This window comes from Pristis pectinata, chromosome 5 (genome assembly GCF_009764475.1).
Source record: "Pristis pectinata isolate sPriPec2 chromosome 5, sPriPec2.1.pri, whole genome shotgun sequence".
NCBI lineage: Eukaryota > Metazoa > Chordata > Chondrichthyes > Rhinopristiformes > Pristidae > Pristis > Pristis pectinata.
In genome coordinates, this window is record NC_067409.1 from 37819158 (window position 1) to 38712783 (window position 893626).

Below are 893626 nucleotides of genomic sequence, written 5' to 3' on the forward strand. Positions count from 1 at the left end.
CTTGGACCCCAAAAATCTGTTCCTCCACACTGCTAAGAATCCTGTCATTAACCATGTACTCTTCCTTCAAGTTCATTCTTCCAAAGTGTATCACTTCACACTTTTCTGGGTTGAATTCCATCTGCCACGTCTCAGCCCAGCTCTGCATCCCGTCTAAATCCCATTGCAACCTACTACAACCTTCTTCGCTATCAACCTGTTTAAATGACTACTGCCCCCGTGGCATTGACTTCAGTCATCATGAAGTGCTTCGAGAGGTTAGTCTTGTAACACATCAAATCTATTCTCCCTCCCTTACTGGACCCCCTTCAGTTTGCATACCGCCCCAATCGGTCAACCGAAGATGCAACGTCCTTTGCCCTCCACCTGGCTCTGTCTCACCTGGATAAAAAGGACACATGTTAGGATGCTCTTCATAGACTTCAGCTCTGCCTTTAATACTATCATCCCACAGAACCTCATAAGGAAGCTACACCTACTGGGCCTTAGCACCTCCACCTGCAATTGGATTCTGGACTTCCTCTCTGAAAGGCCACAGTCAGTTCGGTTTGGAAATACCATCTCAAATATCACCAGGCTGAGCACTGGAGCCCCCCAGGGCTGCGTGCTCAGTCCACTGCTGTTCATGCTGCTGACCCCTGACTTTTCTACCAACTCAAGCTCCAACCATATCATCAAGTTTGCTGATGATACAACAGTGGTGGGCCTCCTCAGTAGGAACGATGAAACAACTTAGAAAGGAGGTGGCGAGGCTGGCGGATCGGTGCTCAGTCAACCATCCCTCCTTGAACGTGGACAAAACAAGGGAGATGATTGTAGATTTTAGAAAGGCCCAGGCTGATCACTTACCCCTGTGCATCAATGGCATCATTGTACAGAGAGTCAGCTGTTATAAGTTCTTGAGAATACATATAGCAGACGACCTGTTCTGGTCAACCAACATCTCTTCCCTCGCCAAGAAGGCACAGCAGTGTCTCCACTTTTTACAGCGGCTGAAGAGAGCAAACCTGCCCTCCCCCACACTCACTACATTCTATAGGGGTACCATTGAGAGTGTCCTGACTGGCTGCATCTCTGCCTGGTATGGCAACTGTAACATCTCTGACCATAAGTCTTTGCAGAGAATTGCGAGTACAGCGAGAAAGATCATTGGAGTACCTCTTCCCTCCATCCTGGATATTTACAACACACGATGCACACGCAAGGTCTATAGAGTCATAGACGACCCTTCTCATCCCTTCCATTACCTATTTGTCCCACTGCCGTCTGGCAAGTGGTACCGGAGCATCCGGGCCAGAACTACAAGATTGTACAACAGTATTTTCCCCCAGTCTGTCAGGATCCTGAATACCCTGGAGGCAGTTTCAGACAAATGCCACATCAAAAGCCTTGGTTTGCGCAATGGTGTATAAGAACTTTGGCTGCTGCTCAACATGTTTATACAATTCGTACAACACTGAGTTTTGTACTTTTCTTTGTCCAGCTGGGTTTTGCACTAACTCTGCACTAAATTTGTATATACCATTTTTTGCACTATTTGTACTTGCACAATTTTTTTTGTCTGTGTTTATTGTATGTCTTCTGTTTTATGTATGTCCTCTGTTGTGTGAGTCTGGGGGAAACAACATTTCGTTCCGCCATGTGTTTTTATAGCATAGATGAATGACAACAAAGTAACTTGAACTTGAACTACACCGCCAACCTTCGCGTCATCTGCAAACTTACTAACCCATCCTTCCACTTCCTCATCCAAATCATTTATAAAAATCACAAAGAGCAAGGGTCCCAGAACAGATCCCTGCGGAACACCACTAGTCATCGACCTCCAGGTCGAAAACTCCCCTTCTACAACCACCCTCTGCCTTCTGTGGGCAAGCCAGTTTCGAATCCACACAGCCAATTTTCCATGGATCCCATACCTCATGACTTTCTGAATGAGCCTACCATGGGGAACTTAGTCAAACGCCTTACTAAAATCCATATATACCACATCCACCGCACTACGTTCATCAATTTGTCTCGTCACTTCCTCAAAAAACTCTATTAGGCTCATGAGGCACGACCTGCCTTCACAAAGTCATGTTGACTATCCTTATTAAGACTATGCTTCTCCAAATCTCATAAATCTTGTTTCTGAGAATCCTCTCCCTGGTGAACACTGAAGCAAAATATTCATTTAGGACCTCCCCTACCTCCTTCGCCTCCAGACACATTATTCCCCCATTATCCCTGAGTGGTCCTATCCTCACCCTGGTCATCCTCTTGTACCTCACATACGTGTGGAATGCCTTAAGGATTTCCTTCACCCTACTTGCCAGGGCCTTCTCATGCCCCCTTCTAAGTCCCTTCTTAAGCTCCTTCCTGGCTACCTTATAACCCTATCTGATTTTTCTTTCCTAAACCTTAAATAGGCTTTCTTCTTCCTCTTGACTAAACCTTCCACCTCTCTTGTTGACCATGGTTCCTTCACCCTACCATCCTTTCCTTTTCTCAGCAGGACAAACTTATCTATAACCCCATGTAAGTGGTCCCTAAACAATCTCCACATTTCTGCAGTGCATTTACCAGAGAACATCTGTTCCCAGTTTACGGTCCCAAGTTCCTGTCTAATACCATTGTAATTTGCCCTCCCCCAATTAAATACTTTCCCATAATATCTGCTCCTACCTTTGTCCATGGCTATGCTAAAGCTCCGGGAGTTGTGGTCACTATCCCTGAAATGCTCGCCCACTGAGAGGTCTTTCACCTGACCAGGTTCATTGCCTAATACCGGATCCAGCATGGCCTCTCCTCTAGTCGGCCTGTCTACATACTGTGTCAGGAATCCTTCTGTACGCACCTAACAAATTCTGCCCCATCTAAACCTTTTGCACTAAGGAGGTGCCAATCAATATTAGGGAAGTTGAAATCACCCATGACAACAACCTTGTTATTTTTGCACCTTTCCAAAATCTGCCTACTTATCTGCTTCCCAGTGTCCCATTGACTATTTGGGGGCCTATAGAATGTTCCCAATAGAATGATCGCTCCCTTCCTGTTTCTGACTTCCACCCACGCCGACTCAACAGGTGATCCTTCTACGACGTCCTCCTTTCCTACAGCTGTGATACTATCCCTGATTAGCAATGCCACCTCCCTCACCCCTTCTACGCCTTGGAACCTCAAGCAGCCACTCCTACCCTTGCGACAGCTTAGTCTCTATAATGGCCACAATGTCGTCATTCCATGTACTGATCCATGCTCTAAGTTCATCACCCTTATCGTTAACACTTCTTGCATTAAGACAAGCACATTTCAACCCACCTAACTGATTGCATTTATGCCCCGTCCCTGCCTATCCTTCCTCACCTTCTCTGTACACATTGCTTCTACTTCTACACCAAATGATCCATTTTCTAATCTAACCCTCCAGTTCCCATCCCCCGCCAACCTAGTTTAAACCCTCCCCAACAGCTCTAGCAAACTTGCCTGCCAGGACATCGGTCCCTCTCCAGTTCAGGTGTAACCCGTCCCTTCTGTACAGGTCATACCTACCCAGAAGGGATCCCAATGATCCACAAATCTGAACCCCTGCCCCCTGCACCAACTCTTCAGCCACTCATTAGTCTTCTGTATCTTCCTATTCTTTCCCTCCCTGGCATCTGGCACAGGCAGCAATCCAAAGATTACTACGATTGAAGTCCTGCTTTTTAGATTCCTTCCTAACTCCCAATACTCGCTCTTTAGGACCTCATCCCTTATCTTACCTATGTCGTTGGCGCCAATGTGCACCATGACTTCTGGTTCCTCCCCCTCCCCCTTAAGAATGCTGTGCGCTTGATCTGAGATGTCCCTGACCCTGGCACCTGGGAGGCGACATACCATTTGGGAGACTCATTCTTGTCCACAGAATCTCCTGTTTGTCCCCCCCACCAACGAATCCCCCATCACTATTGCACTCCTCTTCCCCCCACTTCCCTTCTGAGCCACAGAACCAGACACCACGCCAAAGACCTGGCTGCTGTGGCTCTCCACCGGTGATTCATTCCCCCCAACAGCATCCAAAATGATATACTTGTTATCCAGGGAAATGGTCACTTGGGTATCCTGTACCAACTGCCTATTCCTTTTCCCTCCCCTAATGGTCACCCAACTACCTACATCCCACACCCTAGATGTAACTGCCTCCTAGTAAATTCTATCTATCATCTCCTCAGCTTCCTGAATGATCAGGAGTTCATCCAGCTGTAGCTCCAGCTCCCTAATGCCGTCTGTAAGGAGCCGCAGCTGGATACATTTCCTGCAGGTGTAGTCATCAGGGACACTGGAGGTCTCCCTGATTTCCTGCATCCTACAGGAGGAGCATACTTCTGCCCTGACAGCCACTCCCACTATTCTATACAAAGAAAATTACAAATAACAGAGGAAGAAAGAGAACCTACCGGAAGCCTCTGCTCACCTCCTCTGCCTCTTCACACTGAAGCCTCTTTAGCCAAAGCCCCCACTCCCCACTCTAACAGTGTCCATTCACACAATGGCCGCTCTGCTTGCCCCAAACTTCTTTTTATTGGCAGCTGCTGCCTGATTATCCAATTAGCTAATCAACAGGCCTATCAACTCACCACAGCAACAAGAACAACAACAACGGGCCTACTTTTTCAAACTGCTTCCCACGCTCATTCTTGCTCTCGCTCTAGTTCTCGTGGTACCACGGCAATGGGACTTCCTGCTCCCGTGCTCAAACTACTCATCACAGCAACTTCTTCACATTTCTTCTCTGCTGTTTGAAAACCTTATCAATTTGTGGCACGACCATTTTGTTCATAAAGAAAATCACCTTTTCTTCTCTCCCACAAATACCAGTTGCTTATCTACCAGAGATTATTGATGCTCACAGTTTTCCTGCTCTTTCATTTTTCGTGGTTCTTAATGGCTGTTTACTTTGTCCTCAGCTGACACTTTTAATGATTGCTTCCTGTTGATCTTTAATCTTGCCCTCAACTTATCCACTTTTTACTCAATTGAGCTGGAGTCATTTCCTCAGGCTTTACAAGGTTGGACAGTAAGCAACTTGCAATTTGAACTGAATGACAACATTGGGCTTGACTGTGTTCCTATCAGAACCCTGCCACTCTTTATGACATAAGGTCATTCGTATGAAGAATGGCTGCTTATGCAAGAGACCGATCCCTTGTCACCAAAGGGATTCGTATAAGTTTCAGAAAGCAAAAGAGGAAGAGTATAATAAAGAGATGTAAATAAATTTTTAATAAAAATGTAAAATGCTGCAAACACTCAAGTCAGGCAGCATTTAGTGTTACCAACATTTTCTGTTTTTAAGTCAGATTTTTAGCATCTACATTTATTTATTTTTCATTTACTGCTGAGATTTTAGACTGCTTGCTTTCAAATAGCTTAACAGCTTCTTGACGTCTGTAACGTCACACAGGGAAAATACAATGGGTAATAGGAGGACATAAATACTAAAGCAGAATACTACAGATCTGGAAATTTAAAATCAAAGCAGGGAGGTCTGATGAAGGGTTATTTACCTGAAATGTTAACTCTGTTTCTCTCTCCACAGATGTGGCTGACTTGCTAATCACTTCCAGCATTGCCTATATCATGTAAGAGACATCCTAGACTGGGACAAAGATATATGGTGTATGATGGAATTTTTCCCTCCATATGAAAGCATTTGACTGGAATCCTATATTGGCCAGAGTGAGCTTCTCTCCCCCGAAAGAGCATTGTGGACCAAGTAGGCTTTTACAACAATCCAATAGTTTTGTGGTCATCATTCCTAACAGCTAGGTTGGTTTAAACTTCCAGGTTATTAAATGAATTTAAATCCCAAAGATACCTAGATGGGGTTTGAACTCAAGTCACTGGATTCTTAGTTTCTGAATTACTGACTCAATAGCTGAGCTACCAGCACCATATTCCAGGCTTGTTGCTTTAATGAACTGGGACAACCTATTGGAATCTGGTAAAAGATAAAAAAGCCAGCTTAGAGATGTCAACAATCATTTCCGAATTGGCTTAAATTCACATTATTTCAACACTATTTCAAACCTGTTGTTGGATTCCCATCCAAGCATTCTCAGTGTGCTGAAATCAAGATTGCTTTTCTAATTAATTCTTTTTGAGAGCTTCAGGATTCTGGAGCTCCCTCATTTTTCATTCAATCTGCAATCTAAAGCTTTACGTCAAGACAGGGCAGCAATTCATGATAGCTTTGTGATTCACTGTCAGCTTGACTCACCGGTGATACAACTCATCTCTGAAACAGAAGTTCGCAGATTTGAGCCACACCACAGGACATCATAATAAAACCTAGGCTGACATTTTGGTGCAGTGCTGAGGGAACACTGCTTTGCTGGATGTGCTGTCCATCAGATGAAACCTGTCCATCTGTTCAATTCCCAAGACACCGTGTGAAGAATAGCAGATGTCTTGGGCAACGTTTATTCTTCAGCCAATTCTATAATTTAAAAAAAATTGAATTAACAGCCAGTCATTTCATTGCCACCTAGCTGCCAACATTACATCAGTATATTTTGGAAGTAATTCTTTGGCCGTGAGGTGCATTGTGACATTTTCAGGGCCTGTAAGGTACGGGCTTAATACATTATTTTAATCAATCAAAATGGAGCACTGCAGAATGATGCTTCTCAATTTATAAACTGAACTTTCATCATTAGGTATGACTTGAAAAACAATTACACTTGGATTTCTCAGATGTGGTTCCTGAAATTTCACAAGAACGATTTCACTTGTAATTGAGGTGGAGACTGACAGAAGTAAAGGAAATTACTGGTTTGTAGCATTTTGCTGGGCTCTCATTGGCTCTTACTCGAGCTGAACATAATCCAGCAAAATTTCAGTAAAATGATCATTCTAAAATGAACGAGTGAAAAATATGTAGATACAAGGGAGAACAGGAGGGATTGGGTTTGTGATGCCAACGTCATGCCTCCTGCTAAATTACATGATTGATGTGTGCAGCCAGATTTAAGTGTGACGTTCATTGGATGGACACATCAGCAGGGGGCTATTCTGACAAATAGCAGTTCAAGCCAGCTGTACTGCTTCACACCAACTTCTATCTCGTAAAGGGGAGGTGGCAGCAGCAGTTGGTCAAAATTGTTGCAAAAGTCATCATGACCTTGGAAATAATAACACAAGATAGGAAACAATGCAAAGGCAGTAGGATCTGAGAAGACAATAGTGTTGTTGTACTTAATTTTCCTTCTCAAATCCTTCCTGTCCCTTATCCCTTACTCTCTTCTGCTTTCTGCAGTAAAGACAGTGTAAGCATGTATCTCTTACATTTCTTCCCTCCCTGCTTTCAGCCACTGCCAGCGAGGTCCTGACTCTGCTCTGAGGTCATAGCTTTGCGAGTAATAGTAGAGTACAGATTTTGGTAAGGAGACCTCACACCTTGTTGTTCATTGAGGCTCTAGTCAAGAATTGCTTCCTGAACTCCTTGGACAGATATAGCCTGCATCTGAGAACCCTTCTTCCTACACCTCACCATTTGATTTCTTTTGGCTTGTTTCATCTTACTCTGTGTGTCCTCTGCTCCCACCCATGCTGCATTTCAAGATAAATGCTTGCCAACACCCTTCTGCCTGGGAGTAACTGGTTTGTGAATGAAGCCTTGAAATCAGAACAAACTCCTGCTGTACCTGATGAAGTATTTCCCAGAACCTTCAACAACTTACAAGAATTCGAGCCAGCATCAAACTTTTCAGTAACAGCCAGGAGAAGCCCATCAGCAACCACCCAGTAAATAGTTCCAGGTAGAGCTGGTAAGAGTCCTTCCTACTAATGAGCCATGTTCAGCCATGTATGAATGGCCATTCTGTGTCCTGTTGAGCTCCAAATTTGCAATACTGCACCAACTCAGCATTGTACTTTAACAGTGAATAATTTGCCTTCCTGACAATGACTCTATTTCAAATATACAATTAGGGTGTTTCCAAACCGGAAACCATGGATGAACCAGGAGATCCACTCTCTACCGAAGTCTAGGACTACAGCATTCAAATCAGGTGACCCTCAACAAGAAATCAAGATATGACCTCCGTAAAGCTGTCAGAGATACCAATAGACAATATCAGCCCAAAATCGAGTCCCAGACCTGCCGTCAGTTGTGGCAGGGCTCACATGCTATATATAACGGGCTACAAAACAAAGTCAGGCAGCATTGCCAACAACAGCGCATCCCTTCCTGATGAGCTTAATGCATTCTATGTACGTTTTAAACAGAAGGGTATTGGTATGTCACCACCCACCCAGACAGCCTCCAATGCACCTGAACCCATGGTCACCATTACGGACGTAAGATAAGTCTTCCAGAGAGTGAACCTGCAGAAAGCATCTGGCTCAGATGGTGTCCCTGGCCTTGTCCTCAGATCCTGTGCAGATCAGCTGGCGGGGGTATTTGCAGACATTTTTAACCTCTCCTTGCTTCAGTCTGAGGTTCCCACCTGCTTTAAGAAGGCCGCTATCATCCCGGTACCTAAGAAAAACAAGGTAACATGCCTTAATGATTACTGTCTGGTGGCTCTAACATCCGCCATCATGAAGTGCTTCAAGATGCTAGCCATGGCACGCATTAATTTCAGCTCCCCAGGAAACCTCAACCCACTGCAATTTGCCTACCGCCAAAGCAGGTCTGCAGCAGACACCATCTCCCTGGCCCTACACTCATCTCTGGAGCATCTGGATAGTAATCACACCTACATTAAACTACTGTTTATTGATGAGCTCCACCTTCAATACTATAATTCCAAGCAAACTCATCACAAAACTCTGAGACCTGGGACTCAACACCTCCCCCTGCAACTGGGTCCTTGACTTCCTGACCAACAGACCGCAATCAGTAAGGATAGGCAGCAACACCTCTGCCATGGTTATTCTCAATACTGGTGCCCCACAAGGCTGTGTCCTCAGCTCTCTACTCCCTATACACTCATGACTGTGTGGCCAGATTCTGCTCTAATTCCATCTACAAGTTTGCAGATGATAGTAGGCCATATCTCAAATAACAATGAGTTGGAGTACAGGAAGGAGATAGAGAGCTTAGTGACATGGTGTCATGACAACAACCTTTCCCTCAATGTCAGCAAAACAGAAGAGCTGGTCATTGACTACAGGAAGGGGGGGGCAGTGCACATGCACCTATCTACATCAATGGTGCTGAGGTCAAGAGGGTTGAGAATTTCAAGTTCCTAGGAGTGAACATCACCAATAGCCTGTTCTGGTCCTACCATGTAGATGCTATGGCCAAGAAAGCTCACCAGTGCCTCTACTTCCTCAGGAGACTAATGAAATTTGGCATGTCCCCTTTGACACTCACCAACTTTTATCAATACATCATAGAAAGCATCCTATCTGGATGCATCAAGGCTTGGTATGGCAACTTCTCTGCCTGAGACTGCTAGAAACTGCAGATAGTTGTAGACACAGCTCAGCACATCACGGAAACCAGCCTCCCCTCTATGGACTCTGTCTATACTTCTCGCTGCCTCGGTGAAGCAGTCAGCATAACCAAAGACCCCACTTACCCAGGACATCCTCTCTTCTCTCCTCTCCCATTAGGCAGAAGATACAAAAGCCTGAAAGCATGTACCACCAGGCTCAAGGACAGCTTCTATCCTGCTGTTATAAGACTATTGAACGGTTCCCTAGTACAATGAGATGGACTCTTGACCTCACAATCTACCTTGTTATGACCTTGCACCTTATTGTCTACCTGCACTGCACTTGCTCTGTAGCTGTGACACATTACTCTAAATTCTGTTATTGTTTTTCCCCTGTACTACCTCAAAGCACTGCGTAATGAATTGATCTCTATGAATGATATTCAAGACAAGTTTTTCACTGTACCTCAGTACAATAATAAAACAATTCCAATTCCAATTATTGCATGAAGCACTTTGAGACATTGTGATGTAATGTTATTGATCGTGATGCGTTAGTTGGTGTTCTCTATGAGAGTATATATTGCAGTATATGAAGGCAAATACATTGGCAATAAAACCTAGAGCTGCTGTTATCATTTGTGCAGGATGTATTAATGGCATCACAATCCATTGAACAGTTCCATCAGTTCAGTATCTATCAGACAACTTCACATGACTGATCTTCATTTCCCTTCTCCCCATTCGTGCCTGGAGTTCTGCTAATCTGATTATCGTGTAGATCTTAACTCAGGTAGGAGGTGTTAAACAGGGGTCAATTGATTTTGCCAGAACCCCAATGCTGTTATTATGTCAGGTGGCAGCCGATAAAGGGCTATCTGGTGATATCCATAGCTGGTTCCCTAACTCCATCCATTGCTATAACTGTGTTGGTCAAAAATTTCTGTACCCTCTAAATCTTCTGCTTTGTTTTAACACTAGATACTCCCTTAAAGTGCTGTCGCAAACCACTGATGGCCATGATCCCTGTCCTCCCACATACCAGGCTGTCTGCAAGCAGTGGGATTAGTGCTCACAGTATGTGTGTTCAAGTTAAATCAGATGTAACCACTAAAACCAGTGAATTTCCCACTGCCATAGTCTGCTGGCGGTAGCAGGCATTCCACCTATTGCCTTTCCAAACATTCCGCGCACCAAAATTACCTCACCCTCCAACCACTTCCCTCTCCATTTGTTAAATCAAGTGCATATTGTGGTACAACTTTACGTAAAAATACTTCCAACTCTTTTGCAAATTTGGAACTCTTGGGTCTGTTTGTGAAGTCTGTCTTCATATTGTGATTTTCTCTGACATGGAGTAAAATATTATTTGGGCTGTGGCTTTAAATCTCTTATTAAAGTTGCAGGTCTTAAAACACATTGCCATGGAGACAGTGATGTGGGATAGACTAGATACCATAGAAAAGTGATTAATAACAGTGAGATCTGTAATGCTGTTTCTGTTTACTCTTTTTATCTGTGTGTTATCCAGCAAGTGAATTCTACAGAAACATTTCATCTTCCTAAGCATTCTACCCAGACATCAGTAACAGGATTCTGAAGAGCAGTCTAGTATATCTGTGCTTAGGTTTCAAGGTCTGACCCGCAGTGATTAATGTGCAGCCAGAGTGACCATGGCAGTCAAAGATTTTTAAATATCTTTGACCTTGACCTTCCTGGAGACAGAAGAAACTGCAGTCCACCACTCAGGCCCTGCTGAGATTTTCCCAAGCTGAACAATTTATTCCTAGCCCTGTTTTTAATTGATCTTTTGAATCATTAGTGAATTAGAGAAACTAAATGGCACTTAAAAAGATAAATGCTGGTGTTGTGTTTCCAGCCATGGAAACAATCCATCACAATGTAAAATTAGCAGCAAGTAAACCAAAGGGCACAATCACAATCAAATTGTGAAAAGTAATCACCTGAAGTCCTGCATAACTTCAGACATGGCATGATGGGGTTATGGGAGGTGTTATTTCAATGGGTATATATTAGGTGGTGGGGACGAGATATACAGGATGAGTAGGGAAAGGGTCCACAAATTTCAGTGCTGAAGTATCCTGCTAAGTGGGATTAATTTACTTCTCATTGGCTGGTTACCCACTCCAAATGTAGAGAGAGATCATGTGACATCATCTGTCTTCTGAGAGTTAAATGGCTGAAAGCAGTCTCCTTACCTAAGAAAGGATATGGTTGCCACTGAGGAAGTACAGCAAAGGCTTATCAGTTTGATGCCTGGAGTGCCAGGATTGTTGTGTGAGAAGAGTTTGAGTAGACTCTGCCTGTAATCACTCGAGTTTAAAAGAATTAGAGAAAATCTCATTGAAGTATACAAAATGCGAAGCTGTAGAGGCAGGTACACTTACAGTGTTTAAAAGACATTTGGACAGATACATGATAGTAAAGGCTGAGAGGGATATGGGCCAAATGTAGACAAATGGGAGTAGCTCAGATAGACATCTTGGTCAGCATAGACAAGTTGGGCTGAAGGGCCTGTTTCCGTGCTGTATAACTATAATTTCTATGATGTTTCTAATTCTGACAAGGCTCCACACCTGGATGCAGGAAGAATGTTTCCATGGCTGAGAGGTGAAGACCTAGAACTGGTAATTGCAATCTTAGGATACACGGTAGGACATTTAGGACATACAGATGAGGAGAAATTTCTTCACTCAGAGGTGGTGAACCCATGCAATCTTCTCATTTCTCAAGTTGCTGAATATATTTAGGAATGAGGCAAATAGATTTCTAGACACAAAAGAAAATGAGATATGAGAAACGAGCAGGAATATGATATTAAGTTGGAGGATCAGCCATGATCCCATCGAATGATGGAGCAGGCTTGAAAGGCTGAATGATATACCACTGCTCCTATTCTTCCATGTTACTATGTCAGTGTCCTATGTCTTCCGCAGTGGGTGAGGGGATGGGGAAATCAGAGGGCTCTCCTTGTGGAAGTGAGAAATTAACTTGCTCACTTTTAACTGTTTCTTCCCACCCTACCCTTGCCTCATCTGCCCAGGCATGGTTTCCATGTCAATGTGAGTAAAAACAACTCTCACTTTACATCACATTGAATAATCCGAAATCCAATTGTTCAGCTTTAGATTCTGCGACACTTAATACTAACCCAGATACAATAAACATTAAGTGCTATGACTTTGACCCCTAATCTATAAAAGCAAATTATCCTATTCATCTTCTTGGAGTATTATCTTGTGTGTCTGTTTGAATTGCTTTGATGGTGTTTGCACTGAAGAAATGAAACAAAATCAATACCATCACCTTAACCTTTCACTCCAGAGTTGCAACTGTCCAGTCAGGTTTTGTATAGAGTCCAACACACAGTTCCGAAATAAATGGATGAGAGGTGTATGACCTTTGTTAAACAAAATTTCAATTTGTGCAATTGAACCTGAACCCCCAGTCACTGACTCACCTCAGCATTTTTTGAACAAGTGGCATTCCCTGCGAAGCTGAGTATAATAAAAAATCAATCACTTATTTTGAAGTTTTGCCGTATAGAAAGCATTGATGTGGAAAATGATAAAATCTACTTTTTACGGCAATTGGAAAATGTATTTTCTATTCCATATAAAGCTAAGCTCCTGTCTATTCATTCTTCAAAATCACGTTTAAGGCTAAGTGAACCAAGTAATTGCAGAAGTCAAAAGAGACATCGGGTGGAACTTTCCTGTGGTGAGTAAACCAATGTTGCATATTGTAGCAACAGTTGGAGAGCATGGTGGATGGGTGGATTTTGTTTATTTCTTCTGCGTGATAGCAACTAGCATTAGAAAATAGGCTGTGATAATCCTGACCCACAACCCACTTTCTCTACAGCTCAGAGTCAGTACTTGAGAAGCTAAAGCCAATGGAATCATAGCTTCTCACTGGATCCCTCAAACCTGTTCTCAGCAGTACCTCCTAACAAGAAGAGTATCATCGATTAACTCCCCCTCTCTAAAATAAAACCCAACATTCACTGTACAGGTTGTTAGATTGCCTCTTTTATTGGCACCAGTCTAAGAAGGATTGACCAACATAGGATGCCAAGTGTATTTCATTCATGTTTAAATGTGTAAATTCAATCTCAATTACTGAAATGAGGTTCAGATCTACCCATGCATCCTGGGCAAACTACAATCCAGTGCTGCTTCATTACTTTGAACTAGGTTAAACTAAATCTCATTCTTGCATGTAAAGTCGCATTGCTAGATAGTTTTCTTTGACTTTATTTTAGAAGTGAAATAAAGTCTTTAAAATTATCATTGTGATTAAAGTCACAGAGTAAACCTTGGGAATTTTTGAGTGATTTGACTGAATTTCCACTGTGATTTCAATTGAAAAATAAGTGAAACATTTGGCAAAAATGTACAAAAAGCTATTTTTAGCCATTAATGCTGATTATTCTTGGGATTCTGACAAAGGCACAATGGGCAATCAGCAGCATCTTAGCTAAAACTCCAGACAATAATAACTATCCCACTCATGAGGCAAAGCACAAATCTGCACTGGCTCACATGCAGACACATTTCTCATATCATTTTATACAGCAGGGTTGAATCTTATCTCATTGCCAGATAATGGTAAGATCCCAGTACCAGATATATTGTTAGATTCGTGTGAGTTAATAGGTCAAATTGCTTTGGTCTTGAATAAATATTCAAACTGCTTTATTGGTATTGGCATTGGTTTATTATTGTCACTTGTACCGAGGTACAACTTCTCTTGCATATTGTTTGTACAGATCAATTCATTACACAGTGCATTGAGATAGTACGGGGTAAAAACAATAATAGAATACGGAGTAAACTGTCCCAGGGACAGAGGAAGTGCAGTGCAGGTAGACAATAAGGTGCAAGGTCCTAACTACGTAGATTATGAGGTCAAGAGTCCATCTCATTGTATAAGGGAACTGTTCAATAGTCTTATACCAGTGGGACAGAAGCTGTCCTACTCTTATAAGATTTTAATTCAAAGGCATCTATTGTTCAATTAAATTGAATTGTTCATTGATACAAATTTTTTAAAAATAAAAAAACAGCAGTTTCACTTTTAATAACAGATAATATGAATTATTAATTTGAATGGGGGTTTGATGACACTGTGGTAATATTACTGGACCAGCACCCTGAGATCTGGACTCTTGATCCAGGGATGTGAATTCAGACCTTACTACAACATTTGGTGGACAAAATTTCAAGTAATGGCGCCAGAAGTGTGGCGACATTTGCAGGCTGCCCCCAGCAGATTCTACACAAAAGATGCATTTCACTGTGTACATGTTTCAATGTACATGTGACTAATAAAGATTTCTTATCTTATGTGGAATAAAATGTGATGTAAAAGCAACATAACAGCCTACCGAGGAGGCACGAAGAAGGTCCCCACCTTAGTAATGGTGGAACACAGGAGATGAGTGCCAAAGAGAAGGCTGAAACATTTATAACTGACCAGATATGCCAGGAAAACAATCAGCCTTGGCTTTCTCCCGAGTTCCCTGTCATCTGAGAAATCATTCCATGTGATTGTTTGATTTAATACTATGGAATCTGACAGCGTTCTGACTTCAATGCCAAATAATTGCACCTCAGAACTAGCCACACTACTGAGCTGTCCCAGTACAGTTGCAACACAGGTGTCAATTTGGAAAATTGCCCAGATAAGTCAGATCCACAGGAAGTAAGAGCAATCCAACCCAACTAACTGTTGTCCCAATATTCCATGCTCAATTATCAGCAAAGTAGTGGAGGAGATGGCTGATAGTGCTATCAAGCCACACTTACCAACTAATACGAAAAAAAGAGAATTCTGGCAAAACTCATCAAGCCAAGCAGCAGCTGTAGTGAGTGAAATAGAGTTGGCATTTCAGGCTGATGACCTTTTATCTCAGCTCTAATTCTCTCTCCACACATGCTGCTTGAACTGCTGAGTTTTTCCAGCAATCTTCATTTTTACTTCTTTTTCACCAATAATTTGCTCAATGAATGATCCTCAATGATTGATTCCCCATGCCAATTTTTCCTCCGTATATCCTGTTTAGTGCATTTTTCTGCTTAACTAATAAATATAGATATTGTCCTGAAACACAGGCTTCACGTTTTTTATGACATCTACCTCAATTCTTTAATGAATGTCCCTCATTTTGCAGGATGAGATAGTGCATAAAAAAAAGGTTATGTGGTAATTGTCAAGAACAGAAGATTACTCAGGGTGCTGATAATATAGTGGAATTGTACAAATCTAGTTATACTTAACAAAACTCTGAGCCTGTGTAACTTAAAGATGGAACACAATAATCATGCTATTAGATTGCCGTGGTAACTAGAAGGGAAGGAACACTGACCACATAGACAAGAATGTGGGGCCAACATTTCATCAAGAGATTGCATTAGCATTCTGAGATTGCACTTCAATAAATTTTGAAGGCCAGGTAACATCTGCTAACACATTCATGCCAAGATTAAGAATTGAATACCTGTTAAGTTTTACCATAATATGCAATTGTTAGCAATGTAAATAATGTTCATGTCCTTGAATGCCCTTGAGTATTACTTCAGATGGAATCATGTGTAGGAATGTAGATCCATTTTGAGAGAATCCCATGTTAAGAAGCTCTCTCCTGCATGTTTGTAATAAGACTTGACTCCAAGTAGTAATGTTGCCACAACAAAGCCCAGCCAAGCTGCATCATCTTTCCATCTTTGAGGAGTAAGAATTGGAAATCAGGCCAATTCTATACATGAGGCCAATCCACAGTATCAGTTCTTAGCCTGTATAGCAAGCGAAAATTCAACCTCAGTAACTTCAACCATTTGCTAAAAACCTTCCTGACCCAAACCATGCAGCTGAAAAGATTTGACATTTCTGATAAAACTTCTCATGAACCACAATAAGGTAAAAGTTCTCTGTTTAAAAAGAAGTTTGAACTCAAAGGTACTTGGGAGGCAACTCTGAATGCCCAATTTTCAGAACAATTTATTGAAATTGTTAAAGCCAAATGGAAAGGAAAAAGATGTAGAATGTGCTATTAAACCATCGCCACATCATTTACTCCTCAATTACAGCTTTATGTGCCCAAGCATTGATCCACTGAAATTGTACATAGAATTGTGCAGAATGGCAGAGATGCAGTTCTTTGAATGGCTACCCTTTCTCTGTATCATTGCAGCTTACAGACTGATCTGCACAGGGCAGTAAAGGTATGAAAAGTGAAGCCTCGACTTCAGTAACCCCTCTTACTGCCTTTATCAGAGACCTCACAATAACCCAATGTAACTGCACTGTGTAATGAATTGATCTGTACGATTGGTATGCAAGACAAGTTTTTCACTGTATCTCGGTACAAGTGACAAAAATAAACCAATACCAATACCAACAGCAGTCTCATGCTGGTGAAAGAACTTGTAAAACATAAACAGAATAATTGACTTTTCCTCACTCGTGTTAGAGATGTTGATTATATGATATGTTTCTGCATGAATGCCATGCAAAGCAGATTAGTGTTAGAGGCTTAAGTTTTATATATACGCACATGGAACAATGAGAGGCAGGAAAAAAATGATTCTGTAGCTGAAGGAGAAAGAAAATGAGAAACAAGAGTACAATGTACCTTGTAATTATGATGTCCAGTTCACGATTGACGTGGAAAAAACATTTCCTCTGCCCTTAGGTTTTTGTAGCAAAGTTTAAACACAGAATAAAAGAAGAATATTTCTAATATGTTGTTACAAATAGCAAAGAGGAGATATATTTCAACATGAAATTAAGTTGCACATTGTCTAAACTCCAATTAAGAAAATTATTACAGGTGAATCTATCTTGAAGAAGGTTCACATTGTTGTTAAATTTGAAGTGGATTAATATTTAATGCCTCCTGGGGTTTATATGGATACCCACTTCTACATTCCAAAAATATAATTCTTGTTGTAAGTCAGCCAGCTGGTGGACTTGATCAAATGTCACTGTGTGGTGTGATGTTCATTTGGCATATTTTAATTATTTTGATCTTTGAAAATTAAGAGTTTAGATGACAGTTCCTTCTATACCAGGGCATCACCCTGCACAATTTATATTTTATTTAAAGAGGCAATGCTGATAATTTACATGTATAGATTTTTAAAAATCCAAAGGGTAAAACTGCATATGTACAAGGACATTCCAGAACTTGCAAACCCGAGGGACCAATATATGCTTTATGAGAAACTTAGCTGGAGTTTTATTTTTTTAATCTTAATTTGAAATGGCAACTGGTCACCTACGTTGAGCAAAAAGGACCTGGAGGCAGAAGTAATGGAAATGTTTTATTTAACACTTTTTTCCAATCATAAATGATTGAAAATGCTGGAATTGCATAGTAGGTCAATCAAAATGTGAAAAACAGATATAATGATGGTCATGATATTTTAGATGCAATGGTAATAAACTTTTGAGACTCAGAGGAATCTGTAAAGGAAAAAGTTGCAGAATATCTGCTTACTCAAAATGTAAATTACCAGGAGTTGTTGTGTTGAGGCAGAAGGGGAAAGCTCCTTTTCTGCTTTTCTGTAGACTTAGTAACATTAATTTTCTTCAAACAGCCATTTTAATGACAACACCTGGGCTTGTTAGAGTTTTGTGAATTGTTTTATTGATCAGAGGGTATTGGACATACTGTCTCAGTAACTAAGAGGTAAATTTTAGTTAAAAGCAGAATATGAGTAACCCCTGTGGTTATGTCACAGTAGAATGGTTAAATGAGTAAAGATAGTGTGAAAAATGGGTGCTTGGTCTGTTCTTAATTTCAAACAGAGACCATTGCAGAGTGTTATCACTTATACATATCAGGCAATAGAAGCTCAACACACGTGTAGTTTATCCAAGGGCTTTTCACAGACTGTTTCTTCACCCAATGTTGCAGCCATGGGAGCAGTTAGTCATCTGTCATAATCCTTAAATGGGTGACAGCCTTAAAGTAATAATTACTGTTTACAACCACATGGAAAATTTAGGAGAAACAAAGGACTGCAGATGCTGGAATCTAGATGAAAAACACCATGATGCTGGAGGAACTCAACAGAAGTCAGTCCTGAAGAAGGGTCCTGACCTGAAACGTTGACCACCTGCTTTTCTCCACGGATGCTGCCTGGCCTGCTGAGTTCTCCAGCATCATAGTATTTTTCACCTGGGACAGTTAGGAAATGTGTTGCTTGGGAAATAATGTAGTAAAATACATACGCCATTGAAAGCATTTGAACTTAGATGACATGAAAAGTTTCAGAAAGGAAGTTGAAGGAATAATGGTGAAAGCTGGTATTACGTGTGTTTTAAAATCTAGAGGCAAGAGCTTCAGGTTTTTGATAAGAATACGAGGTGCCTTTCAGGCACCAGGTGAAATACAGTTATACATTCTTTTCCTGACATAAAATTAAAAACTATGCCACGGAAAAGGTTTTCATGAAACAAAATGGGAAACCAAAATTAAGCTAAATTTGTGATACTTTACCTAAGCCACAACAATGAAGAGATTGTAACTAGTGCTGGTAAGAACGATCAGAAGAATTTGTTTGGATACTACATAGAATATAGAACATTACAGCACAATACAGGCCCTTCAGCCCATGATGTCATGCCGACATTTTATCCTGCTCAAAGATCTATCTAACCCTTCCCTCCCACATAGCCTCCATTTTTCTATCATTCATGTGCCTATTTAAGAGTCTCTTAAATGTCCCTAATGTATCTGTTTCCACCACCTCTGCCAGCAGTGCATTTCATGCACCCACCACTTTCTGTGTAAAAAACTTACCTATGACATCCCCCCTACACCTTCCTCCAATCACCTTAAAATTATGCCCCCTCGTGTGAGCCATTTTCACCCTGGGAAAAAGTCTCTGACTGTCCACTTGATCTATGCCTCTTATCATCTTGTACACCTCTATCAGGTCACTTCTCATTCTCCTTTGCTCCAAAGAGAAAAGCACTAGCAAACTCAGCCTATCCTCATAGGACATGTGCTCCAATCCAGACAGCATCCTGGTAAATTTCCTCTGCACCTCTCTAAAGCTTCCACATCCTTCCTATAATGAGGCGACCAGAACTGAACACAATACACCAAGTGTGGTCTAATCAGATTTTATAGAGCTGCAACGTTACCTCATGACTCTTGAACTCAATACCCTGACTAATGAAGGCCAACACACCATATGCCTTCTTAACAACCCTATCAACCTGCGTGGCAACCTTAAGGGATCTATGGATGTGGACCCCAAGATCCCTCTGTTCCTCCACACTGCTAAGAATCCTGCCATTAACCTTGTATTCTGCCTTCAAATTCGATCTTCCAAAGTGTATCACTTCACACTTTTCTGGGTTGAACTCCATCTGCCACTTCTCAGCCCAGCTCTGAATACAATCAATGTCCTGTTGTAACCTACAGCAACCTTCTACACTATCCGCAACACCAGCAACCTTTGTGTCGACTGCAAACTTACTAACCCACCCTTCCACATCCTTATCCAAGTCATTTATAAAAATTACAAATAGCAGGGGTCCCAAAACAGATCCCTGTGGAATACCACTGGTCACCGACCTACAGGCAGAATACGCTCCATCTACAACCACCCTATGTCTTCTATGGGCGAGCTAATTCTGAATCCACACAGCCAAGTTTCCCTGGATCCCATGCCTCCTGACTTTCTGAATGAGCCTTCCATGAGGAACCTTATAAAATGCCTTACTAAAATCCATGTACACCACATCCACTGCTCTACCTTCATCAATGTGCTTTGTCGCATCCTCAAAGAATTCAATCAGGCTCGTGAGGCATGACCTGTCCCTCAGAAAGCCATGCTGACTGTCCCTAATCAGCCTATGCTTCTCTAAATGCCCATAAATCCTGTCTCTAAGAATCTTCTCCAGTAATTTGCCCACCACTGAAGTAAGACTCACTGGCCTGTAATTCCCAGTGTTATCCCTACTCCCTTTCTTGGACAAAGGAACAACATTTGCCACCCTCCAATCATCTGGCACTACTCCTGTGGCCAGTGAGGATGCAAAGATCATCGCCAAAGGCACAGCAATCTCTTCCCTCGCTTCCTGTAATAACCTTGGATATATCCCATCCGGCCCCGGTGACTTATGCATCTTAATGTTTTTCAAAAGTTCCAGCACATCCTCTTTCCTCACATCGACATGCCCTGGTGTATCAGCCTGTTGTACACCATCCTCACAAACGGACATCATACTAACCAGTATACTAACAAACACTAAACTAGCACTAAATTGACACTACACTAATTCTCAAGAAATTCTGGTTATAGAACAAGAAAGCCTGAGGGTTTCATGATAACTGCTAGAATGAAAACAGACTTTTGTTGGAGAAACAGCTAGAATTTCCAGGTATATTTAATTTATGAGACTGTCAGCCATATCAAACTATTGAGAAGGCAAATGGTTCTGAGATTACCATAACAATACAAATAGGATGGATACTTGGTATCAGATATTGATAACTGGGGAAAAATTATTATAAAGCAAGGCAGATGATATTACAAAGTACAGTCCATGGAAAGAAAGGAAAGAATTATTACTGAGGAAACCAACAGTTCCTCATTTGTTTCAGATTGTGTTACCACTTTAAAATAAGTAGATTGCAACAGTTTGGTTGTTAAATAATATTCTGATTTTGTTTCTTTTGAATAATGCCTTTGTATTATTTTGGATGATATACTGTCAAAGGAAAATATTTCAAGCTCATATGCAGGCACGGTAGTGTAGTGGTTAGCGTAATGCCATTACAGTTCCAGCGACCTGGGTTCAATTCCAGCCGCTGTCCGTAAGGAGTTTGTACGTTCTCCCCATGTCTGCATAGGTTTCCTCCCACATACCAAAGATGTCCGGGTTAGGAAGTTGTAGGCATGCTATGTTGGTGCCAGAAGTGAGGCGACTCTTGCGGGCTGCCCCCAGAACACTCTACGCAAAAGATGTATTTCACTGTGTGTTTCGATGTATGTGTGACTAATAAAAATATCTTATCTCATCCAATTCTGAAGAAATTTGAAATGCAAAATCTTTTTCATTCTCCAAAGATGCTGCCTGACCTGTGAGTATCTCCACCTCTACATCTTAATGGAGTAAGTTTGAATGGTAAAGACATTTAGTGCACGTCTATAATTCATTCAGCAGCTTCCAGGACACACCAGCTTCTCATGCAAAATGGAGCTTGGCTTCAAAGGCCTCAAGCGATTCAAGAAGTTGTTACGTCTTCTCTGCTTAAATAAATCAAACTTCCTGCAGTAAACCAGGGCTTTTATTTTACACTTTTAAGGTTGAAGTTTGTGTTCCTGAAATGTCTTTGTCTTGCCAGCCATGTAGCAATAACAATATATAGTGCATTCAAGGTAGCAAGAGCTGCACAAGCTGCTTCATAGGAACATTATCAATAAAGATTAGTATTGAACCCTTTAAGGAGTTATTAGGGCAGATGGCCAAATGTTTGTGCAAAGAGATGGGTTTTAAAGAGCTTGAAGGAGGAAAGTGATGGTAATATGGCGAGATATGGAGGGAACTCCATCGTTTACAGCTTCAACAGCTGGAAGTGCAGTCACCAGTAAGGTAACAACTAAGTTCGGGGAAGGACAAGATTTAGAGGAACATTAATATTTCTGAACATTGAACGGCTGGGAAATATTATAGAGATAGGGTGGGGAAATACCTTGGATGGATTGGAATTTTAACACCAAGGCATTGCTTAACTGGGAATCCAAGGCGTTGCTTAACAGTTGACCTGTACGATCAGTATGCAAGACACGTTTTTCACTGTACCTCAGTACAAGTGACAATAGTAAACCAATACCAATAGCAATACCAATATGGAGACACTGAGTGATACGTGAATGGGACATGGGAAGCAGGGCTTTGGACTGCATTGAAGTGCGTGAATGTTCAGTCCACCGGTTGGGAATTTCAGCAGTTGATGACCTGAGGCAGCTGTTGAGTAGGGTGAAGTTTTGGAGTTGGAAATGGGTGGACATAGTAAAATGTGCTTGACTCAGGAACAAAAATTATACCAAGGCTGAAATTTCAGACAAGAAACATTGAAAGGGACAGAGTCAGTGGCTCAGGGATGGAGTTATGTGATCAAAGACAATGGCTTAGTTTTCCCAGTATTTAATTGGAGGAAATTACTGTTCATCCAAAATTGGATGTTACACAGTCTGTAAAGTCAGAGGCAGATGAGAAGTCAAGGAAGTAGCAGTGAGGTTAAGCTAGGTACTGTATGCGTACAAGTGGTAAGTAACAGTGAGTGTTTGAATATGGTCAAAGATAAGATAAGATATCTTTATTAGTTACATGCACATCGAAACACACAGTGAAATGCATCTTTTGCGTAAAGTGTTCTGAGGGCAGCCTGCAAGTGTTGCCATGCTTCCTGTGCCAACATAGCATGCCCACAACTTCCTAACCCATATGTCTTTGGAATGTGGGAGGAAACCGGAGCACCCGGAGGAAACCCACGCAGACACAGGGAGAACGTACAAACTCCTTGCAGACAGTGGCCGGAATTGAATCCGGTGGCATGCAGATAAGGAAAAGGAGGGAGTCAAAGATAGATCCTGGGAAAATACCACAAGGAAAGGTATAGGTATAGGAGGAAAAGACAGGCGTAGTGACTCTTGAGTTATGAATGTGCAGATAAGAATACAACCAGGTGATTGTGGTCCCGGTGCCAGTTGGGAGATATTCAAAGAGAATCCTGTGGTCAATCATGTCAATGCCTGCAGAAAGGGAAAGGAGGGATATACAGACTTTGTCCCTTTCACATCAGATGTCAGTGGTAGCTTTGATCAGAGCTGATTTGATGTTGTGGCAATGAGTAACAATCTGCAGTGGGGGCCACATCATCTCAGGTTGCGCTTCGTGAAAACAGCAGCACAAAAGTTCTTCAAGCGGAGGACTGAGGAAAATCGTGATATGGGGAATACCTGTTACCTCTATTGATTGGCTAGGTGCTGCATGTCCTGAGCCAGGTACCCAAATGCACTCCAGAATGAAACTCTTCCCCTTTTTCCTTCTGGTAAAAGAATCAGTGATGAGGAGTCATCAAGATAAATTTGTTCTTAAGTGAGTGAGATTAGGAGCAAATTGATAAAGCCTCAACTCATACAGACGTCAATTGTGTATTTGTGTGTAGATGTGGACATTAACTTATGTTTGGATACTTTGTTTAAAGAAAAGTGTCACAGAATGTATTTTAGTCATTTTCATTTGCCTCTTTTGAATATTGGGCTTTATGTATTCTGTGTGTGTGCGAGAATTTGCTCCTTGGCCAGTGACATAAAGTGATGATATTAGAAGTGGCTATTTCTCCTTCTCATTTAGTCGATATGTTCAATCACCAGGAGACACTTTCCCATGAGGCCTTAATGAGAAATTAACAAACTCAGATATCTTGCCAAAGGTGAAGTGTGTATGAGTGAGTGAGGCGATAGGGCGACTGTCTAGTTCTATCTCTTAATGGGTAATGGCGTTTTAACTTGACAATGTCATATTGGGATAACTTTATGACTTCACCTGCAAGCAGTCTTGCACATTTGTTGATGTTTACTCTTATGCCATGGCAATAAAGTACAACTAAAATATCTACAGATACACTTAGGTGTGTCTAAGTTTTAATCCATAGAACAAAATTATCAATTATGTTTAAGTGAAAAACACATAAAATGTAGCAAAAAGACATAGTTCATTTACCTCGGATAAAAGGCATGTAACATAATTGAGTAAATTTGTGTAAGTGGCAACTAGGTGAAGAGAATTCTTTTTTATGATTTTTGAACAGCTAAAGCTTACAGATTTCTAAAGAGATAAATCAGTGTCAATCTATTCATGCTTAAATGTTATGTGATGATTTTTTTAGTGCCTCTGATAGAGGGTCAAAATTAAATTTTGCGTGATGTGTTACAGCCCATTAAAAGGTGTAACTTTGTTGCAGTGATAACATTGGAAGGGTGAAAATTAAGGAGATATTTTCGTTCTGGATTACAAATGATTGCAAACAGTGCTGCTTCTGACAAACAGTCTGAATAATATCTGTCTTTATGCATGGAGAATGCTGCTGGTAATTGGGGAAGAACACAGAATAACTTATTGACTAGTTTCAATGATATCTCTCCGCAAAATATTCCGATTTTACTCACTTGATTGGCATGTAATTTGCTGGTTGCTTTAGTAGATATGGAAATTACTATTTTTACTCTGACAGTGTCTGCATTATCTAACCATATGCATTACATTTCTTGAGTGTATATGAACTGAAATTTGTTGTTAAATTAAGCTGATGTTCAACTTTACAGACCAGAACTTGCCACCAGCTATGAGCTGCTTGGCTTAGTAAATCCTTAGTACATCTTCCAGCATGAATTTGCACTCTGAAACTAAGTTGTGTGGTAGGATCCTGAGGGATGTCATACTGTCAGGTGAGGGGCTAGAGTGGGATCTGCAATGAAACTGAAAAGAATTCTGAAACATTCAGAAACTTTTCAAAATCAATAAACCAATTAAAATTCTTTGAAAACATTTACACATTTTTGAAATAAACTATAATAATAATACAAAAACATTTATGGGTAATTTAAAATATAAAAATATTTAACTAGACTTGATTAATTCAAAAATTGTAAATTACTTCAGTCCCTTGCACTGTTCTTCTCTATTGAAATGAAATGACTCTCTGTTTCTGGGCCAGGTCTAATGGGTCTTGCAGGTTTGGAGGGCTAATTTCTCAGTACCAGGGAACTCCCATAGGTTTCTGCTTTGCCACTGGACTCCACAAGGAGTCAAAAATCAGAGTGCAATCAGGGACTCGGCTGGTGTGTGGTGGGGGAGTTCCTGAAAATCCAGATGTAGGTTTTCCAAGAAATTGTCAACATTTTCCAACAAGTTATGGCCTATAGTTGAAGATATATCACATATCTAGAAACCGAATGTGAAATTCTTTCTTATATTCTTATTCATAATCCTTATGGCAAACACCAGTCCTTTCCCAATTATATGCACACATCCTCTATTATGTTTAGGCATTCCTATTCAATTTTCCACTGTATTTGTTCCTCTTGTTTCTTTTGTTCTGACAGTGGAAAACCTTGAGGGGGTGCGGTCATCTTAAATCATTATTCTCTGTGTTCTAATCTTATCAGTCAATGCAAGTTTAGTTATTTTTCTCTGTGGATGAGGAACAATACAGCTATTTATATTGACTCCCCTGATACGATTAGCCAATTTCACAAGTCAGGAATCAAACCTGGCATTATTTGTTCCTCGATAAGTCTATGCCACACCATGAGGCATATTCCATTCAGAGCCATCAGGTTCTGGAAAACAAATGAAAGTCTATTTTAAAACTAGTTAATAAAAGGTGCAATCAGGGTTGCTCCACTGGCTCCTTTGATGCTCTTCCATCTGAAGCTGCCTCAATTTTATAAATGACAGTTACAGCAAACTAAAAGTAGCTAATTAAATCTGTAGATGGTGCAGTAAACAGGCAATTATTTTCATAGAAATAAATAGAAGAATTAGGTAAAAACTCACCTAAGATTCTTCAATGAACAACTTACTGTTACTATAACTCTTTATAGCTAAACTATGATTTTTGACCAGCATTACCTAGGCAAACACAATGTGGTGCACTGGCATTTTCTTAATATTCTTTTATGAATTGGGATTATTCTCATTTAGCTCATTCAGCTAAGCATCCTTCACATTTCAGTGCAGTCCTTTAGATTTCTGCCCATCCGTGGGAAAGATGATTGAATTATTATCTTAAGACTTATTTCCTGATTGATGTTTTTTTATGCAGGGAGGGGGAAGTGGTGATGAATGGAACATGAAAAACTATCCATTAAAACTGGTGGAATAGTGATTATCTCATGAGGATGGGAATCCACAGATGGGTGTCTAATATTACAATGGAATGTGAGTTCAAAGTCCACCACAACCACTTGAGAATTTGAATTCTATTTATCAGTAAAAGTAAGCTGACGAAGCATTATCCATCTGAAAGGTTAGATCTGCTTCACTCTTCACTGATGCTTTCTGACCTGCTGAGTACCTTATACATTTTCTGTTTTTATTTCAAATTATCAGCATCTGCAGTGTTTTGCTTTTGGATTATCAGTAAAGGTAAATACGAAGCAATTCTCCAATAAAGCAACTAATTCACGAATAAGAAAGATAAAAAATAGTTTGGTCCATACGTGGCTCCAGTCGCATACCAATATTGTTAATTCTTAACTGGTCTCTGAACTAGTCAAGGGTGTTAATCAGTTGAAGCAAATTGACAGAATGGAAAACAATATTTGAAACGACTGGAGCAGGTAGTTATGTTGTAGGTATCAAATCAGGACTTGACAAAGACATCAAAATATTTCTCAATTACATCTCTAGTTCCAATTTGGAAACTTGCCCACAGACATTAGAATCACGCCAATCAGTCAGAGTTCACTATTACTGCCCTTGGGAACATGCAGCTAAACTGGGCGACAAACTCAGCAGCAGAGGTGACTCATGTTAGAGTCATAGAACATAGAACAGTACAGCACAGTATAGGCCCTTCAGCCCACAATGTTGTGCCGACCTATATAAACCTACTCCATGATCAATCTAACCCTTCCCTCCTACATAGCCCACAACCCTCCATTTTTCGTACAACCATGTGCCTACCTAAGAATCTTTTAAATGTTCCTATTATATCAGCCTCTACCACCATCCCCGGCAGTGCATTCCAGGCACCCACCACTCTCTGTGTAAAAAACAACCTACCTCTGACATGTCCCCTAAACTTTCCTCCTCTCACCTTAAATGGATGTCCTCTGGTATTGGCCATTGCTGCCCTGGCTGTCCACTCTATCTATGCCACTCATAATCTTATACACCTCTGCCAAGTTGCCTCTCATCCTTCATTGTTCTAAAGAGAAAAGACCTAGCTTGCTCAACCTTTCCTCATAAGACATGTTCTCTAATCCAGGCAGCATTCCGGTAAATCTCTTCTGCAACCTCTCTAAAGCTTCCACATCCTTCCTATAATGAGATGATCAGAAGTGAACACAATACTCTAAGTGTGGTCTAACCAGAGTTTTACAGAGCTGCAGCATTACCTCGTGGCTCTTGAGCTCATTCTCCCGACTAATGAAGGTGAGCACACCATACACCTTCATAACCCTATCAACTTGCATGGCAACTTTGAAGGATCTATGGTCTTGAACCCAAGATCCCTCTGTTCCTCCACACAGTTAAGAATCCTGCCATTAACCTTATACTTCACCTTCAAGTGTATCACTTCACACTTTTCTGGATTGAACTCCATCTGCCATTTGTCCACCCAACTCTGCAACCTGTCTATATCCCGTTGTAACCTATAACAACCTTCTACACTATCCACACCACCTCTAGAGTCCATGATGTTTATAATAGCTCAATAAAAATTACCCTCTCCTCACAATACTATACTGGCTTTACTTGAATATTTCTCTGAACTCTGCACAACTAACCATGCCACTGTAGTGTAATATCAAATAAAACTCTCTTGCCCTTTTATTTGAGAATAGTGGTAAAATTGTAATTGTAAGGCATGGTGGCAAACTAGAGTAAGTAAGTCAAAGGTTATAAGAATTGTGTAGCTAATACGTAAACAGTAATAAGGATCTTTGGTTTTGTAACAACCTGAGGAGAAGCTGCTGAGTTGAGATGATGCGGAAATAACTCTTAAGCTAAAGTTGCCTCAAAGGTGCAGTAACTGTTAATGCAATCAGTTGTCTTTTATTGACAAAGTTTAGAAACCAGACTGAGCCAGATCAAATCTGTGTGGTCACTTGGCTGTTGGAGACAAGGGAGAACAATTCTTCATGACACGAAGTAGTTGCAGAAGAATGGTATCGGAATGGGTCTGAGTGTAGTCTCAGAAAAGTAGAATCAATTGAACAGAGTCTGAGACAGTGGCTTTTCTATCTGTTAATCTTTTAAGGTAGTCAACAAGAAGTCATATCGTTAAAAAAGGCAAGTATCTATGTGAGGGATATTAGTACAAACAATGTATGAGCTATCATGAAGTCCTGACCTGGGTTTTTAGATAACAGGTCACGCACAGCGTTAAGTATCAATGGCATTTTTGATCACCAGAGAGAGTGAAACCAAATGGACCATACATGGACATAGATTGAGTGGCCTTTTTCTGAGGACTGAGGGATAAAGCTAAGCAAATGTAAGAAAGATTCACACAGGCTTACAGATCCAGTGGGCAAGGGAACAAATGGAAGGCAGTATCACTTGTCTCCAGGTGGCTCCAGAGGTCAAGGGCTGTGGACTATTCATCAGTTATTGGCTGTTGTTGATTTTGTACACAAACGTTATCGCTTCCTGCTCATTTTGTCTTGCACAAGAACTGTTATAGCCTTACAGCTACAAGTTTTCTTGCTCTTGAGAAGAGTAGGCCTCATCCACCCCACCTGACAAACTTTCTGAACTGCCTCTGTCAGAGGCTGCCTGAGATGCTTGCCTTCTATCCGCTGCTTGCCATGTTAATGAGACCTGGTCCTCAAGGTGGGACAGGACTCCCATGAGCATTATTGGCTGGCCAACCAGTCAACCAAAAACTCCACAGAGAGAAAATCTTCCCCTACTTTCCCTAGTTCCTCTGTTTAAGGATTCAGTGATGAAGAGTCATCAATATGAGTTTATCACTAAGTGAGTAAGATTAGGAAAACATTGACAAAATATTGGCAAACCTCAAATCATTCAGTATATCCCTGGGTAATCCCAAACTTCCAATAAATATATCTGCCTGCTTGATGGTTATTTTGTTCAGTTTTCTTTGTTCATACAGAAATCTGTAATTGTGAAGCACACTCTCAGGAATGCAAAGTTAATGTTCATTGGCAATAAAACCAGGAGTGAAGCTCAATGAAGGAGGATCTGTAAAGGTTTCTTAGCTGAGCTTCAAAAACAAGATCAATGTAAGAAAGTTAGTAAATACCCAAAGAGCTAACTCATCCTGTGAACAAACTCAGCAACTGTAACATGAATTCTCCATCAGCTTTAGAATTATCATTCATGTCTGTGTGTTTATCTTTTTTGATCATTACAATGACATTTGCAAAACTAACATGCTTTTGGTTACAACCTTAGTTCTCTCCAAGGAGATGAGGTCTCCAAGTTTCTTTCTGTATCAGCAGTAATTAACAAACACTGAATGGCCTATTGCTTTAATGAATCTCTATGTTCCCACATCACCATTCCAAGCATCATAAAATTAATACATTAAGAAACAAGTAGAACAAGCCTTTGGGTCTATTATCTCATCTCCAATGATATTGCTCATGGGAAGTCGGCTTTGGCGTTTTGGAACTAGTTTCTGAACATATACAGAACCCAAAAGAAAGTGCAAGAAAACATAGTCAATGGTCCCCTTGTAAGCACCCCACCTCACCGTTTCCAGAATTGCCTGTAAATCTGTTATGAGGATCCTAAATATGATGCCCTCCTCCTATAAATGTAAATCTTTCTGTTCTCCATTATCATGCTGAAATTACTATAACAATGAATAAACCTGCTTTGTGCTGAGGATTAAACTGACAACGAGAGGAAAAATGCTTAAGGATCAATATTGCCACTGTGTCATTCTTTGATATGTTTTGATTCATGCTGTTTATGTCACATGGCAAAAAAAAATCATCCCTGTTTAAAAATCATACTCAGCTTACAAAAAAGAAGCACAAACGACCTACTTTAAGAAAGTACCAGATCTGAAAGCTTGATGGAACATTATGTGGGAGTACAACCTGAACACACCACACTGTAGCTCTGACCCTTGAATATTCTGCTCCAGAATGCACCTCTGTCTTATAATCCTGCAGCCATCAGACAAAAATTATAGGTGTGCAACTTAATGCCATCATATGGATGGCAACAGAGACCTTTAAGTCCATCAGCTGAGTAGTTACACTGGCACTGGGCTGCATTGCCCTGACAGCCATTTGCCACGATTCCAGCATCCTCTGCAAGGTGGAAAGGTCATAGGCAACACCAACCTCCCATGCACAAAGTCTGAGCAGAACCATTACTAAAGTGTTTAAAATCACTCCACGCGTTCTGGGAAACAGAAGCCAATATACAATCCATGGGCACAAAGCCACTTTCCAGATGGAAGGAACTGTGGGTCACAGGGAGCAAATGCCACATCACTGACCCCATGGTAGAGGTCACAGTCTTCAACCTCTCTTGAAGACAGTGGACAATCCTCTACTGTACCCACACAGGCCATGGAAAATATGGCATTCTACTCCGCAATGGAAAATGACCAATGACCCAATTTGCAATTATAGCCATGAGTCTTAAAGCATAGAGAACAACACATTGATTACCAACTGAGTTCTGTTGCAAGAGGCAACTTATTTCTCCATGTGGCACCTCAGGAAGCCATTGAGTGGATTGACAGACTAAATGTCTGAATTGGATATATCTGGTCATACAAAAGAAGAAGACTCTCAGAAAGAGAAAAATCTAGATGACTCTTTCCAGGTTGCCTACATATACTTGCTGACGAGTTTGTCACTTTTCTGCCTTTGTCTCTAGATCCAGCGAGACTGACATGGAGTGAATATTAAACTCCTTCCTTTGCCTTAGGTTTAGCTTCAAGACAGTTTCAACTATTATCAGCTACCACAAGGAGATTTACAGCAGCCACCATCATAGGAATGGCACAGATTCTACATTGATTTTACACCCTCCACTAAAAATCTGTTGCACTTCAGATGCATCATACAAATTTGAGGTACACAAGTGAATCTTTAATTTCCATAACCTCAAATTCATGAGCTGACAACTATTAGAAGAAATTGTAGTTTTAAACAGCAGCCCATGAGATGCAAATTGGTTTTGCTAGTGCCACATAACTGGTAATTCCTGTTATTATCTCAATTATCAGAGACCACGAACAGCATACTTTAAAATTAGATTGGCTTCCTTTACCAAGTTGCTGACACTCTGCTGAGCCCGCTGGGTATGTTTTGAGACGATGATATAGTGATAAATATAAATTACATTTTCTTCCATGCTGTTGCACAGCAAGGCTGATTAAAGATTCTCGTGAACTTTCATCCCATTACTCGTCTCCAATTTATGTTTTCAAATCCATCGTACTGCTAATTTAGGTGCTTTCTGAGGACATTATTATTACAGAGATGCAGGGGAAACAGGGCAGGTACATAACAAACCTCAAATGCCCAGTTTCCTAATGCATCTGATGTGAAAATGATGGCCTTTCTCAGTAAAGCTTGCTTTTGACAGGGACAGTCAGTGGCACAGTTCGGTTCCAGCAAGCCAGGTTTAATCCTGAACTCCAGTGCTGTGTGCTTGGAGTTCGAACGTTCTTCCCGTGACCACATGGGTTTCCCACAGGTGGTCTAGTTTCCTGACACATCGCAAAGACTTGCAGGTTAATTGACCACTGTAGGTAGCCCTTGCTTTATCTGTGCTGTATGATAACATGCTTCTTTCACTTGTCTCTATTCAGCCATAACTTTTCTTTATTGGCCAAGAGACAGAATACAAGAACAATGTGGTTATGCTAGAATGATACAAAACACCAGTTACACCATAGCTGCAATACTGTGTACAGTTCTGGTCTCCACACTAGAGACATAGAGTCATAGAGTTGTACAATATGGCAACAGGCCCTTTGGTCAAACAAGTCCATGTTGATTTTGCCTATCTATACTCCTGCCATTTGCCCCCGCTAATTCCGTATTCTCCTTGTCTATTTAAGTGCCTGTCCAAATGTCTCTTAGAAGTAGTGATTGTATCTGACTCCACTATTTCCTCTGGCAGCGAGTTCCAGATCTACAGGAAGGATCTCATTGCATGAGGGAGGGTGCAGAGAATTACATGTTGGCAAGGTTAGAATATTACAACCTGCCAACCTATTCTGAGGGAAGCGTGGCTAAATTGGGGTTGTATGCTTTGAAATAGCAGAGATTAAGGAAGTATTTAATTGAGGTGCATAAGAACAATCTAAACAGAGGGTACAATAAGTAGCTATTTCTGTTAGCAGAGAGTTCAGTAACTAGGAGCTATAGAGTTGGTCAGTAACTAGGGGCCTGGAAAAATGATGGAACTAGAAGCACTCATCACATTAACAAAGTACCTGGATGAGTGTTGAAGATCCACCTCCCAGCTATGGATCAAGAACTGAGAGGCGGGATTAACTAGAAGTTCATTTTTGGCTGGGGTGGACATGATGGGCCAAATGGCTTCCTTCTACATTGTAAATTTCTGTGATTCAATGGAGAAGCTGTAAAGTGCAGTTCTGTAATATATGGTTGCTCATTCAAGTTCATGGTGATAAGTTAGGATGCTGGATCAAGACTCCATCAAGGAACTTCCACTGCAATGTACTATATATTGTGAATGTGAGTATGGCTGAATGTCAGAAACTGAGAAGGGAGCCAAAATATAACGAGACCTAGAAGACAATAACCACACATCTCCAGGCTGGTCTTCCTATAAGGATTGACAGCTTAAAGTTTTTGGGTTCTCCAGAAATCACACACATGCTGGGCTTCATTGTGTGTTCCCTTGTCCAACAAGTAGAGAACTGGAGTTGAAATGCGGAAGTTTAAAGATCAGTGATAGATGTTGATGTGACTTGTGTCTGGTTGCTGGAAAAGAAATCTCAAACCAGGTATTTCAGATGATTTTTTGAGTGCCTTACTGTATGTATCAGGACCAAAAGGACACCATTTATAAACTGATTCTTCCTTTACCAGGACCTATCCATTGGTGTTAAATACTGCCTCTGTTTAATCCTTTAGCCTCTGCTTCATATAAAATAAAAGTCCTTTAAGCAACTGTAGCAATGTTTTAAATCTTATTACCTATGCATGGAAACTTCCACAGGCTGTTGGCTGCACAGGCAGACATTCAGCGTGAATATAAAATTAGAAGCAAAATATGAAGCTCTGAATCAGCTAGGGGCAAATAATGATAGCTCTCCTGCAGCCCATCAGTTCTGCTGTCTATACACCTCCATCAAGAAGCTTTCCTCTACGTAATCAGTAACCAAGGTGTTCCAGCAATCATTTCATTTCAGCTGCAGGCCACACTGAGGGATGAATTGTGCTGGTTGCTATGTGTATCAAAGTCATAAATGCATTCCTTTCAAATCTATTTACGTGTCACTTCAATATTAATAAGAACAATTCTCTCTCCCCAACAATCTTGACTCAATAGCACTTTAAGGCAAATTCTCTCAATGATGTCATTAGCACAGTGCTAACCAAAAAGTCAGTAGAAATTCATGGAAAAGTACGTAACTGTTCATCTTAATACCTGTCAATCAATAGTACATAATTCAGAAATGGTGGGACACCATTGATTCTTTTCCTTTTACAACATAAAAGCATAAGAAACAGAAGCAGGAGCAGACCATTTGGCCTCTTGCACCTGCTCTTCCATTCAGTAAGATCATTGCTGATCTTCTAGCTCAGCACCAGTTTCCTGAACTGACCCCACATCTCTTGATACCCTTAATATGCAAATATCTATTAATTTCTGTCATAAACATATTTAGCAATCGAGTCTCCAAAGCCTTGTTAGATAGATAATTCCAAAGATTCACTGTCCTCTGTATTGAGAAATTTCTTCTCATCTCATCTCAGCCTATATGGTTGGCCACTAATTTTGAGACTGACCCCATGGATTCTAGACGTCCTATCCAGAGTAAACAACAACTCTGTATCTACCCTGTCAAACCAATGAAGAAATATATATGCTTCAAAGAGTTCACCGCTAAGCATTAGTTAGTCCAGAAAGATCAGAAAGTAACAATAGAATGTTGCAAGGATCAGTTGCTGGGCCTTATTTATATACTATCTTTATCAATGATGTTAATGAGGAAAGCAAATGGGCTGTATCTGACTTTGCTGATAACACTGTAAGGTATGAAAACCAGCTGTGAGGAGAAAACATAGAAACTATAAGGGACCAGTTTAAAAATGGGCAAGAAACTAACCGATACTGGTAGGAGATTTTGCAAAACTATCCAACTTGGTTTGAAGAAAAAGAATCAAAGTAGCTTTCAGAAATTGACAGACTGATGAACATTGGGATGTGGATGTCCACAATAATGAATCACAAAATGTTAATGTGCAGTACAGCAAGCAATTAGGAAGGCAAATAGTATATCAGAATGCATTATGTGAATTGAAAGACTTGCCATAATTGTGCTGGACATTGATGAGAACACCCCTGGAGTACAATGTACTCTCCCCATACAACTTCATAACTGTGTTTCCTTAGATTTAAGACTCTTTTTTTCAGAACTAACTATGTCACTTCCAAAGTTTGCTGTGAAACTCTATCATGTTTTGATTGCACTTGCCAAAGGAGATTGCTCTTAGATTATGAATTAAACCTATTGCCTTACAAAATGCAAAATCTAAAATAACATGTCCTCGTTGGTTTATTGTCATATTGTTTTAGAAGCTCTCTTCATTGCACGCCATGAACTTATCCTCCATCTTTGCCATTTAGTCCCATTTGGAAGGTGCAAATGAAAATTATCCCTCCATATCCTTCTCAGCTGCTCTGCTACATTTGATTTAATCAATGATGCCATCATGATTTATCACTTTATCTCCATTGTCCAGCTCTGGCATCTCTTGTCTCAATCTGAATACAACCAATAGGTCTTCATTTAAAGCTTCACTTTCCGTATGTGATCACTTCTTCTTTCCCATCAATATTTCATTCCTCAAAGCCAATATTCTCAAACACATATTCAGCATCGATATATATTCTGACGACAACCAGCTCTGTAACTCTGTCATTTTTCTTAATTCTATGGCCATTTTCATATTAACTATTGTCTACCAAACATCAAACCATAACTTTATCAGCACATCAGAAAGGCAAGGCCATAGTTTTCAATCTTCACCATGAGCTTGTCTCTTGTTCCAGTGACTCTGAACTTTTTGATCACTTGCTTAGGCTGAACTGGACCTTAATGATTTGTCCAACCCAGAGCTAAAATTGAAGCCCACAAGTCAACACTGCCATGTCTGAACTATTCAAAATTGTTTTGCCCTGTTCTTGTGTTAACTCTTGTTTAAATTTGATTCAATTATTCTAGTGTCCTACTTTCAGGTCTTCGTTTTTCAAACTCCACAAACTCCGACTCATCTAAAATGCAACAACCTACACATTTCACACTAGGTCCCATTCACCCACCTATCCCATCATTGGTAACCTACCCTGAATCCTTGTTCCCTCAGTGCATGGTATTTAAGAATATAACTTCAACCTGACCTGCTCATGGGAAACTAAAATCAAAGAAAGTTAATATAGGGTGGACGTAAAATGGATTATGGGTTTTATCCTCATGATATGGAATAAAAATACTTTCCAAATCTGTGTGTTCATCTTCAGATCTCAGCCTTACATTCCATTTGGGTTCATTCTTTGTCTCTGATATTTCCTGAAATCCTTTCCCTTTATCAGTACTGGTGGTGGGACTTAAAAACACCGTTGTTTTGTTTTAAATGTGTATGTTCCTGTTCCTTGTTCATCTTTTTACTTGCTTTTTTTACCATAGGAACAAGAGAAGGCCATTCAGTTCCTCAGGCTTTTCAGTTTCAAAATTCTGAACTTCAGTTTATGCTACAATTGCTGAATAACCTTACATAATGAAAATGCATTGATCTTAGAATAAGTATTTCAGTTTCCCAGCATCTGGAAAAAGAGTCCTTGATTTTTACTCCCCTTCTTGCTTTTACCATCAAATGATTACATTTAAGTCTACTTTTCAGACTTTAGCCCCTTGTTCTGAATTCCCTATAGGAGAAATAGTTCTCCATTATCAATTGTCTTAATTAATTAGATCACCTAGAGGTGTATAAAATTATGAGGGGCATAGATAGGGTCAATGCACATAGTCTTCTTCCCAGGGTTGGAGAATAAAGAACTAGAGGGCATAGGTTTAAGGTGAGGGGGGTAGACTTAATAGGAACCTGAGGGGCAACTTTTTTTTGCCAAGAGGGTGGTAATATAGGGAATGCCAAAGTAAGTGGTTGAGGCAGGCACATTAACAATATTTAAAAGATATTCGGACAGGTACATGGATAGGAAAGGTTTAGAGGGATATGGGCCAAATGCTGGCAAATGGGACGAGTTTAGATGGAAATCTTGGTGGGCATGGACCAGATGGACTGAAGGGCAGTTTCCATGCTGTATGACTATGACTCTTGACCTTGTAAACTCAAGGCAAGTTAAAACTGTGTGAACTTCATAAGTCCTGCCCTTATTTGCTCTCCTTTGCAACATCTTCAATTATGATTTCAGTTCACCTGCCATCAGCTCATCTCCATCTATCTCTCTCTTTTTCTCTTTCTCTCTCTGTTCATGGCTCATAGCCCATCTTTCTATCGATTTCTATTTATAAAATGTGTTTTCTTAATATTAACTAAAGAAAATGCAGTCACCATTTTTATTGCTTTCATAATTTATGTTTCAGAAATATTTCACAAATTTCCTCAGATCATGGACTGGTGAAGAATACTTGCAGTATCATGTGCTCACTACAGTTGCAAATGTACTGAAAGTCCTGGAGAGCTAAACAGTTCCAAATGTTTGAGTGGATATACCACAGTGTCAAGGCCAGGCTCATCCTTTATGATTATGGCCACTTCAGTTTATTATTGTGTTCTCCAGAATGAAGATTTCCCTTTCCTTCTGTTTTTATATTTTTCATTCTTTACTACTGAGGATGTTGTCTGTTTAGAGGTTTTGTTCTTTATCTTCTATGAACTTCCTATTTGCAACAGACAGCAATTTACTTTCAAAATCACATTTCCTGGTGCAAGTTCTGCCAGCTGCTTTGTCATGAAAATTAATTGAAAAACTCAGCCTCATCTTAAAATTTCAGAGACATTGCTAATATAGATAAAGCTTAATTCAAAACTTTATGTAGCTTGGGGAAGTCCAGAAAGCTGCAAATTACTAAACATATTAAAGTTTGCCAAAATCAACATTAATCTCAGATTACTACCTCCACTTTTGAGTACCTTGCAGTTAAGAGACTTCTGATAGTATCGCTCATCTAAAATCACCGTTAAAGATCTAATGAATTCAAGCACTAGAGAATCCACAATAAATTGAAGGGAATTCATAGCGTGACAGGATGGGGACTCAATTCAATAAAAATTCATCACCTTTGCTTCCATTTATCATCATGCTCTCTGTATCTGACTCTTTCTTTCTTTCACACCTCGATCATCATCTCTGGGTAAAAGTTAATTTCCGATACCATGTGCTGGAGGAAGGTTCTACTGTGGCCTCCAAATATATGGTGAAGAAACATTTGCCAACCCACAGAGAAAGGGAGAAAGTTTGGAACTAATGGGCTATTCTAGTAGAGAGCAGGCATGGACAAATGGCCTCCTTCTGTGCTGTTACTGTTCTATGATTCTATATGCCCACCAGCTCCCTCAGCTATCTTGACTACATCTTTTTCCACCTTATTTCGTGTAAGGACTTTATTCCATTCTCCCAGTTTCTCTGTCTCTATTGTATCTGCACAGATGATGAGAATTTCCACACCAGTGTCTTTAAGATATCTTCCTTTCTCCTTAAACTTGCCTTCCCCTCTACCATATTGGTGAACCCATAATGAGACAGCCAAGATTTTTGGTTCATTGCAAGTAACTTTTTGTCAATTCTTGACTGCTGCAGGGTTGATCTACAGGATGAAGGTGATTTGGCTGTCCTTTTTGACAACATCCATCAAGCCAAAATCTGCCAGGAATCTGTGTGCTGCTTTGAACATTTAACAGCACTACCTTGCCTTATGTAGTATCTTTGACATAGAAAAATATACCCCAAAGCACGTTCACAAAGGTTTATTCTGACAAGAATAGATGCTATACTACATATCATAGAACATAGAAACAGTAACTGGCCCTTCAGCCCATGATATCTGCACCAAATACGATGCCAAATTAAACTAATTCTCTTCTGCCTGTGTATGGTCCATATCCCTCCATTCCCTGTATATTCATGCGTCTATCTAACAGCCTCTTAAATGCTACCATCGTATCTGCTTCCACTACTCCTCCCAGAAGCCTGTTCCAGGCACCTAACACTCTGTGTAAAAATATTGCCCCATGCATCTCTTTTAAACTTACCCCCTCTCACTTTAAATGCATGTCCTCTAGTACTTGACATTTCTACCCTGGGAAAAAGATTCTGACTGTCTGCTCTATCTATATCTTTCATAATCTTATAAACTTCTTTCAGGTCTCCCCTCAGCCTCCCACACTCCAGAGAAAATAACCCAAGTTTGTCCAACCTCTCCTAACTCATACTCTCTAACCCAGGCAATGTCCTAGTAAACCCCTTAAGCACGCTTTCCAAAGCCTCCACAGCCTTCCTGTAATGGGGCAACCAGAATTGCACACAATACTCCAAGTGCGGCCTAACCAAAGTTTTATATAGGTGCAACATGACTTCCTGACTCTTATACTCAATGCCCCAACCAACGAAGGCAAGCATGCCATATGCCTTCTTTACCATCCTGTCTACTTGGGATGCATTAAGAGGAGAGTTATGGACAAGAAATAAGGGTTTGGGAAGGGAATTGCAGAGTTTAGGCCATAAATAGCTGAGGTGGGATGCAAGAAAGGATTGATGTACAAGAAGCGAATCAGAGAAATGTAAAAGACAGGAGGAAGGGAGTAGAATTTACAGTGGATTATACACATATGGATGTGTGGTAATGGGGGAATGAGTATTTTAAACTGGGAGCACTTGGAGGCCTGAGAACAATATCGGTCAGAGAGATTGTGGGATACGATAAGGATCGCAAAGAGTGGCTGAAGTGTGGAGGATGTGAAGCAGCTCAAAGAACATTAGAATGGTCAAAAATCTGGAAGACAAATAAACATTAGCCATTTTTTTCTTTCTATAAAGGTTGAAAGCACTTTCTGCTAATCTTTACTCCTAGAGACATTTTGTCAAAGTGAAAAAGCCTAAAATATCAGGCCCGTGTGCTCAGTGATTCCAGTGCATTTTTCAACATCCAACTGCTCTTGCTAATATATTGATCTGTCGTAAGAAGCAATAATCTGGGTGATATAATAGCTTCACAAAATGACAGTGAGATCACCTTAAGCCCTGGAAGAGGAGATTCATGTACCAGAGGAATATTTAGCAAGCTGTCTAGGAAGTGTAAGTTAAAATGACATTACACGTACTCCTTCATAGTTAAATGAGTACCAGCAGAATAATTACCCAATAGGAAAATAATTACGTTGTCTCTACTGGTTTACAAAATGTATGCTAAATATTGTTGATTTGTATCTCCATTTAAACTGATACATTTTCCAAACACATTCTTGTTCTCAAAATGGCCAGCTGTTGCGTTCACAATCACAGCCTGTTGCTGAGTTATTGAGGAGGGGAACTAACTAGGACTGTTACTAGCACTAACAAGTCACAGGTGACCCACGTAACATTACATTTCATCTTTTAAATAAAAAGTTCAAAAGAAATGCATTTTTTATCGTGCTGTTTCAAGACCCAGGGAGTCCCTAAGCCCTTTACAGCTGAAATGGAGCCTCTGTCATAACAGGAAACATGGAAGTCATTTGTGCCCAGAAAGCTTCCACAAATAGCAATGTGATAATGACTGAGTGATTTAGTTTAGTGCTGTTGATTGAAGATTAAATAATGGTCAGCAGGCCAAGGATAATTCCCCTGCCCTGCTCCATCATATGCCATGAACCTTTTATCAGCATAATGAAAGTGAAAATGTAACAGAAGCAGAAATATAAGTTAAAAAATAAGATCTTGCATCTTTAAAATTCTTTTATCACCACCCAGGAGGCTTTGGTATAACGTCTCGTCACTGTACAGGTGTGTCAGTGTACAGTTTTGTGTTCAGGCCTTTGGAGTGAACTTGAACCAATAACCTTTTGACTCAGGAGACAAGGTCTCACACTCAATGTCAGCAAGACCAAGGAATTGATTGTGGTCTTCAAGAAGGGAAAGTTGGGAGAACACACACTGGTCCTCATTGAGGGGTCAGTGGTGGAAGGGGTGAGCAGCTTCAAGTTCCTGGGTGTCAACATCTCAGAGGATCTATTCTGAGCCCAACACTTTGATACAATCATGAGGAAGGCACACCTGTGGCTCTACTTCATTAGGAGTTAGAGGAGATTTGGTATGTCACAAAAGACTCTTGCAAATTTCTACAGATGTACAGTGGTGAGCATTCTGACTGGTTGCATCACCACCTGGTATGGAGGCTCCACCGAGCAAGATCGAAAGAGGCTGCAGAGGGATGTAGACTCAACCAGCTCAAAAATGGGCACAACCCTCCTCACTATCGAGGACATCTTCAAGAGACAGTGCCTCAAGAAGGCGGCATCTAATATTAAGGACCCTCACCAGCTGGGACATGCCCTCTTCTTGTTACTACCATCAGGGAGAAGGTACAGGAGCCTGAAGACCCACACTCAATGTTTTAGGAACAGCTTCTTTCCCTCTGCCATCAGATTTCTGAATGGTCCAAGAACACTACCTCATTATTCCTCTCTTTATTTTTTGGTAAGTTATAGTAATTTTTATGCCTTGCACTGTACTGCTGCCATAAAACAGCAAATTTCACAACATATGTCAGTGATAATAAACCTGATTCTGCTTCTGATTCTGAAGGTGAACAAATTGAGTCACATCTGACACTGTAAATGCACAGCATATGGGGAATAGAGGAAGAACTTGCTCTATACTGGCTGATAAGCTCAACAGTGATTTGTAATGCAACCATTTGTGAAGAGTAAAAGTTTTTGAATAGCATAACATAAGGAATCCCAGTGATATATGTTGTACAAAAGATGATATGGGGAAGCTAGGTAAGTACATAAGGGAAAAAGTAAAGGGAGGATATGCTGATATGATTAGATGAAGCGGAGTGACTGGAAACTAAGGTGGAGTATAAACACTGAAACAAGCATAGAAGCTGTGTAGCAGGTGGGAAGAAAAATGTAGTGGATCAATCAAGCAAGTCCAGTGGGAAGAGCAGACAGAGGCAGGTTTGGGATGGTGGCAGGCTGAACTGCGTTTTAATGCAAGGAGCCTCACATGTAAGTCAGATGAGCTCAGAGTATGGATCAGCACTTGGAATTATGATATTATTACAATCATAGGAACACGGTTGAGGGAAGGACCAGCAGCTTAATGTTCTGGGGTTTAGCAGATGTAGATGTGAGAGAGGGGAATGACAAAGAGGAGGGAGAGTTACATTTATTATTAGGAAGAACATAATGGCAGTACTGAGAGAGGATATCCTGGAGGGATTATCTAATGAGGTCATATGGGTAGAATTTAGGAATAAGAGAGGGGTGATTACTTTGCTGGGGTTACACTGTAGGCCTCCCAGTAGCCACTGGGAATTAGAGGAACAGATATGTAAGCAAATTGCAGGAAGGTGTAAGAGCTGTCGGGTTATAGTACTGGGTGATTTTTACCTTTCACAATGTTGACTGGGATTGCATTAGTGCAAAGGATTTAGATGAGACGGGATTTGTTAAATGTGTCCAAGAAAGTTTCTGCAATAACAGATGCAGAGAATCCCACTAGAGGTTCAAATTTATCTTGGGAAATGAAACTGGGCAGGTGATGGAAGTGTCGGTGGGGGAACACTTTTGGGAACCGTGACCATAATCCTGTAAGTTTCAAGGTAGTTATGGAGAGGGATAAGGTTGGTCCTCAAGTTAAGGTACTGAATTGGGTGAAGGCCCAATTTACCAAGGAGAAGGACATGGAACATAGTGAGTTCAAGGAGGGTTATGTGGATAATCTGGAACAGGTCAGTTTAGGAAAGAGGAGGTGGCAGGTTTCATGGAATGCATAAGGGTTGATAAATCCTCAGTGCTGAATGAGATCTATTCCAGGTTGCTATGGGAAGAAAGGAAGGAGAACACTGGGCCCAGTCAGAGATTTTTGCATCTTCATTAGCCACAGGTGGGGTACCAGAAGACCAGAGGACACCTGATGTTGTTCCTCTATGTAAGAGCAGCAGGGATAAGCCAGGTAGCCACAGGTCAGTGGGCCTTACGTCAGCAGTAGAGAAATTATTGGAGAAAATCCTAAGGGCTAGGAATTTTATGTATATTTGAAAAGGCAGGGGCTGATCAGGAATAACATGATTTTGCACAGGGGAAATCCTGCCTCACTGATTTGCTTGAGTTTTTTGAAAAGGTAACTAAGTAGTTTAATGTCAGCAGGCTGGTAGACATTGTCTATATGGACTTTAGTAAGGCAATTGACAAGATCCTGCAAGGTAGGCTGGTTCAGAAGGCTAATGCACATGGGATCCAAGGTGAGCTAGCTAATTGGATCCAAAACTGGCTTGGTGATAGGAGGTGGAGGTTAATGGTAGAAGGATTCTTTTCTGATTGGAAATCTGTGACTGGTGGTGTATCATAGGGATTGGTGCTGAGATGCTTGTTGTTTGTGATATTAACAGCTTAGATATGCTTGTACGAAGTGTGATTAGTGAATTTATGGATAACATGAAAGTTGGTGGTGTGCATAGCGAGGAAGGTTGGCTAAGGTCCAGCAGTATATAGATCAGTTGGAAAGCTGGATGGAATGTTGGCAGATGGAATTTAATCCCAACAAGTGCAAGGTAATGCAATTTTGGAAGCCAGATAGCAGTAGGACATATACAGTGAATGACAGAGCACTGAAGAATGTTGATGAACAGAGGGACCTTGGGGTTCACAAGTCCATAGTTTGCTGAAAGTAGCAACACAGGTAGATAAGGTGGTGAAAAAGGGCAAATGGCATAATTGCCTTCCTATGTCAGAGCACAGAATATTGATAATTGGTTTATTATTGTCACATGCTATCCAGACAGATCATTTCATGCATAACTGATTGCAGACTTCGGGAAGGGGAAGTCGGGAGAAAATGCACCGGTCCTCATTGAGGGGTCAGCGTGGAAAGGGTGAGCAGCTTTAAGTTCCTTGGTGTCAACACCTCCGAGGATCTGTCCTGGGCCCAACACATTGTTGCAATCACAAAGAAGGCACACCAGCCATTCTACATTGTCAGGATTTTGAGGAGATCTGTTATGTCACCAAAGACACTTGCAAATTTCCATAGATGTACGGTGGAGAGCATTCTGACTGGTTACATCACAGCCTGGTATGTAGGCTTCAATGCACAGGATCGTAAGAGGCTACAGAGGGTTGTAGAAGCAGCCAGCTCCATCACAGACACAACTCTCTCCACCATTGAGGGCATCTCAAACAGGTGGTGCATCAAGAAGGTGGCATCCATCTCTAGGGACCCTCACCATCTGGGACATGACCTCTACTCGTTACTACCTTCAGGGAGGAGGTACAGGAGTCTGAAGACCCACACTCTATGATTCAGAAACAGCTTCTTCCCATCCGCTATCGGATTTCTGAATGGTCCATGAACCCATAAACACTACCTCATTATTCCTTTTCTTTTGCACTATTTATTTTGTAATTTATAGTAATTTTATGTCTTTGCACTGTACTGCTGCTGCAAAACAACAAATTTCATGTTATAAGACTGATAATAAATCTGACTCTGATTCTGATTCATCAAAGTAATACAAAAGAAAAACCATAACAGAATATAGTGCTACAGTTGCAGAGAAAGTGCAGTGCAGGTAGACAATAAAATGCAAGGGCTTTGACAGGTAGATCGAGAGATCAAGAGTTCATCTTTATCATACAAACAGTTCTGTTCAAGAGTCTTAAGACAGTGGGATGAAAGCTGTCCTTGAATCTAGTGGTATGTGTTCTCAAACTTTTGTATCTTCTGCCCAATTGAAGGGGGGAGGAGAGAGAATGACCGGGGTGGGAGGGGTCCTTTTCAAAGCACTGGTTAGACCTCACTTGAAGTTCTGATCACTGAACTGTCAGAAGGATGTGATTGTGCTGGAGAGAGTCCAAAGAAGATTCACCAGAACGTTGCCTGGATTGAAGGATTTTAGTTATAGGGAAAAATAGGATAGGCTGGGCTTGTTTTCCCTGGAGCAAAGGAGGCCGAGCTGTGACCTGATGGAGGTGTATAAAATTATAAGAGGCATAGTTAGGGTAGATAGTCAAAATCTATTTCCCATGATATGGGTATTAAAAACAAGAGGACTTTGGTTTAAGGTGAGAGGAAGGAGTTTTAAAGAGGATTTGAATGAAACGTTTCTTTACACAGAGAGTGGTTGATATCTGGAACTCACTGCTAGAGGAGATGGAATCAATTACAATCACTATGTTTAAGAGACATCTAGACAGTTATCTGAATAGGCAAGACTTAGAAGGATGCAGGCAACTGAGATTAGTGTAGGTGGGCAAAAAGATCTACATGGATGTGATGGACCAAAGGGCCCATTTTTGCACTGGACTCTGCTTATTGGGTCAAAAGGCCATTTTGTGTGTCATACTCCTCCTATAGTTTTAAATCTGCTAACAATGATGTATGCATATTTCTGCTGGGCCTCTGCTGTAATTCTCTGTAACCAGCACAGCAGATTATCAGAGATTTACTGTAACAGGCATACACTCCGCCATCCAGGATGTTTATGTGCTGACTGCCCTGTGTTGTGTAGGAAGAAGACATAAAGGTAATCCTTAATCCTTAAAAAGGCAAGGAGCTCGTGCCTACAAGTAAAGAACGTTGGTGGAGAAAAGTTAATGAAATAAAAGGATTTATATTATATTGAAGCTAAGTGCTTCTAATTTACCTGTGATTTCCAGTAGTTGTGGGAATTACATGTAGTGATACTACATTTTTTGTAAGTTTTTAGTTTCTTATGTTATAACATAAACCAAGAGATTTATTGCCTGCAAAGTTGTGAAGAACTATACATCAGGTTAATTCCGTCAGCCAGTTTTTTTTAAGATTCTGGCATTATAAATGATCTGTTCAGATGTCTATAGAAGCAGCCTGTGGTGACTTGCTTCATTGCATCCCAGAGTACTTTCACAGATTTAACCAGCAGATTGGAGAATATTTGAAGCTTGGTAATGAGCAAATATCTCTAAATTCAGTCCATTTGGTTGGTGGAGTAAGTTGCTGATTTAGTCCATCAAATTAATCATAGAATCATAGATTTATCAAGCAGATAAGGAGCCCATTTGTGACCTTGGAAGAAATATCCAATTAAGTTCTCTTCTCTCTTCTTTTCCGATGGTCTGGTAAAGTTTTGTTTTTCAAGTATTTATCCAGTTTAATGGTTTTAGTGGATGCAGTATTCCACATTCTACTGGTGAATTTACAACCAGCTGCACATCAAAACTTCATCTTGGTAACTAGCTGTGTGTAATTGGCAGTGTTGGCCATGTCACATGTGTGCAAAGTAATTATGTATTCGACTTCACATCAGTACTCCTTTGTTGCTATGACACATGGGAGAGAACTAATTTAGTTCTCTTTTATGCTTGTTTTTAAAGTAGGATAGCAAAATGCTCATTGACTGCATCTTTACCGATATACATCAAGGAGTTTGAGTAGAAACAAACCATTCAAAACAATAAATGACACATTAATACATAGCTGAATGAATATTAAAATATTTAATCTAAGATTAGGTTAATACAGCAGAGAATTTTCATTTTTAGATTCAATGATATTTTATGTGATTGTGTTTGACCAACTGCCTATAGAAGTAAATCTCTGAAAAGAGGTTGCACCAAAATGTAATGAACTTGCTTATTTATATCTAACTTTGTTCCCTCCTCACAGGAAGGTGGAGACATAAAAGATGATTAATAATCATGGTCAGATGTGCAGCACAACATAAAAGTCTGGCCCTGGTCAGTAGCTGTCACCCACATGTGCATGCTTTACATCATTAAACTAACAAGGCTAGCTGATTTTTAGTTTCTTAAATAAGAAAATGGATCTGGAAATTATAAGATAACATTTCTTTATTAGTCACATGTACGTCGAAACACACAGTGAAATACATCATTTGCATAGAGTGTTCTGGGGGCAGCCTGCAAGTGTCACCACGCTTCTGGCGCCAATATAGCATGCCCACAACTTCCTAACCCATATGTCTTTGGAATGTGGGAGGAAACCTGAGCACCCAGAGGAAACCCACGCAGACAAGGGGAGAACATACAAACTCCTTACCAACAGTGGCCAGAATTGAACCCGGGTTGCTGGCGCTGTAATAGCGTTGCGCTAACCGTTACACAACCGTGCCTGACCCAAGCTTATGTGCAGACTTCCACTACAGTTAAATTCCATCCCCCTAAGAATTCTTCACCCTGTCCTGCATTAAATTAAATGGACTGCAAGAACAGCTGTCCCATTGAAGTCAGTAGATCTAAAACTATTTCAAACAAGTGATTTTTATTTTTAATATTTAATATTTTTCTGTTATTTTCTTTCAATAGATCCCAAGTCTTTTTGAACGTTTGTGAATGTCAAGGAAGCAATTAATTCCAGTCCTGATACAGGGCTTCGATTTGAAACATCATCAATTATTTTCTCCCCACAGGCGCTGCTCAACCAGCTAACTTCCTCCAGCAGATTGTTTGTTGCAATTAATTCCAGTCACAGCTTTAACAGCTGGATGAGCCTGAGGGTGAAACCTCACTGGCTGTCAAAGCTGTACTGTGAGTGCAGCTGAGAGCCCCTGCACTCTGCTGTACTGAGCTGAGCCTCTCCACTGACAGTTGGCCATCCAGCAGAAGACTATGTGAGAACCAGGTAAAATAAACCAGAAACACGTTTTCTAAAGAGTGAGTGATTGCAGAGCTCTGAGATGCAGGGGGATCTGGGTGCCTGAGTGCATGATTTGTAAAAGGCTAATATGCAGGGACGGTAATGTGGGGAAATAATGGGATGAGGGTAAATGGATGCCTAGTGGTCAGCACGGACTCAGTGGGCCAAAGGGCCTGTTTCTGCGCTGTATTAGTTTATGTTTCTACGAACAAGAAACCAACAGAAGGTTCTTCCTTCTGGTCTAAGACCCTTTGTCAGAACTGGGTAGGAGAGAAAACAACTTTGTTTTAAAGCCGCAGGGAGGGACTTATAGGACAGAGGCAATATCTTTGATATGATGAATCCTGGGCTGCCCCTGAGGATGAGCTGTAAATGAGGCCATCTGGGGTTCATGAGAAAATGGGGGTATTTGGGGAGGGAGACCATGTTCATCAAAGCTATGACAGGAGGGCAATTAGAGAGTGAGAACACAGACAAAGGAATGTAAGATTATTCATCATTCAACCGTGATATTGGCTCAGTGTTTCTTTGTCCCCTAGCACAGTCTTAACTGCTGTGTATGAACGTCCTGCAGCCCTAACTCAATACTAACTTGTTATCTCTCCTTCAGTTCTGATGAAGGGTTAGTCTGAAATATTAACTGTTTTCCCTTCTACAGACATTGCCCGACCTGCTGAGTGATTTCAGATTTCCAGCACTTGTTTTTGATTTCCAAAATGTTTTGATTTATTGTTAGAGGAATTGAAGATAAAAATATGGAGGCTATGCTTCATTGGTTAGACCACGTCTAGTATACTGTCTTCATTAGTGGTCTCCTTATTTAATGTTAAAGCATTGGAAGCAGCTCAGAGAAGACTTGCTAAACTAATATTGGAATGGGTGAGTTGCATTATAAAGAAATATTGGACAGACTCTGCCTGCTGGAATTTAAAAGTTGAAAGGTGACTTGACCTAAGATACAGAGGAGTCTTGACAGAATGGATATGAAAAGGATGTTTCCTCTTGTGGGGGAATCTAGAAGTAGGGAGTCACGGTTTAATAAATGAGACAGATGTGGCAATTATTTTAATTTTCAATGAGGGGTAAGTTTTTGGAACTCTCATCTCCAAAGGGCGGCAAAAGCCAAATCTTTGAACACTTTTAAGGCAGAGGTAGATGCAAAATGAACTATCATTAATGTTTATTAATGTTGATTAATGTTGATGTTAATCATTAATGTTGACGTTAATGCTTCATATTTTGAAATATTCATGTAAGGACATTTTAATTCACATTCAGTAAAGTTAGCTTTTAAGGCCAGCTACTTTGTTAAGTTGCATGTTATTGAGTAGTACATCATTAAAGCCTAACAACACCTCATTCATGGAGTTGTACAGCACAGAAACAGGCCCTTCAGCCCACCTCGCCCATGCCGACCTTTTTGCCCATCTACACTAATCTCATTCGCCCCCAGTAGGTATGTATCCTTCTATTGCCCTAATTGCTTATCTAAATTTGTCTTAAAGGTAGTAATTGTATCTGATTCCTCTACCTTCTCTGGCAGCATGTTTCAGATATCAGCCACTCTCTGTGTAACAAACTTACCCTCAGGTCCCTTCTAAATCTCCTACCTCTCACCTTAAACTTATACCCTCTTGCTTCTGATACTATTACCATGGCGAAAAGATTTTGACTATTTACACTATCTATGCCTCTAATAATCTAATATACTTCTATCATTTCATCCCTCAGCCTCCTTTGCTCCAAGGATAACAAGCCCAGCCTATCCAATCTGTCCCCATAACTAAAATCCTCCAAATCAGGCAACATCCTGTATTCCTCCAGCACTGGATATGGATGTCATTGGTGATGCCTGCATTTATTGCCCATTCCTATTCACCCCAGACAAGGGTGGCACATTTCCTTCCCCAAGTGAGAATACAGAAGAATCTGGTTCTTAATACTGACACCAACATTTTATCCCAGATGGATTTGATTATGTAATGCTAAATTCCCTGACTACTACTCGTACGGAGGGATTTGAACTCATTGCCTCAGGATCAGTGGCTCAAACTTCTGGATACTTCTCAAGCAGTCAAGGCTTTGTAACAATTTTAAAATGATTTGGGTACTCAAATAAAGTATAGAGACATTTAAAAAAGTGTTATACTTATTAAAATAATTAAAAAGCATAACTCTTTGCTGCATATTTAAGGAATATGTAATTGAACATATCAAAATGCCAAGAAATAGATAAAAAGATCTGAATTAAGTAAAATTAGTAAATAAATGAACTTACCCTTCCATTTTCCTTCCTTTCCTTTGTGACTGGGAAGTCCCGTTCAGTTGAATAGGGTCTCTGATCCGACTCCGCATCTGGCTGATGTGGGATGAAGGAAGACAAGTCCCCAGCATTCTGTTGGGGAATCCCAGCATGACTGGGCCCTGTAACTGAACCCCACACTGGTTCTGTCACTCAGCAGCCCTTGGGAATTTGCTGCATCTGCTAAGTCTGTGACTTACTGACGTAAGAACTTCTGAATTAGGAACAGAATTTGGTCATTCGCTCCCTTGACCCTGCTTCTCCATTCAATAAGAGCTGATCTGATTGTAACCTCAACTCTTTTCCCTCCCATTCCCTGCAACTCTTCAACCCTTTCTTTATCTGGGTGTGGCTGAATCAGAGAGGACCAGTTCTGAACCATTAGCCACAGCAAGTACAATTCATCTCCATGGAGGTGGCGAAGAGAAATATAATGCTCAGTTTGTGAGTATTGAATTCTTGATGTGCTATACTAGATTCAGTGCTCCCCCCATATTATCCAGTTCTGTTCTTAGAGGGTTAATAGAAATCGTCATGAATGAATGGACTTTATCACTTACATTATGCAACACATGTTTGAGTTCTTCCAGGCTTAACATGAACCATGAATCTGCATATATGAAACGTGTTGTATCCTGTTTATATCTCTCTTCCTATGATATGATAAACAGGAAACCTATTTATCAGTGGAAAAATGTATCATCTGAGTTCAATCTAGTTTAACAAATTTAGTTTGACCGCTGTCGTCCTTTGGTGACTTTGTTTTCCACCTCCTCCTCCCATGTGTGATGGTGCAATTATTCCTTTCCGTAAATTAGACTCCAGCCATAAATATCATTGTTTTAATATTACACAGAAAAAAATGAATTCTCTTTGCTTTGTCGTCTAATCAGATCTTGACTCCTCAGTCTTTTGATACGTGCAATCATAGTTGAAAATCGGATTAGTATTATGACAGGCTGAGGGTTTTTGAAGCCTGCAGTGCTTTTCAACATCTCGCGTGTGGTTAAGTTTGTCTGTAGGCCTATAATTATTACTTACATCAAAAAGACAAGGTTGAAATTTACCATTGGTGGCTTAGTGACAAAAAAAAATAAAATGATACTGGATAGATAGAAGGAAGCCATGCAGCCATCTTGGTAGTGCCGGCAGTTTGAAAGAGCTATCTTGTCTACCCCAAACCCTCCAAATCCAGCAATTTTTTTTTTGTCTTTTCACATCCCAATTTTCTACTGAAAGCTAATATTAAATCTGCTTCCACTACTGCTTCAGATGTTGGTTTTCAAATTAAAACAAGTCACTGCAATTCCTCATCTTGCCATTTCACTTCATCTTGGCGCCACCTTGTCGCTGACCTGCCCATGCTGGAAACAGTGTTTATTCTACCAAATCCCTTCAATATCCTATAATATCACTATTATCAACTTGTCCCCGACCTTTCTTCCCTCGAAGGAGAATCACCACAGGTTCGCCCATCTCACCAAGTAACTCCAGTCTTTCATCCCTCCAAATGTTCTCTGTACCCATTCTAAGATCTCGATGCCCTTCCTAAATTATGGCCCACAGAGTTTGCTACAAAAGCCAGTTGGGTTATAATCAGTTGACATAACTTCCTTACTTTTATACTCTGTACCCACCTGCATTCATGTGGCTATCTAAGAGTCTCTTAAATGTTCCTAATGTATCTGCCCCCATAACCTCTGCCGGCAGTGCGTTCCATGCACCCACCACTCTCTGTGTAAAAAAAACTTACCTCTGACATCCCCCTTATAACTTCCTCCAATCACTTTAAAATTATGCCCCCTCGTATTAGCCATTTTCGTCCTGGGAAAAAGTCTCTGACTGTCCACTCGATCTATGCCTCCCCACATTACGAATGCTTGACTTATGGACAGCCCCTACACACGAATGAGCATTTGGGAGACCAGTGGAACAGATTTGTCGGCTGCTGCGGGGCTGCAGGTATCCTCTGCTGGCTGGGAACGGGGTATCTCCCCATACTTTCTCTTCCTGTTAACTTTAAATTGCACTTTGTGTAATTGCACTTCACGCAGCTTCTCTTGTTACAATCATGGCATGCAAGTCTTCGTATGGGGCAATGTTCTTGCCACATATATGCCTTCATGTTCACATCACTCCCTCCCAAGGAGAGATTCACCCAGTTTTGCCCACCATCCACACTCACCCAACCACACGCTTCCTGCGACCACACTTTCCTTTAGTGGCTCTGTGGCTCCAACAGACCTTGAAGCGTGGATTGCAGAGCTGCCACATGAAGCAGAGCAGAACACGAGCAGCAATTTGGCCTCAGGTGCTGGTTGCTGAGATAAGATAAGAAAAGAAAAAAGAAAAGAAAAGATAAGATATCCTTATTAGTCACATGTACATCGAAACACACAGTGAAATGCATCTTGATGGTCAAAGATGCTTAAAAAGCAGTTCATATATATGTGAATAATAGAAAACAAAAATCAACAAAAAATAAATTTATTTAAAAATGCCGTTAATAATCAAACATTAATTAAACCCGTAGAGTAAAATCATGAAGAAGCATGAATAATCCACTGACCTCACTTATCTTTTTAGTTAAGGTTGGTGACCCTTTTCAAATGATGGTTGATGTAAAACTGAATGCCTCCACTCAGGAGCTTTGGGCTATGCCACTGGAAGCAGTGCTGAGTCTAACGATGAACCAGGAGCTCAGATGGAGTGGCATCTACCTCTAGGTTGTCTATGATTTCTGCCTTGGTAATATAATCCAAACTTAAAAGCAATAATGCAGAATGGTTCAATGGAAAGTATGGTCCACTTTGATTTGAACAAGAGATTGTGAACTGTAGAGTTCAGAATCTATTTTTGTCACAAAAGCACTTTCCGGAGTCAGTTGTCAAACATTTTTTGAAAGCCTTGCTTCAGAAGACCTATCTTCTGTAACAAAATTTTCAATAGTTTAGATTAATAGGCAGGATGCTGTGATAGTTTGCCAGATTAAATTACCTCATGTTAACATTCTCTTTTGGTATTATACAGCCCACTATTCCTCCGCATCTTTAGTCACACTAGCAGGTTGCCCTAATGAAACATCAAAACTGAATCTAGTTCAAATTTACCAAATGTACTTAATATAATCAAAAGAAAGAATTTTTATTTCTGATCAACAGAGACCCAGATATCTTTAAACCAACTAAAGTGTAAGGCTTCATTGCACGCTGGAACCACAGGGAAAATATCTCATTTTAAGTTATTATCAGACTTAAAATCACAATAAGGAATTTGCTGAAGTCAGTAGAGTCATTGCAGTTAAGTTTCATTTACTTTCATGTTAATATAATGGATCGAAATGTTTTCACAGAGATGTGTGATTAAAACTAATCATATGTAACGTACAAACTCAAATCAAAAATTTATCACACCTCTCTCTCCAAGCTTGTGCAGACCACAGTTGATCTGTTTTGGGTTTTAAGAATGAACATATTTCGTGTCATCCATTGCAGCTCTCGTTCCATTAATTCAATGCAGCAGTGCATCAAAAGCACAAGGTTCCATTAAACCAAATCCTTCAATGTGGAAAGATATTCATTCATCATAGCAATGCTCTCTGATGTTTAGCCCTTAACCTCCTTCTTGAATCAATGCTGCCGATTCATTTAAATTAAACAGCAGGTATATAGCATGTAGGCCTCAATAATAGGGAGTTTGTTTGCATAGGCAGGATCCTGGCCAGACAGCTAATGATGGAAGAAAAATCAATATGAATTCCTGTGAGAAATGAATGTGTTCGGCTTTTTCTTTTCTCCTTAACTAAAAAACCATTAGTTCAAGACAGTCTGTGACATGCTACTTAATGTCATTGAACAGGCAAGCTTTCTCTACCTCATTTCCTGAGCATTAGCCCCAGGTCAATGCATTTTATTTTCAGATCAGCTGCACCCTAATCTATAAACATTCTCCTGCACAGCAGAATTCCTTCACACAGCCCAGTAGTATTGGTAAACCCAATATTATTGAAATATTTGTAACTCATTGTGAATATTTTGGTGCTTCTCAGCGGGTATTTGATTTACACAGAGCCTTTAAGGGTAAAAAAAACTTTGGAATAGAATTTAATTCACCTCAACTTCAATTCAGGACCTGCTTGAGTCATGTGGGGCTTATACCCAGGTAGCTTTTAATGAAGTCACAATACCACCCTACTAGCGCACAATTTCAATTGTTTTGCTTTGAGATGAGCTGTCATTAGTGGCAGAAACAGCATGTAGGGAAATGGAAAGAATGCAAAACTGAATCATTTCAAACTTCATGCAATATTTATGATATTGAGGCTGAGGTTAACTCATAAATTGAGGTTTATATATAGATTTATATGAATTAAAGTGCACAGCTGGCAAACTGTATAATAATTGTTTCCATGTTTTGCTGACTTTTTAGTATTCCTCTCATTTTTACATTAATTTATAAAATAATAATCATTCTTAAAATTCAGGTTCAACAAAGACTGGTGGCCTTTAACTCCATAAGATTCCATATGCCTTAAATTGATGAGGAATAAAGCTTGAATTTGCCATTTTATTTTACAGCATGTGCCCATTTTATTAAGGATGCATTCATATTAAACGTTAAATGCACATTTGGATAAAACAAGATAAATGATTTCCAGACATAGCGGAAAAGATAGTTTGTTCTCATAGTTGGCTGGGAATTGGTCAAAGTAACACATTTTCCCTTTGCTCTGTCCATCAAGGTGAGGGATGACAATGCGGAAAATGGAACTTCCCTGTTTCTTACAGCATATTGTCACAACCCAAAGTTAGACAGATACAGATCTCTGTCCATTCAACAGAAACTTCTTGCGTTTATATGAAGTCTTTAATGTTAAAATGTCCCAAGGTGCTCACATTGACAGAATTAAACAACAAATAACACCTGGCCAAGGAAGAGAGAAAAGATTGCCAGGAAACATGCCGTAACTCCACACTTGTGAAACACCCACTGCTACACCAAAGCAACATCATTTCCCCTTCCCTCAGCAATCATTCAGAGGACTCTATATAATATTAGGCAGCAATGACAACTGCATGGACAGCCCAGTGTTCAATCTGTTATTAGAGTCATATAGTAATACAGCATGGAAACAGCCCTTTGGCTCAACTTGTTAATGCTAACCATGGTGCCCACCAAGCTAGTCCCCTTTGCCCACTTTTGGCTCATATCCTTCTAAACCCTTCATATTCATGTACTTATCTTAATGATATTGAAATGTTGTTATGTACCTGCTTCAACCACTTTCTCTGGCAGCTCATTCCATATACGCATTACCCTCTGTGTGAAGAAATTGCCCCTCAGATCCTTTTTAAATCTTTCACCTCTCACCTTAAACCTATGATCTCTAGTTTGGGAAAAAGACTGTGTGTGTTTACCCTTTCTATTTCCTTCATGATTTTATACACCTCTATAAAGTAACCCCTACATTCCAAGGAATAAATTCCTAGCCTGCCAACTCAGGCCCTCAAGTCCTGGCAGCATCTTCATAAATCCTCTCTGTACTCTTTCCATTTTAATTATGTCTTTCCTATAACAGGGTGACCAAAACTGTACACAATACTCCAAGTGTGGTCTCAGCAATGTCTTGTACAACTGCAACATAACATCCCGACTCCGAAACTCAGTGCTCTGACTGATGAAAACCAGCACGCCAAATGCCTTCTTGACCACCCTGTCTGCCTGTGAAGCCTCTTTCAGTGAACTATGTACTTGTACTCCAAGGTTTGTATGTTCTCTGGAGCTAATCTCCAATCTAAGGCCTGAACAAGGGAGCAGTGGTGTCAAACCTGCCAGGTGTAGGAGCTGGGCAAAAAAAAGCCATGAAAAGCATCTTTAATATTTTGCATAAATCAGGCTTCCTTGCTCTCAAACAACTTGCGTCCCTCTTTGTGCATTTACATCATGCTGGGGACCAGCCCCTTGGATTCCTAACAACAGCATCCAGTGGCTCGACTTTCAGATCCAGGTTTCCCAACAGCTTCAGTTGTTGAGTGGCATACTAATGAGGTGTGGACACAAAAATCTGCCCTTCCACTGCTCCCGGATGGTACTGCTGTTCATTTTGCCTGCATGGGATTTTAAACGCAGTCTGCTGATCCTGGAAGTGACAAGGTACTGTAGCTTGCAGTTTGACTGAAGTGAAAGCAAAGACTCAGAGATGACAATAAATAATTATGATGATGAAGTACATTAGAGGTTTGACCTCTGGTTTAGTTCAGGCGTGGATAAGCATGCATGTTCACAGCATCAGCTCCCAGATCCACTGCACTTGCCAAAGAACAGAAAGGAACACATGCTTATCAGGTCTCTTGACAACATGCCAGGTTCTGGCTTCAAAAGGACTTTTTATACATGGTGAATGACATATTAAAGTCATAGAGCGATAGAGTTATACAGCACGGAAACAGGCCCTTCAGCCCAACTGGTCCATGCCAACCAAGATGCCACATCCAAGCTAGTTCCATTTGCCAGTGTTTGGCCCATAACCTTCTAAACTTCTCCAATCCATGTACCTGTCCAACTGTCTTTTAAAAATTGTTATTATTCCTGCCGCAACCACTTCCTCTGGCAGCTCACTCCACATACAACCATCCTTTGTGTAAAAAAGTTGCCCCTCAAGTTCCTATTAAATCTTTCCCTTCTCACCTTAAATTTATGCCCTCTAGTTCTTGATTCCCCAACTCTGGGAAAAATATTGAGTGCATTCACCCTATCTGTGCCCCTCATGATTTTATACACTTCTATAAGATCACCTCTCAGTCTCCTGCGTTCCAAACAATAAAGTCCTAGACTGTCCAACCTCTCCCTATAACTCAGTCCCTCAAGTCCTGGCAACATCCTTGTAAATCTTTTCTGCACTCTCTCCAGTTTAATAACATCTTTCCTATAGCAGGGCAAATAACACTGAACACAAAACTCCCAGTGCAACCTCATCAGCATCTTCTACAATCGCACCATGACCTCCTAACGTTTATACTCAATGCCCTGACTTATGAAGGCCAGTGTGCCAAAAGCCTTCTTCACCACCCTATCTCCCTGTGACTCCACTTTCAGGGAACCATGTATTTGTACTCCAAGGTCCCTCTGTTCTACAACAGAGCCCTGCCATTCACTGCAAAATTCCCACATGGATTTGACTTTCCAAAATGCAACACCTCACACTTATACATATTATTAACTGTTCTGCTCACTATCCCTTTAATTACTAAATTGCTCCATAGATATCTGAACAGATATTAAAATTCAATACTATAAATACTTTTAGCTGATCAATATACCTTGCAATAATCTCATATTTAAATATTTTAAGCAAATTTGAATGAAATACTAAAGTAAATCTGCATAAAATTGTGACAATTTAAGGTTGTTTTAAATATTCTTTTTCATTGAAGTTGCAATATTCCTGATGCAGATCTGTCCTGATTTACCAAAATAATATGGATATCTGGAGTTCAATCATAGAACATAGAACAGTACTGTACAGGAACAGGCCCTTCGGCCCACTATGTCTGTGCTGACCATAATGCTAATCTAACAAATTCCATCTGCCTGCACCTGGTCTGCATCCCTCTCTTTCCTGCCTGTTTATATGCCTGTCCAAGTGCATCTTAAATGTTACTATTGTATTTGCTTTTATCCCCTCCCTGGCAGCTCATTCCAGACACCTACCACTTTGCATAAAAGATTTGCCTTGCACATCTCCTTTAAACTATCCCCCTCTCACCTTAAACCAATGCGATGTACCATTTGATATCTCCACCCTGGGAAAGAGACTATTTATCCCATTTATGCCTCTCATAATTTTACATGCTTCTATCAGGTCACCCTACAGACTCCGAAGCTCCAGAGAAAACAACCCATGTTTGTCCAACCTCTCCTTATAGCTAATATACTCCAATCCAGGCAACATCCTGGTGAAACTCTTTTGCGTCCTTTCCAAAGCTTCCACATCCTTCCTTTAGTTTGGCGAGCAGGACTGCAAACAGTATCCCAAATGTGGTCTAACCAAATCTTTATACAGCTGGCAAATTTTATGCTCAGTGTCCTGCCCGATCAAGTCAAACATGCCATATGCCTTCTTTATCACCCTATCCACATATCTTGCCACCTCAGGGAGCTATGGACTTACCTCTGTACGTCAATGTTCTGAAGGGTCCTGCCATTCACTACATACTTTCCTCTTACATTTGACCTCCCAAAATACATCACCTCACACTTGTCCAGATTAAAATCCATCTGTTATTTTTCTGCCCAAATTTCTAACTGATTGATATCCTGCTGTATCCTTTGACAGCCTTCCATAACTCCACCAATTTCTGCAAACTTATTAATCAGACCACCTATATTTTCATCCAAATCAATTATATATATCACAAACAACAAAGGTCCCAGCACTCACCCTTGTGGAACACCATTGGCCATAGGCCGCCAGTTTGTAACTGACATACAAAACTCACTGTGGATCCCATATGACTTAATATTCCAGATCAGCCTAGCATGAGGGACTTTGTCAATGCTTTAGTAAAGTCCATGTGGCCAACATCTACTTCCTTACTCTCATCAATAACCTTCATCACCTCCTCAGAAAACTCAATCAAATTTGTGAGACAGATCCTCCCCTGCACAAAACTGTGCTGACTATCCCTAATAAGTCCATGCTTTTCCAAATGCGTTAATCCTGTCCCTAATCTTCTCCAAAGATTTCCCTACCAGTGATATAAGGCTTACAGGATTACCCCCAAGAAGGCATATGCAGTGTTGGCTTTCATTATTGAGTTCAAGAGCCGCAAGGTGATGTTGCAGCTCTATAGAACTCTAGTCAGACCACACTTGGAGTATTGTGGCAGGCACAGTAGCATAGTGGTTAGCATAATGCTTTACAGCGCCAGCGACCCGGGTTTAAATCCGGCCACTGTCTGTAAGGAGTTTGTACATTCTCCCCGTGTCTGCATGGGTTTCCTCCGGGTGCTCTGGTTTCCTCCCACATTCCAAAGACCTACAGGTTAGGAAGTTATGGGCATGCTATGTTGGTGCCAGAAGCGTGGCGACACTTGCGGGCTGCCCCCCAAAATCACTACACAAAAGATGTATTTCACTGTGTGCTTCGATGTACATGTGACTAATAAAGAACTTATCTTCTGTTCAGTTCTGGTCGCCTCATTATAGGAAGGATGTGGAAGCTTTAGAGAGGGTGCAGAGGAGATTTACCAGGATGTTGGCTAGATTGGAGAGCATGTCTTATGAGGACAGGTTGAGCAAGCTAGGATGTTTTTGGAGAGAAGGAGGATGAGAAATGACTTGATAGAGGTGTACAAGATGATAAGAGGCATAGATCGAGTGGACGGTCCGAGACCTTTTCCCAGTGTGACAATGGCTAACACAAGGGGACATAATTTTAAGGTGATTGGAGGAATGTATCAGGGGGATGTCAGGGGTAAGTTTTTTACACAGAGACTGGTGGGTGCATGCAATGCACTGCCTGCAGAGTTTGTAGGGGCAGATACATTAGGGACATTTAAGAGGCTCTTTGATAGACACATGAATGATAGAAAAATAGGGGGCTATGTGGGAGGGAAGGGTTAGATAGATCTTAAAGCAGGATAAAATGTTGGCAGAACATTGTGGGCCGAAGGGCCTGTACTGTGCTATAGTGTTCTATATTAGTATTTCCCTTCTTAACAAAGGAACAACTTTGGGAATTCCCTAGTCTTCTAGACCTTGCCCAAGGCTAAAGAGAAAATCAAGGCCCAAGCAATATTCTCCCTTGCATTCGTCAGTGTCCTGGGATAGATTCTATCAGACCTAGGGGACTTATCCACTTTAAAGTTTTTCAGGAGATCTACGACTTTCTCCTTCCTAATAGCAAAATGTCCTGGAATATCAACATATCCTTCTCAGATCTCACCATCATCCATGTCCCTCTTGTTGGTGAATACCAATGCAAAGTACCCATTAAGGACCTCACCCACTTCCTCTGGCTCCATGCACAAATTCCCTCCTTTGTCCTTGAGTGATCCTACCCTCTCCCTAGCTATCCTTTTGCCCCTAATAGAGGCCTATAGTATAACCCATCATAGTGAACATAGAACATAGAACAGTACAGCACAGGAAAAGGCCCTTCGGCCCACAATGTTGTACTGAAGCAATTACATTAGTAATAAAATGCCCAACTAAACTATTCCGTTCTGCCTACTCAATATCCATATCCTTCCATTTCCCTCATATTCATGCGCCTATCTAAGAGCTTCTTGAATGCCTGTATCGTATTTGCCTCCACCACCACCCCAGACAGCGCATTCCAGGCACCCACCCCTCTCTGTGTTAAAAAAAACTTGCCCCGCACATGTCCTTTGAACTTACCCCCTATCACCTTAAATGCATACGCCTTGGTGTTAGACATTTCAACCCTGGGAAAAAGATACTGGCTGTCTACTCCATCTATGCTTCTCATAATTTTATAAATTTCTGTCAGATCTCCCCTCAGACTCCGCCGCACCAGAGAGAACAACCCAAGTTTGTCCAACCTATCCCCATTGCACGTGCCGTCTAATCCAGGCAGCATCTTGGTAAACCTCTTCTGCACCCTCTTCAAAGCCTCAACATGGGGCAACCAGAACTGAGTGCAATACTCCAGAAGTGGCCTAATTAAAGTTTTATAAAGCTGCAACATAACTTCATGACTCTTGAACTCAGTGCCTCAACTAATGAAGGCAAGCATGCCGTATGCCTTCTTTACCGTCCTATCAACCTGTGTTGCCACTTTCAGGGAGCTATGAACTTGGACCCTAAGATCCCTCTGCTCATCCACACTGTTAAGGGTCTTGCCATAATCAGGGTACTGCCTCTTTGTATTTGATCTCCCAATGTGCAACACTTCACATTTGGCCGTATTGAACTCCATCTGCCACTTCTCCGCCCATATCTGTAACTGATCGATGTTCCACTGTATTGTGATTGCATCTTTCTTATTCCTGAGCTCTACACATATTGCCTCACTGGATGAGCCCTCCAGGATGTCCTCTCTAAGGGCGTCTGTGAAATTCTTCCTAATGTAACTCCCCCACCTCTTTTACATCACTGTCTATCACATCTGAAACATCTAAAACCTGGAATGTTGAGCTGCCAGTCCTGCCCCTCTCTCAATCAACTGTCATTGTAGCTCCATGTGCTAGTCCAGGCTCTAAGCTCGCCTGCCTTACCAATTATACTCCTTGCGTTAAAATAAATACGCTTCAGACTGTCAGTCCTGTCATGTTCATTAACCTGGCCCCTGCCTGTCCTTTCTTCTAGCCTTACTTGACCTAAGCTCTACCTTCCTTGAATCTCTCCGCCGGCTGACCTACTGTTCTGGTTCCCACCACACTAGTTTAAACCCTCTCAAATAGCATAAGCAAACCTCCTTGCGAGGATATTGGCTCCCCTCCAGTTCAGGTGAAACCTGCCCTTCTTGTACAGGCCCACCTGCCCTGGAAGAGAGCCCAATGATCCATGTAGCCGAAGCCTCCTTCCTGTACCAGTTCCCACCCATGCACTTAACTGTATTATCTTCCTATTTCTTCCCTCACCAGCACGTGGCATGGGGTGTAATCCTGAGAATACATCCCTGCTTTGTAATTTTCTACCTAATTCTCTTTGCAGGACGTTGTCTCTCTTACTGCCTATGTCATTAGTACCAATATGGACCGTGACCTCTGGCTGCTCACCTCCCCTTTCATAATATCCTGTGCCTGCTTAGAGACATTCTTGACCCTGGTACCTGCGAAGCAACACACCATCCTGGAGTCTTGCCCTCGGCCACAGAAATGCCTCTCTGTGCCCCTGACTCAAGAGCCTCCTATCATGATTGCTTCCCTACTCTTTGAACCTCCCCTGCTGTACAGTAGAGCAAGTCACGGTGCCACTGATCTGGCTACTGCTGTTGCCTTCCCTTGAGAGGTCATGCCCCCAACAGTATCAAAAGCAGTATACATGTTGGAATTATACTGTGGCTGAGCCTTAGAACAAATATTCTTTCTAAAATAACCAAGATATCAATACATTTGGTACACTGTCTGACTTGTCTTAACAAGCTACTTGCATGGATTCCTTTGGAGATTTGACTTACTTAACTAGCAGCCTTACAGTACAACCAGAAAGTCGCATTTCTGGGTCAAATGTCATTTTCTAGGTCATCTCACACTCTGTCTTTCAGCCCGTGAAGGCAATGTCATATGAAATGAATATATTCAAAGATCAACCAGGACCTTAAGTTTTCCCCTGTCTGTCATGCCATGCTGTCACTGCTGCTAACAAAAAGATGTTTCACTGAAGGACATATATAAGGTCATGATTAATGTAATAACTACACCGGATGCTATTTGGTGGCATTGCAGGCCTTAAGGCAAGCACAGTAGTGTCAAGAGAAAAGGTCGGAAGACAGCATGCTTTGCATGCAGACCACTGTTTAAAATGTTAAATTCAGTTGGAGGCACTAATGATTTCAAACAAGCAGATTAAAGAAAAAGATCGGGAAGAAATCCACATCATCTCATATCATTGTGCATGATCCATATTTGGCCCAGTTACCCATTAGCTGATGTGGTAACCACGACTCATGGATCATTGAGACGAACGTGGAAAAAATGCATTAATTACTCTTTTTCACCATACATCAGGTTTTCTGATAATATTTTTATTTTTTTGTTAATCTTTAATCACTGATTGGCAATGTCATTATCCATTTGTTGTTGGTAACAGATCAATAAACTGAATTTAATAATAATAGATATTTGTCCTGGATATCCCAGATTTGTCACAAAACCAGTTTAATATTTAAACATAACAGAATTAATTTCTAAAAAAAATCTGATGGCTCAGTTAATGAAAGAAATGCAGAGTATTGTCATTGAAATGGACAAGTTCGGCTCCTGGTAAATATTGAGTTAATCAATTTTAACTGAAGCAAGTAATGGGACAATTGGTATTAGTATCTCTGAACTATATGGCAGAAAATGGCCAGAAGTCCTGTTCATCGTTCCATTGAATAATAGATAAGGGCAGGACTGAGCTTGACTTTGACAGTGTCCCACATCAAATCGGTTGATGATATTCCCCAGCTTTATATTAAGAATGATTACTTTATTCAGCTGCTGTTGCCTTTAGAGTCACAGAGTTATATAGCATGGAAGTGGGCCCTTTGGCCCAACTCATCCGCGCTGACCAAGATGTCTGTCTGAGCTAGTCCCATTTGCCTGTGTTTTCCCATATCCTTCAAAGCCTTTTCGATCCATGTACCTATCCAAACCTCTTTTAAACATTGTAATTGTCCCCATCTCTACAGCTTCCTCTGGCAGCTTGTTTCATATAACCATCATCCTCTGTATGAAAAAGTTGCCCCTCAGGTCTCCTTTAAATCTTTCCCCTCTCACCTTCTAGTTTTAAACTCCCCTACCTTGGGAAAAAGACGGTGACCATCCACCTTATCTATGCCCCTTATGATTTTGTAAACCTCTATAAGGTCACCCCTCAGCTTCCTACATTCCAGGGGAAAAAGGTCCCAGCCTATCCAGCCTCTCCATACAACACAAGCCATCCCGTCCTGGTAACAACATCGTGAATATTTTCTGCAATTTTCCAGCTTAATGACATCTTTCCTATAGCTGGCCAATCAGAACTGTACACAACAGAGTGCGGTCTCACCAACGACTTGTATGGTTGTCAGATGACATTGCATTAGACGTTCAGGAGAAAGAGGGAAAGAAGAAAATAAATTTGTTTTGGGAGTTGTACTGTAATGCTTCAGATAAAACACGTACCCAGGTATTAATCTGTCAGGGGGCTCTCTCCATAATGTGGTCTTTTCCTATGCGTCACATTGAACCATTTACCACAGAAGAGCTTATCTGCTGATTGGGATATAATTGCTACCAAAAGTCAACAGGGTTTGTGGGTTCTACATGATTGAATCTTTTGTAACAGTACATCAGTGAATGCATACACCTGCAGCTTAAATATTCTACTCTGCTGGCAATGTCTATTAAAATACTTTTTATTCTTCCTCATAATGTCAGGCTTGAAACTGCTCTGACAACCTATGATTTACTCAATAGTCTCTTTATAAAATAAAAGTAGCTACAGTAATGTCCACTCATTGATCTATGAAATGTGCTTTATGGTGTATGCTGCCTTTTCATATTTTTTATTTCAGATTTTCCTAAATATAGGAGCCCATTTGACCTATCAGGTCTATGCCAACTAAAAAAAAAATCAATGTTTTATTTCTGTTGAAAATAAAACCTCAATGTTGTTTTCATGTGCTATAAAAAGTTTACATTGCAAGCAAAATTTATCAGAATTACACAAATTTAAGTAAACATTACATCTTTTCTCTGGTCAGTTCTGCCACAATTTATTTCCAATTTCTGCAATAGCACAATCATTATTTTTCAGGACAGTGTATTATACAGACACTTGTATGTAAATCCTAACAAATTTCAAGACAAATATACAATACATTGAATAAAAAGATAATATACCTGGTTGGGAGAGTATAGTACAGAATTTTACCTCTAAAGTATAGTGCTTTACTGTATTGAATTTATTTACATTAAGAACTATGTTATATACATTATCATTCATTGATAGAACAAAATTTATTATGGAAAAATATTATTGCATTATACAGTACAATAATTCCATTTTACATGGAAAAAAACTAAACAACAGCACTGGATATGGAGTATCCAGTGCAATTCTATCCACATACACTGTACTCTGCATTATTTTACACAAAATACAAATGCTTTAAAGAAAATATTTTCAGGTTAACCTAAAGCCTAAAGAACTATTAACAGCATAATTACAACGTAGTACATTCAAGTTAACTAAAAGACAGTACATCTGAAAAACGGGCGGAAAGTGTAATAAAAATACATATTTTAATTTTGAAGGGCCTGAAGGATTTAAAATAAAGAAAATGGATCGCTGGCCCCAGTGTTCTAACAAACAATGTTCTCTCCTAAGGGCAAATTTGAGGAGAACATCTGGAAAACACCATGACACTTTCACTTAGTTATTGTTAGCACAAAGGCAGATGGAACCTATGACACAGAAATCTATTGCAATGCACAGGGCATTGAGTCTCATCATCTAATAACTTTATTCATAGAAAGCTAAACTTCAACAGGAACCCACATAGGATACTTTAGATCAGGAAGATCAAACAAAAATGTTGAAATAAAGACATCTATAGCATAACCTTTTTAGCAGTTCAACGCACACAAGTCTGCCACCATGAATGAACATCCAAACATTTTAATTGTTGTATTTTTCTGTTCAATTGTCTGTCTCAGGTGCTCGGACCAGAGCGATGTTGCAGGTCATGCCCTGGGAACAACGGATGGAGCAAAGGGTGGAGGTGAATAGCAGAGGCGGCAGCTGCTGCTGCGGCTGGGTGAGGGGCAAACAGTGTCGGACAGAGAGTGGCGTGTGGCAGTGGGTGGAGTGCCAGGTGGGCTGGGTGGATGGTTGCAGCCGGGATGAAGTGCAGTGGATGGCTGGCCAGGAAGGCAGCAGGGTGAGCGGGAAAAATCGCTTGAGTGATTGGTGAGAAAGTGAAGGGCGCAACATGTGGCTGGGTGATGTGGTGAAGCTGAGCCATTGCTTGGTGGTGGGCATTAGGGTGGAGAGCAGCTGTGAGTGAGGCAGCAGCATGGTGCTGGAGCAGAGTGTGGTGAACAGTGGTAACAGAAGAAGCAGCAGAAACAGAAGGCTGCTGAAGGGAAACTGGTTGAAATGCTGGCACCGGAGTGAAAGTAACTGCTGCTGCGGATGGTGGGAAAGTCTTGACTTGTTTGGCGAAGAGCTGCTGCTGGATATGCTGTTGTGCCTGTAACTGTAATTTACTGTATTTTTCCATTTCTTCAGGTAAGAAGATTATAGGTTGACTTGCCAGAGGGGGGGAGATTGATTTAGAACATTCCTTGAATTGAGGGTCCACTTCATCAACACTCTGTGAGTTAGTGCCATAATAATCAAACATAATCTCCCCCAGTGGAACTGAATTTATATCACTAGAATTGTAAAATGTCATTCGGGAATTCTTCTCTTTGACTGCTGTTGAACCATCAGTAAAAACATCTGCGGTGGAAGAAACAACATTGGACATTTCTTCAGGGACTGGAGTTAAATTTTCTTCAGCAGCCTGCACTTGGTATATCGTAAGGCCAATCTTTTCTTCCTCGGCAGTTTCTGATGCATTACACATTGAACTTTGATCAATGTCCACTTTATTCTCATGCGCCTCTTTGAACTGAAGGTTCTCTTCATGGGATCCAGTAGATTGCGCTTCATTCCCATTCCATTTCAAGTGTTCAGGCTCATCCGCTTTGCTAACATCATCTTTCTTTGCATCTACTTTTTTTGTCGCCGTTAACTTCCCAATTAAAGACCATAACGTCACATTATCCATTGAAGGAGGAAGCCTGGGACCAAAGTAACCTTCTGGAGAATCCTTCAACTTCAGGCCCATTGTACTTGATGCTGATTCTGTGGTGTTTGTTTTTACGTCATTGTCCTTACATTGCCCATTTTCCAAAATGTGCTTTGCCATACGGGATTTTTTTTTATCTTGAATGAGTTTCTTCAGTGGGAGAATGGAACAATCTATGTTCATATTTTTCTGGAATAAACTAGGGGAGATGGGGCTGTAATTCTGTGAACCTCTTTTTATTTCTTGATGATCACTGTTGCAAAGTGATGACTTTATATGATAAACTCTGCCCTTTGAGAAAGACCTGTGCCTTGATAGCTTCTCACCGGACATTTCTTGCCTGCAGTTGTCTATATTTCTGGAGCACGACCTTCTCGAACTGGAACCCCTGCTGCTTTCTTGTCTATTCCTACTATGCCTTGACCTACTCCTATATCTGCTTCTGCTCCTACTATGGAGTTGTCTACTCCTGGACTTCCTGCTCCTGCTGTGCAATCGGCCTGACGTGCTCGTCTGCATCCTACTTTGGGCGCTGCCTCGATTTCTGCTGTGACTGCCACTTTTTTTCCTATGGTAATGATTATCATCAGAAGATAATGACGAATTTGATGAATAGCTGTGCTTTTTCTTTTTATGTCTGGAATGACACTTGTAGTGTGACCTACGATGTCTTTTTGAACAATACTGAGACCGGCTTCTGCTGCTATAAGCACTGGATCTATCAGAATAATTTCTGCTTCTGTGACTAGTTCTACTGTGGTCACTTGAAGTATCAGAAGATGACCTAAACGATGAACCTTGTGAAGATGAATAGCTTCTGGATTTTCGACAAGCACTTCTATTACTCTGTGAATCATCTTCATAACTACAGTGAGAAAATGATTTACGACACTTTCTGTGGTGCTCCTCAGTGCTATCACTGTCATTGGTGTTGGAGTTTAGGCTGTCATGTCTGGATTTGTGTGCCTTTCGATCTTCACATGGTCCTTGGGAAATATTCAAAGGGCTACCACTTGACACTTTCTGCTTTTTGTTGATTAAATCAACAGGAGGAACTGATTGCTTATTGATAATGCTACTGCTGACTTGTTCCAGTTCCTCACTAGCACTGAGATGTACACCCTCTAATGGTCGTTTTGGAATGAGTTTGGAAGTCTTTCCTTCTTTTAAACTTTCTTCAGTATCCTGTGATCCGGGCTCTGTGACTTTCCATGCTCGTTCATCCTCTTTTCTCAGTTTTTTCTTTCTCTTCCTCACATGACCAGGGTCTGATCTCTGCTTAGATTTTTTGCTGCATCGGTTGTGATTCTTTCTTTTCTTTGATTTGTGTGATACCACCGACTTTCCTGTGTTTGGATCCTGCTCTTTTTCTATACTTCCATTTTGTTCTGTAGCTGTGCTTGACCTATTATCTCCTTCAATGGTAACAGCTGTATTTTGTTGACAATCCTTATTGTTTTTCCCTACTGTGGTACCACTCTGTCTGTTTTTATTTCGAGACAATTTAAAATCAAAATACAAAGGATTGCAGCTGTATGATAGGGACGGTTCTGTCTGTGTGAAGAGTAAAAGCTCAGACGGCCACTGAAGTCTAGTTGATTCATCTCTACTTAGCACTGGGAGAAAGGGTTCATTTATAAGATGCGACCTATTTAGTGGTTCGACCTTGCTCAATTTTCCTTTAGCAGGCAATATGGACTCAGTCTGTTTTTCACTCAACCCTAATGGTTCTTCACCTTTCATCTTGCAAACATCCTGATCCAGTGCTTTCCCGTCCTCTTGTGAGTTGGTCTGCTGCTGAGCAGGAGAATTCAATTGTGCTGCTCCCACTGTCTTGGCATCTCTGATCTCATGTTTTTCATTCCCAATTTCTGGGACAATGGAACATTTTACATCAGAGCCATCAGTCTGAGACTCATTAACGTTATCATTTTGAGTGACCACTTTACCCATGTCTGCTTTCTCTGACGGTTTCATGAGAAACAAGCAAGGAAAATTTGTGTTGGTTTTGCAATGTGTAGGACTATAGCAATAATATTCTTTCTCTGCTTCATCCTTATTTTCCTTCAACATAAGAGCCTTCAGCTTCTTAACCCTTGCAAAGGGATTGCTCCCAGTGCTACTGAAAATCTGGGACTGTTTGGTTTGTTCATTATTTTCAGTGTCTGCAGTGCTACCTATCCCTGCACCTACCTCTGAGATCTCTGCCTCAGCTGTTGTTTTCACTTTATGGCTCGGTGGCTCTTGTTCGTACTGCTTCTCTTCAACAGTGTCATTGAAAACTGAAGCAGATGACTCCAACTTCAGTGGAGCTTTTTTGGAAAAAGAAAAGGAGACACTACCCTTCTGAATGGGGATGCATGGGCTGTTTTTCTTTGTGAAGAGCCCAAAGGGCTTTAAGCCTAACTGCCCTTGTATCTGTGATGTAGGGTCACCATGGACATACTGATTACCACATGGGGGACACTGCAGGTTATTTCCCTGAGTTCTTTTCAGGACCTCTTCTTTTATGGAGGAGGCTCGGGTATTGTTCTTCCTTCCGCTATCTCTGCCTTTGGCAATGGATCCACCAGCAGCTGCTTTCACATGATTGTCAATGGCTACTGTTGCTGGTTTGAACATGGGACCACTTCCTGGAGCACTGTATGAAAACCAAACAAAATACACATGCTGAGCACCTTGTGATAACAAGGGAGATCATAATACAAAATGTAACATCCTTTTAAATCTCATTATTGAGATAGCTAATTAAATAATTACTAGCGATTTCAATATCTTTGGTTATTCTGGTAATAATTATGAAGGAATTTAGCTGGATGATTGTTGATTCAAGTCTTATCATGATGCAATGCAAGACACTCATTGGATAGAGCTAAGCTAGTAAATATTATTTTGTAGTACCGCACCAAGCAGAGCTGTGTTTGGTATATGACTGCATCTTAAGAATAACCTAGTGTGACAGAAATACTTGACTGATAGACCAGCTGCAACCTTCACAGAATGAAACAGCAGTATTTTATTGCTTCAAGTTTTCACACCATGTATATCGGGCTCAACTATAGTAGTCCCACAGTGACTGAGCTTTACTTTGGCATAATAATGAAGACACAAGAGATTCTGCAGATGCTGGAATCTGTAACAACACACACAAAATGCTGGAGGAACTCAGCAGGTCAGGAGCATCTATGGAGGGAGACAAACAGTTGACATTTCAGGTCGGGACCCTTCATCAGGACTGGAAAGGAAGAGGGCAGAAGCCAGAATAAGAAAGTGAGTGGAGGGGGAGGAGCACAGGCTGGCAGGTGATAGGTGAGTGGGAGAAGATAGGTAGGGGAGGGAGGATGAAAGGATGTGATGTAAGAAGCTGAGGCATGATAGGTAGAAGAGGCAAAGGGCTGAAGAAGGAGGAATCTGGTGGGAGAGGACAGTAGACCATGGAATAAAGAGAAGGAAGTACCATGGAATAAAGGGATGCTGCCTGACCTGCTGAGTTACTCCAGCATTTTGTGTGTATTGGGCATAATAATGTTGCTTTAACTAATTAGCTTTATCAGTAAAGGAATTATCATTCACAAGAACTCAAGAAAATAGCAGCAGGAGTATCCACCTGCCTGAAGCCTGCCCCACCATTCAATATGATTATGGTTGATCTGCCTCTGGTCTCATCTCATCTCCTCCACAGCTCTCAATTCCCTGATCTTTCAAAAACTTATCTACTTCCACTTTAAATACCTTCAATGATCTAGCCTCCATAATCCTCTGGAATAGGGAATTCAAGAGATTCACCACACACTGTGAGAAGAAATTTCTACATACCACAATTTTAAATAACCATCTCCTTTTCTTGTTTCTATGTCCCCACTTTCAAGAGACTCTCACTAGTGGAAACATCTCAATGTCTACTCTGTCATGCCTCTTTAGGCTCTTATCTGTTTCAATAAGATCGCCCTTCATTCAAAAGCCCACCTTCCTCCAAAAGTTGATATGACATTATTGAGCTTAAATCCGGGAGCATTCCATTGATTAACCATTGCCCAATGACTGTAAATTGGCTAGATTATTGTTGTTTCATTTCAGGGAATTCTGCACATTACTTGATGTCTGCATAAAGGAATCAAACGTGGAAGAAAACTATCTCCTTTGTGATGAATGTCGATTGGAAAAACAGATTTACAGAAGTGAAATACCAGTCAATTAGTAGGCATCAGCTATTCAGATAGTAAAATGAACAAGAAATAACTGCTGTAAGAACTTTTCACTTTACTATTCTGAAAAGATATTCAATGCATAATTATTAGCTTTAAGGTATCTTATGTAAGGAATGTAAAGGTTGTACAATATTGCACAGTTACCATTTTTATCATCATAAAAGGCAATAAGACTGCAAAGATATTTAGTGCACAATCTATATTGGCTCAAAGTCAATGCAATATTCATTCCTTTCTGCTGTAATTATCACTCAATTACTCTTATATTTTTTTTACTAATATCCTGGAAGCTGATATTAACTCTGAAATTATCCATTACCTTGAAAGTGCTGATCTAATATATGATTGCTGGTATCATTTGCAGCATATCCATTCTATGGTGATCCCAGTGCCTACTTTATCCATCTCTTCAACTTTGCTCATGAACACTTTGGTAAACCATGTGTTTTGTACCATCTCCAAAGTCCTGCTCTGTTGACTCAACCTAACAACTTGCTTCTTAATTTTTTAAAAGTGCAGTAATTAGTTGTTGTTTTTTGATAGAATAGCTAAAATAGTCTTTATACATATCTTGGGACTATGAAATTTGGAAAAATAAGTAATAAAGAGTGTAATATTGGTTTACATATTCATCGCTCAAATATTAAAGTAGACTGACCATTTTGACTGTTTCCGCAGCTCTGCAAGCTCGTGAAGACGTTTGAGGGCCTTTTCCTGTTTCTTTTCATCTTTCCTTGATCTTGAAGCTACGTTTCGAGCAAATTCTCTTTGCTTTAGTTCTTTCAGTCTCTGTTACAAAAATGCAGAAGGTTCTATGATCACTTGGTGTTACTTTGGAAAATAGGTTCACTTAAGGCCTGCCATATGAACTGAGCACTTTCAATTAGCAAAGTCAAAAATAATTTGTTCCTGCCTTGAAAGTGTATCCCTTGGCACAAGTTAAAAAATAATATAAAAAAGTCAACATGAAGATTTCTGACATACAGAGGTCATTAAATCAATGCAAATCTTCCTTTATGGCTAGCATTGTTTAAACTGCAAGTGGAGACGTTATAAATCACCCAAAACGATGATTAAAGCTAAAGATCTACAAATATATTTGGAGTGCAATGGTCAGCTATCTTGTTTAGATTTAATACCACATGACGTACAATACAAAGCATAGAAAAGCAAATGATCGAATCTTGTGCCCAAGCATAAAGCAGGCAGAAATCTGGAACAGTACAGCTCTGGTCTTTGTCCCAATCATGTGCAAAAGGTTTTACTTCACCTGTCAAATCTGAAAAATGGTAGAGCAATTTGCTGCAAGGTTTTTTTTCACTATGTGTCACATGCTGCATTTCAGCTGCCACTGCATGTTGTTCATCTGCAAACGTATTTGTGCAAAAGGCAAAAAAGACCGAATTTCTACCTGTCAAGGAAAGAATATAATGCTTTTTTGGCACTGCAGAAAGCAGGCAGTGGAGAGCAAATGCCATTTCACTATTTACAGTCCACATGACAACCAAACAAGGCAAAAAAAACAGCACTAAAAACAGAACACCAAACTGCCCATAGCACATTTACACTAATGATGCAGGCACCAGAGAAATGATAGACATAAAGTAGTGCAGCTATTTACACTAGTATAAAGAAACTCACTCTGGTGAACTGTGCCACTGTACAGCGCAGTATTTTGTTTTCAACACATCAGCTGAAAATGTCACACCGCAAAGCAGTGAGAGAACAAGAGAACACACAGAAAGCATTACAAGGCAGGCAAATTATATTTTTATCCAGGGTTTTAAAATCAATGTATCTACACAACAAAATTTTCAGCTTATTGGTGTTTATTAATGCTATTCATGATAGTACAGGAGAACTGGGACTGAATAATTGATTGTGATAATCTCTTTCAAGGAATGTACAAGGAAATTCTCCCATCAACAAGCCCTGACAATGAAACCTTGGCACGACCAATCACAGAAAAATATCCTTTGCAATGCCAAATATCCCTTCTTTCTTCTAGATTCAAAAGGCTTGGCCAAGTTAATCAGTTTACCATATTTAGACAATCAAAAAGATTAGCAAACAACAAAAATCAGTGCTAATACTCAATTAAGTAATTCTTTCTGTTCTAAAATGTTATTCTAAAGATAGTTTGTCCTCAAAACAACAGAGCCTTCCTTGTCTGCAATTCCAAGATAATACACAGATTGTGGAATCATCCAGCATTATCTACGCAGCAAGTTCAAGAGAGCTGTGTAGTATTTGAATATTTGAACTAATTTGTTATGTTGTTGGTTGAAGGGTGTGTCAGTCCCTTCCTCAGACTGACAGATCTGAGGCTCAGGATCAAGTTGGAAAACAAAATACAGGATAAGTGGGATTGTGTTTTATTCAACTTGAACAGATCTGCTGCTTAGCAGCCATCTGGCAGTCGCTAAAGAGCAGCAGCCAGAAGTCCCCAGAAAGGGGGCTTGAATAATCGCTGTAGATCTCATCAAAGTTTCACTCTTATTTCTACCACTGTTTTGTGATGCAAGATTCTTCCAGAAGGTTGGCCTGTGCCAAGGATGGAAACAAGCTGTGCTAATACCTTAAGCAGCCTAAAAGTAGTCAAGGAGGCTTTGAAAGATACTTTGGGAATAGAACCATAGAACCATAGAACAATACAGCACAATACAAGCCCTTCGGCCCACCATGTTGTGCTGCCCTTCAAACCACACCTAAGACTATCTAACCCCTTCCTCCCACATATCCCTCTATCTTAAATTCTTTCATATGCTTATCTAACAATCTCTTGAACTTGTCCAATGTATCAGCCTCCACCACCACCCCAGGCAGCACATTCCATGCACCAACCACTCTCTGGGTGAAAAACCTCCCTCTGACATCTCCCTTGAACTTCCCACCCATTACATTAAAGCCATGTCCTCTTGTTTTGAGCATTGGTGCCCTGGGAAAGAGGCGCTGGCTGTCCACTCTATCTATTCCTCTCAATATCTTGTATACCTCTATCATGTCTCCCCTCATCCTCCTTCTCTCCAATGAGAACAGCCCTAGCTCCTTTAGTCTCTCCTCATAATCCATACTCTCTAATCCAGGCAGCATCCTGGTAAATCTCCTCTGCACCCTTTCCAATGCCTCCACATCCTTCTTATAATGAGGCGACCAGAACTGGACACATTACTCCAAGTGTGGCCTAACCAGAGTTTTGTAAAGCTGCATCATCACTTCACTGCTCTTAAACCCGATCCTTCGATTTATGAAAGCTAACATCCCATAAACTTTCTTAACTACCCTATCCACCTGTGAGACAACTTTCAGTGATCTGTGGATATGAACCCCCAGATCTCTCTGCTCCTTCACACTGCCCAGAATCCTGCGATTTACCTTGTACTCCGCCTTAGAGTTTTTCCTTCCAAAGTGTACCACCTCACACTTCTCCGGATTGAACTCCATCAGCCTAGCTCTGCATCCTATCAATATCCCTCTGTAAGCTTCGACAGCCCTCCACACCATCCACAACACCACCGATCTTTGTTTCATCTGCAAACTTGCTAACCCAGCCTTCCACCCCCTCATCCAAGTCGTTAATAAATATCACAAAAAGTAGAGGTCCCATAACCAATCCCTGTGGGACACCACTAGTCACAGCCCTCTAATCCGAATGCACTCCCTCCACCACAACCCTCTGCTTTCCACAGGGAAGCCAATTCTGAATCCACATGGCCAAGCCTCCCTGGATCCCTTGCCCTCAGACCTTCTGAAGAAGCCTACCATGCGGAACCTTGTCAAACGCCTTACTAAAATCCATGCAGACCACATCCACTGCACTACCCTCATCAATCTTCCTGGTCACTTCCTCAAAGAACCTTATCAGGCTTGTGAGGCAAGATCTTCCCTTCACAAAGCCATGCTGGCTGTCCCTAATCAGTCCATGATTCTCTAAATGCTCATAGATCCTATCTCTTAGAATCCTTTCTAACAGCTTACCCACCACAGACGTAAGGCTCACCGGCCTGTAATTCCCTGGACTATCCCTACTACCTTTTTTGAAAAAGGGGACAACATTTGCCACCCTCCAATCCTCTGACCATCCCCGTGGACAACGAGGACTCAAAGATCCTAACTGACGATTCAGCAATCTCCTTCCTTGCCTCACGAAGCAGCCTGGGGAATATTCTGTCAGGCCCCAGGGACTTATCTGTCCTAATATTTTCTAACAACTCCAATGCATCCTCTCTCTTAATATCTACATACTCTAGAACATTACCCTCACCAACACTGTCCTCAGCATCATCAAGACTCCTCTCCTTGGTGAATACTGAAGAGAAGTATTCATTAAGAACCTCACCCACTTCCACAGCTTCCAGGCACATCCTCCCATCTTTGTCTTTAATCGGACCTACCTTTACCCTAGCCATCCTTCTGCTCTTTACGTACAAGAAAAAAGTCTTGGGATTCTCCTTAACCCTACTCTGCAAAGCCTTTTCATGTCCCCTTCTCGCTTTCCTCAGCCCTTTCTTAAGTTCCCTCCTTGCTACTCTATATTCCTCACGAGCACTGTCTGATCCTTGCTGCTTACACCTTATGTATGCTGCCTTCTTCTTCCTAACTAGTTGTTCTACCTCTCTCGTCACCCACGGTTCCTTCACCCTACCATTCCTTCTCTGCCTCACCGAGACAATGCTTGTCTAAAAATTGTAAATTGGTCCAGACATTTCCATGCACAATATGTTTAGGCCAGACATTATTTGGATGTCGGATGCCCACCTATTGACACACTCACTGATCATGCACCCCATGTTTCCTCCCTTATTGGTATAAATTAGAGCTTTTCAGTGCAACCTACAACCTTCATGAAGCAGTCACAACTCATTAGGGACTGTGCTACTTTGCTGCATCTGTTGATGTTGGGGTACTGACTGAGCAACTTCTCAACTGACTGCAGGATGCTCAAACGCCTCCCAAAGTTTAAAGTGTCTGTGATTTTGATACACACTGAAAGACATCTTTTTTCACCATTCAGCTGCTGTCTTACACATCCAAAGGGTGGCTCCATGATGACAAGGCAGGCCGCACTCTATTAACAGCCTTTCTCGGTGAGGCACGTCTGGGTGTGCAGTGATGCCAACAGCTGTCACACCAGGGTCGCTTATCTCTGCAGTATCATCCATGTTATTAGTACTAAATTATTTTAAACATTAGTATTGTCTTGTGACTGTAACACAGGGAAATCAAATGATACATTAAATTATAACATTTCAGTAAAGCAAAACACCCAAATCCCTTTCTCGTTTCACATTTCTGTATAGGGTCCGATGACCTAGCGCTATGTCAAAGTATGCTTTCTGTGGCTGCAGCCTGGTTACTCAAAGGCAGCTTCTTTTCCCTTTGAGTCTGAACTTGTTCTTAATGATCCACAGAAGCTCTGGAGTTAGATGGGCTGGCTTTTGACTGCTGCCCAAAACCAGCTGAACGAATGGTCTGGAATGGCTGACTAAGAGAAGTGGGTGAACGTACTACCTGCAAGGGGAGATGACCTGGTGCCCTTATGATGGGGACGTGAGTAAACAGAACCTGTACACCAGGATGATCCCTCAGAAGAATGGTAGACCATGGTGCAGTAACCTACTAACACTCAGATAGCACTACCCTAGGTTCAATGTACAGCACCAAAAAGAACCCAACTGACTGACCCTGAATTACAGGTATCTGGGCCCTGAAGTGTTTACTCTTCTCCACAGTCAACTCTGCCTATTCCAGCAGGACTGCTCACAATCAATGAAAAGGGGCACGTCTCTCCTCCTGCAGAAGGGAGCCAAAATCCCACAAGCCATATCTCTACATCAGTCAGGGCATTGAGTATCAAAGTTGGGAAGGCAGCGTGCAGTTGTACAAGAAGCCAGCGAGGCCGCACTTGGAGTATTGTGTTCAGTTTTGGTTGTCCTGCTGTAGGAAAGATGTTATTAAGCTGGAAAGAGTCTAGAAAAGATTTACACAGATGTTGCCATGTTTTGAGGGACTGAGTTATAGGGAGAGGTTGGACAGGCTAGAACTTTATTCCTTGGAGCACAGGAGACTGAGAGGTGATCTTATAGAGTTGTAAGGGGCATAGATAGGGTGAATACGCTCACTCTTTTTTCCAGGGCTGGGGAATCAAGAACCACAGGGCTGAGGTTTAAGGTGAGAGGGGAAAGATTTGAAAGGAACTTGAGAGGCAACTTTTTTACACAAAGGGTGGCGTGTATGTGGAATGAGCTGCCAGAGGAAGAGGTTGAGGAAAATACAATAACAACTTATAAAAGACAGTTGGACAGAATCAGAATCATGTTTATTGTCATTGACATATGTTGTGAAATTTGTTGTTTTGCGGCAGCAGTACAGTGCAAGACATAAACATGACTATAAGTTACAAAACTAAATAGTGCAGAAGAAGAATAATGAGGTGGTGTTCATGGGTTCATGGACCATTCAGAAATATGATGGTGGAGGGGAAGAAGCTGTTCCTGAAACGTTAACTGTGGGTCTTCAGGCTCCTGTACCTCCTCCCCGATGGTAGTAACATGAAGAGGGCATGTCCCAGGTGGTGAGGGTCCTTAATGATGGATGCCGCCTTCTTGAGGCACTACCCCTTGAAGATGTCCTCAATGGTGTAGAGGGTTGTGTCCGTGATGGAGCTGGCTGAGTCTACAACCCTCTGCAGCCTCTTGCAATCCTGCACATTGGAGCCTCCTTACCAGGTGGTGATGCAACCAGTCAGAATGCTCGCTACAGTACATCTGTAGAAATTTGCAAGAGACTTTGGTGACATACCAAACCTCATCAAATTCCTAATGAAGTAGAGCCGCTGGCGTGCCTTCCTCATGATTGCATCAATGTGTTGGGCCCAGGATAGATCCTCTGAGATGTTGATGCCCAGGAACTTGAAGCTGCTCATCCTTTCCACTGCTGACACTTCAATGAAAACTGTTGTGTGTTCTCCTGCCTTCCCCTTCCTGAAGTCCACAATCAATTCCTTGGTCTTGCTGACGTTGAGTGTGAGGTTGTTGTTGTGACACCACTCAACCAGCTGATCTATCTCACTCCTGTATGCCTCCTCATCACCATCTGAGATTCTGCCAACAACAGTGGTGTCATCGGCGAATTTATAGATTGTGTTTGAGCTGTGCCTAGCCACACAGTCATGAGTGTAGAGGGAGTAGAGCAGTGGGCTAAGGACGCATTGTTGAGGTGCGCCTGTGTTGATTGTCAATGAGGGGGAGATGTTACTATCGATCTGCACTGACTGTGGTCGAGGATCTAGTTGCAGAGGAAGGTAGAGAGGCCCAGGTTTTGAAGCTTATTGATGAGTACTGATCGTGACAGCTACATGGATTGGAAAGGTTTCAAAGGTTTTGGGAGGCAAATGGGACTATCCTAGATGGGCATCTTGGTCAGCGTGGACTAGTTGGGCCGAAGGGCCTCTTTCCATGCTGTATGACTCTATGATTCTTTGTCTCTGTGACTCTGCTCCTGCATATGTGATGTGTTCAAGTATTGCGTCACTCTGTTCATGCACTAACACATTTTGCTGATGTGCAGCATCTCTTTGTTCGAGCACAAATGAGCTGCTGATGTGTAGAATCTTTTTACTTCTGGACAACAGTGACCTGTTCATGGGTTGCATCTCTTGTCTACTGAGAGCAGAAATCTGCTTGTGAGTGGCACTTGGTAACATATCCTGTTCTTGCAGAGCTTCGAGAGCTGTTCCTATGTGACAGGAGTCAAGACACCTAGTTGGATCGTGGTGGGACTGCATAGAAGCATTAAGCTGAATTGTGGTCTCAGTCTGTGCCTCTGTAGTGGCTGTCACCTGCACCAGTAGGTGACATGCTATGGGATTGCCAATGAGGCCTTGTTCTGACTCCATACAAATTTCTACAAGATCATGGAGATGGACTCTGCTGTCATCTCTTTGATTCAGCTGATAGGGCCAACAGCACACCAACCATCTCCTCGTGCAACTGCATCAGCCTCATCATGAAAGCATCCCAGTTGGTGCCCTCTTCGGAGTTCTCTGGGATAGTACATACGCATGGACCTCTCCTCTGGTGAATCCCTCTGCCTGGTGCCACACTGCAGCCCACTCGTATTTGAAAAGCAAAACACTCCAGGTGCTGGAAATGTTAAATAAAAACAGCACACTGTAAACTGTAAGCAATGAAACCTAGTGATCCCTTTCTGTCAGAGTAGACAGAGACCAGGTCCTTTAATGTTGGTCACTTGAATCGGTTACAACAGCACAACAATCACATTGAAAGAGGAAATGGTATGTAATATGGGCACCTGAGGATTAGTTGAAGGTGATAGTGTAATATAATCTAAGGATTGTGTTGATGACAATCGCAAAAGGTTTGGCCTTTGTTTTTGAAATTTACAGCATTATCTAAGTGATGAAATTTGATGACAGCAATACAATTCATCTAGCTATCTTTTTTTATGAAATATTCTTAGGGTATATCATAATGCAGCTGTATATATTTCACAGCACCTTTTTCAACCAATGCATTAATGGTGATATTCTCTAATGGAATATTGCTTCAGCAAAGATTTAAAGTTCCACTCCATATCATGTTACTTTATTCCACGATTATTCATCTTCTTTAGAAGGCATACAGATACATTACTTTATTAAATTTTGACTTCAAAGAATTTTTAGCTGAAATGTACAATTCAGTCCCTTGAAGCCTTTTGACTTTAATAAGACTATTTATGACATTCTCTTCAACCTGAGGTGATATATTTTCCATTCATGTTTAAAGCATGAAGGAATGGCTAACTCACCCCAAGCAAGCCTCCTTGAAAAATCATTGGCATCCACAAATCCCCCAAGCAGTATGTTGTTTTGTGGAGGATAGTGTAACATAAATTCTCATTCATTCATCCAAAATAATTAAACTCATGGGAGGCATTAAAAGACTACATGAACACAGTGAGTTGCATTATAATAATGGTATAAAACAGGTACTGTTTTAAAACTTCTCAAGGAATGCACAAAAGGAAGATTAGAAATCATACACCATCTATCATGACCTCAGGATGTGCCAAAGAGCTTTAGAGTCAATTACTCTACCTTTGACTCTGTTATCTATTATGACATGAGAAATACAGCAGCCAATTTGCACACAACAAATTCCCACACATAGAAAGTGATAATCTGTCTCATAGGTGTTGGTTGAAAGATAAATGTCAGCCAACATACAGGGGATGACTTCACTGCTCTCCTTCATATTAATGCCATGAGGTGCTTATCCAATTGAGAGAGCAAAAAAATGTGATTTAACATCCCACTCAAAGGACAACAGCTCCACAGTGCATCACTCAGCATCTTCAATTCTCAAAGGTGGGGCTTGAACCCACAATCTTTCAACTTCAAGATAAGAGCGATAACCATATGAATCAGAGATGATACATAGGAAAGAAAACAATCAGTTCTCCAGTTGTTGAGTAGGTAAATGCACCATTCGGCATTGAGAGAGGAAGATAAAGAGCTAGGCTATTTTGGTACAACATACAACTTGGAGTGTAAGCAACCTTCTAAGGTATCTGGAGCTTGAAAGCCAGGCTGGTAGAGCTGTGGAAAAGGATATAGGGGTTGCTGCTTGCATTCAATATACATCCCTGGAGATACATCTGCGAGATCTAGTAAGCATTTTAGGAAAGTGAACATACCGCAGTTAATGCATTGAGCAAGATTTGGGCTCAGTTTTGATGTTTTGCACCATTCAGTCTATCCACATTCACTGACAAAGATCAGTTGGGGAAAGTACAGTTGGACTGCTGATACCAGTATAACACTAACATTACTCACCAGCTTTGGGAAGGAAAAAGAGGGGAAGTTTTACAATTCAGTAGGGAAGATATACAATTAAGAGTATCGTTGGAGTTTGGCCTACATTTCTTAGAAACTACATTACAAGAGACCACTTAGTCAGTGATAGAATGCAATAATCTACACTGATACATGCAACCTGGTGCTGACAGGAACGGAGAAAGGAAGTGTGGGGAATGGATGGGGGGTGGGGGGGTGGGGAGGTGGGTGGCGTTGGTAGTGGAGCCATCGATGTTGCCTTAAAGTACCAGGGTTGCAGACTGAATCCTTTCCTCAATAATGACACGATGCTACAATACGATAGCAAGAAATCTGATAAAAAAACATTCAACACAGGGCAATATAATGATAGCTGGAATTGCAATACTTGCATAGCAGAGGTTAGAAGGTGAGAGTGGTGAAGCAATCAGATGCAAGATCACAGAATACTGTGTAATAAACCAGCAAGATGGTTTTCTATGAGACTGTCTCCACCTTGAGATGTATTCTTTGAGTATTCATGCCTCAGGACAGTATATTAGACTGTAATCTGTTAAGGCTGGAATTTCTGTATAGATATATAATTGTGTCCATTCCCCTGAATATAAAACCTTTCAGCATATTAATATTCCTGAAAGGATATGATAACCTTTAGGCAATGAAAATCAATAAAACAGTAATTCAAAAGAACGTGAGGATAAAATGTATACAGCAACAACTTCATCCAGCTGCAATTGTTCTGTTAGAGCAATTTCTTCTCATAGAATAGTCTTAAGACATAAGGACAAATTTTAACCTTGTCAGCTTGGCAGAAACAGGTCTGGTCAGGCTAAGACTGCTTCTGGGCACTGCCAGCACCTTTCACGTCTCACCATTCATGACCCCTCATGCCTCACTAACAGATCAAAGGTGAGCTCTGGATTTTAACTCAAAATTGTGGTTAACTCACTTAGACCCAGATTAAAAAGTGCTGGGTCTGAAGATTGTTTGTTATCTGTAAGGAAAATTTCTCTCTTCCGGATCAATACTCACATTTAATGCCTTACAATCCTTTAGTAAGCTTTCTCTGCTGGTGTCGGTCTCACTTCTTTGTTCTGTGGGAGAGGCAGCCAAAGCCTCAACAACCAGCACTTGGACCTCACATGAGACAACGGGATGTGGGCAAGGTTTTGAATAGAACATAGAACAGTACAGCACGGGAGCAGGCTCTTTGGCCTGTCTGCGCTGACCATGATGCCAATCCAAACTAATCCAATCTGCCTGCAATGTGGTCTATGTCCCTCCACTCCCAGTACGTTCATGTGTCTGTCTAAATGCCTCTTAAATGTTACTATTATGTCTGTTTCCACCCTGGCAGCTTGTTCCAGGCACCTACCACTCTCTGTGTAAAAAACTTGCCTTGTAAATCTCCTTTAAATTTTCCCCCTCTTACCTTAAAGCTATGCCGTCTAGTATTTGACCACTTCCACCCTGGGAAAAAAGAGTCTACCTACCCTACCTATGCTGCTCATAATTTTATGTACTTTGATCAGGTTGCCACTCAGCCTCTGACACTCCAAAGAAAACAATCTAAATTTGTCCAACCTCTCCTTATAGTTAATACTCTCTAATCCAGGCAGCATCCTGGTGAACCTCTCCTGCACCCTGTCCAACGCCTCCACATCCTTCTTGTAATGCAGTGAGCAGAACTGCACACAAATGTGGCCTAACCAAAGTTTTATTCTCATCAGTATTCACCAAGGAGAACGATGTGAAGGATAGTAACTTCTGGGAGGGATATTTTGATAACCTGAAGCACATCAGTATTAAGAAGGTGGAACACATAAGGACGACTAAACCCCTAGGACTGAATGAGATCTATCTGTGAATGCTATATGGAACAAGAGAAGAAAGTTCGGTCTCCTCAAAAGCTTTCAGACAATCCATGTGAACTATTCTGTCCCAGCAAAGGTGTTTGAGTATTCAGAGGTGTCTTGTCAGTTACAGTGAGCTCCCACAGTAAATATGTAATTCAATAGAACCATTTGTCAGACATAAAATATTGAAGTCAACAATGTTATTGTAGCTATTGAAACAGTATTGAATCACCTGCTGTTACCTTTGTTCTCAAGAGTGTAAAAACTTGATGTACTTTGAGTACGAGGAGATTCTCCAAGAGAATGCCTGCTTGTCGTGATGAATAAGCACCTTTTCTATCTACCAGCTTCCAGTCTCCAGTGACTTAGTCACAGTCACAACAGCTGAGGGCTTGTCTGAGGTACATCCGCGACTCATTACATGGCCAGTGACCTCAGCAGCCTGGGGTGGGGTGGGGAGGGTGAGTATTTTTAGGTATAGTACCCCTTCCTTAGGTCTGTTCAGGCTAACGACCATGGGATTGCGAAGTATCAAAGAACATGGCTGAAAGCTGAAGAGTGTAGCAGTTAACATAATGCTATTACAGCGCCGGCAACCACTCGGCTTCAGTTCCGGTAAGGAGTTTGTACATTCTCCCCGTGTCTGCATGGGTTCCCTCCAGGTGCTCCAGTTTCTTCCCACATTCCAAAGACGTACGGGTTAGGAAGTGGTGGGTGTGCTATGTCGGTGCCGGAAGTGTGGCGACACTTGCGGGCTGCCCCCAGAACACTCTACGCAAAAGATGCATTTCACTGTGTGTTTCGATGTACATGTGACTAATAAAGATATCTTGTATCTCTTTTGTGTCTTGTATAAAAGTGTGGTTTGTGTGCATGTATGTATGTGTGTGTATATGTGTGTATGTTTGCATTAGGGACCAGCTATCAGGCTGGGTGGTTTGCTGAGACAGGGCCATCAGTTGTGAAAAGTAGTTACTGACTGTTTGAGATACCAGAAGGTTGTGTGTATACCCGTTTGGAAGACCTCTCAGGCCCTGGTTGGAGATGGTGTCCTAAAAAGGTGGGAAGATGTGAGAGTCACCCACCCAAACAGGCAGAAACCACAGCCATGCCCTCTCTGTCTAATCTGACTGACGACCAGATCATTGTCAGCACCCAGGTCAGACAATCAGCTGGTGGCAGCCCCTATTGCCAGTACTGGTCACACACAAATGTACACAAGATCTGTAATAGGGGGCTGGCGACGCAATATGTCAGTGGACACAGGGGCATCAGTATCGATAGCTAACCTACCCTTGCCAATGACTGGAGAGGCTATTTATATTACTGGTGCAGGGGGGGAAAACAATGAGAGCGGAGAGAAGTGAGCCTCAGGTACTCAAGATAGAGGGAGCGCAGCTTCTGGTGGATTTCTGGATTTGCCCAAGCAACGAAGGTGCTGTCCAGGGGTAGATCATGCTTAAGGCAGGTGCTATCATAGACTCAAGGAAGGAACAGATTACATGGACAAGTCAGAATCAACAAGCACGTACAATCCACAGGGCAGACAACATGGTCCACAGAACCACAGCAGGCCCAGTCAGGGACCGAAGCCAGGAAGGGGTGCATGGATTATGTCAGGAGTTCCCAGGGATATGTGCCAAGCACAAACGATATGTGTTAGAAGTGGTGTGGCTGTGTGCAGAAGTAGCAGTGAATAAAGTAAAAACACACCAGAAAGGGGAAAGTAAGGAACAGCAAGGGAAAGATTAGGCAGATCTCAGGGCAAAAAGAACAGCAGAAGAACAGGAGATGACTAAAACTGTTGGTGTAGAGAAAGAAACTACCGAAGCCTCTTTAGAAGGAGATGTGAAGAACCTTTGTAGCCAACTTAAAATGTTGAGGGACTGACCAAAACAGCAGCATCACATTACTGATCAGGAAGAGCCAGAGGGAGAGAAGGTAATCCTCCCGCAGCCAGGTGACCAGGTCTTGGTGAGGGAGCTGCCTGAAGAGGCAGGGGTTGCTCCCAGGCAGATAGGACCACAGGTGGTGCTACTGACAAATGACACCTGTGTCTGTGTGGAGGCCCGACGAGGCAGCTAGTGGAAACACTGGACTGAAGTTAAATGCTGTGACTCACTTTCTTCTCACATGCAGACCAAGGGACCAAGTCCACCCACCAACAATCTCATTACAGGGAATTTATGATGAACATCCATCTCCTGCTTCACATCTGATCACTCCTGATAGAAGCAAGCCGATGGATGCAAGGGAATGGGACTGCAGAAGACACGGAGAGCACGTGCCAGCAAACTGCTACAAAATCGCTTAAGTATAACGGTAATTGTATTCTGTAATAAAGGCTGGTTCTGGAAGTTAGATGTTTAGTGGGATAGATTGGAATAGAACAGTATTGGGAAGACAAGGGAAGGGATCTGAGTTATGCCAAAGACACCAAGTTCCACAAATTTGAAGGCCAGAGAGAGAGAGAGAGAGAGAGAGAGAGAGAGAGAGAGAGAGAGAGAGGGAGGGAGAGAGTGAGAGAGAGAGAGAGAGAGAGAGAGAGAGAGAGAGAGAGAGACACACACACACAGAATGTCAGAAGGCAGTAACTCCAGCCTGGAAGAGAGTGAACTCTACATCTGCTGGGCCCTTTCAATGGTGGGGCCAGCTTGTGAAAGGACAGACCAGGAAGGGGTGCTATTGGGGTGAGATCCCTACAGCCATTCAAATATACACTACCCCAAGCCCTCCTGTAGAAGGATCAAAGTGACCTACCAAGATACTTCTGATTATTCTGACCCAGACAATCCTCTGTCACGACATGAACTGTTGCCTGTGAACCTGAGACAAATTAAGTCACCCATCCTGTGTCCCCTGCACACACATAACTACTGACAGCTGTGTCTGACAGTTTCAAAGTTTAACAGAGACCAAATGGGTGAAGATAAGGATGTGATGTATACCACAACGGGCCAGCAGGAGAGGAGGTAGAAAGTGTTATGAATGACAAAACCAGCACCTTTAAAAACTGATTGAAATCATCAAGAGGGTAAATGTATCCAAGAAGAGAATGTGATCAAATGCTTGGAACAACATTTTATTGCCATCACTGATAAATTTTTGCAGACAGCCAGTTAGGGATGATAGACAGTGTAGATGCAGGTCCACATGGGGACATGGTAGCCTATAATCTACCTATAATGTAATAAGGGAGGGGATCCTTAATTAAGGGCATTTTTGCTAGCCCCTTAAATTTTGGCATCCCTGGGACAGATTTCGGTCCAGGAACAAGGTATGTTAGGGATTCAGGAGTTATGGGATTATGTGGATATTGCATTAATTCAAATGAGAACCAGTCTTCAGGAAAAACTGTTTTAATGTAAATTGTAAGCAGTAATCAGTTTGAAATTAAAAGGCCAGCTTTGTAAACAAACAGTGCTCTCTACAGTGAACTGGCTACGCAAGAAATGTGGTTTGCAAACTCACACCACTGTGAGCATTTCTTGAATGCATCAGCCAAACATAAAACAACGGGGCTCTTTTAATTGGCTTGCATCAAACCAGGCATCAGACACCAGCTAAATTATTTTGCATCTCTGTGGCTGAGATTAGGGAAGCTTCCAGACCAGACTCACTTAGCACAAATAACATGGTCATAGGCATATTTCCTGTCCATCAATAATTGCTATCTTTGTGTACTCAGAGAGTCAGCCCTCACAACACTAATTTTTGGTATCTGGGTACTGTGTCCTCAGAAGCTTTTAGGCCATCCATATAAATTACTTTGTCCCAGAAAAGGTGTTTGAATATTCATTGCTGTCTTCTCAGTTACAGCGTGCTCCCATTGTAAATATGTAATTCAATGGAGCCATTTATCAGACAACAAACATTGAAGTAAAACAATGTAATTGCAATTATTGAAATTGTATTGAATCACCTGCTGTTATCTTTATTCTTGAGTATAAAAACTTCATGTACTTTGAGTTCAGGGAGATTATACTGAGAGGGTTTCATGTACATTGAAACACACAGTGAAATGCATCTTTTGCGTAGTGTTCTGGGGGGCAGCCCACAAGTGTCGCCATGCTTCCAGCGCCAACATAGCACGCCCACAGCTTCCTAACCTGTACATCTTTGGAATGTGGAAGGAAACCGGAGCACCCGGAGGAAACCCACACAGTCATGGGGAGAATGTACAAACTCCTTACAGACCGTGGCTGGAACTGAACCTGGGTCGCTGGGGCTGTAAATGCTTGCTTGTTGTGACGAATAATTTCCCTGTGACTTAGTCACAGTCACAACAGAGAAATTATTGGATAAAGTTCCAAGGGTCAGATTTATGTGCACTTGGAAAGGCGGAAGCTGATTAGGAATGGTCAACTTGGCTTTGTGTAGAGGAAATTCTGTCTCACTAATTTGATTGAGGAGGTAACAAAGAGATTGATGAAGGCAGGATGGTAAATGTTGTCTATATGGACTTTAGTGAGGCATTTGACAAGGACCTGCATGGTAGGCTGAACCAAAAGGTTAAGGCGCATGGGATCCAAGGCAACTTGGCTAATTGGATCCAAAATTGGCTTGGTGATAGGAGGCAGACGGTAGTGGTGGCAGGATGTTTTTCAGATTGGAAGTCTGTGACTGGTGATGTACTGCAGAGATCAGTCCTTCGACCTTAGCTGCTTGTGATGTATATTGATGACTTGGATGAGACTTGTAGAAGGGATGATTAGCATGTTTGCAGATGACACAGAGATCGTTGGTATTGTGGATAGCAAGGAAGTTTGTCTGAGGATACAGCAGGTGAAAAGTTGGACAGATCATTGGCAGATGGACTTTAATCTTAACAAATGTGAGGTGATACAAAGTGAGGTCAAATAGGGCTGAGACATACACAATAAATGGGATGAACAAAGAGCACCAGGAGTTCAAGTCCACTGTTCCCTTAAAGTGGCAACTCAGGTGGATAGGGCAATGAAGAAGGCATATGGCATAAATGCCTTCACAGGTTGTGGCTTAGAATATAAGAGTTGGGATATTATGTTGCAACCTTACAAAGCGCTGGTTAGGCTGCACTTGGAGTATTGTGTGCAGTTCTGGTATCCACACTATAGGAAGGATGTGATTGTGCGGGAGAGAGTGCAGAGGAAATTGACCAGGATGTTCCCTAGATTGGAGGACTTCAGTTATAAGGAGAAATTGGACAGGTTGGACTTGTTTCCCCTGGAACGTAAGGAGGCTGAGAGGTGACTTGATAGAGATATATAACACAGTAAGATGTATAGATAGATGACATAGTCAAAATCTTTTTTCCTATTGTATAGGTATCAAAAACAAGAGGGCATGGGTTTAAGTTAAGAGGAAGGTGCTTTAAAGTGGTTAGGAAAAGATTTTTACACAGAGAGTGGTTGATGTCTGGAACGTGTTGCCAGAGGAGGTGATGGAATAAGATACAATTACTATGATTAAGAGGCATTTAGACAGACAATTAAGTTGGCAAGGCATAGAAAGACACAATGGGATTAGTGCAGATGGGCAAAAAAGTCGGCATGGGCATGATGGGCTGAAGGGCCTGTTTCTGTCCTGTGTAACTATGACACTTTGAGAGGTGAGAGGGTTAGCATGTAGGCGGCAGGATTCCTCATATCGGCTCTGTGGGCCAACAGGCAGGTTATTGGACCTCTCTGAGTCAGGTTGATTGGAAGGCCATTAGGGTCCTCTGTAGTCTCTTGTAGCAGGATTAAAGGGCACGCCACCGCAGGGTCTTCTAATGGCCGGGCCACACCATAGCAGGTGCCTATGCTTTCTTTCAAACTGCTACAGTGAGAGCAATTCTCATCTCCCTGTCCACACTTTCATTAAGCAGGTGTCTCATGTCCTTCTTGCTATCACCTCAGCATTCAACTCGACTCAACGCAACACTTGGCTTTGCAGCAGTGACTGGCTTCTCTCATATGCAATGCATGGTTGACTGTGGAGGATCATCAGGGCTATGGAACATGAGCAAGCAACATTCATTAGTGCAAAAAGATACCACCTTATCAATGAACAGTTTGTGTTTAATCACTATAGTATCATTATGGAGGTATGCATTTGGTACGCAGGCAACTACTACAAGAGCTACCTGGGGGAGTGGTTTTATACCATTCTTTTAAACTCTGCCACCCTTCTGCTATGTAGCCATGTAAAGAATGCCACAAAATATGTGTTAGGGAGGGGACAGAGCTATCAGGTGATGACATGCCTATGCAGGCACACCATGGTTGAAAAGCACAGGTACAATAGAAAGCAGAGCTCACAGGCACGCACGCACGCACGCACGCACACACACACACACACTGAGGCTTATGACAGGAAGGGTCATATGTTGATTTAGATGCCTGGTTAAAACTGCTGGTCCTCTGGCATTTCCTACCTGAAAAAAACATAACTTACATAACATCAAAAAATAATAGGGATGCATTGGTTTCATTGTGTAATGAGGAACAAAGGGAGTATGAGACCATCTTCCTGAAATTCAGATAAATATAACCTATCAGCCCTTGTAGGAATTGAAAGTCAGAGCCATGAAAATACTAGTACACTCGAGATACAAAAACTGAGCAACTCACCCAGAAATTCATCCTGTCACGAGCACTAAACATGCAAAATAGTAGAACTGCATGCCGTGCTCTGAAATTTGCTTCCTTTGAAGCCGATACTATATTGCATGTTTACTGTGAGCATCTGAGGACAAATTTCTCTCTCATTAGGAGTCCCCAAAATGATGAGAATTGAGAAAACCAGATAAAAAGAGCAGCAATGCCAACATATAGGCTCATTTCACATCCTGATACTTGTAGCTACAGGTCTGGGAATATGTGGAAAAGCTCCATAGGAAGATATGCAGAATCCTTGCAAAAACGGAGCAACTACCGTATATGCTTCTCCCTTGGTTATGTTGGAGGAACTGGAAAACCTCTCTGAATTTCACCATTATTTTCTCTGTCCTTCTGTAACCAAAGTGACAGTTGTCCTGTTATCAGAATGCTAGAACCAGTAAAAACTGAATGGAATTATCAAGGATAGAAGAGCTACATAATACTTCAAGGGCAGTAAAATGCTGTTCAGCCAAACTTGTCTTTGTCTCTGTATAAATCGGTAAATTGGTTTATTATTATCACCTGAACCGAGGTACAGCAAAGAAGTTTGTCTTGCATGCTATCCATACAGATCATTTCATTACATCAGTACATCGAGGTAGTACAAGGGAAAATAATAACAGAATGCAGAATGCAGTGTTACAGTTACAGAAAAAGCACAGTGCAGGCAGACAATAAGGTGCAAGGCCATGACGAAGTAGATTGTGAGGTCAAGAACACATCTTATCATACAAGAGGTTCGTTCAATAGTCTTATAACAGTGGGATAGAAGCTGTCCTTGAGCTTGGTGGTAGGTGCTTTCAGGCTTTTGTATTTTCTGCCTGTGGGAAGGGGGAGAAGAGAGAATGTTTGAGGTGGGAGGGGTCTTTGATTAAGTTGGCTGCTTTTATCGAGGCAGCAAGAAGTATAGACAGAGTCCATGGAGGGGAGGCTGGTTTTTGTGATGTGTTGAACTGTGTCCACAACTTTCTGCAGTTTCTTGCAGACTCATGCAGAGCATATGCTACATAAGCCAACACACACTTTATCTCAACAGCGTATCTTTCTACTTCTTTTTCACCACTTGCTGTCACTTAAGCGGATCTATGCCATTCACCTCAACTACACTAGTTCCACGTTCGAAGCACGGGACATATAAAGAAAACAAATTAGGCTGTGTATAAAAGGCCTATAGTAATTAACTGTAACCTCAGCAGTAAAGGTAATTTTAATTGCTGAAATGACGCCATATATTCTGTTATAAGCTTAATACAAAATAAAGTTTACAATTGGTGAATTGAAAGTGGTAATTTAGTCAATTATGAGCAGTAAATCCAACTTAATTAACAAGTCATATTTTGATTTTGAAATTGTACACATCACCAACAGTTGTTGCAAAGCACAGAATGCATTTAGTATCATCCTTTGTATCTAATTGTATTTCCCATGTAAAACTACAGTTGTTCAATCCAACATTTGCAACAATCCTACTTAGATTGCACTGTAGTGTTTATGGACAGATTAATGAACAGAGCACTTAAAGGATAAGTGCTGTACATAGCAGAAATTTCAATAATTACTGAGAATAGCGTGAATGTCTGTGAAGTGTCAACGTACTCTTGGCTTTTGATGTTTATAAAACTGGATAAGAGAACAAGGACAAATTGGTAATTAAAATGAGCTGCTAGTCAAATAACCATATAAATTTCAGAGTGGGTAAACATTTTTTTATAATTCATGTGTAAAATTAGGCATTGTTGACTTTAGTGTATCACTTTGTATAATAATAAAAAAATGAAAATAAAGAACAGATTTCTCTAAAATCTTTCAAATGAATGGAATTATCTATTAATCTAGTAAAGTACAAAGAAATAAGGCCATTTAAATATTGCAATTTTAACTTTTCATATTGCTTTCATTTACAGAATTCACAATGAACCTTGGGAACTTCAGCAACTTGAAGTACATTATGCAGGCTTGTGTTCTAAATTTAGTAACACATCAGCAACTTCTAAACAGTTGCTGTCTCCTGTGGTAGTCAGAAGCCTTGATGGAGCTCTGAAGCATTATAATCTCAGTAGGGAGGAAGCATGTTTGTTCCTACCCAGTGTAATGGACAGATTATCTCAAGAACTAGCCTCAGCTCCCAATATGTTGTCCAATCCTGCTTTGCAATACACGTGAATGATGCATGTTTTACGTTTTCAGTTTTCCATATGGGGGTGTGATGAAAAAAAACCTCTCCACTGAGGCCATTAATATCACTATATCAATAGATTTTGGAACTTATATAGATTTTATCCAGAGATGGGTTAAAGCCTTACAGTTTCTTTCAGTGTAGATTGATGGTATGTTGGTGTAGAATTAAAGATGTCTAAGTAATGACTGTTCGGGTACTTTTTCATAGTTCTTCTGTCCAAGGAATTCATGTTTGAATTTGATATCCTGCATCAATAAGATGCACCAACCGTGACATCCGCATGGTAGCAACTGAGGAATGTTCATTCTGTAGAGCATACAGTACAAAGGAGTGGGGATTACTTGCGACGGTTCTTGGCATGATATTTTTGGGCATAGCTTGATGAGTGACACAGGACTTTTGTCTACTACCCCTACAAATTCACCTCATAATTATAAACAAAAGAAGCTATGTTCCCAGACTCCTATCTTTAGAGAGTCCAAGCATTTGATCTATCTTTATGCCTCTCACTTACTTGCATTGTTACCTATATTGGTGGTGTTCTGTGACTGCTTGTGTTATAAGGTAAAGGTTTTGCAGTGGAAGACCGATCTACTGGATATACCTGTGTCTGGTGGAGATTAGAAATACTGTAAAATGCTGATAATTCTTTGGTGTAGTGGAATTTGGCCAACTGCTTTATGTCGTACAGTTTTGAATCGGTAGCTTGCCACCCTTCGCTGGTTCCCTTATCATCTTCTCCACCACCACTGCTTTCAATTCTGACATGGATAATGGTTGACCTGTGCAAAACCTTCCTCTTATAACATGAGCCGTGCAGGCCGTGCAGAAAATCTGATAGGGCATGGCAGAGCACATCTTGATTGACAAGAGGTTTAGTTCAGGATTGTACTCCTAAGCACATCTCGTGGAAATGAAGGTTGCAAAATGTTTTGGATCAAAATTAATCCTGAGAAGACATCCAATGAGTCAGGCCTTCTCCACTGATGACTGTGAAGCCATTATCAAAGATCCCCACCATCCAGGCCATGCCATCTACTCACAGCTACCATCGGGCAGGAGGTTCAGAAGCCTGAAGCCCCACACTACCAGGTTCAAGAACAGCTACTTCCCTTCAACCATTTGGTTCTTGAACCAACTGACACAACCCTAATCACTGCAGTTTAGCAACACTGTGACCACTTTGATCACTTTGCACTAAAATGTACTTTTGTTTTAATTGTGCTCTTGTCAAAATTGTGTATAATTTATGTTTTTCTTGCGAATGCTGCTTATATGATGCTATGTGCCTGTGATGCTGCTTCAGTTAAGTTTTTCATTGCACGTGTGCTTACATGTACTTGTGCAGATGACAATAAACTCGACTTTGACTTTGTAAGATGACTATTGAAGTCTCTAATATACATTGTCCTGTGTTTGGTTTAAGAAAGGGTTGGTTAGGCTAGAATTCAGTTTGTTTATGTTGACAACTGTGAGCATTGCAAGACTGAGGAATGTTGTGGTTGTGCGTCTGTCTTCTGCTGACAATTCAATGCACTTGGTCATCTTGTTTCTCACACTGATGGCCATTCTGTATTACAAATTAGCAAACTTGACGCAAGTTCGTATCCATTGATCTTGTATCAGTAAGCTTGGACATAGTTTGGAGTTTGGGGTTTCTTCTAGTGCAAGGGCATTGATGATGATTGTGAGCATTTCACACTGGGAATCAGAACTTGTCCTTGATAGGCTGTCAACATTATTTTTTTTAGATCTGTGTCCTGGGGCATATTCTTCATGTTCTAGAGCACTGAAAAGGCCTTTTTGATGGCTTTGGGATTTGGTCTGTTGACGAAGAGGTCATTTCTTGATGTTTGGTGGTGGAAGTTGGAAAGAAGGTAATAGATTTCATACATCCCACTCTTTTGATTGGAGTACCATGACTTGTACCATCAAGCCTGATCATCAAGAAGACCACTTGGTAAACAGAGCAACTTTTGAAACCCTGTAACACTATCCTTTCAATATTTCCTTCCAGCTTTCTTTGTTTTTCAGAAATATTTGCAATGCTATTTTAATATCAAAAGAAAATATTGATACCAGAGTCTCTAGTCTAACATTTAATCCATCATTACCTAATGAATAGAAACAGACTCAGAAATGAACTTCATGTGATCCCACTACCACTTCCAACCGCCGGAGAGATTGCACTTAACTTGTTTACTCTGTACGCTATATTCTAATTACTCGTCCATATCCAAACTGCTCTATGTTCTCCAGTGGTGTCCTGCAGAGTACCTTGTCAAAGGTGTTTGAAAAAATCGATGTTCTATGCACAGCTGCATTTCTCCTTCTCTGCCAGATTCACAACCTCCTCAGGTAATTCTAATAAACTCTATCATGCCTGATCCTCATTTCCAGAAACCCCGTTGCTTGCTTTTAATTATTTTCTCCACATCTAGATATTTAGTAATTTGATCTTTAATTAAACATTTAAAAATTTCCCTACCACTGATGCTAAGCTAAATGATCTGTAATTACCCAGGTTGGCTCTATCTCTTTTTAAAAAAAAAATTGATAATGTTTTGAACAGACTCTGGTCCTCCAGCACACATGTGCAGTGAATAGAATTCTGACCCAAATTGTAGAAATTGTGATCAATAACGCATATTCTTAGCATGTAACCATAACAAAGATATTTTGGAACAGAAGCTAGCAATTTCAATGGCTAGTGGACAGGACCTGCCAGCCATTGCTGTGGTTGAATCAAGTGCAGCATCATCCTCTAAATCACACATGGCTACTACTGTTAACCAGCAGAGAGGCAACTCATTTGCTCCCTCCATAAGCAAAATAATTAGAAGTCACAAATTAAAGATTAGAAGCCACTTGCAACATATCGGTACTAAATGGAAACAACATGGGAAAAGACATTAACATCATTTACACACAGCAAGAAGAATACTAATAAATTGGTTGCACTCTACTTGAACTTTCTCTGCAGAATTTCCATTTGTGGAAAAAGAGGAAGCAGTAGAATGACAATGGCTATTGATAATGGTCAAAGAAGTACAAAAGGTAGAACTGCAGAAATGCTTGAAGCAGGTTTCCTGCTGTTACATTGAGAAGATAGCACCAGGACAATAATCAGAGAGTTTAGCCCCAAGATTTAGCCTGCTGTTTCTTTCTTCAATTCGCTCATCCTACATAAAGTTTAAAAACAGCTTAATTCACCAAAACTATATCAAAGCTTAGCTACATACAACAACTACACAAAAGGGCCTGATGAAGATAGTTGTTGAGGGAGGGACCTTGATATTCAATTTAAGTACAAATATCCAATAGGATTTTTTAAAATTTGGGTCTGATTAGCAGATTTATTAATTTCAAGTCAGAAGGTTTAGTTGCTTTTCTGGAAGTACTTATTGGCAAGTCCTTTTGAAGTCAGAGAGTAACAACGGCATTAACAATAGCAGAAATTGTCACAGCAAGAAAAAAAGAGAGAAAGTTGAGGCAAATGTAGAGGTTAAAGCAAATTAATCCAGAAGGCAGACCAGGCAGGGGCAGGGCAGGGAGCAGGGAAGGTCATTTACTTTCATGCAAGACACTTCACCAGTAAGGCAGATGAACTCAGATGGATCAGCACATGGGATTGTGGTATTATAGCTATTATGGAAACATAGTTGAGGGATGGGCAGGACTGGCAACTCAATGTTCCGGGATATTGATGCTTCTGGTGTGTTAGAGATGAAGGTAAGAGAGGAAGGGGAGTTGCACTATTGATTAGGGAGAACATCACGGCAGTACCCAGAGAGGATATCCTGGGGGGAATGTCCAGCAAGGCCATATAGGAAGAACTTAGAAATAAAAATGAAGCGATGACTTTGATAGGATTGTACTACAGGCTCCCTAATAGTCAGCAGAAGTTAGCAGAGTGAAAATGCAGAGATATCTCAAGGCAGGTCTCAAGAAGGTGGCATCCATCACTAAGGATCCTTACCATCAGGGACATGCCCTCTTCTTGTTACTACCATCGGGGAGGAGGTAAAGGAGCCTGAAGACCCACACTCAACGATTCAGAAACAGCTTCTTCCCCTCCGCCATCAGATTTCAGAATGGTCCATGAACCCATGAACACCATCTTATTATTCCTTTTTTTGCACTATTTGTTTATTTTTGTAATTTATAGTAATTTTATGCTTTTGCACTGTACTGCTGCCACAAAACAGCAAATTCTGTGCCATGTATCAGTAACAGTAACTCTGATTCTGATCACAGGTAGATGTAGGAATAATAGGATTGGAATAGTAGGTGATTTTAACTTTCCTAATATTGACTGGCACCGTCTTAGTTCTAAGGGATTAGATGGGGTGGAATTTGTCAGTGGGGGAGCACTTTGGGACCAGTGATCATAATTCTATTAGCGTCAAGATAGGTATGGACTAAGTTAAAGTCATTTTGATGGCAACAGACAGACAATTCACAAAAGTTGATTGGGAGAGGCTGTTTGCAGGTAAAGGGACATCTGGCAAATGGGAGGCTTTTAAAAGTGAGATAAGAAGGGTTCAGGGTCAGCATGTTCCAGTCAGAGTGGGGGGAAGGCTGGCAAGATTAGAGAACCTTGGTTTACGAGGGAGGGTCTGGTCAGGAAAAAAGAGGGATGTGTCAGGTATAGGCAGCTGGGATCAAGAAAATCCTTGTGGAGTATAAGGGATGTGGAAGTACACATAACAACGAAATTAGGAGGACAAAAAGGGCCATGAGATATCCCTGGTAGAGAATCCTAAAAAATGTACATTAAGATTAAAATGGTAACTAGAGAGAGAATAGGTCCCCTTAAATCTCAGTGTGTTAATCTATGCATAGAGCCACTGGAAATGGACGGGTTTTACCTGGATACTTCTCATCTGTATTTACTGTGGAGAAGGACATGGCAGCTATTGAGATCAGGGGAGGGAACAGTGACATCCTGAAGCATATTAACATTACAAAGGAGGAGGTGTAGGAGGCCAGGATTTATTTGCATTTGGAAAGGCAAGGACTAATAAGGGATACTCAGCATGGTTTTATCCATGGAAGATCATGTGGCACAATTTGATTGAGTTTTTTGAAGAGTTGACCAAGAGCATTGACAAGGGCAGGGTGGTGGATGCCTTTACATGGACATTTCCAAGGCCTTTAACAAGGTCCCATATGGCAGACTGGTCTGGAAGGTTACTGTACATGGAATCCAGGGTGAGAAAGCAAATTGGATACAAAATTGGTTTGGTGGTAGGGGGCAGAGTGCAGTAGTGGACACTGCTTTTCAGATTGGAGACCATTAATCAGTGATGTGCCACAGAAATTGGTGCTGGCTGCTTTATTGTTTGTGATATACATTAATGATTTGGAAAGGAATGTAGGTGGCATGATTAGTAAGTTTGCAAATGATACCAAAACTGGTGCTATAGAGGACAGTGAAGAAGGTTGTCTAAGGTTACAACAGAACCTAGATCAACTGGGAAAGTGGGCAAGGGAACGCTTACAGACAAGTGTGAAATGATGCATTTTGGGAAGTTAAACCAGGCCAGGACATACACAGAAAATGGCATGACCCTGGGGAGTGTTGTTGAACAGCAAGGCCTTGGCATACAAAAACACAGTTCCCTGAAAGTGGCAACACAGGTGGAAAGAGTGGAGAAAAAGGCATACACTATGCTTGCTTTTATTGGCCAAGGCATTAAATATTGGAATTGGGATGTCATGTTACCATTTTACAAATTATTGGTCAAGCTGCACTTGGAGTATTGTGTGCAGTTCTGGTTGCCACGCTAGAGGAAGGATGTAATTAAGCTAGAGAGGGTGCAGAAAAGATTCATAATGATGTTGCCCGGACTCGAGGGCTTGAGCTATAAGGAGAGCTTGGATAGGGTGGGACTATTTTTCTGGGAGCGAAGGGGTAACCTTATGAATGTTTATAAAATTATGAGGGGCATAGATAGGGCAGATATTCAGTCTTTTTCCCATGGTAGGGGAGTCTAAAACTAGAGGGCATAGATTTAAGGTGAGAGGGGAAAGATTTAAAGGGGATCTGCGGGGTAAGTTTTCCACATAGAGCGTGGTGGGTATATAGAAAGAGCTGCTAAAGGAGGTGGTAGAGGCAGATACAATTACAGGTCAAACTGCTCTTCCACTGTCTTTTATTTCTTTGTTTTTACAACCATTTTCTTCCTTGAGATATGGTGTGCATGTGACTGCTAATTGTGGGATGTCATTGTTGTAAGGGTTCAATACTGCGCCCTTTTAAGTCAAGCTGGTCAAAAGATCTTCCTGAGTCAATTGGGCTTAGTGTAAAGCATGGAAACAAGCCCTTCAGACCAACTTGTCCATGCCCACCAAGATGCCGAACAAGACTAACCTGCATTTGGCTCATTTCCCACTAAACTTTCCCTGTCTCCTCGTATTCCAGTAAGTAATCAACAGAATGTTTCGATGGGTAGAGAAGTGGAAGATGGAACTTAATCAGTAGAAGGCTGAGGTAAAGTACTTGGGAGGCAAGCAAGGCAAGAGAATAGATAATATATGATAGGAGACTGAGAGATGTACAAGACCATGATGTGTGAGATCTTGGAGTGCACATCCACAGATTCCTGAAGCTTATGCAACAAGATACGAAGAAGTAATGTTGAATACTTTTTTATTAAATAGAGTAATGTAACATGAATAAGAAGGTAGTTAAGTGACAGAAAGAAGACAGTAATACCAAATGAATTTTATATATGAACTGAAGGAATGCAAACAGTGGTAGTTCCTAAGGATCTGTTAAGGCTCTCAATCTCATTAATATATATCCACAGAATGGCCAAAACTTCAAAGTTGACAGATAATAGCGAACATGTTAAATCCTGCATTTTTGATTTTCTTCTGAATTCCACTAACAAATTACTGTATTTTTATTAGTGCAATCAGTTTTGTGCACCCGGTTTTTCAGTTCATCATTTTGTACAATTACTTTGCTTGTGCTTCTCAAAATATGATTAACCTAAGTAATTTAGTTATACAGGAAACAAAAATACATCCAGAATCTTTGCTAAATTATGGATTACCGTTAGCCCATTTTAACTCATTTTAATTTTCTCTTTCGTTTATCCTGATAGATAGGGTGAGGTTTCTGAAGGGAATCTCTCAAATTGACATCAATGAGAAGAAATTTTTGTAATGTGGAGAGCCAAATGAACCTGGGTCTCTTTCCATTGGAGCAAACCTGCCAAAGAAGACATCTGGTGGAGGTCAAAACCTAAAGGAGATTTCCATAAGGCAAATAGAAATAAACCATTTTCACTGATCAATGAATCTGTAACTGGGTGGCATCAATTTAAGATCAGAAGGGGGAGAACGATTGGAAATTTTTTATACATCTAGTGTGATTTGTTAGAAATGAAATGCCCATCTGCAGCACTGATAGAAACAGAATCCATCAGAATTTTGAAATAAGGTAAATATCTGAAAGAGATAAAAATTGAAAAGTTATGGGAAATGGGTAGTGAATAAAACTAAGGACACAGTTCTTTCAACATGATCACAGCAGATTAAAGAATCTCTATGTTGTAAAATGCAAGAGTTGTGAAATTTCGCTTTGTGGAGCACATTGTTCAGAAGCTATGGGCGCAAAGTTGCTTTTAATTTGCAATGTGGTGCATGCAGGCACATTTACAGCATCTTATGTCAGAGTCACTGACGCATTTTGAGGGCGTTTAGAGGGAATTTGAGGATGTTTGGAGTCAGGATCTCACTGACTGAAAGAGTGGCAGAGACAGTGAACTTAAAAAGTTAAACACCTGGAACTGGGAATGGGATTAGTCTCAGAGTGATTTTACATTGAGCTGGCAAGGGCACCATGAGGAGAAAGTGGGTCTTTTATGCTTTTAACATTTTCTTGCATAAGTAATTTTTTTTGCAATTATTGCATTGAATTCCTATTACATCAAATAGCTCAGATTGGCTGGGGATATAAAGTATACCTCAATACCTTTTTATGAATGTGGTTATAAGAATATATTTATTATTTCTATTGATTTACTGGGATCATCTACTTTTACCACATTCTGTTTTGTGCATTCAGGATCTGATTTTAAATACTGTTTTAACATTCCCGGAATGGAAACTTACATACAGTTCATAGCTTTAGCATTTTGGGTGACTATTCTTTCATCCTAACCTGGTTATTAAAGGTTATTAACCTGAAATGTTAACTATGTTTTCCCCTCTCGTGAATACAGTGCCTCACCTGCTTGGAGGAGGCAATCGTGAGTTGAAGAGCCATTGAGGCACAAACCACCTTTTAAGCAGAAGCAACGTGAACTGTGCAAGGAATGCTCCTTACCAATGTTTCATTATGATTGCAACATTGCCTTTTTATTAATCAACAGTATATACATTTTAACTGCATGTACAGCTCTATAAAGGTTTTTCAGGCAGAAGTAATAAGCGTCATCTATGCAGGATATGAGGAGAGGCCCCCGTTGCCTCCGAAGGACATTGTCATGAAGCCCCATCTGCTTCACCAGCCTCATAGATTCATCTACATTACTAATACTAGCTTTTTATTTCAAATTTATTTAATTACTTGAATTTGAATTCCTAAATTGATGGTTCTGGTCTGGATTTTAGTCCAGTAACCTAACCACTATGTTACTGTGCCTGTTGTGATGTCTAATAATGATTATGTATCCAGAGTGCTTTAAAGATAGCCATCTGTCAACAGCAATGTGCAACTAGAAAACATGCCGTACCAAGTCACAAATTATCACAGTAAGGTTACAGTATGTATATTTAGGCCCATCGAGTCAGTACTGTGTCTATTTAAGACCCTGCAAGGTCTTTCCTTTTGGATACTTAATTACTCCCTTCAAAATGCTGCAACTGAATCGGCCTCCACTATTACTCACGGCAACACATTTCAGGATTCACTTCTGGTTCTTTCGACAGCCACCTTCACATTGTGGTTTCAAAATAAGGTTGTGTGAGGGTTTGGATTGAATGGGCATGTTTCCCAATAAGATTTTGTGGCTTTGCTTTCATTTTTTAATCTTGAACCATCTACCAAGTACTGCTGGGTATTGTCACTTTGTGGGTGTCTTCCCACACTTTTGAGCTTGAATCCTAAGGATACCGTACACAATACTATAAGACCATAAGGTATAGGAACAGAATTAGGCCAATAGGCCCATTGAGTCTGGCCGCCATTCAATCATGGCTTATTTTTTTTACCCCATTCCCCCCATACCCCTTAACCCCTTTACCAATCAAGAACCTATCAATCTCTCCCTTAAATACACCAATGACTTGGCCTCCATGGCCGTCTGTGGCAACGAATTCCACAGGTTCACCACCCTCTGGTTGAAAAAAAAAATCCTCCTCATCTCAGTTTTAAAGGGATGCCCCATTATTCTGAGGCTGTGCCCTCAGATCCTAGATTCTCTAACTAATGGAAACGTCTTCTAGTATGTTGTACTGAAGCTGTTGTACTGAAACTGTTATACTGAAAACCGGTTGCCACCTTCAACCAAGCATGGTGGACAGCCACCTTGTATGAAGTGTTCTTGGAGTGCCAGGAACAGGGTATCAGCACATTTGATCAGTTATTAAAGAATGCATCTGGTGCTGTGCCTCTTCATATCCTGTTTGCTTTCCCTTACAATTAGGTTCTCACTTCTTCCCCTAATTAGTCCTTAAGGATACTGATAAATATTGTTGCCTTTTATAAATGCTTAAAATGCAACTGGTTGCATTCTGTTACATTTTCTCTTCAAGAACCATTAGTTTGCTGGACACAAGGTTCACTCCCAGCATTTGGGCCAACATATGCAAGGACCTTTGTTCAATTATTTAAATAAACTAACCTCCCAAAATCAAATAAAGTTAGCTTGTTGGTGAAAACGTACGCTTTGTGCCTTTTGAGCCATCTGAAGCTAAAATAAATTTAAATATATGTCAATCTTATTGAAGGCTGTTCTTTGGATAGGGAATGCTGCACTGGGCCTGCTCCTGAGAGAAAACACAAACAAAGTACTCTGGCTGTTACCGCTCAGTATCAGTGCCTGCTGCATTTGATTATTGATATTCATCATGACTTCTGTTCCAGCAAAGCAAAAGCTTCTCAAAAACAAGTAAAAAAGCTGTTGTTGCAGGAGCTGAACAAAGGGAAGGGTTAGACTTCTCGAGTTCTTCTCAGTTGTATAACTCTCCAGGTAAAGGGCACCCCGTAGGGAAATGGGGAAGTGATTTTGATTGAGAGGCTCTGAAGGATGACCAGAATAGTATTAGCAGTAACATGAGAGCAGAAGACCTCCTCCACCACCCTAGAATCAGGATTCAGAAAATGATGAAGACTGGGGGATGAGGAGGAAACTGAGTATCCTCATGTATGTACATTCTCTCAAAATGAATCTGACTCATCAAGTTAGTAATGCAAGTGCCTTCCTTAAACAATCACCGAGCAAGACCATGGGATATTTTCCAACAGAAGGAGGCCATTCAGCCCATTATGTTTGTGCTGCACTAGGTCCATAGACCTACAGGTTGTTATTCAAGTCAACATCCAAATACTGTTAAAATGTGATGCAACAAACAAAATGCTGGAGGAACTCAGCAGGTTAGGCAGCATCTGTGGAGGGAAACAGACAGTTGATGTTTCCAGTCGAGACCCTTCATCTGGACTGAAAGATAAAGGGGAGATAGCCTATATAAAGAGGTGAGGGGAAGGGGTGGAGCAAGAGCTGACAAGTGATAGGTAGATCCAGGTGAGGAAGGGTAATAGACAGATTGAGGAGGGAAGAATGGAAATAGCGATAGAGGCTGGGAGGTGACAGGTGGAGGCAGCAAACGGCTGCAGTAGATGGAGTCTGACAGGAAAGGAAGGTGAAGCATGAAACCAAATAAGGGAGGTGGGGTGGGCAGATGGGAACAGTAGAGGGAGGGGACCCAGTGAGAGGAGTGTGTGGGTCATGGGCAGGTGGAGTGGGTGGGAGGAAGGGAGAGAAGGAGAAAGAAGGAGGGTGATGGGGGGGCTGGATGAGGAACTGGGTAGACCAGAAGGAGAGAGAAAAGGGACAGAGGGGGAGCAGTTTACCTGAAACTGATTAATGAGATACAGGGAAAGATAAAGCAAGGAAAGGTTGTTTATGACGTGCTGGGTTGTAAACCAACGAGAACAGGCTGACAACAAAGGAATTAGAGAGGAAGTGAAAACTAAAATAAGAGTGGCAAAGGGAGCATCTGTCTTCACCGGAGGAGAAAAATTTGTGGGGGCACTTACTTATAATCTTTCCGTGCTCGTTGAGGTGGTAGTGTGTGATAGTGCCAGAGGACTGAGCCAAACAGTACTCCCATGTTCAAAGAAGGGAATAGAGATAAGACTCAGCAACCACAGGCCAGTCAGGTTAACCTTAGTAGTGGGGAAGTTTTTAGAAACATTGATCCATGACAGGATTAATAGTCACTTGGAAAAAAATGAATTAATTAAGGTAGTCAGCATGGATTTGTTAAGGCAAATTAAGTTTGACAATTTTTTTGATGAGGTAATAGTTAAAGTCAGGGAGAGTGATGCAGTTAATGTGGTGACATGGACTTTCATAGCCAGAGAAGATTTCCTTCTCATGCTTCCTTTAAAAACATGAGATCTCTTACATTTGAGCCTGGTGACTTATCCATTTTCAAAGGCGATAAAATATATAATAACCCAGCGACTCGGGTTCAATTCCGGCCACTGTCTGTGAGGAGTTTGTACGTTCTCCCTGTGCCTGTGTGGGTTTCCTCCAGGTGCTCCGGTTTCCTCCCACGTTCCAACAACGTACAGGTTAGGAAGTTGTGGACATGCTATGTTGGCGCCAGAAGTGTGGCAACACTTGAGAACTGCTCCCAGAACCTTCTACGCAAAAGACACATTTCACTGTGTGTTTTGATGTACATGTGACTAATAAAGATATCTTATCCAGGGAGCAATTTCTCCTGTTTGGGTGATGGTAAAACATGAACAGATTTTAAAATGTCAAGACTTCTGAAATCTTCTGTAGTACTTGACCTCTGATTTTTACTTCTGTCCGTAAGAGAAGAAGATGAAACAAATGACTGTTGTAGAGAAAATCAGACTTCAGAATCCGTCTTTTTATTTGCTAATTACACCAAGGAATGGAAGTAGTCCTGAAATGTGCATTTCCCTGTAAGACCTTGATGTTTAATTATTTTCATTCTTAGTACTTGCAGGGAATTAAGGAATTAATTAACCCTCATTATTTTTTATATAAAAATCATAAATGATGTTTGATTGGGGATTTCACTCAACTCACATTTGTAGGTTCCAATGGATCATGCTGCCATGGTTGGGTTGGGCCAAATGACCCATTCTATATCATATGTTCTTTGTAATCCTACTGGCCCAATCCTAACAGCTTCTCTTGAATAAAGATTTTGAACAAATTTAAATAAACTCCAGTTAAACATTGTTTCATGCTCATATCTTTCACTTTCCTGCTGAGTATGAGAAAGGCTTACAATTGACACATTAGGACATTCTCAAGGTCTTAACACTAGCTCAGTACTTGCAGCTTTCCAGTGAGAAACTGAGATTTTATTTGTTAATATGTCTTTCTACCTACAATGACTGATATGAATCTTACAGATTTGGATTTATGTAGCCATATGTATGTTTGCATGAGGGATATTCACCACCTCTGATATAATTTAATGAAAAACCACAACTGAATTTGCGGTAGTACCACTCACAATAGTTTAACCAGTAATTTTAAAAAATGATATGAGTCTATCTACACATGATTTATTTATGCACAATAGAGCAAAAGAGCAATGACAGTAAGATCCAGTGCTTCTAGTTAGCTGAGAAGAACTGAACATTTTAAAATCTTGAGAGGAGATTGTACCTAGGTCACTGCTGTCTCCTGTAAACATAGTGACTACTGTATTGTTGCTTTCACAAAATCTGTATAATTATTCTTGTTATTCTTACCTTCAAGAGTTCATTGACTTGAAGCTGTTAGTCAGTCACACTCTATGTGAGTTAATAAATGACTAAATGGTTTACTTATAAATTAGAAGCAACGCATACTAAAAGATTTTGGTCTTGATATTGTGTTTACACTGATGTGAACCAATCAGTGCTACCTACCATCAATACACACTGAACTAGATCACAACTGAAGCCTAGGCATTAACAATGAAATGCAGAAGTTCACGGCTGCTCTCATTGATATGTCACCTCTTCATGAGTTTGCTATTAAAGTCTTCACAAATTTCTGCTACTGTAATCCAATCAATGTGAACTTTTTGATGTGCTCTCTATAATAACCTTTGAAAAAGTTAACTATTGTTGATTGAGGTATAACAAAGAGGTTAGCAGTGTACTTATCAATAATTACTCCTGAACAACCTCTCTGGTTCTGAAAAAGTAATTTTATATTTGTGGGATTTCAATTATTTTTTATCATGGTAAAAACCACTGTGATTTTATTTTTTTTTAAATAGATAATAAATTTTGCTTTATCTAAAGTTATAAAAAACAAGAACAATAAAACCTGCACATTATTTCTTGGTTTGCTGTCTTTAAGAATACCACAATCTGACTGAGTATTCAGCCAGCTTGATGACATCACTGTTGCTGTGCAGCAGAGGTTGCCTATAGCAGATTTCAGAATGTAATTAACATCAGGAAGAGTGAAATTCATGCAATGGGTAATTGCTAGATTTTCGAAACAAGGTTTCTTTGTGGCTAGCAGCAGTGCTGTCACTTTGCTACTGCAAGACCTGAGTCTTTGAATCTTGAAAACTCATGTACTAAATATGGTGAACTATACGTTTATAACATTTGCAATCTCCATTCAAATACTCATTAAAATACAATGTGACAGTCAGGTAAACGTATGTAGGTCTTGACTATGGCTGCATGGACTCTGGGTGACAATCTCTGGTGCCTTAATTAAGGAGACAGAAATCTTAGCCTTGTCTTTGTAGTACATTACCTAACTCATCGAGCGGAGGGAAGTGTGGGTTGTCCATGAGAGGGATGATGATGATACAAATGTACACAAGGTAGAAATACAATTCCACTCAAAAACACTCCCACTTCCCATCTGCTTCACTCCCCTCATTGCTAGTGCCTGCTTCTGCTCAGGTGTAGGTAGGGTGCTATTTGGTAGGGATCTCATGGGTTATAAAGACTTGATTTTTGAACAAGAGAACAGACAAGCATGTCTCTACTACTGCTCAAGTCATAAGGGTTACACCATGTGCGTGCAATAGCAAAAAAGAGTAAAGTTTTGTAGTAACTAAAAGATCTGTATCAATATGTTCCATTTCCAGCCTTTTCAGAAACAATAATCATTTTTACTTTACAGCACTTTCCCATGTTCCTTACCCTTGTTTGTTGGATGACAATTCATCTCTTTCGTTGTTGGTTGATGGTAGAAGACGTGTATCGATGGGCTAGCTGGTTGGCAGCAGGACTAAGTTTTGTCATTAGAATTTGGTCAGGGGAAGATACAGGTTGACAGTGACTACTGAATATATTTGTAGCATCATTCCGGTGGTGGAAGCTAAATAATTCTACAGTCACAAGGGATCCTGAGGAGTAATGTGAGTGGCTGGTGCTGCAATGGAATCACCAACTAATTTTTTACTTCCGTTTGGATATGGCGACACAATTCCTCGTTCTTCTTCTCTGCTGCACAATGTGGTGCAGAGTGCGATATGCCATTCTTTTCTCAAAACCTGGCTGATGAGAGCTGAAGGATATCACCTTCAGCATAAAGATCAACTGTTTATTTGATGGTCATATGGTTTCCATTATGCTGATTCTGAGCCTCCTTGATGTCATCAATCAAGTTTAGGAGGGTTTTATTCTCTGTCAGCAACAAACAACCTGCTGGAGGAACTCAGCGGGGCGAGCAGCATCTGTGGGGGGCATGGGGGAGGTGGGGGGAAGGAACTGTCAATGTTTCGGGTTGAAACCCTGCATCAGGACACAAAAGCTCAACCCACTGTGTTTCTCCAGTAGATTGTCTGTTGCTCCAGATTCCAGCATCTGCAGTCTCGTGTCTCCATTTTATTCTTTATCTCCCTATTAGTCGACCTTTTGCCTGTCTGCAGGTCCAAAGCTGTTAGGAATTCAGATATCTGCAAGGTGAAAGGATCAAAGCAGCATTGTGGAAATTTGAATGTCTGCATCAGATCTGTGGTTGCACACCAGATGCATAATGGTGGGCTGGAACACTTAGTAGTTTAAAAACATTCTCTGCTGATCTGTGGTCCACAGATTATATGTGCAGTAGTTGACATTCTGTTCAGGTACGCAGACAGTTGGCCCTTTCTCTTCCGATGAAGACCGACATGGGTGAAGTCAACATAATTACTGAGCTGGAAATCAACCTACACATTAGTGGCCTAATCCTTTAATTAATTTGGAGTCCTTCAGTACAAATCCAGCAGAGCTTTGGAAGGGTCTGAAGGTAAAAGAGTTGAGGATGGTGAGCACTTTCACAGCCATTGGTAATATGTGCCACCAAGTCCAGTTGAGGGCAGGTCTTCTAACAGAGGGCACAGGTTTAAGGTGAGCAAGAGGTTTAGAGGGGATGTGAGGAAGAACTATTTCGCCAGAGGTGCAGCTGGAATCTGGAATGCACTTCCTGAGAAGGGGCTGGAGACAGGTACTCTCACAATATTTAAGAAGCACCTGGATGAGCACTTGAATAGCTAAGGCATAGTAGGCCATGGATCAAGTGCTGGTAATATTCTGCATTCTGTTCCTGCTTTTCCCTTGAACTACCTCGATGTATTGATGCAGTGAAATGATCTGTATGGATGGCATGCAAAACAATGTTTTTCTCTGTACCTTGTTACAGGTGAAAATAATAAACCAATTACCAATTAAAAATGGGATTAGTACAGACAGGTACTTGATGGTTGGCATGGACATGGTGGACCAAAAGGCCTGTCTTGTGACTCTATGGCTCTATATACTTTCTACCCAGTGGTGGGTACAAAGTACCTCTGACCACAGTATTTTTGTAAAGTTTGGATGATTTTTAATAATCCCTGAGATCATGTTCTCACCTTATTTTCAGGGGCAAGTTTCAGCAAACCTGTGGCTTTGCCATTACACTTGAAATCACTCTGATATTTCAAAGCAATCCAGCTATTAGCATATTTAAATTGTTAATCTGCCTCTCCTGAGGGATTCAGGCACAAATAAATGAACATAATGGATTAACTCAATATAGAAATTAGTGGGGTTGATGGCAGCTTCCTCACGTGCATGACCCTCCCATCATATCCAAGGTTATTCTGAGTTAAGATTAAAAATTCAATGGTGGATAAACAGGAAACTGTTCAAAACTAGTTTATTTATAAATGTATTCTTGGAAGGTACGTGATGTGCCAGATCATATTATCCATCTAAATAAGGGCTTAGTTGCCCATCATCTGATATCCTGGTGATTATTTTTATAATTGGATGGCTTGGTGGACCAAGTCTGAGGGCGCTAGGAGTCAATATTTTAGGACAGGGCCGGACTCGGGCATAAGCCAGACAAAAATAAACTAATTTGATTTCTTTTTCCCAACATATTTCAGAGGCAATTTTTCTGGCCTCAACCAATAAATTAACTTACTTATTAACTTCAATTTCACAACTTATCATGGTATGATCGCATGCTTTGATCTCATGACCTTCACATCACTATTTCAATACCATAAGACCTACGCCATTTATTTTGTAAGATACTATTTTTTTCTATTGGAAACACGAGTTGGGCAATAATATAGACTAAGAAAGTTCATAGGTATACAATGAACTATGATTTGATTTTCATATGCAACAATGTTTGGATTGGAGTCTATTAGTTATAAGGAGAGGTTGGACAAACTTGGACTGGTTTCTCCGGATGGTCAGAGGCTGAGAGGGCAACCTGATAGAAGTATAAACAATTGTGAGAAGCAGAGATAGAGTAAACAGTCAGACTCCTTTTCCCTAGGTGGAAATGTCAAATACCAGAGGGCACAGGTTTAAGGTGAGAGGGGGAAAATTTAAAGGAGATCTGTGAGGCAAGTTTTTTACACAAAGAGTGGTAGGTGTCTGGAATGTGTTGCCAGGGGAGGTGGCAGAAGCAGATACGATAGCAATGTCTAAGAGGAACTAAAACAGACAGATGAACAGGCATGGAATTGAGGGAACGGACCATGTGTTGGCAGATAGGATTAACTTAATTTGGCATTGTGGTCGGCGCAGACAGGGTGGGCCAAACTGCCTGTTCCTGTTTTATGTTTCTATGCTAATGTGGTTGATTCTAATCATAAATTACAGCAATAGTACAAATGAGGAATTGGTGGACTAGCCTCTACCTTTCAGTTCTATTGACTTCATTATATGTAAATAATTGGCAGCCATTCTGATATCTTGCATTCTTGTCAAATGTTAAGGCAATCCTTTTCATGTTTTTAAGAAAGTTTAGCAAATGACTTAGTGATTGCAAATTAGAGTAAGACCTTAAATAGGTTGAATTTGCAAGGTATGTCTTTGGTGCTATTGTATTTAGCACCTGTTTTGTTGAAATAATACAATGGCTTCGTGATATACTATTACATAATTAAAATTTTAATAACTGGAATTGCTAGAAGAGCAAAACCCCTTATTTTTCTTAGTTCTGTGCTATTTCCACTCTGGAATCCATGCATTCCTGAATGAAAATGCAGCATTTATTTAAATTTGCATAGTTTTCATTTTGGAAAGCCTTGATTCCAAAATGTCAAGATAAACAATCATATGACATGTTCAGCACTTGCCATTTATGTAATTTCTGCAATCACTGCATACAGAAAATTGCAAGACAAACTTTCAATAAAGCATACCAGGCTTTTGGCAAAACTTTTTCTGGAAAAATAACATGCGAAAAAATTAAGTATTTGTATAGAATGTAATCGCTCTGTTTAGGTGTTGCATTTCATCTTAAAAATGCCTGTTTCAAAGCTGATGACAACGGATCAACAGAGACAAGTCAATATGCAGTATCCTTCTATGTCCTTTAAATTCTCCATAGGCCAGTACCGACCATATGCCCATCCAAAAACGCTGCATCCAGTTTACAGGTAATACCTCAATATTCCAGTTTAGTGTTGCATACCATTTGAGCTCTTCTAGCCCCCTGCACTAATTTAAAAAAACTACTGAGTTGTAGCACATTTAAAGAATGCATTAAAAACCCCATATTTATTTTTAACTCCTGGTCAATATTTTAGTGGTATGTCTTTGTCATAGATATTATGATCTCTCTCCTTCTGAACTCTAATCCTCTGGGTTTACAAATTCAGAAGTGCTGGAAGATTAGAAAAAAGGGAAAAAGAATCAATGAAAACTTAATGAATAATTAAATACATGGAATAAAGTGTACCCCAGGAAACCAAGAACTGACATCAAGATTCAAGAAACAGATATGCATATTGATTCTGTACTATTTTGGGCATATTTTGTAACTGGGGAGGTATCACAGTAGTGTTAAATGGAAAATTCTCTGATAGTAAATGCTTTTTTGAGCTGCTCAACAATGAGTAGCAGTCTGAGAGGCACAGGGCAATCCAGAACTAATCTCAAAGACCCACACTCTTCATACACTATTGGGCTGGATTGTACTTGATCTGAGCCATGCCCTCTCACCCACAACCCCACAGCCAATGTGAGCCCTACAGCTGTTTTAGCCTTTGACAGCCACCTAGCTGGGAACAAACTTGAGGTCTCCATTTCGTGATTTGCAAACTGACGTCTGGATGACGTAGCCTGTGGTCGTGCCCCCATGGCTGCCCTGATCTCCTTGTCAGCATCCACTGTCAAAAGTCTGTTTCTCTGCATTTAAATATCTCTGTTAATGTCCCTTTATCACCATTCTTTGCATCAGTGCTTCTTGGAGCATATTTATTACTATTGTTATCAGCTGGACTAATCTATAACGTGTCGATACATTTCTCTCTGAAAATGTAATCTGTCCGAGAAAAATGGATGCTTTTAATGCCTCTGAGCTTGAACATATTATCCTATCAGCATCCAGTCTAACCCACATCACTGATTGTTAAGAATTTACATTTTTATAGTGCCTTGCATAACCTCCAGAGCATATTAAAATATTTCACATCCAGTAAGGTAACTTTTTTAAACTAAAGTCCTGGTTGTAATGGAGAATATTTGACTGTCCCTTTTTTCCAATTTTATATATAGGAATAATTTTAGACTTTCTTCCAGTTTCACTGTATAAATTAGTTTTCGGAATAGCTTAGTAGGAGCAATAGTTTTAGGTTAATTGCATGATGTAAATTACTTCTCAGTGGATGTAGATAGCAAAATAATCAAAGGAGAGTAGATGGACATGTGAGAGAGAATATGTTGCAGAGTTACAGGGCAGTTGGATTGATGGGATTACTTTGCTGGGAACTGGTATGGATTTGATGGGCCGAATGGCCCCCTTCATTGTTGTAATAAGTAAATCATTATGATCCTTTTTCAGTTCTCACGTTTTGTCTTTCTTGTATTCCTTTTTCAGCTTTAAGTATGACCACTTTGGACTTACACCAATTCTTATGAGTTGGAAATAGGTTGTTTAAGATCTGCAGGTAACTTTGAAAGAGGTGGCATGTTGTTATTTCCTTGCACGTTAAGACAGAATTTAAAATAATTCACCTTGAAGGACACTGATGTTTCTATGCACCTTAGAATCTGAATGACAATGCAACAGTATATAGGCAAAATTCTGAAATGGGGTTTGGTAAAATAAAATCCCAAGTAGATGTGCCCTTACAAGTATCTATTGACTTGAAAGGTTTAAAGAATGTATGAAGCAAGCAATATCTATCCACCATGGGAATCTGAAAGATTCTGAGTACACTATAATCTACAAGCATTCAATGATTAAACTAACTGAAGATTTGAAAAACCACTAGCTCAATGACTGTAAGTCCTCCCTTGATAACAAAAAAAAATCACAGGTAAAATACAAAGATCTACATTCACGTTTCATAGATTTATTGTTAAATGTAGTGTGTGGTTAAATTCCATGGTTTAGTTAAACACTGTAAGAATTAGTTCTGAAGTGCAAATACAATATTACTTTTCAACTGTGGCAGATAGATACTTATAAATAATATAACCATTGCTTCTCTGACTCTTCTGACAATTACCTTGGATCTGTATATCTTGTTTACTGACCATTCTGTTAGTGATATTTTTCCCTTCATTTACTCTACCAAAACTCCAGTCTTAAAATTCACTTAATTTTTTAGCATTTGGGTACAAGAGTTGGGATGTTATGTTGCAGTTGTACAAAACGTTGGTTAGGCTATACTTGTAGTATTGTGTTAGTTCTGGTTGCCACACTGTAGTAAAGATGTGATTAAGCCAGAGAGGGTGCAGAAAAGCTTCACAAGGATGTTGCCTCCATTGAAAAGTTTGAGTTATAAGATGAGATTGGATAGGCTGGGCCTGTTTTCCTTGGAGCAAAGGAGGCTGTGAAGTGACTAGGTACAGGAATATAAAATTATGAGAAGCATAGGGTAGATAGCCAGAGTCTGTTTTTCATGATAGGGGTGTCTAAAACTAGAGTGCATAGATTTAAGGTGAGAGGGAGAAGGCTTCACGAGGATCTGAGGAGTAAATTTTTCCATGCACAGAGTAGTTGGTGTCTGGAATGAGCTTCTAGAGGAGGTGGTGGAGGTAGGAACAGGGCTAAAATTTAAGAGGCATCTGGGGAGGTACTTGAGTGGGCAAGGAATAGAGGGATATGGATTTAATGTAGGCAAGTGGGATTGGTATAGATAGGCATGATGGTTGGCTTAGAAGCAGAAGGCCAAAGGGCCTGTTTCTATGCTGTATCACTCTATGGCTCTATGACTGGATTGCAGTGTTGAATGAATCATGTAACACAACTGGGTGCTTTGTAGTGCTCCCTGCCCTCAGTAAAACATTTAATCATATGGTTCTCTGCCCAAAGCATGCAAATGTGGCATCAATCCTTGTGCAATGCACAACCAAGACCTCCCATATGAAGCTGACTTACATAAATGCAATTACCATACTGTGGGCCAGGCCTTATTCCTACCATTTAAGTCTGAATGGTAGAAACAAGGCCTGGCCCTGTGCAATGTAATGGAATCACCAATTACTCCCAGGCTTGTTGGGATGTTGATTGGAGCAGGGCTCGTTGGAATCAGCAATGCAGAGTTTTAGAGCTACAATGATTTTCAAATATTTTGATCACCTGAGGTGAAGCAATCTACTTGTTGCCACCTAGAAAAAACAAAGCAGGATTATTTTATCCCATGTTTTCAGTGACAAATAAATTTCTAGGTTGTGTTTTCTATCTGCAGTTAGAATTGTGACGACATGGCAATAGGATGTTATTTCAGTGCTATTTCTGTGCAACTAATTCTAGCTTAGAACTTGCTCACATAAATTATAAACCCATAAGAACATTCTGAGTCATTCTTTGACCTGATAGAACACTGATAATTTTGAAGTAAAGTATTGAATATTTTTAATGTCTTGCAGATTGACGTGTCTTGGTAACTTAATGAAAAGCAAAAAGTAATCCACTGTTCAAGAACTGCTTAAGGAATAAGGAGCCAAGATAGTTCTATACAACATCACAAATACTACAGTATTAAAATAATATTCAGTTTTAATACATATCAATATCCCATAGCAAATGTATTATACTGTATTCCTATTAACTACTCTGAATGTTGATCTCTATTATTTCAAATGTATTGAAGATTGATTTACAACCTCACCATATCACTGCAATTTTTGGATTAGCAAGGATAGAGTCTGGCCATTTATCTGCTTCCACTAACCGTATGATTGTCTTTGTTACATTAATGGCCAAACGATCCATTTTGCTTAAATGGAAGGATCTAATACCCTCTACTACTTTTCAATGGTTCTCTCAAACTATATCATGTTTAAACTTGGAAAAAATTAGGAATGGTACTGTTGATCCTTTGCTTAAATTTGAAGATATTTGGAGTCCATTTATTCAATATTTTCACATGATATAGATCCCCTTTCAATAACTTTCCAACTTAGAGGAACGGAGTTGACGACATAAAATTGCTCTGTTTCTACTGAGAAATTTTAGTCCAGTCTTTTATTTTTGTTTGTTTTTTTTTTAATTTTTCTGTCTGGCTTAGTTTGGTTTGATATATTGTTTATAATTTTTCTTATTGATTTGGGGATTTTTTTTCTCTTTCTTTTTTTATATAATAAATCTTTTTCTTTCCTTTCTTTTATATTATATTCATTTACTAAGAGATTATTGGATCTACAGATTTTTTATATTTTATTCTTCTTTATGATCATCTATGCCATAATTGTTCTCCTGATCTCTTTGTATTACATGTACAAACATTGACGTTATATATTAATCTGTATTAATTTGAAAACTAATAAAAAGATTGAAAAAGAAAGAAAGAATGTTGATCTGGATAATGATTCATCAAAAGCTGCATTGTTGCTGGTGATCTAAATGCTGGAAGAAAATCCACTGAAACAATACTTCTTACATCAAGATTTGTCCTAATTTGTCCCTGAGACAGAAAACATAGATGTCTAGGAAAACTTAGGTGAAAAGTATAGTATATATGATCACAGTCTGCTTCTTTAGTTAGAGGTGAAGTACTTCCACTTGACAGCTAGTATAAGCAACGGCCTGGAAATTCTTGACAGATTTTGAATGTTCCTAATAATAGAATCTGAGGGATACATCAGAGAAAATCTTGGTGCCAGAAAGGCTAGTTCAGTGAAATTTCTTCCAGCACTTACATCATCATCAACAATACTTACCTGCAGCCAAATTTGCAGTGACAATTTCATCCATGAAGCCAGTTCCTGTGTGAAGGGCACCCTGCTTGGCCTTCTGATCATAACTAGCATCATGAAGCAGGTGTGGTGAAGCCCTGCACACAGAAGTGCTCTGACAACCAGTTAAGTTGTACCCCAAGGCTTAACCAGCTGTTAAACAATATGAATGTTTGTGAATGTCTTCAAAAAACATTGAAAAATCATTAAAGATTGAAAACAGTTAAATTACCAGAAAATAATTAAATACATTTAACATAACTCAATTCGTTCAAAGAAATGTAGACTGGCTGCGCACATTCCTCACCATTGAAATAAAAGGAGTCGTTGAAAATGCTGAAACTGCACCAGGTTCACTGGGCAGATTCTCCAGCAAAACTGCTGAGAAATTACTGGGAATTGGCACTCTGCTGCTGGGGTGCTGTGCAATCATGAAATTGGCTTGAGCGCCTCTTGGGAAGCTCAGGATTTGTGCCTTCCTGCATGCTTGTGGAGAAATCCCAAGCTTCCTCATCATTACAGAAAGAAATACCAGCACTTCTGTCCTGAGTAACAGCCTTTTTGTTTGAAAATCTGGGCTACTATATTCTCCCTTATCCTTAAAATTCATTTTTTATATTAATTCAGTGATTTCATATTTGCGACCAATTCAAACTAAAATATGTTTTGTCACATTCTAAGTTACGAATAGCAATGAACAGCTTTAGCAAAGCACAACATGCATACAATTTACTCTTTCTGTTTAGATCAAAGTTAGATTTGAGTGTAGACTTCTGCTTTTGGGTATCAATCAAAATATCCAGTAAACAACAGAAAATTGAATGTTAATAGAGAAATATTTTTGTAAATCATGGCATTATCTCTAAAGTTACAGTTTATGACATGAAAACATTTAAATGTTAGTAAATTAATGTTCATCAGATGCCATGGTGCAACAGTGATTTTAATAGCTTTTACACCTTTAGAAAACCTGTCTAAATATGGTCTGTCCTTCATTGTCAAAGAAAGCTGAAGAAAACCTTGTATAACCTTCTAAGCCCGCAATACGAAGAGACAGAGTCTTTGTTGTGAAGTGTTTTGGGACACTCCAAGGCAATGAATGGTGCTATTTTAATGCAAGAATCTCTCACCCACTGATTTGACTGCCACTCCTGACCCTAGGTCTTCTCTTCTTTTCTGGCAGTCCCTTGGAACTGAGGATAACTAAATAATTTGTTGCAAGTCTAGAAAATGGTCTTAAACCTGGTTTAAGGAAGTTATTGGGAAAAAAATTCTGACAGACAGGATTAATGGTCACTTGGAAAGGCAGGGAATAATCAGAGATAGCCAACATGACTTTGTCAAGGGCAGATGTTGACTGACCAACATGACTGACTTTTTTGAGGAGGGAGCAAAACGTAATGATGAAGGCAGAGCAGTAGATGTAGTTTACATGGACTTCAGTAAGGCCTTTGGCAAGGTCCCATATGGGAGACTGGTAAATAAGGCTAGGGCCCATGGGATTCAAGGTCTGTTAGCAAATTGGATCCAAAGTGGTGTTTCACACGGACTGATGCTGGGACCACTGCTGTTTGTTATATACATGAATGATGCATATTATGGGCCAAATGCAGGCAAGTGGGATTAGTATGGATAGGCATCTTGATCGGCACGGACAAGTTGGGCCAAAGGGCCTGTTTCTGTGCTGTATTACTGCATGAATCGATGACTCTATGACTCTGAACTTTGACTTTTAAAGACAGTGCAAAATGCATTGAAATTGAATACAATCCTGGTTTCTGGCCAAAGCTGTCAAAGTTACCACTGTGGATTTTTAGAGCCCGTGACTGTGAATTGGCATGCACCCCGATAGAAAATGGTTCGACAATGATTGTCGAAGTAATCTGCATTAAAAATATTTTCTGTTTGTCAGCTAATAGTGCATTGTTACAAAATGCAATATAAGTAACTGGTTATATGTGATCAGATAAATGTCCTGCTTGACATTCACTTCCATTGTCTACAATGGAACAGGACATCAGGTGATGCACATAGCAGCAGCAATGCTTTGCCATACACTGTGCCATCACATCTGGCTGATTTCTGGCCCATGGTACCAAAGGAAGCAGTGAAAATGATGAACGCGCACCTTTAGTTTGTGCTATAAAAATCATTTCTCTGTCACTACAGTAATTGGCACAAGCACAAATATTGTTCACTTCTTTCTCATGCACAAGTTGAAAGCTGTGGTCTAATTTTCCTTATCCAAATGCAAATGAAAGAAAGACCTGATCACCTGTGCAAATGAGATTGAATTGTATGTATCCACATTGTCTGTTTTTCTCCCAAATCCGCTGGGCTAATGAGAACTTGATGCACTGGCATAGTCTCAATAGATGTTTTTTAATCACAGCAAGCTACAGATTTAGAAGAGCATAGGCAATGGAAACAGGAGGAGGTCACACTGCCCCTCAAGTCTGCTCTACCACTTAATAAAATCACGGCTGGTTCATGCCTTAATTCCATTCCATTGGTTTCTGCCCTGAATATGCACAATAATGGACCTCTGAGCTCTGGGACAGGGGATCTAAGAATCACATCTTGCTGTGCGAAGATATTTCTTCTCCTCCCAGTGCTAAATGTGTGACCCCTTTATTCTCAGCCTCAGTCCCATGATTCCAGACATTAAAGCCAGAGGGAACAGCCTCTCATCACCACTCTGCCGATTACTTTACCTATGATTTTGCCATGCCATGCACAAATATTGTTGGTGGAATAGGCAGGGGACAGGGATGCCTAATGGTCGGAATTCCTACTGGGACATGGCATCTACTTGCAAGATGGGAGGCTGTGGCATTTTGTCACCGGAATACTGAAGTCCAGGCCATAGAACACGAACATTAAAAAAGGGCATTTAAAAAATATTCTCATGTGAAGGGGTTGAGAAGGCACCCTGCCAGCCCTGACACTTAAAGCAGACAGAAGGCTTCCTGGCCACAAGGCACAATAGGAGTCTAATATTGGTAGTTATGTTTGCCAGAATCAATGATAAAGGTAATCACCAGGATTGAACTTTGATGAATTTCAGAGCCTATGTTCTTATAATGAATACCATTTTCATAAAAGTGTTGTTCCATTCCTTATTCAGCGTCAAGTACACTCAGATTAGATATTGTGCAGCCAGCCGCAGATTAAAGCTCAACTCTACTCTAGTCGACAATAAGATGCACTAAATTGATAGCGTAAATCCAGACTCGGGGGCCCAGCCTGACTATAAAGTGAACAAGTTGTGACTCCCTCGAGGAGATACTCTCATAGAGCTTGGTTTAATACTGCATGGGAGTGTAAATCTGGTGCAGTGTCAAAACTATCATACAAATCAGTGATGGAAATCCCTTGCAACACTATTGTGCTTGACTTAAATGCCTAGAGAGCAGGATGCAGTCATGCAGATATTCTTGGGTTTGAGGCTAATATATTAGCATAAATCGAGGATTGTTTAAGGGACAGAAGACAGAGTAGAGGTAAATAGATCATTTTCAAGTTGGCAACATCTAACTATTGGGCTCCTTCAGGGATCAGTGCTGAATCCTCAGCTATTTACAGTGTATTAATGATTTGTCTGATGTGGCTGTGTTTTCTGACAACACAAAATGGGGAAAGTAAGTTTTGAAGACATCAAAGGGTTTACAAATTAAGTGCATGGGCAAAAAGTGAGAAATATAGAGTGATGTGGGGAAATGTGAGGTTAGTCACTTCAAAGGGTAGAACAGAGAAGCAGAGTGATATTTAAATAGTGTGAGGCAATTAAATGATGTTCAGAGATATCTGTGTGTCCTTGCACATGAAATAGGTTAGCATCCATGTACAGCGAGAAACTTAAGAAGGCAAATGGAGTGTTGGTCTTTACTGCGAAGGTAGTGAAGTACAAAAGTTGTAAAGTCTTGCTGAAGCTGCACAACCACTCAGGGCTTTGGTGAGACCAGCCCCAGTATCTTGCATACGGTTTTGTTCCCCTTATTTAAAGAAGGATATATTTGTGTTGGAGGCAGTGCAGCAAAGGTTCCCTGGATAGATTCCTGGGATGAGGGTATTATCCTATGAGGATAATATCCTATGAGGCCTACACACCCTGGAATTTAGGAGAGTTAGAGATGATCTCATTGAAACACATAATATTCTGAGAGGGTTTGACAGGGTGGGTATTTTGAAGACATTTGCTCCAGTAGGGCATGTAGCCATACCTGTGGCAATTGTACAATTAATTGCAACAAAGTTAAAGGGAATGAGGCAGCTGCACAGTAAAGCAGTTCTGTGGTCCACACACAGAGAAATTGACCAAGCAATACATGCCAGCATGCATGAGGAGTCAAAAGCTCTATAAGGAGCTACTAAACATCAAGCTGCAAAAGGGAAGAGATGCAGGGAGGATTGACATGTATTTGCTGATGTTTAATCACCCATTCTTTAAACTCTTTTGGCTGTTCTCAAGATTCTGAAATTTAGTGTAAGGTAACAGCCTTGTCCCTAACGTCTGGATTCATTCCCAACATCTTTGGAAACGCCCAGATCATTTTTGGGATGAAACCCATTAATCAGCTCTTAAAACTATAGACAAATGCAGAGCTTTTCTCATCATTTGATGACTGATGTGGTGTCCCACTGCATGATTCACAAACGCCTGATATTCAGGTACAGCAACTAATCAGGAGAGCTTACAGAATATTATTAGCTACTGCCAGGGGAATTGAATACAAAAGGAGGGAGATTATACTTCAGTTATTAGGACATTGGTAAAACCACATCTGGAGGACAGTAGTAGTCTCCTTATTTAAGGTGAAGTGGGGAAGTAGCACAATTGATTGTACAGAGAGATATGCAGAATTATCCAATGTATTTTCCCACCAGAAACATAATCTACTTGTAGATTTGTAATCTATTGAAATTGTATCAAGGCAAATGTGCAGCAAACAATTAAGATGGCAAATATCATGTTGGCCTTCATAGTAAGACGATCTGACCACCTGATCAAGGATGTCTTGCAGCAATAAGGCCTTAGTGAGAGAACACCTGCAGTATTATGTGCAGTTTTTGGTCTCTTTACCTATGAAAGGGTACACTTGCCATTGAGGGAATGCAACAAAGGTCCACTGGACTTATTCCTGGCATTGCCATACAAGAAGAAATTAGATTGACTGGGTTTGTAACCATGCGTTAAAATGTAACTAATGGAAACGTACAAAATCCCGACAGGGCTATTCAGACTGAATGAAGGGAGAATATTTCCCTTTGCTGAGGACATCCAGAGAGAGTGGTCACAGTCTCAGGTTATGGGGCAAGAGTACTGGGGACTCAGCCCAATACATCATGGGCACACCCCTCCCCACCAACAGTAGTATCTCCATGAGGTGCTACCTCAAGAAGGCAACATCTGTCATCAAAGATCCTCTCAATCTGGGCCATGCCATCTTCTCGCAACTACAATTGGGCAGGAGGTACAGAAGCCTGAAGTCTCACACCACCAGAAACAAGAACAGCTACTTCCCTTCAACCATTCGGTCTTGAACTAATCAGCACAACCCTAATCATTACCTAAGTATAGCAACACTAAGACCACTTTCACTGCACTGTACTTTTTTTTGTTCCAATTGTGTTCTTTCTAGTATAATTTTGTACAATGTATGTTTAATTTATGTTGTGTATCTGATGCTATGTGCCTGTGATGCTGCCGGAATAAGTTTTTCATTGCACCTATGCTTTAATGTACTTATGCATATGATATTAAACTTGACTTTGACTTTGAAATGAGGAGAAATTTCTTCACACAGAGGGTGGTGATCCTGAGGAATTCCCTATCACAGAGGACTGTGCAGACCAAGTTGGTGAATTTATTTAAGAACAAGATGGATAGATTACTAGATGGCCATTTAAAATGAAGATGAGGAGGAAATTCTTCTCTCAGAGGATTGTGATTCATTGGAGTTCTCTGCCCCAGAGTGCTGTGGAGGCAGAGTCACTGAAAATATTCATTGTGGATATTGACAGATATTTGAATTATGAGGGAGTCGAGGAGTATGTGGAGGGAGCAGGAATATGTACTGAAATTGATGATTAGCCTTGATCATATTCAATGGTGGAGCAGGCTCAATGTTCCGAATGGCATACTCTCACTGTTACTTTCAATGTAAGGCTGAGGCATAATTCAAGAGAGAAAAAGAGGAAGTTGTTTGAATTCCTGAAAGGCCAAAGAGGGAGGTAATGAAGACTCTAGTTGAAGATCAGAGGGGCAGCTAGAGAGACAGGTGGTAGCATTTGGCCTGAAAGGACTGACCAGTTACACTGTCACTGTGACCATGGAAGGGTGACCTGCTCAGTCATCAGCAGACATTTGTGGGTTGACCACTGAGGCAAAAGTTGCAGTTGAGAAGTGGTGACATGGTCAGTCGCCCACCTTTTTGCGGGCTGTGGGTTTGTGAGGAGGGTGTGGTGAAAGGTGCAGGGGTCCTTATCACGTTTCATCCCCAGCAGCTGCGTAACAGAGGATTCTCTGATCTACGGGCTGTTCCTGGGGACGCACACAGAGACGGACATCAACTGCTGCTGGAAGGTCATCAACTCGGTGAAAGACGCCCTTTGGTTTGCCCGAAAATTGTTGGTCTCCCAGCACTGCGAGATGTCCGTAGGGGAATGCTGCCGACTGGCACATTCCAGGCTGCAGGAGTACGTGCTGAGGGACGCACTGAAGCTGGGTGCAGCCAGCGCGAGGGCTCGGTGGGGAAGGACGACAGTTTAGGGTTCTTCTGCCACAGGAGAGGGGGGGGGGTGGGGTCTGGGGAGGAAGCCCCTCAAATGTTGTAATTATGGGATTGGGGTATCACCCCAGGGAGCCACATGTGTTTTTTTATATATAAAAAGGTAACACTAAGAATGGAGCTGTACACAAATGTAAAAGGTTGAACTGTTTTATTATTGTATATAGTTTCTTTTATTATGAATAAAGTTTATTTTGTTAAAAATAAAAAAAATGACCAGAGTTTGTACCTCATCAAATTGTTGGCATTTTGACCCCGAGAAAGCCAAGAGTACACAGGGTTAAACTTGTAACTTAGAAACAGAGAGGATAGTGTTACCCATTACATTAAAGCTACTGTAAACTCTTAAACTCACTGAAAGATAGATCACCATAGAATCAGATGGTAGTTCTGTTCTGGCCCATATTAAACATAGGAAGACGTGGGAGAAACACTTGTCCTGAAGGCAACCTAGAATTAGGGGGCTGTAAAACATCCTAAGGTAGATCTCTTGTGCTGCTGGAGTTCTGGTAAGTTCCATTTACAATTACTATTACAGGACACAGGAGCTCAAAGCAAGTGTCTTTACTCTAGCATTAACAGCAAGGAATTCACTACATGTACAGGCACAACAGTAAGTCACACCACTTGCTACTGCCCTACCTGGAAGGTTCACACTTAGCTGGTGTGGATTTTTAGCAGTAACTTGCTGAACAAGTGCCAATATGCTAACCATTCCAGTCATAAAGAGCATTGCACAGCAGAACCTAAACAAGACCTGACCAACAGAATGCTGTGATAGTTAAACTGATCCTCGGGCTTAATCTGCTGTTAAACATGTCAAACACATTCAATGTTAACATGAAAAATATTTTAAAAATATTAAAAATTAATCACAGTATTTAAACATTGAGCCAGATTGGGCTGGACTAGGCCTGCTTCCTGGAATCGCCACCCACCTGAATTCCCACCTGACTTGGGCTAGATTTGGAAAGTGTTGGCCCCCTTTGCCCTGTTCAGTTGGGTGACATGATCTGAACAATAACCAGGCTGTGGTGGGTGCAGTGCAGAGGTCCCACCTCTGAAAGGCTTTGGCAGACAGCAAGGCTGGGAATGGAGCATTGCCTTGTGTCAAAGCTACCTTGGATTTTTAAATGCCTTTAATATTCTGTGACTGTTAAATACTTACCATTGAAGTAAACAACCAACATTTAAAAGCATTTAAAAGTAAACAAAGTTAACTAAAACACATAAGAGCACAGGAATAATTGAATACATTTTAATTAAAATTTAAAGTATTAAAAAAAAATGTTGATTAGAATCCTCCTGAAATCCAATATCGTGTTAGATCTTGCACCAGGTCAAAATTCCCAACCCTGACACAAATTTGGAATTCCAGGACTTCTTCAGGTTCCTTTTAATCTACACGTGGCAATGTTCATCCTCAGTCATCCTCGAACAGAGAATCATCCACATTGGTGGGTCCGGGTCACCCAAAGACCAGACCAGGTAAGGATGGCAGATTTCCTTCTTTGAAGATCAGATGTGAACCATCTGGGATTTTACAGCACTCTAATGGTTTCATGGTTACAATAAACTAGTTTTTCTTAAAAAAAAGTACTTTGTTAATAACTTGAATTTAAATTCTTCCTGTGCCATGGTGGGATTTGAACTCATTTCCCTGGATCAATGGTCCAGAACTCTGGCCACTGGTCCAGATACTTAGCCACTCCACCATGTCCAAAAGGTTAATAGCCTGTAGTTCCCATCATTACCAATAGCCACATCCACCAAGATCAGCCTATTTAAAACAGCTATTACAGAAAATTCAAAACAGTTTAAGCACCAGAAGACGCTGTAAAAAATTAATCACATTTATAACTCACAGGGTTTGACAGGGCGCCAGTTCAGCTGAGAGATTCCCTAGTATAAATGCGTGGGAATTGCCAGAAGTTTGTGCTCCATGTGAAGTCCAATGTTGAAGCCCAAAAAGCAAATAGCCTCCAAGTACCTATCAATAAATTTAGGACGTCTACACAGAACTTCGAATTGTTTTTGGGCTGTCAACATTGACTACTTTTCTTACTTTTCACATGCAGACTAATTAATTGATTAATGAATTGATTATATTTATTATGTAGTTTTCAGAGATTGAAAGAGTCACAGTATGATGGCCAAGTTGCTAAACTGGATCAAAATTTGTTTGCAATAAACAGCAGCAGAAACCAAGATCTAACAGTTCACTGGGAGTTACTTAGAGACAACAACTGATCTCCTGCCTAAATATACCCAATATTTAATTCTTATCTGCAATCTACGTGGCTGCAATTAAAATATATTCAACTGTGGTAATGATCTGGCAGCTGCAAATTAAGCCGATATTTTTCTGTTTAATTAATACCTTCTTTATACCTCTCTTGACACAAGCAAACTTCCACTGAATGCAAAAAAATTGAAGTCTACTTAAATGAACAAACTGCCACCAACCTGTTTGTGAGCATGGTCGTAAGAATTTATGTGATTATCAAATTCCTGATGCTTGTGATACTGCTTGTCACATAGTTCACAGTAGAAATTGGCTTTCAGATCCTCAAGAGCTTTTGCTATGGCCTTTTCCTTTCCAGCATCCTGCAGAGATAAAATTAGTACGTTATCATGTCGTACTCAACTGAGATGTTAGTGAGCAGAGACAATGTACACCTTAGCAAAGTATGGTTTCCATGACAACTGTTCTCAAATGCATTAAATTGGAGAGAAAAGTCAAAAAAGAAATTGGTGTCTATCATCACCTTTCACCCTGGGGAGCTTTTCAATGGAGCAAATAGATGAGAGGCTGAAATCATTGCAAAGTAGAATAACACCATATCCTATGGTTCAATATTTCTGAATAGATCTGTGCACAAACAGAAAACTGTATGATAATTCCATGCTCAAGAAAAAGTCAGAAAATTTGGCTGAAAGTAGGAACTTCTGGTCATGAATAAAATTGTTCCTGGTGAATATTGTTTCCTATTGCTTTCCTACTTTGCTATTATTGCAAGCAGTCTAAAATAAAAAGAGACACAATAGACTGCAGATGCTGGTAACTGGAGCCAAAAATAAGAAACTACTGTGGAACTCAGTGGGTAGGCAGCATCTGTGGAGACAGAGGAATAGTCGATGTTTCTGACCAAGACCCTTATCAGTCCTGATGCAGGGTCTTGACCCAAAAAGTTGACTATCTCTCCGTCTCCACAGATGCTACCTGATCCACTGAGTTCCTCCAGTAGTTTTCTTTTGTTCCAGTCTTAAATAAAGCTCTATTGGAAGGTTAGATTAAGTTTGTTATTATGCTGGGAATTTTGGCAGATTGAAAGTACGGTTAATAATGTAGTTGCTATAATTTTTCCCTCATTTACTCTGTTATCTTTATGGAGCATCTATTTGTCTCTACTGAGAAGCAGTCGATCAATATTACTGTATGTTTTCTGATACAATCAAATTTGGGGTGTGGTAGATTTCAGGACTCACAGGTTAGCAAAGCTGGCAAATTGTGGCAGAGGGAATCTGATACAGGGAATTGTGAAGTACTACATTTTGGGGAATAAGAACGCTGACTATAAGTATTGTTTAAGATATCAAGACCTGTTAATCCATTTGGGTGGTCAGCAATTATATGAAAAGTTGCTGCAAAAAAAATATAGACAGTATTTTATTAATGATGCCCACTATATGGTGGTGACTTTCTTCCATAACGCAACACAACCAAAATGGGCAAGAACATAATAAAAATATTAGAAATGCTAAGCTGAGTATGTCAATATGTCACTGTAAGAATGACAGCTACTTTAGATAGCTACCTGGGTTACCATCCTTTAAATAAAGAGCACATCTTTGTATCATGGAAATTGCTATTTTTTTTAGAAGGGTAGGACATACATGGAGAACCTTCAAATTACAGACTCAGAAGATCCAATTCAGTTTAGGGCAATTCTGCTAGATTCTGCCCATTTGTCAAGATGGCTTGTGATTGTGAGAAAATGGGCACTACTTTGGCCTGTCTCTTTCATTCTGTTATCATTTTGGAATCTACCTGGAGAAATCCCAACGTCTCTTACAATATTTAGCAGTGGCGTAGTGGCATTGACCATATGGCCAGTGGTAAATCCACAAAAACATAAGAAATAGGACCAGGAGTAGACCATATGATCCTATAAGCTTACTTGTCCACTCAAAAACAACATGAGTGGACTAATCTTTCACATTCTCTCCATTTTCTTGCCTGGGTGCCTCATAACCTTTGATTCCCCCCAGTCCCAAAATTATTTAATGACTCTAGATCCACTGGATTAGAGAATTCTAAAGATTCACAATCCTCATGTAATGTAACTGTGAAGGGTTTTAGCTAGGTTGAAGTCTATGGAGCTTTGGGCACCTTGTTATGAGGCACAAGTAAAATAAATGTAACAGGGGCAGCGTAAATTCATTAGGATGTTACCAGCCACGAGGGATTACTGTTGTGAAGGGAGCTAGAGAGGGTGAAATTGTTCTTTTTGGTAAGGCAAAGCAATTCATTGTGAATCAACTGCTCATTTAATGATTAGTGAATGCATTAGAAAAGTAAATTGTGCACTGCAAAGGCTAATTTTACCTGAAGAACTTTTCTTCAGAGTTGAGGAGGTTAAGGTTAACTTCACAGTTTCCTCAAAATAAATACAGGTGGTGATAGTTTTGTGATTTTTCTACTTTTGTTGTTCTACAGTTTTTTGACCGATATCCAAGGTCATTATCATGGATGAGCCTCAATTTCTCATGTGTTCAGAATATCTCTTTTACCATGAGGTGTAGGGGAACTGGGAATAATGAAAAGGAAAACCTTTTCTCTTAAATACTTTCAGCCACTTATCTTTTTCCTATCCCTTCATATAATCTGAGATGATTAACAGCCTAGCTACTGTGAAACTGCAAAAAGTAGAACCAGCCAGCATAGCCTTATGATAAGAGAACTGAGATAAGGAGACATTTCTTTGCAATTTTATTCTTTGGAATTCTCTCCCCCGAGAACTGTGGACGTGGGTTGAGCTCTTAAAGGCTAAGTTTAATAGAGTGTTGGACATTAAGGCAATCAGGAAATATGAGGATTGGACATATAAGTGGATGAGGTAATTAGATCGCTGAGCTGGATGGAAAAGATGTGAGGCCTGCTCCTGCTTTTATTTCCCTTGTTCTATGATCTTCCATATCTCTAATGAGTTAATAGCTGACTATCAGACTCACTTTAAGTTTAAAATGTGGATATTTAATGTGAATATTTAAATTTAAAGCATATATTAAAAGGAATAAATAAATCAAAATCATACAGGAACATACAGCTGTAAGGCCATGATCTAAATCCTTGTGCATACACTCAATACTAAAATGACTAAAGGATAGTTTTTGAAAGCAGAGTAGCACTGCATCTGGCCAACGAGATCTGTGTGAGGTTTCATGATCAAGCTTTATTCTAAATACATCAGGGAATTACTGTGATCAAAAGAGTTTTGACAGGCAGCTTGGTAATCAAGAAGAAAGACATGCAGAAGTAGAAGCCTAAGGGAGTGGGGAGGTAAGCAAGGATAGTGGGCCATGGAAGGACCATGGAGCCTTCTTATTACTTTGCTGACTGGCCTGCAGTGCCATATTAAGGACTGCCAGTTTAGCCAGCCAAAGTTGTTCCACTGGGAGATCTGAATGGGGTAGGGTAGGGAGGAAAACTGCTGAATCTTCTGCGTTGCTGGAGGCAGCACCCTGGGTAGGAACCCTGGTTATGGGAAACACCCATTCACCTCTGAGAGAGTTGAGAACACAAACGCATGGGAAATATTTATTATCGGAACAAAAGGAAAACCTTTAACAGAAATGTAACTCAATTTCATGATTGACTATTACGCTTCTGTATTTGAAAAAGATTAATTTCTGTAAGAGGTTAAATTTCTTTAAAAATAACGTATAGATTCATTGCCTTAATTATCTGATTTTACTGTTTTTTTAAAACTGCAGCCTGGAAATGCTTCTAATTCATTTTCTGGGAATTTATGGAAAAAAAGCAACTCAATTAACCAAAAATTGTAACTATTCTCATTAAGTGTGCACATGCACGTACACACAACTTCTACAGCTGTCAAACATTGCATTTATAGTTATTCTATTTTTAAGTCGCATTTGTGAGATTAAAACTGAAGCTCATCTGTTTGAAAACGTTAAAGGAAACAGTGATCAAAGAACTGAACACAGGAGAGGTTTGTACAAAGAGCTGAATTTGAGCCCCCATACAGTAATGACTTATTCATTGCTATATATTAATAATTCCTCCCAATTTATGATTTATGAAATACCATCAGCTCCAGCTACTTAATTGTAGAATTACCAAAATTAATACAGGCACTCACAATACTAAGGAAGCAGGTTACAAAATTAATGAACCTCACTCTCATTGTAAGTGAATAATTAACAAAATGCACAGATAATTCCATTATGAAAAGTGATAATACAGCATTGAAGGAGGAGTGCAATGGAGACCATGGTTTCACTGAGACAACAATGTAAGCAGCTGATCACTATTTGAAGCTGCTTTATAATCCCTCCCAGGGCATCAATTAATTCTCTGAACTCATTGTTGTCAACAAACTTGCTGTAGGTCTTGAAATGAACAAGATGTGTGGAGTTATTTGTTTCCAAATAAAATGACCCTGCTTCTCTGATCTCCAGAATTCCTTTTTGCCTCCACTATATGCTAAGGCCAATAACTTTGTGTTCTTTAAATCCAGGGTTTCATCTCCTACTTATTTCCAACTTTCCTTTTATTACACCCGATAAAGTTTATTAATTTTTAATAGAGTTGGCATCAACCTAGATATTTTGAATGAGTTTAGGTGTTGGGTTGGCAAATGAAGCTCCCTAAGAGCACTGTTAAAGCCCCAGACACAGAAGCAGCGCAATGGCACAGCCAGTAGGGTTGTTGCCTCACAGAACCAGCAACCTGGGTTCAATCTTTACCTCCAGTGCTGTGTCTGCGTGGAGTCTTCATGTTCTGATGCTCTGGATTCCTTCCACATCCCAAGGATGTGTGGGTTAATAGGATAATTAGCCACTGTAAATTGCTGCTTGTTGCTGTTCATCACTCATTCTTGAGGAAGACTGTGACATCAAGGCTATAATGTTGCAATGTGTACAGAGATAGTTGATTATACCAATTTGGGCTTGAAAGTTCCTTTCCCACACGTGACGGAAGTGTAGGGGTGCTGTAAATTGTCCCGAATGTAGTGATTGGTAGAATCTGGGGGTAGTTGGTGGGAATATGAACGGTATAAAATATGACTTGTGTAGGATGTGTTAATGGGTGCTTGATTGCCAGTGCAAAGTCAGTGGGCCAAGAGGTCTGTTTCCACACTGTATGACTCTATAATCTTGGGAACTGATTTTGACTACTGAATGGCTGGTTGCTGGATTTACCTGGTGGGACATCTTGTCTCCACTCAAAATAGAACATCAAAATGCAACTCACTAGAACCTGCATAAAATTTCTGAATATTCTCTTAAGATTGAGAGGTGATCAGATTGAGGTGCTTCATATTTTAAAAGGTTTGACAGGGTAATAAATAAACTATTAATATTGACAAGTGAATCGCAGATGAAGAGATGTGGTTTTGTGGGATGTGATTACCTGTGCAGTTTAGTGGAAAAATTGGAAGGAAGGACCATGACAAAATGGATCATAGAAATGTGGAATTTTCTCCTCCATCATAGTGTGGTTGCTGAGATAATTGCAGCTTGCAAGATTAAGTTCAATGGATTTTTGAAATTAAAAAGAAAATTATGGAAATACTCAACAGATTAGGGAGCATCTGTTGAAAAAGAGACACAAAGTTCCTGTTTCAGGTTGATGATTTTTCAGTTCCAATGAATTATTTGTCTCTGTAGATGCTGCCAGATCTGTTGAGTATTTTTTTCCAGAATGTTGCTTTTTATTTCAGATTTCCAGTATCTGCAATCTTTTGTCTTGGATCAACAGACATTTGGTAATAGCGGTGTCAAGGAATATGGAGCTTCAGATAGGGATATTAGTGTTGGGAGTGCCAAGTACCATTAGACACAGCACATGATGTTTCCACTTGTATTTCAACGTGTGCTTGTGCTGTGGACAAATTCTAATTGGACAATAGAGTCCTGTGGAGCTGAAACCCCAGAAAAACTGCAGATTCTGGAAATTTGAATTTAAAAGCAGAAAATGCTATACTCAAAGAAGCTGGAAGAACCCAGCAGGTCAGGCAGCATCTATGGAGAGAAACAGACAGTTGACGTTTCAGGTCGAGACTCTTCATCAGGACTGGAGATATAGAGGGGGGATAGCCAGTGTAAAAACGTCTGTGTGGTGGTGGTGGGGGGGGGGTGGGAGGCAGCAAGGGGTGGAGCAAGAGCTGTTGGGTGATGGGTGAGTGGTGGGTGATAGGCAGACGACGGAGGGAGGAGAGTAGGAATGATGGAACAGCTGGGTGGTGACAGTCGGAAGTGACAAAGGGCTGCAGGAGATGGAATCTGATAGGACAGGACAGTGGACCATGGAATAAAGGGAAGGAGGTGGGGGAGGGGAAGGAGATGGTAGAACAGTGGGATAAGGAGAGGAAAAAGGGGGAAGGGACAAAGGGGAGTGGTTACAGAAAGTTAGAGAATTTGATGTTCATTCTGTCATGAAGAAGACTACCAAGGCAGAATATGAGGTGTTGTTCCTCTAAGCTGCGTCTAGCCTCGACTTGGCAGCTGAGGAGGCTGTGGGCAGACATGGCGGTGTGGGAATGGGAAGTGGAATTAAAATGGCTGGCCACCGGGAGATCCTGGTTGCTACGTCGGACAGAGCGAAGGTGCTCAACAAAGCGATCCCTGAATCTGTGTTGGGTCTCACCGATGTAGAGGAGGCTGCAGCGGGAGCACCTGGTGCAGTAAATGACACTGATGGATTCACATGTGAAGGACTGCCTCACCTGGAAGGTCATGGTGTGGTTGTACAAGACGCTGGTGAGACCATACTTGGAATATTTTGTTCAATTTTGGTTGTCCTGCTATAAGAAAGATGCTATTAAACTGGAAAGAGTGCAGAAAAGATTTACAAGGATGCTGCCAGGACTTGAGGGACTGAATTATAAGGAGAGATTGGACAGGCTAGGACTTTATTTCTTGGAGCATAGGAGACTGAGGTAAAATCATGAGGGGCATAGTGAATGTACTCAGACTTTTTCCCAAGGTTGTGGAGTCAAGAACTAAAGGGCACAGGTTTAAGGTGAGAGGGGAAAGATTTAATAGGAACTTGAGGGGCAACTTTTTTATACAAAGAGTGGTATGTATGTGGAATGAGCTGCCAGAGGAAGTGGTTGAGGGAGGTACAATAACAACTTTTAAAAGACAGTTGGGCAGGTACATGGATGGAAAGGTTTAGAAGGTTATGGGCCATACACTCGCAAATGGTACTAGCTTGGATGGGCATCTTGGTCAGCATGGGCCAGTTGGGCCAAAGAACCTGCATCTGTCCTGTATAACTCTGTAACTCCATTTATGTGAATTGATACAATTCGGTCTATTTGCTAACAAGTCAAGACAATTAGACCAGCAAGCTTAGACTTATATTGTTGATTGACAGCACTATCAAACAGAAAACCAACTCTGGAGAGGTTTTTACACATTTACACGTGGAGTGTTACTGCAACACAATGAATAGCAGGCATAGCTACCCATCATTGTAGAAAGTTACAAAAACAGGCCAAATATTATAAGGAAGGCTGACTGACAACTCAAACTGGATGGAAAAAATATTTTTAGCATTGACACTTCAAAGTCATGCCTTGATATACTGTTGTAAAGGTAGAGAAAATGGTACTACTGGCATAACTGGATACAGTGAGCACATTCACGCCTAACCAGATATAAAGCAGTCTATTGCAAGACCAGACCAAGCCTGCATGCATTAAAGAATCAAGTTGAGATGGAATTGGGTAACCAGAACAAAATGATGTGCTTATAAAACCACCCTGAGCAAGTGGGTCATGCCATCTCTGATTGCACTTAAGGGACATGAAATAGTGCAGCTATGTGGTGACTACAAACTAACACTAAATCAATCAAGACATTCACAGAGTCAGCAGGATCAAAGATATTTATAGAACTGGACCTCTACCATGCTTGTGCATGATGAATGACCGTAGTATTTGACCATTGACAAAGAACTTTACTCAAACACAAGCTTACTCAACGAAGTCAAGATTTTTCAGGCCATGATGAGTAAGAGCTTTGCAAGTGTAACCAAGGTCATCTGTTGATAGTCATGAGCACAGAAGAAAGTTTTCGTACCTTGGAAGAAATGATAAGATTATATGAACAGAATTTGAAGCTGAAGTAATGTGAGTGTGCACTTTCACACTAAGAAATTGTGCACTTTGGTGTGAACCACTAATGCGCCAAAACCAGGAAGTTTAGTAGAGCCATTGTCATTTTTAGATAAGGTGCAGTATCATGCACAACTCCTTCCAGATCTTACACGCATGCTCAGATAAAGGATGTAAAGTGGATGTGGAGCAAGCAGCAATGAAGTGCATTCAATGAGTTAGCAAGTGGAATTCTCCTTCAGATACAACATATAAATTGAAGTTGGCACAGAATTTTTTCCTGCTTAATCATATTCTTGGGATGTGGTGTAACCAGTATTTATTGCCTATCCCTAATTGTCCTGAGAAGGTGGTGGTGAGGTGCCTCCTTGAAGCACTGTCTTCCTTCTAGTGGAGGTACACCTACACTGTTGTTGGGGAGAGAGCTCCAGAAATTAGCCTAGCGACAATGGAGGAGGAGCGATATAGGTGTGCAACTTGGAGGGGAACCTGCAAGTGCTGGTGTTGCCATGAGTCTGCTGCCCTTGTCCTTCTTGGTACTAGAGCTTGTAAATTTTGGGGATTCTGTTGGAGTAACCTACATAAGTAAATACAATGCATTTTAAGTATACACTGGAGCCAAATAAATATTGGGGTGGCGCATGGGCTGTTTGACGTGGATAATGGTGAATTTCTTGAGAGTCAAACTGCATTCCTTCAGGCAAGTGGAGAAAATTCTGTCACGCTCCTAAATTGTGCCTCATAGATATTGGAAAGGTCTTGGAATGTCAGGAGGTTGGCCTTTGGCCACAGAATATCCGGTCTCTGACCTTATCTTGTAGCCATGGTATCTATGTCCATGGTCCAGTTGAGGTTCTGGTCAACAATGATACCCAGGACATTGATGGTGCATGACTCTGGGAAGGTAATACCATTGTATATCAAGGATAGGTGGTTAAACCTTTCTTGTTGGAGACAGTCATTGCCTGGCATTATTGTAGCATGAATGTTACTTACTCGTTATCAGCCCATGCTGAAATGTTGATTAGGTATTGCTGCATGTAGCATGGAGTACTTCATTTGCTGTGGAGTTACGAATGGAATTCAACATTGTGTAATCAGCCAATGTCCCCACTTCTGGCCTTACAGAGGAAGGAAGGTCATCAACGAAGCAGTTGAAATGGTTAAGACTAGGATATTGCCTAGGACACTGCCTTAAGGAACTCCTATGCAATGTCCTGAGGCTAGGTTGATTAACCTCCAGTAACCTCAGCCATTTTCCTTTTTGCAAGGTTTGACTCCATCTATTGGAGTGTTCTCACGTTGATGTCCATTGACTTCAGTTCATTCAAGGCCCCTTGATGCTACACTTGGTCAAAAACTGCCTTGATGTTAACAGCAGTCATTCACACCTCCGGTGTACTATAACATGCACATGTAGATTTCAATTCATTGGTATATTGGTTTATTATTACCGAGGTACAGTGAAAAACTTGTCTTGCATACCGTCTATACAGATCAATTCACTCCAACAGTGCATTGAGGTAGTACAAGGTAGAAACAATAACAGAGTGCAAAGTGATATAGCACAGAGAAAGTGCAGTCGGGTAGACAGGAAGGTGCAAGGTCACAACGAGGTAGATTGTAGCTCAAGAGTCCATCTTATCGTACAAGGGATGCATCGTTATGCTGTAGATGTGGTAATAAGCCAGGTGATGGGTGACGGACAAGAGAAAGCCATCGCTTCCACTTTTTGCTTTCTAATAGAGTGAGCAAAATTATGCACAGATCATGAAGAAGCGCTTGGAAAGTGCTAAGAATCAAGAAATTCCATCAGTTTTAATTTGGAAGATCCTATACAGTTAAAGAACCTCTCAAGGGCCAAATATTGCAGGGATATTCAAAACTCAACATGGAACAACACTTGACTGATTTCTTGTAGAGGTTCAGAACAACTCTACACACAACCACAGGGTAAACACCTGAAGAATTCCAGCTGAAAACAAGAACATGCATCAGCCTTGCTTCACCAAATTTGATGTTGAGAGTTGAACAGGAGCAATTAAGTTACAACAATCACTCTGATGCTAATCTGAAAGAATGCATTCTCAAGCAAAACAAGCATGCATTTACCCAAACTAGCAAATAAGTTGACAGAAAAGGGATCTATGACCCTCTATATAGGATTGCAGAACCAAGAGATACTTGGTTGGAATTGGCGGAAAAACCTGAATGTTCACAGAAATCAAATGATCTCTGCTAGTGATAGACCAAGTCTGGATGGTGAACCAGGTCATAAAGATGCATCAGAGTTGGGCCTAGTGCAGACTTCACGATGTGCAATACCAAATACATACAAGTCTGACAGTCACGCAGAACACTCCACTGAGTCCTGAACCAAACAATTCAAAAATGGATTCAATGCAAAAACCTGTAAAGAGATCAGAAAGGTTCCAAAAATAAGATACTGGTCTAGATCTATAATAATTATTCATTAAATGTGCTTACAGATAAGTTACTGCTTAAAAAAAATGGGAAGCAGTATATTGTATCTTTAAGCATGGAAGTTGCTGTTTTCTCTGTATTCAAGGATGTGTTTATATTGTGATTCTGATTAGTCAGTAGTAGAGTCATGTGGACTGCCCACTTCTCAACAATGCAACAGTTTTACCAGCAGTTCTGTTTGCAGCAACAATTTAGAGACTCAACATGTGAGTCTTCTGAAGAATGCCGGCTTATAATACACCTCCACCTTTTTGAGCATATAAATGCTGTGCCTCAGTACATTCAAGAAGATGTTACAGGCAGGAAATGTTGGCTTTCCCAGAAATCTTCCAATACTGAGCATCGATATAAAAAGCTTCAAAGGTTGAATGTCAACATGCCAATGAGGTAACTGAGTCAAAATGGGGTGGGTGTTCAAATTATTCCTCTGCAGTTCCTCCTGACTCCACGAAGTTATGAGGCTGTTTGATGCTTTTCCTACTTGATCACTGGAAGTACAGAATACTAAATATCAAGGGAAATTCACAGGCTCTGTGCTCCTTTCTTTCCTGCTTAAGAATCTATCAGACTCACCTGGTGATTGGTGGAATCGGAAAATACTTGGGGCATGTAGCAAGATATCTCAGTGACAACCATCACAGGAAATCATTGCCATGGTTGTGGTAGGTGTTCTCTATTAGTGTACTCCAATAGAAAAAATTCAACAGCAAGCTGATCAAGAAAAATCTTTTGCCAAATGCACAATTAGATCATGTCGCACATATTGTAAACCACTGGTGTAGCTCCTGATTTAAAATCTTCTGCTTTAAATATGTTTATCTTTTTCCTGTTTTCTCTGTACATTGATAATAAATGAATTATACATTGTGGCTCAGCCAGACTTTCCCCTGTGAAATGCACAAGTGAATAGGTCACACAAAAAATGAAAAAGCATATGTCAAAACACATCCTCATGGAATTACAGGCAAACATTTCCCTCGCTGACAATGGAGAAAGATTCCAGACAAATCAGCACCAGCAAAATCATGTCAAATATCACTGGGCAACACAAGCAATGCTGAAGAATATCCTTCCGACTGCTGACTTTAATTCTGAGGTTGGAAGGGTAATTTGTGACAGGTTATGCCCCTTTTCAGCTGTTTGAATTGAACATGAAGTACACTAAAGCAGATGCTATTTCCATTTTTTAAATTTCAGTTTGGAATTATTACCTTACAATGCAGCACATTCTTATCACAAAAACATCTCGATTCAGCCACTACCTCAGTTGCATGAACCTCTGTTAGTTATATTGTGCTGTGATTTCATGATTTGTGCCTTTTATCTCTATGCTTATTACTGTATTACTGTCTGTACCATGATGAAATGTTCCTCATTTGAAAATATATGAAGAAAATAAGGAATGGAGACTGGATTGAAGTTGGTGTGTGGCCCATGAATAATTATTCTGATGGTGAGGTACCAGAGGAGTTCCAGGTGCGGGTGAAACCGTACATCAGCAAGCAGTCCCCATGAGGAGAGAAATAGAAATGCAAAGAGTCACAATAAAATAAGAAAAAACTAAACAAGACAAATGATCCATATGGTCTCATTGGCCGTTTTGAATCATCTGAGTGGTCTAGATAGCAATTTTCTGGGCTTCTATTTCTTTCGTGGTAGTTACATAGTGGTGTGATGTAGGAAGTGCCTAGTTATAACACTCCAGGGACCATAGATATGGGACAGTGTTGATGTATCTGCAGGTCCTTTCTTGTCTGCTATTTATTTGTATCTGTATTTTCCTATTAAGCCACAGATGCAATGCAAGTGGTAAGCTACTGCAGGGCTGTAGGATAGTAGGTTGTGAGTTTGCAAGTACAGATTTCCAGATCCTAGTATTACTTCTACTTCTCATCCCTTTCCGCCTTCCTCAGGGACCACTCCTTCTGTGACTCCCTAGTCCACTCTTCCCTCCCCACCCACCCCTCCCTGACCCCTGGCACTTTTCTCTGCAACAAATGTTGCTGGAGGTGCAACATTTGTTCTTACACCTTCTCCCTCACCACCATCCGGGGGACCTAAACTGCCCTTCTAGGTGAAGCAAAGATTCACATTGCACCTCCTCCAACCTTGTCTACTGCATTCGATGCTCCCGATGTGGTCTCCTCTGCATTGGTGAGACCAAGCGCAGACTAAGCAACCGATTTGCGGAGCACCTGCATTCTGTCCACAATGGCCATGCTGAGCTCCCGGTTGCATGCCATTTCAATTCCCCTTCCCATTCCCACTTGTCCATCCTCAGCCTCCTCTACTGCCAGGGTGAGGCCCGATACAAGAGGAAAAAACACCTCATCTTCTGTCTGGGTAGTCTACAACCCAATGGTAAGAATATTGAATTTCCCAATTTCAGGTAACTCTCAAATCCATTGTGTTCCCCTCCTCTCTTTCTCTCTCCAGATCCTTCTCTGGTTCCCCCTATTTTTGTTCCCTTTCCCATTCCCCCTCCAGCCCCTCCATCACCCATTTTCATCCCCCTTCCCCTCCTGGTTTTATCAACCTACTACTCACACATTTCACCCACCAGCTCTCCCCCACCCTTCCCCCACCTGGTTCTGGTTCCATCTGTCTTTCACCTCTCCCCCAATGGTTGCCTCCATCCATCATCCGTCTCTGTCTTCCAACTTCACCCCTCTCCCTCCGCTACCTGGCTCAATCTGCCCATCATCCTTCACCAACCCCTTCGCGCCCCCCCCCAACACCCCCCCTGCCTCACTACTCCTCTCTACACTTTATACTGGTTCTCTCTCTATTCCACTCAACAATTCAACAATTCCTTTCCTCCCACAGATGCTGCTCGACCCGCTGAGTTCCTCCAACAGATTGTTTGTTGCTCCAGATGTTCTGCCTGTTAGTTTATGCTCCCAGTTTTACCATTGGATGCAAGCATTTGCTCTTGAACCCTGAAAGTGGGTCGAATAAGTCAGATTTTCTACACCGGTGAAAATTTAAAGTAAATTATTTTTAAAATTGAGGCAGGAAGAACAATAAACACCAGTGCAACAATCTGCCATCAAGGTTCAGTTTCTTACCAAAATTCTCTTTATGATATTATGTGAACAGCTTGACTGAAGTACCAGCATACAACTGTCTGCCACCTTTACTTTAATCTCTCTCTGCTTATTATGTCCATACAAAATCCTTACAACTCTTCCTCTGCTTTTCTTTGTCTCAGCTTCACAACCATTTCTCTCTGGTTTTGCTATAAAATTCATCACATGAAACTTGATTATCCACATTGAGCACTCTTTGTGCTTTTTCTCTTACATGCTTCAGATAAATTTGATACTCTCAAATCAGAGGACAATTGAATGATTCCCTGCTCTGGTCTAATTGCTACACCACACAACTTCTTACTGAGCCCATGTTAATTCCTTCTGCTCCCCATTTTTCTCCTCCCCCTCCCGAATTTGTTGCCCATGTTGTGGTGGATAGGGTGCCACAGATACTAACCACCTTTTTGATACCTCACCCCAAATGACCAAGATACACATCTGTGTAAATAGTGAGCATTGAAAAGCTATTGACTGCTAGATTTTAGAAATCTCCTCTATTCTTCCCATACACTGTCTACATCGGCAATCTTTTCATAAAGGTTCATTAGATAATAAATCAAAGTAGGGAGCAGGGTTGGGCTTTTATTCGCTTGTCCAATCTAAAGGTACAATGACTTGACAGTGCCAATAACTCGTCTCAATTATTGAAATTAGGTCAGTCTCACATCTCACTGCAGCAGCCCATATACATTTCTACCCCATTAAATCAGAAACCTTTCAAAGGGATGATACTGCCTGGTGCTTTCATTACATGACATGAATGTGTACAGTCTGTGCACATATTAATGCATTTGCTGGATGTTAAAATTAACACAATACTTTTGTTTCTTAGCAACACGACTTGCATTCCATGAAAACATTTCCACTGCTGTTCCAGGTTGAAAGATGATTTTATGTGAATACTTTTATACCTGTGACCCTTAACAAAATAGTACCCAAACAAGTCAATGCCAGCATCCTTAGAACCTGTTCTTATGGCACCATAGAAGTGTTTCTCACATGCATTCTCATATTTGTCAATTAATGGATAGCAATTTCATTTCTCAAAGTCACTACTAAAGTAAATTAGGATAAATGAATTCTCCATGATAATTAATCAGGAGAAGACAAAGCATGCAATTAGAAAATTCCATTCAGCCTATCAAAGAAAGGCTTTCCATGGGCAAGTATAAGACAAATTCTTTGCACTTTGTCAAATTCATCAAACTCACAACATTACATAAATATTCCCTGATCTCAGCACTGAGCAAACCTCCAAAATACTTATTCACTATCATGTGTGTAATTCAATCTTTTCTTGCCCACTCCTCCCATCAGCCCAGAGCAGAATGACTCGTCACATATTGTAGTTAGTGCAGCATTCAGCCATCTGAGCTATATCTATTTCAAATGATCTTTGCAAAATATATGCTTGCTTTTTGTAAAAAGCCACATGCTTACAGTATACAAGAGCCTGAGGGTTCTTGACAGGGTCGGTGTGGAGAGGATGGTTCCTCTGGTAGGAGAATCTGGAACTGGGGAGCACTGTCTCAGAATAAGGGCCCTTCCATTTAAGACAGAGGAAAGGTGATTTCTTTTCTCTCTGTCAGAGGGTTGCCTGTCTTTTAAGTCATCTTCCTTAAAAGGTGGTGAAAGTGGAATCTTTGGGCAATTTCTTGCTAAGCAAAGCCGTGACAGGCTACTGCAGTGAAATGAATGGTCAGCTCCTGCTTTGTATGTTTTATGGATGTTTCAAAGTGTGCACATGGAGGTGGCAGGAGGTGAGAGGAAGGGATTCCATTAGTGGTTCGGAAGATGGTGGTGAACTTGATGGAGTTTGTGGCTTTCATGGCTGAGGTTCTTCCTGTGAACTGCTCCTGTGTGTCTGATTATTGACGCTGGAAGAAAATGTCACAGAGTCACATAGAGACATAGTACAGAAACAGGCTCTTCAGCCCACCGAGTCCGTGCTAACCATCAACCACCCATTCACACTAGTCCTACATTAAACATTTTTTTTCATTCCACTCCCCCCCCCCCCACAACCTCATCATCTCCTCCTAGACTCCACCACTCACTTACACACTAGGGGTAATTTACACTGGCCTAGTAACCTACCAACCTGCACATCTATGGAATGTGGGAGGAAACTGGAGCACCTGGAAGAAACCCATGCAGTAAGGGAGAAAGTGCAAACTCCCGAGGTTAGGATTGAACCCAGGTCTCTGGCACTGTGTGATGGTATCTTTACCAGCTGTGCCACTGTGTGGATAGAAACCTGCACAGTTTTCTTCTTTTTCATCCAATAAAACTCTTTAAAGGAAAGCATGGCAACTTCCAGCAGTGAATACATCCAATGCTCCATATTAGGATTATCGTCCCTGTAGATCACTATCGCCTTCTCGGTATAACAGAACACCTTCAGATAGTTTTTTTTCAGTAAGCTGTTTCGGTGCTGGTGGTGCTGTGTCTCCTTCTTCTTCTTCTTTTGAACTTCGTTGCTCAAGTTGTAACAGATTCTTGTTTGTGAGCTCTTCACGGTGATTCCAATAACTCCTTTGCATTACCCTGGTCTACTTCATCAAACCCAGCCTCATTTACCAACTTGACAATGTCTCCTTGGAGATTTCTCAAATTCCTAAACCCATGGGAGTTGTGCACGCACTCTGGCCATAATTTCCTCCATACACCATTCATTGTTATGTCAACCCAAGAAACACCAATGTAGTCTCCGGCTATCTTGATATTATATCTTTTCCTGAAAGGTGTATTCATCATTCCACTCGACTCTGAAATAATGTCCTATTTAGGTACTGCAGGTAGGGTGCCTTAAACATGGAGATAGCACCTTACTTCATTGGTTCTAACAGTAAAGTGATATTAGGGAGCAAAAACATCAGGCATGTCCTTGACGTTAACTGGATATCCAGGAGCATTGTCTATGATGAGCCATATTCTGTTGTCCAGGTTATACACAATGTTATACAATGCAGAGGAACAAAAGCGAGGTGAGATAATCTTGGAAGAATAGCTCTGTCACCCAGGCTTTTTTGTTAAATCACCACACCACAGGAAGATGGGCCTTTACATATCTCTTCAGTGCCCAAGGGTTCTCCAAGTGGTAGACTGAGAGAGTACGAAGTTTACAGTCACCCTCCACGTTGCCTCCAAGAAGAATGAGGCAATCTTTGTCTTCCTTGGAGACTGGCACAACTTCCTCATCTCTTGAGATGAACAGGCATGAGGGCATCCTTGTCCAAAACAGACCCATATAGTCCATATTAAGAGCTTAAGATTCTCTTAATCACCCACTTTGAGAACTTGTCGGCACTGAAGACATATGCACAAGGCCCATCATCCAGTGGCGTGGTGAGCTAACAAAAAAGGCCAGAGTGACGGAATTGTTCTTCCAAGATTATATAACATCATTTCTCTCCTCCTTCCTTGTATGATATTGTGCAAGGAATTACCTGGACAACAGAGCCACTTTTCTCAATGATTTTTTTTAGTTCCTTAGAGAAATGTTCTGCTGCCATGATATCTGCACTTGCTGCCTCCTTTATTTTCCTGTCTCATCATCAAATTCAGGGAACATGCCATTGATTCTGATCTTTTAATCACACTCTCACCATTCTCTCCATTATAAAATCTTTGCCCTTTTTCTCAATTTCTCCGCCTCCGCCGCATCTGCTCCCATGATGAGGCTTTCCACTCCAGGACATCCGAGCTGTCCAACTTCTTTTCTAACCGGGGCTTACCCCCGACTGTGGTCGAGAGAGCTCACACCCATATTTCTGCCATTTCCTGCACCTCTGCTCTCACCCCCACCCCTCCCAGACCCAATAGGGATAGGGTCCCCTTTGGCCTCACACTGCATGCCATCAGCCTATGTATCCAACACATCATTCTCCACCACTTCTGCCATCTCCAATGGGACCCCACTACCAAGCATACCTTCCCCTCCCCACACCTTTCTGCCTTTTACGGGGACCGCTCTCTTCGCAACTCCCCAGTTCACTCCTCCCCTCCCACCCCAGGAACTTTCCGCTGCCCCCGCTATAGGTGCAACACCTGCCCCTACACTACCTCCATCACCTCTATCCAGGAACCCAAACAGTCCTTTCAGGTGAGACGGAGATTCACCTGCACCTCACTTAATATCATCAACTGCATTCGGGACTCCAAGTGTGGCCTCCTCTACATTGGTGAGACCAAACACAGACAAGGGGACAGTTTCACAGAACATCTGCGCTCTGTCCGTAACTGATTTGCATCTCCCTTTTCCAGTCACTTCAACTCCCCCTCCCACTTCATCACAGATATGTCAGTCCTCGGCCCCCTCCAGGCCAGGAGAATTCCAAGTGCAAATTGGAGGAACAGCACCTCATTTTCCATCTTGGAACCTTGCAGCCTAATGGCATGAACATTGAATTCTCCCACTTTAAGTAATCCCCACACCCACCCCCAACCATGCCTCTTCTTTTCTTCCCTTTCCTAGCCTATCTCTTTTTTTTCTACCCTCCCCCTTTTTTTTCCTTTCTCTCCTTACCTTTGACTCATCCCCAGTGGATCTGCTCTCCCCTCCTCCCTCACACCTGCCCATCACTATCTCTTACCTGCATCTACCTATCACCACCTTGTGCCCACACCGCCTCCTCTATTTTGTCCACCTATCACTGCTCTGCTTTTCCCTCCTATATATTGGGCTTCCCCTTTTCCCATCTTCAGTCCCGAAGAAGGGTCCTGAACTGAAACATTGACCGCCTGCTTTTCTCCATGGATGCTGCCTCGCTTGCTGAGTTCCTCCAGCATCATAGTGTTTTTCATCTAAAATCTTTGCCCTTTGTAACATGCAATACACTTCCAGGGATAGTATTTTGGGCACTGATTTTCTCTTTGTGTGTATTGTTTAGAATTGTTTGCACCATTGATGCTGGAAGTTATAATGAATGGCTGATGTCCACCACTTCTTCACTTCTATTAATTACATCCAACACAGTTAATGCTTATAATTTGCCACAATTTCTTAGAGGCAGTTCAATTTACAGAACTGCTGGGATGTTTTGAAGCCATTTTGAAAGATGCAAAGAATAAATGTGATGAATCTCAATAACAAAGCAGAGCAATGTGAACTGGATAATCTCAATGAAGACAAAATGGCATGGGTGGAAGTACAAAATACATTATGGGCTGAGGTTAGTGTAATTTTCATTATAATGATAAAAGCTACGTAAATTAAGGATACACACCCTAAAGAGTCAATGGTGCATGGGGAAAATTTGTAAATCTAACATTTATAAACTGAGGAATTCTTGTATCTAATTTTGTCTAATACTAGAGGGCATGCGTTTAAGGTGAGAAGGGGGAAGTTGAACAGAGATATGCGGGGCAAGTATTTTACATAGGGAGTGGTGGGTGCCTGGAATGTACTGCCAGGTGTGGTAGTGGAGATAAATATGATAGAGACATTTAAGAGGCTCTTAGAAAGGCACATGGATGTGCAAGGAATCAAAGGATATGGCAGAAGGGATTAGTTTAGCTAGGAGTTTAATTACTAGTTTAATTAATTTGGCACAAAATTGTGGGCTGAAGGGTCTGTTCCTGTGCTGTACTCTTCTATGATCTATGTTCTTGTCCTATAAATAGTGTTTCTCATCTCTTGTCTATCCTGCAAACTCCCTGTGGGTGTTAAGTCTATTCAATGTTAAGTCTATTCTACAATGGGATGATCAGACAATTTTGTTTAACCCAAAGGCACTCCTTTCAGAGCAGCAATGTACCACGTAAAATACTGAAATTGCACTTTAGACTATGTACCTGTCTGTGGATGGGCCTATCAACATATAGCCTCAAACAAAAGGGCAAGACAGTGACATCTGAGTTATTATTTCTTTACAAGATGTTTTTGACATCTGGAGAGACTGAAAGTCACTTATACAAACCTTTCACGGGCAGTTCAATGGCATTTGAACTGTAATACAGCTTCATAAGCAAGAGAAATAGGAAGATGGATGCGGAGGAAAAATATAAAAAATATGCAAACTAGGAAGGCAGTTCAGAGTATTAAATGGGAGTGGAAATACCAGAATTATGGCTTTTGAGTGCTTCTTTGGTTGAACTGCTGGACAGTAGCTGGCACACATCCTGTTCCATTCTATGGGACAGCATCTGTTTACATACGTGTGACTGGTACATTTACAAAGCCGGCTTGAGGCCACCAGTAGGAATGCTGAAGTGACACCACTCTACCCTGACAGGGGAGAGTAATCTTGGAAAGGACCAAAGAAGAATTATTTACATCTCGTGCTCCACAAAAATCTATTTGAGAACTAAACACTATTTGGCAGCAGTGTAGCGGTTAGCGTAACGCTATTACAGTGCCGGTGACCCGAGTTCAATTCCAGCCGTTGTCTGTAAGGAGTTTGTACGTTCTCCCTGTGTCTGCGTGGGTTTCCTCCGGGTGCTCCGGTTTCCTCCCACACTCCAAAGACATATGGGTTAGGAAGTTGTGGGCATGCTATATTGGCGCCAGAAGAGTGGCAACACTTGTGGGCTGCCTCCAGCACATTCTCAGTAATGCAAAAAAAGACACATTTCACAGTGTGTTTCGATGTACATGTGACTAATAAATAAATATCTCTACACGGCACTCCAGAAAACATTGTTAACTCTATACTGGCGGAACTGGGGAATGATCCATTTTCCTGTCCACTCCACCTTCTATACTGAACTGCTGTCTCAGTTTGCATATTCCTTATATTTTTCCTCTGCATCCATCTTCCTACTTCTCTTGTTTATGACACCCCATTACCTTTCAGAACATAATTGAACTGCCCATGAAAGGTTTGTAGATGTGACTTTCATTCTCACCAGATGTCAAAAACATCTTGTAGAGAAGTGATAATGAGCACTGTGCAATTAAAGTTCTGCTGATCGCAAAAATACAAGGTCAAATATTTATATTTAGATTGTAGAATATCAGCATTTGAGTGTTGCACTGCTTTGTTTAAGTTATATGTATTAAAAGAAACAACACATTTCAAGCTATATCAGATTTTAAGATTTATGCATCTCCTATAGCATGCATCTTGTAAAACTAGGCATGCATATCAAATTAACCTAAATTAGTTATTATCTCATGTATTTTAATTTAGTTAATTTACATAAAATCAGTTTCAGCTTAGAAGCATGAAGTTCCATGCTTTGAGCCATTAATTGCATTTCCCTTATTACACAGACAGTAATTCTCATTTTTCCCCTGGTAGCTGCATGGTCTATTTCACGCCTTTCACTACATCTTCAGCTAGGAGACTAAGGCCAGTGATCCCAAATAACTTTTCGAGTGAAAATAATAATACAGTAATGGCTTTTGTCAGAAAGCGGCAATTGGTGTGCCAGACCCACATAATTTTTTGAGTAAAAGCAGCACCATTCAGAACCTGCAAAGCTCATTAGAGCATATGTTACACTTCAACACCATTTCACTGATCTGACTACTTGGCCATGTAGGAGGTGTCAATGAGTGTTGCACAATTGCTGGAAACATAACAAACACTAAATACTGAATACAGGTACTTTATTCTCAGTCGGATATCAGTGCAGATCATTGAATAATAGTGTTTCTGATCTTCTGATTTCTTTTGAATGAGGATGACCATAATGTTGGCAATCCTGGAATATTTTGAACTTAGCAAAACCTGTCTTTGAAGTCATTTAAATTCAGGGGATCTAGCCTGCAGCCTACTGAAGAATCCTGCTGCAATGGAAGAGTGTTGGAGGAGTGCTGATGAGCCACGGAAAAATAGCTGATACTTTTATCAATGTTCTTCCTTTTTCAGGAACTGGTTTGCTGTAGTTCTACGCACGTTATTTTACGTGTGAAAGGAATGATTCATTAAACGATGGACGCTCTGGTCTCAGTGACTACCCCTGTATCCACTTAAGTACTAATTTCCCTCCCCCCCCCCCACTAAAGACTTATTTCTCTTTGTCCATGCATCTGCTCATATGTGAGCATGAAGGGTGTGGAAAGTAGCAGAATATGTTACCAAGCATTTCTTTGTTTCTGCCCATCTCCTCATTCACACCTGTCAATCAGTCAGCGTGAATATAGGTCTTTAAAATTCAGAATTGAGAATTAGGATTAGGAAGCCTGTCCTTGTCAAATCACATAGATGCCACAGCCAAGAAAGCTCACCAGCACTTCTATTCCTCAGGAGGCTAAAGAAATTTGGTTTGTCCCTTTTGACTCTCACCAACTTTTACCGATGCACCATGGAAAGCATCCTATCTGGATGTATCACAGCTTGGTACGGCAACTGCTCTGCCCAGAACCGCAAGAAGCTGCAGAGAGTTGTGGACACAGCCCAGCGCATTACGGACACCAGCCTCCCCTCCTTGGACTCTGTCATTACCTCTCGTTGTCTTGGTGAAGCAGCCAGCATAATCAAAGACCCCACCCACCCAGGTCATTCTCTCTTCTCTCCTCTTCCATCGGGTAGAAGATACAAGGCACGTACCACCAGATTTAAGGACAGCTTCTACCCCACTGTGATAAGACTATTGAACGGTTCCCTTATACAATGAGATGACCTCACGATCTACCTTGTTGTGACTTTGCACCTTATTGCACTGCACTTTGTCTGTAGCTGTGACACTTTACTCTGTACTGTTATTGTTCTTACCCATACTACATCAATGCACTCTGTACTAACTCAATGTAAGTGCACTGTGTAATGAATTGACCTGTACGATCGGTTTGTAAGACAAGCTTTTCACTGTACCTTGGTACAAGTGACAATAATAAACCAATACCAATACCAAAAAGAAGATGCAGAGCTACTGAGAAGCTTATGCTCCCAAGAACCACATAATCATCATTCCATTAGTTTTATTTTGGTTACCTCAACTAATTTTTAATTAGCACTCAAGCTCATCCCAGGTGTCCTTGGTTCCAGAGCAGTCACCATATTTTGATTAGTCTCTCATTAGTTGTGACGGTTAGTTCCACTGCCACAGGAAGTTTGTAGGAGGTGAGGTAAATTGGTTTATTATTGTCACATGTACCGACATACTGTGAAAAACTTGTCTTGCATACTGTTCGTAACAGTGCATTGAGGTAGTACACGGTAAAACAATAACAAACTGCAGAATAAAGTGTTACAGTTACAAAGTGCAGTGCAGCTAGACAATAAGGTGCAAGGTTATAACGAGGTAGATTGTGACGTCAAGAGTCTTTCTAGGGAACCGTTCAAAAGCCTTATAACAGTGGGATAGAAGCTGTCCTTGAGCCTAGTGGTACATGCTTTCAGGCTTTTGTATTTTTTGCCCGATGTGAGGGAGGAGAAGCGAGAATGTCCGAGGTGGGTGGGGTCTTTGACTGTGCTGGCTGCTTTGCCGAGGCAGCGAGAAGTGTAGACAGAGTCCATGGAGGGGAGGCTGGTTTCTGTGATGTGCTGAACTGTGTCCACAACTCTCTGCAGTATCTTGCCGTTACGGGCACAGCAATTACCATACCAAGCCGTGATGCATCTGGATAGGATATTTTCTGTGGTGCATTGATAAAAATTGGTGAGGGTCAAAGGGGACATGCCAAATTTCTTTAGCTTCCTGAGAATGTAGAGGCGCTGATGAGCTTTCTTGGCCATGGCGTCAACGTGGTTGGACCAGGACAGGCTATTGGTGTTGTTCACTCCTAGGAACTTGAAGCTCTTAACCCTCTTGATCTCAGCACCGTTGATGTAAACAGGAGCATGTGCACCGTCTCCCTTCCTGAAGTCAATGACCAGCTCTTTTGTTTTGCTGACATTGAGGGAAAGGTTGTTGAGGGAAAGGTACAATACTGCGGCAAGAAAGATTGAGAACATTGTAGGGGCAATGACACAACCTTGTATCGAAGACTCGGAACACTGCTGAGTTTAAGTAGTGGAGATGGAAGCAAAATCATGACCCAAGTAAAGGGAAGAAGCAATTCATATTAGATGATAAAGTTTGTGTGTTAACACCACCTGGAAAAAGCTATTTTTAAAAATGGAATGTTATAGAGTCATAGAGGCAGACAGCACAGTAACTGGCTCTTCAGTCCACCAGTTCACGTTGACCATCAAATCCTAGCTATACTATTCCCATTCACTTGTGCTTGGTCCACATGATGTCTTGATGATTCAAGTGCTTGACCAGATGCTTCTTAAGTGTTGTGAAAGTACCTTCCTCCACCACATTCTCAGGCAGTGCATTTCATCTCTGGGTGAAAAAATTCTTCCTTGGATCCCCTCTTACTCCTCAAATCCATGCCCTCTAGTCTTAGACACCTCTGCTATGGATAAAATTTCTTACTATCTACCCTATCTATGCCTCTCATAATCTGCATACCATTATCAGGTCCCTCCTCATCCTCTTCTGCTGCAAGGAAACAAACCCAACCTATCCAGTCTCTCCTCGTAACTGAAACGATCCATCCAGTGTAACATCATGGTGAATCTCTTCGGCACCCTCTCCAGTGCAATCATGTACTTCCTCTGGTGTTGCCCCTGTAACTGTGCACAATACTCCAGCTGTGGCCTAACCTACATTGGAGGGACAGTTAAGATATGCTGTACAAAGAGATATTGCCTGAAAATAGAAGATAAAGTTTTAAGCATACACATAAATCACCTACTTCCAGCAGGAGTATCAAAGAGTTATGTGATTACGAGTGTACTCCAGAGGTTGATCAAGTAGGCACTGTGAGAGAAAAGATGCAAAATTCTACTGAATTGAATCAAGAGGTTTACTCAAGTCAAGCTGTGGATAAAATGCCAGTTCCTTTAAGAAGATCAACGTGATTAGAAAACCACGTAGACACTATGGCCAAGAAAGCACACCAGTACCTCTACTTCCTCAGAAGGCTAAGGAAGTTTGCCATGTCCTCGTTGACCCTCACCAATTGTTATAGATGCACCAAAGAAAGCTTGGTGGTAGGCACCATGGTATGGCCACTGCTCTGCCCAAGACTGCAAGAAATTGCTAAGAGTTGTTGACACATCTCAGTCCGTCACGAAAACCAGACTCCCCTCCATGGATTCTGGCTACACTTTGCGCTGACTTGATAAAGGAGTCAGTCAAAGACCCCTCTAAACCCCTCTGATAATCAAAGACCCCTCCCACTCTGGACAGTCTCTTTTCTCCTCCCTCCCACGAGGTAGAAGATACAAAAGCTTGAAAATATGCACCACCAGGCTCAAGGACAGCTTCTATCCACTGTTATAAGACAGTTGAACAGATTTCTTCCATTATAAAGATGAACTCTTGACCTCATAATCTACTTCATCATGGCCCTTGCACCTTATTGTCTACTTGCACTGCACTTTCTCTGTAACTGTAAATGTAACACTACGTTCTGCATTCTGTTATTGCCTTTCTCTTGTACTACCTCAATGTATTTACAGTATGTTTTGAAATGATCTGTATGGATGGCATGTAAAACAATGTTCTTCACTGTATCTCGGTACATGTGACAATAATAACCAATTACCAATTAACTAAACCTGGAATTATACACACACACACACACACACACACACACACACACACACACACACACACACACACACATATATACATATGAATCACTCTCTTTTTCAAAAGTTGAAAACAGTATAGTGTATGTAAATGCACAACGTATATATATGCACATGTGCATGTGTACAGTGTAGTTAGACAATAGAATAAACCACTTGTACATGCTCTTGCAGTTCTCTGTAAATCTCCACTTTGCTCAGGTTCAAAGTAAGGAAGGTGTACATGCACATACATTCACAACCCATGAACCTTAGCCAGCTAGTGTGTTTCCAAAGCACAACCTCTCACCTGATGGAAATGGGGAGGATCTTTCTGCCATCGATAGACCCATGTCTACGTCTGCCAGGGTTCATCAATGGGTGACCAGACTGCTTGCTTGAGTCAGAGGGTGGGCACTTTGAATAGGCAAATTGGGACTTTGAATATACAGCCTTGAGTCAATTTTATTTTTTGTCTCTCCTCGGGGAGCATTTATTGCCCACACCTAATTGTTCTTGAACTAAGTTTCTTGGCAGGCCATTCAGAGGACAGTTAAGAGCCAAGCACGTTGCCATGGGGTTGAAGTCACATCTAGCCCATTCAGGGTAAGCATGGTAGGTTTTCCTTCTGAAGGATGTTAGTGAATTAGATGGCTTATTGGACAGTCTGGTAGCTTTGTGGTTACAATTACTGGCAACAGCATTTTAAGTTTTGATGAAAGGTCTTCCACAAACATTAAATGACCTGTTAAATCTTTCTAAATGTTTTTCAACTTTCTACAGATGATTTTTTTCTTGTTTTGTAATCCAGAATGTACAAATGCAGTCCAGCAAATTCCATCTATAGTCAAATCTTTGGAAAAGCGAGGGGTATTATCTGCTTTTGAAATTGGGCTATTCATTGTGTAATAATTTTGTTCATTTTAACAGTAAAGACTCAAATGGAAATGCTTCTAAGTTTTCCAGTGGGAACATTTATAGGATCTACTTGGTCATTTCAATAAAAAAAAACACCAATCAGGACTCAGCTGCAATAATCATTTCAGAACTCTCCGGTGGATAAATGTGATTCAGTCAGTTAAATAGCAGCCAAAGGCATTAATTCAGCTCAAGAGAGCAGAAAACTAAGCAGAGTAGCAAATCTGTACAGCCCAATTCACTGATACAACTATTGCTGAATTCTGAAAGGGTGACTTATAGATTTAAGTATTAGTACCATAAAGACTATTGGTTTTGTTCAAAGCTCATGGGGAAAAAGAACTGACTAAAAGGTAGGAAACAATTGGTATGTATTGGAGTGACTTTGGTTGTGAGGATTAGTACAGAGTAGGGTGGACCAAGGATGAATGGTGCAACCTCACTGGCTTTGCATTAATCACTTCAATGCAGAAACCCAATGCAAGATGAACAAACTTGTAAATTATACTAACCAGAAAATTTCAGTGAATTGGAGGAGACAGCTCAAAATATAGATTACATCAATGTTTGAAAAGATGGAATTCGGGAGAATGATGGCAGAAGAAATTTAATACAAATAAATGTGAAATGCTGCACACTGGAAGGAAAAGTATAAACTCGGTGAATTAGCTGTGAATAAAACTGAGCTTGGCTGGCACTGATACATCTCATCAATCGATTAAAAAGTAGAGGATTGGCCAAACCAACTGCATATGAGTCAGAAGAAGTCATGATCAAACTGTCCAATGCTCTGTTCAGTGTACACTTTGATTTTTGTGTCTGATTCCAGTCACTGACTCAGGAAGGAACATTCTAGTATTGAAGTACAAGCAACAATTTCTAGAAATACATGGAAGGTCCGACAGCCTCGGTGGGGAGGGGTGGGGGGGTGTGGAGGGGAGAGAGAGAGAGAGAGAGAGAGAGAGAGGGAGAGGGAGAGGGAGAGAGAGAGAGAGAGAGAGAGAGAATGTTTCAGTACCAATGAAGAAAGATGATCAACCTGAAGCATTCATGACATTTCTTTTTCTCCAGATACTACCTATTTCTACCTATGTGGTTTCTTGCTTTGTAGGTGTTGGAGATTTGACTAATAAATTGCTCATCCTATCTGAAAGGACAAGAAAAAAATAGATGGGAACATCCTGGGATCCATATACATTCCATAACAAGACTGAAAAAGACATAGGTAGAAAATTAAACTCAATACCAAATTCTATAACCTCAGGAAAATTGATCTCCCTCTCTCTCCCTCTCCCTCTCTCTCTGTATAGAACTGTAGTGATTCAGTTTTTTTCTCCCCATTAGCACAACCCGATCTGCTGGCATTTCCTGCAACTCTGAATATTGTAACTTTGCATTCTCATTCTCTAAAAGCCCTCATTTCATTGCCTTTATGCTTCTTTGTTCATGTTCTTTCTCTGAGTGCCCCCATTAACTGCCCTCATTTCATTGCCTTTATGCTTCTTTGTTCATGTTCTTTCTCTGAGTGCCTCCATTAACCTTTCAGTTGGATGACCTCATTTACAGCTTATCTCTATGGCAACCCTGCCCTCAATGCCCTCAACTAATCAGCGATTGTCCTATCCATCCCACCTCCACCCTCACTACAACTTTCTTTCTTCTCCCCCCTCCCATCGGGCAGAAGATACAAAAGCCTGAAAGTGCGTACCACCAGGCTCAAGGACAGCTTCTATCCCGCTGTGATAAGAATATTGAACGGTCCCCTTGTATGATAGGCGTGACTCTTGACCTCACAATCTACCTCATTATGACCTTGCAATTTACTGTCTGCCTGCACTGCACTTTCTCTGTAACACTTTATTCTGCATGTTGTTATTGTTTTTCCTTGTACTACCTCAATGCACTGATGTGATGAAATGATCCATATGAATGGCATGCAAAACGAAGTGTTTCACTGTACCTTGGTACATGTGACAATAATAAACCAATTTACCAACTTTATGCCAATTTGTTTTCTGTCCTTGCCAGTTCTGACAAAGGTTCTTCAACCTGAAACATTAGCTTAGTTTCTCTTCCCACAGCCCAACCTGCTGAACGTTTTTACTTCAGATTTCGAGCAATTGCTGTTGTTTGATTTTCATTAGGCAAAAATTTGCTCTATTAAACTGTGAGTGGAGAACAGAGGGTCAGAGGTTTAAATGAGAAAGAAGCAAACTGTGGAAAGTATTTGCTTGAAGCACTTCTTCACATAAAGAATGAACAAGGCATGGAGGGCCTCCCAAGAAGAGAAGTAGAATGTTTATTTAGGCATAATTAACTTTTAATGTTGCAGTGAGATGACTTTAGGGCCTTGCTGAGATGGGTAAAATTCCCTTCCTTATTCATCATTATCTTGAGAAACTAATATTAACCTTTGAGAACAACTGACCTCTAAAATCATAAACAAAGAATGAACTTCAAGTTTTGAAATGATATATGTTCTCTGCTTAAGCAATTTGCATTGAAATTTCAAATTTCCCACGAGGAAAAGATGAAATTCACAGCTAAGCAGTTCGCTAATACATTTAAGGTCTACAAGTGGGAATTGAAATGTTTCTTAAAATAATACTGCTCATCGTTTTAAAGTACTCTGAAGCCTGGTGCTGCTCTGCTGTTTAAAGTACTCATTAATGGTTAACAATTCCCAGGTAATTGGCAGAGTGCTGACAGTTGCTACAGATCTGATGAAGTGTTATTGTATTTGGCAGGATGCTAGTTGTACCTGGTCCCCAGTGCAGCACTCCCCAGCAACTTCCTCCCATCACCAGCAACACCACACCAAACAACAGAACAACTGCCACAGAATCAGGTTTGCATAGATTTCTCAAGTGAAGAGCTGTTCTATCACTAAATTAGAGATCCAGCTGAGGGTGGGTGAACTAAATGCCATCCTGCCACATTCCCAGCTGGAAACTCATTAACAATGCTTTCAGTAGCAAAATGAGATAATGTTTAAAGGTGGCTTTTAACCACCACCACCACCATTCCATCTCTATGTTTTTGAGTGAGAAATAAGAAATATCATGGAATGGTAAAAGCAGACATTTTAACCACATTTAATCATAGCTTACCAAAGCATATTCACACATCAATCACTCCTTTTAGAAACAAAAATTCCCCATCTCTGTCCTACAATGACATTTTATTGTTTTGGACCTATGCACCCTGGTTCTATCTCTGCAACTTAATCTGCAGTAACTGTTGTATTGTACAATGACACTGTACCAAAGGAGGTCATTGGCCCAATGTGCTGATGCCAGCTCTTTGAAACAATCCCATAAGCCCCATTTCCTTGCTCTTTCATCAAAGCTCTAAAAAACATTCACTCATTTCCCTTTTGAAAGCAACTACTAACCAACTCCCCTTCATCCCTTCAGGCAGTGCCTTCCAGATCATAACTCATTACATAATTTTCAATTCTGGCACCATTACAATAAAACAAAAACAGAAAGTTATTACCTGACGCAGTATCCAGAAGTTGGGTTAGAATCTTCTGCGAATTACATCTTATTTTATAGGACATCAGATATAATTTAAATTCCACAAATTCCAGCTAACAGAAAAGTAAATGTTAGCACAGCCTGCCCTCAGTCTACTATTGATAAATCCCGAACAACTGTTGGTAATTCAAGAGCAAAAAGGCACGAAGATTGTTACGCACTGCACTAACTGTCACATTGGTGATTTTGTCTATCTTCAATAGTTTCCTTTCTTTGAAAAATCTTATTTATTTTGCAAGTAAATGCATAACAGTCAATGGAACCAATTTACAGAAAGTAGATACAGATGGCTTGTAATGCCAGGCACAGCGGTGGCACTGACAAAAGCTCAGATAATGTTTTTAAAATCAGTTTACAACAATAATTCTGCATTTGTGTTACAATCAGGCAATAAATCATTTTAAAACACCATGGGTTATATTACAGCATTTTATAAGATAATTCTCATATTCCGTGAAAATCTATTTTCAAATAGATAATAAATGCATTTCTGAATGTGTGAATTACCATTAGAAAAGCTGTTTGTTCATTCCCCAGGGCTTAAATGTAATCTGCAGGGACCATCCAATAAGAGCACATGTGGAAAGAATACATGACAGGACAGACCAGATGGAAACTAATCTAATAAAGCTGCATCAACAGCAAACACAAAGACTACAAAATTAGGCCTTGTGGTGTCTTCTTTTATCAGTGCTATGCATCACAGTTCACTTCCAATTTTGTTTGAGTACACATTTTTGGCGCAGCCTGCACTACTTGGCAAATCGGTTTGTGCAATAGAGATGATGTTGTGTGTGTATGCCAGAGGTATGCAGATTAACCAGCTGGTGATATCTATCCTTGTGCAATGGTGACTTGACACCTGCCCTGCCAAACTGGCTGGCAGAAATCCAGCTAACACCATGCATCAACTATGGGAAGTGTATTCTTTAGCAAATGGAAGCTCATCTTTGCACAGATACTATTTAGAGGGACCCTTAATGGGCTAAAAGCTTGTTGGAGATTTATGGAAGTAGAATTTGTTGGAGGATTATCCCACCAGATTCCATATTCTACTCAGGGCTCAAACAACAGGAGTGGAGAACAAGAGTTGTGTTGTTTCTGGAAATTGATCGGATACAATAATTGGAGTCCTCAGCACAAAGATTTAGATCTAATTTTGGTTTACAAATGGCAAACCTTAACTGTGCGACTTTAATTTATAAATACAACATGGGTCACGAGTCCTTTGCCAGCTAGTTAGTTCTGGCAGAACTGGCAATGCCAAGGGATTTTTTTATTACTCACGCACAGGAATGTGGGCATTCTCAGTGAGATAAGCATTTGTTACCCATCCTTCAGCGTCCTTGAGAAAGTGGTGGGAAACTATGTTCTTGAATTGGTGGGATCCCTGTGGCGAAGAAGTAAAGGTGCTCTCCCAGTGCTGATGGAGTGGGAATTCTAGTAATGTAGACCCAACAACAATGAAGGATTGGTGATACCGATCTAGGTCAGGACGGCGTGTGTCTTTGAGAGGAACTTGAAGATGATGGCGTTCCCATGTGCCTGCTACCTTTGTTCTGCTAGATGGGAGAGTCACAGAATTTGAAGATACTATCAATAATTCCGTTATGAGAGCTGCAATGTGTTTTATAGATGATACACACCACTGTGCCATTGTGTACAAGCAGTGATGGGAGTGAAAATTAGGGTGGAGGATTTGATGCAAATCAAGTAAGCAGTTATGTACTTAATAGTGTCGAGCTTCTTAAGTATTGTTGGAGCTGTACACATCTAGTAATTAATCATTACGCTACTGACTTGTGCCTCATAGATCGTGGAAAAGCTTTGGGAGTTAAACGATAAGTCGCTTGCCTCGGGATGCCCAGCCACTGAGTTGCTCTTGTAGTCATGGCATTTGAGTTTCTGGTCATTGCTGATTCCTCTCAAGGTGTTGTTGTGGGGCACTTGGCAATGGAATGCCACTGAATGTTCAATAGAAAAGGTTAAATAGAAAAGGTTAACCTCAATGTTACATACACTCATCACTTAGCATTTGTTTAACAATGATGCTACTTTCACTTATCAGCCCACGTCTAAATATCGCCAGGCCTTGATGCTTCCAGGAACTGATTGATAAGAGGAGTTGTGAATGGAAATGAATATTGTCAAAGTCAAAGTCGAGTTTATTGTCATATGCACAAGTACATGTATGCACAGGTGCATGAAAAGCTTATTTGCAACAGCATCATAGGCACATAGCATCATATAAGCAGCATTCACAAGGAAAACATAAATTAATCATAAGTTATGCACAATTTTTGCAAGAAAAAAATACAATTAGAACGAAAAGAAACAAAGTCCATTTTAGTGCAAAGTGATCGGAGTGGTCATAGTGTTGCTAAACTGTAGTGGTGATTAGGGTTTTGCCGGTTTGTTCAAGAACCGAATGGTTGAAGGGAAGTAGCTCTTCTTGAACTTGGTGGTGTGGGACTTTAGACTTCAGGTCATCTGATACATTAACGGTCAGGAATTTAAAGCTTTTTGGAAGAATTATCAGTGAACATACCTAAGTTTGACCTGGTGACAGAGGAAAGGAGCTAAAGATGTCTGTGCACAGTCCTGAGGAACCCTGGAGTAAGATCCAGGGGGTGGGACTGGGATGATTGACCTCCAACAGCCAAAACCATCTTTCTTTGTGTCTTGTAGGCCTCTAACTAGTTCTCTTTGATTTCCAATGATTTAATCTGGCACCTTGATGCCACATAGCTAAATCCTGCCTTGAAGTCAAGAGGAGTCACTTTTACCTCATAGAGTCATACAGCACAGAAACAGGCCCTTTGGCCCAACTGGTCCGTGCTGACCAAGATGCCCATCTAAGCTAGTCCCATTGTCCTCATTTGGCCCTTATCCATTTAAACCTTTCCTATCCATGTACCTTTCCAAGTGTCTTTTAAATGTTGTCAATGTAGCTGCCTGAACCACTTCCTCTGACAGCGCATTCCATATACGGACCACCCTTTGGGTGAAAAAGTTGCCCTTCAGGTTCCTGTTAAATCTCTCCCCTCTCACCTTAAACCTATAATTTAGATCATCAATTAGATCTTATCCATGTTTGGCTGTGGTGAACTCTGGGATTAAGTGGTACTAGCAGAACCCATTGAGTATTGGTGAGCAAATTATTAGTGAGCAAACGGTACTCAGCAGTACTGTTGTTGACTCCTGTCAGTTGGTGACAACTGGAAGTAGACTGATAGAGTGACAGGGGAGCATCCGTGGAGAAAAGCAGGTGGTCAATGTTTCAGGTCAGGACCCTTCTTCAGGACTGAAGATAGGAAAAGGGGAAGCCCAGTATATAGGAGGGAAAAGCAGAGCAGTGATAGGTGACAAAAGAGGGGAGGCGGGGTGGGCACAAGGTGGTGATAGATGGATGCAGGTAAGTGATAGTGATAGGCAGGTGCGGGGGAGGAGGGGAGAGCCTCATCATGGGACCAGATGCAGCAGAGGTGGAGAAATTGAGAAAAAGGGAGGGTGGGAGGAGCTGTAATCAAGGTAGCTGTGGGCGTCAGTGAGTTTGTAGAAGATGTCGGTGGATAAGGAATCTCCTGAGATGGAGATGGAAAGATTGAGGAAGAAGAGAGAGGTGTCAGAGATAGTCCAAGTACTGGACACTATCCAGCACTAGACTAATGGGGCCAGTGCAACAATGGGTCAACTGGATAGGGAAGGTTATCGATCTGAAATGGTATTAATTTTTCTTTCCACAGATGCTGCTTGACCTGTTGTGTATTTCAAGCATTTACCAATATTATACCTGCCTGCATTTCACTTTCTCTGTAACTGTAACACTTTATTCTGCATTCAGTTATTGTTTTTCCCTTGTACTCCCTCAATGCACTAATGTGATGAAATGATCTGTATGGATGGCATGCAAAACAAAGTTTTTCACTGTACCTTGGTACATGTGGCAATAACAAACCAATTACCAATTATCAATTTATAGTATTGGGGTTTTGCAAACCAGTAAAGTTCCCATCACAACCATCATCCCAATATACATTCTTACTGCTCAACACCAGGACAGTAAAAACTCAAAGTTTGCTTAAATGTTGCTCAGTATGTTTCCGAGATAAAAGAACAGTTATGAAATGATCTCAAAAACTGCTGAAACTAAACTTCAGCAAATGGTGTTATTATAATGGTGCTGTGGAACTGTACAAGGAGGTATACTTCTACTGAATCAGTGAAAATCTTGATAGAAGATATTTGTAAGTTGTCCACCAAAGGAAATATCAAATCATTACAATTTTCTAACAAAATCAAATATAATGGACATTTATATGCATATTCTTAAAGTTAATAGTTCTTTTTATAATGTCATGCCAGCCAAAAGGTAAAGCTTTTCTCAGACCAATCAGCAGGTGACACATTGGCGCAACCAGTACAGTTGCTGCCTCACAACTCCTGCGACCCAGGTTCAATTCTGACCTCCAGCGCTGTCACTGGCTGATAGGCTAACTGGCCACAGTAAATTACCCTTGGTGTGTAGATGAGTGGTAGAGTTTTGGCAGTGGAAGGGTGGGGGGGGGGGTGGGGAGGAGGAATTTGGTGGAATTGTGGGGAGAATAAAATGGATTAGGTTAGGATTAGTGTAAAATAGGTGAATGGTCGTCAGTGTGGACTCGGTGTGCTGAAGGGCCTGTTTCATGCTGTATCTCTCTATGACTGTGACTTTATGACTCACTCACACCCACCACCACCTCATACCACCATACCTCCCCCCCACCCCCACCCCTGACAGTGTATTGGCCTTTGAGGATGTTATCTCAATGTGCAATGAACTTTCACATGTGTCATTGACACTTAGCTGCATCTCTCCATCTTGTTTGATGTGTTTTTTGCATCTGTCCCTCCAGACTGTTTGGTCAGTATCCAGCTTCTGACAAGCTGGAACCTTCCAATAGTCAACATTGTTGGGAATGTCATTGACTTTGGCCTTTGCTGTGATTTAGCCTGCACTGCATCCAAATCCTTCTTCCTCCATGATCATTCTGCACCATCCCCAGATGTAGCACTATGTTTTGAGCCAGAAATTACTTGCACACCCCATTTCCTTTCCATCACTTCAATGATACATTTGCTGCCACAACTCTTACCTACATAAAGACATACAAATTTGGGGCAGGAGAAGGCTATTCAGCCTCTCAGGCCTACTCTGCTATTTAATAATTTCACAGAAAATCTGACTCTAACCTGTACTTGGCATTCCTCCATTCTGATCCTGGTACACTTTCACCCCGTTGCTTACCAAGAAGCTATTTACCTCTGCCTTAATAATATGCAAAGCCTCTATTTCCACCGTTTTTTGAGACAGTTCCAAAGACTCACAACCCTTAGAGAGAAAAACATCATATTATCTGCCTTAAGTAACCAACCCTTTATTTAAAAACAGTGACTCCTCACTCTAGATTCTCCGATAAGAGGAAACATCCTCTAAAATCCACCCTGTCAAGATCCCTCAGGATCTAAAACATTTCAATTAAATCCCCTCAAACTGTTCTAAACTCCTCCAGATACAAGTCTAGCTTGTCCAATCTTTCTGCATAAAATAATCCACCCATTCCAGGTATTATTCCAGTCTAACAACCTATCTCCAAACTGCTTCTAATGTAGTAACATGCTTACTGAAATTAGGAGACCAATAATGCACACAGTACTTCAGATGTGGTCTCACCAATGCCCTACATAACTGAAGCTTAACCCCACCCCCCCACCCCCCGATTTGTATTTGATTAACCAATCAATAAACAATAATATACTTTTGCCTTTCTAATTACTTAATGTACCCACTTCCTTGCCTTCTGTGAATCGTATGTTAGAACACGTAGATCCCTCTGTATTACAGAGTTCCGCAATCTCTCACTGTTTACTGAATACGTTTCTTTATTTCACATTTCCCTATGTTATACTCCACTCAATTAACCTGTCCATATCCATTTGTTGCCTCCTTATGTCCACTTCACAATTTACTTTATGTGTCATCAGCAAATTTAGCTGCCAAACCTTCAGTGCCTTCATCCAAATCATTTACAATGTAAAATGTTGAGGCTCCAGCATGAGTCCTTGTGGCAGGCTACTCATTACATCTTGCCAACCACAGAAAGACTCATTTATGCCTGTTCTTTGTTTCCTGTTATCCAGCCAATCTTTGATCCACACCAATGTTACCTCCCACAGAGGAACTTTTATTTTCCACAATAATTTTTGATGTGTCACCTTATCCAATGCCTAGGGAAACCCACAGGCCTTTTACTGATGAAACCCTCTCATGTATCTTACACAGTTCCAAAGTTTTTCTTGCCTGCAATATGCCATCATCAATCAACATTATCTTCTTTGACCATATTGGCTGATTAATCCTTGTCCTTGATTTTAGGTTCTCTTATGGTTCCTTTCCTACTTTATGATTTTCCTCTACTCCTATATTCCATGCTCCTCCACCCCTTTTCTTTTGTCCATCCCACTTTCCATTGTCTCACCATTAGTGGCAGAACACTCACCAGCCTCTGCCCACCTCCAATTCTCTCTCTAGTGTCTTCTCCTTTATCAACCTTCTTGAAACCCATCTCCTGATTTATGCCTTTGGCCATGCCAGCTAACCTCTCCCTTTGGAATTCAGTAGCTGCTTTCTTCACCTCGATTTGTTATTATTATAATTATACTCTATTTTTAATTTCAAAAATTATGCAAAATCAAAACACCACAAATGCAAAATGGCCGAGCAAGTTTGCAGCCTGTTGTACTGTTCCTGATTTTCTTTCTTTGATTTCACAACCAATTCACTATGAATCCGTATAACCGGTGAGGTCTAATATTACCCTAAATTATTCTTGCCTTCTTAAAAAGGTCAATTAGCAATTCAGTATTTTGTTACATAAAATGACAAAGGATGTACAGCACAAATCCCTTTGCTCCTCAGTACTTTCTGGAATTCTACCATACATGGTGCATACCCAAATCCTTATGTGCTTCATCTCATATTTTTCGGGATTACATTCCATCTGTCATTGCTTTGCCCATTTTACCAACTTATCAATATCATTCTGCAGGCAAAGACTATCTTCCTTACTATCAACAACACCACCAATTTCCATGTCATTTGCTAACTTATCAATCATACCTCCTACATTCACAGCTGGGCCATTAAGGTATCCTACATTTTTCTATCCTTATCCCGTCCGGTCAAATATAACTCCAGACCCACCATTGTGGTTGACTCTTAAAAACCCTCTAAAATGGTCTAGATAGTTCAAGGGCAGGGATTTGTCCATCAACCAACATTACTTCAACAGGTTATCTGGTCATTTTCATGCTGCTGCTTGCGGGATCCTTATTCGTACAAACTGACTGTCATTCTTTCTTGCATTGTAACAATGACCCTGTTCAAAAATGTTTTTGGGATGTGGAATAAACCAGAAAACTCCAAGCTTTTTTCTACTTATTATTGGATGCTCAAATGCCAGCGGGCACAAATGCCTTGCAGGACCACACTTTGCTGAAGTTCTTCGCTGACAGGAAATTAGTGCTACCGAGGTTCAATGCTACTTAATCAATTTTTTTCTATATATCATCAGTGAGCAGCATCTTAAATTAACACTGATCTAGTTATCACTCACAGCAGAATTTTGGAATATTTACCCATTAAATAACTTTACAAATAAAGATAGGGGCCCTAGTATATAATGCTCAACATATTCAAAGCCAATTTGTCTCCATGTAAGATATTTCTAACCAAATTATGCTTTCCAGTAATGTTATGCAGTCATAATTTGCCTTCTTATTAGTTTGTGCTATCTTGTTATCTTTTAGTAGATTATGTAATAATAACTTGTGTTTTGCAAAATTTAATGAATGAGTTGTTAAATAGCAGTTGTACACCATTTCACTGACATAGTGCCTGAGATTTCTGAATCTACTAGGGTTAGTTAGAATGAGCAGCCAAGCAAGACCTGACTGAAATAAAACCTTCTCTTTGAGTATGCATGATTCTGTTTAATTAGTGTATCAAAGGTGAGGTTTTTGTTCATTTACCTGTGTAATGCACAAATCCCTGAAGGGATGGCAAAGCACAGATTCCATGAATCAGGTTTCACTAACTGGACTTCGGATATTCTTAAGAAGTTTAACAAAGAGACTTGAGTCAATTTCAGTCAGGGGTAATATTGAAATTCTGTGCAATTGACATGAGATGGCTGACTACGTGAATTCGGGAACAAAGCCTGGAAAAGCTCTTCCATGAGTTGAGCAAAACAAAAGGGAGCACAACAAGGCATCTTTTTCTCGACAACAGCACAAAAAATAGATTTGGCCACTGAAGCTTTCAGTCAAGCTGTGGGTCTTTCATAATGGCCAATGCCCAGCACAGCTGGAGTTTGAAGATGAGTGGAGGAGCTTTACCTTTGAATCATAGAGTCATCCAGGTTTTTAGCTCACCATCAAACATCTATTAGATTTTTCCTATACAAATCCTGTTTTATTCCCCCCACATTCCTCATCAACTTCAGTTTCTATCACTCACCTGCATGTTAGGGCCAAACTTATAGTGGGTAATTAACATACTTATGCACACCTCTTTGAGATCTAGAAGAAAACTGAACATCCAGAGGAAATCATTCGCTCAAAGGGAGAGCATGCAAACTCCACACAGTCAGAACCCAAGGTCAGGACTGAACACAGATCACTGAAGCTGTGAAGCTGTAGCTCTGCTAGCTGCACCACTGTGCTGCTGATGGAGAACACACATGATTTGCAGGGTTACTTCCTTCTAATGCTCCTTTGCTAACGGGAAACAATCTGATTATCGTCTCCTGTCCTCTCTCTGCTGATGAATCAGTACTTCTCCATGTTGAGTGAGGCTTGGAATAATTAATGAAAGTAGCAAGCGCATAGAGTGTACTCTGAGCAGGGGATCTTTATTATCAATTATCAAGGGTAGCTTGATCGCAGCACCACTGACCAAGCTGGCTGACTTCTGAACAATATTGGTAAATTGGTGTATTATTGTCACATGTACCGAGGTACAGCGGAAAACTTTGATTTCGCATGTTATCCATACAGATCATGTCATTACACAGTACATTGAGGTAGTACAAGATAACACAATAACAGAATGCAGAATAAAGTGTTACATTTACAGAAAAAGTGCAGTGCAGGCATACAATAAGGTGCAAAGCCATAATGAAGTAGATTGTGAGGTCAAGAGTCAATCTTATCGTACAAGGGGACCTATCAGCAGCAAGTAGCAAGCAAACCAACATGAAAGTGAAAACTACTCAACCTGATCCTCACCAAGCAACCTGGTGCAGGTGACTGCATTAGTAGAAGTGACCACCAGATAACTTGTGTGGAAACAAAGCCCTGACTTCACACTGAGGATCAGACATTACACTCATGCTAAACAGCAGCTCAAAACTCGACATCCATGAGGAATTGTGGATCAGCAACAGCTGCAGAAATGTACACCAACACAATCTGCAATCTCAGGCCGAGCATATCCCTCACTCTGTCATTATGATCGTACTGATGGATCTGTGCTGGTTCAATGAGGAGTGCAGAAGGGCATGCTGGGAGCAGTATCAGGTGTACTTAAAAATGAGATGCCAACCTAGTGAACTTGTTACACATGACTGCACCACTAGTGAAACAGCAAAAGCAGCTTGCAGGGGCAGAGCTAAATAGAGTCATAGAGTTATACAGCATGGAAACAGGCCTTTCAGCCCAACTGGTCCATGCCGACCAAAATGCCCATCCAAGCTAGACCCATTTGCCAGTGTTTGGCCCATAACCTTCTAAACCTTTCCAATCCATGTACCTGTACAACTGTCTTTTAAAATTTGTTACTGTAGATAATTCCACAACCCATGGATTGGTTCAAAGTTCTAGAGTCTTGACACATAAATTGCAAATGATGGTGGAGATTTAAACAGCTAAAGTGAGGAAAAGACTCAAGAACATCCTCATGCTCAACATTGACAGGTGACAGCATGTAAGAGCTAAAGACAAGAGTGAAGGATTTGCAACCATGTTCAGTCTGAGTGCCCAGTGTATGATTTATCTCAGATTCCTCCTGCGAAGCAATCACAGAAGCCAGACTCCTGCCATTTCAATTCACTCTACATGAATTGCTGGATTCCGCAAAGCCGAGACCGGCATTCCAAAAGTAACTGCACCTCCAGCCAAGCTGTTCCAACATTTGCAACACTGGCATCTACCTAATGATGTGGAAAATTGCCCAGGTATGTCCTCATCAGCAAAGTGATGGAAAGTGTTGTTGACAGTGTTACCAAGCAGCACTTACTCACCAATTACCAACTCGCTGATGCCCAGTTCAGATTTCATCAGGGCCACTCAGGTCCAGCCCTCATCACAGCTTTAGTCTAAGGATGAACTAAAGAGCTGAATTCCAGAGGTGAGATGAGTGTGAGCCATTGACATCAGGGAAGCATGTGAGCAAGTATGGTAGCAAAGAGTCTTTATAAAATTGAAATCAGTGAGCATCCAAAGTTAAACACTTCACTGGCTGCAGCGATGGTTTGCACAAAGGAAGATAATTGTTCAAGGTTAACCATCTCAGGCCCAGGATATTCTAGCAGGACTCCTTCAGTGCTGCATGAAAGGCCCAACCATCTTCAGCTGCTTCATCAGTGACCTTCCCTCTATTATAAGATCAGAAGTGGGGATATTCACTGATGAGTGCACAATGTTCAACTCCCCAGCAATTGAAGTGTTCCGTGCCCGCATTCAGCAAGACCTAGGCAACATTCGACATGGGCTAATAAGTAGCAAGTAACGCTCGTACCCCAAAAGTGCCAGATAATGAGCATCTGGAACAAGATAGAGTCTCACCGCATACCTTTGACATTCAATGGCATTACTATCACTGAGACCCCACCACCACTAAGCAAGATGCTAAGCAAGATGGCGTCAGAGCGTGGCGACTCGTTGCAAGCTGCTCTCTACAGATTTACTCATTACTCTTACTATAATCGTTCTACACTTTTAAATTTAAATTCTATGTCACTTACTATTACTACATCAATGCACCCTGTTGCCTAACCCAATGTAACTGCACTGTGTAATGAATTGACCTGTACGATCGGTATGCAAGACAAGTTTTTCACTGTACGTCGGTACAAGTGACAATAATAAACCTATACCAATACCAATCAACATTCTGGTAGTCACCATTGACCAGAAACTCAACTAGACCAGCCAAATTAACACTGTGGCTAGAAGAGCAAGTCAGAGGCTTGCCACCCCCAAGGCACAAATCAGGAGTGTGAAAGCATACTCTCTATTTGTCTGGATGACTGCAGCTCCAATAACACTTAGGAAGCTTGATACCATCCAGGACAAAACAGCCCACTGGACTGGCACTTCATCCACCATCCAAAACACTCAATGCCTCTACCATCGATCCTTGTGTGCTCACCTAGGTGACTCTGGCAGCACCTCCCAAACCCACAAATTCTCCCATCAAGAAAGAAACAGGTAGCAGGCGTACGGAAATACCACCTGCAGGTTCCCTTCCAGGCCACACATCCCGTAATTGGACATATATCACCAATCCTTGTCATTGGGTCTAAATTCTGGAACGCCTCACCCATCAGCATTGTGGGGGAAGCTTCACCAGTAGCACTCCAGTAATTTAAGAAAAGGGCTCACAAACACCTTCTCAAGAGCAAGTAAGGATTGGCAATCAAAGTTGGCCTTGCTGGTGACATCCACATGACAAAAAAAAAGAATTAAAATATTTTTCCTGCTTGGCCACTTTCTCACTGAAGTGGTGGTTGGTTTTGAATATTTCACTTGGATTTGGTCATAAGTACTTGAAATAAATGACGATGATGATGCAAAGACATCATCTAATCAATTTCTTATTGATTTGCAGTGCTGAAGCTGACCTGGGAAACTGTGAAAGCAGTGTTAAATGGGAGAAAACACACTTCAGGGCATTTTCATGAGACTGCCTGGCAATGGTCAGACAGATGGCAGTGAGAGTTGGAAAATGGTGTTGAGGCCAAGATTGGACCAGTCATAATCTTATTCTATTAAGGAGCATGCTCATGTTGCTGAATGGACAACTCCTGATTTTGATGTTCTTATGCGAAGGTTTATTGTTTATCCCTAATTGTCTGAACTAAGGAGACAGTTAAGAGTCAACTCTTTGTTGTAGCTGGATTAACACAAGGGCCAGACCAGGTAAAGAGGTAGATTTCCTTCCCTTCTTTAGTAAACCAGTTGTATTTTTAGTTACAATCTAGTCGTTTCATAATTACTTTGCTAAAAACAGCTTTTATTTTACGTTCTGGACTTGTATTTAAATTATTTGAATTTAAGTTTCCCATCTGCTTTGGTGGGATTCTAATTCAAATCCAGAACTGTGGCTGCCGATCCAGTACCTTAACTATTATGCTGCCATCCCCATAATGTTTCCAACTGTGGCAGGCCAGCACTGGTTAGCGTAGAAGGTACAGGTCAGCAAAACATCCTTTGGCATTTGTCACCCCAACCCCCAAGGTCTTTTGGAACCTGGGAGAACTCCAAACAGCACCATACTTTTGCAAAATCAAAGGCACATCCAGAAGAAATCAACCAACAATTAAAACTATTTACTGCTGGTTAAGGTGGCGGGAGGGTGTCTTTCTGATGCTGAACATATATTGTACCATGTGAGGTCAACAGAGGAATTAGCTGGAGGACTGAGCTCCCAAATGGCTGCACTAGCATCAGATTGGCATTACATATCGACTGACCTCAATATCTGTCATTTGCTCTAAGAATCTTATATGTTTGAGGAAGATCACCACTCAATCTTCTAAATTCCAATGAATACAGACCAATTTGGATGTTTATTACATGTATGTACTAACAATCTAACAAATGATCTCATTAGGTGCTACTTGAGACCATAAGAAGTGCAGACATCATTTTGGTACAAAGTAACATCCATGGTGAGAAAATATGGGCTACAGAACAGAATCTTATGCCGGTAAAAGACTGCAACCCATCTCTGTAGAACTATTAGAAAGTAATGGATCCAGAAATTGATTGCTATCAAACCACTCAGTTTCTACTGGAATAACATAAAATTCTCGGACTTGTATGTCATGTGCTACCTCAACTACATACTTTGGTTAAATGGATGCCTTCATGTTCAGAAAATAATCTGTAAATATGCTTTTATATCTCATTTGATATCATCACAGAATATGGTGAACCAAATGATTTTCATTGGCACTTTGTTCCTCACTAGAGCTTGGTGTGCAGCATGCAGATACATCCTGTCACTTAATTAATAACATGAATGAGGTAATAGTGTGGTAGGTGGAAGGACAGGAGAGCAGAGACTGACCCAAGACATCTTTGAAACTGGCCTTCATTTGCATTGACAAGACTTGAAGTTCTCCACACATTGCAGAAACTGGGTGAAAATGCACTGCCTGCACACTGCATGTTCTCTGGTATATAAACACAGCTCATATCTCCACCACCCCCTGTTCATTAAATCTGAAAAAGTTAACATTAACTTATCCAGAAATAGATACATACTAGTGTTTGAATTTGTCACTGCAAGTGCTGGTGGAAGACTGCATGTAAACTAAAACCAGCTGTTTATCAGTTAATAACTTCTTGTATTCGAGGTGAATCTGAATAAGCAGAGAAACATCAGACAGGCATCAGAAAAGGGTGAGTAAGCTTGGACAGATAAACTTGGCCAGGTAGAAGGTAGAACATCATGCCCAATCTGCTGTGCATCACTTTCTCTTGTTTTTTTTCTGGCTCTTGTATCCTATATTTGAATCAATTGCTGACCTCCACCTCCACTCAAGGTGAGATTGGAATGCATATTCTAATTTCAGATGTGGCTGATTTTAAACGTCTTTCCTCAATGCTGCTTCTAGATCCACGGAGACTACTTTGTACATTAATATAACAACATAGGTTTGTTGCAACTGGTCAGTATTACAGATCAATGATCTTTCATAAGAACGTTTCACCTAAACACGTGTATCTGTACATTGCCTGGGCTATGTACTACTGGGCTAACAATTACACTGAGATGACAGGTAAAGAAAATCACCCACAGGTAAGAAACATTTATACCCCAATATCATTCATAGAATTTTTAGGCTTTTTGGGGCTGGGGTAGGGGTAAAGAGTAACATGGAAAGAGAGAATGGTGAAACCTGTCACAACCAGCTATAGCTGCTGAGAAGCAAACAGGAAAGAAATAAATCACAAAATGTAAACCTTCAGCAATTCTTTAGGATTCCACAGGAATAATCTCCTCACAATAGTTTATTTGAAAATACAAGTGTTTTATAAAACACTCACATGATTAACTAAACTGTTGTGAGGAGATTATTCGACACTATAGCATGTAAAATATCAGTTGTGATGGTAGTCTCACATCCAAAGTTAGAAGGTTTTGGAATTGACCCATTCCAGAGACATTTTGGCTAGCACACCAGTGCAGTACTGAAGGAATGCTGGTCAATTAGAGGTGCCTTATCTCAGATGTGATACTAAAGGGGCATTTCACAGGATAGAAAAGATTCTTTGACTCTATTTGAAGAAGAACAGGGTCATTCTCCCTGGCCAATGTTCATCCCACAGTCGACATCACTAAAAACTGAAATTATTCAGCCATGATTGATTGATCAAAGATTAATAGATTTTTGGATTCTAAGAGAATTAAGGTTATGGGGTTAGCAAAGGAATGTGCTTCTGAGGTAGGAGATCAGCCATTATCTTATTGAATGGTATAGCAAACATAAAGGACTGAATGGTCTACTCCTGCTTCTATTTCTTGCATTCTGCTTGTGGGCACTTGCTTTGTAGAAATTGGCTGTCACTCTTAATATCATTTTGAAACTATGACACTTCTTCAGAAATGCTTCTTTAGCAGAAAAATGTTTTGCTACTTACTGAGATTGTGAAAAGTACCATATAAGTGCATATCTTTTTATATGGGTTCTACATTAGTGTGGAAACCATAAATAATGAATTTTATCAACAATGCTGTAGCCATCAGAGCAAACAACAGGAGATTAGGTATTTCTGCAAATCCACTTCATAACATTATAAAATTAATCAAAATCTATACCAAAATTCCCATTGAAAGATAATGCATGTACCTAACTATGTCACATACATTAAAAATTACTGTCCATGGTGTGCTGTTAAATATTTGTCTCCGTGGTAACACCTCCTTACCTTTAAAAAATAAAATAGAACAGTGAAATAACAATGCACATGCCACTATGTTTCAGTTCTCATGTGGTTTGAACAATTCTTCAAAAGTTCTGATCTTGGAACTACATTTATATTTCAAAATGAATTATTAATTATGGTAATTTTTTGGGTTATACCCAAATAATAAAACAATCCATTCAGCACCTTCTACAGAAAGAAAGGAATTAATTTTGAGAGCTAACATGAATTGACAGAACATCAGCTGAAATGGTAGTGACATGTTAAAGTGCATTTTCTGACAATTTGAAGTAAAATCGAATATTCCAGGTTGCAAGCAGCCAAGATCCTCATTAATTTCCATGAGTTTCTCATAATCTTCATACATCATTAGCTCAAAGCGCCTGGGGTAGTTTGCCTTACTCAAATGCCCAGTGAAGGTTTTGAGGCCAGTTGGGATTCTTAGCTGAGAAACACAGTATACAACTTCCTCAGCTGTTTTTGCTTACACCTCTAGATTATAAAATATTGACTAGAAAGATCCACATGGAAGAACAGGCTTAAGCATTGAATTGCTTCATTGACACATTTGGTGTACCTTGCATTCTGTCTGCATCAAAGAGCATGACATGATGTTTGTAACTGTGTGTGATATGTTGGACATACAGCAAAGTAACAACAAACTAAAATAATAACCTAGAAATTTCTGCTTAAATTGAGTACAATTCTAATAAAGTTGTAGGTGGACATGACTTTTGAGCAAGCCTCACTGTGCACTGCCCAATGTGTACATAAGGTACTAGTTAAAGCTTCTATCCCGCTGTTATAAGACTATTGAACGGTTCGCTAGTACGATAAAATGGACTCTTGACCTCACAATCTACCTCGTTATGACCTTGCATCTTATTGTTCACCTGCAGTGCAGATTCTCTGTAGATGTGACACCTTATTCTGCATTCTGTATTGTTTTACCTTGTACTACCTCAGTGCACTGTGTAATGAATTGATCTGTATGAATGGTATGCAAGACAAGTTTTTCATTGTACCTTAGTACATGTGATAATAATAAACCAATACCATTTCTAATTCCAATTCAGACACTTATCCATAAAAAACAGTTAAGTTGCGAAATAAATAATCATTTCTTCCCTTTTTATCCTTTATTATCTTTTTTTGTTAATGTAATATATTTTTATGCAACTTCCTTATTAAAAAAATAGCTTAAATCTGTCTGGTACAAGAAGGCAATGTTGTCTATGACCTTTGAGAATAACCTGCGGTGCCACTGAGGTCTGATGAACATGCATCTCTCTTTTCCATTTAAAATCTCCAAGTGAGATATTGAATCAAAACCAGAAGATGCTGGAAACACTCAGCAGATCAGGTAGTACCTGTGGAAAGAGAAACTGGCTTAATGTTTTCAACTCTATTTCCCCTTCCACAGATGTGGCCTTTACCTGCTGAGTGTTGCAGGTTTCCACGATCTGCAGGTTTGCTTATACTTTCATTTACTGAGATATTGAAACCCAAAGCAAACAAAGTACCCAGTTCATAGAATTCAAATACACCCCTAAAGCAGATCAGATGGTAGGCTATTGGTGTCTGCTATCCTCACTGAGCTACTGCTCATATAAAGCTCTGGACTTGTGATGTAATAGAATGATATACAATGGAAATAAATCCAGACAGCAAGCCATCAGAATAAGGAACAAGGAACAATCCAGCTGGTTTCTCCAAACTGTGCACTGACACGCACTGCACTTGTAGACCATCTTCCACACCGCAGTGCACAGGCCCCAAAACAGTGAGGCTAACGAGTCCCATCCGAAAGACAGTGCCCTTGACAATGTCATGTTTCTTTGATGCTGGAGCATAATAGATCAAAGTAATTGTAGAGAACTTCTCTTTGACTGCTTTGGGCCACTAAAAACTAGTGCAGAAGACTATCCTATCTTCTGGAAATACAGGAGATGGCAGGTGCTGTAATCTGGGGCAAAACACAAACTGCTGGAGGAACTCAGCGGGTCAGGTAGCATCTGTGGAGGGAAAGGGATAGTTGACGTTTTGGGTCGACACTTTGCATCAGGACTTCCTCTAGGACAGTCTCCAATTCATCTTATGGGATATCTACCTTGTTTTACATGATATCTATGTTTGAGCAAGATCCTCTCTTCCCTAAGACAGGAATATTCCAGTTTTCTTTTGATGGAATACTGCAAAGCAATGTTCATTGCACAAACTGGCAAACTGTTCCAGAGGTCCGCTATATAATTGGGAAAAAATGCAACCTATTCTGCCCTACCTTCTAAAAGTGATCCCTGTCCTCTCTAAACTGCTCAGTTGACCTAAACCAGATTACCACCAGACTGCTGCACTCATTCACATCCAGCTCTGTGGCCCTAGTTACACTCAGTTAGCTAAATTGGGCAACCCATGACTTTCCTAAACTCAGCTCCAGACTCCCAAAGCAGACTTTACTCCAAGCTCTGTCTTGGGAAGACATTCTCATGTGGAAAGAGGATTCAAGGAAGTGCTTGAGCCTCCTTGAAGAAACGCGACTTCCCTGCTGGCTCCTGGGAAGCTCTGTGATGGAAGGAACGAACCACCTCATAAACTATCTACTTACCTGCCCCATAAGCCTCCCTATGCCCACCTGTGGAAGGGTCTACAGTTCTCACATTGACTTCATGAGCCACCAATAAACCCAGAAAACCAGAGTGGAAGCAAGTCATCCTTGATCCTGACAGTCTGCCTAAGAAGAAGCAGAACCCATGTTAAACAAGATAGCCTCAAGATAAAATCATAAATATGAAGGAGGATTACTTTGCATTTTTATCAGTGAAAAAAAACTCTGGTAGAATAATGAATGTAAATAAATATTTCCAGCTCTGATAAGTGTTTTATTGAATAATATGAATAAAAAGTATTCAACCAAATATACATAATCTGTCAAATATTTTTATCCAGGAAGAAATACCGACATAACTGAAGGTACTGTTATATTTGCTCGATACTTTGGAGGGACTATCCTGGAGGAAAGTTTGCTATTTCACTCAGGCAGAAATGCACAGTGACCTATTTTTCCAAGTTTTAAAAAATTATTGCTTTTCTTAGTCAATTGAATTCTACTAATACTCATTGAATATATTTGTGTTTGTAATACTTTGAAAGAGTTAATCTACTTTTCAATCATGGAAGCTATTTAAAATGTATTGCTTTAATAAAAAGGGTGATAAAGGATAGATTACGAAAAGGAGGACAAAAACTATTATTTATTTAGCCACTTAATAACAGTTTTTTATGGTTTCTACAAGGGATCATGCTGGGGAGTGAACAACAGAAACATACTAGTTATTATAAAAGACTAAGATTTCTTATATCATGACAATGACATGAAAGGTTTTCCTAGGAGATTGATATGTTTAAAATGAACCATGCAATCCAATTATTTGGGCAAATAAATGATTCCAATAACTGCTGAAAAGCAAAAAAACTGCAGAAATTATAAACCAGAAATAAAGCAGATAAAAACAAGACAGTTGTGGAAGTCTGCAGGTTCGTAATGGAAGACTCCCACAGACTCCTCCCACCCTGCTTCCTGTGAGGACTCCATTCCATTCTCCCGGTTTCTCCAGCCCTGGCATGTCTGTTCTGGTGATGAGACTTTCCACACTCATGCACTGACCAGAAACTCAACTGAACCAATCACATAATGCTGTGGCTACAGGAGTAGGTAAGAGGCTGAGTATTTTTTGGCAGGTGACTCAACTCTTGACATGCCAAGGCCTTTTCACTAATAAGTCTGGACTATGATGGATTACTTTCCACATGTTTTGCAACACCAACAATTCTCAAGAAGCTCAGGACAAAGTAGTCTGTTTGACTGATACTCCATCAACCATCCGAAACATTCATTCCCTCCGCTACCAGTGCACAGTGTATACAATGCGTATCATTCTTAAAATGCACTGCAGTTACTTGCCCAGGCCATTCCAACACCACCTCCCAAACCTGTGACCTCTAATGCCAAGAAGGAGAAGGACAGCAGGCATCTGGGATCACCATCATCTCTAAGTACCCCTCCAAGTTGCATACCATCCTGTTTTGGAAATATGTTGCTGGTCAAAACATTGGAACTCACTGTCCAAAAGTAAAATAGTTGGCACAGACTTGGTGGGCTGAGGGCCTGTTTCTGTGTTGCATCTCTCCACGACTCTATGACTTCACCAGAAGGAATGCAGTGTTTCTAAAACACAATTAAGGATGGACAATAATGCTGTCCTTGCCGTACTTGCCTAGATTCTGAAAACAAATTTAAAAAAATGATGCCTGACCTGCAGAGTTACTCCAGCACTTTTTGTCATAATTATTGTAAAACTTTGAGAATCTGCAATCCCATTGTTTGGAAATTAAACTCATTGGCCCTGTTACTATGCTCCTTTTAAGTTCACCAGACTCCCTTCCCATGCCCCTTCTAAACTCACCAGAGCCCTGTTCCAACACTCCCTTTAAACTCACCCAGGACCTCTTCCCATGCTCCTTTTAAAATTACCAGTGTTGTTCCTACACTCTGCTTAACTTCACCAGTGCCTCATTCCCATGGTCCCTTTAACCTGTGTTTGATGAACTCAAATTCACTACTCAAATTAAAGGTTTTATTTGTATAGTATCCTTGGTGATATGAAAGGGTTTGACCAAAGTCATCTGTCACAGAGAAAGTTGTGTAATGAAATCATCATCACTGACAGCCCAAGAGGACTGGAAAATTTCTGGTGAGACATCAGATGTTTCACTCCAATCCATACTCTGGTACTCCTAATTTTTTATTTGATAATGAATCAGACAGTTGATTAATGATATTGCAAAATGCTTGTTGCATCCCACTTATCCTCACACCCATATTGTTATTTAAACACCTGGGCTCATTCATTCTCTATTATACTTATGTTCCCTTATTCCATTAAGCTTAGCCTTTCTGAAGTTATTTACCTGACCACATATTAAACTGTATTATTCAGTACTCACTGCTCCATGCATTCTATAACTTCTTCCATATTTTCTGGTGCATTACTAAATGTCAGTTCAATTCTAGCACTGTCTTTTCTGGCATCCTTAACATAGTCTGACAAGGAGCTGTTGTTTATTATATCCTCCAACTCTGTTCTTGTGCATTATATATTCTACCTCTGTCTTTAAACCACATGGGTTTTCCCTGCTTAAAATTGGTTGATTGAAGTCTCTCAATAAAATAACTTTTCTCTTCACACTTCCCTCATAACTTTTCAAAGAGCAAGTTTTCCTTATTGTGCTGAGCTTGCAGTCTATAGAAATTCCTTCGTGTAAGCATAGAATTTTCAGAAACATCTAACCTGCGTATTTGTTTAAAGTTTTCTACTACCCAGAGGATCTACTATTTTCATCTCTGTTTTTCTTGACACATGAAACTGTACCCTATATTTTGTTCAATTGGCCTTTTTGAAAGCATTTTAAACCTCTAACCATTACATTGATGCCCATCATTAAACTCAGCCATCATCATTGCTCAAATCTGTTTTAAATCTACATAAAAGCAGATCCACAGAAATGTTGTCTGGGTTGTGCTAAGCATTCATAAATGAAATCTAATGATTGGAATATCAATGCTATACAGTTATATCAGGAGAATGACTGATATATACAGATTCACCAATGAAATCCCACACAAAAATATTCTTATTAAACATGACTCAATAACTAAGAGTCACTAAGCAGGGCATTCGGATAAACAAAGCTGTACTTTACCATATTTCATTATAAGATGCATTAAAATGTACAAATTACATCTGCTTATTTCAGTTGAAAGGGGTACCTGCTAATGTCCTTTGCCTGGTTTGCCTCAGGAGGACATGGCATGTACTGGTTGCTGAAATAATTAGATGATTTATTGTAGTTCACTTTCAGATTCAGCAAGTACTGTAAAACTGATCACTGTGGAATGACCATGTTGCACATGCCACCATATTATGAACATACAAGTATGACTAGACAGGAGCTTGGATAGGTCACTTCGCCTTTCAAGTCTGCTCCACCATTTAGCATCATCGATCTTCTGACTGCAACCTGAAGTCATCAATCTATTGCTGCCTTAAAAATATTCGAAGACTTTTTCCATCGCTCTTTGAGGAAGAGGATCCCAACTTAAACGAGAATCAGGAGGGCTAAAATGGGCCATGAAATAGGGTTAAGGAAAATCCCAGGGCATTTCAGACAGACATTAAAAACAACAGAGGGTTAGGAGCACTGAAGGTCAAAGGAGGGGATTTATATCAGAGGAAGAGGGCAAGGTACTAAACGAGTACCTGGTATTGGTATTCACCAAGGAGAAGGGCATGGGGAATAGTGAGATCAGGGAGGGGTACGCTGTTTTATTAGGGCATGTTGAATCAAGAAGGAGGAGGTGCTTGGTCTCTTAAAGAACAAAATGGTGGATATATCCCTGGGGCCTGATGGAATCTATCACAGGTTATTGAGTGAGCCAAAGCAAAGAGATTAGAGAAACAAAGGACAGCAGATGCTGGAATCTAGATGAAAAACACAATGATGCTGGAGGAACTCAGCAGGCCAGGCAGCATCCATGGAGAAAAGCAGGTGGTCAACGTTTTGGGTCAGGACCCTTCTTCAGGACTGAAGGTAGGAAAAAGGGAAGCCCAATATATAGGAGGGAAAAGCAGAGCAGTGATAGGTAGACAAAAGAGGGGAGGTGGGGTGGGCACAAGGTGGCGATATGTAGATGCAGGTAAGAGACAGTGATAGGGAGGTGCGGGGGAGGAGGGGAGAGCAGATTCACCAGGGGATGGGTCAAAGGTAAGGAGGAAAAAAAGGAGGGTAGAAAAAAGATAGATCAGCTGCAGAAGGGAAGAGGCATGGTTGGGGTGGGTGTGGGGATTGCTTAAAGTGGGAGAATTCAATGTTCACGCTGTTAGGCTGCAAGGTTCCAAGACGGAAAATGAAGTGCTGTTCCTCTGACCATTCTGCCTGATACTACAATCACCAATAGTTGGCAGGCTGCCCAGAGTCCTTGATTTATGCCCATGGACTAATTAATTATCTCCATCTTCTGAGAGTAATCACATGTCCTGTTTGCACCATGAGGCATCTGTGATATGTCCTTTACCCAGTGACTAGCCAGCCAAACATCCCAGTATATATTACATAACATGCCCACATAACAGGAGGAACATTTCAAAATTAGCTCAATGGATATGTAGTCTATGTGTTAATCTGAACTTTCCCTTTTCACATAACCGTCCCTTGCAACATTGGAAAGGAAGCAAAGGAACACTTGCATTCATATGTCACCTTCACCTTCTATAACTGCAGGAAATTACTTCACACTTTTTACTAATTAAGTACCTTTTGTACGTAGAGAGTGCAGCAGCCAATCTGTGCATAGCAAAATCCCATAAACAATAATTGTATTCTATCGGTGTTGATTATGGACAAATGCTGGCCTAGGCACCAAGGAGAACTATCCATCTTTGAAATAGTATGGTAGGATCTTTAACACCCATCTGATGGAGCAAACAGGGCCCAGATTTAATATCTCATCCAAAGGACAACCTGTTGCCTGCCACTCCATGTGCAATGACATAGACGATGAGCTGGTATTTTTAAAAATTTAATAGACATGTGCTAGTTTAGAGCCTGAACTTTTCTGGTAAGCACCAGGGGTTTTGAATGGAACCATTGGCATTAACCCATTTAGATCGCAGTCTCTGCAACTTTCACATATACACAGCTGTAAGCTTACCAATAGTTGGCACAGTATGTCTCAATGAACTCTGTCCTTAGCCTCCCCTTTGAGTCTAGTATTGCTCCATGTTGCAAAGATTCCTGAGCATTTATACTGTGGAATTGGCTGTTGGCCTCAAGTCAGACCTGGGCGTGTAAGCTACAGGAAAGAATGGAGGGGAGTGGGCAAATTCCTTTTGTTAATAAAAGTGTTTAGATTTATTTAATATTTTTATTATTTAACTGTTTGCATACTATTAGTTTTATTCATTCTTTTAATTTTAAAAGATTATGATAGCATTCAATGACCTTGAACTATTCATTTTTAGTAGTTTTTAAATGTCTCTGAAATTGTTGTGGCAGCTTTGCCAGTTAGCAAAGCCGAGCATGGGGCTTTGCTTTCTGCCAAAGCTCTCAGGGGACTTATGGCAAATCCATTGCATCATTCAATATCCAATTAATGCTCAGGACCTCGCTGGACTCTGGGATACCTCCAGCTGGAAAGATATACCTTCTGCATCCAGGCCATGTGTATCTGAGAGTGCTGTGACCACGGGCAGCAGGCTTGTGCCAGCAACACCTGGACTTACCTTTGCAATTTGTGAAAGAACAAAATCATGTTTTATTCTGCAATTGATTAAAAGCAGTCCCAGTATCAGATTCAAATAACCAAAATATCCCAGATTGTTGCTCAAACATCTAACTATATGTTGCAGCCAACAACAGCCATTTCTCATAGCAAAACCCTTCTGAATGTTTGGCAGATTACCTCTATCCTTCACCCAACACACAGCTACTGTATCTGGCTTAATTTTACAGTCAGTTGATAATCTGTGTTGAATTTGGCTTCGTAAGCCACATTACTTAATTGCACAGCAGGGCACCATTATTTCTGAAAAGTAATCTTTGTGAAGTGCATAATTTTAATGTAATCATTGGACACTGAATGAGTACGATGCAAAATTGCTCTTAAAATACATGAATAAGACCTCAAACCCAATGCTAACTTGAAATCTGTATCATCTGGAAAGTGTTGCAAATTAAACATCAAAATATTAAAAATAAACTTGCAACTTTGTATTATACAGGATTTTGTTCATTTATTTCATTTCATGTTTTGTGATTAAAGCTGTATTAGCTGTTAAAGAATCTGAGAAATTAACCTCCACATAAATCATTGGAACAGTTACCTATGCATGCATTGCATCTCTGCTATATTTTCAAAGATTTTTAACAAAAGATACACATTTGCACAGATGCTTGATGAGCTACTGGGTTTGACAAGAGCTGAAAAGCCTAATTTCTTCCAGTACTTTGGTTCTTTTGTGGAAATCAACTACAAACAATTAGGACGACATTTATAAATCTATTGTAGCAAATTTCCTGACACAATGCAGTAACCTCTGGTATATAATTTCATAATAATTTTGCCATACCTGTATCATCTGTTTGAGAATCTCAAGGTCTAGATTTCACAAGCAGTGCTTTGCAATTGTTTCTGAAGGATAATATTGATCATAAAAACAGTTGCTTGAACCACTGTCAACTGCATTTGTTATGTGGATTAAGTCAGGGAAGATTAGTGCAATGCTACTGCTTTATTTCTCTCATAAGTAATGGGATATCTTCTGTAATATACCTTTTCCAAGGACGATAATTGATCAGCAAAACAATAATTTTAAAATGGTCTCTAAGGTTTACAGAAATAAACACCTATGGTATTTATCAGGAAGACGGTAAGAATATCTCATTGCTCAATCAGAATAATGACAAGTGGGCCATGGTTCTAATAAAGCTCAACTAATCAAACAACAGACAAAGATTAAAAAGAATTAATACTGACAAGTAAAATCCATTAGACTGCAGCCTAATGTTAAAGTAATCAAAGGATTATGATTTACCTTGTAGATTAACAGCTGTCATTGTCTTTTCTCAAAAGGATACTTGATAACAGAATAAACTCAATATTTTATTACAGAGACCTAAATATCTCTAATTATTACAATAATGGATACAATTTTGCTCAGAAAATCATAGGCATAAACTAGATTTGAGTGCTACAAACATTTATTAGTGTTTAACTGAAAATCTTGAATTCATTTGAGCATCAATTGAATGTTATTGAATTTATTTTAAACTGTAATTGTTTTTCGCCAAAATAAATAAGGCAATTAATTGCCTTAAAATTATAACTGCTGCTCAAGTCAGCCCACTTTTGATATGAGTAAGCTAAGAATCAAAATTTAAATTCTTTCTAAGATGATAATTAGCATTAACTGGTTGCATAATGATAGGGTATGTTGTCCCATGTTATGAATTTGATCAAAATAAAAGTCTAAATGACTAATTGTAGCTCCTTTCACCTAATGGCAGATGTTAAGGTGGCAGAAGAGTTCTCACCACATTCCAGTATATTCCCAGCAGCTGAACTTAGAACAGGAAAGCTGCTTGCCCCAAACAAACCAATACCTTTTGACCAGTTTACAGGCCCAGGAGTACACTGCTACAACATTGGAAAGTTTGTAAGAAGGCTTCATTTCCTCAAGGGACCAATGGAAGATTCTGTAGCCTCATCAGCCAGTTTAGAAACTACAGAAGTGGAGTAGAAGCAAGTCTTCATCAATCCTGAGGGACTACCTAAGAAGAAAACATTTGTTGTCATCCTAGTTTGTCCCTCATTATTTAACTCAAGTTTCCTTTTTACTAATCAAGTGTTCTGCAACATAGGCTGTTCAGCTCATATGATGCTCTGCTTGGCTACACACAGGAGCATATTATATCCAGGAGAAATTTTGTGCTCTTAGCCTATTGAAGGAGTAACAAAGAAGGTCTGTTCATTAAATGGAACAGCTTCTCTCTCTGGCTTCTTTGGCTGACTGTTGCTCCCACTTCACTAGCTTCCACTGTGGCAGAGACCATAGTTCTAGGCTCTCCTTGCAGTTACGGAAATATATCATTAAGTAAATGTTCACTTGAAAAATGTCCTGTTTGAGACCCCCTGTGTTGGGATCAACACTCACAGTTAGACCTGGAGCTGTTTCCATTCTATTCCAGCTAAAGAGGAGCAGCCAGACTGTTATTTTCTCCACTTTGCTGCAACACTCATCTGTGTAAAATTGGCAGCACAGTAGCAGTTTTGAGCTGGACACAGTGCAACGCCTTTTCATGAAAGATGTTTATGAATATGCAAAAAGAGGAAGCTTACATGTTGGGATGGATTTGAGATCACATCCCAGATTTGCCACGATTGTACCTCGATAGTAGTGCTCTCCCGGGTGAGTGGGACAAGCCATCTTGGAAGCAATTAATATTGCTAATGTAGGGCAACTTTGGGAAATGATGCAGAGTCTGTTCTTCATATCCACAGTTTAAAATGTATTTTGAGGTTCTGGGTATTCCATCACAGTTTATCCTATAAAACCAAACTTGTATCTTTGAAGTGTTTCCTCATTTTTGCTGTCTTTACTTACCACTCTCATAACTCATAATGCCATCACACCAAATATTTCTCCTACCTGTATAATGCAAGGCAAACAATAAGGCCAACTACATAGTCATGTTGATGTCACTAAGACCAACATGTTTTCCAAACCCCAATCCTCTCATGTGACTTGAAAGTGTGTATTGTATTTGCTTCTTCAAAAAAGCCTATTCAGCTTAAGTTGCACTGCAGTACAAAGTCTCTTAAGTCCTGTGAAGAAAAGAATCCTGCTTCTTGTTTGTTTGTATTTATTGATATTCACCGTTCACAACTAACACAGGATTTTGTAAATACTCCAGAGCAATCACTTGCTTCTGGAAACATTTAGTACAAAAAAGAACTTCCTCCTTCTGATTTTTTTCATGAGCATATAGACTGAGGTGAATCCCAGAGGAGGCAAGTTAATATGGATGGCTGGAGTGTAAAAAGAACATTCCTTTATGTAAAAAGAAGTGTTAATGATTGGCTAGAAAGATGACTTCCAAAATTTAATAATATCTGGAAGCTAACGTTGGACATCAGATATTGCAATAAATATTAAGCAGATTCAATATATGTACAATTATATAACGAGCAGCTACAGCATGCATTAAAGGATAATATAAGGGATATTTTTGCCAGGTTTTTTAGTCTTACATTAACTAATCAGAACCCTTCAATAACTCAATATTAAATGGAACATCTGTCTCCCTGCTGAGAGAGCTATGATGAACTAATTCCTCATGCAATTAATATGACAGAAATAATAAACATTTACAATAGCACCATCAAGAAAAAAACAAGTTCTAAAATTCAGGATGTGAGTAAGGGGAACTTAGTGTCCCCTTCTTGTTCCTATTCCAGCTAATATCTTGGTGGAGAAGACCTACTTTTCACGCGACAAAGTGCCTCCCTGTTTCAGATACGCAAACTAGGATCCCAGCAGCCCACATGTAATCTTAGGAATCAGCTGGATGGGCCACAAACTGTGCATGTTCTGCACATTTTTGCTGGCAGTCTAAATGAACAGGGGCTCAGAGGGTGAGCTTTTATTAATGTTTGCGAGGCTGATCGGAGCAGAGAATTTCACCTCATAGAAAACAACCAGGGATACTGGTGCACTGGATGCCTCTGCTTTCTGAGATCCAATTCCCAGTTCCCCTAGTCGCCTCAAATTGATGGATCAGAATTGCTGCAAGCGACAAGCTGCCTGCACTCACATGCTTACCTATATGGTAAGTATACACTTAATTGAAGGTCCATCAGTGACAACTTGCTGCTACATTCTGGTTGATTCCTCAGTGTGCAATGTAATGCTACCTCATGGAGTGGCTAGAACAAATACTGCCCACAAAACAGTTGAAAAAAAATTGACAGCCAACTAAGGCATGCCACCAGCTTACCAGCAGTCAAAACGGTAAATAAGAACATAAGAAATAGGAGAGGCAGTTGGCCAACCAGCCCCTCAAGCCTGCACTGCTGTTCAAAAATATTATCACTGATCCAACCTTGGCCTCAACACCATTTGCCTCCTCTATCCTCATACCCTTTAACACCTTTGTCATCCAAATATCTGATAATTCCCATCTTGAATAAATTCATTGATTCTGCCTCCATAATCCTGTAGAGAATTCCAGAGTCATGACCCTTTGAAAGAAAACATTCCTCCTCATCTCCATGTCAAGAGGACAGCTGTGTCAATCCCCTCAGAACCCTGTTTCAAAAAGACAACATTTATTGTTTTTCTAAACTCCAACTCTCTTCATATAGATCTCTTCATCACTGCCAATGCAACACTGACCATCTGAATTTTTCCACCCTCCTCCTGTGCACAGTATTCCAGGTATGGCCTCTCCAACACCTTGTACAACTGTAACAAAACCTCCCTACTCTTAAACACCAACCTTTTGCACTAAAGGCCAACATGTTGTTTGCCTCCTTAGCTACTTGTTGGACCTGCCAGTTAATTTTTTGCAATTCATGCACTGGAACACCTAGATCCCTCTGAACTTGCAGTATCCCTCCATTTAAATAATAATCTGTTATTTGATTCCTCATATTGGAGATAATAACCTCACATTAAAGTCCATTTGCCATGTTTTTGCCCAATCACTCAATCTATCCATATCCTGTTACAGAATCGCAATGTCCTCATCACAACAAGCCCTTCCACCTATTTTTGTATCATTGGCAAGCTTAGAAACCTTACATTTTGTTCTCTCCTCCATATCATTAAGGTAAACAACTGAGGGCCAAGAATTGATCCCTGGCATACTCCACAAGTTACATCCCTCCATTTATTGCAACTGTATGTTTTCTATGTGACAGCCAGTTTCCCAGTCATGCTAACATAATTCCTCCAGTACCCTAAAGGCTCTTAAGTTATGCACCAGCCTCTTATGTAGCAGCTTGTCAAGTGCCTTTTGGAAATCTAAATATACCCCATTTATAGGTTCCCCTCTATCAACTCTCCCAATCACATCTTCAAACATTTCGAGTAAATTTATCAAATATGATTTACCACGTTGACTAGATTTGATGATATTTAGCTTTCCTAAATGATTAGTTATTTCCTCTGTGATTATTGAATCTGGCATCTTGCAATAAAAGATGGTTAACTAACTGGCTTATAGTTCCCCGCCTTCTGTATTCCACTCTTTTCGAACAAGGGTCCATTTGCTGTTTTCCAATCTTCTGGTACCCTCCATGAATTTAGCTAGTTCTAAAAATTTTCAACCAATGGGTGCGCTATTTCTGCATCCACTTTCTTTAAAACCCTTGGGTGCAGGCCATCGGGTCCTTAAAATTTCTCTGCCATTAGCCCTGTGAGTTTCTCTCATAGTTTGTAATTTGGATTTTAAACTGTGATTTCTTTGTTTCCTGTTATTAATTTACCAGCCTTGTTCTCTGGAGCTCCCACACCAAACTTATCTGCCTTCTCCTATTTATATATTCAAAGAAACCCTTACTGTCTGTTTTGATGTTACAAACAAGTTTTCTCTCAAAATTAATTTTCTCCCTTCTTATGAGCTTTCAGTCTTTTGTTGCTGGATCCTAAGAACTCTGTAAGTCTTATAAGTACGAGAGAACATGGCTTTAGGGTGAAAGGGGAAAGCTTTAGGGGGAACATTAGGATGAACTTCTTCACTCAAAGAGTGGTGGGAGTGTGGAATGGGCTGCCATCTGATGTAGTAAATGCGGGCTCACTCTTAAGTTTTAAGAATAAATTGGATAGAAACATGGACAGGAGAGGTCTGGAGGGTTATGGACTGGGTGCAGGTAAATGGTACTAGCGGAATGAAGTTTCAGCACAAACTAGAAGGGCTGAATGGCCTGTTTTCTGTGCTGTAGTGTTCTATGGTTCTCTGGCCTACCATTAGTTCTTGCCACTATGTATGCCCTAATTTTCAATTTAACATTATATTTGACCTCCTTTATTAACCACAGATTGTGCCTCATTCTTGTGTAATCTCTCTTCCTAATTGAGATAAATTTCTGCTGAGTGTTATGGACCAGCTGATTGAATATCTGCCACTGTTCATCCACTGAGCTGTCTCTTAGCTTATTTCTCCAGTCCGTCTTGGACAACTCCACCTCCGTACCATTATAATTTTCCTTATTTAAGTTGAAGACATTGGCTATGGTCCTATCATGTTCATCCTCAAACTGCATTTGGAATTCTATCACATTGTGGTCACTCCCTCCTAAGTGATCTTTAACTAACCACAAGATCTTTTATTAATCCTTCCTTATTTCTCATGACCAAATTTAAAACAGCCTGTTCCTGAGTAGGTTCTATAACATACTGTTCCAAAAAGCAATCTCTGTTACCCTGCATAAATTCTTCTTCCATGATATCCTTGCCAGTTTGGATTGTCTATTCAATATGTAGATTAAAATCTCCCATGACAATTGCAGTTCCCTTCAAACATGCCCTAGATATTTCCTCATTTATGCTCCACCCTAATGAGAGGTCACATTTTGGGGCCAAAAGACTAATCTCACCTGTGTCTTCTTTCCCCCACTATTCATGTTTTCAACTCAAACCAATTCTACACTACTATCCACTGCCTCCATATTATGACTCAACGCTGCTCTGATACCTTCCTTGATTAATAAGTCTACTCCGTCTCCTTTCCCTTTTGGCCTGCTTTTTTGGAACATAATACAATCTGGAACACTGAGCATCAAGTCTTGGTCACCCTGCAATCTAGTGTCTGTAATAGCTATTAGATCATATTCATATGTTTCTATCTGTGCTGTCAACTCATCTATCTTATTGCAAAAATCTAAAACTAGAGGACATAGGTTTAAGGGGAGAGGGGAAAGATTTAAAGGGGTCTTGAGAAGCAAGTTTTTCACATGGAGGGTGGTGAGCATATGGAATGAGCTGCCAGAGGAAGTGGTGCAGGCAGGTACAATTACAATGTTTAAAAGATATTTGGACAGGTACGTGGATAGGAAAGGTTTAGAGGGATATGGGCTAAATGCAGGGAAATGGGACTAGCTCAGGTAGGCATCTTGGTTGGCATGGACGAGTCGGGTCAAAGGGCCTGTTTCTGTGCTATATGATACTGTGACTATGACTCTAAATGCTAGTTGCCTTGAAATAAAGACAATTAAGCTTTGAATAATTACAGTTTTTACTAACTCTGGTTTGCTCTGTGCTACATACTTTAGTTTACATTTTCTGCCTAAGCCTGTCCCACTTTGGTTGTCAATTTCCCTGTCACTATCCTGTGCCACCATTCTTTCAATTTCTCTTCATTTATTAAACATCACGTTCTTGGAGCCCTGAGTCCTACTATGTAGTTAAAGCCCTGTCTACAATCCAATTTATGTAATTCGCCAGGACACTGGTCCCAGCACTGTTTAGGTGAAGCCAATCCCAATGGAACAGCTTTGTCCTCCAGTACTGGTGCCAGGGTCCCAAGAATCAGAACCAATGTTTACCACACCATGCTTTAAGCCACACATTTACCTCTCTAATCCTATTTACTCTTTGCCAATTTGCATGTGGCTCAGGTAGTAATCAAGAAATTATCACCCTTGTGATTCTGCTTTGCAATTTTGCACTAAACTCCTCTTAATCCCTCCTTGGAACCTCTTTCCTAGTCCTACCTATATCTTATCTCTAATACTTCCTCAAATCTCCCTCTGGATCATGACTCCATCGCTGAACATCAGGTCACCATCCCCAGACAGCCAGTGACCACATTTCCATGGGAACTCTCCCTCCGCAGCCTTAAGCCTTATTGTCTCTCAACCCTGCACTGCTCAATTCTGTCTCCTGCCCAAGATCCACATACAGGGCTGTCCAGGCAGACACATTGTTTCAGCCTGCTCTTGTCCACCAAACTTATCTCTTCCTATCTTGACTCCATCCTTTCTCATCTGTTCCATTCCCGACCCACTTACATCTGTGACACTTCTGATGCCCTCTGCCACTTTGCCAGTTACAACTCCCTTGTCCTAACTGACTCATCTTACCATGGATGCACAATTGCGCTGCACCTCCACCCCATGTGGTCATGGTCCAGAATGAGGTTTGGGGAGGTGTTAGAGAATTGACATTTGTCCTCACTGAGTTGGAGGTCAGTTCACCAAATTACAGCAGCACCACCCATATTTTCATTTAAAAAAACCTCCCAATCCTCTGGTCTGGAATATGGCTCTACTGAGAGTAATGAAATATCTCCTTAAATACCTGTCATAGCAGATCTACCAACTTACCTGTCAATCTTTTTTCCCAGTACACTTTAGCCAACTCTGTCTTCATACCATTCTAATTGCCTTTACTTCAACTTAGGATACTAGTTTCAGATCCAGGTTTCTCATCCTGAAACTGAATGTTAAATTTTGCCATGCTATGATTGTTCTTTCCCAGAGGATCATTAATTAATCCTGTCTCATTACATTATATCAGATCTAAAAGACCCCACTCCCTGGTTGGTTTTTCAACATATTGCTCTAAGAAATTAGCTCAAATACACTCTATGAATTTGTCCTCAAAGCTACGCTTGCTGATTACATGACAATTGAATGAATGCTTCTGAATGTTCCTGCTACATTCAAAAGCTATTACAATGCAAACATTTAAATTGCTTTATAGTTATTAAAAATAAACAAAGCACTTAAATACAATTAAAAATCTTTTAACCAAGAAATTCATTGGCATGTAATTATATTACACCTACCAAGGTTCTTTGCTAACATTCCGCTGAAATAAATTAACTCACTGTTTGTGGATCAGGTCGAATCTGGTTAAGCAAGCAGAGTCCCCAGTTTAAGTGCTGTGGAATCACTGCAAGTCTGTTTTCCACTGCTAGGCTCCAACAATGGAGCAGTCAATGAATTGCTGAAGGGAAGCAGCCAGTAAGTTTGAGCTGTCCACGTTTGTTGGGAATCCCAAGCTCGGTGGCACTTATGCTGCCAGCAGTCCCGCACAGACCCATTGGCTTTCCCAGTATATGTGGAATGTAAAGAAATGAAGGATTATGGAGATCAGGCACAAATGTTGATCTGAGGCCAACGATCTTCTGATAGTATTTCTGGGCAGCAGGTCTACATTCTCTTTCAGCTAGTTAACTCAAAGCTGTAATTGAAAAGCAAAACACTGCAGATGCTGGGAACTGAAATAAAAGCAGATAATTCTGGAGATATTTCCAGCATTTTTTCTTGTTATGACTGAAAACTGAGAAACTAGAGTGAGAATAATATAGTGACTCAGCACAGGGAGGGGGTATTTTCCTCATCCTGCCTGTGGCAGCTCAATGAAAGAGTTATCCAAAATTTTGATCCAACTGGACAGACTACGTGCTATGCAAGCTCTGTCAAGTTTTAAGTGGTTGTACAGCCAAAAAGGACCAAAATAAAATAGTACTGGGCTGTAGTAAAATTGACCAGGCCAACCACATCCCAGTGACAAACAGAACGGCTTTAAAGGACCAACTGTCCTCCCTGATGTTGCCTTCTTCCCCATGTTTCTTTAAACTTTTTCTTCCCTCAGCCTTGTTCCTTTTCTCCCTCTTTTCCTGTGTTTGATGAACCCTTCTTCTCCAATCCCCTTTCCCCATTTTTCTGCTCTGCTGCTCTGGAAATGCTAAGTGCTGATAACAACCAGTTTTACCTTGTCAATATATATTTGTGTGTGTGTGTGTGTGTGTGTGTGTGTGCGCGCGTGTGTGTGTTTGTGTGTGTGTGTGTGTGTGTACGTGTGCACGCACGCATGTGTGTGTATGTGAAAGAGGGAGAGAGTTATTAAATATGAAACTGTCAATATGAAAGAGGCCCTTAATGTAGCTTTACACTTCTCACCTTGACAGATCTGCTCAAATCATGAAACTTCTTGTGACATTGCTCCTTGGTACTTGGATCATCCTTGAGGCCAGACAACTCTCCAGACAGATGTTGTACGTATGTGGGTGGCGATCTGGATGACTGGTGGGTTAGAAAAGCTCATGGAAAGAATGCAAGGAACCACTGGCATTGAGAAACAAACAAACCCATCACTGCAAAAAGTCTTAGCCAAGAAAATATTTCTGGTTATTTGCCAAAGTGACAAATGACAAACTCAAAATGTTCTTTATGGAACTCAGATTGCTATTGTTAGTTTGAGAACAAACCGCAGTGTAAAGCAGTTAGAGTTGAGACTTCAGAAAACTGAGAGTTTCGATTCCAATCAGCTGGAACAGTGCCTCCTCTATCAGCATAGAAGACAGCCTTTCACTATCCAGGTGTCAATGCACCTCCATCCAAAAACAACCACCAGGACTGAAACTATTCTGTCAAACAGTCATGGACTCCACAGAGCAGTTCAACACTGGGAGCACCCATTTCCACAGCAACATTCAAGAAGCAGCTACAATTCAAATCTGTTTACCACTTGTAATTATAACCCATGAGCATTGAAATAAGTTCATTTCCAGGATCCGTCCACCACCTGAAAATTTTTCAGCCAATGGACTGTAAATTTTTTACCTGATGGATTGTCATGTATTTTTCAATATGAAGCAAAACCCTGCATTATCTTAGATTCCCCAAAGGGCATAAATGCTGCCTTTCTTAAAATAGAGCAAAGAGTAACTTTTTAACAAGGCAAAATTCAAGTGCCCAGACACTGAATTGGGCCTGCTTCATTGTATTGAACAGTGGAAGGCCATGAAGTGCTTTGGGAGAGGGCAAACTGGTGGGAAATTCAATGTTTCAAGCAGTTAGTGGCAGTAAGTGCTGCAATGGGAAATGGGGACTTGCTGGTTGTGGGGAATTGATAATTGGAGGTGATCAGGAGTCAGTGGTGGAGTTAATGGTTCTAGTGGGGAGGGTTAGTTGGCAGAGTATACTGCAGGGGATATGGAAAGGACTATGTACTTGGTGGGGAGGTGGTTTGGGTCACTACTAGTGGTAGTGATGGAGTGGGGAGCTCAAGGGTGAGCCAGTCTGAGGCAGGTTCCCAGGTTCAGACTCCATAATTGTGAAATTCCCTTGCAGGTCCCTTTTAAGTAGCACTGAAACATGCCTCATAAATGCTGTGAAGACTTTGTACTAAATGAGTGACCTGTTGATGAGGTCACGCTTGAGTGCATAAAAATTATGGGAGCATGTAAAAGCGTACACCGCTTGTCATTACATGTGTCCAGGCTCCTCCATGCATCTGTATGTCAGATGCAAAGAAAACTTGCAAAGAAAATCACACACTTGGTGTTGTCCCGCTATTATTTATTTTTCATTAAAATTGAATCACGTGGCATAGAGAAATATGGGGCTATACAATGTGATTTCGAAGCAAGTAATCCCATGAGGCTGAATCCAGGCAATTCACTGTCTCTCCCAACAATAATGCACATTCATATCCTTACATGTATGCAACTAAGCCATGAATCTGTTTATAAAGAAGGCATACGATATCATAGCATGTCAAGGCACAGTAACATAATGGTTGAGTGACTGAACTAGCTGCCAGAATTACCATAGATCCAGAGACATGAGCTGAAATCCCAGCATAGCAGCTGGGGAATTTAAGTTCAAATAATTACATGAATTTAGAATTAATGATGATATTCCTAAAAATCCATCCCAAACCAGCCTATAGTAACTGCAGACTGACAAATATACCTCTTCATTCAGGACAATAAATGCAGGCACTGCCATCAACTTCCATGTCTCATGAACAATGCACACAAAAAAATGAAGCCATGGAACTGGCTTTGCATTGCTTTCCAACACTGGGTCCAAATTTGCAGAACTACTGTTCAATGAATGAGGTTAAGATTTTATACTTTTATTTAAAAGGGAAAAGTAAAATCATAGCAATCTGAAAATATTTGCATAATATAATATTTTCAATGCAAAACTGCCTTTATATTATGTCCATAAATAGGTACACTGCAATACAATTTGCATTTATTTAATGCCTTGCATGTAACAAATCTCATACTTCTAATGACAAGGAAGGAGGCCATTTGGCACATTGGGTCCATGCTGGCTCCCAGCAGCACAAACCCATTACTCCTCTCCTTACTTCCCTGTATTATTAACTTATTCCCTCTCACACGGTCTTCCACATCCTTGTGATTCTTTTTGCAGTAGCCAATTGACCAGCTAGAATAACTATCCTCTTTCCTGGAGGAAATGCACGAAGAGAAGCCGCAAACTCTACATTAACAATAGGATTGAAACCAAGTCACAGAACTGTGAGGCAACAGTACTAACTGTTGTGCCACCATGCTCTCCTATTGTCTCAAGATGTTTCACAATAATGCTACCAAGCAAATCTTGATAAGGATATTCTAGGGCAAATGGCCAAAGTCTTGGTCAAATGGGTAGGTTTAAAAGTGTGTCTTAAATGTGAAAAGAGAAGGAGAGGCAGAAAATATTATGATGGGAGCTCCATAGTTTAGAACCTTGAAAGCTAAAGACGTGACCATCAATCATGGAAGAATTAAAATCAGGGACACCAGAAATGAAGCATTGCAGAAAGGGATGCATAGCTGAAGGAGTCCTTTCCTTTCAGAGATTTGACAACAAAGATGAGGATTTTAAAACTGAGGCACTGCTTAATTGGGGAAGCACTATGGGTCAGCAAAGGGATGATAAATGATAGGACCTAATCCAAGGTCGGAAATGAGCAGAAAGGTTTTAATGATATATTTAGAGACAAAATAAGTCACAGAGTCATAGAGAAGTACAGCTGGGAAACAGGCTCTTCGGCCCACCGATTTCATGCTGGCTATCACTAATCCTATATTAATCCCATTATTTTATTCTCCCCACATTCTCAATAACTCCCCCCCCAAATTTTATGACTCATATGCACACTAGGGGCAATATACAGTATTCAATTAACCTTCCAACCCTTATGTCTTTGGGCTGTGGGAGGAAACGAGAGCAGCTGGAGGAAACCCACGCAGTCACAGGGAGAATGTGCAAACTCCACACAGCCAACATTTTGGAGAACAAAATTTACACTTTGGAGACATCAGATGGATCAGTCAGAAGTGGGAAGAGAACCCTTTGCAGATGATTTCTCTTTCCACATCTAGATAGATAAGAGTGGAACTGCAATCCCATCCCATTGTACACTGGTGAAGAGGTGTTGCGAGAGTGGGTAAAAATGTCTACTACAGATGATTCTCTGCCAATGACTAATCGGAGGGAGTAAACTTGTTACTTCAAGAAGACATTTACACTAAATGAAATGAAATTCTCTGTCTTGTTGATAGAATCTAAAACATTGAATTGTCTTATTGAACTTTTACCTTGTAATAAAAATAATTAGTACATGAAGGTTTAAGTATTTACATGCACAATGGATTCACTCTTTAAGCACAGATGGAAAATCCTGTCGTCACATTTGCCAGCAATATTCAAGAATTAAAGTAATTAAATTAAAAGATGGGCTACTCCAAATGAACAATTTTCATTTCTGTAGACTGGATTATTTGACTATCTTAGAATAATTTTTCACATTCCTTTTCTTCCTTTGCCAGTCATTTGCCTGATCATCCTGATAATCTTTCTCAATGCTGGCTGTGCTGTTCTCTGTAACCATTTTCAAGGTTGCCCTATGATTGACCTGGAGGAAGCTCAATTCAGCTGAGGACTGGTGCCCTAACAAAACCTCACGTCCACCAGGTTCTGTGCCTCGTGAAATAGACAAAGGATGATGAAAGCTATCTTTAGCTGGGCTGCCAGATTGCACTAAAGAGTCCTCTGGGACTGAAAAGTATAGTTTTTAGCAGGTCGTGCATTTTCACATTTTTATGGACGCTCAACCATTAATCAACTGAAAGGATTTGTTTAGATAGGTTTAAGGTGCAAGTTCCTTATAGGTTTTTTGTCCTGGATAGTAAGAGTATTAATTGTCTTCTGCTCCATTAAAGTGGAAGCCCGTACTTCAGTTTTGTATAAAACATGCAGATAATCCAACATAAATTCCATTTTAAAAATAGAACAGCTTCAAAATACGCAATTCCAGCTGATCGTTTAAAATTCATTATGAAGTCAAATAGTTTGCACTGGATCTGGGTAAACAGCCTAAGCAAAGTCCCATCTGTACAGCATATACATTAGATTACATCTGACGCATGCAGTGCTTAAGGGATAAGAGGCTGTGAAAGTACTGAAAAAAAAATTCAATTCAGTTGCTCTATGTAAACCGGATATTGCACTTATTTCAGGAAAGGTATTTATTAAAAGCTTTAGTTATATGGAAAAAAATCTCCTTTTGTTGGACAATATCCTGAAGCATATAACATCAGCATTTCAGATGAGGTAGAGTTTTGATATAACAGGATCCAAGAACCCCTTTTAATCTTATACCAAGGCCTAAATTTTAACTTTGCCATTTCTTTATCCTCTGTACTCGAGTTACATTGTTGCCCTGGTTCCAATGGACATCTTCAATGTTCAGAGACCATTTCTGGACAATAATATTCACATTAATCTTTTCACTAGGAACTGACACCATTTTTTTTTCTCATGTGCCACTTCCTTCCCCGCTTTTAAGAACAACTTTAGCTTTATCTTCAATTGTATTTTTGGTTCTTCTCTGTCCTTTTTATCTTGTTAATGTTTCCTTCTCCTCTCTCACAAGGGATCCAATGTCTTAAAACAGAGGGCAAATAGTGTGAGAAATCTTCCTTCACATGAAAGAAATCTCTCTTCACACGAAGAGCCCTAAAGAAAAGCAGGTTGTAAAAATGATCTAAACCTTTCTGCCTAGATACTGGATTTCATCTTTTTTTGCTGTGCTAACTGTGCACTGTTTTGCCAGGTGTCTCCAAAGAAAATCCTACAATTGGGACATCCTTGCTTTAAAAAATCATTCTCATGATTTTCTCCATTTGAGTCATGTTATAAGTAGACGCAGGTGATTAAAAGATCTACCATCTGGGTAGAGATTAGGAATAGGAAAAGGAAAAATAATCACTGGTGGGAGTTGTCTATAGGGCACTAAATAATAACATTACAGTAGCACAGGCAATAAACCAAGAAATATCTGATGCATGTAAGAATAGAACGGCAGTTGTCATGGGGGATGTTAACTTCCACACAGATTGGGCGAAACAAGTCGGTCAAGGAGAACTTGAGGATTTCATAGAATGCATCCGTGATAGCTTTCGAAAACAGCATGTTACTGAAACTACAAGGGAACATGCCATCGTAGATCTGGTCCTGTGCAATAAGACAGGTAAAATTAACAATCTTGTAGTTAGGAATCCTCTTGGAAAGGGTGATCACAGTATGATTGAATTTCACGTGCATATGGAGGGTGAAATAGTTTGACTTAAAACCAGTGTATTATGCCTAAACAAGGGAGACTAACATGGGATGAGGGAGGAGCTGGCTTGCATAGCATGGAAACATAGGCTACATGGTGGGACAGTTGAGGAACACTGGAAGACTTTCAAAGAGGTTTTTCACGGTGCTCAACAAAAGTATATTCCAGTTAAAGGCAAGGACAGTAAGGGTGGGGAGAGCCAGCCTTGGATAACTAAGGAAATAAAAGAAGGCATCAAGCTAAAAGCTTATGCATACAAAGTCGCCAAGTGTAGTGAGGAACTGGAAAATTGGGAAAACTTTAAAAAGCAACAAAGAACCACTTGGCAAACAATAAAGAAAGTTAAGATAGATTATGAAAGTAAACTAGCACAAAATATAAAAACAGATAGTAAAAGTTTTATAATTATCTGAAGTGGAAAAGGGTGGCTAAAGTGATTGTAGGTCCTTTGGAAGATGAGAAGGGGGAATTAATATTGGGTAATGCAGAAATGGCCAAGGCTTTGAAAGACTATTTTGTGTCAGACTTCACGGTGGAGGACACGTCTAACATGCCAAAGAGAGATGTTATAGATGTGATGGGAGGTGAGGACCTTGATACAATTGCTATTCCTAAAGAGGTAGTGCTGAGCAAACTAGTGGGCCTAAAGGTAGACAAGTTTCCTAGTCCTGATGGAATGGATCCCAGTGTACTGAAAGAAGTGGCAGAAGTTAAAGAGTAGAGCCATTTGTGATAATTTACCAAAATTCTCTGGACTCTGGGCAGATCTCGGCAGATTGGGAGACAGTGAATGTCATGCCACTGTTTAAAAGAGGATGCAGGAAGAAGGCAGGTAACTATAGGCTGGTTAGTTTAACGCCTATAGTTGGGAACATGCTTGAAGCTATCATTAAGGAAGAAATAGCGAGATATCTGGATAGAAATGGTTCCATCAGGCAGATGCAGCATGGATTCAGGAAAGGCAGGTCCTGTTTGACAAACTTACTGGAGTTCTTTGAGGATATAACAAGCGTAGTGGATAGAGGGGAACAGATGGATGTTGTATACTTGGATTTCCAGAACGCATTCGATAAGGTGCCGTATAAAAGACCTATCCTTAAGACAAGGACACATGGCATTGGGGATAATGTACTGACATGGATAGAGGATTGGTTAACCAATAGAAGGCAGAGAGTTGGGATGAATGGGTGTTTCTCTGATTGGCAATCAGTGGTGAGTGGAGTGCCGCAGGGGTAGGTGCTGGGCCCGCAACTATTCATAATATATATTAACGATTTGGAAGAGAGGACAGAGTATAGCATATCTAAGTTTGCTGATGACACTAAATAGAGTGGAAAAGCAAATTGTGCAGAGGATATAGATAAGTTAAGTGAGTGCTCAAGGGTCTGGCAGATGGAGTACAATGTTGGTAAATGTGAGGTCATCCACATTGGAAAGAAAAATAGAAGATCAGATTATTATTTAAATAGTGAAAGATTGCAACATGCTGTTGTGCAGAGGAACTTGGCAGTGCTGGTGCATGAATCACAAAAGGTTGGCTTGCAGGTACAACAGGTTATCAAGAGGCAAGTGGAATGTTGGCCTTCATTGCTAGAGGGATTGAATTTAAGAGTAGGAGGCCATGCTGCAACTGTACAGGGTACTGGTGAGGACACACCTGGAGTACTGCGTGCAGTTCTGGTCTCCTTACTTGAGAAAAGATGTACTGGCTTTGGAGACAGTGCAGAGGAGGTTCACCAGGTTGATTCCAGAGATGAAGCGTTTGGCCTATGAGGAGAAATTGAGTTGCCTGGGACCATACTCGCTGGAATTCAGAAGAATGAGAGGGGATCTTACAAAAACAAATAGAATTTTGAAAGGGATAATTAAGGTAGAGGCAGGAAAGTTGTTTCCACTGGTGAGACAAGAACTAGGGGACATATCCTCAAGATTCGGGGAATAGATTTAAGATGGAGATGAGGAGAAACTGCTTTTCCTAGAGAATAGTGAATCTGTGGAATTCTCTGCCCAGGGAAGCAGTAGAGGCTACCTCATTAAATATATTTAAGACACAGTTAGATAGATTCTTGCATAGTAGGGGAATTGAGGGTTATGGGGAAAAGGCAGGCAGGTGGATCTGAGTCCACGGCCAGAGCAGTCATGATCTTATTGAATGGTGGAGCAGGCTCGACAGGTCAGATGGCCTATTCCTGCTCCTATTTCTTATGTTCTTAAAAGGTAGCTTCTGCAATGTTCATGCATGGAGTAACTGGGAGTGCTATTACAGCGTTCTCTCCATGGGAGCCATGGAGATGAGGAATATGGAGATAGGAGTATTGTGGTGAATTATGGAGATCTGTGAAAAACTGGGGCAGAGATAATGGCTCTCATACTTCTTGCTGGAGATTCCCCATGGAGGTCCAAGTACCTGGGCATTGTCTGGCTCCAGCAACGTTGGGGCCAAAGATAGGGATGTTGGTGACATGTTGGGTTCAGAGGAGATTTACGAGGATGATTCCCGGAATGGAAGAGCTTACGTATGATGAGCGTTTGTCGGCTCTTGGACTGTACTCACTGGAGTACAGAAGAATGAGAGGGGACCTCATAGAGACATTTAAAATGTTGAAAGGACTGGACAGAGTAGATGTGGTCAAGCTGTTTCCCTTGGTGGGTGAGTCCAGGACCAGAGGGCACAATCTTAGAATTAGAGGGTACAGGTTTAAAACAGAGACAAGGAGAAATTTCTTTAGCCAGAGGGTGGTGAATTTGTGGACTTCCTTGCCACGTACAGCAGTGGAGGTCAGATCATTGGAGGCGTTTAAGGAAGAGAGAGATAGATATCTAAATAGTCAGGGTATCAAGGGATATGGGGATAAGGCCGGAAATTGGGGTTAGGTTTTTTCTTTATTTTCTTTGCCCCCCCCCAACAATTTCTCATTTCTTTTTCTTTTTTCCTTTTCTTTGGAGCAGACTCGATGGGCCGAGTGGCCTACTTCCACATCCTTGTCTTGTGATCTTGTGATGAGGACATCTATATATTGAAGCATTGATCTGTGCTGCTGACAAGGAGATTTTCAATACTTAAAAAAGCCTGATGGGGATTTATCAACGTCCTGTGCGTTCAGTGCGATGTGTTCCACAGTTCACTGAGAATGAGGATTGCTGGTCATGATTTTTGATTCAGTTTCTGTCAGCAAGCTATCATTAGGTGCTGGGCATGTTGATGGTGTCATCATGAGTGTGAAATGCAATGGATAATTGATATCCAGGTTGGAGTGAAGTGAGAAACAAGTGTCCAGTCCAATTTACAGATGGACAAGAATTCAACACAAAATGGGAGCAAATACTTCAAAACAAGTGTCGTGCTTTTTTTCCCCATGATTTACAGATAAAAAAGCAGGTGCAAATAGATCCAATTTCCAAGGATTAGTATTAAATCAAAAAAAGAATCATATATCAATACCTGCACAAATTATTATTTTTTTCTAGTTTACCAAGCTTGCTCAACTGACATGCCTTAGAAAATGTTGGAAACACTCAGCAGGTCAGGTAGTGTTTGTGAAAAGACAAACAGAAGGGACTCGCACCAAAATGTCAACTGCTTATTTTCCTCCATAGATGCTGCCTGACCCACTGAGTTTCTCCGGTGTTTTGTGTGTTGCTCCAGATTCCAGAACCTGCAGTCTCTTTGTTGCAATTCCGAGACCTTTTGTCAGAACTGGGAAAGAGAGAAGAAAGCAAGTTAGCTTTTGGTATCGAGACGGAAGGGGAGGGATACCTCTGATTGGATGAGTCCAAAATGGTTACTAGAGACGGTTACAAGCGCATTATACTTCCTTGTCTGTGTAATGTGTCGTTGATACATGTGGGACATGCTCAGCAAGCCAAAATGATGACAGGCAGAAATGGACAGTTCTGTTACGGACAGAAAGAAAGAGCGAGTTACCTAAAGTTGGCGAATTCAATATTGAGTTCAGAAGGCGACAATGTTCTCAAACAGAGGTGATGTGCTGTTTGTCAAGTTTGCTTTGTACCTCATTGTAACAGTGCAAGAGGCCACATAGAGAAGTCAGAGCAGGAGTAGGATGGTGAGTTAAAGTGGCAAGTAATTGAGAGCACAGGGTTACTTTTAGTATTACTTTTTTGTACTTTTCCATTAACTTTTGATAATTTTAGATTAAGTGCTTATTCAGAATCCTTCTTTCTAAAATGGCAGAGATGGTTAATCTTTTGCTGTATGTGTGCGAATGTGTAACAGAAGTTGTCTGGAAAAGTACCAGGACTGAAGGACTTGCTTCATAAAATGGAGAAATTAGTGAAGCTGGGGTTCGTCTCTTCGAGGAAGAGAATATGAAGGAGACATGTATTGGAATCTTCAGAAATACGAGATGCTTTGATGTTAAGTAGGGAAAAACCATTTCCACTTGCAGGATGGTCATTAACCAGAAGACGGAAAATAGTTGGCAAACAGTCCAAAGTGGAGTTCAGAAGAGATTTTTATTGCATAGTAAATTGTTATGATCTGAAATGAACTATCTGAAAGGGTGGAGGAAACAGAGTTGAAAGTAGTCTTTGAAAGAGAATTGAATAACTCCCTGGAGTAGAAAAGATTCCATTCAATTGTGAAGGGCAAGCATGTGGGGCTGACCGCATATCTGCTTTGAAGAGTTGGCACAGATATGATGTGACAAATGGCCTTATCCTTTATTATAGGATTCACTGATAAACGCGCAGTTCTAAATATGCAATTCTTGATAATATGGTATTGTTAGCAGCAACAAGGTAATTGTAGTCAAATATAAACAGCTATGATGATCCTTCTCCAGCCATGAATGAGCACTTAACTTGCCTAACCATTGGCAGGTTATTCACACAGCTGTGGCATGCACAATATTTGTGAATTGTAATTATAAAAAAAGTGAGAAGAGCACAATATAGAAACTAGATCCTGCATTTTTCATATAACGTATGCAAGGCAGCACTTGATCAGGTATCCAGTCGTCACCAAAATATTTTAAGGAGGTCAACGAGATTTGTCCTTACAGGAGTGAATTTTTTTTAACAAACTCAAAGAGCCTCATAGAAGGTCAGAAAAAAAACGTAAATCTCTTCTAAATTTTAGTATGATGTAGCAGAATGAGACAAATATGGACATGAAAAAACACAGTAATTCTAATCTAAAGTAATCTAATGTAATCTAACAGTCAACTTGGCTTTAAGAAGGGGAAATTGCGTCCGACAAATTTATTAGAGTTGTTTGAGGAAATCTTAACCAGAGTGGATGGAGCAGAACCAGTGGATTTGTATTTGGACTTCCAGAAGGTGAAATAAGTTTAAGTCACAAGACAAGAGTCCATGGTGTTGGGGGTAATATATTGGCAGGGATAGCGGATTGATTAATAGTCTGGAAGCAGCAAGTTGGGATATGGAGGTCATTTTCAAGAGGCAACCTGTGACCAGTGGAGTATGACAGGAATTAGCGCTGGGACAACTGTTTAGAATGTACAGAATCATAGAATCCTACAGCACAGAAATGGGCCCTTGACCAGTGGTATACCACAGGGATCAGTGCTGGGCCCTCTGTTCTTTGTCACATATTTTAATGATTTGGATGAGAATGTAGATGGCATGATTAGAATGTTTCCAGATGATACTAAAATTGGCAGTATCTTGGTAATTGGTATATTATTGTCACAGGTACTGAGATACAGTGAAGAAGGTTGTCTATGGTTACAACAGGATCTAGATCAACTTGAAAAGTGGGCAAGGGAATGGCAGGTGGAATTTGACTCAGTCAAGTGTGAAGTGATGCATTTTGGGAAGTTAAACCAGGGCAGGACATACACAGTATATGGCAGGGCCCTGGGGAGTGTTGTTGAACAGCGAGACCTTGGGGTGGAAGAACATAGTTCCCTGAAAGTGGCAACGCAGGTGGGCAGAGTGGTGGAGAAGGCGTATGACATGCTTGCCTTCATTGGCTGAGGCACTGAGTACAAGAGTTGGGATGCCATGTTAGTTGTACATAATGTTGGTTAGGTCATACTTGGAGTAATGTGTGCAGTTCTGAGCACCACACTACAGAAAAGACGTGATTAACCTGCAGAGGATGCAGAAAAGATTCACAAGGATGTTGCCTGGATTTGAGGGCTTGATTTATTAGGAGAGATTGTCTGTGTCTGTTTTCCCTGGAGCAAAGAAGGCTAAGAGGTGACATGATAGAGGAATATAAAATTATGAGAGGCATAGATAGCACAGATAGCCAGAGTCCATATCTCATAGTAGAGATGTCTAAAGTTAGTGGGCATCGGTTTAAGGTGAAAGGGAGGAGGTTTAAAGGAGATCTGAGGGATAAATTTTTCACACAACGAGAACTTGGTGTCTGGAATGAGCTGCCAGAGGAAGTGGTAGAGGCAGGATTAGTAAAAACATTTAAGAGGCATCTGGAAAGTACTTGAATAAGCAAGGTATAGAGGGATATGGAATTAATGCAGGCAAGTGGGATTACTATAGACAGGCATGATGGGCTGAAGGGGCTGCTTCTATGCCATACAACTCTATGACTATAAATGCAGACACAAAATATTTGTTTGATTTCCCTACCATTTCCTTATTTCCCCATATAATTTGTCCTTTCTCAGTCTGTAAGGGACCTACATTAACTAGCAATCTTTTCCTTTTTAACATAAGTACAGAAGCTCTTACAATGTTTTTTTTTGTTTCTTGCTAAACTCCTCTCATATACCACTTTCCTCTTCCTCAATAATGCATTAGTTCTTTTTGATGAATCCTGAAACTTTCCCAATCCTCGGGGTTACTGCCTTTATGGTAATGTTATTTGCCTTTTCCTATGATCTAAAATTACTTATAACTTCTCCCCTGAGCAAAGCTGGAATACTTTTCCTGTTGGTCATTTTGTCTTAAATGCAGTTAAATCACTTATGAAGTTTGGATTAATTGTTTAAAAGTTAGCCATTGCTCGTTTGCCATTACTTGCTTCATGTTATTTTCCAATCTACCAAAGCCAACTCATGCTTCATGCCTTTGTAGTTTCCTTTTTTCAGATTTAAGACCCTGGTTCAGATTGAACTAATTCGCTTTCAATTGTTATGCAAAATTCTATCATTTTATGAACACCGTTCCCTAAAGGCCTCTTAAATACCAGATAACAATTAATTTTGCTCATTTGCAATACGAGATGTTCCTTCATTGTCTCCTCAACATACTGATCCAGAAAACTATCCTTATACACTTCATGAATTCATCCTCCACACTATTACTGCTAATTTGATTTGCCCAATCTATATACAGATTAAAGTTCCCCATAATTATTGTATCATCCTTGTTACATGTACTTCTAATTTCCCGACTAATACTATGCCCTAATTACCACTACTGTTTGGTGGCCTATATACAACTCCCACCAATGTTTCTGCCCCTTAGCTGTACTCAGACTGATTCTACTTTATTTTCTGAGATAAGATCCTTCATCTGTACGGTCTTTATTTCCAGCCGTTATTATCAGGCAACCCTGCTTCATTTTCCAGTTTGCCAAAGTCTTTTAAAATATTTAATTTCCAACCCTTAGTCACTTTGCAATCGCATCTCTGTAATCATATTTACTGACTTCCATTTATGTCTTGGCTCTTCAAATACATATCCAAATACTTGTCTTTATTGTGAAGAGGGTTTCTTCCACTACCATCTTCTCACACATTGAACTGCAGACCACACTCTGGGTTAAAGAAATTCTCTTCTTCATCTTGTCATTAATTTTTCTATCAATAACTTTAAATCTAACTTTTCAGTCCTGCAGTAATGAAAATAGGTACTTCCTATTTATTTTATCTAGGTCCCTCATAACTTTAAATACCACAATTACGTCTCCCCTCAAACTTGTTCTAAAGCAACTAATTCCAGCCTATCCAACCTTTTCCCACAGCTAAAATGTTCTAGTTCTGGCAAACAATCTCATAAATCTTCTCTGCAACCTCTCCTGTTCAATCACAGCTTTCCTATAATGTGACCAGAAGTGTATTCACTACTCAAGCTGTGGCCCAATTAAATCTGCACACAGTTCCAGCATAACCTCCCTGCTCTTACACCCTATATGACAATGAATAAAGGGATAAAACATCTTGTATGGCTTTTTTAACAATCTTATCAATCCATCTTGCTATCTATGGACATACACTCCAAGGTCCTACTGTTCCTCCTCACCACTCATTATCCTCCCATTCAGTGTGTAATCCCTTTCCTTGTTACAACTCCTCAAACACTGTACCACACATTTCTCTGGATTAAGGTCCATTTGCCACTTTTATGTCCAAAACACCGGTCCATCTCCAGTTTCCTGCAGTCTAGAGCTTGCTTCCTTCCTTGCTGTTATCACATGATGAATTTTTGTATCATCTACAAACTTTCTGATCATGTCCTCTACATTAGGTCTAAATGACCAACACATACCATCCAAAGCAAGGGACCAAGTACTGAGCCTGGTGGAACTAGAATGGAACAGCTGTCCAGTGACAAAAATACTTGCCAACCATTACTCTTTTCCACCGCCCCTCCTCACTATAACATACCCCCTCCTGAAATTGCAGCACTCATTGGTATTGGTATTGGTTTATTATTGTCACTTGTACCGAGGTACAGTGAAAAGCTTGTCTTACAAACTGATCGTACAGGTCAATTCATTATACAGTGCAGTTACATTGAGCTAGTACAGAGTGCATTGAAGTGGTACAGGTGAAAGCAATAACAGCACAGAGTTAAGTGTCACAGCTACAGAGAAAGTGCAGTGCAATAAGGTGCAAGGTCACAACAAGATAGATCATGAGGTCATAGTCCATCTTATTGTATAAGGGAACTGTTCAATAGTCTTATCACAGTGGGGTCCTCACTAAGGACCAATTCCAACCTCGTCAACAAAGCTTCTAACAAGGTTGGTGCTGTTGTTGACCTTTACTTCTCAATGGCTGAATCTTCCAAAGGGGATTAGAGAATGAAGGGGTGATCTTATTGAAACATGTAAGATCCATAGGGGGCATGACAAGGTAGATGTTGAGACATTTCCACAAGTGGGAGAACCTTGAATGAGGAGACATGTTACAAGATTAGGGGGCAGTCATTTAAAACTTGAGGTGTGTAGGATCCTGTTCTCACAGAGGGTGGTACATCTCTGGAATTCTTTACCCTGCAGGGTTGTGTAGGCTAGATTACTGGGGTTACTTAAAGAAGAAGTGGATGCATTTTTGAAAGATCAGAGAAATGAAGGCTATTGGGAACACTCATAGAAGAGGACTGTGGTAGACCAGCCATGAATGACAGAATGACAGGGAAGGCTTGAGGGGCCGAGTGGCCTACTCCACTCCTATTACGATCTAATGTTCTCTGAGTCACAAAGTCAGATAACACCTTCACACAGTTGTTTCCTTCAGTTTGGTTAAAAGTAAAATTTGCTTTCCTTTAATTTAGAACCTTTATTTATGTCCCTTTCTGTAACTATGACAGTCTAAATTATGATGACAACTACAAAACTGCTCTCCCACTGATACTCCTTCCACCTATCCAGCTCATTCTTTGAAATGACAGGCTACCTCCAGGAAAGAACAGGTTCAGTTTTTACAGATGTCTTTTTTTTCTAAAATGTCGGAAAATACACAAAAATCACTTGATATGGTCACCATACCTCCCCATTATTGTAATGAACAGCATCAAAAAGAACAAGATTGATAAGAAAGAACAATTGTTGAAAGTGGAGAGAGGGGAAATAGTTCTGCTGTTCACAGGAACAAGTCTATGTATGTACGTAGGGCGTTTAAATTTAATAATATTATAGGAGCTTGCATGCCTTGAGCACCAATCAGTTCTTGACTTTTCATTAGTTTCTATTTTAGGTGCTTCACTTCCTTTTGCACCTACCAAGTTAAGTAAACATACGACTAACCCAATTGTTAAACATACAGTACGAATATGGTTTCAATTTTGTACATTTTTTGGATTGAATACATTTAATTTGTCAAGTCCCATTCAATCTAATTTTTTATTTCATCCATCCAGAGTTGACTCAGCTTTTTCCATATGGAAAAGGAAGGGAATAGTATGTTTTCGGGATCTATTCATTGATAACTGTTTTTCATCTTTTGAACAATTGTCTAATAAATATAATTTGCCTAGATCACACTTTTTTCAATATTTGCAGATTAGAAATTTTTTTAAAACTACTATACCCTCTTTTCTGACACCTTACAAAATTGAAACTATGGAAAAAATTTTAAGGTCTTAATCCTTATCAGAAGGGCTTGATGGCAATAATTTATGATTTAATTATGAAAATACGTCTAGAATCATTAGACAAAATTAAGAATGAATGGGAAAGTGAACTCCATATATCTATACCTATAGAGACTTGGAAGGAAGTTCTTCATTTAGTCAATACATCTTCAATGTGTGCCAGACACTCGTTGATACAGTTTAAGGTAGTCCACAGGACCCATATGTCCAAAGATAAGTTAGTTCGTTTTTGTAACCATATAAATCCTATATGTGATAGATGTAAATCGAATGTGGCTTCTTTGACACATATGTTTTGGTCCTGTCCTCTTCTGGAAAAATATTGGAGAGACATTTTTAACATTACTTCAAACGTATTGAAGATTGATTTACAACCTCACCCTATCACTGCAATTTTTGGATTACCAAGGATAGAATCTGGCCATTTATCTGCTTCCGCTAACCATATGCTTGCTTTTGTTACATTAATGGCCAAACGATCCATTTTGCTTAAATGGAAGGATCCAATACCCCCTACTACTTTTCAATGGTTTTCTCAAACTATATCATGTTTAAACTTGGAAAAAATTAGGAGTGGTACTGTTGATCCTTCCCTTAAATTTGAAGATATTTGGAGTCCATTTATTCAATATTTTCACGTGATGCAGATCCCCTTTCAATAACTTTCCAACTTGGAGGAACGGACTTGACGACATAATATTGCTCTGTTTCTACTGAGAAATTTTAGCCCAGTTTTTTTTTCTTTTTTTTTGTTGTTTGTTTTTTTTAGAAGTTTTTTTTGTTTAGTTTATATTGCTTATAATTTTTTTTATTGATTTGGGTTTTTTTAAAATTTATATAATAAATCTTTTTCTTTCCTTTCTTTTATATTATATTCATTTACTAAGAGATCGTTGGATCTACAGATTTTTTTATATTTTATTGTTCTTTATGATTATCTATGCTATGATTGTTATCCTGATCTCTTTGTATTACATGTATAAATATTGATGCTATATATCAATCTGTATTAATTTGAAAACAAATAAAAAGATTGAAAAAGAAAAAAGGAGCTTGCTCGTATGAATGAGTGTCCTTAAGTTGGGTGTTCATAACCTGGGGACCGTCTGTATATCCAGAACTACCTTAGATTTTGTTGGGGATAAACATATTGGCTACAAAAGTTCTGCTGCATACAGTTTAAGAATTCTGTATTTTTTATGTTGATTGCATCTCAGTTAATATTAGGTAATTGAAATCTCCTCCTAATACTACCCTACAGTATTTTCACTTGTCAGAAATTTGCCTTAAAATGTTCATTTTTATTTGCCTAGCACTATTTGGAGGTCTATGGCACGTTCCCAGCATTGTAAGCGTTATCCCTTTTTTTTGTTCTTTAGTTCACCCCATAAAGCCTTATTTGACCAAAAAGTGAAATAGTACAGATTATTTTTGGAAATCTGAAATAAAAAAAAACGTAAAAAGCTGAGAATATTTAGCAGGTTAAGTAACATCTGTGTAGCGAGAGACAGAATTAACATTTCAGGTCAATGATCTTTTATCAAAAGTGAGAAAAGTTAGAAATCCAATCTTTATGAAATGAGCTTTTTTTTCCCTTCTTGTATCCCTCCTCGTAGCTGTAATTACTTCTTTAACCAACACTGCTATCTGCTTTCATTTTTATTCCTTTCCAAGGCAAAAGAGAATATATGGAAGGAATGAATGTCTTTTGCTCAAATTAACCTGTCTCAATACACACTTATGCTGAATGACAAAGATCACGATTGATCATGTGATGAGAACCAACTCAAATGCATATGAACAGCCCCACACCAACAGGAAGCAAGGGTGGGCAGCAAGACACAAGCTTGAGCAGCAGTACCCTCCCAGGATTTGGCTGTTGTAAAGGGAGGGCCATCCTATCTTCATGTGCCTTTCAAAGAATAGGATCATCCATCTACCTCATAGGAGGCTGACCTACAAGTTGCACCAGGACAAGGAGAAAGAAAGGCACCAGTCATCCAAGGGAAGTATGATGTCAGGAAAGATGAGATGGGCTTCTGACCATTTTGGAGATTCTTGTATTAAAAAAATAAACTTATGCTAATCATGAAACCGAGTCCCCAAACAAGAAATTATGCACCTGTAGCGGCCCAGACCCGCAGGACTCAAACCGCCATCGGCGGCCGCGGGCGCATGCGCGGGAGCGCGACGCAGACTAACCACAGGGCAGGCCTTCTGGCGGGGACCGCACGTCACTTCCGCCGGAGAGGCTCTCGGTTACTTTAGCGAGCACGCGCGCTTTGTTTGATTCAGTAAAGTGTGCTCCAGTCCAGCCTCCGTGTTTCTGCGTTTTCTTTCCTGCCACGCGCTACGTTCGGCTACATTTGGTGACCCCGACGCTCCCAGTTGGCATCTGGGACCCGCGAGGTGAATCCCAACGACTCGCACAACGCAGTCTCGCTCAAGCTCCCGACTTTCTGGGCCGCTCAGCCCCATGTTTGGTTCGAGCAGGCTGAGGCCCAGTTCAGCATCAGAGGCATTACAGCCAACGCCACACGGTACTACTACGTGCTCCGTGCGATCGACCAGGACATGGCAGCGCAGATCATCGACTTCCTGCACCATCCACCTACGGAGGACAGGTACATTAAAATCAAGGCACTCCTCCTCCACACTTTCAGACTCTCCCGCCGCCAACGAGCTGCGCGGCTCCTGTGCATAGACGGCCTGGGCGACCGCAAGCCATCCAAGCTGATGGACGACATGCTGGCGCTCATGGATGGCCATAAACCCTGCCTCCTTTTCGAGCAGCTGTTCCTCGAGCAACTGCCAGAGGACATTCGCCTCCTCCTCGCGGGTGAAGATTTCAGCGACCTGCGCAGCCTCGTGGCCAGGGCGGACATTTTGTGGCAGAGTAAGCAGCGGGGAGCGGCTTCCATCTGCCTAACCACGACCGCGCAGCCTAAGGCCAAGACCCCACAACCGAAACCGCCGAGACCCACGGGGGACAAAGACGAGGGTTCGGACCAATGGTGTTTTTACCATCAGAGGTGGGGGTCAAACGCACGCTGCTGCCGTCCACCGTGTGCCTTCCTGGGAAACACTGGGGCCGGCCGTCACTCGTGGCTTCGACAGCTGGCCATCGCGACAGCCTCCTGTTCCTCTGGGACCAGCACTCCGGGCGACGTTTCCTGGTGGACACCGGGGCCGAGATCAGCGTCCTTCCCCCCTCGAACATGGACACCCGTACCGCGGCCCCAGGCCCCGACCTCACCGCCGCGAACGGCATCACCATCCGGATGTACGGCTCATGTACCATCCCGCTGTGTTTCGGCCCCAGCTGTTTTACCTGGACCTTCACGGTAGCAGCGGTGTCACGGCCATTACTAGGGGCGGATTTCCTACGGGCCAACCGCCTTCTGGTCGACCTGAAAGGCCGGTGTTTCATCCATGCCGAGACTTTCCAAACCTTCCAGCTCGGGGAAGCCCAGTTCCCAGCCCTTCACCTGGACTCTGTCACGCTCTCGGGTGACGAGTTCGCCAGGGTGCTGGCGGATTTCCCCTCCATCATCACCCCACAGTTCTCCACTACTGGCCCCAAACACGGCGTGCAGCACCACATTCCCATGCAAGGACCACTGCTGCATGCCTGGGCCCGTAGGCTGCCACCCGACAAGCTCCGCCTCGCCAAGGAGGAATTCCAGAAAATGGAGGATCATCTGCCACTCGGGCAGTCCTTGGGCATCGCTGCTGCACATGGTGCCCAAGTCCGCAGGAGGTTGGAGGCCCTGCAGAGACTACAGGAGACTTAATGACGCCACAACCGCCGACAGATATCCAGTGCCCCACATCCAGGACTTCACGGCCAACCTCCATGGGGCGCCCATCTTTTCAAAAATTGACCTGGTCTGAGGTTATCATCAGATCCCTGTGCACCCCGACGATGTGCCCTAAACAGCCCTCATCACCCCTTTCCGGCTGTTTGAATTCCTAAGGATGCCCTTCCGCCTCAAGAACACTGCTCAGACTTTCCAGAGGCTAATGGACTCGGTTGGGCGAGGCCCGGATTTCGTCTTCATCTACCTAGATGACATTCTGGTGGCCAGCAAGTCACGCAAGGAGCACGTGGCACATTTGCGCCAGCTCTGCCAATGCCTGAGCGACCACGGACTGGCAAGCAACCCGGCGAAGTGCCAGTTTCGGCTGCCGGAAATCGACTTCTTGGGCCACAGGGTCAACCAGCATGGAGCCGACCCTCTGCCGGACAAGGTTCAGGCCATCCACCAGTTTCCCAAACCCAGCACGGTCAAGGGCCTGCAAGAGTTTGTGGGGTTGGTGAATTTCTACCACCAGTTCGTGCCGGCGGCGGTGCGCAACATGAGACCCCTGTTCGGTCTGATGGCCAGCAAGGCCAAGGAGGTGGAATGGGACACCGAGTCCACAGAAGCCTTCGAGCAGACCAAAGAGGCGTTGGCGAAGGCGGCCCTCCTAGTACACCCGAGAGTCGATGTACCCACGGCACTCACAGTCGACGCTTCCGACACGGCGGTCGGCGGAGTCCTGGAGCAGCTCATCGAGGGCCAGTGGCAACCACTTGCCTCTTTCAGCCGACACCTGCGACCGCCGGAGGTGAACTACAGTGCTTTCGACAGGGAGTTGCTAGCGCTCTACCTAGCCATACGGCACTTCTGGTATTTCCTCGAAGGAAGGGATTTCACCGCATATACGGACCACAAGCCCCTCACCTTCGCCCTCGCAAAGGTATTGGACCCATGGCCGGCTCGGCAGCAGAGGCACCTCTCATTTATCTCGGAGTTTACCACCAACATCCGCCACATCGCTGGGAAGAACAACGTGGTCACTGACACGCTGTCTTGTCCCCACATCCACTCAGTGACCACTTCAGCCCCAGGGGTCGACTACACGGCGCTGGCACAGGCACAACAAACGGACACCGAGATCCCGGCCTATCGCACCGCCGTTTCGGGACTCCGGCTGGAGGACGTCCCCGTTGGCCCTACAGCGGTTCAGCTCCTTTGCGACACGTCGACTGGTAGACCTCAGCCCGTGGTACCAACAGCATGGAGGTGGCGGGTGTTCGACACGCTGCACAATCTGGCGCACCCGTCCGTTCGGGCGTCCATCAAATTGATCTCAGACAAATTCGTCTGGCACGGTCTGCGCAAGCAGGTCGGACACTGGGCCAGGACCTGCGTACACTGCCGGACTGCCAAAGTCCAGCGGCACGTGAAGGCTCCCCTCCAACGGTCCCAACTGATGCTCGGCAGGTTTCAGCACATCCAAGTGGACATCGTCGGCCCCCTGCCCGTCTCCCGGGGTGCCAGGTATATCTTCACCATGGTCGGCAGGTTCACCAGATGGCCAGAGGCCGTGCCGCTAGTGGACACATCCATGGAGTCCTGCGCCAGGACGCTCATTGCAAACTGGATCGCCAGGTTCAGACTTCCAGCGGACATCAGCTCCGACAGAGGGGCACAGTTCAGGTCAGGGTTGTGGACAGCATTGGCACAGCTCCTGGGCACCCGGTTACACCACCCCACGGCGTACCACCCACAGGCCAACGGTTTGGTCGAGTATTTCCACCAGCACCTCAAGTCAGCCCTGATGGCGCTCCTCGGAGGGCCCAACTGGGCAGATGAACTTCCCTGGGTTCTACTGGGCATTCGCACAGCCCCCAAGGAGGACCTGGGCACCTCCTCGGCGGAGTTGGTTTACGGCACCCGCCTGACGGTCCTGGGCGAGTTCGTGCCGGAGGCCCAAGGTCCAGCAGGGATGCTGGCGGAAGTGCTGACGAAGCTGCGGGACAAGGTGGGGAGCCTGGCACCGGTTCCAACCTCCAGACATGGCACTACACCGACTTTTGTTCCTAGGGATCTCAGGGACTGTGAGTACATTTTCATTTGCAGGGGCATGCACAAGTCCACTCTGCAGAGGCCGTACGAAGGACCCTTCAAGGTGATCCGGCACAATGGATCTATGTGTGTCGTGGAGGTGGGGGGCCGCGAGGAGACCTTCACAGTGGACCGCCTCAAACCGGCGCATTTGGACATCGGACAGCCCGTGAAGGTGCCCTCACCGCGCCAGCGGGGCAGGCCACTCAAGAGGGACACACAGACTGGGGGTCCCATGCCCCCGATGGGCGATTCTAGGGGGGGTGGTGTAACGGCCCAGACCCGCAGGACTCGAACCGCCATTGGCGGCCGCCGGTGCATGCGCGGGAGCGCGACGCAGACTAACCGCGGGGCGGGCCTTCCGGTGGGGACCGCACGTCACATCCGCCGGAGAGGCTCTCGGTTACTTTAGCGAGCGCGCACGCTTTGTTTGATTCAGTAAAGTGTGCTCCAGTCCAGCCTCCGTGTTTCTGCGCTTTCTTTTCTGCCACGCGCCACGTACGGCTACACACCCAAGTCATACTGTCATCTTCAATCAGGTTAGTTGGAAGCACCAAAGAGGTAAGTGACTGGCAATTGCCCCAAAAATTTCAGACCCATAGTTTTCATTCACTTCCTTTTAATATTTGCCATTATGATTTTGGAGAGTTAAGAATCCTTAAACCAGAACTATAAGCATATTCATGTAGAAAACGTCTTATAAAAATTGCCACCATTTTATCCAGAGTGATAAAGAAATAATATCATTTGGATTGTGGCCTTCACAACTTCAAACTGTCCAAAATGCTTTAGAGCCTGTGAAATGCTTCTGAAATGAAATGATGTCACTATCAGAAATCCAAAAGCCAATTTGTTAACAGCAAGCTCAGATAAATTACAATGTGACAATCTCCATGAAAGTGGATTAATGGCTGAAATCCACTTCCTATCTGCAGCACAAAACAAGCTATATAATAGAGTGCATGTTGTACTCTGCCTCTGAAATTCATTTAATGTTGGCAGAAAAGTACAACATGCTGGCACTACTATACACCATCTTTAGTGCTGCTGATCAGGGATGAATTTATAAGCAAATCTCAATTTTAATGCTATTAATTGAGGGATAAAAATTGGTCATAACAGCACCAACTCTTCATATTCAAAACAGCACCATGGGATCTTTGTTACTGCCTGAAAAGCAGATAGAGTCTCATAATTAGCAATAAAAACAAAAAAAAAACTCATCTTTGGCTTGAGGTTATCTCAGTGCTTTTAACATTGGCCATTTACCACAATTTGTAGAAGAAGTGTAATCCATAATATTGTACCACACACTATGTCCACTATGTGCTTATTTTTAAACGTTGAGTACAACCACAAATCTGATTACATCAGACTGTAACCTTGTGATTGACCTTCCCAATATCACTGAAAACTTCAAAGCCTCCCTAATTCACAAAACAAAACAAAAGTGTCTTTATCACCAAAATATCATGTTAAAAATTACCATCATTTAAATTACTGTTTTATAATTAACAAAGGTAAGATCTTCTAAGATTTACTAAGTGAAGGATCAGACCTGGACTTCATTTACAATTGACAGTAAATATTAGATAAATGTCTGTACACTTTAGGTACAGCAGGGGAATAGTTCTTATTATTTTGATATTGGTATTGATCCATCATCTTATGTAAATCACTCAAGCCATTATGAATAGTTTGCTGTCCCTGCATCTTATTTGGTTTACTTGGAAATTCAATAAGGAAGCCATCCACATGAGTAAGTTGGTATCAGTTACTGATTTGTGTAGGGGAAGCTGCTTATGGGTGATGTTAGTAATGATTACACTGTCGATATGTAATGAAACTTGAAAACAATGACTGAGGAGACATGCTGTGAGTGTGCAAGCATGCAGTGCCAACCTGGGATACCCCAAGGATGGCTCAGGTGTCAGTGATACAGTTGTTATCGAGTTGTTATCGTGAAACAAAAATGCAAATGAAGTTATCCTTTGCATATATGAAAATAAGTCCCATATTTTAGTTTGCCTCAGTGTACCTTTCTAATCGATCAAAATGCTTGAGTTAAATAATACTGGAAAAAGTGTCACATTATATGAAAACAATATTCTGTGCAAATTTTTATTTCTACTTTTGATGTAAGCTACCTAATACAGTTATAATTTTTGTTTGGCCTAATCACAGCTTAAAGACGTGACCAGGTAGTATCAGAGTAGAAGTATTAGATTACTGGACTCGGTGGCCACATTCACAAAACTACAGGGAATATTTAAAATATTGAGTGCTGAGAAAACAAACTGAGACTAAATGGTGCATGGATCCATGACTAACTTTCTCCTAGGGTAGATAAATTCTGTCTGAGGAAACATGTTGTTCAAAGCCATGTACTCTTAAATGGATGGCTAACTTCTGGTTTTACAGATCAATATATCTAGAATGTGCTCTATATACTTTTACTGCCAACTTCTGCACTTTACCAATAGCTTTTCCACAATCAGCAAACAAGTGTTGTTGAGGACTCGGAGTTTCTGCTGTAAATACAGAAACTATTATTGACATCAATCAATGTAAATTCTTCTGCACCTTTATCAAAATAGAGCAGAAATGTGTGCTTCACAGCTAGGTTTCTTAAGCATTTACAGTATATGAAAATAAGAGGACAAGAAGTCCCCAGAGCTTTGTAGCTCTGCTGAAGCACATCCTCTTCTGGGAGAAAAGTCCATGACTGTGCTACTGTAATAAAACTTGACAGAGTAAGTGATTAGCTTAGTAGTGAAGCTGAGAATCACTAACCTCAGCATTCAGGACTCCAGAAGTGCTGATGAAGGGTGCACAAGTGGAGCATAAACCTGTGCTTTCTCTTTACAGATTTTGGATGATCTGCTTTGCATTTCCAGTAATTTCTGATTTATTCCATAATTTGCAGATTCTTGTCATTTTCCTCTACATTATTTTGGTGCATTATTGCACTCGTGCAACTATGTATGCAGTAGATGTTCAGAATATTCTCAATATGAAAACAGAGATGAAGATGAAAGAATTCATCTTAAATATTATCTTGTGATTGATTTCATATTAGCCAGTCACAAAGCAAGCCTCAGATATCATTTAAAAAGAAAGGCAAAGGCTACATCAGAAACATTTTCCTATTTTCCCTACAATTAACAATCTGCCATAAAAGAGTGTCTTTAGAGCAACAAAACATTTTTCTTCTCCTTGCAAAATCCATTTTAAAGGGTAAGTCTTTAATACAAACAGATCCTCATGACTGGGGCTGTAAGGACAATAGATTTAAATATTATTTTTACATGTATATTATTCCTCCATCTAAACTTCAAGGTCCAACAATGACAATTATTTTCTTACTGATGGCAATGAAACAGTAGAAAAAACAGAATATTTACCCCATCCCTACCCAGTAGAACCTCAGTATTACAAATAAGTTAACACCCAAAAACTGGTGGGTTTGGTCAAATGGAAAGTGAAAATGTTAAATATCTGAAACAGGCCCAACCAACCATGAACCCAGACAGTCTGATTTTATTGGAGACAGGATGAGGGGTAGGCAGCTGAAGCAGATCAATCTTGAAACGTTTTAAGGCAGCCATGTGGTTTAATTTAACAGGTTTCTGATCTTTAACCCATTTTGGTCTGATTTGTTGGGCTTCAGGAATCCCAGCAAGTAAGAGGAGGCATGGTTGGATCCATCTGGGAAATCATATAAATAAAAGTTTAGAGAACTGGTTGTGGCCTGGGTGAGGCAAGATTGCTTCCTCCAGTTCCATAAATCTCATATATGTGTAATCACATATCCCACCTAAACAATCTCTACCCAACATCCACCCACCCCATAAAAATCATGAATCATCCATCATTGATCCCCATTCTTTGATATCCTCCAGCTACCTAATGTGCTTTCCCACTCAGACCTGTCATTGAATATCCATAACATCCCTACCTCCCAAACTCAGTGATTTTTGGCTATTTAATCCTCCTCCTACCCCCTCACCCAGAACTCCCACTATGATATTAGAGGTGTACAAGATGATAAGAGGCATAGATCGAGTGGACAGTCAGAGACTTTTTCCCAGGGCGACAATGGCTAACACGAGGGGGCATAATTTTAAGATGATTGGAGGAAGATATAAGGGGGATGTCAGGGGTAAGTTTTTTACACAGAGAGTGGTGGGTGCGTGGAATGCACTGCCAGCAGAGGTTGTGGGGGCAGATACATTAAGGACATTTAAGAGACTCTTGGGTAGACATATGAATGACAGAGAAATGGGGGGCTATGTGGAAGGGAAGGGTTAGATAGATCTTAGAGCAGGATAAAATGTCAGCACAACATTGTGAGCCAAAGGGCCTGTACTGTGCTGTAATGTTCTGTGTTGTATGATATCTGCCTCCCTTCTCTAGTGGGTTGTTAATCCTGTTAAGCAGGTTGGCTTCCAAGCAAGGATACTAATATCCATTGATACACCAAGGCATTTGGGGATATATCTTTCCTCTGATGCTGAAACCCTATCCCAGTAATTATTTTAGAGTGCAATGGATTGTTTATGTTGGATCGTAAAACGCCGTGCTTGATAACTGCAAAACAAAAGAAGTTCATATATATTTTCCAGGCATGATGGCAAAATTTGTAGCAGCAATATTAAAATAATCATCAAATTAAATGATGTTAAACTGAGGAGGAGCAGCAGCCAATGGAGACCATGTGGACATAGATAATCAAAGTGAAGAGAAGGTGCATCCAGAAAAGAAATAAAAAAAGCAGAATGAATTGTCAGTGTCCAAAGGGCAATTTTTTTATGCATTTTCTTGTGTGAAATGTTCATCATTCATCTAACCTTTCACACGCCCACATGGAAGGAACCTAATCAAATGCTGACAAATTACTGAGCTATAGGATCCTTTCTTCATGTGGTGACAACCTCATTTCAATGCCTGACTCTCAGTGACTTAGTCTGAAGATACCTCTGAGATCCCAACTTTACTTGAAGGGAGAACATAAAATTTTAATCATAACAGCATGACAAATATGCTACACGACCTAAACTACTCAATCGCATTATCACATAGATTGAAGAGCCACAGGTTCACAAGATTAACCTTATCTACTCTATTTGGAAACAAATTTCTGAAAAATAGAAAGAAATACACAGAATCAGGAATAAAGTAAAATCTTTCTATATATTTGTAGTTCTATAAAATGCAGTGTAAGGACAATATATTTAGTCCAAAATAATGAAAACTGTCACATAATTGATAACATACATATTTTGTGGATCCATTTTTATGAGATTTTACCATAACATCTAATTTCTTACTGTATGCATAAAATAATTACTGGTGTATTCTTTGTCACATATACCTGTGGCAGGAAACTAAATTTATGAAGAGTCAGTCTCACAAGTAAATTTAAGAGTGTGTGAAAATAATATGCAGTTTTACTGCAACAGTAATATCGAGAAAGTGATGATTAATGTCTTGAAAAGATGTCAGGGAGAAATAAAATGGCTTGTAACAATTTCTATTATGTTCTGGGAGTTTCTCTGACTGCCATACCAATGATTACATCCTTTCAAGTAAATCGCATCTCACCCAGTAAAAAATAAGGTGGGTGTCTGTAAAAAAGTTGTCTCCTGGGGGAAAAATATAAGTAGGAAATGAAAAGGTGAGGCAGTTAGCCATGTTACCTGGGACAGGTTCCATTTGACCCAAACATGATCTCTGACCAGAGTTGCTGGTGTGATGGCTTATACCATCAGATTTGCAGCCTTCCCCATCCTCTCCACACAGTGATATATGCATCAAAAGAAACTCAGGAATGTGGTCTTCATCGTTATAAGGTATGTGCAGCTTCGAAGAATGAGGGGTGACCTTACTGAGACATATAAAATCCTGAGGGGGAACGACAGGGTAAATATTGAGATGTTTTCATTGGTAGGAGAGTACTGATGATGGGGGGACATAGTTACAAGATAAGGGTGTGGTTATTTAAAATTGAGGGTATGTAAGAATTTATTTTTGTAGGGAGTGGTGAATCTCTGGCATTCTCTACCCCAGAGGATTGTGGAGTCTCGATCATTAGAAGTACTTAAGGTGAAGGTACCATTTTTTCAAACATTGAGGAATTGAGGGCTATGGCAATCTAGCACAGAAGAGGAGTTGAGGCCAGCATAGAACAGCCATGATCATATTGAATGGTGGGGCAGGATTTGGGGGCCTGGTGGCTGCTCCTGCTCCTATCTTTTTGTGTTCTTGTGAATCAGCTTATGCACAAGATCCTACAAACAGTAAGACAGAAAAATGGCCAGTTAATTTGTTTTTTAAGTTGGGGAGAAAAGATGGCAGCAAACTCACTACTCTTGAAATAGTGCTGCAGAATTTATCACAGGCATCTGAATCGCACAGACAAGCAGACAGATTCGGGTTTCATGTCTTCTCCTAAAGATGGTCCTAGTATTAGTACAAAGTGTGCACTATGCAGAGGAGTAGAAAAATGTGAAATATGTTGCTCAGACCATACTCTAGGGTGCTTCTGTTTCCTTTTCTGATTCCCTGCCACTCTCTCATTACCTACGCTAGGCCTATGGTTGGTGCTTGTTATTCCCTGAACTTGGTTAGTATTTTTATGTGGTTGTTGGGCAAGCATTATGAACAGGGGCATCAGGGGCAAGGTTTGGTTTCCCAGGAGCCGACCATGCTCAATTTCTTGACCGAGAGATGGGAATTGATTTGCATGATCCAATGCAAATAGGCATAGACGAGTTTCACAATGATGACACCAAAACTTCTCAGTGCCCTCAGCTACGGAGTTACCAATAAAAGCAAATAATATATCAGTCTTTTATCTCACCTGAAATTGCTGACTGTTCTTCAAGCATCCCTGCAGACAAGTGGATGCCCAATTCACACAGATGAAATTTAAAAAATATTTGGTACCTGCTGTTAGGTTTGAGAAATCCCATCAACTTCTAAATAGGGCAACTTCTGTGGTAATTGAAATGAAATGAAACTTTTTGCTATTTCTTAACCTGTGCCGAAGTGTGAGGGACAACATGCAGGAAAGAAAATGGGATGATGCTTTAGGTATGACATGACGGAAGGTGTCCAATTTTATAATATGATAAGTGAATTCACTTTAGCCCTGCTGGTGGTGAGCCAGACGATGAATTGCTTTATAATGACATCGGTAAGCTACATTAGGATGTAGGTGTGCATGTCTTAAAGGCTAAAAGTTGTGATTGTTCTGCATTCTTGAAATGAATTGGTTGTTTCATTCACAGGACAAGTGGCAGATGAGAACCTCCAGTTTGCTTGATTGACAGGTCAATTAAGTACTTGGAGACAGTGTGGAATTCATATGACTTGGAGAAATGGAGCTGTACTTCACCATGATTTAAAAGTGTTTTGCACGGTTAAGCAAGAAAGCTAAATCGACAAGGTTAAATTATCTTCCCTGTAAGGACTGTTATTTGAAAAGCTGAAACTTTCCTTTCACATATATTGTTTGGGGCTGCTCAGTGTCTTTCAGTTTGTTTTTTTTGTTATTTGCCCATGGTCTTGAAAGCAAGGATAAGTCTTGTAGAAGGAATGACTGATAGAGTAAATTTCCCAAGGCTCGAATAAATTTGCCTAGTACATTGTCTAGATTGTAGTTCAAAGGCTTATTGTTAAGACTGACTCAGAGGATTAGAAATTAATTCAAAGTTTTCAGCACTGTGCAACTGATTTCCAGGTGGATTCTACCATTTCTGGGCCAAAACTGACTTGACACTTCCAGTAGCTAATTACCCTTGTCCTCCTCACACCATCTTTGGATCAATCATGCAATAGGATAATGTCATTTTCAATGCAATATGCCCAGAGGCCTGACCTACCTGCTCAAGCCTCAATTTCTGACCACACTGCCCCAGGTCCTGATCTCTGGCCACCCACCTGGTCTTGATCCCTGCTACATCCACCCCCACTCTCCGAAAATAATTGGGCCCCCAATAGTGAGGCATGTGAAGGAAAGTGTAGATCAGCCATACAGTTGTGCCCAAAGCTTCAGGTCTTGAGCACTACTGAACTTTATACCAGCAGTGCCAGCAGCAATACAGCTGATGGCATGCCGTGGAACAACCAGCCAGCATGCTTTTAATGGTACCAAAGAATTTTTAAGTCAAGATCATTATAAAAAACTGATTATAGGAAGTATGTGACACATCAAGCAAATTGTATAAGATGTGCAAGATAGATATCCTCTGGTGTTGCTCAGATTGGTCACAATTTTCCTGCCCTTCAGCTGCAATGAGATCGCACTTACTGTGAATTTCACCCTGAGTTCCGCCTGTTTTCAAATAGGCCATGTATTTGGGTTCTATTATATACTCGGGATCTTACTGCCATTTTGTAAAGTAGAGTGTGACAGCTTCTTAAAATTAGAGAACACAAGATGATCAGAACTAACCCCACCGCCAACACCCCGCCAGCCTTTAGAACTTGGGAAGCTGATCTGAGAAAAAGAAAATGGGCCATTTTGGCCCACCTCTCCCATGCTGACTGTGATTCCTATCTACACTAATCCCATTTAGCCGCAATAGGCCCACATCCTCCTACTCCTTTTGTATCCAAGTATCTGTCCAAATGCCTTTTAAACATTGTAATTGTCTCTGCCTCCACTATCTTCTCTGACAACTTGTTCCAAGTATTCACCATCCTCTGCATGAAAAACGTAACCCCTCAGATCTCCTTTAAATTTGTCCCCTCTCATCTTAAACCTGCGCCCTCGAGTTCTAGTCTCCCTGCCCTGGGAAAAAGATTTTGACTATCTCTACTACCTATGCTCCTCATAACTTTGTACACCTCTATAAGGTCACCCCTATGTTCCAGTGAGATTAGATGCAGTCTATCCAACCTCTCCTTATAACAACTGCCTTCCATCCCAGGCAACAACCTGGTGAATCTCTTCTGCACTCTCTCTGTTGCTACCACATTCTTCCTGTGGTGCAGTGACCAGAACGGTACACAATACTTTAAATGCAGTCTAACCAGTGTTTTGCACAGCTGCAACATAACATCCCAATTCTTACACTCTATATTATATTTTCTAGTTTTTTTTTATTCATTTAAGTGATGTGAGCTTCACAGGCTGAGCCAGCATTTAATTCCCATCCCTAAAGGCCCTTGAGAAGGTAGTGATGAGCTGTCTTCTCGAACCACTGCAGTCATTGAGGTGTGTGTACACCCACAATGCTGTTTGGGAGGAAGTTCCAGGATTTTGACCTAGCGACAGTGTAGGAACAAGTCAGGATGGTGTGTGGCTTGGAGAACAACTTCCAGGTGGTGGTGTTCCCATGCTTTTGCTGCCCTTGTCCTTCTAGTTGGTAGAGGTTGTGGGTTTGGAAGGAGTCTTGGTGACCTGCTGCAGTGCATCCTGTAGTACAAACTGCTGCTACTGTGTGTTGGTGGTGGAGCGAGTGAAAGGTTGTGGATGGGGTGCCTATCGAGCAGGCTGCTAATTCTTGTATGGTGTTGAGCTTCTTGAGTGTTGTTGAAGCTGCACTCATCCAGGCACATGGAGAGTAGTCCATCATACTCCTTACTTGAGCCTTGTGTATGGTGGACAGGATTTGGGGAGATAGGAGGTGAGTTACTTGCCACAGGATTCCTAGCCTCTGACCTGCTCTTATAGCGACATTGTGTAAATGGATACTCCAGCTCAGTTTCTGGTCAATGGTATTGATAGTGGGGGATTCAATGAAGGAAAACACTGAGGTTCAAAGTCAGTGCAATATATTCAGCCAAAGAGTACCTGAAGAGACTTCAATCTTGCATTAAGCTCACTGCCATATATTAATGTGGTTGGAGTAGCGCAGGGATGATGCTGGCCCCGTCTACTCTCCACTGTGCTCATGTAAGGTCTGGTCTTTGACAGGAGCTGGAGCTCCTAACCACTTGTTACTTATTAAGACACAGAGGAGGCCATTCAGCTCATTTGGTCCATGCCAGGTCCCAGCGGAGAATCCCATCAGTCCCATTCCCCCTCTCCTTATTTCTCCACAGCCCAGCATCTTACCAAATCCCTATTGATCATTTTGTACTTTCCTGCACCAAACTCTGGGATAGGGAAGGAATTGGGAGCCCCTGGGAGTGGGTGGGAGAGGGGGGGAGTCATCCAAGTGGCCATGGAGAGAATGTGTAAACTCCACACCCAATGTCAGCAGTGGTACCTGCTGTGTCACCATACTGACCTTTTTTTTCTTTTTTTATAACCAGTTCCCTTTTGAATCTTTCTCCACACCACCCCCTATCAGGGATTCCAAGTTCTATCCATTTGCTGCATGGTTAAAAAAAATTGTCCTGTTACCTATGGCTTTTTATCAATTATCTTTGTACTCTGTCCTCTGCTTCTTGAGATCTCACCTCAGGGAAAAGTTTTTAACTGCTCTGATTGATTTGAATGATTGCATTCGAAATAGAGATGAATAGAGTTCTGGATATTAAAGGAATTGAGCCATTTAGGGACAGGACAAAAAATGACGTCTGAGGTAAAAAATCAGTTGTGATCTTGTTGAATGGTGCAGCAGGGTCAAGGGGCCAAATGGCCTACTCTTACTCCTATTCCTTATGTTCGTATAATGCTTCATGATTCATCCAGATCATGTCTGATCTTCTACCTCAGCACCATTTTCCAGCATGTCCCCATATCCCTTGATTCCCTCGATTCTCAGAAATCTATCAACCTGTTTTGAATGAACACAATAACTAAGTTTTCACAACCTTCTGGGGTAGAGAATTCTGATGTGAATGAAGAAGTTTCTCCTGAACATTCTGCCGCCTGTGTTCCGAGACTCCTCAGTCAGGGGACACATCCTCCTTGCATTCTAGCCTGTCAAGTCCTTTAAGAATTTTGCAAGCTTCGATGAGATCTCCTCTCATTCATCTAAACAACCCCTGTACACTAAATTTCTCCTCATACAGCAAACCTGCCATCCCTAGAACCAGTCTGGCAAATCTTTGCTGCGCCCTGTCTCTGGAAAGTACATTCTTACAGTACAGCAATTTCAAATAGTGATAGAATATAGAACACTGAACAGCGCAGCACAGGAACAGACCCTTTGGCCCATGATGTCTGTGCCAACCATGATGCCAATTTAAATTGCACATCTGTCTGTCTCCAGTCTTCTTGGACCTCGCCTGTGGCTAAAAAGGATACAAAAATCGTGGACAAGGCCTCAGCAATCTCCTCCCTTGCCTCCCTCAGTATCCTAGCATAGATCCCATCAGAGACACAAGGGACTGCAGATGCTGAAATCTGGAGCAACAAACAATCTACTGGAGGAATGAGTCAGCCTACTGGAGCGAGATAAGTCACCTGGTTGAATGGTACTGCAACAACAACCTCTCGCTCAACATCAGTAAAATTAAAGAGCTGATTGTCGACTTCAGGAAGGGGAAGGAGGGTGAATCTGCACCAGTCTACATTGGGGGATTGGCAGTGGAGAGAGCCAGCAGCTTTAAATTCCTGGGCGTTAACATATCAGAAGACGTTAACATAACATATCTGGGCCCAGCACAGAGATGCAATCACAAGGAAGCTGCACTCTCATCTTTACTTTCTTAGAAGGTTAAGGAGGTTTGGCTTGTCACCGAACACTCTAACAAACTTCCACGGATGTACTGTTGAAAGTATCCTGACTGGTTGCATCATGGTCTGGTACGGCAATTCGAATGTGCAGGAATGTAAGAAACTGCAGAGAGTAGTGGACTCAGCCCAATGCATTACAGGCACATCCCTCCTCACCATTGGTAGTATCTACAGGAGGCGCTGCCTCAAGAAGGCAACACCCACCATCAAATATCCCCACCATCCAAGCCATGCCATCTTCTCGCAGCTACCATTGGGCAGGAACTACAGAAGTCTTAAGTCCCACACCACCAGGTTCAAGAACAGCTACTTCCCTTTATCCATTCGACTCTTGAACCAACCAGCACAAACCTAATCATTACAGTCAAGCAATACTATGACCACTTCGATGACTTTGCACTAAAGTTGACTTTTTTTTTGTTCTAATTGTGTTCTTTCTTGTAAAATTGTGTATAGTTTATGTTTAATTTACATATTTCTTTGAATGCTGCTTATATGATGCCATATGCCTTTGATACTGCTGCAAGTCTTTCATTGCACCAGTGCATACATGTACATGTGCAGATGACAATAAATTCGACCTTGACTTTTGACTTTATTTAGGACTTACCCACTTCCTCAGGCTCCTTGCATAGATTCCTCTTTTGTCTTTGAGTGGGCCCAGGCATTCATTAGCTATCAGTTTACTTATTCCTACTTGCCAAGGACATTTCATGGCCCCTTTTAGTCCGCCTAATTCCTTGATTAAGTTCTTTCCTGCTTCATTTATATTCCTCAAGGGCCTTGTCCAATTTCAGCTTCTTAAACCCTACATATGCTTCCTTTTTCTTTTTGAGTACACTTACAATATCTCTTGTAGTCCAACGTTCCAGAATCTTGCCATTCTTATCTTTTATCCTCACCGAAACATGCTGACCAGCTGGGCTGATAGGACTCCCACATGTCATATGTGGATGTACCCCCAAGCAGCCACTCCAAATCCACTTTCTCCAGTTCCTGTCTAATATTGTTGTAATTAGCCTTCCCCCAGTTTAGCACTTTCACTTGAGGACCAGCCTTATTCTTATCCATAACTTTCTTCATACTTACAGAATTATGATCACTCTTCCCAAAATGCTTCCCCGCTGAAACTTTGATTACCAGGCCAGTACAAGGTCTAGTATGGCCCCTTCCCTAGATGGACTATCTACATATTGTTTCGAGTAACCTTCCTGGATGCACTTACAAATTCTGCCCCAGCTAAGCCCATCACACTAAAGAAGTCCCAATCAATATTGGGGAAGTTAAAATCACCCACTACCCTGTTGTTCTTAGATTTTTCTATGATCTGCCTGCATATCTGTTCCTCTAACGTACCATATGTCCTCCTAATTGCTTGCTGCGCCTGCATTTGGCCTTCAGGGACTTGTGTGCAGGCACACCTAAGTCTCCTCTTTACTCACAGTCCCAGCTAGTTATCATCAGCAAGCTTGAAATTAAGACATTTTTTATTCTCCTAACCAAATCACTGATATAGATCTTGAATAGCTGAGGCCAAAGGACTGATCCCTGCAGCACCCCGCAAGTCTCAGCCTGCCAACCAGAGAAGGATCCGTCTATCCCACTCTTTGCCTTCTGTGCAATAACCTACTCTCAATCCACGTCAGCACATTATCCCTAACTCCATGTGCTCTAACTTAATTAATCAACCTCCAATGTTAGACCTTACTGAAAGCCAAACACACTGTCTACAGTTTCTGCCATATCTATTCATCTGGTCACATCTTCAAACAACTGAAACGTGTTAAAAATGATCTTCCCTTCATGAATCTGTGTTGATTCTGGTCATCTCTGGAATCCATTTGGTTGAACTCCTTTCACCTTCTCAAAAACCTTCACATCTTTCCTGAAGTGTGAAGTCCAGAACTGGATACAATATTCTAGTTATGACTAAAACCAGTGTTTTATAAAGGTTCACCATGGCCTCCTTGCTCTTGCACTCCATGCATTTATTTACAAAGGTCAGGATCCCAATCTACTTGTGTACCAGTTTCTCAAGTTGCCCTGCCACTCTCAGCAACCTGCATGTGTTCTCCAGATCTCTCCATTCCTCTTTAGTGTCCTTTAATTTATTTTGCCTTGTCATGCTTCTTACCAACCAAAATATAACACTTTATCTTTCTCTGCACTGCATCCAGAACAGGAAGAAACTTCATGAATATGTACCATTTAGGAGTCAAGGAATTGCATTTAGAGTAAGATACCCTCACAGTCCATCATTAGCTCCTGCTTCTGTCCACTAATCATGGCTGATCAAGATCATGAGTGATACCTAGTGAGATCTTCAGCTACTCTCAGAACAAGCTGGGATCAAATGAGGTGCTTGAGAAGTATAAGAAATGCAAGAGAACACTTAAGAGAGAAATCAGGAGGGCTAAAAGAGGACATGAGGTTACTCTGGCAGACAACGTAAAAGAGAATCCAAAGGGTTTCTATAGCTATATTAAGAGCAAAAGGATAGCAAGGGACAAAATTGGTCCTCTTGAACATCAGCGTAGTCATCTACTGTATGCGTGGAGCCGAAAGTGATGGGGGAGATTTTAAATGGATTTTTTTGCATCTGTGTTTACTCGGGAGACAGACACGGTCTACAGAAATGAGGAAAAAGAGTAGTGAGGTCATGGACCGTATCTGGATTACGGAAGAGGAGGTGCTTGCTGCCTTGAGGCGAACTAGGGTGGATAAATCCTCAGGGCCTGAGGAGGTGTCCCCTCAGACCTTGTGCGAGGCTAGTGCAGAAATTGCAGGGGCCCTGGCAGAGATATTTAAAACATCTTTAGCCATGGATGAGGTGCTAGAGGACTGGAGGATAGCTAATGTTGTTCTGTTGTTTAAGAAAGACTCTACGAATAAGCCGGGAAATTATAGGCTGGTGAGCCTGATGTCAGTCATGGGTAAATTATTGGAAGGTATTCTGAGGGATAGACAGGGCCTGATTAGGGATAGTCAACATGGCTTTGCGCATGGCAGGTCATGTCTAACCAATCTAACAGAGATTTTTGAGGAGGTTACCAGGAAGGTTGATGCAGGGAAGGTGGTGGATGTTGTCTACATGGACCTCAGCAAGGTCTTTGACAAAGTCGCGCATGAGAGGCTGCTCTAGAAGGTTAATTCACTTGGCATTCAGGATGAAGTAGTCAATTGGATTCAACGTTGGCTTAGCAGGAGAAGCCAGAGAGTGGTAGTAGATGGTTGTCTCTCTGATTGGAGGCCTGTGACTAGTGGTGTGCCGCAGGGATCAGTGCTGGGTCCGTTGTTGTTTATCATCTATATTAAAGATTTAGATGATAATGTGATAAAACGGATCAGCAAATTTGCAGATGACACCAAGACTGGGGGCATATTGGACAGTGAGGAAGGCTATCAAAGCTTGCAAAATGATCTGGACCAACTGGGAAAATAGGCTGAAAAATGGCAGATGAAATTTAATGCAGACAAGCATGAGGTGTTGCACTCAGGCAACACCTCAGGCCAGCCTCCAATTGGAGGCAAAACCAGGGTAAGACTTACACAGTGAATGGTGGGGCACTGAGGTGTGTGGTAGAACAAAGGGACCTGGGAATACAGATCCATAATTCCTTGAAAGTGGCATCGCAGGTAGATAGGGTCGTAAAGAGAGGTTTTGGCACATTGGCCTTCATAAATAAGGGCCTTGAGTACAGGAGTTGGGATGTTTTGCTGAAGTTGTATAAGGCATTGGTGAGGCCAAATTTAGAGTATTGCGTGCAGTTCTGGTTACCTACCTACAGGAAAGATATCAATAAGCTTGAAAGAGTGCAGAGAAAATTTATGCGGATGTTGCCAGGACTTGAGGACCTGAGTCACAGGGATAGGTTGAATAGGTTAGGACTTTACTCCCTGGAGCACAGGAGAATTAGGGGAGATCTTATAGAAGTATACAAAATTATGAGGGGTATAGATAGGGTAAATGCATGCAGGCTTTTTCCCCTCACGTTGGGGTGAGACTAGAACTAGAGGTCATAAGTTTAGGGTGAAAGGTGAAATATTTAAGGGGAATCTGAGGGGGAACTATTTCACTCAGAAGGTGGTGCGAGTGTGGAATGAGCTGCCAGCAGAAGTAGTGGATGCGGGTTCAATTGTAATATTTAAGAGAAGTTTGGATAGGTAAATGGGTGAGAGAGGTATGGAGAGCTATGGTCCAAGTGCAGGTTGATGGGACCAGGCAGAAAACCAGGCCAGCATGGACTAGATGGGCCGAAGAGCCTGTTTCTGTGCTGTAGTGCTCTATGACTCTAAACTGAATAGATCGTTCAGAGAGATTTGTCTTGCAATATCTTGTGGACTTCTTTACATTGTAAGGTATCTGAGAGTTCTTATAGTAACTTCCTATGATGCCTGGTCCAAAGTGTTGCTTCTCTCTGTGCTGTACTAGCACCGCACATCCCTATTAAACATCTGCTGAAAACCCATCAGAAGTCCCTAAGACATTCAATTTTCACCACCAGACTGGTGAGTTCCTGGCAGGAAATACATTTGTATTGGCAACTTTAGGAAATAAACTTGATAAATGAACCAATTTCCTTCATGGAAGCATCACGTTCATTGCACTCAGTGTCCATCTGCTCATCTTACAAACACACATACACAAACACATACAGTGGCATGCAAAAGTTTGGGCACCCATGGTCAAAATTTCCGTTACTGTGAATAGCTAAGTGAGTAAAAGCTGACCTGATTTCCAAAAGGCATACAGTTAAAGATGACACATTTCTTTAATATTTTAAGCAAGATTACTTTTTTATTTCCATCTTTTACAGTTTCAAAATAACAAAAAAGGAAAAGGGCCCGAAGCAAAAGTTTGGGCACCCTGCATGGTCAGTACTTAGTAACACCCCCTTTGGCAAATATCACAGCTTGTAAATGCTTTCTGTAGCCAGCTAAGAGTATTTCAATTCTTGTTTGGGGGATTTTCGCCCATTCTTCCTTGCAAAAGGCTTCTAGTTCTGTGAGATTTTTGGGCCGTCTTGCATGCACTGCTCTTTTGAGGTCTATCCACAAATTTTCGATGATGTTTAGGTCGGGGGACTGTGAGGGTCATGGCAAAACCTTCAGCTTGTGCCTCTTGAGGTAGTCCATTGTGGATTTTGAGGTGTGGTTAGGATCATTATCCTGTTGTAGAAGCCATCCTCTTTTTATCTTCAGCTTTTTTGCAGATGGTGTGATGTTTGCTTCTAGAATTTGCTGGTATTTAATTGAATTCATTCTTCCCTCTACCAGTGAAATGTTCCCCGTGCCACTGGCTGCAACACAAGCCCAAAGCATGATCGATCCACCCCTTGCTTAACAGTTGCATGCAAGACGGCCCAAGAATCTCACAGAATTAGAAGTCTTTTGCAAGGAAGAATGGGCGAAAATCCCCCAAACAAGAATTGAAAGACTCTTAGCTGGCTACAGAAAGCGTTTACAAGCTGTGATACTTGCCAAAGGGGGTGTTACTAAGTACTGACCATGCAGGGTGCCTAAACTTTTGCTTCGGGTCCTTTTCCTTTTTTGTTATTTTGAAACTGTAAAAGATGAAAATAAAAAAATAATCTTGTTTAAAATATTAAAGAAATGTGTCATCTTTAACTTTATGCCTTTTGGAAATCAGGTCATCTTTTACTCACTTAGTTATTCACAGTAATGGAAATTTTGACCAGGGGGTGCCCAAACTTTTGCATGCCACTGTATACACAATGCTATCCTGTGTATGGTATATTGTTCTGAAGCTGAGGAAGAGCTGCATCCATTTGAAGTGACTAAGTCCTAAATTAGGAAAATATACGACTGTCAATTAAATGAAGCATTCCTATGACTGAAGGCAAAAGGACATTACCTGTAATGTTTCTCCCAGATCAATAAGGGGGTACTCCCATGGGGAGTAGCACTCACTCGAAATTCATGTTAAAATAAAACACAGATGCACAGCCAGTGATTTTCTGTCCATTGATTTCAATAGTAGGAGAGTGACGTGATGCTCAACTACAATATTCCCCAACAAGTACCTCCTGTGAGTGGAGGAGTACCAAACCCCAGTGAATTGTTTTGCAATGCAATTGCTAGAGGAAAGCAGAACCGAGAGCTGTGGGAGATTAAAACTGTAGTAGGTGTGAATTCAACAGTGTGGTGAGCCAACAGCAATCCCCGCAGCAGCTGTCAGCAACTTTGGGTTTAATCTGCAAGTAACTCTAATAGCATTATATAAAATAGTAGGTGTCTGTTCAGATATTCATCTGAAATTCAATCTTGGGAGCATGGGTGATTTTACTAACATTTTATCTTCAATTCTACAGATTATATCACCAGAAACAACATCCATGCTGTCATTCCCATCTCACTTACTGAATTTGAAACTAATTATATGCATTTGTTACAAAATACTGCTGGGATTATTCATAGGTTAAAAATGGAAGACTTTAATATCTATTTCAGCTTTTTCTCAAGTCAATGGAAATCAATTTAAAAGCAGAGTTCAGCAATGCATCCATTACAATACCGGGTGTTTAGCATATGCAACAGAGGATGAATTTCTAGTCATTCATCTTTCGGTAAGTCAGGAAAACCCCAATGTAACATCAGTAGTGCTGCCTCCTGCACGCCACATTAAATCATGTCTCCATTTGTCCTCTCGGGTGGACGTATATGACCCCATGACATTACTTACAGAATATTTTGGGGAGTCCTTCTGGTGTTGTGGCCAATGGTTAAGCCTTAATCAACGGCAGCAAAGCAGATAAAATGGCCATTTATCTCACGACTGTCTGTGAGATTTTCCTATGTGTGAAACTGGGTGCCTATTTTCCCATATAGCAATAGTGATTGCACTTCAATGCAGATCGTAGCATTTAACAGTATTGAAGGTGTGAAAGGCACCATAAGCAGGATATGTGAGCACTTTCCTACCATGAAAGCCTATAGTTTTATAATCTAAGGATCATTGTTGTGAAGTTCCTGATATAGGGACTGCAGCTTTCATATAATGTTTTTTCAAACTTTTTATTAATTTTCAAATTAGTACAAAATAATATATATAACATTAGTAATTATACATATGGTGTAGAGAGATTAGGATAGTAATCATAACAGTTAATATATATAATCACGAGGAGTTAACAGAAGTAATCTAGACCTCCCTTTCTCTTATTAAGTGAACAAATACAAAAGGAAAGATTGAAAAGAAATGAAATTTAATTATATGAAAGAAGAACCCCCGAATCAAAAAAAATATTGATAATAAACCAAAAAAAACCCAAAAACTTAAAAAAAAACTGGACTGATATTTCTTCAATTAAGAAGAACAAAAAACCATTATTATGTCATCAACTCCGCTCCTCTGTAATCAAAGGTTATTGAAAGGGATCTGAGAAAGGTCTGCTTATATCGTATGGAAATATTGAATAAATGGACTCCAAACTTCCTCAAATTTAAGCGAAGGATCAACAGTACCAGTCCTAATTTTTTCTAAGTTTAAACATGTTATAGTTTGAGAGAACCACTGAAAAGTGGTGGGAGGTATTGGATCCTTCCATTTGAACAAAATGGATCGCTTGGCCATTAATGTGACAAAGGCGATCATGCGACAAGCAGAAGCAGATAAATGGCGAGATTCTATCATTGGTAACCCAAAAATTGCAGTAATAGGATGAGGTTGTAAATCAATGTTCAATGCAGATGAAATAATGTTAAAAATGTCTTTCCAATATTTTTCCAAAAGGGGACAGGACCAAAACATATGTGTCAGGGAAGCCACCTTCAAATTACATCTGTCACATATAGGATTTATATGATGATAAAAATGGGCTAACTTGTCCTTGGACATATGGGTCCTGTGAACCACCTTAAACTGTATCAAACAGTGTCTGGCACACATAGAAGATGTATTAACTAATTGAAAAATTTTCTGCCATGTCTCTGTAGGTAAAAGTATCTGGAGTTTTCTTTCCCATTCATTCTTAATTTTATCAAGTTCTTCTGAACATATTTTCATATTCTGATCATAAATTATTGCAATCAGGCCCTTCTGATAAGGATTAAAACCTACATTTTTTTCTGTAATTTCAATTTTATATGGTGTCGGAAAAGAAGGTAAAGTAACTTTTAAAAAATTTCTAATCTGTAAATATCGAGAAAAATATGATCTAGGCAGATTGTGTTTATTAGACAACTGTTCAAAAGATAAAAAAGTTATCAATGAATAAATCTCGAAAACATGTTATTCCCTTCATTCTCCATAAGGAAAAGGCTGAGTCAATTCTAGATGGTTGAAAGAAAAAAATTAGATTGAATAGGACTTGATAAATTAAATTTATTCAATCCAAAAAATTTACAAAATTGAAACCATATCCGTATTGTATGTTTAGCTATTGGATTAGTCACTTGTTTACTCAATTTAGTAAGTGCAAAAGGGAATGAAGCTCCTAAAATAGAAACTAATGAAAATCCTTGCACTGATTCACACTCAAGGTGTACCCAACAGGGACAATGAATTGCATCTAAATCTTGTGCCCAGAAAATTAAGTATCTAATATTAATTGCCCAATAGTAAAATCTAAAATTAGGCAAAGCCATACCACCATCCTTTTTTAATCTTTGTAAACATTTCTTACTTAACCTTGGGTTTTTATTCTGCCATATATATGAAAGAATTTTGGAATCAATAGTGTCGAAAAAGGATTTCAAAATAAAAGATGGAATCGCCTGAAATAGATACAAAAATTTTGGTAAAATATTCATCTTAACTGCATTAATTCAGCCAATCAATGATAAAGAGAATCATATACATGCTAACTAGCTGGACAAGCTATCTTATGATTCTACATTTACAAGACAGTGAGTGGTGCTGTGTTTGTTGCAAAAATGACACTATTTTCGCCTGTTTACATTTTAAAGGTAAATTAAGCAAGGCTGCCTTATTCTTACTTGCACACAAATACTGCAGGTTTGGAGATTCAGGTAATTTAGTTCTTCTCGATTATTTCGGTTAGTCTCAATAGAGCCAAAACAATAAAAAATTGGGTGATATTTTAGTTTCTGTACACTGTGATCTGAATTTGAACCAAAGATTTTATTTTTGGAGTTGGAGAAGGCTGCAGAGATGAAGTCAATGAAGCCATGAAGGAATTTTATGTTGGATGTGTTAGGGGACCAGGAACCTCTGTAGTAAGGGCAGGATGAGGAGACATAATATCAAACCTTTCTCATTTCTAGGTTAAAAACATGAAACTCTTCACCTAATGGCATCATGGGAATATTTATACCACAAGGTCTGCAGTGGCTGAAAAAGATGGCTCACGAGTACCATTTGAAGAACAACTGAAGATATGTGACAGATGCTGGCCTTGCCAGCAATGCCATCATCTAAGGTTTGAATAAATGTATGAATTAAGGAACGTTTACAGGCAGCTGTTACTGGCATGAAATGAGTTTAACCCGATCAGAGAATCATGGGAAGGTTCAGAACAGTGTGAGTCCAATTGGCCCATTGAGCCATATTCCCCATACCTCTCCTCTATATTCATAGTCTTGCAAAAGTTAATCTATCATGTTAATAGCTAATTCCCTATTGAACACCATAGCTGAATCTGCCTTCACTGCGACCCTTGGCACTGCATTTCAGACTCTATCCACTCACAGCATAAAATAGTTTTACTTCAGTTCACTTTTGATCCTTTTACCAATCACCTTCATTCAGTGTCCTCTGGATCTTGACCCATCTACCAAAGAGACCAGTTCATGTATTCAACTGAAATAATTCCAATTGAGTATCTGTTAATGGAATAAAGGAATGATTTAAAGGATATATCTGTGTCATACATTTTTCATACATTGGCTTAAGAATGGATGGAACATTTAGCTGACCTCAAGGTTCAAGTTAAGGTACCAAAATGCTCACAGTTATGCTAAACCTTGAACTTGCTTGGTTTGTGTCTGATATTTGATCACTGCTGGGAAGTTATTGTTTTGATTTTAATGGAACTGCTCTTTGTTGCATTTGAAATAACAGCTAAAAAATGTACTTCTTTGTTCTGACTAAAATGAAAATATGGTTACTATTTCTTCACATAATGTTTCCTGCATTTCCGACACAAATGCGATAAAGCAGTCTTTACACAAGATTCTGAAACACACCTAAACACTCATTATTCCCTATACTGGAAACTTTGCAAATATTTTTTCACAGTTAGTATGGATCATGACATCAATAAATGTCCAATCCCTGCAGAGCTAATGTCTGTTGATGACTCCCAGCAGCTCTGCTACAATTCATCTTCCATAAACTCTGTCAGCATACAATAGCAAACTAACCCCTTGGGTGATCAATCAGCCAAGATTTAACATGTGTGCGAGGGTAAAATACAGCACTGGTCAGGCAGCCAATCATCTTATCTATGCACAATCAAGGATTTAAGTAATTGATGATCTTGTTTGCAGTAAGTGCAATGCAGTTATCAGTGACAAAAAGGGCTTAACTTGGAGCGAAGGTTTGAACATTGGAGACTGATTACGCTTTCAAGTGCTGTGGAGATCGTAAAGTGATAAGGTCAAAAGCACGGCAGATTTTGTTTGTATACAATGTTGAAGAAGCACTGACTTCCAGAGAAAGTACACCCCAAACTTCTGATTTAAGAAGTGAACAAGCAAGAAGAACAATATCCCAAGCCAAATCAAGTAACAATGCATTTCCACTTATTTAGTATATTCAAACAAATGAAAGAAACAGTTTTTTTTGTCAACATGTATAATTTCATGGTTACCATCACTGAGACTAATTTTTAAAATCTATATTAATTACCTGAATTTAAATTCCCCAGCTACCATGGTGAGATTCAAAGTCATATCTCTGCATCAAAGATCCAGACTTCTGGCTGCTTGTCTAATAAGTAAAGGATAATACTACCATGCTCCTGAGGAATTAGCTATTTACTTTAAGTCAGCATAGTTAACTTCATCTCATAACTTTCCAAACTGACAGCAACTGCCCAATAGTGCACGGTCTTGAAGCAGCCAGTGTTCTTGGTTTATAATGACATGCAATGGAATTCAGTTTGTGAGGTGATTATTGAAGGTTTGTCAAGCTGAGGAAGTACATATAAGTTTATAGATGTTGAGACATTTATCCTAACCACACAGTCCAACTAGCCTACCTTTAACTCTCCACAGTCTGCTTTACCTTTCATAGGATCATAGAGAAACACAGCACAGAAACAGGCCCTTTGGCACAGCTCATTCATGCCGACAAGGTGCCCATCTAAGCTAGTCCCATTTCCCCGTTTGGACCATATGAGCAGGCACTGGAGTGTAGTGGTTAGCATAACGCTATTACAGCGCCAGTGACCCGGGTTCAATTCCGGCCACCGTCTGTAAGGAGTCTGCATGGGTTTCCTCCGTGTGCTCTGGTTTCCTCCCACATTCCAAAGATGTACAGGTTAGGAAATTGTGGGCATGCTATGTTGGCGCCGGAAGCGTGGCGACACTTGTGGGCTGCCCCCAGAACACTCTACGCAAAAGATGCATTTCACTGTGTGTTTCAATGTACATGTGACTAATAAAGATATCTTGTACGGCAATGTAATTTAAAGAAGATATCCCTCTGAACCCTTCCTATCCATGTACCTGTCTAAGTGTCTTTTCAGTATTGTTATTTTACCTGCCTCAACCACTTCCTCTGGCAGCTTATTCCATATACGCACTGCCCTCTGCATGAACAAGTAGCCTTTCAGGTCCCTTTTAAATCTTTCTCCTCTCACCTTAAACCTGTGCCCTCTAGTTCTTGATTCTCCAATCCTGGGAAAAAGATTGTGCGATTTGACCCTATCTATGCCCCTTGTGATCTTATACACCTCTGTAAGATCAGGCCTCGTTCTCCCACACTCCAATGAAAAAAGTCCCAACCTGCTCAACTCTCTACATAACTCAGTCCCTCGAGTCCTGGCCACATCCTCATAAATTGCCTCTGCCCTCTGTCCAGCTTATTGGCATCTTTCCTATGGTAGGGTGACCAAAACTGCACACAATACACTGTGTGATCTCACCAACATCTTGGGCAACTGCAACTTAATACCCCAATTCCGATACTCAATGTTGAAGGCCAGCATGGCAAACACCTTCTTCACCACTCTGTCTACCTGCGATGCCACTTTCAGGGAACCATGTTCTTGCACACCTAGGTCCCTCTGTTCTACAATACTCTCCAGGGCCCTACCATTTACTGTGAAAGTCCTACTCTGAGTTGTCTTCCCAAAATGCAGCACCTCGCACTTATCCGAATTAAACTCTGTTTCACATTCCTTGGCCCATTTACCCAGGTGATCAAGGTCCCTCTGTAAATCCTGATGGCCACCTATTTTAGTGTCACCTGCAAACTTACTAACCATGCCTTTTGTGCATTTTCATCCAAATCAAAGATATGGATGACAAGTAGCAATGGGCCTAGCACCGGCCCCTGGGGAATGCCATTAGTCACAGGCCTCCAGTCCACCATCACCCACTGCTTCTTACCATCAAGCCAATTGTGTATCCATTTAGCTAGCTCTCAATCCCATGAGATCTAACCTTCCAGCCGAGCCTTCCATGCTGGACCTTGTCAAAGGCCTTTCTAAAGTTCATATAGACAACATTCACCACATTGCCCTCATCAATCTTATTGGGTACCTCTTCAAAAAACTCTAACAGATTTGTGAGACATAATTTCCCATGCACAAAACCGTGCTAGCTATCCCTAATTAGTCATTGTCTATCCAAATGCTGGTAGATCCTATCCCTCAGAATCCCCTCCAGTAACACTGTTGTCAGGATCACCAGCCTGTTATTCCCTGGTTTGTCTTTGCTGCTTTTCTTAAATAACGGTACAACATTAGCCACTCTAGGTTCTTCCAGAACTTCACCTGTGGCTAACGATGATGCAAATATTTCTGCATGGGGCTCCGCAATTTCTTTCCTTGCTTCCCACAAGGTCCGAGGATGCACTTGGTCATGCCCTGAGGACATAGCCACCTTTCATGCAGGCTAATAGTCCTCATCATTTTTAGTTTGCCTTTGCTAACATCCCTTCATCTATCCATCCATCCAACTTCTTTTCATATTTTGACTTGATTTCCGTTTCAACCACTAATTCAAGAAGCAAAGTTCATAGTCTGACAACTTTCTGTGTAAAGAAGTTTCACATACAGCCTGTATTATATAGTTTTAATTTAATTTTGTATATAAACCACTTATTCTTGACATCTCAACGACTGGCAAAAGTCTATTTATCTTCTCTCACTCTTTCGTCTTTTTACACACTTTCATATTTCTTGCAATCTATATTGTTCAAGTGAAGTGACCAAATTTATCCAGTCTTTTTTATTTGCATTTACTCATTCCAGGCAGAAATCTAATGGATGTTCATTGTATCTTTTCCAAATATCCTTCCAATAGAGTGAGGTCCTATTGAAGTTTGTTTTTATTTTGGCTTGCCATTACCCCTTGATTTTTATACCTTTACCCTCTTTGAGATAAAAACTCCAATTTCCTTAAAATAAAGACACAAGTGCTGTAACTCTAGGTGAAGAAATATTGGTGGAGTGAGGAATACTGTTAATGTTTTGGGTCTAAAGCCTTCCATCAGAATAAGAAGAACTGTAACAAGTGTAACATGTACTAAGTAAGCACAGGGTTCAGGTGGCAAGCTGGTAGAGGAGGAACACCATAGAACCATAGAACAATACAGCACAATACAGGCCCTTCGGCCCACCATGTTGTGCCGCCCTTCAAACCACACCTAAGACTATCTAACCTCTTCCTCCCACATATCCCTCTATCTTAAATTCCTCCACATGCTTATCCAGCAATCTCTTGAACTTGACCAACATATCAGCCTCCACCACCACCCCAGGCAGAGCATTCCATGCACCAACCACTCTCTGGGTGAAAAACCTCCCTCTGACATCACCCTTGAACTTCCCACCCATTACCTTAAAGCCATGTCCTCTTGTTTTGAGCATTGGTGCCCTGGGAAAGAGGTGCTGGCTGTCCACTCTATCTATTCCTCTTAATATCTTGTATACCTCTATCATGTCTCCCCTCATCCTCCTTCTCTCCAATGAGTAAAGCCCTAGCTCCTTTAGTCTCTCCTCATAATCCATACTCTCTAATCCAGGCAGCATCCTGCTAAATCTCCTCTGCACCCTTTCCAACACCTCCACATCCTTCCTATAATGAGGCGACCAGAACTGGACACGGTACTCTAAGTGTGGTCTAACCAGAGTTTTGTAAAGCTGCATCATTACTTTGCGGCTCTTAAACTCAATCCCATGATTTATGAAAGCTGACATCCCATAAGCTTTCTTAACTACCCTATCTACCTGTGAGGCAACTTTCAGGGATCTGTGGATATGAACCCCCAGATCCCTCTGCTCCTCTACACTGCCCAGAATCCTGCCATTTACTTTGTACTCCACCTTGGAGTTTGTCCTTCCAAAGTGTACCACCTCACACTTCTCCGGATTGAACTCCATCTGCCACTTGTCAGCCCAGCTCTGCATCCTATCAATATCCCTCTGTAAGCTTCGACAGCCCTCCACACTATCCACAACACCACCGACCTTTGTGTCATCTGCAAACTTACTAACCCATCCTTCCACCCCCTCATCTAAGTCATTAATAAATATCACAAAAAGTAGAGGCCCCAGAACCAATCCCTGTGGGACACCACTAGTCACAGCCCTCCAATCCGAATGCACTGCCTCCACCACAACCCTCTGCTTTCTACAGGCAAGCCAATTCTGAATCCACACTGCCGAGCCCCCCTGGATCCCTTGGCCTCTGACCTTCTAAAGAAGCCCACCATGCGGAACCTTATCAAACGCCTTACTAAAATCCATGCAGACCACATCCACTGCACTACCCTCATCAATCTGCCTGGTCACCTCCTCAAAGAACCCTATCAGGCTTGTGAGGCAAGATCTTCCCTTCACAAATCCATGCTGGCTGTCCCTAATCAGTCCATGACTCTCTAAATGCTCATAGATCCTATCTCTTATAATCCTTCCTAACAGCTTGCCCACCACAGACGTAAGGCTCACTGGTCTGTAATTCCCTGGACTATCCCTACTACCTTTTTTCAAAAAGGGGACAACATTCGCCACCCTCCAATCCTCCGGTACCATCCCCGTGGACGACGAGGACTCAAAGATCCTAACCAACGGTTCAGCAATCTCCTTCCTTGCCTCACGAAGCAGCCTGGGGAATATTCTGTCAGGCCCCGGGGACTTATCTGTCCTAATATTTTCTAACAACTCGAAAACATCATCTCTCTTAATATCTACATACTCTAGAACATTACCCTTACCAACACTGTCCTCAGCATCATCAAGACCCCTCTCCTTGGTGAATACTGAAGAGAAGTATTCACTGAGAACCTCACCCACTTCCACAGCTTCCAGGCACATCTTCCCACCTGTGTCTTTAATCAGACCTACCTTTATTCTAGTCATCCTTCTGCTCTTCACGTACGAGAAAAAAGCCTTGGGATTCTCCTTAACCCTACTCGCCAAAGCCTTTTCATGTCCCCTTCTCGCTCTCCTCAGCCCTTTCTTAAGTTCCTTCCTTGCTACTCTATATTCCTCATGAGCCCGGTCTGATCCTTGCTGCTTACACCTTATGTATGCTGCCTTCTTCTTCCTAACTAGTTGTTCCACCTCTCTCGTCAGCCACAGTTCCTTCACCCTACCATTCCCCCTCTGCCTTACCGGGACAAATTTATCCCTAACATCCTGCAAAAGATCCCTGAACATCGACCACATCTCCATAGTACATTTCCCTTCAAAAATGTCATCCCAATTTACATTCCCAATTTCTCGCCTTATAGCCTCATAATTCACCTTTCCCCAATTAAATATCTTCCCGTCCTCTTTGCTCCTATCCCTGTTCATGACAATTCTAAAGCTTATGGAGCAATGGTCACTGTCCCCCAAATGCTCACCCACCGATAGATCTGTCACCTGTCCTGATTCATTACCCAAAACTAGATCTAATATGGCATTCCCCTCTAGTTGGCCTGTCAACATACTGCGTCAGGAATCCATCCTGGACACACTTAACAAACTCTGCCCCGTCTAAACCTTTGGCACTAAGTAGGTGCCAATCAATATTTGGATAGTTGAAGTCTCCCATTATAATAACCCTGTTATTTTCACATCTTTCCAAAAACTGCCTCCCAATCTGCTCCTCAGTATCCCTACGTTAGTGGGGGGCCTATAGAATACTCCCAGGAGGGTAACTGCTCCTTTCTTATTCCTAACTTCCGCCCATATTGACTCTAGAGAGGATCCTTCTATGTTATCTACCCTTTCTGCAGCTGTAACAGTGTTCCTGATCAGTATTACCACCCCTCCACCTCTTCCCCCCCCATCCCTTTTAAAACACTGAAAACCAGGAATATTCAATATCCATTCCTGCCCTGATGTCAGCCATGTCTCTGTAATAGCCACAATATCGTAGTCCCATGTACTTATCCAGGCTCTCAGTTCATCTCCCTTATTCTTGATGCTTCTTGCATTTAAGTAAATGCACTTTAGCCCATCTGCCTTACTACTTTTATAGCCTGTACTCTGCTTCTCCTTCCTCAAAGCCTCTCTACCTGTCAGATCTGACTTTTCCTCATCCCTTTCTTCCTCTGACCTACTCCTCCAGTTCCCTTCCCCCTTGCAATCTAGGTTCAGGTTCAAACCCTCCTGAACCACCCAAGCAAACCTGGCTGCAAGGATATTGGCCCCCTCAGGTTCGGGTGTAACCCGTCCTCTCTGTACAGGTCCCACCTTCCCCAGAAGAGATCCCAATGATCCAAAAATCTAAAACCCTCCCTTCTGCACCAACTTCTCAGCTACGCATTTATTTGCCATCTCCTCCTATTCCTACCTTCACTATCACGTGGCACTGGCAGCAATCCCAAGATTGCTACCCTTGAGGTCCTGTGCTTCAGCCTTCTGCCTAGCTCGCTAAACTCACTTTTCAGGACCTCATCCCTCTTCCTACCTATGTCGTTAGTACTAACATGAATCACGACTTCTGGCTGTTCTCCCTCCTGCTCTCGAATCCTGTGGACCCGAGCAGTGACATCCCGGACCCTGGCACCTGGGAGGCAACATACCATCTGGGATTCATGCTCACTGCCACAGAACCTCCTATCTGTTTCCCTGACTATCGAGTCCCCTAACACTACAGCCCTCCTCTTCCCCTCCCTTCCTTTCTGAGCAGCAGGACCGGCCCCAGCGCCATAGACCTGGCTACTGCTGCTCGGCCCCAGCAGGTCATCTCCCTCAACAGCTTCCAAAGTGGAAAACCTGTTATTGAGGGGAACAGCCTCCGGGGTCCTCTGCTCTATCTGCCTGTTCGTTTTCTTTTTCCTTTTCTCTCCCCTGACAGTCACTCTGTCAGACAGGGGGGATGACCGTCTCCTGATGTACAGTATCACAATAAACACAATAAAGGGAAGGTCTGTAAAAGGTTCACACGGGAGATTAACTGACAAAAGAAAGAGACACAGATGTAATTCAGATGATTCTTCAAGCCTGCTACTCTCGATCAGTAAGATCATCTTTGAATTTTTACATGTACTCCACTCACTACTCATATCACCAAATCCACTGATTCCCTGAAATCTATTATCTCAATCTTAAATGTATTCATCACCTGAGCATCCACAGCCCTCCAGATTAGTAATTCACAACTCTCTGAGTGAAGAGATTTCTTCTAATCTCAGTCCTCACTACCCTCTCTGGCAACAAAACATATTCATGCTTTTTCCTTCAAATGAATACCTAACTTCTCCATTTAGTCTTGGGTGAACCAATGGAGTTTTTACGGTGGATATTTGTTGAGAATTGTGAATTATTATCCAGTACAATATCTTTCAGCTCACTCACCCTTCTTATCTCAGTAATTAGCTGTATTTAAACCTGAGATCATCGTCTCTAAGTCTGAGTCAAACTTGCAAGTATGATTGCTTTTCATTTTATGATCACAGAAGTTCCTGTAGTAAATATAAAATTTCTTAGTTGGTTCCTTGACATATTTCCCGAGAAAATAGTCTCAAATGCATTCTAAGAATTTACCATCTCATGGGACATGGTAAGAAGCAATGCTGGAAGTGGAAATGACTTGGATGAGGATGTGGAAGGGTAGGTTAGTAAGTTTGCTGACAATACAAAGGTTGGTGGTGTTGTGGATAGTGTAGAAGGTTGGTGTAGATTACAACAGGATATTGATAGAATGCAGAGCTGGGCTGAGGAGTGGCAGATGGAGTTCAATCTAGATAAGTGTGAAGTGATACACTTCGGGAGATCGAATTCAAAGGCAGAATACAAGTTTAATGGCAGTTCTCTTAGCAGTGTGGAGGAACAGAAGGGGTCCATGTCCATAGATCCCTCAAGGTTGCCACGCAGGTTGATAGGGTTGTTAAGAAAGTGTATGGAGTGTTGGCCTTCATTAGTCGGGGCATTGATGTTGCAGCTCTATAGAACTCTGGTCAGACCACACTTGGAGTATTGTGTTCAGTTCTGGTCACCTCATTATAGAAAGGATGTGGAAGCTTTAGAGAGGGTGCAGAGCAGATTTACCAGGATGTTGCCTGGATTGGAGAGCATATCTTATGAGGATAGGTTAAGTGAGCGAGGGCTTTTCTCTTTGGAGAGAAGGAGGATGAGAGGTGACTTGATATAGGTGTACAAGATGATAAGAGGCATAGATCGAGTGGACAGTCAGAGACTTTTTCTCAGGGTGACAATGGCTAACACGAGGGGACATAATTTTAAGGTGATTGGAGGAAGGTATAAAGGGGATGTCAGGGTTAAGTTTTTTTACACAGAGAGTGGTGGGTGTGTGGAACGCACTGCCGGCTGAGGTTGTGGGGGCAGATACATTAGGGACATTTAGGATACTCTTAGATAGACACATGAATGATAGAAAAATAGGGGGCTATGTGGGAGGGAAGGGTTAAATAGATCTTAGAGCAAGATAAAATGTCGGCACAACATTGTGGGCCGAAGGGCCTGTACTGTGCTGTGGTGTTCTATGTTCTATGGTGTAAATATTAATAGAAGAATTATTATTCACAATTACTGCTCAGAAAGATAGGACCAGTTACTAGGATCTGAGATCATTGAGCTCAATTTTGAACTAAGTGCATAATTAAAAGATGAGTTGGTGTTCATTGAGTTTCTGCTGAGTACTGTAAGATGCCAAATTCAAAATGGCCAGAGAGAGAGAGAGTTGCAGAATTAAAACAGCTGGTGACCTGTGGTTCAGGGTCATGTTTGCAGATTGAACAGAGATCTTTTGCAAAGGGGTCATTGATCTGTTTGACTTCTGTATTGTAAAGCAGACTGTATACTGAAATGCAAAAACTAAATTGACAGAAGTAAGTTATTGTTTCACCCAAAAGGGATTCTTTGCACAGCGGGGAAGAAGAGATAAAAGGACAGGTGCTACTCTTTCTGTTGTCTTAGGGGAAGGTGCTTGTAATGTGTTTTTTTTGGCAGACTTTACACAGTGCTAAGCCTGCAGGTAAACTCTAACCACAATGATATCCACAGGAAACAGGAGTTTCAAAATAACGGTATGTGCTTTATTCTAACCTAACTGCAAGGTACATTAGTGCCTGGAGCTTACATCATATGATGATGCCATTACTTTCTATAACTACAAGACTTATTTGCATATTATACTTTATACACTACAGTACTGTGGGGTGGGACTGGATATTAGGGGTGATTGACAAGATGTTGTGAAGTCAAATATCCAGAAGGTTAAAAAAGCAGATGGGAAGAAATGTTTTTGCCATCACCACACAAGAAGTACTTGAAATTAGGGTGGAAGGTGAGGATTAGGGGCACCTTTTTGCGATTCTGGGACAGAGGAGAAGGAATGTGAGGAAATTTGCAATAAATGAGACAAAACGATTTAGAGCCTATCAATCATAATTCTAGGGAACCCTCCAATGCGATAAAAATAAATCAGAAACAGAGATTTGGGAGGTACAACAGTTGCACTGGAGAAACTGGAAAAATGGAATAAAAATGGGTCATCCATATGTCCACTTCTACTGTCGTGATGTTCAATCCAACACTATGGAAACAGGGTGCCCACTCCTGTAACCCTAGTTATGATGGGACATCTTGTGTATTTGTGCATAATCCACATGATACTCTGAAGATAATTCATGGTTAATGCGCACATCTGTGGAAGTGACCCATAAACGAGGCTGCTTATGTAAAGCACCACGTGTGCACAATAATCAATCACTGGTAGCCTTGGCACTGTTCCCCTGTGCAGCACCATTTTAACACAAGGTTCTACATTAGGTTCAGTACTAGTCCATTTAATTGATCCTGGAATCCATTTCCTTTATTTGTAATAGTCTTATTTTATGACACCATATATCAAGCTATATTATCCTCTCTGTAAAATATTTCTCCTGACTATCCGTCTTTGTAAAACTCTCTATATCACTGATTCACCTATGGTATATAGCTCAACTGAATCAGCATAAGCAGCATTTGTGTGATGGGCCGAATGGCTTTCTAGCATGCTTTAAATGTTAAGATTCTGTGAATAGTTTGGTTGAATGAACTTTGCTAGAACCCATCATAAGCTCAAAACAAATCAAAATTTGCTATTTTATGAGAAGGACAAGCACAACTGCTTAAATCTCTAACCAGAACTCATGATCTAAAAATACATACATTATAATTGGTAGAAATGTCAGACCTAATCACTGGATAATCACCCAAATCCAAAGAATGGATTAGTTCTGAACTCCAAATTATCTAGGGGGTGAGCTGCATGCAATTTCTAACTTCACCAGTTATTTTGATGATTGTATGTTAGAGGGAACTTGAACATGAAGCAATCACCCCAGTTGTCATAACTATTAATTTGTTTGAACAATTCTTTAAACAGTATGTCGCCCATTTTGAAATATAACCCAACGCTTCAATTCCCCCCATTTCTTAAGAATCAAATTTGCGTCTAGGAATATTAATTGCCTCTGAAAATTTTCAGCTAGCTATCCATTATTTCAGGGGTATCCCCAGTGACATGAATTTTCTCTGTAGCCTTTGCAAGAGAAATGATGGACAGGGGATGAGGCTTCCTAAAGCCAGGAGTTCCCATTCATGATCCACAGCTGTGGTGACTGGTGTACTGAGTGAGTGGAGGGGGTGCACTTTCCATTGGTGTGTGTACTGGCAATGGCATTGGAGTCTAAGACTAGCCAAATGAAAGAGAAGCATTATGACCCCTAATTTCATATTTTAACTTTTCAAAACCAGTCCCTTGGAAGACTGAAGAGATAATGGTCCTGGCCATTGGCCACACCCACTCACTTGTGCTGCATCATAATCATTCATGTTCAGGAAAGAACATGGTTCCTGCCTGACTAATGCAAATTAGGTTTCCTCTCACTGACCACAAAAGTTCAATCAGATACCCCGAGGCTTGATCCTAGCCTGAAGAATTGTGATGAATTGGTCCTCAATATTTTTCTTTTTGAAAGAAAATTCAATTTATATTTGAATCATTGAAGTTTCCTATTCAAGTTGCAAACCATAATGAAAATCTGCAGACTGTGCAAGTTATAATAAGGTCATCTATCACAAGCTGTAGCAGATTAATGCTGTAGTGATTCAGTTTTCATTGAAAGTGAATTCATAAAATACAACAGGACACATATAATTAGCAGAAAGTAGGAATCATTTTGTAGTTTTATCGGTTCAGTGACCCATACAAATAAAGACAGGAGAACTATAAGATCATTGCTGAAATAATACTAGATGGTGTCATATTTCGGGTCACTACATTTCACCCTGGAGACTAGTTGAGCGATAGTTAAAGGTTCACTGCAAGAATGAGCTTTTTGACTACTGATTACAACAGATGAATGCAAAATGAGCTTGACTTTTAAAATCCCATGTTCTGAGTTAACCAAATGTAACAGTGTGTGAATGTAACATTGTCTAACTCTAATTCACAGTGACCATCTCAGCTGAGTTTTTAATTAGCAAGCATAGAAAACACAGCTAACATGAACAAAGATGGGGAGGTATTTTCATTCTGCATTCCTTCTGGAGAGGGGTTGTGGGGGGGCAGCAGGGGGGGAAGACAGTGGGTTAGGTTGTTCTGGCTGCTTGCCCGAAGTCACTGCTGAGAGATCTGAACGATCAGCATGATTGAACCTCATCCGAATGCGACTAATATGCTATCCAAAGACTTCTAGCTCCGATGGACAGCTCAGCAGTTTTGTGATGGGACTTAAAGAATGCTTTCAACACATAAAGCAAAGTGTTAGATTTATCCCTGGTAACTCTTGGGAGAATTCAGCAGTTGGGACTTTGTCATGGAGGTGTTTGGGGGGGGTTGTGGGAATCAGGTCTGTCAAAATCAAGAGCCCTGCCGTTCAGTGACACAGCAGCAGTTCTAATGGCGCAAATGCACATGGAAAGAGGTTCCCTTCCCATGCCAAGGTGCAAAGGTGCCTAGACAAACACAAGAGCTGGCAGGTATTGTCTGAAGCATTGTACAGTCCCAGAAGAAATTTAATGATCTTACAGGAACACCATAGATAGAAATAATGACTTCATGTCCCTCAGCTACCTACTACTGCTTTCTCACACGATGTTTTGCTCCGTGGCTGATTGTTTCCACATTTCACATTCGAATCACCTCCTTGCAACAGTTCCCTTTCTTTGTTCATTCATGGGACGAAGACATTGCTGGCTAGACCAGCACACTTTGCCTTTCCCTATTTGCTCCTAAACTAACAAGGCAGTTACAAGTCAACCAGGTACAGGCCAGATGGAGCAAGAATGGCAGATTTCATTCCCTGAGAAACATTGGTGAACCAGGTGAGTTTTTACAACAATCAGAATCAGATTTATTATCACTGACTTAGATGACGTGAAATGTGTTGTTTAGCAGAAGCAGTACAGTGCAAAGACATAAAATGACTATAGATTACAAAAATTAATAGTGCAAAAAAAAGGAATAACGAGGTAATAATGGGTTCATGGACCGTTCAGAAATCTGATGGCGGAGGGGAAGAAGCTGTTTCTGAATCATTCATTGAGTGTGGGTCTTCAGGCTCCTGTATTTCCTCCCCGATGGTAGTAATGTGAAGAGGGCATGTACCAGATGGTGAGGGTCCTTAATGATGGATGCCGCCTTCTTGAGGCACCAGCTCTTGAAGATGTCCTCAATGGTGGGGAGAGTTGTGCCCATGATGGAGCTGGCTGACTCTACAAGCCTTTGCAGTCTCTTTCAATCCTGTGCATTGAAGCCCCCATACCAGGCAGTGATGCAACCAGTCAGAATGCTCTCCATCATGCATCTATAGATTGTATATATAATTTGTAAGAGTATTTGATGACATACTAAATCTCCTCAAACTCCTAACAAAGTAGAGCCACTGGCGTGCCTTCTTCGTGATTACAATTCAATAGTTTCATGGTTACCACTACTGAAACTAGCTTTTCTTTAAAAATAGTCTGGATTTATTTAATTATTTGAGTTTATTCACCAATAGGATCACTGATCCAGAACTGTGACTACAATGGAGGCACAAGAGCTTGCTTATGCTATAATCTGGAGCAAAAAACAAATTGCTGGAGGAACTTAGTGGGTCGAGCATCTTCTGTGGAGGTGGTCAATATTTTTGGTTGAAATCCTGCATCAGAGCGTAGAGGGGAGATGGCCAGTATAAAGAGGTGAGAGGGAGGGGTGCCAGTCACATCTTCCCCTCCCCACCCCTTTCTGCTTTCCGCGGGGACCATCCTCTCCATGACTCCTTGGTTTGCTCAGCCCATTTTCATACCACAGTGGCCTATTCAAAGCTATCTGCTTCTCCCAATCAGCAGGCACATTACGGGTAGCAGTTTCCTTTACAGGCTTAACCCCCTACAATGGCTACACACACTAAAGCAAACACTTGTTTTTGCACGAAAAGCTGGTGCACAATATCAACAATATTATCAGGGTGTCTGCAGCCAGTCAGAGGAGCAATGAAGATGGCAATGCCACGCTCAACAACTTTCCATCTGTTAAGGCAACTGCACATAGAGGCAGCACAGTTCGTAAATTGTGTCCAGCACTGCCACTTACACAGAATCAACCCCACCTCTCTTAGGCCAAACCTAGCTCCTTATCTAGACCCATTTATAAGCAAGAGATGCATTTTTGGGTGGAGTATATTTTGGTCCATTTAACCTGTGTGTACTTTTTCCTAACCTTTTCTTTAATAATTTTTCTTAACCTTTTTTTAATACTTTGTAGGATAATTTTGAATGTGTCCCCTCTTGTTACTACATCAGTGTGCGGACTTGATGTTTCAACTATAATTAGCACTTCATTCTGTTACAACTACTATGTGGCTTCATTGCATAACTTCCTCAACCATGATATAAGAATACATGAACACACAAGAAAATAGAAGCAGGAGTCGACCACCAGGCCCCTCAACCCTGTCCCACCATTCAATAGAATCATGGCTGACCTTTGCTGGCCTCTTCTGCGCCAGTTCCCCGTAACCCTCAATTCCTTGAGATTTCAAATATTTATCTATCTGCATCTTAAGTATATCTAATGATCTGGCCTCCACCACCCTCAGGGGTAGAGAATTCCAGAGATTCACTGCTCTCTGAGAGAAGAAATTTCTACACACTTCAGTTTTCAATGACCAGCCCATTATTTTGTAGCTATGTCGCCAAGTTCACGATCTCACACTAGCGAAAATATAAAGCATTTTGCGAATCTAGAAGCTGTGGGCTGCCCCCAGAACACTCTACGCAAAAGATGCATTTCACTGTGTGTTTCGATGTACATGTGACTAATAAAGATATCTTATCTTATTTAACAAATTCATTAACTTGTCTCTATGTACCTATTTATAATGACACAGATGGAGGCTATCGGGTCCATGCCAGTTCCTAATATAGCAAACCCATCAGTCCCCTTCCCCTTATTTCCCTGTATCGTCTGCAACTTATTTTCATTCACATCCCCATTAATCTCTTGATATTTTTTGTCATTTTCGTAAATCGAGGGGGAATTTACAGTTGCCCGTTAACGTACCAGATGTCTTTGAGATGTAGGAATGAACTAGAGCACAGCAGTAACCAAGTTAAGGGGAAAAAGTACAAACTCTACATTGGCAACTCCCGAGGTCAGGATCAAACCTGACTACCTGGAGCTGTGAGATAGCATGATAGCAAAATGTGGCATGATGGAGCACTAACTGCTGCACCATCATGCCACATTTTGGTGGCTTCTTTCAAAAAGTTAGTATCGTATTGAAAACTTTAACTATGATATTTCTAAAAGTACTGTACATGCTGCCCAACCTCAAAGGTCTCAATCTTAACTGTCCCTTATGAAAACCCGCACAGTTTTCTTATCTTTCACTTGAACACATGGCTTTACATGAACACATAGGTACATGTCTTCCTTGCTTGCAGGAGCACAGGACACTATGAGGAGGCACAAAACCAGAGGAGGACTTCTAGCCACCACTGCTGTGAAACTGAAGGCTTTGGAAATCAGTGGAGCCTTGTTAGACTTGAACTTTAGGGTTGGGAAATTGGCAATCTCTCTGCTTCCCGGCCCTCCCACACACAGTGTTTGCAGAAACGCTGCAGTTGTTCACCTCAAGCATGAGTGCATTGATGTTACAGGTCACAGCAATGATATCATTCTGCAAAGATGGGCTGCCCAATTGCTTGATGCATCAAAGGTGGCAATCACACAAGCTCCTATGGCAGGAGGTACAGAAGCCTGAAATCCCACACCACCAGGTTCAAGAACAACTACTTCCCTTCAACCATTCGGTTCTTGAACCAACTGACAAAACCCTAATCACCACGACAGTTTAGCAACATTATGAACACTCTGATCAGTTTGCATTAAAATGGACTTCTTTTTTTGTTTTGTGCTTTTTTCGCGTAAAAATTGTGTTTATGTTTTTCTTGTGAATGCTACCTTTATGATGCTATGTGCCTGTGATGCTGCTGCAATTAAGTTTTTCATTGCACCTGTGCGTACACATACTTGTGCATATGACAATAAACTCGACTTTGACTTTGAAAACTGGAGGCCATCTCGCAAAGGCTGACAGATGCACTAGCCTTTGTTTTAACGTGCCACACCAATCTGCAATGTTCTCTCTATCACAATGAGGTGCTACTGAGCCATAACAAAAAGGTAGCAGCCCACTTGCCCCCACAACTCTCTTAGTAATGACATACTCCAGCATCCAATACTGACTTCGCATTTGTGAATATCTTTGAGAAGGTCTCAGACTGCAAAACTAAGTGTTGTCCTTGACCAATAGAATTTCAAGTCACTTCAAGGATCTGAAAGACAGCTTTTAGCTCTGCTTGAGAAACAGGGATTGCACCATATTAAAAATTTGTGATTGTTCATGGAGATCCACATTGATATCTTGGACACTATTATATTGTTAGGTTCCATTTCTTCATTTGATGCATCTAAACACTTCATGCTTTGCGCTTATATCTTCCTCCTCCTTTGCTATGGAATCTTCTCAAGAGGCAATGCCCTCTGTTTGTTGCTCCTCCTGCAGGTGCAAACTTTGCTACTGTTTATTATTGCTTGCAGTGCATCTTGAGCAGGAGTAGACCACCTGGCCCATCAACCCTGCACAGCCATTCAATATGATTCAGGTTTTGCATTTGATTTGATGCAAAAAATTGGTTTAATGTATCTGCCATTTCCTTGTTTCCTGATGTTAATTCTCTATCCTCATTCTCTGGAAATGCCACACTAACCTTAGCTATTATCTTTGTTTTGATATTTTCTCTCAAAATGAACTTTCTTCTTTCTTATGAGCTTTTTATTTATTTGCAGCTGGTTCCTGAAAAATTCTCAATCCTCACTAATCCTTGCTACTTTGTATGCCCTACTTTTCAATTTGACATTATCCTTGACCTCCACTGTTAATCACGGTTGGTTCGTCTTTCTCATGGAATCCCTCTTTCTAAATTTCTGCTAAGCATTATGAAATAGCGGTTTAAATGTCTGCCACTGCTCATCTACTGACCTATCTCTTAGCTTATTTATCCAGTACATTTCAGATAATCTCAGCTTCATACTACTGCAATTGCCCTTATTTAAGTTAAGGATACTGATTTTGGATTTGGGGTGTTCACCCTCAAACTGCAACTGGAATTCTACTATTCTGAAAAGCCGAGCTGTTGCTTCCTTCCAGATCTGCTGTAGTACCTTTAGCATGCTGATATGTCTGATGCTGATATGACACTGACTGTTGTCCTATTGTGTTGTAAGGTTCAGGAATTCCGGGAAAGCTACAGCCTTGACATTAAGCACAAAAATTTAGGTCAGTCTCACTCCAGTTGAGGGATTAGCATGTTGATTGCAAACCTGCCTCTCAGGAAGTCAATAGAATGGAATCCTAACAAGCTGTATGTTTCACTGGTTATAACCTCATCCCCACCCCTGCTCAATTCCATCCACTCCTCCATGTTTAAATTCCTCCAAAAAGTACACAAGATGCAAAATAAAAAATAACAAAAAAGCTTACAGAATTACATTGACTATTTTTCCTCAAATCTCTTTGCTTCTGAGTAAGTTCCTGTGCAATCACTGTTTGTCCACTTTGCATTTTCTGCAATGCAACCTGGATGAGTGTCAGTATTCTTCCTTTGGTGTGACACTTTACAGATCTGCAAAGACATGGATGTACCATTTGATGAATATTTTGGAGTTTAATATTTCATTATTTTGGGTGTTAATTTGCTTTTCAATTGTACTAAATAAACAACTATCACTTGGTGGAATATACTGTGAATGATCTTATTTTTAATGCATTGTAAATGGTATCTGGTCAAAGCATTATAGTACAAAAATAAAGAAAGCTGAATGTTAATGGATCAGGTGAATTATCTTTGTTTCCTGAATGACTGATGGTTTTCTTATAACCACAAAAATTAAATGAAGAACCAGGCATCCAATACCAGGCAATGTCAAAATGTTCCGTCATGCATTTTTTAAGTCCGATCTGGAGTCAGCTGCCAAGCTGTCTCTTGCACTTTCTTCCTCATTTCTGATATTACAAGCAGCCAATTTTCCTGTAAGATGCAGCTTTGCATTCCCTCCGTCAGTGTCGTATCCATAAAGCCCACCAGGTTGGCCAAGACTGAAATATTGCTTTTCTGTCAGCATCTGCCATTCAAACTGATGAAAAATTCTATAATCGTCACAGCTATTACAGCTCATCAAAGAGCTATACAGACTAAGTCAATTTTCACACTCATCAAATTACAGAAAGGGAAAAAACTTATTGCAGCATAGATATGTAGCCAAAATGACTACAGTACTTTCACTGGCGTCTCAGGAACAGAAGTTCACCATAGAACCATAGAACAATATGGCACAATACAGGCCCTTCGGCCCACCATGTTGTGCCGCCCTTCAAACCACACCTATGACTATCTAACCCCTTCCTCCCACATATTCCTCTAACTTAAATTCCTCCATATGCTTATCTAACAATCTCTTGAACTTGTCCAATGTATCAGCCTCCACCACCACCCCAGGCAGCGCATTCCATGCACCAACCACTCTCTGGGTGAAAAACCTCCCTCTGACATCACCCTTGAACTTCCCACCCAATACCTTAAAGCCACGTCCCCTTGTTTTGAGCATTGGCGCCCTGGGAAAGAGGTGCTGGCTGTCCACTCTATCTATTCCTCTCAATATCTTGTATACCTCTATCATGTCTCCCCTCATCCTCCTTCTCTCCAATGAGAACAGCCCTAGCTCCTTTAATCTCTCCCCATAATCCATACTCTCCAATCCAGGCAGCATCCTGGTAAATCTCCTCTGCACTTTACGTTACTTTTCTTCCACCCTGGTCTCAAACGACATTCTTGTTTTGCATATTTATAAATGACATACTCAAGATATTTGCCCTCTGTGACACAAACTGATTTGATGAGCAAGTAGTAATAAAAATGAAGGTTGCTTTAATATGCTTCCAATCTGATCAAATATCAAAGGTTATTTCTTCAAAAGAATGGTGAAAATTTAGAGGGGTCAAAATTCCAAAGGGCAACTAGGATGGTTCTGAGTGAACTGTGGGCTGCGTACCTTCCAGGTCTTTGTTGTTAATCTAGCTAGGATCCACAGGGTCAAGGGTTTTATCTCCCTACTTCCATGTCAAAGGCAGACATTTTTGCCACTGTAGCTCAGTTCAGCCTTTCCCTGGAAGTTGGATAAAGCTGATTGGAGGCTGAAGGTTGTGCAAACGCTCTTAGTCCTTGACCGACAACAGCTCCGCCAGACTTTCTGAAAATACCCGTCAGAAGTGTGAGGAAGTTCTGGTCCTCAAACCGACTTATAGAATCTCCAACATGAGGGTTCAGGCCACACTCCTGTCTGATTTATGGTGGGACAATCCCATACAGACCCCTCCAGTATAGTTCTCAGATTGGAATCAAAATAGCCTAGTTATTTAACTGATAGAATGCTTCCTGAGACAATCTCACTATCAAAACAAACATTTTTTTCAGATATTCTTTGAGAAATAATAGAAAATTAAATAAAAATGATCGCTATAACGTCTTAGTACAGCGATTAATTTAAGCTACCTAACCCCATGGCACAGACATTGGCATTTCACAGTTCACAAACATGATAATTAACTGTAGTAAAATTAATCAAAGGTAATTTTCCTAATTATCACTTGAATGTTCACACCAATTCCACGTTTTATAAAGCATTATGAAAGTATACGAATTGAGTGTGAGATTTTCAATGTGAACATGGTTATTGTCTATTTATCGTCTCTTGAAAACAAGTCTGCTAATTTTATCTTGTGGACCTGAAGGTGATAGGGATATTTCCATCCTGAGACTATTTTATTTAATTGCAGATTTTCCTGGATGGATGCATCCTGATTATCTGATTAACAAAGACATGAATCTATCAGTGATACATGCACAAGTTACAGTGTGGAATCACCCACACTCATCATCTTGTCACTCATAGAATCATTGAACATTGAATAGTACAGCACAGGAACAGGCCCTTCAGTCCATGATATTGTGTCGAACGAATTAAGCTAGTAATTAAATGCCCAACTAAACTAATCCCTTCTGCCTACACAATGTCCATATCCCTCATTCTCTGCACATTCATTCGCCTATCTAAGAGCCTCTTGAACACCTCTATCATATTTTCCTCCACCACCACCCCTGGCAGCGCATTCCAGGCACCCACCACTCTGTGTAAAAAAACTTGCCCTGCACATGTCCTTTGAATTTACCCCCTCTTACCTTAAACGCATGCCCTCTAGTATCAGACACTTTGACCCTGCGAGAAAGATACCAGATGTCTACTCTATCTATGCCTCTCATAATCTTACAAACCTCTATCAGATTTCCCCTCAGCCTCCAGGGAAAATAACTCAAGTTTGTCCAACATCTCCTTACAGCACATGCCCTCTGATCCAGGCAGCATCCTGATGAACCTCTTCTGCACCCTTTCCAAAGCCTCCACATCCTTTCCATAATGGGGCGACCAGAACTGAATGCAATGCTCCAGATGTGGCCTAACTAGAGTTTTATAAAGCTGCAACATAACTTCCTGACTCTTGAACTCAATGCCTCGACTAATAAAGGCAAACATGCCATATGCCTTCTTTACCACTCTATCAACTTGTGCAGCCACTCTCAGGGAACTATGGACTTGGACCCCAAGATCCCTCTGTACATCAACACTGTTAGGGGTCCAGCCATTAACTGTGTACTGTTCCTTTACACTTGATCTCTCAAAGAGCAACATGTCACATTTGGCCGGATTAACCTCCAGCTGGCATTTCTCCGCCCATATCTGCAATCATAGAGCAATATAGCACAGAAATAGGCCCAACTCGTCCATGCCGACCAAGATGCCCCATCCTATTTGCCCGCATTTGGACCATACTCTTATATACCTTTCCTATACATGTACCTGTCCAAATGTCTTTTAAACTTTGTTATTGTACCTGCCTCAACCACTTTCTCTGGCAGCTCGTCCATATATACACCAGTCCTCATGTGAAAAAGTTGCCCCTTGGGTTCCTATTAAATCTCTCTCCTCTCACCTTAAAATTATGCCCTTTAGTTTTTGATCTTCCCTTTCCCTGAGAAAAAGACTGTGCATTCCCCCTATCTATTCCCCTGGCCAAAGTGTAGTGGACTCAATGATGTGCTACCTGGTGACCTCATCCTGTGCTCACTGCCAGGTGAGCTTCAACAGTGTGTATTCATGTCAACCAGGGTCTTCCCCAGGGTCAGCTCCAGTTGAGCAGTCGTACATCAATTAGGGTGCATAAACCTCTGTGGTGATCAGCCTGGGAATGTGCCTGGCAACAAGGTCAAAGCAGTAAAGTTTCTTGAAGCTGACCATCTCAGTCACCATCAGGCATGTGGTTCAATGATGAACCATATATAGTAGCTGGAAATGTGGTTATTGTGGTGGATATCAAGTCTCCATTGAGGACACCAAGAGTCAGATTCACCCACTGGTCAATATTCCCATAAACTTTTTTTACTGCATCATCTTGCCAGGGGCGTCTAATAGCTGTGTTACTTTTCGGGGGAAGAAGCAGCACTAATAGCATAACTACATACGCAAGAATATAATCATTCTGTAGTGAACAGCCAATTAGTTTTAAAAGATTTTAGGAATATAGTGCAATCCGATGTAAATTACTACAATATTTCCTGATTATTAATTGTACAGCATTTGTGAATGAAAATTGCAATGAAGTTGTACAAAATGTAAATCAGTTTAACGAAGGCTTTTGTAGTCCTTTTATCGTGATGCAAGTTCAAACTAAACAGATCCAGAGTCTTGTTATATTCATTTGTAACCTACATTATGTAAATATAGGTTACAAATGAATATAATTTAAATTAAAATAGCTATGAGCTTACTCAGCTTACTTCGGGAATTTGACCTAGTTTCACTATATTTCAGTATTGTATCCATCAATTTACATTATCCACAGCACACACGCAGACACACATATATACACACAAAATATCCACACCGCACACATACACAACATGCATGCACGAGCGTACATACACGTGTATAAATACGCACACATACATGCACAGAATAGGAATTATATTTTCGAAGGTGCTGAAGTACTGTGTATTCCAGGGGATTTTATGTGTTCGTCACCATTTTCATGTAGTAAATCTAGGGATCATCAAAAAACACCTGTATCTGTCTCCTGATAATCAATGTAGGTTTAATGTGTTCGCACAAGCAGTCAGTTCAAACACTATTTGTACACCCACAATTCAGGAAGAAGAAACAAAAATATCATATTATGTTGAAAAGAGATTTGCACAGCTTTTGCACCCATCTACCTTCCACTCATTGTCAATTCTTCTTTACCATAACAGTGAAGAGTGATTTTCTTCTGCCATTAAAGGAGATGCGTGGTATTATAACTGTGTGTTGCTGGGAAACTGGCATTTGAAAACTGAAATCTCTGAGGTGAATGACGTTTATTTTTCTTTTAGAATGTGTTTTTCAAGCACAAATGCCTGGCTCCCAAATGAGTGTCTATTCTGGAGAAGTGAAGACATGTTGAATGAAACTGAATGCAGAAAAATAATAAATCTACGAAATAAAAAGATGAGAATGAATTATTTACAAGTAGTCAGCGCTGCATGGAAACAATTCAACTATGTTGGTTGGCCTGATCTAAAGTGCTGAGGGAAAGTATGTAAAAACATCTCCATAGGTATCTTTGATATTTTTGCAGGCAGACCATTATTAATTGCATTTTAACCACAATGGTCCCAATACATTTGCTGCATTAGTTAAAAGAGCATCAGAATGAAAGGTAGTAGGGGTACTTCCTACACTCTGCTTAAAGAGTCATAGAGAGATACATTCTGGCCCTTCGGCCCACCATCTGTACTGACCATCAACCTCCCATTTACACTAATCCCACATTAATCCCGTTATTTTTTATTCTCCCCACATTCTCAACGGGAAGTGAAATGGGTGGGTTGTAAAACAGACCACAGGTTTCTTGGTTTCTTCCCAGGCACTTTAGCTTAAAAGTTACTCAAGCATTTGAACCAATTTGAAAACTTAGCTTAACTATTTTACTCCGTTTCCCCAATAGAAAGTAAGGTTTACAGAGGATTTGCACAGCCATATACGGTCTTCTTAACCATATAGAAGAAAACATTGGATTTTCCATTGTGAATACTACTTACACAGCTGAAGAGAAATACTGGATTCAATTCTGAGGATTTGGGTGATTCTTTTCATCGGTGAAGTTACTGCTAGTGGATTTATCATGAAAAATATTGTTAGACCTGATGTTCTCTCACCGATGACAGCACACATTTTCCTCAGTGCCACTGGTGAAATCTATCGATATCCTGGTCAGGTGTAGGGTGGCAGGTGAAAGGTAAAAATCAGCTGAACTACTCAAGACAGCCATTTTCAGATGAATGATTATATCTCAACTGACTGGAGCAGGGATAAATAAGGGTTTGATAGTGCTGGGAAATGTGGAAATAAGTCAAGGCATTAGGCTGTAGTTCTTTAACAGAGTTACTGCATGGCCATTTCATTTCTGAGATTCTGAACCAATTAGTGTGAATCGGCGTGATTTTTTTAATATTCATTTTTGAGATGGGGCCTTTGCCAGAGCTCAGCAGTTGTAGTCTATCCCTAACCGCCTTGAATTGAGTGGCTCACAAGCTATTTTTAAGGAGTGTGTAAGAGTCAACCACATTGGTGGGGCAGGTGTGACATATAGTTCACACCTGGTAAGGATTACTGCCTCTGAAGGACTTTAAGTGTGCTTTTATAACTATTGGTAGTCTAAAATTCCAGATTATTAACTGAATTTAAGCCCCAGCTGCTGTGGTGAGATTTTGAACTGGTCTCTGGATTACTAGTCCACAATTTTGGATTTCTAGTCCAGTGAATCAGCCACCGCACCACCATTCTCTCTGTATGAATTCAATTCAACTGCATCATTTAAAGGGACATTCTAAATGCTCAATTTGATGGATTTTGGACTTGGGCAAGAAATTGGCAGAATAGAGTCCATACATTCAAAGGCTGCACCTTGTCATGAAGGGGCCTCCTTGGATGCGACGCTGTCGATGCAAGACCTAGAAGAATATACTGTTCCATACCCTGGTCCCTTACAGCCTCCAAGGCAGAAACCTACTATTCAACAGGCACAATTATGAATTCAAACTCAAATGTGAGTTAATGACCTCAGCAATGCAGAAAAAATGTAAAATACAATTGTCCTGTTTTGTATTATCATCCCAACCACCCCCGCCCCCCCCCCATTCTGCCTTCTTAAGCTGCTTGGGGATCTTCAGCCAACACAGGCATAGTTCATGTTTTGCAGATTGCTTGTGACTCCTAAAATCATGCATGAAGTGCAAAGGACTTTGAAAAGTGCTACAGACACAGACAAAGCCCATCTACAAAGCAAGAATCCAAAGGCAAAATGCCGCAGGTGCTGGAAATCTAAAATGAAAACAAAAAACAGGTTCTGGTACAAGGTCATTGTGTTGTTAACAGTGAGGAGGAGAAAGAATGATATCGATCAGTTCGTAAGTGGGGCAGGGCCATGGCAGATAGGATTTCATCTTGATAAGAGTGACATGATGCACTTTGGGAGGACTAATAAGGGTAGGATTTACACACTGAATGGTAGGGCCTTAGGGAGTATTGAAGAACAGAGGGACAATTGTGTACTAATCCAACGATCCCTGAAGTTGGCAGTACAGGTAGATAATATAGTGAAGCAGGCATACAAGATCGAACATAGAACATAGAAGTACAGCACAGGAACAGGTCCTTCGGCCCATGATGTTGCGCTGAGCTAATTAAACTAGCAATTAAATGCCTAATTAAATGAATCCCTTCTGCCTACACAATGTCCATATCTCGCCATCTTCTGCATATTCATGTGTCTATATAGGAGCCTCTTAAATGCCTCTATCGTATTTGCCTCCACTACCCTCCCTGGCAGTGCATTCCAGGCACCTACCACTCTCGGTGTAAAAAAACTTGCCCTCATACATCTCCTTTGAACTTACCTCCCCCTTCACCCCACCTTAAATGCATGCCCTCTAGTATTAGACACTTCAACCCTGGGAAAAAGATCCATCTGTCTACTCTACCTATGCCTCTCATAATCTTATAAACTTCCATCAGGTCTCCCCTCAGTCTCTGCCACTCCCAAGTTTGTCCAGCCTCTCCTCATTAAAAAAAGCCTTCTAATCCAGGCAACATGCTGGTAAACCTCTTCTGCATCCTCTCCAAATCCTCCACATGCTTCCTTTAATGGGGCGACCAGAATTGAATGCAATACTCCAGATAAAGGCAAAGATACTTACCTTCGTCAGCTGGGGCAGGGAATGAAAGAGCAGGGAGGTTATGGTACGACTTTCTAAAACATTGGTTATGTATGGAATGGAGAGCTGCATACAGTTCGAGTTGCCACACGACAGGGAGGATGTGGCTGCACTGCAGTAGGGAGGGTGCAAAGGAAATTCACCTGGATGTTTTTGGTATGAGGAGAGACTGGATAGCCTAGGTTTCTTTTCCATGGAGGAGCCTGAAGGGGGACTTGTTAGAGGTACACAAAATTATGAGGGGCACTGACAAAATAGATAGCAGGAAGCTATTCCCTATAACAGAAGTTTAGGGTAAAAGACAAGAGCTTTAGAGGGGATCTATGGAAGATCTCCTTCAGCCATTGGGCAGTTAATATCTAGAACACACTGCCTGAGTGAGTGCTGGTGGTAAGTATTCCCACATTTAAGAAGTATCTAGATAAACATTTCAATCTCCAAAGCACAGACAGCTATAGACCAAATGCTGGTAAACAGAATTAGTATAAATGGATACTTGATAGTCAGCATGGATGTGGTGGGCTGAAGGGCCTGTTTACATGTTGCATGATTCTATTGATTTATCAACCAGAAACAATAATTCTGCTTCCCTCTCTACAAATGCTGCCTGAACCGCCGAGCATTTCCTGCAATTTTTTGATATTATTTCAATGCACCTTCTTGCTGATCTTAGCACAAACTAAGTTCACAGAGACCTTAAAGTGGTGGTTCTCACCTGCTTATCTGCAGTGAAAGGAAATGTAAAGAGGTATCTGTTAATAGGATTTTAGGCAAGAGACACAGATGATCTTGAAGCATCTACTTTCTATCATTGGCTGCTCCAGGCACACTGAAAAAAGAGAAGTTAAATGGAAGAAATCCAGCCCTTCCTCCTTTCATACCCACATTAATGCAGTAAGACTCTGATATATATGCCCTTATTACTGAAGCGATGCGCTTGATTAAAAATACAATTTTCCATGCTGACAACTTTAGATTACAAGTAATGGCTAGTTCCCATGAAGATGCATTCAATGAAATGGGTCAAATATATATCTCCATTTGGGAAGACAAGTCTAAAATGCAAATGGCAAAGTTCCTGTTATATGTAACAAGAAACAAAGGATGCAAAATCGATTTAGAACAGCAAGGTTTATTTTCTGGGTTGAGAAATGATAGTAATCCCTCTGTTCACTGCCACTGGAAAATCTCTTTAGTTTGTTACTGACAATAGGCTGTCAACACACTTAATCTTAGCTTTATGCTGAGATAAGCATGATAGCTTTGAAATTCTAGAAATACTCAGCAGTTCAGGCAGCATTTGTGAAGAGATTAACAGAGGTAATGTGTTGGGTCGATGAACTTTCACTGGAAACTTGCTTTTCTTTTTATATGTGTAGCACCAATAGTGTTTTGCTTTTGGATCTTGTCTTGAAGATAGTTTGCTGCATGTCTGCAGGAAAACTCAAAGTCCTTTGCACTTGATGGATTATTTTGGGACCCCTAATGTGATGGATGGCATCATACCTGCAGATAATGGATCAAACTTATATACACAGAAGAACTCCCAGAGGGATGAGTTGATAGATTAGTCTGGTACTGCTAAAGACAACTGATCTCTTTAGGCCAATGTCATTCTTAATTCATTTTTGGTAAAGAGAGGCCCGCAATTGAAGAGAACCTGTTGGAAATCCCCAGAATATAGAGAGATACAGCACAGGAAAAGGCCCTTTCGTCAACCAAGTCAGCGCCGACTATCTGACACCCGTTTTCATTAATCCCAAACTGGTTCCATCTTTTGTTCACCTCTCCCCCAGTGGTTCCCATTCTCACCTCCTGTACTTATCCGAATCCAGCACTGGTAGCAGTTTGTCTTCCTGCGTACCTCCCTCCAGCAGCCGTCTCGTGTCTTCACACTCCCCTCCCCCAACCTTGCTCCATCTGTTTATTTTTCCTTCTCTCTGTCTTTGTCTGCCTCCATCTATCATTCACCTGCTACAGTCTTCCAGTCTTCCAACTCCACCCCTGCTCACCTCCCCTACCTGGCACCACCTGCCTGTCATCTTACACCCCTCCTCAGTCCACCAATTACCTTGGACTCCTGTTTCACTATTCGCCTTCTCCTCTTTATACTGGCCACCTTGCCTCTCCACTCTCAGTCCTGATGCAGGGTTTCGCCCCGAAACGTCAACAATTTCTTTCCTCCCACAGATGCTGCCTGACCTGCTGAGTTCCTCCAGCAGATTGTTTGTTGTTCCAGATTCCAGCACCTGAAGTCTCTTGTGTCTACATTAATCCTATATTTGTCCTGTTTTTTATTCTCCCTATTCTCCTACAAGATATCTGATGGAACTCCAATTATTCTCCCCATTTTCATCAATTTTCTCCAGATTCTGCCTCTCACTTACAGATTTGGGCAATTTATAGTGGTGAACTAACCTACCAACTCGTACGCCTTTGGCATCTGGGTGGAAACCTGAGCACCTGTGGGAAACTCACACAGTCATAACAAGGACGTACAAACTCATGCAGACAGCACTAAAGGTCAGGATTGAAGCTGGGTCTCTGGTGCTGCAAGACAATAGCAATCATTATGCTACTTGCCTTTACATGTCTCTTGCAAGTAATAGTAACACCCCTGTCTGAACTTTACAAGGAAATCCTTTGGTATGATCTCCTTATACCTTGACTCTATCTTGTCCCCAGTCCAGATGAAGAGTCTTGACCTGAAACATTGACTGTCCATTTCCCTCCACAGATATTGCCTGACCTGCAGCAGTTTGTTCTTTGGTCCAGATTCCAGCATCTGCAGTCTTTGTCTCTGAAGTCTCGGCTAGTCTGGATCAGACAAGACCCAACATTCATTGAATATGAAGCTCAAAATGGGTAAAAGTCATCTCATGGCTGGGGTCCAGGATAGGGAAGCAGCTTAAACACCTGAAGAATAAGGACAATAGCAGGCAAGTACTACATTTCTAGCCACTTGGATTAGAGATGTGATTTGATTGATACCTATATCCATCCGTATCATCCAATTTAGGCAACTTTCTCTGTAGATGCAGAGCTAGAGATTATCACCAGATCAAATTCCAGTGTAACCAACCAGGTAACTTAAGTGATGCAGCTTAGATTTAAGAGCTCAAAATGTTTCATATTGGTTACAAGGAGTCCTAGAGATATAAAGAACATAGGACATAGAACAAACAGCACAGGAACAAGCCCATTGGCCCATGATGTCTATGCCGAGCATGACGCCAAATTAAACTAATCCCTTCTGTCTGTACATGATCATATCCCTCCATTCCTTATCTATGCTTCTCATAATTTTGTAAACTTCTATCAGGTCTCCCCTCAGCCTCCAACACTCCAGGGAGAACAATCCAAGTTTGTCCAACCTCTCCTTCTAGCTAATACCCTCTAATCTAGGCAGCATCCTGGTAAACCTCTTCTGAACTTCTTAATGCCTCTACATCTCTCCTGTAATGAGGCAACCAAGAATGCACACGAGTAACATGACTTAATCGATCCTCTGGGAGAATAGCTGGAGCTGAGGTCACCTGAATAGTGTGAGATGGAAGTTATGATTCTTCTACCTACTTCTTATTTGCTTCCTCTGAAAAAATAGATAAGATATGATAAGATACCTTTATTAGTCACATGTACATTGAAACACATAGTGAAATACATCTTTTGTGTAGAGTGTTCTGGGGGCAGCCCACAAGTGTCACCATGCTTCCAGTGCCGACATAGCATGCCCACTATTTCCTAATCTGTAATTCTTTGGAATGTGGGAGGAAACTGGAGCACCCGGAGGAAACCCATGCAGATACGGGGAGAACGTACAAATTCCTCACAGACAGTGGCCGGAATTGAACCCGGGTCGCTGGCGCTGTAAAGCATTACGCCATCTGCTACACTACCATGTATAGGGCAAAAAATACAGAGGCTAAAAGGTAAATCTATAGGTCTCCATGTAGAAGGCTCATTGTAGTTAGCTGCTTTAATCTCCAGAAACATGAACCGGTTTCTAAATGTGGTAGTTGTTTGATAGATGTTTGCACTGGTTTGACATTTATGAAAATTCTCTTGCAGAAGAAATCAAATGTTCTTTAAGTTTAAAAACAAATTTCAATGTAGCTTAACTTCTAGGAGGAAATACTTTGACAGCAGTACAAGAGTTATAATTTTTATACTGCAGACTGACACAATAGCTTTGTTCTGCTGGCTGTAGCCACTGTTTAGAACTGCTGATGCTGAGCCCTTGACACTGAAGGAAATGCTGAACCTAAGGAACTCACTGTGATTCTGGGGCTTACTGACAGAGTGGGGGGCTGAATCCGTCTATTCACTTACCATTGGAATGCAGTGGTACATTGCTATTCAGATCCTGTGCCAAATCAGACAAGTTCCAAAACCCCATTGATTCCAAAGGGGATTCTAGACTTGCAGTTTTGAAGGCAAAGACATTTATAAAGAAAACTTCTATCATTAATGACTTTAATTTTTTTGTTTCTAAATAATTTTATTTTCTTGCTTCTTAAAATGTTTTTATTTTTAAAATTATTTATTTACACTCTAATATGCCTCTTGCTCCATTTTAACTGTCCCAATGCCCAGTTCCTGCTGAAGTTCCTGAGTGCAAACAGTGCCTCTGGAGAAAGATGCTGAGTAAAGTCTTATTACTATTGCTTGAGCAGAGGGAAAATTAGAAGTCATGTTTTTCCAGGAACACACATATTGCTCAGCCTCTCATTCACTGAAAGGCTGAATGGAGGGATCTGACAGAATTGATTTTTTTAATTCACTGTGAGGAAATCGCACTGTTCAGAGCAAGCATGGTCACCTTAGCATGGGTGACATAGAACATAGAACACAGGACAGTACAGCAGAGGAACAGGCTTTTCGGCCTACCATGTCTGTGCCGACCATGACGCCAAATAAAACTAATCCCATCTGCCTGCTCATGGTCTACAGTATATCCCCTTCATCCCCTGCCTGTTCATGTGCCTGTCTAAATGCCTCTGACATGTTTCAGGCAACTGCCACTCTCTGTGTAAATAAACATAGCTTGCAAATCTCCTTTAGACTTTCCCCCTCTCACCTTAAATCTATGCCCTCAAGTATTTAACATTTCCACCGTGGGAAAAAACTCTGAGTATCTACCCTATCTATGCCTCTCATAACTTTATATACTTCTATCAGGTCGTCCCTCAGCCTCCAGAGAAAACAATCCCTGTTTGTCCAACCTTTCCTTATATTTTATACTCACTAATCCAGGCAACATCCTAGTGAACCTCTTCTGCACCCTCTCCAAAGCCTCCACATCCTTCCTGTAATGTGGCAACCAGAACTGCACACAATACTCCAAATGTGGCCTAACCGAAGTTTTACACAACTGCAACATAACTTCCCAACTTTTGTACTCAACACCCCAACCAATAAAGGCAAGTATGCTGTACACTTTCTTTACCATTATATCTATTTGTGTTGCTATGGACTAGCACCCTAAGATCCCACTGTATATCATGCTCCATTTGACCTCCTGAAGTGCAACACCTCACAATTGGACAGATTAAACTCCATATGCCATTTCTCTGTCTATATTTCCAACTGGTCTATATCCTTCAGAATCCTTTGACAACCCTTCTCACTATCCAAAACTGTGCCAATTTTTGTGTTGTTCGCAAACATGCTAATCAGCCCACCTACACCTTCCTCCAAATCATTTCTATCTCACAGACAACAGAAGTCCCACCACTGATCCTTGGGTTCAATGAGATCTTATAGCTTATAGATGACCGGGGCAAGGGAGAAAAAAAGAGAACAAATACCATGCTATTTTCTGAAAGAGCGGTAAGAAGTTTAAGAGATGCAAAATGTTAAAGGAAAATAAATGTAAGATGACTTCTTACAACTAAGAAGTCTTTGTTAGATCGTAATGCACTTCATAATTTCAGAGATATTATAGGGATAGTATATTTAATTATATCAGTTAGATGTATTTGCAATTTATTGCAATAAAAATAATTGTGACCCAAACAATTGCAATGTTTAAGAGGCATTTAGACAGACACATGAACAGGCAGAGAATGGAGGGATATGGACCATGTACAGGCAGATAGGATTAGTTTAATTTGGCATCATGGTTGGCACAGACATCATGGGCAGAAGAGCCTGTTCCTCTGGTGTACTGTTCGATGTTCGACACTATTACTACCCGAAAAATTTAAAGACCTGAATGTTTTCATGACACCATAAAAATCTTAATTAACACTTTTATTTCAAACTTTCAAAGTTTTAAGGAAGCAGTTTACAGTTCAAAATTAATAACAGTGAAAAACAGTTGCTGAATAAACAGCTTTTGAATTTTATCATGTCCTGTCGCAGTTCTATCTTAAGAGAGCGCTTCCTAGAGGGACAATGTACTGATTAGATTTGATAAAATTACAATAATCAGCAGATTATAACTTTAAAAAATCCTGCAATTCAACATTTTCTTCGCAAATTATATTTGAACTTTGGTTCCAATAATCCTTTCCATATTCTTAAATTTCAAATAATTATCCTGAATTGTAGATCATCATTGCAGTTAATGATTTCAAAGTCTGACAAGGGTTACAAACTGACCACTTCTGGGAAATTGTGAAACTAACTTGTATAATATTCGAACAGCCTTAAATAGAAAGACTGCAATTTATGCAGCACCTTTTGCAAGTTGCGCTCACAGTATTATTGAATTGTTGAGGAACAAGAGGAAGCCTTCAGCCCCATTAAGTCTATGAGAACCAATCATTTAAGTCCCATTCAGGATATCTCAATGTACTTTACAACTAGTGCTTTTGAAGAATGTTCACTGTTGTAATGTTGGGATTGTGGTAAATTATTTACACACAGAAAACTCCCACAATGATCTGAAAATCTGTGTATTTGGGTGATGTTGAGAGGAATAAATGCTGGTCAGGACACCAGGAATAATGCCCTTGATGTTCTTTAAAATTGTTCTAATGGGATCTTTCTCTTCCACCTGAAAATAAGACATGGCCTTGGTTTAACACCTCAGCCAAAAGACATCGCACTCACTCATTTCTGCATTGTCACATCAGTCTAGATTTTTGTATTTATATTTCTTAAGTGGAATTTAAACACAGACTCTTTACTCAGAGTTGAGAGTGCTGCCAAGTAAGTCAAGGCTGACACAAATGAAAAAACATTATTCATTGCATGTAAGTGAAATTGGAGTTTCAAGAGGCAGACTTTATTTTAATAATTTATTCTGTTGCGATATCTACAGTTCTATAATGGTCTTTTTTCACACCACTCTTCGAAAAATTGGTTTTACTTACCAAGGTAATGTATAATAAACCTGCATTAATACTCTTAAATATTAAAAACTGCAATGACTGCATATGTCAAGTGTCACCATGTGTGGTAATGCTTTTCAGCATTCTGACAAGGTATAAACTTTGCTTCTGTTTGGTATAGCTGAATGAAGCTGAATAGCTTAAGAAAGCCACACAATAAATGAGATTCAAAGATTTAAGGCTTAGCTCCAATACACAGTAAAGTACACAGATGGCTCTTAGTACTGCGATTACTGTACTCTTAGTTTCTTAGTGAAATGCAGTGCAAACTTGAAATCTTCAATGGATAAATGTGGAACCATTAGTAAAAAATAGATACACAATAGGTGCTTTATGAGCAGGTATTAGTAGAAGGTGTTTTCGGATGAATTGTACCTCTCCACATCAAGTACCTTACTTTTCTGTTCCTTTAAAACAACACAATTAGGAAATATTTTCTTGATCTATTCCCTGCTTCCAAATTGTATCACTCTGCATTTTTCAATAATGAAGTGTATCTGCCATCCTTTTACTTTATCCGATAGTCTTTCACAACCCTCTCATTTAGTACTATCAGCAAATTTCAATATTGTTTCCACTAGTCAGGTCACTGAAAGTAGATAAAAATGGCATCAACGTGGATTGCTGCAGAACTCTGCTCATACACCTATCCATCTTAAGACACTGCTGATAGGGTGAGTGGCGGGAAACACAGAAGAGAAATAATAGGAGAATCCACTAACTGGCAGGATATGACCACTGGTATCCTACATGATTCCTGAAGGGAATTCCAACTACTCACTATTTCTTAACAATTAAAATAATGGAACAGAAATCCAGATATCCAAGTTTGCTGATAATACAAAAGATAGGTGACACTGTAAGCAGCGTGCAGAGGAACTTTAAATTAGAAAGAGATATTAATAGGCAAATGGACATAACCGACACTTGCATTGCAACATAGGCAAATGTAAGGTCCACTTTAGACCATTAAGGATAGAATAGAATGCCTTTTAGATGGTAAAGCAGTGGAAGCAAGGGAAAGACAAGGGAATTTATGTACACAAATCATTATAACCTCATAGATAGATAAAGAAAATAATCAAAAGTGGAAAGCTGACTTTTATATCTGGAGGACCTGATTACAATGAGATAGAAGAGGCTACAGCCATACAAATCATTTTAACCTCAGTTTGAACCATATCTGGAGGGTCATCAACAGTTCTCAACACCACAGCTTTTGGAACTGTGAGAGCTTCCTTGGGGAGTCCAGCACAGTTACCATTTTCTGATTCCAAAGATTAAATTACAAAGAGAAATTACAAAAATTAGGGTTGTTTTCTCTGGAATTTAGAATATTATGGGATAATTCCATGAAAGTGTCCGAAAGGTTAAGGGCAAACCATAGGATAGACGGAGAGAAACTGCTTCTGCTGGTTGAGGAGTTTAGGATCAGGGAGCATAGTCTAAAAATTAGAGACAGGACTTTTAGGAGTGAAGTGAGTGGATACTTTATGTGCCTGGTGAATTGTTAGTTTGAGATTGGTAAGATTTTGTTAACTGCAGAAATTAAGGTATACGGTGCAGTGGCAGGTATATTAAGTTCGGTCACAGATCACACTGTATGGCAGAATAGGGTTGAGGGACTATATTCTTCTGCTTTGTAGTTTTATCCTTTGTTTTCTCTCCTTAATCTTACTTGACAAGGATATTTCATGGCCCCTTTTTGTCCTAATTTCTTTGTTAAATTCTTGCCTCCCCTCCCCCCACCTGGCTCCATCTGCCCATCATCCCCCTCCACACCTGGTTCCACCTGTCACCTACCAGCCCCTGCCCCATCCTCTCTCTCACCTCTTTATACTGGCTATCTTCCCTCTACAGTCTCAGTCCTGATGCAGGGTCTCAACCCAAAACATCAATCAGCCCTCTTCCTCCACAGATGTTGCCTGACAAGCTGAGTTCCTCCAGCAGTTTACTTTTTGCTCCACGTTCCAACATCTGCAGTCTCTTGTGTGTATATCCCTGTGAAGCCTCTTTTTGTCTCCTCACAGCTCATCTGCACAAGCTTTTTATTATAACCGAAGTCAATCATATATGCAGATAAGAATATGCAAATTAAGAGTAGGAGAAGCCTACTTAGCCCCTCAAGCTTGCTTCATCATTTAATAAAAACACAGCTGATCTGATATAGATGGTAAATAAATGATGGCCAAGCACCAAGCCTTCTTCTACTTCACTAATTACAGCCTGCCATTCAAATAGAGGACCTATTTGTTTCCCTTTGGTAAACTATTACTCAATCCATGCTTATGCATTATACCAATATTATCAACAATAATTTTGTATAAAAGCTGCATATGTGGCATTGCATTGAATGACATTTGAAAATCCAAATATTGTAGAATATTGGTTCTTCTATATCCAACCTGTTGCACCTTCAAAAAGTTCTATTAAATTTGTCAAAATTGATTTCTCTCCTGTAGAGTCATGTTGGCTCAGTCTAAATAAGGTGTGGTTTTTCAAGTGCCCTGAATCTAATAACAGATTCCAGCATTTTTCCTGCTACTGAAGTCAGGCTAAGTGATACAGGCATAAGTAAAGCCACTGTCACTCAAAACTGACACATCTAGACTACTGGTGAAATGACACAGAACCTGTGAGAAGGAGTGGGTAAAATTGGCCTAACACAGTGTCAGTGTTAGTGGCAACAGCTTTTGCGTCAGAGCCACCAAAAATTCAAGAATCTCCTTTAGTCAAGCAGCATGAGTAACATCATTTCTTTCTACCGCTGAGGAAGTGCTTAACTAAACTTATTCAGAAACTGTCACATGGATTCATAGTTAGGCTTGTTTCCAGAGCAGCCAATCTTCTAGCTTGAAAAACACGATGATGCTGGAGGAACTCAGCAGGCCAGGCAGCATCTGTGGAGGAAAGCAGGCCGTCAACGCTTCAGGTCAGGACCCTTCCTCAGGACTGAAGATAGGAAAAGGGGAAGCTCAATATATAGGAGGGAAAAGCAGAGCAGTGATAGGTGGACAATAGAGGGGAGGTGGGGTGGGCACAAGGTGGTAATAGGTAGATGCAGGTAAGAGATAGTGATAGGCCATTGCGGGGGAGGAGGGGAGAGCAGACCCACCAGGGGATGGGTCAAAAGTAAGGAGAGAGAGAAAAAAAGAGGCTAGGAAAGGGAAGAAGAGAAGTATGGTGGTGGGGGGAGGGTGGTTTGTGAGGAAGGGCAGTTGGTGATTACCTAAAGTGGGAGAACTCAATATTCATGCCATTAGGCTGCAAGGTTCCAAGACAGAAAATAAGGTGCTGTTCCTCCAGTTTGCGCTTGGAATTCTCCTGACAGTGGAGGAGGCCGAGGACTGTCATATCAGTAATAGTGTGGGAGGGGGAGTTGAAGTGACTGACAACAGGAAGATGCAGGTCGCTGTTACGGACAGAGCGCAAGTGTTCCACAAAACAGTCAGCTAGTCTTCATTCTTACCTTTGACCCATTCCCCGGTGGATCTGCTCTCCGCTCCTCCCCCGCACCTGCCTATCACTATCTCTTAACTGCATCTATCTATCACCACCCTGTGCCCACCCCGTCTCCCCTCTTTTGTCCACCTATCACTGCTCTGCTTTTCCCTCCTATATATCGGGCTTCCCCTTTTCCTATTTTCAGTCCTGAGATGCTGCCTGGCCTGCTGATTTCCTCCAGTATCATAGTGTTTTTCATCTAGATTCCAGCATCTGCAGTCCTTTGTTTCTCCAATCTACTAGCCTGCCTTTTCCTCTGAAAGAAGCAAGTGCAGTGAATCACCTTAAAACAGAACAATTGTGATTGTTGTTTTAGGGGGAAAATGTGAGCATCACATCTGGTGTTACTTTAGTTACTGAGTATATGGAGACAAAGTGAGAATAAATTGGTGGTAGCGGAGAATACATTATTTGTGAAACTACATTGTGTTTCTTGGCCATGCAAGGAAGATATACTGCTGAATCACCCCCACCCATTGACTTAATCATCACCTGAAAGAATTGAATAGTATTTGTGAAGCCTAAGTCGAAGCTAAAAGTATCCTGACTCTCCTTCACCACCTCTGATCTTCTGTAAAATACCCCCAAATATCTAGTGAATAATAGGATGAGATATTGTTGAGAGTGGAGGTAGAAGAGCAGATCTTTCATGAACATTACACCAACACTGGTAGGGAAAGAAACACCATGACCACCCAATCTAAAGTTAGAAATATTTCTACAGGTGGAAAAATCTGGCACCAAAGTAAAATTCACGTGCTATCAATGGCAATTACCTCTACCAGAAGGAAGCAACTTGTTCCATTGAAGTGTTTCCTTTAATCTCGACAAAGAGACTGAATAAGCACTCATAATTAGAAGCAGCAAAATTTTGCAAACTGACTATATAATACAAAACAATTCACAAAATAACAGTTTCCCTGGATCCACCAAAAATGCCAGTGGTTGGCGATGAATAGCTGGAACATTTAAATCACAAAATATCAACCAAGTTCCCAAGTTCCCAAATTGTGCACTTCCTTACAGATTTTAAGGATTGATCTCCTGGACACTCTTCTCGGCAGGTAAATTGTTTTGCCAGAACACCTGGTAAAAGCTGCAACCACCAGGAGAGGTGCAGTTTGTTCATTTCTGGTTCTTTCCTGGCCTTGCTGTTCCTCCCATATCATTTGTTCTTAGGCAGGTCCAATCAAAACAATTGAGCTGTTTTGGCCACACAAGGTATTGTGGACACAGCACCACCAGTGCACCACTCTGATTTTGCTGTTCTGAACATAGAACAGTACATAGAACAGTAAAGGCCCTTTGGCCCACAATGTTGTGCTGACATTTTATCCTGCTCAAAGATCTATCTAACCCTTCCCTCCCACGTAGCTCCCCATTTCTCTATCATTCATGTCTCTATCTAAGAGTCTCTTAAATGTCCCTAATGTACCTGCCCCCACAACTTCTGCAGGCAGTGCATTCCACGCACCCGCCACTCTCTGTGTAAAAAACTTACCCCTGACATCCCCTTTATACCTTCCTCCAATCACCTTAAAAATACGTCCCCTCATGTTAGCCATTGTCGCCCTGGGAGAAAGTGTCTATCTACTCGACCTATGCCTCTTATCATCTTGTACACTTCTACCAAGTCACCTCTCATCCTCCTCCTCGCCAAAGAGAAAAGCCCTAGCTCACTCAACCTATCCCTATAAGACATGCTCTCCAATCCAGGCTGCATCCTGGTAAATCTCCTCTGCACCCTCTCTGAAGCTTCCACATCCTTCCTATAAGGAGGCGACAAGAACTGAACACAATACTCCAAGTGTGGTCTGACCAGAGTTCTATAGAGCTGCAATATCACCTCGCGGCTCTTGAACTCAGTACCCCGACTAATGAAGGCCAATACTCCATACACCTTCTTAACAACCCTATCGACCTGCGCGGCAACCTTGAGGGATCTATGGACGTGGACCCCAAGATCCCTCTGTTCCTCCACACTGCTAAGAGTCCTGCCATTAACCTTGTATTCTGCCTTCGAATTCGATCTACCGAAGTATATCACTTCACACTTTTCAGGATTGAACTCCATCTGCCACTTCTCAGCCCAGGTCTGCATTCTATCAATATCCTGTTGTAACCTACAGCAACCTTCTACACTATCCACAACACTACCAACCTTTGTATCACCAGCAAACTTACTAACCCATTGATGATCAGAGGGCCCATGTTTACATTTTCAGGAGTTGGCAATTCTGTCCAGATAGGCTAGGAAGAAAAGCAGCAGTCTCCAGAATGATTTAAGCTTCATCCCAAAACCCAGCAGGTCTCTGCTAGGTTCTCCCTTTTTCATTTATCCAAAAACCCAACTACAATACTTTCATTTCCAATGAGGAGTTGTACCCTATCCATGGTGGCTATGGGTGCTAAGTGACCAGTGTATCTCTGGCATTCTGTTTTGTTCCAAAATCATACTTGAGTGCAGACTGCTATCGAAATGATAGTAAAAATGTTAGTAAAAAAGAAAAAAAATACTTGATCTGCAGCATGAGTTGTGATAGGGTTTACCAAAATATAGACCACACATCCTAGCCAAACACATCCATACCAGTATATTTTTTGAAAGTTTTCTTTTAAAACATGTTTACAGCTCCCACTACTATTATAACATGTTTAAACTAGTTTACACAGTGTATCTGAATAATTTATTAATTGCTATATTTTACATAGTTATCACAGAATAGATTGATCATATGTTTGTATGCTCAATATTATTATATCACACTTCCTTTTAATAAGAAAAACATAACGAAGTGTGCCTGTATTCCTAGTAAATGCAGGATAAAGGCAAAGCATCTAAATAGGACATGGTGAGCATTCCTGCTAATCCTGATTCCTTTTCTGTTTGATGTCAGGGTGCCCAGAAGCAGCAGGCCTCAGGCTCTGCCTCAAACCTTTTATTGATTGAATGGGACAGCCAGTCAACACACAGAACCCAAAGGTATGGCCATATCCAAACAACTGATGGTGCAGTCACTTAGTTGGAGGGCAATCAGAGGAAGTGAGTGTAACAGCTGTTGTAGGTTCTGCAAGCCTTTCAGGGACAACTGGGACAACTCCTCCATGTCCAGGCATAATGAGACCCTGATTTTCTTTGATCTCCATGCATGTGCCGCTGGCAAAGCCAGCAATTAATGCCGTTGAGACAGTAGTGGTGAGCTGCCTTCATGAATTGCTGCAGTGTGTGTGGTGAAGCTACTCCAATGATGTGAGTTCAGGACTGTGCCCAGTGACAGTCAAGGCTCGATGGTACATTTGCAAGCCAGGGTGTTGTGTGGCTCAGAAGAGAATCAGCAGGTGGTGGATTTCAGGCGCCCCTGTCTTTCTGGATGGTATAGGTTGAGGGTTTGGGAGATGCTGATGAAGCAAACTTAGTGAGTAGTTCTAGAATACTTTGTAGATGGTACACACTGCAGTTACACTGCATCAATGAACTTTCGGAGAGGTACTGTGCTGTGGAAGATCTCAAGTTTTTTGAGTGCTGTTGGAGCAGCACTCATCCAGGTGAATGGTAAGCTTCTATCATCCTTCTGACTTATATCTTCAAGATGGCGGAAAGGCTTTTGGGGAGTCAGGAGGTGAGTATCTTGCTGTGGAATACTTAGCCTCAGACCTGTTCCACAGTACTTATGTGGTTAATCCAGTTGAGTTTAAAGTCGATGGTGAACTTCAACACTGCTGAATGTCAATGGCAGTTGGTTAGATTCTCTGAGAAAGTCATTATCTGGTACTTGTGCAATGCAAACGTGACTGACCATTTTGCAGCCCAAGCCTGAATGCTGTCCAGCTCTTGCTGCATGCAGCTGTGGACAGCTTCAGTTTCTGAGGAGTTGCAAATGGAATTAAACATTATACGACCATTAGAATATACCCATGTTTTGACCCTAAGGTAAAGGGAAAACCACTGACAAACATGCCAAATATGTTTGGGCCTAGTACACTGTCCTGATAAACTCCTGAAGCAATATAATGGAACTGATATCACTGCCCACCAAAACCACAACCATTTTCCATTGAGATAGGACTGGCTCCAGTCAGTGAACGGATATTTCTTTCAATTCTATTGATTTTATTTTACCAGGGCTCCCTAAGGTCACACTGAATCAAATGCAGTCTGATGTCACTTCACCTCACCTCAAGAATTCAGGTCTTTTGCCCATTTTTGTAACAGCTTCTACAGCCAGGTGGTCCTGGTGAAACCCAAACTGAACACGGCGACCAAGTTATTGGTGAATAAAGGACTTACTATCACTTTCCGAGTCACCTTTCATCACCTTGCTATTGTTTGAGGGTGCACCAAGGTGCAGTATTTGGCCAGATTGTTGAACAGTATGGTGCTATGTTCCATATTTACAGAAGGTGCCATCGTTGTAGTCAGCATTACAGCTGAGTTGTTGTCCAGATCCATAGCCTTCACTATAACCAATGCTTGCAGTTATATCTTGATGTCATGTTCAGTGAAACAAATCAACTTCAGAGATGACTGTGACCTCAGGGGGAAGTCAAGATTGTCATTGCTTGGCACATCAGATTAAAGATTAGGAATCAAAGTAACATTCAACTCCAATATGCTCATCGCTGAAATTTTGAGTAGGCTAGTTGCTGAGATAGATAAAATCAGAGAAAACGAGTGAGAAAAAAATGGAGTACATTGAATTGATCAAGACTATCAATTTTACTTAGAACTTAGAATGCGATCTTGCTGAAATACAGCTACAAAAATACAAAAATTCAACTCCAGCTCAAACTGGATGGCTTGAATGCAAGATATAACTCTTCCTCTGGTGATTAAAAAGCACTAATTTCTTTTCAAAGCAAACTGGTTGTTCGACGTCTGGCGATCTGTGAAGAGCACAATCAGCATCGCAGGATGCCCGACGGCAGAGATGATGCAGAAAATCCACTCGGGCCATTTTTGGATTGAAGTGTGTGTGCACTAAGCCAAAGATGTTAATACTATTCCTGGCATGAATGCTGAAATCAAAGATGACATCTCAGCATGTGGTATTTGTAATATCTATTACAAATCACAGACCATACAATCTTTGATGTCACATGATGCCCCTGACAGGCTGGTCCAAACTGGAATATGAGCACTGTCTTGAGAAATCCGTCTTCTGCATAAACTGAAACTGGATTAAAACTGTCAGCCTTGACAGTCACAGCAGGTCTCACGGATGGTGGAAGTCATGAGAAATCAAAGTCTGGATCCACTCCATATCAAAGAGAAGGAGCAAAATCATCATCTGGCTGGATATCCATTACATTGAAACAATGTGTTTGGTAAAATATAGTTCAAAGTAGACCAAATACTGGGCTCAAAAAGTAATTTCAAAACAGGACGGCAATGGGACTAAAATCACACATGGAAGAGACTTGGCCTCTTCTGCACCCCCTCCCAGGATCTCTGCATCCTTCCTGTGGTGTGGCGGCCAGAACGGCACACAGTGCTCCGAATGTGGCCTAACTAAAGTTTTATACACTGGTGGAAAGAGTGGTGGAAACAGAGTCGCTGATAGCATGTATGATGTGTTTAGACAAGCATTGGAATCTTAAGCACAGAAGGTTACAGGCCCTGGAAGTTGGGATTAATCCGACTATCAGTTGGTGCAGACATGGTGGGCTGAATGGCCTCTTTCCATGCCGTGAGACTATGACTTGTATTTCAAATTAAAAACAGAAAATGCTAGAAATACTCAGCAAGTTAAGCCGCCTCTGTCATAAAGAGAAACAGTTAACATTTCAGGTCTGAGATTTCATCAGAACCAGTATTTCATTTGTTCCACATCTTTTCCAAAGTTAGGTTCATCCTCTTTAACATATTTTAAAGGAAGCCTTTGCTGCAGTGAAGTAAAGTCTGATTTCTATCCAGTGAGCAGTGGCTTGTAGTTTTGAAGGTTTCTGTCCTTGTTCATGTTGTTACTGTAGCTGCTGCAAAGATTTAGCTTGATGCTGCAAACTGCTGCTGTGTTGCTGATGCTTCCAGCCAACTTCTGTAAGTTGTAGTTGCAGACTGTCCAAAATTCATGACCTGCTGGAACGCCAGTCTCCTGATAGGCATGCTACCTACAGAGGATGTTTCACTGAATAATTACACAGAGAAATATCTGAGAGGGATGTGAGTTATCAAGGGACTGGTCGTTAACAATGATTGTGATCTGTCACAGCTGACAGAATTAAATATAACTATGGTATTGAGACAAATCCTTTGGGCCCACTGTAACACTCCACCCCGCAAAATAGTATACATGATATACTCACAGCAAGCAGTTGCGGCTGTAATAGAATAGTAACCAGTTTCCACAGCATTTTTCTTCCTTTTTGGGGAAGTTCTGGAAATCATGTATCTCTGTAGAGGATACAGCCTTCCCTTGGGGGAAAACTCAAAACTCGTCCTCTTTATCGACAGTCACTTCTGAAGTATACCTTTTCATTCATTCAAAGGATGTGGGCTTCGCAGGCTGAGCCAGCACTGAATTGTCCATCCCCAAAAGCCCTTGAGAAGGTAGTGGTAAGCCGTCTTCTTGAGCAGTCCTTGCTGCAGTCCTTGAGGTGTGGTTATCCTCACAATGTTATTCAGGAGGGAGTTCCAGGATTATGACCCAGTGACGGTGAAGCAACAGCGTTATATTTCCAAGTCAGGATGGTGTGTGGCTTGGTGGTGATGTTCCCATGCTTTTGCTGTCTTTGTCCTTCTACCTGGTAGAGGTTGTGGGTTTGGAAAGTGCTGTCTAAGGACTCTTGGTGAGTTGCTGCAGTGCATCCTGTGGAAGGTACAAATTGCCGCTATGGTGTGTCGGTGACTGAGTGAATGGTTGTGGAATACCAAAGTGATACTTTGTAATTTGAAATGGGCTTCTGGTGAGGCACTGGGACTGACTATCAGCAAATTTTAGAGAGAACTGAATATGTACATAGAGAAATAGTTGAGCGGGATAAGCGTTATGGGATTGGTCATTAACAGTGACTGTGATTCTGTCCATACAATATTCCTGCCATTGGTGTGGTACTGAAATCTAATGACTTTATCTGTTTTACTCACCATCACAGCAGACAGAAAAAAATGAGAAAGGTTAGAAGAACTCAGAATGATCAAAGAACACTTCCAAACACTGTTTCTCACCTTACCAACAATTGCAGAAAATTTAAAGCACAAGATCATGTGCTAATCTCAGTAAAAGAATTACATCCAAATGACAGTGGTAATTGTCAGTGATTAATCAAAAATTTGATTATTCAGAATTTTATTTCTAAGTAGCCAGAATTAACTGATGGTTGACATACTGCACAACTCTGTCCTGATTGATTTCCCCAATTAATCACAAATTATGTGTGTTGGATCCACCACTGGTTTCACACTTGCTGTCAATTTCAATGTCTCCCACGCTCTGTCAGTATTTGGTCATCCTGTTGTTTTCAAATGCAGCAATAAACACATGGATCATTTCCTCATAGGTTAGTCATCTGTTAAGCATTTTCTTAATGATGTTATGCAATAACATAGTGTAGCAGCTGCCTTCAGTTCCAGAAAAATATAACTAGAGAACAACTGAGCAAAACCATGCTGGCTGTGCCCAGTGGTTCCAGTGGAATTGTTGAGGTTCAGACATTCCCATGCGGGTAAATCCAGTCAGACATGGCATCAGAGAACCAATTCAATTGAAAGTGGATTCTTTGACCTGGAGAATGGGAAAGATAAGTGATCTTTTTAAATTGTTTTATTTTAACAATATTTTTACTTCGGTTTGTTTCATGTTTTTAACTAGTTTATTTCTCTGGTTTTAATAATTTTAGTTTTTTAATAATTATTTTCTTCTCAATTATTTATAAAATCTTTGATTGTTTTTCAATGTTTCCAGATATCAGATAAGTTCAAAAGGATTCACAGACTTTAACCACAGGTTTGCCTCCTGTCAAAGCCCATCAGAGATTTCAGCGGGTGGGCGTGGAATAAGGGGGGGGTTGGGGAGTAGTGATCAGAGCAAGAGGACTCACCAGATCCTCCTGGATACCACCCAGATGCAAAGGTTCACTGAAACTGGCCATCCACCTCTGGTCCAGGTCAGCACAGGAGGGCAGGGACTGTGGGTGGTGATTCTGGGCAATGGGCCTTGTTCAGGTAGGTTTGCCTATTGGTTTCAAAGCTCCACAAATTGTGGTTCTGGCAGCTGTAGTGGATATCCTCCAACAACTACACTGCATTATTTGTCCCTCTCCCCAACCCCCACAGAGATCAGTTGTCTTATTCCCCCTCCCTCCCACCCAACAAACCACTTCCCACCCACCTTCATCCCTGCTCTTCTTGTTAGTGATCAAAATGATGACGGACTACCCTTTGTAGGGATCCAGATTACAATCCAGAACTTGATCTCCAGGTGAACCTAGTTCATCACTTGGCACTCACACTCACCTACTATCACCCGGTGAACTGGCCACTGTGATCCACCAGGCAAGAGACCTGTGATGTAGGAAGTTCTAGTATATGGAAACTTGCTTTCACTAGCCATGCTGGTGATGTTGTTTGGAATGGATAGAAACACTTCTCCTTTCAGCACTGGTATCTAGATACAGTTTAATTTGTCACATCCAGGTTTCTGGAAAAATGATGTAAGTTTTGGCCACAATATGAAGAAGAATTTGTGTCAATTTCATTTGTGCTTTCTACACAACATTTATGGAAGATAAGAACACGTCATCCTACCTTGGCTGATCCAACTGAGTCATTAATTCTCTCCGTGCATTGTCTTTGAGGATCTGGATGTTGCTAATGGCATTTACATTGATGTACACCTCCTTTAATTTTGATTCGGGTTGTTCTTGTAGGCCATCTCATTGCTAGAGAGAAGCAGCATGATCTAATGCCTCCTGTATTTCTTATTGACGCTAACTTTCTTTTTAAGCCAATCAGCTGTTCTTCCTCTTGGGCTAACCCATGATGAGTGCCCTTTTAAATTGATGAAGGACTTTAGATATAGTAGCTGCACACAGCTTCCACCTTACCACCCATCAGCAGGTAACATCATAAAGTCATCGAGACGTGCAGCACGGAGGCAGTCCCTTTGGCCCACCGAGTCCACAGCAATCATCAACTATCCATTGACACAAATTCTACATTAAGTTCATTGTTTTATTCTCCTCATTTCATCCTAAGCATTTAACTGAAATTGAAACAATACTGCTCGGTGGTCACGTATTCTTCTCTCACTGATCCACCTTTGGCCTGCTTTAGGCACAGTTGATTAATTCCAGGCTTATCTGTTTTAATACTTTTCTTTAAATATACAGTTTTTACTGTTTACACTTCTGCCACATTAATAGGTGTGTACATACATATCATGTTCACATGCATTGGTTTATTTTCTGTCTTATACCTGGCAGCAATGTAACTCTGAAATCCCTTGTTCTATATCAGCTTTAATGCTGGATATTGATCCCTTTCTTGAAGATACATCTTTTCATAAATTCACCACAAACATCTTTGGTTGTAGACCATAAGCTTTCAAACCAGATGCTTTATGTTATTATTTCCTTTTTTGGGTAGCATTAGTACAGCCATTCCCTGATTTATGCAGGGGGTGGGTTCTTGGAAAATGTGTCATTAAGCAACATTTTGAAAGTTGAAAAGAGAGCAAGATGTATTATGTGTATTTTTAATTGTGTATTCCATGAGTGAAGAGTGGCCTTTGATTTGTGAATTGAAGATAGGAACCCAACACAGTCAATGGTGTTGCAGCAAATATCTGTTAACAAAATGTTGGTAAGTGGAGGAATACTTTTATCAGTCACTGCTGAATGATGGTATTATCTCCTCTAAGTTAGAACTTCATGGAAAATGAAAAGTTGGATTTCACCCATTTTTGCTCTAATGCCAAATCACAGGACACCAAAACAATCATGAAATTGGAACATCTTCACTTAAAGAAATCACGGTTGTGGCTTTCTCTCATTTACAGGAGTGAGGAAAAATGGATAAGGAATGGAAGTAACTGAGAGGAAGTGGGAAGTTGAAGGCCAAGAACTGAAGGTGGATGGTGAGAAGAAACTGGAGCTGGAAATATTAAATGATAGCATTCAGAAGGGAATGGATCATATCTGAAAGGAAAGAATTTGTGGGGCTATGAGGAAAGTGTGGGTCAGATTGACCAGCTGGGTTTATTTACATAGAGCCAGTATGGACTTGTCAGTTCAAATAGCCTTCTTCCATGCTGTAACCATTCTTGATTCTTTTTTTCTATGATTTCACTAAATGACAGTTCAGTCTCTTAGAACTGAATTGCTTCCTACTGTAGCTATATTCTTTCATACTGTACAAAGAGACTAAGCTGCTTCAGGTGAGACATCAGGTCCTTTTACAGCATTGATTTCTTTCTTAAGACCATTTGTTTGCTCTCTCAGTCAACCATTTCCATCATATAGCTCCAAACAGAAAATCACAAGTACCTGCAGGATTCTTCAACAATCAAATGTTTAATCAGTGTCTCAATTCTTCAACTGACTACATCATTCTCATATGTTTCAATTTCTCCTGCCTGACAAAAATGCCGATGCTGAAATTTCCCGTGTTTTCTTTTCATTAGTAGCCATTTCACAATAAATATATTCCAGCAATTGACAGCTTGATTCTTGATCACAGTAATGGATTCTCTCTTCTCTGCAATTGCTAGCACTCAGTTCTACACTGAGTTTTCAGTGGGAATCTTCAATTGTTTGGGCATAAGCATTCCTTGGATATTTACTTCTCCTCTTGAATGTTGACAATTCTCTGAAATTCTCTTAGAGATAGAAAGCCAAACAGCAAAGAAATAGGCCCTTTGGCCAACAATCAAGCAGCCATCTTTACCGATCCCGTTTACTAGCATATGGTCTATAGCCTTCTGTACCTCGGCAATTCAAGTGCCTGTGCAGATACTTCTTACATGTTAAGAGAGTACCTACTCCACCACTCAGTGCACTCCAGATTCCAACCACCCTCTGAATGAAAATGCTCTTCCTCAGATCCCTTCTAAACTTTTTACTCCTTTCCCTAAACCTATTTCCTCCAGTTTTAATACCTCTGCTGTGAAGAAAGATTCCCTACTATCTACCTTGTCTACGCTCCTCATAATTTTGCATATCTGTATCAGGTCCTCTCTCAGCCTCCTTTGCCCAAAGGAAAACAATCCCAGACTTTCCTAATAATTAAAAACCTCATCTCAAGCAACATTCTGGTGAATCTCCTCTGGATGCTCTCAAGTGCGATCATGTTCTTCCTTGAGCACGGTGACCTGAACTGTACATAGTACTCCAGCAGTGGCTAACCAATGTTATATAAAGCTATATCATAATGTCCCTGCTCTTATATTCCATGCCATTGCTAATGAAGGGAAGTCTGCCTTCTTCACAACCTTCTCTGCCTGTGATGCTACCTTCTGGGATCCTTGGATGTATACAATGGTCCCTCTGTTTCTCAATACTGCCTAAGACCCTGCTGTTCCCCACGTATGTCATTACCTTATTGTCCTCCCAAAGTGCATCACCTCTCACTAATCAGGATTGAATTCTGTCTGTGACTCTTTGCCCATTCTACCAACTGATCAATATCATCCAGCAGCCTACAGTACTCTTCCTCATTATCAACAACACTATCGATTTTCGTGTTATCTGCAAACTTACCAGTCATACTTCCTACTTTCATATCAAATCATTAATATAACAAAGAGACAGTGGCAAACTAAGTTCATCTATAGACAAAAGTTGGAAAAGCTTTTGCTTCCTTCTTATTTTATTTCAATGAGTTTTGCAGCTTGAAGCACCAAAGGTAATCACAACATAACCTACTGAGCACAGGATAGACAGGTTTGAGTGGGTCACCCATTTTAAACTTACTTGATTTTACCCTCCAGTGAAGTCAATGAGAGTAAAATGGGGTGGGCTGTAAAACAGGTGGCCAACTCAAACTGGTGCCAGCTTAGGTAATGAATATCCAATTCAGTGTGGAAATTGTACATACTTAATAACAGTCAGCAGAGAATTTATTAGCTGTTAGACAATGCTTAATGATATACGAGTATATTGAAGCTGACTCTGTTGAAGTCAATCATTTAATGAATGCAGCTGGATGCTGATTTTTGTTTTCCCGTCTCAGAATTCTCCACTCATACTCAGAGCTGAGAGTATCTTTTACTCCTGACTTGCTCTCTGCCTCCTACTTCCTTGCACTGGTCACGCAGAATCTGCCGAGGGTTAGAACTGTTCCTTTCTTCCCCCATGGTATGGTACACCAGCGCTTTTCACCACTTCTTTAGTTAGAATATTCTTTCTTGATTTAGGAATCAATGAACAGTTGTCAGTTCTGTCCACAGCTGTGAACACGGCTCAAAACCAAAAATATGTGGATACAATATAGGTAGAACTCCAAATCATTCATATCATTACAGTCACCTAGATATCACTTATTCCCCATATCAGAAATTTTGGATAAGTATGCCTCTATTAGGGGATGCCTGGAGCACATCAGTAGGAGTCTGGTGGCACAAGCTAGACTGCATTAACATTAGCACTGTGCACCATTGGCACTTGTCCAATTGCACAGGATCATTAAATGTGATCTATGCCTGGAAGGTAAATCACTGGTGACAATTTCCTTGCAATGCATTCCCTCAGCAACTTGTTAATCTTTACTTCCAGATTTTCAAAAGGTTGAGCTAATCAGTCTCCACCTGGATTCAGATTGACTGTCACAAGCTTTCCATCTGAGAAAAATTTTCAAAACTTGTCTTATGATGAATCTATTAGACACAAACACATATTTTTCATGCTTTAAGAATAAATTAATACTTTTTCAACGTTTTAAAAATACCCACAATAATAAGATCACTAGGCACTAGGACATATTATTCAATGATTAACTATTGACAATGAGTAAACCATGACAAGACAGGTGTCAACAAATAAACGAGTACTGAGTGAGTTCATAGAGCTCCAGTAAAACAATGACTAGGTTGCATGAACCCAGGCATGAGCAAAGGCCACTTCACTCAGTCCCTGGAGAATCTGAGGATAAAGCAATCAGGACACCACAGCATGATTAACTTTATCCTGAGAGTAAATGCCATGCAGTCTAACGTTGTCCTTTCTCCTGTTGGGAAATTAGCAGAGTGAGGGATTAAATCTCTAGCTTTCCATTCCACTGCACTGATTGTTATTGCTCTAATACTTTATCAACTGCATGCTTATCAAGCAAAGGATGAGAGTACTAGCAACAGAGCCAAGAATAAATCATATCCTGATTTAGACTTGATCTACAACAACATCAATGTGACGTAGGTGGATTCTATTGCTTCAGATAGAATATTGAATATCAGTTATATTCAATATATTTTATATATGGGCTTAAGTTTTAAGGAGACATTGGATATGCTGAAACTGTTTACACTGCAGTGAAGGAGACTGAGGGGTGACCTTATAGACATTTATAAAATTATGAGAGGCAGAGATAGGGTTAACTGACACAATTTTTTTCTCAGGATAGGGGAGTCTAGAGTGAATAGATTTAAGGTGAGAGGGGAACCATTTAAAGAGGATCTGAGGGCCAGGTTTTTCACACAAAGGGTGGTGGGTATATCAGAGCTGCCAGTGGAAATAGTAGAGACAGGTACAATTACAAGGTCTAAAAGGCATTTGCACAGGTACATGGTTTGGAAAGGTTTAGAGGGATATGGGCCAAACACAGGCAAAAGGGATTAAGGTAGAGAGGCATCTTAGTCTCTTTGGACAAGTTGGGCTGAAGGGCCTGTTTCCACTCTGCACAACTCCATGAATGTAGTCTGTGCTGAAATGTATATTGTGTTACTGCTTTCACAGTCTTTCATGTTGCAGTTGAGTTTTCTTTTATTACATGTGTATGATTCTTTTCTGAGTGAACAGCCAAGCCCAAATGCTTCACTGCCTTGCTGACCCTTGATTTAACATAGTCGATGCAGTAATTTAATACAATCTAATAAATATCCTGCTTCCATGAGACAATGTAAAGCAGGCACAGGTTCAAGCTCAGTTCCATTCAATAAATACAAAGGCAATTAGGTTTTCTGTTTAACATGCTGCTCCAATCATTCTTCTTGTGCTCATTTTTAGAAGATTTTGTTCTGATGAAAAAGTGCTTGCCTGCCATTATTTTTATTTCAAAAAGAAAAGCCAAAGAAAACATGTACTTCATGATTATCATCAGCCTGCAACTTGTCCCACATTTAGTCACCAGACTGAGGAAAGACAGCAAATGCTTTCGTCGAAGCAATTTACATTATGGTATTAGTCTGTAATACAGAAACAAGGGTTAGAGATCAGACATTTTGCTGAACATTTTTATTTATCCCGACAATTGGATGGCAGTTTTCATAAGCAAATCAAGTGTGCTATGAATTTTCTTCATTCTGTGCAAAATACAGGTTAGCATGCCCATATTTACATTTTAATCCTTGATCACAGTAAATTACTCACTTGAAAAACTTTGAGATTTTCTGCATTTTTTTTCCATCAACTCAGAAGTCAAAAATGAAACTTGTGGCCAAGCTAAAGGCTACAAGTTAAAAACTGTTCAAATTTATATAATCTGCAGAAGCAGAAACACAGTAAAACAGAGCAAAAACAATGACCACAATAACCAAAGCCAGCAAATTCATAACTGAAAACGTTTCTGTTTTTTAAACTTCATTTTTTTCAATGTCTGAGCATCATTGCCAAGGCCAGCATTTATTGCCCACCCTTGCCCTTGAGGTGAGTGGCTTGTTAGGGCATTTCAGAAGGCATCTAAGAGTCAACCACATTGGTAGGTCTGGAGTTACTTGGAGGCCAGACCAGGTTAGGATGGCGGATCTCCAGTGGTAAATCATATGGGCTTTTGCAATAATCAGGTAGTTTTGTGGTCATCATTACTAATGAATAATTGTTTTCTTTTAAAATTCCAGATGATTAATCAAATTTAAACTCCACAAGCCTAGGTGGGATTTGAATTTAGGGCCTGGATTGTTAATCCACACCTCTGGAGTCCAGTAATTTAACAACTGCACTATCTAATCTGGCAGCACCTTGAGTTGGGCTTCTGTAATGCTGACAGTATGATTTGATACACCAAGTGCACCGCTGGTAAACATCAAAGACTGAGAACACCCTTAAGAGCTGTGCTTGGTTTACTTTTTCTCTTGGAAGCAGGATATTTATTAGATTTTCTCCCATTGTTGCATAGATAATGTTAAATTCATGGGTTAGCAAGGCAGCAAAGGACTTGAGCCAGGCTGTTCACTCTGAATATAATTATGCACATGTTCTCTCAATGTTATTTAAAAATCTCTGATAATGATCATGGGAGGAATTATTCTCAAATTCCTACTCATAAGTCTTCATTAGACAATGAGGAGTACTATATACACTGAGAAAGGAAATAAATTGCCTCTCCGTGATACAAGAGGAGAGTGAAGGGATGGATTTTTGATAGGGATCCTTGATGTGGGATCACTAGACTCCTGCTATTATCCGCCCTGGCATAATATTTTGTGACAGAAATAAACAGTACTTAAATATACAAACTGTCTATGACCTACTTAGAACCCTGATGCAATGCTAGCTTTTCCTTTAGTGGATTGCTTGCTCCTGTGTTTCATCCAATAGGAAGAAATGTTGGCTAGCAGAATGAAAGGGCTGCTATAGTCTGTTCAGAACTCCCCACCTGCACCTTCATTATGAATGTCTTTTTGGGCTCCAGAGCCTGATGTCAGTCTTTGGATGGCCTCCACATTACAGATGTCCTTTTCCACATGAAGATTCATTTTTAGTTTAGCTCCATGGCTGTAATCCCACATGAAACAGATCCCTCCACTGCTCCATCCCTGCTGGAACTACTTCAATTCCTTCACTGACTGAACCCAAAACTCTCAATGTACAAATGCTGTTCCCTGATTTGCACATTTATACTTCCAAAATAAACTATTTATAACTGCAAATTAAGAAAATACCTTGTAAGATTTTTGATGACAGTTTGGAGATATGAGGGTATTATAATGTCACTGGTGATCCCATGTATATAGTACACCACCTGCAGTACCTGACTAGCTTAATGCTATAATGCCAATAAATTAGATGGAAAGAATAATTCAGGAAATAAACCTTACTCATCTTAATGGCCATACCAGATAACACAGAACTGTTATTTTCAATCTTAAGAATTTCAGTGCTTTGAATTTTAGGTTTTTAACAGCTTCACCTTATTTTAACTTGTATGATTTGATAAGCCAAATATACAGTGAGAATCAAAGACTGAGAAACTCCTCAAAAGCTTCTCCCATTTTGTTGGCATTAAAAGCAAAAGAACTGTACTTGAAGCCCAGTTTGAGCTCCAAGAAATTTCCCATCCTTTATCTAAGACTCTCAGCATTGTTTTGTATCTGTACCACGAGCTCTATTGTTGGCTTTAATGGTGAAGTAAATTTGTCATTTTATATTTTGACAGTGAGATTTCAAAAAATATTTACAACTTACTTTTATTTTCCTCAGTTAAGTGCAAACAAACACAATCAGTATTTCATTTCAATCATAAGGAGGGACTGGAAATATTGAGAATACCAAGAGTCATTCTTTCAAAATCTGACCACACTCGATCAATGAGAAATTAGAAGGCCAATATTCAATTCGATCGTGGCTGTTCCTTGGTGTTATGAACGTCCTTGGTGGCCCAATATTATGCCAATGGCCCTGCCAATGCCAGGGAATGGCTGAGAACTGCATGATCTTGAAATGAATGGCAGCAGTCCAGGCTTACTGACTGATGCTGTAGGTCTTCCTGAGAGAGCAAAGCAGGTTTGTTTTACAAGGAACCCTGGGGTAGTTCTTCACTAACCCCAGTAATCTGTTCAAGGACAGATTACTGGACTGCAGTAACTCACTAAAGATCCCCTTGCACACTGTAATCTAACACCATGTTGGCCATAGTCTGAGCTTGCTTGGCAGTAAATTGACATTGTTTAACAGGTGACAATGAACACAAGTTTTATGGCAAGCTTATGAATGATCTAAACATTTAGATGTGCATATCCTTCAGCCTATTTCTCCAGCTTGCCCATCCAAATCTCCATTTGAATCATCTGAGGCAGAAACATTATCAAAGCTCTCCCTCTTGTGAACTTACATCTCCTGATTTATAAGCTTTAGGTTGTGTAAGCTTGTACCTCTTACTCACCCTACCACCACCTAATTGAGAGTGTTGGTAGATGACTGAAGGGGATGTGGTGTTTTGAGGTAGCTGTGCAGTTGGTGGGATTATGGCATTTGAAGATGTATCCTATAACCTTGATTACTTGTGTGAGTTCACTAGACTCCTTGCAGCATTGCATTCCGACTTCAGAGGTTGATGTGGTATTGGCCTCCAAAGCAATCTGATCTTTGCATCCTGCTCTAGAGGACATGTCTCCAAATTTCCATCTCCTCCTATACAGCATCTGAAAAAGCTGGAGCTCCCACTCATGACTCTTGTGTCATTCTTCAGTTTCCTAGAATAGATTCAAATGTAAAACTATTTCCCCCATCAGTTCCAGCCAAAGTGCTCCCATGTTATGATAACTACTATTGCCAGTCATTCATGGCATTGGCCAGCTATTGTTGAGCTCAGCCAAAGTCAAGATGGTTGGCATTTACTGGATACTCCAATAGTGAGGCTGAAGAGACAAATGCAAAATTAGTGCGCTACCACATTACTCAGAATCAGCACATCCTGATTGGGGGTCCCATTTATAGGAGCTGTCCAATATAACTCTCCAAATATCTACCTTCATTTCAAAGAGAACCAGCAAGTTTTCCAATTTATTTTCTCCATTATTCAATGCTTATAAAAAGATCAACACAATGAAAAATAAATCACTATCTTTCTTGTGGTAAGTATAAATAATATCTTACTAATCATGAGGAAAAGTTAAAAGGTGAAATTCAGCTTTCATTTTGGAGGTGGAGGTGGAGGTGGAGTTCGGTGGATTGTTTCTCTATGATAAAGCGTCAGCTTTCGGTTAAACTAATCCATTTATGAAAAGGTTCATGTTCCATTTCATGGAAAATTGCTTAATTTCAGATCAAATTTGCACAGCCAGAAATTAACCACCTGATCACCAATTATGTTTTGCAAATGCAGTTGTCTTGAACAAAATGGTTCAATCATATGGAGCACAAATTGTGATTTGCTCAATTTGTGGTGTCATTTTGCAAGAGTACTCCATGTGGAACTAATAATCCTTGCTCCATAGCTCAGTCTGCGGTTTGTTAACAGCTTGAGAAATGATAAAGGAGTCTGATAAACTCTTGCTATTTCTGCTTAATATCATATTGAACAACCATTTAAGTATTGTGTGATGTAAGCACTCCGAAACTGCATTTGGAAATAAAAAGGAAAATATAATCCATTTTGACTCTGCATAAAGACCAGCACCAAGTTCCTTCAGACATATTCACTTCTGCCTTTCTCATATAATGATTAGGTGCATTTACACTGCAGAACCACACAAACCCTGGGAAAAAAGTGGTATAAATAGGCCAAAATAATTTCAAGCCCACAAGGTGTTTAGGGTGCAGTTTACCCAATGTTTCTATTAATGCACATATTGTGTCAGTCAAATGTGGGCATCTGAAAGCAATCTGCAGGGTCATTTCACATGATTGAGTTGATAGCATTTGAAGTATAGCTCCAGCCTGTTGCCAATCTGTATTTTAAATTGTGTCTTGGAACTTCTGTGAACTCAAAAAATGTCTTCTGATATCGGTCTAATATTAGATCATACAGAAGTTCTGTCACAGCCCCCCAAATAATTTTAAGGGATTTGTGCAGTGTCCACTGTTGCTGATCAGGCTGGGTTTGGTCAGCTGAGAGCAGGATGCAATCTGTATATACCAGTTTCAGTTAATAGTTATTGCCTTTAGAAGTATTTAAAGTAACTTGTGCCCGACCTGACAGCACATGATGCTAACCATAAAAGGAAAACAATCATAGACCACTGGCTTGGCAAATCTTATATTGATTGAAAAAATAAAATGATAATTGCTTAAAACAAACTGATCCAGTCCTGAGCAAAATATACAATGCTACTGTTGCGTAAATGGGTCAGCAAGATCTAATTACCAAGACATTCCTTTGTTCTACCTTGAAAATATCCAATATCTACTTCTATCTTAGATCTCTTGGCTGTGATATGCAGTATGTACCAAAAGTAAAAGGAAATAGTGCTCAATAGTTTAGCTGTAGTTCTGTTGAAAAGAACCTTGTGGAAGATATTTCTCATTTGGATTATACTGTGTATAAATTGTTTCTGTGTACACTCTGGGCCCACGGGTAGACAAAAGGTTGTGATTCATTGGCCAGATCATACCATAACATAAATTAGTCATAACCCACATGAGCATAATAATCAATCAGGCACCACATTTAAATAAGAAAGGTAATGAATAAAGATTTATGAGAATGCTGTGAAATTTAGCACATCAAGAACCATTAAAGATTTCAATAAAAATGTAAGCTAAACCTCTATGATAAAGAATAAAAGAATTGGCAGCTGGCAGTTGTCTTTGAAATATATATACAAGCTTATTTGCATCCAATAAAAAGCTACCTTCCAATTTAAATTATTGTTTATAACAGGCTTTTAAACAAACATGTAGTGATGCAGCTTTTCTTCAAACTTATAAATATATGTATGCCCAGTGAGAATTTTTTTTCTCTCCGCCTACAACACATTACTTAGCCTCTCTAAGGTCGAAGGCACCATTGACAATTCAGCAGGTGACAATGTCACCAGTAAGTCTGTTCTCAGAATGAACTCTCATTTGGAATTATCATTAGTGTAATGTCAGGATACTTGCTCAGATATTTTAAGTGCAACATTGTAAAGCCTTCATTATCTGCCATAAGCAATGGATCTGTACCGAATTGTAACAAATTTTAAGAATTCCTAAATTTTGGTTTTACACTCATGTAAGACTCATCTGTGAGTTAGAAGGTTGTGGTTACAAGTCCTTCTCCAAAATTTGAGGACATAGGCTATGTTTACAATTCATGTATCATCAAACAGTCAAAGAATGGCAGAGGAGGCCATGTAGCCCATCAGGTTTAAGCCAGTTCTGATTGTAGCAATCACTTGAGTCCCATTCCCCTTGAATATTACTCAATCTCAAATTCCTATCAATTCTCCTGTGAAAGCCCAGATTTATTTTGTTTGCAGTATCCCTAGAGCCAGCAAGTTCTAGATCATCTTGGGTGGAGCAGTTAACTGTTTACCCTCTCAAGTGGACATGAGAGGTCCAATGGCACAATGCAGATATCCTGCTGGCCTGGCTAATACTTACCCCTCAACCAACATCACAAAAACAGATGATCTGGTCATTATCTTCTTGCTGTTTCTGGAACCTTACTGTGCACAAATTAATAGTTATAATTTGCTCTATTATAATAGTGATCATATAGTTTACAGCAGTAAAGGACTTTGGGACATCCTTGGTTCTTGAAAGATGTTTTATGAATAAATGGAAGCTCTTTATACACTGAATAAAGACCCTGCATACTAGCTGGGAAATCGTATTGTGCTCAGATTTCCAAACATTTCAAAGCACCTTAGATTTAATGAAGTAATTTCTGAAGTATGGCCACTGTTGTAAAATAGATAAATGCAGCAGTCAATTTGTACACAACAGGGTTTCAGAAGCAGGCATGCAAGTTTGTATTAATCCATATAATATCATATTGGGGCGTCCGGAAAGTCAGGGCAATGAGGTAGGGGCAGCAGAAAATGAGGCAAATGGCAGACAGTGGTGGCCTGTAGCTTCAATCCAGTGAAATACTTTTTAAATATCCCTTCTTTTTCTGGTTACCTCCAGCAGTTCCTTTACGGGAGTGCTCTACATGATTAGGCTGCACGAAGTCCCGGTAATCTTAATGCTGCAGGCACCAGTTGGATCCTGGAACAGGCATTAAGCTCCTTGCCAATGGATTCAGGGGGCTGAATGCCAGTTTCTGGCAGCCATCAGTAAAACCAGTCCAATACCTGAACTAATATGTGGAACTGTAGGCCAATGTTTATTTCTTGGACTATTAACCAGAGATAATAGTTCAAATCCCACCATAACAGCTGGACAATTTAAATTCATTTAATAAAGTAAACATACAATAGTAATAAATCTGGATTAAAAATCTAGTGCCAGTAATGATGACCATCAACCTATCAGATTGTTGGTAAAGGCAATATTTGTCCTTGCCCGGCCTGTGTGACTCCAAACCCACAGCAACAGTTTACAACAGCCCTCTAAAACCAAGTCACAAGTCAATCACATCAAAGAAAATCAAGAATAAGTACGAGTCTAGTCAGTGATGCCCATATCCCATGAATAGCATCAACAAATGGTACTAAACATATTCCTGATGACCAGTGAATCCAAACGATAGTTGATTTTATTTATATTCTATAAGAGATAAAAGTGAGGTAGTTTTCAGAAATAATTAAAACAAAAATTTGTTGTGTAACTCTGCTGGTGCTCCTGGGATGTGTTTCATATAACCGCCAATCAAATGCCAATTAACTTAATATTGAGTGCACTGTAATGGGAAAATGAAATGGAGATTAAATATTTCTTTATTGCAAGATTCATATTTAGTTATCCATTCTGATAGAGAACAAGTCATTTCTTTTTATTAACAAAACCCTCAGCAGATAATAAGTAAGAGCAATGAGCAAAGAAATTGAGCAGTGGAATTAAGAGTCTTCCTTGGGAAGCCCAGAAATGACAGCTCCCTTCACAGATGGTGATTACGCTGCTAACTGTATGACTTTCTGAGTCTTCGTGTACCGCAGGAAAATATCAAATCTACACAACAATGAATAACAGCAATTCCTGCAGGAATTGTACCATCCTTCTTGCCTATTGTCAAGTTTGCTTCATTAACGATACAGACCTCTTTGCACCTATTTGGTTACATTGGTAACTCACATTGCACTTCATCGAAGGAAGTCAGAATTCTGTACTTGAAATGCAAACACAGAGCTTGACTCACTGGTCTCAAAATGCTGGTGAAATGCTTCAAGGCAGGACAAAGGCAACAAGCCCTATTCAAAATTCAGGTGTCTCATTGAATTGGCCTTAAAGCTAAATGTTCCAACATTCAGATTTGCATTACTTTACTGTGAAGGAACATCAGGTGAGAAACAATTCTGGTCTTATTGAGCAAAGGTGAACTGCACAAACTCTCCTCACCTGCCATCACTTTTCACCAATGCAAACATATTGGGCAAATAGTATTACATATTTTTAATTGTGTTTTATGAGATTTGGGATCTCACATTTTAAAATTTGCTCTTTAACAAATGTTGATGCTGACAAATATTAGAGATAGCATCCAGCAAAAACATAAATGTCTCTGAAATTCTAGATCCCTTTTCAATCATTGCAAATGCAGCAAGATGTGACTTTCATCTACTGACATAAAGTGGCACTGGCCTAGTTGCATAGTCATTGGTGAGATGCTTTGAATAATGCTGAGCAGCAGCAGGTTAGAAAGAGATAACAGAAGAGTTGGTTCAGTGTGTGTTGTCTGATTGAGGTAAGGGAAATAGAATTCACAAACCTAGACTTAGGGAAGGATTATGCAGCAAAGGAGGTAAATGCACTAAAATATAAGCAGACTTCTTCACAAGGGGCAATTTCCTCTGAACCGGAATAAATGGTGGAATATGAAGAGCAGTTATTTTCTCAAATGGGGAGGTGGAAGTTCTTTTTCATCAGAAAAATGCTAAAGGATGTCTTTCAAAGAATAAAAAATAAAAATGCTGGAACTACTCAGCAAGCCAGGCAACATCAGTGGAAAGAGAAACAATTCATGTTTATGTTCTGGGCCACTTCATCAGAAAAGTGAATTTTCAGTTGCAGAGAAGATGGGGAGGGACAAGTAGAACAAAGGGAATATCTCTAATGAAGTGAGACCAAATGAGTTAATGTGGCAGTTAAGTAGTAGTTGAGATCATATTGAGCTTCCTTGTTTGTGTTGCTAATAGTAAATGCCCAGCAGACCAGACATGAAAATCGTCCTTCCTTCTTTCATTGTGCAACTTGTGCTTGCCTCTTAAATTCTTACATCCATGTCCTTTCTGTCTGTGTGGCTTCTGCTTCCATCCATTATTTAACTCCTGAATGAATGTGACAAGATCTAGACCTCCACAGCCAATTCAGGGAATGCATTCTTCTGGCAGGAGGAGATAGTCCATAATGCTGGGAACCATCAGTCTGGATACCTGAACTCAAAGGCATATCTTAAGGATGAAGCATTCCCCGATGCCAGAGGTAACTTTGGCCAGACTCCCAAGGATACAGAAATGTTTGGAATAGGGGAGACACATGGTGGAAACAGCAGGGTGAGAAATTTCCTTGTGGTCATTTTGTAGAAATAATATCTTTCTAACTTGATTTATCTAAGTAATTAGGAAACCTGCTAAGGTAGTAAATTCTCTTCAAAAACTGTCCCATTTTAATTGATGACGTCTACCTGTTATGTCGCAATTGAAGAAACAGTATTATTTATATATACATTTAGCAGGTTTTTCTAACTCTTGCAATTTTGGTGACATTCAACTACATTACTTGTTCTCCTTTTGCAATTAATAGCTCAGAGACAATTATTCAATTGAGAAAGCTCTCCTTTGAGGAATTAAAATGTAGAAAACAAAGAGATGCAGCTCTGGAGGTGGAATTACAGTTTTGGAGAATGGTATGATCTCACACATGAGATCATTCAGCCAGAATTGGCAGTCCATTCACCAGCCAAACATTCGTTCCCTTCACCACTCACTTCAGAGTGAACCACTTGCAAAATGATCGGCTAATATTTACCAAGATTATTCTGACAGTATCTTCCAGTAGGACAAACAGGTTCATGAGAATATTACCACTTACAAGTTCATCTCCAAATCACATGTCTTGACTTGGAAATATATTGCTGTTCCTTCATTATTATAAGAGATAAATCCTGGTACTCCTTACAGAACAACATTGCACCAGAAGGACTGCAAAAGTTCAAGATTGTGGCTCATCATTACCATCTCAAGACAAATAGGAATGAGCAATCAATGCTGGCATTATCAGCAACATTCACATCCCATAAATCAATAAAAGACTAACAAGTATGGAACCAGAACAGGAAAGCAAATTCAATCTAAAATTTAAAAAAATGGAGAATACTGGAAATACTCAGCAGGTTAGATAGTAGCTGTTGAGAGAGAAAAATAGAGTTTAAGTTTCAGGTTGATTACATGTTATCTCCATTGGGATCCTGGTCAATACTCATCTCCTGAGCAATATCATTAAACGTACAGATTACAATGCCATTAACAAAATGCTGTTTGTGGGAGCTTGCCATGTGCAATTTGGCTGCTGTGCTTTTTACCCTTTAACTGTAATTCCTTTTCACAAGTTCTCATTTGGCTGACACTTGGAGTACTGGGTTTAGAGCTCTACAATGTTCTATGGAACATCCAAAGATCAAGTGAACTCCATATAAATACACATCTTTCTTTCACAATTTTATGGTTACTGAACATTCAGAGAATCAAAATCTTATTTAATTTAAGTAATGATGGGGCTTTACATTTGGATTATCCATAGCCATAAATAAACCCTGGACAAGCCCAGAGTTCGGTATAAGCTGATAACTCTCTTTCATCTACTTGTGACTGCTGGTGAACTGTTTAAAGTGAGGTGCTCTGGAAAGTGGTTTCTTGGAATGATCCTAAAGCATAAACAGTCAGAATCTTGATACATTTTCCTCAAGCTGTGAGAGCTGCCTGTGCTCCTGACCTTATGTAAAGATCTGCATGCTATAACAAACAAGAGGTATTCAAAGTTTCTTGCTTGAGAGGATCGTAGTTGGATCTCTTGCAATGATGATCAGGCTGGAAGGATGCGCCAGAATGATATGGCTCTCTTGCAATGCTGCTCACTAAGTTTGCTTCCCAAAGTTGGGATGCTCTCAGGGTCAACTACTACTGCATGTAGCAGTACTAGTTGTAAATATTCATGAGCAAATGAGCCAGATTTAACATTCTGAATAAGGCCACATTGGAGAAAATTCTTTTTGTCTGTTCCAAATATTACTTAATCCCTTCCACACCCTTTCCCTTATTGCTCAAGCCAAAAGTAAGATGCTAGACTATCCTAAAAGATTACTATTTTTAAACACACACTTGCTGAATCACAAGCTCTTTTATCTGTTTAACAAGCTTCAGCATTTGGCAAGATCTCTCTTCTTTTGATATATTTAGAAATGAAATAATATTTCCTCTGCAGTACCCTTCATGTTTTGCAATGACAGACACAAATCCTTGTGCACTACACTTATACTATATATAGAAGGAATTATGTGAATAAATTAGAGGAAACTGTAACAGTAACACATACTTAGAAAATCTTCCATAATCTTCTAGCTCTTCCAGCTGCCAAGGTTTTGCCACAAAGAAAAGAAAGGACTGAATTATATTTCAAGTGGAGAATAATCTGAGAATTAAATAATCTTATAACTCATTTTAAGAATATAACATCCCATGAATCAGTTTGTATTTTTCTACTCTTAGCATGCCTAAGAAGTTAAAGCTGCTATCCTTAAAATGAGCAGAAGAGCACTCATACATCCTGAACCTCAAGTGATGGTTTAATTCCTTGATGAAACCTACGACAAGGCCCAAAACATATTAAACATTTGTATTAATTAAGTTAAAAGGAAATGCATTCAAGCCATGCAGGATTACATGCCAACCTGATTTTGACGCAGGAGTGTAAGTAATCCACTGGGCTATAGTTCTAAAAGAATTATGTATAGTTTGTAAAAATGCTCTCTTCTCTCCTCTATCAGGCAGAAGGTACATACCACCAGGCTCAAGGATAGCTTCCATCCCACGGTGATAAGACTATTGAATGGTTCCCTTATAGAATGAGATGGACTCTTGACCTCACAATCTACCTTGTTTGACCTTGCACCTTATTGTCTACCTGCAATGCACTTCCCTGCAGCTGTGACACTTTACTCTGTATTCTTTTATTGTTTTTACCCTGTACTACCTCAACACACTATGTAATGAATTGATCTGTACGAACGGTATGCTAGACAAGTTTTTCACTGTACCCCGGTACAAGTGCAATAATAAACCAATACCAATACCAACTGAATGGATAAACTGACAAATCACAGGTGCACTGGAGTCCAGTAGGAAAGATCAGGTCCAATGCTTTTACAAGTACCCCTGTTAAGTATCAAAAATTGTCTAGCTCTTTACTTCATAGGCACATGATCCCACTTACTGAGAGATTTCTGTGAATTTGCAGAGTAGAAAATAGCTTTCACAGAAACACGACATTTACCTGCTGTCTTATAATCTTCATTTCAAAAGCAAAGTAGCAGTAGGAGCCATTCCATTATCAAGTCAACAACAAAATATTCCCTTTCCTTTTAATATGGAAATTAAATATTTCTAAATTTAGTGAAAATGCTCAACATGGCTGATAAAAAATAAACATTTGATTTTGGATACCAATAAAAAGAAATGACAGAATTGGGTCCTCAGGACAGCAATTTGTTCCAGTCCAAATTACACCTCTGTCAATACTGTTGTACTGTAAAATTGATTTAGCCTTACTGACCCAGACAAAATATTCAAGAGTCCCTTTTAAAGTGCATGGGAATCATGGTGGGCTATTAACCTGGGCCCATTGAGTGGATGCAGATAAAATGGTAATTAAGTGGTGCCCACTCATTTCCATAATTGTAGCATCCAACCAGCACTAACCCATGCTGTGAATCAGCTGCTCTGTTCAGCTGGGAGTCAGCGTCGTGAGTGCCTTCCAAAGCAGCTTAAAATCATCCTGAAACCCTTAAAGAGAGAGGTGGGCGCACTGTTGCTGGAGGAGAGCCTAGCCATGCAGTAACTTAAAATGGAACCTGACCTGGGAAACAGCGGAGATTGGCACCAGATTATAGAACACAAGTTCCAGTGATTCTGACTACTGTACTGGAGGCCTTCACAGAAGAGGTGGAAAGTGGGAGAGATCCACAGAGAAACAGGAGGCTTTTGGAAAGAGTGGAACAGTTATCAATGCCAGGAGTGAAGTTCTGACAGGCTGGGTGCCTTGCTGCAAATTACCCCCATTCGATTGGTCAAGGTCAATACCTTCAGAGTTGTACCCATCCAACTGCTTCAGATACTGTTAAATTCAGCAAACCCACCAACCCATCCCAATTACCCATCTACCAACAATGCTCGTGAAGACACAGAAGTCAATAATTTTATTGGTGCTTGCAAAAGCCTATAAAACAGATGCAGCAAGTCCAATAGTGCACAAGGTCCAATGTCATGCACATTACTGAATAGGTCTTTCCAGCAAACAGGCTTGTTGTTTTCACTCCACAAAGGAAACCAGCTAGATCTAGGTTTGGGGTTAGACCCAGGACAAAGAGAAGCAAGGATGGTGGGGGACAAATCGGGATTGTGTATTGGACCTGCACGAAGAGGGGTTGGGGAGAGTGTAGGCTGCCATGAATTGGTGGTGGGAATATGTTCGTTGGTTGGGAATAAACCTCAGTAAGTCAGTCATTGGTTGGATCATGGGATGGGAGTCAGCAGGGAGGAAAGGATCATTGGTTGGCGATCAGGGGGTTTTAAGGTTAAGAGATTAGGCGATGGGATGTGAGGGTGGTGTGCTTGGAAGGTGCAAGTCATGACCATGGAGGTGGGGTCTGGGGAGCGAGTGGGCGTGTCTGAAGAAAAGTCAGGTGGGTAAATAAGTAAATTACTTAAAGGAGAGCTACCTAAGTGGAGTTCCCAGCACTTCCCTTGGACCTATTCAGGGAGGTCACCAATAAATCAGACTAAAGCAGCCTTTGCATGAGCAGCATCCTGGGGCAAAAAAATCTTAAAATATAGGAATCAGTGACCAGGTTTATTGTATGTCACTGGAAGCTGCATGTCTGGGATTGCTCCATATGCTAAGTATCAGATGCACAGAGGATTCAGGAATGAACTCACATGAGGTCCTCCATTTCCATTTTATTTTTCATTGAAATTGGTTCATGAAGTGGATAAAAATGTACTGGATGAGATGCATTTTCTGGGGTGACAGTCAAAGCTGCCATGCAATGCCAGTTAGCTGTCTTGCAGCAGAGACCACTGTCCTGTCCCAGGCTCAGAGCATTACTTTTCCTTCCTTTGCTACTCTACCACTGCCCTTGATGATGTTCATCAGCAGCTAGTGAAGACTGCTGCTGTCCATTCCAAGATGGTGCAGCTCACAACCCTACACTTCCAGAACTTTATTCATATCATAACAGCATAAAAATAGGAACAGGTTTCAGCCATTTTTCCCTATGAGCCTGTTCTGCCATCCAATAACCTGAAGAAATCAACCAAGATATATAATTATTACTTTAAATATTACTGGTTTGGGTCCTCCCCGCTGCTGAATACTTGATCAGCATGTAAGGTAAATAAAACGCTGCAACCCAGAATGGCAGTATTGGGGTCAAATCAATGTTGCACATCATTACAGTGATTGATGAAATAATCTTACTCTGCATACTTCTGACTGTGCTCATTGTACTTATGTTAACACCTGGACTAATCTTGGAGATCTAAAGGTATTCATAAGCACCAAAGTACAGTAAAACTCCATTAATCTGGCATACTAAAGACTTTGCTGGTGCCAGACTATTGGAAGTTACTCCTACAGAGATAAAATGGAAAGTTGGGCATAGCATTGGCAGACGGAATTTCATCCTAACCAGTGCAAGATGATACATTTTGGGAAGTCAAATCAGGCTAGGATGTATACAGTAAATGGTAGGACACTGAGGAAGTTGATGAACAGATGGACCTTGGGGCTCAAGTTCATAGCTCCCTGAAAGTGGCAACACATGCAGTTAGGGTGGTGAAGAAGGCATATGGCATGCTTGCCTTCACATAGAATATATAAGTTGGGACGTTATGTTGCAACTTTATAAAACACTGGTTAGACTGCACTTGGAGCATCGTGTGCAATTCTGGTCACCGCACTATAGGAAGGATGTAGCTGTGATGGAGAGAGTGCAGAGATTCACCAGGATGTTGCCTGTAATGGAGCATTTCGGTTACAAGGAGACACTGGATGGGCTGGGTTTGCTTTCCTTGCAGCAGAGCAATTTGAGAGGGGACCTGATAGAGTTATGCAAAAAGTATAAGGGCCATAGATAGGGTATATAGTAGGAAACCTTTCTCCATCGCAGAGGTACCTAAAACTAGAGGGCATAAGTTTAGGGTAAGTGGTAAGAGGTTTGGAGGGGATCTGAGGAAGAATTTTTCACACAGAGGCTGTTGGAATCTAGAACACACAGCCTGAATAATCTCACAACTTTTATTAAGTGTCAAGACAAGCATGCAAATTGCCAACAAATAGAAGGCTATGGGCCAAGTGCTGGTAAATTAGATTAGTAAACCTGAAACCCTGTACCACCAGGCTCAAGGGCAGCTTCTATCTCGCTGTTATAAGACTATTGAATGGTCTCCTAGGACGATAAAATGGACTCTTGACCTCACAATCTACCTCGTTATGGCCTTGCACCTTATCGTCTGCCTGCATTGCACTTTCTCTGTAACTGCAACACGATATTCTGCATTCTATTATTGTTTTCCCCTGTATTACCTCAATGCACCGTTGTAGTGAGATGATCTGTATGAACAGCATGCAAAACAAAGTTTTTCACTGTTTCTTGGTACATGTGACAAAAATAAACCAATTTACCAATTAGTATATATGTAGGTACTTGATGGCTGGCAGGAACACGGTGGACCGAAGGCCTGATTCTGTGCTGTGTGACTCTGACACCCTACATGATAGCTATCCTCATCTGCATTGACTGAAAATTACCGTTGAAACATAGTACCTTTACTGGAAGAGTTATAAAACAGAGAAATACAGCTCACACTTGGGTAAGATCACCACATGCAGAGATATTCCGAACTGCTGTGTATGCCTTATCTGACTTGCTGCTTGCTCCACCTCTTGCCTTTATCCATTTAATTTGAAATGCCATTGTTATCTTTTTCTTCAGAAGTCCATCAATATGGAGGCTGATTTGGTTCCACTCCAGATCTGTGGAATGTGAGACCCAGAGATTCTGCCACAAGTGCAGCAAGGGGTGCTTGATGAGGAGGATTGGATACAGGTGGGTGTAAGATGGTCCACTCCTTCTGCCGTTTAGGCTGGGCTTCTGTGTACTTCATAGCTGTACTTTTAAGCAAACCAGCTTAGAAAACGTGTGGTCACTCCAGTATTTATAAAAGTCTAATGAAAACAGCCATCTGGGAACAAGTTGCTAAGAATTATGCGGCTGCCTCAGAATTCAACAGCAAATGCTGCTTTCTAGAACATCACCTATCTGGAGCACATGCCATATGGATAAACTATCTATCTTCATCCTTGCCCCACACATTATCTCAACTGCAAGATACTAACCCTACCATCGCTGCCCAACTCCAGCACAAACCTTTGACCCTTATATTGCTCTTATTGAAAATATTGCTGCCAATACCCCTACCCCTTACAGACTGTATGTACAGCTGGTCTCAATCACTAGCTCACTCTCCAATCCAACATCTCCGTCAAGTGTCGGTCTCCTGTTCTTGACCCCTCGCCTCCAACACCTTGTGCCAATCTCCCATTTCCAATTACCCACTCTAACTGTAAATGCTATGCTATCGTTGCCAAATTTATCCTTGTGACATCTGTAGCTCGATGCTTTTCTGCAACTATGACAGAGAAAGCCAAATTTAATCATTGAGGGTTACTGCCTCCTCCTTACCATTACCCGGACTTCCATCTGCTGGAACTGCTGCTGGCTACCTTTCCCTAACAAGTTCCTTGTTAATGCCATGTAAAACATAATCCAGCTTTATGAGATTTCCCTGTGATCCATCCACATCCTGGGAGTGAACATCACCAATAGCCTGTCCTGGTTAAAAATCGTAGATGCCATGGCCAAGAAAGCTCACCAGTGCCTCTACTTCCTCAGGAGGCTAAAGGAATTCAGTATGTCCCCTTTGACTCTCACCAATTTTTACCGATGCACCATAGAAAGCATCATATCTGGATGTATCACGGCTTGGTACGGCTACTGCTGTGCCCAGGACCGCAAGAAGCTGCAGAGAGTTGTGGACACAGCCCAGCACGTCACAGAAACCAGCCTCCTCTCCTTGGACTCTGTCTTTACCTCTCGCTACCTTGGCGAAGCAGCCAGCATAATCAAAGATCCCACCCACCCGGGCCATTCTCTCTTGCTCCTCTTCCATCAGGTCGAAGATACAGGAGCCTGAGGGCACGTACCACCAGGCTTAAGGACAGCTTCTATCCCACTGTGATAAGACTATTTAACGGTTCTCTTATACGATGAGATAGACTCTGACCTCATGATCTACCTTGTTGTGACCTTGCACCTTATTGCACTGCACTTTCTCTGTAGCTGTGACACTTTATTCTGGACTGTTATTGTTTTTACCTGTACTACATCAATGCACTCTGTACCAACTCAATGTAACTGCACTATGTAATGAATTGACCTGTACGACTGGTACGCAAGACGAGTTTTTCACTTTACCTCGGTGCAAGTGACAATAATAAACCAATACCAATACATCTTGTTGGCCCCCAGTAATCCCAGAAAGAAGGCAGGATATCCTCTTAGCATCAGGATGTAGGGGGACAACCTGGGAACAATTTCTGGGTGTAGTGGCTTTTTCCCTCAATGTCAGCATTCCCACCAAGAACTCCCCAACATACTGCTGCCACCCCCACCCCCATCTCTACATTCTTGATAAAATTCAACCCAGAAAATAACAAGCATACAGTGACAGAAAAGCTCCAGTTCTGACAAAAGATGGTCAACCTGAAACTTTAACCCTTTCACTCTCCACAGACGCTGCCTGACCTGCTGAATATTTCCAGCGTTATCTGTTTTTATTTCAGATTTATTATGAGATGGTATGCTTACTGCAATATATTGTAATTTTAGCAATTGCCTTTAAAGTGCACTTTGCCCTTGAAATAACTACAATTCCCAGCTCTGTGTGGGAAAGCTGTTTATAATTAGCTTCTCTGCATCTATAAAGTTACTCATGGCATTAAACTCTTCAAAATACACATGTAGGAAGTGTTTTAAACAACTTAGTCAGCACCAGTGCTTCTGAAAGGCATTGGTTTGCAGGGCTACAACATGTGGACCCCTATTGTCCTGCAGAATATTTTAAATGGCCGTTCTTAAAATTGCCAGGTTTAGTAATGCGATCAGTTCAGTTCCATTTCATCTGTTGTATAACCAAGCATTCAACTGATTTGGTGTAGTCACACAAAATGTACAGCTTTAATGACAGTTCTCTAAAATCCTAAACCCTTTCTCCAATGGTCTCACCCAGAACCCTGCCCCAATGGTGTCAGGTCCAGGAATCTCCTCCAGTGGAGTGAGGCCTTGCTCTCTCCTCCAATATATCAGGCTCAGGATTTGGCATCAGCTGTCGAAAGCACATTCACTCCAATTCAGGCCTTCTTTTCACTTCCTTTCCTGGTACATCAATGATCTTATTCGTGCTGCTTCACATTCCTGGACAGAATTCAAAGGTTTTGTCATCTTTGCTACGAATTTCTACCCTGATCTATCTCTGATTCTTCCCTTCCCTTCCCTTCCCTCTCTTGATTTTCTTACCTCCATTCCAGGAAATATCCATTACAAGCCCAGAGATTGCCTTGACCACACCTCCTTGCAGCCTGCCTCTTGTAACCCAATATTTCCAGACTTTAATTCTACATCCCATTCTCACTCTGCTCTCTCTGCCTTCAACCTCTTACCCTGTTCCAATGAAGCCCAAATTAAGCCCAAGGAACAGCATCATTTGGTTGATACGTTAGAACCCTCAGGACTCAACACTAAATTTAACAATTTCAGATAACGAGCCTTTCCAATTTGTGTCAGAACTGGCCAGTTCTGATGTAAGATTATCAACCATAGTAATAACTCAGTTCTTCTGTCTCTACAGAGGCTGCCTGATCTGCTCAATATTTCAAACATTCTTTGATTTCAGTTTTCCAACAAATGCATATTTTGTATCTCAAACATGCAGCACTGTTTTGTGTTTCTCTCTTTCCTGACTGCTTTTTTCCTCCTATTTATACCTCCTGCAGACAGATCAGCTGGTATAAACAAAATTTCACTACCCTCCCTCAGCAGACACCATCACCACGTGCATCATTCAATCTCTCTTAGCCTCCACTCAATCACAGATATTCCAATTATTTTCTCCATCCCTACCTCACCTCTACAACTTAAAGCTTCCTAGATTTCAGACTTTTCTTAGTTCTGATGCAAGGTCATCGATGTAAATTGTTAACTATGTCTCAGTCGACCAGCCGACGCACCCTCGTGGATCACCCTGCAGGGAGGCAGCTCCTCTGTCGGTGTCTTCCTGATTTGCCGATGCCGGGGTCAGTGGGCTGTGAAGCTCCTCATCTCTTGATGAAGCGCCCGTTGGTTCACCTGCTTGAATGGTTGCTTTGTGGGCAGGGGACACTTCTGTGGCTTCGCCGGGTCCTCCATCGGATGCCCAGCGTACGTGATCCAAATGTCACCTGACAATTCGTCCGTCTGGCAGTTCAAGTTCTGTAACTTGACCATTACAGTGCCAGATGATGGCTGGTTGTCAGTTTTCTTCATGCGTGAGTCAAGTGTAGACTTCGTCATCGGCACTAAACGTTCACAGCCTAGTGTGGGTATCATTGTTTTGTTTCATGGCCTCTTGTTTGCTGCAAGCTCGTTCCTGGATGGCTGGCTGCAGGAGTTCGAATCTGGTGCGTAAAGTGCAGATGGGAACTCCGCCAGGACCCTGACGAACTTGTTGGTCGACATGGTGACAGGGTCGAGGTGTGGGGCCGGTAGCTTGGCCTCACACAACGAGAATGTTTGGAAGGTCCTGGCATGTACCAAACGCTTAGTCCGCAGGTCAACCAGCAGACTGTTAGCACGAAGGAAGTCTGTCCTGAGGAGTGGTTGCGCAACGGCGCCAGGGTGAATTTCCAGGTAAAGTTGCTCGTGACGAACTGGAGCTGCACCGAATGGGTGCCAAAGGTCCGGATGGCGCTGCTGTTGGTGGCTCTGAGGGCGGGTCCTGGTGTGCAGTTGCGAGTCTTGTGGCTGTTGGGAGGCATGACGCTGACCTCGGCCCCGTTATCTACCAGGAAACAACGGCTGGAACACCTGTCCCACACATGCAAGAGGCTATCCGGGTGGCCAGCCGCCGTAGCCATCAGCGGTGGCTGGCCCTGGCGTTTCCCGGAAACTTGCATGGTGGCCGGCACCTGCGGGCATCTGCGCCCCACCGCTGGTGGTAGAAACACCATTGGTCGGTCGGTGTCTCAGACCTGGTGGCGGGTGGGGTGCTGGGCCGCGGGTATGTGGCGTGGCAATGCACTCGACGGACACCCCGCTCTCCTTCTTCACCCGCCAAAGGACATCAGCACAGGCAGCCACCTTCCGGGGGTCGCTGAAGTCGGCATTCACCAGGAGCAGGTGGATGTTGTGGGGTAACTGCTCCAGAAAGGCCTGCTCGAACATCAGGCAGGGTTTGTGGCCATCTGCCAGGACCAACATCTCGTTCATGAGCACAGAGGGGGGTCTGTCACCCAACCCATCGAGGTGGAGGAGGCGGGAGGCCCATTCACGTCAGGAAAGGCCGTAAGTCTCAAGAAGGAGGGTCTTGAACTTATCATACTTCTCCACCTCCGGGGGCGCCTGGATGAAGTCCTCGACCTGGGCTGCGGTGTCTTGGTCGAGGGCGCTCACCACGTAGTAGTACTTGGTGTCGTCTCTGGTGATCTGGCGAATCTGGAACTGGGCCTCGGCCTGGTCAAAGCAGACACGTGGCCGGAGGGTCCAAAAGGTGGGCAGTTTAAGGGCTACTGCCTGTACCTCTTGTTGTGCAGACATCGTGGGTCCAAAAACGTTTGGGCCCATCAGGGTCACCAATGTAGCGGCTAGCTACACTACTATAGAATAAAGACACGGAGTCTGTTGCTTGGAGTCAGAAGTCGATTGATCGACAGGGGCGTGGTGCGCCTTTTAATACCGAAACTCTTCCAGCGCTTCAGTTCCCACGCTGATGTCACGTGCAGGTCACCTGACCTTCCCGCGCATGGGCTTTCCTAGCCCAACGATGGAGAAGAAAGAGGGCCCCGCGCCATTTTGGGTCGGGGCCTCCGACGACGCTCACAATCTCGGAAGCCAGTTAGATACCGGTAAGGTGCATCGCCACAGTACTTGCATTCCTGCATAGCCAGAGTTCATCTTGTGAGGAAATCACCTACGTGCTCTTCGGGGGTCTACTGCAGCTGTGAGAAAAGGCATTGTCCTGCATCCCCCAAACATCACCTAAAGCCTCAAACATGCTGGTCAATTCAGATTTGTTCTGTAAGTACAGAGCATCTAAGTATTTCTGCACAAGTTGTCCCAAGTCCATGCCAAGCAGCTTGAGTTTCATTGCTTCCTCTAGTTCCGCCGTTGGTGTTAAAATTGGTAGAATTTTGATGTAGTCCTGGAAGTTTTTCTTCCATTGCAGGTTTCCAATGTTGGTTTTGCCATAGTTGTGGCCCAAAATGGATTGGGTGCTTGAAGTAGGGAGGCCATTCTTTTTTTGATTCTCGCCGCCAATTGTTACGTATGCACGGAGCGAGAACGACAACGGTGCAGTAGAATAAACATTTTTACTGAGTCATGCTAACCATGGTTAACAGGAAGCAACTTACAGAGCGAGAGCAACGAGAAGGCTGACAGAGACAAAAGCGTGCGAGTCCCTAAAGTCCTGCACAAAAGAAACGTCCGCACGTAGGAGAGCGCTATTGACCTGCCGAGCGATCGATTGACAGGCGTGCACATTTGTACTTGCCGCATTCTCAATACGGTTCAAAAGGGATAAATTTCAGAGGCAGAGTAGAATGTGCTGATGCAACTTTATGGTATGTTGACTGGAGAAGAATTTCCAGACAGACATTTCTCCAACTGAAAGTGGAGATAAGGAAGAATTCTAAAAGGAGGTGGAAGAATAGAGAGTGCATACAGCAACATACACTGAGTGCAGAAATCCAGGATATGCTTGATGAAGGGTCTCGGCCTGAAACGTCGACTGTTTATTTCCCTCCATAGATGCTGCCTGACCTGTTCAGTTCCTCCAGCATTTGTTGTGTGTTGCTTCAGATTTCCAGCATCTGCAGTCTTTCTTGTGTCTTCATATGCTTAACTGTAATAAGAATCTGTCACATCAAAAGGATGGATAGTAATACTTCAGCAGAAAAATAATATATTGGCCTTGAGGTTCCATTCCGCAACCCAATGTTTCTGTGCACTCTGGTTTTCCAATAAAATTCACACGGTTCAGATACTTAATGTACTGATGATGCACTTCCTTACGTTAATTGTTGTCTCCTTTGCACACGATTTCCTTGTGTACAGAGGTTGAGGCAAGGACAGTGATCTGAAAGAGCACAAACTGTAGGTTTTGGTAACATTTGCTCAAAATTGTTCTGCTCATATCTGGCCTATGAAAGGGCGGGGCATCACACACCAAAACCTACGTCCACAGAGACCCATTTTCACCAGGCTTTTCAGCTGAAGTATAATTTCCAGCCAATTGGGAATTTGTTAGTATAATGTTCCTGAACTTTGAAAATACTATGTCCTTTGATTTACCATGAGCAGTGCCGAAGGCAGTTCGCTAGGATATAAGAAAGGTTTATTGGGTATGCACTTCTTGTCTGTCAAGCTTCAGGTTTCATTCTCTAACTTCTTCCACATATTGAAATACAAGTATAAAGGGTCACAGGAAACTGTTTAGCATGCAGCACATACCAAAGTCAGAGGACTGAATTTTCAACTTAACGCCCAGGCATTAAACTGGCTTTGCAGATCAGCCATCTGGTGTAGTACTCAGGCGATTTTTCATTTTCATTGACTTTGATGCAAAAAAGAATAAACAAGACGAAGGTTCTGGCCTGTAGCTTGAATCCCAATTAAATTGTAAATGTTTACAACAGCAATTAGGCTTTGCAGCATTAAAACAATGCATTAAAACAATTTCATTGCATGATCTCCTGCTTATAAAATGCAGCATATATTCTGATATAAAATAAAAAAACCTCATGAGATCCAAATTGCATATGTATACTATATATAAGTATGCTGACATCCATCAACCATTGCACATGCAGGAAAAAATAATTAGAATACATAATAAATCACAGTTTGTACTCAGAATGTTATAACTTTGAACATGCTTCAATGGAGTAGAATCTGAAGAGATGAAAATGTTTGAACAGTAAATTAATTAAAAAACCCTTTGACACAATCTCGTCAACATTTCACTTTTCAAGCACTGAATAAAACATGTTGAGGCTCACAGGCACACCACACATTTTGGTGCAGAAATATTCATATAATACTCAAAGGGCCAATGAAAAATTGAGTAATGTGGTGGTTCTCCTGGAGCTGTGAGGCCAGCCTACTTATGACACTTGGCATTCACAGCAGGATAATTTCACGCAGAAATCGTTTCCTTCATTTTTAAGTTGTTAAATTCCACTATCAGTTAGTCATGGCAAGTTTGAAATTATGCCAGTGAAGGGGGAATATAGGGGCTTATTTTTCCCTTCTGCAGTAATTATCCAACCGTATTTTTTTATTTATTCATTTTTCACAATGTAAGCATCACTGACAAAGCCAACATTTATAGTTCAATTCTCACTGCCCCTGACTTGCTACACCACTTCAAAAGTGATTTAAGAGCCACATTGCTGTGGGTCTGGAGTCACACATAGGCTGGACCAGCTAAGGACAGTAAATTTCCTCCTGTAAAGGATATGAGTGAATCATAGAACAGTACAGCATAGGAACAGGCCTTTCAGCCCACGATATCTGTGCAGAACATCATGCCAAATTAAACTACTCCCTTCTGCCTGCACACGATCCACATCCCTCTATTCCCTGCATTTTCATGTGCCTATCCAAAAGGCACTTAAACACCACCATCTTATCTGTTTCCACTACCACCTCTGGCAGCATATTCCAGGCACCTACCACTCTCCGTGTAAAAAATCTGCCCCGCATATCTCCTTTAAACTTTCCCCCCCTCACCTTAAAGCTATGCCCTCTAGTATTTGACATTTCCACGCTGGGGAAAAGCTTCTGACTGTCTTTGACTGTCTACCCTATCTATGCCTCTCATAATTTTATAAACCTATCAGGTCTCCCCTCAGTCTGACACTCTAGAGAAAACAATCCAAGCTTTTCATACCTCTAATACCCTCTAAAAATAGGCAACATCCTGGCAAATCTCTTCTGCACCTTTCCCAAAGCCTCCAAATCCTTCCTGTAATGTGGTGAACAGAACTGCATGCAATACGCCAAGTGAAAGATACTTGGACAGGTACATGGATAGGGAAGGTTTAGAGGGATATGAGCGAAACACGGGCAAATGGGACCAGCTTAGATGGGAATCTTGGCTGGCATGGACCTGTTGGGCTGAAGGGCCTGTTTCCATTCTGTATGACTCTAAGTTCGGCCTAACCAAAGTTTTATACAGCTGCAATGTGACTTCCTGACTTTCATACTTAATGCCTCGACCAATGAAGGCAAACATGCCATATGCCTTCTCTACACTCTATCTACTTAGGTTGCCAAATAGGTTTTACAACAATAAGGTGCTTTCATTGTCATTATTACTAATTATTTTTGAAATTCCACATTATTTGCTGAATTTAAGTCCAGGCCTCTGTATTACGACTCTGTGACCATCATCATACCCTCACACACAATCGCACAACTAATCCCAGCAGTGAGAGGTCCAAGGTGCCTTGATAGCCGGATGTAACCAGGTTGAAGCTCTGAGGACTCCATGGCAAGTTGTTGATTAGCTGGTTCCTGCACAAAGCTGACTGAAATGGGCCCACGAGGGTGGGTGGGGGAAATTATAAGGGTTGTGGATTGGAGGGGCAGGATGTAGCCATGCAGGCATTGGCAGCACACTGGAGTGGAGTGTTTAAAATGAAATAGAAGGGTAATTCTGATCTGTTCTGGCGTAGCACTCAGGGGTCCATTTGACCACTGTTTACATTGCTTTGTGTAAGGGTGCTGTGAGTTACTAAAATAGACACTGGGATCCCATAGGGGGATTGGACACTGATTTAAATAAGATTACAAGCCAACCATTTCAAGCTCCATGTGTGCATTGAGTCTGGCACCCAGCGGGAGAGGCTATTTTCAAGTTTTGTTTGCCTGCTGCTGAATTTTGCAGTGTAAACAGACAGTAATCATATGAAAATCATGGATCCAGGCCAACCAACAGAAATGCATGTGAATTTGTGTCGACCATGAAATGAATTCCAAGTTGATTCTTGCTTATTCTAGCACCCATTTGAAATGCTTGAATTCATCCCAATGTTCTATTTTTGAGGATGGAAGTCAGGTTTTGATGGTCATGGTTTTTAAGGCTATATACTTACTGCATTAAAAAGAAAATTGCTTATTATTTTACATCTTTGTTAAATGATTAACTTAAGATAGGTTAAATACTTGTCTAACTTAAAATAAACATTTAGCAATCAGTACAAGTATCCCATGGTATGAATCAAGCTGAAATTTTCTTAGTCAATATTTGATACTTTTTGAATCTAGCATCAAGATAAGCATGCTGTATTAAAAGCATCTTTAATTTGCATTATTAACTTGCACTCAATCATTCTTGGCAGCTGTTTGTAGTTCATGTTTCACTGCCAAATATCAGTACGTTAAGAATGCAGACCTTGAAGATCAACATACAAATATGCGAATTAGGAGCAGGAGTAGGCCATTTGGCCCCTCAAACCTTCTATACCATTTAATAAGGTTAAACAGTCTACCTACAATTTTATTAATTGTGGACAGTCATCTTAAACCAGCTCAGGCAGAAACACGAGAGGAGATTCTGTAAGGAACTTTAATGCTATCACAGAGTTTTAGGACGTTACTATTTAAGGAATGTTTCTTCAGGAGCAAACCAGTTCAGACTTGAGAACCATATGCTGCATGTTGCCATGTTTTAAAGCTTGCACATCCAAAAGGCTTTTGAAGACAACAACAGCATTCATAATAATCTCATAAACATTGCACTAGTTCCACCATTAAAAGCTTCTAAGGCTGATCTGATTGTTACCTCAACTCTACATTCCATGTGCACAGGGTAAAAAATTTGCTGCATCTCCAAGAATCTATGCAATGGGGAGGTGGCCCAAGCCAAAAGACTAGTAGGGTGTCCAGAGCTCCAATTTAAGGATGTAAAAGGGTTGTGAAAGTTTTAAAAATTGATTATGACAAGTGGGAAACTGTATTGATGATAGAAATGAAGTGGGACATTGGTTATGAGTGGGATGTGCTACCATGGTGATAGATATTTTCAACAGCTCCATAAAAGACCCTGGCACCTTTTGCAGAACTATAGATCATCCACATGAAAAGTCAATGATGCTTCTAATTCTGGTATTTGTGGCAGACTTTATCTTTCCAGAATTGGCTTATTTAGTCATCTACAGAAATACCTCAACAAAGTTTAAAAGCTGCATGTCCATCATCTCGAGTAGATGTATGGATACCAGCAACCACTTGCACTGATACATGACATGAGAGGTTGTTTTTAGTTTCTTCTGGGCAAATTAAACAATTCCCAAAGCAAAACCATCTGACTTCCTTGGCTGATCCTGTGCAATGTGTATAATGATTATCTAATATACTGTATGTACTTTTGTGGGCTCTGCTATAAATCTTCTTGTTTATTACGTTTCATTATGTCTCTCAGTTGGCATTAATTAAACATTCCATTCCAACAAGCTGACACTCGTCCCAAAATGACACTTCCATAACACAAATGTGACAATGACAACAGCCACAAAATGTTCTTTTAAACTAACTAATTGTTCTTAAAGTGTTGCAGTGAGCTGTTTTCCTATTAATGGAAATATTTTGATTGAATCTTTGCATCCCAGCATTTTAATATCTGAACAATATTTCTCGGCAAAAAATGTTCAAGTTGTAGTATTGTTATGCTGTCATAAACTCACATCTGTGGTGTTATTTAGTGATTTCAATTTTATTTTCAAAATAGCAATTCTACACATATTTTTAAGCAAATCATCTGACAGCCAAAGGCATATTACTTGTATATGTTGGATTTAATCTTTGGATTGGCAGTAGTGAGGTGAATTGAGCAGCAGGAAATAGATTTGGGCTATTTTAATTAGTAGGCCTCATTAACATACTGTTGTTACAGGTTAGATTAGGTAAGGGCATTAGGTTCTGGTCTTGTTTGTGGGACATTAGTTCCACTCCCTGGCAGGAACAAGAGATAAGGAGGCTGCCTTATATGTTTCAAGTGGACAAGCAGTCACTCTTGTCAATCTTCACAATCATCGGTGGTTTTTATTCCAGATTTTACAGAATGAATTTAACTGGAATATGGGAATGGAAAAGTGAACTGTTCTATTCCACTTTTTTATTTATCTTGCGCAAAGCAGATCCTGAAATTTCTTTTTTTTTTGTATACCGAGTGAATTTTGGAATTAACACAGCAAAAAAAGGCAGTTGTTTTCCTTACATTGTTGTCACAAAATCCAATGCAAGCTCACGTTAACAGGTCTCAGGTCTTAATTTTGAATTTATCATGTAACTACCCACTACTTTCTCTCCACAGATGTGCCTGGACATTTCAATGTGTTAGTTTTTTTTTATTCTCTTTTGTCTATAACTGCCAGATTTTAAAATAAATGCAGCTTGGAAATTTTGGTTTGCACGCTATCACAGACTATTCTCTCCACCTTTCTCCTTCTCTGCAGCTTAAAACATGCCTGTTTTCCTACTTTTCCAGTCTTGACTGAAAATGTTGACTGTTTCTCTTTCCACAGATGCTGCCTGACTGTTCAGTGCTTTAGGCATTTTCCGTTTCTTATGATAGGAGATGCCTTAATGGATGAGCTTGTGTTATTGAACAAAAACTAAGGAACAAACGAAACATTATTAATAAATGCCATAGAACATAGAAAAACTACAGCACAATTCAGGCCCTTCGGCCCACAAAGCTGTGCTGAACATGTCCCTACCCTAGAAGTTACTAGGCTTACCCAGAGCCCTCTATTTTACTCAGCTCCATATACCTATCTAACAGTCTCTTGAAAGACCCTATCATATCCACCTCCACCACCGTTTCCGGCAGCCCATTTCACGCACTTGCCACTCTCTGAGTAAAAAACTTACCCCTGACATCTCGTCTATATCTACTCCCCAGCACCTTAAACCTATGTCCTCTTGTGGCCACCAATTCAGCCCTGGGGAAAAGCCTCTGACTATCTACCCTATCAATACCTCTCATCATCTTATACACCTCAATCAGGTCCCCCCCATCCTCTGTCTCTCCAAGGAGAAAAGGCTGAGTTCCCTCAACCTGCTTTCATAAGGCATTCTCCGCATTGCAGGCAGCATCCTTGTAAATCTCCTCTGCACCCTCTCTATGGCTTCCACATCTTTCCTGTAGTGAGGCGACCAGAACTGAGCACAATACTCCAAGTGGGGTCTGACCAGGGATCTATATAGCTGCAACAATACCTCACGGCTCCTAAATTCGATTCCCCAATTGATGAAGGACAATACACCATATGCCTTCTTAACCACAGAGTCAACCTGTGCAGCCGCTTCAAGCGTCCTATGGACTCGGACCCCAAGATCCCTCTGATGTCAATTCTGTCAGAATTAACAGGAGCTTTATAATCACTTAGGGAAATAAGGAGGCACTTCTTACTTCAGAGAGTAGTTAGAATGTGGCACTGACTACTACAGAAGATATTTGAGATAATTAGCTTAGACACTTTCAAAAGGAAGCCACGATCGTACACCAGAAAAAAAATTATATGCTGAAGGCTGAGATGTGAAGAGACTTGAAGTGCTACAAACTAGCTGGGTTTGAATAGCCTACATTTGTGCTGGAATTCCTTTTGATTCTGTGTAGTTACTTCAATCAATTACTGGCAAAACAAAAGCAATCTTTGAAATTTTATTTTGAAACTAACGTTTTTAGCTTCGGGAAGAGTCCATCCTAATAAATCTAAGCTGAATTAATGTTCTATATAATATGTAAATACAAACTTCTGTAATAACACTTGCAGTCTGAAAATGTCATTAATATGCATCACCATTGAATGTGATTGTATTTTTGAAAAATGATTAACCTGAAGTATTAACTCTGTTTCTCCTTCCACAGATGATACCTGATATGGCGAGTATTACCAACATCAATTTCAGATCTCCAGCATTCACAGCACACTGCTTTTGTATTTAGCTGGAAGAAGATTTGAGCATTTCGAGATTACAGGTTTAGATATCCACCAATGGATCAGGACCCAAATGAAAGTGGGTTAATCTTAAGGTCTTCCTCTCACAATTGTTCAAGTAAATCATTTCCTGCTGATCACAGCTATGCAGGTCCTTTCACACAGTTGAAGTGGCAGTCGTGGAGTAACTTACCCTTTAGTTCAATGATTACTTACTGAACTAGGCACTGTAGAAAATAATAATGCCCTGATTTCATTGGTTTTCCCTGCATAATCCAAACTGATTTACACTCAATTCAATTTATTCACCACTTTAAATATAACTGAAGTATATATTCACTTTGATTTTTTAAGTTGTGGATAGTAATGGTGCTTTAGATTTCATTCACAACCTTCTGTGTTTTAAATGGATTCTGGCATGGGTTGGGGAGGATAGCTGAAGTATTAGATGCAGTTGAAGACTTCAGCTTCTTGCTTCATCTATTAGATTTAGAATAAAATTGGATTGGAAATGGGAAAGGGGTCACTTTAGATGAATCCTGAGATGATTTCTGTCTAATCAAATCAAATATACAACTGTAACTGTGAAAGTAGAGCCTTCAATTACCATAAAACAATTACATTTTTAAAAAATTAAAATGTCCTTTATTGCTTAAAAATGACTACCATTTACTTACAGATTTTTAGTAAATAGATTTTCATTTCACAGAGCTGCACACACAGTAAGTTGAGATCGATATCACAACTCCCTGTGATGCCATAAATACTGATAAAAACGTGTGTACCGGTCAGAGAAATGAATTCCACTACATTCACTTACTTAACAGCTGACAGTGACTTAAATGATCAAGAATTCAGAAAGCAATATATTTGTCATTCTTTTGCCTTTTCACAATCACCAATTCTGCATTTCAGTATCTGGCAAGTGAGCAAAGGAAGACGCTGCAATACATTTGAATAGTAAGTAATGTAAAACTGAATAAATTCATTGCATCAATATTTCATTTTTACAAGATAAAATAGAGTTATAACCTCATAAATTCACATTCTAGCATGTTGACATTTAATTCTCCAACCATACATGTATGGAATAATAAATTCATGTCAACAATTCCTTGACATGAGGTACAGCAATGCCTTGTACAAAGCACTCGTTTTCATAGCATCTTCTCTAAACATGAAGAACTCATTTGTTAATTTAAAGGCAACATTGAATTTTGTTGTTAACAGCAAATGTCTATCATTTAAATTATGGCATTTATCCAGGTTCCAAAAATAAATTTAATTCATCTGAGACCTCTTTTATCTTTTACAGAAATAAGGGGTTGATCCATTGGATTGCCATATTTAGCAAGTGTAATCAATCATTAAGTACTTCTACTTGTTATGTCAATGCCAACATTCAGACATGCATACTACAGAATCTATGACTACCAATTATATTCACCAGCTCAATATATGAATCACTTACTACAACATTTGCATTACTTCAAAAGTAACTTGAGCAGATGGGATAAACATTCGTTCCCATGGCAGATAAATTTCCTTTTGCTTCTCACCTTTTCACAACTCCTGAAGGTGGCAACCATATGTTGACAACAAGTGATAGATGACCCAAACACCACAGCTAACAGTCCACTTATGCATGCCTGGACTTCTAATGCTGGCAGGCTACTTGGCTTTATGTTTGCCTTTATACTATTTCACCTCAGCATCCTGAATTGCCATTACCTTTGTTCCCATCCTAAGCTCCTTAAGCCAGGAATGCTGACACCATTTGTGCCACTCATGCCACTGTTTCAGTTGTGATCTCTTAGTTCTGATCTCTTAGTTCTGACCAATGTTCATACTTTGAACAGCTGAGCATCTGTTTGGAACACATTGATACTCTAGTTAATCAGTTGCTAGACTGCTTCTTTTGGTTTGTTGTTGATAACATGATCATTCTGGTGGGCCCTAATTTCAGTCATTTCGGCAAAAATGACACATTGCACAAAAAGCTACTTGAAATGGAGTAAGATTGAAAGATGCCAATGGTGTGGGATTACAGGGGAATCTAATGGATAAATGCCAGAATTTAAATGATAGAGTTAAGTATGATAAGTTACTCTAACAGACATCGGATAAGTTGATCAGTTGACAATCTCCAGAGTTAATGTAAACTCCATGTCAGACTTTTGGATAAATTTTGTGAAGCAAGTTGCAAGTGTAGTCCTTCTCTCAACAAGAACATATCATTGGATATCAAGTTGACACATACTTGCAGCAGAGTGTTGCCAAATTTGGCCTCTTGGTCAAATCACTACTACAGGCCCTGATTACTTTAAGCATCTTATCTCTAGTTTTGAATTCAGTATATTATTTCTTTCACTGGGAGATAATGTGATCAGGATTGCTGATATACTATAAAGAACTGTGAAAGCATAATAAAGCTGGGAACAATAGCAAGGTCAGGTTGATTAATCACACTTTCCAGGAGCAAGGATTCAGAAGCAGACTCCCTGACCCAGGTCACTGCTTTAAGTGAGATTACATCAGTCTTCCTTTGCAGATAATAACATGGAGTATTGCTGCAGACAGCAAATCAGCAACAAAATCTGAGAAATTGGATTAGACACAAAATTTTAGCAGTTTTTTTTCTGCGTGCCACTAGTGCAAAGGAGAGGATTTTAAACATATTTGGAGATGTTTGCTCCTCTTTCCGGTTAAAAGTCTGCCCATGGGGTAACAGAACGGGGCACTCCTTGTCACTCTTCACTTTAATGCCAAAGCTGTTTCCACATTGTATAATGTGTATAGCACCTATTAATTATTTATTGACAAAGAGTGGATCAACAGGGCGTGATTTAAAAGACAAGATTTCTTTAATAATCAAATGTACATAGAAACACACAGTGAAATGCATCTTTGCGCAGAATGTTCTGGGGGCAGCCCACAAGTGTCGCCACGCTTCCGGCGCCAATATAGCATGCCCACAACTTCCTAACCCATATGTCTTTGGAATGTGGGAGGAAACTGGAGCACCCGGAGGAAACCCACGCAGACACGGGGAGAACATATAAACTCCCTACAGACAGCAGCTGGAATTGAACCCGGGTCGCTGGCGTTGTTATTGCTTTACGCTAACCGCTACACTACCATGCCTGCCTTATAATCTTTGTAATGAACTCATAGTCCAAACAAGGGTACCTCAGACTGAAAGGAGTGAACTGCAATTCACAGATGCCATGATCCATGATTCAATGGCTGCCACTGATCATAAGGGATAGGGGCCACCTGCTGCCAAGGGGCATGAATTCTTCTTCTTGTAGAGAATGGTGAATCTCTGGAACTGTCTACCCTGGAGTTTCATGGAGGCTAAACCATTGGGGGTATCTAAAGAGGAAGTAGATACAGTTTTGAAAGATCAGTTAATTGAGGGCTATGGGAAACTGGCACAGAAGAGGAGCATTTTAGCATCTTATCTTTAGTTTTGAATTCAGTAGATTATTTCTTTCACTGGGAGATAATGTGATCAGGATTGCTGATACACTATAAAGAAATGTGAAAGCATAATAAAGCTGGGAACAATAGCAAGATCAGGTTGATTAATCACACTTTTCAGGAGCAAGGATTCAGAAACAGACTTGCTTTGTACATTAACGATTTGGATGATGGAGTAAATGGTTTTGTGGCTAAGTTTGCAGACGACACCAAGATAGGTAGAGGAGTAAGGAGTATTGAAGAGACAGGAAGGTTGCAGAGAGACCTAGATAGTTTAGGAGAATGGGCAAGGAAATGGCAGATGAGATTCAATGTTGAGAAATGTGCCGTTGTACAGTTTGGAAAAAGAAATAAACGGGCCGATTACTATCTAGAAGGGGAGAAAATTCAAAGTACAGAAGTACAAAGGGACTTGGGGGTACTCGTGCAGGATACCCTAAAGGTTAACCACCAGGTCAGATCGGCGGTAAGGAAAGCGAATGCTATGTTGGCATTCATTTCGAGAGGTATAGTGTATAAAAGTAGTGAAGTCTTGATGAGGCTCTATGGGGCACTAGTGAGGCCTCATTTGGAATACTGTGTGCAGTTTTGGGCCCCATTTCTTAGGAAAGATGTGCTGATGTTGGAAAGGGTTCAGAGGAGATTTACGAGGATGATTCCTGGAATGAAAGAGCTTACATATGATGAGCATTTGTCGGCTCTTGGACTGTACTCACTGGAGTACAGAAGAATGAGAGGGGACCTCATAGAAACATTTAGAATGTTGAAAGGACTGGACAGAGTAGATGTGGCTAAGCTGTTTCCCTTGGTGAGTGAGTCCAGGACCAGAGGGCACAATCTTAGAATTAGAGGGTACAGGTTTAAAACAGAGATGAGGAGAAATTTCTTTAGCCAGAGGGTGGTGAAATTATGGAATTCTTTGCCACGTATAGCAGTGGAGGCCCGATCATTGGAGGCGTTTAAGGAGGAGATAGATAGGTATCTAATTAGTCAAGGTATCAAGGGATATGGGGATAAGGCCGGAAATTGGGGCTAGAAAGGAATCTTTTTTTTTCATTTCTCATTTCTTTTTTCTTTTTTGTTTTCTCCTTCTTTTCTCTTTTTCTTTTCCTTAGCTCATGGAGCAGACTCAATGGGCCGAACGGCCTACTTCTGCTCCCTTGTCTTGTGATCTTGTGAGCCAAGACCTTGAGTAGATCAGCCATCATCATATTGAATGGTGGCTTAGGCTTGGTGGGTTTGAATGACCTACTCCTGCTGCTATTTTCTGATATTCTAATGAATGGCCCTCCCAGGCTCCTTGAGCCCACTAAATATGGGGAAAATCTAATTTTTGGCATATGTTCTGAAATCATTTGTGTACTGATTACCTTCCATGAATGAGAGGAGTGCAAACAAATAACAAATTAAGTAATTTCCATGTTGTGTTTTTAAGTCATCAATGTGTGCAGCACCTTGAGGGGGAGAATGACAATAGTGCTCAAGTGAGGACCTTACATAGTCATAGAGTCATACAGCACAGAAACAGGCCCTTTGACCTGCCATGTCCATGCTGACCTTGTTGCCCATCTACCCAAATCCCACTTGCACAGAGTAGGACTGTATCCTTGTATGCCTTACCTATTTAAACACCTGTATTTGATTCCACCTCTGGCAATGAGTTCCAGATATCAACCACTCTCTCTCTGTAAAAAACTTACCTCTCAGATCCCCTTTAAAACTCCTTCCTCTCACATTAAACCTATATGTTCTTGTTTTTGATACTCCTATCGCGGGAAAAAAATATTTTGATTACCTACCCCATCTATGCCCTTCTCATAATCTTAAATACCTCTATCAGGTCACCTCTCAGTTTCCTTCGCTCTAGGTTAAACAAACCCTGCCTATCCAATATTCCCCCCCATGACTAAAGTTTTCCAATCCAGGCAACATCCCAGCAAATCTCCTCTGCACTCTCTCCAGAACAATCATATCCTATAAAGTAAGAATTTGGTGAGGGTTGGAATGCAGAGGAGAGGAGGAAGTAACGTCTAAGATATATAGATGGTTTTGAGAGCCCCAGCCTCAGCAGAGTAGATACAATAGATTGAGTTGGGAACAGAAGGAACACCATGAGGGCAAATAGTTCTAAAGTAGAACTTAGAGAGTTAATCTTAAAAGCACAGGAAAACAAATTCTAACCAGCATAAAGCCCATCCTTCCCTGCACAGCAGTATAGGTCAACTCTATTTCAGCACTTGTGCACCCAACCATGATGCAGTATCTGATGGCCAACCTCTCAGCGGACACTGCAGCACAGGTGAAAGATGCTCAATGTCTGAGTGCTGCAGTGAGCACTCAGACATTTGCCATAAAAGCTCATACTGCTGTTATCATGGGTCTGGACACCAGCATTCAAGGGGACTCTGAAGACATCAGAGCATTCCAACAATCCATCCTCTGTCAGATTAGTAGAGTTATTGAGGCTCTGCCCTAGCGGGGCAGCAGTGCTTCCTGCAGCATGGATCTGTCGCCCTGTCTCAGAATGACTGCATTCATGATTTCAAATACTGCCACTCTACCTGAGCCTTGCAGCTGTCAGCCAGACAGTCCAGTCTGCTGAGGCTCATGGTGAGGTACTGCAGTCCAGAACCAAGCCTTCTGAGCTCAAAGACAATTTCTGACGATGGACCTTGGACTTTCACTTCCCACTGATGCGGCCTGACCTGCTGAGTATTTCCAGCATTTTTTGATTTTTATTTAGATTTCCAGCATCTGTAGTTTTTTTGATTTTATCGAGATCAAAGCTTCTTGAGAGTCATTCTTCAGAGTTATCTACAGCCTCCTCAACTGCAAGACAGTACCCTTAGATCACAAATGCAATAGTCATGAGGGAACACTTTAATAGAAGTGCTACGACAGAGAAAGGAATCTGCAAGATGGGCACAAAGGGAGTGTCTTCTTCTGTTGTTTCAAGAGTTTTTTGTTAGACGAATGAATACTGGATGTATGCAATTTGGAAATGTTGAAATGGCATTGGATTTTATTCTATCATTGTGTTCAAATGGACGCTTTGATGATCAGCAGCAGAAGTCAGGTATGGTGGGAGGATAAAAATCGTACAGTGCTGTGCAGTGGGTCAGAAGCAGTTCTGGGTGAGGATTCCTCGCAACAATGTTCGATCAGGCACCATAGCCAAGGATTGAAGGAACAGCCCTGCCACACTTTGTCCTCACAAGTGCCTTTCACTTATTATCTCCTGACAGTCAAAGCAAGGGGATGATGGAGGGGAATCATAGAGCTGAGCAGTAAGTGAAGATATGGATGGGATCAGAGAGGTCATGAGGATCACAGCAGAGCTGGGAGAGATGGGACGCTGCTGTGGGTTGTTCTGAGAGGAAAAAGGGAATGAGAATTGTGGGCAGTTAGAGAGATGATCTAGGGGGTGTTGGTGGGGGTGTGGTGGGGGTTGAGCTGAGAGGGGATCTGGATGTTGGGAATAATCAGGGTTGGGGGCTGATAGCCAATCAACTGTGAGGTGGGAGATGGATAGAGCACAAAGAATAATCACTTAAAGGAGGACTACTTGGAAGAAGATTGATATCTCAAGATTCCCCAGCGGTGGACTAGCTGGGGTTAGGCCCCCTTTAATGTTTAAGCTGACCTCAACTCTCCAGATACGGACTGCTTTGTGTCACCTACACCATTCACTGCTTTTGTATGCACAGAAAGACCGAGAAATTGAGGGCTATGGAGAAGTGGCTCAGAAGAGGAGTTGAGGCCAGCATAGATCAGTCATGAACATATTGAATGGTGGGGCAGGCTTGAGGGGCAGAGTGGCCTATTCCTACTCCTGTTTTTGTGTGTTCTTGTCCAACTCCAGAGGCCTTCTTGCATCTGCACAACATACTCAAAGAGAACCAAGAACAAATTTCGAGACGTGCATGGCTGATCATATTTTTGATGAAATTCAATTGCGTAATGTGCAATAGAAAACTATATGGTAACATTTCTTGGACCAGGCATGTTGAGGAATTGGACTGTGTGAGATCATTTTGATCATGCTGCTTCCTGAAATCAGTCTTTGGGGCATGCCAGAATGAGCTAATTATTGGCAATTTTCATTGTAAAGTTTGAGCAAATCATGGTAACATTTTAAAAGGAATTTGAAACAGCGTCACAAGGAAATTCAGAGCTGAAAACCCTTTGCCAGAACTGGACAAGAAAGAAAACAAGTTAGTTTTATGTTGCAGAGAAGGTGGTGGAGGGATGGAAGGAACAAAGGGAATATCTCTGAAGGAGGAGAAGAGAAACCGCTGCCTGTGTAAAAGGCAATAGAGATAGAGACGGAAATCTCGTCAGAGAGAGAGAAGCCAAATTTCAAAGTTAGCATTCTTACAAGTGACTGCAAATTCAACAGTAAATGGAAATCAAAAGAAATGCAGATCTTGAAAATCTGAAATAAAAACAGGAAATGCTTGAAAAACTCATGAAATCAGGCACTATATATAAAATAAGTGATGCATTGGAAACTGGAGTCAATTTTGGTGGTGTTCAAATCAAATAAATCCAGTTGAAAGTTGTAGCAAATTGTAAACGCAAATACAGGAATATAGAGGTGCATTTGGAGATATCAGAGGGAGGTTTTTTTTACCCAGAGAGCGGTTGGGGCATGGAATGCACTGCCTGGTGTGGTGGTGGAGGCAGGTACATTGGTCAAATTCAAGAGATTGTTAGATAAGCATATGGAGGAATTTAAAATAGAGGGATATGTGGGAGGAAGGGATTAGATAGTCTTAGGCGAGGTTTAAAGGTCGGCACAACATTGTGGGCCGAAGGGCCTGCATTGTGCGATACTGTTCTATGATTCTATGATTCTATGAAAAGTTGACACGTACAGTTTTTATTAGTTGATAATTTTGTAAAAATGCAGGATTGAATAAACTAACACATTCTGAATATAATCAGTTACCAGGGGCTTCTCAGCCAGAATACAAGAACAAAGGGCATAAAATCAGGAAAGGTCATCAGGTCAGGCAACATCTGAAGAGAGGGGAATAGTTAGATTTGATGAAAGGTTACCAACATGAAACACTGTCTGTCTTAGCACAATTGCCATGTTATTTCAGATTTACATCATCAGCAGTTTGGGCTTTTTGATACAAGAATACGGCAAAGAACAATAGCACTTTCCATCTCTACCATGGCGCTAATTATTATCTGCATTACATTCTTCATACTATTCGAATTGTGAGCCAAATTAATACAGCTATGGGTGATTTGACAAACAGTTTCTTAATTAACAGCAAAGTAAAATTCCATTATGGGGAGAGCAATTGCATTGTATGAAGTGCTGCTTCTGTGCAGTGCACACCAGTACATAGGAACATGCCAATTAGGAGCAGGAGTACGTCACTTTGTCCCTCAAGCCTGCTCTGCCATTAAATAAGATCTTGGCTGAGCTAATTATAACCTCAGCTCTACATTCTTGCCTACCGCCTCGCTTATTAAGAATCTATTTCACTCTGCCGTAAAAATATTCAAACACTGCTTCTCTGGTCTCCAAGGGAAAGAATTCCAGAGACCAAAATTCCAATGACTCCCAACTCTCCAAGGGGAAGAAAAATCACATCTCACATTGGTTTTACATACCTTCAAGCAGTGGCCCTTAGTTCTAGATTCCCCCACAGGAAAAAACATAAAAACACCCACACCATATTGAGACTTCTTCAGGATCTTATTTGGATCAATCAAGTCCCCTCTTGTTCTTTAAAACACCACTGGAGTTTAAAGTCTAACCTATCCAAACTTTCCTCATAAGACAGCCCATCCTTTCAAGCTAACGCTCCAGTAAACTACATCCAGTGCAATGGCGCAAGATTGGGAAGAACTGATGTTCAAAGGGACCTTGGTGTACTTGGACACAAGTTGTTAAAGGCCAACATGTAGGTGCAGCAAGCAATTCAAAGGGCAAATTGTATGACAGCATTTATTACAAAGGGATTTGAATACGGGACAAAGGAATTCTTGTTGCAATTACTTAAGGCCTTGGTGAGACTACACCTGAGTACTTGTACAGTTTTGGTCTTCTTACCTAAGAAAGGATTGTACTTGCCATAGAGGGAGTGCAGTGAATCTTCACAAGACTGCTTCCAGAGGTGATCAGTTTGCCATATTTGGAGAAATTAAGGACAATGGGGCTGGATTCTCCAGAATTTAGAAGAATAAAAGGAGAAACATACAAAAATTTTAACTGGTTTGACAAGGTACATGTGGAAAGATGTTTCTCTTAGTTGAGGAGTCCAGGACTGAGGGCGCAGTATCAATAAAAGGGGTAAGCCATTTAGGACTGAGATGAGGAGAAATGTTTTCACCTAAACTGTGATGAATCTTTGGAATTTTCCACCCTGGCTGGTTGTGTGGGCTCAGTTGTTGTGTTCTTCCAAAGTGCAAATCAATGGATTTCGAGACATTGATTAGAATTAAGAATTATGGGGATAATGCTCTAAAATGGAACTGAGGTAGAAGATGAGGTATGATCTAAATGAAGCAGGTACAAGGGGCCAGGTGCCTACTCCTGCTCCTATTTTTATGTTCTCAGTTACATCCTACTGGGGACCTAATGTGGGTAAGCAGGATTAGTGTACATAGGTACAATGATGGCATGGACATAGAGCATACATCATGGAAATAGGCCCTTTGGCCAAACTCATCCATGCTGACCAAAGGGCCTACCTGAGTTAGTCTAACTTCCTTGCATTTGGCCCATATTCCTCTGAACTTTTCATCTCCATGTAGCTGTCTATATGTCTTTTAAGCATTGTAATTATACTTGCCACCACCACTTCCGCTGGGAACTCGTTCTATCTACCCACCACCCCTGTGTGGGAAAAACTTGCCCTTCAGGTCCTCTTTAAATCTTTACCCTCTTACCTTAAACCTATGCCCTCTATTCCGAGAAAAAAAGATTGTGACCATTCACGTCATCTATGCCCTTCATGATTCTATAAACCTGTATAAGTTTATAAGGCACAGTAGTGTAGCGGTTAGCGTAATGCTCTTACAGCGCCAGCGACCCAGGTTCAATTCCAGCCACTGTAAGGAGTTTGTACGTTCTTCCCACGTTTGCTGGGTTTCCCCTGGGTGCTCTGGTTTCCTCCCACATTCCAAAAAAGACATACGGGCTAGGAAGTTGTGGGCATGCTATGTTGGCGCCGGAAGCGTGGTGACACTTGCCGGCTGCCCCCAGAACACTACGCAAAAAGATGCATTTCACTATGTGTTTCAATGTACATGTGACTAATAAAGATATCTTATCTATCTTAAGGCCACCCTTCAGCCTCCTATGTTCCAGGGAAAACAGCCCCAGCCTATTCAGTCTCTCCTTATAACTCAAGCCCTCCAATCCCAACAACATGATGGGCTTAAGGGCAACTCTAGGTCTCTAACCTTCTTTAAATAATGAGACCAGTGCTGTAAACAGTACTCCAGATGTGATCTCACCAACACCCATATAACTAAAGCATAATTCCATTTGTGTTCAGTTCTTCCCCCAGTAAAGGTCATTGTGTGGCTCAGCTCTCCCATTTATAGAGGAGAAATGCTTACACATCTAATTAGAAGTTGTTCAACCCTGAGCACCTTCAAGGAACCAAACAAAATTCTACTCCTGTAGTTAATGAGCAGGAAAACTGCTTCATTCATATTTCATTGATTATCTGAAGACATTCGAAGCAAAACTTAGCGAACTGTGTGCTGCTGCTAGGAAGGCATAGCAAGCATTCTTTTTAACAAGTACATGGGCCTAACTAATCTTTGACCTCCAATGAGCTTCATTCTAACAACATTAACCAAGTTTGTTGTTAATAAAGCCAAGAGTAACTTGTAACTTGCAGGACATAAAAGTTGGTGAAATGGAAAGTATTTTAAATGAAAAGGTATAATGTGGTTTTCCTACACCTAGAATAAAAAATGCCTCTTCATGTTAGACACGCTAACATGGAACCAATACATAACTGTCACCAATGCATACACCCCAACCCTGGAAACTTCATGATGCCGAGCAGGACTTCTGCTCTGACCTTGAAACAATCATGGTCTGCATACTAAAGTGAGGTAAACTGATCCTCCTGAGTGAATTCAACACCGGGGTGGGAATGGACTAAACCCAGCAAGCTGTGATGGCCAAGGAACAAGTAGAGAAAGCCAACTCCAATGGGATCTTCCTCTTGAAAAAAAATGTTTGGGGCATGGCAGCAACACTAAAGCCATAAGACACTGATGACTACTGGATTGACCACTGCCTTCATCAACCCGGACCCAAAACAACAGCATCGACAGAAGTGTTGTCACAAGAAAGATCAATGTGGAAGCTCTGAAGGTCCCCACAAGGGTAGCTCTTTTCAGACTAAGCCTCACTGACAACCTGTCAATTGCCAGTCTACAGGAGCTGCAGAGGATCCACAGCTTATGGGCTGCCCTGAAGTCTGCCATTACTGGCACTTGTGAAAAAATTCTTTGCTCCTCCACCAGGGACTGTTTGATGAGAATGACCAGGATATCGAGGAGCTAATTAACCATAGAACCATACAGCACGAAACAGGCCCTTCGGCCCACCATGTTGTGCCGTCCATCAAACCACCCTCACACTATCAAAACCTTTCCTCCCGGATATCCCTCTATCTCACATTCCTCCATGTGCCTATCCAACAAACTCTTGAACCTGTCCAATGTATCTGCCTCCACCACCACCCCAGGTAGTGCATTCCATGCACCAACCACTCTCTGGGTGAAAAACCTCCCCCTGACATCTCCTCTGAACCTCCCACCCATAACCTTAAAGCCATGCCCTCTCGTCTTGAGCATTGGTGCCCTGGGAATGAGGCGCTGGCTATCTACTCTATCTATTCCTCTCAATATTTTATACACCTCTATCATGTTTCCTCTCATCCTCCTCCTTTCCAGTGAATAAAGCCCTAGCACCTTAAGCCCCTCCTCATATTCCATACGCTCTAATCCAGGCAGCATCCTGGTAAATCTCCTCTGCACCCTCTCCAATGCCTCCACATCCTTCCTATAATGCGGCGACCAAAACTGAACAAAGTACTCTAAGTGTGGTCTAACTAGAGTTTTGTAAAGCTGCATCATCACTTCATGGCTCTTAAACTCAATCCCACGATTTATGAAAGCTAACATCCCATAGGCCTTCTTAACTCTATCCACAGGCTCTATCCACCTGTGAGGCAACTTTCAGTGAACTGTGAATATGAACCCCCAGATCCCTCTGCTCCTCTACACTGCCAAGTACCTCGCCATTTACGCTGTACTCTGCCCTGGAGTTTGTCCTTCCAAAGTGTACCACCTCACACTTCTCCGGATTGAACTCCATCTGCCACTTGTCAGCCCAGCTCTGCATCCTATCAATATCCCTCTGTAAGTTCCGACAGCCCTCCACACTATCCACAACACCGCCGATCTTAGTGTCGTCCGCAAACTTACTAACCCAGCCTTCCACCCCCTCATCTAAGTCATCTATAAATATCACAAAAAGTAGAGGTCCCAGAACCGATCCCTGCGGGACACCACTAGTCACTGCCCTCCAATCCGAGGGCACTCCTTCCACCACAACCCTCTGCTTTCTACAGGCAAGCCAATTCCTAATCCACACAGCCAAGCTTCCCTGGATCCCTTGGCCTCTGACCTTCTGAAGAAGCCTACCATGAGGTACCTTATCAAACGCCTTACTAAAATCCATATAGACCACATCCACCGCACTACCCTCATCAACCTTCCTCATCACCTCCTCAAAGAACTCTATCAGGCTTGTGAGGCAAGATCTTCCCTTCACAAATCCATGCTGGCTGTCCCTAATCAGTCCATTATTCTCCAGGTGTTCATAGATCCTATCCCTTAGAATCCTTTCTAACAGCTTACCCACCACAGACGTAAGGCTCACTGGTCTGTAATTCCCTGGACTATCCCTACTACCTTTTTTGAACAAGGGGCCAACATTCGCCACCCTCCAATCCTCTGGCACCATCCCCGTGGACAACAAGGACTCAAAGATCCTTACCAGCAGTTCAGCAATCTCCTCCCTCACCTCTCGAAGCAGCCTGGGGAAAATCCCGTCAGGCCCCGTTGATTTATCTGTCTTGATATTATTTAACAACTTCAACACATCCTCTCTCTTGATATCTACAACCTCGAGAACATTACCCTTACCTGCACTCCCTTCCGCGTCATCAAGACCCCTCTCCTTGGTGAATACCAAAGAGAAGTATTCATTGAGAACTTCTCCCACTTCCGTCGCCTCCAGGCACATTCTCCCACGTTTGTCTTTAATCGGACCTACCTTTACCCTAGCCATCCTCCTACCCTTCACTTAGGTGAAAAAGGCCTTGAGATTTTCCTTAACCTTACTAGCCAATGCCTTTTCATGTCCCCTTCTAGTTCTCCTCAGCCCTTTCTAAAGTTCCTTCCTCGCTACTCTATATTCCTCACGGGCCCTGTCTGAACTTTGCTGCTTATACCTTATGTATGCTACCTTCTTCTCCCTAACTAGTCGTTCAACCTCTCTCGTCACCCACGGTTCCTTCACCTTGCCATTCCTTCTCTGCCTCACCGGGACATATTTATCCCTAACATCCTGCATAAGGTCCCTGAACATCGACCACATCTCCATGGTACATTTCCCTTCAAAAAGGACATCCCACTTTACACTCAGTTCTCTCCTTATAGCCTCATAGTTCGCCCTTCCCCAATTAAACACCTTCTTGTCCTCTCTGCACCTGTCCCTGTCCATGACAATTTTAAAGGTTATGGGGCAATGGTCACTGTCCCCCAAATACTCACCCACCAATAGATCCTTCACCTGTCCCGGTTCATTTCCTAAAACTAGATCTAGCATGGCATTCCCTCTAGTTGGCCTGTCAACATACTGCGTCAGGAATCCCTCCTGGACACATTTAACAAATTCTGTCCCATCTAAACCTTTGGCACTAAGCAGGTTCCAATCTATATTTGGGAAGTTGAAGTCTCCCATTATAACAACCCTGTTATTTCTGCTTCTCTCCAAACACTGCCTGCCAATCTGCTCCTCTATATCTCTACCGCTACTGGAGGGCCTATAGAATACTTCTAGTAGAGTAACTGCTCCTTTCTTGTTCCTTACTTCCACCCACAGGGACTCTAGAGATGATCCTTCTACAACATCCATCCTTTCCACAGCCGTAACAGTGTCCCTGACCAGTATCGCCACCCCTCCTCCTCTTCTCCCCCCTTCCCTATCCCTCTTAAAACACCGAAAACCAGGAATATTCAATATCCACTCCTGCCCTGACGTCAGCCACGTCTCAGTAATAGCCACAATATCATAGTCCCCCATACTTATCCAAACCCTCAGTTCATCTCCCTTATTCCTGACACTTCTTGCATTTAAGTAAACACACTTCAGTCCATCTACCTTACGACTTTTATAGCCTGTATTCTGCTTCTCCTTCCCCAAAGCCTCTCTACCTGTTTGATCTAACTTTTCCCCATCCCCTTCTTCCTCTGACCTACTCCTCCAGTTCCCTTCCCCCTCACAAACTAGTTTAAACCCTCCCGAACCACCCTAGCAAATCTAGCCGCAAGGATATTGGCCCCCTTCTGGTTCGGGTGTAATCCGTCCTCTCTGTACAGGTCCCACCTTCCCGAGAAAAGATCCCAATTATCCAGAAATCTAAAACCCTCCCTCCTGCACCAACTTCTCAGCCACGCATTTATCTGCCACCTCCTCCTATTCCTGCCTTCACTATCTCGTGGCACCGGCAGCAATCCCGAGATAATATGTTAATCTCATATGTTCCTGGAAGCAAGGGAAAAGAAACAGCTCTACAAGTATCTGAAGGCAAAGTTCTATCACACAACCTATGACCTAAATACGGGATAGTGGTTGGAGGGAGTGCAGGAGATCAGCAACTCAATGACAGCTATAACATGTGTGGTTCTTCAGTACTGTGAACGCCATCTATGCTCCAAACACTCAAGGCACTTCCCCACTCAGAGCCAAGAATGGGGATAAACTCATCAGGGACCGAGAGGCAGTTGGAAGGGAAACTTCCAAGACCTCCTCATCTGAGATTATGCTTTTGTCGTGAGTGCCCCCTTCACATCTACCTATGGAAATTCATCTCCATTTTACAGAACAGTAACCAACAGATCTGCAACAGAACCAATCTCAGTGAAGACTGGTATCAAACTAGGCCATGTCGTTGCTCACTCTTCTCAATCCTTTAAGCCACATTTCCAACAAACATCCCACTGGAGTAGAACTAATCTTCGTAGCTAATGGGAAACTATTCAACCGATGAGGGAGTCTCTTGAGAAATGTGGAGGATGTGGGCGCGAACTTAAGAAAGAAATTAGGAGGGCAAAAATATGTTGGGCAAGTAAGATTAAGGAGGATCCAAGGACATTCTGTAAGTACATTAGAACCAAAGGGTAGCCAGAGAATGAGTGGGTCCCCTTGGGGACAAAAGAGGTAATTTATGTGTGGAGCCAGGCAACGTGGGTGATGTCCTAAATGAATACTTTCCATCTGTATTCAGCAAGGAGAGGGACATGGAAGACAGTGAGTTCAGGGAAGGGTAGGTGGATAATGTAGAGAAGGTCAGTGTTAAGGTTTTAGATGTCATGGGACACATAAAGGTTGATAAATCATCAGGGCCAGATGAGATCTATCCCAGATTGCTATGGGAAGCATGGGAGGAGACAACTGGGACCCCGAAAAAGATTTTTGCATCTTTGTTAGCCACAGGTCAGGTGCCAGAAGACTGGATGATAGCTAATACTGTCCCTTTTTTTAAGAAGGGCAGCAGGGATACGGCAGGTACTTATTGGACAGTGGTAGGGAAATTATTGGAAAAAATCCAAAGAAATAGGATTTATGTATTATTTGGAAAGGCAGGAGTTGTTCAGGGATGGTCAGCATGACAGTGCAGGGGATATCAGGTCTCACTAATTTTATTGCATTTTTTGAGGAGGTAACTTGGAAGATTGATGAAGGCTGGACAGGATGCATTGTCCATAAGGACTTTAGTAAGACATTGGACAAGGTTCCACATGGTATGCTGGTTCAGAAGGTTAAAGCACATGGAATCCAAGTTAAGTTAGCTAATTGGGTCCAAAATTGGCTTGGAGATTGGAGGCAGAGGGTAGTGATGGCTGTATTCTTTAATGATTGGAAGTCTATGACCAGTAATGTACTACAGGGTTTAGTGCTGGGACCCTTGTTGTTTGTGATGTATGTTAATGGCTTGGATGTGAAGTATGATTAGTAAGTTTGCAGATGACACCTACGTTAGTGGTGTTTTGGAGAATGAGGAAGGTTGTCTCAGTATACAGTTAAGATGTAAAGTTGGACAGAGCATTGGAAGATGGAATTTAAAATTGACAAGTGCAGGGTGGTGCGTTTTGGGAAATCAAATAGGGGTAGGACATTTACAGTAAACAGTAAGGCCCTAAGGAATGGTGATGAAGAGAAGGACAAAGTTCTAGTCCAAAGTTCCCTGAAAGAGGCAACACAGAAAGATAGGGTGGTGAAGAAGGCATGCTTGCCTTCATTGGTTAGGGCACAGAATATAAAAGTTGGGACATTATGTTGCAACTTTACAATATGTTTACAAAACATAAAGTTTTGAGTATTGTGTGCAGTTCTGGTTGCCACATGATGGGAAACATGGTTACGCTGGAAAGAGTGTTGATATCTGGAACTCGCTGCCAGAGGAAATTGTGGATTCAGATACAATCACAGGGTTGAAGAGACATTTAGACAAGCACTGGAATAGGCAAGGTATAGAATGAAACGCACCTTTTGCAAGCAAATGAGATTAGTTTAGGTGGGCAAAAAGGCCTGCAGTTGGAATATCAGATGACATTTGGACTCCAAGATGACATTTGGACTCCACACTGCAAGAAGGTAACATAGATGGTATATAACTGTCTCATATTGACAGGAATGAAGACTTAGAATTAGAACACAGAACAGTACAGCACAGGAACAGGCTCTTTGTCCCACTGTGTCTGTGCTGACCATGATGCCAAATTAAACTAATCCCATTTGTAAGTACATGGCCCGATTCCCCCGTTCCTTCTCCAAGTCATGCACCATCCCGACTTGGAAATATGTCACTGGTCCTTTATCGCTGCTGGCTCTAAGTTTTGGAACTCCCTACCCAATAGCACTATGGGATACATTTAAGGAGGTGTTTCACCACCACCTTCTCAAAGGCGATTAGGATTAGGTAATAAACACTGGCTTTGCTGGCAACCCTCAGATTCCAAAAATGAATATAAATAAACCTTTCTCTAAGTCAAGGTATAACTAATATTTTTAATTTTCAACCGCCTCAGATTTATGAACATTGAATTCTATCTGTCCAATTTTTTGGTCATTCTTTCATTTTATCATTACCAATTTCAAACTGTCACTTTAGAACCTTGGTCCTGCAGATTATTTATTCTATCTCCTATCTTATTACTGATAGCAATTTGTATGGCCAATAGAAAATTGAAAATTCTGGCTGTTTTATGCCCCATTTGACAGGAAACAACACAGGCAGCCCATCTAATTCCATCAGTTTCTCAATGCGTCTACAGGATCTCCTCTTAACCTTTGCTTTCAGTCATATACAATATGCTGCTATTTATGAAGTTTGCATGCAGTGATAACACTTTTGCCAGACAAAGTGAAAATGCTTGGGTCATTACCTTGTCAGTCAGGCTTGGTGACCACATCCCTATAAGTGACTGAGATTGATTTTAATGCATAATTTATTTGTAACTATCTTTCATTCACTGTATTGAAGGAATCACCCTACCTCTACCAGGGGATGCTGATGCAGTTTGTTTCTTTTGCTCTTCAAACATACTTTGTTCCCTCAGTAAATTGAGTTTGTCTGTTGTACAATAAACTGCGTGCTCTAAGTCATACATCCCATCTCACTCCGATTCATTGGCTGCTGCAGTGTTGTTAATAAAGTCTATGATTTAGGAAAGAGTAAAAGCTTTTGACATTTTTCACGGCTTTATGTGTTTGTACTTTCAGAAGATAATACAATTCTTAGTTATAACCTGTTTGCAATCCATATAACAGAAGCAAAGGATAGCCTGACTGGAGATGCCTTACAAACATTCCAACCACGACCTTGAGCCTTGAGGCCATGATCTTAACTAGTTTTTTTTCTCATTCTCAGTTGTAACAAGAGCTTTGCAGCAATTTTTGCTTTTATTTCAGATTTCCACCATCTGCAGTAGTTTGCTTTTCACAACACCAAGCTTCTTTGTTCCCAATTGATTAGCCACAGCTCGGTGATCCATCCTTTCAATTTTTTCCACCCCAAATGCTTGTTTAGATGCATTGTGTGTCTGAATGGGAAGTTATCCTGCCTCAAAATCGGGACTCTGGCAGCATTTGGGAGAACCACTGGTACCTGTTGAGTAACTATATACTGCAGGTTTATTTGATGGATATTTATTTTGGGCCAGCAGTTAAATCATGAGATTGGGGGTGCAGAGAAAGGGGAGATTGGATCTCAGGAGAATGAGGGGAGATCTGATAGAGGTATACAACATTATGAGGGTTATAGATAGGGTGAATGCATGCAAGCTTTTTCCCCTAAGGTTGGGTGAGACCAGAACTAGAGGATATAGGTTTAGGGTGAAAGGTGAAATATATAAGAGGAACCTGAGGGGAACTTCTTCACTCAGAGGGTGGTGCAAGTGTGGAACTGCCAATGGAAGTGGTAGATGCGGGTTCAATTGTAGCATTTAAGAGAGGTTTGGATAGGTACATTGACGGGAGGGGTTTGGAGAGATATGGTCCAGGTGCAGGCAAACGGGACTAGGCAGAAGATCAGGTCAACATGAACTAGATAGGCCAAAGGGCCTATTTCTGTGCTGTAGTACTCTATAACTGAGGGTGGAGATGAAAGATAACCAGTATAAAGAGAAGAGGGGAAGTGGTGAGACAGGGGCCAGTAGATGATTGGTGGACTGAGGAAGGGTGAAGGATCAGTCCAATTCCTTTCCCCCAACAAATGCTGCTCAACCTGCTGAATTCCCCCAGCAGATTGTTTGTTGCTCCAGCATCTGCAGTATCATATCTCCAACAGAGTGAATCTACCCTTTGGTCTTAAGCACCTGTGTGCTTAATTCTATAAAATGGCCAAGTGAGCAAATTGTGTAATACTCAAAAGCGAAATAATAAATGTTCTAATATCCCCGACGATTATCATTTTATCTTTAATCTTTTATTTTTGCTGGAATTATTTACCTACATAACTGCAGGAGCTGCATGTCCTGAGCTAACCCTTCAACTGTTCTAAATTAATTCTTTGATTTGAACAGTTCACACTCTTAATAAAATACTCATTCAGTTATAGATTTGAATAATGCTCATCCAAATTCAAACATAATTGCCAGCCTTTAGGCAGCAATAGCGTTTGGCAGAGCAGCAAAGGTCACCAGCACAACAAGAGACCTACACCCATCTGTGCCTCTATTTGCAAGGAGTAAGAATTATTGCAACAGCTTTTCAGCAGAGTTTGGGTAATGGAATTATGAAAAACTGCTTGGATTCATATAGTAATGTATCAAAGCTCTGCGGAAAGTGATTCTATGTTTGGATTTGTGCCTCTGCTTTGAGGTTTATCTGTGTAAATTATTAATATGATGCTGGTGTTCCTTCAGTGAATCGGGAATAAATCATCACGAAGCAAAAAAGATTTACAATGTCTCTTTGTGCCATTTGTTGTTGTCAGATGGGCTCAGTTGATGGGACTTTTGGACGCAAGTCAGAAGGTTGTGGGTTTGGGACCATTCCAGGTCTTCAACACCTAATCTGGGGTTTCAGTCCATGTAGATACTGAGGGAATGTGGGATATGATGTAAAGCTGTAGAACTGTCTGTTCAAGTGGATGTTAGAGATCCCTCTGACACTCCAAAGAGGAACAGCATTGGGTTCTCTTAGCCTCCTGATCAATTTTTAACTCACAAGCAATATTACAAAAAATTAAGTTTAACTGCTCAATCATAATGATTTGTTGAAGTTCTTGCCATGCACAATGTGTTCTTTAATGCTTGTCTACAGGAGGTGCTGTACCTCATTACCAAGAAGCTCACTGTGCTAGACAATACATGGAAAATAGAATTACTGCAGAAATATAGACTAATATATTTCTCAGGTCGCAGTGGTGAAAATTAAATACATAGTGCTAAATGCATAATTTCTATCTTCATACTGATCTTGGACCTAGCGTGCAAAATTACAAAGCTTACTGTTGCCTTAAAGCTGGGAACGTAGCTTGGATCATTCTGAACTAAGCACTGGTTGATGATAGCAACTTGGGTGCCTTACCTGTACAGCTCTCTATACCTGCCTTCCAAAGCAAAACATTGAGACAAATAGCATCACATTGAACCGTCAATTGAAAGCTAAAGGACCATCAAAATAAACCTTCATACAAGACATGGACTTATTCCATTGAAAGCTCTTTCCTCTCAGTTGTCAATAAGTTACTCGTCTATGACATTGGTGACAAAGGCATTGAGAATGACAGATGGCTAATCGTACCACAAACTCACAGGAATTCACTAGCAAGCACTAAGTCTTCCTGTGCAACATTAAATCTTTTTCCTCATCAGGCTGTTTGTTAGTAATGATTTGAGGGAGAAATGGCAAAGATGATCGTTAAAGTTATCAGGGAACACTTTGATCTCCTTGTAACGTAATTAACAAAATGGCTCCTAAAAGTGTTATTTCTTTCTCAAGTTGAGGAATGCCTAATTGCACTAATTGCATTGTTAAATTATACAACTGTCCCAACGCTCTGCAAGAAAATCAGCATCCCTTCCACATGCTTGAATTTTTGAGCACATTGCTGTTTGAACTTTTGGATATGAGTTCTTCTCTACCTAGTCTGCAGGTAGCATTTTCTGGTAAATTGGTTCATTCCACTTCTTGAGATTTATTCCCTCCTCAGCTGCTACAAAGGTCTCCTTTTCTCATGTAGCGCAAGAGTTCCATCAGTGCACTGTTCAAGATCATTGATCTCCCATGACAATGCTTGTGGAAAGCAATTAAATGAAATGTATGAAAAGCAAAAAAAAACTGCAGTTGCTGGAAATCTGAAATTGAAACAGAAATTGCTGGAAATACTCCTCAACTGAAATGTTTCCTTTTCCACAGATGCTGCCTGACCTGATGAGTATTTCTAGCATTTTGATAAATGAAATGCTTATTTTTCTTTATCTAATTGTGTCAGTCTGTTTATGCTGTAGACTTCTTCCCTTGTTTCTTTCTATTTGTCTTCATTCTTCTCTTTGAAAATCTTCATTTTGGTTGAGAACTCTCTATTTATAGGCCAGTCAAAGCATTTCTAGAACATAGGGATATCCATGGGCTATGTTGTACCATTCACTGAGATCCTGCCTAATCTGTCACTTAACTCCACATATCTGCTTTTTCACAGCTTCCCTTTATGGCTTTTAATTAAAAAAAAACCCAATCAATCTCAGATTTAAAGTTGCAACCAACTTAGCGACAATTTCCATTTGCAGAAGAGAATTCCAAACTTCCCACAATCTTTCTCTATGAATTTCAGAGTTAGGGAATAGGTTTTCCAAACTTTGCCTTGCTAGTGGTGATGCTTGTCCAGGGGTAGTATAGAGAAGAAACTCAACATAAGTTGAATCTAATTTTGAGCACTTAAAGGAATAGTTGGCAATAGGTAGCCCATATCTGTCTCACCCACTCAATGCCCTCCTTTGGTTTCAGCTATTGCCTTGGCTTTTCAATACTCACATGAATTAAGTTCTGTCCTTTCTCACTGCTGCCTGTGCTATATCTACCTCCTCAACACAATAAAAACAATCCATCACCTAATCTGTATTGATAAGTGAATGAGAAATAGAGACATATTTTCAGTTGGAAAATGGAATATGACAAATCAAAAGAAATCATTGTACCCTGTCTCGCAGGAGATACTATTATTAGGACACTAATATGAATTGTGCTTTTGATTAAATATTTCAGGGAAGTATTCTTGCATTACTGATTTACAAAAATAAAGTATAATTTTGAAAAAGGTTCCCAGTATTATTCAAGGACATGAGATTAGAAGAAATTTTCTCAAGGGGTAATAACACTTCTAAGCCAAGCAAGCAGCAAAGTTCATCAGATTGTTGTGATTTACAATGCTCTTACACACAGAATATAGAACAGTACAGCACAGGAACAGGTCCTTCGGCCCTCAATGTCATCACCAACCTTGATGCCAATCTAAACTAATCCCATCTGCCTGCACAAGGTCCGTATCCCTCTGTTCCCTGCCTGTTCAAGTGTCTGTCTAACTGTTTCCTAGTTATATTAATGTCCAATGTTCTTGTCATGTGCAGAATTCCCCTAAGATCTGGAACATCTTCACTTTCACTTGAACAAGAACTGACTTAATAAAATCCAAGAAACATATATTTCTGTTGTGATGCACTGCTGGAATAACTTGCCTGATTCTCAAGGGCAATTGGGTAACTGCACAAATAGAATATGACAAACCACCCACTGTTTATTTCTGAAAGGTGTGCATCCCAACTGCATGTTTCAAGAGGAAATTACTCCCCAATGCATAAAACCTTCATCACGTGATTTTTAAGAACACACATAAAAGTATCTTAGCTTCCTTGCTTTCAAAGGTTAGTTACCATAATGCTCTGTTTATTTACAGATCTTTGAAACTGGGAGCTACTGTCAATCTCTTGATGACACATTCTGTCTGCTTTAAGATTTTATGATCAAAAAAGCTGTTCTGTCCCTCTTATCAGATGTACCAAAACTAAAATGCATAATAATATGAAGGTATCAGGACTGGATTTTATACAGATAATCAACTTGAACAGAAATAACTGAATATTTTGGGGAATCAGTTTTGCATTACTCTTTTCTAGCTGTCCTTGAATAAAGAATAATTTTGAAAAAAAGTTTTCAGTGTAAAGAATTCATTCAACAATCCAAGATGTCAGTGAACTGGCTACTTGTTATGCATAAACTGATTTGAGAATTTCTCGACTTCTATAATGTTTAATAACTCACTCAATGAACACCTAACAAAACTGCAATATCCTATGCATAACACTGCTTAAAGGAGTTACCTGTGGGCTTTCTGTCAGTATTAATAGAATGATCTGTTTTGTAAGATTACTTGGATCCTCACTGGAGAGGTTGGTAATATGGTAATGCTGTACCTGCTCTATAGAAGAGATGTTTACAACAAACAATTTTTTTGTAGATTAAATCTATAAACTTATTTTCAAAATTCACATTCCAATAAAATGGAGAGAACATCTTGGTACACATACCCAAATTTTCAGAATCCATCTGAGCATAATTGGTGCTACAAATGATAAATATGACAAACTTCCTCAAAGGGGCAGTGGTGGAAGGAGATAACAATCATTTAAAGTCCAATAAATTGAACCTCAGTGGCAGAAAGCTTTCAGAAACAATACAGCAAAACTCTAATATTCTAGCAGCCTTGGGACTTTGGTAATGCTGGACTTGCAGATTTTCTGGACTTCTTGGAAGTTACTCCTGTTATTACCCAAATATACTTCTATTTAACTTTTTAGTTTATATGTTACACACTGGTATAATTTTTCCAGTAAATCTGATGAGTTTAATGGAGCAGGAAATAGATAGTTCTATTCACAAATTTGCCCAAGTCCCTTATCCCTGGGTTCTGGACCCCAACACGGGTTTTGGTCACGTAGCTGATCCAAAGTCCAGAGCCCAGCCCTGGCCCCTCACCAGACCCGTCTCTAGCTGTACACCCTGCTTGCAGTCCTGAACCCCTGGCTCACATTCTGGTTCAATGAGTGAGCCAGAAGCCAAACCATCAGGATTTCCAACCACTCTGATGCTGGATTATTAGAATTTTACTGCAATTAGGAAAAAATCAATACGCTTCTGGAAATGCTTGAGTTAATAGTGTCAGCCCAAATTTGTTATAGGCTGATTTTTTTTGATACTGTATCAGAGGTTGTTGACAAAGGGAATGCAAAAGTAGAGACACAAGAGATTCTGCAGATGCTGGAATCTGGAGCAACACACACAAAAAGTGCTGAAGGAACACAGCAGGTCAGGCAGCATCTATGGAGGGAAATAAACAGTCGACGTTTCGGGTCGAGACCCTTCATCAGGACTGGAAAGGAACAGGACAGAAGCCAGAATAAGAAGGTCAGGGGAGGGGAGCGGCCCCCACTTCCCTTTCCCCTTTCCCCACCCTCATGACCTGCCCATCTATTCCCCACCTCTTTCCCTTCATTCCATGGTCCACTGCCCTCTCCTACTGGATTCCTTCTTCTTTAGCCCTTTGCCTCTTCTACCTATCACCTCTCAGCTTCTTACTTCTCCCCCCTCCCCACCCACCTACCTTCTCCCTCTCACCTGGACTCACCTATCACCTGGACTCACCTGCATGTGCTCCTCCCCCTCCTCTGACCTTCTTATTCTGGCTTCTGCCCTCTTCCTTTCCAGTCCTGATGAAGGGTCTCAACACGAAATGTCGACTGTTTATTTCCCTCCATAGATGCAGCCTGACCTGCTGAGTTCCTCCAGCACTTTTTGTGTGGAATGCAGAAGTAGATGCCTTGGCATGGGCTTTCAGAGCACTGGCCAGCAAAACTAAGGTACACTGAATAAAGAGGTCACTGGCAGCATGGATAAATATATTGGCACAAGAAGTGGAAAGGAGATCTTATTGAAACATTAAAAAATTCTTAAAGACTTTTGTAGGCTGGATACCGGGAAGATGTTTCCCCTGACTAAGGAAGGCACAGCTTCAGAATAAGGGGTAAGCTGCCCAGGAACCTTTGACATTCTCTAACTCTGAGGGCTGAGAGGCCCAGTTTTATTCATTAAGGAAACAGATTGATTGATTCCTGGGTAATAAGAGAATCAAGGGATTTGGGAATAGTTCCAGAAAATGGCGCTGAGATAGATTAGCTATTATCTTGATGAATGGTGGAGCAGGCACAAAAGGTCTACTCCTGCTCCAACTTCTTACATTCTTAAATTCCAAAATGGAAAGTTATGAAAAATTCATCTCGTCACTTTGCAACATTCTGGAATGAACACTGAATTTTCCGACTTCCGGTAAAATCCTCTCTCGTTGTTTCCCACTATCATACTTATGTTCCTTTCTCATCTCGTTTCCATAAAATGCCTCTTTAATGATTAGTTCTCATCACCTGCTCTGTCTTAACCAATCTTCATATAGTCTTTTATCTGACTCTTCACTCTTACATCCAGCTCTGTTTTCAAAACTGTAACCACTCTACTCGTCCCCCAGCTATAAGGAAGAGTCCATTACTTTTTGTTTTCTTTTCACAGATGCTGCTTGACAGGTTGAGTTCTTCCAGAACTTTTGGAAGATTGGTTGGAGTCCCAGAATCATAGATTTAAAGTAATAGGCAAAAAGGCACAAGGTGCATCAAAGGAAAACCTTTAATTTTGATATAAAGTGATTATGATCTGGAACCTTCTGTCTATATGAAAGTGGGGGAAGAGGAATCAATCAAAGCTTGGGAATTGGAAAGGCACATGAGGAAAACTATTTTGCAGGGCAAAGGGGAAGAAGAGAACAAGACTGAATAGGTTGCTCCACAAAGAACTAGTACAGAGGATGGGCCAAATGGTCTCCTACTATGCCATTACAATGTTAGGATTCTACGATTCTAGTGTGTTTTAGGGGCGAATACTATACTATTATCTGTATTGAAGCTGGTTGGTTTTGATGGGAATTCAAATGGACCTTGCTCTACACCATCAAAACAAGAGTGAACATGGATGGTGTACAGCAAGGACACTGCGTTGCAATGAATCTGCTTCCACAACCTGAGTTATTGGAAATACGGAAGAGTTTGGTGAATAGTAATGTTCATTGTAATTTTGATTTTAAAAATCTGATTGTGTTTAATAGTTCTTATTCCATAGATTTATTTTCCACTACTTGTCTTGCGGTTGAATAATACACTTAGATAGGTGACTTTCTATGTGGTTCAGATCGTCAGGAAAGTTGTTGCCTGGAAACAGCCATAATAAAGAGAAACTTATTAAATATGTATATACTAGAAACTTAAATAACACATATAAAACATATAAATTTTGATTCAATTATTCCAGTGGGATTAAGAACGATCAGCAATTTGATGCATTTCAATTAGCTAGTTCTCATTTGCATTTATTGCTCACTTCAAACATAATTATGTATATTCATGTTTAACCTTCTGGTGTGTGAAATGAAATAAAGCAGTTCTCAGAGTCATAGCCGTTGTCATAAAATAAACCACTACAATATAAATTGTATCAACATATTTATCCATTCAGATTAGGGCCCACTCAGAAATGCTGAAAATAATGATGAAGGATAGCAGTGGAATTCAAAACAACTGAGCTAACACAGATGAAATAAACAGGCAGATTGTCGAAGACATTTAAGACAGGGCAGTATAAGGAAACAGATTTTAGGACAAAGAAAGAATGAGGAAAGGCAATACAACCTGAATGATATAACAATAGAAGAGATGAAGGAACAGAGATGTAAACTGAAAAATGCTGGAATTACTCAACAGGTCAGGCAGCATCTATGGAGAGAGAAACAGAGTTGAGAAATCAGATTGATGATCTTTCACCAGAATTGAGAAATATTACTAAATAGAGAGATCCTTGAGGAAGAATGCAAGGAACCTTTAATGCTTCAGGACATGGTGAAAAACATATTCAAAAAGTACAGAAGAACCATAGGGTTGTAAAAAGAGGCAGAGGCCTAGAAATTCCTCAGTGCATAAATTCTGCATTAAAACAGCACTTTAGGGGAGTGATATTCCAACATGCTCAGAATGCAATGTGCCATGTACTTTGGAATAGACTTTGTATGTGCTTGCCCTAAAGTTGCTCCTTTCTTCCACCACCTCCTGCCATTAGAAGAGTTTTTAAAGCAGTTGCTCCCAATATCAATCTAGGGTAGTGATCATGGTGGTAGGGATCTGCTGGAAAAGCAGAACTTACTTTTAAAATGGATGAACTTGGGACTGTTCCGGATGGAAGAAGTGGTATCTTTTTTGTTGGATTCTTCAAGAAGGGATGGGCTCCTTAAGTAATACAGAAACATTTCCACACTAAGTAAATAGGAACTGTTTATAGTGGCAGAGTAGTCAGTGACCAAAGCAAAAGGAGCTGAGCTGGCACGAGGAAAGACGATAGTGGAAGTGTTCTGCAGTGTTGATGTACTGCCTGACAGGATAGAGAAACAGATTCACCAAAAACTTGCAAAGGAGAAATGGATAAGTAATAGGTGTTTAAGGATGCGATTGCACTAGAGAGAGTGCAGAGGAAATTCACCAGGATGTTGCCTGGATTGGAGGATTTTAGTCATGGGGAGAGATTAGATAGGTTATGCTTGGTTTCCTGGAGCGAAGGAGGCTGAAGGGTGACCTGATAGAAGTATATGAGATTATGAGAGGCACAGATTGAGTTGATAGTCAAAATCTTTTTTCCCATGGTAGGGGTAACTAGGTATGGCGTAGAAGGATACGGTCCTGATCCAGACAAATGGGATTAGTGTAGAATGGGCAAAAAGGTTGGCATGGATAGAGTGGGCTGAAGGGCCCGTTTCTCTGCTGTACAGCTCTATGACTAATGGACATGGATAATTTTATGGGACAATCAGGAAAAGTACGGGGAGTGGGTCTAATTACTTCAAAGAACCACCACAGCTACTTTGCACTGAATGCTTTCTTCTCTGCTGTATAATTCTATGATTTCATGATGTGAGAGTACTTGTTGTCTCTATTCCATTACAGGCTTCTCTGAGTTACATGCTGCATCCATTGCCAGAAAAACAAGGTGCTCCTGAGCCTCCACCTGCTGCATTCTTGAGAAAACCAATTCATTTGCACAAAAACGACTGAGTAATTACACACCTTCCACTTCCATTTTTACAATTGGTTTATTGATTTCCTCCACAACAAATATGTGGGAAACTATCTCCTCTTGTTACATGCATTGTACATTAATGAAAGAAGTTAATGTTTAACCGTCCATACAAGCAAAAGTACAAAACAGAAATATAAATTGAAAAGGGATAAAAACAATTACCACAAAATTAGTTTGGTTGCCTGGGTACAATGTTCATTTCAATATGGCAGCTAGTGCACATTTATAGAGCTAATTGCTCCATATTGGCATGAGTATCATTGTGCGTGATACCATGACATAAGCCCGCCAAGCAGGCTGAACATGACTTCAATCATCATACAATATTGATCTGATAACTGTACTGCTAAATTGAAGCTAAGTGCTCCAGCTAACACTCTCTCCTGTGTCAATGAACTGCCTGACAGGGTAGAAGCAGATTCAGTAACAACTTGCAAAAGAGAAATGCATAATTTTGTGTTCAATAGTAAGAGTGACACCCTCCCCTCCACCTAAACCCCACCAGCACTCTGTAAAAAGATCATCAACTACATATCGATTGATTTCTCCTGGTTGTGCTGTGATTGTGCAAAGGTCTGATGCTTTTGAGATCTTGTTAAGGGAATCGTGTGTCAAGTTCTAAAAGACTTTGCCTTTACTTCCAGCTTCTGCACAATCCAGTTGCTCTCTGGCTTGGGTGCAACTGTTGGCTTTCACCTTGAAGTATAGCATGGCCTGGAGAATGAGGTGACTGGAAGGTGGGAAAGGAGTGAGAGAGCTCAGAAGGAGCCCCTTCCCACCTAGAAGGGCTCAAGGATGCTCACTTTTATCTTCCCAGTTTGGAGAAAGTTTTTGCTCATTTAGTTCCTAGTGATGGACAAGTAATTGAGTAATTTAGAGACAGCGGAGGGGCAGCAAGGGGTAGTAGTCAAGAGAGTTGGTGATGAGGTATGACTGGATGTCATCAGCGTACGTGAGGAAACTGATGGCATTTATTAGAAGGGAAACATGAAGGTGAGAAAGATGAGGGGGTGAAGGGTTAGATCCTTAAAGAAAAGCAACAACATGGCCTAGGAAGGGAAGTCAAGGTTGTTGATTATCTTGATGTTACTGGATAGATGTGAGTGGACTCAATCAGCCGGATAATGGTAGAAAGGCACTGGAAGAGGATGATGTGATCAACCACATCAAAGCTTGAGACAAAATAGATCAGGTTAACTCAGTCATAATCACATTGGATATCACAGGAGATAAAGGCCATTTACTAGTGTGAACCCTAACTGGAGGAATTCAGACAAGCATTTCCTGGTAAGTTGAGCATGACTTTAGAAGGCTACAGCACATTCACTGACTATGGAGAGAAAAGGAACGTAGATATAGGATGGCAATATGCAGGTCAAGGAGTGTATATTTTAGGGTGATGATGGCAAAAGTGAAGGAAAGAGCAAATAACTGAGGAGAATGAACTGTTTGCTATCAGCTAAAGTAGCAGCCAAGTAAGCAAGCTGAATGGTTGGCAGTTTAGTGGGAATACGATTCAGGGAGCAGGAGGGGGTTTTCATGGAACGAGATGAGTTTCGAATGGCATGAGCAGAGATAGGAGGGAAACTAAAGAAGATTTGAGTTTGGGGCTGCAGCACATCATGATCCCCTCATCTTATTTTGGTGTCTCACCAATTTACCCAGATTCACGCATCCAGAGCCTTACAATTTCTGAAAATATTTCCCAAACAATGAATTAAATAAAAAGAAATTGCACAATCTTGGATAGATCCCCCAGGCCATATAAAAAGTAACTTGGATATGAACATTGCCCTGTCACGCTGATTTTAAGTACTGAAAGGTAAGAGAACCTTATTTGATTTCTATGGTTGCAATATTGCAAGCGAGCACATATGATTAACCAAAATACACTGCCTGTACATGCATGTTTTCCTCTCAGTGTGCTTATGTGCTTTATTAGCTAGAATCTACTGCTTTCTCTAAATCATTCATCTCTTTAAGGCATTGATCAGTGATGGACTCACTTCCTTAAAAGCTTAAGCTTATTTGGTATTGAACCTATTACCAATCGGTTTCTTGCCCCAAGCTGGGGTGTAGCAGTTCCGAAGAGATACTATCAGTCAGTATTGAATAATGTTGCCAAAATAGCTACAACCCTGCTTCCTTCCAAGAAATAAATTGCTTGTTTGTATCACTGAATTATATCAAATAGCAAAAGTTTCAACAGAAAAAGACATTATCTTGCTAAACCATAATTTTTTTGATAATTGAACAAATATTTCTCTTTCTGCTAAAAGACTGACAGCATTTTAACAAAAGTGGTGCATAGCTTAGGGAAACCTACATAATTAAATAAATCCAGCAGCAGTAACTTATGAGTTGTCAGAATCAAATGGAGAATAAGAAGATAGTTTTACTGTGTCATTTTCAATGTTAGAGGGCAGATGAGGAATCAACAATGTAAGTAAATTAAAATGCCATTCAGCGTTAAGACCTTGCAGCTCTGCAAAAACAAAAATCAGCTGGCATGCATGTAACTGCATTGTCCAAACCAGGCACACCCAGGTTCAATTCCTAATTGTTCAGAAATTAACAAAATAATTCAATTGGGGAATGCTAGCTAGGATGCTGCAATTTATCCTGATGTCAGAAGTGTTTACTTCGACCACAAGACAATTTTCTTTTACATGCAGAATCAAAGATGGCTCTCCCTTACTGGTTAAGTGCATTAGGTTTTTTTCTGAGTGTCTTACACATAAAGACCAGGATCAGCCATAAGTGTGAAACACCTGATCCTGGCCAGGACAGAAATAGAAGCAGAGAAACATAGAGCTTTATGGCACAGAAAACAATTTGGATGATTATTCCAATATCAGAAATTTGATAGATGAATTCAAAATTAATCCCATTGGTCTGTTTTCTATTGATCTTAACCTACAACAATGTTTATCTGTGCTTAGCTTAAATGTTACAGACTGAATGATGAGGTCTTTTACCCAGCAAAAGCAGATCGGTAGCTCCCCCAAAGTATAGATGGAAATATATACCAACACGTTCCTAATGTTTCAGTAGCAGTGACATTATGTTTTCTTTTTAAATGTCAATAAATTTAGTGTATAAATCTTTCCTTAGTTCAGATTTGCAACATTCGTATTTCCTTTTTTATCATCGCATTAGTTAAACCTGGTTTGTTTGCTGCCAGTGAAGCTCCCTTACAATCCTTACAGCAATTCCAATCTTTAACAGACAAAATGTTACAGATATATGGGGAGGTAAGAATCCTTTGATTGAAATGAATACTTCACAAAGTGGAAAATTACCCAGGAATATCCCATTAACAAATGTGTCTAGTGGATAGAAATGGGATTTTATTCCATCCATTTATCTAATGACAGGTGTTCACCTCAGGTAAAAGATCAGCCATGATTTTACAGAATGGTGGAGCAAGCATGAGGGTCCAAGTACCCTTCACCTGCTTCTATTTCTTATGTTTTTCCTTCATTTTATCCTTAAGGACTACTAAATGAGGTATGTTCCAAAGCCAGGATCTTCATACCAACAATTTAATACAAGCTTTAACTTTCTTGATAAGAGCCTTGGGACTCCAGGAAGTTGGCGGGCTCTGATCATCGAAGTCATTGATTTTCTGGTTATAGGGATGGCCACACCCACAACCAAAGTAAATCAAAATAGAACTAGAAGAAATGGGAATACATAGTACACAGCATTCTGACCAAACACAATCAGCCCTCTTGCTCTTGGACATGAGATCTTTGCCTTCCAAGGCTACAGTCTGCATTTCGTGTTTGCCCTAACTCACACTAAGAACTATACACCTACAAACTATCAAATGAGTGCCTTGACTCAAATTGGCTCTCAGCCTGCAGTTTCTTCATTTTAAAATTAGCATCTTTGTTTTCAAATTTCTCCATGGCATCAATGTTCCCTATTTCAGTGGTCTTCTCCATCCCTAAAATCTGCCAAAATTTATGCTCTCTGAACTCTTGCTTTGTACATTCCACAATTGTTACTTCAGTTAGTACAAGCTCTAAAATGCCTCTCTGAACAGTCTTCTCCATTGTTCTCTCTGCCTGTAGGTTGCTCCATATAACCCATTCTTTGAGTGGCCTTTTGATCTTTACCTCCTGGGTGGTAAACGGGCCAAAAGGATCACCCATTATAGAATTGGCGCATTTTAATTAAAAAAAGCCAACAAAATGAAAATTGGAGGGATTCTTTAATTATCGATCTCTTCCACCAGATTACACTTAAATACTAGAGATAAGAATCTTCCTTAAGCATTCTACAGTGCAGACCCAGTGAAGATTTGTTTTCAAACACAGGCCCTAAATGTTGACTGTGCAACAATTCAAAACAAGCCACAAGTGAATCAGCAAATTCTTTACATCAGTCCCAATTTCACCTCTTGTGTAATTAAAAATGGGCAGCAATGTAAAATAAAATCAAACATTATTCCAGGAGCTTTATTCCTGTTTACCATCCTGATACTGTAATCATTCAGGGTCAAAATTTTCAAAAGGCAATTCAGCTACTGACAACACTTAAACAATACTAGGGACATTCCGATGTCTTCAGAGACTGACAGTGAGTAATTACTAGAATCTGTTGGAATGTTTCTTACAAATGTAATGGAAGCAACAAGCAGAACATGGTGCTTGGGTTCCCCTATTTGATGAGGGGAACAGCGGGTCTGTTCTGTCAGATTAAGCAAACACCCTGTACCAGGTGCAGAGGATTACTTCACATTCTTCATCATGTATATTGTACTCACCTGCGCTGTGTAGGGTCTTCCTATTACAAGTGAGCTTGAGGGGCACACAATCCCATCTGCGACTGAGCTGCCCTAAGATAAGACCATTCCTTGATGAGAAATGGTCATTTGGGAGATACAAAAGATTATTAAACGTAACAGTCAATTTGGCAGGATGTTACACTTCTGGCCTTTCTCCAGCCAGTGTGTTTGTGAGAGACAGGAAAATTGATGGCTTATCTATCTGCTGCAGCCACAACTTTATGCTTCTGATGGGAAAGGAGCCAGTTTAATGGGACTAAAGATGCTCTGGCAATTCTATGGTAACCAGCTCATTCTGCAAAAAAACTAATCTGTTTGAAAATATGTTGACTGAAATTACTTCTGGCAATAATTTTATTGGAAAGTTAAGTACAAAACAGGAAATTTACTTTAATAATCCAAGAATATTCGCAGCAAAATGATGAATAATAAGAATTAGATCTCCTAATGAAGCTGAATGTCAACTGGTATAGGAAGCTTTTGAAAGTGAAGTGATAAGAATTAGAGTAAGACAACCGAGAAACTATTTCTACTGTTTTCATAGACTGTTTTATGTAATCCGTCAAGAACAAGCACACATGCATCTTAACAGCAGGAGGAAGAAAACAAGGTCACACAGGGACATGAACACCGTGATATTTTATGAATCCATGATTTTCTATTAAAAGTTTGAAGGAAAATCTATACACTTGACTGAAGTCGCACTGGATATATAATGACCCAAATAAACTCCATTGAGTATAATTTCTCTATGTTTTTAACCCTTTAAAATAATTATATTGTTCAACTTTCGACAGTAACTTATTGTAAAACTACACTTCTCAACTAAATAAATTAAAATAACCCTAGTTAGCACGGTGGGAAAATTAGATAATGCATGTTAGGCACAGACTTTTCATTCACCCAATGAAATGCAATTATATTGAACAAACAGGATAATCTTCTATACATATTGGATCAAGATCTTCCTGTGCACAAGGTTACCACTTTAATGAACTACTGATCAAGCTATTCTGGTAGTAACGTGGCTGCAGGCATACATGAAGACTGCTACAACATATGCTCAGTCTAATAGGTCAATAGATAACAGGCCAGAGAACCCCAGGGGAAATTTATAAGTGGAGGTAATTCAGACAGAGAACATGGAAGACTGCAGCTAAGGGGAGTAATGCTCCATTTGTAATCCTTCTGTTGCATAATGTAAGCAAAACAGAAAAATAGCAATGAGCCAAGGATGCTGATGAATCAAGAAAACATACACAATATTCCAATCTAAACTAAAAACAATACTCTTGCAAAGAGAGATTATCCTTTCTTATCATCTAATAGGAAAATCACCTCATTTTTTGGCGAACTGCAAAATGAGGAAGATAATATTTTCATCAAGAAAATATAAATTAAAATATGAATTCTACTCATAATCACAAAAACATGAAACTTGCCTCATGCAATGGTTGATAGACTCACCTTCCAATGATAACCTACCCCTTGTCCATTATCTCTAGTCTCAGAATACCTGGAGAAATACTTCTAAAATGCTTTTTTTTCTTGTTCTGCCACAAGTACTCAAAAAACAATGGAGTATATTTTTCTTTATGTCTAGTTCAAACTATTCTAGACCACAGATCACACCAGTGGCCAGCTACAGCAGAGGAAGTTTCCAACCCAATCAGGTAGAAGTTTTGTATAAGTTTTATATATAAGTTTTGCATATGATTAGAATGTAACAGTCTCATTCTCTTTCCATTGAAGCCTTTTCTCTTTATTTTAGAAACTTCTACTGCAGTGTATGAAAGTGAAAGGAACATTGGAGGGAGGAATGCCTAGAATCCTTTGCCTTGTTGCTTTTTGACAATAGCTGGTAGGCCTCCGCTATGGCTGGTGGAATCTCACAGGTCTTCAGCAGTGGTCCTACAGTGCTATATTTTGCCAAGTGGGGCACAGGTAATCACTGTGGATGTGGACAGACTCTGAAAATAATCATCAAGTTTGAGCACAGGCATAGCATACACAGCCTGTGGTACCTCTCCCAGCAGCTGAAAGGGAGCTGCTCTCGGGTCTGAGAACAAATGAGTGTAGAGTTTCCTGGAGCAACACCTTTAAACTAATAAAAAACAGCTTTTTCACTTTACCATCCGTAGCTGATACTGCAAGGAGCAGCACTGTAATTGGCAGCTGCTGAATGAGGTTGAGAAGCCAATCAGCCCTCATGGCTGGAGGGAGAGTAAAAAAAATACTGCAGTCAACAAAATGCACTGAATCTTCAGATATTAAAAATCTATGTTCTCTGTTGTCTGCTTCTGGAACAAGATCAAGGCTCTTTTATATCTTTCAGTGAAATGCAAAATTAATTTCACTGAAGTAGATGGAGATTGTGCTATCAAACAGTTTTTGCTCCTGAGAAATATTTGTACTGAAGGCAACAATATCACTTCCCGCATAACATCAATAATGCATTTTGTTAACTAAAATCTAAGATTTCATAAATGTTTTGCAATAGCTATCGAATTGGCCAGCTGCATAAATAAAGTGATTAAAGAGCATGTCAGAGGCTGGCTATTTGGCAGTGAGTGATTCCTGTCCTGACTGCCAAGAGAATGCAACTCCATCAATATTGAAGGATCACTGTATCATCCAGTTCTAAGTTGATAGGAGTGCTATCCACCATGTTAAGCACTCATTTTCTCCAGGACGAGTGCACCATTAAACTTTCCAATCTACAAAATGCACTACAGCAACTCTTCAAGACATCCACAACAGCACCTTCTAAACCTGTGCATTCTATTGCCTGGAGGTTTATATAGCAGTGGACATTTGGGAACATCACTGTCCGTGAGTCCCGCTGAGTCATGCACCATCTCTATCTTGAAAATAAATCAGTCTTGCACTGTACCAGAGTCGCAGCCCTGGAACATTCTGCCCAACAGCTCCATGAAAACACAATTAACACATGAACTGCATTGGTTTTACATTATGGTTCACTGTCACCTTCTTCAGAACAAGTAGGAGTAGGTGATAGGGTGAGCCAAATGTACATGATGTAAAGAGTGGTTGCCATGCATTGGGGATATCACAATTGGACTTTAGTTTGGATACTGTGCTATAGTTGTGTGTACATTATATTTTTAAATTTTTTTAAGGTTTGCATTTTGCACCTTTGCTAATTAGAATTTTCCAAATTTGGAATGCTGCTAATTTGTTACTTACCAAATTCATTAAACAAGAAGTTCTTATATTTGTTTATGAATTTAGAAGAAAATTAGAAGAAATTATTGGCATTATTTTTAAAATCCGTTAAAACTTTTCATTTGGATTTTACAGCATTTATTTTATGCAACAGTCAATAATGTTGATATGTCATTCTTGCACTGATCCAATCAGCAAACACATTTGGGTGCCTTCCAGTCACTATGTGTCAATTCAAGGATTCTACCACAAGGACTGAAGGTCATACTGCCCACTCCATCACTCTGGAAATAATGGGTTGTTTCACCTAGGCTTTAGCTGAGAGATAATACAGTCAAATGGCAAGCATTCCTTCTGCCAATCTCTCCCATTTTATTCTACATCCAATCAAAAGTCACCTGAAATAGAATTAATCCTAACCATCAAAATTAATAGCTCTGATCAACACAGATATTTAGGCTCTGGTTAAGAAAAAAGAGGGAGGCAAACACTGCGCATAAGCAATTGGGAACTAGTGAATCTCTTGATGACTGCAAGAAGTGTAGGAGTGCACTTAAGAGGGAAGTTAGGAGGGCAAAAAGAGGATGTGAGAAGGATCTGGCAGACAAGGTGAGGCAACATCCCAAGAGATTCTATCGGTATATTAAGAGTAGAAGGATGGCGAGGGAGAGAATAGGTCCCCTTAAAGATCAGCATGGCTATCTGTGTGTGGAACCAAAGGAAATGGGTCAGATTTTCAATGAATATTTCTTTTATGAGTGTTATAAGTTCTATTATATCACTGTGGAGAAAATGATGGAAGCTAAGGAAATGGGGGAAATGAGTGGTGTTGTCTTGGACACATACAAATTAGCAGGGAGGAGGTATTGGAGGCCTTAAAGTGCCTTAAGGTGGATAAGTCCCCAGGGCCTGATCTAGTGCATTCTCGGAACTTGTGGGAAGCAAGAGAAGAAATCGCGGAGGTCCATGCAGAGATTTTTGCTTCATCTCTGGCCACAGGTGAGATTCCGGAGGACTGGAGAGTGGCTAATGTGGTACCATTGTTTAAAAAAGGTCGTAAAAACAAGCCAGGAAACTGCAGGCCTGTGAGTCTGACATCAGTGGTGGGTAAGTTGCTGGAGGGGATTCTGATGGACAGGATCTACCAACATTTGGAGAGACAGGGTCTGATTCAAGACAGTCATCATGGCTATGTGCGTGGGAAGTCTGACAAATATCTGACAAATCTCTTGGAGTTCTTAAAAGTGGTAACCAAGAGGGTAGATGAGGTAGGGCAATGGATGTTGTCCATATAGATCTTAGCAAGATTCCCCATGGTAGGGTAATCTGGAAGGTTACATCAGACATCCAGGGGGAGAGAGTGGATGAGATTCATAATTGGCTCAGTGGTAGGAAGCAAAGGGATGATGGTCGAGGGTTGTTTCTCAGACTGGAGGCCTGTGTCTAGTGGTGTGCCACAGGGGTCAGTGCTGGGAATTTGTTGTTTGTAATTACTACAAACAATTTGGATGTGAATGTACGAGGCATGGTTAGTAAGTCTGTGGATGATACTAAAATGGTGGTGTTGTAGATAGTGTGGAAGATTATGAAAGTTTGCAGGGGGATCTTGATCAGCTAGGTGTACGGGCTGAGTATTGGCAAATGGCTTTCAATCCAGATAAATGTGAGTTATTGCATTTTGGGAGATTAAACCAAGGTAGGACTTATACAGTGAATGGTAGGGCTCTGGGGAGTGTCATAGAACAGAGGGACCTAGGAGTGCCAATGCATAGTTCACTGAAAGCAATGTCACAGGTAGATAGGGTGGTGAAGAAGGTGTTTGGCACGCTGGCCTTCCTCAGTCAGGGCAGTGAGTATAGAAGTTGGGAAGTTACGTTGCAGTTATATAAGACATTGGTGAGGCAGCCCTTGGAGTATTGTGTACAGTTTTGGTGACCCTGTTATAGGAAAGAAGTTATTAAATTTGAAAGACCGCAAAAAAGATTTATCAGGATGTTGCCTGGACTTGGGGGCCTGAGTTACAAGAAGCGGTTGCATAGACTAGGACTTTATTCCCCGGAACATAGGAGATTGAGGGGTGTCCTGATAGAGGTATATAAGATCATGAGGGGCATAGGCATGGTGAAAGCATATAGTGTTTTTCCCAGGGAGGGAGTGCTAAAAACAAGAGGGCATAGCTTTAAGATCAGAGGCAAGAGATTTAAAAGGGACACCAGGGGCAGCTTCTTCATGCAAAGGTTCGTGCGTACTTGGAATGAGCTGCCAGAAATAGTGGTTGAGACAGGGACATTAGCAACATTTAAAAGCCATCTAGATAAGTATATGGATAGGAGAGGTTTAGAGGGCTATGGGCCAAACATGGGCAGACGGGACTAGCTCGCTGGGCAACACAGTGAGCATGGACAAGTTGGGCTGAAGGGCCTGTTTCCATGCTGTTCGACTCTATGATATACTGGTTGTGATTCTGCAAAATCAAATAGAACAAGGGCATCATGAACTTACAGCAAAAATTTGGTTATTCAACAGCAACATTTGGCTGGCTCAATAAATAGTTAACCAATCTGTATGAATTCACATAAACCCACTCAATTTTCTTTCAGTTTTATAACTGAAGCCTTACTTCTAATTTTCCAGTGTAATCCCTCATTAATTCTAACTAATTTTAACTGGCTTTTCACCCTTCCCGAAAATGAATGAATTAAATGGATAAAATTTATCAACTCTTTTATAATCTTGGAACAGGATTGTCCTAACACGAATTCTAAAGGGAATAAGGGTAACTGCCTTAATAATTACCTTCTCTCTATATTTTTTCATTTATTCATTTTCCAGAATGTAGGCGTTGGGACAGTTAAATTCCCATCCCCAACTGCTCTTGAGAGGGTGGTGGTGAATTACCTTCCTGAACCATTTTACTTTGTCTGGTCGAGATACTCCCACAGTGCTTTTGTGTAGGAAGCTCCAAGATTCAGAGTGGGTGTTAGGTCAGGTGTGGGTATGAAAATGTGCCGCACGATCTCAGCATGGTGGGGAGATAGCTCTCATTACAATCCGCAGAGCGACTGGCTGAGGAGCAGCAGCAGGGCGAAGCAGCGGAGAAAGACGAAGACCATTTCTGCTCCAACTATTGGTGAAAAATTCATCAGAGGGCAACACTCTACCAAGTCTCCATTTACCAATAGTACCACACCCTACATTTCCTGTGTCACTGACGTGCGCTTGCCCATCATCCAAAAATATTAAAACTATCACAAATGAAGATCAGACCGTACTGCATCCGAAAGTCAAGTAATTGCTATTGTGCATTTTCTTGGTGCCAGGTTTCCTTGTGGTTTGTGTGCCTGTTTGTTCATATGCTGTGCTACCCCAGTGATTGCAGGCTTCTAACATGCAGTGGTGGATCTTATGGATACACATGGAGGATGATCTCAAGCAGCTCTGGGTCAAGACAGCTGTGAACGTATTCAACTCATGTTGTGTGACAGTGGTCAGGGCTAGCTGGCAGACAGGGAGTAGCAAGGACCCTGGTGGATTGACAGAGGTTGGAGGATAAAAGTGGCTTTCCTGAGAGAGAACATCCAGTTCCTGCTTCATGAAGCAGTCACCATCAATTCCTACCCAATACATCCGGCACTCCCTGGGATGGTGCCTTATCCATCTTGGTTATCTTTTGATGTAGCCCCATTGCAAAATCTCACAGAGCAGGTTGGAGGTCTGATATTCCATGACGTGTGATTCACCCCTTGACTAACTAAAGCCATTTTACCATCGAAAGACACAAATCAGATGATGAAGTATTTTCCACCTGCTCCAGAAATACTTAATAAGCTTGACATCATCCAGGACAAAGAGGAACACTTGACTGGCACAACATCCACCACTTTAAACATCCACACCCTTCATAAGCAGTGCTCCATGGCTGCAATGTGTATTATCTATTAGTAACACTGTAGCAATTCACCAAGTGATCTCTGACATCATATCCCGATCATATCATCCTGCTATCTGGAAGGATGAGGGCAGCTGACATTTGGGAAAAACAACATCTTTAGGCTGCCCAGCAAGTCACATAACTATCATTCTTTAAATATATTGTTCCATCTCCTACAGTGTCAACATATTAAAATTCTCTAATAAACCTCTCTGCGGAAAATACTTCACTAAACAATCTAGAGCAATTCAAGAAGAGGTCTCACCACCAGCAACTCAAGGGGAATTAGGAATGTGCAATGAAGAATTAAATATTGGTATTACCAGCATGACTTGCATCTTCTGAATGAATAACAAAAGACAGTGTAATCCATAACCATGAGGATTACACTGCAAAGCAGCAATCTGATCTCCCACTCCAGCACTCAGTTGAGTTCTTACTTGTGTTGCATCAGAAGCTATGACATCACAGCCCATTTCATTATCCACAATCATGTGAGCAGAGTAGATCACCACTTCACTAATGCACAATGCTCTCTACCAAACTCCTCCAAGCTCTTTCAAGTGTATTAGAGGCATTATGGTTTATATTCCAGATTATTGAGCATTTCATTGTGCATACCTATCAGTAACCTGTCCTAGCAAAGTCTAATCTGGGTCTCCTGCAGTAGAACCCAATTCTCTATTGCTGTTCTGCCTGTAAACTATGTGACCAGTATAGTAAAACTCCGAAAATCTGGCACCCTTGGGACTTCTGTGGTACCAGGGAGGCAGATTTTGCAGATCATTGGATATTACTCATGTTTATATGCCAACACTTTTAATTTACTTATTTTCGATATTAGTCTAATAGATTTCCCAGTGAACCTGGTCAGTTTAAAGGAAGCATGGTAAATGGAGCCTTGGGGAGTTTAAAGGGAGCACAGCAACTGGGGCCCTGGAGAGCTTACAGGGAGCTTGGGAAGCAGGGCCCAGTGCTATTAAAGGGAGAGTGGGAAATAGTGGCCCAGAAAATTTAAAGTCGGAGCAGGAACCAGGACCCTACAGAGCTTAAAGGAGACACAAGAGATTCTGCAGATGCTGGAATCTGGAGCAACACACACGAAATGCTGGAGGAACTCAGCAGGTGAGGCAGCATCTATGGAGGGAAATACAGTCGACATTTCGGGTCGAGACCTTTCATGTGTCCTGATGAAGGGTCTCGGCCCAAAATGTTGACTGTTTATTTCCCTTCATAGATGCTGCCTCACCTGCTGAGTTCCTCTGGCATTTTCTGAGAGTTTAAGGGAAGTGCAGGAACAATGGGACAGCATATTGTCAAAGTTTTACTGTATCTTTGCACATGCCTTGTGCTTTCCTCTAAATTAAGACCAGTATAAAATTGTGATGATATGTACTTAAGTGTCTTAGCATTATAAAATCATACAGCATGGAAACAAGCCCTTTGGTCCACTACATTAGTGTAGGATTGGTGCAAAAAGGTGCTGACCATCAAACGCCCATTTGCATTACCTACACAAACCCCATTTCATTCCCCCGCAGTCCCAACAACTCTCATCAGATTCTACTACTCACCTTACAGACCAAGGGCTATATATAGTGGCCAAATAACCTACCATTCCACCTACTTTTGGCATATGGAAGGAAACTGGAGCAACTGGAAGAACCCATGAGGTCACGGGGAGATTGCGCAAACTCTGCACTGACAGCACGGAAGGTCAGGATTGTACCCAGGTCACTGGAACTGTGAGGCAGCAGCTCTGCTCGCCGCACAAATGCACCATCCTCCCAGTTCTCACTCAGAAGTGTATGTTGTTACTACTTCTGTAGTTCACACAATTTGTGTTCAGTTATAAGTCACACAAAGCTATTATGGGATCAAAACAGTTTTGCTCAGCTTCACACTTCAAATCAACAATGGTGTAGTTACAAGAACATTTAAAGAATGATATTTGCAACTTCCATTATTTAGTAGTAAAATACAAAAGTATTTTCTCCAAGTGCTTGGGACAGATGTATCGCTTTCCTTTCAATTTTCTTCCTTCTTATTATGGCACAGAAGGAAACCATTCTTCTTCTCCTGGCTTCTGCTTGGAACACCAGAAGCCACATGTTTTGCGCCCATGCCCATTCTTTCTGCACTAGTTATTTCTCATGAATATCAGCAGTTTATTTCACAGACACCAGGAACTTCAGAAAGGGGACAGAAATATGCAGTTAATAAACTTGAGGGGCACTATACTCAAGACACGGCACAACATAATTTCTGGACAATGCAGACTATGGTTGGCAGTGCTGAAAAGCATTGAAGATGAGCATCATCCACCACCATGTCTCTGATTCGTTTGATTGACAGTTCACCATCCAAGAGGCTGCTGACAAGAAGGATAGTCAACATGCTATTGATTATTTATTGATTTGACTTGAACTAAAATTTGGCCAAAGCTCCAGCAAAGACCAAAAAGGTAAGCAGAACAAAGAGCAGCAAAAAGAAAGCATATGACACAATGAAGAACTAGACTGATGCAGAAGTTCAGAGGGGAAGTAAAAAAAATAACAGAAGGTTCCTGTACAAAGGAAAGATGAGCTGGTTGAGCCTGTGAGAGGCGACCATATTGAATCATTTAGGATTGTGAGAGGGATTGATAGGGTGAGGGGAGTCTCTGGATGTGAGCAGAGCGCAGGAAAGTGGTGTTGGGGACAAGAATGAATCTGCCATAATCTTACTGAATGGTGGAGAAGGGAGCGGGAACTTTAGGCCTAACTAACAGTTCATGTGCTGCTTTTCCTCCTGTGTAAGATTATTTATTGTAATTGCATTTGTAGTCTATATTTCAATTATGTAATCTGGCTGTTGCCTTTCTCTACTTGTTGAAGTGATCAGTGCTGATCATTCTATTGGCCCTCCAGTGTGTAATGCAGCTGTGTAAGAATACAAGTCCTCAGCTTGAGATATTCACTGCATTTTTTGGCTCATCACTCTCATCCCTCCCCCAACCTAGCACAGGTCAGAATCTTATCCGGAACCCTCGTGGTATTTTCAGATGACACTGGCCCACTGCTGTGGGGAGAGGTTTCAACTAATTTGGTTGAGAATTGGACTCAGGAAGGTAGCAGTGAAATGGAGAAAAAGGTTCAAAAAGAATTATGAGGAAGAAATAGCACCAGGACAAGAAATAGGACAGGACCGGGCTAAAAGAAAGCACAACACGGTGTAAGAAAGAGTTACAGTGCATTTATGTAAACACAAAAGTGTATTTAACAAGGTTACTGATCTGCAGGTGTAACTACCTGCAAGGTCATTGCAATAACAGAGACCCTGCTAAACAAAGGACATGTAAGGGGTTCTGAAAGTTTCTTGACAGAATGTATTTAGGAAAGATAGGGAAGGGAATGGGGGGTGGGCAGCATTGTTGATTAAGAATATTGCCGTGCTGGCGAGACAGAATGCTCTGGAATGAATAAACACAGAATCCATCTGTTCACAATTACAAAACAATAGAGGTGTGATTACATTACCGGGACTAGTCTACAGTCAGGTAGTGGAGGAAATATTGCAGAGTGAACATGCAAAGAAACTGCCGAGATGTGCAGAAACCATAGTGTGGGGTTAATAACTACCTTATTTGGACTAGTATAGCAATGGCATGGTGGGAAAGAGGAGGGGAGTTTCTTAAGTGTGACCAGGACAGCTTTTTTGATCAGTACGGACTCAGTTCTGAGAAATAAGCCAGACTAAATGGAGCAAGTATCAATGGGGAAAGACTAGGAAATAACAATCATAACATCAAGTTCAGAACTGATGTGGAAAAGGATACAGATAATTCCAACATTCTCCCCGTGTCTGCGTGGGTTTCCTCCGGGCGCTCCGGTTTCCTCCCACATTCCAAAAAAAGACGTATGGTTTAGGAAGTTGTGGGCATGCTATGTTGGCACCAGAAGCGTGGCAACACTTGCGGGCTGCCCCCAGAACACTCTACGTAAAACGACGTATTTCACTGTGTGTTTCGATGTACATGTGACTAATAAAGATATCTTATCTTACTGTATCTAAAAAAAAAGTAAATTGGGGCACAAGAGACTGCAGATGCTGGACTCTGGAGCAAAAAACAAGCTGCTGCAGGAACTCAGCAGGTAAGGCAGCATCTCTGGAGGCAAAGGAATAGGCGATATTTCGGGTCAAGACCCTGCATCAGGACTGAGAGTAGAGAGGTGAATAGCCAGTTATAAAGAGATGAGTGGTTGGAGTAAGGCGGAAGTCGGCAAGCGATAGGTGGATCCAGATGAGGATGGGTTGACGGCCAGGTGGAGCCAGGTGGCGGATGGGGAGGGGGGCGGGAGAGACAGAAGCTGGAAGGTGATCAAGTGGGAGGCAACGAAGGGCTGGGGATAATGGAATCTAATAAGAAAGGAAGGTGATGAGTGGAACCAAATAACAGTGGGGTGGTGGGCAGATGGGAACAGAAGGGGGAAGGGATAAGGGATCAAGTGGGAGGTATGTGTGGGTGATTAGCAGATGGAACGAGGTGAGGGAGTGAAAGAAGCTGGGTAACAGGGGCTGGGGTGGGGGTTGGAAAGACGCACGTGTATGAGAGAAACAGGGAGGGGAAGGAGAGAGAAAGGGGATGAGGGTTACCTGAAATTGAAGAATTCAATGGTCATGCCATTGGGCTGTAGACTACCCAGGCAGAATATGAGGTGTTGTTCCTCCAGTTTGCTTTTGGCTTTACCCTGGCAGTGGTGGAGGGTGGGGGGAATCAAGTTGGTGTGGAAATGGGGAGGGGAGTTAAAATGGCTTGCAACTGGGGGCTCAAGAAGGCCGTTGCGGACAGAGCACAGGTTCCTGGAAAAGTGGTCCAAAGTTAAATAATCAATTGCAAAAGGGCCATTTTCAACAGGATGAAAACAAATTTGCCCCTTCTAAATTAGAAGCAAAGCCCGACATTCAAAACTGTATTTGGTCATTGGGAGACCTTTAAGATGTAGCTGATTAAGCTACCATCAAGGGATAGCCCACGACAGTGAGGGGCAGGGAAATTAAAGCTAATGTTTCATGAATGACCAAAAAAGATAAAGAATAAAATAGAGCTGGGAAAAAAGAGCATATGACAAATGTCAGGTTGTTAATGTAACAGAGATCCAGAGCTGATAATAGATGGTTCAGTGAGAGAAAATCAAAAGGGAAATAAGAGGGGCATGAGAAAAGACTGGCAGGAAACATAAACGGGAATCCAAAAATTTTCCATAGGCATGTGAACAAGGAAAGGGGTATAAGAAAAGAGCATTTTTCTTGTTTTTATTGCTTGAGGAGATGTAGGGCTTATCAGAAATGATAAAGGAAATTTATTCATTCAGACAGTACATAGAACACTACACCACAGTACAGGCCCTTCGGCCCACAATGTTGTGCCGGCATTTTATCCTGCTCTAAGATCTACCTAACACCTCCCTCCCACATAGCACCCCATTTCTCTATCATTCATGTGTCTATCTAAGAGTCTCTTAAATGCCCCACAAGGCTGCGTCCTCAGCCCTCTACTCTACTCCCTATACACTCACGACTGTGTGGTCAGATTCTCTTCTAATTCCATCTACAAGTTTGCAGATGATACCACCGTTGTAGGCCGTATCTCAAACAGTGATGAGTCGGAGTACAGGAAGGAGATAGAGAGCTTAGTGGAATGGTGTCGTGACAACAACCTTTCCCTCAATGTCAACAAAAGAGCTGGTCATTGACTTCAGGAAAGGGGGTGGTGTACATGCACCTGTCCACATTAATGGTGCTGAGGTCGAGAGGGTTAACAGCTTCAAGTTCCTGGGAGTGAACATCACCAACAGCCTGTCCTGGTCAAATCATGTAGATGCCATGGCCAAGAAAGCTCACCAGTGCCTCTACTTCCTCAGGAGGCTAAAGAAATTTGGTTTGTCCCTTTTGACTCTCACCAGCTTTTATCAATGCACCATAGAAAGCATCCTATCTGGATGTATCAGGGTTTGGTACGGCAACTGCTCTGCCCAGGACCGCAAGAAGCTGCAGAGAGCTGTGGACACAGCCCAGCACATCATGGACACCAGCCTCCACTCCTTGGACTCTGTCTTTACCTCTCATTGTCTTGGTGAAGCAGCCAGCATAATCAAAGACCCCATCCACCTGGGACATTCTCTCCTCTTCCATCGGGTAGAAGATACAGGAGCCTGAGGGCACGTACCACCAGACTTAAGGACAGCTTCTACCCCACTGTGATAAGACTATTGAACGGTTCCCTTATACAATGAGATGGAATATGACCTCACGATCTATCTTGTTGTGACATTGCACCTTAATGCACTGCACTTTCTCTGTAGCTGTGACACTTTGTACTGTTATTGTTTTTACCTGTACTACTTCAATGCGCTCTGTACTAACTCAATGTAACTGCACTGTGTAATGAATTGACCTGTATGATCGGTTTGTAAGACAAGCTTTTCACTGTACCTCGGTCAAGTGACAATAATAAACCAATACCAATACCAATGTCGCTAACGTATCTGCCCCCACAACCTCTGCCAGCAGTGTGTTCCACGCACCCACCACTCTTTGTGTAAAAAACTTATCCCTGACATCCCCCTTATATCTTCCTCCAATCACCTTAAAATTATGTCCCCTCATGTTAGCCATTGTCGCCCGAGGAAAAGGTCTCTGTCCACTCGTTCTATGCCTCTTATCATCTTGTACACCTCTATCAAGTCACTTCTCATCCTCCTTCTCTCCAAAGAGAAAAGCCCTAACTCGCTCAACCTATCCTCATAAGACACGCTCTCCAAACCAGGCAGCATCCTGGCCAGTAGGCATGGCTGAAGTATTAAATCAGTACATCAGGTCCTCACAAAGGATGTCATAGATTTGTGCAGCACAGAAATGGGCTCTTTGGCCATCCAGTCCATGCCAACCTTTTTACACTGGGTACGTATCCTTCTGTGCCTTGCCTATTTACATGCCTGTATAAATATCTCTTAAAAGCAGTGAATATATCTGATTCCACCACCTCCTCTGGCAGAGAGTTCCAGGTATCAAGCGCTCTGTGCAAAAAACTTTCCTCTCAAATACTCTTTAAAACTTGAAGACATGAGAGACTGCAGATGCTGAAACCTGGAGCAAAAAAAAAACAAACTGCTGAGCAACTCAGCAGGTCAAGTAGCACCGAGTATTGGAGGCAAAGGGATAGTTGATGCTTCAGGTTGAGACCCTGTATCAGGACTGATAGCATAGAGGGGACATAACTAGTATAGGGAGGTGAGAGGGAGGGATGAAGCAGGGGCTAGTAGGTAGTAGGTGGAACCAGGTGATGTAGGGTATGATGGGCTGATGGAGCCAGGTGGGTGAGGGGGACAGAGAGTTTAGGGACAGGAGACTGGTGGGTGATAGTTGGAAACAGATAAGGAAAAAGAAAACAATGGGCAGATGGACCCGGGTGAGAGGATTCTCTTGAAACAACCAATAACATTCTGTTAGCTTTTCTAATTGTTGTACTTGCCTACTGGACATCTGCAAATTATGCACTTGGGAAGCCAGATCGCTCTGCATATCAGGGCTTTGCAATCTCTCTCTATGTATATATTACAGATAATTTCACATTTTCCCACATAATGCTTCCTTTGCCAATCTTTGCCCACTTACTCAACCTATCCTATATCACCCGGTAGTCTCTTTATGTCTTCGTCACCATTTACTTTCCCATCTCGATTAGTGCCATTTACTTTCCCATTTACTTTCACCGTTTACTTTCCCACCTAGATTGGTGCCATCAGCAAGTTTAGCAAGTATATTTTCAGTGCCTTTTGGGATCACAGAATTGTACAGCACAGTAATGGCCCCTTTCAGCCCACCTCGTCCATGCTGATCGTGATGCCCATCTACATTAATCCAATTTGCCTGCATTAGGCCTGTATCCCTCTGCACCTTTCCTATCCAAGTACCTGGTCAAACACCTTTTAAACAGTGTCATAGTATCTGCCTCTACCATCTCCTCTGGCAGCTCGGTCCAGATATTCACCAGCCTCTGTGTGAAAATCTTTCCCTTTAGATCTCCTTTAAATTTCTCTTCTCTCACCTTAAACCAGGGCTCTCGAGTTCTGGACTCCCCTGCCATGGGAAAAAGGTTTTAACTATCTATCCTAAATATGTCCTTCATAATTTTATAACTCTTTATATGGTTATCCTTCAGCCTCCTATGATCCAGTGAGAATAAACCCAGTCTATCCAATCTCTCCTTGTAACTCCAATCCCTCCATTCCACGCAACATCCTGGTGATTCTCTTTTGCACTCTCTCTATTGCTACCACATCCTGTAGTTTGACAAGCAGAACTGTACACAATACTCTAAGTGTGGTATAATGAATGTTTTGTACAGCTGCAACATGATGTCACAACTCTTGGCCTATGAATACAAGGATACCAAATGCCTTCTACACTATTACCCTTTCCAACTATGTCATCACTTTCAGGGAGGTATGGACTTGTACCTCTCGGATCTCTCTATACATCAATGCTCCTAAGATCCCAACCGTTTACTCAATATGCCCTACCAGTATTTGACTTCCCAAAGTACATTACCTCACATTTGTCTGAATTAAATACCATCTGCCACTGCTCTGCCCAACTTTTCAGTTTATCTAAGTCCTGCTGTATCCGTAAACAACCTCATTCACTGTCTATGACTCCACACATTTTTGTGTCATCTGCAAACCTACGAATGATATCACCTACATTCTCATTCAAGTCATTCATGCCTACATTAAGACCACTAATCTTCTTTCCATGCTAACATGTTACATCAAACACCATGAGCTTTTATTTTCCTCAATAATTTTATAGTACAGCATTTTATCAAATGCCTTCTCCAAATCTAAGTACAGTATATCACCACTTCCAATGTATCCACTGCGCTTGTTCTTTTTTCAAATAACTCCAATAAATTGGTCAAATGTGATGTCCCTTTCATTGAACCATGTTGATTTTGACTGAATATTGAGAATTTTTCCAGTTTGCCTATTGTAACAGATACTAAGCTAACTGGCCTGTAGTTTTTTGCTTTCTGCCTCCCTCACTTTTTGAATAGCTGGTGGTGCTATAGAGAACTGGCATCTGCAGACTGTAATGCTGAAGTTGGAAAAGCACTGGAGGTTAGATGTCCAAACATATGAATGCAGCCCGCACATATAAGAATGTGGCTCAGTTAATTGACAGCTCCAAGAGGTGGATATACAGTCCCTGAGGAAAGATGCAATGCTCCCCTCTGGTTTTCTGTCTTTCTTCGGTTCATGCATCAGACTGAGGTTGCTAGTGATTTCTTGCACAGCTGGTGCTAGTGTAGCATCTCTGAAGATCTAACTTACTTCTGAGTTACCTCTGCCCCTTAAAATAACACTCCTTTACTTTTTGTATATCATTAAGGTGTCTTAAAATCTCTGCCCTAAACCATTTGTATATGGGTGTCTGATGCAGATATATCCATACTTGTATATAAATAGGACTATGTGATTTTTAGTCTCCAAGAAAAAACATGTAAACTATAAGTTTTTATTGCAAAGTGGTAACTGAGAGACAATCTTTTTAGTGCTCCCTGATCATCTGGACAAATTGCCAGTCTTGCTTTTCACGCTGACTACCTCTAGCTAAGTTATGACAGATTGGTTTCTGTGTTTGATCTGAAAAGCAAAGGATAAATTATAGAGTGCCATGTCTATTAGATCAAGAAATCAAGTTCTTCTCCTATAAAAAGTAATTGTGTCTATTGATGGTATATTTTTAGATCCTGGGCTAAAGAATTAAAAGAGCATTGTGTCAACTGAATAACCTTGGTCTCCACCCTATCACCAACTTCTCCTCTGTTCTTTCTACCCTCCCACTCTTTGCAAATTAAAATATACTTGTTTTCTCACTCCCCCAGTTCCAATGAAGGGCCACTGACCAAAAACATAAACCATGTTGGTCTTTCCACAAAATGTTGTTTCACAAGATGAATAGTTACACCAATCTCTGTTTTTATTTCAGGATTAAAACAGAATTCAGTATGCAGTTTCTGCTGTGCACTCGTTGGTAGTCTTACTCTCCACACTGCGAAAGAAGAGGACAAAGGAAGCTTCCTTTAGTCAATACTGATGAATGAAAGGAGTTAACACCTAAAGCAAGCTAGAAGTTTCCAAATGTAAGATGATTGTCTGAAATATGGAAGGCTGGTTTACACTGACAAGATAGAAAACAACCTTTACCTCACAGAATCTTGACGTGCAATTGCCATTAACTTACCCAGAAATGCTTCAAACTACTTAATACATATGAGATAAATAATTACCAGCTAAGACTTTCAGAAAAGCATCAAGAAATAAACTGCCTTGCATGATGATACTGCCTCTTCCTTCTTTAAGTATGAAATGGTGAGAAAATTTTATGAGATTTTAAAATTAGCTTTTCAGAAAGCATCATTTTATGAAAATAGCAGTTTATTAATAATTCAATTCTCATTCAACATGTATCACACAGAGGTTCTGGTATGCAATATATTATAATAATTTAATTGTAATTAAACTTCATAATATTAAACTTCATAATATCTAAATTGAAAGCTGAATAATGAGATTTTCTACAGATATGATATAATAAATCTTACAATTTTCTAAGCAGATGTATGTATGTAAACCTTACACGTTTGCTAATAAAAGGAATCCTGAATTCAGTATTCCGAAAATATCACTTTGAGGGTAAAGTGGGATACATGGCAGTATCAACAGCAGAGAGCATGATTGAGTCACTTTCATTAATTCCTTAAGCTCCAGATTGTGCCAGGAGCTGGTGTTGGATCTATTAATTAAAATGACTGTAGCTGCACCTGTCCATTTATCACTGAATGGTCCACACAGGATGGGTGGGTGGATGGGAAGGAGTGGTAATAATTTCTAATTGGATGTTCAATCTACCGTGTGGAGTAGAAATTGCAATAGTGTCAAACAGATTTGTTGCTGCAGAGCCCTGTGTTTGAGGATCTGCTACATCCTTCAGACTCTGCCAGTTAGGAGTGTTATATTCAATAATTCACAGCAACAATTATCACGCCTCTGAAAAATTCTCACCAGGAAATGCAACAGGATTTTTTTTTTCTGTGACTTAGTGAGGTAGTATCTAGTTTTCTAACTAACCTTTGCAATCTGTCTGCTGTGATAATACAAATAGAATTCAGTTTCCCACAAAAGCCTAAGTTCAGGAACTCAACTCCTTACAGCAAGTTTCTGTACCAACTGGAATTAAAACTGTTTTGGTAAACAATTATTGTGGTTATTTGCACATTTATCAGAAATATGTAACAATACTAAAAACATAGTGATCCTCTTAAGTCTGTAGGACAGGGATCAGAAACAACAATCAGCACTCTGGAAGCAATCAGCTCTCTGGAAAACACATATTAATCACAAAATGTTATTTTTTGAGGGAATTATATTTTACCATTGTTTCCCTTTAAAAAATGAATGTGTTTGTTCATTATGAGAGATCAATTCTATATGAAAGGGCATGTCTCCACTTGGCACCACTTATCAGCATCAGATAGGTTTTGATAACTGAATCGCATGGGAGAATGTGAAGCATCTCGCCGGTGAGAAGCTAATAATTGGGCCAGATAGCACTAGGCCCAGACTGGCACCTGAAATCGGTGAAGATCAAAAAGGCTGCAGATGCAGGACACCTGAAATAAAAACAGAAAATTCTGAAAAAATTCAGAGGATCAGAAAGCATCTATGGATAGAGGAAAGGTTTCAGTTCAGAAACCCTTTATCAGAAATTAGTTTCTGACATGAAAAATTAAGTCTATTTCTCAGCCTGACCTTAAGTGGTACCCACTGCCAAAGTTCTCAAGGATTTCAACAGTTGTTAAATGTCTCTGCCATTCAGAGACATTTAGAAATTGCTAAAATTGAAGTAAGCAAGTGGAAAAAAAAGTTTGAAACGTTTTGAATATGAAAGTAACTGCAAAGGCAAAACTAATGAAAACACCTTAAAGTAAAGGAAGGCAATCTAAACAAATACTTACCTTTCCCTTTGCCTTCTATTCCATAGTCTTAGAATTCCTACTGAAATCAATCAGGTCTCAGTTGCTAGGCCTAGTCTAGTTTGGCATAAGTTTGGAATGGTTATTTCCAGCATAATGCTGGGGAATCTCAGCATTACTGGGGTCTACCTTCCACATGGAGCCCAGTGACAGACAGCATTGTATCAGTCAATACAGTCTATCATTCAAGAGGTCCTGGAGTGCTGCATTTTCAAAGTTTCAATGGCTGAAAGTTGGCAGTTCCAACTGAATCACAGATTCATAGAATTGAACAACATAGAAACAAGCTTTTCGGCTCACCACGTCCATGCCGACCTGTTTGCACACCTACGCTAATCCCACTTTCCCGCATTAGGGCCATATCCTTCTATGCCTTGCCTATTTAAGTACCTGTCTAAATGTCTCTTAAACATAGTGATTGTATCTGATTCCACCACCTCCTCTGGCAGCAAGTTCCAGATATGTGTGTAAAAAACTTTCATTACAACTGCCAACTCCTGTCAACTAGATTTGCCCCACTGATTCAGGCCAAAACACCAAAAAAAATGGTTTGCTTTTTTAGAATTTTAAAGAAGCACACTAGCCATATCTTGCTTGTGCAAGAGAAAAGCAATTCATCCCACTTTCCTGCTCTTTCTCCAAAGCCATGCAAGATTTTCCTTTGCAAGAATATATTAAATTCTCTTGTGAAAGCTAGCATCAAATCTGCTTCACTCTCCTTCTAGGCCGTGTCATCTGGGTCGCTGCATATCATTCTTTAAATATTAAATCTCATTTCCCTCAGATTCTTCTTTAAATAATGTCACAACATCATGCTCAGCAAAAACTGGTAAGAGCAAATTATTTTTTTTACATGTTAGAATGATCAAAGCTGAACAGTCTGTCAATAAAATTAGATCTATAGATTCATTTCTGCTTTTTATTGAACAAGCCAATTAGTGTATTTTTTACAGGTTATGGGCCTATCTGCCATCATGTTCCAAGTAAACAAAGAATATTTTAAAGGACAGAAAGGACAGAGTGCAATAACGTTCTACGACAATTGTATGTAAACAATCAATTTTCAACAACTTTCTTTGGTCGTCAAAGATACCCAACTCAGCTTCCCTGTCAGTTTGAAAGATCCTTTCCAATTAATACAGAAGCTGTAACCGCCTGGATAGGCCATTTATCAAGGTCTAATTTTGCTGCATACCCATAAACATTCTGATAAAAGTGTTGAAAATTGATTGCTTATATACAATAGACTTAGACCATCACTGCATTCCCTCCTTTTTCCCTTCCCTCCTATAAAATATTCTTTGTTTTCTTGGGAACAAATGACAACTAGGAATGGCCCATAAACCAAACCAAACAAAAACACTGATTGGTTTGCTCAACAGTAGACAGGAATTAATCTAATTTATTGAATTGTACTGATAGATTGTGTCGTTCCTTGCACAGGAGCACCTGTTGCTTCTAATAGCCTCTCTGACTGTAGCAACAACATTCAATAAGTATTCTTATCTTATCAACCATTAGCAGGTGAAATAATTCAATCAAGTAACAAGTGGCCTCTTATCTCTTATAGACTGCTGCAATCTAAAATCCTCATTCAATTTTAAAAATGTTACTGTGTGAGTTCTTAAAAGTGCCAACTATCAATGTGCCTGGTTGTAAACGGTTTATTATAGAATTTAGAGCTTAGGTATTATTTGATGAAGATAAAGCCAATGCCATGAAAAATTGTTATTCTACCCCTTTTTACATAATCATTGTAAAACCACTTACACTTGCACAATATTTTTTCTGTCTTAGAAACTGCTTCTTCAATTGACAATGCTGATTGTCAATAATCTGCTGGCATTGTCCTGCTCACGTACACTCAGAATGAATTCGAGAGTACTCAATCTTACTTATGTTAATGGACTCAGAAACACCAGATGAAAGCCTTATCCGTTCAATGACATTTTCAGGAATCTTCCTGTTTTGACCACATTTGCCTTATGTATCTAACAACACTGGCAATCAAACGACACACTGAAAAGGGCATTCCAAAGCTGCATGCAATTTGGAAGAGTTTCAAATTCTTCCTCTGAAGGCAAAACATACTGAAAATAATTGCACCAAAAATGACTAAAATTTATTAAATCTTGTTTAAATTTGCATTTTTAGTCAGTATCTGTAGTGCTATGATTGCAAAGTTTAATGTAGCCCACATTTTGCAGTAAAAAAACCTTTCACTGGCAGTACAGAAGACCCACATTCAATGTTTTAGGAACAGCTTCTTCTCCTCCGCCATCAGATTTCTGAACAGTCCATGAACTCACAAGCAGTACCTCATTATTCCACCTTTGCACTATTTACTTATTTTTGTAACTTATAGTAATTTTTATGTCTTTATGTTCTGCACTGTACTGCTGCGCAAAACAACAAATTTCACGACATATGTCAGTGATAATAAACTTGATTCTGATTCTGTAAATCAGAGTGTAACTGTAATCCAACACTACAACAGAGAATCACAAATTTAAAGTAGCCCACATGACAGTGGACCTATACTTTGTGCCAGTAAGATAAAAGGCCATCAACCTGAAACATTAATTCTGTTTCTCTCTCCACAGATTCTGCCTGACCCGCTGTGCAATTCCTGTATTTTCTGTCTTCATTTCAGATTTCGATCATCTGTTATGTTATAGTAGACAGTCAGCGCCTCCTTCCCAGGGCACCAATGCTCAAGACGAGAGTGCATGGCTTTAAGGTTATGGGTGGGAGGTTCAGGGGAGATGTCAGGGGGAGGTTTTTCACCCAGAGAGTGGTTGGTGCATGGAGTGCACTGCCTGGGGTGGTGGTGGAGGCAGATACATTGGACAGGTTCAAGAGTTTGTTGGATAGGCATATGGAGGAATGTCAGATAGAGGGATATGCGGGAGGAAAGGGTTAGATAGTGTGAGGGTGGTTTGATGGATGGCACAACATAGTGGGCCGAAGGGCCTGTTTTGTGCTGTACGGTTCTATGGTTCTATGGAAAAGTTGTGTCTTTTGTCTCAATAAAACCACACCCTCATTGCTCTAGCCTTGATCCCTCCCAAAAGTTCATGACCCACAAGCAACTTTGATTCTCTCCCCCTTTCCCCACCCAACAGACTCTGATTCTCCAATATCCCAGTACCCTAATTCTCTGACCCCAAGCCCCAATCCAAGACTGCAAGCCCCAATCCATCAATACGGCACCCCTCCCCCTGCCCCAGGTACCTCACAGGCCCTGATCCTTTAACCCCACTAAACAATCTAACAAACCCAAGGGTTGATTCTATGGTGCAACAGCAACCTTAATCACCGGTCTGTGCCCCCATTACCAGCCACAGTCACACCCTCCAGTTCCCTATCCACAGCCCTAATCCCATTCTTAGATCGTGAATAGCAACACCATCCAGATACAGTCCATACCCCATCTCCAGTCTCTTATCCATTTCTCTGATCTAATCCACCAGGCTCTAACCACACTCCCCAGGCCCAAGTTAACCCTGGGATCTCAATCCAACACCATCAGCATGGTCTGGTACAGCAATTCGAATATACCAACCGTGTAGGAAAAAAGTGGGATGAGGTCCTACAAGTTGAATTTAGGGAGCTAGGAGATAAATTAAAGAGTAGGACCTCAAAGGTAGTAATCTCAGGATTGCTATCTGTGCCACGTGCTAGTCAGAGTAGGAATAGCAGAATAGTTAGGAGCAGTGGTGTAGGAGGGAGGGTTTCAGATTCCTGGGGCATTGGGACCAGTTCTGGGAGAGGTGGAACAAGTACAGACTGGACAATCTACACCTGGGCAGGACTGGGATCAATGTCCAAGGGGAACTGTTAGCTAGTGCTGTTGGGGAGGGTTTAAACATGTGGCAGGGGGATAGGAATCCATGCAGAAAGACAGAGGGAAGCAATGCAGAGACCAAAGCAGAAGTGAGAAAAGAGGAAAGAGTGGAGTATAGAAAAGCCAATTTACTAGATTCTAAAAGGACATTAAGGGCACCTTATCTGAATGCCTGTGGTATTCGAAACAAGGTCAGTGAACTTGGCACAAATCAGTACAAAAGGGTAAAAAAATCACTGGTGGGAGTTGTCTATAGGCCACCTAATGATAACATTACAGTGGCACATGCAATAAACCAAGAAATAACTGATGCATTTAAGAATGGAAAGGCAGTTGTCATGGGGACCCTTAACTTGCATATAGATTGGTCGAATCAAATTGGTCAACACAGTCTTGAGGAGGACTTCATAGAATGCAATCCGTGATAGCTTTCTTGAACAGCATGTTACTGAAGCTGCAAGGGAATGTGTTATCTTTGATCTGGTCCTGTGCAATGAGACAGGTAAAATTAACGATCTCGTAGTCAGGGAACCTCTTGGAAAGAGTGATCATAGTATGATTGAATTTCTCATGCAAATGGAGGGTGAAATAGTGTAATCTAAAACCAGTGTATTATGCCTAAACAAGGGAGACTACAACAGGATGAGGGAGGAGCTGGCTAGTGTAGCCCTGGAAACACAGACTATAAGGTGGGACAGTTGAGGAACAGTGGAAGACTTTCAAAGAGATTTTTCACGGTGCTCAACAAAAGTATTTTCCAGTTAAAAGCAAGGACAGTAAGGATGGGGAGTGCTAAACCTGGGTAACTAAGGAAATAAAGGCAGACATCAAACTTAAAGCTCATGCATACAAAGTTACCAAGACTAGTGGGAAACTGGAAGACTGGGAAAACTTTAAAAAGCAACACAGAACGACTAAGCAAGCAATAAAGAAAGGGAAGATAGATTATGAAAATAAACTGGCACAAAATATAAAAACAGATAGTAAAAGATTTTATAATTATATAAAGAGAAAAGGGTGGCTAAAGTGAACATAGGTTCCTTGGAAGATGAGAAGGTGGAATTAATATTGCGTAATGTGGAAATGGGCAAAGCTTTGAACGACCATTTTGTGTCAGTCTTCACGGTGGAGACTGCCAAAGAGAGATGTTATAGATGCGATGGGAGGTGAGGACGTCGATACAATCTCTATCACTAAAGAGGTAGTGCTGAGCAAACTAGTGGCCTAAAGTAGACAAATCCCCTGGTCCTGATGGAATTCTCTCTTCTCCCCCCTCCCATCAGGCAGAAGATACAAAAGCCTGAAAGCACGTACCACCAGGCTCATGAGCAGCTTCTATCCCACTGTTATAAGACTATTGAATTGTCCCCTAGTCCAATAAAATGGACTCTTGACCTCACAATTTACCTCGTTATGACCTTGCACCTTATTGTCTACCTGCATTGCACTTACTCTGTAAATGTAACTCTTTTTTCTGCATTCTGTTATTGTTTTTACTTTGTACTACCTTAATACACTGTTGTAATGAATTGATCTCTATAAATGGTATGCAAGACAAGTTTTTCACTGTACCTCAGTACATGCGATAATAATAAACCAATTTACCAATTTACCTCAGTATAGCAACACTATGACCACTTTAACCACATTGCACTACAATGGACTTTTTTTTATTGTTCTGTGTTCTTTTCTCTTGTAAAAATTGTGTATAATTTATGTATAACTTGTGAATGTTGTGTATCTGATGCTATGTGCCTTTGAGGCTGCTGCAAGTAAGTTTTTCATTACACATGACAATAAACTCGACTTTGACTTCGAACTACCAAGTCTCTTTCCCTACTGATCCCTCATGGTTGATCCTGTTCTGGCCATGGACTTCCCACCTATTTTCTTTACCAAGTTTTGCAATGCTAATGGGTGAGGGAAAGAATGTGGGGGCCATACAGTCGTGACCAGTACTTTAGGTCTCTGGTGTTACCAAATGTTTGCGTGCCAAACCAAAGTCCAAAGTAGTAATTAGTACATCACATAACAACAGATTAATGCATTCTTGTGGCCAATGTACAATTTCTAGACCTGAGTTTCTTGTTTATCATCATGAGCAGGATGAGGATATACATGTGCATTGTCTTAACTTCATTTAGTGGCAAAGCGCATACACCATTTCCTCATACTGATCCACTCTACAAAGTGGACTATACTATTGTAAAACACGTTAGAACATAGAACAGTTGAGCACAGGAAAAGGCCCTTCAACCACCAAGTCTGTGCCAACCATGATGCCAATCTAACTAATCCTATATGCCTGCACATAGTCCATATCCCTCTATTCCCTGCCTGTTCACGTGTTTTTCTCAAAGCCTCCTAAACACTGCTATTGTATCTGCCTCTACCACCCGCCCTGTCAGCGCATTCCAAGCACCTATACTCTCTGTGCAAAAAACTTGCCTCTTAAATCTCTTATAAGCTTTCCCCCTCTTTCTTTAAAGCTATGTCCTCTAGTATTTGACATTTCCACGCTGGGAAAAAAGACTCCGACTATCGACTCTGTCTATGCCTCTCATAATTTTAGTAACTTCCATTAGGTCATCCCTCAGCCTGTGACGCTCCTGAGAAGCCAATTCAAGTTTGTCCAGATTCTCCTTATAGCTAATACATTCCAATCCAGGCAACATCCTGGTGAACCTCTTCTGTACCCTCCCCAAAGTCGCCACATCCTTCCGTTTATGTGGCAACCAGAACTGCACACAGTACTCCAAATTTGGCCTAACCAAAGCTTTACACAGCTGAAACGTGACTTGCAAGCTTTTATACCCAATGCCCCAACCAATGAAGGCAAGCATGCCATGCGCCTTCTTTACCATTCTATCCACTTGTGTTACCACTTTCAGGGAGCTATGGAATTGCAACCCTATATCCTTCCGTACATCAATGCTCTTCAGGGTCCTGCCATTTACTCTGTACTTTTCTCTTGCATTTGACCTCCCAAAATGCATCACCTCACATTTGTCTGGATTAAACTCCATCTGCCACTTCTCTGCCCATATTTCCAAATGTATGTTGTGCTTGGTGCCTTTGCATCTGGGGTGAATGAAATTACGAAGCTATTATTAAAGATGTTAAGTAAAGGACACTTGGAAAAAATCAAGATGTCTTATGAAAGGGGAATTAACCTGAACCAATTTATTGTAGTTCTCTGAAGAAGTAAAATGTGAAAGGGAAAGCAGTAGATCAATGATACTTAGATTTCCAGAAAGCGTACAATAAGGTGCCGCATCACAGGTTATTGCAGAAAATAAAACCACATGGTGTAGGAGACATCATAATAACATGATTGTCCAGCTAACAGGAAACAGATTTGGGTCGTTTCCTGCTTGTCAAGATATAATGCATAGTGTGCCACTTGAATTAATTTCAGGGCCTCAACTTTTTTCCATTTATATAAATGGTAGCCTACCCACTGCTATCCCTGTAAATTGAAAAATTCAATGTCTGTGGTTAGTTAATGGGAAGCAAATGTAAAAATGTTGGCTCTGATCAATATTGTATCAGTCATCTGTTTGATATATCCGTGAATAGCAATGGATCAGTACGAGACGCCTACCCACTGCTAGCCCAGATGGAGGTAACAAGTTTAAAATTAAGGGCACTGGTGATATTGACTATGCCAACACTGTCACAGTGTTGGATGCTAACTGCTTGTCTCCTTGTGATGGATGGCATAGTTTTACAACCTACTACCAGATTTGATGAAATGGTATCAACCTGAAATGTTAACTCTGTTTCTCCCTCCACAGATACTGCCTGACCTGCTGGGTATTTCCAACATTTTCTGTTTTATTCCTACAACCATCTTCTTTCTCCCTTATGGATTTGCAGAAGATATTCTGCTGTTATTGCTGCTGAATTATATTTAAACCTTGAATATGATTGTTGGCATAATACCTAATGCAAGTAGCTTAGCTATGCTGCAATTTTATCTCAACTGTATGTTTTCCACTATTCTTTCTGTTTACTTGTTAATACCTTGTACCATGGACTGGTAAGAGATACAGAATGATGCAGGAAAACAAATGGTGCAATTTCAACAGACCCCTTCCTGACCGGCAGTAACCTTTGCTGATTGTGAATGTTCATTTTAAATGGGAAAGTTTTGAATTATCAGGAACAACAGAAAAAAATGGGAAGATTGCAGACTGCCCTATTATGTCTTAATCTGAATACATCCTGACTGCTGACTAGAGTATGAGAGAAAGACTGCTGACTGATAACCAGGCCAGAAAGCTTGCCAACAATTCAAAGCCAACAAGTTCCATGATTTTCTAACTCAGGCTGCTGAGCGATTGCCAGGAAGGACACCCTCACCAGCAGAGATCCCTAGTCTCATGAGAAACTCAAAGCTGGGATGGTGAAACCAAGTCCAAGAGGGCCTGACTCAATTAGTAATGGCAGCAGACAACTGCAGGATATGGCACACTGAATGTGCAATTGTGAACTTCCACAGTGTCTATGACCAGCTGAGTTACAATGACTGATTGACTCTATTACTGCAGGTCAGTCTCATTATTTTAGTGGAGACACAAAAGACTGCAGATGCTAGAATCTGGAGCAACACACAAAATGCTGGAGAAACTCAGCAGGTCAGGCAGCACCTATGGAGGGAAATGGACAGTTGATGTTTTGGGTCAAAACCCTTTATTTGGACCGGATGAAGGACCTCAAATTGAAACATTGACTGTCCATTTCCCTCCATTGATGCTGCTTGATCCACTGAGTTCTTCCAATGTCTTGTGTGTGGTTCATTATTTTAGTATTGGCCATTATGGTTCTCAACTGACTTGACTCATTCACAGTGATTGTTTTACATTAATGTTTTACCTCAATTTTTCCTGAAAAAGACCTTATTCTGTGAGGCAGAAAAACTTTCTCAGCAACAGCTGGTAGAATTGTTTGAGTCTAACATTGAAAAGTACTTACAATCAAAGGGTTAAATGTCCTAGGACACATCTGATTCCAAAGCACCATTCTGGTAAGCACAGCAATTGCAATATATGTTCAGACAACACCCATATAAGTACGCTTGTTTCTCCATTCAGTATTATTTGTGAAAAGAATGATTGATTTACTGTGGTTTATTTTAAATAAAGCTGTACCATCTTCACGAAACTGCTTTGCAGATCTTTTTCATAAGTGCACAATGTCACAACATAAATATTCAATGAGATATATGAAGTTATCAAATAATTCATCAACCCCATTTTTCATTAAAGCAAATATCTTTAACTTAACTCAGTGATATAGCTGCAGTGCAATACTCCTCTAGAAGTCAAAATATTCCTGTATTAATCAATGTTTGCCCATTCCTCTACCATATCATGGTAGTATATAGGAACTGTTCAATTAACTAAGGAGAATGTAGGTGCTATTTATGGTTTCAGATTACATTTGGAAATCAAGCTCATCCTTGCAATCTAACCTCACATTAACAATTTATTAGCATTCATGTTACTTGCAGAGATCATGCTTAATTATGAGATACTAGAGCAATTGTATGCCATGACACATCTTTAAAATGAGTTCGTTGAACTGCTGCTGTCAAAGCCAAGCTATAAAATAGCAATTGTGAAAATGGATTTCGAGAAAATGGATTTCATGAAATGTTCAGTTATTGCTGTATTGTGAAAAGCATATGAAGGGCATTTCAAAAATAAGTCATTGAACATATTACATTCATCAAGTCATATGAAAAGTATTAAACATCTCACTGTCCTAGTATGAAAATGGCTGACATTTATTTACTTGTTTAAAAACAGCATAAATCATCCCAAAGTTTGCCACAATATTGCTTGCATGATGCATCACACAACTTTTTTCTCAAACAAAAATTGGTACATACATTGTTATAAAGAAAGTATTCCATTCAGAAATTCTTAACTTAACACTATCCTCATAATAATGTGAAGAAGGAAATTAAATACATTGAGGAGAACCAGAAATAAGTACCAATAAGAGAGCAAGAATATTCTATAAACATAAGGAATACAACTAATAAGCTATTAAATGAAAGTGATTGAGAAACATACGTCAAAGGTCTTGTAACCAAAGGGGTATGTCTAAATGATGTGTAACAGGCTGAAACATGCACAGGCTTTGATCACTATAAGCTTCCCTCAAACCATTGAAAATCATAGTAAAAGATTATGTGCAGGGATTGTGTTTTATCTTTCAAACAGCTTGCATTTTTATTAAAGAATTCTTGATGCAAAGCAATACCAAGGTAGGCAGAAAAGTTATAATATTAAATTAAAAGCATTGTAAACCAGCAGCATTTTTGTACATAATTCAAAGGGTACAGCTATAATGTAAATAGAAGCCGGAAGTAGTATTAATAAGAATATGATTTTTTTTGTAAATTGATTTGAAAATTAAATTTTGAATCTTAAAGAAGGAAATTAATACAATACTGCAAGAATATTGCAATAAAAACAAATATAAGTTAGGAATTTCAGTGCTGTAAAATGTAAAAAATGGTGCACTTAACCATTGGCTGATCTGTTCAATGAATTATTATTGAAAGCAATTCTTAAAAAAATTAGAGACGCCACATAATAACATATCACACCTGTTGTATTCTATTTTTTTCCTTAGAAACTGTAAAGGTCCTGTTCCATGCAGAAAATGAAATAGTGAGCATGAAATTCTTCCATAAAATCAATGGACATCCATCAGGAGAGATAATCAACAATCCATTCAATTGCAATGATACTGGATTTTCAAGGCAGCCCAAATTCCTCTGGCAATTATTGGAAAGTTAATTGTAGTCTTTGTATTGTTTTAGTGTCCTGATGCTAACTGTTCTCATGTTTACCACATATTTTCTACTTGTACTGTCAGAATGTTTACATCACAATATAACATTGAAAATGAAAGAATAATTCACTATCACTGATTATTTTAGAATATTCCATCTCCCTTGATATGAATACAATGATGAGAAATATCTGGTCACTTTAGGGTAGAAACAATTTAATTACAAACTCTCAAGACACTAGCCATCTTATAAGATATAAGATATTTATTTATTAGTCATATATACATCGAAACACACAGTGAAATGCGTCCTTTTGCGTTACTGAGAATGTGCTGGGGGCAGGCCGCAAGTGTCGCCACCATTCCGGCGCCAACATAGCATGCCCACAGATCCTAACCTGTACGTCTTTGGAATGTGGGAGGAAACCGGAGCAATTAGCCCTGGCTAATATGAATGTTATGGAATTTTACAGGAACGGGAGCAAGAGCAGGAAGCAGTTTGGAGAGCAAGCCTCGTTGCTTAGCTAATTGGGCAGTAGCAGCCAATAAAAAGAAGGTAAGCTCAAGCGGAGTGGCCATTGTGTGAGTTGCTCAGTGTAAGAGTGGGACCTTGAGGCTTTGGCTGAAGAGGCGGAGTAAGTGAGTGCAGGCTAAGGTGAAGTTCAGGTAAGATCTTTTTTTCTTCTTATTGCACAGTTTAGTGCATTGGGAATGGCAGGCAGGGCAGTAGTTTGCTCCTCTTGCAGGATGTTGGAAATCAGAGAGACCTCCAGTGTCTCTGATGACTACACCTGCAAGAAGTGCATCTGGCTACAGCTCCTTTTCCCCAGGGCGGCAATGGACAATACTAGAGGACATCCGTTTAGGGTCAGAGGAGGAATGTTCAGGGGAGATGTCAGAGGTAGGTTCTTTACACAGAAAGTGGTGTGTGCCTGGAATGCACTGCCAGGGGCCGTTGTAGAGGCTGATACAATAGGGACATTTAAAAGGCTAGGCACGAGGAAGTAAGAAAAATGGAGGGTTATGGGCTGTGCAGGAGGGAAGGGTTAGATTGATCATGGAGGAGGTGTTCATATAGTTCGGCAAAACATCGTGGGCTGAATGGCCCGTACTGTGCTGTACTGTTCTATGAATCCTATAATGATAAAGCATAGACAGAAGCTTATTGAACTATCATGTCTATACCAGCTCCATGGTACTGTTATTTGACTATCCTGCTCTTCCATCCTTTCTCTATAACCTATTATTTCCACCACTGTCAAGTATTTATTCAATTCTTTAATGAACGTTACTGCTGCATTTGTGCCACAAGCATGCCAACTTATGCATAAAATGCTTCTCCTGGTCCTTCTACCAATCAATTTAAATCTGAAACCTCTGATTACCAATCCTTTTGTCATTGGAAATAGCATCTCTTTATTTACCCTATCAAACAATTCACGATTACTTCAATTAAATCTTCTTTCAACTTTCTCTGCTCCACACATCAATGACTCAGCAGACAGCATGCTGCTGAAGTCAGCAGATTGTTGCTGAACAAACACTCAGGTACAGCACTCAGGGGGAGCTGACTGGCAGAAGTGCCACCTTTTCAATCAGATGTCAAACCAAGACTCCAAACGCTTTCTCACGTGGAAGAAAAGGAAACTGGAAACATGTTCAAAGGCGAGTCAGGGAATTACTGCCTGGTTGGTATTTATCCTCCAGACACCCTACTAAAACAAAGTGGGTGGTAATGATCATATTATTGTTTGTGGGAACATGCTGTTACATTCATCTGCTATTGATCCCCCCACATTCACAGTTCCTCTATTTCCTCCTTGAGGTGGTCACCATCCTCTTCAATGTTTACTACGTTTCAGAGTTTCATGATGTCTTCAAGATTTGAAATTATGTCCTGTAGCCCCAACCTGAGGTTGTTAATATAGATCAGGAAGAGATTTTAAGAAGCATTAAATGTATTATACAATTTGGATCCACTGAATGTATCCTCTTGTGAGAATGCTGGGAATTGTAGCCTAACCTGCTCATCTACTGAAGTTAATTAGGGGCAGGCTGTTCGATCGCCATTCTCCACAAATCAGAGGGTTTGTAGATTGGTTTGTGGATTTAGAATTATGTGGCAGGTTGTATTAGCCATCCCTCCTTTTGGAGCAATTCTCCAAACATTCTTGGTCCAAAAGGAATAATATACATGTTCTTTCCTCCTGAAAGTTGATCTGCACAGTCCTTGTTATATTTACATGATAATTCTTATTTCCAGCTCCCAAATTCATCCCTGGCTCCCAAATAATTTACAACCCAATAGTTTTGACAGGAGAAAAGGTTAAAATCAGCTCTGGTGAAGTCAAAAGCAGCTTTTTGAATAGCAAAGTTCAAGGGAGTAGAGAGGAGGGAAAACATTGATAGGATGTGTAAAATGTCTAATGCTGGGTTAAACATCTTGAGTGGTGTTACTACAGAGTGGAGGTCAGAGAAGATTAAACCAATGCATAAAACAACAGCCCATACTTTTAACTCCAAGCAAGCATATAAATTGCTAGTATTAGAGTGAGTATATGCAATACCACATTAGAAACTGTTAAGAAAGTATTGATTGAAATAAAACAAGAGAGAAGAAATGCATATCCTTCATATAAATGAGCCTTCATCAACATAGGTTCTTTAACAATGAAACCATTATCTTATATTAGGGCTGTCAATTTTAGGAGATTTTTGAGTAGAATCTTACTGCATCACTCAATACATGGGTCACTTCAGATAACATCCCCAGTATCACCCACATTCACCACTATGAAGTTTAGTATTCTTAGAGTCATAGAGTCATGGAGCAATACAGCATGGATACAGGCCCTTCGGCCCAGCCAGTCCATGCTGACCACAGTGCCCACCTAATGAGTCCCAATTTCCTGCATTCGGCCCATATCCCTCCAAGCCCTGCCCTTCCGTGTACCTATCCAAATACTTCTTAAGTGATACTTTTGTACCTGCCTCAACCACTTCGTCTGGCAGCTCATTCCATATACTCACCACCCTCTGCATGAAAAAGTTGCCCCTCAGGTCCCTTTTAAATCTTTCCCCTCTCACCCTAAACTTATGCCACTGAGTTTTGGACTCTCCTACCCTGGGGAAAAGACTGTTACCATCTACCTTATCTATGCTTCTCACAATTTTAAACACCTCTATAAGGTCGCCTCTTATTCTCCTCTGTTCCAAAGAGTGATGACCCAGCCTGGCCATCCTCTCCCTATAACTAAGGCCTTCTAGTCCTGGCAACATCCTCATAAATCTTCTCTGCACTCTTTCCAGTTTAACTATTTCTTTTCCATAATAGGGTGACCAAAATTGCACACAGTACTCCAAGTCTGGCCTCACCAACGACTTTTACAACTGCAACATAATGTCCCAACTCCTATACTCAATGCCCTGACTGATGAAGGCCAGTGTGCTAAATGCATTTTTCACCACCGTCTACCTGTGATGCTGCTTTCAACAAACTATGCACTTATACTCCTTGGTTCCTCTGTTCCATTAAACCCTCTCATGCCCTACCATTCATAGTATAAGTGCTATGCTGGTTTGACTTTCCTTAATGCATCACTTCACATATATCTGTACTGAAATCCATTTAGCATTTCTCGGCCCACTTCCCTAACTGATCAAGATCTCCCTGTCATCTACAATAACCTTCTTCACTATCAACAACACCTCCTAATTTTGCGTCATCTGCAAACTTACAGATCGAGCCTTGTACATTTATTTAAATAACGAATAACAAGAGTCCCAACACCGACCCCTGCAGCACACCACTAGTCACTGGCCATTCTGAGAAATAACCTTCAACCACCACCCTCTGCTTCCTACCTCCAAGCTAAGTTTGAATCCACCGAACTAGCTCTTCCTAGATTTCATGGGACTTAATCTTCCAGACCAACCTGCCATGTGGAATCTCGTCGGAGGCCCTGCTAAAGTCCAAATAGACAACATCCAGTGCCCTACCCTCATCTACTCTTTTGGTTACCTCTTCAAAAAACTAAAAAATTCATCAAGCATGACTTTCCATGCACGTAGCCATGCTGACTCCGAATCAAACCTAATCTTCACCTCTCACAAGTGCTAGCTTCCAGAGATATGCCAATTCTTTCTAGCATGTATGCCAAAGAATGAGAGGTAACAACTTCCAATGTCGGGTCCATATTCACCACATTCACAACAACATTTGCCTTACATGAATGAAAGGAAGTTTCTCCCTTCACATGGTCTGTGAAAACACTTGAAAAGGCTGGGAATCCATGCATCCTGAGTTAAGGCTGGAGACTGACACGACTGGCCAAAGATTTCTGGTGTTAGTGTTGCTTTTACAGCCCCTTGTTTTTCACAACTGCATTCAAATACAGAATATTTTGAAGTATGTGACACTATTATTGGTCAATGTTTTTGCAGGACAGGCCAAGGATGCCAAACCTTGCAACATAGCTCTCTGCTCCAACAGCTGTACATATTTTCATGTTTACCTGAGGCTACCCTGTACAGAAGTGGGCGAAAGTCAACCTATACCACTTTTGTGCAACTTGCAACAGCCAGTACAAAATTATGTAAGCCTAATTAACTCAATTCCAGTTTTGGACTAAAATTTTAATGTAATAGTTCTGCAATTCCATAATAGAATCAGAGCCCTGTAAGAAAAATCTCTTGGCTAATAGCTTATGAAAAACTGATTGTAAAAAAAGAGAAAAACAGCAAGTGTACCTGAATAGCAACCAGTGTGTACTAAGATCAATTGCAGTGATGTCGACTGAGATCTTGGAGATAAAATAGACTGACCAATTTTCCACATTGTCTGGTGGATGCTGATGCTGTCAAGGACAAAAGTCTTTGATACTTTCAAGGTCATCACTGTGAATTGGACCAAGAAATAAATCGTGATCTGTTTTGGTAGGAACCTTGAGAAAAATAGGATGGTTGATCTCCATTCTGGTTGAAAGTGCTTGTAAACACTTCAACTTTTTCTCATTTTGATTTCCACTATAGTTAAGGATGAAGATGTTTGTGAGTCCTCTGACTGATGCCTCTTGACAAATTATCTTTCACAATTCTCAACTGAGCTAGAGCTACAGAGGTTTGCTGTTGATTGTGAGACAGCTTACCTCTGTTGATAGCCTTATGCTTTTGGTGATCAGCAGATGTAGAAATTTCAGTGGTATGTTCACCTTATGTCAAGGTATGGCTTGTGCCACTTTCTTTAAAATTCATTTCTGGGATGTGGATGCCAGTGACAATGCCAACATTTATTGGCTATCCCTGACTAATCTTGAGAAGGTGCTGGTGAGTCATTATCTTCAACTGCTGCAGTCATTCATGTAATGGGTAGGCTACTGATCAACAGTTCTGTGATGTAGTCAGAGTTGTACATCACACAAACAGATCCTTTGCCCCATCATGTCCATGCTGACAGTAATCACACTTGCCCACATGAGGTCTGTATCTTCCTCTGTATTGTCTATTTGGATGCTTGTCTAAATATCTCCTAAACATTGTGAATGTATCTGACAGTGAGTTCCAGATATTAACTATTCTCTATGTAAAGAACTTGCCCCTCAAAACTGTTTACATTCCTTTCTCTCACCCTAAACCTATGCCCTCTTGTTTTTGATACCCTCACTGTGAGAAAAAGATTCTGGAATATCTCTCTCCTATCTATATCTCATATAATTTTATATACTTCTATTAGGTCACCTTTCAGCCTCATTTATTCCAGGGGGAAACAAGCCCAACCTAACCAATCTCTGCTTATAACTGAAGTCCTCAAATCCAGGTAAAAATCCTGGTCAATTTCCTCTGCACTCTCTCCCGCACAATCACATCCTTCCTACAGTGTGGTGACCAGAACTGCACACAATACTCAAAGTATGGTCTAATCAGCGTTTTTAAAGTTGCAACTTTTATATTCTATGCCCTGACCTGCAATTTGCCTTCTTCGCCACCCTATCAACCTGTGTGGCCACTTTCAGGGAACTATGGACTTGAACCCCAAGGTCCCTCTGTCCATCAACATTCTTTAGTGACCTACCACCTGCAGTATATGTCCTACTCCTATTTGACTTTCCAAAATGCATCACCTTACGCTTGTCAGGATTAAATTCAATCTGCCAGCACTCCATCCAACCTTCTATATCCTGCTGTAGCCTTCGACAACCCTTCTTGCTACCTTCAATACCACCAATATTTGTGTCATCTGCAACTTACTTATCATTGCTCCTACATTCATTTCCAAGTTGTTAATATTTATCACAAACAGCAAGAATCCCTGAAATGATCACCGTGCTATGAACCACAAATGTCCAATCAAAAAAGCATCTTTCCACTACCACCCTCTGCCTCCAACCAGCAAGCCAGTTTTGGATTTGTTGGCCAGCTCACCTTGGATCCTATGTGCCTTAGCCTTCTTGACCAGCCTACCATGCAGGACCTTGTAAAATGCCTTATTAAAATCCATATAGACAACATCTACCATCCTGTCTTCATCAATCTCCTTTGTTACCTTCTCAAAAAACTCCTCAATCAAATTAGTGAGACACAATTTCTCCCACACAAAACCATGCTGACTATCCCTATCCAAACCCTGTCTTTCCAAATGTACATAAAACCTATCCCTTAAGGTTTTCTCCAACAATTTCCCTATCACAGATATAAGACTCACTGGCTTGTAATTACCTGGTTTAGGAATAACATTACCTATCGGAACAACATTACCTATCCTCCAGTCTTCTGGCACCTGACCTGTGGCTAATGAAGATGTAAAAATCTACTTCAGGACACCAGCTATCTCTTCCCTTGCTTCCCATAGAAACCTGGGATAGATCTCATCGGGCCCTGGGGATTTATCAACCCTTATACATCCTATGAAATCTTACACTCCAATTCTTAATACTGACCTGGCCCAGATTTTCTACGTACCCATCCCTGAACCTAGTACTTTTCATGTCCTTTTCCTTGCTGAATACAGATGAGAAGTATTCATTTAGGACTTCACCCACAATGCCTGGCACCACACATAGATTACCCCTTTGTTCCCAAAGGGGACATACCCTTTCGCTAACTATCCTCTTGCTCCAGATATACTTAAACAATGTCTTGGGATTCTCCTTAATCTTACTTGCCAAGGATATTTCATGACCCTTTTTTTCCTCCTAACTTCTTTAATTTCTCTCCTACACACTCTAGTTTCCTCAAGAAACTCCCTTTATTTCAACTGCCTTAACCTGCCAATATGCTTCTGCTAATGAAACTTTCAATATCCTTTATCATCCAAGGTCCCCTAATCTATCCATCTCTGGTTTTCACCTTTACCAGAACATGCTGGCCCTGAACTCTTCCTACCTCTCTTTTAAAAGACTCCCACCTGTCAGCTGTCATTTTACCCAGAAACATCTGCTCCATATCTACTTTTTCCATGTCTTCTCTTAGCCTGTTGAAATCAGCCTCCCCCTAGTTCAAGACCTTATCTTGAGGACCAACCTTCTCCCTTTCCATAACTATCTTGTTCTAACTTACAGAATTATGGTCACTATGTCCAAATTGTTCCTCCACCAACATTCCACCACTAGTTTCGTTTCTTATGATAAGACTGAGTATACCCCCATTTCTAGTACGACTCTTTACATATTGTCTGAAAAAAACTTTCTTGGACACACTTAACAAATTCTGCCTCATCTAAGCCCCAGCACAAAAACTATCCCACTTAATACTGGGGAAGTCTGAATCCTCCATTCCTATAACTATTGATTGTTTACCTTTCTGTGATTTGCTTACATATCTCTTCCTCCAATTCCTGCTGATTATCGGGAGGCCTACAGTATAACCCCAGCAAAGTGATCGCCCCTCTCTTATTCCTAAATTCTACCCATATAGCTACCCATGGCAATAATTCGACCCATACAAGTTTTACCTATACTTTCCAACGTACACCAATCCTAAGACTTTAGTGAATATATATTTTCATAGTTAACTGGACTATGATTACCTCCTGTCCTGATACAATATCTGAGCAATTGTCTGCAGGTCTGTCAAATATTCCTACTACTTTTGAACTGTGATGGTTGCTCACAACTCAAAGGAAGTAGTAGACATTGAAACTCTATTACATACAGTATAATTAACTAATATCACTATTAAGTAGACCAAGTAAGAATGGCAAGTTCTCATTCCTGAAGGACATTATTGCAAGTTACTTTTCTGGTACTAATTTATTCAAATAAATTCCCACTGTTTGCTAAAGTGGACTTTGATCTCATGACTTTTGGGTTCCTAGCCTGACAATATTGTACTCAATAAATATACTTCTTTAAACTAATGTATATTAGTTACACTAAAAATATTACATGGCACACTGTAAATTCTAAGAAGGTTGGCTATTGTTCTGCAAATGTTGTCCTTTATAGGGAAAAAATATTTATTAGTGTGCACTTTTAGACTGTATCTAGACCAAGCTGTTCTAGTCTTTGTGCTATCAGTTATTGCAAAAACCTGCATAAGAATCATGCACATCTCCCTCTATCAATTATTCAGCTAACCAAGAATATGTTCTGCAGAGCAGATCAAACAAAGAGTTCCACAGATGTTGTACACCTATTTTAAAAGTTTAAATGATCCTTCATCAAAAGTTGCATTGTGTTTTTCTTTGTGGAACAGGAGTAAAGGTCAATTATGAAATTGCAGGGAATTTTTCACGAAAGCATGATATTTTACAGCAGCAAATCAAGCTCTTTGGCTCATCAAGTCTGAATGGGTGTTTCTATCACATGATCTACTTTATCGAAGCTTAAGTTCCTGATCACTGCACATATGACAGTCACGGAGCATAGAAACAGACCCTTCGGCCCATCATCAATGTTAATCAACAAGCACGATTTACCTATTAATCCTACATCTCTTCAATCCCTGATAACCATCCCCTGTCTTGTGGCACTTTCCCAAGCAACTGCACAAGGTGCAATATCTCCCCTTTCAACTCTCCCTTCCCACCATCCAGGGACCCAGACTTTTCAGGGGAAGAAGTGATTCACTTGCACTTCTTCTAATCTAGTGTACTGCATATGGTGCTCAAAATGTGGTTTTCTCGACACTGGAGAATCCAAATGCAGACTAAATGATCACATTGTGGAGCACCCTGCACTCAATCTGTGTGAGTGATGCTGAGCTTCCAGCTATCTGCCACTTTTGTTCACCATCTCACTCAGACCTCTCTGTGGCCTCCTGCACTCTTATGAAGCCCAAAACAAGTTTAAGAAACAACACCCCATCTTCCATCTGGGCACATTATAGTTTGTAGGAATCATTGTTAAATCCTCCAACTTTAGATAACTCAGTCTTTCTTTCTGTTTGTATCAGAACTGGCTGTGTCTGGCTGCTGTCATTTTGCTGCAGTATTTTACTTCTTTTTTGATTTTTTGTACAGTCTGGCTTTTTGGGCATGTCCCAATGCTTTTTCATTAGCAACACTTTACACAGACAGAGGAGTTAATCTGATCTGAACTGCCCCTTGACTGCCACATTAGATCACCTAGTCCCATTTTATCTGAGATATTCCTTTATTCCACCTACCCCCCCTCCCCGCATTGGCTTCTGATGAAGGGTGCTGGAGCTGAAACATCAACCGTTTCTTACCAGAGAAGCCAGTTGACCTGCTGAGTGTTTCAAGTACTTTTTGTTTTATTTCAGATTTCCAGTATCTGCAGGGTTTGTTTTTAAATTTTTCCACCCCTAAACCTGTTTTATTCTCCCCACATTCCCATTAAGTCTCCCAGATTCTATCACTCACCTCACACTAGGGGAATCTACAGTGTACAGTCTATACATCTTTGGAATGTGAGAGAAAACTGTAGCACCTGGAGGAAAACTACACCTGCACAGGAAGAACATGTAAACTCCACACAGACAGCACCCAGGATTGAACCCAGGTAACTGGAGTTCTAGAAGGCAGCTCCACTGGCTGTGCCACTATGCCACCCACATCTGATAATGCTTTTCTGTGCAGACAAGTACAGTTTCAACATAGATTTGCAGCACAAATCCAATACTCCAAACTCTGTACACTGAATTTTCCTCTCCAAATTCTGTCTTAATTATCTTTGCAACTATTTGACATCTGTTTTTCCTATTATCATTTTGCTAAACTCTGTAAAGAGTTTATTACCTATATTACTATAATCCTTCATTATCTTGGCCTCCAACATATCATCCTTTATCCCTTATCATCTTCAATAAAATAACAGTCTCCTCTGCCGGAATGTCTCATCCTTGATAATGTCTTAATGTTAAAGCAACGTTTTATATATAAACCATGAGGAAGAAGGTATAAATCCAATTTATATTAAGACAAGAACCTTAAGATTCTTAGGCACTGAGAGACAAATATCCCATTCAGTGGGAGCAGACTGGCCTATGTTATCTCCCCAATTCAATAACATTATTTTAGTTTGTTACCTTACTGGACAATGAGCAGTGATGCTACAAATGGTGAATGCATCTATTCCTAACACTCAAATATAGCCAAATCAAGATTTGGAATGTGGTCTTACCAAAAGGATAAACGTGATAAAATTCTTTTCTTGCTGCTCTTCATACTAAAAGCTCCAGGGTAGGAATTTGACCCTTTGAGTTACTTAATGTGAAGACCCGATGTGCTTTTTTCATTATGTGTCATCCTCTTGTGTAGTCACCATGACACATCATCAATGCAATCAGTGTGCCGATCATACTGAATTTGTGTAGATATGAAACCACATGTGATAAGATGCCTGCTGATTGGAATCATATATAGCACAATCATCTTAATCACAGGACATCTCTGCAGGAGTTCCCTAGGGCAGTGTCCCAGGCCCAACCATCTTCAGTTGCTTCATCAATGACCTTCTTCCAATTATAAGGTCAGAAGTAGGAATGTTTGCTGATGATTGTATAATGTTCAGCACCATTTGTGACTCCTCAGGTAATGAAACAGTCCACATCCAAATGCAGCAAGACCTGGACAGCATCCAGGCCTGATAGGTGGCAAGTAACATTTACACCATGCAAGTGGCTGGCAATGATAATATCCAATAAGAAAAAGTCCAGCTATCACCTCCTGAATTTCAATGGCATTACCATCACTGAATTCCCCATTAGCAATTTCCAGGAGTTACCATTGACCAGAAACTGGACTGGAATAACCATATACACAATGTGGCTACAAGAGCAGGTCAGTGGCTAGGAATCCTGTGGCAAATAACTCACTTCCCAACTCCCCTCCTAACTCCCCAAAGCCTGTCCACCATCTACAAGGCTCAAGTCAGGAGTGTGATCGAATACTCTCCATGTGCCTGGATGAGTGCAGCTTCAACGACACTCAAGAAGCTTGACACCATACCGGACATAGCAGCCTGCATGATAGGCAACCCATTCACAACCATTCACTCACTCCACCACTGATGCACAGTAGGTGGTTTGTACCATCTACAGGATGTACTGCAGCAACTCACTAAGACTCCTTAGACAGCACCTTCCAATCAGCTTTAAGGACAAGGGCAGCAATAGCATGGGAAAACCGCCACCTGGAAGTTGTTTTCCAAGCCACACACCACCCTGACTTGGAAATATATTGATGTTTGGCCAGATTCTGCTCTAACTCCATCTACAAGTTTGCAGATGATACCACCGTTGTAGGCTGTGTCTCAAACAGTGATGAGACAGAGTACAGGAAGGAGATAGAGAGCTTAGTGGAATGGTGTCATGACAACAACCTTTCCCTCAATGTCAACAAAACAAAAGAGCTGGTCATTGACTTCAGGAAAGGGGGCGATGTACATACACCTGTCTACATCAATGGTGCTGAGGTCAAGAGGGTTGAGAGCTTCAAGTTCCTGGGAGTGAACATCACCAACAGCCTGTCCTGGTCAAATCATGTAGATGCCACGGCCAAGAAAGCTCACCAGCGCCTCTACTTCCTCAGGAGGCTAAAGAAATTTGGTTTGTCCCTTTTGACTCTCACCAGCTTTTACCGATGCACCATAGAAAGCATCCTATCTGGATGTATCACAGCTTAGTATGGCAACTGCTCTGCCCAAGACCACAAGAAGCTGCAGAGAGTTGTGGACACAGCCCAGCACATCATGGACACCAGCCTCCACTCCTTGGACTCTGTCTTTACCTCTCGTTGTCTTGGTGAAGCAGCCAGCATAATCAAAGACCCCATCCACCAGGGACATTCTCTCCTCTTCCATCGGGTAGAAGATACAGGAGCCTGAGGGCACGTACCACCAGACTTAAGGACAGCTTCTACCCCACTGTGATAAGACTATTGAACGGTTCCCTTATACAATGAGATGGACTATGACCTCACGATCTATCTTGTTGTGACATTGCACCTTAATGCACTGCACTTTCTCTGTAGCTGTGACACTTTGTACTGTTATTGTTTTTACCTGTACTACTTCAATGTGCTCTGTACTAACTCAATGTAACTGCACTGTGTAATGAATTGACCTGTATGATCAGTTTGTAAGACAAGCTTTTCACTGTACCTCGGTACAAGTGACAATAATAAACCAATACCAATACCAATGTTTCTTCATCGTCACTGGGTCAAACTCCTGGAATTCCCTCCCTCACAGCATTGTAGGTATACCACACCTCAAAGAGTTCAAAGATGGACTCTTTACCTCACAATCTACCTCATTATGATCTTGCACCTTATTGTCTACCTGCACTGCACTTTCTCTGTAACTGTTACACTTCATTCTGCATTCTGTTATTGTTTTACCTTGTACTACTTTGATGCATTGTGTAATCTGTATGAACAGTATGCAAGACAAGTTTTTCACTGTACTTCAGTACATGTTACAATAATAAACCAATTCCAAATTCCAATTCCAGAAGGCAGCTCACCACTACCTTCTCTAGGGCAATTAAATGCTGGCTAAGGCTACGAAGCTTACATCCCTTGAATGAATAATAAAAAATTACAAATCCAGATGCTGGAAATATATGAGCCATGGATTGTAGAAAAAGAATAATTTTGACAAAGAATTCAATCTGAAACATCAACTAATATTTTCCCTTTACAGATCCTGACAGAGCTATTGTGCATTTCCAGCATTTACTGGTTTTATAACAGACATACTATTTTGTTTCTGCAAATAACCTGCTATTTTTGACAACACCTACAACATGAAAATGTTTCCAAAAGATTATAATTAAACTTTAATTCTGTAATCAACAAATTTTGAAGAGCTGCAGTTTTCATACACATACTGAGAGGTTCCCAAATAATAGTTCCTTAATTGTATTTTTAGCAAATGAACTGAAAAAAACACACATTCTAAAGATGGAGACACAGACTGAGTTCATCCAGCAGATTGCTTGTTGTTCCACATTCTAAAGATGTTGCTCTTTCTTGGAATGCATCTAGGTTTAACATGTGAAGCTGGATATGAGGATCTAAACCTGGATAAAGCTTGTAAACCCATCCGGATGTAAACCTGGATTGACGACTGGCCCAATGGAGATGAAGATTTTTTTGTGACCGTCCAGTGAGAATATTATGAGCCCTAGTTTCATTCTTCTTCTGGAATTTCATTGATCTTTGAAAACTATGAGGATGAGGAATAATCAGCTTTCTTTTCTCCAGATTGCACAGAGTTATACAACACAGAAACAGCTCCTTCACCCCAACTCGTCCATGCCGACCAAGATGTCTATCCGAGCTGGTCTCATTTCCCTGCGTTTGGCCCATATCCCTTTAAACCTTTCCTATCCATGTACCTATTTAAATGTCTTTTAAACACTGTAATTGTACCCGCCTCTACAGCTTCCTCTGGCAGCTCGTCCCATATATCCACTACACTCTATGTGGGAAAAATTTCTCCTCAGTGCCCTTTTAAATCTTTCACCTTAAATCTATGTCCTCTGGTTTTAGACTCCTCTACCCTGGGAAGAAGATTGTGACTGTTCACCTTATCTATGACCATCATGATTTTATAAACCTCTATAAGGTCACCCATCAGCCTGCAAAGCTCCAGGGAAAAAAAGTCCTACCCTAACCAGCACCTCCTTATAATCTAAACCCTCCAGACCCCGTAACATCCACATGAATCTTTTCTGCACCCTTTCCAGATGAGAAGCACCATGGGATTAATGATGGGTTCAAACCTATCTCTGGCATCCTGACATGCAACGGCCTCTGATTCTACAATAATTCTGAATTACTGTAAATTCTGAATAGAGTAGTAATCTCCAATTTAGTATACTTCAAGATGTAAGGGATCTCAGTCCACTTTTAATCTGACCTTTCTTCCTGACTGTCCTAAAGCTCCTTTCCATTATAATGATCTGCTTAAAAAGCCTAAGGCTATTATGAGGTCAGTTAGGGTTGGAAGTCTAAGTGCAAACTAAGCAAGAGTGACTTTGTCAGCCATCAATTCTAAAACCAAATGGGTCATTTTTTTTCAGCAGATTGTTCAATAAGCTATAGATCAAGTGATAAAAAAAACAAGTAGATCTTCTTCAGGTGTCTTGTGTTGCATGGTACCTCAATTCTTGCAGTTAACACTGGCTCAATGAATAAGACGCAAAATTCTTATTACATTGTGTCATGAATAACTAAGAATGCAATTCTCTTCTGAATAGAAAACCAGGCTTCTATTGTGCATAGCATTGGCACTTTAAATTGTTTCTCTGTGGAATTCTCGGAACTGTTGGAATGGAGACATGTAATAAAAATGGGATTCGTTTAGGACTGATGTGGATCAATGTTTCACGTGGACGCAGTGGGCCGAGAGGCCTGTTTCTGTACCGTATGACTCCATGGCTCTAAGAGGTTGCGAAACTCTTCCAAGAATGAAAAAGCACAAGAAACAGGAGCAGAAATAGGCCATATGACCTTCAAGCACATTCCACCATTCACTAAAGTCACAGCTGATCTGACCTTTGCGTCAATTCCACTACTTGCCCATTCACCATCACCCTCGACTCCCCTTTGGATGATAATTCTTTCTTGGCCTTTTATATAATGAGTGAGCAGAGAATTCCAAAGATTCATGACCCTCTGAGAGATTAAGTTCTCCTTCTTAACATTATGCAACTGCTTTTGTAATAAAATTAGTACTTTTGTAATAAGTAATCAAAAGAGAATGAAAGAAAAGTTTTGAGACTGATGATAGGTCATAGGCAACATTAATTCTCCTTCACTCTCTGCATCTGCTACTTGAGCTGCTAAGAATTTCTAGTATTTTCAAAATTTTTAATGTCTTTATGATAGCAGTGGCCAGGAGATTAATCTTTTATTTCCTGGAGACTTTTGGAACATTGAGAAACTTATCTTTTCACCTTTTACTGACTCTTTGTGAACATCCACCAGCCCTTTTGTCACCTCCATTGTACTGAGCCATTTTCCTAGATAAGTCATCATCCACACATGGTCAGTTCTTGGCAGGATTACAACTGCCACAAGGAGGAATACAGAAGAAGTAACGCTAAAGAAGTTGACGAACACCACAGAAAGCAGGAGCAGCAGTTCGATGGGTCTCTATAGAGGCTATGACGTGCAAAAGTCAGGTTTGAGGGAGAGAAGACAAGGTCCATTTTCTCCATTTGTGGATATTCTACAATTTTAATTCCACAGGACTGGATTACTGCCACCATTCATCAGTCATTTCTGTGCAATGGCATAAATAGGGGCAGACAGAAGAGAGGCAAGTTGTGAGGCCTTGACCCCATGCATATATTTCATGTCCCTCTGGGAAAAGAAATTTTTCTTCTTCTGCATCTTCAATGGGTATTTCCTTGTTGTGAAACCATGCCTTCTCATTCCAGCTCCCCCACAGGGGGAAGCATCCTTTAATCATCTGCCTTGTTGAGGCCCCTCAGATCACCCAACAGAAACTCTGCTTGGCTTAGAAATTTACCTATAGGTCTGACTGTACATCACTGCTTCAATTTTGTTATGGTCAGCAGAAAAAACATTTAGTCATGAGTGAATAAATGCTAATTTATCTGCCTCCATTTAAAGAAACATTCAATGCTAAGAAAATACTACAAATAAAGGAAAAGAATATTTCTGCTTAATACATAGTTCATCTCAGGTTAAACCATTTAAAACATTACATTAATATACCTTTTAAAATTAAACGAAATCACCTCAAGCAGGCTACCGGCAAGGATGGTTCTCACAGCAGTGGGTTGTGCCACAGAGTAATAAGACATAGATTTGCTGAGTTTTAAAGTGCAGGACTAAAGGGCAAAAGACTATTGGCACAATATCAATCATGTATCTGCTGTTAGCACACTTTTTCATTAATCTTGTCAGCCAAAGAAACTTACAAGGGAAAAAGGGAGAAGTTTAAATAGAACTTTCCACAAATTGTAATGATTGCCTGGAATAGTCTCTCTGGAGAAGAGGTGCAGGCAAATAACCTTTGCCATTTAAAGAAGGAACTGAATAAATATCTGGCAGAGAAAGCCAAGGATATAGACAAGAAGGGCACAGTAAATAAATTTGATGCTATGCTTTCAGGGGATGGGGATGATCAAAGCCTCAGCTGAATTAAGTTCCATATGCTCCCAAATTGACTGGAAGTCCATCAGAATCAGAAGTACTTTTCCTAAGATGTGCATCCAATGGCCTGAGGAGCAGCTATGTAAAGATGCCATTGCTTTACACCGGGACCACCACAAGTACCCACCACAAGTACCCACCACACACTCGTGTGATATCTGCCAGTCTCTGTCTCAGAGAGCCACAGGTATGTTGAGCAGCTGGCTGAATGAGGAAAGGGTAGCTTAGGAATCATGGACTAGTACAGGGGAATATCTCGAAATTTTCCCCTCTTGCTCACTTCCTCAACCCCCTTTCCCCTCTTTCCTTTTTCATCTGCTCACATTGATCTCCTGGTTCTTAAAATTTAACATTCAATGGGTTATGCTGCAAAATCACGAACAAAAATACTCAGCCTTTATAAGTACATTTAAGTTTGGTAGATCAATTGATCAGATGCAATTTGGTCAAAAAATCATGCAACCAAATCTCCTAGAATTGCCCCAAATAGAATTGATTGGCAATGACGTTCCCTGAACTTTTCAAGTTCACAACTGCAACAATCCTGTCCTGTGTATTCCAAATGAAATACACTTTATCTTAATCAGAAAAACACAAGTCTGTATCAGTGGTAAAAATGTATGCAGAGCTCTGGTCAAACCTCATCCTGAAGTGTTTAGTTCTATTTGCTAATCTATAATGGTATTGTTTACTAGAGCCAATTTATAGAACGTTTTCCAATTGCAAACTTCTAAGTAATGAAAGAGGTTGCCTTCTCAGCTTGGAAAGGAGCCATCTGAGAGATGATCTGACAGAGAAAAAGAATATTGTAAATGCAATGTTAAAGTTTAATCCATTATACTATTTTAAATTAAACTGCAACTGTAGGACAAGGGAATACAGAAGCAAAGTAATGAAAAGTGGTCTAGGGAGCCTATTTGCAAAGAATGCGTGAGCAACCTTTCTGATGAAAGGGCATTGACTTGAAATGTTAATTCTGTTTCTTTCTCCACAGATGCTGCTTAATATTTTGAATGTTTCTGACATTTTCTCTTTTTATTTCAGATCTCTAGCATCCACGGTTTTTTGCCTTTCAATCAACTTACAGATTGCTCTTTCATGCAAAGTGATGGAACTGAAAACCAGGGAATCATTTAAAGTAAAATTAGCTGCAGGAATGGTCAAAGTAGAGGGTGGTAAATTGGAATAAATGAGTTATGATGGACTAAATGTCTCATCTCATTTGTAAGCAACTGGCGATCCTATAATATAAAATTTCAGAAAACACATCCCTGTTAAGTGTGTTGAAGTGTTTTTGTGTTGAAGTTTTTCAACTTGACAGGCTCTTTAGTCTGCTGAATTTGAAGGGGATAATTTAATTCTCGCATAATTTCAGCATTTCAAGCACACTTCACGTGAGTAGAGTTTTGAATCTATTCAGCTGCAAGATTGGGTGCACAGTTGAATAATTTAGTCAGACAAAAATAAATCTGGTTTACGCATGGAATATATATTTACATTCATGTGCTACTGAATTGTTTTATTTTAATCTTGCACTAAAAAAAAATTGTATTTTACAAATGTGTGGTCCAAACATTTGAAACATCTTTGACTCTAATATTTATCTCAAGGCAATCTAAACTACCCGGACATGAATTACATGAAGTTTATGAATTGGTCCATTTGGTCTTTGTGGAGTTTTTCAGAACTGTTTCACTCTTAATGTTGTTATAATTGCAGAGGAAATCTGTTTCAGATACATAAAGGACTAGAAGAAATGTTTTGATCCCCAACAGATGGTCATGGAAATGTACTTCTGCTAACCTGAATGGGTGCTAGATATGTGTTGTTATTAATATTCATTGTAATATTTTTCCTCCACACACATGTAGTGCCTGTGGGTTTCTTTTGTTCTGCTGCAAGCATCAGCAAATAAGTAGAGGGAGAACTATAGCAAAACATCCTTTATTCAAGGAAGCAACTCTCAGCAGAGCAGCAAAGTACAACAATCTTACAGAACGATAGCATGTGATAGAAATTCAATCAATAATGAATTCACTAAATTATTTGTTCTCCACCTTCATTGAACTATTCACTTCAAACTGTACTTTATATCTCTGAAATATCCATTCCAGGCATCAGTAATTCCAGTAGATCTCTTCTCCACATAGGGCTCATGGATATCTGGTCTTACATCCTGTTGTGCAATTGTTGCTTCTATTTAATTGTCTTCATGTCTTTGAATACACTGTAATACATATTTTGGATCACCATTTTGTTCATGTCAACAATATTTACTAAACCATCCCCATAAGTTCTTCAGGCCAGTGTTTTAGGCTCAAACATCTGCAGCTGCTTCATCAATGACCTTCCTTCAATATAAGGTCAGAAGTGGGAATGTTCACTGGTGACTGCGCAATATTCAATTCTCAGCAGATGAAGCAGCCTGTGCCTACATGTAGGCAACATTCAGGCAATAACTGCCCAGTACATTTGCATCACAGAAGTGCCTGTCAATGACCATCTCTAGCAAGCGAGTGTCTAACCACCAACCTTTGACATTCAACAGCATTATCATGTCCAAGTCCCCCATCATCACTATCCTGGGGGCACTCAACTGGACCTGTCTCAAAGTCTGTGGCTACAAGTGCAGGTCAGGTATCCTATGGTGAATAACTCACCTTCTGACATGCCAAGGCCTTTCCACCACTCACAAGGAACAAGTCAGGAATGTGATAGAATACTCTCCACTTGCCTGGATGAGTGCAGTGGCAGTTACTCACAATAAGCTTGACACAATCTGGGACAAAGTGATCCACTTAATTGGCACATCCACCGTTCTAAATATTCATTCCTTCCACCAATGGCAGAGTGGCTGTAGAATATAGCCATCACAAAGTGCGCTGGAGTTACCTGCTCAAGCTACTCTGACAGCATCGCTCAAAACCTGTGACATCCACCACCAAGGCTACCACCTTTAGGTTCCCTTTCAAGAAGCATACCATTCTGATTTGGAAATGTATCGTTGGACATTCATTGTCACTCGGTGTAAATCCTGGAGCACCCTACCCAGCAGCATTGTAGAAGTACCATCACTAGAAAGATCGCAGTAGTTCAAGAAGGCAGCTCCATATCACCTACTAAAGACCAATTAGTTGTGGGCAAGAAATGTTGGGCCTTGCAAGTGATGCCCAGATTTCAAAAGTGAATAAAGCTAAACTTAAGTCTCAAAACAGTGTCTACAATTCTTATCTCATCACATTACTGGATACCATGAAATCAAGTATAAGATTTTCTACCTCAGTTGCTTCTTAAAGTTCTCTATGGTTGTGCCTCTGTTTTCTCACCATCTAGCATTCTCCAGCACGATTATTCTCAACACTGGTGCCCCACAAAGCTGCGTCCTCAGCCCCCTACTCTATTCCCTATATACTCATGACTGTGTGGCCAGATTCTGCTCTAACTCCATCTACAAGTTTGCAGATGATACCACCATAGCGGGCCGTATCTCAAATAACGATGAGTTGGAGTGCAGGAATGAGATAGGGAGCTTAGTGACATGGTGTCAGGACAACAACCTTTCCCTCAATGTCAGCAAAACAAAAGAGCTAGTCATTAACTTCAGGAAGGGAGCAGCGCACATACACCTGTCAACATCAATGGTGCTGAGGTCGAGAGGGTTGAGAGCTTCAAGTTCCTAGGAGTGAACATCACCAATAGCCTGTCCTGGTACAACCACGTAGATGCCACGGCCAAGAAAGCTCACCAATGCTTCTACTTCCTCAGGAGGCTAAAGAAATTTGCCATGATCCCCTTGATACTCACTAACTTTTATCGATGCACCACAGAAAGCATCCTATCTGGATGCATCACAGCTTTATATGGCAACTGCTCTCCCCGGGACTACAAGAAACTGCAGAGAGTCATGGACACAGCTCAGCACATCACAGAAACCAGTCTCCCCTCCTTGGACTCTGTCTACACTTCTCGCTACCTCAGTAAAGCAACCAGCAAAATCAAAGACCCCACCCACCCAGGACATTCCCTCTTGTCACCTCTCCCATCAGGCAGAAGATACAAAAGTCTGAAAACACATATCACCAAGCTCAAGGACAGCTTCTATCCCGCTGTTATAAGACTACTGAATTGTTCCCTTGTATGATTAAAATGAATCTTGACCTCACAATCTACCTTGTTATGATCTTGCACCTTATTGTCTACCTGCACTGCACCTTCTCTGTAGCTGTGACACTTTACTCTGTGTTCTGTATTGTTCTACTGTGTACTGCCTGTATCATGGAGGGCCGGGGCTGTCACGTGACAGCGCTGCCCAGCACCTGGTCGAAAGATACACCACTGTCAATCAAGGCCTAGCTCCACCCCACCCATCAGTGCACACCTGACGATTGGCCCCTTCAAGCACCTTTGTACCTGGCCTCAGGTCATTGGTCTCCGGTGATTGATTAGTTCTTGCTGGCACTGGGGCATTGGCCCTTTCGAACTACCTGGGCTGGGCCACCCCCAGCCCTCCAGCAATATAAAGAGTGCCCCATGTGCCAGTTCCGCCTCTTTGTTGCCCCAGAGGAATCGTGAAACAACGCTGGAGAGACCGCTGGTAAGCTGTGCACTTCGACAGGGTTAGAAGCATCTTAAGTTAGGATTCCCGGTGGTGTGGAGCCATGCCTGCACTGAGTCAAGGGATGGTGGGTAGTGTATTGCTTTTCCTTGATTGTTTGTACCCACTTCGTTTTGTGTTTGTGTGTGTGTGTGTGTGTGTGTGTGTGTGTGTGTGTATTTTATCCTTGGTGCGATTTTCCCATGCTCGCTATCACCGGTGTGTGTGTGTCGCCCTGTTACCTTTTCCCATGTTTACCTTTGTAAATAAATCATTTAACTCTAAGGCTGTGTTCAGAGTCCTTGTCCTTCGAGACCTCGAACTTGTCTCACAACACTACCTCAATGCACTGTGTAATGAATTGATCTGTATGAACGGTATGCAAGACAGGTTTTTCACTGTCCCTCAGTACAAGTAACAATGATAAACCAATTCCAATTCCAAAGAGCAACCTCCCAAATTTAAAGTTAATGACATGTCTGTGGGTTTCTGTTGTATTTAAGCAAGAATAGACAAACAGGCAGATTTGGAGCTACAAACAAACTTCATAGATTAAAGGCAGTGGTCTAAATCAAATAGCTTCGTTGGGTCCAGAGTCATGTGATACAAAACATTACATTAGGCCACCCCTACATGCATATTTTTATACATAGATTCTCTGTGCCATCCAGATGAAAGGTCTTGACCCAAAATGTCGACTGTCCATTTCCCTTCACAGATGCTGCCTGACCCACTATGTTCCTTGATTTTGCTCCAGGACGCCAGCTGTGGTCTAACCATTCTTTTACCAAGTTCTACCATAAGCTCCTTGCTCTTACATTCTATGCTTTGATAAATGATGGCAAGTATTCCTATGCTTTCTTCGCCAGTAACTCTGATTTGGTGCGACTGAATTGGCTTAAATTTTTAGAACTCTGAGAAAAAGAAGCAGATATTTCGGGGGAAATGGGAATAGTATAGAAAAAAAAACAAAAATAGCCAAAGAACAGTTGACAGATCTAGCCATGCTGTTGTTTTCAGTGCAGTGGAATCCAATATAGATCGGTTAGAGACAAAATGGCAGCAACAATGTTTTTGTCAAGTTGAATGCAGCACCAAAAGTTTGACTGGGTACTTCCAGTGATGTTTCACTTTTGTGCCAATCATGTGATTAGCATACTTTGATGTCATCATTGCATGTCTGGCATTCTTTTTGGAAACTCATGCCAAAAATTGAATCATGTGGATCTGGAAGCATAAATAAATCAATGATTTACTGTATCCCAGAGCAGTACTCTGTCTTATGTTTTATTAATACTACTCTGAAAAGGACTTGAGAATATTTAATAATTGATACTACTCTGGAAGGGAAGTCCCACTACGTACCTTTATATTGAGGCTTGGCTTCACATGGAAGAAATGCCACCCTGCGACTCCCAATCCCCTGAACAATCCCTGACCTATGATCACTACAAAACCCTTGTCCCACTTACCTTAGAAATATAAGAACGTAAGAAAACAGAAGTAGGAGTAGGCCACTAAACTCCTCGCCTGCCCCGCCATTCAGTATGAATATTGTTGATTTGCCCCAAGCCTCATCTTCCTATATGTGTCAGTTCCTGTCAACCCTCAATTCCCTGGTCTGCAGAAATGTATCTACTTATTCTTTAAATACCCTCAGAGATCTAGGTTCTGCAAATGGTCCGAAGTAGAGAATTCCAGAGATTTACCAGTCTTGCAAGATGATCCTACGCACCTCAGTTTTAAATAACGACCCCCTTATCTTTTAACTACACACCTCATCATTAGTGTAAACGTCTCAGCATCTACCCTGGCTTGCTCCTTCAGAACCTTATGTGCTTTAATGTCACCCCTCATTCTTCTAAACTCCAAAGAATATATATAGATCTAACTTCTTTAGCCACGCACGACAGGACAACCTTCTCAACCAGGAATTAGCCCTAATCAGCTCTACAAGCTGTGCCACCTTAAATGAATTGAATTGATGGAGGAATGGCTTCTATGATGGAGGAAATCTCAGGAAGAAGGCACATGAATCATCCATTTTAAATCTACAATTTCTAAACAATTAAAAGTAGTCTGCAAAACTTGGAGAAAATTAAACGACACATCCGCCGACTGAATTGAGATTTGCATCTGGGGATTAGGCGTCCTTCGCTGTAAGGAGGAGAGTGATGAAGTAAGAGATGTGAAAAGATGGAGGCAGAAGAAATCAACAGAATTCCTGGTGTTACAGGCATCTCCACCAAAGAATTAACACGACAAGAGGGAAGATCAATCCATGAGATTCTTTACTTAAGGCCGGTTCTTTCTGTCATTTCTGGGGAAAGACGGCTGCTTTCTTTCCATTCTCTCTCAACAATGCTCTGTAGTTCACTGAGTGACTTGCCTTTACCTCTGTTAGTTTTATCCCAGGTGGGTGTCACAGAATCATAGAGTTATACATCACAGAAACAGGCCCTTTGGCACAACTCGTCCATGCCAACCAAGATGCCTTCCTGAACTAGTTCCATTTGTCTGCATCCAGCAAATATCCAGCTAAACCTTTCCCATCCATGAATGTGTCCAAATGTCTTTTAAATGTTGTAATTAAAAACCTACCTTTACCACTTCCTCTGGCAGCTCTCTTCACATGCCAGGACTAGAGAAAAACCTGCCCCTCAGGTCCCCTTTAAATCTTTCCCTTCTCACCTTAAACCTATGCCCTCTAGTTTTAGACTTCCCTACTCTGAGAAAAAGACTGTGACAATCCACCTTATTTTATAAACCTCTTTAAGGTCACCCCACAGCCTCCTTCACTCCAGGGAAAACAGTCCCAGCATATCCAGTCTCTCGTATTAACTCAAACCCTCCAGTCCCAATAACAGCCTTGTAAATCTTTTCTGCACTCTCACTAGCTTAATCACATCCTTTCTGTAGTATGGTAACGAGAACTGCGCACAATATTCCAGGTGCGGTCTCATCAACGTCTCATACAGCTGTAACATGACTTCTCAACTCTTGTACTCGATGCCTCACCTAACGAAAGCAAGCATTCCATATGTCTTCTTCACCACCCTGTCTAAATGTGTCACCATTTTCAAGGAACTATGTATGAGTATCCCTTGATCTCTCTGTTCTACAACACTCCCAGGGCACTGTGAATGTCCTGCCCTGGTTTAACTTCCCAAAATATATCACTTTACACTTGTCTGAGTTAAATTCCATCTGCCATTCCTTTGCCCACTTTTCCAACTGGTCCAGATCCTGTTGTAACCTTAGTCAACCTTCTTTACTGTTCACTGCACCACCAATTTTACCCACAAACTTACTGTGCATTTCCCTGTAGCTGTGACACTTTACTCTGCATTCTGTTATTGTTTTTACCCTGTACTACCTCAATGCACCGTGTAATGAATTGATCTGTATGAACGGTATACAAGTTTTTCACTGTACCTCGGTAAAAGTGACAATAATAAACCAATACCAATACTAATCATACCACCTACATTCTTATCCAAATTGTTAATATTTATGGCAAACAACAGGGTACCCAGCACCAATCCCTGCGGCACACCACTGGTCACAGGCCTCCAATCTCATAGACAACCCCACACAACTACCCTCTTTCTCCTTCCACCAAGCCAATTGTGTATCCAACTGGCTAGCTCACCCTGGATCCCATGTAATCTAACCTTTCAGACCAGGATCCCAGGCAGGATCTTGTCAAAGGCCTCGCTAAAGTCCATGCAGTCGACATCTACTGCCCTGCCGTTGTCAATCCTCTTGGTCACTTCTCCAAAACACTCAATCAAATTCATGGGACACTATTTCCCATGCACAAAGCTATTTGTGGTGCAGGTGTATTTAGGTTAATGAATAAAGCAAGTGAAAGAAGTCTCCCTCTGAAGAAGCTGGCTCCTTCTCAGATGTGTTTTCTGGAATAAATTTGACAATTAGGCTGGCACAAAGGAAGATACTTTAACTTGCCAGCTTTAAGATGTGCTTGTGCAATTGCAGGAGATTAGTCAAGCCATCTGAATATCAGAAAGGTCAATGAAAATTTGAAACTCATTGTGCTCTCTATATTACACCCTTTTACAGTGTTAATACAAGAGCCCAGAATACTTTCTTATAAAGCTGGACTGAGAAATTGCATGTGCTGTCTCATCTAGGCAGTATTGGGAAGTCAGCCGTAACTGCTGTTTGGAGCTTAGTTGTACGATGGCCAATTGAGTGTGAGATTCAGCTGGTATCTTCAAGAGCCACTGTCCCTGACGTGACACATTCCTCCAAAGCTTACCAAACAGAAATGTTGTTAATCAGAATATGGTCAAAAAATAATAGTAAAGTTATAATCAACATTGTGCAATTTGATAAATTATTTCAAGTTGGCCCTAAATATGTAAAAGTGCAAACTTGTCTCACTTTAACATTTGCAGAAGAATCTAATATTCCATTTTATTCCATTTTCAACTAACAAGACAATTCATTCCTATAAAGTAAAAATATATAAATTCTGTGAAATGCAATTGCTACAACTTTCACAGTTGGACATAACAATCTTATTTTCTAGTTTATGAAGATTATATACATTCACACAAAACATAAAAATATAAGAAATAGGAGCAGAAGCCCTCAAATCTGCTCTGTCATTCAACAAAATCATGATTGATCTTCTCCTTCAACACAACTTTCCTGACTTATACCTGTATCCCTTGATACTAAACAAACCTGGGAACAATAGATCAGCAAGCCCAACATCAGTGGTAGGTGAGTTACAAGAGGGGATTCTAAGGGATAAGATATACATGCATTTGGAAAGACTGGAGTTGATTCAGGATAGTCAGCACGGCTTTGTGCATGGGAGATCATGTCTCATGAATTTGAGATTTTTGAAGAAGTAACCAAAAAAGGTTGATGAGGCTGGGGCAGTAGACGTAGTCTATATGGACTTCAAGGTGGCACAGTAGCATAGCGGTTAGCGTAATGCTATTACAGTGCCAGAAATCAGGGTTCAATTCCTGCTGCTGTCTGTAAGAAGTTTGTATGTTTTCCCCGTGACTGCATGGGTTTCCTACAGGTGCTCTGGTTTCCTCCCGCATTCTAAAGACATACGGGTTAGTAGGTTAACATGGGTGTAATTGGGCAGCGCAGGCCCGTTGGACCAGAAGGGTCTGATACCGTGCTGTATAAATAAAGTTTAAAGTAAGGCCTTTGATAAGGTTCTGCATGGTAGGCTGCTATGGAAAGTTAGATCTCACAGGATCCAGGGAGAGCTGGCTAATTGGATACACAATCGGCTTGATGGTAGGAAGCAGAGGGTGATGGTGTGGAAGGTTGTTTATCTGACTGGAGACCCATGACTGGTGGTGTTCCCCAGAGGTCAGTGCTAGGCCCATTGCTATTTGTCATCTATGTCAATGATTTGGATGAAAATGTACAAGTCATGGTTAGTAAGTTTGCAGATGACACTAAGATAGGTGGTGTTGTTGGCAGTGAAGATGGTTATCAGGATTTACAGAGGGATCTTGATCAGCTGGGTAAGTGGGCCGAGCAAAGAGAATGGTAGTTTAATTCGGATAAGTGTGAGGTGTTGCATTTTGGGAAGACAAATGGGAAAGGACTTTCACAGTGAACGCTAGTGTTGTAGAACACAGGGACCCAGGAATACAAGTACATGGTTCCCCGAAAGTGGCGTCGCAGGTAGACAGGATGGCGAAGAAGACTTTTGGCACACTGGCCTTCATTCAGGGCACCGAGTATAGACGTCGGGATGTTACGTTGCAGTTGTACAAGACGTTGGTGAGGGCGCATTTGGAATATTCTGTTCGGTTTTTGTCACTCTGCTAGAGGAAAGATGCCATTAATTTGGAAGGAGTGCAGTGGAGATTTACGAGGATGTTGCTGGGACTTGAAAGACTGAGTTATGGAGAGAGGTTAAGCAGGTTGGGACTTTATTCACAGGAGCGTAGGAGAATGAGGGGTGATTTTATAGAGGTGTATAAAATCATGAGGGGCATAGATAAGGTCAATGCACACAGGTTTTTTTCCCAGGGTTGGGGAATCAAGAACTAGAGGGTATAGATTTAAGGTCAGAGGGGAGAAATTTAATAGGAACCTGAGGGGTAACCTTTTCACCCAGAGGGCAGTCAGTATGTGGAATGAGCTGCTAGAGGAAGTAGTTGAGGAAGGTACATTAACAACATTTAAAAGGTATTTGGACAGGTACATGGATAGGTAGGGTTTGGAGGGATATGGGCCAGGCGCAGGGAAATGGGACTGGCTCAGATGGGAATCTTGGTCGGCATGGACCAGTTGGGCCGAAGGGCCTGCCTTTATGCTGTATGACTCTCTGACTCTATATCCAGAAATCTATCAATCTATTTTGAGTGCAATCAATAACTGGCCCTCCACAGCCCACTGCAATAGAGAATTCCAAAGTGATAGAAGATTGCGCTGGTGAGGGTACAGAGGACATTCAGCAGGATGCTGCCTGGATTGGATTGTTTCAGTAATGGGAAGGACTGGATACGCAGGGTCTTTTCCCTGGAGCAGTTTGGTGAATATTTGTTGCACTCCCTCTAAAACAACTATATCCTTTTTCAGGTAAGGATACAATATATATACACAATAGTCCAGGTGCAATCCTACCTAGGCCCTATGTAATTGTAGTAAATATCTATACTCTTGCAATTTAAATTCTTTTCTAATAAAGGCCAAAACCATTTATCTTCTTCACCACCTGCTGCACCTGTATGCAGTGACTAACATATAGGACAATCAGACCTCTTTGAACATCAACATTTCCCAATCTTTCACAATTTAAATAAAGATCAGTATTTCTGTCTTTATTTGTGGATAACCTCACATTTGTGAACATTGTACTCCAACAGCCATGTCGTTGCCCATAAAGTTGTTTATATTTTCTTGAAGCCTCTTTGCATCCTCATTACCACTCAAATTCCCAATGTTTACTAACCAACAATCAATTCATAAAAACATCCATTTTATTCATAACTTATGAATACTGTTTTCTCTTTAGATATATAATTTTCAAATAATTAATATGAATATTGTTTCAAAATGAAATTACTCAAATTATTTATTTAAAGGGTAATTGCATTTGATAATAAAGTTATTAAACAATTCTAATGTAACTGAAACACCACAAGAGTGATCCATGTACATAACTTCATCGTAAATGATAGTTCAGTTATCATCTACTCACTGTTATATTAATGCTTAATACATTGCAGAGCAACAGTAAAGACTGAAACTCATGATGCACTTCAAGCCTAAGGCCTTAAAAGCAACTAGTAGAGATAGTTGATGTGCTGGTTTTAATTTTCCAAAATTCCCTAGATTTCCAGAAGATTCTGTTTGCTTGGAAAGTAGCAAATGTAACTCCTTATTCAAAAAGGGAGGCACAAAGCAGAAGATTACAGGTCAGTGAGTTTGACACTGTTAGGAGCTAGTATTAAAGACATTGTGTCTAAGTGCTTAGAAAAATTGAAGATAATTAGGCAACATTAACATTGTTTGATGAAATGGAAATTAAGTTTGACAAATTTATTGGAATTCTCTGAAGAACTAACAAATGCTGTGGATGAAGGGGAACCAGTGGATGTACAATACTTAGATTTCCAGAAGGCATTTGATAGGCTGCCACATTAAAGGTTATTGCAGAAAAGTGGTGTAGGAGATAACATATTGACATGGATGGAAGATTGGCTAGCTAACAGACAACATGACAGTAGGCATCAATGGATCCTTGGTACATTAGTAACACTGCACTTCAATATGGAATTTATGATCACCCAACATGGGTGTAATTTCTTCCTTGTACCGCAAGCCAATACATCTCTTTTTGTTTTTGATTGGTAAAGAAAAAGAATTGCCTACTGGAGTGCATCTTGCACTTTAACAGTAATGCATCCATATAATCCAATCTGTAGCTATTTATTATCTGTGCATTTTCTTCCCTTTCACCTCAAATTAGATGATGTTCAAGACCTTACAATTATCGCAGTGTGCAATCAGGAACACAACAGCACTTAAATTCCAGTTTTGTACACAGTAAAAGATTATCTGTAGTATGTTTAAGTAGCGAGTAATTAGTATTTTTCTAATATGTCACTCTCAAGAGAATAACGGCAGTTCCTTGCCATTCATCACAGAGGATGCCAGAAGCAGCAAGGACACTAAATTTTAAATCCAACCATTTTAAATATTAACTTCTATTTGACATGCTCGGGCTATTTAAATTGGCTTTAGCAAAGTATGATAATGAACACTCATTAATATCACAAAACAATATCATCTACATGATTATTTTTGATGTCAAAGCTAGAACAACTGTAATGTGTTGTTACTATTTCTGTACATGTATATTTTGAACCAGTACAAGATTAAAACTTTGCAAGGTAATTGCATGCATTTACCTCCACGACCACACAAATTTATATATTATATAACTTTACCAAAAACCATAAACATTAAACACCAGGGACCACTGTGCAAACTTTGTGTTAGGTATGTAATTTCTGAAACGTGTAGCACATGTTGCTCAGTTGGTGGCATGCATTTGAGTCAGAATGTTCTGAGGATTGTGAGTTCAAGACTTTCCAGAGACCCAAGCACAAAACATATCAGTACAGTATTGAGGTAGTGTCTTTTGGATGAGGCCTAATTTGCATTTTCAAGTAGAAATGGAAGTTTCCATGGCAATATTCCAAAGAAGGGCAGGGGCAATTTCCTGGCCAATAGGCAATTCCTAAAACTACAACACCAAAACTGATGACTTAATCTGGGGGAAATCAGAAACCGTGAATATGCTTCAAAAATACTCGATGGCCTATCAAATGTTCTGTGGTCAAGCACTGAGAAAGGGTTACATCCAGTCCGAAGCAGACATGGGGTGATGATGTTAAAAAAATATACCCCCTTTATATCAGCTGCCTATTGAGATGAATATAGTTTGAGAGCAAAATTCTTCTTCAATCAAGGAAATGCTTCTTACATGTGCTCAGCATTTAATTTGTTATTTTCATTTGACTCAATCAATAGTATCAAGTGAGAAAGCAAATAAACCGGACTGTTGTGTGATGGCTAATGCAGAGCTCTTGAATTACAGCTTCAACATGGTCCACACAAAGGCTGCAGGCTAAAATTAGACAAATCATTGCAATCTCATTATGTAGTGAAGTCTTGTTTCTTATCTAATAATACCAGCTTTCAATCACCATAGGTCTTTAATAAAAGCTGTAATAACAATACATTGTTTCCTGATATAATTACAAAGCCTGCATCAGAGCAGTCAGTATCAGTAATTTGGAAAAGTAACTGCAAGTTTAAATTTCTGGTCACGTTATTGGATCACAGAATAGTTCCTTTTTCAAAGAGTGACGTTGGCCTTTGGAGACAACAAAGTATTAGTTCTCATGTTTTGTAATCTTAATTGCTTTGACTTGTCATATTTTCTCCAGCTAGATGCATGGATTTATAACTTTCTATTCACTACTGTGATACGTGATGTACATGGTAGTGAACTGAACCAGACTAATAAATGTTACAGGATTTTATCAGACAAAAAAAAACATTGGTTTAGATACTTGCAGGATAAATTGGATAGCACTGGAAAACGTGCATTGGGATCTCAATGCACCTGTTTGAGCTAGTCTAGTATGTGCAAAAATTGTGTGCTCTTGCCTCATTATCAAAATTTCAGCATTGAGACAGCACTAACCATACTGTTCTTTGCTTTAGTACATATCCAATGGGTCCAATTTCATGAAAAGCTAGCACCAGATGAAACAAGATTGTGCTGCTTGAAGCCAGAGCTCCAACTCCTAAAGGGGACATACTTTTCCTTCATCAATCATTAACTAATGTAGACATTGAACAGCATCTATTAAATTACATTTAAGTACGTCAGCCAAACAATTGCATCAGGAGCAGTGGAATATATTCCTATGATAACCTCTTCATATCTGTGGATCACACATTGAATTTTTCTGTCTTCCATTATCATCACTGCCTTCAGCTAATAGAAGGTTGGATCAAACCATGGCAGGACACCCTGATGTTTCATGATTAGGTCTGCACGCCATGGTAATGAAGATAAAAGAGAGGACCTCTACCCACAGGAGCCAAGGTTGATCATCAAGTGGCATTGAATGAGATCACAACGACATGTAAAAGACAGCCACTAGTGGTTTATACAAAGATCATGTATGTATGTCTTTTTGTCTTGATGTGTGTACAAATATGGTTTGAAATTGTTTAGTTTGACTTTTAATTGAATCACGTTGTCTGTGGCTGGCAACTCCAAAGGACTAGCATTCAGACATACAGTATGTACTGAAGTAAGCTCTTGACTTAAGGAAACCTGTTGCATTGCTGGGATTGAGTCACAGAGGCCATCACTGCTTGTTGTGATTGGACTGCACATGAATGGCAATTCTCAGCCTGCAGACTGACGAAGGCAGGTAACTTTTAAAAAATATATCTTCACCTACTGTGTGTTTTATTGATCCGCACATGATTCATATGTTTTAATGAAGTTTATTTTTGAAATTTTAAAATTTGAAATATTTTAATTATTCAAATTTATTTTAATAGGTGTTATGTGTTTCTGAATATCACAGATATTTAAAAGTTGTTAAATTCCTTGATAGCTTTAACTCAAGGTAAAGCTCTGCCCCCACATTTGGCTTTGGTCAAAGCTTGTCAGGGTCAGGGTCTCAGCAATAACACACTTGAGTCCAAAATGCTGCAGATGCTTTATAAACCTCAAATAAAAACAGAAAATACTTTTAACACTCTGCAGATTTTGTGAGATCAACTGAGTGTTTCCAGCATTTTCAATTTTTATTTCAGACTTCCAGCATCTTCCATTTTTTATTTTCCTTTGCTAAACCTCATTGGACATGTCCTGAATCCAGAGGCCCAGCATGACTGCACTTATACACTTTTTCAAGCATAATCATGGGGAGAACACCGAGGGTTGATTCCATCAGCAGTCCCAGTCCAGGGAGGTTCCACTCCATTGTCCTAACTGTAAGAATGAATATGGTGTCACGAACCAGCAACAAAAGAAACACACTGAGCATGATTCAGTGTTAAAAACTATTTTATTAATCACTACTTATGATAATACGTAAAATAAAAGTAAAAATGTTAGTATGTTAGAATTCAAAAATGTTAAACCTCGAACGTTAACCCCAAAACTAAACTCTTCATGTGTGTGTGGGTGGCAAAGTCCAAAACTCCCAGTGCGCCTGTTATCCGGCTGCTCGGAGGCTGAGGCTGCAGGATCGCTTGAGGTCAGGAGTTCTGGGCTGCTGCGGACTATGCCGATCGGGCATCCACATTAAGTTCAGTATCCATATGGTGCTTCCAGGGGAACTCGGAACCACCAGGTGCAATAAAGAGGGGTGAACCGGCCCAGGTCGGAAACATGAGCAAGGGCTTCTTCAACAACCACCGTTGTCTGAAGATAAGACGTAGACGTAGAGCAACATAGAGAGAGTAAATACGAAATTCAAATGTTCCACGATGGAACCCAAACGACACTTCAGTGTTTACTCGGTAGTGACCTCCTCACCCCGAAAAGCATCCGAATCGTGGTCGTCCACACACAAATACCTGTTTCCTTCTACAGGTCAGCAACAAAGTGAACTCCACCGGATTACTTCCAACTTCCATACATGGATTTCTGTGGCAAACACAGTTATTGTTTCTCATCCATCGATAGAGAACACTAGCAAGCTGGTGTCTCTCTCCCTTCTCTCTCTCTTCTTCCTTCTTCTTCTTCTAACTTCTTCAACAACGTCATTACGTCCTTTATCTTCTATTGACGTAAGCACACCCCACACACACATACACACACACTCTCTATCTTAAAGGGACTTTCACTGAGTCTGTAACAATGGTCATACAGCAACTAAGGTTGATCAGCAGCATGGCCTGAAGTGACCATGAGGCAAATAAATTTAGGGCTATTGTCATCCTCCTCATGACAGACAAAGTAGTCTATCCATGGTACAGCAGCTGTAGTTATTGCTGCAGTTGTAGCAGATCTCTTTCAGCACTTTCCTAGAAAAGTGGAGTCTCCAGATGCATTTCTCTTTATATAGGTGCATGTAGAACATCTGCTCCTGTGGAGTCTGGTTAGATGTGCTTCCTGTAGCACCAAAACAAATGCACTTAGCAGCCCAACTTCTCAGACACATTTTTGTTTTATTATTACATTTACTGAGCCGCAACAAGAAAATTGACATGCGACCCACAGCACAAATCAAATTCACCCAACTTTCTGTCCATTTTTCAGTTACGTGCTGTGAAAAGAAATAGTTTGGTTTCATGAATTTTCTGTAGCTGTAACAAAACAAAACATGATTCATGAACAAAATGAGAGCCTAAAATACTGCCATGCTGGCATTGTGTCTAAAAGTAAAAATAATTAATTCTCTTAAGAAAGCAACGTGGCATCTGGCAACAATGCAGATTTATTGGTTTTGCGTTGGCCTGAGGTCAACAGAATTTGATGTAAAAATTCTCATTATCCTCTTTAATAATGAGAAAATGATCTATAAATAGGTAGCAACTCCATTACAAAGCCTTTGTTTAAGAAAACTAAAATTACTTCAAATCAGGATTACTCACTAATTCTTTGTCAGAAACATAATTCCAATCTATTGAAAAGCAAAAATTGTAGATACTAGAAATCTAATGGAAATCCCAGTCTGTCTGTCTGTCTCTCATTCACTCTATTTAATATCCTGGCTCCAGCAGCAGCCCTGGACAAGTGGGCTGCATGTGAGCCCCGGGCAGCATAATGAAAATCACTGACCTGATGCCCGTAATTCAGAAGTGAAATCTAAACCGTAAGTAATGGTCATTGGTTCAAAATTAAAAAGGCTTCAAGCAAGATTTAAGATTGAATTTTTGCCCAACAAAATAGTGAAAATGGAACAGGTTTCCAGTTAAGATGGCTTATGCTGTGTGGAACCTGACTACCCATCCTGAGCCCTATGTTGTGTGTCAGGATTGGATCAGAAAGGGTTATGTCAGGTTCTGCCATGCCACCCTAGCTCAGTACTTTATCCAGGCCAGGATGGTTTAACTTACCATTACCGCATGTGTACTCTGTTCTTGATGAACAGCTATATATGTGCAGCATAGCAAATCATTTTTTTCTGTTCTTCCGCATTTTCCTTTGGGTCAAGTCAGGTCAAGTGTGGGAAAAACTATGAGTATTCAGGCGTGGGTTGGGTTCAGATTGGACATGTTTAGGTCAGGTTTGGGTTGTGATTTAATTCCGTACATGAGCAGCCTCTTTAATGCTGCATGGATTAACTGCATTAATTTTTGTTAAAAATATACAAATGGTGAGCTGAGAGAGGGATTGAGGGTTATAAAGATTACAGATCCAGATCAGTGAATTTTGTACACTCTGCTTTAAACATGGAGGACAATTGGTCAAAAAACAGGTGTAATTTGAATGTAATTATTGTAAAGTTTTACGTGATTACTTTTGGTAAACAGGAAGGAACGTATTTAAACATTTTTGGGGGGTTATAGACATACTGTAAGAGCAAGTCATGGTCTGTGGAATGAATGGCCTAACAGGACAGATAGGATTTGTTGAAATCTTATTTTCTTAAATAGTACAAAGAAACCCTTAGCTTGCGGTGAGGGTTAGAGATTCACAAAATCATCCACAAATGCTGGAAAATCAGACATGCTGTGCACAAATTTTCATCCATTGAAATGAGATTGTCAAGAATTCTTATACCCTGCAGCACTTAAGGGTGAAGTGCATTTTCTGTGGTCAATGGGAAAGGCATCTTTCAAGTGTCGTGGACATACCCTGGGGCAAAGATTTCTGATTTAACCACCGAGGTACTGATGAAACAAGTTCATGAGAGGAGGGGGCCCCTCATTTGGTTGGCACAGGGTAACATGGAAGGGTGTTGAAAGGGCATGCCAAGTGAAGCCACTGTGATTCAATGAGAGAAGTGGGACATCAAGCTTGGTTGTGGTATGCAGCAAAATTCAGGTGTCACCAGGAACAGCCTTTCTCCACTTAATGCAGAGACAGGTACGAAACAAATTCACCTCTGCCCTTGTTAATCATTTGTTTTGCTGGTTCTTCTATTCGCTTGTATGTCAGCAAGGAAGCACCTTTCTGCTGTTCTCCCCTTTCCAAACCTGCTCCTGGACTACTTTTTAATTGTAGCCATACTTGCTTCTTCTCCTTGTACTCCTTCCATAATAACAAGTTGAATTGCACATGGCAACTAATGGAAGGCCTTTCCCAGATCTATCTTTAGCTAGTTCCACCATCTTTGCAGGAGAAGCTTGCAAGATGACTGGCACAGGAGGAAGTCCTATCATTCAAAGTTATAGAAAAAAGCCACAAAGCTCACAATCACTAACGGTAACAACAAAAGAAAAGGACTGGCACTAGAGAAGGGTTTCCTGCCACCTTCACTATGCCTACACTGTAACTGCAACACGCACTCTTACTACTCAAACTGAGGAGCTGGAGTTATATTACAGTCTCGGAATTGCTTGCCACTGAAACAACATTGCTTTTATTTGCTTGTGTAATTGGCTCTTGCTAAGTAATTTCAGCAGGTAGGAAACCATGTTGAACTAACCCACTGATGGGTCTGGAGTCACACATAGGTCAGACCAAGCCAAAGACTACAGATTTCCCCACGTCACTTATCACCTCAGATCTGCTCCTCTGATGACTGATGCTTCAATCATTAGAAAGAATTTTAAATCATTGATGAGATTAAACACTTCTATCAGATCTTCTGATAGCCTTCTCTGCTTCATGGAAAACAAGACAAGCATTGAACAGAAATAATTCCAGTAAAGTTCTTCCTAATCCTCTCAAATACTTTCACATCCTTCCTAAAGTCTGAATTGGACACTATACATTTGGCAGTATCAAACTTGTACTTATATAGATTTAACACAACTTCCCACCTATTGTGCACTAAACCTTCATTTGTTTATTTATTGATGCTTCATCAACTGCTTCTCTAACTAATACTGTTACACTCAAAGATCTGTACACAATCACTCCCAATCTCTTGCAATTCCCTTTAAAATTATACACTTGGCATGATTTCTCTCTTTATTCTCTCTAATGTGTAGAAGAACATAAGAGACAGGAGCAGGAGGAGACCAATCAGCCTTTGGAGCGAGTTCCACTATTCAGGAAGTTCATTGCTGATCTAATCTTGGCTTCTCTCTCACTCTCTCTTCTTCCCCCTTGACTCCTTAGTAGTTCAAATATCTGTCAATCTTCATCTTGGACAATACAATGACGTTGTAGACAATGCAGCTGCCTCCGTGGTGGGTAAGTTAATGGATGGGATTCTGAGGGACAGGATCTATCAATATTTGGGCAGACAAGGTTTAATTAGCAACCCAAGTTCAACTCTCACCTCCAAAGCTGCCTGTGTAACTTTTGCATGTTCAACCTGTTTCGCTGGGGTGCTCCAGTTTACTCCCATATCCCAAAAAGGTGCTGGTTGTTAAGTTAATTGATTACTATACATTTTCTATAGTGTAAGTGGCTGGTGGGAGAAACAGGGGATGTTAACAAGCATCATTGTGAGAATATGTGCAGAGAGATTGCAGAATAATAGAGTAGTATTTGTGGGAGATTTTAACTTCCCTAATATTGACTGGGCAATAGTGCAAAAGGCTTGGATCGATTGGAATTTATTAAATGTGTCCAAGAAAGTTCCCTTAATATATAGAGGGCCCTACTAGAGAAGACGTAACACTAGACCTCCTCTCAGGGAACGAGGTGGGGCAAGTGACTGAAGTGTCAGTCGGGGAGCACTTTGGGTCCAGTGACCATAATTCTAGTTGGTTTAAAATAGTTATGGAGAAAAATAGGACAGGTCCACAGTTTAAGGTCCTAAACTGGGGCAGCCAACTTTGGAAGTATTAGGTGGGATCTTGCAGAAGTCCATTGAGACTATTTGCTAGTGGGAGGCTTTTAGAAGTGTGATATCAAGAGTCCAGGGGCAGCATATTCCTGCTCAGGTGAAGGGAAAGGCTGGCAAGTTTAGGGAACCCTGGTTGACGAGAGATATTGAGGCTCGGGTCAGGAAAAAGGAGGCATTCATTAGGTCTAGACGATCAGGATAAAGCAAATCCCATGATGCTGCTGCAAGTAAGTTTTGCATTGCACTTGTGCATATGACAATAAACTCGACTTTGGCTTTGAAGTTCAGGAGTCCACTTAAGAGGGAAGGCAAAAAGAGGATATGAGAGAGATCTGGCAGGCAGGGTTAGGGCAAGTCCCAGAAAATTCTATAGGTATATTAAGAGTAAAAGGGTGGCTGGGGGAGAATAGGTCCACTTAAAGATCAGCATGGCTGTCTAAGTGTGGAGCCACGGGAGATGGGTGAGATTTTTAATGAATATTTCTCATCATTTTTTACTGTAGAGAAAATGATGGATGCTAATGAAATGAGAGAAATGTGTGATGATATCTTGGACCACATGAATTAGCAGGGAGGAAGTACTGGAGGCCTTAAAGCACATTAAGGTGGATAAATCCCCAGGGCCTGACTGAGTGTGGGGAAGAAATTGTGGAGGTCCTTGCAGAGATATTTGCTTCATCTTTAGCCACAGGTGAAGTTGGAAGACTGGAAGGCAGCTAATGTTGTACCATTATTTAAGAAGGGCAGCAAAGACAAGCCAGGGAATCACAGACTGGTGAGTCTGACATCGGTGGTGGGTAAGTTACTGGAGGACATCTTGGGTATCATTTGGATAGCAAGGTCTAATTAGGGATAGTCAGCATGGCTTTGTGCATGGGAAATTGTGTCTGACAAATCTTAGTTTTTCGAAGAGGTAACCAAAAGGATAGATGAGGGTGGGATAGTGGACGTTGTCTATACGGACTTTAGAAAGGTCTTCGACAAGGTCCCAAATAGTCATAGAGTTATACAGCACAGAAACAGGCCCTTTGGCCCAGCTGGTCCATGCTAACCAAGATGCCCTGTCCAAGCTAGTACCATCAGCCAGCATTTGGCCCATAACCTTCTAAATCTTTCCAATCCATGTACCTGTCCAACTGTCTTTTAAAAGTTGTTATTATATCTACCTCAACTACTTCCTTTGGCAGCTCACTTCATATAGATACCACCCTTTGTGTAAAAAGTTGCCCCTCAAGTTCCTGTTAAATCTTTCCCCTCTCACCTTAAACCTATGCCCTTTACTTTTTGATTCCCCACCTCTGGAAAAGAGACAGTGCATTCACCCTATCTATGCCCCTCATGATGTTATACACCTCTGTAAGATCACCTCTCAGACTCCTATGCTCTAAGGAATCAAGCCCAAGCCTGTCCAACCTTGCCCTATAACTCAGTCCCTCAAGTCTTGGCAGCATCCTTGTAAATCTTTTCTGCACTATTTCCAGTTTAATAACATCCTTCCAATAGCAGGGCAACCAAATCTGAACACAATACTCCAAGTGCGGCCTCACCAGCGTCCTGTACAACCTCACCATGATCTCCCAATTTTTATACACTGTGCCCTGACCTATGAAGACCAGTATGCTAAATTCCTCCTTCACCACCCTGTCTACCTGTGACTACACTTTCAGTGAACCATGTACTTATACTCCAAGGTACAGAATGCAAGTCTAGTCTGGGAAGGTTAGATCTCATGGGATCCAGGAGAGATAGCTAATTGGATTCATAATTGGCTCGATAACAGGAAGCACAGAGTTATAGTCGAAGGTTGTTTCTCGGACTGTAGGTCTGTCACTCTTGGTGTGCCACTGGGGTCGGTGCTGGGACCTTTGTTTTTATTATTTATAGAAATGATGTGGATGTGAATGTACAAGGCATGGTCCAGAAGTTTCCAGACAAAACTAAAATAGGTGGTATTGTAGACAGTAAAGAAGGTGATCAAAAATTACAGGGGAATTTTGATTCGCTAGGTAAGTGGATTGAGGATTTCAATTCAGATAAGTGCAAAGTGTTGCATTTTGAGAAGTTAAACCAGGGAAGGACTTATACAGTGAGTGGTCGGGCCCTGGAGAGTGTGTAGAACAGAGGGACCTAGGAGTACAAATACATAGTTCCCTCAAAGTGGCCTCACTGGTAGACAGGGTGGTGAAGAAGGTGTTTGGCACGTTGACCTTCATCAGTCAAAGCACTGAGTATAGGAGTTAAGACATTGTTGCAAGACGTTGGTGAGACCACAATTGCAGTATTGTGTACAATTTTGGTTGCTCTGTTATAGGAAAGACATAATTAAACTGGAAAAAGTACAGATAAGTTTATTAGGATGCATAACTTGAGCGTCTGACTAATAGGGAGAGGTTGAGCAGGCTAGGACTTTATTCCTTGAAACATAGGATATTGAGGGGTGATCTTACAGAGGTGTATAGAATCATGAAGGGCATAAATAGGACAATATGCACAGTCCCTTTCCCAAGGTGGGGAATCATGAACTAGAAGGCATCGGTTTAAGCTGAGTGGGGAGAGATTTAATAGGAATCTAAGGGGCAACTTCTTCACGCAGCGGGTGGTGTGTATGTGGAATGAGCTGCCAGAGTAAGTGGTTGACACTGGTACAATAATAACATTCAAAAGATAGAACATAGAACATAGAACAATTACAGCACAATTCAGGCCCTTCGGCCCACAAAGCTGTGCCGAACATGTCCCTACCCTAGAAATTACTAGGCTTACCTAGTTTGGATAAGTACAGGGATCGGAGGGGTTTAGAGGGAGATGGGCGATATGTGGACAAATGGGACTGATTTGGTGGGTACTATGGTCAGCATGGACAAGTTGGGCTGAAGGGCCTGTTTCCACACTGTATTTATGACTCTATGAATAGATTGCAGGGAGATAAGTGAGAGAATAGGATTGATGGCAAAGACTTGATGTGTCAAATAGCCTTCACCATATCATAAGAAATATAAAATATATTCAATGACTCCACCATCTGAGGTCTGTGGTGCAGAGAATTCCAAACAGTCACAACCCTCTAACGGAAGAATTTCTCTTCACCTCCATCTGAAATGAAATTATACCCACTAATTCTAGATATTCTCCGTGAAGAGAAACACCTTCTCAGCATCCACCCAGTGAACCAACCCGTCTCTGAATCTTACATGCTTCAACAAGATTACCTGTCATTGTTCTGAAGTCTAATTCATTTAAGCATGGTAGTGTAGCAGTTAGCGTAACACTATTACAGTGCCAGTGACCCCGGTTCAATTCCGGCCGCTGTCTGTAAGGAGTTTGTATGTTCTCCCCGTGTCTGCGTGGGTTTCCTCCGGGTGCTCCGATTTCCTCCCACATTCTAAAGATATATGGATTAGGAAATTGTGGGCATGCTATGTTGGCGCCGGAAGCATGACGACACTTGCGGGCTGTCCCCAGAACATTCTACACAAAGATGCATTTCACTGTGTGTTTCGATGTACATGTGACGAATAAAGAAATCTTCAAAAATCTTAAAAACCTGGTTGACCTTTATTCATATACCAACCCCTTCAATCCAGCAATCACACTAGTGAAACTTCTCTGCATCGCCTCCAAAGCAAGCATTATCCCTTAAATATGGAAACCAGAATGGTAAGCAGTACTCCTGTTGTGGTCTTGCCAATGTCTATAAACTTGCAACAAAACATTTTGTAGACTTACTCCATTCAAATAATGATTTGCTTTTTCATTCTTCCTTCCAAAAAGGATGAACTTACATTTTCCCACATTATACTCCATCTGCCAATTTCTTACCCACTTATTTAACCTACCATATCACTTTGCAGGCAAGTTCTGTCCTTGTCACAAATGCGAACCTAACTATCTTTGTATCATCAGCTAACTTGGCTAAATATAACTCAGTCCCTTCATTCAAGTCATTAATATAGATTAGTTGAGGCTCCAGCTATGATCCCTGTGGCACTCCACTAGTCATTGACTGCCATAATGAAAAAGATCAATTTATCCTGACTCTCGAGTTTTCTGTTGGCCACTCCCCTATCCATGTGCTCATATCTTGTGCAGTAACCTTTCACACTTTATCAAATGCCTTCTAGCTAACCAGATAAAGTAAATTTACTGGTTTCCCTTTATTTTCACAGAACACTAGCAAACTTGTCACACGCGATTTCCCTTTTACATACACACGTTGGCTCAGCTTGATTATCTTATAGCTTTCTAAATGTCCTCTATTACTTCCTTAGTAATAGATTCCAGCATTAACCCAATGACAGATGAGAGGCTGACAAGTGAATAGTTTTCTGCTTTCTGTCTCCCTCCTTCCTTGAATACTTTTGCAGTTTTCCAGTCTTCTGGAATGTACAACGAATATGTCCACTATCCGTACAGCAACCACCTTTTAACAACCAGGATGCAGACCATAAGTTTTGTTGGTCCATAAATTTTACAGGCATTGGTAAGATCACTTGTTGATCCATGAATTCTTTTGCCACTTTTTTTCTAGAAATTGTTTGTTTCCTTCCTCTCTATAGCTCCTTGATTACTTATTGGTATTAGGATGTTTATCTATCATGAAGACCAAGTCAAAATAATTACTTAGAATCTTTGCTATTTCTTTATTTTCCATTATTAATTACCCATTCTCATCTTCTGAGGGACCAACTTTACTTTAGCTATTCTCTTACAGTCTGTTTTTGTATCTCATACTAGTTTACTCCCCTACTCTATCTTCTCACTCTAAGGATTTCCCAGTTCTCTGAACTTTGCAACATGTTATGCTTTTTCTTTCCATTTCATCTTTAACTTCCTTTGTTGGAAGCATCCTTCTCTTTGTGCCTTTCTTTCTCCCTAGAATATCCTTTTTCAGAAATTTAAGAAATACTTCTTTAAATGTCTGCCTTGACAATCTACTGTCTGACCCTTTGATCAATTTTAGCCAACTGTAATCATACCATTGTAATTGCCTTTATTTAAGTTTAGGACACATGCATATCACCCTCAAACTGAATTTTAAATTCTACCATGCTATGATCACTAGGGAATCCATATTTCTCATTTTATGTTTCCTTAAGTTGAATTTAATCTACCATGTGTCCACCCATTCCATCTCTCTGACAAAGTTATTATCTTTCTCAATATTTACTGCACTTCCAAGTTTCATACCATCAACAGACTTCAAAACTGTGTTCTGTACCCTTAAGCTTAATTCAACAAGATGCACTTCAAAAATTGCAGTGGTCCAAATACAAAACTTTGATGACCTCCGCTCTTCCCTCCCCAGTCCAAAGATATCTATGTCTTTTACACTTTATCTAAATTTGTGTCCTTGGAGGTACTGCCTCTTTTATTCCAGGGGCTTCAATTCTGCCAAAAAGCCTGACATTCCTTCATCGGATGCCTATGACGTCCACATACACATCAACTAAAGTGCTTCTATCCACTGCCTCTGCTGCCTCATCAAAAAATTCAATAAAGAAAATCAAACACAATTTGGCCTTAACAAATTGTGCTGTCTCTCCTTTATTAATTCACAAAATTGAATAAAATCCCCATTTCTTCATAAAATCCCTTACATGTACTCAAATCTGCAAATTAGTGCAGTAACCTCTGTTACATGATGATACTTGACTATCAGATAAATCTTTAATATAACACAGGAGACAGTTTTATATGCATGACCAACTTTATGCGTTATTTTAAAAATGGGGAATACTCAGATAGTTTAATTTAGTTATCTGGACGAATGCAGCTCCAACATTCAAGTCGCTTGATACCTACGATCCAGAACAAAGCAAGCTGCTTGATTTCACCACCTCCTCCATTCTAAACATATACGTACTCCACCACCAAGGCACCTTACCAGCTGTGTGTACCATCAGTGAAAGGTATCTTGGCTACTCTAACTCTCCTAAACCAAAACCTTTATAGGCAGCAAGGACAATGTCAGGAACATAGGAAATTACCAGCTGTAAATTCCCCTTCAAATTATACAACATCCAAACTTGGAGGAGAATCTAAAGGTGGTGATGTCCCATCCTTCTCATGGAGCCCTTTTTTTTCTCCCTGGAATATACTTTTTCCTTGAAGCTGTGTTTAAATCCTCAAATTCTCCACTCAACAGCATTATGAGAATACCTTCACCAGAGGACTCAAGACGATGGTTCATCACCACCTTCTGCAGAATAATTGAATAATTAGGGATAGGTGACAAATCACAGCTTGCCAGCAATGCCTGTCCTGTAAATGAACAATAGAGTCATAGAGCTATACAGCACAGAAAAAAGGCCCTTTGGCCCATCTCATCCATGTCAACCAAGTTGCCAAACTGAGCTGGTCCCATTTGCCTGCACTTTGCCCATATCCCTCTAAACCTTTCCTATCCACATACCTGTCCAAATGTCTTTCAAATGTTGTAATTGTACCCACTTCTATCACTTCCTCCGGCGACTCTTTTCATATCCAGACCACCCTCTATGTGACAAAGTTGCCCCTCAGGTCACTTTTAAATCTTTCCCCTCTCACTTTAAACCTATGCCCTCTAGTTTTGGACTCCCTTACCCTGGGGAAATGACTGTAGTTATGCATCTTATCTTTGCCCCTGATTTTATATACCTGTATAAGGTCACCCCTCAGTCTCCTACACTCCAGGGAAAAAAGTCTTAGGACATCCAGTCTTTCACTCTAACTTAAACCCTCCAGTTCCAGTAACATCCTCGTAAATCTTGGCACATTAGTGTAGCGGTTAGCATAATGCTGTACAGCGCCAGTGACCCAGGTTCAAATCTGGGCCACTGTCTGTAAGGAGTTTGTATGTTCTCCCCGTGTCTGCGTTGGTTTCCTCCAAGTGGTCTGGTTTCCTCCCACATTCCAAAGACCCTCAGATTAGGAAGTTGTGGGCATGCTATGTTGGCGCTGGAAACGTGGCGACACTTGCGGGCTGCCCAAAGAACACTCTATGCAAAAAGATGCATTTCACTGTGTGTTTCGATGTATATGTGACTAATAAAGATATCTTATCTTAGTTTAATGACATCCTTCCTACAGCAGGGTGACCAGAACTGTACGCAGTACTCTAAATATGGCCTTACCTATGTCTTTTACAGCTTTAACATGATGCCCCAATTCCTGTACTCAATATCCTGACCAATGAAGGCAAGAGTGTCAAATGCCTTCTTCACCATGCTGTCTACCTGTGTCATCACTTTCAAGGATCTATGTACCTGCACCCCTTGGTCTCTCTGTCCTCTGACACTCCCTAGGGCCCCACCATTTTCTGTCCTGCCCTAGTTTGTCTTACCAAAATACAACTCTTTGCATTTATCTGAATTAAACTCCTGCCATTCCTCAGCCCACTGGCACAGTTGATCAAGATCCCATTGTAACCTTAGACAACCTTCTTCACTGTTCACTATAGCACCAATTTTACTGTCATCCACCAATGTATTTTGCTTACAGGGTGAATGAAACTGTTGGGCTGAATTTTCAGTATAAAATGAAGTTTGCTAGAAGTAACAATTTAAATAAAATATAATTTGAAACATGTCAGTAGCAAGGAAATGCTACACAAATGAATGAATTAACTGTGTTGCCAATTATAACAGAAAAGCAAGATTTATTTTTTATGTCAGCTTTTTATGTCAGTTTTTTTATAGCTCAATGACTAACAGAGTACAAAAATTCCCAATATCCCTATAAATTTAATTCAATCATCATTATTCTATTTCACAATCAAGGCGCTTCTGTTTTTTTCGTATTTCCTGATATTTCCTTATCATCAGTTTATATATATTTTTAAGTAATACTAAAGATCATGAATGCAGATCTACTTTTCATTTTCTGTAATTCAGGGAGAAACTTGTATTTCTTTAACCTTATTTGAATAAATATACCTAGAATTTCCAGGGATATTGTATCTCTTGTGTGTTCAAGCTTTGCATTCTACAAGTCATTCTCCATTAATCGTCAAATCCCAAGGCTAAATATTATCCAGTTGATGCTATTACTGGGAAAGAAAGACGACTATAGTTAATTAAAAAGGTAATTGAGAATTGACAATTCAGCATTGACTATTTTAATAACAGCCAGTGCTCAACTGGAAAGTAAACCAAGATGATACTTCTGCTCCTAGGTGTTGCCTCAGGGTCAGGAATGATTTCCATTCCATTTTTGTGGGTTCTACATCGATGAGGCCAATGTAGGATCCACAGACCCTCCCACAGGTAGGGTCGGAGATGACTGACAGGGTCGGTGCATTGAGTGGGTGGTTCTGCAATCCCAACAATTTTCCACTCGGCTTTCCATCATAGAGACTTCAGATGCTCAGTGTCTTCCCGGATGCACCTGCTCCCTTATGAGCACACAGTTCAGGAACTTCCACAAGTCATTGAAGGGATTCCATTTTTCAAGGACAATATCCCTAAAGCATTCTCTCTCCTCTCTTATTAATCACTTGTCATGACAGAGCTCAAAGTAGAGTGCCTGTTTCAAGAGCATGACCTTGGGTGGGTCAACAATGTAGCTCACCCCTCAGAGCCAGCTGAGTGGGATCACAGCCTTGTTGCTGGGGATGTTCACTTTTCCTGCAAATGAATTTGGAAGATTTTGCAGAGACAGCATTAGTGGGATGAAGAATTAAAGTGGCTCCATCCCTCTCCTGCTCTGACTGATCTGTCTCTGGCCACCTGCACTGTTACAAAGAGAAAAACTTGAGGAACATCACCTTCTCTTCTGTCTGGACATATTGCAGCCTTCCACACTCAATATCAAATTCTCCAACTTTAGGTAACTTGTTCTTTCTGTCTGTAACAGAACTGGACAGTTCCCCTTCACCGTCCACACGTGATTCTGGCTCAGTTTTTCTCTCTCCATTTGTATTAGCGGTTCTGCTGGGCATGTCCCTCAGCCCTGCTATTAACAATACATAACATCAGTGTAATCATTCCCAAACTACTCCATTAACTCATTTCACCTGGCTTCACACAATCACAAATATTCACTCTGTCCTATCCATCCCTCCAACCACTTTCTCTGAAAATTATCTTTTTTATCTTTCTTGCACAGTCCTGGTAGAGGGTCTTGGGCCTGAAACGCTAATTTTGTTTCTCTTTCCACAGCTGATGCCTGATCTGCTGAACGTTTCCAGCATTCCATGTTTTTATTTCAAATTTCCTGCCGACCCCATCTTTGGACAAGCCAGGAAATGTCTACAGAAATATTCCCCAAGTTTAATGGAGACAACATAAAAGCAATTGCTATGAGAAGTGCAATTTATTAGACATTATTACGAGGGTAGTAATATAACTGATCCTTTTGCATCCATCCAATCACTGTCCAGCCAAATCTCACTGCAGCACCATGTTGAAGTTTGCAAAATTTACAATGTGACTTCTAACATGAATTCTCAATATCAAGCCACAAGAAGTTTTGATTCTTTTTATTTCTCTTAATAGTGCTCTTATTGCGTTACCTCACACTTCAGTCAGGTATTTTACAAAAGAACCATTAGAGTATGTAATAAAAATATAATTATTGTCCTAAAAGATGGAATCTATAATAACAAGGCATAGTTCTTTAAGGCCATAAGATCTATTTCCAAAGATTAATTAATGGATAATTGTTCCTCTAAATCAACAGCTGGTTTGTAAATCTGCTTCCTCGCAAGGTCAGAAAAAAACTAGCATGAAAAATATGCCATTTCACTTTCTTTTTATGTTCACTTTCTTTTTATGTTCACTTTATATGCATTCCACTTATTTGATTTTTGTGTATAGATTTTTCTTAACTTTATTCTTACAATTTAATAGCTGCGGTATCGTTAGAAGTGGGAGATAGGGAAACACCAGCTCTGAGATGTTGCCAGTGAAAGGGATCTAAGTGCCTTAGCAACCTACACACTACTGTGCTCTACCACTCATCCTTCTGATGATGTGATCAGTACCCATCAATGTATAAACATATATTACAAAAAAATTCCATAAAAAGTGATTTCATTTTGGTATTCAGAGCAAGGCTTTCTAAATGTGTTCGCTCTGTAAAATTATACAAAATGAAAATTATGGTAAAAATACCTATTCCATCCACTGGATTTCATTTTGTAGTTTGTCAAAATCCATATGCACTTCACTCAATTATGTAAAATATATATACTGGCACTGTAGAATTTTAAGTATAGAATTGCACAGTTTCTGGATGTAAAGTACAAATTTCTCCCTGATAGTTTTAATCTTTCATAAATATTGCAAAATAGTTACATGGTCGTGGACTAATTCTACATGACATTAAACACTGTGCATAAGAGTTTTCAGGTTGAATAATCATGGCGCTTTAAGGTAAGCCACGCTAGAGGTGGAACCTTTAAAGTTTTATGAAGCCATTTCAATGTTTTTAATTCGGAAACACAAAAGGCAGTGATGTGTAAATGTACAAGCAGCAAACTCAGTACATGGCCAATGACCTTGTGTCATGATGTCAGAACAATAATCTAGCCCTTAATCCCAGCAAGACAAAAGAGCTGGTTGTTGACCTAAGGAAGCGGGAGGGTGAACACAACCCTGTCTTCATCAACAGAGCTGCTGTAGAGATGGTTGACAGCTTCAAGTTTCTAGGCATCCATGTCACCAGCAACCTCACCCGGTCCCTCCATACTGATGTGGTGATAAAGAAAGCATATCAGCGTATGGACTTTCTTAGGTGCCTGAGAAGATTCTGCTCGTCCATAAGGATTCTGTTGAATTTCTACAGATGCACTATAGAAAGTATCCTGACGGGTTGCATCTCAGACTGGTACGGCAACTGCTCTGCTCTGGACTGACTGAACCTGCAAAGAGCGGTAAACACTGCCCAGTCCATCACAGGCTCATCACTTCCTTACATCCAATCTATCTTCGTGGTGCATTGCTTCAGGAAGGCCAATAGTATATAAGTTCCTTGCCACCATGGCCATTCCCTTTTCTCTCTTCTACCTTCCGGGAGAAAATACAGTAGCTTGAAAGCCCGCATGACCAGACACAAGAACAGCTTCTTCCCCACTGCTATCAGACTTCTGAACCAATCATCTCATTTGCATCCCCTTCCCTGTGATGCTGCCATGTTCTCGGACTCCTAATTCTACCTCTCTCAGTTATTCTGTCATTGTCACTTCAGCATTTCTTTTTGCATTACTTCAGATTGCATTAGTATATTTGCACCATTCTGCTGTGTTGCACTCTTTGCTGTATTTATTGTTGTATTCATTATTATCATGTATACTGTTTACTCTGTGAGCTTCATGCGAGCAAGGAATTTCATTGCACCCTGGTGTATATGACAATAAACTAATCTGAATCTGATCTAATGAAAAACCGGGAACAGACCGTCTCTTGGCAAGTGATAAATTATTTTTGATAAAGGAGTCTACAGCTATAATTCTCTACTGCTTGAAGTATAACTCAGTTGACCTGTGACAGACTTCAAGTGTCTACTTTGGGAGAGATAATGCTCGAATTTAATGGCCACATTCCTTCTACATTCACAAGTTACAAACAAATCTGAACTTTGGATACCTTCCATCTCACTCCCTTCTCCAAGCATTTGGTGCAATTGGTTGAGCAGAATGGATCTCCACCTGTATCCCATTTTTATCAACAGGAATTTGATAAATGCTATATCTGTCAGATGTCCCCTCAGGAACTGTGTGCTGCTAGGAAAGAAAAAGGAGCTTTGGATACGACCTTGGGGAACTCAATATTGCCTTACACTTGTAAAACCCTTTCGGATAAAATATCCCAGGCATCTCACAGGAGCATTTCACAAAAGAAATTGATAGCTTGTCAAATATAGAGATACTGGGAATCATCAAGATATGCTTTAAGGAGTGTTATTTAGAGAGATAAACAGGAGAACAGTTTAGGGGTGGTGGAATTTAGGAATTCAGGACCAATCGAATGCATAGTCACCAAATGCAAGAAGATAAAAATCATGAGATAACTGCTGGAATGAGATTCAAAGTCATTGCTATTTTCTTGGGATACATGACTTGTTCAAACAGAGGAGAATCAATGGAGTAGGATGATATGTTTGATCATACTCAAAGCCACTAGAGCTTAAGAAGGATTTCTGCATTACATGTACTATAACAGAGAAAGTCATTTGTGACCTTAGGGTGGTAACTGTTTTGTGAGCATTATGGAAATTATACACAAGGTTTGTGGAGGGGAACCTTTGGAAAAGATAGAACTGAATTGAAAGACAGCAGCACATTCAAAGAAAAGAAGTTAGAAATTATGTGGTAGTTGGAAAGGATGAACAGGGCAAAGGAAAGATTATACTTCCATGTAATTGACACTAATGGTTAAATTTGATGACCCCAATTCTGTTGAAGCACAGAGTACTCAAGTTGAATCTGCAATTAAAATGCCAGGGAAGGGAGGGGAAAAAAACTGAGTTGGGAAGTATATGGCAAGTAGGTAGGCAGTCCTCTAACAAACCAGTAATTCTACTGAATTTTTCATCACCTAATCACTGTTTAACCCACCTGAATGAGGAGCGTTTGATGGCTCTGGGACTGTACTCATTGGAGTTCAGAAGGATGAGGGGGGATTGAAAAGCTTGGATAGAGTGGACGTGGAGAGGATGTTTTCAGTAGTGGGAGAATCTAGGAGCAGAGGGCACAGCCTCAGAACAGAAGGATGTCCCTTTAGAACACAGATGAGGAGTAATTTCCTTAGCCAGAGGGTGATGAATCTGTGGAATTCATTGCCACATATGGCTGTGGAGGCTAAGTCATTGGGTATATTTAAAGCGGAGGTTGATAGGTTCTTGATTAGAAAGAGCATCAAAGATTATGGGGAGAAGGCAGGAGAATGGGATTGAGAGGGAAAAACAAATCAGTCATGATCGAATGGCAGAGCAGACTCGATGGGCCAAATGGCCAGAGTACTCTCTACTCCTATGTCTTATGAATAAAACCAGATAATACTTTAAATGAGAGGAGAAATACATGATTCTAAAAACCTACTTTTCAAATTTGTAATCAACAATAAAGTTTGATGTAACTGTTTCCAGCAAAGCTATTTGTCATGTTGACAGGACATAAACATGATGTCATTCATGCATGTTACCTAAACTCATCATGGATGTTTTCCCTTAAGGCTTTGTCTGTATCTTCTATTTCTCATTTATTATTCAAAATAAAACCATTCATGACTCTGCTTAAATATATTTCAGCAAAATATATTGGTTAACAACTATTTTCTAGCAATCTAAAAAAGCAATCTAAAAAAAACTATTCTCTAGCAATCTAAAAGAGTGGCACAGTAGCATAGCAGTTAGCACGACGCTATTACAGTGCCAGCGATCGGGGTTCAATTCCCGTCGCTGTCTGTAAGGAGTTTGTATGTTCTCCCGTGTCTGCGTGGGTTTCCTCCGGGTGCTCCGGTTTCCTCCCATATTGCAAAGACGTACGGGTAGGTTAATTTGGGTTTAAAATGGGTGGCGTGGACTCGTTGGGCCGGAAGGGCCTGTTACCACGCTGTAAATAAAATTTTAAAATTTTAAATTTAAAAAAAACACCTAATCTGCTTACCACAGAAACAAAACCAATCTATTTTCCTTTTCAATGTAAAAGTTGCTGTCATACCTCTATTGTTAAATGTTGTTCCATTTTTAGAGTTGCTTTAAATTTATTGCATGTTCAATGGATTCCAAGTTGTTTTGATGTTAGATAGAATTACAGATGCAACATCTGTCACTGCACAAACATGCTGTCTGGTTAATGGGACAAGGCCACAGCTTACTGAAAAGCTCAGCTGCTGTGTCCTTAGTCCAAACAAATCGAAAACTGCTGAGTATCTGAAATACTCTTCAATTACAATTTTTAATAAAGTTGGGAAGTTAATTAAAAAAAAATGTGCCATATATTCTGATGTACAAGTTACAGTACCGCATATGCCCAAAGGTCCATTAAGTTTCAGAGAGAAACTTACTGGATGCAATCAGTAAGATTTACATTGAAAGATCAACTGCAAAATGTATTTCCTATAAAATAGTAAATACACATTTTATAATGTTCTGAGTTGAATTACTACTTTAACTATTTCATTGTTAACAATTTTTCTTTTAAAGCCTTAGATTGGTTAAAATATGGTCTAAAGTAGTCTGAATTCAAAACTATAAGCAAGGATTACTTCAGCCTTAAAACTTATTTATGGACTTCCCACTGTTAAATCATACAAAGCATTATGTAAATGCAAGACTTCCATTAAATATTAATATCAAATTAGATAAGAAATGAATCTCTCAGAATTGACCTTAGGCATATTAGTGAGTAGACATTTAATATTTCCTTCAAAATATTGTTGCTCGCTACTTTAACAGTGACATTATTATATTTCAGTGAAACTGGGCAAAAGTTTATGTATATGTTAAACTTATGTATGCAAATATCTCAACAGATCAGTTTTAAGTTTTGAACATACTATTTTGAACCATGTTTAACCAAAAGAGCACTGAGTGAAAATGGAATTCAAATTTAAGATATAAAACGATGTGTGACACTTATGTACAACAAGTAAGCAGGATATAAATTACACAGTAACATTAAGACCATAAGATATAGGAGCAGTATTAGGACCTTCAGTTAGGACTGAATCTGCTCCACTATTCAATCATGGCTGATTTTTTTTTCTTAACCCCATTCTCCTGCCTTCTCCCGTAATTCTTAACCCCCTTACCAATCAAAAACCTATCATTTTCTGCCTTAACTACACCCAATTACTTGGCCTCCACAGCCCTCTGTGGCAATGAATTCCACAGATTTACCATCCTCTGGCTGAAAAAAGTCCCCTATCTCAGTTCTAAAGGGACATCCTCGGATCCTAGACTCTCCTAATAATAGAAACATCCTCTCCACGTCCACTCTATCCAGGCCTTTCAGTATTCAGGAGGTTTCAATGACATCCACCCCATTCTTCTGAACTCCATCCTGTACAGGCCCAGAGCCAAGAAATGCTCTTCATACATTAAGTCTTCCATTCCTGGGAACATTCTTGTGAACATCCTCTGGACACTCTCCAGGACCAGCAGATCTTTCCATAGATACGGAGCTCAAATCAAGAGACTGTTTGCCATTTTGATGATTTATCTCAAAACGATATATTGCAAACTCTGTAAATGGGTTACTCAAAAAAAACTATCATGTTTTCAAGCTTTAAAACTACACCCACGCAAGAACAAGTAAAAGTTTCCCTTAAGTAAATGGCTTTTCAAGTTTAAAGATCTCCTGTGGAGAGTGTAGGGATAAAATCAGCAGTATGCATTGCTAACTGAATGAAAAGAACTGATGATAAATACTCATCAGTATCTGAGTGAAAACTGCAAGAAATTTCCAGAATGAGAACCTGCATTTGAATTTCAGTATTGAATGAAACTAAAACTAATTTATGAGAAAGTTTTCTGTCCAATTTCCTTCCTAAGACCCACACTTGGACATGGTTCCACCATGCCAGCCCAAAATGGCACCCAGTGAAAACTTCCATGTAGAAAATTAGGTGGCAAGTGTCATTAGGTTTTTATTCACAGCGTAGCATTAAAGCTGAGCCACTACCTCTCTGCAACCTGAGATCAATCAACCATCCCTGTCCAAGAAACGACTGTAGTAATTTCTGGTCTGCATGTGTAACATTTATCAAATTAAAATTTAAGTTTACCTCATTTCTCAGATTCTTGGCAGTATACCAGACATAGCCCCTTACCAGGAAGGATAGCTCTATCTCCCAGATTAGAAGGGGTAGATAAAATACAATTGATACAAAATACACGGATGGAGACTAGGTAAAGAAAATGGTGTGTGCACCCACCTCTCTTCAGATGATATACAGCAAAGAAAACTAGAAATATGGGAGAATTGGAGTACTGTTGAAAAATAATGTTTTGTTTTAAGAGAGAGAGAATCTGCATACTATACAGTTATGTACGTGGTGTATTTGCATTAAGCTTATAAACGTACTACTGCAACAAATTTCAGCTCACTAAAACCACCATAGGGGAACAAATTCCTTTCATTTACAAGAAGGTATCTGAATCTTGGAATCACATTCCTTTTACTGACTGTGCCTACAGGAGTAAGCCTTGCTGCACAGCTGACACCACCAACATCACCCACCCTCCCATCCAACTCCGAGCAATATATTGCAGTTACTAGCTGCTCTAATGAACTTAACATCATATGGTCATAGTGGATATTATATTAATACATCCTGTTACTAATTTAGATAGGCTAAAACACATCAATAATCAGCAATCACATTAGGTTTGTAATAAAAAAAAGACAGCTAGATTGTTTAAGCAATAAACATCTGTGCCAGATGATTAGCTAAACAATAAAAACAGAAGTACTAGAAATACTCAGCTGGTTAGACAGCATTTGTGGAGACAGAAAATAAAGTTAATGTTTCTAGCAGAGCCAATGTTTTCCAATTCTGACAAAGGATCACGGTCTCCAAATGACAGGGCACCTAAAAACTGCTTGCCACTATCCCCTGGTGCAGCCTTCCATCAGTGCTTCAGTATGGCCCAGCGCAGAAAAGGGGCTATCTCAGCGCCAACAGCTGTGTGGACTCACAGCTTTGACAGCTGGAGACGTCCCATACCCGTACACATGGGCTGTTAAATATCGGTGAAGATCTTTAACATTCACAAATATTCAGTAAAATTGTGACACAAAATAAAATAAATGGAGTAAGGAAAATTTTAAATACTAGTTTTTAAATATAAAAGAAATTTAAGTATTGCCACAATTTAAAAAAAGTAATTAAAACTAACTGAAATTAATAATAAAAAACTAGTCAGCTTTCTCCTGTGGGTGATCTCTTGCATTAATATGAGTGGTAACAGATGTGCCTGGGCCAAGTTTAGCCTTGCACAGGCTCAGTGCATAGAATTCCCATCCTAAGAGCTGGAAAGCTTGAGGAAGGTTGTGCTAACCCAATATGTTCTCTAAAGCAATACAGGAACAATCACAGCTGCCAGTGACTTCGGCCAACCTCAGCACTGGAAACTGGGACCTCCGTGGGGTTATCCGGGTCAGTCTCGGCATTAGCACTGATGCAGTCATAGAAGATTCCCCTCATTAACTGTGTTTCTCCCTCCACAGATGATGCCTGATGAGAAGTATTTTCTGTTTTGATTTCAGATTTCCAATATCTGCATTATTTTATTTTCCTCTGATGGTCAGACAGTAGAAAACTATTAAAATATATGTAAATAATTAAACACGTTCTTTAAAAGATAAATAAAAGTAATAACATATAAATAAGTAAGAACATTAAACTAATGCAAAATATTTTTTATAAAGGAACTTACCTTCTGTTTTGCCATCTAATCTGGAGCTCTACAATTTCCACTAAAATCAATGGAGTCTGAAGAGGATCCCAGAGCAGCATAAAATGCTGGGGAATTTCTGCAACTGGTTGGATGTATGAACTGACAGATTCCATATGCTGAATCTTTCAGTAAATCAGGGTCTTCCATGTCTAATAGCATTTGTGCAGAAATCCCAGACTAAGTTAGTCAACAAGATTCAGCCCTTATAACTTGCAACAATGCTCAAATTTTATTCTTTGTCCATGGTGACAAATTTATCAAATGAAAAGTATACAATTTAGATTTTATGGTGATTGAAAAAATGACAAATAAAAGTACTCAATCTTTCCATGATACCAAATCTGCTCTACAATTTCCATTTCTTTTTCAATTATTAAGAAAATATAAATATTTTTGAAACTTCTGAAGCAGATTTGCTCAAATTAAAGAAAACTTTATGTTAAAAGGATGTCAGAGAGCTTCAGATAGAGATGGGAAGCCTTTGTAGACCAGTTGACTTGCATTTTCATCTTTTTAATGATACACAACTCCGTGGGTCAATACTGAAAGTATATTTCTAAGTGACTGCAACAAGAAACTGTTAGAAATATACAGAAGACAAATGCATGTTAATGGCTCAAAACGATCCAAGTCACGATATGCTGAGGGAAACATGGTTCTATACAAATATTTACAAAGACTATAAAGCAGTTAATTTATTTGCAATAATCCGGAAGTATAGACTTTTAACAAACACAAAGTATATTTGGCAATACCCAACATTTCTCTTCCGAAGGAATTATGCTGCTGCATAAAACGTCGCACCATTGTTGCAACAGAATACAATTTGGCAATGAGAAACATTTGAATGAATGAATGAATGAATCAGTTGCCATATAACTCTTAGTAAGCTACCTCTGAATTCAATAGAGTTGGATCTGTTCTCATGAGTGTCAAATGCGTTTTTATTTAAATTCCCATCTACCGCCCGTATTCAGAATTACCTTACAGTGAAATTACGGGTTAAAAAGTCAAAAAAAAAACAGAATTTGTGGTGTTGAGGCTTTTGCATGCAAACGGTGATGAGTCTCCCACATGCACAGAGAATACCTGAAGGGGTAAATTCCAATCAATGTCAGTCAAACGCCTTTCCCATGACAGAATTGTTATAATGTGAACTACCTGCCCAGTGTGCTCTTGCAACTTCTGACATTTGCATCGCAGGTATGTTATTAGCAAAAAAATATTGTCAAGGAATCTAGAGTAGGTTCAAAGCGCAACAAGATCTCTCAGCTTTCTGCTGATGGTTGTTGTAGCCTTTCATTTCTATTGGAAACTGCTAGCATGACAATCTGATGATAAAATTGGTGTTTTAACTCAAGGGTCTAAACAAGGACAATTGTGCACCTGCAAAACAGGCTGCATCATTAAAGAACAATTGTATTTGTAAAATGAAAACGCAGTAAACACAAACGATGCTTGAAATAATTGTTCGGCAAAAGTAACTTTAACGTTCAGCCACGATCTGCTCCTATATATAGACAGGCAGCGCGCCAGCATTCTAATTCACTAACTGTTTCACGAGTTTCTGGATTCCGAAACCCCATTTCCTTGCTTCAACCATACATAATATGATAGATATGTATAAACTCACACTTATTGCACACGCCTTCAATAGTAATGCACAACCGAAAACAACATGATTTTAAAAATCAGCTTCAATTTGTAAGCCAAAATATCGATGGCCACATATTTCCAGAAGGTACAATGGACGCAACTGTAACAATGTAAAAAAGTTTATTACATGTAATTAAATGGAAAGAAAAGATGCATGGAATTTACCAGTGCTTCATTCCCATTCTTGCACAGGGGACCTCTAAAAACTCCTTTAATGCTTCTAAAATGCCCATTGCTGAGATGTGTTGAGCTGATCACAAGGTAATAGCACGCCATACGGTAATGAGTCTCCCATATGCACTGAGATTTGACATAAGCAGAGGGAAATCAACAGCCGCACAGGAAAGTGAGAAGAGGAGCCCTATCATGCAACACCTAGGCACTGTTTTACTTCACCATCGGCAGGCAGAGGCATACAGTCAGCCAATGCATCGGCTCCGACAATTAAATGACGAGGCTGCAAATCCATGCACTTCCCGAAACGCAGACCATGTGAAAATGCTAATCCTCCGTCTCGGGTAAGACAGGAAAATCCACACTATCTGACAGATGCAGCAGATCGCCACTGCTCCAACAGTCAAATGGACAAAAGACCGTGCTGTGCGCCGTCCGTGATAACGAAGTCCCCTTTACGCACTGCTACCAGCCTCCGATACCACTGCTTCAGTTAAACTGCAGACTGCCCTCAAAACCCAGGTATGACAGCCACAAATGGATCGCTAACCCAGCAACTGCCACACAAGACACACAGGAACAGGGGGTGGGTGTTTGGGGGGTGGGGTGGGGGGGAGACTGTTAGATTTCCACAGATGACAACTTCCAATCAGCAGCACGTTTAACCTAAACTGACTGCAACCACATTAAGAACTCTTCCAGTTATTTTTTTTTATTTTCCCCCCTCAGTCTTTTAGTTTCCTCGTATTTAGCCAGTCTTCTCTTTCGTTTCCTCCGGCTGAATTTGCTTGCTTATTCTCTGCATACTTTCCCTTTGATAACCTTTCTTTTCCCTTTCTGGCTCAACATCAAGCTGCAGCAAGAGCAGCAGCAGCCCTCCCCGCCACCCCCCTCCCTACCCCCAGCTGACTGTGGGAATGATCAATCCGGTTCCAAATAGGGTATAAAGAGGAGGAAACAGAGAAGAATCACTTTATCGTCTTACTGCCATCCTCTTCAGTAACATGCATTTAGCTGAATTGTTTCATTTGCTGTAAACAGTGCCACCAGGGAGCAGGCTGGACCAAGGCAGCCCCGGACGGTGGAGTGTCGGAGGGAAGAGAAACCTCAGTTATTTTGTTTGGAAACGTAATTAGCGAAATGCCAACTAAACAGCAGCACATTATAAGCAGACTGGCCAACAAAGCTCCTATTGTTTACACAGCTAAAATGTCATGTTCACTATGAAATCTATGATGCTTTACCACCGAATAACAGTGTACACAGGGAATCCTTTGACGGAATGAAAGAACTCTACAATGTACAAGTCATTGTTCTGTCAAACTCTTTTCAGGCTTATGATGCTAATCACTCTCCACCCTGGCAAACTACTGTATGTGAATTGAATTCTTGCAGGACTAATTATTTACATGCATAGTAACACTATTCTAGTGCACAAATTATTAGAAACATTTAAGTTATAGATATGGAAAAGTATAGACTGAAACAGGGATATATTCATCGATTAAGGAGACTCTCCTGCCCATTATATAATTTGCCATTTGGTAAGTGCCTTTTATCAAAATAAAGACCCTCCCACACCTTAGGTAAGTGATTTATTTTGGAGACACAGGAGACTGCAGATGCTGGAATCTGGAGCAAGCTTACATCAAGTAGTTGGATATAGATTTCTTACTTTGCTAAGATATTTTGTCTAGTATAATGAATGGGTTGCCCAGGGAATGGCCAATATAAATGCATAATGTTGCTTTTTAATTTGAATTATTTGCACAATTAGTACAGTGTGCAAAGATAAAAGTTTAAAATTGTTTCTCTACAACAATTTAGTTATACCTTATTTATATGTGAAGAGAGTTCCCTCCTCAAAGAACATTCTGCACCAATAATAAAACTAAACATCTTGTAACAGGTCATTAATCACAAAACTCAACAGTCATCATCATACTAATAGTCTTCATAAGTATCTTAAAAATGCTGATCTGTATTCTATTACAGATTCACCCACAAGAGGGAACAATTTCACAAAACTGGCAATTTCTTAGAGAGATCTATTTGAAGCAAAAAGTGGTGAAGCTCAAAATGTGAGGCTACAATTAGGAGTAACAATAGACCAGGAGTTGGAGGAGAAAATCAATAACATATTTTACAGCCATGACATCACAGCAACAAAAGACTACAAATTTCCTTCTATTCTTTTTGTTTTCTTTGACTGAAACCATGCAAGTCAGCATTGGAATATTTCACAGTCAACAAAATTATTTTAAAAATCTCCATCTGTTAGTTTAACTTGACGGCCTAAAACAATGAGATCTGGTCTACGATTGGCATAAAACACTGGAGATTTTCAACTTATTACAATCAACAAACTTAATACTTAATTTCCTCCAAATAGATCTTAAACCAGAACAAAATGATTTCTCCCACCCTCCCAGCAGTGCTATGAAATAGAATAGTTTTCTCAAAGAATCAGGCAAAACCACAGCATGTTATTTCTACATATGGAGACAGGTAGGAAACAAATTCAATGGCAGATAACTTCAAACAGTTCTCATTGGTGCACTTGCCCAATTCTGGTGACATGCAAAAATCAATACATAAAGATTGTGTAAAGAAGTTCAATCGAGTGTCCTAGTTTGCTGCTTTCTAAACCAGAAGATATGTCATTATTTTCCCTACTCACTTCTCCCAAACTCTGCAAAATGGCTGCTCAAGCAGCTTATTACATGATAATTATTAAACATGTTAAAATTATTCTTCTAAGTGAGATACCTACACATAAATTCACCAAAATCTGATTGAAGAAATAAATGCACATATCTAAAAAGGATGATTGGAACCATAGCAACATTTTATTTTGTTACTGTTTTACTCCTTCTACTATATTACTTTTCTCCCTCTCAGTTCTTCTCTTCCAAAGAAGTTGGTTCCCTGCTGAATTATAATTCCATTCCGCCAGTGGTTACCTTACTCCATTGGTGATTGTTAACACGTGTTAAGTGGGCAATTCATACACAGGTTATATCACGGGTGAGGAGATCCTTCATTCATTTATCTTTTTGTATGGTCCACCGGATAATGATCCTAATCCTGGTCCGTGAATCCCTCTCTAGTCCAGAGGGAACAGGCAAGATTTTACACCTTTATAGCAGATCAACTGACAGCAAATAAATCAGAGAGTTGCAAAATTTCAAAACAGTGCTTCCAAGTAAAATAATTGCTTCATTCTTTAATTACATTGTTTTTACTCATCAAATTAAAAATTGAGTGTCACAATCCCTTTCTTCCATATAAAATCTCCAATGTTCCTAAAGGGCACCATTATATAAGTCACTTATTGTTTGAATACATAAATAATGTTTATACAAGCATGGACAAGATTTCTGTTTGCAAGTACACACAACAGAAAATCAATACCGGAATCAGGAAAGGAAAATTAATTCAACATTCAATGATCAAAAAAGATATCCATTGTGAATTAACCTATTTTTATAGAAAATCAGGTCACAGGTCAGCACATGAAACTTGAGAGAATGAAAGCTAAGGCATGAACAGACCAAGAACAAACATATAGCTTACAAGAATTAGCAAATAGAATGAAAAATAACTTCAGTCCTTCACAACACCTGTAATTCTAAACATGTTCCCTCTCTCCTGTTGCATCATCTATTTGCTTCTAAAATTCTGCCAAAATTTTAATCTCCACCAATCTGCCTGGAAAATGGGTCTACATGACAATTATTCTTCATATGTAGAAGTACCTAAATTTAGTCCTGTATTTTGCTAATTTGTACTGATGCTTCGTTGTCCTGCAATAACATCATGAAGTAATAACCTGGATTTATCTCTAGTAAATTGTTTATTACCTTCCACATTGCCATGAGATCCCCTACTTATTTCTTGCCTCTTTTTCAAGATGAATATCTTAAAGTTTTCAGTTGTTCTTTATGACTCAGTTCCTTGATGTAAGGATCAGTCTTTTTTACTTCGACCACTGCGAATGGTCTCAAAACCTCTCTTACAGTATGTCTAGGTGAGAATGGTCTAGTCAGACTTTAACTTTCACACCTCATTTTAGTAAAATTAATGGGCAGGCCTATTGACTGGAAAATGCACAGGCTGTCCATTCCACTGTAATTTCCATCAAGCATCCCTATGCCTTTTAAAATGGAAATCTACCTTTTAAAGTCACATTTCCTGGAGTTAGGAACCTCAATTATTCTTCCAAAAGAAAGATCAATGGAAAAATGAATCACAAGGCTCTTCCCAGGGTATTTGAGGCCTTCTGCAGGTGTTGTATGTAGATGATGAAAAGGATCCACAGGGCCACTATATAAATGTGCATATGTGACTGCTGCCAGCAGCTTCACTCCAAGTTCCTGGCTTCAGTGAAGGAGAGATTCAAGAGAAGCAAAACTAATTATGGCAGTGCATCTCTTCATCTCTACATCACATCAGCTCTCAAAACTGCTTTCAACATTTTTCCACCGCCATCAATGGTTCCTCCACTCCATCACATCTTTCAGTATCAAATCATAAGGGCACACTGAAACAACTCTTTTGCCTTCCAGCCTTTCCAGAAAAGAAAGACTAACCTCTTCTTTGCTCTTTTCATACCATACCAGCACCAGTGCCCTGCTGCATCCTAGCAATTATATAACCACCAACTCCCCCGACACTCTACCCTCAACTCACATTATTCACACTTGGCTCTTCATCCAGCTGCTCCAATCCTCATTCCCTTTTTAACTATATAAACTATATAAATCTGCACTTATCTTTCCACAACTTTCCCCTCCTTTTTGGATGGACAAAAGCTTAATGCTGAGAAGAGAGCCAAGACCAGAGAAATAGTACTGAACTCCACTGTCCTCGCCCAGACAAGATTTCCCATGACAGTTGTGTGTATATTCCTTGTAAACCTTCTATCACCTCAGCAAATATTCAGCAAACTTCACAAATTCAAATTGTATTTTCAAGATAGTGACTTGCTACTATCTAATCCCAATTATGATACCAATTCTTGTCAATTCTCATTCCTCTAGGTCCTTTCCAAGAGCTCTATAGAAAAAGTTAGTTTACTTGAGAAAGGACAATCAAACACTCCATGAAGTCCAATGATGGTCTCATCCCGAAACATCAACTGTCCATTTCCCTCCACAGATGCTGCTGACCCGTTGAGTTCTTATAGCAGTTTGTTTTTTGCTCCAGATTCCAGCATCTGTAGTCTCTTGTGACTCCACGAATCCCAACCAGCAACCCAGACACTGAAATGCCATGTGGATTGTAGTCTGCATGGTGAAATACAAAGTCTAAACAGGGGCAACTGCCAATAATACATTGGAGAGTGCCATTTACTCCATCTCTGCTGAGTGGAACAAAGATGAAGACTTCAGAACAATCCATCAAAAAAAAACCTGCTTACTTCTTTCAAGCAGTTATTTCAGATATATCACAAAGCCAGCCAAGGAGTTTCAGCACAATAGCTGGAAGTATTGAAGAGTCTATTTCCAGTCTGACTGATGTGTTGCAGAGAACCAACAGTCTGAAACCTATTGAGAAAACTGTGGCTATTTCCAAAGACACTGAATCCATTGAAGCAGCAATTCCACCAGTCTTTACAGCTTTGTTGGAAGGCTCAAACAATAACCACACAGGTTCTGTGCTCCTCCTTGCAACTAAGAGTGTTGTCCTTGAACAGACTGGTGAACTGAAGGTTTTTGAACTTTCTAGCGATCACATCTTCTATAATCTGCAGAGCAGTTCAGATTCAATTCATAGCCAGCTTCATGGATATGAATTATTACAAATAGGTCCTTCCTCAGCATGCCAGTGCATTTGTTTCTGTACCACCCCTTCTCTGTTATCCATTATGGACTTAGCAAGTGATCTGCATGCAATGTCACCGTAGCGACTAGACATTTGCAAGCCCATGCATCTGGAGGTCACTGAGCCGCGACTACTTCAATCTTCAGAACCTGAGCAATGACAACTTTGCTAAGGTCACCAGGAGAGTACCACAAGAAGAAGAAAATATTAAGAAAGGCCCACAGATGAGAAATAAATGGAAGGCAATTATCGTCTTGGATTTAAACTCACCATCTGAATTGTATTTGGCAATTTAATCAGCTGTGTGTTTTAAAACAAGTATAGTTATTGCTCCAGTGTAGAGATATACAATATAACACATAATCATACACACATAAACAGGAATTTCATCCTTCTCCAGCAGCTATCCTGGTACTTTGGTGGAAGGTTTGTATATTAGAATTATGGTTGAGTATATTGACATGTGGCTGGATATGTTGTACTGACATGGATGATCAGAGTCTGACTGGATAATAATGTGTCACCTGGTATTGACAGGAATGTGTGTGCAGTCAATAATGCCCTGGGCATGAGAGAAATCAGAGGAACATTGGAATAGGAGTAAGCTATTAAGCCTCTTCAGCCTGTTCCACCAATCAATACGATCATGATCTGAGTCCTAACTCTATATACCAATCTTTGCTCCATATCCCTAATACCTTTGACTGACAAAAATCTATATATTTCAGACATAAAATTAAAAACTCATCAAGTATTAATTGCCATTTATGGAAGAGATTTCCAAACTTCTACCACACTTTGCATGTAGAAATAGTTCTTCACTTCTGAAAAGCAAGAACCTAGTATTTGGATTGTAAGCACCATATACAAGTGTAAATCCCTGAGCTCTCTCCAGGAGATGGCAAAGGTCCACGGCGAGTTAGATTTACTGCTTAATTCTGCCTAAAGCAGCACAATGCTGACCTGTTTTATGAAAATATACCCAGTAGGCTGGGAAGTGGGAGTTACATCCCTTTTGAAGGATCTTGTGGCAAGAAAAGACCGTGGTGACATTGAACACCGCTGGTACAGTATAGTTCCCTGGCCCAACTACTCCTGCTACAAGAAGGTGCTCTGATCCACTATAACCTTTTGAAGCAGCATTAACTCCTGATGTGCCATTCTTCGGGAAGCTCCAATGAAGTGAAGCTGGAAATTGATAATTTGCAATTTGCACCCTGTGTGCTCAGTGTGACTTCCTATAAGAACACACTTCCAGCCTCAACCGTTGGCTTCCTATAGGTCCAACTGGTTCTACTTACCAAGGCTGTTGCTATTGCTTCTCTTCCTTCCACACATACTTCAACCAAATGTAAGTTAGCAGTATTAATATCCTTGATAAGCCGGTATAGTTTACTTTAAGCAGGTAGGTCAGGAAGCTGAAAGTTCTTCTGACAGGGCTTCAGTCATCTCACAGTACAATGGTTTGAAATCCTAATTGCATCATAATACCCCAATTTTCATTCCCCCCAAAAGATGCACCAACTAACTTAAAGAACTGCATGATTAGAAGGGTAGTTGTGAAAATGGAAGAATTCTACTGCAATTTCACCACTGGATGGGCATGGTTAAAATCAGCTCTACAACTTACAATTGCTGGAAAATTAATGCATGCAGTGAGACCTTATCATGGTTGTCAGAGTTCCAGTTATGATAAAGTGTTAGAATATATGCACAGCTTGATAGCATGAACACAAGGGTTTGAACAGAGACTTGAACAGATTGGACAAAAATCTGCCAAGGGCTGAAATGAGCAGACTTCTCAAGAGAGGAAAAATTGTCTGAGAAAGATAGGTGTTATGAGGCACTTTTCACGGTCAATGAAATTTATCTAAGGTTCAGTCACAGTTGTATGGTAGACACCACCATGACATAAACAGTAGTAAGTAAAATACTAAATACTCTGTTTTCCTTATAGTAATGATGGTTAGGTTATTAATGTTGGTCAGGACACTGGGAGAACACTTTTTCTAAGAACATAAGAAGTAAATCATTTGGCCCCTGAAGCCTGCTCTGCCATGCAACAGGAGTATGGCTGATCTTCCTCAAAACCATTTTCCTGCAGTACTTCCATACCCTTTACTCCTTTAATATCCAGAAATCTATCAACCTCTGTTTTGAATGCTATCACATACTAAGCTTCCTCTGTCCATTAGGGTAGAAAAATTCAAAGATTCACCATCCTCTGCATGCAGAAATTTCTTTTACCTCAGTCCTAGTTGACCTAACACTTATTCTGAGACTGTGACCCCTATTTAGAGATCCCTCAGCCAAGGACAATATCCTCCCTGTATCCACTCTGTCGAGCCTCTAAGAATTTTGCATGTTTCAATGAGGTTCAATGAGATCTCTCATTCTTTTCTTGAAAGAATAAAGACCCAACCTACACAATCATTCCTCATATAATAGACCCACGATGCCAAGAACCAGTCTGATGAATCTTCACTTTGATTTGCAGCAGGGATCTATTCCATCCATCCTGATGTTGCAGGTAGGAGCTTCATTTTGAATACTTTGGATCATTTGGAAGTGCCAGCACTTCCAAACATGCAGTATTGATATGTTGTTCTAGATTGTATCTCAAGACTCTGGAGTAGGCTTGAACTGTAGAAATTCCATCTCATGAGCTGAAAGTTTGAATACTGACCTAGAATGAAGGATATATAAATGAAGCTCAGTTTCAAACCCTAAACTAAACACTATGGTCTTTCCCACAACTAAATTTCTCTGATTTTCTTATTTCTTGTTCCAGTGCAATGGCAGTGGCTTTTTGGTGAACTCCATGGTTTTTGATTAATCTGATTGTTTTGATTTAGTAAGCTGTGATTCTTGTTTTGGGTCTCTAATATGCTGTAGTAATTTCAGAGTCAAGATCATGTGGGTTAGTGATGAATATGTGGTCCATTGTGGCCCAAGAAAGTACTCCAAATTCAAATAAAATGATCATCTGATATTGACAACTGTACATTGGTTTATTGATGTAATAGAGTACATCCTTAGAAAATATATAAACCTTTGAACAACTACTGATAAAATAACTCTTATTTGCCCACTGAGGACTGCCTCTTCAAGTGTAGCAATGATAAAGGTACCAGAAATGGTCAACACTATAAAATTCTACTCAAAACTTAAATTTGTCATGCCCAACAAGTCAAACCTCTAACCTTGTTATTCCTATGAAACTACAACTAGTCTGTGAATAGGACCATGTTATGCGAAGATGTATCCTAACTTGTTAGGTCAAAGCAGTTCAGTACTATATAATAAATAGGATGGAAACAGAAATGTCATATTTAAGGCTTATCATTTGAGGTCCTAAGTAAAAGATATAGCTCAATTTAGATCCTAACACTATGACAATGATTAGATTCTATTAAATTAGAATAAACTGCAGATATTAAGCTATAGCAGTTTAAATAAAGAATTATTTTGTGTATTTCCAGTATGTGTGAAAGTTGGTGAATTGAAGATGTTAATGACTGGCTGGCTGGAGTGAAAACAAAATATATTGATATACAAGAGAGTTCAGAAATTTAGAATAGACAGAAAAGGTAGTGATAGACCATAGATTTTAAGGATGCTAAGGAAATAAATGAAGTTGGTTGAGTGGGAATAGAAAGCTACTTATTAGTCTACTATGGTTACCAATCAGTTATATGAAAAGAAATGCAAGGTACTGTACAGAAGGACATAAGACAAAAGAAAATAGGAGTAGGAGTAGGAAACTTGGCCCACCATTCAATATGATCACAGCTGATCTGCTCCAAGCCTCATCTCCCCTTCTGTGAAAGTTCCCCATAACTCACAATTCCATGATCTTTAAAAAAAAACATTCCAGAAAAACATTGAGTTTCTCTGCATCAACCAGTCCAATCACTGGCAGGAAATAGGTCTGACGGGGGGCATATTTTGATCTAGCCTCCAAAACCTCCAGGGTAGAGAATTCCAAAGTTTTAACACCCTTAGTGAAAAGTTCCAACACACTTCAGTTTCAAGTGACAGCCCTCTAATCTTATAACTATGTCCCCTCGATTTTCTCACTGGTGGAAACAGCTCAACATCTACCCTGTCATGCACTGTAAGGACCTTATACTGTTCAATAAAATAACCTCTCATTCTTCTAAACTTCAAAGAATATAGATCCAATTTCTTCAGTTCCTTGTGATAGGCTGTTCTATAAATTAGACCAGTGAATCTCATTTGGACTGCCTCCTCTGTCAATATATCCTTTCTTAGAAAAAGGGGACAAAAGTTGTGCACAGTACTCTAGGTGTGGTCTCACCAACACCTTGCACAATTGTAAGAATATTTCTATTTTTCTAAACTCTGAAGTTTTTGCATTAAGACCAACATGCCACTTACCTTCCAAACCACTTGTCGCACTTGTCTCTTAACTTTTAGCGATTCATATACAAAAACACCCAGATCCCTCTGTAGTAAAACTCTGATAATCCGTGATGCTCAAGACTTTTCTGGTATTGGAGTGGCAGATTTTATGGACCGTTGTATACTATTTCTATTATTATATTATTATTAATTATTTAATTCAATTTTTTTTCGATGATACAGTATTATCATAAATTTTCCAGTGAACAGTTAAGTTTAAAGAATGTACGGGATCTGAGGTCTTGGTGAGTGGAAATGCAGCACAGAAAAACTTTGAGCTCGATGTTGAACCATCAGCATTTCCAAACAGCTGGAGAGAGGATTCTTGGAGCTTCACTGTAACAAAGATTCACAAGGAAGGCTTGAGTTATAAGGAGAGACAGGATATGCTGGGACTGTTTTCATTGTAGTGAAGGAGGCTGAGGGGTGACCTTAGAGAGGTTTTTAAAATCATGAGGGGCATAGGAGGAGATTGGTCACAGACTTTTTCCCAGTTTTGGGGGGTCTAAAATTAAAGGGGCTTAGGTTTAATGTTGGAGAGGAAGAATTTAAAGGGGACCTGATGGACAGGTTTTTCACACAGAGTATGACAGGTATATGAAACAAGCTGTCAGAGGAAGTAGTAGAGGCGAGTACAATTATAAAGCTTAAAAATATTCGGACAGATACAAGGATAGAAAAGGTTCAGAAGGATATGGGCCAAACACAGCTAATGGGACTAGCTCAGGTAGGCACCTTGGTAAGCATGGACGAGTTGGGCCAAAGAGCCTGTTTCTGTGCTATGTAACTCTATTACTCTATGATTAGGGCTATACTGTAAATCAACCCTGTACAAAATGGAAGACAATCTGCTATGTAAAGATATGTGTATGTGACAACAGGAAAGTTATTTAAGTGGACAATTTATATCAATCAAATAAAGATTTATGGAAACACTGGAATCAGGATTGATGATCATAATGTGTGACAACTCTACTGTCTTCTGCATAAGGCAGGCCATGAAAGGTGTAGTAAGTATTCAATACTGACCTAAACAAAACACAGAAAATTGAAGGCACCGTGTTTTTTTGGGGGATGGGCAATGACTAGCGAATGATTAAGTTCAACAGGACCAAAGACGAAGAGACAATCATATAATTTTAAGAGGATTCATTCAAAAACATCAGCAAACACATCAATTTAATTCCAGCAAGTTGTTCATCAAATGGTAGACGACAAATGGAAAATCTTTTCAGTGAACTATAGTATACATTGTCTAGGTTCCCATATGTATTATGTTTAAACTATCCATCAATCTGTATAGCTAAGATTCTCCACTGCTTTTAAAATCTTCCCATTTAGTCCATATACCTTGTACTTATTCCACCTCCCAAAATTTACCACCTCAGATTTTCCATTTTATGTTTAACCTATTATACCTTATCCACATTCTGTATGTGCCATTCTGAAATTACTTGGCATTTTTTTGTTTGGGAGCACAGTTACATAAATATTGGTGTCTGCAATTTTTGACCCCCATACTGAAATGCATGTTTCATTTCTATACCTTTAGAACAACAATTCTGACACTGGCCCCTGAGAATATCCCTATTTGTATCACTTTATTAACCACTAATGCCGTTTTTCCATCCTCTATTCAAATTTCTCACCATGCTGCCATATTTGAGTTCTGTAATTTCATCAAAAAGCTTTCATTGTGAAGTTTTATCAAATGCTGAAAATCTATTCATGCAGAAACCACAAAATGGACTCTATTATCTTGAAATAACTTTTACATTTTTTAAACATAAAAGCCCTTTAATATATCCTTGTTTCTGCTCTAAATTAACTCTAAGTATGTGTTTAATTCATTTCTGGTCTTTAAATGCACACCCATTTTTTTTCTAATTTGGAACTTCCCAGCACATTTGTGACAGGAGAGTGGAGAAAGAGAGGAGGCATAATGGATCTCTGTTGCTACTTCACTTTTGCTACACATGGGAACTAATTATATCCCAGGCACAACAAAGAAGTAAATCTAGGCCCTATCTGGAGATGCTGACAACCTGACACTGAATCCAAGAGAAGCAATATACTCTGGAGGAGACGGTATCATTTCACTTCAGAGTCAGTTTGAACCTTGATCATTGAACAGACCATTGGAATGCTTAAGACATGCCTGAGTTTCTTCAATATATTTGCTGAGACTCTGTTATAGTCTTGCCTGAGTGTCAAGGATAGCGGCCAGGTGTAAAACTCTGTAACGTTTTGTAAAAGAGGGCTGTTCATTCATGACAAAGAATAGGGAGCTGATGTAATTCAAAGTGGGCTAGCTGGTAATCATCAACATCAGGAGCAAACAAAGGTGCTTGTAGAACACTGCTTCAATGGTCAGAAATAACTGCAACTGCTTCTCCCAGGAACTACCCCTTCTCCCTGCTAAGACATGTTGTCCAGTCGGCTATGTCTTCAACCTCCACTACGTTTGTTTTTAAATGGGCAAAGCCAGTATTTATTACACAGCCCTAACTGCACTTCAGAAGCTAGTTTTGGGCCACCTTCTTGAACAATTGCAGTCATTCTGGTGAAGGTACTCCCACAATGTTGTCATGTACATTATTCTAGGAGTTAGGCACAGCAGTGTTAAACACAAATATATTTCCAAGTCAGAAAGGGGCCCACTAATGTAGACATTCCTATGCACCTGTTGCACTCGGCCATCTTGGTGGTAGAGGTTGTGGGTTTGGAAATTCTGTCGCATTTGGCTGAGCCTGCATTGCACTTTGTGATTGGTACACATTACTGTCATGGTATGCTACAGATGGAGGGAACGAATATTTATTTTGGTGGACTGTATACCCCAAATAAGCAATCTGGATAGTGCTGAGCTTCTTCAGCATTCATTCACATCATGCTCCTGGACATATGCCATACATATGGTGAAATGGCCTTCAGGTGGCAAGAAGCGAGTTACTCACTGCAGGATGTCCAGCCTCTACCTGCTCTTGTCAGCAAGGTATTTGTATGGCTGGTCCACTGAGTGTCTGGTCAATCATGGACCCCAAGGAAGTTGATGGGTGGGAACTCAATTATGGTGATATCAGTAGTATGTGGTTAGACATACTCTTGTGTGGTACAAATGATACTCGCCACTTATCTGTCCACAACAGAATTTCATCTCAGTCTTCCTGCATATGGGCATAGACTGAAACATTTTCTGAGGAGTTGAACATGAATGGGCAGAACAGCGGTGCTGCAGATAGTACTGCTGGCCACCTTGTCGTGGTGGAGAAGCTTGTGTGATCCTGAGATCCCGAGAGCGATGCCGTCTGGAGCTATGCTCCTGGTAGGGTCACCCATGGCGGTAAGGTCGATGGTGAGGTCCCTGACAAAGAACAATCCAACCAAGACCTCAACAGTGGAACAGGCGGATGAAGTTACTTCGAACTCAACGGCTGTGAAGGCAGATGAAGACTGCAACAAATCCATCAGCTGCAATCGTCGTGGTTTCCGTGCCATTGGAATCAGTTGGTTGATTTGTGAAGTATCATGTGCTTTTTGTAGTGCAACATCAAGTACATGTTAAACAAATACACGCACAGGCGTCTTCACTCTGTGGGCTACTTCTAGCCAAGATTGGATTCATAAGCCACATGAGAGCCTATAAATAGATCAACGCAACGAAGACCATCATCCTCGACCTCGAGGGATAGCCACGACGACGGCGACTGCTGTCTCATAGCTCACAGCTCCAATGACCTGAGTTCATTCCTGAACCTCTAGTGTCGTCTGTGTGGAATTTACACCTTCTGCCCATGATGGTGTGGGCTTCCCCTGGATCCTCCGGTTTCCTTCCACATCCCAAAGTCATGTAGTGTGTCAGGTGAATTTGTTCTGCAAATTGTCCCAGTATAGGTGGCTGCAAGGAGAATCAGGTGTGTGTGTGTGTGTGTGTGTGTGTGTGTGTGTGTGTGGGGGGGGGGGGGGGGGGGGGATGAAAGAGAATAGGTTACAGGGAATTAAGTGAGGGAATGACATTAATGGGATTTCAGAGAGCCAGCAGAGCCTTGATGAGCTGAATGGTCTCCTTCTGTGATATTAGAAAATGTCAAACATAATATGAGAACTAAATACTAGTGCAATCATCAGAGAATTACCCTATTTCCAACTTTATGATGAAAAAAAAAGGTCATTATTGAAGTAGTTGATGATGATAGCGCCTAGGACACTGCCTTAACAAAGACCTTCATTGATATCCTAGTCTCTTTGATACCGTACATTGTCAAATGAACTGCCCTTGACATCAGACTTGATGTCAAGGGCAGTTACTCCCGCCTCCCCTCTGGAATTCAGCTCATTGATCTACATGTGTCATGACTGGATGAGGTCACAAACCAAGTGGTCTTGGCAATACTCAAGTGAGGCATTACCACTCAAGTTAATGGAGAGGCAGTGCCACTTACTAGTACTGTCCACAACACCTTTTACCACTTTGCTGATGACAGAGAACAGACCAATGGGACAGTTACCAGCCCAATTGGATATGTTATGTTGTTTGTGAACAGGACATAATTTTCTAGATGTCTGTGGTGCAGCTATACTGGAACAGCACAGGACTAACATCACAGCAACTCCCAAGGAATACATCTAGTTTCAACCTGTAATAGGTAAAAGCATCTAAAAAAGTGCCGCATCAAAGGTTATTGTGGAAAATAAGAGCTCTGAGCGTAGGAGGTAACATTATGACATGGATAGAAGATTGGCTCGCTAACAGGAAACAGAGTGTAAGCATAACTGGGCCTTTCTCTGGTTTGCAAGGTATAGTAAGTGCTGGGCCCTTAATGATTTGAATGAGTATACAGGTGGCATGATTGGTATGTTTGCAGATGACACCAAGATTGGTGATATAGTGGACAGTGAAGAAGGTCGTCTACGGTTGCAATAGGACCTAGATCAACTATTTACAATTTATGTAAATGACTTGGATGAAGAGAGCAAAAGTCTGTTTGCTATACTTGCTGATGATACAGAAAGTAAAGTAAGTTATGAAGAGGACATCAGGAGACTACAAAGGAATACAGACAGGTTAAATGAATAGGTAAAGATCTGGCAAATGGAATATTATGTGAAAAAATGTGAAATTGGATGTTTGGCAAGAAAAATAAAAGAAAATACCTGAATGGAGAGAAGTTGCAGAGCTCTGAGATGCAGAGATCTGCATGGTCCAGTGCATGATTCACCAAAAGGTTCTATGTAAGTACAGCAAGTAATCAGGAAAGCTAGGAGATTATTATTGTTTATTGAGAGGGGGACTGAATACAAATTAGGGAAGTTATGCTTCATTTTCAAAAGCCAATGATGAGACTACATCAAGAGTATTGTATACAGTGAAGTTTCCGTTATTTATGGAAGGGAGTAAATCTGTTGGAAGTAATTCAGAAAGTTTACTACACAGATACCTGGAATAGGAGGATTGTCTTATGAAGAAATGTCGCACAGCTAGGCGTGTGTCTTCTAGAGTTCTAAAGTATTTTGATTGAAATATACAAGATCCCCCACACTTTTGACAGTATGGATATGGAGAGGATGTTTCCTTCTTGTGGTCAGTGTTAAAAATAAGGGTCACCCACTTAAGACACAAATGAGGTGAAATGTTCTCTCTTAGAAAGTCTTTCAAATTCTCCCATATAGATTACAGAGCAATCTTTGAATATTTTTAAGGCAAGGGTAGTTAAATTCTTAATAAGTAAAGAGGTGAAACAGTACTGGGGCCAGAGCTGAAGTTACAAACAGATCAAACTTGACCTTATTGAATGGTAGAGCCGGCTTGAGGGGCTGATTGGCTTAGTCCTGCTCCTGGTTCATATGCACATAAATTTTGAAACACTTTAGCATCTGGATTTTCACTCCATCCCTGAACAAGTTTACTTTTACAAGTATGTATCCATTACCCTCTTGATAGATTCTATTGGATTTGCTTTTGCTAACTTTTCAAGACCTACATTCCAGGTCATAACTCACCATATTGAAAATGTATTTTCTCTACCATGCACCTCCAACCCTTTACAACAGCTCCCCTACACATACCTACACTGATCTTTTTTTGCTAATTATCTGAAATCTTTGTCCTTTGACTATTGAGAATCAGACTCTCCTTCTACCTGCAAGATGGGTTTATGCCCATGTGCGATGCTTGTGTTTTGAAGGTTGTCAGTAATGGCTTGGATGATGCACTGTGTTTCGGGCCCAAAGCCGAGAGGCTCAAATGGTTTTCTTCCTTCTACTCAGCCTCCCAGTGCAGTGTTTCATCAAAAGGAGATCAGGAAGATCGATCAGATTGCAGTGACACAGAAATCTTCAATGTCTCCTGCAACAAAAGATGACAAAGCGACAGCTGCTCCTTGCCTCTCAGTTTTTATTTCTCCAGCTCCCTCCACCACAGACTTCCCTGGCATAAGAGCCAAGGAGACAACCTTTCAGCTTTGATAAATGTTTTTCTCTCTATTTAGCTGCAGGGTACACTTTGTGTCTGGTACTGAAATAACCAGTGTGGTAACATATAAATAAACCTTGTAAGGTGCGCTTTAAACTGACACTGACATACAAACTACGTGTACACTGCATTATAATGGATCTGCACATGGAAAGATGTCAGCTGTGAACAAATGTCTTCCAAAAACACTTTTGCAGTCCAGTTTCATAAAACAAAAGATAATAATGCATGGAAAAGAATGGGTAAAATTCATTTACATTATATCTTTCACATCTCAGAATATCCCGATATTGTAGAAGTGTAATCACTGTTGTTTAATGGGTAAAAGCTGCAGATAATTTGTGGACTATAATGTTCACTAAACAGCAATGAAATAAAAAGAACATCTTATCTCTGACACCTTTGGTTGAGGACTAAATGTGGATAAGGAACTACTCTGATTGCCTGCAAAGAATGCCATGGATCTTCCTTTTCTAGAAATCAGATGTTTGGGGGTCTTGATGGGTTGATTTATGAATTAATTGAAAGACAACATCCTCTCAACTCAGTAGTGATGTGTCAGTCTAGATTTTGTGCTTAGTATACACGTGGGCTTGGATTCACAACTTCCTAGCTCAGAGGATACTACTACTGTTCAGCAACATAAAGGAAAGAATCAATACAAGTGGAGAAAGCCCCAACCTTGCTGATACTCCTACCTGCATCTGATAGCCAACACAATGGAATATGTCCACACTTCTTCTCTCTGCCATTTCCACGACTGGTAGCTAGTTTAGTGGCCCTTGTATATGTAAATAGAAACTATCATTCTTGCGTGAATGAACAAGAGATTGCAATCCTAAGTGTCAGCACCAAGAGCAGCACTGAAGAGAATTGGGAGCAGCAGTGTGGTGGAAGAGGTGAGCTCTGCAGTCAGCAACTGGTCAACAGAAAATGTTACCAACACCTTTAAAAGCAGAATATATTAATTTAAGATTTCAATTAACCTTATTTGTTATGTTATGCATTCACCTCGGAATACAGGAATATGCTGTGTACACATGCACACACACACGCACGCACACACACATACGTGTGTATATATATATATATATATATATATATATATATATAAAATGTTATATAATGTTAGTATCAATGCCACTGCTTTGGTCATTAAGTTTCACCTCATCAGCCAATGAGTTGAAAGAATATTGTGTCATAAAATCAATCCCACTGATTTACAGCAATGTATAATTGATAGGAAAAATTAGCTAATCATCTCCATGCAAAAAAACTGCAGGAAAAACTCAGTGGGTCAGGCAGCATCTGTGGAGGCAGTGAGATAGTCAAGATTTTGGGTTAAAAGCCTGCATCAGGGTCTCAAACATCTCCATTCTGGACAGGGCATAGGATGTTGAATACTGTCGTACAAAAGAGCAATTATTAAAAAAAAATTATGTTCTGGACTAATAATGCTGACACTCCATGGAACAGCTATGAGAATGTAGGATGAGTATTTAACAGTGCAGAACTCTGGCAGTTAGAGAATAAAGACGTGTTAACTTAATTCATTCATAGGAACTGTTAACACATTTTTCATTTACAAAAGTGACAACTGAAGCTGCTAAAGGGTGCATTGTATGCTGTTAAGGACCAGAGCACAATGATAGAGCTCAGTCATGAAGTAAAAATTCATTTGGAGCCAGCAGGTCTTAATGAATTATGCCTCAGTTTATACATTTTGGGGCAGATTTGATAGACCAGCTGGGCTTTCCCTGGCTACTATGATCATATGGACTTTCTACACCCAGCATTGATGAGATCCAAATTTGAGCATCTCTATCTGGCAGAAAAATAGCAACTTCAAAATAGCATTGGGTTACCCTTTGCCCCATGTAAGCAGTGAGGCCTCTTTTGGCATGCAACTTAGTGATCTATAATAATTTGCAATTTTCAGGTACAGATATTGCTGACAATTGAGGAAATATTTTTCACATTTTTTTCCTTAGTTTTGGTTCAAATCAGTTAAAACGTAGGAAGTTACTGACCCCAATTTGGAACTGATTGACCCCAATTTTATTTTACATTAACAAGGCTTTTACCCATCAGTTGAAGCAAGCTGTGATGGTGTCAAAAATCAGGAGGTTAACAATACGAAAGAACACTTTCTTCAGAGTGGTTGTAAGCATGTTTTAGAGGAAGATTGGTGGAGATGGTGGTAGATAAATCTGATAGGTCCTGAAAACACACACAGGGATTACGATGCACAATTAAATTTGATTGCAATGCAAGCAGTGCTCCAACTGCAGAGCTACATGCTGCATCCTCATCTGAGTGATTTCAGCATCCATCTAGAGTTAACTGTATTGTTCATTAGCTGGAAAACAATATTATGGTTGGCTAGCTCCAGTTAGAGCTAGGCTGTATCACATAAAGCTAGCCTGCACATCTTAGAGGGATAGGTGTTAACAGGACTTCAGGATGTCATAATTCATCCAAACACAAAGCTTACTGCAAATAGTTGACCTTCGACTCTTCATGGTCTAAATTCGATAATGCTGATTAGTAGAAGAAAAATTATGGCTCTATTGGAATTTTCCGACAGAGGCTCGTGAAATGCACAAAATTCATCCTGTTGGCTTTTGGAATATACTGTACTTTAAAATGCTTGCTTCAGTCTGTTGCTCCAAAGCAACAGGCCCCTTCAAATCTTTGCCAGGCTGGATATCACAGGTGTTGAGAAAGACCTTCTGCTCTCAAATGCCTTCTGGTTTCTCTTCTCTTCACAACATCAACATCGCTGTCACCAGTGGGAAGAGGTGCAGGGGAAGGCAACTTGAGCTGCTTAGCTTCCAGGACCTGGCAGCAATGCTGGAAGGCTTAATGATCTCAGCAGAGTTATCAAGTTGCGATATCTAGCTCCCACTTCAGTTAGTCTCTTCATAATTGCACTGTCCGCAGCACCATTACTCATAACAAACATCCTACTCATTTCATTTCACTCTTCTGCAATCACTGCACCACAGTTAACCACTACGTTCTTCTATCACTCCCTCTCCCTCTCCCTCAACCCATACTGCATCACACCTTATTCTAACATATAAAACCTCCACTACTCCACTCTCTAGTCAGCCCTGCTACCAACACATTAGCTGAAGATTGTACAGAACAGAGGTGAACAAATGCTGCTTGGAAGATCCATAGGCTCCATTCTCTTCTGTTCCACTTAAGAATGACATAGATAACATCACAGTAATGGCCATTTCTCCCTTATCACATATCTCACAAGGCTGGGAACAAGATAGTGGCACCCACCATGATAGAGCCCCTGCTGCGAGGTCTGGCAACTCCACAGCAACTCAGCTGCAGCCTCTGGAAAATTAGACTGCTGCCAGATTTGTTCCAAGAGTCAAAGTTGACAGGTTTCCAAAATGTTACTCCATTCCTTTACTCTGAATTTGTACTAAGCAGCTGTAGTGCTAAGACACAGTCACAGAGAGCATCCTTGGGTCCATGGGCAAGGCACCTGCTGTTTTGTCTCAATGACAGTTTGCCTTTGGTCTCTACCATCGGCTCACCGCGCCACCCCCCCCCCCCCCCCAATTCATGCCAGTGCCATACCCGGCAATCAGACTGCCCAGGCCCAGCATAATTCAGAGTGTTCTCAGTGGAAGCTCAGCAACCATCCACCCATCAAGCAGCAGCTATACACAAAACACCTCTCTGAAGCACCAACTGAGTAAACAAGCATAAAAGGTAAGCATTACGAGGTCAAGATAAGACAAGATATCTGTATTTGTCATATGTACATCAAAACACACAGTGAAATGCATCTTTTGCATAGAGTGTTCTGGGGGCAGCCCGCAAGTGTTGCCAAGCTTCCGGCGCCAACATAGCATGCCCACAACTTCCTAACCCGTACATCTTCTGGAATATGGGAGGAAACCGAAGCACCCGGAGGAAACCCATGCAGACACTGGGAGAACGTACAAACTCCTTACAGGCAGCGGCTGGAATTGAACCCAGGTCGCTGGCGCTGTAATAGTGTTAAGCTAACCTCTACAATACCTTGCCTTATTAACAAATGAACTGTTACACAAATGTGTATTGAGTTTCCGGAGTTATGTTTTCTCTTTTATTTTTGATCCTTGCATCAATTCTTTCCAGTCAAGGCCTATGCCATTTGAAATTGCCTACATATAGCAGCAAGGCAATGATCGTGACGATGTTGATTATAAGATGCATTGGGGAGAGGAAGAACAGTTCACTAGACATGGCTATGGGTGTTTGGAAACAAAAAAACAACCATTCTGGGATCTTTCAAAATTACTTGAATTTAGAGCATAGCATCAAATAATTTAAACTGATGCATGCAGGATATCATGGTGCCATTTTGTTTTTTTTCATGCTTCCACTAACAAAACAATCCCATTGAATCCATGAGTGCAAAAATCAGTCTATTTGCAAAATGATCTCTGATTTTCAAATTCAAGAACCCACTTTGAAAATAAACCAGCTCTGTATGGGGATGTGTAGGAGTGGTGAAGGAGTATTTTTGTAGAGGTTCACCTATTTGTTCTCTTGTAACTTCCGTGGAAGAGCAGCAGAAATCTCCTACCAATGTTAGGTAAAGAGAGAATGACAGAGAGAATACCCATGGAAATCAATTCTCTGAATGGCAGGTTTAAGTGTTGAGTTTCTGTACAAAATCATGCAGCTTTGCAATCTACATGTGAGTGGAGTGCTTTCCAAGCACCATGGAAACTGGTTGTTATTTTACTGAGGGTATCGGGGCAGAAGGACTGGCTCAAACTGGGTGGAACCTAGATCTGCTGCACTTCCTTACCTCTTCAAATTCTAACATGTTATTTTGCAATGGAAAGGGCACCTCCACTGAATCCTGATACACTGTTCTGTAATTCCAAGTTGCTCTAGGGATTGTGCCCAATTTGTCCCATAGTTCACAGGCAGAATGAGAGCACAAGGAGCTAGTGAAGGTAAGAAGAAAAATAACAAGCATTGGGCCCCAGACATTACTGAGTGAGTACTGCATAATGTTGCAATAAGCAATGTTTTACCCATGATTAAGGACTTACAGAATAATGGCGACAAGTCAGTAATTGGCAGAGTGGAGTCCAGTTTCTGATCAGTAATTGTACAGAGAGTTGACTTGGCAGGGGTGTGGGGTTGGCAGTGAGCAGTCAAGGAACATGATCAGACCTAGTTAGAGCTGGGGAGACAATAATCAGGTAATTGACTGAACGAGTTGGAGGGTGGTGATTGCAGCTTACATCGAGGGGCTTAGGAGTGCAGGATGAGGCCGATCAGAAGGCTGGGGGGATAAATAGTGGATGGGATAAAAGATAAAAATGTGGTTGAAAAACAATGCTGTGATGGCCAAGTTGTCTCAGGAGTGTTGGGTGATGCCCACACCTGGGACAAGTTATTCCAGGAGAGTTGAGTGATGCCCCTACCCAGGACAGGTTGTTCCAAGAGAGTTCAGTGATGCCCACACCTGGGGCAAGTTGTTCCAGGAGAGTTCAGTGACGCCCACACCTGGGGCAAGTCATTCCAGGAGAGCTCAGTGATGCCCACACCTGGGGCAAGTCATTCTAGGAGAGTTCAGTGACGCCCACACCTGGGGCAAGTCGTTCCAGGAGAGTTCAGTGATGCCCACACCTGGGGCAAGTCATTCCAGGAGAGTTCAGTGATGCCCATACCCAGGACAGGTTGTTCCAGGAGAGTTCAATGTTGCCTACACCAGGGACAAGTTGTTGCTATTTCTGCTGCAATGCTCCGAAAGAAGCATTACATGGGAAATGATGTAATTCCATATGTATCAGTCATGGAAGTGCAACTCATGACCTAAAGTACCCGTTGCATTTCCAAAATGATGCAAAACAATCCTCATTGTGTTTCATCCTACTGTACATCAATTTTCCTGTAGCAATGATATAAACAGCAGAACCCAATATAATTTCTAGGTAGTAGTGTTCGCTTAGCTTTCCAATTGCCTTGACATTCATATTATTTTTTGTAATGCTAACAAAATGAAAATTTCTTCAAAGTTATAGCTTTAAAGTAATGAGATTAATAAATGTCATCTGGAAAAGGTAATCAAAACTCAAGAGACTTGCTGACCTTTCTGTTAATTTAAGAAATAATAGGCAAGCTTGGGATGAAGTATTCGTACAGGGTAAATGGCACAAACAATTAACTGAAGGAAGCAAAATGGATTTATGCATTGGTACATGTGGCAAAAATATAAAACTTCATAAACTCTGCCATTCCCTAACAGAATATTCAGCAATTAATTTCCTCTGAGATATTTTAAATGCACTTACGATTGACAAGTTCACAAGCAATACCACTGAATAAATTATTTGCTCGCATTGATATACTTTCTAAAATAATCTGCAGACCAAAATAATCTTGCTGTGTAGTAAGATAAAAGGTATCAATGAAGTTAATAAACATTGGTAGAAGTACTGTTAAGGACAGTAAAGAAGGTCAGGGAAGGGTCATTTGTGTTAGATTCTTTACTCTAAACCAGAACAATTCACTTAAGGAGACACAAGAGAATTCAGATGCTGCAATCTGGAGCAACACGCAAAGTGCTGGAGGAACTCAGCGGGACAGTAAACGTTTATGGAGGGAAATGGCCAGTTGACATTTCGGGTCGAAACCCTTCATCTGGACTGAAAGACAGAGGGGAGGTAGGCAGTACAAAAAGGTGGGGGAAAAAGGTGGAGCAAGTGCTGGCAGGTCATAGGTGGGTCCAAGTGAAGGGGTGATAGGCAGATGAGGGAGGGAGAAGAGTGGGAAATGATGTCAGAAGCTGGAAGGTGATAGGTGGATGTGACAAAGGGCTGAAGGTGATGGAATCTGATGGGAGAGGACAGTGAAGCATGGAATAAGGGGAGGGAGGTGGAGAGGGGAACCAGTGGGAGGAGTATGTGGCTGATGGGCAGATGGAGAGGGTGAGAGGGGGAAAGAGATCGGGTGATAGGGGCCAGGTGCATCAGGACGAGAGAGAAAAGAGAAAAGGGAAAAAGGGACAGAGGGGGAGTGGTTACCAGAAGTTTGAGAATTCGATGTTCATGCTGCCAGGTTGGAGACTGCCCAGGCGGAATATGAGGCGCTGTTCCTCTAATTTGGATTTAGTCTCAACCTGGCAGTGGAGGAGGCCGTGAACAGACATATCAGTGTAGAAACAGGAAGTGGAATTAAAATGGCTGGCCACCGAGAGATGCTGGCTGGCACGGCAGATGGAGCAAAGGTGGTGCTCGGCGAAGCGATCCCCCAATCTATGTCCGGTCTCCCCGATGTAGATGACAGGAGCACCAGATGCAATAAATAACACTGCAGGATTCACATGTGAAGAGCTGCCTCACCGGGACCGGCTGTTTAGGGCCCTAGATGGTGGTGAAGGAGAAGGTGTAGGGGAAGGTGTAGCACTTTTTGTGGTTACATGGGGGATTGCCTGGGAGGGAGGGGGATGAGCAGAAGGGGGAGTCACAGAGAGAATGATACCTGTGGAAAGCAGAGAGGGGAGGGGAGGGGAAATTGAAAATGTGCCTGGTGGCGGGATCCCGTTGTAGATGGTGGAAGTTGCAAAGAATGACATGTTGGAGGCGTAGGCTGGTGAGGTGGAAGGCGAGGACTAGGGGAACTCTATCCCTGTTCTGCCGGTTGGGGGGTGGGGGGGGGGGGAATGGGGCATCAGTTAATATACTGCAGCAGTTAAAATATGGAGCATTCCTGCAATGCAACTTAATGCAGCTGTTCTGTCTGAGGTCCAAATGAGCAAACTAAAACTGTTCAACATTTCTGTACATTTGAAATTTTCTATCAGAATATTTTGAACATGCAAACAAAAATAACTTATACCTGTATTAAAAAAGTTATTCTTGATGAACGTTCATTCACACACAATGGAAAAAAGCAACAAAAACAGAACCACATATTCATTTAAGATGGATAACGGACAACAGCAAAATAAAAAAAATAATCAGGCATGGCAGAAAGATTTTGTGCACTGCTTTATTTGTGCATCTGAAGCACATGAATGCCAGGTCCAACCACAACAAAGAAAGCTAAAACTGGAGTGTTGAGGTGTCATTTTAAAGAGAACTCGCCTAAACAACTCCACCCCCTTGATGTTGAAACAATTAATATCCTGGAAGATAGCCCTATATATGTTTTATTTGGTATTTGCTGTTACCATCCTCGCCCACCCCACCTTGCTCCCCCCACACATTGCCACCATCCTCAGAACCCTGATTGTGACTCAAACCACCAGTACTTTGCAACTCTGGCCAGATTCTGCTCTAACTCCATCTACAAGTTTGCAGGTGATACCACCGTTGTAGGCCGTATCTCAAACAATGATGAGTTGGGGTACAGGAAGGAGATAGAGAGCTTAGTGGCATGGTGTCATGACAACAACCTTTCCCTCAATGTCAACAAAACAAGAGAGCTGGTCATTGACTTCAGGAAAGGGGGCAGTGTACATGCTCCTGTCTACATCAACGGTGCTGAGGTCGAGAGGGTTGAGAGCTTCAAGTTCCTGGGAGTGAACATCACCAATAGTCTGTCCTGGTCAAACCACGTAGATGCCATGGCCGAGCAAGCTTACCAGCGCCTCTACTTCTCAGGAGGCTGAAGAAATTCGGTATGTCCCCTTTGACACTCACCAACTTTTATCAATGCACCACAGAAAGCATCCTATCTCGATGCATCACGGCTTGGTACGGCAACTGCTGTGCCCAGGACCGCAAGAAACTGCATAGAGTTGTGGACACAGCCCAGCGCGTCACTGAAACCAGCCTCACCTCCTTGGACTCTGTCTTTACCTTTTGCTGTCTTGGTGAAGCAGCCAGCATAATCAAAGACCCCACCCACCGGGGACATTCTCTCTTCTCTCCTCTTCCATCAGATAGAAGATACAGGAGCCTGAGGACACGTACCACCAGACTTAAGGACAGCTTCTACCCCACTGTAATAAGACTATTGAACAGTTCCCTTATACAATGAGATGGACTCTGACCTCACGATCTACCTTGTTGTAACCTTGCACCTTATTGTCTACCTGCACTGCACTTTCTCTGTAGCTGTGACACTTTACTCTGTACTGTTATTGTTCTTACCTGTACTCCCTCAATGCACTCTGTACTAACCCAATGTAACTGCACTGTGTAATGAATTAATCTGTACGATCGGTATGCAAGACAAGTTTTTCACTGTACCTCGGTACAAGTGACAATAATAAACCAATAACAATACCACTTTGACTCATTGCCAACTCTAGGCCTGGCTAGATACGTGTATTACCTTGGCTGTCCCTATACACTGATATTTGTTCCCTCTGTGTTATTCAGGCCTAACCCTTTTCAAATACTCGCAGGTTGATTTCTGTGTCAACCACCTTCACAGCCCCTTCCCTCAGTCTGCAGCCTAATTTCTCCCTCTAGGTCTGCTGACATCTTTTGAAGGGTTTTAGCATACAAGAGTGATTCTATTGCACACAATGCTTGGGTGTCCCACTTAGCACCACTTGTGTTAGTTCTGCAGAACTGCAAGGCCTAAAACTTAATATTCACTCTGCAATTAGCAGCTATAGATAATTTTTTTTTAGAATGCAGAACATCTATCTCATTTTACTTTACAGCATTTAAACTTCCCTATTTACACAACCATCATATTTGCTTATATAACTTTGAAAAAGATTATCAGTAATCAACGTGGAAAGGAAAGAAAGAATTGCATTAATGGAAAACCAATAAAAATTTTGGTCAGAGCCTCTTTGAAGGCAAGAAAGGATGCAGAAGCCACTGAGGGTGAACAGTGGGAAAAAGATGGACAGAAATCCCATCGGAGAGTGGAGGAGAACTTCTTCAATGCAGGCATACCTGGAAAACAAATAAAACTGCAGATGCTGGAATCTCAGTTTTGATAAGGGATCTTCGACTCGAAACGTTAACTGATTTCTACTTCCACAGATGCTGCTTCACTGGCTGAGCTCTTCCACCAATTGTTTAGCTTTAAGAATTATATCAATATGGCAACTTACAGGAATATTTTGTTACTGAACGTACTATTTATTACACCTCCTAAAATAATTCATTCCTAATTTTGAGATCATGTTTGTACCCGAGAATGTTCCCTTAAATATTTTATGAACTTTCACCCTGAAGCACTGCAACTTATTGGGCAAGGGATCAAGCAGAAATGATCAAGTGCACAATACTGGCAAAGAAACTATAGATCAAAGCAACAGCAGTATTCAGAAGCTGGAGGTGGGCCGAGCAATAATAAATGAAAGAGGAGGTGCGATATTCCCATATACATTGGCTTTGCGTACTGTGGGGCAGGAACTCACAACTTTTACCACAATGTGATTAGGTAAAGCATTCACACATTCACTTTCAAATTCCATCTTAAATCAATGTCAGTGCACAAGAGTTTTGCTGATGCTACAAAGAATCATATTTTAATGAATGAACACGATGACGTTGAATTCACAAGATCCAGAGCCAAACTCTTTTAACAAGAGAAGCAAAAGCATAAACGTAGTTTCTTTTCCCCCAATGCCAAGTTCATGTTTAAGGTCTATGAAAGTGGATGCTGCTTAGGCACAGAGAGAATCTCAGCTAAGACGCCCTTGCTGTCAAATAGCCTGCTGGTACAGTCAAATCAGGAATCAAAGTGACCTGACCAATTGGTTCCAAAATTCGCTTGGTTATTGGAGACATAAGACATAGCTGCAAGAATGATTAATGGTGTACCACAGGTATTGGTGCAGGGTTGAAGTGCCCATTTCTGTGCTACATAAATCTAAAATTTAAAATTTTATTTACAGCGTGATAACAGGCCCTTCCGGCCCAACGAGTCTGTGCCGCCCATTTTAAACCCCAAATTAACCTTCTTTAGAATGTGGGAGGAAACCGGAGCACCCGGCGGAAACCCACGCAGACACGGGAGAATGTACAAACTCCTTACAGACAGCGACGGGAATCGAAACCCGATCGCTGGCGCTGTAATAGCGTCGCGCTAACCACTACGCTACCGTGCTATGATTCAATTACTCTGAATTACATCCAAAACCAAGTACTTGAGTAAAGTTCTAGAGAATGTTTGCGCTTCAGTAAAGGGAAGCAGAATGTTTTCAGATTCTGAGAGTAAATGATAATGTAGTAGTTAAATGCTGACAGGAAAAGAGAAGCTGAGAATAAAATTAACCTATCAAGCAGGATTTCCAATTAGAGAGATTCTTTCCTTCACAGAGGTATAAAGAATCCACTGAGAAATAAAGACTCCATGAGAAAATTGATCCATCTGTGGCTAACTCAAGAAGTTAAGGACGGGATTAGATTGAAAGGAAAGGCTTAAAAAGTTGCCGAGGAGGATTTTAGGAACAGCCGAAGATGAGTCAACTAAAGGGAGAAATAAAATGAGAGAAAACTAACAAAAAAAATTAAAACAGCTGAATAACTTTCATAAATGCTTAAGAAAAGACCAGAAGTAAACATCGGTCCCTTTGAAGCAGAGAATGAACAATTAATAATGGAGAACAAGAAATGTCAGATCCAGTTAATAAATATTATGTATTTTCCTTCATAGTTGAAGGCATGAAAGGAAGACCAAAAATAGTAGGAAATCAAGAAATGAAAAGGAATTTAAAACAAATCATCTCACACAAAGTGTACTAGGTAAATTAATAGAACTAAGGGCTGACAAATCCCTCGACCTGTATACTGTGATTCCAAAAGAAGCAAAAGTTGCATTGGTTCTAATTTTCCAAAATTGCCCAGATTCAAGAAATATCTCAGCAGTCTGGAAAACAACAAATGTAAATTTGCTGTTCAAGAGAGGGGGAGAATGGCAAGGGAGGAAAAGGTAGATACTGAGCAGATAACATCAATTGTCATGAAAAAACTGGAATACACTCTTAAGGAAACGATACCAGAGCATTCAGAAAAGCATAACACAAGTATTGCTGACACTGTTCTATGAATGGGAAGTATTGTTTAACAATTTTCTTAGTACTCTTTGAGAATATAACCAACAGGATAGATAAAAGAGTGTCATTGGATGCAGCTTTATTTGGATCTGAAAAAGGAATTCAATAGTTGGCACAGGAAAGGCTCGAGAGCCTGAGTGCAACACATTACAGTGGATTGGTTAACAGATAATATACAAAGCATAAGATAAACAAACAGACCCTTTTTAAGTTGACAAATTGTTAATAATGGGGTGCTTCAGGGATCAATACTGGGCCTCAGTTATTTATAACATATAAGTAAATAGGTTGAAGAGATTAGGTGTAATGTATCCAAGTTTGCCGATGATAAATAAATATGTTGCTGTTCATACAGATCTAAATGTTCTTGTATAAGAAACAAATTAAGCTAGGATCTAAGTAGGACTGCGTTATAAGGAGAGGCTGGGCAGGCTAGGATTTTATTCCTTGCAATGTAGGAGATTGAGGAGTGACTTTATAGAGGTGTATAAAATCATGAGGGGCATAGATCCTTTTCCCAGGGAAGGGGAACTAAAAACTAGAGGGCATACGTTTAAGTTACGAGGTGAAATATTTAAAAGGAAGCCAAGGGGCAACTTGTTCACGCAGAGGGCGGTGCATATAAGTGATGAGCTGTCAAAGCAAGTGGTTGAGGCAGGTTCAATAACAACACTTAAAAGACATTTGGAAAGGTATGTGGATAGGAGGAGTTTAGAGGGATATGGGTCAACCGCAGGCAAATGGGTCTAGCACCATAGTTGGCATGGACAAGCTGAGCAGAAGAGCCTGTTTCCATGCTGTATTACTCTATGCTTCTAGGTAATTAGAAAGTAAAATGGAAGTTGGTCTTTATTACAAAAGGAATGGGGTATAAAAGTAGAGAAGCCTTGCTACAACTGACCACGACATTGATGAAACCACACCTGGAGTATTGCATACAATTTTAATCTCCTCATTTAAGGAATGATATGCTTCCCACAGATGAAGTGCAGTGAAGGCACATTAGATTGATTTCAAGAGTATTCAGGCTATCCTGTGGGGAAAGATTATGCCAAATGGGCTTTTGCTGTCTGGAGTTTAGGAGAAAGACAGGTGATCCCTCTGAGAGGGATTCATGCGGTGACTGTTGTTGGAATGGTAACACTAGTTTGGGAGTCTAGGACCCCAGACACTGTCTCAGGGTATAGGATTGGCCTCTTAAGTCTTTAATGGCAGACCCGTTAATGAGGAGGAATTTCTTCTCTCAGAAAATCATGAAATCTTAGAATTCTTTATCCTAGACAGCTGTGAATGCTGAGTCATTGAGTATATTCAAAGCTGAGGTCAATTTATTTTTGTACTACTTGTAAAGCTAGGACTAAAGGGATCAGAGAGGAAAGTGGAGGGGAGATCAGATCAGCTATGGTCTTAAAGAATATTGGACTAGGCTTGAGGAACCATAACAGAATCACAGAATGATTACAGCACAAAAAGAGATGAATTGAGTCCAAAACAGCCCAAAAAGCAACAATCCAGCTGATCTCACTTCCGCACCCTCTCTCCGTTGCCCTGCAAACGTGTCCCTTTCAGATACTTAGCTCTGTTTTGAACACTGCCATTGAATCTGTTAGTTCTGGTAGTGCATTCCAGACCCTAAGTATTCAGTATTGGTTTATTATTGGCACATGTATCAAAATGCAGTGAAAAGTTTTTGATTATTCCACATTGAGGTAGTAAAAAGGAAAACAGAATGCAGAATAAAGTGTTACAGTTACAGAGAAAGTGCAGTGCAGGTAGGCAAATAAAGCCACAACAAGGTAGATTGGGAGATCAAGAGTTCATCTTTTAGCATATGAGAGGTCTATTCAAGAATTCGATAACAGCGGGATATGTACTCTCTATGTAAAGAGGTCTCTCATCCTATCAATTTTTTTTTGCTTGTCACCATATCATGCCCTCTAGTCTTTGACCCCCCTGCCATTAAGAACAGTTTCTCCTTATTTACTGTGTCTGCACTTTAAATGCTTTTAAATACCTGTCAGATCGCCCCACAAGTTTTTACATTTAAATAGCATGCACTTCACTGCAAATATCAACTTTGCACACCTGAAAAGTACTGTTGATTTACACACTTCAGCAGAAAGTTCTCCTGATATATGTAATATTGAGGCAGAAATTGCTGAAAACAAAATGCCATGTGTAGGATGCATACCATTACAAATGTGCAAATTGGCCAGCAACTTGTGACAAGGAAGCGATATCCTGTAAATTACAGAATGTCACAAGTTGCTGTTCAATTTGCAGAGCTCCACCATTTTTCTTGATAACAGCATCAACTCAATGTTTACCAGGCCCAGCATTCAAAATGTTCCAATAAGTAGTCAACGCATGTATCTTGGTAGAATGCTGCCCAAAACTCAGCTTCACAAAATCTATATATAGTATGTTGCAAAGTTGTATTTCATAAAATCATCCTTAAATATGCACAACACATTTGTGGGACTGAATCAAATAAATATATTACATAGTTTTAATGACCATAGAAGTTAGCTGACAGGGCTATTTTTCAGTCTCAATTACAATGATCATAAAGTTTCTTCTTCCTTTAGACCACATTTTGACTATTAACGTAATGCTTAATGTAAATGGCCTAGCTCTGAATTACCAATGGAAAAGAAAAATATATAGAAAAAATTTCATGGCAAGTGACAGCACTGTGTCAACCAATTTATTATTTCCCTGGAAATGAGATTGAAGAGCACCATGCTTTGTGTGTCAAGGACTTAGAGCAAGTTACACAACATTTTACTTCTGGATCCTCCTTATCTCTGACACTCTAAGCAGTGACGTACAATGAACTGGTTATCATTCTCAGAACTCTCGAAGCCTGCTTCAGCCATACTCAGCCTGAGCATATCACAGCCTATGGAATCCAGCACATGGAACACATCTCAGCTGGGCCCACATTAAGTAATACATTCACCAGCCCTCCCCAGGTTCCTCACCACTCATACCCACTCCACTCCACCACCCCAGTAGTGACCTACCCCACCACCTCCCCCCTTCCACCCTGCCCCAACAGGCTGCCAGTTCAGGATAATGACCTGACTTCTCAGACTTCTCAATGCCAATTTATGGCAACTAACTTTTTCCCCCCGCCAGCTCCTCTACCAACTACTTAGCTTGATCACTCTTCTGTCCCTGCTCTTTCTGCTTCTTACCAGTCTTGACCCAATGCCTTTTCTGCTGAAACTAGCCTGACCCAACTTTCAATTTCCACCCAACCCCTGCCTCTCCAATCCCAGCCTGACCCCTGCCTTTCCAATCCCAGCCTGACCCCTGCCTTTCCAATCCCAGCCTGACACCTACCCTTCCTATCCTGGCCCAACCAGAATTCCAATTTTAGCTTGTGTCTACCCTTCCGATCTGAGCCCAACTGCATTGGTGGATTGTTGTGAAACAAATGTGACCTGTCGTATAAGACAAACCATGTTTGGGTGGTTAATGGTCGACACAGACCCACTGGGCCAAAGGGTCTCTTTCCATGTTATACCTCTCTATGACTCTATGACCTGTTCACTAGTGCACAATACTTTGGGCCCTGTGTCCTCCTGGTTTTCTAGTGACACCTCCTCCAGCAAAATGTATGTTGCTCTGCCCCACACCACAGTTTAAAGTGGCACCTTGAAATGATTTTCAAGTGGAACTGGAAATACTACATCTAACAAAATTGATCTTGCATTGTGAACGATGATTAGAGTGAAAACAGAAATGTTAAATTAACAGAAATTTATCTCGCACTATGTTCTCTGCATGGATTTCCCAATCAAGCTTCCTATTGAAGATGAAGTTCAAAAGTGATGATCTGCTCCTGTTTACATGCATGGATGAACAATTACATTTTTTGCAGGCCTGAGTGGTGTTAGATGATTGAGAAGATCTCCAAGATACTAAAGGATCCGATCTCTCTTCAAGCCAGCAGCCTTAACTTCACTCATCTTTTGATGGAACTAATAACCAAATGGCCAAGTTTTGAAGTTTCATCTTCAGCCACTATCACATTTCTTTCACAATGATCAAGTTACAAGGCACAAGAAATAAATGTCTAAATAGCCTGCAGCAAGCTTGGAGTGTTATGCCAGAAATCTGAGCTGAGTAATTACAGCACTGACATTTTCTTGAATTGAAATGTCCACAAAAAAAGTACAAATGCCATTTGTTTTTCTTAACTAATAAAAAGATGTTGATGAAAAAGTGTCAACTTGAGAAGCTATATTTAATCAGTATATGAGGCAGGAGATCAAGCTGTTATTAACCACTGGTACCATAGAAATAGGCCTGATTTTTGTAGAAGCCCTCAAGGAAGCATATCATTGTTTTCAAAATTTACAGAAGATGTGCAAATAAAGCCTGAAATTCATCCATGAAAACAAGTGATCAAAATTGCTTAGCTAATTTGGCCTGTATTGTTAGATTCAACTGGACAGCTTGTTGACTTTATAATGCATTGCTCACTAAGCATTATCAAATACTGAAGTACTATACACCAATAGTAGCCAACCATCTAGGACAAAAGGAAAACTGATCCGATCACGACCAGTCAACTTTGTCAGCTGATCATATACTGGACCTGAGAGCAGCTTAAGGCACTTCTGCACCTCAACTCAATCCAAGTCAGCGTTGAAGAAGAAACTCTCCTGAAGTTGGAGGAGAATAACACATTTAAAATGACGGTCATCACAATGTGGGTAAATTTTACCATCCCAGATAGGTAACTTCAAAGATAAGTTCTCAAAATAAGACACATGTTTGTGAACATAGAACACTACAGCACAAGAACAGGCCCTTCGGCCTACAATGTTGTGCTGAACCAATTACATTAGTAATAAAATGCCCAACTAAACTAATCCCTTCTGCCTACACAACGTCTATATCCTACCATTTCCCTCACATTCATGTGCCTATCTAAGATCTTCTTGAACGTTCGTATTGTATTTGCCTCCACCACCACCCCAGGCAGTGCATTCCAGGCACCCACCCCTCTCTGTGTAAAAAAAAACTTGTCCCGCACATCTCCTTTGAACGTACCCCCTATCACCTTAAATGCATGACCTCTGGTATTGGACACTTCAACCCTTGGAAAAAGATACTGGCTGTCTACTCTATCTATGCTTCTCATGATCTTATAAACCTCTATCAGATCTCCCCTCCACCTCCGCTGCACCAGAGAGAACAACCCAAGTTTGTCCAACCTATTCTCACTGCACATGCCCTCTAATCCAGGCAGCATCTTGGTAAACCTCTTCTGCACCCTCTCCAAAGCCTCAACATCCTTCCTATAAAGGGGTGACCAGACTGAATGCAATACTTCAGATGCGGCCTAATTAAAGTTTTATAAAGTTGCAACATAACTTCCTGACTCTGGAACTCAATGCCTCAACTAATGAAGGCAAGCATGCCATATGCCTTCTTTACCGCCCTATCAACCTGTGTAGCCACTTTCATGGAGCTATGAACTTGAACCCCAAAATCCCTCTGCTCATCAACACTGTTAAGGGTCTTGCCATTAACAGTGTACTGTCTCTTTGCATTTGATCTCCCAATGTGCAACATTTCACATTTGGCCAGATTGAACTCCATCTGCCATTTCTCCGCCCATATCTGCAAATGATCTATGTCCCACTGTATCCTTTGCCAGTCTTCTATGCTATCCACAACACCACCAATCTTCGTGTCATCTGCAAACTTACTCACCCACCTATGTATATTTTCATCCAGGTCATTTATATACATCACAAACAGCAGAGGTCCCAGTACAGATCCCTGAGGAACACCACTAGTCACAGACCTCCAGCTAGAATGTCCCATCGACCATTACCCTGTCTTCTACAGGCAAGCCAGTTCTGAATCCAAACAGCCAATTCGCCATGGATCCCATGCATCTTAATCTTCTGGGTGAGCCTCCCATGAGGGACCTTGTCAAACACCTTACTAAAATATATGTAGACAACATCCACAGCTCTACCTTCATCAATCACCCTCGTCACCTCATCAAAAATCTCAATCAACTTCGTAAGGCACGACTTGCCCTGCACAAAGCCATGCTGACTGTCCCTAATTAAGTTATGGTTTTCCAAATGCTCATAAATCCTATCCCTAAGAATCCTCTCCAGTAACTTCCCTACCACCGACATGAGACTCACCGGTCTATAGTTACCAGGACTATCCGTTTCCCTTCTTGAACAATGGAACAACATTAGCTACTTGCCAGTCCTCCGGGACCTCACCTGTGGCTACAGAAGACACAAAGATTTTGGTCAAGGCCCCAGCAATCTCATCTCTTGCTTCTCTCAATAACCTGGGGTATATCCCATCAGGCCCTGGGGACTTATCCACCTTAATACTCTTTAAGAGACCCAACACTACCTCCTCCTTTATCTTGAAATGCCCTTGCATATTAGCATGCTCCACACTGATCTCCCCATCCTCCACGTCCTTCTCCTTGGTAAATACTGATGCAAAGTACTCATTAAGGACCTCACCAACATCTTCCACTTTCAAGCACATTCCCACCTTTATCCTTGAGTGGTCCTACCCTCTCCCTAGTTATCCTCTTGATATTTGAAATTGTGGGAATCAATTTCATAATCAGTCATAATCAGGAAAAATTCAAAGAAAATTTGAAAATAATCATTACAGTCTTGGCTTTCCGTTTTCTACTCTCTCAACAGGAAAAGTCCTGATAGTCTCCAGGAGATCTGTTTGAAGAACAATTGACTTAACACTAGTTTCTGGAGTCTTTCTGGAGGCTTGCTCACTCGCAAACTGTCAATCCCAGCTCTGATTGTCCAATATACTTCAGGAACCTAAAGCAGTTATCCATAGAATTTCTAGTGCACCCATTAGTGTGGTCTATTGGCTCAGGGGCACAGCACAAATACCCAGCCTCAAACTTTCATTGTGACCAAGGCCTGTGGTGGGATGTGAGCAAGGTCAGGAGTTATTCAGGAAGGGAATAGGGGATCAGAGGCCAGGACAGGGTGGATGAGAGTATGAGTGGGGAATTAGGTCAAAACAATTGGGGATGTATTGGGATTGGCAGGTGGGGTTGTAGGGTAAATTATTTAGAGCTCCCTCAGTACAACTCTGTGATTTTAAGACCAGGATGTCTTGAGAGCTCCCTTGACAATGTATTTCTACTTTAGTTATAATGCTCCAAAAGGAGTGTTGCATGGGCAATGACATGATCATGTGTGTCTTTAAATGGAAGTCACATTGGAGTTGTAGGATGTGCGCAGTCGAATTTTCTGAATGATGCAAGATAATCTAGAAACTCATTGCCTTTCTTCACTCCGAAAATGCTCAATTTTAAATTGCATAATATTAAAAAAACTCTGAAATGGAACTAACTTACCAGGCTTTACACTCAATTCTGCTAAGTTACTTTTATCTTCTTCAGTGATCCATGGCCGATAAATACATCACTAGTACAAAGCAAACTCCCAGTCTGAACATTTAAAAATACAATTTTGGTTTAGTAGGCCTGCTGCAGTATAAATAAAACATCACACTGTTCACTTTGGGCAACTATCATCAGAAAATGCAAAATACAACTTCTTTACATATAAATGGGAGGAGAGGGAGAAGAACAATGATAAAGCAAATTAACAAATAAAGTTGACCTGAGGTGCTCTCTTCCATATCTGATTCTGCAGTGATAAGTCTAGAGATTGATGCAGATTTCAAGCCTTTCCACTGTATATGTCCAGGGCTGGACTGGTAGGATTGTCCACTACACAGTTCTCATGAGGACAAAATTCTACCTTCACTCTGAAGACGCTGCCATTATTTTATGTACCATCAGGAAAAGATGGATTCAGAAAGGATCTACCAGCTCAGAGATGAGTATACATAAGATGCTGTGGCCCATGAGGAGAACAGAGTAATATTCCACCACAATTTGTAAGGTCATGAACCAGCATAACTAAGATCTGCTCAGCTATAAAATTAAAACCCGACTTGCAGCTGATCTAACTATGGCCAATGCGAACCTAATCTGAGCCTGACGACTTACAATGTTTTTGATACCTGATTCAAACTGAACCCAGCACCTGTCCTGTTGAGTTCAGATTACATAACCTGGCATTCAGTGAGCCCATTTGTTAAGAAACAGAAACAGCTTCTTGGGCTTCCTAGCTATTTGCAGGCAATGAGCTCTTTCACATCCCATAATATTAAGCTTTAGTTCATCTATTTAAAAAGAACAGGCCTGGCCCAGTCCTACCTGAGCCTGAGGTCTTATACTTACTTTGTTAACCAACCTTCGTTCAACATAAACTGTCAGGTTCCATCAGGTTCAAGTTGGTTCGTCAGGCTCGAATTTCACCCTTACTCTACCATTATCATCAAGGCAAGGGATGAACATTTGTTCAATATAGAGGGCAGAAGAGCATGCAAGGGCAGAATTGTTGTATATATCACCAGGATATCAGTCTGCTGAAGTGCTAAGGAATCTCACATCTAACAGATTAAATCAATACTCTGCAGTCTGGCCACATTTAGTTGTAAATGGTGTGAGACAATTAAACTGTTCATGGAAGGGGGTTGGCACAAACACTCCTGCCAACAATGGCAGAGCCCACCATGTGAGCTCAAAGGCAAAACAAGAAGCATTTGCAACCACCTTCAGCCAGAATTAATAAGTGGAAGCTCGATCTCAGCATCCTTCTAAGGACTCCATCAAAGATCCCAGTCTTCAGCCCATTCAGTTCACTCCACGTGATCCAAAGAAATGGCTGAGATTGTGTGATCCAACCAGCTCCACTTTAACTACAATGCAGTTTTCTAACCAGCAACACAGAAAATTATACTTGTATGGACTCTTCAGAAAAAACAAGATCAAAACCAATCAGACTAATGTGTGTCTTTCCATCTTTCCCACTCATCAAAAAGTGATGGAAGATGTCATTGATAATATTATCAAGCTGTACATAAAAATAACCCGCTCACAAATGCACAGTTTGGGTTTTACCAGGATTACACGACTCCAGATTTACTTCCAGACTTGGTTAAAGCCATGATCTTATTGCATGACAGAGAAAAGAATAGGAACCAAATTCTGCTCCCGCTTTCTAAGGTTCATAGATTCTTGGACTAAAAATGCACAAAAGATCAAAATTCCAGACATAAGATGAGAAAGTCTAGCCTTGACATCCAGGTAGCACGTGGCCAAGTGTGGTATCGAGGAGCCTCAGCAAAACTTCAGGAAAAAGAACAAAGGGGGAATCTTTCCCTTGGTTGTTGTCATGCCTAGCACAAAGGAAGATGATGGTTTTGATTGCTGAAGGTCAACTATTTCAACCACAGAGAACACTGCAGGGGTTTCTCAGGCTCAACCATCTCCAGTTGTTTTATCAATGCCCATCCCTCATCCTAAAGAGCATGTGATGATATGAATGGGAGCAGGAAAAGACCACTCAAGCCTACTCTGCCATTTAATAAGATCATGGCTATATAATGATCAATTCCATTTGTGACTCATCAGATAATAATTTAGAGCAAGGCTGCATGCAGGAAAACTATCTATGGCAAGTAGCATTCGATACACACAAGAAGGGAAGAGGCTAACTACCTACCATTGGCATTCAACAGCATTACTTTCATTAAGTCCTCCACCATGAACCTCTTGAGGGTCATCATTGACCAGAATATAAACTCAATCTTTTGCCTAGACAAATTCACCCCCAGTAAGACTCAGTTCAGGACAAAGTTCAGGACCAGTTGAATAGGCATCCAACCCTCTATATTAAATATGCACTGAGGGCTACAGTGTGTACCATCTCAAAAAATAATACTGTATTCAAAGGGGCAACAAAGTGTGTTGATGAAGGTAGTGTGGCTAATGTGGTCTATGTAGACTTCAGTAAGGCTTTTGACAAGGTGCACCATAGAGACTGGTGCAAAAAGTTAGAGCTCATGGGATCCAAGGCTAGCTGGCATATTGGATCCAAAATTGATCTGGTAGTAGGAGGCAGAAGGTGAATGGAAGCCTGCAGCCAGTGATGTGCTACAGGGATCAGTGTTGGGATCCTTATCATTTGTTTTAAACATTAACAATTTGAATATGCAGGTGAAACAAATGGTGGTTTTGTTGATAGTGAGGAGGGTAATCTTCGATTACAGAAGGATATTGAATTTGTAAAAAGGGCAGAGAAATGGCAGATTAAATTTAATGCTGTTAAGTATGAGGTGATGCACTTGGGAAGATTAATATGGCTATCACCAGCAATTCACGTCAACATTGTATTGATTCTACTCTTTATATTTTCCATTTACTATAGCATAAGAGAAAAAACATTCCATATATCAGCTGGCCAGCTGATACTACAACAGAAAATTAATATATAAAAGTTCCAAATTCTGCTTTCAGAGAAATGAATTAGCAGCCAAGAAGTGAATTAGCAGCAAATGTAACCAAGTCAAAACATGGTAAGAACAGGACTAAGTAAGTGTGGCGACATAGCTACTAAAAGGGGGGTAGCAAGTAGAGACCATTGCAGCAGAATCCATAAAACAGTCAATTTCAGATCTTCAAAACTGCTGTGTTGCTGTATGATGTGTGTCTTACTGTGAGGACAGCAGACAGTCCATGTGACATATTAATGGATAAGTAATTATGTGTAATAATTTACCAAATTATCATGTAAGTAGCACTCAGTGTAGTAACACAAATTATTTTTAAAAATAAGCTTACTTATTCCATTTTAACAACTGTGACTGATATAATGGTCAGACTCAGACTCTCATCATGGGATGACCTACGCTTGATGTGGCTAGTTGTTCCAAGGATCACCTGCAATGTTCAAAAACCTAGTCAAGTCAGTACATGGAGCCCAAAAATGAAGCCTACATTGCTGGGGTTCTGCAGCAGTTTAAGATGGGGCAGAACCAGCTTGGGATTGGAGCCCCAGTTCATCTGAATGGGGATTCCCTGCCTGAAGATAAAGAAGTTAAATGTAAATTACTTACATTTAGTTATTTTGTTTTGAAGTTTCTTGTTAATTTGAGTTTTTTTTTGTTTTATATGTAATGTTTAAATCATTGTTTTAAAAATTATATACTGCAGTCTTAGTTCTAAAATGTCTCTGACATTTGATTTTGGTCAAAGGTTCTTAGAGCACTTAGGAAATGGTGTCACAGCACCATACCACAAGATTATTCACCACTGAGGCACTCAGGACATCTCCCGATTGCAGAAGGTCTACCTGATTAGCTCTTTGCATCTATTAAGTGCAAGTGGGCAGCATGTTCCGGTGACAGGCCAGTCCAAACCAATTCAGTTTAATGAGAAGTTTAATGAACTGTCTGAACAGTACCTTTTGTTTTTTATAGATTACCGTATACCTTGATCAACTTTTAGAATTTACTGTGGATGAAAGAAGAGAGAAATATCAGTTGTTAAGATATTATTGTCAAAGACATGTATTTTGTTAAGTAACATGCAGCAGAGCACTGTTTGGACAGGTAACCCAAAAAGATGTCAATGCCCCAAAGATTCATAGCAGTCTGCTAAAGTTCCCTGTGATTAACACACAGAAATAGACCAAATACTTTTCCAAATATATCTGTAATACAAAATCTGATGATAATATCAGGCTAGTGGGGATAAGACTGCAAATAGTAACTACAAGACAAAATACAAAAACCAGTGCAAAGGAATACAAGATTTCAGATGGAGTGACAATATATTGCAAAGCACCTTAATTATTGAATAACACACAGAATTGATTACCTATCCTTTGCTTGTTTTATGTGATATTAGCTTTTCCTTGTAATAATTAACTATAAAAAAGACATATAATAATTCTTAATATACTCTCACATTTAATGGCACAGTTAATATGCAAATATACCAACTATAGTCCCTTAGAACTAGTCCAAAATCCATTCCTGTTGCAAATTCTGCTGTGTGCCAATAGCAGTATTACAGATCCATCTGCCAGTTCATGGTGTCTATGGGCACATTATCTTTCTCATAAATCTCTCTGTTTGACAGCAATAACAGTATTCAGGGAGTCTTATGAACAACTAGCAGAAGGGATCATGTTTAACATGCTTTTAATGCAATGTTTCATCATCTGATCAAAATCCCTCTGGTCTCTTACTTATAATAATCTCTTCCCTGCCCTTAAAACATATAACATCTGAGATCACATTTATGAACGAACTATGGGTGGTTAAAGAATAAAGTCCACAATTTGCATTCTCATTTTATAATATTTAAACCTTCTCACTGTAGCAACCATTTTGGTTAATGTCATTAGTTGTATGTTACACCAAAGCTACCTGTAGAGCTCTTTCACAATATAGAAAATGTGCAGTCATTATGTGACAGATATTTATTGGTATTACATAAAGGCCATGAGGCATAATTGGTCAGTCCCGGTGTTTATAGTTCACACAAGCTTTCTCCCATCTTTCTTCACTTAATTTCATAACTGCTAATGCTCTCGCCCTCATCTGTTTTATCTCTCTTTCCCTTAAGTGCATCTCATTTAAGATCCTCCTTGTGACAGCGAGCTTCACAATCTAACCACCCTTTCTGTAAAGAAGCTTTTCTCATTTTCCTATTGGACAATAGAGACTATTTTATATTTATCTTTACATTTATATACATATGGTCCCTGCTCTAGTCTCTACTTAAGTGAAAATATCTATGCCTATCCTTATAAATCAATTCAAAAAACATCGGTAGTACATTAAATACTGTAATCCATTATTGGGATGTGCCAATAGAGTTATTGGAATATCATAATAATGTGAGGCAGGTTCTATTTGGGTTTAGGTTATTTGGGCAAATAGTATTTTTGATGAAGGAATCATTGCATGAGGTACTGTGTAGATTTTGGAAAAACATTTTTGAAATAAGAGGTTATTATTCAAAAGTCAGGCACAGGTTTGGGTGTATGGATTGATAATTGGTTATCAGACAGAAAACAGAGAGTAAGAATAAACAGGTCTGGTAGTTCCTGGTTTAACGAGGAAGTTTTTTTTTGGAATTATCATTGTTTTCTATTTTACTTCCCAATAAGCCAATAAAATTGCTGCTTGGATTTGGAATAATTTTAATATGATAACACTAACTCAGGTATGATATTATGGCTATTTTGGTGAGGGGGAGGAATAAAGAGTAAGCAATCAAAATATGGACAAACTGGGAACATTTGATCTATGCTGCAAATACATTATGGGAATAATGCATTGGACAGTAATGTTCTTCCAAGGCTCATGAATGACTTCAAATTATAATTACTGTGTGATATTGAATGAGAGGAAATGATTGAGGGCATAAGTAAATGAATGGCAAACTGCAGCTTTCTGTCTAATATACTATGATTCCTTTTCTTTGTATTATGATGCTTTGCATGAGATGTATTTTTAGACTTGGCCAATGTGCTAATTAATGGTCTTGTTAGAAAAGGATTCAAATAAGATTGTGTAAGACTGGAATGTGCTATGTTTGTATGTGAATATATAAATGACTTAGTAAATCTACACAGGCTGCATCAATTAAACAAAAAAAAATAAACAGTGGTCATCTGTAGCACAGACAGCAAAGTTATTTACAGGAGAATTTAACACACAGGAAATGTGAATGCAATGGTGTCACCCTTTAGTCTGGAAATAGTACAAAATAGCAGCTCTAAAGCAGGCAAGTAATCTAGGCAGTCAACAGGTGGAGTATGTGAATTATTCAGTCTACATGGAAGGTATGGAAATGTTCTTTCTGGTGAAGAAGTCTGTTGTATTGATAGAGATTGGCCTACTTATCTGGCAGCCTCATAGAAAGCCCCTCTCAGAAGTGATGCAAAAATTGGATCATTATTTCAGCCCTGTCATTTGAGAGAGTTGAGGCCTATAAATTCAGCACAAGGAATCAGAGAACAGGAGAATAGTCATTGATTATACCACAACATTGAAAGAGGCGTACATTGAGTATTTTTAAACCATGTCCTGCAGGACAAATTTTAGTATAGCTGAAATGACAAACAGATCCACTCTAAGTTGTTTGGCACTAGGTGCCTCACTTTTGATCTATCTGCATGACTGCAATGAAATTGGCAGGAAGAAAATGGCAAAGTATTCCATCTCCCCAGGCATAAATATGACAGTAGGCTGTAGTCAAAAGGCAGCAAAGAAAGTTCCATTCCAGAAACAGAGTCAGCTCCATGTGGGTTTAGATGACACAAAATCTTGCTGCAGATGTAAAAGCTTCCATTCACCAAGCATCTCTTCCTTTAAGGAGACAAAGTACTATACATCCCAAAAGAAAGAGCATAGAACAACAGTATGCAAACCCAAACTGAGTCAACAACACAGACAAATGCAACCAATGCAACACCTGCATATAAAGAGAAATTCTCTTAACAAGAGAGGGAGTCAGCACGACATCCAAGCTGAGGCAAATAATGCAGAATTTGATTTGAACACCACCTACAACATGAATGGCAATGGTGGGAAACAACAGAATTTTAAAGTCACACTGTAATCAACAATCAATGGGTGAAGTGCAGACTGAAGCAGCAGCAGATTGCTTTGTCGTGGATGGAGAACGATCTACAGCATTCAGTCACCTACCTTTAGCAAAAAGCGGTCAGTCCCAAGTCCTACTCAGGTGCATCATTAATGACTTTTTCTCCATTAATTAGGGGGGGACTGTGGAACACTCTCTGAAAACTCAGCTTCCACAGAAATTTGTCTTTATTTCATATTTTTAAAAGAATGTACATGAGTTATGGAAGCAGAGTCACTGATAACATTTAAGAAGTTACTAGATGAGCATTTGAATCGCTGAGGCATAGAAGGCTATGAGTCAAGTGCTGGAAGATGGGATTAATTGCAGATGGGTCCTCAATGGTCAGCATAGACATGGTGGGCCAAATGGCCTGCTTCCATGCTGTATGACTCTATGACTCTAATTTTGGAAGCATAAGTGGTGGTAATTTTCTCAGCAGTCAGAAGAAAACCTCTGGGTCTGTCTAGTTTCATATGTTTAGTCTTTCTTGATTGCATTCTTTCCACTGAATGCGAGGATCAACTAACATCAAATGAAAATGATATAATTGCTAAAAAGCGTAAGTAAAAAATAGTTTCCTGCCACTCTTTATAAATGATGATGCTAAAATATAAAGGAAATCTTTACAAGCTATATAATTTACATAACCATTATAAACTGTATAAGCTAAATTACCTAGAAACAAGTCATGTACTGGAGATAGAAAATGTACCTGGGAGTCAGGACTATCAATACATTTGAGCAGGGAGTGAATAAAATTTCTGCTATAAACATTGTTAACAACAGGATAAACTTCTACATTAAAGTGATATACTGTGCATACTAAAAATCTAAATAATAAATATTAAAAGGACGTTAATGAAGGCTAAATCTCATTAAATAGGAACAGGAACTTTAACCAACATTACCTGTCAGACAACAGCAGCTGGTAACCAAGGACAAATCTTAGATTAAATCTGAGGTATTAGCAGAACAGGCTGGTACCATCTTGAGATAAAACATCATGAAATTTATGTCCATGATTAAATAACACCATTAAACTTTGAAACAACCATGGATGTAGACATGCCTTTAAAGACCAAATACTGAAATGTGCAAATGACTAATGTGGAGGAAATGTAATCCCAAAGAACATAAAAACAAATTAATAACTGGCTTTCATACCACCACAAATGGAAGAATTCTAAAGACTTTGAGTAATTGTCAGTTTGGCCAAACAGACACATGTATACTCAAAGACAAATCTAGTTGGTTTGCTCTGTGTTCACCCTGTATGTTTCTTTAAAGATATTCTCTGCAAGAACTTGTTTATTTCCGTCAAGGTGGAATCAGGTCCATAAACTCCGCTTGTAACACTGAATAAGGGAGGTGTTGAAGGTCATACATAGTTCCTAAAATACAACAAGAATCTAGGGATATGAGAATAATGTTAGAAGTAAGTGTTGAGATAGAAAAAATAGCCTTGTGTGGGGCAGGTCTGAGGGCTCCTCCTCCTTCAAATCCTTATGTTCTGAATACTTAGTCTTACAGTCAAAGAGTCGTACAGCATGGAAAAAGGCCCTTCAGCCCATACGTGTCCATGCCAACCAAGATGTATACTCAAGCTAATCCCATTTCCCAGCACTTGACCCATATCCCTCTAAACTCTTGCCATCCATAAACCTGCCCACATACTTCTTAAATGTATGTAACATACCTGCCCCAACCACTTCCTCTGGCAGCTGGTTCCATATATCTACCGCCCGCTGTGTAAAAAAATTGCCCCTCAGGTTCTTATTAAACCTTAAAACTATGTCCTCCAGTTTTCGATTCTCCAACCCTGGAGAAAAAAGACTGCTCACCCTATCTGTACCCCTCATGATCTTATATACCTCTGTGAGATCACCCCTCCTACGCTCCAAGGAGTAAAGGCCCAGCCTATCTAACCTCTCCCTATAACTCAGTCCCTTGAGTCCTGGCAACATCCTTGTAAATCTTTTTTTGCACTCTTTCCAGTTTAATCACATCCTTCCTATAACAGGGTGACCAAAACTGAGCGTGATACTCTAAGTGTGGCCTCATCAACATCTTGTACAATCGCAACATAAAACCTCCCAACTGCTATGACTGATGAAGGCCAACATGCCAAAAGCCTTCTTCACCACCCTGTCTACCAATGACTCCATATTAATGGAACTAGGCACCTGTACTCCAAAGTCCCTCTGTTCTACAATACCCAAGGCCCTACCGTTCAATCTAAAAGTCCTACCTTGATTTGTCCTTTGCACTTATCTGAATTAAATTCCATCTGCCATTCCTCAGCCCACCTACCTAGCCAATCAAGATCCCCCTGCAATTCTTGATACTCCTTTTCACCATCTACAACACCACCTACTTTAGTGTTATCTGCTAACTTACTAACTACTCCTCGTATATTCTTATCCAAATTGTTAATATAGATGACAAATAACAATGGGCCCAGCACCAACCCCTGGGGCACACCACTAGTCACAGACCTCCAGTCTGAGAAACATCCTTCCACCATCATCCTGCTTCCTTCCATCCAGCTAATTTTGCTCTCCTTGGATGCCATGCGATCTAACCCTCCAGAGCATCCTGCCATGTGGAACCTTATCAAAAGCCTAAACTGAAATCCATATATACTGTCTACCACCCTCCCCTCACCAACCTTCCTCGTCAGTTCATCAAAAAACTCAATAAAATTTGTAAAACAAAACCTTCCACGCACAAAGCCATGCGGGCCACCCCTAATCAACCCCTCCCCTTCCAGATGTAAGTATATCTGATCCCTCATAATGCTTTCCAGCAACTTACCTACCACAGATGTTAGGCTAACAGGTCTATAATTACCAGGTCTATACTTACAGCCCTTCTTAAATAAAGGCAGAACATTTGCTATCCTCTCGTTTTCCGGCATCTAGCCAGAGGATAGCGATGTTGCAAATATCTCAGCAAGGGCTCCCACAATTTCTTCTCTAGCTTCCCATAGTGTTCTTGGATATATCTTGTCCGGACCTGGAGATTTGTCTACCTTCATAATTCTTAACACATGCAACACCTCTTCTACTGTAATATGGACTCCTCCCAAAACATCTCCACTAACTTTGCCAGGTTCCCAAGTCTTCACATCTTTCTCCATGGTAAAAAGGGAGGAGAAAAAATCATTGAGAGATCTGCCCATCTCCAGCAGCTGCACACATAGATTTCTGTCTTAGTCTTTGAAGGACCCTATTTTCTCCCTAGTCACTCTTTTCCCCTTAATGTACTTAAAAAAATCTTAGTATTCTTCTTAATTTTCTCTACCAAAGCCATCTCATGCACCCTCTTGGCCCTCCTAATTTCCTTTTTGAGTATATTCCGGTATCTTCTATATATCTCCAGTGATTCACTTGATCCCAGCTGCCTGTATCTGACCCAAGCCGCCTCCTTTTCCTCGACCAGAGTTACAATATCTCTTGATGTCCAGGTTTCCCAACTCCCAGCAGCTTTGCCTTTTACTTTAACAGGAACGTGGCTTCACATAATCTTTGAGATTGCCAACCAGCCATCCTCTCCATCTTTCGTTTCTATGTCTCTGTGCTGCACATCTTCCCTGCACAATCCTTCTCTTAACACTTCAGCTCTCTCATATCTGCGTCTATGTAATTCCCCTCCAAGAAAGGGGTCCACAATAGAAAGACCACACTGCAGAAGATTTTACAATTCTACAAGCATCCTCCTTCATATTTTACTGCCTATGACTGTGATAACTGGAATGAGTGCCGAACAGAAAGAGATAAAATATCAGGAGGGAAATAACTTGGCATTGGGGCTCAAGTACAGTCACCAGCAGAGCAGCAATAACACCAATGCCATGAGGGTATAACTCTCACAATGATATGAGCAGCTGCCTTACAGCCGCAATCCTCAGCAGGACAGCATCATTCAAGTGAAAAATAGCCTGAAGGACCGTCACATGGTACACATCTATTTACCGAACTTCCTTGAGGAGGTACAACATCCAGTGCAACTTTGTCTTAATATGTAAAACCCAGCTGATAATAACTGTAATCACAAAAAAAACACAAGGTACTTTTCACAAGTAGTTATAGAGTCAGAGTCGTGTTTGTGAGCAGTTTGCTACTACTACTGCTGGAGACAGGGATGCAATCCATCAGCAACCGGCCATCCTCCAAAAGCAAAGCAATGCTGCATATGAACAGTTCGCTGTTCTGCACAAACAGAAGGGTACTGCGTGCCAGAAGATTGCTCACATGAGCAGAGAAAAGTCACGCATGACATTATTGAAATTTAACTGGAAAAGCAATGGGGATGCTTGCAACCTTCCTTCATATGCAGGAGCAAAAACAAGTACCATCCACTCACACACATCTTTATTGTGAGCAGATGTGTCTCTGAGAAGTGGAGTGAGAACAGCGGGGATCAGATACCTGGGGACTGACTTAGGCTCAGCAATGAGCCTGTATGTTGATACAGTGGTAGAGTGGTCTGACTGCCATCCGACTGCCGCGTCATTGTCTATCCTGTTCCTGAGAGAGAGCCTTGTGGACAGGTTCAGGACAATGATGTCCCTCCTCAAGTGGGCACAGAGTCACCTGGCACAGTGACCTCAGCCAGCATGCCCATCTCTGCCCTTCGGCTGATAATCCCAAACTGCTCCCTCAGATGACTGTGGGTAGCTATGTAAAGCTGGACCCAATAGGGCAAGAGCTTCCTGTGGGTCTTCATGGCCATCTGTTTACATTCCAGCTGATAAGGAGCAGACTTCCAGAAGGCAGACTGTAGCCACACAAGACAGACTGCAATGTGATGCCAGGAATTGTAAACCCACGCATAGGGTTGTGAATTGTGAGGGTCACAGCGACGTTTATTATAAAAAGATGTTGTCTATTTATTTTCCAATTTAAATGCATGATTTTGTTAAAAATTTCTGTTAAAGCATAAAGACAGGTACAATATATGGATAGGGAGGGTTTAGAAGGATGTGGGCCAAACGCAGGCAAATGGGAGTAGCTCGGGTGGGCAACTTGGTCAGCGTGGATGAGTTGGGCCAAAAGGCCTGTTTCCGTGCTTTATAACTCTACGATTGCTGCGAAGAGAGGCACCTCACACCTCTATCCACCCTGTACAAAGACAAAATAATAGTTGGACTTCAAAGAAGTGGCATCCAGGCCTTCAAGTTAATGCTGCACCACAAATATCTACAAGGTTTTGCAATGCTGAAGAACACAGTAGGGTCATTATCACTGGAGCACAAATCTGGCAGGTTTCACATCCTGCCTGCTCTCCCAGCGTCTGCAGCTCTGTGGTGCCTTTCGACATGGTTAACTCCTAATTGGTGAGGCACAACCCTCTACGGACACCCCCTTCAGTGGGTGATGTCTCACTCCCATTCCTGGCAACTCTTGCCTAAACGGACAAGATAAAGGATATTGACAGACATCATGTCTTTCATTTTAATGCTTCACTATGAGTGCTGATTCCTGTGCTGTAATGTGAATATCCGGAATAAGCTGCCAGAGAAGGTGGTGGAGGCAAATACTTTTTTAGTGTTTAAAAGGTGTTTGGACAGGCACCTGGATAGGACAGGCAGAGGGGGATATGGGCCTTATGTGGGCAAATGAGATTAGCATAGATAAGCATCGTGGTTGGCATGGACAAGGTGGGCCAAAAGGGCCCATTTTTGTGCTGTACGTTTCTAGGATTCTATGATTCAATAATGTCTTGAAATTGTACTTTCAATGTACAGTCCAAAATGTATATGAAAATGATGAACAGCAGTTACTCCAGGTTCTATAATCCTTGAAAAATAGCAGATCCCACCTTTTGCCAGGTCTCCTGCAACATTGCAAACACTATCCTTGCTAATTGTAATCTCCTTGCCAACAGTGTGGCACAATTGAGGAAGCTGCTGAAGATGCATAGATGGAAGGGGGAGAAATATGGGGGAGAAGGCCACCTGAGGTAGAACCTGCATGGAAAATATTCACGTAGCATTCCAGCAAACTTCATTGTTCAGTTTCTACTAGTGGGAGAGTCACAGATATGATGACATGGCTACAAAATAAGAAGCCAGTCATTTAAAACTGACGTATGTAAAAACTCCTTCTCTCAGAGGGCAGTGAATCTCTGGAATTCTCTGCCCATGAAACTGGTGGAGGTCAGATCATTAGATATGTTTAAGAGAGTTGAGGCCAGCTTAGATCAGCCATGATCATATTGAACGGCGGGGCAGGCTTGAGGGGCCGAGTGACCTACTCCTTCTCCTATTTTTTTTGCGTTCTTGTATTATACTGAAATTCCACTAAAATGTAGCCTACTATTTCAAAGTAAACCTTTCTGGCCTTGATTGACGCCCAATGACTTGAGTTACCCTATGATAAACAAATGGACAAAAGAATGAAGCTGACTAACCACAAATAAACAATGAAATAGGAGCTGGGCCCAGGAGCGTGCTGCATTGACCATCATCAACCACCAGGTTAATTTTCAAAGTAACCTGGTAGTTTCATGGCCATTATTGTTGGCATAATTCATTTAATTGCTTAAATTTAAATATCAGTAATTAAGCTATCACAGTGGATTCAAACTCATCTCCAGATCGTAATTCAGGTCTCCGAATACCAGCTGGGCAATTCAACTACTGTATACCATATTACAATGTGTGCTGTCCCACAATAAAATGGACTCTTGACCTTTCACCTTATTGTCTGCCTGCCCTGCACTTTATCTGTAACTGTAACATTTTATGCTGTATTGTTATTGTTTTACCTTGTACTACCTCAATGCACTGTTATAATGCATTGATCAGTATGAACTGTAGACAAGTTTTTCACTGTACCTTGGTACATGCGACAATAATAAACCAATTTACCAATTTGCTCCTGTTTTTACCCCTTCATTGTTTTGGCTGCAATCCCTTCTCCTGTAATCATGTCACTCCTCCCCAAACTTCCTTTGCCTCTTCCCTGTGATATTTATCTCTGACTGGAGAAAAGGGACCAGACCAGACTTTTACTTAACCAGTTTTTGGTATAGTACTGTGCCAATTAAGAAAAAACTTCCTAAAAAGCGAAATTTGATTTCAGCAACTGTAATTTCAGCAATCCACAAATTATCTACCAGGAGATTAACAGACTATTTTTTAACAACCTGCCAGTCCAGTGATTCATCAAGTTTACTGCAATTTGTAACCAGGCCTTTCCCAGAATAATTCTTTAATGCCCTAGCAATTCTCCATAATTGGTTGTGCTTCAAGGCAGTTAAAAATATACAATTCACTTACTTTGTTTTGATTTACAACTTTAAACAGGATTGCACTCTCACAATCCAGCTTTCTACTTTGTGAGTCACTAAAGCAAAATGCAACTGTCCTTTGCCAAGGGTCTGCAGCCTGACCCCATTTAACAGGCACTTCCAAGAAGGATGGATGAATAGTTCACTGTAATGTTGGTCATTCCAGCTGAGCTAAAGGAAGATAGGGCAAAAAGAATTAGACAACATAAGAGAATTACAGTAAAACATACTTTCCTTACAAAACTGCAATCTTTCAGTACATTAATCTCCTAATGAAAGTTTTCTACAAACTCACTCTATGTGAAATTTTCACGTACATGACTTGTTTTTTTATAACTCTCAGAATCAACACAAGTTTAACAACTCAGATCAAAATACTGCTTCCATTTTGCTGACAGCAGACCCTGATTGTCAACCATGCTGTTGCTATTCATTACTCCAATGGAATCGTGTTTAATTTCTTACTCATTCGATCACCATCCTAATCATCAACTATTTCTTCATCTCTTATTTCTGGCCCTCTGTACTTGCTGAAAACCTGATAAATCTCGAATATTTTACAGGTCCAAAGAAAAATCTCCCCACATATACTGCTTGACCCATTGATTATTTCAATACAATTTGCTTTTCTTGCTGTTTCAGATTTCCAGGTCTTGCAGTATATTGTACATATTGACACTACTGAAATATCTTGCAACAATTGCACATTATTTAAATGCAGACTTCAGAGGTTTACATTGGGAAAATGAAAATGTACCATTGGAAAGTTTTTCAAGTTCTGTCTTTTATAAATTGCTATGAAGAGAAAACAATGGAATTGGAAATGCAATTGGTTTATTATTATCACATGTACAAGGTACAGTGAAAAACTTGTCTTGCATACCATTCATAGAGATCAATTCATTGAGGTAGCACAAGGTAAAACAATACAAAATGCAGAGTGAAATGTAACAGCTACAGAGAAAGGGCAGCGCAGGTAGACAATGAGGTGCAAGGTCAAAACGAGGTAAATTGTGAGGTCAAGAGTCCACCTTATCGTACTAGGGAACCGTTCAATAGTCTTATAACAGCGGTACAGAAGCTGCCCTTGAGGCTGTTGGTACTTGCTTTCAAACTTTTATATCTTCTCCCCTCTCCCATCGGGCAGAAGAGAGAATGACCGGGGTGAGTGGGGTCTTTGGTTATGCTGGCTGCTTTACCAAGGCAGTGAGAAGTATAGACAGAGTCCATGGAGGGGAGGCTGGTTTCCGTGATGTGCTGAGCAGTGTCATGGTGACACTTGCGGGCTGCCCACAGAACACTCTATGCAAAAGATGCATTTCACTGTGTGTTTCAATGTACATGTGACTAATAAAGATATCTTATCTTATCTTTAATGCTCTTAAAAATGCAGCACAGAAACTAGGGGATAACATTCCCTCACCTGCAATAATGAAGATGAATGAGTCTAAAAAAGGAAAACAAATTACTATCAAGATATTTAAAATTGTTATCAAACCAAACCAGTCATACAGAATGGTACAATAACTAAGATTACACTGCCTCTTAAGGCAGACAATCTAGTTACCTCGCTTGCCTACCCTTTCCCAATACTGCACCTTTCCCCCATTCAAATTTTTAGCCAGTTTCCTTTTGAATGGTATTATTGAAATATTTCTACAACCGTAAACGGCCTGTGCATTTGTTCATTTGAAATCCTAACCATTAGCATGTACTAAAGGTTTTCCTTGTGCATTAGAGTTAAGGTCAGAGTTCTCTCTGTCACCAATCATTTTAAATCTGTGCCCTCTGTTTAGCAACCTTACAGCCATTGGAAACAGTCAAAATATTCAGAACTTTAAAAATCTTTCAAATCTCTACTTAGTTTTCTCAATTTTTTCCAGTCCATTCTTCTCCATGTAACTATATTCGCTCAACTGCAGAACCACGAGGGTAAATCTATGCTTTCTCCAAAGCTTTCATGTTGCTCTGGTGTGGGACTCAAGATTGAACACAATGCTCTAGTTGGGTCTGAATTTGTGTTTTATATAGGCTTAGGCAACTTTCTGTTTTTTATACTCTGTGCCGCTATTTATAAATCCCAAGGTTAATTATGCTTTATTAACTACTTTTGAAGTTGTGTTACATTTTTAAAGATTGTGCATAAACATCCCCAGTTCTCTTTCAGCTTGTAAAGACTTTAAAATTTGCTTTAGCCTATAAACACCATTATAACAGCATACAGAGTAACACAATGGGCATGCCATTTAGGTTGCAGACCTCTGATGTAATATTGGGTAGCACTGAAGACCCAGGACTGTGGCATGATGCAAAATTTGGTGCACATTTTCTGTGTTGCCTGGTACAGAAAACTGTTTCAGAAGTGCTGAGGGGAACGTGCTGGATGGTAGAACCCTGAAGCCAACAGAAGTTACGAAGGGTGATCTGTTGAATGCAGAGGCTGCTGGAGTGGAATGTGAGGACCAGAGGTTCTTGTTCTGTCTAGGAGGAGAGGTGGTGAGAGCACAGGTGTGGGAAATAGATGAGATGTGGTCAAGGTCTCTGTCTACAATGGTAGAGGGGAGGTCAGGGTTCAGGAAGAAGGAAGACATTTCAGAGGCACCTGTGTGTAATATTTTATCGTTAGAATAAATGCAATAGCGACAGAAGAACTGAGAGGATGAAATGGAATCCTTACATGAGGTAGGATGGGAGGAAGTATAATCAAGGTTGCTGTAGGTGTCTGTGGGCTTGTAGTGGATGTTATCCACTACAAGCCCACAGTAAGGTAGATGGCAATTGTGATGGCTGGAGAGAAGGTGGGTGAGTGCTGATCAGAAGTCGAGGAGGGCCTCAACGGTAGAGAGGACAAGGGTCCTGTGGTGCTCATGGGCTAGGTGAAGATAGGAGTGAGGTTCTGGTTGAGTAGCTGGAGCCTCGTGGCTGAGGGACTGGTGCTGTGGAAGACAGCTGATCAGAGGTCGGGAAGGGAATTGGTATCTCAGGGAGCAGGGTGTGAGCTAAAGGTTCTTGACCAGTGGCCCGAATGGATATGAACAAAGGTGTGATTGGGTGTTCGTGGGGTGGGGCGGTGTGATCAAAAGTTGCCTCTGTAGAAGGTCACGCAAAGGTACCTCATATCAGAGTCCCTTCCAGCATATTGTTAACACACACTCAGAGGTCGAGCTCCAAATGATCAACAATTTGATCATGAGCCATGCAAGAGGATGGTCTTACACTCAACATCTGCAAGACAAGGTCACAGGCACTCACATGGGCCCAAGCTATGCCTGTCTCCTTATGGGATTTGTTAAATAGTTTCTGTTTCAGACCTACTCGGGCCCACTCCAATACGTTGATGACTGCATTGGTGCTGCTTCCTGCACTCATTCCAAACTCAAAAATTTCATCACTTTTGCAGTCAATTTTTATTCTGCTCTCATCTTCACAAGGTCCATCTCTGATTCTTCCTTTTCCTTTCTGAATACCTCTATTTCCATCTTTGAGGATAGGCTAACTGCCAACATCCACTACAAGCCCACAGACGCCCACAGCAACCTTGATTATACTTCCTCCCATCCTGCCTCATGGAAGGATTCCATTTCATTCTCAGTTCTTCTGTCGCCATTGCATTTGTTCTAACGATAAAACATTGCACACAGGTGCCTCTGAAATGTCTTCCTTCTTCCTGAACCCTGACCTCCCCTCTACCATTGTGGACGGAGACCTTGACCACATCTCATCTATTTCCCACACCTGTGCTCTCACCACCTCTCCTCCTAGACAGAACGAGAACCTCTGGTCCTCACATTCCACTCCAGCAGCCTCTGCATTCAACAGATCACCCTTCGTAACTTCTGTTGGCTTCAGGGTTCTACCATCCAGCACGTTCCCCTCCCCTTTCGGCAATCTAAAGGGATCACTCCTTTCATGACGCCCTGGTCCACTCTTCCATCCCCACCTACTACTTCCCATCATACGGCACTTTCTCATGCAACACAGGAGTTGCAATACCTGTCCTTTCACCTCTTCACTTCCTACCATCCAGGGACCCAAACAGTCTCTCCAGGTAAGGCAGTGATTCACCTGTACTTCTTCCAATCCAGTGTACTGCATTTAATGTTCACAATGTGGCCTCTTCTACATTGGAGAAACCAAATGCAGATGCGGTGATCACTTTTTTTTTGTTGAGCACCCGTACTCAGTCTGCAGGAGTGACCCTGAGTTTCCGGTTGCCTGCTGCTTTAACTCACCATCCCACTCTGAACTCTCTCTCTTCGGCCTCCTCCACTGTTACAATGAGGCCTAACATAAGCTTGAGGAACAACACCTCATTTTCCATCTGGATATGTTGCAGCCTGCAGGACTCGATACTGAATTTTCCAACTTCAGATAACTTGCTCTTCTTTCTGTTTGTTTCAGGACTGACCGCTTGTGCTTGCCATTCCTCTCCCTCTCTTTTCTCTTTCATGTATATACTCTGGTCTGTTTAGCACCTCCCAGTAGGCCAGACTATAAAACATCACTTGACTTCACAACATTAGCAACACATTACACAGCCAAAAGAATGTAACTGTCGGTTCAATGGTTACTAAATTTCTCCCTATTACAGACATTCACTCTGTTTGACTCTTTGCCCCCCCCACCCCCACCCCATCTTCTCTGCTTTATGGACTAAATTGCTTTCTCTCTACCTCAGTTCTGATGAAGGGTCTCCAACCTGAAATATCTACTGTGTCTCTGTCCAGAGATACTGCATGATCTGATTTTTTTTTACTATTTTCTATTTTTATTTCAAAATATCACCAATACTGTCCCATATAAGGTTCTTCAAATCTGGTGGAAGATGAGGGAAACAATGTCAGTGTTGAGCTCTGAGACACTAATAATACTCAGTTGGCTCCATTAGCACATGACGTTTGCACGCTTGACACCAGGCTCCTGAAACAGACTCTCTTTTCCAAGGTCTATCACAGGTAGAGTTTACCAAGTAGACAGGGAAAGGATTCATTGATGTTCTTCACATCTCCTTTACAACATGAAATATCACAAATGACTCCTGGGAATCTTCGGCTAACGGCTGGTCACTCAAAATGGAAAGGAGTACTCAGGGTGCCATTGAGAACCACAGGTCCATACACGTGGACCACATGGAAGCCCTTCATAAACAGAACATACCACCTCACAAACTGACTGCCCCACTGCTCCATCTGTGGCAGAGTCTGCTGCTCCCTATTGGTCAGTTCAGAACCCACAGCACTGGAATGTAAGCAAGTTATCCTCGAACTCGGAGGATTGCCTAAAACGAAAGATAGAACATTACAGTTCCCTTTTTCCTGGTCCCAAATGGCTCATGTTCAGTCTAAGTATTCAAATCCTCCATAATCCATATCACACTAGTATGGTGTTAGTGTCTGAGGGTCTTTCACTTCATCCTTGAACAGAGGGCTAACCAGTCTCGTCACCACCATTCTCCTTTGCCTGGTTGAATTTGTTTGTACATTGAACAACTTAGTATAGATAGGATAGATAGTGAGAAAACTTTCCCCATGGCAGAGATGTCTAAAACCAAAGGGCATAGGTTTACAGTGAGAAGTAAAAGGTTTAAAGGAAAATTGACCAAGAATTTTTTCACCAGGGGGTGATTACAATCTGGAATAGCCTGCCTGAGAAGGTGTTAGAGGCAGGTACTTTCACAACATTTAAGAGACATCTGGAAGAGAACTGGAAATGTTTAACTATTCTTTTAATCCTCTCTCCACTGATATGGTTGTTTCAATTTGTTTCTTGTTCATCTTTTTTGGTTCCAACTGCCAATTTCACAGCAATTGCTACCTGGACAAGTTTGGTCTGCACCCTACCACGGGTACCTCACACTTCTCTTCATTTCCTCCTCCTCAGTGCAACTTGACACACTTGCTTTCTTATGTTTCCAGTTCTGGTGAAAGGTCAATAACTTAAAATATTGACTATTTTTCTCTCCCCACTGATGCTACTTGATCTGTTAAGTGCTTCCAGCACTTTCTGTTTTTGTTTTGGATTTCCAGCATCTGCAGCTTTTTGCTCCAGTTAATAAAACCCAGTTTTTCCAAGACTGATCATCAACCATCCATTACCAGTTGTTCCTGCAGCAAACTGATTCAATTTCCTGTATAAAAGGAAGTTTGGACATGCAATGGCGTCATTGAAATAAGGCTGAAACATAACCAGATACATCCAGTTGAATTTCCTGTGCAATGTTAAACACAACAAGAAAATGTTGCTGCTGTCATTTTGTCACTGATCCATACAGAATCCCACTGAAAGCAACAGCTTGATAGGATCCAATGTCTCTCCACATTCTTCCTATCAGAATGCATTACCACATAATTTGTATGGAGTGATTTTGTCTCTCCCATGATTCTACCCACTTCCCAGGATATCTTTTGTTTTACCTTTCTCACTGTTCACTATGATTCTGAGTTTCATACCATTTGCAAATTTCAAACTTAATTTCAACCCTCAAGTTCAATATGCATGTTCAAAATTACCAATGACCCTAGTACTTAGCGCTGAAGAGCCCCACTCAATCCAATGTAAAAAAAAAGCCATTCACCACAAACCACTGTTTTCTAACCCTTAGGCATTTAATAACCATTCTGTTCCTTGCTCTGAAACCTGATTGTACTACTAAATCCTATTAAATGGTATTTTATCAAATACCTTTTGAAAGTCCATCTACAAAACAATTTTTGGAAAAGGGAATCTAATTCATTCTTAAACTGAGTATATAACTGAGTGAAGACTTCAAATTCATTTTAATAGATCAATACCCAATAAGAAAAAAGCTAATTTCCCATTATAAAGTGAAATAATTTCTGTCCTGCATTACTTTGCCTTCAAAAAATGATTGACAACTTGCATATGAAAGAAACAACACATGATAAACTTAATGGACAAAATGTCCCTCGATGGTGGACTTATCATTGTGACCTACACTGGAATTCTACCTGTTTATCAAAGACGAAACCAGTTTCCTTCAGTGCAACTTCACTAAATCTTCACAACAGCCTCTTTTTTTTTAACATCCTTTACAAAGTGGCTCTGAAATAAAGCAACAAAGTCAAGGTAGCCATTTTGTTTTGGACTACTGCAGACCGTTTTGGACCATCATGATCTCTGGTGTTGATGGCTTGTTTGAAAGCAACATATGCTACTTTGAGGACCATTTAGCAGAAATAATATTGATATATCAAGCAAACATGGAAGAACCTATGTCTGGCCCTGAATCATAGCCAACCACTGCACTGGAGGAGAAGGAGCACAGGATTTAAATAACTCAGAATACTGAGAATCAGTGCAGGATGTTGGAAGGGACACCATTCACTAAAAATGTTGTACTCATTCTTAGTGAAATATACTTTTTGTCAGTGATGGAATACATGGAAAGTTTCATATGTCAATAAAGCTGAACCTGTATTAGTTAAGAGTACTCACATCATCTATTCTCACAGATGTCTAGCAATGGGACTATTCTAGTGGCAGCTCCAGAGATTGGAAAACCACAATGGTCCAGAAACAAAATGGCTGCCTTGGCCTTTCTCAGCAGCCCTGGATTTTCCTTAACATCAGAGGCAATCTCTCGAGAATGCTAATATCACAATTCTGTTCACATGGGGAAGGGATGATATGAGATCCAGGAGGACTGTGTACAGTGTCCATGTGATCAGGCACTTCTGTGGTGGTCCTCCTGAGGAACAAGGAGAAACCTATGAGAGATGCCATTAGCTCCTGGGGCCTTGCTATAACTTTAAACATAAACAAAAAGTCAACAAATTCTAAAAAGAAGGAAATAAAGTTTTTTTTTCATTCCTGGTTATGAAAAGAAACTTTACAAGAAGACTTAGCTGTAACTTTTTCTCCTTGGGGCTTTCAGCTCAGAGCATTGCCAGCTCAGCCACTGTAGGTCTTTTATCTCTTCCACAGAAGTGGTGGCCATGAATGACAGAGGAGGGAAGTAAATCATTGCACTGAGCTATGGTTTCTCATCATCATTGACATGTTGTGGTGTATGCTGTTGAAATGTGACGCAAGGAGAGCCACAGAATTGTGTGGAACACCTTTTTGTAGAAAATTCAACAGTAGGTGATCAGTCCTATTTATGCAGTAAGTCTGCAGAAAGCATTTGAAGCAAAATACAGCAGATGCTGTAAATCTGAAATAAAAACAGGGAAGGTAGCATCTGTGGAGAAAGAAACATTTCAGGTTAATCACCCTTCATGAAAGGTCACTGACAAGAAACATTGATTTGTTTCTCTTTTCACAGATGTTTCCTGACCTGCCATGCACTTTCAGCTTTGCTAGGCATGTGGATTTTTTTGTGCGTGCTGCTTAGGATTGAAACGAGGTCCAAAACTGATCAAAGGACACAACTAGGGAACAGCAGCTACATTTGATCATTGTATCGTGCATATAATACATATACACACACAAGGAGAATGTCTTTGAGTCCGTTGCTGTGACATTGGATCACATCCACACTGTGTCAGCCACAAACAGGAAAGCATGTACTAAAAGAAAGCAGCAGGCCCACTTGAAAGTGCTTAAAAGGGATAAACCTTAACTGCACCTTCGTTTAGCACTTAGCTAACAGAAAATGGGTTGAGCTCAGATGGACCAGATTTTTGATCCATCTCACATCTCACAGAGCCCATTCCCACTGTCAGTCTCAGCACTGTTCACACTCGTCTGTTCAAAGCCCTCAACAGTAGTTCCAGTTCAGAACTACTGCTTTAAGGATTCCATGCATGACACAGGTTGGTCTGTGGTTATGGCACATCTCACAAAATTATACACAGTAAATGTATACTACCACACGAGAATCCAAATGTCATTAATTCAGCATGCATGATGTGCATATGTGGAAATCAATCCCCCAAGTCACTACTAAGAAGTTGGTGAGACCACCAACATTCTAGAATGTATTTTCATGCATTATTTAACTTGTAGGCCACAGATTTCTGAAAAGGAATCTAGCACATGAAGTATTTGCAAAAATTTGCACTAGCTGACAGTAATAGAAATGGATGCATCTAGCTCCAATGGCCTTGTGAAAAGTATTACAATGAAAAAAGCTTTGGTAGGGTTGAACTAGCAAAATATACATGCCACCACAACACGATATTAAGCAAGCTACTGCCAGTGAAACATTACCTATTTGACCCTCCTCCCAAAAGTCCTCTTTGAAGAAGTAAGAGTTATCGTTGATCTACAAATGCCTTTTGCTGATTACCATCTCCTGGAAAAAAGTCTAAAAAATTAGTAGCTGCAAACTCAAGCATTTACCGTACTCACAGCTTTTAAAATTTGTAGTCACTTTGTAATATTACTCTGTATTTGAAAATAGAACTGAATGCATTTTGCTGTAGTGTAACTTCCATAGTAACTCTTACATTGCATCTAAAATATCAAGTTGTGGCCATGAAAATTAAACTGATAAAATTTGTCATTTGTCACAAAGTCCAAAAATCAATGAATACAAAGAAGAGAAATATTCATGATATGCAAATTTTTCAATTTTATAACATTCTCTAACACATCAGAGTTTCACCTCAAATGTCAGTCCAAGGAAAATGGAGTAACGGAATATTCCAGCCTTCAGTAGGTTGGGGGAAGGAGGTGGCTGTAGTTTTATGGACTCCACTTGGTAGGACTTGGATGACAGTTTTCACGTAAATTGACGCACCTAACTTGCCAGCCATTCTCTACTCAAGAACCATCTTCACCAAATTAGATGGTGACAATGTTCTGGTGTTTTTAGCAGAAGCCTACTTGCAAAATAGAGGTAGGAGTCATTTGCCATTTAAGGACCCAGACATAATTTTCTGAGACCTAAGATGGACGGTTGACTGAGATACAGTCTGTTCAGAAAATGTGCCTTCTGTGAAGCCAGGAGAACTGTGAATACTCTTCCTCCCCCTGCAGAAACTTTCCCACCTACTGTTGACCCACCTATGTCTCTTCAAAGTTCAACCCCCAGATACAGGATTGTCTCCTCCCCCACTTGATGTCCAAACATCAGACTCAGGTCAGATCTAGATCTGAGGTGGAGACAGCACACCATGAAAGTTGAACTTATCTGCTGACAGAGCAATGGCTTGGTTCTAGCAATTCATTGACAGTGTGCAGATTAGACCCATCTATAAAAATGGCTGCACAATCCACATGCAACCTAAATGTAAAAGTGCTAGTCAACAACCCAAGTTTTCAACAGAAGTTCCAATTTAGACCAAAAGTCACTATGAATTATTTAAACTTTTTCTATCCTTCAAAAATATACAAGTACATTGCTCTTTAATCTTTTTCTATAATACTCTCTCCTTCAAAAGTACAAACTATCCATAAAAATGCAATTCCAAACACCAAGACATCAGCAAAACATACATCAGGCTGCTGTTTATCGATTACAGCTCAGCATTCAACACCATCATCCCCTCAGTACTAATCAACAAGATTTGAAATCTAGGCCTCTGTACCTACCTCTGCAACTGGATCCTTGACTTCCTTATTGGGAGACCACAGTCAGTGCAGATCGGTAGTAACATCTCCTCACTGACAATCAACACAGGCACACCTCAAGGATGCGTGCTTAGCCCACTGCTTTACACTCTCTACACTCATGACTGTGTGGCTAGCCACAGCTCAAATGCCATCTATAAATTTGCCAATGACACCACTGTTGCTGGTAGAATCTCTGATGGCGATGAGGAGGCGTACAGGAGTGAGATAGATTGGTTGGTTGAGTGTTGTCGCAACAACAACCTCACACTCAACATCAGCAAGACCAAGGAATTGATTGTGGACTTCAGGAAGGGGAGGTCGGGAGAATACACACCAGTATTCTTTAAGGGGTCAGCAGTGGAAAGGGTGAGCAGCTTCAAGTTCCTGGGCATCAACATCCCGGAGGATCTATCTTGGACTCAACACGTTGCTGCAATTACGAAGAAGGCATGCCAGCGGCTCTAATTCATTAGGAGTTTGAGGAGATTTGGTATGTCACCAAAGACTCTTGCAAATTTCTAAAGATGTACAGAGAGAGAGCATTCTGACTGGTTGCATCACTGCCTGGTATGGAGGCTCCAATGTGCAGAATCGCATGGGGCTACAGAGAGTTGTAGACTCAGCCAGCTCCATCACGGGCACAACCCTCCCCACCATTGAGGACATCTTCAAGAAGGCGCAATCCATCATTAAGGACCCTCACCACCTGGGACATGCCCTCTTCACGTTGCTACCATCGGGGAGGAGGTACAGGAGCCTGAAGACCCACACTCAATGATTTAGGAACAGCTTCTTCCTCTCCACCATCAGAATTCTGAACGGTCCATGAACCCATGAACACTACCTCGTTATTCCTCTTTTGCACTATTTATTTATTTTTGTAACTTACAGTAATTTTTATGTCTTTATGTCTTGTACTGTACTGCTGCCGCAAAACAACAAATTTCACAACATATGTCAGTGATAATAAACCTGATTCTGATTCTGAGATATCGGTTCCACATATTTTCAAGTGTTTCTACAATTTACAGATTAAGATTTTGTCTCTTTAGATGATAATTGTAAATACAAAAAGAGAAACAAAGAGATGTACAAAGAGACACAAGAGAGACTGCAGGTACTGGAAATCTAAAGCAACATACAAAATGCACACAACACACAGCAGGTCAGGCAGCATCAATGGAAGGAAATAGACAATCGACATTTCGGGTCAAGACTTCAGGACTGGAAAGAAAAAGGGGAGATAGCAGTATAAAAAGGTGAGGGGATGGGGAGAGGATGGAGCAAGAGCTGGTGGGTGATAGGTCAGGTCAGAGGGAGAAGATAGGCAGGTGGAGTGGGGGGGAGGAGCGGGAATGATGTAAGAAGCTGGGAGGTGATAGGTGGAAGTGACAGTGGGCTGAAGAAGATGGAATCTGATAAGAGAGGACAGTGGACCATGGAATAAAGGGAAGGAGGTGAGGAGGGGAACTGGATGGAGGAATGTGTGGGTAAATGTGTGGATATACAAAGAGTTTATCTTGAATAAAATAGTACTTTTATCTGATGTAATTCCAATCAACTGGCAAGAATTATGCATGACCTGCAAATAAAGCTAGGTATATTTTATATTCATGGAAAGAATAATATAAATAATTATTTTAGTGATTATTTCCATTCTTTTAACATGTTTTTTAAGCAACATACACATTGATAAGAATAGTGCACGAGATCAACTTTACAAACTTGCATCTTTTGGATTAAATTAAGTTGTCAATGGACTCCATTGGGAATTATTAGTTATTAAGTAAATAGTAAAGATGACCTTTTCAAGTGTACAAGAAATGATTAATATAAAATGCACAATATTGTAAATGGACAATCAGAAATGGGTGAAACCTACTGCTGCTATTGAATAAAAGATTCATTGTTTGGGGTCAGTAATTAATGTAATTTTACCATTCTATAGTAACGTGGAATGGTGGTGCGGTGGTCAATTTAGTGAACTCTTAATATACAGGTCTGAACCAACGGTGATATAAAAATTGATCTCAGGTTACTAATGTCCTTCATAGAAGGAAATCTCCTTACCCAGTGCAGTCTACCTGTGACTGCAGGCCCACAAGGATGTGTTGTCTATTAAATGCCTTCTGAAATGGGCATGCAAGACAACTAGTTGTACCAAAGCCACTGCAATGAAGCAGAAGAAGAATAAAACTGGGCACAACACCTGGCATTAACCTCACCACCAGGATGTGATGGCACCTGGCATTAACCCCATCACCAGCACCATAAGTTGCTCCTAGCCCAGATGATTTTGCAAAGTCCTTCTCATGAACCTTTAGGGACTTGTATCTAAACCGGGGAACCCATTTCACATATCAGTTAAGCAACAGTCTATTTAAATCATAGTCACAGAAACATACCTTACAGCTAATGTCCCCGACTCAGTGCCACCCATACTACCTGCCATGGGAGTTCACGGCAGTCTACATCCCACCTCAGATAGACGTGAAGCCTGCACTCATGAACTACACTCTGTGGTCAACAGCCTTCAAGCAGAATACCCTGAGGCCCTCTTCATCATTGCAGGTGACTTCAACCAGGCCAAGTTCAAGAGTGTGTTGCCAAAATACCACCAGCATGTCTCCTAGCCCACCAGGGGCCCAAACACCCTTGACCATTGCTATACAACCATCAAAGATGCCTACAGAGTCACCCCCCGCCCTCACTTTGGTAAGTCAGATCACCAGGCTGTGGTCCTTCTCCCTGCTTACAAACAGAAGCTGAAATGTGAGGATCCAGTACAGAAAGACAGACAGTGCTAGTCTGAGGAAACAGATGAGCTTCTGCGTGACTGCTCTGAGTCAGTGGACTGGTCCATGTTCAAAGACTCAGCTGCCAGCCTTGATGAGTATGTCACCACCATCACAGACTTTATCAGCAAATGTGTTGAGGACTGTGTTCCAAAGAGGACAATCTGGGTGTTCCCAAACCGGAAACCATGGATGAACCGGGAGATCCACTCTCTACTGAAGTCTAGGACTAGAGCATTCAAATCAGGTGACCCTAACCTTTACAAGAAATCGAGATATGACATCTGTAAAGCTATCAGAGATGCCAAGAGACAAGATCGGTCCAAAATCGAGTCCCAGACCAGCCTTCAATTGTGGCAGTGTTTACATGCTATAACGGGCTACAAAACGAAGTTGGGTAGCATCATCGACAAGAGCGCATCCCTTCCCGATGAGCTTAATGCATTTTATGCACGTTTTGAAGAGACAGAGATTGGTATGTCACCACCCACCCCGACAGCCTCCAATGAATCTGAACCCATGGTCACTGTTGAGGACGTCAGATCAGTCTTCCGGAGAGTGAACCTGCGGAAAGTATCTGGCTCAGATGGTATCCCTGGCCGTGTCCTCAGATCCTGTGCACATCAGTGGGCGGGGGTATTTGCAGACATTTTTAACCTCTCCAATCTGAGGTTCCCACCTGCTTTAAGAAGATCACTATCATCCCGGTACCTAAGAAAAACAAGGTAACGTGCCTTAATGACTACCGACCGGTGGCTCTGACATCCACCATCAAGATGTGATTTGAGAGGCTAGTCATGGCACGCATTAAGTGCAGCCTCCCAAAAAACCTTGACACACTGCAATTCGCCTACCTTCAAAACAGGTCTACGGCAGATGCCATCTCCCTGACTCTACACTCATCACTGGAACATTTAGACAGTAAAGACGTAATTAGACTATTGTTTACTGACTACAGCTCCACTTCAATACTATAATTCCAAGCAAATTCATCACCAAAATCCGAGACCTGGGACTCAACACCTCCCTCTGTAACTGGATCCTTGACTTCCTGACCAACAGACCGCAATCAGTGAGGATAGGCAGCAACACCTCCAGCACAATTATTCTCAACACTGGTGCCCCACAAGGCTGCGTCCTCAGCCCCCTAATCTACTCCCTATATACTCATGACTGCATGGCCAGATTCTGCTCTAATGCCATCTACAAGTTTGTAGATGATAGCACCCTAGTAGGCCGTATCTCAAATAACGATGAGTTGGAGTACAGGAAAGTGATAGAGAGCTTAATGACATGATGTCCTGACAACAATGTCAGTGAAGCAAAAGAGCTGGTCATTGACTTCAGGAAGGGGGGGCAGTGCACATGCACCTGTCTACATCAATGATACTGAAGTCCAGAGGGTTGAAAGCTTCAAGTTCCTGGGAGTGAACATCACCAATAGCCTATACTGGTCCAACCACGTAGATGCCATGGCCAAGAAATCTCAACAGTGCCTCTACTTGCTCAGGAGGCTAAAGAAATTCGGCATGTCCCCGTTGACACTCACCAACTTTTATCAATGCACCATCGAAAGCATCTTATCTGGATGCATCACGGCTTGGTATGGCAACTGCTCTGCCCAGGACCGCAAGAAACTGCAGAGAGTTGTGGACACAGCTCAGCACATCATGGAAACCAGCCTCCTCTCCATGGACTCTGTCTATACTTTTCGCTGCCTCGGTAAAGCAGCCAGCATAATCAAAGACCCACCCCATCTCAGACATTCTCTCTTCTCCCCTCTCCCATCAGGCAGAAGATACAAAAGTCTGAAAGCATGTACTGCCAGGCTCAAGGACACCTTCTATGCCATTGTTATAAGACTATTGAACAGTTCCTTACTACGGTAAAATGGACTCTTGACCTCACAACCTACCTCGTTACGACTTTGCACCTTATTGTCTACCTGCACTGCACTTTCTCTGTAACACTTTATTCTGCATTCTGTTATTGTTTTACCTTGTCCTACCTCAATGCACTCTGTAATGAATTGATCTGTATGAATATTATGCAAGACAAGTTTTTCACTGTAGCTCGGTACAAGTGACAATAATAAACCAATTCCAATTACCTCCAACACAATCTTAAAGTGATAGAAATTTACAGCACAGACTGAGGCTATCATCAGCCCATCATGTCCATGCTTAGGTTAATTCCACATTCCACCTATTGGCCCATAACTTTGTAAGTTATGACTCTTCAAGTGTTCATCCAAGTACTTTTTAAATAATGGTTGCTGCCTCCACCAGCCCTTCAGGCAGTGAGTTCCAGACTCCCACTACTCATTAAATTGAAAAGAATTTCTTTAACACCCCTCTAATCCTTTAAGTAATTAACTAAAATCCTTCCCCCTAAGGGAAATAAGTCCTTCCTCAATTAAATCGCTCTTCATTTCCAAAGAAAATAATGCCTGCCTATCTACTTTCCACATAACTATAATTCTCCAGCCCTGGCAACGTCCTCTTAAATCAACTCTGTATCCACTCTAGTGAACTTGCATCTTTTCTGTGCTGTGGTCGCCAGAACTATACACTGTTCTGTAATTGGTTGCCTCACTAATACTTCATACAGTTCCAGTGTGGCCTCCCTATTCTTGTATTCTATGCCTCCGTCAATGAAAACAAGTCTCTCATTTGCTCCAAGGTAACAGAGGGGCCATCTACACACTTATTAATATCCTACCATTTATCATACATCCTCTTGCTTTGTCTGACCTCCCAAGTGCATTAACTCTCACCTCCAGAATGAACCCCATTTGCTTATTTTAAGAAACTACGATACATTTCATCTAACCCTGATGAGTTAACCACTTTCAAAGACCTCAGACTTCTTAATATGTCTTCTCTCTATATTTAATATTTCTGAAGCCTTCCACTTTCACTCCTTAAAGCCAATGCCCATACCATCCTCTTCTTCCATAAAGACAGATGAAAAGCAGTCAATCAAAACTTCTGTCATGTTTTGACTCCGCAATTATGCTACCCTGAGCACAATATCCAAGTGTGTCCTATCCCAATAGCAGTGCAGATCACAAGAGGTGACGGTATAAGTGATATATAAATGGGAGAGAATGGACCTGGGAGTCCTCAACATTGACTCTGGACCCCGTGAAGTCTTATAGCATCAGGGGAGAAGCAGAAAAGGAAGCCACTGACTGATTACTGCCTGCCCCACCTGATGAATCAGTGCTCCTCTCTGTTGAACAATACTGGTAAGAAGCAACGTGAGTATCAAGACATAAAATGTACTCTGGACAGGGGATTTCAATGTTCATCACCAAAATGGTTCAGCTGCTTGACCAAGTTAGCCAAATCCTATAGGATGTAGTTATCAGACTTGGTCTGCAGCAGATGATGAGTGAACTAACACAAGCAGTAAACCTACTTGGTTTCTTTCCCAACAATTCACCCATTGCAGATGCATCTGTCCGTGACATTATTAGGGATAGTGAGCACTGCAGAGCTCTTATGGAAAGGAATTTCCAACCTCACACTGAGACACCCTCCATCATATTGTGTGGCATTACCATACTGCTGAATGGGACAGGTTCAAAACAGATCTGGTAATTCTGAACTGGACATCCATGAAATTAAGTCATTGAGTAGTACAGCACAGAAACAGCCCTTTGGCCCACTTCATCCATACTGACCAATGTTACGAGTCTTTAGCAGAAACACAGCTGTTTTCCATATAATCTACCACCTTGAGCCTGGAATATCCTTTGTAATACTGTTATGACCAAACTTGCTAGTTAAGCAAAGCTTAAGCTGTAACAGGCAAACCAAGAAAAGAAATGCCAGCCCAGTGAAACTGCACCACAAGGCTACATCCATGCTCAACATCAAAAGTAGCAGGTAATGGCCAGAGCTTAGCAATCCAACAAATTAGATGAAAGCTCTGCAGTCCTGACCCATCCAGCCATGAGCAGTAGTGTAGAATTTAACAGCTAGTGAGAGGAGGTGGCTCCAAGAACATTTCCATCTCAATAATTGCAAAGACCAGCATGTGAATGCTAAAGGTAAGGCTGAAACATTTGCAACCTTCTTCAGCCTGAAGTGATGAACGAATGTTCCATCTTGTCTATTTCCTGAAGCTTCACCATTATAGAAGCCAGTCTTCAGCCAATGTGATTTACTCCACGTTATATCAACAAATGGCTAAGGATATAGTAAAGGATACAGCAAAGCTTATAGAACCAGATAACATCCCACCTGTACTGCTAGAGCTCTAGACTCAAGAACTAGCCACACTCCCACCCAAACTGCTCCAGTGTATTAACAATCCTGTCATCTACCCAACAATGCGGAATATTGCCCAGGTATATCCTGTCCGATGAATCCAAATCATTAGAGAAAGTGTTATCTAAAGTGCAATCAAGCAGTACTCACTCAATAAGAGCTATTCACCCAAATTCAGTTTGGATTTTCAAAGAACCGCTAGGGTCCAAACAAGGAGCACAGAACTACCCCAGAAGTGAGATGAGAATGGCTGCCCTTGATATTAAGACAACATTTGACTGAGTGTGGCACAAGGAGCATTGGTAAGACTGAAGTCAAATGAAGTTAAGGGGAAAACTCCCCACTGGCTGGTGTCACACCTCACAGTAAGGGAGAAAATGGTAATCTTTGGAAGTTAATCAGTTCAGCCCTAAGTCAGTGCTGCAGAATTTCTTCAAGCTATGTTCAGGACCTAACTATCTTTAGCTGCTTCATTAATGACTTTCCTTCAGTCATAAGGTCAGAGGTCACAATGTTTGCAGATGATTGCACAAAGTTCAATTCCATTTGAAGCAAGTCAGAAAATGAAAGCGTCCATGTCTGCTGCAGACTTTGAAAACATTCAGGCATGAGCTGATATGTGGCAAATAAAATTCATGCCAAACACTGCCAGGCATCACACAGAAACAGGCCATCCAATCCATACTAGAATTCTCCTGTCTATCCTCATCTAGACCTATCAATCAACCTTCTATTTATTTCTGAGTTTGTTCAGCGTCCTTTTAAATATATGCATATCACCATCCACTTCAATCACTCCTGCTGGCAGAATTCCGCATGTTCCCCACAAGTGGAAACATTCTCTGTATCAAAGCCTTTCACATTGATAAAATCTTCAATAAAGTTGTCCCTCCGTCACTTTTCCTCGGTAAAAGAGACATAGTCTGTGCATCCTTTCCTTTATATTTCTGGTACCATTCCTGTATGTTTCCTCTGCACCCTCTCCAGTGCCTCCATCTTTTTGTATAAAATGGTGATCAAAACTGTACATAGATTCGCTATTTGATTCCTGGGATGAAGGGTCAATAGATGCAGAAAGGTTCAGTAGCCAGGTCTGTACTCGTTAAAGCACTGAAGAATGAGAAGTTGATCTTATTAAAATATATAAGATTCTGTTGGGAAATGACAGGGTAGATGCTGAGAGGATGCTTCTACAAGTAAGATTATCATGAACTAGGGGGCATAGTTTCAGAATAAGTGGTCGCCCATTTCAGCTGGAGAAGAGAAGGAATTTCTTCTTTCGGGGTCCTAAGACTTTGGAATCTTCTACCTCAGAGAGCTTAGGAGGCAGGGTCTTTTAAAGTATCCAAGGTGGAGAATGACAGACATTTAAATTACAAGGAAGTCAAAGGGTATCTGCAGAGTCAGAAAGTGACATTGAAGCCAAGATTGGATCCCCCATTATCTAAGCAAGTGGTTTTGCAGGCTTGAGAAGCCTGCTCCTTCCTCTGTTTCTTATGTTCTGGTGTCAAGGTTTGACGGAAATTTAACATAACTTCCCTATATTTCATGGCTACACTGTCCTATGTCACTACTTTTACTGATTGGTGTACTTGCACTTTGCGATCTCACCTCGTGGTTCCTCTAGCCCATTGAGACTCATAACTTCCAAGTGACCTCCTTATCATCTCCCAAAATGTATAAACTTACATTTACCTATTCTACACTTCCTATTTACCCACTCTCCAAGTTCATTGATATACTCTCCACTTGCCTTGTTGCTCAAGAACCATGGTCAAGAATCTTAGCATCATCCAGGACAAAGTAGTCAGCTTGATTGTCACACCACACGTCACACACTGGCTTCTTCTGGGTGCATTGTGTGCCATCAATAAATTGTACTAGAGTCACTCACAAAGGCTACTCATGCAGTGTCTACCAAATCTATAGCTTGTAGCAGGCAAGAGAAAAAAGTCAGTAGATGCATGGAAGCATCGATAACTGCAGGTTCCCCTTATACACTGAAACTCCTCGCTTTACACAATAGGAGTATGTTCACCAGAAGAGTGATAGTGGTTCAAGATGGCAAGTTGCCACCACCATTCTTTTGGATGAATGATAAATGGCAGCCTTCCAGCAATACCCACATCTCATTACTAAAGTATAAAATATTTACAAACTCTTTTAAAATCACAGTAAAGTGCTTTCATAATTTAAAAGATTTTGCAAATGGCAACCACTGCAAATAAATTCAACTTAAACCCTCTTGCCCAAACTGTGGATTTGGCTGTTATCCAATGCTCTATGCTTGGCCCTGGTAATTTTTTTTTTCAATTTTCTTTGATTTATTAACTTTGCAGAAAAAGTATACACGGTGAATAACAATTTTGAACACTACACAATCTGGAACAGAAATTCTGGAGGCCAAGTTCCAATTAGTAAACAGACATGGTTCATTTCTAAATTCCTTATCCTAAATTTCAAACTTCTCCACGTCCTTGCCCCCCTGTAGCCTCTTCCATTTGTGCAATCCTTAAAATACCCTTCTTCTGGCCTCTTGCGCATCCTGACATTTTTAAATGCTTTTACACAGGCAGATGTGTCTCAAGATGCCTGGGTTCTGAGTTGGTTCCCTCCTTAAATCTCTCTGGTATTCTGTGTTCCTTTAAGAATCTGCTTAAACCTTCTTCTTGAACAAAACTTTTGACTATCTGCCTCAATTTCTCTGTATGTGTCTCAGTGTCGAACTCTGCTTGATAATGCTCTTGTGAGGCTTCTTGGGGCATTTTATTACTTTGAAGATGCTACCTCCAGTTGCTCCGGTTTCCTCCCACATTCCAAAGACGTACAGGTTAGGAGTTGTGGGCATGCTATGTCGGCGCTGGAAGAGTGGCGACACTTGCGGGCTGCCCCCAGCACATTCTCAGTAATGCAAAAAGATACATTTCACTGTGTTTTTCGATATACATGTGACTAATAAATAAATGTCTACCTAATCGATCCAATAAAGGTGCTTTCGTGGTTATTTTCACTTGCATTTTTTGATTGGGTAAAAGTTGCACCTAATCCATCCACTTCTTGAGCTGGGAGAATTCACAAACGATCTTGAAAATTCTGCCCTTAGTATTCTTGTTAGAGGATAATAAATTCTTACCAACTGGAAGCCATGGGATATTTTTTCTAGTTATGCATTCTCTCCCTCATGGACATCAAAATATTTCCAGCAATTATTTCGTGAGCAGGGGCTGCCCAGGATGCAGAAGACCTGACAGGGAAATGAGAATTTACACAAATTCTCCCATAAATTTTTAAAGAATTTTTCAAGATAGGAAACTTAGTTACAGAAAGGCAAACATATTCAGGAGTTATGCAATAGGGCTATCAGCTAGTTAATTCAAAAGAAAACCAGTCTTCAAAAGAAAACTGTTTACATGTAACCTCCCCACAGTAATCAAACAGACACCATTGTCTGTTAAGAACACAGGTGCCAGTTCACTGTGGGAGGCCACTTAGGAGATTTGATTTGGAAACTTACAAGGCAATTTCTTCAATTGACACTTGTAAAATACTTTATCAAAAAACATAACATCCACTGAAACTTTAAAGGCCATCGAAATCTTGAAGCTCAAATCCATAGCTCCCTGAAAGTGGCTATGCAAGTAGATAAAGAAGGCATACGGCATGCTTGCCTTCAATGACCAGGGCACTGAGTATAAGAATAAAGAAATCACGTTGCAGTTATATAAAATGAGAAATGCGGCAATGCTAAAGGAGATTTATGAGGATGTTACCAGGGTCGGATTGGCTGGGAAAGTGAAGTGTGATTTAACGAAGGTGTACAGGGAGCTGATACAGAGTCTCGACCCAATCATTGACTATCTCTCTGTGTTCTCCACTGATTCCTCCAGCAGTTTGTTTTTTGCTGCGTAAAATTATGAGATGTCTGGACAGGAGAACACTAACAATCTATTTCATTAGGCAGAGCACTCAATAGATAGGGAGAACAGACTTAAGGTTATTGAAAGTAGCATTAGAGGGCATAGAGGAAATAAATGTCCCACTCAAGGAGTGCTGTGGTCTGGAATTCACTACCCAAGAAAGGATTATCACATTTAAACTGTATTTGTTATACCATACCCTACAGAACCACAGTCTGAGAGTTAGGAAGTAGGATTAGAATAATTGGTTTTAGTTGGCAAGACCATAATTCTGCATTGATCTACGTTGTAAATTTCTATAAAGTTCCATTGGCATGAAACTCAACTTCCATGTACCCTTCTCTGCTGGTCAATAGTGCTCTTCCATGTTGAACATTACTTAAAAGAAAGAAAGCATAGAAATCTTCTTGATGGAGGACCTCAGAGTCCACTAACGTAAGTTTCGTCAACACCAGCACTGATCAAGCTGGCCTTTAAGGGTATAGTTGCAAAACTGAGTCTGCGGCAAGCATTCAGAAAACAAAAATATTCTACTATCAGCCTGGCCTTCACCCAGTCCCAGACCACAATAGTACTAACAAAGGTCCCAAACCTATGGTTAAGGAACGTAAGGGCAAAGCTATGTCAAGGTGTGGAGGATCAGAAAACAGCGAGATTGCACAATTCAACAGAATCTTCTACAATTATTTTGCTGTAACCTTTTGGAAGTGTCTAATGCATAAAAAAACAAATGGTTTAGATGAAAAAAATGAAAGGTGTGTAGTCAATCGTATTTTTGTTGTACAATGTTATCTTTCACTACATTGCTCAAAATGGTAATTTCTTTCCATTCTCAAACACAAGAAGGGAAAATTGCTCTACATGCTAATCTCAACTCCACCAGATAAAGGAAAACAGATTTGCTGCTCATTTTCATCCCATTCCAAGGCAATAAAGAGGCATTGGGGAGTATAAATATCAGAAGATGGGTCCCTCATTTCTAAGTTTAAAGGCCCATTCTTTTGCCATGAGAGGGCATTGGTCATGAACCCTGTTCAACAGATTTCCTCTGTGCCTTCACTTTCAGTAGGAATTAATTATAAGGTATAGGGCAGGAGCTAAGGTGTCTGGGAACAATTGAAAGCAGAACTGAAAATTATTGCATTTCTGAAAATCTTAAAGACATGTTGCAGTTTAAAGGTCCTTCTGGGGGAAATGCAGCCTTAACATAATATTACAAAGTAGTCTTGAAAAGTTATTATTGTCAGGAGATCTATCACATGTATATTCTCATTAAAATTACATAACATAAGCCCACAATTTAATTTAAGAATTATTCCCAACTCAGAATCCACATACTATCCACACAATTACTTGGACGGATGTTGTGCATGAAAGAACATTAAAGAAACATCAACTTCAATTTCACTACAATACATCTTAATATACAGAGGGATAACACAGTTACTGTTGTGAGGTGCCCAGATACTGCATGTGTTAATGAAAGTTTCATAAGTATCTGCAAAGACAAGGTTCTAACAGAAAGCAAACCATCATTAACAGAGAAAAAAATCTGCTACAATCCAAGAATAACTGCCATTTGCAAAAAGAGCTGTCGAGCTACATGGTAATAACTTGCCAGGAAATAATGAAGCGGATTGTTAAATTACTATTGAAGGTTCATTGTTCACTTCCTCCTGGCCCTCATATCTGTCATGGATAATGTAAGCACTGATGACTTTGCCATGGAGATGAAAATAATAAGAGACAGATGAATTTATCCCAAAATTCCATTGTTTCTGTGATTCCTCCTCTTTATAGTCTCACTGAAAGAACACAGCAGCAACAAAAAATCTTATATTTTTATAGAGTCCTTCACAGAGCAAAACTTCACACAAATGTCACCAAATGTTGGCAACTATCCACCAAAGCAAATATTTTGGCAGACAATGCAAGGTTTGGCAGAAGGGATAGATTTTAAAGAATCTCTTGAAAGAAGATAGGAAGGTAGAGAGGCAGAGAGTTTTAGGGAGGGAATTCCAGAAATTGAAATCTCAGCAGTTGAAAGCACACATGGCAATGGAAGGAAGATTCAATTTATGAGTCTAAAATTGGAAATGGGTGTACACTTCAGAAAGTTATAGGGCCGGAGAAATAGTAAAGGGAAAGTCCTTGGAGGAATATGAAAATAAGGGTGAGATATTTAAAATTGAGCATTTCTTAACCAAGAACCAATGTAAGTCAGCAGGCATAGCCAAGAAGAGTGAAAAGTCAGTTGGACACAGGAAGCAGAGTTTTGGATGACCTCAAGGCCACAAGGGGCAGAATAAAGACGGCCATCCAGTTGAGTGACCGAATAGTCTAGTCCAGAAATAACAAAGGTTTGCATAAAAGTTTCAGTAGCACATGGGCTAAGGCAGGAGCATAGCCTGACGGTGTCATTAAGGTGGCAATAGATGGTCCTGGTGATAGCATGGATATGTGGTCAGAGGCACAACTTACTTGCAAACAGTCTGATGTAGTTTGAGACAGATTCAGAGACAGGGATGAAGTTGGTAAACAGGGAACAAAGTTCCAGATGCAAACCAGGAACAATGGTTTTGGTCTTCCTATTACTTAACCAGGGGAAATTTATGTTCATCCAGTACTCTGGTCTGACAGTTTAGTGAGAGTGAAGGGATCCAGAACGCAGTGGCAAGGTGGAGCTGCAATAGCCAATTTTCAGGCAGCAAGGTCCTATAAACTGCAATGAGATTAATAGCTATTTCATTTATTTTTAATGTGCTGACTGAGAGATGAACATTGGCCAAGACACCTGTCCCCATCTTCAGATAAAACCATGGTATCTTTTCTACTCAGGTAAAGAAAGGGCATCAGTCAAGGTACATATGCAGTGATACATAGAATATAAAACATAGAACAGTACAGCACAGGAACAGGCCCTTGGCACAAAATGTCTGTGCCGAACACGATACCAAATTAAACTAAATCTCTTCTGCCCACACATGATCCCTGCATACTCAGGTACATATCTATCCAAAAGCCCCTTGAACGTCACTATCATATCTGCTTCCACTAGCATCCCTAGCAGCCCATTCCAGGCACCTACCACTCTCTGTGTAAAAAAGTTGCCCCACATATCTCCCTTAAACTTTCCCCCTCTCACCTTAAATACATCTCCTCTAGTATTTGACATTTTGACCCTGGGAAAAAAGACTCTATCTACCCTATCTATGCCTCTCATAATTCTATAAACTTCTATCAGGTCTAGACATCCTCTACCAGGTAAAGACATTCATCTCCAGCATCAGCACTGCATACAATACCTAGTAGCAACAGAGCTTTGAATATTTTCCAAAATTCATTCAATTGACTTCAAAACTGGACCAGAGGAGCGAAAGGAATAAATGAAGACAAAGAAAGCTTAAGGTATAAACATAAGTCTGCCAAGTTAACAAAGCAATCCAATACACGGCTCCAAGTATTCCTATTTGTCAAGTCCTGAAGCAAAGCTGGTCCTGTTTGACACTAAGTAGCCCGCTCTGCTACTCAAATACACCATTCGCAATGGTTCAACGTTATATCAAGTCTTAAGGACACACGGTCAAGTTATAGTCTGCATGACTTGAATCAAAGGTGCAGCTGCCATAGATTTATATCTGGCTCTCCACTTACTCCATAAAGAGAGTTCTCCACCATTATTTCCAGTTTGTATTCCACAGCCTGTTGATACGGATGGTGACAATTTGATGGATGTGGACAAACAGGTACTGTGGTTGTTAGTCATCTCTGGCAAACCGTGTTTCATACCATGGCACCGTGACTGAGTTGCTTCCAAGAGTACATCCAGCATTATGATTAAGTCAAGCACTCACAGATCTTAGTTGTGTTATTAAGACTGTGTTCCATCACCCCATGGGAATAGAAGTTCCTGCTATAATAATCATCTGCCAAAGTGAGCTATGTTCAACTCTGCCCAAGGTGAGACAATGCCAAAACCAGTTGGTAAGACCAGGGAACATCTCCTGTGGGATGACCTGCCAACTACTCCTCTATGAGTCCAACAATTGTTCTTACAAATATTTGATCAAGGTAAACCTCCAGTGGGATTACAATGGCATCATTAATGCTAATGACACAACCACAATGCTGTGTTCTGATTGGTTCATCAGTTATGCCCAGACTGTAATACAACTAATTAATTCTAAGGACATTCAACGTGATATGAAAAAGAAAATACACTGTCAAACAAAATGAAAATAACAGCTTTAATTAATGTTGTATCTTCAACTTAGAGAAATATCCCAAGATACCGAAAAAAAAACAATGTTGATAGTATCCACAGGAAACCTTTTCACTGTTTGGAATCATACCTCACACAAAGGAAAATGGCTACATCTGCTGAAGTTCAATTACCTCAGCCTCAGAACACTGTTGCAAGAGTTCATTAGCCCAACCGTCTTTGACTGCTTCATCAATGGTTTTCTCTTCCATCATAAAGTTAGAAGTGGGAATATTTATTGACACTTGTACAATGTTCAGTTCTGTTGGCATATTCTTAGATAATGAAATAGTCTGTGCCTATATGCAGAAAGGCATGGACAACCTTCAACCCTGAGCTGATAAGTGGCAAGTAATATTCATTTCACTCAAGAACCAGAAAATAACCACCCCAGCAAGATGATTACTGCAGCTGTTTGACCTGCAGTGCAAATCCACTTCCTGTGGAAGTAAAACAGAAGAAGCCCATCATCATCTCCTTGACATTCGACTGCATTGTTTACCATCATCATCCTGGAGCATACCATTGATCAGGAAATTAAAACTAGACGAGCCACATAAGCATTGCAGATTTAAGATCAAAGGCGGGGTATCCCACAGCAAGTGATTCATGCCCTGGCTCTCCAAAACTTTTGCATAATCCACAAGGCACAAATCAGGAGTGTGATAGAACACTTCCCAGTTCTCTGTATGACTGCAGCTCCAACAACACAAAGAATGACCATATTTGGTTCAAAGCAGAAGCTCTCAGAGTTTTATCAAGGGTATTCAGGGATGGAGAGTAAATGTTTGCTTGTGCCATCCACATCCCAGGTGAGTTTCAAGGGAGCTCAGGAAACAGGGCAACAGTGAATTTAAAAGAACCATGGAACCAAAGCCACAGTGAGGTTAAAGGGAGTGCAGGAACAGAGGCCCCAATTAGTTTAAAGCAACTACAGGAAATGTGGTCCCTGTGAGTTTAAAGTGAGCAAAGAAACCAGAACCCCAATGAATTAAGGCAGTATGGGAACTGGGGCCCAGTGAGTTTTAAGGGAGTGCAGGAGCTAGGGACCCAATGTGTTAAAGGAAGCACAGAAATAGGGCTATGACATGTAAAAGGGAGCACAGAACCAAGGGCCCAGTATGTTAAAGGGAGAGCGGCAATCAGCACTGAGTAAATCAGGTGCCAAATCATCGGGATTTCCAAACAATGGATTATGCATTGTTGAAATTTTACTATCGCCAGTCCTTTATTGTCACAGGAACAAAATCTTGGCATTCTCTGGGGTTGAGGATGGCTTGATACCACTATAGTTTTGTGAGTTCTTCAGTGGCCAATGAAACCAATGTGGGACCTGCAGACCCTGCTACAGGTAAAATAGGAGGTGCTTGACAGAGGGGGCAAGTGGTTAGTAGAGAAGGTGATACATTCCTATCATTTACACAGGGAGTCAGCATGCCCCCTACAAAGAGACTTGAGTTTGTCATAATGCTCCATCTTCACTTTAAGCTGTTACAAGCCTGGGACTGCACAAGTTAGTGAGAATGTTATCTTTTTTCATGGAGACATTGAGGACATCCTTGATGCAATTCCTCCATCCTCCTATTAATCTCTTGTCATGAGAGAGTTTGGAATAGAGTGCCTTGTTTTAGGTTTCCAATGCTGGGCTTGTGCTTGCACATATTTAGAGGACAAGCTCCATGTCATTGCCAACTTATTCACTGAAGCATGAGAGAACAAGCAGTATACTAAACGTCATTAAAACAAAGGTTCTCTACCAACCTGCCTCTAGGGTACAACACTGTCCCCTGATGAGACCCTGGGAAACATGGACTGGAGCCATCTCTCAGCAATGGCAGACACTGATGATGAAATTCACCACCATCCCCAGTACAGCAGCATATCTAGTTGCCTGAGGAATAGAGTTGTTTGAAGATCAAAATTTAAAAGCCAGCACAAAGCTCATGGATTACTGGGTAGCAGTGATCTCTGCCCTCCAAGACAAGATTATCTACAGCAGACAGCTCAGTGCACTAGAGAGATACCACCTAGACTGTTTCTGCAAAATCTTCCAAGTTTACAGGAATGATAAGCAAACCTATGATCAGAGGTTGTGAACCGTAACCCCAAAATTAGATAGCCATCCAGATGTTTCGATCAACTAGTTGCAGCTTTCAGTTTGATTCCAGTTACTTCAATTGCCAACTCTAAAACCAAAAGAACTGGAGTGGAAACAAGTTATCTTCAATGCTGAAGGACCACCTAGGAAAAGGGTTTTGTAGCCTACTTTGGCCATCAACATCTTTTTCCACTGAGGGTCACATGAATGAAAACATTACGATAAGAATGTTGAAAGTAGGTACGAAGGGAATGCACAAAGTATTTAGTTAATGACCATACTACTTTGTTATGGAGTGCATGTATAAAATTGTTTTGCAGTTCACTTGCCTGGTTGTGGTTTTCATGATTTGTACTTAAGCAGACATTAAGATTAAAAGAGGGAATGTAACAGAAAGAGGTCTGAATTTCTCTTTTTTCATTATCGCTTATGAGAGGTTGGCTTTCCTAGGAGGCCACCATCTACAGATTATCCTTCATTGAAGAAAGTAATCATTAGGTCAGGAAGGACAATAAATGATGGCCTTGTCAGCAATGCCCATATTCAGCAAATGTGTAAATAAAACCCAAAAGTCATTAATGATCCCTTTCAATAGTTTCTACACACTATTCAGACATGCTTCCCTGTGAGTGGTCCACACTGTGATAATTGCACTTTAGCAGATCATTGTGGCAGAACATGAATGGCGCAATGTCTGATGTGGTGTGTTATATTATAAGCAAAGTGCACATAATTGCACAGATCGCAAACCATGAACAAAATTGCATTCAAATGGGGACACTCAGTGCATGAAGGAAATATGCTACATGAAAAAATTTCTAGGCTACAATCCCTAACAGCAGCACAGAATAATTTCTGCCAGGAGCAGGGAATATTTTAACAGTGTTTTGCTCCAAGTGCCCTGACAATTGCTGGTAGTTTGAGGAGTGTTCGCATCTACCATCATGAAAGCAAGCTTTTTTTTTAACTAGTTGACACATATCCTCCAAAGACTTCACCTGTAATACTCGGTAATGATCTGTGAAATTATTCTGGAGTTATTTTGCTTTCAGCATTCACAAATAGATGGGATAGAAAGGATTACTGTGACATCCTCCTTTACCATACAGAAAATGGAAAAAGGTTCATCAGCACTCTTTATTACATTACTATTCATAGACAAATTGCATTAGATGAATTTATAAAACCAATTATACTGAAGTGAATCCTTATCGTTTTTTCTTCTTATTGTTTCGGGTAATGACATCCCACTACCCACACAGCAACTGAGCATGTTATTAACTGTCAAATTCTAAAGATCTTTAATTAGGTAAAATGATGCAAAATTATAATTAATGGTCCTTTTTATGGAAAGTAAATCAATTCTTTTTGAATTCCTCACCTTTCCATTTCATTGTAGCATTAAATGTTTTCACTGAAAGGAAATGTTTCATTCCCTGAAGTGTTGATCCTTCTCATTTTGTCAAATTTGATATTCCTAGTAAAGCTTTTTCCCTTAAGGACATCTTTAAACTAATTACATTTGCAAATAGGGAAATGTAGCAAGAAAGTACCATAAACCCCAAAGGGCATATAAAACAAATTAATGCTTCCAACAACATATTAATACAGTTAATTCACATCCTTTTTATGGAAACATTTGCATAAAAAGAACTTTTTTCTTAGACAGTAATTTATTCTCCCTGGTCAGAGAAAAACTGACAGTTCATACAAACGTTTTCAGTGTTGATCCCAGCAAGAAAGTAAGAAAAGCAACATAAAACTAAATGATGGGACAAGTCCTAATGCCAAGTAAACTTGAAAATATCACAAAAGGAAAACAAATACATTGAGCACAAAAATGTTTCATTAAATTTATTAAGGTATTTGTTTAAAAACATTAAACTTTTGTCCTTCAGTGGACTAAAACATTTTTCAAAGGAAAAAAGTTCTGCATTACCTTATTTACTGCTTCAGTAAATCTGCTGAATAGGAAAAATATAAGCAAGTAAATAACAAAGTCTAGCTACCTCATCTAACTACCTGTACCATGCACTCTCTGTAGCCTTCAACAAATGTTTTCCATCCATTCAAGACATGACCTAACTTACATATTTGTCTCATTTTTCCCATCTTTTAAGACAATAAAACAAAGAGAATTGGAGATGACCCTCCACAAAGCTCACAACCAACAAAGGAAGAAGGAAAGGCAATGAACTTCATAGAATCTTGGCATGTCCAGCCATCAAAGATATGGGCCTCCCAGCTGTCTAATGTTGTGCCAGCTGTTCAATATCAGATCAATGATGGCCCATACAGATCACTCACTTGATATCAACCAGGAATGAAAATGGTCAAGTGCATAACATCATCAGACATTCTTACCTTGATAACACTCATTCACTTCTTCAAGCAACCGACAGGAGGCGGTCTGGCTGGTCAGTGCTGCCACCATTGACTCTGAAGAGGGCTCTCCCTCTGAGGTTACATCATCTCCAGACTTCTGTAGGCTGAGCATCAGCTCAGAAATTCACACTTTGGTGAGAGCACTAAGGTTTTCACCTGGTGACTCACACATCACAAGTGAACAAGCACAGATGGTAGAGACAGAGATGGCACCGAAGCTTCTGCTTCAGAAGATGTAGGATACTCTAAGTTCTGCTCAGCAAGATGCAGATCCTGTGACTCAAAGCCCATGGACAAGTAGGATAATTCTGAAGCCGCAGTACAGCAGTGACAGGGTGATGTACTGGCAGGTGTCCCAACTACATTGTGTGCAAGTTTGAAGAGATTGGAGAAGTCTGACTCAACCATGAGTCCCATAATGTTTTGATCCTTTAAGATTCTGGCTTTCTCAATGAAGGTTGGCAATCCGTGTGAAATGCAGTAATCACACAAGTTCACAATGGCATTAATTGAGAGACTAAACTCTATTAATGCCACATTAAATTGGATGATTGACATCATTGCCTTCGCTGTTCAGTATCCTGAAAATGTAGGTAGACTGATTCATAACTTTCAAAACGACACAAAAATTGGTGGAGTTGTGGGATAGTGAGGAAGGTTGTCAAAGGATTCAGCAGGATACAGACCAGTTGAAAATGTGGGCAGAGAAATGGCGGATGATGTTTATTCCAGACAAGTGGGAGGTATTGCACTTTGGAAGGTCAAATGTTAGAGGAAAGTATACAGTAAATGTCAGGACCCTTCAGAAAATTTATGTGCAGAGACATCTTCGCTATTCCTCTAGTCAAGGTGTTCCATACGTTGAACAAAAGAAATGGTTGTGATCATTGCAGGTCAATCATACAAGCTTCAGGACATCACTACAGAATTCCTAAGTCCAAATATCTTTAGCTGCTTTATCAATGATCTTCCTTCCACCATAATAGAACATAGAACAGTACAGCACAGGAACAGGCCCTTCGGCCCATGATGTTGTACCTACCTAATTAAACTATTCATTAAATGCCTAACTAAACTAGTCCCTTCTGCATATCCTTCCATTTTCTGCATATTCATGTGCCTATCTAGGAGCCTCTTAAACACCTCTATCGTATTTGCCTCAACTACCACCCCTGGCAGCACATTCCAGGCACCCACCTCTCTCTTTGCAAAAAAAATTTCCCCTCATATCTCCTCTGAACTTACCCCCCTCACCTTAAATACATGCCCCCTACTATTGGGCATTACGACAGTGGGAGAAAGATGCCAGCTGTATATCTATACCTCTCCGAATCTCATAAAACTCTGTCAGGTCTCCCCTCAGCCTCCACTGCTCCAGAGAAAATAACCAAGTTTGTTCAACATCTCCTGATAGCACATGCCCTTTAATCCAGGCAGCAACGTGATAAACCCCTCCTGCATTCTCCCCAAAGCCTCCACATCCTTCCCATAATGTGAAAATTAGAAATGTTTACTGATAATTGCACAAGGTAGTCCATAGCTACATGCAGCAAGAGCGAGATAACATTCAGCCATGATAAACAGCAAGTAACATTCATGCCACAAAAGTGCTAAGCAATGACCGTCCACAACAAGAGGGAGTCTACCTATCCACTCTTGACATTCAATGGCATTAGCACTGTTGAGTCCTTCATCATCAACATCCTGGAGATCACCATTGATCAGAACCTCATTTAGACCAGCCACATAAACACTGTATATACAAGGGCAGGTCAAAGGCTAGATAACCTGTGGTGAGTGACATGCTTTGTGACATCTCAAAGCCTTTCTTCCATTTAAAAGACAAATGTCAGGAGTTTGATGAAATACCCTCCATTTGCCTGGATTAATGAAGCTGCAAAACATTCAAGAAGGTCAAAATCTTCCAGTCTGCTTTATTAGTACTCTGCCCAGAACTGTGAATATTCATGCCCTCCACCACCAACACAATCAGTACTATGTGTATCATCTGAAAAATGCACTGCAGTTACTTGTCCTGCCACTCCAAAAGCACATCCCAAACCTCCTCCATGAATGCCATTCCTCCTCCTTCTGCTTGTCTTCCCCTCCTCCTAATTCTCCTTCTCCTCTTCCTCTGAATCATTAAGAAGACCCTGCTCTCTGTTTTTTATTTCTCCTACAGGCATAAATCTTGTGGATGTGGATGTGGATGTGGATGCAAAACACCAAAGCCCACAGTTAAATCCCTCTACTTGAGCAATTAAGATACCGAAAATAACAAATCTCCTTTCTGAGGGGCTAGCACACATATAGCCTTTCGTATCACAGATAAATGCAGAAATCAGTGAGTTGCAGCCAGCCTCCTGAAGACACATACTTCTCTGGGACTTCACCTTCCACTGCACACCACCCCCACCAAACACATGCTCACCTCTATTAAGATTCTTAAGGTGACCAAAATTTTGGGCAGAGATGGATTTTCCTGAGGACTATAAGTGAAGAATTTAAGGGAGATCATTCCAAAAACTGGCTCATTGGCAGCTGATGAAAAAGATAGGAAAGAATACAGAGTTGAATGCACAAAGGTCCCGGTGGCTACTACAAGTCTATTGAAAGAAAAAGAGAGCTTTCTCTGTGTCATGCAAATATTTATAAATAAACAAATATACAACCAAAAGATGTATTAAATTTTTTTATTAAATTAAATTTTATTTACAGCGTGGTAACAGGCCCTTTCAGCCCAATGAGTCCACGCCGCCCATTTTAAACCCCAAATTAACCTACCCGTACGTCTTTAGAATGTGGGATGAAACCGCAGCACCCGGAGGAAACCCACGCAGACACGGGAGAACATACAAACTCCTTACAGACAGCGACGGAAATCAAACCCCAATCGCTGGCGCTGTAATAGCGTCACGCTTTATTTCATAGCTGTATTGTGGGAATAAGTGTGCCACGCTTCATACTTTAAACAGTGACTGAAAAGCACTTTGGGGAATCAAGAAAATCTGATATTATATATGTCTGTGCTTCTTTCTATTTAATTTATATTCCTACATTTATCCCACTACTTCCTTTGAGTTAATTAATGCAACCATCAATTATTTAGATCAGAATTTATTCTAATTTGTGAAAAACATACATGTTGCTTCTTTTATGCACTATATTTTTAATGTTTCTTCCAGCACTTCAAACATGGTTTCAGTTAAACAGCCTATTTACATTATCATTATACATGCTTTTCAGTACATTGTTTTAGTCAGTACTGTAATTCACTTATTACATTTTATTTGCAAATAGAAAAAGATTCAAAGTAATCAGAGTTCAATTTCCAGTAGCTTAACCAGATTACAAAAATAATCAAACAAATTGTCAATTAACTAATATTCAATCAGTGACAATGTTGGTTTGATTATTTTTGTAATCTGATGAACTTTTACCATATACTGTATTTCCTTACCACATAAAAGATGCTATTCTGCCCACTATGTCAGCTCACAGAGCAATCCCATTCCCCCACTAGTTTTCTTTGCAATCTATGCTCCCACATTTCCATCAACTCCCCCCAAATTCAACCACTCACCTCCACACTAGGTGAAATTTACAGCGGCCAATTAACCTACCGACCTGCGTGTCTATAGGATGCGGAAGGAAACCAGAGTAACCTGAGGAAAGGGAGAACGAGCAAAACCAGACAAACAGCACCAGAGATCAAGAATGAAGCCGTGTCTCTGGAGTAGTGAGGCAGCAGCTCCACTTGCTGCACCACTGTGCCAGCATTGATTCCTTTTTTTAATTTTGCTCCAATAGATCAACTCCTACAGCATTAATAGAAAAGTTCAAACCTCATTATTGAGTAATGATGACAAGGAGTCAATGAAAGGTTAGTAACGCTAGTTGGCGACTGTACACCAGTTTTTTAGGCTCAGTGCACATTCAGTGCTCTGGATGAAATAAAACTGATAAAAATAATTCTATTGTGAAAATACAGAACCAGATTTCATTTCCTCATTATACAAGTAATTATCAGAAACAAATTAGAATCTTCCAGACCAAGTCTGTGGGTACATAGCTAAACCAGTCATTCAAAAAATCACTAAGATTTATTTGTCAATATTGTGAACTAAAAATTAACATCAATAGCCAGTTAGTGACTATTCTTTCTTCAAATTATCATATACAAATTCAATTCCATAAATCCTTGTGACCAAACACAAACAAAACAATAGCCTAAATATTACAATTGACGCATTACTATAGGTAAAGCCGAGAACATGCAAAAGATGATAACCTTCCTTTTTCAGTCTGCCTTAATGTGTGCAATCATTGAACATTTCAACACAATGTTTGTTTGCCAAATTAGGTTTAGAACAGGATCAAGAAGCAAGCAGTAGACATTCAAATTGTTACCTTGGACTTTTGTTTCTGTTGCTTAGATTGTTTCCTTTCTATTACTGTGGTTTGTTCTGCTGCGTCATTTGCATAATCCACCTAAAAGACCAATAGAGAGATTTAGGTAATTACACTAGATGTGACTTTCAAGCTTCCAACAGTCAGGAAGCATTAGTGCATTTACATTTTTATTTTCAGTGTTAAAGTGTTAGGTACTAATTTGATAGATACAAACTGATTGAAGTCTACAGCCAAAGCCATATAACTGTATCCAATTCTGGCTCCCCACTCTTGGTAGCAGAAAAAGGTCTTGGGAGGAAAGAATTTCAGCTTCAAGCTTTAAATGAAGGTAGTTCTCCTCACAGCAAAGATGGAGAGGAGGTTTGATGGAAGGTTTGATAAGGTAAATAGGGGGAAGCGAATTCCATTAGCAGATAGTTCAAGGAACAGAGAACACAGATTTAAAAATGTGTTTAAAAGAATACAAGGGCAATGTGATGAAAGCAAAATTATATAATGATCTGGAATTTACTGTTTGTTAATATGGTGGACTCGGAGTCAAATAAAGCTTTTGAAAGGAAAACATGGGCACTTGAGGGAAGATAACTTGCAGGGCCATGGAGAAAAAAAACATGCAATGGGACTAGCTGGATTGCTCTACTCAAAGCCAGCACTGACTGTATGGGCTATGAGGTCTCCTTCTGTGCTGCAATCATACTATGAATCTGTGTACATACATATACTTGACTGTTTTATAATGCTTGGGAAGACAAATCAAGATGCCAGATATTGTTTCACAAAGTGGTGTTCAATTTAACCACATTTTTCATTTTAAAGCCATTAACCTTATAAAGTATAATTCAATCTGTTTCTTGTAGAATCTTTTGAAATATATTCAGATTTAGATAGCAACATAAAGTTACTATTGCTTTTAATAACAAAAAAACATGGTGAATAAAATGGCCTAAATAAATGTAATGTAAGGAATAAGAAAAGTCAAGCCATGTAACCTGTTTGTTGATGATCCAAAGTATCCATTTAATTCAGATACAGTTTAATCGAATGTTATTAACAGCTTCCCATGCCCATGTTATAAACATGCACTATAGTGATAGAAATTGCTGCTGAATTTATAAAATATTTTTTACTTACTAAGTACATTATTTCTTCCTCAATATAAATAAAGACTTGGACTGATATTTACACTATCACTACAACATACATAACCAAAACATATCAAACTAAATATGAATATTACAAAATAATAATAGTTCTGGACATTTTAAGATCCTATTAATACCATCATTGCACTCAAAGGCATGTTGATAAATTATCCACTTCAGGATTGATTCATAATGGTCATCATTATCATAACAAAAAATGGCTCTTGGGTGGGCTAATGCTCCAAGCATGCATTGTAATAATGTCAAAATGATAATGATGATGTATGGCCTCTTAGGATCTCATCATTAGTTCAAAATCGTTATTTTTCAGTTATTAACCCAAGTGCCACATCACATATTGCTTAGTGCCATTGCTGATTAGTTTAAACCTAACAATTAAGTAGAAAGGTGATATCTGGACTATTTGTATCTCCTTTTAACAATTAAACATATAATGGACCAACAAAGTGGCATAATGAATTCTCTCCCTAAACATGCAGTCACAAATTTCTGACTGCAGCTCTTCCAGTGGTGATGCAATTGTTTCTCTTTGTCAATGCCAACAGTAAATTCAACATTGTTGTTAGACAGGGAAAAGAGACTCACGCTGGTTGACTTCACATGGAAAACTCCAAACAACTGCTACAGATATCAAGATAGCTAAAGATAGTTCCCACTGTCAGACAATGCTGCAAAATTCAGCAGAAGAATATACCTCATTATGTATAATCTAAACTAGATGCCAGGAAGTACACCTAAAAGTAAAAACAATTAAATGCCGCGTCCAGGAGCAAACATCATAGATTCACAGAATCACAGTTGTACAGCACAGAGACAGGCCCTTTGGCCCACCATACCCATGATAATCTTTTTGCCCATCTACACTAATCCCATTTGCCCACATCTTTCCATGCCTTGTCTATTGAAGAGCCTGTCTAAATGCCCCATAAACAATAATTTTATCTGATTCCACCACCACCTCTGGCAGCACATTCCAGATATCCCGTTGGAAAAGCTGCAGAGATTTACCAGGATGCTGCCTCGCTTAGAGAGTATGCATTATGAGGAGAGACTAAGGGAGCTAGGGCTTACTCTTTGGAGAGAAGGAGGATGAGAGGAGACATGATAGAGGTGTACAAAATATTAAGAGGAATAGATAGAGTGGACAGCCAGCGCCTCTTTCCCAGGGCACCAATGCTCAATACGAGAGGGCATGGCTTTAGAGTGGGAAGTTCAAGGGAGATATCAGAGGAAGGTTTTTTACCCAGAGAGTGGTTAGGGCATGGAAAACGCTGCCTGGGGCGTTGGTGGAGGCAGGTACATAGGTCAAATTCAAGAGGTTACTAGATAGGCATATGGAGGAATTTAAAATAGAGGGATAGGTGGGAGGAGGAAGGGGTTAGTTAGTCTTAGGCGAGGTTTTAAGGTCGGCACAACATTGTTGGCCGAAGGGCCTGTATTGTACCGTACTGTTCTACGTTCGATGTTCAACCACTTTCTGTGTAAATAAACTTACCCCTTATATCCCCTTTAAAACTCTGACCTCTCACCTTAAACCTGCACCCTCTTGTTTTTGATACGCATACCATGGGAATAAGTTTTTGACTATGTACCCTCTCCATTCTTCTTTTTCTTTTTCAATCTTTTTATTAATTTTCAAATTAATACAGAATAACACATATAACATCGGTAATTATACATATAATACAAAGAGATCGGGAGGACAATCATGACATATATAGTCATAAAGAATAAAAAAAGATATATTCTAAGCCCCACGGTTTCTTAGTAAACGAACATATTACAAAAAAAATCAAAACAAGAAAGGAAAAGATTTATTATATAAAAAAACCCAAATTGAAAAAAAATTCTAAGTAATAAAACGAAACAAACTAAAAATCAATTTCAGAAAAAAAAACTGGACTGACATTTCTCGATAAACAAAGAGCATTATTATGTCGTCAACTCCACTCCTCTAAATTCAAAGATTATTGAAAAGGGATCTATATCATATGAAAATATTGAATGAATGGACTCCAAACTTCCTCAAATTTAAGCGAAGAATCCACAGTGCCACTCTAATTTTTTCAAAGTTTAAATATGATATAGTTTGAGAAAACCATTGAAAAGTAGTGGGAGGTACTGGATCCTTCCATTTAAACAAAATGGATCGCTTGGCCATTAATGTAACAAAGGCAATCATATGACAAGCAGCAGCAGATAAGTGGCCAGATTCCATCATTGGTAGCCCAAAAATTGCAGTGATTGGGTGAGGTTGTAAATCAGTATTCAATACGGTTGAAATAATATTAAAAATGTCTTTCCAATATTTTTCCAAAAGAGGACAGGACCAAAACATATGTGTCAGGGAAGCCACCTCCAAATTACATCTATCACATATAGGATTTATATGGTGATAAAAACGGGCTAACTTGTCCTTCGACATATGGGTCCTGTGAACCACCTTAAATTGTATCAAAGAGTGCCTGGCACACATTGAAGATGTACTAACTAATTGAAGGATTTTCTTCCATGTCTCTGTGGGTAAAAGTATCTGGAGTTCTCTTTCCCATTCATTCTTAATTTTATCAAGTGTCTCTGGATGTATTTTCATAATTAGATCATAAATTATTGCTATCAAGCCCTTCTGATAGGGATTAAAACCTAAAATTTTTTCCGTAATTTCAATTTTATATGGAGTCGGAAAAGAAGGCATAGTAACTTTTAAAAATATTCTAATCCGTAAGTATCAAAAAAAGTGTGATCTAGGCAAATTGTATTTATTAGACAACTGTTCGAAAGATAAAAAAGTTATCAATGAATAAATCACGGAAACATGTTATTCCCTTCATTTTCCACAAAGAAAAAGCTGAGTCAATTTTGGATGGTTGAAATAAAAAATTAGATTGAATGGGGCTTGATAAGTTAAATTTATTCAATCCAAAGAATTTACAGAATTGAAACCATATTCGTATAGTATGTTTAACTATTGGGTTAGTCATATGTTTACTCAATTTAGTGAGTGCAAAAGGGAGTGGGGCTCCTAAAATAGAAACTAATAAAAATCCTTGAACTGATTCATACTCAAGGTATACCCATTTGGGACATTGAATTACATCTAAATCTTGTGCCCAAAAAATTAAGTATCTGATATTAATTGCCCAGTAATACAATATAAGGTTAGGCAAAGCCATGCCGCCATCCTTTTTCAAATTTTGTAAATATTTCTTACTTAACCTTGGGTTTTTATTCTGCCATATATATGAAAGAATTTTTGAATCAATAGTGTCAAAAAAGGATTTCAGGATGAAAGTTGGAATCGCCTGTAATAGATATAAAAATTTTGGTAAAATATTCATCTTAACCGCATTAATTCAGCTTATCAATGATAGAGATAATGGGGACCATTTCGTAAATAATTGTTTAATGTGATCAATTAAAGGTAGCAAGTTAACTTTAAACAGGTCCTTATGCTTCTTGGTAATTTTAACACCCAAATACATAAAATGGTCTGTTACTAATCTAAATGGTAATTGCCTATAAATTAGGGTTTGCATATTTAATGGAAAGAGTTCACTCTTATTAAGATTTAATCTATAACCAGAAAAAACATTAAATTGAGCAAGCAGTGATAATACTGCAGGGATGGATTCCTCCGGGTTAGAAATATAAAGTAACAAGTCATCTGCATATAGAGATACCTTATGAATCCCCTGTCCACAAGTGATACCAAATATGTTAAAAGAATCCCGAAGGGCAATTGCCAAGGGTTCCAAAGCAATATCAAATAATAAAGGACTTAGAGGGCAACCCTGTCTAGTACCTCGAAAAAACCTGAACAGAGGGGATCTCTGATTATTAGTAAGTATTGAAGCCATATGTGTGTGATAATTTGATCACAGATATAAAATTGAGACTAAAATTAAATTTCTCAAGTGTATTAAATAAATATTCCCATTCGACTCTGTCAAACGCCTTTTCAGCATATAATTAGATAACACATTCTGGAATTTTAGATGAGGGGGTATATATAATATTCATTAACCTCCTAATGTTAAAATGCAAGTAATGATTCTGGGTAAATCCTGTCTGGTCATCAGAGATAATTCGTGGAAGAACCTTTTCCAATCTAGAGGCCAATATTTTGGAACCCACATTTAATAAAGAAATGGGTCTATAAGATGCACATTCAGTGGGATCTTTATCTTTTTTAAGAATTAAAGAGATAGTAGCTTCATAAAAGGATTGTGGTAGTTTACCCACTGATAGGCCATCTCTAAAAATGTTTCCTAACTAGGGAGAAAGGAGATCAGAAAAGGATTTTAAAAATTTGACTGTATACCCATCAGGACCGGGTGTTTTACCCGAATTCATTGAAAAAATTGCTTTCTTTATTTCTTCCTCCGAAATGGGTGCATCTAATATTGAACATTCATTACATGATAATTTCGGAATCTTCAGGTCCCTTAAAAATCCCACTATTAATGTAGAATTTTCAGGGAATTCTGATTGGTATAAAGAAGTATAAAATTCTTGAAAAGAGTTTTAATTTGTTCATGGTCCACTGTGTAGTTGCCATCTAATTTACAAATTTTAATAATCTGACGTTTAGTTGAAGCAGCTTTCAGTTGATTGGCAAGCAATCTACCAGATTTGTCACCATGTATATAAAACTGACTTCTGGTTTTAAGTAATTGATTTTCAATTGGAGATGTTAACAATAAACTATGTTGTAATTGAAGTTCTGTTCTCTTTTTATAGAGCTCCAAATTGGGAGCAGCAGAATATTTTTTATCGATTTCTTTAATCTTATCAGCCAATATACGTAGTTCATTAGTAGTTCGTTTTTTCAGTCCAGCAGAATATGAAATAATTTGACCGCGGATGTATGCTTTGAAAGCATCCCATATTATCCCACTGGAAATTTCTTCAGTAAAATTAGTTAAAAAGAAAAATGAAATCTGTTCTTTAATAAATTGGACAAAGTCTGAATCTTGCAATAGAGAAAGATTGAATCGCCATTGTCTGACGCCAGAGGTTACACCTGCTAAATTAATTGATAATTTCAACGGCACATGATCAGAAATGGCAATTGCATCATATTTACAGTCAATAATAAATGGAGCTAATCTAGCATCGGTAAAAAAAATAATCAATCCTCCAGTAATTATGATAAACCTGAGAGAAAAATGAAAATTCTTTATCATATGGGTGTAGAAATCTCCAAATGTCTAAAATTCTGGAATCGACTAAAAAGGTATTAATAAAAACAGCGGATTTGGTTGGAAGTGCAGGATTCGACACAGATCTATCCATTGGAGGGTTTAAACAGTAGTTGAAATCTCCACCCATAATCAAAGTATATTTGTTTAAATTAGGAAAAGGTGCAAATAAATGTTTTAAAAATTCAGGATGGTCAACATTAGGTGCATAGACATTAACCATAACAACATTTTTTATTATGAAGTAAGCCAGTAATTAATAAAAATCTACTATTCGGGTCTGAAATTATCTCATGATGAACAAATGAAACTGAGGAGTCTATGAAAATAGAGATTCCTTTCACCTTTGCTTGTGAATTAGAGTGGAACGGTTGACCCCTCCAAAATCTAAAAAAGCGTTGATTATCCTCTCCCCTCATATGCGTCTCCTGCACAAAAATAATCTGAGCATTCAGTCTATGAAAAACCTTAAAGACCTTGTTGCGCTTAATTGGATTATTTAAACCGTTGGTATTCCAGGAAACAAAATTAATCATCTTATCCATTTTAATAGACTAAAAACATATGGTATGTAAAGGGTTAACCTTACTGTACAGGAGGCTCATTAACAGGAAGAGAAAAAAGAGTTCAAAGAGGAGCCGGATGTGACGAGAATTCAGACATATTTGTAGTTCATTGGTCCAGAGGAAAAAAACTAACCTAAAAACACCCCCACCCCCAGCTACAAAAGCCCAAAAACTGGCCAACAGGCAGCGAGAAAGCTATCTACTAATCTGAATACCCCCAACTCTATAGGTGACAAAACTCCAATATTGAAAAGAATGTAAACCACCTTTTAATCAAAACAAATTATCGAGAAACCCAGAACAAATTTACCGAACTATAAGCAAACTTGTTAAAAAAAACATTTAAACAAAAGCAAAGGATATTAACAATCCACATGTTAAAAAATACAGTTTTATAATTATTTCAAAGAAAAAAAATGATCAATCACTTTGTCAAGTTCTTGATTATTATTAAAACAGAGCATTAAAAAAATTGAACTAAAATAGATAATAGAAAAAGAGCAATCATTAAGTATGATAGGTGTCCATGTTCCAAAACCAAGCAGGAGAACGTTAACCAAAGAGAAAAAAAATCTCCAAAGTTAGGAAGAGTCAAATCTGAAATTAATTATTACTTAATAGACCAAATAAGCATTAAATCAAGGAAGAACGCATTTCTTAACCCTCTAAAACTGAAGGCTAGTCCATGAGAAAATCTTCGGCATCCTTGACAGAGTTAAACCATTTACGAGATTTATCGGGTAATGTAATTCTCAGCCGTGCTGGAAATAATAATGCTGGATGGTAATTGCTTTGATAAAGATGCGACATAACCGGTTTGTAACTCAGTCTCTCTTTCATAACTTCTGGAGTATAATCTTCAACCAAACAAAACTTCCACTGTTTATATTGAATCATTCCACGACGACGAGCAATTCGAATTAAATTTTCTTTCATACTCACATAATGAAATCTCAATATTACTGGCTGTGGTTTTTACTCTGGCGGAGGCTTCGGTCTTATTGCTCGATGAGCACAATCAAGAATAGGCTGAGCAGAAAACACTTCAGAGCCAAACACATCGACCAGAAGTTTAGAAAAGAATTCAATGGGGTTGCCAGTTTCAGCATTCTCTGGAAATCTGATGATTCTTACATTCGCTCTCCTACTGCAGCTCTCTAAATCAATAATCCTCTGTTTTTGCTGTTCCAGCTTTTGTTTGATCGTAATAAAATCTTTTTCAAGTGAGTTCAATCTGGAATCTCTCTTTTTATCAGCTTGATCCAGCTCAGCAATTAATTGCTGCTGTTTAGCGTTTTCCTGAATGAGTGCATTTTGTCTGTCTTCAATGTGCTTTAAAAGTGTTTCCAAATCGGCAAATCTTCGATCCAGCTTTTTATTCAGTTCAGAAATAGCTTCCAAAGTAGGTTGAGAGTCTCCATTATTCTTGCCATTAGCTCCATCTTGAGATCTGGTATTCATTTCGACAGTTAAGAATCAAAATTAACCTTGTAACAGTATTATAAGAGTCTTATTATAAGGTGTTACATGAAAGTTAGATGGAGCAGAGCCAATATATGTCTCACTCCATGAAGCGCCACGAATAGACCTATCCATGCTTCGCATAACCTTATATATTTATATTAGGTCACCTCTCAGCTTCCTTTGCTCCAGGAAAGACAAGCCCAGCCTTTCCAGTCTTTCCCCATAACTAATGCCCTCCAATCCAAGTAACATTCTGGTAAATCTGCTCTGCACTATCTCCAGTGTAACCACATCTTCCTTATGGTGTGGTGACCAGAACTGCGCACAATACTCCATATTATGACAGGAAGCCAGAAAAAATATCATTTTACACCAGGAAAAGAATGCAGCATCTGGCCATAAATCCAAGATTACTATGCTAAGAAGAGGTCACAGCAACTACAGAATGGAAGAAAGATGTAAAAACAAGCTATAATCCAACTATTTAGCCTTGAGAAACTATGAGGTTAATAGAGTCTGAAATGGAGGGGTGGGGGAGATGTAACATGTTTAAAATTTTTCAGATTATTCAAAGTGCACTGGAGTCAGAGGGAGAATGCAGCATAAATGACTCAGGATAATGCTGAAACAGCACAGATTAATCAAGTTAATGCCAAAACAAAAGGCAACTGCAAGTAGGAGAGATATGAGATAAAAGTGGAATTATTCAGCCACCCTTTATGGAACTCACTTGACTTTCATTCCATTGGTCAAGATTTTGTAGTCAATGACAAGGAGAAAGTGTGCACTGCTGATCAGGAAAAAAGGCAACTGGGATTTTGTGGGCTCTGTGGCATTCAGCAAATGACATCTCAAGCAGGGTGAGCAATCTATCTGACTGAAGAATCACCACAGACCACAAACTAGAAAGTAAAATGCCTGAATATTTTTTTATTTTGCTTTGCAGAAAATGGAACAAGTGTGACACCTGCATAGAGTCAAGAGAGAAGATGAAATTAAAATAAGCAAACTTTAAGGAAAAATTTACAGCTAAAAATATTTTAAGCAATGATTTTATAGAAATGTTAAAAACCATGGATTTTTGATGGCAGAAAGAGAAAGCCTACTGTCTAGAAATGCATCCCCAGATGATTGCTCTAAATACGTTATATAGCCAATAGAATGAATTTCTGAAGTGCTGCACAGTGCACTGAAGTGAATAAATGATGTTCACCATGCAAAAATGGCAAGAAAAATACAGAAAGAAGCTCAACCACTGTAAGTGGCTTTTTTCAATCTTATAAAAGCCTTTATGTCAGTTGAGAGTCTGTGGAGAATCCTTCTCAAATTTGGCTGGTATCAGAAATTTGTCTCCATTCTACACCTACTACATGTTGAAATGCAACACATGATTCTAACCACACATCCAATCCCACTGCAGACTGGTGTCAAGTAAAGCTGTGTCTTCACTGCAATACCCCTTTCACAATCATATTTCTAGTCACAATATTGCACCTCACCTCCAACAAGCCTCCCACTGGAATGGAGCTAAGCTACAGAGCAAACGGGAAATTGTTAAACTTACATTGCCTCCAATCTAGAACCAAGCATAGGCATCAAGCTACAGTACACAGACAATACTTGTGTATATGCGCATTCAGAGGTCAAGCTCCAAGTCATCATCAACTCATCCACTGAAACAAACAAAAGAATGGCTTTACTAAATATCTGGAAAACAAGTACCCTCTATTATCCTGTCCCTGCTGAACAATACAACACCATGACAATAAATATCCACAATGAGATGCTAGAAAACATGGATCAATTTCCACATCTATGAGTCATCCCTCAGTGAAGGAAGAATTTGGTGATGAAATTTGCTACCACCTCCACTGACATAACCATCTGAAGAAAACAGTGTTCAGAGATCAAAATCCTAAATACAGCACTAAACTCATAGGCTACAGGTTAGCAATGATTTCTGCCCTCCAGAGCCATGAACTACCTATATCAGATGCCTCAAAGAACTGGAGTGATGCCATCAGTAGCAAGATAAGCAAACCAATATCACCATCATCTCCGAGGCCAGCATTTCCAACATCAAGGATCGAATTATTCTCAGCCAGTTCACATGCACATCACCAGAGTCCTGAGGTAGTCACTCCACTCCAAGCACTACCACTCATCAGGGGAATGGATCTTCAACTGCTGGAAGATGTTCTCAAAGCTCTCTTGAAAACACTGTAACATTCTCAGCAACTCATGGGAAACACTGGTCCATGCTCACCCAAAATAGAAAAAGGGTATTCAGGATGGCACTTCGGAGGGAACACACAAAGGCCCAGGAAGGATGGCAGACAGAGAACATCACCTCTCAATGTACCCATGAATGTGATCAAGCACCTCCTGCCCCACCTGCAGGTCACACATTGACCTTATCAGTCACCTCAGAATCCCATTGCACAGGAGTGGAAGCAAGTCATCCTTGAAGCACTACTTAAGAAAAATATATAACATTCATCACAACTGGGCAGGGACGACTTTCTACGAATATTTCCTCATAAAAGATGTTATAGTTGCATCTAGCTTTGCTGCCATAGACTATGTAATGGCACTTTCCTACAGACATTATCAAATAAAGTGCAACAAAGCCTGCAAAATGGTTTGTGGTAATGCAATGGGTGGAGCTTCCCTGGCTGATGATCAGTCAGACGATTTCTTTCATGCAATAACAGTAATTTGAATACTTCTGATGAATCAACTAACATAGAACAAAGGAGCTGGCAGAGTCTATTCTTACAATAGTTACTTGTCAAAATGATATCTAGAAATATTTACAGGCAATGTTGCAGGTAGGGGTAATAAGAAGCAAAGGATATCAAGATCTATCTGCTATCCCTTGAGAAACCTTTCTCTAAGGAATGCCAGTTGTGAAACCAAACATGAGCATGGACACATACATTCGATCATGGCTGATTTATTTTTCCCCCTCAACCCCATTCTCCTGCCTTCTCCCCGTAACCTTTGACCACCTTACTAATCAAGAACTTATCAACCTCTGCTTTAAATACACCCAATGACTTGGCCTCCACAGCCGTCTGTGGCAATGGATTCCACAGATTCACCACCCTCTGGCAAAAGAAATTCCTCCTCATCCCTGTTCTAAAGGGACGTCCTTCTATTCTGAGGCTGTGCCCTCTGGTCCTAATCTCTCCCACAACTGGAAACATCCTCTCCATGTCCACTCTATTCAGGCCTTTCAAAGGCTTGAACAGTGCATCAGAGAAACTGAACTTCATTGAAAGAATCTTCTGCATTTCCACATTTAACTATGCAATTGGAACACTTGAAATTTCTGTCAAGTTGACAAATTAATGATAGTGAATATTGACGGTTCCATTGGTACAACAAAAGCAGTTTTCACACCAATGTCAGTGAAAATAGTTAGGAAGAACCAGGTAAATGAAACATATCATCCATAAGCTCTTAGGAAGCTAAAAAAAAATCTCCAGTGGGGCATAAAAGGCCTCGGAACAGCATTTTCTTTGTAACCCATCATGTGGCAACACCGGATGACCTGTTATTTTAACACTTATCTCATTCATTGTTGACAGTATAAACATACGAGTATCATTAATCATCAGAACAGTGCTTTATTCTAATTAAATTGCTCTGAATGCCCTTGCTAGATTTCAATAAAAACTAACAATGGGTTCGACCATACTAAGTTTAGCCTTGAGTAGTGAATCAGATTTAGCCAACAGACAAGCAGAGGGTGAACATTTATCTAATGGCAATCAGTATGCAATCAAGACCAATGTAGTGTTTAAAACGGACAAATAAAAAAGACATGAATGTTCTAGATTTAATCAAAGCTGACTTTAGCAGAATGAGTCAAATATTGTCTATGGATAAGATCACAGAAGGCAGAGAGAGAGACGTTCAAAAGGAGTTAAGTATATAGTCAAAACTCCAGCATGGACAACTCAAGAGATTTATTTCAAGAGATGAAATTAAAGGACTCTTCAAAAATCCCAAAACTAGCACAGATCCTAACAACTCGGACAAACATACAAATAACAAAATAAGTAAACAAAGCACATATCCTCAGAAAATTAACACGTGGTTTTCTCCCAAATCATGTGTGTTTGCGTGTTAACAGGAGAATATTTTGTACTTTATTCAGGACTGGCATTTTTTAGCAAATACTAAAGATTGAATTACCTTGCATAAACTATTTTAGTGCATAAAAGATCTGCTGAAATATATTGGTCTTATGTTACTCAATTAGGTAGTGTTGAAAATTGGCCAAGTTCTTTTAATAAATTAGGCCAAGAAATTTGCAAATAAATAGGTTGTGGATGAGTTGAAGGATTAATTTGGAAACATTCATTTTAGAAGTGTTGATTGCAGAAGGATTAGAATTTAGACAAAATATACTGGAACACAATAACATTACATTTTTGATGAAAACAGATATTCAATTGAAAAGACATCAAAATAATGTTTGAATCTAATATTCAAAATCAAATTTAAATTCAGAAACAATATTTTGTATAAGTTGTTTCCTATACCAAAACAATTACTTCCACTCAACACAAATAAAATACAGCCACAGCTAACACTAATGACAAAATGAAAGAAAGCTTGCTTAATGTAAAGCCCAAGGACCTGATGACCTACGTCCCAGAGTTTCGAAATAGACGGCAGTGGAGTTAGTCTATGTTCTGGTTATTATCTTCCAAAATCCTACAAATTCTGGAATAGACCCTGCAGATTGGAGGGTAGCAAATAGGGAACTACTGACCTATCAGGCTGACAACAAAAGTAGAGAAAATGTTGGAATCTTTTATAAAGGATGTGATATCAAGACACTCATTAAATAATATGACTGAACAGAGTCAACATGGATTAATAAAAGGGTGAACATGTTCAACCAATGGAGTTCTTTGGAGATCATTTAGAAGAGTAGATAAGGAGGATCCAATGGAAGTGGTACTTGTGGATTTTCAGATTCTTGATAAGATCCCACACAGGAGATTATTGAACAAGGTTAGAGCACATGGAATTGGGAGCAATAAGCTAGCATGACTGAGAACTAGTTAATGGAAAATAAAGTAGCAATAAACAGGTCCTTCATGGGGGGCAAGATCTGTCTAGCTGGGTGAGGTAGAGATCAGTGGTTCAGCCCCAACTATTCACAATCAACAATTTGGCTGAGGGGACCATTTATAACATTTCCAATTCTGCTGCTAACTGAAACTAAGAGGGAATGTGAATCATGATGACAATGCAATGAGACTTTAAAAGATATTGACAAGCTAAGTGAGTGAGCACAACTGGCAGGTAGAGTACAATGTGGAAATGGGTGAGGTTATCCACTTTGAAGAAAAAACAGAACTGTTTTAATTGTTAATAAATTGGGAAATGTCAATGTTCAAAGGGAGCTTGGGTGCAGCACACAATTAAAAAGGCAAATGGCAGGTTGGCCTTTATTGTTAGAAGATTTGGGTATATGAGTGTAAGTCTCTTCACACAATTATACACAGTGGAGTATTGTGTACCATTTTGTTCTTCCTAGGTAGAAAAAGGATATATTTGCCATAGAGCGAGTGAAGTGAAGATTCACCAGGCTGGTTCCTGGGATGGCAGACCTGTCACATGAAAACAGATTGAGTAGACTATGTCTCTATTCTCTAACGTTCAGTGGTAAACTCATGAAAATGTTCAGATTTCTTAGAAGGATGGGATGGGCGGGGTAAATTGGGGATGGGAGAGGAGGACAACTCCCCCGGCTAAGGATTTGAGAAATAAGTGCCATACTCTAAAAGCAATTGGTAGACCATTTAGGATTGAAATGAGGAGAAACATCTTCACTCACAAACAGTGAATCTTTGGTATTCTCTACCCTAGGGGTAGAGAATCAGAGATCAATAGATTTCTGAATATTAAAAGAATGAAAGGATGTGTGAAAAGGGCAGGCAAATGCTCTTGAGGTAGCAGATCAGCCATGATCTTGCCAAATAGCAGGGGCTGAATGCCTACTTCTTGTTCTTCCAAATGTCAAAAGAAAGTTTTGGTTGCCCTCACTTTTTACCCCAACTCCCTACAGCTCTGGCCCTAATCCAACTGTACCCATAATTGAAGCTCCATCTGGCCCCCGACTGGACCCCATACCATGTCCCCAACTCAAACTTAGAGGCCCAATATCAGTCTCCTCTTTCCCACGATCCTCTGGACCTAAATTTTGCTCTGGATTCATCTAAAACGTCCATTTGTACAAACTGCAATTGTGCAGAACATGATGTTAAGTGTAAGGAAAAGGGCCTGGGGCCTTGGACACTGCTAACTGTTGCTCTAGTTATTCATTGACTATAACTATCATAGGCATACTCTACAACCACCCTTTCACTTTGCCTCCCTTTGAGGCAATAAAATTCCAGGCCCCAATTTCAGTATTTTTCCCTCAGATACTGCCTTATGTTTCCTTCATATTTTCCTCATGCAAATATGCAAGGAACATAAGGCAGTATCTGAGGAATTTAATATTTCCATGTCGTAATCTAGAAGGCCATTTTGCCCTTTGAGTCTATGCCAGCCATCATCAGCTCCTTTTATCCTGTAACCTGCCCTCTCTCACACGTCAAAAATTTCTACCCTGATTCTTCTACTACCTATCTTCACTAAAAATAATTTACAGTAACCGATTAACCCCTCAATCAGCAAATCTTAGGAAGGTGATCATAGGAAGAACATGCAAACTCCACATACTCCACTCCACAAACTCCACCAGAGGTCAGGACTGAGTCTGGATAACCAGAACAAAGAGGCACCCATATCATCTGCGGCACCTTTTGATTTCTAATGAAAGAGAAATCCAAAGAAAATGGGCTATAAGAGATTTAGCTGTCAATTTCCACGGTCTGGGCTGACAATCATTTGTAGGTTTGCCAGAACAAGCATTTGTAAGTTTCTCATTCAGATCATAGCGTTGAAAAACAACATAAATTAAATTCAGGAAGAGAAAAGGACTGTGGAGAAATGTGCAAGAAAAAAGAGGAAACTTAACCAGAAATAAGCCAATTTTAATAAAATTAAAGGAAACTAACCCAAATAATTCTGAAACAAAATCTGTTAAGTAAATGGGTGCAATGCAAAATAACAAGAATTATTTAAGCGGGTGCTGTCTAGGACAAAGACATTGTCCATAAAAAGTTCAGTTAGTTTTGGAAACGCTGGAATTTTAGTTGAGTTGAGAAATTAAAACGAAATTGAGACTTTAAAAAAAGGCATTTGATAAATCCAGGGTTGTTACAAAAATTGTAAAATAATATATGGGAAAAGAAATAAGAGATAACGGAATAACCAAGGGTGGGCATGAAGAAAGACTTGAAAAGGGGAGCAATAACATATTTCAAGAGAATCAGCACAGAAGCAATAGATATTGGTGCCCATCCCCAGTTGTCACTGCAAATTTGTTGACCATACAAACTTCAATCAGATCAGAATTAAGGGAACACCTATGAGCATTATCCTGGAATAATTACCATGAAATCTGTTTCATAAAAATCGCACAGGACCATGATATTTAAACATGTGGGAATAAATGTCGGAAAACAATGCAGAATCATCTTAATAAAATAAGTAGTATTTATTGATATTTAACTGAAAACTATTTAATACGGTAATAAAAGTTCATGTTACGGTTAAAATAAATATAAATACATTTACTATTGAGGACAAGTTATTGCCTCCACATATTTGAAAATGGATAGATGAAAAGGATTTTATTTGTCACTAACAATCAGTTGTATCACTCTAAATATGCTCAACTAGTTCATAGATTACTAAACTGGATGGCCTCAAAATTCAACTGCAGGGCAGATGTCTTTAATGGAGTATGGGATTGAATTAGCATGTAACATTGATTGTAGATTACTAGAGACATTTACAATGCCAAAATTAGTTCTCACCTAGGTAAACATCGGATAATAAGCCAAACTGAATTTTTACAAGACAATCATATCTGACTAACCCAATTGAATTCTTTGATAAATTAAAAGAGAGCCTTGAAGCTAGAGCAGAAAATGTATATATGTATTTCAAGAGTACTCTATTTAAGTATCTCATATACTTACTCAGAAACAGAAGCAAGTGGTAATAAACATCAGTGGTAAACTGAGAACATGATTGTCTAAGAGATTGTAGACAGAGAATAGTGGTGGATGGATATTTTTCTGAATGGAGAGAATTACTCATTGAGGTCCCCAAGAGTAGGAATTAGGATCAATGCTTTTTTTTGTTATATTTAAATGATCTGAAACAAAGGGAGTACAATTTCAAAGTCTATGACCAATACAAAATTTAGCTATATATGATTCTTCTAATGATTTCCTCTTCTTTAACAACCTCCAGCTTTCTTGCCATAACCATCTCTTTTCAACCATGGATATCCAATTCCTCTACATCTCCATCTGCATCAGAATAGCCTGAGGTCCTTCATTTCTTCCTTGATGAGGAGAAAACAACAGTTCCCATCTACCACCATTGTGTATATGGTTGAAACCAGATCGCATGTGAATAACTTCCTCCTTTATACTCATTTCATCAAAGTAAATGGAATCCTAATGAATCTTAAGTGTGCCTGGTATTTGTCATGGGATTTGTAGAATATTCTTTATTCCAGCTCTACTCACACTTACTCATCAATTCTCCCAGTATACCAATAATTGCATTGTTGCTGCCTCTTTATCCTTGCACCTCCTTTAAAATTGCTCCACTGAGTTTGCATTGCCTCTCATCCTACATGTTACCAGAAATATCCTGCTTTCTGTTCAGATAAAATTGGGATGTTAAAGACAAACTTACATCTTATCACTCTGAGTCAGTTCATTGGTGTGTTGCAGCCCCCCCAGACTAGTAAAGTGATACTTAAAAATAATAAACTGTGATTTAAAGCACTGGTCATCAAATAACTAACACAAGTAAGTAACCATGGCTTTTAAACACATCACAGGCACATTTTCCATGACATCTCTATTTCACATAAGTGTCAAATGTAAGAAAATAGTTTGAAAAGCTCCAGTAAATGGTCTAAAAGGGAATTATTGCCACTCTGGTAGAGGAAAATGAATGAAGGAGCTTTATGGCATTTTGTCTTGAGACACATGAAAAAAACATATGACAATTGGCAAAACAGCATTCCAGTCACTAGCTCCACATTATGCTATAAATGACAATACATTGAGGAGGAAATATTTGCCATAAAACATAAAAGAACAACACACTTGCAGAATATCAGAATAGATGAATGTATTGATTATGAACAATTTCAACTAGATAAACAATATACTGAACATGAAAAAATTATGGTCATATAAAAATAAAACTTTGTTCTGGAATATTTAATTCCAAAGATATACTGTTTATTTTCACTACAAATTTGACATTTTTATTTTATTAATTTGCTAATACTACATAATGGATATTACATAAAATAGGAAATATCTTTAAAATAGTAATTATACAACATACCTGCACCTCCATTCTCCCTATACCCATTGTGTCATGCCTAAGGATAACTGGGATAGGCTGATCTCTCCCTGTGAAATAAAATAAAAATTGCAAGTCCAAGAGGAACTGGAGTTATTTGCTTCCATTAGGCAGAAAGTATTTAGATAGCAATGGAAAAATATGTAAAATGTAGCATACTGTTCTGTCCATTATTGCATTTACATTTTAAATGTGTGTGATTTACGTAGCTTCATTCCAACATCATATCAAAAGACCACCGTGTTTCATTCCAACATCATATCAAAAGACCACTTCCCATATCAGGAATCAGGGATGTATTTTAATTCATGAACTGGAACCTAAGCCAACTGAATGTATAATAATCAAATCTTGGTCAAAATAAGTAATGATTATTAAACTAAAGGATTGCTGACATTCTACTCTTATCTCTATTAACATAAATTAAACACATTTTCAATGCTTTTACTTCTAAATTAAAAATCAAATGTTTGATTTTCTTGGAGAAAGGTTCCATTCACTTTCTCCTTAGTCCTTCTCTTGCAGCGGTGATGTGTCTAGGTTGGAAAATGAAAAGTTGTATGAAATAATTGGACAGCATAAAAGTCCAATAACAGATAGGTTAGCAGAAAGGACACCATTACAGTCAACAACCAAGAATTGCAATGCTTAGTTTTCCAAGTGGACAATTTATCACTTCTTAGGTACCTAATAAGTCAGCTTTTATTTCCTCTGCTATCAATTGCATAAGATACTTTAGTACTTACTATCACTTGAAGAATTTACCATCTTCTGGAACAACTGTATAAAAATGTCAAACAAACAAATCAAATAAAAAGACAAATAGTCCAGCACTCCAAAGCCGGTAGCAAACACATTTTGAAGTTTTGGAGCAAATCAAAGATCAGAGTAAACTGAAATAATAGCTGCTACTGCTGCCTCACAGCTCCTAGGATTCAGATTTGACCCTGACCTTAAGTGCTCTCTGTGTCCAGTTTGCATGTTCTCCCTAGGAACACATGAGTTTACCCCAGGTGTTCTGACTTCCTCCCAGGTCTGACAGATGAGCTGGTAGGTTAATTAGCCACTGAAAATTACCCCTTAGTGTGGGTAGATGGCAAAAGAATCAAAGAGGAGTTGATGGACATGTGAGAGAAAACATGTTACAAAAGAAAAAAAAGAGGGCATATGGGGTTAATGGAATTGCTCTGTTGTCAGCCAGCAGGGACTCAATGGGCTAAGTGGTCTCCTTCTGTGTCATAATAAGAAAGTAAGTAATAAAAGCATCTGCTGCATGACTGCAGTGTGTATTCAGAATTTTCTGTTTGCATTTCTTATTTCCATTGTTGGAAATATTTTGCCTTTGTTTGAGCACTAGAGCAGTTGAGTTGGGAGATCACAAAGGTATGCAGTTGACTTTCAATGAAGCCTGGAAGAGACACATAAAGGTATATGTAAGCTGTTGTTTTATTAAAACAAATATCGTTGCATTTAGTTACCATCTTTCACATCCCTTTCAGGGGATCCCAAACATTTTTTTACAGCCAATGGAAAACCTTTAAAGTGGAATAAATATTGTGTTGTAGAAATCATAGAATCATTTTGTGGGCAGCAACTCTCTAAAAACAGGAATACAATAATGACTAGATTATCTGTTCCAAAATGTTGATTGAGGAATATAAATTGGTCAAAGCGCTGGAGATAAATTTCTTTCAAAATAATTGTTTGGGATCAAGTTTCACATGAACTTGAGAGCAAACAAAGCCTTTGCTTTCAACTTATCTGAAAGACAAGAGCCTTGACAACGTAGCACTCCCTCACTGTGGCACTGGAGTACTGATGTAAATTTTTGAACCCAAGTTTCTGGAATAAAAATCAAAACTACAGCTTTCTGACTCAGAGACAAAAGTCCTGGTAACTAAATTACAGACTAGGGCTGAACAAGACTTTGAAGTTGTGAATAATCTGGTTTAGGTCAAAACAGCCTTACATGCAATACTTCCTTTTCTGAGTATTAGTTCCTACGATGGCTTCCCAACAACTCCGCAGTCATCAAGATTCTCGCCTCCAGAACACTACTGGTCAGGTATTTGAGCATTTAAATGTTGTTTATCAGAATACCAAAACATGCAAAATGGATTATGCTAGTAGATCTGTTTACTGCTGTCATATGATGAAATGATTAAATGGTCTTTTATTTTATTAAATAACTATCCTCTAGCACTTACCAGCCAACAGAGTAGAAATAGTTATTTGTGATGAGGAAAAGTAGAATTTTAAGCTCATAATATGAGTTTACAGGAGTGACCATTTCATAAACATCTGGAAACATGATCTGAAACATCATTCTAGGAAACATGGAAACATAGGAGCTCCCCCATTCAACACTTCGGTACTCTGTACCCACCATCTCCCCATATCTCTTGATCCATTTCGCTTTAATATATCTACCTCCTTCTTGATCAAACCACCTTTTGTGGTAGAGAATGAACAGGTTCACCTCTGAATGAAAAAAATTCTTCTGATCTCAGTTCTAAATAGGATGCATTGCATCCTGAGTCTTTGAACCCTAGTTCTGGACTCTCCAGCCATCAGGAATAATCTTCCTGTAGTTAGTCTGTCTAGTCTTGTTAGAATTTTATAGGTTTCTATCAGATCCCCCTCACTCTTCTATACTCCATTGAATATAGACCTAACCAACCCAATCTTTCCTCAGATGCAAGCCCAGCCATCTCAGGAATCAGTCTAGTAAAAGTTTGTTGCATTCTCTCTATGGCAAGAACATTCTTCCTCAGATTGGGAGAACAAAATTGCACACAAAACTCCGGATGGGGACACACCTGGGCCCTATAAAACTACATCAAAACATCTGTTCCTGAACTCAAATACATTTGCAATAAAGGCTTGCTAATTGCTTGCTGCACCTGAACACTTGCTGTCAGTGACTGGCATACAGGACACCCAGGTCGTATTGCACCTTCTCTTTTCCCAATCTATCACATTTCAGGTAATAATAATCTACCTTTCTGTTTTTGGAATCAAAGTTGATAACATGACATTTATCCATTTAAGTTGCACCTGCTGTCCTGCTGTGCATTTGCCCACTCAGATAACTAGTCTAGATTACTTTGGAGTCTCTTTGCATGCTCTTCACAGCTCACATTCCTACCAAAACCCCATCCCTTCCCTCAATCCTCCCCCAGCCTGGTGTCATCTACAAACATGGAAATGTTACATTTAGTTCCCTGCACCATTTCATTGTAAATAGCTGAGGTCTAAGCACTGATCCCTGCAGCACACCACTCGCCTCTGCCTATCAACTGGAAAAGATCCATTGATTTATGAAGTTCTGAGAGGCATAGATTGGGTAGATAGTCAGAGTCTTTTTTCCCAGGATAGACATGTCAAATATTAAAGGACATAACTTTAAAGTGAGGTGGGGTAAGTTTTTTTTTACAGAGAGTGCTAGGTGTCTGGAACACACTGCCAGGGGTTGCGGTGGAAGCAGAAACGACAGTGGCACTTAAGAAGTATCTAGACAGGGACATGAGCGTGCAGGCATATGGATCGTGTGCAGGAGGATAAGTTTAGTTTAATTTGGCCCAGATAATGTGGGCCAAAGGGCCAGTTCCTGTGCTGTACTGCTCTATGTTCTATGTTCCATGTATGTTCCTGCTCTCTGTTTTGTGCCTGTCAACCAATTCTCAGTCCATGCCAATATATTAATCCAAATCCCCTTTCACACTAACATTATCAAAAGCCTTCTGAAAGTTCAAATTCACCACATCCACTTGTTCTCTCTTAACTATTCTACAAGTTACATCTTCAAAAAACTCAAATAGAGTTTTAAGCATGATTTCCCTTTCATAAACCCGCGTTGATTTTGTCCAATCCTGTTGATGTGTTCCAAGTGTTCTGCTATTGCATCTTTTATAAGATATATCTTTATGAGTCACATGTACATCGAAACACACAGTGAAATATATTATTCTGCGTAGAGTGTTCTGGGGGCAGCCCGCAAGTGTCGCCACACTTCTGGCGCCAACATTGTGTGCCCACAACTTCCTAACCCGTACGTCTTTGGAATGTGGGAGGAAACCGGAGCCCCGGAGGAAACCCACGCAGACACAGGGAGAACGTACAAACTCCTTACTGACAGTGGCCGGAATCTAACCCAGGTCGCTGGCGCTGTAATAGCATTACGCTAACCACTACACTACCGTGGATTTCCCCAATATTGATGTTAGGCTGTAATTCCTTATTTTTTTCTCTTCTTCATTTTTAAATAGTGGGGTTACACTTGCCAGCCTCCAATTGGAATAAATATCTCCAGAGTCTAAATAGTTTTGGAAGATGACCACCCATATATCTGCTACTTCTGGGGATACTTCTGGGATGCAGACAATCAGGCCCCAGGGATCTGTCAGCCTTTTGCCCAATTAATTTCCCCAGAACTATTTCTTTACTAATACTGATTAAATTAAATTAAATTTTATTTACAGCGTGGTAACAGGCCCTTTTGGCCCAACGAGTCCGCGCCGCCCATTTTAAACCCAAATTAACCTATCCGTACGTCTTTAGAATGTGGGAGGAAACCCGAACACCTGGAGGAAACCCACGCAGACACAGGAGAACGTACAAACTCCTTACAGACAGCAACGGGAATCGAACCCTGATCGCTGGCACTGTAATAGCATCGCACTAACCACTACGCTACCGTGCCGACCCTCAATGCTTTTCAGTTCTTCCTTCTCCCTAAACCCTTGGTGCCTTAACATATCTAGAAAGTTATCTGTGCTCCCTTTTGTGAAGACGGAACCAAAATATGTGTTTGGGGAGGGAGAAGGAAGTGGTGTTTGGGCTGGGGGTGTGATATGGGATCAGAGGTAGGTGGGGGGTATGGCAAGATCGGCGACAGGGAAGAGTGAGGTTCCCCCCCGCGCAGCGTCGGGGGCCTGGAGGCGGACAAGTTTCCAATCCTTCATGAAAGCCAGGAGCATGAAGAACCCCTGGTTTGGGGAGTGGATCCAGTGGAGGACCAAGAAGAATTAGGGACCATGGCACATTTGGAAAAGTGAGGCCTGGAGCTGTGGGAGAGAGAGAAAGGGACAGAAGGTACCGATGTATGGCCAAGATGATGGAGCGTAGGATATGGAGGGAAAACCAAAGAGAGACGTGGTGGGTAGAATGTACATAACTGGGATTCTGGCTGGGATTGCACTGGGAAGCCTGAAAACGGAGCTGGAAGCCACCCGGGAGAAGATGGCAACGAAGGCAATTGCTGAGGAAGGACACGTGGCTGCAGTAGCGAGTTTTAGTAAGAACTTGGTCGAAGAACAGAAAAGCAGCAGAAACTACAGAAGGGAAGCAGTGAGAGAGGGACTCACAGAACTCCCATCAAAGAGAAGGTGAAAGCTTCTTCAAAGTGGGCAGACCTTGAAGAGACTTCACAGGAGATGCTTGTGTTCAATTCCAATTTTTAAAAAAATCTTATAACTTAACAAATTCACTAAAAAAAACCTTTGCATGATGTTAACAACATCAATTTAGTGTCACTATACCTTGAAATAGCAGCTTGGAACAATTCTCAAGTAGAAAGTGAAGTAATCAGAAAACGTGGCCATAGGTTTTAGGAAGCCTTTTGAAAGTGTGATGGCAGAAGGGAATGCAGTCAGAGGGTCAAGCAAGGTAGAGTAGTTTAGATAAGAAGTCCGAAAATGGAAGACACACGAGTGAAATTTTGCTGACAATGATATGTCATACCAGCAGATCAGAGCTGGATGATCATAGGATGCATTCAGAAATGGAGACATTCTTGATATGAAAGCAAATAACATGGGAAATGTGTACATAGAATTTGAAGTTGATGTGAGTAACCAATTGAAACAAGTGAGGATCAGACAATTAACCCCAGAATTTCACAGTATGGTTTTGTCTGGCTATCTCATCAATGTACAATTGGATGGTTCCCCAAAGCAGCTTTTACATACAAACATTTTCTCAGAGCTTGAAAACAAGGACAAAGTGAACAAATACAAGTCCTTTCTCCACACTGAATTTTCCTTCCTTATAAAGTGACAAAGGCCATCGGCTTTTTCATGTCAGCTTTCCAAGTAAGGCATTTTACATGGTGCATTTACCACTATAAAATTATGTACAGCAGTCATAAGCAAGAACTTTGCACGTGTAAAGAGACAAGTTTTACCTTCATCCTTAAAATTAAACTTTCTTTATGGGCAAATGCAAAGGCACTAATCAACCTGATCTCATCCCCTGCAGAAGTAACTGATCTCAGTTTAACAGCAGTTGCAGGAATAATATCAGTCTGAGAGTAGGACAGAGGAAAACTGGTCAGCCTTCACAGTCGTGAACACAATCAAGTCATTCCTTCTAGAAAAGTTGTTGCCAAGTGAAGACAGGATGCCATGCCGTCATTTGAAAAGGCCTGCTGATACTTAGTGCTTAGGCTCACACAAAATGGATGACCACTTCAGTGAGATACCAAAAGAATCCTTGAAACAGTACATCAGCCAGCAGTGGTGTCTTAGAAGAGAGAAGAAAGCTGATTTATTTTAAAAATAGGACTTTCATATTTAACAGTTTAGGAAACTTACGCTACACTTATGCGGTGTTATTGGGCCAGCTGCAATCTTCACCATGTCAAAAGTCCTATAACGATTGCCAAGATTTTTGTGAATACACGAGTTGACAAGCCAAATTTCCAGAACAATTATAGCTTCTTGGCATCATCTATTGAAAACATTTCCCTTGAATAGAAAATAATTCTAATGCAAAGCCACCTGAAAGTCAAATACTAGATGCTTTGGGGTACTGCCTTGCTTAATTTTTCAGGACACAGATGGAAAGTGAAGCATCTGTTGCTCATAGTTTTAGAAATGTCACATAAACTGAAGAACACATTCCATTAGATATCCCATATAGAGCAGTCTTATTGTCCACTGGTGGTGATCTTAATGCTTCAACGTTACGTCAGGCTAATCTTAAGATACAGTAGATAATACGATCATTGTACACTAGTGGCTTTGCTAGCATGCTGTAAATAGATAGTGAGTTCTTTGGATTGAGAATAAAAATTGAGAAGTAAAAAGTTCCAAAACAGAATTACATTGAATTTTGTTTTTTGAAAAGAGGCTATAAATACTGTCAACCTTCTAATTTCATGGGATTCCATCAGTGATAATTTTCACTCTATACTCAGGTATTTCTTTTATGCTCAGTAGTAAATACCACTTCTATAAGTATAATATCAATCCCTATGAATTGACAGATGCTGTTAATTTCAGAAGAGCTGGTACTGTTGTACTGTTGGAGAGATCCACATCATTTCCTTTAACGTACTGGACAATTCCTGACATCAGAATCAAATGGCAAATGGGTTAGGCAATAAACTGCAGAATAAACTTATGATAAAAAGCAACAAGAAAGAACTACTTCTTTAAAAAAAAATACATTCTTATCAGGGATGTGGGGAACACTATTATTTCCTATCCTTAACTACATTTGAAAGAAAGGTGATCAGACACCTTCTTGAACAACTGGAGACCTACTGATGAAGGCATTTCCTATTTCCTTCTGCATAAGAAGCCCCACAGTTTGACTGAGTGGTAAAGAAGGTTTGGTGATATATTTCCAAAACATGATGGTATGTATTCTGAAAGGGAGTTTGGAAAGTTCTCCACTCTCCTCCTGATAGGTAGTTGAGGTTGGGGTTTTGGGAAGAGCTGTGAGAGAAACCTTGGTGAGTGACTGCTGTGTATTTAGAGGAAGGTACACATTGCAGTGATTGGTGTGGGAGTGAAAGCTTAAGCTAGTATATGCAATACCGTCCAGTGTTAGAGATGCATCCATCCAGGTAAGTAGAGAGTATTCCATCCCATCCTTGACATATCTCCTGAATCAGGAGGATTGCTTAAATCAGGTGAATCAGGAGGTAAATCACTCACAGACTCCAACCTGATCTGGTAGCAAGAGTATATATGTGACTGGTCTTGATATAATTCTGGCCTATGGTAACCCCTGGAATGTGGATGGTGTGAAGTTCATTAACAGTAATTATACTGAAAGTCATGTGGAAGTGGTTATGCTCTTATTAGTTGGAGATGGCCATGCTTTAACATTTATAATGCATAAACATTTCTTGCACTTATCAACTCAGTAACAATAGTAACAACTATTTTTTAAAACAACATGTGTGATACAAAAACATCCAAAGGGCTTCATTGGTGGGTTTTCATAGAAGACACTGAGCCATGCAAGGAGATATTTAAACTGATAACCAAAAGATTAAACAAAAACAGAAAGGGAAACCCACACCCAGCAGATGACTGCAGCCCCACAGCAGCTGGCAAATCCATCCCCATCCATCCCTCCAGTATCCCAAATCACATGTAAGGGGTGTCCATGAGCCATGTGTTTGTAACCTGGGGAAGACCTGTAGCAAGTTCTGTACTGCCTCCAAAGCAAGTAATTCCTCCTTTTAAAAAAATTGATAATTTTACACAGTACTCCAGGTGTGTTCCCAACAACCCCCTGTACATTTATAGCATGGTCTCTGTACTTCAGTGCATCCTTGCAATTGCATTATAGTCCAACATTCAACATCTAAGTACTTTGCTGCAGAGGCACCAGCAGAGGGCTGAATTCTCAAACAGATCCTAGGTAGAGCAGTGATGTCGGTTGTGCATCTCTCGAGATATAATGCTATAATGATCCCATTTAGTGCTGATTCCACCTGCCCTCTTGTTCCCGTGAATGCATCCTGAGCATTTAGAGAGGTACCATTATGTTTGTGGGAAGCTCCAAGATCATGGGCAGCAATGTTGGTGGGGAGTTCCAAGGGCATTTATTATTCCTTTCAAGATCACCTAAGATGTCTTATTACTACTATTAACCAATAGAGGTCATGGTTTGTTATCAAGTGCACTCTCACTTAGCAATTGTTAATTGTTCCAGGATTAGTAGCTATCAGGACAACTAGATCAGCTCAAGCCCTGTGCCAACAGTGAAATGAGCTATTTGTGCCAGGTGTCTAAAGGCCAGCTCATGAATATCACATTGCATGCTTCCTGTACAGTTTAAACTAGAAATAGGGAGAGCATTTAATGGAGCTTCTGCTAAAAATTAAAATTTACCTCGATGTTTAACATGTTGGACACAGGGCAAATTTCTCGCTTGCTGGGCTGGAGTTCCTGGTAAGTGTCAAGTGAAAGATCTGGGTAGATTACTGCTTCTTGTTGCCCCATTTACTTCTTCGAAATTATTTAATATAATGTGATTGCATATCTTCATTGGGCCTCTCAGACCAATTTGATACATTGGGTTATTCATCCTAATGAAGGAAATGGAGGAATATGATTGTGACACAGCATCTGTGGATCAACTGTGGAAGATACTATTTGAAATCTGAAATACCTCATTGCCATACATACAGTCTGTAAACCAGAGAGCGTGAGATTCCCCGATGAACAACACTGGGAAGAAATCAATGAGGAAAATATTGTGCATGATATAATTTACTTCATGTTGCATTGCATTAATCTTCAGGTATGGGTGGGGCCAGTTATGTACAAGGGCCCCTAGCACCACCATCATTCAAGGTACCACACACAATAAAATGGGCCTAATTCACAGAAACATAAATGAAGATCTTTCCTCCACCATTGTGAACAGGTGGAGGAAATCAGGTAGGGCACAAACACAGTGGGGAAGGGGTGGCCATTTGATATCACAGCACATGCCTAGCAGCCTCCTTGCAAATGCATGTTTAGCAATTGGGTTTTAGATTAAATTCCTGATGCACAAAAATATTGCATTATGTATAAGAATTTCTAGCCCACGCTATAACTAATTTGGAGTTTGTGACCTGAGTAACAAAAAGGCATGACTCCTTGAACTGACCCCATCCATCAACCTTCATTGGATATAAGGTTTTTGGAAAAGGTAAAAACTTAGGCATGTCATTAATCCTCAACATTGAAACATTACTCCTCTTCCTCTCTCTACATATGCTTTAAAAGGGAGATGCCAGATAGATTTCAATGAAGCCAAACTGTCCAGACAATACTGAAAGAACGTGTGGGTAGGAAAGCACACTTTATGGCATTAATGGTTGCATTGAGGTAACAGTGCATTCATAAAATCAATTCTCTGATGTACACAAGCTAATGAGTTTTCTTGCTAATCCTAAATTACAAATCCAATGTTCCTTTCAGATGCTTTGGTATAAAGCAATATTTACTCCTGATGCTGTGCCCTGCAGTATTTTCCAGAGGAAATTGAAACACTGGAACAAAATGGTAAGAAAAACGATTTGTGGTAAGTTTACTAACTTGAAGAGATTCAAGTAATAATATAAATGCAATATTCAAAGCTCAGACTTCTAAAGTAATATAGACTAATTCACCTTCACAGCTGCAATATAAGAAATCATCAGCTCTTTTTTGCAAAGTAATTACAATTTATTGAGAATATTATTATGCCTCACTTAGCATGTTTACTATGTGTGATTTACTGGATTATTTTTTGAGTTCATTCATAATACCTATTTCGCCAAAGATACATCAGCCTGCAGATACAAATATCTTCAATATTAAACAAAGCACAAGGACTAATCTTTGGATCTGTATGGTGAAGCCCACTGCAATCTCCTACATTAAGTCTTCTGCCTTATTTCCATGAAGCAAAGAAACCGACAGATTGCTGATGAAGCAGGACTGAAAATGGTGTCACAGCTGACAATGCAGCAACTATCAGAAAAGTAAATAGGAAGGGTGAACAGATCAGGTAGCTTTGACTGGTTAGGGACCAGGGATGGCAGAACCTGGGGTCAAAGTCCAAGTTGAGTTTATTGTCATATGCACAAGTACATGCATCACAGGCACATAGCATCAGATATACAACATTCAGAAGAAAAACATAAATTATACAAGAAAGAACACAATTAGAACAAAAAAAACGAAGTCCATTGAAGTGCAAAGTGATCATAGTGTTGCTATACTGAGGTTGTGATTATGGTTGTGCAAATTGGTTCAAGAACTGAATAGTTGAAGGAAAGGAGCTGTTCTTCAACTTGGTGGTATGGGACTTCAGGCTTCTGTACCTCCTGCCTGATGATAGCTGTGAGAAGATGGCACGGCCCGGATGGTGGGGATCTTTGGTGATACATGTTGCTTTCTTGAGGCAGTGCCTCGTACAGATACTACCGATGGTGGAACTGCTGGCACCAACCCTGCTCATTCTAGCTTCACATCTGGATAAGTACATCTAGTCTATCTAGTTGCTGGTATACTAAGTAAAGATGCCAGCAATGTCAATGCAAACCAATTTTGCAGTGGGTGTCTCAAGCAGGCATTGGATATGCAAAGATCTGAATTCCGGTTTCACCCATGGGCATTGCACAGTGATACTTTAGCCTTGACCAGTCTGATGAGCATCACACTTTCAGATCATAATGAGCATGAGCTCCTTACCCATCACATTGAAGGTTTGTGAAAGCATTAAGCACCATTTGTTCAGCTGAATTTACATTGAGTGACAAATCATAGCGAAGACTCGTGTTCATTTTAATTATCATTTGGAAATTTGTCAATTAATGTTATCAGAGTTTCTAATCAAACAAGCATTTCAAAACATTCCAAATACTTCTGAAATGGATATTAATTGTATTATACATTTGATTCAAACATATTGATGGAGGTAAGTGACAGTTAACTTTGAAAGATCAGTCACCTACTTGATCTAGAGAAGTGAACTTAAAAAATAGTTAGGATGCTTCAATATTTTAAGCTTCTGAAGCTGATTTCTGACTTGTGAAGTCTGTTCTTCATTGCAATAAGGAACACAAATCAAATTTTTGGTAATGCCTTCTCCAGCCCTTACAAAAATTTGATTATCAAATTATCATTATGGTAGCCAGCCAAAAGGGAGAAAGATTCATTAAAGCGACATAAAATCTTTAACAACCTTGGAACATTTCAAGGCAAGCTACAGCTAAGGGGAAACTTTTTGAAATATGTTCACTCTATAATACAGGAAAAACAGCAGTCAATTTATGAACTACATTTCTATGGTCTCTCAAACAACAACATGATAAGGACCCAATCATCTGTTGTGTTTGTCATTTAAATCAAGGAATAAATATTGGTCACAGCACAGTGGAAAACTCCCTTACTTTTCATCAAAATAATGCCATGGGATCATTCCTTTCCCCTGCAGGCCCTAGTTAACATCCCATTCATAAGACTGCAGTGCAGCATATCCTCAGTCATGCACAGGAGAGTCCATATATATTTGGTGCAAACCTCTACCACTGGATGAAACCCCCAACTTTCTGACTCAGAGACAACAGTTCTACCTTAAACCAAAGCTGTAAAAGGGAAGCCATTCTACGGGTAGAAAGTGAGAAAGAAGTTGCTATAGCGTGGTAAGAATTGGTCAAAATAAAGCCCTTTGGTTTACTAATCACCTATTCCTTGCACTAATTTATAACTATCTGTCCAGAAATTGGATTCCACATTTTTTTTTGGTACACAGAAGCATTAGTGCGAAGGCCAAAGGAGGCCTCCCAAAAAGATCACATGGGTAAAAATTGGTTTCCACCTCAAAAGAAATATTGTATTGACCTATGTGGGTGTAATTTTAATGCAGCTTCATCAACTTCGCTGATAACACTTAAAAAAGATCAAAACAGTACACCATGAAGGTCAATCACTCATGTATTAATCCAATTTACTTCTAAAAGTCCTGCTTGACTCTTTATCTATTATCTCTATGGGCAGTGAGCTCCAGATTACAACTGCCCTTTATTGCTCACAACATTGCCATGTCTTTCACCCAGTCCATTGAATCTATTCACTAATCACATAACCAATTGATAATGGGAACAGCTTCTTTCTATTTATCCTCTCTCAATCTGTCATGGTCTTGCATTGCTCAATCAAATTCCCTCTCAATCTTCTTTGCTCCAAGGAGAAGAATTCCAGTTTCTCCACTCCAACCAGCTGAAAGTTATCTTCTATGGAGCCACTCTAAAAGAACACCTGTGGAAGTCCTTTGTGCAGAAGAGCAAAATTACTGGACACTCTGGACAGAAAGTTCAAAAAAACGAGTATTGCAGAATATTTGGAGGATGACAGAATCAGCCAGAATTATGCCACTATGTCAGTTGCTGAAATATAATTTAAGTTTCAATGACTTATTCATAAGAAGTATTGATCTCATGTGGAGAAAGTATCCAGATGTTTGTTATTATGATGATGAAGAAATAGAAGCCATCAATCTGCATCTGAAACACATTGTCGAAAATTTCCCTTGACATGTACTACACCCTGGAGAATGTGAAATTCAGTGCAGCTCATCTACTGCTGAAACCTTCATCCATAACTCTGTTACCTCAAAATACGACTATTCCAATACATTCCTGGTTGATTTCCTTTGTTATATTCTCTATTAACTTCAAATCATACAACATTCTGCTGCCCATGTACTAAAATGCACCATTCTGATCACTAATTACCCCTAGCTTACACTGCTAACCGACAATGCCTCAAAGGTTTTAATTTCTCAGCTGCACTTCCAAATCCATCCACGGTCTCAGCCTCACTGGATTATAACTCTCAAGGATGTATTTTCCTTCAATCCTGGACATGAGCATCTCTGATTTTCATCGTGCCATCCTTGGCTGCCATGCCTTAACTGGCAAGGTATAGAATTCCTTCCCTAGACACTCACCACCTCTCCTCCTTTATAACACTCCATAGAGTTTCTTTAAATGGACCTCCTACTTCCTTGTGCAGCTTGGTGTCAAATGTTCTTTGATAATACATTTGTGAAGAACCTCAGGACATCATCTTACATTAAAGGTGCTACCAGTTGTTGCTGTGATAGCCAAGGAAATTCTGGTGATGAAAGATCAGCTTCAAAGGACATCGATGATCTTTGAGTGTGCCTTCTATAAGTAAGTGAGGTGCTGCTTGAATACCACATTTCCAAAAGGCCTCTAATACTTGGACATCAATTATAATCCTACCTGCAAGACAGATATCAGTATATTATAAAGATCTTTGCAAAACATTATCTATGGTTTAGATAGGTAAATAAAAATAAGTTTTTCCATTACCAGATAGTTCAAGTACCAGGGAACACAGATTAAAAATTTGGGTGAAAGATACAAGAGAGGAGCTGACGACGAGAATAGCTACAACCATTACTAGTAATGGTGGTGGAAATGGATTCAACAAGCACTTTCAGAAGGAATTGGATAGGCATTTGAGAAAGAATGTTTCTCACAACTATGGGGAAAGAGTGGGGAAATGACAGAGATAGGATTGGAGACACAAGAGACTGCAGACGCTGGAATTAGGATAGCTGGAGAGATAGGATTGCTCCATATGGAACCAACATAGAATAGAAGGGCCAAATGGTCTCTTTTTGTGCCGCAACAATTATATGAATCTATGATCAGGTGCACCAGAAGCACTGAGTAGCAAATTCATCAGGTTTTGGTAAACAACAGGCAGTTGTTCAGTGAGCTTTTGGATAGTATCCAATAGACCCAAGATGTTAGTCAATATGTTTCATCCAGAATTACAGTCATAAAGTCATTCAGGATAGAAACAGGTCCTTCAGCTCACCAAGTCTACAATGATCATCAAATGCCCATTTCATTAATCCCATTTATTCTCCTTACATTCCTATCAACTCCCCTGGATTCTATCATTCACCTACACACTAGGGGCAATTTTACAGCAACTCACACCTCTTTGAAATGTCAGAGGAAATGGGACTACCCAGAGAAAACTCGTGAGGTAACAGGAAAAATGTATGAGCTCCACACAGACAACGACAGAGGTCACCTTGAACCCAGATCACTGAAGATCTGAAGCAGCAGCTCCACGAGCTGTGCCGTTGTGCCACCCATTTTAAGTCATTTGTGGCAGTTCTGTTTTTTCAGTCTACAAACACAATTGTATTATGACTCTTTCCACAGTTGCTATCTGTCCTGTTGAGTGTTTTCTGCGTTTTGTGTTTACTTCTGTTTTGTCTTATCTTATCTTAACAATGATATTATGGAAATGTATTAATATTCAACTTTATACTATTGCAATTTAGTAATTAAAAATTGATATAACCAAATTGGATAGTCCTCAAAATTGGGTCCACAGCCTGTAAATGTGCAATTAATCCACTTAGCAGCAATGCATCAGCTAGTGCTGCCTTCCCATTTGCATGATTACTACGTGCAGCTAGCACTTCATCGCACTCTTCACTGGCATACAGTCTCAGCGGAGGCCCTAATTTCATAAACTGCTGTCACCAATTAAAGTTAGTCAGCATGAGTTTAAGCCAGCCTGTGCCTTTTTTAAAATTTATTTACAGGCACCACTAGCATCTATCACCCATTCCTCATTGCCTTCGAGAAGATAATGGCAACTCTCATTCTTGAACTGCTGTCATCAGTATGGTGAAGTTCTCCCATGGTGCTCCTGGGTAAGGTGTTCTACTATTAAGACTAAGTGATGATTAAAAAATGGTGTCACTGAGTGCTCCAAAACAGCACAATGGCACTGTAGGTAGTTCAGCTGTCTCACAGTTCCAGAGACCTGTATTTGATCTTTTCCTCTTGTGCTGTCTGTGTGAAGTTTGCATGCTCTCTCTATGATAGAGTAGGTTTCTTCAGTGTACCTTGGCTTCCTCCCAGAGACCAAGATGTGCTGCTTTTTAGGTTAATTGTAAATTATCCCCAGTTTAGGTGGGTGGGAGGTGGCTTTGTTAATTGTTAATGGGCAATGTGAGGAACAGTAAGTGGCAGGGAAATATGTCAGGGAATGGGATTGCTCAGAGAACCAGTTTAGAACAACCTCCTCTATGTTTTTTAACTTCCTCCAACCTTAAGGTTTATTTCAATCCTGTACATGTGGTGAACAAAGTGATAGTAGCAATGTGAGCATAAAATCTGTTCGTTATGAAAGTGTTCCTATCTTCCCCAAAAAGATTCAAAGCTGAAAGCACATTTCCCAAATCCCTGCAGATGTACAAACACTCCCACTGAGCAGAGCATTGCCAGTGTAGGCACAATGGCACAGCTAGTACAGCTACCTCATTGCTCCAGCACCCTGGGTTCAATCCTGACCTCTGGTGATGCTTGTGTGGAGTTTGCACTTTCTCAGTTACTGTGTGGGTTTCCTCCTACTTTTCAAAGGCTCTCAGATCAGTAGTTTAATTGGCCACTGCAAATTTCCCCTGGTATGTCAGAGTGTGTGTGTGTGTGGGGGGGGGGGGGGGTGTGGAGGGGAGGTGGAAGGAAGGGGGAAATGGGAACTGATAGGAAAATAGGTTACAGAGAAAATTAGTGGGCACTGTGAGCCAGAATAAACTAATTGGGTGAAAATGACCTCATTCTATGTCATAAGAAAAGTGTCAAGGCTCTCTAATCAGAATCTTAATGTTTATTTATGGTGTGGTAATCCACTGCAGTGCCTCAAAGGATATGTAGTCTCCACATGTTGCAGTCTATTCAGGAAGGTTTCGTTATGCTTTACTTTCACGGAGGAATTGAAAAAATGACTGCGATATCAACGATGAATTGCACTGAGATATGAGGCAAATATTCATGCTGTAACACTGAAATGAATTTTCTTACAAGTGGTAATCAGAAATGTTATTGAAAGCTTACATTGAACAGATTTTTCACTTCCAATTTTAAGAACATCTAAGAATAAGGCAAATGTTGATACAATCAATCAATCGACTGTTCTGGAACTTAATATCAGAATAAAATTATTTTGAATTACCTCCTGTATCACTTCAAAGAAGATTGTGAAGCATAAAGAAAAGCAACGGAATCTTTTAAGAAAGAAAGTATTACCAAGTTTTTTGCTTAATCTTCCTCTCATAATTATTTTTTCTTATATGACCCAAAACTGTTACCATTTCATTCTCCTAACCTCACAGTGCTTCGGACTTCCTCAGATCATTTACTCATTCAGTGCAGAATTAAACTGCACATTTAAACCTACCTCTAATGATTAAGATTAGTTTTTTTTTCCAACACCTCCCCCTCACTAATTAATATTAGCAGAGAATCTCACAGGTTTAAAAAGACAAGCATGCACATAATTAGCAAAGAAGAATAGGAAGCAGAGAACAGATAATTTTTTCCATATATATGCTATGGGCATGGCTGGAAAAGCCAACATTCATTGCAGATGGTAATGTTCCCATGCACTTGCTATCTTTGTCCTTCTGAATGATAGAAGTTGCAGAATTGAGCATTGCTATCAAAGAAGTTTTAGGAAGTTGCTGGAATGCAGTTTAATGCAGACACAATACGGCAGTGACAGAGAACTGAATGTTTAAGTAGTGTTTGTGTGGTATATGGGGAGGGGCTCTGCAGTGGATGGTGTTGAGCTTCATGAGTGTTGTTTAATGCGCTTACTCAGACAATATAGTGCATTAAATAATACTTTTTACTTGTGCCTTTTACTGATGGAAAGGCTCTGGTGAATCAGGGATGGTCCATTTACCACACAATTCCTTGTTGTTGCAGACTCATTATTTATGCAGTTATTCCAATTAAATTTCAGGTTAATGTACGAGCTGCAAACAGAACTGAGCAGTGCAGTTATTAGCGAGCATCCATGTTTCTGTGTTCATGATGAATAGGAAGTCATTGATAAAGCAGTTTAAGATGATTTGACCAAGGAAAATGCCTGAGAAATGAATCTGCAGGAATATCCTGAGACAAAGATGGTTGTCCTCCAATGACCACAACTCTTCCTTTGTGTTAGGTATAACTCCAGCCAGTGCAGTTTTCCATTTTATTCGTACTGGCTTCAAAATTACAAGGGCTCCTTAAAACCACATTCTGACAAAGGCTACCTTGCTACTCGGGACAGTCCATCTCAACTCTTCGATTTAGTCAGTTCCTTCGTCTGGACATAGACCACAGCTGTAATGGTATCTGGAACTACATAATCCTGGTGGAACCCAAACTGTGCACTGATAAGCAGCTTCTGTGTGGTTGTTTCATGAATGATCTCTTCCATTTAATGGTGATGAATGAGAATAGACTAAATTAGGTTTGTTCTGCTTATGTGCACAGGAAATACCAGTGTTGGAGCTACATTGGGACAAATTGGTTAAAGGCACTGCTCTTATCAGAGCACATCTCCAACACCACAGCTGGGAGTTTGTCAGTGGCCATAGACTTTAGACCTAACTATACAGGGTGCTCAGCCATTTGTTGAAATAAAGTGAAGTGAACTGAATTGTCAGTAAACTACCTTCTGTGATGATGGGAACCTCTGGAGAAGGAGAAGATGGTTCTTCCACCACCAACATTGATTGGAGGGAAGAGTAATAAAAAAAAATCAATGAAGGGGAGGAAAACAAACCTTTTAGGTATCAAAAACTAACGCAAAGTAAGAAAAGCAATCCACTCATTTGAAATCTATACATTTTCAAACACACGATTACTGAGCAATATGAGCAAAGTGGAGAGGACAGGAAACTTGAATACTTTCAATTGTTATGGCAGATGGCACAACCAAGACAAGAAGGTGTCAGCTTTGCTGCAATAGTTCCATTTTTGCTTCAGGGTCAGAAGCAAAACCCACAGCTTGGTCACATAATACAGGATGATATGATTCCTCTTCACAGATGCTGTCAGATCTTCTGTACATCTCCCACATTTTCTGTTTTTAACTACTGCTGTATATTTGTTATAAGTTGTTTTTATCAGGCAGAAATGAAATCTTCTACCTATATTCTTCCACTTCTTTACACCTTTTCTCCTGGGAAGAACCCAGGCCAAGATAACTAGCAAAAGTGCTTCATTTATGAATGATAATTCTCATTTATTATTAATGTGAACACAATTTGAGATTGTCTACCTATGTTTGCAAGATGCACGCCAGTGTGAATCCCTCTGTGCTATCACTGAGCAACTTGTGACATGTAACTGTGAATTTGAGCTTTATAGTCCTTGGAGAGTTTTAGCCAGAAAGTTTTGTACAGAAACAGACCTATCTATTTAAAACAGTAAAAGCATCCATTTATAAAATTCTGCCGGGCTAACTGAACATGGAAACAGAAACACATCCAGGATTATTGATGTAATGTACATTACCTGTTTGAAGATTTTAGGGATGCATCTCCAATGTGAGGTCTTGACTTACTTTGTGGAAAATGGGAAGCATTCTGAGCTTATAAAAGTTACAAGTTATAAAAATTTAGCCATGAAAATCCTGAACATATTGCAAGGAAAAGAAATTGGAAATGCAGAGATTGTTGAATTTTCAAATCTATGGTCTAAGTAGGAATTGACATCACAATCAATGACTTGGGAGATAGAGTTGTCTTATGAAGAAGGACCAAATCACACGGCTTTTTATCCACAGGAGCTTTAAAGAATAAGAGATCTCAACAAAATTCAAAAATACCATGACATGTTTGATAGAGAAGTAGTTCAGGGATGATTGTCCCTGCATAATGACTCTAGATCAAGGGGAAGTTTTCTCAGGATAAGTGGTTGTTCATTTAGGACTGAGATGAGGAGAAAGCATTTCAGTCAGTTATAAACCTTTGCCATTCTCAACTGTAGAAAACTGTGTGTGTTCAGTAATAAGATAATTGGGTCACTAAGGAAACAGAATCAAAATCGTAGAACATAGAATATTCATAACAAAGGAGACCAATTAGCCTACTGGCTGTGCCATTGGAAAGAGCCTCCCACCCTAATGGCACCTTCTAGCACAAGATCCATAACTCTGCTGGTCACAGCTCTTCAAGTACACATGCAGGCACTTTATAAGTGCAATGAGGGATTCTACCTCTCTCAACTTTCAGGCAGTAAGTGCAAAATCCCTACCATTCTCAAGGTGAAAAACACTTGTTCCTCATTTACTCTCTAATTCTGCTACTGATCTTTGTTAACCATGGGTGAGGTGCCGGAAGACTGTAGAATGGCTAATATTATGCCTTCATTTAAGGAGGGCTGCAAGAATAAGCCAGGAAACTACAGGCCGTTGAACCTTACATCAGTGGTAGGAAAGTTACTGGAGGGGTTTCTGAGAGACAGGATTTATTTGCATTTGGAAAGGCAAGGACTGATCAGGGACAGTCAGCATGGCTTTATGCATGGGAAATCATATCTCACAAATCTGAGGGTTTTATTTTGAAGAGGTGGCCAAGAGGATTGATAAGGGCAGGGTGGTGGATGATGTCTACGTGGATTTTAGCAAGGCCTTTGACAAGGCCCTGCATGGTAAGCTTAGAACATATGGGACCCAGGGTGAGCTTGCTAATTGGATACAAAATTAACTTGATGGTAAGAGGCAGAGGGTGGTAGTGGAGGACTGCTTTTCAGATTGGAGACCTGTGACCAGTGGTGTGCCACAGGGTGCTCGATCCCTGTTGTTTGTCATGTATATTAATGAGTTGGATGAGAATTTAGGTGGCATAATTAGTAAGTCTGCAGATGACACTAAAATTGGTGGTAAAATGAATGGTGAAGAAGGTTATATAAGATTACAACAGGATCTAGATCAACTGGGAAAATGGGCAAAGTAATGGCGGATGGAATTTAACTAAGATAAGTGCAAACTGTACCATTTTGGGAAGTTAAACCAGGGCAGGACATACACAGTGAATGGCAGGGCCCTGGAGAAATGTTGTTGAACAGAGAGACTTAGGAATACATAGTTCCCCGAAAGAGGTGACACAGGTGGACAGGGTGGTGAAGAAACCACATAGCATATTTGCCTTCATCAGCAATGGCACTGAGGACCAGAGTCGGAAAGTAATGTTACAGTTGTACAGAATGTTCGTTATACGCACTGTGTGCAGTTCTGGTCGACGTGCCAGAGGAAGGATGTGATTAAGCCAGAGAGGGTACAGAAAAGATTCACAAGGATATTGTGTGGACTGGAGGGCTTGAGTTATAAAGAGACTGGATAGAGTCGTCGAGTAATACAGCATGGATACAGGCCTTTCAGCCCAACTAGTCCATGACAACCATGTTGCCCACCCAACTAGTCCCAATTCCCTCCGTTCAGCCCACATCCCTCCAAGCCTCGCTCCTCCATGTACCTATCCAAGTGCTTCTTGTTACTATTGTACCTGCCTCAAGCATTTCGACTGGCAGTTCATTCCATATACTCATCATGAATTGTGCTGTAGTTTTTCTATGTTCTATCCTCTGCGTATAAAAGTTGTCCCTCAGGTCCCTTTTAAATCTTTTCCCTCACGCTAAACCTATGCCCTTTAGTTTTAGACTCCCCTACCCTGGGGAAAAGACTATTACCATCCACCTTATCTATGCATCTCATAATTTTAAACTCCTCATTCTCCCACGTTCCAAGGAATAAAGACCTAGCCTGGCCAATCCCTCCCTATAACTCAGGCCTTCTATTCCTGGCAACATCTTCGTAAATCTTCTCTGCACTCTTTCTAGTTTAACAACGTCTTCTCTATAGTAGGGTGACCAAAACTGCACACATTACTCTCAGTATAGCCTCACCAATGACTCTTGTACAACTGCAACATAATGTCCCAAATCCTAAACTAAATGCCCTGACTGATGAAGGCCAGCGTGCTAAACGCCTTTTTCACCACCCTGTCTACCTGTGACACCGCTTTCAACGAACTGGGCAGAATCAGTATCAGAATCAGGTTTATTATCACTGACATATGTCGTGAAATTTGTTGTTTTGTGGTAGCAGTACAGTGCAAGACATAGAAATTACAATAAGTTACAAAAATAAATAGTGCAAAAGAGGAATAACGAGGTAGTATTCATGGGTTCATGGACCATTCAGAAATCTGATGGAGGAGTGGAAGAAGCTGTTCCTGAAACATTGAGTGTGGATCTTCGGGCTCCTGAACCTCCTCCTGTATCTTGATGATAGAGATATGCCCTCTATGTCCCAGATGGTGAGGGTCCTTAATGATGGATTCAACCTTCTTGAGGCACTGTCTCTTGAAGATGTCCTCGAAGGCAGGGAGGGTTGTGCTCATGTTGGAGCTGGCTGAATCTACAACCCTCTGCAGCTTCTTTTGATCCTGCACATTGGAGCCTCCATACTAGGCAGTGATGCAACCAGTCAGAATGCTCTCCTCTGTACCTCTGTAGAAATTTGCAAGAGTCTTTGGTGACATACCAAATCTCCTTCAACTCCTAATGAAGTAGAGCTGTTAGCACGCCTTCTTCATGATTGCATCAATGTGCTGGGCCCACGAGAGATCCTCTGAGATGTTGACATGCAGGAACTTGAAGCTGCTCGCCATTTCCACCGCTGACCCTTCAATGAGGACTGGTGTGTGTTCTCCCGACTTCCCCTTCTTGAAGTCCACAATCAATTCCTTGGTCTTGCTGACATTGAGTGCAAGCTTGTTGTTGTGACACCACTCATCCAGCAGATCTATCTCACTCCTGTACGCCTCCTCATCGCCATCAGAGATTCTACCAACAACAGTGGTGTCATCGGCAAATTTATAGATGGCGTTTGAGCTGAGCCTAGCCATACAGTTATGTGTAGAGAGTGGACGAAGCACACATCCTTGAGATGCACCCCCTTGCACCTTATTGTCTACCTGCAATGCACTTCTGTGTAGCTGTGACACTTTACTCTGTATTCCGTTATTGTTTTTACCCTGTACTACCCTCAGTGCACTGTACTACCTCAATGCACTGTGTAATGAATTGATCTGTACAAACAGTATGCAAGACAAGTTTGTCACCAAAACCAACACCAAAACCACCCGTGTTGATTGTCAGCGAGGAGGAGGTGTTACTACCAATCTGCACTGACTGTGGTCTCCCAATAAGGAAGTTGAGGATCCAGTCACAGATGGAGTTACAAAGGCTCAGGTTTTGAAGCTTGTTGATTAGTACTGAGGGGATGATGGTGTTGAACGCTGAGCTGTAACTGATAAATAACAGCCTGACACATGTTTTGCTGTTGTCTAGGTGCTCCAAAGCCAAGTGGAGAGCCAGTGAGATTGTGCTCGCTGTAGACCTGTTGTGGCAGTAGGCAAATTGGTATATTACTGTCACTTGTACCGAGGTACAGTGAAAAATTTGTCTTGCAAACCGATCGTACAGGTCAATTCATTACACAGTGCACTTACATTGAGTTAGTACAGAGTGCATTGATGTAGTACAGGTAAAAACAATAACAGTACAGAGTAAAGTGTCACAGCTACAGAGAAAGTGCAGTGCAATAAGGTGCAAGATCACAACAAGGTAGATCATGAAGTCATAGTCCATCTCATTATATAAGGGAACCGTTCAATAGTCTTATTACAGTGGGGTAGAAGCTGTCCTTAAGTCTGGTGGTACGTACCCTCAGGCTCCTGTATCTTCGACCTGATGGAAGAGGAGAGAAGAGAGACTGTCCTGGGTGGGTGGGGTTTTTGATTATGCTGGCTGCTTCACCGAGGCAGCAAGAGGTATAGGCAGAGTCCATGGAGGGGAGGCTGGTTTCCATGATGCGCTGGGCTGTGTCCACAACTCTCTGCAGTTTCTTGTGGTCCTGGCACCAGGTCCAGGTCCTTGGTCATGGTTAATTCTAGCTATGACCAACTTCTCAAAGCACTTCCTCACAGTCGATGTGAGTGCTACCGGGTGACAGTTGTGAGGCAGCTCACCCTGCTCTTCTTGGGCACTGGTATGATTGATGCCCTTTTGAAGCAGGTGGGAACCTCCGACTGCAGCAGTGAGAGGTTGAAGATGTCCTTGAACACTCCAGCCAGTTGGTCAGCTCAGGTTTTCAGCACCTGACGCCTTGCGAGCGTTCACCCCTGTAAACTAGGATAATCCTCTTCATTATCAAAAACACCTCCTAATTTCATGTCATCCGCAAACTTACTGATCAAGCCTTGTGCATTGGCATCCAAATCATTTATATAAATAACGAATAACAAGGGTCCCAACACTGATCCCTGCAGCGCATCACTAGTCAGTGGCCTCCATTCTGAGAAACAACCTTCAACCACCACCCTCTGCTTCCTACCTCTGAACCAATTTTGAATCCACCTAACTAGCTCTCCCTAGATTCCTTGGGACCTAACCTTCCAGACCAGCCTGCCATGTGGGACCTTGTCAAAGGCCTTGCTAAAGTCCAAATAGACAACATCCACTGCCCTACCCTTATCTACCTTTTTGGTTACCTCTTCAAAAAACCCTAAAAGGTTCATCAAGCATGACTTTCCACGCACAAAGCCATGCTGACTCCTCCTAATCAGACTCTGTTTATCCAAATGCTGGTAGATACTGTCTCTCAGAATTCCTACCAGTAACTTCCCCACTACTGATGTCAGGCTGACCAGCCTGTAGTTCCCTGGCTTGTCCTTGCTGCTCTTCTTAACAACGAAACAACATTACCCACCTTCCAGTCTTCAGGAATTTCACCAGTGGCTAACGATGAAGCAAATATCTCCGCAAGGGCCTCTGCAATGTCTTCTCTAGTCTCCCTCAAAGTCCAAGGATGCACTCAGTCAGGCCCTGGGAATTTATCCACCTTAATGAGCTGCAAGGCTGCAAATATCTCCTCCCTGGTAATATGAATGTTCTCTAAAACATCACCATTTGTTTCCGTTATCTCTTGAGCAACGACGATTTTCTCCTAAGTAAACTCCAAGGAGAAATATTCATTAAAAATCCCACCCATCTCCTGTGGTTTGAGATATAGGCAGTCCTGGATAGGCTGGGATTGTTATCCCTGGAGCAAATGAGGCTGAGGGGTGACCTTATAGAGGTTTATAAATTTATGAGAGGCATAGATAGTCACAATCTTTTTCCCAGGGGAGATCAGTCTGAAACCAGAGGGCATAGATTTAAGGTGAGAATGGTAAGATTTAAAGGCAATGAGGAGTAAGTTTTTCACACAAAGGGTGTGGGCTTATGGAATGAGCTGCCAGATGAAGTGGTAGAAGCACGTACAAATATAAAGAAGCAGGTACAAATCATGTACCTGTCATTTGGACAGGTACATGGATAAGAAAGGGTTAGAGGGATATGGGCCAAATGCAGGCAAATGGCACTAGCTTAGATAAGCATCTTGATAGGCATGGAGAAATTGGGCCGAAGGGCATGTTTCCGTGCTGCATAACTCTAATCACTTTAGATCTACATTCTCTGGATTTTGACATCTCTGCTAACGCAAATAGGTCCTTCCTACAATAAAACTCCAATACTCCACCATCCAATTTTTCAGAAATTCTGAAGGTTCAGCATCTGGTTCACTAGGGCACCACTGCCTCTAAGCTCTTTGGGGTCACTGTAACATTTATTACACTACTGTGTAACACCTAAAAAAAAGTGAATTACAACGGTGCTAACTGGAATATCATTCAATGATCCAGAAACTCTGCCAGTCCTGAGTGTGCCAGATTAAAAGTGTTTTACTGTATTTAACACGATATTAATCTCTCAAACTAATACATCTTAATAAAATCTCCCTGCATTTACCTGGCCCTCCTGATATATCTGCTACTTTTTAAAGATCAATGAATGTATATTCCAAGGCCCAGTTGCCAGACCATTCTACATCCTCCCGTTGATTGTGTGTTCTTTCTGCAGTACCATCCTTTCCTCCTCACTGTTAGCCATAAGGACAATTTTTGTACCAGCTGTAACCATCTTTTTCATAATCACATCTAGGTCTAAATCATTAGCCACATAATACAAAAGGGTTCTGAGTACTGAGCCCTGTGGAACACCCCTTCTTGTCATAAAAACACATCAACCATTGCCCATTGCATCCTGCCAATTTTGCATTCAATTTGCCACTCTCCCTTGGCTCCATTGAGCTGTCATTTCTTTTAGGACCTTGCTTAAATCCACGTGGAGTATATCAGATATATGATCCTCAAAATGAATTTTTTGTGAAGATACCAAAGAAGGTCAATCAACATAGAAAGACCTTTCCTTACTGAATTAATGCTGACTGTTCTTGATTAAACTGTGCCTTTCTGGAAAAAGCTTTAAGCTGCCCTTAGAAATAATTCCAATAACCAACCCACCACCAAAGTTAAACTAACTGAGCTCTAATTACTCAGTTTATCCTTCCACCCTTTTTAAACAACAGTATGACTTTAACAGTCAGACAATCCTCTGACATTACTTCTACAGGCACAAGTGTAGAAAAATGATGGTCAGAACTCCTCCAAGTTCATCTCTTGTTCCTTTTAGCAGCTTGGGATATACTTGATCTGGGTCTGGCAAGTCATCTATTTTCAAAAAGATGCCAAACTCTGTATTACTTCCTTGTTTATGTTTGAAATTATGCAACTTGGATCTAAGAATGGTTCAATGGCTGAATGTTCTACTCATACTCCTATTCTTAATGATCTATGATAGTCTGTTGCCAGAAGTAACTCAAGATGCTGCTCTGTCCCAGGCAAGTGGTACTATGGTTCTCTGTAATAACAGCATTGAATTTCTTGGATGAGATAACTTTCTGTCACTCTTGGAGACAAATAAAAGAAAGGTTCTTGGAAGCTATTTTGAGTGCATGTTACTGGCAGCCTTGAGAAATATAAGTATTGATGTGGAAATCAGCAAAATATTTTGCATTTATTGTTGAAATTCTTAGATCTCTCTCCCTTTGATAACCACACCTAGAAAGGACCCTTCCTCAACTTATTATGTTTAACAATCACCTGACCATTTCTCCAAGAAGTAATGATGTGTTCTGTAATTTTCCTGGTATTTGGTGAATGCAAATATTAATGAATCACTGCATAATCTCCTCCGCTGTTCACAATGCTTTCTTCTACACTGCCCTCCTTCCCTTTTTGACACAATCTACATGTTCCAGAGATGGAGATATACTTTATTTTTTTCAACTTCTGGCAATGCATCAACCATTCCTAACGAAATTAAAAACTGTACAGAAGACAACTTTGATTCTCAATATCCTTGCCAGGTCACACTTTCCCTTGAGATCTGAAAATCTGCAATTTCACTTCCCAAATATCTGCTCAATGATAATAAAAGCAGCTATAATAGTTCAGTAATTTTTCTGTTTGTAGCTGATTTTACAGCTACATTGTGAAGGACATCATTGATTATCTTGTTATATTTTTCGGACTATTAATTCAGGCTTTACAGAATTGAAGTGATACCAATCATCATGCAAACTTCTGGGTATTTCAGCATCCTTCTGTACTTAAGTGCTGCACATTTTCACTCCAATGGGCAGCACTTAATATTAACAGGATTAAATCTCAGTTGCCATATCTATTTTACCAAAGTCATTCAGTAATTTATGAGCTGCAAGTCATGATTTCACTTTTTCATGCTTTGGCATCATCTGCAAATTTGTACAATCACACTGAGTTTTTGCTTGTAGCTCAATATTGTAGGTACAAAACAATCGTAATATCAGAGAGTCACTTGCTACTTCCTTGGGCTGTCATTTCCCCAAAGGAAATTGGTCAGTTAAAACCATAATGACCATTATTTACTACATTTTTATGGTACACATAATCTTCAAGTTATTTGCTAATCAATTTAATTATTTTACATGGAACTATAATTAAAGTAATGGGTTGTCTTGTCCCCAGTTTTGGATATCTGAATGATACAAGCCCACTTCCTAATTATAGCCAGAATCTAGTGACACATTGATATCAAAAGCCAGTGCATAACAATCTCACCTCTGGTCTTCTGGGATAAGTACAATCTATCAGAATCAGGTTTATTATCACTGACTTATATGATGTGAAATTTGTCTTTTTGTGGCAGCAGTACAGTGCAAAGACATAAAAATTACTATAAATTACAAAATAAGTAAATAGTGCAAAAGAAAAAGGAATAGGAGGCACTGTTCGTGGACCATTCAGAAATCTGATGATGGAGGGGAACAAGCTGTTCCTAAATCATTGAGTGTGGGTCTTCTGGTTCCTGTACCTCCTCCCTGATAGTTGTAACGAGAAGAAGGCTTGTCCTGGCCCGTGATGGAGCTGGCTGAGTCTACAACCCTCTGCAGCCTCTTGAGATCCTATGCATTGGAGCCTCCATACCAGGCCATGATGCAACCAGTCAGAATGCTCTCCACCGTACATCTATAGAAATTTGCAAGAGTCTTTGGCGACATACCAAATCTCCTCAAACTCTAACCGAAGTGGAGCCGTTGGCTTACTTTCTTCATGATTGCATCAATGTATTGGGCCCAGGATAGATCCTCCAAGATGAAGATGCCCAGGAACTTGAAGCTGCTCACCCTTTCCACTGCTGACCCCTCAGTGAGGACTGGTGTGGGTTCTCCTGACTTCCCCTTCCTGAAGTCCACAATCAATTTGGTGGTCTCGCTGACGCTGAGTGCGAGGTTGTTGTTGCGACACCACTCAACAGCCAATATATCTCACTCCTATACACCTCCTCATTGCCACTTGAGATTTTACCAACAACAGTGGTGTCATCTGCAAATTTATAGATGGTGTTTGAGTTGTGCTTAGCCACACAGTCATGAGTTTAGAGAGAGTAGAGGAGTAAGCTAACCATCCATCCCTGAGGTGCACTTGTGTTGATTGTCAGCAAGGATCTATCCTGAAGATATCTTTGTTGCAATCCATTTATCATATCTAGGATTTCCATCTTATTTATATGGATATAATTACGTTTTCCTGAGTTCACTCTGATTGGGGAGGACACAATGTTTCTGCTTTCCTCTTGTGCATTATTGATGAAAGTAATTATTGTTAATTGCTTTGTGCTATTCTTCAGTTTGAGTTTGTTTGCAGCTTTCAAGGGTCAATACTTCCCTGACAACCTTCTTAGAAGGACTTGAGATACAGCAGGAGTAGGCCAATCAGTTCTTCAAAAAGACCCATGAAATCTTCTGCACCAGAAGATCTCCCATCCACAGCCTCTAATCTTGCAGTGCCCCAACACCGCACTGCCTGCTTCTATCTCTTATTCAAGATCCACAAACAGGACTATCCTCATAGGCCCATTGTTTCTGTCTGCTCTTGCCCCACTGAACATATTTCCTTGTACTTCGACTCTATTCTATCACCCCTTGTCCAGTCCCCTCCCACCTACAGTGAGGACACCTCATATGCCCTCCACCATTTTGACAACTTCCAATTCCCTGGTCCCCCCGCTTCATCTTCACCACAGAGATCCAGTCTTTATTCACCTTCAACCCCCAACAGGAAAATCTTAGGGTCCTCCACTTCCTTCTGGATTAAAGATCCAACTAGCTCCCCTTTACTAACACTCTTATCCGCCTGGCAGAACTTTTTTCCTCTCACTTTCTAGAAATCAAGGTATAGCCATTGGCACTTGCATAAGCCTGAGGTACACTTGTCAGTCCTTGTTCCAAACCTACGCTGGTACCCCTCCCCAACTCTTCGCTACATTGATGACTGTATTAGTGCTGCCTTCCACACTCATGCAGAACTCGTCAATTTTATCAACTTTGCCACTAACTTCCACCCCACCCACAAATTCACTTGGACTATATCTGGTACCTCTCCCCTGTTTCGGGATCACTCTGTCTCCATCTGTCCCAAGTCCTTGACAAACTATTTACTGACATTTACTCCAAACCCACCTCCTCCTACCCAGTCTCTTGTAAGGACACCATCTCTTTTTCTCAGTTTCTCCATCTCCACTGCATCTATTCTGAAGATGAGGCTTTCCCTTCCAGGACATCTGAAATGTCCTCCCTTTTCAGGAAATGTGGCTTCCCCTCTACTGTGGTACAGTGAGCTCTCACTCACATTTCCTCCTTTTCCCAGACTTTCTGCCCTCACCGCCATCAACCCCTCACCCCCACCTTACACCGAGACAGAAATAGCGTTCCCTTGGTCCTCACCTTTCACCGTACCAGCCTTCACATCCAGCACATCATCCTTTGTCATTTCTGGCAGCTGTAATGGGTTCCCACCACCAGTCACAACTTCTCCTGTCCACCCCATTCCTCTTTCTGCAGGTACCAGCCTCTCCGTGACTCCCACCCACTCCTTCCTGTCCCCTGGCACTTTCCCACGCAACAACAGGAGGTGCAACATCTGTCTGTACATCTCCTCCCTCACAACCATCCAGGGGACCCAAACAGCCCTCCCAGGTCAGACAAGGGTTCACATGCATCTCCTCCAACCTCATCCACTGCATTTGGTGTGGCCTCTACATCAGTGAGTCCATGTAGTCTTGGCGACTGTTTTGCAGACATCTGTATTCTGTCCTCAATGGTCATCCCAACCTCCCGGTTGCATGACATTTCATCTCCCCTTCCCATGCCCACACCAACCTGTCTGCCCCAGCCTTCTCGAACTGCCGGAGTGAGGTCAAATGCAAACTAGAAGAACAGCAGCTCACATTCTGCCTGGGTAGTCTACAACTCGATGGTACAAATACTAATATCTCTAATTTCAGGAAACTGCACCCCCTATGCTTCTCTCTCTCTCCCCCCCCCTAGTGGTTTCATTCCCCCCACCCCCCATCCTCACCCAGTTTCATTCTCCTTCCCCAACTGCTTCCATCTGCCCATCATCCCTCCCTTGTCTGGTTCCACTTATCACTTTTCTTTCCTGTCAGATTCCAGTGTCTGCCACCTCTGGTGTTTCCAATTATCACCTTCAGCCTGTCTCTACCTCAAACCTCGCCTCCTCCTGCTAGCTCCATCTACCCACATTTTTTCTCTCTCCTTATCTGTCTCTACCTATCTACCTACCTTCACCTCCCCCACCTGTCCTTATCCATCCATCGTCTCCCCTCTCACCTGACCCTACCCATCACCTGCCAGCCTCTACCTCACCTCTCCCTCTCACTTCTTTATTCTGGCTCTCTCCCCCCTACGTTCTCACACCTGATGTAATGTCTTGACCCGAAACGTTGACTGTCCCTTTCCCTCCATTCCTTCAGTCACAAGGTCAGAAGCAGAGATGTTCATTGATGGCTGCACAATGTTCAGCACCATTTGCAACTCCTCAGATAATGAAGCAATCGACAACAAAATGCAGCAAAATCCAGACAATATCCAGGCCTTGGCTGGGAGGTGGCAAGTAACATTTGTGCCACACAAGTGCCTGGCAATGACAATATCCAACAAGAGAAATCCAGTTATCACCTTCTGACATTCTATGGCATTATCATCACTGAAGCTCCCACTATCAATATCCTGGGGGTTACCATTGACCAGATACTGAACTGGAGTAGCCATATACACAATGTGGCTACAAGAGCAGGTCAGAAGCTAGGAATCCTGCAGCGAGTAACTCACTACCTAACCCCAAGACCTTGTCCACCACCTGCAAGGCTCAAGTCAAGGATGCGATGGAACGCTCTCCACATGCCTGTTGAAGCTGCACTCCACATGAGTGCAGCTTCAACACTCAAGAAGCTCAACACTATACAGGAATTAGGCACCCCATCCACAACCATTCATTCACTCCACCACCAATGCACAGTAGCAACAATTTGTACCATCTACAGGATGTATTGCAGCAACTCACCAAGACTCCTTTGACAACACCTTCCAAATTCACAACCTCTACCATCTAGAATAACAAGGGCAGCAAAAGCATGGGAACACCATCTCCTGAAAGTTGCCCTCCAAGCCACAAACCATCCTTGGAAATATATTGTCGTTCCTTCACTGTCACTGGGTTAAGATCCTGGAACAAACACTCTAACAGTGGGCATACCCACATCTCAAGGACTGCAATGGTTCAAGAAGGCAGCTCACCACCACCTTCTCAAGGGCAACTTGAAATGAGCAATTCAGTGCTGGTTCAGCTTGCAAAGACCATATTGCTAGAATATAAAAAGAAAAGATGCTGCTCAATCTTCTGAGTTCCTCCAGCAGCTTGTTTTTTGCCCCAGTTTCTATATCTGTAACTGAGATAGTTTGCAAGTATTTGAGTAGAGGTTCTCCATTTCAAAGGGATTCCACAAATATGTAAAATCTATCCACTACACAGGTGTACTTTTTAACTAACTGATCTAAATATGATTTGGTCATAAGGACATATTTCAGTTAAATGTGGTATAGTCCCCTTCAGAGAATCATTAGCAATCTGTGTGGGATGAGAGTAATAAATGATACGTTTCTTACAAGCCCTTTTCTTTTTGATCCTCGTATTACAATTGCTTAGAGATCTGTAATCTTGACAAAAGGATTTTTTTGTGGAGCACCAGGTTTGTTAAGCTCCCTTGGGAAATAAATGGTGTCTCAAGTCCTTGAGCATTATGTGTGAGAAATAAACTTTACAAACTTCGGCTTGTGTGGAAATGCTTAAGAGTGATGCTGAAGAGTTTTAAACAAGAAAAACATAGAGTGTAAAGCAAAACGAAAATTAGCTTAGGAAACTAAAACTTTTGTTAAAATGTTGTATCCTTCAATAGTCTTCAGAACATAGCTCCATCAAGCAAATTTTTATGCACATTTTGTTTTTATTCCAGATTTCTAGTATCCATAGCATTTTGTTTTTAAGATATTTATTAGTCACACATACATCAAAAACACACAGTGAAATGTGTCTTTTTGCCTTACAGAGAATGTGCTGGGGGCAGCCTGCAAGTATCACCACTCTTCCAGCGCCCACATAGCATACCCACAGCTCCTAAACTGTACAATTTTGAAATGTGGGAGGAATCCAGAGCACCCAGAGGAAACACACGCAGACACAGAGAGAATGTACAAACTCCTTACAGACAGCAGCAGAATTGAACCCGGGTCACTGGTGCTGTAATAGCGTTACACTAACCACTACACCATCGGTGCCGCCTGCACTGAATCATGGCAAAAGTGTGCCTGAGAATCGTTAGCAATCTGTGTGGGGGTATGTTAGATTAAAAAAAGATAGCAATGAAATTCAGCTTTATGGCAGCCATTGTTTGGTGCTGATTTAGCTCGAAATTTATACACAAGGTACTAAGCGCACCCTGTACTGGTCACCACTGAGATTGGACACATGTCTCTGGTTTTCAAACTTTTCACCTTCCTAATGCATATTACTATATCATTTTACTCTAAAAGAATTCACCTCCTTATCCCTTGGTCACAGAATAGATGGCAGTGTGACCACATAGATTTATGAAGACTGTAGACTTCCTCATGGTGTACGTGCCATTGACTGCATTCAGTATGTTAAGAGTGCCACGCCTGCATAATGACTCCGAGACCTAGGACTCAACACCTCCCTCTGTAACTGGATCCTTGACTTTCTAACAAACAGACCGCAATCATTGAGGATAGGCAGCAATATCTCCAACACGATTATTCTCAACATTGGTGCCCCACAAGGCTGCGTCCTCAGCCCTCTACTCTACTCCCTATACACTCGTGACTGTGTGGCCAGATTCTGCTCTAACTCCATGTACAAGTTTGTAGATGATACCACTGTTGTAGGCCGTATCTCAAACAGCGATGAGTCGGACTACAGGAAGGAGATAGAGAGCTTAGTGGAATGGTGTCATGACAACAACCTTTCCCTCAATGTCAACAAAATGAAAGAGCTGGTCATTGACTTCAGGAAAGGGGGCGGTGTACATGCACCTGTCTACATCAATGGTGCTGAGGTCAAGAGGGATGAGAGCTTCAAGTTCCTGGGAGTGAACATCACCAACAGCCTATCCCAGTCAAATCACGTAGATGCCACGGCCAAGAAAGCTCACCAGCGCCTCTACTTCCTCAGGAGGCTAAAGAAATTTGGTTTGTCCCCTTTGACTCTCACCAACTTTTACCGATGCACCATAGAAAGCATCCTATCTGGATGTATCACGGCTTGGTACGGCAACTGCTCCGCCCAGGACCGCAAGAAGCTGCAGAGAGTTGTGGACACAGCCCAGCACATCACAGACACCAGCCTCCTCTCCTTGGACTCTGTCTTTACCTCTCGTCGTCTTGGTGTGGAAGCCAGCATAATCAAAGACCCCACCCACCCAGGACATTCTCTCTTCTCTCCTCTTCCATCAGGTAGAAGATACAGGAGCCTGGGGGCACGTACCACCAGATTTAAGGACAGTTTCTACCCCGCTGTGATAAGACTATTGAACGGTTCCCTTATATAATAAGATGGACTATGACCTCATGATCTACCTTGTTGTGACCTTGCACCTTATTGCATTGCACTTTCTCTGTAGCTGTGACACTTTACTCTGTACTGTTATTGTTTTTACCTGTACTACCTCAATGCACTCTGTACTAACTCAATGTAACTGCACTGTGTAATGAATTGACCTGTACGATCGGTTTGTAAGACAAGCTTTTCACTGTACCTCGGTAAAAGTGACAATAATAAACCAATACCAACATCTTGCAACTGAAAGGCATTTCACTTCCTCAATGCACAGCTATTCTCCAACCATTCCAAGTGGATCATAATGGCCATTGTGAAATAGCTGAGGAGGATCCACAATACTTCTATTCTCCAACCATTCACTTTGCCCTCTAAATTTGACCTACCATGCCACAGCAAAGCATGGCTATTTGGAAACAAGGTTATCCTCTCACCACCTGATACTTGGTCCCAGCCTAGATATATACACAGAAACAAAACATGCCTGAAGGAGAACAATGGCCCTACATGCAACCTGTTTGAGCACACCAATGCTTATGCTCCTCTACTGTTCTAGAAATACTATACAGTGCACTGCTAAGCAGATGCCATCTGACCATCTACATTCTACAACATGGCAATAATATGGTTATCTGCTGCTGTAGAACTGGTGGTAGGAGAGCATGATGAAAAATAGGAGAAGAAATAAGACTGAGGAAGAGTAGGAACAGAAAGGGAAGAGGCAATTTAAAAAGCTTTATGAAAAGCAAACAGCTACACACACTTCAAATCTGAACAGAAACGCTGGAAACACTCAACAGATTGGGCAGCATCTGCGGAGAGACAAAGTTTTTCAATTCTGATGAAAGGTCATCAACCTGAAATGTTAACTGTGCTCCTCTGTTCACATATGCTGCCTGCTCTGCTTAGTATTTCCAGTATTTTCTGTTTTTATTTTGGAAACCTCTTTACTAGCCAAGGAGTCACAGATTCTATTTTCAATGAACACAATCCCAATTCCACAACAGCTTCCATCTTAGCTCTCCTCTGCTGAAGATGATCACAATCTCTACTAGACGACAAACAAGATTAAAAAACAAAATCAACATCATCAACCATATTTATCCAACCATAACAGAAACCATAAAACCATCAATTAATCACCCTTGTACATACCCTGACTATGTTCAGTTTGTTTTTGACTGTTGTAATACACCAATGCAATGACATCCTAGTGGCTGTAGCATGGTTGGAGTAAGGTTGATAACATCCAATCGAATTGACTGCAGATGACCTTGGAAGGGCCAAGTAGCTCCATACCCAGAAGACCCAGCTACAGTGTATCATCTCAGAACAGACAGCAGCAATCTGGGCTGGTTGACTGTCAGACAACAGCAAGTGCATTGACAGAACAGTTGGGGTGGGTGGACAAATGCTGTCCCCCTCAGAGAGGACTGAAAGCTACACTGGAGTAGCAGCTCAGCAATCCATATGAGCTTTGGAGGAGAGAGGTTGAGATAAGGCTTATGAAAGATAGTTATAAACCCTGATTTAGTAGAGACCATCAGTGAATGATGGTTATTTGGTGTAATGAAGAGAGTTAGACAGGTGTTGCGATTGTTAGGCTATGGCATTCATTAACTTTGACTTTAATATGAGATCTATGAACTTCTTGCACAGTTCATCCAGGTCCTGCGGCTGTCTCATCTCTGATAGAGAGGTACAGTATATAAAATTGTGAGATGCATAAACAAAATAGATAGTAAGAATCCTTTTCCCAAGGTGCGAGTATCTATGACAAGAAGGCATAGATTTAAAGTGAGAGGGAGGAGGTTTCAAGGGCATCAGAAGGGAACATTTTTCCACACAAAGAGTGGTTAATATCTGGAACATGCTCCTAGGGGAGATTTTTTAAAAATCTAAATTGAGTAATGTGTACCAAAGTCTCTCACACTGATTCATTTCCATTGAAGTTAACGGTGAAACACTCTCTATGCTGGATCCAACCTGCCACGGGACAATTATGTGAATTCCCCACCAGTGATGGTGGATAATCAAAAAAGATGACTGCAACTTCAGAACCTGTGTTCGTCATAATCTCTCTTTTTCCAGCAATGTCCATAATGCCAAGAATCAAAGAGGCTACACTCCTGTACCTATTGGCCCTATTGAAGTAATTACGAAGGTGGTTATACCTTTTAAAAAGACAAAGTGGAAATCACCTCAAGAATCACTTCCCTAGTCTGCCACTGACACAATGTTGTATCATTCAAGAGGGTGATTACAGAAGCAAAATTCTGCAGATGCTGAAAATCTGTAATTAAAACAAAAAATGCTTGATGAAAAAAAACAAAATGGAAGATGTTAGTTCCAATGAAATGTCTTTGACATGAAATGCTAACTAAATCTTTCTCTATAGGTGCTGCCTGATTTGCTGTGTGCTCCCAGCATTCTCTCTTTTTATTCTCTTTTGAAAAGGTATAGACTAACTTTGATGAGTACAAGTTATTTTTAAGTTGAGTTAGCCACTAACAATATCCAGACTCCTACCAAGGTATCCAGGCTTCCAATAACTGATGATAACTGCTGGCTGTACACTGGAATAATTTAAACCAGCAGGTAGCCCAATGTTTGTATGCAATCAAGGAACACAGATTAATGGTCATAATACTCCCTCCCCTTGTTTATGGGGCTATCTAATTTATACCCCTGTATGAAAGTGTCTCATACAACTGAATATAGGTTAAGTTCTGCATCTCCTTCATTCAACTCTCTGAGCTAACCATTGCCTTTGGGAATTTATCTCCTGCAGGGCCTCCATGAGGAAAAATGAACAGGCACATCACACTACCACTATTATGAGACCATGCCTAAGCTATTTTACATGGAACTCCAAGACTGATCCAGGCATCTGCAGCCTGCCTTTGAAATGACAAAACTAGGTTCTAGAATGACCCTGGGGACAGGCAGTACCCAGGAGGAGGTTTTATTTTATTTTTAGTTCAGTAGAATGCTCAGCAGTCATTCTCTCCTCTGAGATTCTCCGGGAGGGAACGGATGGATGTGGATGGATCAAGTGAGGTAGCAGTAGTAACCAGACAAAAATCCACCTTTATGTCTTTCCACCTATTTCAGTTCATTGAAACGAATGTAGAAATAATATTGGAACAAAATCACATGTTGTTCACATCTCACTGAGAACTAAAATCCCGCATTGCACTTCATTCAGCCATCAATCATTAGCAAAACAAAGACCTTATACAATCAGCAGCATTTCCTTGAGTCCGATGAAAAGTATGACCATTAGTTTTACCAGGGACCTAAGCAACCAAGAATATTGCAGTCAGAGTGGCAGCATGCTTCTCAACTTGCATTCTTTTCATTTTTCATACTGCCTTACCTGAATGGAAATTGCACACTGTTACCATCTGACCCACTGACTACATCAGAAGACCATAATAACTCCATATTAGGCAGACACAACAGAAAATGCCTTTAACACTGCATTTGGACATCAGTGCTCCATCACCTACACAGTCTCAACTAATAATTTTAACCCTACTTGGTGTTCTCAAGTCCTCAGAGACTTTGTTCCAGAAGCTGGGTTTCATATCTGTTTGTTGTGCTAAACCAATGACGGCCCATCATTTCCCTGCGTAAAATTGGGAAATTGGCCAATCACCAAAACCAACCACTCTTGAAAGAAGTGTCAAAACACAAATTGTAGAAATCCACTGCAACTGCCAAGTCTTTGCTGAAGTGAGCATGGGGAAGTCAGAAGGCCTCAAAGGACTTTTCCCTACAGAAGCTGCGGACCAGCTCAAGAAGTTGCAATGGAGTTGAGAGGAAACAATGTGATCTGTGATGTACAAGTCCTCACCAGGTTACGAATGCCCGACATTTACAGCCTGTACATATAAACAAGCATTTGGGAGAGTGGCGGGATGGATTTGCTGGCTGCTGAGGGGCTGCAGGCATCTTCTGCGACCTGTGAATTCTGTTTGAGGCCACATTTCCAATTTGGGAACTGTCCAGTTTATGAACAGTTCACGGGAGCGGAACCCTCTGTAACCAAGGGAGGACCTGTACGTGGCCATTTCCCATATGATTCACTGTCCTGAAGGAGTCAGGAAATAGTTAAACTAAGATCATGGTATTATGCGCTGCAGTGCATAAAGATAAAATTGAACAAACAATGAAGGAGCAATGAAAAATAGTTTCACAGGTGGAATTGATCTAGCAGATATTTCAAAGAAGAGTGACATCAGAATGGAGACCCTTTAATCCACATCTCATGATTTCATCCTATGTGCTCCTGTTTACGTTGTGACTATTCAAAGATCATATGTTGCAATTTTGAACTCAGGGTTATGTCAGTAAGGGCAGAAGTGGGTGTTGCACAAATTATGACATCATTAGGAAAATGTCATACCCACTACTGTGAATAGTGCATGGAAATATCCAGTCTAATTTCCTGAAGGGAATGAGCAAGGATGCCAATCAATCCAATTTCTAGACCTAAGTGTCCAAATTCTTTCCATCACTGAATTGCTCAATACGTCAAAGTGCTTTTACATAGAGATGACACACATGGATCACATGCATGATTCATTTCCTCGACCAACAGATGAATTCCAAAAGTTAATCTGCTATTCAGATCACTACATGTATTTAAGACAAGCACTGGTGGCAGAAGATAATGCAAAATATAAGTCCCAGTGAACATATTGTACAGCTGTCAGGAGTTCTTGTGAGCACTGTGAAAGCTGGATGGTTATTTTTGAATCTGTAGTGTCATGTTCTTATTCTGCTTTGGCACATTGTGAGAGAAGGCATCAACTGCATCTTCTTTGTGAATTTTGTGCTAAGTGAAGAGGCAAAAATGATACTAGGAAATCAAAAACTTCCATTTCAATCACCAAGTGCTCTCAGATCAAGTATAAGATCTGCATAGTAGAGGCTCCTCTTTTTTCCCCCAAATTCACAAACGCATTCTGTAACAGTGCAATATTTTTCAATATCCCACAGGTGCCAACAGAGCCTGCTTCAATGAGTTTTCCAGTTACAGTAAAACTCCAGTACTCTGGCATCCAACCTGTAAATCCAGATGTATAGCATCTGGCTCACTCATTAGTACAGAATGTGAGCTGAGGGTCCAGAGTATAACCAGGGTGAGTGCCCAGAGCCAAGTTCCAAAGTGCTTTCATATTTCCTGCTCCCTTAAATTCACCATGTTAATTATATTGTAACATGTAAAAATGTGAAATAATAATGTAGACGCAAGAGACTGCAGATGCTGGAATCTGGAGCAACAAACAATCTGCTGGAAGAACTCAGTGGGTCAAACACCATCTATGGGAAGAAAGGAATTGTCCTTTATAATAATGTGTTTGGGTATTAATAGCAGTAACATCCAATGATCTGGAAAATCTGCTAGTCCAAGCACCACCAAAGTCCCAAAGGTGCTGGATTATCAGAGTTTTATTGTAGATGGTAAATTAAAGGAGTTTTGAACTGATGTCAGCCTTCTGGGAATTCACATAAGAATGCCCAAAATTAGTTCATAAAAGACTCCTTGAGAAAACAAATGAGCCTTTCACATCATCAATCTAATCCATAGTTAATTTCAGATCACAAAGCAGTAAAGATTTTCTAATCTAACATACCACCAGTAGCATTCAATTGATTATACATGCAAAACTATCACTGAATTTACAGTAATATACACAGTTATTAGTCCACCTACATTTGCATCCAAATATATATATATATATATAGATGTATATATATCTATCTATCAAAAAACAGAGGTCCCAGCATTGATCCCTGCAGAACACCACTGGTAACAGACATCCAGTCAGAAAAACACTCCTCTACCACTACCCTCCATCCTCTATAACCAAGCCAATTTTGGATGCCATTGAATTAATCATTTCACGAGATCACAAGACAAGGGAGCAGAAGTAGGCCATTCGGCCCATTGAGTCTGCTCCAAAGAAAAGGGGAAAAAGAAAAAGGAATGAGAAATTTGGGGGGGGGGGGGGGGGGGGGGAGAAACAAAAAAAAAATTCTAACCCTAATTTCCAGCCTTATCCCCATATCCCTTGATACCTCAACTATTTAGATAACTATCTATCTCTTCCTTAAACGCCTCCAATGATCTGGCCTCCGCTGCTGTATGTGGCAAGGAATTCCACAAATTCACCACCCTCTGGCTAAAGAAATTTCTCCTCGTCTCTGTTTTAAACCTGTACCCTTTAATTCTAAGATTGTGCCCACTGGTCCTGGACTCACCCACCAAGGGAAACAGCTTGACTACATCTACTTTGTCCAGTCCTTTCAACATTTTAAATGTCTCTATGAGGTCCCCTCTCATTCTTCTGTACTCCAGTGAGTACAGTCCAAGAGCCGACAAACGCTCATCATACGTAAGCCCTTTCATTCCAGGAATCATCCGCGTAAATCTCCTCTGAACCCTCTCCAACATCAGCACATCTTTCCTAAGATATGGGGCCCAATACTGTGCACAGTATTCCAAATGAGGCTTCACCAGTGCCCCGTAGAGCCTCATCATCACTTCCTTACTTTTATACAATATACCTCTCGACATGAGTGCCAACATAGCATTCACTTTCGTTACCACCGATCCGATCTGGTGGTTAACCTTTAAGGTATCCTGCACGAGTACCCCCAAGTCCCTTTGTACTTCTGTACTTTGAATTTTCTCTCCTTCTAGATAATAATCTGCCTATTTATTTCTGTTTCCAAAGTGTACAAATGCACATTTCTCAACATTGAATCTCATCTGCCATTTCCTTGCCCATTCTCCTAAACTATCTAGGTCTCTCTGCTACCTTCCTGCCTCCTCAATACTCTCTACTCCTCCACCTATCGTGGTGTCATCCCCAAACTTAGCCACAAAACCATTTACTCCATCATCCAAATCGTTAACGTACAAGGTAAAAAGAAGCGGCCCCAACACCGACCCCTGCAGAACAGCACTAGTAACCGGTAGCCAACCAGAACAAGATCTTTTTATTCCCACCCTTTGCTTCCTGCCAACCAGCCAATGCTCCACCCATTCTGTTATCCTACCTGTAATTCCATGACCTCTCATCTTATTAATCAGTCTCTTATGCAGCATCTTGTCGAAGGCTTTTTGAAAGTCTAAATACACAACATCTACCGCCTCTCCCTTATCCACTCTACCTGTGATTTCTTCAAAAGACTCCAATAGGTTGGTCAGACAGGATCTTCCCTTCATAAAACCATGTTGGCTAGGACCTATCTTGCCTTGCACCTCTAAGTATTCCATAACCTTATCCTTGAGGATCGATTCCAATAACTTTCCCACCACTGACGTCAGACTAATAGGTCTGTAATTTCCTTTATGCTGCCTCCCACCTTTCTTATACAGCGGAACTACATTTGCAACCCTCCAGTCCTCCGGAACTATGCCGGAGTCTATCGATTCCTAGAAAATTATCACCAATGCCTCCGCTATCTCAAAAGCCACCTCCTTCAGAACCCGGGGCTGTACCTCATCCAGTCTGGGAGACTTATCAGTCTTTAGCCCATTTAGTTTTCCTAGCACCTTCTCCCAACTCACCATGGATCCCATTGAATTAATTATATGGATCATCCTACCATGAGGGATCTTGTCAAATGCTTTACTAAAGTCCATGTAGACAACATCCGCTGCCCTACCCTCACAATCATCCTCATCATCTCCTCAAAACAACACATCAAATTTGTGTCAGGACCTCCCCCGCACAAAGCCATGCTGACTGTCCCAAAAAAAGTTCATGTTTTTCCAAATGCAAGTAAATTCCATCCCTAAGAATCTTCGCCAATAATTTCCAAAGTCAAAGTCAAGTTTATAGTCAGATGCACAAGTACATGTATGCACAGGTGCAATGAAAAATTTATTTGCACCAGCATCACGGGCACATACCATCAGATAAGTAGCATTCACAAGAAAAACATAAATTAAACATAAAATATACACAATTTTCTTTACAAGAAAGAACACAATTAGAACTAAACAAAAACAAAGTCCATTTTAGTGCAAAGTGACCAAAGTGGACATAGTGTTGCTAAACTGTACTGACTGGGGTTATGCAGGTTGGTTCATGAACCGAATAGTTGAAGTAGCTGTTATTGAACCTTGTGGTCTGAGACTTCAGGCTTCTGTACCTCCTGCCCAATGCTAGCTGTGAGAAGCCTGAATGGCCTGCATGGCGGGGATCTTTGATGATAGATGTTGCATTCTTGAGGCAGCGCCTCATGTAGATACTACCATTGGTGGGGAAGGATGTGCCCGTGATATATTGGGCTGAGTCCACTACTCTCTGCAGCTTCTTACATTCCTGTGCATCCGAATTGCCGTACCAGACCTTGATGCAAATAGTCAGGATACTTTCAACAATACATCTGTAGAAGTTAGAGTATTTGGTGACAAGCTGAACCTCCTTCACCTTCTAATAAAGACGCCGGCGCGCCTTTCTTGTGACTGCATCTTTGTGCTGGGCCCAGGACAGGTCATCCAATATGTTAACGCCCAGGAATTTAAAGCTGCTGACTCTCTCCGCTGCCGATTCCCCAACATAGACTGGTGCATGTTTGCCCTGCTTCTCCTTCCCGAAGTCTTTTAGTTTTACTGATGTTGAGCGAGAGGTTGTTGTTGCAGAACCACTCAACCAGGTGACCTATCTCGTTCCTGTACACTGACTCATCACCCCATGATTCATCTAGCAACAGTGGCGTCTTCAGCAAATTTGTATATAGCCTTAGAGCTGTGCTCAGCCACACAATGTGCTTCCCTATCACTGATGTAAGGCTCACAGCCCTATAATTTCCTGAATTATCCCATTGCCCCTCTTAAACAAAGGAACAACATTGGCTATTCTCCAGTCTTCTGGGACCTCGCCCATGGCTAAAATGGATACAAAGTCTCAGTCAAGACCACAGCCATCTCCTTTCTTGCTTCCCTCAGTATCCTGTGAAAGATTCCATCAGGCCTTGGAGACTTATCCACCTTATATTTTTCAAGAAACACAACCTCCTCCTTCTTAATATCAATATGCCCTAGAATATCAATATACCCCTCCCTGATCTTACCATCATCCATGTCCTTCTCCTTGGTGAATATCGATGCAAAGTACTCATTTAGGACATTGATTACTTCAGAATCTACACCAAAAATATGAATTAAATTTGACATAATAAAGTTCTAGTTGGTTTTCACAGTTCAACTGCCTTGTAAACAGGGTCATTTAATGCACTCAATTTGAAGTTCCCAAAAGGGAAACAAGAGTCAGTTTAATTTGACTCTATTTCCTAGCAACTGTGGATCAGTTGGTAGCACATTCACCTGTTATTCAGATGTCAGTTTCAAGTCCCATTCCCAAGGCTAACACAGAATCTAGGCTGCCTCACTATTGGAATTCTGAAGGATTGCCCAAGTTGCTGTCTTTTGAACAAGGTTAAACCAAGATTACGTATGCTCTTTCAAGATGGTACAACTTCAGACAACATCAAGACCATCATATCAGTGTCCTGGCTAATGACTATACATCATCTGACAGATTATCTGGTCATCATCACAGAATTCCTTGTGGAAATGTGCCATGTGTAATTGACTGCCATATTTCCTACAATAAAATTACTTTCATAAACAGTACAACGCTATGGAATATGCTAAGGTCAAGAAAAGTGCATTAGAAATTCAACTATTTCTTTCTTTCCCTCTCTGTCAGTTAATTTGTTCCTTTCTTGTGATTAGAACCATTGGTCCTGTTGTTCGAGAAGGCCCCAGATACCCCATCATCATTATCAATTTGTATTACCCGCAATTTGAATTGCAAAATTAGTTGGAGCAGAAGAGGAAGGTGAAGAGTGTCAGCCTACAAAGAAGGTTTTAAAAGTGATAAAATTTTAAACATTGTTTTCAGATCAAATGATCGATTTGGTATTTATTACAGAGATATAGTATTTTCACTGGGCTGCTACTGACATCTCAGGGATTTGTGTTCAAGCATTTGTCACTACTTCAGAAAAGATACAGCAAGGAGAAGATAGTGGATAGAATAAAAGCAGCATGGAGAATTTTTGTACAAAGATTCCAAAGTCATTCAATTCTTCTTCGCTGTCGCTATCAAGTACATGGCACATTCTCAACCATGCTCTAGGCTTCCTCATGATCAGTGAACAGAACATAGAACACAGAATAGTACAGCACAGTAATGGGCCCTCCAGCCCACAATGTCTGTGCCAACCATGATGCCAAATTAAACTAAACCCATCTGTCTGCATGTGATCCATATCCCTCCATTCCCTGCCTGTTCTGTGCCTGTCAAATGCCTCTGAAACACCACTATCGTATCTGCTTCTACCATCACCCCTGGCAACTTGTTCCAGTCACCTACTCTCTGTGTAAAAAAACCTACCCTACAGATCTTTAAACTTTCCCCCATCACTTTAAAGCTATATCCTCGAGTATTTGACATTTCTACCCCGGTAAAAGACTGTGAATATCTACCCTATCTATGCCTCTTATAATTTTATAAACATATAAGGTCTCCCACAGCCTCCAACGCTCCAAAGAAAACAATCCAAGTTTGTCCAACCTCTCCTTATAGCTAATACTCTCTAATCCAGGCAGCATCCTGGTGAACATCATCCATAATGTTGCCCACTGGTTAAGCCTCTTTATGCCCTTTTGCAGACCCTGTGTCTTTCTCACAACTTATTTTCCCAGTCATCTTTGCATCTGCCTAACCATGCTACTTTTTAACTGCTCCATTTTCACTTCCTTCATAGTGGATTGCAGTTTATAGCGAAAGACAGATTCTAGGCTAACTGGCCTGCTCTTCCCTTTCCCCTGTGCTATCTCTCTCCCTTCCTTTTGAACATTTGCAACTTTCCAATCCACTGCGATTCTGCCAGAGTCTAGAGAATTTCAGGAGAGCAAAACCAATGCATCCATCATCTCTATGCTACTTCCTTTAGAATTCTATGATGCAGGCCTTCAGCATCTAAGGAGCATGACAGACTTTATTCCCATTAGCTTGCTTAATATTCATTTTCTAGTAAAAATGACAGTTCCTCTCTCTCCTTTGCCTCCTGACTTTATATTATTTCTGGTATATGGTATCCATTATGAAGACAGACGAAAGAATATTTAGTGTCTGCTTTCTCCTTGTCCCTCCCTCTCAGCTTCTAAAGAGCCAACATGTTCTTTCGATATTTTCTCCTTCTTTTAAGAACCTCTACAAGTTCTTAATATCTGATTTTATATCCCATGCTAGTTCGCTCTCATATTCTATTTTTCTCCTCTTCAGCATACTTTTTAGTAAGCCTTGCTGGTTTCTAAAATTCTCCTCATCCTGAAATCTACCATTGGTTTTTTGCAGGATCATAAACCTTTTTCAATGTAGTATCATTCTCATCTTCTTAAGTTAGCAACATGGATCCCATTTCCTTTGTATCCTTACTTCACAATGGTGAGTATTTTTGATGATAATTATTAAATACTTGTTAAACCTTTTTACTATCATTGCCTTTGACCCAATTTCCCAATCCACGTCAGCCAACTCTCCAGTGTAGATTATGTCAGTGGGCACAGTGGTGTTGAGTGAATGTGACTTGACTCTCATTAGGATAAGGACAGCTAAGTTCTGGAGTATCTCAAAATTACTGAGCATGGAGTACTAATTTGATCAAACTAAAACATGGATGAGGTTTTCAGCAACTGATAGGCTGGGATGAAGCTGCAAAAGCAATAATATGAAGAAAGTAGGTAGACTTAGAGAAGATAAAAGATTATAAGCTCATCTTAAAGTCAACCAGTATGCCGAGATTCCAGTTCTGCCTTAAACAATCACTGAGAAAGATAGAACATAGAACATTACAGCACAGTACAGGCCCTTCGTCCCACGATGTTGTGCCAACATTTTATCCTGCTCGAAGATCTATCTAACCCTTCCCTCCCACATAGCCCTCCATTTTTCTATCATTCATGTGGCTAACTACAAGCCTCTTAAATGTCCCTTATGAATCTGCGTCCAGCACCTCTGCCAGCAGTGCGTTCCATGCACCCACCACTCTCTGTGTAAAAAAACTTAGCTCTGATATCCCCTACACCTTCCTTCAATCAAAATTATGCCCCTCGTGTTAGCCATTTTCAGCCTGGGAAAAAGTCTCTGACTGTCCACTCGCTGTATGCCTCTTACCATCTTGTACACCTCTATCAAGTCCCCTCTCATCCTCCTTCGCTCCAAAGAGAAAAACCCTAGCTCACTCAACCTATCCTCATAAGACATGCTCTCCAATCCAGGCAGCATCCTGGTAAATCTCCTCTGCACCCTCTCTAAAGCTTCCACATCCTTCCTATAATGAGGTGACCAGAACTGAACACAATATTCTAAGTATGGTCTAACCAGAGTTCTATAGACCGGCCCTTGAACTCAATACCTCGACTAATGAAGGCCAACACACCATATGCCTTCTTAACAATCCTATCAACCTGCGCAACAACTTTGAGGGATCTATGGACGTGGACCCTAAGATCCCTCTGTTCCTCCACACTACTAAGAGTCCTGCCATTAACTTTGTATTCTTTCTTCAAATTCGATCTTCCAAAGTGTATCACTTCATACTTTTCCGGGTTGAACTCCATCTGCCACTTCTCAGCCTACCTCTACATCCTATCAATGTCCTGTTGTAACCTACAGCAACCTTCTACACTATCCACAACACCACTAACCTTTGTGTCATTTGCAAACTTACCAACCCACCCTTCCACATCCTCATCCAAGTCATATATAAAAACCACAAAGAGCAGGGGTCTCAGAACAGATCCCTGCGGAACACCACTGGTCAGCGACCTCCAGTCAGAATATGCTCTGTCTACAACCACCCTCTGTCTTCCATGGGCAAGCCAATTCTGAATCCACACTGCCAAGTTTCCCTGGATCCCATGCCTCCTGACTTTCTGAATGAGCCTTCCATGAGGAACCTTTTCAAACACCTTACTAAAGTCCGTGTACACCACATCCACTGCTCTACCTTCATCAACGTGCTTTGTCGTATCCTCAAAGAATTCAATCAGGTGCGTGAGGCACAACCTGCCCCTCACAAAGCCATGCTGACTGTCTCTAATCAGCCAATGCTTCTCCAAATGCAAATAAATCCTGTCTCTAGGAACTCTCTCCATTAATTTCCCCACCACTGAAGTAAGACTCACTGGACTGTAATTCCCAGGGTTATCCCTCCTCCCTTTCTTGAACAAAGGAACAACATTTACCACCCTCCAATCATCTGGCACTACTCCTGTGGCCAGTGAGGATGCAAAGGTCATTGCCAAAGGTGCAGCAATCTCTTCCCTCACATCCCTTAATAATCTTGGATATAACCCATCTGGCACCGGTGACTTATCTATCCTAATGTTTTTCAAAAGTTCCAGCACATCCTCTTTCCTCACATCGACATGCCCTGGTGTATCAGCCTGTTGTACACCAACCTCACAAACGTCAAGGTCTCTCTCACTTACTGAAGCAAAGTATTCATTAAGGACCTCCCCTACCTCTTCCAACTCCAGGCACCTGTTTCCTCTTTTATCCCTGATCGGTCCTACCCTCACTCTAGTCATCCTTCTATTCTTCACATACCTGTAAAATGCTTTGGGGTTTTCCTTAATCCTACTCGCCAAAGCCTTCTCATGCCCCCTTCTAGCTCTCCTAAGTCCATTCTTAAGCTTCCTCTTGGCTGCCTTGTAACTCTCCAGAGCCCTATCTGATCTTTGCTTTCTAAACCCTAAGTAAGCGTCTTTCTTCCTCTTGACAAGATATTCTACGTCTCTTGTCAACCATGGTTCCTTTACTCCACCATCCTTACCCTGCCTCAATGGGACAAACTTATCTAGAACCCCCATGCAGTATTCCCTGAACAACCTCGACATTTCCATTGTGCACTTCCCCAAGAACATCTGCTCCCAATTTACGCTCCCAAGTTCCTACCTAATAGCATAATTCCCCCCATCCCCCAATTAAATACTTTCCCATATTGTCTGCTCCTATCCCTCTCCAAGGCTATGGTAAAGGTCAAGGAGTTATGGTCACTGTCTCCAAAATGCTCTCCTACCGAGATCTGAAACTTGATCAGGCTCATTGCCTAGTACCAGGTCCAGCATGGCCTCTCCTCTGGTCGGCCCATCCACATGCTGTGTCAGGAATCCTTCCTGGACACACCTAACAAATTCTGCCCCATCTATCCCCTTTACACTAAGGAGGTGCCAATCAATATTAGGGAAGTTGAAATCAAATCACCCATGATAACAACCCTGTTATTTTTGCACTTTTCCAAAATCTGCCTCCCAATCTTCTCCTCAGTGTCTCTGCTGCTATCGGTTGGGGGGGGGGGGGGGGGGGGGGGGTGGGGGGAGTGTGTGTAGGATACTCCCAATAGAGTGATCGCTCCCTTCCTGTTTCTGACTTCCACCCACACTGACTCAGTAGACAATCCCTCCAGGACGTCCGCCCTTTCCACAGCTGTGATACTGCCCCTGATCAGCAAAGACACTCCCCCACCTCTTTTACCTCCGTCCCTGTCCCTTTTGAAACATCTAAACCCTGGAATATCCAGTAGCCATTCCTGACCTTATAACAGCCAAGTCTCTGTAATGGCCACAACGTCATAGTTCCATGTACTTATCCATGCTCCAGTTAATCACCTTTGTTTCTGATATTTCGCGCATTAAAGTAGACACACTTCAGCCCATCCAATGACTGCAGTGTTGCCCTTTCAACTGCCTATCATTCCTCACAGTCTTTCTGCACACTGCATCTACTTGTACACTAAATGCACCAGTCTCTGATCTTTCACGCGGGTTCCCATCCCCCTGCCAAACTAGTTTAAACTCTCCCTATGGTGGTGAGAGCGTGAAGCTTTCTGTGTATTAAGGGAGAGAAAAGTCTTTAAATTCATCTGTATGCAAGTATTTTCCAGTAGAGACATTGACAGTGGATTTTGTAAAATGCAACATTAGTGAATGCCTTTACCATAGATCATGTAAAGGCCAATCCACGCACCCATTAAGGTTTGAGCATAAACAGTCACAATAGTGTGAAAAATGAAAAGGAACATTACCAGTCTGTTGACTTGCTTACCCTCATTACTTCATTGAATATTTGCAAACACTAGCCCTCAGTTGTGTGTATGGAAAGGACACTAATCAGTCCCACTGACAGCTTCCTTCACATAGCATGTGAGATACTTTGTCACACCATGTTCTTTCCTCCATTTGCTCAATTTCCATCTGCAGTAATCAAGAGTGCTACAGAATTGTGGGCAATTCTTTTCCACCTCCTTCTAAAATCTTGCTTTCTTCAGAAGCCACAGTCCATTCCACCCAGAATCAGCCCAGAGAGACAGAGGAGCAGCAGGTCCCTCACAGGTATGGGCTAACTGATTAAAAAAGCTCGTGTGTTCCGTCTGTTTTCGCGGGCTTTTTTTTCTTGCAGAATTAAGAAGGGCCAATAAAAAGGAGGTTGTGTAAAGCAGAGCAGCCATTGTCGGAGTGGTCCAAGTCAGAGTAGTAAGGCTTTGGCTCAACAGGCTTCGGCGAGAACAGGCTAGAGACAAGGTAAGTGGGTAACTTGACTTCTTTTCCCTTGTTACATTCTTTGTAGAATTAGATGGCATGTCTGCAGGGTTAGTGCTTTGTTCAGGGTATCAGATGTAGGAATCCTGGGAGACTTCCAGCCTCCCCAATGGCCACATCTGCGCCAGGTGCACCGAGATGCAGCTCCTTAGAGACCACATTAGGGAACTGGAGCTGCAGCTTGATGACCTACGGCTTGTCATGGAAAGTGAGGAGATGATACACAGGAGCTGCAGGGAGGTAGTCATCCCTAGGCTACAGAAGTCAGATAACTGGGTGACTGTCAGGAGAGGGAAGGAAAATGCCCAGATAGTGGAGATCACCCCTGTGGCTGTGCCCCTCAGCAATGAGTATATCGTTTTGGATGTCGTTGAGGGGGATGACCTGACAGAGGACGGCCACGGTGACCGGATCTCTGGTGCTGAGCCTGGCTCTGTTGCACAGAAGGGAAGGAGGTAGTCATAGGGGATTACATGGTGAGGGGAACGGACAGGAGATTTTGTGGGCCTGATAGAGACACCCGCATGGTGTGTTGCCTCCCCGGTGCCAGGGTACGGGATGTCTTGGATCGGGTCCAGAGTATTCTGAAGGGAGAGGGCGAGCAGCCAGAAGTCTTGGTACATGTTGGTACCAATGACATAGGTAGATATAGGGAGGAGGTCCTGAAGAGAGAATACAGGGAGTTAGGAAGGAAGCTGAGAAGCAGGACCTCCAGGGTAGTAATCTCAGGATTGCTGCCTGTGCCACGTGCTAGCAAGGGCAAGAATAGCAGGATCAGGCAGATGAATGCGTGGCTGAGAGACTGGTGCAGGGGGCAGGGCTTCAGATTCTTGGATCATTGGGATCTCTTCTGGGGTAAGTATGACCTGTACAAAAAGGACAGGTTACACCTGAACCTGAAGGGGACCAATATCCTAGCGGGCAGGTTTAATAGAGCTGTTAGGGAGGGTTTAAACTAATTTGGCAGGGGGATGGGAACCAGAGTGATAGGGCTGAGGAAGGGGAAAACAGTAATAAATCACAGATAGCATGCAGTAAAGAGGACAGGAAGGACAGGCAGGTGATGGGGCAAATTTGCAACCAGTGGGATGAGTTGCGGTGCAATAAAGCAAAAGGTACCAAATACTGAACTTAAAGTGTTATACTTAAATGCACGCAGAATAAGAAATAAGGTGGATGATCTTGAAATACAGCTACAGATTGGCAGGTATGATGTTGTGGCCATCACTGAGACATGGCTAAAGGATGGATGTCTTTGGGAGCTGAACATCCAAGGATACACGGTGTATCGGAAGGATAAGCAGGTAGGCAGAGGGGGTGGCGTGGCTTTGCTGGTAAGAAATAATATTAAATCATTAGAAAGAGGTGACATAGGATCGGAAGGTGTAGAATCTTTATGAGTTGAGTTAAGAAATCACAAGGGTAAAAGGACCGTGACGGCAGTTACAGTATATACAGGCCTCCAAACAGCTGCCGTGATGTGGACTACAAATTACGACAGGAAATAGAAAAGGCTTGTCAGAAGGGCAATGTTATGATAATCGTGGGGGATTTTAACATGCAAGTGAATTGGGAAAATCAGGTTGGTACTAGATCTCAAGAGAGAGAATTTGTAGAATGTCTACAAGATGGCTTTTTAGAACAGCTTGTTGTTGAGCCCACTAGGGGATCAGCTGTACTGGATTGGGTATTGTGTAATGAACCAGAGATGATTAGAGAGCTTAAGGTGAAGTAACCCTTCGGAGGCAGTGATCACTACGTGATTGAGTTCACTTTGAAATTTGAGAAGGAGAAGCCGAAATCCGATGTGTCGATATTTCAGGGGAGTAAAGGAAATTACAGTGGCATGAGAGAGGAACTGGCCAAAGTTGACTGGAAAGGGACACTAGCGGGAAGGACGGCAGAGCAGAAATGGCTGGAGTTTCTGCAAAAAGTGAGGAAAGTGCAAGACAGATATATTCCAAAAAAGAAGAAATTTTCGAATGGAAAAAGGACACAACTGTGGCTGACAAGAGAAGTCGAAGCCAAAGTAAAAGCAAAGGAGAGGGCATAAAAGAGGGAAGTAAAAATTAGTGGGAAGATAAAGGATTGGGAAGCTTTTAAAAACTTACAAAAGGCAACTAAGAAGGTCATTAGGAAGGAAAAAATGAACTATGAAAGGAAGCTAGCAAATAATATCAAAGAGGATACTAAAAGCTTTTTCAAGTATATAAAGAGTAAAAGACAGGTGAGACTAGATATAGGACTGATAGAAAACGACGCTGGAGAAATTGTAATGGGAGACAAGGAGATGGCAGAGGAACTGAATGGGTATTTTGCATCAGTCTTCACTGAGGAAAACATCAGCAGTATACCGGACACTCAAGGATGCCAGGGAAGAGAAGTGTGTGCAGTCACAATTACAACAGAGAAGGTACTCAGGAAGCTGAATGGTCTAAGGGTAGATAAATCTCCCAGACCAGATGGAATGCACCCTCATATTCTGAAGGAATTAGCTGTAGAGATTGCAGAGGCTTTAGTAATGATCTTTCAAGAATCAATAGATTCTGGCATGGTTCTGGAGGACTGGAAAATTGCAAATGTCACTCCGCTATTTAAGAAGAGGCAGCAAAAAGGAAATTATAGACCTGTTAGCCTGACATCAGTGGTTGGGAAGTTGTTGGAGTCGATTGTCAAGGTTACGGAGTACCTGGAGGCACATGACAAGATAGGCCGAACTCAGCATGGTTTCCTTAAAAGAAAATCATGCCTGACAAACCTATTGCAATTTTTTGAGGAAATTACAAGCAGGCTAGACAAAGGAGATGCAGTGGATGTTGTGTGTTTGGATTTTCAGAAGGCCTTTGACAAAGTGCGGCACATGAGGCTGCTAAACAAAACAAGAGCCCATGGAATTACAGGAAAGTTACGAGCATGGATAGAGCATTGGCCAGTGGCAAGAAACAGAGAGTGCGAATAAAGGGATCCCATTCTGGTTGGCTGCCGGTTACCAGTGGTGTTCTGCAGAGGTCCGTGTTGGGGCTGCTTCTTTTTACATTGTATATCAACGATTTGGATTATGGAATAAATGGCTTTGTGACTAAGTTTGCTGACGATACAAAGATAGGTGGAGGGGTGGGTAATGTTGAGGAAATGGAGAGTCTGCCGAGAGACTTGGATAGACTAGGAGAATGGGCAAAGAAGTGGCAAATGAAATACAATGTTGGAAAGTGTATGGTCATGCACTTTGGTAGAAATAGAGGGCAGACTATTATTTAAATGGGGAGAAAATTCAAAATTCAGAGACGCAAAGGGTCTTGGGAGTCCTCATGCAGGATACCCTAAAAGTTAATCTCCAGGCAGAGTTGGTGGTGAAGAAGGCGAATGCAATGTTGGCATTCATTTCTAGAGGAACAGAATATAAGAGCAGGGATGTGATGTTGAGGCTCTATGAGGCATTGGTAAGACCTCACTTGGAGTACTGTGTGCAGTTTTGGGCTCCTTATTTAAGAAAGGATATGCTGACGTTGAAGAGGGTTCAGAGAAGATTCACTAGAATGATTCCAGGAATGAGAGGCTTAACATATGAGGAACATTTGACGGCTCTTGGGCTGTACTCTTCGGAGTTCAGAAGAATGAGGGGGGACCTCATAGAAACATTTCGAATGTTAAAAGGCCTGGACAGAGTAGATGTGGCAAAGTTGTTTCCCATGGTAGGGGAGTCTAGTACAAGAGGGCACAACTTCAGGATTGAAGGGTGCCCATTCAGAACAGAGATGTGGAGAAATTCCTTTAGCCAGAGAGTGGTGAATCTGTGGAATTTGTTGCCGTGGGTGGCTGTGGAGGCAAAGTCATTGGGTGTATTTAAGGCAGAGGCTGATAGGTATCTGAGTAGCCAGGGCATCAAAGGTTATGGTGAGAAGGTGGGGGAGTGGGGCTAAATGGGAGAATGGATCAGCTCATGATAGAATGGTGGAGCAGACTCGATGGGCCGAATGGCTGACTTCTGCTCCTTTGTCTTATGGTCTTAAGATGCCAAAACTCATGACTCATCTGCTACAGCTAAATGATAGCTTTAGTACATCAAATAGTTAAATACTTGCAATCTGCTCCTTCAGTTTGTTGTGGTGCATCTTTGGCTCGTCTTCTAAATGCTGTAAGTGCAGCAAGTCCATTTACACAAGAGTTGTAATCACCTGCATCAATAAATACTAAATGAGAAAATCATAAGATGCAAATTCAGTTCAACAGCTTAGCATCAAGGTAAATTGTCCGTTTTTTTTAAAGCCTGCATTAATGCAAAATGTTTGTCATTGTTGTGTTACAAAAAAAAGTGTTTATGACCACAGGAAAAAAATTTAGACCTGGGTAAAGAATCTATGTTGACAAGTGAAACAGATAATACATGAATACTACAGATATGTTTTTATTTTAATTGTTTCATTTATGTGATAGGGGAATCTATGGCAAGGCCAGTACTTAATACCAAAAGGAATTCAAAAAACTGCAGGTGCTGGAAATCTGAAACACTAACAGAAATGCTGGAAACACTGATCATGCCAGGCAGCATCTGTGGAAGGAGAATCAATTAACACTCTAGGCCTAGGCCCTTTGTCAGAACTGGGAAAAAGAGAAAATGTGTTAGTTTGGCACATTAAGCATCCTTGCCTGTGTAATGTGCTTGAAATGGTGAGGCTGTGGGACACAGAATAAGAAATCTGATGACAGAGAGAAATGGCGGCTTCTAATACAGCAGGAGGGAAAGAATGAATCATCTAAAGTTGGAGAATTCGATATTAAGTATGGTAGACTGCACAGACCCAGACAGAAGATGAGGTGTTGCTCCTCAAGTTTGCAATGGGCCTCAATGTAACACTGCAGGGGGCCACAGACAGAAAAGGTCAGACTAGGAGTGGGATGATGAATTAAAGTGACAGGCAACTGGAAGCTCAGGGTCACTCCTACAGACCGAGCGCAAATGCTCTGCAAAGCAATCAACCAATTTGCATTTGGATTCTCCAGTGTGGAGGTGAGCACATTGTGAACACTAAATGCAGTACACTAGATTAGAGCCTCAGGAAAACAGCTAACATAATCAAAGACTCCTCCCATCCCAGTCATTTTCTCTTCTCCCCTTCCCGTCTGGCAGAAGATACAAAAGTGTGAGGGCATGAACCACCAGACTCAAGGGCAGTTTCCGTCCTACTGTTATCAGATCCTTGAATGAACCTCTCATACGCTAAAAGATGAACACTTGAACTTGGTTCCCCAATCTACCTCATCATAGACTTTGCACTTTATTTGTCTACCTGCACTGCACTTTCTCTGTAACTGTAGCACTATATTCCGCAATCGGTTTTCTTTTTACTACCTCGATGTACTTATGTATGGTATGATCTGTCTGGATGGCATGCAAAACAAAAGCTTTTCACTGTATCTTGGTACATGTGACAATAATAAACTAATACCTAGAAGAACTGCAAGTGATTCACTGGTTTACCTGGAATAAATGGGTCCTTAGGGTGGCTAAAAGGCAAAAGGTGAAAATACAGGTGTTACATCTCCTGCGGAAATACCATAAGATGGAGAATGGTTGGTGGGGATGGAAGAGCAGACCAAGGAGTCGTGCAGAAAGCAATCCCAGCCAAAAAGGGTATGGGAAGGGAATATGCATCCAGTTGTGGAATCTTGTTGGAGCTACCAGAAATCGCAAAGAATTATCCATTAAGTGCAGAGGTTGTTAGGGTGGTGAGTAAGCACCAGGGGAACTCTGTTTTTGCTACGTTCAGGAGGAGACAGGATAAGGGCAGAGATATGGTCAAGCTTGCTATGGGATTTTGTGGGCTTGTAATACATGCCTGTGGCTAACCTATCTCCAGGGATGAAAATAGAGAGATTCAGAAAGGGAGAAGAGGAGTTGTCAGAGATGACCCATGTGAAGATGAGAGCAGAGTGGAAATTGATGGCAAAAGCAATTAAATTTTTGAGTTCCGCATGAGTGCAGAAAGAAGCACCAGTATAGTCTTTGATGTACTGAAGAGAAAGTTGGAGGAAGGGATGGAGGAGGACTGGAATGACTGTTCCACCTATGCAACAAATAGTCAGGTGTAGCTGGAGTCTTCCAAGTGCCCAAAGTTATACCTTTGATCTGGACAAAGTGAACAGAGTTGAAGGAGAAGTTGTTCAATGTCTGCCCAGACATTCTTGCTTGTGGATCTTGAGAAGGTAAAAGTGTGGGGTTGGAGCCCTACCAGTTTGGAAGCTGTGGAGGGAAGATCTCCCAAAGAAGTGCGGGAGACAATGACCTGATGTTCAATAGTGGGGTCGTGGTCCAGAGGAAGGTATGAGGATGTATCAAAGAGCTGATGTCTGGCCTTTCTGCAGGTTTGATGATAATGTCAGGATTGGTTCTGAGTGAGTAGAGTGGTGCAAGTTCAGAAGGAGGTAAGTTAGAGTGAGTGAAAGGAGTGGAAATATCAAGCTGATCCATGTCGCATGAGTAGTAAGCATTTAATAGATTAGGAGAAGGTAAGAGAACATAGGGAGAGGTCCTGGTGGATTGGGAATCTGGAGATAGGAGAAAGGTCCACAGTAAGGGATGAAGATTCCTGGCCAAAGCAATAGGCCAAGAGGTGGCAGAAGAAGAGTTCAATTTCATGTCAGGCTCAGAATTCATTAAGTTGGAGACATAGGGGACAAAACTGAGATCTCTTCTGAGAACTGATCGTTCAGGATCAGAGAGGAGAAGACCAGAAGGAATAGTGAAAACATAGCGAGGGTTGAACTGTGGGGAGAGACGAGGTCAGAGAAAAGTGAACAGATGAAAGGAAAGGGGAGGTACTGGAATCCAACAACTGTTGAAATATGTGATCTTTGAGGTCAGAAAGGAAGAAGAAAAGTCACCTATTGCAGCACCAAATGCGATGGAGAATAAAATGAAACTGTGGACCATGACAGATTTGAGATAGAGTAGTCAGGTGTTGTTGCAGAATTTAACGTTCATCCCTAACAAGTCGTGATGAACCCCAGGATGTTGATATTAGTGGAGGGGAGAGAACGAAGAAAGGGCTGGAATTCAGCAATGCTATTAAATGTCAGGCAAACATGGTTAAATTCCTCTTGATGGAGCTGGTCATTACCAGGCTTTTGTATAGCACAAATGTTATTAGTATTCATGCATGTCTTGGTCTTGCTGCATGCAGGCACACACTGCTTCATTTTCTGAGGAACTGTGAATAAAATTGAATATTGTACAATGATCAGCAGAATTCCTGGCTTCTGACCACTGATAGGAAGAAGGTCATGCATAAAGCAGCTGAAAATCATTGGGCCTTGCGCATGCCCTGGAGTAATAAAACCAAATCAGGACCTTAAAGCAAAAGTCCAATGTTTTCTACATAATCATGATTTGGTGAAGCAAAGCAGAGGTTCCAAGCATGATACCCAACTTGACTAGATACAATTTTCAAATGATTAGACACCAAAAACTTTGTTTACAAGCTTGGAGAGGAAAAAACAAGGGAAAGCTCAGTCTGTCTGAAAGTATGAATGGTAACATGGTTAACTAAAATTTGGAGTCTACTTCTCACTAGTGCCTATAAAGAATGTTTCCAGGGTATCCAGGTTCATAAACATTGGCTAGAAATTCTTCGGCACAGAGCAACAATTCTCTGCCCTCCACAATTTTATTTAAACCTGAACACCAATCACTAATAGCATTTGGCATCACCATGTGTGCATTGTGTGCTTGAGGAATTTATAGCATGATCTGTGTATATGAGGCACTCAGACACATTGGCTGCTGGGCACATAGCAGTGGCAATAACCAGCTCTCAAAGCATGAGTGGCACCATCATTGCAATACCCTAAGGAGAAAATACACATTAGTGAGCATCAAACACAGCTACAGGCCTGCTCCAATATTAAACTCCATCTCCCTAACTAATCCACTGTTGGGAATTAAGGCAGGGTGGCAACCTCTGGAATCTTCATTGATGGCCCCAATGTCATCCACTTCCCTTTGAATCATTCATCTTTATTGATCCCTGCTCAGATGCAAACCACCAAAGGCACAATGTCCTACAGGTCATCAAAGATACATGGTGACTGCCCACATCACTCACCAACCACTGGAGAGCAAATCTGCCCCCAATATTGATCGATTACTGTTTATGGTGGGAGAATGTTCAGCGAAGTGTGTGCTCCTCTCATGTCATCCAAACTACCCTTCATGGTTTTTGAATGACTATGGCATGTTATTTGTGGCAAAATATTGCTCCCCTGTGCCCAAGCATGAAATGGGGATGGGCACTGGGCTGCACTGCTTATGTACTTTTACATTCATTTCTAACCACGAGAGTCACTTATCCCCACAGACATGGTCTGTGTTCCTAGTTGGCCATCTGGTGGCTAAAAAAGAAAATTGTTCCCAGAATGTCTGCAGTTTTTTTTATACCCTCAGAAGTAAAGAGCTTTAAAATTCTCAGGTGCATACAAAGTTGGATTTCTGTGCTCAAAATGAAATATTAATAGCATTTTAATCCTGCTTAGTTGACTGAAGCAGAGCTATTAAAATAGCCCATGACACTTAGTCATGCTACCCTTTCTTACCACAGCTTGCAACTTCAAACTGCTCTTCTGAGCAGGCAGGAAAAACTCAACCTCCCATGTGAATGCTGCTACATCTCAATCCAGGTGAGACTTCAATTAAAAAATAATAAATTCTATAGCTACTAAGAGAAAAGATAAGTAATGTTATTTTAAATGTATAATATCAGTCTCCTGATTGAATATCAGTCTTTATTAGTGACTACTATAAATAAAGTTTAAAAAATTCTGGGTTATTGTATCAGAAAAACACTATTGAAAGGCAGGAAAAACAAAGATTAGAAAACAAATAGAAAAGAAATGAATATGGTGTGCTTAATCGTATTTATCTAAATTCAAGGTGTATAGTGAATAAGGCAGATGAGGTCACTGGTAGGTACATGGAAGTATGATGTTACAGCTATTACAGAAACATTTCTTAAAAAGGGGCAGGACTGGAAGATTAACATTCCTGGTATTCAGACTAGATAGAGAGGAGATGAAAAAGATTTGGGACAGCAATATTGCTTAAAGATACAATAATAACTGTGACAATGAATGATATGTTAGAAGGATCATTAAATGATGCCTTATGGGTTGAACTGAAGAACAAAATCAGAGCAATGGCATTGTTGGAAGTGTGCTGCGGACCTCCAGATAGTTTAAGGAAGATAGAACAGCAAATTTGCAGGCAAACCTCTGAGAACTGCAAAAACCCTGCATCAGGACTGATGCAACTACACTAGAGGGTGCAAATGAGATTTACAAGTACGTTGCAAGGAAAACTGTAGCTATGAGAAAACATTCCCTGAAAGTGGCACCCCAGTTAGACAAGGTGTTGAAGAAGGCTTTTGGCATGCTGGCCTTCATCAGTCAGGGCACTGAGTAATTGGTAAATTATTGTCACATGTAGGAGCCTGGAATGCACTGCAAGGGGTGGTGGTAGAAGCAGAGGAGCATTTAAGAGACTCTTAGATATGCACATGAACATGCAGAGAAGGGAGGGATATGGTCAATGTGCAGGGAAGAGGGATTAGATTAATTAGGAGTCATTGGTTTAATTAGTTCGGCATAACATTGTGGGTTTAAGGGCCTGTCCTGTGCTGTACCATTCTATGTATCGGGTTGCAGTTGCACAAGGTGTTGGTGAGGCCGCATTTGGAATATTGTGTTCAGTTTTGATCACCCTGCTATAGAAAAGATGTCATTTAACTGGAGAAAGTGCAGAAAAGATTTACGAGGATGTTGCCAGGACTTGAGGGACTGAGTTATAGAGAGAGGTTGAGCAGGCTAGCACTTTATTCGTTGGAGCATAGAAGAATGAGAAGTGATCTTATAGAGGTGTATAAGATTATAACGGGCATAGACAGAGTGAATGCACACAGTCTTTTTCCCCCCAAGGTTGGGGAATCAAGAACTAGGGGACATAGGGTTAGAGTGAGAGGAGAAAGATTTAACAGAGACCTGAGGGGCAACCTTTTCACCCAGAGGTTGATCCGTATATGGAACGAGCTGCCAGAGGAAGTGGTTGAGGCAGGTACATTAACATCATTTAAAAGACACTTGGACAGGCACATGGATAGGGAAGGTTTAGATGGATATGGCTAAATGGGACTAGCTTAGATGGAAATCTTGTTCGACATAGTCCAGTTGGGCCAAAGGGCAATGTTTCAGTGCCATATGACTCTATGACACTATGACTCTATTGGATAGGCTGCGGTTGTTCTCCTTGGAACAAAGATGAATGGCAGAACATTAACTGAAATGGATAAAATTAGGAGGGAACAAGAATAATAGCAAATCTCTATTTCCCTTAGCAGAGAGGTCAAAACCATGAACATAGATCTAAATTAACTGGCAGAAGGATCAGAGGGGAGATATAGGGAAAGAAAAAATCACATAGAAGGTCTGCAATTCAGTCAGTGAAAGGGTGATAGAGGCAGAAACCTTTATCTCATTTAAAGAGTTCTTAGATGTGTACTTAAAGAGTTGTGACTTGTGAGTCTGTTGACCTACTGCCGGAGGGTGTGATTAGACTGGAGAGCTCGTTTTCAATCATCACAGATGTACTTGGGTGAATGGACTCTATTTTAAATGTTCTATGATTCTATGAAAATACTTTCTGCTGATTTCTCACATTAAAATGTAGCACTAATGAGTATATTGTTATTCTACCAGCCATTGACTCATGAATTAAAACTACGCAAATGCCATGAATTATTTTCTCAATGAATAAGGGATAAAATATTTCCCAGTATTGGACCTTGCAGTGCAGAATAATGGAGTTTCACATTCTGAATGGTATTGGAACTGGTTCAGTGATCTGATGAATTCTAACATGACAAGCTCCAAATAATCTATGCATTTACAATGAAAGAAAAAATAAACTTGCAGCATTAATTTATACAAATATCCGCTTGCTTTCCAGAGGCAGTTGTACAAAAGGCAAGATTTAGTTTGTATAATTAGAAACACTTGGCAATGCTAACATTTTCCTATATGCACAAGGAATAAACAAATTGCCTCAAATCCAAAAACAATGAACTGCAGATGCTGGAAATGTGAAATACTAACAGACAAGGCTGGAAATGGTCAACCAGACAGGCAGTATCAATTGAGAGAAAAAAAGAGTTAACATTTCAGGTGAACAAGTTTTCACCAGAACTAGGAAAAATCAGAAAACAAGCAAGTTTCAGTTACAGAGAAAGGGGAGGTGTGACGAGAATAAGGGAATGTCTGTGATAGAATGGAGCCCATGAAAGAGAGAATGATGCGCATGATGTTAGTGCTGGTCAAGAGAGAGTGGTGAAGAGGTACAAATTGCAGAGCAGATGTAATTAGAAAGAAATGAATGAGGATAGAGTGGAAAGGAAAGATAAATTGTGCAGGAAATATGAGATATAAAACACTGCAATTGCTGGAAATCCGAATTAAACAACGGTGCCGGTAATACTCGGAAATCAGACAGCAGCTGTGAAAGAGAAAAAGTGAGTTGACATTATGGACATGACCTTTCATCAGAACTGTCCAGTCTGACACACGTTAGAAAGACAGATGTTCTGAAATTGTTGAATGCAATGATGAGTCCGAACGACTGTAACGTGCCTGGTCTGAACAATAGAATCAAAGAATCAGAGAAACATGCAGTACAGAAATGGGCCCTTATGGCCTATCTTATTCATGTTGACTGTGATACTTCTCTACGGTAATCCCATTTGCTCATGAGGCCCATATCCCTCTACACCTTTCCTATCCAAGCATCTTTCCAAATGCATTTTAAACATTGTAATAGTATCTCTCTCCACTACCTCCTCTCACAGCTCATTCCAAATATTCACCAGCCTCTTTGATACCAAGGAATTGAGGGTTATGAGAAACTGACACAGGAGAGGAGTTGAGGCCAGTATATATCAGCCATGATCACATTGAATAGCGGGGCAGGCTTGCGGCCTACCCCAATCCCATTTTCTTGTGAAAGCTACCTCATCTAAAGACTAAATTCAAAACTGAGACCTGAAGGCTGCAATATGCCTAGATGTGATGCTCTTCCTCAAGCTTATATTGGACCTTATCGGAACAATACAGGAAGCCAAAGACAGAGACGGCAGAGTGGGAGTGGGAACATGACAAATTAACAACAACCTCAAACAAAGCTATAACTTATAAAGGTGATGAGACTTTTCAAAGACTCATTCCGAAATCAAAATGATGCATTCAAAATACAGAGTTCACCTTTACTGTCCTAAGAAGAATTAGGGAACTGTCATAACATCAGCCAACAGAAATTTCACAACAAGAAGTTTTGCATATGGCGAACAAAACTCATTAATTTTACGGAGTTTATGAAGCAATATTACCATTAGTAGAGCAATTTATCAAATGTGTTACTAAATCAGTTTTATATTTCGGCCTCAATCTTGGGAAATACCATAAAATTCCATTTCACTACTTGCTGAGATTTTTATTACAAATAAATCTTACTCAGTTCACCCACAGAGAACTCTTCTGTTCTTATTGACTTTTTTGTCAATTTTGCGGGAGATTTTCTTAATGGTCTGAGTTATTCACTCAATACAGTTTAAAAAAAGTGTGAAAGTTAGGATGTAAGCTGGAAAAAAATTTTGTTTGGAGTAAGCTGAAATTTCTGAACAAAGTAGAAAAGGCGAGTAAAAGGGAGTGACAAAAGGATCTTTGAGACAAAGAAGGTGAGATAGACTGAACAAGAATGATGCTAAGGGAAAAACAGTTTTAAATGAATAGAATATGATATTTGTTCTTGATCAGGCAGAAATTTTGATCATTTTTTTCTCAGCCCAGTCTCAACTTTTGATCAGTATACAGTAAATTTGGGTTATAATAAAATCAAATGAATACAAGTATGAGGGAGAAATAACAGAAAAAGAGAGGACGGCAGGGCAAGCAAAAGTAAAGTGATAATATTTTGCATTTCATTTTCCTGGTGTTCATTCTATAACTCAAAAATGTGGCTTATTTTTAAATTGCATCACAGGATGCAGGCTGAAAATGCAATAGGAGAACCTAGCTCAGGTACCAAAGATCCCACACAAGTGTGAGAAATCTTAAGAGTTAAATGTCATAATACATAAACATCGGTTTATCATCATATTAATGAGATGAGTGAAATCACACCTTAGAACATAAAAATAAATTATGGATTGAACATAAGAAATAGTAGGAGAAAGCCATATTGTCCTTTGAGCCTGTCCACTATTCATCACGATCATGACACAGCACCATTTTCCAGCGCTGTCCCTATATCCCTTGATTCCCTTAATCCCCAAAAACCGTTCAATCTCTGTAATGAATGAACATGACAGAGATTTTACAGCCATCCAGGGTAGAGAATTTCAATGATTTGGCACCACCTGAGTGAAAAAATTTCCCTCATCTTAGTTCTAATTATCATACTTATTCTCAATCTGTGCCCCTTGGTCCTAGACTCCTCAGTTAAGGAAACATCTTCCCTGCACCTAGCCTGTCAAACACTAAGAATTTTATGTTCTGATAAGATCTCTTATTATTCTAAACTCTGGAGATTACAGTCTCAGTTTACTCAATATGTCCCTGGAACAAGGTTAGCAGATCTTTGCTGCATTCCCTCTATGGCAAGTACAACCTTTCTCAGGTAAGGACACCAAAACTGCATGCTTTACTCCAGGTGCTGTCTCTCACCAAGGCCAATACTTCCTTACTCCTATAATCAAATGCTGTTTTAACACAGATTACCATTTTTCTTCGTAATCACCTGCTGCACTTGCAAGTTGACCTTCAGTGACTTGTGAACAAGTGTTCGCAGATAAATTGAACATCAACACTAACCAATCTCTCACCATTTAACAAATAATCTGCTTTTCTGTTTTATGCATCTAAGTGGATAACCTAACTTTTTTTCCACATTATATTTCATCATCTGTGTTCTCGCCCACTCACTCGGCTTGTCCATATCCCCATGAAAACTATTTACATCCTCCTCTGTACTCACAATCCCCTCTAGTTTAGTATTGTTAGCAAACTTGGAATTACGACAATTGTTCCCCTTAGCCAATTCATTGATATAGACTGTGAATAGCTGGGCCCCAAACTGTGATTCCTTTGGTAACCCAGTAGTGACAGCCTGCCACTTTCTACCTGATAACCATTCATGCCAGTACATTACCCTGAATTCCATGTACTTTAATACTTCTTGTGTGGGACTTTATCAAAAGCCTTCCAGAAATTCAAATATATTATATCCAATGGTACCCTCTTATCTTTTCCACCAGTCACATCCTCGAAGACTACAGCAAATTAGTCCAACAGGATTTCCCTGCATAAATCTCTATTAACTCAGTTCAATCCTATCATTCTTTACCAACCCCCCCACCACCCCCCGGGAGTTTCCTGTACACAGCACGTTTCACTCAGGTTAAATAAGGCAGTTAATCGGTTAGTTGCAGGTTGTCAACATGCTTTCATTTTTAGTGCACTTAACTCACCAGAGGCTCCCCACCCCATATCTAATCTAACTCAGAAAACATTCCACTTTAATACTGAATCCAAGTCTGGAGTTCAGTAACCTAGTTCACATTTCCACTGTGATACCATGCATATAAAACTAACATTTGCCAACAGATTCTGCCTGTTTCAAAGGAGAGCATTCTGGAGCTTAAAAATGATAACAATGGTTGGATGGATCTTATGTGAAATTAGAGTCGATGGTCACACTCTAGTTTCTCTTTCATATTACACTGTCCACAATTCAAATACATTTCCAATTCACTCAAAAACCACAGGAACAAGTTGGATAGGAAATGGAGATATTACTAATTAACAGAGAGGACAACTTCCAAGACTGGAGTCAGGTAGAGCATGAAGAATTTTATTTTGTGCTCAGCTGATACCACACATCCCTACTGTCTGGCTGCTCTGCACTTTCTCCATAACTGTAACATTTTATTCTGCATTGTGTTATTGTTTTCGTTTGTACTACCTCAATGCATTGTCATAATGAAATGATCTGTATGGATGGCATGCAAAACAAAGTTTTTCACTGTACCTTGGTACATGTGACAATAATAAACCAATTTACCTATATATCAATTTAATTAATGCTAAAATCAGAAAAGCATGCCACAAAAATATTCAGTCACCAGCAACAATAACACTGACTTAGTTAGTTCAACGATATCTAGTATATGTTTAAATATCATGAATCACAAATAAGCTAGCAATATTACATATTTATAACACACCTATTAAAAATTGTGACAATGTTCCTGAGTCATGGATAAACTTTTAAATCAGAACTATTATCAACACAGATGTTTCTTCTTGTTGCCTCTCCATAACCCGAAGTACTTCCCACAATTTCTGCTGTCTCCTATAACTGCTCCATATTTTCCCAACAACCCCTTTCTTCAACTTCCTTCTGCCTCCTTTACTTCCTCAACCCCCATTAGCTCTCACTTCCCCTCCTCCACTACCTCTTTAGTCTCTCCTCCTCTTTCTTTTGCCTTCCCCTCTCTTTTCTTGCTTTCATCCGAGTATATGTCACCCAAAATCTGCACTTTGAATTCTTCCTGTATGCAAGGTCATAGGAAAATAACTAGTAATCTTCTATTCTTTTTGTACAGATAAATGTGATCAAACAAGTGAAAGAGAGCAGAGGTTGTTTTTCCTAACTGACCAACTAGGAATGAAGAGGCCTCTAGTGTACAGCAGTAATATTATCATTCAGCTTCAAATCTCAAAACACAGAAACATGACATTTCTGAAACTGTTAGAACATAAACACATACCCTGCAGAGTTTCTCCAAGGCTGTTACCATGCTTCCATCCATGATTCTGCAGCAAATCACATCCAATGAGATCCTGTGAAACAGAATAGAGATTTTTTTTTGCTCCTAGCAGTGGAACATTTTCACACCTTGTGAACAGTTGCAATGTGAAAAGTGAGATTCCAATGGCAAACTGGCAAAAATGCCTTGAAAATAACTCAGCCAACTGTGCCAAGTTTCCCAACATACCTTCAATTTAACCATCTGAAAACCACACTCCCATGCTAGAAAAGACTGAATTATTTAGTGCAAGCTAGATAATTGAAAAATATATTTAGATTAGCAGTGAGGGGTATCAAGGCACAAGTGTCCTGATTATGCTAAATGGCACTCAGCTTCTTAAGGTTGTAATGTAGCCCAAATTTGCATTCTTGTAACATGACATACACGTGTATAGAGCAAATCATATTCTCTTGCATCTGAAATAAATTAAGACATTTTGTAATGAACTGATTCATTCCACAAAGCTGGTCAAAATTTCTTCCAAGCCATTCACACAATAGACATGGAATTTTTGTGCAAAATCAAAGAAAATAGATTTTGTTGTTGGATTTCTAACAAACCAGCTGCTACGTCACACCTTAGCCTGAGGGTTCATCCTCAAGTCCTTTGCAAGTTTGAGGCTCATTCTGAGGCAGGAGAATGGGAGAACTAAAAATCCACAGGAAAGTAGACTTGTCCTGGGTGGGGAGATGACTTTATTAGCTGAGCTGAGGTAATGCAGCAGGCTACTTGTACTGTTATACCCAGTGAGCCATAATAGCACAAAAGGAAGCCATTCAGCCATCGAGTTCTGTTGGCTCTCTATAGAGCAATCCAGCCAGTCCCATTCCCACTTCTGTCCCAGACAGCCTGCAAATTTATTTCCTTCCTGCTTATGCAACTTCCACCACTTTCATATGGTGCATACACTTTGATGGTGGTAGAACATATATTTCAGCTTCAGAATTTTTTCATTTCAAGAACTACTGCTCATTGCCATATAGAGTTCCTCTTTATATCTCCCCTGTATCTCTTTCAAAAAAAAACCTTAAACCCCCTATTCCTTGTACCATCAGCATATTTATTTGATTTTTGAGAGCTGGGCAAGTTCAGCATTTATTGCCCATCCCTAATTGCCCTTGAATGGAGTGAGTTGCTAGGCTATTTGGGTTAAGAAGGCATATGGCGTGTTGGCCTTCATTAGTCAGGGGACTGACTTAAAGAGCCGCGAGGTAATGTTGCAGCTCTGTAGAACCCTGGTTAGACCACACTTAGAATATTGTGTTCAGTTCTGGTCGCTTCACTATAGGAAGGATGTGGAAGCTTTAGAAAGGATGCAGACGAGATTTACCAGGATGCTACCTGGATTGGAGAGCATGTCTTTTGAGGATAGGTTGAGCGAGCTAGGACTTTTCTCTTTGGAGCAAAGGAGGATGAGAAGTGACCTGATAGAGGTGTACAAGAGGCATAGATTGAGTGGACAACCAGAGACTTTTTCCCAGAGCAGAAATGGCTAACACAAAGGGGCATAATTTTAAGGTGATTGGAGGAAAGTACAGGGGGGGATATCAGAGGTAAGTTTTTTTTTTTTACACAGAGAGTGGTGAGTGCGTGGAATGTGCTATCAGGGGTGCTGGTAGAGGCAGATACATTAAGGGCATTTAAGAGACAGTTAGGCACATGGATGATAGAAAAATGGAGGGGTATGTGGGAGGGAATGGTTAGACTGATCTTAGAGTAGGCTAAAAGGTCAGCACAGCATCATGGACCAAAGGGCCTGTACTCTGCTATAATGTTCTAAAACTTCTAAAACTTCCAAATTTCACAGAGCATTATAAGGATCAACCACATAAGTGGGCCTGGAATCACATAAAGGGCAGAGCAGGTAAGGATGACAGATTTCCTCCCATTCAGAACATTATGGAACCAGATTGATTTCAAAAACAATCTAGTAGTTTTGTTGGTTTAATTACCACTGACTAGCTTTATTTTAATGCCAGATTATTAACCAAATTTAAATTCCACAGTTGTCCTAGTGAGATTTGGTGAGATGGTGAAATGTCATGACCAGAACTGAGCATTCTAATTCTGGCCTAACCAGAGCTTTAAAAGTTCAGCATAACTTCTATTTATAAATCCCTCTATTTATTGTCCAAGATCCCACATGCTTTTGAAAAGCAAAAAAACTGCTGATGCTAAAAATCTGAAATAAAAACAGAAAATGCTTTGCAAGTCAGGCAGCATCTGTGGAAAGAGAAACTCATTGAATTAATGACCTTTTAGCTAAACTATTCAAACGTTAGAAAACAAGCATGTTTTAAGTGGCAGGGAAGTGGAAAAACATGGATAGTACAAAGGGAATGTCTGATAGGGTGGAGGCCAAAAGAGTCTGAATGATGCAAATGATGGTAGTACCAACTTGAGAGTGGGTGGTGAAGGCTTGTTAATTTGATGAAATGTATATAGGAGATGAAAAACAGAAGGAAAACAAAACATTGTTGGAACTCTGAGATACAGAACACTGCAGCTATGGGAAATCTGAAATAAAAGAGAATGCTGTAAATATTCAGCAGGTCAGGCAACATCTGTGGAGAGAGATGTAACCCCCAGCCAATTTAAGTTAAACCCTCCTTGATACACCAGTGCACCTCCCAAACTGATCCCAATGCCCGGAAAATCTGAACTCTTTCCTCCTGCACCATGATTTAAGCGATGCACTGGTCCCCTTAACCATGGAGTCTCCTATAATATCACCATAAGTTCACATTGCTGTTCACCTTTCTGCAGTCCTCACCCATTGGTGTCAAGTGGAGACTGAACTCCTTCTCAGTGGCAACAGCTCTCACCGACATTCATCAAGGGAGACACAAGAGACTGCATGGAATCAGGAGCAAAGAACGAGCTGCTGGAGGAACTCAGCAGGTCAGGCAGCATCTGTAGAGGGAAATGGACAGTCAACATTTCAAGTCAAGACGGTTCATCTGGACCCAGATGAAGGGTCTCGACCAGAAACGTCGACTGTCCATTTCCCCCTCCAGATGCTGCCCAACCCGCTGAGTTCCTCAAGCAACACATTTCTTGAAAAAAGTTTTCAAAAATCTATATATGTTTTGAGCATATGTCATCTATTTTTCATCCTGACAAAATGGATGAAATTTTCTCTATGAATATAAACAGCACCACTGAAAGGAAAATTTACATAACAACTGAATAACAGGCTTTCCAAACTTTGGCAAGTATATTTGCCACCTACATGGTATCAAGACATAATTAAAACCTGATTATTTTTTTAGAACTGCTTTTTACTGCATTTATTTTATACACAGTACTACAAATGCAAGTAAATATAACCTAAAAATAAACCAAATCTATCTTAACTCTGATTTAGACTAACTACCAACATGTACTAAAAGATTAAAGAGATATGTCAAAAGCTTAAAAATAAACAAATAAGACATCTATAAAGTTAAATAGTAAAGTTCAGCACCTTTCACTTATAACAGCAGACCACAGAACAAGTCAAGGAGGAAGGAACCATTAACGCACAGGCATACCCAGGTACTGCTACTAACTAAAGGTTATGCATTTATCACAATCTTTTTTTTATGGCCAGTTGTCCTAAATTAACAGCTTTTCACATGGTGATAAATGGAGAGGTTTACAAGAAAAGATTCGAAACGCTGAGGCACAACCTGATTATGTGTATTCATCTTATTGAACATAATTAAGATAATCTCATCAAGTAAGGAAATGTTAAAAAGTAGTTCCATAATAATTAGGCTTTGAAAGTAGTCCTGTAAAAATTAAAATTTAAATGCAGCACAATGTAAGAGCAGTAAAAAATTGTGTAGTTTATATTTTGAAGAAATACCTGCTATTGCAATTTATAACCACAAATCATTAACAGCATAGATGTAAGACATAATTGTTCCTCACTTGTGCAACCAAGCACCAAGAGGATAAATAAAAAATAGGAATATACAATAAAATCATGCACCATGCTCACGTGTGCCCATTGTTTAAACATGTGCAACATTTGCAATGAGAAAAGAGCAGAAAACTCTTGAAGCTGGTTTATATAAACTACACAATACTAATAACTGTGTTAATGACACAAGCAGATATCAAGGAGTAAAGCCTCCTGTTGCCTCTTGACTGGATTCCATTTGTCCCAAAGGTTAGAGTTTTCTTTAATGAAACAACTATTCAAGTGTATTAGATGATATCTTTTTCCAAATAATCTACAAGGAGACACTGCATAACCCTGGTGTTATATACCAAAAATGAAATTAACACAAGAAAGTGCTGGTTAATAGAGGTAGGACTTAAGGATTGGCATGGATATGATGGGCCAAAGGACCTGCTTCTGCATTATATGACTGACTCTATGTTCTTATGGGGGTGAAGAATTCCACAGATTCACCACATTCTGCTAGAAGAAATTCATACACACCTCACTTTTAAGTGACTGCCTCCTTATCTTGTAACTATGTTCCCATGTTCAATACTCCCCCATTAGTGCAAACATCGCATCTAACTTGTCATACCCTCTCAGGATCTTACATCTTTCAATAAGATCTATGGGGATCTGGCACATGGGAAGAGTTGAGGCCTGGGGTAGGTCGGCTATGATCATATTGAATGGCAGGGCAGACTTGAGGGTCCAGGTGACCTACTCCTGCTCTTATTTTCTCATATCCTTGTACGTTCACACCTTGAACTTCTAAACTACAAGAAATACACTTTTAGCCATTTGTGATAAGACAACTCTTTCATCCCAGGAATGAACCTAGTAAATCTCTTCTGAACTGCCTCCAATGCCAGTATATCCTTCCTTAAATAAAGGGAGCAAAACTGCACAAGCACTCCAAGTGCAGCTTCAATAAGACACTGTACACCTGTAACAATACACATATGAAGTAACAAAATTTCATTAAATAATTCATCATTAATTATTTCTGATTAATTTCATTACTTATTTCTGATTTACTTTGGTGCATTTGTTTCTCCTAGATTTCAAATATATTTTACACATACCTTATCAGATACTTACCACTTCATGTATTGAAACTGGCAAGGAAATTCCCACCTGCACCCTGCCCCCCACTCTTCCCAAAGTATCTATGAAGCAATTACTTACTCACTTGCTTTGCTGTCAAAACAGGCATAAACTTCAGTGAACTTCTCGATTTTTTAGATTTCCAATTCTCCTGAGTGCTTAAACGTTATGAACTAAACCATGAATTAAAGTAAAGGCATTTGAGAATGAAAATTGAATAAGACCAAAGTAGGAAATGCTGATTTGCAATAATAGCTACAGGAATATATTCAACTTTGACAAGTGCCGGGGGAAGAAGGACAAGACAAGTTCAGGGGAGCAAGGACAAGCACAACTTCTACTCCACTGAAAATTATCTATGCACAAACAAACTGTACCAATGTGTTGGAGGCCAAATGTCCAGATTTTGCATTTGTAATAAATGCAAAACTGTCAACGTTCACTGTTGTTATACTGTGAAACTTGCAATAACATCTGGAGCAGGCATGTGCACAGTTAAACACAGACATACGATAGTGTCAATGAGTCCTGCTTCTCTCCAGCCTTCTCCATCACGATCTTGAGACGTTAGAGATCTGACAAGCACTTCAAGTATTAACTGCTCATTCTAACTGCAAAATATCCTGAAAAAGATAATTTTTCTGCATGAGGTTTGGCTTACTGCTTAGCAACCTGGGGCTCTGAAAAAAAAAAATGTGAATTGTTCATTTTCTCCAGTAAATATTTCAAAATAGAACAGACTTCACAATTTTAATAGATTTATTTTCAATAGCTTTATGGTACTTCAGTTTGGAACAATCTCTTCCCTATTCCAAACTCTATTTTGGACTCAGTAAAATTACAAATTGGGCTTTTCAATTCCTGATTTGTTGTCTGTGAAAATTCTTCAGTTGTGCCTGGCTGCTTATTGTTGTTGGATCCCAGGGATCCCCTAGAACTGTCCACCTGACAGCAAGGTGAAGGGAAAATCCACATCAATGTATCCACTGTCAGAGCAATATGGGGCAATGCAACAAGATAAGAGTCATAGAGCCAAATAGCATGGAAACAGGCCATTCAGCCCAGCTCATCCACGCCAACCAGTGGGCACCCATCTATATTAATCCCATCTCCCAGTACTTGGTCCTTAGCCTTCTATGCCTAGACAATTCAAGTGTTTATCTAGACACTTCTTAAATGCTATCAGCGACCCAGCTTCAACCACTCTCTCAGGCAGTGCATTCCAGATACTTACCACTCTCTGAATGAAGGTCTTCCTCATATCTCCTCTAAATCTCTTCCCTTGTTGGATTCGACTGTGTTAAATAGTTTTTTAACACGTATAGTGTTTAATACACCTCAAGTGGCTACACAAGGAATGGCCACTTTCTAGCTTATTGGTTCGTCCATCAGGTGAACATGTGTTTTCTCATTGGCTGGTTTTGCCACAGGTATCTAATAGGTTTTCTGACTGGACTATTGTTAGCTAAGGAGTACCTCTTATCTCAGGTATAAAAGGTGTTATTTTTTGTTAATCACTCTCTCGCTCTCTCTCCCCCCCCACCCCGGCCCTAGCTCATTTTTAGTTCCTTTGAGTTCCTTTGTCCCGGCTCACCTCCTAGTAGTAAAGCTAGTGCCATGTGCTCTGTGACTGTTTCTTTGTTTTAAACTTCTCCAATAAAACTCTGTGAAGCACCAAGTTGTTTTCAACTCATTCTTGGACTCCTGAAAGAACCTGCGGATTCGAAAGTAACAGGATCTGACACCCCTTACCCTAAATCTGTGTCCTCTAGTTTTATCTACCTCTGATAATGGGAAAAGTTTCCTGCAGTCGACTCTATCTGTACCCTCATAATTTTACATACTTCAATTATGAACCCTTTTAACCTCCACCACTCCAGAGAGATCACTATCTAGCTTCTCCAGTCTCTCCCCATAACTGAACTACACCATCCCAGGCAACATCCTGGTGAATCTCCTCTTCACTCTCTCTAACACAATCACATCCTTCCTATAGCATAGTGACCAGAACTGCACACAGTACTCCAGCTGAGGTCTGACCAAGGTTTTATAAAGTTGAAGCATAACCTCCCTACTTTTGATGGCTCAACTAATGAAGGCCAGTATCCCATATGCCTTCTTAGTCTTCAAGGATATATGGACTCGTACTCCAAAGTCCCTCTGTTGCTCAATATGCCCTAAGACCCAATCGTTCATGGTATATGCCCTAAGCCTCATTATTACTCCCAAAATGCATCACCTCACATTTGTCTGGACTAAACTGCATGTGCCATTTTTCAGCCCATTTCACCAACAAAACAATATCTCTCTACAGCCTAAGACTACCTTCCACACCATCAACAACTCCATAGTCTTCATGTCCTTTTGTGTCAACTTTTGAATTGAACAAGATATGGATTTGAATGTGGATGAAGGTTTCAGAGAGGGAAAACAGAGTATATCTCAGGCCCAAGGAAGCAGCCAACATTACTTGGAAATGAGCCAGGCCAAGTGCAGTTGGCTTGCTTTCAACCATTACCAGATGGAATATTCTCCAACTTAGTCATTTCTGATGTCAGTATCTTCAAATATGTAAATAATACTGAGATATTACGGCAAAATCCACATTTAAAGTTTCAGCATTTAAAGTATATTAACTGAAAATAGCTATGTACATTAAAATGTGATATAACTTACATTATGGGACAGAATAGCTAACAAATTATAAGCACAAAATGTCAATGAAGATAGGTCACCAAGGAAACACTGAAAAGGCATTCCTCACCTCCAGCTGACTGAGGACTTTAATGAGTTAAGTTGAAGTAACATGGCTTTGTACATCATCAACTGTTATACATGCTTAGATAAGAGTATGTAATAGCAGAGATTAGATAGAATGTGGGATGTTTATATCTATGATGATAGCAGCATAAAAAATAACTAAAAGTTGGCAAATTAGTTAAGGGCAATGGAATGCTGCTGGACACCAAGGAATAAACCTTGTAAATCAGATTAGGCTTTCAGTTGCCTTTTCCAACCTTTACATCAGATGTAGGCCAAGAGATAAAATATATCTCATGCCATAGATTCATGGATGGATCAGGTTGTAAGAATACTGGTGAATCCAGGAAAGTCTGGACTTTGGACATTAAACAGCAAGCAAAGGCAATTAGGAAACAACCCAGCAAGCTTGGCTAAATTGGAGAGGATTTATGTTACAGACATTTTTATTTTTAATGAAGTATTGACTATTGCTGACACTAACAGGATTACACAATGAATCAGACATTTTTAAGTAGCAATATGCTATCCAGAAACCTTGGCAACCCAGCTCCTGATTAATCCAGGCACCTTAAAAAAGATTTCAAATTGCCTATTGTCTTCTTTATCACACTATGTAGTTACATATACTCTGTTCTCCCTATTATTCTGTGGAATTAGTATTATTTGATTTATTCACTGGAATAAATCAAACATGAATTAAGGGCAAAGTTTAGTCACCAGTTTGGCACTCCAAAGAGTCACATGAACTGAACGGTAGATTGCCACCATGAGGACTCCAGATATCTAGCACTGAAATTTAGATTTGGCTGATTGGTACCAAATATTTGAGTATAATAATGGAATGGAAGCGTTTCGATTTGCAATATAGAGGGAATTTTCATTTGGGAACTTTCAGCAGAATACAAGTTCCATCATTTGGTTAGTTAATGGTCCTCTGATTTCACAGGAAAGAAAGAGCATCAGTTACCTTTGATGCAGCAGGGTTACTAGCTAAAATGCCATAGGTCACCTGTATTCACCTGGAGTGATCAAGATGGACATTAGTTTAATTCAGTGGCAGCCAGGTGAAAATACGGTCCAGTCTTCAGCATAAAGTTTTAGCCACTTGGGGAAGTCACTACTGAGTCTGATTAATTTCAGATATTGTTTTGGGAGCCTGGGTTAATCAAATAATACTACATGTGAAGTAAAATGGATACTTATTAGCCAGTTGAATGTGCTTCTTTTCAGCTACAACCTATGGACATCTATTCCTGTGGGTGATTAGTTAGAAAATAACTTCTCCCAGAAAATAACAAAGCCTATAAGTCTTAGGCATTGTTGTTTGTAACTAAACTTTGGCGCGCACCTTTCCATAAGTTAACTAATTCAAATCAGATGATGATTTCCTAGTCTGTTCCTATGTGCACAGCAAATAGTACCTACATTTACTCTTGAAATTCTACACTGCATGGCTGCATAAAATCAACCATGACACTTCGAACAAGCCACCAGTATTTCGACTGCCTACTCAGTAATTATTGGCTCTTGTTCTGCCTTAGAGAGTGGATAGTTTAAAATTCATTTATGCTTGAAAACATACACTAAAATGATGCGGCACAGAAATCCACATCATTTGGTCACAGTGTCATTATCATGTGATTTTCATCTGCTTTCTAGTAGAAATAAGTTGCCCACTTAGGAGGTCCAATCACATATTAAGTGGGAATAATTTCAGGACCAAAACAAGCCCTGTCATACAATTTGGTATTAATTAATATCATACCTGCACTTCTTAAAATGGGCATGATCGCATAACAGAATCATTCCTGGAAGACCCAGTCAGGTTTGTGAGAACTGAAAAATAAAGCAAGATAGTTAAAGGGAGCACTCCATTTCACTGACATAAACCTTCAGGTGGAAAGGGTTGAATGCAGAGAATAATCCTCTTCTCATTAAGGTGAAGAGTAAGGACAGCAAGTCCAGAGAACTCTGGATGTCAAGGAATATGATAGAGAGAAAAAACATGGGCAAATGGGACTAGTTGACATGGGACTAGCTTAGATGGGCATCTTGGTCGGTATGGACCGGTTGAGCCAAACTGTCTGTTTCCATGCTGTATGACTCTATGACTCTAAAAGATAAGATTTCTTTAATCGTCACATGTACATCGAAACACATAGTGAAATGCAGTTTCTGTGTAGAGTGTTCTGGGAGCAGCCCACATGTGTCGCCATGCTTTAAGTGCCAATATCACATGGCCACAACTTTCGAACCCGTACGTCTTTGGTATGTAGCGTATGGTAGGTATAGAGCACTGAAAACAGGGGAGGCCCTTCAAAAGTATAGAGAGAATGCTTAAAAAAGAAATTAGGAGACAAAGAGGGGCCATGAACTATCGTTGACAGATGAAGATAAGATTAAGGAAAATCCCAAGGCATTTTATATTAAGAGCAAGTGAGTAACCAGGCAAGGTGTAGAGCCCATTAGGGACCAAGGGGGCAATCAGTGTGTGAAGCCAGAGGAAATGGGCAAAGTCTTAAATAAATACCTTTTATCTGTATTCAGTAAGGAGAGCAGTGTAGTTGGAGATTTCAGTTGGGACAGTGAAATTCCATATCATGTTAAGATCAAAAAGAAGAAGGTATTAGATGTCTTAGCAGGCATAAAGGTGGATAAATCTCCAGTGCCTGATGAGATGTATTCCACGCTGCTATGGAAAGCAAAAGTGAAGATAGCTGGGGCACTAAGAGATTTTAAATCTTCATTAGCTACAGGTGAGATGCCAGATGGCTAGAAGAGAGCAAACTTATCAACAATAAACTTTTTCCTCTTGGCAGAGTTATGTAAGACCAGAGGGCATAGATTTAAGCTGAGGTGTAAAAGGTTTAGAGGGGATCTGAGGAAGATTTTTGGCACCCAGAGAGTGGTTGCAATCAAGAATGCACTGCCTGAGAAGGGGGTGGAGGCAGGTACTCTCACAACAGTTAGGAAGCATCTGGACAAGCACTTGAAGCAGCAAGTCATACTACGGTATGAACCAAGTGCTAGCACATGGGATCAGTACCAACAGGTACTTGGTGGTTGGCAAGGACTCGGTGGGCTGAAGCATCTTTTTCTGTGCTATCCAACTCTGATTGTATGACACCATGACAAGTTCAATTCAGAAGGGGAAGACAGGAACCCATCAAGTACCAAAGTGAAGTGCCAACAGGAAAAAGTGGCTAAAGAAATCACTGACCGTAATGACACCATTGGACCAGGTCCCAATGCTGCACTTCACTTACGTTTTCAAGGTTAGCAAAACCAAAAAATCCTATATGCTCACATTTGAACTATTACACTGGCAATGGTTAGCACTTAAAGAAATAATGCACAACTTGCAAAAAATATATATTCCTTTATGGCACAAAGACATGAAAGAAAAAGTAATCCATTTATGGTTAACCAGAGAAATTAAAGATGGTATTACATCAAAAGAAGAGGCTTATAAAGTTGCCAGAAATAGCAGCAATCCTGAGGACTGGGTGTATTTTGGAACTCAACACAGGATGACCAAGAAATTGATAAAGGCGGGCAAGATATGCTACAAGTACAACTGGCAAGATACATAAAAACAGACTGCGAGAACTTATAGAGGAAAAAAATAGCGGGGTGAAATGTGGACCCCTTTTGACGAGACAGCAGAGGATTTATAATGGTTTATAATGAGGATACATAATAATTTATAATTAGTTCTAATTAACCTAATGCCTTGTGTCCGTCTTGAAAGAAGACATACAAAACCTGTGGATATATTAGAGAATCAAGAGAATGAGAACTGAAAGAATTGGGTATTAGTCAAAATATAGCTATGGAGAAGGTGACGAGCTTACAGGTTGATAAATACCAAAGATCTGATGGTCTACATCTCAGAGTTTTCACAGAGGTCATAGTTATGAAAGAAAAATCAAGTTTCACTGGTTTTCCCTCATCTATACTCCTTGTTGCATCCTCAAAGAACTCCAGCAAAACAGTCAATGTGGCAGATTTGGATTTCTGGAATGAATAAACAGATCCTTCAGGTTTACAGGCTGTGACTGGTGGAATGCCGCAGGGATCAGTGCTAGGAACATTTTTGAATGCAATTCTTTTCCTATACTCTTCCTTCAGTCATCTCATTTCCTTTTAAATTTCCTTTCTGAGCAATCTAGAATCTGCCTGGTTGTCACCTATGCTAACAGCCTGGCATCAGTCTCATGTTAAAATCAAACAAACTATACATGCTGGAAAACTAAAATAAAAACAGAAAATGCCGCAAATACTCAGCATGTCAGGTCGCATCTACGGGAAGAGAAACTGACTTAACTTTTCGGGTCGAAATTGGGAAGGTGACAAAAGAAGCTTGCCCTTCCCTATAGCTTAACAAGTTTCTTTTACCTCCTCCCTAGTTCTGACAAAGGCTCTTCAAACTGAAACCTTGACTCTGTTTCTCTTCCCACAGATGCAGCCTGATCTGCTGAGTATTTCCACCATTTACTGTTTCTATCATCTGTCTTTTGTTCTGTTTTTCTGCTCTGTTTTACTGTATCTTTTTACTCGTCCAGGGAGCTCCACCCTAGCTTCCCTACTCTTCCTCCTCACAGAAATAGATCTATACTGCACCTGAAGCATCTCCATTTTAAAGGTTACCATTGTTCAATGCCTGGCAAGCCTTGATTAAAATTTATCTGGGCCAGATCTGTTCTCATCCTATCAAATGTGGCCCTTTGCCAATTGATTCTATTTACCTTGGAGTGCTCTATGATTTTCCACAGCAAATCTCAACTTTATGATCACTGCTTCCAAAATGCTCTGACAGTAATACGTTCTGCACTTGGCCAGGTTCACTTTCCAAGCAATGCTGGCTGGCTCTTTAAGCCTGAGATGTACTGCGTTTTCCCTCTCTAAAACCCTCATCCACATCCAAATCCATATCTTGTTCAATTCAAAAGTGTCATTTTTTCCATCTCAGCCTCAAGTTCAATCCAACAAAAATTCAAACATCCCTGCCTTTTCTGGAGTCCTTGGCCTAGAAATTTCAGGAGGGAGGTGCTGGACACTGAAGGGGCAGGAAACTATTCCCAATGTATCTGGAAAGGCCATTGAAGGACAGTGCCTGGAAGGGGCATGTTCTTTGTCCATGGGGGCCAAAAAGATCCTCTGGGGCCTGGAGACAGACTGATAGCCAAAGAGGACCTTGTAAGTTTATGAGTGCAGTTACTGAAAGTCTGGGCTTTGAGGAAGCTTGCAATGCAGGCAAAGTCCCATGCCCACACTTACTTTAGTCCACAGGATCAAATAAATTAGATGAGGTCTCCTTTCTTTCAGGTGGTGTGTGAATGACTTCCCTCATGCCACAGAGCTACAAACTGTGAAATATCACAGAAATCAGCAGTAGCAGCCTGGAATTATCCCAAAAGTGGGAAGCTGAGAATAACCATGCCCTTGACCTGTAAATTATCCATTTTTCAAGAACCTTCATTTAGTTTTCACTTAAAAAAATTCTTGGGTAATACTTCATAATTATTACATGATCTACCGTGGCTACACAGCATGTTTACATACTTGCTGTTTGCAAGGGTTCAGAGATGGACATGTTGCTCTGTGCAGCCTTTTGAAAAATTCATGAAATAGGAGTTGATGTCTCACTCATAGGAGGGGAAGCAGTGGAATAGGTCTGTAACCGTCTCCATCCCCCTGCTCCAGTTTCCACTCTGGAACACCTCCTTTGGCTTCCTTAGGTGAGAAAAACAATATCTTTCAACCCTCTCCAATGCTCCTAATTAAGCTCAAACAAGCAAGAGCTCTGATGAGACACCTACATTTGCAGCAACGAAAGCCATACATGACTGAATGCTCATGAAATTTCACTCCAAGAGTCCCACATTAATGCAATGAACTTAGCTTCAAAAGACTCCCCAACAAATCTGTGAGTTTTTGATGATCCTTCTATACAGCACAAGTATAGACCAGCTTTCCTGTGCAAGGTCTACACAGACTGCTAAGTACACAAATATGAATCAATTTCAGTCAATTGGACAATATGTATAGTTTAATATTATGTCTGCATGATCTATGTGCTTTGCACACGTGCACATTATATACACACAAAGAAGTGTGCAATTATGTGGTATAAGAATTCAATTGAATTTACACGATAATTCAATTGCAAACTGCAAAAAGACACATACTTTGTGTTTGAGTTCCTAGTTCAATGTCTCAGAGGTGTCATCAACTGGGAATACACTGTGTATCCTGGGCTCCAATCAACCTGCAACAACAATGTTGTCGGCTCAACAATGTAGAGATGGTTGGTTGACAAAAATAAATGAGTCACAGAAAGTTTCCACAAAGCAAGCATTGACATATATAATTACATATGGTTGGCACGACACGTAAGGAACACATTAATTGAATGGGACTAGTTTGTAAAATGGAAGAGTTCCTATACTAGAGCCTTCCATGCAGTGCAAGGAGAATCAACAGGCCCACTGCCCTGTCTTCAATGGAAATCCAAGGAGCTCCCTCACCACTGGCTGGAGACATGCCCAGATGAAAGGTAGGTGGATCTGATTGCTGTGTAGAAATTAGTGCTGAAGAAGTTGCTAAAGGCAGTGTCCTAGCCCCAACCATCAGCTACCCCAAAATACTTCCTATCACATCAGACATAGCATGAATCAATGATACTTCCAATATTCTAATTCCATTCACAACCCTTCATATAATGTACCTATCCAACTCTGGCACAAAAATGGACAACAATCAGGCTTGTGCTGCCTAATGGAAAGTTACATTGTGCTGCAGAAGTGCCAGAAGGGATCATATGCTGCAACCAAAAAATATTAACAAGTTATTTTTGATGCTGGTGTAGAAATCTAAATATATGCTATCTCTCAAAATACTCATTAAAATTATGAGGATTATTGAAAGCTTATTGATCAGCCATTCCTAGGATGACAGGAGGTCTGAAGGTTAAAAGTGGTCAGTACATTCCAGAACTCACAAATTCGGCAAATACATAAGATGCCTGTACTCATTTTTTTAAAAAGAGACAAATTCCAATAGCAGATAAATGACAAAGATGGAAGTTAATGTGTGCAAAATTGTAGAACAAGCTACGATTAAGAATTAGAAAGAAAGGAAGGATTTGCATTTATATATGATTCACATTTTGGGAAAAAGGGAAGCATATATATAAGCTTTAGAAAGCTGAAATTGAACAAAGCCATTGAGGAATATAAAGGAAGAGGAGAAAACTTAAACAGGGAATCAGGAGGGCTAAAAGGAGCCATGAAATGTCTTTGCAGAGTAGGATTAAAGAAAATCCAAAGGCATTTTTACACACATTAAAAACAAGAGGGTAACTGGGGAGAGGGTAGGACCACTCAAGGACAAAGGAGAGAATTTATGCCTGGAACCAGAGGAACTGGGCAAAGTAGTAACTGAGTATTTAGCATCCATATTCACCAAGGAGAAGGAAATGGAGGATAACAAACTCCAAGACCTAGGACTCAGCACTTCCCTCTGTAACTAGATCCTTGACTTTCTAACAAACAGACCGCAATTAGTGAGGATAGGCAGCAATACCTCCAGCACGATTATTCTCAACACTGGTGCCCCACAAGGCTGTATCCTCAACCCTCTACCCTACTCCCTATACACTCATGACTGTGTGGCCAGATTCTGCTCTAATTCCATCTACAATTTTGCAGATGATACCACCGTTGTAGGCCGTATCTCAAACAGCAATGAGTCAGAGTACAGAAAGGAGATAGAGAGCTTAGTGGAATGGTGTTGTGACAACAACCTTTCCCTCAATGTCAACAAAAGAGCTGGTCATTGACTTCAGGAAAGGGAGCGGTGTACATGCACCTGTCTACATCAATAGTGATGAGGTCGAGAGGGTTGAGAGCTTCAAGTTCCTGGGAGTGAACATCACCAACAGCCTGTCCTGGTCAAATCACGTAGATGCCACGGCCAAGAAAGCTCACCAGCACCCCTACTTCCTCAGGAGGCTAAAGAAATTTGGTTTGTCCCCTTTGACTCTCACCAACTTTTACCGATGCACCATAGAAAGCATCCTATCTGAATGTATTACGGCTTGCTACAGCAACTGCTCTGCCCAGGACCACAAGAAACTGCAGAGAGATGTGGACACAGCCCAGCGCATCACAGACACCAGCCTCCCTTCCTTGTACTCTGTCTTTACCTCTCGTTGTCTTGGTGAAGCAGCCAGCATATTCAAAGACCCCACTCACCCGGGACATTGTCTCTTCTCTCCTCTTCCATCGGGTAGAAGATACAGGAGCCTGAGGGCACGTACCACCAGACTTAAAGACAGCTTCTACCCCACTGTGATAAGACTATTGAATGGTTCCCTTATACAATGAGATGGACTATGACCTCACGATCTACCTGACCTTGCACCCTATTGCACTGCACTTTCTCTGTAACTGTGACACTTTACTCTGTACTGTTATTGTTTTTACCTGTACTACATCAATGCACTCTGTACTAACTCAATGTAACTACACTGTGTAATGAATCGGTTTGTAAGACAAGCTTTTCACTCTACCTCGGTACAAGTGACAATAATAAACCAATACCAAATAGCGAGAATGGGGAAGGGTATACTGATATTCTAAGGCCTGTTGATATCAAGGAGGTGGTGGTGTTGGGGTTCTTTAAGAACATTAAGGTGGATAAACTCCCAGGGCCTGATGGGATCTATCCCAGATTATTGAGAGAGGTAAGTGAACAGATTGCTGGAGCTTTGACAGAGATCTTTGTACCCTCTTTAATCATAGATAAGGTCCCAGAGGACTGGAGAATAGCTAATGTTGTTCCCCTGTTTAAGAAGAGCAATAGAGACAATTGAGTAAATTATAGGCCAGTCAGCCTAACATCATTTGGTAGGGAAATTAGGGAAGATTCTTGGGGACAGGATCTCTAACATCTGGAAAAGCACAGACTTATTAAGGTTAGTCAGCATAGCTTTGTACAGGGGAGGTCATGTCTTACAAACTTGATTGAGTTTTTTTGAGCGAATGACAAGGATGATTGATGAGGGTAGGGCAGTGGATGCTGTCCACATTGACTTCAGTAAAGCTTTCAACAAGGTCCCTCATGGTAGGCTGATCCAGAAGATTAAGGCACATAGAATCCATGGTAACTTGGTAGTTTGGATTCAAATTTGGCTTCGCCATAGAAGACAGAGTAGTGGTGTAGGGGTGTTATTCTGACTGGAGGCCTGTGACCAGTGGTGTTCTGCAAGGACCTCTGTTGTTTGATATTGATTTGGATGAAAATATAGGTGGGCCATATGGTACGTTTGCAGATGGCACATAAATTAGCAGAGTTGCGGATAGTGAGGAAGTTTGTCAAAGGATTCAACAGGATATAGAGCAGTTGGAAATGTGGGCAGAGAAATGGCAGATGGAGTTTAATCTGCACAAGCGTGAGATGTTGCAGTTTGGGAGTCAAATGCAAGAGAAAGGTATACAGTCAATGGCAGGACCCGTAGGAGCACTGATGTACAGAGGGATCTTGGGGTTCAAGTCTATAGTTCCCTGAAAGCATAATTGGTGAAGAAAGCATAATGACCTGACTGATAAAGGCAGGGATGCCATGAGTATAAAGGTCAAGAAGTCATGTTGAAGCTGTATAAAACTTTGGTTAGGCCTCATTTGGAGTATTTTGTGCAATTCAAGATGTGAAAGCTTTGGAAAGGGAGCAAAAGAGGTTCACCAGGATGTTGTCTCAATTAGAGAGCATGAGGTATAAGGAGACATTGGACAAACTAGGAGGTATAAGAGGCTGTAGGTGCTGCAATCCGGAACAACAAGCAAGATACTGGAGGAGCTCAGCAGGTCAGGAAGCATCTGTGGAGGGAGACAGACTTGGATTGTTTTCTCTGGAGTGGCGGCCGAAGGGCGACCTGATAGAAGCAGATCAAATTATGAAAGGCACAGATAGGGTAAATAGTCAGAATCTCGTCTCCCGCCCCCCCCCCCCCCCCGAGTGGATATGTCAAATACTAGAGGGCAAAGATTTAAGGTGAGGGGGGGAAAGTTTAAAGAAGATTTGCAGGGAAAATTTAAAGAAGATTTGCGAGGCAAGTTTTTTTTTGAAACAGAGAGCTTGGGGAAGCATCACCTCCTCTGATGGCTCTCAACATGGAAATAGCAGCTCGAATCTGCAAGGCCAGTCAGTCGCATGGTTGCACGCGCTCTCATGTGATGAGCCACAGAAAAAAAGCAGTTGTATTCACTGGCCTTTTGTATGGGTGCAAGACTTGGATGGGAAACAGGAAACACAGAGTGTTTCCACATGAAATCTCTGTGGTCACTCATGGGCATCAAATGGCAGGACAAGGTGACAAACTAGCAAGTTTGGACAGGGCCAGCCTAGTCAACATTCAGGCCATGATCCTGACGGCACCATTTGGCTGGACAAGCCATGTAATCTGTTTGGACAGCTCCCATATGCCATGCCAGATCCATCATGGAGCTCTTGCCCAGGGCTACCAAAACCAGGGATATCCAAGAGAGCTGCAAGTGAGCTGAAGTCTTGTGCCAGGACAGAACAGGCTGGTGTGCTTTGACAAAAGGGACTGTGTCAACTCTGAAGGCAGCCATGACCAAGAGCCAGAGAACACAGGAAGGCCTCAACATCTGTACCTGCCACAGCGTCATTCCTCACCCCACTATCCCTGAGTGTGAGCCTCCAAGACCGGTCTTTCTAGTTGCACTCAGGCTCACCAACAAAGACTGCACAAATCGCATCATTGAACTCAGTGGTCAATCAACAAGGATAGGTGCCTGGAACGCACTGCAGGGGAGGTGGTGGAAGCAGATACGATAGTAATGTTTATAAGGCATTTAGACAGAAACATGAGTGGGCAGGGAACAGAGGGATACGGGTCACATGCAGGCAGATTAGATTTAGTTTAACTTAACATCATGGTGGGCACAGACATCATGGGCCGAAGGGCCGATTCCTGTGCTGTACCGTTCTAAATTCTATATAAACCGGAGTCCAAGAAGGTAGGGAGAGAGATACAACATATTAAAAGTGATATCAACTGGGAAGCTTAACTACACCATAAGCAGCACAGGCTGAGTCCTGCTGTGGTTTCAGGATAGATACAAGTAAGTTCAAGAGAATTACAGATAGTATACTGGTACTTGACACCTTCTATTTTCAATTAAGTAGAGTTTATCAGTGATTTTTTTTGTTTGTATTACTGCTAGTTAAGGAAAAGACATTAAGTTTACCTATATTAGTCATCAGAACAAATTCAGTGAAATATCATTGAACATTGGTGGAATAAGTGGAGGAAACGCTTTGACAGCCAGCAAAGGCTTCACAGGCTAAATTATCTTTTCTATATCATAACATGAATCAACATTCAAATCATCTTGTTTCCTCTCTGTAAATTGTGCCTCTGCCTTTCATTTCACCTTTTCCCAACTTCAGCTTCCTTCCTCCCTTGGCCTTGTGTGCCCGGCTATTTCTTTAAACTACGTGAATATAGCTGCTACCAACAGAAAAGATGCTCAGGACAGGAGATTCAATTATTTCAATATAAGATTTGTACAGAGTCTGAGTGTGCCGGAGAACTTAAAGATTTGTACAAGTCTCAAGATTAAGTCTCGTATGGTCATTACATCAAATGTACAAACCTATCTGAATGAACAGAACTTTTATGGTGCAAAACCACCTAGAAAAAATAATTAACTATAAGAGGTACCCAAGGTAAATGCAATGTTATTTGCACATGTCACATGGCTGGAATGTCATGTGATCAACCTGTCCTTCCTGGAATGACCCCAACTGGAGTTTGACGACTTGATATTCAGAGGATGTCTAGCCTATGTTGTTTGCGCAAGTCGTTGACAGAGTTCATTCTATTTTTTGTTGTTTAAGGATAATTGTAAATTTCACTGAGATATTTTGCCTTCTCCCTTAGAAAATAACAGCCTGGAAGCTAAATGAATTTCTCTAAGTTCAGAAGCAGAGCCTCAACCTGGGTATCCTCCATTAACGGCAGAAATATATGTTAAGCTTTTTTTTTCGCTGATTCATCAACTGCCACAATTGGAATGCAGAAAATGTACAAATATTGATGTTAATGTGAAAAAAATACATGCACACATGCGATGCATTCTCATTTGAAAACAAAAGCCCAGTTTAACATCAACAAAGATGTTCCTGATGCCACAAAGGTTTCTGCGGTGTTCGCCGATTCATCATTTAAAATCAACGCTAGTTTCTCTCATTGTTGTAAAAGGCCGAGCATGCAACCTACCTCGCAATGCGGAGAGGACGGGAGGGGGTAGGTGTGGGATATTTTGGTTAACGTGACTGCGACCGGAGCCGACGTACTTGGGGATGCAGCGGGATGGCGGCGCGGTCCAATTAGCGCCCGGGGATCTCCTGTCAATCGCTGCACACCTGGAGCAGGCGCATGCCGCCGGGTCGCTCCGGGCTCCGGCCGCAGGACAGCGGGCTCGGATGGACAGGGGGCTCGGATGCGCCGGGGACCGGGGGGGGTGGTGACCGTCGCACTGGGACATTGCTCCGTGTGCTACTCCTACCTGTGAACCGCACTCCTCGTTGGATGTAACGAAGCCGTCAGCCATCTTCCGCCAGCCGGCGCCCGAGCCAGGACCAGCTGGGTTGGGTGGCGGGAGATGGAGAACCAGGGTCTCCAACACGTGCTCTTCCCCCTGCGTGCAAACACGGCGGCAATTCAAGCAGAGCCCGCTGCTCGTTTCTGGCTGTACCCCCACCCCTTCCTCAGATTTTCTTTATAAATCATAAATTGCCTGACCTGACCAGCATTTCTGTTTTTTATTTGCTTTTTTACAATGACTGATATCTACAAAGTCTATGGTGGTGAGTGTGATGTGCGTTAAGCCTCAATAAATGACCTGTCGTCAGGCCTTCACTGCCCTAACTAATAATGATTTCGTGTTGGATCAACATTGCAAGTGTAACCACTGGGCTGTAAGGGCTGCATTTTGATAAGTAGTTGGAAGGTCAGCCACTGATGATAGATTTTTCCATGATGATAACCATTCCAAGTTGCTCCATGATGGGGATTATCAGCCATTGCTAGCATTCAGGCAATTCCTTGAGCATTGAACTATCTGATTGGTGCCCCAAATTCTCAACATATGCATAGATGATACTTTTGAAGACAAATCCAGCTTCAAATCTCAGTTTTTTCCTCTTGTTGAATTTATGGAAGATGGGACAAAATGTTCTTCCTTTGGAGTAAAAAAAATGTTATTTGCAGGTTGCAGAGGACCGGGACTGGATAGCACTTAATGCCATTCCAAATTTCCCCAAGGAAGATGATGAGCTACTTTCTTGGTACACATCAGTTTACGTAGTGACACTACACCCACTGCTGCTCTGTAGAAAGATCCAGGATTTTGACCTAGCGATGTAAAAAGAATGATGATAAATGTTCACAGCATGTTTTTGTGTACCTTGGATTGGAACCTTGATGTTGCAGTATGCGTGCTGCCCCAATCAGCTAAGTGCTGGCTTTGTATAAAGGGCAGTTGCTATGACCTCATGCCTAGACCAAGGCTGTAATGAAATCCAGAACCTAGTGGGCCCCATCAGAACCCAAGTTAAGCATTGGTGATCTCATACATGACTTTTAATGATAACTTCTAACACTTAACTAATGATTGAGAAAGACTGGGTAGTGGTACTAATGATCCACCTTTAACCCATATGCAGAACTATCTTTGCCTTTGCTAATCTTGGTGCTCCTTCCATGTGGAAATCAATTGATGGAGGGAACTGAGTGATAATTAGCAGGGACTTTCATTGTCAGTGCTTGAGTTGCTGCCACAGGATGATGCAGTTCAGAGTCAATGATGAGGATTCAAAGGGCCATTCATCACCAGCCTTGTATCCCTACTCTGCCAGTCATATTGGATTTATCCTTGCAAAATGGTCTCACGCTATGGCCGAGAAGGCCATGATCAGATAGATTGAGAGATGCCTCTACTTCCTCAGAAGACTAAAGAAATTCAGCATGTTCCCAAAGACTCACAAATTTTTACAGATACACCATAGAAAACATCCTAACCAAGTGCATCACAGCTTGGTATGGCAACTGCTCTACCCAAGACAGCAAGAATTTGCAGAGAGTTGTAAACACAGCCCAATCCATCACACAAATCAGCCTCCCCTCCATTGATTTTGTCTACACTTCCCACTCCCCCAGGAAAGCAGCCAACATAATCAAGGACCACTTCCCCCCCCCCCCCCCAATCTGGCAGAAGATACAAAAGCTTGATAACATGCACCACCAGACTCAAGGACAGCTTCTATTCCACTGTTATCAGACTCTTGAATGGATTTATATGCTAAAGATGAACTCTTAATCTCTCAATCTATCTCATCATGGGTTTTGCACTTTATTTGTAACTGTAACACTATATTCTGCATTCTTTTTTCTTTCTTGTACTACCTTGATGCACTTATGTATGGAATGATCTGTCTGTGTGACATGCAAAAAAAAGCTTTTCACTGTATCTTGATACATGTGACAATAATAAACTAATGGCTAATTATTACCAATTACCAATTTAAGGGCAACCTAAAGATATTCTGGGGATTTAGCAGATACTGCAAAGAAAAGGAAATTGTATAAAAGGGGCTCAGCACACTCAAAGGCAGGAAAAAGAAGGAGGCATGTGTCATGCACAGGCAGCTGGGATCAAGTGAATCTCTTGAGGAGTGTAAGGAATGTACAAATACACTTAAGAGGGAAATCAGGAGGGCAAAAAGAGGATACGAGTTAGTTTTGGCAGATAAGGTATAGAAGTATCCTAAAAGATTGTATAAGTATCTAAAGAGCAAAAGGGTAACTAGGGAGAAAATAAGGCTCCTTAAGGATCACTGTGGATCTATGTGTGGAGCCACAGAAGTTGGACAAGGTCTTAAATGAATATTTCTCATATGTATTTACCGTGGAGAAGGTCATAGAAGCTAGGGAATTCAGAGAAGAGGGTAGTGATATCTTGAAACATATCCACACTACAAAGGTGGAGGTACTGGTGGTCTTAAAGCACATAAAGTTGGATAAATCCCCAGGGCCTGACCAAGGATATTGAGGGAAGTTAGGGATATTTGGCAGAGATATTTGTATCATTGTTAGCCATGGGTGAGGTACCAGAAGACTGGAGGGTGGCTAACGTCGTGCCTTTATTTAAGAAGGTCTGCAAGGACAAGCCAGGGAACTACAAGCCGGTGATCCTAACATCAGTGGCAGAAAAGTTACGGGAGGGGATTCTGAGAGAAAGGTCTATCTGAATTTGGAAAGGCAAGGACTGATTAGGGATAGTTAGCGTGGCTTTGGGCGTGAGAAATCATATCTCACGAACTTGATTGAGTCTTTTCAAAGGCAGAGTAGTAGCCATTGTCTGCATGGACTTTAGCAAGGCCATTGACAAAGTCCAGCATGGTGGACTGGTCCGGTAGCTGAGATCACATGGGATCCAGGGTGAGCTAGGCAATTGGATACAAAATTGGCTTGGTGGTAGGATTGTTCTACAGTCTGGAGGCCTGTGACCAGCGGTGTGCAGCAGGGATTGCTGATGGGTCCACTGTTATTCATCATCTATATTAATGATTTGGATGAGAATATAGTTGGCATGGTTAGTAAGTTTGTGGATGATACCAAAATTGGTGATATAGTGGACACTGAAGAACATTACCTAAGTTCACAACACAATCGAGGTCAACTAGGAAAGTGGGCCAAGAAATGGCAGATGGAAAATAACTCAGACAAGTGTGAAATGTTGCATTTCGGTAAGTTAAACCAGGGCAGGACTGACACAATAAATGGCAGAGCCCTGGAGAGTGTTGTAGAATAGAAAGACCTAGAGGTACAAGTGCATAGTTACCTGAAAGTAGTGACAGAGGTGAACAGCATGGTGAAGAAGGCATTTGGAATGCTTTCCTTCATCAGTCGGGGCATTGAGTACAAGAGTTGGGACATCATGTTACAACTGTACAAGATGTTGGTGAGACCACACTGTGTGCAGTGTGTACTGTGTGCAGTTCTGGTTGCCTAGCTATAGGAAGGATGTCATTAAGTTGGAAAGAGTGTAGAAAAGGTTCACAAGGATGATACCAGGACTGGAAAGTTTGAGTTACAAGGAGAAACTGAATAGGCTTTGACTCTTTTACCTGGAGCAGAGGAGGCTGAGGGGTGACCTTACAGAGGTTTATTACATGGTGCATCCCTATTTGGGTTACTACCGAGGAGTCTAGAATATCGATCTTCCTAAACAACATTACATAGGAGATAAGAGAATAGGAGCAGGAACAGGCCCCTCGACAAAAAACAAACTGCAGGAAGAACTCAGCGGGTCAAGCAGCATCTGCATCTACTTCCTCTTTAAGTGTCTTCAGTGATCTAGCTTCCATAACCCTCCGCAGTAGAGAATTCCAGAGATTCACCACTACCTACTTGTTAGCTCTGTTTCGCATTCCATAGGTAGTGCCTGACTCGCTGGGATTTCTAGCATTCTCTGTTTTCATTTCAGATTTTCAGCGTCTGGAGTATTTTGCTTTTCATTTCCTTGTTTTTTAATCTCAGTTTTAGTTATTGATCACTCCAGTCCTCCCATTCCAATTGGCCTCTGCTCCCTGTCAACAACCTCAATGTCCCTCAGATCCCTCCCTACCCATCAATGATACATCTTGTTCCCCAATCTGCTATTGAAACACCTGATTACTTCCACAAGTTTCTCTTGGGTTTTCTTCCAACTTCCTCCTTGCTTCCCGATCACCTCCCCACCCACTTGCTTCCTCCCAATCTGCTCTTCATCACTAACCCTATAATCTCCACTCTCCACAGTGGCAGGTGATTACAGAAGAATCAGAATCAGATTTATTATCACTGACTTATATGACGTTAAATCTGTTGTTTTGCGGCAGCAACACAGTGCAAAGACATAAAAAATACTATAAATTACAAAAGTAAATAAGTAGTGTAAAAACTAAAGGAATTATGAAGTAGTGTTCATGGGTTCATGGACCATTCAGAAATCTGGTGGCAGAGGGGAAGAAGCCGTTTCTGAATCACTGATTGTGGGTCTTCAGGCTCCTGTACCTCCTCCTCGATGGTAGTAATGAGAAGAGGGCATGTCCTGGATGGTGAGGGTCCTTAGTGATGAATACTGCCTTCTTGAGTCACTGCCTCTTGAAGACGTCCTCAATGGCAGGGAGGGTTGTGCCCTTGATGGGGCTGGCTGAGTCTATAACCCTCTGAAACCTCTTCCAATCCTGTGCAATGCAGCCTCCATAGCAGGCCGTGATGCAACCAGTCAGAATGCTCTCTAGTGTACGTTTATAGAAATTTGGTGCGTGTAGTGACATATCGAATCTCCTCAAACAAAGCAGAGCCACTGGCATGCCTGCTTTGTGATTATATCAGTGTGTTGGACCCAGGATAGATCCTCTGAGATGTTGATGCCTAGAAGAGAGCTTTGCTGCTTAATGTGTGTGTGCAAGACCTATTCCACTGAGCTTTAACCATCATGTATGTCGAGTAACAGAGTCTTGGGCCTCTGCATTAAACTACCACAGGCACCCCACATAATATTAGTTCAATGTGTGAGAGAGCACATTGTAGTATTTCTCAGCAAGAGATGTTTGACAGATTGTAACAGAACAGTATGAGAGATAAAATGCTTTAGTCTGACAAAGCAGAAGGAAGGAGAATGATTAGAGCAGTGAATTGGTTCAGTATATGTAGTATATAATATGTCAATTAGTTTCATTAAGCATATTTTTCAATGAATTACTGACAATGTAAAGAATACTAAATGCATCCAACATTGAAAATTATTGAACTGAGGTAGTACGGTGATCCTCAATTTTTTATACCCTCAATCTCCAGCTATTTAATAGATTAGTCAAAATTACATGTCCTCCAGCAGAGTATCATCAGTCTGTGTTTTTTATTGATAGCTAACTTTCTGTGGCTGCAAATAGAGATGATTGTCATTTCGATTATCCAGCACTGTCACAGAGTAATGAAAGCACTGGAGAATGGTATACAATGCAATAGATTGAAGACAAACAATACAAAGAAAATAACCTACTGCCAATGTTGATCTGCATTTATCTTGACATATTGCATTTTTTTAACAGCAGGTGGCATTGCAGCAACATGTTATAGTTCCTGCAGGAAATTCTTGGTTAAGGTATTTCCAAAACTATTGATCTAACATACATCTGCTCAGCTTATTTTTTAATAGAATTTATTGTTAATTCCTTTAAGTGCTGCATTTTAAGTAACTTTAAGAAATCTTGGTTCTATATTTCTATAAGTTTAAATTGTTTCCCATCATATATATTTTTTACTTGAATTCTTGGCATTCTTAATGGATAAAGCTTTCCATAAGCTACTTCTCAGTAACTTAATTAAATTCCACCCATTTATGTTCAGAAAGACTGTGGGAGTGTAATAGTCTGTGCGAGTGCTGCAAAATAACTATGGTGAATTGGCAGGCCATTTTGCAGCCAATCCAATTTTCTATGAGTAGGTGGAACAGCTGGATTATGTTATTTAACATTTCGAGCATCCACTTCGTATTTCTTTGGCTTTTGATTGACTGTCAGACTTCCCCTTTTATTTCAGGTAGCATAGGGATTCTACACTGTGGTAGCAAAATGATCTTTGTATCTCATGGGACTAATAACTCTTTCTACTCATTATGTTCAAGTAAGCTCATTTCACAAAAGGGCAGTGGACACCTTCGTTGCTAAACGTAAGAAACCAACAACACTTATCATATCCGTTTTCTTAAAAGACCAAAAATAAAGAACTTTCCTAACTTTATAAACTTATGCTTTCAAAAAAATGGCAGCTAAATGGAAGATTATGGATCAGAAGCATAATATTTTGCAAGGGGCTGTTAGCCTCTGGACTCTACACCCACAAAATTGAATACAGAGGTTACTCACATTTCTTCACATATGATTTACAATACTGCCTCTTTTTTAAAGCAGTCATCATAGAGGTTATTAGCATGCGTTGCTATTTAGAAGGAAAATAGATCCAAAGGTTTCACCGCCATTATTCTTCTGCATAACCTAAATTGTTTATGTGTCACTGGAGAGCAAGAAAAGGAAAATTAGTTCTTTTACTAAAGACCTTTTACTCATCCACGAATTGCAGGTATCACTGGTTAGGCCAGCTTTTATTCCCCCATCACTAGTCATGGTGGGCCACCTTCTTGAACTTGTGCAATCCAAGTGGTGAAGGTACTTCTAAAAGGGTTTAGGTAGGTAGTTTTAGGATTTTAACCAAGCACCAATGAGGAACAGCAATAATTTTCCAAGTTAGAATGAGCTGTTACTTGGCAGTGAGCTTACATTCCATATATCTACTGCATTTTCCTTACTGAGTGGTAGAGATTGCTGCTTTGGGAGGGATTGTCAAAAAGGTCTTGGCAGTGTGCTGGTAGTGGACAGAGTGCTAAGATCCATAATAAGCTGCTGATCAAGTGATCAAACTTTTTGGATATTATTGGAGCCTACCCTTATCTAGGTAGGTGTTGCCATTCCCTCACAATCCTGATTTGTGCTTCTTAAATGGTGGAAAGGCTCTGTGGAATCAGGAATAATTTATTACAGGACAGCCAGCCTTTGATTTATCATTGAAGTCAAGATACTTATGTGGCTGGTCTCCAAAGTTTCAAATAGTCAGTGCCCTTGAATGTAAAGTTAAGGAACTTGGACTCACATTCTTGAAAAATGGCTATCATCCAACATTAGCATAACACAAATATTATTTGCACTTCAAAACTTCAAGCCTGAATATTGTCCAAGCCTTGCTGCATGTGGGTACAGGCAGCTTCATTACCTAAAGAGTTGCAAAGAAACTGAACTCTATGGAGTTATTGACAAACAACTGCATCTCTGACTTTTTTGGTGGACAGAAAATCATTGGCGAACCAGACAAAGATGAGCTACAACCCTGAAGAACCTCTACAGTGATATCTTGGGGCTAAGATGACTGATTTTCCAAAGGTTATTATAGAAAATAATAGCTTGTTGTGTAGGAGATAACATATCGCTGTGGATAAAAGTTTAGGAATAAATGGGTCTTTTTCTGTTTGGCAGGATGTACTGAGGGGTGTTCCATAGGGGTCAATTCTGGGACCATAACTTTTTATAATTTGTATAAATGACTAAGATGAAGAGACCAAATTTACTCATGAGACAAAGATAATGTAATTTGTAAAGAGGAAATAAGGAGGCTGCAAAGGAATATATAGATGGATTAAGCAAGTGGTCAAAGATCTGACACTTGAGTATGGACTATAATGAGAGAAAATGTAAAATTGTCCATTTTGGCAGGAAAAATAATACAGAAAATTTATTTAAATAGCGAGAAATTGCAGAGCTCTGAAATAATCCTGGTACATGATTCACAAAAGGCTAGTACAGCAAGTAATTTGAAAAGTTAACAGAACATTATTGTTTATTGTGAGGGGAATAAACTATAAAAGTAGAGAGGTTAAGCTTCAGCTATAAGGGGTATTGGTGAGTACTGAGCGCAATGTAGATCTCTTTAATTAAGACTATAAATGCAATGGAAGCAGTTCAGAGAAGATTTACTAGACTGATATCCGGAATGGGTGGGTTGCCTTATTAAGAAAAGCTGGACAGGCTAGGCTTGTATTTCCTGGAGTTTAGAAGAGTGTGAGGAGATTTGATTGATTCATATAAGATCTTGAAGGATCTTGACATGGTGGATGTGAGGAGGATTTTTTGAGACAAACTAGAACCTGGGTCACCGTTCAAAATTAGGAGCCAACCATTGAAGAGATGAGACATATTTTATCTCTCTGAGGATTGTGAGTCTTTTGAACTTTCTTCCTCAAAAGACAGTGGAATATTTTTGAAGCAGAGGTAGATGGGTTCTCGATAAGCAAGGGAGTGACACCTTAATCCTCTACTCTAGCCTCTCTGTCCTCAGCCCCGTGCACCAAGTGAATATTGATGAAAACTCAATGAACCCATCTCATCCTCTGATGTACATTTCTGGACTCAACACCAAGTTCAATAATTTCAGATAATGAGCATTTCCAGTATTTTGATTCCAGATTTCCACCATTCTTCCCAAATTCCTTTGATAGTTTCAAATAATTGTTCTGCAGTTTCACCTTCTCTTACCTTGAGCTTGCACTGCTTTTTTTTCATTTAGTATGTCCCATTTTGTTTTCTCCTCTTCTCCTCCTCTCTGTATCTTAAATCATGTACTTTTCTAATTTCTGATGATCACCAGCTTGTAAATTTAATTCTGTTTCTCTCTCCACAGGTGCTACCTAACTCGATGTGAATTTCCAGCATTCAAAACCGGTGTATATTTACAGTGGTTTCTTTTTTTTAACCAAAGTATATTACTTCACACTTACTTGCATCGAATTTCAAATACTGCCTTCAGCTCATTTCCCCAAATTATTTATTTATATTCACTTTTAAATATCTAAGTGTTAGCATGGCCACCATTTATTGTCCATCAATAATTGCCCTTGAGAAAGTGATGGTAAGCCACATTTTGAACTGTTAGAATAGTTCTGGTGATTATACTCCCTCAGTGCTGCTGGATGGGGAATTCCAGGATTTTGAACCAGTGACAATGAAGGACCAGCCATATATTCCTTTCTTCCTCATCTAGCATGGTCTTAAATACAAGTCATCACAAGTGCTCTGTAAGTGAGTCCATATTCTCCAGAATTCATTACTGAATTTATTTGTACCATTTGGGAAGTAAAAGTAAACAGTACAGGCTCTGCCTGGCAATTTCCAATCCTCTTTGAGTACAGGCATGTTGCCAGAAGTCTGCCAATGTGGTGCTGTTGTTTTTAAGAGAACATGATGGAACTGTCAGCATAAACTATTGAAAACAATTTTGGAGAGACAGCATAAAACAGTATTTAGAGAAGTGCAGGTTAATCAGCTAACATGAATTTGACTAGGGAAGATCACATCTGACAAAATCCCTTGATTTTTCTGTAAATAATTTGGACTTGAATTAAGAAGTTTGATTACAACACCAAAGTTAGAAGTATGGTTACAAGTATTGAATGATGTTGTAGGATGGAGGAAGGTATCAATTGATGCTATTATTGATGATGTCAATGGATTGGCTTGGTTAGTACAAAAGCACGAAGTGGAGCTCAATCCTGAAAACAGTGAGATAATGCACTTGGGGGAGGGAGGGTAAACAAGCCAAGGGAATACACAATAAATTATAAGATGCTAGTAAGTATAGAGAAACAGAAATAACTTGAGCTGCATGGATGTAAATCTGTTCATAAAATAATAGGCAGATGGATAAAATTATTAGACTCTCTTGATATTTTTTTTGCCAAGAAACAAAATAGAAGATCGGGTGGGGGGGCCACGCTAGAATCTCATAAAACACTGGTTACGCTGTAGCTAAAATACCATGTACAGTTCTGTATGTCACTACAAGTAGGATATCATAGCATGAGAGAGGGTCCAGAGGTTATTGCCAGGGCTCAAGAAATAAGTGATGATGGTTGGCTGAATATATTGGGGGATGTTTCCTTTGGAACAAAGGCGACCAAGACAAGATTAGGGTGACATAGCTAGTGCATGAGAGCTCCAGAGACCCATGTTCTGTCCTGACTTTGGGTACTCTCCTTGTGGAATTCATATGTTCTCTGTGTGACATTTGCCACCTTCCAATCTGTGGGAAGCATTCTAGAATACATGGAAATTTAGAAAACTATGTTTCTTCCAGGTACTCCGGTTTGCTCCCACATCCCAAAAACATGCTGCTTGGCTACTGTAACTTGCTCCATAGTGTAGGTTAGTGGCAAAAAGAATCAAAGGGGAGTTGATGGGCAATTGTCAGAGAGAATAAGTTCAGGGGTACAAGGAAATAAGGAAGGAGAAATGGAACTAATAGGATTGATACCCTAGGAATCTGAAACAAACCTGAAAGACTGAACAGGCACTTTCTGTGTTGTTGTAAGTAATTAATTGAGGTGTACTTAATTATCAAAAGCACAGCCATATTGAACAGTAATGGTCTACTCCCCTTGGCAGAGACATTGATGACATGGAGACATACATTTTAGTCAATTGGCAGAAAGGTTAGAAAAGAATTAAGGATTTCTTGTTCACTTAAAGAATGGTGGTAGTCTGGCATTCACTGCAAAGAACATTGGAAGAGGCAGAAACCTTCATAATAATTAAAGTGTTCCTGTATGAGCATTTGAAGAGCTATAACCCACAAGGCTACAGACTGAGAGCTGGGATATTGGAATGACCTAAATAGCTATGGGTCATAGAGAGCTACATGAAAACATGGTCTTTTGCCCAACGAGTCTGCGCCAACCATCAACCACGCATTTACACTAATACTACATTAATCGCATTTTTTTATTGTCCCCACATTCCCATCAACCCTCCTCAGATTATACCCCTAGACTACACATTAGAAGCAATTTAAGTGGGCAATTAACATACCAATCTGCACTTCTTTGGGATGTGGGAGGAAACCAGAGCACTATATGTCCCAATTGTTAGTGCAGAGAGGGGTAATGTGTGCTCTTGGGAGGGTAGAAACTGATGAAGATAGTGACTGTGGGCTGGACTGGGAAGAGATAGAGGAGAAAACCTATAGAATGCTGAGAGAGAGAGAACAAAAGGGGAGTCCCACCTCCATTCTAGGAGGAACCCAGACTTGATTCCTTAGCACTCATGGAATCTATTTCCGTCCCCATGAATCTCCTAGATACAAGCTGTAGAAATGGCCTGTACAACCCCAGCATCACATACAGCACCCCACAATTGGCAGAAATAGCTGAACAAATTCCTGCATTTGAGCCCACTTCCCACCTAGGCATCTTTCTCGATAGTACCCACCAGGGTACTACATGGACTGGATGGTGTGGTGGAAGTTAAGTTAATGTTCATGCGTTTGAGCCCCGCGGTACATTTCACTTTGCCCAATTCCCAAAAAGTAGGGGCAAGGGACTCAGTGGAAATGAAGGGAGCAATCTTGACCATAATTGGTCATAACAGAGGGGTCCCTGTGGACGGCTTAAATAAATGCAGGCAAAGGAAGGGGGAACATCTGACAGCATTTGCCAGACAACTCTGGATGCAGTTTACCTGAGTGTTTGAACAGTTAGACTAGACCAGGCTAAATAAACAGGTTCAGACAAACTGGACAAGGACGTCAATGTTGCATGTCACTGAGAATGGGGCAAGGGTGTCTGAGAATTTTGACCCTTCTGACAAATAAGAGTGATCTGAAGGCTAGCTCCTAACCCCAGTAGAGCAGGGTTTTTAAGTATACGAATGATACTTACTTGCAGTTTTCTGGGCAATACAACACTTCTATATCATTGGACTAAACCCATGAACCATTGTTACAAAACACACCCCCATACAACTCTGAGTGCATGAGCTTATTAAGGACGGTACAATTAGCCAGAACCGAATAGCCTGATGGACCCTTAAGCTCCAGGGGAGGGACATCACATTGAAATGTACCAAAAGGTCGCAGACTATCTTAGCTACAGTGGTGACACACATCGGTGTTAGGTAATGGCTACAAACAACCTTAAAGGACCATTCATCTCAAAAATGAAAGGGGAAGAATCCAAGAAAGGAACAGAACAGCCCCTGAAAGGTTTTGTGGATGGATCATCAATGGTGGAGGGTGGGAACAGGAAAACAGGGTGTGAAAACTATGGTGAGGACCTTGGAGGTGAGCCCCTGGTGGAATTGGCTTTAAAATTACCCAATAAACTGGGTGCCCAGGCTACCAAACTAGCAGCCGTGCCTTACGTGGTGAGCCATCTGGATAGGTTTCCCCACAGGCAGACGTACATTCTGACAATATTATGTCTGCAATAGCTTAACAGATATCCTGCCACTTTGGGAGAAGAGAGGTTGATGGGAAGGCACTCCCATCAACACTCCTGATAAAATTCATATTTCAGGCCACCCAAGGACAGGAATATGGTGTCATAAAGGTTAAAGCAAGTCACAGAACTTCCCCAGCTGGGAACATTAGAGCAGATGAAATAAAAAAACGGGGTTCCTGAGACTGGGAGCCATGGCAGCCCCCAATCCCCAAACCAATAGATGCCTTCACTGTAACCCAGGGTCGAAGATACAGGAGCCTGAGGGCACGTACCACCAGACTTAAGGACAGCTTCTACCCCACTGTGATAAGACTATTGAACGGTTCCCTTATACAATGAGATGGACTCTGACCTCACGATCTACCTTGTTGTGACCTTGCACCTTATTGCACTGCACTTTCTCTGTTGCTGTGACACTTTGCTCTGTACTGTTATTGTTCTTACCTGTACGACATCAATGCACCCTGTACTAACTCAATGTAAGTGCACTGTGTAATGAATTGACCTGTACAATCGGTTTGTAAGACAAGCTTTTCACTGTACCTCGGTACAAGTGACAATAATAAACCAATACCAATAGATACATTTTGGATAACAAAAGAGTGGATAGTTTGGATGATGCTGAAATTAAAATTAAAATTGTCAGCATTTTTTATCAGAAACATTGTAAGAGCTTGACAATAATCGTTCCATAAAAACAGTAAGAATTTCAAAAAATCAAATATTTTCAAATGATGCACAGGAGTAAAGTATCAGGAGGATCATAATTTATATGAAAAAGACTGATTTGTTGATAAGAAAACAAAATGCAGAGGTGAGGCATCCATGAGAATCCCTGGGTAATTTTTAATTTTCGATAATGGAAGGTCAAATGACAAATATTTCAATTAAAATATAAATTCAGTAAAACTGTTGATGGAAAACTTGATCAATTTTTTACAGGAGTATTCTGGTCAAAGAATTGCAGAGAAATTCCAGTTAAAGTAAATGGGGTTAAGACAATGAATACCGAATTATGTAAAGATTGTGTAATTCAGAAACTGAAAAGATGGACTTCATATAATCTCAATGAATTGAAGAACCCAACATTGCTTCAGTTTATGTTTCTCAGGTTGTAGATGTTAAGACTACTGAACAAATAATTCCCAGGTACAGTGTGAACCAAGTAACCATAGATTAGTTAGCCTGCAGTGGAAGTAAAGCTTCACATCATTTTGCTTTGGGAGGCAATAAATACCACAGGCTTTGTAGATATAGACACCATTGTTTTAGAAGCCATTAGTCACGCTCTAAAAGCTTGTTGGAATTCTTTAATGAGCTAAGTAAGATATCGAATAGGGGTAAGTTAAGTTCATTTTTATTTAAAAGTATTGTCAATCATTTTTTCAAGAGGTTTATAGGAAACATAAAACTTTGTAATTTGTAATATATTGTCTGCATAGATTGAAAACTGATAGTGCCATTAGACAAAAAATAAAAATTACCTCACCTGCACAATGTAAAGAGAGGCATAGAACACTAGTATTTAAGTCATTTGTAAATGATATAGAGTAACGTATGTATAATAATGCTATATACAATTTGATGATTACAAAGATATATGAGAAGCTTTTAAATCAAAAAGTTGTCTATCTTTAAAACTGTTTAATTGTATAGACTGAGTTATCCCAGGTGGATTTGAATGTGAGTAATTGTAGGGCAAAAAAAGACTTACCATCAATGTATATAATATGAACGTATAAATAGCCCTTTTAACTCTTGAGTCTTTTACTCCACTTAATTCTATCTTGGTTGATATGTATCTCATCATCTTTTTTCTGTTAAACTCAGAAACCAAAACAAAATCTATTGATACTTTTTTAAAAATTTTGAATTCTTAATGTTAAAGTAGTATTCAGAAAGTTCCAGTTGAAGGGGACAATTCCAGATTCAAGAGAATTTTGGAAGTTTACAATAAACATCCACAATTTATTTCTGGTACCTCTTTTAATCCTCTGGGATGCTAGCCATCAGATTCTTGGGATTTGTCAGGAAAGCTCACTATTTTTTCCATTACCATATTTTAATATGATAAACTGTAACACATTTCTCCTCTTAATATATTTTTATTTTACTTTGCATCCCTGACAATTTATTCCCTTCCTCCATTGTGAATTATTTACTCATTTTCTTACTTTCAACTTTATTACCATCAGTGTCTTTTCAAGTAATCTGCATTCACTTTGTCCACACTATTTCTCTTAATGTACTTGCAATAGTTTTTGGCATGATCTTTTATATCCTTAAGATGTTTTTACTCAGATTTCCAGTTTGGAATTCCTTTTCGCATCCTTTTGCTGTCCGTTATATCTTTCTCGGTCCAAGGACACTTAGATTTTCAAAAGCAGCAGATACAGAAATCTGTGACATTCTGCAGACAGCTCCAGCCATGTACTCATTACTGGATTGTTTGCAAGTGGAGGTAAAGGTCATCATCAGTCCAAACCTGTCAGGCCACAGATCATTACCTCGATATGCCTTGTCTTCTAATTTGCTGCACTGTCAAATTGGAATGTCAGGGATGACTTCTAAATGAGTGGGGAGTTGATCTTCTTCATGTTGAGTATAGAGAAACAGGAAATGCAGGCACATGGTCTTGCTCAGATTTGGGCTTCTGAAAAGTTAAGGGTTAAAGTAGACTGTTCACAAGGGGTGTTCCAGACTTTCCAGGTGAACCAGAGATTTTTAAAAATCTTTATGTGAATGTTGGAATATTTAGAAAGTCGTTAAAGTAAAGGATGACTTGCTTCCATTCCAGTTCTGTGTTCTAAGATGGCTGCTGAGCCCAATGTGGGGATCCACAGGTGAAACTGGATGGTGCAAATCGGTGAGTCATACGAGAGAGAGTGCTCTCCTTCTGCTCTTTTCACTGGGCTGCCATGTGCTCCTGACTACGAGAATCAAGATTCTCAGTGCTATCCTGGATGCCACTCCATTTTGAGTGGTCTCTGTGATAAGACTATTGAACAGTTCCGTTATACAATGAGATGGACTATGGCCTCACGACCTACCTTGTTGTGACCTTGCACCTTATTGCACTGCACTTTCTCTGTAGCTGTGACACTTTACTCTGCATTGTTATTGTTTTTAACTGTACTATATCAATGCACTCTGTACTAACCCAATGTAACTGCACTGTGTAATGAATTGACCTGTACGATCAGTATGCAAGACAAGTTTTTCACTGTACCTCAGTACAAGTGACAATAATAAACCAATACCAATACCAGCGATTCCTGGAGGTCGGCGGGGTAGTCACACCTTTTCAAGGAAGGTTTGAAGAAGTACTTGAGTAGTTTCCTCTGTCCTTCTGGCAAATCTTTCGCCATGTTGGAACATGCCATAGGTTGCCTGCCATTGGAACCGACTGAGTGCAATTAGAGGATGTTGGCCTGGAAGGAAATGCTGACATTGGTTCAATTATCCTGCCAGTGAAATTGGAAGATTTTGCAGAGACATGAATGGCTTCAAGTAATTGGTAGGAGGATTAGAGGGAAATTTAATATATCCAGAGAAGGCTAGAGGTCTGAAATTCACTGCCTGAAAGTGATAGAGGCAGAAATCCACATCACACTTAAAAAGTACTTGAATATGTATTTGAAGGGCCTTAACCTGCAAGGCTATGGACCTGGTGCTGACAGGGTAATCCTTATTGACTGGCTTGGGTACAATTAGCCCTATGTTCTCCTCCTGTGTTATAACATTTCAACAACATAACACTGACCATTGTCACCATTTTCTCTGACCCTTTCTCTAACATTCCCTCACACCAACCCTCCCCCACCCAACACACACAAACTGACCCTTTCACCGTGCTGAAAAACTCTGATTGGATGGGCTTGGTTTCCAAGTGGGGTGGCATCTTACACCTTCAGATGTTTATGGTAAAGTGCATGTGTCATTCAGAATAGACAGAGATGTTCTAAGGACAAACAATATTCTTGAGATGGTGGAGTGAAATAGAATTTGCTGGCCACATTCAGCAGGTCAGGCAGCCCCTGTAGAGAGAGAGAGAGAGAGGGAGTGTTAACATTCCCAGCCTTTCATCAGTTCTGGAAAAAATTAGAAATAAAACAAATTTTAGTTGAAGAGAAAAGCTGGGGGGGGGGGGACAGTGGAGACAACTAATGGGGAGGCCTTTGGTAAGTGGACACGGAGAGATTGGCTGACACTGGAGATGGTGGTGCCAGCTGAAACGGAATGGTAAAGGTTAGTGAATAACAGAAACTATGACCAGAGGAGGTGTTAATGGATGAATGGAATCTCAAATACTGGAAGATGATAAATCAGGAAATTATAGCAGCATGTTACAAAGGTAGTACAGTAATTATTAGGGAATTTAATCTACATATTGTCTATATCTATATGTAGAATAAAGTCCCCCATGATTATTACTAAATAAGATTAAACAGAAACCACTGACCTGCAAACCAGTTGTCAGTGGTGGTGAAGATACTCAAGTCTATAATGAAGGATGTAACAACAGAACACCTTGAAAGAAAATAATTAGATTGAGCAGAGTCAGCACAGATTTATGAGAATGAAATCATGTTTAACTAACTTACAAAAGATCTTCGAAAATGTTTAGTCACAGAAGAGATGAGGCAGAGCCAGTGGATTTGGTGTATTAGGATTTTCTGAAGGCTTTCATTGAGGATGCTGGTCAACCAGACTAGAGCAAAATCAAATTCAAGTTTATTGTCATATGCACAAGTACATGTATGCACACGTGCGATGAAAAACTTACTTGCAGCAGCATCACAGGCTCATAACATCAGATAAGCAGCAGTCAAGAAAAATTAAATTAAACATTAAATATACATGACTTTTACAAGAAAGAACACAATTGGAACAAAAAAACAATAAGTCCATTGTAGTGCAAAGTGATCATAGTGTTTATAGTGTTGCTGTACTGAGGTAGTGATTAGGTTTGCGCCGGTAGGTTCAAGAAGCAAATGGTTGAAGAGAAGAAGCTGTTTTTGAACCTGATGGTGTGGGACTTCAGGCTTCTGTATCTTCTGCCTGAAGGTAGCTGTGAGAAGAACATCCTTACCGCATCCATCACAGGATAATACACCGAGATAGACTGAGAATCGGTTATTGGACAGAAAGCAAAGAGTGGGAACAAATGGATCTCCCTCAGGCTGAGGAGATGAAATGTCGGATTTCCAAGTTTGTGGATGATACAAAACTAGGTGGGACTGTGAGTAGGGAGGAGGATGCAAAGAGGACTCTGGAGAATATAGACAAGTTCAATGACTGGACATGAACATAGAAATTGCACTATAATGTTGAAAAAATGTGAAATTATCTATTTTGGGCACAAAACAGAAAAGCAGTGTATTTCTACATAGTGAGAGCATGGCTAATGTTGATGTTCAAAGAGACCTGGGTGTTCCACTGAAAGCCATTATGCAGGAGTAGCAAGTGACTAAGAAAGCAAAATTGAATGTTGGCATTTATTATGAGATCGTAAAATGTATTACCACAATCTATAGGGCCTTTTTTGTGACTGCACCATGCACATTATGTACAGTTTTGATCTCCTTACTCAAAACATAATATACTTGTGAGAGAGGAGTGCAAGGAACACTTATTAGACTAGTTCCTCTGATAGTCAGTTTGCCATTTGAGGCCTGTATTCGCTTAATTTTAAATGAATGAGAAGAGACCTCATAGAAACTTTGAAAATACTTTTCACTGGGCCCAACAGACTGGACGCAGGGAGAATGTTTGCCCAAGGTGAGGAGTCTAGGACCAGGGTTAACAATCTCAGAATAAATGGTAGGCCATTTAGGACTGAGAAAAGGAGAACATTCCTTAGCAGCAAATGAATCCTCGTGCAGAAGAAACTGAAAAAAAACCTGTTTCATTTGAGCCTGAGGTTGCATTCAAAAGGACTATAATAAGTGAATGAGAGCAAGGAAGCCATTATCAAGACCAGAAGACCTGAGGATGTCTTCAAACTTCATTCTTTCCGAGGTATGGTTCAATAATACACTAGGATTTTGCTGGATTTCACAAAGATTTAAACTCAGTCTGAGAAGAACTTCAATTAAATTGGACACACGTTTTAGACTCTGTTTCTCATGTAACATGTGGGTGAGATCACACTTGGAGTATTGTGCTCAGTTCTTGTCACCCAGCTATAGGAAGGATGTCATTAAGCTGGAAAGGGTGCAGAAAGGATTCATGAGGATGTTACCAGGGCAGGAGGGCTTGAGCTATAAGGAGAGACTGGAAAGACTGCGGCTTTTTTTCCTGGAGCTTAGGAAGCTGAGAGTGACCTTATAAAGAGGATAGATAAGGTGGATGGTTACAGTATTTTTCCCAGGGTAGTGTAGTTTAAAATTAAAGGACATAGACTTAAGGTGAGGGAGAAGGGTTTAAAAGGGACCTGAGAGACAACTTTTTTCACACAGAGGGTGGTGAATATATGGTACAAGCTGCCAGAGGAAGCTGTAGAGGTGAGTACAATTACAATGTTTAAAAGGCATATGGACAGGTGCATGGATAGGATAATGTTAAGAGGGATACGGGCCAAATGCAGGTAAATGGAACCAACTTAGATTGACATCTTGGTCACACGGACAAGTTGGGCTGAAGGGCCTGTTTCCGTGCTATATAATACTATAGACAAGGAAGCCACAGGAACATATTCATTACATTATTGAATGGCCGAGCCAGCTTAAGGAGCTGTATATACTATTCCTTTTTTCACTCCCTGTTCTCATGTCATAAGATATGCATTTGCTTTTCATAAATCATTTTAATCTTGTCAATTTCCAGTAACACCAATTCAATTCAACTTGCCTGTAGACTTTCCCAATTTAATCAATTACTAGGTGGGATTGTAGTTGGGTGTTTCAGCACTGGATAGCACTGCAGTGCTTGTTTCATTCACCACCTCACTTTTCATTTGGCATGAAACATGGAGGTCTCAGCAAGACCAGGCTGCTTGCAAAATCAAATTCATTGAGTGTGGAAGAGATTCTCCTGTTCCAGTAGATCTACCACTGCATACCAGACTTTGGACTCTCACCCCACTTCTATCAAAGTGACAGTCTTTTAATATCAAGTACAGCCAATCTCTGTATGAAAGTCCTCAACCAGCTACAGTGCTGCCAAAGAAAAGGGCTTTCTCTAGTGTAGAAGAACCCATTTCTCCTAGGCATCAATTTCTTTTTAAAAGAAAAAAACTTTGAAATTAGTTGGCAGCATTGATAGTCTGTTGCTTTAACTTTGGTGAAGATCAGCGGTACCCCATTGGAACTGGCAGCAGTATGATGCTGTTGAGCCCAATACTTGAGCTCATTACTCAGAAAGCCACGTGAGCTACATTAGCCTCCACAAATAAGTCTCAGCAGTGTAGTCCAGCTCTAGCAAGCAGCCTGGACCCATGAAGAATAAAGATAACTATTTTATTAAGCAAATTACTACCTGCCATTAAAAATCAATAAAAATACTGCAGTTGCTGGAAATCTGAAAGAAAAACAAAAATGCTGTAAATACTCAGCTGATTTGGCAGCATCTGTGGAAAGAGAAACAGAGTTAACATTTCAGATCAAAAATCCTTCATCAAAACTGGAAAAGTGAGTAGAACAAGTTAGTTTTAAATTGCAGAAGGAGTGAGGGAGGGGTAGGTGAGGCAAAGGGAATATCTCTAATAGGTTGGATCCAGGGTTGCCATGGTGATATGTGGTTTATAAACCAACTGGTTGATGGATTAATGAGGGCAGTTTGGGAGAGGGGAAACAAGTAAAAGGTATATGCAAAATCTGTGAAAAGCAGGTCACAGCTGTTCCAGAGAACTGAATTCAAAATTAGAACAGTGGAAAAATCTGATCACCCTCTCTACAATTTAAAACTAACTTCCTGTCTCACTTTTCCAGTCTGATAGAGAGCCTTATACCTGAAACATTAACTCTGTTTCTCTTCCCACAGATGCTGTCTGTCCTGCTGAGTGTTTTCAGTGCTTTCTATTTTTAATTACTATCTTTCATTCCTCAGTGGCTGCTCAGAGAAATGCTAATTTAAAGGGAGCTTTTGAAACCTCTCCTCCCATCCTCTGGGTGCTCCAGTTTCCTCCCACATTCCAAAGACGTATGGGTTAGGAAGTTGTGGGCATGCTATGTTGGCGCCAGAAGTGTGGTGACACTTGCAGGTTGCCCCCAGAACACTCTACGAAAAAAGATGCATTTCACTGTGTGTTTCGATGTACATGTGACTAATAAAGATATTTTACCTTGTCTTATCTCATGGATTAGCAATAGCTTGAGGAGAAAATGAGCTAACTCCTCCACTTCTGTTCATATCAGTTTAAGCATTTGGCTAAAATATTCCCTTTGAGGTGCCTCTACCCATTCTCCCTAAGGCCCTGAAATATCACCAATTAATCCCATAAATTCTAAGAGCAGTCACTGTCATTGGCCATCAGTACTGCATCTATAAAGATAAATACCTGTAGAGTTTTGGAAAAAGGTCTATTTTTCCACCTGATACAGTCACCTATGTTTTTTCAACTTTAAGTAAACAGGCACACATTATATATACCCATAAAAAATTACAATAAATGCTGCTCATTTGTAATTTCCACAGAATGATGGCCAGAGTTAAGGAATTCAATTCCCAAGACTTTAGCAAAAAAAACACACTGAAATTCATTTAATATAAATGCAATTTTATTTATTTTCAGTCACCTGTAAATCAGTAACAATAATGTTATCCCCTCCTTTACACTATCCTTTCTACATAGGAACAGAATATCTGACGCATATTAAAGGTATGGTACAGCTCACCATCAAGTAATGCAATGAATTTGAAATTAAAGTTCACGAGCCCGAAAGTTGTAAATAAGATTTGAAAAATGGTGTGGCTTTGTTCCTGTTTTCATTATAAAGCAGTCAAAAACTTAAATGATTTTCAAATTACATGTGCTGCTATCAGTTAGAATGGCTCGTAGCTTTCCTCTTGGTATCGTACACTCTTCACTAGCACATTACACATCCTGCTTTGAGTTGGCAGTGCACTCTGTGTTTGCAGAAAGTGGATGAGGACACTAGCAGAGTCATATTACATAATTCTGTGGTATACATTTACGAGAAAGAACAGTTAACATCAGCATAACAACTAGTGGGATTTCCCCACAATCCTTGAGAAATCTGAATGTGATTAGCAATGAAGTAAGCAGACAGTTGGGAAGAAAACAAACAAATTGCCAGTCAGAATTACGCAACCAGCTATTTAAAGACGAAAAGGAATGAAAAATCTGCCAGATGATCGAGCAGAAAAGACAAAGGTTCAAGTTTCTAACTAGTTGTTGACTATTGGATTTTATTTTGTGGTGAATTGGACTATTCAGATAGAAAAGGTAACCAAACACATTATATAAATGCTTTTATTTCAACTTTCTATAATGCCATTTTTTGTATATTAGTAATTAACGCTATAGTCATGGAATAGTAGAAGTAGCAAGTGTAACTTGCAAGTTCAGTTTTCGTAGTCAATCTTCTTGTTTCCCTATGAATTCCTAAGTTGTTAATTAATTTTACGATAGCCTGTGAGTATTTGTTCAAGTGAATATCCGTCACATTTGAACAAAGATGGGGGAAGGGTGCAATATTAAATACTTTCATCAGAATAGAACAGGACAATAATCATACAGACATTACAGAGAAGTACTTGCCATTCTCTTCCATGCCGTCTCTGGCAGCTTTGCTGTAGATATCAGTGCTGCCTATCTAAAGAAAGCAGAATCCCATTAATATATGTAGATCAGAATCATTTGTACACACGTAGTATTTTGACTGGAAAACACTGTGCTGAACTTAGCAACGTTAAGAAAGTTTTATTTAAACCAATTTTATGTTGGAATCTGTTTGCAATGCATGTGGCTGGAATTATTCACATATTTCTGCTTTATTCTGTGCCAAGAAGCTCACCAAGACTGCAATATTTTACACAGGACTAAGTGTATTGCAGACTGGGGCCCCTTGGCTGTTACATTCCACCAACCCATTTCCTTGCTCATGTGCTCTCCAATATATCATGTGTAAAACAGAGGGAAAAAATGCATTTAGGTGCCATTTTTCACAACCTCAAAGTATTTACAACCAATAAAATGTGTAGCTAAATGTAAAAAGTACAGCAGCAAGTTGTGCCCAATTACAGTGGTATAAAATGGAATAAATAAACGAACATAGGATCTGCATTAAGTCTTTATTAAGTGATCTTCTAGGGCAATCCCTTGTTTCTGTTCTAGTTCTGTGGGTTCTGTGGGATCTAATGAGGTCAATATAAGATCTGCAGATTTCGCCACAGATAGGACAGGAGGTATTTTGTGGGGGGTGGAGGCAGGTTGATGGGTAGTACGTGAGGTCATGCACTCCTTCCATGGTTTTTGCTGGACTTCTGCTTGCTCCCGACAAAGAAGTGCAAGGGTTCTCAATGCCATCCCAAATGCTCCTCCATTTTTAAATGATCCAGAGGCAAGAATCCTCATGAGGTTACATTTTTAAAGTAATCATTGATAACATCTTTCAAGCATTTCCTCTATCCTCTTTGTAATCCCTTTGCATGGCAGAATTCAGAGTAAAGTGTAAGCAATGTGGTTACATTTTAGAGACAGTTGAATAAATACGAGTTTTCATTCTGGGAATATTGACCTGGGAGGGGTATTTGAGGGGTACATATTGGTCAGGGCATTATTCTTCAATGTGGTGCCATAAGATCTTTCATATAAATGTGGTTTTGGTTTAACACCTCAGCTGAAGACAACCTATCTGACAGTGCAACACTCCATTGGTACTGCACTTCAGTAGCAGCCTCAATTATGTGCTCAAGTCTCTGGAGTGTACCTTGATTTCACAACTTCCTGATCACTACCAATAAATGAAGGTTCCTAACACTCTAACTTATTACTTACATCACCAACCTCTTTGTTAATGGTAAGGAAGGTTAAAGCTAGTGAAAGTGCACAATTAGAAAAGTGTTCTGCTTCCTCTTCAACTCTGCAAGGCCTGAGTCACGAGATTGATATGAGAGGCAGGATCAGCATAGTATGGAATGTTGACCAACCTGGCTAAATGTAAAGGAGGAGGATCAGAGCTGGAAATAATGTGGCAGGCATGTTCTTGAACTTATGTTTAAGCCTCAGTATTGCCATACCTCATGGAGCTGCCTTCTCCAGTTATGCTGTGGGTAAGGGCATGGCTAGAAAGTATCACTTGCTTTGCTTCAAACCCCCACCTCACCCCAGATCCTAGTCTTCCCTTGTACAGTGTGTTTGTAATGATTGCAATCAGGAGGATGGTCGATGAAATGAACCCTTTGCGCTGAAGGTTTCCCTGTGTGGATTGAGTTGTAAAATGTTTAGAGTACGAATGGTAGGAGGCAGAGAGATGGCAGCCCTCTACCAACCCACAACATCCAAAATCCAGGGCTCTGATTCACCCCTCCCCCTGCCTTAGCACAAACACAATGGTGCCTTTGGATGCTGATCCCCAATCTCAGCCTTTTAAAGTGAGTACCAGCTGGCACAATACCATGCAGAGAATGCATATTGCCCAGTTGACCGTGCCCTTCTAGCGCACCCATTAACATTACAAATGTTGGGACATCATGTTTTTTTGCTCGGAAATGCCTTGAGATGTCCTGAGGTTGTGAAAAACTCATAAATGAAGACAGTACTGTATATAAGCTCAAATTGAACAATGATAGGGACCTTTCCAATGCAGTAAAACTCCATTAATCCAACAAGTCCGGACTTTGGTGGTGCCAGGCTGTCACACTTTCCGGATTATTGGATGTTATTTCTATTAATGCCTCAACACACTTTTAATTCACTTTTTTTTCCAGATGTTTTACAATATTACAACATTTTCCATGGACCAAATGCTGAACCATCTTGATCCCTAAGTAATTAAATTGTGGATTATCAGAGTCTTACTGTAATTAGATGATCAAATCTTCATTGAAACTTCTGAAGCTCTGTAGACTTTGGGTATTACCAGCTCTCATTTGTTGATTTTTGCCCCTTTCTCCTCAGTAGTCTTTCTCACTTAACCATCCCTGATTCCATCCCTTTGTCCCTTGCTCATGGGCCAATTTGGATGGCAGGCTATCCTGTTCTTAGTGCAGAAAAACTAGGGAAACCATTACTTCCAGGAACCTACAGGAATCTGGTCACTCCTGGCTGACTTTGGCAGGATGTCACATGGGAAAGTGGAATGTCAGAAGGCAGAAGACAAAAGTTGGGAACTGAAGGAAGAGAACAAAGAGAAGAATAAGGAAGTTCTCACAATCGGAGGAAGGATGGAATGCTGGGGCAAGAAAAGGTGTACATTTTCATTGTGTTGCCCAAGAAGCAGTAATTCCCGGAGTAACAGGTTAAAATCAAAACACTTGAGCTCTTTCAAGCCAGAAAGTTTCTTGGATGATTTTAACTGCTTGTCTGGTGGAAAAAGCTGACATTATCCATAATAGTTTGTACTTAGAAAACTGATGGTGTGCGACACTGGTGCGGAGGTTAATAGTTGGAGTCCATCTTGTTCGTTTCATTGGTAGAGGTTGCAGATTTGGAAGGTGGTGTTGAAGATGCTTTGGCAAGTTGTTTCTGTGCATTTTAAAGAAGGTACACATTGTCTCTATGGAGACAGATAGTATGCCAAGTTAACAGGCTCCTTTGACCTGAATGGACCCATGTTTTTGAATGCTGTTGTGGCAGCAGTCTGGTCGATGGAGAGGATTTCATCACACTCCAGGGTAATGCTCATGGATGGCAAGTGTCTCTGTGGGTAACAAGTGGAAAGTCACTCAGTGCCAGATATCATGGCTTGTTTTGCTGGACACAGTATTTTCTTCTTTGGTCATTGTTAATCTGCAGGATATTATTAATATGAATATTAGTTAGTGATAATAATGCCTATAATATCAAGGGTGATGGTTAGGCACCATTTTATTCAAGATTGTTATTACTTGATTTTATGATATTACTCAACTTATTATACTCATGGAATTAAAATTACTTTTGATGATCTCCTTTTCCAAACTGGGGTAAAGGAAGGGATATACATAGAGTAACACCATAGAAGAAGGAAGGTAAATGTTATGTTATAGCATTTATGACATGATATAAACACACTGGATCTATGTAGATTTGCAGTAGAAATTGCTACTTTCCCCCTTCCCCAGCCTGTAACTTCGGCACTAAATAACCTTTGTAAATCAGCTACAAAAAATGTAAAAATAACTTAATTTATGTTTTGAGATTATTCAATATTTATGACTTTTCTGTATTTTTTTTCCAGATGGAGATTTCAGAAATAGCTGCAGATGGTGAAAATGACCATAAGCAGGAGGCGATTTGCATTTTTGGCACTGGGGACTTTGGCCGATCTTTGGGTATGAGGCTGCTCATGTCAGGGTACCCAGTGATATATGGCAGTCGAAACCCACAGAATTCTACCCTGATACCAAGTGGAGCTCAAGTCCATACCCACGCTGATGCCCTGAAAAAATCCAAAATCATTTTCCTTGCCGTTCACAGGGAGAACTATGATTTCCTCCCAGCTCTGTCCAATTTACTAGATGGAAAAATACTGGTGGATGTGAGCAACAACCTTAAAATGAATCAATACCCTGAGTCCAATGCACAGTATCTGTCTCAGCTGGTCCCCGAAGCTATTGTGGTGAAGGGGTTTAACACAGTTTCAGCCTGGGCCCTTCAGTCAGGCAGCCTGGATGCCAACAGTCAGGTAAGCTCACACATGGCTACTGTGAAGAGATCTTTCTTGGTGAGGAACAACTAAAATTATTGTCTGCCTGAATCAGCTAACTGTTTTTTCAGAACAATCTCATTTAATTATGCTGAATGTATTGAACATCCATAATTTCACCAGCTATATAAAAACAATTGCATTTTGTTTCAGGTCTTTGTCTGTGGTGATGACAATAAATCCAAACAGCAGGTGATGGATGTTGCCAGGAGGCTAGGCCTCACTCCTTTAGACCGGGGATCCCTTCTAGCAGCTAAAGAATTGGAGAACTACCCGCTACAGCTCTTCCCAATGTGGAGACTACCACTCATTATAGCATCTGTTCTCACAGTGTTCTTCTTCTTTTACACTGTGGTGATTGATGTAATCCATCCGTTCGTAACAAAAAATAGTGATGTTTCCTACAAGCTTGCAATTTCAGTTCCTAATCGCATCTTCCCAAATGTCTCTCTCATTCTGCTTAGCCTGGTTTACCTGCCAGGTGTGATTGCTGCATTTATTCAGCTGTACAGAGGGACCAAGTATAGGAGATTCCCTGACTGGCTTGACAAGTGGATGCTGTGTCGAAAGCAACTCGGGCTTGTGGCACTTGCCTATGCTTTTCTCCATGTTCTCTACACCTACATCATACCAACCAGATTCTCGGTGAGGTGGCGTTGGATGCACTCTATGATTGAAGAGGTAATAACAATTTCAATGTGTAGGATTTCTATATCAATGCTGCAAGGCTTTTTCAACAGTAAATAAAATGTTTAGGATAAAAACAAACAAAAAAGTTGGAAACAGCAGCATCTGTGAAAAGGGAAGCAGAGTTAACAATTCAGGTTGACGACTTTTCATCAGAATTCAGTTTCACTCTCCACGGATGCTGCCTGATCTGCTGAGTGCTTCCAGCATCTTTTATTTTGTTTCAGATTTCCAACATCTCTAATTTGTTGAATTTCAAAATGTTTAGCACGTCCAGCTAGCATGATAAAATGCAAACCATTTTCTTTTAGTTAGGCTTCATTTTGAATGGTTTCTGGTGTTGATCAACTTTTATGATAGGAGATGAGTTACCCTGGAAAAGGATCAGCACTGGATTGTATCGAGATTAAACACCCGTAGTTAACTCAATAGCACTTTACTCCAGAAAGTATAGCACATAGAAAAGTACAGCACAGCAACAGGCCCTTCACTCAACTATGTCTGCACCAACCATTAAACTAATCCCATCTGCCAGCACATGATCCGTATTCCTCTATTCCCTGCCTGTTCATGTGTCTGTCTAAATGTATCTTAAACGTTGCTATTTTATCTGCTTCTCCCACCTCCCCTGACAGTGCATTAAAGGCATTTACCACTCTCTGTGTAAAAATCTTGTTTTGCAAATCTCCTTTTAACTTTCCCCCTCTCACCTTAAAATTATACCCTCTAGTGTTTGACATTTCCACCCTGGGGAAAAAAACTACAGGCTGCCCCTGGGTTAAGAATGCCTGATTTATGGACGATCCCTACATATGAATGAGCTCCCATAATATTGTTAAATTCAAAAGTCCAAAGTATGTACATAAGTTTAGAACATAGAACACTACAGCACAGTACAGGCCCTTTGGCCCAAAATCTTGTGCCAACATTTTATCCTACTCTAAGCTCTATCTAACCCTTCCCTCCCACATAGCTCCCCATTTCTCCACCATTCATGTGTCCATCTAAGAGTCTCTGAAATGTCCCTAATGTATCTGCCCCCACAAACTCTGCAGGCAGTGCGTTCCACACACCCACCATTCTCTGTATAAAAAAACTTACCCCTGACATCCCCCTTATACCTTCCTCCAATCACCTTAAAATTATGTCCCCTCGTGTTAACCATTGTCGCCCTGGGAAAAAGTCTCTGACTGTCCACTCGATCTTGTTCCTACGAACAGCAGAACTAGATTCCTCTCTTTCTCCACTTTTAGTAATTTTGCTTTCTTATCAGCTTTATGTGCTTTTGATTCCATTCATTACAACATTGTTGAGGTATGGTTACCATATTGAGTAATTTTGTGTATTTTCCGACTTACAGACAAAATCGACTTATAGTTGTCTGTCAAAACAGAACCTGTTCACTATCTGGGGATGGTATGTATCTACCTTATCTATGCCTCTTATGATTTTATCTACTTCTATCAGATCACGTCTCAGACTCCAGTGTTCCACTGAAAACAACACAAGTTCGTCCAACCTCTCCTTATAGCTAATACACTCCAATCCAAGCAACATCTTAGTGAATCTCTCCTGCATGATCTCCAAATCCTCCACATCCTTCCTATTGTGTGATGACCAGAACTGCACTCAATACTCCAAATGTGGCTGAATCAAAGTTTCATACAGCTACAACATGACCTGCCAACTTTTATGCTCAATGCCCCAACCAATGAAGGCAACCATATCATATTCAAAATAACCTTTTTTACCAACCTATCCACTTGTCTACCACTTTTAGGGAGCTATGGACTTGTACCCCAAGATCCTTTTGCATCAATGCTCCTCAGCATCCTGCCATTTACTCTCTACTTTCCTCTTGCAACATTGGTCCTAGCGCTGGTCTTTGCAGAACACCACTGGTCATAGACCTCTCGTCAGAAAACACAAACTGTGATTGAATCTTGTATTGGGTTTTGCAGATAGGCTGTATTTTCACTTTTATTCAAATAGTGATGGCATTACTAGCAATGCCAACAATTATTGCCCATCCCTCTGAGTACATACTACGGTCATGATGCAGTCACGATGGAGGCAGTAAATATCCAAAGTGGTGGATGGGGTGCTACTCAATTGAGCTACTTTGTCCTGGATGGTGAGAGTTATAGGAGCTGCATTCACCCAGGCAATTGATAAATATTGCATCATGCTCTAGATACATGGCTTGTAAATAGTGAAATGACATTGCAAAATCAGGAAGTGATACCTGACCTCTGATCCAGTCTGTATTTGGGTGACTGGTCAAATTATGTTGCTGGTCAACAAGAGACTTGATGATCACTTTCTCCTGACTCCCACAATGTCAATGATGGGAGATAAGGTTATATTAATTTTGTTGACTGTCAAGAGAAGGGGATATTTGTTGATGAAAATTGTAAAACTGTAGATGTTGGAAATCTGAAATAAAAAAAACAGAACTTTCTAGAAACACTCAGCAGGTGGGCAACATCTGTGGAGAGAGAAAAACAGTTAATGTTTCAGGTTGAAGATCCTTCTTCAGCTGGGAAACAGAAAATAAGTTACTTTTAAATTGCAGAAAGGGTGGAGCAGGGATGAGTAGGACAAAGAGAATAGTTCTGCTAAGGCCAGGGTTGCTTTGGGAATAATTGTGTAATCGAAGTCATCTGGTGGGTTGATTAACGAGGACCAGTTGGAGAGTAAGAATGTGAACAAAGGGACAAGAAAGCTGTGAAGTGAGGGCAGAGAGAGAGTGAGGGGGGGGCACAAACAAAGGAAGGTGAAAGCTGTGAGATGTAGAGCTGTAGGAAATGCCCAGTGTTAAGCCTTGCTACTGAAAAGAGAAAAACTGAGCCAATATTATCGATTCTTGACCTTACAGGGGAACTAGCCAGTCATGATACAGACAGACAAAGTGAGTTACCTGAAGGCCAAGCAGCATCCGTGGAGAAAAGCAGGTGGTCAACGTTTCAGGTCAGGACCCTTCTTCAGGACTGAAGATGTCCTGAAGTAGGGACCTGACCCAAAACATTGACCAGTCCTGAAGTAAGGTCCTGACCGTTGACCACCTGCTTTTCTCCACAGATGCTGCCTGGCCTGCTGAGTTCCTCCCGCATCATCGTGTTTATCATCTAGATTCCAACATCTGCAGTCCTTTGTTTCTCCTGTGAGTTGTGGAATTCAATATTGAGCTTGGAAGGCTGCAACAGAGGTATTTGAGTTAGCCAGGTTGGAGATATGCAAATAGATCATGTAGGGATAAAACTAGGTTAGATATCAGGAAATACCTCTCTTCAGAATCAGGGCATTATTATAAGGAAAACATGCCTCCTCACTTGACTGATGAGAATACCGAAAATATAGCCAGTGCTTTAAATTGACTGTACACATCTCAGGCAATACAGCATCTCCTCGGAAACAGTGTGTGCAAAAATATCTCAAAGCGATATCACTCCTTTAAATTTGTTAATTATTTGTTACTTTTTTAAAATAAGCTTGTTAATTTCATACACATTCAAATTAATACTAAGCATCAATGTTCAGTTCTCAGCAACTGAAATTTGTTCAGAGAGAAGTCAGGAAGCAAAGGGCAGCAGAAATCTGGAATTTTATCTCCCAAAATACAGTGGGTGCAAGGACAACTCAGACTCTAAAGACAGATATTGATAGTTTTTTGTTAGATAAAATGACATGGATTTAAACTGGTAAATGGAGGTGAGGTTCAAATCCGTCGCAATCTAATTGAATGCAGGCTTGAGAGATTGAATGGCTATTTGTATTTCGTAGTCTCATTAAAGATAATACAGTCTTCACTCCATTACTTTGCTATTGTCCTGCAGTCAAAGAAGAATAAAACGATGGAGTTAAACAAGGTGATCGCTTGGCGTGTTGACCTGTACTTCGCATTAGGAATGCTGGGATTTAGTCTTTACGTTCTGCTAGGCATCACTTCTCTTCCATCTGTCAGCAATGCTGTAAATTGGAGAGAGTTCCGATTTGTGCAGGTATCACTTACTGTGTATATCCATTGAACCAGTAACTTTGATCTACACGATGAGATAAAGATATTGAATTATTAATATTGACAACATGGTAATCTCAGTATGTTCTAGCGGATTATGCTCACTCATCTGTTGCAGATATACTTTGCAAGTTATCCCCTATACGGGATTCACTTGAATTCCATACAGCTAAATGTTCATGTTCATCCTTAAGATTAATAAAGAGATAAAACACTAATAACAGAATCACAAGAACACAAATTATTAAGTTTTATATTGAAAATAAGTTACTTGGGTCTTTTATTTGGTGATGAATTCATCAAGTTAGCTGAGAACTTAAATGTGTGACAGCAATTGCTGTTATATGTTGGAAAAAAATCAGTAGAAATATGAAGTAATTTTATGACATATAATTATTGTTGTTTTGAAAATAGACTGAATGATTTCCCTGTTGCCTTCCAGTCCAAGTTGGGCCATGTGACCCTCCTGCTGTGTACTGCACATGCTGCAGTGTTTGGCTGGGACAGATTTCTACAATCAAAATGGTATAGATGGGGGATTCCACAAGCATACATGGTGGGCATGGTCATCCCCTGCATTGTACTGGTTCTAAAACTGATTCTCATCACCCCATGTGTAGACAGAATGGTCGTCAGGATCAGGCAGGGTTGGGAGAGGAAACCAAAAACCAAACAAGCTGTAGTGTAGGTTAACAAAGCATGACATTAAAGCAGATTTGGAACCGGCTTTCCTCTGTTTCATAACAAGAAAATACTCAGTGAAACAGAAGGCAAATGGGCAGAGATGATGCCCTGTTTTTGTCACTTGACTATGGAATTCTATGATTTCCCTTGAGGGGACTAGAGCGCCTTCCTCTGAAGCAGCATATATATTAAAGTGGCATATTTTCCTTCTACTATGCTTATTTAGAGGCTACAAAAGAAGGAATTTAAGCTTAATACCCATTGCCCCCTGATTAAGCAATTTAAGCAGGGCTTGCATAACAATTACCACAACTACTTCTTTTCTTGGCTAGCATGACCACGAAGGGATGGCAAATGACTTGTGTTATTTTCTTTTTTGGACAGCATGTAGTCATTTCTTCCAAAACTAGCAGCTACTGATATTACTTTGACCTCCCCACTTGCACATACCAGGCCTTGCTCAGGTGCCTCATGCCGGAGGAATGCCTGGCTGACTGAAATGCCCTGAACTAAGACAGAATAAATCACCTGAGAGATGTTCCAACTGATTAGTACAGAAGCTGGGAACAGGAGGCTTTGTTCTCCTTATTTGCCTTCTTGGCAGTTTTCCCATGCACATTATTTGTTTATAAGAGGTGAAGGAGAGGTGTATGAATCTGTGACCTGGTTCAAATTCAGTACAAGGTGAGGGACTAAAGACTCCATTGTTGTTGGATGTAAAATTCCCATATCAAATGAATTAAGACACAGCCAAAAGCCAGCTTCTATTCCCACATTTAAAACGTTTCTGGACTCCAAAAAGGTATTGTGAGAAACATCCTCAAAAACATAAATATCAGAATGCCTTTCATTACTGTATAAGCAGTAGACAAGGGCCCATATCATTTCAGGGGGAGATATGTTGGTAGTTAGGTTTATCCATGTGGGAATGGAAAAGTGTTGTAGTGGTACCATCAGAGATGTTTGTCTGAAGTAGTGGGGAGGCGAATTTTCTGATCAGTGTGGAGTATGATTTTCTTGGCGTCTAACTGGATTCTACAACATCAGGGGCAAGAAATTGGATTTCATTCTTTTTTCATGGGCTGGACATTCATCCAGTCAGAGGCCCTGCTAAAAATCAGGATATCAACAAAAAACATGTTGATTATATTTGCACCCAGAAGCATGCACTAAAATGGGACCATGCAATTCCCAAATGGAACTATATGAAAAGGTCCCAGAGTTGCCAAGCTGATTACTGGGGAGCTTGTTGGGTCTTACCAGAACAAACCCCATGTCAGCCACAGAACAGCTGCACACAAGGCCATCAAGGAAGATAAGGGAAAAGATGGTCTGGGGTGGTAATCAGCAAATTTCTCAGTGGGACCACCTCCCACGTGATGGTCTGTCCTGATATGAGTGGCTCCCATGCTATTGTGAGATGAGGATAAAAATGAGAGAGAGTTGTGATCTATCTATAGTGGCCATCTTGATCTTCCGGATGCATGCCATTTCAGTTCCCCTTCCCATTCCCACACTGACCAGTCTGTCCACAGCCTTCTCCACTGCCGGGGTGAGGCCAATTGCAAACTAAAAGAATAACACCTCGTATTCCACTTGGGTAGTCTACAGCCTAATGGTATGAACGGTGAATTTTTCAATTTCATGTAACCCACACCCCCCGTGTTCCTTTCCCACTCTCACCTGTCCACCCTTGTTCTCTTTCCCTTTGTCCATCTTTTCTAATCATTCCTCCCCCACTCGTTACCAAGACTCGTTACCCTGCCCTGGTTCCATCTGCCCGTTACTCACACACCTATCCACCTGGGTTCTTCTCCCTTGGTTCAACCTTCCTGAACCCTCTCCCTCCCCTACCTGGTTCCATCTGCTCATAATCCCTCCTTTATCTGTTTCCACCTATCACTTACCAGCCTCTTCCTGAACCCTCTCCCTCCCCCACCCGGCTCCATCCCATCATCCTCCCCCTCCCCCCTCCCCATGTGGTTCCACCTATCACCTACCAGCACTCCTCTATCTCACTTCTATACACTGGCCATCTTCCCTCTACACTCTCAGTCCTGATGCAGGGCCTCGACCTGAAACGTCGACCATCCCTTTGCCACTTCAGATGCTCCTTGACCCACTGAGTTATTGCAGTGGTTTACTTTTTGTTCTAGAGAGTACAGCATGCACCTTTGCAGGGTATAGTATAAAAATGCTACAGTTAGTGACAAGGTTTCAATTTGTTTGAAAAAATCCTTTTTTTCCCACGTGGGCATGTAACTTTTTTCAAAAAAGGTCCTCTCAATAAATTGAAAAAGAATAGAAGTCAAATAATTTTGGATTAAGAACTCTGGTCTTTTCTACACAGTCCACTCACTGGATCTTAATCCTTACTTCTGTCAACACAAAGCTTTGCATAGTGAAAGCGTAGACAAGGAATGTAGATACATGCCTCACAATTCACTATTATTTGTCAGTAGGGCATAGGGCATTTAGAAAGGAGAGCATACAGATTTCCAATACAGACCACGGATGCTAGAAGTCTGCATACCTTCTATTGAATTGTAGATGTTTGATAATATAATAAAAACAAAAGTAAAAAAAAGTTTTAATCATAGCAAAAACAAAAATAAAGATGACTTTTTCAATAATTTGTAATTGTGTGCAATAATGATTGAATCTTCTGAACATGCATTACAGAAACACAAAGATCTGGGGATTCACATATGCAAACAGGGCAAGCTACTAACAAGTTAAAAATGTTTATGCAGTCCTGGGTTTTATAAATAGAGGCATGGAGTACAAAAGTAAGAAAGTTGTGCTAGATCATTGTAAATCACTGGTTAGCTTTCAACTGAAGAACTGCATCCAATACTAGGATGTCAAGACCTTAAAGAGGGGGCAGGGGAGATTTACTAGAATGATACCAGCGATGAGAGACTTAATTTATGGAAGGGAGGCCAGGGAGGCTGAGACTATATTCCTTAGAGCAGGGAAGATAAAGTAGGTTAATAGAAATATTCAAATCTATGAATAGCAAGCTCTTTCCACTGGCAGGAGCATTACTAAGCAGAGGGCAGGGATTTAAGATAATTGACAAAAGGACCCAAGGGGAGATGGGATTATTTTTACCTAACATTAAGATCTGGAATGCACATTCTCCAAGTGAAATGGAAGTAGATTCAGTCATAAGTTTCAAAACAGAAATGGACATATACATGAAAAGGAAAAGATTGCAGGTGTAGGGAAAAGCTATGGAAATAGGATAAATTGGATTAAAACAGAAAATGCTGAGAAAAGAAACAGTAGGTCAGGCAACATCTGTGGAAAAATAGTTGAAGACATTTCTTCATAACTGGGATAGAAAAAAAAACAAGCTGATCTTAAATTGTAGAGAGAGTGGGGGAGGATAGGATAAACTGGTTGCCATGGAGATAAACTTTAAACAATGTTGTTTGGCTGATGGGTTAACAGGGGCAGCTAGAGAGAAAGGATCAGAACAAATGAACATAAAAGGATAGCACAGTAATACAGCTGGTAGAACAGCTGCCTCACAACTCCAGTGATCGGAGTTCAATCCTGATCTTGCTGTTTGTGTGGAGTGTGCAAGTTCTCCCTATAACCACATGGGTTTCCTCCAACATTCCTCCAACTCCAACATGTACTTTGGTAGGTTAATTGGCCACTATAAATTGCCCCTAGTGTGTAGGAGAGAGGTAGAATTTTGGGATGTTGATGGGAAAGTGGAGAAAATAAAATGAGATCAGTGTAAGGTTAGTGTAGACAGATAGCATGGGCTCAATGGGCTGAAGGGCCAGTGTCCATGCTGTTGTTAGGGATTATTCTGAAGTTATGAAATTAGGAATAGCAGATATTAATTAAAATGAGAACCAGTCTTCAGGAAATAAAATCTGTTCACAATTTAACTTCTACTGATCCTTTAAGGCTATTGAAACCAATCACTGGATGTGGGACATTCTGAGTCTGTACCATTGAAACTGTGCAGGAGAAGACAATAGATGAATGTTCATGTTAATTGAAAACTTTAGGATGAGATCAGGGAAGGAGTTCAAGTGGCCATCTCCTGCATTAACACAAAGGCATATCCCTGCCACTTAATGTGCAGTTCAGGACAGGTCTGTTTTGGTTACTTAATATTTTGGCTAGTTTTATATTCAGAGAGCCATCCCTCCTCACCATAACAAAAGAGGTATATTTTGGGTGTCTGGAGTTTGTGCTCAGAAGTTTTCGGACCAGCTGCCAGAATTTAAATATTCAAAGGGGTTCTGCTAAATGGGATGTGCTACCATTATAAATCTGTAATTTTGCAAGGTTATCTGTCTACATTTAAAATGTTAAAGTTAAGTAGGTAATTATAGTCACTGAAACTGTAGTTAATCGTTTATTATTGCCCTTGTACTCAAAAAGTATAAAGCAGCTATATAGGGCCCTGGGCAGACCCCACTTGGAGTACTGTGCTCAGTTCTGGTCGCCTCACTGCAGGAAGGATATGGAAGCCATAGAAAGGGTGCAGAGGAGATTTACTAGGATGCTGCCTGGAATGCGGAGCATGCCTTATGAAAGTAGGTTGAGGGAACTCGGTCTTTTCTCTTTGGAGCGACGGAGGATGAGGGGGGACCTGACAGAGGTATATAAGATGATGAGAGGTATTGATCGGGTAGATAGTCAGATGCTTTTCCCCAGGGCTGAAATGGTGGCCACAAGAGGACATAGGTTTAAGGTGCAGAGGAGATGTCAGGGGTAAGTTTTTACTCAGAGAGTGGTGAGTGTGTGGAATGGGCCGGTGGCAACGGTGGTGGAGGCGGATACGATAGGGTCTTTTAAGAGACTGTTGGATAGGAACATGGAGCTGAGGAAAATAGAGGGCTATGGGTAAGCCTAGTAATTTCTAGGGTAGGGACATGTTCAGCACAGCTTTGTGCGCCAAAGGGCCTGAATTGTGCTGTAGTTTTTCTACGTTTCTATGCTTCATTGTGTCAGGAGAGGAGAACTAGACTAACTCCAGAAAATCTTCTGTGTTGAATAAAGACTTTTATATCACCAGTTTCAGTGTCTCTCCAGTGACTCAGTCAGTCACAGCATTTGTATGACTCAAAACTGTGAAAATGGAGCAGTTATTGAGAGAGAACACAGAGGATGTAGATATATGAAATGCAGAGCTGTAGGACATGTCCGGAAGACCAGGTGGTGCTAATGGAGAGAGAAAAACTGACCCAATGTCACAAATTGACTGGGCAGTTCTGATACAGAGAAAATGAAATAGATCAGAGGTGGGAGTGGGATGGAAAATTAAAGTGACAAGCAATAGGAAGCTCAGAATCACCCTTGCAGACTGAATGCAGGTCCTCCATAAAGCGATCATCCAGTCTGTTTTTGGTTTCTCCAATGTAGAGGAGACCACATTATGAGCAGTGAATGCAGTACATTAAATTAGAATAAGTGCAAGTGAATTGTTGCATCACCTGGAAGAATTGTTTGGGTCTCTGGATGGTGGGAAGGCAAGAATTTGCAAGGGAAAGTGTTGTAAGAAAGAGAATAGTTGGTGAAGACAGAAGAGGGGACCAACGAATAGTCTCTACAAAATGCTGAAAGGGGAGGGGAAGTTATACCTGGTGGTGGAATCTCATTGAAGGCGGCAGAAATTATGAAGGATGGTCCATTGAATGTGAAGGCTGATGGGGTTGAAGGTGAGGACTATGGATATCCATCCTTGCTCTGTCTAGGAAGGTAGTAGGGTGGTAGCAGGTGGGAGGTGGGAGGTGAGAAATTGGATGGTGAAGGAAAAGATACAGAAAATAGATGAGTGGCAGTCAAGGGCTCTGTTAACTTTGGCAGAGGGGAATCCAAGGTTCAGGAGGACATCTCAGAGGCATCTGTGTGGAAAGTCTCATTATTGGAACAAATATGACAGAGGCGAAGGAACTGGGAGAATGGAATGGAGTCCTTCCAGGAGGCACAGTGGGAGGAAGTATAGTCAAGTTAATTGTGGAAGTCTGTGAGCTTGTAATGGATGTCTGTTACTGGCCTATCTCATGAGATGGAGGCAGAGAAGTCCAGAAAGGGAAGGCAAGAATCTTAGCTGGACCATATATCCCTCCTCTACTCTCTCTGCAGCTTAAAACCAATTTATTTTCTCTTTTTCCCAGTTCTGATGACAGGTCTTTGATCTAAAACATTAACCCTTTTGCCACAGATGTTGACACTCCTGCTGAGCATTTCTGTTTCTTTTTCTGATTTTATTAGAGTTCGGCATCTGCAGTTGTTTAATTTTCTGGACAAACCACTTTCAAATGAGCCAACGTTAGAATAAATGACTTCCATAGTGCTTTGTAATTATATGGAATGGTGAAGGAATTTAAACTTTAAAACTTTAATTCATAACTCATTGAAATTAAAAATGATTAGGTTCTCAATGATATCTCAATAACATCTAAAATTTAGGTCAAGGCTTTTACAAAGTTTCTCATTGATTTTTTGTTTTACATACACGTCCTGTGTATTTTTATAAGCTGTGTATTTTCTCATCATGCATTTAAAATTAATTTCAATAAAATGTGCATAGGAGATTAGCAGGCAAACAGAGAAAAAGATTCAAAGACGTGTCCTAAACTTGTTTTAAACATTGAACATCCCCACCAACTCCTGTGAGTCTTTGGCACAGGAACACTGAGGAGAACGTACTGAGAATCTTGAGTCCATGCACTGAGAGGACACAGGTGCCCTGCATAAACAGCAGAGGGGCACCACACCTCACAAATCACCAAACCACCCAAGCACCCAGCCACAATCTGCTCCATTTGTAGGAGAGTCTGTGGTTCCCATATTGGCCACATTAGCCATCTCAGAACACACAAAGCTGGAATGGAAGTAGGTCACCCTTGATCCCAAGGGACTGTCTAAGAAGAAGTTACTGATGTCTAGTTAAGTCGAGTTTATTGTCATGTGCACAAGTACAGTTGCTTGCTTGCAAACTTGCTTGCAGCAGCATCACAGGCATGTAGCACATGTCACATGTTGCAGCCTAAAAGGAGTTCATGATATGAATGCTGAAGGTAACAGTGACCCCGAAGCCTCAGTCAGAGCTATGGATGCCCTGGCGCAAGACTGGTGTGTCTCGCATAAGTCAATGACTTCCTCCCCAAACAGGGTGGGCCATGTGTAGAGCTATTGCAGGAGAAGTCCTCTCTGAAAATCCGCCATGGGTTTGCCTCCTGCACAATGCCCTCCTCTCCTTCCCTGTTCTGAAAGCTGCTCCAGCTTCTGCTGGCTGCCTTGACATCTGTTCCTGTTTCTTTGCTATTCTCTTGTCCGCTGTAGCCTGAAGGCAGCCTAAGAGATCACCCTACAGCTAAACCATCTGCAAATCAGCTGATTAATATTCATGATTAGAAATTTCTTTCTCTGCTTGGACCAAGTGGAATTTCCAGAGTGAGAACAAACTCAAAACAAAATTCCAGGAGGTGACCAACAGCCAAAAATGATAAACCATCTATCAATTCATGATCCCTTTAAATTGTTCCCGACAGGGATCTTCTTGCCTCAGGCATCACTTCAAAGAATTTTTTTTGAAAAATGAAAATAATAAATTAAAAAATAACAATGTTAAAATATGAAAAATAATATAAACTACATAAGTAAAATAATAAAAATAAAGATAATAAATCCTATTAAATAAAATAAACAATATAAAGACATATATTGCATAAAATAAATAATACAAATAAAATAGAAAAATAATATTCTGTCCAGAAAGTAATCCCACATGCATTCTTGATGAAATGAGGTGAGTGAAATACTTCTAACTGGAAATGTGGGTGTATTGAGCTGGCAGAATCTCTTCTGTTCCTCCTGACCTTGAGTACATTAAAGGCACCTTACACTGGGATTCAGCCATTCATGCCTTGCCTTGTCTCCTAAACTTGGGAGCCCAAAAAAGTGTGGTTAAAGTAGAATCATTGTTAAAGTAAAAGGCACAAAGCCTCATTAAGGTATTAAAATGACCAATTCATCTCCTGAGAATGGATTTGTCACCTGCCCCCTTGTCATCTCTTAAAACTGGACATATTCAATGCACCCACACCTGAGATCAGACTGGCAGCCCTGTACATCAAAGCAGCATTTAATCGAGAGTGACATCAAGGAGCTCTGGTAGAACTGAAGCCAACGGCCATCAAGGGGAAAGCATTTGTAGGGTTGGAATCATAATTCACACAAAGAAAGGTGATTGCAGTTGTTGGAGTTTGATTATCCCCCTCTCAGGACTCCACAGCAGGAGCTCCTCAGGGCAGGGCATCTTCAACTGCTTCATCAATGACCAGTTTTCCATCATAATGTCAGAAGCGGAAACGTTCACTGATGATTGCACAACATTCAATTCCATTCACAGCTCCTTCACCAAATGAAGCAACTATTGCCTGCATGCAGCAAGTCTTAGAGAACATTCAGGCATGGCCTGAAATGTGACAAGTAACATCTATGCCATAAAATATGCCAGGCAAAGATCATCTCTTGATATTCAACACATTATCACAACCTAGAGCCCCACCAACAACATCCTGGCAGTCACCATTAACCAAAAACTCAACTGGACCAGCCACATAAATTGTGACTATGAGAGCAGGTCAAAGATCAGGTTTCCTGTGAAAAGTGACTCACCTCCTGATATGCCAAAATATTTTCCACCATCTACAAGGCACATATCTGGAGTGTGATGGAATCCTCTCAACTTGCCTACATGAGTACAGTTCCAACAATGCTCAAGAAGCACAACACCATCTGAACAAATTAACCCACTAATTGGTACTCCATCTATCACCTGAAACATTCATTCCCTTCACAATAGCTGTTTTGTGTACCATCACAAAATTCACTGTGGTTACTCGACAGACTACTATGGCAGCACCTCCCAAACTTTCAACCTGCATCACCAAGAAGGACAAGGCAGCAGGCTCATGGGAACACCTCCACCTGCAGTTTCCCCTCCAATTTGCACACTATCCTGACTTGGAACTAAATCACCAGCTCTTCATAATAGTTGGGTCTAAATCCTGGAACTCCCTCCTCGACATGGGAGTACCTTCACCAGAAGGACTGCAGTGTTTCAGAAAGACAGCTCACCACCACTTTCTCAAGGGCAATTAGGGATTGCCACCATTGCCTAAATACCAAAATATGAATAAAAAGATTGGCTCCTGTTTCAGAACTTGACTTCCCCCATTTACCACATGATCAGATCTATCAATGTTCAAATGATCCCTTTTCTTTCTCCTCCCATATGAAATACTTTTTAAACATGAGGAGGTTTTATGCCTCCAGCACTCTACTCAGGCTGTCCATTCAAGAATCTCACCACACTCCAGCTGAATAAAAATCTTTAACTTCCCTTTATTTTTTTTAACCTGTTACCTTAAATTTATGCCTTCCTATTACTAAACTTCTTGCCAAAGGAAATAGATTTTTTTAATTTTATCTGGGTTTCCTATAACTTTATATACCTCAATTAAACCTGCCCTCAGCCTTTTCCATTCTAAAGAAACCTACTTTAAACAAATCAATTCTTCCTTATCTCCTTCTTTATCCTTAACAGCATCCTTGTGAATCTCTGTTGTTCCCTCTCTGGTGTGATCACATTCTACCAGTGGCGTGGGAACCAGAAAACAGTACTCTAGATATGGTCTCACCAATCTTTTTTGTAATTTTAGATAATTTCCCATTGTTAAATTCTATACTTCATACAATAATTAAAAAACTCCCATTGGCTTTCTTAACTGTCTTATCTTTGTACTGCTGCTTCAGGGATGTTACAAGACATCTTTGTCGGGAAATCGGATTTCATCTTTATTTAGTAGCTGCCATGTCAAACACTCAATCAGTTGATCTTCCGTAAAAAATTGTGAAATTAGGAAAATTTACTTTTTAAAAATTGTTAGGGTAGTTTTCAGGGAATAGAGGGATACTGATCATGTGTTGACAGATAGGTTTCGTTAGATTGGCATCATGGTCGGCATAGACATGGTGGGCTGAAGGGCCCCTTCCTGTGCTATACTGTTCTATGTCCTATGTTCACCCTGCTTGCTGCATTAAAGCAGAATGTGCGTGATTCCCAACAGTAGCTGCCTGCAGATTGCAGATGCTGCATCATTGCAGCTAGGAAATGTTGGATGGTGGTCAAGATCTTAAAAGGAGCAATCTCCGTGGCAACCAGAGCAGCTGTATAAAAGGGTCATGTTGAGATGGGGAGTAACGCTGAAGGTGGAGTGTCGAGGAGGAGGGGGAAGCACATGAGATCAATGTGAGTGGCTTCAACCAATTCCTGCCATAATTGTCAGTGCAGGATGAGAGCTATGTGAGTGGCCCAAGCCACAATGAGCCGCTGTCTCATCGATCTACAGAGATTTGCAATATATATCTCTGCTGTGCATAGTTGCAATAAGTACTATGAGATCCACTAATAGTATTGAAGTATGGAAGATTAAAAAGTCAAGCAGGCAGATATACACAGCAATACAGAGATGTCCCAGTGAAGATCTGTTAACTCATGTCTGCATGCTGACTGGCTGTGGGGATTTCTCCTTATTTTAGTGGATGTTATAGACTAAAGTAGTAGGATATTATTGCTCTAAGGTATTGCAAAAATGGGTGTCGCACACATTGATGACATTAGATGTATAACTGATGCTGGAGCAAGGTCAGATGTGATGAGGTGAATTGCACTCAGAAGTGTGACACCAAAAAAAAGGTCACTGATGCATTAAAATGTGTGTAAGATGGTATTTATGCACAAATTATACTTAAGAAATGGTCAAATTTCTAGATAGTGCTCCCTCTATTCCTCCATACTTCCATTTTACTATTTATTGTGTATACTCTTGCCTACTCTTCTTTCTACTTGACCAATCAACTGATTCTTACATCTGTCTTCAGTTTCCTTCCATGCTTTCAATCACAGAGCCATATTTTGCGTCAGTTCTAGATATACAAATTAGCTTACGGATTTATTAGAAAAATGATACTCACAGACAAGAAACATACTGACACATGATGAAACTTCACATTAGAGTTGTTGGGCTCAGTGCCAAGAAAATCAATCCTGTGTCATGTTAAATCTGTATTTATATCATGCAAGGCATGGATATGATGGGCAAATAGCCTCCTTCTGTACAATTAATTGTTATAACTCCATAAGGGAACCTTTAACTTCTGATCTAATTTTACCATCTTTTCCTGAGTAGTGTTGGCAACAGACTTTGACTTTTAAATATAAAATGGAATCTTTAACAAAAATTAATTTCCTCAATGCAGCCTTTTTCTGAATACGTTCCTCACATGTTAATGCACATCCAATTTACATTCAAGGACCATTTAAAGAGTATTTTTATTTCGTTCTTGCAGGTTGTGAATTAACTGGAATTGAAAGCCTTACTGAACATTGCACAGCATTTCCATATGAAAAAGGCCACATTTCATCACCCACCAGAAAGTATTTGTGATTGGTTTACTCTTTCCATAGAACCATACAGCACAAAACAGGCCCTTCGGCCCACCATGTTGTGCCGTCCATCAAACCACCCTCACACTATCTAACCCTTTCCTCCCACATATCCCTCTATCTCACATTCCTCCATATGTCTATCCAACAAACTCTTGAACCTGTCCAATGTATCTGCCTCCACCACCACCCCAGGCAGTGCATTCCATGCACCAACCACTCTCTGGGTGAAAAACCTCCCCCTGACATCTCCCCTGAACCTCCCACCCATAACCTTAAAGCCATGCCCTCTTGTCTTGAGCATTGGTGCCCTGGGAAGGAGGCACTGACTGTCTACTCTATCTATTCCTCTCAATATTTTATATATCTCAATCATGTCTCCTCTCATCCTCCTCCTTTCCAGTGAATAAAGCCCTAGCACCTTAAGTCTCTCCTCATATTCCATACGCTCTAATCCAAGCAGCATCCTGCTAAATCTCCTCTGCACCCTCTCCAACGCCTCCACATCCTTCCTATAATGCGGCGACCAGAACTGAACATAGTACTCTAAGTGTGGTCTAACTAGAGTTTTGTAAAGCTGCATCATCACTTCGCAGCTCTTAAACTCAATCTCAGGATTTATGAAAGCTAACATCCCATAGGCCTTCTTAACTGCTCTATCCACCTGTGAGGCAACTTTCAGTGAACTGTGAATATGAACCTCCAGATCCCTCTGCTCCTCTATACTGCCAAGTACCTTGCCACTTACCCTGTACTCTGCCCTGGAGTTTGTCCTTCCAAAGTGTACCACCTCACACTTCTCCGGATTGAACTCCATCTGCATCCTATCAATATCCCTCTGTAAGCTCCGACAGCCCTCCACACTATCCACAACACCGCTGATCTTAGTGTCGTCCGCAAACTTACTAAACCAGCCTTCCACCCCCTCATCTAAGTCATCTATAAATATCACAAATTTCAGTCATGAATCCACCAAGTTTTAAAATTTGAGGTAACTATCTTGTTTTGCCTCACTGAATCTTGCTTAATCTTGGCAAAAAATAACCAATGATGACTACTGCACCACAAAGACAGACGAGTCCTTTCAACACTGCAACCAAAATCCCAGGCAGTAATTTTCTGGTCTCAAGAAATGATTTATGAATAATAGTAATCAACATAGAAGGGGTCAGAAAAAAAAAGAAAAATAAGGACTTCACATATGACTTACCTTTGCACAATGACAAGATAAAATAGTTATTTTGCAAGTAACAATAATCCCACAATAGTAAATGAACTACAAGTTAATTCATTTTTATGATGTTTATTGGTTTCTGTGTGGCCTGGGAATGCTGGCTTAAAAACAAGCAACCAGCTTGTTCTTAGGTCCTAATTCTGCCCTATCTGTGGATAAAACAAATCGATAAAGTAGTAGGACAGAAACATAGGGGAAAAAAAAATAAGGACACCGAGAACAACAAAAAAAGAGGAACTTCGGAATTGGGAAATCTGGCAGTCAGCCATCAGTGCAGGCAATGGTGATGTGAACAAAATACACTCAAATAATAGCTCAACTAGTTTGCCTTTTGATGACCTACTAAATTGGATATAAGGGAAATATCCCTTTTCAGTGCATCTCCAAGTGAAGTTAAGAGTGGTGCATTAATCCATTACAGAAATGATGAAAGATTTCAGGAAATCTCATTAGTTGGAATGTCCATTAAATATAAGATAAAATTAGCCAGCACCAGTTAGAATTTAGCTTTAGATTGCAAATACTGATTCAAGAAAATCAGTAAAGTGACAGTCTTTATTCATTTTTAACTTTTATTCAAATTCATTGAGAAAAATGTTGGCAGAAGTTTAAACACTAAATGAACCTCACTCGCCTTGGAGTTATTGGACAGTAATAACTAACTTGTAGAACAATTTTTATTTCACAGAGAAGCAAATTAGACTAATATTTAAAATGAATAGCAGACAAACCATGTAGAAACGTTTGGCCTGATGAATGTGACATTTTCCAGGGGTAGTACACAAACAAGCTGAAATAGCATGTGGTTATGTTTGTGGGAGAGTTCTAGTTCTGGCAGAGGTAAAGAGGTGGGACAAAAGCAACGCTGACTTCCGAGGCTGGATCATTTTCTTTAAATAGTGGGTCAGTTTGGAAAATAAACTCCAGCTGACCGTATTCACACTCAAGTTAAAAACTGTTCTTTGTGCTGCCTCTATTTTCAGTCAGCCAGGATAAATAAGAAGGTAAGGGCATGTGATTTAGCTTATATTATCAGAGTCTCTTGAACAATTATTTGTACATTCTATAACTTCTTCTTTTAAAGTTTTATGAGCCTTTTGTTTTACCTACTGGAACAGCAATTAGAAAGCCAGAGGCTTTCTGACAGCAGTTCCAGCAGGTAAAACAAACTTTTTTAAAGTTTCAGTAGATACTATATCCCAAAGAAATTAAATATTATATAATACAGAATGTGCAAGAACATATTTCCAGAATGTTAGCATGTCATCAGTTACCATTCATCTCTGATCCTGGACCAAATAGTTCATGGAGTTTTAATGCAGATTTCAACTAATTTGTGTGCAATGGCAGGAGGGCTCTGTGACCTTTCCTCATAGTCCTCTTACAATGGCTGCACCCAGCATGTAGTCCTGGACCTTTGACCATACTAGATTACAGCACTCAGTCATAGACTGTCTTACTTCGGAATATCATTGAACAGAGCAGACCAGAGGGCATCATTCACTGCACTGATAGTTTCCCAACTGCAGTTGATATTTGTATCAGTGTGTGTCCCTGGGAACAGTCCATACAGCACAGAGTCCTGTGTTATGCAGCTGTTAAGGACAGACCTCGACAAGTACATCTGCATCACTTCCCAGACCTTTCTGGCAAAAAAAACTCTCCAAGGAGATGGACAATTGTTTCATTTGCATTACAGCCATAATGAGGGCAGTGTGCTGTGTGGTCAATATTCTAACTGTATATGAAAGAACTGATGAAGAGGGCCTTTCTGACCAAAAGTCAAGTAAGATCTTGCTGCTTATTTGAAATAGATAAAATAAGATCACCCTTTATCTGTGTTCTTATTTTTCTTGCACCCTGTCATTAACACTGAAGCACCTTTAAGTTTAGTGCTGAAACGTGATTAGGAAACAACATGCATTCTTTTTTTTCTGTCAGTCTGATCTTCCTTTTCTATCATTCTTCTGTCCATTTCTAAAATACTGTGATTTGATTCCGATTTTTTAAGCTCTATTATGTTAAGCAGATGAATTCACTTTTCTCAGGTTCCTAGTGAGAAAAAGCACTCATTGAGACATGGGTCAGAATATCAAAAAAGGCAAAGAACCATAGAATTATAATGGCAAAGGGAGATCATTTGGCTGTCTGATACTATGGCGTCTCCTTGAAAAGCAATCAATTCACTTCTGTACCCATCCTCTCCTTCCCTGGGACTCTGTAAATTGTCTCTCATCAAGCACAGAAATAATTTCTCTTACAAGCAGTGATTTCCAGATCATCATCATGAATATTTTTTCCTCAAATCACTCTTGCACTTTTTGACTTTTAATTTAAATCTGTATCCTCTGGCCCTTCAGTCACAATGTAATGGGAACAGCTTCTCTTTGCTTACCCTTTGTAAATTTATCTTGATTTTCATCACGTCTATGAAATCTCCTCAACCTTATTTGCTACATAGAGAACAACTCCAGTTTTTGTCTAACATTTTGTCTAAAATCCATCTTCCCGGGAACCATACTTGTAAATCTTCTTAACAGCTCTTCCAGGACCTAAAATCCTAACTGAATGTGGTGACCAGAAATGAACACAATGTTCCAGATGTTTTATCAATGACTCTTTGCTTCTCCATTATGAAGCCCAGGATCCCATATGCTTTACTAATTGCTCCCTCGAACTTTTCTCTCATTTTCAAATTAGCCAAAGTCTCTCTGATCATGTACAACATTTCGAAATGTATCATTTAGCCCATGTCACCTTTCACTGTTCCCTCTACTAAAATGTGTAATTCTACACTCCTCTCTCTAAATGTCATACGTTGCTTGTCTATTCATTCTGCCAGTCTAGCTACAACCTCTTGCTATTACTATTCACCTCACTGTTTACCAAGCCTACAAAATAAGCATCATCGAAAAACTGCAAAATGTTGCTGCTGTCATCCAAGCACTTGTTGGGAAGAGCACAACTGCCTACCATCTTCCAGTTATCATGCTTTCTGTCCTTGAGCCAATGATTTTTATCTATACTGCCATTGACCCCTCTATTGCAGTTTGCAATCCAAATTTTCTTTGCATGGAATGTTGTCAAATGCTTTCTGGAGATTCATATAACTGACGTCTTCTGCATTGCCTTCTCTGTTAGCTCATCAAAATAATCGATCAGGTTGTCAAGCACAACTTGCCTTTTACAAATCCAAGCCGACTCTTCTTTATAAGAAACTTATTCAAGTGCATGAGATTTAATTTTTTTTAAAAATGCAGTTACTGGAAATCTGGAACAAAAACAGAAAACCAGAAACATTCAACAGGTCAGACAGTCTTTGTGGAGAGAAAAAGTGTTAACATTTCAGGTCAAAGACCCTTTGTCAGAATTGGGAAAGAGAGAAAACTGTGTACCCGTTAGTTTTCTTTTTGATTTTTTTTTCTAAATGTTTACCCACAACCAAAGTGTCATTTCAAAGCATGATTTTTAATTTTTTTTTTGAAACAATGGTCACATTTACCATTTACTAGTATGCTGATACTTCTCCTGTATCTAGTGAGGATTAATAGATTACATCATGTCTTGCCATGACCCTTGACCACCACAATTTACACTAAAGATACTGGTGGCATTCTCTTCCTTGGTTAAGACTATACAAAGTACTCCAGCATTCCAGCCCTGACCCCCATTTCTTTGCACATATCCTCTTAGTCCCAAATCAGCTCTCACATTACTCACTTATTCATGAGACTCGAGAAAATTTTTGGCTCCCTTTGAGATTACCATACTCTCCTCATACCTTCTCTTTACCCATCTTATTTTCCTTTAGACCTCTCCTAGCAGCTGACCATATTCAGCATTCAACAATCAAAGGAAGGTTGTCAAATAATACAAAAGAAAATGGATCAGTTGCAAAGTAAGGCAGAGAAATGGCAGACAGAGTTTAATCTGGACAATTGTGAAGTGTTGCACTTTGGGAGGTCAAATGCAAGAGGAAGTATACAATAAATGGCAGGACCCTAAATGTACAGAGGGATCTGGGGGTGCAATTCCATACCTCCCTGAAAGTGGCAACACAAGTGGATAGAGTAGTAAAGAAGGTGCATGGCATGCTTGCCTTCATTGGACGGGGCATTAGGTATAAAGATTGGCAAGTTATGTTGCAGCTATGTAAAACTTTGGTTAGGCCACATTTGGAATACTGTGTGTAGTTCTGGTTATCACACTTTCAGAAAGATGTGGAGGCTTTGGAGAGGGTGCAGAAGAGGTTCACTAAGATGGTGCCTGGATTGAAGTGTATTAGCTATAAGGAAACGTTGGAAAAACTTGGATTGTTTTCTCTGGAGCACCGGAGGCTAAGGGGCAACCTGATAGAAGTATATAAAATTATGAGAGCCATTGATAGGGTAGATAGGGAATGCCTCAGTCTCCCAGGGTGAAAATGTCAAATACTAGAGGGCATAGCTTAAGGTGAGAGGGGAAAAGTTTAAAGATTTGCAAGGCAATTTTTTTTGCACAGAGAGTGGTAGGTAGCTGGAACATGCTGCTGGGGAAGTAGTTGAAACAGATATGATAGCAACTTTTAAGAGGCATTTAGACAGACACGTAAACAGTCAGGGAATGGAGCAAGCAGATGGGATTAGTTTGATTTTATATCATGGTCAAAGCAGACATCGTGGACCAAAGGGCCTGTTCCTGTGCTAAACTTTTCTATGTATTGTTCACACTTGAATCATACACTTGCATCATTAACACCTTTTTTGTTGTGTCATATTTTCTATCTGCCTTATCATTTTGGGAGCTCTGGATAAGGTTTGCCTACCTTTTCCCCTGGGATATACCTAGCCTGTACTTCAAACAGTCTCACCTGCCGATTCAAGGCACTTGAACCTTCACCTGCTGATAAAGGTTCCTCTTTATTCTGGTCAGATCCCTTCTCATCTCATTGAAGTTAGTCCTCCTCCAATTAAGAAGCTCTACTTTAGATTGTAGAGAAACAAAGGACTGCAGATGCTGAAGATGAAAAACACTATGATGCTGGAGGAACTCTGCAGGCCAGGCAGCATCCTTGGAGAAAAGCAGGCAGTCAACGTTTCGGGTCAGGACCCTTCTTCCTGTGGATTTTGGGGAGGAGATAGAGATGGGCAGTCCTAGGTTGCGGGACTATCATGTTGGTAGCTGTGGGGGGAGATCTCCCAAGGTGAAGAGGTCAGTGATGATAAGGGAGATAATATCCTGGTGGTCCTCGGTGGGGTCATGGTTCAGGGCTAAGTAGGAGGAAGTGTCCAAGAGTTGCCGTTGTCCCTTTGATTGTTCCTTGCTCTTCTCCATTACAGACCTAAATGTCATGATCTGATGCACGCTATTCCTCATGTGTTCTCTCAGGGGCACCTGTCCATTCTATTCCCGAGAACTAAATCCAGCAATAGCTCTTTCCTTGTTGGATCGAAAACAGATTGATGAAGGAAGTTCTCTTGAGCATCTTTCAGAGGATCACAACTGGGATTCGTTCCCAAGACAGTGAGGTGGTTAGTGAGCTGTCAGGCTGGAGCGCCAAATGCAGGAGATGACAAGGAGAATCCCAAAGCTGTCTCAAGAGCCAGGAGATTATGAACTCCACTCTGGAGGCTGTGTGCACTTCATTGCTGGGTATTGGTGACGGTCCCATCACACAGTGCTGACTGTTTCAGGTGACTGCTGCCACTGAAGCACCGATCCAGGCCACACAAAGCCTGCCTTCTGTGGAGTCTCAGCATGATCTGGCTGGAGGCCGGCTCTCTGGCACCAGGTAGCAGCTTGATGTCCTCATTGAGCAGAGAGCTGGCATTCCTGATCAGATTGCTGCTTTCAGTGAACACAGGGCTGCAACCCACGAGCAGCTTGCCGTTGGACAGGAGCAAAGGGATGGAGCCAATGAGCAGCTCGCTGTTATCTCCTCCAAGGAGAGAGATGACATCTGTCAGCAGGTCGCTCTCGTACGCACGCTGAAAGAAACCGCACGTGAGCAGGTTGATCTTCTGCAGATGCACTCACTCCTTCCACCCACACCCCACTTCATTGTGAGCAGACTCCTGCTCGGATTATGCAGAGCTGAAATCAAGAAGAGTGAAGAGAGCAGAGACCAGACACTTGCGACTCAGGGGTTAGTCAGCTGCCTCAGTGCCAGCCCTAGGGCTGGGGCAGGAGATAGAGCTGCTGCCTTACAGTTCCAGTGACCCAGGTTCGATCCTGATCTCCGATGCTGCTTGTATAGGATTTGAATGTTCTCCCTGTGATTGTGTGGGTTTCCCTGGGAGCTCAGGTTTCCTCCCATGTCCCAGTCACATGCTGGTTGGTGGGTGGGTTAATTGGCTACAATAGATTACCCCTATTGAAGTAGGTTGTAGGAAATTCAGGGCGGAGGTGATGGGCATATGAAAGAAAAATAAATAGGAGAAAGAGATTGCTTTGAGAGTCACCTAAACTCAAGGGTTGAATGGCCTTCTTCTGTGTCATAAAGAAGTACACAAATCTGCAAAACTGGGTGATTCCCAGCAGATCATTGTATTATTATCTACTTTGTCCCCTAATGAGCCTTTCTGGATGTAAGTTCACCTGCATGCCACAGCTAAACCTCCCAGACTGCACTTCGATTGGCCCGGAGCAGCAGTGTGAAGCTGGCTCATCCAGGGCAAGAGCTTCTCATGCAATCTAGGACACCTGTGTGGACTCAAAGGGAAAGGGAGCAGATTCCTGTGGGCAAACAGCAGCCATACAGGAGATACAGCAATGTAGAACTAAGACATTGAAACCCATGTAAAGGAAGTGAAAGAAGAAAGGCAACAGAATGTGCAATCTTGGTGTAAAATGTTTTGATGTTTTTGTGATTGGATTTCTTTTCTTTTCAGATAATACTCGACACAGTATAAATGTTGATACTTATCGAGCAAAGAATGTCTTTCATTGTGTAGAGACACCAGTGTGACAGTTGCTGTTGTGATTGCAAATTGCTGATGTGCCTCAGCCAATGGATTGATGCCAATGGTTTCACCACGGAGGTGCTCATTGGATGAGTATCTCAGCAGTAAAATGATGAAAAAAGCAACTTTTTAATATAAGCATGCCCTGCAAAACTTTGGAAGGTGCTTGAAATGTGTGGTAATAAAATATGCACCTACTTACCTAGTTGTATTCTGAATGTGTGTGCATGCATACGTGCGGGCACGCGTGTGTGTGTGTGTGTGTGTGTGTGTGTGTGTGTGTGTGTTCAGTGAAGGCTGTAAGTTGCACCCATAAGCTCTGAGTTATATCAGTAAAGGAGGGGGCACTTGTAGTGTAACTTTTGACATCAGTAGTTGTATGACTGACACTGGAAAAATGTCAGACACAAAGGTAAATTGTGCCTGGAAATGACTGGGCCAATTTCCCTGTGGGTCCAATTTCCCTGAGAAATGATCTCTGGTGAGATCCAACCTGGGTTAAATTACACCTATATGTGAAACGTGCAGAAAAATTAGGGGCCAATGGATCTAATTTCCAGGCTTTCATTGGTTGTAAAAACTTTGGGACATTCTAAAAGTGATGCAAAGGGCACTACATAAAAGTTCCCTTTCATTTCCTATAAAATAAGAAGTGTTTGCTTACATTTCATGCACATGGGAGCGGGAAAGAATTCACCAGTATTTATGTATCAAAATGGATTTGCAGGCTACTTGCAAAAAAAAAGGCATCTGCCAGAACCAGAATGTGCACACTTTGTAGGAAAATACATCTCTTATTAAAGCAGAATGCTTTAAGCCTTAAGCCTTTAAACCTTAAGGTCTTTGTACCCTGCATGGTTGAATTAAACATTCAATAACATGACAGATGCCCTCCCCCCCACCCAGTGATACTTAAAGGGATCATTCACTTGATTCGGATTGATTACAGGTTGATTTCTACTGACCTTTGGGAGGATTCCACAAAGGATTTGGTGCCTTGCAAATTTTATTATAGTTTTCAAAATTTGCAGGAAGTGAGTGCCAGCTGGTGAAGGCCCACATCTTGACACGAGGGCTTCTGCAGAAACTAGTTGTACTCAGACGTGGATATATTTGTAGGCCTTGGGGTGCCTCATAACTGAGAGAATAATCAGAGGGGTTGCAGACCATAACAGGTTACTGAAAGAGGAGGAGAGAAAATGAGACTGCTATGACCTCCAGGAGTTTTGAACACTGGTATCCATGGCTATGGTATGGCAACACAGCAACAAGACAAGCTTGTACAAGCATCTCATATATCATCAGGGATTTTGAAATGAAGAGAAATGGGGTGTGAGAAGCAGGGTTAGGTATAAGGTTACTGTCAGCTTCTGTGGTCCTGTTGTTGGGCATGGACTAAATAATGGCCATTCCATTGATGGTGAGTATCGTCTTGTTCATGGGGGTAAGGTAATCCCTAACACCCTGTGTTTAGGCACCACCCTGTCCTGCAGGAGAGAAGAAAATCCATTAGTAAATCTTGTGAGACATGGGAGCAGTGCTTGCAGCAATGCTAACTGGGTTAGGATACAAGCTTCAGAATACTTATCTTCTGCATAGGTTTCTCCAGTGCTCTGTATTCTTCCTAGAGGTGTACTGGCATGTTAATTAACAACAGCAAATTATCCCCAGTATAGGAAGGCAGCAAAAGAATCTAAGATGACTTGATGGTTATGTGAGAGAGATTGTCACAGTGTTACAGGGAAATAAGGGGAGGAATGGGACAGATGAGCCAAATGTGGTCCTCCTGGTCATTATAAGTAAGGATGTTACTGCCCATCATATTCCAGCTGAGAAAATGTATTATAAATATTATTGAAAAACAACTTTGGAAAACTTCATACCAAGAATAGAAGTACAAAATAAAACTACAGAATTGATGCTTGGCATAATTGAGAAAGTTGTCAGATATAAAATTTCTTCTATGTTTTTCAGAGATGGATGTGAATTCATCAAACATGATCCCACTTCACCAGACAACCAGTAGAAAAAGGTTGGACCATAAGCGGGAGGCGATTTGCATTTTTGGTACTGGGGACTTTGGCCGATCTTTGGGTATGAGGCTGCTCAAGTCAGGTTACCAAGTGGTATTTGGTAGTCGAAACCCACAGAATTCTACCCTGCTACCAAGTGGAGCTCAAGTCTGTACCCACGCTGATGCCCTGAAAGAATCCGAGATCATTTTCCTGGCGGTGCACAGGGAGAATTATGATTTCCTCTCAGCTCTGTCCAATTTACTGGATGGAAAAGTGCTGGTGGATGTGAGCAACAACCTCAAAATGAATCAATACCCAGAATCCAATGCACAGTATCTGTCTCAGCTGGTCCCCAAAGCTATTGTGGTGAAGGGGTTTAACACAGTTTCAGCCTGGGCCCTTCAGTCAGGCAGCCTGGATGCCAACAGTCAGGTAAGCTCACACACGTCTACTTATTATGTGAAGAAAATTGTCCACTTATTTCAACTGACTATATTTTAAAAATAAATTTCACCAGTGGTGCTAATTATGTTGAAGTGTAGCATCCATAGTTTCAGCGGAAGTAAAAACAATTGCACTTTGTTTCAGGTCTTTGTCTGTGGTGATGACAATAAATCCAAACAGCAGGTGATGGATGTTGCCAGGAGTCTAGGCCTCACTCCTTTAGACCAGGGATCCCTTCTAGCAGCTGAAGAATTGGAGAACTACCCACTACAGCTCTTTCCAATGTGGAGGCTACCATTTATTATAACAGCTGGTCTCACAGTGTTCTTCTTCTTGTATTGTGTGGTGATTAAAGTGATCCATCCTTATGTAGAAAAGAATGAGGATAATTCCTATCTGTTGATGGTTTCCATACCCAATAAGATTTTTCCAATTGTCTCCCTCATTTTGCTTGGGTTGGTTTACCTGCCAGGAGTGATTGCTGCATTCCTCCAACTCTACAGAGGGACAAAGTATAAAAGATTCCCTGACTGGCTAGACAAGTGGATGCTGTGCCGAAAACAACTCGGACTTGTGGCATTTGTCTATGGCTTCCTTCACGTATTCTATTCATTGATCATACCACTTAGGTACTCAACTTATTGGAGAAACATTAAATATATCACAGCACAGGTAAGGTTGTTCCTTTACTGTACTTCAGTGCTGTTTTGAATATCATTCTGTCAGGGTGGTGTGGTAAGTTGAACCTGAATGTGCAAAACTGTGGTGTAGGTTTTGCATCACTCAAATTGCTGTGGGGCATTAGAATATGAAGGCCAATGACCCAGAGAGAAAACTTGAGTCTGAAATAGCTCCCTTACAGACCTCCTAAATCAAGAGACCTATAGTTGGGAATGACGATAAAAGAAGAAATAGAATGGGGACAAGATGGGGATAACAGGTCTTATGACTTATTATATATTTTATCACTTGCTTTGAGTTCATTTACAGTCATCACTTTCCTGCCCTGTGATAGCTTGATGAGGTTTGCAAGGATTCAACAGAGCCTCTGATAAACAAGTTTCTCCTTGTTTCTCCAGGCATTTCTCCATTGAGTTTCTCCAACACAAACAATATCCTCTCCTTTTTTAAAGCAAAGGGTAACAAAGAACACATTCCAAGGAGTTTGAAGACTATGGTGGCCATGATTGCATCCCTATTGCTTATTTATTTGATGGAGGAGAAGCTAATGATTCATTGAGAATCTTGATGTAATTGGAGAGAATTTGGAAATTTTAAGATGGGTCTCTGTGTCTTAACATATTGGTAAATGTTGGTGCTGATCCTAAACTTGATTCTGTCCTCATGGGATTTTGACATATAAGCATACAGGGATTAGACTTCCATTACTGAATAGTTGGTGAAGAAAGAGCAATGATAAATGTTTCACTTGCTCCTATTCATGGTTTTCTATCCATTGAAACATCTTGTTGACCATTGCTATTCCTTACCAGAGCAGAAACCACTAATCCTTTTTACATGGTGTTATGAAGAATGACCCATACACTAAAGACTCTGAGAGCCCCGATGAACTGTCCTTCAAGTTGCATCAAACTTATGCAGCCATCTAAAATGAAAATGTAAAATCTTTGGGGGCTTTGGCATGAGAAGCAAGAAGTCCTGAGAAAGGAGAAGAGCAGTAAACATCAGTCTTTAGTTAGAGAAAGAAGGAAGCAATTTATTGGTTCAGTCACCTGCAGTGAGATTGAGTTAACACTTCAAGTTAATGATCTTTCATCAAAAGTTGCTAGGGATGAGCGGCTTTCAAGCAGATACAAAACCTTGGAAACATTGGGATGGGTGCGTATTGGAGTAGTGTGGGTAAAGTTAAGATACAATAGATACAATGTAAAATCAGATGATAAGAAAAAGGACACCCCTAAGGAAGAATGTACTTGTGGTAAAGGGAGTGCAGTGAAAGTTCGCTTTATTGATTCCTGGGATTAATTTTTCATCTAACAGGGGTATCTCTAAAACCAGAGGAGTCATAGTCAAAACAATTGGTCAATCATTCAGGAATGAAATGAGAAATGCTGAATCTTTGAAACTGTCCATCCAAGTGAGGCTAGGTTGTTGTGTATATTCAAGACAGAGTTCAACAGATTTTTCGGTATTAGAGGAATCAAGGGACATTGTGTTAAACAGGAAAGTGCTGCTGAGGTAATGGATCAATTTGTAATGTTCTAGGTGATTTCAGTGAATTAAGGGAAATGTAAGTGCTCCACTCAGCTGCCACGGGGGCCTCCATTTATGGCAGGAGAAGATGAATGGCCTAATGCTGACCTTATCAGTACCACCTGCATTTGAATTTATCAAATAATTAACCCGGCATCAATTTGCAGTCCCTCAGTTTCACTTTTGTGAACAAAGTTCATCAGAAGCTTCTAATAATTTCCTACACCACAGCCAACTCTTATGATGGTGATTGTAATTCATTCTCAATTATTCGCACCCTTAATGTACTGAGTGAGGCAAAATGAAAAGGTAGCTGCCTGAAAAGGTCCCTTTTGAACTTGCAAGGGCTGAGGTAACACTCATCCCAGTGAAGGTGCAATTTCTGGATTGCTACCTTTTGACTGCCTGCCTCTGGTCTTGCCTGCAACAGCACACTCAGGAAAAACTGTATTCCAAGGCACAGTTCAGACATGTACTTGCTTGTCCAAATACAGACTGAATCCCAATCCACTTCTGGGAACATTGTGAATATGCTTTATCAGCCTGATCTTCAAATCATCTCCAAAGGCTTGTGTAACCTTACAATTTCCTTCTGCGAGTTGTTGCCATAATAAACTCTTGAATAAACAAGCTTGGAAATTCTAAAGAAAAATTCGTAAAAGTTACAAGTAGTCCTTCATTATTCAATCAGCTCAAACATATTTGCAGAAACCATCTCAGATCCAGATGCCAAGGACTTCTATTGTGAGTCATAGTCTTCCTCATCGTGGGTCAATGTGATTTTCTTCCAGATCCCCAAGTACTCAGTGCTTTAAAATTCTTATAATTCATGAACAACTCCCCCAAATGTGGCTGGTGCTGAGGGCTGGTAAGGTGCTGAGAATGGGCCAAGGTTTTGGATCTGGATGAAGGTGACTGAGTAGATGGCTACATCCTTATGTTCTTATGATCAAGAATAGCCTTTGTAATCCATTGGTAACATGTGACCTTGTGATCTGAACGACTTTGCTATCAAGGACTGCTCATGCCACTATTTTGATGCTATTTTAGATTAATGCAGAAATTGACTGAGTAGCTTGTGTGCTGCAGTGAATGGTAGCACAAGACATTGAAGACTCTTTCATCAAGAGTTTTCAGTGCATTTTCTTTTTTATGTTGCACTTATTGAAAACAGATGGGTTGAAATTTTCCTATAGAATTGGGCAAAAAGAGCTATAATGAACTGGCAGTGTGATCTACAACCAGTCTGATGTTATTTTGTATTTTGCACAAATACCAAGACCAATTCCACTTCCCATGAGTGCACCTGTTGTCCATCAGGTTCCCGACATCTTCTGCGTTATTGTTTTTGAATCCTTTATTCACTGTGCATTGTTCTCTGCCTGGCTTTTGCTCCATTGTTAATCTCAGACACAATGGCAACACAACTGAATGTGTTTCATGATTTCACAAAAACTGAAAAATTCGCTAGAGCTGCTGTTATTTTCATTTTTCTCGTAATGATGCCTGTTATTCTTTCAATATGTTCTTTGTTTCTTAGATATAAAAATGTCATTTTTTTCAATTTTTGAGTTTGTGATATATTAAAGATTACATGTGTCACTGCGTTTCTACTGTTTGGCTACTGCAAATCAAGGAAGAGATTGGCAGAAATTCCATTTTTACACAGTTTATTCATACTATGGCATGATCACCATTCATCTGTGATCAGGCCAATGGAAATAAAAATAAAGAAAGCGGTAAAATGCACAGTATCACTATGTGTTTCACTATGAAACAACATCACAATCTATCCTACACAATGCTCTGTATTGAGCTTGAGAGGTCCAAACCCGTCGAACCTCTCCCTATAACTCAGTCCCTCAAGTCCTGGCAACATCCTTGTAAATCTTTTCTGCACTCTCTCCAGTTTAATAACATCTTTCCTATAGCAGGCTGACCAAAACTAAACATAATACTCCAAGTATGGCCTGACCATGACCTCCCAACTTTTATACTCATTGTCATAATTTATGAAGGCCAGCATGCCTAAAGCCTTCTTCACCACCCTGTCTACCTATGACTCCACTTTCAGGAAAACCACGTACTTGTAGTCCAAGGTCCCTCTGTTCTACAACATTCCCCAGGGCCCTGTCATTCACTGTGAAAGTCCTACCTGGATTTGACTTTCCAAACTGCAACATCTCGCACTTATCTGAATTAAACTCCATTTGCCATTCCTCGGCCCACTTACTCAGCTGATTAAGATCCCCCTGTAATTTTTGATAACCTTCTTCATTGACCACTAGACCACTTATTTTAGTGTCATCTGCAAACTTACTAACCATGCCTTGTACATTCTTATCCAAATCGTTGATATAGATGACAAACAACAACGGGCCCACCACTGATCCCTGAGGCACACCACTAGTCACGGGCCTCCACCATCACCCACTGTTTCCCACCATTAAGCCAATTGTGTAACCAATTAGCCAGCTCTCCTTGGATTCCATGCGATCTAACCTTCCAGAGCAGTCTACCATGTGGAACCTTATCTAAGGCCTTACTGAAGACCATATAAACCATGCCTACTGCACTGCCCTCATTGACTTTCTTGGTCACATCATCAAAAAACTCAGTCAAGCTCATAAGACATGATCTCGCATGTATAAAGCCATGCTAACTACCTCTAATCAGCCCCCATCTTTCCAGATGTTGTGAAGGTGGACATAATTATGAAAAATGCTCATTTTGTCCTGTAACTAGGTGAGCAAAAGTACGCTAAATGATTCTTGCATTCTTGTGAATTGAAAGCAGTATTTAATCATTACAAACTTATCCAAGCATTATGATCTAAGAAGAGTCTTTAAAATCCAGCCTGTTTGAAGTGAATTTGTTTCCATCTGAGGGTAAGGTGTCAAACTCTCAAGCTGCTATGTTGGGATATAACAGTTTATATCTTGATTACTACCCAGTTGAAAAAGAATTCAACCTCGGAGATGGAGGTGGTCTGGAGCTGGAAAAGTGATGCATTTTATGCATCTGGAATCTTGGGCTTTTCAGTCTTCTGTTTGCTCGGAATAACCTCCCTTCCATCTGTGAGCAACGTAATGAACTGGAGAGAATTCAGATTTGTTCAGGTACTTTGTTAGTTATTACAGAGGTTTATTAATTTCCATCTTAATGAATTAGCTAATAGCTAGACAAAGAGCAGAGCATAAATAGAAAATTGCCATTGGTGGGAAATTACCTTTATTTATCAGAACTATCATTTTAATCAGATGTATCTGCCTCACAGCTCCAGTGACCCAGGCTTGATCCCGACAACCAGTAATGACTGTGTGAAGTTTGCACATTCTCCATGTAACCATGTAGGTCTCCCTGGTGCTCCAGATTCCTCCCACATCCAAAAAAAAGTGGAAATGTGCTCCACTCCAAAACAATGCATTGGTTAATAGGATAATTGGCCACTGTAAATCATCACTGACTCATTGTAGGTAGGTGGTAAGAGAATCAAGGGCACGTTAATGGGCATCTGAGAGGCAATAGGCTAAAGGGGAATACATGGGAATTAGGATTGATGGGATTGCTCTGGGAGGAGATGTAGACTTGATGGGCTGAACAGCCTTCAATGTCATAAAGAAATATGAGAAATTGAGAAAGCATTGAATTAGACATTCTCTTCTTCAGTAGTTATTGAGTTAGATAAAGATTTCAGGTGTAAAATGAGCAGGATTTATCAGACAAAATTAGCAAGAGGCTAACAATCAAAAGTGAGTAAACAAATTGCAGTGTGTATCTGCCAGAATCTAAATAGAGTCAGAGAGATATAGCACAGAAACAGGGCCTTCAGCCCATTGAATCTGCACCAACCATCAGCCATCTATTTACACTAATCCCATTTTTTTCTCCCCACATTCACATCAACTCCCTGCAACTCATCCACACACTAGGGGCAATTTAGAGTGGTCAATTAACCTCCCAACCTGTACATATTTGGGATGTGGGAGGAAACCAGGGCATCCAGAGGACACCCACACAGTCACAGGGAGAACATGCAAACTCCACACAGACAGGACCCAAGGTCAGGATAGAACCTGGGTCTCAGGTGCTGTGAGGCAGTGGCTCTACAAGCTGTGCACTGCACTGGCCCTAAATGAATGTTGGATCAATGTAGTGAAGTTAACTGTGGCATATTCTGGCCCTATAGCTCATCCACTAAAAGTCATGCCAGAGGACATCATGATGTTTAAGAAAGTAAAAGCCAAAAATAAATCAGGAACTACTGTCTTGGTGTTGGTAGGTTTAGGTCATGAAAGTGTGTATTATATGTGAAATGAAAGCTGAGGTGTAGAGCTCCATAATTTTGACAACCAGAGGATAGAAGAATGAGGCCTGATTGAACGTAGAACAGTACAGCGCAGAACAGGCACTTCCAACCATGATGCCAAATAATAAGGATGGCACATTTAGAGGGTAAAGGGATCAAGAAAGAAGCTCAGAGAAGAAATGGCAACAGTTGTGTAAATTATAAACTGGAGGAGTCTCTACCAGTCCCAGAAGGAATCTTTTGCTCCGCCTTGCCCTAGATCTCACCATCTTATCCAACCACGTACCTTGTGCCCCACCAAACCCCATACTTACAACCTGAAGAATTAACAGTGCCAAAGATCTTTCCCTTGGTCTCCAGTGGGAGTCACCTGCACCTCTGTTGTAAGGGCCTGGCAGCTATCTCCAGCTGACATCCAGGGAAGATGGCCAATTATTAATGAGGTTAATGAGCCTTCCTTCTCCAACTCCTAGATGGACTACACTCCTGCCTTGAATTTAGAATTGATCCTCAGAAGCCAAATTATAAACTTCATAATCTGAATTCCGAATTGTTAATCCTGTCAGTGCTAGACGTCTTTGCAAGTCAATGTTTGTCATCTCATTGTAATTTAGAAAGAAGCACTTGGTAAAAAGAATTTTCTTTTGCCATAAAAGGCTTTCTGTATTTGAATTTATTTATGTTTATTACTAATGAGAAGCATACATGATCTTAATATGGTGTTATACCTTAAATATGAATCAGTAATCCTGTCTAAAGTATTTCTTCTTCTTCTTCCAGTCAAAGCTGGGTCATGTCACGCTGTTGCTATGCACGGTGCATACTGCTTTACTGGGGTGGAATAAATTTCTCATACTCTCACTCTATAAATGGGGACTTCCACCTGCATACCTCCTGTCCATGGTGATCCCATGCATTGTGTTGGCTCTAAAACTAATTCTCATAACTCCATGCGTAGACAGAATGGTCACCAGGATCCGCCAAGGTTGGGAAAGAAAAGGAAAAGGCTCAAGCGATCTCAATATTTGACCCAAATATTGCACCAGAATGAGATGTTTTGTAATACATGATGTCTTTTTTTTTGGAATGAATTTTCAAACGGTGGAATCAGATACTTCTAAACTCTTGGAATAATGGCATTTATAATGTTACATTGTTTGGATATGTGAATCTTTGATCTGTTTTAGTTTCCTGCAGTTGGCCTGGCCCGTGTTCCATGTCCTCTTTCTCACAAATGTACCTCTGTCCATTCTGGAAATCAAACTTCACTGACCCAGGTGAACCAGAATGATGGTAGGCCCTTAAGTAACATAATGGAGTGATGTAGCCAGGCCAGAAAAAACCTGGTCATTCCCTCACCACCACTCTGCCCCCAGCAGCTTTGTTAGCTGTCAAGGTTTTTTCAGGAATACTGATAGTCTCTGATATTCAGAAATGTTTATCAATGATTAAAAATAAAATAAATTATTTTAAAACACTTTCAAAGAATTTTTAAAAATTGCGAAAACACAAATGATTTTAAAAAAAAGTAAGTTACCTTATACTTCCTTTTTTTCCTTGCAGCCCTAAAAATCTCTATTCAAATGAAAGGTGTCATTGATCCAGCAATAGATCCTGGTGCAGGGTCCGTGTGCAGATTCCTCCGAGTTAATGCTGGGGAATCCCAGCAAGATTTCACCATGCTGCTGGACTCTATTGGGATTCAGGGAGACCAGTGTTAGACTGGAGCTGGGGAATGACCGTCAGATTCCTCAGTACACAAGTCTCACAACCCAGTGGCACTTACTGAGAAATGCTAGAAATTCTACACAGAACTGTCAGCATAACCTAGCAATATCTGGGACAAGGTCACAGCTGGTCATCCGCCGGGCTCCTGAAATCTGAGAAACACACCCACGTTTACATATTGCAATTCCTGACCCACCTCTCAAGAGCAAGTTACCCCCTAAGACTCATCAAAGCAAAGGTGTGTTTTCTCTGTTTTTCTCCAAAAGACACTTAAACAGGTACTTGGATAGGAATGGTTTTGAGGGATAAGGGCCATGTTAAGACAAATGGGACCAGCTTAGATAGGCACCTTGAATGGCATGGACGAGTTGGGCCAAAGGGCCTGTTTCTATTTTGTATAACTCTATGATTGTATGCCTCTATGACCAATCACCAGAATTTATTTTTTTTAAGTCACGTCTTTATTAGTGACATGTACATCGAAACACACATTGAATCAGCCCTATCCTTCAATCCTGTGAGCTCCCAATCTCCTATAATTCCTTTGTCAGTTCTATCCACAACCCGGATTGTGTCCTCCACTGCAGCATTCCAGCTGGGAGACAGAGAATGAATTTCAAAGAAGATCCAAACTACTTTGTGATTTCACTGGTAAACTGGTTGGGAATTCTCAGTATGAGTCTTCACCACTCATCTCAGAGGTTTGAGCAGTTGGAGGTTAGGTTTCCATTTTATGTGTAAATACAATACCACCACACCTCTCCCATCCTTTCCATGGGGTTAAAATAACCTCCCCCCACCCACTTTTGTCCCTGTTGTGTGTATTTGAGTTAACAATCAATAAATGCATCATTTTCATAGTTTAGTATAAGTGGCATTTTAAATAATAAAATAACTAATTCTTGTATCGACACTGCTCTTAATATGGTGAAGCAACTCCGAATGGATGATTTGGTTACAGCTTAGAATAGACAATGACAACTCTGTCACTGAATTTAATATCCAATAGAACAGATGATGTTCATTAAACCACAGACCAACTTTGCCATCTGACATTTTGGTGGTTGCATGATCTTTTGTAATTTACATGTTGCCTCATCATAGGGACCAATCTTCATCTGTTATGCTATGACATGTTTAATAAGGGACTAATCTGCTCTTGTTAGCTTTATGCTACTGGGATAAGTTAAAATGATTGCCCAAGTGGTCACTGCAGTCAATCATAGACTTTCTTAAACCTACAAAAGGCTACAAAGCCATTCTGATACCAGAACATTTGGTATTTGCTGTGTATGAGCAAATGTCAGCACAAACTGGTAAAATTAGTGGCACTTAAGAGAGCCAATGGCTGTGGCGAGAGGTCATATTGCTCCACACAGCCGTCCTCCAAAGCACTTCTACCCATTTCACCTGCTCGTAGTATTAAATTTCAAATACCAATTCTTCTAGTTGAGAGATCAGTTGTACTGCAATGTCTGGATCATCAGGAAGAATACTTTTTTAAGCATTCTTTAAAAAAAATGCATACTCTGTCAAATACAATATTAACATTCTCTACACCTGAAGATAATAAGGTATATTTATTGGCAATATCAAAGTTCTAATGTAGTATGAAAATTATTTAGCATCATCTCTAGTCCTCTTGCATTCATGATTTGCCACAGACATTCCATTAGAAGTCTCAATGGAACTCTATTCTCCACAGTTCAATGCAGTGCATTTAAGAGTGGACTGAATGGCAGATAATGGCTACAGGTCTACAGTAAGCATCACCCACAGATTTGAACTCCACATTATAGAGAAGAATAGAATAAGGTTGCTGTAACATGTATGAACTTGTGTATTATTGCATTGAATACAGATAAAATGAACAATATGCATTTACAATAAAGCTTGTCACTTATAATTCTACACTGAAAATGTTATATAGATGATAAAAAAAACAAAGACCATTAAATTTTCTTTCTAACATTTTGGTAGTTATATGATTTGTTCATAATTGTGTTGTTGCTTTATCATAGAAACCATTCTCCAAAACAGTTAGTCTGTCACAGGCTCAGACATCAGGCACGGTTCTCAGGAGATGGGGAGTTTAGAGAACTTATTGTGTTCATATATTTTTCTTAATCTATAGGGTTTATGAATAGTCATTTTCCTTTTGTAAAATTTGCATTAGTCCCCTTAAGTATATCTACTCCATTAATATGTTAAACAGTATAATTTCCTTCAAAAATCTGCTTTTCTAAATGAGCCTTGTTTAATGACTCATGATCTTGGCACTTACACAAGATAGGTAGTTCTGCTTTCACAACAGTGTATCTGTACCTGACTTGAGAACCTGGGATTGGTGGGTGTGTCATCATAACAGATAATTCTCAAGTTTTAGAAATATCACCATGAAGATCAAGGATGCATAATATCACACATCACCCCAAAATTTGCCCAGCAGTTATCTCTTGAAAGGGGAGGGGGGGGTGAAAACAGGGTGAGTAAAATCTTAAGGGAGCCAGGCTATAATCCCACCCTGGAGGTGCCGTTTGCTATTTCTTATCGGTTTTGTGCTTCCATTGAATCACATAGCACCTGAAAAACATATACAATGCAATTCATTCTCAAAGTGCTGTCTTCTAACCTTAGGTTTTACACCTGTGAGGGTTAGTGATGTGAGCCCTCTCAGTTAAACCAGTGTCTGCCTTCTCACCCAGATGCCTTCATGGGACTTCAGCACCTATGGTTCATTCAAATCTTTGTGAAGTTTGCCAACATTTCAAATGATTCCAGAGATATTACACCAGGTATGGATCAGAATGGAATGAAAATATTTTGACCTTGGAAATTGCACTATTTATAAAGAGAATCATTGTCTTAAGCCTCCACTACCTTCACCACCAGTTCAGCATGGTTGCATTATGTGCAACCTACTAGTCACAGCAGCAACTTACTAAACTTCTTTAGCACTGCCTCCTAAAACCACAACCACCATTATCTAGGACAGGGTAGCAGGCCCTTATAAACATCACTGCCTCTGATTTTCCCTTCTTCAGACACCATCCTTATTTGTACATCTATTGCTGTCACTGGGGGAGTGACCACCAAAGGACACCTTAGCCTCAAAATAGACACCTCAGACGACTGTCTGGGAGCCAGATAAAGCCAAGTTTACTTTAAATTATCCAAAAGTGCACATTAATCCTTTGGTTAAGACCAATCTAAGTGTGAAAGTCTTTATACTGTCTTCATCTTCATCTACAAAATACAACTCTTTGCATGCAGTAACATGAGAGGCATTGAACATCATTTGATGCTACTGCACATGCCCAGCATACATTCAAAAGAAGGTATCTAAGGATGTTCACCCAACATACTTGATAACCAATTGTGCTTAACAGTTGTGTTTTTGTTAAAGTCAATAGCATGGTGCAACAACAGTCGTGCTTCATGATATATTTTCTAGGCCATTAGATATTATTAATGTTACCATATTCAAAAAGTAGGTTAAAACATTTTTGAGAATGTTATATAAACGCCATTGCTTAGTTGCTGTATGTCTAATTAATTGACACTGGCTCGATCATATCAAAATCTTGGAATCTAACCCAACAACATGATGAGAGAACATTAACCACATGGACTGTGCCTAAGTCTCACCACCAATTTCTGTGAAGATTAACAAAAAATGCTGGTTTTACCAAAAGCCCCCAAATTCCAAGAATGATTTTATAAAAATTATTGAATTGATTTAGGGTCAATAGAGACCAGCTGATTTCTTGGATACCACCAACCACTCAAAGACCCAGAAATTTGATCGCAGTGCACATCTTTTACATGTGCTATGCAATTCATGGAGTCATAGAGTCATGCTGCACATAAATAAAGACCTTTAGTCCACCAGGTCTATGCTGTCCATCAAATACTATCTATACCAATCCCATTTATCAGCACTTGGTCTGTCATCTTCTATGTTATTAATTCAAGTGTTTGTTGAGATACTTCTTAAATGTTGCGAGAGTACCTGCCTCAGCCACCCACTCAGATGGTGTGTTCCACATGTCAAACACCCTCTAGGTGAAAAAGTTCTTCCTCGGATCCCCTCTAAATTTCTTTACTTCTTACCCTAAACTTACATCTTCTAGTTTTAGATACCTCTGCTATGGAGAAGAGTTTCCAACTATCTACCCTTTATGTTCCCCTCTATGTACTGTTATCACCCCCCACATGGCCTCCTCTGCTCCTAGGAAAACAAACCCAGCCCAATTTGATGGAACCATAAAAGCAGTAGCAAAAGCCGGTTAGTACTTCTGTGCAGTGTATTGTTTTTTCTTCATGCACACTGTACATATATGCACAAAGGCAATGGTGTTGTCAATTGGCTTGCAAAACACATCTCATGTTGCTCCAACAATATTGTGGCACATTTATCCACGACCAGGGAAATGGTATTAAACAGGAGGATAAAGATGTCCTCAAGAGCAAGTTAAAGGGATAGTCCTTACCTGAGCCACTTGTGGGAAATCCACCACTGATGATAGCCACGGAATCTTCTCCAATGGATCAGATGTCTCTAAATGCTTTTGTTTCTTTTAGGGAAATTCATATAGTTCCAATGCCTTTTCTGAGGGTTAATCTCCAATACTACAATGGCCAAGCATTCATTAGTGAAGCAAAGAGCCCACTCCCATATTTGGTCCCCTATTTCCAGTCTGGCCAGCCAATCAGCTACACTACTTGAAGTAGTAATTCCCAATGCAAACCAGTGCTCCAAGGCCTCCCACTAGTGGTACTAGATCATGCAGTTAACATTTCTTGGCTCATGAAATTATATGTGATCATTACATGAAAGTATGCTGAAGGACTGCAACTCATGCACGACTCCTTGCTCATTGAACTGTAAGAAAATCACTTCCCTGTGGTCCCAGGAAGATCTAGCTCCATTTTAGCACGTCTTTCAATGTGATTTCCCATTTCTATCCAGAAGTGCATGAGATTATCATATTCTGACTGCATATTGACACTTAAAGAAATATTTTGGTTTGGGTGCTCAAGGTAATTAAGAAAATGATGTTAGTGAATCAGAGAGCAGGTGCTGCACAAATTCCTCTTCCATCATTGGTGTTTCACTTCAGTTCACTGATGAAGTGGATGGAATCAGATTGGTGAGGGAAAAGCTGCTCATTAAAAGCTTGTTAACTAATTTGGAAGACTTATTAAAAAGCCATTACAAGGGGACACTGATGTCTTGCATTTCAATAAGATTTCCCTCATCAGTTGATACTCTTGCTGCAAACCAGCTACTAGAGACACAGCAGAAATAGCTACAAAAGGCTTTTCTTTACTGTTTTCATTTATCATTTACATGTTGCAGGGAGAGAGGGAGAGAGTGAGAGGGTGAGTAGAAGATACTCTCCCCATTAGATGTTGACAAGGAGAAAAATGAACAAAATGATTTGGATTTTTCTGATATTGTTAGTAAAAAGTTAATGCTAAATGTCTTGTCTATTTGATACAGTCAGCATCTGACTAGAATCATAAAATGGTTACAGCACAGAAAGAAGCCATTTGAACCATCATGTCTGCACTTTACCAGAGCAACTGACTAGTTCTACCCTCTGGCCCTTTCTCCATAGCCTTGCAAATTTATCTTAATTGTATGTTTATCAACTTCCCTCTTGAAGGCCACAATGGAACCTGCCTCCACTGCATCTGCAGGCAGTGCATTCCAGATTCCAAACACATATGACATCTTTTCATTTTAAATGCAGGGCACAAAATCAGCAAGAATCCCATTTCTGACTACCGCTAAAATGGCCAAATGGGTAACAGTTGACTCAGAGGTGGAGTATGTGGTGCATACATGAGTGAATGTGAGTGAGTGAGAGAGAGAGAGAGACCAAGCTGCACTTGCACATACAGCAACATCTGGAGATCTAGCACTGGCCAAAGCTCTGCAATTGTCAGGGTTGGTGGAGATAATGCTGGCACAGATAAAGGACAGAAGACCAAGGCCCTTTGGCACACAGCTAACACCCAGAGAAAGGATGTAGAGGTAGTTGGAGAGAGGTGACCCTGCAGTTAGTGCCATCTCTGCAATTGCCTGAATAGATATTCAATGCCATGTGAAGCTACAAAGAGAATTCGAGACACAATTGTCCATACACATGGGGAGATGCTGCTGATACAATTCAGGACAGTATAGTGCAAAAGAGCACAAAACTTACAAGAGATCCCCACCACTTCCCTCAGAAGCATGTCCAATCTTACCACTCTGCTGTCTGCAAACAGTTCCTGCAGTTTTGATAAACTACCCACTCCGACAGAATGTTCATAAGTTTATTGTAATGTCTTCCAAATGCATTGACCAACAGCAGGTATTTATCCAAAGTGGTTGAGGTTTATTTACAAAATAGCATACTTACTGTTTATGCATTGTGACCTCAAGACGTGCTGGTAGGTTGAATGTCTGTGCAATTGTTAATTACCTTGCTTGAGGACCAGCTACACCACATGACTCTGTTGCCCAGGAGGATAACAGTATAAACGCGCGCGCGCGCATGCGCATGCACACGCACACACACACACACACACAGATAAAGGGAAGACAGTATGTCCAACACTTGAAGATGTACTAAGTTATAACTGCAAACATCTGGGTCCAAAGAAAACAAGAACTAATAAGTAAAGGTGGAAGTTTTGATCTTGACCAGTTGATGGGCCTAGGTAGCAAACCCACAGAACAACCCACTCTATGTGATATTTGTAACTGAGGTTGCAGAAAGCAGGGTTCAGCAGATCAGAAATTCCTGTATTAGGGTGTTGGTGCTGGAGGAGCTGGAAGAGGAACGACAGAAGGAGAATACCAGATAAGTTCATGACCAACTATCAATAGGATAGGGTAGTGAAACCAGCTCAAGGACAATAGCTAATAAATATGAGTGAAATTCTAGGTTGTCAAAAGAAACCTGAGAAAACAGAAGCTAAACCTTCAATAATTTACTTGGAAAACACAATACAGGGAAAATTACAAGGACTTCCAAAACTTTATTAGATAGTGTTGACAAGCACTTTTAACATTCTCTGGCGTTTGTACAAAGAGTGTGGTTTTCTGACATTTATGCAAACGCGCAGGGCTGGATCAGACAGTTGGGCACCTATACCATCTCCAAGCCCACAGTAAATTTTTGTGATCGCATGACTTCGAACAGACTGTTGTCTTCATCGCCTCACCCCTTCTGCAAGGCACAATGGGCCACAAGCATTACTAAGCCGCAGCTGGTGGGAACTAAGTCCTGTTCAGGGACAAGACTGAAGGGGGGAGTCCGTCAGTTGGTCACTGTCCATGCTGTCAGATGGCTTTTCACTGTAGCTCACGACGAGGAGCAGTTGAAAAATATAAATAATTAAACTTTATTAAAAATAACATTTAAAAATGATAACAAATATTTAAAACTTGTCAAAACTGTTGTTAATGAGTATGAAAAGGTATAAAACCAACAGGATAGTTGTAGCGGGTGATTTTAATTTCCTCAATATTGACTGGGACTCCCTTAATACTAAGAATTAGATGGGGGCAGGTGCATCTGGGAGGGCTTCCTGAAACGATATGTAGATAGTCCAACTGGGGAAGGGGCTGTACTAGGCCTTATACTGGGGAAAGATCCTGGCCAGGTTATTGAAGTTTCAGTAGAAGAGCATTTTGAGAAAATGGCTTGGTAATACAAGACCAAGGGTAGTGGTGGAGGGGTGTTATTCTGACTAGAGGTCTGTGACCAGTGGTGTTCCCCAATGATCAGTGTTGGGACCTCTGTTGTTTGTGCTATGACTTGGAGGAAAATATAGGTGGTCTGATTGATAAGTTTGCAGGCGACACAGAAATTGGTGGAGTTGTGGATAGAGAGAAAGATGTCAAAAAATACCAACAGGATATAGATCAGTTGTAAAGTTGAGTAGAGAAATGGCAGATAGATGTGAATCTGGACAAGTGTGAGGTGGTGCATTTTGGGAGGTTAAATGCCAGAAGAAAGAATGCAGTAAATGGCAGGACCCATAGGAGCATTGATGTACAGAGGGAACTTGGGGTTCCCAAAAGTTGCAACTCAAGTGGATAGGGTGGTAAAAAAGCATATGGCAGACTTGCCTTCATCAGTTGAGGCACTGAGTATAAAAGTTAGCAAGTCTTGTTGCAATTGTATAAAACTTTGGTTCAGCCACATTTAGAGTATTGGGTGCAGTTCTGGTCACCGCATTACAGGAAGGATGTGGAGGCTTTGGAGAGGGTGCAGAAGAGCTTCACCAGGATGTTGCCTGGATTGGAGAGTATTAGCTATAAGGAGAGGTTGGACAAACTTGGATTGTTTTCTCTGGAGCGTTGGAGGCTGAGGGACAATCAAAATGATATGATTCACAGGGTAGATATTCAGAGTCTTTTTCCCAGGATGCAAATGCCAAGTACTAGAGGGCATATGTTTAAGGTGAGAGGGGAAAAGTTTAACAGAGATTTGCCAGGCAAGATTTTTTTACACAAAGATTGATAGGTGCCTGGAACATGCTGCTAGGGGATGCGGTGGAAGCAAACACGACAACAATGTTTAAGAGGCATTTAGTCAGGCAAATGAACAGGGAGGGAATAGGGGGATACAGACCATATGCAGGCAGATGGGATTAGTTAGGTTGGCAGCATAGTTGGTGCAGACGGTGAGCTAAAGGGCCTGTTCCTTTGTTTTACTGTTATATGTTTGTTCTATATTGTTCTATTTGAATGAAGAATGATCTCTTGCACTGGTCATTTGCTACCAAATAGCTCTTATATCATCTGTAAAGAGGGATGATTCTGCCCTTTTGAAGGGAAAAGTTATCGCTAAGGTAAATTTTGAAATGATCCGGTTGATCTAATGAATAAAGATAAACTCAGCATTTTTACTATGAATTTTTTGGAATCATATCTATAACATATATGTTATAACTATATATGTTTTATATATATATGATAATTTTAAAATAAAATCATCATTGAAATATACAGCCCCTTTACACAGGGGCCACGGTGTATAATTAAAAATTGGTTCCCTCTCATCCAACACTCATTAGTGCCAAATGATCCAATTACACTCCTGGAAATATTTATTGAAAATTCTATAAGAGAAGCTGATTTCCACCATTGAATAATATCCATAATCATTGCAAATTTCATAGGAATTTTAACTCTCCCTATTTCACCAGGAGGGACTGGGATATCTGTTGAAATGTTCTGTTGCCACAAAGTCCCAAGTTTAAGACCACTGGCTTTGGAAGAGGGGGGGGGTTCCACTGGCAGAAGGCAGAGTCCTTGACAACAGAGACATCTCATGAAGTACAGGAAACCACAAAGCAATTTAACCTGCTGCAGATAAAGGAGACTGTGGTGGTTATGTTATCAGGCAAAGCAGATAGGAAACCAGTGAAGCAACTAAAGCATAGTGAAAACAAAATACTGAAGGAACAGGAGGATCCTTCATCTTTATCCTGCCCCATGAGCTGGTTGCTGCTTAATGCCCAAGATGGATGAGCAGCTGACTACATAAAGCCCAGCTGTTGGAACAGGATCTGGGTCAAGCATAAATTTAGACATTAATATTTACTTATGGAACTAAGAGATAAGTTTAAAAAAGACATTGAAAAATGTGTAAAACCAAAAGTGGGCAGTTGTGGACGACACATAGTTGGCAGCACATTTATCAGACAGTGATGAGTTAAGGAAATAAGGTAATTCTATGAAATGCAACACTTCTGCCCGAAAATGCCATACTGATTAATAAAGGCAGGAGCATCATGCCATGTCTTATTACAATCTTTTCTTTGTGGCAAACTCAGCACAGCTCATTACATATGGCAAAGATCTCACAATGAATATCTGTCCTGCTGGCAGATCTTCTCTCATACACTACTGACTAAATTTTGCTGGTGAGCCAATACTATTGAAGACACCTTTCTTTTTGCAGTTAAGGAGTGGTCAAGGAATTTGGATATATATATATATATGTAAACACAAAGGAGAAATGGGTGGAGCAGGATAATAGCCTGATACTCAATCCCACAATACTGAATTTTAATTTTCATTACTTTATAATACTCTGCAATTTATTCATTCCAAATATTTTGAATATATTTCCAAAAGACTTCAAGAAAGCATTTTAGTTAGCTAAGCAATTTGGAACTTGATGTTTACTCTTTTATCACAAAGATCAGGAGATCTTAGAACCAAATTATATGTCTATTGACTGGAAATGAATGTGAACTTCTAAAACCCACGATCCAAGCCTTCGTTTAGCTTTCAGTACTGCGAAGAACTTATGCAGCGGGGATTGTTAGTGGAAAGCAAAAGTGCTACAAATGCCAGAAGCCAGAAACAACAAAAGAAATTGAAAAGGTCAATAAACACAAATGATAATGGTGTTTCTGTCTCCATAGATGCTGCCTGACATGCTGAATATTTCTAGCCTTTTCTGTTTTTGTAGAAAAATTGGAAATAGTAGGAATTGTTTACCTTGCGGCTGAAAAATACTTGCGCAATAGTGAAATATTGTCCTATCTGTTCTCTCCAGAGATGTGGACTCATGTTTCCAGTATTTTCCCTTTTTATCTTGTGTTTGCTTTTCACAAGGCAGTGATACACATTTCAGTTTTTCATTGTATTCTTATTGTTATCCCAATCAATTTTGATGTTGGGAAACTGGAAGATCAGCACCTATTCAGTCCTATTATTGGCAACATGCTGTTGCCAGTATAATAGGAACATGATTCTCCCTGCCTGCCAATGTCATGGAATAAAATCCACAAAAAAAATTGTGTGTACTTTTACTGGCAAGAGCACCAATCACCAATGATAGTTTGGGTTTTTTAGCCAGGACCACTTCACTCCAGACTTCAAGAAATGGACCAAAGAACTGGGTTCCAGAGGTGAAGTCAGAATGTCTACACAAGGAAGCACCTGACTGGGTGCAGTATTAAGCAGCTCTGGCAAAACTGAAGACATGGACATCAGTGGAAAAACACCCCAGAAGTTGGAGTCATGCCTCACACAAAGGAAGTTGGTTGTTATTGAGGATCAATTGTTCCAACTGCAAGAAATCACTAGACAAATGGCAAGTAACCTTCTCACCAATAAAGAGCAAGGCAATGACTGTCTGCAACAAAAAAAGAGTCTGACCACCTACTCTTCACATTCAGTGATGGTAGCGTCACTGAGTCCCACACTATCAACAAGCCAGGTGTCACCATTAATTAGAAACTTAACTGGGCAAGCCGTACAGATACTGTGGCTATAAGAGCAGGTTAGACCTTGGATATCCTGCAGCAAGTGACTCCTCCTGACACGCCAAAGTCTTTTCACCATTTATTAGGTACAAATCAGGAACATGATGGAATACTGTCCACTTGCCTGGATGAAAGCAGTTCCAAAAGTTTGATACCATCCAAGACAAATTCATCCACCTAATTAGTATACCATCCACTGCACTAAATATTCGTACTCTCCACAGTGCCTTCTGTGTTTATCAGTGATAAAATTCACAGCAGTTGCTTGCCTGGACTATTCCAACAGTACCTTGTAAATCCATGATCTCTACCACCAAGAAGGACATGGACAACAGGTGCATGGGGACACAAACATCTGCAGATCCACTTTAAAAAAGCATACCATCCTGTCAGAAATGCATCACTGATCCTTCAACGTCACTGGGTCTAAATCCTGGAACTCTCTCCCCTACAGCACTGGGAGTACTTTCACCAGAAGAACAATTTGCACCTTTTTCCAGAAGAACACTTACTCACTTTTCAGGTTCTTTGTTACATTTCTTTCAGAATTTCTTAAAATCTTCCTTTGGCACTGTATTCATCCTTCTTATGTCCTTAGGATCAATATGGACTCTTTTTTTTTGTTTATCTGGCAGTCGTTTAGTCCTTCTTGGCTTGTGCTCTATTGAGCTGAAAGGTGAGTACATTCCGAAAAGTGCTATCCATTGAAAAACTCAGTCTCTGCATGGGCTGAAGTGACATCAATTGTTGCTCAAGGTCAAGCTCCAAACCCAGGAGCTCAAACACCTCCAACTGAAAACACACCATGTATCAGGACATGGAGAGGATCCCAAGTACCCACATGGCAAAAGATTTGCTTTTTTGCTGGTCAATAGTGTCTTGCCAAGTCTTTATTTATTAGAATACCGTACTTAGCAGAAATAAACAAAGTTTAAAAGGAATGCAGTTACCTGCCTATTCTAACCTGTTCCTTCCCTTCTGCTAACCTCAGCCAATCGATCAACCACTTGCTTTTCCAATAGCCCTACATTTTTTTTTTGCTTCTGCTATTTGTCCAGTTTCTTTATGAAAGTCACAAATGAATCTGCATTTGCCATACATTCAGGCATTCAATCCAAATCACAATTACTTATCTTGCAGTTGAAAATCAAAGAACTGCAAGTGCTGGAAATCAACAATAAAAACAGAAAATGGTGGAAATACTTAGACAAGAAGCATCTGCAGAAAGAGAGACAGATTAATGTGTCAGGTCAAAGCCCCTTCATCAGGACTAGAACACTGACATAACAAGTTAGTTTAACGTTGCATAGATGGTGGGAGGAAGGGGATGGGCGGGGATGGGGGGTGGTGGAGAGCACAGGATAGATAGGACAAAGTGAATAGTTAGACAGAGTCCAGGGTTGCCATAGTGAAAAACCTGTTTATGAAGCCGGCTGATTGATATATTAATGATGTAAGAGAAACATTAAATAAAAGGACACATGAAGGTTGTGAAATTCACATCATGCTGTTGCAGTGAACTAAAACCTAAATGGAGAATGTTCATGACATCAGGCAGTGTCTGGGGAGAGGGAAAAATTGAGTCAATATTACACATGGATAACCTTACAGCAGAAATGTCCCATTCCGATACAGACCTCGAAAGTGTGTTACCTAAATTGTTGAACTTGATATTAAGTCCTAAAGGCTGCAACATGCCCAGATAGAAGATGAGGTGCTGTTCCTCAAGCTTACATTGGGCTTCGTTGAAACAGCACAGGAGGCCACGGACCCAAAGGGCAGAGTGAGAGTGGGATGGAGAATTAAAGTGATAGGCAGCGGGAAGATCAGGATCGCCTGTGTAGACTGAACACAGGTGTTCTGCAAAGTGGTTACCCACCCTGAGTTTAGTTCCTCCATTGTAGTGGAGACCACACTGTGAATGCAGTACACTGACTTGGAAGAAGCGCTAGTGAATTGCTGCTTCATTGGAAAGGACAGTTTGGATTCCTGGGTTGTACGAAGGGATGAGGTAAAAGTTGCGTCTCCTGCAGTTGCATGGGAAAGTGCCAGGAGAAGGAAGCATCTGGTGGAGATGGAAGACTGGACCAGGGAGTCACAAGGAGAATGGTCCCTTCAGAATGCTGACACAGGAGAGAGGGGATGGACCATCGCCTTATGATTAAATGTCAATAAAGTAGACACAGTGAAGAAAACTAAAGAAACTCACTAAAGAAAACTCAGGTTTTCTCTCTTCATGGACACTGCCTGATCTGTTTGCCATTTCCAACATCCTCCTTTTGGTTCCAGTTCTCTGTTCCAACCTTTTCACAGATTTTACATGTCTCTCTGTTTGATTTTTCTCTCTCTCTCTCTAACTTCCCTCATTAATCTATCAACCTAAAGACTATATAAACAGTATCTCACCATGGCAACCCTGGACTCACTTAATCAGAGATATTACTTTTGTCCTGTTGTTCCCTCCCTTACCCTCCCTGCAACTTAAAACTAACTTGTTTTTTCTTATTCCAGTTTTGATGAAGGGTCTTCAACCTGAAACATTAACTCTGTTTCTCTTTACATAAATGCTGCTTCTCCTGCTGTTTCTAGCATTTTCTGTACTTTTATTTACCATTAAAAGAGATTTCCTTCACTTTACTCCTGGACGTTTCACCAATCATTTTAAATAGTCCTTGCCAATGAGAACAACTCTCAACCTGTATTTATCTCTCAACCTTCACTGTTGTCAGAAGAACAGCTTTAGTTTCTTTAGTCACTGAAGTCGCTCATCTCTGGAACCATTCAAGTAAATCTGTTTTGCACATTCTCAAAGACCTTCACATACTTACACACAATGCAGGGATAGAGGTCAGAGTTGGATGCCAATTGTGGCCTGACCAATTTTTATAAAGGTTCAATAGGACCTTCTTGTTGTGTGCTCCATGCTTTTATTTGAGAAGCGCTGGATCAATATCCCTCATTAACCACTTTTTCAACCTGCCCTGTCACTTACATAGATTGATGCAAATATACAACAGTTTAGAACTGCACCATTTAAACTATTGAGCCTTTCCTTTCTTCCCAAAATGTATCATGATTCACATTTCAGTTTGTGAATTTTATATATATGTCAAGTACTTCGTTGAGAGTGTAAACACAGAGGGAACAGAGAACCTGAAACTGTATTTTCTACTGTATGATTTCTGCTTTATAAATTACAAGCTGTAAAATTAAGGAATGGCAGAGCAGTCCAGCTGAGTGGAATGTGCATCCTGTGCCATGTGGGTAGACGCTCCCAGCAAGCTAGACAACAACAAGGACAGGAATTGTCTCCAGATGTAGCAGCTGGAACTCCCGGTTTTGGAGCTGGAGCAGAGGCTGGAGTCACCCTGAAGCATCTGTGAGGCAGAGGACTTTATGAATAGTACATTTGGAGGGGCTGGTCACACTGCAGCATAAGTGTGTGATGAAATGAGTGGCCATTATGTAGACTGGGGCGGGCAGGCCGATAATACAGGTGGTTCCCCCCGAGTCCATCTCTCTCACACAAACACTTTTTCCCTTCTGGATTCTGGTGTGACTGATGGCTTCTCAAGGGAGTGTAGTCAGAGCCAGAATCATGGCACCAAGAGTCATACAGCATGGAAACAGGCCCTTCATCCCAAATGGTCCATGCTGACCAAGATTCCCGTCTAAGCTAGTCCCATTCACCCATGTTTGGCCCATATCCCTCTAAACCTTTCCTATTCACTACCTGTCCCGTGCCTTTTAAATGTTGTTAATGTACCTGCCTCAACCACTTCCTCTGGCAGCTCATTCCATATATAGACCACTCTCTGGGAGAAAAAGTTGCCCCTCAGGTTCCTATTAAATCCCTAAAGCATGGAAACAGGGTATTTGGTCCACCACATACATGCCAACCAATGGGCACCCATCTGTATTTATCCCATCTTCTAGCACTTGGCCCATAGCCTTCAATCCCTGGGTAATGCAAGCACTCATCTAGGCACTTCCTAAATGCTGTCAGCGATTATGCTTTGACCATTCTATCCGGCAGTGCACTCAAGATCCTCATCATTCCCTGGGTGAAAAAAATCCCCCTCAGATGTGTGGCCCAACTGTACAGAAGGGAGGAAGAAAAGTGAAAAAGCAATAGTGATGGGGTATTCAATAGGGGATGGACAGCTGTTTCTGTGGTTGCAACTGTGACTCCAGGATGTTACATTGCCTCACTGGTGCCAGGGTCACTTGAAGCAGGAGGGCAAATAGCCAGTGGTTATATCAGTATCAGTGATATAGATAGAAAGAGGAATGAGGTCCTGCAAGCAGTTTACAAAATTAGGAAAGAGTTTAAAAAGCAGGAACTCAAAGGCAGTAAGCTCCGAACACTACTACTGCTATGTGTTGGTGAGAGCAGAAATAGGAAGATAAAGCAGATGCCTGTGTGGTAGGAGAGATAGAGTAAGAAAGAAGGCTCTAGATTCCTGAGGAATTGGGACTACTTAATGGGGAGATGAGACCTCTACAAGCCAGATGGATTGCACAGAGATGGGACAAATATCCTCACTGGGGAGTTTGCTCGTGCTGTTGGGAAGGGGTTAACCTAGTTTGGCAGAGGAGTGGGAAACTGAAATTATTAATTCAAGAGAATATTATCGTGCTGGAGAGAGAGGGTGGTGCAGAGGAACAAAAACAGAATCTATTTAGTTCAAGTTAGGAAACTGAAAAGGGAGCATTGCACTGCTGGGTGAAAGAGGAACAAAAACAGAATCTATTTAGTTCAAGTTAGGAAACTGAAAAGGGAGCATTGCACTGCTGGGTGAATTCTACAAGGCACCAACAAATATTAGTTTGCAAATGACATGAAACTTGGCTCAATTGTTAACTGCAGAGATGATAGTGATAGATTGCAACAGGATGTAAACATACTGGTGGAATGAGCAGACACATGGCAGATGAAGTTTAACACAGAGACATGTTAAATGGTGCATTTTGGTAGGAAAGGTGAGAAGAAGCAATAAAGAATAAAGGAAACCATTCTAACGGAGGTGCAGGAGTCAAGGGACCTGAGGATATGGGTGTACAAATCATTGAAGGTGGCAAGGTAGTTTGAAAAATTGGTTAATAAGACGTACACAATTCTGGGCTTTATCAAAAGGGGCAGAGTATAAAAGCAGGGAAGCCTTGCTGAATCTTTACAATACACTGGTCTGGCCTCAACTGGAGTATTCTGTTCATTTCTGGTCACCACATTATAGGAAGGATGTGAAGGCATTAGAAAGGTTCAGAAGAGATTTATGAGAATGGTTCCTGGGAAGAGGGACTGCAGTTATAAACATAGAATAGAGAAGCTTGAACTGTTTTCTTTGGAGAAGAGAAGGCTGGGGGGGCATTTGATAGAAGCAAGTAAAATTTTGAGGGGTCTGGACAGATAGTGGGAGACCATTGGAGGGTTTGGAGTGTTTGATGGACAGGCATAAAATAAAAAGGGAGAGAGTTAAGAGTGACATTGCAGAGTGTGCTTGGAATTTGGAATGCACTACCTGCAGGTGTGGTGGAGACAGATTCCACTGTATCCTTCAAGAAGGAAGTGGATAAGTATATCGCAGAGAAAAATTTGGAAGGCTGGAGAGAAAGGGCCATTGGGTGGAACTAGGGAGTTGCTCTGATAGAGAGCTGGCACTGAGAATATGGACTGAATGGGTTTCTTCAATGCTGTAACTATTCTATTCCATGATTACTGTGCAATAAGCTATTTTTTTCTGTAAGCTGTCAATGATCCAGCTCTTACAAAGGGAAATATTGCCTGCTATGAGCACTTCTTGCCACATCCATGGCCTGCTGAGTAACACTCCTTGTTTCCACCAAAAGTACATGATTGTGAAATAGCTCTTCAGTGAAAGCTTAAGTGTACAAAGTTCCTCCTCGTGGTTTATGAAGGTGGAATGTCAGTATTTTTATTTGCAATTAATGTGTATGAAACTCGGTTAGGTTCCATCCAGTGCAGACAATCTTCTCTGACTGATCACCACAAAAATGAAAATGAGAATACATTTCATATAATTCAGTGTCATCGTTTACATGATGCTGTTACAAAGTTTTGATCTGTATATTCTCTCTTTTTCCATTGCAAATATGTAGAGCATGGGTTGTTCCAGCAGCCCAATTCAATCATGCAGACAAAGTCCTTATTTTCATAGCCTGGCATTCTGACAATTATAAATGAAAAAGCAGAAGATTGAATATTATAAATTCATTAGCAACAACATGATGCCAAAAATATATCTCCAAACACAATGATCTTTTTGTTGACACCTGCCCTCTAAAAGCTAGCTATTGTGTGAGACAACCGCACTACCCACTGTGCCACTGAGCCACCCATTGTGCTCTTCTGAAGGCTGTAATGTGCCAGACTTGAATTGCCGCTATTCCAGATTACTTTGAGCTTCATAGGAACAACATAGGCCAAAGATAGAGAGGTCAAGAGTGGATGTTGGACCAAGAATTATGTATTATTACACCACATAACATGATCTAGCTGGAAACATCTGCACTGAATATAGAACATTACAGCACAGTACAGGCCCTTTGGCCCACGATGTTGTGCCAACATTTTATCCTGCTCTAATATCTATCTAACCCTTCCCTCCCACATAGCTCTCCATTTCTCTATCATTCATATGGTACATCCTTTGCCCTGGTCTTTGTCTTTTTTCCAGATACCTATTATGTACTTCCAGAATTATTTTTCGACTTTAGGTTCTGATTAGTTTTGGCATGAAAGATATTATGGCCTCTCTAAGCATTCATTTTTTCTGCTTGCCACACCATGAATTAGCTTGTGATTTGAACTCACACAAGCTGCGTCTTACAAAGAACGAGGCATCAGGAAAAGTAAAATAATTCTGGCTCCACCAATCCAAGTTTTGAGCCAGAAAATTTTGAGGGAAATTCCCAAGAAAATAGAGATAGTAAAATAGGAAAATTAAACCGAGTGACATGAACTTGGAAAAAGTTCATCACAAGATTGCTTTGTCCAATGCTTTAACAGGCTTTGGGTTAACATCCCCATTAAAAAGGCTTTTCCTATGGACACATAAAATCATTTACTTTAGTTTCTTTTAGTTAGAAGTATACTGAGAAAACAACTTTACTGAGAAAATGCAAAGCATCATAAGCTCCACGAATAACATACTTTCCTTAATAACTTGGAAGAATTGTTACAAAAGTACCATTTGTCCTTTTGTTTTATGTATAATAGGTGTTAAAAAGAAGGCATTTCTAAAATAAATAACATGCAATTACCTCAAATTTTGATAGCAGAATACCATGAAAAACTGAAAGGAGGTAGTTTAAAAAAATTGCCTTCCTGAACCAGTTGCTTCATTGTAAAAGTGCATTTCAGGGCAAGGCTGAGTGCAGCTGATTCCAGTTAGATTGTATTATGTAGTATACATGTTGACCAGAGAGCAGTCTGTATAAATTAATGAGGCATCCTCAGTTCAGAGTTCATAAATCTGGCATAATTCATTAAACTCCAGAGAAACAGCTTCATTTTTTCACTTCATCGTTTGTATCTTATCTATGCATAATTTTATTCTCTTTTTATCATTACGTTATCCTGATACTATTTGCTTTGCATTTCATCCAAGTGGATTGCCAGAATTGCACAGTGTGCACAGATGGAGTAAAGATTACACATCCTAGCTCTCCAGTGTTCTCAGGCATTCATCACTTCCCGTACCCTTTGTAACTGTAGGTAAGTATGTACTCTGTGTCTAGCATTATTTCTTAATACTTACACTAATTAGAATAACTTGACTTCACTTGAATAGTATAATTCCACAGATCTATTTGATCAAATATCTGATGTTGTTGCAATAAACAATCTGCTGGGGCAACTCAGCGGGTCAAGCAAAGTCAGTGTGGGGAAGGGAATTGTCGACAGTTTGGGTTGAGACCCTGCATCGGGACTAAGAGTGGAGAGGTGAGATAGCCAGAGCTGATTGACAGACAGACAGACGGGAGCAAGAGGTGATTGGTGGACCAAGGGAGGTGAAGGATGACGGGCAGATCAAGCCAGGGTAGACAAGGGAGAGGGGTGGAATTGGGAGACAGGGGCAGGTGGATGATAGATGGAGGCAGTCAAAAAAAAGAGACAGGTGGAGACAGGAGGAGGGGAGGGGACGGTGAAGGTGGAGATAGCTAGGAGGGTGATAAGTGGGTACACAAATTCTACCAACGCTGGAATCTGATAACTAAGGAAGGTGATAATGGGAACCATCAAGGGAGAGGTGAAAGGCAGATGGAACCAGAACTAGATGGGGGAGAGGGGGGAGAACTGGTGGGTGAAATATGTGCCTACAAGGTTAAGGAGGGAGGAGGGGGGAGGGGATGAAATTGGGTGATTAGGGGCTGGGGGAATATGGGAAAGGGGACAAAAGTGGGGGGACCCAAGGAGGACTGGAAGGAGAGGGTCTACTGTCAATATTCCAGATAGTGGGAAGGAGCAAATTTGCAGATCACAGAAAGAACTGCAAAATAATCAGGGCAAGGAAGTGTTTCAATGGTAAAGAGGCTGAACTTGAGCTCCAGTTAAACAATGCTTTGTAGGACACTTGGCCTCTTGACTGCTATCACCTTTAGATTTCTCTCACCCATCAGCCTTAATAATCTTGAAGAGACTGGACCCTTTCAAGCAAATATCTGGTATACAGGAACAATGGTTCCATGTTTAAGTCATGATTGCCTCACCAAAGAGGAATATCAGCTGATTCTTTGACATGTTTCACTTTACCTGTACAGAGTTTAAAAGACTTTTTGTCTTCTTTAACAGGATACACTCTGAAAATAGTTGGCAAATGGTTATAGCCCAGACCTTGAATTATGTGTTGCTACTTATTGTTAAAACTATGACTTACATGGAGAACCTTAGATAACCTTTCCTCATTTTACAGGATTATGTTGCGAGATCTGTTAAAATAACTTTCTGATGTTACGTGGTACACATCACTCAGACACAAGTGTTCACCTAATGTGCCTAACCCTGTTTTAGAAAAAGTTCACCCAATGCACATAGAAGGTAAGTGAACAAGTCACATGATCAAAGAGGACGTTCATTACATTAGAGGTTCACATATGATCAACATCATCGCCTCAAGAAAATTAGCCAAAGAACCAGAGGAGAGAAGGGAAAAACTTCCTTTGCATCTGATTTCTTACTTAGGAGCTGTGGTAGAAGCAGAATTAATAATTAATAGCTTTCAAAATCAAATTAATATTTCGAGGGGAGAATAATTACCGGACTATGGGGAAAGCACAAGTGTGTGAGACCAACAGGACAGGTCACTTAAAGTAACATGAAAGGTCAATGGCCATATTGTATGCTGTATTATTCCCTAATTTCAGTAACCTAGGTCTCTGTCTCTGTATGCTGGAAGCAAGGCTTCCTGTTCTTGTGAGCGTTCATATCTCCATTAATCAAAGGCACCTTTAAATGAGAAGTCGGCATATTTGGTAATTGTGATGGGGTAAGGAACTCACACTGTATTTTGAAACATAACTATCAATTATAGTCCTAAAACTTTCCTTTCAGTGTGTGTTTGGAGTGAATGCCATTCCCATTTTCACAGAAATGGCATACTAATGGAATTCAGTATTGGGATCAAAGAAGTTATGGTCCTAAATGATGAAGAAGTGAAAAACAGAAGTTTCTTTATATATAATACATGTTACTGGGGAATTGTGTCTTTTCCACTTTGACCTCCATCTCTATTCCATACTTATTCCACGTCTGGCTATTTAGTTGCTTCATCTCTCCTCTTATACCCTTTTACACCCAATGCTGAATACTCCAAACACACATATAAAGGAAGGGTTTCCATGCTGTTGCATCCCAGGAGAAGCCTGTCTCCCTCGAAGCAAAGGTAAAGAAAAAATAGGATTCTCACTGCATGTCATTGCTTTTCCAATAATGTACTAGAAGTAAGGCTAATGAGACTAGACCCCACTGGGCCTCCACCTGTAGTGTGTACAGGAACACTGCTGAGCTGCTAACAAGTCATGTAGGACACACCTGGCCTCCTGGAGGAAAGCTCACTAGGTACCCTTGCACTGAGTCACATGATTAAAACACTGTGGTGCAGGCTGGCCATAGATCATATCCAAGAGAACATAGATGATAGAACAGTACAGCACAGGAACAGGCCCTTCGGCCCACAATGTTGTGCCAAACTAATTAAACTAGTAATTAAATGCCTAACTAAATTAATCCCTTCTGCCTACACAATGTCCTTATCCTTCCATTTTCTGCACATTCATGTGCCTATCTAAGAGCCTCTTAAATGCCTCTGTCATACCTGCCTCCACTATCACCCCTGACAGCGCATTCTCAGTGTAAAAAAACTTGCCCCACACATCTTTGAACTTGCCCCCTCTCACCCTAAATGCATGCCCGCTAGTATTAGACATTTTGACCCTGGGGAAAAGATAATGGCTATTTACTCTATCTATGCCTCTCATAATCTTATAAACATCTATCAGGTCTCCCTTCAGCCTCTGCCACTCCAGAGGAAACAACCCAAGTTTGTTCAACCTCTCCTTATAGCACCTGCCCTCTAATCCAGGCAGCACCCTGGTAAACCTCTTCTGCACCCTCTCCAAAGCCTTCGCATCCTTCCTACAATGGGGTGACCAGAAGGAGCTGTGGCATTTCTGAAGCAGCGCAAATGAAGGAAAATAGGCTTATTTATTAAATTTTAAAACACTACAAGATAGCTGAGAGTCACTTGGGCCTTTCACCTGGTGGTCTCCATCAACATGCAGAAGGCCAGAGTCTTGGAGACCGAACCTGCACCCAGAGAAGCTGCATTCAGATTACTTCCTCCTTACATCATCAAAAGTTGGCAGCACTGCCACCCTACCCTTCATATTTCCCTTTTTCAAGAATCTTACCATGGAATCTGAAGAGTTGTGTACTTCTAATTCTCTCACCTTTCACTGTGACAGAGAGGAGCAGAGGGTGAGCCATCAAAAGAACGCTCTTGGACGTGTTGTGCACCCTTTGTGCAGGGCATATAATTCAGTTGGGATCTTAACTTTATCACTAGTATAAAAGAATGAATCTCATTTATCCAAAAGCAAAATAATCCAAATGCTGGAAATTTGAATTAAAAACAGAAATGCTGGGACTACTCAGTATGTCAGGCAGCCTTTAGGGACAAAAGAATAGATTTAATGCTTCAAGTCAATGATCATTCATCAAATCAGTGGTAATGAAGAGACATTGACCTGATACGTTATCTCTGTTTCACTCTATGCAGGTTCTTTCTGACCTACTGAGCACTGCCAGCATCCGTTTTAAAAGAAAGTCGAAGTCAGAAAGTGAGAGGACATGATTAAGCTAGAGAGGATGCAGAAAAGATGCACAAGGATGTGGCCTGGACTGGAGAGCTTGAGTTCTCAGGAGAGATTGGATAGGCTTTCCTTGGAGTGAAGGAGACTGACATGATAGAGTTTTATAAAATTATGAGAGGCAGAGACAGGATAGATAGCCAGTGTCTGTTTCCCATGGTAGGGGTATCTAAAACTAGAGGGCATAAGTTCAAGGTGACAGGGAGAAGATTTTAAAGGAGATTTGCAAGGTAAACTTTTCACACAAAGAGTAGTAGTTATCTGGAATGAGCTGCCAGAGGAGGACGCGGAGGCAGGAACAGTAACAACATTTAAGTGACATCTGGACAGGTACCTGAATGACTAGGGCATGGAAGGATATGGAATTAATACAGGTAATTGGGATTAATATAGATAGACATGATGGTTGGCATTGACATGGTGAGCTGAAGGGCCTGTTCCTATGTTGAATAAAATTGTTTCTTGTGCCTTGAGAAATCCTGTAACTTCAGCCAATTAATTATTATTTTCTTACCATATTAACAATTGCAACAAGTTGATGCTGTTGGGATGATGTAATGAAAAGGAAACCACATTGGTGTAATTTTAACTGAAGTACTCAACTTCCCATCATGAATTTGACCAGAGATCTTATATAGCATTAATTTGAGAATTTTGGAAAAGCAAATGGCAAAGAGTTGAAAGCATCACATTTGAATTATTGTTTAGATATACTTGAACTTTACAGTTTACCCCTGAGTGTAGCATATCCATTGGATATCCAGGATATACATTTCACCATTTGAACATTTTGTTCTTGTAATTTACAATGGGACTGGAGCCATGAGAATCACAAGTTGTACAATGATGGGGTGAATGACCATGGAGTTACTTCAGGCCTGAACTAACCCATCAGAAGTCTGGGACAAGGGAGAAAAACATCTAATGCTTGAATATCTCTACCTGGTGACCTCTGATTTGAGACAAGAATCAGGATTGGGCACGCAATGGAGCCACACATTTACCCAGATGCAAAATAAATATAAGTTGCTTCCTAACATTTGGTCACATTGAACGATGCCCAAGAGCTGATCACCCAGCCACTGCTTAGGCCAATGTACTGCATATAATTCAAATGACTAAAATGTGTCAGAAAGAAAGAACATCATAATAATGCAAACAGTTGTTAATTAGAGATCATTTAGAATATTTCATTAAATCCACAGTCTGATGAAGATTAAACTAAGACAGCAGGAACTTAATTTAACTGGAATCTTTAATTTCTTCAGTGCTGAGAAACATCCTCCACTTACTTGTGCTAAATGTGAAGTACAGAAACACAGACACAGATCAGGCAACTTAAGCATCATGTCCGTGCCAGGGCTTTTCCTGATATGATTCATCTCGCCCAATCGCACCGTCCTGTTTATTTCCCACACTCCTTCATCTACCATTTTTTAAATGGACACTCTATTCCCCTTTTAAACTCATTTATTGGCTACTTTAGCAGCAATTTGTGACAAAGAATTCAACATTCTGATGAACATATTTTTAGAGTATAAACATTGAAGCTAGATTGAACACAAAGATCAGAGCAGGTGTAGTCCACCTATACTCCACCATTTAATATGATCATTTCAGAAGGCTGTGAAAGTTTAACATAGTTTTCATTCAAAACAGAGCTCGATGGATGTTTGGGCATTAATGGAATCAAGGAATATGGGGATGGTGCTGAAAAATGGCACTTAGATAGAAGATCAATAGAAAAGACTCAAGGGCTCAGTGGCCTCATCCTTTCCTTATGTTCTTACATTTTCAGGCAGAAACATAGACACAGAGCAGACCTGCCTATTCTTGTCCATTGAGTCATGTATGCAAGTCACTTGGTCACTCCACTGTCAAATCCCAAGTGAGGAGAAGGGGCAGGAACATCAAGCTCAGGGAATTTCACTTCCCACATTAATATAAAAATTTGCAGAAATGATGGTGATCTAATTTCCCATTATTTGACTTTTTATAGAAGGGATATATTATAAGGCTTCAATTCTTTTTGCGTAGAATGTTCTGCAGGCAGCTCGCAAGTGTCGCCGTGCTTCTGGTGCCAACATAACATGGCCACAACTTCCTAACCCGTCCGTCTTTGGAATGTGGGAGGAAACCGGAGCACCCGGAGGAAACCCACTACTGTAGAAAAGGACACAATTTATTATTCCTGCCTTTACTTTTAACTCATAAGTTTCAGTTAAGAACTCTTTCTCAATTATGAGGTTACAATTATATTGCTACTTGATTTTTGGTTCAAAGTGATTTTTTTGTCAGTTTCATCATATTTGGAATCAGGGCAATCTGACCAAGTGCATTAAAACAGTGAAATTTCTTCTAGGGTGCTACTAACAGAGTTTACTCTGAGTGGAGTATAATCACAATCCAATGAGAAGCTGAGCCCACAGATGGACTTCATGTACATCCAATAAAATCATTCTGAGTCTACTGAAGTTCAAGGAACCACATTGCTGCTGGCCAGACATTGCCACCTTTGAAGACATAGCCTTTGTGATGTCTGACCAAAAGACAGAAATCAAGGCCCAGAGTACGATGCTGTTTTTCTTGGCTCTGAGTGAAGAACCTCTTGGTTTCAAGTCCTCAGCCAGTAAAGGAGCAAATTAGGGGCTGGACTGCCCAAAACTAAGCCTTTCTCATTGTTCCCTAGACCCAGTCCTGGTGGAACTGCCGACGGATTTCAGCAGTTCAGTAATCCTTCTCCTTCTTAATCAGTCCAACAGGATTGAGGCTGTCTTGCTTCCACTCTGGTTTTGTGCGTCCTGAGCTGACTGATGAGGGCATTTTGGTATTTGCGGACTTTGACACAGGTGGAAAACAGGTGATTAAGGGAGTGGTTCTTTTGGCATTTCAGGAGATCCTCATAAAGTCATAGATTCATGTACAGCAGGGGAACAGGCTTCTTGGCCCAACAGGTCCATGCCAATCAAGATGCCTCTCTAAGCTAAACCCATTTGCCTGCATTTGGCCCACATCCCTCTAAACCATTCCTAACACTGTACCTGTCCAAGTATCTTTTAAATGTTATAATTTTGTTTTCTCCCCATTCCCAATTTCTTTTTCCCTTTTCCTAGGAGCAGACTCGATGGGCCGAATGGCCTGCTTCTGCTCCCTTGTCTTGTGATCTTGTGACCTTGTGATGTCCACCACTTCCTCTGGCAGCTCGTTCCATATACCCACTACCCTCTGTGTGAAAAATTTGTCCCTCCGATCCCTTTTAAATCTTTCCACTCTCACCTTAAACCTATGTCCTCTAGTTTCAGACTTCCCTACCCTGGGAGAAAGACTGTTATCATTTTTGCCTCTTGAAACTTTACATACCTCAATCAGGTTGCTTCTCACACTCCTTTGCTCCAGTGAAAACAGTCCCAGCCTATCCAGTCTCTGCTTTCAACTCAAGCCCTCTAGTCCAGGCAGCAATCTTGTAAATCTTTCCTGCACTCTCTCTAGCTTAATCACAGCCTTCCCATAGAGTGGCAACCAGAATTGCACATAATACTCCAAGTGTTGTCTCACTAATGTTTTGTATAACTGTAACATAATGTCCCAACTCTTGTACTCAATGCCACGGCTGATGAAAGCAAGCATGCCATATGCCTTTTTCACCACCCTGTGTCGCTACTTTCAGGGAATAATGTACCCGTACCCAAGGTCTCTTTGTTCAACAACACTCCCTGGGGCCCCGTCATTCACTCTGTATGTCCTGCTCTGGTTTAACTTCCAAAAATGCATCATTTCGCACTTGTCTGAGTTAAATTCCATCTGCCATTCCTCCACCCACACCCCCAGTTGATCAATATCCTGCTGTAACGTTAGAAAACCTTCTTCACTCTCCATGATACCACACCTTCCATCAGTTACGTTGCACTTCTATGTTCTCCTGTTGATTGGGCTCAAGGTTGTCATTGCCAATCCAAATGCTCCTTCTCAGTTTTTAATTGTTAAGGCCTAAGAATTCCCATGAGTCAGTAAGGATGTCAAAATTTATCAAGAAACCTTTGAGAAGATCCTCAGCTCTTTTCTTCTGTCCTCCTAGTAATTACTTGCTGTGAAGGAGCTTGGAGTAACGTGCCTGTTTCAGGTGTCTGATGTCGGCCATGTGAACAAGGTGGCCCACTCAATGGAGTTGACCAATTAAGATCCATGCTGCTGGAGGTGTTGTCCTGGGACAGGACACTGTTGTTGGGTCACTTGTTCTTCGAGTGGATTTTGAGGATTTTGCAGAGACAACTTTGGTGCCGCTTTCCAGTGCTTTGTGGTGCCTGGTAGGGCTCTCTGCTGCCTGGTTAGACCATGAGCTTTATGCTAGGTCTGAGGCCTTGATCTTTATGGTAGAATCAAACCCCTGCAATTCCATGCCTGAATAGAACCATACTCTGCTATGTGACAGTGCTGTACTCCAACAGAGCCATGCTCCAACAGGCTTTTGGAGTGGATAAGAAGTAAAACATTTATTCAGATATACTTAGAACATAAAACAGTACAGCACAGGAACAGGCCCTTTGACCTATGATGTCTGTGCTGAACACGATGCCAAATTAAGTTAAATCTCTTCTGCCTGTATATGATTCGTAACCCTCCATTCCCTGAATATTCACATATCTATCTGAAAGCCTATAAACACCACTATCGTATCTCCTTCCACCACTACCCCTGGCAGCCCGTTCCAGGCATCTACCTCTCTCTGCAAAAAAACTCAGATATCTCCTTTGAACTTTCCCCCTTCACCTTAAATGCATGTCCTCTGGTATTTGACATTTCCACCCTGGGGAAAAGATTCTGACTGTCTACCCTATCTATCATCTCATAATTTTAAAGTCCTCTATCAGGTCTCCCCTCAGCCTCCAACACTCCAGGGAGAACAACCCAAGTTTGTCCAACTTTTCCTCATAGCTCATGCCCTCTAATCCAGGCAGCATCCTGGCAAACCTCTTCTGCACCCTTTCCACAGTCTCCATATTCTTTCTACAATGGGGCAACAAAAATTGCACAAGTCCAAGTGCGGCCTAACCAAAGTTTTATATAGTTTCAACATGACTTTCTTACTCTTATACTCAATGCCCCGACCAATGAAGGCAGGTATGCCAAACAACTTCGTTACCACCTTATCTACTTGTTGGCCACTTCCAGGGAACTATGGATTTGGACCCCAAGGTCCCCCTGCACATCTATGATGTTAAGGGTTCTGCCATTAATTGGAAACTTTCCCCTTACATTTGACCTCCCAAAGTGCAGCGCCTCACACTTGTCCAGATTAAACTCCAAATGCCATTTCTTTGCCCATATCTGTAACTGTCTCCTTTGACACTTTCTTCACCATCTACAACTCCAGCAATATTTATGTTGTCTCCAAACTAACTAACCCACCCATCTACATTTTCATCCAAATCATTGATACTGTATATATCACAAACAACACAGGCCCCAGCACTGATCCCTGCAGGATACCTCCAGCCAGAATAACCCCCTTCCACAACTACCCTCTGTCTTGCCCTCTGGGCAAGCCATTCTGAATCCAAACTGCCAGATCACTGTGGATCCCATGCTTCTTAATCTTAATGTAGAAGGTATGGATTGGTAGCATAGTGGAGTTGTTTTACTGGAGTTAAGTTTCCATGGCCTAGGTGAGAAGAAATAGGCCAAAGACTATTCCTGTTCATTTCTTATGAATGGACAAGAAAACACCATTGAGGTGTGGCATTCCTAGTGAGCAAACAGCCTCTCAAACAGTTGCCAATATAGCGAGCTAATAGTTAAACTCCTAGCAAGATGAGATGAAAAGTCCTGGGAGAAAGGCTTCATATCTGAGAAAAAGTGTTTCAGTCTGTTTTCCTTGATCACAGACTTTCCTCTGACCCGTGAGGTTGCATTTAATTTTTAGCCCATAATCCCAGCTGTAATAAAGCTGCTTTATGCTCTGTGGGAGACTGCATCAAACCTTTTCATCGTGGTGATGTAGTGATTCATACTGATGCTGTCAAGGAAGACTGTAGTGGGAAATACGCACCTACTCAAGGGCTGGGAAATTCTACAGAGACACTGATGTCCATGGATCAGACAATCTGGGCCAGTGAAGGTGATAAAATTGGAGGTGGTCAGAATCAGAATCAGAATCAGATTTATTATAACTGACATATGCCGTGAAATTTGTTATTTTGTGGCAGCAGTACAGTGTAAGGCATAAAGACATAAAAATTACTATAAGTTACAAAAACAAATAAATAGTGCAAAAGAGGAATAATGAGGTTCATGGGTTCATGGACCATTCAGAAATCTGATGATGGATGGGAAGAAGCTGTTCCTGAAACGTTGAGTCTGGGTCTTCAGACCTCCTCCCTGATGGTAGTAACATGAAGAGGGCATGTCCTGGGTGGTGAGGGTCCTTAATGATGGATGCCGCCTTCTTGAGGCACCGCCTCTTGAAGATGCCCTTGATGGCAGGGAGGGTTGTGTCTGTGATGGAGCTGGCTGAGTCTACAACACTCTGCAGCCTCTTTTAATCCTGTGCATTGGATCCTCCATACCAGGCGGTGATGCAACATCAGAATGCTCTCCACTGTACATTTGTAGAAATTTGCAAGTCTTTGGTGACATACCAAATCACCTCAAACTCCTAATGAAGTAGAACCGCTGGCACATAACGTGGCGCATGTCTTGGTATAACATTAACCCAAGACCCTGCTCAAGTGCAAACTGGATCTATTTTTTGAAGAAAAGCAGGGACATTCTGAGTGTTACTGACTGGGGATGAATTTGCAGGCTCTGCTTTATACACTGGGGCCCAGAAGACTGGGGCCCAGAAGACCCACAGGATAAAACAGAATAATTAGTCTTGCTCTTAACTGCTGTGGGACTTTCATGTACAAATTCCTCCACCCCAAGCCGTAACTAATTATATGGTTTAAAATAATCTATTTAACCCATAGTTCTGAGATTTACCCTTTTTTGCTTATCATAACAAATTCATGGGTGTTGTTTATCAGGCTAGTTTGCTGAATACTGTTATTATCTGACTTTCCTTATCTTGTTGCTTATTCACAATGAAAGGCACAGACAAAATTACATACAAGCTGACAAGGAAAATCTAAATGGGAGCTAAACTGGATAACCACCCAAAACAGGCATTGGGATTGGGGAAATAAACAGAAAATATTGGAATCAGGCAGCATCTGTGGAAAGAGAAATAAAGTTAATGTGTGTTTCAGGTTGAAAGCCATCATCAGAATATCAAACATGTGGATTTTTAGGATGGGAATGGGATGGCTAGGCTGAAAGGAACATCTCTGATAGGGTGAGGTCAGGGTTTCCCATTGTGATTCTGATGTTTATGGAGGTTAAAAGATTAATGAGAGAGGTCAGCAAGACAGAAAACAAAGAAATTAACATGTGAAAGTTGTGAAATGTGGGTCAGGGTTGTTGCTGAAAGCTGAAACTAAAAGAACAATACTGAAAATGCCCAGCCAATCAGGTAGTGTGTGTGGAGAGGGAAATAACAGAAAGTAATTACTCTCTCAGTAACAGAGAAAAGGAAGGTGCTTCCCACCTTCCCCATTATATGTCACCCAAAGTTTACCTGTTTTCCCAATCTGTCCAGTCCTGATGAAAGGCCAAAGTTTCTCTCTCTACAGATGCTGGATGACCTGCTAAGTGTTTTTTTACAGAAGAAAGCCACAAGATTCAAAAGGTGTTAGTACTTATGCTCCATGTGAGATTCCTCCCATCCTGGTTCATCTAAATCTGTCAGGATTTCCTTCTATTCCTTTCTCCCTCGTATTTAGCTTCCCCTTAAATGTAGCAATGGTGTATAGTTCATGTACGAGCAAGTTCCACATTTAATGAATCTTCCATTTCCCCAGCCTGCACTGCAGAGACTCTGAGGATAGAATCAGCTTTATCCCTCTGCTTCTTAAAATGCCACACATTTTTCTGTTTAACTGCAAACGGAATTAAAGTATTACACAAAAATGAGGGCAGCATTTATGACACAAACATATCACAGAATTTTGGTCAACTAATCTCCAGAGTTCTCACTTCATTTCACCTGAAATCTGCACTCTACCTTGTGGCCCTGTCTGTAAGATGATGACATTTTAAGCATAGTCTGGTGTTATCTAGCAACAAACTGTTTCAGAAATTCCAGACAGTAAACAGAGAGTCTGGAGCACAGCCACAGTAATATAATTTTCCGTTCAACAATGTGCAGCTGGTTAGAAGCAGATTCAGGGTTCTTCTTTGAAGAAATAAAGACTTACATTTATATAGCTCACTTCATATCACTTTCAGGACACCTCAAAATACTTTACAGCCAGCAATGCACTTTTAAATATGTTAATTTTACTTTGCTTAATCTCATGTGACTGCAACATATATCACATATTTTGTCTTTGTGTGTCATGTTTAGACTTCATTTCTCTCTGCAGATGTTCTGCTTTTCCACTGCTTTCTCTGTCACACTTTAGTTTTCCAATTTATCGCACAGAACAGGGAGTCACTTCTGTTCTAGACTTTGCTGGACGAGACAGCATTGAGATATTGATGTTGCCAACCAATGATTGGCTGGTGTTGAGATCTGAATCAACTCCAGCTGTGCTTAATCCAACTACACTTTCCACAAACATAGTACCTGCTCAAACAAAAAGAAATGTTCCTGCTTGCCACTGTAATCCTTGCCCTCAGTGCTGCTTGCCACTCTTGCTGTATTATCATTGCCATTGGTACCTGGATACAGTTGTCACTGTCCATCTGGCTATGCCTTTGCTTCACCCCTGGTCTATTCCAGAACGCCCCCCTCCCCCACAGCACATAAGAAGGTGCTTAGAAAAAGTTAGTGCAGCCCTAAGATCACCACAGCAACAGTTTCTCAGGGCTTAGTGCAGAGCATCAGCTCAAATGGCTTCACTTATTTCATTCATGACCTGCCCTTGTAAAATGTACTGCTGTGGTTGAAGAAAGCTTGCAACCAATTTCTGAAGTCAGGGATGGGCTAACCACCAACTTCCACATCCTGTCGATGAACAAACTGTGTTATTAGTTCCTGTGGTTGCTCTACAACAATCACACAGTGTTCGGCTCCTCCAAAAAAATGACACAACCCATGTTGATCAAGACTCGGGCAACATTCAAGTCAACAACCACCAGAGTTTATGTTTGCACTTTTAATGAGGCATTGCAGAAATGCAGTCAGATGGAAATAGATGTCAAGTTAAAGAACAAAGCAGGAAGGGAAAACAATAGCTTTCTCCAAGAAATGAACTTTTAAGGAGGGCCTTAAGGAAGGAGCTGGAGATGGAGAAGCAGAGTGATTCAAGCAGACTGAGGCACAGTATGAGGTCAGGATGACTGAAAGCAGAACCACTAATAGAGAGGTGAAGAGAAGAAGTGAAGGAAAGGAGAGCAGAAATTACATAATACATACCTCTGATAGCACTGGGAGGAACACAGTTGGAATGTATTGGATTCTGCTCCTCGTATTACTTGTGTTAGTGTATTGCATTTCCTAATAATTCTTCGGGGCAAAATGAAATTTCCCTCATCTTTCCCCTTGTCCTTACGTGGTGGTTTCAGTTTTATACCTCCTGGTTACTAATTTGACCAGCAAGAGGAAGTAGTTACTTTGGCTGACCAAATGTTTTGCGATTTTGAACATCTTTACCAATGTCCACTGATCCAGCTTTGCAACAATTTACCTCCTCCAGCCTCAAAACTCCCAGTTGATGGCCTCCTGCTTTTCTGATGCCCAACAAGTCTTCATAGTTGAGTATTACAAAACTAACAAGTTTGAGAATTTAGGGGGCAAAATACATCCTGTGATTCAAAAAGTTTGAGAAATGCAGAGGAAGAAAAAAATTGAGAACTTAATTTGAAGAAATCGTACAAGTTCAGTGGAGAAAGTAGGAAATAAGTGGCTGCTTAATGTTTTCTTATCCTTTCAGACTTATATGGATATGGAATGAAACATCTATTGTTAGCTGGATGGTTTTATTTGAAAATGGCTCAGATGACAATGTAATTATTATGAAACTTGGACAATAAACAAATCTGCCATTGCTACCTGGCAGATTTTATATCTACACAAACAGTTTGAATTATTGAACAATGCTCCTTTCATACTGAGTAATGGGTCGATTTAACCAGTCTCACCTGATACAGCACCTTTATTCTTTTATTTACACTAATTCGTTGTCAGGATTGCGATAACGTTGCCATCTTCCTCCTCCTACTTATTCAAATATTTTTGACCTAATTCCCATGTCTTGCAAGTTCCTTCTTGTGAGACTGCACATCCCAAAGTAAACTTCCACATCAGTGAAGGAATGGAAAGTTCATGTATTTGTTTTCAGGACATGGTAACTCTAGAGAAATGATTTATATTCCCCATTGCTCATTGACCTGGATGCTTTAATAATCAGGCACATATTATGGAGTCACAGAGGCTCGACCCAGTAGAATCTATTCCCCAAAGGAGATCCCAACAAATGCATCGATTGACAAAATGAAATTTACTTAAGAAAATGTCCAACATTAACAGATGGAAATTGATATTTTAAAAAAAGGGTGAACTGCCTCAACCACTATTGCCCGGTAGCACTCACACCTACTCTGATGAAGACAACAGCAAAACATATGTCAGGCTGCTGTTTATCGATTACAGCTCGGTATTCAATACCATCATCCCCTCATTACTAATCAACAAGCTTCAAAACCTGGGCCTCTGTACTTCCCTCTGCATCTGGATCCTCGAATTCCTTATCAGGAGACCACAGTCAGTGCAGATCGGTAACAACATCTCCTCCTTGCTGACAATCAATACAGGTGCACCTCAAGAATGCATGCTTAGCCTACTGCTCTACACTCTCTACACTCTCTACACTCATGGCTGTGCAGCTAAGCACAGTTCAAACACTATCTCTAACTTCGCAGACGACACCACTGTTGTTGATAAAATCTCAGATGGCGACGAGGAGGCACACAGGAGGGAGATACTTCAGCTGGTTGAGTGGTGTCGCAACAACCACCTGGCAGTCAATGTCAGCAAGACCAAGGAATTGATTGTAAACTTCAAGAGGGAAAGTCGGGAGAACACACACCAGACCTCACTGAGGTGTCAGTGGAGAAAAGGTGAGCAGCTTCAAGTTCCTGGTCGTCAACATCTCGGAGGATCTATCCTGGGCCCAATCACAAAGAAGACACCCCAGTGGCTCTACTTCATTGGGAGTTTGAGGAGGTTTGGTACGTCGCCAAAGACTCTTGCAAATTTCTATAGATGTATGGTGGAGAGCATTCTGTCTGGTTGCATCACCACCTGGTATGGAGGCTCCAATGTGCAGGATCAAAAGAGGCTGAAGAGGGTTGTAGACTCAGCCAGCTCTATCATGGGCACAACCCTCCCTACTATCAAGGACATCTTCAAGTGGCAGTGCTTCAAGAAGGCGCATCCATCACTTAAGGACCCTCACCACCCGGGACATGCCCTCTTCACATTACTACCATCGGAGAGGAGGTACAGGAGCTTGAAGACCCACATTCAATGTTTCAGGAACAGCTTCTTCCCCTCCGCCATCAAATTTCTGAATGGTCCATGAACCCATGAACACTACTTCATTATTCCTTTTTTTTGCAATATTTATTATTTTGTAACTTAGAGTAATTTTATGTTTTATCACTGTACTGCTGCTGTAAAATAACAAATTTCACGATATATAAATCTGTGATAATAAACTTGATTCTGATTCTGATGTGGTGAAGTCCACATCGAGATCCCCAAATGCAGTAGATGAGGAGATTTTATAACTAGTGGCCAAGAAGCTGGATAAATTTTACAAAGCATCTTAAAGAAGGAAAGGAAGAAAGTAGAGTGTTTAAGAAGGGTATATTGAACTGAAGTACAGCCACTAATGGTAGGTTAGAGGAAGTGAGGATACAGAAGAATCTAGGGCAGAAATAAAGCAGAACTTTTGGAGGCACAAGAGACTGCAGATGTTGGAATCTAGAGCAACAAACAAGATGATGGAGGAACTAAGCGGGTCAGGCAGCAGTTGTGGAGGGAAATAGATGGTTGACATTTCTGGTCGAGTCCCTTTGTCTGAACTGAAAGATAGAGCGGAGACAGCAAGCATAAAGAGGGGAGAGGAAGGGGCGGAGCAAGAGTTGGCGAGCGATAGGCAGATCCGGATGAGGAGGGCTGATAGGGAGATGGAGGAGGGAAGAGTGGAAATAGCAACTGGAAGGTTACTGGCGGAGGCAGCAAAGGGCTGCAGAAGATGGAATCTGACAGGAAAGGAAGGTGGAGCATGAAACCAAATAAGGGAGGTGGGGTGGGCAGATGGGAACAGTAGAGGGAGGGGACCCAGTGAGAGGAGTGTGTGGGTCATGGGCAGGTGGTGTGGGTGCAAGAGGGGAAAGAAACAGGGTGATGGGAGGCTGGGGTGGGTGTGAAAGGAACTGGGTAAGTCAGGAGGAGAGGGAAAAGGAACAGAAAGGGAGCAGCTGACTTGAAGTTGGAGAATTCAATGTTCATGCCATCAGGGCTGGAGGAGTTTTTTGAAAACAGGGAAAGGAGAAACCTTGAGCAGATTTCAATAAGAAGAAGGAAGGAAGCCAATTTCGATTAGGGTGTGGGTGATGAATGAGTGAGACTTGTAACTAAGGTTGTGAGACTTGTAACTAAGGTTATAAGCAACAGCGTTTTGGATGAGCTCAATTTTCAGGAGAGCCGAATGTGAAAAAGCAGCCAGAAGATCATTGGAATATTAGGTCTGGATGTAACAAAAGCATGGATGAGGATTTCAGCACCACTTGGTTGAAACAAGGATGAAGAAAGAAAACATTATATAGTTGGAAGTAGCAGTATTGTTGATACAGAAACTCTCTTTAGATAAGGTGTTGAGAATGGAATTGTTGATGTGGAACGGAGTGTATGGGGAAATGATCAAAGATAAAAGTCTTTACAATGGAAGAAATGGCAGTTAATCTAAAACCAGATGTGAGACTAATAACAAAAAGGAAACAATGAAAGGTAGAGCTGGATATTGTCAACATTATTTGGACTTGATGTTACATTTCATATCACATCACTAAGGAGCGGGATGTAGAATCAGATACAAATCTTTTGAAGACTTGAGAGGTAACAGCATAAGAGCAGAAAGAAACCAGAGCAGGAATTTTTCTGACTGCAACTGGCTAGACAAGGGTGGAATTAGGAAATGGCAGCTTCTCTCAACCAGATTGCGGAAAAGGAACATTGGAAAAGGACAGTATGGTCAACCATATTAAAAGTTACAGGCAGCTGAAAAAAGATAAGGAGATATTGTGCACGAAATTTCCAGTCACAGAGTCTATAATTCATAAATTTGGAAGTACCAAAGAGAAATTGTGCAGAAGATGGAATTCTGAAATGAAAACAGATATGCTTAGCAATTCAGCAGAATCTGTGGAAAAAGAAACAGAGTTAAAGTTTCAGGTGGATGATGTTTTATCTGGTAACTTTGATTGAGGATGTTTCGAAGTTGTAATAATGATAGAAACAGAATGGACTGATTCATGCTTTGAATTGTGGGGATTGGCTTAGGAGATGACATCCAAGGACTTTAGAGAAGAAAGAGAGTTTGGAGATGTGGTGGTAATTTGCAACATCAGATGACCCAAAACTGGATTGTGAGGAAGGGAGAGTCTTTGCCAATGTGAAATGGAAGGAAACTGTACCTAAGGACATGATTTATTTATGATATTGGGGATCAAGAGGAAAGTTGAGTAGTCAGTAGTATGGCAAGGCCATCACGAGGTAGATTGTGAGGTCAAGAGTCCTTCTTATTGTACTAAGGGAGCATTCAATAGTCTTATAACAGCGATTATCCAGTAATCCATTTGTATCATTCTAATGTCATAAAAATATATAAAGCTTGAAATCCTGGAAACCTGCTATTGGTTAACAATACAATTTCTATATCTTTTGGACTTAAGGATATGTGAACAGAGTGGGAGAGAGGTCGTAACTATTGGCAAAGGCATGATTGATGGAATTGAGTGAATGGATGAACATATTGATAAGAGTGGGGGTGCTTAGTGAAAGAAGAGCCAAAGGGCAGAGTGTTGGGTGTGTGAAAGCCATTGTAAATTTCTTAGGGAAAATTTCTTCCCAGGGTTGAAGGGTGATGTGCAAGTGGTGAAGGAAACAAGCAAATGACCAGACATGGCTTTGGTTAAGAGTGGACAGGAAAGTGAACCAGCCTATTTTTATAAAACCATCCAACAGTTTTGAACCCATTGCTTTCACTGCCATATTTTATGAATTGAGTTTTCAATAATTGCTATGGTGGCATTCGAATTCATAGCCTCTGGATTCTGGGTTATTAGTCCAATCAAATCATTAAACTAACATAACCTAAATTTAATTATTCTCAAGTGAAGAAAATGTATCCATATTTTTGCACATAACAAGATGTATTAGATTGTGGCCAAAATTCATTCTCCCATACAGATTTTTCATCCTCGTTGGGTCATCAGAGACAGCTGTTCTCCCTTGAGGTTGAGTTGGCTGCACGTCCATCAGCAAGTACAAACTCTCACTGCTTGAGGCCCAAAGGAAGCTCATTATAACACCTAGAGGCTTCTGCTAAATATATGGAATGACATAAGAGCTTTGCCTGCATCTAGTTTGCTTTTACCACAGATTATGAACAATTAAACTAATGTAGGTTGGTCTGAATCATTTTAATTTTTCAAAGCTTTACCTAAACTTCCAATAAAATAAAGCTCTTCATTCACCTTAATGAAAATGTTGACAAATAGCTGGAAGAAGTTCAGTGAAAAAATATCTTGCAGTTTCAGGTTAGAAAGTTTCTTAGGTAATGAAAGGACATTGTAGTATATTGGACAATGTATAACCTTGTTAAACGATAAACTATATTCTCCCATCCTAACCATTTGCCTTGCTATGAACCCTATCGTACCCTCAAGGCCTGGTGATGCTGTTTGGTACATAACTGGGCTAATCCACCTTTAACCGCCTGTTATGAGAGCTAACTATAGACAATTAATGGTAGAAGCCTAGGAAGTACTGAGGAACTGAGGTTGTACCTGTCCAAGGATCCCTGAAGGCAACAGCACAAGTGGATAAGGTGATAAAGTTGGCATACTTGTACATGGAAGTGGGCGTATGGAAGGCCAATTTCATTAAAATAAGACAGGACCTGGCAAAGGTTGACTGGGAGCATCTACTTGCAGGTAAGTCTACATCTGCACAGTGGGAACCATTCAAGGAAAAATAGTGTGAGTTCAGGGCTAACATGGAGTGAAGGAGGTTAAGAGGAGACATGACTGATATATATAAAATTATGAGGGGTATAGATAGGGTGGGCTGCAGGAAACCTAGAGGATATAGATTTAATAGACATGAGAGAATGCAGATGCTGGAATCTGGAGCAAAAAACAATCTCAGCGGGTTGAGTCCTGATGCAGGGTTTTGACTCGAAATGTCGACTATTCCTTTCCTCCCACAGATGCTTCTTGACCCGCTAAATTCCTCCAGTAGATTTTTTGCTGCTTGATGTAGATTTAGAGTAAGGGGAAAGAGATTTAGAGGGGATTTGAAGGAGACCTTTTTCAACCAAGGAGTGGTGAGTACCTGCAATGCACTGCTGGAGAGAGTGTTGGAAGTAGACTCACTGACAGCATTTAAGAAGTGTACAGACAAGGACTTAAGTCACCTAAACATTGAGCGTATGGACCAAGTGCTGTAAGATAGGATTAATACTGATGGATGCCCATTGGTTGGCGTGGATATGGTGGGCTGAATGGCCTGTTTCCATGCAGTATGATTCTATTAGCCATGGCATGGAATATAGGAGCAAGGAGATTCTGGTGTCATAATATAGAAATTAGTTAGGCCACAGTTGGACTACTGTGTGCAGTTCTGGTGATCACACTGAAGGAAGGATAGAGCAAAAAAAAGCTGCATGTGTGACCCATCAGAAAGTTCAGTCAGTGGGTCTGAAATGGATGGTCTGACCGTTGGTCTTGAAGTCCTAAGCAAGCACTTTGAGAAAACATTGGAATGTGGCATCTAACATCTTCAGAATGATATCTCATGCAGTCTAGGGATTCCAGTTGACATCATCAGGACAGCCTTCCAGTAATCTGGAGACAGAGTATAAGTGGCTTGCCTATAACGTTGCCTAAAAATACTGTCAGGCAGTTCTTTCAACATTTCTGGCTAACTCTGTTCACACTGGTAGCAGGTTATAGGGCTAGCTTATCCATGCACCCACAATCACAAAACATCCTGGTAAAGTGCACCCTGCGCTGTGAGACGGCATAAAACTAAGGCCACTTAGGCAGCCAAGTACTTCCCAATCCCTTGGGTAGATTAAAATCACAATGAGATAAGGGGTCAGGGTCTGAAGTTAATTTTTTTTTGGCTTTTTTGTTTAAGTGATGTTCAGAAATCAGTGTACAATAGAAGACCAGGTAACTTCACTGCCTCCTCACTGAATATTCTTGAGCACACCTTTTCTGTAGACTCTGAGAAAAAGGTGTGTTTGAATAGTCTTCTTTATTTTGCTTTATCCTCTATGCATTCCTTTTATTGCTATTCCTGTTCTGCCTCTGTTATAAGGACATGGAAATGTTATAATGGACCTCCATAATTAGAGCCCCTTAACCCCAACAGGGAAGCAAAAGATTGCCTTCTATGTGTAGAATGATTCTAGATGTACAACTGAGAAAATAATTTAGGGACACGAGACTGCAGAAGCTGGATTCTGGAGCAACAAACAACCTGCTGGAGAAACTCAGCAGGTCATCAAAACTCATGTTACAGATAACGTCAAAATAACCTCAACCATCTACTGGCTTGACAAGTTCCATTTGTAACTTACCCTTCACTTAACATAAAATGGATGAAAGTCATGCACAGATAGCAAAATTTCTAGGTCAGCAACTTTTGCCCCTATTATCATTTCTTTTGCTTATAGTACCATTTGGAGCAGGAGCATCTTCTTCCAGAAGCCAACTACAATACATTAGTATTAGCTTAAAATGAGTGTAACTCTGGTGCCTCAAAGTACATCTAAAGGTTAAGGTTTCTGTGCTGGAGTTACACACATTTTTCCTCCGCACCCGTATTTCCACTCTTTTCCCTCACTGCCAAATATCAGTCCTTCCAAAAACAACCGGACCTTCAGGCCTTCTGATTATAGCTATGAGGATTATATCATAAAGATACATCTTTTTTTTAATAATACACAAGAGCATTTATGATGCCAGCACTAGGACTTTGCTTCTGATGGGCACAGCCATGACATTCGTAACATTTTCTGCAGTCAGAACCCACATAATTGAAGTATTTCAGTCCAAGTGCATGTTTATAGTGCACTGTGCACACACCAGTTTTGCTGATCATGTGAAAATGTAATATAACAATTTAAAAACCATCTCCAGGAAGGCGTGGTGAATGTTGAAGCTCAGTGGTGCAGTTGCATTAAGTGAAAGACAGCTATGCTGGCATTATGATTGGATTCTGTAAGCTTGGCTGAGATGGAGGACAAAAACATCCAGCATTTCATTCTTAGTTACTATCCTGCAATTCTTGCTGAAAGCATGAACTAGCATAAAGGTAAGGAAAGGGTTGAAAAATCTGCAGTGACCTCCAAATGGTTAATTAATCTGCTGGGAGCCAGTTAAGTACAGACACTAGTCTCCATCTGTATATTAATAAAGAATATGTGTTGCAATGCAATTTCACATCACTGCTTCAGCAGTGACACCATCACCCACCAGGAGTCCAAGCCTTCTGAAGTGAAGAGAAAGGTGAAAGAACTGCAGGGAAAATGAAAGTAAATTATTTTCTGAAATAGCGAGATAGAAGTTGCATTTACAGTGATTACGAACCAGCAGCACTGGAGTGCACCTTTGCGTGGATTTTGCGACTTATCTTTTGCGACTCCATTGGAAGGACCACATAAATGCTGAGCTAGATGATGTATCAGACTCTAAAAGGGCACTGCTGGGGGCTTCGCGTGTTTTCATTCCACTGCAGTTGGAGCGTGCTCTTGTGTGTACATCTAACGTAAGCACATGTGTGGTATAGAGGCACCAATTAATTCCAGGAGGCCTGGGCATCAACCAGCACCAAGAGTCTGAAGTCCATTTTTTTTTCAGCATGGATGTGAAGGCCGACTCCAATTCACACTCTAGAACCAATGATGGTACAGTGTCTGATAGAAGACTTCTCAGCTTATGTTGTAAAACATGCAGAGGCCACCTGACACCTGTGAACTATTGGACTTAGGGGTGTCAATGAGTCCACAGAATATGAAACTCCTGTCCTCTCAGCATAACAGCGGTCATTCTTCCATCACTGCCAGTGCATCAGTGCTCACTCAGTTTCCTGTCAGCAGATGCAGCTCGACCTACTGAATTCCACCAGCAGATTGTTTCTTGCTCCAGACTCCAGCATCTGCAGTCTCTTGCATCTCTTGTCAGATATTATTGCTACAGTGGCATCTTCAACATGGTGAATGATCATTTGTAGCAACTGAAATTGTATTGAATCACCTGCTGTTATCTTTGTTCTTAGGAGTATAAAAACTTGATGTATGTTTGCATCTATCAGCTTCCAGTCTCCCATGACTTAGTCAAAGTCACATCACATGAGCGTTCATTACATTTTCACGATCGAACTTCAGGGCAATTGACACTTAATGGTAACATCAGATAGATTTTGAATGGTGAGAGACTGGGCAATGTTGATGTTCAAAGGGGACTGATGTGTCCATGTGCACAAGTCACTGAAAGCCAACATGTAGATACAAGAAGTGGCAAGGAAGGCAAATGGTATGTCGGTTTTATTTTGAGAGAATTTGAGTGTTAGAATAATGATGCCCCACTGCAATTATTTAGATCCTTGGTTAAACCACACCTAGTATTGTGTACCACTTTTGTCTTCTTACCTTAAAAGGGATAGATTTGCTATAGAGGGAGTGTATTGACCAGTGAACTGAACCTTGCTGGTAAAAGGCAAATTTCAGCTCAACAATTTCTGCTGAGCATACCTGCTGGGTATTTCCAGTATTTTATGCTTTATGTTAGTAATGAAGTGGATGTACAAAAGAAAACGTTGACAGATAATGTGTTATGTTTAATAAGCAGAAAAAAATGGACTGTTTGCCAGTTGACACAACTGCATGCCCTCCTCTTGCTTGTCACATTGAGCCTAATTAGTGCAAATCAAAAGTTTACAGTAGCCATTGAATATATCAGAATGCTTACTTAACCTTTTTTAACATCCAAACAAAGAACAATGCTGATTATGATTTGGAAATCATTAAATAAGTGTAGGTCATCTGAGGTTCATGTGAATGTACTGCAACTGTTTCCTGTCAAAACTCCATGAAGAGCTTTATGTCTGCAGCTAAGAAACAGCAGTACAAACCTTGGAACACAATATGTTTCCTGATGTTTACGCAACTTAATTCAGTATTTCATAATTTCTGTGGAGGAAGACAAAAGAATTTTCATCTTGAAATTCTGTGGGGAATATGTCAGAAAAGCTAAATCCGAAACAAAATCTCTTTTCCTTATGTACTCATCATCCTTTCCTTTCCCTTTTTCAGCAGCAAATTTAGCATGAAAGCAGAAAAACCTTGGCACAACGAGCCTCCTCAATATTTTGTTGACCGTGGATGCTTGATCTTTAAATCCCCATTGTCTATTTTCTCTCCATATTTTTAATTATTATTTTCATGTCAAGTTGCTTGTATACTTTCTCATGAATTTCTTTAACTGATTATAACATTTTTAAACATGCAAAATTCATGAGGGGCTTGACAGTGTGGATGCAGAGTTTGCATTTAGCCTGGCTGGAGTGTCTAGAGCCAGTCTTAAAATGAGGGTCGGCCATTCAGCACAGAGGTGAGAAGAAATTTCTTCATCCAGACGGTAGTAAGTCTTTGGAATTCTCTACCCCAGAAGATGCCATTAACCTCGAAAAAGTGCAAAGGAGATTTACGAGGATGTTGCTGAGATTGAAGGGACTGAGTTATGGAGGGAGGTTGAGTAGGTTGGGACTTTATTCGTGAGACAGCAGGAGAATGAGGAGTGACATTATAGAGGAGAATAAAATCCTGAGGGGCAAGGTTGGGTGAATGCGCACAGTCTTTTTCCATGGGTTGGGGAATCGAGAACAAGAAGACATAGGTTTAAGGTGAGAAGGAATAGATTTAATAGGAATCTGAGGGGCAAATTTTCCACACAGAGGGCGCTCTGTGTATGGAATGAGCTGCCAGGGGAAGTGATTGAGGCAGGTACATTAACAACATTTAAAAAGCACTTGGACAGGTACATGGATAGGAAGGGTTTAGAGGGATATGGGTTAAACACAGGCAAATGGGACTATTTTAGATGGGAGTCTTGGTCGGCATGTACCAGTTGGGCCAAAGGGCCAGCTTCCGTACTATATGACTCTATGACTCAATGGCTGTGGAGGCTCAGTCACTGAATATATTCAAGTCAGCAATAGATAGATTCTTAGGTATTAGGGGAATCAAGGGGCATGGGGTGCAGAAAAGGGGCACTGAGGTAAAAGGCACTACTCCTGCTTCTGTTTCCTATGTTCATATTTCCCATACTCCCAATTTGTTTGTGACAGCAGACATTTCCTAAGCACTCATTTTTGCTTCAGATAACAACTTCTTAACTTATCCCAGTTAAAGGTGAGTTACTTTTGCCAAAGATAAACATTCCAAAGTGCTTCACAGAACTATAATAATATAAAATTGCATGCCAAGACATAAGAGGTGATGCTGATAAAAGCTTTATCAAAACATTGTCTTCTTATGAAAAGTCTTATGGGATGAGACAAAGATAGAGGTTTGGAGGTGACAACACATTCAAGAGCTTTGAGGTATTTTATTACCTGGTGTGGCATCGAGGATCCCTGGCTTCCAGTTCTCAAACCCTGGATCCTCCAGGTTAAAATTCCCTTCATTGTGCACATTCTTCTCCCTCTGTGTGGAACATTACAAATAGTTGCAGGGGACTGACTGTGGAGCCACCTGGTGTTCATGTTTAGACTCAAGAATTGTTGTGATCTATTCACTTTATATTAATTGATGAGTGGCATCTAGTGGTCATTTAATGCAAAAAAAATTCAATTCAATTTAAACCATCTAAACTTTATTATTTATTCATTTTGCATAATGTGGGCACATTATAGCATTTATTGCCAATCACTACTTGTTCTTGGTGGTGGTGGTGAGCCACCTTCCTGAATCATTGCCGTTCTTCTGGTGAAGATACTCCCACAGTGTTGTTGAGTAGGGAGATCCAGAATTTAGCCCCAGTGATAATGAAGAAATGCTGATATAATTTCCAAGATTGTGTGACTTTGGTGTAGAACCAGGAGGTGATGGTATGCCTGTGTGCCTAGTGCCCTTGTTCTTCCAGTTATTAAAAGTCATTGCAACAAACAGTCTGCTGGAGGAACTCAATGGGTGGAGTAGCATCCACGGGAGGAAAACAATTGTCAACATTTCAGGTCGAAACCCTGCAGTCTCTTGTGTCTCCATTAAAAATCATAGGTTTGTAAAGTGCTGTAGGAGTAGCCCAGGTAAATAACCACAGTGCAATTTGTACTCACTGCAGTGCCAATCAAGAAGGAAGTTAATATTTGGGGTGTTGGTGGCTGCCAATCTGCTTTATGTTGGATTTCATTGAACTTTAAGCATATGGTTGGACACTCATTCATTCGGCAAATCAAGAATATTTCATCACGCCATATGCCTACAAATGGTGGAAAGCTTTTGGTGTGTGAAGAGGTGAATCATTGGCCACAGGATGCACAGCTCCCGATCTGCCTTATAGCAACAGCATTTACGAAGCTTATCCAGTTAAGTTTCTGGTCAATATTGATGCTGATGGTGGATGATGTTGTAATAGTAATGTCATTGAATGTTAAATGCATCTGAATAGGTTCTCTTTCGATAGAGGTGAGCATTTCTTGAATGGTGTTTAGGTCTTGGTGTGTGGAACATGAACTAAATCATCTGCTGAGGTCACAAGCATTCACAACCAGATAAAGAAAGATTGTAGAAATTGTTGATTACAGTCTGTTGATTGTAGGGTCACTTGGCCATGTCTATCACATGCAGTTTTTGCTGTCTAGCATGCAGGTAGGAGACACAAGAGACTGCAGATGTTGGAGTCTGGATCAACAAACAAAATGATGGAGGAACCTCAGTGGACCAGGCAGCATCTGTGGAGGGACTGTCAACATTTTGAATTGAGACCCCTCATCTGGACTGAAAGATAGAGGGGAGAGCCAGCATAAAGAGGGGAAGGAGGGGAAGGGGCAGAGCAAGGGCTGACAAGCGATAGGTGGATCCAGGTGAGGAGGTGATAGGCAGATGGAGGAGGTAAGAGGGGAAATAGAGACAGAGGCTGGGAGGTGATAGGGGGCTGGGGTGAGTGTAGGGGGAACTGGGTAGATCAGAAGGAGAGAGAAAAGGGACAGAAGGGAAGTTGAGGGTGAACAGTTTACCTGAACCCCCTACAACTCAATCACCCACAGGATGGCCTGAGGGCCTTTCATAAATTGTCCCACTCTCAGCGTAAGTCAAGTTGAGAGATATCAGGCAGAAACTAAATACACCAGAACTCAGCTGTACTTACAACATTCCAAAAGTATTTAGGGTGTAATCGCTCTCTGTGCCAAATTTGCCTGCTAAGGCTGGATGGATTAGGGAATTTGCAACACACAGATCCTTTACCAATCTGCATATTTAACAAGGACAAATTTCCACTCCATTTTGATTCCATTTGCAGGAGGATTAGTAAAAACAAACATTGACACTGGGAAAAAAAATCCAGGGGGAAAAGGGGAATTATTTTCTGGCAACAAGTTGTTACAATCTTAAATGCATTTCAAGAAAACTTATTGGAAGTGGATTCAACAGCAGCTTTCAAAAATCATTTGGACATGCAACTTAAATTTCTTGGGTTATGGGGAAAGAGGAGGGGAGAGCTCTTTGGCCAGCTGTTTTAATGAACTGGCAAAGATATGATTGTCCAAATTGGTTCCTTCTGCGTTGTTTTGTTTCTTAAGATCCAATAAAACAGTCCACTTCAATATTGTGCATTCTGTTTCTGCAATTGCTGCATTATCGGTTTCATGTCTGAGCATGGATATAATTTTTTTATTAACCAGAGAAATAATTTTATCAAGATGAAGAGTGCTTTAAAAATATTAAATAAAAAGGGTATTTTAACAAATCTTGTCAGACTTTAAATTTTATTGTACATTATATTTATTTGATATGTAAGAAATGGATATTGAGGAAAATTCATGTAGATTATTTTAATATATTTCAAGGCATGATAAGATAAGATTAAAAGCACCATACTCGCTTATAAGCATTGAATAAATTGCCATGGTGGGACTAAAAGCTCAAAAATTTAAAATGTTTTATATAATTGCTTTACTTTTTTCATCAAACACCTCTACAGTAGTTGCTTTCATCACCTGCTTAGGTAACACTTAAATTCTAACCTCACTCTTCTATGTGAATAATTGTACAGACCTCCTAGGATTTCCTTCCTTCAAGGTAACCGCTTGCTTGTTTCTCTTGTGCTATATTCTCTCTCAGAAGCACATAGCTAAAAGATGCAACTGTTGCTATCAACTGGAACAAATTTTTTAAAAATCAAAAGAACAAAGCAAAAGTTTAAATGCGAAGTTTAACTTGCTATACTTTGCACCCCCATTTTTCACATCAAAACTGTGCTATCACTATCCAAGTATCACTTAATTTCTTTCTGCTCATGATACAATCTGCCAGATGACTTTAGCGTTTTCTCAGCTGACTTCAGAGATGTTGGTTCTGACAGAAATATAATTTAAAATTCATGACAATTTAAGATGGAAATATTTATTTATACTATCCTGCAAAATAAGAATTGGTATGCTCATTGTCAGAATTTTAGGTTTCTTTATCCCACCACCTGATTGAAATGTTCACTAAAAGCACTTTGAAATGAGTTCCACTTCCTGAGCACCCTGTTTATCCTTGAACATGCACAGGCAAACTGGTCTGAAAAGATAAAATAGCCAAATTTTCCATGAGCTTTATGCTCTGGGAGTTACTGTCATCCAACCCTCTAAACCTTCCAAAGAAGTGCAGTGCCTTCTACATAACTTCAGGATGTGTGTAACCAAGGCAAGCAAGTGTATGGGCTAAAATGGAATTGCCAACAGTTCAGAAGAGAATTGTAAGTAAGGTGCTCTTTGCAGGTCAGTTCATTTCTGATTCTGCGCCTCTGCATTTCAGTGCAAAAGTCAGGGATGCTGGCATATGTTTTGTGACCCTGTGCACTTGATTGGGTTTGCTGATCTCAATAGAAAAGATAAATGCAGGTTAATGTTGGAGTCATAAAGTCATACAGTCAAAAAGTACAGAGGCAGGCCCTTCGGCCCATCACAGCTCAGCTAACTGTTTTGTTCATCTACACTAATCCCAGTTCCAGATATCAACCACTCTCTATGTAAAAAAAACTTTCCACTCAAATCCCCTTAAAAACTCCTTCCTTTCATCCTAAATCTATGCCCCTTCATTTGTGATACCCCTACCATGGAAAAAGATTCTGACTCTACCCTGTCTACACCTCTTAAAATGTTCTATATCTCTATCAGGTCCTTCACTCCAGGGAAACAAACACATCCTATCCAACCTTTCCTATAACTAAAGTCCTCCAATACGGGCAATGCCCTGGCGAAGCCTTTCTGCACTGCCATCCAACGCATCCCCCACATCCTTTCTACAGTGTGGCAGCCGGCACTGCACACAATACTCCAAGTGCAGTCTAACTAGCATTTTGTGAAGTTGCAACAGAAAGTCCCAACTTTTATATTCAATGCTCCAACCTATGAGGGCAACCATGTTATACGTCTTCTTCTCCATCCTTTCTACATTGGTAATTGATAATTGGTTTATTATTGTCACTTGTACTGAGATACAGTGAAAAGCTTCTGTTTGCATGCCATCCAGACAGATCATTCCATACATAAGTTCGTCAAGGTAGTATAAAAGGAAGAAAAACAGAATGTAGAATATAGTGCTACAGTTACAGAGACAGTGCAGTGCAGGTGGACAAATGAAGTGCAAGGGCCATGAAGAGGTAGATTGAGAGATCAAGAGTTTATCCTTAGCGTATAAGAGGTCCATTCAAGAGTCTGATAACAGCAGGATAGAAGCTGTCCTTGAGTCTGCTGGTATGTGTTCTCAAGTGTTTGTATCTTCTGCCCGATGAGAGGGGGAGAAGAGAGAACGTTTAGGATCTTTGATTATGTTGGCTGCTTTCCCGAGGCAATGAGAAGTGCAGACGGAGACAATGGAGAGGAGGCTGGTTTGCGTGATGGATTGCTACTTTCAGGGATCTATGAAATCCAATCCCAAAGTTCCTCTGTTCATCAACATTCCTTAGCACCATACCATTTACTGTGTATATCCTACCCCAATTTGACTTCCCAAAATGTATCACCTCACATTTATTGGGATTAACTTCCATCTGTCAATGAACTGCCAACTTTCCATTTGATCTATATCGTGCTGTAACCTTAGGCAACCTTCCTCACTATCCACAGCACCACCAACTTCTGTGCAGTCCACAAACATACTAATTATACCACCTATGCAAGTGGTGGATATATATCACAAACAATAAAGGTCTCAGCACCAACCCTCTGTGGTACGCCATTGGTCAGACTTCCAATCAGAAAAGCATCCTTCCATTTCTACCCTCAGCTTCCTCTCACCAAGCTGATTTTGGATCTAATTGGCCAGCTTGCTTTTGATCCCATGTGCCTTAACCTTCTGGACCAGCCTACCATGCAGGACCTTGTCAAATGCCTTAATAGTGTATTTCTTTTATTTTACTTCATTCTAATGCGTTTAATTGAATTACACCACTTAAATGTGTTTTCAAATGCACATTAGTTTTATTATTTTTGAAAATTTGTAATTTCTTTAATTGGTTAAATTTAATTCAATGATTTTTAGAAATTATTGAAAAGGCATTTTACAGCACTGCATTAGCTAGCAGAAGGCCATCAGCACAGATTTGAGGGGGGAGGGGGTGGTGGGTGGGAGTAGAAGAGCTTGGGATCTGCCACCTGGTGCTGCTCACAGGCTGCTCTGGCTCTCAGTGAGCTCACAGCTCAATTAGATCTGTGGAACTACAAAAGCGAAGTGTGGCTGCAGGGATCAGCAAATGATGAATATGAGGCTTGGGCATGATTAGGCTGTAATCAACCAGACTGAAGAAAAATGAATAAAAGAAGCAGACTCAAAACCAGGATGCGCTCGATGGTTTAGTTAATTCATGGTTAGGTTATGAAACAGGTGGGTGGCAGGGCTGGTGAGGTAAAGGCTGCAAAACCTTTGACAATTGGCTGACCAGCTCGCCTTTGGCTCAACTGCCAGGGGAGGTGGTGGAAGTAGATACAGTAACAACATTTAAGAGGCATTTAGACAGGAACATGAACAGGCAGGGAATGGAGGGGTATAGACCACGTGCAGGTAGATGGGATTAGTTTACATTGGCATCATGGTCAACACAGACACTGCAGGCCTAATGGCCTGTTCCTGTGTTGTACTGTCCCATGTTCTAACTATCTGTCAAAAGCATTAAAAATCAAAAACTAAAAACTAATGAAGCCTCTAAAAATACCTTTATATTTAAAAAAAATAAAAATAACTTAGAAATAGCTGCTCTGCCATTCAGTAAGATCATGGCTGATCTAATCATTGGCCTCAGCTCCATTTCCCTGCTTGATTCCCCTTGGCCCTTGATTGACCCAAAAATCTGTCAAAAACAATTAAAAATATTTAAACAACCTCAATCATTTATATAATGAAAAGACTTAACATAGTTCCTCAAAGCTATTCCACTCCGTTGAATTTTATGTGGATGCGGATCCTACATCAGATCCAGTCTGATACCAGTTGTTCTGGAGAGTCCGACAGTGGAGTGATGCCCTACCACAGGTGAGCAGCTGTCAGGAAGTTTGGGGGTTTTACATTCCAACAGGTATGTGTGGTGATCACCAACTTGCTGTCAATTCCATGTGAAAATGAACACCTGAAGCGCAGTGCAAGGTAATGGGTGGCTTGTGAAGATACTCATATTCCAGCGGGCATTGAACTTGAACCTACAGCCAGAAGCAGAATTTTCAAAGTATGAAGGAGAGAGCAGCTTGTCTATTACCTTCACTACCTTTCTTAGTCAAAAGGTCTGTTCTCCATCACTGATAATCAGTTCCAGGGCTGAGGGGTAGCTTTCAGTGCCAGTGGCACTTCCCTCCACAAGGCATTCAGGGCAGATTTTCTTCCAGCGATACTGAACATCCTTTTGCACTCTTAGAGTCTTTCTTTCAAGAATATCGGAAAATTGCTGTCACCTTTTGGGATCCGTCTCCTGGGAAGGATTGAAGATGAGTTTTAATATGTTTTAGAGTATAAATTATTCAAATCTAATTTTTTAAAAAATCAGGAGGCTGAGAGGGGAGATATTAAAATGCTAATACATGGGCTTTGATTTAATTTCTCCATAATTTAAAATAATAAGCCACTCGCTAATTGAAAAGACATTACATTGTTTGTAATGTATAATTATTTGAGATTTGCAATATTGCCAAGTGTTGGGGGAGTGAGGTAAACCATACCAATTTTAGAGTTGAGCATTGATTGGTAAAGACTGTCGATAAATGTGGGTCTGGCTAATTGAGTAGTGAATGAATCTGGCAGGGCAGTTAGTATGATTAAAATTTAAAAATAAACTCACTGACCTTAACAACTTGTCTGACATCATTAAACTTCCTCCTGTACCACATCCATGTTCTTGCAGCAAAACTCCTGGCGTTCACATTCACAACTGCTAGCTTCCACGGTTTCCTGTGCAGCAGAGTGAAGGGATTTCTGCATTATTATCCCATCCAGAAGGCACTTGATGAGGTATCACTTCAAGGTTTTGTGCACAAAATAAGAGTGCATGGGGTAGGGGTAATATATTGGCATGGAGAAGGGAATGACTAACTAGGTATCTAAAACTAGATTTAGGGTAAAGGGGAAGAAGCTTTGAGAGGATCTCAGGAAGAGTGCTTTCACCCATATTCAGGGATTCATCCTTGGATCTGAATGAAAATACCACAGCCGTCACCGACTTCATCAATACCTGCGTGGATGAGTGTGTACCGTCGAGAATGTATCAAGTTTTCCCAAACCAGGAGCCCTGGGTGAACCAAGAGATATGCAGAACGCTGAGGGCTAGATCTGTAGCATTCAAGGCTGGCGATCCAGAATCCTACAAGGAGTTCAGGTATGACCTATGGAAGGCAATCGGGAGAGCAAAGAGGGAATTCCATGTGAAATTAGAGACAAAATCGGATGCACAACAGCTGTGACAGGGTTTGCATGCCACTGCTTCCTATAAGGTGAAACCTAACAGCATAAATGGCAGTGATTCTTCACTCCCCAATGAGCTCAACGCCTTTTATGCATGGTTTGAAAGGCAGAATAACACAACGCCTGTGCGAATCCCTACAGCAATCCGCAACCCTGTGGTCTCTGGCTCGGAGGCCGATAACAGAACATCCTTCAAGAGAGTGAACCCTCGCAAGGTATCAGGCCCCGACAGTGAACCTGGCAGGGTACTGAAAACCTGTGCCGACCAACTGGCTGGAGTGTTCAAGGACATCTTCAACCTCTCACTGCTGCAGTCGGAGTTCCCACCTGCTTATAAAGGGCAGCAATCATATTGATGCCCAAGAATAGCAGGGTGAGCTGCCTCAATGACTATTGCCCGGTAGCACTCACATCTACTGTAATGAAGTGCTTTGACGGGTTGGTTATGGCTAGAATGAACTCCTCCTAAGCAAGAACCAGACTCGCTGCAATTAGCCTGCTGCTGCAACATGTCTACCGCGGACATAATCTCACTGGCTCTCCACTCCGCTTTGAAACACCTAGACAACAGCAAAACATGTGTCAGGCTGCTGTTTATCAATTACAGCTCGGCATTCAATACCATCATCCCCTTAGTATTAATCACCAAGCCTCTAAACCTGGGTCTCTGTACCTCCCTCTGTAACTGGATCCTTGACTTCCTTATTGGGAGACCACAGTCAGTGCGAAATCTGGAATGCACTGAGTGTTGTAGTTCAAAGGGATATTGGGTATTATAGAATATATGGAGAATAAAGGCTGCACACACATGTCCACTCATAATCTGCTCTGTACCCAAGATGGCTAGATAACTAGGGATTATGGGAGAAACGTGAAAGGTAATTGAGAATGTTCTTCCGGGTAACTAATGTTCTGTCGATAACTAAGGGCTATTCGTATATGGTGATGTCTTTCGATCTGGTGAGATCTTACGTCTTGTCCGCCAGGCAGGATGCGGCAATCTAATTATACCTTGGGCGGCCATTTGGTTCTGTTTATTCGGCCATTTGGTTCTGTTTTTTTATTTCTGCTATTTGTGCTTGGATGCTTGAAGTTACGTACTCTTGCACTATAAAGGGGGGCCGTGAGCTGTGTTCGGGGGCGATTAGTGACTAGCTCTCTGACCATCACAGCCTTTGTTTGCAAATAAAGGTTTAACTTCTTGAAGAATCTTCTGCGTCTCCTGGTCATTCTCCATGCTCGGTAATCCACGACAGTATGGGTTATAAGGTTCATGGTGCTTGAAACATAATGAGTTAGCATACAGGTACAGGGAGTAATTAATCACATGGAATGTTAGTCTTTATTTTAAAAGGTGTGTAACATGATGGTAGGGAAACTTTGATGAAACTTTACAGGGCACTACTGAGACTGTACCTCAAGTATTGTGTGTAGTTTGGTTTAGCCTCCACATTTAAGGAAGAATGTGTTAACGAGGGTCTTTCTGCACACAGCACCACCCCCACACCCACACATGATATTTTCTTTTTTTGAGTAGAATGATCAACCAGACTCACAAGGCCCCTTGCAGTAGCACATAGCACATAGCACATAGCACATAGCACATAGCACATAGCACATAGCACATAGCACATAGCACATAGCACATAGCACATAGCACATAGCACATAGCACATAGCACATCCTCTGGAACACTAGGGCAGCCATAATGGAGTAAACATCATTCCTTGGTGGCTGACAGAGTGCTGGTGGTGTATGTGCCTTTAAGTACTGACTGATGAGGTCTCAGCTGCATTGCTAAGTACTGGCAGCTGAGAGAAATTCAATTAGAGCTTTTGGGTAACACCCACTGTTTCTAAAACACTATATGGAATTAAACATGGGAGTGCAAAATTCTTCTTAAAGTGGCACTGTCAAACATTGTGATGTTTTTAGATCCTTTTAAAATAGCGCAAGGAAGACATGCAGAAGTGTTGTAACGTGAAAAAAAGATTTTAAACAATTTTCTAGGCCTGAGTCAGAGAATCAGATATCTGGAAGGTTGCAGTCAACTATTGATTCCTCTTTGAGGCTACAGGTTACCTTGCATCAGAGCTTAGGGATCTGGTGGCAGCTATCTCTTCTCCAGGTACAGCCCACTGCATCAGGTATTCTTCAGCAATCTCTCAACCAGGCTTGAGTTGGTTTAGATCAGACGCAACAAGTTATTTCCAAAAATAACAGCAATAGGCAGCTTTAGAAGTATACATTTACAAAAAGCTCTTTTTATTTAGACAGTTGCAGAAGAAATAATAATGAAATTTGCTGATGATAAAAATGAAGAGGATGAATGGTCACTGAACGACACAGCACAGGAGGTGCTATTCATTACATTACATTTCCCTGGGTTCTCTAAAATATTAATCCAATTCTCTTCCTTATTGTTAATCAATATTCTCCATTTTAAATAAATATTCCATTGCCTTTGAAAATTATTATTATGTACTTTCACACAGTGCATTCTAGACTAAAATCCGCTTCTCTTCATCTCCCTGATAGGGATAGAGATTTGTTTAGAAGCTTGGAGGCAGAGAGTACAGTCAATGAGCAAATACTCAGATTGGGGCTCCCTAGTGATATCTGTATTCTTGTCTCAAATTTTCACTGTATTTATCAATGACCTAGGAGAAATTGAGAGCTGCATACCCAAGTCTGTTAATGACCCTAAACTTGCATGGCACTGCAAAGTATTGTTATGGGAACAGAAAATTGTATTGGAACATTAATAAATTAAGTGACTCAGCAAAGCTATGACAAATGCAGATCAACATGAGAAAATGTGAATTCTTCCATTCAGGACCTACAAAGAATAGATCAACAAATTTAATGACAAGAAATGAGGAACAAGGAAGGAACAGGGCCAGAGTCCATGAACAAAAATCACTAATAACAAAAATGATTTAAAAGACTAATGGAATGTTCTTCTATATCACAGGGCTGGAATACAAACCTGTGGAAGTTTTGCTCCGATTGTATAAATCTCTGATTCGACTGCATCTGAAGTATACATTCAGTTTCCAGCATCATGCTGGAGGATAAATTGGTCTTGGAGTGAGTGCAGCACAGATTCACCAGAAGAAGATCAGATTTAAATGAATTAAATTTTTTAAATGTTGCATAGATTGGGGTTTTATTGCTTTGAGTATAGAGGCAGTTATCTACTTGAGATTTTTAAGATGAGTAAGGATGTTGATAGGATAGACAGGACATAAAAGAATAGAGGCAGGAGTAGCCCTTCCTACATGCTGCACCATTAAATAAAATCATGGAAGAACTGTAGTAAAAAATCCAAAGCTGCTTCACAGGAGTGTTAGCAAAAGGAATTGGCACCAGACTCCATAGGAGCTATTAGGCTAAACCATGTATTGGTATGAGGTAACTTTTAAGTAGCATCAAGAAGGAATAATTGACAGAGGTTTCAGAAAAGAATTTCAGATTTTAGGATGTAGGCAACTGAAAGCACAGAACTAGGCATCTAGCTACCCACATATCCTCCCTTAAATTGATTGTTAAAACCCATTTTCATGACCAAACATTTGGTCATGCCTCCTTATATCTCTTTGCTTTGTTCAACATGCATTTTTTTGATTCCATCTCTATGATCTGTTCTCAACTGCATTTCCATGATGAAGCAGAATCTAAATACGTTTATTTTATGTTAGACTTCCATGGTGTCAAAAGTCACATTGCTGTTAAAAGTGTACTTTTCAGCTTCTTAAAACTGGCCAAGTTTAGAATTTGCTATTTGTATTTGGAAAGTTGCCATCATGATTAATTAAATTCCAGCACCAGGAGATTGACTGGGATATTCTTTGATAGTCATGTACAAACTAATCTACGTAACAAGGAAAATCTGATTGATTGCTTCAAATTAATTGGCATACTTCCAGGTTGCTAACTGCTCAAGAAAGGATGGAAAAAAATGTTATAAATTGGGCTTTCTTAACTTGAGCCATAGTTATTCACTATATTCCTGGATTTGCATCTATTTGAAACAAATCACAAATACCCTGAGAGGTACATCCACATTTTGCAAGGGCATGGTCTGTTGGGAACAGTTTAGAAAATTTAAACAAATTTAGACTTTGCAATAAGTACATATTTAGTTTACAAGGTGTTGGCCAGACCGCATTTGGAATATTGTGAGCAATTGTGGGCCCCGTATCTAAGGAAAAATCTGCTGGCACAGAGGAGTTCACAAGAATGATCCAAGAAATGAAAGACTTAATGTACGAGGAGAGTTTGATGTCTCTGGGCCTGTACTGGAGCACAGAAGGATGATGGGGGATCTCATTGTTACCTACCGAATACTGAAAGGCCTGGATAGAGTGGACGTGGAAAGTATGTCTCCATTAGTAGGAAAGCCTATGATCCGAGGGCACAGCCTCAGAATAAAGAGATGTCCCTTCAAAACTGAGAGAATGAGGAATTTCTTCAGTCAAAGGGTGGTGAATCTGTGGAATTCGTTGTCACAGAGGGCTGTGGAGGTCAATACTGGGTGTACTTAAGGCAGAGATTGATTAGTTTTTGATTGGTAAAGGGGTTAAGGGTTATGGGGAGAAGGCAGGAGAATGACCTTGAAAAAAATCAGTCATGATTGAATAGTGGAACAGACTCGATGGGCCGAATGACCTAACTCTGTTCCTATATCTAATGGCCTTATGGTCTTAATTAAAAAAAAGAGTAACTTTGTAGACCATAACTTACAGAAAGATTACACATCTGTCACTTGTCTGAATCCAATTACCCACCCTCTTCCTTCTGTGCCAAGGAATGTCGTCATACAGCTTGTCTCTTTTCATTGTTTTCCTCTTCAACGATATTTCCTTGCCCTTTATCCTATTTCTCTATTTACATTAATTTAGCCTATTCCCTTCCTTTTGTTATCCATTCTACCCTCCTTACTAGGAAGGATGTGATTAAGCTAGAGAGTGTGCAAAAAAGATTCATAAGGATGTTATTTCCGCACCATCACGGACCTCATCACCTCCGGAGATCTCCCATCTGCAGCCTCCAACCTCGTTGTTCCCCAATTCCACACTGCCCACCCAAGATTCACAAACCAAACTGCCCCAGTAGGCCCATTATTACTGCCTGCTCCTGCCCTACCGAACTCGTATCCTCATATCTTGACTCCATCTTGTCCCCCGGGTTCAGTCCCTTCCCACCTACATCCATTACACCTCACATGCTCTCCACCACTTCAACAACTTCCAGTTCCCTGGGCCCAACTGCTTCATTTCCATCATGGGCATCCAGTCCCTGTACATTGCTATCCCCCATCAAGAAGGCCGCAGGGCTCTCTATTTCTTTCTGGACAACAGACCCAACCAGTTCCCCTCCACCACCTCCTTCCTCCGTCTGGCAGAACTGGTACTCACCCTCAACAGCTTCTCTTTTGGCTCCTCCCACTTCTCCAGACCAAAGATGTAGCCATGGGCACTTTCATGGACCCCAGTTATGCCTGCCTTTTCATTGGCTACATGGAGTAATCCATGTTCCAAACCTACACCAGCAACACTATCCAACTCCTCCTCTGCTACATTGACAACTGCATTGGGGCTGCTTCCTGCATCTATGCAGAGCTCGTCAAATTCACCAACTTTGCCACCAACTTCCACCCTGCTCTCAAATTCACTTGGTGCACCTCCGACACCTCTCTCCCCTTTCTTGACCTCTCTGTCTCCATCTCAGGAGACAGATAATCCACCAACATCTTCTGCAAACCCACCGAACCCCACAGTTACATCGATTACACCTCTTCCCATCCTGTCGCCTGCAAGGACGCAATTCCCTTTTCTCAGTTTCTCTGTCTCTGCCGCATCTGTTCTTGTGATAAGGCTTTCCACTCCAGGACATCTGAGGTGTCCCCCTTTTTCAGAAAATGGGGTTTCCCCTCCACTGCTATCGATGCAACCCTCACCCGCATCTCTTCGATTTCCCACACATCTGCCCTCACCCCATTCCCACCCCCCCCAGATGTAATAGGGATAGAGATCCCCTAGTCCTCACCTACCACCCCATGAGCCTACGCATCCAACATACCATTCTCCACAACTTCCGCCATCTCCAACGGGATCCCACCACTATGCACAGCTTCCCCTCCCCTCTTCCTCTCCACTTTCAGCAAGGATCGCTCTCTCCATGACTCCCTTGTCCACTCGTTCCTCCCCACTAATTCCCCTCCAGGCACTTATCCCTGCAACCCTGCTAAGTGTTACACCTTCCCCTTCCTCCCTCACCATCATTCAGAGCCCTAAACAGTCCTTCCAGGTGAGGCAGTCCTTCACACGTGAATCCATTGGTGTCATTTATTGCATCCAGTACTCCTGGTGCGGCCTCCTCTACTTCAGTGAGACCCTACACAGACTGAGGGATCGCTTCGTCGAGCACCTTCACTCCGTCCGACGTAACAGCCGGGATCTCCTGATGGACAGCCATTTTAATTCCACTTCACGTTCCCACACCAACATGTCTGTCCACGGCCTCCTGTACTGCCAAGTTGAGGCCAGATGCAGATCAGAGGAACAGCATCTTATATTCCGCCTTGGTATTCTCCAAACTGATGGGTGAACATCGATTTTTCTAACTTCCTGTAACCACTCCCCGTCCCTTATTTTCCCTTATCCCACTGGTCCCCATCACCCCTTCTCCTTACCATCCCCGCCCTCTTGATCTGCCCATCACCCACACATTCCTCCATCCTGTTCCCCTCCTCACCTCCTTCCCTTTATTCCATGGTCCACTGTCTTCTCTTATCAGATTCTATCTTCTTCAGCCTTTTGTCACTTCCACCTATCACCTCTGAGCTTCTTACATCATTCCCACTCTCCCCCTCCCTCACCTGGATTCACCGATCACCAGCCAGCTCTTGCTCCATCCCTTCTCCCCACCCTTTTATACTGGTTGTCTCCCCTCTTTCTTTCCAGTCCTGATGAAGGGTCTCGACCTGAAATGTCGATTGTCCATTTCCCTCCATAGATTCTGCCTGACCCGTTGAGTTCCTCCAGCTTTTTGTGTGTTGCTCCAGATTTCCAGCATCTGCAGTCTCTTGTGTCTTCATAAGGATGTTGCCTGGATTGGAGGGAGGGAGAAGGTTTAAAGGGGATCTAAGGGCCCGACCAAGTGCATCCTCAGATTTTGTGGGAAGCTAGAGAAGAAATTGCAAGGCCCTTGGAGAGATATTTGCTTCATCGTTAGCCACTGTTGAAGTTCTCAAAGATTGGAAGGTGGCTAATGTTGTTCTGTTGTTTAAGAAGGGTAGCAAGGACAAGCCAGGGAACTACAGGCTGGTCAGCCTGACATCAGTAGTGGGGAAGTTACTGGAGGGAATTCTGAGAGACAGGATCTACCAGCATTTGGATAGACAGAGTCCGATTAGGAGGAGTCAGCATAGCTTTGTGCGTGGAAAGTCATGCTTGATGAAACTTTTAGGGTTTTTTGAAGAGGTAACCAAAAAGGTAGATGAGGGTAGGGCAGTGAATGTTGTCTATTTGGACTTTAGCAAGGCCTTTGACAAGGTCCCACATGGCAGGCTGGTCTGGAAGGTTAGGTCCCAAGGAATCTAGGGAGAGATAGTTAGGTGGATTCAAAATTGACTCGAAGGTAGGAAGCAGATGGTGGTGATTGAAGATTGTTTCTCGGAATGGAGGCTACTGACTAGTGGTGTGCTGCAGGGATCAGTGTTGGGACCCTTGTTATTTGTTATTTATATAAATGATTTGGATGCGAATGCACAGGGCTTGATCAGTAAGTTTGCGGATGACATGAAATTAGGAGGTGTTGTTGATAGTGAAGATTATCGTAGATTACAGGGGGATCTTGATAAATTAGGAAAGTGAGCCAAGGAGTGGCAAATGGATTTCCATATAGATAAGTGTGAGGTGATGCATTTTGGAAAGTCAAACCAGTGTAGGACTTATACTATGAATGGTAGGGCACTAGGGAGTGTAATGGAACAGAGGGACCTAGGAGTACAAGTACATAGTTTGTTGAAAGTGGCGTCACAGGTAGGCAGAGTGATGAAAAATGCATTTAGCATGCTGGCCTTCGTCAGTCAAGGCATTGAGTATAGGAGTTGGGACATTATGTTGCAGTTGTATAAGTCGTTGGTGAGGCCGCACTTGGCCGTACCATGTACAGTTTTGGTCACCCTGTTATAGGGAAGATGTGGTTAATCTGGAAAGAGTGCAGAGAAGATTTATGAGGATATTGCTAGGACTAGAAGGACTGAGTTATAAGGAGAGGTTGGCCAGGCTAGGGCTTTATTCATTGGAACATAGGAGAATGAGAGGCAACCTTATAGAAATGTTTAAAATTATGAGAGGCATAGATAAGGTGGATGGTAATGGTCTTTTGCCCAGGGTGGTGGAGTCCAAAACTAGGGGGCATAGATTTAGGGTGAGAGGGGAAAGATTTAAAAGGGACCTGAGGGGCAACTTTTTCATGAAGAGGGCGGTGAGTATACAGAACAAGCTGCTAGAGGAAATATAATAGTATCAGTTAAGAAGCAATTGGATAGGTACATGGAGGGGCGGGTCTTAGATGGATATGGGCCGAATGCAGGAAATTGGGTTTAACTGGGTGGGTACCGTGGTAGGCATGGACTTATTGGGGCGAAGGACCTGTATCCATGCTGTATTGCTCTATGACTCCATGTCTCTAAAATGTAGTTGGTATCTGGAATGAGCTGCCAGAGGAGGAAGGAGCAGTAACAACATCTAAGAAGCATCTTTGGCAGAATAAAAACCCAAGGTTAAGTAAGAAATATTTACAAAAACTAAAAAAGGATGGTGGTTTGGCCTTGCCTAACTTTAGATTATATTATTGGGCAATTAATATCAGATATTTAATTTTTTGGATACCAGATTTTGATGTAATTCAATGCCCCAAATGGGTATGCCTTGAGCACCAATCAGTTCTTGAATTTTCATTAGTTTCTATTTTAGGTGCTTCACTCCCTTTTGCACTTACCAAATTAAGTAAACATACAACTAACCCAGTTGTTAAACATACAGTACGAATATGGTTCCAATTTTGTAAATTTTTTGGATTGAATAAATTTAATTTGTCAAGTCCCATTCAATCTAATTTTTTATTTCATCCATCCAGAGTTGACTCAGCTTTTTCCATATGGAAAAGGAAGGGAATAGTATGTTTTCGGGATCTATTCATTGATAACTGTTTTTCATCTTTTGAACAATAATCTAATAAATATAATTTGCCTAGATCACACTTTTTTCGATATTTGCAGATTAGAAATTTTTTTAAAACTACTATACCTTCTTTTCCAACACCTTACAAAATTGAAACTACGGAAAAAATTTTAGGTCTTAATCCTTATCAGAAGGGCTTGATGGCAATAATTTATGATTTAATTATGAAAATACGTCTAGAATCATTAGATAAAATTAAGAATGAATGGGAAAGTGAACTCCATATATCTATACCTATAGAGACTTGGAAGGAAATTCTTCATTTAGTTAATACATCTTCAATGTGTGCCAGACACTCGTTGATACAGTTTAAGGTAGTCCACAGGACCCATATGTCCAAAGATAAGTTAGTTCATTTTTATAACTATATAAATCCTATATGTGATAGATGTAAATCGAATGTGGCTTCTGTGACACATATGTTTTGGTCCTGTCCTCTTCTGGAAAAATATTGGAAAGACATTTTTCACATTATTTCAAACGTATTGAAGATTGATTTACAACCTTACCCTATCACTGCAATTTTTGGATTACCAAGGATAGAGTCTGGCCATTTATCTCCTTCCACTAACCATATGATTGCTTTTGTTACATTAATGGCCAAACACTCTATTTTGCTTAAATGGAAGTATCCAATACCCCCTACTACTTTTCAATGGTTTTCTCAAACTATATCATGTTTAAACTTGGAAAAAATTAGGAGTGGTACTGTTGATCCTTCGCTTAAATTTGAAGATATTTGGAGTCCATTTATTCAATATTTTCACATGATGTAGATCCCCTTTCAATAACTTTCCAACTTGGAGGAACAGAGTTGACGACATAATATTGCTCTGTTTCTACTGAGAAATTTTAGCCCAGTTTTTCTTTGTTGTTTGTTTTTTTTTGAAATTTTTCTTTTTTGTTTAGTTTAGTTTATACTGTTTACAACTCTTCTTATTGATTTGTTTTTTTAATTTATATAATAAATCTTTTTCTTTCCTTTCTTTTATCTTATATTCATTTACTAAGAGATCGTTGGATCTACAGATTTTTTTTATATTTTATTGTTCTTTATGATTATCTATGCCATGATTGTTATCCTGATCTCTTTATATTACATGTATAAATATTGATGCTATATATCAATCTGTATTAATTTTAAAACTAATAAAAAGATTGAAAAAGAAAGAAGCATCTGGAATAGGTACTTGAATGAACAGGACATAGATATGGAATTAATTCAGGCAAGTGGGTTTAGTGTAGATTGGCGGGATGGTCAGTATAGATGCAGTGGGTCAAAGGGCCTGTTTCTATGCTATACAGCTCTAAGACACTTCCATCCTCACCTTCTTTATTTCCACTCTTGCTATTATACTAAGTCTGATGGCTCATTCCTCATCTACATACATTCCACCATATCAGTATAGGCTTTTATTGACATGTACTAGAGATACAAACTCTTGCTCTCAAAGAGTTACCTCCTCCAACATACAGAGGCACCATTCACATCCAACGATGCTGGCAGTACATGCCTCCTTATGCTGTGGCAATGGAAGTAGTGGGAACTGTGATCAGAGTGATGACTAGTTGTACTGGTTTGTGTCAGTTTCCTCATCTCAATAAAGATCAGCTCTTCTTCAAAAACCCTAATCAAATGTAGAGTAAACATCCCCAGTAACTATGGTTCACTCTGTCACCTTGTATTGTTCTAAAGGATAACTGTACCTTTAAGAACTAAATGACCAATGTGGCATGACCTTTGATATATTCTTGTACCAGACTCTGACATTCATTGAAAGTTATTGCCTTCAATAAAGGATGTTCTGTTAATAACTTGACCTTTGTTTATTTGCCTTTGTAAACTGCAACACAAAAGAGCCCACAGGCATTATACTGGTGACAAGAATGAAATGTTTCTATTTCAGGAACTAACAGGATAGTGATTTAGTATGAAGAAGAGAGAAAATGGAGTTCAGTGACAACAGCAGACAATAGATGTGGCAGAACTGCTGGTGAATGTGAGTAATACTAGTGGACTAAACCACTTGCCATGTAAATGCAATAAGTAGAAATGTTCCTGAGGGTGAATGATAGTGCTTGAGGAAGGATAGGGAACAGAGAAATGCGGCTATAAACAAGAGGAGGAAGGTGACATTGTTTCAATACCAGGGCCAGAGATATATGAAAAAGTAATGAGTCTAAATGAACCAGAGATAAGATCTCATATGAGGACATGGTGAGAACCCGGAAGGGATATTATAGTCAGCATTATCAAGGATATCCAAGAATTGCAAGTTTGGTACATAGAACAAAGAACCAGAAAGAAAGATTGGTGACTATGTGGTTAGGCATTAGACACTGGCAAAAATATGCAATTTACAGACCTTTATAGCTTAAGTGCTGAGGTATTACTTATTGTGCTGATTGGTGACTGAGAGATTTCAGGAAGAACTATTTGGAATGCTGAACTCAGCATTCAAGGAAGCAAACACAATAGCCCAATGTGAGGTAGCTCAATCAAAGCACAACTCTCAGGTCAAGTCCACAGAAATAGTAATGGTAATGTGCTCTTTTTCATTGTGGCCAAGTCAAATGGATGCTTAAGTGGATTCAGCAGAAAACTGGTAGGTCATGAGTACAACAGGCTAGAAAGCTGCAAGTTGTGTGGGTGCAAAAGGTGGGAGACTTACCAGCAGTTACTAGGCCTCAGAATGCCCATTCAAGTCATCAGGAGATGGGGCATATTGTATGACAGTGCAGGTCCCCAAAAAAAGTAACTACTGGTAAAGATGGAGGCCCCACTTTGCCTCAGATGCAAGAAGTTAAGGGTCTTACTGGGGTACTGGGGTTCCCACATGCTTCAAGAAGACCACTATCATCCTAGTGCTAAAGAAAAACAAGGTAACATGCCTTACTGACTACCGCCCGGTGGCTCTGACACCCATCATCATGAAGTACTTTGAGCAGCTGCTCATGGCACACATCAACTCCAGCCTCCCAGACAACCTGAATCCACTGCAATTCAACTACTGCTGAAGTAGGTCCATGGCAGATGCCATCTCCCTGGCCCTATATGCACCTCTGGAATATCTGGATAACTAAGCCATCTGCATCAGACTCCCATATATTGACTACAGCTCTGCCTTCACTACCATTCCAAACAAACTCATCTCCAAATTCCTAGACCTGGGACTCAGCATCCCCCTCTGCAACTGGATCCTTGACTTCCTGACCAACAGACTGCAATCAGTAAGGATAGACAGCAACACCTCTGACATGATTTTCCTCAATACTGGTACCCTGCAAGGCTGCGTCCTCAGCCCCTTACATTACTCCTCATATACTCACGACTGTATGGCCAGATTCTGCTCTGACTCATAGAACATAGAACATTTCAGCACAGTACAGGCCCTTCAGCCCACAATGTTGTACCGACTTTTTAACCTTCTATAAAATCAATCTAATAATTTCCTCCCACATACCTTTCCATTTTTCTATCATCCATGTGCCTATCTAAGAGTCTCTTAATGTATCTGCCTCCACCAGCACCCCTGGCAGTGCATTCCACGCACCCACCACTCTCTGTGTAAAAAAACTTACCTCTGATAACCCCCTTGTACTTTCCTCCAATCATCTTAAGATTATGCCCCTCGTGTAAGCCATTGCCGCCCTGGGAAAAAGTCTCTGGCTGTCCACTCGATCTATGCCTCTTATCATCTTGTACACATTGATCAGGTCACCTCTCATCCTCCTTCACTCCAAAGAGAAAAGCTCTAGCTCACTCAACCTATCCTCATAAGACATGCTCTCCAATCCAGGTAGCATCCTGGTAAATCTCACCTGCACCCTGTCTAAAGCTTCCACATCCTTCCTACAATGAGGTGTCCAGAACTGAACACAATATTCTAAATGTGGTCTAACCAGGGTTTTATAGAGGTGCAAACACTACCTCGCGGCTCTTGAACTCAGTGCCCCAACTAATGAAGGCCAACACTCCATGTACCTTCTTAACAACCCTATCAACTTGCACAGCAACTTTGAGTTATCTATGGACTTGGATCCCAAGATCTTTCTGTTCCTCCATTTACAAGTTTGCAGTTGACACTGCCGTAGAGGGCCAGATCTCAAACAATGATGAGCTGGAGTACAGGAAGGAGATAGAGAGCCTAGTGGCATGGTGTCAAAACAACGTCTCCCTCAATGCCAGCAAAACAAAAGAGCAGGTCATCGACTTCAGGAAGCAGGGCGGAGTACATGGCCCTGTTTGTAACAATGGTGCTGAGGTGGAGATAGCTGAGAGCTTCAAGCTCCCGGTGTAAATATCACCATTAGCCTGTCCTGGTCCAGCCACATAGATGCTAAGGCCAAGAAAGAACACCAGCAGCTCTACTTCCTCAGAAGCTTAAGGAAATTCGGCAAGTCCCCAATGACCCTCTCCAATTTTTACAGATGCATCATCCTCCCTCCTTCTATCAGACAGAAAATACAAAAGCTTGAGATCATGTACAACCAGGCTCAAGGGCAGCTTCTATCCTGCTGTTACAAGACTCTTGAACAGACCTCTGATAAAATCAAGATGAACTCTTGATCTCTCAATCTACCTTGTCAAGGCCCTTGTACTTTATTAGTCTACCTGCACTGCACTTTCTCTGTAACTGTAACACTATATTCTGCATACTGTAACTTTTGTACTACCTCAATGTACTAATGTATGGAATGATCTGTCTTGATGGCATGCAAATAAAAGATTTTCACTGTATCTCGGTACATGTGACATTAATAAACCAATTACTGTAGACATGATAGAATTGGATAATTAGGATGTGGAAATGGGAATGATTAATGGCATCTATGGTAGATCTAAGGACGGTGACAAGTAGATTAACTACCTTATTGATTGAGGAATTAAATATAAGTATGCTCTGGCAAGTCAGCCTATTATGTATCATGGCATGTCTCTGTTTTTATGGAAGTGATAAGAGGATATTTAGAAAGTAGTAGCAGATTAACATGGATTTTTGAGAGGCAAATCATGTTGGACAAATGTGTTAGAGGTTTTAGAGCTTATATGTTGCTAAATAGGTAAGGGAAAGCAATGGATAAGGTGCCACACTGGAGGTCTGTAAGCCAAATTAGGGAATACTGGATAGTGAGTAATATTAGTTTATTGGTTTATTATTGTCACTTGTATCAAGGTACAGTGAAAAACTTGTCTTGCAAACCGATTGTACAGGTCACTTCATTACACAGTGCAGTTACATTGAGTAAGTGCAGAGTGCATTGATGTAGTACAGGTAAAAACAATAACAGTACAGAGTAAAGTGTCACAGCTACAGAGAAAGTGCAGTGCAATAAGGTGCAAGGTCAGAACAAGGTAGATCGTGAGGTCATAGTCCATTCATTGTATAAGGGAACCATTCAATAGTCTTATCACAGTGGGGTAGAAGCTGTCCTTAAATCTGGTGGTACGTGACCTCAGGCTCCTGTATATTCTACCCGATGGAAGAGGAGAGAAAAGAGAATGTCCTGGGTGGGAGGGGTCTTTGATTATGCTGGCTGCTTCACCAAGACAACGAGAGTATACTGGCATGGACTGTGGAGAATCATGATTGGTTAATGGACAGGAAACAGAGCAATACATGGGTCATTCTGGGTTGGCTGTGACCAGTGGGGTGCCACAGGGGTCCATGCTGGGTCCCCAGTTGTTCATAATCTGTACCAATGACTTGCATGGGGGGGAACAAGTCTAACATAATCTGACTTGCCAATGCTACAGAGCTGGGTGGCATTTGTAGTGAGGAGGGTGTAAATATACGTTGGGGAGGAGTTGGAAAAGACTCAGTGAATGGATAAGGCCATGGCACATAACGCATAAAGAGAAGAAATATGTCATACACCAGAAAAGCAGAGTATTTATATAGTGAAAGATTGAAATGTGTTGACCTTCAGAGGGACCCAAGTATCTTTGTGCATGAATCACTGAAAGTCAATGTGCAGGTACAGCAAACAATTAGGAAGGGTAATATAATATTGGCCTTTATTATAAGACAAAGTACTCTAGGGGTGGCACAGCGCCACAGCTAGTAGAGCTGCTGCCTCAAAGCTCCAGTGACCCAACTTCAATACTGACTTCTGGTGCTGGCTGTTTGGAGTTTCTATGTTCTCCCTGTGGCCATGTGGGTTTCCTCCAGGTGCTGTTTTTCCTCCCACATCCCAAAGACTTGCAGTTTGGTAGGTTAATTAGCCCCTGTAAATTGCCCCTAGTGTGTAGGTGAGTGGTGAAATCTGAGAGGAAGTTGATGGGAATGTGGAAAATAATAAAATGGGAGCAGTGTATATGGGTACGATGGTCAGTTGAGGACCAGATGGGCTAAAGTGTCTGTTTCTGACATGTATGACTCTACTGAGATTAGATAGGGACCTAGTGATTTCACACTTGAAATATTGTGTACAGGTCTGCTCTTGCTATGCAAGGATACCCTGTGATCGGGCGTAACAAGTTTCACCAGATTGATTCCTGGGATGAGTGAATTATTCTATGAAAGGCCTATATTCTCCAGTTTAGAATATACAACATTTTTAAGAGGGGAGGAGTCAAGAGGGACTGCATTGACTTGGTTTAATTATCATCACTTCAATCTTTACCAGTGGATTTTCAAGACAGAGAGATCTAGGCATGTGTTACATAACGGTATAGGGAGAAATTGAATAATAGTATTACATAGGTTTTATGTGCTGATCAGGCACAATCCAACCGAATGGTAAAACTGACAAGAGGGAGTGAATGGCCTGCAACTTTTCCCGAGATTAGGCAGTGGAACTATTGGGCTGATAAACAGGAACCTCAGCATGTACTGAGGAGGAAACTGTCACAGTTTAATTAAAACTCAGAAGGCCAGTGCTTAAAACCAAAACAAAAAGAGAAACATGTGGTAATACTCAGTAGAACAGCCAACCCTTCGGGCTTTTAGCTTTCATCAGAGCAGATGCAGATTGTATACTGGATGAAATAAATATGAATGTATCTGTTCTCCCCACAGTAAACTGCCTGGCTTGCTGTTGTTACCACTTTGATTAAACTTCACTTGTTCCAACGCTAGCTGCCTAACGAAATAAAAAGACCGTATAATAATAAGCCAAGCACACATTTAAAAAACCCCTATTTATCATTATAAATAACACAGCAGCTTTTAACTAGGAGCAACTGGAGCGTGAGCCACGCCCGTCGGCAACACGGCAGAACACAGAGACATAGTGGGACTCATCCACCGTCCGCCGGGGTGGCAATAGAGAATGAAGGCAGAAAAGAAAGACATATCGACATCAAATTACTATTCTCATAAAGTCTTTAAATTTTGAGCAAACTATTTTAAAAAATTAAAAGATGAAATTTAATTTAAATATGCGTGCATCGCTGTTGCTGGAGTCTATGGGCTCTGCTATCCTCCCCTGGAGGTAGCGAGGGAGTCTGAGGCGCAGCTTCCGTGTGGGGAACCCTGGGTTGAAGTGAGCGGACAGTGGCAGCAATGGCTTATCCTGGATACGGGGCGGTAGGTACTGGCGCCGCGAAGCAGGACGCGCCCGTGGGGGTAGTGTGCTTGGAAGCTAACGGTGTCCTTGTGCAAAACACGGAGTTTCTGGAAAACGACCCGTTTCTGTGCTGAATGACTTTCACAAAGGCTTTTTTTTAAAATGCAAAGAGTTGGAGGGGGCGGGAAGGAGGAAGAAGCAATTTTCATTACAGCTGGCGCATCTAGTTTTGTGTTTTTCGGTTGGATTTATAGGTCGGTTTGAATCTATTTAAGCACTTCTACACTCCGAAGTTACTGCATTGGATTCAGTGATGTAAATGTTCTCATTTTTCGGGATGCTAGTGCTCTTGACAAGGCCAGCATTTGTTGTCCATCCCTAATTGCCCTTGAGAGGGTAGGGACAATGCCTGCAAGGCAGTTTTAGAAGGATGTGGAGTCATACGTGAGCCAGATTGGGTAAGTATGGCAGATTTCTTCTCTGGAGGTATTAACTGAATTTAAATTCCACAGCTGCTGAGGTGAGACTTGAGAAAGTACATTGTGGATTGTAAGTCCAAAAACCTAACCATTGCACCACCACTGTCCTGTGTTGTTGAGTAAGGACAAATGGACCTAAAATGTTTGAGAGCTTGTGTGTGTGTGTGTTCTTAAGCAGTCCTTCATGGTTGATGATGACCTACTTCTGCTCCAGTTCTGAGCTGGCTGATGAGGCCAGTGTGGAACCTATAGCTTCTGCCACAAGTGGAGCAGGAAGTGTTTGATGGTGTGGGTGGATGGGTAGTTTGGGAGGTGCTACGTTGTTTATGCTGGGCTTCTGCATGCTCTTGACATAGGGTCTCGAGGTTCTTGGTACCATCTTAAATGCTGCTTCTTCACTTTGAGCAGAGGTGGGCCAGGTTTTCCCATAAGTCAGTGGGGGTATTACTCTTTGTCTAGTAGGCCTTGAGAGTATCCTTTAGCCATCTGGTAATCTCTTGCTGTGACAGAACTTGGAGCAGTGCGTCTGGTTTGGGTGCCTGATGTTTAAAATAGTGGAGCTGGGAGTGAGCTTCATTTCCACACGAGCAATTTAATTGATGCTGTAGGCTCCCCTTCAATGCTCTGTCCACCACAGCACCTCGCCCTTTGTGGGACTTGTGGCTGAACCTTTGTGCTGCCCAACCTGAAATTTTGTGGCACCAGGAGCTCTTTTCATTCCTTTACCGAATGGGGGAAAAAGAACATTCACAGTTGTCTCATGATTTGATCTTGTCCCCCTTCCTCCAATACAACTGTGAAATGATTTGACAGGCTTTATTTTCAGCATTGTATCTGAGGGGCCATTTTACACATTGTTCTCCCTTGAGTTCTTTTAATTATCAATCCTAATTTCCTACATGTGGTTTGAAGCAGGAACTTTTTAACACCCTGTCATACAGGTTTGAAGGAGTATCTTGAATCAAACACTTTTATCCTACTTGGTAACCTGTGAATTGATGAGTAACCTGAAGCATAGTTGTGTAATTTGATTGTAGGTTATCCTTTAGGGTTATTTCCGGAATACTCTGAAATAGTTCCTATAGATTGGCAAATGTAATCTTACTGTTTTAAGAATAAAAAGTGGAATGAAAAAATGGGGATTTACAGATCAGTTAGCCTAACATTAGTAGAATGGCAGAGTCTCTTATGTAAAAAAAAATCAAATAACAGAATACTTGGAAAACATTAACAAGATTGGGCAAGTCAGCATGGGGTTATGTAAAGGAAATCATGCTTAACCAATCCATTGGAGTTGTTGTGAGTATGTAACTAGTAGAAGGGCTAAGGGAGAAACAGAAGATGTGTGTATTTTGACTTTTAGAAAGCACTTGATAAAGTTCCACAAGAGTTAGGTTGCAAAGGTAAAGTACAGGGGATTAGCAGTAATATACTGGCATGGATCAAAAATTGGTTTATTGGCAGGAAACATCCAGTAGGAATAGAAGGATGTTTTTCTAGGTGATAGGCCGTGGCTAATGTTTTGCTGCAGGGAACAGTTCTTGGACATCAGCTGTTCACAATGTATATCAGTGATTTAGATGAGGGAACTAAATGTAAAATCTTCAAGTTTGCAGATGAGACAAAGCTGGATGGGGTGGTGTGAAATATGAGCCATAAGGAGGATGCACACTGTCATTTAGACAACCGAAACAGAAAATGCTAGAAAAACTCAGATCAGATGGCATCTGTGGGAAGATAAACAGTCAACGTTTAGGGTATGTGACCCTTTTGTCAGAGTTGAGTGAGTGGGCAAATGCATGGCAGATGCAGTTTAACGTGGATAAATACAAGATTTTCTACTTTGGTTTTTTTTAAACAGAAAGGCATTATTATCTGGATGATGATAGATTGAATGAAACCCTGAATGGAGTTTTGTGTGTAATTTTGGTCTCCTTATCTGAGGAAGGATGTCCTTTCCATGGAGGATGGTCAGCAAAAGTTTTTTTGGTTTAGGATGCAATATAATGAGACTTTTCAAAATCCACTGAGGATAACACTTTCTTTCTAAACAAAAGAAAAGGAATTGGCAGGGACCTCCCTGAGTAATGCTGTATTGGTTGATGTTTATTAGGTAATCAGACAGAAAATACTGAAGTTTACCACCAGCTTCATGATTTAACCTGGTGGTCATGCAAAGCTTATGAATTTGCAGGTGTGGGTCCTCTGTCACTTTTCTTGGAAATGAATATTACAGTATGTTAATTTAGCATTGCCTCCCCAGTGTTCATGATCAACAAAATCTTGCAAACATCAGTCCTCATTTTTCTCTCTAATTATCTTGGGATAAATGCTGTTATTTCCAGTGTATTTCCACTTCATTTATGTCAAAATTAGCAGTTCTTTGAATGCAGAGGACCTATTTCTGTTTTCCTCTAGTGAATCGATGAAGGAATGTTTATGCTCAGCTTCTGCCGATTCACATCCTTTAAGGTATATTGACTGCTTTCTTACTGCCCTGGTAAAAGCAAAACTGTCTTGCTCTTGTATTAAGTGCCTGCAACTTTTTTTATTTCTTGGTTTCTTTTTATCTCATGATCAACTGTTGCAGAGTGATTCTGTATGGTTTTTGTGTCTCTCAAATGCCAGATTGTATGATAAATAATATTTTTGCTTGCTTTTCTTATTTTGCTTTGTGGTAGCTTTTGATTGCTGCTCAGGTTTGTAAGTTTTGAGATTCTGAAAATGAGTGTTTTTAAATAAAATCATAATAAACAGGTTTTTGCTTGTAAATGTTGACCAGGTTGTAATTTCTGAATCTGATCAGTACTTGTAATGTCCCTGAGGACATGACAGCACTCAAGGAGGTACAGAGAAGATTTATAAGGATGTCTTGGAGCTGCAAAAGTTTTAGGCAATATTGGCTATGCTGGGGTTACTTTCTTTGGAGTAGGGCTAAGGAGTGATTTAATCCAGTTATATAAGAAAGGCCTTTCTTGTGCATAGCAAAAATCAAACTGCTGAAGGAACTCATCTCTAGAGGCAAAGGGATGGTCAATGTTTCGGCTCAAGACCCTGCATCAGTCCAGGCTGTGAATAAGGAAGTGTCTGCACATTTCCCTCGGCAAGGAATCCAGTAACTTGGAGAATAGTTTTAAGTGAGGAAGAGTGTGTTTGAAAGGTGGTGAAGGCAGAAAACTTTGCCACATTTTAAAAAACCTGCATTGGCACTTGATGTGCCTTAATTTACAAGGATTAAGATCTGGAAAGTGGGATTAATTTTTCTCAGCTGGCATGAACACAGTAGGCCAAATGGTCTCCTTGTGTGCTGTAAATTCCTTTAATTGTATTCTGAGTAGGTTGCATTATTTATATTAAGAAAACCTGCACACTTATTTATTATCTAACACAGTCAGAAATACTGAACTATAAGTAGCATTGTTGACTGACTTTGGTGCTTGGTTGATGCTGTTCCAAGTTTGAACAGCTGATTGTACGCTAGAGACAGACAATACAAAGTCTCTTCTCGTCAGGAGAATGGCCCTGATACAGTGGGTGGTCTCTTTTCTGTTGTACACTGTTTGATAGTGATTCCCAAATTAGCTTTCAAATATATGGAGAGCAGGAAGTTCACAGTTCATTGTAGAAAGCTTTACCTTGCAGCATCTAAGTAGATAGCTCCAGTTATCTGTCAGTGAACATTACACACAATGCCCCATCACCCTCTGGTTAGCAAATGTTTCCCCAGCACAGTTGAATGTGTTACGAACCAGCAACAAAAGAAATACACAGAGTCATGTATCGGTGTTTAAAAAAAACTACTTCATTATTAACTACTTATAATAAGAAAAATAAAAGTTAAAATGTTGGAGTGTTAGAAGTAAAAATGTTAAATCTTAAACATTAACCCCAAAAACTAAACTCATAGTGTATGTGTGCGGCAAATTCCCAAACTCCAAGTCCAGGAATAATTCTCAAAGTTCAGTTCAACAAGCCATAAGGTGAAAAGTGAGCAAAGGCTTCTTCAACAACCACCGTTGACTGAAGGTAAGACGTAGATGTAGAGAGAGAGAAAATAGAGATTACGAAATCCAAATGTTCCACGATAGAACCCATACGACACCTCAGTGTCTACTCAGCAGTGACTACTCCACCGCATCTGCCTCACCCCGAAAGGCACTCGAATCGTGGCCGTCAACACAAATACCTGCTTCCTTCTACAGGTCAGCAACAAAATGAACTCCACTGCTTTGTTCCGAAGTATCTGCCACCCCGAAAAGCATCCGAGATGTGGCCGCCCACACAAATACCTGTTTCCCTCCACAGGTTAACGGCAAAGTGGACTCCCGGATTACTCCAAAAGTCCATACGTGGATTGTAGTGACAGGCACAGTTACTGTTTTTCATCCATTGATAGAGACTAGCAAACTGGTGTCTCTCTCTCTTTCTCTTCTCTCTCTCCAACTAACTCTGACTGACTGCCTCAAAGACGTCGTTACGTCCTTTATCTTCTGTTGTCGTCAGCACGCCACACACGTGCTGACGACAGATACTTCGGAACAAAGCAGTGGCGTTCACTTTGTTGCTGACCTGTAGGAGGAAGCAAGTATTTGTGTGGATGGCCACGATTCGCGTGCCTTTTGGGGTGAGGCAGATGTGGTGGAGTAGTCAGTGCTGACTAGACACTGAGGTGTCGTATGGGTTCCATCGTGGAACATTTGGATTTTGTAATCTCTATTTTCTCTCTCTCTACATCTACGTCTTACCTTCAGTCAACGGTGGTTGTTGAAGAAGCCTTTGCTCATGTTTCACCTTACGGCTTGTTGAACTGAACTTTGAGTATTATTCCTGGACTTGGAGTTTGGGAATTTGCCACACACACACACACACACACACACACACTATGAGTTTAGTTTTTGGGGTTAATGTTTAAGATTTAACATTTTTACTTCTAACACTCTAACATTTTTACTTTTAGTTTTCTTATTATCATAAATAGTTATTAATAAAGTAGTTTTTTTAACACTGATACATGACTCGGTGTAATTTCTTTTGTTGCTGGTTCGTAACAAAATTGGGGGCTCATCCGGGATCGTTCCCAAGATTGACAAGGGTGGTCTTTGATTTGGCTTACCTACCATCTGATGTATGACAAGTTCGACAAAACATCACCACATCTTTTCTCAAACCAGGCCAATAGAATTGTTTAAAAATCTTCCTTACAGTTTTATTCACACCAAAATGACCACCTAAAGGCATACTATGGGCCAGGTTTAAAATCTCATTCCTATAAACTTTAGGAACCACAACTTGATGAATAACTTCCCATTCCTCATTAGCAGGGACATAAGGAAGTCTCCATTTCGTAATTACTCTCCATTTTCTCTCTACATCTCCACTTTGTTTCAAGGTTCTCCAAGATGTTTTGGTTTTTTTAGTTTTGATGGAATAATATTTGGTCTAAATTGGCCTTACCCAATATCAACATCAGATATCTTAGGAGCAACATTCACATCATCCACCATGGCCACAACTGACCTTCTCTCATAATAAGGTTTAAGAATGTTTACGTGACAGAGTTGTGTTTTCTTGTGTCTATCAGGTGTTTTGATTACATATGTCAAATCAGTTACTCGGGATTCAATAATATATGGTCTGGTAAAACGAGCTCGTAATGGGTTGTTTGGATTAGGGAAAAATGCCAACACCTTTTGCCCCACTGCAAATGTCCTTGGCCGAGCATGTTTATCAAAACATGCCTTCATTCTCATCTGACTGGTTTTCAAATTCTCTCTCGCTAGCTGACAGACTCTCTCCAACCGAGTTTTAAATTTTTGGACGTAGTCCAACAAACTCAAATGCACTTCCTCATTAACCCATTGTTCTCTTAACAATTCTAAAGGTCCTCTGACCCGATGTCCTAATACAAGTTCAAACGGACTAAATCCTAATGACTTCTGTACTGATTCTCTCACTGCAAACAAAAGTAAATGAACACCTTCATCCCTCCACGTAATGGCCAGCTATCAGTCTCTGAATATCTGCCTTTCTCATAAATCACATTACTGCCTCAAGATGTAGCTCTGCAGCAATTTTCACCAAATCAGGCTTCCTCATCCCCTGCAATCCTCCAGGGGTGGGTTTTTTCAAAAACGTATCCATTGTCCTGCCTCGGCCTCAAACTTCAACCGAGTTTGTTCTCGTTCAGCCTCTATCTTTGCCAGCTGCACCTGGGCCTCAGAAATCGCTGGTTCACTTCCAGGAAACTGTTTGAACACCTCCTCCTCAAACACCTTACAGTTAGTAATGTGTTAATAACTATCATTCTACACAATTACAAATATAAAATGCCCCACTAATACAACTGCAATAATTAATCAGTTGTAACAGTACATAAATTGATAATCTTAGTCTAGTGATCCTTGAATTAATTATGTTGATTTTAGCATTCTATGTATAATCTGTAGTCTCTAAAGTTTTGTTGTCATCTGATCTTTTTTCACCTTTATTACTTTTTCACTGTTCTTCTGAAAGCATTGTTTCTGTACTGAGGTTGAAGTTTCAATGGGCTGTTGAGAGGGATGGAAGTTGAATAGAGCCCTGAGCTGCACCTCTGTAATGGTCAGATGGGCACATGAGGATTTTATGAACTAATTCTCTTTGGTTTAGGATTGTCAAAGGATTTTAAATCCCAGATATTTTTGCTGAATTGGCACAGACAGGGATCAAATGTGGGACCTTGCTGATCTGCATTACTGGCCAATTCTGCTGTGTCATGATTTCCTTCTATCATACAATTGTCAGATTTTCTGCCGATGTGGAGCAAGTCAAAACTAGATTAATTGTTATAAACTAGGTTAATTGAAGTGAACAGCATAACATTTGTACTATCGAGGCGTGTGCATGAGGCTGCCTGAAGATACGCAAATTAAAATGGCTTTGTTCTGAGATCCATCTAGAAACACTTTTCATGTTTATTATGAGTTTTATAATGGTGCAAAAAAATCTTAGCCATATTCACTGGTAATATTTTTGCAAACTAAATAACTGGCATGGTGGCATTTATCTGATTTTCAAAAATACTTCGCCAGATAAGAACAAGGTGATAAAAGGGAACTAAATTATGAGTCAAAGGGGTGAATTTGGATGGTAGTGTGTCTTCCACACTGTTCTCTCGTCTCTGGAAACTAGGTTTTAGTGAAGTCTTGACTGACCTATTGAAAGTCTTCTCTTTTGAGGTTTAAAGATTCTGTGAGGGGGAACATCATTGCCTTATTTTTCATTGGACAGAAACCCCCAGCACTAAATTGTACAAAATTTGTTATTAAACTGTTACTCTAGTCCGGATAGATGGGGAACAAACTGGGACTTGTTACAATGCAGTATTTGTTGCTCCTCTGAGATGAGGAGGGAATTGAAGAAAAAAAATCACACCTGGTCTGAAAGCACTTAATTGTGACAACTGGGTGCATGGAGGAGGGGGGGGGCGGTGTCCGTTGCATGAATGCCTGGAGGCTTCGTCACATGACCTGGTCCAAATGTATCCTGTTCTGTCAAATAATGTCCAACCCCTCTTTCCCCGCGCCCCCCCCCCCACCCCACCCCCAGTTTCCAGTACTTTTGCTACCAAGACCAAGTATTCAAAGAAAAGACTGGCGAGGGCAAAAGAAAAGGAGAAAAGAAGAGGCTTCAGATCATTTTTCTCCCTGGTTGCTGACATCAGTGTCCTGGGAGTTGACATTCAATCTCTGAAGACAGTCATGAGGGGTTGGCAACTTTGCCCACGAGGAAAGTTGGTCTTTTCCAATGTTTGTTTATCACCTAGACAATCGAGCTTTTTAAAGCAAAATTTAAGGTTTTACAAGATGCGTGAGTTTTTGGGAGTTCCTTGAGGCTGAAACCATGTGTAATCTGAGTTTAGGAAAGTCTGCATTGGTTTTGAGTCTCTAATTGTTCATTGTTATTTTTTGAAAACATCGTGAGCCTTCTATATTTTGCATTTTGAAGACGTCTCAGAATGTGTTTTCATATGGTTTAGTATGCCATAATGAAAGCCTGCTTGAAAATAGACACAAAAATTCTAAAACTGTGATCCTCAAACAGAAGGGAATAATTAGCCACTTCAGTGAACAGTTACACCCTTGTACAACCCAGCTGTTTAATTTTTACTGTGTGTTCCAACAAAATTGTTTTCAAAGTATAATATTTATTTAAACTTTAAATAATGGTAGAGATTTATTACAAGAGGGTGACTAGATGAAAAATATCCTGGAATATGTAGATTAGATCAATTTTTAAATACTTAAAATTTAACATTTGAACAGTGTTTCCCATTATTTCCAATAGGTTTCCATCTGTATTGTGCCAAATCTGACCACTTAAATGCTCCAGATGCACAAAAAATTAACCTGAGTTGGCAGGAATTGGAAATATTGGACTGGGTAGATTTTCGATTTTTAGATCATGCCTTATTTTACACCCCTTTGAAATGGGTTTAACCAATTTCACATCGGATCCTTCTAGGCAGGTCCTTGAGATGAAAGACCAGATTCTAACATGCTGGATCACCCAACATCCAACCACTGGTGTTTGTTTTCTGAAATAAGATTCCAGCCTCAGTGTGATCCTATTTTCAGCAGAACAAGCAGACCCCTGGCCAATCTGTTCTGCAAGTTAAATGCAGAGAAGAGCAAAATCGCACTGTGTAAAACCAACATTGTGTCTGATCTTGTTAGTTTCCCATTTGGTGGATTACTATAGCATTTACCCCAAATGTGTCCAATGCAAGGTCACATTCCATTGAGTAAGTCTACTTTTGTATTTAATTTTGTTATTTTCCCTGGTCTTTCTGGCAATCTAAAAATGTCATCAGTGCCCTTCCCCCAACCAGCCCTGAAATTGGGGCACATTTCTGGACATTCTGGAACAAGGACTCTTCTGAGACTGGAGAGTGAAGGCAGACTGAAATGTGCTGCCAAAGTCTTAATGGCGTATGAACTGTCCTAGCCAAATCTAGTCATGCCTTAGAAGTATCAAACATCTAGAAAGATAACCTAATAAACCTGGTTATTTTGTCTCCCTTGGTCTGGGAATCACCAGAAAAATTATTTGTGCCAACCTAGGAGTAACCTGTGGAACAAATTGACCAGGGGTCTGTTTATTCTGTTGAATATATGATCACATTGAGGCTGGAATCTTACTTCAGAAAACAAACACTGCTGGGTGGATGTTTGGTGATCCAGCATATTAGAACCTGGTCCTTCAGCTGCTGCCTGGAAGGATCCTATGTGAAATTGGTTTAACCCATTTCAAACACTTCCTGCTGAACAAAATCCATTGCATAAGAATAGCCCTGCTGGACCTTCTGTGCTTTTCCTGTCCATCGCCTGTTGTTTAGATCATGAGTTTTCTATTGACCGTCAGATGGCTCTGTCAAACAAAACAATTGTTACTGTTGGATATGCAGTTTCATGATTAGTGATCTGGTCATGAGGCGGTTAGCTGTGGAGGGAAAAAGATTGGAGGTTCCAGACACTTGGAGTCTCACATTTTGTACCTCCTGCTGTATCATGGGGAATTCTTAGAGGCTAATGATCAGGTGTAATGTTAGTTTTATTGATAGGCGTAGAAAGTAACAATAGGAGACTTGAGGGGGAGGAGAATAACTATAAGATACCCCTTTTATTTATAAAAGTAGTCTGAAATGTGATTTTTTTTTTTTGCTCGCAGTAGAGATATTGGGGTTTAAAAATATTAACCATAAGATATAGGAGCAGAGTTGGGCCATTCAGCCCATCGAGTCTACTCTGCCTTTCAATCATGGTTGTCTTTTTTTTAACCCCATTCTCCTACCTTCTCCCCGTGACCCTTAAATTATAAGATTGGTGTGTGCCCAGCAAGCAAAAATCATTGTGTACGTATTGTGCCAGTTGTACGAATTACTATAGCTTTATTAAATTGTTTTGGTTAAGGTTCTCCTCATTAAAAATGAGTAGAGATCTTTGCTCATAACTAAGTTCATCCTGCATTTGATTTCTCCTTCTTTAAGTTAATAGATTCTTTTTCACAATTGAGATGAGATACGATACCTTTATTAGTCACATGTACATCGAATCACACAGTGAAATGCATCTTTTGCGTAGAGTGTTCTGGGGGTAGCCCGCAAGAGTTGCCACACTTCTGGCACCAACATAGCATGCCCACAACTTCCTAACCTGTATGTCTTTGGAATGTGGGAGGAAACCCATGCAGACATGGGGAGAACGTACAAAATCCTTACAGACAGCAGCAGGAATTGAACCCGGGTCGCTGGCGCTGTAATAGCATTGCACTAATCACTACACTACCATCCCTGCCCTATGTTAGGGCTTGTTCTCCGATGCAGGGGCCTGGTTTAGACAACAGTTGAGCAGTAGTATTTTCTGACCTATCCAGGGACTGACTGGAGGTATGAAGGCATAAAGTTGGTGAGGGCAGCAGGGTTGGTTTTGTGTATTCCAATTGGTCCTGGAAATGCTCAGTCATTCCTACTTGAAGCACTCAGAATAATATTTTACATCATTACTCATATTTAACATGAATTAATTTGGTTTTATGTTGGCTAATCTGTTGTGACTTTGCTCTTGCTTTTCCCTTTAGCAATTTCCTCAGTACGGTGGTGCACCAGGAGGTCCTGGTGGTGCAGGATTTCCAGGGGCTGGCGGTCCAGGGTATCCAGGGGCTCCTGGAGCTGGAGGTTACGGAGGATTCCCAGGCCAACAGCAGGATCCACTCTATGGATACTTTGCTGCAGTGGCTGGTCAGGTCAGTTGCACTTTGCCTGATGATGCTTCTGTGAAGTGCATTGCTTAGTAAAGGAGATTGTATAAATGGAAGTTCTACGTTCACCCACATTTTTGGGATTAAGATTTGTAAGCTTGCAAAAGCATCCACATACAGTGAAAACAATTAACTTCACATCTTTTTAAATGTTGGTGATCTACATGTTTTTAATAAAGCAGTCTGATTCCTGTGCCTTTGGTATTGGTTTATTACTGTCACTCGTACCAAGGTACAGTGAAAAACTTGTCTTGCATACCGATAGTACAGGTCAATTCATTACACAGTGCTGTTATATTGAGTTAGTATAGAGTGCATTGAGGTAGTGTAGTGTAGGTAAAAACAATAACAGTACAGAGTAAAGTGTCACAGCTACAGAGAAAGTGCAGTGCAATAAGGTGCAAGGTCACAACAAGGTAGATTGTGAGGTCAGAGTCCATCTCATTGTATAAGGGAACCGTTCAATAGTCTTATCACAGTGGGGTAGAAGCTGTCCTTAAATCTGGTGGTACGTGCCTTGTATCTTCTACCCGATGGAAGAGGAGAGAAGAGAGAATGACCTGGCTGGGTGGGGTCTTTGATTATGCTGGCTGCTTCACCAAGACAATGAGAGGTAAAGACAGAGTCCAAGGAGGGGAGGCTGGTGTCCGTGATGCGCTGGGCTGTGTCCACCACTCTCTGCGGTTTCTTGCGGTCCTGGGCAGAGCAGTTGCTGTACCAAGCCGTGATACATCCAGATAGGATGCTTTCTATGGTGCATCGGTAAAAGTTGGTGAGAGTCAAAGGGGACAAACCAAATTTCTTTAGCCTCCTTAGGAAGTAGAGGCGCTGGTGAGCTTTCTTGGCTGTGGCATCTATGTGATTTGACCAGGACAGGCTGTTGGTGATGTTCACTCCCAGGAACTTGAAGCTCTCAACATTCTCGACCTCAGCACCATTGATGTAGACAGGTGCATGTACACCGCCCCCTTTCCTGAAGTCAATGACCAGCTCTTTTGATTTGTTGACGTTGAGGGAAAGGTTGTTGTCATGACACCATTCCACTAAGCTCTCTATCTCCTTCCTGTACTCCGACTCATCGCTGTTTGAGATACGGCCTACAACAGTGGTATCATCTGCAAACTTGTAGATGGAGTTAGAGCAGAATCTGGCCACACAGTCATGAGTGTATAGAGAGTAGAGTAGAGGGCTGAGGACGCAACCTTATGGGGCACCAGTGTTGAGAATAATCGTGCTGGAGATATTGCTGCCTATCCTCACTGATTGTGGTCTGTTGGTTGGAAAGTCAAGGATCCAGTTACAGAGGGAGGTGTTGAGTCCAAGGTCTCGGAGTTTGGTGACAAGCTTGCTTGGGATTATTGTATTGAAGGCAGAGCTGTAGTCAATAAACAATAGTCTAACGTAGGTGTCTTTACTATCCATTTCATGAATTGATTAAATTAGAATCATTGGAAATGTAGAGCATGGAGGGAGGGTGTTTTTGCCAGCACATTGTTGTTGTACTGGCCAAAATAAAAGCCTTTTAGGAAAAAATAAAAGCTATTTAGGAAAATCTCACTTTATTGATTTCTGTCTGTAGCCCCACAGAATACAGCACATCAAGTTCAAGTACTTTTTGAACCTGAGGGTTCCTTCCCATAGCAAGCAGCATTTCAGACTGTTAACTACCATTGTGTTAAAATATCTTTTTCTAGTTAATCTATGCCTTCTAGTTAATGACCTCTGACTGGAAATGAATCATTCCTGTTCATCTTGTCTAAACCTTCCCTAATTTTGTGCATCTCTATTAAATCTCCCCTCTTTCACCTTTGTTGCTTAGTAACCGAGTCTTGCCTAGCCAATTTCTCTTTAGCCAAAATTCTCTGGGCCTCAGCTTTGTAAATCTTCTCTTCACACTCTGCAGAGGTGTTGCATTCCTCCTGTGTTGCGTTGTGTTGCCTTGAACAGTTAACAGGTATGTTGTGGCCTAACTAGTGCTTTATACAGCTCCAGTATGACCCTTGCTCTTGTATTCTGTACCTCTGCCAATTAAGACACGTACCCCATCTGCTGCTTTAACTACAGTTTTGCTATCTTCAAAAATCTGAGGACATGTATTTTAAGATCTTGTGGTCTCTCAACATTTGTCAGTGCCTTGCATCTTTTTGGATTGGACTCTATTTGCCACTTTGCCAACTTGAGCATTGAATCTTACTGATAAGTGCCTTACCAGTGCTAAATTAGAAGGCATATTTGTGTGGATTGGAGCAGGAAGTTGCATCACCCCAGGAGAGAGATTAAAAATTAGTGATGTGTGAAAGGTCTGATTTGGAGGACTGGAGGGTTCTTAGATTTGTAGGTTGGAAGACATAACAAAGATAGGAAAGAGGAGGATATAGAGGGATTTCAAAACAAAAATGAGAATTTTAAAACTGGGCTGTGTTTGCAGTGGGATGCATTGTGGTCAGTGATGGATGAACATGATATGGTGAAATGTATTGATGCTGATTTTACGATGAACTCAAGTTTAAGAAGTTTGCAGAGTCCAGATAATTAGGCAGGCTTTGGAATAGCTGAGTCTAGAGGTAGAATGGAAGAATAACAACTGTGGTCATCTCCATCCTTGTTAATTTTACAGAGGTAGAAAGAGGCAGTATGGAAATCTCAGCCCCATTTTAGATAGGAAACCCTGGTTGTGAACTGATTGGATAGGACTTGTGTGGGGAGAGGGATGAAGAAAATGGGGTACAGATGTATCTGATGGCTAGGGAAAGGAATTGACTGGGACTAAAGACATATTTCATTGAGTATCAGAGGCTGAGGGGGAGAGGTTTATAAAGTTATGAGAGACATAGATGGGGTAGATGAGCAGAATCTTTTTTCCCAGGGTAGAAATGTCGAATACTAGACCGCTTTAAGTTGAGAAGGGGAAAGTTTAAAGAGGATATGAGGGAACGCGTTGCCAGGGGTGGTATTAGAACTACATACGATAGTGGCGGTCAAGAGTCTTTTAGATAGGAACGTGAATATCTGGGGAATGGAGGGATATGGATCATGTGCAGGAGGGATTAGTTTAATTTAGCATCGTGTTTGGTACAGGCATCATGGGCCAAAGGGCCTGTTCCTGTGTTGTACTGTTCTGTGTTCTATTCTTTGTAATGTTTAATTGGCGGAAATTTGATACTGAATGTCTGGCAGGAAGCTTCTGGATTTTTATTTACGGTGTGGTAACAGGCCCTTCCAGCCCAATGAGTCCGCGCCGCCCATTTTAAACCCAAATTAACCTACCCATACGTCTTTGCAATGTGGGAGGAAACCAGAGCACCCAGAGGAAACCCACGCAGACACGGGAGAACGTACAAGCTCCATACAGACAGCAACGGGAATCAAACCCCGATCGCTGGCACTGTAATAGCGTCGCGTTAACTGCTATGCTACCGTGCTGCCCCAAATTCCGAAATGAAGTTTTAGCCCTCTGGTTAAAAGTACAGGAAGCCTGACACAGATCTTGCATCATCACATATCTTCTCCACAGATTTGTGCCTGCAAGTCTGTTTCTTCCTTTGCTGTCTCTTGTGGTCAGTGCAATGTTGATTTCTGTATGGTGGTTTATGGTGAAATTGACCCAGCAGTCAAAAGTCATTTTGGTAGTAAACACAATTTCTATCCTTTTTATGTTTTATTGGTTTTCGGATATACTTGCTCAACCTGTGACTGCATTATCAATTCGGGTTCATTGGACCACACCCTCTACTGCAGTGTTTCTTCTTCTTTGGGTCTTCTCTTGGAGCAATAATTTTCTCTTGTATAGAGATTAAATTCAGTTTGTGTGCTCTACTGATTTGTCACCCTTCTGACAAGTACTTTCTGGTAATCTGAACCTAACAGCAAGTCCTGGGGCCTTGCACTTGCATCATTTTAGCAACCTGACTTGTTTGTTGCTTTTATTTTTTTTCAGGATGGTCATATAGATGCTGAAGAACTTCAGAGATGTCTTACTCAATCCGGAATCAGTGGCACCTACAAACGTGAGTTGTAAATGTTTATGAAGTACACTGATGAGATTAGTACTGTACTTAAAATCTGTGTTTGGTGTAATTATAAGCATATAATTATAAAGTTGGTAAGAAAAATACATTGGATGCATTGTTGGCGGTGTTTTTCTGTGGAACTGAATGGGTGCTATGTTGTATTTAGCCCTGTTCCTTGCCAGCTGTGGCTCAATGGTCTAGTCAGAAAGCTGTGGTTTCAAATCACACTTGAACAATCTTAGCTAAAATTCCAGTGCGCTACTGAGGAAGTTCTGTTCTATCTTTGGTATAAGGCATTAAACAGAGATGTGTGCGCTTTTGTAGAATTGTAATGCATTCACCTTTCAAAGGAAGATCTTTTTGCAAACAGGCTAATAAGTTTTTATATAGTTCATAGTTGGGTGGCCAACTTTCCAGGGAACTCAAGTCTAATGTGCCATCTTAATTGGTGACAACTCACTCACCTGAGACGGGAAGAGTTGCAGAATTTGAACATCTAATTGGGGTGACTTTAAATTTTAGACATCCCTTTTCTAAAGGATAACATGCACCTCTTTTCACTGCAACTCAGGAGAGGATCAAGTGGCCATTAATTTCAATGCCATTTGCAGAATCTTGCTGAAAGCAAAATATCTTCTGCAATTGCATCATTTTATGTACAGGATTACTTTTTTGTTCAGTGACTGAAACGAAGTATTTGGAAATAAGGCAGTACGTGTGATACACCATATTGTATGTTTTGGAAATTCCATGCAGCTCATTGTTAGTTTCCAGTTTTTATGCATCTGGTGCTGGTTTAATACTTGTATCTTTTTACTTTTATCTTGTATCCTTTTCGCTAATGTTGCTGCTTTTCTAAAAAAAATTTGTTATTTCTATTATGTGGAATAAACTCGGCATGCAGTGGTTTAACCAGGTTACGCCCTTTGTACATTTTGAGGTTCACTATAAGAACATATTTACTGACCATCTTTAATTTCCCTTGGAAAAGGTGTTGAGGCACCACCTTGAACCACTGGATTCCATGCGAGGAATAAGTGAGCAATTCCAGATTTTGTACTGTGGGCAATGAAGGACTGCCAATATATTTCCAAGTTAAGGTGGTTTATAGCTTGAAAAGGAACTTGCAGATGGTGATGTCTTCATACAGTTGTTGCTCTTTTTTTTGTTCTATTTATTTATGGGACATGGGGGACCCTGGCAAAGCCAATATTTATTGTCCATAGTAGGGACGTGCTAGGAAGACTTGGTGAGTTGCTATAGTACATAATAAGCACTGGAGATGGAGGAAGTGAGTGAAAGATGTGTGGCTGGTGGAGGTCAATGGGTTGCTTGGTCCCAGATATTGTTGAGCTCTTTCAGTTTTGTTGAAAGTATACTCCACTGGGGAAGTGGACAATGTACTGTCACATTCCGAGCTCATCTTTGTAGTTGATGGAATGACTTTGGGGAGTCGGAAGATGACTGACTTGCCACAGAATGCTCAGCTTCTGACTTGTTCTTGTCAGGCGTGGTGTTTACGTGGCTGGTACAGCTAAGTCACTAGTCAGTGCTGACTCCCAGGATATTGGTGGAGGGGAATTCAACCAAAAGCACTGGTTTTGAATGTCATAGGAAGTGATTACCTGGCACTTGCGTGGCACAAATGTTGTTTGCCATCTAGAAGTGCCATTAGTGGTCCAAGTCTCTGCTGCATGTGGGTATGGGCTGCTTCATTATTTGAGGAGGCATGAATCTGCTTCTGACCTGTTGATGGCGAAAAGGTCATTGAACATGGTTAGCAGTCCTGAGGAACTCCTATGCCAATGCTTCAGGGCTGAGATGATTAATCTTTAACAACCACAACCATCTCCTTTTGTGTTAAATATGAATCCAAGATGTGGAGAGTGTTCACTTTGATTCCCATTGACTCTGATTTCTTGATGTCTTGTGCGAGAAAGGCTGCCTTGATATTAAGGGTACTTGCTCTCTCCTTGCCTTTTGGAATTTAGCTCATTTTCCTTTGTTTGCACCAAGGCTATGATGAGGTGTGGAGTTGAGTGTTACTGTGAGAACTCAAACTGAGCATCATTGGGGATGTTATTGGTAAGTCTTGCTTGATACCATCATCAACAGCACCTTCCACTCATTTGAAAATAAATACAAGTTGGTAATTGGCACAATCGGTTCTGTCCTACATTTTGCAGGCAGAAGCTCATTGGGCAATTGCTGTTGGAAGATCCTAGTTTTGTAGTTAGAACAATTTGGCTAGTGATATGGTTACTTCTGGAGCACAAGTCTTTCAGCATTACAGCCAGGATGTTGTCTCGCCCCATGGTGTTTGTTGTAAACAGTGCAAAAAGTCTTGTAGCATGCAAAGTGAATAGATTGGCTCGGGTATAGACTCTGTGATGATGGCATCTCTGAATCAGGCTAAGAGATAATGTTCCTTGAGCTCTTCCGATTGATGGTTGCAAATACTTGTCCTATACACCTCTGCTCTGGGCTCTACCATCAACATGAATGGACATATTGGTGTAGCCTCCATCTCCTCTGATATTATGAATGGCTGTGACTTGCAGTGGTTTAGCCAGGTTTAACCCTTTGTGACTGGTTTAATCACATCATCATGATAAAATCCAATCAGATTTCCATTCAGAAAGTGTGGTGTTGAATTGTTCTACTATGTTTATATTTAACCACCAACTCTTCTGTTGAAACATTCCCCAAATCAATTTCTTCCTTGTGACTGTGCTATGAGTAATGTGAGTTCTTTTATTTTGTCCCCAGTAAGTATACTTGATGAATTTAGAACATGTATTACTCCCCAGTGGCCCGGTCAACATTTATCACTAAAACAGATTTTCAGATCATTATCAGGTTGGTGTTTGTGAGAGTTTGCTGGGCGCATATTGACTGCGGCCATTGACAAATTTCTACTTTGAATATGAAGTATGAGAAACGTACAACATAGAAGAAGGCCATTTGGCATCCATCAACCACTCACAGGCTTTCAGAGCTAGCCCATCATTCCATTCTCATTCGTGTTTCCCTGTAACCTATTCTCCCTCCTGTGCCATCAACTTGCCACACTGTCCCCTACCTACACTGGGAGTAATTTACAGTGGACAATTAACCTACTAACTGGTGGGTCTTTGGGATGTAGGAGGAAAGTCGCATACTGAGGGAGAACCCACACAGTCACAAGGAGGGAGTGTCAACTCCACATAGCACTGGAGGTCAGGATTGAACCTGGGTTCTGGAGCTGTGAGGCAAATGCTGCTTTGACTGTTCCACGCATTGGGACACCTCCAGTTTGTTAAATCCATTCTATAAATGCAAACCTTTCTCTTTAAATAAAGTTTGGACAATCCTAGATTAGAGGATACTGCAGTAGAGTCATGTACACAGAAATGGGCTCCTTTGGCTCAACATGTCCACACTGACCATTACTTATAGAACATAGAACATCACAGCACTGGACAGGCTATTCAGCCCATGATGTTGTGCTGATCTTGATGCCAATTTGTACTAAATGTTCAACTTCTGTTTATCCATTTCATTCCATTCCTTTCATTATTCATCTGTCTATCTAAAAGCCTCAAACTCCATCAAACTGCCTGATTCCACTTCTACCCCGGTAACCCATTCCAGATACCTACCACTCTCTGCATCTTTTTTAAAAAAAAAACTTGCCCCTCATATTGCCTTTAAACCCTCCCCCCCACCAAAACCTTAAAAACGGGTCCTCTGGTGTTTGACACTTCTACCCTGGGGAACAGATTCTGACTGTCCACCTTGCATATGCTCTCATTTTAAAAGCCCCTGATGCTCTAAGGAGAACAACCCTAGTTTGTCCAACTTGTCCTTATAGCTCATACCCCCTAATCCAGGCAGAATCCTGGTAAACCTCTTCCGTACCTTTTCCACAATCTCCACATACTTCCCATAATGGGGTGACCAGAACTCCACACAATACTCCAAGTGTGGTGTGACTAATGTTTTATATAGCTGCAGTATGACTTTCTCACCCTTATACTTAACACCCCTACCGATGAAATCAAGCATTCCATACGCCTTCTTTACCACCTTATCCACTTGCTTAGCCATTTTCAGTGACCTATAAACCTGGACCCCAAGATCCCTCTGTACCTCAATGCTATTAAAGAGCCTACCATTAACTGTATATATTCTCCTTTCATTTGACCTCCCAAAGTGCAACACCTCACACTTGCCCAGATTAAACTCCATCTGCCACTTCTCTGCCCATATCTGTAACTAGTCTATATCCCACTATATTCTTTGGTGCTTTTACACGGTCCACAACTCCTCCAATCTTGGTGTCATTCGCAAGCTTGCTGATCCACCTATCTACATTTTCATCCAAATCATTGATAGCTATCACAAACAAGAGGTCCCAGCACCGATCCTTGCGGAACACCACTGGTCACGGACCTCCAGCCAGAATAATAGCCTTCCACCCCTACTCTGTCTTCTGTGGGCAAGCCAGTTCCGAATCCGAACTTGCAATTTACCCTGAATCCCCTGCATCTTTATCTTTTGAATTAACCTACCATGAGGGACCTTGTCAAATGAATTACTAAAGTCCATGTAGATAACATCCACTGCATTGCCCTCATCATGCACCTTTGTCACCTCCTCAAACTCATTCAAGTTTGTAAGGCATGACTTGCTATACTCTATTATCTGTACTAGTCCCATTTACCTGCATTTGGTTTGTAGGTAAAGAAGCACCTAGATACGCACTTGGCAATTCTGGTGCTCACCTAGGTGCTGCTTACATGTGATGCGAGTACCTGCCTCCTCCACTTTTTCAGGCATTGCGTTCCAAATTCCATCCACTATCTATGGGCAGAAAAAAATCTCCTTTGGATCCCTCTTAAATCATCTACCTCTCACCTTTATACCTATGCCCTCTTCTTTTAGACATCTGTGCTAAGGAGAAAGATTCTTGCTATCTACCGTAGATATTCCCCTCGTATTTTGTCAATGTTTCAGGTTTAAGCCCTACGTCGGGCCTAAGAGTAGAGAAGGAAGATAACCGGTATAAAGGGGGGGGGGGGGGGGGGGTGGTGATACAAGGGTCAGCAGATGATTGATTGAGCCAGGTAGGGGAGAGGGAAGGGTGGAGTTGGGAGACAGGCAGGTGGATGCTAGATGGAGGCAGACAAAAAAAAGAGCAGATGGAGTGAGGTGGGGGGAGGATGAAGGTGGAGACAGCCAGGAGAGTGATAAACAGGAACACAAAGGCTGCCAGTGTCCAAGCTACCAACATGCTGGTGATTCTCCTCTGCACCCTCTCAGGTGCAATCACTTCCTTCCTATAGTGAGATGACCTGATCTGCACACAGTACTCCAGGTGTGACCTAACCAGGGTTTTATGAAGGGAGAATGTGATGTCCCTGCTCTAGCATCCTATGCCATGGCTGATGAAGGCAGGCATTTCATTTGCCACCTTTACTATCCCACCTGCCTGTGCTGCCACTTTTAGGGATCTATTGACTTGTAGCCCAAGATCCTTCTGTTCTTCAACATTCGCCAGGCCCTACCGTTTGCCGTCTATGTCCTATCTTTATTCGATCTTCCAAAATATATCACTTCACACTCGTTGGGATTAAACTCCATCTTCCATTGCTCCAACCAACTTTCCAGCTGATCAGTGTCATGCTGCAGCCTAAGACAATCTTCCTCGCTTTCTACAACACTACAAATGGCCAGTGTGTATGGGGAAAGAATTTTAAAAAAAACTGGTTAATATGTCTGATCAGTAATTCTGTACAGAAAGTTAAATAATCTTTATTGCAGAAGGTATATTTAAAAGGTATGAATTTTATCTGCTGGTGTAACCTATACTTTTGTTCTACAGCATTCAGCATGGAGACCTGCAAGCTAATGATTTCCATGTTAGATGTATCCTTTCATTGCAGTAGTTTTATTATTGTTAGAGTGATACTGCTCTTAAATGTGAACATGTGATTGATCATTTGATGTCATCACCAAAGAAAAGATTTTGCAATGCAAAATTGCCTCTATGTATATGAAAAGAATTGATTGCTGAAATAACATTTTCCACACTTTGCTAAATTCTCTGAAGATTTTGACTGTTGACTTTGATATTATTGGCATTAATGCACCAGGCTGTCTTAAACAATGGCTCAAATATAGAAAGAAAGAAGGAGAAATGAAATGTTAAAGCCTCATTGTGTTGTATAGTTCGCCTAATGATCTCTGAAAATTCACCAATGTATCACTGCACTTGGCTTGCATGGACAACTCTTGGTTGCAAATATCGATAGCACTTGTTCAGATCATCGTGATTAAAATATGGCAAAACTAAAATATCAGTTTTTTAATAAAAAATGTAAGTGTAGTTGGGAAACTTGTACGTAATTATTTTAGTGAAATATTTTTGAAATTCTGAATTGTAAGAAATTCTGTGCTGTATCTGGAGCAGAGAGTGAGGCAACAGAACTTTCACAAATAATCCTTGTGTCTGGAATTAAATTCATTGTAATAACTGATGAGGACTTGTGGTACATTGTAGTGTTGATTTTAACTGAGTTCTGTGATCTTCAGAGTAAAAATGACAGTAGTAGAGTATTAAATATACATTGTAAAATGATAGAATGGATTGCCTACCTTATAATGAAGATGTTTGATGGACTACACTAGGAATGTCTGTTTTTCTGAGGAAAATGTTGAAAGTGGCACTTTATGCCAGTTGTAAGGTTAATGTTCAGTCTGTAGATTTGTTTTAAAAGACCAAGAATCTAAATCAAATGTACCTCTTTTCCACACTCCACTTTCAGTTCTGTGCAAGACACGTGTGGACCCATATTCTTCATCACTTAACAAAAATCAAAAAACAAAATTGCAGATGCTGGAAATCAAATAAAAATAGAAAATGCTAGAAAAACTCAAAGGTCAGGCAGCATCTTTGGTTCTGGGATCCTTCAGTGGTCAGTGATTCAATTGCACTTCTTCCAAGCATGTCTACTACATTCGGTCTTCACGATGTGGTCCCTTCTACATTGGAGAAAACATATGGAGATTGAGTGATTGCTTTGCAGAGCACCTGCACTCAGTTTACAAGACTGAACTTCCAGTTGCCTACCACTTTAATTCACCATCTCACTCCCACTCCCACTCCCTCTCCCACTCTGACCTTTCTGTCTCTTGCCTCCTGCACTGTTAACAGCAAATCCCAATGCAAGCTTGATGAATAGCTTTGTGTTCCTGGGCACATTGCAGCCTGCTAGACTCTATTGCATTCTCCAGCTTTAGATAACTCGCTCTTTCCTTCTGCTTATATGAAAATCGGCCACTTTTGCCTGCTTTCCCTTTTCCCTTTATCATTTGTATAGTCAAGTCCCAGTTGGCCAGATTATACAACGCTACCAACACATTATACAAGAAAGGAGCTTAATCTGAATTTAACTGCCCCTTAGCCACATTACTTTACCCTATTGGAGAAATTCCCTTTGGTACATCCTTCGCTCAAGACCACCTCTGCTATCTAGACTAACTTGATTTGTCTCTCTCAGTTCTGATGAATGATCCCGGATCTCAAATGTTGACTGTTTCTCTTTCCACAAGTGCTACCTGGCCTGCTGAGTTTTTCCAGCATTTTCTGTTTTTTTTATCCTTTATCAGCTGTTGAGCATTAGATATAAAATTGTCTGTATATTTTCAGGAGAGTGGGTGGCAAGCAGGGAGACTTAAAAGAATAAAGAAAATACAATTAAAGTTGCCACTATTGAAGTAAATCTCCTGTTACAGTTTGAATGGATCGATTTATTCTACTGGCATTAATGAGATACTTGAAACCTGCTAGTAGCTAAATCTAAGTAGTCTTTAAGGTTGTGACTTTTGACACAGGGTGTGAAAAGTCAAAGGTACTTGCAGGCTCCATTGGCATGTTAATAAGCAATCCCTCTGTGCCAACTAAATATCAGTTGTTGTGGATTTAAAATCCTGAAGTTCTGTTACAACTTTTTTTGTGTAAAAAGCAGATTGAAATAAATGGAAAGAAAAGTGATCTTGAAAGTAGGCTAAATTTTTAAAACTCTGTTTATTTGAGTGTTACTTAAACTCACAACAGGAGTTCATATTGTTGCTGTTTTTATAGTTCAATGTTGGACTCCAAGATGGCCCTTGGTGAAATCTGTATGAACTAAAGGAATCTAGATCATTGTCATTCCAGCAACATAATTGCCCTTGAGATGCTGGAATGAAGTTTTGGCAAATATGCAATAATTAAGCAAGTAGAAACTTGCTTTTAGGGGGAAAAAAATCCTTTGATGACGTGAGGAATCCACTGCAGCAGTCTAAAACTATTCTCCCTGAAGTAGCTGAATATTTTCAAAAGTAGCCTAATTTTAAGACGTTATTGATGTTATTAACACATTGGAGAGAGAGTCCATGCCAACCTCTAAACTTGGTTGAAAGAAGGTAGGAAACTTTGGAGATGTGGAATCTTCAAAATTTAGTGGAAATTGTTATTATTTACTTGTTTTTCAGGAATTCATCGGTTAAAAAATTGAGGATTGATGTTAATAATTTCAAAAAAATGACAATGGATTTAGCTTCAAAAATGGTTGTAATAAAGAACTGATCTCTCAACTTTTTTTTAGGAAGTAAAACTATATAAAGGGCTGTGATCATATTGATTTAAAGATTCTTTTTATTATATAGGATTTAAGGATATTTGTGGAGGTGGGTGGGTACATTCCACATGAAGGGGGGGGGGGTGGTTTGCCATGTAAACTGAAATCCAGTGGCTTCATTTTGATGTACAGAAATAAATAGTGGAAGTACAGCAAGATGCAAACATCATGAATTACAGAATCATATGGATCTTTCTCAGTCCCAGAGTCACTTATCCTACTGAGGCACTGGTGACTTTGTGTAGAGCAATCCAGTTTATTCCACTTTGTTCCCCAATACCAAAAGTGTTCTAAATTTTGTGGGAAGATTTCACTTTAAGCTTAATTGGGGGAAGTATTTGATATATCTGCAAGGCAGTAACACGTTGAGATAGTTAATTTTGCTAATCACCTGAAAAAGAGCCGCCTGGTGCTGCAACAACTCGTGTTGCTGCCTCACAGCTATAGGGACCCAGATTCCATCCTAACCTCAGGTGCTACCTGTGTGGAGTTTGCACATTCTCCACATGACCGCGAATGTTTCTGCTGGATGCTGTGGTTTCCTCCCACATCCAAAAGATGCTGGTCAGCTAATGGGCTACCATGAGCTACTACTCGGTGTAAGTGGCAAAAATATCAAAGGGGCGGAGGAGAATAAGTTGCAGAGCTACGGGGAAATAAGGAGAGGGGCAATTTAACTGATGGCATTGCTCTGCTGGGAGTCAGTGTAGACTTGATGGACTTAATGGCCTCCTTCTGTAACCAACCAACTTTGATTTAAACACACAATGTGAAAGTATTTGGAAGTCAAATGTAATCTTGTATTCTCTGTCTGACCTGATCGTATTTTGACCAGGATTGGATTGTTAGAGTTGGGTCCTGTTCAGTTCTTCACACACATGGCTGCTTTCACAGACTGCTGTCTTCGCCTGTCTTGCAGACTGCATTTCAATTTACTACTTGAAACCATATTCATTGACTTGTACCATATTGCAGTAGAATGTTTACTTCAGAATTTGTATAGTTAAAAATAATTGCTGTCGGATTATTTTGTCCCTTAATGTAAATTCCCAGCGAGATATGTCCGGCACTATGGGTTTTGGAGAGTTCAAAGAGCTGTGGACAGTGCTGAGTAGCTGGCGGCAGAACTTTGCTTCTTTTGACAGGGACAGGAGTGGAACAGTGGAGCCTCAGGAGCTACAGCAAGCTATTACTGCCATGGGTAAGTTATTGCTTTGATAATTTATTAATTGCTCCACTAACTTCCACGTACTGCCACAATTGTTTCGATGTACAAAAAAAGCTAAAATATCCTTGGCCCCTCAATTTATGATTGTCTGATAAAGAACCAAGCCTCTGCATGATAGGTGATCTTAAGTACAGTATACCACATGTGGCAGCAATTAGCTGAGTGGGGGAGGAGAAAATTTGGGGGTATTGACCTTGTTACTTTTTTTAATGATGAGTCTGCAGTACACTATGCAATTTTGGTCAACTGATTATAGGAACCCATCGGCATCACTAATGTACTTCAGGAAAAGAAATCTGCTGTCCTAGCCTGGACTTGCCTACACTGTTTTGTTCCCTTTATTTAGAAAAGGATATATAAGCATTGGAGGCAGTTCAAAAGGCTAATTCCTGGGATGAGAGGGTTTGTTTTTAATTTTTACCAACGAGCAGCACACTGGTGCAGCTGGTAGAGCCGCTGGCTCTCAGTGCCAAAGACCAGGGTTCAATCCTGACCTTGGGTGTTGTCTGCGTGGACTTTGCATGTTCTCTCTGTGACCATGCATGTTTTTTCCGGGTACTCTAGTTTCCTCCCTCGTCCCAAAGATGTGTGGGTTCGTAGGTCAATTGGCCACTGTGAATTGCCCCCAGTGGGTGTAGGTGAGTGGTAGAATATTGGGGCAAGTTAATAACAAATTGGAGACAATGTATTTTTTAAGAAAGTTATTAATGTAGGATTAGCTTAGTGGTTGATGGCCAGTGTGGACTCTATGATGTCTACTTAATGAAACATAAATGCTTGGGGAGGGTTCTCTGAAATCTTTCTGATTCTATTACTGGGTAGAAAAAGCAGGGTAAGATCCTAATTTTAAAATTACTGTTGCATTGCAATTGCCAGCCACAGATGCATATCATGGAATGGTAAAAATGATATGGCTGTGCACACGTTGACTAAGGCTTGCGATTTGTAAGTAGTCAGTTTTACATTGTGATCTGTCTAGTAATCAAGTCAAAAGCTGCCAGAGTACATTTCACTTTTTTTCTTTCACCTTCGGTGTTCCAACCTCAAAATGAAGTTGAATTGTCCAGCTCTTGTAAACTGTTAGTGCAAACAGTGCTGCCTCATGCACTTTTACCCACTGCGATATGTAAATAATGAGTAACATTTTAAAGATTTTTTTTCCTTTCATTGCATTAACTAGGGTACAGATTATCTCCGCAAGGTTTGAACGGTATAATCAAGAGATATAGCACCCATGGGAAGATTTCATTTGATGACTATGTGGCCTGTTGTGTGAGACTCAGGGCTTTGACTGGTATGCTTCTCCTCCTTTTGTTAATTTTAGCGCATTGTAGAGCACACTGAATAACTTTAGAGGTATCAATCTCCCTAATAAAACCTCTGTATATTGGTTAATTGTTTTGTACAAGTGTTTTTGAATTGCTTTTGATTATATACAATGGAACAGAAACCACACAAAGATTTCCTTTTTTGTTCTCCAGCACTGATGTAATATTGCTCAGAAAGTTTAACCCAGTACCTGTAGTTTTCAGAGGATTTTCTTTAACTCTGTTCCCTGTTTATGGGAGTTGCTAGAAAAGCAGGTATTTAATGCCCTCCCTGGATTTCTTGAGAATATTTAATTTTCTGTAAAATGGAATGATCTTTGGATTGAACACTCCTTGTTGCAAACCATTGCATTCTCCATTGCCTACTTTGTAAACTCCTGAACAATTGACTGTGATGTTTGCTTTGTACTGAAGTAGGGTAAATCATGGTTTGTATTTCAGTGAATTACTGAAAGATTAGATTATACTTCTGTGCACCCATTAAGGCTCCATTAGTTAATGTTTGAATGTTAACCGTGATTGTGTTATGTCTTTTTAAGAAAAATCTTGTCTAGAATAATTCTGCAATTTTTAATTGATTAACATAAAATTAAAAATAGCAAATATATTTTTATTATAATTTTCTACAAACCTGATTTGAACTTTGGTCATAATGCCTTCTGTAGCCAAAAGGTAAAGCAGAGATTAGATTGTGCTGCCATGCTTTCTTAATAACTCCTTTCTTATTTTAGGCAAAAAAAAGAAATACTCTAAATTGTAAAATTACTATTTTATAACTTTTATTTGATTTTAAAGGAAATTTAAAAGATTACTATCTTAATTTTTTCCTCTGCCTAGTTTCTCACCAGTGATCTGTGTGATTGGAGCTGAAAGGTGGACAAAAGGCTTAGGAGCATGGAATGGTTTTTGATATTGTTATACCATTTGTTTTCTAAATGATTACTTGTTGCAGTCTCTGTCACAATATGAAATTCTATTAATCTTTTGGAGTAATTAATAGCTCCTTGATGTACTACAACACACAAACTGCAGGTGGGGGAGAGTGGGAATGATGTAAGAAGCCTGGAGGTGATAGGTGGAAGTGACATTGATTTCTTGAACTTCTGGTAACCACCCTCCTTTTTTTTCCTCCATTCCCCCCTTTTTTTTTGTTTTCCCTTATCCCACTAGCCCCATCACCCCTTCTTTCCCCTCTTCCACCCCTTGTCTCCCACACCTTCCTCCCTGGTTCCCCTCCTTCAGTTGTTTGTCACTTCCACCTATCACCTCCCAGCTTCTTGCATCATTACTGCTCTCCCCCTCCCCCACCTGCCTATCACCTCCCCCCCACCTGCATTCACCTATTTCCTGCTAGCTCTTGCTTCCCCCACCCACACCCCAATCCTTTTACACTGGATATCTACCTTCTTTCTTTCCAGTCCTGATGAAGGTTCTTGACCCAAAACATCAACTGTTCATTTCCCCCCCATAGATGCTGCCTGACATGCTGAGTTCCTCCAGCATTTTGTGTGTTCCTCCAGATTTCTAGCATCTGCAGTCTCTCTTGTCTCCTTGAGATATGCTACATGTTTCTAAATTTTAGTTTGTTGAACCTTCATTTTTTTTTTCTTTCTTGTACTGATTTTTGGAAAAGCCTTTTTAAGAAATGTATATACAAATGCTTTAATTCTCCATTTAATAAGATCAATTTGCAGGATTAATTGGCCCTCTTGTACTTGCCTACATTATTGATTGTCTTTACCCAGTAATGAATTTCTGATGGAGAAAAAGTCAAGTAAGCACCATTAATTATCATGTGCTTTAAATAACATGTTGAGAAACTTTGCTCAGGTTAAGAGGTGGCCATGCAAAGGACATGGATTCAGAAGAGAGCCCTGTTAATAATATTATTTATAAACAATGTTTGGGACCACATTTGTAGTGTTAGTATGTGTATATAGTGGCATAAACACAGTTTCATTGTGCATTTTGCAAATCTCCTGATTTTTTTTTTATTTGTTATTGTTAATTTTAATCTCCACTTTACATCTTTTCATCATCAGATGCCTTCAGAAGAAGAGATGCTTCTCAGCAAGGAGTTGTTAATTTTGCCTACGATGATGTGAGTGAAAATTTAATCTTTTGCATTAATTTTACCAGCTGAATCCATATGATGAAAACAGCGGGGAAGCAGAACTTGACTTTTAAACTACAGTGCTTGAGACATACCAGTGTCATTTTTCAGCAAAATAGCCAAGCACCCTCTGTGCAATGCATCTTTGAGGACACTTATCTCCTCAAATACGAATACTCATACTAATCACTACAAATGGAATCTATTGGGCACAATTTTCTGGGGTCCAGCAAGGAGAAGCAGGGACAACAAAGGGTTTTCAACAGTTGGGGCCATTTAAAAATTATTTAGATTTGAAAAATCTTACTATTAATTTTTTTTAAAAATGAATTAAAAAATCAAAATGTTAACATTTTAAACCATTAAAATAAAGCTGCAAGTAAAACACTTGCTCTTCTATTAGGGTCGGCAAGCTTATTCAAATCACTGGGTATATGCCAGCTCTCTCTGCTAAAGCTAAAGTCCAAAAACAAAGTATCAAGAGCCTCTTATTAGAGTTGCTTCTCTGCTACTGGAGTTGACAATCAGGTGTACTAGCATCTGACCTTCAACACTTCTCAGATTTCCAATTTTGAACAAATGTGTGCTCGTCAGAGATATCCTCAGGCATAAATGGCTGATTGTAGACAATTTCCTAGAACAGGCAGCCATTAGTCAGCAAGATTTGGCTCAATAACCAATTTAGTGTTGGTTAATTCCGTATAGATTTGCCACATTTTCTGATTAGTTGTCTTTATTGTGAAAATATCATTAAGGGGAAGTAACCGAGCTTCTGTTCAGCTGAATTTTCAATCACTTAAGGTCGCAAAGCCACTTCCCAAATGTGAGATGGACAGAAAATTCACCAGTGTGTAGATCTTCATGTGCCTGTGATGCCTCTCCAGTTAAGTTTTTTATTGTACATGTGCATACATGTATTTGTGCATATGACAATAAACTCAACTTTGACTTTGAAACTACAATCCCAATCCCTGTTTCATCAAGCATCCTTTGCTATTAATTCCTATCTATCTAATAAAAACAACTGGATTATTGTAAAAACTGAATTTCTGAATTTGCTCACTTGGGGAGCTGAATGTTGGGAGGCTCTGATAGGCATGTTTGTGACTGACTACCCCCCTGTTACCCCCACTACCACGTACATACAGATGTAAATGAAATCAAAATAAATGGAAGATGTAATCCATTTTCACATGTAAATATTATATTTAAACAAATATTTACTTCATTTATGATAAGTTTGGAGGATTTTATGAATGTATCAAAGGTCTAGAATTGACATGGTTTCCCACTGCAATAAACCAGTGTATGTTAGTATGATAACTGATCTTAAACAAATTCCTATGTTAATCAGAGATATCTGTTCGTTACCTTAAAAAGAAACCCAAATCAAACTAAATGAGAGGCTGTGATTTGCAATTTGTTGTAAATTCCATTTTAAATAAAAACTCAAAATGAAGCTTCTCTTACAGCTTAAAGTTTCTTTCACTTGGTATAATCTTCACAGAAAAAAATCAAGTTTTATCCCCTATCCATTGTACTATGTGATCTCTTTTGGGGTAATGGTAGTTAATGGAAATTGGCTAGTTTTTCTGCTCCTGCTTGCTAACCAGCAACCTTTCCTGGAGTTGTGTATTGAACTGGACTTTTGTCCCCCCAAGTGATCAAATAGGTACCCAACACCCAGGCTTAAATTGTCACTTGTATGAGATACCTGAAGGCAGCACAAAAAGAAGACGGCATCTTTGGGAGAGGGATAAATTTGTTGTTTAATGGCAAATATGAGTTCAATGTTTTGTAAATATTTCACATTTTATTTTCCAGTTCATTATGTGCACGATGTGTATTTAACTGAACCAGGACTGCAAAGAAAACCAAGCTTCACAAAAGAACCTGACCTCCACTTCTTGAGTGCCCAGTCTAATAGGCAGTCACAATGTTATGCAATGTTATACAGAATATATAGAGAAGTGCATGAAAATGGAATGTATGTGTTGGCTAATTATATAATGCTGCACCAGGTAACTGTTGTGAAATTAGTTATAACATTTTAATTATGGACATTGATTTTTTTTTTACTCAACTCTTCCAAATAATGCTTGATTGATAAACATTTTGCAAGCTTATAAAACTATTAAAAATGAAGATAATCAAATTAAAACACTTCAATTGCACAAACCTTTGTGTTGTATGTGTTTTATATTAGTTCAAGCAGGGATAATTAAAACAATTCAACAAGCAACAAAAGGAAATCCCACTTGGATCTTCATTCTTCGGAGTTTAGAACATACAAGTTCCTGCAAGGGCTTGACAGGGTAGATGTTGAGATGATTCTGAATGAGAGGACATAGTTGCAAGATAAATGGGTTGTTCCCACAGACTGGTAAATCTGGAACTCTCTACCCCAGGAGGTTGTGGACGTTAAATCACTGGAAGTATCTAAAGAGTAGATTATTTTGGAAAGATCTTGGAAAGTGAAGGGCATGAGAAACTGGTGTAGGAGTCGAGGCCAGGAGCAGAATATATTTGAAGGGCAGGATTCCATTCTCCTACTCGTCTTGTGTTTTTTTGCTAATACGTATGTCAATGTTTAAGTAAGAGTATACTTTGAGTGGTCTTTACTCTGCACATACTGTACTTTGAAGTGTGCTTGGCTCTGTGGTAATGAGTTTGGATATGAGTCAGAAAGTTGTGGATTTGACCCCATCTTGCAGGCTGCAGCATGGAGGCTGACACTACTGTGTAACACTCAGGGATGCTGCATCCTTGGGCATTGTCTTTCAAATAAAATTTAAATCAACGCATTAATGAAGAAGTTAGTATCATCCAAATAGTATCATCTGCACAAACCAGAAAAGTTTGGTGATGCTATCACAGCAAATTAGTTCACTGACTAAGCTGGGGTTCTAGTTTGCAGTCGGCTGAGATATAGAACACAGAACAGTACAGGCCCTTCGGCCCACGATGTTGTGCCGACCTATATAAACCTACTCCACAATCAATGTAATCCTTCCCTCCTCCACAGCCCATGACCCTCCATTTTTCTTGCATCCATATGCCTACATATCTAAGAGTCTCTTAAATGTCCCTATTGTATCAGCCTCTACCACCACCCCTGGCAGTGCATTCCGGGCACCCACCACTCAGTTTTTTTTTCAAAACAACCTCTGACATCTTCCCTAAACTTTCCTCCACTCACTTTAGACTGATGTCCTCTGGTATTGGCCATTGCTGCCCTGGCAAAAAGGTGCTGGCAAAAAAGGAAAAGGGCTAAGGTGGGTTTTCATCATCTTGTAGATTAAATCTATAGACAACAGGAGAAAGTAAATAAAAGAAGCATTTAGATCTGTTTTCAAATGGCAGCTCCCTTTTGAGATGGCTGTTTTTGCATCTAACCACATGAAACAACTGCATTGTGCATTGTCTACACCGCTCACTCTCAACCAACTTCTGCAGGTGGCCTGAGAAAGCTGTTAGGCATCTTATTGCCTTACCAGTATGTCAAGGAAGGAAGCTGAGAAGGCTGCTTATTAAGAACATCTGTGCCAATTCCCCACGGCCCTCAATTCCTTGTTCTCTTAAAAGATTTATCTTCCCTCCTCTTTAAATACCATCAATGATCTGATTTCCACAACCCGCTGGTTCTCTTAATGGCTTGTTATTTCTTCCTTGATTATAGATTCCAGCATCTTTCCAACAACAAATTTTAAGCTAACAGGTCTTTAGTTACCTGCCTTTTTGTCTTTCTCAGTTCTTGAACAAGGGAGTAACTTTGCAGTTTTCCAATCTACTAGTAATCTCCTGCAACTCGGTGAGTTTTGAAAAACTTCAACCAATGGTTCCACTATCTCTGCAGCCACTTTCTCTAAAACCCTTGGAAGCATGCCATGGGTTCCTGATGACTTGTCTGCCCTTAGTCCCATTACCTTGCCCCTTGTGATAGGGATTGCGATAAGTTCTTCCCATGCTATTTGAAACTAGCCCATCCGATGCCTTTGGGATATTTGCATGATTCTCCACTGTGAAGACTGATGCAAAGCATTGATTTAATTTAGCTGCTGTTTCCTATTATTAACTTCCAAGTCTCACTCTAATGATACATTGGTATAAGAAATAATGATTATATAAACTTAAGATGTCCATTTTATTACTTGTAAAAATGAATGCAGTACTGTTCCAGACGCTGGTTTAGGTAGATGTAAACAATCCCATAAGGACAATATTTGAAGATCAAGGCTATTCTCTTTGTCCACGCTCTGACATATTCCCACAATCACTGGCATGTATAGAGTCATGCAGCACAGATAACAGGCCCTTTGGCCCAACTGGTCCATGCTGACGAAGATTCCTATCTAAATTGGCCCTATTTGCCCGTGTCTGGCCCCCATTGCTATAAACCTTTCCTATCAATGTACCTGTCCAAGTGCCCTTTAAATGTTGTTAATGTACCTGCCTCAGCCACTTCCTCTGGCAGCTCATTCCATATACAGACCATCCTCTGGGTGGAAAAAGTTGTCCCTCAGGTTCCTATTAAATCTCTCCCTTCTTACCTTAAACCTATGCCTTCTAGTTCTTGATTCCCCAACCATGGGGACAAAGACTGTGTGCATTCACCCTATCTATGCCCCTCATGATTTTATACACCTCCACTCCCAACCTGCTCAACCTCTCTCCATAACTCAGTCCCTCAAGTCCCTGAGACGTATATATAAAGCTGTTCTAATCAACTTTTTCACAAATGACTGTGATTTAAAAGAAATGAATCTGGTTTAATTGCTTGGGATAATCCTAAAAACAAAATGTAATTTGCATATTCAAGACTCCAACTTGTTTAATTTTGATTCCATGCTCATCCAACATTTTGCAAACAAAAGTGATATCTGGAGGAGGAGCAGGAAAGTTAGAGGAATTCTTACACTTTTCTCTTGTGTACATCCAAACACCCTAACCAGCTCCTGTGACTGTCCTCCCTTACTGGCTCCCAGTCTTTGCTACCTCTACTCCTCCTAGCTTTCTGCTTTGTATCCCATTCAGCTGGTGACAAGGCCATCTAGCCCCCATCTGGCTCTGGTTCCATCTGCCTTGCAATTCTCCCCTAATGGTTCCCATTATCACCTTCCTTACTTATTAGATTCCAGCACTTGATGTTCCTGCTTATCACCCTCCAGCAGCTGGAGTCTTCTTCACCCTCCCCTCCCTTTACCTGGCTCCATCTATCATCCACCTGTCTCTGTCTCCCACCACCACCCCTCTTCCTCCCCTAATTGGCTCAATCTGTCTGTCATCCTTCACACTGGTACCCTCCCCTTGCCTTTCACCTTTGGTCCCTGCCTTACTGCTCCCCCTCTCCTTATACTGGCCATCTCCCCTCTTAACCCCGATGTAGGGGTTCAACTTGAAACATCGACAATTCCTTTCCCCCCACTGAAGCTGCTTGACCCACTGAGTTCCTCCAGCAGATTCTTTTGTGTTGCTCCAAATTCCAGCATCTGTAGTCTCTTGTGTCTCCATCTAGCCTACCTATTTCTACTGTGCCTTTTGGATACTCTTTTTTAAACAGAAAATACTGAAAACACCCAGGAGATCAACAGCATTTGTGGAGGGAGAAACAGTTAATCTTTGACGTCGATAACCTTTCATCAGAACTCAAATCCAATGAAAAATTCTGCATCTTAATTTGACCATATTAATTTTACCACTCCACCAACCTACCCCCACCTGAAGGGTTGCTGTGAGGATGGGTTGTTAATGGGGTATTCAGAGGGTGACGAAGAAATTGGATGTGTTGCAAATAAAGCTCACAATATGCTAATTTAATGAAGAAACAAAACAGCTGGTATCACAAATGGACGATTTACAATGTACATAAACAAAATGAGTTATTGGAAGTTGGAGAATTTGTTCTAGTCAAGAAACATGCAACATGCCAAGGTGGAAGATGAAAATACAACTCAACTTGCATTTGGCCTTGTGATAGTAGTGCTGGAGGCCAAAGACAGAAAGATTGGAGTGAAATGGTGAATTAAAGTGGAAGGCACTGGATGCTCAGGATCACCCCTGAGGTCTGAACACAGTTGCTCTATTCCAGTGCTGAGTAGACTATGAGATTGCAAGAAGTGCAAGTGAATTGTTGCTTTACCTGGAAAGACTGCTTGGATCTTTGGATAGTGGGAAAGGGAAGAGGCCAAAGGTTAAATGCTGCAGTGCATGGCAAAGTGCCATGGATAGTGAGTGGTTGGTGGGGACAGAAGAGCAGACCAATGCTGGGAGGGAATGTGGGTAGAATAAAATGGGAATGATGTAGGATTAGTGTAAATGGGTGCTTGATGGTTGGTGCGGGCTTGGTGCACCAAAGGACACGGATCCATGCCCTATGAGTCTGTGGTGATGGAAATGTCGTTGGAGCTGGCAGAAATTGTGAAGATGATCCATTGAATGCAGAAGCTGATGGGATGGAAGATGGGGAGCAGGGGGACTCCAACCTTACTCTGTCCAGGTAGAGTGGGGTAAGAGTATAGGCACAGGAAAGAAACAAGATACAGTGAAGAGTTCTGTCCACCATGGCAATGCGAACCACAGTTCAGAAAGAAGGCGCAGGCGCGGCGCGGGCAGCTTAAAAAGGAGAGAAAAAAAAACTTTGGAGGACTCGGGCTTCGGTTCAGAGGACTTCGGAGCAGCTAAGTGTTTTCTCTGTTTATCACTTTTATTCGGGTTTTTGGGTGTAAGGGTTGGTTTTTGTTAGGGTTTTTAGTGTAAGGTTTAGATTTCTTAATAAGTTTTTTAAGTAGTCGAGTGGGGGCTGGACTGCGCAGGTGCGGCGCGGGCAGCTTAAAAAGGAAACAGTCTATAGAGCGGGCAGCGTGGGAGTGGGCAGCGGAGTGAGAGGCAGCAGAGTGTTCTGGGCTTTAGCTCAAGGGGCTTCGGCGTGAAGGGGCTAGGAGGGTAAGTAGCTGGTAAGTAGGTAAAGGCAAGGTTTACCTTTTGTTCATTATAGATTTGTAGGTGGGAATACCTAGGGAAAAAAGAAAGGTAGTCAGATGGAGGACATGGTGGTGTGCTGCAGCTGTTTGATGTGGGAACTCGTGGACCTTGCTGTGGTCCAAGATGGCCACATCTGCAGTAAGTGCTTGAGGCTGGACGAACTTCAGCTCAGAGTTGATGAGCTGGAGTCGCAGCTACAAACACTGCGCAGCATAAGGGAGGGAGAGAGTTATGTAGACACGGTGCATCAGGTGACAGTCACCCCCCTTAGGGTAGGTACATCTGAGGTTTAGGAGGCAGATAGAATGGTGACTGTCAGGGGAGGGAAGAGGAAGAAGAAGTCAGGCAGGCAGACAGGACAGAGAACCCCGGAGGCTGTTCCCCTCAGTAACAAGTTTTCTGCCTTGGAAGCTGTTGAGGGGGATGACCTGCAGGGGCCTAGCTGCAGTTACCAGGTCTCTGGCACTGGGACTGGTACTGCTGCTCAGAAGGGAAGGGTGGGAAAGAGACATGCGGTAGTGATAGGGGACTCGATAGTCAGGGAAACAGACAGGAGGTTCTGTGGCAGTGACCATGAATCCCGGATGGTATGTTGCCTCCCAGGTGCCAGGGTCCGGGATGTCACTGATCGGGTCCACAGAATCCCTGAGTGCGAGGGAGAGCAGCCAGAAGTTGTGGTCCATATTGGCACCAATGACATAGGTAGGAAGGGGGATGAGGTCCTGAAGAGTGAGTTCAGGGAGCTAGGCAGAAAATTGAGGAACAGGACCTCAAGGGTAGCAATCTCGGGATTGCTGCCAGTGCCATGTGATAGTGAAGGTAGGAATAGGAGGAGCAGATAAATGCGTGGCTGAGAAGCTGGTGCAGGAGGGAGGGTTTTAGATTTCTGGATCATTGGGATCTCTTCTCGGGAAGGTAGGACCTGTACAGAGAGGACGGGTTACACCCGAACCAGAAGGGGGCCAATATCCTTGTGGCGAGATTTTCTAGGGTGGTTCGGGAGGGTTTAAACTAGTTTGTGAGGGGGAAGGGAACCGGAGGAGTAGGTCAGAGGAAGAAGGGAATGGGGAAAAGTTAGATCAAACAGGTAGAGAGGCTTTGGGGAAGGAGAAGCAGAATACAGGCTATAAAAGTAGTAAGGTAGATGGACTGAAGTGTGTTTACTTAAATGCAAGAAGTGTCAGGAATACGGGAGATAAACTGAGGGCTTGGATAAGTATGGGGGACTATGATGTCGTGGCTATTACTGAGACGTGGCTGACGTCAGGGCAGGAGTGGATATTGAATATTCCTGGTTTTTGGTATTTTAAGAGGGATAGGGAAGGGGGGAGAAGAGGGGGAGGGGTGGCGATACTGGTCAGGGACACTGTTACGGCTGTGGAAAAGGTGGATGTTGTAGAAGGATCATCTCTAGAGTCTGAATGGGTGGAATTAAGGAACAAGAAAGGAGCAGTTACTCTACTAGGAGTATTCTATAGGCCCCCTGGTAGCAGTAGAGATATAGAGGAGCAGATTGGCAGGCAGTGTTTGGAGAGAAGCAGAAATAACAGGGTTGTTATAATGGGAGACTTCAACTTCCCAAATATAGACTGGAACCTGCTTAGTGCCAAAGGTTTAGATGGGACGGAATTTGTTAAGTGTGTCCAGGAGGGATTCCTGACGCAGTATGTTGACAGGCCGACTAGAGGGAATGCCATGTTAGATCTAGTTTTAGGAAATGAACCGGGACAGGTGAAGGATCTATTGGTGGGTGAGCATTTGGGGGACAGTGACCATTGCTCAATAACCTTTAAAATTGTCATGGACAGGGACAGGTTCAGAGAGGACAAGAGGTTTTTCAATTGGGGAAGGGCTAACTACGAGGCTATAAGGAGAGAACTTGGGAGTGTAAATTGGGATGTCCTTTTTGAAGGAAAATGTACCATGGAGATGTGGTCGATGTTCAAGGATCTTATGCAGGATGTTAGGGATAAATATGTCCCGGTGAGGCAGAGAAGGAATGGCAGGGTGAAGGAACCGTGGGTGACGAGAGAGGTGGAACAACTTGTTAGGGAGAAGAAGGTAACATACGTGAGGTATAAGCAGCAAGGTTCAGACAGGGCCCATGAGGAAAATAGGGTAGCGAGGAAGGAACTTAAGAAAGGGCTGAGGAGAGCTAGAAGGGGACATGAAAAGGCTTTGGCTAGTAGGGTTAAGGAAAATCCCAAGGCCTTTTTCAAGTACGTGAAGGGTAGGAGGATGGCTAGGGTGAAGGTAGGTCCGATTAAGGACAAAGGTGGGAGAATTTGCCTGGAGGCGGCGGAAGTGGGAGAAGTTCTCAATGAGTACTTCTCTTCGGTATTCACCAGGGAGAGGGGTCTTGATGATGCGGAGGGGAGTGCTGGTAGGGGTAATGTTCTTGAGGTTGTTGATATCAAGAGAGAGGACGTGTTGAAGTTGTTAAATAATATTAAGACAGATAAATCTCTGGGGCCTGACGGGATTTACCCCAGGCTGCTTCGAGAGGCTAGGGAGGAGATTGCTGAACCGCTGCGTAAGGATCTTTGAGTCTCGTTGTCTACGGGGGTGGTGCTGGAGGATTGGAGGGTTGCGCCATGTTGTCCCCTTGTTAAAAAAAGGTAATAGGGATAGGCCAGGGAATTATAGACCGGTGAGTCTCACGTCTGTGGTGGGTAAAGCTGTTAGAAAGGATTCTAAGGGATAGGATTTATGAACACCTTGAGAATCATGGACGATTAGGGACAGCCAGCATGGCTTTGTGAAGGGAAGATCTTGCCTCACAAGACTGATAGAGTTCTTTGAGGGGTGACCAGGAAGATTGATGAGGGCAGTGCGGTGGATGTGGTTTACATGGATTTAGTAAGGCATTTGATAAGGTTCCTCATGGTAGGCTTCTTCAGAAGGTCAGAGGCCAAGGGATCCAAGGAAGCTTGGCTGTGTGGATTAGGAATTGGCTTGCATGTAGAAAGCAGAGGGTTGTGGTGGAAGGAGTGCCCTCGGATTGGAAGGCAGTGACTAGTGGTGTCCCGCAGGGATCGCTTCTGGGACCTCTACTTTTGTGATATTTATAGATGACTTAGATGAGGGGGTGGAGGCTGGGGTTAGTAAGTTTGCAGACGACACTAAGATAGGCGGTGTTGTGGATAGTGTGGAGGGCTGTCAGAGCTTACAGAGGGATATTGATAGGATGCAGAGCTGGGCTGACAAGTGGCAGATGGCGTTCAATCCTGGAGAAGTGTGAGGTGGTACACTTTGGAAGGACAAACTCCAGGGCATTGAAAGTTTGCCTCACAGGTGGAAAGAGCAGGTTAAGAAGGCCAATGGGATGTTGGCTTTCATAAATCGCAGGATTGAGTTTAAGAGCCGCGAGGTGATGATGCAGCTTTACAAAAACTCTAGTTAGGCCACACTTAGAGTACTGTGTTCAGTTCTGGTCGCCTCATTATAGGAAGGATGTGGAGGCATTGGAGAGGGTGCAGAGATTTACCAGGATGCTGCCTGGATTGGAGAGTATTGAATATGAGGAGAGGCTTAAGGTGCTAGGGCTTATTCACTGGAAAGGAGGAGGATGAGAGGAGACATGATAGAGGTATATAAAATATTGAGAGGAATAGATAGACAGTCAGCGCCTCCTTTCCCAGGGCACCAATGCTCAAGACGAGAGGTCATGGCTTTAAGGTTATGGGTGGGAGGTTCAGGGGAGATGTCAGAGGGAGGTTTTTCACCCAGAGAGTGGTTGGTGCATGGAATGCACTGCCTGGGGTGGTGGTGGTGGAGGCAGATACATTGAAACAGGTTCAAGAGCTTGTGGATAGGCATATGGAGAATGTGAGATAGAGGGATTGCGGGAGGAAGGGGTTAGGTAGTGTGAGGGTGGTCTGATGGACGGCACAACATGGTGGGCCGAAGGGCCTGTTTTGTGCTGTATGGTTCTATGGTCCTATGGTCTCAGAGGCCATATTATCATTAAGATCCTAACAATGCCAGGGCTCCTATTTGGTGAAGCTGTAGGGAATTTCAGGATGTAATCTGAGCAATGAGAGAGGAACAGCTGTTAGTTTTTGTGTGGTGATGGATGTTGACTTACTACTGGCTGTTTGCTTAGCTGCATGGGAAGCAAATTTTAAACTAATGAAAACCAAAGCATAAAAGTGAAAGAAATAGTACTGAACTTCAACCATTTGATCAAAGGTTTCATTTGTTGTGCTCAATGGAAGGAGATTCCCTTCCCTGTGGCCGAGCTATTATTATTATTATTATTATTATTACCACCACCACCACCACCACCACGACGTATTGACCTACCCCTCCCAACTCCTCTGGTGGAAAAAAACACGGCTCTGTAAGGGCTCAGAGGGCAGTGGAGCAAGTGCTGTCACGAAATATGCTGCAACACTGAGCTGCAACAGAAAGTTCATTGAGAAGTCATGAATCAACCCAAAAAGAATTAAGCAGGTAAGTTTAATCCTGCTAAATATCTTGCACTAGCAGAAAAAATGTAAATGTCAATTTTATTAGAAATAAAAACACAAAATGGTGAACTATGCAGGTTCAGGCAGTGTTTTTGTAGAAGCACTTTAATATTTCAACCTAATGATCTTTCATCAGAAAATTAGAGATAAAAGACTGGAATGGCTGATTACTGGAAATCATTAAATTCATTGTTGAGCCTTGGGGACTGCAAGGTGTTTAGTTGGAAGATGAGATGCCATTCCTCAAACTTACAGTGGGCTTTGTTGGAGTGTAGGAGGCCAGTGACAGGTCAGAGTTCCAGCACCTGCAGTATTTTGCTTTTGCACAGTATTTTGGCTGGTGAGTGATAAGTTAGATGCATGAAATTTGGTGCAGTCTAGGTCTACCTATTTCATCCTTCTTTGAGATAAAAGGTGGGTGGGGACAGGGAGTACACATCTGCTTAAGTTAGGCACATGAGGGTGGGTAGGTGGGAGTTGGAGGTAAGCAAAGAACTGAGTGAAAGAAAAATACTACTATAATGGATCTCACTTTTGCTATTTTTCTGACACGTCTATTATAATGTAACTATAATATTATAATTATAGTATTGTATTTATATAGTTATATAAAGTATTATAATGATCAAACAATACTGAATTTTTGAACTTACTGAGAAATACCTTGAATTCTCAGCCACTCATCAACCTTTGAAACTCACGAGTGCAGTTGGATGAATTTCTGTGGCCGAGATGCTTCAAAGCTTAAATCTTTTCCCACGCTGCATTTTTCCCTTACATTTTAAAAGTCTACTTGTCCATTAATTAACCATTTATGTTAGATTTCAGTTTTGCATGAGGCTACTAAATCTTGTATTCTGTAGTGTGGATTCAAGTTATTACCAGTCTGCAGAAAAATGTTTTCTTCAACTTCTTTGAATTAAAACAACTTAAAAGAATGTATGTGCACTTTTCTTAATTGTATCTGAAGAATTACACAAGTTACTGCATTAACCAGTTAAAGGAAGAACCTAAAGCTTGGTCAACCTTATTAAGGTTGTAACAGACTCAACACATGGATATTAAATCACAAGCTTCTATGATGTAATAGTCATAAAGATCGACAAACAAAATTCTGCAGTAAGCATTCTATGTTCCAGATCTGATTTAACAGTTACATTTGCAGTATCAGAAATAATATTCAGAGATAATCCAAGAAATGAATCCTTGGAAAGCAAGTATGGCCAATCATCACCAAATTTTCACGAGGTCTTAAGGTATTTGTGAAGAAGAAAAATGGATAAAAGGAAAATTCTCTTGAGTCACTCCTACTCACAAACTAGGAGATTTCTTCACAAACAAGTTAAGGTGGGTCTCTTACCAATCTTACTGAAGGAAACAAGTGGTGCAGTTGTTTTATCAACACTGGTGATACACAGAGAACCCTTTCTATCTGAACAGGAACTTCATTCTCCAAAGTTTCGAGATGACAACATTAAAACTAACAATCTTCCAGAAGAAATAGTGCCTGCAAATTCTTCACTGATATGCTCAGCTCATGCTGAAAGCCATGCAACACAGATGCTTCCTGGAATAAGAACTTATGGACATTTAGAATGGTTCCATTATGAATTACCAGTGCCACTCTATCCCTCTTTCTGGGATGTTCTTACAAACAAAGAAGTTTCTAGGTCTCCAGAACTGAGTTCTCCAGGGAGTGAAATGAATACCGAAGGAAAGAATAATAGCTCAGTTCCTCCAGCTTTAGCAATTTCCACCCCATACAACTGTACAAACATTTCTCATCAAACAAAAACAACATCATCTCCATTCCTCATAAATGACTACAAGTGTGTGAATTTTGAACCACTTCTGACACCATATTGGAAACAGGAGATCTTCATTCCACGTCCACTCAAAGAAGCAAAATACAAAATTCAATGGATTGTGCAGTACAAAAAGATTATAAAATAACTGACTAAATTGTGAGGAGGTCTGGAAAATGTAAAAATATGGATACAAAGTAAATGAATATTTATTTAAAATTTCCAAAAACCGTTAAGAATTACATAAAATTTACAAGAAGCCAGAAATAATAGGCTCCACAACTCAGTGACTCTCCAGTCCATATTCAGTGCATTTGATTTGCATGAGATTATACATAATTTCAATATGAATTTAATATTGACAGTATTAGGAAAACAGTAGAGTTTCTTGTAGCTTGTCTCTTTTTTGTTCACTTGTAGGAATTTGCTTTATGCTTAGGCACAAAGGTGAAATTAGGAGGAACAGGTCCCAATAGCATTTCACTAATGAGAAAATAGAATAAAAAGTCTGAGAATAAATATGTTTATATTAAATTCATGCTTTTAAACACAAAATTACGATTTCTGCTATAAAATGTATGAAGAGCCAAATGGAATTAAAGGCAGTTGCATATGATATTACACTTCAGGGAGAAAACTTAATAAAATCCCATTGCTGAGAGTCAAGCAATCAACATGTGCTACATTAGTAATTGTTAAAATTTGGATTGCAACCTAAAGTAATCCAGGAAAGATTTTTAATTACGTATCAAAAGGACTTAAACAGTTATCTTATGATTAAAACTTCTTTTAAAATGTCTTCAACATTCAAAGAGCATATGATTTTACCTTATTTTGATCCAGTCACACACATTTTGGCTAGCCATTAGAGTTTCCAAATAGTCTCTACCCAAATAATAAGGAGGTCTTTCGTTGATTTTCTGAGGTATATGTTCCAGAAGACCTACTGGAATATACCTGAAGCAAACAAGAATGCAATGTCAGTATTTTCATTGATGTTTGACATATCTCATTTAAAGGGAAATTCAGTGTGGATTTAAAAAATTTGTTTTACCTGCATAAGAATGACAGCCACTCCAAGAGAAACCTTCTACACTTCTCCACTCCTTGTGTATCTGATCCCCAGTGTTCTAGCCCATAATTGCTATAATCCTGGAGAATTTCAAATCTTTCTTTTGAGGAAATATCCCAGTGTCGTTGCTCTTTGATCTCAGTGAATATCCACGGTTTAATCAGTGCCCCTCTGAAATTAAACAAATTCAAGTGTGAGTTTTCAAGAACTTGGTTCTTCTGTATTTCACAGAAAGTCACCAATGCAGAAGGTGACTCAGAACAGTAGATGATTTATCTCCCTTCCAACCACTATACAAACTGTCAGCTATGCACAAATGTATTAGGAAAATGTTGATGCAGAAACAATAAACCTAAAAATAATGCTTTCATAATCTATGTTAGAGAATATCAAACTGTCATGTACAAAAGTGGCACTTTGTTCAAAGCATTTCAGCTTCCTTTTGCATTTCTTTGAAAAACTTAAAATTCAGCCCAAAATATTGGTTTGGGGTTGAATTTTACAAAAAAGTTTTAGATATTTGTTTTCAAATTAGTAAACTGAACTGATGAATAAAATGATTTTCAGCCGGTTGTATTACAATTTAAGTGTCTTCAATGATTTTTTAAGTATATAGAATAGTTAACTGAATATGAATCAAGTTTCATGGTATCTGTAACTGTCTAAAATTACACGAGGCTTTGTTGATGACTGAATATATTCTGCTGTGCTCAGAATTGAAATTAATAAATTACAAATCCTCATTAATTCCATTATAAGTTCTTTTTAATTACATATTTATCATTTCTTTCTGCCTCTATTCTTATCTTCAAAAACATGAACATTTGTATATAAAAATTTTAAAAATGCACATCATTTAGTTGAAAGATCATAAAATCAATTCCAAACAGAACCTTTTAGGTGAATATCACTCTGCAATGGATTCTAGCAATACCTGACATCAAGGCAAATGAGCCAACTTGACTTGCATTCAATCCACTTCCTTAACATTCACTCCTTGCTACTGTCACACCAAAGCTATAATATGTACCATCTATAAAATTCTCTGCAAAAAATTTTTAAGGCTTTTTTTTGATGGTATCTCCAAACCAGTGACCACCACTATATGGATATACAAGGGCCACAGGCACATAGAGGAAAACCTGCTGATGGTAGTGTTCCTAAGTCATATACTACCTGACTAGGAACTAAATTGCCATTCCTATTGTTATTTGAACTAAATATTGAAACTCTCTATTCAACTTTTACTGGAAGAATTGCAGCTACCGCAAGATGGCAGCTCACTATCACATCCTCAAAGGAAATTTGGAAGGGCAATAAATGCAGAGTTACCAGTGATGTCCACACTCCGTAAAATCTAACTAAGCAAATCATGAGCAATAATCACATCTCATCAACTGATATGAAATTAGACAACAGTTGTCATGTGCCTACCAACACAGATGCAAATATATCTGCATCAGAATTATTCCTATTCTCACTTTTCTCACTCCATGTCCAGTGAACCACATAATTCAATACCTCAGAAGTTCATTTCAAGTATCTATCTTGTGCAACTTGTCCAATCCATATGTATCTAGCATAAAATACCCCTCCCCTATCCACAATGAAACAAATGGAAGCAAACTCACTTAAGGTTTAAGTCTTGACATCAAGCTTTGTTGATATCACCCACAACTGCCAGATTGAGACTCATCCTAACATAGAACATCTTGAATAGTGAATTGTTGGATTTATGGGCTATTACTAAGAATCACCATTGGCATTTTTCTGATTGCTTCTGCAATCTACTTCAATTACCAGAACCAAATTCTCCCAGATTCCTGGTCCAGAAAGAAAATGAGATGTGAACAGTAGCTCAATTCACCGTGGCTGGGGTTGGCAGCAGCTAGGGCACAGCTCATGATTTGCACACACACACCCCCCCCCCCCCACCCCGCCAGTAGGACTGTTTGATTGGCCAAAGCAACGTTGTCATTAGGACCAGAAGCTGTTGGGGAAACGCTTGCTCTTTATGCAAGCAGAGGCAGGGCTGGTTAAATTGGATTGTGCCTGTCCTATTACTGAGGCTGGTAGTAGCCTATGTGACAGACTCAAATTGACCTGCATCAACAGACCACTCTGATTGACTCTGTGTTCTGTTGCATGGCAATCACAGCCTTTAAAGGCTCATCAGCAGTTGCTGCAGCAATCTTTCTGGGGATGGGGAGTCTTAAGAGTTTGGGGAGAGGTGCAGAAAGCATGTAAGAATCTGTAACCAAGAAATCCTCATTCATGAAATTTCAAATGATATTCGCTTTGCATTTCATTATGGGAGGTTCACCAAAACACACTGCTGCTTCATAATGTTAGGAATCTTTTAAGTTCATTCCAAGTCTCCAAATAAACTAAATCAGGTTGCAAGGACCTTTGTGAGAATTGTACTGACAGAGATTTCTTAATCCTAACTGCACAAAATGAACAGACCAAACTTCAGCAATGCAGACATGAGCAACATGGTGCAATGGTAGTATTTGGGAAAGAGGAAAAGACAATTCTGAATTTTAGTTGAAATTGAGTGAACATCCGTATTACTTACACACCTTGCAATCATAATTCCTGAGACAGCAGTTGTTGTTCTAGCTCTGTTGGCATCGTCAAATGACAAAATATCACCATTTCCTGTGAAAGATAAAGACTTCAGTTATATACAACCTCAGAAGTCAACTCAGAGTTAACTCCAGCCTCAGAAGTAACCTGGATCTCTTTCAATTTGACTATCACCAAAATAGGTCAATAGCAGATACCGGCTCTCCACTTTGTTCTGGATCATCTGGACAACAATAATGCATACGTCAGGCTGCTGTTCATCAACTACAGCTCAGCATTCAACACCATCATCCCCTCCAAATTTATCATCAAACTTCAAGATCTGGGCTTACTTTGCATCTGGATCTTTGACTTCCTCATTGGCAGACCTCAGTCAGTATGGATCGGTAACAACATCTCCTCCTCAATGACCATCAACACATGTGTACTTCAAGGCTGCATGCTTAGCCCCCTGCTCTACTCTCTTTACATCCACAGCTTTGGAGCTAAGCACAGCTCCAATACCAACTAAAAATTTGACAAGAAAACCATTGTTGTTGGCCAGATCATGGGTGGTGATGAGTTAGCATACAGGAGTGAGACAGAACATCTGGTTGAATGGTGTTGCAATAACCACCTCACGCTCAGTGTCAACAAAACTAAGGAGCTAATTGTTAACGTCAGAAAGGGGAAGTCGCGAGACCACCTACCAGTTCTCTTTAGAGGGTTAGAGGTAGAGAGAGTAAGCAGCTTCAAATTCCTGGACGTTAACATCTCGGGTGACCCATCCTGGGCCCAAGCACACGGTGCAATCATGAAGAAGTCTACTTTCTTAGAAGCTTAAGGAGATTTGGCATGTCACCAAGCATTCTAACAAACTTTTACAGGTGCACTGTTGAAAGTATCCTGACTAGCTGCATCATGGCCCAGTGTGAAAATTTCACTGCACAGGAACGCGAGAGACTGGAGAGAGTAGTGGACACAGCCCAGTCAATCACATCCCTCCCTACCATCGACAGCACCTACAGGAGGCGCTGCCTCAAAAAGGCAGCATCCATCAGCCGCATCTATCATCAAGGATCCGCACCGTCCGGATCACGCCCTCTTCTCATTGCTACCATCAGGCAGAGGTACAGAAGGCTGAAGCTCACACCAGGTTCAGGAACAACTACTTTCCTACAACCATCAGGTTTTTGAATTGACCTGCACAACCCTAATCCTACCTCAGCAATGGAACAATACGGACCACCTCTTGCACTGCCTTGTCTCTGATTGTGCCTTTTTTTTTGCACTAATGTCTTTTTTTCCCTCCCTCTTCACTGTCTTGTATAATTTATATTCTGTGTGTTGTCCGTACCTACGTGCCTGTGATGCTGCTGCAAGTTTTTCATTGTAGCTGTACCTCACCGTACTTGTGCACATGACAATAACTCGACTTGACTCGACTACAGGGCATAGGTGAAGGACAGCAAATTTAATTCCTAATTGCTTTTTTTTACAAGGGTAGTATAGTGGTCAATGAGTGATAGGGCATTCGGGAGTATTGAGTATCTGGAAGTACAAATCCAAGGATCCATGAAGGCAGCAGGACAGGTGAATAAAATGACAAAGAATGTATATGGGACACTAGCCTTCATTAGCCAGGACATGGAATACAAGAGCAGGGATGTTATGGCACAACTATATAAAATGTTGGTTAGGCCACAGCTGGAGTACTGTGTGCAGTTCTGGTCTCTGCAATATACAAAGGACATGATTGCACTGGAGAGGATGCACAGGATATTCTCCAAGATGCTGCCTGGGATGGGAAGAGACCGTACTAGGGGGCCTAGGTTTAAGGTGAGAGGGGAAAAAGTTAAGAGACGCGAGGGTCAACTTTGGTAGTGGGTATATGGAATGAGCAGCCAGAAGAAGCGGTTGAGGTGGGTACAATTACAACATTTAAAAAACATTTAGACAGGTACATGGATATGAAAGGTTTAGAGCAATATGGGCCAAACACAGGCAAATGGAACTGACTCAGGTAGTCAACCTGGTGGGCATGAATGAGTTGGGCCAAAGGGCCCGTTTTCCTGTTGTATAACTCTATTACAAGATGCGGATTAGCCATTTGACTATAGGCACGTCTATACCATCAACAGAATTAAACAACAGAATAAAGCCTTAGAATAGGATAGGAAGGTCATAGGATGATAGAGGTGGTGGTTATTTCATCCACAGTGTCAGTTAAGAAGTGGACCAACCACAATGGTAAGAGAACATCAGAAGCTGCCACATGTAGATCCTGCCAGCATTTTGAAGGTGGCGGCTCCAGGAACACAAGAACTCCAGGACATATCATGACAGTGCTGAAGGGTACTAATGATATTGTACATCATATTATATCATATCCTTGTATCCAGAGTTTGATCCCTACCATAACTGTAATTGCAAATATGGGAGGTTACTCCTCTGATTTACTTAAACCACTTATGTTCCTTTCACAAATCAGGAGCTAGGTTACAGGATCAGCCATAACTTTATTGACTGCAGAGCAAGCTTAAGAAGCTGTAGAGCTTACTCTTGCTTCTAGTTCTTAAGAGTCTCTGAACTATTCTTATCTATGTATTCTGGTAATAGCTACCATAAACTACACAGCAGTAATAAATAAAATTGAACAATACATACCAAAGACTTGCATTGGTTTAGCTAACTGAGCACAGTAATCAATGTAATCCCAATCTGCCAATTTACTGTATCGTTGCTCTCTGGATCGACCATGGAGCTAAGAAACACAATTAGGAATCATTAAAAGAAAATGTCACTATCATATTCTAGTAATAGCAAAAATGCTTAAATATTGAAAGGAGAAGTTCATAGCTTATTTTAAATCAGTTTTATACTGATGACAATAATTATTATAGCTTATTCTACAAAGAAGTTCATTTTCCTTTTCATTAGTCATCAATTTTGACCATGCATTTGCGATCATCTTTAATGAAGCAAGACACCCTAAATAATTTCACAGTATTTTGAAGCAAAATCTGATGAAACACATAGGTCATCAACCCCAATGTCTTCTAAAAGGTAGGTTGGTACAGAGCTTCTTAAATGAAGAAAGAGGTTTTGGGAGGGGAAATTTAAGAGCTTAGAACCTTGTCAGGTGATGATACAGATACTAAGGCTGAAGTCTTTACACTTGGGTATAACCAAGAGATCAAAACAAGAGAAATAAAGATTTTTGGGTGTCTTCCCAGAGAGGAAATTGCTAATTAAAGGGAGGGAACAAAGCTGCAAATGACGGGATAGAGGGGCAGGGACAAGAGGGAAATGAAAAAAATAGAATGAGAACTTTAAACCTGGGGTGCTGGCTAACCAGGAGTCAATGCGCATCGTGGATGAGCAAGTGGAATTTAGTACAAGAATCAGAATGCGGGAAGAACTCAGCAAGTCATCAGCATCTGAGGAGGCAAGGTGTAAATCGATGTTTTGGGTTGAGAACTGCATCAGGAGCAGGGCGAAAGAGAGGCTGAACCAGATGAAACCAGTGGAAGTTAGTATGAGTTAAGAGATGGATGACAGAGTTTTGCATGATCTCAACTTTGAGGAAAGCCAGCCAAGAAATAGTCAATTCTATTAACGATAAAAGGCACAAATGAGGATTTCAGCAGTAGATGAGCAGGGACAGTGCCAAGCAATTTAATAAATGGTGAAAAAAAAGGCATCTTTTTGACCTCATAGATATGCAATTCAAAAATTTATCAGGGTTGTGAAAACCCTGGTTCAATTTCAAACAGATGCTATGAAAAAGTATAAAGTCAATGACTAGGAAATAGTGTTTCTGGTGGACAGTAAAGACAATGGATCAATATTTAGTTAGAGGAAATTTTGATTCATCTGAAATTGGATGCCAGACATGCATTCTGTCAATTAAAGGTCAGTGTAGAGATGAAGAAGTGGATGTGAGGTAGGGCTAGGTCAGTACCTACATGGAAAGATTCTGTGCGTTTCCAAATGATATTTTGAGGAGCAGATGCAAAATGGAAATACAAGGGCCCAAAAAGAAAGTTAGCCAGACGAAGAGAAGATATTGGATAATCAGACAGCCCCATCCAGATGGATGACAGTGGAAGGCTGTTGGAGAATGGTCTGGCTAATTACATCAGAGTCTATCAAGAAGTCCAAGGGAATGAGGAGGGTCAGATGAACTTTGTCCTGGTGACATGGCATATTATTTGTGATTTTGATCAGAGCTATTTTGCTTCTGTGCAAGGGGCAGAGAACGGTTTAGATAGATGAGGGATAGGGTCATAAGGTCTGGGGGCTACAAAGGACCGGAGAAGAGAAGTTGGAAGTGGAACAGTCATTTATAAGAATGCAAAAGTAAAGAGTTCTGTTTTAAAGAAAGGAGAGGGCTGATAATAGTAGATTTGAAAGAACGTCGTACCCAAAGAGATAACTTTTAACATCAGAAAGCATGGAGGCTAGGCAGCGCAACTGAGTGGTCAGTTGTTAAGTGGGAATATGGTCAAAAGAATAGGAGGTGGATCTCAGGACAAGGATTCGGAGAAATCATCCCATCTCACATAGTTGTATTCATGCAGATGTTTTACTGATCTATAAACTACAAGGTTATCCTAGCTTCCAGGAACTAATTAAACGGCTCCCTTTTCCTGCAGGGAAACAGCAGGCAACATTCCATATTAGAAAAATGAAACAATTCCACTGCATCCTAGCTCTCATGACGTAGCATGATCAAGCTTGGCCTATAAACAAATTGTTTTATTGTAACTGTGGCCCTCAATAGGATATCAGGAACTGCTCGTTGAAGGCCTGAAATATACCTTTAGTATTTATTAATTAAACGTTAAAGCAACAAACTTATAGACTCAAATTGTTCTTTAACTAGAGTGCAAAATTGAGATGTTACAACTTGTGCACTTAATCTTCATTTTTATTTTGCAAAAGTACCAAATATATTAGGTCAAAATAAACAAGCAAAGGAATAGAATGCTTGTTGGTACTTACTGTAACCATGGGAAGCCCACAGTCCCTAAGGCCAGGTATTATTTTATGGGCAATATTGACCTTTTCATGTATACCAGTCCTTAATTTTGCTGTCACTGGAACATCCAATACCTACAATAGGATATGGAACAAACAGTTTCAGTTACATCTGACAAAGCAATGAACAGATTTGTTATTAGTGAACTGAGTGTCCACTGAAGTTACTTACAGAATTCATTCCTTTTACAATCTGTTCCAATTTGGTCACACGGTACATTAGACCACAACCTGCACCCTGGAAAGAGAAGTACGATTTGGGAAGCATTTTACAAAGGGAAATACACCCAGTGAGTCACATGCTTATTCATATTTTCTAACACATGGTCCTGTATCATAATGAGCAGGCTAGATTGCACAACCAACTGGAAATACTGAACTAAAACTCCACAATACTTACAAAGAGTAAAATACACACTAAAAGCATTAGATTTCTCAATAAAAGGTTTATGAAATTGTTCTAAGAAAAATTTACATCTTCAATGTACAGAATTAAAATTTTTTGGGGTTTGCATTGAGTATAGCCATATGGCTTCACCAGATCTACATTTTTTTAATATAAGACATCATAACAGAATATATTTAACATAATATATTCCTCACACAAAACATCTCTAAACTTTACAAACAGGGCATCAAAATTTCCTACCTTCTGATACACCAAATCTATTGGGCAGCCAACATTGATGTCAACAAAATCAACATCAATGCTCTGGTTCAAAAGCTCGGCACATTTTGTCATGGTGTCTGGAAAAGCTCCCTCTAGCTGCAGCAAGGAAATAATTAATTTTAACTGCAAGCAATGATATATCACAAATACTAATTGTATTGAAAGTCCATCACAGGATACAATATATTGCTTATATTTCCTTGTGTATAGCCTACTGTTCACATTCACTTACTTGCTCTGGATTTATGAGCATTCTGGAACCAACCTGAACAGGCACGATGGTGCAGTGGTTAGCATAACGCTACTACAGTGCTAGCGACCCAGATTCAATTCCGGCTGCTGTCTGTAAGGAGTTTGTACGTTCTCCCTGTGTCTGCGTGGGTTTCCTCCGGGTGCTCTGGTTTCCTCCCACATTTCAAAGACATACAGGTTAGGAAGTTGTGGGCATGCTAATGTTGGCGCCAGAAGCATGGCAACACTTGCGGGCTGCCCCAGAACACTCTATGCAAAAGATGTATTTCACTGTGTGTTTCAATGTATGTGTGACTAATAAAGATCTTATCTTATCTAACAGCCTTGAAACACAAATCAGATGTGTGCAGGCCAGAACAAGGCCCAAGCATGAAATTCCTCTGGAAACTAATGACAAGTGGCAAAGTAAAGCCCCAATTTCCTTCTCCCTTCTATGCTAGCTCAGCCAAAAATCAAAGCTATCCAGACTTTACAAACCTTCAGAATATCCGACACCTATAAACATGTAAAATCTACCAAACAGTTTAAATATAAAAAGATTAAGATTTCATAAATTGTTTTAAAAAAATAAATGACTAAGTTACGTAATTCAGAACACTACAGTCAACACAGATAATTAAAAACATGCAGACACAAGAGACTGCAGATGCTGGAATCTGAAGCAAAAATCAAACTGCTGGAGGAACTCAGCGGGTCGGGCAGCATCCGTAGAGGGAAACCAACAGTCAACATTTCGGGTCAAGACTCTTTATCTGGACACAGATGATTGAAAACATGCAATTTATTTTAACTCTTTCCTGCAGCTCTACAAACACCTATTAAATGAATGGGATTATGGATCCTGCAGTCAATCTAATCCGTTACCAGATCCAAAAGCCAATTTTCCAGCAAAAGCACTGTGGAACTTCAGCAAACTCTTCTTCCCATGCCAAAACTAATAATGAAGCAACTAGCCAGCAATATTGGGACTTCTGCATTCATGAGGACCTCACATGCTGGGATTTACAAGAAAAATCCTACATTGCTTCCTAAAAAATATTTGCAACTTCCCAGAGACAAATGATGGCTTTCTGGAAAATAAAGCATCATCTGTTGAGACCAGCTGGGGGCATTTTTTATTATTCGGATCTGGGAAGCTGGTTGAAGCACCTCCTTTGCCAACTGTTCAGAGATTAAAATGTTGATTTTCATCTTGATGTTTTCCTAATAGAAAGACCAGGATAAATGTCACATATAGATGCTGTTTCACAAACTTGGATATCTGTACGTGCAAACTGGTAACACACCATACCATTAATACACACCTATTTCTAAAAGTTTTCCCGATCATGGATGGTGTAAGTGCTAAAACAGTTTATTTGCTGTGCTGAAGTTTCCTGTAAAGCTTGAGTACCTAGTTGTAGGGCCACAGCCTTTATCATAGTTACAAATGATTCAAAGATTCAGATGGCGAAGCCCTGTTTAAACATCTTTTAAGATTCATCAAAGTAACTTTTGACATCACAGACCTGAACTCCAAAGAAGTCTTCTGTGTGGTGACGTTTCAACAGTGCCCATTCTGAAGACTGACCTTGCAAAAGGTTTGTACACATTGCCATCTCCCCACAAGTGATGTCAGCTCCAAATCTTTTACAGATTCGACGGAAAGGAAGATTTCCACACTGTGATGAAAAGAATGAGTTGCACGTGAAAAGCAGCTTTCATAATGTTGGAATGTCTCAATGCACTTACAAGTTGCTTTTGAAATGTGTACTGTAGAATATAGCATACAACAGAGGATGACACTTGAGGAGCTGGAAATGTATATTCCTGTTACTGAACACAACTCTAAATTAGATTGATCTAGGGACTAGTACTTCAAAAGTATTCCTTTATTAATATTGCCTTTAAACTATAGGTATTATATTCCTCCTTTGGTTAGGAAAGCAGGCAGTTTGACTTATGGGTCCTATGACAATTCTCAATGTCACTCTGAGCAGTTCACAGGAGGCAGGTTAATGAGGTTTTTTCCCCCCATCAGCTTAAGTTTTTACTAGACTAGTTGTCTGCCACTAAAGGTCACAAATAATAAAATTTCTTCAGTGTTAGAGATTTTCCATTTCTGTCATCAAAAGAGCATGAAAATATCTGAATTCTAGATTCTCAACTCGTGTTTACTTTGATACTTTGGCTGACCATGGAGAAATCTTGCTTTATCACACTGCATGATTCCACAAATAACAACAGTCCATTTCATCCAATTATAATCTCCGTCCATTCCTGTTTAGTTCCTCATATTAGTGATGGGCAAGGTCTGACAAACATGCCCACATCCAAGTCTGAACTTTAGAGACATTTAACCAGAAACACGTGTTGAATTAAGTCCTTTTGTCTTTGTTAGCATCATTGAACATTACTCACCGTTGTCAGTGGTGCAAGATACAGCTTATCTCTGAAGTTCAGCTGAAAAATAAAATGTAAATATTTATTTCAAACACACTAAAGATAATTGAAAAGTAATATAACACAAAATATTATCATGGAAACTATTAGATGGAAACTTAAACCAGCATCTGCAAAATTATCACACTATTGTGAAAATTATTTTCATTAATATTCAAGAATTATTTGTTTTACAAAAACTTATTTATGGGGTGCATGTTGTTTACAATGATTGGCTTTCCTTAATGAATGCATAAAAGGATAAATTAATTAACTACCAGCCTTCCCCTATATACAAGTGCTATATAGAAAAATGAATACATTATTTTACTTGAAATTAAAAGCCTCTTGGAATTTGTTTTTCCCAAATGAGAAAACAAGGGAAAATATAGAAGATGAAACTGGTCCTTAATTTGAATACTGTCCCTGTACACATACTCTTCCTTAAAATTCTTTATACTCTATTTCACATTCACGGTCCCTCTCGTTTTCCCCTGATTATCCTATACTTCACTCCCCAGTGACCTTCACCAGCTACAGAGGTTCCACTAATGAGCTCCTCAGAAGTCTATTCTTTTAACAGGAATTTCTTTCGCAATTTAATTCTCCCTCATTTTATGCTTTTGCTGTCCAGTGCCCAATACCTCCAAAACAGAAAATGCTAACTGATGCACTTCCCTAACATATTCACTGATCTGTGCTATATCAAAGCCTCTCTCTCATGCTAATACAGTTGACATAATTGTTAAAGATTTCCAAACTGCACCTTAACAAAGTGTGCATATATACATGCACATCGCAGAAAGTCAGGTTACTTATTACTTGATGCCCTTTGTGGAACAAAGTTTATGGATTTGGATATAAAGTGCAATTTGGATATGGATGTTTCCCCACAATGCCTGCAAATATCATTGAGGGAGAACACACTGTGGATGGGAATCAGAAGGAACCAAGGATTCCATCTTAGATGATGGTGTCAGGAAGCAGACAGAATGGGAGACAAAGCTACTGTGTTGGAATGTCAAACTATAATAGAGTAGAATCAGAGCTAAATTCCAGACCGGCAAAACCACCCTGTGTGTAAAAGATATTTCAACCGCTAGAAAAATCAAAACTGTGATACCAAGAAACATTCGTTCCAAGGCAAGGTAAATGTTGGCTATTCTCCTTTCTCCAAATCAAAACTGATAAAGCTGACTTACTTGTTTCTTCTCACAGGATCGAAGCTTTATGATATCTTCATCAGTCATAACACCTAATCTTTTTGCAGAGGATATTTGTTTGTTCTCATCAACAGAAATGGGAATAGCTACATCTATCCCTGAACTAGGAGTCATCTTTTCTTCCAATTTGTTTCCTGGAGAGGCAAAAGTATTCAGCGACTCGGCAATTACATTATCATTTGGTGCTACACAAACACAGTTTTCTTCCATGGCTGCACTTGAGGCACTAACAGCTGACTCCATCTCCACTGTCATATCTGTAATAACCTTGGTGGAAACAGGTTTCTCTTCTGAATTATGTTGTTTTCCTGATTCATTTGTAGTTTCTTCTTCTGAATTATCTTGTTTTCTTCTTTCATTTTTTATGCTCAACTTTTTCAAATATTGCTCAGATTTGGGAAAAGAAAACTTTTTCTTACGAAGGATATGCTGCAGTTCTTTGCTGAGGGTATTTTTCACCATCACTTTTGTCTCCCACATTTTCTTAAGATCCTCATTAATAAGGTTCTTGTTATCTGGCCCAATATGAGATTGTGCAAATCGACAGGAAATGCCATATTGACAGCTTCCATATGTGTCATACAAGTAACAATGGTCTCCAAGATCAGCAGGCTTAGATGCCAAATACTTTGACACATCATGCAAAAATCTACACTTTTCACCATAGTAACATTCTCCTGGAGGTTCCTGGGGGGAAAAAAAAACAAAATGGCAATGCATGTTAAACACCTTTTTTAACAACATAACAATCAGAAAAGAGAAATAGAAAAATATTAAAAGCCAATCCGGCAATCTCAGGAAATGAAGCACTATGAACAATGTTGCTTAGCAACAGAAGAAAACTACAATGCAATGACGACATTTTATTGAGGACAGGTTATAATTATAACTGAACAACTGATATACGTAAGTCCATTTTGGTTCAGTTCATGAGATTTGACTAAATAGCTTCAAAAGATAATAAACCAAAAGGGTTCCTACTTTCCTCATGCTTCCTTTTCAACTAACTATAAAACGACTTTCAAAATTAATCACATGTATTTTAATTCTTGCATCTAGAGTTTGCTTATTGTCAATTTGGTACCAATGTCTGAAACTTCCCAGTAACATTGGTGCTATTTGCTTAACATCCGATGGTTCTCAAGGTCCGGTGCACTTAAGCTGCAGTCTCACAGCTTATTTTGCACACACAATTCTGTCCTTGCAACAAAATTTGGGCAAGCTTTAATTCTGTAGCTCTTTTCCACATCTTGACTTGGAGTGAGGCACTTGGAACTTAATACGCAGCTAGATTATACAGAAACTACGTATAGACTCATTTTCACTTAGGAAACTTGTACTTCCAGATTTTAAGGATTTCTAGTGTACAGGCAAAACCAAGTCATTAATTGGTGTGTTATCACTAAAATGTTAATGTCACCTCTCTACAATAATGTCAGTGAGGTAGCAACCCTTCACTGCATAATTTTATTCCTCATCTGAAAAAGCTTTGAACACTTCACAAAAAAAAATGAGGTTGATTTAGTGAAACAATCATTGCAATCCTTTTCTTAATAAATTAATATTTTATCTCCCTTTTCCAGGTTTTGTAGAGCCAGGCAAGTTCTACAGTCAAGACAAAATGCAGGAGCCCTATTCTTAAACTTATTTTAATGCTGTTCTTATTCTATCAGTGGAAAATATGAACAATTGTGAAAGATGACTATTTCAGAATTCCTCTCACTTACAATCCTGTACTCGGGTTAAGTAAAATGCAGTGCCCAAACAAATCTTCATAACAAAACAGGCAAGACTAGCAACTCGACTGAGTGTGAAAACAGAGAAAGGACAGGAGCGTAACACATAAAACTTAACTGACTATATATACTAATTTTTCAAATCAATATAGCATCAAAAACGGGAAAAAATGTATCTTTCTCAATACTTACTCGAAATACAGAGGTACACAACTTTCGATCATGTTCATACTGGTTAGGCTTCATGTGAGGTCTGTTTTTATTCTGGCCTCTGGCCTTCCTATTACTTTGCTTGCAGTTGCCTTTATTTTGACATAATTCTGTGCTATTCTTTTCGGATTCATTTGCATCTTGATCACTTTGATCGATTTTAATTTTTTTTGATTCATGCTTCAGAGAATCTTCAGTAATTTCTCCATCTAAATTGTCAGGAAGTATTAGATCTTTCTTCTTTCCATTATTAAGATATTCATGGAATTCATCTTTGCTAATCAGGTATCTGGAAGAAAAAGCAAATTAATTGAGCAAATTAAAACATCTTTCAAATTATGAAAGATTTTGATAGAGTGGATAATGGGAAATCATTGCCACTCGTGGGCAACAGCAAAGGCCAATAAGATAGCCAGCAAGAAAACAAACATGGATTCAGAAGAAACTTCATTGTTCAGGAACAGTTGTGGAAAAAGGGAAGCTAGATATGTATCAGGGAGAAAAGAATCAAAGGTTATGTTGGTAGAGTTAGATGAGGAAGAATGGAGGCACCTTGAGTGAAGCATAGTTTTTGGGCCTCTTACACTGTTTTATACGCAATGTGCAAGTTCAAGGATCTGTGAATGTGGCAGCACAGGTAGACGTGGAGGTTAAGAAGGGATACTGGATACAGGTCTTCATTACCCAGAGCACAGAGTATAAGAGAGGTCTTGGTACAACTTTCTGAAACCTGGTTAGCCTAAACATGGGGTATTGAGTGCTGTTTTGGTTGCCATGCTATAGGAGAGGCATGATTCCACTGGGGAGAGTGGAAAGGATATTTCCCAGGATGTTGCCTGGGATGGACTGGGTTTGTTTTCTTTGGAGACAGAGGACACGGGGGAGTTGGGGAATCCTGATTGATATATACAAAATAATGCATAATGTGGATAGGGTAGATAGTAAGAAACTTTTCCCCACAGCAGAGGTATCTAAAACTAGAAAGTATAAGCTTAAGGTAAGGCAGAAGAGGTTTAGAGGGCAGTTGGAAGCTGGAACAATGCCTGATGGGTGGCGCAGGCAAAGACTCTCACAACGTCTGACAAGTGTCTCACCAAAGCGTACAAGGTTATGGACCAAGTGCTGGTAGATCAGATTGGTATAGATGAGTACTTTATGGTCAATGTGGACATGGTGGGCTGAAGGGCCTACTTCACTGCTGTAAGACTCTATGGCAATTACTGTTGTTGATCCCTACCTGTTAAAGTAAATGTTCAGCGCAAGAATTGTTGAACTAAAGGCTGAGCACAGTGAAAAATGACTTTCCACTTTCATGGAAAGTTTTAGGTTTTTCTGGTGCATTACTGGGTATAATATAGCAATTACTGCAACTTCAAGATATGTATTTATTTAAATGTGAAATCTCTCAATGATATGTGTGAACATCAAATCAGCCAGCAATCTCCTGATTTCCAGGTTTAACTGCAGATGTATGATACCACAACTTTCACAGAACATCGAACAATACACCAAAGGAACAGCCCTTTGACCCACGATGTCTATGCCAACCCTGATGCCAATTTAAACTAATCCAACTTGTCTACAAATGGTCCATATCCCTCCATCCCTGCCTGTTAATGTGCCTGCTAACTGTCTCTTTCCACATGCCTGATAAAAATAAATTTGTTTTAAAGGCAACTTACTGAGACTTGACTGGTGCTACTCCTGGGTAAGTCACATTACCATTTGTCGAGTTATTGGCATCTCCTTCAGCCATAATTAACCAAGATGACGATTACAGGGTTGTAAAGTCCCAGAAACCAAATGTATTATCAAACCAGCATTCAAATTAGACAATAAAGAATGCTGGCAATACTCATCAGGTCAGGAAGCATCTGTGGAGAGAGAAACAGGGTTAAAATTTCATGTTAATGATCCATCATCAGAACTGGAAAAATGAGAAAACAAACATTATAAGTCACAGAGAATGGTAGGGGCAAAGAACAAAGGGAGCATCTGTGCTAGCAGATGTCTGGAGGAGTGTAAAGAGAGAAAACCAGTGAGAGCAGCAGGGAAGTAGAAAAACAGGCCGGAGCTGTGAGATCCGGAGCACAGAAGATGGCATCCGTCTGAAATAAAGGAGAATACTGGAAATATTTAACGGACGGGATAACATCTGTAGAAACAAAACGTTAATGCTGCACGTGGGTGATCTTCGATCAGAAATAGCTGGTTCTGGAATAAACAGGAGAGGTCTGCTATTTGAAGTGGTTGAATCCCGCATCAAGTCCCGGGGCTGCATGGTGCCTCTGCGGGAAATGGGTGCCGTCCGTCGTACAGGGGGAAGTCAGAACCGTGCACAGAATTCAATTCTCAGACCCCAGCAAGCACAGTTAAACTGTTCAATCTTTCTTTACATACAGTTGTCAGCAGGATGGACGGGAGCACCTCTCCTATCGCGGCGAACGGTGGCGGCAGACCGGGACCTGGGACCTGGGCCGCCACCGCTGCCTCATCCCTGCCGCTTGAAGCCCTTCACCAGAGCCCAGGCCCCTCCTTCACCCCAATAAACGTCCAGACCAAAATCAGCCCAACCCGTCTGAGGACGCGGAGAGAAGAAGACGGTTGTTTAAAGACCGTCGAGGAGAACATTTACCAGAAGCGCAGGTGCAGCGTGAGCCGCACGGAGAGAAGCCGGACCGACACGTCCAACACACTGCAGGTGCACCGATGGAAAGCTTCCGCCACAACTCGCAACCGCTTGCGCAGATCCGGGGAGCTGTCACAGTCCGGATCATTTCACCGCATCAGAGCTTGCAGCATCTACATTTATGTAACTAGTTTTGGCGAGAGATTAAATATGTATGTGAGAGAATTTCCAACAGTGCTACAAATGTGGTTCAGCTTACTTATTAATATATGAAATTGCATTTTTAATCAGCGAGTTTACAAAAGGCAAATCCAACTGGGAGCTATTCCTTGGTAGATATTCAGTACCTTTGTAAACTTGAGAGCCCTGACAGAGATTTTTCAAATCTTCACTGACCAGATGACTGGATGACAACAACTGTGATATCTTTATTCAAGAGAAAGGCACGAGGGATAAGTCAGGTAACTAGGAAAGTTATTGGATGAAAAATTGGGGGACAGGATTAATCTACACTTGGAAAAGTAGGAATTAATCAAAAATAGCTGGCATGGCTTTGTTGGGGGGAGATCCCGGCTGACCAATCTGAATGAATTTTTCGAAGAGGTAACGAAATGTATTGATAAGGGCAGTGTGGTTGATGTAATCTGCATGGACTTCAGTAAGGTCTTTGACAAGGTCCCACATGGGAAAATAGTCCAAAAAGTTAGAGTTCGTGAGATCCAAGGCAAATTGAATCCAAAACTGGTTTCATTATAGGAGGCAAAGGGTGATGCTGGAGACTGTTTTTGTGATTTAGAAACCTGTGACCAGTGGTATACCATAGGGATGGGTGTTGGGACCCTTACTGTTTGATATTTACATTAATGATTTGGATGTGAACGTAGCAGATATGATTAGTATATTTTTCAGATAACAGAAAAATTGGTGGTATTTTTGGAGTGAGGTGAATAATCTTAGGCCATAGAAAGATCATTTGATAAGATGGACAGAGCAATGGCAGAAGAAATTGAATCCCGATAAGTGCAAGGCGATGTACTTTGGGAGGACTAATAAGGTTAGGACTAACACGTGATAAGGTTAGGCCACTAGGGATTACTGAGAACAGAGGGACCTTGGTGTACCTGTCCAAAGATCCATGAATGCGGCAGCACAGATAGATGAGATGGTGAACAAAGCATACAGGATTCTTCAGGGAGCAGCCTCTTAGAACATATACTCCATACAGCATTGGTCATGAAATAAAATCATATAAAGTAAAATAAATAAATCACTTTTTTTTCCCCAGTGAGCTGCTACTTAAATTTTCCTCATGTGACAAGCTCCTCACTCCAGGAAACAATCAGGCAAATTTATGCAGCACTGTAGTCACCAAACCAGACGCAGTGTTCCATGAGCGATCTCGTCAAATCCAAATAGTCTTAGTGAAACTATTTAATTATAATAGGTTCCTCTACCTGCACGTTTACTTTTGCAAACCATAAACAAGCACGCAAAGAAATCTTATACATGGAACAATATTAACACATTATACGGCACCAGCTGCATTTGTTTTATGTCTTTCACTCATCAGTCCTTCAATCCCATTCAATGCTTAAAAGTCTTTAAAAGGCTTTAAGGCCAAAATAATAAGATATGGGAACAGAACTAGGCTATTCTGCCCATTGAGTCTTCTCTTGTCATTTAATCAAGGTTGATTTTCTTCAACCTGATCCTTCCGCCTTCTCCCCATAACCCTTAACCCCTTTACCAATAAAGAACCTATCAATCTCTGCCTTAAATACACCCAATGACTTGGGCTGCACAGCCCTCTGTGGCAATGAATTCCACAGATTCACCACGCTCTGGCTGAAGAAATTCCTCCTCATCTCAGTTCTAAAGGGACGTTCTTTTATTCTGAAGCTGTGCCTTCAGGTCCTAGACTCTCCTACTAATGGAAACATCCTCTCCATGTCCACTCTATCCCAGCATTTTAGTATCTGGTAGGTTACAATGCGATCCCCCCTCATCCTTATGAACTCCATCATGTACAGGCCCAGAGATATCATATGCTCCTCATATATAAAAGCCTTTCATTCCTGGATCACAAGATCATTCTTGTGAACCTCCTCTGGACCCTCTCCAGGGCCAGTACACCCTTCCTCAGATATTGGGGCCATTTGGCAATAATAGGCCAGTAGCTCCGCCACATCCAGGGACAGAGGCTTATCTTGTCAACACAGTTTAACTTTGATTTGATTAAAACTAATTGATCTTACATCTTAGAGACACAAGGAAGACTGCAGATACTGGAAATCTGGAGCAACACACAAAATGCTGGAGGAACTCTGCAAGTCAGGCAGCATCTATGGAGGGAAATGGACAGTTGACATTTCGGGTCGAGACCCTCCATCAGGACAGGAAAGAAAGAGGAGAGAAGCCAGTATAAGAGGGTGGTTTCTCTCCTTATTCTTCTTCTTGGCTTCTCCCCTTATTCTTTCCAGTCCCGATGCAGGGTCTAGGCCCTAAACATTGACTGACCATTTCCCTCCATAGATGCTGCCTGGCCTGCTGAGTTCCTCCAGCACTTTGTGTGTTGATCTTACATCTTAACTTTCCTTTCCTCCTTCTACCCACAGATGCTGCTTAATCTGCTGAATATCCCCCAAAAATTTCTGCCTTTAATGATTGGGCTCCCATTGCTTGGCATTCACGCTAGCAGCCAAACAGGGTTGCCGGGCCTGTCCTTTGCTGCGGTCCTAGTTGGGATCCTGCCATGCATTGCTGCTTACACCACCGGGTTTGCACGCCTGGATCCTGCAGGTGGCGCTGCTGCACCCACCCCGGGGCACGTGCGGTCCGTGGGGGGGGGAGAGGAGGGGCGCATGCGCGCGGCGCCGGCCGTGCGCGGGGGGTTCTGGGAGCCCCCGCGGGGGCGGGAAGGGAAAGTGAAAGGAGCGGAGCCCTGAGATGTGGCGTGTCAGAGCCGCCTTGGTCGTTGGCTTCCTCACCTCCCTCAGCCTGCCTGGCTGCAGCCCGGACCCGACCGGGAAAGGTAAAGGGGTGCGGGTGCACCGGGAGATGTCGGCTGCAGCGAGTGCGGGTGGTCCCAGGAGGGCCGCTGGCCCCGGGCACTGGGCGTGGCTTTCCCAGTTAAACCCCCACCCCCTCTTACCCCACCCCCTCTCACCACCTCCCCTCTCACCACCTCCCCTCTCACCACCTCCCCTCTCACCACCTCCACAACCCCCCATCCACCCACCACCACCTCCCCACCCCACCCACCAACACCCACACCCTACCCACCGCCTCCCCACCTCCACAACCCCCCATCCACCCACCACCACCTCCCCACCCCACCCACCAACACCCACACCCTACCCACCGCCTCCCCACCTCCACAACCCCCCATCCACCCACCCACCACAACTTCTTCCCCACCATCTCCCTCATCCCACCCACCACCTCCTCACCCCATCTCCCCCACCCCACCCCACCCCACCCACCAACACCCACACCCTACCCACCGCCTCCCCACCTCCACAACCCCCCATCCACCCACCCACCACAACTTCTTCCCCACCATCTCCCTCATCCCACCCACCACCTCTTCACCCCATCTCCCCCACCCCACCCCACCCACCACCTCCCCACCCCATCTCCCCCACACACCACCAGCACCCCCCCACATCACCACCACTTCTCCCCACCTCCTTCCCTTCTATCGCTGCCGCCTTCTCCGAGGACACGATCCCAGGTACACCACCTGGTTACACCCCCCCCCTTCCCCCAGGTGCACCTGATGACTTCCCCCACCCAACCACTCTTCCCTCCAGTGTATGCTCACCTGGTCCGATGCTCACCTGGTCCGGTGCCCACCAGAAACTTGCCTGCACCCGCACCTATTGCGCTCCAAGTTTGCTGCTGCTGTGCTCCCTCTTCTGGCATGTCTCCCTTCTGTTCGCTTTGCTGTTTTGTCCTTTACGTAAAAGCAGCTTTCCTTGTACCAGTGAAATAGAAGCAGGTGCTACTATCCTGCTCCTCTATTCAATGAGATCAATCTACTACCTTTGCATCATTTCCCTGTGCAGTATTCCAGGTACAGTCTCACCTGGACTTTGTAAAATTGCAATAAAAACAGAAAATGCTGAAAACATTTCATGACAACATGCCAGAAAACATCTGTAGAAGGAGAAGCAGAGTTGACATTTCAGATTGGAGACTCTTTGGGAAAGTTTTTAATGGTGATTTTTAATTTGCAGAGAAGGTTATGGGAGTGATGGATAGGACAAAGGGAATATCTCTGAGACTTGGTTAATGGGACATAGGGTGATTATGCTGCTTTGTCTGTCCTATGCCTTTCTAATAGCACAGCTATGAGATATGCCCAGCAGGTCAGGCTATTATTAACACACAAAAACTGAGCCAAAAATCACAGATTGAGTCTGAAAAGCTGCAATGTGACCAAATGTAGAGGAGGTATTAAAGTCATGCAGCACAAAAACGAGCCCTTTAGCCCATCTCCTCTTGACAACTATCAAGTACCCATGTATACTAATCCCATTTACCCACTCTTGGTCCATAGCCTTCTATGCCTTGACAATTCAAGTGCTCGTCTAGATACTTCCTAAGCGTTGTGAGAGTCACTGCCTTCACCACCCTCTTAGGCAGGACATTCCAAACTCACACTCTGGGTGAAATACTTCTTCCTCGTATCCCATCCAAACCTCCTATTCCTTACCTTAAACTTGTGTCTTCTGGTTATAGACACTTTTACTGTGGGGAAGAGTTTACTATTGTCTATCCTTTCTATGTCGCTCATAATTTTTTACACCTCTGTTAAGCCTCCCACTCTGCTCTAAGGAAAACAAATCCAGTCTTGCATAACTGAGACAGTCCATCCCAGGCAACATCCTGGTAAATCTCCTCTGCACTCTTTCCAGAGCAATCACATCCTTTCTATACCAAAGCCAACTAAAACTCCATGTGGCCTCACTAATGTTTTATAACGTTGTACTGTAATTACCTTGCTCTTATATTTTATGCCCTGGCTAATGAAGGTTAGCATCTGGCATTTCCTTCTTTACCACACTATCTACCTGTGCTGCACCCTTCAGGGATCTTTGGACTTGTATGCCAAGGTACTCTTTTCCTTATTACTCCCTAGGGTCCTATCATTTGTTGTGTATGTCCTACCTTTATTTGACCTCCCAAATGCATCACATCGCATCTGTGTAGTTATAGAGTCATAGACTTATACAGCATTGAAACAGGCTCTTCGGCCCATGTGGTCCATGCTGACCAAGATGCCCCATCCAAGCTAGTCCCATTTGCCAGCATATGGCCCATAATCTTCTAAACTTTTCGAGTCCAATTACCTGCCCAATTGTCATTTAAAAGTTGTTTTGTACCTGCCTTAACCACTTCCCCTGGCAGCTCTTTGTTTAAGTTGCACCTTAAGTTTCTATTAAATCTTTCCCCTCTCACAAACTATGCCCTCTAGTTCTTGATTACCCAACCATGGGAAAAAGACTATTCACCCTTATAGAAATGTATAAAATCATGAGGGGCATAGACAGGGTGAGTGCATTCACCCTGTCTATGCCCCTCATGATTTTGTACACCTCTATAAGATCACTTCTCAGTGTCTTACGCTCCAAGGAATAAAGTGCTAGCCTGTCCAACCTCTTCCTATGACTCAGTCCCTCAAGTCCTGGAAACATCCTTGTTGATCTTTTGTGCACTCTTTCCAGTTTAGTAACATCTTTCCTATAGCAGGGTGATCAAAATTGAACAGAATACTCCCAAGTACAGCCTCAGGAGCATTCTGTACAACCGCACCATGACCTTCCAACTTTTATACTCGATGCTGTGACTTATGAAGACCAGCATGCCAAAAGCTTTCTTCACCACCCTGTCTTTGTGCCACTCCATTTTCAGTGAACCATGTACTTGTACTCCAAGATCCCTCTGTTCTACAACACTACCCAGGGCCCTGCCGTTCACTGTGAAAGTGGATTTGACTTTCCAAAATGCAACACCTCACACCTATCTGAATTAAATGTGATTTGCCATTTCTTGGCCCACTTACTCAGCTGATCAAGATCCCCCTGTTATTTTTGATAACCTTCTTCATTGTCCACTAGACCACCTATTTTAGTGTCATCTGCAAACTTACTAACCATGTAAGTAACCATGTACATTCTTATCCAAATCGTTGATATAGATGACAAACAACAATGGGCCCACCACTGATCCTTGAGGCACACTACTAGTCACAGGCCTCCTGTCCAAGAAATAATCTTCCGCCATCACTTTCTGCTTTCTCCCATCAAGCCAAATGTGTATCTGATTAGCCAGGTCTCCTTGGATTCCACTTAATCTAACCTTCCTGAGCAACCTACTATGTGGAATCTTATTAAAGGCCTTACTGAAGTCCATATAAACCATGTCTGCCTCCCTGCCCTCATCGATTTTCTTGGTCACATCATCAAAAAAAACTCAATCAAATATGTAAGACATGATCTGCGCACAAGGCCATGCTGATTACCCCTAATCAACCTCTCTTTCCAGATGTACATGTATCATCCCTCAGAATCCTCTCCAGTAACTTACCTACCACAGATGTTAGACTTACTGGTCTTTAGTTTCCAGGTTTTTCTTTGCCGTCCTTCTTAGATAAAGGCACAACATTTGCTACCTTTCAGTCAACTGGTGCCTCACCTGTGGCTAATGATGATGTAAATATCTCGGCCAGGACTTACGCAATTTCTTCTCTAGCCTCCCACAGTGTCCTTGGATATACCTGATCAGGCCCTGGAGATTTGTCTACCTTCATACCTTTTAAGACATCCAGCACCTTCTCTACATGTCCCCCAGGACCTCCCCATTTACTTTTCGTAGTTCCAAAGTCTTCATGTCTTTCTCCATGGAATAAACCGAGGAGAAATATTCATTAAGGACCTTGACCATCTCCCGAGGCTCCACACAAAGGTATCTCCCTTGGCCTTTAAGGGGCCCTATTCTCTCTCCAGTTATTCTTTTTCCCTTAATTTGCTTAAAATCTCTTTGGATTTTCCTTAACCTTTTCTGCCAAAGCTATCTCATGCCCTCTTTTTAGCCCCCTGATTTCCTTTCTGCATCCCCTACACACCTCCAGGGATTTGCTTGATCCCAGCTGCCTGTACCTGACCCATGCCTCCTTTTTCCTGGCCAGGGACTCGATATCCCTCATCATCCAGGGTTCCCTACTCCTACCAGCCTTGCCTTTCACACTAACAGGAACATGCAGACCTTGAGCTCTCACTGTCTCACCTTTAAAAATCTCCCACTTGCCTGTGGTCCTTTTGCTTGCAAGCAACCTACTCCAATCAACCCTTGCAAGCTCCTGTCTCATACTGTCAAAATTTGCCTCGCTTCAATTTAGAACTTGAACCTGTGGACCAGTTCTGTCCCTTTCGATAACTATTTTAAAACTAATAGAACTATGGTCACTGATCCCAAAGTGCTCCCCCACTGTCACCTCAGTCACCTGCCCATGAGTAGGTTGAGCTGTGCCTTCTCTGTAGTAGGGCCCTCTATATATTGCTCAAGGAAACTTTCCTGAATGCACTTAAATTCCACCCCATCTAAGTCCTTCACATGGTATGGCAGTCCCAGTCTAGGTTAGGAAAGTTATAATCCTCCACTATGACAACCCTATTAATCTTGCAACTCTCCACAATCTCCCTGCCTATTCCTCTCATTCCAGTTGACTATTTGTGGACCTATAGTACAATCCCAACAATGTGATCTTCTAATTTCTCAGCTCCACCCATAAAGCCTCATTGAACGATTCTTCAGTAATTTCATCTGACTACTGCTGTGACATTCCCCTTAATCAAAAATACAACTCCTCCCCTCTCTTTCCTCTACCTCTATCCTGCCTAAAGCGCCTGTACCCTGGAACATTAAGCTGCCTGTCCTATCCCTCCCTTAGCCATATTTCTGTAATGGGTACAATATCCCATCCCAGCATTCATTTGCCTTGCCCGTCAGACCTCTTGCATTGAAATAAATGCAATTTAATAGTTGCATGAATGTGGTTGCTCAAATTTGCATCTGTAGGAAGTCACAGAGCTCATAGGTTGGAATGAGATGGAGATTTAAAGTTGCAGGCAACAGGGTTGCTCAGGGTCTTTTGCAAAGTGATCGCCTGGATCTGTGTTTGGTTTCTCCAATGTAAAAGTGACCACATTGTGAACAATGAATGTAGTGCTGTAGATTGAAAGAAGTACATGTGAATCCTTCATCTGGAAAGGTTGGGTCCATGAATCATGGGAAAAGGTGAAAGGTGAGGTGCTGCATCTCCTGCAGTTACATGGGAAAGTGCCTTAAGACAGGGAATGGTTGGTAGGGACAGAATAATGGACTGGGGAGACATTAAAGGAATGGTTCCTTTCACATGCTGAAAGGAGAGCGAAGGGGAATGTGTATCTCATAGTGGAATCTTGTTGAAGTTGGTAGAAATTGTGAAGGATGATATCGTTGAATTCAGAGGCTGGTAGGATGAAAGGTGAGAGGGGCTGAGAGCAGAGGTCCAGGAAATAAATAAAATCTCATCTATTTGTATCTGATAATGAAAGAAACATTTTTGTATTTCTTTAGTATGTTTGAAAAGTTTGAATAATGTGGTTGGTGTGTAATGTATTGTTTGATGAGAGATGAAACTGGAGAAAAATATGTCCCAGAAATATTATCACTGAAAATAACCAAATCAAAAGAATACAGGTCTTATTTATTCATGTTTTTATTTTATCAATACATTATTTCATATAATAGTTAAAAGGAAATCATTAAAAAAAGTTCTGCTTTATTTGCCTTTTATTGTTTTCAAGTTATGCAACCATCATTAAATGTAAATTATTAAATGTTAATTGTAAATAGAAAGAAACTGGTATTACTTTCATCAAATTAATTGAGAAGCCACTTTGTTAGTTGGTATATTTGTTCAAGAACAAGGGTGTGCAAGCTTATAGAAAAAATTCTCTTAACAAGAAACTTCAAATGTTTTTTGCAACACAACTAAGGCTTAAGAAGGTAAGAAATGGGCATAGAAGAAGGTCATTCAGTTCTGCAGGCCTGCTCTGCCATTCATCAAGATTGTGCTGATCTCCCAACCCAGCCAGAGTTTTCTGCATTATCTGCAGATCTCTTGATTCCTTGCATACCCAGAAAGCTATCAATCTCTGTTTTGAATGAAATCACCAATTCCAAACTCCACAGCCATTGGTATTGAGAATTCCAAAGATTTTTCATCAATTCAGTTTCACATGGTCTACCCCTTATTTTGAGTATGATCCCAAGTTCCAGAGTCCTTACTGAGGACAAACATCCTCCCTGTATCTAGAATTTTGTAAGTTTCTTCTGGACTCCAGAGAATACAGGCCTTGTCCACACAATCTCTGTTCACACAGCAAACCCTGCAACCCAGGGAGAACTTTAGTAGATCTTGGCTGTACCCCCTCAGTGGTATTTTATCGTTTTTAAGTCTGTTCAAATCTCTGTACAGTTTCTCCATACAATTTCAGTAAGACTTCCTTACTCCTGTATCTAAATCCCCTCCTAAAATAGCTAACAGAGCTACTGCCTCACAGCTCTACTGCCGAAATAGGTCTACAGTGGACGCCATCTCCCTGACCCTACACTCATCTCTGCAGCATCTGGACAGTAAAGACACCTACATCAGTCTATTGTTTATTGACTACAGCTCCGCCTTGAATACTATATTTCCAAGCAAACTCATCAGCAAACTCCGAGACCTGGGACTCAGTACCTCCCTTTGCAACTGGATCCTTGACTTCCTGACCAACAGACTGCAATCAGTAAGGATAGGCAGCAACACCTCTGCCATGATTACTCTTAACACCGGTGCCCCACAAAGCTGTGTCCTTAACCCACTACTCTACTCCCTATACGCTTAGAGCTGTGTGGCCAGGTTCTGCTCTAGCTCCATCTGCAAGTTTGTAGATGATACCACCGTGGTGGGCCATATCTCAAATAACGATGAGTTGGAGTACAGGATGGAGAGCCTTATAACATGGTATCGTGACAACAACCTTTCCCTCAATGTCAGCAAAACAAAAGAGCTGGTCATTGACCACAGAAAAGGGGGCGGCGTACATGCACCTGTCTATATCAACGGTGCTGAGGTCAAGAGGGTTGAGAGCTTCAAGTTCCTAGGAGTGAAAATCACCAATAGCCTGTCCTGGTCCAACCACGTAGACACCATGGCCAAGAAAGCTCACCAGCGTCTCTACTTCCTCAGGAGGCTAAAGGAATTTGGCATGTCCCCTTTGACACTCACCAACTTTTATCGATGCACCATAGAAAGCATCCTATCTGGATGTATCACGGCTTGGTACAGCAACTGCTGTGCCTGTGACTGCAAGAAACTGCAGACAGTTGTGGACAGAGCCCAGCACATCACAGAAACCAGCCTCCCCTCCATGGACTCTGTCTATACCTCTCACTGCCTTGGTGAAGCAGCCAGCATAATCAAAGACCCCACCCACCCAGGTCATTCTCTCTTCTCCCCTCTCCCAGCAGGCAGAAGATACAGGAGCCTGAGGGCACATACCACCAGGTTCAAGGACACCTTCTATCCCACTGTGATAAGACTATTAAACGGTTCTCTTATTTGATGAGTTGGACTCTTGACATCAAGCAGAAGCCACAGGAGCCTGAAGGGCACATACCACCAGGCTCAAGGACAGCTTCATCCCACTGTGATAAGATTATTGAATGGTTCCCTTATTCGATGGAACTCTTGACTTCTCAATCTACCTTGTTATGACCTTGCACCTTATTGTCTACCTGCACTGCACTTCCTCTGCAGCTGTGACACTTTACTCTGTATTCTGTTACTGTTTTTATCTTGTACTACCTCAGTGCACTATGTAATGAATTGGTCTGTAGGAACGGTATGCAAGACAAGTTTTTCACTGTACCTCGGTACAAGTGACAATATAAACCAATACCAATAGTGATCCAAGTTTAGTTCTGATCTTTGTAAACTCGTAAACACGTGTAAACACATCTGATGGAATTTATGTGTTGTTCCAATAACTGTCTGGATTTTCGTGGATGGTCTTCCATATCCAAAGATGTTCTGGTTGGTGATTTATTTGGTAATTGTAAGTTGCTCCTTGTTCGTTGGTGAAGGGTGGAATTTGATGGGGATGTGGGGAGAATGGGTTACGGGGGAAAAAAACAGGATGGGATTGCTCTGTAAATTGGCAAAGATTCAATGGGCCAAAATTGCTTCTTTCTGTGTTATAAGGAAATATGGAAATTTGCCTTCCTGTTTGTTTGTTGCACTTGCATATTGGCTTTCAGTGACTTGAGCACAAACTTGTTCCTTTGAATATTAATACACTCAGTCTTTCACCTTGTGAATCATTAATTGCTATTATTTAAACAAATACTTTCTCATTTATGAGCTGCATCCTTAATCCTTTTGTAATTTTCAAACAAGTCAAGAGAAAGAAAGAGTTCCTTCATTAGCTAATGGACTTTTACTTGTTTTGTGCAGATTGCTCAGATTTCTCATATACATCTTGTGAAGAATGCTTGGAAAATATTGATGTAAGTATAATGTTACCATGATTAATTGGAGATTACTCAAACTACAGTTTCTGAGTCATTTACTTGCCTGTCTAATTTACACCTTTTATGTGAAAATGAACATTATTATTAGTATTGGTTTATTATTGAAATGTGTACTGAGATACAGTTAAAAAGCTTTTGTATTACATGCCATCTAGATAGATCATGCCATATATAATTACATCAAGATAGTAGAAAGAAAACAGAATGCAGAATGTAGTGTTGCAGTTACAAAGAAAGTGCAGTGCAGGTAGACAAATAAGGTGCATTGACCAAGATAATGAGATGTATAACTTTTTCCAAATAAAGCTTTTTGCATAGATTCTGCTTGGTGATGATGATCCTTTGCTCATCTGATCTCAAGGTGGCAAGAATTACATTTTCCAGAGGCTCGTTGTATATGTGACTACACTTAAAAGAGTTAATTTCAATTTTGAAAATTATTCCCAAGACTAGACAAGTAGCTGCTAGAAATTGTTTGAAGTTAATTAGCAAATATTTACAGTATCACAAAGTGGCAATTTTAAATGTTATCTTGACTTTCTTGCAGTAGTAATTATGAGGTGCTATAATTTCATTTCACTGGATAACTGATTAAAATTACTACTTTATTTGTAAAAGCTAACTTCTGCAAATGTTCTTTATATCAAACTAATACACCTCTATCAGTGTTGTAGATATTTTGGAAAATTAAATGCCCTTCAATCACAGTAGTGCTGAAGTCACTGAACTTGTAAGATATCAATCCAGTTACTTTGATAGTGAGGTTAACATCTTTATTCCTACAGATGACTTTCATTGGTTACAGTTATGTCATTTTATATAAATATATATATAAGTAAATATATATATATATAAGTTGTGAAATTTTATCACCTGTTAAGATGTTTACATCCATAAAAAATGTTTAAGCATTCATTGTCACCTCTCCTTTTGTTAAAACCTCCTTATTTATGTGGCACAATTTTTATTAATTTAAGTGATATTTGTTTAGGATTTGGGAAACATGTTTGCAGTTGCTTTTAAGACACTCAGGAAAAGAAAATTCTGTCATTGACTAACTCCATTTTCCTGCAGATAGATTTGAAACTTAGCCTTGTAAACATGTTTTTATAAATTATCGTAAGTACCTTTAGTGCCTAAAATGAAACTAAAATTACTTTCAATATAAATGGATTTGGGAAATTTTTAGACTGGACTATTACTACAACCCAAGCTCATTTCCTTTATCATCTTAAAACATATAAATAGAGATGTTTAATCTTCTTATATGTTTTAAAAGACATACTGTATGCGTGAAAGTGCTCAAGTTTGATCTATTATGTGGGACAAGACAAATTAGAACAGATATTCAGGCAAATTTACTTCTAAAATTTCTTTTTTGAAGTTTTGCAGTGGGCTTACCCACTCTATGTCTGTAAATTTCTTTAGCTCTGCAACCCTGTAAGATTTCTGTGCACTGTTAATTCTTCCACGTACCTCATTTTCATTGTCCCACTGTTGGCAGCCATGTGTTCAGGTGCCCAGATCTGTGTTCTAAAATTGCTTTTCTACAACTTCCTGTCTTTCTATTTCTCAGTTCTTTCTGATGCATTTTAAAATCAGCTTCTTTGACTGAGTTTTTATCATCTGTTTGATAATGCCCATTGGGACATTTTACTGTTTTAAGGGTGCAGTATGTGTTAGTGTTTTTTTTGTAGATCATGTATGTACCTATCATGGAACAAGTATATTTTTAAATTAAAGTTTCCATTGACCCTCATATATCTCAAGTTTCCAGTACAGGTGAATCTTGCATTACGGCCTTTCAGGTAATGAAAATTTGCCCTTACAGAACCATGCAGCGTTCTGGAAAAGAAAATATGAATAAAATGAGTGAAATGTTTCATTTTCTTAAAACTCTTTACATCGTTAATCTAGTAAAAATTTATGTTTAGGATTCCAAATGAACAGGTAATACATTGCAGAAAAATTGAAAACTGAACTGGCATATGATATTTTGAAACAATGATATCAGTTTGGTTCAGGTGGGATTTATGTTGTAGAGTGGTGTTTTGCTTATAAAAATTGGGAAGTTTTGCTGGCTGTTGAAAATGTTGGGTAGTTTTAACATATTTTCAACTCTTGCCTTCTAGTGTCTCTGGTGTTTTGTTGAAGAGCGATGCATGAAGTATCCAGTTGAGTTTATTATTCCACCTAGTTCAATATGTCCTTTGCATGAAGCTCGTTGGGCAGTTTGTTGGGGTAAGTATATTATACATTTTGCAATGATGATCCAATTACATGGTAAGGCTTCAAATTGTATATAATTGTAATTTTAAAAGTGGAACGACTGTATTGTAATCCTGATTATTGTTCTTAGCTTTTTCTGTCCAATACCATCTCAAATATATTCAAATTTAAATTGGTTGACAGTTCCCAAGTTATTATATCCTAGTCAAGGGTATATTTTTCAACTAAAGGTTGTAGATTTTCATTCTTTTAGATATTATGTCCAAGTGTGCATGTTACTAACAAAGGGAGGGAATTTGCTAATTCCAATATGGGCAGTGTCAAGGCTGCTTGCGCGTTGCTGCATATACGTTGTAACAGACATACTGAGTGCCTTGTTACCAAACCAAAGTATGTTCAGGGAAAACGCACTAATCTAAAGCTGGAGTACCTACAGATCTGCCAATGTGAGGATTGTGTATTACCTACTCAAAAGGATGTTGGGGAAGAAGTTGGGTTTAGAGTTTGATAGATTTATTGTCACTTCCAGATACCAGTTTTTAAATAAATTACAGATTTTGCTGTGTAAAAGAAACTGAATTCAAATTCTTAAATTCTCATTGGATAAATGATTTACATTTATGTAACAATAACTACATGAATTTACATGGCAATCTTAACACAGCAAGATGTCCCAGAGCCTTTAAGGAGAGTGTACGAAAATACAAACACATAAGGACATCGGAACGAGAAGCAGGAATAGGCCATTTTTCACCTTCAATAACATCATGGCTGATTTTGTTCTTCAATGACACTTTCCTACACTACTTCTTATTCCTTGATGTTCTTAATATCTAAAAATTATTTATCATATGAAAATATTATGGAGGAGGGCTATTAGCTTGGTCAAGCATATAAAAAGCATTTAAAATGAAGAAAGAAGTAGAGTGGATATTGAGGACTGGCTTTGGTTTTCTAGTTAGAGAAAAATTCTGCTCAAGCAGTGCTGTATCTGGAACTAGCATTCTGACTTTTTAATGCAGTGGAGGGATTGAGTGAGGTGTTGGTAAGATAAAGTTGCGTGTCATTGACGTACATGTGGAAACTGGCATCAGGATTTTAGATCATGTTGCCAAGGGGCAGTTAAAGGATAGATCCTGTCGAGACAACAGACAAATCTGTTTGATTATTTTGAGGCAACATTGAGAAAGATAACCATGGAGTCTGCTGTGTATAGTTCCTTCCACAAAGAGCTTTCTGCCATCTTTTCAAAGACGGTAGGAGTGGGCAATAGATGTTGGCCTTGCCAGTGACACCCACATCTAGTTTAGCTATAGCACTGGCATCTATCCAATAGAATGGAAAAAAGCACAGTATTTCTTATCCACAACAATCAGGAAAAATGTAGTTCAGAATACCATACTTAGTTTCTAACCTATTTTTGAAGTCACCATGTATTTATCATTGCTGAGGGTTCTGAATATCCAGTTCATTTTGGGTTGTCCTTCATGTAAGTAAATTGTTGTCTAAGAATGACTTTTCCCCCTATCCTCTCATTTTCCCCAGCTCCTTTTCTTTCTTTGTCTCCTGGTTCTTGGCTCTCTGTCTCTTTTTTTTCACTTTTTTTGTTTTGCACACAGACTGGCTGACATTATCAACTGATGACCGGATTTTGCTTTGCAGAATCAGTCAAATAAAATTATGTATCAGGGAACTATAATTACTGAAAATGGCAGTGGTTGGTTTTACTGGCTGCCGACTGCTACTTTGTATCAATAAGCCTCCTTAGCTGAAGATATTAGAACAGATTGGGAGGCATTCAAGCTCTTTCCATTTCAAAGTTGGTACCTATGTTGGTATATTGGAAACTGAGATGGTTGATTAAACTTTATATTAGAGTTTAGGTTTACTTCATTTATTGAATATTGGTAGTTAATTAAAAGATATAAGTTGGAAAAGTTTTAAGGCATGGTTTGAACTCTGCATATGCAGTATCTCCTTCAAGAATAGGAGCATGTGATTGACAGAAGATTCTGCATTTAGCTCAGTGTGCAAAGTAGTCTGTCAGCATTCCCTGTACACAGCATTCCGGGTGCTGTTGACTTTTGTCATTTGTCATGTACGTAAATGACTTAGATGAGAATGTAGCTGGACTGATTAGTAAGTTTGCAGATGACATGAAAGTTGGTGGAGTTAAGTAACAAAGAAGGCTGTCGAAGGACACAGCAGGACATAGATCAGCTGGAAACTGGTGATACAAGAGACTGCTGATGCTGGAATATGGAGCAACACGTAAAGCTGGAGGAACTCAGTGGGTCAGGCAGCGTCTATGGAGGGAAATGGACAGTCTGTTTCAGGTTGAGACCCTTTATCTGGATGCTTCATTGGTCCAAATGAAGAGTCTCGACTTAAAACATCGACTGTCCGTTTCCCTCCATAGATGCCGCCTGATCCGCCTAGGTCAGCTGGAAAGTTGGGCATAGTGGTGGCAGATGGATTTAATCCAGACAAGTGTGAGGTAATGTACTTTGTGAAGACAAATTTTTGTGAAGACATATAGCGTAAATGGACTGTTGATGCACAGAGGGATTTTGGAGTGTAAGTTCATAGCTCCTTGAAAGTGGCAATTCAGTGGATAGATTAGTGAAGAAGGCATTTGGTATGCTTGCCTTTGTTGGCTGAGGCATTGAGTATAACAGTTGGGATGTCATGTTGCAGCTATATAAAATATTGGTTATACTACATTTGGAGTATTATGTACAGTTCTGGTCACTGCAGTACAGGAAGGGTGTGGTAGCAATAGGGAGAGTGCGGAGGAGATTCACCAGGATGATACCTGGAATGGAGGGCTGTAGTTATGCTTCCATGTGCCTCCTTTTTCCTGACCAGAGCCTCAACGTTCCTTGTCAGCCAGGGTTCCCTAATCGTGCCAGCCTTGCCCTTCACTCCAACAGGAACATGTTGACTTTCAATTCTCCCTATCTGGCTTTTAAAAGCCTCCCACCTGCTAGACATTCCTTTACCTGCTAACAGTCTCTCCCAATCAACCTTTGCAAATTCCTTTGAAGGACAGTGTTCAGAAAATTTCCTACATAGTTAGGTTGGTGCTGCAGAAATTCTTGAAACAATTTTGAATTTTTTGAAAATAAAGCAGGAAGCATATTTAAAAGGGTTTTATTAACAGACTCTAGAAGAATATTTGTTTATCTTCTTGTGCATATTTTAATGTAAATTGTATTCGTGGAAGGTTCGGATGACATAGAACATGTATTTTGTGGCACAGGAGCAGGACCTTTGGCCCACCATGTCTGCGCAGACCATGATCTGCATTATGATCCCTCCACTGCATTAAAAACAGTCAGAATGCTGGTTCCAGATACAGCACTGCATGAGCAGAAATTTTCTCTAACTAGAAAACCAAAGCCAGTCTTCAATATCCACTCTACTACTTTATTCATTTTAAATGCTTATTAAAACACACCTTTGATCCCATACCTCTAATCCCATCTATCTGCACATGATCATGTCCCACTATTCCCTACCTGTTCATGTGTCTCTCTAAATGCCTCTTAAATATTGCTATCGTATCTGCTTCTGCCACCTTCCCTGGCAGTGTGTTCCATGCACCTATCACTCTCTGTTTAAAATAAAATGCCTCACACATCTCCTTTGAACTTTCTCCCTCTCACCTTAAACCTATGCCCTCTCATATTTGACATTTCCTCCCTGGGAAAAAGGACTCTATCAACTTTATCTATGCCTCTCATAATTTTATATACTTCTACCAGGTTGCCCCTCAGTGCCCGATGCTTCAGAGAAAATAATACAAGTTTGTCCAACCTCTCCCTATAGCTACTACACTTCAATCCTAGTGAACCTCTTCTGCACCCTCTCCAAAGCCTCCACATCCTCCCTATAGAGTAGTAGTGAAGACAGATTCATTTCAAAAGGGAGTGAAATAAGGACTTAAGGGAAAGAATTTGCGAACTCTGGGACTATCTGGATTGTTTTCATAGAGGCAGTAGGGACTCATTCAGCCAAATGGCCTTCTCCTGTGCTACAACCGTTCAATGATTCTATAGTACTGAAAGATTCTGAGTGAGACTTGAGAGGGTGGATTTTGGGAGAATGTTTACCCCTCGTCCAGGAAATCTAGAACTGAGAACATATTCAGAATAAGGAGTTGTCCATTTACAGCAGAGAATGAGAGTTGAGTCATCAAATTACTAAATTTATTCAAGGCTAATACAGACAGATTTTTGAAGTACAGAATAGTTGACGGTTCTAGGGAACGGCAGGAGTGGAGTTCAGGCCACGATTAGATCAGCTATAATATTATTGAATGGGCTGAGCTGGCTCAACGGGCCACAGGGCCTCCTCCTGCCTCAGTTTCTTATCTCCTTTTGAAAACTTGATCCACCACAGAGCAAATTACTGCTATAAGATAGTATCAGTTAAATGATAGTTGCAGATCATTTAAATAAGAAATTACATTGCTCAATTTTTAAATAAAGAAACAGACTAAATGGATGAGCTATATAATCCAGTAAGAAATATACAACAAGGCATATCTGAACAATTAATTTTGCAAAATGCTTCCATTAGTAAGAAAATGCACTGGGTGGCAGCACTGCATTATACAAAATCAACCTCACAGTCATGAAAATTATTTTTCCATTACAGTCTCTGTTTGCTGCTCTCAACCTCAAAAAGTTATTGTGGTCTTGCGTCTTTCTGCATAGGCTAATTGGATCCATTTTGATCAGAACAGAGGGCAACCAAAACTGTCAATATTTTCTGTGTGATGAATGTTTTTTTAATTCATGGAAAAAATGTGAAGAAATGTTAATATGTTTGAAGAAGCTTTCTTTTGGGATCTCTCTTTTTGAAAAAGCTTGGTTAATGAAATATTTAAAAATAATTTCATTATATTCAGCAAGGATATAACAAAAACAATATTTTTGGTGGAATGCATTATTGTGAGATCCCCTGCAAGCCACCATTGCAATCTCAGAATTGTATATTTTAGATTATAATGCAAGAACCAAGTTAGAGCCAGTCATCTCTCTGTGTTTCTGACAGCTGAGTCAGAGAATTATTGGGAGCAGATTGGCTAGGCAAGGTCTCAGAAATGAAAGATGTAGGCTATTGAGCATTTGAGCATTTTGTAAAACAAAAACCTTTACTCACCTCTTTTAAGACCTGTGGCTATGTGGATTTTTTCTAATGAATCTTTTACAGTAGTTGGTGGTCATGCATTTGGATCAACCTCCATTGATTGGAAGTCAGTTTTGCAATTCTTCTGTAAATAGGGCACCAGAACTATGGAGGAACACTAAAATAAATGATCTAGTTAAATCTCATCTGCCTAGCTAAGATACATTGTGGTTTCAACATTTTGCTGGATATTTTAAAAGTGCAACAAGTCAGAGTTGACTAAGGTGCCTGAGCTAGTCCCATTTGCCTGCATTTGGCTCATATTCCTCTAAACCTTTCCTGTCCATGTACTTGTCCAACTGTCTTGTATCCTCTTCTCTCACTGTGAACATTTGTATGAAAAGCATTTATTGTCAATTAATTTCTTATATCTAGCTTATAGTTATAAAGCAAATGGATATGGAAAAGTACTTGCTGGTTCACTTAAAGTTGCTGAAAATCTATTATCAAAAGGTGGTATATGGAATGCCAAACATCCAGCAATGGAAAACAATATTATTGATTTGGCTATCCATTTGCTACTATGTGATCATTCAGATTACTTTTGTTCTGGCTTGTGTTTTAACTATTAAATGAGCCTCATTATAGAACCACATTATAGATGTGGAAGCAGGCCCTTTGGCCCAACTGGTCCCTGCCAACCAAGATGCCTGTCCCTTTTGCCTGTATTTGGGCCATATTTCTCTAATACTTTCCCATCCATGTACCTGTCCAAGTGCCTTTTAAATGTTGTTAATGTACCTGCCTCAGCCACTTCCTTTGGTAGCTCATTCAATATACGGACTACCCTCTGGGTGAGAGTGTTGTTTCTATTAAATCTCTCCCCTCTCACCTTAAAGCTATGCCCTCTCGTTCTCGATTCCCCATCCCTGGGACAAAGTCTGTGTGCATTCACTCTATCTATGCCCCTCATGATTTTATACACCTCTGTAAGATGACGCCTCATTCTCCTGCGCTGCAGTGAATAAAGTCCTAGTCTGCTCAACCTCTCTCTATAACTCAGTGCTAAGATTTAGGAGATGGAGAAAATGAATATACACCTAACAATATGAAGAATATATTTTTCTTCTGTACTATCCACCCTGAACTGTTTGCGCTATTTTGTTTTTGATTGTCCACTCTTTGCTTCCCTCCTTTTCACAACAATATTTCATTTCTGTGCTGAACATAACTAGATTGGGATGGTTGCTACATTTCATGGCCAACAAAGCCAAAAACCAAAGAAGGATCCAAATCAATTTGGTAGATGGAATAATGGCAAGCATGATCAAATATTTAAAATGGAGGAAACTATGAAGAATGGTGATCAAAAAATATGTCTGATGATCTGATGCTATGTTACATTTTCATTAATTTTACTTGTACTTTACTATTTTGCAGTGAACTTTGAATCCTTGATCATTGCGATGTCCATTGTTGGGGGACTCATTCTTCTGCCTTTGGTGTGTTGCTGCTGTTATTGCTGTTGCAAGTTCAAACTATGTTGTTGCCAGAAGAAATCACACTGGTAATTGTCCTTTTTGAAATATTCTGAGCAGGCACACAGTTTGAATCAAGAATTAAAACTTGGGTCTCAATTAAGAGTAAGCAAGAGTACAAATGCCTATATTGTATATTGTTATGAAAAAGAACTAACAGGCAGCGTCTGAATTTAATTTTCAGGCTAAACAGCTTTGAAAGATGCAAATGATGTCAATCATGTGAAACAGACTTGCTGATTTAATGGTGATAGACAATGCTTTTTGTAACTTCTTAGGCCCCATCTTTTTTTTTCCATAATAGGATTATATCCAGACCATGCAACAATCTCCCCAAGTCCTGGCCTTCTAACAGAAAAATGAAATTGATTATAAGCCTGCTAAATAGTTAATTTTGTGAGGGATTCTTGGTGAAATAACAACACTTAAAAGACATTTGGATCAGTAGATGGATAAGGAGGGGTTTTGGAGGGATATGGGCTAAACACGGGCAGATGGGACTAGCTTGGTGGGCACCATGGACAGCATGGATGAGTTGGGCTGAAGGGCCTGTTTCCATGCTGTATTACTCTATGACTTTAATAAATCTCATACTAAATATATGAGGTCTCAACAGTTTTACTGGTTAAAGTGATCTCTATGTATCTTCCAGAGCTGACAATGTTGGTAACCATTTGGACCGTTTTCAGTATGTTGGCTTAATTGCATATCTAATAAAGCACTGGATATAAACATTATATCTAATATTGTATTAAAGTCCAATACAACACCAGAAACAAACACCAAAATATAGTATTAAGATCTGTACCGCTGCTTAATGCTAATCAGTGTGCAGTACAAGGAATTTTGTACACAAATTACCAAAATCATTTGGACCAGAAATTAGCAGCTAAATGGACTTGACTTACTTTTCCAGTGGCAAATGAGTAATTTCGTAAGCAATGTAGTTTGATAAGTTCAGCAGAGTTAATTTGAAACATTTGCCCGTCTTAAGTTCCAATGCTGTTGAAAACCTGTTCACATTTTATCACCTTCTAACTCAATTTATTCCCCAAAAATTCCTTATTGACATACACCTCCACAACCTCTGCAATTTGGTCAAATGTTTAAGCTATTCCCTTGATTCTTTTTCTGTTTAGCATGTACCCCTTGTGACAGGAACTCGGCTATCTAGGCCCAACAGTCTGGAATGCTTTTCTACCACCTCGTCTGTTGTGCTGTTTCTCTTTCTATTCTACTTTCCAAACACAAGTGTATCTCAAAGCAAGTTAACCTCTGCTGTTGGACTTATTGGACAGGAATGGAAAAGTTTAGAGGGATATGAGCCAAACATGAGCAGATGGGACTAGATTAGATGGGCATCTTGGTCAGCATGGACGAGTTGGGATGTTTAGTTTATGACTCTATTAGTGCCAACTATCTGAAGGGTCTAAGATATGTCATAATGTTGTCAAATAAGTACATGGTGAGGGCTTTTGATAGAATAAATCAGAAGAAACTGCTTTTCTTGTTGTAGAGAAGAGAGAGATAAATAACCACAGTGTACAGATATAAAGGATTTGGTAAAAGAACATGAGCAATTTCCTTTGAATGCGGCAAATTGAAATCAAAATACTGAACATGCTGGAAATCTGAAATAGAAACAGAGAATGCCAAAAATTCTCAAGTCAGGCAACATCTCTGGAGAGCAAAACAGAATTAATATTTCGGGTCACTGACCTTCCATCAGAATTGCAATTATCTGGAGTTAAGGTCTGGGATGCACAGGCTGAATGATGGAAGGGTGAACACAGATTCAGTAGTAACTTTAAAAAGGGATTTGGAAACATTCATTTAAAAAAAAGGCTTACAGTGAAAGGGCAGGATAGCAAGAATAATTGAATAGTTCATTCAAAAGGACCAGGATTTTTAAAGGATGTTTAACAATCTCAGAATATCTCAAGTACTTTTGTCAAGTAGTTACATCTGTTGAATAGGAATTGCAACAGTCAGTTTGTGTACAGGTGAGATATAAATGCTGTTTAGAGAATTAAGACTTGCTCACTAATCTTCTTTGAAATATTATTGAGGCAATTTTTCAGTGAGAATAAGTAGTAAACCACATGAATAAAATCAGACTGATCTATACCGTGACCACTTTCCCACCTGATCCTCAGTATTTCTTGATTCTCATGATTCACGATCTACAGCCCTCATTGGTGAAGAATTCCATAAATTTATATCTTGAATAAAGAAATTTCTCCTCATCTCGGCTTCTGCAATGCAACTTTCTTCTTCTTTGATGTTCCACCTGATGAGGCTTTGATTTAGTGCTTCAGGCAAAAATCAAACCTCCAGCATTGGAATGTTTCTGTAATCGCAGTTGTGAGCAAGAAACCTTTTTTCGTATACTACCATTTATTGGTAAATGTTTTTCAAACATCTGGAAATAAGAAAATGTGCAGTGTTCAAATTAGATATGTACAATTTAATGTTCATTTTGTTTAAAGCCATTTAAATTTGGATGTGTAATTAAAATTGGCACATTACTGAAACAAATGCTCATCAGTTAGATTTTGTCTATTCTATATGATTGAAGTATAACTAGAAACATAATTCGTTTATTAATTTACTTGTCATAGTCCTGATGAAGAGGAAGTACGTCTGGCCAGGCAGCAAGAAGAGAGGAGGCAACGTAATGAGCAGAGGTGAGTGAGTAACCACAGAATGTTTGAAAATTTAGATCTTACTTTGTTATTCCTGGATTGTCTATGAAGTCATTCCTTATTGTTCTTTCCTTAATTATGTCTTTTTCTTTCCCATACTTTTTGGTTATTGTTTCTTTCTTTTGTTATCTCCCATTGAGTTCTTGGATAGCATAGTACAGTACGAAAAGGGACTGCAGACATTTGGAGGCTGAATTTAAGTTAGGGGTTTTGAGGATTATCTAGCTGTTGGAGGCTCCTCTCTTGTTTATTTATTCTTGTTTACTCTGAGCTTGCTTCGGTAGCTACCATGAACTAAAAGAAGATTGAAGCCATGTTCTTTTGTAGGTAGTTGACCCAGTAATTTGTACCCTTCATCACCAAGTTGATTACCTAACAGTGATAAGGATATGACAGTGGTGAGATCTGCCAGGGGCCAATCCTGTACAAAAAATAAAGCTGGGAGGAATGCATTGCCAAGATCATGTGGGTTTGGCACACACTCATGATAACCAGCAGTAGCTTGGTGATAAGATGCAAAATTCTTGTGGTGTTGCATGACATTGTCCAAGTCTGACCCATTCCCCACTGCGCTGCTGTCCCATTTCAGTTTATCTGGCAGTCCAAGGTAGAATATGCCTGCAGAAGCACCATTCACAGAACTCCAAAGGGGAAAGAGCATCCCTACTCAATGTTAGACTTGATGGCCATCTTTCTGTGGCTGCTTTAGCAGATGTATAAACCTCCATTATGCAGAAACAAAATATTTCCATGTGGTGGGGTTCTATTTGCTGCCCTCCTGAATTGAGAAGTCTGGGTCAAATTATGCTGGCCAAGTAGATGCAGAACATTCCAGCAAGCTGGACAGGCCCTGCCCCTCATCTCTTCTCAAGAGGATTCCCTTTGACTACAATGTTATTGGGCATTAGTTATCCCAGAATGTGTTTAAGCTCCTGAGAGGTGTTAAGAGATTGGACCTAATTGGGTGCTTCACCAATGAGAAGGACAGTGACATTGGCAAATGGTCTTGTTGTGGGAACTGTCCAAGCAACGGTACGATCTAACATGAATAGTGATGCCATAGGCCCTCCCTATGTCCTTAAGGCTATTAAGGCTATCCTTTGCATTTGAAGACATAGCTTTGGGGACTAGGATCAATTGAAGCAAGAGTGAGGCCATGTTCTTCGGCAAACAGGAAACCTAATCTTTTGTTTCCTTCTGTGTCAAGTCTGGAGAAATGCACTGGTATGTATCTAGATTCTTCACCAAAAGCAAGCACTCTACAGGCTGTCTGCAGGCTGTCTCCCATGGCAAATGAGTAATATTGCAAGCAATGAGAAGCCCTCTGGTCTGCCTAAAACACCAAAAACCTTTATTTTTCTGTTATCATGTTATGCAATGTAGGCATCAGTGGCAAAGCTAGCATTTATCACTCATCCCTCAATGCCCTTGAGGAGATGGCAGTTGGCTTTCCTGAAAGTACTCTCACAATGTTTTAGTGAAGAGAGTGTTCCAGGATTTGGACCCAGTGACGATGAAACAGTGATGTATTTCCGGGTCTAGATGGTTTGTGACTTGGAAGGTAGGAAGGGAGGGAAGCTGCAGTTGGTGGTGTTCCCAAGTGCCTGCTGTCCTTGTTTTTCTTGGTGGTTGTGGTCATGGGTTTGCTTTCAGAGTAGCTTGGGTGAGGTCTTTCAACTGAGCATAGTATCTACTGCTGTGTGGTGTCAACTAGCAAAGTCCGAGATCCAGGCATACATGCTGTAGAATGCACTCAAGGAGGTGCGATCTGTGCAGAGGGCCAGTATGCATAATGAGAAATGCCAATCCTACCAAACCTCTTGTGCACATATTTTGCAGGAGAACCTAGTATATGTGGTGTGTTAGTAAAAGAAAATGCAATAGGTCTGCACCTGTAAAATGTTGCATCTTTTTGCATGAACTTTTATTTTGCAGAATATTTTTCCATAAAGTATTTTGTAAAATATATTTTAAATAATTGTCTCATAATAAAATTAGGTTAAAATGCCTAAAACATTTTTTTATTTGAATTTAATCTTGCCTTCCCCTTTGCTATTCCATATTAGATATCCGTAAGCTTGTAATTCCCATTGAATTTAATGAGGTATTGTATCCTGTACCAAGTCTGACCTGGTGCAGGGTTCAAGAGGCATTTGCCCCCATTGTAGATGCTAGGGAACCTCAGTAAGGTGGATTTTAGCTGTTGGATTCCACATGAAGATGAGCGATAGAACAAGTTGATAGAATCAACATTCTAAACCTATCAGTAAATTCAGGACTTTTGTACATGCATGGAAGTCCCAATTAAATGCTGGCAGTTTTCTTAGCAACTGTTAGAATTTACCAGTAAGATCAAGACCATTATAATGAACAAGTAGCATGAGGTTGATATGCATTTTTCATTAAAGTGGACATGTAGTTATCCCACACCAAATTTTGGAGGCTATTGAATTTAATTCCTACTTATCACAGGTTAATATTAGGGATTCTAAATGGCATAAATCATGATATAACAGAAATGAGAAGAGAAAATGCTCAGTCATGTCAGGGAGTATCTGTTGAGAAAATCAAATGGTTAATGTTTCAGGTTGATGACCTTTCATTAAAGGTCATTGATATGAAATGTCTGCTTTTTCTCTCCACAGATGGTGCCTGACCTGAATGTTATGCAGCATTTTCAGTTTTTATTTTGGATTCCCAGCAGTATTTAGCTTTTATGCTTCCTGTAATAGGCAATTCATAATTGTATTTACTGACAAAATTCTGGATCAGCAATCACCAAATAGAGACCAGCTAATTGAGTTGTAGAATGCATCTTGATGTTCTGTTTTCTTTTAAATCACTGCGCAGATTACTTAATGCAGTTTCATGGACCTGGAAACTTCCTAATTAACATTGTATTAAAATGATTAGAATGTTGTGTCATCAGAAGTTGTTATCCATTTGGCTAAGTAGTTTTTTTTGCACGAGATTCAGCTTATGGTGAAATGAGCAACCAATCAGTCATGTGAATAAATCACTTCAGTAAGGTTACCCTGTCCAATTCTGCCCACATAAGAAGTACAGTAATACCATACAAATTTACTTCCTTTCAAAAGAAGCAGGAGTTGGCCAATCAGCCCCCAAGCCTGCTATTCAATAAGACCCAATCTGGTCTCTACACTTCAACGTTCTTCACATATCCCTTGACTCTCTTGAAATTCAGATGCAGGTCTGCCTCTAACTTGAATATGCTCATTGACCCCACTTCCACAGCTCTCTGGTAGAGAATTCCAAAGTGTCACAAAGCATTTCTTCTTAAAGAAACAAAATCGTCTTCATTTCTGTCTTAAATATATGCCCCCTTATTCTGAAATTCTGTACCCCAATTCCAGATACCCCCATCAGGGGAAAGATCCTCTCAGCATCCACCCTGTCTATTCCTCTCAGAACCGTTTCAATGAGATCATGTCTCAGTATTCTAGACTGCAACAAGTCTCTCTTCATATGTCAGACCCTTCATCCCAGGAATTAATCTATTGAACTTCCATGCAAGTATATCCTTCCTTAATTATAGAGACCAAAGCTGTACACAATATTTCTGGTATGTTCTCACCAGTTCCTTGTGAACATGTATCAAAATTTCACTTCTTTTATACTTCATACCCTTTGCAATGAGGCCAACATTTCATTAGCCTTCCTAACTAGTTAAAGATACCTGGGCCACCATATTACTATACTGAAATAAAGTCTTACTCTATCGAAATAAAATTTGCTTGTTCATTCTTCCTTCCAAATAAATATTCTCACATCCCAAATTACACTCCTTTGCCCACTCAGTTATCCAATTTATATCTCTTTGTAGGCACTTTTTGTCCTCCTCACACCTTCCTGGTGACTAACCTTTGCATCATCAGCAATTCTGACTGCACAAAGTCCCTTCATCTAATTAATTAATATAGTTGAGGCACCAGATCACTGTGGCACCCCACTAGTTAATGAATCCAAAAATGACCCATTTATTTGGACTCTGTTTTATGTCAGTTAGCCACTCTCCTGTCCCTGCCAATTATCCCAACCTTACATGTTCTCATACAGTGACCTTTTATGCGGCACCTTATTAGAGGTGCCTTCTGGATATCCAAATGCATTACATCTTTTATACAATACACAAAAAATGCTGGAGGAACTCAGCAGGTCAGGCAGCTTCTGGAGAGGGAAATGGACAGTCAACGTTTTGGGTCGACACCCTTAATCTGGACTGAAGGAGTAGAGGGAAGACAGCCAGTATAAAGAGGTGAAGGGGAGGGGTGTTTCAAGAGCTAGCAAGCAATAGGTGAATCCCCTCTTCTAGCTGTCATAATGCATGTAAGATTTGATTAAACAGATAGACACATACTGTGTAGGTTCTTTAAAGGATATTTAAATAGCATCAGAAATAATCACTAGTCTATATAAATAGTATATATAAATCCTGTTCTACTGTTCAGTAAGATCATGACTGACCTGATCTTGGCCTCATCTCCACTTCCCTGCAATCTTTCATTTCACCTAAACCTATATGATTCAGCTTTGAATTTACTTAATGACTCAACTACCAAAGCTCTGTACACCAGAGAATTCCAAAGTTTCAAACACTGAGTGAAGGAATTCCTCCTATTCTCAGTCTGAAATGGCTGACCTCTTCTCATGAGACTAGCCTCTCTAGTTCTAGGTCCCCCCAGCTGAGAAAACATCCCCTTATCATCTACCCTGTTGGAATCTTGTATTTCAGGAGATCAACTCTCATTCTTTCAAATTCCAGAAACTAGAAGCCCCAGTCTGCTTGATCTCTCCTTCTCTTAACCCTTTCATACATGAAATCAATCTAGTAAACCACCCAAATATTGCCTCCGATGCAAAATATCCTTTCCCAATTTTTTTAAATTATTTATCTGTTCACGGGAATGTGGATTTTGCTGGAAATGTCAGGATTTATTGTTCATCCCTATTTGCCCTGAGCTGAGGAGGGAGGGAAAAATTGAACATATTGGTAATCGCCTGGGTCATCATTATAGGCCAGACCGAGTAAGAATGGCAGATTTCCTTCTCTGAAGGACATTAGTGAACCATATTATGGTGTTTCCTCAATGACCTTCCTTCAAAAATGGAGATTTTTGTTGATGATTGTGCAAAGTTCAATTCCATTTGTAACCTGTCAGCAAATGAACCAGTTGATGCCTGCATGCAGCAACATTCAGGCATGTTCTCTAAGTGCCAAGTAAGATTTATGCTGCAAAAGTGCCAGGCAATGACCATCTCCAATAATAAAAAAAAAGTTTCATCCTCCAACATTAATATTCTGGGGGTTCCCCACTGACCAACTTGACCTGCCCCATAAATACTGTGATTACTAGAACCGGTCAGATGCATGGTATCCTGCGGTGAGTGACTCACCTTCTGACACACAAAGCCTTTTCACCATCAGGACAAAGCAACACATTTGATTGTCACCCCATCCACCACCCTAAACGTTTGTTCCCTTTATCATCACCACACTAGCTACAAAACAAACTGCAGATTGTTCTGAGAAGACCTCCCAAACCAACAACCTCTATCACCAAGAAGGACGAGGGCAGCAGACACATGGAAGCATCACCACCTGCAAATTCACTTTCAAGTCATCTACTGTCCTGATTTGGAAATATATTGCCAGCCTTTCATTATTAGGTACTTGGACAGGTACATGGATAGGTAAGGTTTATTATGGGCTACAATTGGGCAAATCTAGCTTAGATGGGAATCTTGGTTGGCATGGACCAGTTGGGCCGAAGGGCCTGTTTTCCATGCTGTATGATTCTATGACTCTATTGCTGGATCTGAACCCTGAAACTCTTTCATAGCAGAATTGTGGGAGTATCTTCAACAGAAGGACTGAAGCAATTCAAGAACATAAGAAACAGGAGCAGGGGTAGGCCATTTGGTTCTTTGAACCTGCTCTGCCATCCAAGATGGTATTCAAGACCAGGGATGATCTTGTATCTTGGCTCCACTTTCTTGCCCTATCCACATATTCCTTGCTTTTCCTTAATATTTAGAAGTTTATTGATTTTTTTTTGAATGAACTCAATGACTAATCCTCCTCAGCCTTCCAGTAAAGAGAATTCCAAAGATTTACCACCCTCTTAAATGAAGATATCTCTTTTCATTCAAGTCCTAAAAGACCTATTATTCCTTCTGAGACTTTGATCCCTTGCTCTCGACTCTTCAGCCAGGGGAAGCATCTTCCCTGCATTCATCCAGTTGAGCCCTGCAAAAATTTTGTAACTTTCAGCAAGATCACCTCTAATTCTTCTAACTCTAGAGACTATAGGCCAGGACAATCTCCTCATCTGGCAGCCCCACCATCCCAGGATCCACTCTGGTGAATCTTTGTTGCACTCCCTGGCAAGTATACCTGCTTTTTTTAGGCAAGAAGACCAATACTGTAAACGATATTCCAGGCGCATTTCCTCCACAAAGGGACCTTACAACCTTCTCCAGGGTAATTAGGGATGGGCTGTATGTGCCGGCCCAGTGTATAAAGCCCACATCACAGAAAATGAATTTTAAAAATGTTCATACATTACCATGATTGAAACTAGCTTTTTCTTAAAAGAATCTAGAATCATTTAATTACTTGATCATTTATCTTTAATCGTTTTCATCATAATCTTTAATCATTTAATTCCACTGTTGCCACAGTGAAATTTAATATCATGTATCTTATTTGTGATCGGGAACTCTGAATTCTAGTCCAGCAACTTAACTGCTACTCTGCTGTACCCCACTGAGGAGATCAAAACTGTATGCATTACTACAAGTATGGTCTTGCCAAAGGCAAACCTTTCCCTTTTTTTGCACTCTATCCGTCTTGTGATTAAGACTAGCATTTCTTTTGCCTTCATGCATGCTAATTTCTTTGAGGGCACCAACAACTTCCTGAACACCAGCATTTGATTGTCTCTCATGTTTTAAATAATCTTCTTTCTTCCAAAACGGATAATGTTTCATTTCCCCATGTTATACATATGCAACAGTTTTGCCCACTCACTTTTCAAACTTTTGGTGTCCTCATCACTTTCGAGCCTATCTTAATACTGTCAGTAAACTTTGATGCAATGCATCTGGTCCCTTCATCAAAATCATTCATACAGATTACAAAAAGTTGAGGCACCAGACTAATCTCTGCAGCACCACATTGAATACAGTTTGCCAACTTGAAAATCAACCACTTAACCCTTTTCTCTACTTTTTGACAGTTAGCCAATTCCCTGTCTTTGCTACTATGTTACCCTCAATACTAAAAGCTCTTGTGAAGTAAGTTTAATATGGTAGCTTACTGAATGCCATCTGAAGTACACATGGAGTACATCCACTAGTTGGCCATGGCCCACCCAGCGAGTTGCTTCTGGAAAGAATTTTACTAAATTTGTCAGACACTATTTCCCTATCATAAGACTGCTACATTTATAAAATCATGTTGTTTCTTCCTGTATCTTGCCTTTCTGAATTGTAAGAATCAGATATCCTTTTTATCTTGGCCTAGAATTTGTGGTCAGAAAGCACTTACAGACTTCTGATGAGAACAGTTCCCTTCCCAATGCCTGCTGCTTTCAGGTGTCAGTTCGATAAGATACCTGGTGTTCAGAAGCTGACCGAACAACTGAATTCTCACAGATCAAGCCAAGAATCAAAAGTCACAGTTTTTAATTAACTTTCAAACAGAGTACTTTGAAATATGCAAGTGTTTTAGAATATAATACTTGTTTTTTTTAGAACTATGTTGTTTGCTAAGCACTACTTATGGTAAATATGCCATTTAAATAACTCCAACACCATTCAACAAAGCTCAAAAATTTTTACATTAATTTATCATGGGACTCATTTGTAAACAACTTTTCAGTTTGTGACAAATCAAGTGATTCTTTTTTTTACTGCCTTGACTATGGTGGAGTAGAACATGTCAACTTTTAGCAGGTGGCGATGGAATGGAGATGAGAGATGGTAATTTTGGCATTTTTGCATCAAGCTATGCATGTGCAGAAATTGTGAAGTTACTATTGGTTTTGTGGTGTAATAGCAGTGAACAGTGATAGTATTATTTTAATTTGACCCTAATTGTCATTTGGTTTCATACATTTTAAACAAGAACTTCAAAAATTTGCATCTTTTAAGAAATTCACCAACTGTACAAGTTTTAAAAAATTATGCATCACAGAAAAGCAGAATTTTGTATTTACAGTCCCATTATGCTGATGTGAAAGTAGGAGCCAAGCAACAAGTTATTGTCTGTAATATGTTTTAAAAACCTGTGTTCCCCATAAAAATACTTCTCTTTTTTAAACAAAATTCTGAAATGTGAATGAACTTTAAATACATTGCTTTTCCATCATAGAGCAAAGATTGTTTATAATTCATGCTTCATCATTTGATTACTTATCTATAATAACTTTGACTTCTATCTGTTATGTACTAAATCAAATGCTAATTATTTCATGCATATAAATTTCAGATGAGTTCATTTTTGATTGAATGTTGTCATTTTCACGCTCTAATTCTTATCAAGGAGATTATTTCTAAATTGGGAGATTTTTTTTCCATAAAAGCTAACAGCAGTCAAGATTATTTTTAAATGTCATCTTTAACTTCTAAGGGCCTAAGGAATAGGAACAGGAATAGGTCATCTGCACCTTTGAACCTGCTACTCCTTTCATCAAGATCATGCTGGTCTTTGACTTCAACATCATTTTCCAGCTCTAGAGATCCTCCCCAGGTTACGAATTCCCACATATGAACACCCCATACATACAAATGAGTGTTTGGGATACTGGCAGGCTGGATGGGAGTAGACTTTACAGTTGCCGTGGGCCTGCAGGCATTTTCTGCTGCATGGGAATGGGGCATTTCCACATGCCTTCTTCCCCTGTCACCCCCTCCCTCCCCTGCACTCCCAAGCCACACCAATCAGGGCTTGAGTCAAGCTGAGCAAAGCTGGGAGTAGACACACACACACACACACACACACACACACACACACACACACACACACACACACACACACACACACACACACACACACACACACACACACACCCCTTCCCGTGCCTGCTCATTCTCTTATTACAGCTGTTCTGCGATCCCCCCCCCCCCCCCCAACACACAGTTTCTTCATTTCTGATCGACAAACAGTTCGAGTTCACTAATCTCTTGAGCGAAGAAATTTTGCCTCATTTCAGTCCATATTGGCCTTCCCCTTATTCTCAAACTTTGTTCCTGCCTTCTGGACTCCTCAGTCAGGGGAATCATTCTCTCGGCATCTAACCTATCAGGCCCTTCAAGAACTTTGTAAGATCTCCTTTCATTCTACTAAGCTCTGGGGAATACAGTTCGAGTTGTTGCAATCTCTCCTCGATCTTCCATCCCTGGAACCAGTCAAGTAAATACTCGCTGCATTCCCTCTATGGCAAGTGGGCCATAGGTTGATAGGGGGTCAAAATTGTATGTAATACTCCAGGTGTTGTCTCACCAAGGCCCTCTACTTTTTGCAACAAGGTTTCTTTATTCTTGTAATCTGAAAATGGAAAGTAACACTGAACACTAACTAGATCATACTGTAATAATTGAACATGCTCAGGTGATTCTCTGGGAAACTTCTTGGGTTCTTTGAATTAAATACTTAATTAAAACATTGTTTGCTGTATTCTTTCTAAAATAATCTACTGATCCTCCAGTTATTTTGCAAGGAGAATAATTATTGCAGAATGTTTCAGGAGCACAAAAATATTGGCAAGGGCTCTTGAATTTCCAGAATGATCTTGTGTTTTGAAATTCCACCTTTGTTTTAATCATTCTGTAAAATTCTAAGAACATGACCACTTTTAAGGGGAAGTATTACTAATGGCTGGAAATTGTGGTTTATTTCTAATGTGTCTGTGGTCTCCCTGTTTTTAGACCCATTTGATATCACAGATCCTGCTATACATTTCATTTGTCGAGGACAGATTAATTTCACAGTTTTGAATGAAGTTTCCTCAAAACAGTAGAAGTTGCACAAAAAAAATAGAGGGTTTGACAGAGTAGATGTCAAGAGGTTGTTTCCCAAGAGTCTATAACTATCGTTGATAGTCTCAGGGTGGGCAGTTGGTTACTTAGGAGTGACTAACAATTTCTTTTAGAGTTTTGAATCTAAAAGGTGGAAATAAAACAAGGGAGCATATTGTTGTTTGTATATTTACTGAAAAGGGATAAATATAATTACAGTGTTTAATGGGCAACAGAAAATAAATGCCGTTTTAAGTGTCTAATAAGTTATACCTCTTCATTTTATAAATTATTTTTAAGTCATTATTTCTAATTCTTTATGGCATGCTTTTGTTTACTTCTATAAGTTTTATAAGTTCTATAACTTTATGGATACTTGCCAGCTAATGTTTGGGTTTAGGAATTTTCATTAAGGTTTCATTTTCTTTATTTGGAAATCTAAATCATATTGTAATTTTTTTTTCAGAAAATCAGACAGAAGTGCACGTTACGATGAAATCCGCAAAAAATACGGTACGTCAATGTCACTTGGTATTGCTATTTCATAATACCTCGTATTATTATATCAATTTGTCTTGCATATTAAAAGTATTTGGGGTGAATTTCATTAGCATAAGGTTGCAACCAAATAATAAATCTGTCATTTGTCTTCTCCATGCCATATTAGTTGGTACATTCCATCAGTATTTCTTCATTACTACGGAAATTAAACATGGATAATGGGAAAAGCACTAGATGTAGTATATTTAGTTTCTGAAAAGATATCCAGATAAAATATCACACGTGGTTGTTACCTAAAATTTAATTTCACAGGACAGGGACTTGATAAGCATAGATAGAGCATAATAGAAGATTGCTACTGGGCCATTATTCTCAGCTACTTAAAGTTTATATTAATGAGTTAAGGAAAAAAGAGAATAAGCCATCCTCGTTTGCTGATAATATAAGGAGAAAAATGAGCTGTGAGGAGGATAAACAGGGATGTACCAAGGTTAATTGAATGGGCAAGAAAGTATTAGAAATATACTTGAAAAATGTGATGCTTTGCACTTTAGTGGGGAAAGAACAGATTACCTTCTTAATGATGAGCAAATGGTAAGTGCTGGCATACAGAGGAATTGTGCGTTGGTTCTTGAGACACATAATATAGAGATGCAGGTTAGCAAGCAATTAGGAAGACAAGCGGTATGTTGTCCATCATTGCGAGGGGTGTGGAGTACAAGTGAGGATGTCTTGCTGAAATTGTTTTGGGTTTTATTGTGACTTCTTTTGGAATAGTCTGTGCGGATTTGGTCTCTTAACCCGAAGAATGGTTTGCTGCCTTCCAGGTAGTAAAAGTAGATTTACAGTATTGATTTCTGGGATGAGGATTGTCCTGTGAGAGTAGACAGAGAAAGTTTGGCCACTGATGCTTTGAACAATTAGAGGTGATATTGTATATGATTTTCAGACAGGTTGGAAGGGTTGATGCCAAGAAGCTGTTTCCTCAAGCTCGAGTGCATATTCTCAGGATGAAGGCCAGCCATTTAGGACTAACACCAAGAAAATACTCCTCATGCAGAGATCTCAGAGATTGTAGATGCTTGGTGATTGAGTGAATTCAAGGCTCAATAGATAGATTTTTGGGTGTTAAGTGAATTGTGCAGAAAAGTATTCTTGAAGCTGAGCTGTTATATTTATTGAATGGCAGAGAAGGCTGCGGGTGCTATGGATTATTCCTGCTTTCATTTATTGGGTTTATATTGCTAGTAAATAGAATGTGGTAATTGTTCTTAGAATATGGAATAGTTGAGATAATGGCATAGAGGCATTTAAAGGAAGCAAGTGAGGGAGATGGGTTTAAAACAGGAAATTCACTCGATCAAGCACTTGATTCTAGAAAATACTACCAACTTCTGAATTCCAGCTATTTCATAACTTTAACTTGAATCATCCATTTCAGCTGCAAATAGCTACAGTGAGGTCCTTAAAACTTCTATTCAACAACACTTTTTGATCCCCACCATAACATTTTAACTAAGTCTGCCAAAATAAATTTTTATCTTTCAAGTCATTAGTTTGGTTTTTGTTTGATCCATAATAATATTTTAGAGCTCTGCAGTTGAAGTTGAGCTCTGGGCCTTGATGGCACAACCATCCCACAAAGCAGGGCAGTCTGTGAATAGCGACCAGGTCTCAGGCAGTGGTTACTGAGGGCCAACCATTGGTCTGCCCTGCTGGAAAGTTGGTGCTGTCAAAGGTATTTGGAATATTTCCAATTGGCTGCAATAAACAGACACTTAAAGGCAGTTAAAATACATTTTATAATCTAAAAAGTTAAAAATGATTAAAGATATAAAATAAATTTGAAAAATACATTTAACTTTTAATTTTTCTAAAAAAAGATTAAATAAAATTTTGAAAAAACTGCAGTCCACTTACCTACCTACAATTAATTATAAAAATGTAAGGATGTTGCAGAGGCTACTTCCAGTTGAAATGGATGTTTTATGGTTACAAAACAGTTGTGGGCACTGAGAAGGGCAGCACTGCAATGTAGTTAATAGAACTACTGACTTGTAGCTCCAGTGATGCGGCTTTAATCCTGACCTTCAGTGCTACCTTTGTAGAGTTTGCCTGTTCTCCCTGTGACCATGTGAGTTTTCTCCAAATGCTATGATTTCCTGCTAATCTGAAAAATGTGCGGGTTGGTAGGTTAATTGATCAGTGTAAATTGCCACTTGTTTGTAGGTGAGTAGTAAAATCTTGGGGTGGGGGGGTGAAGTTGATTGAAATGTAGGGAGAATAAGATAGGTTAGGGTTTAATGTCATAATGGGTGCTTGCTGATCAGCAAAGACTTTTTGGACCAAATGGCCTGTTTCCATGCTGTATTTCTCTCAGATTCTACTTGACTTTCATCCAGTTGGTGACCCCATTCAAATGAATGAGGCCGCGAGCTGTGAGGCCAGATGTAAAGTGCTCTGCTTCTGACACACTGGGTCCAGCAGCAGAGCTGGAGATCAGATGGTTTGATGTCTGACCTCCATGTGATTCCAGACTTCCACTTTCCAATGTGTTTGTGGTGAAATCAGGAGTAACATGACCTACGCAATGCTATCAGCCAGCTATTCTCTTTGAAACTGCAGGCTGAAGAGAAGCATAGTTCGGGCCAATATCCTTTAGGCTACCTAATTTTGTTTTTTTTTCCAGAACTGCTGTGCTCTTTTACATAGGTACTTTAACTTAATCAGTGTTGGTCAAATCACTTGTTTACCATTCTGCTATATAATTAATTTTCTGTTAACATTTCCTGTTGTATGTGTAATTTTGGCACTTTCACTTCAGTAGTAATGATGGACTATAAACACACAGTGTATTTGGCCCATATGTTCTGAAATTTCTGTAAGTCATGAGCCTCAGAAGTTGGGGAATTTAAATTCAAATAATTCAATTTATCTAAAATAAAGAACTGATGTCAGTAACAGTAACCATGAAGTTACTAAATTGTTTAAAAAAGAGCACGTGATTCACTAATGCCTTTCAGAATAAGAAATCTGCCATCCTGAATTGACCTATATATGGCTCTAAAGCCATAGTGGTCTTAGGAGACACACGAGACTACAGATGGTATAGTCTGGAGCAAAAGACAAACTGCTGGAAGAACTCAGCAGGTCAAGAAGCATCTGTGGAGGCAAAGGGATGGTCATTGTTTTGGGTCAAAATCCTGCATCAGGACTTGGAGGAAAGATGACCAGTATATAGAAGTGAGAGGGAGGTGTGAGGCAAAGGCTGCTAGGTAATAGGTGGGACCAGATGAGTGAGGGATAATAGGCAGATAGAGCTGGGATGGCGAGTGTTGAGACAGAGGCTGGTAGGTGATACATAGAACCAGATAAGAAAGGGATGATTGGCAGATGAAACCAGGTTGGGGGGAGGATTGGAAAGGTGAACCAAAACTGTCACCTAATCCATGCTTAGTCTCGCTGACATAGAGAAGGCCACATTGCAAACACAGAATGCAATGGACCAGATTGGAGGAGGTTCACATGAATCTCTGCCTCACTGTGCATCTGAAATCTGTGATTAATTCTTAACTAGAATCTGAAATAGCCCAATCAGGCACTCAGTTCAAAGGGCAAAAGTTCAAATTAAAGATTTTGAATAAAAGTCATGGAAGTCTTTTTAATTTAATAAGCTACTTGGCTGCCTTGCAACTGTTTTGTTCTATTAAAATCAATAGGAAAACTTCTTGTGCCTTCTCAGACATGACATAGAATCTTTGGATGAATTACGTCTAAGTAGCGGGCAATTAGCCCAAGTGTCAATCCTTGAACTCCATCTCAAGTTCACGAATGGGACATGTTCAGGCTCATGTTGAATCTTTAGCATGGGAGAGAATCCCCAAATTACCCTCAATGCTGTGGACTTTTGACAGCAAATACCAGTGATTTTCCAGTATTCTCACAAAATTCCCACCAGTATTTGTTTCAATAAAAAATCATACTGGAACCTGGTCTTTTAGAAGGAAGTCAAAGGTACAAAAACGAGGAAGCTGCAGCAAATTATTCATAAATCATTAGTGAGACCACATTGGAGTTTTGTGCCTAACTTAGGACACTACATTTTGAGTGTCATTGTCTTGGCATGCAGAAGTGATTTACCATAATTGTTCCTTGATGAAGGGTTTCTATAATACAGCAAGATTGGAAAAACTGGGTTTGTGCTTTGAACAGACAGGACTATAGGGAGATTTAATGGAGGAATTTATTTCAGAGTTAACTTGGAGAAACTATTTCTGATGGCTTTAAATTCGATTACTGGGGGAGTCAGATTAAAGGTGATTGGCAAAATGTTCATAGTTGGAAATGAGAAACTGTTTTGTACATCAAGTAGTTCCAGTCTGGAATGCATTACTTAAAAGGGTGATAGAAGCAGGTTTAGTGATTACTTTCTATGTATACTGTATCTGGACATGTATTTGAAAAGAAAAAGTTTGCAGGCTTTGTGAAATTTGTGGAAGGGTTATGTGGATGAAAAGTCAACAATAAGTATGTCGGAGTGAATGGGCTCCTTACAAGTTGTATCATTCCATGATCTGGAGAAATCTGGTCTCTGAACATTGTTCTGCAGTTTTAAGCATAAATTCCAAAGCTAGGATCAGCTTTAACTGGAAAAAGGGGATTGGAACATAGTGAATGACATTGTTCATGTAGGCCCAGTGTCCTTTTTTCCGTAAACCAGGGTTCTGTTACACATCTGTTTTTAATCAGTAACAGTATGTTGAACTTAGAACCCTTGCTGACGTTTCAATTTGTTTAGGTTAGTCTTACATGCTCAGTTACTGTGCTATTCGTGATAACTTCTGCTAAGTTTCAAAAATATCTTAATAATTGTTGTGCATTGAAATAATGAGGTTACACTAAAACGGCCCAGGTTTTGTGGTCAGCGGCATGCTAACAAAACTTAACAGAGACCTTGATTTATAGACTGCACACTTCAATGATCTTCCTAACATAAATTTGAACAAAACATTGGGAAATTTTTCCACAGCATACTTTTCAATGTCTGTTTTGTGTAGCTGTAAAACTCTAACCCCACCTACAAAGTCAGGAAACAAAAAGGCATTAGGCACTACCAGAGTTGGCCTGAATTGTTTATAGAGGTAAGCCGTGTCTAAACTTTTAAACCTTGAACACGCATTTAAAAAAACTAAGCTAATGAGCTATTAGATAATTAAATAAAACATCCTTAGTCTTTTTTTAAATTTAGCCATGGGAAAAATTCTACTTAGTCATTTTAAATTAATAAGCTTTTTAAAACCTTGCCAGATTTCTTGCAGCTGTTCCCTTCCATTAAAATCATTCCTTTGTATAGAAAAAAAAACACTGCTTGCACTTCCTTGGACAATTCCAAAGTTGCTGTCAGTATCATGGAATTGTGACAGTAATTGAGTACCGGTACTATTACTGGAGATGTTACTAGTTATGCAGCACAAATCTTCAGCACTACAGCTTAGATGCTGTCTCAACTTTATCTTTTATTCAATTTTATTTGAATGGCAACACCAGATAGTATACAACTTGCTAATACAAGTTCAAGATCAAAATGTATGATTAAAATTAAGATTTTTATAACATTTTGTTTCAAGATATTTGATTTGCCATTAATGACAACTTTCTTATTGTACTACAAGGATGAGATTAAGCTAGAGAGGGTACAGAAAAGATTCACAAGGATGCCAGTCCAGATGAAAGGGGTCTCAACCTGAAATGTTGACTGTCCATTTCCTTCCATAGATGCCGTCTGACCTGCCAAGTTCCCCCAGCATCTTGTGTTTTGCTCCATATACCAGCATCTGCAATCTCTTGTGTCTCATAAGGATGTTGCCTGGACTGGAGGGGGGGAGTTATAAGGAGAGATTGGATAGGCTGGGACTGTCTTCCCTTGAGTAAAGGAAGCTGAGGAGTAACCTTATAGAGGTTTATAAAATTTTGAGGGGCATAGGCAGATAATCACAGTTTTTTCCCCCAAGGTAAGGGAGTCTAAAACTAGAGGGCATATGTTTCAGGTCAGAGGGGTAAGAGTTAAAGGGGATCTGAAGGACAAGTTTTTCACACAAAGGGTGGTGGGTATATGGAATGAGCTTCCAGGGGAGGTTAGGGGTAGGTACAGTTACAATGTTTAAAAAAAACATTTGGACAGGTACATGGATAGGAAAGGTTTAAAGGGATATGGGCCAAACACAGGCAAATGGGATTAGCCCAGATGGGCATCCTGGCTGCAATGAACAAGTTGGGCTAAAGGGCCTGTTTCAGTATTGTATAACTCAATAAATCTATAAGTTCCTACCAGATTGAAAACGCACCACCTGGTGTACACACTGTTCTCCCTCCTTATCTGTATCTCCGCTCCGAACTTTCGATAGTTAAACTTTTATCAATATTCACTTAATTCCCGTTTTTCCACTGAATGCAGAAGTTAATTGTGGATAGTTTATTTTGATCTGGGCCTCTAATGTCTATGTTTGTATGTAATTGCAATTTATAAATCTCCATTTTCCCATTTTGAACCATTGTGGGTCACGGGTTCCCATGTCACTGGGGATCATATACTTTCTCAAGGAGATCTTGAAAACCTCCAAGAGTCTTTTCCTCTGTCCACCTGATAATCTCTTGTTATGATGGAGTTTGGAATAGAATGTTTTGTGTATTTGGTGCTGGGCACGTAAAAGTTATGGCCTGTCCATCAAAGCCAAATGAGTGTAATTCAGGCCTTTAATCTGGGAAATATTGGTCTGGAAGAGGATGCTAATGTTAGTTCTTTTATCCTACAAATGGATTTGGAGGATTTTTTGGAGACAACATTGCTGGTATATTTCCAATACTTTAAGGTGCATTCTGTTGGCTTCCCGTGTCTCAGAAGTGTACAGGAGGACCATAAATTTTGTCTTTGGGTTTGAGGTCTTGATAGAACCATAGAACAATACAGCACAATACAGGCCCTTCGGCCCACCATGTTGTGCCAACCTTTAAACCACACTTAAGACTATCTAACCCCTTCCTTCCACATATCCCCTTATTTTAAATTCCTCCATATGCTTATCTAACAATCTCTTGAACTTGACCAACATATCAGCTTCCACCACTACCCCAGGCAGCGCATTCCATGCACCAACCACTCTCTGGGTGAAAAACCTCCCTCTGATATCTCCCTTGAATTTCCCACCCATTACTTTAAAGCCATGCCCTCTTGTATTGAGCATTGGTGCCCTGGGAAAGAGGCACTGGCTGTCTACTCTATTCCTCTTAATATTTTGTATACCTCTATCATGTCTCCCCTCATCCTCCTTCTCTCCAAAGAGTAAAGACCTATCTCCCTTAGTATCTCCTCGTAATCCATACTCTCCAAACCAGGCAGCATCCTGGTAAATCTCCTCTGCACCCTTTCCAACGCTTCCACATCCTTCCTATAATGAGGCGACCAGAACTGGACACAGTACTCCAAGTGTAGTCTAACCAGAGTTTTGTAGAGCTGCATCATTACCTCACGGCTCTTAAACTTGATCCCACGACTTATGAAAGCTAACATAAGCTTTCTTAACTACCCTATCCACCTGTGAGGCAACTTTCAATGATCTGTGGATATGAACACTCAGGTCCCTCTGCTCCTCCACATTACCCAGAATCATGCCATTAACCTTGTACTCCACCTTGGAGTTTGTCCTTCCAAAGTGTACCACCTCACACTTCTCCAGATTGAACTCCATCTGCCACTTCTCAGCCCAGCTCTGCATCCTATCAATATCCCTTTGCAATCTTTGACAATCGTCCACACTATCCACAACACCACCGATCTTTGTGTCATCTGCAAACTTGCCAACCCACCCTTCTATCCCCTCATCCAAGTCATTAATAAATATCACGAAAAGTAGAGGTCCCAGAACCGATCCTTGTGGGACACCACTAGTCACGGCGCTCCAATCTGAATGCACTCCCTCCACCACAATCCTCTGCTTTCTACAAGCAAGCCAATTCTGATCTTCAAATATTTTCCAGAAATTAGAAGTAAATAGATTGATTACTTTGCTTACCAGAATTTCAGATTAAGGTGTCAAAGTGAATAAAATTGTCCAGGATTAAATGCAGAGTAGAAAGGAGGAGGGAAGTTTAAGGCATTAACACCAACCTGCCACTGTAGGATGACGTGTATACTCTTGAAATGTCATCTCACAGTTTATATGTAAACCAATCATTTGCATTTAATTCTGTGGATTTTTCCATTGTATTTAAATGGTAATTACGTGTTTGTTATGCAGTGTAGAATTTGGTTAATGTTATACTGCCCTACAGGTATCGCAGTAGTATTAACTGAGAAAAAAAATCCAATTTACAAAATATTCTGTTCTTCTAAGGATCGCTTCAAGTAATAGAGTTGTGTAGTGTCTCATAACTCCTTAAGATCTGTTTTATGTGCATTAGGTACTTACATAAATATAAGAAATAGAAGCAGGAGTAGGCCATTTGGTTCTTTGCGCTGGTTTCTCCATTCATTTTCCAGGACTATCCTTGCATCTCTTGATTTATTTAATGCTTAGAATGAACACAACAATTGAATTCCTGCAGCCTTCCAGGGAAGAGAATTCCAAACATTCACTGTCTTGTGAATGAAAAGATTTCTTCATCTGAGTCTCAAACAGCCCACCCTTTATTCTTGACTGTACCTCCATAAGTCCTGGACTTCTCTGTCAGGAAACATCCTTCCTGCATTTAGCCTGTCAAGCCCTTTAAGAATTTTGTATGTTCCAATGAGACATCCTCTCATTCAAAACTATAGAGAATAAAGTCATGGTCTCTGTGCACACTGTTAACACGCCATACCTGGAACCTGTGTAGTAAATCTTCACTCAACTCACTCTACTTCTAGAAGGATAATTTCATGACTAAATTGCTACTTTTAGAATAAGGATGGCATTTCCTGGTGCCAATAGCTGGTTCCCTGTTGCTACAAAAGCCTTTTGTTGAGTTGAATTTAAATTTGTTTCCAAATAGTTTGCTGGATTTATCCTCTTTGACCCCAAAGCCCAACTTGAATTTCTTTGCAAGCTGTATGAATTTATTTCCTGCTGCACTCAAGTTCACTTAGAATTTCTTTCTTTCCCTCAGCCTGATAAGCTGTTGTAATTGGAATTAACTTCTCTGTTTACCACTGTTTGTATTTAAATAATTCAGTTCTATCTAGGTGTTTACTTGGGTTTAAATAGCAAATGCAGCAGCTGCACTTGTTTTTTTGTTACCTTATTGCTGATATACTGTATATTGTATTAAATTGTATGAAACAGTCTTAGTTAGTGCTTGAAACATTGTGAGAAATCTGGACTGGCTGACATTAGGAATTCATCTCATTCATTGTGTGACTGATATATAATCTTAATTTCACCTGTTGGAATATTCACAATACTGTTGGAAAATAGCTCAGTTTGTATGCACATTCTTTCTGGTTGGATTCAGGCACAATATGCTAGACGGCAGTATTTTGATTAAAATTTTAGTCTATTCACTCGTATCTTGTCCTACATCATGAAGCATAATGATTTGGCAACAATCTTAAAGTAGAGGACACTAGATCATGTACAAGAGTGATCATACTAAAGTAGAATTTCACATTCATTTTCAGATCAATAAACTTTAATTCTTAACCAGAGTCTTAAACTTAAATAAAAGCAATTATGTTGGTGGCAGAGGTGAGTTAGCTGAAGTAAATTGAAAAATTAAATTAAATTATGAAGTATGATAGATAGTCTAAGAAATATTTTAAAAATAAAAAAAATTCCAGGGTATTTGATGTTTACAAAGGACATCCGAAATGGGAAAAGAGGTGCTGTAGTGCTGGTAAAATGGAACAGCATCGGTACGGTAATTTAAAAAAAGATATATTGACTTAGCAAATCATGGTGTAGAATTAAAATCAGTTTGGATGAAACTAATGGCAGTTGTGATGTAGGGCACAGTATAAATAAGGAAATTAGAGGTCTGTGTAATGGGTAAAACAGTAACCATTGGTGGACATTAACCTACAAAAAGACTAGGGAAATCAAATTAGGGCTAATAATGTTAAGGATGAATTCCTGAAATGTATACAAGATGGATTTCTAGATCAATCTGTTGAGGAACCAAGCTTAGCTAGAGAAGGGTATTGTAGTTGGAGAGTTCAGAGAGAGGGTTGGTGAAGTGCTGGAATATGTTAATATTGGAAATGAGGAGGTAATAGATACTGAGCAGGCTTAAAGATGTCCACAGGGCCTGATAAGATGTCTCCCAGAGTGATAGGGAAGGTAAGGGAGTTTATTACTGAGGCCAGACAGACTTTTAATACTTTACTGGCCACAGGTGAAGTACCAGGTGGTTAGAGGACAGCAAATGTGGCACCTTTATTCAAGAAGGACAGCAGGGATAAGCCAAGTAATTATAGGCCAGTGAGTATCATGACAGTGGTAGGGAAGCTGTTGGGGGGGGGGGGGGGAATTTCTGATGAACAGTATTCATCTACTCTTGGAGAGGCAGGGACTAGGCAAAGATAGTCAGCATGGCTTTGTTAGGGTCTATTCAAATGGATTTTTTTTGAAGAAGTAACAACAAGTATTGAATAAAGGCAATGTGGTTGATGTAGTCTTTATGGAGTTCAGTAAGGCCTTTGATAAAGTGCAACGTGGGAGATTGGTCCAAAAAGTTAGCGCCCATAGGATCCAAGGTAAGTTGGCAAATTGGGTCCAAAATTGGCTTGGTAATAGGAGACAAATGGTGACGGTGGAGGGTTGTTTTTTGATTAGAAGTCTATGACCAGGAATTCGTGTTGGGACCCTTGCCGTTTGTTATGTACATTAAAGATTAGGATATGAATGATGTGACACACAAATTAATGATGGTGATGATAGTGGGGAGGACGGTCTTAGGCTACAGGATGATTTTGAGGAGTTGGTAAGGTGGGCAGAGCAAGGGCAGATCAAATTTAATCCTGATAAGTACAGAGTGATACAGAGCAATACATGTTGGGAGGACTAAGAAGGGTAGACATACACAATGAATGATAAGGCCTCGTGGATTATTGAGGAGCAGAGGAACCAAGGATCCTTGAAGGTTGCAGCATGAGGTGGTAAAGAAGGGATACTTGCCTTCATTAGATGAGGCATAGGATATAAGAGCATCAAGGACATGGTATAACATTGGAGTATAGAGGACAGTTCTGGTTACCACACTAGAGGAAGGATGTGATTGCTCTGGGGAGAATGCAGGGGATATTCACCAGGTTGTTGCTTGGGATGGAGCATTTGATTGATTAAGAGAGACTAGATAAACAGCTTTGCTTTTCTTGGAGTGGAGGATGCTGAGGAGGGACCTGATAGAGGTATGCAAAATTATGAGGGGCATAGATAGAGTACAGAGAACATAGAAAAGTATTGCACAAGGAAAGGCTGTTTAGCCCACCATGGCTGCACCGGCCTTGATGCCAACTTAAACTAATCCCATCGGTCTATATCTCTCTGTTTCCTGCCTATACATGTGCCTCTTAAACATTGCTATCATATCTGCTTCTGCCACCTCCCATGGCAGTTCATTCCAGGCACATACCACTCTCTGTGTGAAAGAACTTGCCACACAAATTTCCTTCAAACTCTTCCCCCTCTCACCTTAAAGCAGTGGCCTCTAGTATTTGACACTTTCATTGTGGGGGAAAAAGGTGACTACCATAGAATACTACAGCACAGAAAACAGGCCATTTGGCCCTTCTAGTCTGTGCTGAAACTTTATTCTGCTAGTCCCATTGACCTGCAACCAGTCCATAACCCTCCAGACCTCTCTCATCCACGTATCTATCCAATTTATTCTTAAAACTTATGAGTGAGCCCGCGTTTACCACGTCAGATGGCAGCTCGTTTCACACTCCCACCACTCTCTGAGTGAAGAAGTTCCTCCTGATGTTCCCCCTAAATCTTTCCCCTTTCACCCTAAAGCCATGTCCTCTCGTACTTAACACTCCTAATCTAGGTGGAAAGAGCCTACTCGCATTTACTTTGTCTATACCCCTCATAATTTTGTAAACCTCTATCAAATCTCCCCTCAATCTTCTGCGCTCCTAGGAATAAAGACCTAACCTGTTCAATCTTTCCCTGTAACTCAACTCTTGAAGACCCAGCAACATTCTAGTAAATCTTCTTTGCACTCTTTCAATCTTACTGATATCCTTCATAAGTTAGGTGACCAGAACTGCACACAATACTCCAAATTGGGCCTCACCAATGTCTTATACAACCTCACATAACATCCCAACTCCTGTACTCAGTACTTTGATTTATGAATGCCAGGATGTCAAAAGCTGCCTTTACAACCCTGTCTACCTGTGACGCCAATTTCAGGGAATTATGTATCTGAACTCCCAGATCCCTTTGTTCCTCCACACTCCTCAGTGCCCTACCATTCACTGTGTATGTCCTACCTTGATTTGTCCTTCCAAAATGCAACACCTTACACTTGTCTGCATTAAGTTCCATCTGCCATTTTCTGGCCCATTTTTCCAGGTGGTCCAGATCCCTCTGCAAGCTTTGAAAGTCCTCCTCACTGTCCACAACGCCTGCAATCTTAGCGTCATCAGCAAACTTGCTGATTTACCACATTATCATCTAGATCATTGACATAGACAACAAACAACAATGGACCCAGCACAGATCCCTGAGGCACACCACTAGTCACAGGCCTCCAGTCTGAGAAACAATCATCCATTACCACTCTCTGTCTTCTCTCACACAGCCAATTTCGAATCCAATTTACAACCTCTTCTTGGATACCTAGTGTCTGAACCTTTTGAACTAACCTTCCATGGGGGACCTTGTCAAAGGCCTTACTAAAGTCCATGTATACAACATCCAAAGTTTTTCCTTCATCTACCTTCTTGGTAACCTCCTCGAAAAACTCTACAAGATTCATTAAACACGATCTACCACGCACAAAGCCATGCTGACTATCCTTAATCAGCCCTTGGCTGTCCAAATACTTGTATACTCAATCTCTCAGAACACCTTCCAATAATTTACCTTCTACATAGAACATAGAAATACTCCAGCACAATTCAGGCCCGACGGCCCACAAAGCTGTACCGAACGTGTCCCTACCCTAGAAATTACTAGGCTTACCCATAGCCCTCTATTTTTCTCAGCTCCATGTACCTATCCGACAGTCTCTTAAAAGACCCTATCCACCTCCACCACCGTTGCTGGCAGCCCATTCCACGCACTCACCACTCTCTGAGTAAAAAACTTACCCCTGACATCTCCCCTATACCTACTCCCCAGCACCTTAAACGTATGTCCTCTTGTGGCCACCAATTCAGCCCTGGGGAAAAGCCTCTGACTATCTCCCCGATCAATACCTCTCATCATCTTATATACCTCTATCAGGTCCCCCCTCATCCTCCATCGCTCTAAGGAGAAAAGGTTGAGTTCCCTCAACCTACTTTCATAAGGCATGCCCCGCATTCCAGGCAGCATCCTAGTAAATCTCCTCTGCACCCTTTCTATGGCTTCCACATCCTTCCTGTAGTGAGGCAACCAGATGTCGCCTACTGATGTCAGGCTCACCGGCCCGTAATTACCTGGTTTACTTTTAGAGCCTTTTTTAAACAAAGGAACAACATGAGCTACCCTCCAGTCCTGCGGCACCGCACCTGTGGCTAAGGACATTTTAAATATATCTGCCAGGGCCCCTGCAATTTCTACACTAGTCTCTCTCAAGGTCCGAGGAAATATCATGTCAGGCCCAGGGGATTTATCTACCTTTATTCGCTGTAAGGCAGCAAGCACCTCCTCCTCTTTAATATCTGTATGTTCCATGACACTACTGCTTGTTTCCCTTCCTTTCATATCCACTATGCCAGTTTCCTGAGTATCTATGCCTCTCATAATTTTATGTACCTCTATCAGGTTGCCCCCTCTGCCTCCGACACTCCAGAGTAAACAATCCAGACTACGTCCTGACGAAGCTCTTCTGCACCCTCTTCAAAGCCTCCACATCCATCCTATACTGTGGGGATCAGAACTGCACACAATACTCCAAATATGGCCTAACCAAAGTTTTAAACATCTGCAACATGACTCACCAACTTTTATACTCATTGCCCCAACCAATGAAGGCAAGCATGCTGTACACCTTCTTTACCACCATATCCACTTGTGTTGCCACTTTCAGAGAACTATGGACTTGCACCCCTACATCTCTGTACATCAATACTCCTAAGGGTCCTGCCAATTACTATACAATTTCCACTTGCATTTGACCTCCCAGAATGCAACACCACATACTTGTCTGGATTAAGCTCTATCTGCCATTTCTCCACCCAAATTCCCAACTGATCTATACCCTGTTGTATCCTTTGGCAATCTTCCTCATTCTCTACAACTCCACCAATTTTCATGTCATCTGCAAACTTACAAATCAGACTGCCTACGTTTTCATCCAAGTCATTAATATAGTTTAAGCAACAGAGGTCCCAGCACTGATTCTTGCAGAACACTGCCTGGTCACAGACCTCCTGTCAGAGAAACACCCTTCCACCGCTACCTTTTGTCTCCTATGACCAAGTCAATTTTGGATGCAATTTACTGTGGATCCCATGTGACTTAATCCTCTGGAACAGCCTACCATGAGAGACCTTACCATGTAGACAACATCCACTGCCCTACCCTCATCAGTCATCTTTGTCTCTTCTCAAAAAACTCAATCAAGTTTGTGAGACAGGACCTTCCCCACACAAAGCCATGCTGAGTATCCTGAAGAAGTCCATTTTTTTCCAAGTACGAGTAAATCCTGCCCCTAAGAATCTTCAGTAATTTCCCTACCACTGATGTAAGGCTCACTGGCCTATAATTTCCTGGTTTATCCCTGTTGCCCATCTTAACCAAAGGAACAACTTTGGCTTTTCTCCAGATTTCTGGCATCTAGCATGTGGCTAAAGAGGATACAAAGATCTCTGTCAAGGACCCAGCAAAGTGTGGAGAATGTTTACCTTGATTATGGAGTCTAGAACTGGGGTCATAATCTCAGAAAAGATGTGGACAATTAGGAAGAAGAATGAGAATTTTTTTCATTCGGGGGTGGCGAATCTTTGGAGTTCTCCACCATAGAAGACTCTGGAAGTTCATTCATTAATTTTGTTCAGAACAGATTGATCAATTTCTGGATATTAAAAGAATCAAAGAATATGATTGGGAAATGGTGTTTGTGCTCAAAAATCAGTCATGATCTTGTTGAATGGTAGAAAAGGCTTGAGAAGCTGAATAGCCTACACTACTAGTTCTTAAGTTTATGCATGTTATGTTCTCAGTCAATACAAAGATTTCATGGGAAGAGTTATCCATCAACACCCAACTAAAGTTAAGCAGTTAGTGCTGCTGCCTCAAGCTCCAGGGACCCAGGTTCAATCCTGACCTTGGGCATGTCTGTGTGGAATTTGCATGTTTTGTGACTTTCCTCTCTCATCTCAGAAACATGCTGTAGGTTAATTGGCTGCTCTTAAATCGTTTCAAAGGCTAGGCTCGACAGCTGATTTTTCCCACACGGCCCCTAAATGTGAGTGCAGCCACAGGTATAATGCAGGCGGCAAGCCTGATTGAGCATGAACCGGCCACATGTGATTGTATACCATGCATCTGAGCAGATTTCTGACAGTTCATTCTTCAGGTTTTTGTTTCCACTTGTCTTCATTTGCTGTAATTTAGTTTCTATTGGAGTTTCTGATTTGCCTGGTTATTCATTGTTTAAGCCTGATGCTGTTGGCTCTAACTTTATTTAATCAGCTTAGACATTCCACTTCTGTTTTTGTTTTAAGTGGATTTCAAGGTTGAAAGCAAATTCTGGAACTCACTCTTTTGCACTCTCATTATTCGCTATGTCTTAGGCAATAAATGCGGATGTACACGATTTCTTAAAATGTTGGAGCAGTACTTACTAGCAGCAGGAGGCTGCTCATATTGATCACTTTTCCACCAGTGAACCCACACTTGTCTGGATACCTTGGTGATAATTTCCTTGTGCATGAAAAGATTTTTAAACATGTGTACCTTTATAAATCCTGTCCATAATGTTGAGCAACATGAACAGCTAAGCAACATCCCTGAATTTCTGGTTTATGCTTCATAAAATCACAACAGTTACAGAATGAAAAGAGGCCTTTCAGCCTGTTGAATCCACACCAGCTCTACATAGGAACAGTCCAACATAGCTGAGAATTTTTTTGAGGAATTGATTTGGTCAGAATTGCCTAGTGGATGACTCAACTTCCTCTTGAGATCCCCACCTTCACAGAAACCAGTCCTTAACCAATTTGGTTCACTCCACATGACATCAAGAAATATCTGAGAGCATGGGATAAAGCAAAGATTATGGGACCAGACAATAACACAGCTGTAATACTGAATACCTCTGCTCCTGAATTAGATGTGCCTCTAGCCAAGATGTTTCAGTACGGTTACAATATGGCATCTGCCTGACAATATGGGAAATAACCCAGATACGCCCTGTTCACAAAAAGAAGATCAAGTCCAGTCCAGCCCCATTGGTCTACTATCAATCATCAGAAAATGATGGAAGGTGTTGTCAACAGTGCTACAAACAGCAGTTACTCTCTAACAATCCTGCTTACCAATTTGTCTATCAGTAAACTCTAAACTTCTTCACAGTTTTGATCCAAATGTGAGGTGAAAGTGATTGCCCTTGACATTAAGACAGCACTTAACCTGATGTGGCTGCAAGGAGCCCTGGTAAAATTGAAGTCAATGGCCGTCAAGGGGAGACTGGTCCGATGATTGCAGACAGAGATTGCACTAAGGACGATGGTTGAGGTTGTTGGAGGTTAACCATACCAGCCCAGGGAGGAGTTCCTCAGGATGATATCCTGGCTCCAACCGTCTTCAGCTGCTTCAATGACCTTCCTTCCATATTAAGGTCAGAAGTTGGCATGTTTGCTGATGATTGCATCAGTGAATTCCATTCTTAGTCAGACCTAGACAACATTCAGGCATAAGCTGATAAAGGGCAAGTCACATTCATAGCATAAAAGTTACAGGTCATAACTATCTCCAACAAGCGAGAGCCCTGCCAGCTGCCCTTGACATACAGTGCCATTGTCATCATTGAGTCTCAGTTATCAATGTCCATTTTGTGGCTGCAAGAGCAGGTCAGAGGCTGTACATCCTGTATTTTGTGGCAAGTAAATCGTCTCCTGACACATCAATCCCTTTCTAACCCCCTATAAGACATGACAGAAATGTGATGGAAAACCCTGCACTTCGACAAGGTCCCTCATGGTAGGCTGATCCAGAAGATTAAGGCACAAGACACAAGCAACTGCAGGTGCTGTAATCTGGAGTAAAAAGCAAATTGTTGGAGGAACTCAGTAGGCCAAGCAGCACCTGTCGGAGCAAAGGGATAGTCGACATTTTGGGTTTGGACCCTGCATCAGGGCCGAAAACACCGCAATTCCTTTGCCTCCACAGATGCTGCTCGACCCACGGAGTTCCTCTAGCAGCTTGTTTTTTTTTCTGCTTAGGATCCATGGTGACAGGTTTCCTTATGGTCAGCAGATCCAGAAGATTAAGGCACATGGTATCCAAGTAACCTTGGTAGATGGGATTCAAAATTTTTGGCCATAGAAGACAGAGTCATGGTGGAGGGGTGTTATTCTGACTGGAGACCTGTGACCAGTGGTGTTCTACAGGGATTAGTGCTGGGACGTCTTTTGTTCGTGGTATATATAAATGATTTCGACGGAAATGTAGGTGATCTGATTAGTACGTTTGCACAGTAGCAGATACTGCAATGTAAAAGGTTGTCAAAGGATACAGCAGGTTATAGATCATTTGGAAATATGGTTAGAGAAATAGCAGATAGAGTTTAATCCGGACAAGCATGAGGTGTTGCATGTTCGGAGGTCAAATTTAAGAGGAACGTATACAGACAATGGAAGGACCCTTAGGAGCATTGATGTACTGAGGGATCTTGGTTTGCAAGTTCATTGCTCCATGAAACTGGCAACACAACTGGATGGGGTGGTAAAGAAGGCATATGCCATGCTTCCCTTCATCGGTTGAGGCTTTGAGTATAAATGTTGGCAAATCATGTTGCAGCAGTATAAAACTGTCATTCAGCCACACTTGGAGTACTGTGTGCTGTTCTGGTCTCCGCATTACAGGAAGGATTCAGAGGCTTTGGAGAGGGTACAGAAGTTCACCAGGATGTTGCCTCAATTAGAAAGTATAAGCTATAAGGAGATGTTGGACAAACGAGTCATTTTCTCTGGAGCTGAAGGGTGACCTTATAGATGTATATAAAATGAGAGGCATAGACTTTTTCCCAGGGTAGAAATGTCAAATACTAGAGGGCATAGCTTTAATGTGTAATGGGGAAAGTTTAAAAAAGATTTACGAGGCAAATTTTTTACACAGAGTGGAGGGTGCCTGGAACATGCTATAAGGGAAAATGGTGGAAGCAGGTATAATAGCCTTGAAGAGGCATTTCAACCAGCACATGAACAGGCAGGGAATGGAGGGTTGTAGACCATGTGCAGGTGGATGGGAATAGTTTAAATTGGCATGATGGTTGGCATAGACATTGCGGTACTGTTTTCTGTTCAGTGTTCTTGTCTGATTGAGTGCAGCTCTAACAATTTCTCAAGCAACTTGACACATACAGGATAGAGCAGTCTACTTCATTGGTACCCCTTTCGGCACCCTAAAGAGTCACTTTCTACACCACCAGTGGAGAGTGGCTGCAGTATATATTGACTACAGAACGCACTGTAGTTACTCGCCTAGGCTACTCCAGTAGCACTGCCTAAACCTAGAACCTCTACTACTAAGAAGGACAAGGGCAACATTGCATGGGAATATCACGATTTGCAGGCTAACCTCCAAGTCACATACCATCCTGACTTTTGGGGACTTCATTGCTGAGTCTAAATTTCTACCCCGAAGGACTCCTGCAGTGGTTCTAGAGTATGGCTCATCACCACTTTCTCAAGAACAACTGGCCAACAAATTCTGGCCTTGCAAATGACAACAAAATCCCAAAAAATTAGCAAATGTAAAGTCTCACCTCTTCTGCTTTCCCTGTTGTACTTGTGAACACTATTGTTGACTTTGCCTCCACTACCAGCTCTGGCAGTGCATTCCAAATCCTAACCACAGATTGTGTGTAAACAAAAACTGAATTCTTCATGTCACTGTTGGTTCTTTTGTCAATCACTTTCAAATGGCACTAGTTGTTGACCCTTCGACTGATGGGAACCTTTGCTCTCTGTTTACCCTGTTGGTCCACATAACTGTAGTCTCTCATTCCCTGGAACCATGTTGGGAAATCTCATCTGCACTCTCTCTAAATTATCATCACAAGCTCCTTGTTCAAGGAGAATAACCCCAGTTTCTCCAGTTTATCCATTCAACTAGAGTCCCTCATCCCCAGAATCATAGTGGTAAATCTCTTCTGCACCCTCTCTAAAGTCTTTACATCTTTCCTAAAATGTGGTGTTCAGAACTGGACACTATACTTTAGTGGTAGCCAAACAAGTATTTTATAAAATTTTATCACAACTCTAGCTCGTGCACTCTCTGCCTCTGTAAAGACCTGAATACAATAAGTTTTTTCAACTGCTCTGCCACTTCCATCGAACATGCACATTTAACAACCCAAATGCCTCTGAATGCTCATATGCTAGAGATTCTTAGCAGTCAATGGGATTGTTGCATTTTTTCGAAGAGGCTAAAAGCACTTCCTTGAATCTTATTCTCTGTCTGCCTGGTAATCTCTTTCCTTGGCAGAGTTTTCAGGAGTGTTGTTAGGCACCTGAACAATATGGCATGCTCAGTCTAGCTGTCTGAAAGTAACTAGACCTTCAATGGTGGGAATATTGGCATGGTAGTGGACACTGATATTGGTTTGCTTGTCCTTCCAATGATACACCACTTCAACACTCTGTTACTCATTAAGAAAACATTCTCAAGTTGGTTAGACATGTTTTAAGAACGTAAGAACTGTAAAAGTTACTGTAAAGCTTTAGTATTTGGTTTTTGAGTTCTTGTGTCAATTTACTGCATGCCTAAGAGGATTTTTATTTCTCATTTCAGGTCTTATTCAGAATTCAGAACCCACCTTTCGCAGGTTTGAGAATGAATAGAGATTCGAACTTTGGACTTCGAAGAGTGGCTAAATCAATTTCAGTGGCTGTCCATCTGTTGCTTCAATATTTAGTTAATACTTCTGTCTTTCCATACTTATATTTAACAATTACATATTGCTACCTCTTTCAAGGTACAACGAGGTGTTAGGTCAGAAACGAATTAAGATGCCAAAAAAATTGATGAAAGCCACCCACCACAGGAACAGAGACAGGATTTGGACCATAGATGAGTTGTAACATTAGTTATATCATTTGATGCATTAATGAAAAGAAAATTCTAAAACATAGAACTTGTTACATAAATTACAACATTATAGTAGTTAAATTAAGACATTAAAAAGTTAAACTAGAAACCTGAAACCATGAAGATTAAAATAAATTATAATGTAAAAAAAAACAAGAGCACTGAAATTAAACTCAACCACTTAAGTCCATCATAAAAAATCTTTAAAAGTCAATTGTACATAAAAGATTGGTCCTGGATACTAAGGAGGAGAAACCCTTAAATTTCTTGATCCCCAGAAAGCTCTTAAAGAAGTTATTATTTGGAAATCATTTCCCCCTAGCTCCAATAACAAAGCCAAACAAATGCACAAACTCAGCTCTACAGTATCTAAAAAGGCCTTACAGGGGGAGCCATTTTTATCTTCAAACTCAATAGTTACTTCAACCGGTGCAGCTGAGTTCTCTTTACTAAAAATAACATGTGGTATCCATACCTTTCCAGCAACATCAACAAATCATCCATAAAAACAGTCCATTTACACTGGGAGAGCTTATTGTAACTTCATCCCAACAGCTGTTATGCCTGATGATCTTAGGGTTTTGACAGGCATATATCTCCTGGAAATGTGGCCCAGGGTTTCCTTGGTCATCCAGCAATGCCCACAGGATTTATTCTTTCCAGGTCTAGCCAGGCCAAGATTACTTTTAATGGGATAGGTATTTGATTCTTAAAACCAGTATGTTGACTTTCTAAATTAGATTGTCTAAACAGGATATGACCCCCTATCCAATCATTTCAACCAGTGTCATTTGTAAAATACCTGAACCTGATCCCCTGGGGCTGGTCCTGTTATATTCCTCCAAGGATTAATCTTTTTGCAAGAGCTGTCCTCAATACTACTGACATCCAAATCGTCATTGCTCATTGTACTACTTTTCAAACATTTCAGTTTCTCATATCTAATAATGGCATCTTCGAGGTTAGTACCCACATATTCAAACAAACGGGGGACCAGGCCATTACTCACATGTAGAAATTATTTTAATTTCCTCATTGTTAAGATGAGGATCTGCACTTGAAAAATGGACACCCCTAGTCCTCTTATCACAAGCCTTCCAGTATGAAATTCCATTGTTGATGCAACTCAGCAAGAACTTCTTAATAGAATTCCTAATATCGAGTTTTAATTAAGTATTCTGTGATACCTCACATAAAGGCAGCAAGTAATAAAATTAAGGAATTAGAAAATCTTTAAAAATCTCGATTATCTGCATAGGCTTTCACCTGGCCTTCGACAAATTTGGGGACCAGCTCTCTAACTTCTTCCACTAGCTATTGTCCATGCAGCTGATCCAAGGGTCTACTCGGGCACCCAAATATTCTTCAAAAGAACTAAGGAGCAGTTTAAAAAAAAAGTTCAATATTACTAATTTCCCAGTTCTTAACGGTGTTAAAAGTAATATCTTATTTTTGAACATCATTTAAAAACCTGCTGTTTTCTTCACATTAATTTTCAATCTGATTTTAAGACAACATTTCTTGACCATCCTAAGATTTTTAGATAAACCCTTGTGAGAATCATTCACGGGGGTTACATCATCAGCAGAAACTAGAGTAGTACAATCTATATCACTGTTATCTAGATAAAGAAACACATCCTTCCTTATCTAAGTAATGGAATTAAGTGTCCATGATTTCATGAAATGAAATAGGTGAAAGTGAATCACCTTGCTTGACCCCCTTTTAATAGGAATAGGATCAATTTTTAGCTTTATTACCTTCGATTCTCATAGTCAAGTTTGAATATGTCCATAACGAGGTTAGTAAAAATACTTATTGACCTCCATATGACCCAAGGCTTTTACTATTTATTTGTTCCCCGTGGAGTTGAATGCTTTTACGAAGTCTGCAATGACAACTGTAAGATTTTTGTAGTTCCTCTTGGTCCAAATATTAATTTATTTAAAGTAGTTATGTTTTGGTCATATTCAGGGGTAGCCGCTAAAAAACCCCAGCGGGGACTGTTCAGTTTCACAGCCTCCACTAGTCGTTTGTCTAAGGTCTGGTTAGAAATCCTGAGGAATATGGAATAGGCCTCTCGTTATTAATGTTCTGTAATTTAACAGAGTGGTCAGATTTGGGAATAGGAATAGGCTGTCTTTGATTTTATCAGATACTTTGCCACATTTAACCCAAGAAGATTAAATTGCACTGAAATCTCGATCTCTATTTTCTTGACCTCACCTGCCCAGGTCCATAGCTGTGTCATTTTTAAAACCGTTGTGGGTCTCCCTTGGCCACAATGACTGCTACTAATAAATATTCATTCCTTGCACTGGATGGACATGGGCTTAAATAAACATTTGCTTTGTTGTAAAACACTAATTTCTAAAATATGCTAAGTTGCCTTTTTGAAGGTAGATATACCTCTTCTGATGTGGCTGATTGTACTTTTGTAACAAAACCAACAATTATTATATATTTTCAGCAGACTGATAATTGCAATGAGTGCTTTTTTTAGCTACTTATCTTACAGTATACAGTATTGGTAAGATGGGAATTAAAATCAACATTGTATTCTAGGCTTTATTTTAATATTGCACACTTGATGTTTTAAAAAGCAAGCTTTCTCAAAAATGCTGCATTCAATTAAAACAGTCTGTTTCAATTCAAACGGTATCTTTGCCATTTAATACAGCTTATCAAAACTGAAGGTTTAGTTATGCTTGTATTTTGTAGAGGTAGATGGTGTCAAAATCACACTATTTTCAGAGGTATGTACTTTGTATATAGCAAAAAGCCTTAACTTGTTCTTAAAGGTATCACTTGTGATATGATTCATTTAGAAGCAGTAGGTGATTTTTTTTCTGAATCATAATGGAGTATTTTTAGTAATAACAAAGATTATAAATTTCGGTGCAGAAGAAAAGGTTCATTGAGAATTGCACTGCAATAATTAACCACATATAAGAAACATTGTGGTTTAAAATGAAGTTTGTTATTGCCATAACACAACTTGCATCATGAATATTGGTGTCTACTTAAAAAAAATTAAACTGTATGCATTTGTCACATGCTTATGTTATTTTGAAAGTAATGATGATAGACAAAATACTTGCCTGTAGACAATTCAGATTCTAAGATTTTTAAACCTTTCTGAACAGAGAGGGTGTTGCAATCTTTTTTTCTCTGGTAGAAATCAAGTAGATGATTTGTTAATAATGTCTACAAATGCCAAAAGAAGTGATAAATTAAACAGTCTGTTTCCTCATACAGTATGTGTAAATGTATTCTTTCCCTTACATTGTAATAAAATTAAATATTTATACACAAAATTTGTTGTCTTGACTAAAACCTTCTGACCTGCTGGGCGAACATGAAGCCATGTCCATGTTGAGCAGTGGTTTACTTTTATGTACTGGACTAAGTGGTTCAGTTGTCCCTTGCTGCATGGTCTTGATTCAGAAAATGAAGGAAAAGGACTGAGTTCCTGATGACCGATTATGGGGGGGGGTGGGGGGGGGGGGTCTTCACCCTGTGACTGGAGAGCAGAAACAGAAAATTCCAGGACCTGAGTTGTTCAGAAAAACACTTGTGGCTTTCATTGGTATACTTCTTGGTCCAATGATCTCTAATCTGTGCAGCACCCTGGCTTGGGCCCCAGTCTTGATATTGGCAATTGCAATCAAGCAAGTCCCACAAGAAATATAGAGGGTGTAGGAGAGTCATATAAGTATATTAGGAGTAAGAGGGTAGCTATGAAAAGAGTGGGTCTCCTGAGGAACCAAAGGGGTAATCTCTGTGTGCAGTCAACAGATATGGGTGAACTCCTAAATGAATAGTTTTCATCTATGTTCACCAAGAAGGAAGTGGAGGACAGCGACTTCAGGGAGGGATATGTTGATAGTCTGGAGCATGTCATTATTAAGAAGATGGAGGTGTTAGATATCTTGGGATGCATCAGGGTGGACAAATCCCCAGGGCTGGATGAGATCTGTCCCATGATACTATGGGAAACAAGAGAAGAGATTGCTGGGGCCCTGACAGACTTGCATCTTCATTACCCAAAGGTGAGGTACCAAAAGACTGGAAGATAGCTAAAGTTGCTCCTTTATTTAAGAAGGACAGCAGAGATAAGCCAAGTAACTATAGGCCAGTGAGCCTTGTGTCAGTAGGAGGGAAATTACTGGAGAAAATTTTCAAGGAGAGGATTTATGTACATATGGAAAGGCATGGACAGATTAAGGATAGTCTTTGTACAGGGGAAACCCTGTCTCGCTAATTTGATAGGATTTTTTGAGGAGGTAACAGATGAAATTGATGGTGGCAGTGTGAAACCTGCAGAACAAAACTGGTCGAAGACCTCCAGTCGGAATAACACCCCTCCACCACTACCCTCTGTCTTTTATGGCCAAGCTAATTTTGAATCCAATTTACCAGCTTCCATGAATCTCTGTGCCTTAATCTTCTGGATCTGCTGACTGAGGGAACTTGTCGAAAACTTTACTAAAGCCCATGTATACAATATCCATTGTCCTGCCCCTTCAACCTCCTCCCTCTCACCTTAAGTCTTATGCCCTCTATACATCTTCTGTGGGAAACAGACTCAGGCTATCCACCCTATCTATGGCTCTTGTAATTTTATTTACCTCTATCATGTCACATCTTAACCTCCTTTCCTCCAGGCAAATAGAGGCAAACTCAATCCCTCCACTTCTCTCTTTGTCCTACCCATCCCTCCCCCAGCTTCTCTACTACTAAAAGCTAACTTGTTTTCTCTCTTTCCAGTTCTGAAGAAGGACCTAGGACACGAAGCATTAGCTGTTTATATTTCCACAGGTGCTCCCTGAGCAACTGAGTGTTTCTACCATTTTGTGTTTTTATTTCAGATTTCCAGCATCTGCAGCTTTTTGATTTTCAATCCTGGTGTTTTCTCACATTTCCAATGCTCTTTTTTGACTCATGGTATTTCACCTGCAGACACATATTTACCACCCTCTTTCATTCACTCTTTCCTGGTCTCCACCCTGTCAAAGACCTCCACTTTTGTTCTCTCTATCCTGCCTTCCTTTTCTGCAATTGTAAAATATGTTTCATTTCTCAGGCTGGTATTGTATCTGCTGGCATTTAGGGGAGAGAGAGGTAACTTGATGGAAACGTACAAGATCCTGAGAGGTCTGGTCGGGTGGATCTGGAGAGGATATTTCCTGTTACGGGAGATTCTGGGACTAGGAGTCAGTTCGAAACTAAAGGGCAAATATGAGGTTAAATTGTTTCTGAGGGTCATGAGTCTTTGGAACTCTTCAGTAAAGGGCGGTGGAAGCAGAGTGCATTAACTCTTTCAGAGAGTGAACAAAGATACAATGGTAGATTGGCCTCCTGTGATGTACTATATGATTTTAATTAAGCTTAAGTTGCAGTCATGTTTATCAGCATTTCAGTAGTAAAAAGACATGTGGTATCTACCTGGAATGTGCATGCTCAGACATAAATGACAAATGATAAAACTTGCTTGTAGCATTAGCAATTTTCCTTGCTGAGCAAAAGTTCTATTTGTGAAGTTACAATGAGCCATGTCACAAATATAATTTTGCACTTGCAAAAGACTTTTACAAAGAGATGTCAGTAAAGATTCAAAGTAAAAATAAGCTACCACCCATGGTAATGGTTGTCCTTTCATTAAACAAGCAGCTTTGAGTAGCTCCTTTAAGGTACATAACATCCCATGAAAATTCAGAGGGGGCAGGGGAAGAGAAAAATGATAGGAACAGGTAAGCTGGTGGGTGGTGAGCTATGAAGGGAGAAATGGCCTAAAGCTTGGTTAAGGTACTGGTTAGTACATAGAACATTACAGCACAGTACAGGCCCTTCGACCCACAATGTTGTGCCGACATTTTATCCTGCTCTAAGATCTATCTAACCCTTCCCTTCCACATAGCCCCCCATTTCTCGATCATTCATGTGTCTACATAGTACTGCATAGACTAGTCTTTTGGGATTCTTTGAATGTGGATAAGAGCAAACCATTCAATAGTTCGTTCAGAGGGGTTTTAAAGGCAAACAGAGAAGTAGAAAGGTTCAGGAAGAGAATTTCAAGGTGAGGGGCTAAAGCAAGTGAAAATTCTGGGAATGGTAACCAGTGCTGGGAATGGTCAAAAATTCCTGCAAGTACAAACTGGTTTAGGAGATTATGTAAAGGATACTAAATGATTTCAGGTTGAGAAAAGGTTTTTCAAATTTAGCACATTGGCCAACTGGAGGCCAGTGCAAGATGTTCAGATTTTGGCCTGGATTTTGTGGTCGTTAAAAATATGACGCCGTTTGCTGCTGACCTTGAAGAAAGCTACCTACAAAGAACTGATGGCTGCTTTGGCATGAATTTCCCTAATCCTTGATTTAATTTCAATATGGCATTAGCAACAGTAATCTCATCCAGCAGGTGGAGCAGCCAATCACATTCAAGAAATCTCACAGCAAACTAGGAAGTAAAATGCTCTAATTTTTAACTATTTGAACATTTTGCAGAGAGAAATATTAAAATTAGGACATAAACACAAGGCTAAATTTGTAGGTGGAATGCCCTAGAAAAATCTAAGACAAAACTAATCCTAAAACCATGGAATTATGAAATAGTTACACATCAGGAATCATTGATTTGCTAAGATTTCAATCTGCAAAGCTTGTAGAGGAGCAAATTGTTACCGACGGTATCTCCTGGATTACAGCTTTTTGCCAATTATGTGATGACTCAGAACTGCTGTTGGTTTTGCAGTGTAATCACTGAAATGTTTCACCATCATTAAAACCACAAGTTCTTGGCCAATGCAAGTTAAAATGGAACCAGCTTGGGCAGTTGTATTCAAAAGCAAGATCCAACTGATACTGAAAATCTGTGTTGCGTTTTGTAGGTCAGCAGTGAAGGTGTTAAACAGTCATATTCAGAGATGACAAAAGCATGGATGAAGGGTGCAGAAATGAAAGGGCAAAATTGGGAGCATAGGTGGGCAATGTTGAGGAGTTGTAAACAAGCAACGATAATGATGCCTTTCAAATGTAAAACAAGTAGGTGTCCACTACTTGTCACCAACCCTGCACCATATCCAGTATAAAGGCCTTGTATCACCAGTGAAGGTGGATGGAAAGTGGTTTGCTAATGTACCAACATGGGAATAGTATTACGTATTTGTTTTCAACAATAACATCCTACATTTACCGAACACATCAGGTTTGCATTTCTTTTCTGCTTGTTACTGGATTAGTCATCTTGGGCAAACAATCACAATTTTCCACCATGGCAGCAGTGGAATTTAAATTCACTTAAATAATCTGGAACTTTTTTGGATCAGCTACAACTCAAATTTTAACTGCTACTATAAAAATTACCAGGTTGTTGTATAAAAACATTTTTCATTAATGTCTTTTGGGGAGGAAATATGGCACCAAACTTGGCCTGACCAAATGTGATTGCAGACCTACACCATGTGGTGGACTGAATGCCTGCTGAAATGGCCGAGCAAGGAAGTCAGTTTTAGGTGGCTCACCACCACCTTCTCAAAAGGGGCAATCAAGGATGAGCAATAAATGCTGGTCTTGCCAGTGAAGCCCAGATCCTGAAAAATGAATAAAATACTCGGCTGTGCTCTTAGCTGCTGATCAACAGGAAATGTTTGTGTTTTCATATTTTCACAATATGTATCTTGTGCAAACAAATTCCTCTGTTAAAGGCACCAAGAGATAACAACCAGAAATACATCCCTTTTGAAGCTTTGTACAGGGCTTTTGCAAAATCCTTTATGCTTCCATGTGGCAATCATAAATTTCAGTATGATAAATCTTTTGATAATGCAGCTCATATGCTTGTTGCTTTTGACACCATCATACAGCATGTTAATTAGATAGCACTGGTAGGAGTCTTGCATAATTAGATCTACTGATTGCTAGGTTAAAGTTCATAAAAGTTTTTTGTTTATTTATGTTCATCCTTTCTGAATATTTCAGCAATACTTTCCTGTGGAGCTGAAGGCAAATAAAGAAAAATTAAAGCAGTGTTTTAGCTGTGCAATAGACTGAAATTGCTATTTCTAAATTAGTCTAATTATTACTCCACATCTAAATTTGCACATTATAACACTGCTCCACTGTAAACACATTAGGTTGCATGAGCTAAAACCACATAAATGCACCTTCACAGACCAGGTGCCATTTTCATTTTACAAAGCTCACCCTGGGAATTTCAGAACTCATTTCATTTCTGACCTTTGAAATTCTCTACAGTCTACTGATCTTTTCAGTCATCTCACAATATTGATGGATTTTAATTCCTCTTATAAAGCTCAAGGCATTTAAAATAAATGAAGGGGGCAGCAACACTGGCTGAAAATACCTGAGCTAAAAGACCACAAACTGCATGTAATTTTCAGTTTATTATATGCACTACAGTGTATATTCTGTGAGAGACTGGAGGATACAAGAAGGAATGACAACAAAAATAAATCCCACAGATGCTGGAAATCTGAAATAAAACAGAATATGCTAGAAACACTCAGCAGGTCAGGCAGCATCTGTGGAAAGAGAAATAGCTGATGTTTCAGGTGTGAGACTCTTTATCGGAACAGGAAAGAGAGAAAGTTAGTTTTTGATAGCAGAGGAGGAGGGGGATGGGTGAACAGAAGGAATGTCTCTGAAAGGAAAGGACCGGCTGACCTAATGTGGCAGCTTATATCAGATTGTTTCTTTCTACATGTAACGTATTGATAATAGAATACATTTAGTTTCAGGTAATCTTGAAATTTGCTTTATTGATGCATCTTTTACAAAAGAAATATTCTACGTTGACATTTCCTGAAATTTGGATTGGTGGGAAACTTAGTGCTTACTTTTAGACCACTGGACTGGTACCATAATATTAACTACTCAGTTATCTCTCCGACTGAAAATCTTAAATGTTGTGTACCTTGATACCAGTAAGGCAAAATTGCTAGTTCTTGTATTATCCTAATAATTATCTTCAATAAATAAATTCTGTTAAAGGTGCAATAGAGAACAAGCAAAAACACACTTTCTGGATGGAATTGGTATTGCCTGTTTTCCTTAAAGAATACCTTAAATTTCCTTTGATCAATAAAATAGCATCCACAGAGGCTATGCGTGGACATTTTGGTGCATATTGCAGCAGGTATTATTTCCCTGTTCACTAAAGCCCCACTGGAAGTATTCAAGGAGGGCTGATCATGAAAGTAGTCAGAACAGAGGCATAGTGGATAAATTACTGGACCTGTAATCTGAGGCCAGGACTAAATCTCTCCAAAAAGGACATTTAAATTCAGTTAATTAAGTAATCTGGGTTAATTAAACAAAAGGGCATTGCTGTTAAAAAGGATATCCTTCCTTAAGAAAACAAAATCTACCATGTAAGTCTGGACCTACAGCAATGTGGTAAACCACGCAGTTGTATCATTTAAACACAATAAAAGTAAAACCAGACAGATCCCAGTGCATTCAGCTGGGCACCCTATCTGGACATGCTCAAGACAATTCCAGCTCAGTTGACTGCACACACACCTTATCACAAACACTTGTGACCTAATGTTTCAATTCAGAGAACTGTTCCACAGCCTGAGGCTGAGATTATATCAGGTTGAGCAACAGCTTGATGTAATCTTAAAGAATGACCCAGAATCTTTCATTGTGATTGGTCGGTACATCCTGGACCACAGACAGGTTAGACCTACCAGAGGTTGTAGCACAGTCTTACGTGGTGAAGAATGAAAGGCCTTGGGTGTTCTCCTCATTGACTCTCGATTCCACAGAGGCTCATGACATCAGGTCAAACAGGAGCATGAAATGCTTCTCTTGATTTTCACTTATCATCATCCTGCTGATTATGTCCCATTTTACCTTATCTCAAGAATCAGTGCACTTCTATGTTGAAATGCACTTGATGGCACCCTAAAAGTAACAAAGGTGTGTACTCTGAATGGGGGACTTCCACCTCATAGCCATGAGTAACACCACCACTTGATTGACCTGGCCAAGCCCAGAAGGACATGGCCACCAGACCCAGTCTGTGGTCAATCATGAGAGAACCAACAAGCTTACTTAAGGTCACCCTATCCATTGTAGATGGATCTATCCATTCCAGTGTTGGTAAGAGTGGCCATCACACAAACCTTGTGGATACAAATCCCATCTTCATACAGAGGATGCCTTGCATTTTGTTATGTGGGACAAACTGCATGCTGAATGAGCCAATTCAGAACAGCTCAGCGGTGGGCATCCATGAGACACTGTGAGCCATCAACAACAGCACAATTGTTTTCCATCACAATCTGTAATCTCCTGGCCTGGCATTTCCCACACTTAATCATTACCATCAAGCCTAAGGATTAATCCTGGTTTAATGAGTGTAGAAGAGCATGACAGGACTAGAACCAGGCACGCCTAAAACTGAGGTGGCAACCCCGTGAAGTTATCACAGAGGATTAGATGCATGTTACAGACAGAACCAAGCATCTCAATGTTAACAGTGATGTGCTCAGCACCAGGGCCAAAGGCAAAGCATTTGCATTCATCTTCAGCTAGCAGTGCCAAGTTGATAGTCTGCCTTCAGCCAATTCAGTTCACCCCATGTGATATTGCCTGGGAGAAATGAAAACAGCGAAGACCATCGGAATAGGCAACATACTGGAAATGGTGCTGAAGATATACTTCAGAATTAACTGCACCTCTTATAGTCTAGCAAGAACTTTGCCATCTCCCTGACAACGTGGAAAATTGCCCAGGTCTATCCTGTCCAGGTAAAGCAGGATAACGATAACCAAGATAGTTACTGCCCCATCGGTTTAATATTCATCATCAGAATTGTGTTGGGAGAATTTTTTCAACAGTGATATCAAACAGAGGATGCTTATCCTGAAATCTATTTACTGAAGATTACTTTTGACAGGACCAATCCTCTCCAGATGTTATACTACCTGAGTCCAAGCATGGACAAAAGAATTGGATTCCTGAGGCAGGGTGAAAGTGATTGTATTTGACATCAAAACACTAATTGACTGAGTGGGATATCAAAGGAGGCCTCTGGTAAAATTCCACTGGCTGAGGTCATACCTCACACATGGAAGATGTTCAATTATGGGAGGTTAATCAGTTCAGACCTCAGGGTATCAGTAAAGAGGTGCCTCAGGGAAATGTCCCTGGTCCTGTGCTTAGCCCACTGCTCTACTCTCTCTACATTCATGACTGTGTGGCTAAGTACAGCTCAAACACCATCTATAAGTTCGCAGATGATGCCACTGTTGTTGGTAAAATCTCAGATGGCAACGAGGAGGCATACAGGAGTGACATGGTTCGGCTGGTTGAGTGGTGCCTTGCAGTCAACATAAGCAAGACCAAAGAATTGATTGTGGACTTCAGGACGGGGAAGTCGGGAGAACACACACCAGTCCTCACTGAGGGGTCGGTGGTGGAAAGGGTGAGCAGCTTCAAGTTCCTGGGTGTCAACATCTCAGAGGATCTATCCAGGGCCCAACACATTGATGCAATCATGAAGAAGACATGCCAGTGGCTCTACTTCATTAGTAGTTAAGTTAATAAGCTGCTTAAAATGAAAGACACAGATTATTTGTATTTTTAAGTAGTAGAATGGAATATAAAAACAAAGACTATATAAAACACTGATTGAATCTTAACTGGAATAATGGGGGGTATATGAATCTTAACTGGAATAATGGGGGGTATATGAAAGTTTAGAAAGGGTACTTGGAAAATTAAGAGGTGTCTTAATAATGTTTTTTTATGTTGATCAAAGATTTGATGGGATGGGTAGAAGAAAATTATCCCTCTGGTGAGTGAGTCAGTAACATCATGAATTTAAAATCACAGCCAAAAATCTAAAGAGGAGATGTGAAGAGATGCTCGCACTTACTTATGAGTATCTGGAATATTTTACTTGAAAAGGTAGTGTAAACGGATTTCCTTAATAATTTAAAAGGATCAGTTGAGGAACTTACAGGGTACAAGGATGTGGGGCCAAACATGACTGATCCTTCTATAAGTCAGTAAAAGGCAAATGTAAGTTTCTGTGATAAATTGAAATTGATTTATTATTTTGAGTTGTTAACATGTTATGTTTTGCTATTTCAGATTTCTTATCACCACTTTTTCTGTCTACTGGAACCAGATGTACAACACTCATCCATTTATCCAGAGGGACATCATCGTCTGAAACAGATTTACTGGCTGGCAGGTCAATGAAGGTACCACATGATGTAGATTTTAACACTTCTAGTACAGAACTTAAAACATTACCATAATTGGCCATTTTCTTGTAGGCACTCTTGCAAGTAGGCAAATGAATGTGGAAGGTAATGAAAACAATGAGATTTTATAAGTGGCTTAATAAATGATAGATTGTTGTAACCATATCTCAAGAATAAATTGGAAGGAGCTCAAATGAAACGCATTTCATCAAATAGAAGATTAATATCAAAATCTAGACATAGATGACTGAACAATAAGTTAAAAGCTATTGTAGAAGAAAATGTCAATTTGTTTACAGTCATGGAATCAGGGTAGAAGGAGGGCTAGAAAATGTGCAAAGGTAATTTAAAAATATGAGAGAATAATACTCATCAATTGTGGCAGTGATCAGGGACACAAGTAAATTATGTGACCATGTTTATTGAAGGCAAGGCACTAACACACAATTGCTACATTTACGGATTGTAAGAAGTGGTAAATGGGCAAGAAACATTAAGTATCTTTTTCTCATTAGAATCCAGTGTACATAATTGCAGTAGTAATCCTAATTCTTTGACCAAACTGGCAGAATTTATGGAATATCATTACAAAAACACAGTCAAGAAAGTATTATTTAATACAAGACAGATTATAAATTCATACAGTGTAAGTATCAAATTGAATGTAGCTATCTGAAATCTGGAAAGTGTAGATGACTCAAGTCAGAAACTTGGATTGAGAGGAGGAAACTATTCAGAGTTATCACTTGTGATCATGGTGTAGCAATCTTTACTGAAAGTGCACATGTGCAGACATCAAGTGAGAACAGGATTAAGTTCAAAAGTGAAGAATGGCCAGATAAAAGTAGCATAATGTTCCTTACTATAAATGAAAGGATTTGAAAAGTGCCGAGTCACCTTATCACGATTTGATAAAAATGCCACATTATAAGCATGTTATCAAGGCTTGAAATAAAAAGGATCTGTAGCAGCATGGACAGAAAACTGGCTAAATTACAGGAAACAGAAACTGGTAGCTCCTTTGCTTTTCAAGTATCAGTAAAAGGTTGTTATTCAGAAAGGCAGAAAGTGCACTATGGAGTTCCCCTGGCATTCTGGTACTGGTACTCAGACCATTGTTTTTCTTAATATATAGTAATGACTTGGACCTGGATATGCAGGGCACAATTTACAAATTTGTTAATGACACAAAACTTGGAAGCATAGTGAACTGTGAGGAGATTTAGTGCTGAGAATTAGGAAGTGGTACATTTTGTTAAGAAGAATAAGAGGCACAATAAATTAGAGGTGAGAATTCTAAAAGGTGTACAAAAACAGTGAGATTGAAGAGTATATGTGCATGGTTCATTGAAAGTGGCATTGAAACAAAGAAAACAGAGAAAATAGGTGCAGGAATAGGCCATTCAGATCTTGGAGCCCGCTCTGCCACTCAACAAGATCATGACTGATCCTCTTTCTCAATATTAGTTTCCTGTTTTTCCCACTTCCCTTGATGTCTTCTGTGACTAGAAATCTACCTTCTAACTTCTTAAGTATAATCAGCAACTTGCCCTCATGCACCTTCTGTGATGGAAAATTCCACAGGTTCATCTACCCTTTGAATGAAAATATTACTCCTTGTCTCAATCCTCTTACCCTGTATCCTAAGGCTGTGAAACCTGGTTTGAGAGCTCCCAGCCAGAGGATACATCCTCTCTGCATCCAGTCTGTCTACCTGTCAGAATTCTGTACATTTCAATAAGATCCCCTCCCATTCTTCTAGATTGCAGCGAATATGGGCCTAACTGACTTAGTGCCTAATTGGTGTTCCAGGACTCAATCTGGTGAATCTTTGCTGCATTCTCTCTATTATAAATATATCCTTCCCTAAATAGGGAGATTATAGCTGCACACAGTACTCCAGCCATGGTCGCACCAATGCCCTGTGCAATTGTAGAAAGAAATCCTTGCTTCTGCATTCAAAACCTCTCGCAATCAAAGCTTGCACACCTGTATGTTTGCTCCCAGTGAATGATTTACAAGGACACTCAACTTGTCCAAATTATCTGGAAGCTTCTGCTCACCACTCACAATTGCACCCAGTTTTTTGTTGTTGGCAGAATGCAGATACAACCATGGTACCAGAATTTATTTTGTTCCTGTTCAGGATATTACACGCAGTTCCCTCATCCAAATCACTGATGCATATTGCGAAAAGCTGATACATGGCACTGATCTCAGCTGTACCACACTAGTCACTGCCTGCCCAGCTACAGAAGAGCATATAATTGATTGCTGCTGACATTAACCATAGATAACATAAAGAACCTCATTCTCTTGATGGGATTGCAGTCTCATGAACAGGCCTTACCGCTTATGTATTTCTCTTTCTTAGCCCAGGCTTTTGGTTATTTCTATTACCATGGAAACTACCCAGAGAGCTAATGAGGCCTTGGTTACTTCCAGAGGTGTTTCAGAGCTGACATATTATCTTTTATCCCATCACAGCTCGCCCTGATAGGTCCACTCCATAGATTAGTTGCCACAGTTAGCCCCTCATAACAATTTCCAACTCAGAATTCTACGATTAACTAATCTGGACAACTTCTTCTTCGATTGAGTCTGTTATCAACTTTTTGGCTTGTGCTCCCTTAATGTTCTCAGAGAGCTTCACAAACCATTAACCACCCTTCTTGTGGTTACCTCCAGGTGTCCGTTCAGGCTGAACACTCTCTCCATTCTCCTGTATGGTGATGGTTGTTTTAACCCCGTGATTACCACAGATGTGAGGGGAGGAAAGATGGAAGAAGGAAAAATGGGGGAGAGGAGGAAAAGGATGAATGGTGATGAGCAGAGATGAGTGAAGGGAGATGAGAGAAATGAGGCAAGAGACTTCGTTAAAGGGAACAGGGAGGGATAGGTTTGATGAGATTCCTCTGAGAGCTGCCAACGGCTCAGTGGGCTGAACAGCGTCCTTCTATGCTGTAAGAAAATATGAAAGGTATGAGAAATTTCATTGATAAAGCTGGACATAAAAATTTTTGGAATTAACTCAACATCTTTAATTTAAAATACCTGATGGTCCTAAGGTCAAGGTGCAGCAAAGAATATGGCTGGGCTGAATTTTTCCCCAAGTTCCTCTGACTTCAATTATTTCATTGTATCCAACTATCCCTGAATTACAGAGCTATACTAGTCCATACTAGTGTCCTGTCACTCATTCAACATTCATTGTCAAGACAAGTAAACAACAGTGAAGGAGATTGTGTTTTGTAGCTTGAATATGTTGTTTCCACCAAATTCAGCATATAATGGCAAGGCAGAAACTTGCTGCTACCTGTCACTATTCAAAACTTGGAAGACTGTTGTGTTACCAAGTTAAACTATGGAAGTCTTATTGGCAATCATTTGTTTCAGACTTCCCAGTATTTTCTTAAAGATTTTTTTGGCTCAATGAGAGAAGATGCGTAATGTTTCACTATACCATTAAAATATAAACAATGTTTGCAACAAAGAAGCATCCAAGTTTTACCTAGGGAAAAGGATCCTTTGATGGGGATTTATTGAGCATTTTATCCTTAGATCCAGAAGATAGAAAATACACACTCTGGTACCAGAACTTATTTGGTTCCTGTTCAGAAGAATTATTTATTGTTCTATAGCTTTGATAACAACATAAATATATTGATGCTGAGTTCTGGAAATGGGTTATGGTGAGTCCATGTGAACATGCCCTAGAAAAGATCAGAAGGAGCAATCTTTGATAGGTTCCATTGCAGTCACAACTCGGACATGATTTGTGTTTCCATTGGTTTAAAAGACAAACCTGTTTGTATTTCATTTAGGGCTGTTCACGTATTGCATGGAAAATCTAATCCAGTCACTTATCCCATTGGGTTCGTATTGTGTTTTTTTCTCTGGAAGTTGCTATTGTTCATTGAAAGGTGCATTGTTCCTAATTGGAGCCTGCCCCATAATGACCATTGATTTGAGCCACCATCTTGGTATGCCTTCCATTCATGGATGGATTTCAGTGGATTGTGTATGACAGGTTTGCAAAGGTGTAATCAGCAAAGTGGGTGACAGAAGTTTCCCTTTTAATTTAGTTATATTGAAGTATATTGATCAATTTGCATAGGAAATCTCATGCTGACTAGTATGAAAGCAGTGTGCTGCCTAGAAATCAGCTGGCAGAAATATTTAAAGCATAGAATGGTGAGACTTCCATAAGAGGAGAGATTAGGTCATCTAGGTTTGTATTTTGGGAAGTAGAAGAATCAGAGGAGATCTAATTGAAACTTACAAAATTCTTACAGGGCTTGACAGACTGAATGTGAGGAGAATGTCTCCTTTAACCAGAAAGAGCATATCTCAGGATAGAGGGTAGCACTAAGATGAGGAGAAATTTCTTTACTTGGGGGATGGTGGAACCTGTGGAATTTGCTACCACAGAGTGCTCTAGAGGCCATTGCTGTATATTTAGAGTTATAGAGTGGTACAGCACAGAAGCAGGCCCTTCAGCCCACCACGTCCATGCTGACCTTTTTGCCCATCTACACCAATCCCATTTGCCCACATTAGGTCCATATCCTTCTAAGTCTTGCCAGTTCAAGTGCTTGTCTAAATGCCTCTTAAATGTGGTGATTGTGTCCAGAAATTTAAGAAGGAAACACATAAGTTTCTGGACCAAGATATATCAAGGGGCCTGTGGACACTGAGGGACTATGGTATTGAAATAGGTGATCAGCCGTAATTGTATTGAATTGTAGAGCAAGCTCAAAGGGTTGAATGGCTTCCTACTGCTCCTATTTTTCTATATTTTCTATTTAGAACAAATAATGCATCTAATATATATTTGCATAGTGTATAATAAATTTACTGTTAAGTCTAGCTTCAGCACAATTGAAAAATTGCTATTCAGAGGTCATTGTTAGCTCTTGAAAAGTAGCTGTAAAGGACCAGGGTCCTAACTGAGGATGTATTTGCAGGAGTCTACAGTTAGAGAAAGGCAATGGGGACATACTTCCACTGCTAATGTATTTATGAAGGGAACACTTTGGCAAGGCCCTTCTTTCTTCTGAATGAAACCTCAAAAATTTCCTTTGTTCTGGGCAAATGTGCTCTGCAAGCATGTATATCAAGTCTATATGGAAACAGGGCAGTTTCCAAGGAAACCCTCTGAATGCACTGTCATGGTTTAATCATTGTGAAATGTGTGAGCTTACTTAGGAATTTTTCAAATCATTTCGGATCCAAGAGAGGATAAAATTCCAAGGCTCTTTGCAATACCACAGAAGTAATAAGAGTAAAATTCCTTTAATTTCTACTCAAGTAAATTTTCATTGCTTAGATATGTGTTAGTTCTGATTTTCCAAGGTGATCCAAATTATAAATTTAGTAGATTTAGTAGATGACAATTCCATTAAATAGAATACTTGTTAAGTATTGCAAGGCTGAGTTCTTGCATGAGAATTTTGTAATGGGACTTTACTGCTCAGAAGATTTCACAGAATCACCTTGCCGTGAATTGTGCATAAACCATGTTTGGAAGAATGACAGCTAATAGGAGAAGGCTATGATGAGTTTTCTCACTGCACAAAATAATTTTACATTACCAGTTGACCAAGAAACCTCACTTTGTAACTCCTTTTCATATAAGACATGGTATTTTTCTGTTCTCAGATGAAAATAAAAGGTTAAAATTTGTGAGAACATAAGCCGATCCTTTATTTTTCTTTTCAGTGAATAGTATGGAGAGGGAAATAAGTAATTATCAATCAGATATCCAGCCAGGTGCCCAAGCCTCAGTTGAAACAAGTGATGGGAAATGAAGAAGCCCAGTATAATTGGAAAGCAGCACATAAAGAAAGTTTCTTGTTGAAGCTGTTCAGGAGGTAAATGTTAAAATAAGGCAAACATTTTGACCAGTACCTGTGCAGCATTGCTTATGTAGGGATATTTGTTCAATCTACATCAAAACCATTTTACCAAGGAACTATCTATCTGCAATACTTTTCTGTTGATAATTTAGACTTATTGCTCGGCCAGGTAAGAAAAATTAATTGGTCCACCCAGAAACTTATTTCTAGAAAATATGCCATTAGATATGAAGGTTGAGAATCTTATTCATTTCAATGAGATAACATTCCCAATATTTAACCAAACAGTGGCTCTGTGTGTAACAAGAACCAATATCAGTTGATTTAGCCAAGGCAATGTGAGGGGTGCCTCAAGTATCCACGTCTTCTGTGGGCAGGCGGGTTGTCACTGTACCACAGCTCAATTCACTTTAATCCCCTAGACCACAATACCCCAAAGTCTACTATTTGAGATGAAGAGAAACTTAAATACATGAATATTTTCTAGACCAATGATACTGGAGGTTTATCCATGATATGAATTTCAATTAATTTCATCCAGCTCATCTGAGATTTTTTTTTAATGGGTGGAAACTGTACATTATGCAGAGCTGATGACAAAATGGGCCCCAGACTTGCCTCCAAGTCCTCTTAAAAGACTGGAATGGGAGGTAGAAATTTACCATTGACCAAAAAAGTTAAATCCTTTTTTTCTCATATTTGGAGGATGTGACAGTCTTCTGGCTGTTCTTTTTTATATAGTGAGTTCAGATTCATAATTAAGTATAGTGCAAAGAATACAGAAAAATCTAACTGGAAACATATCAAGTTCATATGGATAATATCTGAGGTTTCTTGGAACCATAGGAGTGTTGCAGCACTGAAGATGATTCAGCTTGTGTTCACAATTCCTTAATTAATTTCTGTTTAAGCTGCAACTGTCTCTTCTCTTTTAATTTTTGTTCAGGTACATTTTGTTCTTCTCTAGGGGCAATTTTCTCCCAATAGGTGACCCTGAAATAGCACGGAACATTTTATTAACTCATTAACTATGTGAAGAAGGTTCAAGATTTTTTTTAGGGTAATATTGTTGCTGTTCATGAGTTAGATTACTGAGACTTTCTGACTCCAGGACTGAGTTGATCCTGAATTAGCCACTCATACAAAAGATGAGATTTCTGTAAATGTGTATCTAATGGTTACCAATTCTAACAGTACCACAGAATCTAAAATGCTATTTTGATTTTGTGGATGATATCAAATTGGAGGAATGGTCAGTGCTGAGGAGGAGTGCAACAGGTTACAGGGAGGCATCAATAAATTTGCAGAATGGATAAATTGCTTGCAAATTTTTGGCTTTTATTGCAAGTGGATTTGAGTACAAGAGTGGAGATGTCTTGTTCAAATTATATAGAGCCCTGGTGGGCCACATCTTGAATATTGTATGCATGTCTACTTTCTCTATCTGAAGAAGGATATACAGTACCTGTGATGGAGGGAGTACAATGAAGGTTCATCTCAGTGATTCCTGGGAAGGTGGGTTTGTTGCTTGAGGAGAGATTAAGCTGACTGGGCCGGTACTCTCTAGAGTTTAGAAGAATGAGAGGTGATCTCATTGAAATGTACAACATTCTTAAGGAGCTTGACAGGGTAGATGTGGAGTTGATGTTTTCCCTGGGTGGGTTATCCAGCAACAACTGTCACAGTCTCAGAATGTGGTGTTGATCATTGAGGATAAAGATGCCGACAAATTTCTTCATCCCAAGGGTAGTGAACCTTTGGAATTCTCTACCCAGAGGGCTGTGGAGGATCAGACTTTGGGTGTGTTCAAGACAAAGATCATAGATTTTTAGATATAAAGGGAACAAAGGCATGTGGTGTTAGTACAGGAAAATTATGCAAAGATCAGCCATGATTTTGAATCCTGGGTGGCATAAGGGGCCAAATGGTTTCTCTTGCCTCTATTTCTTATTTTTTATGTTTTGTTTTTATGTTCTAAAATAGATAAATATGAGTTAATACATTTTGATAAGAGTTGAGAATTTACCTGTTACTCTGGAATTACAAGATAGAAAAATAAGGTAATATTGGAGTACAAATATACCAATCACTAAGAGTTGTGCAGATTAGCTAGGCCAAAATAATTACAAACCAAGTTCTCAGGTTTATTTCTCGATGAATAGAATTGAAATAAAATCTTTATTAGTCACATGTACATCGAAACACCCAGTGAAATACATCTTTTTGCAATAGTGATTTTGGGGGGGCAGCCTGCAAGTGTTGCCACGCTTCTGCCACCAATATAGCATGTCCACAACTTTCTAACCTGTACATCTTTGGAATGTGGGAGGAAACCAGAACACCCGTAGGAAACCCATGCAGACACAGGGAGAATGTACAAACTCCTTACAGACAGTGGCTGGATTTGAAGCTGGGTCGCTGGCGCTGTAAAGCGTTACACTAACCGCTACACTACCATGCCTGCCTGAATGTAGTGAAATTATGAATGTAGTGAAATGTAGTGAATTTATGATAAACCTATGTCAGACCAGGTTTAGACCAGACCTCGAGGACTACATTCAATTCTGAGTAATGACCTGGAGGAAAGAACAGTATATAAGGTTTCCATATTTGTAGATATTATGAAAATAGGTGGTAGGGCATGTTGTAATAAGGATATTGTAGTTCTGCAACAGGATACAGATAGATTGAGTGAGTGGACAAAAGACTGGCCAATGGCATTTAATGTGGGGAAGTATGAGCTCATGCACTTCAGTAAGAGAAATAAAAAGGCAGATTATTATCTAAATGGAGAGAGGCTGCAAGTGAGTCAAGTACAGAGGGAACTTGGTGTTCTAGTGTATGAATCACACAAAGCTAACAGGCAGGTTCAACAAGTAGTTAAGAAGGCAAGGGCTTGGAGTTTAAAAATGGGAAGGTTTTGTTGCAATTGTACAGGGTATTGGTGAGGCCTCACCTGGAATACTGCATATAGCTTTGGTCCCTTTATCTAAAAAAAGATATAGTAATATTGGAGGCAGCACAAAGGAGATTCACCAGCTTAATTCATGGGACGAGAGGGTTGTTCTACCGAGAGAGACGATAAGTAGTTTGGGCTTTTTTTTCTTGAGTTTAGAAGAATGAGGGGTGACCTCATTAAATCCCTAAGATCCTAGGGGGGCTTGACAGGATAGATGTTGGGATGTTTCCTTTTCACCCGTGGGAGAGTCTTGAACAAGGGCACATAACTACAGGAGAAGATACAGATAAAACTGAGGAACAAAGAAATTTCTTCTCTCAGAGTGTGGTGAATCTCTGGAATTCTCTGCCCTTGCATGTACACTGAAGTGGATTTAGGTTTTGGATGTAGACAAAACAGGAGTTAATTTATGAATTGGTATTTTGATTAATGATGGTTCTTAGTGTGCCTTATCTCTAAATAATGAACAACGTGTTTGAGAGATCATTAGGAATGAGGAAAGGTGTGCAGAAAGCTATGATGGTCTGTTTCCAAATATTTTTCAAGCTGACAATTGAGGGGCTTAGTCAATAGAATGGTACCCCTCAAAAGGAGATCTCATTAGATGACAAAAATATAATCATTACAAGATACCCAATGGGATATCATTGCTAAGGTGACCTTTTTATGCTTGAGTATTACGTTGGCTATCTTTGTCAGTGGTAGAGGGTTTAACCCAAAACATTCAGTTTCTCCTCTCTATTTGGTTTCATATCATTTTGCTGGATATTTTCCAATTATAATGGATTTGGCCATATTCCAATCTTAGATTGGTAATTTCTTCAGGCAATATTTACAATCTATTATTTCCTTTTCTACATTTTATAATTGATTATTTCCTGGTTCATGCAGAATGATTCAGAAAGAACTGACACCAGCATGACAACAGCAACAAGATATGACCACTAGGCCTGAATGATTTTGCTATGTTTTTAAATTTACAAAACAACTGCAGATTTACCAGCAGATCCAAAATAAGATAGTAAAGGTAGTTTGGGATTTATCCATTTATCTGAGATGAAATTGTGAAGTTGTGTCCATTTTGTGTTCTATCCCCTCCATAAGTACATTACAAAATGTTTATCTTAATTTGACCAGACTGTCAAGTCTATGGATGTTTGACTAAAATTCACCTTGCTCTGATTTGCATTTTTTATGATAAATTGTAAATTCTGTTTCATGTTAACTGGCTTTATCTTTTTCTGGGCTGTGTCCAAACCTTGGATGTTACATCTTTGTATTACATTTTACATTCTACTTATTTGCAAAGGACATGATTTCAATTTAATTGTACCTTTCCTACACACAGAATGAAACAAAACAAAACACTTGGTGATGAAGCACATTTAATGTGGAATCACTGGTGTAATTTGGATAATTGGTTTAACCTTGTTCATCAGCATCTCAGCCCTGGTGATCCAGTGGTGGAATGGATCAACAGGAAGATTGTAACCCGGTGCTGCATCAACATGAATGACATTATTCATTAGCTGTTCCTTCAAAGCCTTCTTCACAGTCCGATCAAATGATTCAGCTTCTTGATTTGAGGTGGGTGCTTTAGAGAAAAGAGACAGTGTTTTATGCAGTTGATGAGCATTATTTTCTCAAATTGGCTGGATGGAACTTTGGGCCATTATCTGATATGAATTCTGGCAATCATGGATTGTGAAGTTTGTCAATGGTCCTATTGGTTGTGCGTGGGATCCCACTGGTTATAGTTTGAGACATTGCTAACATAAGGAAGCTGTGCCCATAGTCAATGTAACTTCACTGAACAACATCAATTGCCGCATGGTACCAATATATTAGCTAGCCTATGCAGCTTTCCAATCTTATCTCAACTAAATGAATAGCTTTCTTCTCACTTGTGGCTTTGTTCTGTTGATTGTCACTTCTCCCCACTTCTATAATATTGTCAACATGGAAGCATATCTCCATTCACTCCAAATATCTAGTCAACATTTCCCATACCTTGTCAAAGCTACTAAACCAGTTATTTCCCACACCAGTTTTTCCAGCCCAAAGCTGCCATTTTTCCGAAGTTCTTTTTGCACTCACCATTCCCCACTCACTTAAACTAAAAATTGCACTTTGGACTTGGTTCTCTTTCCCAAACTCCTTCAGTCTCACTTCCTGTAGTGTGAGCCTTCACTACCTCATATCCTCATCACTAGTGTGGTGTTTGGATTCCCTATTTCAGAGGTTTTCAACCTGTGGTCCGCGGAACCCTGGGGGTTCGCGGCGGGTTGCCAGGGGGTCTGCGAGCAAGCCAAGAAAAAAATGGAAAAGCGACTTGTTACAAAGACGTAGCTTACTTGCTTGCTCCAGTTTTCCACTATTCAGAAAATCAGCCATATCTATTCTATTTGTTATAGGTGACAATCTTAGAGACTTAGACAGTGTTCCCTTCTGGTAAGTTGCTGCTTAATATTCGATTTGTGTAGTCAGAGTAGTCAGTAGTGTTCACTACTCACTACTATTCTGTTGTGCACTGTAGTGTTAGCGAGACTGAGTGACGTTGTTGGTGTGCCTTAATAATATTGCTTACCGCGCATTTACGCCACAGTGATGTCACTGTTAAACAAAAAATGCACATCATGTAAATTTTAGATTAGTTTTGATAATTTTGTTTATCAGTAATAGTAATTGAACTGTCCAGTGTGTATTGCTGAGTATGGAGAAATTTCTGAAGAGAAAAGCTGACCAGAAACTGGAAGATTCTGATGACGAAGGGGATGAGGATGACCAAAAGAGAAAACAATGCAAGTACGATCCAGAATACATTTCATATGGCTTCATCGCAGTGGGGACATATGCGGACTAACCTCTCTGTGTTGTGTGTTTGCAAACACTGTCCAACGATGAAATGAAACAAGTGAAATTGAAGCGCCATTTAACAACAGTGCATCCAGATATTGCCAGTAAGCCAAAGGAATATTTTGAGCGGCAAAAGGAGCTGTACCTCAAGCAGAAAGGCAAAATGATAGCCTGCGCCACTGTAAATGAGAAGGCTCTTCATGCATCATATTTGGTAGCATTACAAATAGCACGTTCCAGAAAGCCTCACACAACTGGAGAAGAGCTTATACTGCCTGCAGCAGTAGATATGTGCGAAGTTGTACTGGGAAAAGAATCCAGTCAAAAACTGAAAGCCATTCCACTGTCTGATAACACAGTAAGCAGAAGAATTGGCGATATGGCGGAAGATATACAGAGCCAGCTGATAACATGTCTTCAGCAAGTCAGATTTGCGATTCAGCTCGATGAAAGTACTGATGTTGCCAGTGCTGCGCAGTTGTTGGTTTATGTTCGATATTGCTGGGAAGGAGAGGCTTTGGAAGACTGTTTGTTTTACAAGGCGCTCCCAGGGTGTACAACTGGTGAAGAACTTTTCTGTGTGCTTGACACTTTTTTTGTACAATCGGCATTGGCGTGGACACAGTGTATTGGAGTATGCACAGATGGTGCTGCCGCAATGACAGGACAGAAGTCGGGTCTAGTCGCACGAGTGAAAGAAGTAGCTCCACATGTAGCAGCAACCCACTGCATGATTCACCGTGAGGCTTTGGCTGCAGAGGATATGGATGAAAATTTTGTGGATGTGTTTTCCACGTGCATTAAAATCATTAACTTTATCAAAGCCAGGCCGCTCAATCATTGTTTGTTTGAAAACATGTGCCATGAAATGGAAGCCGAGCATAAGCATTTGTTGCTACATACAGAAGTCAGATGGCTGTCACGAGGCCACGTTGTGCAGCATGTATATGAATTGCGAGATAAACTGCTCATTTAGAAAAATGAGCATAACGGATCATTGGCACAGTTCTTGACAGATGAGACGTGGGTTGCCAGTTTAGCTTATCTTGCAGATATTTTCAACATTTTGAACAGCTTAAATCTATCATTGCAAGGACCTGGCTCAAATGTTCTGAAAACGCACGACAAAATCAATGCCTTCCAGAAAAAACTCCGTATCTGGAAGGGAAGATGCGAGCAAGGTGTCTATGATATGTTTCCGTTGCTGGCTGACTTTCTGACAGTGAACGAGACTAAGACAGAGGCCATTGCTAGCACTGTTTTGAACCATATTCAACAGCTGTCACATTATTTCCATGAGTATTTCGGCGACAATGACACGAGAATGTTTGATTGGATTCGAAATCTGTTTGAATGCATGCTTACTGATTTAACTGGACATGAACAAGAAGAATTGGCTGAACTGTCATCTGACAGGACTTTGCACTTGCAGTTCAACCGAATGTCACTGTTGTTGTTCTGGATAGCATGTTCCCAGGAGTATCCATTGCTGTCCAGCAAAGCCGTCAATGTTCTGTTACCATTTGCAAACACGTACTTGTGCGAAATAGCATTTTCTACAGTCACTGCCATGAAAACCAAATACAGATCAAGACTGAATATGGAGGATGACATACGCGTATGTTTGTCGCACATAACCACCACGTTTGGACAAACTCTGCAGTGCAAAACAGGCACAACCTTCACATTGAACTGAACACTGAAAGACACTGCTGGTAATTATCGGTGATTGAAATAGTCACTATTTCAATAGGGCCTATGTGCAGTAATTTAAGTGTTGTATGCATGAATTATCGCTTGTTTAATTTTGTGCACTTTGGGGGTCCGCCATCTAACAAGGGCATGTTCTGGGGGGCCGCAGCATGAAAAAGGTTGAAAACCTCTGCCCTATTTGACCGTGCTGTGAAGTGTTGGACAAATTTAGTGAGGCCTAGGGGACAGTGTTGATGCAATGGTAAATTACCGGATTAATAATCCAGAGACCTTGAAGAATTGACCAGAGTCCTGGGAGCACCACCAAGTATACCCAAAATGATGAGGTGCCAGACTAGTGAAACCGCAACATAGGGTTATTTAGCATGCATTAGATGGAGCTAAGCAAGCTCACAACCAACAAATCAGTTTGAAGCTCTCCAATCCTACCTCATCTGGTTGTGAATGGTGGTGGACAATTAAACAGCTAACGGGATGAGGAAGCTCCTAGAGCAGCCCCATCATCAGTGATGATGGGATCAGTATGTGAATGCTAAAGTTCAGTGTCCTAGGCCCAATTATGCTTAGCTGCTTCATCAATGATCTTCCTTCCATCATAAGGTGAGAAGTGTGGATGTTGGACAATGTTCAATTCCATTTGCAATTACTCAGCAAGTAAGCTCGTCCCTGCCAGCATGCAGCCAGGCCTTGCTAACAGTTAGGCAGGGACTGACAGATGGCAAGATATATTTGTGCCCTGGAAGTGCTAGCCAATGACTATTTATTACAAGAGAGCATCTAATCATCCACTCTTGACATCAACATGGGGTGCGGTCACCTTTGAGCAGAAACTCATTTGGTCCAGCCCTAAAAATGCCATGGCTACAAGAGCAGGTCAGAGGCTGGAAGTCCTGGACTGAGGGACTCACTTCCTGACATCACTAACCCTTTCTACCACTTGCAAAACACAAGTCAGAAGCCTGGTATAAAATGGACTACAGTTATTGCCCAGGCTGCTCCCTCATCACCTCTTAAACTATGATCTTTACCACCAAGAAGGATAAGAGCAGTAGGTACCAGGAAACACGGTCTCCTGCAGGTTTCCCTCCAACCTCACACACCATTCTGACTTAGAAAGGTATCAGAACTGGGTTTAAATCCAGAAACTCCCTCCCCAACAGCACTGTGGGAGCACCTTCACCAGATTGACTGCAGCAGTTCAGGAAGGTGACTTAACACCTCTTCTCATGGATATTTAGTGAATGGAAATAACTGCCAGCACTGAGGAGCTCAAACAAACATGATTTTATTACATTTGCTCCTCCAGACTACCTCTGGAAACTTCTACACACAACATTGCAACCTATAAACCAGTCATTAACCTGATACTGTTCTTAATGAAGCAACAACAATTACTGTATTGCAACCACACCATGAAAGATTTTTGCCCACCCGAGCAAGCAGTCCTATTCTTGGTTCAATGTGTCTTCAATGCCAATTCCAACAGTGAGGCTTTTCCTGTTAAATTGCATTTATGTGCTCACCATTTGTTATTTAAAACCATGACTTTCATAACAGTTGAATTTGCTTACACTGAGCTAAGGCTTCCACCTTTAGTCTGTAACCAAGTCAGCTAAAATGTGTAAGGTCACCTGGATCACGGAGTGTTTAATGAAATTGTGGTGATTTGTCAGAACAGCAAAGCATTTTCTAGAATCCTGTTAAGTCAAGTGACTTGATTGTGTGAAAATCAGAAATGAACAGGAAATAATGTGCAGGCAGGGAAGGAATTAATTCCTGTGCTGTTGTGAAACAATTGTTGTACACCAGGAGTGGGTGTAGCTGATAGACTAACAAAATTGTTTTGTTTATTATTAACACAAACGCCTGATATTAAGAACAGGGCATCAAAAGTTATGAGGGAGGTACACAAAAGGAGAAAGATGGAGCCTCCGAAAACAGGCATAGGGATCATGACGATGAGTTAACTTGGACCCTTTGAGTGGAGCACGGGTAACATGCTAACTTTGTACTGGCTGCTCATTGACTAGATCACAATGGCATTCACCAATTGTGGCCTTCGCCCTTAATTTGTGGTTTGGAGGAGCTGCTGGTTTCCATTCCCTCTCATTTGGGAAACAATGAAAAATGGCAGAGTTCTGGCTCCCAGGTTTTTTGATGCTGGACTGAATGTCTTGGTGCAGGAGATGGAAAATAGGAAGCATGTTCTGCATCATCAAGGGCTCAGGGGGTCCTCCAGAAGCATACTCAGAAGGCAGTGGAAGGTGATAAGCCCTGAATACCTGGATGCAGTGTTGCAAGAATTTCAGTGGCCTCACACACATAATTAAGGTCAATGAACGCTATTTTTCAAATGCCAAGTCCAACCAACAAGATTACTAAAGATTACTTGTTCAATTCACTGCATCTACATCATTCATCTACCAACAATTCCTAATAATCAGGACTCATACCTAACATTCATATGCCCCACCACACCCTTGCACATTTAGGATTGCTGCAAGCCTCATAACAACATCTCGCAGTTTGAACACAGTGAGACCTATTGAATCATGAAGAACATCAATGAAGAACATTGCAAAATATTCACTGAGACACTTCCCTTCCTGCTGCTTATTAAGAGAGAGCATTAACTAGAACAAGGAAGTCCAGAATGTGAGTGTTAGTGTCACATCAGTGCTACATACTGACTTCCATCATGGTGTATCTACTTTGCATTCTTCCTGTGGTTTTCACCATTGGTACCCCTCGTCCTAACAGCATCAAAATGCTTTCAATCTGAATTTCTTGCTGAAAGGATCTGGAATAAATGAAAAACCAACAGTGTAGTCATTAATGATATCATCTCCTTGAAATATCCATTATTATTTTTGGATATTATTCTTGTCAAGCAACAATGCTGTGAAGAGAGGTTTTAGCTTGATGTATTTCAAATGAATTCTCTTTCTGCGTTTTATGCAAAAGAATTACGGTTCCTGCGAAAAAAATTAATTCTGCACTTATGTCACAGAGTTATCCTGTAAAGTGATGTTCATGCCAACAGAAACACCAGGATTTTCCTTCGGAGTGCGCTTCACTGCCATTAAAAATAAAATAAATGATACCATCATGCATAGCAACAAGCTGTTCTTGATTGACTAATAGGACCAGCATTACACTTTTGGTCTTGTTTGACTTTTTGATGCAATTGTGTCAGACATTAAAGGCTACAATTTCTGAAGTTGCTACTAAATTGTATGTTGCCCTAACTGTGCATCCACAAGATTTACAAATAAGCCTTACAGTATTGATGATAAATGATTCTTCTCTTTGTGACTCATGAATTCTCAGAGCATCACAGCAGGTAGTACACATTGTATCCTATAGTTCCTCAGAAGGAATCCATCATTTGCTGCTCTGATGCTATATGCTTTGCAATGGAACTACCTTACAAGAATTTTGCTGTCTCTCATCTGTATGTGCTTGAAGAAAAGTAGCATTTTGCTTGTGAAAAACAAAAGTTGCCCCACATAATAAACAGAGCTGTGTTTTGTACTGGCAATGTGTTTGAAAATATAATGTTGTAATTGTTGGTGGGAAATAGATTGAATTTCTGAAGGAATAGTAACTCAGCAAACAAAAAAGTAATACCTGTGAAAACTTTAAGGATTTCCTGAGTGACCATATTATAAAACTTGTGAATTCCTCTTCCGTCTCTAATAATGGATTACTTAATAGTAAATGGAGAATGAAATTCCACTCTCATATGCCAGTGATGCAGACATTCTCTGGGTCCAGAAGCCTGAAACACTTTTCATGCTCGTTTGAACTTTTGCTAGGCCAATATTGAAGGTGCAAGAAACCTGAGCCTCAGTAAGCCCATTATTAAGTGGAAAGCCCACGTGTGTGTTGCAAACATGCGACTGAATTAAGCTGTCACTTACCTTGGCAAACTCCTTTGAGCTTTTGAATTCCTTTCTTAACTGGGAAGATGACCCCTTTGATGAAAAAACTGCATTCACCTGCCTGAATAGCCCTGCCAGCAATTTATTGCTGTTTACAGCCATAAGTGGCATGCCTTCTTACCATTACATTTTTCTGCATTTACACTCATATTTCCCTCCAGCATGGAAATTCACAGGTTTCTGGCTTACTTTAGCACAATATGCTGCAGATAAAGCAGAATTGGCCAGTTTTCTGCCAACAGGAAGTACAGGTGGAAGTATTCTTCTTGTTGGCTGACAATAGCCCAGTTCTGCTTCCTCCACTGCATATTGTGCTGAAATAAGTTAAGAGCTGCACCTGCATATTACATTTCTACCAAAGAGGAAATCCCATCCCTTGACTGTCAAGTGTCTGAGTGCCTAACTTCAGATGCATTGGGATCATAATGGAATTGTTATATGAATATATCTGTGCATTGGAAATACACAATGCATTGCTGCATTTCACTCATGCTGTTGTTTTGTCCCAGTGAATTTTGGCCTCATAATTTAAGATAATGAGTTTCTAAAATGAAAGCTGTGGTCAAAATTAAAAGCAGAATACAGTCAGGCTGTCAAATAAGATAAAGGCTTTAAACTCAAATATAAACTAAGAAATAATCTCTTTGATGGTTGGTAACATGTTTTAAATGTTAGCATACAAATCTTGCCAATCAGAATTTCTACTGGTGTCCAGTTGTCACTTTTTGTATACAAAGTCATATCTAGGTTAGATATCAAGAAGTAGCTCTTTTGCTGCAGAACAATGGGCCTCTAAAACAAACTACTGCCTTGTCCAGGGAATTTGCTGAAATTGCTGGGGCAGAAATACTTTGTACAGATGTTAGGTACTGGAAGGCATTATTAGAGTCAGAGTGATCTCCTTCACTGGTTTGGATTGTCTAAGAAGGCAGGAGAAGGCTTTTTCAGATTTCTTTTCTCTAAACTGGCTGGTGTTTCACCTACCAGAGGATCATGTGGTTTCAGGTACATATGTACCCTGCACCTGTGTGAGGCTGGCTGAATGGACCAAAAGCTTTTTCCTTGTCTAAACACTACCCTTGACTTTGTATGTCATTTCCATCATTGAGTCCCCCACCAACAACATTCTGGACATCACCATTAACTCAACTAGTCCAGCCACATTAATTCTGTAGCTGAAGAAGGTCAGAGGCTGGGTATCTTGTGTTGAGTGGCTCTGCTCCTGACAAGCAAAAATCTGGATGAATGCAGCACCAATATCTCTCAAGGACAAAACAGACTGATTGATTGGTACCCCATCCACCACTCTAAACATTCATTCTCTCCAATGCACATCTGGGTGCAATGTGCATCATCTGCAAAATGGTTTGTACTTACTCACCTTGACTACACCAGCAGCACGCCCAAACCTACCACCTCCATCACCAAGAAGAAGGGCTTTAGGGAAAAGGGGACACCACCTAGAGCAGATTCCCCTCTAAGTCAAATAACGAGCTGCTGGAGGAATTCAGTGGGTCAGGCAGCATCTGTAGACTCAGTCCAAATAAAGGGTCTCGACCCAAAACATCAACTATCCATTTCCCTATGCAGATGCTGCCTGACCTGTTGAGTTCATCCAGCAGCTTGTTTTCTGCTCCAGATTCCAGCATCTGCAGTCTTTTGGATCTCCTCTCTATGTCACACATCAAGCTGACATGGAACTATATCACTGCTCATTCAGCATTGCTCCTGACTCATCAGCTTTGTGGGATGACCTTCAGAAAGACTGCATCAATTCAAGAATGTGGTCCACTACCTACTTAAAGGCAATTAGGAATGAGCAGTAAATGCTGTGCATGCTAGGAATGGCCAGGTTCTTAAAAATAAACAAATGAGTAAAAAAAAATTACATTGTTCGTATTGTGAAACAAAGCTGTAAGTTACATCATGATTAAGTTATTTAGAACTATCATCATCATGAAAGCCCAGGCATCATTTTTTTCCAGATGTAAGAATACTGTATGGTTTGCAGTAGGCAACAAAGCTATTTAATAGTTTGAAGAGCAAAAAGCTCTTACCAGAGCATGTCTGTTGAAAAGGACCTGAGTGCTCTCTCAGAACATTGTCCATGTGAATAAACTAAATGCCCTTTTAATGAGTTTGCAAACGTCAGCCTAGAAATTGTTTCCAGCTGGCCAACTGGCATGAACTGGCTGAAAGGAACAATCCTTATACCACAGCCCGAATCACACTTAAAATGCAGAGTAGGTATCATTCCCCCTTTGGAGGAAAGTCACCCCTATAGAGGTGCCACAGCTGGAGTACTCTTTTGACTCTTGTGTCACTTTGGAAGGGAATGACAATGTGGCTTACCAAAATGATTCCAGGGATGAGGGACTTCAGTTATGTGGATGGACTGGA

General features: G+C 40.6%; 6 protein-coding genes across 12 annotated transcripts; 4 read left to right on the plus strand and 2 right to left on the minus strand.

Moving 5' to 3' along the window:
- Positions 1-63978: 63978 nt before the first annotated feature.
- On the minus strand, positions 63979-618036 carry LOC127570580 (G patch domain-containing protein 8). Of its 2 annotated transcripts, XM_052016258.1 has the most exons (7): positions 617861-618036; positions 597419-597491; positions 531866-531933; positions 513956-514036; positions 122884-123024; positions 70928-71058; positions 63979-68702 (listed from the first exon to the last, which is right to left on the minus strand). In XM_052016258.1, the coding sequence occupies exons 1-7, from the start codon at positions 617903-617905 to the stop codon at positions 64919-64921; spliced, it is 4323 nt and encodes a 1440-aa protein (XP_051872218.1). In that variant the 5' UTR covers positions 617906-618036; the 3' UTR covers positions 63979-64918. The 2 variants fall into 2 exon arrangements, with proteins under 2 accessions (XP_051872218.1, XP_051872219.1); XM_052016259.1 differs by lacking the exons at positions 513956-514036; positions 531866-531933; positions 597419-597491; positions 617861-618036 and adding an exon at positions 428709-429090.
- A 21443-nt stretch (positions 618037-639479) lies between these two features.
- steap4 (STEAP family member 4) lies at positions 639480-652059 on the plus strand. 4 transcript variants are annotated; one of them, XM_052016609.1, is made up of 5 exons: positions 639480-639632; positions 643570-644016; positions 644191-644718; positions 648561-648725; positions 649185-652059. In XM_052016609.1, the coding sequence occupies exons 2-5, from the start codon at positions 643570-643572 to the stop codon at positions 649428-649430; spliced, it is 1386 nt and encodes a 461-aa protein (XP_051872569.1). In that variant the 5' UTR covers positions 639480-639632; the 3' UTR covers positions 649431-652059. The 4 variants fall into 4 exon arrangements, with proteins under 4 accessions (XP_051872569.1, XP_051872570.1, XP_051872572.1 ...); XM_052016610.1 differs by lacking the exon at positions 649185-652059 and adding an exon at positions 646085-646140 and having other exon boundaries at positions 648561-648719; XM_052016612.1 differs by lacking the exon at positions 649185-652059 and adding an exon at positions 647806-647887 and having other exon boundaries at positions 648561-648698.
- An 11008-nt stretch (positions 652060-663067) lies between these two features.
- LOC127570844 (metalloreductase STEAP4-like) lies at positions 663068-681773 on the plus strand. 3 transcript variants are annotated; one of them, XM_052016718.1, is made up of 5 exons: positions 663068-663155; positions 671067-671539; positions 671696-672223; positions 676720-676884; positions 678855-681773. In XM_052016718.1, exons 2-5 carry the CDS (start codon positions 671069-671071, stop codon positions 679101-679103), a joined length of 1413 nt encoding a protein of 470 aa, XP_051872678.1. In that variant the 5' UTR covers positions 663068-663155; positions 671067-671068; the 3' UTR covers positions 679104-681773. The 3 variants fall into 3 exon arrangements, with proteins under 3 accessions (XP_051872678.1, XP_051872679.1, XP_051872677.1); XM_052016717.1 differs by lacking the exon at positions 663068-663155 and adding an exon at positions 668885-669254; XM_052016719.1 differs by lacking the exons at positions 663068-663155; positions 671696-672223 and adding an exon at positions 668880-669254.
- Positions 681774-747634: 65861 nt separating this feature from the next.
- On the plus strand, positions 747635-778534 carry LOC127570572 (sorcin-like). The gene is made up of 8 exons (XM_052016245.1): positions 747635-747755; positions 758832-758996; positions 762949-763018; positions 768888-768931; positions 772741-772888; positions 774096-774209; positions 776286-776344; positions 778181-778534. Exons 1-8 carry the CDS (start codon positions 747732-747734, stop codon positions 778205-778207), a joined length of 651 nt encoding a protein of 216 aa, XP_051872205.1. The 5' UTR covers positions 747635-747731; the 3' UTR covers positions 778208-778534.
- An 11247-nt stretch (positions 778535-789781) lies between these two features.
- On the minus strand, positions 789782-807592 carry dus3l (dihydrouridine synthase 3-like (S. cerevisiae)). The gene is made up of 14 exons (XM_052016313.1): positions 807445-807592; positions 806492-806683; positions 804792-805098; positions 802843-803550; positions 801620-801661; positions 800728-800880; positions 798947-799063; positions 798470-798535; positions 798262-798372; positions 795922-796018; positions 793269-793347; positions 790669-790857; positions 790443-790571; positions 789782-790097 (listed from the first exon to the last, which is right to left on the minus strand). The coding sequence occupies exons 2-14, from the start codon at positions 806563-806565 to the stop codon at positions 790025-790027; spliced, it is 2145 nt and encodes a 714-aa protein (XP_051872273.1). The 5' UTR covers positions 806566-806683; positions 807445-807592; the 3' UTR covers positions 789782-790024.
- Positions 807593-810292: 2700 nt separating this feature from the next.
- On the plus strand, positions 810293-864909 carry LOC127570934 (pituitary tumor-transforming gene 1 protein-interacting protein-like). Its single transcript, XM_052016890.1, has 7 exons — positions 810293-810469; positions 818987-819039; positions 821196-821304; positions 827869-827995; positions 830588-830653; positions 841179-841225; positions 861358-864909. Exons 1-7 carry the CDS (start codon positions 810385-810387, stop codon positions 861405-861407), a joined length of 537 nt encoding a protein of 178 aa, XP_051872850.1. The 5' UTR covers positions 810293-810384; the 3' UTR covers positions 861408-864909.
- Positions 864910-893626: the final 28717 nt, after the last annotated feature.

Coding starts and splice junctions, on each gene's coding strand:
- LOC127570580 (XM_052016258.1), bottom strand. CDS start 617,905: ATGGCTGACGGCTTCGTTACATCCAACGAGGAGTGCGGTTCACAG. Junction 514,037..531,865: donor TAGGGAGAATGGAGGTGCAG/GTATGTTGTATA, acceptor TTGGTCTTTTAG/GTGGATTATGCAAATGACGC. Junction 71,059..122,883: donor ACGACCATGCTCACAAACAG/GTTGGTGGCAGT, acceptor TTTTTGTAACAG/AGACTGAAAGAACTAAAGCA.
- steap4 (XM_052016609.1), top strand. CDS start 643,570: ATGGAGATTTCAGAAATAGCTGCAGATGGTGAAAATGACCATAAGCAG. Junction 644,017..644,190: donor GCCTGGATGCCAACAGTCAG/GTAAGCTCACAC, acceptor ATTTTGTTTCAG/GTCTTTGTCTGTGGTGATGA. Junction 648,726..649,184: donor GAGAGTTCCGATTTGTGCAG/GTATCACTTACT, acceptor GTTGCCTTCCAG/TCCAAGTTGGGCCATGTGAC.
- LOC127570844 (XM_052016717.1), top strand. CDS start 669,233: ATGCCCTGCAAAACTTTGGAAG. Junction 671,540..671,695: donor GCCTGGATGCCAACAGTCAG/GTAAGCTCACAC, acceptor ACTTTGTTTCAG/GTCTTTGTCTGTGGTGATGA. Junction 672,224..676,719: donor TTAAATATATCACAGCACAG/GTAAGGTTGTTC, acceptor ATTACTACCCAG/TTGAAAAAGAATTCAACCTC.
- LOC127570572 (XM_052016245.1), top strand. CDS start 747,732: ATGGCTTATCCTGGATACGGGGCG. Junction 763,019..768,887: donor AATCAGTGGCACCTACAAAC/GTGAGTTGTAAA, acceptor TTTGTTCTACAG/CATTCAGCATGGAGACCTGC. Junction 776,345..778,180: donor TTAATTTTGCCTACGATGAT/GTGAGTGAAAAT, acceptor TTTATTTTCCAG/TTCATTATGTGCACGATGTG.
- dus3l (XM_052016313.1), bottom strand. CDS start 806,565: ATGGCTGAAGGAGATGCCAATAACTCGACAAATGGTAATGTGACTTAC. Junction 793,348..795,921: donor TAAACCAATGCAAGTCTTTG/GTATGTATTGTT, acceptor TATCTTTCACAG/GAAATGGTGATATTTTGTCA. Junction 790,098..790,442: donor TGTGACTGGATCAAAATAAG/GTAAAATCATAT, acceptor TTTTCTCATTAG/TGAAATGCTATTGGGACCTG.
- LOC127570934 (XM_052016890.1), top strand. CDS start 810,385: ATGTGGCGTGTCAGAGCCGCCTTGGTCGTTGGCTTCCTCACCTCCCTC. Junction 821,305..827,868: donor TCGTTGGGCAGTTTGTTGGG/GTAAGTATATTA, acceptor ACTATTTTGCAG/TGAACTTTGAATCCTTGATC. Junction 827,996..830,587: donor TGCCAGAAGAAATCACACTG/GTAATTGTCCTT, acceptor TACTTGTCATAG/TCCTGATGAAGAGGAAGTAC.